The sequence below is a fragment of the Lissotriton vulgaris genome, chromosome 11 (genome assembly GCF_964263255.1).
Source record: "Lissotriton vulgaris chromosome 11, aLisVul1.2, whole genome shotgun sequence".
In the NCBI taxonomy this organism is placed as follows: domain Eukaryota; kingdom Metazoa; phylum Chordata; class Amphibia; order Caudata; family Salamandridae; genus Lissotriton; species Lissotriton vulgaris.
In genome coordinates, this window is record NC_141699.1 from 633,800,724 (window position 1) to 634,872,391 (window position 1,071,668).

A 1,071,668-nucleotide genomic window follows, 5' to 3' on the forward strand; every position below is an offset into this window, starting at 1 on the left:
GTTAAAGACTTATATGTTCGCCGTAAACAGTTTCCTGTTTGCTTTGCATATGCGGTAACAATCCATAAATCGCAAGGTTTAAGTGTAGACAGTGCATTGGTGAATATTGGCAGTTCTGTGTTCAAGGAGGGTATGGCATATGTGGCATTGTCACGAGTTAGAACTTTATCAGGATTGTACTTGATTGACTGTGATGTCACAAACATTTGTGCGGATCTAGATTGTGTTAAGAAATACAATAGGTTAAGAAGAGAGTATGCGCCACATTTGCCTCAATATCCTTTGTTTGAGAAACGTGTGGTAGGCCGGAAACGTAGAAATATCAGTAATAGTAGGGAGGTTGTTGCAAAAAGACTAAAAGTCAATGAACCGAAAATTGTTAGCAGAAAGAAAGTGGATTCTGTTGAAGATGTTGTCGGTTTTCAATTTGAAAACAGTTCTGGTGTCAACTGCTATGCAAATGTAGTGGTTAATGTTCTCTTTTCACTAGAGAGTTTAAAAGAACAGATTCTGTTGAATTCAGAACAAATTTTATGCTGTTTGTTGAATTCTGTTTTCGAGAAATGTAGCACTGATCGAACAAAAGTAGAAAGTGTGTCTGAAGTTCGTTATCTGTTAGATGAATGTTCAGGTCAAACAGACTTCTCTGAAAATAATCAGCAAGATTGTCAGGAGTTTTTAATGTATATGCTTGATGTATTGCAAGATGAGGGTGTAGATGTAGATCACCTGTTTGGGCTTTCTTATCAATGGCAGCATGACTGCGAGAATTGTAGGGTATCAAGTACTACTAGTGTAGACTCAGAAAGATTTCTATATTTAACTTTGCCAGACAGTAAATCAGTCTCCTTTAATAAGCTAGTAAATGCAGCGGATCACAACATGGAGTGTAGCCAATGTAAATCTGAAATGATGTCAACATTATTTATACGTAGATATGGACAGTATGTCATTTTAATGATCCAACGATGTAGGCCTGATGGATCAAAATTGTCAACTTTAATAAAAAAAATTGTGGCTTCTCAGCTTTCAATATCAGGAAGGACTTTTGTAACTGTAGCAATTATCTATCACGATGGTCCTTCAACAACATCAGGACATTATACAGCTTATTTAAAGTCTCGAAACGGCTGGTCATTCTGCAATGATTCCGTTGTAACTTTCAAAAAAAAATTGCTGTTTGACCTTAAAAATTCTTACCTGGTGTTTTTAAAACCAAAATTTTAATGAAAGAATCTCGGGATTTCCTGTGAAGAATTGCAAAAGGTTCATGAAGTAGAGGGAATGTAAGTCTGCAATGCTGTCTAGATTATTGGTCCAAAACTTTTAATTATAATGTCAATTTAAAAATCCAACTATATAAACCTGATGCAAGTAAGTCTGCTTCATAGTAAGCAGTATCAGTGTCATAGGAAAAGGAGAACATGAGTGACAAAGAAGGGTAAGATATTAGTAGTCCAGGATTGTGAAAATAATCTTAAATGTATTCTTTTTGAAAGTTGCGAAAATAGAAAATGTCGGGATTTGATTGGAAGAATTACAAGAGTTGCGAATCGCGGCAACATGATTTGGCCTAGTGGAAACATGTGATAGAATGAGAGAAGTCTTTTCTTGTATGTAACATATTTTTCGAATCGATGGAGGTTTTCTTTCAGAAAGTGGTGGGCTGAAAATATTTATAGCACAACAGAGTGGACGCTGTTCATAGGAGATCCTTCGACGTCATTGAAAGTAAGTTAATTTTAAGGAGTTTTGAATTCAGATTTCTTAGGTTGTATGGGTTTTTTAAACACAATCATTTTGATTGTGGTTTTTTTTCCCCGCTGTTACATGATGAATACCTTCAAGTCACTGATTTAAGTGAAATTTGATACATTCTGAGAACAGCAAAAATAAACCATTTAACATGTATAATTAATGTTCTGCTTTTTGTACTTATGATATACATTTAGAAATGTGAGGTAGATATGGAGAAACTGAGTCTTCTGTAAGTGTCAATTTTAATGCTTACAGTGCTGTACTTCTGGGTACTGTTTTTTTTAAAAAAAGGAATAGGCCTCACCTCAAAGAAAGCTCTTGAAAGCACACATCTTATTTGCATCCTGAAACAATCATTTAAAATATTAGACACAATTTTATGATGGCTTTACATCTTTTTTGCGCTGCTATTGCATCACTATTGTGAGACATCAGCAGTGCAAAAGAAGTACCATGTTCCAACATAGGTCTCAGTTCATCAGCATGAAGATACTGTTTGTTTAAAATATATATCTTTAGGATTGTGTAGGGGACGTAGAGAAGCAGAGGCTTCTGTAAATGTCAAAGTTGTTGAAAAACTGTTTCTTCTTGAACCTTTTCCCTTTTCTTTTCTAATTTTTAAATACATGTTGTAATATTTTTGGAAATGTTTGTTCTCTCTTTTACAGATTGAAAGTATGAAAAAATATTTAAAAAAGGTAACAAGAATTATAAGGTAAATGTTTTCTACTCTTTTTACCCGCAATGCACTGCTGATGATGTAACTGACCATGTCATGAATGATGTAATAAGAGGACATGACTTACTTCATTGGTAGGCCTTCACATGCTTTATCTGCTCTGTATTCTTCAACAAGTGTAAAATTGATCTGTAACCCTGAGTAGGTCTCACCTTAAACAAACCTCAGGAGACATCACACCTTATCGTCATCCTGAATTAATAAATAGATCTATTAAACAGTATCTCTGGTTTACTCCCTATAGCTGTCTTTCTTTTTACATTACTCTCTGTTTACTTCCCTTATACTAACTCTTCTTTTTTTTTTAAAAATATTTTTTTGGTTCGCTTCAAGTTCGCGAACCGGGCAGCGAACTGGAAAGCGAACCAAAAGAAATAGAGCTTGCCAGAGTGCTAAACATTCTCGCAATTTTATTTGAAAGGGGAGGTAGTTCTGAAAAGAACTTTTTTTTAATGTTTTTGTTGTTTTATTTATTTATTTTTTTTCTGAACATTTTTTGTTTTTTTTGTATTTTTACACAGTTTTATATTTTTTTTTGTTTTTGATGGAGGGGAAACAACAAAAAACAGGCATTGAAAAAGGCTCAACAGGAGCAAAAAAAAAATTACTGTTTGGGTGGGTTAGGGCAATTGTGATTCTCGTAAGCAATGTTCATTAAGTTTACGCTCATGTTCCCACATGAAAGCAATGCCCCACAATACAAGCAGGTTAGCTTCATGTGTTTGAAGTTCTTTTGAATGTTTGGCACGGTTTCCTGTGCCTCTCCTCCAGTCAGAGAGATATGCAAGGTTGACCTGGCCACAGGAGTTGTTGAGGGATTATCCTGCAGGTCACGCAACTCTGCACGGCTGTAGTTGAGTGGATGCCACCTGGTCATATGGCGATGCATGGTATAGTTTCCCATGCTATATTTTTTTTCAGTGCCTCTTGATAGCCTTTTTTTACAGATAAGACAGGTGGCATATTTTGCATTGACTTTCTTCTCCCCTCGAGGGATTGAAAAAAACTGCCAGATAAAACTAGTTTTCCAACGGGAAACACGGGGCAACTCCTGTAAGAACTCTTGTTCTTCTCTCTCCTCTTCTTCAAGTTCATCCTCTTCCTCCTCCTCTGTGTTGGCAATGAACCGAGATGATGGTCCTCTCTTCTCATGAGGAGGTGAAGGTGGTGGTGGGGGTGCACCAGCTGAAGCAAGTACAGAAGCCATTGCTCAATTATAGGTAAATGGTCTTTCTCTCACCAAGATGAAAGTCAGAGTGAGGAAAGAAGGAGGGGTTTTCATCATTTGGGAAAAGCAAAAGTTCTGAACCAATGAAAAGTGTTATTTTTAGGTCACATGACCTAGTCATACATCATTTGGAAACCAAAAGTGAAATGAACCAATGAAAACTTTTATAAACAAGTCACATGACCTGTTCCGCTTACGTTACGCGGTGCGCGCCGCGTCCTGCATCATTTCCGGTTCGCGGTCCGGAGCACTTTCGGGAGCGCTAACGCGGCGCGTCATAAGACGCATTACGCGTCAACGTGATACGTCGCGCTTCCGCGACGCGTCACAGTTCCGCTAACGAAACGTTTACCGGTTCGCGTACTAGATCGCGGCATCAAGATGAGCTAACGGAAAGCTTCCCGGTTCGCTTACCGGAAGCGAAGAAAAAAAATATTTTAAAAAAAATTATCAATAAACATCTAAAATATATTTGGGGTTTTAAAGAAGAATACATTTTACAGCTACAGATGTTAGCTTTTAAAAAACCAATGAAATTCACAGAAAAAATCATAGGTTATAGTCCATATATAGTTAGGAATTTGCATTTACAAAACCTTGAAAATTCAATGAAAAAACCATTGGTTATAGAACATATATAGTTAGGAATTTGCATTTACAAAACCTTATTTTACTCGCATAAAACCATTGAAATTCCATATATAGTTAGATGCGCTAACTATATATCGCGCACCCGCAATCCACTGCTGATGATGTCACATATTACATCATTCATGACATGGTTAGTGACATCACTGATGACATCACTGATGACATCTCAAATGACATCACTGATAAAATCACTGATAACATCTCATTTGACATGACTGATCACATCACTGATGATATCATTCATGTGATAATACCATGAACCTCTTCAGACTCTAATATAACCTTAGATACAATCAGTGTAAACAGACAGTCACAGACTGTCACTCATCCATGGAGTTACTCACACACCTAGTCAGTTATGCCAAAAATCAATCACACCTTTTCTCAACTATACAGTTATACACACCTTACTTATTCAAACATATACTAACACATATTTACTTTACTCTCTTATACAATCCCTGATACATGTTCACAATGATCCATACAGCCACTCACACATTCACTGGCTCTTATGCACAGTTATTTATAGATGTCAACTCTCACATGTACTGTGTTTTACCTATGCACTTACTTTGACATGTAGCACTGAGATATCCATTCAGTCACTAATACACTCATGCACAGTCAACCGCCCATACAGCTGTTTCCACATACACTTTTGAATCCATACATATAGTGAATCAACTACTCACACATCTATGTACAGAGTCACACACCTCCCAGCCACCCATACACACACACTCAGTTTCCCATACAAATACTTGGACAACCAATGAATAACCCATACAGTTACTCATATAGCTTCTGATCAACATATGCAGCAGTTTGTAGAACAACAGATATAATGATGCACAAATTAAAACAGTTTAGTCACTAACCCATGCACTCAGTGAGACACATTTAATCACTCACTCATACAGTCAGTCATGCACCTACTAAATCCTTCATCCAGATACTTATACATCCACTCATTCTTCAATATGTAAGACATATTTTAACTTTACAGAAACATACAGTCACTGGATGTTTTCATCAGTGATGTCATCAGTGATGTCATTTGAGATGTCATCAGTGATGTCATCAGTGATGTCACTAACCATGTCATGAATGATGTAATATGTGACATCATCAGCAGTGGATTGCGGGTGGGCGATATATAGTTAGCGCATCTAACTATATATGGAATTTCAATGGTTTTATGCGAGTAAAATAAGGTTTTGTAAATGCAAATTCCTAACTATATATGTTCTATAACCAATGGTTTTTTCATTGAATATATATATATATATATATATATATATATATATATATATATATATATATATATATATATATATTACCTACTGGCGGTCGCCAGTAGGTATATATAGTTAGGATTTTTTCCCTATGGGATTTCTGAAAATTCTATGTCTAATAACTTTGGCGTTTGTGGACGGAATTGGCTGAAATTTTCTGGAAAATGGCACATTTTGTTTCTGAGCAGCTCCTGGAAATTTGGGGGGGTTTTGGCAAGGGGGGGCTGAGATAAAAGGGGGGTCCCAAAACGCGTTTTTCCCATGTTAATTTCCATAGGGCGGTTGGCCTCACTTTCAGCCCGAACGGCTGAATGGATTTCCACGAAACTTGGGAAAATTGTAGGGACTGTTAGCCCGATGTGCCTTTGCTAGGTCTCAATATATGTGCTTCAGTGGATTTTGAGAAATTAACGTTTAAATCAAGATATATATCTGTAACAGCGGTCCGGGCAGCGATCCGGTTCGCGTACTTTTCGCTTATCGGAACTTTGCGCACAGAAAGCTGATTGGCTCTTCGGTGTCTGTCAACATTCTAAACAGTCCGGTGCAGCCGCCATCTTCTCTCTCGGTAGGATCGAGAGACAAGAGGAGGCCAAAACAAAGAGGGAAATTTCCATAAGGGGGCATAGTAGATCCTCCCTGACCCCCTAGGTTTTATGTGGTGTTTTTAAAAGGGCCCAGCAGGGTCCAAAAAAATATATATTTTCTTTTTTTCGCGATGAGCGTCTAGTACGCGAACCGGAAAGCGTTCTGGGCAGCGTACTATAAGGATAATAGAATGATACACTTTTCAAAGACTGTATGTTAATTGTTTGTTTTTTTTTCTTTTTTTTTTTTGTTGTCTTTATTTTTAAAGTTATTTTTGTTATTTTCATTGTTTTTCATACTTTATTAAATTTTCTAACATTTCATTGTCAGAAATGTCATAATTTATTATAGGGTGTAATTGTTTTTCATTTTGAAGCAAGTTGTCTACTGCTTCAACACATTGTAGAAGTTCGTGGTCTCTACTGTCATCCATAAAGTCATCAAGTTTGTCTTGGCTGCTCTCCTTCAGTTCAATCGAAAATGAAATTTGTTGTTCGCCTTCCATTTTGCCTGAAATTTTGAATAAGAAAATATATATTAGTAGAGATAGGGCACTGTTGGGATTAATTTTAGATAGTCATTTTTTATCAGTGAATTTATCTTTTGGCAGTGTATAGTATCAGAGTGGAAATAGGACTATAAAAAAGTGTATGTGATTTAACCAAGACAAGCCTAACTCCATTCATAACTATAACAGAGAAGTCTATCTAAATACATTACTACTACAGAGGGATAGTGTATATGTAGCAGAAAAATTCTATTATATTAAGTTATAGTGCACAATATATTTCGTTTTTAAAAATTATATCTTACCTTCACAAAGAAGTTGAAGTTTTTGGAAGCTATTAAAAGGTGTTGTACAACAAGAAGTAGTAGTCAAAATGGCTGTGTTTTCTTCTCTTCCTTTATATATATTCAAGTATATAACCAATCAAATGTCAGGTAATAAAAGTAGAAAATGAAAGTAACATTTTCATTGGTTGTCAATTCCAACAGTTCAGATGTGTTTTGTGAAGTAATTTACCTCACGGTATTTGGAGAGGTCTAAAGGCTAAATGGCTAAATGAAATTTCAATCAAATTTGTGAGAATGAAAGGGATTGTTATGTAGTATGAGCTAATTTATATTTGGTGAGAGTGTCTCTAGTCGTTTTTCTGTAAATTACTTTCCCACCTTTTTTTTGGACCGCTTCCCGGATAGCGGTCCGGTCCGCGTACTTGGAGCGTAACGGGAGTCCACCATTTTGTGTTTCGGTCGAATCAAGGTATAAAATGGAGGGTAAATAATGTTCTGAATGGGTAGAAGGGGGCATGGTACAAGTATTTTGCCCCCCTACGTTTTCTGAGGGTGGCTGAGGAGGACTATATTTGCGAAGAAAAAACTTTTTTTTGAAATTTTGCGCGGTTAGCTTCCAGTTCGCGTACCGGATAGCGCTCTTTAAGCGTAGTTTGTTGAAAATTACAGAAAAAAGTTAGAAAAAAAATAATAAAAGTGTGTGATCAGATGAAGGGTAGCTCTGAGAAGAGCTTTTGGGTTTATGGTACATTTAGGTACTTATAAGTAGGTACCAATGCACAGTCTTAAATTCAGAATGAAAATTCTGTTGCCCTCATCTGAGAAGTGAACTCCATCTCCTCTGTAGATATCTTGCATGTAGTAACGCAAGTTATTGTTGTACAGAGAGCCCATTCCATGGTCTCTCATGAAAGCTGACACAGATTTGTTTACATGCTTCCTCGCTTTCTCAATTTGTGGACAAAATTGGTTGGACCACCTCCATTTCTGTCTTTGGCATATATTGGAATATACCAAGGCAGTTTGAGGAAAAAGTGCCATTAATTGCTCAAAGGTGTCCTTTAAAAGCATTTCCAGACCCACCCCTGTCAAAGTGCCCAAATCATTACCTCCACAGTGCACTATTAACAGGTCAGGTTTTGGCAAATGCATAAAGGTTTTCACCAATGGTATCAATTGGTGACATTTTAATCCTCTTTGGCCCAACCACTTAATTTCCACATCTTGTAAATTGAGGTTAGGTAAATTTCTGTTCTCAGCATACCTTTGAGCCCAGTGGATGTAACTATGTCCAACAATCCAGACGTTAAACATGGTGGCTGAAGGTTGTTCTGTAGTCAGATGAAGTGTGGTAATGAAAGGGCAGTTGAAACAGTAGGAGTTTCTAAAGAAAAAAACTGTGGATTTACAATGCTAATGATTCATTAGCAGTGATTGGTGCATTTCCATTTCTGAAAACAGAAAGTTAGGGTGCATGGATGTGTTCTTTGAAAGATGTAATTTGAATGGTCAAGGAAGAAACATTTAATGAAAGATTGCACTGGATACGCAGGTGCACTGAGAGTTCAGAGTTCAATTGAAACATTGTTGTGTGAATTTGCAAACATGAGAGGTCTTCCAGGAGGTGGTTGCTATGGATACAAGGCAGACAGGGCAGAGGGGGGAAGGGTTTTGATTTGAAAAAAGTGAGGGAAGAGGTATGATTGGCTAATATGAGAGATATGTGAAAAGAATATCTGTATTTCTGTGCTTTCAATAGCTGCAGCCTTTGGAGTGCATCCTTTTTCTTCTGCTGAAGACAATTTGGTGTATTTCTCAGACTGTTTTCAAAACTCAAAAAATATTTGCTAAGGTGAGAAAACATTTATTTAATTTAGATAGAGAATAGTATGATTTAAGGAGAAAATGATGAAGAAAGCTGTGTTTATAAAATGTGGTTTTGTCTCTAGTGATATACTAATAGAATTAGTTTCATAGAGAAATTGTAATTGCATATTTGGTGTAACATTCTGGCATGCAGTAACACAAGTTATTGTGGTACATGGAGCCCATTTTATGGTCTGTTATGTAAGCTGAAACAGAGATGTTGCTTTTAAAATCGATTTAAGAAATCAATTTCATTTCTGGATATGTACTGCTATAGCTTCATAGGTTGTTTTGAGCCATATTTATAACGTATTTGAGTGTCTAAGATGTTATGTTTTCCTTTTAAAATGTAAAGTGTTCCTCATGGGGCAAGTGTCTTGTAAATACGCTCCCACTTGTGCTTGGCAAATTTAGATTTTGATTATGGGAGTTACCTAGCCATGTTAATAGTGTCCCAAAAATGGTGCTAGTGAATTGCAGAAAACACTTTCATGTGTCTCAAGGACATTTTTAGTCATTTCTCCATGAATGCAGGTATACAATTGATTTATATGCTGTGTTTAAAAACGAATTTTGAAATCAATTACATTTCAGGATATGTACTGTTAGAGCTTCATAGGTTGTTTGGGGTCATATTTAGAAGGCATTTTAGTGTCTTTGATGTTATTTTTCCCTTTTTAAATGGAAAGCGTTCCTCATGGGGCCCTGAGCAGTTCTTAGCCATGTTATTTAATAGGAAGTGGATAACATGGCTAAGAGCATTTGCTGGAAAGTGCATGAATATTGCTGACTTTTCTGCGATGTTATTTTTCCCTTTTTAAATGGAAAGTGTTCCTCTTGGGGCAAGTGTCTTGTAAATACGCTCCCACTTGCGCTTGGCAAATTTAGATTTTGATTATGGGAGTTACGTAGCCATGTTAATAGTGTCCCAAAAATGGTGCTAGGGCATTCCAGAAAACACTTTCATGTGTCTCAAGGACATTTTTAGTCATTTCTCCATGAATGCAGGTATACAATTGATTTATATGCTGTGTTTAAAAACAAATTTTGAAATCAATTACATTTCAGGATATGTTCTGTTAGAGCTTCATAGGTTGTTTGGGGTCATATTTAGAAGGCATTTTAGTGTCTTTGATGTTATTTTTCCCTTTTTAAATGGAAAGCGTTCCTCATGGGGCCCTGAGCACTTCTTAGCCATGTTATCCAATGGGAGGTGGATAACATGGCTAAGAGCATTTGCTTCAAAGGTTGTTTGGGGTTATACACCATTTTTGGGAAATTATTAACATGCCTATCTATTTCCCATAATCAAAATCTAAATTTGCCAACCGCAGGTGGGAGCATATTTACAATAAATTTGCACCAGGAAGAACGTAAAATAGCATACTAGATACTCAAATGCCTTATAAATATGACCCAAAACATCTTATGAAGCACTAGTAGTGCATATTTCCAGAAATGTATTGGTTTTCATTTAATGATTTACTTCATTGGTAGGCCTTCACATGTTTTTTTATTTTGATATTTTTCAGTGAAAATCTTATCTGCAACCATGTGTTGGCCTCACCTCAAATAAACAAAACAGGTGATGGACTGAATGTGGATCAATGACACACATTTACCCCAGTCTAAAGATCAGGGCCTAAACAAATCTTTAGATAGGCTACATCTTATCGTCATCCTGAATTAATGATTTAAAATATTAGGGAGTGATTTATGTGTGTTGTATGCCTTTTTTGCACCATTGAGTGTCATTTTTGTGATGCAGTGCTGGTGGAAAACATTTGCTATGTTAAATAATTAGTACGGCATTAAGTTTTAGATGACTGTTATTTATTTACTGTTTGGTAATAGTGGTTAATAACATTTTATATTATATTTTTCCACAGATTCAACTGCAGATTCTTTCATAGTTTGGAAAATGCCTTCCAAAAGTCGAATACGAAAGGCTAGAAAACGTCAAAGACAGCAGGATGATGTTTTATTGCAGCAGTCCTCTTCCCCAAATACTTGTCAAAACACCAAGAAAGGTCCGGGTAAGAGCACGAAATCATTCTTAAGAAATATTTGTCATAAAAAAAGTATTTCTCCAAAAAATGTTTCAGTCCTCAAAAAGAAAAGCAATTTAAATGGAAAGGAGAGACCCATCAAAAATGTTACTGGTAGAGGAAGAGATAACTCTGTGCATGATAGTAGAAGGAAACAACAGTTTAGGGACATTCGACATCGAATGTTCCGTAATAGGATAATAGTTAATTTATTGAAAAATATTTAAAAAAAAGGCCAACAGAAAGCGGCATTTTATAAGAAGAAGAAAAATGTAGAGAAAATTATTGATCATGCTTTTGAAATTAAGCGAAAGTTGTTTATTTTGGTAATCAATAGAATTAGGAAACTAAGCAAGGTAATTTCTGATTTCAAAACTAAAAGTAGATGGAAGAGAGTAGTAAATCGTACTAACTTTTGTGAAGTTTTTTCCGGAGAATGGATGCATAGTTCTAGTTGTGAGGCATTTTTTAATGAGGAGAGTTATTTTCAGGATAATGATTTGGTGTTTGCAGTTGACACCAGTGGTCGAGCTTATGAAGTGAAGGATGGTTGTCCAGTTGAAAAAGAACAACTTGTGACAACAGAGACAGAAGAGGCGCTAAGTGATGAGGTTTTAGGAAGACGTCCTAAGGGTCCTGTGTACATTTGGAAGTGTAGTTCTATTTGCAGTGTGCGACAGGTTTCCATCAATTTGCTTTGTGATTTTATACGGACATTTAATAAGAAAAGTTTGAAGCAGAAAATGAAGTTGTTGCAAGATTTAGATCCTTGCAGAGTGAGACAAATGACAGGTTTGCGTGGTCATTCACTGGCTTGTCTTTCCAGGAGAGTATGCCAGAGTGTTTTTCATCATTTCAGGATGCTAGCAGTGCATCATAATAAAGTGAGAAAATTAGTGAGAATGTTGTATTATGCTAAGAGTCCAGCAATTATGCTTAAACAATTATGTGCTGCTCTTTTGCATGGTTCTGAAATAGATGTGAAGAATATTTGTGAAGAAATTGAGTTTTGTTACTTTGGTAGTAAAGATGAGAATGTTCAAATTGACCCTGAAGTAGAGGGTAATGTGGAAGATAATGTACAGGTTTCCAGTACAGATAATTTTCAGAAGGAAATTGCCACGTTTCAGATGAAATCAAGTGAGAGGCCTAATTTCACTTGTGTATGTTGTCGACGCACTTATTATAAGAATCAGACTAAGGTAGTGGATTTATATGCAAAAAGTGAAAGGGAAAATAATAGTGAATGGAAGGATTTTGCCACATACTTGATGGTAGAAAATTATTTTGATTTGGGATCGGATCAACGTGTGTGTACTTATTGTTGTAATAAATTAAACCAAAACCAGATGCCTGCTAGGGCAGTTCATAATAATCTGGAATTGGTTGAGATTCCTTCTGAATTGAAGGATTTAAATACTTATGAATCTATTTTGATTCAAAGTATCCATCCCTTTCAGGCTATTGTAAGAATGGAGCCAAAGACAGGGAAGTTGCCTCCAGCAGATTTACAGAGAGGATTAAAGGGAAGAGTTGTTTATTTGCCTCTAGATTTGAAGAAAAACATTAACACAATTGGAATAGAAAAAGTGGAAGAGGAACCTCTGGTTATCTTGGTTAATGGGGTTCCGACAAAGAATAAGAAAATATGGCAAGATTTAGTGGATGTTAGGAAAGTCAAAAAGGCAACAGTGTATTTGAAGAAAAATAATAAGTACTATAAGAATGTATATGTTGCAGAAGAGGAAGTAAGTGATGAAGAGGATAGCGATTTGTGTGCTGGCCAAATTGAGAAAGTAGAGGCCTCTAAAAGTGAAGAAATATATGAACATTATAGTGTTCATCCTTTGCATTCCAAGGAAGTCATGGGGAATGCTATTGAGTTGTTTCAAATGAAACAAGCCAAAGGGAGTCCCATTAGTGTTTGGGAGGAAAGTTTGGAAGCTCGGTGTTTCCCACAGCTATTTCCCACAGGTCAAGGAGGAAGATATGATGAGCGACCTCATCAAATTCCTGCGTCTGAATACCGGACTTTACGATTGTATGCAGCAGATCCTAGGTTTCGGCAATGCATTCCCTATTTGTTTCATCTCCTGTTTGAAAGCGATCTGTCTGGACTGTCATATGCAGTGAACCACATCTTAAAAAGTGGTATACAGATGCGAAACATCTCGGCAAGTGACTTTATGCATAAAGTCAATGTCCAAGACAGTATTTTGGATTCTCACTTAATTAATCTCATGGCGTGTCAGCGTGGTACTAATGAGTACTGGTACCGTCGTCATGGTGATTTAAAATGTATGCTGAGGAACTTAGGAACTCCAACATGGTTCCTCACTCTGAGCTGTGCCGAGTATGGCTGGGAAGACTTACTTGAATTTTTACCAGAGGCAAATGGAAACATTGAAAACATCGAATTCAAGACACCCGGAGAACTGTGCTCTTTGGATCCAGTCAATGTATGCAGGTACTTCAATCATAGATTTGAAGCTATGATGTCTTTCATCACAAATAAAAAGAATCCACCTCTTGGACAGGTGTTGGATTTCTTTTGGAGAAAGGAGTACCAAGCAAGAGGTGCCCCTCATATACATATGTTGTTGTGGATCAAGGATGCACCTAAATTTGGAACAGATCCGGATGACTTAGTGATGAATTTCATCGAACAGTATTCTACGTGTGCTGTTCCAAACGCAACGGAGAAGAAAAGTCTAAGAGAACAAGTTCTACGTTTCCAAAGCCATCGTTGTGGAAAGTACTGTCGTCGTAAATTCAGAAACAAGGACAAGTTCTACACCAAATGTCGTTTCAACTTTCCACGACCGGTGATTTCTAAAGGAAGAGTGAACAGTTTGATGTCTTCGCTGCGACATAATGTGACGAGGAAATCACCCAAGAATACATACAATTTGAAAAGGAACGAAGAGTCCAAGTACATCAATGACTACAACCCAGTGATTTTGTCCATGTGGAATGCTAACATGGATATACAGTTTGTGGCTGACAACTGTATGGCTGTGGCTCGGTATGTGACATCTTACATCACCAAAAAAGAAAAGACCGAACTGAAGGATATGTGGGAGGACATTTCTCATGAAAAGAGCCTCAGCAAGAAGTTGTACAGTTTCAGTCTGAAGATGTTGTCGCATCGAGAAATCGGAGCTTACGAATGTTCTGACCGGTTGTCTTCAGCAAGTCTCTATGCCAAATCCAGGAGTCTCGTTTGGGCGAGTCTTGGTCTTGCTGCAACGCGAAATCGAGTTCTAAAACCTGTCCGGGAAATTGAGTATTTGGCAGAAAAGGAACCAAACAGTACCGACATTTTGAAGACCAACATGTTGGATACATATTATCCAAATCGAAGCAGTCACCTTGAGAATGTTTGTCTATATGAGGTTCTCCAAAATTATATATTCAAGAGGAACATCAAAGAAGATATTGAGAAAGGAGTGTATGCTGTAATTGGAAGTGAGGGATGCCTGGTCAAGCAAAGAAAATGCCAATTAGTAAACCATCGAAAATTGAGTGGTGAATCTCCAGAAAAAAAGGAGTTTTTTTATTTAGCACTTTTGCAACTTTTCAAGCCTTGGCGTGCAGAAGAGGAACTGCTTGGAGATTTCCTCTGTTACGAAGACTCTTTCAATGCAGCCAAGGAGTCCATAGAATGTCCTGCTTTTTCTAAATATTAAGAAATGCTAACTTTGGAAATTGAGCAGGAAGCAACGATTGCAGCCGAGATTGCCAGAGACAGTTCTCAGGACAGTCAGAGTTCTGTTTCATTGAGTCAAGATCCACTTGGAGGACCTATTATCGAAAATGAAGCTGCCACTGCTATGAATGAAGTGGAAAGAGCCATGGCACATGCTCAGGAGGATTCAGTTAACTTAGAAGACTTGGAAAAACAACTCAACGTTGAGCAGAGGAAAATATATGATGAAGTTACCACGGAAATTGAGCACGGATTAAGTCATGAGAAGAACAAGTGCTCATGTACATCGTTGAAGCCTGTCCGACTGTACGTGAGTGGAGAAGCGGGAACTGGAAAAAGTTTCCTCATTAAAGCAATCTCTTGTTATTTGCAGGAAAGGACTGAGTCATCGCTGTCTTGTGTTGTCACCGCTCCTACTGGACTGGCAGCACATAACATTAAAGGTATTACTTTGCATCGTCTACTGATGCTGCCGGTGGAGCATGACAACAAATTACAATACAACAAGTTATCTGGAGATGCTTGCTGTGAAGTTTCAAGAGTCTTGAGGAAAATGAAACTACTTATCATTGACGAAGTAAGCATGGTTTCCAATGTCATGCTTGCCTTTGTGCATTTGAGAATGCAAGAAGTACTTAAAACTGAATATGATGTGTTATTTGGTGGGAAACACATCATTGTTTTCGGAGATCTTCTGCAGCTGACACCAGTAAAAGGTCAACCTGTGTTCAAAATACTCACGCATGAAGATACCAGGAAGTGCCTAGGGAGCATTGGCAACGTCAATATATGGTTAAACTTCAATTATGCAGAACTGCATCAAAATATGCGTCAGGCAAAGGATGAAGATTACAAGAATATTCTACAAGATATTAGAATTGGAAAAGTGACCGAGCATGGGAAAGAAGCTTTAAATGCACGATTACTGTCAAATTTATATCCCAAACAAGAGATTGTGCCTGAGAATATTTTTCAGAAAATTACTGAGAAGAAATCCGGGATATGTCTCATGCCAACTCTTGCAGAATGTGCCATCTTCAACAACAAAATGTTGAATTTAGAAAAGCAAGAGATTGTGAAACTTGAAGCTATCGACAAATTAGAGCATATGGGATCAACAATTATTTTGTCAGACAATTTGAAATCAAAATTGGATTCATTAGAGAAGACTATATCTAAAACAGCGGGTTTTGAAAAGACTTTGAATGTGTGTTTAAATTGCCGAATTATTTTGAGAAGGAATTTACATGTAGAAAGAGGTCTGGTAAATGGATCAATGGGTAATGTTGTTGATTTTGAGAAATACAGAAATAGAGATGGAATAGAATTTTTAAAAATTAAATTTGATGGCATTGAGGAAGTACAGCAAATTGGTCGTTGTTCTGCTAGGTTTTTGCTTGTTAAAGATTTATATGTTCGCCGTAAACAGTTTCCTGTTTGCTTGGCATATGCGGTGACAATCCATAAATCGCAAGGTTTAAGTGTAGACTGTGCATTGGTGAATATTGGCAGTTCTGTGTTCAAGGAGGGTATGGCATATGTGGCATTGTCACGAGTTAGAACTTTATCGGGATTGTACTTGATTGACTGTGATGTCACAAACATTTGTGCGGATCTAGATTGTGTTAAGGAATACAATAGGTTAAGAAGAGAGTATGCGCCACATTTGCCTCAATATCCTTTGTTTGAGAAACGTGTGGTAGGCCGCAAACGTAGAAATAGCAGTAATAGTAGGGAGGTTGTTGCAAAAAGACTAAAAGTCAATGAACCGAAAATTGTTAGCAGAAAGAAAGTGGATTCTGTTGAAGATGTTGTCGGTTTTCAATTTGAAAACAGTTCTGGTGTCAACTGGTATGCAAATGTAGTGGTTAATGTTCTCTTTTCACTAGAGAGTTTAAAAGAACAGATTCTGTTGAATTCTGAACAAATTTTATGCTGTTTGTTGAATTCTGTTTTCGAGAAATGTAGCACTGATCGAACAAAAGTAGAAAGTGTGTCTGAAGTTCGTTATCTGTTAGATGAATGTTCAGGTCAAACAGACTTCTCTGAAAATAATCAGCAAGATTGTCAGGAGTTTTTAATGTATATGCTTGATATATTGCAAGTTGAGGGTGTAGATGTAGATCACCTGTTTGGGCTTTCTTATCAATGGCAGCATGACTGCGAGAACTGTATGGTATCAAGTACTACTAGTGTAGACTCAGAAAGATTTATATATTTAACTTTGCCAGACAGTAAATCAGTCTCCTTTAATAAGCTAGTAAATGCAGCGGATCACAACATGGAGTGTAGCCAATGTAAATGTGATATGATGTCAACATTATTTATACGTAGATATGGCCAGTATGTCATTTTAATGATCCAACGTTGTAGGCCTGATGGATCAAAATTGTCAACTTTAATAAAAAATTTTGTGGCTTCTCAGCTGTCAATATCAGGGAGGACTTTTGTTACTGTAGCAATTATCTATCACGATGGTCCATCAACAACATCAGGACATTATACAGCTTACTTAAAGTCTGGAAACGGCTGGTCATTCTGTAATGATTCCGCAAAAAAAATTGCCGTTTGACCTTAAAAATTCTTACCTGGTGTTTTTAAAACCAAAATTTTAAGTAGAGGGAATGTAAGTCTGCAATGCTGTCTAGATTAAAAATCCAACTATATAAACCTAATGCAAGTAAGTCTGCTTCATAGTAAGCAGTATCAGTGTCATAGGAAAAGGAGAACATGAGTGACAAAGAAGAGTAAGTTATTAGTAGTCCAGGATTGTGAAAATAATCTCAAATATTTTATTTTTGAAAGTTGCGAAAATAGAAAATGTCGGGATTTGATTGGAAGAATATCAAGACTTGCGAATCGCGGCAACATGATTTGGCCTAGTGGAAACATGTGATATAATGAGAGAAGTCTTTTTTTCTATGTAACATATTTTACGTATCGATGGAGGTTTTCTTTCAGAAAGTGGCGGGCTGAAAATATTTGTAGCACAACAGAGTGGATGCTGTTCATAGGAGATCGTTCGACGTCATTGAAAGTAAGTTAATTTTAAGGAGTTTTGAAATCAGATTTCGAAGGTTGTATGGGTTTTTTAAACACAGTCATTTTGATTGTGTTTTTTTTTTCCCGCTGTTACATGATGAATACCTTCAAGTCACTGATTTAAGTGAAATTTGATACATTCTGAGAACAGCAAAAATAAACCATTTAACATGTATAATTAATGTTATGCTTTTTGAAATTATGATATATATTTAGAAATGTGAGGTAGATATGGAGAAGCAGAGTCTTCTGTAAGTGTCAATTTTAATGCTTACAGTGCTGTACTTCTAGGTATTGTTTTTTTTTTAAAAAAAGAAATAGGCCTCACCTCAAAGAAAGCTCTTGAAAGCACACATCTTATTTGCATCCTAAAACAATCATTTAAAATGTTTGACACAATTTTATGATGGCTTTACATCTTTTTTGCGCTGTTATTGCATCACTATTGTGAGACATAAGCAATGCAAAAGAAGCATCATGTTTCAAAATAGGCCTCATTTCATCAGCATGAAGATACTGTTTTTTTAAAATAAATATCTTTAGGATTGTGTAGGGGTCGTAGGGAAGTAGAGGTTTCTGTAAATGTCAAAGTTGTTTAAAAACTGTTTCTTCTTGAACCTTTTCCCTTCTTTTTTCTAATTTTTAAATACATGTTTTAATATTTTTGGAAATGTTTGTTCTCTCTTTTACAGATTGAATGTATGAAAAATTTGCTTGAAAAGTTAACATGAATTATAAGGTAAATGTTTTCTACTTTTTTAACCTACATTCCACTGCTGATGATGTCACTGACTAGGTTATGATTGATGTAATAAATGGGCATGTTTTACTGCAATGGTAGGTCTTCACATCTATTATCTCGTCTGTATTCTTCAACAAGCATAAATTTGATATGCAACCCAGAGTACGGTTCACCTTAAACAAACTTTTAGAGAGGACACACCTTATCGTCACCCTCACTCAATCATTTAATCTATCACATTTAACATCTATTAGTTCTACTGCTTCATTTCTTTAATCTTTACTTTCCTGTGTTTGCTACTTCTCTCCTTCCTTTCTCTATTACTTAATTTTTCTATTCCTTCCAGTATTTTTCTCAGTCCCTCTCTTCTCATACTTCTTCATTATTATTCACTAATTCTGTCTCTATTAATGTTACTGTTTCTGAATGATCTCCAAAAATTTTTAAAACAAGAACAGTAAGTATAAGGATAGGAAAAGACATTTATGTTACAAGAAAGACAACTATAGGAAGTAAACAGAAAAAACTGTTACTCGCAATCCACTGCTGATGATCTCACTGACCATGTAAAAAATTATGTAATATATGACATGATCAGAAGTGAATTGCGGGTAACAGTATCTTTTCTTTACTCCCTATAGCTGTCTTTTTTTGTAACATAGCTGTCTGTTTCCTTTCCTTATACTTACTGTTCCTTTTTTTAAAAAAAAAATTTTGGTACGCTCAAAGTACGCGTACCGGAGTGCGAACTGGGAGCGAACTAATAGAAATAGAGCTTGGCAGAGTTCAAAGAATTCTACCAATTTTTTTAATAATGGGGAGGTAGTTCTGAAAAGAACTGTTTTTTTTTGTTTTTGTTGTTTTAAATTTTTTTTATTAGTTTTCTGAACATTTTTTATATTTTTTTGTTTTTTTCTGAACATTTTGTATTTTTTTTTATTTTTGGGGGGGAGGGGGGAAACAAAAATGATTCATCGAAGACGGCTCAACAGGAGCAACAAAAAAAAAAAGAATTTACTTTTTGGGGCGTTTTGGGCACACATGATTGGTGATGGCTCTCATTATCAGGGTAATGCTACTTTCGCGGTAGCAAAGTGTCTGGTTGCACCACACACAGACTTGCTTCACTTCTCCCATGTTGATTTGGATGTTCGGGATCACCTCCCTCGCCTCCGGTCCCGATACCTCCTGAACAACAGATCTTCTTGCCATTTCTGGCGGATTTTGTTGTTGGTCGCGAAGTTGGGCATTGCTGTAATTGTTAGGGTGCCATCGACTCATGTGCCTGTGCATTGTATGATTGCCAAAACTGTACTTTTTGTCTGTGCCCCTTGAAAGTCGTTCGTCGCAAATGCGACAAAAGACGTATCTGGCATTTACTTTCTTTTGGTCAGCAGGAAATTTAAAAAATTGCCAGATATAATTTTCTTTCCTATTATATCTTCTGGGCTCCTCTGGCAAAAACTCGTCATTTTCTTGCTGTTCTTCCTCTTCTTGATTTTCCTCCTCTTCTATAATTAGTGAAGCAGGTAGTCTTTTCTTCCCATGAGGAGGTGGAGGAGGTGGTGGGGGCACACTGGCAGAAGCAACCATTGAAGCCATTGCTGATGAATCAAAAAAGGTCTCTCTCTCACCAAGATGAAAGTCAGAGTGAGGAAAGAAGGAGGGGTTTTCATCATTTGGGAGAAGGAAAAATTCTAAACCAATGAAAAGTGTTAATTTTATATCACATGACCAAGTATTACATCATTAGGAAACCAAAAGTGAAATGAACCAATGAAAAGTGTTATTTTCGAGTCACATGACCTGCTGTGTTTACGTTTCGCGCTTTGCTCCGCTTTCCGGTCCACTTCCGGGTCCGCTAACTTGGCGCGTCCAATGACGTATTACGCGATAACGCAAAACGTCATGCAAACGTAACAGTTACGCTAAAGGAACGTTGACCGGTTCGCGTACTAAGCCGCGGCTTTAAATTGAGCTAACGGGAAGCAGACCGGTTCGCGGACTGGGAGCGGAACAAAAAAAAATGTTTTAAAAAAATTGTCTAAAGAACATGAAAAATATATTTCAAAATTTAAAGAACAATACATTGTACAGCTACAGATATTAGCTTTTAAAAAACCATTGAAATTCAATGAAAAAACCATAGGTTATAGACCATATATAGTTAGGGATTAGCATTTAAAAAACCTTATTTTATTTGCACAAAACCATTGAAATTCCATATATAGTTAGAAGCGCTAACTATATATCGCGCACCCGCAATCCACTGCTGATGATGTCACATATTACATCATTCATGACATGGTCAGTGACATCACTGATGACATCACTGATGACATCTCAAATGACATCACTGATGACATCACTGATGACAACATCCAGTGACTGTATGTTTCTGTAAAGTTAAAATATGTCTTACATATTGAAGAATGAGTGGATGTATAAGTGTCTGGATGAAGGATTTAGTAGGTGCATGACTGACTGTATGAGTGAGTGATTAAATGTGTCTCACTGAGTGCATGGGTTAGTGACTAAACTGTCTTAATTTGTGCATCATTATGTCTGTTGTTCTGTAAACTGTTGCATGTGTTGATAAGTAGCTATATGAGTAACTATATGGGTTATTGATTGGTTGCCCAAGTATTTGTATGGGAGACTGAGTGTGTGTGTGGGTGGCTGGGAGGTGTATGACTCTGTGCATAGATGTGTGAGCAGTTGATTCACTAGATGTATGGTTTCAAAAGTGCATGTGGAAACAGCTGTATGGGCGGTTGACTGTGTGCATGAGTGTATTGGTGAGTGAATGATATCTCAGTTCTACATGTCAAAGTAAGTACATATGTAAAACACAGTACATGTGAGAGTTGACATATATAAATAACTGTGCATAAGAGCCAGTGAATGTGTGAGTGGCTGTATGGATCATTGTGAACTTGTATCAGGGATTGTATAAGAGAGTAAATATATGTTAGTATATGTTTGAATAAGTAAAGTTTATATAACTGTATAGTTGAGGAAATGGAGGTGTGATTGATTCTTTGCATGACTGACTAGGTGTGTGAGTAACTCCATGGATGAGTGACAGTCTGTGAGTGTCTGTTTACACTGATTGTATCTAAGGTTATATTAGAGTCTGAAGAGGTTCATCGTATTATCACATGAATGATATCATCAGTGATGTGATCAGTAATGTCAAATGAGATGTCATCAGTGATGTCATCAGTGATGTCATTTGAGATGTCATCAGTGATGTCATTTGAGATGTCATCAGTGATGTCATCAGTGATGTCACTGACCATGTCATGAATGATGTAATATGTGACATCATCAGCAGTGGATTGCGGGTGCGCGATATATAGTTAGCGCTTCTAACTATATATGGAATTTCAATGGTTTTGTGCAAATAAAATAAGGTTTTTTAAATGCTAATCCCTAACTATATATGGTCTATAACCTATGGTTTTTTCATTGAATATATATATATATATATATATATATATATATATATATATATATATATATATATATATATATATATATATATATATATATATATATATATATATATATATATATATATATATATATATATATATATATACACACATACAGACCTGCCAACTCACACGGTACCAATGTGCCATATGATAACTGATTCCTTCCACACAGTGATTAGCCGATATCACATGGTGGATGAGAAAATGAGCTGGAAACCACTGCAATGAGTGGATTTTCAGCTTGTCTTTGGAGATTTTGATTAACCAATGTCCATTAAGAAATGTAAAAACACCACAGGAATTTGTCATCAGCCTAAGCAAGATTCCTCTTTGTGTGTGTGTGTGTGTGTGTGTGTGGGGTGGGGGTTGGATGGGCGAACAAAAGTGCACCTAAGTTACTTCTTTGCACAATGCCACGGATCCATCCCCTCCTCACACAGTGATTTTTAGATCTCAGCTGGACAGCGCTTGAGCTGTTTCGAAGAGGCTATTGCATTCGATATTTGGGCTTCACTTTATCCATAGGCTTCCCATTTGCTGCCTCAATTGTCGCTCTCAAATTCTCTCGCACTGCTTGTCCCTGGTCTGCATGTGTTATACCTCTTCTTGTGTTTAACCCTCCCCAAGAGCATAGACCAATTAATACTATTTATCTACTGCTTCCATTTTAGAAACTGTTTTAGGAACTATTTTCTTTGTTTAAGAGCATTTCACACATGAGCTTGAGCTTTCACTCACTCCAATCTCCGTTTGCTGTTGCCTCTTTCAGTATTCTTCCATGAGCTCAGTTTCTGTAAACAGGCCTGTAAATCTTTTTCTTATCTTGTCATATTTGCTGTGCATTCAAAGGCCGAGGTCAAATGTCAGACGATGTTTTCCGAGGGACCTCTTTACTTTTATTTTTCTTACTTCAGGCCTCTTCTAGATTACCTTTAAGCAGTGGGAAAATGTAGTGTTTATCACACACCTTTCTCTTGGGCATGTTTGCAGGAGGCTGTAGTCTCTTTTGTAGTCTCAACTGAGAAATACTCCAGCGGAACTGACCACGGTGAAGAGTTTAATTTCAGTAGAACTGGTAAAAGGCCTTTTTGCAAATGACAAATACTCCAGCATGCAAGCAAACTACATGAATGGGAGTGTGGTATCGGGTTCCCAAGGCCTACATGCTCTGTAGATAACCCACTTACACTGAAAGAACTGTTGGCACGGAAACTGAAAAGTACAAAGAACAAGTTTATTACGACCCCATGGGGTGGTGGTACATTCCTACAGCACCCTTCGGCAATGCAAGAAGTATCACACCGAACGTTGGTGTGAGTCCCTCTTTTATACAATTTACAAGCAATAAAAAGATAGGCGGCACAAAGTTACAGAGTTTATGTACATATATGGTCATTTTTGGAATACAGCAAACTCATGGGAGGGGTTACAACTCGACTGGTCAGTTTGGCGGAACATTCCTGAGGGGTCACTGGTCAGTTGGGACTGCGCATGTACAGGCTTGACCGTTGCTAAAAATAGCCTGTTGCTGGGCAAACTCGAGTGATCAGTGGTACAGACAACGGACTAAAGGGCATGCTGGCCACGAGGCCGCTCATTATCTAAGATGGCCGCCGTAACGTACAAGATGGCGTTTTCTAATATGGTCAAGTTAAGGAGAATAACGTGTAGCAAAGCTAAGCGCTAACCCAGCCATCATCAATTTACGACAGACGACCCTTTTAGCGTTTAGCTGAAGCTACCTCATAGTGGACATAATCCGGGTATTCATCCTCAATGTCAATCAACATTATTTGGGCAACTTCTTTATGAAGCATCATTTCATAACGAGCAAGAGTACGTCTGGATGGAATGCAGGCTGATAAACACATGGAACATAAGGCAGGACCACATTGTATACATACACATACGAAGAAAGGTATCCCAATAATGACACATAGAGTTGTTAATAGTTTCCAACCCCAAGCTGTAAGCATTGACCAGAACCACCCTGAAAGAGTCCAAGTTCCATTGTCTGGATGTATTTCAGCAGCTATTTTGTGCAACTTCGAAATAGCATCATAAACAGATGGCGAATTATCAGGTACGTATACACAACAGCTGCTTCCGATGATTCTACATGCCCCCCCACGGTCAGCTAGAACCACATCTAGAACCATACGGTTCTGAAGCGTAACAATCCTAGAAATCTGAAGTTCTTCGGAAATATTCCCTAGTGCAATAGCAGTATCATTGGCTACAGCCTCAACAACACGGTTCAATCGTCGTATTTTCCGACTATTCAAAGCAGCCCCCACAAAGGAGAACAGTCCCAAATTAAAGTCCACATATTGTTGCAAGGCAGTATCAGTCTGGTCGATATCGTCCAGAACAACAGTACGTTTAACACGATTCAACACGAAGTCGTGATAAAGCACGTAATCATTATGATACATTGGTGGGGCAATGAATACAGGGGGTAATACAAAGGATACATAGCAAGTGCCTAACCATCCCAACGGAAGCTGATGATAGCCTTTAGTTCCACAAATAAAATAAGTATTACGAGATGCCACAAACGATATGCCATTCGGGCTGTCAAATGTAAGTGTAGTGTTGCATTCACTTTTTCCAACCGGGATTGTACCTTTATTACGTACGCACAAATCAGCTTTAGTGGCAATAACATTAATAACATGTGAATTGGATACATTAATGTTCCTTTGGTTGCTGTAAACACGAGGTGCAGATACATTGTCGGGGCGGTACTCTTCCCATTCAAATCGAGTACCCTCAGCTCATGGATACCCCTCCCGGTCATGGTAGCAAATCTTATTCAAACGGAAAAGCACCCCCCTTTTCGTTGGCCATCGTAAAGTGAATAGAAGAGTATACCAGGCATTGCAGGATCCATTATGTGAAAACGGGAGTGGAATGAGTGGAGTGCCCCCTTTTTTCTGATGACCAGGCAACATCCCACACACCCAACAATTGGAAGTATTTGTCATGTTATGAGTGTGATGCAGAATCTGAATAAAGCTATTGTTCAAATAAGTCTGTCGGTGCCATTCTTCATGGTACGGTAAGGTGAAGTGGAAATGTTCAGATGGAGCCGGGGTAGTCGGCAGCAAATGTTCACGTGCAGGCACCACAAGTTCAACTACCCAAGCTATCACTGCTATCACTACAATTGTCAAGACGAATAAGATGGCACCAAGTAGTCTTTTGTCTCGTGATGCAGAGGACGCCATAGTTCAAAGAGTTCACAAAGTCTCAAATGTATTTATATACCTAAAAAAGAAAAATACGGTGCTGAGCTCCGAGGTAGCCGTTGTTTTCTTCTCCGGGGTCAAGACGGGTGTTGCTACTCTTGGCAGAACTGATCCCCCCCCCCCCTTGAGATTCCCGGCTTCCGTTTCACAACCCCCAGAGCGGTAACCAAACAGTCTCGAAAAACAAAAATCTTCTTTCTATCTTGGCTGCAGATCGTAGCGCTGTCGTCCAGAAACAGTGTGGTCCGGGAAGGCTCCCTCGACTTCGGCCGATGTCACAGCTGGGCTCTTTTCTTTATCCAGAATCTCCTTGTAGTCGGTCAGCACGGCAGGATTCACCAGATCAGGAGAAACACGACGGCAGTGAGTTGAGTGCACCCACCTCTTTCTGTTGGTCACTCGTACAGCTGTTCGAGTAGCCAGGAGGACCTGCTCGGGGCCACGCCACCTCGGTTCCAAGCTATTCGCCCTCTCAAACGATCTGACCATAACAAAATCCCCAGGACGAAGATTGTGAGCCTCTCCAGTAGAATTGTCAGGGAGCGCTTCTCGAACCTGTTGATGAATAGAAAGCAAATCATTTGTTAATCGTGCCAAATAATCGTTCATCATTATACAAGGCACATCATGAATCAATCGCGGTTTAGGCACTCCCCAAATATTCATAGGCCTTCCAAACACCACTTCATACGGTGTGAGGCCTGTTCGAGAGTGGGGCACTGATCTAAGAGAGAGCAATTTTAGCGGTAAGGCATCCGGCCACTTCAATGACGTGGACGCCACAATCTTAGCCAGTTTCAGCTTCAACGTAGCATTGTACCGCTCAACAAGACCTGCTGACTGAGGGTGAAACACAGCATGAAACTTCTGCTGGATCCCCAACCCCTTCAGTACATACTCCACAATTGTCCCGACAAAATGAGGCCCATTATCGCTCCACAAAAATTTGCAAACTCCAAATCGAGGGAAGTACTCCTTGAGCAACACCTTAGCTGTTGTCAAAGCTGTATTATCTTTCGTGGGGAAAGCCTCAACCCATTTGCTAAAGGCGCACACCGCCACTAAGACATACTTAAGGTTATTGCAACGCTCAAGCTGGATATAATCCATTTGGAGTACCTCGAATGGTGCAGAAGGTGGAACGAACCCTCCTTTCGGAGTATGGGTCCCCTTTGCAGGATTGTGCTGTAAACATATCAGGCAGGTCTGCACTACTCTCTTGGCAGTTTTGGCAATCTCGGGATGCTCCCAAACTCGTGTTAACAATCGAGTGATTGCAAGAGCTCCCACGTGCGCCAATCCATGTGTAATCTGAACCATCGCCTGCAAGTAAGCTGCAGGCAATTTCCATCTCTCCATATCCTTGCTTCTCCAACAACCCTCATCATCTAGCACCCCTTCTGCTGCCCATGCCGCAAGTTCTGATTCAGTAGCTGATTTCTGAATATCTAGTATCTCTGCTCTAGCATCATACCATCGCTCAGCCTGTGATTGTGTTACATACATGGGAGAGTCAGTTCGAGACATAGCCGTTTGTCTTGCTATGCTGTCTGCAAAGGCATTTCCTTGACCCACTTTATCAGTGATCTTTTTATGGGCACTGCATTTAATTATCGCTACTTTCTTTGGACAAAGCAACGCGTTTAAGAGATCACGCACTAGTTCTCCGTGCATAATGTGTACTCCATGAGAAGTCAAAAACCCACGTTCTCTCCAGAGTAGCCCGAAGTCATGCGCTACTCCGAAGGCGTACCGGCTGTCTGTATATATGTTCACACATAGGCCAGCACTCAATTCGCAGGCTCTTGTCAAGGCTATCAGCTCTGCTGCTTGAGCCGATTTCTGTGGTATTCTAGCTGTTTCTACCACTGTCTTAAGTGTCGTGATCGCATATGCTGCGGAAGTCGTACCATCTGGCAGCCTCAGACACGATCCATCAACCCACAGTTCCCCATCCACATCTGGAAGTGGCATATCCTGTAAGTCGACACGACCCTTTGTCTGTTCCTGGGTCAGGAAAACACAGTCATGATGTTTTTCTTCCTGACCGTCCTCGACCGGATAGGGCAATAAAGTGGCAGGGTTCAGGGTAGCGCATCTTTTCAGTGTGATATGTGGCGCCAGAAGTGTGAGCTCATATCCTGTCAAACGTGCACTCGTGAGATACTGGGTTTTCGTCTGATTCAACAGGGCATCTACTGCATGGGGAACTAACACCAACAATTTGTGCGATAAGACTATTCCCTCACTCTGTCGTATAGCTACCGCTGTTGCTGCGACGGCTCGAAAGCACCCAGGTAACCCTCGTGCTACAGGGTCAAGAACCGCCGAAAAGTATGCGCATGGCCTTTGTTTGTCCCCGTGTGCTTGCACTAACACTGATAACGCGCACCCATCTTTCTCGTGCACGTACAACGTGAAGATCTTTGTATAATCTGGTGTACCTAACACGGGTGCAGAACAAAGGGCTTGTCTCAATTGGTCAAAGGCATTTTGACATTCATCTGTTCATTCAAGGGGCATTGGCATAGTTTTGGACAGTAATGATAGCAAAGGTTTTATAATATGCGAAAACCCCATGATCCACTGTCTGCAAAAGGACGTTAAACCTATGAAGGCACGTACATCTCTCTGAGTGCGGGGGATTGGTGTGTCTAAAATCGCCTGAATTCGATCTGATGTTAATGCACGCCCCTCCTTAGACAAAAGATGACCGAGGTAGGTCACCTTGGGTCTACAGTATTGAAGCTTTTTCTTCGAAACCTTATGATTGTTCTGTGCCAAAAAGGAAAGCAAAGCAATTGTACTCTCCTCACATTGTGCATAAGAGTCTGCAGCTAACAAAAGGTCATCGACATACTGAATAAGGACAACCCCAGATTGCAATTCAAAAGAATCAAGCTGTCTTTTTAAAGCCTGGCTGTAAATACTAGGGCTCTCAGTGTAACCTTGAGGAACACGACAAAATCTATACGATTTATTATTTAACGTGAAGCCAAACAAATATCTGCTATCAGGGTGGACAGGGATAGAAAAGAACGCATTTTTCAAGTCAATAACACTAAAGGTCGTTGCCGTTGGTGGCACCAGTGTAAGCAATGTTGTGATGTCAGACACCACCGGGTATTGGGGGATGACAATTTTGTTAATTTCCCTCAAATCAATAATAAAGCGATAGACTTTGTCGTCAGTATCTTTCTTAAGGATCGGGAGGATAGGGCTGTTGCAAATATTGTAAGGAACCTCCTCCACTACTCCTGCAGTGATCAAATCTTGGACAATGCGTGTCAGGGCAATTTCACCTTCCCTGGAAATCTTATACTGTGGCACACGTGGCAAAGGTACTCCTTCCTTTACAGTAATTCGAATAGGTGGAATAAGCATCTCTCCCACATCCGTATCTGAGGTCGCCCATAGCGTGTGCGGGAGAGAGGATAATGCTGCAGTGTCTTGTATAGTGCAAAACCTGTCCGATTCAGGGTAATTGTCATTCAAAATAACCCGCACTCCCTCGGGAGCACAACGTATCGTTGCTCGAAAATATTTAAGCAAATCAATGCCCAAGATGTTATCTGGTGTATAGGGCGACAGCAAAAATTGACCAAAACTAAAAAATGTATCAAGACAAAGTGCAAGGGGTTTTGACAATGGGCTAGGAGAGGGTGTGCCATCAAACCCTACACATGTTATCATTTCGCCAGACAGGGGAGCCCACGGAACCAAGTTTTTTGACAAAGCGCTACGAGTAGCTCCTGTGTCGACTAAAAACTGATCAGTAGAACCCAAAATGCCCGCTGACACATATGGACCCCTCTGATCTACCGGCACTTCAACTGATTCCGTTGTAGTATCGGGTTCCCAAGGCCTACATGCTCCGAAGATAACCCACTTACACTGAAAGAACTGTTGGCACGGAAACTGAAAAGTACAAAGAACAAGTTTATTAAGACCCCATGGGGTGGTGGTACATTCCTACAGCACCCTTCGGTAATGCAAGAAGTATCACACCGAACATCGGTGTGACCCGTTCTTTTATACAATTTGCAGGTAATAAAAAGATAGGCGGTACAGAGTTACAGAGCGTTATGTACATATATGGTCATTTTTGGAACACAGCCAACTCATGGGAGGGGTTACAACCCCACTGGTCAGTTTGGCGGCACATTCCTGAGGGGTGACTGGTCAGTTGGGACTGCGCATGTACAGGCTTGACCGTTACTAAAAATAGCCTGTTGCTGGGCAAACTCGAGTGGTCAGTGGTACGGACAACGGACTAAAGGGCACGCTGACCAAGAGGCCGCTCATTCTACAAAATGGCCGCCGCAATTTACAAAATGGCGTTTCCAAGTATAGTCAAGTTAAGAGGGAAAACGTGTAGCACAGCTAAGCGCTAACTCGGCCATTGTCAAATTACGACAGACGACCCTTTTAGCGTTTAGCTGAAGCTACCTCATAGTGAACATAATCAGGATGTTCATCTTCAATATCAATTAGCATTATTTGGGCTACTTCTTTATGAAGCATCATTTTGTTGTGAGAAAGAGCTCGTCTTGATGGTATGCAAGCCGATAAACACATGGAACATAAAGGTGGGCCACATTGTATACATAAACATACAAAAAACAATATCCCAACAATGATACATAAAATCGTTAGCAGTTTCCAACCCCAAGTGGTAAGCATTGACCAGAACCACCCTGAAAGAGTCCAAGTTCCATTGTCTGGGTGTATTTCGGCAGCTATCTTGTGCAATTTCGAAATGGCATCATAAACAGATGGTGAATTATCAGGTACGTATACACAGCAGCTACTTCCGATGATTCTACATGCCCCCCCACGATCAGCTAGAACCACATCTAAAACCATTCTGTTCTGAAGCGTAACGATCCTAGAAATCTGAAGTTCTTCAGTAATGTTCCCTAGTGCAATAGCAGTATCATTGGCTACAGCCTCAACAACACGGGTCAATCGTCGTATTTTCCGACTATTCAAAGCAGCCCCCACAAAGGAGAACAGTCCCAAATTAAAGTCCACATATTGTTGCAAAGCAGTATCAGTCTGGTCGATGTCATCCAGAACAACAGTACGTTTAACACGATTCAACACGAAGTCGTGATAAAGTACATAGTCATTATGATACATTGGTGGGGCGATGAATACAGGGGGCAATACAAAGGATACATAACAAGTGCCTAACCATCCCAACGGGAGCTGATGGTAATCCTTTGTTCCACAAATAAAATAAGTATTACGAGATGCTACAAACGATATGCCATTCGGGCTGTCAAATGTAAGTGTAGTGTTGCATTCACTTTTTCCAACCGGGATTGTACCTTTATTACGTATGCACAAATCAGCTTTAGTGGCAATAACATTAATAACATGTGAACTGGATACGTTGATGTTCCTTTGGTTGCTGTAAACACGGGGTGCAGATGCATTATCGGGGCGATATTCCTCCCATTCAAATCGAGTACCCTCAGCTCGAGGATACCCATCCCGGTCATGGTAGCAAATTTTATTCAAACGGAAAAGCACCCCCCCTTTCGTTGGCCATCGCAAAGTGAATAGAAGAGTGTACCAGGCATTGCAAGATCCATTATGTGAAAACGGGAGTGGAATGAGTGGAGTGCCCCCTTTCTTCTGATGCCCAGGCAACATCCCACACACCCAGCAATTGGAAGTATTGGTCATGTTATGGGTATGATGCAGGATCTGAATAAAGCTATTGTTCAAATAAGTCTGTCGGTGCCGTTCTTCATGGTAGGGCAAAGTGAAGTGAAAATGTTCAGATGGAGCCGGGGTAGTCGGCAGCAAATGTTCACGTGCAGGCACCACAAGTTCAACTACCCAAGCTATCACTGCAATTACCACAATTGTCAATACAAATAAGATGGCACCAAGTATTCTTTTGTCTCGCGCTGCAGTGGACGCCATAGTTCAAAAGAGTTCGCAGAGTCTCAAATAGTTCAAAGAGTTCACAAAGTCTCAAATGTACATATGTGTATACCTAAAAAGGAAAAATACGGTGCTGAGCTCCGAGGTAGCCGTTGTTTTCTTCTCCGGGGTCAAGACGGGTGTCGCTACTCTTGGCAGAACTGATCCCCCCCCCCTTGAGATTCCCGGCTTCCGTTTCACAAACCCCAGAGCGGTAACCAACCAGTCTCGAAAACCAAAAAATCTTCTTATCGTGGCCGCAGATTGTAGCGCTCTCGTCCAGAAACAGTATGGTCCTGGAAGGCTCCCTCAACTTCGGCTGATGTCACAGCTGGGCTCTTTTCTTTCTCCAGAATCTCCTTGTAGTCGGTCAGCACGGCAGGATTCACCAGATCAGGAGAAACACGACGGCAGTGAGTTGAGTACAGCTGTTCGAGTAGCTAGGAGGACCTGCTCGGGGCCACGCCACCTCGGTTCCAAGCTGTTCGCCCTCTCAAACGACTTCACCATCACAAAGTCACCAGGGCGAAGATTGTGAGCCTCTCCAGTAGAATTGTCAGGGAGCGCTTCTCGAACCTGTTGATGAATAGAAAGCAAATCATTTGTTAATCGTGCCAAATAATCGTTCATCATTATACAAGGCACATCATGTATCAGGCACTCCCCAAATATTCATAGGCCTTCCAAACACCACTTCATACGGTGTGAGGCCTGTTCGAGAGTGGGGCACTGATCTGAGAGAGAGCAATGCTAGCGGTAAAGCATCCGGCCACTTCAATGACGTAGATGCTACAATCTTAGCCAGTTTTAGTTTCAACGTGGCATTGTACCACTCGACAAGACCTGCCGACTGAGGGTGGAACACAGCATGAAACTTCTGCTGAATCCCCAACCCCTTCAGCACATACTCCACAATTTTCCCGACAAAATGAGGCCCATTATCGCTCCACAAAAATTTGCAAACTCCAAATCGAGGGAAGTACTCCTTGAGCAACACCTTAGCTGTTGTCAAAGCTGTATTGTCTTTCGTGGGAAAAGCCTCAACCCATTTGCTAAAAGCACATACCACCACTAAGACATACTTAAGGTTGTTGCAACGCTCAAGCTGGATATAATCCATTTGGAGTACCTCGAATGGTGCAGAAGGTGGAACGAACCCTCCTTTCGGAGTATGGGTCCCCTTTGCAGGATTGTGCTGCAAACATATCAGGCAGGTCTGCACTACTCTCTTGGCAGTATTGGCAATCTCGGGATGCTCCCAAACTCGTGTTAACAGTCGAGTGATTGCAAGAGCCCCCACGTGTGCCAACCCATGTGTCATCTGGACCATCGCTTGCAAGTAAGCTGCAGGCAATTTCCATCTCTCCATGTCCTTGCTTCTCCAACAACCTTCATCATCTAGCACCCCTTCTGCTGCCCATGCCGCAAGTTCTGATTCAGTAGCTGATTTCTGAATATCTAGTATCTCTGCTCTAGCATCATACCATCGCTCAGCCTGTGATTGTGTCACGTACATGGGGGAGTCAGTTCGAGACATAGCCGTTTGTCTTGCTATGCTGTCCGCAAAAGCATTTCCTTGACCCACTTTATCAATGATCTTTTTATGGGCACTACATTTAATTATCGCTACTTTCTTTGGACAAAGCAACGCGTTTAGGAGATCACGCACTAGTTCTCCGTGCATAATGTGTACTCCATGAGAAGTCAAAAACCCACGCTCTCTCCAGAGTAGCCCGAAGTCATGCGCTACTCCAAAGGCGTACCGGCTGTCTGTATATATGTTCACACATAGGCCAGCACTCAATTCGCAGGCTCTTGTCAAGGCTATCAGCTCTGCTGCTTGAGCCGATTTCTGTGGTATTCTAGCTGTTTCTACCACTGTCTTAAGTGTCGTGATCGCGTAGGCTGCGGAAGTCGTACCATCTGGCAGCCTCAAACACGATCCATCAACCCACAGTTCCCCATCCACATCTGGAAGTGGCATATCCTGTAAGTCGACACGACCCTTTGTCTGTTCCTCGGTCAGGAAAACACAGTCATGATGTTTTTCTTCCTGACCCTCCTCAACCGGATAGGGCAATAAAGTGGCAGGGTTCAGGGTAGCACATCTTTTTAGTGTGATATGTGGTGCCAAAAGTGTAAGCTCATATCCTGTTAAACGTGCACTGGTGAGATATTGGGTCTTTGTTTGATTTAACAGGGCATCTACTGCATGGGGAACTAACACCAACAGTTTGTGCGATAACACTATTCCCTCACTCTGTCGTATAGCTACCGCTGTTGCTGCAACTGCTCGAAAACACCCAGGTAACCCTCGTGCTACAGGGTCAAGAACCGCCGAAAAGTATGCGCATGGCCTTTGTTTGTCCCCGTGTGCTTGCACTAACACTGATAACGCGCACCCATCTTTCTCGTGTACGTACAATGTGAAAATCTTTGAATAGTCTGGTGTACCTAACACAGGTGCAGAGCAAAGGGCCTGTCTCAATTGTTCGAAAGCATTTTGACATTCATCTGTCCATTCAAGGGGCATTGGTGTAGTTTTGGACAATAACGCTAACAAAGGTTTTATAATGTGCGAAAACCCCATAATCCACTGTCTACAAAAGGACGTTAGTCCTATGAAGGCGCGTACATCTCTCTGAATGCGGGGGACTGGTGTATCTAAAATCGCCTGAATTCGGTCTGATTTTAATGCACGCCCCTCCTTAGACAAAAGATGACCGAGGTAAGTCACCTTGGGTCTACAGTATTGAAACTTTTTCTTAGAAACCTTGTGATTGTTCTGTGCCAGAAAGGAAAGCAAAGCAATCGTACTCTCCTCACATTGTGCATAAGAGTCTGCAGCAAGCAAAAGGTCATCGACGTACTGGATAAGGACAACCCCAAACTGTAACTCAAAAGAATCAAGCTGTCTTTTCAAAGCCTGGCTGTAGATACTAGGGCTCTCAGTGTCACCTTGAGGAACACGACAAAATCTATACGATTTATTATTTAACGTGAAGCCAAACAAATATCTGCTATCAGGGTGGACAGGGATGGAGAAGAACGCATTTTTCAAATCAATAACACTAAATGTCGTTGCCGTTGGTGGCACCAGTGTAAGCAATGTTGTGATGTCAGACACCACCGGGTATTGGGGAATGACAATTTTGTTAATTTCTCTCAAATCAATAATAAAACGATAGACTTTGTCGTCAGTATCTTTCTTAAGGATCGGAAGAATAGGGCTGTTGCAAACATTGTAAGGAACTTCCTCCACCACTCCTGCAGTTATCAAATCTTGGACAATCTGTGTCAGGGCAATTTCACCTTCCCTGGAAATCTTATGCTGTGGCACTCGCGGCAAAGGTACTCCCTCCTTTACAGTAATTCGAATAGGTGGAATACGCATCTCTCCCACATCCGTATCTGAGATCGCCCATAACGTGTGCGGGAGAGAGGCCAAAGCTGCAATGTCTTGTATAGTACAAAACCTGTCCGATTCAGGGTAATTGTCATTCAAAATGACCCGCACTCCTTCGGGAGCGCAGCGTATCGTTGCTCGAAAGTATTTAAGCAAGTCAATGCCCAGGATGTTATCTGGTGTATGGGGGGATAGCAAAAATTTACCAAAACTGAAAAATCTATCGAGACAAAGTGCAAGGGGTTTTGACAATGGGCTAGGGGAGGGTGTGCCATCAAACCCTACACATGTTATCATTTCGCCAGACAGGGGAGCCCTCGGAACCAAGTTTTTTGACAAAGCGCTACGAGTAGCTCCTGTGTCGACTAAAAATTGATCAGTAGAACCCAAAATGCCCGCTGATACATATGGACCTTTCTGATCTACCGGCACTTCAACTGATTCCGTACCCCATCCTACGCAGTCCTATGCATGCACATAATCCTGATGCTCCACATTGTCACCCTCCGATATCTGATATTGATTTCGTCTATCAAAAGTATTTCGTTCATCCTGGCCACGGCCCCTCTCTTCAGCCCTTCCACGGTCACCCCCGCCACCTCTCGCCCCCGTATAACTGCCCCTCGACCTTCCACCTCCTCGACCACGCTGGCTACGTTGTTCACGAAGTACCGGACAATCTTCAGCCCAATGCCCAAACTCTTTACAATAAGCACATTGATCCTCCGCTATATCCGTACGACCATACGACGTATTACTTCCACCTCGTCTACCTCTATCATTCCCTCTAGATTGTGTTCCACGAACCTGTGCCAACATCACCTTCGTTTTCAACTCCTTCGCTTTCTTATCAACACTTTCTTTAGCCTCCAATTCCTGCCGCTCATAATACTGAGCCATAGTTAACAAAGATGCAGGGGTCGCCGTGGTCCAGGAACTCTCGCTCGTTTTTAATCGCTTCGCAATCTCCGGTAGGAGATTAGCCACATACTTATCAACAAACAGATGCCTACCCGTATCATCTGTTAATGATTGCCCACTATAATCATGAAAAGCTTCTTCAAAGCGTGTAAAGAAATCAGATACCGATTCATCTGGCTTCTGTTTACATGAAGCCAACATGGTCCAATCAATCTTTTTAGGAGGCACCAGAGTTTTTAATTTAGTCAAAATAGCCGCCGGGAGATCTAGAATCAAAGCACACGGTTTACATGCAGGTTCCCTGTGTAAATCAGCCTGCTCTAAGTCCTTCCAAGCAGCCCCAAAAGTCGTTTGGTCATTAGTTTTACGAATCAACCTCCACATATCAGGGGGAAGAATTAACCCAAAGAAGAGATCTATATCAACAAGGGTCATAACACAAGAGGAAATGGCCCCCTCAACCCCTTCATAGAACGCAGCTGGATTTTTACGAAGATCAGTCAGGGAGTTCTTTAATGCCATAACATCTGCCCTATTCCAAGGCGTATATACCCAATTATATATAAAATACCCCTTCGCATCCTTCGACATTTTATCGTCATCTGTACCTTCTCCTTTTGGAGGAACATACAAAGGCGCAGCTTCACGCATAGGCATAACATGCATGTTGGTATTCTTATCTGAACCCCGAAGAGGACACTCTTTGGATTCCTCAGTCGACCCCGGCACGGACCCTGTAGCATTTTTCCTTTCATCCCGCAGCCTGGTCACCTCATCCCGCAGATGAAGTAGTCGTTTGAAAAGGTCGTCAGTATCTGAAAGAGCAAATAAACCTTTATCCAAATTCTCACAATAAACTCACACAGCTTTGGGTTCTAAAGTCTCTGAATATTTACGGAAGCGAGTAACAACTTCATGCGCTAAAGTATTTATGAAACACATTAATTCTCGTTCTGACCACAAGTTCCTTTCAGCTAAAATCGTTGCTACAGTTACATGATCCAAATTTAACTTCCTAGCAAGACCACGCAAGTCCGCGGCTCTTTCCGCAGATAACCTGACACTCGAATTGTCCTTTCCATCCGATTTATCCCGACCTTCATCACCGGAATCCTCGGACGGAGCCGTGGGGTGGACATACGGAGGCGGAGAGCGATCTAGTAACGAAAAATCATCAATTTCATTATTAAGGACAGGATAAAGCGGACGACGAATAGTGAATTGACCAGTCGTTTGCAATTTACGTTCCCGTTCCTCTCTCTCTCTCTTTTCCTGAGCCTCCTTTTCCTCAAGCTGTAAAGCCTTATCACGAGCAGCCTTGCGCTGCTCTTTATCCGCCAAGGCAACCTCACGTTTCATTCGCTCACGCACCGCTTTCTCCCACATTCGCACACAATCAAACATATTTTGTCTAGACCTTCGTTGAAACAAACACTGCTCCACAAACTGAACCTTACGCAAATCGAACGACCCATGTAGTGGCCATTGCAATTCAGGATCTGTTTTGGTGTATTTATGCCATAATTTACTGTACATTATAGGGGGGAGGCCGAATTTGATGTACATTTCACGGTTTGGTGTTCCTTCTGGTTGAGCCGGCTGTGATTCCGCTAACCTAATTGTGGTACCATTCCCAAGACAGCACATCCCTCGGAGTGTGCTTAAAACAGGCATGTTCAAAAAGTATCACGAAAGCGTGATACCGTATAAAATGGCACTTACAATACTTCACACAAATGTGCCGCTCAGAGGAAAAAAACTAAATTAGAGAAACATCTCTACATGCCTGCCTATGTGAAGTGCACTACACATATAAATTCAAAGTTCACAAATTCACAAATGTTAGCTAACTCAAATCAAAGTCACAGGTCATAGAACTTCGGCAAGCGTCCGAGGACTACCTTACCGATCACAAATCATAGAACTTCAGTAAGCGTCCGCAGACTACCTTACCGATCACAAATCTTACCCAAATCTCAAAGGTCCAGATTCCAACTGCCAAGGTCTTTTAATCGAATCAGCCAAACGGCACTTATCCAGCAACGCAGACGATCAAGAACTCAGTCGGAGACCAGCGCCACCTGGAAGGTCAGATCAGAAGGAAAGGAAGAAACACCGCGGGTGCCAAGACTCGGGTCACTCGGTGGCAGCGGACGCGTCCATGGCGAGTTTCCAAACCTTCGTCACGACCTCTCCTTCGGGCATCCGAGTCGCCGATGAGTCCCTTCGTGGTCGCCAATTTGTAGTATCGGGTTCCCAAGGCCTACATGCTCCGAAGATAACCCACTTACACTGAAAGAACTGTTGGCACGGAAACTGAAAAGTACAAAGAACAAGTTTATTAAGACCCCATGGGGTGGTGGTACATTCCTACAGCACCCTTCGGTAATGCAAGAAGTATCACACCGAACATCGGTGTGACCCGTTCTTTTATACAATTTGCAGGTAATAAAAAGATAGGCGGTACAGAGTTACAGAGCGTTATGTACATATATGGTCATTTTTGGAACACAGCCAACTCATGGGAGGGGTTACAACCCCACTGGTCAGTTTGGCGGCACATTCCTGAGGGGTGACTGGTCAGTTGGGACTGCGCATGTACAGGCTTGACCGTTACTAAAAATAGCCTGTTGCTGGGCAAACTCGAGTGGTCAGTGGTACGGACAACGGACTAAAGGGCACGCTGACCACGAGGCTGCTCATTCTACAAAATGGCCGCCGCAATTTACAAAATGGCGTTTCCAAGTATAGTCAAGTTAAGAGGGAAAACGTGTAGCACAGCTAAGCGCTAACTCGGCCATTGTCAAATTACGACACCGTACCCCATCCTACGCAGTCCTATGCATGCACATAATCCTGATGCTCCACATTCTCGCCCTCCGATATCTGATATTGATTTCGTCTATCAAAAGTATTTCGTTCATCCTGGCCACGGCCCCTCTCTTCAACCCTTCCACGATCACCTCCGCCACCTCTCGCCCCCGAATAACTGTTCCTCGACCTTCCACCTCCTCGACCACGCTGACTACATTGTTCACGAAGTACCGGACAATCTTCAGCCTAATGCCCAAACTCCTTACAATAGGCACATTGATCCTCCGCTATATCCGTACGACCATACGACGTATTACTCCCACCTCGTCTGCCTCTATCGTTCCCTCTAGATTGCGTTTCACGAACCTGTGCCAACATCACCTTCGTTTTCAATTCCTTCGCTTTCTTATCAACACTTTCTTTAGCCTCCAATTCCTGCCGCTCATAATACTGAGCCATAGTTAACAAAGACGCAGGGGTCGCCGTGGCCCAGGAACTTTCACTCGATTTTAATCGTTTTGCAATCTCCGGTAGGAGATTAACCACATACTTATCTACAAACAAATGCCTACCCGTATCATCTGTTAACGATTGACCACTGTAATCGTGAAACGCCTCTTCGAAGCGTGTAAAGAAATCTGAGACCGTTTCATCTGACTTTTGTTTGCACGAAGCTAACATGGTCCAATCGATCTTTTTAGAAGGAACAAGCATTTTTAGTTTAGTCAAAATAGCCGCCGGGAGGTCTAGAATCAACTCACATGGCTTACATGCAGGTTCCCTATCTAAATCTGCTTGGTTTATTTCTTTCCACGTTCCCCCAAGTATTGTTTCATCATTATTTTTACGAATTAATCTCCACATATCAGGAGGAAGAATTAACCCAAAAAACAAATCTATATCAACAAGAGTCATGACACAGGACGAAATAGCCCCTTCCACCCCTTCATAAAATGCTGCCGGGTTTTTACGAAGGTCAGGCAAAGAATTTTTCAACGCCATAACATCTTCTCTATTCCAAGGCGTATACACCCAATTATATATAAAGTACCCCTTCGCATCCTTCGACGTTTTATCCTCATCCGTACCATCCCCCTTAGGGGGAACATACAAAGGTGCAGCTTCACGCATAGGCATAACATGCACGTTAGAATTCTTATCTGAACCCCAGAGAGAACACTCCTTAGACTGCTCAGTGGACTCCGGCCCGGGCTCCTTATTCTTTTTCCGCTCGTCCCGCAATCTGGACGTCTCATCCCGCAGCTGGATCAGTTGCTTGAAAAATGTATCAACATCTGCAAGAACAAATAAACCTTTATCTAGCTTCTCACGATGAACCGATACAGCCTTAGATTCTAATGTATCCAAATATTTACGAAATGTAGTAACAACTTCATCAGCCAAAGTAGTCAAAAAACACATCCATTCTCGTTCTGTCCATTTACCCCTCTCGGCAACAACGTCAGACACAGTTACAAAATTTGTATTCAATTTACGGGCCCAACTACGCAAATCCGCGGCTTTCTCCGCAGATAACCTGACACTGGACTTGTCCCCTTTTCCCGGCTTATCCTGTCCTTCATCGTCAGAGTCCGCAGTCGGAGCCGTAGGTGAAACGTACGGAGGCGGCGATCGATCTAGTAACGAAAAATCATCAATTTCATTATTAAGGACGGGATAAAGCGTTCGGCGAATAGGAAATTGACCAGTCGTTTGCAATTTACGTTCCCGCTCCTCCCTCTCTCTCTTTTCCTGAGCCTCCTTTTCCTCGAGCTGTAAAGCCTTATCTCGAGCAGCCTTGCGCTGCTCTTTGTCCGCCAAGGCAACCTCACGTTTCATTCGTTCACGCACCGCTTTCTCCCACATTCGCACACAGTCAAACATATTCTGTCTAGACCTACGTTGAAACAAACACTGCTCCACAAACTGAACCTTTCGTAAATCGAACGACCCATGTAGTGGCCATTGCAATTCAGGATCGGTTTTGGTGTATTTATGCCATAATTTACTGTACATTATAGGGGGAAGGCCAAATTTTATGTACATTTCACGGTTTGGAGTTCCCTCTGGGGGAGCCGGCTGTGATTCCGCTAACCTAATTGTGGTACAATTTCCAAGACAGCACATCCCTCGGAGTGTGCTTAAAACAGGCATGTTCAAAAAGTATCACGAAAGCGTGATACCGTATAAAATGGCACTTACAATACTTCACACAAATGTGCCGCTCAAAGTAGAAAACAAGATTAGAGAAACATCTCTACATGCCTGCCTATGTGAAGTGCACTACACATATAAATTCAAAGTTCACAAAATCACAAATGTTAGCTAACTCAAATCAAAGTCACAGTCACAGAACTTCGGTAAGCGTTCGTAGACTACCTTACCGATCACAAATCATAGAACTTCAGTAAGCGTCCGCAGACTACCTTACCGATCACAAATCTTACCCAAATCTCAAAAGGTCCAGATTCCAACTGCCAAGGTATTTAATCGAATCAGCCAAACGGCACTTATCCAGCAACGTAGACGATCAAGAACTCAGTCGGAGACCGGCGCCACCTGGAAGGTCAGATCAGAAGGAAAGGAAAAAAAGCCGTGGGTGCCAAGACTCGGTTCACTCGGTGGCAGCGTACGCGTCCATGGCGAGTGTCCAGTCCTTCGTCACGACCTCTCCTTCGGGCATCCGAGTCGCCGATGAGTCCCTTCGTGGTCGCCAATTTGTGGTATCGGGTTCCCAAGGCCTACATGCTCCGTAGATAACCCACTTACACTGAAAGAACTGTTGGCACGGAAACTGAAAAGTACAAAGAACAAGTTTATTACGACCCCATGGGGTGGTGGTACATTCCTACAGCACCCTTCGGCAATGCAAGAAGTATCACACCGAACGTTGGTGTGAGTCCCTCTTTTATACAATTTGCAAGCAATAAAAAGATAGGCCGCACAAAGTTACAGAGTTTATGTACATATATGGTTATTTTTGGAATACAGCCAACTCATGGGAGGGGTTACAACTCCACTGGTCAGTTTGGCGGAACATTCCTGAGGGGTCACTGGTCAGTTGGGACTGCGCATGTACAGGCTTGACCGTTGCTAAAAATAGCCTGTTGCTGGGCAAACTCGAGTGATCAGTGGTACAGACAATGGACTAAAGGGCATGCTGGCCACGAGGCCGCTCATTATCTAAGATGGCCGCCGTAACGTAACGTTTTCTAATATGGTCAAGTTAAGGAGAATAACGTGTAGCAAAGCTAAGCGCTAACCCAGCCATCATCAATTTACGACAGGAGGAGAGAAGAGGCACACACACAGAAATAGGGGTACTAACTTTACAGAACAGTACATTCTTTGCATAGCTTAACATAGCCCCAAGTTAAGAGATTACACTGTTGTTAAGCCTGTTTTGTGCAAATCATTTTTCTATGTCCTGGTATATTATCAGTCCAGCCACATCCTTTTTGGTCTCTTTGTGGTATCTTATGTGACTGGTGTTAATATACAACCCAACTCACTTCAATTTCTTTCACTGACATCACAAGGATGAAATGCCAAGCTGGCCCTGTTGAGAATTTCTGCAGTTGACACCGCTATTTCTGAGCAGCAGCAGAAACCTATTCTTATCGCATTGTTATCCTCATCAAACATCAATGCAGGGCACAAGTCCTAAATAAAGAAGTGGGGGGCGCTGACGTCACAACAGGAAGTGACGTCGTGAAAGGTGGCTTGCACCATCAGACTCATTGCCTCCCCTCGCTCACCTCCGATCTCGCCCCAGAGAGGCCAAAGAGTGAATGTGTGGCTCCATTTGCTCCAGTTATCGAGCTCCCGGTAAAATAAGTGGGGGAATGAAGTCCACCTGCATGGGACCCCAACTTGAGCTCTGAATCAATGTATTCATGTCAAACCAACATGTGTGCTACACATGATGATAAACACTGGAAACTTGACAACCCAGCAACATCAGCTAATTCGCATTTACCAACTGGGCTTGGTGGGTACTTTTTTTTCTTTTTGTTCGCCCCATCATTGTATCTCGTCCCAGTCATTGCGTCTCTCCTGCCCTATCCCGCATCATGTTCCCCGCCAGCCCCAGGGCCCAACCTCTCACTGTTGCATTTTTTTGAATATATAAAGCGCAAAATAGGCCCAATGGCGTTGGAGCGCTTTTCATGAGCACCGGAATATGTAATAGAAGAGCAGATTATTTAATGTATTGCTGATATGGTATTGCTTGCCCCTTCCACCACCCTCTCATTGCTGCTTGCACCCTCTGTTGCTTCTAGCTCTTCCAATAGAACAAATCATTTTTGCATTTATTCAGTTGTGAACATAATTCGCCTGGCAGTCCACCTTAGAAATGTTTCTTTTCAAATGGAGTTCCAACCTAGGATAAAGATCATAGGCTTTAATGGGTCTATAATTTGCAAAAGGTCAAAAGAGTTGACAGGCCCCCAGCCGGGTCTCTTGGCTCAGTGGACTAGTCGGGTCTTGTGGCTCAATGGACTAGCCGGGTCTCATGGCTCAGTGGACTAAAGCAGCTATTGCAGGGACCTGGGTTTAACTTCATGGTCACAGGTTCAAATCCCGGCGGGTCCATTCAGCCTATCATCCATTTGAATTCGATAAAATGAGTACCATTGAGTTGGGTAACAATGAACATCTGTTATTCAGCGCCAGGACACCTTTGGGTAATCGTGCGCTTTACAAATACACCTGTTATGTTATTTTCACTAAAGGGCTAGAAAATTGGCAGCTATTATCCGGCTGGCTGCATCAATTATGCGGATGCGCAGGCATATTACGAGAATCGGGCTTTAAGCTCAGTGCAATTCAAAGCCACTAACATGGAGGTGAGGAAGCATGACATTAAGTCAAACACATCTTGAAAAAGTAGTACTGGACAAGCCTCTTCAGCCGTGTCACATACTGCATTTCCACCATTACAGTAACGCTGCAGACCCCAGGGGGACACTGTTGAAAGACTGCTCTTCCCTGACTTGAAGAAAGACTCTGAACCAAGCATTGGCAAAGCTAATAGCTCTCGCCTATGAGAGACCTCTTAGATTTGTCCGTTTTTTAGCCATGTCAGACAGCAGCTTTACTCAATGTAAAAACAAAGCGCCATGACGCTTCCGTCATAGTTCTTTTTTACACTTTCCACCATGCTGCATAGTGGCCTCTCTGCTGTACCAGATGGTTAAAAACAATGACAACGCCAATAGCTCTCTTGTAGACGTGGCCTATTGGCTTTGTCAATGCTTGTTTTTTTAATTGGCAGGTCTATATATACTCTTCTAAAAAGCAACATGCATCCCTATACTTCCATGAAAACCACTACCATCCATTTTTTTGGCAATCATTTTAGTAGGATTATCCACTAAAAGATCTATTCTCACCCTCATTCAAGAGCAAGCTAGTTTACTAATTTATGGAACATCTAGAAAAGAGGCGAGGGAACTGTTGATCACTTAAAAAGATATTTACTCTGGGTTTATCTCATGCAGAGTCCACCAGCACGGGATACTCCTCAGACCTCTCAAGTTCCTCATATCCATGCAGATGTAGGTTATCCGCTCCCGGTCCCCTCTCTGGCTGCATGTGATGTGAGCGTTTCCAGCCGTGTTGGAGCCCGCAGTGCGAGTTGGCGTGGGCCGACAAGTAAGCTCCCACTCCCCCAATTGCTTCACCACCCGCAAGGATTTTGGAGCTCCCTTATCTTAACTTCAGAGCCCCCTTTGTAGTGTCCTCCGATGGGGTAGCGGTGCAGTCTAACCACGCTCGGAGGCTTCACGTTAGCACTGGCACGTGTCGTCACGTGCTAGCTATAAATAAAGGTGCGCGGTTAAGTACACAAGCCGTGTCCTGTAATTACTGCGGCTGCAGCACTAATTAAATACACGCGCGTGGCCCCTATCACACTTGCGACAAGACAGAAGCAAGCCCAATTAAAGCAATTAGTGGCTTTAATCTCCAGAGTGGTTGAGAGCCTTTGATCTAGGCCAGGGAAACCAAATGGGAGCCAACTGCCCTGCGCAGGCCTGCTGTGTGCCACTGGCAAGTCTGCTGCATCCAGTGAGGGCCCTGCAGCCCCTGAGAGCACCTGGAAAGAAGAGGGGCCATCTCTGCACACCCAGTCAGAGCCAATGCACGTGTATGCCCACAGCAACCTGGAAGAGGAGGACACCACGGCGAGGCCTAGCACCCACAGGCCACAGAGGAGGAAATCCGACTGCGCTTTCGTCACACTCGGCCAGGTGGCTATTACCACGCCCAGGAGGTAGGCAGTGCACGTGCCGCGAGGAGTGACTGTGACTGCGCTAAGATGGCATCAACCCCAGCCACAGAGCCTTTTTTGGTAGACGGCGCCCCCTCATCCCTCGCCCCGCGGTGGAGGGACTGGACTGACCGTCTCCAAATTTACTTTGAAGGGACAAACGCAGAGCCCTACTCCTCCACCTAGGAGGCAAAGACATCTACCGCATTTATAAAACCCTGCTGGAGGCCACACCCAAAACGTATGTGACGCTTCTTAATGCCCTAAATGCGCACTTCGAGCCGATGGTGAACAGGGACTATGAAAGATTCATTTTTCGCCAGGCCAAGCAAGAAGGTGAGGAGTCGTTAGGTGCATTCCACGGGTATTTGAAAAAACTTGCCAGCACGTGCGGGTTTCGAGACAAACAGGAAGAAATCCGAGGTCAGATAATAAAAGGGTGCCACTCGTCCAAACTCAGAGTGAACATCCTTCAGGAGGATGGCACGTCACTAGCGGACAACCTCACCCTGGTCCGGTCAAAAGAACTGCAGCAAGCCAGAGCATCTCACATGGAGGCGGCCCTCCACCGACCCATCAAGATGGAACAGGTCAACACTGTGGAAAAGGCGAACATGGTGAGACCCAAAGAGCGCCAAAACCCAGGGAAAAGACAGCAAGACAAGAAAAGGGAATGCGTCTACTGCGGAGGCACGTCCAATCGCATGCAAGACTGCCCAGTGGGAGGGAAGAAGTGCAGTGCTTGCGGATGGATGAACCACTTCGCTGTGGTATGCCGGTCTGCAAAATTACGGAAAGAAGCAGCACAGACAGTGGCTGAAGCGCACGACAGTGAGGACATGGACGATGACGCGGGAGACTACCCGGTCCACTATGTATTCGCAGTAGCCCAGCCATGACGGAAGAGACGACGACTTCCAAGGTGGAGAATCAAGATCCACCACCAGGATGTGAGAGCCACCATAGACACTGGGGCCTCTATCAAACTAATGGCTGCCAATGTGTATAATCAACTAAGTCCACGCCCGCCGTTACCTGAAGCAAGTATCAGGGTATTTGCATACGGACAGAAGACACCGATCCCGCTCCGGGGATGTTTCAAGACTTAGCTGACGATAGGTGCTGAAATAGATACAAGGAACAAACAGAGAACACTCATCCCGTGTTTCCTCTAGGTAAGGCAAGATTATATGATTAGAATTCCTATATTCATGCAGGTTTTCTTCCTTAGTGCTCGGTAACATCCAATCATTGGTCTGTGTCTATAGGAGCATAGACATCATGTTTCCACCTGTATTTTTCTCAACCACTGCTCAAATATAATTTGATTAGTCTGTATCTCATGTAGCTTTATTGTTTGGCTGCATTTTGTAGGATATTTAAAAAATCCACAACCCATTAAAACATATCAAATGTTTTTATTAAATTGCCGCTCGCTTACCAAACATGCGGTGCAAATGTCGATCCTCTTAGAGGACAGCAGCCCTGATGCCATTTTTCTCACAGAAACATGGCTCAAAGAGGCGTCGGACCCTGATATCACCTCCCTTCTACAACAGGGATATTTATTACAAAGACTTGACAGGCCTGAAGGCAGAGGAGGAGGAATAGGAATCCTTTACAAAAACCAATATCACTGTAGGATTAACGCAGGCTTGATATCTAACTGCGAAAGTATGCAATTTGCCCTGGACCTCTCTCCCACGGTAACCTTTTCAGGCGTACTTATCTACCGCCCCCCAAACCAAATGGGAGATTTTCTTGACTCCCTTCAACTTAAAGTTGCTGAATTAGCTGTCACTAGCCCACACCTCACCATACTAGGTGATATTAACATCCATCTGGATAATCCAGATGATCCCTCAACCAAAGCCTTGTTAGAGAATCTGGAAGCTATCCAACTCACTCAGAAGGGTTTCGAACCGACACATGAGAAAGGCCATCTTTTGGATGGGGTATTTAGCAATGATCACAGGCTAGTAGTAGGAACTCCATTGGCCCTCACCTGGTCTGATCACTACCTGGTCCCCCTACGGTGGCAACATACCATCTCTGCCTCACCACCTTTACGCAATTTGCTTCAAGGGAGAGAGTGGACTAAGCTCTCTGTTGACAGGTGGACAGATGCCCTACGCACCAACATCCCACAACCTATGGATGACCCAATTTTAATGTATGACAACTACTCTCAATGGGTCTCTACGGCCCTTGACGATGTGTTGCCACAAACAACCCTAAAAGAAAAAACTAAATCTAAGGCATCACCATGGTATACCCCCAAACTCAAAGAAATGAAAAGACACTGTAGGAAGTTAGAAAGAACCTGGAGGACCACTCGTTGCAGATCAGCTAAAATAGACCATCATGATGCCATAAAAGAATATAAAGCAGAGATTAACTCAACTAAGGCCCACTTCTTTGAAGACAAAATTAACAACGCCAATAACTGTCCCAGAGAAATATTTCAAATTGCAAAATCTATAATTGATACCCCATCTATTCCCCCGGATCCCAGCAAAGCACAATCCCGATGTAACAATCAAGCAGAATATTTTTATAATAAAATACAATTAATTTCATCGACTTTTGTAGCCCCAGACTTTTGTCGCCCCAGATCTAGCCCCCCAGATCTAGCCCCAGATCTAGCTGACCCTGAAGCAACCATACCATCTGACACCATACCTCACAGATTGGTAGAATTCCCGCCAGTAGAAGCGGACGCCCTGGAGCTGATCATAAAAAAAGTCAAATCCGGATCTCCAAGTGATCCGGCACCCCCATGCCATTTAAAAAAGGTCATAGATACAATACGGCCAGTCATCCTCAACATTCTCAATAACTCCATCAACACTGGTTTAGTCCCTACGGCCTGGAAGAAAGCACAAGTACGAGCTCTTCTAAAAAAACCCTCCTTAGATCCAGACAACATGGCCAACTATCGCCCTATATCCTTGCTTCCCTGGATAAGCAAACTGCTCGAGAGACACATCAACTCATCTCTCACTCACTACCTAGAATCAAACAACATCCTTCATGATTCCCAGGCAGGATTTCGCCCCAGGTTGGGAACGGAAGCAGCTCTCTTGACAGTAACGGAATTAGCTAGGAAACAGATGGACTCGGGCGGCACTACAGCAATTATTTTGCTGGATCTTAGTGCCGCCTTCGACACCGTAAACACCACCATCCTCATTCACCGTCTTAAACAAAGAGGAGTTTCAGGAATAGCCATTCGATGGCTACAATCTTTCCTAGAAAATCGCTCTTTCCAAGTAGTCGAGGGTTCCACACAATCCAGGTCCTGGCCTCTCAACCAGGGGGTGCCTCAGGGCTCGTCCCTGAGCCCCACCCTTTTCAATGTATATATGCTCCCCTTAGCAGACATTGTTCACTCATTCGGCCTGGAGCTGGTCACATATGCTGACGATACTCAGCTGATCGTCTCCTTGAACCAAACCATTGCCTCCCCGCCCAAACTTGAGGAATGTTTAGTAGCAGTTAACAAATGGATGGCCAGCTCCCACTTAAAACTCAATGGCGATAAAACGGAGCTGATGATTCTGGGAAATCCAAACATCCCCGGTCTGCTACCAAACTGGCCGCCATGCATGGGCACTCAGCCCCAGCCCAAATCTCAAATAAAGAGCCTGGGCATCTGGCTTGATGCTAATTTGAATTTTACCTACCAAGCAACAATCGTATCTGCTACTTGTTTTGGCTTGATGCGTATGCTTAGGAAGGTACTTCCACTTCTCCCCCCACAAGCCCGCAGGATCATGGTGCAAGCTATCATCCTGTCCCGTCTAGATTACGGGAACGCGCTGTACCTAGGGGCCCCAGCTACCACTACAAAGAAGCTCCAGGTCACGCAAAATGCAGCAGCCCGCCTCCTGCTGGGCCTAAATAGGCGGGACTCAGGGACTGCTGCCCTAAGAAAACTCCATTGGTTACCCATCAAAGCTAGAACAATGTTTAAATCAATGTGCTTTATGCATAGGGCTATGTGGAAGGAAGCGCCAGCAATGATTTGTTCGCTGGCCACGCCATATCTTCCCCACAGGTCGCTGCGCTCCAGCACAGCCTTTCTGGCTACCGAAACCAAAATCAAACGGGCCAGATGGGGAGGCCGCTCCTTCTCCTGGAATGCAGCTAGGGCATGGAATTCCCTGCCAGTCTCCCTGCGCAGGGAACCTAATCTTCTAAAATTCCGGAAGGAATTGAAAACCCTCCTTTTTAAATAAACCACACCGCCTTTTACCTTTCCTCCAGTCATCTCAGCGCTACGAGGCCTCCGGGTTGTCTGCGCTTAATAAAACCCATTTAATAATAATAATAATAATAATGTAAGCACAGCAACATGTATATTTATTGCTTATAGAATATTGGGAGTTTCATATGACTCCTTTATGTTTCTAATTTATTTTGTATATGTTTTACAGATTGATTGTGGCTCCTGATGAAGGCGTTCTGTTGATAACGCCGAAACGCGCGTCGATGTTTTATATTGTTCGCCACTATTTTATTATATATACTTTTTTGTGTAATTGTGTTATGAATACATTATTTATATATGATTGATTGCTTTTTTTTAAATATTTGGTTCTCATGATTTTGCATTAACTGTTTTTTAATATGAAGATGTACACTTATGAATAAATTTTGTACTTTTTAATTGGTTGTTGTGCTTTTCATACTGTGCTTTTCCCTGGTTGTATTATCAATTGTCTTATTTTTACACAATGCTTATTTCCCTGTGTTACAAATTCAGTTTTTGAACAGGGGGTCCTTGTTATTTACATCGTCAAGACTTAACTGAGACACCAGAACCTCAAGATCCCCACCACAGTGTACGTGACTAAGGAAGGAAGCGGAATGCTGATAAGCGGACAATCAGCAGAAAAGCCGAAGCTAATATCATTCGCCATGGCGGTACAAGAGAAGGAACTGGAGGCCATCATGGATGAGTTCAAAGACGTCTTCAAATGCATTGGATGCCGGAAAGGGAAAGAGGCCTCTCTCCAGTCCAACCGGTGGCTCAGGCGTATTGCATTCCACTTGCGAAAGAAGGTTGAAGATGAGATAGAAGCACTGGAGAAGCAAGGGATTATAGAGAAGGTCAGTGGACCCACCCCATGGGTGTCCCCGATCGTAGTAGCACGGAAACCGAAACAGCCAGGGCAGATCTGCGTTGACATGCACCTCCCAAACGCCGCAGTAAAATGGGAACGTCACCTAACCCCCACCATCGACGACATCTTAGGAGAACTGAACGGCGCAAAGTTGTTTTCGAAGATGGACCTACGGTCTGGCTATCACCAACTGCCACAACACCCGGACTCTCGATACATCACCACATTCTCTATGCATGTTGGTCTCAGGAGATACCAACGCCTCAATTTCGGGATCTAGAGTGCAGCGGAGGTGTTCCAAAACACCATCTGTGAAGTCCTCAGCGGGCTCCCAGGGGTCTTGAACGCAAGCGACGACCTACTAATATACGCATCGTCCACGGAAGATCACCACAGTAGACTTCGCAGGGTTCTCCAGAGGATCAAAGAATCCGCACTGACCCTACACAAAGAAAAGTGCCAGTTCTTAAAGAACAGGATCAGCTTCTTTGGCTACACGTTCTCTAACAAAGGAGTGGCCCCGGATTCCGACAATGTGCTGACGTCCAGGAAGCCCCAGCACCCTCCAACATCTCGGAAATAAGGAGTTTCCTAGGGATGGTTAACTTCTGCGGGCGGTTTGTTCCAGACTTATCCAACCTCACAAAGCCCCTCAGGGAACTGATGAAATGCACCACCACGTGGCAGTGTGGCCCCGAACAGGAACAAGCCTTCAAGGATACCAAAGAAGCCCTGTCGGCATACACGACACTGTCATACTTCAACCCGGCCCGATCCACCAATGTCACTGTGGACGCATGCCCAAATGGGCTAGAACCCATGTTCACGCAGTTGCAAGGAAATGGAGAGTGGGCCCCAATCGCATATGCGAGCCGCTCCCTGACAGACACAGAACAGAGATACTCGCAGATAGAACGAGAAGCGATTGCCATCCACTGGGCCTGTCAGCACTGCCACGTCTGTGTGTATGGCCATCCATTTACAGTGTCCACTGACCACAAACCCCTCATACCCCTGTTTCAAGGGTCAGCATCCAAGCCTCCCAGAGGATTGAAAAATGGATCCTTCAGCTGCAGAGTTTGATTATTGAGTAGAATACAAACCAGGCTCATCCAATCCAGTGGACTACCTTTCGAGACATCTCAGGGCGCCGCCAAAGCGGAAGAAGAGGATGCTGAAGACACTGAATAATATGTCCGCTCATATCAGAAAGATCCTGACCACTTCCCATGAGTCTTGAGACCATCGTGGAAGCCACCCGGATTGATGAATGCCTGCAACTGGCCATAATAGCGTTTCAATCGAATGACTTGTGCCCCTTTCAGTCCACCATGACCAGACGGACGCCGCAAGCAAAGACCGTCCTGGAGTCAATTGTGGGGGTCAAGGATGAACTTTCGGTCGACAGCAGTGGTTGTCTACTCAGAGGCCCGCGACTGGTGATCCTATCAAGTCTGGCTCAACCAGCCGTGGACCTCGCACACAGGGGACATCAAGGCAGGGTAAAAACAAAGAGTCGAGTGAGGGCCAAGGTGTGGTTCCCAGGGATGGACCCACTGGTTGAACAAACAGTCAGAACGTGCTCATGGTGCCAGGCATCAGGCCAACCGGCTCGCCTTCACCCAGTCATCACTGAAGAAAACACCCAACGGCCATGGGAGTGTGTGAGTGTTGACTTCAACACCTCCCGGATGGATGCTATGCCCTTGTGATCATCGATGACTACATGAAGTACCCCGAAGTCGAGATTGTACGAAGTCAGACAGCCACGTAAGTGATTACAAAACTCGAGAAAACCATTGTAACCCATGAAATATTCGAAGTGGTGAAGACAGACAACAGCCTACTCTTCCATGGACAAGATTTTGCAGACTATCTCAAGGCCTGTGGAATTCAGCACCGGAAAGTGACCCCGCGCTGGCCTCAAGCAAATGGTGAAGTAAAGAAGTTCATACGCAGTCTCAACAAAGTAATGCGGATGGATCACCACTTGAGAGAGCCATATACAGTTTCCTGAGAGAATACCATGTGACGCCCCATCTCACGACCGAGGCAGCCCTGGGGCCGGCAAGCATGGGCCGAGTTTTGCGAGACACAATCCTGCATCACCAAGCTGGACCCGTCTCAGATTGACGCCGAAAAGGTCTTAGCCAACAGGACAAGTTCCAATTACCAAGCTTACGCCGACCGACGAGCCAGAATGTAGGTCATTCAAGTAATGGATAGAGTCTACGTCAAGGACAGGCATCCCGGAAGCAAGTTCTGGCTTCCGTTCGAACATCAGCCATGGACAGTTATCTGCCGAACCGGCACTATAATAACAGCCAGAAGAGGAATCGAGAAAATCACACGCCACATCTCTTTGTTCAAAAAGGTACACGCCGGAAATCCGGACCAGCTGCTATCGGACAACCTGGATGCCAGACCACGTCAACAGCCAGGGGAGGAAGGAGCGAATGGTGACCAAGGAACGATCCCCACTGAAGATTTGGACCGATCTGACCATGGCACAAGGGGACGCAGCACTGCCAAGTTCCCCTGCCAGATCCCCTGAGGGTGAAGTCTCGCAGGAAATTACCCCGTCATTGCCATCCTCACGGGGAGAACACTCCAGATATAGCCTGAGAAACAATCTAGCTACATCCTCCCACCTAGCAGGGTTCATGGTGTGATGAAACAAGAACTGGAATCCTAGTGACTGGTAACAGATCTACGTATTCAATGTTTTGTTTGTTGTTTAATAAAGGTTGGAAGGAATGTAGTGTCCTCCAGCGGGGTAGCAGTGCAGTCTACCCGCGCTCGAAGGCTTCACATTAGCGCTGGCGCGGGTCGTCATACGCTAGCTATAAATAAAGCAGTGTGGCCGGTTCAGGCAATCGGGACCACACGGTTAAGTACACAAGGCGTGTCCTGTAATTACTGCGGCCGCATCACTAATTAAATACACGAGCGCGGCCCCCATCACACCCGTCTCACTAACCACAGCAGCCCCCAGCTGCATAATGGGGCAGGGCCTTGTTCCCTTTGACCCTCTGCCTTCCCGACCAAAAATGGCAACACGGAGGCCAAAGCTGCTGCTCGCTCGCAGCCAGCTTACACCACAGCACCCGGCTCAGGTGCGCAAAACAGCAGCAGGTGAGCGGGCTTCTGAGTGCAAACGACAGAGTACCGGAGGTGAGTGTTCGAGGGAGCAGGCTAGCTGGTGGAGAAAGGCGGTTAGACCCGATACACTTGGTTGAGCCCCTTGATTTCAGAAACAACAAGGCCCAGATGCGGCTTGTGGCCGAAGGTGAGCTGTGCAAAAACAACAGTTGATGGACAGAATGCAGAACAATGTCATACATTCACCCCAGTACAGAGATCTGGGCCTAAATCCATCGTTTTTTTGCACTCCACACCACCCCAGTTTAGACATGGCCATATGCAAATCAGCCTTGACCCTGTGCCTCATGGGAACAGTCCAGCCCGAACTGCCAAGCCATGTCTTTCCTGGACCGGAATCAAGAATCCTAGCACCGGTTCCTGGCTATCAGCCGTCTTCAGCCAGGATATCTTGACTCCAGTGGCGTGGAGAGCATGGGACTCACGTCTGAGCATACCCATCCCACTTGTGTGTTTTGCCGAGGGTGAGCTCCCACCCCAGTGATTTAGCCTTGCTGTCAATCACCATACGAGCATTCTTGGGGATTTTAGGCCTTTTCCCTTAATTCCAACCCACTTGTGGTGGGACAACATCCCTGTGAGGAACCGCTATGTATTCCTCCCAAAAACCCCAACTTACCTTCTACTCCTCCGCCATGGGATCCGTACGTCCTGGGTTCTGACGACAATGACGAGTCCTAGAAAAGAAAAGCAACTCTAATAAAGGACTATCATTCTACTCCACAGGGCGGAAAATCAGTCAGCCTGTGGCGAGACCAACCCCTAGACAATCACATGAGCCGCAAGAACCAATCCCTAACAGGAAAAAGAGGAGAAAAGGAGCCAGAGACAGAAAGGATGGACGAAAATCCGGAAAAGCTCTGGAAAAAGAAGGAAGGCCCGGAGAAGAGTGCAGGGGGTGATGGGGAAAACGCCAAAGGAACGAAGACCGATGATGAAACGGAGCTGATGAGACCCGGAGCAGGACCCGAGGAGACTGTGAACCAGGACGCTGCTGAGGACGCCGCCGCTGCCAAGGACAATTTGGACGGAGAAGCCCCAGACGTCTGATGGGTAGAGTGGTGGTCCCCGGAAGAAGCGAAGGAGCTGCTGCAACTCAGGAGAGTTGCGGCATAAGGCGGTACGTGTTACGGGCCCCTGGGTTGCAAATGGGTGGCGGGTTATAAAACAAACCATGTCACGCCAGCACTCTATCTACCAAAACCTGCCCTAGAGACCTAACTGCACCAAAAGCATGAAACGTTTGTTTTTCCTCCCTTTTTCTTTTCATTTGTGATTATTTTCGGTTCTTTTTTTTTTGTCAGACGCAATCCCCCCTATGCGAGGCAGAACCGCAGTGGGCTCATTTAGAAGACAGTTGGTCAAAAGTGGGGAACTGTGGGGAAGGGTCCTTATGTGGTGTGTGTATAGCACAATACCTTTTCTATTTTCTTTACCACATTGGCCCTGTTTGACCTCACCCGGCGGTGGTGAAAGGTTAAAAAACGCCAATAGGAGAATCCTTACCGCCTCTTTTGTTTATGTTGTTCTGTCCCTGTAAGCCTCCTGGGATCCCGCCTTCCAGAAGCAGCACAACTGAAAAGAAACAAAGGAAAGGAAAACGTGAAGAAATGCCCTTTTTCTTGTTGAAGCACAGATAAAGCATTAAATTGAGACATTCTGGGAAACGTACGTTCTTTTGTTTAATAAAGCTTCACTAGTAACCCCATATGGCCTCCTTGCCCTGTTTCCACCCATCCCTCTGACAATCCCCCAACCACGGGAAACAACCATTACAACGCAGTCATTACAACACACTACTTTTAAAGAGCAGCTGTTACAACGCAACTGCCTTTACAATGCATGCCATTGCAACGCATGTCACTACACTGCATGCCATTACACTGCATGCCATTACAACACACACCATCACAACGCATACCATTACACCGCATGCCATTACACTGCATGGCATTACACTGCATGCCATTACAACGCATCATAAGGTAAGTAATAGGGATTTTAGTTTTAGGGTGGGTATGGATTTTGGGGTACATGGGTATAGTGTTTTACCACAACACTATCCAACACTTTCCCTACTGTTGCACTCACTGAAGTGGGAATAGTAATTTTTACCCCTACACTATCCAACACTTACCCCACTGTTGTCCCAAAAGTATTATGCTTTGTAATGGTATGCCTTCTAATGGTAGTTTCTAAGAATGCATTTAAATGGCAGGCGTTGTAAAATCATGCGTTGTAATGGTAGTTGCGATGTACAAACTGCGTTGTAAAGGCATGCGTTGTACTTGTTTGCCTTGTAACGTCATATATTCCCTAACCACCAGCTTCCTGCCACCAATTCCTTGCATATCGACATGCGTTTTAAGAGCTTCAAGAGCTTAACAACAGGAAAAAAGGCACAGTAACTGTCTCACAAGCCTTTTGCCTTTGTCTCGTCATCAGCGCGAGCCACCTATGACTCTTGCCCAACTACCTGGTGTCCTTGTCGAGGAGGTTTAAACAGGCAAGCTCTCCCATCACTGACGCACAGACTTGGCAGATTAGTCCATCAACATGGCCAGTCACCGTTTTATGCCTGCAAATGCAGGGCACCCAACTTGTGCGCCCACTCTGATCATGCTCAAGTCCATATAGCAACCAACTAAGCGCTGAATGAGCAGCTCCAAGCCCTAAGTCAAGCCCCGCCAAGCCTAGGCCGACCAGTGCTGAATTTCGCCTCAGCCATACTACAACGCTCAACATGGGGTCTGGGAAACAGGCGACTGCACCAAGCGTCGCCAGGCGGCAACCCAAGTTGGAAACTAAAATCAAGATCTTGCAACACCTCCAGCGGGTGCACAAGAAATCAATTGGCCATCAGATTGCTTAGCCTGTTTTGGAGGGCTTTGTGTGCATGGGTGAGAATCTTGAAGGTGATTCTAGCCTTTGATGGGGAGCCAGTGGAGTGTGAGCAGGTGCTGGGAGATATGGCAGTGTTTGGGTAGGTTGAGGACCAGTCTTGCGGCGGCATTCTGGATGTTTTGTAGCTTGCGGGTGAGGTTTTTGTTTAATTCGACGTAGAGTGCGTTGCCGTAGTCGAGTCTGCTGGTGACGAGGGAGTGGGTGAAGGTTTTTCTGTGCTTGAGGGGAATCAATTTGAAGGTTTTACGTAGGAAGCTGAGGATGTGGAAGCTGGAGGATGCAACAGAGTTGATCTGGCGGTCCATTTTGAGCTCGGAGTCTAGGGTGATTCCAAGGTTGCGTGCGTGGTCTGTGGGGGCGGGTGGGCTTCCGAGGGCGGGGTCCACCAGGTGTCGTTCCAGGCATCGGAGTGAGGGCCCATGATGAGTACTTCTGTTTTGTCGGTGTTGAGTTGTAGGCAGCTGCTTTTCATCAATTTGGCGACAGCTTCCATGCCTTCTTGAAAGTTGTGTTTGGCTGTGTTGGCTTCGTTGGATAGGGAGAGGATGAGTTGGGTGTCATCAGCGTATGAAACAATGTTGAGTTCGTAGGTTCTGACGATGGGGGGCTAGCGGAGTCATGTAGACGTTGAAGAGCGTTGGGCTGAGGGAGGACCCAAGGGGGACTCTGCAGGTGGTTGGTGGAGGGTCTGAGAAGGATGGGGGGAGAGTCTGACCCGCTGCGTTATGCAAGAGAGAAAAGAGTATATCCAGTTGAGGGCCTTGTCCCAGATCCCTGCGTCTTCGAGTCTGCGTATTAAGGTGTGGTGGGATACCATGTCGAAGGCCGCTGAGAGGTCAAGGAGTATGAGAGCTACTGTTTCTCCTTTGTCCCGTGGGGAGCGGATGTCTGTTGCGGCGAGGAGGGTGATTTCTGTGCTGTGTTTTTTTCTGAAGCCGGATTGGGACGGGTCGAGGATGTGCTCTTCGATGAAGGTGGTGAGTTGGCTGTTGATGGCTTTCTTGATTACTTTCTGTGGGAACGGGAGCAGGGAGATGGGTCTGTAGTTTTTGAGGTAGGTGGGGTCCACCGAGGGCTTCTTTAGGAGGGGGTTGATCTCGGCGTGTTTCCAGTCGTGGAGGAAGGAGGCGTTCGCCAGGGAGCGGTTGATTGTGTGCCGAAGCACGGGTGCGATGGTGTCGGCGGCTCTGTTGAAGATGTGGTGGGGGTAGGGGTGCGTAGGAGCCCTGGAGTAGATTGACTTTATTGTCTTCAGTGTGTCTTCAGTGGTGAGGGCTGTCCCTCTGTCAATCATTGGCTTCAGGGTGTGGTGGGTGGCTGCTGGGGTTTTAGTTTGTTGGTTGTTTCCGTCAAAGTTGTCAATGTGCTTGTTGTCTTTGTCGAAGTTGTCGTAGACGTACTTGATTTTGTGGTGGAAGAAGGTGCTGAGTTTGTTGCAGAGGTCTTCGGAGGGAGGAATGTCAGTCGACTCACTGGTGGGTTGGGCAAACTCCTTGATGATGTTGAAGAGTTCTTTGATGTTGTGTGTGTATGTGTGGAGATTCTGTCTTCAACGGCAGTTTTCCTTGTGTTTCTGATGAGCTGGTGGTGGGCATTGGTGGCAGCTTTGAAGTTGTTGTGGGCTTCTGTGGATTTGGAGTTCCTCCAGGTCTTTTTGAGGCGGCTGCAAGTGCGCTGGACTCTCGAAGTTCGGGGGTAAACCATCCTGTCTCCTTGGTGTGTGTGTTGTTGTTCTTCTTGAGGGGGGCTATGCTGTTTACATTGTTGTGTTGATGATCCATCTGTGCAGAGTTTGGGCTGCAGTGTTTAGCCATGCAAAACTTGATGTTGTTTAATCAAGGATATTAGGCTGGATAACTAAACACTTATAACGTCCCAAAGGCGAGACCTATTGGCTATGCACTGGGGGGCCTTATAAGTGTTTCGATAGAGCTATTGAGTTTGCCAATGTTTCTAACCTGCGCTGTAGAGTAGTTTGGCTGCTGTGCAGCATGCTGAGAAGTTGTAATTGCGATTCTCCTATTAACATGACCAGAGAATCTGGATTTCATTAAAGACACGGAGGCTAACATTATGCATTAATCCTTTAATGCAGCTCACAAACAGCCGCCTACATCACAAAGACTAGAATAAGAATAAGGTGACATCATAGTATCCATAAAGGGCGTGTGCCAGGGAAGATCAGCCTCTTTTAAATGCATCGAACGGCAGGTAAAACTCCAAACGAAGAATACATCTTAGAACTTGAAGGTAATGATGAAACTTGGGAGACTTGAGAATCATCAACTTGAAGGTAATGACGAAACTTGGGAGACTCTGAGAATCATCAATTCGAATTATCTGGAAGAAAATAAAGCAAATCAAGAAAGGTACAAAGTAACCTTCAAAAAAGGGTAGAAAAGCATAACGTAAAGTTAGAAGGGCATCAAATATTGAAAAACATAGAAAACATCGTAAACATTGTAAACCAAATCAATCCACAATTTTTCCACCTCAACGTCCTATTCTTGGGATACGAACTTTCAAGTGAAGGCAAAAGCCTGGCAGCAAACTTTTTAGAAAAATGTGCGCTGCTCCAAACTCCAAAAATGCTGAAAAACTTACAGTCAATTCTAGGATTCCTAAACTTCGGTAGAACTTACATTCTTAATTATGCAGAAAGGGTTCAACCTCTCTACGAACTAATCAAACCTGATTTTAAACCAACTAATTGGACTCAAAAACACACAGAAATTTAGCGTTCAGTACAAACAGACATGTTGGCAACAAAACATTGACAAACCTGCGACAATGTACGCAACCTTGTTATACGAATCATCCCAGGGAGATGCGGATTCACATACCTAACCTTTAATGAAGGTGAAAAGGCACCAATAGCTTAAAAATCACACTTGTACACACAAGCTGAAATGAAATTCACTTCAACAGAAAAAATTCTGACAGCGGTTCAGACTGCTGTAGCAAAGGAGAGAGCCCTCCCCTCGCACAGGGTAAACGCATTAAAATCTTTACACCTGTACCGGCCTTAGAGGCAGTGACAAAGGCAAGCATTCCAAATGCAAAAGCTCTACATCCAAGATGGATACAATGGGTTAATTCTCTTTCTGCAACATACGTTGAATACGTTTTTGACCCTTACTTGAAGGCACAAGAATTTCTCAAATACGAACAAGAATGTCCTCTGCCTACTGAAATTCTACCTCTAGAACATTACGGCTGTATAAAATATATGGCCGGATCAGCACAGCCCGCAATTGGGGGTAAACAAGCTTACAGTGCTGCGTGCGAGATTGTTAAAGGTCGCTGGCACAATGGTAAATTTAGACCTATGGTCATAAAAACTCAATCTCTCGAAGATTGTACAGCTCAGCGAGCTGAACTGCAGGCATTCAAGATGGCGCTTGAAAATACCGATCGCAAATTCCCCAAAGTCATAGTGTGCGATTCGCATTACTGCGTCCAGTCTTACAATGAATATCTGCAGAACTGGGTTCAAAATGGTTTTAAAGATGCAAAAGGTGGCACAATCAAGAATAAAATGCTTTGGGAACAAGTAGTTCTTTTGCAGAAAGAACTACAAAAGACTCATGTGATCCATACACTGAGTCATCAGCGTGATGGCGATCACGTTGAAGGGAATTCATTGGCTGATGAAGCCGCAAAGGCAGCTGTGTAAACAACTTCCGTAGCTGCTATTACTCGTTCAAAAACTAAAATAGACAGCGAAATAATGCAAGCAATCACTGCTTCAATAAAAGACAGCGGTAAAACACTACCGAAGGGCTTTCCACTCAAGTACTCATATATAACTGATGCAAATAATGTTCCTTTGCTCGAATCCCTGGAGTGGGGGATAAAGTAAGCCCAAACATGGAACACAGGTTAGGACAAATTTTAGCGGCACGTGAAGAGCTTGCCTCTGCACATGCAGGTGTTTCCGCCACATTCTCATTATTAAAACAAAGATACTGGTGGCCGCGCATGAGGAAACAAACCAGAAACTATGTTTTGGAATGTGAAATCCTTCAGAAAATGAAAGCTTCAACAGTAAAACGCCCGGCGCAGACGCCCCTTCTAATTTCAGATAAACCATTAGCATGTGTTTACCTTTACCACTGTGGTCCCTTACAAATGGATGGCAACTATAAATACATCATGGTTGCAGTGGATTCATGCACGAGATTCATTTGGATGTGGCCTCAGCGCTTGGCTGACGCCCGAACTGTTATAAGAGATTTGCAAGTCTTTATCGGCACATACGCAATCGGCATGCTACATTCTGACCAGGGTCCTGCGTTTAGCTCTAGGGCTTACAAGGAGGTCATGGCCAGCTTGGGTGTTGCATTGCGATTTTCGAGTCCATTCCATCCTGAGGGAAATTCGGTTATGGAGAGAAAAAAACGTGAAATAAAGCTATAACAGCAAGGGTATTAGGTTCGGGTGATGGGTGGGTCAAACATCTAATAAATGTCCAACGTAGTTTGGAACAAAGGGGATAGTGGAGCCTTCTTAGTCATAGCACCTAACCCAAATGACTCCTCAATATAAGTTACCCTTTATGCTTGGTTAAGGGATTTGTGTGCACACTGATTAGCACCCACCATCTCAATGCCAGTTCATAGGAGAACTTTAACAATGTACATAAACGCACAGGTGCACAACACAATTTAAGACAGTAAAAGCAGTTATAAATCTAATAATCACAGAAATGGAGTTCCTTAGTTTCGATTCTTTTTTATTCCAAATAACGTGAAGAAAAAAAGGATTGCACAGCCGACGCGTTTCTTCCACAAGGGACTTCTTGGCTCAAAAAATGGTAACGGGCAGAATTCCCATCCATGGAAACCAGGACGGCTCGTGATAAAGACGTCCCAGCCTGAAACGACCTCTTCTAGTTACCGGGCAAGTGAAACGGGTCCCGTACAGCACCATTTTTTGAGCCAAGAAGTACACGTCAATAATTGAGGGCTCATTCACGTCTACTTTTGGGCATGAGATCACATGCACCACATCAAGATTCGCTTACAAATTGAATAACTTCTTGATTGATATCTCCGGTCCTTTGGTGTTTTTAAAATATCCGCTATCATCACCTGTTTGAAACACAGATATACTGAAACTGACCTCCGCATGTCGATTTAGGACGTCTAATTTTGGGATGTATATACACCCCAGTCTGATACTGAAGGGTTGAATTTTTGACCAAGCTTCTTTCCTCTCTTAGTCTTCAAGTAATCCTGGTGAAAATCCCATACTGGATTCATCCAATAGATACTTATCGATTACCAGCTCTTTTCCGAAAGCGACTGATATAAGGAATAGGAAAATCTAGCACAACTACTCAAAACTAGAATAAATCGCCCTGAAGAAGTCCCTAGTGGACGAAACGCGTCGGCTGTGCAATCCTTTTTTTCTTCACGTTATTTGGAATAAAAAAGAATCGAAACTAAGGAACTCCATTTCTGTGATTATTAGATTTATAACTGCTTTTACTGTCTTAAATTGTGTTGTGCACCTGTGCGTTTAAGTAGAATGTCCAACGTAGTGTTCATAACCTGTCAAGAAATTCTCTGGGTGGAATCACTCCATATGAAATCCTTTTTGGTAAAAGAATGTTGGTTGAAGACCTCGATCATCACACTTCAGTGGTGGAACAAAAACCCTTTGATATCAAAGATCTTTTGACTGTTTTACAGGACTTAAATGAAACAAGAAGTCTAAGCAATACCAGCGAAAAGCCAACGGCCACTGAAGAAAAAACACCTGTCCCAGCAAATCCTGTCTGGATTCAAAAGATTGGGGATCTGGTCAGGGAGAAAATAGCGGATAAGAAGGAATTTAGGCCTTCTTACAGAAAACCAGTACCTGTACTCGCAATCTACTGATCAAGAACAGTGCTGCTGCCACCCCTTGCTGGAAAAAAGGAGAACCGGTCTGTGTCAATTGCCCTGGTAAAACCACACCATGTGGCCAATAATAAGTAGTAGGCCCAGTGGACTCCCAACATGTAGCAGATGACCAAATCTTGCTACTATCCAAGAGGTTCAAACTGAAAGACTCATCACCTTTGAAGATTCTAAAGTGAGAAAAGAAGGACTATGCAATAAAGCCAAAGAACTTGTGCCTCTTGAAACCCAAATAACAGTTTGTCAAGAAACTCCCCGTATACAATGATGTAGCATCTGACTATACAAACATGTCAAGGGAACAAGCAACTCCAGCGATTACAAAGAATCTGGAAGCGATACCAACAATTGACAGAACTGCCTCTGGCTATTTCATCAACTTCAATAACTTTTCTGAGGATCCCAGTGAACCTGAAACTACGCCAGCAAACAAATCTATCAAGGAAAAAGTAAAGGAACTTGGTCAAGAGCTTACAAATACATATCTGGTTACACCTTGGGTTAAACTTTGGATTGTGTTAGGTGTACTTTATCTCCTGCTATGGCTCATTCTTGTGTTAAGTTTGGGAAAGCTGATAGATGGAAAGCACATTAAGATGGACACAGCAAGTAAGAACATCAACTTGCTCCTGAAGCCACACAAATCATCTCATCGTGAACAAAGAGACCTGTCATCAGTGAACATCACAGCGGTCCCACTACCTGGTGGAATAGCATGGGATACAACTGATTATGACATTTATGGCCCGGTTGAGCTGCTAAGGATTCCTTATCAATTTAAGGTTTCCTTAAGTGATTTTGTCTCACCTAGCACATTTTCTGATGATTGGGACTTTGAGACTGTTAATAAAATGATGGCAGACTTAGAAATGTCAGCAAAATTTACAAAACATGAATACGTAGAAGGTTCATCAAATTATGAAGAAATGTATTGTTTTAATCATTTTGGTCATCATTACTTGCATAAATCTGCAAACCCTAGAAATGTTTTAACGTATAATCAATGGAAAAATTGTCCAACTCCTCCAAAAGGCAGTTCTAAAACGTTTCTTAGAAAATGTCCATATTTCACAGGTGTTAATGTTACAAACCCAGAAAGTTTTTACTTTAAAAATGTGAATAAGATAGGCATGAAAAGTATGTTGACAAATACTAAACATGTTTATTCTGCTGCCTTTTATGCTCAATTGTCCACCTTAGGCTTTGACTTTTGGAAAGACAACATTGAGACAAAAACTGTTTGGGGCACAAAAGACTGGCAGGTACAAGGTTTAGAAGCATTGTGTGGTAAATAAAGTATTACCCTGTCATAATTTCTATAGTTAAATAATGGGTCATGCATAAAATGAGAGGCATAGTCCGTGGTGTCCGATTCAAAAGGGCTTTATTTCAATAACTTGAGTTAGGGGAGAATCGGTTCCATCACCACTAAGGTTCAGAAAGGGTCTTCTAAACTTTATTCACAGAGTACAATATTTATACATTCAATTTCTCATCATAGGGAGGAGCGCTCCAGGCAGAGCAAGAGAAAGAGAGATAAGAACATGTGGGAGTGCATGAGGGCGTACATGTGGGCGTTCACTTGAGGAGTCATAGGTTAGTCATAAGTGGGTGGATACATGGAGGGGGGGTTGCATGGCCAGCTAGAACTTTGACCTACTTGTGTGCGCAACTTGATCATGACGTGCAACTGACGTGTAACTGGGGGACTGGGGGGAGCTGACTTTCGGTCTAGTAGGGAGGCCTTCAGTGTCAGGGCGACCAGCACGTCTGGTATTATCTGATATCTTAAGTCCGGGGATGTATTATCTGAAGCAAAGGTCGCTCATCACCAAGAGCCAGTGTGGGCATATATTTCTTCGTTCATTGCGTGGGGGCCTTGGGCTTTCTATGGACGCGAGCTCTGTAAATCACTTAAACGGAGACAGAAAGGCTAGGCCCTATCTCTGCAGACGGGTTCTGTTTACCTTCTTCGCCAGGCAGGAATGTGATTCTGTAGAGCAAGCAGATAACTGTTATGCAAAATACTGTCTTGGCACCCCGTGCTGGGCGCCTCTCGGCTTAGCCAAAAGTATGCGAGGTCAGGGATACGTTGCTGCAACCCTCAGAGTGTCTGGAGGCATGAAACCTCAATTCGGGGACTGGCTGACTGAGCCACAAAATGGAGAAATGGGTTCTTCGCGATATATTAAAAGTGCACAATGCAAACACATGGGCCACATGGGCCTCAGTGCAAAATTAACGTTTCTTTTATGGAAGACTTGGTGACTGGCATCCTAATGTGGGACGTAAATGCAGAAGCATCATATCGCAGGCCATAGAGGGAAAATGCATGGGAGACATGCACATACACTAAACATTGGGGTACACGCAGGGGACATATTGGCCATGTAAAATTTCATTTTCCTCATTCCCTCCTTGTCCCCTACTGTACCCTTCAGGACACATCTATTTTCATGAGACCGTATATTTGTTCATACAGCATCATTTGTTCATCTTTGATCCTTTGCATACGCGGATGTGGAACACAGGCAGTAGCACACAGGCCGCAAATCGCCGGGCCACACTGCAGACAGAGACAGCAGCCGAATATCATAAGCAGTATCATTCCTAGGAACGACATTACTTTCCATCCCCATGCCGATATTACACTCCAGAGCCAACTGGACCAAGTCCATGTGCCTGGATCTTGATGTATATCATGAGCAATCTTGTGGAGCCTTGTTATTGCTGCGTACACAGATGGCGCATTGTTGGGTATGAAAACGCAGCAACTGGAGCCGATCACTCTACAAGCCCCGCCCCTATCTGCCAGGATGACGTCAAGAACAAGGCGGTTCTGAAGAACAACCAATCGCATGGCAGACTGCTCCTGGGTCAAGTTCGCCAGGGCAGATGCAGTCTCATTCACAACTGCTTCCAGAGTCCTTGTTAACCTGCGTATGAGTTTACTGTTTTGGACGGGACCTATGAAGAAAAAGAATCCTTTGTTGAAATCTGTATATTGCTTCCACGCTGTCTCAGTCTGATCAATCTCTGAGGCATCGGTCTCTCTCCTGTGTCTAACATGCTCTAGTCGAGAATCTCGATGAAAGTTGGATGGGGCCAGAAAGACGGGTGGCAGCAGGAACGCTATATAGCATGTCCCACCCCAGTCTAAGGGCAGATGTACATAGGCTGTCTGACCGCAAATGAAATAGGTATGGCGGGATGCTTTGAAAGAAGACTTTCCTTTATCAGTAAACTCTACTACAGCATTACACTTGCTGTGTCCCATATGTACTGATCCTTTCTTTCTAACGCACAAATCACCTTTTACTGGTATGACTGAAATAGACTGTGGACCCGCATTTTGCGTGGGCTGAACATTCAGCATTATAAAACTGAGGGAAGCATTTCCTTGCTCGTACTCTTCATTTTCTAGATCGGTCCCCTTCCTTTGGGGAAGTCCGTCTTCGTCTGGAAAACATACCTCATTCATTACTTTATTCAAGTTTCCCCATATCCAGTCACCCTGGTAAACTGTGGACTTTCTGTCTATTGATGACATTAAGGCAAACCATGCTCCACACGAACCATTGTGGGAGAACGGAAAAGGAACTAGGGGCAGAACTCCCTTCGTCTTTTGATAAGGTGGGAGTCGGCCACATAGCCAGCAATCTGTCACATTGCTGGTCTGATGAGAACGGTGCAACATCCGAATAAAAGTATTGTTGCGCAGGGCCAGTCGATATGACAGTTCATGGGGTGGCAGATCACTAAATGTATGCTCTACGGTGTCATTAATGGAAGAGTGTATATGTGAGGCAATAGGAGGAAAGAAAACATGTAGTATTGAGCTGATACAGATTATAGTGATGCACAGAAGAGACAGAAAAATCAGAGATACTATACATCTACTACGTAATATCTTGCAGTATTTCTCTTTCATTTTGCTCTTTTTACTATTGTTGTCCGCGATCTTATACATGTCAGAAATCTTGCTTAACCGATTCACCACCTAGTGGACTTAAATGATTAAATGTCGTCTAACTTTCTAGATCGTAATTTGGACCTGTACTCTTGCTGTGGAGTCTTTTCTAGCAAAGGGGGCTCAAAGTCTGTAATGTCTTTTGTCTTTACCAAAGTTCCAGAGTCTCCAAAGTACCGTTTGCAGTGATGGGCATGGAGCCACCCTTTTCTCCCTTCGACCTTGATGGCTGTCCTCGTAGTTAGTAACACTAATTTCGGTGCCTTCCAACGCGGCTCAAGGGGGCTTGATCGATCAAAGTTCCTGACGAAGACAAAATCGCCTGGTGCTATGGCGTGCTCCTTGACCTGGGTGTTGTTATGGAAGGCGGCGGCAACCTGTGAACGACAAGAGAGTAGTGCAGACATCAAGGAAGCCAGGTAATCTGTAAGCATGTTACTGTCAACATCAGTTATTTTCTTAGGCATAGGCGTACCCCACATGTTCGGCGGTCTACCGAAAACCACTTCATATGGTGATAGGCCTGTTCTGGAATGTGCTACCATACGCATGTAAAAGAGGGCAACCGGCAAGGCTACCATCCAATCCACGCCTTTTTCTGCACAGATTTTTGCAAGTTTCGTCTTAATTGTCTGATTGTGCCTTTCTACAAGGCCTGCTGCGTCAGGGTGTCTCACACAATGGAACTTCCAGTTATATCCTAACAGAAGAGACACTTGTTTCATTAATTCAGAAGAAAAAGGCTGACCATTGTCTGAGTAAACAACACGGGGCAATCCGTATCTAGGGAAGAATTCACGCACCAATTGCCTGGCGGTTGTCACGGCAGTATAATCTGGGACTGGATACGCTTCTGTCCATCTAGTTAGTTGCACACACAACTACCAGGACATACTTGTAACCTCTACATCTGTCCATTTGGATATAATCCATCTGGAGGACCTCAAAAGGGTGGTCAGGAGGATGAAATCCTCCTTGTTCCACCTGGATGCCTTTACCTGGATTGAACTGGCAACAGATCATACATGTTCTTACTTTTTGTTTCGCTGCTGCACGCAGGTGCTTGTTAAACCAGATATTCTATAAGCTGTCTATCATTGCCTTCTAACCCCAAGTGTGCTGGACTATGTGCTGTGTTTATGATCACTTGTACCATGGAATCAGGAAGAAACCATGTTGCTTTGCCCTTAGTCATCCAACCTTGGTCAGTCTGGACCCCTCCTTGTTCAGTCCATTTCTTTATTTCATCTGAAGTGGCATGTGTCTGTATGTCGAGTACATCTTGAGAAGGATCCCTGACTGTCATACTTTTTGTCAGTAATTGTACCTCTGTCTTTGTCGTGTCTGTTGGCGTCTGGGCTGTAAGTTTAGCAGTTCGGTCTGCCAGGTCATTACCCTGGGAAATGGTGTCTGTAGCTTTGGTGTGTGCTTTGCATTTCAGGATAGCTATGGCTGCAGGTAAATGTATTGCTTCCAACAGGGCTTGAATAAGCGGGCCGTGCTGAATTTTGGCCCCATGAGAGGTCAAGAAACCTCTCTCCCTCCAGAGAACTCCAAAATCATGAACTACGCCAAAAGCATACTGTGAATCTGTATAAATGTTCACTTTCAAGTCCTTAGCTCTTCTGCAGGCTTGTGTCAGAGCGATGAGCTCTGCTGCTTGCGCTGACAGTGTGTCTATTCTTTGTGTCTCTATGACTTCAGTAGCAGTGGTCACGGCATATGCTGCCACTAACTCTCCTGTACTCGTTCTCATGCATGAACCATCTACATAGAGTGTTAGGTCAGGGTCTGGAAGTGCAACATCTGTCAGGTCTTGTCTTGGTTTGGTCACTATATTCATTATTTCCACACAGTCATGTGGTGCAGTGTCTACTGTACTTAAGGGCAAAAGTGTAGCAGGGTTAAGAATGTTACATCGTCTGCTCTCTACGTGTGGTTGAAATAACGTCAGTTCATATCCTGTCAGTCTTGCTACCGTCAAGTGTTGTGTCTGTGTCCTGTTCAAGAGAACTTCCACTGCATGCGTTACCTGTACTGTCAGGGGGTGTCCCAGCACTATCGAGTCACTTTTTCTTATGGCTAGGGCTGTTGCTGCAACTGATTTCAGGCACGCAGGCAGAGCCTGGGCCACTGGGTCCAGTGTACTAGAAAAATAAGCACAAGGCTTGTGTTTTCCTGCTTGATCTTGTGTGAGGACAGATAATGCTGTTCCATCCCGTTCAGTTACAAAAAGCATAAAGGGTTTGCTGCAACAAGGAGTCGCTAAAACCGGCGCTTGACATAAGGCTCTTTTTAATTCTTCAAATGCCAAAGTGTGTTCTCGTGTCCAAGGGAGGACAGTCGAAGACGCTGCCTCCTGTGTTGTCAACTGTATGAGTGGTTTGGCTAGATAGGCATACTAGGGAATCCACTGCCTGCAGTATGAAGTGAGGCCAATGAAGGCCCGCACTTCCTTTTGTGTCTTGGGCTGTGAAAGGTTAGAAATTAACTGAATACGTTCTTGTGTCAGCTGTCTACCCCTCTTGGACAGCAAGTGTCCAAGGTACACCACTTGCTGTGCACAGAATTGCAACTTTGAAGGGGACACTTTGTGCCCCTTGTCTGCCAGAAAGTGTAAAACCGTCAGTGATGCATGTTCGCAGTCTGTTTCTGATCGTGCTGTGATAAGGATGTCGTCAACGTACTGAATCAGTGCTGTGTCGGTAGGCATATCAATACTGTCCAGCTGTCTTTTTAACGCTTGACTGTAAATGCTAGGACTTTCTGTAAAACCTTGTGGTGCTCTCGTGAATTTAAAACTGCATCCTTTTAAACTGAATCCGAAAAGATATTGGCAGTCTGGATGGATTGGAACACTGAAAAAGGCATTCTTCAGGTCAATGACTGTAAAGAACGTTGCCTCAGAATCAATAGCAGTCAGTAAGGAAGAAATGTCTGGGACCACTGGATATTGTGGGACTACGCATTTATTCAATTCTCGAAAGTCAACAACTAGTCTGTAAACTGGTGGTGCATTAGGGTCTGATCGTTTAAAGATAGGAATGGCAGGTGAGTTATACACATTCGAGTCAGTCTCCACCACCACCCCATGTGCAATGAGTTTGTCGATAATTTTCAATAAGGCCACTTCGGCATCAGGTGGTAACTTGTATTGTCGTATACGTGGTAGTACTACTCCTGCTTTGAGAGTGACACGGTGTGGTGTTATGTTCATGTAACCTACATCAGTCGGACCTTGTGCCCATAGTTGCTGTGGTACATTCTGGAGTCTGGGGTCAAAATCTGTCAACACATAATGACCTTTAAACTCACGTAAGTATAGTCGCACTCCCTCTGGAGAACAACAGATAACTGCTCCTAGTTCCTTTAATATCTTTATACCAAGTAAGTTTTCTGGACATGATTTAGTAAGTAGCAAGTCTGTGGTACGTGACAGTGGACCAACCCCGAGGGAGACTGGTTTCGATACTTCATTAACAATAGGCTTTCCTGAAAAACCCAGGGAAATATTCTGTGAGCCCGAGAGGGGTGCCCCTGGAACCTCGTCATGGCTGATGGTAGTTCTGCTCGCCCCTGTGTCAATCAGAAATTTTCTGTCCTTTCCCAGTATACGACCATGTACATAGGGACCCTCTTTATCTACAGAAACCTGAATAAGGGGCAAGCCATTTTCCCTCTTGAGGCTGTTTCATGAAAATGCTTGGTATTCTGGATAGTCTGACTGCGTGTATTGATACATTTGTTGTGTGGCATGAACAGGCGGTGGTGGGGGTGGAAAAGTCGCTACTGTCTGTTGTGTGTTCTGTTGGGTGTTCTGTTGAGTGCTATTCTGCCTAGGTGTGTGTGGTCGTTCTTTTGTTCTGCCTGTAGCTATATTGTGTTTCAGGACAGCACATTCCTTTACATAGTGACCTGGTTGTTTGCAATAATTACAGTTCCCTTTAACAGGTGTCGTGCCATTTTTATTCGTGTTTGCTGGTACCGTTTGGGGAACCAGCACCTTCATTTTCGTCTCTTTCAAGCGTCTCTTTTCCTGATCCTGTTCTTCTTTAATCCTGTTCTGGTGATATTGTAGCATCTGCAACATTTGTGAAGGGCTGTTTGCTTGCCAAGTACTCACAACCTTCAGTACTCTATTCTTGATCTGGGGTAGGGAATTCTCTACTAATTTGCTCACGAAAAGATGTGGATACGATTCGCTACCGGGCTTAAGGCCACTATTAATAGCAAAGCATTTCTCGAATCTAGAATAGAAATCGCTTGTGTCCTCTTCTTGTTTTTGTTTACAGGCTGAAATAGCATCCCAGTCTTCCTTTTTAGTAATCAATAGTCTCGGCAAAACCTGTATTAGGAGTTCAGGTAGTTCTCTAGCTTTGTCTCAAAGACCAACCCCCGGGAGCCTGCCTTTATCCTTTGTTTCCAATGCTTCCCAGCTTAACTTTTTCTCTCCCACCTCCCAGTCTTTTTCCTTAAGCTTTTCATAAATACCTGCTGGCAATAGTACTTTCAATAGTTTCAGAATGTCAGCGTATGTATAATCTCCGATGCGGAGAATGTCTTTTAATTCTCGGTGAAACCCCCCGGGTCTTTATCATGGGACGGCAACATCTTTTTCATTTCCAGTATTTCTAATTTCGTCAAGGGGGTGTAAACATACACCCGTTGAAACACATTGTTTGCATCTTTGACTGGATGTACCTCTCGTAGGGGGTTCTGTCTGTCTATGTATAGGTGCTTTCTGTCATGGTGTGGGGCGGGAAGCATGCATGTGGTCAGAGAATTTAAGTACTTATGTCGTTGATCCAGGATGACGTTAATTAAATCAGTTCCCAGGCCTGTCCATCTGTCTAGAAGTATGTCGTCAAGTAATTTATACAATTGACCGGGATCGGAATATTGACTCTCATACAACGTTATTAAATGTTGGACCATGTAAATACCGGCCAAACGCTGTTCGTTCGGCGAAAGGCTCAAGAACGTTTGGGCCACTATATCATTGCTATATATATTTGAATTGGACACCCACTGGGTGGCTGACCGGGCCAACTCCATTTCGTGTGGGGTGTGAGATCGCTCGTTCTTTATCCGTCGGTCCAGTGCTTTTTCAGTAGCTTGGAATAGATTTTCAAGGGAATATCTTTCTTTTATAGCTGGCCCCTGTTTACGGTAGTCGAGGCACTTGGGCCTGTCAAACCGTCGTGCATTACCTACATAATTCATTTTGTCTATCGTCTTGTCTACCTCTTCCGTTGATGACTCACCCTTCTCGTCAGACTCTCCTTTATGTGTTGCTAATATTTCCTTTCTTGCTTTCTGTATCATTCTATCTGTCTGTCCCATTTTATCATGCCGACCGGCATCTATGTGATCACTCCATTCTATCAAACCAGGCTTTACATCCCCGTTTCCTTCGTCTTTTTCTCTGATCAGGCAGTTAACAATAAAACGGAGGATGTTGTTCTTAACCCCCACCTTTCTCTTTTCGATGGCCTGTGCTATACACTCGGGTCCCTCCCCCGTCCTAATGAAACGGTATATTTTATCTAGGTGCTCTTTCATGTCTGGTAGTTTGTCCAAATATTCGACGGCCTGTCTTAATCTTAGTGAAATCACGAGCATGGAGCCCTTTCCTGGTTCAGGATTGTATATACAGTGAGGGATTGCTACATCTACAGTAGGCCCCCCACCTCCTACGGCCCCTTGTCCTACGTCCTCTTTCACGACCTGGTGGAGCTGTTGGAGCTGATCCGCCGGTGGGGGCGGAGGGAAATCTGCGTTTTCGTTTGCGTTTGTGTTTGCGTAATCCGGTGGGGACTCTTCTAGATAGGAGGAAATAAAAGCCTCGGATGCTGTCGGCTTTATTCTACATACTCTATAGGGTACAGGTGGTGGCGTACGCGATCTACGGGGTGTATCTGAGGGGGTCACTCTAGCTAGTTCTTCTGAGAGGACGGGATAAATACCAGTAACAACGGCATTTCTTTCTCTATCAGCCTGTTCTGCTTTGACCAGTTCCCCCTCCTCCCGCAGTTCTTTTTCTTTGGCTTTTTCCGCTGCTTGTTTAGTTCTCTCTGTTTGATGGAATTCTTTCTCTGTTCTCCTATGTGATTCTTTGCGCCATAACTCAATGGCATCTTTCTGAGAGGGTCTTGATTTATTTTTCCATAGCGCTTCCTCTACTCTCATAATGCATTCAGAATCCCACGTTCCCGAGGCAGGCCATCTGTACTTCTCCTCTAAATCCTTTGTGTAATCTACCCATAAGTCTAAATACAATATGGCATCTAGCCCGTGCTTATTATACATGTAATGACCAGGTGTGTCTCTAGGCGGGATGTTAACTGGCTCTTCTAGTATTCCTTTTCTGGTCCCTATCTGACGTAACTTCGAAAACAGTGGCATGTTGAAGCTAACTTAACGAAAACACAATACACAACAAAATAGTCTGACTGAAACAATCATTCACACCAACACGCTAGAACACTAAAACAGATACATTTTAACTGATGCATGGACTTGAAAAACATGTACTTGAAAACAGTTAACTTTATGCACTGGAATACAGTACAACCATACCGGTCTCATAAATGAGACACGTCTTTACCGGTCTCATAAATGAGACCCGTCTTTACCGTGTTCGTGTGAACGAACCCGTCTTTACCGTGTTCATATAAATGAACCCGTCTTTATGCGTTCCCCATAGTGGTACTCACCGGGAAGCAGAACTTGAAGGCCTCGGATACTTGATACTGCGCATGCGCGGAACAGGTGGACCTCTGGAAACCTCGGACCTTGCTCTCTCATGGGTTGGGCTCTGGTTGGGATGATCCGCGATCCTCACCGCCTCGTGTGGATGCCTGGTCGCAGTCCGTCTCCTCCGTGGGCCTGAGGGAGTAAGCGGGAAGTCCCGCTGGCGTGTACACTTTGAAGTCCGTCACGGCTGTAGAAGGGGGCAAGGGCTGGACCTACATCTCCGGCGCGTGGGGAGGGGCATTTGTGCCTGTTCGGGCGCCAGATTTATGTGTTAAATAAACTATTACCCTGTCATAATTTCTATAGTTAAATAATGGGTCATGCATAAAATGAGAGGCAGAGTCCGTGGTGTCCGATTCAAAAGGGCTTTATTTCAATAACTCGAGTTAGGGGAGAATCGGTTCCATCACCACTAAGGTTCAGGAAGGGTCTTCTAAGCTTTATTCACAGAGTACAATATTTATACATTCAATTTCGCATCATAGGGAGGAGCGCTCCAGGCAGAGCAAGAGAAAGAGAGATAAGAACATGTGGGAGTGCATGAGGGCGTACATGTGGGCGTTCACTTGAGGAGTCATAGGTTAGTCATAAGTGGGTGGATACATGGAGGGGGGTTGCATGGCCAGCTAGAACTTTGACCTACTTGTGTGCGCAACTTGATCATGACGTGCAACTGACGTGTAACTGGGGGACTGGGGGGAGCTGAATTTCGGTCTAGTAGGGAGGCCTTCAGTGTCAGGGCGACCAGCACGTCTGGTATTATCTGATATCTTAAGTTCTGGGATGTATTATCTGAAGCAAAGGTCGCTCATCACCAAGAGCCAGTGTGGGCATATATTTCTTCGTTCATTGCGTGGGGGCCTTGGGCTTTCTATGGACGCGAGCTCTGTAAATCACTTAAACGGAGACAGAAAGGCTAGGCCCTATCTCTGCAGACGGGTTCTGTTTACCTTCTTCACCAGGCAGGAATGTGATTCTGTAGAACAAGCAGATAACTGTTATGCAAAATACTGTCTTGGCACCCCGTGCTGGGCTCCTCTCGACTTAGCCAAAAGTATGCGAGGTCAGGGATACGTAGCTGCAACCCTCAGAGTGTCTGGAGGCATGAAACCTCAATTCGGGGACTGGCTGACTGAGCCACAAAATGGAGAAATGGGTTCTTCGCGATATATTAAAAGTGCACAATGCAAACACATGGGCCACATGGGCCTCAGTGCAAAATTAACGTTTCTTTTATGGAAGACTTGGTGACTGGCATACTAATGTGGGACGTAAATGCAGAAGCATCATATCACAGGCCATAGAGGGAAAATGCATGGGAGACATGCACATACACTAAACGTTGGGGTACACGCAGAGGACATATTGGCCATGTAAAATTTCATTTTCCTCAATTGTTCAGAGCCTGCGTCATCCCAGAGCAAATGATGATCCTAAATGACACTGTTCAACAGACATCTTGTCTTGGCATTGCTAAGATAAAAGATTTAAACAACCCATCCATACCTAAACCCACACCTGATAGGAATTTAACTTCAGATGAGGAGGTAGACGTAAATTATATTTTACAACAGAACAGAACAAATCCTGAATGGAAAAAATGGTTAATCTGGCCCACAGACACGAATAACTGTCAAGATAGATTCCTGAACAAGACACAAGGGTTCACAGTAACTTGGCCAGATCCAAGATATATCCAAAGACAACATCCAGGGATAATAACAACTTACAGTGTAGGAAAACTGTGCCTTGAATGGCTACAAAAATCCACACTTCCAGAAATAAAACAACACTTATCTTTGCTTAATGATGGCGTTGATTTGCGAGAATTCTTAATGGGACCTCGTAATCTACGTCATAAACGTTTCATATTCGCCGGTATGTACGCTGCTTACAATGAAGCTTGAAAGTCACGCAAATGGAAACAGCGGAAAGAATACGAGAAATTGATCGTATTAACCTAGAGAAATCACTCTCTGTAGTTGACAATGGGTTAACAACTCTGTCGTCCAGAACTTATTCTTTGGACAGCATTGTATCCTCTGCCATAGACATAATGGAACAGGACTTGCTAATGTTACAAAGTGGCCAGTCTCAATTAAGTTCTATAATGCTGTTAGGCTGGACGTTGCAAAACCTTCATTCTGGCTATGTGCCCTGGCGTTTGATCAACACTACGTCGCTGTTTACTGTATTTAACCTTACAGATAAACAAATCTCATTGGCACAGAGGGGAGCAGACTATACGGTGCTGAGCATAGAAAAACTGGAGAGATTACCATTGACCGTTTCTGAGAAACCATCAGTAGAATGGATAATACATGGCACCATCATGATACTAGTGACGACTTTCCACTTTCAGTATTGCTTAAAACATATACCAGCAGGCCTGTATGAAAGGTTGGGTATAGAATACATTAAGTCGACCTGGTATTTACCATACACACACAAATGTTGGAGTGGGGGAAAGGATGTACTTCTTAGTGGTAAAAATTGTGAAAACTCACTAAGCGGTACACTATTGGCTCAAGGTATTAATTTACACGGAGCCTGCGAAGGTTCTTCCAATAACCTTTCTTGCCACCTGCAGGGTTCGCCCACAGCGGTGATAGATCCAATTTTCCAATGGTAGCTACGTTATGTTAAATGATCACAGCTGTTGTGGAATGATGCCAGGAATAAGCTATCTCGTTACTGTGTCAGCCAGGGTCACTTGCTGTATGCAAGTATTGTTTCCTAAAACCAAACAGACAGGGAGTCGCCACTATGGCCTTCACTGAACATCTCTTCTATACAAATTGATACTTTAAGCAGAATGAAAGCCATTCTTTTGCAAAAAACTGTGCCACTGACCTCGTCCATAGAGACATATGATCTGCAAGTTGCAAGGTCCTCTGCAGAGATACATGCATTATTATCAACAAACTGCCCAGTACATTTCGCAGAAATGTTAGGTTGTATCCTTAACATGTCTGATACCAGCGGTATTGCACATGCATTTAAGACGATTTTTTCACGACTGTTAGCACCCTTTGAGGCAGTCTTGGCATTTTTCCTAACTTCGTCCACTCTATGTTCGGCGGACTGCCTCTCATTTTGGGACTCGTAGCAGGGACCTTATTTTTATTCCTCCTGCTCCGTTATGGCAAATCCGGCCACCAGCGATACCCAAGCCAGCATGGAAAATGTGCTGCAGGCTATGAGGTACCATGACAGAATAACACAGATCCTTGGCTTGGCTCGTTTAAGAGATCTGAATACCACATGGTTCCTGTCATTCAGACCAATCTTGCAAGATTGCATCTTACCTGTTCTATGATGCCTGCTTTGTGGACAGGAATACGTGCTAGATGTCTGTCTAACACTACCATCGATTATGCCAACGGATGCCGGCGCATTACTGGGTCCGGTAACGTCTCATGTGTTGTGTTTCCCCCAACGGCTACCAATCCAGATGACGGCATTCATTGAGATCTCACCGGCAAATCCAACTGGAGGTGTGATACGTGGATCAACAGGCACAAGGTACCATCTGCTATGAACATTGCTAATGCAGCAACTGACGCTGACGGCGATGCTTCACATATGTGCACAATTGACCTTCGTAATGAAGTGGTTGAACTTTCATCTACTGTGGTAGACGGTTACTTTGCCAACCTTGATGACTTAATGTTTTCTCCTGACACAGAGAATAACTTTTGAAATTAGCACACAGCGTTCTTTCGAACTCTGAAATTCGACCTTCAATTTTTTCAAAACAAAAGCTACCAAGTTTAAAACTCCATTTTAACGAAAGATTTATTTGACTCCCCACCCCCACCCCCCCAAAAAAAAAGAACTTTGGCACAAAAAGTAATCTGCTTAAAGTAGAACTATTCTTAGAGAACAAGAATTCCTTGAACACTTCCTAGAAACAATATTAGCCTAATCCACAAACAAAAAAAGTTTGTATATTCTGCTATGGGATGGTCTCGACCTTTTTCTTCTGCAACTAAGAGCCATTTCATAAATGTAATTTTCGTGATTCATTCAGTTAGCATTTCTAATATCATATCATATGCTTACAATGAAGTCATTTTCCTTAAATGTGTACTATACAAAATGCTCAATTTTTCGTGTACCACCCTTTCAAATGCATTTTATATGATTTTTTTGGGGTTGTAAACACATGCTCTAGATCATGGGTACTCACAAACTTTCTCTCGGGGGCCAAATTTACAGTGTGGTTTGTGTCCGAAGCCCGCACTGGTGGGGGCGGGGTCAGGGGGGAGGGGGCAGGGCTAGAGCAAAAATAACTGTGACCATGAGGTTGAACACAGGTCCCTGCTGCGGACGCCTTCATCCACTGAGCCACCAGACTCGACACACACACACACACACGCCTCTCTCTCGCTCTCTCAGCCACCCTCTGTCACTCTGACTCTGACTGTCTTCTCCTCTCTTTCTCTCTCTCTCTCCTTTCCTCAGTCTGTCTCCCTCCCTCTGTCTGTCTCCCTCCCTCTGTCTGTCTCCCACCCTCGGTCTCCCTCCCTCTGTCTCCTTCTCTCTGTCACCCTCCACCCTCTCTCTGTCTCTCTCGCTCTCTCTGTCTCCCTCTCTCTGTTTCCCTCTCTCTCTCCTTCTCCTCTGTCTCCCTCCCTCTGTTTCCCTCCCTCTGTCTCCCCCTCCCTCCTTCTGCCCTTCCCTGTGCCTGTCTCGCCCTCCCTCCCCGTCTCCCTCCCTCTGTCTCCCTCTCCCTGTCCTCCTTTGTCTCCCTCTGTCTCCTTCCCTCTGTCTGTCTCCGTCTGTCTCCCTCCCTCTGTCACCCTCCCTCTGTCACCCTCCCTCTGTCCCCCTCCTCCCTCTGTCTCTCCCTCCCTATCTCTGTCTCCCTCTCTCTGTTTCCCTCCCTCTGTTTCCCTCCCTCTCTCTGTCTCCTCTGTCTCCCTCCCACTGTTTCCCTCCCTTTGTCTCCCCCTCACTCCCTCTGCCTGTCTCCCCCTCCCTCCCTGTCTCCCCCTCCCTCCCAGTCTCCCTCCCTCTGTCTCCCTCCCACCCTGTCTCCCTCTCCCTGTCTACCCTTGTCTCCCTCAGTCTCCTTCCCTCTGTCTGTCTCCGTCTGTCACCCTCCCTCTGTCACCCTCCCTCTGTAGTAATCAAAAATCCAGTTTCAGGGGTTCCACTGATACTTAGTCCATTTAAACTCACAAAGAAGAACTTGACACAGAAGCTGAAATATAAAAGATCATGTTTAATAAACTCAAATGAGTTGAGACTACGTCACACAGGAGCCTTAGCAACTGAATGAGGCAGTCTAAAGAGTACAGAACACTGGGGCCTTATAAAAGTGAGGGTTACATACTCAGCATAAAACCAAGGGGCAGTCCTAGCTCATGTAAGCATACAAAATCACTAAGTTGGGCATACAATATCTACTTGCTCAACAAAATAGGAGGCGAGTTACTTCTCCATACAGTAGCAAAAATAGCCTGACAGTTATACTAGAGAAGCAGGTGTATTCTACTAGCTAGGCCCTTCTGGGCATGTGCGAAAAGGAGGATGCTGAATATAATTTGTCTCTAGGCAGATTTCAAGAGCAGTTAACACTGAGGGAGGACAGAGCACATGGCAGACAAAATGGCCGCCAGAAATACAAAATGGCTTTCACAAAGCGGATAAGATAACTTCTAATTACAAGATGGCTTCTGCTAATGCTAACCCATTGCTGCCAATTTACAACACCTCTGTCACCCTCCTCCCTCTGTCTCTCCCTCCCTCTCTCTGCCTCCCTCCATCTCTCTGTCTCCCTCCTCCCTCTGTCTCTCCTTCCCTCTCTGTCTCCTCTGTCTCCCTCTGTCTGCCACCCTCTGTATCCCTTACTCTGTTTCCCTCCCTGTGTCTCCCCCTCCCTCCCTCTGTCTTCACCTCCCTCCGTCTGTCTCCCTCCCTCTCTATGTCTCTCTCCCTCTCTGTCTCTCTCTCCCTCCCTCTGTCTGCCTCTCTCTCCCTCTGTCTCCCTCCCCCCTCTGTCTCCCTCCCTCCGTCTCCTTCCCTCCCTCTGTTTCCCTCCCTCAGTCTCCCTCCCTCCCTCTGTTTCTCTCTCTCCCTCTGTTTGACTCCCTCCCTCTGTCGCCCTCCCTCCCTCTGTCTCCTTCCCTCTGTCGCCCTCCCTCTGTCTCCCTCCGTCTCCCTCTCCCTGTCTCACTCTCCCTCTGTCTCCTTCCCTCTGTCACCCTCCTCCCTCTCTCTATCTCCCTCCCTCTCTCTATCTCCCTCCCTCTCTCTGTCTCCCTCCCTCCCTCTGTCTCCTTCACTCTGTTTCCCTCCCTATGGTTCCCTCCCTGTCCCCCCTCCCTCTGTCCTTCCCTCAATCTGTCTTCCCATCCCTCCCTGTCTCCCTCCCTCTCTGTCTCCCTCCCTCCCTCCCTCTCCCTGTCTCCCTTTGTCTCCCTCTGTCTCCATCCCTCTGTCTGTCTCCCTCCCTCCCTCTGTCACCCTCCCTCTATCACCCTCCCTCTGTCACCCTCCTCCCTCTGTCTCCCTCTCTCTGTCTCTATCTCCCTCCCTCTGTCTGCGTCTCTCCCTCTGTTTCCCTCCCTTCCTCTGTTTACCTCCTTCCCTCCCTGTTTCCCTCCCTCCCTCTGTCTCCATCCCTCCCTCTGTTTCCCTCCCCCTCTGTTTACTTCCTTCCCTCTGTCTCCCTCCCTCCCTCTGTCGCCCTCCCTCCCTCTGTCTACCTCCCTCTGTCGCCCTCCCTCTGTCGCCCTACCTCTGTCTCCCTCCCTCTGTCTCCCTCCCTCTGTCTCACTCTCACTCTCCCTGTCTCACTCTCCCTCTGTCTCCTTCCCTCTGTCACCCTCCTCCCTCTCTCTATCTCCCTCCCTCTCTCTATCTCCCTCCCTCTCTCTGTCTCCCTCCTTCTCTCTGTCTCCTTCCCTCTGTTTCCCTCCCTGTGGTTCCCGCCATCGGTCTCCCCCTCCCTCCCTGTCTCCCTCCCTCTTTGTCTCCTTCCCTCCCTGTCTCCCTCTCCCTGTCTCCCTTTGTCTCCCTTTGTCTCCCTCTGTCTCCTTCTCTCTGTCTGTCTCATTCTGTCTCCCTCCCTCTGTCACCCTCCCTCTATCATCCTCCCTCTCTCTCCCTCTTTCTCTCTGTCTCCCTCCCTCTCTCTGTCTCCTTCTCTTTGTTTCCCTCCCTATGGTTCCCTCCCTATGGTTCCCTCCCTCTGTCCCCCCTCCCTCCCTCTGCCCTTCCCTACAAATGTCTCCCCCTCCCTCCCTGTCTCCCTCCCTCCTTGTCTCCCTCTCTCTGTCTCCCCCTCCCTGTCTCCCTCTCCCTGTCTCCCTTTGTCTCCCTTTGTCTCCCTCTGTCTGTCTCCGTCTGTCTCCTTCTCTCTGTCACCCTCCACCATCTCTCTGTCTCTCTCGCTCTCTCTGTTTCCCTCCCTCTGTTTCCCTCTCTCTCTGTCTCCCTCCCTCTGTTTCCCTCCCTCTGTCTCCCCCTCCCTCCCTCTGCCCTTCCCTCTGCCTGTCTCCCCCTCCCTCCCTGTCTCCCTCCCTCTGTCTCCCTCCCTCCCTGTCTCCCTCTCCCTGTCTCCCTTTGTCTCCCTCTGTCTCCTTCCCTCTGTCTGTCTCCGTCTGTCACCTTCCCTCTGTCACCCTCCCTCTGTCACCCTCCCTCTGTCACCCTCCTCCCTCTGTCTCTCCCTTCCTCTCTCTGTCTCCCTCCCTCTGTTTCCCTCCCTCTCTCTGTCTCCTCTGTCTCCCTCCCTCTGTTTCCCTCCCTTTGTCTCCCCCTCCCTCCCTCTGCCCTTCCCTCTGCCTGTCTCCCCCTCCCTCCCTGTCTCCCCCTCCCTCCCTGTCTCCCTCCCTCTGTCTCCCTCCCTCCCTGTCTCCCTCTCCCTGTCTCCCTTTGTCTCCTTCCCTCTGTCTGTCTCCTTCTGTCACCCTCCCTCTGTAGTAATCAAAAGTCCAGTCTCAGTGGTTCCACTGATACTTAGTCCATTTAAACTCACAAAGAAGAACTTGACATAAAAGCTGAAATATAAAAGATCATGTTTAATAAACTCAAATGAGTTGAGTCTACGTCACACAGGAGCCTTAGCAACTGAATGAGGCAGTCTAAAGAGTACAGAACACTGGGGCCTTATATATGTGAGGGTTACATACTCAGCATAAAACCAAGGGGCAGTCTTAGCTCATGTAAGCATACAAAATGACTAAGTTCAGCATACAAGATCTACTTGCTCAACAAAAGGGGAGGAGAGTTGCTTCTCTATACAGCAGCAAATATAGCCTGACAGTTATACTAGAGAAGCAGGTGTATTCTACTAGCTAGGCCCTTCTGGGCATGTGCGAAGTGGAGGATGCTGAATATAATTTGTCTCTAGGCAAATTTCAAGAGCAGTTAACACTGAGGGAGGACAGAGCACATGGCAGACAATATAACCGCCAGAAATACAAAATGGCTTTCACAAAGCGGATAAGATAACTTCTAATTACAAGATGGCTTCTGCTAATGCTAACCCATTGCTGCCAATTTACAACACCTCTGTCACCCTCCTCCCTCTGTCTCTCCCTCCCTCTCTCTGTCTCCCTCCATCTCTCTGTCTCCCTCCTCCCTCTGTCTCTCCCTCCCTCTCTGTCTCCCTCTGTCTGCCACCCTCTGTATCCTTTCCTCTGTTTCCCTCCCTGTGTCTCCCACTCCCTCCCTCTGTCTCCACCTCCCTCCGTCTGTCTCCCTCCCTCTGTCTCCCTCCCTCTCTTTGTCTCTCTCTCCCTCTCTGTCTCTCTCTCCGTCCGTCTGCCTCTCTCTCCCTCTGTCTCCCTCCCCCTCTGTCTCCCTCCCTCCGTCTCCTTCCCTCCCTCTGTTTCCTTCCCTCCCTCTGTCTCCCTCCCTCCCTCTGTTTCCCTCCCTTTGTCGCCCTCCCTCTCTCCCTCCCTCCGTCTCCCTCCCTCCCTCTGTTGCCCTCCCTCCCTCTGTCTCCCTCCCTCCCTCTGTCTCCCTCCCTTTGTCGCCCTCCCTCTGTCTCCCTCCCTCTGTCTCACTCTCCCTCTGTCTCACTCTCCCTCTGTCTCCTTCCCTCTGTCACCCTCCTCCCTCTCTTTATCTCCCTCCCTCTCTCTATCGCCCTCCCTCTCTCTGTCTCCCTCCCTCGCTCCGTCTCCTTCCCTCTGTTTCCCTCCCTATGGTTCCCTCCCTGTCCCCCCTCCCTCTGTCCTTCCCTCCATCTCTCTCCCCTCCCTCCCTGTCTCCTTCCCTCTCTGTCTCCCTCCCTCCTTGTCTCTGTCTCCCTTTGTCTCCCTCTGTCTCCATCCCCCTGTCTGTCTCCGTCTGTCTCCCTCCCTCTGTCACCCTCCCTCTATCACCCTCCCTCTGTCACCTCCTCCCTCTCTCTCCCTCCCTCTCTCTGTCTCCCTCCCTCTCTGTCTCCCTCCCTCTCTCTGTCTCTCTCTCCCTCTCTGTCTCTCTCTCCCTCCCTCTGTCTGCCCCTCTCTCCCTCTGTCTCCCTCCCCCCTCTATCTCCCTCCCTCCGTCTCCTTCCCTCCCTGTTTCCCTCCCTCCCTCTGTCTCCCTCCCTCCCTCTGTTTCCCTCCCTCCCTCTGTTTCCCTCCCTCCCTCTGTCTCCCTCCCTCTGTCGCCCTCTCTCTGTCTCCCTCCCTCTGTCTCACTCTCCCTCTGTCTCCTTCCCTCTGTCACCCTCCACCCTCTCTCTATCTCCCTCCCTCTCTCTCTCCCCCCCTCCCTCTCTCTGTCTCCCTCCCTCTCCCTGTCTCCTTCCCTCTGTTTCCCTCCCTTTGGTTCCCTCCATCTGTCTCCCCCTCCCTCCCCGTCTCCCTCCCTTTCTGTCTCCTTCCCTCCCTGTCTCCCTCTCCCTGTCTCCCTTTGTCTCCCTCTGTCTTCTTCCCTCTGTCTGTCTCCGTCTGTCTCCCTCCCTCTGTCACCCTCCCTCTATCACCCTCCTCCCTCTCTCTCCCTCCCTCTCTCTGTCTCCTTCTCTCTGTTTCCCTCCCTCTGTTTCCCTCCTTATGGTTCCCTCCCTCTGACCCCCCTCCCTCCCTCTGCCCTTCCCCCCAACTGTCTCCCCCTCCCTCCCTGTCTCCCTCCCTCAGTCTCCCTCTCCCTGTCTCCCTTTGTCTCCCTCTATCTGTCTCCGTCTGTCTCCCTCCCTCCATCACCCTCCCTCTGTCACCCTCCTCCCTTTCTCTCCCTCACTCTCTCTGTCTCTCTCCCTCTCTCTGTCTCCTCTGTCTCCCTCTGTCTGTCACCCTCTGTATCCCTCCCTCTGTCTCCCCCTCCCTCCGTCTGTCTCCCTCCCTCTGTCACCCTGTCTGCCTCCATCTCTGTCTCTCTCTCCCTCCCTCTGTCTGCCTCTCTCTCCCTCCCCCTCTGTCTCCCTCCCTCTGTCACCTAACCTGGTGGTCATGTGTGTCAGATGGTGGGGACGGAGAGAGAGAATGGAATCAAGGGGAGGATGGGAAGGGGGGCAGAGCAAGTTAGGATAGGATAGATTGAATGTGAGTGAGAGAGGATGGGTGGGGGAAGTGGCATCGACAGAAAAGAGAGAGTAAGGGAGAGATGAGAGAGGTCAGTGAGTGAGAGAAAGGAAGGGAGAGAGGGAGGGATTGCATAGAGTGGAGAGGAGAGGAGGAGAGAGACGGTGTGAGCAAGGATGGGACAGAGGGAAAAGCAGAGGGAGGGAGGTAGAAAGAGGAAACAGTGAGAGAAGATGATATAGAATAGAGGAAAATACGGAGAAGGGGCATGGAAAGGTGAACTGGGTAGAGCAAGAGAGTGGATAGATGAGAGATTGGTGGAAGATGAGTCATGGCTGGAATATATGATTAAGGAGAGGGAAAAGAGAGAGAAGACATACGGAAAGATGGTGAAAGAGACAGCTCGAGAAAGAAGCAGAAGCGAGAAAGGGAGAAAGAGAATTGAATATATGGAAAGATTGAGGAAAGTGCAAAAAGGAATAGATACAGAAAAGGATATGTGGACAAGTGAGAGGGAAAGAGAAAGAAGAAGAGAGAATGGGATCAAGAAAAACAATGAGAAAGATGGAGCTGAGACAAGGGTGTCAGTTACAGCTAGTCAGGACTATCTTGCTCTTTGATTCCCCTAATACTGTTTCAGCAAACCCTGGTCACAGAGGCCATGGACACAGCAAAGGCAAAAGAAAGTAATCACAACCCTAAAACCCCTGTTTATTTTCTTCTTTTTTACTTCTTGCTTTTGTCACTCAGCAACAAATATGAGGTTATTGATGGGAAAAGGATGCATCAAGCAGGCACCCCTGTGTCTCCCTCCCTCTGTCTGCTTCTCTCTCCCTCTTCCTCTCCCTCCCTCTGTCACCTCACCTGGCGTGCTTTGTGTGTGTGTGTGTGTGTGTGTCAGCCGGGGTTGAGACAAGACAGCTTCCCGGCCGCACCCGAGTACTTCACAGGTCTTTAAAAGACCACTTACTCATTAATGAGGCTTTGATATGTTTCACCTCTTGGTGCCCCTGCATCTCCACTCTTACCTTCACTGGATTCGCCCAGCGCATAGAGCGCTGCTGGCACCGGCAGTGTTTGCAGACACAGGAAACTCTTTAAAAAAAAATAAAAAAAGACACAGGTAGGATGGGTGCAAGGTCCGCGGGCCACCAAGAAAGGCTTGCCGGGCCGCTGGCGGCCCGCGGGCCGTACTATGAGTACCCCTGCTCTAGATTATATGTTTTAGTGCTTGAACTTAGATGAACATGATAACGTGGAGTGGGTGTTATGTATCATTTTAGGACCCTATTGTAAGTTTCCCGATTCATGCCATTATATAGGTATAAATCACGATATCCTTATATAGGCATAGAAATCATAACCATATTTAGGCATAGCTCATGCAGCCCAAATACGGCAGGGCTACTTCCACTAGTTCCGAAAATCCACAACGATTTCTTGGAAAAACCTGCCTTCAGCAGTCAGGGACTTCCCCATGCTTGAATATGGATTTGTCCAAGAACTCATGGAGTTTTCAAAGAACTGAGACTCTTTGATGACGTTATTATGTCCAAACATACGTCAAACCCGGCACCTTCAAGGTATAAATATGCCCACACTCGCCCAAGCAAACACACAGTGGTTTGGAGCAGTTCGACTATCTACTTGCCCGACGCGCCCTGCTACAGCAAGTGCCGAAGGAAGCCGACCCTCCAGCAGACACACTGAGAGAGACGCTGTCTTTTCTCCTGCCGAGAAATCCAGCTCCAGTGTTTCCAAGCTTCCCTTGCGGGTTGTTGGCAAATCGAGTCCCGAGACCAGCCTTTTCCATTCTAAACTAAGGTACGGAGCTGATTAGACCCTTAGAGAAATCTTGGCAAAAGAATACTACATTTATGCTACACCTCACTTACTTCTTCCCTCTTACTAAGCTTAGGTTAGGTACACTGGGGTAGGCATATTTTAGAAGCACCAGTTAAGTTACGGTCTATGCTGTATATGGTAAGAAGCTCCTGTGTGTCATGTTAATATATTGAGAGAGAATGTGAGGGGAAGATCACAAAGGGTGCGCTCATTTAACGTGAAACTGCAGGGTTTCTTCACTTATTTAAGTATCTTCCAAGTAGAGAATCAGACAATGGTTAAGATCATCCAATTGTTTTATTCTTTTCAAGTTGATGTCATTATCCACTATTTTTACAGATTCATGGTAATCATGAGAAATTCATTTGCATTACTTCATGCCCAATGCATTTCGGGTTAAGCGGGGTAACCCTTCGTCAGGGGCCTGTGAATGGAAACATACAGGACCTTAACATTCAGATAACAAACCATGTATTCATGTAATCACAAAGTAAACATACTTAATATAATATATGACATGTGTCAACGAATGAGCGTGGCGGACATAAGTTAAACTAAACATAACTCTGTTGTATAGAAACAATACACTGATGGTAGCCGGCTGAGGGTTATAGTGCACGAGTAGGAAACTGAATAAAGCAAACGGTGTGAAGCAGACTCAATACTACGGAAATAAGCATACGGGGGACCGTATAGACAGGTGAAAAAGGTGTGGAGGAAAGACGGGTGGGGAAAAAGGAAACCGGGGTCAAGAAGCGGGATGTCAAACTTACTTGAAGAAGTAACGCGGCGTTCTTACGGCGTTCCTGTTAATATATGTAATATGCAGCTTTTATGTAGTTGCTTTCTGTATTATTTAAGATTTAGCTGCTGTCTAGGTTATATTTACATTGCTGCTGAATGTTACATTATATGGCTACGTCCAAATTATGAAGCTGCTGTCGTATTGCCTGTTATGTTGTGTATCTTGCTGATTACGTTATATTGCTGCTCTCTATGTTATGCTTGGTAACTGCCTATTTGTCTTTTTTTGTACATGTATATAGTACACCTTGCTTCAATTCTGTGAAGAAAAAAAAGGTTTCACATGACATTTTATTTGCGGGTTTGGCTCGTGTTTGGGCTAGTAGAGCCAAGCCAGATCCTTGACTTGGGTTTGGCCCTTCCACTGAATTATTTGGCTTGCACACATCTACCTTTTAAAGATTTATTTAAAACATTCCTGCCCGCCCTGAGTACAAGGCCATTAGTGAACTAGAATGCAAATCTGTTACTATATGTACCCTAAAGGAGGGCTAGATTATTACTGTAAATGGAGTCTATTATGCAACACAAGCAGTTTTTTAACAGTGTATATCCTGAACTCACCCATCTGAATACGGTATCATGTGGTGATGAAGAAAAAGAAGGCTTGGTAAAATAAAGTATCTGGATAAGGTGAGAAAAAATACAAGAAGGGTACCCGACACTAGTCATTGGTTTCTCGTTTCACGCTGTGCATCATCCCTAGCACATTTCCACTCAGGGCTACCGGCTGCAGTTCAGCTCTTACCAGGGATTCTACTGATGAATTCCCAGAAAAAAGTGAGGGGCTCAGCACGAGAGGGCGTTGCAGTGATAAACCTCTCTCTGGGAGCGCATGAATATCAGGGCACTGGTGAGATGGAAGCTTCGGATCAGTAAAGTACCATGATAAGGGAGAGGGGTTAAAAATGAAAATCAACAGTACTTGTAGGCTACCGGAGGCACGTGTCAAAAGTCGGTGGTGAGGTAGAGTTAAAATAGACTTCACAAAAACTGCGTTTCCTGGGAAAAACATAAGAATCGCACACACTGGAATCTAGAAGCTGAGGAGAGATGCTCAGCCCAAAAGGTTGTGCCAAACGCAGACTAAAAGTGGACACAGAAAAATGGACTGGTTGATCATACTGAGGAGGCGTGCGAGACGTACGGCGTACATTGGAGCACACAGGGCGCAAGTCCTACACAAGACGCACGGTCGCGAGACGCACTCTGTGGCGGGTAGGGGCTGTTAACTTAGAGGGGGAGCATATATATAGACGCGTGGCAGCGAGACGCGCTCTGTGGTGGGGGAGGGGCGAGCAAGACACAGAGGCAGAGCAAGGCGCGCGCCGGGAGAGCGAGAGGATGCCAGATGGCGCCTCTGCTCCTGCCTTTGCGCGAAAACGCACGTACAATGCTACACATGGTAGGACTTTTAAAAGCCCTAACTAAATTAACATTGAAACGCCGAGCTGAGGAGGATTCTGTTGGAGAAGTGAGAGGTTGTCTTTTCAAGTACAAGGACATAGTGTGGCTAGTTGATATAAGGGAGTTACTACGTTGAAAGTTACCTACACTACAACGTAATTGAAAAACGTCACAAGTATATGCTGCAATTACCGATACACACAGCCTTCTGTCTTTTGAGCCGGATATGTAGAGTGGGACTCTTGTTCAAGGAAAAGCTAACTGAGTGTCCAGGCAGACTGATTAGAATACTGCCCCTGAGGAAGGAACCGGAGCATTCCGAAATGCATTGGGCCAATACAAAGATCTGTTTTCATTGACACGGAATATGTAAAGTTACAATTAGCGACACCATTAAGAAAAACATTGGTCTTCCTCGCGTCCTTAAACAAATTAATTGTTGAAATGTACATGTATTGGCAAAATTTGTATTGAAGAGTTTTTTATTTAACACATCAATGAATTGTAAATTGAGATTTAATCAAGTATAAAATATAAGAAATCTGTTTTTACAGCTGTTTACATGTGTTTATGATTATTTACAAAAAGTTTTTTGACGTGTTAAAAGTGCTAGAAATTTGAACTTTATGTTCACTAGGAAAAGTGCACACTACAGACAGGGCAATCCCTGTTAGCTGTTTCATGTGTGATGCCAACACACTACAGTAGTGCAGCACACTTGGTTTAAAACTTACAAAGACAGTGAGTAATAGAATGGAGAGTGCGCCCCCTTTCCTTTGATTTTTGGTAGGACTTTTTTAAAAGCCTTAACTAAATGTCTCACCAGCGCAGCGCATGCGCTGGCTTAGGCGAGACCTAACAAGTAACATTACCTACAGCAAGCAAGGGTTATTGACTTTGTCTATGGCTGTTAGTGTAGAGTCGCCGCTCTAGTGTTCACGCTACGTCACCACGTAGCGTGAACGGCGGCCATTTTGGGTCGCGCCCGCTGAGCGCGATCAGTCAGGCGCCGGAGCAGCGCTAGTGACAGCATGCTCAGCGCTCTCAATTATTGTGCTTCACAACTGAAATAAACCCCTAAACAGACAGCGAAGTGTACTGTCTTTATTGGCTACATCGACATCATTACAGTGGCGACGAGGTGAGACACAAAAGAAAAATAAAACGGACCATGGAAAGAAAATACCCAAAGTACAGGAAGAAAGCAGAGAGTCTGCACCACAAGCTTGGTCACAGGAAGGGGTCAGAAGGGCACAAAGAGCGTGGCAGAAGCGGCTGTGCTCCGAATTCAACAAGAACAGCTCGAGGAGCCCAGGTACAAGGGGCACCACACACCACCCAGGGCTGCAGGGAGAAAGGAGTGCCCCCAGGAAGGTGAAGCAGAGGGAGACTGACATCATAGGCCAACCACGTGCCGGAAGGGCGCAAGGGGGGCTACACTGCGTGGGAAGACCCCGACTGGGCAGGAGCACTGGCGGATTCAGGGGGCAGAGATAGTGGAGATGCAGGAGGTCCCCAGCTCCAGCCAGAACAAGGAGAGGAGAGCAGTGCACCGGGCAGCCCCAAGAACCAGAGTGTAGCGCCAGGGAAGCGTGAAACCATGTGCGCACAGACATCCTCGGTGACGGCACCAGTATCATTCTTACCAAAACCGGGAGAGCCCTTAATGAAGTGGGAGGACTGGAGAGAGTACATCTCGAATTACATTGAGGTCCTGGAGGATGAAAATGAAGAGGTATTCACGAGTAATAGGAAAAGAAGGATTTTACTACATAATTTAGGCCCAGAGGGGATCAGAGTATTCAAGAACCTAGTACCTAAAACGCGGCAAGCTGGACATGATGATTGGTATGCCCATGCAATAGAAGAGCTCAATGAACACTACGGACTGGCAGTGTGTGTGTCGATAGACCGCTACAACTTTCAACAGCGGAAGCAAGAAAATGGCGAATCGATCGATGATTATGTGGCAGCGTTAAAAAGGTTAGCGTCCAAGTGTCAATATGGCACCCTCCATGATGATTTCCTCAAGGACCAAATAGTGATGCACACAACAATAAAATCAGTGCAGGACAAACTATGGGCATGCGGTGATACCAGGTTGAAAGAGGTGATTGCGATAGTGAAGAAGGCGGAATTGGCGCAGAGATGTGCGGACGCGGCGAAAAGAGAAACAGCGGCGAAGCTTATGGTTAACAGAATAGAAGAGGAAGAGCCCAAAGGAGGGAACAAGAACACGGGTGCGACCTACAAAGGACCCAATAAGTGGCAGTGGAAGCCGGGACCGCCAGGGAAGCAGATGAAAGAAGTAAGAATTCATGTTACCGTTGCGGCAGTTGGGCCCATGAAGCACATGACAAAAGGTGCCCAGCGTTCCGGGCCGAATGCATGTTTTGCGGTGTGATGGGACATTACGAAAAGGTATGCCGGAGAAAAGCGGGCCGTAACACAGTGAAGTATGTAGACCTAGACCAAGAAGGGGTGGGAGGAAGATGCCAAGAGGGCTATGTATAGAGGAGCAAGTGCTGAGCGTGGGCACCAGGAGATCGAACAAACCGGTGCTGGACATGCTAATAGGCGGCATGATGATAAGCATCGTGGTGGACTCAGGGTCGCCATACACGATAGTACAGAGAGCAGTATGGACTGAGAAATTCACGCCCCAATTGGGTCCGCAGTTGGAACCGCCAGACATCAGACCGGTCACGTACCTGGGGGAGCACATCCCCATAGTAGGATTTAGACCATTGAAATTTGAATTCAGAGGACGCAGTGCCGATTGCAAATTATATGTAGCGGAAAAAGGCCCGTCAGTACTAGGTTGGATGAACCAAGGAGACCTGGGCATCAAGCTGGACCCTGGTAGAGCAGTACAGGTATTGATGACGGAGCCAGAAAACTTGCCAGAAATAGAAAAATGGAAGAGAGACTTCCCTAAGGTGTTCAGCGGAAAGGTCGGGAAATTGGAAACATTTTCACACAAGATCGTCCTCAAGACGGATGCCACACTGGTATCACACAAAGCAAGGAACGTGCCGATTGCAGTATGAAACCAAACGGCAAGGTCCAGCTGTGTGTGGACCTACGGGAACTAAACAAAAGCATCGTGGTGGAGAAGTTCCCGTTACCCCGGATCGAGGAAATGCTGGCGAAAACCCAGCCCAGCTACAAGGGGCACCACACACCACCCAGGGCTGCAGGGAGGAAGGAGCGCCCTCAGGAAGGTGAAGCAGAGGGAGACTGACATCCTAGGCCAACCACGTGCCGGAAGGGCGCAAGGGGGGCTACACTGCATGGGAAGACCCCGACTGGGCAGAAGCACTGGCGGAATCAGGGGGCAGAGATAGTAGAGATGCAGGAGGTCCCCAGCTCCAGCCAGAACAAGGAGAGGAGAGCAGTGCACCAGGCAGCCCCAAGAACCAGAGTGTAGCGCCAGGGAAGCGTGAAACCATGTGCGCACAGACATCCTTGGTGACGGCACCAGTACCATTCTTACCAAAACCGGGAGAGCCCCTTAAGAAGTGGGAGGACTGGAGAGAGTACATCTCGAATTACATTGAGGTCCTGGAGGATGAAAATGAAGAGGTATTCACGAGTAATAGGAAAAGAAGGATTTTACTACATAATTTAGGCCCAGAGGGGAATCAGAGTATTCAAGAACCTCGTACCTAAAACGTGGCAAGCTGGAGATGATGATGTGTTCGCCCATGCAATAGAAGATCTCAATGAACACTACCGACCGGCAGTGTGTGTGTCGATAGATCGCTACAACTTTCAACAGCGGAAGCAAGAAAATGGCGAATCGATCGATGAGTAAAAGAAATAGAAAATAGAAAAATGGAAATAGAAAAATGGAAGAGAGACTTCCTTAAGGCGTTCAGCGGAAAGGTCGGGAAATTGGAAATATTTTCACACAAGATCGTCCTTAAGACGGATGCCACACTTGTGGTATCCAAAAACCTGATTCTCTTGGAGTCCTTTAAAAGCAGTAAGAGACTGACACAGAATTCTGAAATATCAAAGGACAGTTTATTACACTCATATGAGGTGAGGCTGCGTCGCCCAAAAGCCATGGCAAATGAATGAGACAGTCTGAGGAATTCAGAAGGCTGGCGCCTTATATACATTTCAGACTTACACAGTAAGCATAAATGAAAGGGGCAGTCCTGGCTCCTGTGAGCACACAAAGAATGCCTAAAATGGACATACAAATCCTCTTTGTTCAACTAAGTGGGAGGAGCTAACAGTTTTCAGAACGTAGTGAACACATTCCTATGTAAAACTTATCAGTAACAGCTGCAGACTCTACCAGGCATTTCTGAGCATGCGTTAAAGTGGAGGAGGCTAAATATATCCTGTTACTGGGCAGACTTCAGGCGCAGTTAAAAGGAAGGTAGGACAAAGCACATAGTGAGCACATGGCAGCGCATGGTGGACAAGATGGCCTCCAGAAACTAAAATGGCTTCTAAAAAACGGATAAGATAACTTCTAAATGCAAGATGTTTTCTGCTAACGCTAACCCATTTTTACCAATTTACAACAGTTGCCCGTTTTAGCGTTTGCTGAAGACATTCGTATGATCTAGTAGGAACATGGAAAACAGGTGCTCATTAATTTTCACATAGGTTCATTGATTTTCCTAATTCATTGCTAGATAAACATTTTCCATTGTAATCATTTCAGCAAGAGTATGACCAGGAATACTAAAGAACGGGACATTATGCCATAAACATACATACAAACAGTAGGAGAAAGTAATGACCACTATTACAGAGAAAATTAGCATTTTCACAACCCTAAGCAATAGCAAATCCTATAATCTTTCAGAAAACACTATACACTCATGTGAAACAGTGGCAATGCAATCCTTCAATGCTCTCAAGTTGAATAGGGATACTCTTCCACAGAGAATGAACTTCTATTCTACCTGTACTTAAACAGAATACTACTCTAAAATACTGCAGGCAAGACAATAAAAATTAATTCCACAACACCCAGTATCGTAACTGTTCAGGAATCGCTTATATGATCACGACTTATGCCCAGAGTCCATCCCAAGTCCCTCTGGCGGACTATTATTGTTCATCAAATCTCTTCTTCCATCACCGCATGGGCCTCTTCATTTCAGGCCTTCCATGGAAATGTGTCTCAGCATCCGTTGGAGTGCCCCTTTTGGCAAACAGTCATAGTTCAGTCGAAAGTCTCAATGTCTCAAGGCAGTGCAACAGTGTCTCTCATCCGCGGCAGACACTACGACAGACACTACAAATGATGTGCTCTTCGTGATCAAGGGCACAAAGCATCTCGTGCAGATCCAAACACTATTGAGAACCAACTTAGCAAGATCAGCAGCACTTTCAGACTCCAACACTCCTTATTCAGTGTCAGAGGACACTCAAGCTGCTCTTTCATGGGCACCGGAATGTAGTGCCTCTTTGCCAATCTCGAATTCTCCATTTCACTGCTCTTCCGGTAGGCAAAAGGGGAAAAAGGGAACGATGTTGCCAAACTCAGGCAAAGACTCAGGCCAAGACTCAGACAAAAGGGCTCAAGGGGCTCAGGCCAAAACTTAGGCCAAGGGCTCAGGGGGCTGTACACTGTCAGAGGTTGCCAGTACATAACAGGTACCTTTTTGCCCTTTTTTGAAATGTTTCATTCTGTTGCAAAACCAAAGAGACTCCTTTTCTTCTGTCGTGGAACGCTGGCCAATACAACAAACAAAGAACTTGGAAATACCATTGATGGCGTGCAGATTCCTTACTAGGTGCTGGGACTATAGACCAAAACTTCCTGCTTTTATCTATGGCTGTCAAGGATAGGAATTAGAATTCGTCTTGGTCATTCGGTCGGCAGGATATCACTCTCCCTTTAACTCTGGAAGAACCTGCAGGACCTAGTGATATAGGAGATGTGACACAATTGTTAGTTTCCTTCAATTTAGCACAAAAAAAACCAATTCAATATTTAACAAAGGAATTGCAATCAGTTGGCCTGCAATCTTCAAGAGAGTGGTCATACGCCATGAGACTATCATGATCTAAAATACACTATCATTCTCATAGAAAGCAAAACAATGACTCTAGTCTCTTCAATTTGGTTTCCATATGAGAGCATGTCTTCTATCATCTAAGGGTAGATAATTACATAAACATTCTATCTGAATGGAAGTCCTTACATACAGGGGCATCATCTAATGGGCTAAACATTTTCCTAAATGAGAAAATCTAAGTGTCCCTAAATCCCTCATCTAGAACACTTCAAAAGCGAAATCACATAAAACAGATGATCAGGGACATTCAGGAAAAGGCTAATTTATAAAAAATGTGAAAACAGAGAAAAAACACGAGCTACAAAACTCCTAGTGTTTCCATTATTAAACCACATGTGGTCTATCAAATATTAAAACAGCAGAAAAAAGAACTGAGAAGCTAATTAGAATGGGCATTACATTTTTCTCATTCAAGAATGAACATACAGTGTCTCCTATTGAGATGGAAAAATTTTCACACTACACTATTAAGTCAGTTAACCAGTCTATCACTAAGCTGACAGTCAGACTGGAAAGCATCAAAAATATAGGCCTAAAGAAAGGTCTTAAGAGAAAAGAAAACAGTCTGGTCAGGTCATACTAAAAGGGAATTATGCATAATGTGGTTGCTCCGAGTACATCTCTGCAATCTGGGCACAATGCAACATCTGGGGAGAAGCGCTACACCATATACGGTAACCTCAGTTAATGGTCCAGTTCCTTCTTCAAGGGAAAAAATGAAAAATTTAGAAAAATGAAAAATTTAGGTCAACTTTTTAACAAGAGCCACAAATCTATAATTTTATCCTTAGGTCCAATCAAGGATATGTATATAAATCTAGGCCTGCCTGTTCCTTAAGGGAAAAGGCAGTGTTGTGGCTTCCTGTATATCTCTTTTATTTTACTTCAATACTATTATGGTCAAATTGTAACATTCACTGGTGAGGCGATGTATTTTCATGTCCACAGTATGCAAACATCATATCTGTGAAATTTAGTATGAACGCAAATATTAACCAAGTGGTGTAGAGCGACACATACCGTCATACATGTCTCTTCACAACACAGGCAAATTTGTAATAATATCAAAAAGCCGCTACATGAAACAAAACAACATCATCAAGCCATCAAATATACATACAGTATAGTGAGCACAAAAAGCATAGACAAAGCACAATAGCACTTGTAATCAAGCAGAAACGCATGCATTCATGCACCCCAAAACCCAAAATCCAGGCCTGCTTAATTTGTCAAAATCAAAATTACACCAAAATTACGCTTTCATTTTTACTCACACCCCACTTTTGACAGTTGATCACCAGTTGCTGGTTATCAAACTGTCACATAAAACTTACTGTGTCACTTGTGACACATAGGAACAGCAAGAACCATTCATAAGGGGAAAAATGTAAAATCATGAAAAAAACACACAAACATTTCATTTCAAAGAAGTCATAATAAAACCCATCTCTTTGTAACATACTACTTAAAATAGCGCATAACAAAGTAGATCTCAACTATTAACCAACCATCCTTCTTTTAAAACATGCTAACCCACTTTAATATTGACTGTCCAAAAATAAAAGCTCTTTCACAGACACACTGCGTCCCGTGCACCAGCCTTCCCTTGCGGCCCTTTTCGACCCCTGGCCCTCAAGGCCCTGGGAGCCTGCGAGCCCCTCATGGCCCTGGGAGCCTGCGAGCCCCTCATGGCCCTGGGAGCCTGCCAGCCCCTCATGGCCCACCCTCTCCCCAAAGCCCCTGAGGGCCTGCTTTTTCCCTTTCTTCAAGGCTGGTCAAGAATGCACTTCTGAAAAACAGAAGCCTAATGTAATGAGCTGCAGATGTGGACGTAAAAAGCCTCGTGCAACCCATCTAATGTGCAAGCTTTATTTCCTGTGAGGCAGAGAAGCTTGCACCAAGCAGTCATTGCTCCATCTGTTTTCACTTACTCCTAAACCCCCTTCTCACTGACCTTAAGGTCAAACCCTGCCAGGCGAACCGTGCGGTCCTTTCAGAACCTTCTTCCTATTCCCTCACTCAACTGACCAAGCCAGAAACCCTTCCCCACTCATTTTAAGCTCCAAAAATCGACCCTGTTTAAAAACACATATTATATAATTGACTTCTTTTAGGGATAAAATTCATTTAGTCCTATATTATAAAACATTTGCTGTGAACAATTTACAGAACAGAATAACATAGCATACCAGCATTATTTTAAATGTTTGCTACCACCCTTTGCAATGGTACTCATTTATCAACCCTACAAAGATAAAAGACAAAATCGGCCCTGCCAAAAAGGTAGAACCTTCAACCCTGATATTAAACATTTGAAATGTCTTCCTGTGATACAAAAGAATGAACCTTACTTTTGTAACCCTCTAAAACACTTATTCTGAAATGCTAAATTCAGACCATGTTAAACGAACGGCTAGGCTCTGGCTGAATAAACATTCCAATGTCATTTATTGCCTTTCAAAAACATCTGCCGTTCTCAAGGCAGGAAAAAGAGGCCTGCACAAAGCTGACCCCAGAACTTTCAGTCTTACTGAAAACAGAAACTGTTCAGAAATGTGTGTGCCACAAGATGCATTTAAACATAGCAAAAATTCACTTTAGCTGAAGTTTTTAGCATTTTACATGTATGAAAATGCATGTAAGTAAAAAAAATGCTACAAATTTGTTGTCCAACAGAACACACAATTTAATTTTGAGGCCTTTCATGTTCCCAATGAATGCAGATTTTAACTTTATCTAATTTGAGCATTTAACATTTTGCACATGTGTGCCTTTGCTTAGTCTATAAATTAAATTGCAACGTATAGCGATTTTAACAGGTAACATGGCAAATTACTGCATTCTTATTTAATTTCCACCTAATATCAATTAATCCAACATTTTCCTTAACAGACTGAAAACATCAAGAAATCCACAATCACGCATTGAGCTCCTTTCACACAGAAACAAAAATATTTCAAACACGCAGGACACACAATACAGCGCTTAATGCATGTGTTTCATAAATTCGCGCCGACGCTATTCACAAACAGAAGTTACACTAACAGGAATAAAAACCCCACATTTAAACACACATTGAACCCACAGATCAACACATAGGACTGAAACAAAAAACAAGCCACAAACGGAACTTAAACCAAACCAATTGTAAATGCTAGTTGTACGTCATATTTACAAGGAACGTTTGGCAATGATGTTTCAATTCACAAGTTTTGACTGGCAGAGCACCAAAAATCGCTCTGCATTCCCCATTCATAAAAGTGCACAGAACAAAGGATCCTTACATGTATTATGGCCATATTTTAATTCCCTGGGGATACAAAATCACCAAGGAAGAAATATGTTTTCGCACCTAAACCTATTTAGGTATCCCTTCTAAGGGAAGCCGGCTCATTTACTTCACATCACATTATGGTACCTTTCACAGAAGCAACACATTTTAACATGTGAGCTTAACCAAAGACAACAGGCATGCCAAAAATAGTGCAAAGTATACACTACTATCAAAGGTGGAGGAAATATCCTCGCATGACCTGCCTATATGAGTTGCAACACATACATATCAAATCAAATCATATCAAATCATATTCATATCATATTCTTCAAAGGTCAAACACAATCCAAAGTAGACAAGTCTATCTCAAATTCAAATATGCCACAGTAAGCGTTCCTAAGACTACCTTACCATACAAAGGCATCCAAAACTTAGAACAGGCGCCGCAAAATTACTTTTACCAAACATAAGCTGTCCAAATTCTAACTGCCAAGTTCTAAATGATTTAACAGTCTATCTTTTTATGTTACATTTTAATACTCACGCCAAAAGTGTTCTCAGTCAGGGGTGACATCCTGGGGAGGATCAAAAAATCAGGAAGGACAGAAACACACCGAGCTGCAGACACAAGGAATCACCAGAAGCGCGCCGTGCACAGCATACCTTCTTTGCAGAAACCAGTCCCATGCTGCTCAGTAGTTTTCTGCCTCCTGGCAAGGTGATCACTCCTTCAGGTAGCCACCTCTCTGATGACTCCTGGCTGGCTCGCCATTTGTGGTATCCAAAAACCTGATTCTCTTGGAGTCCTTTAAAAGCAATAAGAGACTGACACAGAATTCTGAAATATCAAAGGACAGTTTATTACACTCATATGAGGTGAGGCTGCGTCGCCCAAAAGCCATGGCAAATGAATGAGACAGTCTGAGGAATTCAGAAGGCTGGCGCCTTATATACATTTCAGACTTACACGGTAAGCATAAATGAAAGGGGCAGTCCTGGCTCCTGTGAGCACGCAAAGAATACCTAAAATGGACATACAAATCCTCTTTGTTCAACTAAGTGGGAGGAGCTACCAGTTTTCAGAACGTAGTGAACACATTCCTATGTAAAACTAATCAGTAACAGCTGCAGACTCTACCAGGCATTTCTGAGCATGCGTTAAAGTGGAGGAGGCTAAATATATCCTGTTACTGGCCAGACTTCAGGCGCAGTTAAAAGGAAGGTAGGACAAAGCACATAGTGAGCACATGGCAGCACATGGTGGACAAGATAGCCTCCAGAAACTAGAATGGCTTCTAAAAAGCGGATAAGATAACTTCTAAATGCAAGATGTTTTCTGCTAACGCTAACCCATTTTTACCAATTTAAAACACACTGGTATCACACAAAGCAAGGAACGTGCCGATTGCAGTATGAAACTAACGGCAAGGTCCAGCTGCGTGTGGACCTACACGAACTACACAAAAGTATTGTGGTGGAGAAGTTCCTGTTACCCCGGTTCGAGGAAATGCTGGCGAAAACCAAAGGAAAAAAATGGTACTCCACCATTGCTTTGACATCGGCGTACCATCAGATAGCATTACACCCGGAGAGCAGGAGCTGACGTCGTTCATAACCCCCTTTGGGTGTTACCAATTCTGCAGGATGCCTTTTGGCCTCGCGTCAGCAGCGGCGGTCTTTCAGAAACTCATGCATCGCCTCTTTAAGGACATGGAAGGGATCCAATACTTCCAAGACGACATCCTGGTCATGGGTGGAGATCAACGGGACCATGACACCAAGTTGTCCAAGGTGCTGAGGGTGCTGGAAGATAAAGGTCTGACTGCAGAATGGGAGAAGTGCCGCCTAGGAATGGCTTCTGTCACCTATCTGGGACATGATATTAGTGAACAGGGATTCTTTTGAAACTGCTGGTTTCATCTCTGCATTGCACTCTGTTCCGTACCGGCTGCCACACACCAAGCACTCAGGACGGTTACCGGGAATCTCTCATCAGCTGCAGCTGCAGCGAGACGCTGACGCTCGAACGAGCCCAACGCGCAGGCGCGCTCTCACGGCTCCTACGGCTGGCGTCTCTCGCGACTCTTGTGTCCTCCATCAGCATCGAAGAACCGCAGCAGTTAGTAGATGCGGGGAGGGAAGGAAACATTACCATAACGCCCAAAACACTTCCCCTGGGGAGAGGATACACGGAAGTTCGGCGGGACGTTGAGATAATGGCTCGTTAGCCTGTGAGTCTGGGGGAAGACGAATCTTGGCGAACCTCGGCTGCAGACCCTGCAAGAGTTGGAGGAAAAGGCGCCAATAAGGAATTCAAATACGATTATTGATTCAGTAGCCCGGCAGAAGGAGGGCCCTGACAAATCTGTGTACCCAGGCGCAGATTGGACTACACAGTAAGGCTTTGTGGATCATTGGACCTTGACATGTGGTTTTGAGTGTGTGTGACGGCAGACCGAGGAACAGAGGTAAGTGGGGTGTAGTCTATTGACGTAAATAATTAATTTACTCTCTTAATTTCTATGCAGGTAAGTACTTAATCAATGATAACTCAATCAGAAGGAAAGAAAACAGAGTCCGTGGTGTTAGAGTTTCTAAGGGTTTTATTCCTCATAAAGGAATCAGGATATCATGTTCTGACCACCACAGGGGTGTCAGAAGGGATAGATGAGCGCGCTCTCGTTTATTGACAATACATAGCTTATATACTTGATTTACATCATAAGGTTCAATGTAAGAGGCGTAACAGCTGAGAGAAGACAAGATAACAGTATACACGTGGTACCAATACATCATCAAGAGGCGTAAACTAGGCGTGAACTAGAGGTGTGTGCTAGAAACGTCACTGATAGGTGACGCAAGTGGGTGGCACCAAGGGGTGGTGCTAACAGAATGTTGCAATGTCAGCAGAAATCGGAAGCTTGGATGCGCGCGCAGCTGCATGACGTGTGATTGACGGGGTGCAGGGGTCTTGACATTTACACTGACGGAAAGAGACAGAAGTCTGGCATGTCAGATCAACTTGTACTTCTATCATATCTGATATCTGATGTTTAGGAACTATACTATCTGGGCGGAAAAGGTCTCTAGGGTAGAGGCTGTTCTATGCTAACTGTGGATGCGTGTATGAGCGCCTAAGTGTCTACATGTGAAGCGTGGGGGCACGGGGCCTTCCATGGAAGCATGGCAACGGAGGCTATGAATTACTTGCATTAAGACAGGTCGGCCCTTTTTGGCTCTGCAGCTGGAGAGGATGTTTACAGGATCTAGTAGGCAGGAATGTATTCTCGGGGAGCGGAACAGATAACTCGAAGGTTATAGTCAGTCTTGGCAGAAAGCAGGCTTGAGCTGAGCGCAAGGGGCCGCGCTGAATGTAGGACAGAGTTCACGAGTACAGAGGTAGCCTGGGCAGAGTCAGGAGCCACAAAAGAGGTTCAGATGGCAGGAATTCAGGGCCTACTCAGGCTAGAGCAGGAAAAAAAGTGAAAAGTGTACTACAAAAAGACGGTGGCATAGCATACTTAGGAACGGACTATATAATCCATTCATGGTGCTTCTGAAAGAGGACAAGTTGACGGTGGACGCAAATGTATTTGCGTCTTCATAGCTGGCACAGGAGGGAAGTTACATGCACGTTAAGCTGGTACATGGAGTCGGTGGGGTACGCGCTAGGGAACACATCATGACCAAAATTTAATTTTCCTCATTCCCTCCTTGTTCCCTACGGACCCTTCATGAAATATCGATCCTCATGAATCGATCAGTCTGTTCTTGTAACATCATTTGTTCTTCTTTCTTTCGGTTACGTTTTGAGTGGAAACTGGAATGTTCAATACAAGAGGTGGCACACAGTCCACAGATCGCTGGCCCACACTGCAGGCACAGGCAACAACTGAATACTAGGACTAGGCCAATGCCTAGGAAGGATAGGATCTTCCATCCCCAAGCTGTTAACGTTGTCCAGAACCAACCGGACCAAGTCCAGGTGCCTGGATTCTGATGTATCTGATTTGCAATTTTATGAAGACGGGTGATAGCTTGATATACAGATGGTGCATTCTGTGGAATGAAAACACAGCAGCTTGACCCGATGACCTTACAGGCTCCACCTCTATCTGCCAAGATGACGTCAATTACAAGACGATTCTGAAGGACAACAACCCGCATAGCGGACTGCTCTTCTGTTAAGTTACCTAAGGCGGAGGTAGTTTCATTTACTACGGCTTCAAGTGTTCTAGTTAATCTGCGTATTAATTTACTATTCTGGACAGGGCCCAAGAAGAAAAAGAATCCTTTATTAAAATCAGTGTACTGTTCCCATGCCGTTTCCGTGTAGTCGACAAGGGGGGCACCTCTTCTGGCTCTATTCTTTACTAGATTGCTATTTCTATGGTAATCGGAAGGGGCTAGAAAAACAGGTGGCAGAAGGAATGCAATGTAACAGGTACCATCCCAATCTGGAGGTAGGCGAATGTATGCGGTATGACCACAAACAAAGTAAGAGTGACTGATAGCTTTGAAAGATGATTTTCCATCATCACTGAATTCGACCACAGTAGTGCATTTACTATGACCTAAGTGTACTGAACCTTTCTTCTTGATACATAATTCACCAGTGACTGGCAGTACTGACATAATAGGTAGAACTGGTGTGGCTTCGGATTCGACAGTAAGAATCATAAGGCTAATTGTATAATTACCTAATCCATATACTTCATTTTCTAGATCAGTTCCTATTCTAATGGGGAGTCCCTCCTTATCCGGGTAACAGATGTCTAGTAGGACCAAGTTCAGGTTTCCCCAAACCCAACCCCCATCGAAAACAGCAATGTCGGGATCTAAAGAATTAATTATCTTAAACCATGCTCCACAGGAGCCATTGTGAGAGAACGGATACGGAAAGAGAGGCAGTGCTCCCTTGTAATTCTGGTAGGGAGGGAGTCGGCCACATATCCAGCAATTTGTAGCATTGTTAGTTTGATGAGAATGATGTAACATACTAATGAATGTATTGTTGCGCAGCGCGAGTCTGTAGGAAAGCTCATGAGGAGGTAACTCACTAAAAGTGTGTTCAGCAGAGACATTGTAAGCAGATTGTTCACGCTTGAAGATAGGATAGTATATAGGTAACAAGATGCTAGCAACAATTATTAATATACTTAGAATAAACATTATTATTAGTGTCACTATACAGTGACTACGAAGTGATTTGCAGTATGTTCTTTTCTTTTCCTCTCTCTCTCTAACTCGATCTAGGGGATACATGTCAGAAACTATTTAACCGATTCACCTAGGGGAGGACTTAAACAATTAAACTGTCTGACTTGCTAGATCGTAACTTCATACGGTATTGTTCTTGAGGAGTCTTTTCTTTCTTGACTTCGGTAAAGTCTTTGGAATCACAGTCTCTGGTGGGGGTGGGTGTGTCTTGTTCCGGTTTCAGTCCTGGGAATGTTTTGATATGGCTTAGGTGGACCCACCCCTTTCTGCCTTCCAATTTGACTGCGGTCTTTGTTGTAAGAAGAACGGTCTTCGGAGACTTCCAGCGGGGCTCCAATGGACTTTTCCTGTCGAAGTTGCGGACGAGGACAACGTCCCCGGGGCGGACGTCATGCGGCTTCACATCGGTGTTGTCAGGGAAGGCTGCGGCAACCTGTGAACGACATGATTGGAGTGCAGACATCAAGGAGGCAAGGTAATCTGTCAACATATTAGAATCAACATCGGTTATCTTTTTAGGAATGGGCGTCCCCCACATATTCGGTGGTCTGCCAAAGACCACTTCGTACGGAGATAGCCCTGATCTCGAATGGGCGACCATTCTCATATAGAATAGTGCCACCGGCAGGGCGACTATCCAGTCGACCCCTTTCTCCTGACATATTTTGGCAAGGCGAATCTTTAATGTCTGATTATGCCTCTCAACAAGGCCTGCGGCTTCTGGATGTCGGACACAATGGAACTTCCACTGGTATCCCAATAACAAGGAAACTTCTTTCATTAGGGCAGACGAGAATGGCTGACCGTTATCTGAGTACACGACACGGGGCAAGCCGTACCGTGGGAAAAATTCACGAACCAACTGTTTGGCAGTGGTCGGAGCAGTGTAATCTGGGACTGGGTATGCTTCGGTCCAGCGGGACAGAGCACAGACAACTACGAGAACATATTTAAATCCTCGACAACGGTCCATCTGGATATAATCCATCTGGAGGACTTCAAAAGGGTGATCGGGAGGATGAAATCCACCTTGCTCTACAGGGACGCTTTTACCTGGATTGAACTGACAACAGATCATGCAAGTACGCACTTTCTGTTTTGCTGCTGCTCGTAAGTGTTTATTGTTCCAGAGATTTTGCAAACTGTCTAGCATTGCTTTTTCTCCTAGGTGGGCAGGACTATGTGCTGTATTTATCATGACTTGAACCATAGAGTCAGGGAGAAACCATGTAGATTTTCCCTTCGTCATCCAACCTTGATCTGTCTGGATCCCTCCTAGTTCGGTCCATTTCTTTATTTCGTCTGCAGTAGCATGTGTCTGAATGTCAATAACATCTAGTGTGGGATCCCTGACCGTCATGCAGTTTGTCGGATCTGTTATCTTTGTCGTGTCAGTTGTCTGTGTGTGAGTCAGTGCTGTATGTTTTGCTGTCTGATCTGCCAGGTCATTACCCTGGGAAACAGAATCTGTGGCTTTAGTATGTGCCTTACACTTCATGACTGAAATCGCTGAAGGCAGATGTATTGCTTCTAGCAGTGCTTGAATGAGAGGACCATGCTGTATCTTTGTACCATGAGAGGTCAGAAAACCTCGTTCTTGCCAGAGCATGCCGAAGTCGTGTACGACTCCGAACGCATAACGGGAATCTGTGTATATGTTAACATTTCTGTTCTTCGCTAGAATACAGGCTTGGGTCAGAGCGATGAGCTCTGCTGCTTGGGCAGACAATGTATCAATACGATGTGTTTCTTTAACTTCGGTTTCAGTGGTCACTGCATATGCGGCTACTAACTCTCCTGTACTTGTTCTCATGCATGAACCATCCACATAAAGTGTCAGGTCTGGATTTGTCAATGGAACATCTGTTAAATCTCGTCTGGGCTTTGTTACTGCATTAATAATCTCTATACAATCATGTGGAGCTGGATCTGTCATAACTGTAGGTAACAATGTTGCTGGATTCAAGATACTGCAGCGTCTGATTTCTATGTGTGGCTGGAATAATGTCAATTCGTAACCTGTCAGTCGTGCTATAGTCAAGTGTTGAGTCTGGGTTCTGTTTAACAGAACCTCTACAGAATGTGGAACTTGTACTGTTAACTGATGACCTAAAACAATTGAGTCGCTTTGTCTGATTGCTAACGCTGTTGCTGCTACTGACTTTAAGCATGCAGGGAGTGCCTGTGCTACTGAATCCAATGTGCTTGAAAAATAAGCGCAAGGCTTATGTGAACCTGCTTGATCTTGAGTGAGGACAGACAATGCTGTACCGTCACGTTCTGTAACAAAAAGTGTAAACGGTTTGCTGTAACATGGTGTCGCTAAAACTGGTGCTTGGCATAAAGCTTTCTTTAATTCCTCAAAGGCTTGTGTGTGTTCCTGAGTCCAAGGGAGGACAGTCGAAGTTGCTGCCTCCTGTGTTGTTAACTGGATGAGTGGTTTAGCTAGAAATGCATATTGAGGAATCCATTGTCTGCAGTACGAGGTGAGGCCTATGAAGGCCCGCACTTCTTTTTGTGACTGGGGTCGGGGCATGTTTACAATTAACTGAATGCGATCGGGAGTGAGCTGTCTCCCCACTTTGGACAGCAAGTGACCCAAGTACACAACTTGCTGAACACAGAATTGTAGCTTCGAAGGAGACACCTTGTGTCCCTTGTCGGCCAGAAAATGCAGAACTATCAGAGATGCTTGTTCACATTCGGGCTCACTTCGTGCGGTGATCAGTAGATCATCGACGTACTGTAGTAAAGCGGTATTAACTGGCATTTGGATACAATCTAGTTGTCTTTTCAGTGCTTTACTATAGATGCTGGGGCTTTCTGTAAATCCTTGAGGTGCGCGGGAAAATTTGAAACTTCGTCCATTTAAACTGAATCCGAAGAGATATTGGCTCTCCGGGTCAATGGGTACACTGAAGAAGGCGTTCTTGAGGTCGATTACAGTAAAGAACGTTGCTTCTGAATCAATGGCAGTTAACAGGGAGGAGATATCGGGGACCACAGGATATTGTGGTACAATGCATTTGTTCAGTTCTCGAAGATCAATCACCAGCCGATATACTGGCGGTGCATTGCGGTCTGTACGTTTAAGAATTGGAATGATGGGTGAATTACAGATATTGGAGTCGGTCTCTACGACCACTCCCTGGGCGATAAGCTCTTCAATAATTTTCAGTAAAGCCACTACAGCATCGGGTGGTAACTTGTATTGTCTGATTCTGGGTAAAACAACTCCTGTCTTGAGGGTGACACGGTATGGTGTGATATGCATACAACCTACATCTGCTGGGCCTTTTGCCCATAAGTGATCTGGTACATTCTTCAATCTGACATCAAAGTCACGTAAAACATAATGACCCTTGAAATCCCGTAGAAAGAGTCTGACTCCCTCCGGGGAACAGCAAATTATAGCTCCTAGAGCCTTCAGTGTTTTAATTCCTAACAGATTTTCGGGACATGATTTCGTAAGTAACAAATCTGTAACTCGAGATAATGGACCCACAGCTAGTGGTACTGGTTCTGATACTTCATTTACAATAGGCTGTCCTGAAAAACCAAGGGAAACATTCTGTGAGCCTGAGAGGGGTGCCCCTGGGACTTCATTATGACTTATAGTAGTGCGACTTGCCCCTGTGTCAATTAAAAACTTTCTGTCTTTTCCTAATACGTGACTATGTACATAAGGACCTTCTTGATCTACAGGAATTTCAATAAGAGGCAAATCACTTTCCCTCCCTAGGCTGTTTCATGTATAACGCTGATAATCTGGGTATGCCGACTGGGCATACTGGTACATCTGTTGTGATACTTGTCTAGTTGCGGCAGCGGGCTGTGTTTGAGCATGCTGTGGCTGCGGTACTGCTACTGTCTGTACGGTATGGGACTGATCATGCATAGGCTGTGTATTCTGCATTGCCTGTTCGTTCTGTGAGGTCTGTTGTTGACCCTGTTCATGTCTAGGCGGACGCGGTCTTTCTTTAGTTTTACCTGTCTCGATGTTATGTTTCAGTACTGGACATTCATGGACGTAGTGACCTGGCTGCTTGCAATAATTACATGTCCCTTTAACGGGAGCGGCAGAATGATTGGTCTGGGCCCCACCTTTTCTATGACCCTCGGCTGGAATGGTCTGAGCTACTAACATTTTCATTTTCGTGTCTTTCATACGTTTCTGTTCCTGATCTTGTTCTTCCCTAATTCTATTCTGGTGATATTGTAACATTTGTAACATCTGTGATGGCGTATTTGCCTGCCAAGTACTTTCAACCTTGTACACTCTATTTTTAACTAGTGGTAGGGCGTTCTCTACTAATTTTGTTACAAAAAGATGTGGATATGACTCGCTACTAGTTTTTAGGCCACTATTGATAATGAAACATTTCTCGAATCTTGAATAAAAGTCACTAGTATCTTCATCTTGTTTCTGTTTACAGGACGAGATTGCGTCCCAATCTTCCTTTCGAGTTGTCAATAATCTTGGCAGAACCTGTACTATTAAACCTGGTAATGCTTTAGTCAGATCCCCAAGGCCTAACCCTGGGACTCGTTTCTTTTCTTCGTCTTCTATTTCCGCCCATGCTATCTTTGACTCTCCCACTTCCCAATCCTTCTCTTTTAATTTCTCGTAAATGCCCGTGGGCAACAATACCTTTAGCATTTTCATAATATCATCATACGTGTAATCTCCCATCAGTAACATGTCTTTAAGCTCTCTGTGAAAACCCGCAGGGTCTTTATCATGGCACGGAACTAATTTCTTCATTTCTAACAGTTCTAACTTAGTCAGTGGTGTGTGAACATACACACGTTTCAGAGTATGATCCTCACCCATAACTGGATGTACTTCTCGTAAGGGATTCTGACTTTCAATGCCACCACCGCATTGCATGTGGTACATTTTTCTTTCTGGAGGCGGGGCGGGAATATATTCAGAGCTCAGGAAGGTGTTATACTTACGTCGTTGTTCTAGAATTATTTGTATTAATTTGGTACTAAAACCTCTCCATCTATCCATGAGTAGTGCTTCTAATGTTTCATGTAAGGGACCTGGATCAGAATGATGGTTTCTGAACTTGATGAGGAGGTGCTGAATCATGTATACACCTGCTATTTTCTGTTCTTCCGGGGAAAGGTTCAAGAATGTCTGCACTAACGTGTCATCATTATATATGTCTGGGTTTTCGGCCCACAACACGGCTGACCGGGCTAGTTCCTGTTCATCCATAGAATTGAGTACATGGTACCCTACTCGATCTCGAAGCCTTTTATCAGTTTCCTGGAACTGATGCTCAGAAGAATTCGGATTTGTTAAAGCAGAGAAAAGGACTCTCTTGCTCTCCGGACGGACACCTTTCCTAAGGTAGTTTCCCCTACCTACATATGCTATAATGTCTGTAGATTTTCCTGATGTTTCATCTTCATCTTCCTCCTCGGAGGAATTTTTATCATTTTCTTCCTGATGTGCAGTTAATACTGCCTTACTAATTTTCTGGGACATAGTGGCTATGCAAGTCCCCTTGTCATGTTTTGCGTCTGCTATATTTTGGCCCCACTTGTTCAATGCGTCTAACTCACTTTGATCTGTCCCGGGCCTATCTCGTTCTCTTATCACACAATTAATGAAGAATCGTAATATCTGTTTTTGAATGTCAATTTTCTGTTTATACATGGCAGCTTTGACACTGTCGGGGTCTTTCCCTGTCTGTATGAATTTGTATAGTCTGTCGAGAGCTTCCTGCATTCCTACACAGCATAGCAAGTTATCGGTGGCAGATCTTAAGCGTAGTGATGCTAATACCATTAGATCGTCTTTTCCGGGTACTGGATCATATCTGCAGAATGACATCCTATCTTTGAATGCCTCAAGCCGGGGTGAGTAGGGAGACTGGAAAGGATTCTGTGTGTCCTTTAAATGCAATCTGTGTGTCGGTGGCGGGGTCTGTAGACCCGTTGTCGCACCTCCTGAGGCGGATGCTTGGGCATTATCTCTCCGCGGAGTCTGTATCTGGACTTGAATCTGTCGTTTAGTAAGATTAGGTAGTACTGGTTTCGTTAGATCCGTCTTGAGTGGAGGAAGTGGCGGAGGTGGCGGAACAGGGGAGGTCTGTCGCGGTACCGGCGGAACATTATCTGGGGGCGCAGTGCCACCCCCATCCCTGTCAGTAGGCAGGGCACGAACAGGCAGATTGGTGTAAGCTGGTGCTACATCCTCTAGATACGAATTCAGGAATATGTCTTTAGTAGTTTTATGCATTACTTTAGTTGGAACTAATGGTGTCGGTAAGTTTTTCGGTATCTCTGATTCAGGTTCGGATGTGCCATCTGCTATGAGATACATACCGTTTACAAGATTATTTCGGGCACGGTCTATTTGTTCTGTTTTTACTCGGATCCCTTCAGTAACTAATTCGTTTTCTCGTTCTTTATCTGATTCTTTAAGTCTGTCTTCTCTACGAAGTGCTTTGTCAGCACGCTTACGTGATTCCTTACGCCAAAATTCTATGGCGTCCTTCTGGGATTGCCTAGCTTTCTTTTTCCATAATACTTCTTCTACCCTCATGATGCACTCAGCATCCCACGTTCCGGTAACAGGCCATCTGTGTCTCTCATCTAGGTGCTTGGTGTAATCGGCCCATAAATCTAGATATAATATGGCATCTATGCCGTGTTTCTGATACATAAAATTGCCTGGAGTGTCCCTAGGGGGGATAGGAATTTCTTCCTCTAGTAACCCTTTCCTAGTTCCGATCTGTTTTAATTTGCTGAGGAACGGCATCCTGCTTACTTATTGCTGAACGCTAGGTCTTTTATTCCTTGATACGAGTTGCTGGTTGATACAAGAAATACAATAATACACAGTAAAACAGTCACATTCATACCACAACATTAATCACATGAAAACATTGAAGACATAGCTAACTAAGTGTACTGCTCAACAGTACGGATACACTGCTGTAACAGTGCAGAAATTCGGAAGACTTGATATACTGCTAAACAGTACAGATACACTGCCTAAAAACAGTGCAGACCGGACTTGCGTACCCAAACCCGTCTAGATACGACCCAGCAATGGTACTCACCGGGAAGCACGGAAACAGAAGGCCTCGGAAAACTCGACTGGACTCGGCTCGGAACTTCGGAAAACTTCGGAGAACTTTCGGAAAACTTCGGAAAACTTCGGAAAACTGGTGGGCCTCTTCACACCTCGGACCTTGCTTCTTTCGGCTGGGCTCTGGTCGGGATCCTCCGCACTCCTCACCGCCTCGTCTGGGTACTGATCGCAGTCTTCGTCACCTCCGTGGGTCAGAGGGGGATGCAGGAAATCCTGCCAGTACACGTGTAGTCCGTCTAACTGATGGCAGGGGACACGGATTGCAACGCACCTTCCGGCGCGTGAGGTGGGGGAGGGGTCCCTATTCGGGCGCCAAAATGACGTAAATAATTAATTTACTCTCTTAATTTCTATGCAGGTAAGTACTTAATCAATGATAACTCAATCAGAAGGAAAGAAAACAGAGTCCGTGGTGTTAGAGTTTCTAAGGGTTTTATTCCTCATAAAGGAATCAGGATATCATGTTCTGACCACCACAGGGGTGTCAGAAGGGATAGATGAGCGCGCTCTCGTTTATTGACAATACATAGCTTATATACTTGATTTACATCATAAGGTTCAATGTAAGAGGCGTAACAGCTGAGAGAAGACAAGATAACAGTATACACGTGGTACCAATACATCATCAAGAGGCGTAAACTAGGCGTGAACTAGAGGTGTGTGCTAGAAACGTCACTGATAGGTGACGCAAGTGGGTGGCACCAAGGGGTGGTGCTAACAGAATGTTGCAATGTCAGCAGAAATCGGAAGCTTGGATGCGCGCGCAGCTGCATGACGTGTGATTGACGGGGTGCAGGGGTCTTGACATTTACACTGACGGAAAGAGACAGAAGTCTGGCATGTCAGATCAACTTGTACTTCTATCATATCTGATATCTGATGTTTAGGAACTATACTATCTGGGCGGAAAAGGTCTCTAGGGTAGAGGCTGTTCTATGCTAACTGTGGATGCGTGTATGAGCGCCTAAGTGTCTACATGTGAAGCGTGGGGGCACGGGGCCTTCCATGGAAGCATGGCAACGGAGGCTATGAATTACTTGCATTAAGACAGGTCGGCCCTTTTTGGCTCTGCAGCTGGAGAGGATGTTTACAGGATCTAGTAGGCAGGAATGTATTCTCGGGGAGCGGAACAGATAACTCGAAGGTTATAGTCAGTCTTGGCAGAAAGCAGGCTTGAGCTGAGCGCAAGGGGCCGCGCTGAATGTAGGACAGAGTTCACGAGTACAGAGGTAGCCTGGGCAGAGTCAGGAGCCACAAAAGAGGTTCAGATGGCAGGAATTCAGGGCCTACTCAGGCTAGAGCAGGAAAAAAAGTGAAAAGTGTACTACAAAAAGACGGTGGCATAGCATACTTAGGAACGGACTATATAATCCATTCATGGTGCTTCTGAAAGAGGACAAGTTGACGGTGGACGCAAATGTATTTGCGTCTTCATAGCTGGCACAGGAGGGAAGTTACATGCACGTTAAGCTGGTACATGGAGTCGGTGGGGTACGCGCTAGGGAACACATCATGACCAAAATTTAATTTTCCTCACTATCCAAGCTCTACTCGTAATTTAAATACGGGAAAATTGTAAGTTTGGTCCCCCAATACAAAAAGCTAAGCCTGGTGAGAAGGAGTTGCTCTCCCCCATAACAGCGGGAGTGGAAGGAAATACCATCACCCCAGGCCTTATCAGTGCTAATCAGAGCCCGGAGAAGAAATATAAGTTAATAAAAATGGCACCGGCTAAAACAAGAGGCCGTAAAAAATTTTAAACGGGGAAAAAGCCAGAGAAGAAGTCCTCGGAGTCCGGGGATGATAATGAGACAGGTAGTCCGGATGCAGTGCTGAGTGAGCCGGCAAGAAAAAAGAAACAAGCCTTAAGAGATACCCAATCCTTGTCACTAACACCTACATCCGTGAAGCCAAAAGGAACAAGCAATGACTCGTTAGTATCAAACCCAATTAAAGTCTTTCTGGAAAAACACTTTAAGGGGAAGGATGTAACCAGTAAAGAGCCAAATACTGTCATAGATATAGACATAAACTCTGAGTCCAGGAGCGACGATGTCTTAGCCTCCCTGAATCAGTCCACCCTTAATTTATCAGGAGTACTGCTGAACCCACGTTTGTCTTCTTCACCTAGATTATTCCAGCAGTCACTTGAAGGGGATTTAGAGGACGAAGGAGATGACGTATCGATACATACTAATGGTCTAAGCTCAAATGTTCAAAATGGAACTACGAAGCAAACTAAGGAACATGTGGACGGGAATGTACATGTGAACTGCTCCTTTGATCTAGGAAATGAACATCTAGGAAAGCAACATTTGCAATCACCACTGCATGGGCTTGAGGTTACAGGAGCCTCAAGCACCTCTATGCTTGAGGGTATGTGGATCCTCCAAAAAACCCTGCAAGGCTTGCTAGAGGTTTCCATTGTAAATAACGATCTTTTAAAAATTCAGGGGGACCAGTCAAAAGCAATCTTGAGTGAGCTGACCCAAATTAGAGGTTTAATGCCAGCCCTGGCTAGGCCAATATATGGAAGCCAGGTGGGGGATGGCAGAAGGTGGAGGAAGATGTGCTAGGGGCCCCACACTTAATGAAAGAGGTACCATCAGTATATATATCTAGGCAGCCAATGATTGTGAAAAAATGGGGGGAAATGAGATATCATACGGGTAGATTCCCGAGAAGGGAGGCTACTCGTATAGAAAGTTGCCTAGAAAAAAACCCTACCAGGATCTTGAGTAGAGGGAAAGGAGAAACGAAGGAAGTAGGAGGTAACAAGGGGGGGGAAATTCAGAGATCAAAGGTGAATAATGTAAAGCCACAAATGGAACAGAAAGAACAATGGAACAGATCAGCAAAACCAAAGCCTAATAAAAATGGGTTGGCCCCTATAACAAGGGAGTTAGAGGTTATAGAGGAGGAAAGTATGAAAAGGAAGCCTTCAGGATCTCGAGAAACGCCAAGGTGCAGCAGGGTAGCGATTGACGACAACAAGAGGAACCAAATGTCTATGAAAAGGGAAGCTACCTCAAAGGGGGTTAACCACGGGGCCAGGCAAACAGGCTCCAACGATCTATGGATTTTCCTAAAACCCGAAAATGGTGGTAAAGGGGGGAAAAAAGCTAGGAAACTACACCCATTAAATCGATCTCAGCTTTTATACATAATGGGTAAATGTGCAAGTCTTAGGAGTATTGGTACATCGGACCTCAAAGAAGTAGGATTTGTTGCAAGCAGCACAGGAGAAGAGGCGACTAAAGTCCTCTTTCATTCTGCTTGGGTGAAAGAAGCAGAGGAAAAAGCGAAAAATGAGTTACAAAAGGAGGGGATCAGACTGGTAACAAAAGAGGAAGTACAGGGACAGTATTTCCTGACGAACCATGCTGGTCTAGGGATACGGCAGATAAGATTAATCAATTCAAACTGGATTAATAAGGAGAATATTGCAATCACTGTAACTGACTGTGAAGCTGCAGGGTATGGGGAAGGTATATATGCTAGAAATAGATATGAAGCCCTAGCACCCCTAGAATCTAGGGAGTATGATGAGGAGGGATTTCTAAGTGAAATCGATTAGGAGAATGGGTCGTCACACAGCCTTTCAATTCTATCATGGAATACAAATGGCTACAAGAAAATATCGGCACAGATCGAGTTCGATAAAATTATAAAGAGTAACGACATTGTGTGCCTTCAGGAGACATGGCTGTGTGACGATACCCTAAATTCCTTAGTTATGGAAGGATTTGCCCAACACTCTAAAGCAGCAAAGAAAAATAATCTGGGGAGGCCATCAGGGGGTCAATTAACGCTAATCTCCACACACATAGTCAGGAGGGTTGAAAGGTTAAAACTACTTAGTGATTGCGCACTAGGTTGCAGAATCTTATTGCAGAAGGCAGATCCCAGATATGAGGGAATATGCATTATAAATGTGTATATACAGAAGGGAAAGGCCCATGAATATAAGGAGAGTTTGGGTAAACTGAAAGAAGATCTGGAGTCAACTAGTGCCAAGCATCTGAAGGATTTAGTACTAGTAGTAGGTGATTTTAACCGTAGATTGGACCCCAAAAAGGTAGATAGTTGGCACAAAGAATTGCTAGAAGCATATAACATTGAAGCTGCACTCTTTCCAATGGGGGAGCTCTCACAGCAGGATGAGTCACTTAGTCAGCTAATGGGGTCCTTGGGCATGGTATGTGCAAATGGAAGAATTCAGCAAGACCAGCCCGCGGGAAAGACTTTTGTGAGGGGCCAGCAACCTTGCCCAATAGACTATCTGGCAGATGCATCAAAGTTATGTTTTGCGAGTCCTTAATAGCGAATTTTAAGGAATCGCTATTAAAGACTCGCAAAACCGGATGCATGTAGGAATCGCAATGTTATTAGCGATTCCTACAGATTCCTTATTAGCGAATCGGTAATAGCTAATCGCTAATAAGGAATGGCTTTCCCATTCATTCCTATGGGCCTAAAGGCCCATAGGAATGAATGGGAAAGCCATTCCTTATTAGCGATTAGCTATTACCGAATCGCTAATGTTCCGCTATTTCAAGGGTGCCAGGGTGTCCAAAGGACACCCTGTTGCACCCCTGAAATGGACCTGTGCACAAATGTTACACACACACATGCCCTAAGGGCATGTGTGTGCGCAACATGTAACTTTGAAAAATGCACAAAAGTGCATTTTTCAAAGTTTTAGCAAATTACCACGAAGTTCAACTTCATGGTAATTTGCTCCCCCTATTAGCGAAATCGCTATTTTTTTGGGTTTCATGCATTGCATTTAAGGAATCTCATTTTAGGATTCCTTAAATGCAAGAGCAATTTAAGGAATCGCTATTTAGAGATTCCTTAAATTGCGATTTCTGCATTTGGAATGATGCATCCCAAATGCAAAAATACCGGGAGCAAACGGCCAGATTCTGAGAATCTGCCCGTTTGCTCCCGGTATTTTCTTTGATGCATCTGCCTGTCAATGTTCTGTCAGGCCTGGTGCTTTAATAAAATAAGAAATTTTGAGGTGGCGAAAATGACAGGTAGTGACCATTTCCCTTTGAAGTTAGAATTACGCATTCCGAAATGTAAAAGTAGAGAGAGAGTTCTACAGGTCCATGTGGATTATCCCAAACGATTAACAACCTGTATATCAGACGAACAGATAGAAAAGCTTGGGCTAATTCAACAATCAATCCCAACTGAAGAAATTAATTCTAATGCAGGAATCCCGTGGTTTGAATTGACCATAGGTAAGCTGGCAGATTCTCTCAAGAAGGAATTCAAGGTAAAAAAGTCAGGACTGAGCAGCTATGTAGTTAATAAAAATAGGAAACCCTGGTTTGACGAAGAATGCAGGGTAGCTAAGGCCCTGATAAGACAGAAGGAGAGAAGAGTAAGGGCCATGTTTAAAGTGGACCTATATCAGACACTTCAGCAACTAAGGTTAAAGTATAAAACATTAACTCGGAATAAAAAAAGAAGGTATGAAGAGAAATGTTGGGCAAATATGTTGGAGGTGATTGAATCCAAGGACATGAGAGGGTTCTGGAAATTAGTCCAAGAGAGTTTGGGCAGTAAAGCCGGTTCCTTCGCTTGTATGGTCCCGGAAGACGATTGGGTAGGCTATCTGGAAGAAATCTATGGAAGATGGCCGACACAACCAATACCGGGAACCTTAGGTTGGCCACGGATGAGGGATGATATAAAGGACCACTTTACCCCAAGTTATATAATGGAGATTATAGCTAGTTTGAACCTTACCCGTGCCGCAGGACCAGATAACCTCCCAGCAGTGATAATTAAAAGGAGGCCTGAATGGGGGGCAGAGTTCTTTGCAAAGATGTTCCTGGTAATCCTGGATACGGGAATCATCCCAGAAAGTTGGAAGGGTGCAATTATTAGGCCTATTCATAAAAGGGGTAGTCACACAATACCGAAAAATTATAGGCTTATAAACCTCCTCGATATAGGGGAAAAAGTCTTTGCAAAAGTAATTTTAAATTTATTAAAAGATTGGGCAGAGGAAAACCAAATCATCCCCCCGGAACAGGGTGGGTTTAAAGCCGGCCACTCTACTATTGATCACTTTTTTGCTCTTTGGGCCATAGCACAGAAGTCAATGGAATCGCGGGGTAGGTTGTTCTGTTGTTTCGTTGACTTCCGTGCAGCCTTTGATCTAGTGGACCGGGAGCTGCTATGGGAGGCCCTAATTAGTCAGGGAATTCCTAATGATATATAACAACAAAGGGTGTCCAGGAGTCGCCGCTCAATGTTTGTACTCTAGACCCTTCAACCAGTGACTATATGAAGTAGACTGTGTGTACTCAGATGTGAAAAACATTTAACTACTCATATATACGGCATGCAACATGGGTAGGAATTTTTCCATCAGTTGCCGTTCTGTACCACCATTATTACATCATGTGGGTTCTCCTTACCCAGGAGCTAGTATACAAGATCAATCACACTTTAACAGTTGTGAATAGTGGGGAGACCGATGTAAAATGTTTGTGTGATGGTATCAAAATATGGTGTTTTTTAAGCAAAATGTTGTACACCTGAGGGAAAGCAGTGCAGTGAGTGTAAAGTGATAAGTGGATAAAATTGGGTGAAACTGAGTAGAAAAGTGATTTATTAGTATCTCTCAGACCCCAAGGTTAAAAACAAGTGAAAGGTAGATTTGACAGAATATCTACCAGCAGGAGGTCAACATGTTTCTGCATACCATCGGAAGATTTTCCTTATGCATTCGTCAGGACCTAGATGGTGCTACTGCTTGTAAATTAATAAGTGAAGTTTAAAAGGGAAAAATTTCACCTGAAAAGCAGGTGTAGAATCTCCACCACAGTCTACAAAAGTCACATAGGAGACAAAGAAAAGAGAAAAACATTACACATATTAGAGAATGCACTAAATACATCGTGCTTTTCTAGTGGTCACGTATTAACATTTAGACAGACGTGATAACACTCACCCAAAACTTGTGGGGATGGCGCCTCACCTCACCTGGCAGCAGCTCAGGTAGAATAGGAGCACCGCGCAGAAATGGCAATGAAAGACAATTACTTTAAATTTGAGGATACCATGTACCTCCAGACCTCTGGCACCAGCATGGGCAGTGTTTTTGCGCCTAGTCTGGCGAACCTCTATGTCCATGTACTAGAGGAAACAAAAATACTGCACCAAGACAACCCATACTATGTATCGCTTCGCCTGTGGAAGCGATACATAGATGATGTCTTTGTTATATGGAGAGGATCTGAAGCCAGTCTGTTAGAGTTCCACAATTGGCTTAACAACTGCAATGAATTTCTGAATTTCACCTTAGAGTTCAGTAGAAAGGAACTACCTTTCTTAGATCTCTTGATAGTGGCCACAGAAGAGGGGTTAAAAACGGAACTGTACAGGAAACCAATGGCACGCAACGCTCTTCTGAGCTACGAGAGTTGCCACCCTCGGGCGCTCAGGGATAACTTGCCCTTTGGGCAATTCCTGAGACTCAGGAGAAACTGTTCGACAAAAGAGTCATTCGAAAAACACTCTGAGACACTCTCGGAATACTTACGAGAAAAGAAATACCCAGCCAAAATCATCCGCCAGTCGAAGAAAAGGGCCGCTAACAATAACAGGGATGCCCTATTGGAAACTATTCCGAAAGAAAGATCCAACAGAATGACCTTTGTGAACACTTTTCACACAAGATCCAATGATGTGCGAAAAATAATAACTAAACATTGGTCTATTTTGAATTCCAGTGGAGAAACTTTACCACCACCACTGTTTGCCTTTAAAAGAGGACCAAACACAAAAGACCACCTAGTTCACACTCGTCCCAAAACAAAACAATCTAGACAAGTGGGAGCACTTTGGGACCTACCGCCGGTACAAGGACACCATCCGTGTGGCAGTTGCTCGGCATGTCCACAAACCACCAAGTCCACCAGTGTGGATATCGGAACTATGCGCCCATGGCAACAGCGTAAGTTCACGAACTGTAACAGCGAGAATACAATTTACATGATCACTTGCCCGTGCGGAAAGAGATATGTGGGAATGACAACCCGTAAAACCAAAATAAGGATCGGCGAGCACAAGAGCACAGTTCGCTGTCGGAAGCAAGCAACTCGCCTGACAGCCCACTTTCTGGAAAAAGGCCACGGTCCTAGTGAGTTCAAGTGGACAATACTCGAACAGCCGACAATACCCGAACATTGCCCTGATGTCGGAAAGTTTCTGTTTAAAATAGAGCAGAAGTGGGTGTACAAATTAAACAGTGACAAGGATGGCCTGAACGAACCTATACCATGGATGTCATTATGAAACCATTGAGCCATTATCCATCTTTTCCAAGTTTCCTTGTCACCAAAACTACAACTCCCAGAATGCACCACACAGGTTTCAGTCATATACCCGCCCTTTTCTCTTGTTCGGTGCCTCCCCAGAACAGCCCAGAGGGACGCTTGGAGACACCGACGGAGAGAGTGTGGTTACGTAATCTAGTTAGACAACCCTGTTCGCTATGAGCACCTAGCCTAACAGCGTTAGAAGTCTATACTTATATAACTACTCCGGTACGGCACCGATGACATTTTGAAAACTTACAAGCTGTCTCTCATGTTATCGGAGACACACATGATAGTTCTTTTGCCTTGTTTCTAACGGAATCGGTTGAGTGTCCCTGTGATTATGTTTTGCTAAACAGAGCGGTGCTCCTATTCTACCTGAGCTGCTGCCAGGTGAGGTGAGGCGCCATCCCCACAAGTTTTGGGTGAGTGTTATCACGTCTGTCTAAATGTTAATACGTGACCACTAGAATAGCACGATGTATTTAGTGCATTCTCTAATATGTGTAATGTTTTTCTCTTTTCTTTGTCTCCTATGTGACTTTTGTAGACTGTGGTGGAGATTCTACACCTGCTTTTCAGGTGAAATTTTTCCCTTTTAAACTTCACTTATTAATTTACAAGCAGTAGCACCATCTAGGTCCTGACGAATGCATAAGGAAAATCTTCCGATGGTATGCAGAAACATGTTGACCTCCTGCTGGTAGATATTCTGTCAAATCTACCTTTCACTTGTTTTTAACCTTGGGGTCTGAGAGATACTAATAAATCACTTTTCTACTCAGTTTCACCCAATTTTATCCACTTATCACTTTACACTCACTGCACTGCTTTCCCTCAGGTGTACAACCTTTTGCTTAAAAAACACCATATTTTGATACCATCACACAAACATTTTACATCGGTCTCCCCACTATTCACAACTGTTAAAGTGTGATTGATCTTGTATACTAACTCCTGGGTAAGGAGAACCCACATGATGTAATAATGGTGGTACAGAACGGCAACTGATGGAAAAATTCCTACCCATGTTGCATGCCGTATATATGAGTAGTTAAATGTTTTTCACATCTGAGTACACACAGTCTACTTCATATAGTCACTGGTTGAAGGGTCTAGAGTACAAACATTGAGCGGCGACTCCTGGACACCCTTTGTTGTTATAAGTTGTATAGGGGCATGTGTCCAGTCTCGAGTCGTTAAACCTGCCCTGAGACCCTCCGTTAAATAGTGTGTTTTGTAATTCCTAATGATATACTGCGGCTGCTACAAATGCTCCACACTAAAAACTGGGCACAGATAATTTTAGACATAGATGGTAGTCTATCAGGGAAAATAGAAATTGGAAATGGTCTGCGCCAGGGATGTGTATTAGCTCCCCTGTTGTTCTCCTTGTTCCTAGCAGACCTACCATCAATGTTGGGGAACACAACTGGGGCAAGCCTGAAACTAAATGGCAAGCAGATAGAATGCCTACTCTATGCCGACGATCTGGTGATCATGGACCAGACCGAGGTTGGATTGCAAAGAAAATTAAATGCTTTCAATGACTACTGCTTAAGAAAAAAACTTGTGATAAATATGGATAAGACCAAAACATTGAGCTTTGGCCGGAGGAAAACCGAGTTCTCATGGTGTATTGGGTCAGAAAAAGTGGAATCAGTAACAGAGTATAGATACTTGGGGTTATGGTTCCAGCAGAATTTGAAATGGAATACCCACTTAGAGGCATCTAAAGTAAGAACCTCTGCATCAATTAGCGGTCTGATATTGTTTAACAAAGCCTATGGTGCTATGACCGACAAACCAGTGCTAAAAGCCTATGCTGCTATTGTACCCCCGCAATACTTGTATGGTGCTGAACTGTTGCTCCTAAGAGGTTAGGAAAACTGGGATGTGGAAGAAGGTAAAAACCTAAAAAAGTTATTTACGCTCCCCCGGTCAGCAATGGTTCAGGCAGTAAGACTAGAACTAGGCCTGACCTCATGGGGTATACAAGTTGGTATGGCCCTTTTGTGTTTTTGGCAAAGCCTAGAAATAGGCGCAATTACCAAAATATCTCAATGGGGCAAAAATGAAATACAGGACAGCGAACTAAAATGGGCAAGAGAGACCAGGGGGAAAGTAACAAAGCTATGCTTGAGGATGCGAGTTAATGTGTGCCTTACTGTCTCCGTGGCTAATATTGATAAAAAGTTACTCAGGTCGACGGGGAAGGAAATATCGCATGCACAGGACAAAATCTATCTTGCAAGTAAAACTTCGACCAGTTTTATGATTGATGCATGGAATAATGTTTATTGCTTCCCCTACATAGATAAGTTACCGGACTCTCAATTACGAAATGAGGTTCTGAGGGTTAGAATTGGGGTTAACCCTTGTTATATGAACAACTCGGTAAAGTGGGCCATGATCAATGAGGAGGGAAGCTGTACTTGCTCTTTAGGGTCCAAATGTGATATGCTGCATATCTTATGTTATTGTCTGAAGTTTTTGGACTTGCGTATCAAATTTTTAAAACCGATTCTTATGAAATATGAGATTAAAACTAGGACCCAGGCTGTGACACTGTTGACAGAAATGTCCCACTTAGATATTGCTGTGGCAATGGGGAAATATATGCAAAAAGTGAAGGCAGTTTTATATCTTTTAAATGAGTTTTAATAATTAGTATGTTTAAAATGTTTTTAGGGTGTCTATGTGTGTTAATGAAATTTTTTATTTAACTCTTTGGATGAACTTTTTATTGATATGTATTGTTTATGGATCAACGGTCCAAATAAACTTGAAACTTGAACTAGTGAACAGGGGATCACACCAAAGAGGGAGAACGTAAGAGCAATATACGATGCTCCACCCCCGCTATCAAGGAAGATGTAAGGTCCTTTCTAGGGATGGCCGAGTACTATAGCAAGTTCGTACAACACTTTGCCACCAAGACCCACCACATGCTGCAGCTGACGAGAGAGAAAACGGCATTTGCATGGACGGAAGAGACACGGAAGGAGTTTGAAGGTGTCAAGAGGGATGTTGTCCAAGCCATACCCCTCCAAGGGTACGATCCGCAGGGCCGAACGGTGGTAACAACGGATGCCAGTGACAAAGGGCTGGGAGCAGTCCTAATGCAAGACAGAGGAGGAGGAACGATGGAGACATTAAGCTTTGCATCCAGAGCCCTGACAGACACTGAGAAGAAGTTTAGTGTCATTGAAAAGGAGATGCTAGCAGTAGTATGGGCCATGGGTAGATTTTGTCAGTTCTTGTGGGGCACGAGGTTCCAGCTCAGAACGGACCACAAACCCTTGGTGAGAGTGCTCATGTCCAGCGGGCATGCGAGTGCCACTCTAGAATAGCAAAAATGACCCTAAAACTATTGGAGTATCGATACGATGTGGAATACATCCCGGGCAGCAGGAACAAGGTGGCAGATTACTTGAGCAGGGCTGCAGCAAAGGAAAACGCAGATGAACAGAAAGAAGAGGGGGACAAAATGGTGGCATAGATGGAAGACCCGGAGAAGGTGATAAGCAACCAAGAATGGAAGGACGCGTACCAAGCGGACAGGAACATCCAAGAGGTGAAAAAACACATCACTGGAGGGTGGCCTGAAAAAAGGCATTTGAGTGGAGACATGAGGAAGTATTTTGAAGTAAGAGAGGAACTATGACTGGGCGACAAAGGAGTGTTTGTGTACAGAGGGGACAAGGTGGTACCCCCAGAAGGGCTAATCCTGAGGCTACTAGCAATATTGCACGAGGGCCATCTCGGCATTGGAAAAACTAAACTGAGGGCCAAACAGGGATACTGGTGGCCAGGCATGGACATACAAACGGAACGACACGTAAGGGAGTGCGACCAATGTCAACGAGCAGACAAGACAATGACACCATTGAGGCCGGCCTTAGGAAAATTCGCCACCCTGAAGAATCCTTGGGAGGACCTCTCCATTGATATATTGGAACAAATTCTGGATGAACAAGGGACTCCGAAATATCTGTGTGTCCTGGTAGACAGACACTCAAAATGGCCAGATGTACACATCAAGGAGGAGATGGACACGGAGACTATACTTAGGTTCCTTACGGCTACCTTTCTCAGGGAAGGCATTCCCAAATCCATATTGAGCGACAATGGTCCCCAATTTACTTCAGACAAATGGCTCAAATACATGGAAAGGAACGGAATCATCTCTAAACAAACGTCCATATATCAACCCGCGGGAATGGACAAGTAGAACGATTCAATAGAGTCCTAATGGGGTCCATTCAGGCAGCCATCATGATGGGAAAGGACTGGGAAAAGGAAATCTTACACATGATTTGGGCGTATCGCATCACCCGCACTGGGACGGGGTACAGTCCTTTCCAGATTCTTAGAGGCAGAGACCCGTTCACCAAAGATAATGTGGCATGGAAGGAGAAGATGGTAACCAGCAAATGGTCTCCTGCGATTGTACAAGCAAATTTGGAAAAAGCTCAAACAATATACTCTGAACACTACAACAAGAGAAGGAATGTAAAGGACACGTCATTGGAAGAAGGAGAATGGGTGAGAGTCAAGTTGGCCGTACTACAGAGAAAGGGGGACAGTAAATACAGCCGACCGCTCCAAGTCAAAGAGGTTTTCGGTCGAGCGGCGTGATAGAGTGATGGGAATGTGTGGTCCCAGGATCGCATGGCTCGATGCAATAAGATATTACAATGGGCTCCTGAAGATCGAGAACCAGGAGTGACAGATCAGAGCACATCAGAGAATGAGTTAGACATCCAGGAAGGAGGCATGGAAGGTGTGGATCCGGGGTCGGAGTAAGGAGGCAGAGAAACTCCCCAGGCAGAGACAATAATGCGAGAAAGGAGAGAGTCAGTGGACAGTGAGAGGTCGTATGTCCAAGAAAGCGGGGGAGCCCATGATTCTAGGAGGAAAAGAGGCGATGTCCACCCCGGTAATATGCAGGAGAGGGGGGCGATTGGTGGTGAGACCCTCCAGGTTTCGGGACTATGATATGGAGAATGGACATTGACACCCCTATAACTGTGTTACTCAATTTGGACAAAAAGGGGGAGATATGTAGAGTCGCCGCTCTAGTGTTCACGCTACGTCACCACGTAGCGTGAACGCCGGCCATTTTGGGTCGCATGCGCTGAGCGCGATCAGTCGGGCGCCGGAGCAGCGCTAGTGGCAGCACGCTCGGCGCTCTCAATTATTGTGCTTAACAACTGAAATAAACCCCTAAACAGACAGTGAAGTGTACTGTCTTTATTGGCTGCAGCGACATCATTACAGTTAGTTGCATAATATTCATAAGCAACAACTATGGCTTTGTTGCATATAATATTGAAAATACTACCGTTCTGAAATGAGACTGTAAAAGAACTATAACGAGTCTCTTTGAATTGAGCTCAAAGACAGTGAATGGTGGTATTGCTGCAGTGCTAAGATTTCTTTTGTCACCCCGAGGGAGAGGGCAGCAATGGAGAGCCCGATAGAGACCCGTGTTCACACCTGCTGTATCCGCTCGCTCCAGGTGTTGGTTTACCATTCTGTTTTATAATGGGTAGACGGGACTAGTCCCAGGACGCTAGGTAAAACGATGCTCTGTATAGGAGAAGTAACACGCTTGTGGATTTAGAAATGTTATGAGCTCTGACATTCAAATTTACGAGTGAACAAGCACCTAACAAGATCAAGAATTTAGAAGATTACATTATCGGAAGCAGCAGAACGGAAAAAAAAATCCCTAGCACAATGAAAATCCGTGGCGGCCATCTTGAGACGGGAGAACCTTGCTTCACTTCTTACTGATCCAATGAATACTATCGGCAAACAGTTACCGACACGATTGCGGAGACAAGCAATTTAACCAAGTTTGTTTATGTAGAAAATGTTAGTATGGGTGATTGTTTACAGTGGGGCAACTAGTATTATTCGTTTTGTTAGATGCGGTGATTGCGGACCGTTGAATTCGAAGACGCCCTTGATTATAAAGTTGCTACTATTCCAGTATGGCTTCCAGCGTTAATTGGGACTGGCACAAGGTCCTAAACCACACCGTGTCACAGAGCCAGGCGCGCCTCGTCCGTATCCATGGAAACGCAGACGCAAGGGAATACACCAACAGCAGTGCCTGCATGGCTGCATATTTGCGTTTTAGCACTATTCAATGACAAAGAATGTTTCTCCTAATCAGGGATGCTCGGACTGGCGTCTGATGCATTTCAGCTTCTGTGTTGAGAAAGTTTTGTCTGAGTTGCCACAGTGGTACGCGCCGCTGGACAGCACTGCAGCCCCGTTTGTGAAGAAAAGAAGGTACAGGTAATTGTTTTGTGGTTTGCAGCCTTAATCCAGTGGTGGAGTCAGTGGTGAGATTTTGGGTAGATGTGATGCCGAAGATTCCCTATGATTCCCTATGACCGCAAGGAATTTTCTGCTGACCAATGGGTTTCTTTGCAATTTTCATGCAATTGACTCTTACATGCAGATTACACATATCCACTTCGAGCACTATCAATCATCATTGTATAATCCTAGCAATAACACTTTTGTGAACATTAATTGAATTGAAGTGTTTACAAATGTTGTGTTTACATGCAAACTAGGATGTACAAACTGTAGTGATAATTTGAAATCATACTTCTTAGTCTGTCGTGTCAATTATGCTGGTCATAATTGCTCATTGATTGTGTTTTAATTGTGGAATTGTTTGTAAATGTACTGTTTAGCACAGTTATTCTACTTGTTAGGATTTTGTGTGCTTTTTAATTTATGGTGTAATTTTAAAAAAAATAAATATTTGATTGTGATACATAAATTAGGTGTGTTATACTTTAAACACAGGTCAATTTAGACCATTGTCCAGGGAACCTTTCTACTTACTTGGTTTATCGCCCTAATTCCCTTGACTTTTCACAAGGGGTACCTCTCCTTTATTATACTGAGACCATTAATTAGTGACATAACTCGAAAGTTTGAAATGAGGTTCAAATATGCTACTCTCAGAACCATACTGTAAAAATATAGTATCACAATGGGGGGACCCAACCTCCTAAAGAAATTAAGTCTAACTAGGATGATACACAGTAGAAGCTCTGCTACTTCAACACAGAATAAAAGAAACAGAACTTGGTAGTCTGAAAAATTAGCTGATTCTCCCTACATCACATTTAGATCAAAAGAGCAATTTAGCTCAGTTTCAAGTAAAACATCAGTACACAATTTTAGACTCAGGACATTTAGATAGTTTAGTTATTGTATTAAAGTTTTAAAATCGATACAGTTAAGCAATTTCTTAAGAATCCCTGTAAAGAATATTAAAGTATGTGATACAATATTACACATTTAGTCAGAGGTTCAAATCTAAATAGGGTGGTTTAAAACAAAAAGCAGATACAAAGTTACAGATTCCTACCACCATTAAAGGCAGAAGGATAGTTCAATTTTCTTTAACAGCATCTAAAGATTTAAAGCAAAGGAGTAAATGGAATCAATTTTATAGTCCTCTCTGGGCAAGTCCACGGGCAAAAGGGGAAATAGAGCAAACATCAATTAGTTTGTCAAATAAGTTTTTCAGGTCAACTGCATAAAAACTGCTGCATCTGCAAAAATGAAGCCCAAGATAGATGTTTATAATATCATAGGAAAATAGTTCTGTTCTCTCCCAAAGGAAGAGAAAGATACAATGAATGTGGTGCATCCAAAGGAAAAAGGTATGGCATTAAGTGGATGTGTGTCCCATCGAAAGAAAAATAATAGCGTTGTGTTGTGTGTTGCCCTTCCTTTGGGGTTTCTTCTTTTATAGTCCTTATGACACCTTAATGACAAGTTGTCACTCTACTAGTCAGTTCATCGTATGATTACTTTACGTATGTAGTCACAAATACATTTTAATCACTCCTGCATTCTTTCACAAGCACTTCAAGTGAACGACTTGGCTTTCCGGGCCACAGAGGTTTATCAACGCTGAGAAATATACAATGTGACAGCATATGTCATCATGTTAGAGTTGTTTCCCCACCCAGCCATCTCACAGTGAACTTGAAAGAATTTCCTTTGTATGTAAGAGAAAACGTGCACAGAACAAATTATGCAGCATTTACAGAAATGCCAATTAATTATTATGCCTGCTAAGGGAAAATCTGCAGCTCAAGAAAGAACATGTTTAAATCTTTAAATGCCTACATCAGCTTTAAATGAATTAGCCTTAATTGGAATCAAATGTAATGCATCAAATCATCATTTCATAACAAGAGAATAATAATAAATGTTTCACCAATGTATTACTACTCAAAATTGACTAACATTAGCTATGATATACAGCCACAGTTTTCCACATGCATACATGTAAATTATTCATAAAAAATATTTTACTAAAATTGTTTAATAATTTTTATAATTATTAGGGTCTCTACCATCACATTTGTAAGTTTCAACTTCATAACTACTTTTATCGCTTAATTGCTTACAATATATATTATAATTCATTTGCAATGAAAGGCAGTAGATCTGTTTGGCCTCATCATTAGATTAATTCACTTTTATCAGTACGTGAATAGTAAAACATCATTTCATGAATAATCTTGTTACAAAAATGTATTAATAAACGTTATAACTATTTAGCAATGTATTTTCTTCTGTTATAACTCTTTCAAGCACGCTTTTATGGTGCTGTTACTTCACTTCTTTCTATTGTTGTATCACTTTATTCATTTTGTGCACTGTGCACATTCAGGTTTTTGTGTCTTAAATCGGTAAAAATGTAATGTAAAGTGTGTTTGAAATTTTAGCACTATCAGATAATTTCATCTACCTAGTTATGTCCCATTACAAATAAACCTGCTATTCTGTATAGAAGTGCCATCATCATACCCCCATCAGACAAATTATAGTACGTCCTACTAAGGCTGCACAGTTTGACTAGTTTCCACATTGTTGCAATAATGTGTATTTGTGCATAGTTTGCTTATTTCAGCAGCAATTCAATTATTTGAAGATTAGGGTCTGTGCTGCAATAGAGTAGGATCCTGCTATATCTTCGCCAGATCTGGAATTCCTCCTATCAGTGTCCTGCTGCAGCATACTGACACCGGGACACATGATCGGTTAAAATGCACACTCACTGTGTGCATCACCATAAGGTGCACGGGGCAGATTGCAAATGCTAATTGACCAGCTATTTCCTTTTTTTGCATTATGTGTTCTTGATTGGAGCTCATACTTAACACAACTGAATCCTAACACATGGACCATCAGGGGACAGGAAGGTAATCTCAGCATGTCACCTCTTAAGTTGGTAACATATAGAGTTATCTGAACATTTTGTAGACTGTCCCAAACTTACTTTGTATGTAATGTACTTATGCAGATTTATTTTCTGTAAGAATGTACGCTATATCTTTCATAGAGCTGATGCAGCTTATGAAGTCCTTGGCAGTAGGTTGGACCTGATGCCCAGTTCTTCACAGTTCCTGACTGCCAGATATATGGGCAATCCCTTGCAATAGGTATATTGCTGCTGACACAGAAGCGCCTAAGCAGAAAGTGCCTTCAAGAATTGGCCCCAGCAAGGAGGAAAAAGACTTCAAACCAAGAATCATGGCAGAGATGGAAAATGGAAAATGATCCAGACCAACAGAAGACAACAGGAAAGCAGCAAGAGATTTCAGGAAGTATGACAGTCGATTCCTAGAGAACCATAAGAAAGGACTGGGGCGCTGGAACACCCCACAGGAGATTTGGAAGCGTTGCGATGCAAGGATTAAACAGAAAACCCTCCTTAAATAGGTAGAAAACAGGAAATATCTCACAGGAAATTAGGTCCCTTTGTTGGATTGTGAAAGCTCCATAGACATCATTGTGGGAACCAGCATCTTGGATTGGGTAGTGTAACCTATCCCAGAGATCCACACTAGAGGATTCTGTGAAGAAGACACACTATAACATTGCTGTTTTCTACCATGTCCTATTGCCCCAGGACATGCCGGTGGGCCGACTGCCTTGAGGTAAGTGAGCTGAGGGGCTTCAGCAGCCCATGCTGCCCTGCGGTTTTTCCTGCAGCCTGGTTTGCTCCTGCAGTAGCATACACCCGGCTGCCGACATGGCCTTGGCTGCAGGCCCCAGGCGGTATGCCACTTTGCCCCCAGTAGAAGTTCAGAGTTTATCCAGGAACCTACGGAAGAAGCAGAAGACACAAACAGGGGTACGAACAGAGGAGGCACGCTCCCAAGATCATTCATTCAGAGGGCAGCCTTTCCAGTTGATCAAAATTGGTCAGCAAAATACGAGAATCGCAAATCTCCTGGACCTTGTATTCCGGCTCGTCATTAATCGTAATGGAGGAGTCAACAAAAATTAATGCCAGAAAAGGATCTAGTCGGTATGGCTTAAATTGAGAGGTGTTGAATACAGCCCAGATCTTCCAATGTAGAGCTTTTTGGATCTAGTAGGCAACTGGATTGATGATACGAATAATTTTAAAAAGCCCACAGAATCGGGGTTTGAATTTACTGTGGGAGAGATTCGAAAGTAAATATTTAGAGGAGACCCAGCCTTTAATCTCGATCTTGTAGGAAGGAGAAAAGATGCGGCGGTTAGCAGCATAACTTAATTTGTTTCTTAGCTGCCTGGAAATTATGTGAAATCTTCAGTTGAACAGCTTGCAGCTGTCGGACAAAGCTGTCAGCCATAGCCACCATGACCGAACTCTGAAACCAAAAGGAAATGTCAGAGGACGAGGACTGTGGAGGCAGAAAAATGGGTTACATTGGTTGGCACTATGGATAGAATTGTTGTAAGGAGACTCGCCTAAAGCCCAAAAAGACCAGTCATTTTGAGTTGAGTTACAGAAAAATTGGAGATATTGTTCCAGACCTTCGTTCAACCATTCAGCCTCACTATTTGTCTAAGGGTGAAAACTGGAAGACAAAGCCACAGTAATTTGAATAGAATTGCAAAATGATTTCTAGAAACAGAAGATATACTGCATGCCATGATCAGAAGAAATTTCCTGCAAAAAGAACTGTGCAAAAGACATGGTAGAAGGTAATTTTTTTAAGGGATATGAATTGATACATTTTATAAATGTTGTCAGTGTTGGCTATAAAGACTTGATTCCCTTCAGAAGGAGGCAGAGGAAAAATAAAGCCTTTAGAGATAGTTTGCCCAATGTTCTAGCATGACGGGTAGAGTTGCAAGAGTCCTGATGGATGGCAATGAGAAGATTTCCCCTAAGGACCCAACATAGAGCTCAAAATCACAGCGAATGAATGGCCACCAAAAGGATCAAATAATGAGTTCCAAAATAAACTTAATTCCACTGCGACCGGCTATAGGAGAATTGTGACACATCTTGAAAACTTCAACTCTCAGCTCTTTGAATGGGACGAATAGTGCATTTCCCTTAAAGACAAGAGTACCTTTTTTACTTCCAAATCCTGGTATATATTCCCATTCTTTCCTAGGGACTTTGGAATAATTGGATTAAACCTTTTCAAGGAATGATTAAGCATCTTCAATGATCTTTTGTGGAGGATGAATATATTGACAAAAGATCGACAGAGCTTCTGGATATCTTTGTGAGAGAGCATCAGCCAGCATATCTTTAAGACGAGAGATATGAGTGATGATGAAGTCCTATTGGTTGAAAAATAAACCCAACAAGCTTGTCAACTGTTACTGCACTGCATTATACTGAGACGCTGGAGGCTGCAGTGATCAGTGCAAATTTCAAAAGGTTCACATGCTCCCATCAAGAAGTGCCCCCATTCTGAGCAAGCCTTTTTATGCCTAATAGTTCTCTTTCCAGGACTGAATTATTCTTCTCACAATCAAACAGAATGAGACAGGTAAATGTTTGGATGTCCCACCCATCATCTTCTTGAGCTGCAAAGAACTGCTCCAACAGTTCGGTCAGAGGGATCAGTCTCAACAATAAATATTTTGTTTGGATCGGAGTGGCATAAGATTGGAACTTGAGTAAAGACTTGCATTAGTGCCTGAAATCATTCCTCACCTAAAGAGTCCTACTGAAAGCCATGGCTAATCATATCTTTCTTAAGTACACAAGTAATGTTACAGGTCAACTGAGCAAAATTATCAATGAACTTCCAGTAGAAATTGGCCAACCCAAGAAAGCACTCTCTTTCTTTGAAGCTTGAAGGAGAAGAATAATCTAAAATGGCTGATACTTCATGTCGATCCATGGAGATTCCAGCGCTGTTTTTCAAAAACCTAAGTATTCCACTTCAGACTGGTCGAATTCACATTTTTTAAGCTTGTTTTCAGCGGAGTCTGATTAATACTTGAATGACAAGCTTGTGGTGTAACAGAGGATCTTTGGAGAATACCAAGATATTGTCGAGGTATACAATGACAAACTGATTTAACATGTCAGAAAATATGTGATATATAAAGCGTTGAAAAACAGAAGGTGCATTGCTACGGACAAAAGGCATTACACAGTATTCAATGTGACCTAACAGTGTCCAAAAAGCCGTCTTTCAGCCATCACCCTCTTTTATTTAGTGATGGTTTTGGCTACATGAAGATCTATTTAGTGAACAATTTTGTCATTTCTTATAGACTCTAAAATGTCCTTGATTAAAAGAATAGAACATTTGTTCTTTGTAGTGACCTTGTTCAAGCCTCTAAAGTCAGTGCAGGGAATAAACTGCTTAGATTTCTTAGGAATGAAGAACAGTTAGGTTTTCTTGCAGAGATTGCCTTAGGGTCTCATTTTCTGATTCTGACAGGGAAAACACCCTTCCAAAAGGAACCGTGGCTCCTGGTTTGATAGGAATAGCACCATCAAACTCCTGGCGAGGAGGTAAGGATATTTCTAGTGGTTTCAAAAAAAGTCTGAAAAAGAATAGTATTGAGTATGAACTCCTTGTAGAAGATTTATCATGCTTGAATCTTGTGCAGAAATCATATTGTTAGAGTGGTCTTTACCCAAACATTTTGACTGCTTACCTCCTCTTTTTGCTGATTCTTTTTGTTAGTCTTAGGACTATGGGCACATTCTAACACTGCTGACCAGTGCTAAAGTGCATGTGCTTTGCCCCTAAATATGATAACATTGGTGTATATACAATTGGCATCCATAGTTTACTTGTAAGTCTAGTTGGCCTGCAGCACTGATTGTGCCATCCACACAAGTAACCTTTCAAACCTGTCTCAGGCCTGCTATTGCAGGGCCTGTGTGCGCAGTTTACTGCAACTTAGGCTTGACATTTAAGACCTTTGGCCAAGCCTTAAACTCCCCCTTTGTTACTCATAAGTCATCCCTAAGGTAGGCCCTAGGTAGCCCAATAGGGTAGGGTGTTGTGTATGTAAAAGGTAGAACATATACTTTTAAGGTTTGCATGTCCTGGTACTGACAAACATCTAAATTCGTTTTTCACTACTGTGAGGCCTACTCCTCTCATAGGCTAACATTGAGAGATCCTTAATACACTTTTAAAATGTAATTTCGGATCAGAAATGAGTAGGTGTATCATGTTTTATATCTTTGGAATGGTAATGATAAACCCTCTTTCATGGTAAAGTTGGATTTACCATTGCTATTTTAGAAATGCGACTTTTAGAAAGTGAAAGGAAAAAAGGGAGTTTGGCCCAAATGATAGGTGATTAGGCAGGGCCTGGTTAAAGTTACACAACAAGAAACTTAGCCACCAGGGAGTTTGGCCCAAATGATAGGTGATTAGGCAGGGCCTGGTTAAAGTTACACAACAAGAAACTTAGCCACCACATTAACTGCTCTTCGCTATTTAAACAGACAAAAGTACCCAATCTTGATTCATTGGTCCTGGTTATTTATTTAACCATTTTTTTCATTTAATTCCATCAAAACCGATGCATTGACGACTTTGCGCTGATCGGAACCGTCGTATTTCCCTTTGACGCCAATGAGGCTTCTACTCAATAACATCGCTTCAACAGACTGCATGGCATGAGAACCACAGACTGCGAGGCTCGACAAAGATGCACTGCCTGCATCATAAAGTACTTCATAAAAAAAGTCTTCATCAACTGTGCGGCTTGGAACCAATGCATCGCCTCCTCTGCTCCTTGCATCGAGTATTGGACATCAACGCTTCCTCCATTCAAGGTACTTTTTCAGCGGAACCTGCATGTGTTCTGTAGCCGACCCGTCGCCCAATGCGGTCATCATGAACTTTAGATTTATCCTCTTTTAGCGCTACTAGATTCCCCCGAATGGCGCTTTATGACTCTAAGCATTATCATCTAATTTAATCTTTAACAATTCATAACTCCAGTTCTACTTATTGGATTATTGTCATGTTGGTCTTGATTTGCTCATAGCATTATTGTTTGTTTATCTAACCCTGTGTAGAGTATTTTTATGGTGTTTTCATTGTGTTACTGTGTGTGTGTGTGTGTGCGTGTTGCACACATACTTTACACATTGCCTCTTTAGATAAGCCTGACTGCTCTGTGCCAAATTACCAGAAGGTGAGCACAGGTTAACTTTTAGTGTGTGTCTAGCTTTCCTTGACTAGAGTAGGGGTTCCTGCTTGCACAGGGTGCATACTCCGACAACCAGAAACCCCTTTTCAAATATTGGTGGCAGCGATGGGATAAGACTTGTGTTTGTGCAATACCATATATTAACTGATTGTTCACTCCAACTCTATACTAAGACCATGTTGAACCTTTTTCAATTCTCCCTGATTGGCGTTTTGATTTTTTATTTGCTACACCTTCTCTCGTTCTGGAGAAGCGACTCCTGCAGTAATTGATTTTGAGCTGGCCAGGTTAGTCTTTATTTTTTATTAATACATACCAATAATCAAAGGGAGAGGCCCAGAGGAAAGAGACACTTAACTCCTCCCTGTCTAAACGTATACTCACTAAAAACACACTCTCAGAGAATGATTGATACAAGAAGGGGAAGGTCCATGCTCGTAAATTTCTACCAACGTTAGAGCCAGTAAGTTATGTGCCCTAATCGTGGGAGAAGATGGGAAAATACCTTTCTTAGGGCGAGAACCCTCACTCAACCAAGGGTGACATGCTTCATCATAGGGATCCCTCCTCACACCAGGGTTGCAAGATCCCTGGTGTGGGATACAACTCTTCTGGGCTAGAAGAGGAGTTGAGCTGTTTTTATGGGGAAGGGACCAAAGATGGAGTAAGTGAGAGGCCGAGTTCTAAAAAATCTTTTTGATTAAAACTGGCTCTAGGCGACCAAATGTCTTTATTATGCGGTCTCCCAAGACAGAATTAATAGGAAGGAGGACTAGGGGTTATCAACAAATATACCTCTGAGTTAGGTCAACATGTTTCTGCCTATCCGTGACCCCCGCCGGGGTTCAGAGGCATTCTTTAGGACCTCAAATGGTCAGTAACTCTGCAATAAAATTATTAAAATAGCATTCAAAAGAATTTGTATAGGTGTATACTGACCATAACACTAAAGTAGACAGTCTATGTGAGCAATGGCCCAACAGTGGTTAACTAACAGGCTACACCGTTGCATCTGATAGATGATTTTCAGTACTCCTCTTCCGCATTATGGGTACCCCACTATGTATACGGTCGTAGAGTAGTCTGTGTCCTACTGTCAGTAAATTGGTATTGCATCCCCAAGTCCAGAGTCAGAATACCCAAGGGTTGTGAGCCCAGTTATGGAGAGGAGGATGACAAAGGTAAGTGGCTTACAGCCTATAAAGTACACAAGGTCCCAGGTGAGTTCTGGGGTAGTAGTTTATGAATGTATATGCCCACAGTGGGGAGGGACCCACTCCTTACACTAAAGGTAGAGTACCAGACATGCTACACTGCTATGAAGGCCATCTTAGTAGGTTTGGACTGACCCCTGAAATGTATAAGCTCAGATTCAAAGGCAGCCACAAACTCTCCACACAGACATGGGTGGATTTCATGAATTATGTTAGTAAGGCACTGAAGAGCTGGGGGATAGGCCGCTAGGTTGATAATTATTTGGGGCTGTACAACTTTTTTTTTAAAGGAGCACATGCTTAATACTTGTTTTCCAGAGCTTTCCCAACACCTTTGTAAATGTAAATGTAAATGTAAGGTGTTTTGTAGCGCGCTCAATTACTACCGGAGTATCCTGGCGCGAATGACCGCTGGGGAACCCGTCCTGGCTTTCCCTGTGAGATGGTCCCATGCTGGGTATCCCCAAGGTGAAGCCAGGCATCCCCGGCGTCTGTGGGGGGCCGTTGTAGCGATGGGGCAAGCTTAATGCCCAGAGTTACCGAGTGTGATCACTGCCCAAAGTGGGCACCGAGGCGAGAATTATCAGTCCGCTGACCCTGGTCCTCGACCCTGCCGCGTCGGGAATCGAACCCTGGTCCCGGGCCGTTCTCAGCCTCCGGGTCTGCCGCCTCTAACCAGTGAGCCACACCTCGCTACTTTGTCACTCACCAAGAACAACACATAACTCGTGTGTCACTGGGGAGTGAGATGTATTGTTTTACAGTCATTTAGGACGGGTCCTCTGGCCATTCTAGGGGGCCGCTATGGCTTCTTCACAGGGGTCCTTCCGGGGTCTTCTATCTGCCTCCTTTATGGGTCCTCTTCCTCGGGAAAATGGAGAACGGAGAGACTGTTAGTGACTCCTTGCCCGACTTTAAGGCTTGTTACTCCCGCCCTCTTATGCACAGGGGAAATACTGGTAGCTCGCCATGTTACTTCACATGACGCAAGAAAGAAGGACTGTTGAACGTGTGAGGGGAGCCTTCCCATGAGGGAAGGGAATAGAACCACAAGATATCTCCTTTCTCTTGGTCCCTAAGTGCCCACATAGTCCTATATCCTCCTGTTTTCTCAGCAGCACCGCTATATGTCTTGTTATGGCCCCACAAGACACTCCCTTGGTGCCCCCTCCTTCACTTACGGCCCTCAATAGCCCAAGAATACCACACAGCAGAATACCCAGCTGCTCAGCACCCCCCCCCCCCCCCCCGGCCCCTGTCGTCACTTGCCAGATACCGTGACCCGGCAACGGTGCCCTCCTTCTCCATGCACTGGGCCTCCCGACTTCTGCGACGGCAGAATCGAAAACGCCGAGCGAGAGAGAGGAGTCACCTTGCTCTTTTCAAGGCTTTCAAACAAGTCATTTACAAAAAGGATTCATAAGAAATCATTGTCATGTGCAAGTTACCGACTTCATCATGAAGCTCTGATAGGTGCCCAGCCCTATATGAAAAATCTGATTTTTCAGATTAACAGGAGAAGAAAAGCATTTCGAGAAGACAAGGACTAATCTCCCTGAGGTCCTGAGGAGAATCCCCATATTGAAGCGATTTCGAAACGCGTCGACCTTCTTTCTTCCTTTTTTTGTTATAAGGCCAATCTTCGCAATGAATGTTATTGTAAATTAGTTAGTTTATATATAGGTTAGATGGCCTGTTAAACAATGAGTCCAAATGTCATGTGAGAATAATATCAGTACCCCACCATTTTGAATAATTTGTTCACTTGAACTCTGGTGAGGTTACTTATTCTTTCAACAATATTCTAGCATTGCTCAAAAAATCATTTTCCCATTTTAGGAAATTCTTTTTCACCACCCACTATTTCTGACCCATTTTTGTTTACCCATCCCTGTGAGTTAGAACTGTTGTATGAGAGTTTGCACAGAGCAAATGATGGATTGCTAATCAAATTGTATGAGTGGTACCTCCCCAACCTTACAATTGTCCTCCACTTGTCTTTTCTAGTTCACACTTCTTCGAAGTTTTTAAAGACATTCCACTACCCTCCCTAATCTGAAAATAGTAAAAAAAATTAAAACATTTTGTGAATAGTTTTTCTATATCCGAAAAAAGAAATAAAAGGATTAATTCAAACACACTGTGTATGGTGGTCATGCTACAATTGTTTAACGTCATTGTGCATTGAAAGTTTATTTACTTATTTCTACAGTACTGGCATTTCGTTTTGTTTACATTGATATGTGGCGCAGCCTTACTGCGTTTTGAGCCAACCCCTTTTGGTGTTTCTTATCTCAAATACTACAAAGCACAGGCAATGGGTTGCCAGCAGTGGGCATGATGTTGAGGCTCTGAGGTACACAGATGCAAGCATGACTTTCGTAAGGAGTCAAATGGTGTCCCCAGATCAGGTTATTCCCAATGCATTTTACCAAGTTGTGATGGCTGACAACATAGAAGGTATTTTTCCATTTGAGAGGGGGCGGGGGGGTTCAGGTCTTCTGAAGGTTGCTGTGATCCCTTCCATGCCTGTAGACTGTTTGCTTGGTAATGACCTTGAGCACACTACCTGGAAAGAACTGGAGCTCAAGGCTCATGTGTCTTGTTGGGGTTACCTGATTGGATCTGTGCTACCACACGGTCCATGGCTGCCCAGGATGGGAGTCGAAAAGGGCTGGTGCCTGGAATAATGGCCCAACAAGCTGCTAAGAATGGGAAAGGCATACGGCGTAGGACACCAGAACCTGAGTGTTTCCCAGTGAGGTGGATAGGGCACCTGTGGTGGCCGCTCTGGAGCCCACTGAGGAGGGCACTGCTTCCTTTGGTGACCTACCTGAGCTTGCTGGATTGCATGGGGAAGGAGGAATCAGCAAGGAGGAGTTCTGTAGGGCCCAAAGGGAGTGCCCAGCCCTTGAGGAATTGAGGCAACAGGCTGAAGTCAAAGCAGCAGGTTATGCCCCAGGGAGTAATCATATTTACTGGGAGGGCAACCTCCTTTACAGTGAGTCTGAGACTTCTGTGCATGGGAGAACAAGAACCCTAGTAGTCCTCCAAGTGATACGGGCCTTCCTACTAGTCCGAGCTAGTTCATGAAATTCCCCTGGCAGAACACCTGGCCTGAGACAAGACCTTTGTATAGCTTGTCCCCCACTTTTATTGGCCTAGAATCAAGACTTCCTCAGATTGTGCTTGTTGTTGACTTCAACTCTAGCAAATAGAGTTTGCTTGTAAGCAGAAAGCAGGTCTGTGAGCGAGAGGCGTGGCAGGAGATGTTGCGGGGCTCAGCAGTGCTCTGTGGTCCGAAGCTCTCAGAGGCTTACGGCGGTTGACACAGGCTTGCAGGCTTTCTGCGTCTGCGCTCTACTCCTTAGGAGGCTGTACTGGGGTAGGGTCTGGAGGGGAAGGAACTGAGTCAGAAGTCTGAAATAACGCTTTCAAAGAGGGCTTTATTTTCAAATAGGCTTTCTTTCTCCTGCTTGAGAGTCTTATCCGGGCGAACTCGTCAGGCTCCGTTCTGACGCCCTTAGGAAAAGCAGGGAGTTCCAGGGCGTTGCGGCGCTGTAAGGGAGGTGTTGCAGCCAGAATGGTAACTTCCCAAACGACCTCCACACGATGTTCAGTGGGTACGCCGACACCAAAAGGAAGGAAAGATAGAGAACAATCAGTGGGACGTCCAGAGCGCGTTTATGTAAGGGCCGGGAGTGAGGGAAACCAGGTGCAAAGTGTATAATACAAAATACTGCAGTGCCAGTAGTGCTCGTGAGGTAGGGGTACAGGGAATCGGATACGCGGGTTATTTAAACAGTAGGCTGGCCACTCCAACCCGCCCAACCCGCAACTTTGCCCCGTACCTTTGTAAGCCACGCTCCTCCCGTGGGAGCATGGCGGGGCGCTTCGCAGGAACGTTGGTTATTCTGGCTTGCTGGTCTCAGCTGGGCTAGTCGAGGCTTTGTCTTCCCCGTAGATTGTTCGGTCCGCACTCCGTCTCCGATCCACAACGCCTTCGTCCTCCGGGAAATCGCCGTCCGCTGTCCTCCGGGATCCTCCTCCTTTTGGCTCGATGACGCTCTGGATGGGCAGAGTCTTGTCTTCATTCCAGTCAGGTTTAAAGGGGCAGTGTCCATGGGAGGAAGATCCTTTTCCTACTTAGCGGCCAAGACCTGGAATTCTCTCCCCACCCACCTCCGCCTCACACAGAACCACCTCTCCTTCAGAAAACAACTAAAAGCTTGGATATTCGATAAGTAAAGTACCCCCCTCCCTCAAGCGCCTTGAGACCCTCTGGGTGAGTAGTGCGCTATACAAATATTAAACTTGAAACTTGACTTGATGGGAAGAGAAAGGGGCGAGAAGGGAACAGCTGACCACCAGTCACAGGAAAAGGTACTCTCCTCACAGTCTTCATCCTCCCAGGGGCGTCCCGCCCGTCACACACCTCCCCCCCCCTGGAATCTCCCGATCGGGGAGAGGAAAAGCCCGAGGGAGATAGTCTGCATTGCCGTTTTCCGTGCCCTTTTTATGTTGAACGGAAAAGGAATAGGGTTGGAGGGATGGGAACCATCTGAGTACCCTGGCGTTCAATGTCCAGTTTTGGTACATCCATTTTAACGGAGCGTGATCAGTTTGTAGGATGACGGTCTTCCCTTCCAGATAGTATTGTAATTTTTCGATGGCCCATTTGATGGCCAGGCACTCCCGTTCTACAGTGGAATATCTACACTCCCTGGGGAATAATTTACGACTGGCATACAGAATGGGATGTTCTACATCATCGTCTCCCACCTGTGACAACACGGCCCCTAGTCCTACGTTTGAAGCGTCGGTGGCAAGGATGAAGGTTTTATCGAAATTGGGGGACTCCAAGACTGGGGCGGTGGTTATGATGTGCTTCAGCCTTTCAAAGGCGTTTCGTGCTTTCTGGGAAGGATGCTGTATTTCCTTAGGCCTGACGTCCTTACGTAGAAGGTCCGTGCGGGGTGTAGCGACCAGCAAATTTAGGGATAAAGCGTCTATAGTAGCCAATCCATCCGAGGAATGCTCTTAGTTCCCTTTTGTTGCTCGGAAAGCTGGTGTTCAGAATGACCTTCACCTTCTCCGCTTGTGGCGCAATGGTACCTTCTCCCAGGACATATCCCAAGTAGTTGACCCTGGTGAAGGCTGCACGGGACTTTTTCGAGTTGACGTGTAATCTGGCTTGTTGTAGCGCCGATAGAATGATACTTATGTGCTTCAGGTGCTCCTCCCACGTTTTGCTATTGTCCCGGGGGCTCTGGACTAACAGGAGGTTCGACCACTGGAGCTGGGGTTGCCGGCTCAAAGAGAAATACGGGGGCCTTTAGTAAGGGTGTCAAGGAGGGTTTTATTGAAATGTATGTTTTCTTCATGTAAAACAAAAGAGTCTCTAGTCTTTACACAAGGCGGACTGTCGTGGTGCCTTATAGTCTTGGTAGTCTTCTTCCCGATCCGTCTCCGTTCAAGGATCCCACGAGGTACCAAAAAGAAAGGAAACGAAGAGAAAGGCGAGTTACTTCCTGCACTCTGGGATTTATAACAAGGGCCGGGAGTGAGGGAGGTTAAACCATGTGTAGTGCTCAGTTTATAAACGAACGTGCGAGAGAGTGCTCGTACTCAGGACAGGGTTTCTCTTGCGGGGAGTTTTTACACTGGTGGCTGTCTCCGCCTCCCAACCCAACCCGCGACCCGGCCCCGTACCTCTCGTAGCCACGCTCCTCCCGTGGGTGCGTGGCAGGGCGAAGCGTCCAACTGTTGGCCTCCTGGCTTGTCGTTCTCGTCTTCTTCTCGTCCTCGGTCTCGTTCAGCGCCGGTCTCCTCCTCGATATCCTCTGCCAGGGAAACGCCGTCCGTCTTCGATCCTGAGCTTCCTGCTTTTGTCGTCACCAGGGGCGGGGCTCCATAGTCACCACGATCTTCCTTAAAGGAGCCGTACACATTCACCCCGTTGGGCCAATCTGTTTCGGTGTCTCCAGCCTCCTCGTACCACGAACCGGTCGGTGGCTGTGAAGACAAGGTGCAAGGTGAAAGGGGGGTGGCGCACCACCAGTCATTAGGTTTTACGGTCTCTTGCATGTCGAACCCGTGACACACCTCCCCCCCTGGCTTCTCCCGATCGGGGAGAGGGAACACACGGGACAGGAAGTCCGCATTCGCATTGTCCTTTCCTTTACGATGTTGAATCAAGAACGAATACGGTTGCAAGGACAAAAACTATCGCAACACCCTGGGGTTGTGACTGCTATTTTGATGTATCCATTTCAGGGGGGCGTGATCAGTATGTAGGACGAAGGGTTTGCCCTCCAGGTAGTACCTTAACTTTTCAACTGCCCATTTTATAGCTAAGGCCTCCTTCTCAATGGTGGAGTATCGGCACTCCCTGGGGAACAATTTCCTACTTACGTATAGAATCAGATGTTCAACCCCCTCTTTGATTTGAGACAGAACAGCCCCTATCCCCTGATTGGAAGCGTCCGTGGACAGTAGAAAGGGCTTGCTATGATCAGGCGATATCAGGACTGGAGCTGTTGTCATGGTGGACTTCAGAAGGTTGAACGCATGCAAGGCGTCTTTTGTGGGGCGACTAAATTCCTGAGTCTTGGTGTCTTTGCGGAGCAAATCGGTTAAGGGGGCTGCCAGCTCTGCAAAACCGGGAATAAAGCGCTGATAGTAACCCACCAAGCCCAGAAAGGCTCGTAGGTCTCTTTTAGAACGGGGGAACGGCACTGCTGCTATTGCTCTTACTTTCTCGCTCTGGGGAGCGATGGTTCCCTCACCCAGCACGTATCCTAGGTAGTTCACAGTTCGAAAAGCTGCTCGCGATTTCTTCGCGTTGATGTGGAGTCCTGCTGTTCTAAGTGCTGACAGAATGGTTTGTAAATGCAGGAGATGTTCCTCCCAATCCTGACTGTAAATGACTATGTCATCCAAATAGGCTGAACTAAACTGTGAAAAAGGATGTAGAACCCTGTTCATCAGACGTTGAAAGGTAGCTGGTGCCCCATGTAGGCCAAACGGCAGAACTGTGAACTCGAATGCTCCCTCATCCGTCACAAAAGCCGTTTTTTTCCTATCCTCCTCCCGAAGGGGAACCTGCCAATACCCCTTTGTGAGGTCAATGGTGGTGATGTATTTATCGTCTCCAATTTTTTCGATCAGGTCATCGACCCTAGGGATAGGGTACGTATCAAAATGTGAGACTGCGTTCAGGGCCCGAAAGTCCATACAAAATCTTTTGGTTCCATCTGGTTTAGGAATCAGTACAATCGGTGATGACCAATGGCTCTGCGAGGGTCTTATGACGCCCAATTTGAGCATGTCCTGGACTTCCTTTCGTACAGTTTCTTTCCTTGCCGCCGGTATACGATAGGGTCTTTGTTTTACTACTTCTCCTGGAAGCGTTTCGATGCAGTGTTCCGATAAATCAGTTCTTCCAGGTAAGTCGGAAAACACATCTGCATACGGGGTTAGGGTCTCCGTCAACTCCTGCCTTTCTTTGTGTGAGAGCTCCGGGTTCACCACCAGCTGTTCCAGAGTGGAGGTATGTCGGACATCGATCTGTCCGACAAAATGGCCCGTTCTGGGTGGTGGTCCCAACCACTCCTTCAAGAGGTTGATATGGTACACTTGCGACTTGGTAAGGGTTAACCGGAGCCTGTAGGTGGTGTTTCCAATCGTTTCAATAATCTGATAGGGGCCTTGCCACTCGTTCTTGTTCTTGTTACTGATGGAAGGCAACAGCACAAGAGCCCATTTTCCCACATCCATGGTTCTTAGCCTCTTGCCCTTGTCATAGGATTTTTTGTACCTCTCATGTTGGTTCTCCATGGAGGTATATGCGAGTTCTCTTAATTTCCCCAGTCTGGTACGTAGCTGAGTGGTGTACTCCAGCATGTTCTTTTGCTCCTGTGACATTTCGTTTTCCCACATCTCTTTGGTGATGTCCAGGAGACTCCTGGGTAGCCTTCCATATAGAAGCTCGAACGAAGAGCATCCTAGGCTACTTTGCTTCTGGGCCCGTATCACGTACAGGGCGATAGGTAGGAGTCTATCCCAGGTGGGCCCTTCTGCCGTCAGCATTTTCTTTAGGGTTTGTTTCAGCGTCTGGTTGTACCTCTCCACTAAGCCGTCCGTTTGTGGGTGATATACCGAGGTTTTCAAGTGTTTTATATCCAGCGAGGCGCACACTTCCTTCATTAGTTTAGAGGTGAACGGGGTTCCCTGATCCGTTAATACTTCTTTAGGGAAGCCCACCCGTGACAATAGTTCCACGAATTTTTCGGCAATGGATGCTGTGGTAGTGTTCTTCAAGGGAAATGCTTCCACGAATCGGGTAGCGTAATCCACTATCACCAAAGCGTATAGATATCCTCTCCCAGTCTTAGGCAGGGGCCCTATTAGGTCCATGCCGACTCGCTCGAATGGTACCCCAATGATGGGCATCCTTTGTAAGGGAGCCGCATGAGGACGCTGTGTGTTTCGTCGTTGGCACACCTCGCACAGAACTCTTGTACATCTTTGTATATTCCTGGCCAGTAGAAGTTCCTTAGGATGCAGTCAGTGGTTTTCTCCTTGCCTGCATGTCCGGCCATCAAGTGGGCATGCACAAAAAACAGCACCTGTTCCCTAAAGGACTGGGGAACCAATAGTTGCAGATCCGCCTCAGAACTGGCTTGTCGGTACAGTAAGTCATTTTTGATCAAGAACCCGGGGTATACTTGTGAGGTCAGCCCCGCAGAGCTATGGGCGGACTCCCATGCGTGGAATAGGGTTCTATCCTCACCCTGTGCAAACCTAAAACTACGATCTATAACCCAGGGTTCGGGTGACAGGTAGGATGGAATATTCTCCCTATTCTTTGGTTTAGAAAGGTGTTCCTAAAAAGGGACAGGAACTCTGGATTGTCTGTTCCTAGGATCATATCTTCAGGCAGAGAATCCACGACCCCCACCCTAACAGTACAGGGCTCCCTATCCTGCAGAGTAATGGTGATTGAGGCAACGGGGTATGGCTTCACGTCCCCATGGACGCATCTAATGTATACGGGATTCTTGGGATTCATCTGGTCAGTAGTAACGAACCGGGTCTGTACGCCAGATTGTCTACAGCCTGAGTCTAACAATGCTTTTAGTTGGTACCCATTCATCCTCATACTCACGTAGAACGTGCTGCCCATTTCTGCGGAATACATCACTGTCCGAGGCAGATACCCGACTTCCATGGGTTCCTCTTGGCTCTTCCTTTTGGGACACAATCTGGCTATGTGGCCCCACTCGCCACAATCAAAACACTGGGGACCTTTTGACATAGGAGCCATAATACCCGTAGGTTTGAACAGTCTGGGTACCTCGGGTACTATTTTCGGCCTCTTGTCTATCTTGGCGGGAGGAGCTGTTTTGGAAGTCTTTTCGGGTTCCCACGGAGTAGTCTTAGGCTGGGCCCTTGCGTATTGTGAGGCCATTTCTATTGCTTGCTCTACTGTCAATCCTACATGCTGTCGAAGCCACCGCTGGGTGGCATATGGCAGTGCCTCCATGAATTGCTCGACGTAGATTTTATTCAGAATGTCTTCCTTAGTACATACATCAGGGCGTAGCCATTTGTCGGCTGCCATCTTTAACCTGAAGAACAGCGTTTTAGGATTTTCCCCTTGAACCCCTTTCTCTTTTCGGAAGCGAACTCTATAAGCCTCCTGATCTAGACCTAGATGATCCAGTATGACCATTTTAATAGTTGCATAAGGGGTTGTCCCCAGAGGATTTGCTGCTTGGTACGACGATTGGGCCTCTGCTGTAAGGAGAGGGGCCAGAAAGAACGGCCATTTGTCTTCAGGCCAGCTCATGGCCCGGGCCGCCCGCTCAAAGTTCACCAGAAAAGCGTCAGGATCTTCACCGGGTACATACTTTTGAAGGGCCATCCCTGATGGGTGGGGAGTGTGTATCCGCCCCTCGCCAGTAGCAGCCTGTTGGACGGTTGGTAGGGGTGTATTCTTAAGGCCTTCGACGTGTGCTGTCATGGTTTTCGTGAACAGTTCTCTGTCCGCCTGGGCAATGGATAACTGGTTTTCCACCGCCCATTCCAGTTTTTCTTGCCCCTTTATGAGGTGGTCGATCAGGGTCTCCATCTTGTTCTCACAGATGGATGGTGAAGGATATCCCACTTCTGACACCAATTGTCCCGGGGGCTCTGGACTAACAGGAGGTTCGACCACTGGAGCTGGGGTCGCCGGCTCAAAGAGAAATACGGGGGCCTTTAGTAAGGGTGTCAAGGAGGGTTTTATTGAAATGTACGTTTTCTTCATGTAAAACAAAAGAGTCTCTAGTCTTTACACAAGGCGGACTGTCGTGGTGCCTTATGGTCTTGGTAGTCTTCTTCCCGATCCGTCTCCGTTCAAGGATCCCACGAGGTACCAAAAAGAAAGGAAATGAAGAGAAAGGCGAGTTACTTCCTGCACTCTGGGATTTACAACAAGGGCCGGGAGTGAGGGAGGTTAAACCATGTGTAGTGCTCAGTTTATAAACGGGCGTGCGAGAGAGTGCCCGTGCTCAGGACAGGGTTTCTAATGCGGGGAGTTTTTACACTGGTGGCTGTCTCTGCCTCCCAACCCAACCCGCGACCCGGCCCCGTACCTCTCGTAGCCACGCTCCTCCCGTGGGTGCGTGGCAGGGCGAAGCGTCCAACCGTTGGCCTCCTGGCTTGTCGTTCTCGTCTTCTTCTCGTCCTCGGTCTCGTTCAGCGCCGGTCTCCTCCTCGATGTCCTCCGCCAGGGAAACGCCGTCCGTCTTCGATTCTGAGCTTCCTGCTTTTGTCGTCACCAGGGGCGGGGCTCCATAGTCACCACGATCTTCCTTAAAGGAGCCGTACACATTCACCCCGTTGGGCCAATCTGTTTCGGTGTCTCCAGCCTCCTAGTACCACGAACCGGTCGGTGGCTGTGAAGACAAGGTGCAAGGTGAAAGGGGGGTGGCGCACCACCAGTCATTAGGTTTTACGGTCTCTTGCATGTTGAACCCGTGACAGCTATAAATCACGATGTCGTCCAAGTAGGCCGAACTAAAAGAAGAGTAGGGTTTCAACACACGGTTCATAAGGCTCTGAAAAGTGGCAGGTGCACCATGTAATCCAAAAGGAAGGACCGTGAACTCATAAAGTCCGTCGTCTGTGATGAAGGCGGTCTTCTTTCGGTCTTCTTCACGGAGGGGCACCTGCCAATACCCTTTTGTGAGGTCAAGGGTGGTGATGAAGCGTCCCCTAGTTTTTCTACCATCTCGTCGACACGAGGTATGGGGTATGCGTCAAACGTAAAATTGGCATTTAGAGCTCTAAAATCCATACAGAATCTTTTGGATCCATCGGGTTTAGGAACCATCACAATCAGGGAGGCCCATTCACTTTTCGATGACCGGATTACACCTAGGTTCAGCATGTCCAAGACCTCCTTTCTCACGGCTTCTCGTCTAGACACAGGGATTCTATAAGGCCGTTGTTTCACTATTTTTCCTGGGGTCGTCTCAATACAGTGTTCCACCAAAGTAGTCTTCCCTGGCAAGTCGGAAAAGATGGTGGATAAGGGTATTAGGACGTCAAAGAGGTTCCTCCTCCTCTGGTCGGTTAGCTCCGGGTTGATAACGAGGTGTTCTAGTGTAGAGGTTTTTTCTGACATCATAGGGAGCACCAGGTTATTGCCACGTGGAACTAGTCCTTTCCACTTCTTTAATAAATTGATGTGGTAGCTTTGGGTTTTCGTTGGTGAGAGCCGTAGTCTATAGGTGGTGTTCCCTATGGTCTCCACCACTTCATAGGGTCCCGTCCATTCATTTTTGTTGGAGATAGAGGGTAGAAGCACCAGCGCCCATTCCCCGATTTTGAGCCTTCTCAGTCTGGTTCCTCGATCATAATATTGTTTTTGTTTTTGTCTTTGTTGTTCTAGATTGGTGTCTGCGAGGTTTCTCAGTTTTCCCAGTTTAGCTCTTAACTGCGTTGTATATTCCAGGAGCGTCTTCTGTTCTTGAGCCTCCTGGGTTTCCCATGTGTCTTTAGTCATTTCCAATAATGACCTTGGGAGGCGTCCATATAGAAGTTCAAAGGCTGAACATCCAAGACTGCTCTGTTTTTGAACTCTAAGCACATACAATGCTAGGGGAAGTAAACGGTCCCATGCCGGCCCTTCAGTAGATAGCATTTTCTTCAAGGTGGATTTCAACGTCTGGTTGTATCGTTCCACCAGACCATCGGTCTGTGGATGATAGACCGATGTCTTCAGATGTCGTATGTTCAAGGATTTGCACACCTCCCTCATCATGCGGGACGTTAAGGGCGTCCCTTGGTCTGTTAGGACCTCTTTAGGGATTCCTACCCGGGCGAATAGCTCCACAAACGTTTCTGCGACATTGGCTGTGGTAGGGGCCCGTAAGGGAAACGCCTCTATGAACCTTGTTGCATAGTCCACAATTACAAGAGCGTATTGATGACCCCTAGATGACATTCCAACCCTCTCAAAGGGTACACCAATAATGGGCATGGGCTGTAACGGTGCGGCCGGGGGTCTGTGGGTGTTCTTTCTCTGGCATATTTCGCATTTCTTGCAGTACTCCTGCACATCCTTGTAGATTCCTGGCCAATAAAAATGCCGCATAACACTCTCAGTGATTTTTTCTTTGCCTGCGTGTCCGGCTGTCAGATGAGCATGAGCAAAAAATAGTACTTGTTCCCTGAAGGAGGAGGGGACCAGGAGTTGAGGAGTACTTCCCACATCAGCCTCCCTATACAGGAGATCATTTTGTATAACAAACCTGGGGAACGGAGTGTTTGGGGAGTCTTGGGTAGCATGAGCAGCTTCCCATGCGTTGTATAGTGTTCTGTCCTCTGCTTGTGCAAATTTGAAGTTACGATCCATTATCCAAGGGTCAGGGGTTATAAGAGCAGACTGGGGACCCTCAACCGTCGGGGAACGTTCCAAGATAGTCTTCTGGAATAAGGCGAGGAACTCGGGATTGTCTACCCCTAATATCATGTCCTCTGGAAGAGAGTCAACTACACCCACTCTCACTAGACAAGCCGGTTTGTCTTTTGGACGTATGGTAACTTGCGCTAAAGGATAGGGCTTGACGTCCCCATGGACGCATCTAATATGAACCAGCGTGTCGGGAACATACTGGTTGGTGTGTACAAGGCGTTCTTGGACCACAGACTGTCTACACCCTGAGTCTAAAAGGGCTTTCACTCTATAGTCATTTATCATCATACTCACATAGAACGAGGTTCCCATCTCGGCGGAGTATAGAACTGTTTTTGGTAGATAACCCACTTCCATTGGTTCCTCTGTCTGCTGTTTCCTGGGACACAAGCGGGCGATGTGGCCCCATTCGCCGCACTCAAAACGCTGGGGCCCACGTGACATAGCGGATTCCATTCTCAAAGGTCTTGGTCTTATCTGTTCAGTCATCATTTTTAATTTCTTCTCTGGTTTAGCTGGTATCATGTGCTTAGAATGTCTCTCTTGTTCCCAGCCTGACCCACGAGGTTGAGCCCCTGCATAGTTGGCGGCCATTTCTATGGCTTGTTTCACCGTGACACCTGAATGTTGTCTCAACCATCTCTGAGACCCATATGGAAGAGCCTCCATGAATTGCTCCAAGTATATTTTAGCCAGTACATCCTCTTTGGTACTGGCCTCGGGCTTCAGCCATTTGTCAGCCATCATTTTGAGTCTGAAAAATAGGGTCTTAGGATTCTCACCAGGTGAACCCTTCTCCTTCCGGAACCGGACTCGATATGCTTCGGGGTCTAACCCCAAGTGGTCCAGGATCAAATTTTTAATGAGGTGGTAGGGAGCATTGCCTACGGGATTAGCCACCTGGTACGCAAACTGTGCCTCTCCGGTTAACAAGGGCGCCAGGAAAAAGGGCCACTTCTCTTCAGGCCAACCCAGTGCTCTCGCCGCTCATTCAAAATTCATAAGGAAGGCATCAGGGTCTTCACAATGTACGTACTTTTGCAGGGCAATCCCTGAGGGGTTGGGCACATGTATTCTGTTCTCTACAGGAGATACGCCAGTTGGAGTCGGTAAATTTTTCTGCATGCATTCCAATTGGGCAGTGATGGTATTTTTAAACAAGTCTCGATCTGCCTGAGCCGCTGACAATTGTCTTTCTACTGCCCACTCCAGTTTTTACTGCCCCTTGATAAGATGCTGAATTAGGGCGTCCATCTCAGGATCACAGATGGACTGGGAAGGATATCCCACTTCTGACACCACTTTACTGGGGTAGGGTCTGGAGGGCAAGGAACTGAGTCAGAGGTCTGAAATAACGCTTTCAAAGAGGGCTTTATTTTCAAATAGGCTTTCTTTCTCCTGCTTGAGAGTCTTATCCGGGCGAACTCGTCAGGCTCAGTTCTGACGCCCTTAGGAAAAGCAGGGAGTTCCAGGGCGTTGCGGCGCTGTAAGGGAGGTGTTGCAGCCAGAATGGTAACTTCCCAAACGACCTCCACACGATGTTCAGTGGGTACGCCGACACCAAAAGGAAGGAAAGATAGAGAGCAATCAATGGGACGTCCGGAGCGCATTTATGTAAGGGCCGGGAGTGAGGGAAACCAGGTGCAAAGTGTATAATACAAAATACTGCCGTGCCGGTAGTGCTCGTGAGGTAGGGGTACAGGGAATCGGATACGCGGGTTATTTAACCAGTAGGCTGGCCACTCCAACCCGCCCAACCCGCAACTTTGCCCCGTACCTTTGTAAGCCACGCTCCTCCCGCAGAAGCGTGGCTGGGCGCTTCGCAGGAACGTTGGCCTCCTGCCTTGCTGGTCTCAGCTGGGCTAGTCGAGGCTTAGTCTTCCCCATAGATTCTTCGGTCCGCACTCCGTCTCCGATCCACAACGCCTTCGTCCTCTGGGAAATCGCCGTCCGCTGTCCTCCGGGATCCTCCTCCTTTTGGCTCAATGACTCTCTGGATGGGCGGAGTCTCGTCTTCATTCCAGTCAGGTTTAAAGGGGCAGTGTCCTTTTTCTTCCTCGTATCCCCAATGGTGCTCAGAGTCAGCATTAGTGGGCGGCCACTCCTCCGGAGAAAGGGAAGTAGGCTGCTGATTGGGAAGAGAATGGGGCGAGAAGGGAACAGCTGACCACCAGTCACGGGAAAAGGTATTCTCCTCACAGTCTTCATCCTCCCAGGGACGTCCCGCCCTGTCACACAGGCCCAGTTACTGTGGTCTACCCGGGGGGTGAGTGGGTGGGGGGGGCTCACACTGGCGTCTGCGGCTGCAGCCATGCAGATGTTTAGCCAAACTCAGCTTAATGGGAGAAGAAGTGGCGGTGAGGAAGTGGTACCGCTGGGAACTTGGAGCCTGCTGCTTTCTGTCCCATTCTACCTGAACTGGTCCGTTTTGCTCTTTGAAGGGCCCAAAAATCTAAGGGGCTGCTGACTGTAATTTCATCTTGCTTCAGAGTCGTGACCTTTGGAATTACCACAGGAGGGGCATGAGCAAGTGGTGAGGACCGGAGCTTCTTCCATCCTATCAGCCTTTACTTTCCCCTCCCTCTCTCTGGCTGCCAGGCCTTTGCACCAGAGCCCTATCCCTCAGCTCACAGCTTCCAGACCCACCCTACAGCCCTGTAGCCAGCAGGGTCAGCAGGGGCCAAAATAAGCGAAAGAAGCAAAGAGCAGCACAGTGTAAGGAGCGTTGAAAGCAGTGTACAGGCGAGAGACTAACAAGGAGGACATACTACTCAGGCTGGTTTCAGAGGATGTGACGCAGCTTTAGATGCTGTAGTCAAGGGTAGAGCTGGAATCAGTGCGGAAGCGTCCCGGCTAGGTTTGATGCTGCTCGTGCCTCATGAGAAGCTCCTTAGTCCTGATATCATCTACATACTTCTCATACTCAAACTCATCCCAGCAAACTAGAGCTGCTGAAAGTTCACGCTATAATAAATGATCTAAATAAAATAAACTATCCTATCTCACTGACAGACAGCATGAGATCAGGAAAGGTACGCAGGGGACCCATGCCCCAGGCCAGTAAAAAACTAGGGAGCAGGGCAAAGAAGAAGCCAATGCTTATCCCTGACTCATCGGCCCCAGTTTAATCTCCTGACCCAGAGATACATTGAGTAACAGACTACGAGACGGCTTGACGCACCTGCATTTCCCTTTGGAGTCTATGGTGCCCAAAACGACTTAGCCCCATCTCACTGGGTCAGATGGAACAGCCACCATCAGTCTCTGCAAACTAGTATTCAGGCCCATCCATGTGGCCTCAGCTATTGAGCACCATGGAGGTGATTTCATCAGAACTAATATATCATGCCGACAAGCTGGATACTCAAGTCGACCTACTTAATTCATTTACCATACACGTCTAGGGAATTGATCTCAAATTGCATGAGTTAAAAAATACAATCAGAAAAGTACAGCATGATCCAGCTACCACTTCTCACACTTGTGAATGTTCCACTACCATGGAGACTCTTGCCATGGTCCTCAAAATCCTCTCAGAATTGCTGGAAGAAATGAAGGAGTCCCAAAAAAGATCTTTCTCTAGCAATCGGGGTGCCACCACTAAACTGGGCTGTCTCGAGAGCCCAACAACAATACGAACGTCGCTCCAACTCTCAACACAGGAGGAGCCAGAAATAAATGTAGCCTTGCAATCAGATGCACCACAAACAAACGTATCAGTCTTAAATCTGTCAACCCATTCAGCCATACTGGATGACCTGGCAGAGGCCTTACCAGCCTCAAAGCCACAACCCTCACTTCCAAAGAGGGAACGTAAGCGACTGTGAAAATCCAGACAGAATGAAGACAAAAAAGCAATCAACAGCACTACTTCCACTAAAAATCAAGCACATCGTAGGCATCTGGATAAAATGTAGGAACAGAGCCGGACCAAAACTCCTATTCGGTCACCACTCCGTACCCATATTTCTGCAGGCAGACAGCTCTTACAAGCCTTGGATTCTGCCACGTCCTCCGCGTTAAGCAGCCACTCCAGGCAGCAAGCCCCAACAACTCCTGAACAATTAAAAGCCCTGGATCTTGCCATGATTACTACACCAAGTGGATGCTCTGGGTCTCATGCCTCAAAAACTCAAGAACTCCAAACCCACCTTCAGGTCCACTCTGCTGACATCAGTGGCCCACCAGCGTACTCTTGAGGTCTTGAAGGCACACTGGTCAGACCACTCCCAGTCACAGATTCAAGCATCAGCAATTATGACATACCTGAATCACATAACAGGTACCCCTCTTCTGTAGATGGCAACAATGTACCAAGATAGGTTACCGTGGTGGCTCCTCGTACAGAATTTCAAAGAGCAGCCCAGACACACTCTCATGCCATCCAAGCTCTCCAACCCTGACTGTGGCTGCCAGCGGACCCTGAGGCACTTTCCACTACACTGGAATGGTGTCAGGGGCAGGGCATCTCAAAGCAGGAAAGCGCAAAGACTGAGTTGATCTCCCAATATAAATCAAGGGGCTTCCATTACATTTTAAATCAGAGCACAGTGCTAAGGTTGCTTGAAGCATTACAAGGTCCGCACCACATCAGGTCAAACAACATAGAGGTGGTCAAATTTAGGCCTTACCCTGAACAACCAGGAAGCAACCACCATTACCTGGTTGGATGAAATCATTGCATCCTAAGTGTGGCAGCACAGGAAAAGATTTGCACCTTGAGGAATAGACATGAAGGACCTTGTGACAGCCTTCTATCCAAGCCCACTGCTCCCGGCACTGCTATTTGCAGGTATATTGATTGGCCTGCCTTAGTACTGGTTAAGACCCATGAGTACTTAGGAGTCAATTTAGACTCCCTATTAACATACAAATTGCACCTACAATTGAGACGGCCATCGCTAATAATCTACTGTTTGCATTTAATACCTTGAAACACAAGACACGAAAAACCATACGCTCCATCACCACAAGGTTATGGGACCCAAATTCATGCCCTCAATGTCTTACGGCTTGGAATTTCTGAAATGGAAAGACGCTGCAACTACCAAAACCTTTCAGTCAAACCTTTTTGAAAACTCTTTGGAAGCCCAAATCAGACTCGAGTTTGACCTGCTCCACCAGGGCCCATCCAGGCAGGGTGCCCAGGTGAAATTCTTCTTGATGACGAGGGCAGCTGAGGTCCACTGGCTTGCACATCAGTGTTGACTGGAAATAGAAAGGCAGGCAAACGAAAAGAACTCTGTGTTCCCAGCATTACAGTACTCAATCTCAGCACTGTAACTAAAAGATATCCGTTACACCCCCATGGAATATGCCACTTTTAAACGTCTCACAAACAAAGGAACCAAACTTTCATAGTTTGTCATTGACAAGGCCGGCATAGCGGGTGGTCATGCCATCATACGCAGTTTTGGTCCCCAGCCTTATTTCTCTAAGCATTTCTCTGAGGCCAAGAAATACGATTTCATGCTAATACGTCTTGGGATGTTCACTTCGAAAGATCTTATGTCCTCTGGAAATAGTACTAGTCTACTTTAGAGTGCCGGCCCTGTGAACAAATCAAGGAATCTTTGCTTCATCTACTGTGCGTTTGCCTGGCAATGTTAACACACAGACAAAAATTCGTACTTCCATCTTTTTTTTTAAAATGTGTTTATTGGTTTATATCACAGCCATACATACAGAAATAGATGACAATTTTCAAATTGAGCAAAAACAGTATCTGGGCAAACATTAGAGTAGATTACACATTATATAACACCTTCACTTTCTGTATGTCTACGCATCTCCAGTTCCACCATGGGGGACACACAGAGATCTCCACAATATTTATTCCAATGTGACCATTTCCGATCCCGTTTTTTGGGGCACTCCCTAGCTAGGAAGACTTCTGTCTCCGCCAACATGCACCTATCTAGCTCTTTTGCCCACATGGTAACAAGCGGCGTGCTTGCTCCCACCCACCCTCTCGCTAGCTCCCGCTTAACTAACGTGTACCCCAGCACTGTGAATTGCTGTTCGACTTCCGTGAGGTCAGTTATTCAACATTCCCAGTTGTGGGGTCAACACTACCTCCTTACTCAAGGCTGTCTGCATGTGCTCCGAAGCCCCCTCCCAGAGGATATGTATCTTTGGGCAGCTCCACAGAGTATGGTAAAAGGTGGCCTGTTGTCCGCATCCCCTCAGACAGAGGTCGTCAGGTCTAGAACCTATTTTCGTTAAGGTCTTACCTGTCATTAGGCTTTCCTGTTTTCAGTTTAAATTTTTGGTAATTCTGGTGGGTTTTTTTCAGTGTTTTCAATACCTTAAAAAAACAGTTGTTATCAGTGGTTACACATTTTTGCGCCACTAAAAACAACAGAAAAAGTGTTTTTCCGGTGTTTATGGAACGTTTTGCTTTTATTATTGCTTGCTTTCTGCACTTATAGAACCTGATATATAGACAATGTATGTATAGTGTATATAAGGTCCAAATGAAGTTTTGCAAATTAAACTTATTGTAATACACCATACAATACTTCTTCAGTGAGTCTTTGGTCATGTGCGCTCGCCCTTTCCTTCCCATGTAAATTTCTGTGAAAAGACCCTCTCTACATTGGCACTTGAGACGGTCAACTCCAAAACAGCCACTACACAATTTGTTAACTCTGGCCACTGACATAGCTTTCCCTGCCAATACTGGTTGCTGTGCCAAAGTCACTAAAGGTGTCACCCAACCTACTCTCAAGGAGAGGTTTCACATCTACACCAATTATGCTGAACACTTGGCAGACAAGGCTTTTTTCAAGCTCTAGTTTTTTTTATTATTTCCACTACAGAAGTTATGTTTTCCTGTAAAAATCTAATAATGCAGTAGAGTGCACCTTTTTCACATCACTATGTTTATGCGACTAAAGATCCTCACATTTCTTGCCTTTGGCACCATCACTCAGCAAACATTCTGTAAATGGTTGCCACATAGATAATATAGCATTCATAGCCCCTTGGAGTGAGAACCATCAGCTAAGGGACACAGTTGAGATGGCTCTTTCTTTGATGCCACACAAAGCACAACATTATAAATATTTGCGATTTAGTACCTGTGCATAAGGAAACAGTGCACCAGAATGGACTGAAAAGTCAATAGCATCCCTCATTAACTCTGAGAGGCTTTCAGCATACCATCTAACAAGTGGCAAGGATCTCCTACAGGGAATCACTTAAGCTCAGGTATCAATTTTGACAGGTCATCACACAACTTTTTTATTTATGTAGCTGAATCACTGCAAATACAAACAATATCACTCCAATCTTTGTTGAACTTGGAAGCCAGTTGGAAGTCTGAAGACATGGCCCGGAAACATAAACAATACGGAAATATGCCAGTTGATCGCATACCCGGAATACTTGTCAAAATTTGTGAAGATGTCAAGCACCACACTAATTGATTTGTATGGAGAGGCTAGACACAGCAGTATGTTGTCCGCATACATATACAGTCTTTCACATGTCCACCCAGCGCATTACCTGCACCATCACATCTCAACGCATCCAGGTCTCAAGGGGCTCCAGTAGAAGGGAGAATATCAGCGGGGACAGCGGACATCCTTGTCTAGTATCCCTGTTTAACCTGAATGTCCGTGACGTGTGGCCCTCACTTTTCCCAAGACGTCAGTGTAAAGCAGCTTAACCCAGCTTAACCCAGGCTATATACTTGGGGCCCAATCCCACCCTTTCCAGAACTTCGAACATGTAAGGCCATTCTATGGAATCAAAGGTTTTGAAGCGTCGAGAGACAACAGCGCTGCATCCTCTTCAATATATTTCCTACGAGCCATCACGTTATGTAAGCGCCTTAGATTAAGGGCCGCATTCCTTCCTGGTATAACCCAGATTGATCTGGATGGATCAATGATGCAATCACCGTCACCAGCCTATTAGCCAGGACGTTCGCCAAGACCTTTGCCTCCACATTAATCAGCGAAAATGGCCTATACGAGCCGCAACTATCTGCCGGTTTACCCAGCTTGTGGATTACTACAATGGTGGCTAACCGCTGATCTGCTGGTAGACAACCCGCCTCCAGGCTTTTCCCGTACATGGCTTTTAAATGCAGTACAGTGCGAGAGGCAGTGGCTTTTAGAAACTCAACCGGGATGCCATTAGGCCCCATTGCTTTCTCGGATTTAATCTGTCCTATGGCCTTGCTAATTTCTTCATTCAAGAGATCTCCATCTAGAGTCTCTCTCTCCGCCCCTGAAAGGACCGGTATGTCACTATCCCGGAGGAGCTCACATGAATCCTCAGCCATGTAATGAGTAGAGGGAAGGACACCTTTTCCAGGTGGTCAGCGAATTCCTCCGCTATATACCGTGGATGTGTCACGGTGTCACCCCCTGATGTTGTCAGCTTATGTACCCATCTCGTTCTCTGTTCTCGCCTCTCCAACCAAGCTAATGTCCTGCCTGCCCTGTCTCCCATTTCATATATTCTGTGCTGGATATTGCGATACTTAGCCACCATGTGTTCCCTAGTTTTTATCCAATATTCATCTTGCTTCTTTAGAAGCCGATGGCCGGTGTCTGGTGATGGATCCTGTGCATGTTCCCGCTCTAATTTAAGGAGGTCCTTCTCCACCTGTACCAGAAGCTTGCGTTTCTTGGCGATGTACCCCGTCTTCAAAGATAAAGCCTGCCCTTTCAGAACCACCTTATATGCTTCCCAAATTGTGTGAGCGGATTCAACTGAGCCCACATTTTCAGTGAAGTAGTTCTCCGTTTGTGTGCGGAGTTCCTCTATAATGTCCGTATGTGTAGGAGCCATGGATTCAGAACGATGGTGATGGGTGCCTGCCTTTCCCAGTGTATACATACTACCTAGACTGGGGAATGGTCAGACATGCCTGCCTTTCCCAGTCTGTATATTCTACCCGGACTGAGGAATGGTCAGATATGCCCCTCGGTAGAACTCGAGACTGGGCAAAATTCCCTATCGAGGATAGGTGTGCAAGGAAATAATCAATACGCGATAAGCCTTGGTGCACATTAGAGAAATATGTGAATAATTTGTCAGTCTTCCGATGCTGTCTTACCCAGAGCGGGCGGTAGATAAACTGAAATTATGTTGACATCCCTACCATATCACTGGGCCTCCGCTCCTGCGAACCTTCACCCCAGAACTGCCCATGTCTTGTGAACTATTAGAGGTGTAGTCTTCTTTACCAGGATTGCCGTCCCCCTTGATCCTGTGGTGTAATCTGCATGGACCAAGAGTTTGTACCCCCATCTAGTGAGGGCCTTAGTCTTCTGTCCCACAAAGTGCGTTTCTTGCAACAAAACCATGTCAGGAGAGTGCTGCTTCAAATACAGTTGCACTATCCCTCTCTTAATCTTATTAACCACCCAATTGACATTCCAAGTTAGTACAGAAAGTATCCGATCTCTATCCCCCCCCCATAGCTGGTCATGACACAATTATCAAGTATACGGATCAAAGCAATCGGAAAAAAATGGTAACATCCTATCTATCAGTGTTCGTCTAGACTGCATTATGGCCACTTTGCGCACTAAGTTCACAGAACGACATAGTATACCAATAAAACAATGAACCGACAAACACCCCCCTCTTCCCAACCCCTCAGTGTCCACCCCCCTCCCTGCCCCCATGCCCGTGGATTTAGAACTACCCACTCCCAAACATGGCAGAGTGCCTCTCTCCCCCCCTGAAATGCAGAAAATGCATGGAGTAGTCAACTCCCATCCCGCGTGTACACATCACACTTGTCTTGTATTTTAGCCATCCACTATTCGTAGTTTCTAGTCCCGCTCAAATCACACCATTTAAGCCTTTCAGTCTTGGAGAGCTCACTAGGTCCCCTCTTACCTGTCTCGCAGTGATGGGTATATCGGACAATATCTCTCTCCTCCTATACTGTTCTTTCAGTTAGGCGTCAGCTCTCCACCAGTGTATCCGAGGGTTGTCTGTCCCGCTCCTTCGTCTGGCCTTCCTCCTCTGCTGGGCCATTGTTCGCTGCTTCTATATGATTGCCTCTGTGCTGGCCAGATCTACCAGAACGTTCTCTTCTGTGGCCTCCCACAGTGCTCCAGCCTTCCATCCAGTCCCAGACTGCCTCTGGTGAATCAAAGAACCACGATTCACCATCTGATTCCACCGTCAACCTTGCAGGAAAGAGCATTGCATATTTCACCTCACGGTCTCGCAGTTCCCTCTTCACCGCATGAAAACTGCGACGCTGGGCCTGGACCTTGGCCGTGAATTCAGGAAAAAAGGCCACCTTATAGTTATCTATTTTCAGTGGGGGATTTGATCTCGCAGTCTGCAGGATAATGTCCCTATCTCGATAATTGAACACTTGAGCGATAAGGGGCCTCGGGGTGCTCCTCGTTTTGGTCTGCCTCCTGGCACTTTGTGGGCCCTTTCAATGGAAAAATAGCTGGACAGAGTCTTAGGCTTTGGATGCTTAGTGATGAGATCTTCTACATACAAGTCTGCTGCCGGCCCCTCAGCCCTTTCCGGAACCCCTAAGATGCGGATATTATTATGGCGTGCCCAGCCTTCATAATCGTTGAGCTGTTGTGACATCCTCTTCTGCAATTCGAGCATATGCATTTGAAGTTCCGACGTGTCCGTCTGCAGGGCGCTAGTGACTATCTTAAGCTCCTTAACTTTCTCATCCATCTTCCGGAAGTCCGCTCTGATTAGAGAGACCTCCACCGTGACTGAGCCCAGCGAAGCACGCACCCCGTTGATAGCCGCCATGACATCGTGTAAGGTTGGCTCTGTTCCTTGTTTAGAGGCAGCCGCCCCTCCGTCTTTCTCCATCTTCGGCGGTTCACCTTTTTCTCCCGCTTTAGACCAGGAAAATTTCGCTAGCTGCTTCTGAGCATTGGCCTTAGGACCTTTCCCGCCTGTTGCCATGTATGCGTGCTAATAGCTGACTCAACAGGTGAGAACACGAGGCAACACAGGGGGTTATCTGCAAATCGTTGGTGGGAGTGATTAGATTCCTGTGTATCTCCCCTGGAAACGCCGCCTGTCCGTTGCGGCCTTAGACTCAGGTTATCCAGGCTGGACCCCGCCACTAGGCGTAACTTTGCACAGGCACGGTGTAGCTGCGTGTGCCAACCCCCTTCCGGTGGCGTCCTCGCACTCTGTCCGTGTCACTAGGGTAGAGTACCCCCTCCGGGGCTTGATCCCCCACACCTCTTTGTCACAATTGTACCCGGGTTCAGTACGTCCCTCGGGTCCCACCTTTACCGCCTGCAGCACAGACCTATCCGTGATCAATTGGGGAAACCGCTGGCCTCACAATGCCCTACTTCACACTCAGTAGCTAAATGCAGGCGAACCCTCGCTGTGACCATGCAGGATACAATTGTGACCCTCTGTGCCTTCACCTTAAGCCTCGAACACCCCTCACTACTTTTGTCGGCTGCGCCGTATCAAGGCGTCTGCTCCCACTGCATTCACCAGAGTTACTTCCTCCCAGCACTGTTGGCCAATTCCAAGCGCCGGGCCGCCTCCGTAAAGCCCACTCCAGAAACAGCTGCTGGCTGAAGAACAGCCGTACATGGCCCAGCTGCTCACTCAGACCCAGGGTTCCGTCATGGACGTCGCTTCTCCTACCTCAGCTGGACCTTAGGGCATCGAGCGCGGCAGGTTGTCGAACATTGATCCCTTAATGGCACCAGCCGCTGCTCCCGTCTCTGAATGTCATTTTCCAGCCTGCAGGTCTGTCGCTTCACCATCTAGTGCCCCTGCTACGGCGCCGTTATCCACACACTCCTCCTGTCTAGGCCGCAAGCTAGGGCCTCAATTTAGCACAATGCGCCAAGTCTGCCGCATATGGGGCCTCCACGCCCATTTTTCGTCCGTGGGCTCCAGGCACCAGTCTCGGCAGCTGAAAGCGTCTGAGCCGCTGAGCCGGGAGCCCAGGTCACCCCGTCTCTTGTCTGGCACGTCTACTGAGGCCTCAACACTCCTGTCTATGCCGGGGCTGCAGACACTTTTCCGGCACGTTGAGACACCCAGACCTTAAAGCCGGGGCCTCCGTTAGCCGCGGCACTCACCGGGGCTCCTCAACTTAGGCCGCAGTGTAGAGAGTGGTGTTGCTCGGTCACTTCCTCGACACCTCTGAGCGACCTGTCATGTGAGGGGCACCTTTTGACCTCCACTGATAGCACAGGGTCCGATCGTCTTCAAGTCTCAGAGGCCGCCCTCCTCTCCGATCGGCACCAGGGAGCCGCCATCACTGCTCCGGAAGGGACATCGAAAAAAGGCGCTAAGAATCAGCTTTCAGTCCTCAGATGCCGCCAAGTTTCTCCAGAGGGGCAGGGTACGAGACACGGCACTCGTAACTCAATTTGTGCCGTGGCTGGCACAGGATAGGGCAGGATAAAAGTCGGGGAATTGGGAACTCACTTAGGCAGCGGCCATTCCCGACGGCTGCTAGCCACACCCCCGTACTTCCATCTTTAAGAGCTCTGAAAACCAGTTCATGGGGATCAGCTGTAACCCTTTACTGGGCGGGGCTTCTATGTAACTGGCATGTAAGACAATGAGATTCCTGAACCTTGCCTTTAAGGACCTGGAAAATTCAGTACTTGACTATTTAACTTGTGCTTCCAGCCAAGGGCAGATAAATGGCTTTTCTTTGAGGTTACAGGCATACAAAACTTTACAGTCTGGAATTTGCCCTTAATTCTATCCTTTTGCACAATTACACTGTCAGTCAATGACTGTATTATAAATGACCTCTAGATTCTCCAGTCAAGAAGGGTATGAGGGCAGTGTCACATTGGATGGCCGCAAACTGCCTCCAATGTAACGTTGCAAAAACAGAGGTCATGCTCTTCGGCAAAGCAAGTCTTCTGTGGTCTCCTGATTGGTGGCCGCTGGATCTGGGTCCAGTTCCAACATCAAAGCCACATGTCAAAAACTTAGGGGTAAAAATTGACCAAAAACTGACCCTTAAGGAACATACCAACCATATTGCAGGACTGTGCTTCCATACCATCGGCCTCCTAAGACGAGTCTTCCCGTATCTTCCTGATACCTACAGGAAGACACTCGTACAGGCCTTGGTTACTAGCCACCTGGACTACTGCAACGGCCTGCTGACACTTGCTAATGCAGATGCAGTGGGCCGTTTGCAGGTAGTCCAGAATACGGCGGCTAGACTGGTCATGAGTGCACCAGCTAGGACTCCCTCTAAGGCCTTGTTGGAGGAGCTGCATTGGCTCCCTATACGGCAGTGAATCAGCTTTAAAATGTGTTGCACGGTCCACAAGTGCTTATATGGAGATAGTCCTAAATATCTCTCTCAATCACTGGCGCTGTATCAACCTAGCCGGTCACTTCGCTCAAGCAATCAAGCCCTTTTGAAACCACCTGTTACAAAAAAATCCAGACAGGGAGCCCGAGCATTTTCTTCAGTCGGCCCTGCTCTGTGGAACAAGCTTCCCACTGATTTGAGAATGACTACCAACCATCTATCCTTTAGAAAGTCACTAAAAACCCTCCTCTTCCGGGAAGCATTCCAACTCCACTAATCACCTTCACTGTATCTGCTAATGTTTCTGGTGAGCAAAGCGCGGAGATACCCTTACGGGATTGATTCCTGCGCGATATAAGAAATTAAAATAAAATAAATAAATAAATAAAGAACATAGCAGACCACAAAGCAGCGCAAAAGCACCTTGTAGCAAGAGGTTTGCACAGCACGCTCATCACTTTTACTTGACATTAGGGATCCCCATTTGAAGTAGGCCTCAGCCAATTTCTAACATTGAAAGTGTATAATCTTGACTGATTGTATTAAGTTACTATCTTTTTTCCTTGATGGATCAAAAGCCTAACACAACAACATTCACTGTTTTGAAGAGAGTCTAATGGTTATATTGTATTATGGTAGCATTTTAAATGTGTTTTAAATGTACATGTAATGGTTTTAATTAACTACGCATGACAAAAAATAAACTTGAAACTTGACTTCCTCAGATGCATTCTGTAGGACTTGTGTAAACTTCCAGGCCAAGGGAAGACAAGGCAGAGGCTTAAAGCCCCCCTATTGTCAGTTTATGGGTCAGAAGGATACACTGGAGGCCAGAAGGTGTGCGTAAGACTTTTTTTAAATTGCAGTTATTTCTCTTTTTTGGGAAAAGCAAAAAAAAAGTTACTGATGGGCATGAAGCAAAAGAAACACAGCAGGGAGATTGACCAGCGCTTCCTTCACCTTCATCGTCTCATTCTTTATTTCCAAGGGATACTCAAACATCTCTGGTTTTCCAGGCAGCTCTAGTCTTCTGGGTGAATCCTTAGGATTGTCTTGTAGAGACTAAAAAACAGAAAACAACAATGTATCAGTATATCTGATACCTATTAATTATGGTCAAGTAGTCGGATGGAGGTGACTGTCATCAAGGTGTGTGGTATCAGGTTCTCCAGGCCTACATATTCTGCAAAACCGCTTACACCATAAAACAGAAGTTGGCACGGAAACTGGAAATGCAAAAGACAAGTTTATTAAGACCCCATGGGGTGGTGGTACATTCCTACAGCACCCTTCGGTAATGCAAGAAGTATCACCCCGAACATCGGTGCGAGACCTCTTTTATACAGTTTTACAGTAATAAAAAGAGTAGGCGGAACACATTTGCTCAGTTTAGGTACATATAAGGTCATTTTTGGAACACAGCCAACTCATGGGAGGAGTTATAACACTACTGATCAGTTTTGGAGAACATTCCTAAGTGATGACTGTCCACTAGTACAGAGGGTTTGACTACGCATGTGCAAGCTTGACCAGTACTAAAAATAGCCTGTTGCTGGGCAAGTTAGGTGGTCAGTGGTACAGAGAAAGGACAAAAGGGCATGCTGACTACGAGGCAGCGCTTTCATCTAAAATGGACGCCAGTGTTTACAAAATGGCCCCCGAACATCATTGTCAAGATAAGGGAAATTCGTGTAGCAAAGCTGAACGCTAACCCGATCACTGCCAAATTACTACAGACGACCCTTTTAGCGTTTAGCTGAAGCTACCTCATAATGGACGTAATCAGGGTATTCATCATCAATATTGATTGACATAATATTTGTTACTTCTCTATTGATCATTTGCTAATTCTTGGCAATAGCTCGTCTGGATGGAATACAAGCAGAAAGGCACATGGAACATAACATAGGGCCGCACTGAATACACAAACATAGAAGGAATAGTATCCCAATTATTATACATAGGATAGTTAACAGCTTCCAGCCCCAAGTACTAATCAGTGTCCAAAACCAACCTGAAAGTGTCCAGGTACCATTATCAGGATGTATTTCAGCAGCTATTTTATGTAATTTAGAAATAGCATCATATACGGAGGATGAATTATCAGGCACGTAAACACAGCAACTACTTCCGATAATGCGGTATGCACCCCCACGATCAGCTAACACTACGTCTAGAACCATTCGGTTCTGGAGCGTTACAATTCTGGTAATTTGAAGTTCCTCAGTCAAATTCCCCAAAGCAAAAACTGTCTCATTAGCAACAGCTTCCACAACACGTGTCAGTCGTCTGATCTTTCTGCTATTTAAAGCAGCACCAACAAATGAAAAGAGACCTAAATTAAAATCAACATATTGCTGCAGAGAAGTATCGGTCTGGTCAATATCATCAAGTGCTAATGTTCTCTTCACTCTATTTAGTATAAAATCGTGATATAGTACGAAATCATTATGGTACATAGGCGGGGCAATAAACACAGGAGGTAATACAAAGGATATATAACATGTTCCTAACCATCCTATAGGGAGACGGTGATAACCTTTATTTCCGCAAATAAAGTAAGTATTTCGTGAAGCCACAAAGGAGATACCATTTGGTGTGTCAAAGGTGAGAGTGGTATTACATTCACTTCTTCCTACTGGGATTGTACCTTTATTTCGGACACATAAATCGGCTTTGGTATCAATAACTGTGATCACATACAGACTAGACATGTTTACATTTCTTTGGTTTGTATAAACTCAAGGCGAAGATACATTATCTGGTCGATATTCTTCCCATTCAAATTTAGTTCCTTCTGCTTGAGGGTAACCATCTCGATCATTGTAGCAAACCTTGTTAAGTCGGAAAAGTAGTCCACCTTTTGTCGGCCATCTCAAAGTGAACAGAAGGGTGTACCAGGCATTACAAGAACCTTTGTGAGAGAATGGGAGAGGAATAAGCGGAGTGCCTCCTTTCTTTTGATGCCCAGGCAACATTCCACACACCCAACAGTTCGAAGTGTTCGTTATATTATGGGTGTGATGCAAAATTTGAATGAAACTGTTATTCAGATAAGTCTGTCTATGTCGTTCTTCATGATAAGGCAAAGTGAGATGAAAATGTTCCGATGGAATTGGGGTAGTAGGCAATAAATGTTCTCTTGCTGGCACCAGTAGTTCTACCACCCAAGCTATTACTGCTATCACCACGATAGTCATAACAAAAAGTACTGAACCAAGAATTCTCTTATTCCGCATCGTAGAAGATGCCATAGTTCAAAATAAAAATGTCTCAGAAAGAGAACAACTAAAAAATAAAAATATGAGTGCTGAGCTCCAAGGTAGCCGTTGGTTTCTTCTCCGAGATTCAAGACGGGTGTCGCTACACTTGGCAAAACTGATCCCCCCCCCCCTTGATATTCCTGGCTTCCATTTCACAAACCTGGAGCGGTAACTCAACCAGTCTCGCAAAAAACAACTGCTTTTCTTGGCCGTAGATTATATCTCTCTCTACCAGAGACAGTGTGGTCCGGGAAGGCTCCCTCCGATTCAGTAGACGTAACAGCTGGGCTCTTCTCCTCGTCCAAGATGTCTCGATAATCAGACAGCACAGTGGGGCTCACCAGATCCGGAGAGACACGACGACAATGAGTAGAATGCACCCATCGTTTCCTGTTCGTGACTCGCACAGCCGTTCGCGTTGCTAATAACACCTGCTCGGGGCCACGCCACCTCGGCTCCAAGCTGCTGGTTCTTTCAAAAGTCCGGACCATCACATGGTCACCAGGACGAAGATTATGAGCCTCTCCAATAGAGTTGTCGGGGAGCGCTTCTCGAACCTGTTGATGAATAGAAAGTAAATCATTTGTTAATCGTGCCAAATAATCGTTCATCATTATACAAGGCACATCATGTAGCAACCGAGGCTTAGGAACTCCCCATATATTCATGGGCCTTCCAAACACCACTTCAAAAGGTGTGAGGCCAGTTCGGGAATGGGGCACTGATCTAATAGATAGCAATGCTAGAGGCAGAGCATCTGGCCATTTCAAAGATGTAGATGCCACGATCTTTGCTAGTTTCAATTTCAAAGTAGCATTGTACCTTTCCACCAGACCTGCTGACTGCGGATGGAATACAGCATGGAACTTTTGCTGGATTCCCAATCCCTTCATGACGTATTCCACAATTTTCCCAACAAAATGGGGACCATTATCGCTCCACAAAAATTTACAAACACCATAGGGCGGGAAGTACTCTTTGAGCAACACCTTAGCTGTTGTCAGCGCTGTATTATCCTTCGTGGGGAAGGCCTCAATCCATTTACTGAAAGCACACACCACCACTAAGACATACTTAAGGTTATTGCAACGCTCAAGCTGGATGTAATCCATTTGTAGTACTTCGAATGGTGCAGTAGGTGGAACAAACCCTCCTTTCGGAGTATACGTCCCTTTTGCAGGATTGTACTGCAAGCATATCAGACAGGTCTGCACTACTCTTCTAGCCGTATTTGCAATCTCAGGATGCTCCCAGACTCGCATAAGCAATTTAGTAATTGCGAGAGCTCCAACATGTGCCAATCCATGTGTCATTTGAACCATTGCTTGCAAGTAAGCTGCAGGCAATTTCCATCTCTCCATATCTTTGCTTCTCCAACAACCTTCATCGTCCAACACTCCCTCCGTTGCCCATATTGCAAGTTCTGCTTCAGACGCTGATTTCTGAATGTCTAGTATCTCCTCTCTAGCATCATGCCATCGCTCAGCCTGCGATTTCACTACATACATCGGCGAGGCGTTTTGTAACATAGCAGTTTCCCTCGCTATGCAATCTGCAAAGGCGTTTCCTTGTCCTACTTTGTCTGTCACTTTCTTATGTGCACTGCATTTAATTATCTCCACTTTCTTTGGACATAGTAACGCATTCAGGAGATCACGCACTAGTTCTCCATGCATAATGTGCACTCTGTGTGAAGTCAAAAACCCTCGCTCTCTCCAGAGTAGGCCAAAATCATGCGCTACTCCAAAGCCGTACCGGCTATCAGTGTAGATGTTCACGCATAAACCAGCACTTAATTCACATGCTCTTGTTAAGGCTATCAATTCCGCTGCTTGGGCCGATTTCTGTGGTATTCGTGCTGCTTCTACCACTGTCTTATGTGTCGTGATCGCATATGCTGCAGAAGTTGTACCATCTGGCAACCTCAAACACGATCCATCAACCCACAGTTCCCCATCCACATCTGAAAGTGGCGTATCCTGTAAGTCGATGTGACCCTTTGTTTGTTCTTCAGTCAGGAAAACACAATCATGGTGTTCTTCCTCCTGGCCCTCAGCAACTGGATACGGCAATAAAGTAGCAGGGTTCAGAGTAGCACATCTCTTTAGTGTGATGTGTGGCGCCAACAGCGTTAGCTCATATCTTGTTAAACGTGCACTCGTTAAGTACTGGGTTTTCATTTGGTTTAGCAGAGTGTCTACTGCATGGGGAACTAACACCAACAATTTGTGTGACAAAACTATTCCCTCACTCTGTCGTATAGCCACTGCTGTTGCTGCAACTGCTCGAAAACACCCAGGTAATCCTCGTGCTACGGGGTCAAGTACTGCTGAAAAATATGCGCAAGGTCTCTGCTTATCCCCGTGTGTCTGCACTAAGACTGACAATGCACACCCATCCTTCTCGTGTACATATAATGTAAAAATCTTCGTATAATCTGGTGTACCTAGCACTGGTGCAGAACAAAGGGCTTGTCTCAATTGTTCAAAAGCATTCTGACATTCATCTGTCCATTCAAGGGGAGTTGGTGTAGTTTTGGACAATAATGCTAACAAAGGTTTTATAATGTATGAAAACCCATTATCCACTGCCTACAAAAAGATGTTAGGCCTATAAAAGCGCGCACATCTCTCTGAGTGCGGGGGACTGGTGTATCCAAAATCGTTTGAATTCGATCAGATGTCAATGCACGTCCGTCCTTAGACAAAAGATGACCGAGGTAGGTCACCTTTGGTCTACAATATTGGAGCTTTTTCCTCGAAACCTTGTGATTATTTTGGGCAAGAAAGGAAAGCAGAGCAAGACTACTCTCCTCACATTGCTCCTGCGTGTCTGCTGCAAGTAAAATGTCATCGACATATTGAATGAGAGCCACTCCAGACTGTAAATCAAAAGAATCAAGCTGTCTTTTTAGAGCCTGGCTATAAATGCTAGGACTTTCTGTATAGCCTTGAGGAACTCGACAAAATCTATACAATTTATTATTTAATGTGAAACCAAACAGATATCGGCTATCAGGATGGATGGGAATGGAAAAGAAAGCATTTTTCAGGTCAATAACGGTAAAGGTAGTGGCGGTAGGCGGAATCAAAGTAAGTAATGTTGTAATATCAGATACCACCGGGTATTGAGGCACTACTATCTTGTTGATTTCTCTCAAATCAATAATAAACCGATAGATTTTGTCATCAGTATCTTTCTTTAAAATCGGAAGAATAGGGCTGTTACAGGCATTATAAGGAACTTCCTCCACTACGCCTGCAATAATCAAATCGTGCACAATATGTGTTAGAGCAACTTCACCCTCCCTGGATATTTTATACTGCGGTACACGAGGCAGAAACGCTCCCTCCTTCACAGTGATGCGAATGGGAGGGATAATCATCTGTCCCACATCCGTGTCTGAAGTAGCCCATAACGTTTTTGGGAGAGAGGCTAACGCCTCTATTTCTTGCATGGGGCACAATCTCTCTACATCTGGGTAATTGTCATTCAAAATAACCCGCACTCCTTCAGGAGCGCAGCGTATGGTTGCTCGAAAATATTTAAGCATATCTATTCCATAATATTGTCTGGAGTGTTTCGTGACAATAAAATCGGGCAGGGCCAAAAACTCTGTCAATGTAAAATATAAGGGGTTGTGACAATGGGCTAAGAGAGGGTGTTCCTTCGAACCCTATCGATGTAATCATTTCGCCAGACAGGGGAGCCTTTGGAACCAAGTTTTTAGACAGAGCACTACGAGTAGCTCCTGTATCAACCAGGAACTGATCAGTAGAACCCAGAACGCCCGCTGATACATATGGACCTCTTTGATCTACTGGTACTTCAACTGATTCCACACCCCATACTACGCAATCCTATGCATGTACATAGTCCTGAGACTCTGCAATTTCACCTTCCGATATCTGATACTGGTTCCGTCGATCAAAAGTATTATTATCAGCCTGACCACGATCCCTCGCTTCAAACCTGCCATGATCACTCGCTCCACCCCTCGCTCCTGAATAACTATTCCGTGTCCTTCCACCTCCTCGACCACGCTGATTACGTTGTTCTCGAAGCACCGGACAGTCTGAGGCCCAATGTCCAAACTGTTTACAGTATGCGCACTGATCCTCAGAAATGTCAGTACGAACAGAAGGCGTACCATACGATCCATGCCTTCCTCCATCATTCCCTCTCGGCTGTGTAGCATAAACCTGAGCCAACATCACTTTCGTCTTTAATTCCTTTGCTTTTTTATCAGTACTTTCTTTAGCCTCCGATTCCTGTCGTTCATAGTACTGAGCCATAGTCAATAAAGAAGCAGGGGTCGCCGTGGTCCAGGAACTTTCACTAGTCTTTAACCGTTTTGCAATCTCCGGTAGGAGATTTGCTACGTACTTGTCAACAAACAAATGCCTACCCGTGTCTTCTGTTAGTAATTGCCCACTGTAATCATGAAATGCTGCCTCAAAACGCGAGAAGAAGTCAGAAACGACTCATCCGCCTTCTGCTTACAAGAGGCTAACATGGTCCAATCAATCTTCTTAGGGGGAATAAGCGTTTTTAACTTATTCAAAATAGCCACCGGGAGATCCAAAATTAATTGACATGGCTTACATGCAGGTTCCCTATCCAAATCAGCTCGAGCTAAAGTTTTCCAATCCGCCCCCAGGGTCGCGTGATCATCGAACTTACGAATCGCCCTCCACATATCAGGAGGTAGTATTAACCCAAAGAAAAGGTCAATATCAACTAACGTCATAACACACGAAGAAATAGCCCCTTCCACTCCTTCATAGAAAGCTGCCGGATTCTTACGGGGGTCAGGCAAAGCATTTTTAAGTGCCATAACATCTGCTCTGTTCCACGGTGTGTAAACCCAATTATATATAAAATAACCCTTTGCATCCACAGACGTTTTGTCATCGTTTGTACCTTGCCCTTTAGGAGTGACATATAAAGGTGCAGCTTCACGCATAGGCATAACATGAACCGTAGAACTCTTATCTGCTCCAAAGTTAGGACACTCTTTGGATTTCTCAGTCGATCCCGGCGCAGGCGCATTTGATGCCTTTCTCGCCTCCCGTAATCTCGACGCCTCATCCCGTAGCTGGACCAACTGTTGGAAAAACCCATTCGCATCTGCAATAACAAAAAGACCTTTACGCATATTCTCACGACCAACTGACACATCCTTAGGTTCCAAATCATTTGAATACTTTCTGAATCGGTCTACAACTTCATCTCCAAAATGGCTCAAGAAATACAACTGTTCTTGCTCGGACCACTTACGCATATGGTCATCAATCTCTGAAATAGATATGGCATTAAGATTAAGCTTTCGAGCAAAACTACGCAATTCCGCAGCTTCACCAGCACTTAGCCTAGTACGACTACCCCCTTGATTGTCTCCGTCCGAATCCTCAGCTGGGGCCGTAGGTGGAACGTATGGAGGCGGGCAACGGTCTAATAATGAAAAATCATCAGATTCATTAGTAAGGACAGGATAAAGAGGACGTCGAATAGGGAATTGACCATTCATTTGCAAATTACGTTCCTGTGTCTCCCTCTCTTTCTTTTCCTGAAACTCTTTTTCCTCCAGCTGTAAAGCTTTATCACCAGCAGCCTTTCGCTGCTCTTTGTCCGCCAAGGCTTGTTCACGCTTCATTCGCTCACGCACCGCTTTCTCCCACATACGTACACAATCAAACATATCTTGTCTAGACCTGCGGTGAAACAAACATTGCTCCACATACTGAACCTTTCGTAAATCAAACGACCCATGTAGTGGCCATTGTAATTCGGGATCAGACGTAGTATATTTATGCCACAATGTACTGTATAATATAGGGGGAATGCCAAATTTGACGTACATTTCACGATTAGGTGTCCCCTCTGGGGGAGCCGGCTGAGATTTATTTAATCGATAATTGGTACCTTTTCCAAGACAGCACATTCCTCGGAGTGTGCTTAAAACATGCATGTCAAAATATCACGAAAACGCGATATTACAAAAATGGCACTTAATATACTTCACACAAGATGTGCCGTTCAAACAAATACAAAGTTAGAGAAATATCTCTGCATTGCCCGCCTATGTGAAGTGCACTGCACATATAACTCAAATCATAGAACCAAATGTTAGCTAACTCAAAACATATTCAAAAAGCCACAGTAAGCGTCCGTAGACTATCTTACCAATCACAAGCTTACCAAATTCTCAAATATCCAAGTTCCAACTGCCAAGTTCCTAAATCGAATCAGCCAAACCGGCACTGTACAACAACTCGAACGATCAGGATCTCAGTCGAGGACCGGCGCCACCTGGAAGGTCAGATCAGAAGGAAAGGAAAAAAACACCGTGGGTGCCAAGACTCGGGTCACTCAGTGGCAGCGTACGCATCCATGGCGAGTTTCCAATCCTTCGTCACAACCTCTCTGTTGGACTTGGCCCTTATGGCAGGTTCACCCCTAGACTTTTTGCTTTTAATGGTGACCTGGTGGTAGTGATTTTTGGGTTCTGCGCACTTTCACTGTGTCCCAGTGGAAAGTGCGTGCGCACTCTGAGTGCATGTGATGAGACAGGCCTGCCCTCCCGTAGGAATGCATGGGGAATGTATGTGTCCCTGGTAGTTCCTGATGCGTGGGGTGTACAGGTTCGAATTTGATATATGCGAACTCGTGAGAGTGAATGCTTCGCAATGGTGTGTGTTGCATGAATGTGTCATAAGTAGAAGTGCCACTTCTAGGAGTTGGCATATTAGAGTAAAATGTGTCTGGCGTGTGATTGGCTGGAGCTGGCTGGTGAGCCTGGCTCCAGGAAGGCTGGATGGGTCTGCCCGGTGGTGAGTGTGAGATTAGCATGTTGATGGCTGGGGAGGAGTGCACCTGGTCCCTGATGGGCCTGGACTTTCCTCACACAATGCTGGCTCCGCCCCCTGTGGTGCGACTGATGACCCTAGCCCTGCCAGTGAATGAAATGGGTAGTTGAGCTATCAAGGATGCTCCAAAACCAGCTGCGACTGGTTTCCCCCCACCCTGCACTACAGACAAAGGAATGTGGTGTATAAAAATGGGGCTGTGTCCCCACAGATGTTGTTCTCTTCCAGGATCCTGAGGGGGCTGCTGCTGCTGTCACTGGGCCAGAGGACTGCCACTTGGAGTGTCTCCCTGCCTGGAGACCCAGTGTGCTGGCTCTGGGCCCAGCCTTGTCCCCCCTGCCTGCCTACAAGGACTTTTGCTGGACTTTGTTGTCCTATAGCGCCTGGGGGCGCTGCATTTGATTGATAGCGCTGGGAGCGCTTTTCTTTCCCCTTCTAGCGCTTAAGAGCGCTTTATTTTGCATTTAGCGCAGGGAGCACTTTAAATTGCCTTTTAGCGCTGAGGAGCGCTTTACTTTTGGAAGCCGGAGTCCACCCGGCGTTTGCCCCGCTGTGTGACGATTTTCGAGTCCTCTGGCAGGTGCCCACCCTGCCAGGGACATTGCCGCCCAAGCGAGTGCCACCTCGCTTTTATTTGTGAATTCCCGGGAGGCTACCCCGGATTGCGGCGAGAAGAAGTTCCTGCCTGCCTCAGCAGCGCGACCCGGAGCCTGGGGGCTCGTCGGCAGGGCCGCGCTGCCATTGGCTGTCCCGCCAGCCTATCGAGAGTCAGCCTGGCCGGAGGGTTGCCCGGCAACGGAAGGAGCGTCCTCGAGGACGTCGGGGAAATGGCGGCGTAATTGCGGCTGGGGCGCCGGCCGCACGTACTGCCCAGGAGGAAGAGGGACAACAGGACGACCCGGAAGTGCTTTTGGCCCCGCGGGGCTCCCGTGCCCTGGAAGAGCCCCGCCGATGGCCGAGGGTGCGTCGCCATCAAGGAGGAGGGCGAGCCCCGCCCGCTGCACCACTGAGCCCCCGAGCCCCAGCCGTCTGAGGAGACCGGTCCGAGGAGCCCCGCGGAGGAAGCCTGCATCCTGGTGAGTGGGGCCCGGGATCGCCTAGGTGGAGCGGGAGGTCAGGTGCACACAAGGAGAGGTGTGCGAGGCTCTGGTGGACATTGCTGATTCTGAGTCCCCCGAGCGGGACTCCAACATCAAGGGGCCTTACATCAATCTCGAGTCCCCCGAGGGGGGACTCCATTCTCAGGTGCACATTTGTTCTTTGAGGCCTGAGAGGCTCCAAGGGTGCATTTTTGGCGAGAGAGCGGCCCCGGCAGGCAGCGGGCCACTCCCCCAACATGGGCACCATTTCCCGAGCCTAAGAGAGGCTCCAACGAGTGGGAGCATTTCCTTTGAGCCACGAGGTGCCCCGGGGGCATCAGTTGATTTAGAGCCCAGCGAGGCTCTTGGAAGGCATTGTCACTATGAGTCCCCAGAGAGGGGACTCCCATAGAAAGGCGCTGCATTTTGTTGTTTTAGAGCCCAGAGAGGCTCAGGGGGACATTTTGTTCATTCAGAGCCTGCGAGGCTCCAACGTTGGCCCCAGCACCTTCACACAGCTGCCCAGCACTTCGTGGGCAGCTGCCACGTTTAGGACCCTGACTTTGGACACAGGGCGTCCTTGCCCTAGAGAGTCCAGTTAGCCTAGGGACAGTCACAGGTGGTGACTTAAGTGAGTTTGGCGCAATTGTTCATTTTCTGCACCTCTGAATATGTATTTATGCGTCATGTGCCTTGTTCTACACCGCTGAATGTTTTTATGCATCATGTGTTATTTGCACCTCTGAATGTGTTTAGGCGTCATGTGTTTCCTCCCTTACACCTCTGAATGTATGTTATGCATCATGTGTTATGTGTTTACACCCCTACAGGTATTGTGATACTTAGGTGGTTTTTCTCCTAGTACAGGTGGTGCCAGTGAGGTCCTGGTTACCAGTAGTTACTGGTTGTGTGCTAAAGTGATTTTACATTCTATGTTCTATATACTAAGTGCTAGTTCTAAAAGTGCTTATTCCCTGTCTTGTACATATCCCCTGTAAATTCTGCCGTTTACTGTTGGCACATTGTAAAGTGTGTCTTTTTATCTTATGTGTTTTGGTGTAATACAAAGGCTATTTTTATATATAACCTTGTGTGGAGTTTCCTTTGTGGTGGGCCTTGGGTGTTGTTGCTGGGGTGCGTGCGCAAATACTTAACTCATATCGCCCCCAGGTTTAGCCTTGCTGCTCGCGCCATGTTACCTAGAGGGTGAGCAGGGGTTGTCTTGGCGTGTAACTCCCTTGCCCTGACTTAGGAGTGGTGGTCTCTGACTGACTTTGGCGCAAGCCCTGGCCAGCCGGGGATCCCATTTCTAACATTGGACGCAGCAGTGAGGATAAGGATTTGTGTTTGCGTTGTACCACAGTGGCAACTGGCCACACTTCAAAACTCTGCATTTTAGATGACCACATTTTAGGGGATTATTGTTTTTGAAGTTCCATTATTTTCTTCTCCAAAAGGTATCATTGTGCAATTGTGTCTAGTACATTTGTTCCCCTGCCCCGCGCCCAGAGTTTGGTACCTGTGTCACATGTGGTCAGGTTGAGGAATCAGGGGTGGTAGAAACTGCCTTACCAGTCCGAGGGGGGGGGTTGTGTGTGAATGAGTGGTGTGTGGCACTAGACAAGTGAGTGTGAGTTCTCTGGGGTAGAGAGCTTGCTAAATCCTTTGTGAATTGTGTACTCCTGTGTTAGCTCAGACCCCTAGGTTCCCTGTGTAATCTTTTCTCTAGAACGTCCGCCAGAATGGAGCCTGCTTTTGATTTCTGTGATCTGTTTAGATACAGTATGGGCGAGTTGGTAAGGTTCTGTGAAGAGAGAGACATAGGGGTGGATGAGTCAGACACTCAGTCCGAACTTAGGAGCAGCCTGATCCTATGGCAAAAGGGTCAGTGGGATCTTGCGCGCAGTGAGAAAAGGGCCAGGGCCGCACGCCAAGAGGGTGGTGGGTCTGTGGGGAGCCCTGAAGATTCAGATAAGGAGGAAGAAGATGCCAGTACCTAGATGCCAGTAGAGAGTGAAGACCCCATAGGTAGGAAGTCCCTTGCTGGGTCCAGCGTAGGAGGCAGCGCCTCATCCCTTTCCCTGTCCCCAGAGGAGTGGGTAGATAGAAGGGAAGAGAGGGAGCACCAGCTGGCTATGGAGAAGCTCAGGTTAGAGCATGCCAGGGAGATAGCGCAGCTGGGTGTTCAGGAGAGGATGGCGGAGGCTGAGAGGGCCTTCGCCAGAGAGAGATTAGCTCAGGAGGGTAGATTGTCCCCTGAGCGCAGTTTTAATTTTCTGGACTCCCCAGGGCGGGTTAAGTCCAGTGGTGGCAGCTATTTAAATCTCAGTGTAGGACATCCCATTCCCAGTTCCCAGAGTATGGTACCTGTTTCCCAGGAGGAGGAGTATAGGTTGAGATTCAGGGGCAGTAGGAAACTGTCTCACCAGTCTTGGGAAGACTTTGAGGATGAATGTTGTGGAGCACTGTCTGATTGGGTAGAAGGTCTCACGGAGTGTGATTGGGGCTTATTGTTTGAGATGATTGTCAAAGAGCACCTGCTCAGTGGTTGTTCGCTAGAATTGCGCCAACACCTGTTAGAGTGTGGATTGTCTACACCATGTGAGCTTGCAGCGGAAGCAGACCGCTGGGAGAGTGCCAGAGGTTTTGTAGATTCATTGGAGAGTGAGTCCAACAGTAGTGGTAAATGTATCTTCCAGCCTAGCGTGGTGGAAGAGGCTCAGTGTAGCCCAGCTAGGTCCCAGTATAGTGAGAGGGGTGGAGAGGCTGACTACCTGGATCAGTGGATCAGGAGTCAGTGGGAGGCTGAGAGTCCCCAGAGGCCCGAAGCCCTATCTCAGAACCTGGGTGGTTTCTTGAGGGAACACCAGGTTGGTGACCTAGGCTGTCCTGTTAGTACACTTGAGGAGGATCTACTAGTGTCTAGGGAACCTGGAGCATCTGTAACTAGAGCTCCAGGGGTTCCAGTGTTCGGCAGTGCTACTCCAGGAGGGAGGGCACAGAAGTCCGAAGTGAGGAGTGATTGGGGCATGAGTTTCCCAGTGGATGCACCAGTGGACCAGGGACTAGCCAGTTGGGCTAGATATTCTTGGTGGGACCCGGGTGGTGCCACTTCTGGTCTGGGGGATCTTCACGCACTGTCAGGTGGACAGGGGACACGAAATCTGCGCCAGACAGACAGTCACACGCCACATGGGTCATGTGTCAGCCTCAGGGGGATGGCTTGTGAGTCCCCAGAAGTCCTGGAGTGCCAGGCAATTGTTCTACCAAAGGTTTTAGACCAGAGGTTGGGAGGCCAGGTTCAGGTTCAGCCTGACCTGAAGGGTAGGACGACTGTAACCAGTGTCCTGACCGGTTCTTCTTCCAGAGGAACTTCTCCAGTTGGGAGAGGGCAGACCTCTGGAAGGGGGTGCAGAGGGTGGGAGAGCCCACCTCTGACCCCGGTGCAACCTGAGGGGTTAAATCCTGGGTTGGAGTGGCGTTGTAAGGGTACCCCTCGCCGGAGGAGGAGGAACCCTAGGAGAAGAGGTAGGGGGAGGAGAGCCTTCCCCGAGACTCCTGGTCCGCCTGAGGTAGTAGACCCTAGGCTGGGGAACCAGTGGCAGTCTAGCCCTGTCTTGCAGACAGGAAGAGTGGAGAGTGCCTACTATGTGCCAGGGGTTACTACCCCCCACTTTGTGAGTAGGCAGGAGCCAGTGGCACCTGGGTGGCCTAGGGCCTGGTCCTGGCCGAGGACAGCTGGAGAGTGCCAGTGGGGTTGCCCAGTTAGTTCCTACAGTAGTTTTAGAAGGAACCCCAGGGGTTCGCCGTGGCGTAGAACAGGAGGGTGTCCCTGCAGTTGCGGGACCGCGTCCGTGTTCTATCGCCCCAAGCAGGGAGGTCCATCACGGTGGTGATTGTTCTCCCCTGCGTTTTGGCTGGAAGGGGGTTGTGTTGGACTTGGCCCTTATGGCAGGTTCACCCCTAGACTTTTTGCTTTTAATGGTGACCTGGTGGTAGTGATTTTTGGGTTCTGCGCACTTTCACTGTGTCCCAGTGGAAAGTGCGTGCGCACTCTGAGTGCATGTGATAAGATAGGCCTGCCCTCCCATAGGAATGCATGGGGAATGTAAGTGTCCCTGGTAGTTCCGGATGCGTGGGGTGTACAGGTTCGAATTTGATATGTGCGAACTCGTGAGAGTGAATGCTTCGCAATGGTGTGTGTTGCATGAGTGTGTCATAAGTAGAAGTGCCACTTCTAGGAGTTGGCATATTAGAGTAAAATGTGTCTGGCGTGTGATTGGCTGGAGCTGGCTGGTGAGCCTGGCTCCAGGAAGGCTGGATGGGTCTGCCCGGTGGTGAGTGTGAGATTAGCATGTTGATGGCTGGGGAGGAGTACACCTGGTCCCTGATGGGCCTGGACTTTCCCCACACAATGCTGGCTCCGCCCCCTGTGGTGCGACTGATGACCCTAGCCCTGCCAGTGAATGAAATGGGTGGTTGAGCTATCAAGGATGCTCCAAAACCAGCTGCGACTGGTTTCCCCCCACCCTGCACTACAGACAAAGGAATGTGGTGTATAAAAATGGGGCTGTGTCCCCACAGATGTTGTTCTCTTCCAGGATCCTGAGGGGGCTGCTGCTGCTGTCACTGGGCCAGAGGACCGCCACTTGGAGTGTCTCCCTGCCTGGAGACCCAGTAAGCTGGCTCTGGGCCCAGCCTTGCCCCCCCCTGCCTGCCTACAAGGACTTTTGCTGGACTTTGTTGTCCTATAGCGCCTGGGGGCGCTGCTTCTGATTGATAGCGCTGGGAGCGCTTTTCTTTCCCCTTCTAGCGCTTAAGAGCGCTTTATTTTGCATTTAGCGCAGGGAGCGCTTTAAATTGCCTTTTAGCGCTGAGGAGCGCTTTACTTTTGCAAGCCGGAGTCCAACCCGGCGTTTGCCCCGCTGTGTGACGATTTTCGAGTCCACTGGCAGGTGCCCACCCTGCCAGGGAAATTGCCGCCCAAGCGAGTGCCACCTCGCTTTTATTTGTGAATTCCCGGGAGGCTACCCCGGATTGCGGCGAGAAGAAGTTCCTGCCTGCCTCAGCAGCGCGACCCGGAGCCTGGGGGCTCGTCGGCAGGGCCGCGCTGCCATTGGCTGTCCCGCCAGCCTATCGAGAGTCAGCCTGGCCGGAGGGTTGCCCGGCAACGGAAGGAGCGTCCTTGAGGACGTCGGGGAAATGGCGGCGTAATTGCGGCTGGGGCGCCGGCCGCACGTACTGCCCAGGAGGAAGAGGGACAACAGGACGACCCGGAAGTGCTTTTGGTCCCGCGGGGCTCCCGTGCCCTGGGAGAGCCCCGCCGACGGCCGAGGGTGCGTCACCATCAAGGTGGAGGGCGAGCCCCGCCCGCTGCACCACTGAGCCCCCGAGCCCCAGCCGTCTGAAGAGACCGGTCCGAGAAGCCCCGCGGAGGAGCCTGCATCCTGGTGAGTGGGGCCCAGGATCGCCTAGGTGGAGCGGGAGATCAGGTGCACACAAGGAGAGGTGTGCGAGGCTCTGGTGGACATTGCTGATTCTGAGTCCCCCGAGCGGGACTCCAACATCAAGGGGCCTTACATCAATCTCGAGTCCCCCGAGGGGGGACTCCATTCTCAGGTGCACATTTGTTCTTTGAGGCCTGAGAGGCTCCAAGGTTGCATTTTTTACGAGAGAGCGGCCCCGGCAGGCAGCGGGCCGCTCCCCTAACACGGGCACCATTTCCCGAGCCTAAGAGAGGCTCCAACGAGTGGGAGCATTTCCTTTGAGCTACAAGGTGCCCCGGGGGCATCAGTTGATTTAGAGCCCAGCGAGGCTCTTGGCAGGCATTGTCACTTTGAGTCCCCAGAGAGGGGACTCCCATAGAAAGGCGCTGCATTTTGTTGTTTTAGAGCCCAGAGAGGCTCAGGGGGACATTTTGTTTATTCAGAGCCTGCGAGGCTCCAACGTTGGCCCCAGCACCTTCACACAGCTGCCCAGCACTTCGTGGGCAGCTGCCACGTTTAGGACCCTGACTTTGGACACAGGGCGTCCTTGCCCTAGAGAGTCCAGTTGGCCTAGGGACAGTCACAGGTGGTGACTTAAGTGAGTTTGGCGCAATTGTTCATTTTCTGCACCTCTGAATGTGTTTTTATGCGTCATGTGCCTTGTTCTACAGCGCTGAATGTTTTTATGCATCATGTGTTATTTGCACCTCTGAATGTGTTTAGGTGTCATGTGTTTCCTCCCTTACACCTCTGAATGTATGTTATGCATCATGTGTTATGTGTTTACACCCCTACAGGTATTGTGATACTTAGGTGGTTTTTCTCCTAGTACAGGTGGTGCCAGTGAGGTCCTGGTTACCAGTAGTTACTGGTTGTGTGCTAAAGTGATTTTACATTCTATGTTCTATATACTAAGTGCTAGTTCTAAAAGTGCTTATTCCTGACAGTGGTCCAGGTGTCCCTGTCTTATACATATCCCCTGTAAATTCTGCCCGTGCCTGTTGGCACATTGTATAGTGTGTGTTTTTATCTAATGTGTTTTGGTGTAATACAAAGGCTATTTTTATATATAACCTTGTGTGGAGTTTCCTTTGTGGTGGGCCTTGGGTGTTGTTGCTGGGGTGCGTGCGCAAATACTTAACTCATATCGCCTCCAAGTTTAGCCTTGCTGCTCGTGCCATGTTACCTAGAGGGTGAGCAGGGGTTGTCTTGGCGTGTAACTCCCTTGCCCTGACTTAGGAGTAGTGGTCTCTGACTGACTTTGGCGCAAGCCCTGGCCAGCCGGGGATCCCATTTCTAACACTCTCCTTCGGGCATCCGAGTCGCCGATGAGTCCCTTCGTGGTCGCCAATTTGTGGTATCAGGTTCTCCAGGCCTACATATTCTGCAAAACCACTTAAACCATAAAACAGAAGTTGGCACGGAAACTGGAAATGCAAAAGACAACTTTATTAAGACCCCATGGGGTGGTGGTACATTCCTACAGCACCCTTCGGTAATGCAAGAAGTATCACCCCGAACATCGGTGCGAGACCTCTTTTATACAGTTTTACAGTAATAAAAAGAGTAGGCGGAACACATTTGCTCAGTTTAGGTACATATAAGGTCATTTTTGGAACACAGCCAACGCATGGGAGGAGTTATAACACTACTGATCAGTTTTGGAGAACATTCCTAAGTGATGACTGTCCACTAGTACAGAGGGTTTGACTACGCATGTGCAAGCTTGACCAGTAATAAAAATAGCCTGTTGCTGGGCAAGTTAGGTGGTCAGTGGTACAGAGAAAAAGGACAAAAGGGCATGCTGACCACGAGGCAGCGCGTTCATCTAAAATGGACGCCAGTGTTTACAAAATGGCCCCCGAACATCATTGTCAAGATAAGGGAAATTCGTGTAGCAAAGCTGAACGCTAATCACTGCCAAATTACGACAGGTGGCTTGGGTGTGGGGTTCACCTAGTATACGAGAGTTTAACACCTCTCCCCCTTTTGTGCCCTTGATAACCGTTCCACCACCAATTTAGAACCCCCCGAAGGAAACAGGGCCACTTGCCTGCTACCACTGCCCTCCCGGACCGTGGTATCTCGGATCACTGCGTCTTTCTCTCTCCTGGCTTTGCAGGGCTTCCAGGCGGTACTGATATAATCGGCTGAAGAAATGGAGCCCTTCTCCAATCCGAAAGTGCTGTAAGGCACCTTACAGATGTGCCACACAATAAACAGCTATCCAGACCTGAACCGGGTAAACCTTGAGATTACTTCACCCTCCAACCATCCCTGGCGGCTATCCCTAAGCATTACAGTAAGCTAGGCATGAGATGCGGAGGGCAGTGTCATACACATTAGCAGTTATAGTCCTGTATGTACTAACTTGTTATCTTTGCCAAGAGCTGCTGTGGCGAGATTCTGTTGCAAGAAGTTAAAGATGCCCCCTTTGGGGGTGCGCGACTGGCCGCATGACTTACTGTACAGTTTCAGGTATGCCGATGGCCACTGCAGGTCCAAGTCACTGGATGACGTTCTGACGTCCACTGCACACTGATGGCACAGAATGATTCACAGATGTTCTCTATGGGCTTGTGATTTAGGATCCACTAGATGCCGTTATCAAGCAGTCTAATGGTGACCGGAGCTGCTCTGAGTATGCAGCAGAGGCCGCACAGATTCCTGATTGCCTAGGAAACGGGTGTAGGTTGGGAGTGCTGTTATAGTCCCTGTCCAATTAAGATTGCTGCTGAGTGGGTGACTCATTTACTGATTGTGTAGTCATTAGGCCCAGTCTGGGTGACTCATTTCCTAATTGTATAATCACCAGGCTCATACCATGATGTGTTCTGGTTGACTCATTTAATGATTGTTTAATCATCAGGCCCAGACTGGGTGACTCATTTCCTGATTTTATTTTCATCAGGTTCATACTATGATATGTTCTGGGTGACTCATTTACAAGGCTACAAGGGCCAAAACTAGGAGGCGCTGCCATGGGGTAGGGGAATGCAAGACCAGGTCAACCTGGACCACGTGAAATGGCACCAGGAGGACCAGCATCAGGAGGATTAAAACTAAAATGATCAACAGGACTTGGACTAGCAAGACTATACATGGGAAGACCAAGAACAGGGCTTTGGTCAAGAAGTCTAATTATAGGACCAGGACTTTGTGGAAGAAGGCCAGGAGTAACTGGAGAGCAAGACCAGAAGGACCAAACCAGGAGACCCAATGGATGCAGGACAACAATGGCCCTAAGGATGAGAGGGACAAGGGAGATAAGGATCTGAACCAGTGGGACTAGAATCCAGGAGAATGAAGACCAGGAAGACCAGGAGTATGATCAGACAAAACAGGACCTGGGGGACGACGGGGAAGACCAGAAATAGGACCTGGACCAAGAACACCTGGAGAATCAGGAGCTGAAGGACCAGAGACCAAAAAGAGAAGAAGGACCACCAAGACCACATCCCAGAGAAGGATCAGGAGCAGGTGGAGGAGCACTGGCAGGCTGAAGACTAGGACAAGGAGGAGGACAATGAGGAGGAGGAGAACTGCAAGACACACCAAGAGGTAGGAAGGTAACAACCTGGAGTAAGAGGAGGAGGCGATGAACTTGGACCAGAAGGAAAAAGAGATTGACTAGGAGAAGAGGAAAACCAGGAAATTGAGGAAGAAGACCAGGAGGAGAAAGAGGAGGACTAGTAAGGTGATGGTGAGGTTGATTGTCATATGGACCAGTTCAAGGCCAGGAGGAAATTGGAAGCTAAGGAGTAGGACCAGGAGAAGGAGTTGAACAAGGGGGAAGAAGGGGACGATGATGGGGAAGTCCTAGGCAGGAAGATGAGGACCAGGAAGAGGAGGAAAAGGAGATTTAGGAGGAAGGCCAGGAAGAGTGGGAGGAAGAGAAGAAGAAAGACAGCGGGCTGACGATTGTGATGAGAAAAACTAGTAGTGGAGGTGGATATGGATGCTCAGAGGAGGAAGAACAGGACAAGGAAAAGAGGAGGAACAAGATCCTTAGGAGCAGAAACAGGATCAGAAAGACTACAGAAGAAGGGGGTCCAGGAAAATGAGGAAGAAGATTTGGATCAGGAGCATAATTAAGACCAAGAAGGGCAGCTCCAGTTGAACCAAGGGGAGAAAGTCTTGAAAGAAGAGGGGAACCTGCAGCAGGACTAGAAGGACCAGCAATAAGAACAGGATCAGAACCTAGAGGAGACCAAGACAAGAAGGATCAAGTGAGAAAAGTAAGAAGACCAAGATAAAGAACAATCAGACCCAGAAGTTGAGGGCAAGGACCAGGAGTATGACTAGGGCCAAGAGAAGGACCAGAAGGTGGAGGAGAAAGAGGGCAAAGTATCACTAGGATGAGGAGTGGAGAGGGACCTGTATGAAGAGGAAGGTGAGGACCAGGGCTTGTCATTCAGTTTCCACTTTCCAGTAGCAACTGTGTGTTTGTTGGGCAACATATATTTTGGGATAGTGCCAGACTGATTTCGTGCACCCCTTCAGAATATGTTGTTCTATAGGCCAGCTAGCTCACAGTGCCACCACAAGCACCCCTACACCTAGACAGGTAGCAAATGGCTTGGGCAATCAAAGAACAGGACAACCCTAACTCCCGACGAAACTATGGTAACAAATCTTGAACCTTTTTGCTCAGTCACTTCTACTCTTTCCCCGAGAAGCATACAAAGAATACACAGAGAGGAGTTTTCAATATTTATTGACCCATTGTGATTCTCATTTAGAACATATGTGCTGCGATGATCAATGAACAGAAGCAGATAAGAGTAATTAGCAGTATAAGGACAGTGAGCAGAATGAACAGTGTCCACCATCTTGCTAAGTCATTGTATATATGCAAGTATATAAAACAATCTCTAGAAAGTATACTCCTATGTATTGCCTAACCTAAGTGTCTAGGGTGCGTGTGGAGTGGTGTGGCTCACTGGTTAGAGGCGGTAGACCCGGAAGCAGAGAACGGCCCGGGACCAGGGTTCAAACCCCGACGCGGCAGGGTCGTGGACCAGGGTCAACGGACTCGATAATTCTCGCCTCGGTGCCTACTCTAACCAGGGATCACACTCGGCAACTCTGGGCATTAAGCTTGCCTCATCTCTACAACTAGTATTACAAAACAAAATGCCAATACTGCCACGTAATTTCAAACCACTTATTTCATTCCGTGCATATGAACAGAGCTATATGCAAGAGAGAATCTTATCATTGAGTCAATCAATTCGAATTTGCTTTTTATTTACACTTTTCTTCTTTCATGTATTTTTTCATTTCAAATATTTTTTGTTTTAACACGACTTTTTTGTGAAGCACATTACAAAAGAACAATACACAAAACAAACATGAAAGTACTTGTCTTTATACATCATCCATACTGAAAGGCATTTCAATCATACTCAGAACACATTCATACCACTAACAGTCTAAAAAAACATACATTTTTCATACAATTTATATACAGTTCATGAATAGGAAACCATAGATTCTTGTTTGTGAATATAAATCTCTGAGGTCAGAAAATCTCTTATGGTTTCAACGTAAGAAACGTAATATGAGAAGGTCTACGCGTTTCAAACTCCTTGATTGCGGAGTTCTCGTCAGGACCATGGGCTGTGAATGAGAAACAGGGGGAACCTATATTAGTGCATTATCTGAATCTACATAAGCCGCTTTGGGTTCAACACCCAGTTCTCTGCTTCTTACCTTTCTAAATGAGAATGGGATGTGCCTCATAAAATCATCATCTTCCGCGGAGCGGGACCACCTATATGACAAATATGCACACCTGTTGGACTGGGTTTATAATGACAACATTCAGTGTCAAACATGCTCAAGACCATACTCACTAGTGGCGGGATCTCTTTCTCCTTGATTCTATATTGAGGAGAAAGGACGGAGAGTGTGTCAGCGGCTTGTGCTGAGTTGAAGTTGGACTAGATTTTAAGTATGTTTGGTGGCGGATCTTACCAGTTTAGTTGATTGTAGACGCCGTAATTTGGAGTCTGTTTTGGATCGGGTGGTGGTTCACAATGCACCTAAGAGAACCAAGAGCGAAATCGTCTTAGTGTTTGTTTGCGCATCGGTATCAGTTGGAGTATTGTAAAAACTTCCGCTAGATCGTACCTTTAGTTCGCGGTGCGCTCCATTTGGGTCCCGTCTCACGATCTGGAAAGCAGTACACGGTGATGTTTTGACTTCCTGGTTTTGAAGTCACATGACTTTCTCATGTCCTCCGGTCGCCATGTTTGTCTAGTCAATTTGTCATTATTGCAGGTTACGTGTGTATGAATTGAACGTGAACTTCTACCTTATGACTCCTTATAGTGCATAAGGGGATGGTGGTCATATTACTGGTTTCAGATGTTTTTTGGAAAAGTGTTTGTTTCTGATGATGGTGGATCCGGTGGTAGCTCCCTCGGGGACCATCTTGGATAGGGAACCTGTTCAACCGTCGTGTGCTGGGTGCTAATGTAGTCTCTGTTATATTTATAACTTGAACATCTCAGAAAGTTTGTTTAATCCGTTAGTGGCCGTGTTGAATCTTACGATCATTGATGCCTCTTTTTTAGACAATTTTGCATCTATATCTCCTCCTCTCGGTTCTTGTTCCACTTTTGTTATTACAGTCCATCGTAAATCATTATCTTCATGATTTTTCAATTGCCAATGATTGACTAATGGGACGTTGGGTACCTTCCGTTTTATCTTTGATTTGTGTTGTTGTATTCTTGAGCGAACCTCCTGATTGGTTTTCCCAATATATAGGAGGTTGCATGGGCATACGATCCCATAGATCACATATTTAGTTTTACAATTTGTGAATAACTCATGTTTCCATGTTATTCCATTGTACTTGAAAATTGATCCTTCTTCGGTAGACTCGCAACAATTGCATCCTCCACATTTATGGTGTCCCATAACTGGGGGTAAGCCCATCATGCTTCTCAAATTGGTGGATGGTTTCGTTGGTAGTGCAGCTCTCACCAATTTGTTGGCCACATTTGATTCTTTTTTAAAAGCGAATAATGGGGGTTTGTTCAATTCTTCGCTCAAATTTTTGACCAAGTGCCAGTTGTTATTTACTACTTTCTTTAGCATATTTGAGTTTGGGCAATAAGTGGTGACCAGGACTATTCGGTCCAATTTCTTTTTTGCTTTTTTCTCCAACAGATGTTCTCGTGGATTCCACCATGCTCGTTTCTTGGAACGACGTAGGAGTTTTTTAGGGTACCCACGGTCAATGAGGCTGTTAGTTAATTTTTCAGCATGTTTTTCATATTCTTGCTTCTTGCTTCTCTTGGCAATTTCTCCGGATCCTAAGGACCGCAGCCCGCCTAACCCTCTCGTACCGTGCCCCTTCACGCACACGCCTCCCTTCCCGGCCCCCCAAATTTTCTTTTAGGCTACGGGGATGGTTGCTTGTAAAGTGTAACAGTCTGTTTTGATCTGTTTCTTTTTGTGTAGGGTAGTTTTCAGATCTCCTTCATCCGAAGGGTATACCTCCACATCCAAGAATGGGATTTTGTTTCTCGAGTATACAAGGCTGAATTTGATCTCTTGTGTTCTATTGTTAAGCCATTGATTAAACATCTTTAATTCTTCCTCAGAGCCAGACCACACAATGAACACGTCGTCAATGAAGCGACTCCAATGATTGATTGCATGTTTAAAGGGATTATTTTGGTAAATGAATTTATCCTCGTAGATTGACATGAAGAGGACGGCTAACTCCGGGGCGAATGGACAGCACATAGCCACTCCACCTGTCTGGAAGTAAAAATCACCATCAAAGAGAAAATAGTTGTGTTTTAGTGCAAACTGAGCCAGCTGTATAATGAATTCTGTTGGAACTTGTTCTGGTTTTTCTTGTGTTTCCAAAAAGTATTTGAGAACCTGTAGTCCTTCGTCTTGCGGTATTTGGGTGTATAAGGATGTTATATCCATTGTAACCAACCAATCACTTCTTTTATCAAATTTCACATCTTGCAACTTATTAATGAAGTCGGTTGTGTCCCTAATGTACGACTTTACTTCAGGGATAAATGGCTTCAAGAAGAAGTCTACGAATTTGGAAATTGATTCCATCAGAGACTCACACCCGGACACTATGGGTCGTCCAGGTGGAGAGTTGGCGTTTTTATGTACTTTTGGTAGTACGTAAAAAAGTGGAATTCTCGGGTGTTTTATTTTCAGGTATTCAAATTCCTTTTTTCCAAGAAATCCTTTTTGGAAGGCTTCATCGATGATGGAATGCAATTGATGTTTTAATTCCATTGTCGGATCTTTGTTCAGCTTACGGTAGCAGTTGGTGCTGCTTAGTTGTTTTTTGACTTCGTTGAGGTACAGTTGACGGTCCCATATCACAATTGATCCACCTTTATCTGCTTGTTTAATTATTACAGATGTATCTTTTGTTAAATTTGTTAGTGCTGTTGACTCTGATTTGGTAATATTATATTTGACCCACTTGGTCTTTTTCTCCATTTCACCAATTGCTGAGAGAATGGTTCTCTCAAAGGTTAGTAATTCCTTTGGTGTTTTATGGTTTGGGGGACAAAACGTGGATTTATTGTGAAGTCCAGTGATTTCCATGTTGGTATTAGTAGGGTTTTCTGAAAAGTAGGTTTTTAACCTAATTTTCCGGAAGAATTCAATAGTTTCTGTTTTCAATTTTACAAAATCAGTCCTTTTGGAAGGGACAAACGTGAGTCCTTTTTGGAGTATGTTTTCTTCGTCCTTTGTCAAAACTTTATTGGAAATGTTGAAAATCAGTGAAGGCGTCGGTTTTTGTAGTTCTGACGTCGGGTTGACATCTCCCATGGTTGGGTGTATCTCGGCTTTCCCCTTGTTTTTGTTTGGCCTCTCCCTAAAAAAGAAGGGCCCTGCTGATTTTGTTGAAAGGAGCCTCTTCTGTTGTTCGTTCTTCTTGGCTCTGTATTCTCTCCTTCGCTATTACTACCTGAGGACGAGGTATCTGAGAACGTGATGTATTTTTGGAATGATCTTCCCTGGTTCTCCTGTAAATATCTTCGAGAGTCTGGCCGTGAGTAAAAATCCTGTTGGAGGTATGGGTACACCTTCTCTATATTGAAGCTTTTTTGATCTTTTTCAAATTGATTTGTTTTCTGATTGATGGTGTAATCCTTAAATTCACTGATTTCTTTTTCAACTTTATCCAATAGTCCCTTAGCGTCAGATATCAGTTCGTTTGTGTTGATACTCGTTTGTAGCTTTTCTATTTCTTCCAATTGGACTTTTGATAGCCTTTGGGCTGTTTCAATAGTTAGGACCATTAGGTCCCGACTGCATTTTGTTTCAATGAAACTATATCCCTTTTTGTAAATGGGGTCCTCTGTGAAAATTACTGGTATGTTCTTTATCTGTAGACTTCCTGGGATAGTTCCTGCTCTTAAATGTTGGAGTAGGAAATGACCATGTAGGTCTGTCCGAATCTGTTTTTTCTTTAGTCTTAGAAGTTTTTCCGTTTCGTTTTGGTTTTGTGCTGGCACACTTAAAGAGGCTGATGCAAAGAGGGGTGGATCCGCTAGCAGCTTTTTTATGTGATCTTCGCTGTAAGCGAAAGTTTCATTCTCTGACATACTTTCTTGACACTCTGTGCACATTCACTCGAACTCACTCAAACAATGACTCCACAATAGACAAACCGACGCAGGACAAAGTTCCTGATTCTCCAACGAGAATATACAGTTCCCTGACTACCAAGTCGCCACACTTCCACACGGAGGGGCTACCACACAGGCAACTGCCTGCTAACACAATAACTGATCACTATTGGGTATGGGTTCCCAAGCAGTAAGGCCAAACCCTGCCTCTACTAGTATTACAAAACAAAATGCCAATACTGCCACGTAATTTCAAACCACTTATTTCATTCCGTGCATATGAACAGAGCTATATGCAAGAGAGAATCTTATCATTGAGTCAATCAATTCGAATTTGCTTTTTATTTACACTTTTCTTCTTTCATGTATTTTTTCATTTAAAATATTTTTTGTTTTAACACGACTTTTTTGTGAAGCACATTACAAAAGAACAATACACAAAACAAACATGAAAGTACTTGTCTTTATACATCATCCATACTGAAAGGCATTTCAATCATACTCAGAAGACATTCATACCACTAACAGTCTAAAAAAACATACATTTTTCATACAATTTATATACAGTTCATGAATAGGAAACCATAGATTCTTGTTTGTGAATATAAATCTCTGAGGTCAGAAAATCTGTTCAGTTCTCTTATGGTTTCAACGTAAGAAACGTAATATGAGAAGGTCTACGCGTTTCAAACTCCTTGATTGCGGAGTTCTCGTCAGGACCATGGGCTGTGAATGAGAAAAAGGGGGAACCTATATTAGTGCATGATCTGAATCTACATAAGCCGCTTTGGGTTCAACACCCACTTCTCTGCTTCTTACCTCTCTAAATGAGAATGGGATGTGCCTCATAAAATCATCATCTTCCGCGGAGCGGGACCACCTATATGACAAATATACACACCTGTTGGACTGGGTTTATAATGACAACATTCAGTGTCAAACATGCTCAAGACCATACTCACTAGTGGCGGGATCTCTTTCTCCTTGATTCTATATTGAGGAGAAAGGACGGAGAGTGTGTCAGCGGCTTGTGCTGATTTGAAGTTGGACTAGATTTTAAGTATGTTTGGTGGCGCATCTTACCAGTTTAGTTGATTGTAGACGCCGTAATTTGGAGTCTGTTTTGGATCGGGTGGTGGTTCACAATGCGCCTAAGAGAACCAAGAGCGAAATCGTCTTAGTGTTTGTTTGCGCATCGGTATCAGTTGGAGTATTGTAAAAACTTCCGCTAGATCGTACCTTTAGTTCGCAGTGCGCTCCATTTGGGTCCCGTCTCACGATCTGGAAAGCAGTACACAGTGATGTTTTGACTTCCTGGTCTCGAAGTCACATGACTTTCTCATGTCCTCCGGTCGCCATGTTTGTCTAGTCAATTTGTCATTATTGCAGGTTACGTGTGTATGAATTGAACGTGAACTTCTACCTTATGACTCCTTATAGTGCATAAGGGGATGGTGGTCATATTACTGGTTTCAGATGTTTTTTGGAAAAGTGTTTGTTTCTGATGATGGTGGATCCGGTGGTAGCTCCCTCGGGGACCATCTTGGATAGGGAACCTGTTCAACCGTCGTGTGCTGGGTGCTAATGTAGTCTCTGTTATATGTATAACTTGAACATCTCAGAAAGTTCGTTTAATCCGTTAGTGGCCGTGTTGAATCTTATGATCATTGATGCCTCTTTTTTAGACAATTTTGCATCTATATCTCCTCCTCTCAGATCTTGTTCCACTTTTGTTATTACAGTCCATCGTAAATCATTATCTTCATGATTTTTCAATTGCCAATGATTGACTAATGGGGCGTTGGGTACCTTCCGTTTTATCCTTGATTTGTGTTGTTGTATTCTTGAGCGAACCTCCTGATTGGCTTTCCCAATATATAGGAGGTTGCATGGGCATACGATTCCATAGATCACATATTTAGTTTTACAATTTGTGAATAACTCATGTTTCCATGTTATTCCATTGTACTTGAAAATTGATCCTTCTTCGGTAGACTCGCAACAATTGCATCCTCCACATTTATGGTGTCCCATAACTGGGGGTAAGCCCATCATGCTTCTCAAATTGGTGGATGGTTTCGTTGGTAGTGCAGCTCTCACCAATTTGTTGGCCAAATTTGATTCTTTTTTAAAAGCGAATAATGGGGGTTTGTTCAATTCTTCGCTCAAATTTTTGAGCAAGTGCCAGTTGTTATTTACTACTTTCTTTAGCATATTTGAGTTTGGGCAATAAGTGGTGACCAGGACTATTCGGTCCAATTTCTTTTTTGCTTTTTTCTCCAACAGATGTTCTCGTGGAGTCCACCATGCTCGTTTCTTGGAACGACGTAGGAGTTTTTTAGGGTACCCACGGTCAATGAGGCTGTTAGTTAATTTTTCAGCATGTTTTTCATATTCTTGCTTCTCTTGACAATTTCTCCGGATCCTAAGGTATTGCCCGTAAGGCAAATTTTCTTTTAGGCTACGGGGATGGTTGCTTGTAAAGTGTAACAGTCTGTTTCGATCTGTTTCTTTTTTGTGTAGGGTAGTTTTCAGATCTCCTTCATCCGAAGGGTATACCTCCACATCCAAGAATGGGATTTTGTTTCTCGAGTATACAAGGCTGAATTTGATCTCTTGTGTTCTATTGTTAAGCCATTGATTAAACATCTTTAATTCTTCCTCAGAGCCAGACCACACAAAGAGCACGTCGTCAATGAAGCGACTCCAATGATTGATTGCATGTTTAAAGGGATTATTTTGGTAAATGAATTTATCCTCGTAGATTGACATGAAGAGGACAGCTAACTCCGGGGCGAATGGACAGCCCATGGCCACGGATTAAACGAACTTTCTGAGATGGTCAAGTTATAAATATAACAGAGACTACATTAGCACCCAGCACACGACAGTTGAACAGGTTCCCTATCCAAGATGGTCCCCGAGGGAGCTACCAACAGATCCACCATCATCAGAAACAAACACTTTTCCAAAAAACATCTGAAACCAGTAATATGACCACCATCCCCTTATGCACTATAAGGAGTCATAAGGTAGAAGTTCACGTTCTATTCATACACACGTAACCTGCAATAATGACAAATTGACTAGACAAACATGGCGACCGGAGGACATGAGAAAGTCATGTGACTTCGAAACCAGGAAGTCAAAACATCACCGTGTACTGCTTTCCAGATCGTGAGACGGGACCCAAATGGAGCGCACCGCGAACTAAAGGTACGATCTAGCGGAAGTTTTTACAATACTCCAACTGATACCGATGCGCAAACAAACACTAAGATGATTTCGCTCTTGGTTCTCTTAGGCGCATTGTGAACCACCACCCGATCCAAAACAGACTCCAAATTACGGCGTCTACAATCAACTAAACTGGTAAGATCCGCCACCAAACATACTTAAAATCTAGTCCAACTTCAACTCAGCACAAGCCGCTGACACACTCTCCGTCCTTTCTCCTCAATATAGAATCAAGGAGAAAGAGATCCCGCCACTAGTGAGTATGGTCTTGAGCATGTTTGACACTGAATGTTGTCATTATAAACCCAGTCCAACAGGTGTGTATATTTGTCATATAGGTGGTCCCGCTCCGCGGAAGATGATGATTTTATGAGGCACATCCCATTCTCATTTAGAGAGGTAAGAAGCAGAGAAGTGGGTGTTGAACCCAAAGCGGCTTATGTAGATTCAGATCATGCACTAATATAGGTTCCCCCTGTTTCTCATTCACAGCCCATGGTCCTGACGAGAACTCCGCAATCAAGGAGTTTGAAACGCGTAGACCTTCTCATATTACGTTTCTTACGTTGAAACCATAAGAGAACTGAACAGATTTTCTGACCTCAGAGATTTATATTCACAAACAAGAATCTATGGTTTCCTATTCATGAACTGTATATAAATTGTATGAAAAATGTATGTTTTTTTAGACTGTTAGTGGTATGAATGTCTTCTGAGTATGATTGAAATGCCTTTCAGTATGGATGATGTATAAAGACAAGTACTTTCATGTTTGTTTTGTGTATTGTTCTTTTGTAATGTGCTTCACAAAAAAGTCGTGTTAAAACAAAAAATATTTGAAATGAAAAAATACATGAAAGAAGAAAAGTGTAAATAAAAAGCAAATTCGAATTGATTGACTCAATGATAAGATTCTCTCTTGCATATAGCTCTGTTCTTATGCACGGAATGAAATAAGTGGTTTGAAATTACGTGGCAGTATTGGCATTTTGTTTTGTAATACTAGTAGAGGCAGGGTTTGGCCTTACTGCTTGGGAACCCATACCCAGTAGTGATCAGTCATCTCTACAACGGCCCCCCACAGACGCCGGGGATGCCTGGCTTCACCCTGGAGATACCCAGAAGGGACCATCTCACAAGGAAAGCCAGGACGGGTTTCCCAGCGGTCTTCAGCGCCAGGACGCTCCCGGGCAACAGTGCGCTTTACAAGTCCCACACATTTACATTTCTGCCAAGAATCCCCTATTGGATGATCCAAGCCCTATTTCCTGAAGAGAAACTATGTAGGTCCCTGTCTTGGTCACAGGTTGGACATCCCCTCCTCGCAGAGGGATCAACAAGCAGCTGGGCTGAGGTTTCAGCATGCAGAGACCTCACACTGACCGCAAGTGCTCCTCTGCCTAAACCTGCCCAACAAAAAGCAACCTTGCTCCGAGCAGAGACCTTAGTCAGGCCGCCATTGTTTATTACCTATAGATAGCTGCATTGTCGCATGGACGAACAACAAACAACCACATTTGCTCAATATATATTCAGTCCTAGTACGTGATGTTCAAGGTGTCGTGATAGTGTTCTTATGAAGTGGAATATGTAAGCAAATGAAGTTTCATGGAAACGAACCCTGCATTGAATCCCAGAGTAAATTAATTCCCTTTACAGCATTTATCAGAGTACTCAGCAGCTTAAATGCATTGCTGCATGGTGCAGTGATGCCAAGGACCTGTTACTATCAATCTGCGACTATGCAATTCACATCATAAGTAGGGCTCCCGGTTTTCCGTTTAAACAGATTTTTACATATAAATACAGACGGAAATCTATATTTCCTTTGTATTTATATGTAAAAATGGCAAAATACTAGCAAATTATGCTGCGTGCAACCACGAAGGTACATGTATTTCCCCTCAGCACTGGACTTCGGCCGAATGCGCTCACTGCTGCATGCGTGTGAAGCATCTTTGACTGCTTGGGAGTTGTACTCACTGTATGTGTTCTCTGCTGTAGTAAAGCTCAGGAAAGCACTAACATTGTTGTGCCTTGGTCACTGAAAACGATCAAGATATCCTCAGACACTGGAGGTGGTGGACATTGGTCAATAAATGTACTTGCTGCTGCCTTCACCCAAGGAGCTTAGGTAACATCATTGTTCCTATGAGCTCAAGTGAACAGTGGCAGTGGCGTGTATTGGACACTGAATGTGCTCTCTGTTGTGTACTGTAGACAAGCTTCGGTAACACTGAGGGTTTTAGGTCTTGTTCACTGAAAGTGCTCTTGCTACCTGCTCTAGATGAGTAAATAATACCGGGAGCCCTAATCATAAGACATACAAACTGCCCAGACAGATGCAACATGTAGTATGGTTGTGTGCCTTTGCCAATGAGCAGTTCACACCAGTACACCACGCATGGGAATGAGCTCAAACTGCATTTGTTTACTAATTATGATCTCAGGCACTTAGAGAGAGCTGGGGTCTGGTATTGGCTACGCCTTCTTTCCGGACTGACCACACAGATGAATAAGCCGACAAGTTGAAGAAAGGAGATAAAACATTTATAAAGGACAAATTGTGAAATTTTGATGAGCTGATCTGTTTGAGTAATTGTGTACGTTACAGTAATGCTGTGAACTTTAAAACATGTATTACTATAACCTGAGATGAGTGACACTTGTTAGGGCTGATGGCACATACAGCCTTGTTAGGCAGTTCCATCAGGCAGGCGGATGGCATGGACTTAAGTCCGTCCAACTCACTGTGCCAGGAGAGGAGCCATTGGGTGGCAATCATGCCCCACATCCTCAGAGGGTGTTGGGGTCTCACTGAATCATGATGTCTTTGGCGCTGCCTGCACTCTTGACTGGCAATAAATAGCCAGCAGGTTGCACAGTCAACTCTTAGAGGCCAGAAGAAAAAGATTCCTGGATTAAGACACTGCTAGATTTTCTCAGCTGGTTTGCATGAATAATCTTAGATCTACCAATGATGCAGGGAATTTTCCTAAGTGCAATGGTTTGAGACAAGATGTCTGACAGTTAGTGTGGTTATCCTGGCAGATAAGCAGGCACCAAGAGCAGCAGTGCAGCCAGGTGCAAAGTTTCATGCACGCAAGCACATGTACACAGACCCACAAAGAACCACACAGGCAAGCAAAGACTTCCTCATAGCGGTAAACATAGCTGTGAAGAGATCCTTTACAACTAGTAGCACCCTGACCCACTCTTGACTTCTTAGCCAAACACACATCACATATACACAATTCACACACCTGGGCTGGGGAGCTCATAGTTACAATGGGAAAATGTAACTTCAGGTCCCATAATTCAAAGTGCTGCAGGCTAAAAATACCGGTAAGACTGAAATTGCCACCCGTGACAAGGGTCCATTTGGCCGTACTGGACACACACATTCTACCTGTCCCTTTCCCTCTTCTTTTCCGAGCCAGGCTTCCACTACTCTCGACCTCGACACACTGCTGTGATGCATTGCTTCTTATTGGTGTGAGTTAACCCATGCTTCATTTTATTTCAGACTGCACAGGGCAAGGAGACTGCAGGGACAACTGGTAGCAGTAGTGAATGGTGAACCTTGAAAGGAGTAGAACGTAAAAACATGTCCCATATTGAGCTATGCTAGTCTGGCTACTTCAGGAATGTCAACAATGAGAATTAGTTTTTAGCAATAGGGCAAATCAGTGCCCTTTTGCAGCACCATTTCCCTGTGCCTTTGCAACAAAAAAAAATACCCACTGTTTTCAAATAGCTCTCGTGAAATATACCAGCACTTCCATCATCTGCCTGCAGACCTGACTCTCCCTCAAAAAATATATGACTTCAATGTCCCTAAAAACTTTTTAAAATATGGTGGCAAAATTGTGCATTTTCAGCATATTTTCCTTAAAAATTACAGGCACTTAAAAAAATGTAGTAATGCGAATTTAAATGCCCCATCATGTATTAAAATGCTTATAGCATCTTCCTTCCTTTTGGCATTGAACTTTTTCTTGTTAATCCTGTCGCTTTCAAGTCATGTATTATGACAGAGTATTTACCTGTAGGGGTTAGGATCTATGCAAGAAAAGTTAAATAGATCTCACAAACTCAGTTGATGGACCGCAAGGCCAAACATTTCCTACAAGTCCATGCAGCAGCGCGACCATTCTGGTTACAGAGACCTTATAGGCCGTTTAAAGTTTGACTATTCTTACAATCTCGTGTCTTCGAATGTAGAACATTATCAATATAGATGAGGAAATGTACCCACACGAGGCATGAAACAACAGCCAGGATAGCAAGGGCCATCTGGTACCAAGAAAACAACTTCAGTAATAAGTCTCCTGAACACAGCATTATGCCAGGGTGTGCCACATAATTCCAAGGATTCCACAATATTAAAACATTATGCTAGAGCCAGTATTGTGTCAGGAGATCTCACTGTCATGGCAAATGTGCGTACAGTGTGCTATCCATTATGCCAGGGATGACTTCTGAGCAGGTGAAGGTGTCCGATAACAAGTGTAGACCAAGGTTGTAGTTTAGGTTGAATGGCCACCACGGAGGGACACTGCCATGCCAGGGAACACCACAGATACCATGCATTCTCTCCCTATCTGGTATACATTCTTGAGTGCACATGGAGTCATCCATGCTTGCATGAACACATTCTCCAGCCCCCACTGGAATTTTGACTTTTTTGTTACTTACGTGTGTTTTATAGTAGAACTTTTTTTCCCTCAGCTTCCCCAAGTTGTGTTTTGCCACACATACTAGGTGATTGACAGGTTGAGCCGTGTGGTTTGTTAATTACTACACACCGGTATGTGTATGGCAGTTGTCTTTATTGCAGGCCTGTGCAGTGAATTGTACTGTATGTGTGAGCACATGCTGCATACTGTGAATGTGTTGGCTGCCATCATCCGTGTCCCTGCTGCAGCGCCCCAGCCCAGCCCAAAAGCAACAAATCAGAAGATGACTGTTGGACATGGCCCTTCTTAGGTGAATTTACCCGAAAACTTTTAGCTTTTTCCTCCTAGTCTTTATAGACTCTCAACGCAACACCTTATGAATCTGGGCACCTTCCCACTGTACTGCAGAGGGAAGGGGGTGCATGCGCGATGGATTTAGGTGCCGTACCTCTGTGTGCTCCGTAAATAGGTACACCATGCACCTTGTGCGGGTATGGCACTCTCTCGGAGTGGGACGTAGCACTGAGTGTGCTCCACCGGTGCCCCAGAAATCTTGCCCGCATCGAAGACATGTGGTTCCTGTACTGTAGGGACCCTGACACTCACAAGTGTCTGGTGGGTGGGGAGTGGATTCCCCGGTTGCGGGACCCTGCATGGCCCTTTTCATCGATCGCACCTCATCTCTCTTGTGTGACACGCCTACTGCATGCTCATTACATGCAGTGTCAGATTCACTGGGTGTGTCCCTTGGAGGTGGGGGTGTACCCATAGTAATGCCTTATTCTACCTCATGTGGCTGTGCAGAACCTGCGCCTGTGTGTGTGTGACCGGACTGGTCTGGTCTGGTTCAACCTGTGTCATCGTGCATCGGACATTGTGCTTACTTTCTAGGGAGGTGAGGAATTGCAGATCTTTACTGTGTGTGTCCGGGATTGCCTGGTGAAACCCATCTCAAGTGCACTGGTCATTGTTTCCTCATTTCCAGGGAGGTGTGGAATTGAAATCTGCAGTGTCTGGTGTGACTCATACCAACGCACTCTAGATGCTGTGCCCGGATTCCCTGGGCACGACCCAGATCATCTTGTACCGATCAGGGCACCTCCTCCTACCGAGATGACCCCCTGTGTTACTCCCCATTCATCGGTTGTTCCCTTTTTTACCCTTGTCGCGGCAGACGAACTGCCCTAACCACACATAGCCCCTCTTGAAGACATCTTGGAGCCAGGTAGTAGCGAGAGAGATTGACTGGGTTGAATAACACTTCTGAGACGTGTAGGTGAACTCCCTGAGTGGCTGCCGAACTGTGTGAGTGGGAGTGATCATGTGCGTACCACCTGTGATTCACGACTCTGGCCGGCAGTGCCGCTTTATACATTGATTGTATATCGGAAGCACAATACATTTGACATTGGGTTGACCTGTTTGGCTCCGGCCCTCAGTGCTTCTAAATAGTGTTCTATTTTAGTGTATGTACATATTTTTCATATTGTGCATTGCATAACGGTGCTCTCTCTCTTTTGGGGGGTAAGGGTTAGGTTAGGAATTGTCCACAGTGTGCATACTATTGATATCATAGCAATACGAGTGGGCCTAGTATAATCACCTGCCCTTGATGGGAGTGGTAGGTTCTACCAGGCTGGAGACATCCCTTTAGCCAATCCAGACACTGCCGGTTCCAACAATAACAGACACAATAAAGTCAAATACTGTATTCCCACCCCATATGGGCACACGGTACAATAGTATGACACTGATTCATCTCACACTGTGCTCAGGGCTACTTTAGATTCCCCTGCTCAATCTAAGGAAGTTGGCCATGTATTACTCATGTCCCTGACACTTAAACATTATGTGCATCTCTGACCTCCTTCAGTACTCAGTTTCCCTGTACCCTCTACTCTCCCTTTCACAGTGACCTTCATCATCAGTAGCCTCTAATGGTCTCATATTTGCCTTTTTTTAATATGTTGCTTTTTTTTCTACAAGTCGGGTGTTTACCTTAGGGCACTCCCCGATGCCAATGTCTACGCATTAGGCACTGGTCAATAAACACTGACAACGCTAATAGCTCTTGCATCGCTGAGATCTATTGGCTTTACCAATGCTTGTTTTTATTGGGGACAGGGGTCTGGAAGTATGAATGTCTGGCAACATGGTGGTAAATCTTGTTGTCTCTTTTTGGGGTTCCTGATTATCACCTGATTATCTTAGGGTGCCCTCTGAAACTTTCTTTTGTGCTATGAAAGAATGAAGGGGGGTGTATGTGTGTGTGTGTTGCAATCCGCTGCAGAGGAAGTGTGTGTGGATTGGCTGGTGGTCTGTCTAGTTCTCAATGTATGACTGGAATGAATACATCGGCGGTGGGTATTTCGCTACGTGACTGGATGCCGCGATCGCCATTTCCCTGAGTGCCTGTTTATGTTTTATACGTGGATGAATTGGAGGTTTGGTTTTGTTTAGTGAGTTTTTGAAAGTGATTTTTTTTTCTTCAGCAGGGAAAGTGGTAGTAATTCATTTAACAGGATGCCTTGCTTGTTTTGCTTTATCTTACTACACTTTTTTGTTTTCTGAGTTTCCCAATAATGGAAACCTAATTTGTCATCTTTTCAAACATAGGTAGCACCTAGGACAAGTGCTTGATCCAAGGAAGGCCTTTATACCGTTCTGTTCCGCTTCCAATTCATAAGCCTTCGCATTATCTTTGAACCTGATTTCACTTTAACCACACAAATTAAAGAAATTTATCCAAGAACATGTTGGGTGGGATATTCCCTCTTCTAGCAGTGAATGTCTCAAACAAATTGCAATGAAGTATACACAGGCCTATATCTAAAAAAACATGAATAAATGCGAAGCTAGAAAACTCTGGCATCCAGCTTTTCCAGGTACAAAAGAATTTGCACTTCACAGCCCTAGACAACATATCTAAACTATTCATGCCTTACTGCCCAAAGAGATTCTTATGGTAAAAGTAGTGTCACAGTGTTTCCAATAAGACATGTTTGCCAGTTGTTTTATGGATTGAATGCAACTGATGTATCTTGAGGTAGATTGCTTGAAACCCACTGAGTTGTCTTTCAATACAGTTTCACTTTTGTACTAAATCGCTGTCAGGCTCCGTTTTACACTGTATTATGCATGATTGGCAGTTTATTTGTTGCAATGACATTTTGCGTAGCAAGATTTTAAAGGAGCTTTTTTGCTGTGTACGGCATTTATTGTGTAACTTAGAAAAGTCACACTTAGACATTGTTAGAAATGGGATTTTTGGTCAGCTAGGGCGTGTGCCAAAGTTGGGCAGAAACCACCACTCTAGTCAGTATAAGGGAGTTACACTCCTAAAATAACCCCTGCTCACCCCCTTGGTAGCTGGCACGAGCAGTTAGGCATATCTTAGAGGCAGTGTCTAAAGCATTTGCACATAACCAACAGTAATACAGTGTAAGCACTACAACAGGGAACCACGCCAGTTTAGGGAAATATCCAATATTTTTATATACTTGGGACAAGACCAAAAACGATAAAAATCTCCAATACAGTACTTAAAAATATTCAGTTATCAAAATATGCTTGAAAAACAGTTCCTTGATGTCAATAGCTCCGTCTGGTGCTATTGCGGCGTCACGAACAAACAAATTCAAACAGTTCTGGCTGACCTCAGCTTTACGGGCCAGCTGCGGTGTTGGGAAGACCCTCAAACAGTACCTTTTAGAAATGCAGGGCATCGGCGACCTCTTGTTGAGCTTCCGAAAGCACGGCGTCTGCAGGCGTCGGTTCCGGAGGTCGGTGCAGGAGTCGTCTGGGCCCTTGAAGTCACACACTTTGCAGATTGAACTCTGGACGGATCTAACTAACCTCCGACCTATCTCTCTCCTGCCTTACATCGGCAAGTTAACAGAGAAGCACGTGAACACCCATTTTTCTAACTATATCGAGACAGCGGATGGCCTAGATCCCTCGCAATCGGGTTTTAGGCCCAACCATAGCACCGAATCCGCCCTACTGGCTGTCACCAATAACATCAGGATGACGCTTGACAGTGGAGGGTCAATGATTCTGGTGCTATTGGACTTATCCGCTGCCTTCGACACGGTGTCTCACGATTTGCTTCTCTGCCGGCTGAGAGAGATAGGATTGGGAGGTATGGCCCTGTCCTGGATGGAGAGCTTTCTTTCCGGTCGTTCTCAGGAAGTCAGATTGGGCTCCCATAAATCCACCGCCAGGGAGCTCACCAGGGGTGTGCCACAGGGCTCATGCTTGAGCCCCACATTGTTTAATGTATATGTGGCCCCCCTGGCTGACTTAGTGAGATCGTTTGGGTTTATACCGGTGTCCTACGCCGATGACACCCAACTTCTGTTCCCCTTTAAGACCTTCTCCCCTGCTTTACAAAGAACATTTGCAGAAGGAATGAGGGCAGTTTCCAAATGGATGGCCAACAACTGCTTACAGTGCAACGTGACTAAGACCGAGGTTGTACTTTATGGGGAAGCAGCAACATTATGGTCCAGTGATTGGTGGCCTGGTGAACTAGGACCCACCCCAATCCCCAAGCAGACCATAAGAAATCTAGGAGTGTTATTTGATCAGTCACTGACTTTTAAAGATCATGTCAACCAGGTTGCTGGTACCTGTTTTGGGGTTATCTCTCTGTTGAGAAGGGTGTTTCCTTTTCTCCCAGATCACCACAGAAAGACCTTGGTCCAGGCTCTGGTCGTTAGCAGACTGGACTACTGTAATGGCCTTCTTTTGTCATCTAATGAAGGCCAATTTAACAAGCTACAGGTGGTCCAGAATACGGCTGCGAGGTTAGTCATGAATGCTCCACCTAGGACTCCCTCCCAGCCACTGTTGACGGAACTGCACTGGCTGCCAGTACGATTGCGGACCAAATTTAAAATCTTGTGCACAATTCACAAATGCCTGATGGGGATAGGCCCGAAATTTCTCAGCACAGTCTTTACACCATATGTCCCGGGCCGTGCACTACGATCCAGCAATCTCCAACTCCTCAAGGTTCCCAAGATTAAAAAAGCCCGTCAAGGAGGTAGGGCTCTGGCCTATACTGGGCCTGTTCTGTGGAACACCCTTCCCCTCTCACTAAAGCTCAGTTCTGATCACTTATCTTTTCGTAAAACCCTGAAAACCTACCTCTTCTCTAGCATTTAATTTTATTCCCCCACTATCTATTGGTATTGTCCGGGTACAGTAGCAGGTTTCCCCTGGATGGCAAAGTGCAGAGATACCCCTTCGGGGGTCTATTCAGGCGCTATAGAAGCATATAAATAAACTCCTCCCTGATGAAGTCAGAATCGCAGGCGTCGCCAGGGGTCGAGTGCTGCGGGGATAAGTGCTGCGGTGCGGCGTGCGCGGCCCTCAGGTCGTAGTGCGGGCAGCGGCTCGGTGGAGGCGTCCAATGGCGTCATCGGTGAGAATACGCGGTCGCAGTGCTGGCAGGTCGCCGTGCAGGCAGCGGCGTCATCGTTGTTGAAGCGCTGTCGTCGGCTGACAAACTGGAGTCAATGGCGCTGGCGTCGGTAGGCCAAGGCTGCGGTGCGGGATGAGGGCGGTGCGTCGTGTAACTTTACGAGCGGTGACCTCAAATCACGGTGCAAGCAGCGGCGTAGATTTTGTCGTGGAGCGGCGTCGTCGGAGATACCAAGGCATCATCGTGCAGCGAGGTGTTGCAGAGTGTGGTGCCCACAGGTCGCGGTGCAAGCAGCGGCTTGGTGGTGGCATCAGCAGGCATTGTTGGTGAGTCCAGGGTTGCGTTGCGGCGTTGGGCGGTGCCCTCTGCGGTGCCTTCAGTAGACGTCGTCGAGTTGCTTTTCTTCTGTTGCAGCACAAAACAGACCATCCCCATTGCTGAGGGCAGAAGAGCTTGAAGTCTTTGCTGTTCCTAAGACTTCGTGAACAGTGGGCAAGCTCTACCTCAAGCCCTTGGAGAAACTCACAAAGTAGATTGCAGAAAGTTCAGTCCAGTCCTTTCACTGCCCAAGACAGAAGCAGCCACTGCAGGCCAATACAGCAAAGCACACAGCAAAGTGTTAGTTCCTCCTCACAGCTTCTCCAGCTCTTCTTCTTGGCGCTGTTCTTGATCCAAAGAGTTCTAAAGTTCAGGGGTCTGGGCCCCAGTATTTGAATCCAAAAATCCTTTGATCCTCTAGGCAGAGGGTGTCTGTGCCCAGCGAGAACCAGTTCTGCCTTCTCTGGTGTGATTTCCCGGCAGGGGGTGGAGACGGCATTGTCAGAGGCAGACCAGGCCCTTTGAGGTGCAAGTAAATCGCCTCCCTCTTCCCCATCGCAGCCCAGGTCTATTCAGCCCTTTCCTGACCTACCTAGACTATCGGGAGCCACCCTTGCTTCCTAGCCATCTGTCGTCCAAAACCCAGACAGGCAATCCACATTCCAGCAGAGGCACACGGGATGACTGAGCAAGAAAATGCCTACTTTCTAAAAGTGATATTTTCAAACACCGAATGTAAAAATCCCCTCCACTAAAAGATGCGTCTTTAGATTCTGAGTTCAGGCATACTAAACTTTATTTTCCTACCTAGTTCCCCGGGTCAGTTATGTTTATAAGATGTTGTAGCCCTTGCAATAGTGAAAAACTAAATTGTAGTAATTCACTATCAAGACATGCCACACACACCAGGGCATATCCTACCTTTCACATACACCTTTCACATACACTGCACCCTGCCCACAGGGGTACCTTGGGCCTACCAAAGGGGTGGCTGACATGTAAGAAAAGGGAAGGTTAGGGCCTGGCAAGTTTGTGCACTTACCAAGTCGACATGGCAGTACCAGACTGCACACACGCTCTGCAATGGCAGGCCAGAGTCACATTTACGGGTTGTTTGGGTGGGTGGCACAATCCAGCGCTGAAGCCCACCAACAGCATTTGATCTATAGACCCTGGAACACGCTGTGCACTTTACTAGGGACTGACACATAAATCAAATATCCAATCAAAGAAACACCAATCCATAACACAATTTACTACAGGAGCACTTGCACTTTACCACTGATCAGCAGTGCGAAAAGTGCGCAGAACAGCTACGCCAGCAAAAATAGAGTAAAAAACCTGGAAGTCAGAAAGCAAAAACTCAGGGGAAAGACGCCAAAAGATGCCAAGTCTAACAGACATACAAGGTGTTGTTTCTATACCGAACAGCAGCAAGCTTTATTTTATGGATTTGAATCCAAAGGGACATCAGTAATGCTTGTGTAGAAGTGTGCTTTACAATTTACAGTGTAACAAATGTGTATTTTGCGTTTGCACAGATAACACTTGCGAATAAAGCTGCAGCTTAAAATATACTCCCCTAATTAGCACCATCACATTTTTTACCGTTCTAAATATAATGTAAAAAGAGAGAAAATAGCTCTGCACACATTAGTCATACACTAGTTAAATAAGTGGAACCCAGCACACCTTTATTCTGCCCCGTAATGTGCTTAGTGGTAATGTGACCCTGTATTACACCTATCAGATATCTGCCCTTTTGTCTAGGGTGACGCTCATGTTACCTGTTGTGCAGAGCACTTATTACAGAATGTCATTTCAAGTGCAAAGCGGCATCTATGCAGTTCACGTTTCTAAATGCGCATTTCTCGCCTATGTTTTTTAGTCAATTCAAGAAATAAAGGGTTAACTAATGGTGTGCGATCTAGCCTGAATTAGCTTTGTGTAAAGCCGGCTATGCAGAGGAATGAAAACAGAGGGCCCAATGCACAAACAACATTCGTCTTTCAATCCCATACATGTATTGGTATGAGGAATTCTCATACATTCCCAGAATTATTCCTGAAAAGCTGTGCCTGTCACAACTTTCCAGGCCTACTGTTGGGAATGTCATGTGAGATTTTTCTTATACAGAAAAGTTTTCTTCTTAACCAAGAGCGCAGTTTGTGGGTGTTGGATTCCATTTCCACTAGATTGTTTTGGGTGGGCCAAAGGTGCATTTGGGTGGGCCACTCTGGGCCCAATTTTTTGCTTTTGTGGTAAGCCTACAAGCCCTAGATTATATCATATATACTTGCAAACAGTCACCATGACACAACAAATCGATTCTGTGTGTAGACAGAGCATGTGGAGAGTTATTTGAAAGTAAGAGCAATATCTGGACCGAAGTGCAGACCCTCAAATTCTAACAGACCAGGCTTCAAAACAAGTACATCCAGGCTAGATTATCCACTTTTCAACCATCCCTCTCCTGTGCACCTTATCTCACAGCCACCATCCTGCTCCACTTTCATTATTCCCGTAAAAACATTAGTAAAATCACCTTCAAACTTAAAACATTGAATATAGCAGTAAATATAATTATCACACACTTTAGTATGTTCTACATTTGCCCTAATGACCTGACTGCTATTTAAATAAAAACAGAAAGGCCATGACAGAGCCGGCTTTAGCGCTAGGGCGAAAGCCTTTTTTTCGCACCAGAGCCGGCTTTAGCGCTAGTGCGAAAGCCTTTTTTTCGCGCCCCACCAATGACATCTTTCTCCGCAGATACCATAATTACCATCCCCCAATAGTGCCCTTCATCTCTCAATAGCCCTTCTCTCATATGCATTTAATGTGTTGTATAGCGTTAATCATATCAGTGTAGGGTGTCACAGGGATGTATGACGTTACAACTCATACTTTAACAACGCATACCATTACAACGCAATTTTTACAACGCAGGATCCTTTACAACGAATGCCTTTACAACGCATGACATTACATCGCAGATGCTATTACAACGCATGCCATTACAACGTAAGTATAGGTAAGTATATAATTTTAAATAAAAATTAATAAATATTTAATGAATGTAATTTATTTAAAAATTTATTTTTTATATATTTGTGTATATATATATATAGGTAGTTATAGTTAGGATTATTTTCAATGCAAAATCTCAACATTCTATTGTGAATAACTTTGGCGCCGGTTAAGGAATCTGCCTGAAAATTTCCTCAAATTTGCCTCGCGGCGCTCCGGTCCTTCCTTGAAAGTTTGGGGGGATTCGTGAAGCGAGGGCCGAGATAAAAGGGGGGTCCCAAAACGTGTTTTCCCCATGTTAATTTCCATAGGGCGGTCGACCTCACTTTAAGTCCGAACGGCTGAATGGATTTCCACCAAACTTGGCAAAATTGTAGGGACTGGTAGCCCGATGTGCCTTTGCTATGTCTCAAGATATCTGCTCCAGTGAATTTTGAGTGATTTAGGATAAAAAAATATATATATCTATGGCCGCGCCCCGGTACGCGCACCGCGGAGCGCAGCGGGCGCGCCACGCGACTTGCGCACGGAAAGCTGATTGGCTCTCGGGTGTCTGTAAACATTCGAAACAGTCCGGACCGGCCGCCATCTTGTGTCTCGGTAGGATTGAGACACAAGAGGTGGAAAAAACAAAGGGGGAAATGACCATAAGGGGGCAGGGTAGACCCCCCTGACCCCCTAGGTTTGATGTGGGGGCTATAAAAGGGACAAGCGGTGCAAAAAACAGAGTTTTCAAAACATTTTAGCCTTTTTATATATTGGAGGTAGTTCTTCTTTTTGTTGTTTTATATTTTTTTAGTGTTTTTTGAACATTTTGTACTTTTGTTGGCTTTTATGAACTATTTTATTTTATTTTTTGTAATTTTTATGGGGAGAAACAAAAAACAGGGAATTGAAAATGGCTCAACTGGAGCAAAAAAAAAAAAGGAAAAAATTAGGGTTTTTTGGGGCACTTGTGGGTGTCACCAGCAAGGACGATGAGCTTTATGCTCTGTTCACCATGGGAGATGGTCTTACCACAATAAATACAAGGAATTCGGAAATCCCCAAACCGTGGTTGAATGCAAGGGATCGTCTCCCTTGTCTCTGGTCCCGATGGAATTGGTTGCTTTCTTTTGGAGGTGGTGCTTGAAGATTGGGGAGGGTTACTGGCCAGTTCCCTCATCTCTGCAGCAGAATAGTTGTTTGGATGCTTCCGCTGCATGTGTCTAATCATGGTATTATTACCAAAAGAATATTTTTTTTTAGGGTTCCCCCTTGAAAGTTCCATGTCACGGGGAGGCAAGATGGCGGCGGCTCACTAGTCCGCTGTGAGACACTCTCCTGTGCCTGAGTCAACTGAATGGGCTAGTGGAGGGGCTAGGATCCCGTGATACCCATGAAGACACCATGAGAAATGCGATAAACTACTGGAGCAGTAAAGGACAAAGCTAGCAATAATTCTTTTGCCCTGCAAGATGAATAATGAGTGGCGCCTGTTTCAAACCACCCGGAGACTCATCGCTCTTACCTGAGCAGCCACGCTCACGACTTCATTTCATCGCGTCAGCACTCGGCCTCACGGTGCTCAGACTCTTTTTTCAGCTCCACCAACAGTCTTGTTGTGCTTCTGGCATTGATTGTCCCCAAACGAAGACGCTGATGGCTCCGAAAAATGCGGCGGCGCTAACAGCCGCCTCGAAGACCCGTGCAGCCAAACAAGCGCTTCGCGATCAGAAACTTGCTGCCAGGCGCGCTGGGTCATTAACGGACGAAGCTGCCGGATCGGATGGGGGACAAGCCCAGCTCCAACTCCACCCAAAGCAACAGAGAAATCCGAGGAACACTAACACTCCAGGGCCGGGCCCCTCTGTGGTAGATTTGCTTCGCAAAACGCCGGCCGGAGCTGCTCCCTCCCCTTCCAAACAACACGCAACAAGCGGGACGCTGATTGCAGCTCCGCCAGTAACTCCAACAGCGCTCCCCAGCTCGGATTCGTCAGCGGTGGCAGCAGTGTCTGAACTACCAGCGGATCTAAATTCTTCAGTAAGCTCTACACAGTTAGCTACTCTCGTAGCTACAGCTGACCCGCTATCATCGCCATTACCGTTATTACCGCTGCAGTGCTCAACTGTAACAGCAGATACGCCAGGGAGTGTCATTGTAGAGGTGGCTACAGCAGAAAAAGCCACAATAAATATTGCGCAACCACAACTGCAAGCACCAGAGAAAATACGTGTTACAGCTGAGCCTACAGTAATTACCTCTAATACAGTAGCCTCTGCAAATGGCACAAGCGACGCAAATGGCGCAACAAGTATATCCACTGTCCCTCAGCCTGAAATACACTTGACATTGCTAAATCCTGTCAGTGAGGAGGAGAATTTAATATCACCCTCTTCAACGCAAACACTTGCTCAAACTCAAGGCACCTCTGCACCAGTTGGGGAAGGAAATGTTGAAGAGCCAACACTGCCTGGACCAGACTACGAAGGTGGAGCAGGAATCACGTCTGATACAGACCTGGAACCTCTTGAATTTTACACTATTTCTGAAGGTCGTGAGGACCCTGGGTGGCACCATGACTTAGACTCTGACTTAGATTCTCTATCCGACCTGCATACCGGCTCCAGTTCCAGCACTCAAGATAGCGATGCGGATGAGCTATTGGGAGAAGCCACAGCCGGAAGACACACAGTGATCAAAAAAAAGAGAAGCCACCATATCCCAGCAGGCCCTCATCGGGAAGGCATTCCCGCATCAGCTTCTAGCTCTCATGGAGCTTCTTCTTTTTTAAAGGAACAGGACACAACCTTAACTGCGGTAATGGACACGGTGTTGCAGGCAATCGCATCACACAGAGAGCAAACGTCTAAGGATGGTCGGAAAGCACAACAAGCTCTACAAAAGGTACAAGGGGTGGTACGTAAACTTTCAAAAACAGTGGCAGCATCCAATGCAAGAATGTCGGACATGGAAGATCGAATTGTGGTTATTGAGGCGGAAGCAACTGTGGTGAAAGAGCAGGTCGATGCCCACGATGCTGAGATGACTGACGTAAGATGGAAGCTTGAACAGATGGAAAATCGTATGCGTCGCAACAATCTCCGAGTACTGGGAGTACCCGAAAAAAGTGAAGGAGATGATATACGCGTCTTTATGATTCAACTCTTTAAAGACTCTTTTCCTGAGCTTTCTTCATGGAACTGGGAATTGGAAGTTCAACGGGTCCACAGAACCCCTGCCACACTGCGGTCTACCAACTCGCAAAGCAAATATCCTAGGGCAATCCTCGTTTACTTTGGTAACTTTTTGCTACGTCAAACCATTGCAGAGAAAGCGAGACCTGAGGCCCATCGGATCCGAGGCGACATCTCATACTTTGTCAGGCCGGACTTCTGCCACACAACTGTGGAGCGGAGATGGCGTCTCCGTCAGCTAATCAAACCTTTTTTGGACAAAAAAGCTAAGGTCTATTTGAATAATCCCGCCATACTCAAGGTGTTGTATAATGGTCAGGTAAAATTTTTTTCCTCCGAGATCAAAGCGAAGGCTTTTTTAGATAGCCTGACCTAAATTTTTTTTTTTTTTGAGTCAATAGGTTTTTCTTTAAGAGTCCTAAAATGCAACGGTCAGCTTGACTATAGTATAGCCCCCGGATGGTGGGCTTTGTTTTGTAATCTAGTAAGAATAAGCACATCTTAAAGAATAAGCATATTTCAAAATCCTAAGTTTAACACCAACTCTAATGTTTATCGGATAAATCGCTTAGAATAAGACTAGAATATGCTGCATAATCTATTATCGTTATAATGAATTTCTCTTCCAGCATTTATGGTTTTCTTCGCTTGGCTCATTGGGTATTGCGAGGCTCTAGGATGTTTATTCTTTCATAGCTCTGCATATTTTCTTTCTTTACACACCCTTTCACTTGCCTACACATGTGTTATTTGAAGTATACAGAATTAATGATAAGGCACGGTCACAGGGTGTCTCTCCATCATTATAGACTCTAGTGAGAGTCTTCATGCCTCATAGGGTGGAGTGCGGGGGGAGGTGGGGGGGGAAGGCCTCGGGGAAGGCCTCGGGGAGGGGGCTGAGGAGGGGGGGAGGGAAGGGGGGAAACCAAAAAAGAAAAATTGGCAGATTCGGTCATAGACTACGTTGCATTAAGAGTAAAAGTTACAGAAATGTTAAAGAAAAGCAAAACCGTATTATATATTTTAATGAGAATGGATGTTTTAAGTTTATCGGGCTAGTCTTTCAAGTTAATACATGGGGAGAATAAGTCTTTGTACGTGGAATGTGGCAGGCCTCAATCATAAAGATAAGAGGGCCCAGTTATTTCAATTAATACAACAAAACCCTGTTGACATATTATGTCTCCAAGAGACACATATCGCATATTCTGACAGGAACTTACTTAAACTACCTGGTTATAACCTATTGGCAGCTACATCCCAAACATCTAAAACTAGAGGGGTAGCCATTTTCGCTAAACCTATAATAGGCCCCCCAATTCGTAAATCAGCCGATAAACAAGGCAGATGGGTCATAATTCAGCTTCAGCTGGATATTACTATCTGTGCAATCTATGGTCCAAATTTAGATGACCCTGCTGTTTTTCGAGAGCTCGAAATTGAATTGGCCTCTTGGTCAGGTTCCCTGGTCTTTTGTGGAGATTTCAACATCGACATAGGGTTGTCTTCTGGGAACTTTCTATCTCAAAATTATAAAGGGCGCAAACCAAAGGTATATACAGCATTGGATCAGATGATGAAAAGTCACAACTTGGTTGACGTCTGGGGCCTACTCCGGGGGCCAAATGTGGATGGCTATACATATTTATCTTTCCCCCACAACAAATATGTTAGAATCGACTATATTATGTCAAGTATAAATCAGAAGGATATTATAGAAATAATTAAATCCCCGAAAACCTTATCTGACCACAATGCACTGACCTTTTCTTTCGACACGGTTAATTTAGTTAAACCAATAACACAGTGGACTTTTGATAGAAGGTTACTGGTTAATCCAGAATACATAGCATATATTAAATCATGGACCCAGTCCTTTTTTGAGTGTAACCAGTTTAGTGCACCCCGTATTATAGTATGGGACTGTTTTAAAGCAGCATTGAGAGGAGAGACAATTTCATTTGTTGCTAATAAGCGAAAGCTAGAAAAACAATCCAATATGGAAATGATGCAGGAGTTGTCCAATCTTGAGGCCCATCATGCCTCCCAGCTAAATCCGTCTCGTAGAGGGCAAATCGATCCTACCTTAGATCCTGGGAAAATCTTAAATAAAATAATGATCTTAAAAAATGAGATTAATAGTACGTTAATTCAAAAAGCCGCGGAAACCTATCAGGCCAATAAGGATAGACTGTACGAATCAGGGGAAAATGTGGGGAAGCAGTTAGCACTACGCACACGACAAAAGCAATCATTGAGTAATATTAAAAAGATAGAATTTGAGGGAAATGAGTATACTACCCCCAAAGACATTGTTAAAGCTTTTCAAAAATATTATCAAAAACTCTATAGTAGTGATACCTCACATCCTGACAATGAAATTGCAACATTCCTAAATAATTGGCTCCCAGACCACATTAATCATAAAAATATCGATGAGGAAAATAAGATTTACCTGGACAGAGAGATTACGTTCACTGAGGTGGAGATTGCATTAGCCGAGATGGCCAGTGGTAAGGCGGCTGGACCGGATAAAATTCCATTGGATTTATATAAAATCCTTGGTAATCAGATAACTCCCTTTCTGTTTGATTTGTTTCTTGGAGTCCAATACCACACAATTCCCCCTGAGTCTTGGAAACAAACAAATATAATAATTTTCCATAAGAAGGGTAAACCACCCCACCTGCCTTCCTCATATAGGCCTATATCCTTGATCAACTCCGACTCAAAGCTATACGCTAAAATATTTGCAAATCGCCTGAGTGGGGTCATCGAACGACTTGTATCCCCGTGGCAACACGGCTTTATACCCGGCAAAGGCACTACAGACCATACTCGTAGAGCCATAACCCTACTTGACATCATGGGCGCCACGGGGGGCGAGATGTCGATGATCTTCCTCGATGCCGAAAAGGCATTTGATCGAGTATCATGGCAGTTTCTCTGGAACATCCTGGAAAGCAAAAATTTTGGAAATACTTTTATCAATGCCATTAAAGCCATTTATGCCAACCCCACAGCAAAAATCTGTATAGCAGGAAATGAGTCGGAGGTCATTACGATTCAGAGAGGTACAAGGCAGGGTTGCCCATGCTCTCCGGTTCTATTTGCACTCTATATAGATCCCCTTATTCAAAAATTACTAACCTCAACATCCATACAACCAGTACTTACAGGGTCCTTTTCCACCAAAGTTATGGCATATGCGGACGACATTGCCGTAATAACCACTAAACCGTCTGAAGCAGTCTATGAAATTGAGACAATTACCCAAGCTTTTGGGAAGTACTCAGGGTACTCTTTGAATAGAGATAAGACTATGGTATTAGCCACTACTAACACCCAATACGAAAGTACTCTCAGGGTTAAACAAGCCACTTATTTAGGTGTAGTACTTTCGGCAGAGATAAGTAACATCAGCGATATTAATTACTCTCCCCTTATTGATAAAATTAAAAGCGATCTAAGAAGGGTAGACAGTCTACACCTCTCTATTATAGGTAGGGCCAACTACGTTAAAATGAACGTATTCCCGCGTGTTCTATATTTGTTTAGAGCAATCCCCCTGTTACCTGCAGAGCACTCTATAAAGATTATAGACTCCCTCATAGCAAAGTTTATGTGGAGTTACGGAAAAATAAGGCGGGCCCTCCCCCTTCTAGCACTCCCACAAAGTAGAGGCGGCTTAGCCTTACCAAATTTAAGATTATATCTTTGGGCGTCATTATTGCAATATATGGATCCTCTTTTGACCGCTAAACCAGGAGGCCCAACCTCTATAACTCCTTATATACCATCAATATATGAGCTCAGTCTAGGCAAAAAACATAAGGGACTTTTTCTAAGGCAGGTTGAAACATCTTATTACAAAAAAATTAAATTAAAGACTGTTTTAGATGCTCTCTCAGTCTGGAAAGCTATTGGCAAACATCTAGGGCTTCCTACATATACAAAATATACACCTTTATGGCAATGTAAAATTTTTCCTAATATCCCTAATGATCGTAGATCCCAGAGGTGGGAGCTCCTAGGTATTAAAACAATCGGAGATTTCTTTGGTAATAAACTTTCTTTTGAGCTCTTTCAAGCGAGATATAATGTCCCCGCGAACGATTTTCTGAAATTTTATCAAATATCAGCTAGTATCTATAATACCAAACCAAAAATTCTATCAGATAATATCCCATTATTTGACATTAAAGGGAAAAAATCTACCAGAATCGGGGTCCTATATCAGTTACTTTTGGCCAATACCCCTGATGATTTAGAGCGCACGGAACAATCTTGGGCCTTAAAATTAGCTAACCCAAATGTAGATCTAGATCTCTCATTAGCCCTCTCATCAAGATATTTTATAGCCTCTAACTTAAAGGCTCAATATTATAGAATCATTTATAATTTATATTATACGCCAGCTAAATTGTTTGCATGGGGGCTTAGGATTGATGACAACTGTCCCAGATGCAAACAACCACTCGCAAATCTCCTACACATGTTTGCTGAATGCCCTACATTGGTTACAATCAAAACTATGATGTTGGAATTTTGGTCCCAAATTTTTGGGCACCGAATACATGATTCTATAACATTGCTCCTATTGGGTCATGATGACTCTTTGATACACAATAGAGAAGAACAGGCGGTACTATTTCTGGGATATGCCGTGTTACGGATAATTCTAGCAGCTAGGTGGAAAGATACAGAGCCCCCTACCTTTAATATGTGGCTTAGCCGTTTTATAGCTATCTATAAACAAGAAATCTCAATATACGCCACAAGAGGCAGGAAAATGAGAGCAATAGGAACACAGATTTGGGAACCTATTACCAGGTGGTATAATGAAGAAAGGGGAGTCCAGATACAGGGCCTCTGATTGATTCGGATTCTATTTTCTGCTTCTTTTTAGTACTTTTTCTCTTAATAGTTATATCTTTCCCTGTGGTAGAGCTTCGTTTATTTATATCTGTGTATGTACTTTGCAATCCATGTATACCACATCATCTCATGTTGATTATCCTGTATATTTATGTCTTATGTTCTGAACTTGCCAAAAAATAAAAATAAAAAAAAAAAGAAAGTTCCATGTCACAGATTAGGCAAGTCACCTTGGCTGCATTGACTTTCTTCTTGCCCTCTGGGATAGAAAAAAACTCCCATACAATGTGTGGCCTTGGCTTGTATGGGGTATTGTCTTCTTGCAGCCATCTTCTCCCCTCCTCCTCTTCCTCTTCCTCCTCCTCCTCTTCTTGACCACCAATGTAATGTTGTGGTGGTCCTCTTGGTGGTGGTGGTGGTGGTGCAGATGCTCCAGCTGCTGCTGCTACTGTAGCCATTTTAAAGTACAAAATATTCCTCTAAGTTGTTCAAACAGGTCTTCCTCAGTCAAAGGACAAAGTCAGAATAAGGAAAAAAGGTGGGGTCTTTCATTATTTGGAAAAAAAACTGCCCTGACCCAATGAAAAGTGTTATTTTCAGGTCACATGACCCTGGCTTTCATCATTTGGAAACCAAAACTATCCTGAACCAATAAAAAGTGTTATCTTCAGGTCACATGACCCGACGCCCCGGTTCGCGTCACGTAAGCGTGTCGGATGTTAACGTTCCGTGATCGTGTTCGCTCTAGTGCTTCCGGGTGCGCTTATGCCGTGCGTATCACGCGGCTACGCGATACGTCACAATGATGTTTTCGTTCGCGGCAATAGCGCGAACAGGGCGCTCACCGGTGCGCGCCCCGGGACGCGACGAAAAACTACGCTTTCAGGTGCGCTCACCGGTGCGCACACCAGGAGCGCTCCAGGGCAAAGAAAAAAAAAATATATATATATATATATATATATATAATCTAGGATTCATTATAAAAAATAAATATTACATTTCAGAGGTTGGAGGCCCTATATATGGTTAGGAATTAGCATTTAAAAAACCTATGAAATTCACTGAAAAACCATAGGTTTCACACCAGTTATAGTTAGGAATTAGCATTTAAAAAACCTTTGAAATTCACTGAAAAAACCATAGGTTTCACACCAGTTATAGTTAGGAATTAGCATTTAAAAAACCTATTAAATTCACTGAAAAAACCATAGGTTTGACACCAGTTATAGTTAGCTGGAAATTTTGGGGGCGGAGCTTGTGTTTGGATTACCGACATTATGTTTGGACGCGCAGTGGCGCAAAGGATCAAACTTCGACTGCTTGGGCGCTGAGGAAGGCATTCACATGCCGAAATGCATTCGCCACAACTCATGAAATAAAGCAGCTTCCTTGATGTTCCCCGTGTGGCCTCTGCTTTCTTTCAAGTGAAGAAGGGTGTGTTGGACAATTATCACGCCAGCCAGAGGCGTGTTTCTGAGGCCCCTGCTCCTTCAAGCGGCCCGGACTTTACTGGCTTCCTGCAGTTGGCAGTTTTGTTCACCGAGGGATCGGTCAGTCTGGGCTCGCCTGGTGTTGGGAAGAAAAGTAGGTGGTTTGGAGGCATTTTACCTCAAGCTGGGCGGCGAGCATTGCCTGGCTACCACCACTAAACACGATTCCCTAATATCAAGGCTGGAGCAGTTGGGGACCCGAGGAGGTGCTTTTCACTGGATTGTCTGGCAGGAAGATTTCTTTGGGACTTTGCGCTGTGTCCTGCATTTAGCACTACCATTTTGGCAGAATTTCCCCCATCCACACCTTACCTGGCAGCCTCAATGTGCATTCTGGATCCTGCAGTCCACGGAAGATCACGGACTCGCATCAGGTGTGTCAGCATCCTTGTTGCGGGCGGAGCTTGTGTTTGGATTACCGACATTATGTTTGGACGCGCAGTGGCGCAAAGGATCAAACTTCGACTGCTTGGGCTCTGAGGAAGGCATTCACATGCCGAAATGCATTCGCCACAACTCATGAAATAAAGCAGCTTCCTTGATGTTCCCCGTGTGGCCTCTGCTTTCTTTCAAGTGAAGAAGGGTGTGTTGGATATATATATATATATATAATCTAGGATTCATTATAAAAAATAAATATTACATTTCAGAGGTTGGAGGCCCTATATATGGTTAGGAATTAGCATTTAAAAAACCTATGAAATTCACTGAAAAACCATAGGTTTCACACCAGTTATAGCTAGGAATTAGCATTTAAAAAACCTTTGAAATTCACTGAAAAAACCATAGGTTTCACACCAGTTATAGTTAGGAATTAGCATTTAAAAAACCTATTAAATTCACTGAAAAAACCATAGGTTTGACACCAGTTATAGTTAGCTGGAAATTTTACTGACATAAAACCATTGAAATTCCCACGTTATAGTTAGTTGGACTCACTATAACTTGCGCGCCTGCAATGCACTGCTGATGACGTCACATATTACATCACTCATGACATGGTCAGTGACATCACTGATGACACCATCCTTGTGACAGAGTGACAGACCTCCTTTCAGTGTAATGTAACCCTTGAAACACATATTCAAAAATAGAAACTAACATTTTCAAATAAATGGATATACCCATACCAGTTACAACAACAAATTCAGTAATTCCACCATCTATATACACATCCATTCATTCACCAACAGTTCTATATAGTCACTCATACATATACTCACTCATCATATGTAGTGATACACCTATACATCCTGTTACACACCGACAGTCATCCAAAAGTTACTCACACACATACTCACACATGCAAATAAACTATTGAACATCCATTTATTTGCATATACAACTATACACACACTACCACCTTACTTCTAAGGAAACTTACACATACTTACTCTCTTAAACAATCACTTATAGAAACACATACTTATTTAAACAGGAACTCTTACAATCTCTCACTCTCACATATACTCACTTATATACATCAATACTCACATATACTAGATTAAAACATATGTCGTTACTGATAAAGACACTAGTGAGACAGTCATTCACTCACTAACACACACATATACACACTCATCCACCCATACAGTCCTGCACATATGCTGTCTTCAAAACATATACAAACAGTGAGTCAGTCATTGATGCATCTATGTGCTAAGTAATACCCCCACCAAACCATACAGACACTCATACTGATACTAAAAAAAATCTAATAACCCATATACACACATGTAGCTACTCACCAACCAATGCAGCCACTTATACACAAAGTGAAACACTGATACATATATTTAAATATTTAAACATTACTCGCTAATATATGTATTCACTAAGGTACACTTAATAAGCCAGTTAACCAATCATTTTTTTTTAAAACATCCATTTAGACACTTATTTAAACATTTATTCTTCCATCAACCTTTACATATACATATATAAAACATATTTATTTTTCAGAAAGACACACATTCACTGGATGGTGTCATCAGTGATGTCATGAGTGATGTCACTGACCATGTCATGCGTGATGTAATATGTGACGTCATCAGCAGTGCATTGCAGGCACACAAGGTATAGTGAGTCCAACTAACTAAAACATGGGTATTTCAATGGTTTTATGTCAGTAAAATTTCCAGCTAACTATAACTGGTGTCAAACCTAATGGTTTTTTCAGTGAATTTAATAGGTTTTTTAAATGCTAATTCCTAACTATAACTGGTGTGAAACCTATGGTTTTTTCAGTGAATTTCAAAGGTTTTTTAAATGCTAATTCCTAACTATAACTGGTGTGAAACCTATGGTTTTTCAGTGAATATATGTATCTATATATCTTTTTTAAAAATAGTGGTGGTGTTCAAAAATAATATTCAACCTCCAGGGGGTTGTAATAGTAGGGTAAGTGCTGGATAATGTAGGGGTAAAAATTACTATTCTAACTCCAGGGAGGGGGGTGTAATAGTAGGGTAAGTGCCGGATAGTGTAGGGGTAAAAATTACTATTCTAACTCCAGGGGGGGTTGTAATAGTAGGGTAAGTGCTGGATGGTGTAGGGGTAAAAATTACTATTCTAACTCCAGGAGGGTGTAATAGTAGGGTAAGTGCAGGATAGTGTAGGGGTAAAAATTACTATTCTAACTCCAGGGGGGGTGTAATAGTAGGGTAAGTGCTGGATAGTGTAGGGGTAAAATTTACTATTCTAACTCCAGGGGGATGTAATAGTAGGGTAGGTGCTGGATAGTGTAGGGGTAAAAATTACTATTCTAACTCCAGGGGGATGTAATAGTAGGGTAAGTGCTGGATAGTGTAGGGGTAAAAATTACTATTCTAACTCCAGGGGGGTGTAATAGTAGGGTAAGTGCTGGATAGTGTAGGGGTAAAAATTACTATTCTAACTCCAGGGTGGTGTAATAGTAGGGTAAGCGCTGGATAGTGTAGGGGTAAAAACTACTATTCTAACTCCAGGGGGGTGTAATAGTAGGGTAAGTGCTGGATAGTGCAGGGGTAAAAATGACTATTATAACTCCAGGGGGATGTAATACTAGGGTAAGTGCTGGATAGTGTAGGGGTAAAAATTAATTCTATTTTTTTATTTTTATAACTTTTTTTAATTAATATTAAAATTACTTAAATTAATTTATTTAATTTATTTATAGTACATTTTTTGAAAATAATAATTTTTATTATTAATATTTATTACATTATTAATATATAAATAATTAAATACATGTTTTTAAAATAAAATAAATGTTTAAAAAAAATGATATACTTACCTATACTTACGTTGTAATGGCATGCGTTGTAATAGCATCTCCGATGTAATGTCATGCGTTGTAAAGGCATTCGTTGTAATGGATCCTGCGTTGTAGTAGTTGCGTTGTAAAAGTAGTTTGTTGTAATAGTTGCATTGTAACGGTTGTTTCCCGGGAAGGCCACATAAGCCAATGCGGATTACAAGATGTAGGAATCACACGTCAACCATACTGGTGGGCAGTATATTTTGAGAGGGTTTGGGCTGGGGAAGAACAAACTCAGGATGTAAAGTTACCCCAGTGGTTGGGGGTTGGCTTTACTAATAAAAATGTATATCGGCCCAAACTCTTTTTAGCAACACTAAACTAATGAAAGACTCAGGAAGTTCTAACTATATAGTAACACAACAAGTTCTAACTATGCCATTCATGTTTGTAGGTAGCTCTTTAATGACAGTTCATAGGTCACTGTCCTATGTTAGGCTTGTAACTTCTGAACTGCAAGTAACACAAGAATCTCTGTGATAAATGCAATAACCCGCTGAGCTATCCACATAATATACAGCTTATCTGCATTTCAAAACTACCAACAGGCAAAGGATTGCTCTCCAGCAGGATCATTAATTGCCAGTTATCTGACATTTTTTTTTTGTTAAAGATATTTTTATTGAGAAGGCAGAAAGATAGAAATAACAGAAGAGAGAGGGGATGGAATCACATGAAATGCAATAAAAAAGAAGTGCCCTCGCAGGGGCCAATTCAATAAGGCCAAGCAGCAATAATAATAATGAAGGGTCGTATAGTGTCATCACTCAGGGCAGAGGAAAAAAAAAAAGAGTTCAAAAATCCGCCCGGGACAAAATCAAACCCCCCGAGGAATCCCGGAGGGGCAAGAGCCCTTACTGGCACCGGGCAAGCTATCCAAGTCAGAGGCTTATTTGACCAAGTCCATTTGCGCCTCGAAGTGTCCCGGCCATGAGGAAGACAATGCGGCAAGGCCGAACATAAAAAAAACAAAAGTCTTCATCCCCCTCTAGGAAAGAAAAACAAACCAAACCCCCCCCCCCCAAGAGGCTCCAACCTCCCCACTATTTCCCTCCCCCCGGTGGTGGCAGCCTAACAACAGACGTTCGCACAAGCAGGCTTCACACCTGGAACAGATGTAGGGCACGTATGGTGGGTGGGCAAACCGCTGACTGCAACCCTCGAGAGAGAAAGCGGACCATTGGGCCCCACCTGAAAGTAAAGTTCTTAAAGTTATTTCTGAAAATGTCCGCCATACGCTCCACACTCAGCAACTTCCACAACCTAGCGAACCAAAGGGAAAGAGCAGGGGCCTCCCTCTTCTTCCATGCAGCAGCCAGGGTCAACTTGGCCGCACCCAAACAGAGCCAAAGGATGTGCTTGTCAGCCCTGGTCTGGTGCTCCAAAAGCGAGTCCCGAAGGCCCAGGAGCACGAAGCCAATGGAATCCGGAATTGGGTAGCCCAGGATCTCCCTGATATGAGACAGTATCTCCTCCCAATTGGGGCGTATGATGGGGCAATCCCACCAGATATGGCGAAAGTCCCCAAGGAGACCACAGCCCCGCCAACATCTATCAGATGCAGAAGGAAAAATCCTTTTCAACCGGGTCGGATACAGATACCAATCCAGCATGGTCTTCATATGGGCTTCCCGGAGATCGATAGAATGATTAAATCTATGCAGATCACGCCAGAGATGAGACCACTCCTCGTCAGAGATATCCCGCCCCAGGTGTTCCTCCCACAAACCCATGTATCTAGGGCGAGGTGAGATAGCAGTGGTCAATAGCAGATCGTAGAGGAATGAAATCACCCCTTTCATAGAGGATGTGCGAGTGATATAAGATTGGAAATCCGTGGGGGGCCTCGTCGCAGCATCCCGTACCTCAGGCGACAATGCCCAATGCAGCAGCTGGGCGTGCCGGTAGCGCTCAGTGGGTGGCACCCCATAGTCACGCATGCAATTTTGGAAGGTGAGCGGCTCAAAACCATGGAACAAATGTGTGAGTGCGTGGAAGCCCCCCGCCCTCCACCCATCAAAGGGCCCCTCAACAAGAGCCGGCGGAAACGCTGGGTTAAAGTGAATAGGCGTGAAGGTGGAGGGGAAGGAGGTCCATCTTTCATCACTAGAGACCGAATCCCAGACCTTCAGAGTAGTACTCGTAGGGGTGCTAATGTAGGCGTTGCGTGGCCGATCCCCTTTCGCCTTCCAAACCAGGTCCCATATAGAACGACCCGCCACACTCCTATCCATATGCAGCCAGTGCTTTTCTGACTCCATTTGGGTCCATTCAGCCAGCACTCGGAGTTGTGCCGCTTTGTAGTAAAGATGTATGTCTGGAAGGCCAGCCCCGCCCTTCCTCAATGGCCGGCGAAGCGTAAGAAAGGAGAGCCGAGCTCGACCTCCTTGCCAGATGTAGCGCAGAATCATAGACTTAAGACGCCGAAAAAAAACCCCTTCTAAAGTAATAGGGAGGGCTTGGAACAGATAAAGAAGGTTCGGGAGCATTGTCATCTTGATGGCATGCACGCGTCCCAACCAGGAGATAAACATGGGCTTCCAGCGATGAAGCTCAGCCTGTATCTGGGTCAGCAAAGGAGGGAAATTAGCCGCATACAGGGTGGCGACGGATGAGGTCAGCCGAACCCCGAGATATTGTATGGAGGAGCTAGACCAGGACAGGGGCGTGAGCGGTCGGATGCGCGTTACCTCAGAGGGTGGCAGCGTGAGGTTGAGAATGTAGGATTTGCCAGGATTGACCCGAAATCCCGCCACCGCTTCGAACTGGGAGAGCACGTCCTGCACACGCGGGAGGGAAGTCCCGGGGCCAGCTAGCGACAATAAGACATCGTCAGCAAAAAGAGATATTTTGTGCTGTTCCCCCGAAAAGGGGAGACCCACAATGTCCGGGTCTTCCCGTATCCGAAGGGCAAGAGGCTCGATGCTGAGCGCGAAAAGTAAGGGAGATAGGGGGCAGCCCTGCCTCGTACCCCGGGAGTGTGCAAAAAAGGGTGAAACATGACCATTCACCATAACCCTCGAGCGAGGGTCACGATAATTGGCCCGGAGCATATCTATGAATTTGGGAGAAAAACCAAAGGCCTGTAAGGTACTAAAGAGGAAGGCCCAGTCCACCCGATCAAACGCCTTTTCAGCATCAAGGCCTACCAGAACAGCTGGAATCTTAAAGCGATTAGCTTTCTCGATCAGATGGATTAGCCGTCTAGTGTTGTCATGGGTCTGGCGACCCTTTATTAAGCCCGATTGATCGGAATGGATGAGGGCAGGCATGAGGTCCTGGAGCCGGGTAGCTAAGATAGAGGAATACAATTTAGCATCAACGTTTAACAGGGCAATGGGCCGATACGATTCGCATTTAGAGGGGTCCTTTCCCGCTTTGGGAATGATCGAGATCATAGCTTCCGCCATAGTGCCCGTAGTGTGACCCGCCTCCCTCATGCTATTGAAAAGAGTCACCAAGCGGTCCCCCAATTCAGACGCGAACGTCTGATAGAAGGAAGCCGTGTAGCCGTCTGGGCCCGGAGCCTTCTGCGGTTTAAGGGACCGAATGGCGGTCAACACCTCCTCCCTAGTAAAGGGGGCCTCCAAGAGTTCGTTCCATTCCTTGGAAACCTGCGGGAGCGACAGGACCTCCAAGTATTCCCGTTGAGCGGCCGGCGCTAGGCGGTCTGCCGAGTATAAGGCGGCATAGAAGTTGCCGAAAAGCTCTGCTTTAACCGCATCTCTATGTTCTATGACGCCGGAGGGGGTCCGAATGCCACCCACATATTCCCTCTCACGTTTATCACGGAGCTGCCGTGCCAGATGTTTCCCCACTTTGTTGCCCTGAGCATAAGAAAGGCGGCGAAGGCGCAAGAGGGTATACTCAGCCCGATTAGTGTAGTGTGCCCTAAGTTTCCCCCGCACCGCAGCGAGAGGGCGAAGGGTCTTTCTAGAAGGATTCTGCTTATGCGCAGTTTCCAATGTCGCCAGTTCTGCCTCCAGCGCCTCCCTTTCCTCGCGCCTAAGTTTGTTCAGGGCGGAGTTCAACGCAATGCACGTGCCTCGCGTCGTCGCCTTGAAGGCGTCCCATTGGGTGAAGACCGAGGTGTCACCAGCCTTGTTAAGCTAAAAAAACTCACCAATGGCTGCCCTAAGCTTTTTGCAGGATTCCTCATCCCGCGTAAGGGATGCAGGGAAATACCATTTGCGATGAGGGGACGACTCAGGGGCCCAGATCAAGCATGTAGCCAAAAGGCTATGATCGGAGACCGAGAGTGGAAATATTTTGCTATCCCGCAAGTCGCCCTGTAGAGATTGATGTAAAAAAATGTGATCAAGACGGGAATATGTGTGGTGGACATGGGAATAGAACGTGTAGTCCCTAGTGCGGGGGTGGAGGGAACGCCAGCTATCAATAAGGCCCAAACTCAGCAAAGTATTGCGCAGTTCCGGGGAGAAGAGACCGGCCTCCGTCCTCTGCTGATGTGAACAATCAAGACATTTGTCCCAAACCAAGTTGAAATCTCCCATCACAATCAATGCTCCCTCCCCGAAGTCCCCCACCACCCTCAGAAAGGCCTCAAGGAACCCATGTTGGCCCGTGTTTGGTGCATATACAACTACCCACGTGCAAAGCTTACCCATGAGCATCCCCTTCACCATCAGCCACCGCCCTTCCTTGTCCCCCCGCACTCCCACAGGTTGAAATTGAAGTGTAGAGCGGAACAAAAGCGCCACCCCTCGGTGCTTAGAAGCGGCCGAGGACTTGTAAATCAGGGGATATTGCCTGTGCTTAAGTCTAGATTCATCTTTACGGGCCAAGTGAGTCTCCTGCAGGCCCACCACATCCAACTGATGATCACGAATATACTTCCACACTTTCTGGCGCTTTTGAGGAGAATTAAGGCCTTTAACATTCCAGGAGCCTATTGTAACAGGCGACATCGAGTCCAACACCTTCCCCCATCGCTCCAATCAGTGCAGCCCATATCGCCAGAACCAAACCAGACACACTACAGCCAAACCAAATCCCCAGCCACCACCACCAGGTCCCTTCCCAAACAATCCTACCATAACCCACAGGAGCCTCAAAAACAAAACCCAGAAAGGAAAAAGTCAGAACTAGAAAAAGAACAATGAAAGTCGGACATGACCATAAGGGTCGGGGGTAGAAGACCCTGGTAATGCCCCCCTCGAGTTCAGGGTCGGGGTAACCCTCCAGTGGAGAACTGTCCCACAGAGTACCTAAGATGGTAGAGCCCCCCCGGCTCCCACGGGCCGCTGTCGAGGGAGCCTAGGCCGCCGACGAGCTGTCCACTCGGCTCGACTCAGTCACCAGGGCCAGTGAAGCCAAAACATCTCCCCTTTCCCTCTGGCTCGCCGATGGAGACGGACCCTCTGCTACGCCATGTCGGCCCACTCTCTGCCATGCTGGGGAGCGGGAGCGGCGACGTCTTCTTGGGGAGGCGCTGGCATCCACCGACGCGGCTGTTTCCTCCATTCCGAGCAGTTCCCTGGCGGCTGCTAAGGATCGCACCTGCACCAGCCTATTTTGCCACCTGAAAATGAGCCAAAAGGGGTGACCCCAGGAGTAGAATACCCCGTGTTCCCTCAGGAAGGCCGTGATCGGGCGGAAGTCCCGGCGTTTTTGCAAGGTGGAAGCCGCCAGATCTTGAAAAAGCTGAGGGCTGTGCCCACGAAAAAGCAAGTTATTGGTGTCCCTCGCTTTCCGCAAGATTGTCTCCTTCAATTGGAAATCGTGGACACAGACCAAGATGTCGGGAGGCGGCGAGCGCGCGCCACGTTTAGGGCCTACCCGGTGTACTCTGTCCATCTTGACCTCGGTGCGATCGTCCTCCGCCAGAATGTGCAAAAAGAGAGCCTCCACGTACTCCCGTAGGTTCCCACCGTCTCCATCCGAGGGCACCGCTCGTATTCGGATGTTATTTCGGCGGGACCGGTGTTCCAAGTCCTCGCAGTGGGTCTGGAGATCCAGATTTTGCTCGCGGAGCTGGAGCAAATCCTGCTGTAGCTGATGGACATCCCCACTGAGGCCCAAGTCGTGGTCCTCTAGGGTCGCTACCCGCTCGCCGATACCGTCCACATCTCGGCGGACCTCTCGGAGGTCAGAAGCTAGTTGTGCTTTTAGTTCCGTAATATCGTCCTTGATGGAGGAGAAAAGCTCTATCAGAAAGGCCTTCGTGACCGGGCCATCAGTGTCGTCCTTGGTCGGCGACTTGCTAGGGCCGGGGGGCGATCCAGATGCCCCCTTGCCAGGACCATCCTTCCCCGGTTTATTCAAGCGATTCCTTGTCGACATGGTGCGACGCCTCAGCTCAGATCCAGGCTCCTCACGACCTCCCAAAACGTCCCGGAGAGCCAGCTATGTTCCTCCACCAGCAGCTAATTTCGCTCCGGAGACACCGGGGGGCCGATGCGATCAGAGGGCAGCACTCGCCCCTTCGCTCCGAGTCCGGTGGGTCGTCCGATGGGTCGCTCCCAGGGCACAGATGGTGAGAGGCAAGATGGCACCACCTCTCCTTCCGTTAGCTTTCTGCGCTGTCCAGCAGCCTCCAGACAGGCCGGCGCCTCTTCGTCACCTCCGCTCAGCAACAACAGCCAGAAGGACGCCGGGGTTACAGGCAGGCTCGCTACAATCTCAGTGGGGGGGACTCGCAAAGCAAGCGCTTCAATCGTTAACTTGCTAGAGATCAGGGTCCCCTCGTGTGAAGAGCCGATGCCGCCCTGGCGGAGCTCCGTAGGCCGCTCCGGTGCTCGTGCGTCACCAATCTAACACCTCGGCTAAGTCCGCCGTCCCAGGTCGTAACTCGACGGGAGAAGGAGCAAACCAATTCAGGACACCTCAGCGACCCCAGGAGAGTCAAAGCCGGGGTTGAAATCGCCCCAGTGTAGCTAAACAAAGCTATGAAAGGCTCGGGGTGCCGGAGGAGCTCGCAGGCACGTCTTACTCCGTCGCCATCTTGGCCACGCCCCCCTATCTGACATTTTTATTGTTATCTTGCATCCATGGCCATGATAATAATAAAACCCAATTTAAATGAAGCATACACAAAGTATGTGCCTTACTGGGCGTGTACAGATTTAAAAAATAAAAACAAATTGTAACACATTCTCCCACCTACTCTGTTAGTCAAACTTTGTGTCACAGCCTGATATGATATGCAGCTGCAGGGGGCAGGAATGGTGAATAGAAATAAAACATATTTTCTCCAGTGCTGAACAGAAACAGTAATTCCCAGGCTGTAGGATGGTAAGCAAAAGTTACTCAATGCCAAAAAAGGAATTTGCACCCTTCGCTATGCCCCTATTGTTCCTGCACGACACAGCCCACATTTCTAAAAGGAGTTGCGTGATTGGGGATGGCAATGAGAAAAAGTCCAGGCCAAATCACTCAACTCCCAGAACAGGAAGGAAATCAACTTTTTGAGTAACGTTTTGAATTAAAGATGCCATTTTGTATTGACCTTTGCTCCGTCACTGCGAGTGCCAAGGCTCATGTTTGGGTGGGCCTGGCCTCCCCTGCTAGAACCAGGCCTGTTTCCCACACTGGAAGGGGATTTACTCCAGCCCTTTTTTGGAGTAAATCTCTTTTCATCTCTAGGCAGAGAAAGAGAAGGAGAGAAGTTTGTGACCAACCACAAACTCAGGAGTTTGTAGGCGTTCTAAAACTCACAAGGTCAGCAGCTCTTCGATCCATCCACTCTCCACTGCTTGCATGGGGTTTACTACTATGTAGTTGTACAAAGTCGCTGCAGCCTTTTGTGGATAAGTGGTAGGCATACATGGTGCAATTTTCGGCCTCTAGCATACTTTTACAGCCAAACTGGCTTTGTGAATCGAGCCCTAAGATTTTGGGCCACGTGTCCAATTGCTGCATTTTGTGAGTTTCTAACTGCGACATTTTGCGACTCGCAATTAGAAAGTCGCAAAATGCGATGTACAACAGTTTGTTTGACACTGTTTGCGATTCCCAATGGTTAGCCATTGGACCTGCCTCATCAATATTCATGAGTCAGTTCGCAATTTGTTACCCTTTGGGAATGGCCAAATCACTGGGATAATGGACTGCTTGGGTCAGCAGACCACCACGTGTGTGATTTGCTTTTTCAATAAAGCAATTGTTTTGTAAGTAAAACAGGATGCATTTCAAAACCAAAAATGAAAAGTTTTCTTTTAATTTTTTAAGAGTAGGCAGTGGCCCGTGGGGCCACTGTCTGCCCTTAAAAAATGTTTGTGCCCACATTTGCAAAGCAGGGCCCCTTCTCATTTGCGAATGGGTTAACACCAACTTCAAGTTGGTGGTAAACTGCAAATGTTTTGTGACCGCATTCCAGTCGCAAAACATTCATACATCGCCCTGCGACTCACTATTAGGAAGGGGCCCCCTCAACACGCCCCTTCCTATACCAGCTCGCAAACCCTATTTTGCGATTCAGTAATAGGGTACCGACTCGTAATATAGGTTTAGTACATGTCAAAAGTCTATTTAGCGGTTGCACACGGCCCGATTCTCCTTTTGTGACCATTAAAACCTTTTGTACATGTGGCCCAACCATCCCTCTATTAGCAGACACATGTTTTCATCCAAACGTACCATTTCTTGAAGCAAATGTAAAGAGCATCATTTTGTATTTCTAGTAAGAATTGTACATAACTGCACATTACCGTTTTAAACACAGATGCAGTAGTCCATGTAGCCCAGGTATTAGCACAGCTACTTTTGTCTCATGTGAAGTGCTGTAGTATGTAGGCTAGTGCAGCTCCAACAGCTACTGCAGAAGAGTGAATGCCACAGTTTAGTTTAAGATGTGGGCTATGCTGATATTATTGACCTCTGCATTCTGCTGATTCTGGGCCTGCCTGACAAAAACAGACATTGGAAAAATCAATAGGTGCAACATTGGCTGCAGAGCTATTGTCTTTGATGATGCTTATTTTGTGTTTTTTATGGCGGCATGCATTTAATGAAACCAGTATTGTCTAGGAATCGAAACCCCACGTTTTCTCCTCTTATGATTTGGTTTACAAGTTTTGGGACTCATGAGCGTACCCTTTAGCGGCTTTCTGGGCATCCCCATACATACTTCGGTGGATTACCCTTGCAGGGGACAATCAACTGCTTTGCACTACCTTATAATATCTCTGTGTCCGGAGAAAATGCTTAAGTAGTAATCACAATATCATACAACAATGTCTCAATTGGAGTCAATGAGGAAGTACAATTTGGACTGTATATTAATTACATAAAACACTTATCCCAGTTTTTAGTTTCAAATATTTGTATTAACAAAAGAAGAGAAGCATTGACTTATACTTTACAAAGAACAGGAAGCGGCATCAACCACGCTTTATAATTGTGTACTAGGTGCAATGTGAACACATTGTGCTTGTGAATAAGGCCCAGATGTTGGTGGCAAAATACCGAGCGCTAACGCTGAAATTCTCAGAATGTTAGCGTTTGTGACCAGTATTTGGCTGCTATCAATGTAGGTAAGTTTAAACCTACTAGCAAACTAAGGAATCGCAAAATTACGATTCCTTATTTTGCTCTTGTATTTAAGGAATCGCTAATTGTGATTACTTAAATGCAATGTAAGAAGCAATAACCACCAAATTCAAGTTGGTGGTAGTTAGAGCTTTCCTTTAAAAAAAAAAGCACTTTTTTAGTTTTTTTCAAAGAGCCATGTGGCTCACATTTATGCCGTTAGGGCATGTATGCGCCACATGTGCACATATGCACATTTAAGGGGTGCAACAGGGTGTCCTTTTGACACCCTGGCACCCTTGAAATAGCTCTCGCTATTTGCGATTCTTTAATAGCGAATCGTAAATACTGAATATTTTCCATTCATTCCTATGGGCCTCCAACCTAACCCATAGGACCTAACCCATAGGAATGAATGGGTAGGCGTTCCTTATTAACGAATCTCAATTAACGATTCATCATAAAGGAATATTAAGGAATCGCTAATATTTTAGCGATTCCTACCTACATTAAATTTTGCGAGTCCTTAATAGTGAATCGGTAAAATTCGCTATTAAGAACTCGCAAATTTGATTTTACCTACATCTGGCCCGAAGTGTTTTAAATGGCGCAAGTGAAACACATAAAAAATGGAAATCTGCGTTTTCTTTGGGAGATATTTAGTATGAATAATATACATGAACATTTACTTTATGATACAAGTAGTGAAAGAATCATGGCATAATTAACAATCCCAATTAGGCTGATACAAGTCGACAGTGTTTCGACCTTAATGACTTGAGGTCATCAACAGGACAAGGGAACACAAGAAAGAAGATTGCTGAAGGGAATCCAAGGCATGTTAGAGAAACTGATGAAGATTATTTGTCAAGAGCTGGGCCAGCACCACTGGTCACCAGGGAGGATTTAATGGGTCCACAAGATGTCCTTCAAGGTACAGCATAATCAGGAATCTGATTTACTCAGGACGCTCTGCGAGTAAACAACCCCACGCCGAATACTCCGATTCATTCTAGATCGGTTGACTCTTTATCTCCTCAGATTTGACCAAACACGAACCTGCTGTTGAAATAAACAACTCTCACCAATGGCCCATTGAACAAGGTTTTTCCCTGTTTCTGTGCCGTACCTTAAAGGACATCTTGTGGAACCCTTACCTCCTTCTCGGTGGCCAGCGGAGTTGGCCCAGCCCCTTGACAAATACTCTCCATCAGTTTCTCCAACATGCCTTGGATTCCCTTCAGCAATCTTCTTTCTTGTGTTCCCATGTCCTGCTGATGTCCTCAAGTAATGAATGTCGAAACGTCGTCAATTTGTATCAGCCTAATTTGGATTGTTAATTATGCCATGATTCTTTCGCTGCTTGTATCATAAACTAAATGTTCATGCATAATATTCAAACCAAATATCTCCCAAAGAAAACACTGATTTCCATTTTTTACGTTTTTCACTTGCGCCGTTTAAAACACTTATTCACTAACACAAAGTGTTCAGCTAGTACATAAATAAAAAGTGTGGTTGGTGCTGCTTTTTATTCCTTCTAAAGTATAAGTCTGCTTCTCTTCTTTTGGTAATACAAATACTTGAAACTAAAAAGTGGCACTATGTGTTATGTGTAATTAATGTACTATCCAAATTGTACTTCTTCATTGACTCCCAATGAGATATTGTTCTATGATATTGTACTCATCTCCCTAAAAACTTATTACATTTTGTTGAAGTGGTTTGGCAAAGATAAATCCAAGCCTACCAAGTTGCTGAAAGTTTCATGCAAGTAATGTTATAGCAAGAGGTGCCAGAATAAAAAAAAGTAAATCGATTTTTGCCATGTCACATGTTAATGCTGTAGTGCGTAATCTACATTTGACTAATGTAGTGTAATTTATTTTCTGCCTTTTGGACTAACACAAAAAAGGTTAAGGTAGAACTTGGCAGAACAGTTTGTTTTAGAATACTGTATGCATCAGAACGTGAAGGTTGCATATTTTCTTTGCACTGTAAGTAATTTGTCAGAGATAAACTGGCAGAGAGTGAAATCAAGTAATAAAACATCTTTGACTTTCGTATTACCAATGACGCGTGTTGTAGGAGTCATAATTGTGCATGGTGAAAGTGTATTTTCTACAGGAGTAGTAAGGCGTTGCTCTTGTTTTCAGGAATGGAGCCATTTACTGGTTCAGTCATTTACTCGGACAGCGGGCTGCCTTCAGTTGGACGTGTGTCTTCCTCACTGGTAAGTATATAATTTTCCTAACGGCTGATTTTGGAAAGTGCTATTACCAACTGTCTTTTCTGGTTTTAGTAATTGGATACATGTTCTTTCTTTTTTTTAAACTCTCCCTATCATTCTCTTCACCTTCCCCTCTTGAATGAGACAATCTTTGCCATTAATGAAGAGGGTGCATAAATGGATGACCATTAGTGATACAGTTTGGCAGAGTACATTGTTAAAACAAGTATGTGTAACACTGGCAACAAAATCAAAGTCATACTAGGATAAAGTTATCTCAACGTTGACTCTATTACTTTTGCTTGTCTACTGTTTCCCATATACCAGTGACTGTCTTTGCTACTCAATGGAGGGACCAGAAACAGTTTCTATGACTGATTTAATACAGGACTTTGATTTGTGCTACTGTATTCTGCGATATACGCAATACACGGCATACCCTAGCCGCTGCACATATACATTTCATCAATCCTTCCTTTTAACTTAAAAAAAGGAGTTAATGGCTGATGACTTGGCAGCAGAGAGATGATAATGGGAAATGACTTACGGCAGAACTTAATTTGTAAAACAAGAAGTGCCAGGGCCCTTTTCAGGAGGTCAATGCAGCTAGCATCACATGTTACCCTTGTCAGTGCTGCCGGTGACAGTGCCAACACAACTGCTAACCGTCCCACTCTACAGGTGTGACAATTCTGACTAATTTGATTCTATGGTTATTTTTTAATTGGACAGACAGCAGTCACTATGGGACAGACGGTCATAAGTAGGACCAGCTTTATTGCTGGTGACGCCTGATGTAACAATCTTTTTTTGCACCTTGCTCCCCCACCCTCCCCCCCGTACCCCCACCCAATGACCTTCTCCATGGATTCCTACACTACCACCATCCAATAGTGCCTCTTATTTGTTCATAGCCCCCCTCTCAAATGCATTTCATTTGTTTTATAGCTCTACTCATATCATTGTAGGGTGTCAGAGCACTTTACATTGGACACACCTTATACAGAATGAATCAAACAAATTGTGTAAATCAGTCTATAGGAAATGTCACATAAGACAATGGGGATTGCAAGATGTAATCACCAATGCGTCCTTTCCGATTAAAAGGCGGCCCACTGGGCGCTGCTTTAGATTGGAATCGCCACTGCGATATTAGTCTAGTGTTATCAGTTGCAATCCACAGTTCTTTTTCAATCAAACATCAACGATTTGGTTGCCATTGAAAATTTCTTGTATTTATTTTATATCATTCCATTTCAAATTGTAATGTTGTATATCACATTCAACTTTTCGATTATTCACAAATCACAGGCTCCCAATGCATTTCGTGCCAAGCGGCACTTCATCAGGGGCATCTAGAAATCAATAGATATAATGAGGACCCACACTCATATGATTAATATAAAAGTAATCTAACACTAGTACATATCTAATTGTGAAAATCAATATCATTCTTTAGTATATGCGTTAAACCAACGAAGAGCATATGTAAAACATTGGTAATTATGGAAAAATGTTAATGTGCAAATTCATCATTGTCAAAAAATAACATGCTGCTAAATGGTTAAGATCTCCTAACATCATAATGTAGCTCATAGTGAATGTAAGGTATTCAAAACATGAAAAATAAATGCCGACCAATAAGAGTGCGGTCCAATCAAAATGTGTACCACTCTCAGTTTGGTTACGAGGGCTATTACTATCAAAGCAATGCTCTTATCTTGCCTTGTTCTACGTGCTATTACTATCAAAGCAATGCTCTTATCTTGCCTTGTACTGCAACGTATCCAGCGAAAAAACTGATAAACATTAACATGTGCCCCCACTTACCGGACTAGCCGCAAGACTGTCTCGGAAAGTAAATAACCGTTCCGTTACACGCTAAGCGTGTTGTCAGTGATCTTTCGTTTAAAAATACGTAGCTTATGCGCGTTTAAGAAATAAATGATGTCACGCTAGAAAGAGTGAGAACCCCCGTATAAACGGCGGCCATCTTAAGATGTGTGAATTTAACTAAAAATTAGTGAATGATCAGTGTTTCTAATAATCTAATATTAATCTGATGAATACAAGGTGACAAAAAACAGCGAGTGTAACATGCATGATCCAACTGTAAATGAATGATAAAAAAAATAATAATATATGAAATGAAAATTCATCACATATGCTTAATAATGCGAGACCTCAAACAAGGTCCCTACTTATGCAAGTCCATTCTACAATAATTCATGTTCTTCACAGGTAACAAGAGAATTCCGTGCGGTCATTAAGCCCATACGGCTTTAAAGCATCCAGCTTAAAAATCCATTCATTTTCTTTCTGTAGTAGTTTGCGGTTCAAATCAATGTGTTCAATATTGTCAAGTGTCTCTAACACCATGAATTGTAGTTGAGAAATGTTGTGTCTGCTTTCATTAAAGTGTAATGCCACAGTAGATTTTTCGTCATTCCTTCTGATGCTGCTCTTATGTAAACTAGCCTCGTTTTGAACTTTCTAATAGTTTTTCCAACATATACGAGGCCACAAGGGCATTTCAGTAAATACACTAGATTTTTGGAATCACAGGTGGCCGTTACTTTCAACTTGATAGCTCTCCCGCTCCGTGGGTGATTGATCTTGGTTCCCTTTATAATAGCATTACAATTATTACAATTGTGACAAGGTTGTGTTCCTTTGTATTGAGTAGCAGTCATTGTTCTGTTCGTGGCTTTAATATATCCAAAATATTCCGGCTCCTGGTGAAAGCAAATCTTGGATTCTCTTGAAACATGGCTTTGAAATCTGGTTCCAACGCCAGAATCTGCCAATGTTTAAGTATGGAACGTTTGAAAATATGGCTCTTTGTTGAGTACTTAGAAACAACTACCATGCGTTTGGTTTCCACTTTCTAAACTGCTTGTAATAAATCAGACCGTGTCTTTGCTGAACATTTTGCCTCTGCTTTTTTGAGGATTTCAGGAGGGTACCCCCGTTCTTGGAATCTTTCCAGCATTGCCTTCACTTGTTTTTCAGATTCTCCAGGGTCTGAAACTATCCTTTTCGTCCTGTACAGTTGAGAGATAGGAAGATTGTTTCCCAAAGATAGTTGGTGGAAACTGTTGTAATGTAGCAGGTTGTTGTGATCAGTTGATTTCTTGAATAATGTGGTAGTGATTTCATTGTTTTCAATCTTCAGTAAAACATCCAGATATGCTAAAGCTGTTTTGTCCACCTGGTAAGTGAATTGTATCCGGTCATTGATGTGTGTTGAGGTTGTTTAGTTCTTGTAATAGAACATCATGCGGGCCCTGCCATAATACAAAAATGTCATCAATGAATCGTAAATAAATGCGTGCATGCTAGTCCGGTAAGTGGGGGCACATGTTAATGTTTATCTTTTTTTTCGCTGGATACGTGGCAGTACAAGGCAAGATAAGAGCATTGCTTTGATAGTAATAGCACGCGTTAACAAACTGAGAGTGGTACACATTTTGATTGCACAGCACTCTTATTGGTCGGCATTTATTTTTCATGTTTTGAATACCTTACATTCACTATGAGCTACATTATGATGTTAGGAGATCTTGACCGTTTAGCAGCATGTTATTTTTTGACGATGATGAAATTGCACATTAACATTTTTCCGTAATTACCAATGTTTTACATATGCTCTTCGTTGGTTTAACGCATATACTAAAGAATGATATTGATTTTCACAATTCGATATGTACTAGTGTTAGATTACTTTTATATTAATTATATGAGTGTGGGTCCTCATTATATCTATTGATTTCTAGATTCCCCGGATGAAGTGCCGCTTGGCACGAAATGCATTGGGAGCCTGTGATTTGTGAATAATCGAAAAGTTGAATGTGATATACAACATTAAAATTTGAAATGGAATGCTATAAAATAAATACCAGAAATTTTCAATGGCAACCAAATTGTTGATGTTTGATTGAAAACTACCTGTGGATTGCAACTGATAACACCAGACTAATATCGCAGTGGCGATTCCAATCTGAAGCAGCGCCCAGAGGGCCGCCCTTTAATCGGAAAGGACACATTGGTGATTATTTTACTTGAACACCTCCAGGAGGACGAGGTGATACCACTGAGGCACGCTACAACTAGATTAATTGATACACACAGCCTGTGCACAGCCTAAATAACTGTTTTTTGGGATTGCAAGATGTAGAAATCACATGCCATCCAGTACTCATTATATTTAAGAGTGTTTGGTTTGAACAAGCACAAACTCAGGATTTAAAACATACTTCAGTGGTTGGGGTTGGTTTTACTAATGATAATGCATTTCTACCTAAACTGACCCTTTTTTTAGCAACATTAGGATTTTGAATGACTGGAGAAAAAACACTGTTCTATCCTATAACACATAGTTTGCATGCAAATAACAAAAGGATTTCTGTGACAATATCAGTAACCCACTGAGCTAACGAGATAAAATACAATTCTGTGACCTCCATGGTACACGTTCTTTGCAGAAGAGATATTAACACTGCACTACTTTATGATGACTCAGAACTTCCACTAGACTAAACTCCAATCTCTCCAGCAGTAAAATCAATCACCAGCGCTATCTTGACATTTTTACTGTTTCCTCAAAACTGGTGGACGTACAACGAACTCTGCAGCAGGTGCCTTTAAACTCATGGTTTTTCTAACTACAGTACTCCCAAGCTCAGTACCATGTCCCGCTGCGCAGGGTGCATCGCCCTAAAGCCGTCATTGGTCATAAGGGCCAGTGTTGACAATTAAATATTGAATCTGAGCACCAGAAACCACTGGGTCAAATTAGGAATTGGCTGATAGAGTCATCTTGAAAGTAACATTTTCATATTCTTATGAGTCTGTGGTGAAGGGTTTTTAAAGGCCTGGGGTTGTAGGCGCTCAGCTGTGTGATGCAAATTATAATTCTGAAAAAACAGTCAGATGGTGCTACTAGGAGAGGGGATGAGCCCAGTAACCCCTCAATATTGTGTGGGAAGATGTCCTCACACTGTCTAAAAATCTTTAGCGTGTGTACTCAGGACTTCCTCCCGGACGGTCTCTGTGTTCCGAATGCCGCCACCTTAGCACTAGCAGAGTGAGACCTGATACCTGATAAAGTTCTGGCTCCATTTAGCGTAGTAATAGGTGATGCATACATAATAGACTAATTCAGGCAGGAGACTCCCGATGTTTGAAGCCAAAAAAATGGCTTTAATTTCACTCCCTCGTCTGAATTTGACTCTTCTTCAATAGAAGTCAATGGGAGGAAATACATTCTCTCAATTACTTGTTAAAAATCTCCTGCTTTCCTCTTCTAAAATGTTGTCATGTATGGTGATGCAGTGGAGGTGTTAGCAGAAACTCAACTGTCATCATTGCTACAAAATGTCACAAACATTTGGTTTTATTGATGCTTGCAGAACCCTGGTTCCTTTCAGATAACAGTGCTAGGAATGCTTCATGTCCAAATTGTGTATGTTCCCTTCTACCAAGGAGGAATTGGGAGATGGGACGTCAGTAGAACAATTTTCTCGTTCAGGTGGAATGCCAATAGCACTTCGGGACCAAAAAAGGATGAGATCTGAGAACCACATTGTCCTTACGGAACATTGTAAAAGGGCTCTCATGTGTAAACACTTGAAGCTAGCTTATGTGCCGCTTGTGATGTAATAGTCCTTAAAAATGCATGTGCTATGAAAGAAGGTCAAAGTCACAGGAGGCCATTGGCTAGAAAACCTAGTGCATAATTTGGCTAGTACCAGATTGAGATGCTGGGGTGAGGAGCACACCATGCAGGAGGAAATACGTGCATTAAACTTGTGAGATGTATCTTGGTGAAGAAGAATTCCTCAGGTCTGTTTCCGAGGGCATGGAGTTATGACCTTGTTGATTGTATAACTTGGAAATGTCCTCTAATGTAAGACATATTTTATGTTTTGTGTTTTATCCAGGCCTTCGCACACCTTTTTATTCTTAAAGAATAATGGACTTTGTTAGTTAGGGGAACCCATAGATTGTAAACTTAATATGACACTTTAGCAAACGTTTACCTTTCGCACTAAAAAGGTCACAGGAGTTGGATAATGTCATAAATGAATTTGTGACATCTGGACTTTGTTGAGGTTCTGATTGAAGTGATATATGGTGGAAATGATCTGCCTCCATGATTAAATTTGGGTGCGGGGAAGGGCTTCAATACCTGCCCACACAATGAGATTTGAGGTGCCCATTGTGCCCATTACTTTAGACAGATACTCTCGGCATTCTGGACGTCACACACAGATCTGGATAGTAAGGGGTACACAACATAGTAGCCCATCTCATGCCATTTTGGCAGATCTGGTACTATTGAAATAAGCAATATTACTTCTAATGTAAGAGTGAAATCTTTTCACACTTATTTTTTTGCCTTGTCCTTTTGTTGTATCCAACTGTCCCTGAAGGCCCCAATGACTGCAACATACGTACTGGAGGTTATAGGGATCTCCCTAAACCTATGTTCCAATAAGGTAGTAAAAAATGTATTGTATCATCTTCTGATTAGGTGAGAAAATTAATATTCTTTACTAGTACCCAGTGGCAGAACTGCATCTATTTGTTCTGGGTTGTATTGTAGTATGTCCAAGCAGCTGTCAGGACCTCCAGGTTCTCGGAGGACAGGTATAGTCGTTGAAAGCTCAGCTACTCCAAAAACAACTGCTATTGCAGAGTGATTGTGTTGAGGGTTATAGTGCTATAAGTTCGGATCTTCTTTTGGACCCTTGATATAAAGGCTGTCAGGGTAAAGTGTACTATCCAATATCAGGCTATGCTGCAAGGACCTGGCCCGCTGCCCATCCAAGAAGTATATTGATCACGCTTGGAGTTGAGTGGATTCACAGACATCAATGAGAGGGCTACACCAAGCTTTTGAAGAGGAGCTTGAGGACTTCCTGGAAGATCAATGTGATGTGTAGAGATGCTTTCTAAGCCTGACCACTTTGATTTTTATCAAACCAAGCAGCACAGAAGACTAGGAGCACCATGACCCTCTTTTCTTGTTGTCGAGGAGGGCTTTAGTGTAATCTGTGTAAACCATCACCACACTGCATCTCAGCACTGGTAGGAGATCCTTCAACTCCAAGAAGATTGCCTTCAACGTTAACACTGTGTGAGCAGGATTGCATCAGCACTGTCCCACAAAGAGCGAATGAAAATGTACCTGCATGATAATTGATGATTACCACAGACTTGGGACAATGCAAACTCAAGCAGGGACTCGCCAAGAAACTGGGGAAATGTACCCATGCCATGGTCTGATAGACTTGATAGTCTGGGATGGGTTGACTACTCTTCTTGCTGTGGTTCCCAGAGCTCTTCTAGATTGAGTTGCAAGGAGCAGCTGTGTAGGCTAGCATTGGGGCACCTGGAACCCCAGAGTCTTGTTTGTCACTAAAGTATATACTGTGTGGCTGATGTATAAGGCCTTCTCTGAAGTGGTAAAGGCTTTTGCCAGACTGGAGCCCACAATCACTCCTGCCACTGGATCAAGGAAGAAAACACCAGGAATTTGGAATTGTTCACTGGGAACCCATGGTTATATATGCTTCAGTTGTTATGGTTAAGGCAAACTCTACTCCCTCCTTTGACATCGCTTGAATAGGACAATCATCTTAGTGCCGAGAACAGTGAACCTTCTGTTGTCACAGAAAGTCCAAAACCGTAGCAACAATCTTTGAAAAGAAGTGATGTGCCGCCATGAAACCTTATGGATGTGTCTTGTACTGCTCGTATTATTTTCCTGTGAACCGAGGTACTTCCTGGTCTCCATTCAGGGAGGGGCATTAAAGTACTCGCCCTCAGGGTTCAATTCTGAGATGGGGTGGAGACTGCTCTATGTTGTCCTTAGAAGGAAGTAGTGGTAGTGGATGCTTAACAAGGTCAGTTGCTGGTAAAAGGATGAACCTCTCTCTCTCCTTCAGTCATTCTTGGGTAGTATATTGGCTCTTAGGTGATTTAAATGGTGGTGACAGTGGAAGCAATAGGGCATAGCCATTCTTCACCACAGAGAGATCACATCTTTGATAATCTGGGCATAATGGTTGTAGGTGAGGGAAAGCCTTTCCTCCACTGGCACGAGGATGGCTCCCTGAAATGGTGTAGATAATAGCAGCCCAACCACAGGAAAGTCTCTTGGACGTCTTGTTGTGTTGTCTTTATCTGATTCAGACCAGGTAGATTTCTTTTGTGACCCCAGGGTCTGCAGTTTTACTAACTTACCATCTGGACTGGGAAAACTGGACTCTCCCAAATACTCCTGGAATGGATCTGTTTTAGGGACAACTAACCTGTCAGAGACAATGAGTATAAATGTATGGTTCCCCCTCGTCCGTTTTCCCTGAGGCAGCCCACAAACAAGGAATCCAGACTAGGATTTTTAGAGGCTTTTAGTAGAAACCAATGTAGTACAGAACAAATGCAAAATGATTACTGCAAATATCACAGCTACTGTAGCACCGGAGAAAATGGAAAACACAATGAAAGAGATGACATGGTGTTCATGAGAATTACATTTCCTACTGAATGTTTGCTAATTAGAATTAGCACTTACAGTTTTATCATCAAGGGGCTGAGTAACTCATCGCAAACCTGGTTGGAAAAGGCCGATTGCAAGGCCAGGCCTTGTCTGTGAGAGCCCAGATGGTTACCAGTCAGTGTTCTTGGAAAATCAAACTCTCTGGAATTCTTACAGTCCTAATACAGTGATACACATGAATACATGTAAATATGCACTTAACACTTTCTAGGCCTAATCGTGGCAATGTACTACATATGAATATATGAACTAAAAGCACAATATCATAATGTGCAAAATATGAATAATAAAGTGTAAGAAAAGTGGTATGGTAACAGTACCCAGTCCTAATTATCTTCTTTCAAAAACGTTTTGCTTTTTATGTCCTTTATAAAAAAATATTGCTCCATTGGACTTTATGATACATAACATCTAAATCCCAAAGAGCAATACTTTTGTAAATGATATAAAGACCATGATATTTTTGTCTGAAGAAATGTTGTTATTAATATTAAGACATAGAACTTAGAAAATGAGGTGCATTTTGTAACTGAACAAAAGCAAGGAAATATTATGGGCCTCGAGCCAATGGTGAGCACATACATGATGGGCAGCAGTACAAATAATATATAAACACACAACCTCCTTGGCCCTACTTAAGACTAGTGGAGATGGCCTGTTCTTTCCTCTAAAACATTTTCTTTTCCGGCCCGTGTCCAGAGGAAGACTAGATTTTCTCTGACACGAATGCCTTCATCTTTAACATGTTTATGTGTAGAGACAAATGTAACTAGTCCCACGAGGCACTGAAGCAGCGCTCCCTGCAAGATGGCACTCTGTAAATTAGCTGTAACCATGCTGTGACCATGCCTCTCTTGCAATCCATGAGGACCTCATTCTTTTAAAAAGCTGCTCCTATTGGAGTTCATGGTCTCAGTAGATGTGCCCATGAGGTTTCTTTATTGATCAGGCTGAACATGAACCTTTATTCTTCCCGTCTGCAGACTGGGAGCAAGGATGCATAGTGGTCGAAGTTGTGCCAGAGCTAGAGACCAGGAGCAGCTTTTCCCCTAAGGCGGAGAAGTGTAGCCCCACTGAGTGTAAAAGGAGAAATAAAATGCTAGTAAAGCAAGGTTAATAACATTACGTTATTATCATTTTATTTTTCTCTATGGAGCCTGAGCCAGGTTAGGGTAGGGTGGGGCTGTGTCACAGGGAGAGGAAGTAGAAGTGATATAATGTGCACTTAAGTGCACATGACAGTTTGACCAGCCGTCTTGAGCCAGCCAAACTGTCATGCACACTTAGGATTTTCTCCATCCGGCTGAATTGCACAGCCGGGTGGAGAACATGCGCAGGCTTCCACTCCCCAGTCTGAGTACTGAACCAGGCTCTCAGACCAATCAAAATTCTGCTGTCATACTGGTGACAGCAGTGTCTTGACTGGCTTAGGGGAGTCTGGGAGCCAGTGTGCTTCCTGTTTCCTGGGTCAGAAGGAGGAGAAGCGGTGCCCTTCAAATTGACCCCCGTCCACCACTACTTTTCAAAAGCATCTGCCACTGCTAGAGACTATAGCTGTCCATGATTGCTTTGGCAGTGGGCTGCTTCAGGAAGAGAAGATCAGACATGCCCATCTTCTACCTGTATGTCTCGAGATACCGGGTCTCCTTGTCTATGAGGAAGGATGAAACATAGATGTTGATAAAGGCTGCTATTATCATCACAGACTGGTACAACTGACCTGCAGCACCTTCCCAGATGGAGAGACTAACTTTACCCTTCATTGGTGCAATGGCTTAGGGTTTTCACACTCGAACAAGGCACCGGGATTGACTCCACGACTGATCCAACACAGTCTCTAGAGCAAGTCTAGAACCATCCCTTGCTCCCAAACTGTTCCCTGGCCTGTGACTGGCGGATCCCGCTAGAACACATTATAAGGTATCAACAATTACAGGGTCTTTTTTGACCTGGTACTTTCACCTCCACAGGGTTATACGCACCTCTTGTACAGGGCCGGTGAACACAAGGTAGGGGCATGGTGGCTGAATGAATGCCTCTCTACCTTACTGGCAGGAAGAGTGCTCAGTCAGGGTCCTCAGTGCCACGCCTTGTACTCAGGACCCAATACCTACAACCTAACTTTAAATGCAGGATATAAAATTCACAGTCTCTTTAGGGACATGGTACATCCTAACGCTGAATGCTAACCAGGAGTTTCTGGAGGGACTTCACACCATATCTGTCACTCACCTATTTTGAGGGCATCACCCTCTTTTATATTCAACCGCCTGACAAAAGCCTCCAGAGACTTTAATGGAGTCACCCACTTTTCAAACCTATTTCCCTTCCAAAGGAGTGTTCATTCTCTGTTCACCTTAATGGGATCACTCTTAAATGCCAGTCTTCACATACATTTTTGAGTCATGAAAATCAGAGGTCATGCAGATCAGCAAAGATTGGCGACTTTGAAGGAGATTTACTAAGCTTTTGAGCCGTTTTGCATCAGAAAGTGACATGAAACAGCCCAAAATCTTTTCTTTCTTATTTTCTTTCCAGCCCTAAACTTGTTTGGGGCTGGAAATAATGTAAAAGTAATGCGAAACGCCATGGGGGCATGCCAATGGCGGTGCATGGCCTTCCCATGCAACCATCCAAGGTAACTTGTGCTAAACCCAATTTAGTAAACACAGTAGATTGGGTTTAGCATGAGAAAACTGCACCCTTTTAAACTAAGCACAAGGAAGGAGAAATGCTTTCATTTCTCCTTCCTTTTCCGACTTTGCATGCGTGCGGCGAGGGCTTGTTTGGACGAGCGCAGCTGGCGGGTGGGGTTGTAAAAGGAAAGGCGCGTGTTGAGACAATCAGGTCCAAGTTCGTATAGGGCTTTGTGTGCGTGGGTGAGGAGACGGAACGTTATCCTCTTGTTGACGGGAAGCCAGTGAAGGTCTTTCAGGTGACTGGAAATGTGGTCTGTGCGGGGGATGTCGAGTATGAGTCTGGCTGAAGCATTTTGGATGCGTTGGAGTTTTTTCTGCAGTTTTGCGTTGGTACCGGCGTAGAGGGTGTTTCCGTAGTCCAGGCGGCTAGTAACCATTGCGTGGGTGACCGTTTTTCATGTTTCGGTGGGGATCCAGCGAAATGTTTTTTTTGAGCATGCGTAGGATGTTGAAGCATGAAGAAGAGACGGCGTTGACTTGTCTGGTCATCGAGAGTGAGGAGTCCAGGATGATGCCCAGGTTCCGTGCGTGGTCTGTCGGTGTGGGGGCTTTTCCTAGTGCCGTTGGCCACCAAGAGTCGTCCCAGGCTGAGGGGGGTGAGCCTAAGATAAGGACTTCAGTTTTGTCCGAGTTCAGTTTAAGACGGCTTTGCTTCATCCACTCGGCTACTTCTTTCATCCCATCATGTAGGTTGGTTTTGGCGGAGATTGGGTCTTTGGTGAGTGAGAGGATCAGCTGAGTGTCATCAGCGTAGGAGATGATGTTGAGGTTGTGTTGACGCGCGATGGTTGCGAGGGGGCTCATGTAGACGTTGAAGAGGGTGGGGCTGAGTGATGATCCTTGCGGGACGCCGCAGATGACTTCGGTGGCCTCTGACTTTAAAGGGGGGAGGCGGACTCTCTGAGTTCTTCCAGCGAGGAACGAAATGATCCAGTCTAATGCTTTTCCTTGAATTCCGATGTTTCTGAGGCGTTGTATCAGGGTGCTATGGCAGACTGTGTCGAAGGCTGCAGAGAGGTCAAGGAGGATGAGGGCGACTGTGTCTCCGTTGTCCAGTAGTGTTCGAATGTCGTCCGTTGCTGCGATGAGGGCGGTCTCAGTGCTATGTTTGGCGCGGGATCCAGACTGTGAGGAGTCGAGTGATTTGTTGGTTTCGAGGAAGGCGGCGAGCTGATTGTTGACGGCTTTCTCAATGACTTTGGCAGGGAATGGGAGGAGCGAAATGGGGCGGTAATTTTTGAGTTTGGTGGGGTCAGCTGTGGGCTGTGAGTTGAGTGAGCAGTTGATGACGTCTCGGAGATGGGGTGCGATAATGGAGTTTGCTTTGTTGAAGATGTGATGGGGGCATGGGTCTGTAGGGCATCCTGAGTGGATGGAGTTCATTAGGCGAATGGTGTCTTCTGTGGTGATTGGGTTCCAGTCGAAAAGGTTATTCGGAGGAGTTACAGGTTCGGAGGTAGGTGAGGTTGACTGGTTTACGGGTTGGTTGTCGAAGCTGTTATGAATGTCGACGATTTTGTCATGGAATAATGAGGCGAGGGAGTCGCAGAGGACTTGAGAGGGGGTGATGTCGTTTGAGCTGGCTTTGGGGTTGGTGAATTCTTTGATGATGTTGAAAAGTTGCTTGCTGTTGTGGGCGTTGTTGTCTAGTCGGTCTTTGAGTGCTGATTTCTTGGCTGACCGGATTAGTTGGTGGTGTTTGCGGGTGGCGTTTTTGAAGGCGGCTTGGGTGGTTGTGTTTGGGTCTTTTTTCCACGTTTTCTCAAGGGAACGACAGAGCTTCTTGGATTTTTTGAGGTCATCGTTGAACCAGGGGGCATTCTTGCTGCCTTGTTTGGTTTGATGTTTTTTCAAGGGAGCTAGTTTGTCGGCGGTTTGGGTTAACCATTGTGTGAGGTTGATGGCGGCTTGGTTAGGGTTCGTTTAGTAGGCCGGGGGTTTTTGAAGCAGTGATGTGGAGATCTGGTCGACAGTGATTTTGTTCCAATTTCTTCGCAGAGTTGGTTGAGGGTGGTTGTGGATCGTGGTCTTATTGTAAATGAAGTGGATGCAACTGTGGTCTGTCCAGTGGAGGGGTGTGGTGTGCGTGAAGGAGATATGCTTGCTGGAAGTGAAGATAGGGTCGAGTGTGTGTCCTGCATAGTGTGTGGGGGTGTTAACAAGTTGTTTGAGTCCAAGATTGGCGAGGTTGTCCAGGAGGATGGTAGTGTTACTGTCGTTGCTCTTTTCCAGGTGGAAATTGAGGTCTCCCAGTAGAATGTATTCTTCCGAGGGGAGGGCGTGTGGGGTGATGAAGTCAGTGATGTCTTCGCTGAATTTTGTACGGGGTCCTGGTGGCCTGTAGAGGAGGGTGCCTCTGAGTGTCGTCTTGGGGTCGGTGTGGATCTGGAAGTGAAGGTGTTCGGCGATAGCGAGGTTGTCTTCTGAGCTGGTTGAGACGCGGATGGTGTTCTTGTGGACTATGGCGATGCCTCCTCCTGTTTGGATGGTGCGGTCCTTATGGATGATCTTGTAGCCGTCCGGGATGGCTATGGTGATGTCTGGAGCTGAAGAGGCATTCAACCAAGTTTCTGTTAGGAAGGCGATGTCCGGAGAAATGGTGTCGAGTAGATTCCAAAGGTCGATGGCGTGTTTGTGAACCGAGCGGGTGTTGAGAAGGATGCATTTGAGGTGGTTGGAGTTGGATCTCTGTTTGGTGTTTGTGGGGTTGGTGTGGGTCTTGATGCAGGTGAATTTGCAGGAGTGGCAGGTGAAGGGTCCATGGGTGTGTCCTGGTGCTGCTTGGGCGCAGTTAGGGAGTCGGCCGGGGTTAAGTGCTAAGAGGGTGGAGGCGTCGTATGTGATGTGGGAGGGGTGGGTGATGCGGGGACCAGGGGGTCTGGCGCTGGGCACGGTCCAGGCGCGGACGGGCGTAGACGGGCTTACCTTTGGCGCACATTCGGCGCGGCCGCAGCGCGTGGACGCTGCGCGTTGGGACATCTGTCTTAAATGGATAGTGGAGGGGGCGGAGCCTGGGAGGGTCAGCTGGGAGGCGGGAGCGAGGTGCAGGGAGGGTCTTGGACAGGCCGAAAACAAAGAAAATGGCAGACAGGTAAACAAATGCTGCGAGGGTCTCCTACAGCCAAAGCTAAAATGGTAATGGAGCGCCATGGGGCTAGATTATTTCAGGCCAGCAGAGGAAGCGCTATAACAAGTAAAGCCAGAGAGCGCTGAACAGTGCAAATTACGAAGCACACCACAGTCCAAATGCAATTGTAATAGGTAGCAAGCAAACACAAGGCACAGCAGCGTTATGGAGCGCGGCGCTGTTATGTAAATAAATAATTAAATTTGCGAGGCAGAAATCGGCAGTGTGGTACAATACCAGGAGAAGAGAGGAGGTGGGGGAGCGACCACTTCTGGGAGCAGCAGGGCGGTCACAGCTTCACACGAGGACGTGCGCAGCCTGTATCTCTGTGGGTGGGAGGGTCAGCTGGGAGGCGGGAGCGAGGTGCAGGGAGGGTCTTGGACGGGCCGAAAACAAAGAAAATGGCAGACAGGTAAACAAATGCTGCGAGGGTCTCCTACAGCCAAAGCTAAAATGGTAATGGTAATGATTGGTTCAGATGCTACGTCCATCACCACCCCCTTTTGTATTGCTTCCCTCGTGTCTAGGCATAGAATTTTGTACAGGAATAGACCCTAGCCCTATGGCACAAAGGTGTGTGGGTGGCCCACGGCAGCTGTAATCAGAGTCGGTGCAAGGGAAAGGGGAGGAGAGAGCCATATCTTTATAGATATGTTGCTCTTCTGCACCCTCCCTGTCGCGCTACGTAGAGCAGCCTCGTAGGGGGCTGTGCTGCGTGATTTTTTCGTAAATCTCCCCCAGAGTGTTACGGCATAAACTACACGATCTGAAGGAATCATCGGAGGGAGTGAGAAAAACACAAGAAAAAGATCCAAACAAGCATTTACAATGCAGTGGTCTCGGCTTTATTAAAGTTAGAGCTATTGGCATTGCAGATGGCATTTTTTTCATTTTTTGTTTTTTTAAAAACATAAATAAATGGTATTGTCATTTACAATGGCAATAGTTGATCAGTAGAGAGTATTAGCGGACACAGAGGCACACACACACAGAGCCACACACACACACACACACACACACACACACACGCACACAGACAGAGCCACACACACACAGAGCCACACACACACAGACAGAGCCACACACACACAGACAGAGCCACACACACACACAGAGCCACACACACACACAGAGCCACACACACACACAGAGCCACACACACACACAGAGCCACACACACACAGAGCCACACACACAGAGCCACACACACACAGACAGAGCCACACACACACAGACAGAGCCACACACACACAGACAGAGCCACACACACAGACAGAGCCACACACACAGACAGAGCCACACACACAGACAGAGCCACACTGAGCCACACACACAGACACACAGAGCCACACATACAGAGCCACACACAGAGCCACACACACACACAGAGCCACACACACACAGAGCCACACACACACACAGAGCTCTCTGCCCAGTAATGCCCTAGGGAACAGAGGCACGAAAAACCGGATCACAAGCGTTGTAATGGCATGCGATGCAACAATGCATCGTTGTAACAATTTGCATTGTTAACGCATGCATTGTAAAGGATGCATTGTAAAGGTTGCTTCCCGCGGCTTCCATGGTTTTTGTACTGCATGCACATTAATGTGATTAACATTTTTGTATTTTTCCATGCTGCTATGTCCTTTCCACTAAAGGACCAAGAAACAGATGGTGCAATGTTTTAGTTAGTCTAAGGCATACTGGGAATTAATGTGAAATGTGCACTCTCTTCGGTTTAATGCTGCTTTTAAGGAGATGATTGCCGTGGACATAGCTGGATTAAGTCAAGAATAATTAGACAAATGTGTTTAAAATGTTAATGCTTACTGTTGCACTTTACTATGCTATGTCGCTTTATGTATTAATGCTACAAGAAAAATGTGTAATGTTTTCTTGATCACTTGAAAGTATCTTCTCAATGGAAAAAAAATTCAACATTTAAAAAAAAAAAACCTTAACACGTTTGTGTCAGCTCCCTTCAAATCACTTGCTTGCTTGGCATGAGGCTTTGCCAATTACGCCTTGAATCAGCACTGTTTAGTCTCACTGTCATGCTACAGAAGAGCATGGTTGGAATGCATGAAGGAATATTTTACATCTACATCCCTGATTACAAGTTCAAGGTTAAATTCCAATACTTTGGCAAACAGGAGTTTGCAGAAGAATCGGAATTACCAGTTGTGTGATAATTAGCACAGTTTCACAGTTTTCCCCTCCATAAACTCCGGCAGGTCAAACCTGTTAAAATATAGCAGAGAAAAGGCCTGTAAAAGGCCAAAACATGTAGGGCACGATTCCCAAAGGTAAAGTGAGACGAAAGTCTAGCTTTACGACTTTCGGTATTCACGAAGGGCATTGGCTCCTCATAAATGCCCTTTGTGAAAACTTAAAGTTGAACTTTACGGCTTTCGGTGTTCACAAAGGGCATTTACGAGTAGTAAATGCCCTTTCTGAATACCGAAAGTCGTAAAGTTACACTTTCGTCTCCCTTTACTTTGGTGAATCGGGCACGTAGAGTTTTGTGTGTTGCCTTCTGCTTCTGTGTACTGTGCTTCGTTTCAATGTTGAAAAGTAAGCTTTACCATATCTGGTAAATACGTTACACCAATATGCCAGGTGTGGTATATACCCCACTCTATTCCATACAACTTAAAAATCATCGCCTAAAAGTACATTCAGTCATCACACCTTTTGTCACATTCAGTTCTTTATCTCATACATCTAACGTATACAAAATGCAACCCCCTGGGCTATTTTTTACTGCAAGGCGCATTGCTTCACTTTCAAGCAAAACAAAGGAGTTTCTATGGATGCTAAAGAGTTGTTGATCTAATGGTTGGCGTCCCTTGCAACCACATTCAGACCATGGGCTCTTGATGAGCTGCAGCGCGCTCAGCAGCAATCCTGCTACTGCTGCTGGACCGCTGGTGCTCAAATAAAAATGTACTGCTTTCAGCAGTTTTTCTAAAGCTAATAAGTGTGGCCTGTAATTGGAATTGCAAGCCAGTGCTTTTCGCTATACCATTGCAGATTGTTTGAGGGGTGTTTATTGACAACTCTCATCTGTGATGTGTGTGGTTAGCACTGCACCTGCGGTGTGTGTGGCTTGTAAGTCACCCGTGGTTTGTGCTTTGTTGGGTTTGCCAGGTCGTTCCATGTAGACAGGCCACGTTTCCCTCCCTGTAATATGTGATAAATCAGTGCCTTCTGGGAGTTGTAGTGTCGATGTCCTCCCACACTCGATTAACTGACATGCCTGGTTAGTGAGATATTCTAACCGGACGCCCAGCCTGTGAAATGCGCCGCCTTACCCCTGGCACCAGCGCTATCTGGCAGAGCCAGACGCACCTGTGGTGTGTTGGCGGTGGCAGCGTGCCTGGGCGCAGGGGGCCCCAAGATAACAGTATCATGTGGGCACAGCACGTGAGTCTGTGAGATTTATGAATGACGTCAGGCGCTGGTGGTGTAACCTTTGTTCACTTCCTTGAGGTGCCGGGCCCACTTCCTTGTAAATAGAAAATCGAGAAATGGGCACCTGGAAATGCTGAAGTGTGAAGAGGCATCTGCTGGCCCTGCAGAGGGGCGGGGCTAACAGGTCAGGGAGGGTTGGTGTTAAAAGGAGGAGCATTCAAGGCGTAGAATTTCAGTTCTGCTTAGGGAACACTCCTCGAAATCTCAGCGGGTCTTGGGGTTCATGAAGGTAACTCCCAAAATGGCTTCATCAAATGTCCCCCCAAAGTCTTCTCACCGCATATGAGCAGGTAATATAACTCAGTGGGTTTAGGCACTTTCTTCAGCGTTGTGTGCATCCTGAAGATCAGTGCCCGTGATGGTGTCCTCATTTCATCCTTATGACGTCGATGAAAGGAGGAGCATATCTTTAGTTAAGAGTAGCATCAGCCTGGCCTCTGTCAGTGTGAGCAGTACACCCAGTCCAGATGTCTTCTGCCGGGGCTGATACTTGCGGCGATAGTACTAACAAGAGACAGATCCTACATAGCGGGGTGGCGCAGGACAGCTCGGGCGCGCTGTTAGGAGCTATTATTGGTCTCCCATTTTAACATTTTATCGAAAGTCCACCCCTGTCCCACTGAACCGGGAGTGAGAACAATTCACTTCTTAAATCTTCGAATATTGTAAGCGCTTGACTTGTAATGATTTGCAGAAAGGTCCTTTCTCAGACTAAATAACCCCTCACATTAAAATGCTGTAATATTTATATGTTGTTTGATGCCGTTGTTAAAGGGAGTATCATTGCTTACTTTTAATATAGCGCTTACTGTGGCGGTCTATGGCTTCCAAGCAGCGGCCATGATAGCCGATGCCATACACCACCCAGACACTACTAGCAGGTTGATTTCATCTTCAAGGCGCTAAGTGCTGCACGGATCTTTCACTTCTTGAATCTGACTCTACTGGGCTCTAAGAGTTCCTGTAGCAGTGCGTTTATCAACAGAGTTTGCAGAAGGCGCACTTTGTGTCTCCCATGCCCTCGGGACAGTCACTGGGCTGGTGAATACTCTATTAATATTGCATGTATGTCAGGCGGGTCACATGACATATCTGATGACAAACAGCACAGCAGCCCGGTGCTCTTTTCACAGAGTTCACAAACCGAAGAGTGTATTTGGTGCACTGTCAGTTTAAAATAAACTTTAAAGACAAGAGCCCACTCCCTGGTGAATTGGTGCAGTTTTATGTTTTTAATGATGTGTCGCTTCACGTCTTTGTTAAGCACGGATGCCAGGGCCAGAATCACGCAGTATATTCCAAATCTGGTTATTCACTGCTATGACGTAGCAACAGTGAGAAACAAAGTTACCTGATTGCTCCAGAGAGCAGAGCGTAGGGCGAGGAGGAGAGAGGGCACAGAGGAGGGTACGGGAGGGTGACAAGAGGCCAGATTTGTTTTTTACATTTTTATCAGGGCGGAGAGGCCATGTTATGTATGGCTCACCCTATTATTCCTCTGTCCCGGAGGATCAGTTAAAAAACAAGGGCCGGTGACTTTGAGGGGCCATACATTACATAAAAAAAGAACAAATAAATCGCAGAAAGGGCATGGCGAAAAGACTGCGAGGAAAATAATCAAGAAATTAATAACAATGAACACCTTTATGCAAACCTCCGCGGATATGAGAAACAGCTGTTGCACTTCCTGGTATGTCAAGATGTCACTCCCCACAGGGGAGTGGCATTTCACAGGAGGGGGAAGCTAGGTTGGGAGAGGCCTTCATTCGAATAGGGAAACAAAGGAGGAAGGGTTGCAGCCCGCAGGCACTTATCGACACAATGACGAAGGCAACCATCATCAAGCGCCGAGCACTAAAGAAAAGTGAACATGAAGCTCTGGAGCTTGGCGGCCTCAGCTCTCACACAGCCTTCACTGCTCCCTGCCTCTCAGAACACTCGCGGTTTTCTGATGAGGTGGCAATGTGCACAGCACAGGCACGTTTAAAACATCTTAAACGAGGCTGGCAGGGGTCCCGGACTTGAGCATCGAGACATCTGAAAGGATTTACAAGAACCATCTACAAATCTTTACACCGAATAATAATAACAACAATAGCTTGCTAGCAGCTTTACTAAAAGTAAATTGGCGAAGAGCGAGAAAACCAAGCACTCACCGGCGGCTGGGGCGGAGGATTCGGCGACTTCTTCCGGCGGAGATCAGAGCGAAATGGCATAACAAAAGCGGCGCCATTTTTTTGATTCGGGGGCATGTTTTTTTGCTGAGTGATGGATGACGTCACTGATTAAAAAATGTAAAAAAAACACGCCCCCGACGACTGGGACCTCGGCGAGAGGGAGGATGTGGGGGGCGGGACTTAAAAAAAGACAGAAACGCCCACGGATCGCATCAAGCCGGGGAAAAGAGTAATTGACACACATCTCCTCCAATGGCTAGCCTCCATTTACGAAGCTAGCCAATGGAAGAGAGAGGCGGGTTAAAGCCCCACACTGTTGAAGTCATGAAATCTTCGGCTCCGCCCCCCCACTGCTTCGCAGTACGACGGTAGCCAGGGCCGGCCTTAGGCATGTGCAAGCTGTGCACCTGCACAGGGCCACCAAACCCCAGGGGCCACCACACCAATATATATCCTTAATATATTTATCCTCTGAGGATGGATACATATTTGTGTGGCGGCCCCTGGCAGGGATTTGGCGGCCTCCGGCTCAGTTCCACTTCTAAACACCCTAACCCCCCCCCTCTTTACTGGCCTCCGCGCTCTGCCCCACCCAGACCCCCTCTTCCGGGGCCCCCTACCTGCGCTCCCTGCCCAGGGCCACCATGACCCTAGAGCCGCCCCTGCGGTAGCCTCGACCTATAAAGAACTCCAGCATTGAGGCTACGTTTCATATAATCGTTGAGTGCCAGAGAAGCATGTTCTGATCCACACTGTTCTGTTGAAAAAAAAGAAGCTGCCAAAGTCACGCTTCCGGATGTGAGCCGCAGGTAATTTACACATTCTACATGGAGAAATTCGGAACAGACCGTAATGAAGCAGTTTCCAGACAAGCCACTAGGTGGCAGGATTAGGCAGAGATTGAGAATGGGAATGAGCCCGGACCCAAGAGCAATGACGTTTACAAAGATAAAACGTAGCAAAAGCAAACCGTTCAAAAGGGTGTGGGTGTTGCTGAAATGGGAATACACTGCGGGCAGGGCGGGCAGTGGGGGAATATGAAGTGAGTGTATGAAAGCGAGGGGTTTCCTTCTGTGTACAGTGTACACGAAGTCCTGAGCAAACGGAATCCATTTAATGCTGTAAACCTTTGGTATAAAAAAAGAGAGAGGGTTCATAAAACATAATTCAGTTTTCTATTGTATTCCATTGTTAGATAACCTATGCCCAATCTCGTGACCTCTTCACGGTAACTTACCAAGGTAGGGCCTTTCTTAACCAGGCCTCTTCTCTGACCTATGAGGGGAAACGGCTCAAATATAAGGGCTATTAAGAGTCATTCGCGGCCCGAAAGAGGACAACCATCCAAAGCAGCAAGAGGGTTCTTCATGGGACATTGTCTTAAAGGGAATCAAAGTTCAAATATTTAGACGATAGTAGAACTAAATTATTTAACAATGCAGATATGATAAATAAAAAATCATTATATTCGAGAAACATAGTAAAGCACACACGAAGAGGTGGAAGAGCAATTGGAGAAAAGGAACAAAGTTATGAATGCAAAACGGGCCTTTGCAATAGACAACTAAAGAAATCACAGTTACAAAAAAAATTAAACCGAACAAAAAGCAGTCATTAAGATTAAGGAACAGAGCAGCTGCAGAGTAAAATGCACCTCTAACTCACGCGAATACCATAGCTCAAGTAAATTAAAGTTTTACCATTTGTGATAATTAAATTGAACAAAGAAATAGTCAGAACTTGGTACAAGTTGTGCACACGTTGTCCACAATCTCAAAGAGTGCCTTATAAACATTTCTTAAAGTGTAAACATAAAAACCGGTGATTTCAGAGTCCATGAATTTAACCACGCTGCCTTTAGAGATTCCGCTCTTACGCATCACAAGATGGTTGCCTTCCAGCTGCATCTTCCTGTTACATTTAACAAGCCAGTACCTTATATCAAAATCAAGGGCAGACAAGAAAGAGCACAAACTCTGGGTATTGGCTTTCCGTATGCAATTACACAGACACCGGGATACATTCTTGGTTGGCAATTGCTTCTTATACTTGCCAAAAGGCTAACAATGGAATATCGACGAATCTCCACCAAATGAACCTTGCTCTAGTATGAGGATATAGTTTTTCACTTTTCGCGCCAGTAGGTATTAGAAAGGGCCAAGGATGTGTACAAAGGCCTTAAGTAATCAATGATTGTTCTGAGCAGCATTATCACCCTATTTTTAAGAGGAAGGGTCGGATTGATGCCCGGCAAAAGTCTGTAGGCGAGGTGGTTTGTAGACTAACTGATAACGCTGTTAGGATGTACAGCGCCCAGGAAAAGAGGATCCATTTTAATGGCCACAGCAGGCAACCATTGGGCTCTGGTGCACTAATGGAGTGCAGCCATGTCAAATTTTCCAGATCAATGTATTATGTATTGACTCAGCCCAGGTTTTTCGCTAAATTCAGGGACTTGTAGTCTTGTTTATTCCATTATGAAACATGACTACAAGACCCAGTATTTAAAGGAAAACAAAAGACTGGAGGAGCACGTCACCCATGGACCTGGGAAATGTAGCAGCTTTGGAAGTGGCCTTTATGGAAGTCACCCCCTGGTCTGCATTGACCTCTGCATGCATTATGTCACACGTAGTCAAGGGAGAATCTGAGTTTGTTTCCTCACATATACTGCTAGATTCATCATTGTCCTGTTTTGTGAGTCCTTAATAGCGATTATTAAGGAATCGCTATTAAGGACTTGCAAAACGGGATTCATGTTGGAATCGCTAAATAAATTGCGATTCCTACACATTCCTTATTTGCGATTAGCAAATTGCTAATCGCAAATAAGGAATAACTCCCCATTCATTCCTATGGGCCAAAGGCCCATATGAATGAATGGGGAGTTATTCCTTATTTGCGATTAGCAATTTGCTAATCGCAAATAAGGATGCGATTTCAAGGGTGCCAGGGGTGTCCAAAGGACACCCTGTAGCACACCTGAAATGAAAATGTAGACTGATGTTGCGCACACACATGTCCAAAGGACATGTGTGTGTGTAACATACAACTGAGGAAAATGCACAAAAGTGCATTTTTGTCAGTTTTCGCTATTTACCACGAAGTCAGACTTCGCGGTAAATAGCGGCCAAAAATAGCGATTTCGCAATTTTTAAATGCTTTGTGAATTGCATTTAAGGAATCTCTAATTGAGATTCCTTAAATGCAATTATTCGCAAATATGCGATTTCTAAAAATGTGATTTTTGCATTTGGGATGGTGAATCCCAAATGCAAAAATAGCGCTCGCTAAGGGCCAGATTCTCAGAATCTGGCCCTTTGCGAGACGTTTTCGGCTTGATGAATCTGGCCGATAATGCCCTAATGTGAGAGGTCCAAACCTCAACTGGGACATTATTATTGTGGTTCTCATAATTTCATATATCCGGACTGTTAATGTATGCCCAGAATTTCTTCTTCTTACTCTAGAAGTTGCCTCTCTTCAGACCCACTTCCTCTGGATGGTTTAACAAAGATCCGAAAAGCCTCACAACATTGCTGTAATCCCAGGTTGACTCAGGGAATTTTCTTTGAAAGCTGAGCTGAATAAGTGGTTGAGAAAACTGAACAAATCTCCTCTAACACCATTATCATGAGATCTGCAATAAGACATTCTGAAGAGAGGCAACTTCTAGAGTCTAAGGGTTGGTTAGAGAAACTTCCGCGTGCTGCGTGGATAGGGCTTTGTCATGTCAGGTCACGAGGCAATGCCATCACAGCAAAGGGGCAACTAAGACCCCTATCTTCTTGCCCTTCATGTGCCCCATTACTAAATCTATTAGCCGAAGTAAAAAATACTTTAAAAGAAGAAGTAGGACATGAACTGTTTAACTAAGCCTGCAGGAGGAGGCAGGGCTTTATTGGAAGAAACAGAACAAAAATGTGAGGCGTATGTGGAGATGTAATAACAATTAAAAAATAAGAGTATGAGCAGACTAAAAGAAAAGAAGGAGGGATTACAGAATATAGAAATAAAAGAAGTAGAGAGAAATAAAGAAATGAAGAGTGAAACAATGAATCAATAAGTAACAAATGGGAAGAAATAGGACTGTGTGTGTGTGTGTGTGTGTGATGTTTAAATACATAACACACAATTGTATGTGAAAACACTCTATAATTTTGGGGGTTATAGGTGACCCTAACAGTTTTATCTATGGCCCTTTGTATGCCAAACCTAGTAATCATTTCTAGAGATGTGAGGATCACTGGAAGCAAATTCCAGGATTCTGTCACCCCACTGACTTGAAGCCCCACTTCACTGAATTCAGTTGTACAGATCCCCTATACTCACATACATTCTTGGGTTTGCACCGTAGTAAAGAGGCCTTTATAGAAGTTTTTCTATGGAGCCTGGCCACTTTCCACTCAAGGTAAAATCTGCAGCAAATTTGGAGCCGCACCTTGGACACTCCGGTATAGGCCAGGATTTCTCTTTTTGAGAATAAATGATGGGGGTGCTGTATTGGGTTACCAGAAGGGAGACAGCCACCTAGTGCTCAAAGCGTTAAGCCACCCAATCAGTGCAACAGTGATTCCCTAAACTGACCATTTTTTAGGTTTCGCCTGCACAGTGCTTGCGCTGTGTTTGGGAAATATATTGTTTTTGATATAAACTTAAAAGGGACTTACATCACTCTTCCTCTCTTTCCTGGCTTCTCGTTGGTTCCTGTACGTTCCACTTACCTTTCCTCCATTTCTATTGGCTGTAGCATATTTTCCTGCATTTACCAATGCTTGTTCCTAATCTACTTCTCTTATCAGTTTCCCGCTACTGAACTATTGTTAACATCAGCTTTGATGGAAAAATATATATTTTCATTGAAACTTGTAAGTTCAACCACTTAAGTTAAGTCCCAACCCTCACACTGTATGGAATTTTTAGGGACACTGAGGATAGAGGCCGGAGAAACTATAGCTCATAGAAACTCTTGCTTTTTTGCTATATGCTCAATGTGCAAGCAGAAAGGCAATTGTGGGTCTGCCGTGTAACCAGAAAATACAAATATTACTCTAATTGGGTCAAGCCATGTAGTAATGGATGCATGCATGTTTCTTGTTGCAAATTGTATAGTATTATTGTTTTTCGGATTGTGTTCTCAGGGTTTTTTAAGCATTCCACAGTAGTATGCTTGTTTTTGCAATGATTGGAATTTACTGTTAAGCATTTAGCGATGACTCCAGGTTATGATTTAATTGATGCAGCAGGAAGAATAGTTTCAATGAAAGCATGATTTTGATACTACATTTCATTTCTGTTACGTGTGTCTTATATAAGATCTTCTCTTCATTGTGATTTCAGAATGAACAAAGAAACATGGAACAAGTAGACGCAGATGTGTGGTGCCCAGAAAAGAAAGTGACCCAACTGCAACAGATGCGCAGCTTCCAACAGTGGGCAGACGGCTCTTCGTACAAAGGCCATTTCGAAGTTGATGTAAAACTGGGACATGGAGAATTTATTTGGGCCAACGGTGAGGTAAGTGACTATTAACAACACAATATGAAAGACAAATATGGAGGGAGCGTCATGATCAGGTATAATTGAATTAAATTGATGTTATGTATAGCATTAGTGTTAATACCCAAGTCTAAATTTGGTTATTCACCGCTATTACATCACAGTAATGAAAATCAAAAGATGATTTTCAATGATGTGCCATTGTCGGGAAGCGTTCACTTCCCAAGTCTTCCACGTGCCTTGGTAAGCTGTCCAGACACTGGAGTGGCGGATGACAATCTGGTGTCTTGCCCACCTTCTCCAGTGTCTCTCGGGTCTTTTGCAGATCTGAGTGAGGCCAAGAAATATGGTGTGGCACCTACTGTCTCCAACCACTGATTCCGTTGCCTGCAGCACAAAACCTCTTTTGAGACCATGGGTGACATGGTGTTTCGGCGAATGTATGAGATTACATCGCAAATAATTACAACGCATGCTTTTACAACGCATGCCATAGCAATTAATTTTTTTAAACTACCATTACAATGCATACCATTACAACGCATACAATTACAAGGCATAATACATTTAGGGCAACAGTAGGGTAAGTGTTGGATAGTGTAGGGGTAAAAATTACTATTCCCACTCCAGTGAGTGCAACAGTAGGGAAAGTGTTGGATAGTGTAGGGATAAAAATGACCATTCCCATCTACCCCAAAACCCATATCCACCCTAAAACTACAAAATATTACTTACCTTATAATGCGTGTAATGGCATGCGTTGTAATGCCATGCGTTGTAATGCCATGCGTTGTAGTGACATGCGTTGTAGTGACATGCGTTGTAGTGACATGCGTTGTACTGACATGCGTTGTAATGGCATGCGTTGTAATGGCATGCAATGTAAAGGCAGTTGCATTGTAACAGCTGCTTTGTAAAAGCAGTGCAATGTAATGACTGCTTTGTAATAGATGTTTCCCGTTTCGGCACATGCTGGCCCCGGCTGTTATAGAGCCTCTACCAGTGTGGGTCTGGATATAGGTTTTGGATTGACAGTGGGAGAGAAGGCCCAGAGGGTATTTGGAGGGATTTTGAGAGAGAGTATCCAATGAAATCCTGTTCCAGACACTGGGTTTTTATATGAGGAATGCTTGCTCCTTTGTCATCTCTTCTTGTACTTTCTGGGCTTCCGTCCTTCCCAGGTGAGTTCTGTGTGGTGCGATGTTGACTCCAAATAGACCGTTATTCTTCAAGGTAATCTTGCTTTTTAGTATCGATGGCATGAATCTAGAGCTGTATGTTTAGGATAAGAGGACTGCTGAGTAGGTTCTCTTTGGTTGTAGCCCATGTTGTTGTGGTTCACTAAACTAATGATTAAGGAATTGGGTGCATGAAAGACATTTTAATGAGAGTATGCAGAGGTGGGCTGACTGCGACGAGAACCTTGACATTCTTAATACGTCAGAGTGCTTGAGCTTGGATGGTGCAATGCAGTTTGGAGGCTCACAGTTGTAGCTTAATTTTAGGCAGGAAGCTCAATTTAAACAAGACGATCTGTGACTTTCTCAATTTCTTGAAGTAGAAGTTGGAGTCAAGGTGGAACCAGTTAACTCAATCAACCAGTAAATGTAGGAATGAAGCACCATGACAATATTGGTGAAACATGCTTTAATCTGTTCTTGAGACAGGCTGCCACTAATGAGAATAGACTGGATTTTGACACACCTTAATTTTAGATAAAAACAGATAACTTTACTTGTATAATGCTCAGGCATCTTCTTAGTTGCAGGATGTCTTTTACAGATAGCAGTGTGAGGGAAAGTTTTGTGTCTGAGGTATTTTAGACAGCGCATTACCACTAATTTAGACTGTATCAGTGGTGGCTCGTTGGACTTGGCCCTTTTTGCAGGGTCATCCCTGACTTGTTTGCCTTCCCCCTGTTTTTGTTGGTTTTATGACTCTGGGCACTTTACCACTGCTGATCAGTGCTAAAGTGCATATGCTCTCCCTATTGTAAATGAATGTATGAATTTGTGATTCCATGATTGGCTGGTTTGGTTTACTTGTCAGACCCTAGTATAGTGCACTGCGTGTGCCCAGTGCTTGTAAATCAAATGCTGCTGGTGGGCTTGCAGCACTGGTTGTGCCACCCACAGAAGCAGCCTGTAAAAGTGTATCCCAGGTCTGCCATTGCAGAGCCTGTGTGCAGTCTGGTACTGCCATGTTGACTGGGCAATTGCACCCACTTGCCAGTCCCAATGAGGTAATAGAAATTTTCAGGTAGCTAATGTGTCCCCCACTCGCACCCTATCCATGCACCCATGTTCCTTGTATGTTGTGTAACTTTTGTCCCGTACATGCTGGAAAGACGTAAATACATTTGCGTCCATCCTTAACATGTCATCTATCCAGTCATGCAAGAAAATCCTGTTAATTAGGCTTCTAGGCATATGGTGCCAACGTCTTTACATGGTGCACTTCTGAATCTCGCCCACGTTTTCTCCATGTTTCCTGGCCCAGTCGAGCTAGGCCCTTAAACGAGGCCCCGAGCCTCGTCTCTCCTGTCTCCGAAAGCTGTATGCATCCCTGACCCTTGCCTTACTTCCTGCCAGCGAGCGGTGCCCGGCTCGGCCTGGACTGCCTGCCAAAATCATATTTTGCCTACAGTTATCTGTTCAGCCTCCTCGAAAACACATTCCAGTCTAGTGAAATAGGTAAACATAATTCCCGGCTGCAGAGCAAAGGGCCCGGCCTTCCTGTCCTCCTTGCAAGTGATTTACTGAATCTGTTACCATGGTAGGCCCATGGCCCCGCGCATTGCACCAAGACACGTATGCACGCACTAGCATTCAGTATTGAACGGCCTCTGCCCAAGAGACCTTTTACTTCAGACACTACATCCTCCAAACATGAGGTACCAGATATGTTATAGGTACAGGTTGCCCTGACATCTCAGACACCAGTCTCCTCTACTAGTGATAAAGTCAAAGCCCCCAGTTCTCCCCAGTTACACGTCATGCTCAGTTGCGCGCGCATCCAGGTCATAGGTTTCTGCTGATCCTGCAAACTTTCTCTTTGCATCCACCCACATGTGACGTTTCTTGTTACGTTTCTCTGACATGAACAGTGCACGCCCATGTGTACGCCTTTTTACACGCCTTCTGTTACGCACATGTGTTCTTATCTCTCTTCTTTCACCTGTTACGCCTACTGTATTGGTTTCAATCGTACTGTTTTACTATATATAATGTGAAATGCTAATAAAACGTTGAATGTCCCTTCCTGAACCTTAGTGGTGATGGAACATGATATCCTACAACTCGAGTTGTATAATTAAAGCCCGTATGACTCAGATATCACGGACTCTGCCTCTCATTTGATTGAGCTGTCTATTATTGATAATTAATTATATGGAAAAATGATACGGTAAATTTATTTACCACATAATTTGGCGCCCGAATAGGGACTCCCCCCCTTCCCCACTCGCCGGCGATGTTACGCAGGCTTTGACCCCTTCTACAGCCGCGACGGAAACCGTGCACGTTTGTGGGTTTTCCTGCTATCTTCCCTCGGGCCCACGGGGGAGACGGAGACTGCGGTCCGGCGTCCAGACGAGGTGGTGAGGAATGCGGAGGATCCCGACCAGAGCCCAAGCCGAGAGAGCAAGGTCCGAGGTATACAGAGGCCCACCTGTTCCGAAGCGCATGCGTGGTAGCATGATGCGTAGCTGTCGGATGTCGTAGCAGTCCAGTCCAGTCCAGTCCAGTTTCCGAGGCCTTCAGTTTTGCTTCCCGGTGAGTACCGTTGTTGGGAACGCATCTAGACGGGTTCATTAATTTGTGCCCGGTCAAGACAGGTCTGGGTACACAGACCTGGTCCAGACGTGTTCACTTAGGTGGATACGGTCCGACGTGTCTCTTTATGGGACCGGTATTGTCTGTACTGTTTAGCAGTGCATCTAGTTATCTAGTATTCTAGTATTGTATCTCGAGATTTTTCAGAATTTGTGTTTTCTATGTACCAGGTAATATCAGTCTGATATGTTTCAATGTGTTTTTAATGTCATGGTGTGAATGATTGTTTGCTGTTCATTACTGTGTTTATTGTTTTCACGTCCGAATCACTCCAATCATGCCACTGTTCTCGAAATTACGTCAGATAGGAACTAGGAAAGGGATACTCGAAGAAGCAGTTCCCGTCCCGCCTAGGGACACTCCTGGACATTTTATGTACAATAAGCATGGCTTAGATGCCATACTGTATTTAGATTTATGGGTGGACTACACCAAGGATCTGGAAGAGAAGTATAGATGGCCTGTCTCAGGGACATGGAATGCTGAATGCATCATGAGAGTAGAAGAGCATTGTGGAAAAAGAGAGCCAGACAATCTCAGAAAGATGCCATAGAATTGTGGCGTAAAGAATCGCATAGAAGAACAGAGAAAGAAATCAGGAAAGCAGAGAGAAGTAGAGAAGAATCTGAAAAAGCCAGAGAAAAGGAGTTACTAGAAGAAGGAGAACAAGTCAGATTAGAACAATTAGACCGTCAAAGAAATGCACTCATTACAGGCATGTATCCAGTTCTTGCCGAGGGACTGCCCAAGGCGACCCCGGAAGTACCCCGTAACTTGCCACCACCATTGATCCCGACTAAACTCCGTCACAAACAGACCGCAGCAGACATTTTCCTTTCTTCCTATTTAGATGACGTAGCTCCAGCATATACCAATGTACCCGTACCACCCGTTAATAACGTACAGCAGCCTGCTCCGTCTGTTCATTCCACTGTTCAAGCCACGACCCCTCCACTCCTCCATCTTCCCGCGCCTGTTGTTACTTCCCCTACTACTGTTCCCCCTACTATTGGTCCTCTCAATCCTTTTGCGACAGCTGCAACCCAGAGTCCACCCCCATTACATATACCTCTTATACCCGCCATGACATCAGCAGCTACAACCCAGTCAGTTCATGCCCTCGTCTCCGCCTCAGGGGGTGCCGTAGGAGGCCACCTTCGCACCCCGCCACAAATTAAACGAATGACAGTCAGAGAACTAGCATTGCAACGTACGCCGAAAGCGGTCACATATGAAACCCTTAGACAGTATATTACAGATTGTAGATATGACCCAGTACCTGGCAGGGAGGGAGACATGATGTTAGTCTCGTTACGTCTACGACGCGTTACAGATTATTTGATGTTATTACCAGAAATGACAAAACATCTAGACAATATATATCATTTTATTAGAACAGGGGAGAGACCAGAATGTATTCGCGAGGCCATGTCATATCAGAAGGCTGAGACACAAGGTTTGATCTTACGATTTTTGATAAATTGTTTGATAAGGGAACGAGATCGGCCAGGTGCTGTCAAAGAAGAGATGGATGCACTGATGAAATGGAGTAATAATATAGCAGATTGTAAACATGATAAACAGAATTGCATAGATTCCATGTACAGAAAGATCCGTAAAGAAATAGTAGTAATGCACGAAAGAAGCAAGGCTGAGAAAGAAGCAGAGTCCGACAAGAATGAATCCTCAGAGGAGGAGAATTTAGATGATACCGCAGGAAATCAAGGCACAATAGCGTACGTAGGAAGAGTGAAGCTTCCTAAACAGTATTCTTTTGATAGACCTTTTGACAGACCCATTCGTCTAGAAAACAAGAAACGTTTCCTTTCCCCCATACCAGAACAATGTTCTCTTGAACATGTGTTTCAAGACACTGATAAAATACTGAAAGAAAGAATAGGTTACCATAAACTTAGTTCAATGCGTGATCAGGAACTAGCCCGGTCAGCAGTCCAATGGGCTGGGAATGATAGTATATATAAAGATGATTCAGTAGCACAGACATTTTTGAGCCTTTCTCCAGACGAACAGCGACTAGCTGGTATGTACATGATCCAACATCTCATTACACTATATGAAAGCCAGCATTCTGATCCAGGTCCCCTATATAATATATTGGACGAATTACTCCTAAAAAGATGGAGATGCCTAGGTACTGATCTAATTAATCCAATCCTAGAACAACGTCACAAATACAGAACTTTCCTGACTCCACATTCTTTTCCTGTTCCACCCCCAGTAAGACAGCCATATCACCTAGACAGACAGAATCCCTTACGAGAAGTTCATCCCGTCCAGATCCCAGGGGGTGCGCTTCAACGCGTATTTGTATACACTCCTTTGACCAAAATGGAATTATTAGAAATGAAGAAAATAGTGCCTTGTCACGATAAGGATCCTGCAGGGTTCCACCGTGAATTAAAAGACATGTTACTCATGGGAGATTACACGTATCCCGACATTCTTAAAATGTTAAAAGTATTGTTGCCAGCAGGTATTTATGAAAAACTGAAAGAAAAAGAATGGGAGGTGGGAGATAAAAAGATTATTTGGACTGAATTAGAAGACGAGGAAAAGGGACGAACCCCAGGTATAGGTCTTGGGGACAAAACTAAAGCATTACCAGGATTATTAGTACAGGTTTTGCCTAGATTATTGACGGTTAAAAAGGAAGACTGGGATGCAATCTCAGCCTGCAAACAGAAACAAGACGAAGACACTAGTGATTTTTATTCCAGATTCGAGAAATGTTTCATTATTAATAGTGGCCTGAAAACAAGTAGCGAGTCATATCCACATCTTTTTGTGACCAAATTAGTCGAGAATTCATTACCCCAGGTTAAAAACAGAGTATTGAAAGTCGAAAGCACATGGCAAGCAAATACGCCTTCCCAAATGTTACAAATGTTACAGTGCCACCAGAACAGAATTAGAGAGGAACACGATCATGAACAGAGACGTATGAAAGATACGAAAATGAAAGTACTAGTTGCCCAGTCCATCCCAGCAGACGGTCAGAAGAGGGGTAACACGCAGAACACACAGACTAGTCATTCTGCAGTTCCTGTTAAAGGGAATTGCAATTACTGTAAACAGCCAGGTCACTTCATAAATGAATGTGCCGTCTTAAGACACAATATTGCTACAGGTAAAACGAAAGAAAGACCGCGTCCGCCTAGACCAGAACACGTTCCACAGAATATTCCACAGAATACGCAACCTCCACAGAATGCACAGCAACAGACAGTAGCTGTACCCCAGCCCCAACCCATTGCCGCAACACAACATGTCACACAGCAAATGTACCAGTATGCACAGTCCGATTACCCCGATTATCAGCAGTATACATGAAATAGCCTAGAGAGGGAGGTTGGCTTGCCCCTTATCGAGGTTCCTGTAGATCAAGAGGGTCCCTATGTACATAGTCAGGTATTAGGGAAAGACAGAAAATTTTTGATTGACACAGGGGCGAGCAGAACTACAATTAGTCATGACGAGGTTCCAGGGGCACCCCTCTCAGGCTCACAGAATGTTTCCCTTGGATTTTCAGGAAAACCTATTGTTAACGAAGTATCGAAGCCAGTTCCCCTTGTAGTTGGTCCATTGTCCCGTACTACTGATTTGTTACTTACGAAATCATGTCCTGAAAACTTGCTTGGTATTAAAACATTAAAGGCTCTAGGAGCAGTAATATGTTGTTCTCCGGAAGGAGTGAGATTATTCTTACGTGACTTTAAGGGTCATTATGTGTTGAGAGATTTTGATGCAAGATTGAAAAATGTTCCACAGCATTTATGGGCGCAAGGTCCAACTGATGTAGGTTGTATGCACATTACTCCCTATCGTGTCACACTCAAGCAAGGTATTGTACTGCCCCGGATCCGACAATACAAATTACCCCCCGAGGCTGTAGCAGCCTTACTGAAAATTATTGAGGAACTCATTGCTCAAGGAGTAGTTGTAGAAACTGACTCAAATGTATGTAATTCTCCAATCATTCCGATTCTTAAACGAACTGACCCAGATGCACCTCCAGTTTATCGACTGGTGATCGATCTTCGAGAACTCAATAAATGTATAATACCACAGTACCCAGTAGTCCCAGATATTTCGTCACTATTGACTGCCATTGATTCCGAAGCTGCGTTCTTTACTGTAATCGATCTCAAGAACGCCTTCTTTAGTGTCCCCATTCATCCCGATAGCCAATACCTTTTCGGGTTCTGTTTAAATGGCCGAAGCTTCAAATTTACACGTGCACCTCAAGGGTTCACGGAAAGTCCCAGCATTTACAGCCAAGCACTGAAAAGACAACTAGACAGTATTCACATGCCTACTGACACTGCTCTACTGCAATATGTTGATGATCTGTTGATCACAGCACGGACCGAACGTGACTGCGAACGCGCGTCACTGACAGTCTTGTATTTTCTGGCAGAAAAGGAGCATAAAGTGTCCCCTTCGAAGCTCCAATTCTGTGCCCAGCAAGTGGTATACCTTGGACACTTGCTGTCCAAGAGGGGTAGACAGTTGACACCAGATCGTATCCAGTTAATTGCACATCTGCCACAACCCAAGACACAAAAGGAAGTACGGGCCTTTATTGGCCTCACTTCTTACTGCAGACAATGGATTCCCCAGTATGCATTTCTAGCCAAGCCACTCATACAGTTGACAACACAGGAGGCAGCGACTTCGACTGTCCTCCCTTGGACTCAGGAACATACACAAGCTTTTAATGACTTGAAGAAAGCTTTATGTCAAGCACCAGTTTTAGCGACACCATGTTACAGCAAACCTTTTACACTTTTTGTTACAGAACGCGATGGCACAGCATTATCTGTTCTCACACAAGATCAAGCAGGACACCACAAGCCTTGTGCTTATTTTTCCAGTACATTGGATCCGGTAGCCCAGGCTCTGCCTGCGTGCCTAAAATCAGTTGCAGCAACAGCTCTAGCTATCAGACAAAGCGATTCAATAGTGTTAGGACATCCCTTGACAGTACAGGTTCCACACTCCGTGGAAGTTCTTCTGAACCGAACCCAGACTCAACACTTGACCATAGCACGACTGACAGGTTATGAATTGACACTGTTCCAGCCACACATAGAAATCAGACGCTGCAACATACTCAATCCTGCCACATTGTTACCCTCAAGTACAATTGATCCAGCACCACATGACTGTGTAGAAGTCATTAATACAGTAACAAAGCCCCGACAAGACTTGACAGACATTGCATTGTCCGATCCCGACCTGACACTTTACGTGGATGGTTCATGTATGAGAACAAGCACAGGAGAGTTAGTGGCCGCATATGCAGTGACCACTGAAACTGAAGTCATAGAAACACACCGTATTGCCACACTATCTGCTCAAGCTGCAGAGCTCATTGCTCTGACTCAAGCCTGTATACTAGCCAAGAACAAGAAAGTAAACATATACACAGATTCACAGTATGCATTCGGAGTCGTTCACGACTTCGGTGTTCTTTGGGAAGAGAGAGGTTTTTTAACTTCTCACGGCACCAAGATCCAGCATGGTCCCCTCATTCAAGCCCTGTTAGAAGCAATACACTTGCCTACCGCCATAGCCATTATGAAGTGCAAAGGACACACTAAAGTCACCGACACTATTTCCCAGGGTAACGACCTGGCAGATCGAACAGCCAAACTCACAGCTCAGACAGACATTCCGACTGACATGACAAAGACTGAAGTAACTTCACTGACACATTGCCTGACAGTTAAGGATCCCACACTAGATGTACTCGACATACAGACACATGCCACTCCAGATGAAATCAAGAAATGGACTGAACAAGGAGGGATCCAGACAGATCAGGGATGGGTGACGAAGGGAAGAGCCACATGGTTCCTCCCCGACTCTATGGTTCAAGTTATCATTAACACCGCACATAGTCCAGCACACTTAGGAGAGAAAGCCATGTTAGACAGTCTACAGAATCTCTGGTTCAACAAACATTTACGGGCAGCAGCGAAACAGAAAGTGCGTACCTGCATGATCTGTTGTCAGTTCAATCCAGGAAAAGGTGTTCCCGTGGAACAAGGTGGATTTCATCCTCCTGACCATCCTTTTGAAGTCCTCCAGATGGATTATATCCAGATGGACAGATGTCGAGGATTCAAGTATGTCCTCGTAGTCGTATGTGCTCTTTCCCGATGGACAGAAGCATATCCAGTCCCCGATTACACTGCTGCTACCACTGCCAAACAGCTGGTACGTGAGTTTTTCCCACGATATGGTTTGCCCTGTGTCGTGTACTCTGATAACGGACAGCCATTCTCGTCCGAGCTTATGAAACAGGTATCACTCCTGTTAGGTTACCAGTGGAAGTTCCACTGCGTCCGACATCCCGAAGCCGCAGGTCTCGTAGAGAGACATAATCAAACCCTGAAAACACGCCTAGCGAAAATTTGTGCAGAAAAGTGTAGATTGGATAGTTGCCCTGCCAGTTGCACTCTTCTACATGCGAATGGTAGCTCATTCTAGAACAGGATTGTCTTCATATGAAATTGTTTTTGGTCGTCCCCCGAATATGTGGGGTACGCCTATGCCTAGGAAGATTACAGATGTAGATAGTAATATGCTGACAGATTACTTGGCTTCCTTGATGTCTGCACTACAATCTTGTCGTTCACAGGTCGCGGCTGCCTTCCCGGACAACACCCAAGTAAAACCGCATGAAGTCGTCCCTGGTGATTATGTCTATGTGAGGAACTTTGACAGGAAAAGTCCGCTGGAACCCAGATGGAAGCAGCCAAAGTTGGTGTTGATGTCAACGAGCACTGCAGTCAAGCTGGAAGGTCGCAAGGGATGGCTGCACTCCAGCCACGTTAAAAAATTTCACGGACTGTGTCCAGAAACTCCGATTAAGGACTGCCCACTTTCAGAGACTGACTCTAAACTCCCCCTGCTAGAGAAAACTCCCCAAGAGGAGTATCGTTCTAAGTTGAGGTCTAGTAAGTCAGACAGCGTTTAATTGTTTAAGTCCCCCTCGGGTGAAGCGGTTAGACAGGTTTCTGACATGTATAAGATAGACCCAAGTAGTCAGAGAGATAGGCGTAGCGAAAAGAGAAAACGGTACTGTAAAGTTTTGCACAGCAGATGCATTATCGCATTAATTTTTATGTTTCTTCTGAGTTTTACGATTATATGCATAAGCCTAATGCTACATATTTTTTTTCCTCTTGATTCACATGTACATGTTTCCTCAAATGACACTTTAGAGCACACTTTTAGTGACCTGCCTCCCCATGAATTATCTTATCGTTTAGCAATGCGCAACAATACATTCATCCGTATGTTACATCATTCTCACCAGACCAGCAATGCCACCGATTGTTGGGTATGTGGCCGACTCCCTCCCTACCAGAAATATAAGGGAGCTCTGCCCCTCTTTCCTTATCCGTTCACACATAATGGTTTGTGTGGTGCATGGTTTACTTTAATATCTTCCCTAGATAGTAAGTCTAAGGTTTCCCAAGGCAATTGGATATGGGGGAACCTGAATACCGTTATGAATAAAATATGTTTTCCGGACAAAGAAGGTCTTCCCCAAAGGACAGGGACCGATCTAGAAAATGAAGTGTATGGATTAGGTAATTTTTCACTTAACCTCATGATTCTGAATGTGCAGTCTGAGACTAATTCGGACTTGCCGTTTATTACAGTTTTGCCAGTGAAAGGTGAATTATGCGTCAGAAAGAATGGTTCAGTACATCTAGGACACAGTGATTGTACTACTGTTGTCGAATTCAGTGATAAAGGAAAGTCTACTTTCAAAGCTTCCCGCCATTCTTATTTTATATGTGGTCAGACAGCCTATGTACGTCTGCCATTAGATTGGGATGGGACGTGTTATATTGCATTCCTATTGCCACCTGTTTTCCTAGCCCCGCCTGATTATCATCGAAATCCACATCTTGTGCATGTAAGACATAGAAGGGAGATCAAGACCCCGATTGTCGACCAGACTGTAACAACATTGGAACAATATACAGATTTCAATAAAGGATTCTTTTTCTTCATAGGCCCCATTCAAAATAGTAAATTAATACGTAGGTTGACCAGAACTTTGGAAGCAGTAGTGAATGAGACTACTTCTACCTTAGGTAACTTGACAGAGGAGCAGTCTGCTATGAGACTTGTCGTTCTTCAAAATCGCCTTGTCCTTGACGTCATCCTGGCCGATAGGGGCGGGGCTTGTAGAGTCATCGGATCCAGTTGTTGCGTGTTTATTCCTAATAACGCGCCATCCGTGTATAAAGCAATTACAAGGCTTCATGAGATTGCCCATCAGATACACCAGAATCCAGGCACTTGGACTTGGTCCGGTTGGCTCTGGAGTGTAATATCCGCCTGGGGATGGAAATTGTTATCATTCCTTGGAATAATATTGGTCATAGTATTCAGTTGTTGTCTCTGTCTGCAATGTGGGCCAGCGATTTGCGGCTTGTGCGCCACAGCTTGTATTCCCCGTCCAAGTACACTTTCCCGTTCCCGGATTAAGAGAGATGAACAAATGATGCTTTACGAACAGATAGATGGTCTCATGAATATAGATATATCCTAAAGGGTGTAGTAGGGTCCAAGGAGGGAATGAGGTAATAGAAATTTTCAGGTAGCTAATGTGTCCCCCACTCGCACCCTATCCATGCACCCATGTTCCTTGTATGTCGTGTAACTTTTGTCCCGTACATGCTGGAAAGACGTAAATACATTTACGTCCATCCTTAACATGTCATCTATCTAGTCATGCAAGAAAATCCCGTTAATTAGGCTTCTAGGCATATGGTGCCAACGTCTTTACATGGTGCACTTCTGAATCTCGCCCACGTTTTCTCCATGTTTCCTGGCCCAGTCGAGCTAGGCCCTTAAACGAGGCCCCGAGCCTCGTCTCTCCTGTCTCCGAAAGCTGTATGCATCCCTGACCCTTGCCTTACTTCCTGCCAGCGAGCGGTGCCCGACTCGGCCTGGACTGCCTGCCAAAATCATATTTTGCCTACAGTTATCTGTTCAGCCTCCTCGAAAACACATTCCAGTCTAGTGAAATAGGTAAACATAATTCCAGGCTGCAGAGCAAAGGGCCCGGCCTTCCTGTCCTCCTTGCAAGTGATTTACTGAATCTGTTACCATGGTAGGCCCATGGCCCCGCGCATTGCACCAAGACACGTATGCACGCACTAGCATTCAGTATTGAACGGCCTCTGCCCAAGAGACCTTTTACTTCAGACACTACATCCTCCAAACATGAGGTACCAGATATGTTATAGGTACAGGTTGCCCTGACATCTCAGACACCAGTCTCCTCTACTAGTGATAAAGTCAAAGCCCCCAGTTCTCCCCAGTTACACGTCATGCTCAGTTGCGCGCGCATCCAGGTCATAGGTTTCTGCTGATCCTGCAAACTTTCTCTTTGCATCCACCCACATGTGACGTTTCTTGTTACGTTTCTCTGACATGAACAGTGCACGCCCATGTGTACGCCTTTTTACACGCCTTCTGTTACGCACATGTGTTCTTATCTCTCTTCTTTCACCTGTTACGCCTACTGTATTGGTTTCAATCGTACTGTTTTACTATATATAATGTGAAATGCTAATAAAACGTTGAATGTCCCTTCCTGAACCTTAGTGGTGATGGAACATGATATCCTACAACTCGAGTTGTATAATTAAAGCCCGTATGACTCAGATATCACGGACTCTGCCTCTTATTTGATTGAGCTGTCTATTATTGATAATTAATTATATGGAAAAATGATACGGTAAATTTATTTACCACACCAAAAAATTCCCTTTTTTCATATCAGACACCTTTATGGTAGGCCCAAGGGCAGGGTGCATTGTAAGTATGAGGTAGGACAAGCCCTGATGTGTGTGGCATGTCCTAATAGTGAATTACAGCCATTTTTGTTTTTGACTATTGCAAGGCTACCTGTTCTTCATAGGCCAGAATGGGCTGATAAATTATTACATCTTATAATCCTAATTGACTCAGGGAACATGGTAGAAATTCAAGTTTAGTATGCCTGAACTCAGAATGATAAAATGCATCTTTTATTGAAGTTGGTTTTAACATTCTGTGTTTGAAAATACTACTTTTAGAAAGTAGGTATTTTCTTGTCTAACTATCCAAAGCCTGCCTCTGCTAGGTTGTGTATTCTGCCTGGAGTTTGAGTGACAGGGCTGGGGGATTCCAGGAGACAGAATGTCAGCCCAGTGGCGAATAGAGAGACCTGCATCTAGATGGGTGGGAGAAGTTGCACCTGGGACCTGAATAGGACTGTGCCTGCCTTCCACAATGCTGGCTCCACCTCCTGGGGTGCGGCTGATGCCTCTGCCCTGCACAGTGAAAGAAGAGAAAGAATCATGTCAACAAAGTGCTCCAAGGCTGTGCTTTCCCTCCACAATTCTGGCTCCACCTCCTGTGGAGTGTCTGATGTTTCGGCCCTGCACTGTGAAAGGAAAGAAGGAGTCATGTCAACAGAGTGCTGCAGAACAGGTTTGGACTAGGCAAAGGCCCCTCTGCCCTCAGAGGACAAAGAATTTTGGGGTATAAATATTGGGACCCTGATCTTAAGAAATTAGATCACTTTTGGCAAAATAGGTCTGGCTGGGAATCCCCCATTTTGGGCAGATGTCCGCCACAAATTAAAAAAATCCCACTCCTTCCAGAAAAGAAAAAGTAAGGAGGTACAGCACTAATATTTTAGCCAGCTTCCTGTTGTATAAACATGCGGTTGCGTGGTTGCATATTCGTTGGGCCCCTCCTGCCTAAACATGGCCAAAATAGTAGCCCAGATTTTTTTCTTTTTTGGTGCCAATGACTTCAGCAACTTCCAAAGAGAATTAGGAGGTGGTAGACTCAATGTGCATCCTCGGACAATCATTTTATGTGGTTGTGTCTCCATTTGACTCTTGTGCTATTTCAAGATTGCTGAGGCGGGTGATGATGGTGCACAGCTGGGTACAGGGCTGCTTTGCATAAAGCTGTCACCCTCTTCTCCCTCATCACTAACCCTGGACAAAGTATGCAGAGTGGTGCTCCGCGTAGTTCCATGGAGTTTAAAAAAAACTCTGTGGAACTACGGTGCGCTCCGCCCCAGGCCCACAAAAGGGTTAAAAAAAAATTTTAAAACCCACTTACCTTCTCTTCTGCCTGCCCTCCTCCTCCCGGCAGTGTCTCCTTCTCTCTGTCGTCCACCTCCTTGCGTTCTCGTACGTATTACGTCTTGCGTGAACTGCAGCAACTTTGCGTTCCAATCGGAGCGCGGAGTTGGTAAAACTCAGCAAACTCCGCTGGTGGAGCCGAGTACTTGGCCCGGGGTTACTCATCACCTTCACCCCTGATGTGATTGGAGCTGATTCCCCTCTCTTCTCATCACAGCACCACCTGCAGCAATTTTTTAAGGTGTGCCTCCCACCGGATTATGTGATGTTTATTCATAGGGGTTGTTTGGCCTTCAGTACTGTTGTATATTTCTTGCTTGGCCCGTTGTCGTTTTCCCTACTTGTGCACATTGTAGGCCACTTTTATTTTGCACATGTTACTACATAACACACTTGCCTTTGTGCCTCATGGATTTTCTCACAGAACCTGCACATGTTTTTTGTATTTTATTCTTTTCTTGGGATTTAGCCAGAACACCCAAGACAAGGTCAAACAACATTGCCCCTTGTTATTATCGCTGGTCAGACAATAGCACCTAGACATAACAAGAGCGCAAATATCTTGTCAAATAACAGAACAAGGGTTCTGAAAAACCACACACTTAGCAAAGGTCCTGAAGCAAGAGTGGTGCGTCAGCTGAGATGTAGAACATCCACCTATGTATGCAAAGGTACGGGGTCTGCCACTAATCCCAGACATACAATATATAATCATGTAGCTTCAGTTGAAATTGGGGGGTAGGCTAATCTGTCTTATGACATGACAGGGCTTTTTATGGTATATGGAATGTTAACAGTGCTAATGATATTTTTGAAAGGCATTTTTTATCTGATTGTGGAGCAAATACTGCATCTTAGAGCGCAATAGTTTAAATAAACATTGTAAACTGTCTTCATTTTTCTTTTTTTATCAATTCAATTCAATAACTTTTATTCGATTGCCACTTGTGTAATCATAAAAAGTACATAGTTTTTAAAAACAAAGCAAAATCAATTCACCATTAACACAATAAAAAGGTTAAAAATTACATAAGAGAACTCACGATTTAAGGAAAACTCATGATTAAAAGGTTCTATTCAGTTTGTAATTTTTGGCGTATTTTGATGGTGGCTTTTAGAAAAGTCGCTATAGATTTTGCTACATGTGGCGAATCCAGACACTGCAGAAAAAAGAATGCAGAATAGCACTGTCTATGACCACTAGCTCGAAGGAGTGGGAGAATCCAAGATTTACGCGATGTTTTGTAATATTTGCAGAAAAAGATAATGTGAATCGTTGTTTGTGAAGATATTCCATCGCACAGACAGTTCGTGAGCATGCGGGACCAATTGTGAATTTCCGGAAATGAGACTAAACGAAAAAAGGTATTGAAGCGAAAACTTGCTAATAAGTATTTCTCCTGATTTGATAAAAAATAGGACAGGTACGGTTGGATACCTTTGACAGGTTGTATTGCACAAATTTGGCTGTTCGATAATTTTGTAATCTCTGTCTGGTTTCACAGCTCTCTCAGGTGAGCCAAGCACATCATCTTTAGCTGTTTTCTGGATATATCTTCAATACTGGGTGGATCATCAAAATAGGACATGTATCCGAGGTCATTAAAAAAGTTCCGTACATAGACCAACCATGGGATCTTATGCCAATTAGTTAAAGTTAAACAGTCCGTGATCAAAGATCGTGTTAAGTGGCACTCAGGTTTGGACCATATACGTTGCCACAGTAAGATTCGTTGTGAACGAATGGTGTCTATGATATATTCCATGCCAAGCTCACTGTGGGAAGCGAAGATCGGAGCGCTCTGTGGGAGGGCCAGCACATATTTGATGAAGCTGTTCTCTGTTACCTGTAGGTGATCTATATGGCCGTGCCCCCAGACGCCTGCTCCATAGGTTGCCACACTGTGGCATTTAGCATAGTAGACTTTCAGGAGTTCGGGTGCCGCAGGTTTTCCCAATTTTCTCGAAAAAGAAGTCAGGGCCGATGTTGCACGTCGGAAGAGGAGGTTTCTGATGGCCGTGGCTTGACGCCAGTTCAGCGCGTCATCCACAAGGATTCCCAGATATGGATAGACAGAGGTTTTTACCAACTTTGTATTATCCACCAGTATTGGTTTAGGGTTTTTGACCCTGGGGCCGATGTGCATGGTAAAAGTCTTTTTTATGTTAATTTTCAGGCCAAGTGAGTCCATAAAGTTGCTATATTTATTGATTTGTTTTTGAAGTTGATTTAGTGTGCGGGCCAGGATGACGGAGTCATCTGCGTAAAGCAGTGTTGGTATTGGGCGGTGGTTTATCTGGGGTAAATCCTGGCTCCCTTCCAGGATTGCCTGCTCTAGGCCGTTGGTGTAAAGATTAAACAGGAAGGGAGCCAGTACGCAGCCCTGCCTTACTCCTTTTGTTATTGGGAAGGAGCGAGACAGCTCACCATTTGTGCCGAATATGACTCGCCCTGAAGCATTGGAATAAAGTTCACGGAGGAAGACTATTAAAGGAGGGTCCACTCCGAGGTCGCTGAGTATTTTCCAGAGTTTTTCATGCTGGACGCAGTCAAATGCCGCACTGAGGTCGACATAGACGAGGAAGATGTTACCTCCTTTGGCGCCAACGTATTTCCCAGTCAAGAGGGCAAGGTTCAGGGCCTGCTCCACGGTCCCAAGGCCCTTCTGGAAACCGTATTGCAGGTCGGTCATGATGTTATTTTCCTGGGCCCAGGATTGTAAACAGTCCAGGAGTACTCGGCCTGCAATTTTGCCCATGGAGTCCAGAAGGGAGATTGGCCTGTAGCAGGCTGGGTCATTACGGTCGCCTTTTTTAAAGATGGGAAGCAGGATTGACGTTGACCATGATTGAAAAAGCCCAGCCGATGTTACTGCTGCCAGGACCTGGGTAATTATCGGTGACCATAACTCTATATTGTGGAGGAAGATGTCCATTGGCACTCCGTCAGGGCCCGGAGCCTTGCCTGATTTCGATGCCTTGATTGCTTTAATGACTTCACTATGATGGAAATGGATATTTATTGGATAGATGTTATTTTTTATAGCATGGACCTCACTTTGTTCTATTCCTGTAGCTGCAGTCTTTTGTGAGGATGGGCCAAAATTTTTAGAGAAGTGCATAACCCAGTCATCCTCCGTGACTGCTACGTCTAAATGCTGACCTTGTGCATTATCGACCAAAAAAGGGGATCTTATAACTTGCCAGAATTGGGCACTATCCTTTCTTTGGCAACTGTCGTGGAGTTGTGCCCATAGATCTTTCTTGATTTCTTTTTTGCGATCTCGTCTGGCTAGGTTATAGAGTTTTCTTAAGTTGGAGATTTCCAATTGGTTTCTTATGGGTCTATGTAAGGCTTCTTTTAGGCTTGAGAGGGCTTTCCGGCAAGCTACGTCGAACCATCTTGTAGTAGAGGAGGGCTTAGTGTTCTTTAACTTAACAAAGAGTTCATTCCCAATTGTTTTCAAGATGTTCTGAAAGCTATTAACAATTGACCATGGTGTAGTATCGGATGATAGACAATCAAGTATCCAGGGCTTAGTTTTTTCAAGAATCTTCTCTCTTGTTTCCACCGGGTCAATCTTGGCCCATTTGACTGTGTATCCGTTCAGTCTGTTCATAGTTAATGAGTTTTGTTTTAGGAGACTCATTTTCATGGGATGTGCATTGGCCATTTTTGGAGTGATTCTTACACTGATTGGATAATGGTCACTCATAGCATTTGTCCCAGTTGCAAAGTTGGTTAATTGTCCCTTAAGCGTTTGGGAGGACAGTATGTAGTCTATAGTGGTTAAGAAACCTCTTCCATGAAAAGTTGGAGAAGAATCCTTCTGTGGGTCTACTAATTCATTTGCAAAGTCCAGGTCTAAAGAAAATAGGATCTCGTTTAACTTATTTCCACAGATTGAGTGGGCATAATGGGGCATGGGACTATCATGTTCATTTTGTAGTCCACAGTTTCCATTTTTGTGGTTGGAGCATAGTGGGAGGTTAAAATCGCCACCCCATATTAGGTGTGTTGTGGTTTGGGTAAGATCGTTTTGAAGAGATATTAAGAAAGTGGCAATTTCTACTAGGATTGTCAAGCAGTCCAATGTAGTTGAATTATTATAATAGTTAATAAAGATATAAGTGGAATCATTTGTAAAATTTATTTGCATGATTTGGTATGTCAAGGATTCTTTTAACATTTTGATGGATAGAGAGGGGAGAGTATTAGCAACATAGATCACAAGACCCCCCTTAGGCCTACCCAGAGCTCCCTGCACTGCTGAGGTGAAAAAGGTTTTGTATCCCGCTGGATGATTTGCTGTAGTAGACCATGTTTCCTGGAAACAGAGTACCTGGTGAACCCTTACTGTTTCAGACCACGATTCAAGTGATAATTTGGAGGACAGGCCTGCGACATTCCAGTACATTGTGGAGAGGTTTAGTTTGTTGGATTCAATGGATGGGTGTAGGGCAGGGGGTTCACAAGGAAAATTCTCTACGGGGAGCAAGGGAGGGATAGTAGTATATCTCGGATCATTTAATTGATTAATGTTTCGGTCTATACTATCCATAGGGGTATCCGAAACTATGGTCACCGGTTCGTTAGGAATGGCGTTGTTGGTATCTACAGGATTTATGGTGATAAGCGAAGTATGCTTTAATTGACTTCCGGGTTTAAACGGACGTGGACAAGACTGGGATCTAGAGTTAGGTGGAGAAGTCGTGGTATAAATGTTCTTACTTTTAACTTTTAGATGCCTTGACGGTCAATCCACCATCTCTAGACAGTCATAGCGGTTTCTTGTTGGAAGGCCTTGCCAGCCCTCCAGTGGATGATATGGTCTACCTTGCCAGGGCTGTTTGTGCCATTCTGTGGTTCTGTTTCTATTTCTGTTTCCACGCCCATAGCTGTATCCTACCTGGTTCCAATGATCTTCTTGTGGGTGCTGCCAGTTCGGGATGGAAATATATTGATGTGAGTTCAAAGGGGGATAGAAGAAAGAAAGGTGTTGGGCGTCTATTCCACCTTTTTTCTCCAATGAGGGCCATGAACAAATATGGTCCACGGTAGATGGATCCCTGCAAGTTACTATAATGCAGTCTCCCCGGATCAACTTGGGTTCTTCGCCTATCCATGTTACTCTACGAACTGTGGAGATCCCTCCAGAGTGGTATGGTTCTAGTGGTCTATTTATACTTAGCCACCGCATGACTTTGTTCTTAAGTGACCAGGCGGTTTCAGTCATACCTTCAGTTAGTTCAGGTACGCCTGTAAGAATGATTGTATACGGAGTTGCTTCTGGTGGGAGGTGCACTGGGCGCCTAAATCTTGGTGTCTTTTTGGATACCAGCTGGGATTGTGTGCCAGTTGGTTTCGAAGGTGTAGGTTCCAGTTTATTTATAGTATGGTTTGTGGTTGCGTTAACTGCTGTTTTCCCAGTTTTTCCTGTTTTTGCTGGACCTATACTGGGCGTGTGTTGGGCCAATTCCGTAGTAGTTTTAGCCTTTTGTACACTAGAGTTTGTTTCATGCTGTTCTTGTGCTTGGACATTATGAGTTGATTTTTGAGAGGGGAGGATAGTCGGAACGAGTTGTTTGATAACTACTGCTGGTTGTGGTTGATGGGATACTTTTGGGGGGTGAATAATGTTCCCTGTCCCTTGCTTGGGTGGGTGTGGGTTTTTTGTGGTAGGGTATGTTCGTGTTAGGATTGCTAATTGAGCTTCCAGGTTCCTTATACTAATTTGTATAGGTTTTAACTGCTGAGAAAGAAGATCTTTAATTGAGGTTAGTATTTGCGTTGTAGTTTTGCATGCTTTACAGGGGTTGTCCGTGTCCTCGATAAGAGTAGGAGGTAGTAAGAAATTGCTTTCTGTTGACAAAATTATCGTTGGTTGTGTGGATTGTGTTGGGTTTTTGGATCGATCCCTCCCAGATTCCCTCCCAAGTCCCAAAGGAGTGACAGAAGTTAGTACGCTATCTGGTGGATTAGTGGTGCCTTGTTTGGGAATGGCTCCTTCCCTTACTCCTCAAAGGTGTTTATCTATAGTTGACTCTAACCTTTCAAGTGTTTGACAGGCTTCTAGGTCCGGAGTGGCCTCTAGATCGTCTGATAATAATGAATCAGACTCTGATTGAGTTACTGATAGGTCAACTGAGCATGGTACTGTATGTATATCAGCAACAGTCGGAAGTAAGGGGAGGGAGGTATTAGTTAGGGTTTGCTGGGCGGGAGAGGCTGCAGTTGCTAGAAGACCCAGGGACGAGCGTTTTGCGTTCATAAGGTCCAGAGATACTCTGCGCTCCAAAAGAGAGATACTGTGGTCAATTGCCTCGTTAGCCCGAGAAATGAATTGATCTATGGGGCCGGTGATTTGGGCTACAGCCAATGCTGTTTTGGTTTTGCTTCTGGTTCTACCAGGCATGGTGAACATATAAAAGGTCCTGTGTGCTGAGTGGTGACGGAGCTGATAGCAAGAGCCAAGGGGGGTGGCCCGGTCCGGTCTCTACCGGGCACTAACGGGCAACAACGGGCCCGCCCTTGGCCCGGGCTTCGCCCGGCGTCCCGCGAGACGAGGCTGCTGTCAGATTTAAGCGCCGCCTGGCGCTTCTCCGGGAGGCGGAACACCGCAAGGGCCTCTGGACCTTGAAGTCCGCCCGTCTCCTCTCGGCGGCCCCTGCTCCGGTGACAGGTGAGCAGTCGGGCGGCGGGAGACAGGCGGGCGGGTCCGCTGATGATTTGCAAGGGAGCTCGGAGTACAAGGCTCAGAAAAGCTGGAAAAGCTGGATACTGCAGGCACGCAGCGGTCGTAATCAATGATGATTCCCCCACTCAACGGGGCTGCTGTCAGATTTAAGCGCCGCCTGGCGCTTCTCCGGGAGGCGGAACACCGCAAGGGCTTCTGGACCTTGAAGTCCGCCCCTCGCCCGTCTCCTCTCGGCGGCCCCTGCTCCGGTGACAGGTGAGCAGTCGGGCGGCGGGAGACAGGCGGGCGGGTCTGCTGATGATTTGCAAGGGAGCTCGGAGTACAAGGCTCAGAAAAGCTGGAAAAGCTGGATACTGCAGGCACGCAGCGGTCGTAATCAATGTTGATTTTTATCTTATTGTGGACAAGTACGAGTGAGAGAGCAAAAGGGTGTGTCCTGATACCACGATCCCTGAGAGGGTAAAGAGTGTTGTTTTCTGCGGTGCCAAATCACTTGTTTCTCTGGAAAGGTTAGGAAGGCACTATAGCAAGTAATACTCAGGCTCATATATACTGGGGTGGTATGGTGACTCAGTCCCTAGATGCTGATGTTCTGTGGTTCAAAGCATAGTCTGTTCCTGAGCATAATCCGTGCAACAGTACCAAAGTCTGAACCAGGCTTACCTGACCAAACACTCACATGGCAAATTGAGCATATTGCATTATTATCCTCCTGCTTGTTAATTATAAAGAAGTACCAAATTGAGGAGGCAAACTTTCTTAATGTGCCAGTGCCTGAAGAAGAACTTGAGGTAGGTGGTATGTCATTGATTGCCTCTCTTCATTGTGTCATTCAGCTGAAGTAGTGGTGGATGCAGGTCTCAGAGAGGTGGTGGTGGTGGTACCAGTGCCACATCCCTCAGAGAAGGTTGAGTAGGAGGGGTAATGACGGTGCCTTCTGAGCCAGCTTCCATGACAATGACTGGTTCATCATCCTCATCCCCCTTAACAATTATAAAGCTTTCAGGAACTTTGCTTTTACTTTGCATCTCCTGACATGTCTCGGACTCAGCCGAGGTCCAATCCATGTCCATATCATCAGAAGGGGGCTTGGAGAAGATGGTGGAGTACCCTTCTTTTTTCTTGCTGGAGATCTAGAAGCCAATGGTCCTAAAAGAGGAGGTTCTTGCTGACCAGGAAATTCAACCTCCTTTTCTGCTCCTACTTCAGGAAGATCTTCTATTGCTGGCTGTTGCTGTTTTCCACTTTGCTCAGTTTCCTGAAACAATTGAGTACTTCTTTGCGAAAGAGACAACTCCAATTCATAGTCACTGCTTGTTGATGTCGCCATGATTGTAGTGGCTGGGACTTAAGTTGAGGTGGTACTGTTGATTCGGGAGTGCAGATCCCAGCTTGCTCCCCACAGGCAGGTGCAGCAGGCACACGTATCCAGAAAAAGGTTTTGGATGGCACGCAAGTGGTGGCAATCTGCTTCTTTTTTTTCTCTTCATTGGCCACTTTTTTGGCAGCATCTTTCTTTGGGGTCATCATGAAGCTATCAGTTAGCAGTGTCACTTAGCTGCGGAAGAAACTGGAGGACCCACATCATGTGTTGTGGTCATGTCACTTTTACGTGCCTTCTGTCTCGCAGTACTGTTGGTGATGTCTCTTGTGCACCTAAAAGCAAACAAGTAAAAAAAAAGTATTTAGTGAAACCTGACATTGTTGCAGTTGAATTAGTACCGACAAAGACAATGTAATTTAGTGTGGTTTCTTAAGGTATTATCCTAAATAGTCAAACTAAATAGTCAAACCACACTACCTTCATAACATCATATTTAATTTTCAATCAAGATAAGAACAACACACAAATGTAACTGTTTGCTTTATATGCATCCAAGGGTGACATCTGTGGCAGTCAGGGAGGTGCAGGGTAAAATGGAATAATCCTTGAAAATTGTATGCTGGTGTGTGCCTATGGCTGGCAGGGGGTTCAGGAAAAAATTGAATAACGCTGGTATGTGGCTGTGCGCCTATAACAGGCAGGGGGGCCAGGGGAAAATGAGTAATGATGACTATGCTTAAAAAATGAATGTGGTGTGCGACAGGCACCTATGGCAGGCAGAGGGTGGATGGATGGAGGGAAATGTAAATAGAAAACCTACAATTGAAAACAAAATGTTTAAAAAAAATAAATGCACAGGTGCAGGGGAAAAATGCAAAATAAAAGCATTTCATATAAAACACTGTTCATAATATACATATGCTACAATGATCCTCAAGCATATTATTAAACTAATATCAGGGAAAGGTAAAAGAAATTGAACAAAAAGGCATAGCCCGCTCCTCTTAATCTCCCTAGAAAATGGCTATGCAACTGGAAAAGGTTGGCAACACAAAATGGCCTCCAACCACATGGTCAAACAACAACAGCAAGCAAGGAGGCATGGCCACAACAAAGACCAAAATTAGGCCAATGGACACTGTCCACACAAAATGGCCCCCGGCCACATGGCATGGAGAACAAAGACAAATGGTGGCCTATGGCAAACACACACACACTGGCCAGACAAAGGAGGACGAAAACACTCCCATTAATTCAGCAATACCAAAAATGAATTTTAGTGAGCTATAAAAATTTCACAACAACACAGATCCTCCCAAGGCATCAAATATTTCCCCACCAAAATGCACTTCTTGCTGAAAAAACATGAAATATGAGACATAAACCCCACATTTGAAATGTAATCCAATGCCATCCCTGCCCTGAATGATGTTTTAAAACAGCATATACCACAGAAACAGTATTTCATGTTCCCATGACTAGTTCTGGGCCTACTGACTGGATGACCCATTAGCAGACTAGGCCACATAGTCTAATACATGAATAGTGCAAATTTAACAAAAATGGAGACAATTTATTGAACTGGGCAACCTTTTTTCCTTTACAAAAGATGAAATAATGTACTGCAAATAAATAACTAGGCCCCTATCGAAACTCCAGGTCACCCACTACAATAAAATGTAAAAATTGAATAAAAATGCAAATAAATACTGCTGCATGGCCTATATCCAACAAACACCTTAATACCAAAGCTTTAGAACTTACTTGTGATATCACAAAAACAAAGTAGACAAAGGTAGTAATTGTTCCACCTCAAAATCCAAATGAAAAGTGACCAGCAGATGGCAAAGCAATGGGAGGAGCTTGCTGGACAGGAACAGGAAGTTGGGGTCTCTGGCTCACTTCCTTCTTGTTGGAAAAAAACGAAGGAAAAAAATGAAGAAAAAAAACTTCTTGCAATAAAAAATAACTTGAACGGCCCATTGGAGTAGAATATTTATTCGGAAATGTCTTTTTGAGTAAATTTAGCTGCTTCTTGAATCTGCTCGAAGTCCAGCCGCGGTTGCTTGCGCTTGCCAGCATCATGAAAATGGCACTGCCATGAGACCAGACGCCGTGCTAGAGGACGAAAAATCTCGCACATGTCCGTGAGTGGCTAGCAAATATTGTCACACTATGGTGCACACAGCTAAACAAGTCTCGCAAGTGGCAACAGAAAAAAATTCCACCAGGCGCCAGATGGTGGAATTTATCGGGAACTCTGCGTTACATTGTGCGGAGGTCCCAAATTCCTCCAACTCCGTGAAAGAATTTCATTTTTCTGCCCAGGCCTACTATAAATCAGGCAAAATATGAACGTCTCACTGCCCCAGTGTCTGTGGTTTCATGTGCATGGCTGGACATCTTATTGTGCTGGAGACTCTGTAGCTCAATTCTCAGCATGGATTTTCAACAAACAGATTAAAAATGCCATAGTGCAGTTTAACCAAAGCTATCAGCTGTCCAGTAGCTGACATTGTACAGAACACAGTTCCAGTTCAGGGACCAGTCAAAGACCTGTTATTCTCACCAAGCTTTTTAAGGTTCTAACGGTACCCTCCCCGCTCCCGCCTCCCAGCTGCTCCTCCCTCCCTTGCACTTGGCCTTAAATGGGGACCGTGCGACGCAGGTGAGTGTGACCTATCCTTAGGACACCCCCGAGCCGCACGGCCACCAGCTGCTGCATGTGCGGTCTTCCCCCGCTGCTGTCTCAGCCTCGCTGAGCCCGCCCTGACGACCCCGCCCCCCGCCGCTGCTTGGTGATTGTCTTGTGTGTTTTATAGAGTATTTTACTCCCCATTGTACTGCTCCCCATATTGTTGTATAATTTTTGCCTGTTCCCCTTTGTTTTGCTCAAGTGCCGCTTCCCTCTCTGGCCCTGTGACCCGCTCCCCGATTCCCACCGCCTGCGTGCGGCCACGCCCCCTTTCCTTTCTGTACCCTCCCCGCTCCCGCCTCCCAGCTGCTACTCCCTCCCTCGCACTTCGCCTTAAATGGCGAACGTGCGGACGCGCAGCGGGCGCGCCGACTAAGCGCCGAAGGTGCGCCAAAGGTAAGCCCGTCTGTGCCCGTCCGCGCCAGGACCGTGCCCAGTGCCAGGACCCCTGGCTCCCGCAGACCCCAGCCCGCCCGCCGGACATACGACGCCGCCACCCTCAACGCCCTCAACGCAGGCCGAGTCCCGGGCTGCTACCGAGCCACCCCGAGACGCACCCACGGACCTTTCTGCTAAAAAACTCCTGCAAGTTCACCTGCATCCGGACCTGCACTACTCCAGCACCAACCAAGACCAAGACGAGCAACAGCAGCAGCCACCTGAAATGCATCCTGCTCAACACCCGCTCCGTCCACAGGCACGCCATCGAGATCTGGAACCTACTCGACACCACAGCCCCAGACGTCGCCTTCTTCACGGAAACCTGGATGAACGCCTCCTCAGCGCCCGACATCGCCATCGCCATCCCAGACGGCTACAAGATCATCCGAAGGGACCGCATCAACCACACCGGAGGAGGCATCGCCATTGTCCACAGGAACACCATCCGCATCACGACCAACACCGACGACACCCTCGCAACCGCCGAGCACCTGCACTTTCAGGTCCACATCAACCCCAAGACCACCCTCAGAGGCACCCTCATCTACAGCCCCCTGGGACAACGCACAAAATTCAGCGAAGACATCGCCGACTTCATCAGCCCGCACGCCCTCTGCTCCGCTGACTACATCCTCCTAGGGGACCTCAACTTCCACCTGGAGAACAACAACGACCGCAATACCACCACCCTGCTGGACAACCTCGCCAACCTGGGACTCAAGCAGCTGGTCACCACCCCCACCCACTACGCCGGACACACACTCGACCCCGTCTTCTCATCCAGCAAGGACATCGCCTTCAGCCACGCCACCGGACTCCACTGGACGGACCACAGCTGCGTCCACTTCAGCTTCGGAAGGACCACGATCCACCACCACCAGCAACAGGTTGCACGCAGGAGCTGGAACAAGATCACAGCCGATCAGCTCGCGACCTCCCTGAGCATGAACCCTCCCACCAGCACAACGAACCCTAGCCAGGCGGCCACCAACCTCACGAAGTGGATCAGCGACTGCGCAGGCGAGCTCACCCCCCTGAGGACCCCGCCTAGCAGACCCGGTAGCAAGAAAGCCCCATGGTTCACCGACTAACTCAAGAGCTCCAAGAAGAACTGCCGAGCCCTCGAGAGAACCTGGCGCAGAGACCCAACACCGGACAACATGACTGCCCTCAAGCTCGCCACCCGAAAACACCACCAACTCATCCACGCCACCAAGAAAACTGCATTCAAGGAACGACTGGACAACAACGCACACAACAGCAAGGAACTCTTCAACATCGTCAAAGAGCTCTCCAACCCCAACGCCGGAAACAACGACATCACCCCTTCGCAAGACCTCTGCAACTCCCTCGCCTCCTACTTCCACAACAAGATCGCGGACATATACAACAGCTTCAGCACTCAACCGGCGAACGCCACGACCGAACCACCGCCCCCCCACCACCACCCTCCACGCCTGGACTCCGATCAGCACCGAAGACACCGTCCGCACGATGAACTCCATCCACTCCGGATCTCCGACAGACCGCTGCCCTCACCACGTCTTCAACAAGGCCGACGCTGTCATCGCACCCCACCTGCGGGACATCATCAACACCTCCTTCGAAACCGCTACCTTCCCGGAGAGCTGGAAGCACGCCGAACTCAGCGCCCTACTCAAGAAACCATCGGCCGACCCCACCGACCTCAAGAACTACCGCCCCATCTCACTGCTCTCGTTTCCTGCAAAAGTCATCGAGAAGACCGTCAACAAGCAGCTGGCCGCCTTCCTCGAGACGAACGGATCCTTTGACCCCTCGCAGTCTGGCTTCCGGGCCAACCACAGCACCGAGACCGCCCTGATCGCAGCCACCGATGACATCCAAGCGCTGCTCGACAACGGAGAAACAGCGGCCCTCATCCTCCTCGACCTCTCCGCGGCCTTCGACACTGTCTGCCACTGTACCCGTACAACGCCTCAGCAACGTCGGAGTCCAGGAGAAGGCACTGGAGTGGATCATCTCCTTCCTCGCCGGAAGGACACAGAGATTCCGCCTCCCTCCGTTCAGGTCTGAAGCCACCGAAGTCATCTGCGGCGTTCCTCAAGGCTCCTCGCTCAGTCCAACCCTCTTCAACTTCTACATGAGCCCCCTCGCAGACATCGCACGCCAGCACAACCTCAACATCATCTCCTACGCCGACGACACCCAGCTGATCCTCTCCCTCACCAACGACCCTGCCACCGCCAGAGCCAACCTTCACGAAGGGATGAAAGAGGTAGCCGAATGGATGAAGAACAGCCGCCTGAAACTGAACTCGGACAAGACGGAAGTCCTCATCCTGGGATCCTCACCCGCCGCTTGGGACGACTCCTGGTGGCCCCCCGCCCTAGGCAGCGCACCCAAACCAACAGACCACGCACGCAACCTGGGCTTCATCCTGGACTCCTCCCTCTCCATGACCAGACAAGTCAACGCCGTCTCCTCGTCGTGCTTCAACATCCTGCGCATGCTACGTAAGATCTTCCGGTGGATCCCCACCGAGACCAGGAAGATGGTCACCCAGGCCCTCGTCACCAGCCGTCTGGACTACGGCAACTCCCTCTACGCCGGAACCACCGCCAAACTCCAGAAGAGACTCCAGCGGATCCAGAACGCCTCAGCACGACTCATCCTGGACATCCCCCGTCGCAGCCACATCTCCGGACACCTGAGAGACCTGCACTGGCTCCCGGTCAACAAGAGAATCACCTTCCGTCTCCTCACCCACGCACACAAAGCCCTACACAACCAAGGCCCAGGATACCTCAACAGCCGCCTCAACTTCTACGCTTCCAAACGCCAGCTTCGATCGACCAGCCACGCCCTCGCCGCCGTCCCCCGCATCCGAAGAGCCACCACAGGGGGACGGTCCTTCTCCTACCTCGCCGCCAAGACATGGAACTCCCTCCCCACCCACCTCCGCCTGACCCAGGACCACCTCGCCTTCAGGAAGCAACTCAAGACCTGGCTGTTCGAGCAGTAGCGGACCCCCCTCCCCCAGCGCCTTGAGACCCTCTGGGTGAGTAGTGCGCTATATAAATGCTATGATTGATTGATTGATTGATTGAACGGGAGCACAGCCTTGGAAAACAAACTACCCCGACTCCAGCACCCCCCTGAGCCCCTACAACCTGGCCCCCTAGCCTTGAAAACTGGCCCTTCTCCCCCTGCCCTGAGCCCTAAAATGTGTCCTCTGCTCAAAAAACGACCCCGACCCCAACCCCCCACCCTGAACCCTAAAACCTTCCCCACCTCCCCCGGGCGCCTGCCCAACTTACCAAGCCGCGTCCCGATCCGTCTTCCTGCTGCGATCCTTCCGGTTCCTCTCCCCGCCCATCCGCACAAACACCTAGAACACGACAGCCTTAACGGCGCATATGCGTGGTTAAGGCAAGCGTTGCTATGCTTGTGGGAAATGGCCTACATGCTTAAGCCTGCATTGTAAAGGCTGTTTCCTCTCCCTTGTAGGTTATAAGTACTATGTACATTTTTCTTGAAGGTCATAAAGTGTGCTTAAACATCTTACACCTTCCAAGATTCAGGAAGATGAATCAGCCTGAATCTTGGCATCTGCTGGTAGTTGTAGTTTATATTACCCACTCCTTGACATTTGGAGTATTCCTCTGCACCTTCAAGTGATGTACTGTCCTTCCGCGTACGCAAGACTGCCTTTGAATTGTCATATCTTTGTGGTTACTGTCTACCTACCATATTACATGGTGTTGTCCTTTTGGCTTCTTTACAGTCAATATTCTCTCCAGGTTGTGGTACAAAGACATAATTACTCTCTTTTTGTATGACATTCTTAAAGAAACTGAATCTGAAGCATTGACCTTTGCAAATTTTGCCTTATGAGTTAGGTAGGCTTCAAAATGGCACAGCAACACACTGATATTAATTCCATTTAGCTTTTCAGGGCAATTTATGGTGTCACACACAATAAGCCTACATACCTTTCTTGAATTTTTCAGTTTTCTTGTAGCACAATGTATTCATTCCTTCACGTCTTTGCATTGCTTTTCAAGACAACTAAACATGTCTAGCATATTGAAAAAATGTAGAGTGCTTATGTTGTCAATATATAACTGCTACAGGCTCCTGCCTGGGAGATGTAGGCTTTATTACAATATGGTGTTTTTTGTTCACGTTCTAAGAATTAAATGGTTCTCCTTTTTTCTACTTAACGCTGATTTCAAAGTAAAAACGACATGCAAAGGTATTGTCATAACTGTCAGCTTTCGATATTCTTTCTTTACAAATACAAGAAGGGTCTATTCAGCACTATCCTTAAAGTAAAGAGATGACTTGTTCATCACAACAATTATTTCACCAATACAATTACAATGTATGCATGTTTCGACAAAGATATCCTTCTTGTGACAAGATGATCAAGATGGTTTTCTTTTTATTCAAAAGCGTCAAAGAAACAAACAGCCGACACATGTTTTGCCGGTACGTAATCCGTACCCAGACTTTTTCAAGGCTGTAAACATAAAGAACAATAAATGAATATAGACAAATAGTATAACCCCTATGGGATATTCAATCATTTTGGACCAAAGTCATAATTGTGTGACTTTAAAAAAAAAAAAGATCCAATTCAAAGGGAGTTCACTAGAAAGTGTAAACAAGCAAATCTGAGTGGAAAGAAAAAGAGAAACCCCAGACGAAAGATATAGATCTTAATTAGTGGTGCATTGGTGAGTGATAGCAATATTGTTGGAATAAAAAGGAAACCAAGAGAGAGAAAAAGAGAGAGGACAAAGACTTAAAATAGTGTGGGCGAGTCTTACAAATTAGAAAACATAGTGTCCACAATTGCTAAAATCCGTGAAGTAGAACGCGGTGCCGGTGGTTAGTTAATCGTGTCAGTATATCTAAAAACATGCCATATCAGGACAAGTGGAGATAATAAATAGCAGTAAACCCACCTAATCAATGTAGATATAAAACATGACTTATAAGGAAGAGGTGTGATAACCTCCAAGAAAGGGTCAGTCACTGCAGATCGTATATATGGCGGTAGGCACAAAAGTATATATACTGATACGATTCACTAACCACCGGCACCGCGTTCTACTTCACGGATTTTAGCAATTGTGGAAACTATGTTTTCTAATTTATAAGACTCGCCCACACTATTTTAAGTCCTTGTCCTTTCTCTTTTTCTCTCTCTTGGTTTCCTTTTTATTCCAACAATATTGCTATCACTCACCAATGCACCACTAATTAAGATCTATATCTTTCGTCTGGGGTTTCTCTTTTTCTTTCCACTCAGATTTGCTTGTTTACACTTTCTAGTGAACTCCCTTTTAATTGGATCTTTTTTTTTTTTTAAAGTCACACAATTATGACTTTGGTCCAAAATGATTGAATATCCCATAGGGGTTATACTATTTGTCTATATTCATGTATTGTTCTTTATGTTTACAGCCTTGAAAAAGTCTGGGTACGGATTACGTACCGACGAAACATGTGTCAGCTGTTTGTTTCTTTGACGCTTTTGAATAAAAAGAAAACCACCTTGATCATCTTGTCTCAAGAAGGATATCTTTGTCGAAACACGCATACATTGTAATTGTATTGGTGAAATAATTGTTGTGATGAACAAGTCATCTCTTTACTTTAAGGATAGTGCTGAATAGACCCTTCTTGTATTTATGCTCCGGTAGATCTTTAAGATCTGCTTTAGTCATCCTTGGTAGTGAGTGACGGTAGTCTTCCTAGCACTCCTACTGTACCTTCAGAAATTGTTAAAATCATGTGCCTTATACAACTCTTCTCTTGATATTCATTTGAATGTGCGGTTATTCCCTCTTAGGGAACACCACTACCAAATTCCTTCTGTCATTCTTTCTTTACATATCCATTTGACCACAGAATCTATCTTTAATAATAAAGGTTCTGTCCAAGAGATATAGGGATTACAATGTAACCTTGCTGCAAGGGAGCTCCAAGACGGGAACATTGACAACATCTTTTTTAGAAATAACATCTCAATATTGGCTAGACCCTGCCATTGACGTCATGCAGCCTCCTCTCGCTAAAAGGCTATATGTTCAGTTTAGGCATGGTACCCTCCCCTTACGAGTTTTTGTTAACAAGTGGAGGGGGCTCTGCCACTAAGGGATGCCTGGCATGCATCATATACCGGAGTCGGACCTACATGTTCTATTCTTCTGCCCTACATATAGGAAAGCGAGACACCGATGGCTAGTACAGCTGTGTAAAAACCTAGGAGTATTCCAGTGTGCACAGGCCTTTAGGATTTTTAAATATGATACCAGTATGCCTATAGCGTACTCTGTGTCCCGCTATCTGCTTGCAATGTGGTGCATACGTCGAGCTGTTTTAAAAACAGTCAGCCCAAATAAATTGCCTCCCCCCCCCCACTGTGACTGGTTGTTTTATATAGTTTGATTTTATTGTATTTTATGAGCTATAAATATGCATTTTTATTTTTATATATTTATAATTCTTCTTTCGTTTATTTCTTGGGAAATTTTAGACTAGTGTATGTTTATTAACTTTGGACAATGTGACATTATCTGATTAGTATCTTATATGTTTTTATCTGTGCTTTTATGGCCTTGTCAGGCCGAAATAAAGAAAGAAAGAAGAAGATAATAAAATGGCCAAGAAAACACAATCGCTCAAACTTTGGCTTCTTATATACTTTTCCAGGTGTATTACATGTTAACAGATCTATATGTCTTTCTCATTGCATTACAGAGGTATAAGGGAGAATTTTATAAGGATCACCCTCATGGCAAAGGAATCTACACTTGGCCAGATATTTCTACATTTACAGGTTCATTTTATCTGGGCCGAAAAGAGGGATACGGAACCATGGAATTTCTAGACAACCACACATTTCAGGTAAAAAAGCAACATAACTAATACCATATTTGTTGTTTTCTACACTTTTTCTCTTTACAACCTTACATTTCTACCTTGTTTGCATTTCAGTCCTGCAGTTTTATCCTTACACTTTTATGACCACATGCATCATTGTTGGTATTTGCGATTCCTAAATTGAGAAAATTAAGGAATCGCAATTTAGGAATCGCAAATACCTATGCATTAAAAATTTGCATTTTATTTTGTGATTCCTTATTATTCCTTGTTTGCGCTTCCCAATTTTGCGAATCGCAAATAAGGAATCCCTTTACATTTATTCCTATGGGCCTAGAGGCCCATAGGAATCAATTGGAAGGCATTCACATTTTGCGAATTTCAAATTGCGATTCGCAAAATGTGAATGCTATTTCACAGGTGCAGGGGGGGGTCCAAAGAACCCCTCCCTGCACCCCTGAAATTTAACTGTAAGTGCAATTTACACACACACACATGGCCCAGGAACATGTGTGTGAGTAAATTAAAACTTTCAAATATGCAACTAGTGCATGTTTGAAAGTTTTCGGTAAATTAGCATGAAGTTCAACTTCATGCTAATTTACCCCTTCCAAATTCCGAATTCGCAATTTCAAAATAATCATGCATTGCATTTAAGAAATCGCAAAATTGCGATTTCTTAAATGCTATCGCAATTTAAGAAATCGCAAATAAATTGCGATTTCTTAAATTGCGAAAAAGGCCAAAACCTTAATGCATCCCAAAAAAGGGTTTTGCATTCGCAAACGGACGATTTTTGCGATTCGCACCGTTTGCGAATGCAAAAACCCTTGATGCATGTGGGCACAAGTCTCAGGGGGTGTACATCTTAAAACTAACATCTTCTGAATATTGTTGTAAACATTTGTAAATTTAAAACTATTAAAACTGGTGATGGGGAGTTTTGGTAGAGGACTTAAGTTAGAGAGAGGGGCATTAAGACAAAATCAGTCGGACCACATAACCTTTACAGAAGCAATTTTAAAGAAACAAAACAGGTAGTGAAACAGTTGCACACAACATATTACTCATTTTTTACTGATTCAAAATTTTGATTATACAGTGGCATTGAGAAGGGATGAATAAGCTTATCCACGAATGTAATAAAAAAAATTGTATCAAACTGATTCCACATTATTTAAACTGCATTTATTTATTTATTTATTTATTTATTTGCTGGTTTATATAGCGCTCGAATCGACTCCAAGTGGAGTATCTCTGCGCTTTTGGAGCCGGTCGAAAACAGAGGTGTGAAAGAGCAAGGACTAGATCTCATTTCTAAACAGTACAGTATTCAGTTGTCTCATAAATGTAAGATGTTCTTTACATTGTCTCAGAGACAGAGGGAGTTTGTTCCATAATGTGGGTCCTGTAATTGATAGTGCTTTGCTCCCATGTCTAGCTTTTTTAGCACAGGGTACCACTAAAAGAAGATTGTTGCTGGACCTGAGCGATCGAGTTGGAATATAGGGAACAAATTTGTTTTCAAGGTAGGCGGGCCCTTGTCCATTTAGACATTTATGAATCAAACAACATATTTTAAATTTGGTTCTCTGCCGGATTGAAAGCCAGTGCAGGTGCTCAAGGAGGGGCTTAGATGCAGTTCTTGGGGGGACATTGAGGACAAGGCGGGCTGCCGTGTTCTGAATGACCTTTAGCTTGGTCAGCACGCCTTCGTTGGCAGAGAGCAACAGGCCATTACAATAGTCAATCCGACTTAGAACCAATGCCTGAACTAGAGTTCTCCTAAAGGAGTCCGGTAATAGAGGGAAAACTTTACGTAGCAGGCTAATGGTATGGAAGCATGTACCTGAAATGTAGTTGACATGTTGTTTTAGTGATAGATCTTGATCCAAGCGGATCCCTAAATTCTTCACGACCTGTTTAGGTTCGGGAACTGCTCCCAGGTCGTGTGGCCACCAGTCTGGGGTCCAAAGCATTTTTGCTTCTCCAAACAGCATTACTTCAGTTTTACTGACGTTGCACTGAAGGCAATTGGAGGACATCCAGTGTGCCACTGCCTTCATGCCTGATGAGAAAGAGCTTCTTACTTCAGCGGAGAGAGTCTTGAAGGGGAAGAGGAGCTGCGTGTCATCAGCATATGATACTGGGATGAAACCATACATGCGCATCACTCTTGCCAGGGGTGCCACATAGATGTTAAAGAGGGTCGGGCTTAGACAGGAGCCCTGTGGCACCCCTTTTGAAATCTCTACCTCCGCTGAACGATACGCATCCATGGTGAGACTCTGGGTGCGATCGGATAAGAAGCTCTTTAACCAGTCAAGGGCTTTGTTCTTGATGCCAGCGTTCGACAACCGATCGGTCAGGATGGTATGTGAAATGGAGCGATTTGATTTCGCCTGAAATGTAGATTCTCACTATGTGACCATAGTCAAATAAAGCAAAATCAGTTTTCTTACAACTTCTTATGAGTCTTCATCTTCCAGCTCCTCGATGCACTGCTGCACAGCCATTAGTTGTTCTGCTGGCTGGAGGATAGGGGGTGGATGTTTGTTAACAATACGATGCACAGCTCTGTTGTAGGTTTTCTCGTGACTTAACCTTCTCCTAAAAGGAAGGTATTTCCAGGAAGTAATAAGGGTGGGTGCATTGTCCGGTACAAGGGTTACTGTGCCTCGGACACATTCAATGACGGGCAGCCATGCAATGAATATGAAAAGGCTATGTTCTCAGTAAGCATTTGCAGGCATATCTCATCGCAAGCCTGAATGTAACCCCTCATATATACCTAGGCCTCAGTGTGTGGTATTGTACTGAGCTTCACACCGCTAGTGTGACCCTACAGTGCTCTCTTTGTTGGCACGGTAAGAGGCTATCCTACGTTTTATGCATGGTTGTAGAAACTATCATCTTTTTTGCAACTCATGGGATGTCCTGCAGAGTGCCAGGAAGCTGTTCTAGTTTTGTTGATGTAGAGTTGATGTTGTGGTTATGTGGGCCAGTGCCAGCTAGAGCCGCACTAGTCCATATGCGCTTTGTCCTCTAGCCTACGCAGTTTGATTATTCAACAGAAGTTCCTGCGACAAGCCTGTGTTGAGCAGTGCTCCTGTATGGGTAGCAGTTAGGAGGTTGGGAGTAGCCAGGTCTTATCTGCTCTTCGGCAGTCTGGGTGATTATGCACATTTATTTACTGCTGCTTATAGACATTTCATTAGTGGAAGATGTGCCTTACTAAAATACAGATGCTAAAACATCTCTTGGTCCAAACAAGAGCAGCGGAGGATCAAAAGATTAGAAGACAGAGCTTCCTGAAGCAAATCAAATTTGAACTGTATAAGCCACTCACACCTGACATTTAAGAAGGCAGAGAAGGGCATTTTAAATCTTTCTTCCTAATACAATGAGTGATTTATTTAAAGACACGTTAGAGACCCGTTTTACTTCTATATGTAATATTTAATAATACTTCTTTTCTAAGGGTACCCCTGTACTAATATAACCAATTGAGGCACACCTAAAAATAGGCACAACTCCAAAAGGGCTGCACAAGCACAACTGGATAGAAACAGGGGGCCTGATTCACAAAGGGCCTCCGCACTCGTGGCGTAGGCCCCACAGTCGCAGTGGAGTCTCCACACACTGGGCAGAATCTCGGCAAGGTGCAGAGACTCCCCCACGACTGTGGGGGGTCAAATGTCCTGTGTCATATGTAGCAACCTCAGCCAGTCCTCTGTATCTGCAGATTGTCTGAAATTTGTTGGTACACACTTCCTCCAATTATATGATGTTTCTCCCTGGGTATATATTTTTCTGCTCCTTGAAAATAACGTTTATAAAACTAAATTTCTTGCCTGAATACTATTTTTCTCATCCTGCAGGGACTGTACAAGGCTGATGAACGGTTTGGACCAGGAGTTGAGACATACCTGGATGATCGTCAAGATGTTGGCTTTTGGCACAATGATCACCTGATTAGATTACCCACTAAAGTCCCTGGATCCTTTTCACTTTCACAATATCCAGATTATTTACAGAATGACGGCGATACACCACAAAAGACTCTAGATGGGAAACAGTCTTCAGTTTGGACTTTTAATCTGGAAGAAGAGGATCCATACTTCATTCACTATAAGTTGCTTGCTTTAGAGGACAGTTACACGTTACCTGAAACAATACACACCTATTCAAATGACACTGACCACCTTCCGATCACTTCTACCTTTCGCAAGGAGCTTGATTCAAGGTTCTTTCAGGACAATGAACCATTGGCTGATACAGAAGATGTGCCTCCTCCTATAAGGAATCTAACTCCTTTGATGGTTAGAATGCAGAAACAGATTTACAAACACAGGTAAATATTTAGATTGCTTCATTAATTTGGAAAAATAAATACATCAAGTACTTTTGTCTATACTGTCAGCTGGGTGGGAATCACTTTGAAAGAATGACATCTACATTATCTCTATAAAAGTTACGTTTTTGTTGTTCTTTTTTTTAAATAGAGTCCAGGGAACTAGTCAGACGCATGGATCCACTGTACTCCCCTGTTATGTATGCCTAATTCGAATCTTCTGCCCAATCAGGAAGTAAGGTCAACTTCTCAAGTGCATGCACTGACTAATGGAGTTAGTAAATGCATTGAAGAAAGTACAGCAAGGAAACTTGAAGTAGCGATTCGAGCTGACGCTCTGTATTTTTGTGCAAGACGTCCTCCCAATCCTATAGGAAGGCCTGTATAATGCCCCTTGAGGTGTGTCCGGTTTATGATGGCACTATCCTCGTGGGGGTTCTAAAGGCCCTGTTAAAGGTCATGCTACATTGTGCCCAAGAAGAGGCAGTGGCAGCATGTCTTCAGTGACAAGTGGACCCCCACCTCTCAAAAGGTATGCAGCCTGGGACTGCACTTTTCTCTGGGTAAGTCCCTGGAAGAAGGGAGGTATCAGCTGGTGGCACAAAGATATCATGGACCCTCAGGATCAGTTTGCCTGTGCCCCTGCATCAGTAGTATATTTAAGTCATTCGCATGGGCCATACACCATATTGAGTTGCTCCCAGAAAATGTGTATTTCAGAATAACCAGCAAACGCATCTTCACTCCCCCTTCATACAAAAGGGTGCCTGTAGCCCCAAAACAGCCTAGAGGACAATGTGCGCTGGCACCATTTATTCTATGTGGCCCTCTGAGGTTCATTGACAAGTTATACATTTCTACTATGTTTAATTTGTAAAAAGGTAACTATCTGGGCCCTTCTCAGGGGCCATTGCATCGTGCACACCCATTGCCCTTTCCAGCATTGTCAATGACAGTACCAACACAATCAATCAGGTTCAGTGTCAAGTTATACATTTCTACTATGTTTAATTTGTAAAAAGGTAACTATCTGGGCCCTTCTCAGGGGCCATTGCATCGTGCACACCCATTGCCCTTTCCAGCATTGTCAATGACAGTACCAACACAATCAATCAATCAATCAATTAATCAAGACACTTATAAAGCGCACTACATACCTGTGAGGGTCTCAAGGCGCTGGGGGGGCCGGGGTGGGGGGGTGCTGCTACTGATCGAAGCGCCAGGTCTTGAGGAGTCTTCTGAAGGCCAGTAGGTCTTGTGTCTGCCGTAGGTTGGTGGGGAGGGTGTTCCAGGTCTTGGCGGCAAGGTGGGAGAAGGATTTGCCACCGGCGGTCGTTCTTCAGATGCGGGGGACTGTGGCGAGGGCGAGGCGGAGCGGAGCTAGCGGGTGGGGGTGTAGAAGCTGAGACGTCTGTTGAGGTATGCTGGCCCGGTGTTGTGGAGAGCTAACCACCGCATCCTAGAAGTGTGGCAATTATGAAAATTTTGAGGCCACCTAAAGCTATAAGAATGCATGCGTGGAAGGTATTATTAATTTTTAATGTATATTGAATCATTAAACTCGCTGGTGGTGTGCTCATCTCAAGATTACGGAAACAGCACCATCATGTGGAGAGCTGTCATAAGTGCCGGTGTTGAGAATTAAGTCTCAGTGCTGAGCACCGGAAACCACCGGCTCAAATTAAGCACTGCGTTGTCATCAAAGACACCTGAGATTGCTAGAATGAATGGGATGCATTCACATAATTTTCTACCTGCTGAATAGTTTATAGAAGCAGTGAGAAAACAGTCACTGTGCACCTTGGACAGTATTGAATCAGTGCATTTAGAAACCATGGATAATTCTGAACTCTTTTCACAACTGTGCTTCTCTTTAGGTAGGGCTTTGAGACATGTTTAGCTGCCTGCAAGCCCCATTGTTTCCAAAAACATACCTATTAAAGTACATTTATTGATACATAGCGGGGCTGTTCATCCATTGGTCTGTTCATGTGTCATTCATATTTCCTTCCAGTCTCCAAGACTGGTATTGGGTCAGCCTAAATAATCCTTTGGCTGTTTTGCACTGTGAGTGACAGCATTTGGCCAAATCACAGGTGAACATCCACTAGAAAAGGAGTGCACCTTAATGTTAGAACTGCTGTGCCTGGGCTGCCAGACAGCTGCTTTACTTTTTAAATGTATAATGTGTCCCCATTTTATTTTTGTGTATTGCATATGTTTGCAAAATAAATAGAAATTGCATGCTACCAACAGCAGATCTATTGCCTTTGCAAATGCTAGTTTGTCATTAACATTTACATCATCGTATGAAAGTAAGGTAAAAGGAATGCAAGGTATTTGTATCCGCGAACGCATGCTAGAAATTAATTTAGAACTGACTGGTGATGTGAGCGTGCTTCAGAGCGTTCTGCGCTGAACAGCGTAACTTTTGCGAGGCTCACCGAGCTTTATTTTTAATTCTCCCGTTTTTGGTATTTTATTTACTATTTACTTTTGCCTTCTCCCCTGATTTTATTCTGCCTCACTTGCCTGCATTATAATCGGAAGTTCACCGCATTTTGTGGGCCCCTTGTCATTCTTCTCCTCTGGCAGACATCTTGGAGGGACTGAAGGACGCCTGGCGGCGTCATTGGGATATCGGTCTAGTCGTCAGAAGGACGCTAGACCTGTACTTAACCTCTTAAGCGCTGCCGACGGCCAACGGTCGTCACGAGCGCTACCTCCCCAGTGCTGCGCACGACCATTGGACGTCCATTCAGCACTAGTTCCAATGGACAGCGCAGCACTGGGGAGGGATATTTGCGCCGCAGCTAAGGTGTTAAGGCGAGTGTGTTAGGCGAGCAGTCGTTTAGAACTGACTGGTGATGTGAGCGTGCTTCAGAGCGTTCTGCGCTTAACAACGTAACTTTTGCGAGGCTCACCGAGCTTTATTTTTAATTCTCCCGTTTTGGGTATTTTATTTACTATTTACTTTTGCCTTCTCCCCTGAGTTTAATTCTGCCCCACTTGCCTGCATTATAATCGGAAGTTCGCCGCATTTTGCGGGCCCCTTGTCATTCTTCTCCTCTGGCAGACATCTTATAGGGACTGAAGGACACCTGGCGGCGCCATTGGGATATCGGTCTAGTCGTCAGAAGGACGCTAGACCTGTACTTAATACAGCTATGTCAACGCGCAGCAGCCACACGCAGAGGGCTCGCCGGACTCCCGCTGGAGTCACGCCAGAGTCCAGCCCGTCTGTGCCCGTCCGGGCCCGGACGGGCTTAGGGCCAGCCCCCCCTGCTCAATCAGGTAGGTTCGGTTATCACCTACTCTCGCAGAGAGGTATTTCGGATCCGCCTCACGGAAAGATCATCTTGTACATATGTGCACAGAGGAACCGAACCCTTTTCACGTTGTGAATTATGTGACTCTTCTGAACAAGCCGCGGTAAGGAGTTCCCTACGAATGGCCTCACTGAACTGTAGATCCCTCCCGAGGCACTCACTGGAAATTGACCTCCTCTTACAAGATCATGAGCTAGACATCCTGTTTGTAACAGAAACATGGCTTACATCTGGCTCTGAGGTAGATATTGTGAAAGCCCTTCCCCCTGGATTTTTAATTCATTTTCAGGACAGGACAGCAGGGCGTGGAGGGGGTGTCGCCATTCTTTATAGGGACTCCTTGGTATGCAGGGCTCAAAATGGTGGGGTGTCGGATTGTGAGAGTTGTAAGTTCTCCCTGCAAATTTCACCTACAGTGGCGGTGTCCGGGATACTGGTTTACCGTCCCCCAGGAGGCTTTGGGAATTTTGTGAGTTCCCTTATGGAAACCGGGACGGTTCTTGCTGCCTCGGCGACCAATTTTATTATGCTGGGAGACCTCAATCTCCATTTTGATGACCCGGCAGATCGGTCGGCGGCAGATCTTCAATGCGATCTAAAAGCATACGAGGTCAATCTGATCAACTCTGAGGCCACCCACAATAAGGGCCACCTGCTCGATCCGATTTTTACTAATGTCACCGCTATGAAGGCTTCCACCCCAATTCCTCTTCCGTGGACGGACCATTTTATGATTCCCTTTACCTGGCAAACAGAGATGGTTAGCACTTCTCCCCCCAGTGTTTGTATGCCCGAAAGACCTTGGTCTAGGCTGTCTGTGGAGAATCTGACTCTGAGACTGGAGTGCTCGCGCCCCCCCCCCCCCCCCCCCGCCCCCCCCCCCCGGTCTCGGACCCGGTACTGGCGGATGCAGACTTCAGCAGATGGCTGACCAGTGCACTCGATTCTGTTCTTCCCATAAGATCGGCAGGCAGGAGAGAGAAGAGAACGAGCTCTGCCCCCTGGTATACACCGCAGCTGAGATCTCTGAGAAGGGGTTGCAAAAAATTGGAGCGCGCCTGGAGGAAGAACTGGGAAGAGGCCAGTAAGACTGAATATCGTGCCGTGATAAGGACTTATAAACTTACCATTCGGCGCGCCAAAACCCAGTTCCTCGAGGAGAGAATTAATAACAATTCTATCTCATCCAGAGAAACCTTTTTAGTGGTTAAGGAACTCTTGAGGGTTCCTGAGCGGCCCGCAGCCACAGACAACTTAGAAGGAAAATGTAAAGACTTAGCAGACTATTTCCATACAAAAATAGTAAAGATTCTGAGTACCCTGCCCCAAATTAACATGAGAGCAGAGTCCAGCAATGAAGTAGGGAGACCCCTTAAGAGTCTCGAATCTTTTGGACCAGTATCGGTGGATGAGGTCCTTAAGGTTTTGGGGACTGTCAAGAGTGGTTCCCCTCGTGATTTAGTTCCCATGAGGATTCTAAAACAGGTCGCCTCTTCCATCGCTAAACCTGTAACTGATGTGATCAATGCTTCTCTTGGGTCTGGTGTGGTTCCACCAAACTGGAAGGGAGCAGTAGTAAAAGCTCTCCTAAAAAAGCCCAACCTTGATCCCCTTGACATGGCGAATTATAGGCCCATTTCTCTTCTTCCGGGACTTAGCAAAATCGTGGAAAAGCTGGTAAATCTCCATCTATCCAATTTCCTTGAGTCCAACGGTTTACTGAGAAGTTCACAAACGGGATTTCTCCCAGGCCAAGTCACTGACACTGCCCTGCTGGCAGTCGGTGAAGAAGCAAGAAGCATTTTGGATTCAGGAGGATCAGTGGCAGTGATCCTCCTGGACCTCAGTGCAGCTTTTGACACTGTGAACTACCAAGTGTTACTTCAGCGGCTGTCAGATGTCGGGGAATGCACTGAAATGGCTGCGGTCATTTCTTAGCGATCGGACCTACCAGGTATGGGAAGGCAGCGCACGTTCGGCATCCATTCACCTCCATTGTGGAGTACCGCAGGGCTCCTCCCTGAGTCCCACATTATTCAATGTGTATATGGCCCCCTTGGAGGACGTGGTGGCTCCATTTAACATCAAAATCGTGAGCTATGCTGACGATACCCAGCTGGTGTTTGCCCTTTCCCAGGCCACCGAAAGTCCCCACTTGCTGTACTCCTGCCTGTCCAAAGTCCACACTTGGATGGGGGAGTCAGCACTAAAGCTGAACGGTTTAAAGACCGAAATCATGCTGTTGGGGCATAAAGGATCCTCACTTTCCTCGACTGTCTGGCCTAGTTGCCTGGGCTCGCCTCCGAATCCCAAAGAGGAGATCAAGAGTCTTGGGATTTGGCTGGAGCAAGATCTCTCCTTCAGGACCCAGGCTACTAAAATTGCAGGTGTCTGTTTTGGCCTTCTCCGGTCTGTGCGTAAAGTGCTGCCTCTTCTTCCTTCACTATCTCGGAAGCTTTTGATTCGGGGCTGATCATATCAAGACTGGATTATAGCAATGCTATCTATCTGGGTGCCCCTGAGGCAACTATGAATAAATTACAACAAATTCAAAATGCTGCAGCACGATTGCTTAAAAATATCCCCATGTCACGGTCGGCCAAACCCGCACTGAGGGCACTACATTTGTTACCGGTGCGGGAAAGGGTGAAATTTAAATCCCTCTGTCTTGCGCACAAAATTATGCAGGGTAAAGGCCCACCCGTCCTGCAGAATCTGGTTACACCGTACAAGGCCAGCAGAACCCTACGATCAAATCAAAAACACCTGCTTAAGACCCCTAGGGTTAAAAAGGCCCGCACAGGGGGAAGAAGATTTTCTGTGAATGTTGCGGTACTCTGGAATTCACTCCCCTTAAGCCTGCGTTCTGAGACTTGTCTCCTTCGTTTTCGCAAGCATCTGAAAACACACCTTTTCTGTTAACTGCTGACCCTGCACACACGTGATTGTTGCCTCTGTTCTGAAAAGCGCTGGGATGCCCCAGGGTAACTACGCGCTATATAAGACTGCAATAATAATAATAATAATAATAATTATGATGTACCTCAGATTGCTTTATGACTGTCTACCAGATTTCACCTACACAAGTTTGTGCCACCTTAAATTAATCATGCTAAAGAGGCACATATATGTTCAAGATGATGTGATGTTGGCATAATTCACAAAGCTTAAAGTTTCTAGTATCTCCTACTTGGTCCAGAAATATTGTGCGGTAAAATCAGCCCAAGGAGATCACTGCTGCTCACTATGATTTATACTTGGCGAGTTTGTACCGCCACATTTCAGGTTCTTCAGATTGGAATCCTGCTGATTTGAGTTTACCACACCCAAAATGCGAGCACATCTGTTCTGTTTATGCTGCCCAAGTTCCACCAGGTTGTACTTTGAGAAATGTGTGCAGGCAAAAACCTGGGACTGCAGTAATTTTTTAATATTCGTAATCTAGTTTTTGTACTCATTTCTGGAATTCCCAGAATTGCCAGAATGGGGCTGCAGTCTCTTCTGGCTTATCTTTTAACTTTAAAGACAAATGTTTATTTTAAATTGGATAATTCCGTGAATCTCATATACAGGTAAAGGCTAGTTATCAATGAATTTGCTGTGAAATTATTTTACTGTATATACCATAATGGTATATGGGGTAATTATATATATGTATATAGTATGCTGGTGACTGATAACTGACAGAGCCAGTGGCTCACGGATTCATTCTTCTTGAAGATGCGCTATTCTTTGAGTATCTAGAAATGGATGGTAGCAGGCTTGCAGCCATAGATCTTTATTAGTCATTTCTTCGGTTTGAAGTCTTTTCCGACTTAGATGCTGTTTGCATATGTTATCACTTGGAAAAAACACCGACCATTATTCATGTATAGGAGACAATTTACTTGATATTTATTTTTTTGAAGAGGAATACATAGTTGATGGGGGAGTCGCTTAATTAATTGCTGAGATTTCTCTAAAGATAGGGATTCCAATTTTGGTGTAACACTATGCCCTGAAGATGGTCCCACGCATGTGGAGTGATATGGGACTGAAACGTTAACCATAAAGCTCTGTTTTTCTCCATAAAATTATAAGGTTGTAACCCTGTTTTTCTGGTCTTTGCAAAGTAAAAATAGATTGGGATTTTCTTGTCTATGAAAAATTCTGTTTAGAATTCACTCTTTTTTATCTTGTCTTAGTATCACTGTTATTTCATATGGTATTTTATGCTTTACTCTCTACTAAAATATATATTTGTTATGCCTGTCTGTATTTTCATGATAATATAGGGCCTTATTTAGAGTTTGGCTGATGGGATACTCCATCACAAACGTGGCAGATGTGCCATCTGCATATTCCAAGACATTGTAGCCTTTGGCACTTGTAAAACGGTGACCGGATATCCCTCACTTTTTGACGGAGTATCCCGTCTGCCAAGCTTTAAATAAGGACCACAATTTGCTGTATACTTTTAAGAAATGAGAAATTCATTTTTCGATTGATTTATATCTCTTCTTGCTGTCCTTATAACAGTAGTAAACCTGATCGAATAACCTAATTTACTGACTGAGGAAATCTAATTGTTTGTTGAAAGCAGTGAAAAGGATCTAAATGATGCCCCTGGGACGAATTTTGACTTTTATCATTGGCAAATCCAAGACTGTTCATGGCAGGATAACCTCTTAAAAGAGGAAGTCCTCCTGGGGTAATCTGAATGGTGCATAATTCAGGATGTTTAGAACAGTGCACTTGTACTTCACAAACATTATTTCAGAACATGAGGTTTTATTATTGTTCACAGATGTATGTATTTACATTCTCAATTCGAACATGTCCACAAAATTAAGTTGATATGTACATATCTGAAGTATCCATCCTAGTGATATATTATTCTCATTCTGTGATCACATTTCAATGAATAGGGAAACTCGCTTTCACCTGATTTGCTACATTTTCTTTCCGTATGGTTATCTACATTGTCGCAATCTTTTTCTTGTGTTACCCCAAGTCTTCCAGCAGATGGCAATGTTTGATCATATTATGACACTATATTAATATATAACCAGGGGACGTATTGTGTTATAGCTACAGTCAGAACAGAAAGAGGACAATGGACGAAGAGAGAAATTACAGACGGTGTTGAAGACCAAGAGAATAAGCAAGACAGGGGAGTTGGGAGGGTGATTGGTTGGGCAGATGCCAGCAGTCAGTGTGCCTCTGGGTCATTCACCAAATCTCACTTCTTTCCTCTCCTTTCTTTCCCTACCTTAGCAGGTGTTAGTGATCGACCTAGCTACCACTTTAAACACACTTTGCACAAGGACAAACAAGGAGAGGTTCATTTTCACGGTTTTTGCCGCTTGTTGAAGAGGAAATATGCAGCCGACAGTATATGTGACAGGGTGAAACATTGCCCAAGCTGATTTGACAGTATTTCTGCTGAGTTTATTTATATAAAAAAGGCAGAAACTAAATGTGCCCAATTTTTAATTGTAAAATATGGTATTAATGTAGAGCAAATTAATTTAGCACCTGTTTAGTATGTAATCAATTGACTGTTTTTAAAAAAAAGATTATGCATTTACTCGGATTCCTTTATTTAAAGTCCAATGCACACATAAAGCAATAATTACATATAGTGTTATGTACATGGTTTTCAGACGATGCAAGTTAATTTTCTCCAGTTTGCCTTTTTTCATAAACCTGTCTATGGTATGGAGTTGGACAAAGGTGTTTCCTTTCTCACGGTTGCAAAAAAATAGAGCAAAATATCATTTGTCCTGTGTTTTATATCAGAGCAAATGTAGTGTAATGTGGCACGTGGTGTATATCTTGCTACAAAAAGTGTCTCCTTCAGGTTTAAGTTTGAGAATAAGTTTTTGTTTTATTTTCCATTGTGTCTGGATTGGGTCTGCCTGTGCTTTTCTTCTTTAAAATTGCCAATATCAAAGTCACTGTGCATGTATGTTCTGGGACAGAAAATAAGCCCTGTCACTACCCCCATAACAGTCAAGTTTCAGCATGTAAAGTCCTATCATGAAAAGTACTTTGTGTTTCCTTTAATAGAGATTAATGTGCCTTCAGGGGTTGCCTTGTACACAGCCTGCTCTGTGTATAGGCTGCCCACTGTACAAGCACCCATAATACGAACAAGTCTTTGGAGAGGTACTTGTGTAACCATTTGTTTTCACTAGTGACAGTGAGGCTGAGGTGCTGCAGCAAAGTAGGTACCACCAACAGCTCATCTGCCAGTGCTTTTAACTGTAGACATACATGTAAGGCATTCGTGTGCTGGCCAGGCTGTGTTTTGGTGGAAAAGCGAGCGAGAAGGAAGGGGATGGATGATGTCATGCAGTGATATACCCTTAAATCAGTGGAGGGTCAGATCACGAAGCTGTGATGCAAGCAATACTACGTCATTTAAAGTAACAGCCAGTCTGCCCATAGTGTCATCCACTGTCCAATTCCACACTTGGACGTTTGTTTGCTTGAGAACTCCTTGCAAAGTTTCTATCTTCCCAAACACAGCATTCCTTTTTTATTTGGTTTTATTTTATATTCTCTGACAATCACAAACCATACAACACATAATCAAATATTGAGCCATCTAAAAAACGAAAGCAATCTACAGTTTCTTAATTAACCAGACATAAGAAACTTTCACGACAAGGTAGAAGTAACAATAACATATAGGAGATCAATAGAAAGAGCATATAGTTCAAACCAACCCTGTATCAATATAATGGTTGGTATTGGATTCATACATATAAATCACCTCCTTTTTATTAAATGATGTACTCTCGGCATTTTTGATAACCGGGATTGCTGAACTGGTGGATATGCATTTTTGCCAAAGTCTAGTAATCATTTGTTTCCTAACTCATGAATGTTGTCATCTTTTGCAATGGTCAGTAATGGTGTTTGTACAATAACTGACCACTGAGGATATAGTTGCATTCCACAACAGCATTACTATTATCATCCACATGCCTTAGTCTTATTGCAGGGACTCTGCTCGGTAACAGAACTATGCTTGGAACCATAGAACACCAGTATTTAGGGACTGAGACACCATACCACCTCAGTGTCTACGAATCTGACTATCTATAGTGCAGCACTTGCCCTTCTAACCTTACCAGAGAGATAAATAATGGAACCCCTTAACACAGCACTTTTGACCCTCTCAGAGATTGGGCTACCAGGTCACACCCTTTTGCTCTCTCACTCGTACTTGTCCACAGTATAATAACTAGGAGACATGGAGGAAGTTTTGAATATTTATTTGAACGATCGTGCTCTGAAATTCTGTATACGTGCCACAATTAGAAAACAGATGCACTCTAAAAATACTGTTAGCATGGTTAATAATCCATAGATCATAAAAAGCCTGTCATTTTATAGAAGAGAGGAACCTAAACCCCCCTCCCTTGCTACTGAAGCTAATGATTATATATCAAAGCTCTGTGAAATTACTTGCAGACCTTAGCATTCACAAATGGACGTTCTACATCTCAGCTGATGCAGTGCTCTCGCCTCAGAAGTCACTTTCCATGTGTGTGTCTTTGGCTCATCTGCTCATCTATATGATAGGACATTTGTGCACATAAACAACAGCTGCATTCTTGTGTTACGTCTAGATGCTAGTGCCTGGCTAGAAAGAATAACAAGGGACATTGTTGTTTGACTTTGTGTGTGGTGTTCAGACTAAATCCCAGGAAAAGAACAGAATGCAAAAACATTTGCAGATTCTGTGTGAAAGTACAACGTGGCAAAAAAGCAATCATGTTTATCTAGTAACGTGTGCAAAGGGAAACGAGGCGTACACCATGCACAGTTAGGCTAACATAGGAAAGACTACAATGAGCCATACAGGAAACACACAACAGTCTCAGACTCACTACCTTTCTTTAAACACTAAAGCTGCTGAAATAGCATGTTCGAGGCATGTGGGCTGCTGAATTCATATCTGTGCATAGATCGCCGCCTAGTGTTGGGTCCGGATGATTGCACATTGTTGTCCTGGAAGAGTCTTCGAAGTATTAAGAGATAGGTGGCTCCTCCCCTGGACTACAGTGCGCATGGGCATCCTCTCCATCCTCAGATTGTTTTTTTCCGCCATTGGGTTCGGATGTACTTTCTCGACTCTAGTTCGGAAACTTTGTATTGATAGCATCGGTATTGTTTCGTTCGGTGCCTGTTCCTTTCCAGTTCTTCGAACCGGACGTCGAAAGCTGGTTCTCGCTTCGACACCACAGGCTCAGACTACGACGACGATGGATCGGAGCCCGTTTAAACGATGCCCCGTCTGTAATTCGAAATACCCCTACATCGATGTGCACCCAGTGTGCAATAAATGTTTGTCCCCCGAGCACGACGAGGCCAGCTGTATGGCCTGCTCGAAGTTCTGCTCCAAGAAGACGCTTAAACTTCGACGTGCAGCGAGGCAGTCGGCGCAACAGTCGGCGCCCGAGCCGGTCAACATCTTCGAGGCCGGTGACGAAGAAGGCGTCGAAGATGAAGAAGAAGAAGAAGAAGAAGAAGAGGTTCCTGAAGAGCAATCGGAACTAGCGTCGGAGCACGACTCCAACTTCGAGGTGGACGAGCAAGCTGAAGAGTTCGTCCACGAAGAAGACGTCGTCGAGGTAGGGGACGACGAAGGGGCCATCGGAGCCGTCGATGACGACTCCAGTGATGAGCCGGGCCCAACCGCAGTAGCGAGGCCTATAACTGACATTACGCTCCCTGCGGCTCAGGTCGAGGCATCGCCGAGAGGCCTTAGCCAAGATCTTTCTACTCGTTCTATAGCCCCGCGTCCAAGCCAGGCTAAGAATACATCCAAGGAGCCATCGGTCGATTCCTCTAAATCGAAACCGAAACAGACGGAGCCGAAATCGAAACCGACACTACTTAAAATGGTGGTCGGTTCGACGTCGACGCCAGTCCAATCAAAGTCTATCGACGACCCTTCAGCGTCGAAAGTGGCTGTCGCCTCGAAGACTGGAGCGTCGAAGCAGGGCTCAACCAGCAAACACGTCACCTCGACGCAGTCGACGTTGACGCACAAACATGGCGACAAGGCCAAAGGCCTCCAGACGAAGAAGGCCGTCGAGCCGAAGATTTCAGGGCTCAAGCCTCTGCTCAGCAAACAACTCGAGCCGAAAGCCAAAGCCGACCCGAAACAGCAAGTCTCGTCAACGCCTAAGGCTGGAAATGCTACAGGCCGGGAGCTCGAGTCGACGCAATCAAGCAAGCGTCCTACTCAGGCGCTGAAGCAGCTCGAATCGACCACTACATCAAGCTCCAAATCCGCTGACCACCCTCCGATTAAGTTCGGTCTTCCGCCAACGGCTCGAGCGAAGCATCTCGAACACCACAGAGCCGCCGAACCTTCCAAAACGTCGTCGGCGCCTTCGAAGCCCGCCCCCGAAGGGGTTGTGTTCCACGAACCCTCGTACGACAACCATTCGAAACTCTTTATCGACTCATAATCAGGCAGACTAACCATCCACAAGCGGAAGATCGCGCCTGAACATCCCTTGGAGGGTTACAAAATTCCTCTTAAGCGGAAGAAGGACTCGGCCACCTCACCAGTTCTCTTCGAGCACGTTCAGGACTATTCGCAGCAAATGGCATATTCTCCAGCACAAAGCAAGGAGGACACGGGTGAAGACTATGGTCAAGCGGCCTTCACTTATCACGCTGACACTGATCAGGATGAACCACAACAGTGGTCTGAGGCTGTAGATCAAACTGTTGACCCTGATGATCCACATGCTGCACCAGACGCCCAGTCCTACAGCGTCAAAACATCGCCAACTGAAGACACAGCGGCGTTTAACGCTTTGATTGAGAGGGCAGCCCTCAACCATGACGTGGAAATGCACGCAGAACCTGTAGATGAAGATTTCTTGTTTGACACTTTCTCCACCTCTGAACGTTCCACCAAAACTCTGCCTATGCTTAAAGGGGTCCCCAAGCGTGCTGCGGACATTTTCAAAGAACCCACAAAAGCTAGGGTTATCAACCCAGGGATTGAGAAGAAATATAGGCCTGCTCCAGTGGACCCCACCTACATCAAAGGCCAGCTCCCATTGGACTCCCTTGTAGTGGCCAATGCCCGCAAGAGGGCAAACTCACAAACTAGTGGTGACGCTCCACCTCCGGACAAGGAATCAAAGATTCTGGAGGCGTCAGGAAAGCGAGTGGCAGCGCAGGCTGCTAATATTTGGAGGATTTCCAATACACAGGCCCTGTTGGCTAGATACGACAGGGCGCACTACGACACACTAGAACAGTTGTTGCAACACCTGCCTGATATGTACAAGGAGGGAGCAGAGATGATTATACAGGAAGGGAAATTAATTTCTAATGCGTCCATCAAGTGCGCACTGGACGCAGCAGACACGGCAGCTAGGGCCATAAACACTAGTGTGATGCTAAGACGTCACGCATGGCTCCGCATCTCTGGTTTCAAGCCCGAGATTCAAACAACTCTACTCAACCAGCCGGTTAACCCGGACTTCCTTTTTGGTCTCGAGGTAGACACAAAACTCGAAAAAATAAAAAAGGATACTGAGACAGCCAAATCCATGGGGGCTCTGCAATCTCAGCAGTTTCAGGCAAGTTCCTTTCATCGCTCCGGTAATAGGGGAGCCTCTAGAGGACAGGCTCTACAGCAGGCCCAGTACACCAAGGGGAGCACGCAATCCATTTACACAAAGAATACCAGGGGTGGATACCGTGGGAACAGCGCCAAAGGCAGGGGACGTGGTAATAACGCCAGATCCTCCGCTCCCAACAAACAGTGACGCCTTGTCACTGCCCCCCGACCATCTAACACCTGTCGGGGGAAGACTCCAGCAGTTCCTGCCAGTCTGGGAAGGCATTACCACGGACAGGTGGGTGAGACAACTTATCCGGTACGGCTATTGTCTAGAACTAACCTCCACCCCCCCAACATACCCCCAAGGCACCGTCCTATGTCCGCAGAGCAAATGCACTTATTGCAGCAAGAAGTACTCTCCATGCTGCAAAAAGGGGCAATGGAGCTCGTGCCTGCAGAAGAACGAGGTACAGGGGTGTACTCTCTGTACTTCTTAATCCCAAAAAAGGACGGATCCCTGCGGCCCATTCTAGACCTCAGACCCCTCAACCAATACATCCTTTCAGAACACTTTCATATGTTAACCTTACAGCAGGTCCTGCTGTTGCTCAGTCAGGGCGACTTCCTAGCGACCCTGGACCTCAAGGATGCATATTTCCACATTCCCATTCACCCAAGTCACAAAAAATATCTCAGGTTCACCATCAACAATCAGCATTACCAATTCAAGGTTCTGCCTTTCGGGGTCACCACTGCCCCCAGAGTGTTCACCAAGTGCTTAGCGACCGTGGCTGCGCACCTTCGCAGACAACATGTTCACGTCTATCCTTACCTGGACGACTGGCTCGTTCAGGCCAAGTAGGCCCAGCAGTGTGCCAGCCACATGTCGCGCACGATTCACCTCCTTCACAGTCTGGGGTACTCACTCAACTACACAAAGTCACACCTGCAGCCAGCCCATGTGCAACAGTACCTAGGGGCAACATTGAACACTCTGACGGCAACAGCGCAGCCGAACTCTGCTAGGGTCAACAGCATGCAGCTGCTCATTCGGAGGTTCAGGCCTCAACAATCACTCCCAGAGCCGGTGTTCATGCAACTGATCGGTATGATGGCATCCTGCATATTCATAGTCCCGCACGCGAGACTGCACATGCGTCCCCTTCAAGAATGCTTAGCGCGACAGTGGAACCAGGCTCATGGGCATCCAAAGGACCTAGTGTTGGTGACCGGTCGTGCTTAAAACTCTCTGCATTGGTGGAACTCACAAAACCTTTGCAGGGGACGACCGTTCCAAGAGCCTGTCCCACAGATAGTGTTAACGACGGACGCATCTCTCCAGGGTTGGGGAGCGCATGTCCTCCATTACACGGTGCAGGGACTATGGACAACACAACAGCAGAAGATGCATATCAACCTGTTAGAGCTGATGGCAATCTTCATGGCACTGAAAGCGTTCAAGTTGCACCTGTGCAACAAGGTCGTGTTGATCCGGACGGACAACATGACTGCCATGTATTACATCCAGAAACAGGGAGGCACACACTCCCCGCAGCTATCTCACCTAGCCCAGAGCATGTGGAAGTGGGCCATTCAGAGGAACATCTTCCTCATGGCGGAGCATCTCCCGGGTGTAGACAACCAGATGGCGGACCTGCTCAGCAGGCACAGTCATCAGATGCACGAGTGGGAAATCCACCCCTCGGTACTCCAGCCATACTTCCAGCAGTGGGGTCATCCAGAAATCGACCTCTTCGCCACAAAAGAGAACGCAAAATGCCAAAGCTTCGCCGCCAGGTTCCCACACCCGCAGTCTCAGGGCAATGCGATATGGATGAACTGGTCAGGCAGATTTGCGTACGCTTTTCCCCCAGCCCCACTCATACCGCTGGTGGCGCGCAAACTGCGGCAGCACTTCATGACGCTCATCCTGGTTGCTCCAACGTGGGCACAGCAGGCTTGGTACACCACGTTCCTGGAACTTTCAGTGGTGCCTCACCAACGGCTGCGCCTCACTCCCAGCCTCCTCACTCAGAGCCATGGCGACATTCAGCACCCAGATCCTCAACAGTTGAGCCTAGCGATTTGGCTCCTGAGGGCATAGAGTTTTGCTACCTCAACTTGCCCCCTGAGTGTATGAACATCATCAAAGAGGCAAGGCGGCCCAAAACCAGGGCGTGCTATGCAGCCAAATGGAAACGATTTGTCATTTACTGTTCCAACAATGACATCAATCCGCTCGATGCATCCACGCAGAACATCATATGTTACCTACTGCATCTGTACCAATGCAACCTAGCATATAGTTCCATCAGGATACATTTGGCTGCTATAGCCGCTTATCTTCAGAACAGGCAGCACCTTTCACTCTTCAGAGTCCCTTCCATCAAAGCCTTTTTGGAGGGCCTTAAAAGAGTGATCCCTCCCGGACACCCTCCTTCGCCTGTCTGGAATTTAAATATTGTTCTCACCAGGCTCATGGGGCCCCCCTTTGAGTCTCTCCATTCTTGTGAGATACAGTTTCTTACTTGGAAAGTGGCCTTTCTAATAGCCATCACATCGCTGCGAAGAGTCAGCGAGCTTCAAGCCCTCACAATTCAAGAGCCCTACCTACAAATTCATGCTAATAGGGTGGTGCTGCGCACCAACCCCAAGTTCATGCCAAAAGTAATCTCGCAGTTCCACATTAATCAAAATATAGAACTGCCAGTTTTCTTTCCAAACCCTGACTCAGTGGCAGACAGAGCACTGCACACCTTAGATGTCAAAAGAGCTCTCCTGTATTACATCGACAGGACAAAAGACTTTCGAAAGACTAAACAACTGTTTGTTGCCTTCTCTCACAACATAAAGGCAACCCTATTTCCAAATCAGGTATATGCAGTTAAATGCGTTCAAATCTGTTATCAAAAGGCTAAACGCACTTTAACATTTCCCCCAAGAGCGCATTCCACACGCAAGCTAGGGGCATCCATGGCTTTCCTAGGTAACATTCCTTTAGAGGACATATGTAGAGCAGCCACATGGACCATCATACATACATTTACCAAACACTACTGCGTAGATGTACACTCCAAGCAGCAAGCTGCTGTAGGACAGGCTATTCTCAGAACTCTCTTTCAGACTGCTGCAGCTGGCACGGGCAACCGCCGATAAGGAGGTAACTGCTATTTATTCTATGCACAGATATGAATTCAGCAGCCCACATGCCTCGAACGGAATATGCTACTTACCAGTATGCATCTGTTCTTGGCATGTAGGGCTGCTGACATTCATATTGCCCACCCTTTTCCCCGGTGCCTGTCGCAGCTGTAGCATATATGTAGCAATAATTCTTAGGCATGGTCATCTCTTACTGTATTACACTCCATCTCTGCCACAATGGCGAAAAACAATCTGAGGATGGAGAGGATGCCCATGCCCACTGTAGTCCAGGGGAGAAGCCACCTATCTCGTGATACTTCGAAGACTCTACCAGGACAACAATGTGCAATCATCCGGACCCAACACTCGGCGGCGATCTATGCACAGATATGAATGTCAGCAGCCCTACATGCCAAGAACAGATGCATACTGGTAAGTAGCATATTCCTACTGCTAAGCAGTTCTTTGTGTAAAAGGACTGCAATCAACAATTTAAACAGCATAGGATCCCATTAGGAGTCGTAAGTAGTGGCATCCTTTTGGGAGATTTGCATCCTATGCGATTCTGAGCTTTTAAGGGGGCGCAATAATGCCCCCAGTTAAACCTAACGAGTTGTATGCATATTTTCCTCCTGCTGAGAGTAGGAGGAAAATGTGCTTGGAAAAGAGCCAGAAATTGAGGAACCACATACACTACTGGTCTTGTTATTTCCAGGTCCCACATCTTTTCCCTGTTTCGAGGACTTCTGATATCCAATACTAGGGTGGAGATGCCAGCTAGAATCGTAATCTCCTGGCCTGGTACAGACTCCTTCAGTTACCAATGATCTTGGAATGAGGGGCATATTGTTTATCAGTACTTAATAGGACATATTTTGTTGAAGGTGTGACTGTTGTGCAAGCGAATGCAGTAACTAACACTGTCCTACTCTTGTAAAATAAAAAAGTCCATATGAGCTAGCTTTGAAATGATTGCTGTTTGGGGCGAAGGAGAGTTGCTGAAGCCCTGTCCTTTTACCACGGAAGGAACCTGTGACAGTTTTTGGACTTAGACCTACACCTCGCAGCCCCCGCTCCGCGGGAGCCGCTCGTGCCCATCTCAGGGAGGGAGTGCTGTTCTCATCAGCTTTTCACAGAGCAGCGCCGAACCTCGGACCAGAACATCGTCAACTAGGCTCAAAGCGGGACTGCGAGGACCAGCGTGCAGCGCGGCTTGATCTGCCTCAGCTGGTCCTCTTCCCGCCCCCACCCTGTTGCTTAAATCGTGGGCTGGACTTTGGAGACCTGTTGCTGTTTGGGGCGAGGGAGAGTTGCTGAAGCCCTGTCCTTTTACCACGGAAGGAACCTGTGACAGTTTTTGGACTTAGACCTACACCTCGCGGCCGCCGCTCCGCGGGAGCCGCCCGTGTCCATCTCAGGGAGGGAGTGTTGTTCTCATCAGCTTTTCACGGAGCAGCGCCGAACCTCGGACCAGAACATCGTCAACTAGGCTCAAAGCGGGACTGCGAGGACCAGCGTGCAGCGCAGCTTGATCTGCCGCAACTGGTCCTCTTCCCACCCCCACCCTCCACTCCTCCGACTTAGACTCAGACTTGCAAGCGCACACGGGACGCGCGCGGGCGGGCCCGTTTGAGCCCGTTTGAGCCCGTTGGAGACCGATTGAGACCGGACCGAGCCCCCCCTCTAAGCTCTGTAAGTGTGAGATTTGCATGTATGTACGACTTCCTCTGAAATTATCTATTTGAACTATTAATTTATTAACCTCTTCCATGCTCATGACAAGGTCAACTCATCATGGGTGTTACCTGCGCTGTGCTTATGACGAGTTGACCTTGTCATGAACAATGGGGATCATGCATCTTCAGCACAGGAGGGGAAAACCCCTTAGCAGCCAAGGTGTTAACAGCACTGTTGTATGTTTTTTTATAGTGATTAATATATCATTATGACTATTCGAGGAAGTCGGAGCAAAACAGCTGCGGGAGGGGGAACGTTAATTGGCCCATTAGATAATTTTATCTTAAGGGCAAATTCGGTCATAGACCAAGGGATTTCCCTCATGGAACGCAGAGTGTCCCAAGATTTAGAGCTAGCAAAAAGATCGTCCTTGGGACTCCTTGCATCCGCTAAAACCCCTGAGCAGGCGAGGAAAGTAGGCTCTTTGGAAGTACGTGCTGATGTACACAGTGTCCCTAATGTGGTAGACCTCTCAGCATCTCAACTCCTAACTGACTCACAACTAAGCCTGGCACTGGAAAAGTCCCCGGAACTGGTCTTGAATCTAACACCAGATGACCGTCTAGGGGAAGGAGGGAGGGCGCCATTCCGAAGCTAACGACTAATATTAAAACACATAAGGTCGGGGAGCCTCAAAAGCCACCTAATAAGCAAAGGGAGGAACCTGATCAACACTCACACAGAGGGCTCGGACAATCATACGCAGATGTGATAACTGGGGCCCTGAACTTAATTAACGTTGAGGACTCCGCCATTCTAGTTGGAGATATTAACGATGGAGAAGCAGACGGGCTACTCCTGACAAGAATGGGGGAGCTCTTCAAAACTCATTTCTCCCTGATACTGATTAGACTGGAAAACATAGAAAAACAGTTCGCTGAACTGAGTGTTGTCCCCAAAAATCCATCGAACCACACGGTTCCTAAAGCCGGGGCTAGCAAATCTAATAAAACAAATAATAATAAACTCGTAGGCCCTTCAGCCAAAAAAACACCTGCCCCAGTGGCAACTGCAAAACTGAAGACCCCTACAGCCCCAGAGAGGAGAACGCTAGATAAACCTAAAAATCCCAGCGCCCAACTCAGACAGGAAGAAAAATCTTTTAGGGCACCCATTCTGCCCCCCACAAGGGAATGGAACAGAGGGTAGACTCGTTGTTAATCTGCCCCCTGAGGCAAGCCCTTATGTGGTGGTTATGACGAGGGTTCCGGAATTGGTAGATCATATAGAGGAATCGAGCTGGTCATTAAAGAATAAGGTGCAATACTGGCTCAATAAAAATAGACCACTTCCTCCAAATCAATCTCTAGTAAGATTCTAACGGTGCACAGGGTGCCTTGGGTAGGGTACGAGAGGAAAACAATTCAGGGCGACTGCATCCTGGTAAATTTTGAGGATCCCCGCATGGCTGACCATATTTGCTCATGGAGAATGCAAGGTAGTATCGAAGGCATTGAAACCAAACGACTTTCCTTTTTCTACCCCTTTAGGAGTCGATCGGGCCCTGTTTTCGAGGGAAACTGGCGAACAGTAGGCCATCGAGATTTTGGTGGTGATTGGGGTGAATGGGGTGGAAACTTTGATAGGGATTACATCCCCAGGGACATATGGAGAGGTATCCCGATTGCCAACAGGTACAGCTGCCTGGAGATGGTGGACTGACTGCCATCGACTATGGAACCCTTGAATAGATGCTGGGAGGGACACAGTAAGCCTAATAGGAGATTTAAACAGACGCCCAATAGCAAGCCAAAAATTACTCCCAAGTTAAAGGATAACGATAAAGTTGCTATGCCCCAATACCCCACAGGTAAGGGGTTAATTAGGCCAGAAATCCTAGAGACTATACATTTAGATGGTGGTGAAAACAGCGTGCAAGCCCGACGGAGGTCAACAAGCGAGATAGTGGGGGATGTTAGAGATAGTATAATTCCCACACCCCAGTTAAGTCATACCTATGATGACATTGTACTACCTACAGGGACCTTTTCTAATGATCAAAGGGGCAGGTTGGGCCTTTTATCCTGGAACATAGCGGGTCTGTCAAACAAGGCAAAGGACCCTATCTTCCAGGCATTTATAGATTAGTTTGACGTAATTTGCCTTCAGGAATGTTGGGAGAAGTCCAAGATACATCTAGACGGCTACCACACCTTCTTCTCAGCAGCGCAGCCGACTAGTAGAGGCCGATTCTCTGGCGGTCTCCATACTTTTATATATAACAAAGTTAATATGAACGCTAAATGCCTAACTATGGGGGGATCTAACTTCTATCAGGTACTTTCACTTAAAATGGGAGAAAATCAGTCCTTAATTCTGATTAACCTGTATAATAACATCCCAAAGACAGATCAAAACAGGGCTCTAGAAGAATTAAATGATGCCTTACGTAGGGGATCGGGACCTGAACAGAAGGAAAGATGTATCATAGTAACTGGTGATTTTAATTGCCACTTATGCCCCTATAGCGATACAGAGAAATGCGGCATGGTGAACCTTAAGGGGGACCCTTGTACCCACTTCGAGCATTCTATGCTCGGAAATCTGTTTAATAACTTACTTTTCGAGTGGGACCTAGGTTTTGTAAATGAACTTTGCAACCCACAGGTTAACTTCCAATCTACTTTCTCGGGGCGGGGTCTACGGTCTGTTATTGACTTTAGGTTAGTTTTTATAGGTTACCATCGTAGCGTACTCTCATTTAAAACAGAGGATCTTGCGCTCAGTGATCATTTTCCTATTAGTTCAACTTTTGACACTGGGCCGCGCGGCAGACAAACATCCAATGTAGCTGAAAATTTGTACTCCCACGGGATTTCATTGACTAGAACAAACGGATACGTAATTAAATGGAACAAGGTAAACCCTACAAATCTTCTGCAGAACCTAGTTGAAGGTCAGCTAGAGGATTTTATGGCTTGCCTTGAGGAAAATCCCAACCCAACCGAGGTTATCAAAGCATTTCATAAGATCTCTGCCCATATTAACAGTAAATTGACAGGCACCTCACGAGAAGGGGATAGGCGTAAGGTAAATGGTTGGTTCAATTCTGAATGTAGTAAAGCACACTCCTATCTAATCCAAACCTTAAAAAAGGACCAAAAACATATTTTAGATATTAGATTAGCCAGGGAATCCTATAAATCCACCCTACAGAAACGGAGAAAGGATTTGAAGAAGGCAGCCTGGGGAGCCTTACTAAAGGCGTGTACTTTAAAAGATAATACCGCTTTTTGGAAAGCAGTCAATGCCCCCGTCTTTGTTGAAAGGAACTCTGATCAGGTAGAGATAGCCATAGAGGAAGATGTCTGGGTTGATCACTTTACTGAGTTATACAAGAAAGATGACCTGACTAGATTAAAAAGTTCAACCCCATACCAGTTGATAACAACAGAGCCTGTTTCTACAGACTTCTTCCCGCTAGATGTAGTCTTTTCCTTACAAGAGGTGGAAATAGCAATAGCAGAAAGCACTAATAGTAAAGACCCAGGACCATATGGGATCCCCGTAGACTTTTTTAAGGACCAAGTCACCCTGTGGGCACCGCTTCTGACCAATGTGCTTAATAGCTGCATCATTAAAGGCTTTCCAACAACGTGGCAGGAAGCAATTGTAGTGCCTATATTTAAAAAGGGCGATCGAAATGACCCTAAATGCTATAGGCCCATTTCACTACTCGACTCTTTGATGAAGGTCGCAGGTAGAATTATATTAAATAGACTGCAGACATGGGCTGAGGATGAAGACATTCTCTCTAAATATCAGTATGGCTTCAGATCAGGGTTAGGCACTGTTGAACAAGGCCTAAATTTGGCCTTGCTAATAGGTAAATATACGGTGGCAAAGAAGGGAAATCTATTCATGTCGTTTGTAGACCTCAGCTCAGCTTTCGACTGCCTGAGTCATGATATCCTGTGGCACACCCTATTAAACCTTGGCATTGATCTTAACATCCTTAATTTTCTTAAAGAGTTATTTCGAGGTGCAGGGGCAAAGGTCCGTTATGGCAAGAAAGGTGAATGTACGTCCAAATTCCCAATTATGAAGGGCGTTCGCCAGGGCTGCATCTTGGCACCATTCCTCTTCAATTTGTATATTAATAGTGTGGCAGACTATTTACTTAAAACAGAGGTGGATTACCCCCAAATTGATGGAGAAGCAGTGCCTATTTTACTGTATGCCGTTGACGCGGTTATAATGTCTAGAACCCAAGTCGGCCTACAGAAGGCGTTAACTTGCTTCTCAGTATCTATGGGAGACAGGGGACTTAAGATTAATATTGGAAAAACCTTTATTATGTGTTGTTCATCACAGCTTAAGATCACTTGCCATACCTTTTTAGAAAAGTCAAAGATAGGTGTAACCAACACTTTTTCATATCTTGGGATCGTTTTTAACAAAAGGGGAACTTGGACTACAGCTATTACGACCAGAACGTTAGCTTTCTGGCGCCATTGGCGCACTTAGACAGTTCGCCAATTAACTAGGGGGCAGGCATGTACGCGTTTTGCTCGATATATATATAGGGCCAAATGCGTATCTACTGCCACATATGGAGCTGGTATCTGGGTACTCGCAGATAGCCGTGAAATCCAAGTAAGAGAAAATGCTTTCCTTCGGTATCTGCTAGCTGTCCCCAAATCTACCTCCAGTTATGTCTGCCATAAGGAGCTGGCCCTAGTCTATATCTCAGATCTAATTAAGATAAGCCCGGTGCTGTTATGGCACAAGATATGGACCTCAACCGAAACCGCTTTTAGAAGGGCGATTATTACGGATTGCATAAAACTCGAGAGGTCCAAACAGATTCCGTGGCTTTCCTTTGTACAGAATTTCTTTATAAACATAGGCTGCCCAGACTTTTATAATAAACCATCATTACTGTCTACAATTTCAAGAAAAGCTTTAAAGGAATCCTGCCTTGCTTTCTTGGAAAGCCAACGTTGGCGTGTCGAGGGGCTGAAGGCTTCTGTCATCCAACATCAATCTTTGCTGCAGGGTCCTGGCATACAGCTTTATTTATCCCCCGACCAGACAAGCTATAACAGAATGCTCCTAGCTCGCCTGAGAACAGGTAGCTTTTTTAGGATGGTAACTTTCCCTAACTCAAACGATTGGTCGAACAACTTAATCAAATGTCCGTGTGATGATTCCTCCACACAATCTACAATTCACAGCGTTTTGTTTTGTAAATATTATTTATGGGGGCGGAAGACATTTATATTACCTCTTTTGAAGTCCTGGAAATTGACACAGTGCAGAATGCTTTATTTTAATTACTTACATTACCTGATGAAATAACCATTACCGCTGTATCAAAGTATTTGAAATTTGTAATCAGATGCAGATCTACAATGGACTAACTGCAACCAGGACTTGAACGTTAATGAACTCTCTATTTTATATTATAGTATGACATTCATGTTGACTGTTGTATAGAAATGTCCCTAGATGAAATCCCTGCATGAAATAACTATACTTGAATGTATTTTATAATGTATAAAGTGAGTCCCTTTTAATTGAATGTATGTGCTTTTTATGTGTTGCTTTTATGGTTTTATACTAAAATCGAATAAAGCTATCTTTGACTTTGACTTTGAAATGATCATTCCTTATCAGGTTGTGAAATTGTGATCTGTTTATTGTTACTTTATATGGAATCTCCACTGATAGAACTTTTTCCCTCACAGGCACAATATTCCACAGTACAGTTGGAATGTTGATTCCATAGTAAATGGTGTTAGAGAAAGCTTTGGACCTAAAGGCCCGAAAGAACTGAATTCAGAGCGATTGATTATACAATCTGGTGAAGGAGAGTATCAAATTGTGTACGAGATTCTGCGAGATAATCTTGCACATGTGGATGTTGCTGATGATACAGGCCACACTGCTCTCCACGCTGCAGCGGTAAGAGAAAAATCCTACCCTTATGTGAGACTGGTGAAGTAAAAAACTAGTATTACTTGTGTTAATCTACTGCTTGGTAGATACGCTTTGTTCTTTTTGTTCCCCTATTGGTGTATTTTAGCTTGTTAGAATCCAGATTGTTTTTTGTTCCTTTGCTAAATTTGTTTTGACTGGGTCAGCAACCACTGCCACCGGGATGATTTTTTTTTTCGTTTTACAGTTTGGATGTTTCATAGATTCACATGCTTTAAGTAATCCCCATAGTCAGGGTGGGAATCCTGGACAGGATATGTGCACACAGTATTTAAAACTATAGCCCATCGGTAGTACAAGGGGTCTGTTTTCGGTTGGCCAATAATTGGATAACTCTTGGAACGTCTGTACTGGAATCAAAGGGGAAGTGGGTGGCTAGATTTGGGGGTATTGTGGATGATATTTTTACATCCTTTTAGCACAGGTTGAGTTAAAAATTAGAATGTTGGACATTTCAAAGTTCCCTTAAAAGCAAAGGGAAACTGCTTCATCAATACACCATCATGGCACTTTCATTTCTGACAGGTTGCTGTATTTGTTTGAGATTCATTTTCTTGTCACTATTTCTGCTGTGCTACTGGTAAGCAGTTTTTATTTCAACACAACCAAAAAGATGTGCAGTAAAAAAAGAATAGCGCATGAAGTCATTCAGTGTATTTATTGCTGTTTCTCAGAGCATGAAGTTAATAAATGTGGTATATTTCAATGCTTTTCGCCAAGATTTTATATCTGTCGAGACAAGACTCCTATATCTTTAACAGAAATACCTACTTACCCTTGTAAAAGCAAAGAAAATGATCAGCGTCAACTGTTCATTCTGGAAGCATACGCCTAAAGTCTTTCTGAACAGAAAGATCTCCAACTTCAGAGAAGCACTGGCAAAGGCATTCTGCCGTCGCCTGAGCAGGTGGGAGCAAGACTCGCAAGTAGTGGATTTAATAGGGAAGTAGACATCTGCTGAAGGCGAAGCTACACCAATGGACTGGTGTGTGTAGGGTATTGGGGAGATCAAGCATTCCATCTCTTAGGCTCTCTAAACTGCAAGGACTGAGAAAGAAGTGAAGGGAACAGAACAAGGTTGTTAGCATAGTATGCGCTAACAAGAGAGAATGAATGCATAAATAATGGTTTCTCATGCACACACTGTGGCTGTAGGAACAGAGATCTGTTCTGGTATAGTAAAGATTGCCTGAAGTTCACTGCCCTGTATTAATCTACTCCTAGCCCACTCTTTCTGCAGGTCCTGGCCAGAGTCAGAACAATCCACACAATGATATTTAGGAGGCAACAAGCCTTCATTGGCCCTAAAGACAGTTGAAAGTGAGTGTTCTTCCATGGTCTGTATGTCATCCATAGTAGAAACTTTCAACATTAAGGATTCATCCAGATCTTCACAAAAGGCATCAGCCGCCATGTTCTTTCTCTTGTCCATCTTTATTGCTATCACTGTATGTCTGTCTGCAGCAAGGAAACTTAATGTATGTGTACTTTAGATATATCCTATATAAGCATCTCCCGAGAACGAGGCCATCTTAGAGTTAGGCGATGGTCGAATTGGACATGAACACGGGTCTAAATGCACCCGAAACAGAGCCAGCATGGTGTGGTCCCCAAAACCCCAACATTTCAATGCTACCAGGCCTTGTTGCACTGCTGATCAAGTGCTAGGGAAAATTCTAACATTACAAACACTGAACCCAGTAACAGCTAGGTCATCTATAGCGTAAACCTCTTACACCTTTGCTCACTCTTGTTAATGGGCTCTCTACAGCAGACTATCTGCAATATCTTATAACACAAAGAGCAAACGTTTTAAACTTTTTAAACAATCAGTATTTTGGCTCACGGCCAGAGAAAATGAAAAATGGGTCTTGGGGATGGAGGACCTTTGTTTTTATGACCTTAGTGGAAGTGACATAGAGTGGAAGCCATCTTAAATGGAAATTATTTACTTTGCCTTGGGGAAGGTTTCTCTCAACAGAGAGCTCAACCTGTAAGCTGGAGTAGCTTGTAATGTTTTAAAAGAGCAATCATTTTGCATTCAAATATGAACTGTTCATGTATGATAAATGAACGAGTCCTAATTTCTCCAAAATAGAAGGTGGTCATTTTCTGAATACAAATTTCAAGAGAAACCAAAACACCAGAGCACTCCTAATCGCTGTTTTTTTTCAAATCTTCATATTATTTCATAATCGTATAGTTATTCACTCTACAATTGCAGACAAGAGTCAAATGGTTGTTGAGCGCAGCCTGTATTGGAACCAGGAAAAGATAGCCAACACATGTTTCGTTACGCAGTGACTTCTACAAGGCTATATAAGCAGTCAAGTAAACTTCGGAGGTCAGGATATTTTGTTGGAGCTACACAGTTAAATTAATGTGTAATCGATTCAGATGCAGGGGACTTATTATGGCTCCCTCTGCCTGAACTAGTTGGGTATGCTCGACATCATACACAGCAGATCCTACGCCACAGGACAAATCTCTGTGAACAATACCAGTACTTAAGGACACCTACTTTTTTAGAATAAGAACATTTGGGCTACGTGCCGCAGTTACAATACTCAAAACGATGAATCGATTACAAGTCACTAATTTAACCATATAGCTCCAACGGAAATCCTGACCTCCGAATATTACAACATATCCTAAGATTACTCAACGCTCAACAACCATTTGGCTCTTGTCTTCAATTGTATAGTAAATAGCCATGAGATTATGAAATAATAGGAAGATTTGAAATTGTTATTTTCTAACAGCGATTGGGAGTGCTCTGGTATTTTGTTTTCTGATGTATACACAGAGCTACTCTGTACTAATGTGCTTTATTTATCCATGGTAGTAGGGTGCAAGTATACCAAAGAGCACCTAAGTGATATTACATTGATCATTTTACGATTTTGCCACATTACAAAAGAGGTGCGGTATGTAGAACCACTACTACCTGTCCTATTTTTTGCTTGTACAAATTTCAGGAGTCCAGGAAGTACCACAGAAGACATTTTCATATTTACAGGGGTGATAAAATGCTGAATATTAAAAGATATTATTCATTTTTTTTAAAGTCATTTGACAACACTTTTGAGTTACATTTTGTTTATAAAGATAATGGGCCACAATTGGTCTACAAACCACAATATATCCAGAAATGCTTCCTAAGGAAAAGTTTTGAATCTAGTTGCACATATTGCAACAGAAACCTAACCCACAAGCTTGATAGAACTTCAATGTGTTACACTTGATTCCATAAACAGGGCTCTGCAGCAGGTGCATTCCCCCCTTGAGCTATCTCCCATTCTCACATATGCGTACATAGACACTGCTTTCTCAGAAGCAGACTGTCACATGCTCTGTAGATATAGATATATAATAATAATATGTATTATCCCAAACAGGTTGGACACAAGCAATTGTAATGAGAGAGACATCGTTATAACCCCCCTCCACCCTCTTGCAATCAGCAGTTTGTGATGCCTGGCCGGGGCATAGAGGTTGAGAGGGAAGGCGAGGTGACTTATTGTCATTGGCGTCAGCATCTTAAGCACAGGCAGTGACACCCGAAGAAAACAGGCTTGGCAAGTTCAAGGCCTCGCAGGTTCAGGCAGAGAAAGAATGAAGATGTACCCTCCTCTGAGATGTCTTTCACCCCCAGTGGAAATACCTACCCACAGAGGCCAAGGAGTGAATGGAAGAGGGAGGGGCTCCAACTTATCAACCCCCTCTATAGCAACATAATCATGTGAGCATATAGTAAAAGAAAAATACATTTTTCTCCAGACAGTAGGAGAGAAGGGATTGAAAGGGATTGAAAGGGCAGAGATTAGGTCTGTAGAGTGAAGGGTTTGTTATCTTTATTTTTCAGTTACAACTCTAAAACAGCAGACAGTGATATGCAAGGAGAGTAAGTATACACATGCATAACATAACATAACATAACATAACATGTGTATTTGTAAAGCGCACGTTCACCCAGAGGTCTCTTGGCGCTGAATAACAGATGTTCATTGTTACCGAACTCAATGGTACTCATTTTATCGACCTCAGATGGATGAAAGGCTGAGTGGACCCACCGGGATTTGAACCTGGGACCATGAGGTCGAACACAGGCCCCTGCAATGGATGCATTAGTCCATTGAGCCACCAGACCCGGCATAATGCAATGCAAGATATTATCATGACAGGAAAAAATACAAGGACAATAAATCTGGCATATCCTTATTAGGGAGAACACATGCTTCGCACATTCATGTCACTGTTTCCGGGTTGCATACAATCGAGCCATTCCATGCTCTCTCCAAATTCCTGGGCAACCGCCAGCACTCCGAGTCACTCATATTAGTACTATCATCGGACACCATTTCAGAATCAGGATCAAGCAGAGTGGTACAGAGGTCTCTCCGTTCAGCCGTGTCGTCCGACACTTTTTCATCATGCCTGAAGAACCGGGGTTTAACCCAGCGGCGTCAGGGGCACGCCTAAGATCTTCGAGTTCACCTGTCTTGTGATACAGAGACACGGAATATTTCTGGATGGCATCAGAGACCAAGTTTATTAGCTGCAGCTAGTAACAGTGATCCTAGAAATACATCACGGTGTAAATTCTCAGGAGACTGCTCATTTTACTAAGGCGAGACGTCTCCTTTTATACCCAATATTCACATTATAAATGTACACCCACTGCACAAAATTCTAGCCAATAAGGTACATTTTCAAACAAAGTATCACATAACAAAAACTCTATTTACTGTATCCCAACTCAAAAGTTAATTATTAGGAATGTCTCAAATTCAATCTCCACAAGCCGGACAAACCAATAATTGAAAGCATAACCCATGTAATGAAGAAACATAAAAAAGAAACAGAAACAGATGCTGAACAAGATAAGGCATGTGCAAGGAAACTAAAAGTTAACAAGGTCCTGAACATTGATTGGAAATCTCAGACAAAGATCGATCAGGGAAATTGGCTTTGCGAGGTCAGTTTCAGGTGAAGAGGTCAGTTTATTACAGTTCATTTCAGAGTCAAAAAGAAACCTAGTTAATGTATACATGAACTAAGAAGGCCAGGCCACTTTGTTCGCCAGGCTACCTTCACAGGCCTACGTGAGGGCAACACAAAATGGTGGCACAGAACAAAATGGAGTCAGATTCGAGAATTACAAAACCTCATTGCTCTTGTGTGCCTACACCTGGAGATGTTACAAAAGACAGGGTTGTACCCATGCAGTCATAGGGACCTGGGTGAGTAGACGTTATGGACAGAGGGGTCCCAGACTGAGGAAAACAGTCAATATGAAATATAACACAACATTTTTTTAAATAAATTAAGTGGAGGAACCAATCACAAATGCAATGTTATTTATTCACACTGCACTCATATCAACCTTTTTATGGTTAAACATATTCAAAAAGAGACATTCTTTTAATTTTTCAATGACTTTATGTGCCCAAATAGGAAAGAGGAAGGGAGGGGAGTGCTGGGTGAGGATTAAGAGAAAAATAGTAGCTTAGTACTCACTAGTATGTAAAATAGACATCATACATTCTAGTTCATGTCTATATTCTTCAGAGTGGTCCCCAAAGTTCAGGGCCACATCACATATGCAAAAATCAATCAATTTTTTAACATAATCAAACTCCTAAAAGGCTGTATATATCCCGCTGGTGATAGGAATTGATGAACAGTAGGCACCTGGAGATGTTCCTATTTGATGGCAGAGTGGTTGAATGCAACACGAGTCAGTGGGTAGATGCATGCTTTTATCCAGGCACTTCATTATTTCCCATAAATGTACATGATCAATCATCTTTACACTCTTATTCATTCATCTACCATTTGAATTCTTCTTGCATTCAACCACCATACCGTGCGCGCGCACAAACACACACACACACACACACGCGTAATACTTTCACTTCTTCGCCAAACTTACTGGCTTAAAGGTGATTATATTTAAACGTATCTCTATATAGGGAATGGCAGCTAAGGAGTTCCCCTGTTGTTTAATAAAAATATGAAAAGTATACATATATACCACAAATTTGCTGTTATGCCTCCTGTGCCATTTTACAACCATAGATCTGGTCACAGCTTTTGAGGTGGCTGGTTGTTTCTCACATACACCCTGAAAAATCATTAAGCATACCCAGGGCTGCGCGAGCCAGAGTCTGAAGTAACTTTGTTGTCTGGCATGTCTTTATTGACTTCCATCATGAAAAAGATGTTGGAGATAAGCCAATAGCTGACGAGGTTAACAATGGTTTATTATAATATATCTGAGGGTGGAAGTAACGTATCTTTTGGTGGGAACAATTATTACAACCGAGTCAGGTGGCTCAGTGGGCTAATGCATCCACTATAGGAATTTGTATTTGATGTCAAGATCACAGATTTGAATCCCGGTAGGTCTATTCAGCCTTTCATCCTTCTGAGGTCGATAAAATTAGAGTTATTGATTTTGGAGGAGTTTAATCACAATCACAGACATTAGCACCACTTTACAGACTTTACCAGAGAGCCACTTTACCGATTTTTTCAGTCAACCGCTACTTTAATTTTTCTCGTAATTCTTTGAACATTTATTTCCACAGTGGGGAAGTGCACCATTCCTGGAGGTACAACAATATCTGAATAATGCATAGAATGGAAAACGTTTGATGGGATTCTTATCAGCTGTTTTCCTTATTTTAATTTATAGTATGTGTACCGTGGTTCTGTGTGCAGGGATTTGGTCTTTTTAAACAATACTGCTTACGTTTTGTGCGATAATGTGCTGCATCGCTAAATACTTATAAGGTCCCAAAGGCGAGACCAATTGCATTGCAAATGCTTGTTTTACGGGGATCGATATTGCAGCACTGCTGCAAAACCGGTCCTCAGTAACAAAACCTGCCCCTCACCCTTCCAGTCTCTCAGGGAAACTCCAGATGACCGGTACGGTAAGTCCGGCCCTGGTAGGCAATTTACGATTCATTAAATGGAATGTACAAAATGGATTTGTTAGAAATGGTCGCAATTTGTGCATCAACTTCTAAAATTCCATAGTTATTTTAAGTACCCACATATGTATTAATTGGTCGGTTGTCAAAATACCGATTTGTAGTGTGTCTCAATGCGACCTAACATGCATGAGGTAGATCGTACATTGGGGCCGATTATGACTGGCTGCCGTGATAGGCATGGTTTTCTGCTAGGGTTAGCCGACCACCATGTCTGTGATTGCTTTTAAGTAGAGTAATCTTTTTTTTGTTAAATTCATCCTGTTTTTATAGAAGGAAACTGGATGCGTTTAGAAAAGAAAAAGAAAACTGGCACAGACATTTTTTCTGAGCAGGCAGTGGCATCGGGATTTTACGAATCAGAGCCTTCCCAAACGTTAAATGGCATGATACATGTGAGTTAGTTCAAAAGAAAGGATGGGAGCGACCCCACACCCAAGAGAAGGGGTACCACAGGTAGATAAAGAACAAGTTTCTCCTGGGAAAAGTTTCACTACACTGGAATCAGTGATATCAATTAATCTCGACCATACAAACTTATTCTTTCATCCATGGTGTCACCAATCACGACAAGAAGAACCAACCGGGATCCCAACAGACAATTATGTGAAACCATACTCATAAACAACTGATATACAAAAAATAAATAGATTCCTTTTAATAAAATTCCATATTGCTAACAAAATAATTAAAAAACTCTCATGTGAGCAAGTTCATAATGTGCACAAAGAGTAAAAAACGAAAATGTGCAGACAATAAAGTAGAATAAAAACGAGAGAACCACAAACAACACTGCATAATCATAAAAATATCCTAAATTCGTTACTCCACATAGAATTAATTATATTATATCATGGGTGTCTATAAATCATGTCGTCTATTCGACACCCAGTCAAATCCTAGGATGTAACGCCATATAATGCGTTGACGCGTTTCGATGTCACTTGTATTATTGTAAGCCACCTTCTTCAGGACAATGTATATAAACTGTTCTCTCTCAATAAAAACCACAAATGTATCCTCTTGATATCGCTGGGGTGGTTCAGAAGGTTTTTGCAGATTATTAAAAGTTTTATCAGGGCTCCTTGGGGCTCCAATCGCTTCTAAATGCTGACACGATAACTTCAGGGTTATGTATCCTCCAATGAAGAGATATTAAAATTAAGCGGTGCTCCTTAGGGCTCCAAGCGCTTCTTAACGCTGACACGGTCAGTTCGAGGTTGTCTATCCTCCCTTGGGGGGATGATGTTTAGCCGAAAAATAGAAACCAACGTCTTCTCTATAGCCAATGGTTAGGATGATAGTGTTTTTTATCAGGGTCCGATTGCTCTATGGGCTTGTGCATCCATACTTTACGAACAATGATCCCTAATTTTGCATAAGTACAACATAAGCAAAATAAATTACCGATATCAGTTGAAAATAAACCATTAGTTCTACGCATTTAATTCAAAGTTGGTTCAGCTCAGCAATATTTGGTGTATGAATATAATAAAATAATAACTGTTAAAAGCATTGCTTTCTATTGCAGACTAATAGCACTGCAAACAAAAACATGTTGCTATTTCCGAAATCACTGCTGCTCATTTTCTCCACTTTGGAATGATGAAAGGCTGAGTTTGTCCTGCCCGGATTCAAATATGTGACACGAAGGTTAAGCACAAATCTCAAGATCAACGTGTACAAACCCGCCGAGCTTTCTTAACCCCTACTAGCACATGTTATTAATGAGTTATGCACGTTAAACTGTTCAAAGCTTCAAACTGGAGCTACATTCACCCCAAGAATCAGAGTATAAACCAGTAGGATATCTGTGTTTAGATTTTTCTTCCTAGACTTTTCTTGAAACTCCAACTACGGCACGTCTCAGATAAGAACGCATAACTGGCACCGCCCCAGCCCTTTAAGCCTTTCACAAATACTGCCTGTTCATGTCTCATGTTAGCTTTGTACTTTGCGTTTCTAATCTCAGTAAAAAAAAAACCTTTTTAATTCTTAAATCCCTTTTCTTTTAGACCATTCGCCATGATGACATCATCAACCTCCTCCTCGACAGTGGAGCTGATGTAAACAAAGTGAACGATGAAGGACTTTCGCCCTTGTCTGTGTGCCTTCTTGCTTACTACCCAGCCTCATCATTTAAGCCAAATATTGCAGAACGGAACCTCCCCAAAGTTAAGGTTTGTACAAGACAGTGGTACAGGAAGCCTTTTTCTTTCAGGTGATGGGGTCACATGACCTTTTCCATATCGGTGCCATATGTTGAACTAATGCACAATTTTATAAAGTGTCTTGACTCTAAAGGATTCTTGAAAAAGGGGAAAAAAAGTACATGCAAAAGAAGTCTCATGCTTATACATTTCTCCATAAAAGAAATTTCAATTTCTAGGTCTCGGCTAGAGACAGCATTAGTTACCTGTGTTTTCTATACATTACATGTATTATCGGTGAGCCTCTTGCTCATTATTATAGAGCGTTGTTGTCAAAGCAGCTCCTCTATCCAAAAGGCGGTTAGGAAGTCTGTAAAAATATAAACAAACACAGATGTATCAAAATGAAAGAAAGAATCACCTGTCAGCGAATCACTTTATGGAAAAGTAATGTATATTAACACTTTTTTCATGGCAACAAACAAACATATTAAATATGACGTAATTTGGCTTCAAATTAGCAGGGTGTATAGAGCAGGGTTACAGAGTCCTTGTATGACACACAGCACTGATCAGATCAGGGCACCCTTGTTGGCTCAGAATTAGCATCAAGAGTGTATGTCTAGAGGGGTTAACTCGAGTGGGGGCTCCTGGGAAATGCTTCCTCCCATCGTAGACACGAAAAGGATTCTGGGCATCTGGAAAACGCCAGAGGCAGTTGCAGAAAGATCTACATTTCACGGACAATCACGGAAAATAAGTAAAGCCTCCAGTTGTAAGCTTTTGACCTTTGGGGCCCATACATAACTGAACTCTAAGGAAAGTACACTGAAAACTCTTTTTTCCAAAGGCGAACAGGATTACGAGGCATGTGACACCTATTAGTGTAGCGTTCTAGTTGTTTACGTCACGTTGACGTAACGTAGGGCGGCCATGTTGGCGCCGGGGTGCGCGCGCATCTTTAGCGCGCCGAGCAATCAACAGAGCAGAGCGCCGGCCGGCGCTCCTCGGACAAACCTATTTAAATATCAAATAAATAAGTATAGCGCATCAACCACTGCCTACGAGTCGTTATTACATAACGTTACAGTGGCGACGAGGTCGGGAGAGACGACCAGACCGACGCTAGGAGCACAGAAGGGAGCAGCACTCCACGTGGCTCCCACCAGGCACAGGAAGACTCAGGCACAAGGTCACCTGGCCCATCCAGACACCAGGATGGTCTACCTGGATCAGCACGGTCGGGGAAACGTCACAGACAGCCATAATTGAACGAACTGAGGTATTGTGGAACCCGAGGAGCGTGGCAGTGCCACAGCACAGCACAGAAGCGGCAAATAGGCCAGAGAGGCAGCACGACCACAGTGTAGCCAAGAGCACACGTGCCACCTTCCTGCACACCCACGCACAGGGAGCGCTGCGCTGGCTACCAAAGAGGAGGAAGTGGGGTCTAGCAACAAGAGCCCCCAGAGGAACAAGCACACAGGGAACGAAAACAGTACCCCAGGCAGCCCCCCAGGAAAAACCACCGACGGGACAGGCGCCAAGGAAGTGAAGATGAGTACCCCGGCGGGGTATGCAATTGCACCTGTACAATTCCTACCGAAGCCCGGAGAGCCTCTGATGAAGTGGGAGGACTGGAAGGAGTATATAGACAATTTCATAGGGGTTCTAGAAGATGAAAATGAAGAAAAATTCACTCCTCAGAGGAAGAAACGCATCCTGCTACTAAATCTAGGACCAGAAGGACAAAGAATATACAAGAGTCTAGTACCGAAGAAGAGAGAAGACACAGACGACGATGTGTATGCACATGCAGTGGAGGACCTAGATGAACGGTATCGCCCCACCATCTGCGTGTCAGTGGATAGATATAACTTCCAGCAAAGGAAACAAAAGGCGGGAGAAACCATCGAAGAGTACGTAGCAGCATTGAGAAAACTGGCAGCCACGTGTAAGTACGCGCTGTGGGAAGACGAATTCATAAAAGACCAGGTGGTCATGCACACCACGAGCGCAAATGTACAAGACAAACTGTGGGCGAGCGGTGACACCACGCTCAAAGAAGTGTTGGTCATAGTGAAGAGGGCAGAACTCGCAAAGAGGTGTGCAAATGCAACCAAGAAAGAGGTGGCCACCCCAACCATGGTGAACAGGATACAGGAAGAAGATCACCGCAAAGACCAAAGGAACAAGCAACCAGTAACCAAAGGAACCAGCAGATGGCAAGGGAAACAGGCGAGCAGTGAGAACAAGAAAACGTGCTACAGGTGCGGAAGCTGGTCCCATGAAGCCCACGACAGAAGATGTCCGGCATTCCGGGCCAAATGCCTACACTGCGGCATCGTAGGTCACTACGAGAAGGTATGTCGAAAGAAACAGCAGAAGGGAATGGTGAAATACGTTGACCAAAGCGAAGAAGACCTTGAGGATGTCACGGAGGAAGAAGTGGTCACCGTCTTATGCATATACGACCAAGTGTTGAGCGTGGACGGCAAGAGATCAACCAAACCAGTCCTAGACATGTCCATGGGCGGCATCACCATCACGGTAGTGGCAGACACTGGATCTCCTTTTACCATCGTGCAGAGAGCAGTGTGGGAAGAAGAGTTCCAACCCAAGTTGGGCCCAGAACTGGAGAAACTAGACATACGGCCAGTCACCTACAACGGGGATCGCATTCCCATGTTAGGCTTCCGACACCTATTGTTTGAGTTCAGAGGCCGATCAGCGTGGTGCAAACTATATGTCGCAGAGAAAGGACCCTCCGTCCTAGGATGGCTAGACCAGGGCGATCTTGGTATAAAACTCGACCCAGGAGGGAAGGAACAAATTCTCCTCACAGAACAGGAGGAATGGCCGGACATGAACAGATGGAAGAAGAACTACCCGAAGGTGTTCGGGGGTACTGTAGGAAAAATTGAGAAATTTCAACATAAGATAGTGCTTAAGGAAGGAGCCATTCCAGTGGCACACAAGGTGAGAAACGTGCCCATCGCAGTGAGGGAAGCGGTCCAGACGGAACTCCAAGACCTGGAAAGGAAGGGCATCATAGAGCCAATCACATGCGCCGAATGGCTGGCGCCCTTGGTGGTCGTAATGAAACCCAACGGAAAGGTCAGGCTCTGTGTGGACCTGAGAGAACTTAATAAAAACATAGTGGTGGAGAAATTTCCCCTTCCCAGGATAGAGGAGATGTTGGCCAAAACCAGAGGAGTTAAGTGGTACTCCACCATTGACCTTACATCGGCCTACCACCAGATAGCACTGCACCCGGACAGCAAAAGCCTAACGTCGTTCATTACCCCGTTTGCGTGCTACCGATTCTGTCGCATGCCGTTCGGGCTGGCCTCGGCAGCAGCAGTCTTTCAGAAAATGATGCACCAACTATTCAGAGACTGTGAAGACGTCCAGTATTTCCAGGATGACATTCTGGTGATGGGGAGAGACAGGAGAGATCATGACCGGAAGCTAGATAAAGTACTGCAAACACTGGAAGTCAAAGGCCTCACGGCAGAATGGTCGAAATGTCGGTTGGGACTGCAATCGGTGACATACTTAGGCCATGAAATTGGACAACAGGGGATCACACCAAAGGCAGAGAACGTGAAAGCCATCGCTGAAGCACCGCCCCCCAAGAACAAGGAAGAAGTCAGGTCGTTCCTGGGAATGGCGGAGTACTATAGCAAGTTTGTGGTACACTTCGCTTCCAAGACCTACAACATGAGGTTGCTGACCAGAGAGAGCACGACGTTTCAGTGGACACCGGAAGCCCAAGCAGAATTTGAAGTTATCAAAAAGGAGATCTCGGGAGCCATACCGCTCAAGGGGTACGACCCACAAGGCACCACCGTGCTCATCACCGACGCCAGCGACAAGGGGCTAGGCGCGGTACTTATGCAAGACCGAGGCAGAGGGGACATGGAGACAATCAGCTTCGCCTCCAGGGCATTGACGGAGACCGAAGGCAAGTACAGCGTCATCGAAAGGGAGATGCTAGCGGTAGTGTGGGCCACGACGAGGTTCCGGCAATTCTTATGGGGTACCCGATTCCTGCTCAAGACGGACCACAAGCCGTTGGTGAAAGTACTAACATCGTGTGGACACGCCAGCGCCACACCCAGGATATCAAAAATGTCCTTAAAACTGTTGGAATTCAGATATGATGTAGAGTACATCCCCGGGAACAAGAATCGAGTGGCAGACTACTTGAGTCGAGCAGCGGCCATGGAGCCTGGAGAAGAAGACCCAGCAGACAGAGGGGAGATGGTGGCTCTCATAGAAGACCAAGAGAAGATAATTAGCATACAAGAATGGACTGAAGCGTATGAAGAAGATACCGACATCAAGGATGTAAGGGCGCACATCATACAAGGTTGGCCAGATAAGAGAAAGGTGAAGACGAACCTTAAACCATTTTACGAAGTAAAGGAGGAACTGTCAGTTGGAGACAAGGGTATATTCATCTACAGGGGAGACAAGGTGATTCCCCCAAGGAATCTCATCAACAAGTTGCTGGACCTATTACATGAAGGCCATCTTGGCATAGGGAAACTCAAGGCCAGATCGAAACAAAATTACTGGTGGCCAGGTATGGACGTGAGAGCAGAGAGGCATGTCAGAGAGTGTCCCCAATGCCAAGGGGCTGACAAAACATTGAGGCCACTACGCCCAGCTCTTGGAAAGTTTGACAATCCTTCAAATCCATGGGAAGAGTTGTCTATAGACATTTTAGGACCGGTGCTTGATGATCAGAGCACACAGAGGTATGTGTGTGTCCTCATAGACCGTTACTCCAAATGGCCAGAGATAAAAGTGAGCGAATCCATGGACACTGAGAACATCTTAGAGTTTCTATCCGAAACGTTCACCAGAGAAGGAATTCCCAAGTCCATCTTAAGTGACAATGGGCCACAGTTCACGTCGGAAAGATGGAAACAATTTATGGAGAGAAATGGCATCTCCACAAAGCACACGGCCATTTACCATCCCGCGGGAAACGGCCTAGTTGAACGATTTAACAGAGTAGTGATGGGAGCCATACAAGCGGCCATCTCTAACAATAAAGACTGGAAGAGAGCGCTGGAGAACATGGTGTGGGCCTACAGAATAACCCCCACAGGCACGGGGTACAGCCCGTTCCAAATATTGAGAGGACGTGAACCCTTCACGCATGACAACAGGATCTGGAAGGAGAAGGTGGTAACTAGTGAGTGGTCTCCTGCCGTAGTAAGGGCCAATCTGGAAAGAGCACAAGCCATCTACACCAATAACTACAACAAACGGAGGAATGTGAAGGACACTCACCTAGAAAGAGGAGAGTGGGTAAGAGTAAGGCTAGCCACCTTACAAAGGAAAGGAGACAGCAAGTATAGCAAGCCGATGCAAGTCAAGGAAGTATACGATCGAGCGGCTCTGCTCAGCGATGGAAACGTGTGGTCGCAGGACCGCATGGCCAGGTGCAACAAGATATTGAGATGGGGACGGCGGTCCTCGGAAGGTGAAGACATGGATGACGTGAATGTGGAAGATAGGTTCAGCGGAAGTGAGCAAGGGGAAGGAGCAAGTGCAGTGGAAGTGCAAGAAGGTGAAGAAGGGAGCGAGACTCCGAGAGCGGAGATGGACGTGCCGGGAGGAAATATGAACGATGAGGGAGCGATGAGCGGAGGAGCAGAAGATACGGAAACGCAGGGTCAAGGGGCTCGAGAGAACATTGGCAAGGTGACCAGGAGTGGAAGACAAATTGTAAGGCCTGCCCGATTTCGAGACTTTGAACTAGACGGCGAACTGTAAGTGACTGATCTTGGGTTTGATAAAAGGGGGAGATATGTAGCGTTCTAGTTGTTTACGTCACGTTGACGTAACGTAGGGCGGCCATGTTGGCGCCGGGGTGCGCGCGCATCTTTAGCGCGCCGAGCAATCAACAGAGCAGAGCGCCGGCCGGCGCTCCTCGGACAAACCTATTTAAATATCAAATAAATAAGTATAGCGCATCAACCACTGCCTACGAGTCGTTATTACATAACGTTACAATTAGGAGGTCAATGTTCAAGGCAAACCCCAACCAGATTTATGACCTTGTTGCAAATATGCATTCCCTAAAGACTTTCTCATTCATTTGCCTCATCCTTCTTTGTCATCAATCCCTCATCAATCAAGGATTTGTAAAGCATGGCAAATCACCCATGTGGGTCTCGAGACGCTGGCAGCTGACTGCTGGTGGTGTGCGCCTTTTACAGCAAGGTCTTGAGTCCGTTCCTGAATTGCTGGAGCAATGAGTAATGAGGTGCAGGTTGCACTAAGCCTTAGCCACTAGGTGTGAAAAGGAGAATCATCTGCTGTTGTTTCAGCAGATCCAGGGGGTGTCTGTGAGGGAGAGTGTGGTGGATCGTAGGTGTCTGGTTGTTTGTTGGAAGGTGATGCATTAGTTCCTGTATGCTAGTCCTTCGTTGTGCAGGGCTTTGGATGCGAGGGTTGTAGGAAGGTGGATATCTGACTATATGGTTACCCCAACTTTTTGCCTAGTGTTTAGCTGGTTTTTGACTTAGTTGGCCTGGGATCCTGCTATTCAGGGCCCCAGGCTATCTGCTCTCTCTGTAAAATGGACTTCATGTACTTTAGGTACATACCTAATTGGATATTGGGTCACCTTGTGAGCCCCTGTATAGTGTACCATAGGTACCCAGGGCATAGGTGCACCCTAGGCCTACCAGGGGCTGCAGCATGTATTATACCACCCCTGGCTGGCCATCCAAACTGATACCACTGGCTGATCACTCAGCTGGGGCAAGGTCGTGTAATCACCCCTTGCTTAGGTATAATATTCCTATACCTACCATTATATATATAGACACATATACCTATAAGTCACTCCTATGGCAGGCCTTGACAATCCTGAAGGCAGAGTGCTTGGTTTTAAGTGAGATGGTGCTCTAGCATGAGCTGAGCCTGTCTGCAGCTTTCAGAACCATGTCCTTATAGCTGTTCTATGATATAAGCCATACCATATACTCTTATGCGCATTATAATCCTCGCGGTTAATGCTAACTTTGGTTTGGCTTTATCGAAACATGTCGTGTAAGGTGTCAAACACTTTGGAATACTACCCCCCCTCCCCGCCAGTTCTGGCGACGGGGTAACATTCCACCCTTCTAGCGGGAGAAGACATGTAGTTGTAGCTTTACCCGGTTAAAGTTAAACAGAGCCTCAGCATCACAAAATGGATGCTGCTACCACAGACACAAGTCTGACCTCCTGCTGCTGGATGGAACTCTGGCAGGGGAGGCCTGGACAATAGGTTTCCTGCCTTGGGAGGTGCTAGCACCTCCCCAGACAGACTTTTAGTGTATTGGGGCAGGGAGGGCTGAGAAATGAGACACTGCCTGGGGCACACAAGGTGCTCCATGCATAGCCCGGTTCAAACCAGTTGCTGGGGCACTCCAGCCCTAGCTCTGGTGCAAAACTGGACAAAGGGAAAGGGGTGTAACCACCCCCTTCCCAGGTTCCACCCATAGGAGGGACCTAGCAGGTAATCCAGACCCTTAGATTAGTATAAAGCTAGTAGCTGTGTCTAGAGACATTAGATAATCCTGGAAAGAAACTCTGAAACGAACACTTGGACCTTCGACGTTCCATTTCGACTGGAAGACTGCAGACATCTCCCTTGTGGTCAAGGAGTGACCACCCTGTGCAAACAGGCACCATCAGTGACTTGCCGGTTTGCTTTGTCGACGCTCCCACCGGAACCCGAAGACTTAGCGACGCAGCCTCTGGACTTCCAGACTTCTCTGACTCCGACCCACATCCACAGCAAAGCTGAAAGAAACCAGAAAAAAATCAATAGAACGGTGGGTAATTTAGATATACGGCCCACAGACCAAATCCTGCTGAATAAAATGGTGTTGGGTGGTACCCCAGGAATTCCATGCCAATTTACTGGCGGAGGTCGGTCATGAGATGTCTATCTGTCTGAAAGAGGGCAATGTGGATGAGGATGTTCTGGTGGCATACTTAAACGACCATGTAAGGGTCAGGTTAAGGTAGGGGAGAGATGGTTTGACCATAATTGCTCAGTAGCCCATCGAAAGTTGTTGGCTCATTGAAGTCCATTCCTTCGGATAAACCATCCATAGCTGCACTAAGGAAAACATATAAATTGGCCCTACTGAACCAGAAAAGGGAAATCAGAGAGGAGTCCTGGAATGATCTATTATCCACTGATGTTATAAACAGCAGTGCCAAATTTTTGGCAGTGGTTAATAAGCCCTTCTTCCAAGACTCTTCTAATAGTCAGCTTGATTGTGGCATCAAGGAGCAGACTAACCACAATCATTATAAACTAGTATATGATGGGGAAGACACTTGTGTCAATCCTGATTTCAAGATTGAGGCATATACTCTAACCTTTACAGAGCTGGAGGTGTCAGAGGCAATACAACAGATGACGAGCAACAAGGCCCTGGGTCCGGACGGTGTGCTGGCAGATCTTTTTAAGTCTGACATTAAGACATGGTCTAAAATATTATATAATGTTTTTAACAAGGCCTGTCAATCAGGTCTGCCCAACACGTGGTCGGAGTCCGTAATAGTACCTATTTTTAAAAAAGGCAATAGAGGGGATCCTAGTTGTTACTGCCCAATCTCACTCATTGATTCTGCAGTCAAGGTACTTGGAAGGGTGGTGCTCAGTCAGCTTACGGGATGGCTTGTGGAAACAAAAACACTTTAAGATCTGCAGTACGGTTTTAGGAAGTGTACGGGCACGTCAGATTAATGACTCAACCTACACTTATTGATCGGGAAATATACAGTTGCCAAGAAGGGCACATTTTTTATGGCCTTTATGGACCTTTCATCGGCCTTTGACCGAGTGAATAGGTCCAAACTATGGGTTATGCTCCAGAATCTAGGAGTTGACAAAAATATCGTTTATTTCCATGCAGACCTGCATAGGGATTTATCTGCCACCCTGAGGCATGACCAGAAGGGTAATCGCACTGAAGGAATACACATTGCCAACGGTGTTAGGCAGGGGTGCATTCTGGCCCCTTTACTTTTTACTCTTTATATCAATAACCTGGATCCCGTATTATGCGCAGCATGTAAAGATATTCCTCGGGTTGGGAAACGCCTGATTCGGCACTCCTTTACGCAGATGATGCCGCCCTTTTAGCGAGAACTGCGGTAGGGTTACAATTACTTTTAAACTCCTTTGTGGCCTTCATGAAATTCTTAGACCTGAGTGTAAACTTTTCTAAGTCTCACATAATGACAATTGGTTGTAAAACGACAAGGGTCAAAACCTTTCATTGCGAGGGGAACGTAATATCTAAGGTATCTACCTTTCCGTATTTAGGAATCATATTTGATGACCAGGGCTCTTGGACATCACAAATCCTAGCAAAAAGAAATGTCCTGGCCAGAGCAACGTCTGCTGTTTTAGGCTTTGCACGTAAATTGGGGGCTAGACCAATGCAAGTCCTTCTGAAAATATACGGAGCTAAATGTATGGTGCCGACATCTGGGGAATCAGGAACGTGAAGGCCATCCAGGTGGTCGAAGACAAGTTCTTTAGGAACATTTTATCTGCCCCGCAATCCACAGCTGGCTATATTGTTCACCAGGAATGTGGAGCTTGATTTGTGGAGGACTCAATTGCCATGGCTCCTCTTTTTTAAAATGGATCGTGACTTGGTTGAACCCGGAACCAGAGCTAAATCAGGGAATTTTAAAAGACTGTTTAGCTCTAGATCACGGGAACCGTATCCCCTGGCTCAAATATGTTTACAACTTGTAAGTAAAATTGGGCAGACCTGAGATATACAATTCGTCTGAAAAGTTGTCGAAGGGGGATGTTAAATGGGTCAAGGATTCATATCTACAAATTGCTGCCATGACTGAAGAAGAAAGGGAGCTGGTAAAGCCGATGGTAAGGGCTCATCAATTGCGGAAGACCACCCTGATCATGGAACCATATTTGGATATCGTCACAAACCCCAATCACAGATTCCTACTGGTTAGATTCAGATTGAACCAATTTAATTTTCTTCTTGCAGAATCACCAGGTTGGAAGAGGGTGGAATATTTGGGGGTTTGTTCCTATGATGATTTCTCCGTACAGGACACTACACATTTTATATTGTTCGGCGAACACCTTACTGATATTAGGAAGCGTTTTATTCTTCCAATTTTAGCTAACAAAGGCTTCTTGAAAGTTAAGCCAGCTCTCCTCTACTTACAATTACTATCAAATGTGTGGGACATTTTTAACGTTGCTAGTTTCCTTACTGCAGCCATTAGAATCGTGAGGAAAATAAGCTATGTCCAAGCTGTCCAAACATATTAATCTGAACCAATTGAATTTATGGATGTTCCAGCGTGCAAATGTGGTTTTTATGTAATTCACCCAAAATGAATTGTTTATTTGTATTGTGTTTTCAAATTTTGGTACATTGTTAAAAAAATGTAATGTAATCCATGGTTTTATACATTTTTGTAAAACGTGTTTTTAGCATGCTTTTATGGTTTTAACATAAACTGAATAAAGTACTTTGACTGACTGACTGACACAGCATAGGTGAGACCCGTGGCGGACACGAGAGACGTGGGACCGGACACCCTGCAGTACCTGATTTTTGCTAACTGTGCAGCTTCTGAGGCGTCCTTGAAGTTGTGCATTGGGGTTTGAGAAGCCCCAACCCGGAGCAGTAAGTGCACCGAAGCTCAGCCCTCCACACTCCACGAGTGCCGCGTGGGGCCTGCACCTGCATTTCTCCTCCATGCGTCTTTGCGATTGCTAGCCCGTTAGCTAGTGCCCTCCTTTTAAAAAAAAAAAAAATTTAAGACCTTTATTACATTATTCCCCATTACACAGCTTCCAGCCTACAACCCTTTGGGCCGGCCGCACATTGCTTCAATTTATGTACTGCTTCCTAGAGTACACAGCCCCAGTGCTGTCAACCCGGGGGTACGGTGGCGTTATAAAGTGCATGTGGTTCAGAGTCTGAAGGCAGGATAGTGAAGGTCTGGTTTTTATCTTTTAAAGCCATTAACCTAATGTACGTTTCAAAATCTCTTTAGTCAAACTTAAGGCTAATAACAAAACAAACCCCCTCCCCCAACACGGTCATCAGGTTTGAGCACAGTAGAGTCTACTGCTGTACCAATGATGCATAGACCGTGCATCGTGTTCAAGTACCCAGAGCCATAGAGTCATTAAGGTCCTTATAGATCCTCTGAGCTGGTTTGCTTGGTGGGTGGAGGCTCACAAATGTTTCCCCTATAGTCGTTCCAATTGGTCCATATTTCCACCCATTTCCGGGGGCACCCTCTTGCTACATACACGGTCTTTTCCTGTAGCATACACCAGTCTATGTCACTTTGCCAGTCTGTCAGTTTTGGTGGATTAGGGCTTCCCCATAGTCTAGCAATATTTCTTTTCACCACCATCTGTCCGAGCGTCACCCAAAGTCTCCCTTTTGGTGACAGGTCCGTTGGCTCCCAAATATTAAGGAGACACCTCTTGGCCTCTGGACGAATCTCCACCTCCCATACCTCCTGCATACATTGCACCACCCTTCTCCAGTACTTTTGTATCTTTGGGCAGCTCCATAGTATATGGAAGAAGGTACCTGTGTCATCACACCCCCTCCTGCAGAGCCCATTCCCATCCCTCCCCATCAATTGTAGCCTTGTACATGAAATACATATTCTATGTAGTATCTTCAGTTGGATTAGTCGCAATCCGGCTGATATCGCGACCCCCCGTGGTGAGGCCAAAGCGTACATCCATTCTTCTTCGTCTATCTCCAACCCGTCGGCAACCCATTTCTCTTTAAGGGGAAGGAGCATGTCTGGGGGGTTATTGATTAGTTTTTTGTATGTAAGAGATATGGCGTGTTCTGTCATGTGTCCATCAAGTAATCTGTCTTCGAGCGGGGAGGCCTGTGGTAGTTTAGTCTCTGGTGGGATATTAGCCTGTAGGGAGTGTCGCACCTGCATGTATCTAAAGTATTCCGTTTGTGCCAGGTCGTACGTGTCCTGTAGGTGGGCGAATGTGTGGATCCCTTTAGGGCCCCAAATATCCTTAATTTGGGAGATTCCAATCAAGTCCCAGTTCCGGAATCCCTTAGTGCGTCCCAGGTTACCTAATTATTTGGAGGCCCAAAGTGGCGTGGCCATTGTGAGGATTCCCGACCATCCAAGTTTCCTCTGAGCAATATGCCATATTTGTACAGAGTGTTGTGTAGGGCCAGTGAGTTGGCGTGCGCCCAGCTTAGAGTAGAGTGCTATCTCATAGTTCCCCCCAGGAAGGAGCCATCTGTCCATTCCGTAGGCGGGATCATTACCGTCGCCATACGTCCCCTGATTAATCGCTGAGAGGTGGGCTGCCCAATAATATTTACGAATATCTGGAAGAGCTATTCCACCGTCATACCACCCCTGCGTGAGTTTGTTCAATGCGAATCGAGGCGACCCTGCCCACAGGAGGTCGCGCTGTGCCGCCTCAATTGCTGTAAAGTAAGTGTTAGGTACCAGGTCTGGGTAATTTTGTAGGGCATAGAGAAACCGTGGTAGCGCCAGCATCTTAAATAGGGCTGCTCGGCCCAGTAGTGACAGTGGGAGGTGCTGCCAGGATTTGGCCTCTCTTTGAAGCCGACATAATGGTGGTTTAAGGTTCCGATCGTACATTAGAGCCTTATTTGTGGTGATGAATACTCCCAGGTACTTAAACCTGTCCTCTGCCACTGTGATGGGGCATGTGTCAGGGAGTCTAGGGTGGTCGCCACGTAGGACGTAGAGAAATGATTTGCTCTAGTTGACTCGAAAGCCAGAGTTACGACCGAAGCTTGCGAGTATATCAAGTGCCGCCAGTAAAGACCTGCGCGGCCTGCAGAGGTACAGAAGGATGTCGTCAGCGTAGAGGGATATTTTGTCTTCCCACCCTTTCGCCCATACTAAACGTCCTGCCTTATCCAGGCTGCGAGCGGCTAGAGGGAAGGGGCGAATAGAAGGGGGGAGAGGGGGCAACCCTGTCTTGTCCCTCTCTCTAGGGTGAAAACCTCAGACACCTTGTTGTTAACCAGTACCTGCGCCAGGGGTTCTGTATAGAGAAGACGAACCCAGGTTATAAAGTGAGGTCCAAAGACCATTTTACGTAGGACTGCGAACATATATGGCCACTCTAAGGTGTCGAATGCCATGGTGGCGTCTAGGGAGACCACCACCGCGTCCTCCTGTAGCCTGTGACGTTGCCCCGGTACCCCATTTAGACGTCGAATGTTAAGTGCCGTGTTGCGGTGGGGCATGAACCCTGATTGGTCAGGGTGGACCAGTGTAGGCAGTACCGACTTCATCCGATTGGCAAGTGTTTTCGCCAGTATTTTGGGCTCCGCGTTGAGTAGCGAAATTGGTCTATATGACGCGCATGATTCTTCTTTGGGTTTCCCTTCTTTAGGTATCGCCACTATGGTCGCTATGCGCTGGTCCCGTTGCAGCACCCCTGTCTCCCTGCTCCTTTCGAACATGAGTTTCAAATGTTTACTGATGACGTCCGGTTTCAGCTTGTAGAGCTCTATTGGGAGGCCATTGGGTCCTAGGGCTTTACCCGGGCGGAGTTCTACTATTGCACGATGTATTTCGGCCTCAGTAAGCGGGCTATCGATGGCCTCCCGATCTTCATCCGATAGGGAAGGCATTCGAATATCTGTAAGGAGGTCTATAGAGTCCTCCTCCGGACGGTCCGACTCTCGCCTGTAGACCTGCTGGTAGTGTCTCGCGAATTCCTCAACTATCTCCCGGGGCTCAGTAACTACGGTCCCCGTTTCCGTACATATTTCTGGTACCACCTTTCTGGCCTGATGTTATTTTTCCAGCCAGGCTATGAGTTGTCCGGCTTTGTCACCCTGATCTTATGCCGGGCCACAGTCTGGGCTTCCTGAGTGACCAGTGCTTTGTACTCTGCTACCTTAATCTGCAGTTTGTGTCGGACTTCCTTGGCCCCTTTGTCTAGCGCTTCCCTCTCTAGATCATCTAGATCCGCCTCAAGTGATGTGACCTGTCTCCGTTGTTCTTTCTTTCTGACTGAGATGGCTGAGAGCGCCTCCCCCCTAACCACGGTTTTAAATGCCTCCCACAAGGTGACAGGGGAGTCCACTGAGCCAACGTTATTTTCGAAGTACTGTGTGATTGAGTTGGATAGCCTCTTCCTAGTGTCTTCGTTTTTTAAATGCCAGGCGTTTATTGGCGCTATGCAGCCCTCATGTCTGGTTCCGAACGTTATGTGCGTAAAAACCGGGGAGTGGTCTGAAATGCCACGAGTTAGGAGTGATGCTTCCTGTATTGTGATGTCGTGTTGTAGCAAAGTGAGGATGTAATCTAGGCGTGAAAAGGAATGATGTGGCCCAGAGAAGAAGGTAAAGTGGCTATCTGAGGGATGGAGCAGGCACCAGACGTCCGTGAGCCCGAAGGCCTCAAGAAAGTCTGCCAGCCACTTCTGCCCCTGGGGCAGGTCTCTGGGGGGTCGCCTGTCCAGGGTCCCCAACACTACTGCGTTAAAGTCCCCTCCCAGAACCAGCTGACCGTCGGGGAGGGAAAGCAATAATTTGCCCAGGTCCGCGTAGGCCCGAGTTTGGAGGCCAGGCGGAACGTAGACAGAGAGTAGGTTAAGTGTGCGGCCCTCCCACCGTCCAGATATAGCAGCAAAGCGGCCCTGTGGATCAGATTCAGTTAGATCTATGTGGAGGGGCAGTGAGCGACGCAGGAGGATCCCCACCCCCCTAGAGCCGGGGGTGAAGCCCGAGTGAGCTTCAAGAGTGTAGCCCCATCTATTGAGGGCCTGACATACATTCCCCATCAAATGTGTTTCTTGCAGTAGTACTGCATCCGGCTGGTGCCGCTTAATGAACTGTAGGACCATAGTGCGTTTAAGTCTGTCCCCCAACCCGTTAACATTCCAGCTTAGAATTTTCAGACTCTTCTCCCACCTCCTAGTCATATCCGTTGCTTTGCAAGGTGTCCCGTCTCAGCACCACGGCATCATCATAGACTCTTTGAAAACATTTTCTGTGTGACCGTAAAGAATCCCCAACTCTCCGTCCCTCCCTGGTTCCCACCCGGCCGGTGTATTCAATGCAATCGTTCCAGGTTATCTCCAACAATTGGTTTCTCCCTCCCCCCCCCAACTGTTAGCACCATCCCTTCCCTCCTCTGCAAAAACAAGCCCCCCCTCCCTGCTCCCTGCTCCGTGGGTTCCAAACTACCCACCACCCCAATTAGCAGAGCGCCTGTCGCCCAACCCTACCCCCCCCAACGAGGAAACTCTACTTGGTAACAACGTGGGCCAGCCCCGTCCCTGACCGCCCACCCGTAGTGCCCCAATTTGCTCAACCCCTCAGGTCGATAGTGCATCAGATAAACAGTTAACCCGGTCCCAGAGACCCTGGGCTGGCAAGTACGCTGCCCCCTTGGAGCAGCCAAGACTTACATTAGGCGCATTGTATGCATTACTGTTCGGTGGCTTCTGATACGAATGTTCGTGACCTTATCTCGCTGTGTTGTCTCTGGCTGAGTCCCAGCGGGGACTATTCGACCTTGAACGCCAGGATCGTTGGCTCTGCTCATCACCTTCCGCTCCCCCCGCTGCAGACCCCGGAGAGGGGTTCCCGGTTTCCCGCCTTTGTCCTCCATCTTGCATTGGTTGGGCCTCGTTCTCCGCTGTGTCAAGCCATTCCTGTACTGCTGCTGGCGAAGAGAAGAAGTGGGATTTACCTCCAGTGATGATTTTCAGTTTCGCAGGGAAAAACATCATGTACCGAATTCCGCGTTCTCGGAGCGCCGCCTTGACCCCTTGAAAGGAGCGCCTCTCCTGTTGGACTTGAAGCGTGAAATCCGGGAAGAAGCGAACTGTGGCCCCCTCGTATAGTAGATCCCCTTGTTGTCCAGCAGCCTGGAGGATTGCGTCACGGTCTCGATAATTAAGTATTTTAGCAATAATTGTTCTCGGTGGGGCCCTGGTTTGGGTGTCGGGATCGGAGCCCTGTGAGCCCGCTCGATGGTGAAGATCTTTGATAGTCTCTTGGGCTTCAGGTGGCGGAGGATCAAATCTTCAAGGAAGAGCTCCACACTGTCCCCCTCAAGTCTTCCGATACACCTACCATGCGTATGTTGCTCCTCCGGGCCATACCTTCCTGGTCCTCGAGCCGTAAGGCCATCTGCCTGTGTTGGTGTACAAGCTCATTGACCCTGCCCTCGAGCCGCTTCTCCGATTCCTGCAGGGCCTTAATGTCCACTTCGTTGGTTTTGGACCTGTCCGAGGTTTTCCCCAGGGCGGCCCGGAGCAGATTCACCTCGATAGTGATTTTGTCCATTTTGTCTCAAGGCTGGTGCTGAGGGTCTGGATTGCAACCATTATGGAGGTCAGGGAGGGTTCAGCCTGGTTTTTCCCCTCCTTCGCCACCCCACCGGGCTGCTTCGGCGTTCTGGCTACTGCGTAGTTGTCCAGCTTGTTAGTTTGGGTCACAAGTCCCCCTTTGGGCCGCATGTTGGATCTGGTGCGTCTGGATATTTCTCCGCCCGCCCTTAATCGCGAAAGACCGAGGGTCAATACCGACTTCGGTCTCCCCCCTCCGTCCGGAGTGCAGCAGCCAACGCCACCTGTTCTTCCCAGGATATCACTCGGAGTAGGGGTACCCCCCGGGAGTTTCTGAGGCGTGCGCCGCGGTGTATCAGCCGCGTTTGTCGACTTACCGGGGCCTGCGACCCTTACCCACTGCCGCTGTTGGACCTCGCGTCGCCAGCAGGTTCGCCAAATCGCAGATCGCCGCTGTCACTGTGCATGCGTGCAGCCCACCGGGCAACCGCCTCGGGTCACACTGTTAAGGCCGCGACAGCCAGCCCATCCACGGGGGCACCGCAGAGCAGTCCGTCTCCTCCCCTCGCTCAAGCGGCGTTTGCACAGAGTAATGGCCACTCACTTCCTCATCCCCTGGGTCACCGTTCGGTCAGTGCCAGTAAGGCCAGTCCACAGGCCCTCCTCAGCTGTAGGCTCCTGCAATCAGCCCCGCTACAGCAGTGCCCGGCAGCGGTCCTCCAGCGATGCGCGTGTGGCCATGCCCTCCGCCAAGTTCGCGCCAGATAGGCCACGCCGCGCAGTAGGCCGGAGGCTGGGGCCTCGATTGATGCTGCTGGCGGCTCCGGGGCTCCAGGCGGGAAGTGCCGGTCGGCCGCCGAGAGCCGCAATCTCGGTGCAGACCTTTCCGTGGGTCTCCGGACTCCGTTTCAACGCTCCGAGTGAGCACTGAGCCTGAGGGAGCTGGGGGCCTCTAGGGCAAAGCCTCCCAGCTAGGATATTGTGCGGATTTGTAGAGGACAACCACGGTCCCGGCGGAGCTCGGGAATTAGGCGGCCATTTCCTACGGCGCCTGGCCACGCCCCCAGGCTAGTGGCCCTCCTGAAGACATCTTTTTGAAATAACACCGCTTGCCTGGTTGCTCCGAGCTTGCTCCTGCTTTCCTGTAAAGGGGAAGCTCCACAGACCTTGCTGGTCTGAACAGAAGCCGATCTTCCCTTCCTGCGTGAATTGCCTGTGCCAAGGCTTGTTAGGTCCAATCCGGATACCGACACCGCTAACAGCTAGATCCTTCGTTAGACAGTCCGTATCCAGCTCCTGGTTGTCGTCGACGCCTCCTGGTCCACGTGGCCGCAGAGACAAGCGTCACCTCATCACCTGATTGCATCTCGACATCGCCTGGTTCCTTCCTGGTCACTGGCTAGTGACCCAGACTCTGTCCCCCCTGCTTTCAGGTTCTTCACTGCTCCGATCCACCCTTGGATCCATCCGGACATCTTCCTCCTGGTCGCTTGCAGCACTTTCTTGCAGCTCTCCATAGGATTGATTGATGAAACCCGACACGAAAGAACACCTATGCACCCGGCTTCCCTGGGTGAGGTAACTCGAGTACTCCGGTGCTCCCGTGGGTAACAACTATCCAAGTGTCCTAGTTTAACTGGCTTTTCCCGTAGTCAACCTGGAAGTGTCCGAAATCTACTACTTTGTAACTTTTATGTTCCCATTGAAAGTCTATGGTAACCCGCGTGTGTGTTTAGACACTGCACACGCCTCCTGTGGGACTCCTACTTCCTAACCTTTGGTTGTTCAGCATAGCCCCAGCGATTTCCTAGGCCCTAGACCTACTCACCTTTCCTGAAGTGGCTCTTATACCACTTACTTAGTATATGGTTCGTGAGGCACCTAGGGCAGAATTGTATTTGTGCAACTAATAGTATGCTTATTGAGTAACTTGTGCTGTATCTCGAACTCTAACCTCATAAAGAGTGCAGAGGGGTTGTGTTAGTAATAAATACATATATATTTGATATATACCTTGTGTGGTGTCCTTTCATTTGGTATTCAAGGGATTATTGTTGGTGAAACAATTGGCTTCACATGCTCTCTGAAGTATTAGCCTAAGACTGCTTTGTCCATGCTACCACTAGGATAGCTGGTCTATTAGGTTGACTTTACAACCATCACCATAAGGGTTGTTTGGACTGATACAGGGTGCCCACTAGCATAGTGGACATCACATATCAGGTCAACTTCTCACAAGGGTCAACAGCTTGAAGTGGCTTCTCTTCGGGATTGGAAGCTAGTGTAGCTTCTTGAGATGGGGCGTTATGTGGGTCTGTTTGGAGAGGTCGAGGGTGAATCTTGCTGCTGAGTTTTGAATTGTCTGTAATCTCTTTAGGGGACATATGGTGATCCCTACGCAGAGTGTATTCCAGTATTCCAGCCTGCTGGTTACAAGGTCCTATGTGACGATCTTTCTGGTATTCATTGGGATCCACATGAAGTTCTTGTGGCGCATGCGTAGGTTGTGTAAGCAGGCGGATGAGACAGTGTTTACGTATTTCTTCATAGATAGCTTGCTGTCCAAGATGATGCCAAGGTTGCAGTTATGGTCTGTCAGGGCGGGGGCGCCGAGTTCTGTAGGCCATCATGCATCATTCCATGACAAGGTGTTGTTTCGAAAGATGAGTACTTCCGTCTTGTCCTTGTTGAGCTTGAGAGAGATGTCTTCATCCAGTCGATGACGTTCACCATACATCTGTGGAAGTTTGTTCTGGCAGTGGAGAGGTCTCCTACAATGAGAGGATCATCTGGTTGTTGTCGGCGTAGGAGATGATATTGAGTCCATGCGATCCAATGTTGCTGGCCAGGGGCGTCATGTATGTGTTGAAGAGGGTGGGACGATCCTTGGGGAACCCTGCAGATGATCTTATTGGGTTTTGAGGTGAATGGTGGGAGACAGATTCTCTAGGTTCTTTTTGTGAGGTAAGAGGCGATCCATTTGAGGGTGTCTCCCTGGATTCCGAGGTGATGGAGTCTGTTGATTAAGATGTGGTGGGAGACTGTATTGAAGGTGGTGACCGGTCCAGGCCGGTGAGGGCTGCCATTTCGCTGTGGTCCAGGAGGGCCCTGATGTCTCTGGTGGCTGCAATCAGGGCAATTTCGGTAATTTGGCTGGCTCAGAATCTAGTTTGAGAGGATTCCAGAAGGTTGTTGTTTTTCCAGGTGTTCATTCAGTTGCTAGTTGATTGATTTCTTTAGAACCTTCCCAGAAAAGGGAAGCAGGGAGATGGGTCATTCGTTCTTCAGTACTGCTTGGTCGGCGGATTGTTATTTTCGGGAGGGGTCTCACTTCCATGTGTTTCCAGTCCTCAGGGAAGGAGGTGATGGAGGTGTTCAGGACTTTCCTGAGCTTGTTACCCATCATCTTGCTCCTGAGGTTGTAGACATGGGGGGGGGGGGCAGTGGTCTGTGGGTGCTTCAGAGTGCAAAGAGCTCAGGATGGAGATGGTGGCTTGAGTGGTGAGAAAGTCCCAGTGGGTAAACAGGTGTTTGGGGTTTGTGTTCATGGTCATAAGCAGGTCTATGCTGTCAGCGGCCTGGGGTTCGATGTTTTCATAGATGGCTGAGATCTTGTCGTGGAAGAAGTCTGCCGGGGTGTCACATAATTCTTGGGAGGGGGTGATGTGGTTCTCGGCAGTTGTGGGGTTGGAGAACTCATTCACGATGGCAAAGATCTCCTTGCTGTGGTTTGCGCTGGCTTCTATTCGATCTGCTAGGGTGTTCCTTTTTGTTACTTTCAGGAGGCGGTGGTACTGGTTGAGTTCTGTCTTGAAGGCGGTATGGTCTCCTGTCTCTTTCCTAGTGTGCCACTTCCTTTCTAGTTGGTGGGAGTTGCGTTTGTTAGATTACAGTTCACAGTGAACCAGCTGTCTCTTCTGGCAGGCCTTTTGGATTTGGCTGGCTACACAGGGGTGCTTGTGCTGGAGCATTCTTAGATCCACTGGGGAAAATTCTTCACTGCCTGTCCTGGGTTGGATGTTGTGTCAGGCAGGTGGGAGCTGAGAGCGCCATTCCAGTGGTCTTCTGATATCTTTTTTCATGTCTGCATGCGGAGCTAGGGGGCGTGGTGCAAGCGTTGGTAGGTCCTGAGATTGTGAAGAAGATGCTGTAGTGGGCAGTCCAGGTGAGATGTAAGATATTGCTGTACGTGAATCTGTTGTTGGATGTGAAGATGGGGTCAAGCTTGTGTCCTTTGATGTAGGTGGGGTTGGTGACAATTTACTTGAGGCTGATGTTGCTCATACATACTTTCCTGGAGGTCGGTTGTGTTGGTGCTGCTGAGGTCGTAGAGGTGGAAGTTAAGATCTCCTAGGAAGATGTAGTTCTCTGAGTCTATAGCGATCGGGACAATAAGGTGAGGGATGGCTTACCAGAAATAGGGGCATAGTCCTGGTGGTCTGTAGGAGAGGGTGCCTCTGATGGTACTTTTTCCCTCTGTGTGAAGTTGAGGTGCTCAATTATCGGGGTTGAGTTGTCTGAGGAGGTTGTACAGCAAATGGTCACAATTCCACCTCCGTGCTTGTTGGTTCGGTCATGGTGTGTTATCTTGTAGCTTTCAGGGGTGGTGATGGCTACACTGTTTTGCAGTGAATTAACAACATTCTGCAATCTGCTTATGTGTATGTGCAAAGTTGTGATTTAAATAGCTTCTGTCCTTTGCTACAGTTTAAATCTTTGGGTCCTTTTCTATTACTTCTTCCAGTCATTCCCTGGCGCAAAAGATAATTAATACAGGGTGAGGTTTCTTTTCATTTATGAACCCATGTGCTGCAGCACACTGCCATCACCTTCAGATTACAAACAAACACTTCAAAATGATGAAACAACATACAAGGCCATAAACCATTGAAGCTTAACTGATAGAAAATAAACACTTGCCTGAAAAAATAAATTGCCATGAGAAGCTTGCTCTACCCTTCATTCAAGGATTCATTAAGAGCTATGAATAAAAAACTTATTTGATCATTCCTCTTAGGAATGGGCACTGCGCAACTGTCAAACCACTAGTCCATCCAACTTATTGAGTCTCGGGTGGACCATCAGCTTTCACTTGGCAGTGCCCCAGTTGGCTCTTTCAAAGGAAAGCTTCCCCCAATGTCCTGACTAATTAGCGGCTTTGGAGGAAGGGTATTTCACCGCCTGCCCTATTTAGGGTGGCAGTGTGATGTCCTTTTTTTCTCTCTGGCGCCACCAGGTAAAACAGGTGCTTGGATATTCCTTGTGGTATTTAAATACCAAACTCCTGATCCTTTTAAACACCAGTTGCATTTAAATCACAATTAACATTACATCTGGACCTTTGAGGAAAAAGTGGTGTGCAAGTATACTGTATATTAACTGTTGTTTGGAACATGATTGGATTGATTACATTGCATCTACAAATGGCAAATTTACTCTTTTGTAGCAATTTATATGTTATCCAATATTTTATGTAGATTGAAGAATTTGAAGATCCTCCACCTAAAGCCGCTAAAGGCTCTTCAAAAGGTAAAAAAGAACGAAGTAAAGAAAAGGAACATCAGCTTCCAAGGAGCAGTTCCTGTTTTGACATTGAACCCGAAGAGGAAGCCATATGTGTGACTCCTGGCTCTCCTGCAACTGCAGTTACCAAAATGTTGCCTAGTACACCTAAATCTAAAAAGAAAGGTATATCTCAAAAAAATTTAAAGGTAATAAATAGAGATGCAGTGAAAGCATCAGATGTTAATGAGGAGTCCGCGGACAGTCTTGGGACACCTTTGTTTGAATCAAATTGCAGCATTTTTGACTTTGACATTGAGATTTCTGAAGACATTTTACAGTGGAGTGCTGACATATTGAGCCATAATGTGTCACTTGAAGACAGAACATTGAATGAAGGAAGCATGGAGGAAGGCACAGTGAGGAAGATGGCACAATCCAAATCAGAGTAAGTGATTTTGGGCTCATTTCAATGCTTGTCTACTAATGGCAGGTCATCGGTTTTGGTCTCTCTTGTCCTTGTTCCACTTTGCTGAAACATAGTATGTCTTTTATACCTAGTCTCCAGGTCACTATGTGAAATATAAATCTGTTTTATCCAGGCATCGTTTAGTACTGTTATGGGTGTCATTTCCAGATATTTTGTTGGACTATATTAATCTCTGTGGAGACTTTCCACCTATGTGTTTTTCTGATCATTGTAGATAAGACACTTTTTTGTACGACCATATCTGTGCAGGTGTCATTTTGTTTTCCGTGTCCTAATGAGTCTGATTGCACACTATTTCTTTATTTTAAAATGTCCAATTCTGCATACAGCTGATATTTTTTCTTTTTATTATGTCTGTAAAAATAAAAATATATACACACACAATAAAACAGTACATAAAAGTCAGGGGATGCAACTGCCTGAGTACTTGGGACCCACAATCACCTTTCTAAAATTCCAACTGAGGATAGTAATAATTACTTATATCTAAAGCTGAATTAGTCTTAGTACATGGGACAACTATACCATATTTAATGATGTCATGCTCTCAGCTCAGTAGGCGCAGAAAAGTTAGACCAGTAAATTAATCTGTGATAAAAAAAATGAAATTAAATAATGTTGCTATCCATTTTCTGATTTATTTTTTCTTACACAAATTTTAATAGCTATATAATACACACATACATATTCAATACAAGAATATAAAAAGTAATTGAATACATATATCTATAATTCAAGACAATATCACTCACACACACACACACATCCACATGGATGTAATGACTTTACAGCGCATGCTGTTCCACGTGTGATTTTATGACTCTGCCTTTACCATACAGGTGCCTTTATCACGGATGGTAAGTATAATTAAGGTAATTAAAGTAAGTAAACCCCATGTGTGTATATCTATATATATGGATTTTCTGGCATTGACTATATCCCAATTAAGATTAGAAGAGGAAACAGAGAAGCAGCTTTGAGAAGAGCGGAATCAAACTGGATTATTACAATAGGGACTGAGATCCCATGGGGACTCAATGCTGACGCTGAACTTTATACATATCTATGATGTCTTTTGACAGCGATGTATCGTACTTGAGGCCTGCAATTTCTCAGTGCCAGGACCTACACTTGTGACAATATCTGTACTAGACTCTTGACAATTGTCATCAGTGAGTGACCAGGCCAAGATTAAGATGAATTTATATTGGGGCGGTGCAATTTGAGAATAAGAATCTTCGTACTGTAATATTCACGTATGTTTAGAAAGTAGGCTTGCATGTTAACATCTATATAAAAGGAGGAATTGGACTCTGCACTTTACATCTTATCACCTTTTAGAGAGGCTGTGATCAGGTTGGATTTATATTACAATTTTGCAATTCTGAGGACTAGCACTTTAGTATTTAAAGATCTGGGGATATATAGGGCAATAACCCTGCATTCTGATATAGAGATTAGCACTCTGCACTTCATGATTTATTAACTTTTCATCGCACTTTGCAGTGGGGTCATATATTCAGGGTCAGGTATATTAATCAAAAATAATGATGGTCAGGGGCTTAGTACTTTACTATGATTTTTGAGCCAGATTTCTACAGCTGACCCTAACAATCGTGTATATTCTTATTCTATACTTCTTAATGTGTATTTTTGTAGAGAGGCACATGGCACTTTAACATGTTTGATTGCTACAGTTTGCATTATTTGCACATTAGGTGTTCAGTCTAGGTTACACTACAGAGAGCTGAGTCTGATCGGTACAACATTCAGTAAGCTTCTTCATTATCACACAATTTCTGTGTCTGCACCGGGATTTTGAGAGTTTGAACCAGGTTATGTTGCACTGGGGACGTGTCGAAATCCTTGATGGGCTATTTCGTTTGTCTGTTGTAAGCATTTCATTCACTTATACTCATGATTTCCCCATGGGTGAGATTACACATCTTTGATCTTTTTACCTCTTGATCTTGTTGATTCATGATTCTTCACTTCTACGGCTTTCATTTCACTTGTTGCCATACGTAAGCACATTCAACGGGTTGTAGTATTTCGCCTCTACTGTACGTTGTTTTAAAAAATAATGAGAATATTATTACCTTTGTTCATTCTAGTTTTGATGGTCTATTCGTATTTTTACAGTGGCCCCTGAAGAAGGGATGCATTAAATCCCGAAATGCATTGGACTTACTTTCCGAAGAGGATCAGACAACTATGTTGTTTTGTCAATCATATTATCATGTATAAAAATTGACGTTTGTTTTCGTGTATTCTTTTAATGATTTTGTTATAGTAAAATTTGACAACAGATGAAGAAAAGCCAAATAAAGGCTTTATTGATGATTGTGTAAAACACAATTTATTTGTTAAGAAATTTCATTGAAATTTGTTTATTAGTACTACATTTTTGTTTCCGGTCCAGGGAGGGCGTGGCTTGGCAGTTCGGGCTGGACTGTTCCCATGAGGCACAGGTTCAGACTGATTTGCATATGACCATGTCTGAACTGGGGTGGCAGAGTGGGCTAAAAAACAGTGATCGATTAAACCCAGATCTGTTGACTGGGTGTGAGTGTTTGATTGGTTCAGATGCTCCGTCCATCACCACCCCCTTTTGTACCGAGAGGTGGTCATAGTTCACTAAAAAAAACAAAGGTTACAATGACGTTACAGTTAGCAAATAGAATAAAAAAAACATTCAAAATTCACTGAAAAAACACAGGTTACAAAGATGTTATAGTTAGGCTGACCTTTCACTCGTACAAGATCCTCCACACAGAAACCCACTCTCTGCAGGGATTTCCAGCTCACCTTTTGTTCCACTTTGTGATATCTGCTCTTCACTGGGTGACCACGTGAAAAGCGCCAACATCTTAAGGACTGAAAAAGCTCAAGAGAGTTCTCGCACGTAGCACAACATGATACGTATTCAAAACTAAACCTCTACAGTTATGGCATAAAACAAGAACAACTTTCAGCTTCTGCCTTCTATTCTAATAGTCTTCCTCTGGTCAAGAAACGTTTTATCACAATATGTTTATTTCAAACAATTAAGAAACTGTAGGGCTGTACTATTGCATTTTAAAACCATGAACTGAAAGTATATTCCCTTGCACAACATTGTTACCCAATGTTCTAAAATATATAGGAGCAGATTTACAAGCCTCTTGCGCCACTTTTGCGTCATTTTTAACATGGGAAAAGTGCCGCAAAAGTGGCGCAAGGGGCTTGTAAATATGCCCCATGTTGGACCTGGGGTCTCCAGACCACATAGGGTAGCTTGGCACAGAATAGGTAAGGACTAATCCAAAGGCAAAAGTGTTAAGCTTGCGTCACACCCTGCAGTAACTCAGCGTCCATCCATTCAAAAACTATGCTACACCAGTTTTAGGAAAATACGGTTCACTTTTATAAAAGAATTCTGTATACTCTCCCTTATTTAATCTGTCAATTTTGTCACTTATTCATATCAAATATTCCAGCATCAGTCTCTTTGCATCAATAAAAAGAAATCTTAACATTACATTGCATTTGATGTTACACTTTCTCCTTCAGAATGAATGATCCCGGCAATTCTCACTTAGTACTAGAGTTCCCTGGAAGTCACCTTGTAATGATTACCATACCCTCTAGCCTCCCCCTTTTCAGTGGAACAAGTGGATGCCTCTTCCCAGCAATGCAATATTCTCACACGTTCCTTTCAATAGGATTGGTACAGGCAATTATACACTTGAAATCAGATTCAGTTACCCCCTTGTGGGACAAAACCAGTATCATACACGGCTAGTACTCTGGAACTTGAGCAGATAACCCACGATGCCCTGACTTCTGTTCCGTGGGTTCCAAGGTCAAACAGTCGTTATAAGCTTAGCCAGTCTCTTGCCTCTGAAGTATGGTTCCTGTTATTACTTATGAACCCCTGGCTCCTGTTCGTAACCTCACCACGTTTGTGTCCCGCCAGAGCCCCAATTCCCAGCTTACTTGTAGCCTGAAGTATTGTTCCTTGTTCTCTTACTGCCACAGGGAGTCTCCGTTCTCACCGACAGACTTCCTGACAGAAGCGAGCCGCCCCTGTTGTCAAATTGGCGCGTCAGCTGAGGCTGGGGATCTCCCTCGGATCGCCAGTCGATGTTTCATTGTTAAACGGCATCTCCTCGACGAAGCCAAGCCCCCCCCTCACTGGTCCTGCGCAGAAGGGAAGTCACTTCAGATCGGCGCTGCCTCCACTGAGAGTGCGCCGGAAAGGGGTCACTGCGGTGCGTCACCGCCTACTCCGGGAGAGAGGCCTTCCCTCCACTTGACTTGCGCAGCTTTAGGAGCGCTACCCTCGGCAACGCCCCCACCACAAGATTCTCCTCAGCCAGGCATCTGCTGGATGGCCAATCTCCCCTTACGCTAGGCGGAAGCCACAGATCCTCAAAGGAGAATGCCCCGGCCCACTGTCACAGGCAACATTTACTCCACAGCGGGGCCCCTACGGAGGTGTTCCCAGGGCTCAGCGACAGGATGACCTCCCAGCGCTCCCCGGCACCAGTGATCCTGGGTAAGTGAACGGGGTTACCACTTAATAGAAACCCTATCAGTCAAGTTGATGCTGGATAGAGAGGGCGGGGAATCATCTCAGCCCCTACTCCTCAGATGCAACCAGACAGTGTCCCCAGGCCACACTCACCACTACAGCTCCCCCTTTGTGTAGTGACACCTGAGCCAGTCTCTGGAGAAGCTTATCTAAGCGGGGCCAGATCTATAGGTAGGGGAGGGGAAAACAGCCGCCGGACAGCAACTCCTAAGAGAAGTCAATCCCCCCCCTCAGCCACTATCTCAGCTGGGTCAGTTCAGCAGATAGGGAGGCAGATTCACCACACTGGCAGCGGTCCTTTTAGAACCATCAACCCAGGCAGGATCACCCTTTCCTATTCACAGCAGACTGCACTCCAGTCAGCTCTCTGAGAATGCTTCTCTAAAATGGCCGACCTGGTTCTGAACTTTTTATAGGCTGACCTCAGGCTACCAGAACCAGCTGAAAGGTTCTAGGGTATCCCTATGCTACCCTATGGGTCCCTTTCCTGAAGTAACCGTTATGGCAGTTACTGGCCACCATTTTGGGTAACTAGCTTGCCCTCCGGAAAGGAAGGATTTCTAGGACTATGAGGAACCATGGGGTCAAGGAGTACCTAATCCCCAGGTCTACACCTCAAAATTCCAGTGGACATCAAAAATGAAAGGATTGAGGGTCAAAAAGGGGACACAAAATAAATAAATAAATAAATAGGAGGGACCGCCCAAAGGGCGGACAGGTCTAACACCCCATAGTCCAGAAGTATCTTGAAAGTAGCAGAAGCTGGGACTGGAGGTTAAAAGTTGAAGATAGAATACTGTAATTGAGCAAAGCTCAGGGAGACTCCCTATCACACAACATGCAGTAAGAAATCTGAGGTATGGTGGTTCGACAGGGAAAGGGAACTCTGAGGTCTCTGCTGTGATTGGCTGAACTTTGGATGTTATAAAAAAAAGGTTGAAAGGTTACTTGAGTGAGTTTTCTGCTCTATGGATGTCTATGGTGATGTTTTAATACTGCTATTTTTACTGTTACCATGGTACGTCCACCATGACGACGGGTAAGATTCAAGCATGTGAATCTATCAAATATATCAATACTTGAGAACCACAGTGTACAGGTAAGTAACTTGTTTTTATACAAAAGAAGACAGTTCCGTTTGAGTAAACCAGGCTTTTCTACTACTGTATATATGGCTTGAAATATTAAATACGGTTTTATACTGTGCCATTGTTGTGCGTTATTTGTAATCTCTTTTCCTGTTTGAGTTTAGGTACAGGCAGAAATGGGCTACAATTGAATTGCTTCTACGCCGAGGTGCAGACCCAAACGTTTCCAGTATTCCCATGCACGCTTTGTTCTATGCTGTTAAATCAGCAGATGTCTACGCAGTGCAAGTACTTCTTGAAAAAGGTGCACGGACTGACATCCGGCTTCCAACAGAAGTAAGAAAGATGGCAAATATAATTGTGATAGAATCAGCATTTCACGATGATTCGCTGTATAAGAAATGTTTAAAATCATGGGCATTGATGATGCTAAAGAAGGATTGAGCTCTGCATCTCACCTTCAGTTTATTGGTATAGTCAGGAATCAGATGAAGTATCAGCATCAGAAAGAAAAGTACAAAAAATGTCTTCCCACATATGGCCTTTCATGTGGGAGAATGTTGTGCCTCTGTCCCACCACAGGTTCACTAGGTATATTGCTTTGATATATTGTGTATTTGTGCCCGATATTCTGCTGTGGCATATATATATATATATATTCACTGAATAAAACATAGGTTTAATACATGTTATAGTTAGCTTGACATTTCACTCATACAAAACCTTTGAAATTCTCCCGTTATAGTTAGTTCAGCTAAATATAACTTGCGTGCCCACAATGCACTGCTGATGACGTCACATATAACATCACTCATGACATGGTCAGTGACATCACTTATGACATCACTCAAAGTTATTCGCTCTTTGATAGAAAGCAGTAGCTAAATAATAAAGAATTAATCCAACAGTGTGTAAGCACAGTATGTAGCAACAGCCTCCAAGAGGAAGTCATTGTTCTCATCTGAAAACATTTCAGCCATCCAATTAAATAGTGGGAATGAACATACATGTTCCTCAACAACCGGAGCCTCTATCACCATCGGAGGAAAACCCGGGTCATCTTCAATGTAACTGCATGCCAAGAAGTCATGCGCTGCTGCAAAAATATTCCAAAGTCCCATTATTCCATGTATTGCTGCTAAGGCCATAATCCCACCGCCAGAACAGAGCAATTCATGAGCAACTAAGGGGCTCATCAGCGGATCATAATCCGAGTTGGGAGACACCGTACTGCAGAGACACAAATCCAGGGCCCAGTCGAAATCGCAGCTCAGGCAATAGAAGACAGGTTTAACGCATGTGAAAAAGGAAAATCGAAACGATAATCCATAAACTGCACTCAATGTAGCCAGAGGCAGAGCTCCGTAATAACTAAGCTTTCGGTTGCCGACCAGCAACAACAGGGACATATTCTCGTCTGCTGCAAGATGTGCATCCATATTTAAGTAAACAAATTAATACAAGCACACCAGCAACTAATGTGAGCATTAAGGAGAATCCACCAAAGATGCTGGAAAAAATCTAATGAAACAACACCGACAAGACACCAAAAATACTTTCTACAGAAGTCACAAGGCCACTGCTTCTAACTTTAAAAAAGTAAGGTAACCCCGTAGTCAAGGACACATTAAAGATAGTCTAAATTAACTCCCCAAAATTCAAGAGCACGTCTGTATTTAATAAATCATGCACTTCTGTGCGGGTGTTTGCTACATGAAGGACAAATGTTTCTGTAGCAGATATAACAGCGACCTCTTTTTGAGACAATAGCGCTCTTATACGACTCATTTGGTTGACTCTGCTTTCAAGGTCGAAATCGACAGCCAGATAAAAACATCCAGCTTCCCATGCAGAGGAGTTAACACAACTTTTTTTTAATCAAACCACACGCTCAGTTACCGTAATCATGTAAGCGATACCTGCTAACATTGCACAACAATCTCCATTATTTCAAAGTAAATAACTGCTGTTTCCAGTAAACTGAACGTTGTTATTATAGCAGGTGTTGGACTACCTTTCCAAACTCAGTCCAAATTAGGCGCATCTTGTTTACAAGAGCCATGCAATTGTATGTGACTACAAATTAAGGAGTGATCTGCTGCTATTGTGCAATCCTCGCCATTCAGATAGACTTCTTTTCCCTCCCTCAAGCACCTATATGTAAATGGTAATAACCAAGCTTCATGGACATAAGCGCTGCCTAAACATCCATATCTGCCTATAGCATTCTATTTCATGCAAACCTCAAACTTAAACAGGTTAAAAAATAACGTTATGATACTGTGGATAAGCCACACACCTGAATTGGATCTCCAATGAGTGACCACTTCTAACCATTCTCATAGCGCCCCCTATGCTCTGATTTGACAGTGAGAGAGTGATTGCACCATAGTTTATACTGCTAATCATTCTCAGCATACGCTACGAATACTCTGACGTTACGCGTCGCATCAAAGCTTCCGTGTGACGTCATGTACGGCGCCCCGTACGCGAAACACACAAATGTTTTTAATTGTTTAAAAACATATATTCATGTATTTAATGAACATACTAACAAAAGACTTAATCTAGGATAATTATGAAATCATTTTTTTTAACTTTAAAAAATCCTATATTCTATATTGTATGAGTGGAGCTGCGTGGCCCTCCGCCTGCTGCCCTAGACTCCACCACGCCCATACCCGGTTCATAAGCACACGTGATCATCACCACAAAACCATTAGCACGCATATCGCTTTACCACACATGCTTTTACAACTAGTATGCATTTACCATGCATAATAAACGCATAATCTTAATAATGTTTTTTTGTTGACGAACACGCTTTGTAATGGCTGTGGCTTACATCCTTCAAATTAGTTTCTAGATATACGTGTGACCAAGTCTGATAAGATCGGAGGCCAAGGACAAACACTGTGGTGTCTATGGCCCGAAATCTCATCGATCACAGAGAAAATATGCGCAGGGTAAAATGAAACTAACAGATATAATAAAAATAATGGAGGAAAACTAATAAAATGGCGGTTGAACGTAGTATGTAATCAACGTTTGGCGCCTCGACACTACATTTCAAATAAATATACATACAATATGTTTATTAATATATTATAAAAGTACAGCACCGGATGACACACACGACCCGGGAAAAGAAAGCAGCAAATTTAATACCTAAAATCAGGAGAGGTTTGCTTGGCGAACATGAAGAAGTAGAAAAAAAGTACACTTGCAAACAAGGCTGCGCATGCGTAGAGAGTACAACTGATGCAGGAAAAAAATGGAAAGTTTTACATACTGTCATAGAAATATAGCTCTAAAAATTGCCTCTGCAATTTGCCCCCGAGACCTAATGAATAAAACGGACTTCTAGTTTTTTTCCCTTTTCCCCCGCGTACGAGTACCATACGCGTACATGCGATTTTGTATTTAAAAATTGACCCTAAAAATCCATGTATGACCCCCTGAGCAAGCCTATAGGGTCAGAATGTTTCTACCCTGCCCCCTTTCCTTATTTCTCAACTTTGTTTTACTGTTTTCTTGTGACTCGGTTCTACTGAGGCACAAGATGGCCGCCAACACTTCCTGGTTTCGAGTGTTGACAGACAGTTGACAGCCAATCAGCATGCAGCTCGCGCTCGTAATTGAACGGATCTCCGTCCGCGTGTAGAACTCTGTCTTTAGATATCGCTATGATTTTACTTGTAATTTTCACAGAATCTACTGATCGGATATACACCATTTAACAAAAAGCACAATCTGCGAACCAAACTCTACCTCTCTGCCAAATTTGGTGTAATTCCGTTCAGCTGTTCGGGCTGTAGCCCTGGCTAAAGGTCCCTATGAAAAATTGCATGGGGAAAACATGTTTTGGGACCCCCCTTTTTTCTCAGCCCCCACTTGACGAATCACCCCCAAACTTTCAGGGAAGGAGCGGAACCGAGCTGGTCATTTTCTTGGAGAAATTCGCGAAGATTCGCCACCGTCGCCAAAGTTATTCCAAATAGAATGTTGTGGATTTCCTATGGAAACTAGGTCCTAACTATAACTACCTACTGGTGACTGCCAGCAGGTAATATATATATAAATATATTATATAGGATGTGATATGTATATAGGATGTGATCAAGGGCAACCGCCCGAAACGCGTCGTCAGCCACGCTGCTGTAACCTTCTTGAAAGAAAGTACCTTTTGCCAGCATTTTTGGGATTCGTTGGTCTTTCCTCGTGTGGTCGCTGAGACATTGGTGATTCAGGAGTGCCCTTTGTTGCGGATATATATATATATATATATATATATATATATATATATATATATGTATAGCTAATAGGTAGTTATAGTTAGGACCTAGTTTCAATAGGAAATCCGCAACATTCTATTGGGAATAACTTTGGCGCCGGTTGTTGAATCTCCGCGAACTTCTCAAAGAAGATGGCCCGCTCCGCTCCGCTCTTTCCCTGAAAGTCTTGGGAATATTCGTCAAGCGGGGGCCAAGAAAAAAGGGGGTCCCAAAACGTGTTTTCCGCATGTTAATTTCCATAGGACGATTAGACACGGCTACAGCCCGAACCGCTGAACGAAATTACACCACATTTGGGAAAATGGTAGGGTCTGGTACGCAGATCACGCTTTTGGTTAAATTGTGTAAATCCCTCCAGTAGTTCCTGAGAAAAAAAAAAAAAAAATATATATATATATATATATATATATATATATATCTGGGCGGAGCCTAACCACACATCTCATCGTGAGATCTAATTGGCTGTCAGCACTTCATCCAAGAAGTGTTGGCAGCCATCTTGGGACCAATATACATGATAGCACCTCATTAAAAAGCATTGCAGTTAATAGAAGGTTTTAGGACTTTAGTTACATTATAAATCATTTCTTGATGGTGCCATACTCATTTTAGAAATTGTGGTGAGTTCTAACGTGATTTTAGCATGTGAAAAAGCCTTCTGCTGGGATATCAAGAATCATGTTTGAAAGAAAACTATTATCTCATGCTTTTCCCACAGTGGTTTGGAAGAGGATCTATAAGCTAAACTGAAAGCATATTTTCTGTAAATTCACATTATCTTTCTCTGTCATGTGAGAATGAAGTCTGACATTCTCAGTAAAACATGTACATCCAACAAGGACAGAGACTGTCAGCTGATTCCTTTGTATTCTACTGCAGCTTCCCAGAGTGTTCTAAAGAACAACTAGAGCACTAACAGTCTTACTTATGACAAAAGTATGGCACACCAGAAGCCATCTTGATTGGAATGAAGTGGTAAGTCTGAAAACATTTAATTTAAAAAGGAACACAATGAGGAGGTTCATTTTGCCATAGAAAGTATGATTAGTGCGTCAGAAAGAAAAATTAGGGCACATTTTGAGTGACTTCTCAAATCCTCTTCTATTTCAATAAAAAATTCTGACATGCAGACTGAAACATGCACTTTCAATATCAGCAGCAAACTTCCCTGGTGAGCAGTAGCTTTACTACAGTGATCTAATAAGCAACTAGCGTGCTAACATTTTGAATTTATGGCAAATGTGTGTCACATCTGAATGCCTTCTTGATGGAATCAAAGTAGAAAACTGTAAGTATTTCCTACTGAGGAGACTGTAGTAAATGAGGAAATTAGGAAACTTCATAACAAATAAGTCTCCCAAGATGGCCACCAGAGACAAAAGAGCCCAAATGTAGCACAAATATCCCCCAGATGTAGCCCAAGTATAGCCCAATTAATGTTCTAAAGAACAACTAGAGCGCTAACAGTCTTACTTATGACAAAAGTATGGCACACCTGAAGTCATCTTGATTGGAATAAAGTGGTAACACTTAAAACATTTAATTTGCAAAGGAACAAAATTAGGGGTTAATTTTACCATAGAAATTATGATTAGTGCTGAAGAAAGAAATATTAGAGCACATTTTGACTTCTCAAATCCTCTTCTATTTAATTAAACAAATTCTGACATGCAGACAGAAACATGCACTTTGAATACCAGCAGCAGACTTCCCTGGTGAGCAGTAGCTTTACTACAGTGATCTAATGAGCAACTAGAGTGCTAACATTCAGAATTTATGACAAATGTGTGACACATCTGAATGCCTTCTTGATGGAACCAAAGTAAACAAGCATTGAAAATGCACTAGATCTCGCCCTCGTTTAAGTTAAAGCCATTCTGTTTGTAATGAGGTGGCTTTTTAGCTTTGCTTTTATTAGTGTTTTTCAAACTTGCATGTAAATAACATGCATACGTATGCATATATGTATATGTAGGCATGCATTTATATTTGTATTTATATAGATATGCAGATTATATATGTTTTTATATGTATGTATATATATATATATACACATACATATATATAAATGCATATGCTTATATATATGTGTATATGTGTGCGTGTAGGGAGAGGTGTAGAGGTAGAGGTGTAGAGGTAGAGGTGTAGAGGTAGAGGTGTAGAGGTAGTGAGGTAGAGGTAGAGAGGTAGAGGTAAAGAGGTAGAGACTAGTAGAGAGAGAAGTAGAGAGTAGAGAGTGAGTAATAGAGAGTAGAGAGTGAGTAATAGAGAGTAGTAGAGAGCAGTAAAGAGAGTAGCAGAGTGAGTAGTAGAGAGTAGTAGAGTGAATAGTAGAGTGGGTAGGAGAGAGTAATAGAGAGTGAGTAGTAGAGAGTGAGTAGTAGAGAGTGAGTAGTAGAGAGTGAGTAGTAGAGTGAGTAGTAGAGAACAGTAGAGAGTGAGTAGTAGACAGTAGTAAAGAGTGAGTAGTAGAGAGTGAGTAGTAGAGAGCAGTAGAGAGTGAGTAGTAGAGAGTGAGTAGTAGAGAGTGAGTAGTAGAGAGTGAGTAGTAGAGAGTGAGTAGTAGAGAGTAGTAGAGAGTGAGTAGTAGAGAGTGAGTAGTAGAGAGTGAGTAGTAGAGAGAGTAGTAGAGAGTGAGTAATAGAGAGTAGTAGAAAGTGAGAAGTAGAGAGTAGTAAAGAGTGAGTAGTAGAGAGAGTAGTAGAGAGTGAGTAGTAGAGAGTAGTAGAGAGTGAGTAGTAGAGAGTAGTAGATAGTGAGTAGTAGGGAGTGAGTAGTAGAGAGAGAGTAGTAGAGAGTCGTAGAGTAGTAGAGAATGAGTAGTAGAGAGTGAGTATTAGAGAGTAGTGGAGTAGTAGAGAGTGAGTAATAGAGTGTAGTGGAGAATATTCCAAAGTTTGGCACAGCACCACTTGCACAACAAGTCCAATCAAATCATATCACTCAGAGTCCTTATTGAAGCGCTGAATCTTGGTGTATATTCAAATGCTTTTATTTTCCTTAAGTTTATGTACCACAGCCAGCCGACGTGTTTCGTTCTGTACAACAGAACTTCTTCATGGCGTTCCTATTTCCTTCAAGTTATGTCGGTATCCTGTTGTCATATAACTAGATATTTCTTCCAAATGTTAGACGAGTCGTAAGTACATTCTTATTCAAAGTGACTAGGTATCAATTTTACCCACACAATTCGGGCAGACTTGAGTAATTTATAGCATCCTCAAAGTCAGTCTTTCAAAAATTCCAAAGTATAGGACATGATAATCCAAATCCAAATGTTTCTCAGGAAAAGTCATTTTCAATCGTTCGGAATATTGGCGTTTGGGCAGATATGACCCACGGACACGGTTTATGACTTTTCTTGAGAAACATTTGGATTTGGATTATCATGTTCTATACTTTGGAATTTTTGAAAGACTGACTTTGAGGATGCTATAAATTACTCAAGTCCATGGATGCTGCTGGGAACGGCCCCAGCAGCACCATTGCACGCCCCTTTAACGCAGGACACTGCGTTAAAGGGACTGATATTTATCAGGCAGGATTACGCCACAAAAAGTGGCTTAGTCCTGCCTGATAAATATTACTCAGTCTTCTGCGCCACCGGAACGTCACAAAAAGTGACGTTCCGGAGGCGCAAGGGGTTAGTAAGTAAGGCCCCATAGGTTCCACACTCGTTATAGTTAGGAATTAGCATTTAAAAAACCTTTGAAATTCACTGAAAAAACCATAGGTTTCACACCAGTTATAGTTAGCTGGACATTTTACTCATACAAAACCATTGAAATTCCCCTGTTACATTTAGTTGTACTCACTATAACTCGCGGGGCCACAATCCACTGCTGATGATGTCACATATTACATCATTCATGACATGGTCAGTGACATCACTGATGACATCACTGATGACATCTCGAATGACATCACTGATGACATCATCCAGTGAATGTGGTTTGCTTTGATATTTAAATATGTATTATAAATACACTACTTTGCATCGAAGTATGAGTGGATATATAAATATAAATGTGTGGATGGTGGATTTAGTAACAGTGTCATTGATTGTTTCCTTGACTAATTTTTAGAGACTCACTATATATAATGTGTAGCTACTAAACTGTGTGAAAGTTTTTATTGCTTTGTCTTAATTGCTATTTAAAGTCTATATTTGTTATTGGTTTCTTAACTGAGTATTTGTATGGGTAAATGAATGTCTATGTGGTTTGGTGGGGGTGTGTTATTGCCAAAAAAATTGTGAATAGTTCATTCAGTAGGTATATGAGGTTAAGACTACATGTTTGTGACGGGGTGGGTCAGACGACTGAGGGGTCCGAGGAATTACAGGACTGGTGGTCCGCCGTCCCCCTCTCACCCACCTCTGTACCCTCTATGCAGCAATCCCCTCCTGCTGACGAATGGATACAGGACGGACGACCCCCTTGGTGGCAGGATGACGAAACAACACACAGCTCCTTTAACCCGACTCCTCCTCGATGTGACGTCATCACGCAGGACCCGTCAAGAACAAGCGGAACCAGGAAGTCAGCGGACGACGTTTCCCTGGAGGTGGAAGGAGTGGAAAGCGAGAGAGCGGAGTGGAGAGTAGTGATACCAGAGGAAGAAGACGAAGCGAAGGAGAGGTGTGCGTAACGGAGGAGCATCGACGGCAAGCCAGGAGGCCAAAGTCCCTACGAGTCGCCCCGCCAAGGTTCTGTGGGAGGAGCGTGGCTCGACCAGGTACGGGGGAAGGTAGCGGGTTGGGTGGGAAGACGCAACCCTCCTGCTTAGCAAAACACCCTGCCATATGTGTACAGACTTCCTTGTACATAGTGTAAATACTGTAAATTTCCTTCCTCCCGATCACGAGCACCAATCCTCTTCAACCCCCTCCTAACTAGAAAACCCGAAGCACCGCGGTTTCCCTCACTTCCGGCCCCTGGTGAAAAGCAAGAGGACGTTTGCCCTAAATCTCGGTTTCTTTTCTTTTCTTTTGGGGCAACAACACCTCCGGAGCCACCTGGGTCGATAAGGCTTGGTGAAGATACCGCAAGAGCCTGGACCCCCACGTCAGACCAGGACGGACCCTGCCGCGTTCGCCAGGGAAAGACTGACCAGCAGAAAGCGACGAGTGTTTATAAAAATAAAGCCATCGCTTAAACATACGACTACCGCCTCTGCGTCAGTTCCTTCTGCCCCACTTGCCCCGCAACAATGTTATAACAGTTGTTTCAGTGAGTGTATATGTTTATGGGTGTGGTGGTGATGAAATATTTCTCTCAATGGTACATCTTCATTAAACTTGAAAAAAAAGGCAGTGTATGTGACAGTTATATCTAATTAAGTGTGCCTAAGACTTAGTGATTGTATGAGTCACTATATGGATAACTGTATACTTGTAATAGTGGTTTTATAACACACCAATTGTGAGTTACTATCTATATAAATAGATGAAGTGGTGTTTACATAAGTGTGTAGATGAGTAAATGTAAGTATAATCAATTGTTTGCATAAGTCAGAAGGATGTCTTTATAAGTGAATACAATGTGTGCTGGTGTGTAATGTTGAAATAGGCGTATAAGTATATTTGATAGTGTTCTGTTGATTATTCACTGCATATAACACTGAGTCTATAGGTAAGTGATTAGATGTGTGTATAGCTCTATGAATAACTGAGTGGGTGTTTAGAAATTTCTATTGGTGTGTCAATGGTTTAATATGGCACTTTCTATTTTACAGTGAGTGATGAAAGATTATACTAGTGTGTGATGAGGTGTATTTGATTGTCACATGGATGATGTCATCAGTGATGTCACTGACCATGTCATGAAGGATGTAATATGTGACATCATCCACAGTGGATTGCGGGCGCGCGAGTTATAGTGAGTACAACTAACTAAACTGGGGAATTTCAATGGTTTTGTATGAGTAAAATGTCCAGCTAACTATAACCAATGTGAAACCTATGGTTTTTTCAGTGAATATATATATATATAGATAGATATCCACACAACGTCTTTCTCCTTCTGACTGCCGGTGGCCCGAGGGAATTGGCGCACACACCGCCGGAGCACGCCAGTAATTAATCCTCGTCTTTTGCCAAAATGTTGTGCGCTCTCAGTAACAACTTCCTACAGCCAAGTATCAATTCCAAGGGTGTTTATTCAAAAAGAACATGTTTCGGCTTTCCTCGAAGCCTTGATCACATTAATGAAACAGTGCTTTTCTCTCACTAATAAAGCATTCGGCTATTGACACAGCATCAGACAAAATGTTAACATGATAATAGGACTGAAAACCCTCCCCCATGACTCTCTTGACACTTTTCAGAATATTGTCAGTAGAGCATTGTGCTCATACCGACACAAAAAGAATAGGCTCCAAACAGGTCAGACAAAATACAAGAGGAAGGCAAAAAGTTCAGGGATGACCCTGCAAAAAGGGCCAAGTCCAACAGTGTCCAAATGTCTTATATGTGTGTGCTGCTCCAGAAAAAGAGTAAGGGTAGCACAGAATATTATACCTATTGTCTGAGGCAAGTTGCTAACGTGGATTCTCCTCAGATAAGTTGGGGAGAGTTTCCACACTCCAAAGGGTAAGTTGATGTAGCTGCATTACCTGGGACTCTTAGGAAATCAACTAGGTCTCATCACGTTTGGCTTGGTACTGCAACAGTGGCACAGAACCACAAACTGCTCATACTTGGTGTAAAACCACTATACAACTACAAAAACATGCAGAATGCAAGTGCCCAAAGCAGAGCTTGTGATTGTCATGCATGTGGGAAACGGGGCAAGAATCAAAAGATTTCTAGCAAGATATGTACGGTCATACTAAGACATAGAAGAACGCACCAGGAGAAGGTTAATGCCTATTGGGGTATTCAGAAGGCATTGTGGAGCCAAGATGGAATATAATTTGCACATTAGAAGCCTACTTGCTCATGATAGAAAAGGATAGAGTCTGGTGAACATATCTATTTCTGTATTGAAGTCTTATTTAAAGCTCTGCCTATCCCAGTTTTATGCATTGAAACCATAAACACACAAGGGATAACCATGGTTTGCCAAATAACAAAGTTGCAAGGTTAGAGCCAAACCGACTGTTTCAGTTCAGACTTGCACCAAACTTTTTTTAGTGAAGGGCAGACTTTTGGGGACATCTTGCTCATGGACCTAGATGTTCTGACATGCCTCATGGATCTTCTTTATTGATCCAATTATAGGTGTATGCTGCTTCTCTGCTTAAAGAGGGTTAAAGCCACCAAAATGCCTGTGAATGCCAACTGCCCATAAAGAAGCCTGAGTGTATTCAGTAGAGTCCACCTGTACTTTGAATGACTCTCTGAACATGTCATAATATCTGCAGATCATTGTATTGAACCCTTTATTCCAGATGTCAAATTGTTCCAGTAGGGCTGGACTAACAGTTTGCAGTATCTTTTTCCATGTTTTTGTTTCTTTAACTTCTTTGGGCAATCAGGCTTAGGTAGAAATGAGGTTTTCTGCACAAATAGAGATGAGAAATATGTATGGAGACATGGTATGTTTAGTTTGATACACAGCTTGATCACATTAGGTGTGTAGAATTGTTTTTGTATTCTATACACTGGAAGAGGTGGTAATGTTCCTTTAGAAAGATAATGTAGGGAAGATGACTTTCAAGCCGAGGCATGTAGGGAATGTAAGGGCATATTTACAAGCCCCTTTGTGTCGATCTTGAACGCAGATGTGGCCCTGAGTGGCTTCATAAATCTTGAGTAATGCAAATGTGCAAGGGAGGCATTTCAATGTGCGTTGAATCGGTGTTCCCACGTCACATTCATGGATTTTTGTATTCCCAGATTCATGGGAATGCACCAAAAACTCTACGTAACATGGAGAAATAAGTTTATTTGACCACTTCTTTTTCTCTTTCTATGTGTGCTGCATTCCACAGCACAGGTAGAAAGAGAAAACTGCACAAAAACAATACATCTTACAATGCAGGCACTCTTGTACCTTGGTGCAAGGGTTTCTGCGTTGGTGCTAGGCAACCAAAACGGCACCAGTGCAGGGGAAAAGGCAGAAATGCACAGTATTGACTTAAATTCGGCTAATTCCTGCCCTTTCCCTGTCACATAGTACAATGACTTGGCCATAAATATGACCCTTAGTTCATTCCCCTTTTCAAGCCACAGTTTCTTATAAAACATAAAAAGAAAAAGCTCAGTCACTGTTGCGCAGTGAATGGCATGCTTCACTTGTTTGCATAGAAAGTGTTCAATGCATGGACATATATCTAGTGAGTCAAAATTTTGAAAGGTTTAGGAGATTAAAACCCTTTTGTTGGGAAGCCGAACTGGGCTCTAAGATTTGAGTACTGTTGAGGTGGTAAGTTTGTTAAGCAGGAGGTCTGAGGAGGGTGCATTGGTTGCCACTCCTGCTCTAGTATGGTACTGAAGAGGTTCACCTATGAAATGTGGTTTTGTCAGTAGGTGAGCTGTGCAGGATGGGTTGATGCTACTATCCATGGTTAATATTGATGTGCATGTTAGCCTTCTGGTGTAGTCTTATTAATCAAGACTTTGAAGGGCTATGGAAAACCTACAGATCAATGTAAAGATAAATACTAAAAAGGCAGAGAGAAAGTAAGAGAAGGTAGAAAGATAAAGATAAAGACAAAGATACACCAGTTCAGGATGTAAAGATTATATGAACAGCTATTCAAGGTAGTAAGACAGTACCGCATTACCATAGTAAGACATGTTCTCCCTACATGTTAAGGTCATTGTCTATTTTTCTTGCATTGTCTGCCATGTCTAGCATGCCTCACCTGTAGCCCGAGGCCAGGAAATACAAATATGGTGGTCTCATCCTACGCATTATTTTATAAATAAGAGAAAAATCTACTGTGAGAAGAAAATAGTTTTTTGTCAGAAATTCACTTCTAATGCAATCTCTCACACCAAGGAACTGAATATTGGATCCTATTCAACTAAACAAAATACATACAAGATGCAATTTCCCAACTGAAGATGGAGAAGGGTCCAGGTCTTTATGTGTAAGGAAATACCACTTTTTTCAGATCACCCCACAAATTTGAACTGATGCTGCTGTTTTTTGGCCTTACACAGCTGTTGACCACCAGATAGCCTTCTGCTCTCTTAGGGAGTAGAGTGAATGACGCCCAGACTCAGGACCAATCGAAGCCTGCAACAGGGAGAGGGGTTACCCCTCCTCGCAGGAAGGAACTCGGGTGTTGTCCCCAAAGGTGAGTTTCAAAGGCAAAACCGCCTCTGGTGGGCGAATGGCAATCCCAATCCTGAAGGGTTGCCCCCTTGTTCAGGTAAATAGGCTGTTGAACTGAACAGAGAGGGGAGACCCGTGCCAAATCAGTATTCCTGGGGGCGTGTAGCCCATAGTTAGCAACACCTCTAGGGTGGGTTACCAAGCTCCTAATATTCAAAGAAGGGGTCATACATCTTGGGAGTGGGCAGAATAGTGCACTCTAAGTTTGCTAGATACCACACATAGCTGGAAGTTGTCATAAGACGAAAGGGATCCCGAAAGCCCATTGACTCGTGCCCGCATCATCCCCCAAGGGCACTTTCTGGGTATAAATATGGCACCCTGAACCTCTTATCATGACGGAGCTAGAGAAAGGACCGAAGAAGGACAGCCTTGCTGACCCCTGTATTCAGCGAACAGAGGCAGCACCTGCCGCACCTTGGGCTATCAATGAGAGGATCGTTCCTGTGGTTCCCGGTTTGAAGAATAGTCACTCCCAAGCCCCAGACCAAAGACGAGACTCCAAAGGTAATCAGCTGACCCCCTGGAATAAGCACCAGGGTCATCAAAGTTGAAGTGGCCCAATTCGGCAAGTCAGTATCCACTTCTGGAAAATTGCCACTGAGAGCCCCAAGAGACTGATCGTCGATGCTCAAAAATTGCACCATTGTCTACCTGACCCAGGAGTGTCATCTGAGTCTAGATTGGTCACCCTGTTGTAAACGAATCTAGGACCCTAGTGTAAATTTCCCCGATTCAAGCACTTATATAAGTATACATTATCCAATCCTTATATAGGCATAGAAATCATTACTACATTTAGACTGAGCCTATGCAGCCCAAATACGGCATGGCTACTTCCACTAAGTTCCAAGAATCAACAACGATTTCTTAGAAAAACCTTCAGCAGCTAGGGACTTCCCCTTGCCTGAATACTAATTTATCTAGGAAATCATGGAGTTTTCAAAGAACTGAGTCTTTGATGATGTTATTAAGTCCAATCACATGTCAAACTCGGTACCTTCAAAGTATAAATATGCCTAGGTTTGCCCAGACAAACACACAGTGGTTTCGAGCAGATCGACTAACTACTTGCCCGACGCCCTGCAGCAGCAAGTGCCGAAGGAAGCCGACCCTCCAGCTGACGCACTGAGAGACGCTGTTTTTTCTCTTGCCGAGAAATCCAGCTCCAGTGTTTCCGGCTTACCCTTGCGGTTATCTGGGAAATCGAGTCCTGAGAGAGAGATACAAGACCTCCTTCATTCTAAACCAAGGTACGGAGCTGATTAGACCCTTAGAGAATTCTTGATTAGATTCTTGGCAAGAAATACTAAACCTAAACTACTCCTCACTTACTTCTACCCTTGTGCTAGGCTTAGGTCAGGAACACCGGGGTAGGCGTATTTTAGATGCACCAGTAGAGTTTTTTTAACCATCATTTTAACACTGTATGTATTTTATCCATTTTAAGGCAATTTATGGCTTAGAAACCATATCATGCTTTTACAGTACTACTTTATAATACTGCTCGTATTATATACTCTGTACTTTATTACCGGTACTACGATTGTAGCAGTACATTTCTTATGCTTGAGAAAGAAGACTGTTCAATAAATACTATTATTGAAAACGCCCATCTCTCTATTTTCTCAGCACCTCTGGTGAAACGAAGCATGCACAAATGACTGAGTAAAATAGCGATCTATTGTTTCCGGGACTCTAGAGATTGATTTCTTATTCATGGGAAACAAAGTTGTCATGTTTATGCGGTTGTCAGAAACTAATCCCTTCTTGTAATTTTGAGAAAGTTTCTTGTGACCTCTGAGCTAGCTGGCACTCACAATTAAGTCTAATATATACGATAGAGACCTAGTCGACTTCAGTCCGAAGTCTAAACTATAGTATATGTTATTCCAGTGCGCAGAGCCTATTGGGAATATAGGAACTACACTACATGGCGCCCAACGTTTGGTAAGGCAATAATTTAACGCTAGATACTAGAGTAACTCAGTCGTGCTTTTCACACAGACCCCTTTCTCCTGTAAGAACTCCAATAGACGCCTGCGGTGGGTGAAAGGTAAATATCTGCCAGAACTGAGTAGGACAAAAATCCTATGTATTAGTTTTTGGTTTATTCAACGTTGAAGGATACAGTGTTCCAAAATATTGTGCACCTAAACTTTGTTTCCTTGAAACTATTCTGCAAACTCTTCAGTCGGTTAAATAATGCTTTCTGATGAAGAATTAACTGCAGCTGCGGCTCAAGCAGTTTTAGATGACAGAAATAGGCCGGATAATGACCCGGATGCTATAATCATCCCGGTAAATGTAAGAAAAACTATAACCTACAAACTGATAAATAATAGAGTATCAGCGAGAGGTGGTACAGTAATCTTTGTTATAGAGGCACATGAATATCGGCAAACAGAGGTATTCTATTCATGGATTCACTTTCCTCCAGCAGACGGAGGAAAACACGAGTTCCACTACTACAAAGTAGAGGAACCTCCAGAGGAATATGTTCCTTACGAGGACATTGAAATTCCATTAACTTACCAAGAGCATCAACTCTGGTTTAAAGGCGCCCTAAAACATGAAAATCACATTACCAGGCTAAGTCCACTAGGTAGACCAGGAGCTACATGGCCGGTACTAGCCAGCTATACACCACATCCTGACATAGAAAAAATGACAGGTCGAGAACTATATCTCAGCTGAAGGAGTTAATCAAAATACATAGACAATTGGTCCAATATGTCATGCGGACCTTAACAGTACAACCTACTGTAAGGATTCCACAGCACACCCCTCACCAGGGGAACACAAACAAAATTACATAACAGACTATACAATCAGTCATTGGAAAATTGGCTGACAAAAGGGAAAAAATTCAGTTTTGCTTAGCACAAAAAATTACTCAAATTGAGGCAGGATTCCCTGATAGTACACCTCATGAGAAACACAGAATTCTGACGATCTGTTTACCAATGGGGATAGAACCACATGTGGAGGACTGTGACACTTGGGGTACAGTTTTTGCTTCTATCCACACAAAAACACACGATGTACCGTCCATGGCGGTAATAATAGATGTTCTGAGACAGATTCAAAATGAATACGGTCCAGAACCGGCCTTAAATCTAGGTATGAAATGACTGAAAGATTTCAAACAGGTCTCATTTATATTATTAGCAAACATAAAAGGTGAAGCAGCATCCGTGGCAATCCCCCAAAAGTTAAAAGAAACAGATATAACAGACCAACCATATGAGCTTGCAAAAATTATTGAAAAATCTTATGAAGAACTAGGAAGAGATAGTTTGGGTGGTAAACCAGTAAAACCCGAATTAACAGAAAATCCTGAAAAGGTGTTTATTATAAATAATCTCACTACTCCTAAGAAGAAGTGGGAAAGTAATAAACAGGCACTTCCTAAAGAGAAACATTTTCAGTCCAGAGGAAGATCTCCCCAGCGGGGAGGTAGGTCCCCCCAACGGGAGCCCTCTGAAAAAAGGTATAACCTTAGAAATAGTAATACTTTAAGAAAACCGGATAGATATCAAGATACTGATACCCATTCCTCTCGTACCTTTTAGACTTCTACGCAGAAATCCGAGAGGAGAGGACAATCAGAACAGAAAGAGGAACGCGTGAAGTCCAAAGAAGAACAGCACGCTCCAAAAAATAAGAAAACTCAATTCACCAAGAAGAAGGTAGAAAGCATAAAGATCAGACATGCCGAGGTTCTTGAGGACACGACTCAAGAACGGTGAGTGGGCTCAAACTATGCTAGACAGCGCAGCAGAAGTTACCATAGTTCTCAGGATCCTGATGGATCATCTGGAGACAGTGGACTTGAATGAATGCATTCAGGTTGAAACTGCCGACACCAGGGTTAGTATACCCCACAAGTTATATGAAGTAACACTCCGAATGGAGGGGGACAAACATAGAAAAATAAGAGCACTCTTTTGGGAGAAGCTCTCTAAGGTCTATGACATTCTTCTAGCTGAACAAGACTGGCCACCTGAATTTGTTATGCCAGACTTCTCAAATCACATTCTAATTTACAAAAAATACACATATGCCAGAAAATGGGCTGTGGCCCAAGCTCCAGCATTATACAAAAATCACGCAGGATGGGATGAGGATTCTCCTCACCATAAAATCCAGTTAAAAAATCAACCTACTGCACAAAGGCAGTATCCAGTTAAGCAAGAAGCTAAAAAACAAGTCAGGGAGATTTTAAATCAACTTGAATACCAAGGGGTGAAGAACCGGGCCTTATGGGCCTGGCGGCGCAGGGTACGCCTTAAATCTCAGAGTTCACCTGCCTTGTCGGACAGAGACACAAGACACTCTGTTAGGCGTAGAAAACCAGGTTTATTAGCTGCAGCTAAGCACAGTTGTCCCAGAAGTAAGGAGTAGGTTCTCAGGAGACTGCCACTTTATTCCGTGGTGCACAATCTTTTATAGCACACATATTTACAACGTATACTCCCAATACATACAAGGCTAGCCAATAGGAAAAGTTGGAAAACAAGCTATCAAGTGTCCCAAATACGCCCTTCTTTCAGACCCTGTGTGTCACCCCTCCCCACAAGTTAATCAGTGCTAGTGCCTACAATACAATTTGCAGGTGGCAGGACGTATTTGTGTGCCTCAAAGGATAGTTGTGTAACAAGAGAATACAAGGAGAGAATAGCGAAGGCCAGTCGGATAAGATAAAGTATGGAAAGAATAGGGGAAGCCAAACAGTCAGTCGAGACAGGGATCAACCAACCTAGACATGGATTTGTGGACTCGGCCAGACCCTGACATCGGTTTCGTAAACAAGGGCAGGAGGTTACTTTTTAACAGAAGAGACACGTAGCAGCTGGAAAAGGCAAAAACACTCTGTTCGCCGTGCTACCTGAGTGAGGGCAACACAAAATGGCGGCCGAATACAGGACGAAGTCGAAAACCGAAGAACCTCAGACCCTCCTTTTGCCATTACTCAGGCAAAACACAAAGGACTCAAGTTAGTCTGAGTCGATGTCAATGGCCATGAGGTCGTCGAGCTGTTGCTGCAACATCATTTTAATGTTCTCTGTTTTCTGTGACACAGGCCTTGAGACACACATGGTGGCACAAAGACCGCAGATGGCAGGGCCACACTGTAAACAAAGACAACAAGAGAAAATGATGGCCAAAACCATTCCAAGGAAGGTTAATACCTTCCATCCTGTGGACAGTAGTCCCCAAAACCATCCCATCACAGACCAATCTCCTGTGTCCTGGTGAATCGACTCGGAAATTACGTGCAATTTATAGATGGCTTGGTATACCGTAGGGGCATTATCAGGAATATAAATGCAGCTACTAGACCCGATCAATTTACAGACTCCTCCACGATCTCCAAGAACAATATCTAAAACCATACGGTTCTGTAAAGTCATAAGGCGGTCCGCCTGAAGTTCGGCTGTTAGATTACTCAAGGCTCCAGAAGTCACATTTATAGTAGCCTCAACAACACGAACTAACTGTCTAATGTTTTTGCTATTGGCCATTGGGCCCCAGAAAGGAAGGAACCCTTTGATAAAGTCCCCTCCTCTTGTCCTGCTGTGTCTTTGGAATCAATAACCCCTCTGCCATATCTTTTTCTGTGATGACCTGAAGGAGCAGTGTATGTCGGAGGGAGAAGAAAAGCCACTTAACACGTTCCTGAGAAGTAGGTGGGAAGCGACGTGTAGGCTCTGTCTTGAGATGGCACTAACGGTGAAGAAATCTGGGATGAATAGATGTATGTATGGGAACAAACACTCTTTTCCTGTTGGTTTTTAATATTTTGACCATTTATCTGTAAACACAAATTGCCTCGATGAAGTACGGTCCAAATTGGTGGGGATCTCCTTCGTCTAGCCTTATCTGTGAGGCTAGTAACGTAACGAGTCACGTTCCAACCATCATACGCTCGTTTTTCATCAATGGGAATTGTACCAATTTCGGCAATTCTAGCAATGGCCACTATTCCCTTTATCAAAGAACTATGACTAAAATCTGCTCCACCACCATATGGACCACCAGGAGGATATCGAAGTTGATTCTGGTATACATTGGAAAACATGGCCAAATAGGCCCAAGCGGAACCTTCGTAAGAAAACGGAAGGAATAAATATGGCATCCCTTTCTCTGTGTTATGGGGCATGAGTCGACAAACCCAACAGTCCGTAGTATTGACTGCCAGTTGATGCTGATGCAACAGCTGGATGAATGAATTGTTAAAGTTTTCTGTTCTCCTAATTTGCTCGTGCTTTGGGAGTGTATGGAACTGATGCGGGGAGGCAGTAGTGGAAAAAGGCAAAGAAACAGAAGTAGGAACAGGTGCTTGCTGCATAGTGTGAACAACCCAACCCACACAAGCCAATAAAATACATGAACATAATAAAATGCACAAGGTTACGCCACAAGGACTAAACAACAATTTCTTATATTTACTTTTCATTTCTTGCTTTTTATCATTCTTTTCCAATTTAATATCCATCCTCTAAAGCGTGCTCACTGTAATCTTCCTAGATCACTTAGTTGTGGTTATTAGCCATCCTATGACACTGCAAGTCCTGCAGACCTACTGTCACTACTCAGGTCACAGCCTAAGACTCCTACTGTGACCCTGCAACTTGATGGATAGTGAAAAGAATGTCTCTTAAAAGTGTAACCTGAAAGAGAGAAAAGAAAAAAAAAGTTTAATTGTTCTTCATCAGTCTAGGTCTCAGGTTGTACCGGGTCTTGTCAGGTACCGTTTGCTCTCGAAACAAAGTCTCTGAGTTTGTTGTGTTCAATCGCAGATGTGATGGTACATCTTCTTGCAACACTTCGTCGTCTTCTTTTTCAGACCCCGTCCGATCCAGACGTGCACTACTGAAAGGTACCAACCGAGGGACCCTTTCGCCCTCACTATCACCTACACCTTTGCAGACCCACTGGTCAAAAGGCAAAGGCAAAGGTACCCTTTTGCAGTGCACGCCATGGATCCAGTTCTTCTTTCCGACGACCTTTACTGCTGTACGTGTCACCAGAAGAACTTGCCGAGGCGGCCCCCAACAAGGTTCTAGATTCTTCTTTCTCTGAAAATTCTTCAGGCAGACCCAGTCTCCGGGTTGGATGGAGTGACCTGGATCTGCGGAGGCCTCCGGCAAAGTGTTTCGAACCTGTTGGTGAAGAACACGCAATTTAGTGGTGAGGTCATGTAAGTAGTCAATCAACATAGGATCTGGAATATCGGAGTACTTTTTAAGTCAAGGGACTCCCCAGACGTTAGCTGGGTACCCAAAAACAACCTCGTATGGACTGAGTCCTAAGCGAGAGTGTACAGCTGTTCTCGTAGATAGGAGTGCCAAAGGTAAAGCATCGGGCCAAGCAAGACCCGTGCTGGCCTGAATCTTTGCCAGTTTGAGCTTGAGAGTGCCATTATAGCACACTACCAAGCCTGCTGACTGAGGGTAGTTTGCCGCATGGAATTTCTGCCTAATACCAAGACCCTCACACACCTTCTGCATAATTTGGCCTACAAATTCACTTCCATTGTCACTCCAGACAATTCGCGGCAAACCAAACCTCGGGAAGAATTCCTTCAAGAGGGCTTTGGCAGTGGACAAAGCAGTATTATCCTTTAGGGGGTAGGCCTCTATCCGTCTGGAAAAGGCACACACCACCACCAGAACATACTTAAGGTTGTTACAACGTTCCATATGAATGTAATTGATTTGTAATACCTCAAAAGGATACGTAGGGGGAGCAAAATGACCTGCCGGAGTTGGGGTTCCCTTTCCTGGATTATGCATCAAACAAACGATACAAAGTTTCACCACATTTTCCGCACATTTAGGGATTCCTTCATTCTACCATACTGGAGCCAGAAGTTTGCATATCCCTTTCGCACTGATGTGGGCTGGACCATGCGCCATAGTAACTACAGGCAGTACATAGGCGTCTGGTAACAGCCAACGCTGGTGTTCTGACAATTCAGTTCAACACCCTGTCGCGTCCAACATTCCCGTACTTTCTCTCCACTTGCTCAATTCCTTCTCTGTAGCCTCTTCTTGAATCATTCTCACACTTTCTATTGTGTCCTCACACATTCCTCCTTCTCTGACCCATCTTGCAGGGCCTGCAACACACATGCGACTTGTAGCATCTCTCGCTGTTTCTTTCGCTACCTCGTCGGCAAAAGCATTCCCGCAACCCACATCATCAGTGATCCTTTTATGTGCACTACACTTTATATTTGCTATCTGGGTAGGCAAAGCAAGTGATTCGAGAAGGTCAGTTACCAACTGGCCATGCTGTATCTTAGTCCCATGGGAAGTAAAGAATCCTCTTTCCTTCCACAAACGACCGAAACTATGAGCCACGCCAAAGACGTATTGGCTATCGGTGTAAACATTCACTCTCTTTCCCTTAGCCAACACACACGCTCTTGTCAGGGCAATCAGCTCAGCTGCTTGGGCTGAATTCTGTGTAATGGGTGCTGTCTCCACTACTGTATACAAGGTGGTAACAGCATAGGCTGAAGTCGTCTCACCATTGGGAAGTTTGAAACAAGACCCATCCACCCATAGGATCCCATCCGGGTCCACGAGTGGTGTGTCTTTTAAGTCTATTCTGCCTTTCGTTTCCTCCTCTGTACGGAGAAAACAATTATGTTGTTCTTGGTTATCTTTCTCTTCTGGGATGGGTAACAGTGTTGCTGGATTCAAAGTATTACATCGCTTGATGTGTATATGACTAGCCAAGAGGGTCAGCTCGTATCCAGACAAGCGGGCACTCGTGAGATGTTGTGTTTTCATTCTGTTCAAAAGAGTATCCACTGCATGTGGTACCCTAACAACAAGAGTGTTATCCAGTACCAATCCAGCAGATTGACAAATGGAGATCGCTGCTGCTGCTGTAGCTTTGAGACAACTAGGCAATGCCTTGGCTACTGGATCCAATGTAGTCGAAAAATAGGCACAGGGCTGCTGTTTGTCTCCAAATTGTTGCGTTAAAACATTACAACGCACAACGTTCTCCTTCATGAACGTAGAGTGTGAAAGGCTTACTGTAACCCGGAGTACCTAACACAGGAGCAGAACACAAGGCAATACGTAAGTCAGAAAAACTCTTCTGACATTGGTCAGTCCAAGGAAGAGGTTGGGGAGTGTCTTTCATAGGAAGTGCCAGCAGAGGTTCAGCCAACAAAGAAAAATTTGGAATCCACTGTCTGCAATAAGAGGTAACGCACGCACTTCCATTTGTGTGGATGGTACAGCCATTTGTGCGATTGCTTGAATACGTTCTGGGATTAATCGCCTTCCCTCCTTCGACAAGAGATGACCTAAGTAGGTAACCTCTTGGCGGCATTATTGTAGTTTAGAGGGTGACACCTTGTGATGCAGGTCAGACAAATGACGCAACTGCGAAACAGTCACATTCTTACAAACATCCTCTGAATCAGCAGCGACCAACAAATCATCCACCTACTAAATAAGAGTGGCACCTGGGGGCAAAGTGAAAGCATCGAGCTGAGATTTCAAAGCCTGACTATAAATGGAGGGACTCTCACAATAGCCCTGGGGTGCACGTTTGAATCGGAAACTTCGGCCTCCGAGAGAGAAGCCAATAATATCCCTACTCTCCTCAGCAATAGGAATGCTGAAGAAAGCGTTTTTGAGGTCAATAGCTGAGAACCAGGCAGCTGAAGCAGGTATCATTGTGAGCAAGGCAGTGATATCTGGGACGACAGGAAACTGGGGGACAACAATCTTGTTGACCTCCCGAAGATCGATCACAAAACGATATACAGGAGGCTGAGAAGAATCAGTGCGTTTAAGAACAGGTAGAACAGGACTATTGCAAACATTTCCTCTTGTTTCTTCAACCACACCCTTCTGAATTAAATCATAGATGATAGCCAACAGAGCTCTTTCACCATCGTTGGAAATTTTATACTGAGGAATGCGTGGTAATTTAGCATTAGGCTTGACAGTAACCATGTAAGGTGGAATTTCGAGCAGACCAACATCATTCGGGCCCGTAGCCCAAAGTGTAGCAGGAAGGGAATGCAATTCGGGTGGGAGTTGGTCCTTAGACAAATACATAGGAGAAACCAATTTCTCACCTAAAGTAAGATGTGCACCAGAGGGGGAACAATACAATGTTGCATAAAGACGTTTCAATAAGTCCAAACCCAACAAATGCTCGCCGCAACCAGTCGTTAAAACGAGCGGGGCCTGCAAATCATAAGGACCAATTGAGATAGGCAAAGGGCAAGAAACCGGGTTACGAACTGGGGCGACAGAGAATCCTACAGAAACGTTTGTTAAGCCAGACAAAGGTGCCCCAGGGAGTTTGGAGTGAATGATAGAACTTCTCATTGCACCAGTATCCAAAAAAATGGCTCTGAAACACCCAATGCATCAACTTCAACATAAGGCCCATTCTGATCCACTGGAACTGATACGACTCCCTTGCTTTGTCCATGGCTGTCCTAGCTAGTGTGAAAATCCTGATTCTCACTTTCAACACAATAGTCGTCATTGTAATACTGTGCAGACTGAGTATTCTGCTGGTCAAAATAATTCATAGAATTCTGAGGGGGAAAGGAACGCTGCTCCTGAGACAACGCACCTCGCCCTCTACCTCTGAGTGCTGATTGAAAACCACCACGGCCTCGCAGCCCTGGCAATCCACCATTACGCTGCAATAAAACCGGACAGCTATTCTTAAAATGACCTTCCTCTTTACAATAGGCACATTGATTAGGACCTAGCAAAGGTTGCGGAACAAAGGGCTCAGGTTTCTGTAACAACCTCTGAAACTGGGGAGGCTGTTGAAAGTGGCGCTGTGCAGTACAAGGGGGATGAGCCTGTTGCAAAAGAACCTTGTTTTTTAATTCTTTAGTCTTTTTCTCGAGTTTATCCTTTTCCTCCTTATTCCTATTCTCGTAATACTGAGCAGTGGCTAATATCTGGGCAGACGAAGAAACAGCCCACGAACGTTCGGAGTCTTTAAATTTATGCGATAATTCTGGAAGTAAATTAAATACAAATTTATCTACGAATAATCGCTGTCCACCCTCAGTACCCATATCTTGACCACTGTGGTTGATGAACGTCTCCTCGAAATGGGTAAAGAAATCGGAGACTCTCATCTTTCTTCTGTTTACACGCAGCTAACTTATCCCAGTTAACACGTAAGGCAGGCATCATCGTTTTCATTAAAGTGATGATCCTACCGGGCAATTGTGCAATCAAATCATCGGGTTTAGCACCACCTACCTGTGCTTCATCTGTGGCAGTTATAGCAGCCCAATTACCACCTAAAGCTTGGTCGTGGTCCTCACTACGAATCTGAGCCCATAACGCTTGTGGGACTACATGTTCCATCAGCATATCAATATCGGCCAAATTCATGATACACGCATCAACAGTCTGGGACAGCTCTTTATAATACCCAGCGGGATTTTTACGAGGGTCCGGTAAAGACTGTTTAAGCGCCAAAACTTCTGATCATTTCCAGGGGACAAGGACCCATATACGCTGGAAATGAGCAGGGACACGCGGAATATTGCCTGCCTGTGGAACCTCCTCTCTCCATACTTGAGGAACTACTCTCATAGGGTAATGTTTCACTTTCTGTCTAACTGCAGGATCAGGTTCAAGGAAAGCCTGAGAAGAAGATAAAGACCTGAAAGTGACAAGAGTCCTTACGGCGTCCTCAACCTCAGAACCCACAATAAGTCCCAGGGCTCGACAAATCTTAAAAATCGTACTTGACCTGCAGGTCTAGTGACTAGAATTTTCTGCTCGACCTAACTTCAAGGCACTCGACCCTCAAATTGGTTGAATACAAATTTACTTCAAAACATATGCAGCGCAGTTGATCTATGACCAGTAAGACATGATCGAAATTTTTAGCCTCATTACTATTCTCACTGCAATGTTTTGAAAGTTATGAGCACGGCCTTGGATAAACACTCTCAGCAGTAATAAGGTACACCACTAAACCTTGCACATACTAGAGTGTGGCCCTGGATGAATACTCTTAGCAGAACTCAGGTTCACAGCTGTACCTTAAACATACTAGAGTACGGCTCCGGTGGCTCAGCATCCAGTGATTCTGGGAAAATCACTTAATCTCCTTGTGCCTAACAAAAATTAGTGTGTCCTTGTGTAACCTAACTGGTGCTCATGTAAAGCACTGCAATACCTTCAGGTTGGGTAAGCGCTATATAAATCTGCAACAACAACAAAACTCTTAGCAGTACTCAGGTACACCGATGTAACTTAAACATTTTAGAGTACGGCCCGGATAAACACTCTTCCCAGTACTCGGTACACTGCTGTACCTTAAACATACTAGAGCAGAGCCTAGGAAAGGGCAGCTCGCACCATGGCTTGGGACAGAAGTAACTGTATGACTGGAATTTATTTACTTGCATTTGTATTTTATGTCCCAGCTAGCAGACCAGCATGCTGTGTAAGCACAAGTAGGCCACATAAACAATACTGCCCTGCTTGCTCGTGACATGATATCGTCATTTTCCATCACTCTACTTTCCGGGTTGCTGACGTGGGGACCTGTCTGTCAAGCGACGGTGAAGCCTTTCAGTGCGATTTCACACCATAGATTGGGATTATAACCTGCCCATACACCTGTTTCCCTTCCTGGTGGGCTCCACGGCTTGGCCTTTCAACTTAAAGAAGTCGGCGCCAGCCAGGTCCTCCTTGTGAACGGCCATGCTTCATATACAGTTAATTGCAAATCACCCCGGGAAATAAAAAGATATGTGTTTTGTTTAACGTGATTGGTTGTACAATTTGGAGTGGACATATATTTTTGTTCTTGTCCACTTTCCTCCAGCCTCCTTATATTTATACCACTTTTATCTTTGCCAACCCACCCATTCACTCCTTCCTTACTATAGTTCGTATTATACAGCTAAATATTTTTGTACTTAAAATAACAAAGGGAATCTTGGGGCGCTGTTTACCCTCTGCATCCAGACTGTGCACCCTCAACTGCACCCCCTTTATAGAGCTGGGTAATTCAAAACACAAAATGTCCTGCGCTGATATCTGGCGCCTTGATGGGCACTGCAGGCAGCTTGTTGGCACCTCACGAGCTACCATTTGACAAGGCACAAGCAGTGAGTGCCCTCTGGCTGCCTGTGTCGCTCGCTATTTGATATCAACCCTCTGATCACAGGCAGTTCGCAGTGCTAATGTGATCGCACACGTTAATTATAATGATGTCTAATGCCTCATTTCTAGTCAACTAGGTTTATTTACGTTGCCGGTAAATTTGTGCTTTTCCAGGATAGAAGACTCAAACAATAACAGCATGACAATAGCCCCGGCTGTGCGTCAATCCCCTTCAAAGCCACTCTCCCCAACAATCGGAGCAAGAACACCTGGTGTTCCCATTTAAGCTCACTTACCGTAGGGTCCCCCGCAGAGAGATCGAGCCGTCCTCGGCAGGCGCAGGCTTACATCACAGCCAGAGCTCCACTCGCAGGGCTCCCAGGATCATGGTTAAACACCCAATGTGCAGGAGAAATTCTGCTTCGCTAGGGCACCAGTCTCGTTCAGGGTCTGCCTTTGGGGCTGTCAAAGGCAGTTTACACGCTTTTCAGACAGTATATCCTGCTGTGGCTCATTGTAATCAGCCAATGAGAAGCATGTAAACTTTACTTTGCAGATGATTAGCTACCATCTGATTGGCTGATTGCAACTAGCCCTCAGCAGACCGAACCCGCGTTGCAATCAGCCAATTAACACCTTTGCTTTTCCCGCATTTTATCACGGCAGTTCCTGAACATTTCACCCAGCTGCCCTCTAGAGCCTTCTACCGGTACTGCGCTTTAGCACAGCGACAAAGCTCACTCGCCAGGCCGGTCAAGTAGGCCTGAAAAGTGTCTCGCCCTGAAAGAAACTGACTCGCATTTGCGAGCGGGCGAGTACATTTGTCGAGCCCTGAGTCCTTTATCAAAATTAGCCTGTACGTCTAACAGACCCTGGGGAGCTAAACCCAAATCCATATCCTCCCATCCTTTGACAAGAGTGTCACACATAACATTAAAAACATATCTCTGCGTGGGCGCATCCCACTGGTGAAAGGTGCTCAGGATATCGTGCACGCTATACTGTGGACCACTCATGATCCATTTATGAGCAAGAGAGTTCAACACAATTCGCTCGTCGGGACCTGGGAGTTGACTTCGGGATTGCCTCTGAGAAAGAGCAGGAGTCAGGTTAAAAGACCCAAAGAGGGGGGAGAAAAGGCCAGGAACAGTATCGACCAATCGTTTACGAGCTGTGGGAGAATCTGACAGTAAAACGGGAGACAAGGTATTAAGCAAAGGAGGAGAGGGGCTGACAGTTACAAGAGGAACCGGGGGTAAAGAAGACTGAGGTACAGCAGTCCCAGGGCCAGGAGTCGGTGGCAAAGGAGGCGGGGGTGGCAATACTGGAAGGGACAATTGTGGAAGAGCCAGATCAAATGGCTGAACAACAGGTGGCTGGACAAGTGGGAACAATGGGGGTGCATTAGCACCTTGTACATAGGGGGGAGGCAATCTCAACAAATGGGACATTAAGGGATCTTTGTCAAAATCCTTACTCTGTGGAGAAGTAAGCAGCACAGGGTAACATCTATCTATTACCATACAATGCTGTCTTTCTGAGACTTCAATCGCCTGATCAATCTCATTATCTTTAAACTGCTGGGCGGCCTGTATAATCGTCATACCTTTATCTTTCTTATCTCTTTTTGCCTACTTAATTTCTCTCTGTTTGACTTCCTTACGCCAAAGGCGGAAAGAGTCAAACATTGCCAGCCAGGCTTTTCTTTTGAACAAAATTGCTTCTAGATTGTCTAATATGTCAGGCTCAAAGCTACCATTTTGTGGCTACTACAGAACACCATCTTTCTTTGTGTATCGGATGCATGCCTCGTTAAAGGCAAAGGGGCCAACACCATGTTTCGAATAGAGCTCATAAGTGGGAGTTCCAACCGGAGGAATCGGACAAGAGTCCTCCAGCCGGGAATCCCTATTGCAACCAAAACAACAAAACTTCCTAAACTTGCTAAGACCAGGCATCTTTAATTCACTGGTCCGCTTACAGACTTCAAGGGGTTAGAGAAAATAACACAGCACAAACGTACTCACCCCTTGGCTTCGGCTATTGCAATGGTCGAATAACAAACCCAAAAAACAAAAACAAAGAAGTGGGCGCTACCCACAAATACTTAACTAAGTGTTCTCTCACGCCAACAGAGGTCCGTCTAACCTCTCGCAATACCAGTCATCACCAAAAGGGCCAAGGCAGGGCGGCAGTCAGGGCAGCAGTTGTCAGCAGCCATCGGAAAGAAGTAGCCGCGCTGCAAAAGACCTTTGGTCCAATTCGACATACAGGGGTCACTTGGCGTGGTTCGGAAATCCTCCAGAATTTTCTTGCGAGGCTCCTCATGACCCTCGGGCTGAACCGCTACCACTGAAGCGGGCGCCAGTTGAAGAACCGGACCTTATGGGCCTGGCGGCGCAGGGTACGCCGTAAATCTCCGAGTTCACCTGCCTTGTCGGACAAAGACACGAGACACTCTGTTAGGCGTAGAAAACCAGGTTTATTAGCTGCAGCTAAGCACAGTTGTCCCAGAAGTACAGAGTAGGTTCTCAGGAGACTGCCACTTTATTCCGTGGCGCACAATCCTCTATAGCCCACATATTTACAACGTATACTCCCAATACATACAAGGCTAGCCAATAGGAAAAGTTGTAAAACAAGCTATCAAGTGTCCCAAATACGCCCTTCTTTCAGACTTTGTGTGTCACCCCTCCCCACAAGTTAATCAGTGGTAGTGACTACAATCCAATTTGCAGGTGGCAGGACGTATTTGTGTGCCTCAAAGGATAGTTGTGTAACAAGAGAATACAAGGAGAGAATAGCGAAGGCCAGTCGGATAAGATAAAGTAAGGAAAGAATAGGGGAAGCCAAACAGGCAGTCGAGACAGGGATCAATCAACCTAGACATGGATTAGTGGACTCGGCCAGACCCTGACATCGGTTTTGTAAACAAGGGCAGGAGGTTACTTTTTAACAGAAGAGACACGTAGCAGCTGGAAAAGGCAAAAACACTCCGTTCGCCGTGCTGCCTGAGTGAGGGAAACACAAAATGGCGACGGGACACAAAATGGCGGCTGAATACAGGACGAAGTCGAAAACCGAAGAACCTCAGGGGTGATTGAAACATGCACCTCGTCAATGAACAATCCTTTGTTTCCTGTCTCCAAACCAGACAATTCATATTGTCTAGTTTTGGACTAAATGTAATGTAATGATGATACTTGTAAAGCGCACTGTTACCCCATCTCGGGGTGTCCTGGCGCTGAAGACCGCTGGGGAACCCGTCCTGGCTTTCCCTGTGAGATGGTCCCTTTCTGGGTATCTCCAAGGTGAAACCAGGCATCCCCGGCGTCTGTGGGGGGGCCGTTGTAGAGATGAGGCAAGCTTAATGCCCAGAGTTGCTGAGTGTGATCCCTGGTTAGAGTAGGCACCGAGGCGAGAATTATCGAGTCCGTTGACCCTGGTCCACTACCCTGCCGCGTCAGGAATTGAACCCTGGCCCCGGGCCGTGCTCTGCTTCCGGGTCTGCCGCCTCTAACCAGTGAGCCACACCACTCCACTGACTACAGACATTTAAACTCCTATTGCAAAACATTTGCAGTACAAAATGCACATAGTGCAGCTCTGATGAATAACATCGTGCGGAAAAAATATAAAACTACATTAGACATTTCAAATGTTTTTTTTGTCAAAACATTGCACCAGAAGGCAGGCATTTGACCGCTTTCTCAATTATGGGAACACAGCAACAATTTTGCCGTCCCCCCCAGGGATTCAAGAATAGTCCAGGGTTATTTTCAGCCAGAGTAAGAGTTACTACAAATGTATGACGATGAGGCATTATCATATGTCGATGACCTCTATCTTACGGATGACGATTTGGACAGGCACTTGAAAAGAGTGGACATCATAATACTTGGGTTTGCTTCTGAAGGGTACAAATTCAATTTTAAGAAATCACTAATTGCCCACCTCAACGTCCTATTTCTAGGCCACGAGTTATCAAGTGAAGGCAAAAGCCTGGCAGCAAACTTTCTAGAGAAATGTGCGCTGCTCCAACCTCCAAAAGCCCTGAAAAACGTAGTCAATTCTAGGTTTCCTGAATTTTGGAAGAACTTATGTTCTAAATTACGCAGAAAGGGTTAAACCTCTCCACGAACTAATCAAACCTGATTTTAAACCATCAAATTGGACTCAAACACTCACAGAAATTTTGCGTTCAGTGCAAACAGACATGTTAGCAAAAAGACAATTAGAGACACGCGACAATGTGCGCAACCTTGTGATCCTAATCATCCCAGGGAGATGCGAATTCACATACCTGACCTTTAATGAAGGTGAAAAGGTACCAATTGCTTACAAGTCACACTTGTACACACAAGCGGAAGTAAAATTCACAGAGAATATTCTGACAGCGGTTCAAACTACAGTAGCAAAGGAAGGAGCCATAGCGCAGGATAAACGTATAATGATTGTTACACCTGTACCTGCTTTAGAGGCAGTGACAACAGCAAGCATTCCAAATGCAAAAGCTTTACATCCGAGATGGATACAATGGGTTAACTCTCTTGCTGCAACAGACTTTGAATACGTGTTTTACCCCTACTTAAAAACACAAGAATTCTTACAATACGAGTACGAATGTCCCCTGCCGACCCAAATTCTGCCTCTAGAACATTACGGCTGTATAATGTATACAGACGGATCAGCACAGCCCGCAATTGGGGGTAAACAAGCATATAGTGCTGCGTGCGCGATTGTTAAAGGTCGCTGGCGCGAAGGTAAATTCAGACCTATGGTCACTAAAACTCAATCATTTGGAAACTGTACAGCTCAGCGGCCTGAACTACAGGCTTTCAAGATGGCGCTTGAAAATACCGATCGCGAATTCCCCAAACTAATAGTGTGCGATTCGTATTTCTGCGTTGAGTCTTACAATGAACATTTGCAGAACTGGGTTCGAAATGGTTTTGAAAATTCAAAAGGTGGCACAATCAAGCATAAAACGCTTTGGGAACAAGTAGTTCTTTTGCAAAAAGAACTACGAAAGACTCACGTGATTCATACACTGAGTCATCAGCATGATGGCGTTCACGTTGCAGGGAATTCATTGGCTGATGAAGCCGCGAAGGCAGCTGTGCAAATGGCTTCCGTAGCTACAATCAAACGCTCAAAAAAAGTAATAGATGGTGAAACGCTATTAGCAGTAAAAGCCTCAATGGAAGGCAATCATGCAGCGCTACCTCTAAACTATCCACTCACGTATACATACATAATTGATGCAAACTCCGTTCCTTTTGCTCGAATCTCTGGAGTGGGGACAGAGTAATTCCAAACAGGAAGCGGAGAGCTTACTTGGTTCAAGAATCACATATGGGAGAGGGCCTGAGACATCATTGGATCTTGGAATCTCTAATAGAATTAGGTTAGATGTACTGTGGCCAGGAATGAGTATCCAAGTTTACGAATTTGGAATAAACTGTGATACCTGTTACGGATACCATAGTTTTGACAACTACCAGGTACCTGACTTCAGTATAGCCAGCCCAGTTCAGATACCTTTGTTAGACAGCATTAGACTATCTACATGCAGACGTACCCTATATTTTAAAACAAAATAGAACTAATCCTGATTGGAAAAAATTGTTCATCTGGCCCACAGACACCAATAACTGTCATGATAGATTCCTGAACAAAACACAGGGGTTAAAACTGAACAGGCCAGATCCAAGATACTCCCAGAGACAACATCCAGGGATAGTAACAACATACAGTGTAGAAAAACTATGCCTTGAGTGGCTACAGAAATCTACACTTCCGGAAATCAAACAACACTTATCTTTACTTAAAGAAGGCAATGATTTGCGAGATTTCTTAATGGGGCCTCGCAAACCACGTCAAAAACGGTTCATATACGCCGGTATATACACTGCGTACAACGAAGCTTGGAAAATAACGCAAATGGAAACTGCAGAAAGAATACGAAAAATTGATCGTATTAATTTGGGGAAAGACCTCTCTGTAGTGGACAATGGGTTAACCACTCTGTCCTCCAGAATATATTCTTTGGACAGCATTGTATCCTGTGCAATTGACATAATAGAGCAGGACTTGCTAATGTTGCAACATGGCCAGTCTCAATTACGTTCTATAATGCAGTTAGGCTGGACGTTACAAAATCTTCGTTCAGGCTACGTGCCATGGCGTCTAATCAACACAACGTCATTGTTTTCCGTATTTAACCTTACAGATAAACAAATCTCTTTGGCACAAAAGAGAGCAGACTATATGGTGCTGAGCATTGAAAAAGTGGAAAGATTACCATTAACAGTTTCTGAGAAGCTTCTCATTGAATGGATAATACATGGTACCATTACGATACCAGTGACTATTTTCCAATTTCAGTATTGTCTACAGCATATACCAGCGGGCCTGTATGAAAGGTTGGGTAAAGAATACATTAAGTCGACCTGGACTTTACCTTACACACACAAATTTTGGAATAAGGGAAAAGACGTGTTCCTTAGTGGTAAAAATTGTAAGAACTCACTGAGTGGTACACTTTTGTGCCAAGGTATTAATTTACACGGAGCCAGCGACGGTTCTGCAAATAACCTCTCTTGCCACCTGCACGGTACACCCTCCACAGTGATAGAACCAATTTTAAGGCAACTATCCAATGGCAGTTACGTTATGCTGAATGATCACAGCTGTTGTGGCATGTTGCCAGGAAAAGCTTAGCTAGTTAGTGTGTCGTCCATGGTCACTTGTTGTATGCAAGTATTGTATCCAACGCACAAGGCAGACAGAGGGACGGACTTATGGCCTTCACTGAATATCTCTTCTATACGAATTGATACTTTAAGCAGAATGAAAGTCATTCTTTTACAAAAATAAGTGCCACTGACCTAGTCAAGTCGCATGGTCTTCTGCAGAGATACATGCATTATTATCAACAAACTGCCCAGTATATTTTGCAGAAATGTTAAGTCAAGTCTTAAACATGTCTGATACCAGTGGCATCGCACATGTATTTAAGACGATTTTTTCTGGACTGTTAACACCATTCGAAGCAGTCCTCGGCATTTTTCCAAATTTCGTGCACTCTGTGTTCGGCAGACTACCTCTCATTTTGGGACTCGTAGCAGGAATACTATTATTAGGGCTCGACCTCTGCCAATGCGCAAGCATTGCAGATGTCGAACATATTGGGGGCTTATCCAGAGCTTAACTAAACCGGCGATTTGATGCTGTGCCCGTGAAAAAGCGCGTGCACAGCATCAAAGCCACCAGCCTCCCCCTACAAGCTTACCCCAGCGTGCGCTCTGGCATTTCTCCTCCCCTAATTAGTCACTGCCCACGGCCGGCCGGCACATCAAAGGCTGCTGCTCCCCGTGCGTCTCTCGTCACCCTTACTCTCCCCTATTCTTCCCTTTTAGCCTCTCCCCGCCCCCCCCTCCCCACCAACAACATAACATAACATGACATGACATAACATACATAACATGGTTTAAGTGCAGGACAGAGAATTCTGCATTATGCTTCCCTAATGTGTGCTGTGCTTTAGGGCAGGAAGCAGGCCCTCAGGAGTGAGGAGATGGTGGCTGTATCCTCATTGTCTTATTATTATTAATTTTACTTTCTGTTTGCACCACGCTCCCCCTTAAATAGCTCCATGGCTCCTTAGGGACTGCAGCCCGCAGTTTGAAAGCCATGTTGTGCAGCAGCCAAAGTTGTTTCCCACCATTTCCCCCATCTCTCCTCATCTTCCCCATCACATGTCAGAATATCGTATAGAAATATATTATCTGTTATACATATTGTCCTGGTGTCGCACTGGGTCTGGATTTTCTATTATCTGCTATCGCCGATATCTTTGTAGACAATATTCAGGATGGAATTTTTTATTTCAGACAATATTCTGCCAATGACATTCTCATACCAGGCTGCTTTACGCTATGGCTCTCATCTTGCACACTTTCAATGTTGGTTTCTTGCAAATAAAACAAGAAAGTACAAAAACACTATGCAGCCATCGTGCAGGAAATCTAAATAAGACTGATCTGCGCTCAGATACATTTCACGTGTGACTCCGCCCAACCATGTGGATGGGGTGAGTGTATGAACTATTTCTTCTGCCATTGGATGACTGAGAGTGTAATTGGTTATTGGTGGGGGGATAGGACTCAGTTCGCTGGATCTTTATCAAATGCATGGAACATTATGTAAAGTACCCTCTGCTAACAAACCTCTTTGTGGGTGAGTGTGTGCAGCTCATTAACGGGCTGCGCATCACAGGGTTTCCACTTAGTGGCACACAGCTGCTCATAGCCTTTTTCAAGATGCTCTTTCGAAAGAATTTACAAGCTTTGCTAAAGTCAATTGATCTTGCTTTTTAGCTTTGCCACTTGTTTCTGGGAAAAATAGTTATTGCCAATGTTAAACAGCATTTGGAAAAAAACGAATGAATAAATAAAAGTGCATTGATTTACACTACGCATGCCTCAATAAGCATGTGCTAGTGCAGACATTTAGGTTGTCTTAATTTACCCCCCCACAAAACGGCAAATACCCTTGGAGATGTAAACCGAAAAAAAAACACAAACATAAGGTGTGAAAAAGTACGTTCTAACAAAGGAGTGTCACAGCAGCAAATTGCAGCTGCTAGGCCCAAGCAGGCCGTTAAAAAAATAGTTAAAAAAATTAGCAAGCAGCACACGGGGGAGCATACGTGCGAACACACAATTCATGCATGAGACTCACAATTTTTAAAGCTCCACCGATGCACCCACCACACAGCTCCACCGATTCTCCGACTAAGCTCCACCAATGCACCCACCACACAGCTTCACCGATGCACCCACCACAGAGCTCCACCGAGGCACCCACCACACAGCTCCACCACACAGCTCCACTGATGCACCCACCACACAGCTCCACTGATGCACCCACCACACAGCTCCACCGATGCACCCACCACACAGCTCCACCGACACAGCTCCACTGATGCACCCACCACACAGCTCCACTGATGCACCCACCACACAGCTCCACCGATGCACCCACCACACAGCTCCACCTACAGAGCTCCACGGATGCACCCACCACACAGCTCCACCGAGGCACCCACCACACAGATCCACCGAGGCACCCACCACACAGCTCCACCGAGGCACCCACCACACAGCTCCACCGATGCACCCACCACACAGCTCCACCGATGCAGCAACCCTACAGCTCCACTGACACAGCTCCACCGATGCACCTACCACCCAGCTCCACCGATGCACCCACCACACAGCTCCACCGACACAGCTCCACCGATGCACCCACCACACAGCTCCACCGATGCACCCACCACACATCTCCACCGAGGCACCCACCATACAGCTCCACCAAGGCACCCACCACACAGCTCCACCGATGCTCCAACTAAGCTCCACCAATGCACCCACCACACAGCTCCACCAATGCACCCACTAAGCTCCACCGATGCACCCACCACAGAGCTCCACTGAGGCGCCCACCACACAGCTCCACCGATGCACCCACCAGACAGCTCCACCGACACAGCTCCACCGATGCACCCACCACACAGCTCCACTGATGCACCCACCACACAGCTCCACCGATGCACCCACAACACAACTCCACGATGCCCCAACTAAGCTCCACCGATGCACCCACCACACAGCTTCACCGATGCACCCACCACACAGCTTCACCGATGCACCCACCACAGAGCTCCACCGAGGCACCCACCACACAGCTCCACTGAGGCACCCACCACACAGCTCTACCAATGCACCCACCACACAGCTCGACCAATGCACCCACCACACAGCTCCACCAATACACCCACCACACAGCTCCACAGATGCACCCACCACACAGCTCCACCGATGCACCCACCACACAGCTCCACCGAGGCACCCAGCACACAGCTCCACCAAGGCACCCAAAACACAGCTCCACCGATGCACCCACCACACAGCCCTACCAATGCACCCACCACACAGCTCCACCGATGCACCCACCACCCAGCTCCACCGATGCACCCACCACACAGCTCCACCGACCCAGCTCCACCGATGTACCCACCCCACAGCTCCACCGATGCACCCACCACACAGCTCCACCGATTCTCCAACTAAGCTCCACCAATGCACCCACCACACAGCTTCACCGATGCACCCACCACACAGCACCCACCACACAGCTCCACTGATGCACCCACCACACATCTCCACTGATGCACCCACCACACAGCTCCACCGATGCACCCACCACACAGCTCCACCGATGCACCCACCACACAGCTCCACAGAGGCACCCACCACACAGCTCCACCGATGCACCCACCACACAGCTCCACCGATGCACCCACCACACAGCTCCACCGATGCACCCACCACACAGCTCCACCAATGCACCCACCACACAGCTCCACCGATGCAGCAACCACACAGCTCCACCGACACAGCTCCACCGATGCACCCACCACCCAGCTCCACCGATGCACCCACCACACAGTTCCACCGACACAGCTCCACCGATGCACCCACCACACAGCTCCACAGATGCACCCACCACACAGCTCCACAGATGCACCCACCACACAGCTCCACAGATGCACCCACCACACAGCTCAACAGATGCACCCACCACACAGCTCCACAGATGCACCCACCACACAGCTCGACCGAAGCACCCACCACACAGCTCCACCGATGCACCCACCACGCAGCTCCACTGAGGCACCCACCACACAGCTCCACTGATGCACTCACCACACAGCTCCACCGATGCACCCACCACACAGCTCCACCGATGCACCTACCACACAGCTCCACCGATGCACCTACCACACAGCTCCACCGATGCAGCAACCACACAGCTCCACCGACACAGCTCCACCGATGCACCCACCAAACAGCTCCACCAACACAGCTCCACCGATGCACCCACCACACAGCTCCACCGATGCATCCACCACACAGCTCCACCAAGGCACCCACCATACAGCTCCACCGATGCACCCAGCATACAGCTCCACCGAGGCACCCACCACACATCTCCACGGAGGCACCCACCACACAGCTCCACGAGGCACCCACCTCACAGCTCCACAGATGCACCCACCACACAGCTCCACAGATGCACCCACCACACAGCTCCACAGGTGCACCCACCACACAGCTCCACCGATGCACCCACCACACAGCTCCACCAATGCACCCACCACACAGCTCCACCGATGCAGCAACCACACAGCTCCACCGACACAGCTCCACCGATGCACCCACCACCCAGCTCCACCGATGCACCCACCACACAGTTCCACCGACACAGCTCCACCGATGCACCCACCACACAGCTCCACAGATGCACCCACCACACAGCTCCACAGATGCACCCACCACACAGCTCCACAGATGCACCCACCACACAGCTCAACAGATGCACCCACCACACAGCTCCACAGATGCACCCACCACACAGCTCGACCGAAGCACCCACCACACAGCTCCACCGATGCACCCACCACACAGCTCCACCGATGCACCCACCACACAGCTCCACCGAGGCACCCACCACACAGCTCCACTGATGCACTCACCACACAGCTCCACCGATGCACCCACCACACAGCTCCACCGATGCACCTACCACACAGCTCCACCGATGCACCTACCACACAGCTCCACCGATGCAGCAACCACACAGCTCCACCGACACAGCTCCACCGATGCACCCACCAAACAGCTCCACCAACACAGCTCCACCGATGCACCCACCACACAGCTCCACCGATGCATCCACCACACAGCTCCACCAAGGCACCCACCATACAGCTCCACCGATGCACCCAGCATACAGCTCCACCGAGGCACCCACCACACATCTCCACGGAGGCACCCACCACACAGCTCCACCGAGGCACCCACCTCACAGCTCCACAGATGCACCCACCACACAGCTCCACAGATGCACCCACCACACAGCTCCACAGGTGCACCCACCACACAGCTCCACCGAAGCACCCACCACACAGCTCCACCGATGCACCCACCACACAGCTCCACCAATGCACCCACCACACAGCTCCACCGATGCACCCACCACCGAGCTCCACCAATGCACCCACCACCCAGCTCCACGGACACAGCTCCACCGATGCACCCACCACACAGCTCCACCGATGCACCCACCACACAGCTCCACCGATGCACCCACCACACAGCTCCACCGATGCACCCACCACACAGCTCCACTGATGCACCCACCACACAGCTCCACCGATGCAGCCACCACACAGCTCAACCGACACAGCCCCACCGATGCACCCACCACCCAGCTCCACCAATGCACCCACCACAGAGCTCCACCGACACAGCTCCACCGATGCACCCACCACACAGCTCCACCGATGCACCCACCACACAGCTCCACCGATGCACCCACCACACAGCTCCACCAATGCACCCACCACACAGCTCCACCGATGCACCCACCACACAGCTCCACCTACACAGCTCCACCGATGCACCCACCACACAGCTCCACCGATGCACCCACCACACAGCTCCACCGATGCACCCACCACACAGCTCCACCGAGGCACCCACCACACAGCTCCACCGATGCACCCACCACACAGCTCCACCGATGCACCCAGCACACAGCTCCAACGATGCAGCAACCACACAGCTCCACCGACACAGCTCCACCGATGCACCCACCACCCAGCTCCACCGATGCACCCACCACCCAGCTCCACCGAGGCACCCACCACACAGCTCCACCGAGGCACCCACCATACAGCTCCACCAAGGCACCCACCATACAGCTCCACCAAGGCATCCACCACACAGCCCCACCGATGCACCCACCACACAGCTCCACCGATGCACCCACCACACAGGTCCACCGATGCACCCACCACACAGCTCCACCGATGCACCCACCATACAGCTCCACCGATGCACCCACCACACAGCTCCACTGATGCACCCACCACACAGCTCTGCGGAGGCACCCACCACACAGCTCCACCGATGCACCCACCACACAGCTCCACCGATGCTCCAACTAAGCTCCACCAATGCACCCACCACACAGCTCCACCAATGCACCCACTAAGCTCCACCGATGCACACACCACTCAGCGCAACCACAGCATCACTCAGCGCAACCACAGCATCACTGGTTCAAATATGTTCTTTCAATGTTTCAAGCTTTTTTCAAGCTTTCACGCTTTATTACAAATCACAAAAAGATGTTAATATTTCACTTCTGTTCTTGGATTTTCGTCACAATAAAAAACACTGAACATAATCTTCACAAAAGTTATTTACAAAAGTTTAAGCTATTGCCATTACAAATTAAATAAATTATTTAAGTATTAATTATTTAAAAAAAATTAAAAGCCGTTGTTATTTGTAATATCAATACATCTAAGTCATGTAAATACAAAACATATTGCATTACAAATGCTATAGCTGTCACATTTGCAAAAGTTATAACTATTGGCATTGTAAATGACAAAGCTATTAATTTAGCTATTTTAAAAAATAACACATACATAAAAAAAATGTCATTTATAAGACCAATAGCTCAAACTTTCCTAATGCGAGCCCTATTGCATTTCCAATGCTTGTTATTTCTTCTGCTCCGATATGGCAAGTCCAGTCACCGATGATACACAGACTACCATGGAAGGGACCCTCCTTGCCATGAGTTATCGTGAGAGAATTACACAGATTCTTGGCTTGGCTCGTTTAAGAGATCTGAACACAACCTGGTTTCTTTCGTTCAGACCAATCTGGCAAGATTGCATCTTACCTGTTCTACGATGCCTGCTTTGCGGAGAAGAATGCGTGTTGGACATTTGTCTTACACTTCCATCAGTCCTGCCATCGGATGTTGTGTTGTGATCATATCTAGGACCCTAATTAAATAATCCCGATTTATGCCCTTATGTGGTTATAACAAATCATACCCTTATAAAGGCATAAGAATCAAATCCATATTTAGTAATAGCCAATGCAAACCAAATACGGCAAGGCTACTTCCTTACACTCCTAGAAAGTACAACGAGTTCTTTCAACAAACCAAACCTCCAGCAACCTGGGAATTACCCATGCTTTTGTTTTGATTTGTCCTAGAACTCCTGCAAGCACTGAAAGAACGGCCAGTTCCTAGTGACATCTTTTATTGACGTCTTATGTCCAACCTTACGTCAAACACGGCACCTTCCAGGTATAAATATACCAGCGTTTGCCTTAAGCAACACACGGTGGTGTGGAGCAGAGCGGCTATCTACTTATCCGAAGCCCAGCTGATGCGAGTGCCGAAGGAAGCCTTCCCTCCCATTTGACGCACTGAGAAAGACACTGTCTTTTTTTCCTGCAGAGAAAATCCAGCTCCAGTGTTTCCAGTCACCCTTGCGGGTTACTGGGAGATCAAGTCCTGAGAGCGAGATACAAGACTTCCTGCATTCTAAAACCAAGGTACGGAGCTGATTAGATCCTTAGAGAATTCTTGAGTCAGATTCTTGGCAAAAACTAACTTAACTTAAAGTAAAGCTCATTTACTCTTTCCCACGTACTAGGCTTAGGTTAGGTACATCGGGGTAGGCATATCTTAGAAGCACCAGTTGAGTATGTTTAGTCAAACTATTATCATTGTATGAAACTGTATATATTTTATACCTTGTAAGTATCATATGGCTCAGAAACCATATCAATGCTTTTACAGTATTATTTCATAATACTCCTTTTACTGTACGCACTTTACTGTATAACAAGTATTGCAATTGTGGCAATTCATTTCTCTTGCATGAGAAAGAAGACTCCTCAATAAGAAACACCTTTTATTGAAAATGCCTGTCTCTCTATTTCTCTGCACTCTGGTGAAACTAAGTATGCACGATTGACTGAGTGAAATAGCTATCTATTGTTTTCACACGACTCTGGAGATATACTCCTTATTCTGGGGGAGCAAATTTGTCATGTTTATGCGGTTGTCAGAAGCTGAATCCCTTCTTGTCTAATCAGGGAAGTTCACTCCTCCCAGTTCCTAGTGACATCTTTTATTGACGTCTTATGATCAACCTTACGTCAAACACGGCACCTTCCAGGTATAAATATACCAGCGTTTGCCTTAAGCAACACACGGTGGTGTGGAGCAGAGCGGCTATCTACTTATCCAAAGCCCAGCTGATGCGAGTCCGAAGGAAGCCGTCCCTCCCATTTGACGCACTGAGAAAGACGCTGTCTTTTTCTCCTGCCGAGAAAATCCAGCTCCAGTGTTTCCTGTCACCCTTGCGGATTACTGGGAGATAGAGTCCTGGGAGCGAGATACAAGACCTCCTTCATTCTAAAACCAAGGTACGGAGCTGATTAGATCCTTAGAGAATTCTTGAGTCAGATTCTTGGCAAAAACGAACTTAACTTAAACTGCAGCTCATTTACTCCTTCCCACGTACTAGGCTTAGGTTAGGTACATCGCGGTAGGCGTATCTTAGAAGCACCAGTTGAGTACGTTTAGTCAAATTATTATCATTGTATGTAACTGTATATATTTTATACCTTTTAAGTATCATATGGCTCAGAAACCATATCAATGCTTTTACAGTATTATTTCATAATACTCCTTTTACTGTACGCACTTTACTTTATAACAAGTATTGCAATTGTGGCAATCCATTTATCTTGCATGAGAAAGAAGACTGCTCAATAAAAAACACCTTTTGTTGAAAACGCTCATCTCTCTATTTCTCTGCACTCTGGTGAAACTAAGTATGCACGATTGACTGAGTGAAATAGCTATCTATTGTTTTTACACAACTCTGGAGATATACTCCTTATTCTGGGGGAGCAAAGTTGTCATGTTTATGCGGTTGTCAGAAGCTGAATCCCATCTTGTCTAATCAGGGAAGTTCACTCCTCCCTGTTCATTCGAGAAAGTTTCTATTGACCTCTGAGCTAGCTGGCAAACCTAAATTAAGTCTAACATATTTAATAGAGACCTAGTCGACCTCAGTTCTACGTCTAAACTATCGTTTATGTTATTCCAATGCGCAGAGCCTATTGGGAAAATAGGAACTACACTACAGTTGACGCTTTGCTAGGTCCGGTAACGACTCATGCATCGTGTTGTCCCAAACGGCTACCAATCCTGATGACGAAATTCATTGAGGTCTCACCAGTAAGTCTAACTGAGGGTGAGATACGAGGATCAACAGACACACAGGTACCATCTGATATGAACACTGCTAATGCGGCACCTGGCACTGACAGCCATGCTTCTCTTCTGTGCACAGTTGATCTGCTTGATCAAGTAGTTCCACTTTCACCTACTGTGGTAGACGATTTCTCTGCCAGCCTAGACGATCTGATGTTTTCTCCTGACACCGAGAATAACTTTTGATTCATGCACACAGCGTTCCATGAACTCTGAAATTCGGCCTTCACTTTTTCAAACAAAGACTTCTAACTTTGGAACTCTATTTTTTCACAACCAATTGAATTTTTTTCTCCAAAACATTGAACTTTTTGGCACAAAATATTCTGCTTTAAGTAGAACTATTCTTAGAGAACAAGAAATTCTTTTTGAACACTTCCTAGTGAAAATATTTGGCCTTGTCCTCAATACTATAACTATTGATATGCTATGTTATGTTATGAAATGGTCTCTACCCTTTTTTCTGTGTTTAAGAGCCATTTTAATAAATGTAATTACATGATTCATTCAGTTTGCATTTCAGATACCATACTTTATGCTTAGAATGACATCACTTCCTTAAATGCGTACTGTAGAAATGCTCATTTTCTCGTGTGCAACCATTTTAAGTGCATTTCATGTATTTTGGGGTGGGATTGTAAACACTAGATTTAGATATGTTCAGTGCTTATTTGTTTAGTTTTATTGAACTTAAAATCGTGGAGTGGGTGTTGTAAACGAATCTAGGACCCTAGTGTAAATTTCCCCGATTCATGCCCTTATATAGGTATACATTATCCAATCCTTATATAGGCATAGAAATCATTACCATATTTAGACTGAGCCTATGCAGCCCAAATACGGCATGGCTACTTCCACTAAGTTCCAAGAATCAACAACGATTTCTTAGAAAAACCCGCCTTCAGGAGCTAGGGACTTCCCCCTGCCTGAATACTAATTTATCTAGGAAATCATGGAGTTTTCAGAGAACTGCGTCTTTGATGACGTTATTAAGTCCAATCACACGTCAAACTCGGCACCTTCAAAGTATATATATGCCTAGGTTTGCCCCGACAAACACACAGTGGTTTGGAGCAGATCGACTGACTACTTGCCCGACGCCCTGCAGCAGCAAGTGCCGAAGGAAGCCGACCCTCCAGCTGACGCACTGAGAGACGCTGTCTTTTCTCTTGCCGAGAAATCCAGCTCCAGTGTTTCTGGCTTACCCTTGCGGGTATCTGGGAAATCGAGTCCTGAGAGAGAGAGATACAAGACCTCCTTCATTCTAAACCAAGGTACGGAGCTGATTAGACCCTTAGAGAATTCTTGATTAGATTCTTGGCAAGAAATACTAAACCTAAACTACTCATCACTTACTTCTTCCCTTGTGCTAGGCTTAGTTCAGGTACACCGGGGTAGGCGTATTTTAGAAGCACTAGTTGAGTACTTTTAGCCATCATTTTAACACTGTATGTATTTTATCCATTTTAAGGCAATTTATGGCTTAGAAACCATATCATGCTTTTACAGTACTACTTTATAATACTGTTCGTATTATATACTCTGTACTTTATTACCGGTACTAAGATTGTAGCAGTATATTTCTTATGCTTCAGAAAGAAGACAGTTCAATAAATACTTTTATTGAAAACGCCCATCTCTCTATTTTCTCAGCAGCTCTGGGGAAACGATGCATGCGCGAATGACTGAGTAAAATAGCTATCTATTGTTTCCGCGACTCTAGAGATTGATTTCTTATTCTTGGGAAACAAAGTTGTCATGTTTATGCGGTTGTCAGAAACTAATCCCTTCTTGTAATTTCAAGAAAGTTTCTAGTGACCTCTGAGCTAGCTGGCACTCACAATTAAGTCTAATATATATACGATAGAGACCTAGTCGACTTCAGTCCTACGTCTAAACAATAGTATATGTTATTCCAATGCGCAGAGCCTATTGGGAATATAGGAACTACACTACAACCCAAGAGGAACACTAGCCTTCATCAAAGGATACAACTGGTCCCACTGTTGATGGTCACTGGTACCCCAGCCGCAGTTGGTACGCCAATGCATCGCACAAGTTGCGGTAGTAAATCAGGAGCACAAGATACCAAAAATAATTGTAGACACCTATACATCTATAGGTTGAGATCATTTGGGGGCAAGCCCAAATAAGCCACACGTTAAAGGTAGTTCTGAAAAGGCCAATACCAAACAAGCACCTGAGCCTTCTTTAAAATGCTGGGATAAGCAGATAAATAAAGATAAAGTAAAATCATGGGGTGGATCTCCACAACTAGAGGCCACTGATAGATGTTATAATTTACATAACCATGATAAAACAGCCTGATAGGTTTCAGAACATGGATACACATTCTTCTCGTTTGTTTTAGGACTCATCTGACAAACAGTCTGGGAGAGTGAGGTGTTCAGAGGACAGACAAGAAGAGTATGTAAAACTGAAATAGAACTCACAGCGCTCATCTGACATCATCATAAAAAAGCAAGAGAAACTTTTAGAACAAAAACTCCAATTTAAAAAGAGAAGGTTGTGGGTGTCTCGGCTAATTATGCAACACAAATTGAGAAGTCTCCTTCATAACATTATCTGGGTTGTAACTCAGCTAGAGAGAGCGGCATAGGTCATGATAGTTTGCCAGAATCTAAGATTTTCTGGACGCAAAAGCAACTAATGACTTTATTGAAGTCATGACCCCAGATCACGATGTCAACTCTCCAGATAGACTTTCTAACTTAAATATACAGATTGAGGGGACATAATGCAGACCATTAAAGTAACATTCTCGGAAAATGTAACGCTTAGCAGAATTCACCCAATATAGCTTTAATGAGCAACATTGTCCGAAAAAAATACAAAGCAACCTTAGATATTTCCAATGTTTTTTTCTGCCAAAATATAGTGCCCGAAAGCAGAGATCTAACAGCGTTCTCCATGCTAGGCTCACAATGCCGCTTTTGTCAGCGCCTTCAGGGGTATAAGAACAGTCTTGGATTGTTTGCTGCTGGGTACCATCAATTCTACATGATAATAAACCAGAAGCATTGTCCTATGTAGATGATATATATCTAATATATGATGACTTAAACACACATTTAGCTAGAGTAGTTTGCATTGTTTTGCATTATTTTGGGACTTACTTAACAAGGCTAGAAATTAAATTTGAAGAGCACAACAATTGGCTTTCTCAGTGTCCTATTTTTAGGATACAAGTTACAAGTTATCAAACGAGGGCACACCACATTTCCTAGAGAGATGTGTTTATTGACAACCTCCAAATACCATTAGAAAACTGCAGTCCTTGTGAGGGTTCTTCAATTGTGGCAGAACTTACATACCAGACTATGCACAACACAAATAACTTGTCTGAACCCCTCCTCGGTACCCGACATCGCCATAGCCATCCCGGACGGCTACAAGATCACCCGGAGGGACCGCGCCAACGGAGTAGGAGGAGGAATTGCCATCGTCCACAGGAACGCTCTCAGAGTCTTGACCAACACCAACGACACCCTCTGCACCACCAAACACCTACACTTCCAGATCCTCACCAATCCCAACACCAACCTCAGAGGAACCCTCGTCTACAGACCCCCAGACCACAGCCACAGTTCAGCGACTCCATCGCCGACTTCATCAGTACACACGCCATCGCCTCCACAAACTACATCCTCCTCGGGGACCTGAACTTCCACCTTAAGAACAACAACGACCGCAACTCCACCACCTTGATCGCCAACCTCGGACTCAGACAACTCATCACCACACCCACACACTCCGCTGGCCACATGCTTGACCTCATCTTCTCCGCAAGCTCCCACATCACCTTCAACCACAGCACCGAACGCCACTGGACCGACCCTCGCTGCATCCACTTCACCTTCCGGAAACCCCCCACGCACCACCACACCCAACAGATCCCCCGCCGTTGCTGAAGCAAAGTCACCAAAGGCTCTGGATTGGACCACCTCCTTCCTCTCCGGCAGAACCCAGATGTCAGTTTTCCCCCTTTCTGCTCCGAAGCCACCAAGATCATCTGCGGCGTACCCCAGGGCTCATCCCTCAGCCCGACATTGTTCAACATCTACATGGCACCGCTTGCCCACGTCACCCGAATGCATGACCTCAACATCATCTCATACGCTGACGACACCCAGCTAATCCTCTCCCTCACCAAGGATCCCGTCACCGCCAAAACCAACCTCCACGACGGAATGAAAGACGTCACCGAGTGGATGACGAACTGCCGACTGAAACTAAACTCGGACAAGACAGAAGTCCTCATCCTTCTCTCCACCCCCTCGGCCTGGGACGACTCCTGGTGGCCGTCCGCATTGGTAACAGCTCCAACATCCACCAACCACGCATGCAACCTAGGGTTCATCCTCGACTCCACTCTCTCCATGACAAAGCAGGTCAACGCCGTCTCGTCCTCCTGCTTCAACACCCTCCGCATGCTCCGCAAGATCTACAGGTGGATCCCCACTGAAACATGAAGAATGGTCACCTAGGCCCAGACCCTCATCAGCAGCAGGCTGGACTACGGAAACACCCTCTACGGAGGAGCCTCGGCCAAACTCCTGAAACGACTCAACGCAAAAAAAAATTCTCTGCACGTCTGATCCTCAACATCCCCCGCTGCAGTCACATCCCACCCCACCTGAGAGACCTGCACTGGCTACCGGTCAACAAAGGATCACTTTCAAGCTCCTCACCCAAGCACACAAGGCACTCCACAACACCGGTCCAACATACCTCAACAGACGACTTAGCTTCTACACCCCCAAACGCTAGCTCTGCTCCGCCGACCTCACCCTCACCACAGTCCCCCGCATCCAAAGAGCAACCCCCGGTTGCAGATCCTTCTCCCACCTCACCGCCAAGACCTGGAACACCCTACCCATGACCTGCTAATCTTCAGAAAACTCCGCAAGACCTGGCTATTTGAGTAGTAGCAGCACCCCGCCCCCCCAGAGCCTTGAGACCCTCACGGGTAAGTAGTGCTCTTTATAAATTTCTTTTTGATTGATTGATAACCATCATACAATTTAATTTGCCCTGATTTTTCCAGTATACATTTGATATCAGAACATACGAAAAATACTCTGATCACTACAGACAGACATGCTTGCATCAAGACTCTTATGTACACATGTCAACAAAACAAACCTGGTAATTCAAATATTTACAGGTGCCTTTGGGTCACATTCAATGAGGGTGACACAGTGCCGATTGCATATACATTGCATTTATATTCTAATGCTGAAATGCGTTTTGCATCCACTGAAGAAATACAAATTGCAGTGCAGATGGCTGTCATAAAGGAGAGCCCTTTGGTTCAAGAGAAATGTTGTTGTTACTCCTGTCCCAGCCTTAAAGACAGTTACAAAGGTCAGTGTTCCTAATGCAAAAGCCTTACATCCTAGATCACAGCTTTCCAAACTATGTGGCGCGACACATTACTATGTCGCACCCCAACCGGAGGTGTGTCGCGCGATGCGATGATCTGACGTCTGCCGGCAATCGGCAGAGTCGAGCTGCAGGGGCTCTTAGAAGGGGTGAAGCAACAAAAAAGCCCCATTAACATGCACAAGGTCTTTTAACGACCTGTGAAGTGCTCGGGTGCGGCTGTGAGCGGTCCCGGGCGGTCCCGGGCTGCCACACACGACGGGGGGGGGGGGGGGGGCGGAATCACCTTGTCAGTAAAACATACAAACTGTGAAATATACTCCCAAAGAAAATAAATACGAGCATTCTGACACATGCACGACACCAAAACTCAACAACTGTAGATAACACTTCAGCCCACACCCTTCTCATATCCATGTGGTAGTAAGGGTCCACTTGAACATCTGGGATCCTGGCAAGGGGTGGGGAAGCGTTGTACAATGGACACTTTATAAACAAATAGGAAACCTGTGCAGTAGTAAAATAGGAATTACACAATTTCCCTCCACATACATAATTATTGTACACAGTATGTACACGTACAATTAAGAACATTAGAGCAAGCTAGCACTGTACCTGCTTCTCGTATATCAGTTCAAAGTATCTAAAGGCAATGCTCCTTAAACAAAGACGACCATGTCTCAATTATAAAGCGCCAAGTGACCGGATGGCTGGCTTTTCATTATAGCAGCAAGTTGCTGCCTTATCGCTGTGAAGAGAATACACATGTGCGACAACGGAAGCCCTGACAGTACATCTCACGACACGTGCGTATCAATGAGAGGTACTAAGGGTCTGTGCTGGGAACGCGACGGCGTTTCTGATCATGAACCCTTGATCTTACGCACTTCGCAGCACTGTTTATTGGTGCTAGCCATGTACACATACAGTTGCCGGAGCCTTGCTTGGTGGCAGGGGTCTCTCCTCGTCGTATCCTGTTTGAGGTGGAACGGCAGCTGCGTTGACCTGTTCTCCAGAGGCTGAGGTAGGTCGGCTAAAAATTGTGTGCAAAACCCTTCCCAGCAGCGACTCCACTCAAGGGGATGGATAGTAGGCTGCAAGTTCCTCGTTCTTTGCAGCCCATGTGCACACGTTCCGGTGTCCAAACAAGTACCAACAAAAGATCCTCAGTGCGAGAGAAGGGAGGTAGAGGGGGGCTGAAGTAGAGAAATGTCCGGGTTTTACAACAGCGTCCGGGTAAAACATCCAAATGTCCCGGTTTTAATATGCTGTTTAGATCACCCCCGCGGGCCTTCCAGCAACAGGCAGAGTGGCGCTGCAAATCCAAAACCCAAGAACTACAGTTCCAAAATTGTGAGAGCACATAATCACACATAATGAAATGAAAACATAACTCATCTTCTCCCTTTCCAAAAGACCTAAAACATAACAGCGTGCCTGTGCAGTGCTTGAAATGTGAATATCGAAGTATAGGTACTCAGTGTCCCAGAGTACCTTTTTTCAGCTGCGACTTGTCAGAACTCTCCTATTGAAGACATTGCACCTATTCTGAAAAGTGCAGATACTCTCCCTTTAAACTTAATGAAGTGCAGGACCCCAGTACCTGACAGTACCTGTCCTTTTGAAGCACTGTGTCTGTGCCAGCTGTGGTCACTTTGTAGGGTCCACTGTGCTTATGAATAGAAAGAAAGCAAGAAAGAAAAGCGCTATAGGCAGTGTTCAGTAGCCAGGTACATCCCTTCTGCTGTAGGTTCTGCCCTGGGTAGATGGTATGGGAGATGGTAAAGCTAATACATGTTGAGCAAAGGTAGCTGAGTTGCAGAAACTGAAGAAAAAGCAATTGAAGCTAAGGAAGACCAAGAACCCTAAGTGGGAACTGACTCTCCAGGTGGCAGAGTGCTCAAGCTGCATTGAATGACAAGTTTCACCCGAGTCGAAACCTCCTGCTCGTAAAAGAGTCACTGCTGTTAAAATGGGATGCTCTCCGCCAAAAGAGTATGTCATGGAGAGGACCCTAAAGGTGTGTCCTTTCTTTAACTTTTTAATGTGTTTTGCTCTTGACATTTCACTCCATTTACATTCTCTGGTTGCATTCAATGTTGACAGCTGTTCACCTTCCAGAGTAATAGGGTGAATCCAATACTCGAATTCCAGCGAGCCCCCCCCGCACCCCCCCACCCAAGTGTTTCTGAGAGGGTTGGAGGGTGTTCCTCTCTGCTTTCCCCTCCCTCGCACCTTGAGAAATTGTTGAAATAAGTTGGTCAAATGGTACATTTTAAAGTGCAGTTTTCACTGATTTGCTCCAGTCATAGGATTTGAAAGAGCCATCAATAAATATTCAAGTACTGCCGTGATGTGCTAAACCAATTACACCTGACGCTACCATAGGGGTTGACGCTACTTGATATTCATGGAGCACTGGTTTAACAGCTCTATTTATCTGGTAAATATTTTTGGGGAAATTGACGTCATCTGTTTTTTTTTTTGCAATTACTTCATGTTTCTTCTTTTCTCCAGTGGTGAGGAAATAATGAAGAAATAAGGTTGGAGGGGGGGAGGAGCTTCGCGGGCAACCAAGATGGCCGCGTAAGCTCGGAGCTCCGCGGACCTTCCGATCCTCCTCATATATCCTGCCTGAAATCCTGTTCCACGAGGGTGGATTCTTATTGCTGATGGTCTACTGAGGCGGGAACTGCCTTCCGTTTTCAAACCGGTGGTTCCTACGCTGAGCTACGTCGAGTGGAACTCCGTGCCAGGACTGTGCCATTGTCTCTCCGGTCTCCGTCACTCCGCACGATTGGAATGCGGAGTGCTTGCCTGTTGTCCCTGCTGGCGGAGTACTAATGCCTACACTGCGTTCCTTCGTCGGCCTGGTCTAACTGTTTAGCCCGGGTTCTCTACTTGGCTCGCTGGGTTCGGGCTTGGCTGGTGCAGACCTTTGTCCTCATCGGAACCAACATGGCGGGCAGAGGGGACCCCGAGAAGACATCGAACAAAGGTGCCCGCGGGAAAACACAGTCGCAGCAGAGTAGAATTGAGCGATATGTTCAGCCGAAGACGCCGCCTGTCACGGGATCCTCTGCCAAGAGCCTTCCACCTACGGGCTCGCCCGACGGCTCTGAGCCTACCCTGAGCGACATTTTGGGTGCCATCACCAGTTTTCGGGCGGACATGCAACAGCAACATGAGATCTTGACCCACAAAGTGGACACCATGGCTGTTGATCTGACTCTCATTAGAGCCGACCTGGGCAAGACTAATGATAGAGTGAAAACACTGGACATTAAGACCTCCAGCCTCACGGCCGACGTCTCGGACCTGCAAACCGAGGTTCGGAACCTGCGGATGACTGCGGACCAATTCTCGAGGAGGCTGGAGGACTTTGAGGGACGTGCCAGGCGGCAGAACGTCCGCATTGTCGGTGTCCCGGAGGGATCGGAGGAAGCGGCGACGGACCTCTTTGTGGAAGAACTGATAAAGACCCATTTGGCACCGTCTGGCCTTAGTAACTTTTTCTCAGTGGAACGTGCCCACCGGGTGCCGGGCGGCCCGCCGAAGTCGGGCGTGGCGCCTAGGCCCATCGTGGCACGACTTCTCAACTTTCGGGACCGGGATGCGGTCCTGCAGGCTTCCAGACGACATGGACCGCTTAAGTACCAGAACGCTGATATACACTTCTACCCGGACTTTACCAGGACGGTACAGCGGCAGCGCCAGAGCTATGCGGGAGTAAAGCGGAGACTGCGTGATATGGGATATAAGTATTCCATGATGTTTCCTGCCAAACTCCGGATTGAGCATGAGGGCCGTGCTCTGTTCTTTGACTTTGCCGAGAATGTGAGTGAATGGTTGGACACTTTGTCGCCGCGTCGGGACGCTCAAGATGAACAAGATGGAGGTGCGGCTGGTGGCCCGGATCTATGAGACTTGGCTCTATTGTAGGGACACCGGCGTTTGATGACCCCGCTTCATGAGACTGTTGGGTATTGTTTCTTAATTGACCCTGTTGACTTTCCTGTCGTTCAATGGAGGGTGGCGGGAGGTGTTCGCGGAGATTCCTTACTCCTCTGGGTCTCTTTTTGTAGAGTAGTTTCTGGGGCGACAGGCACACTGCTGGCTGGGGGGGCTTTTTAGTCTGATGCAGGGGTGCAGGGTGGGGGGTGCAACTATGCAAGTTTATTTGTTTGTTAGTTCTTTCTCTTATCTTTCCTTCAGGCAATGGATCGTGTTTACTGCTGTTTACTTGATGGTCGGGTTGGCCGGGGTTGGGTGGGACGGGTTGCGGGATGATGGGGGGTAGGAGATTAAAAGTGATCAGTTGGAATGTTAATGGGTTGGGTGACCGTGTTAAGAGAGGGGTGGTGATACAACTGCTTAAGAGACATATGCCCGATATTGTGCTTTTACAAGAGACGCATTTGGTAGGAAACTCCTGCAAGGCTCTTAACCGTAAAGGCTACAAGATGGTGGCCCACTCTGGGTTCTCTTCGGGCTCCCGGGGGGCGGGTATCCTTGTGCGTGCGTCCCTTCCCCTTGAGATAGACGTCACTGTGATTGATGAGAGGGGGCGCTACGCTGCAGTGGCGGGGAGATGGGAAGGGCGTTCCCTAGCGCTACTTTCGGTTTATGTTCCCCTGGGCCTGCAATCTAGTACCTTCCAAGACCTTGGTGGCGCCATTTTGTCCTTGCCTGCTGGCCTATTGATAATGGGGGGTGACTTCAATTCAGTCTGTTCTGATTCCCTGGACCGCCAACCGCCGACAGATCTCCGCAGTTCCCAACTGTGGTTGCCTTCCTTTCTTGATTCCATGGGTCTGGTGGACACTTGGCGACTACTACATCCCGTGCTCCGCCAATTCTCTTTCCTTTCGGGTGCCCATGGTAGTCTTTCCCGTATAGACTACGTTCTTACCCTAGCTGCACATGCGTCTGCCGTGTCTGAGGCCCGTTTTCTGGCACGGGGTATTTCTGACCACTCCCTGGTTATGGGTCTCGTTTGATTTTAACATCGTCCTGTCTGACCGTCCGGTGGCGGTTAACCCATGGTATTTCCGTAATCTCAAGACTCGTGCACTCCTTGCTAAGGACATTGACCTCTATTTCTCGGAGAATGTGGGCTCGGTTGGCTCGGCTCTCACCTTGTGGGAGGCGTTCAAGACTGTGTTGAGGGGTGAGGCTCTTGCTCTCATTGCGGAGGCCAGGCGAGTCAGGGATGCCGACCTCGCTTGTGTTGAAGACAAGGTTTTGCGCCTCAAGTCCCGATTGGGACCCGAGCCAGACCCCTCTTTGTTGCATGACCTTTCCCTTAAACAAGCGGAATACCATGATCTCGCCACGAATGCTGCCCTTACCCTGGCCAAGGAACAGCAAGGTCATATCTACGATGTTGGGGATAAAGCCGGGAAGCTGCTGGCTTGGCTAGATAGGCGCGAGATGGCTAGCCGTGTGGTGCCTGAGATTCTGGGCGACGACGGTGTAGCCGTCACAGACCCAAGTGCCATTGCTGAGTCGTTTGCTGATTATTTCCGGGGTGTCTACACTTCCAGCTCAGACCGCTCCGAGGCTGACTCGGCTGCGTTTCTCTCGACGATTGACCTTCCCTGTCTTTCTGAAGAGGACCGTGCCGACTTAGATCGGGACATATCCGCTGACGAGGTCGCCTTGGCGATCCGTGCATTAAGGTCGGGTAAAGCGACTGGCCCCAATGGTATCCCGGTCGAGTTATACAAAATTCGACCGGATGTGGTATCCCCGCACCTGCGGACTATGTTCTTGAAGGCACGGGACGAGGGTCTCCTCCCCTTAGATCAGAGGTTGGCCACCATCGTGGTTATTCACAAAGAGGGAAAACCGAGAGACGTGTGCCGGTCCTATCGCCCCATCTCTCTCCTCAATGTGGAATCTAAGATCCTAGCCAAGCTGCTTGCCAATCGGTTGGTTGGAGTCATTAGTGATTTGGTGCACCCGGACCAGTCGGGTTTTATTCCCCGCCGTAACACTGCCCTTAATCTGCGCCGGCTTCATGGTGTTATGGCCAGAGCTCACACCCTAGAGGAACCGGCGGTACTTGCTTCTCTCGACGCTACGATGGCTTTTGACTCCCTTGAGTGGATTTATCTTTGGGCGGTACTGGCAAAGCTGGGATTTGGACCGGTCTTTCTGAGTTGGGTGCAACTCCTTTACGCTTGCCCGCTGGCTAATGTCACGGTCAATGGCCGCGTGTCGGCGTCCTTTGCTCTTCACCGAGGTACCAGGCAGGGTTGCCCCCTGTCACCTCTCCTGTTTGCTCTGGCTTTGGAGCCGCTCGCGGCCATGTTACGTGTACACCCGGACTTACATGGTATAACATGGGCCCCGGGCTTTGAAGATAGAGTTTCCCTGTACGCAGATGACATTCTGCTCTACCTTACTTCCCCCTGCAAGTCACTCATTGTGGCATGCGATGTTCTCAGGCTGTTTGGGCGCTACTCTGGCCTGGTCATCAACTGGGCCAAGTCTTCCCTTTACATTCTAAAGGGGGACACACCGCGCTTCCCCAGAGGCTGCAATATCCAGATGGCCGGTCAGGGTTTTAAGTACCTGGGAATATACATATGCGGTAGTTCTAAGGCGCGATACGATCACAATCTCCTCCCCCCTCTCCAGCGGCTGCGGAGAGATGTGGATAGTTGGCGCAGGCTCCCGCTCTCTCTCCTGGGCCGGGCAGCATTGTTTAAAATGATGTCCTTGCCCAGGTTTCTGTATGCCTTACAGAACACTCAGGACCCGGTTCCGGCCTGCTATTTTCGAGAGATCGAGAGCTTGCAACGCGCTTTGCTCTGGGAGGGCCGACCTCGTGTCGCCATCCAGAAGCTCACATTGCCGTGGTACGACGGAGGCATCACCCTACCGGATGTACGTCGGTACTACTGGTCCTCTCAGCTCACCGCTATCAACCACGGTTTTTATAGCCCAGGCTACGCCATGGACAGGTGGCTTTTACGCGGTGGCAACTACTATTGTGCCCTGTATTCCAGATCCCTTGATCGGCGCCTATCAGGCCCGACCAAGGCTGCGGTTCACATTTGGCGGACGATTACTAAAGCGCAGGGTTGGCAGGGCAGACTGACTAGGTTTACCCCACTGTACGACTCTGATATCTTGGGCAGGCTGTGGCACACCAAGGGCTTTGACAAATGGGACCTCATAGGTATCTCCAGGGTGGACGATATGATTATTAAGGGCGAAGTTAAGACCTTTCCTCAACTGCAGGCCGAATATCACTTGGGCGGTTCGGAGTTTTTCCGCTACGCCCAGCTGAGACACGCGTTGACCTCTGCCAAGCCGGCGGAGGGTGAGATCCCCGAAAGCTCCCCCTTGGAGGACAGGATTCTGCATGGCCATATGCCTGACAGTGCTATTTCCCTGTCCTATAAGAAATTGATCAATGTCCGAACTGATCTCCTCCTGTGCTTGCGAGATCAATGGACGGCGGACGGCCTGGAACTTGACGATGAGGACTGGCAGAGCGCAGTGTCTTCCCCTAAGGAAGTCGCTATCTCCTCTCGTCTCCGACTGGTGCAATTCAAAATCCTTCACCGGGTGTATGTCACCGGCCCTCGGCTCTTGCATATGGGATTCTCGCCCGATGGCCTTTGTCGTCGTGGTTGTGGGGCTCTCGCAACCTTTCTGCATATTCTGTGGGAATGCCCCGTCATTGCGTGTATTTAACAAGGACCCCCTGAGGATTCGGATACAATAGTTCCTAGGCCAGGGAAATAAGCTGTATGACAAAAAACAACCTAGGCAACTCACATCAAACACTGCAATGTACTAATGGACAAATGGCTACAATTACTTAGGAGAATATATATCTTTTTATTTTATTTTAAATCATGTAAAAACACAACATATGAATATATGAAAAAAACACATTAGACATAAGTAAAATCATGTATCATACAATGGAATTAAGAAGTCCATACATTTGTGACAATTAATGACAACATATATGAATTAAGTTAAAAAATTGGAAGTGGCAATTTGTGTCTCTACGCGCGTTTCGGCGAACCAGCGCCTTCTTCTGGAGTAGCCACACAAGCTCTAAAAAGAGATACATTTAAAAAAAGTATATTAGTTAAACATCCTTTAAAATCTGTAAACAAAGACATATATCATTCTATTTCCTAAGGTTGTAGCCAATATGTCTAAAATCATGTTGTAGATATATCTATGCCCCGTCATTGCCCCTTACTGGGCGAAAGTGCACCGGATTATGGGAGAGGTGACTGGTGTGGTGCTGGCAGCAGAGGCGCGGAGGTGTCTCCTTAACGTTTGGGAACCGTCTGATCACAACACGGCGCAGACTCGTTGGGTGACATTGGGCAATATGATTGCCAAGCGTGATATTGCTCAAAAGTGGGGTGCTGCTACGGCCCCCCTGGTGATACAATGGAAAGCCAACATGGATTGGTGCATGATCACAGAAAAGACAGTCTATGTTGCCAGGGGGAGGCCTCAGACATGGAATAAAGTGTGGGGGGCGTGGAATGCATACAGGGGCGATGTGTGTTTGCCGCCGGAACCTGTCCCCCTGGACGAACACCTATCACCATAGCCTGTGACATCAACTGTTTTATGATGTTTGTAATTCTCCTGCTTTTTCCTCCCCCCCCGTCCCCATCCTACCATTCCTTCTTTTATCGAATCTCTACCTGCCCTCCTATGCCTCTGGCCGACTCCTTTATGTCTCTGTTGCTCCATTGCCACTCTTACGCGCCCTTTGGCGTTTCTTTTCTTGGTTTAGTTATCTTGTTATTTACAAAAAAATAAAAAACAACCTGCAATGTTCTGATGTACATCGCCTTGCACTATTCTCCTCCTGAGTCTATGCTGCCTTGCCTCCGGGATGTTAGGCTGAATAGCTGTGTGCTCTTTTACAATAAAGGTTTTAAAAAATTAAAAAAAAAAAAAAAGAAATAAGGTTGGAGAAAATCTGTTGGCTCTATTCACTATCATATGTGGAAAAAGTAGCAAAATGTGTTTGCTCTATTTTTTTTAGCACGAGTACAATGTTTTCACAGTACTACCTTCAGTCCACTTCGTGTCTTTACATTACCGGCCTTGTCCTACCAGTGGCTATCGCCTCTTCATGCCATGATAAAAGGCCATGTTTGCATACAGCACCCAAAAAAGCTTTATCCCGCTCAGGGCCTCGTCAGAGGAACAAAATCTTCCTTGCAATTAGGAAACCCTTGCTCTTAACTGCATCGGGGAGAGGGAGGGAGTGAGACAGAGAGGGAGGGAGTGAGACAGAGTGAGGGAGGGAGACAGAGAGGGAGGATGAGAGAGAGAGAGAGAGAGAGAGAGAGAGAGAGAGAGGGAGACAGACAGGGAGAGAGACAAAGAGTGAAACCGAGAGAGTGAGACAGAGGGAGACGGAGGGAGAGAGAGAGAGACAGTCAGAGGGAGTGAGCTAGAGAGGGAGTGAGCTAGAGAGGGAGTGAGCTAGAGAGGGAGTGAGACAGAGAGGGAGTGAGACAGAGAGGGAGGGAGACAGAGGGAGGGAGACAGTCGGAGGGAGAGGGAGTGAGACAGAGGGAGGAAGACAGAGAGGGAGTGAGACAGAGAAGGAGTGAGACAGAGATGGATTGAGACAGAGAGGGAGGGAGACAGTCGGAGGGAGACAGATGGAGGGAGACAGTTGGAGGGAAAGGCCACCTCCGCCACTGATTCCCTCACTAGTACCCTTTAACAGTGCCCCTCAAGTCTCTGTGTGTGGGGTTGTGTGTTTGGGGTGTGTCTGGGGTGGTGTGTGTGGGGTGTGTGTGGGGTGGTGTGTGGGTTTGTGTGTGTGGTGGGGTGTGTGTGTGTGGGGTGTGGTGACCGAACCCACCATAGGTGGTTCGGGCTCGCTCGCTGCGCTTCCTCGCGTTACCGTGTCCCTAAAATTTATTTCACAAAAAGGTGTGTCACCAACATGAAAAGTTTGGAAAGCTGTGTCCTAGATGGATACAATAGGCCACTTCCCTAACGGCTGCTGGTGTAGACTATGTGTTTGACCCTATTTTACAAACTCAAATAATTTCTCCTATATGAACAAGAATACCCAATGCCCTGTAATATATTGCCTCTTGAACACATATAAATATATAATATATACTGATGGTTCAGCCCAGCCTGCCATTGGCACCAAACACCAATATTCGGCAGTCGTATTGGGTCATGATGGATGCAAAATTCCATCCTCAAAAACCTTTTACGCAGTCCCTGGGGATTGTACTGCACAACTGGCTGATTTGAAAGCCTTGATTCTGGCACTAGAAAATACAACTCCAGAACTCCCCACAATCAGTGTGCGATTCGTATTATTGTTTCCAGCCTTTAAATGAAAATTTACATTACTGACACATGAATGTATTCAAAGACTCAAAGGGAAATACTATAAAGCATAAACTGCATTGGGAAAAGGTGGCACAACTTAAAGACAGTTTGCAACGGGCTCATGTGATACCTAGGGGTGGGCGGAATTTGCGCAGTCGCACTACGCAAAGCTCTGCGAAACGGTAAAAAATCTCTGTGTGCACGCAGAAATTCCACGAACACGCGGAATTTCTTGCTTGCGATGCTTTTTTCCTGTACACAAACGCTGTTTGCGTGCTCGGTGGAAATATTTCGCGAACACATGTTTTGAGAACTAGAACAAGAAAAAAATTCTGTGGAACGCAGAATTTTGGGCAATTCCGCGTTCTCCACGGAACGCAAAATCACCCAAATTCCGCAAGCTGAATGGAATTTACCGCCCAGGTCTAGTGATACTCACATTCAGTCATCAGCATGTTGAAATACACGATGTAGGGAACTCATTGGCTGATGAAGCTGCCAAATCTGTTGTTAATAATGCTACAGTAGCTGCAATTACTCATTCTCATATGAGGGTGGATTAAGCTATCATGGCTGCCATCAATGCTTCGCGCAACAACACCCCTTTACTAACAAAATATCCAGCTAAATATTCTTACCAGTTAAGAGCTCAAAATAATCCTTTTGCTACCATCACTGGGGTGGGTGATCCTGTGAATCCCAACCAAGATCACAGGCTAGAATTAATATTAGCTGCCCATGTGGGTGTAGAAACTGCCCACATTGGTGTCGTGGCCACAGTTTCTTTGCTAGAGAAGCGCTACTGGTGGTATGGTCTGTACAAGCAGATGAAACAGCATGTCCTTAGCTATGACATTTGCTAACAAATGAAAAGCGACACCTTTGCACGCCCAGCGCAGACACACTTCTTAGGTTCAATCAAACTGCTCCAATGCATGTACCTAGATTTCTGCTGTCCTTTAGATTTGGTTGACACGTTTAAGTTCTTTCTACTTGCTGTTGATTCTTGCTCTAAATTCCCATGGGTGTTCCCATAACGATCGGCTGGCGGTCGCACTGTTATTAAAGATTTGCAAATCTTCATTGGGACATATACAGTAGCAGCATTCCACTTGGACTAGGGCCCTGCTTTTGCCCCAAAGGCTCAGAGGTATACTTTGGGAACCCTGGGTGTTGCTGTGCATTATTCCTCACCATTTCATCCTGGGGAAAATTCAGTCATGGAGAGGAAGAACATTGTCTTCAATCAATTCTCAACAGCTGGAGTATCAGGTTCGGTCGTAGCTGGATCCATCACTTGTATGGAGTCCAGAGAGCATTAAGTAATATGCCTACACCGTCTTTGGGTGGCCAGACTCCCTACAATGTCCTATTTGATATCCAGATGTACATTCCTGATCTGGAAAGTCCTGGCGCATTGGTGGCAGATACACCCTTTAACATGAATGAACATTTTGCTGTCTTACAGGAAATATAAGACTTCCGGGACAAGCAATCTAACTAACTTTCAAAACAGCCTGTCAATGATGGAGTGAAGGCCAGAACCTTCTGGCTAGATTCTGAAAGTTGGGAATCAAGTTTGAGAGAAGATTCAAACTCTTTCTGTGTGCCATGGAAATAAGTGAACACAACAGAATAGTTTTTGCCCTTTTTAACACGTATGCAACAATTAATGGCTAAGAAAGATGCTACCTAGACAATGTTAAACATCAAGAAATTAGAACAGTTGCCCTTCACAGTAACCGAGACACTGTTAACGGTATGATTAATACACAGAGTGATCTCATTACTAATGTCAAAGTTTCATTTCATATCATGCTTCAAACATTTTCTGATAGGCAGATACAAGTCTTTAGGGCAGAGTTTTGTCCACGAATTGTTGACATTTCCCTTTGATTACAAATGTGTAAATGGGGAACAGGAGGTGTTGCTTAGTGGAAAAGAATGTGAATCTTCGATCGGCCCCTCACCAATTTGTAAAGAGATGACACTGCATGGGGCATGTAATTCTTTGATTGCCAATCTGGAGTGTTATTTGAAGGGGGTCCACTTTCCTTGATTCATCCAGTCATTAGTTACTTTCAAATGGAAGTTGATTGATGTTGGACGATCAGGGTTGCTATGGGATGAGAGCAGGTGTCCCATATGTGGTTTCAGTCTCTCAGATACTAACATGTTGCAATTCTGTGATATTTCCTCCAGCGCACATGGTTACAGAAGTTAGCTTATGGGCATCCATTCCAACTTTCAAGGTTAACTTTGACCAACTGAGCAGGTTAAAAGCCTCATTGTTTCAGAAAGACATGGCATTTACGTCTGGCTGTGAAATCTTTGAACCTTCAAGTAGCAAGGTTGTCCTCCAAAATGTAATCGCTACAATGCACAAACCTGCCTCTGCATTTTTGTGAACTTGTGCATCACATATTTAATGCTTTCAACACCACAGGTGTGGTACACTTTTTAAAGCGGTTATGTTTGGCTTTGACAGCATGTTTCAGACTATTTTTGGAGTGATACTGTCCTTCATACATTCTATGTTTTCTAGTGTTTTTGAATGCATACCACTTGTGTTATTGCTGATCTGTGGTATTTTAGTCCTATGTTTGTTGCTCCACAATGGATGTTTTACCTCAAGCCCAAATGGTGATGGATGTATCACACAGCCAGCTATGTTGTGAAGGTATGATTCGTTTTTTTGGAGTCCGTTCCTGTCCTTTAGACCAGCACAACGAAGGACCAGCATACATCAACAAACTCATCACCTTCCACCAACCAACTAGACACCTACGTTCCGCCTCCCTCTACTTTGCAGACACTACCCGGATTCGCCGAAACAACAGCGGAGGTCCTTTTTCTCGCACCTGGTAGCCAAAGCTTGGAATGACCTTCCCCTGCACTTCAGGACAGCCCCATTGCTCCAGGAATTCAGGAAAGGACTCAAGACCTGACTGTTCACCACGAAGCAGTCAGCTACTCCAGTGCCTTGAGACCCTTAAGGGTGATTTTCCACACTCTATAAATCCCTGATTGTTTGAGTGATTGATTGAGTGTGGTTTACCTGTGTGCATCCTGTGTTCTGTTGTTTGTGATGCCCTGTCAGATGTGCACTCGACGTTTGCCTTGCAATGCAATTGGTACAATCTATGTACATAGATCTACTGATGCGTCTGATGAGGATCCATTTTTGGAGTTGTCCCATGAGATTGAAATTGCTTCAGGATGCTTTCTATGACCCATTCTTCTCCTTGCATCTGCCTGCTTCAGTTCTTCTTCTAGGTTCTTGGTTCCTGGCTCTTCTAATGCGGGCACACTGCAGGATGCCACGCGTTCAGTCGTGACAGAGGCTGCTGACCACGCTTGTTCTTTGATGAGGCCGTTGGGAAAGTGTCTAGGCAGTTATTAACAGTTGCCTAGCCATAGCAAAGCTGCTGGATGCACTAGAGGTTTAAGGCATATAGGTCTACCTTCAAAATAGGCAAGGAGGGCTTGGTTTATTGCCATTTTAATGGCAAGATCTGTTATTACAGCCCATTGGCAATCAGCTGCTCCTTTGTTTTTAACAAATAGAAAGATATACAGGGAGCTGTTTACAAAAAAAGAAAAAATGTATGCCAAACGTGTTGGTGCACTCTAAATTCAATAAGGTGTGGGATTTCTTTGTTACACTAGTTATAGATGTGTTAGGCTCTTTATTTAAGAGCGTACTTAAGGTTTGCTCTTTTCATAGCCATAGGAAATTTTTGGGGTGTTCTTTTTGTTCTCCTTTTGATTTGATGCAATGTCCTATGTTTAGTTTGGACCGAGTATGTACTGGGTTTTGTGAAAATCATAATGTAAAATAGAATTATTGATGTCAAGGTGTATCTTGTATTAATTCTGGAAAGAGTTTAATGAAATAGCCCAGAACAGATGAATGCATGTATGTATACCTCGTATTTGCCTTGAGAAGACCAGAGTTTAAGATGATATAATTGTGAATGGATTTGTATTTTCTTTTTCTAAACCCGTAAAACAATTTAAAACAATGTGTCTATCCTCATTTTATTGGACTAAAAATAAGAAAGTGTGAAGGGAACTCATCAAGATATGTTTTGTTTTTCCTTTCAGTCTTTAGGCTTAACACCACTTCATATTGCAGTAGCACTTCCAGTAAAAGAAGGTGTAGACATTACAGAGTTGTTACTAAATGCAGCTGCAGATTCCAATGCAAGAGCAGAAGACCAGGATGACATATATGGCCCGGATCGGGTAAAGTATGTTTATGTGTATGTATGCCTCTGTTGAAGTGATGCTTTGACTTTTCAATTATGTGGGGATATTTTTAATTATTTACAAATGCATTTAATTTGAAAGCAGTGAAATCGATTGCTTATTGTGTAGGGTTGTATGTTGGAAGATCAACATAAATATTCTAACAAAAATATAATGAACAAATATTGTAGACCAAAATATTAACTGTCCATGCCTATAGTACAAAGAGCACAAATACTGAAAACAAAATGTTAAGATGAAAAAATATGGTAAGTATAAAATATATACTACAAACAAATCTACGTCAGAAATATAGGAGTAGAACAGTAGCAAACAGCTATAAAAGTATAAAAGTTTGATTAATTACATCTAAACTTAAAGTAAAAGTGTAATTACTTTGTAATATTATACAATTTTAAACATTTTCAATGCAAACATAAAATAACAAAATACATTTTTATTATTGAAAAAGAATAATTTTCGAAAATAAATGCAATCTTTTTTTAAAAAGCTTATAGTAGCTCACAGTATAAATTATATCAAGTACATTTTGAAAATATTTAAAATTATAAAATGTAAAAGAAAAGCATACATTAAAGTGTAATAATGTAATTAAATGTAATTATTTATATATTCACTAAAAAAACAAAGGTTACAGAGACTTTGTACTTAGGCTCCGATTTCACTCGTATAAAACCAGAGAAATTCAGCCGTTATAGTTAGTGAGCTAACTAAAACTCATGCCCCCGCAATGCACTGCTTATGACCTCACATATTACATCATTCATGAAATGATCAGTGACATCAGGGAGTAAGGTGGACCTCATCTCCCAACCAGTAGTGCACCACAAGCAGCGTTTGCAGAGTTGTGGAGGTAGGGCGTGTGGCCACCAAAGAGCTCTTAACAATCCCGCTATGTGGGAGTTATTGGAGATACTCAGGAGGGGTAGTTGGCCCCCAAGGACGTCCTTGGGGCCCAACTACCCCTCCTGAGTATCTCCAATAAGTCCTGCACAGCGGGATTGCCAAGAGGTCTGGTAGGAGGCCATGCCCACTTTCTCCACCATTGTTACATGTGAGGGGGCAGCGGGAACCTCCACCGTAGGCCAATTTCAGCCCCAGGGACCCCATCCCTTGGGGCAAGGCCTTTATATATATTTGTGAAAAAGGGGAGGGGGATGTGTGGCCTCTCTCCTCAGGCCAATTTCAGCACAGGGACCCCATCCCCTGGGTCCAGGCTTCAATATATATTTTTTTTAATGGGAGGGGGCGTGCAAGGGAGTGGCCATGTTTGCTCCCCTCCCAGGCCGATATTACCCCAGAGACCCCATCCCCTTTGGGCCTGGCCACTTCGTTGCGGATTGCAGGTGGACCGAAGGGCCCCCGCCGTCCCTGCCGGTTCCCTACCTCCTGCGGGAGTTGGCATTGCTTTGAGACCCAGGGAGATGCTGTAAAGGCAGCTCCCTGGATCTCAAAGCATTGTGTGTGACCCTGTGCGCTTGACAGCTAGCAGGGAAATAGACATGCTCTGCTTTCAGCTAGCAAGAGCATTTTGTGCTCTCACTCGCTGAAACCAGAGCACTTAATTGCTAAGGCTTGGCACATGTGATACTCCCCCCAAGCCATAGCAAACTGCAATGTCCCCAAGGTGAGCCCTGGAGGGCTCCTGGAGAGGGCTGCATGTCCCCCCTCCTTTGTGAATTAAGTCCCATGGAGGTGGTGGTCCCCGGCCCAGGGATCAGTGATGGACCTCCTTAATTACTGTATTTGTGCCCCGGGAAGGTGGCGGTTCCTGGGGCTGCGGGGTATGCCGTAGGGCCTCCCCCCACTTTTTCAGAATAATGTGTGTGCCCCGGGGAGGTGGCAGTTCCCGGGGCCCTGGGGCAGGCCTTGGGTTCTCCCTCGCATTTTAGTACAATAAAAAACAGTGTGCCCTGGGGAGGTGGCAGTCCCTGGGGCTGAAGCCCCTCCACTCTTTCCTATTTAATTTAGCCCTGGGGAGGTGGCGGTCACCGGCACTGCAGGGGGTCACGTGCCCCCACATTTCTCTTGTGTCTAGCCCCGTGGAGGTGGTGATCCCCAGGGCTGCAGGGGGACAACGCGGGACCGGGCCCACATGGGCCCTGTATTTTTGAAACCATTCTGCAGGAGTTGTGGATTCAGCACCACTCCAGCCAAATGATATATTTTTAGGTCTTGGCCTGGCATTGGAGCGCATGCGCTTTTCGCCTGCGAGAACTTAAGTAAAGAGTATGAAGAAGGGGACTTCAATCCACGCCCCTGTGTCCGAATTGTTTCTCATTCGCTTGTGTCGTGATTTATGTTTTTTTCTCACTTTCCATTTGCTGGACGTCATTTCTGTTACCGCCCTTGGCGTTTTGTGATGCCACCCGCCCATGACAAGCACATCTATTTTCACTCAGCCCAGACTCAAAGACAAGCGGCTGAATTAAAACAGATGGTCTCTTTGTGCTTCACGGCTTTGTGAAGACTTTTCTTATCTGCTTGCTGCTTGTTTATTTACTAAGTAGATAAGAAAAGTCTTCACGAGGGCTGTGAAGCAGATGAGGCATGGCTCACAGGCATTCCAAGGGCACCTGTCTCTGCGAGTCAGTCCTGAACTTTCATCCAGTTGGCTGGGGCTCGCGCTGAGGCTGCACCAGTCCCAGGAAACAATTCGAAACATTCAATGCCTCCCATCAGCAGTTCACGTTCCTGGTTCGGTAGCGCTGAGGTGGCAGAGACCTGGGCTAGGCGTTACCCTGGCTGGAAAACCTGCTTGCTATGACACAAGCAGCGGAGTCAGGCGAGCAGGCGAGTTACGTGATGCATGTATACTGACTGGATCTCCAAAAGTCAGCACACGTATGATGGAGAAGCGCTAGCCCTCTGATTTGGACACCTTAAATGGTGACATGTTACTGGGTGCCTCATGCGTCACAGTGTCCTTCACTTTGGTTCTGTGGCACAAGGGAAAGTGATTAGAGCACTAGCAGTGTAACATGCCTAATGGTGATCATGGTTCTGGTCATACGACATGTGTAGTGACGTGGACCACTGTGTACTGTTGATCTGATGATGGATGGTAGTACCTAGGGGCTGGTCACGCACCCTAGGGGCAGTCATGTTTCACGTAGGGTGACATGGGCGCTTGTTTATTGTGCACACCCGTTGGAAAGAAGTGCTCATTAGGACACAGAGAATGTTTAAATGGGTGCCTGCAGAGTAAATTAAATGAGAGATCGTGGCTGGAGTGCTGGCTGTGTAATAATACACAAGGGTAAAATGTGTGCTTTTCTACGTCTCAAGTTTTAAGGAAAGGAGTGCTCGCTCTATTTGATACTTTTTGTTCCAGTTGTTTTAGCCAGCGTGAACAAAGATGGGTGTGTGTGAGAGGAAAATAACTGAAACGTGTCAGTGGTACACATCCGTTGCAGTGTTAGAATCTCCAAGAAAAGTGTTAACGCTTAACTTTGATCCACTTTACAAAATAGAAAGAGCAGTTTTATCTCCCACATCTGTTGGTAAGAGGTTGTAACTTCCGTAATAAAAGGTTAGAGCCCCTCCCTCCCAGTACACTCTCTCGATTCTTTACACTGAGGCATAAACTTTCACAATGTAATGGGAGAATGCTGTGGGCACTTTAGAACGTTCACTGCTATTTTATCCCTTTGTTTTTTGAAAAGTACTATGTTGGTGAAATGCGAATGCAGTGGACAGTTTACAATGCACACTGCCTCATTGTTCCTTAATTATTTCATGATTTATAGGGTGAGCGGGGACCTAGAAGGCTTCACAGTGCTCACGCAACCAATTTTTTTTGTTTTTTTTGCTAGATTGTTTGCGATCCTTCTAATGTCCAAGGATAGGCTTGTTCACAGATTTGACCCCATTTACCAACAAGCATTTGCAATGCAATAGGTCTCACATTTTGCGAGAGTTTGAGCTATTGGCACTGTAAATGATAATGCCATGGAAGGATCTCTTATGAGGTCTCTTCCACTGTGACCGTGCTACATGCACTGGCCGAACAGGAGAACCTGACAGTGAATATTAGTGCACTCCATGAAAAGCTCTTTGGTGCTTTGAAAACACTTTTTTCTAAAAATGCTAAACCCGGTAAACCATTACCCAACAAATCAGGGAAAAAAATGTACAATAATGCATGCCGTCAGGCGTACAGTTCTCTGGTTAAAGCTCTTAAATCCTGTGTTACTGTTAATATCAGGAAAGCAAGGTTTGAGTATAAAAAAGTTCAAAGGCAGGCAAAGAAGGACTGAGATGACCAGCATTGGAAGGATTTATTCGAAGCAAGCAGTTCGAATAACCAGACAAAGTTTTGGCAGATCGTCAAATGGGGTAGTACTGACGAAATGCAGGTTCCAGCAAATCACGTGTCTGCAGCAGATTGGGTTAAACACTTTGAGTCCCAGTTTAGGGGTCCTGATCCAGAAACACCCTGTACTTCTTTTGACCATTTTTTAAAGGGTTCGACCACGTGCTCCCCTTTAGTGTTTGTTTGTAAGGATGTAGAGAATGCACTCAGTTTGGTACAAGCCGGTAAAGTTTCAGGCATGGACTGTATTCCGGCCGATTTTTTTAAATATGATTCCCCAAACTTGGTGCCTTATATCACTCTACTAGCTAATGTCATTGTAATGGGGGCTCCAATCCCGGAATCTTGGCGGGGGCCGAGATATTACCAATATTTTAAAAGGGAGATCGTTCGGCCCCGGGGAATTATCGTCCCATCAGCTTAATAGACGCCATTCAGAAAATCATAGCAAGGATGGTGCTAGCCAGAATTCAGGTATGGATGGACCAAGAGAACGTTCTGTCTCCATTACAGGCGGGCTTTAGATCCTGTGTCAGTACGATCGACCAGGTGTTCAGATTCCTTCTAATTTATTGGAAGGTGGTCACTTTGGGTGGTGGAACTATTTTTGCAGCGTTTGTGGACTTAAAGTCTGCTTTTGATCTAGTTCCAAGAATTAAGCTATGGGAAGCATTAGGATCCATGGGAATGCCTCACGAACTTTTGGAAATAGTTATTAGATTACACGAGGCAAACTTTGCGCAGGTTAGATTGGGCAATCAGGGGCAGGTCGTGGAGTACTTTGCTGAAACCCCAACAGACGCCCCTTCTCTAGGTGGTACAAAGTTCCCGCTTCTTATTTTTGCGGATGACACGCTCATTTTATCAAAAACCCAGGGGGGACTTCAGACCGCATTAAATAAGTTTGAGGAGTTTTGCCAACATAATGACCTTCAGGTCAATGTCACTAAAACAAAATTCATGGTACTGACTAAAAATAGGCCGGTTAAGGGCCATGTTAGCATGAGCAGGTGAGTGTTATGACATACCTAGGGGTTGTTTTGGAAAACAGGCTTAGATGGAAACCCCAGCTTGATGTACTCTCCTTGAAGTTTGCCCAGCTGACAGGTTGCCTAATTAAGGAGCAGAGAACATCCCTGACCAAAGGATAGGTCTGGCGTTAAAAATATACAACGCCAAAATAAGTTCAGCAATCTTGTACGGAGCGAACTTATGGGCTTTCTCGGATCTTTCTTCGTTAGTCAGAGTCCAAAATAAATTTCTCCGTAATCTGGTTGGCCTCCTCCAATCCAGTTCCATGAAGCCCCTGTTACTCGATCTGGGTTGCCACTCTATTGATGATGTTGCTCGCTTTAGAACAGTAGCTCTGTGGAGGAGATTCTGGACGACCCCTGAACTGGCATTATTTGCTAATGAAATTTCGGACCTTAGATCCATAGTGGGGTCAGGTAGCCTTCCTTGGTTTAAACAAGTAAGAACACTTTTGGAAAGTATGGGTCTTGGCCAGTTGTGGTCGGCACCATCCAATAATGTTTTTCCCACAAAAAAGGAATTTCAAGCACTTTATTGGGCTACTGTAAGACAGCAACTCATCACTCAGACAGATCCCACCTCTTTGACGGGTAGATTCCTGGTACACAAACTCGACCCCTCTTTAGAGGCTTACTGGGATATCATCACAAAGAGTGTGGATAGGAAGCTATATCATCAGTCGCTCCTCTGAGATCTTTTACTAGTAAATGGCGTGGGCAGTCTAATCAGTTTTGCCCATGGTGCAGTGACCAAAAGGAGTCAATAGGCCATGTTCTCTTTGTCTGCCCCGAATACTCAGTACCCCGTAGAAAATGGCTAAAACCGATTTGTATAAACATGAGAACACGGGTGGGGTTGGAGGCACTATGGCTATTACGGACCAATACAACAGACCCAGTGGCCAGAGCTGTGGCAACATTTCTGGAGTGGTCTTGGATCATCAGAGACAAGCAGCCAACAGTCAGATAGTCGATTACTTGTTTTAATACTGATGTTATGTATTTTCTGACGTCTTTAAATTCAATCATGTCTTATCCATGGTACATATGCATCTTTGTATGTCATCTGTAGTAGACTTACTTTGATGAGCATTGTGCTTGGGATTTAATTTTTATTCACAAATTCTTAATGTTATGACGGACTGTTTTAATAATGGTATTTATTGCATGACAGTGTTAAGTTGAGAGCAGAGTTTTTTATGTCTGTCTTTTAAAATGAAATACTTTGAATAAAGACGTATGAACTGATGAACTGATAATGCCATTTATTTTATGTGTTGGTTTTCAAAACAGATAAAAAAGGCATTGTCATGAACAATGCCAATAGCTTTAACTTTCGCAAATGCGAGACCTATTGCATTGCAAATGCTTGTTTTAATGTATTTTTGGCCCTGGGGGGATCCCGGGACCCCCCAGAAGACCTAGGCGTTCAGGGTGTTTTGTTTCTACCCGGCCCCATTGTTTCTTTTTTTCTTATGACTCAGTCTACCTAGTCACAAGATGGCTGCCAACACTTCCTGGTTTGAAGTGTTGTCAGCCAATCAGATCTCAGGCATGAGACCGGGAGGGGTTGCGATCCTCCGCGTCCTCCGATATATAATGTAAAAATGTATTTAAATATCTCCAAAACTAATGAGCGGATTGACATAATTTAATCAAAATGACGCCTTCTGGACCAAGTAGTATTTTTCTGCCAAATTTAGTGTAATTAGTTCAGCAGTTCAGGCTATATCTGAATATATTCCCATGGAAATTAACATAGAGAAAAAGTGTTTTGGGACCCCCCCCTTTTCTTGGCTCCCGCTTGACGGATCACCATAACATTTTCAAGACAGCTGCTAAAGCAACTGGCAAATTAATTTTTAAAATTTCACCAAGTTTTGTCAAATGATGCCAAAGTTATTGGCAAATAAAAAAAACGCATATCCTACTGAAACTACATCCTAACTATAACCACCTACTGGCGACTGACCAAAAAGGAGTATAACCATGCACTGGCGATCCCCCACGGGCCCCTCTCTAGCGGCATGGGCGGGAGCGGTATATAAGTGGGCGGCGGCAGAGGAGGACGCGCTACGCGACGAAGAGGTCAAGGGAATCCGAAAACACCCCATCTCCAAGGAGTGGGCCATGCTATTACACTGTTTTAAACAATCAGCACGAAGTGAGGAGCCGGATACTAGTCCATCCAACCCCACTACCCCCCACCCACCAACGCAGGCGCAACTGAAGACCTTGCACCTCCCCTGACGGCGCACTTGTGCTGCTGACAGATGTACCCCACATCCTGTCATATTAGACGATTGAACCCCGCCAATGGCCCAACATAGCCCCTTCTCACGTGGCACTAGTATGCTGCTTCGCAACCCAGCGAGATGCACGTCACCCAGACCCGCTTCACAAACCCCCTATACCCGCACTCTACACTTACATGCTCCTCTCCCCAGTTTACGCCCCAGTTTTAAATAATACTGTTGCATGAAGCCTCCAGATCCGCTCCACATACCACTGATATCATTATGGACTTATATGAATGCAGTATGTTTTATTGCTTATATGTCTGAATACATGATTTGTAATGTTCAAATAACGAAATGCCAATAAAAACAAGTTTAAAATAAATAAATAAATAAAACTACCTACTGGCGACTGACAGTAGGTAATATGTGGCTAAAAAAAATCAAGACCTGCTGTAACCACGAAAATTCCTGGTGTCCGCCATGTCCGGCTGGAGTGCAGGAGAGTGACTGGGATAATACGAGTATATATATATATATATATATATATATATATATATATATATATATATATATAATCATATTCCGTACTCATTCAATCACTGTTAGTAATTTAAAAATATTAATTATTATATAGCAACACAGTTTAGCAATCTTTTATAAAATATATAAACACCTATGAAATAATTGTAATATTCAAACACCAACAGAAGGAGAACAAAAGGTGAAGGAGAAAATAAATAAGTCTTGAAAAAGTACCCTGGCTGTGCCGCCTCCTTTGTATATCAAAATTTCCTTTGGGTCTGGATCCGACCCCTGGGCAGAGCACACACTGCGGAGCGCTCTCGTATCGTTTAAGGATCACTTTGTGTAGCGATATATATATATTACCTACTGGCGGTCGCCAGTAGGTAGTTATAGTTAGGATTTTTTTCAATGTTAAATCTCAAAATTCTATTTGGAATAACTTTGGCACCGGTTGACGAATCTGCCTGAAAATTTCATGAAAATGGCCTCGTCGAGCTCCGGTCCTTCCCTGAAAGTTTGGGGGGGATACAATAAGCGGGGGCCGAGATAAAAGGGGGGTCCCAAAACGCGTTTTCCCCATGTTAATTTCCATAGGGCGGTCGATTTCACTTTTAGCCCGAACGGCTGAATGGATTTACACCAAACTTGGCAAAATTGTAGGGACTGGTAGCCCGATGTGCCTTTGCTATGTCTCAAGATATGTGCTCCAGTGGATTTTGAGTAATTTAGGTTCAAAAAAATATATATATCTATAGCAGCGCACCGGTGCGCGCACCGGAGTGCGCTCCAGGCGCGACACGCGAGGTGCGCATGGAAAGCTGATTGGCTCTCGGGTGTCTGTAAACATTCCAAACAGTCCAGAGCGGTCGCCATCTTGTGTCTCGGTAAAATCGAGACATAAGAGGTGGCTAAAACAAAGTGGGAACTGACCATAAGGCGTCAGGGATAGACCCCTTTGACCCCCTAGGTTTGATGTGGGGGCTATAAAAGGGCCCCGCGGGGCATTTAAAATATATTTTTTTTTTTCGTTTTGCGCGGGGGAAGCGCTCGGTGCGCGCACCAGGTAGCGCACCGGGGAGCGTAAAATGAGGGAAAAAGATGACAGAGTTTTAAAAAAATGAAGTTTTTATTTAGAAATTGGAGGTAGTTCTTAAAAGAACTTTTTTTTTTCTTCTTTTTGTTGTTTTATATTTTTTTTGTGTTTTTGGAACTTTTTGAACTTTTTTTGGCTTTTCAAAACAGTTTTATATTTTTTTTTGTATTTTTTAGGGGGAGAAACAAAAAAAGGGAATTGAAACTGGCTCAACTGGAGCAAAAAAACAAAAAACCCCAAAAATTATTTCTTTTTGGGGCACTTGTGATTATCACCTGCAAGGACGATGAGCTTAATACTTTGTTCCCCATAGGAGATAAGCTTGCCACAAGCAGTACAAGTAATTTTAAAATCAGCAAATCTCGGCTGAATGCAAGGCATCACCTCAGATGTTTCTGGTTGCGAGGAAGTGGGTTGGTTTCTTTGGGAGGGGGTCCTTGATGACTGGGGGAGGTTACTGGCCAGTTCCCGGAACTCTGCACGAGAGTAGTTGTTTGGATGTTTTCTTGTCATGTGCCGAATCATGGTATAGTTACCAAAAGAATATTTCTTGTTTGGGTTGCCCCGTGAAAGTTCATCATTGCAGATGAGGCAAGTCACCTTGGGAGCATTCACCTTTTTTTTCCCCTCTGGAATTGAAAAAAACTGCCAAACAATGTGTGGTTTGGGTTTGTAAGGTGTATTTTCTTCTGGCAGCCATCTTCTTCTCCCCTCCTCCTCTTCCTCTTCCTCCTCCTCCTGTTCTTGACCACCAATATAATTTGGAGCTGGTCCTCTTGGTGGTGGTGGTGGTGGTGGTGGGGCAGATGCACCAGCTGATGCTACTACTGAAGCCATTATTTGGAGCAAAAAAGTAGAGAGAGCAACAAACAGGTCTTCCTCAGTCAAAGGACAAAGTCAGAATAAGGAAAAAAGGTGGGGTCTTTCATCATTTAGAAAAAAAAACTGTCCTGAACCAATGAGAAGTGTTATTTTCAGGTCACAAGACCAGGGGCTTCATCATTATGAAACTAAAACTGTTATGAACCAATGAAAAGTGTTATTTTCTGCTCACATGACCCGACGCGCTTACGCTACGCGCACGGGGGCGCGCAGCGTAAGCGCGTCGGAAGTTTACGTTTTGCGATCGTATTCGCTCGAGTACTTCCGGGTGCGCTTACGCCGTGCGTATCACGCGGTCGCGGCTACGCGATACGTCACGATCATGTTTTCGTTTGCGATATTGGCGCTCACGAGACGCTCCCCGGAGCGCGCCCGGGGGCGCTTTTCAGAAATATGCTTTTCGGGCCGCACTCCGGGGCGCGCTCTGGGAGCGCTCCCCCCAAAAATTAAAAAAAAAAAAATGGGATAATTGTAGAGACAGGTAGCCCTATTCTGAAGTGGTTTGTAAAAAAATTAACTTTATAAAAATATGTATTGTGTTACATTGGGCTTAATATATGTTAGAGCCAAAATGTAGCCCAAATGTAGCCCAAAGTAGCCCAATGTAGCCCAAAGATGGCCACCAGAGATCAAAAATTGTAAATGTAGCCCAAAATTCAACTAGATGTAGCCCAACTGTAGCCCAATGACAGAATGTACCAGAGTGTTAAAAAGAACAACTAGAGTGCTAACAGTCTTATTTATAAAGTGAAACTTATAGTAAGGAATTAGCATTAAAAAAACCTTTGAAATTCACTGAAAAAAACCATAGGTTTCACACCAGTTATAGTTAGGAATTAGCATTTAAAAAACCTATTAAATTCACTGAAAAAACCATAGGTTTCACACCAGTTATAGTTAGCTGGAAATTTTACTGATATAAAACCATTGAAATTCCCACGTTATAGTTAGTCGGACTCACTATAACTTGCGCGTGCAATGCACTGCTGATGACATCACATATTACATCACTCATGACATGGTCAGTGACATCACTCATGACATCACTGATGACACCATCCAGTGAATATGTGTCTTTCTGAAAAATAAATATTAGTGAGTTATGTTTAAATATTTAAATACATATATTAGTGTTTCACTTTGTGTATAAGTGGCTACATGTGTTGATAAGTAGCTACATGCGTATGTATATGGGTTATTTGATATTTTTAGTAGTATCAGTATGAGTGTCTATGTGGTTTGGTGGAGGTATTACTTAGCACATAGATGCATGAGTGACTGACTCTTTGTTTGTATGTGTTTTGAAGACAGCATATGTACAGGACTGTATGGGTGGATGAGTGTCTATATGTGTTTGTTAGTGAGTGAATGACTGGCTCACTAGTGTCTTTATCAGTAACTACATATGTTTTAATCTAGTATATATGAATATTGATGTATATAAGTGAGTATATGTGAGAGTAAGAGATTGTAAGATTTCCTGTTTAAATAAGTATGTGTTTCTATAAGTGATTGTTTAAGAGAATAAATATGTGTAATTTTCAGTAGAAGTAAGGTGGAAGTGTGTGTATAACTCTATATTCAAATAAATGGTTGTTCAATAGTTTATTTGCACGTGTGAATATGTGTGTGAGTAACTTTTGGATGAATGTTGGTGTGTAACAGGATGTATAGGTGTATCTCTTCATATGATGAGTGAGTATATGTATGAGTGACTATATAGAACTGTTGGTGAATGAGTGGATGTGTATATAGATAGTGGAAGTACAGAATTGCTTGTTGTAACTGATATAGGTATGTCCATTTTTTAAAAATTTCAGTTTCTATTTTTGAATATGTGTCTCAAGGGTTACTTTACACTGAGAGGAGGTCTGTGACTGTGTCACAAGGATGGTGTCATCAGTGATGTCATGAGTGATGTCACTGACCATGTCATGAGTGATGTAATATGTGATGTCATCAGCAGTGCATTGCACGCGCAAGTTATAGTGAGTCCGACTAACTATAACGTGGGAATTTCAATGGTTTTATATCAGTAAAATTTCCAGCTAACTATAACTGGTGTGAAACCTATGGTTTTTTCAGTGAATTTAATAGGTTTTTTAAATGCTAATTCCTAACTATAACTGGTGTGAAACCTATGGTTTTTTTCAGTGAATATATATATATATATATATATATATATATATATATATATATATTCACTGAAAAAACCATAGGTTTCACACCAGTTATAGTTAGGAATTAGCATTTAAAAAACCTATTAAATTCACTGAAAAAACCATAGGTTTCACACCAGTTATAGTTAGCTGGAAATTTTACTGATATAAAACCATTGAAATTCCCACGTTATAGTTAGTCGGACTCACTATAACTTGCGCGTGCAATGCACTGCTGATGACATCACATATTACATCACTCATGACATGGTCAGTGACATCACTCATGACACCATCCTTGTGACACAGTGACAGACCTCCTTTCAGTGTAATGTAACCCATGAAACACATATTCAAAAATAGAAACTAATATTTTCAAAAAAGTGGATATACCCATACCAGTTACAACAAGCAATTCAGTAATTCCACTACCTATATACACATCCACTCATTCACCAACAGTTCTATATAGTCACTCATACATATACTCACTCATCATATGAAGTGATACACCTATACATCCTGTTACACACCGACATTCATCCAAAAGTTACTCACACACATATTCACACGTGCAAATAAACTATTGGACATCCATTTATTTGAATATAGAGTTATACACACACTTCCACCTTACTTCTATTTAAAATTACACATATTTATTCTCTTAAACAATCACTTATAGAAACACATACTTATTTAAACAGGAACTCTTACAATCTCTTACTCTCACATATACTCACTTATATACATCAATATTCATATATACTAGATTAAAACATATGTAGTTACTGATAAAGACACTAGTGAGACAGTCATTCACTCACTAACAAACACATATAGACACTCATCCACCCATACAGTCCTGTACATATGTTGTCTTCAAAACACATACAAACAAAGAGTCAGTCACTCATGCATCTATGTGCTAAGTAATACCCCCACCAAACCATATAGACACTCATACTGATACTAATAAAAATATCTAATAACCCATATACATACACATGAGTGGATGTGTATTAGATGGTGATATTACTGAATTGGTTGTTGTAACTGGTATGGGTATATCCACTTTTTTGAAAATATTAGTTTCTATTTTTGAATATGTGTTTCATGGGTTACATTACACTGAAAGGAGGTCTGTCACTGTGTCACAAGGATGGTGTCATCAGTGATGTCATGAGTGATGTCACTGACCATGTCATGAGTGATGTAATATGTGATGTCATCAGCAGTGCATTGCACGCGCAAGTTATAGTGAGTCCGACTAACTATAACGTGGGAATTTCAATGGTTTTATATCAGTAAAATTTCCAGCTAACTATAACTGGTGTGAAACCTATGGTTTTTTCAGTGAATTTAATAGGTTTTTTAAATGCTAATTCCTAACTATAACTGGTGTGAAACCTATGGTTTTTTCAGTGAATTTCATAGGTTTTTTAAATGCTAATTCCTAACTATAACTGGTGTGAAACCTATGGTTTTTTCAGTGAATTTCATAGGTTTTTTAAATGCTAATTCCTTTGTATATCGAGTTTCTAACCTTTTTTTTTTTTACAATTTGCTGTTTTTTTTTAAGTATTCATTTTTTCTTATAATTTTTTTCTTTTGCGCTCTGGGTGCGCGCTCCGGGAAGCTTTCAGCTAAGCTCTCCTGTAAGCTTCTCCGAGAGCTCATCTGAAAGCGCACCCAGAGCGCAACTGTCGTTCGTGAAAAAAAAATATGAATGAAAAGTTAATAATAATGCAAAACATTTCGTACCATACAAATAAAATTAGTTTTTTTTAATATGGAAAATGATTATGCATTTCTATAAAAGATTGATGACGTCACTTCGGCGCGCAACGTAAGTGCCCTCGGAAGCGCATACGTGCGCGGCGCATAAACGCACGGAAAAGCGCCTACGATCGCGCCACGTTTGCGCCCCGGAAGCGCCTACGATCGCGCTGCGTAAACGCACCCGGAAGTGCTCCGGAGCGCGCAGCGTAAACGCGTCGGGTCATGTGACCCTCAAATAACACTTTTCATTGGTTGCTAACAGTTTTTTTTTACAATGAATGAAATCCCCACCCATTTCCTTCACTTCTTCTTTCACTTTTGTGACTGAAAGACCTGCCTTTTTTGCTGCTCCATATTCCTGGATTCATCATGGCTGCCAGACCATCCAGCAGTGAAGATGACTTCATTGATGAAGAGCCTCCTACCCCAAAGGTGAAGGAACATTTCATTTGGAAATTTTTTAAGTTTCCAGAAGGCCAGAAGAAGGTGAATGCACCAAAAGTAGAGTGCAGGATCTGCAAACAGGTCCTGTCACGGGGTAACCCCCAAAAAAAATACTCTTTTGGGAACTTTACGATGATCCGACATGTGGAGAGGAGGCACCCCCAGAATTTTGCCCGGGAAAGTGTCAGGGCTCTGGCACAGGAGGTTCCCAGAGATGGGGCCTCTACATCAACAGGAGGAGCAACTTCTTCTGGAAGAGAACAATCTCAGGGGCAGGTAGCAAACATTCAACCTGCATTCAACCATGGGGTCGTCAAATGCAGATACTGCAATCAACTCCTCACCTATGGGGAGCAAAGTGTCCTGCTCATGGTTCGGGCATTGGAGAACCATCACTGCCCTTCCCACCCCTAATTTTTTTCTTTTCTTTTTGCTCCTGTTGAGCAGTTTCTATTCCCTGTTTTTGTTCCTCTTCAGTTAAAAGAAGAAAACCAAAAGTTCTTTTCAGAACTACCTCCAATTCTCATCAAAGAGCTATAATCTTAAAAAATGAAGAGTAAGTGAAATATAGTGCATTGATAATTGAAAGGAGAATGAGTAAGAAAGAACAGAAAGGTATGAGAGGTGAAAGGAAGTGAAGTAGGAGGAATGAAAGAAGGTGAGTGTTAGAAAAGAAAGTTATGACACAGTGAATAAACTGGAGTATTTCTGACATATCTGTAAACACAAAAGTAACGCATTGCAGGAGTGCGTCACAAAAGTGACGCAACTCCAGTAATGTGTCCTTTCACATGGAAAAAGCACCATGTGAAAGGTTTGCTGTGAAGCAGGCGCAAGATTTTGGCGCAACTGCATCCTAAAAGTGACGCACTGCGTCATTATTACCAAGCTTTTTGCAAGGAACACCCCCTCTGCATGCATTATACCTGACACTATTTTTTAAAAAGTGACGCATCTAGGTACATGGGTCACTTTTTAAAACTCTGCGCCATATTGTATCTGCATCAGGTATATTGTATGCAGAGGGGCAATCCCGCGCAAAAAGCTTGGTAATAACAACGTACTGAAATCTATGAGATTTCCCTGCGTCACTTTTAGGATGCTATTGCGTCAAAATTTTGCGCCGGCCTCGCATCACTTTTATGTTTACACATATGTCAGAAATACTGACGTATCTGTAGCTCCTTGCAACATGATTCGTCATACATTAAATATGACACATCTGGAATGTCATAAGGACTGTGGACAGAAAAGTGACGCATCACACCAGCAGTGTAATAAAATGTGCCTCGTTGCACTATATTTAAAGGATGCAACAGCATCCTAAAAGTGACGCAGTGAAATCTCAAACATTTCACTGCGTCGCTATTACAAAGCTTTTAGTGGGAGAACACCCCCTCTGCATGCATTATACCTCACGCAGATATAATGTGGCGCTTGATTTTAAAAAGTGACCCATCTACCTAGATACCTCACTTTTTAAATATAACGCAACGCGGCACATTTTTTTACACTACTGGTGCAATGCGTCACTTTTCTGTGCGCACTCCTTATGACATTCCAAGTAACGCATTGCTGGAGTGCGTCACAAAAGTGACGCAACTCCAGTAATGTGTCCTTTCAAATGGGGAAAGCAGCATATGAAAGGTCTTGCCTCAGTCTAACACCTGCTGTAAAGCAGGCACAAGATTTTGACGCAACAGCATCCTAAAACTGACGCAGTGAAATCTGAAAGATTTCACTGCGTCGCTATTACAAAGCTTTTTGCGGGAGAACACCCCCTCTGCATGCATTATACCTGACGCTATTTTTAAAAAGTGACGCATCTAGGTACATGGGTCACTTTTTAAAACTCTGCGCCATATTGTATCTGCAACATGATTCGTCATACATTAAATATGACACATCTGGAATGTCATAAGGAGTGCGCACAGAAAAGTGACGCATAACACCAGCAGTGTAATAAAATGTACCTCGTTGCACTATATTTAAAAAGTGACGCATCTAGATAGATGCGTCACTTTTTAAATATTGCATAACAATGCGCATTTTTTTACACCGCTGGTGCGTCACAAAAATTGACGCACAGGAAGCGCAAAACTAACAGCGCAAGGCCTTCATAAATATAATCCTGGATTTTCCCCGTGCTTCGCCGGTGCGCGTACCATGCGCTTCCCCCGCGCAAAACGAAAAAAAAATTTTAATGCCCTGCAGGACCCTATTTTAGTCCCTACATCAAACCTAGGGGGTCAGAGGGGGTCTACTCTTCCCCCTTATGGTCATTTGCCCCTTTTTTTTTCAAACCCCTTGTGTCTCGATTTTACCGAGACACAAGATGGCGGCCGCTCCGGACTGTTTAGAATGTTTACAGACAACTGAGAGCCAATCAGCTTCCTGCGCGCAAGTCGCGTGCCGCGCCTGGAGCGCACTCGGGTGCGCGCACGGGAGAGCGCCTATAGATATATATATTTTTTTGAACCTAAATTACTCAAAATCCACTGGAGCACATATCTTGAGACATAGCAAAGGCACATCGGGCTACCAGTCCCTACAATTTTGCCAAGTTTGGTGGAAATCCATTCAGCCGTTCGGGCTAAAAGTGAAATCGACCGCCCTATGGAAATTAACATGGGGAAAACGCGTTTTGGGACCCCCCTTTTATCTCGGCCCCCGCTTGACGAATCCCCCCCAAACTTTCAGGGAAGGACCGGACCGCCATGAGACCATTTTCCTGAAAATTTCAGGCAGATTCGTCAACCGGCGCCAAAGTTATTCAAAATAGAATGTTGAGATTTAACATTGAAAATTATCCTAACTATAACTACCTACTGGCGACCGCCAGTAGGTAATATAGATAGATAGATATATATATATATATATATATCATATTCCGTACTCATTCAATCACTGTTAGTAATTTAAAAATATTAATTATTATATAGCAACACAGTTTAGCAATCTTTTATAAAATATATAAACATCTATGAAATAATTGTAATATTCAAACACCAACAGAAAATCAACAAAGTACAAAATGCGAAAGAACAATAAATGTTCTTCTGATTCTTTTGTGCTGTAACATAATCAGCACAATTTTGACCTGGTGGTGGTAAGTGACCAAGAGAATATGTGGCTATAGAACAAACTCCGATCCTACATTTCAAGTAAAGTGAGTAAACTAAAATCCAGCTGAACTTGAGGAAAGTACATAAATAACAAGCATTTGCAATGCAATAGGTCTTGCATTGGCAAAAGTTTGAGCTATTGACATTGTAGATGACAAACCTTTTATCTATGTGTTGGTTTTGAAACAGATGAATGGCATTGTTACTTACAATGCGAATAGCTTAAACTCTCGCATTGTAAATGACAGTGCCTTTTGTTTATGTTTTTAAAAAAGAAACATAAATAAAACGCAATGTCATTTATAATACCAACAGCCTAATGGTTTGTGCCACAGTGGGTCAGTGACAGACTGTCTTCTTTCACAGACCCATCCTGTGGTACTGTTCACTGGATGCCAAGGGTTTGTGCCGGAGTGGGTCAGTGCATACTGTCCTGATTGTTGCTGTGTGTTTTTCTTTCTATCTTCCTGTCTCTTCTCTGTCTGTATGCCCCTGTCTGCCTCTACCGCCGATTCAGAATAATATTGTTTGTCTGCCTTTCTATCTTCCTGCCTTGTTATAGGTAGCAAGCACTATATAAATGGAATTTACAAGTACCTTCCCCAGTCATCCTTTGTTTGCATTGCTCCTGAACTAAAGCCAGAAGAATGAATTTTGGAACACCAGGCAAAATTATATTTTGCTTTTTGGTGGTTTCCATCTCTCTAACGAAATGGCCACTGTGATGTGATTATTTTACCATGGCTCCTTCATGCGGTCTTTTGTGGTGACACAATTAAGCAGCTGACAGCATTGGGCCTCATGTAGCGCACTGTTTGCCGTGTGATAAACTCATTAGTTATTTGGAAAAGGATATTATTTATGGCGGTCAGGAGTGGGATTTGATTGTCGTCCATCAGGAGGTCGTAAAAGGGCTCTACGGCAAACGTGCACACAGTGTGAACAGTAACACTGTGGAACACGATTTGTGCAAAGAGAAAACGTGCAAAGTGTCAGTGATTGTGACTCGCAGTCTCACGAGGTCACAGAGTAAAACAAGTGCACTCACACACACACACACAGTCGCAAACGTACACAAAATACACCACACCACACGAATGCAGCGCAAAGGAATGTAAAAAGCAGCACACATATGGAGACAAGTACACAACTACAGTCAGACAGTCACAGAGTAATAAGGACAAACCAATATGGACAGGCTGATAGCTATAGAGGAACATTAAACATCACACAGACAAGTATAGGAAAACATCTAGACATGCACACAGAGACTTCAGCATGTATTTAATAAAAAGGGAAGATAGAAACACGCAGTCTTGTTTGAGGACAGACGTTCACAGAGACATACATGCGCACAGACATGCAGAGGCAAACATGCACACCTATCCGCAGACTGCCACGTGGATGAGGAGATATGCAAATGAAACATAATGGTAATGCAGAGAACACAAGACATACCGACACGTACACACAGATGCAAAGAGCCACACATGCAGATTTGCAGATAAACAATGGGGGGAGGAGTCAGCATGCAGACACAGAGGCAGGGGGCTGCTTTAAACAAAACCTAGACAAAAAGAGAGCTGGAGAAATGCTTACTCAAACACGCACGACAAGCACAACACAGTCAAGTTTGTAGGTCCTGCACTGCTCTGTGGTTTTTGGTCACGCTGAAGCTACCTTGTGGGTCTACAGGCAGAAACACTGCGAAAACAGCCAACATATCAGCAGGCATATCAGTTGTAAGAAAAAGTTGAGGTGAAGTTGGGGTGCAGAGACATGCAGTGAATAAGAGTGCATGTCAAAAATTAAAACATGAGGGAGGAAGGTGGTAAAGACATCGAAGCACCGTGGGGGTGTTGAGTTAAATCACGGGGGTGGGAGGAGGGTGCTAAGCGCAGCTTATTCAGAAACTTTCACAGAGAAAATAAACACGAACAGAGGCTGATTAGCGAGGTCACGAGTGCAACAGAGCCTGTGCACATAAAAGTGGCAAATAATCCATTTGACAATTAAGACTGAAGTCGCTGTGGACATTTTGCCTGGCTCTAGTATGTCTGCGGTTTCCTGAAGCGACACAGTACGCAAGCACAGTTTAGTGCACGTTAATACTTTTGTTGATTACATGCTTAACAATTGAAGTTAAACAAATTACATAAAAGAAAACTTAACAAGAATGGAGTAGTATGTGCTTGCAAAGAGAAGAAGCACATTGTGGCGGATATGTTCAACAGTTAAATAATTAGGATAAAAAAAAGATTTACAGGGTGTTGAAGCAGCAGTGACCTGTGGGAGATGGTGGGGGACGGCATGGGGAGTTGGGTGATTTACACGAAACGTAAAGCGCAGAACCTGCCATGTTGATAAAAGGCACGAGACGGCACACTCGCAAACAGAAGTGCTCATTGTAAATAAAACATTACAGTAACAGAAGCAAAATTGGGGCTGTCAGAGCACGTGAGATAAGGTGATTTAAGCCAAACATGTAGCGCGTCGTATGCCGTGCTGACAAAAGGTGTGCAGCTGCACACCCACAAACAGAAGTACTTGTAAATAAAAATGACAGTTACAGAAGCAAAATTGGGGGAAAACCATGAAAACAAACCCAAACAAGTTTTGTGTATTATTTAAAAACTGCTATTCTATCGAGATATATGTTGCTGGTGACATCGCTGAAAGAAGCTTTTAGGGGCGGGGGAGCGGATCCCTTTGAAGCACGGCCTCGCGGCCGTGAAAGAAGTGTGAACAGCAGGGATGTAATTAGGAGGGGGGAGAAGTGGAGAAGTGAGGCCGAGCACGCTGGGAAGCAACAGATGGATTTGATGTGGACGCGCGAGGCAGGCGGATGGAAAGCACGTGCAGCAGGGGCGGAGCGGATCGAAGTGAAGCTGCTGGTGGCAATGATGCGAGGCAGGCGGATGGAAGCGCGTGCACGGACACATGCCCTTGTCGAAATCCGCCGCCTGGTTTAGCTTTCCTGATCCAACCCTATAATTCTCGACATATTCATTCCTTGCGGAATGGAATAGTCGAGACCTAAAAAGGATGATGTTTGGTATTCTCCGGTCTACAAAACATTGAAGAAAGTGAATATGTTAAATAGGGTCGAATTTAATTGTTTAACAGTAACTCCACTCTCACAGACATATTGGAAAAGTACATTAATCAGAGGGGTTTGATTTACACCTCTCACTAGTGCAACTCAAGTTTGGGAAAGTTTATAAACAATGAGGGTAAGATTTGTAGTCTAACGCCAGCGCTATAAAAACTGTGGAGATGGCATAAATTAGTGAGTGAGATTTACTATTTTAATTCTAAAACAGTTACAGTTGATGAAAGAGCATAAAATAAAGGGTGAGGTTCACCATTCTAGCCGGGTACTACAAAAATTGTGGGAAGTGCACCTGAACTGCACATCCAGGGTCACCCTGCATCTGCTACAGAACCAAGTGCCAGTTGATGCTAGGATAATTGATTTAGGGAGGAATATTCACACTCTCTTGGATATCTTGGTTTCATCTCAGCTGACTGTGAAGCAGGGTTAGAAGTCGGTCACCAGAATCACCAGCCACCTGCAGTGCTGCCTCTAGTTTGCATTTCAGTCCAAGAATGAAGTTCTCAATTGTTTTCCATTATTGAGGTGTAGATATCATTTATGCAGTCAACAGTTGTAGTCGCCCCATCCCTCACACATACGGTGGTTGTTTCAGCTACTCTATATGGTGCTTTCTAGATTTAAAATGATCACTTTGGGTTGACATTGAAAACAGGGCCCGGTCAAGTACTGACAGATCAAAAGCTTACATCTTTTCACTCTACAGTGCAAGCACTGATGCACATGGGGTTGATAACATTACCATTGTGTACTTTGTGCCTTTTGAAAACTGTGTTCTGAGTAGAAATGTATCGTACCAGAGATCAAGGAAGTTTGAATTACACAAGGTATAGAAGATGTGCACTTGGACCTGTTGACTGACATATAATGGTCTGATGTTATGATAATAGTATGATGCATCATGCTCCTTATCTGACTGTGACACTTTCCATATGATCCACTGTGAAGATCTGCAAAAACTTAGTTTGTCCAGACATTGCTCGAGTTTGAAAGCTCTTAGTTGCAACTCGGCCCTTCCCTGCCAATTCTTCATGGGTAATTGAAAGTATTTTGTTTAACAAAGACATTGATCAATAAGTGAATATTTGGTAGATGTGTATGCAACTTCGCTCTTCAGTCAGGTGCTGATAGTGAGTAGTTTTATGCACTGATATCACTGAATTTTTTTTAAACTATTCATTTGTTCACATTTCTCTTAACCATGTGGTCTGTGACTGGTTAGGAGGAACTGTTTTAACTTCCACTGAGAAAAGGATTTCTCAGTATTCTGGTGCAAAATCAGTGAGATGTTCAGGGTTGTATTTTTAACAGCGACCTTTACAAAGCCTGTTTTCATATTTGAATAGGGCATTTTAATTTAAGAATCTGTAGATTCTATTTTTGAAAATTGCATACATTGAAACGTGTTCTGGCATTCCTAAGAGATCGCATAATGGAGAGCTAGTTGTCGTCTCCCAGAGGGAATCTGACAGACACCATGACATACTTTATGGGTTGTTTGATTACGGTTTCCGGGGATTTAGAGAATACGTTGACAGCGCCATGGTAGACAGGTTGTTAGTTCTTTAAGAGTTACTGCAATATAATTTAATTAGAGCGCTGATTCACAAAAGTATATTTACATCAGTAGAGTTACTTACATGCATCTCGACTCCTACACCTAAGGTGCAACTCCACTATTTTGTTATTTACCATTTCCATGTGGAGATTTTCACCTTTGTGTAGACTTACAACTCTCAGCCCCCTTAGATGAGGGGTGGAGACTCCCAAGACTGAACTTACAAGTGTAAAGTTACAATTAATAAACTTTCACCTGTTGTTGGATATCTCCACCTCCAGGGTAGAGATCTACCTTTAAGAAAGTATGGGGACATTTAATAAAGTTTATTTAAAAAAAATAAAAGATTTGAAACTATAAATGTAAAATAATTAGCAATAATTAATATTCATCTGGAACTATTAAAGAGGCCTGGGTAAGATGTCTACTGGAGTGAACACGGAGTAGATAAACTCCATGCCACAAGCCAGACGAACACCATCCTGACTGCTCCCATTCTGTGCAGTGAGTGACGACGAGTGCCTTCGGCTATCCATAACGCAGCCCGTGGCGCCCTAAGGGCACGATTGGACTAGGGGGTTGCTCTAGTATTCCTATTGATCCAGCAACAATATCCCGCCTCTCACTTGCCCAAAACTATGCACGATGGTGAAAGAATGACCTGCCAGGGGTAGCGAGTAGTAGCGGGTGGCCTCTGTCTGCCTCCCCCATGCAGTGCGAGACACCTTCCCATCTGCTCCACTGAAACATAGGGAATGCTTTGATGAACTTCTAAGAGCCATTAAGTATGTGAAAACCATCTTGAAGCCTAAACTGGATGCGCTGGTAGTTGATGTGGGACAGCTACGAGTGGACCAAGTCAAGTTCAGAGATTGGGTGGAGGCGAACAAATAAACCCTAGCTGGATTGCACCCCTCACTGGTAGAGTTGCAGCCCCACATTAAATCGCTCCAAACAACAGTTTCACACCTGCGCAACAGAGCTGAAGATGCAGAGGGCCGGTTGCGCCGAAACAACATTCAACTATTATGCCTCCAAAGGGGGCTGAAGCGCCCAATTTGGAACTGTTCCTTGAGGACTAGCTCTTGCATGCAGTGTTGGGCAACAAATGATCCACTTTTTTATGGATTTGTGGAAAGAGCCGACATGATTCCAGGCAGGGCCACCCCAGGCTTATTGCCTAGGCCAGTGGTTGCACACCTCTTTAATTACCAGGATTGCGACCACAGTCTGCAAGATTTGAGGACTAAGTGCCCCTGGCAGGTCGAGGGTAGGACAGTGAACATTGTCCTTGCCTGCTGTGGTGCCGCTGGGAGCGCTTTCGCTCATGTGACGACTGCCTGAGAGCAGCAGCTCATCTGGGCTTGCAGCCACAGTCTTTCCTGCTGCACTATACCTGCATGGGGGACACATGTTTCCACATGTAACCTGGCACACGCCGAGGACGCCTTCACCCTGCCCCCTAGGAGTGTCATTTCTATTGATAGATCTGGGCCCGATGCAGAATCAAGCTGTGCCCTCCCTCCACTAGCAGAGCCCAGAGCCTATGCCTGAGAATGCTCTGAACACCTGTTGCATGCCTACTCTTCCCTGCCATGCACTGTCCCCAAAGTTGGGGGCATGTGGAGGGCCACCCGGACAAATGGCCTCAGCAGAACGACCAATGGCGGGCTGCATGGTGTGATGCGTGGGATCCCAGACTCTGCCCATGAGACACCTAGGCCCATGAGGTTGCCCCTCGACATTCAGATCGGGACGGGCAGGATTCCTGGGCAGAGGTCACAGAACTGGTAGGTACAGCTCTTGTTGTGTCTCATCGGAAGGATCCAGCGGCTTCCTGCCCAGCCCAAGCAACGTGAGGTGCCCCACACAGAGATCTAGTGGGGCCCACCTGCTTGCATGTTTGGGGGGCTTTAGGGGACCATCCTAGTGACCCTTACTCAACCTCATGCAGTCCACTGGTATAACGACTCTTTTTGCTAAACGTGGAGGACTAGCAGAGACCCACGGCTAGTGGCGCTCTGAGGGCACAATTGGACTCGGGATAGCTCTGGTATCACTATTGACCCCACATTGGTGTTTCTCTTCTCACTTGCCTGAAAATTTGCAAAGATGGTGAAATAACGATCTGCTGGGGAAGTGGGGAGGTGGCTTCTGTCTACCACCCCCTTGAGGTGAGAGATGCCCCACTATCTGCTCCATTGAAACAGGGGGAAGGTTTTAATGAACTACTAAGGCCCATTAAGGATGTGAGAACTACCCTAAAGTCCAAACTGTATGTGCTGGTAGTTGATGGGGACTGCTGCGAGCCGACAAAGCCAAGTTCACAGATTGGGTGGAGACAAACTAATGGACCTTGGCTGGATTTCACCCCTCACTGGTAGAGTTGCAGTTCCACATTAAATCGCTCCAATCAACAGTTTCACACCTGCGCGACAGGGCCGGAGATGCAGATGGCTGTTTGCACCGAAACAACATTCGACTAGTGGGCCTCCTTGAGGGGGCTGGAGAGCCCACTATAGAACTGTTCCTTTAGGACTGGCTCCTGGAGATGGCGTTAGGTGACATAAGATCCACTTTCTGGGTTCTGAGCAGGCACACACCCCCCCTCCCCCAACCCCTCTTGAGCTCATTGCCTAGATCAGTGGTGGCATGCCTCTTTAATTACCTGGATCTTGACCAAATCCTGCAAGTTGTGAGGACTAAGGGCCCATGGCATGTCGAGGGTGAGATGATGAACATTTAACCGAATTACACAGTGAAAGTTCAAAGGCTCAGGGGTTCTTTAATGCCAGTTAAGTAAAGATAGGTCAATTAAGCCTGAAATGCTCTCTAATGTTCCCGGACAAGCTGTGGGTTGTGGACACACTACCACATTTTGTTCAGGTTGCCTAGAAGTGACTGGAGTTGAAGCAGCTGACCACCGCCTCCTCAGGAAACGCAGCTGCAGGGAGACAGAAGGCGTCTGCGCACAAGAAGACAACCATGCAGACTGCCTAGGAGTAAAGCCACGAGTGAGCGGGCAGTGCATGAGCATTGCTAGGCTGTGGCGGAGCCTGTATCCTTCTTCATCTAGCTCAAGGGCCACCTCTGCAGGGAATGAACTGGCCCTCACCATAGAGAGCATCCAGGTAGAGTTTCGATCAGGCCCTGATGGCAGAGCAACTGATATCATCACTGGTACTGCATGGTGCCTTCCAGCACATGATTTCTCCAGTGTGAAGGGACGAAGAGTTGAGGCCCTCTTTACCCAACAGGAGGAAGGGCACATGTTACATTTGTAGATGGGTTTGGACTTCATGCACTGCTGTCTTGTTTCTGTCTACTCTTGAGACCCCCCCCCCTCGAATCCAGCTGGAATATGCTACTTGAACTTCAGTTTTAGTTTATAATTGGTTGTGGGTTTGTTGTTATCCTGGCCAGGGAGTTGGGGTTTATGTGTTGAGTTTAGGATCCATGTAGCGACAGCATCAAGTTACACAAATCACACAGGGCGCAGCTGTTTGGGACCGGGGAGGATCGATCCACGGAGTGCTATGGGTTGGCTCGGAGACACAGCATGTCAACCTGGCTACTCACACATCCAAGTCAAGTCAAGTCAAGTCAAGAAATTTATATAGCGCACTACATACCCATAGGGTCTCAAGGCGCTAGGGGAAGGGTGGGGAGTTACTTGTCGAATATCCAAGTTTTAAGTTGCTTTCTGAATGCCGGGTGGTTCTGAGTAAGTCGAAGGTGAGTGGGAAGAGAGTTCCATGTTTTGGCTGCCAGGTAGGAAAAGGATCTACCTCCCATGGTGGTTTTGTTGATGTGAGGTACAGTGGCGAGGGCTTGGTTGGAGGATCGCAGCTGACGGGGGGGTGTAGAAGGACAGTCGTGTGTTGAGGCATTCGGGCCCAAGTTCGTAAAGTGCTTTGTGTGCGTGGGTTAGGAGGCGGAAAGTAATCCTCTTATTTACAGGGAGCCAGTGGAGGTTTTTCAGGTGCTCAGAGATGTGTTCTTTACGCGGGATGTCTAGTATGAGCCTGGCTGAAGCGTTCTGGATGCGTTGGAGTTTTTTCTGGAGTTTTGCGGTGGTGCCGGCGTATAGGGTGTTTCCGTAGTCCAGGCGGCTCGTGACTAGTGCATGGGTGACCGTTTTTCTAGTTTCGGTGGGGATCCAGCTAAATGTTTTTTTGAGCATGCGAAGAATGTTGAAACATGATGATGAGACGGCGTTGACTTGTCTGGTCATCGAGAGTGAGGAGTCCAGGATGACGCCCAGGTTCCGTGCGTGGTCTGTCGGGATGGGTGCTTTTCCAAGGGCTTCTGGCCACCAAGAGTCATCCCAGGCGGAGGGGGAGGTGCCTAAGATGAGGACTTCTGTTTTGTCTGAGTTCAGTTTCAGACTGCTATGCTTCATCCACAAGGCTACTTCTTTCATTCCTTCGTGTAAGTTGGTTTTGGCGGTGGTAGGGTCTTTGGTGAGTGATAGGATCAGTTGAGTGTCGTCCACGTAGGAGATGATGTTGAGATTGTGTTGGCGTGCGATGGTCGCGAGGGGGCTCATGTATACGTTGAAGAGGGTGGGGCTGAGTGACGATCCTTGTGGCACGCCGCAGATGACTTCAGAGGCTTCTGACTTGAATGGTGGAAGACGGACTCTCTGTGTTCTTCCGGTGAGGAACGAGGTGATCCATTCCAGTGCTTTTCCCTGGATTCCTACGTCTCTGAGGCGCTGTAGAAGGGTGCTATGACAGACTGTGTCGACGGCAGCGGAGAGGTCGAGGAGGATGAGGGCGACTGTTTCTCCGTTGTCCAGTAGAGTTCGAATGTCGTCTGTTGCTGCGATGAGGGCGGTTTCAGTGCTGTGTTTGGCTCGGAAGCCAGACTGTGAGGAGTCGAGGGATTTGTTGGCTTCGAGGAAGGCGGCGAGCTGGTTGTTGACAGCTTTCTCAATGACTTTGGCCGGGAATGGAAGAAGCAAAATGGGGCGATAGTTTTTGAGTTCGGTGGGGTCAGCTGTGGGTTTTTTCAGGAGGGCGCTGAGTTCTGCGTGTTTCCAGCTTTCCGGGAAGGTGGCGGAGTTGAGGGAGCAGTTGATGACATCTCGGAGGTGTGGTGCTATGATGGAGTCTGCTTTGTTGAAGATGTGGTGAGGGCAAGGGTCAGTTGGGGATCCTGAGTGGATGGAGTTCATCAATCGGATGGTGTCCTCAGTGGAGATAGGGTTCCAGTCGTGAAGGATGTTCAAGGGGGGTGAAGGACCTGCAGAAGGTTGGGTGGGTTGGTCTTCGGGTCGGTTGTCGAAACTGTTGTGGATGTCTGCGATTTTGTTGTGAAAGAAGGAAGCTAGGGAGTCGCAGAGGGCTTGGGTGGGGGTGATGTCGTTGGAATTGGCTGATGGGTTGGTAAATTCTTTGACGATGTTGAATAATTCCTTGCTGTTGTGGGCGTTGTTATCTAGACGGTCTTTGAATGCGGCTTTCTTGGCAGACCGGATTAGTTAGTGGTGTATGCGGGTGGCGTTTTTGAAGGCGTCCCTGGTGTTGGTGTTTGGGTCTTTTTTCCAAGCCTTCTCGAGGGAGCGGCAGTGTTTCTTCGATTTCTTAAGATCATCGTTGAACCAGGATGCGTTTTTGCTGCCTAGTTTGCTTTGGCGTTTTTTCAACGGTGCTAGGATGTCGGCGCTGTTGGATAGCCATTGGGTGAGGTTCAAGGCTGCTTGGTCGGGGTTTGAGGAGTTGGCGGGGGGGTTTAGTAGAAGCGATGAGGAGATCTGGTCGATGGTGATTTTGTTCCAGTTTCTTCGCAGAGTAGGTTGAGGATGGTTGTGGATTGTGGTCTTATTGTAGGTAAAGTGAACGCAGCTGTGGTCCGTCCAGTGTAGAGCTGTGGTGTGGCTGAATGAGACATGTCTGCTGGAGGAGAAGATAGGGTCGAGCGTGTGACCTGCGATGTGGGTGGGTGTAGAGACAAGTTGTTTGAGTCCGAGGTCGGCAAGATTGTCCAGAAGGGTGGTGGCGCTGCTGTCATTGCTCTTTTCCAGGTGAAAATTGAGGTCTCCCAATAGAATGTAGTCCTCGGAGTGGAGGGCGTGTGGGGTGATAAAGTCTGTGATGTCGTCACTGAATTGTGCACGGGGTCCTGGGGGACGGTAGAGGAGGGTGCCTCTGAGTGTGGTCTTGGGGTCGGTGTGGATCTGGAAGTGGAGGTGTTCGGCGCTGGCAAGGTCGATGTCAGAGCTGGTTGAGATGCGGATGGAGTTCTTATGGACGATAGCGATGCCTCCTCCTGTATGCTTGATGCGGTCCTTGCGGATGATCTTGTATCCTTCCGGGATGGCGATGGTGATGTCTGGGGCTGAAGAGGCATTCATCCATATTTCTGTTAGGAAGGCGACGTCCGGTGAGATGGTGTCGAGTAGATTCCAGAGGTCGATGGCGTGTCTGTGGACCGAGCGGGTGTTGAGCAGGATGCATTTCAGGTGGTTGGTGTCAGGTCTCTGTATGGTGTTGGTGGATGAGGAGCTGGTTTTGGTGCCGTCGAACTTGCAGGAGTTGCAAGAGAAGGGACCATGGGTGAGTCCAGGAGCGGCTTGGACGCAGTTGGGGGAGCGGCCGGGGTTAAGGGCTAGGAGGGTGGTGGCATCGTAAGTGATGCGAGTGGGCTGGGCATTGCGGGAATCAGGGGGTCTGGCGCTGGGCGCGGTCTTGGCGTCGGCGCGGCCGCAGCGCGTGGACGCTGCGCGTTGGAGCATCAGGCATAAATGAAGTGTGGAGGGGGCGGAGCGTGGGAGGGTCAGCTGGGAGGCGGGGTCTGGGAGGAGACACGGGTGAAACAACAAACAAGTCGAAATGGCCGCCCAGAGAGAAATCGAAAGTGGAGCACAGCCGAAGCTTCACTCAAACAATCTAGTTACTAAGTGACTAAGGAGACGCTTCGCCTACAAACACAATCGCCGCTTTAGACAATTGATTTAAATTAAAATGTAGCAATGCGCGCTCTAACGCTAACAGGCGCTCAAACGTAATGAAATTATTTCGGAAAAGAAATGCAGGCAAAAACGATACCAAGCGCAGTGAGATGATGCATGCGCTGTAGCAGGACGGCAGTCAGCAGGAATTCTGGCAGGCAAGGCAGGCAGCTAGCACAGGGCTTCTGTGGAGCGAGTGGAGAGCTGGGGGAGCGACCGTGATGGATGGAATCCACCTACATATAACATTATGACTTGGAATGTGAGTGGGATGGCTACCCCTAGGTAGCACCACCTGATATACTCCTTCCTGGGGCACAGACAGGCCCACATTGCTTACCTGCGGGAAACACACATGACTGCCACGGAACTCTGTAAACTGCAGTGAAGATGGAGAGGCCAAATAGTTGCCACCTCCTATTCTGGATTAAACCGGGGGGGGCTCATCTGGGTGGCTCCGGTGGTGCCGCTAACAGCAAGCTGCATAGTGGTAGACCCCAAGGGCAGATGTGTGGCTGTGGAGTGGATGCTGGAAGGAGAACCAATTACTGTATTGGCGCTCTATGTGCCTAACAGCATCCAGAAACAGTTCCTAATGAGTCCCCTCCCCCCCCCCCCAACAGTGATCCACGATCTAAAAACACTTAGTATATACTGTGGGGATTTCAATACTGCACACAACATCACTAGAGACAAGTCATTCCCTCCTCTACAGGAAACACAAGCAGTCAGAATGCACACGCTCCAAGAGACTGGCTCATGCATGGACAAATGCGGAGCGTCTGGCGCTCTATGCACCCAGACCGGAGGGAAAACTCGTTTTTATCCCCACTTCACCTACTACTCACCAGAATAGATCTATGCTTGTGCAGTTCCCATATGACACCACAGGTCGTGGCCACTTAGTACCTTGGCCGCACACTCTCTGATCCTAGTCCCCTTAAATGGCGTTGCAAGCAGGCAGGTGGCTGGCACAGACACCCACCTGGAGATTATGTATGCTGGCACTACAGGATAATGTTTTTGGCTAGACCTTGGGTGCACGTCACTAATTACTTCATTTAAAATGAGGGGACAGCCACTGGTGCAGGGGTTGAATGAGACACAATGGGTGTGTGCATTAAAACTTCATACTGGGTTAAGCCCACACTTCAGACTTGAACCTTTGAATTATAACAAGCCAAAAGAGCAGTGGAAGTACTAGCAGGGAACGAAGATGAAGTGACTCTCCGCCAAAGGGAGCATAGGGAGGTGGTCACTAGATTAGGGAAACTAGAATATACAGAATTTGTGGTAAGGCAACATGCTAATGGAGATAAGGCTGGGCGAATACTGGCATGGCTCCTGAGGTCGGAGACTTCTAGGCCTCATATGAACACTATCAGATCCCTGATGAGACAAGTGTTGAATACACAGGCCGCTATTTGATTGAGTCTTCATTGATTATTTCACCTCATGATACAGAGCAGAGGGGAACAGGAAGACCCAACAAGCAGAAGTTCAGAGGGGAACAGGAAGACCCAACAAGCAGAAGTTCATGGAACTTTCCCATGACCAGACCCCCTACAACCCCTCACTTTTCTTTTCTGTCTTTTGGGCCCACAGTGGGAATCCACTCGTTTACCTCCGGATGTGAGCAAGGGCCACCAATGTGTAATCTCCATGTGGAACCTTACTCTGCCTACCTTGGTGATGGAATGGTATCCTAACACTTTCTGCTACCTGTGCGTGAATATCTACCATTCTGACAACCATGTTATAAAAAGGATCCTGGGGTGGTTGTAGTGAGTACACACAGCTCTCTGGAACTCCCTGCTGTTGCCACCGATGGCTAGGGTGGCAACAGTCAAGATGCTGGTGCTGCCTAGATTATTGTATTATTTCCCAGCTCCTCCAGTTAGCCTCCCTAGGCACTTATTCAGAGAGATTTAATCTATTCTCTCGGATCTGGTTTGGGGGTCCTGCGCAAAAGGGTGGCACTTATTAAATTACATGCCCCCTTGAATGCGGCAGGTTAGTCACACCAAATTTCAAGCTTTACAATGCAGCAGCTTAATTTGCAGTGGCCGATGGACCTGCTTTCAGCTGGGAAACATCCTTTACCACTACCCGACTGCGATGCTACCACAAGTTCCTTTACCAAGCAAGTTTAGTTTAGTTTAGTTTTTAAATTTGTAATGCGCGACAGCTACCCAACAGAGGGTTTCCCAACGCAGAAGGCAGGTCAGGGCGAGATAGAACGAGTAAGTTCTATTTATCAAACAACCAAGTTTTTAGTGACTTGCGAAAAGTGATGTAGTTTGTCTCATTACGGAGAGTGATGGGGAGAGAATTCCAAAGTGAGGGCCCTAGATGTGAGAAGGATTTGCCATCCATCCGGACTAGTTTGAATTTAGGGATGACAAACCTTCCTTGAGTGGCTGATTGAAGATTTAATGTTATGCATATAGGTAAGCGCCTTAAATTTTATTCGACTCTCAATTTTCAGCCAGTGTAGTTTGCGTTGATGAGTTGAAATAGGCAACTTCTTGGGGACTCTACATAGGAGCCTAACTGCGGCATTCTGTGCCATCTGCAGTCTGTGGATTACCGATTTGTTTGCTCCCACATAAAGCACATTGCCGTAGTCAAGCCTTGATGTAATTAAGGCATTGACTACGGTTTTTCTGGTAGCATCCAACTCATTTTTCGCAGCCATTTGATGATGGTGAAGCAGGTGGCTGCAACTTTGACTGACTGGGGGTGCATACTAAGGGTCTCATCTATTATGATACCTACGTTATGCACTTGTGATGAGGGAGATGGAAGGTCACCCATTTTACACGGCAAATGTTGTTGGTTCCAGAGATTTTTCTGTTTTCCTAGCACCAGAACCTCTGTTTTCTCTCCATTTAATTTCAGAACATTCTTTTGCATCCAAGATGCTATGTTATTTAGGCCAGTTTTAAGTGTAGAAGGGAAGTTATGTTATGTTATGTTAAATTTTTATTTATTCAGCGCACGTATGCCCATGGGCTTCATGGCGCTATCGAAATTTGTGAGAACACAGCATAACACTTAAAAATACATTTGCGCAAGGGTACATTTTACACCTATTTAAGAGTAGGCCTGTTTAAAAAGCCATGTTTTAAAAGTTTGTCTGAAAGTAAGAAGAGTGTGACACTGTCTTAAAGATAATGGAAGGGCATTCCATAGGGAAGCGGCAAGATAATAAAAACCGCTACCACCCTGACGTTTTTTCTTAAATGGGGGGACCCTTAATAGTTCTTGATGGGCTGAACGGAGATTACGTGAGGGGGTATATTTACATACCAGATTCTTTATGAGTTTAGGACCCTTGCCCTGCAAAACTTTAAAGATAATGCAGCCGGCTTTAAAAGCAACTCTCTGGGCTACCGGCAGCCAGTGCAGATTTTCCAATTCTGGCCTAATGGATTGCCATTTAGGTTGTTTACTTATGAGCCTGGCTGCCTGGTTCTGGACATACTGTAACCTCTTAAGCTGACCTACTGGAAGGCCTAAATACAAACTATTAGAAAAATCAAGCCGAGATAGCACCAAAGCGATAATTACCTGGATCAGAGCTGAGTGAGTTAGAAAATGGGCAATTTTCTTTATTTTTCTCAGTTGGAAAAAACTAGATGAGACTACCATCCCTATATGGTTTTTAAGCGATAAATCCTCACTAACAGTCACCCCCAAGCTCTTCACAGTGTGGGATTTAGTGGGAGGAGTTCCCATATCAGATGGCCAGAAGTGGGGTCCCCAGCTAATTTCACTTTTCCCGGGCAAGATAAGTTCTGTCTTGCCTGGGTTGAGCTTAAGGTGGTTCAGATTCATCCATCTCTGGATATGGGACATAGTTTTTTGAAATTCAGCCACTGCATCAGGGGAGTCCAGAGAAAAAACGAGTTGCAAGTCGTCTGCATAATTAAAAATTGTAACTTTGTGGCTTCTCAAAGAATACAATAAAGGGCGTAAATACAGATTAAAAAGTAGCGGGGACAAAGAGGATCCTTGCGGAACTCCACAGGTAGAGACAATTTTTGGGGCTGTAAACGTCCCCAATCTAACGGATTGAGAACGTTCAGAAATAAAGGATTTTAGCCAACTCAAGGCAGGGCCCCTGAGGCCAGCCTGCTCGACACGGTTGACAAGAATAGAAAAGTCAACCGTGTCGAATGCGGCCGACAGATCCAGGAGCACCAATGCTTGGTGAGCGTCTCTGTCTGCGTTAGATCTCAGGGTGTTCTGGACCGCCAGTATCACTGTCTCGGTCGAATGGCATGGGCGAAAACCTGCCTGATTCGGTTCCAGATATTCAGTAGATTCAGTAAAATTTGAAAGACAATTAGAGACATGGGCTTCCAAAATGTTTGATAAATAGGGTAAGAGGGAAATCGGCCTATAATTCGTAAGATCATATGGGTCAATACCAGATTTTTTGGTTAAGGGGATCAACGGAGCATGCTTAAACCCACTAGGTACCTTTCCTTGTACAAGTGAGTCATTCAATAAAGGGAGAATACTTTGAGGGATAGCAAGTCCTATTTCTTTAAAAATATAGGGCGGGCAAATATCATCAGGCGATCCAGATTTGACACGGATGAGAAGATCAGAAAAGGTTTTGGACTCAATGGGGAAAAAAGTGTCTAGTGTAGAGGGGTTGTAAAATATATCATCTATTGAAGTTGGAATGGGAGAGCTAGTTATATTCTGTTTTACAGTGACAATTTTTGAATGAATCACATAATTTTTGAGTGGGAATTATTGGGGGAGCTGTCCTGTCATCATTGCAGAGATTGTTTACTGTATCAAATATCTCTTTTGATTTATTCAAAGAGTTCATAATTTTCGATGAGAAGTGATTGGTTTTATGTTGTATGAGGGTTTTTTGGTATATTTTCCTAGCGGAACAATAAATCTCTTTATCCTGTGGTAGATAGTTAACTCTCCATTTCCTTTCTTTTTGTCTGATCTCAAGTTTTAATTTCTTCAATTCTGGAGTGAACCATTTATGGGCCTCCCTCCCTCGTGATCTAGGAAAGCTTACTAGAGGAGCAAGAAAATCTGCAGCTTGGCACAGCCTTTGTGAAAATATCTTTTCACTAGATTCTATGTCCCCACATTGAGAGTGAAGGGTGTTGGCCAGAATATGTAAAAATGCCGGTAGATCTAAGGATTTCCATTTCCGGATGTCTCTGCCTGCCTGTAGTCTAGGTTTGACAGTTCCATTAATTATAAATGAAAAATGTATAAAAAAATGGTCTGACCAACTGCAAGGACATATAGAGGGCAAAGATAAAGACAAATTATATGACCAAATTTGATCAAGGCTATGGCCTTTCTGATGAGTGGGAAAATGTATATGTTGTTTCAAGTTCAATCAATCAATCAATCAATCAGGAAATTGTTAAAGCGTGACTACTCACCCGTGAGGGTCTCAAGGCGCTAGGGGTGGGGGGGTGCAGGTTCCATTCCATCAAGGAGGGGGTCTGTCGAAGAGCCAGGTTTTGAGGTTTCTTGCGAAGATGGGGAGCGATGTTGTCTGTCTGAGGTGGAGCGGAAGGGCGTTCCATGCTTTGGCCGTGAGGAAGGAGAAGGAATGGCCTCCCGATCTGGTCTTTCTGGTGCGAGGGACCACGGCGTAGGAAAGCTGGGCTGATCGTAGGGTCCTTTGGGGTGCGTGGAATTTGAGTCGGCTGTTCAGGTATGCTGGTCCGGTGCCGTGGAGGGCCTTGTGTGCGTGAGTGAGCATCTTAAAGGTGATTCTCGCCTCGACGGGGAGCCAGTGGAGTGTGCGCAGGTGCTGGGAGATGTGGCAGTGTTTTGGCAGGTTGAGGACCAGTCTTGCGGCGGCGTTCTGGATGTTCTGTAGCTTGCGGATGAGGTTTTTGTTTATTCCGGCGTAGAGTGCGTTGCCGTAGTCGAGTCTGCTGGTGACCAGGGCGTGAGTGACTGTCTTTCTGTGTTCGAAGGGGATCCATTTGAAGGTCTTACGAAGGAGGCGGAGGGTGTGGAAGCAGGAAGATGAGACAGAGTTGATCTGGCGGTCCATTTTGAGCTCGGAGTCCAGGATGATTCCAAGGTTGCGTGCGTGGTCTGTGGGGGTTGGCAGGTTTCCGAGGGCGGTGGGCCACCAGGTGTCACTCCAGGCGTCAGGGTTTGGGCCCATGATGAGTACTTCTGTTTTGTTGGTGTTTAGTTGTAGGCAGCTGTTTTTCATCCATTTGGCGACGGCTTCCATGCCTTCTCGAAAGTTGCGTCTGGCGGTGTTGGGCTCGTTGGATAGGGAGAGGATGAGCTGGGTGTCGTCTGCGTATGACACGATGTTGAGTCCATAGGTTCTGACGATGGGGGCAAGTGGAGCCATGTAGACGTTGAAGAGCGTCGGGCTGAGAAGGGAGCCCTGGGGGACTCCGCAGGTGGTAGGTGTGGGGTCCGAGAGGAAAGGGGGGAGTCTGACCCGCTGCGTCCTGCCGGAGAGGAAGGAGCAGATCCAGTCGAGGGCCTTGTCCTGGATTCCTGCATCGTAGAGCCTGCGTATTAGGGTGCGGTTGGAGACTGTGTCGAACGCCGCTGATAGGTCGAGGAGGATGAGGGCTACTGTTTCTCCTTTGTCCAGTAAGGTGCGGATGTCGTCTGTTGCGGCGAGGAGGGCGGTTTCCGTACTGTGGTTTTTTCTGAAGCCGGATTGGGAGGAGTCGAGGATGTTGTGTTCTTCAATGAATGTGGCGAGTTGGCTGTTGATGGCTTTCTCGATGACTTTCGCTGGGAACGGGAGCAGGGAGATGGGTCTGTAGTTTTTGAGGTCGGTGGGGTCCGCTGAGGGTTTCTTCAGGAGGGGGTTGACCTCGGCGTGTTTCCAGTCGTCGGGGAACGAGGCGGTCGCCAGGGAGCGGTTGATGGTGTGGCAGAGTTAATGTCCAGTAGTAGGTCTTTCAGTTCTGCTGCTTGAGAATCTAATGCCACATTATCAAACCAGTAATTGAAGTCCCCAATTAAAATAAGTTTAGAATAATTGATGACGCAGGAAGCCAATTGTTCTGCTAGAAGAGAGGGGAACGTGGCCATACACTGAGGAGGGCGATATAATAAAATTAATAATAACGCCCCACTATCAGTGTCTAATTTGATGACGATGTTTTCTGTGTTCGGGAGCAGCAAAGGTGAGAGTTCTCGGAACTGATGAGTTTTAAGAATAATAGCAGCTACCCCCCCCCCCCCTGTTTTCCCAGATGGGCGATTGGCTGAGAGAATATAGTAGTCAGAGGGGAGAGATGCAAGTATATCCGGTAATGAATCAAAAGTAAGCCAAGTTTCTGTCAAAAAAAGAATATCTGGTTTTTCACATGTCAATAGAAGAAAAATATCCACCTGGTGTTTAATCATTGACCGTGTATTAAGGTAGATGCATCGTAAATTAGACAAAGGTTTATTAGAAATAACATAATCCGTACATGAAGAAATCGTGGGTGGGGGGGCAGCTTTTAGGGTATCTTTGGCGATGTTAAACTGAGAGATACGTTTTAAAGTATGCAAAGATAATGGCGGCTCCGAATTACCAGTGGGTCTAAGTGCAACTAAATCTGAGGCAGAATAGATCAAATTTTGTCCAGAGTCAGCGGCCCCGGGTCCCGGACGCTCGCGGACAGGAGCAGACGGGCTTACCTTAGGCGCACCTTCGACGCGCCAACGTCGCGCCCGCTGCGCTCGTCCGCTGCTCTCCCTCAGACACATTGCGCTTTAGCTATCTATCTGCTCATAACACATAGCTGTGTTTTGAGCAGATGGGGAAAAAATGATTTGAGAATCGTTGGGGTAGGAGAACATAGATAATCCGGATTTCTCAACCATCTCAGTCAGAGGTCTTACATAGAGATAAAACAGTAAAGGACTGAGGATGGACCCCTGTGGTACCCCATGGGCAAAGGAGTGGACTTCGGAACAAGCACTTTGAGAGAAAACTTGGAAAGTTTGGTTTGCGAGGAAGGCACTAATCCAGTTTAAGGCAGCTCCTCAAATAACCTGTGATCTGAGTGTGTTAATGAGCACAGAGTGGGATACAATATCACAAGCGGCGCTCAAATCTAGGAGAATGAGTGCCACTGTTTCCCCGTTGTCAAGATGATGGCGTATACCTTCCGTAACCCCCAGTAGGGTGGTTTCAGTGGAAAAGCGCGCTCTGAAACCTGATTGAGATAATGGAGAAGATGGAGTGTTGTGGCATACTGAGTCAAGTGGGCATGGATGTGGTTTTCAAAAATTTTAGACCATACAGGGAGTAGAGATATAGGACAGTGTTGGACCTGCGATGGGCAAGCCCAGCACAAAGGGGGGTAGCTTGGCTTGAGTGACAAGGCGGTAGAAGGCTGTTGTGTTAAGCCGGCTATGACCAAATAATAACTCCCTGCACACCACACAAAAAGGAGGACACCACACCACTGTTATAGAAAAATACGTTTTGTTTATGTAAAAGTTCTCTGGGTTTGAAGGAAGTTCACTTAGGTAATCACATTCACATTTCTTACATGGGTTTGATTAGCTGTGTACTGGTTTCTCAGGAATAAATAGTTGGACTCTAAAATAAATATACTGGATAAATATCAGGAGTCAATACATTAGAATAAATATCAGCAATGACTGGAATAAATATCAGCAATGACTGGAATAAATATCAGCAATGACTGGAATAAATATCAGCAATGACTGGAATAAATATCAGCGATGCAGTACAGTTTCCTAGCAGGTTAGATACTGATCGTTTCACATAAATATCACAGGGTCATTCTGGTATCGCTGCCACCAATTAATCCCTTTCAGGGTAAACACATTACGTTTGTCATTCAAATGCGAATGCGCGCTCTTACAGTTTTTGAAGTGTTCACGGGTTCGGGCTCTCTGGGCACAAGACACGCGTGATAATCCCTTAGTTGCACTCACAACTCATTGCGCGTATATCTGGAAGATAAAGGCATAAAATGACTACGGCAATTACACTCCGCAGCCAGCCGGTTCAATGCTACTGCTGCCGGAGGAGTCTGTGCGCTTCTGTCAGCGCAGGCGGGGTTTCCGAAGGCGGATCCAGCTCACGAGTCTTGGGACCGTCGAACGGGCTGCCGGAGGGGCCAAAACACCTGCGCGCACAGTTCAAAATGAGGCCGCATCACAGTCCCACAACAACGCGGCAACTTCAGGGGTAGAGACGGCCCACCTCACTTCGGCGGCGCCGGTAAGCGCTCCAGTCAGTATGGCACTTCTCCCAAGGGCGAAGGGGGGTTCCAGGGGCTCCGCGATCCTCCCTCCGAGCTCACTCACGGGGGAGGGGGGGCTCCCGCCCACACACCAGCTCCCAAGTCACTCGGGCAGGGCAGAGACAGTATTCTCGCCCAAATGAAGGCCAGCCTTTCCCCGCCCCAGCGCAGCACCTCACCTTCTATCCACAAACAGCGCGTCGACGGCGGTGGGTTCGGAGACGTCCGAACGCCCGCCAGGAGGCACTTAAGTTGAAGGGGGCACTCTTAAGAGTTGCAGTCGCGATCTCACCACTGGGGGGGCGGGGAGGCTCTAACTATGGCCAAAGTCTCTGAGGGGCAATTGGGCACTCGCTGACCAGGCGCTGAAGGCGAGGGGTCACTGCTCACGCTTCTGACTGGAACGCCAGTCAGGGTCCACGCCAGCAACCTCTGCTGCTCTTCTGCCTGCGCTATCAGCTGCCTCAGGGGGTTTACAGGGCAGGTGTCAATCTGGGGTCAAGTCCTCTTCTTCTGGGGTTCTTTGATCATTCCAAAATGGCCGCCAGGGACTGGGCCTTATATAGCCAGTGCCCTAGGATGCCAGCACGAGCCAGAAGGTTCTAGAGCCTTCCCTGGCTATGTCAATGACATGGCCCTTTCAAGGTATCTCTTTGGTCATTAGGAGCCACCGTACTGGGCTTCCTGAGGCAGCCATTTTGTGTACTTGTAACTCCTGAGGGGATTCCTGTCAGGTTTGCAGGTTACACAAAGTGCGCCAAAACCTTCAAAGGGTCAGAGGTCAGAGGGGCTCCAATGGGAGTCACTCTCATAGGGGACAATGGTGTCCACCATTTTAGGGTTGACAACCCCAGTTTGTTATGCCACCGGTTCCGTCAGGCGCCTTGTACATAGGTGCCAGGAACTTGGTGAGCAACTGGGCATCAAGGAGCATCTAGCCCCATGGGACAACACACAAAAAGGTCCTGGTAGACAAAGAAAAAGCGACAAATTTTAGGAGGCATGGGGGAACAAAATAAATCATAGTGTGAGGGGACTCTCAGAAGCAGACAGGTCTAACAGACAGTAATTACTGGACAGTTCTGGGTCCGCTTTTGCCTTTTTAAGCATAGGATATATCATGGCGTGTTGATGGAATAACGGATTCCTCTATTGAAGCATTTAAGAGATGCGTTATCACTGATAGCGCTGGAGTGTTTAACTGTTTAATTATGGAAACAGGAAGTGGTCTTTAGGAGATCCTGATTTAATGTTCTTTAAGAGTAGGGCTACATTATCTGTTGTGAGAAGGGGCCAAGTTTTTAGAGAGTAATCTAGTTCATTGAAATTGTCCGCTTGCTTAGCGGGAGAATGTGACATATCCGGAAAGGGTAGTGAAGGATGGATTAGGGTAGGATGTGCTTCTTGTTCAGATACAATATCTTGATAGATTTTGTCAACTTTGTGGATAAAAAAAGAAGCTAATTCCTCACATTTAGACTGAGTCAGTGCAGGAGGCTGCATTGAGGTTTTTGATCCAGGCAATTCTTTTACTGTGTTAAAAAGGGTTTAAGCGCAATTTCCCGCATTGGAAATAGTTGCATTGACAAAGCTAACTCTGGCCTGTTTACAGAGTTTATGATATTTGTTCAAAGCAATTTTGTAGACCTGTTTGGACGCTGAGGCGTAATCCTTTCTCCATTTCCTTTCCAAGATCTTACAATTAGTTTTTGCCTTTTTAAGTGACTCATCATACCATGGCGCAGGTGGACGATGGTTGTTATGTTTTTGATTAGTCAGAGGGAGACAGGTATCTATAGCATCCGTGAGCCAACTTTGAACTGAGGTCGAGAAGTGATCAACACTTTGCTCATAGGATGGCTTTTGGGCATCTGAAAGATCATTGAGACTAATTATGTCTAGTTTCTTACAATTTCTTTTCAGTTCCCGTGCCACCCGAGAGCTGACCGTGGTGTCTTTGTCTGGTGGTAAAGTAAGGACAAATTCAATCAGATAATGGTCAGACCAACTAGTTGAAAGAGCCGGTGCACAGAAAATCGTAGTTAGATTAGAGAAGATGAGATCCAGGAAATGCCCAGCGACATGTGTCGGGCCTGAGTTTAGTAAATTTAGATTTAGGGAAGCCATATCAGAGATAAAATTGGCGCTATTTTTACAGGCTATGTCTTCTAGATGTAAGTTTATGTCACCTAGAAGGGTAAAGTTGGCTGTTTTTATGGCATATGGAGCAATAGGTTCAGCAAAGGTTGAAGACCAGGTTGAGGAGGAGTCTGGGGGACGATAAACAAGTATGCCCAAAAGCATAAAGTTAGGAGAAAGAGTCAGCTTAAATAAAGCAGCTTCACATGTAGGGATGGACAGATGCTCAAAGTCACATTTAAATGTATTCTTAAACATAATCGCTATCCCTCCACCTATTTTTATATTGCAATCCTTTTTTTACAATGGCGTAGTTGGTGGGTAACGCTGCTGCAATGTCTGGCCCTAGCTCTCATGGAGCCAGGTCTCTGTAAGAAAGACTGCGTCAGGTTGGTCGTTAAAGAGTAGATCGAAAATGTCCGACTTATGTTTTGGTAACGAGTGACAATTAATAGCAATTAAGGTGAAGGATTTATTGTAGGGGTTTTGAGGATTTGGCTCGCAAGAGAGATTGGTGATCCTAGCTTCTAAATTGGGAGTAAAGCTAAACCCGCAATTTGCGCATGCTTTGAACTCTGTAATGGAGTGGGCTCTAGTACAAATAGGCATGCACGGTATTTGGAGGGCCTTCAGTTTATCATTGTGGTAGCTATAATCACATGTCTTAACCACCCGATTTGGGGTATGCGAGACACCAACCTGTGCTATAGCAGGGCCGGGGGTCCTGTCCCTAGGCCCGGTCCAGGCGTGGACGGGCACAGACAGGCTTGCCTTCGACGCGCCTTCGGTGCGCTGGCGGCGCGCCCACTGCGCGTGGGCGCTGAGGTGTTCATTTATACAGAATCGTGCGCAACAACTAGCCCGCTGCCTTCTGATTACTCCCAATATGGCGGCACCGTTAAGCGGCAGTCTTCCGTGTAGCCAAGTGCCCCCCGGTCAGCTCCTGAATCGGCTGTGCGGTGAGTGCATGCGAGGCAGAGTGAAGTTAAAAGAGCAAAGTGCAGGTAATTTTTTAAAAAGAGATAATGCTTAACGCAAGTTACAGATAGGCTCCCGGCTTCCACCTCAGGAGTCACTAAGGTTGGAGCGCGTGCGCACTGAGGTGTTTTTTATACAGAATCGGGCACAACAACTAGCCCGCTGCCTTCTGATTACCCCCAGTATAGCAGCACCGTTAAGTGGCAGTCTTCCGCGTAGCCAAGTGCCACCCGGTCAGCTCCTGAATCGGCTGTGCGGTGAGTGCATGCGAGGCGGAGTGAAGTTAAAAGAGCAAAGAGCAGGTAATTTTTTTAACAGAGATAATGCTTCACGCAAGTTACAGACAGGCTCCCAGGTTCCGCCTCAGGAGTCACTAAGGTTGCAGCGCATGCGCACTGAGGTGTTTTTTATACAGAATCGGGTGCAACAACTAGCCCGCTGCCTTTTGATTACCCCCAATATGGCAGCACCGTTAAGTGGCAGTCTTCCGTGTAGCCAAGTGCCCCCCGGTCAGCTCCTGAATCGGCTGTGCTGTGAGTGCATGCGAGGCTGAGTGAAGTTAAAAGGGCAAAGTGCAGGTAATTTTAAAAAGAGATAATGCTTTTCACAAGTTACAGACAGGCTCCCGGCTTCCGCTTCAGGAGTCACTAAGGGCCAGATGTAGGTAAATCTTATTTACCGACTCTAAAATACCAAATTTTACCGATTCAGTATTTTAGATTCGGTAAATAAGATGTAGGTAATTATTCGGTAATTTTTACCGAATTGGAATGATTCGGTATTTACCGAATTGGTATTTGCAGATTCGGTAATTGCCATTGATTCCTATGGGCCTTGAGGCCCATAGGAACCTATGGCAATTACCGAATCGGTAAATACCGATTCGGTAAAATTACCGAATTGACAAGGGGGACAGGGTGTCACTTTGACACCCTGTTGCACCCCTGATTCTGGCTTGTGTGCCATGTGACACACATACATGCCCTTAGGGCATGTTTGTGTGCCACATGGCACAGGTGTACATGCACAGATGTGCATGTACACAGGAATTCGTTATTTACCATGCAATAGTATTACATGGTAAATAACGAATTCTTAGGGGCCTGTGGCACTGTTTGCAGTGCCACCTACATATAGATTTACAGATTCTGTAAAGTTACTGTAAGATTTAGGACCCCTACATCTCAATCAACAAATACCGGTCGGTAACGGCCACAATCGGCCGTTACCGACCGGTATTTGGTGACCTACATCTGGCCCTAAGTTGTTACAACGTCTTGCTCTAGGGGAATGTTGATGGACTGGTGTTGGATTTTAAGTCCTACACCTTCCCTACTGTTGTGAAGACTGGAGTTGGAGTAGTAAATTATACTATTTCAAAGTTTATTTATTTAAAAACTTTTATATAGCGCTGGCTATACCCGAAGGTATCATAGCGCTTTACATTATGTTCCACAATGTTACAGAAAATGATAACAATTACACATTATGTTAAAAATAAGCAATACATTGAGAGAGGAGAGAAGGAGAGACATAAATAGTGGAAGGGGGAAGGGGAAGTGTGAAGAGGGAGGATGAGTTAAGAGACGACAGGAGAGACAAAAGAAAGTCTGTTTAAAGACTGACTGGGTAGGTGATGTCCAAGGAGGGAATCCTTTGCCCGGCTCCCCTTTAGCTAAACAAGGTAGTTCCATCGGGCATCAGTCAAAGTAGCTAGGTCTCAATTGACGAGGTAAAGTTCACAGATAAACAGGGTGGGGACTAAGGACAGCTGAGGGCAAAGGTCAGTAGTCGGAAAGAGGAGAAGAGTAGAGCGGAGAGGGGTAGGGGTAAGGGGAAATGGGGGAGGGAGATAAGGTCAGGAGAGACGCCGGAGGGTTTGCCCAAAGACCGGCTGGGTAGGTGATGGTCAAGGAGGGAATCCATAGCCCATTTCCCCTTTAGCTCGCGAGGTAGCTCCAACGGGCATCAGTCAAAATGGCTAGGTCTCAGCTGTCAAGGGAAAGTTCTCAGAGTAAAGGTCCTGGTGGGTGACCGGGAACAGGGTAGAGTGAAGGCTGGTCGAGGCCCGAACAATGGCCAATGATTTTAGACCAGGAGAGAAAAGAGTATTGCGGAGGGTCTCACTGAGGCGGCCATCTTGAAGTCTGACAAGGGGGACGAGTCCTTGGAAATTCGAATTCAGTCGGCCCCCAAGTTGAGCCCTTTCATTCCCCCCTTCCAGGCAAGTTGTTGCAATGACTTGCATGGTAATGGAATGTGTGGTAACGTCTAAGTCGAGGTAGAGACTGCTTTGTAAAGGCATGCATGGTAAATGCCTGCAGGGTTCCGTCATACAGCCCATTCAGATACTCCTAGTCCGAACAGGTGGTTGTGAAGAGAGACCTAGGGGACTGTAAGCTGGTTGATGGATCCCCAGATGGCTGTCCTGCATTCTGGCTGCTTGACCAAAGTTGCCAAGCGCTGCAAACTGCCCTATTTGCTGAGCTTACCAATATGGGCCGCTAACTCATCCCAAGGTGACTGCACACCATAACATCAGAACATGGGGAGACGCTGGCCTTGGTGCGCTCGGGGACATCTATGTATATAAAACCCTTCTCACTTTTTCAGAACTACAGGAACATTACGGCAATGCAGAGGGCCAGCTCCTGTACTACTACTCACTGTCGACCGGTACAGGGCACCTCTGGGGACCCGAGCAACTAGAACCCGACTCCTCTCGGCATTTGCAGGCCCTGCTCATTTACAGGAATGCCGGATAAGCTATCACAGTGCTGCCTAAGGCACCATTGAACACATAAGTTTTGGACTGCCCCATGCTCGGAGGTAAATGTGCAACCGCACCGGGCCAGGAACTCACTGATAGGCAATAGACTACAACACTCGAGCAGGTATGCAAAGTATCTAAAACCCTTGGCTGAAGTTTACTCAATTTGCCTGCTTACACCAGACTTATCTTTTTTTTTTTTGTCCTCATTTGCCTTGCCGTCCTCTCTAGTAACCCACAACCACCTGGCGTGTCCCACCCGATATACTCGGGGTTTGTGTGGATCAGCACAATGACACGATTTATAAAGATTGGTGGGAGGTGGAAACCTGAGAGATATTGGGAGCTGATAGGGTCGGGCCTGCACTTACTCCATCTTGGTGTTTTTTAACCTGTAGGACCGATAGTGTAACGAGGGGCCCTGGTCCTTGGAGTGCAATAGGCATAATCATAGGACCGGGGGGGGGAAAAAAAAAACCCGGACGTTATTTCCACTGGATCAACAGGTCCCAAAAAGCCAAATTACGTTTACTACACGTTCTAGCCAAGTCCACCTTAGAAGTTTCATACATGGAAGTCAGCCAGGTTGAATGTGATGGGGCTGTATTTTCCACCCATACCTTGCAAATTTGTCTCCTGGCCAAAAGTACTGCATAGAACAGAAAAGATCTAGCTTGGCCGGTGATACCAGCATCCAGGCCGAAGATAATTAGTGGTAGGGTGATAGACATAGAAGTATTTAAAATGGAATCCAAGGTACTTTTCACTTCCTCCCAGAACCGGGCGATATAGGGGCAGTCCTTGAACATGTGAACATCCGAGGCCGCTATATAATTGCACTTGTTGCATTTCTTCTCTGGAAGGAATTTAGACAATCTCAGGGGTGATAGATAGGCGCGATGTACCGTAAACAAATGATTGCGCCTCAGCCATGCAGGTTTCACAACCTTGTAGAGGAGGGTAAAAGATCTTAACCAAATCTCTTCGCACTGAACATCTGCCTCTTCAACCCACAGCTCGTCGGGAAGAGTAAACTCTCCGTCCAACTCCTCCACTAGGCTCCAGTACCACTGGGACACCTCCTTACCGCCCCCTTGTGGTTCCACCAATTGTTGCTCCATATTGCTTACCTTCCCCAATGAGATCCCCTTCCGAGACAATGCCCTGGTCCAGCTATCTGGTTGTATATATTTGAATCTTGAGAAATCAGGACCGAGCAATGCCCGTAATTCCTCCCATGTCCTCAACGATCCTCAAACCAGCAGCTCTCCCCACTTTGTTATACCTCCTTCCTTCACCGGGATCGAGAGCCTATCTTTTAAACAATCTGGGAGGCCCGGGGAATCCCACACTGGGGCAAAGTTCGAGAAATAAGGTAGACCTAGTCTTTTCCTGATCTGTACCCAGGCTTCCGCCAGGGATTGGAAAATCTTTAATTTGACTTTTTTTTTAAAATGGTGGTCCCCGAATTTGAACAGGTAACACTCGCTGGGCAATGCTTCTCCGACCAGCATGGCTTTAAACATTGTCCCAGATGATGTACTCGATGGAGTTTTTAAGAGCATTCTAGAATGTGACAGCTGACAAGCCCATGCATAGTACAAAAAATCGGGCAAGGCCCCCCTTCTCCCTTCTCCTCCTCAATTTCTTCCATGCCAATCTGGATGACTTATATTTCCAAATGAAAGAGTTTATCTCTCTCTGGCACTTATCTAAGGTGTTAAGGTCAAAGGCCAGAGGGATAGTATTGAAAATGAATATGAATTTGGGGAGAATAGTCATGTTTATCAAACTCACCCTACCAAATATATTAAGCGGGAGATTAGCCCAGGATTTTAAGAGCTTCTTGCTTTCCTTGTACACTCTCTCTAAATTAACTTGGGCGATATCCTCAATTCCCTGGGTCACTCGTATTCCTAGAGAGCGCATGGAGTCGGTCACCTCCAGATGTAAGTTAGGGATGTTCCATGCCATGATGTCGGATTTACTAGCATTTATCTCATATCCTGATATGCAACCAAATTCCTCTGCCCTCTTAATAACCACAGAGAATGCTACCTCAGGAACCGATGTTAGAATAAGGATATCATCTGCGTATAGCGCTACCCGCCTCTCCCATTCCCCAAACTTTAAAGATGGAATATTCATGTCTCCCCGCAAAAGCTGGGCAAACGGCTCAATATACAGATTAAAGAGAAGCGGAGAGTGTGGGCAGCCCTGCCTCGTCCCCTTCATGATTTTAAACAAGTCTGTCAAGGCCCCGTTTATTAACAGCCTTGCCTCTGGTGAGTCATACATAAGAGTAATGGCACGACAAAAATTCAAACCAAAATTAAATTTCTTTCAGACCGCTTCTAAATAGGGCCAATTGACCCTATCAAAAGCTTTGGTCGCATCTAAGGTGAGTGTAGCCAAAGGAAGAGAAAAAGCTGAAGCTATATCTATTGCCCCCACCAGGTTGTATGTTAAATCAGATAACTGTCGCCCCTTAATGAAACCCCTCTGATCTTGATGTATGATTTCACCTATAACTGAACCCAATCTTGTTGACATGATGGAAGCGAAGATCTTATAGTCGCTGTTTAACAGTGAAATCGGTCTGTAAGACCCGCACTCAGTGGGGTCCTTCCCTGGCTTGGGGATCAAGACTATGGTTGCCTTTCCCCAAGATTTGGGGGGGCTTCCCCCTTCCTAAGAATACCATTAAAAAGGGCGGTAAGTGTGGGGACAATAGCGGCACCCATGGCTCGGTATAACTCAGCTGGCAGCCCATCAGGGCCTGCTGCCTTCCTGTGCTTAAGTTGCTTGATAGCTATACTTACTTCATTCTCTGAGATTTCCATTTCCAGGCAGTTACTCTGTGCCATTGTTAGGGTTTGTAGTAGAACTTGATCCAACCATAAATCCCTAGCTGGTTGGTCGTTGGGTGTATCTTCCCTGTGAATCTCCTCAAAGAACTCCCTTAAGGCAGTGTCTATCTCTTAATTAGATGTCCTGGCTACACTCTCCCCCTCAACCATAATTTCTCTAATATAGTTTTGGGCTTGATCAGCCTTAACCTTCCATGCCAGTACCTTGCCCGCTGCTTCCCCGAACTCAAAATAAGAAATCTTGCTGGCCTCCCATCTTTTAATCTCTCTTTCCTGTAAAATGCTCTCTAATTGATTTTTCAACTCGCCTAGTTTCTCTTGCTCATTTGGTGACCCTAAAGAGGGACCTTGCCCCTGCTCAATCAATTCCATTTCCTGCTCCAGGCTTTTTATCTTTTCCCGGTATATTTTAAGCCGATGCGAGTCTCTGTTTGTGATACAGCCCCTCAGGAAAGCTTTTAATGTTTCCCAGACCGTAACCAGAGCCGCAGATTCAAGATTATTATCAAGGAATGAGGTGGTCTCAGTTACCAGGAAATTGACTTCATCATCATCCAATTATAAAGTTCGATCAAATGACCAGGATGGGTATTTAGTCTGGGCGTCTAGTTTGAGAGTGAATAACAAAGCAGAGTGGTCAGACAGGTGGAGCGGGAGATAGTTTATTCCTAATAGGGAGTTCTTAAGACAATAGCTAAAAAACGCATAATCAATTCTTGATTTACGTTTGTATTTGAGGTTCCTGAAGGAAACCCCTAAAATATTGCCCACCCTTTCTCTCCATAGATCCGCCAATCCCAGCTGTGTCATAATTCCCACAAGGATTTGCCTTGATTTAGAAGACATGCAGGCTCTAGAACTGGTGGACTTATATAGTTTGTGGTTAAGTACAATGTTAAAATCCCCCATCCAAATGATAGGGTCTTGGAAAATAATCAAATGGTTCCTGATTGTCTCCAAATAGGACGGGTCATCGATATTCGGCCCGTAGTAACCGACTAATATACACACCCACCCGTTAATAGAGATTCTCACAAGGAGCCATCTCCCACTCTGGTCTTTCCTGTGTTCCAAAATCTGAACTTTTGCAGATTTTTTACACAGTAAAAGGAACCCTCTTATATTGGCATTATGGTCTGTAGATACAAACTTTTCCACCCATCTATGTTTTTTTAGGAGTGCAGTGGCCTCTGCTTTAGAAAGATGCGTCTCCTGGATGACAATGATCTGCGCGGGAGAGTCTCGTATATATTGTAAAATGCGCTCTCTTCTGCTCTTCACGCGCAGACCATTGACATTCCAGGATAAAAATTGGACAGAGGTCATCCTTTATCGACCTTCCACTCCCACCCATCCGACCAACCAGAAAGCTCGCTCACCCAAAGTGAGAAAAAATTATCGCTAGGACACAGGACCGATTTCTGAAGGCATGACTCATGAGGATTTTTTACTTTCCTTCCCCCCCCACCCTCCCACCCTCCCCTGGAGAACCCCCCCTTACTTACTCCGACCAGAAAAAAAAAGCCAGATTTGCGTCTTCTGACAGACCCCCCCTCTACCCCAATAGTGCAGCATGACTTCTCCCGGAGCTAACCTTTACATTGAGGTGCTATCTGGGAGCCCCCAGTGAAGAAAAGAAAGAGATAAAAAGGAGAAAAAGAGAAAAAGCAAAGAAGGTATATATAGGCCTCATATCCCCCTCCCTTTTCTTTTATTTTTTTTTTTTTTATTTATTTATATATTTTATTGTTATTTTTTTTTCCCTTTTTTCCCCATTTATTTTCCCTTTTTTTAAATTTTTTTATTTCCTTAAAGGTTAGTAGATTAGTAGTCAAAGCTGAAGAAGTTAGAATATCCAACTAAAGAAAACGAAATGGGCGATACCGATGCATAGGCTTAGAATTAACTACTTAAATTCCACCCCGAGAGTGGGTACCAATAGATTCCAGCAGCTCGTCAGCCTCCGAGGGAGATCTTATGTTGTGCATTTTGTTATTGTACATTATCCGCAAGAATGCGGGAAACCTCATCTGTACAGTAGCGCCAAACAACCTGAATCTCTCCATCCTTTGGCCCAACTCCCATTGCCTGTCTAAAGTGACTTTAGAGAGGTCCGACCGTACCTCATAGGAGAAATCGGGGCCCTTTAACAATTTGGCTTTTAAGGAGAGGTTCAGGATTTTTTCCTTCAGGGAATATGTGAGGAAGTTAATCAAGATTTTCCTGGGCTTTGTCCTGCCAGGGCTCAAGCGGAATGGGTCCCGATGTGTTCATTGGATGTCCTTATCAAGCTCTTCTACAGACTCTTCAAGACTTAATGAGTCCTTCAATATTTTAATTACGAAGGCCTTAACATCCCCCCCTTCCTTTCCCTCTGGAATCAAGAGTCTGAGGTTGTTTCGTCAGGAGTGATTTTCCAACGACTCGACTCTCTCCCTCATGGCATCTCCCTCTCTCTGTAGGTTATGTATCTTAGACTCAGCAATCTCTATACTGGACTTCAGTAGCCCGACAGAACCTTCAAGTTTCTCTGTCCTCTCGTTTAGCCCGTCTACTTTCTTCTCCGAAATGTCACATGATGCTCTGATCTCACTCTGGTTGTTTTTAGATATTAGGAAATCATTCCTGATTTCCACCCTCATAGATGCTATTGATAATACCAGAGCCTCAAGTGTATTTGTGGCCTCATTTGCCTCCTTACCCGTATCCTCCTCCCTGCCCCCCTCTGCCCCCTCACCTAGACCCCTTCAGGGAGGGGAGGTAGGTCAGTCATCTCAGAGGGCAGTGCGATAGTGTTGGCAGTGGGTTTGTTAGTAACAGGTTTTAGCGGTGAGGGTATCGATGTATTGAGGGAGGTTATGGGCAAATGATCAGAGGTATTTGTAGCTTTATCAGGTATCAAATCCAGCACCTGTGGCAGTACTTTAAAAAACGTACGTAGAGAGGGGGTGATCCTACTGGTACCACTATTTGTGCATTTGTTTTTAACCCCCCTCTGAGAGCTGCACTTAGGTTTAGAATTCTTACCCACTTCCTTGCCGCCACTGACGCTAGCCTTCTGAGTAACTTTGTTGACTACAGAATCCACCGGGATAGTTATTCCACCTGTATGTTTGTCACTTTCTTTAGCCGGGGATTCTGGGACTTGTAGTTTCCTGCATACTCTCTGTCTCTTCTGAGATTTTACCCTTTTCCTGACTGCGGTTTTCAAGGCTTGCTTCGCAGTTACTGATCCCCCACAGGTCTCGGTCTCAGTCACGGGAGTTCCACCGACCCCCCGCGCCTACCTGCGAGATCCACTGTGGCCTCAGGAGCTCTACAGGTCCCTGACTTGTCGGGACCCTCTTCACAGGTGATAGCGCTGGAAGCACTAGAAACTCCAAATAATCTTTGCTGACAGCCAGCGCCAGAGCCTCCACGAAAAAACCCCAGTGCAGCCGCCGGGCGGCCGCGCCTCAGCTCCACGCCTGCTCAGCACCACGGGTTCCACTGCGGGCGGGTTTCAAGTGGGAGGGAAACTATAGCCACAACTCGGCACATCAGCCAATATCGGTACAGCAAGCCTTGCCGTGAGCGGGCCGCGTATCACGGGTCACAGCCCCATAGGACGCACAAAAGGCTCCGGGTAGAACAGCAGCACTGCGGTGAGACGGAGGGCTGGGTCAGAAGCACGCGCCGCACTAGCCTGCAGCCGCCATGTTCTCCTTCCAAGGTCAAATCTGGCTGGGGCTGAATCTTATGCCTATTCTCATCCACAGAAAAAAGAAAAACCAAAGGGGATGATGGACGGAGCGTTGACAATACAAACACTCACCCCCAGTCAACTGATCTGGGTTTAATCCATCACCGTTCTTTAGCTCACTCCGCCAGCCCAGTTCAGACATGGCCATATGCAAATCAGTCTGACCCTGTGCCTCATGGGAACAGTCCAGCCCGAACTGCCAAGCCATGTCTTCCCTGGACCTGAATCAAGCTTCCCAGGACCGGTTTCTGGCATTCCAGCCGTCTTCAGCCAGGCTTGCTTGAATCCAGTGGCAAAGTGAGCAAGGGACTCACGTCTGAGCATACCCTGCCAACTTAGGGCGAACAAAGAAAAACCAAAGGGGATGATGGACGGAGCGTTGACAATACAAACACTCACCCCCAGTCAACTGATCTGGGTTTAATCCATCACCGTTCTTTAGCTCACTCCGCCACCCCAGTTCAGACATGGCCATATGCAAATCAGTCTGACCCTGTGCCTCATGGGAACAGTCCAGCCCGAACTGCCAAGCCATGTCTTCCCTGGACCGGAATCAGGCTTCCGAGGACCGGTTTCTGGCGTTCCAGCTGTCTTCAGCCGGGCTTGCTTGAATCCAGTGGCAAAGTGAGCAAGGGACTCACGTCTGAGCATACCCTGCCAACTTAGGGCGAACAAAGAAAAACCAAAGGGGATGATGGACGGAGCGTTGACAAGACAAACACTCACCCCCAGTCAACTGATCTGGGTTTAATCCATCACCGTTCTTTAGCTCACTCCGCACCCCAGTTCAGACATGGCCATATGCAAATCAGTCTGACCCTGTGCCTCATGGGAACAGTCCAGCCCGAACTGCCAAGCCATGTCTTCCCTGGACCGGAATCAAGCTTCCCAGGACCGGTTTCTGGCATTCCAGCCGTCTTCAGCCGGGCTTGCTTGAATCCAGTGGCAAAGTGAGCAAGGGACTCACGTCTGAGCATACCCTGCCAACTTAGGGCGAACAAAGAAAAACCAAAGGGGATGATGGACGGAGCGTTGACAATACAAACACTCACCCCCAGTCAACTGATCTGGGTTTAATCCATCACCGTTCTTTAGCTCTCTCCGCCACCCCAGTTCAGACATGGCCATATGCAAATCAGTCTGACCTTGTGCCTCATGGGAACAGTCCAGCCCGAACTGCCAAGCCATGTCTTCCCTGGACCGGAATCAAGCTTCCCAGGACCGGTTTCTGGCATTCCAGCCGTCTTCAGCCGGGCTTGCTTGAATCCAGTGGCAAAGTGAGCAAGGGACTCACGTCTGAGCATACCCTGCCAATTTAGGGCCATGCCTTTTGTACCGCTTTTGGCCGCCATAAGTGTGGCAGGGTATGCTCAGATGTGAGCCCCTTGCTCACTTTGCCACTGGATTCAAGCAAGCCGGGCTGAAAACGGCTGGAATGCCAGAAACCGGTCCTCGGAAGCTTGTTTCCGGTCCTGGGAAGACATGGCTTGGCAGTTCGGGCTGGACTGTTCCCATGAGGCACAGGGTCAGACTGATTTGCATATAGCCATGTCTGAACTGGGGTGGCAGAGTGGGCTAAAGAACGGTGATGGATTAAACCCAGATCTCTTGACTGGGTGTGAGTGTTTGATTGATTCAGATGCTCCGTCCATCACCACCCCCTTTTGTACCGCTGTTCTCATCCACAACATGTTCCCGACTGTGGCCCTTAGGTGCCCTCGCTGCCCTGCCCTGCAGGCAGACTTTTAGCATTTGGTATGGTACTGCCCCATTAATAGATACTCTTGGGAAATCGTTATGGTGATGCTGGCGGACATTAGTGGACAGGTATTACCCGCTGACCCTCGGTGGTGCATGCTGTGGATCACCACGTGTACACGCAAAAGCAAGAATGTTTTCAAATGTATAGACCTGACATATGTGCTGGCGAAATGCCACTTGGCCATGGCCTGGAAGTCCCCCAGATGCCCCATCCACTCAATCATAGCTATGCAATCTTTTTAAGTTGGCGACTGTGGAAGTCACAATGTGGCACTCGTTGCCGAGACAGCAGTGGGATCCACTGCAATAGGATGCCTAGGACACATACTTAAAAAAGCTATCAGCCAAGACAGATTACAGGTCCCCATGTGGTACATCATAGCCATTATGTCCCATATGGCAAGCATGTCACAGACGGGTAGCCTCCCCTCACACGTCATGAATATTAGTGTCTGTCTTTTGATCCCTACCGCCCACTGTCCCTGGCTCCCCCATCTTATTCGCCCCCCTAGATTCAGATCTCTGGTAGCAAAATCAGCATCCTAACATTGGGTATTACATCTCACCCTCAGTTTTTCCAGAAAGATGCATAGTTTCATGACGCATAGCCACTCACACTCCTTAAGATGTCAGTTTGCCTTCACGGAAATATGGTTTACAAGTTTATGCCTCATTCGGGTGTTTTTTCACTCTCTCACAACATAGAGTTCTTGATAATTGACACATATGGACACTAGACCCGTTTTAGAGAGGGCATGAGCTACACGGGGTTACTAACTATAACCAGTGTGAGTACATAGTTTTGTTATATTGCTGTTGAGACCCCCAGGTTGTATGTGGATGTTTACCTCTGTGCAACCCGGAGTCTATGCACCCTTCGTTCAACACACTTGTAGTGTGTGTATGTGAAAAATGAAAATTGTCAATAAAGTACCACTTGAAAAAAAATGTAAAAATAATAAAATGAACCTAAGCAACACATTGCCTCCACAAATTAAATTGTATGAAATTATGATATATATGGATTTAAGTTATAAATAATATTTTTAAGCAGTTATTTAAAAATAAAATAACCCATCCATACTATCCTTTTTTTCCATTTTGTAGAAAGCCTGTTTAAGAATAACTAATTTAATGTAAATACTTTGTATATTTATAAAGAAATAAAAGTTATGAAACTTGAGTATTTTGCATTATTGTGTTAATATATTATATCCAATTGTGTGTTTGCCTGAACAGTGTGACAATGCAAATGTGGTGGCTGGTTTTCCTCTGAAAGTAAATAACGCACCAGAGGTCTTCTGTAACTACTATATGAAACCCAACATTGCTGCAGAAGAAGGTGGACGCACTCCTTTACATGTGGTCTCTGAGAGAGAGGACTGCCCCAAGGTAAGAATACAGAGCCTTGCATTTTTCAGCTTTTGTTATCATTGGCAGATATACATGCACCATATACTCCAGGAACCGATGTATGTCGGATTTGCAACTTATGTTGGACCTCTATAAGGAACTTCTCACTAATTCTCTATTTTCTTGTGTTAAGGAAAGTAAGCAATGTTAAGAGAACAAAATGTATTCTTCTCAATCTTTATTTATTTGTTTGGTTAATAAAAACCTATACAAACACTTTAAAACCTTAAAAGCAAGAGTTACAGTAAGTTTGGTTATTGTTGGACGAATAAATAAAACATTTTTCCTGCTTCAAAACCTAGGCGTCGATTATGTTGGCGGATGGACCTGCGACCGTCTGCCACCCCCGAGGTGGAGGGACCGTCCGCAGGGGCTGTGGCGTTCCCTCCATACCAATTAGGATGTGACCGCCACCCTGGCGGTCACATCCCGTATATTTTACATTGCGGCGGGTGCTGCTTTGAGCAGAACCCGCCGCAATGTAAAATATGCATGTTTACCTTTGGCATGCACAACTTGGCAGGTTCCGCGTGGTGCCTACCACCTTGTGCATGCCAAAGCAGGGAGGTACCATAGGTACCCCCCATGTGCACCCCCACCCCCCAACACCCTGGGGGCCCGCAACGGGCCCCCAAACACAAAAGACCACATGCTTTTCCACGGCGGAAAAGCCGCTGTGGAAAAGCATGTTTCCGCCTGCATCCTAATATGGCTGGCGGTGTCTTGCAGACACCGCCACCATATTTGCGTGCATACACCGCAGATTAGCGGCGGACGGACTTGCCGTCCGCCACTGGTCCCATCGCCATCCTAATGTGGCGGTTGGTGTTTCCAATGTCCGCGGCGGTGAATCCGCATCCTCCGGGCCGGCGGTGGCTTCCACCGGCCCGGAGGATGCGGATTCAACGCCATCATAATCGACACCCTAGTGTGGATTTATCCGATCATAAATAGTGCCTAAAATCCCTTGATTATACAACAATATAAAGTGCAAAAGCAGTGATAATAAGCCCTTTAAAGGCTTACTCCACTTTAGCTATTTCCTTATTAGAGCTGTGATATGTGCAATTGGTTAAGGTACACTATATACAGTAAAACCTTTTTCTAATATATCCACGTTGGTGCACATTCCTTGTTTTGTTTTTCCAGTCCGTAATTATATATATATATAAATATATATATATATATATATATATATATATATATATATATATATATATATATATATATATATATATATATTTTATTTTTTTTATTCACAAACTCCTTACTTTCATACCGAAAGGGAAGCCAGGACACTCCAGAGTGCTTAATATTATTTATTCAATTACAGTTAGCCTCTTGCCGACGCATTTCGCCTTTACGGCTTGGTCACTATATATATATATATATATATATATATATATATATATATATATCAGGTAGGATTTTTATTGAACTTTACAGCACATTTCCTTGCAGTCCGTGATGCGTTTTGGTTCTATGGGCAGACGCGTTTCTGGCCGTCTTGGCCGTCTTCAGTGCCGATGTCACAGGCTGCTGGCAATTCGTGTGGGCTTTGGATCGCTGGCCACTCCTTTTAGGACAGTCCTGCACCTCATTGGGGGGACCCCTCCCTCCAGGGCGGTCTCACGACTCCACCTCCTCTCTGCAGGTGTTTGTGCGTGTAGCGCCTGGCAGACTGCATCCTGGGATGTGTAGTTCAGTGTGGATTCCCTGCTTAATAGCGGAGTTCCAAACATTCTAAAATGTCCCCTTCCCTTGGCACCGTTTCATACATCCTAGCAGTGTAGCCAGGAAAGTGTTGTTCCGTCACCACCTGTGTCTTTGTCCTATCGGGTAGCGCAATGCTACCTCCTCTCTCCCCATCGCGAAATTCAGTCACCTTTGCAGGCAATGTCCACGCTGGGGGGGCGCCGCACCTTGTACTCCTCGTACTGTCCAAAGTTTTTTGCTGTATGATGCGGTGCTCCTGACCGAGAGTGCGTGCCCCACCGGTTTCTTTGTATAAACATAAACTTCCACTGCTCACCCTCCGTCGACGGAGGGTGAGCAGTGGAAGTTTATGTTTTACGGTTGGCTGAAACCGGTGGGGCACGCACTCTCGGTCAGGAGCACCGCATCATACAGCAAAAAACTTTGGACAGTACGAGGAGTACAAGGTGCGGCGCCCCCCCAGCGTGGACATTGCCTGCAAAGGTGACTGAATTTCGCGATGGGGAGAGAGGAGGTAGCATTGCGCTACCCGATAGGACAAAGACACAGGTGGTGACGGAACAACACTTTCCTGGCTACACTGCTAGGATGTATGAAACGGTGCCAAGGGAAGGGGACATTTTAGAATGTTTGGAACTCCGCTATTAAGCAGGGAATCCACACTGAACTACACATCCCAGGATGCAGTCTGCCAGGCGCTACACGCACAAACACCTGCAGAGAGGAGGTGGAGTCGTGAGACCGCCCTGGAGGGAGGGGTCCCCCCAATGAGGTGCAGGACTGTCCTAAAAGGAGTGGCCAGCGATCCAAAGCCCACACGAATTGCCAGCAGCCTGTGACATCGGCACTGAAGACGGCCAAGACGGCCAGAAACGCGTCTGCCCATAGAACCAAAACGCATCACGGACTGCAAGGAAATGTGCTGTAAAGTTCAATAAAAATCCTACCTGGTCTGAATCCGGAGCTGTGTCCCGCTTACTTTCGACGGAGGGTGAGCAGTGGAAGTTTATGTTTTACGGTTGGCTGAAACCGGTGGGGCACGCACTCTCGGTCAGGAGCACCGCATCATACAGCAAAAAACTTTGGACAGTACGAGGAGTACAAGGTGCGGCGCCCCCCCAGCGTGGACATTGCCTGCAAAGGTGACTGAATTTCGCGATGGGGAGAGAGGAGGTAGCATTGCGCTACCCGATAGGACAAAGACACAGGTGGTGACGGAACAACACTTTCCTGGCTACACTGCTAGGATGTATGAAACGGTGCCAAGGGAAGGGGACATTTTAGAATGTTTGGAACTCCGCTATTAAGCAGGGAATCCACACTGAACTACACATCCCAGGATGCAGTCTGCCAGGCGCTACACGCACAAACACCTGCAGAGAGGAGGTGGAGTCGTGAGACCGCCCTGGAGGGAGGGGTCCCCCCAATGAGGTGCAGGACTGTCCTAAAAGGAGTGGCCAGCGATCCAAAGCCCACACGAATTGCCAGCAGCCTGTGACATCGGCACTGAAGACGGCCAAGACGGCCAGAAACGCGTCTGCCCATAGAACCAAAACGCATCACGGACTGCAAGGAAATGTGCTGTAAAGTTCAATAAAAATCCTACCTGGTCTGAATCCGGAGCTGTGTCCCGCTTACTTTCGACGGAGGGTGAGCAGTGGAAGTTTATGTTTTACGGTTGGCTGAAACCGGTGGGGCACGCACTCTCGGTCAGGAGCACCGCATCATACAGCAAAAAACTTTGGACAGTACGAGGAGTACAAGGTGCGGCGCCCCCCCAGCGTGGACATTGCCTGCAAAGGTGACTGAATTTCGCGATGGGGAGAGAGGAGGTAGCATTGCGCTACCCGATAGGACAAAGACACAGGTGGTGACGGAACAACACTTTCCTGGCTACACTGCTAGGATGTATGAAACAGTGCCAAGGGAAGGGGACATTTTAGAATGTTTGGAACTCCGCTATTAAGCAGGGAATCCACACTGAACTACACATCCCAGGATGCAGTCTGCCAGGCGCTACACGCACAAACACCTGCAGAGAGGAGGTGGAGTCGTGAGACCGCCCTGGAGGGAGGGGTCCCCCCAATGAGGTGCAGGACTGTCCTAAAAGGAGTGGCCAGCGATCCAAAGCCCACACGAATTGCCAGCAGCCTGTGACATCGGCACTGAAGACGGCCAAGACGGCCAGAAACGCGTCTGCCCATAGAACCAAAACGCATCACGGACTGCAAGGAAATGTGCTGTAAAGTTCAATAAAAATCCTACCTGGTCTGAATCCGGAGCTGTGTCCCGCTTACTTTCGACGGAGGGTGAGCAGTGGATGTTTATGTTTTACGGTTGGCTGAAACCGGTGGGGCACGCACTCTCGGTCAGGAGCACCGCATCATACAGCAAAAAACTTTGGACAGTACGAGGAGTACAAGGTGCGGCGCCCCCCCAGCGTGGACATTGCCTGCAAAGGTGACTGAATTTCGCGATGGGGAGAGAGGAGGTAGCATTGCGCTACCCGATAGGACAAAGACACAGGTGGTGACGGAACAACACTTTCCTGGCTACACTGCTAGGATGTATGAAACGGTGCCAAGGGAAGGGGACATTTTAGAATGTTTGGAACTCCGCTATTAAGCAGGGAATCCACACTGAACTACACATCCCAGGATGCAGTCTGCCAGGCGCTACACGCACAAACACCTGCAGAGAGGAGGTGGAGTCGTGAGACCGCCCTGGAGGGAGGGGTCCCCCCAATGAGGTGCAGGACTGTCCTAAAAGGAGTGGCCAGCGATCCAAAGCCCACACGAATTGCCAGCAGCCTGTGACATCGGCACTGAAGACGGCCAAGACGGCCAGAAACGCGTCTGCCCATAGAACCAAAACGCATCACGGACTGCAAGGAAATGTGCTGTAAAGTTCAATAAAAATCCTACCTGGTCTGAATCCGGAGCTGTGTCCCGCTTACTTTCGACGGAGGGTGAGCAGTGGAAATATATATATATATATATATATATATATATATATATATATATATATCAAAGTTTGCTCAGCAATTTAAATCCGCACTCCCAAGCAGGTTAGGAACATCCTTTATTTAAATGAAAGACAGCCAGCTTCGCATCCCATATGGCAGTCCTTTGGCCGACGCGTTTCGGAGAATTCTCTCTCCTTCTTCTCGGGCCAATGCAAGCACTTAGAAACATTTACTGCTGGAACTACCAACCCTGCATGCTATTTAAAAGTCACTAATTGGCCTCCGGTGTTCCTTCAATCTTCACATTGATCCCATTGCATGCTGGTTAATGTAGTTTCCCATTTCTTTGCATACTTTTTGCCCTCCAGTGGGCTTAGGTGCTCGCATTTAATCCAGGACAAATTACAGCCCTCTATTGAGGCCCCGTATGGGACTCTGCCTGTCTGATTTATTTTGCCTGCCACGCCGTCACCGAGGTGAATTTTCCCCTCGTCAGGCCCTCCGTTGGTTTGGAGGTGGTGCGCTTGCTTCTGCGACCTGGAGCCGTCGCCAATATATTATCCAAAGCTTGCTCAGCAATTCAAAGCCGCACTCCCAAGCAGGTTAGGAGCATCCTTTATTTAAATGAAAGACAGCCAAGTGTTGAGGTAGCGGCGGCTATGAAGGGGGGCTATGAAAGGGGACTTGAGGGGGAGCCAAACTGTTTAAATGTCCCACCTCCCAACGTGCTTCTACAGCTGTGCCTTCCACTGACATCCACTCCGAAAATATCACCCGAGCAGCATTTCAAAATCTCATGAGGCACAATACTATGGCATTGTGGGATATGCAGTTCCACTACGCGGGGCTACATAGGAAGGCCGAATTGCGTCAAAGGGGCGGAGCAAGAAACCTACAACAGCAGCGTGGCAGGACTATCGACGCCGCAGCACTAGGAGCAGTTGGAGAGGGGCGCTGAGGAAGGCTGATATTGCCAAAATGCATTCGCCCAGGGACATTTGACCATTAAAGTGCTCCTTTGTCTCTCCCTTGGGGTCACGGCTCTTTTCTTTGGGAGGAGGTGAAAATTCAGACATTATGCGGCAAGCCGGTGCGCATTTCTGTGCACCCCCGCCGCACAAGCATTCTGGACTTCCTGGCAGGCTCTGCTGAGCATTTTTTCGTTGGATTGCGCTAGCAATCATGTCCAGTACCCACCACGACGCTTGGCTGAAACTGCAGTCAGGGGATATCCACATCCCCATATTGGGTAACCGGGACTCCTGTGTTGGCCCCCGCAAAGAATTCCAAGTGTTGAGGTAGCGGCGGCTATGAAGGGGGACTCGAGGGGGCGCCAAACTGTTTAAATGTCCCACCTCCCAACGTGCTTCTACAGCTGTGCCTTCCACGGACATCCACTCCGAAAATATCACCCCGAGCAGCATTTCCAAATCTCATGAGGCACAATACTATGGCATTGTGGGATATGCAGTTCCACTACGCGGGGCTACATAGGAAGGCCGAATTACATCAAGGGGGCGGAGCAAGGAACCTACAACAGCAGCGTGGCAGGACTATCGACGCCGCAGCACTAGGAGCAGTTGGAGAGGGGCGCTGAGGAAGGATGATATTGCCGAAATGCATTTTCCCAGGACATTTGACCATTAAAGTGCTCCTTTGTCTCTCCCTTGGGGTCACAGCTCTTTTCTTTGGGAGGAGGTGAAAATTCAGACATTATGCGGCAAGCCAGTGCGCATTTCTGTGTACCCCCGCCACACAAGCGGTCTGGACTTCCTGGCAGGCTCTGCTGAGCATTTCTTCGTTGGATTGCGCTAGCAATCATGTCCAGTACCCACCACGATGCTTGGCTGATACTGCGGTCAGGGGATATCCACATCCCCTACTTGGGTAACCTGGACTCCTGTGTTGGCCCCCGCAAAGAATTCCAAGTGTTGAGGTAGCGGCGGCTTTGATGGGGGACTCGAAGGGGCGCCAAACTGTTTAAATGTCCCACCTCCCAACGTGCTTCTACAGCTGTGCCTTCCTTGGACATCCACTCCGAAAATATCACCCGAGCAGCATTTCCAAATCTCATGAGGCACAATACTATGGCATTGTGGGATTTGCAGTTCCACTACGCGGGGTTACATAGGAAGGCCGAATTACATCAAGGGGGCGGACCAAGGAACCTACAACAGCAGCGTGGCAGGACTATCGACGCCGCAGCACTAGGAGCAGTTGGAGAGGGGCGCTGAGGAAGGCTGATATTGCCGAAATGCATTCGCCCAGGACATTTGACCATTAAAGTGCTCCTTTGTCTCTCCCTTGGGGTCACGGCTCTTTTCTTTGGGAGGTGGTGAAAATTCAGACATTATGCGGCAAGCAAGTGCGCATTTCTGTGTACCCCCGCCGCACAAGCGGTCTGGACTTCCTGGCAGGCTCTGCTGAGCATTTCTTCCTTGGATTGCGCTAGCAATCATGTCCAGTACCCACCACGACGCTTGGCTGATACTGCGGTCAGGGGATATCCACATCCCCTACTTGGGTAACCGGGACTCCTGTGTTAGCCCCCGCAAAGGCAAACTATGGCATTGTGGGATATGCAGTTCCACTACGCGGGGCTACATAGGAAGGCCGAATTACATCAAGGGGGCGGAGCAAGGAACCTACAACAGCAGCGTGGCAGGACTATCGACGCCGCAGCACTAGGAGCAGTTGGAGAGGGGCGCTGAGGAAGGCTGATATTGCCGAAATGCATTTGCCCGGGACATTTGACCATTAAAGTGCTCCTTTGTCTCTCCCTTGGGGTCACGGCTGTTTTCTTTGGGAGGAGGTGAAAATTCATATATATATATATATATATATATATATATATATGTTTTTTTAAGATAAAACTATTCCTAGGGCTAGCATTCTAGTTTTCTGAGTCAGACTGCCAGCGGAGTCTACTTATTTGTGTGAAAAACTTAACGCCTCAGCAAGTCAAGCTATTAGATATGCCCTCCATCCAGCAGATCACTTCTTGTCTGCATGTGCGAATATTTAAATCATTAAAAGTAGATTTTAAAAGTAGTTTCCTTAAATCCTTAACTGCAGAGCATACACACAGTAAATGAGTTATTGTTTCATTGGAATAGCTGTTTAATCGACAGTTCTCTGCTTGTTGTTTGCTTTTCCATGATGGCAGAAGATCCTTCGAGTCATGCATTCCTAAACGATATTGGATGAAGCTCTTTTTTATCTTGGTGCAAAATTGGGCTGAAAGATAAGCTTTAGGATTGAGGCTTTACATGTGTGTGTGTAGGAGTTTATCACCGTCCATGTGTGTCATCGTTTGGTCAGGATTTTTTTTATCTTCGAGAAGGGATTTCTTTGTTCCAGAATTATTGCAAACCTTTATAAGTTTTGCCCTTTCTTCTACGCTATCCCAGGCTGATTGAAAGTCCAATTCTTACAGAGATTTTCTCAAGTAAGCACCCCATGTATTGGATGTTTCTTGGTCCATTTGAGCCTTGATCTCTGCCCAGCATAAGCTGTTCAATGAGCCAGGTTCAGATAATCAGATTTTGTAGCACAGCTTTACAAAGGAATTCATGCTTCGAAATTTTTGGTTCTGGAGAACAAATTCTAGCCAAACCTGTGTGGGGGATGCAATCTTGAGAGACTAAATACAGCCTTATACACCTTAGTCTGGAGTTCATTCAATTCAATTCCTTGCCACACCATGTTTCTAGGCCTTATGATAGGGTAGGTAACGTTTGTGCTGCCATCACTTTTAGGAGGTTGGTATAGGCCGGACAGCACAGTTTTTATTCAGCAATTTGAAGGCAAAGATTAGTGATTGTACTTTTGCTCTTTGCAGGCCTATCAGACTTTAGCTCAACACCACTATATCATCTGCATATTGTAAAAAAAAAAGGGATTGTCTCTTTGTCCAAGATGGGTGGATGACTTTTGGCTGATGGCATATGTTTTGTTATATCTGCTAGGTACAAATTGAATAGGCTTGGTGCCAGAACAAAGCCTTTTTTTCAGCCCGTGCTGGGTGTATATCCTGGCTGATACCCTGGTCCCATGGCCTAGTTTCACTCTCACCCAGGTTGCGCTGTGAAGGGCGATCATTGCATCTAGTAATTCAGCTGGTAGCCCCCTAGTTTGTTGTTTTTCCCATAGTCTGTTTCTGGTCACTCTATCAAACGCTGATTTCAGATTGATGAAGCATGCAAGTAATCATGTTTTTCGTCTTACTGCCTTATCTGTTAAAAGTGCCAGAGTTGCCAGGTTTGTAGTTGTTCCCATTCCCGACTTAAAACCTGTTTGGAACATTGGAATTACATTCTTCTCCTCTATCCAGTTTTGGAGGTGGACTAGCATGCATCATGCGTATAGTTTGGCCTCTACATCGATCAGGTATATCAGTCTATAGTTTTCGGGCAGGCTGCGATTTCCATTTTTAAAGATTGGGTGGATTATGTTCCCTTTCCATGAATTTGGTAACTTATTCTGTCTATATAAGTAGTTGAAAAGGGGCGTAAGGTAGTCTGCCCAGACGTCAGGTGCTTGCTTAAAAAGAGCATTTGGATGCCCATTCAGCCCGGCTGCTCCCTCCTGTTTTTTGTTTTTTTATTATTCCTCTTAGTTGGTTAGCATCAGTTAGGATATTTTGTCCATTACTACTTGTCTCTGATTCTGTCTGGTGTCGATCTTCCTGGGGGTGGGTTCTGATATTTACTTCTCTGTGCTCTGTGTCTCTTGTGTTGCTTCAAGTGCCATGATCTCCTTAGCGTGCTTCTTGTATTCCGTGTTCTTGTACATTTTTAGTACATGTTGTTTCCATGTTTCTTCGCATATTCATGCTTCTTGTTGGAGACTTTGTCCCTTAGTCAATTTTTTTTATTATTGCCCAGAATTCCCTGCTGTTTGGCAATTTACTTGCCCAAAGTAATTTATTCCAGATGGTTTTCTTGTACTCTGTTTTTGCTTCCCTGCATTTTTCCCTGTAATTTTTCCGCATTTCCTTTAACTTGCTCTTATACATTTTCATCCCCTTTCTTGCTGTGACTGCCTGGAGTCTCACTTCTCTTGCGATCCTTCTTTTCTGGTCATGCAACTGAATACTAAACCATGGTTCGTTCCTGGTTTCTATTTTCTTCTTGCGTCCGGGAATGACTGGGAATTTTTGTATTAGGACTTGACCCGAGTATTCCCAATTATTTACTATTTCTTGTTTTTTTAATGTTCCTGTTTGGTTCGTGTGATCTTGAATTGTATCCATGATTGCCTTTGTGTACGATCTTCGCCACTTTATTGAACTAAGGTCTTTAGTTTTCGCAACTGAACCAGTTTGATGTTAATCTTCACGATTTGCGGAAAGTGATCGCTTTCTAGGTGTGGACTTACTAGCAAGGAATCAATCATATGGATATGGTTTTTGCTAGCAAAGGTAAAGTCAATTATTGATTGCCTATTTCCGCTCAGGTGCATAATGGCAGCTAGTGCTTCCAACTTTCGATGTATTATTTGGTTTCCCGGGTCGTCTTTCGTCTTCCTTCTATTCTGTTTACTCATGATGAGATTACTAATAAAATCTCCTGAAGTGATCAGGTTACTATGTTTGAGGGTCATTTGCAGCACCTTTACCAGGTTCACCAAGGTAAGGAATTTATCTTTCTTCGTATTTTCTCAGGATGAATATTTACGTTGATAAGTATTAATTGCCAACTTGTCTTGTTGGACGGAAGTTTACCAGTGAGTTTTAATACTTGCAACCAATTTTCTCTGACATCTAATTCTTCTGTTGACCAGACATGTTTTACTGTAGCATAAATTGATAGTCCCCCTGTAGGGTGCCCGAAGTTAGAAACTTTCTTTGCCAAAATGGGATGTTCTGTATAACCCGGAATTGAGGTTGGTTTCATGTTCCATGTTTGATAGTCCCCCCGTAGGGTGCCCGAAGTTAGAAACTTTCTTTGCCAAAATGGGATGTTCTGTATAACCCGGAATTGAGGTTGGTTTCATGTTCCATGTTTCTTGGTGCAGTATTAGATCTTGGCTTTGCAGGAAAGTCAAGGTTTCATGGTCTTGGCCCATTTCTCTGAAACCGTAGACGTTCTGTGAACAGATCTTGATTGTGTCCTGTTTCTTGAACAGGTCTTATTTTGTCCCCATTGTTTGCACCTGAGTGCTCCGCCGCGATGTCATCAGGTTCTGTTGGTGCATATTCGTCAGGATTTTTTTTTGCACAGGGCCATTGGCACCAATGATCAGTCCTGATTGTTACCGGGCTGATGTTCGAAGTTTGATGGACTCAATGTTACTTCTTTCTGGGTTTAGTTTTTTTGTGCGGGCGGTGTGGTATTTCTAGCACCCCGAGCAAAAAATATTTAGCCTTTCCCTGTGATTTGTCACATTTTAGTTCCTCAGTGTTTTGTAAATGAGGATATGGATATTTTGGCCCTTTGTGGAGCCTTGGAGTGATTCCCCAGGCTTCAAATCTTGTTCTGGTCGTGTAGATCCAGTCCACTAGTTCCTTAGAGATCCAAGTAGTTAAAGTCTCTTCTCTGTCTGGGGAAGATGCCTTTTGGTGGAATTCTGCGGACAAAAGATCTTGTGATGTTATTCCCCTTAGTTCCGCTATCTCTTTGAACAGTTTTAACAAGTTACCTCAGTTCAGTGTGTCTTGTCTCCCTTTAGCTGGGTAATCCGGCACAAATATCAATTTTGATGTGGTCTCTCTAATTTGGTTTAAAAGTGTTGTGGTCTTGTCTTTGGCTGTTTTTGAATATTGTATGTTTTCGGGCCAGTTTGATTTTCTTGGCAAACAAGGCAGTGAAGTTTCCTTCATCTAGTTCGTACTCTGGGTTACCAGGTTTTCTGTATGTTGATACCCTTGGGCTCTCAATTTTAGACTCTGTGGTAAAAAACCTGCAGGTACGTCCCATCCTGTTCATGCTAACTGTTATTGGTATTTGGTTGCTATGTTCCATATCTTTTGTCTCATCTGGTAAATTTACCCTTGATGTTTCTTCCACTTTGGCAGGTTTATTCGTTTTCCTTTCCAGCACTTTTTTGTTTGTTCTTTGTACCTCCTTTTCTTGACTTAAGTCTCTGCAACATGAAGGCGCTATTGCTTTGTGGTCCCATGGGGTTCTTGCTGCCTTTTCTTTATTTTTCGTCAATTGTTTTTGATCTGATCTCGCTGTCCTAAGTTCATACTTTTGCTCCCCTTGATGAAGCTCTTGTGTTTTGATTATGTTGATGTCTACCATGTTCTTTTTCCCGTGATTGCTGGAAGCTTGATCAGACTAATACGCTTGAATTTGGTTTGATTTTTTGAGGTCGACAGAGGTATTAGATAAATTGGACCCTGAAATAGAGGTATCTGAAGCTATTTCTTTGTTAATTCTGTTTGTTTTACAAAATGTTGTCTGTTGAGTGAATATAGAGTAAATTTGTCCGGAACCAGGGGCAAATTGATTACTAAGCTTAAGCCTGGCCTTCCTGGCACGTTGTTGTTGCCTTTTCGTTGGTTTTCCGATTGGCAAAAGATTGCCGAAGGTTTGTTTTGCCTCGGCTTGATTTATTTTTTTTTACTCTTTTTATTGAAAAAGAAAAGAAAGACATTACAGAAGGGGAAATTAAATCTCAGGTGAGCACTTACAATTTCAACACATGGGGCATTGTGGCAAAGTACATAATCAAATACAACAACATTTAGTGCAGGGATCTTGGGGAGTCCCGTGCCTCTGGGACCAATCTCTGCGTAGATGGTTCACAGATCACTCCTCTGTAACTATTCCATGCACCCCATATCTTACCCCACTTCTTCGGGCAGCCCCATGCCACGTAAACTGCTTTTTCCCTAATCATGCACCAGTCAAGGTCCTCCGCCCATTTGGTGACTCGGGCGGCTGACTGGCTCCCCAGAGCTGAGCTATATTTCGTTTAGCCACCATATACGCCAACCTCACCCACTGTTTCTGGTATGCATTTAGATCTGTAGGCTCCCACACATTCAACAAACACCTCCGGGCTTCTGGTCGTATCTCCACACCCATAACTCCCCTCAGCTCATCATGGATCTTCGTCCAATACAACTGTATCTCGACACAATGCCAGAGAGTATGCATTAGGGTGCCGATTTCCCCGCACTTTCTCCTACACTCTCCGCTCTCACCTCGTCCCATTCGTACCAAACGGAGTCCAGTTATATAGGATCTATATAGTATCTTCAGTTGCACCAGTCGAAGCCGCATCTGGATGGCGACTACCTTTGGGGAGGAGGCCGCCTCTGTCCAGTCCTCATCGTCTAGTTCTAACCCATCCGCACTCCATTGGGCTCTAATCAGCACCAATGGGTTCTCCATGTTGTTGACCAATTTCCTGTATATCAGGGAGATGTTTTTTTCGGGGACAAATCCATCCAGTACTCGGTCCTCCAGAGGCGATGCCTCCGGGAGCTATGTGTCTTTAGGGATGTGGGTGGTGAGGGCATGTCTCACTTGTCGGTATCGATAATATTCGTTATCATGTAAACTATATTGTTTTTTAAGGGACTCGAAGGTGTGCACTGTGTCTTTCCGCAATACATCTTTTATTTGGGCCATTCTGATAAGATCCCACCTATCAAACCATTAGATTTCCACAGACTACCCAGCTTCTCAGAGTTTAGCAGGGGAGTGGCTAGTGTCAATTTGCCTTCCCACCCTAGACATTTATTGGCTGTGTGCCACACCTGGATCGCATGTGCTGTTGGGCCAGTCAACGGAAACCTCCCGGGCCTGAAATACAGAGCTCTCTCTATCACACCACCCGGGGCCTGACCCCCGGTCCATGGCATAGCCTGGATCTCCGGGGAGTCCGTAGACAATATGATTCACCGCTGCCAGTTGTGAGGCCCAATAGTACTTCCGCAGGTTAAACAACCATTACTTCGCATCTTTTACTTTGCACTTCTTTTACTTAGCATCTTTTACTTAGCATTGTCTTTTACTTCGCATGCTTTTACTTAGCATGCCTTTACTTCCCATATGCCTTTACTTGGCATATGCCATTACTTCGCAGGAGAAGAGTGGATCCATGGTTGAAGGTGAAGAGAGGGACCAGGGGCAGAGAGAGGTAAGTGGGGCAGTGTAGTTAGGGTAGTGTAGTAGTGTATGTGTAGTGTAGGGGGTAGTGTTTTAGTGTTTAGGGTAGTGTTGAAGTCTATGTGTAATGTAGGGGGTAGTGTTTTAGGGTTTAGGGTAGTGGTGTATTGTATGTGTAGTGTAGGGTAGTGTTTTAGGGTTTAGGGTAGTGTTGTAGTGTAGGGGGTAGTGTTTTAGGGTTTAGGGTAGTGTCGTAGTGTATGTGTAGTGTAGGGTAGTGTTTTAGGGTAGTGTTGTAGTGTATGTTTAGGATAGGGGTAGTGTTTTAGGGTTTAGAGTAGTGTTGTAGTGTATGTGTAGTGTAGGGTAGTGTTTTAGAGTGTATGTGTAGTTTAGGGGGTAGTGTTTTAGGATTTAGGGTAGTGTTGTAGTGTATGTGTAGGGTAGTGTTTTAGGGTTTAGGGTAGTGTTGTAGTGTATGTGTAGTGTAGGGGGTAGTGTTTTAGGGTTTAGGGTAGTGTTGTAGTGTATGTGTAGTGTAGGGTAGTGTTTTAGGGTTCAGGGTAGTGTTGTAGTGTAGGGTAGTGTTTTAGGGTTTAGGGTAGTGTTGTAGTGTAAGTGTAGTGTAGGGGTAGTGGTTTAGGGTTTAGGGTAGTGTTGTAGTGTATGTGTAGTGTAGGGGGTAGTGATTTAGGGTTTAGGGTAGTGATGTAGTGTATGTGTAGTGTAGGGTAGTGTTTTAGGGTTTTGGGAAGTGTAGGGGGCGTGGAGGATAGTGTTGGTGTGTAGGGAAAAAAATAAAAAAAAGAATCTTTATGCATAGTAAAATCATGCGAAGTAAAGTACTGCTAAGTAATGCCAATTTAATGCTTTTAAATGATTTTGCGAAGTAATGGTATGCGTAATAAAATACTGCTAAGTAAAGGCATTTGCGAAGTAAAAACTTCGTAGAAAAGGCATGCTAAGTAATAGCATGCTAAGTAACGTCATACATTCCTTCCGCAGATCTGGAATCCCGATCCCGCCGTCATACCACGGGAGTGTCAATTTACTGAACAATATACGGGCCCTACCGTCCCACAGGAGCTGCCTCTGAAGAGTCTTTATTTCCCTGAAATATGCCGCCGGGACCGGGTTCATCGAGTTCTGTAAGACATACAACAAGCATTTGCAATGCAATAGGTCTCGCATTAGGAAAGTTTGAGCTATTGGAATTGTAAATGACAAATTTTTTAGTTAGGTTTTGTTTTTGAAAATAGCGAAATTAATAGCTTTGTCATTTACAATGCCAATAGTTATATTTTTTGCAAATGTGACACATATAGCACTTGTAATGCAATATGTGTTGTATTTACGTGACTTACATGTATTGATATTACAAATAACAATGGCTTTTAATTTTTTTTTTACAAAATTAATACTTAAATAAAAGGTATTATAATTTATAATGGCAATAGCTTAAACTTTTGTAAATAACTTGTGAAGATTATGTTCTGTGTCTTTTATTGTTACAAAACTCCTAGAACAGAAGTGAAATATTAACATCTTTTTGTTACATTTGTAATAAAGCTTGAAACATTGAGAGAACATATTTGAACTAGTTGTTGAATGGTTGCACAGATTGATGTTGTGGTGGCGAATGAGTGATGCAGGGTGAGGATGTGAGAGGGTGTTTGAGGGTGAGAGGGGGGGTGAGGGTGAGGGTGAGGGTGAGTGAGGGTGAGGGTGAGGGTGAGTGAGGGTGAGTGAGGGTGGGTGAGGGTGGGTGAGGGTGGGTGAGGGTGAGAGGGGGTGAGAGGGGGTGACGGTGTGTGTGTGTGTGAGGGTGAGTGTGAGGGTGAAGGGGTGTGTGGGGGTGAAGGGGTGTGTGAGGGTGAGGGGGGTGTGAGGGTGAGGGGGTGTGTTAGGGTGAGGGGGTGTGTGACGGTGAGTGAGGGAGGGTGAAGTGGGGTGAGTGAGGGTGTGTGGCCGAGGAGGTGTGAGGGTGTGTGAGGATGAGTGAGTCTTTGATTGTGTGAGGGTGAGTGTGTGATGGTGTGAGGGTGAGTGAGGGTTTGATGGTGTGAGGGTGAGTGTGTGATGGTGTGAGGGTGCGAGGATGTGAGAGGGTGGGGTGATGTGAGGGTGTGTGAGGGTGAGGGGGGTGTGAGGGTGAGTGAGGGTGTGAGGGTGAGTGAGGGTGTGAGGGTGACTAGGAGAAGCTGGCAGTGTAGTTCTCCGGTTCCACACCTAGTGGCACAACATCACTGAATAAAAGAGGAATGGCAGTCCACACAAGTCAATACATCGCATAATCGGCCATCGGAAAATGTGAGAATATTCGGACGCCGCTAATGAAGAAGGAAATCTTGCACAAACATCAAGATCCAGTGTGAGGGCCCCTGGAGCCGAACTGAAACCAAATTGGCACGCAGCCCTATCTGAGACACTGTGGGGTGCTACGGAGAATAGTAGCCCCTCGCAGTGCACTATGGATCCTACACCCTACTCACAATAAAGAGGGAAGACATTTTAACAAGCAGAGTGCATTGAAACAGCACTTAAAGTGCAGAAAGCATGTGAGATGCATTAATCCCCGGCAGAGAGCGCTAAGAATGACCCGTGACGGCCGCTGCGACTCAGACACACCGTGTAGCATCCAGCATCGATCACAATAGCAGGAGCTGCACTCAGAGCGTCACCTACCTTACAAGCCTACCCCCCCTCGTTTTTTCGTCCCACTTAATGCCCTGGGTGCAAAGGACGCACAGCTCTCACTGCGGTACATGCACTATCATACAATCCTCGCACGGACTTTGCAGGAATCTAGCCGTATGTAGCTCGAGAAAGCGCCTAGACTCGAGGCTTGGGGTGACTGGCACACAGATCACTGTCGGTGAGTGGACCGGGGAGCTGGGCTTCAGGGCAGCAGAGGGCGTGTAGGGGCACCTCACTCAGGCATCAATGAGGGGGGTAAACATCCTTAAATTAAGCACTGCCTGGACCACAGGGGTAGAATGGGGTTTCTAAAAGACCCAGGATACGGGCGTCTTCAGGTAAATGATTGATGTTTGAAGTCTGGGGCTCACCAGCTGCTGCAGGAGGCCTCTCGTCTGCGAGGAGACAGCTCTTGTGCAAGCACAGCGCCAAAGTCCAATGAAGAGCTGCATTTGAAACCAGACGCGCCCACGGAGTGGCTGCTAGGAGAGGAGCAGTGCCCGGGACCGGCCGCAGTGCCCAGAAACGATCACGTGACACGACACGTGGGAAAGGTCTTTCAGTGGAAGCAATTTTTAAATAGTCAAAGCAAGGTTGTTTCCAAAATTATTTCTTTCCTATAACATGCATTGGTAGAAGTTACTCTTTATAACAGTAGAATTCGTATGATTTTCTCCTTTAAAATGTGTGTACATCACCAGACGAAAAACAAAAAATAGCAACCAGACTCAACTGCCGTTGAAATGTAAATGTTGCACTACAAAGGAATGAAATATCTTCCTGCTGAGTGTTTAACTTGTACACAACGCGAAGTCATGCACAACCCACTTCTTCCAGAGAATAAAAAACAAGTTCATATTATAGGGTGCCGCCGCGCTGCCCGCAGCGACCCGGAAGCTCTTGGCCAGCCGGCCAATCCGCTCGCGGCCGACCGGAAGTCCCGCCTCCCGAGGTCCGCGAGCTGCCGGCGCATGGAGCGCCCTGCCGGTCCGGGATAGCCCGGGTCCCCAGGAGGGGGCCGGGGAGAAGGAGGAGTGTGGTGCCTGTTGCGGGGCTCCTCTGACCTGAGGGAGCCCCGATTTAGAAGAGGAGACACGCCGCGCCGTGAGGAGCGGAGCGCGAGAGGAGCCCCGCCGGAAGAGCGCAGTCGGTGAGTGGGGCCTAGGGCTGATGTGAAGTCCGTGCGTGCCTGTGTGTATGCCTGTGGGGGAGGGGAGGGGAGGGAAGGGGGGGGGAGTGTGTGCGCGCGCGCGTGTGCGTGTGTGCGCGAGGGAATGTGTGTGCGCATGCGTGACTGTGTGTGATTGAGAGAGAATGCGAGGCGGGGGATAGTGTGCCGTGTGCCTGTATGTGTGCCGTGTGCCTGCGTGTGCATGCGCGCGCCTGTGTGTGTGTGTGTGTGCGTGCATGCAGAGGGGTGGGGGCTGCCTGTGTCTGTGTGAGAGCAAGGGCTTTGCACCGCGCAAGCGCAGCTCAGACGCGTGCTCCCGAGGTGAAATCTGACATTGTCAAAGCGCGCGTCTGATAGCTGTCCACATTCCTAAATATGGGCCACAATAGGTCTGAAGCAGACACCTTCAATGCTCACGCATTGAGGGTAGGTCTGCTCGACCTAAAAACCGAGGCAAAGCCATCATCTTGAAGAGCGTAGCTCTCCCGAGCAAGGAGAGCGGAAGGGTTTTCCAGTTCTCCACATCTTTCTTACACCCGTTCAATGGGGAAGCTAGATTATTTGCGTATCGTAACTGTGGATTGAGCGTCATAAATATACCCAAATATTTAAATCCAACGGTCTCAATATGAATAGGACACAACTGCGGAACCACCGGAGGGCCGCCTACCAGAACAAATAGCACCAACTTTGTCCAGTTTATGGCCAGTCCAGAGTACCTACCAAAAATGGCAAGCACGTCCAGAAAGTTGCGAAAGGAGTCCCTAGGGTTAGTGAGGTAAAGCAAGACGTCATCTGCATCAAGCGAAATCTTGTCTTCCCAGTCAGGCGACCATCGTAAGCCCCGTATCGATCTATCCCATCTGACCCAGGCTGCCAAGGGCTCCATCGCAAGTGCAAAGAGCAGAGGAGACAATGGACATCCCTGTCTTGTGCCTCCACCTAAAGAAAAATCACCAGACTTGCAATTATTAACAACCACTCTGGCTAGGGGTTTTGCGTACAGCAGGTGAACCCAACCAATAAACTCATTTCCAAAGCCCAGCTTTGCCAACACCGCAAACAAATTTTGCCACACCACTCTATCAAAGGCCATTGTGGCGTCTAAAGATACCAACACTGTTGGCTCGTGGATCTTCGGGGAGCCGCCAAGGACGCCATGCAGTCTACGCAAATTCAGTGCTGTGTTACGACGAGGCATGAAACCAGATTGATCCGGGTGGATGAGGGTTGTAATCACCTTGTCCAGCTTAGTGGCTAGGATTTTCGCTAGGATTTTGGGTTCTGCGTTGAGAAGCGATATGGGCCTATAAGATGAGCATTGTGTCTTAGACTTACCAGCTTTGTGTATGACCACAATATTGGCCACTCGGTGGTCATATGGGAGCTCACCCTTCTCCTTGCTTTCCAAGAACATGGCTTGGACGTGTGGGGCGAGTCTACCAGCATTCAGTTTATACAACTCTATCGGGATCCCTTTGGGGCCTGTCGCTTTGCCGGATTTAATCTGCCTGATCGCTTGAGCAACTTCATCGTCCAAAAAAGGTGGAGTCGAGTCGGCTTGATTTTTCACTGTGCCTGTCATTTCCTCTATTTCCTCTGCTTCCGCTTCTTCTTTTTTTCCACTTTCGACTCATGCCACTTTTGGAGTCTTTGGAAGCTTTTCTTTGTCTTTGTTCTCATCATTCTGTTGATGCACAATTATGGATTCTAATTTGCGTGTTAGTTGAACTGCCCCTAGTATACCTGTAAAGATTTCCAGGAGCATGGCCAATTTATCAATTATTTTGCTGCAACAACAGCTAGCCAATTGTTGTGGGCTGCTTACTTACACAGCTATGTTATTCCTTTTTTCAAGTAGGGTTGTGATTAATTCAAATTTTGTGTTTATTCCTGCAATGTGTTCTGCAATCAGATTGATTAGGTCGATCAGCACCTCCATTTTGTCTGATTGGAAATTCAATACCCTTATAGCTTGCTCCAGAGTGCCTAACAGGGTTTTACACCATGGGGCCATTGGTATCTCTTAGGGAGACATTCCTGGTGACCCGGCTGTGACTCTATTCTGCTTACTGATGAGATTGTTATTGGTGATGACAGGCGTATCTGATTAGTTGTTATTAAAAAGCTTCCATCTTTTGAATTTTCCTCTTGTACGTCTTTTCTGGCGGTCAAATTTAGGGGGGTGGAGGCAACTTTCCTTCCCATCGGTGTAGCAGTAGGAAGGTGTTTCCCAGAGGTAACTACATCAGTTGCGTCGTTTTATCGTATTTATTTCCAAGATTTGCAAGAGTTTGGTGTTGTTAGATAAGGAAAAAGAGGGGGTCCAAACTTCGTCCGAAGGAACTGCCTGAATGCAAATATTATCTAAAAGATCTTTCGTGGGAGCATCTTTGTTGTCCAAGTGTGAACCTCTTACTATTTAATTTTTCTGACCCAGCATTGGTACATTCTGATTCACCTGTGCGGTTGTTGTTATCTGTCTGCTTGTTGAGATTGTTCCCTGTGGGGCTGAATTCTCTAAACATGCTTTACTGCTATCTATCTGGGTATGAGGAGGACTTGTGTTCACGTAGATAGTCTTGTCCTGTAGTTTAGGTGATCCTGATTTGTGATGGCATTTTTGTCTATTTCATTTGGGACTATTGGACTTGGTGAGCCAGGTACCTCTTCCTTTGGGGCATAAATAGCGGTCATTGGTTCTTTTAGGAAGAAGAATTTTTTGTTTTCCATTCTTGCTGCCAAAATTAAAAAGTGTTGGTTCTGGAGGTGGTGCCAAAACTAGCCTCTCTCTTAGCGTGGTTGTCTTCCTGTTTTTGCTCGATAAAGGAGTTAGAACCGTAGGGGGTATTTTTCTGAGTTTTTTTGTTGCCGCCTGGCGGATCTTTCCTGACCTCATCTTCCCTGTGTGGTTTGTTTTTTCCTTTTTCCTTTGGTTTTATATGACTTATGTGGTCACTTATTCCTGATTTCCTAGTGTGGTAAATTATAAAGGTGTACGCTACCACTATTGCGAGTCACATATGCTGCTGGGCTCTCCGACGCCTGAATCACTTCCTGGCACTGATGCGGTTGATGATGAGCTAATGATGGGCTTTACGCCCTCTGCCCGCAGCTCTTATCGCTTTTATCTGCTTTGTCTGTTGATTCAGGGGCTTATAGCTGGTGGTGGCTGGCAGTGTAGCCTGTTGGCTCAGCAACGCTTTGTAGCGCCTTTTAGCTTACAGAGGTTGAACATAGGCCTTAGTGGCCAGGAGGAACAAGATGGACACCGGGAGTCTAGAGCTGTTGTTTACCAACCGCTGCCGTAGCCGGTGTTGTGTGCCTCCTGGCAAAAGGATGGTATATCCAGCGGAGGGAAAACTGTGGTGGTTACTGGGGCTTGGTGTCCCTGCCCCTTCCTCCTCTGAGCAATGCCGAGCTATTTCCGGCACTGGCAGTATTTTCTAGTTTTAGCACCTCCTAGTGGAGAGAGAAAGTATGTCGGCAGGTAGGCCGGCTGCGTTTTTTTATTGAGGTGAGGGATCCTGCCCCTCCTGCTGACTTTACAACTGTCTCTCAGGCTACGTTAAACAAGCGCGGCAGCTGTGAGGGCTTTAGGCCTGAGGGCGCGCGGAGGGAGAGGCTGAGCAGGAGCACTCAGGAGAGAGCCGCAAGCTGCGCCGGCCGAGCCAGGCCGCTTCCCCGGTAACTCCCGGCTCACTCAGTCTTTGCAGCAGCGAGTACACAGCTGAGCTCGGAATCCTGACCCCTACCCATCCTTTGTACATTAAGCAGCTCGTACCTCAACCCCCGAACTTCATCTCTGGCTTTCCTGGTTTTCGGTCCTCTTTTTTTTTTCAGTTTAATAAAGTTTTATTGAGCATAAGAGAAATGATACATCATAATATAACAACATAAGATAACGCAAAGTCAATAGGAGATAATCATAAAGGATATTTGGAGATATAAAGAAGAAAGAAACGGGGTAGTAAAATCATGTAATTGAAGAAAACCGTAGAGAAAAAGAAAGAAGAAAAAGAAGGAGAGAGAAAAAGAGGAAGAAAGGAAGAGAAAGGAAGGAAGGAGGGTTAAGGGGGGGGCGGAGAGGATAAGAAGTTGGGGAAAGGTAGCCAGGTAAGATCAGACTTGATTTTTAAGGAGACAGATGAAGAAGAAGCAATAGCAATTCTATGCTCATCACAACAAAATTCCACCATGTCTGCACAGACAGTTTAGAATTATCCTTCCAGCAAGACAAGATTACTTTGTAAGCAGTTGCAATGAATAGGTCAAACAATGTAGCATTATAAGAATGTAAGTCCAAAACATCAGATAGAGAACCTAGAAAAATATGTAACGGTGAAAATGGTTCAGAGAAATGAAAAATACGCATACAGTATTTCCAAACTGAGTTCCAAAAGGTAAGAACTGATGGGCAATCAAATAAGAGGTGTTTAAGTGTGCCTGGGTGAGAGGAACAGGACCAACAAAGGGGTGAGGAGGATGGGGAGAACTTTGTAATGCTTACAGGGGTAAAAAGAGCTCTATGGTAAAGAAAAAAAAGTGATTGAGTAATACGGGCCGAAACTGAAGTTCTAAACAGTTTGGACCATAACCGATCCCAAATATCAACAGATAACGAGAAAGAGAAATCAGTTTCCCAAGCAACTTCAACAACAGTTTTAGGTCTAAGACCAACATTCTCTAATAACATTTTATAAATCAGAGCAGCTTTGGGTATTTGTTGAGTAAACATAGGGTATAGAGGGGTGGAAGGAGTAAGGGAAGGAAGGATATCAAACGTAGGGAGGGTAGAAAGGTGAGACATAATGGCATTGGTAATGATGTCAAATTCATTTCGATACTGTACAGATAAATCAAACTTAGTTTGCATTTCATCAAATGAAATAATGGTTGAATCTGAAAAAAATTGGTAGACAAACATAATATCCTTTTCTTTCCAATACTTGAAGTAGAAAGATTTACCCTTGTACTTAAGATATTTGTTATACCAAATACTGGAGGAGAGAAAAATTTGTAAGGGCGATGAATCTTTTGAAAAGATATTGTGTAGCAGTGTATGGGAATATTTCAACACAGGGTAATTCGTCAAGAATGAGCAGTGTGACATAAAAAGGGATTGTTGAAAAGTAAAATCCTTTAACAAAGATCGTTCAACTGCAATCCATCTGGGTAAAGGGGTATCAGTAAAATCAAACGCTAATGAAAAGGCTTGTTTTATTAAAAAGGCAGAATGGTACGATTGGAAATCAGGGAAGCGAACCCCCCCTTCAGATTTAGGGCGTATAAGTTTTGGTAGGGAAATTCGGGGTCGCTTATTGTTCCATAAAAATTTAGAGCAGATGGAGTTTAGCCTATTAAAATATAATTTAGGAATTTTTACAGGAAGCATGGAAACAGTGTATAAAATATGTGGAGAAATCATCATTTTGATGGTATCTAAGCGACCCCACCATGAAAGGAAAAGAGGAGACCATGTCTGAAGGAGTGATTGAATTTTTTGAGTAAGGGAGGTAAAGGTCAGTTTGAGTGTGTCACGCAGGGTAGAGGAAAACCAAATACCCAGGTATTTGATCTTGGAGGGACACCATGCAAAATCGGTTGATGCAAACATATATTGATAACAGGATGAGTTAAGGGGTAGGACGTTTTGGAGAGATTAAGTTTATAACCAGAGACAGATGAATATAAGTGGACTTCTTCTAAAAATGGAGGGAGGGAGGAGACAGGGTTAGCCATGTAGACCAGAACATCATCGGCATAGGCCGAGAGTTTTGTCTCAATAGAGGACTGTTTGAATCCCTGAATGAGGGGGTTAGAGCGGATTTTAATAAGGAAGGGCTCAAGGCAAAGAATAAAGAGTAAAGGGGAGAGAGGACAGCCTTGTCTTGTCCCTCTAGATAAGGGGAAAAACTTAGAGAATTGATTATTAACAAAAACACTGGCGCGGGGAGCAGAGTAAAGGAGTCTAACCAAGGAAATGAAGTGGGGGCCAAACCCAAACCAATGCAATGCCTTAAACATGAATTTCCAATTAATCCGATCAAACGCTTTCTCTGCGTCTAGTGAAAGGGCAGCTAGAGGGGCCTTAAAACGGTTACTATGAGAAATAATATTGGCAAAAACACGGGCATTGTCTGCTGCAAGTCTGCCTTTCACGAAGCCAACTTGATCGGTTGTGATTAACAGGGGAATAAGGGATTCGAGGCGGGCTGCTAAAATTTTGGCAAACATTTTACAGTCGTAATTAATAAGGGATATGGGGCGATAATTTTTGCATAGGGAATGGTCTTTGTCAGGTTTGGGAATTATAATTATGAGGGCGTCCAAAAATGAGCCCGACGCTTTGGCATTTGCAATAAAGGAATTAAAAAGTTGTAAAAGGTGAGGAACAAAAATGGAGTGCAAGTTAGCATAGAATTCAATAGGGAGACCATCTGGACCAGGGGCTTTCGCTTTCTTAAGGGAGGTAATAGCCTTGAGTATTTCCTGAGGGGTAATGTCAGATTCTAATTGATGGAATTCTGTAGGAAGAGATGGGGGAGGGGGAAGGTCTTCGAAGAAATGGGAGAGATCGTCATCACCAGGTTGTGTATCATCTGTATATAGGAGTTTATAATAATTATGGAAGACCTGTGCAATATCCTCATCAGAGGAAACCTTTGTATTAGTGTCTTCATTAAGAATAGAGCCAATTGATTTTCGTTCAGATTTAATTTTAAGATAATTTGCTAGCATTTTCCCCGCTTTATTTTGACCCCCATGAAATTTGGATTTTACCTTTAAAAGGGTGTTGCAAGCTTCAACTGTGGCAATTTGATTAAGTTCAGATTTGGCTTTAATAAGTTGGAGGAGAGCGTCAGGGTTCTTGGATGAGAAGTAAGAGTGTTCTAGGGTCTTAATGTTGGCGAGTTGGGCGGTGTATTTGTCCCTGTTGAGTTTCTTTTTCCTAGAAACATAAGAGATTGTGAAGCCTCGCAATGCAGCTTTAAAAGCATCCCAATTGTTTGAAACTGATGTGTCTTGGGGTAAATTGAGGGAGAAGTACTCAGAGATGAAACTTTTAACTTTAGACATAAAAATCGAATCAGAAAGAAGGAAAGTGTTAAATTTCCAACGATTGAAAGAGGTGGCAGTGTGGGACAGGTCAAAAGTGGCATATACAGGTGCATGGTCCGAAAGGAAAATGGAACCAATTTCAGATTTCTGAATCGCAGGGAGAAGAGATTTACTGACTAGAATATAATCAATTCTGGACCTGGTATGGTGTACATTAGAGTAGAATGTGTATTCGAGTGAGTCAGGATTACAGGTTTTCCACACGTCAAAAAGGGGACGGGAGGCAATTGCAGATTGGAATGCTTTATGAGTCTTATCCGGCTGGAATTTGGAGGAGGATAGTCTATCCGAAAATGGGTCCAACCATTGGTTAAGGTCGCCAGCTATGACAACATTAGGGCAGTCAATAGATGAAATGAGGATTTTAATATCATTCCAAAATTTAGGGTCAGGACGGACAGGACCATAGATATTTAGGAGCACCATAGTTTTGCTTTGTATAGACACTTTTGACATAACCCAACGACCCTCAGCATCCGATTGAGATGATAAAATTTGAACATCCAGACCTTTACGGAATAAAATAGCAACACCCCCTTTTTTATCAATCGCAGGAGAAAACAACACTTGACCCACCCAAGCCCTCTTAAGCTTCAGCGATTCGACATCTGTACAATGCGTTTCTTGGAGAAAAGCAATCTGAGCATTCAACTTGGATAAGTGGGACAATACCTTTTGACGCTTAACTGGGTTGCCGAGACCACGAACATTCCACGTTACGAAGTTACACATGGTGGGAGGTAAGGGAGGAGGGTAACAGTTGGGTCCAATACACTGCAGGTAGGAAACTAAAGGGAGAGACAAGGAAGACAAACATGTTAGCAATACAAATCGGGTAAATATAGGAAAACAAAATATGGAGGAGCATCACAATCCATAAAAAAAGTAAGGAGTAACCATGAGGAGCACTAAAGACTACAAGAAGAAAGACAAGAAGGGAAACAAAGAAGCTAGAGATCGCAAGGAGAAAGGCAATAAGGGATACAAAGAAGATAACGGAACATAAATGAGCAAGGGATAAACAAAAATGGCCTGTGAAAAGAAGAAGAAAAAGAAAGGAAAGAAAAAGAAGAAAGTAGATGAGAAACAGAGCAAGGCATAGATGCCAGACCTGGGAAAAAAGAGTAGATCCAAGTAATAGGAGCATGGAGACGCCAACGCGGGCGCCTACCCAAGAGAGCGAGGAAAACGCGGGAATATAGAAAGGATATAATCAATAAGAAGTAAAGTCGTAGCAAAACATGACAAGACAGAGACCGGGACAAGGCCACAACAGTCGTCAAGACATTAGAAAAATGATTGCAAAAAATAGAAGAGAGTTAGTTTCAGTCATTGGTGTCCATCGTGGGTGAAGAGACGGTGAGAAGATACTCTCGAAGCTTCTGCGGATCATCAAAGGTACGAGAACGACCATTGTGGGTTATTTTGCAGAGACAAGGATGAAGGATTCCATATTGGATGTTTAGTTCCCTCATGCGTGGACGCAGATTGAGGAATTCCTTGCGACGTGCATTCGTAGCATTCGATAAATCTTGGGCTATGAAGATGGTGTGACCCGACCAAATGAGACGACGTTTTGCTCTTGCAGCTTTAAGAACAGTCATCAATTCGGTGAATTCCAGAAAAAGCAGGATGATACCTCTGGGTTTGGCCGGGTTAGAGGTTGGTCGTCCCAAACGGTGAGCACGCTGTATGTTTAGAGGGATAGTTTCTGGTTGGAGACCCAGAAGTTCGTAGAGGAGTTTGCGGACGAAGGTCACCATATCGCCCTCCCCAAGGGACTCCGGAACACCATAAATACGGAGGTTATTCCTCCTGTTACGATTTTCAAGGTCCTCTGTGTGAAGCTTCAACTGCTGTATCTCCTTCTCAAGAATCGGAATTTTCGTAGATACATCCTGGACGTCGCTGATGCGTTGTTCGAGTTGCAGGACTTTGTTTTCAATGACGACCCATCTGTCTTCTATCTGCTTGAGCTTCTCATTAGTTGCCACCATGAAAGGTTGTAAGCCACGAACTTCTTCCAGAATAGAATCCAGCACGGGGTTCTGAGAGGTGCGAATCGGAGATGGAGGATCATTTTTTAGGCGTTTTGGTTTGGTTCCGGTGACAGAAGATCTCGCATGGCCTGCGTCCTGAGACATGATGCCAACAGAGGGGCAAACTAGGAGGACCGCAGGAATGAAAGTCACACCACAATGATAAGAGTATTGAGACCCTATATGTAGAGGTATGAGAGATGCTGCCAAGAAGAGGTCTTAGAAGAAGTAATACGTAGCACTGGAGAAGCAATACCTCAAGTCTACATGACATGCGTCGAGAAGCAGTAAAAATTAAGTCCATGCGTAGATAAAAGAAACATCCAGGAACATGGCATCAGAGAAACAGCAAAGCGTCCATGAGATATGGGACCCAAGGGAATTATTTAAGGTTCCACGCAGGATTAACAGCAAATGAGAGGAAGATATGAAGCACAGCGCAGGGAGCACCACAAAATGGCCGCCAAAAAATATTGGTAGTAAAACTAGAAGTCCTGAGGAGAATATTGGCGCCAATAAACAGGAAAATGCAGGGGTATCATGCTGCGCATAACGTGGGACATACCTTGTCAAAACATGAGCATTGTTGCAGCCAACTGGCTGTTATGGTGGTAGAAGTGTCCGAAAACGGAACGCGAGTGCGACGGCACAAAATGGCGGCCACCCGCGCTCCGTAGTAGTCAGAGAAGGTGTAGCGGTGAAAATTCACAAAAGCGGCAATTACGAGCGCCGCTGCTGCTCGCAGTACACGGGGACCATGTTCCGCCGTGTAAAGATGCTTTTTGCCGGTCTCCGGGTGCAGGGAAAGTGCGGAGAAAACAGGTAAGCTTCCCGCGTCTTCTCGGAGCTCACGGAGGCAGCGCCATCACCCGTCGGCGCGTAAGCCACGCCCCCGTTTTCGGTCCTCTTATCCTCCCTGATCTCCGACCTGTTCCCCATTCCGCTCGCTCACAACCTCTCTGCCCACGTGATTCTCCGGAAGTGTGTTGTGCATGTTTTCAAGGTGTCAGAGGATTGATTCAATCAATCAAAGTTTGTTTAATTTGGTACCAGCCTATAAAACATTTCAAGCAACAAACTAATCACACTTTTAAATTATATACATATAAATAAATAATCTGTTTAAATTAAGTATGGGCGGAAAATCCGTTTCGCTCGCGGATTTTGCGGATTTTCGGTAAATTCGCAATCCGCGAGATTCGCGAATCTCCCGCAAAATCCGCAAATCCGCGAGCAGCGGATTTTGCTCGCACTGCTCGCACTGTTCGCGTGAGTTCGCGGCTTTCCAGTACAACTTCGCGCCCCGCGAATAAGTGCAAAATTGCAGAAATACGATTTTAGCAAAACTGAAACTACTTACCAGGTTCAAAAGTTCAGGCTCATCATTAGTAGCCATTTCCTGTAGTGCTTCCTGAGGGGCCCCTCCAGAGTTCAGTTGCCAGTTGCAACTATTATGTGACCCTGCTCTGAACCTCAGAATAGTTACACATATGCCACAAAGGTCCTGAATTACAGCTAAGGGAGACAAGCAGGAGCCAGGCTGGAAGTTTAAATCCATTAATCAGCCCCTAATTCATTATTGTCAGTTGGGGCAGGGCAGGTGTTGTAACTAATTTTGCAACAATGAAAGCACTTAGCAAGTACAAAAGATCACTAATCAGGAAGCACTAAGGAAGCAGGTGCCAGCTAAAAAAATATTCTGTGACACATTAATCAGCCCCAAATTAATTCAGGTCACTTGAGGCAGGGAAGGTGTGCTTGCGTTGCCACAATAATGTACACTGACTGGACAACCAGAGGGTGCTGTGATGAAACAGAGGGTGGCATGGGTGGGCCAGAGGGTGGCATGAGTAGTCAGAGAGTGGCAGTGGTGACAGAGAGTGGCAGTGATGAAGAAGAGTGTCCCAAACAGGCTGGACACGTAGAAACAACAAGTTCGCGAAACTTGCGACCCGACAGGTAAGTTCGCAATTTGCGAAAGTGTACAAAACCCTCGCGAACTGGCAGAAACCCGCGCAAACACAAAAAAAAAAAAATCCGCGAATTCGCGGATTTTGCGGATTGCGAGTTCGCAAATCCGCAAAATTCGCGAACGCGAGATTCGCAAAATTCGCCCATGCTTAGTTTAAATACATCACATAAAAAGATACATTATCATAAATCAGGGGGTACTAATACATGTAAAAATCCTTGGGAGAAACTTTTAAAATCATGAAACTGGTGATGTGTACATCGCCCGAAAGATCCATGGCAGGCTGCAGCCTGAGGAGAGATTAGGGCCCAGAAGAACCATGACAACAGTAGCTGTAATGAGATGCATTAAAAAACTAAATACATTGGACCTGTGCTGGTAATGATTTGCCCGCATAAATAGAATTGATCAGGATGTAACTATGAATAACAGGAGGGGGTTAAGCATGGGAAATCAGAACATAAGGCCCGCCCTCGTCCTGAACCACACAGCATATAAATAGCGACCGAGGCCGAAAATATTAAGCGACTAGGTTCAGATCGTAGAATTCGGTAGGCCTCTTGGAAGTGTCACACTTAGACTGATACTTATAGAGTCTTGATCAAAGTCCGCTTTGGCCTGATATATGTGGGACAAAAGAATAAAATGTGCTCCACAACTGAGTAATTACAAAAAAACACATAGTGGTGATCTGGTTCAGTTATTTGTGCTATTGCTAGTGAATTTGCTGACTAACAAAGTACCCAGCCTAAACTTTATAAATAACGTGCAAGCTTGTGAAGGCTGTATTGTATCCATGCACGATTCCAGAACAGGTACAGGTTTATTAGATAGAAAGTCGCTCGTCAGGCCTCCTGATGTTGTGGAGTTCACTAACTTTGCTATTCTAGTAAGCAGCTTTACTATCGTTAATTGAAGAGGGGTTGCTCCATTAGGCACATATGCCTAGATGCATCAAGGGTTTTTGCATTCGCAAACGGTGCGAATCGCAAAATTCGGCCGTTTGCGAATGCAAATCCCGTTTTTGGGATGCATCAAGCATTTTGGTATTTTCGCAATTTTAGAAATCGCAATTTTGTTGCGATTTCTAAAATTGCGATTGCATTTCAGAAATCGCAATTTTGCGATTTCTTAAATGCAATGCATGATTACTTTAGAATTGCGAATTCTCAATTTGGAAGGGGTAAATTAGCATGAAGTTGACCTTCATGCTAATTTATAGAACACTTTCAAACATGCACTAGTTGCATATTTGAAAATTTTCATTTACACACACACATGTCCTTGGGTCATGTGTGTGTGTAAATTGCACTTACAGTTCAATTTCCGGGGTGCAGGGAAGGGTTCTTTGAACCCCCCGTGCACCCTTGAAATTGCATTCACATTTTGCGAATCGCAATTTGAAATTCGCAAAATGTGAATGCCTTCCCATTGATTCCTATGGGCCTTTTGGCCCATAGGAATCAATGGGAAGGGTTTTCCTTAATTGCGATTCGCAAATTGTGAATCGCAATTAAGGGAAATTACCGAATCGCAAAATAATTTGCGATTTTTTGATGCATAGCATTTTGCGATTTCTTAATTGCGATTCCTTAATTTTCGCAACTAAGAAATCGCAAAATGTTACAATGATGCATCTAGGGGTTAATCCCAGATTGGTAAAGTGAAATTGAACACTATGTACTAGGTTCCCTAGGGTACTGCCTGCCCTTTGTTTGATCATCTTGAATTGCAATCCGACCTACCTAATTGTTATTCATTAGGTAGGTCACAAACTGCGACTCAATCCGATTGGCCCCAATAACAGGGAAGGTGACCTGCAAGTGTCAGCAAAGCACTATGTCTGTGACTTTTTAAATTACATCTTTTTTCTAAACACCAGCCTGTTTTCCTCGATGGAAACGGAGCTGCTTTTTACAAAAAAAAATTGTTTTAAAAAAGGTTTCTGTAAGAGTTTGCAGTGGTCTACTTCCCCAGAAACGTTTAAGCAGTTCCCAATGTAGAAGGGCTTCAAATGAGAGACAACTTCATTTTTTCAAATATGTTACTAGCTCAATTTGGGAGTTGGTAACTTTTCGATGGCTTGCATATTCAATTTGCAAACCATTGCTACATATGGATATGGTACCGATTTGCAATTTGGAAGGAATGCCAAAACATACTCTCTCCAATTTGCAAATCGGTACCCATTTGCAATTTATTTTCAGGAGCTGTAAAAGTAAAACATTTGTGAGCACCATATAGGTTTTTTACATCTGGCTAAGACTTTATAGACGGGGCAGAAATTATTTTTAACTTCTGACCTACATTCCAAACCTTTGTACATTTTAATTTTTTTAAGTGTGTTGAGCCAGAAACAGCCCTGAATCTAACTGCACTGGCTTCATCAATAATAATTCTGAGAGACAATTTGCTTCAAACCTGTGAAGAGTAGATTTAGGTTTTATGAAAGAAAAAAGATATTCAGTATTTACAGCTATATATGTAAACTTATCTGCTATGCAGACTTAGAACACAGGGCAATGGTCTTCATGTAGCAGACTAACCAATTTCCAAGGACATCTGAGTCTCGAGTCATGCTCTTTTATAAAACTGTACAAACACCTGTGTTAGACATTCAACAATAGATGAAGAAAAGCGTAATCTTGGAATACACCAAAATCATCTGACACAGACTCAGTAACAGTATTGGTAGCTTACATCTGTCCTAATCTGTGACTAATGAAGCAAACCAAGGTCTGGTTGTATGCGGCACATTGGCGATGCATATTAGCCTCTCCAAGAAGCTAATTAATTACCTTTGTTGAATATCATCACTCTATGAGTATCAACAAAATATCTGATGCTGGAAGTTGTCTGGAGTCACCAAAGAGCATAGGTTAGTACGTACCATGTACTGAAAACCTATTGAACTACTTTGAGGACTATTTCAGTTTTAATGAAGTATTTAGTCTCCAAGGGCTTCAGAGGTGGTTACCCACTTGATCATCTTCTTATTGGTGGTAATCAAAAGAACATGTGCAATTGGACAGTAGATATCAAAGGAAAATGGAACACTGAGGATTTCTTTTCAGTACACAAACAATGACTGATTGATACACTGATCCTTCAAACAACAAACTGTGAATTTGCTCAGAAACAATCAGCATGGTAATTAATGCACTCTCTTAAATGGTGGAAATTAATTCTGCTGGTGAGTAACCATTGTTAACTTCTTGTGGGAGAGCAACAATAGATTGTGGATTAGTGGACATGAAAACAAACACCATATTAAAATGTAGCAAAAATGAAGAATACGAGTCTGTAACTTTCAGAGCTGATAATTTGTATGATCTTATGCAATAAAAAAGCAATATCACTGCATAATTTAACAGCTGGTAACAATACATTTAACTACTGTGCATAGAATAATGTGGGGGCAGATAATATTGATGAGATCACCAACTACATGAAAATATTGCTTCTAGATGGTCCCCGTCCCTATCTTTAATAAAATCTGATTTATTGGGCCTCACCTTTAAGTGTTTTTTCACTGGGTAATCATAAATGCCATAATGCCCGATTCCTCATGAGGTCCTATTATCAAACCAATTCACAAAAAATGTGATCATAACAGATTACAGACTAATACACTGATTTATATTATGAAAAGTGTTTTTCCCAAAAACAATCCTGGTACATCTTGAACGGTTGGCAATGATCAAATGAATTATCTTGTTAGAACAAGGAGAGTTTCAAGAGAACAATTTCACTATTGATCACTGCTTGAACCTTGGAGATTTAGTTCAGAGGTCTATTCAAGTAGTTGGTAAACTTTGTTGCTTCTTTGTTAACTTCCAGACCATGTTTGATTTAGTCGACTGGAATTCACTTTGGAATAAACTACTGAAATATGATATTTCCTAATGATGCTGCAGATTTCGCACTCCAATAACTGGGTACAGGTTGATTATAGAACTAATGGTATACTTACATCCAGGATTCTGGTGGAGAATGGGCAAAAGCAAGGGTGCATTTTAGCGCCTTTGCTTTTTTAGTCTGTTCCTTTCAGATTTTCTCAAAGAAAATACTGCTTGCCATTCATTCTGTCCTAAAATAGGAGATATCAATATTTTTTATCTGAGGTATGCAGACAATATTGCAATCATGAATTACACTCCTATTGGTCTGCAATGGAAGATAAAAGCCAGAAATTAATATTAGATGATTGATTGCCTTTTAATAAACTTGGAAAAAATCAAGATTATGATTTTCGGTAAAACTCACAAAAACATATTTGCTATATTCAAAGCTCTCCCTTGGAACAATTAAGCTCTTTTAAATACTTAAGGTTACATTTTACAAAAAATCTTTGTTAGGATAGTGACCTACCCCTATAAAATCAATTAAAATAAATATATTATCACAGTGAATTATGGTGGTCTTTTGCACAAGCCCCTGATGAAAGTGGTATTAGGAAAACCTGTCCTGCTAGCTCCAAGTGTTGCTTAGTGTCTGGCATTTGATCCCAATGTGGTGTTTACTACTGTGTATGGTAGCTGCTTATAAAGGTTCTTTTAAATTCCTTCTTCCTCTTGGATGTAAGTTTTAAGCCTTGAATCAGGCTTTCTTGCTTGGTATCTCATGACTAAGGCGGAGAATTTTCGATTTATACATGCCTTGAGGTGTGGGCATAGTACAAATAAACATTCAACAATTATATGTAATGCTTTATTGTTAGGAAGGAATGTCATGTCGTTGCAGGTAACCATTTTATATCCAGTTCTTTCCCCAGTGTAAACATACTAAAATTTGGAATTCATGAAAAAGTGACTAATTGTAACAATGTTCTGAATGCTCACTTCTCAGAAAAAAGCAAGAGTAACGAGAGAGAGCATTTTTCCACTAAGGTATCAACAAAAGATCTGCTTCCCTGGCTTAGTAAAGCAGAATCTTTCCCCTTTTGTGTAGCTTTCCTAACAAGCAATTGCTAGACATACTTTTAAGAGTAGGAATAGGAATAAACCCAGCTTGGAAATTTAGTGGCATGAAAATGAATATAAAGCAAAATGACTGCTGCCGTATTTTTTAACTCAGGGTAAAATATAGAAGATGTGTATTATTTTAAATTGTCTATGCTTTTTGAAGGAGCGAAAGGAAATTATTTCTCGATTATTTTCAAAACATAAGGTATCAAATCATTCTGATGTGCTCCCTTTTTGTTAGGATGTTTTGTGGGAAATTGGAATAGCTTTTGCAATTTGATTAAAAGAGACCCAAAAAATATGATTTAGATGGACCTTTGTTAGATGGTTTGTCTTAATGAAATTGAGAAAATTTTTACTGTTTTTAAGATATTAACCTACAATTGTCTTATGAATATTTTGTTGAATAATGTTGAGCCAATGGTGTTAACTTTCAATTTTAATTAGCGAAAAGCAACAATTTTAAAGTTCAAACAAATAAACATGAAGTCGAAATTAGCAAGGCACTAAAACCAATATTGTCTGTGTTGTGTGCAGCTTTCACAATGTGGTGAAGATTTTTGTAGCTAATAGGGTGGTCAACAATATATTTTATTCTGTTAATCTCTACATGTAATCGGGTTTCATAAGTTAAAATTATCCTGGGGCGTGGCTTGGGCTCGAAGCGGAATGGCTGCCTGCTAAGGGAGCCGGAATTTACATTCGTCCAGAACATCCTTAAAAAGTCTCTCTGCGCGCCGAGAAACCCTTGCGGGGCATTGCCAAAGAGGCAAGGAGTACATCTGAGGTGTTGGTGTCGGAAGAACTACGACGCCGCAACCACACCGTGACACTGTGCATATCGCGGCTCCGAGGAGAAAATGGCAACGTCCTAGTGAGCGCGACTTGGAGACTGGGGCTGCGCTTACCGGATAGGAGTCACTTTCCAGCGGCTGATTGCGGACTTGGGCCATCTACCTTCTGCGGGAGCTCTGCTTGATTGTGGATCGGAGCTGGGGCTGGGCACATCGCTGCAGTGACTGGAGTATCCTGGATAGTTGCCCGCTGCTGAGGCCTGTAGGGTGACGAAGCTTGGGCCACCCCCTGGACTGCCAAATTGAGTACAGTGCAACGCGTGCAGGTGTTCTGTGCGGACTCCTGCGCCCGAGTCTACGAGCAGCACCGAAGATAAGACTGGGCGGCACAGAAGAAGAGGCGGAATCAGCGCAGAGGAGCGGCACTTGAGTTGACCGGCAGGGTAGGAGAAGCAACTAGGCGGGCTGGGACTGGGCCGTTGGGGCCGCGCAGCCGACATTGGGCGTCGCACCTGCATGTGTGGTGGTGCTTGGTGGGTTTCAGGCGGCGAGGGGCGCAGACCCAAGGTGGTGGGTGCTGTGTGCTCTGGGCAGTTGCTGGGCTGCCTCTTGAAGGCTGAGGGGCACTACCTGGTGTGCTCCTGGGCTTCCGCTGGTCCAACTCTGCGGGCCGGAGGGGTCGAGGAGACACGAGGCGCCGCTCGGCTGGGAGGAGGTGGGAATGGCGCTGCTCTGGGGGCACAGAGTGGCTCACTACATCTGGTCACCTGCCGGGGAACTGAGGCTGGCCCTGCAGAACACAGAGTGTCTGAGCCTCTCACGAAGAATGGAGCAGCGAGGACTCACAGCCGGTTGTTGAAAAAGTGCATGTGAGTCAATAACCACATCTCCTGAGTGGGGTGTGCTGATACCCTGACTGAATGCTGGGGGCACACACCTGAACACGAGATACGGATTTGTCTTGCTGGATTCTGGTCCATACATAGGCAGATACAGAAGTGGTGTGAGAGGCTGGTATTGAAGAAAAGTTGCTGACCATATAGCAGGAGGTGATATTGGATTCACGGTGGTTCTCGCTTTCGACATGGACAAATCAGAACCCAGACAGGCCAAGCTACAGTTTGATAACAAGCGTACCACCCGCGCTGCGGACGGAATGGGCGACCAGAGCGAGATGCGGAATGCTTCGGGTTCTGAAGAGAACACGGCAGAGGACACCAGGACCATTCTATCGGAACTCAGCACTGGCATGAAAACAATAGACAGCAAGATTGATGCGCTGGCGACCAGACTAGACATGGTCAAAAAGAAGGTGGAAAAACACGAACACAGACTGGATGTCCTGGATAATTGAGTGTCGGATGCACACGATGCACAGGCTGAATCAAGAACACAGATCCTGCAGATGGAAAAGATTTTGGAGGTCATAAGAGCAAAAAATGAAGATTTGGAGGTGCGCTCGAGACGCAACAATCTACGCATCATTGGATTATCGGAATCAACACCAATATCCAAAATGGAGACATTCAATGATGGTCTGCTGCGAGAATTGTTTGGGTCTGTACTTTCCACCGTGATGATTGTGGAACGGGCGCATCGCACACTTGAGCCAAGGCCTAAACCAGGCGCACCACCGCGCCCGATCATAGCACGTCTTCTGAATTACGCTGATAGAGACACTGTGCTGCAAGAGGCTCGGGCAAAAGATCCGGTGGTCTATAAAGGGGACAAGCTATCTTTTTTTCCTGACTACACTCCGGGGGTTCAAGCGGCAAGGAAGGAATTTGTACTGTTAAAGAAACTGCTGAGAGAGGCCTCTGTCCCCTACGCCATGTTCTATCGGACCAAGTTGAAAATTACGCATGAGGAGCAATCACATTTTTTCACGGACCCAAAGTCGGCATTGAAATTCACCAAACATATTTGCAAGACAAGACCTAGGCAGCATACGCAGGTGGAGGCGACTGTGGAGTCCGGGCTGGATGACGCGGATTAGAGATGCGCAGCTGATCCGACAATGATACCTGTTGCTGCGAAAAATATGTCGACAGCCAAACTAGTTCAGGTGGCAGTGAAGGTCTGACTGATTGGTCAAATGATGTGGGAGATGGCCGGTAGAGACTCACGGACACTGAAAACTGTTGGCTCTGGGAGGGAAATCCCTACATACTCATCATGTCATGTTGTCATGGGGTGCGCAGGGGGGCTGGCTATTGATCTCCGGTGACCGCATTTTGGTGCGGGCATTTGTTGCTGAACCACTTCCCCTGGCGGGTATTCCCCGAATGTTGAGACTGAATGGAGCGGGATACAGTTTGGAGGATGGGTGGTGGGTTTAGTTCTCGACCTGATTGGGAGGTTGGAGTAGGAGGCGGGAGGGGGGAGGGGGTGCGCACAGTCATGTTACTTTTTGTTTTGTTTCTCATCACATTTCTTAAGCTGCACGCAGGTACAAATCAAGCGATTGTATGGGTTGGAATAGTGCTGGTTTGGCATTCTCATTGCTCTTCTGAGATGAGTTGCGTGGCAATTGGAAGTAGATATCAGGTAATTGATGGCAGATAAATGCAGATTATTGACCTGGAATGTAAGGGGACTCAATTCACCTAAAAAAGTAAGACAGGTGTTGGCATACCTGAATCGCCACGTTGCCTTATTGCAGGAGACGCACTTAACCAAATATACGGATGGTGGTGTAGCGGGCTGACTTTCAGGTGTCTGCATCTTACTCTTCTTATGTGAGGGGAGTTATGATCTTGGTCAAGAGAGGTGTGGAGTTTCAGCGGTTACATACATATGCAGGTGAGGAGGGCAGATGCGCTATGGTGTGTGGTAGACTAAGTGGAAGATTGATTACAATAGTAAATTTGTACTGACCCATTGTGAATGATTCATCTTGTGTAGCTCGCATATGTGGGGTATTGAGGGACTGGCCGGAGACTCCTGTTTTCTGGTGGGTGGGATTTGAATACGTATCTGAACGCAGGATTGGACAAGTCTAATCCCATTTCTCACTGTTCCCCCTAAAAGTATTGAATGCGCAATAGAAGCATCAGAGGGGTTTGCATTAGCACTGCGGTGGGGATACTGAGAGATATACGTACTCAATTGAGAAAAAGCTGAGGAAACGCTGCGAAAGTTGGAACGTGAATATGAGACTGAACTGAGAGCGGACAAACTGGCTCATCTGCAGAAAATGCTTAAGAATTATGATGAACTGTCAGACACGGAAATAAAATACTTATCGCATAGGCACACAGCTAGACGATATGGGGAGGGAGCAGGACCCGGACGCACCCTAGCGCTTAAGATAAAAGAGCGTATTGAGCAACCACGGATAGAAAGAATTGTAGACGAACAGGGGAGTGAACATCACGATCCGAGCGACATTATGGAACAGTTTAGAAGCTTCTACGCAGATTTATATAAATCGCGGGGAAGTGTACCAGAGATAGAATTTGAGAAATATCTAGAAGATATAGGGTGTGCCTGGCTTTCTGATGGACACCAAGAGTATTTATGTGTGCCTATTGATGAACAGGATGTTAAGAATGCGATTGCAGCGTTGTCTAACGGTAAGGCACCAGGACCTGACGGACTAACGGTCGAGTTCTATAAGAAGTATGCAGATCTCCTTGCGCCGCATCTCCTGGAGATGTATGCGGAGGCCTATGACTCGAGGAAGCTGCCGCCATCCTTAAGAGAGGCATTAATGATTACATTGCTCAAAAAAGCAAACTACCAGACAGATGTGACTCTTACCATCCGCTGTCCTTGCTCAACATTGACGCCAAGATTCTGGCAAAGATTCTTGCGACCAGACTTCAACCCCTGATGCAGAGCTTGGTATTGCCAGATCAATCGGGTTTTATACCTGAGCAATCCACGTCTTACAATCTTCAAACCATTTTCTCTATGTTCCACTTTCTTGAGCCATCTCTGCAGGCGGCTGCAGTGCTGTTGGACGCGGCCAAGGCGTTCGACTCGGTTGAGTGGCAGTATCTGCACTATGTATTATGTCGTATGGGGTTTCCGCCGCTGTTTCTGCAGAGGATAACAGTGCTTTATACGGAGCCGAGCGCGCAAGTGCGTATTTGGGGTCCTACATCTGAACCATTCCAAATTGGGAGGGGCACACGACAGGGGTGTCCGCTATCACCACTGTTATTTGCAATAGTCCTGGAACCACTGGCCTGTGTGATTCGGCAGCGGCCTAGGGAGACTGCACTTAATTTTAATTATCGACCGGTAGCCATTTCACTTTACGCGGATGACATGGTCCTTTTCGTCCGTGATCCACCTAGATACCAGGCACAACTGCTTAGAGTATACGTTTGCTTTGGTCGTCTATCGGGCCTATATATAAATTGGGATAAATCCTTTATAATCCCACTGACAATGTCAACTGTTTGTCCCGACTTGGAATTCCCACTGGTGTGGTCCACAGAACCGGTGAAATACCTAGTAGTCTGGGTGCATCGGGATCTGAGTGTAGTGATCAGGGAGAATTATGGGAGGGCGTTCTTGACATTGGAGAGTCAAGTTGACACCTGGATTTCGTTGCCATTGTCATTGGCAGATCGTATTGCACTTATCAAGATGGTGGTGCTGCCGCAATTCCTCTACCTCTTTATTACCATCCCAATAGTGCTAACATTGCGATTTTTCAAGAGTCTAAGGAGTCAGCTGATTAGATTAGCATGGGGGGCAAATATGCTCGTGTACAGTGGACAATTCTTACGAGAGGATATGAGAAGGGGGGTTTGGAGCCCCAGACTTTTATGTGTATTATTTAAGTGCACAAGCTCAGTACATATTTCACTGGTACAGACCATATGCATTTACTCCACATGTCGCAGTGGAGGAAGGAGATGTTGCCCCAATTCCACTATACAGTGTAATTACTCAGCGAAATCGTGGTACTCCAAAGGCAGAAATCAACGCAGTTGACACTACTGTTACTGCCTGGTGGAAGATAGGACATCTGGCGCAAAAGCTTCAGCTGTATGCACCATATCTATATCTTGAGGATCATGCTGCCATGTCTGTGACACAAGAGACGCCATCACTATGATTGCTGCATGAGGCAGGTCTCAGGCACATGTTGGATGTTTATCCGAATGGTTCATTTATTACGCAAGATGACCTGAATTATGTTAGTAACCAATCCTTACTGTTTCGATTTGCAATATATCGCCTACGACACGCGACTAAATTACACTACACCACCTATCCGCAAGAACCTCCCATGTTGCTGTCCTTGCAATTTGCGCTCACCACTCCTAGCAATAAAAGATTAATATCGAAACTGTATAAAATGATCAAACTTGAGGGTGTGGATGTTCAGGACCGGAGTTGGGAACGATGGTCTGAATGTTTACCTGAGCCAATCTCGGAGGAAGACTGGAAATATATTTGTGGTTTGACAGGGACGCTTAGCTGTGGATCTTCAGTGCACTCCACTCGTATGTTTATTGTGTTGCATATCAAGGGGGTGAGTGGCAAATTTGTGCGTCTTGCCTTGTTACTGGCGGCACGGAGAATGGCGATTACATGGGGGGTAGATGCAGACCAAAAGCCGAAATGTGGATAAAAGATTTGGTATATTGTAGGGATAATCTAGTGACCTACGCGGAAGAGCTGCCCACGATTTCAAGGCCCAGAGACATTTGGGAACCGCTGCGTGTATATCTGCTTAATCAAAACAATTCAGATAATGTCTAGAGAAGAGTTCAGAGGGGCGGATATTCTATTATGAAATGTTTTGATATAATGCCGGGTTAGGTTGGTACAATCCAGGATCATGCAATGTCAATGATGTGAACTGTTTGAGTTTTGCTTTATCTTTGTTTTGTTGGTATTTTGTTGGTTGATTGCTATTTTGTTTAATGTGGACTAATTCACACCAAGAATATGATGATCTGCACTCTTGAACCGGGTGAACTGTGTGTACTATACTGTAATGCGTTACGAGTAGATTCACTGCTGCAATATTATAGCCGAATATTGGAATTGTATTTGGAATTGTACTAAAATTCAATAAAAAAATAAATAAATAAAGTTAAAATTATCCTATTGCTCCATATTTTTATCACCGTAAATAGACGAAGAGGTAATATAGCACACTCTTCAAAAAGGCTCACCAAAACACATGTTCATGCAAATCTATGTACAGCGCAAATCAGGCTAAAAAGATCTTTACTTTTGTTTACTCAGACATCAGACCAATTTTATGTTTCACTGGCCTCCATTGTAAACATTTTATACAGAGGTCTAGAAAACAAATGAAATTTAATTCTTGAAAATAAAATCTCACAGCTTGAACTTTTCTCCTAATGCTGGTCAGGGTGGAATGACCTCATATTTAATCATGGATTTTGATTTCAGGAATTGCATTGTTACGAAATGTTAAAATCTAATGGACTTGTATAGTTTTACATTTATTTCAACCCCCACAATAATCAAAAAGTAGAATTAAGTATGTAAACTAACTATTCTGATCTTCATACAAATGACTCGATTAGTATTGCTCTACAAATGTGGAATAAAGACAGAGACAATTTTTGTGCAAGATTGTGGATCTGTATCCTTCTATCTTATTCATAAATAAGCATCAAACAAAATGCCCAAACCAGAACACACAGTTTCTTGTATCATTTTTGCATACATTGTATTAAAACAGAACATATTGCTACTTTACTGCTGGGTTTTAAGCATCTATGTCAGTTTTTCAGATGTAAATGTTTGTGGCATTAATGTATTAGGTTTTATTTAATAAAAATTCTCTTTATATGTAAATTGGGAAGTTTGAAGCATGACATATGTTTTAAGAAACCAATATATTTTTGTTATGATTACAAAATGTCTTCATATTACAAATCTTCACATTTCAGGGAAAATATAGCAAACACATGGATTTTCGTGATAACTCTTTTTATCTAATTAACATAATCCTTTTTCCAGCGAGCCCGGGATATTGTTCACCTCCTTTTAAAGCATGCTGCAAACACAAATACCTTGTGGAGTGGCCATTCACCACTTTCTTTGGCAATTGCAAGTGGTAATGATCCGGTAAGGAATCACTGACTTCTTATTTTATATAATATTTCACATATAAATTATCCTGATGTTTTTTATTAAATACTTTGTAATGTGTTCCTCTTCTAAATTTTTTGAAAAGTATACAGCTTTTTTAGGTGGCAAACATTAATATTCTATAAGCATCAATATTTGATTTGTACATCTTATTTCAGCCGTGATAATATGAATTGTGTAGTTAACAAATCTTCATTTAAGACTCTATCTACAATTACATACTTCGTATTGCTATTTCAGGGCATCCTTTATTTATTCATTAAAAGCCAGATGCTCAAAATTTCACTGGTAGGATTTTACTGAAAGTACCATTTTAAACCTGCGATATTTGATGTGTTTTACATGAACTAATATTCAGAATCTTTCAACAGTAAGTTTACTGCAATTTTCTCGAGTATGTGGAGAGGTAATTGGGCATAGTAATTCTATTGCTAATCGCTTTACCTGTAAAACCTAGTATGTCACTTGCCATAATAGTTTTCTTTCTGCATTAATGTTGATACTGCTTGAGTATATCACTTAATCTATTCAGTTTATACATTTCTATGGCCAGTTCATGATTTTTATTCATGTTTTTTGAAAACCACATACTCGGAGAAAATAGCTTAATAAAATGGAAAGACGGGAAAGCACAACCCATCATGAGAAGTTGTTTATAATAACAGTGAATTTGCAAATCACAATATATCTGAGTAGGAATATTAAAGAAATGGTAAAAGTCACTTAAAAAAGAAAATCCAACAAAATACACAAGATGGAACATAAAGTCATAAACCCATAGGTTGCTAGACATTGCAAATAGAAAGTTTCTTCTACCTTATGAGAATTTATGCTGAAGAATGAATTAGCAATTCCATAATAACATAGATGTGGCATGTTACTTTTGTATTTGATGAGGAAATTTGCAGAAATGTGATAAGTGATTTAAATTAGTGAACACAGCAAAAATCACACAAACTTTAATATAAGATTATATATACAGATGTGCTGCAAAGATTTCAGATTGTCATATCTGCCCTCTGCGAATGAAGAATGAATAAGGAACTGGAAAACAAGTATCCTTCAATGTTAACCTGAAGAGTGTGTACTTGGTAATAATTTTGGTGGCTACAGATGGATGTTGGGGGTCAGGCAAATCGGAAGTAATGCAGTCTGATATGTCACAGTAATTCATCTATGGAGGGTTCTGTCCATTTGATATACTTGGACATAGTTATCTAGTCTGCCCGAGAGTATCAGTTGCTGCTCACAAGATCTCCTTTGTCTGAAATATAGTATTACATCTGCGACTGTAACAGTACTAAGCCTACACACCTCCTTATTTGCTATTTTGACTTATGTCATAACAGTGTTACCAGCAGGTACTACAAGTCTGTCCATCAGGATTGAAGTCAAAATTGCCAGGGCTGGAATAAATTATAATACAAATAGTTGCCCGATTTATTTTTTGGAGAAGGCTATAAAATATTAAATATTAGTAATTAGGCATAGACTTATTATTAGTGGCCGGAGTGGTATCTCTTGAAGGATTTGTGGGCCCAGATTATAGGACCCAAGAATACCAGACCCAGAAGTCATAGATAGAAAACCACCAGACCCGGAGTCTCAAGCTATACTGCGGGCAGCTGCTGCACCCGGCCCACTCAAACCCTCCTGCTTCACAAGTTATGCCCTCAGCACGCCCACGACCGACTGTGCCTCCCCCTGCCACTCGCACCATGGATCTGCAAATACACCAGCTCCCATTTACCACCTGTTCCAGGCAGATGGCGCATTAGTGTGGCTATGGGCCCATTAATTGCTATTGAAAGGGGAAGTCATGCAGTTTTTTGTAATAACAATAAGTGGCCATGGTATGCCCAGATGTGGGTCCCTTGCTTACTTTGTCACTGGATTCAAGCTAGACTGGCTGAGGTGGATTGAAACTCCAAAACCGGTCGCAGGATGCTTGTTTACACTCCAGGGAGGACCTGGACTGGCAGTTCGGGCTGGACTGTTCCCATAAGGCACAGGGTCAAGACTGATTTGCATATGGCTGGATCCAAACTGGGGTGGCTTATTGAGCAGAAGAATGGTGATGGATTAAACCCAGATATGTGACTGGGGGTGAGTTGCTGAAAAGTTTCAGCCTTCCATCCATCATTTTATTGTGTTTGCTTTTTAATAACCTTTGCCAGGTCTCTGGCTTAAAGACCAGGTATTTGCAGGCAGGGAAGTACGAGTGCCAGAGAAATGAGAACTGAAGGTGCAGTTTGCCCCTAGCTCTCTTTTTATTTTTCAAGGGTGGTAGGCGGATTTTAATCTGCTTAAAACTGCAAATTCTGCCAGGAAGCTTGCGTTCGGTTTTTGTGAGATGTAAACAAGGAAACTCATTACTAGGAATAGGACAAAAGACTTGAGACAGAAAGCGATCAGTTTAGCAAGTATTTTAAAGTTCTTATGAGCGACAAAGTCAGTCTCACTCTGTCAGAGAAACTATCCATGAGACTTCAGTGTATTCAAAAAGCAGCAGCCCAAATTATTAAAGAGCACATTACTCCAACCATTTCCAACTCCATTGGCTCCTGGATGTACATAGGATTTAGTTTAAAAGTGTTGTCATTATACACAGCATTAGGAACACTGACAACATGCATGGTATTTTCGGTCTGATGATGAAGATGAGAAGGCGTCTGCAGCCCAAGAAAGATCAGTGTCCATCCACAGTTCCAGTTCTGAATCCGAACAGGAACAGGACTCAGAAATGGTTGAGTCCTTCCAAGAACATCAGATCATGAGTACCTCTGCCCCAGATCCAAAACCTAAAAAGTCACTTTCCACAGAAAAACCTGCTCACTGGCCACCACTGCATAAAAGCCATGCCGCGCACCAAAAATCCTCTTCGGAAGCCAAGCCCTCGGCTTGGCACTGAAAGAAAGGCTTTCAGCAGGAGCCTCAACCTCCAGATCTGACAAAGGAGTCTTCGGACCAAAGCAAAAAACTTCTGATTCTGAACAGAGTCAGCATACATAATAATACAGCATTTTATATAGCGCGAACAGCTACCTCACGAGGAGCTGTCGAAACTGAAAGCAATTTCCGCACCCAAACACTTCTCTTTTAGGCCCAAGACTTTTATCGTCAAATCAAAATCACTTCCCCAACCAGTTCTCAAGGCAATTGCCGAAGAACTCGATCCAAAGCAAAAAAACATTGCAAATACAGCCTGGCACAAAGAAAATCACTGTCCAGCCAGCAAAAACTCAAGTTTCCAAGAAGCTCTGGACACTTCACCACCCCTCCTAAAAATCAAAAAGACAAAGACACTAGCTATACACAGCCACTTCTACATATGTCTCCACAACAACCTGTTGCTCCAGCTACTCATTTATCGCCTATGTCACGTGTGGAACACATTTCTCCACATCAATCCCCTTCACATAACGAAGACACAGATGAGGATTCGTTAGATTATCCACAACTACAAGACTTTTGGGAATATTATGATGTTGAACCACAGGATAATACTGATTGTGGCCTATATCCATCAAAGGCCTTCGCTACCAGAAGATGCCTCACCTTTTAAAGATTTAATTGCTAGGGGAGCAGCCTTCCAACAGGTCCCTATACATAAAGATCCCATTGATGATGATTTTCTCTTTCAAACTCTTATTAATGGTGAAAAAGGGACACAGTATTTGCCAATGTAAAAATGGGGTTTACATCATGCTGATGAAATATTTAAAGACCCAGTTAAAGCTTGCATTATCACACCGATAATAGATATTGGGGCAGATTTACGAGGCCCTTGCGCCACGTTTACGCCGCTGTTGCGTCACGCAAGGCGGCGCAAACGTGGCGCATCCCTACGAACGATTTACAACGTGACGCATCTAGGCAGATGCGTCACGTTGTAAAGCCCTGCGCCGCTTGTGGGCGTTCCGGCGCAGGGTGGGCGTTCCGGGGCAGGTGCGCCTCGCAAAAGTGGCTGAGTGAAATCTATGAGATTTCACTCAGTCACTTTTAAGCCAATGCTGCGTCAAAAGCCTGCGCCTGCTTGAAGCAGGCGTAGGTCTTGACGCAGCATTGTTAAAATGGGGCTCTCCCGAGCCTTGCTGGAGCTGCGTCGCGCTTGCGACGCAACTCCAGCAATGCGCCACATTTCCGGCACAGATGCGTCACGCATCTGTGCCGTTTTTGTACCATGGTGCGCCGCATTATAAATGCGGCGCACCATGGCTGGCGTAGCTGTGGCGCACTGTAGCGCATGTTAACTGGCGCATCCCTGGGGATGCGCCAGTTAACATAAATCTGCCCCAAAATGTATAAAGCAGCCTCTTCAGACCATATATACACTAAAGGTCAATTACACCAGACTCTTTAGCTGTAGCAAATGCTAGGAAAAGAGCAGGAGATGCTCCTCCACCAGACAAAGCGTCAAAATTAACAGAATCTTCCGGCAAAAGGGTTGTGGCACAATCCGCAAACCAATGGAGAATAGCAACTAGCAAATAGCCAATCCCTTTTAGCTCGCTACAACCAGGCACACTGGAATGAAATGGAGGGTCTCCTCCAATATCTCTCATAAGAGGACAGGAATTAGTTACAGAAGGCAAACTAATTTCAAATAATTCCATGAAATGTGAAGTTGAAGTTGAAGTTATTTGTAGAGCGCTCTACCACCAAGAGGTTTCTTGGTGCTGTAGAAGGAACCTGAAACTGAGAGAAGGAGGGGAGGGGTGTTAAGAAGGGTAGGAGTTAAGAAGAGTAGGCAGAAGAAAAGAGGTGGGTTTTAAAAGCTGCTCGAAAGTCAAGGTAAGAGGGGGTGGATCTGATGGTTAAGGGGAGGGAATTCCAGAAAAGTGGGGCGAGTGTCGAAAACCTGGATCCACCCGATTTCTTTTTGCGGAAGCGGGGGACCTGGAGGAGGGACAGGGTGGAGGAACGGAGGGTTCTGGTTGGAGTATAAGCCGTGATTTTAGATCTGATAAATGCAGGGACAGTGCCGGCAAGGGACATAAAAGTCAGGCAGCCCATCTTGAAAAGTGAACGTTCCCGGATGGGAAGCCAGTGGAGGATTTTAAGCAGGGGAGTGGTGTGACTGGATTTAGGGAGCCTATAAATGAGGCGTGCCGCTTGATTCTGGATGAGCTGTAGGCGTCGGCACTCATAGGGAGGGATGGCTACATAGAGGGCATTGCCGTAGTCTAGGCGAGATAGTATCATTGCCAGAGTGATGATTTTGAGGGCTTCGGCTGAGAAGCAGCGTGAGACTTTGCGGATGGTTCTCAGGGAAAGAAAAAAGACCACCGAGCTGATTTGAGGTCGCAGAGAGAGATCTTGGCTGACTTTGATGCCCAAGGTTTTCACAGAAGCAGAGGGAGACGGGGAGAACCAAAGAATGGGGGGCCAGAAAGCAGAGGACCAAGGATTAGAAGGGCCACCGATCAGGACAAGTTCAGTTTTATCGGGGTTTAGTTTTAGTTGGTTGAGGTTCAGTTATAAATGAAGGTATGTGCCCTTGATGTGCCCTTGATGCGGCCGATACTGCAACTCGAACTATAAATACTAGTATTTTACTTTGTGGACATGCTTGTCTTAGGGTGTCTGGTTTCAAACCAGAGATTAAACAGGCTATCCTAAATTTACCATTTGACAAGAACAAGTTGGCCTCAAGTTAACACTGCCCTCAAAAAGATCAAAAAAGACACAGATTTGGTAAAATCTATGTTGGCGCTTCAAACGACAACATTTTGTGATTCCTTTAGTTGCCCATCATTTAGACAGGGTGCTAGTTCTGCTACTACTGACACTTCAGCAGCCTCATACAAGGACCGGGCAGTATCCTCACCTTCAAGGGGGTTTTACAGAGAATCCTATGGAGGAAATCATTTTAAAGGCCGTAGTCGTGGAAATTCTACAGGCACAGCCAATAACACTAATACCAAACAATGACTTCAGCCATGTTCTCCCCAAACATTTAACACCTGTAGGGGGACTTCTTTAATTTTTTCTGCTACAATGGAAGAATATTACCACCAATCAATTGGTGTTAGATATTATCCAACATGGTTACTGTGTGGAGCTCATCTCCACTCTTCCAAACATTCCTCCTCCCAAATACAGCCTCTCTGTTCAGAACAAACTTCTTCTAAAACAAGAGACAGCAGCTATTTTAACAAAAGGTGCAATACCTCCAGTTCCAATACAACAACATGGAACAGGAATATATTCCCTTTACTTCCTTATACCCAAAAAGGATGGCTCACTCAGGCCCATTTTAGACTTCAGAGTATTAAATCAATACATTCTGTCAGAACATTTGCACATGGTCAGCTGTCATGAGGTTATACTTTTACTTAAGCAGGGAGATTTATTAGCAACATTAGACCTCCAGGACGCCTCCTTTCACATACCCATTCACCCAGCGCATCATAAGTACCTACGTTTTCTTTTCGAACGCAAACATCAGTTCAAAGTACTTCCCTTCGGAGTCAACACAGCTCCAAGGGCCTTCAAAAAATGTCTATCGGTGGTAGCAGCGCATCTGCAAAGGGAAAACCTTCATCTCTTCCCTTATCTAGACAATTGGCTTCTAAAAGCAAACAGCCTAAAACAATGCAGCCAATATACTCTATAGACTCTAACTTTCCTACACCAGTTAGAGTTCACAGTCAATCTGCAAAAATCTCATTTGCAACCTGCACAAATAAAGCCATATCTAGAAGCCATTCTCAACACTCAACTAGTGCTAGCATCTCCAAATTCAGTCAGAATTCAAAGCATTCTGTCCTTAGCACAACAATTTCAAACAGGAATACAAATTCAAATCAAATCAGTTCTAAGAAGGCTGGGCATGATGGCATCATGTATAGCCATAGTTCCAAATGCCAGACTGCGTATGAGACCACTACAATAATGCCTCTTACGTCAATGAAATCAGTCACAGAGTCACCGCCAAGACCTAGTGTAGATAGACAGCGGCACACATCACTCTCTGCATTGGTGGAACGTACAAAACCTACCCAAAGGGTGGCGTTTCTAGACCCAGTTCCCCAAACCATTCTTACAGTGGATACCTCTCTACAGGTTGGGGAGCTCATCTGCAACATCTAACTATCCATGGGATAAGGGATATACAACACCAGGGTCTCCATATCAACTACCTCAAGCGCCAAGCTGTTCAACTAGCATTGAAAGCATTCCTAGCTCACCTACAAAACAAGGTTGTCCTAGTCAGGACGGACAATATGAAAACAATGTATTATTTACAAAAACAGGAGAGGTGGTAGGACTACTTTCTGTTCAGCTATCACGTCTAGCACAGACAATAGGGCGTTTAGCTCTACATCACAACATCTATCCACTAGCAGAACATGTCCCAGACCAGTAATCAAGTGTCAGACCTCCTCAGCAGGATGCAGAAACAAGATCATGAATGGGAACTTCAACCCAGAGTTTATTCACATACTAACACAAATGTAGGTTTCCTCAAATAGACCTATTCGCATTCCCCGAAAACATAAAAAATGCCTAAACTTTGAAGCCAGATTCGAACAACCTCTATCCTAGGTCAATGCCCTATGGATCCATTGGTCAGGGATATTTGCATACACTTTCCCCCCTCTTCCACTACTTCCATTTGTGGTCAGGAATCTACTAGACATCACTCACACTAACACTAGTGGCGCCCACATAGGCTTGCCAACCATGGTTCACCACCCTACTTCAACTCTCTCAAGTGCCATATGAGAAGCATCATCTCAACCCGGACCTCCTCACACAGAACCATGGAGAAATGAGACATTCCAATCCTAAGGAAATGACCCTTGCAATGTGGCTCCTAAAGTCATAGAGTTTAGTTACCTTAACCTTCCACAAACTTCTAAGGATATTCTTAAGGAGGCGCTTAAACCGACAACCAGAAAATGCTGCGAGATGAAAAAGGTTTGTTTACTGTCAAAGATTGCAATCCATTTGATATACAACAGCAAACAATTATTTGTTATCTTTACATCTACAAACATTAGGTCTTGCCTACACTTCTATGCGGTTACATTTAGCTGCAATAGCTGCTTATCTACAAAACAGACAACATACATCTTTATTTAAAGTTCCTGTCACTAAAGCTTTCACTGAAGGACTTCAAAGAATTATTCTCCCAAACTACCACATGCATCAGTTTGGAATCTTGGGGCCAGATGTAGGTCGCCAATTACCGGTCGGTAACCGCCGAAAATCGGTCATTTCGGCCATTACCGACCTGTAACCATGAAATGAGATGTAGGAGCCCATATTTTACCGACTCGGAAAATATGAGTCGGAATAATTCCGACTCGGTAAATAAGAGTCGGTTTTTTACCGAAGCGGAATTTTCCGAATACATAGTTACCGAATTCATATTTACCGGTTCGGTAAATAAGAAACTGTAAAATAATGGCCATGGAGATGTAGGTAACCCAAAAAATACCGAATTCACAGAAAATCGGTATTTATGAGTCGGTATTTACCATGGAATGAATGCAGGTGGTAACCAGGTGAAGGCTATAAATAGAGACCCAAAATGCAACAGTGTAAGCAGAATGGCGGCTTTCTACGTCATTGCAAGGTGGCAGAGACTGCAGGCAGAAGAAGAGAGGGAATGGCAAAGGGAGGAACAAGTGTACAGGCAGAGGATAACACTTTTCCAATTGACAGAGCCTGAAATACTCCAGAGGTATAGGCTACATCCCCAAACCATCCAGGACCTGATCAGGGACCTATACAGACTCCTGGAGCATCCAACACCCAGGGCCCATGCCATCCCACCCCATGTGCAGGTCCTGTGTAGCTTACACCTACTTGCCACTGGGAGCTACCAGAGTGTGATAGCTGCAGTGGGCGGTGTGTCCCAGAGCTGCCTGTCCCGCTTCTTCAGGAGGTTCCTTGATGCCATGATGCAGAGGATGAAGCATTATATATCATTCCCTGACACACCTGCGGAACTTGCTAAGACCAAGACTGATTTCTATCAACTGGCACACTTCCCTCACGTGATAGGCTGCATAGATGGCACCCACGTACCACTCTGCCCACCTGCAGCCACAGAACACATATACAGGAACCGGAGGTCTACGCACTCCATCAATGTGCAGGTCATATGCAACGCCGGCAACATCATCACAGACATGGTTGCAAAATTCCCCGGAAGTACCCATGATTCGTACATATTCCAGAATAGTGGGATATACACACACCTAGTTGCTGGAGAATTTGGAAACGGATACCTGCTAGGTAAATGAAATTGACACACCCTGACACAAAGAGTAGATTAATGTATCGTGTGTGTACATGCAACTAATGTCAATCTCCCCCCCCCCCCCCCCCCCAGGCGACAGTGCATATGCCCTGCGGTCCTTTGTGCTCACCCCCTACCTCAACCCATCCACCAGGAGTGAAAGGCGGTACAATGTGGCTCAGAGATCCACACGCAACGTTGTGGAGCGCACATTTGGACTCCTGAAGAGCAGATTTCGCTGCCTCCACAAGAGTGGAGGGGCACATCAGTACACTCAAATCATGTGCTGCAAAATCATAGCTACCTGTGCCATGTTGCACAATCTCGCCACCAAGGAAGGCACAGAGGTGGAGATCACACATCATGAGGACATTGACGATGACACTGAACAGGCAGAGCCCCATGCTACAGTAGGAGCACCAGCTACAGATGGGAGACTGAGATGGGCCGAGATCACACAGCAATATTTCTGAGTGAGTAATGAGACACAGACAGGCAAAGATCATGATGTACGTAGTTTAATTTTCACTACGCAAGTGCTTTGATACCACACAATGGTCACACGAAATTTCTATGTCCATAACTGGTTGGTTACAGTTAGCACCACGGTAACCTTTCCTTTGGGTGGAGGGCATAGTCAATGTTTACGTCCACGGATTACAGGGTGGGACTGCTGGGGCTGTGTGTCATGGCTTTCTGTGTGGGCTGTGTCTCTTGCATGACGCCTGCCGCTCCTGCGTATTTCTGGTACAGGAGTGCTTGCGCCACTCCTGCTGGTGGATTCCTCACTGTCAGCCACACATGTTTCGCCACAAGTGGCTGTCTGTTGTGCGAGCATGAGCTCGATGGCAGAGGTCACTCTGCCCATGCCCACGGATAAATTGGTGCAGCACTGAACAATAGCATCCTGCATTGCTACTGACTGTCTGCACAGCAGAGAGGTTGCAGTAGCAAATCTGTTTAGGGCTTTTGTCTTGTGCCGCACATCCACTCGAGCCTTGCGCCTCTCCAGGTGGTCCCTGTCCAACTTGTCGCACAGGACAGTCATGCACTGGGTCATGTCTGTCATGCCATTTGCCAGCGACTGCATGCTCTCAGACATGTTTTCTATGCCCTTGTCTATGTTGTCCAGCTTGTTGTTGGTGCTGCGTGCCTGCCTCTGAACTCCCATCATTTTTTTTGCCTGCCGGCGCTGGACCTTGACCATGGTGGCCTCCAGACCGCAGAACACCCCCTGATCATTTAGCCCTTCAGCCCTCTCCCGTGACCTTCGTCCTTGGACACTGGCCCGCACAGCTCTAGGAGTGGGCTGCTGCTCAGCGTTGGCTGACTCTGGTGGATTGCTTGCCATTCCACCCTCATCCTCTTCCTCCTCAGATGTCTCTAGTATGCGGGAGGGGGCACATCCAGCCGCCTTGCCCTTTCCCGCACAGGTGACGGACTTGTTGGTGTGGGGGACTGTGCAGCTGCTCCTGACTCCTGACAGAGGCTGTGGTGTGGTGTGGTTGTGTCCTCAGGTGTCTTGGCTGCCTGCTCTGTGTCATTCCCTCCATGTACTGTGCTGGGACCAGCTTCCTCTCTCCTTTTCTCCCTTTCAGTTGCTGTGCTGCACGATGACTCTCCTGTGGACAGACATGGACATTGTGTCAGTGGAGTACTTCACCTGTATCTCTTGATTAAATCGCACTTATGTCAAACATTTGCCTGTCCCTCATTTGCTTATGCTACATGTGTGTCGCATCCCTTGCTGTGTGGTATGCTGACTGCATTGAGGTATCTACCTATGACTACGTCTCCCATGATGCATTGCTGCCCATTAGTTATACCTGTTCCGGAGTATGATGTGGGCACACAGTGGGGAAGGGGAATAGGAAAATGGGTTCATGATGATGTACATGCATCTTACCTTATTTCCTTGCAGCTCTTGCGGAGCTGTCAGCGTCACCAATGCCATGGATGCATTCAGGCTCAAGGGTGGATTCCACCAGCTCCTCTATTTCAGTGAGTCGTGGTGCTCGGATTCTGCCTCCCCCTGTTGCTGCAGCTTCTTTACGGTGGGCAGCTAGTTTCTTTTTTGTTATTATGCGAAGGACATACCACCTTTTTTTCAAATAGTCAATTTCATGGTGGGTGACACCAATGGCATTTACCTTTGTCTTTATTTCAATCCAGGTGGTGCGCTTGATTGACTCTGCAACATGCAGAGATTGTTTCACAAAAATCTTGCTGTAATGTTTCACAACCTCAGCAACAAGCACCTGCAGTTCTTCAGGGCTTAATTTCAATTTTCTTCTGCGCTCTGCTGCATCCCTCTGTCCATCCTGACTCTCCATGGTGCTGTTCAGCTTAGCTCAGGGAAGCCTGCTCCTCAGTCTGTCCTCCTGCTCTCCTGACTGTTGGTTTCTGCACCTGCATGGGTGTGGCCACTCCCAGGTACTGGGGAGGGGTGCTTGATTCTGATTGGTTGATTCCCCTGTACCTTTGTTTTTGGGTGTGGTTCTGATTGGTTCACAGGCTCACATGTCAGTTTCAAATTTCCGAATCGGTATTTACCGATTTGGTATTTTCCGAATCGGTGAATTCCAATTCGGTAATACTCATTCATTCCTAAGGGCCGTGTGGCCCATTGGAATGAATGTCTTTTACCGAATCGGTATTTACCGATTCGGGAATTACCGAATCGGTAAATACCGATTTCAGATACCGAGTGATTCCGATTCGGTAACGTTTACCGATTTTTTTCCTACATCTCATTTTCCGATTCTGAAATACCGATTCGGTATGAGTCGGTATTTTAGAATCGGTAAAATGAAATTACCTACATCTGGCCCATAATGTTGTCCTAACACGGTTCCTGGGCCCTACTTATGATTCATTGTATTAGAGTCACCTTCAGTTTTTATCTTGAAAGGTTGCTTTTTTAATAGCAATTACTTCTCTTAGAGGAGTTGGTGAACTCTAACCATTACCTTGAAAGAGCCTATCTTTCAATTGCATAAAAACAAGGTAGTCTTAAGGACAAGTCCAACATTCCTTCCTAAAGTTGTCTCTCCTTTTCATATGAACCAATCTATTGAATTGCCTTTGTTCTATCCAAACCCAGACTCTGTGTTAGAAAGAGCTCTTCGTACTTTGGATGTCACGGATCTTTAATATATTTATATTGACAGAACTAAAAGTTTCAGGAAAACAAAGCAACTATTTGTTGCTCTTTCACCTCCTCACACTGTGAGACAGATTTCAGAAAATGGTATAGCTAACATTCTAATTGCTGAGATATGTGAAGCGGCAACTTGGTTTACACCACATACTTTTACTAAACATTATTGTGTTTATTTAGCAGCACGGCAACAGTCTAATGCTGGCCAGGCTGTACTAAGTATTCTATTTTAGACCACTCCAACCCCCACAGGATAGCCACCGCTTTTGGAAAGGGACTGCTTTGCAGTCTATGCAAAGCATGAGTATCTACAGCCACACATGGCTTGAACGGATTATTTTACTTACCCAGAAAACATCTGTTCTTGGCATGCAGTGCTGTAGATTCACTCCTCCCTGGATACCTGTGTTGTTGGTAGTTTACATTTATTTACATTACTTGCATGGCTATCAAATAATTCTCACTATTTCCAACTCCAATCTCACCCGCCTACTAGAAAACAATCTAAAGATGGAGTCAGTGTCCATGCGCAGTGTCACATAACCTCATGACTAGAAAATAGTTATTCAAAGAAAAACAACTTGTAATGATCCAAGCCCTACACTATATGCCTGACTTATGCATAGTATGTGAATCTACAGCACTACATGCCAAGAACAGATGCTTACTCGGTAAGTAGCAAAATCCTTCTCCTACTCACAATTTACATTCTATTTGGAAATTCCTCTTACGTGTTCCCATCCCCTTCTTCGCTTCTTTTAGTGGAACAGCATTTTCTTATGTTGCTGCAAAAGAATGGAATCTACTTCCAAAAGAACTTTGTACACAACCTTCCCTGACTGTTTAAAAAGGCTCTAAACATCTTTCTTTTTAAAAGTGCTTTTAATATATCTGTCTTAATTACCACAATTTCTTTCACTGCTGGGCTTAAATAGCACCAAGAGTTTTCTGCGGTGTTGATGCGCTCAATAAATACTCATAACATAAACATATAGCTCTTTCTGAGTTTCAGTATCTTTTATTTCTTTCAAAATGAGCGTTATCATTACATATGTGAAAGTTCTACTGGAGGCAGTGTATTTGCAAAGGAGTTCACACTAGAATAGAGCTTTGGCATTGTATCTTCAAGGAAGGTAGGAAGATTTCTTAAGAGAAGGCATCTTTACCAGGGGCTTTTCTTTTTCTGTGGTTCTTAATGATTTAGCTAACTTTTTTCAGTGACATAGCCTATGATGCTGTTACTTCCTTGTACATGAGAGATTTTGGTGTTATAATAGCAAAGTATGAGGGTGTTTCTTCTGGTGTCAGGGACATTTCACCACAACACTGTGCCTCATATAACCCTTGGAATGTTCAGTGAATACCCAAGTCTTTGCTTTCGATTACTTCTTTTTTGTTTGTGGTAGAGGTAGTTTTGGATCTTTTTTTCTTGCCTTTTTTATGTTAGCATTTTTACACTCCTATTCCAAGTCATATGATATGTATTTAGACTTATTTTTATTTAGGATGTTATCTATGCATTTCCTGTTATATTCAAAACGTAATTTTATGATTTGCTTTGAAATATTTTGGTCATTATTTGTACAAGATTTTAATAACATTTTCAGGTACCTTAGTTATTTTTATGTTTTCTTGGGCTACTATTTTCTTCCCTTTTCCGACCAAGTACGGATCACTGACACATTATTGTGGTAAACAATACAGCTGAAAAAAAGATAGTGGAAAATAAAATTGTTTACGACCATATTGTGCTCCTACACTTATAATCATAAGTACAACAATATCATAAAAAAATATAGTTGACACTCAGAGAAAGTCTGAGAGTTAGACAAAACTGTAGTGTGCCAGAAGAAAGTGAAAAAGAGGTGGGTGTCTTGAAGAGGAGATTCAGGAGTAGAGGCTATCCAGATGAATGGATTGATAGTGGCATTGATAAAGCATCAAAGAAGGGAAGAGAGGAAATTGTCTTTGATGCATCCAAAAAAAAGGTCAAAGGAGGTGAGAATCAGTGTAGATTCATCACTACATTTAACAGACAGCATGATGAGGTGAGAAGAATATTCAATAAATATTGGCACCTCATTAAGAATGATCCAGTGCTAGGAAAGCAGGTTACCAAGAGACCACAAATCACTTTTCCTAAAGTCAGGTCCTTAAAACAGGCTTTAAGAAGCAGTGCCATAAAAAACCGCAAATGAAAACTAAATGGTTGAATAAAAAGCAAGGATTTGGCAAATGCCAAAAATGCAAGGCGTGTGCGCATGGAATCAATACTGATCAATACAGATTAGGCTTAACCAACAAGATGATGAAGATCAAGGGGAAATACACTTGCAAGACGGATTTTGCAATCTACGTGCTGCAGTGCCCATGTGGCCTTCGGTACGTGGGTAGCACTATCCTTGAAGTCCATAAGCGCATTCTACAACATTTAAGGGCAATAAAGAATGGAGATAGATCCTATCTAGTGGCCCGGCATTTTGAGAAAGTCCATAACAATGAGATAAGGAGTCTGTCTTACTATGTAATTGATTCTGAGAAAGTAAATGTGAGAGGGGCAATAGGGTAAAAAAGTTGAGAAGACTTGAGTCCCGTTATATCATAGAACTCAATTTGAAGCAGCTGGGGGGCCTGAATATGGAAGAGGACTTGCACACACACTTATAACAAAACTGAGAGTCGAACGTCGCTCATGAATGAGAAAATTGTAATGTTTTTATTATGCACATATTTTTTAACAGACTCAATGCTTATGGCAGATCAGAAAATGTTGCACAATTAATTATGATTGCTGGGATTTAGCCCACTTGGCCAGTATTTTGAAATGAGGTAACACCAGGATTTTAATATGAATTAATGGTTGCTCATTGTGCGAGAACTGGAGGGTCACTTGAGCGACACTGTTGAAATTATGTTTGGGAGTTGTTTGAATAAAGCTCACCTGAGCATAAAATCCAAAGCGCATGTTAATGCCATTGACATAACGGTGCGCGAAGAGAGGCACAAGAGCAACATATTTAATTGGGTGTTAACTCGCAAATGTGTTTACAGCAGGTGATTTTAATATTGTAAAATAGGAGCAATTGATTTTATTTTGAATAAAATTTTACAAACATGTGTAACATTGTCCATATGTCAAAAACGACAAGTCTGTTTATATGTGAGTCACAGTTGTAGTTCTAATTCAATACACAACAGGCACTTTAAAAAATGGCAGAAGATAGGTTGTCCCCGAGCACATATATGCAACTTCTTATATTGTCTCAAGAGAAAAGATAACCACAGTCAATTCAATTTTCTTTCAAAGTCCACTAAGTCAAATTCTTTTAATTTCCATTTCTTTTCTCTTCATACATCAGAATATTCTTCATTTCATAGTCTTCATCAAGTTCATACAGAATGTAGCCAATAGATCAAAAAAGACCAATGCCAACACGTGTTTCGTCAAAGGGTACAATCACCCAAATGACTTCTTCAGGGTAATTTTTTTTTTAATTCGTTACGAAATCATACGGGCCAATTCCAGAAGACAGTTATTCCTCAAATATTAATCAGAACATGGAGAGTGCTCCTCACGCCATCAGAAAGGATTCAGTTTTCATTAAATGAAACGTGATTGTACCCTTTGACGAAACACATGTTGGCATTGGTCTTTTCTGATCTATTGGCTACATTCTGTATGAACTTGATAAGGAATATGCATGGGGAAGTGCGCTTTGGTTTCCTGCTGCGTACCGATCTATAAAAGGTGAAAAAAGAACGTTGTGTGAGGCACTTCATGCACAGACAAACCTTTTTGAATATTAAGTGGCCCGCTAAGGCCACAAAGATGCCCCCCTGCTAATAGTGCGGGTCTGGTCATACTCACGAGGAGTGTACCGCAAAGAATGAAGCAGAAAAGACCTAGCAATTTAAAAGACTTTTTTGGAAGATGTGAAGTTACAGCTGCCACTACTAAAGGGTCTACTTGTGCGAAAACTACATTTACCAGAATGCACGTTTTGCACACGCCCATGGGGGCGGGAACACAAACTTTAAATATGCACGAGATGAAAAGCAGCTGTCTCTTTCCCTCATTAGCCTGCCTTTGATGAAGGGAGAACTGCTCCGGAAATGCGTTTGGCACAAGGCTTCAAGAATATGCATGGGGAAGTGCGCTTTGGTTTCCTGCTGCCTGCCGATCAATAAAAGGTGAAAAAAGAACGTTGTGTGAGACACTTCATGCATAGAGCAACCTTTTTGAATATATATATATATATATATATATATATATACACACACACACACACACACAGATACACACATAATTTATAGAAATATGTATTTTACATATGGTTTTATTGGTTTTATTGGGTAGGTATGATATATATATATATATACCCAAAGTCCATAAGTTGGTTACTCCAGTTCCGGGTCGTCCAATAATCTCAGCACAAGGAAGCATAAATGAGAATCTTTCCAAATATGTCAATTTCTTTCTCCAACCACATGTTACGAGCTTACCTTCCTATCTGAAACACACTACTGACTTTTTGATCAAAATCAAAAATGTTAACTGGTGTTCTGAATATTTATTGGTTGTTATTGATATAGAATCTCTCTATACCAGCATCAACCACAGGCATGGTGCTAAGGCTATTGAGCATTACCTTAACAGTCGTGATGTCACTTTGAGAGAGCATAGCAAAATGCTAATAGAAATGATTGAGATCTGTCTTCAAATTATTTTCTTCCAATTTCAAAATGAGATCTTACAGCAGTTGCGGGGGGTGGCCATGGGTTCGTGCTTCTCCCCCAGCTATTCCTGCTTGCATGTTGGCTGGTGGGAGGAGCATGTGCTCAGAGCCGCCCATCACCACTGGTGGAAGCACATTGTCCATTACTGGCGTTACATCGATGACGTGTGCATTGTTTGGAAGGGGTCGAGTGATGAAGCATTAGCCTTTATAAGAGATATCAATATAAATGATCTCAATTTAAGATTCACGGCATCAGTATGCGAAAGTTCAGCTGAATTTTTGGATGTTCATATGTATGTAGAGGCAGGTGTCTTACAAACTAGGTTGCACCGCAAGTCAACAGCGGGCAATTCCATCCTTCATGCCCAAAGTGCCCATCCCAGTCACACTATTAAGAGTATTCCGTACGGGAAATTTATTTGTATCCGTCGGATCTGTAGTAGTTTTGCAATTGCTGACAAATGTCTAGCTGAAGCCACTCAGATATCTTAAAAGAGGCTACAAAAAGACAATTTTAGATGAAGCTTGGCGTAAGGCCAAAAGTAGGCATAGGGATGAGCTATTAGAACCCGTGCCCAGTACAGTGATTACTCAGAAGCCAGAATGTCCAGTTCGCCTAATAACTACTTTCTATACCCAGGAGAAAGCCATCCGCCGCATAATTTGCTCCGAATGGCCGATTATCATGACTGATAATATTTTGCGTCCTATCATGCCTAGTCAGCCAGCAATCACATTTAGAAGGGCTCCCTCAATGTGGGATGCCCTGGATCGATCAATACCAGAGGTCCTATTGAAAAAATCATGGTTGTCAAAAATGGGCTTCTTCAAATGTACGTCATGCCGCGCTTGCACTTTGCGACAAACGGTCCCCCCTATACAACAGCCTTTAGTGAGGAGAAGATCGCAATACGGGAATATGACATGTCGGTCGGAATACGTCATTTATAAACTTAAATGTACTTGCGATCTAGAATATATAGGCAGCACGAAGCTCCCCGTTTATAAACTTATTTTGCAACACGTAAGGGCCATTGTGAATTCAGACAATAACTACCCAGTGGCCAGACATTTCAATTCCATACACGATAATAAACTTAAGGACTTAGAATATACTGTCTTGGGCTCAGTTCCTAACCCCGGACGGGGCAGAAATCGTGAAAAGCTACTTAGACAGAAGGAAACCCATTTTATCCTAGCTCTTGACACTAAGGTTCCCAATGGACTTAATATCAATGAGGACCTTCACAATTTTCTATAACTCTGTGCAGTTTGTCTTACTGATAGGTAGTGCTAGCACTTATAAATATTAACTTGCATTTGGTTTAACTTTGTACCACCATATGGCTTGCTCTCAGTTCTCATGTAATATAGATGAACCTTTCTTGCATATGCTTTTTTTGACGTTCTGATTACGTAAATTTGAGGTTTTTTGTTCAGGAGCCTCCGTTCTGCTGCTATATACCATACATTTGCCTTTTTTCACAACGAATAATCACCACATAGCACTGTTTTGCACTTTTCAGACTAATATGGCGGAACCTTGCAGTTTAAGTTCCAATTGGTTCCTACTTCTAGGTATGCGATGACCTGATATCAGTATCTATTTATTAGGGCTGCTTTCTTGTAATTTGTCCGTTTGTAAAAGCACTTGTACTTTATATGGACATGTTTTTCAGAGTGGCATTGAATGTATTTGATTATTCTGATTATGGCATCTAAAATGATGGATTGCTATTTTATTGATTTTGCTACACGATTCATAACATCTGTTTCTTAGGTTAAATTTGGGCACTTGCCATGAGTTAACTTCTCTATTTAGGAAGTAGCCTGCTTTTCAAATGTGCAATATTAATCAAAATGTTTTTCGCTATTTTAGCTTTTTAAATATGATATATTTGCACTATAATGGAATTTGTATAAATTATGATCTGATTTCAGCATGTGGCTTGGCTAGATTCATTTCAAAACGAAGCCACTGCACATTTATACGCGGTTCTACCTTAGTCTGTTGTTTATTTTCTTTAATGTTTCAAGGTTTTTTTTTTACAGTAAAAAGTAGAAAGTACAGAGAACAGTAATTCTAAAACTTCTTTGCTTGTTTAAAAAAAAAAAAGGTGTACGCCTGTACTAATTAAAAGAATGGTATAAAAACAAACAAAATAGTGAAAAAGGGTACAGCTCCCCCAGTCTTGGTCCCATTTGATTAGCTTTCCCGAGCGTTGAATGCGTAGGAATAAGTCTTTGCTTTCTTTCATAGGGGGGCGTACAAGTGGCACTGTCAATAATACTACGTGACAAGTTCACTTCAACTCTGAGCCGTTACATTTGGGGTGACCTTCCTAGATGATGAAATGTTCTCATTGTGGATTTTTAGTGCTAGTCTAATTTGGTGAACAAATTTCGCCGATCTCGCTAGTGTCATAGTGGTGGTGGTTGACAAACACAGGGCTGATGCTTCCGAGCAGGTTGTTATACTCCGATTAAGGCAGATCGGGCGCAGCAGTCGTCAGCGTTCATTCTTGAAATGAGGACAGCAGCAGAGAAGGTGCAGCCAGGATTCCCTTTTGTACGCACATAGCCTACAGGATATGGAATCCCCTCTTTGGGCCCAAGCGGGGTTGAAATCTACTATCGCGAGCGTGATCAACCTCATGGATAGAATTTTGCTTCGGGCCTGTGTTGTAATAGCCTCGCTTAGATAAGGTTGTGCTTTGCCCACAGTGTATGAATTATTTAGTGGTTCCAAATTGGAGCTTCGGCGAAGGGATTTATAATCAAGTTCAAAGGAGATTTCATAGACTTGTTTGTTAATGGCCCGCTTCCAAACATTCAGCGGGATATCATGCCGCGCCAAATTTTCTTCCACTAATTTAAGAGCTTTAGTTGCATTTCCCAGCCTGGTGTGCCATGTCGATACTGGGTCTTCAAAGATGCAAATTAAGTGCTGTTTTAAGGAATTAGCTGGGATCTTTAATATCCTTAGGTACAACTTGATAAGCTCCCCCTGGCCGATCACGTCAGGCCTTGCTAGGCCAAGCTCCAGTCCCAGCCTGGTTCTTCTTGCAGACCTTGGTATATGTAACACCGACTTGTAAGCCTTAGCTTGGGCGGAGTTGAGAAGGGCGTCCAGCTTCCCAGGGAAGGCCACATGTCAATAGGAGATTGCAGGAAGAAGCTTTGCTCTTAAGGCTATCAGTATTGGACTTGCAGGGGGCTGATAAGGTTCTGGCCAAGTTGTCTTAGCAAATGTGTTACCTTGTTGGCTTTCGAACCCAGCTGATTGAGGTAGACATTTGCTTTGGCCCGTTCCGAAAACCAGACCCCCAGATAGTTATGAGGCCACAGAGTGTATTTGAGCATTTCCCAACTGCCAATGTGCTTGTCGTTTCTGATGGTAGGTGTCACGCTTGCCTAGCCTCCGTGGAACTGAAAGTCGAACTACCGAGACCAATCCAAAATGGCCTTGACGTAATGCGCAAGGGGTCCGAGCCGGAACTTAAGCTCGCTTCCCCAGGCGCTCAGCACTTTGCGCTCTAGTTTCTTTCTCTTCTGAGTCGTCACTTTCGCTTGGCCTTTTCATGTTACACGCCCATTTTTGTTCGTGGGCTCACGTCTTTGATTTGAGGCACAGCTTTCCTTTGCCGTGCACTTTTGTTAGTTTGTTTAGTCCTGGCTTGGGGTCACGGTATATCAGACCGTACCTATCGCCCGGACTCCAGAACGGCCATTCCTGTGTCTGATGCTGCTTTCCTGATTCCTTTACCGAAGTTCCTTCCTTCCTGTTTACCTCACGCCGAGAGTTGTCTTCGGAGAATTCTCCTCAGAGGTAGTACGGAAGGTTTCTGCCTCAGTCCCGGTAGACCCACGTGTCTTGTTTAACGTGGGTGCTACTTCTCATTCCTTTCCTCGCTCAGTGCCGGCTGTCTTACCCCGGTGTCACAGTGACTTACTTCACCCTGTTTCTTGCGGACCTGTCATTGGGCCGGACTAAGGTCCCGCCGAACGGCCGGTATTTGCGGGAGCAGTGGTGCAAGTGGTTTTACGTGGCATTGTGGGATTTGTGGTCCACCTGGCGAGTTTCCTCCTTCCCTTTATTTCCATATTATTTGTTTGTTCTTTGGACTTCCCGGATTCAGGCATTCATCACAGTACAGGGACAGGAAGAACCGGTAAAGCGCTTGTAGCGCACTTTATTTACATCGTGTTCTTATCAAATATTCTATTGGTGTTTATGTATGTATTTATTGCCCTCCAGGCAACTACTTCTGTGTTCCTGACCTTTTACCATACAAGACCCTTTAGCCGAGAGGTGGTTCTGGTTAGGTAAGAAGTATACTCATACCCTTACATAAATACCTACTAGTGTCATAACCAGAGGTAACATTTCATGTCCCTCAATCTAGGCCATATTGGATATCCATAAGTTTCATGATCACATGTATGTTTCCAGAAGATGTCCTAGTTGCTTTAATTGACACACCCTTGTGCTTTCAGGTAAAAGGTGGTTGATGTATTAACATTGGGGGCTTGTGGGTTGACTGTTGTTGTAATAACTCATTATTCCTTGTGGCTTCATCTTCCGAAAGAAGCAGAAGAGAGCAGTGTCCGAAGAGTCCAGTGTTTTGTCTCCCCCTACTTTCCTTGTTTTGTTCCCTCCTTTCCCTCCATATCACCCTTGTGTCCTATTGTTTGATAGGCACAGGTGGTGTAGGGGGGAAGGGTTGGGCTTCTCGTCGGCTCCTGGCACTCCTGCGGAAATTACGACCGGATCTTTACAGTAGGATCCGAAGATGATGACCTTAGTTTTCCCTTTGTTGATTGTTAGGCTATTGGCGATGTTGAAGCTGTTTAGGGCCGTTAGAGTTCTTTGTAGGCCTATCTTCGTTTGGTCCATTATGGCTGTGTCATCAGCATACTGTAAAACTGGTAGCCTCAGTCTTCCTAGTCTAGGGGCTATTAGACTGGCACCTTTTAGGGCCTCACCCAGATTCGCGGTATATAGATTAAACTAGCAGCCCGTCCCGACCTTGTCCGGGAGCAATCAGGCTTCCCCGACCCCCGCCCGTCCCGACATTGTCCAGCAGCCCGGGACCCCGCCCGCCCCGACATTGTCCAGCAGCCCGGGCCCCCGTCCGCCCCGTCCCTCGCCTGCCCAGACATTGTCCGTGGGTCCCCCGGAGCCTTACCTCAGCTGCCGCTTCTCCCCCGCGCTCCTCAGTTCAAAGCCCCGCCGCTCCTTGCCGCTCGTCACCGCTCCTCCAGCCTGTCCGCCGGTCCTCAACGCCTGTCCGCCGCTGGTCACCGCTCCTACCCCGCGCCATGTCTGCCGCTCCTCCTCGCGCTCCTGGACGCCGCTCCTCCCCGCGCTCCTGACGTCAGCACGCAGGTCGCGGCTGGCGCTACTTCGAAGGTACTACTGTTTTTTTTTAAGGTACATTTTTTAAATGACACATATTTTTATAGTTTATATAGCCTATGTCCATCTGCACACCCGGACGATTACAATGATGTATTGGGTGTGTGGATTGGCGCTGTGGTTCCCGAGTTTACCCGCCTCAAAGGTTCAAAGTTCTTGCTTTATAATAGTAGTATAGATAGGATGGGGGCCAGCACGCACCCTTCCTTCAGCCCGTTGGCTGTGGCTATTTTGCAAGAGACAGTACGAGTGCTTGTTTTAACCCGCACCCAGGTGGCCTCATATAGTGTCATAATTGCCTTCAAAAGCCTCGCTGGTATCCCCCACTTTTCTAATTTCCACCATAAGCGTTTTCTGTCCACTTTGTCAAATACTATACTGTAGTCCACAAAGCAGCAGAATAGTGGGGGGTGGTTCTTCAAGGTTGCCTTGGCTGATAGATGTGCTAACGCCAGGACATTGTCCATTGTAGATGCCTTGGACCTGAAACCAGTCTGATATGTAGGTATTATGTTTTCCTCTTCTGCCCATTTTTCTAGGTCGCAGAGTAGTAGGTATGCATACGCTTTGGCCTCCAAGTCGAGCAAGGCGATGAGTCTATAGTTCGAGGGCTCTGTGCGGTCACCTTTTTGAAAGATTGGAAACAGTATAGAGCCCCTCCAGGAGTCAGGGGTTGTGGCGGTCAGGTAGGTGTAATTGAAAAGCGGAGTTAAGCGTGTCGCCCAAAACTCTGATTGCCTGTTTAAAGACCGGCGCTGGTATCCCGTTGGGCCCCGGCGCACCATCATTCCTCATTCGCTTGATGGTGTTGGTGACCTGTCTGATGTTTGTCCAGGTTGGTGTGGTATCATCAACGTCGGCCGGGGAGAAGCTACCCCTTGGGATGTTGCCAGGGCTTGAGATGGCTGCTTCTGGCTGGAGGCAGGACTGCTGGAAGTCCTCAGTTAACTCTGCCTTGTCCGTTGACGAGGGTTCATTACTGGGGACTGTTTCGTATAGCTGTTTCACATGTTGGATCCAGTCTTTTTCAGCTACTCCATTTTCTCTCGTTGGCCCTCGGTTGCTCAGCTGATTGATGAATCTCCAGAGTCGTGCTGGGTTCTTTTGTTTGAGGAGGGAGAAAACTTTTAGCCATTTGCTTTCCATATCTGTTTTTTTAAGTTTCTATAGCTTCTTCCTTAGGGAGGCCCTCCGTTCCGATATTGATGGCCCTACTGTTAGGCAGCTCCCTCTTTTCTTTGCTGCACAAGACTTTCGCAGAAATCATTTAAATACCCGTACCTCCTTGGGGCAGGTGTTACGATTCTTGGGAGGCGCTTTTATCATTAAGTTTTGTGGTTTGGAATTATTTTCATTATTTACACTCTGCTGTCGGCCAGTTTATTTTTTATAGCTGGTTGGGCTTTTAAAACACTTTATAAACGCAATGACTGTTGGGGTGCATCATGTGACCAAGCTCCTTTGTGGAGTGAAACGCGTCAGGGAAGACACTTGTCTTGCTATGAAAATGCCAGATTAACTAACTTTCACTGCTTGCACCATGTGACCAACTCTTGTGTTGGTCCGTGATTATAAGGAGTATAGAAGAAGTCCGCATCTGCATTTGTCCGCCTAGTACTTGGCAGTCAGGAGTTCTTACTGCATATATATATATATATATATATATATATATATATATATATATATATATATATATATATATTCACAGAAAAAACCATAGGTTATACTCCATATATAGTTAGGAATTTGCATTTACAAAACCTTGAAAATTCAATGAAAAAACCATTGGTTTTAGGCCATATATAGTTAGGGATTTGCATTTAGAAAACCTTATTTTACTCGCATAAAACCATTGAAATTCCATATATAGTTATAAGCGCTAACTATATATCGCGCACCCGCAATCCACTGCTGATGATGTCACATATTACATCATTCATGACATGGTTAGTGACATCACTGATGACATCACTGATGACATCTCAAATGACATCACTGATGACAACATCCAGTGACTGTATGTTTCTGTAAAGTTAAAATATTTTTTACATATTGAAGAATGAGTGGATATATAAGTGTCTGGATGAAGGATTTACTAGGTGCATGACTGACTGATTGAGTGAGTGATTAAATGTGTCTCACTGAGTGCATGGGTTAGTGACTAAACTGTTTTAATTTGTGCATCATTATATCTGTTGTTCTACAAACTGCTGCATATGTTGATCAGTAGCTATATGAGTAACTGTATGGGTTATTGATTGGTTGTCCAAGTATTTGTATGGGAAACTGAGTGTGTGTGTATGGGTGGCTGGGAGGTGTGTGACTCTGTACATAGATGTGTGAGTAGTTGATTCACTATATGTATAGATTCAAAAGTGCATGTGGAAACAGCTGTATGGGCGGTTGACTGTGCATGAGTGTATTAGTGAGTGAATGGATATCTCAGTGCTACATGTCAAATTAAGTACATATGTAAAACACAGTACATGTGAGAGTTGACATCTATAAATAACTGTGCATAAGAGCCAGTGAATGTGTGGGTGGCTGTATGGATCATTGTGAACATGTATCAGAGATTGTATGAGAGAGTAAAGTAAGTATGTGTTAGTATATGTTTGAATAAGTAAGGTGTGTATAACTGTATAGTTGAGAAAATGGAGATGTGATTGATTTTTGGCATAACTGACTAGGTGTGTGAGTAACTCCATGGATGAGTGACTGTTTACACTGATTGTATCTAAGGTTATATTAGAGTCTGAAGAGGTTCATGGTATTATCACATGAATGATATCATCAGTGATGTGATCAGTCATGTCAAATGAGATGTTATCAGTGATGTCATCAGTGATGTCATTTGAGATGTCATCAGTGATGTCATCAGTGATGTCACTAACCATGTCATGAATGATGTAATATGTGACATCATCAGCAGTGGATTGCGGGTGCGCGATATATAGTTAGCGCTTATAACTATATATGGAATTTCAATGGTTTTATGCGAGTAAAATAAGGTTTTCTAAATGCAAATCCCTAACTATATATGGCCTAAAACCAATGGTTTTTTCATTGAATTTTCAAGGTTTTGTAAATGCAAATTCCTAACTATATATGGAGTATAACCTATGGTTTTTTCTGTGAATTTCAATGGTTTTTTAATAGCAAACATCAAAAGCTGTCAAATGTCAAGTACGTGATAGGTAAAAACGTTTTCGTGTTTATGCACGCTGATGTGCTTTGAACGCTGCCCCCCCCACTCCCCTCTTTTCTCTTAGTAGTACTCTCTCTTTGCAGATAGTGAACGGTAGTTAACGCAGACCTTTACCCCTGTTGTAATCCGTCGTACCTGCTTGTCTCTCCATTTGATTGATTATTATCCAAGCATTTACTGTTTTACAATTGGTTCTCTTTGGATTATTCTCTATTTACAAACAAGCACAAAGTCGCAATACTCTGTTTAGTCTTTGCAGATAGTGAAAAATCGTGTAAAAAAATAAAAGTAATCGAGCAAAATCAGTAGACCACTAATTCGATCTCTTTTTAACCTCGGTAAAATACAAACATTAGGAATAACCCTTCATGAGAAATACGAAAATAGTGAAATGAATTGAGCTCCACACCATGAGGACTGCAAAACAGCTCGACTCCGCCACCCACACCGCCCAAAATAACGGCAAACCCTACGCAAATATTATAAATATACACAACACACCACCAAAGAAACAGAATAAAACATTTTATTAAATAACTATTTACATAACTATTTTATACTTTTTATTGCCCGATCCGGCTAGCTCAATCGATCGAGCATGAAAGTCATGCACTGATAACAAGCGTTGAGAGTTTGTAGAAAGATGGCTTCAGATTTTCCACATACGGTGTAGTGGCGCGAACTGGCAGGGGGCGTTTGGATTCTACCCCTTCTCCAAATAAGATTTTCATACGTGAATGTTCGTTCATGCTTTTTGTCCCTGAGTTGCTTCAATGTCACTGCCTTACATAAATGGCATAAGTCCTGGTTATTGAGTGCCATACTTCAGAATTCTAAGCAGTTCTTGTAACACTGTTTAAACCTTATTTGCACCTGCTGCAGCTTCACTATTCAAAGTAAGTGGGGTCCATTTGTGGACCTGACTGCATTGGAAAACAATGTGATACGGTGCCTCCCTAAACCGCTTGACGGAGGCCCCCGAGGGGCGGTGAGATGGCGCGGACTGAGAGGGGGCGCTTGGCTCCTGCCCCCTCCCCAAGTCGTGTTGCCCTGGTGAGGCCTGAGATCGCCCCCGGCATAGGCGGCCGGCTCCCGGGGTCCGGCGGAATTTTTTCCCTTTTGAAGAATCTTTCATTCTGGACCTTGTCCCACAATCCGTTTCACCTGAAGACACGCTGTCGTAGGACGCCCCTTTACCGTTTTAGTTGCCATTCCGCCCGCTTTTGGTACTCTGTGCCTCTTCCGCCATTCAGCTGTTTACCGCTCGCTCTTGCGACTACAACGTCTCGCTCACCATGTAGTTGAGTTGCGTTGCTCCCGCTCTTAAGATTTGACCGAACTTTTTGGACTGCTGAAAGCGGTGGAATTCCAACCGCTGGTTGGTGGAGACATTTTGACTATATTCTGCACCTGCATTGTCGCGTAATGCGTCATATGACGCGACGCGTTAGCGCACCCGGAAGTGCTCCGGTGCGCAAGGCGCAGCTTCCCGGAAACGATCCAGAGCGTGCCGCGCAGCGCGTAACGTAAGCATAACAGGTCATGTGACTTGTTAATAAAACTTTTCATTGGTTCATTTTACTTTTCTTTTCCTAATTATGTAAGACTAGGTCATGTGACCTAAAAATAACACTTTTCATTGGATTAAAACATTTTTTTTCCCCAAACGATGAAAGCCCCACCTTGTTTCTGGATGTTTCAGACTGAAGCTGGCGTCACCATGAGAGCACCACCATCTCGTAGCTCCGTCGTGGCCATTCCGCAAGCAATCATGGCAGCCGCTCCCCACCGGAAACCTGCGGGAGTCGAGGGCCCCCAAGACTTTTGTACAATCTTCAAGGCTGAGGGGACGCTTTCGAGAATGGAACCCAAGCCCTGGCAGACAAGCGTCCGAGTTCCAAGGTGTCCCAGGGCCATTTTACTGGACCAGGCCCAAATCCGAAGAGCCGGCCGCCATTTTAAGAGTCCTGTGGAAGCCGCCTATCGCTGCACCGCAAGAGTGGGAGCTACTCAACTACATGGTGAGCGAGACGCTGTAGCCGTAAGAGCGGGCGGTAAACAGCTGAATGGCGGATGAGGCACAGTGTAGCAAAAGCGGGCGGAATGGCGACTGAAACGATAAAGGGGCGCCCCACTACAGCAGACAAGCCTCCGCCATGTACTTCAAAACTGCATATGTATCTCGTGATATCAAGGTTGGGCAACCAGTACAGAACAAGCAGTTACGAGTCCCATTTACACCGGCGCCATTTTGGGCGCGGCCGGGCAGGTCCAGGATCTACTGAAACATAAAAAATGAGGCTGACGTCTCTGAAGCAGTTCACGAACAGCAGGACATAGCAAATAAACATGAACTCTCTAAAGCTGTTAACTCACTGCAGAACAAAACAAGTGAACCTGAAACCTCAGGAATAATTGTCGCTCAAAAGAACAACACACAAAACTCTGTAGAGCCTGAAGAAAAAAAAACAGAAGGGCACTGTAGTTTCAGACACACTTAACACTAATGACTAAACAAAGATATCGTCTGTTTATAAAGCAGTTATCATCTTGACAGAATTGACAAAGAAGTGTACAGACACCAATGCATCAGCATTCTCGGAGATAACATCTTAAGGAACAAAGAAAGACCTGTTCACTCTTGACACCCCAGGTGCTGTGTATATTGCACTATAGTGCTGCATCGAGAAAACGGGCAACCCTATTGATGTGGATTTTTCATTATTGATTATTGTAAAGAAATGGCGACTCCCCCCTTTAGCAGATTAGCTAAATGTTTGCGTAATTTAGGCATAAAAGTTATATTATTGTTGTTGTTGTTGTTATCGTTATAGTTCTGTTTAATTTCAAAAAATAGTTAAATATATTTACAGTTTTTGTTGCGTTCGTTATATTTAAAAGTTAATAAAGTTTTAAAATCTAACTTTGTTGGAGTGCTATATATGTTTAAAAAATCGGGTGAATGGGGCCTTGAATCGGGTTATTGTCATGTGTGGGCTTTGCAAGTGTACTGCTACAAGATCGGACATTTCAAACTCAAATGCACGTTCTTTTTCTTACCTTTCCGAAGCATGGAGCGCAATAGCAGGCAGAGAAAGGGTGATGCACGTGTTGAACACTGCCTGGCCTGCAAATTGCTGGCAGTGCCCCCCCGCCCGCTCCTGAAAGAGGGCACACACACACCGTCGCCCCGAGTACTTCACAAATCTTTAAAAGACCATGCGCTTGTTCAATGGGAAGTGGATAACATGGCTAAGAGCATTTGCTGACTAATGCATGAATATCGCTGACTTTTCAGCGATATTCATGCATTGCGGCCGTTTTTTATCGCATTTGCGATAAACCTTGCTAATGGCAAGGTTTATGTGCGATAAAATTCGCCGAAGTGCGGCGATAATTATTGTCTCTAAACAAGTTAGAGACAAAAATTACCGCTAGTTGTTGGAAATATGCCCCCGGGTTTTTCCTTGCAGGAATCGGGAAGCGAAAGACTAGCACTGAAATCAGTAGTCTCACACCTGAATCGGGAGGGTTGGCATGCCTGGATACTCTACAGCTGGGGCCATAAACTACATCCGCAGGGCTAGGTGATAGCCTAGGTCCGGCCTGGACAATCGGACACAGAGGAAGAGGAGTGTCAGAGGGTGCGGTAGTGAATAGGGTGAAAGGGAGGTGTCGAGCGGGCACAGGGTGTGATTCTCAGAGAAGAGCAGCGCAGATGGGGGAAGTATATGGCCCATGCATGAGAGAGAGAGCGGGGGTGACCATTGCGTGGGGGAGATGAGTGCGAGGGTGGGGAGCCCTGCTGAGAATCGGCGGCGTGCAGAGAGTGGCCCTGGTCAAGGCATCTAAAATGGCTGCCGTGCACGACAAAATTGTGGCATTGGACAAAAACGCAAGATGGCGCAGACAATGTTTATCAATAAGGATTCATTTATAACAAAATATTTACTCGCAGTGACAAAATGGTGTTCAACACTTCCTGATTTCCATCGAATCGAACGTTAACAAACGTCACGCAGCAAAAAAAAAAAAAAAAGCTCACGCACAGAGCAGTTTTTAGCCATGTTATCCAATGGAAGGTGGATAACATGGCTAAGAGCATTTGCTGGATAATGCATGAATATCGCTAACTTATCAAAGATATTCATGCATTGTGGCCGATGTGCGGCGATAATTTTTGTCTCTAAACAATTAAAACGAAGCAAAAAATGGCGAATTCCCGTTTCGCTACCAGTTTGCGGCCCAGTTCGCGGCCCGTGAAGCGCTTCTACCGTGAAAAATCATTTTTTTTTTATTTTCCCCACGGGACCCTTTAATAACCCCAACAACATTCCGAGGGGGTCAAGAGGGGTATACCTTGCACCCTTTCAATAAATTCCCCCTTCGTTTTTCACCTCTTCTCTCTCGATCCTACCGAGAGATAAGATGGCGGCCGCTCCGGACTGTTTAGAATGTTGACAGACACCGGAGAGCCAATCAGCTTTCTGCGCGCAAAGTTCCGTTTCGCGAAAAGTAAGCGGACCGGATCGCTGCCCGGAGCGCTGTTACAGATATATATCTTGTTTTGAACGTTAATTTCTCAAAAACTACTGGAGCACATATATTGAGACCTAGCAAAGGCACATCGGGCTAACAGTCCCTACAATTTTGCCAAGTTTCGTGCAAATCCATTCAGCCGTTCGAGCTAAAAGTGAGTCCAACCGCCCTATGGAAAAATGAATGGGAAAAACGCGTTTTGGGACCCCCCTTTTTTCTCAGCCCCCCCTTGACGAAACTCCACCAAATTTTCAGGGGCTGCTCAGAAACGAAATGTGCCATTTTCCTGAAAATTTCAGCCGATTCCGTCCTCAAACGCCAAAGTTATTAGACATAGAATTTTCAAAAATCCCATAGGGAAAAAATCCTAACTATATATACCTACTGGCTATCGCCAGTAGGTAATATATATATATATATATATATATAAATATATATATATCCTACTGGCGGTTGCCAGTAGGTAGTTATAGTTAGGACCTACTTTCCTTAGGAAATCCACACCATTCTATCTCGAATAACTTTGGCGCTGGTGGACGAATCTTCACGAATTTCTCCAAGAAAATGGCCTGCTCCGTTCCGCTGCGTCCCTGAAAGTTTGGGGGTGATTCGTCAAGTGAGAGCCGAGAAAAAATGAGGTCCCAAAACATGTTTTCCCCGTGCAATTTTCCATAGGGACCTTCAGCCAGGGCTACAGCCTGAACGGCAGAGCGGAATTACACCAAATTTGACAGAGAGGTAGATTTCGGTTCGCAGATTGTGCTTTTTGTTAAATGGTGTAAATCCGTTCAGTAGTTCCTGAGAAAATCAAAAGTAAAATCATAGTGATATCTAGAGACGAAGTACTGCACGCATACGGAAATCTGATCAATTACGAGCACGAGCTGCATGCTGATTGGATGTCAACTGTCTGTCAACACTCCAACCCAGGAAGTGTTGGCAGCCATCTTGTGCCTCAGTAACACTGAGTTACAAGAAAACTGTAAACGAAAGTTGAAAAATAAGGAAAGGGGGCAGGGTAGAAACACGTTGACCCTCTAGGCCTTCTCAGGGGGACCCACATGGATCTTTAGGCCCAATTTTTTATTTTATTTTTAAACGCGGGGTACGCGTATGGTACTCGTACGTGGTGGAAAAAAAAAAACTAGAAGTCCGTTTTATTCTTAATTAGCTCCCGGGCCCAATTTTTTTTCTATAATAGGGGGCTTGTATGGTCCCCCAAGCCCCGGGGAATGCCACCCCACGGGGCTTTATTTTGAAGTATGCGGGGGGCTCACGACCCCCCAGTCCCAGGGACAACCACCTCTTGGGGCTTTTTAATGTTGGGAGGGGATCGCGCAGCCTGCCTCCTGGATCTCTTGATGGCCCTGGGGTCTGACACCTCCCAGGGCCGGCTCCTGCAGTGTCCCGGGGTGCCTACCCCCGGGACACTGCTGATTGCTATGGTAGGGTGGGAGCGTCGCAGCTTCCACTTTAGCACAGCAAACCAGTTTCCTATTTGAAAGAGAGAGCAAGTTAATATGTTGTCTTTTTTAAGTAGGAAAGCAGACTGCTTTTCGTTAGAGAGAGCAGCATATAAACTGCTCTCTCTGACAGAGCAATGCGGGCTCTCGAACGACGCAGGGAGCTGTCTGGGACTGTGGGGGTATTGGGGTTCCTCACATGGTACCAAATGTTATTTAGCTACTTAAACATTCGTGTGGCGACGCGCTCTAGTTTACCAGAGAGTATGCCCAGTGCCAAGTGGAGAAGTGTGGCTCACTGGTTAGAGGAGGCAGACCTGGTAGCAGAGGTCAGCCCGGGACCAGGGTTCAATTCCCGGCTCGGCGGGGTCTTGAGTCCTAAAATGTCCATGGACTCGACAATTCTCGCTCCGGTGCCTACTCGATTCACGGGTTCACACTCTGCGACTCTGGGCAATAGCTTGCGTAATCTCCACAATGGCCCCTCGCGGCGGGATGCCTGGCTTTATTTATTTATTTATTTATTTATGTGCTTATATAGCGCAAGAATCCAGCCCGAAAGGGTTATCTCCGCGCTTTGACAGCAGCAGGTCACAAGAAACTGTAAAGGCAGCAATCCAAAAAGTTTTCACCTTGCGGATACCCTGCCGGGGTTATCTCACAGGGGAATACCAGGACGGGTTCCCTAAGCAAGCGCTTAGAAACCAGTTGGTGATTTGCGCTACATAAATCCCTGTAAATTTACATTTACATTTACATTCTGGGAACGTAGGCGGCCATGGGAGTTGCCGTGAGTCTAGCAATGGGCAAGTAGCGTTCCCGGCGCTCGGGACATTAAATCCTCACATTCCTAACTCCGTGTCCATGTGGTTATTAGAAGCAGATCATTATAATTCTGTTTTTTTGGTGTTTTTAGTTTTCTATTATTTTTTGTGTTTTGTCGACAAGTTTTTTTTTAAACCAATAAAATGGAACTGAAACTCAAAAAGTGTCAAACAGGAACAAAAGAATGAAAAAAAAAAACTAATGTGGAGGACAGCTATGCTCCTGCGTCCTGCGTTTTATCAGGTCAATAGACTGTTCCCCATAACACAAAACTTTATTGCAATAAATGCAAAGAATTTTAACTTTAGCAAAATCAGGATCATTTTGTGGGTGTGGACTGCATGCTGAAAATGCTGGTGCAGCAGTTGATGTGCTTGGTGCAGCAGCAGGTGGGTTGTCCTGTCCCCTCCGTATTGCAGCTCGAGCAAAGTTGTTGGGGTGCAAGTTCTTCACGTGTCGCTCCATATTTGCTGTGCCAAAGGAGTATTTTTTAGATGGCTCACACTTTGAAAGAGTTGTTTGATAAACTTTACAGGTTACTTTTGGAGCCTTAACCTTTTTTTGCCCTTTTGGAAAAGTAAAAAACTGCTAAATTAGAGCTTCTTTCCTCTTCTTTGGAGGTTCTTTAGGAATTAAATATTCCCCTGAAGAATGGCTGGAAGATGAGTCCATTGCTGTTATTACGGTAATCTTCCTTCTATTTAACAAGATTCTCAAAAGAGATGCTTCTTCTTAGAAAGTCAAAGTAGAATGATTAAAATGGGATGGAACTTTCAACAGTTGGAATAGGAAATGTTATGAACCAATCAAATCTCTTCTTTTAAAGTCACATGGCTTTGCGTATGCTTAAGCTGTGCTTATGCTGCTCTTACGATGTGAGAACACATGACGTTCCACCGCGATTTGTGTAATTGCTTTTAAAAGTAACAGCGCGGAGATACTCCCTTGGGAGTTTATTCATAGCGCTATATAAGCCCATAAATAAATAAATAAATAAATAAATATACGATTGTTCAAAGATTTAAAAAACTATTTTCATAACTATCCTACATAATTTATTCTGTTAGTATGTTTATTAAATACATAAATATATGTTTTTAAACACTTAAAAACATTTGCGTCTTTCGCGTACAGGGCGCCGTACATGACGGCACACGGAAGCTTTGATGCGACGCGTAATGTGAAAGCGTATTCGTAGCGTATGCTGAGAATGATTAGCAGTACAAACTATGGTGCGATCACTCTCTCACTGTCAAATCAGAGCACAGGGCGCGCTATGAAAATGGTTACAAGTGGTCACTCATTTGAGATCCGATTCAGCTGTGTGGCTTATCCACGGTAGCATAACGTTACCTTTTAGCCTGTTTAAGTTTGAGGTTTGCATGAAATACTATGCTATAGGCCAGGGCTTTAAGTGGGCCGGGTCTCACCGCGTCTGAGCACCGGCACTTTTTTTAAGGGGGCCTCGAAACGGGTCTCTATCAGGCTCTGTTTTGTGCCGTAGCACAGGAGGTCCGTTTTTTTCGAGCGTTATAGGGGAAGGGAAAACCTTTAAAGAGTCATTTTCTCTCTGGATTTCTCTTCTCTTTTCGGAACTCTGGAGCAGTAACATTGTTGTGGTGTCACCAGGGCTTTATGTGGAAGCTTCTTCAATATTATATACAAGTCACAGTTGCTGCTTATTTATCTTATGCAACTAACAACCATTGACAAAGCCAATAGTCCTGACTTGTTGTAAGTATGATGTTACTTGTTGTATCATATATCTGGATAAAATGACAGAAACAACAAAATAGCAGTCGGGTGGCACACTATGCTAAGCATAAACTTTTAGCTTACGTGTTGTAAGCCATGCCCATAATCACACTGGCCACGCCCTCTTGAGAGACCCCCCAGTATTTTCATCCCACTTAAAGCCCTGCTATAGGCAGATATGGATCTTTAGGCAGCGCTTATCTCCATGAAGCTTGGTTATTACCATTTACATATAGGTGCCTGAGTGAGGGAAAAGAAGTTTATCTGAATGGCGAGGATTGCATAATAGCACCAGATCACTCCTTAATTTGTAGACACATACAATTGCATGGCTCTTGTAATCAAGATGCGCCTAATTTGGCCTGAGTTTTGAAAGGCACTCCGACACCTGCTATCATACCAACATTAAGTTTACTGGCAAACGGGAGTTATTTACTTTGAAATAATGCAGATTGTTGTGCGATGTTAGCAGGCATCGCTTACATGATTACGGTAACTGAGCGTGTGGTTTGCTATAAAAAAGTTGTGTTTACTCCTCTGCATGGGAAGCTGGATGTTTCCATCTGGCCGCCGATTCCGACCTTGAAAGCAGAGTCAACCAAATGAGCCGTACAGGAGCGCTATTGTCTCAAAAAGAGGTTGCTCTTACATCAGCTAGAGAAACATTTGTCCTTCATGTAGCAAACACCCGCACAGAAGTGCATGCTTTATTAAATACAGACGTGCCCCTGCATTTTGGGGAGTTAATTCAGACTATCTTTAATGGGTCCCTGACTACGGGGTTACCCTATTTTTTTAAAGGTATAAGCAGTGGCCTTGTGACTTCTTTTCAAACTGTGTTTGGTGTCTTCTCTGCATTTTTTCATTCGATTTTTTCCAGAATCTTTGGTGGAATCCCTTAATACTCGCATTAGTTGCTGGTGTGCCTCTATTAATTTGTTTACTTAAATATGGATGCACATCCTGCATCCCACGACAATGTGTCTCGGCTGTTCCTACTCCGCAATCGAATGTTAAGTTATTACGGAGCGCTGCCTCTGGCTACATTGAGTGCAGCTTATAGATTATCGTTACGATTTTCAACCTGTCTTCCATTGCCTGAGCTGCGATTTTGACTGGGCCCTGGATTTGTGTCCCTGCGGTACGGTGTCTCCCGATGCGGATTATGACAAGCTGATGAGCTCCTTAGTGGTTCATGACTTGCTCTGTTCTGGCGGCGGGATTATGGCCTTAGGAGCGATACATGGAATATCGGGACGTTGGAATGTTTTTGCAGCGGCGCATGACTTCTTGGAACGCAGTTACATTGAAGATGACCCGAGTTTTCCTCCGATGGTGATAGAGGTACATGTATGTTCATTCCCACTATTGAATTGGATGGCTGAAATGTTTTCAGATGAGAACAATGACTTCCTCTTGGAGGCTTTTGCTCCATACTCTGCTTATACGCTGTTGGACTAAGACTCCTTGATTTTTCTACCTATTCCGTATTATTTAGTTACTACTTTCTATTAAACAGCGAATAATTTTTTTTGCAAATTTGAAGTTGACTTTGCTTTTCAGGCTTGGACTCGGCGTTCGTAATTCGCCCACGTTTATATCACGTGCTTCGATGAAGGGAGGGTGTCGTGGGGCTGAGCCTTGCACTCACACCATGTTAAGTTAGCATGGGTTTATTAGAAGCTTAAACACCATTTTTGCTTTCTTGCCATGCTTTGCACACGACACGCTCTTGCGATATTGTTTAGAGAAGGCTGAGTATTTTGCTTCACATGAGAATAATTTGTTATGCTACATTTGTAGACTGCCTCGCTAGTTTAGTGTGTATAGTGAGAGCATGGAACATCAAGGTTATCTTGGACACTGTGTCTGTTATTCGGAATCATCCTTGCACGTTCGAGCCATAACACATATGCAGCTGTGGCCACCTCTGATACTGGCGCATTTAATAATGCACTGTGCAGGCATGATTACACACAGTTGGAGAACATTCGTATCCTGACAGTTTGTGCAGAACTCAATGTGATCCACTACTGCCGAGTACCAGAGGTATGGGTCCGCCCATGTAATCCTATGAGACCTTCTGCAGTTATAAACTAACCTGCTAGGTAGGGAGGGTGAAATCTAGGTATATTTTAAATCTGTTTCCCTTTAGCATTATAAGATGCTTTCTCCCTTTGTATTTTATGGAATAGTAACAATGCTGACAACCTTTTTTCTGATAATATGTTTGCTTGTATTATCTAAGGTACTGTGCATGAGATTACGGCATTAGAAAAAAATATTTCAAACTTGCACGTGCTTTTATTTACTCCTTGTTTTGGACTGGTGTAAGACTATAACGAAAGAGTGCTCTTGTTATCCACCTTACTTGAGGTAATTTAAGTCGCATGTTCTGGGTTGACTAGTCATTGGTGTTTTTGCTATAGGACGAAGAACAAATGAGTCACTTTTTGCTAGTCTGTTAGGAGGTTTGGGTATTAAGGTGGGTTTTGGAACACCGTAATTCACTGAGGTCCTAAGTCTTTATGCACAGTTCTGTGTAGGAGCAGAATCCCTGCAACAGTAGTTACAACAATAGCTGGAGAAGTGTGGCTCACTGGTTAGAGCAGGCAGACCCTGAAGCAGAGGTCAGACCCGGGACCAGTGTTCAATTCCCGACGCGGCAGGGTCTTGAGCTCAAATGTCCATGGACTCGATAATTCTCGCTTCGGTGCCTGACCTAATCATGGGTTCACACTCTGCAACTCTGGGCATTAAGCTTGCTTAATCTCCACAACGGCCCCCCGCGGCGGGATGCCTGGCTTTCACCTTGGGGATGCCCTGTAGGGGCTATCTCACAGGGAAAATCCAGGACGGGTTCCCAAGGCAAGCGCTTAGAGACCCCTGGGTGAAAAGCGCTATATAAATCCAATATACAATACAATACAAAAAGGCTTGATAAAGGGCTTTGAGTTTGAATCAGAATATGAAATTGATGAATAATTGATAATCCCATCCAAGAAAGGGAGCAAGTGTGCAAAATTCACAGTGCCTTCGGCCAGGGTAGTTTTTACAATAAAAAGGCTCGATAAAGGCCTGCACTTTGAATAGGAATATCAAATAGACGAATAGTTGATAAACACAGCTAAGGAATGCAGCAAGTAGTTGTGTGTATGTTTGGAGGATGTGTTGATTGAGTGGAAGATGAAAAAGGTGAAAAATAAGAAAGGTTGGAGACACGCAAACTACCCACTGCAGTTACCAAGAAGGCTGAATAAAAGGCCTGCAATTTGAATTTGAATTAAAGAAGAATAATTGATAACCGCAGCCAAGAAAGGCAGCAAGTAGGTGTGTGTATGTGTGGATGATGTGTTGATTGAGTTGAAGATGAATAAGGTGAAAAATAAGAAAGGCTGCAGGCATGCAAACTTTCCACTTATTTGTAAGGGAAGTGGGTGTTTAGTTTTCCAGTGTGTGTGTGTGTGTATTATATATATATATATATATATATATATATATATATATATATATATATATATATATATATATATATATATATATATATATATATATATATATATATATATATATATATATATATATATACTCACTGAAAAAAGCATAGGTTTCAGCCACGTTATAGTTAGGAATTAGCATTTAAAAAACCTTGCAAATTCATCAGAAAAAATAAGGGAAGGCATGGCTTGGCAGTTCGGGCTGGGCTGTTCCCATGAGGCACAGGGTCAGACTGATTTGCATATGGCCATGTCTGAACTGGGGTGGTGTGGCATGCAAAAAAACAATGGATTTAGGCCCAGATCTCTGTACTGGGGTGAATGTATGACATTGTTCTGCATTCTGTCCATCAACTGTGGTTTTTGCCTCAAAGTAAGTGACAATTACTGAATAACCCGGGTGGATTGAGCCGGAGCTGCAGCCTGTGCTCTGGAGCGCTTAGAGTATTCTGTATTGGGCAGCAGCATATAGAATTTGCAATTGCTTTGTGTCCTGTGCTGTGATAGTAGTGGTGGGTGAGGCTTGCTTGGGTAAGTGCATTTTCCAAGCAGGCCATGGGGAAAAGGAAGGACCCCCCCCCCCCCAGGTTTATCCCCAAACACACCCAAGGGTACTATTGACTAATAAAGGCTGTGGGAACTTTTACAAAAGAAATCGATAAGGCAGAAAGACGGCTCTTGTCAGGCAGGACTGGATCATCTGCGCTGACAATAGAAGGGGACCAGGCATTGGCACTGGTAGCTGGAACTGTGGATGGAAATGAACCAGGATCTACTCCGAGCAGGAGGTGCTCGGAGGCAGGAGGAGGAAATAGAAGAGATCTGCAACGTAAATGAGAGTCCTAGGCCCAGTACTAGTTCAAATAACCAAGCAGCGGGGCAGGTTACACGGAGCAGGGCCGCGCTGTCCACTAGTCGATGCACAGATCAGGGCGGTCCGCCAGCCCCAAAGAGACAGCATAAGGTGCCGAGAAAAATAGCACCCAAGATGTCGAATAAAAATCCTAAAGACCCAGACTCTAGGGGCGCCATGGGACTGGGCACGGATGGAGAAGAACTCTGGGGGTCTCTTAGGGAAAAAATCGTGACATTGGTGGCTGGCCTCTTAAAGGATTTTTTAAGCGAACTATTGAACACAGTCAATGACATTAAGGTATCTTTGTCGAACATTGAGAAAGCATTGCCCCCGGATGCCCAGTCTGGGAAGAAAGTTGTAGTTAATTACACCTGCCAAAAACAAACAGGTTTGAATGTTATGCCACGTACAGAGATGATCTCTGAACCCCAGATCCCTGTGGTGGCCATGGATAAAGCAGGGCAGGAGGAACGGGGGGACCGAGGGGTGGGGATGTTGAGGGGTGGCGTGCTGGCTCAACACAGCAGGGATCCAAATAAAAGAGGTGATCAAGGTGGATCTCATTACTGGGGGCAGCGAGCTAGTGGTGCCGCTCAACCAGACCACAATAACATACAGAATTTGCCAGTCATAGACCTCCCACCAGCATGTTGCCCGTACACGGTAGTATTAGTAGGGGTACCAGGTCATGATAGTTCACAGGAAGAATCTACTAGCCAGTTGATAAATAAGGCTACCCACTGGTTAGGGAAACATTTTGGGTTTAATAGCTCAGACCACAGACCAGGCGAGAAGGGTTGGGTGGATAGGCAGGTCTAAGAAAATATTTGAAGGAGATTGTGTGATTGTCACGCTGAGGTACCCTTCAATGGTCCAGAAGATTTTGTTCTCATCCTCGCAATCATATATGTCAGACTCTAGAATCAAACCAGTACCACTGGGGTTCTTTTATAGACCCCACTGGGGTTCTTTTATACACCCCTGCCAACACACACCAAGGTCCAAAGGGGAGGGAGGAGGACGATGATGGGGGAACCACTGATACCGATGAGGAATATAGGGACCACAGGGTAAGCAGGTCTCCCTCCCAGCACAGATGTGGATAACAGCGACACCACAGTCCTTCAGGCGAGGTGAAATTTGGATGACTTAAAACTTATTTCGTGGAACGTGGCAGGTTTGGCGAGTAAGTTTCTGGACGAACAGTGGCTCCATTATATTAGAAAGTTTGACATAATAGCCATCCAAGAGACATGAGAACCCGTAAATGCGTTATTTTTAGAAGGGTACAAAACCTTTTTTGTCCAGCAAGAAGTTCCAGTGTAGGGAGAACCAGTGAGGCCCTAATTATGTTTGTAGGTTTAAAGATACAAGGGAGGTGGAAGCTGAGCCCATGGGAATTATAGGAAGTACAGGGTCTAACATTTGTTAGTAAGAACTACTGCTTGGCAGTTATTACCTTCTATAACACACAGCAAAATTTGCAAGGACCAAAACCCTTTGAGGAATTAGGCATTTGCTTAGGGAAACTACATGCTGAAGCACATGCCCATGCAAACTTAATAGTAGTGGGAGACTTTAATTGTCACCTGTGTCCTAATTTGAGTGTGGCTGAAGAGTGACTGGCAGGCATGTACACTAAACAAAGGGCCACATATGGAGCACACTAAATCAAGGAGTTGAGTATACTTCTAAATACTTTTGAGCTGACCCATACAATGGATCTGATTGTCGGACACCCAGACACACCTGTGCCCCCTACATATAAGGGTAGAGGTTGCGCGTCATTTATAGATTTTATTTTTGTCTCTCATACTGTGAGGAGATTCATTACTAGTTTTAATATCAGGCATAGTATATTTAGTGACCATAAACCCGTAACTTTGTCACTTGCCGCTCCACGACAGCATTTGGTCTTGCACAGTCTGACGGGGGGATCGATCTCGGTAACGGATCAAGGCAGATGGCTGAAATGAGCGCAGATTGACACTGTTGCCTTTAATGAATCTCTTGAGATGAGCCACAGTTACAGATTAAGGATCAGAGAACTGATGTTATTTTCTTTTACTATACATGAGGTGAGATTAGGAATAGATTGCCTTATGCTGAATAAAGCCCCGAGTCCAGATGGGATCCCAGCTGATGTATTCTCCAGTAACCCAGAGGTATGGGCACCGATCCTGGTGAGGGTACTAAATGCGTCTGTTGCAACAGAGATGCCTACCTCATGGTCAACGGCAACCATTGTCCCGATATTCAAGAAAGGGGATAGGAATAGCCCACACTGTTATCGCCCAATATCCCTTATTGATGTATCAGCGAAGGTTTTGGATAGAGTGGTGCTGAATAGGTTGTCTGGTTATGCAGAGACCCATGGAATAATAACGGATGTCCAATATGGGTTCTGCACAGGAAAATCTACGGTCGCACAATGCCTAAATCTCTATTTGATTAATGCAAAGTACACTATAGTCAAAGTCGGGGGCTTTATCTCGCCTTCATGGACCTTACCGCAGTATTTGACTGTGTAAATCGAACAAAACTGTGGAAGCTCATGGGATCATTGGGGATGGACTGGCCCTAATTAATGTACTCATGGCTCTACACTCCAACACCTCTGCTGCAGTAAGATATACACAAGAGGGGAAGATTACAGATTATTTTAAGTGCTCAAGTGGGGTCAGACGGATGCAGTTTAGCTCTTTTTCTATTTATATTGTATATTAATGGTCTTGACTCTGCATTAACGGCATTACAAGTTGACTCCCCTAAAGTAGGCTCAAGTCTAGTCCCCGTGCTACTCTACGCAGATGATGCTGTACTCCTTGCTCGTACACCAAATGCTTTGCAGATCCTACTAGATGGGTTTCTGGGATTTATGAATGATTTGGATTTTACACGTAATCCAACACAATCCTACATAATGGAACTAGGGAAAAGGAGGAGGAAGGGGAACTCTTATGTAGTGGGCAGACACATTCTGGGGAAAGTACCAGCTTTCTCATTTCTAGGCATCTTGTTCGATGATAAATTGAGTTTTAAGCAACTAGTGGAGAGTATGTGTCTAGGTTTGGCAAAGTCCACAGGAGCAATTACATACTTTGCTCACAGGTTAGGCAAGTCGTCACCGGGGACAATCCTAAAATTGTATAGCTCATTCTGTAGTTCAAAAATTCTATATGGAAGTGAAGTGTGGGGTTTTACCGGGACAAGCGAAATACAGAATGAAGAAAACAGGTATTTTAGGCCGTTGCTGAGAGTCCCCCAAAGTACTCCCTCGTTTATTGTTCATGAGGAGCTGGGGTGTAAGTATATTTCTGACCTGGTGGCGGTGAACCCCTCCTGTGTTTGGTGAACATGTGGTCGAATGAGCAGACAGGTTTTAATCGGAAAGTAATTAAAGACGGTCTCTCCTTTGATCATGGGATAAAAATCCTGTGGTTAAAATATGTAAAGGATTCCCTTACTATGCTGGGCAGGGCAGAGCTGTTCGGTCGCCTGGATAAGATGAGACCACGGGATAAAGTTCTTAACAAAGATCAGTTTTTAAAATTAATTGGGGTCCACAGGGAGGAAAATGAACTGAAACAGCCCACAGTCAGAAATTACATTTTAGTTAGGTCAACACTTAGTATAGAACCATACGTAACTGTTTTAACTAGCGCTCATTAAAGATTTTTAATTACACGGTTCAGATTGAACTTGTTACACCGTTTACAGGCTGTACCGCCGGGGTATTCGGCACCTTCTGAACAAAAAGGGCCATGGCTGCGACAATAGCTCTCCACAGGATAAACTCCACTTTGTTCTTTTGTGTCCGTATTACTCATTCCCGAGAAGAGCGTTTCTTAAGGGGCTTCTAAGGAAGCATAATTTTAAGCAGGCCCGGGTGGCCTTACTCTTTTTAAAACTGTCCCATGATGCTTTTACATTATCATGTGTCACGGATTTCTTAGGATCTGCTCTAAAGCTAAGAAACACAAGGGGAACATAAAAGGAGGAGACCTTTAAGTACTGGAAGCATTATTGGGGAGTGTGCGTAGTACACCTTTTATTGCTTTTTAACGTTTTAAGATGCTTCTGAGCATTGCTCCTTTGTTTACGCGGTGCCCTGATTGCCCTGTTTTCTCTAATGTTATTATATGATGATCAAATGTACTGTTTTGTTGTGCTGATGAACTTGCATCTTTTATGGTCATATTTTTTATATATGCAGAATAAAGATTATTATTATTATTATTATTATTATTATTATTATTATTATTCCCACCCTATACCACTACAAACCTAGCATCTTGCAAATAAAAGAAAAATACATTATTGAATATTCCCGAATTTACATATTAAAAATCCAATTAAATGATTAATCTAAAAATAATAAAGAGTTAACTATTACCTAATTAACCTCCCACCCTATACCCACCAATCCTAGCATCACGCAACTGAAATATAAGTAAAATAAATAGACAGTCCATAAATTATATAATTAAAAATCAATTAAATAATTAGTCCCACTAAATTGTTAATTATTACTTAATTTACTTCCCAGCTTATACCCCGGCAAACCTAACACCCTGCAAATAACATATAGAAACAAATTAGTAATACATAATTAACATAATAAATATCAATCATGTTATTAAATAAAAGGTAGTAAATAATTCTTAATTAATTATTACCTAATTAACTTCCTACGCTATCCCCTACTAACCCAACAATCTGCTACAACACTATAACTAACTATTGTCATGACAAGCTATATTTTAAAAACAATTATTAACATTTATAGAAACAATAGAAACATACAATTTATACATCAACTATAACACTTTAAAAAAATACTAAACAATATTTTTAACCACTATATTAATGAGAATGATATTAAAAACAAATATATTATTTACAATAATATTACCCCAAAAATGATTTTTTTGTCAACAATATTTGTGCATAACGGTATGTGTGTTATGATATTTAATTTCCGATATTTCGATCTCTTGATTTTTTTTATCACTATTTTGTCCAAACACCCTAAGTATACCCCTGTGATGCAAAGTTTATATGTGTCCCTAACCAGCTTGATAGATAAATCCACAAAGTAATTTCCTTCTTTCAAAATATCTGTTAGTGAAAATCTTGATTTTCTGAATGAATTCAGGGATTTTTTACAGTGAGGTGCTGACACAATCTTGCTGTGAACATTTCATTAATATTTGAGTCAAAAGTCAGATTGATTGGAGCATAATCTGACAGTAACATTGGGCATATTTCTACATTGATTGTGAAGGAGAGTAGTTTCTTTCTAACAAAAAGTTGATCAATTCTTAAATATGACTTATATTGAGTGCCACAGCAGATGAAGCCTCTTTTGTCTGAGTTAGGTGTTCTGCAAGTTTCCAAGCATCCTCTTCTTTGACCATTTGGTTAAAGTATTTTTGGAATCCTTGTGGCCGATGTTATGCGTCTAATTTCCGATCCACCATTAAGTCTGAGTAAGTGTTGCAGTCTCCACTTAAAATCAAATTAGCACTCTGGAGTTAGAGTAACCACTGTGCAATATGTTAATACAGACAAGGTTTCCAGTCCTTGGTTTTACACATCAAAATAATTGAACAGTGGACGCATATCAAGACTGCAATGTCCAGAGCGAATTAGGTGGTCAAGGAAACAGACAGGAAACAAAGTGCCCAAATGACATGACGTGAGGTGATCGCCCTTGCTGGGTATCTCAGTTTTGATCATTTTTACCAGAATTAGGGCACACCGGACATGCTGGTGTAAATATGATCGAAGTGACAATTATGTTTCTGATTTGTTTTGTGGCTTTAATAAGTCACTAAAACTTTATTCGATCTATTTAGAGACATTGGTCATAAAAGTATACAAGTTTAAAAACAAGACATTTCATAACATCCATTTATACAGTAGGTTTAAAAAGGAAAAAGTATCCTGGTTAAAAATACACAGATTATAATAAAAGAGAGTAACAGTAAATTAATCTACATTATAAAATACTCGAGTTCTGGGTAACATGATAAACTGAACAGTTAGCAATAAAACCCTAAAAGAGAAAATAATTTGGGACTGGCAGAGGTCTACCTTTCAAAAGGCATCTTTTACGCAGGCAAGCCTACTAAAAGGATGCTACACAAAAACAGAAAATATGGTCAAAAAGCCTCTTCATAAAAAATAAGGCAATTTGTCATTGGATAAGTTAATCAATTCTTAAATATGACTTATGTTGAGTGCCACAGCAGATGAAGTCTATTTTGCCTGAGTTAGCTGTTCTGCAAGTTTCCAAAGCATTCTCTTCTTCAATCATTTGGTTAAAGTATTTTTGGAATCCTTGTGGCGGGTGTTATGCGTCTAATTTCCGATCCACCATTAAGTCTGAGTAAGTGTTGCAGTCTCCACTTAAAATCAAATTAGCACGCTAGAGTTAGAGTAACCACTGTTCAATATGTCATTACAGACAAGGTTTCCAGTCCTTGGTTTTACACATCAAAATAATTGAACAGTGGACGCATATCAAGACTGCAATGTCCAGAGCGAATTAGGTGGTCAAGGAAACAGACAGGAAACAAAGTGCCCAAATTACATGACGTGAGGTGATCGCCCTTGCTGGGTATCTCAGTTTTGATAATTTTTACCAGAATTAGGGCACACCGGACATGCTGGTGTAAATATGATCGAAGTGACAATTATGTTTCTGATTTGTTTTGTGGCTTTAATAAGTCACTAAAACTTTATTCGATCTAGTTAGAGACATTGGTCATAAAAGTATACAAGTTTAAAAACAAGACATTTCATAACATCCATTTATACAGTAGGTTTAAAAAGGAAAAAGTATCCTGGTTAAAAATACACAGATTATGATAAAAGAGAGTAACAGTAAGTTAATCTACATTATAAAAAACTTGAGTTCTGGGTAACATGATTAACTGACCAGTTAGCAATAAAACACTAAAAGCGAAAATAATTTGGGACTGGCAGAGGTCTACCTTACATAAGGCATCTTTTACGCAGGCAAGCCCATAAAAGGATGCTACATAAAAACAGACAATAGGGTCAAAAAGCCTCTTCATAAAAAATAAGGCAATTCGTCATTGAATGACACCATGCCGCATTAAAAGAGGTAAAATATACCTCGATCTCTGGTCCTTGTAATATTTACAAACATAAAAAGAGATGAAGGTCAGCTTGCATTGACAAACTATCACAGGGACACTGATCCAAGTCACTGAAAGAGCATTTTTGGGATGGAAAACCCAACATCAAGGGTATTAAATGAGTGCAGAACCTTAGTTGAAGTTTAAAGTTTATTTATTTTTGCATAGTTAATTAAAACCAGTACAATACATGCTACAAATATTCATAAAAAGTCCTTGTTTAAAACCTTTAAAAAAATAAAAACAAGAAGTAAAAAATGAATTACAATTTAAGAGATAATCACTAAACTAGTTACAACACGCTTTTTCTCTAACTGCTGGGAAGAACTGATCCCCATTTTAGCTTGTGCTCTTCCATTTCCACAATATGCTATGTTTAGCGCATGGACTCTGCTGGCACAAAGTTATCCGCCTGGTGCTTGATGGACGTGTTTAGTATAATGTTATTAGGTCCTATTGTCCATCTGCTAGTCAGCCTGGCTCTGTAACATTTCCTGCCATTTTAGGCATTCTCTGTTCGACCACCGTCAGAAATTTCACAAATCTGCACTTTAGTTTGGTGTTTGACGGATTCAGGCAGGCAGCACCGCTTGCCTTCTAGTGCAAATCCCTTTTTGCTTAAATTGGTCTTTAAGGAGCAGTTGTCGTGCGTACTGCAGCTTCTCAAATGAGCAGATAACCTGCAGGATGTCGCCGTTGTTGGAGTTGCATAACCTACATGTTTCTTTCCCGTCTTTCCTCAACCATGGTGGTAGGTGTTGTGTGCATGGAAGAACACCTAGTCTGTGTTTTAGAAAGATAATTTTTGTGACTTTGGGGGTAACCCTGCTTGAAGTATGTTTGTGGAGTTAATGATTTATAGGAGTTTAGGGTCATCCATGCAATCTTAGTAGAATAAATCTATGCTGTAAGTTATTTACGCCCTCCAAATACGAAAATTCACATTCATTTATGGGGGGGATCTGATGGTAAAGTTTCTCTACTGTTTTTACCCGATGTGTCTCCTTCCTTGCAAGTCAGCCTTAGCCAAGAATAGGGACTTAAGTTTCATTTTAGGGAACCTAGAGCTAGAGCATGGGTCTGTATACTGTTCTGGAACGCATAAAGAGTGTAACGTAGTTCTTACATACCTTAACCAAACAATTTTGTGAGCATTGTCTAATAACAAATAATTTCGCAATATAGCCTGATAAACATCCACAGTGGATTTTCTCCAAATCGAGTGCCACAACACAATCAGTGCAAGTCTCACTATGTCCGTTATGTAGGGTAATCCCAATTCCAAGTGCACACATAATTAGAAAACGAGATGGGAAGAGAGGCGACCCTTTTTAAAATGCCATTCTCTATCTTCTGTAAAGGGTAAACTGATGCCATTCCCCACAACCCTGCTCCGAATGTGGCTACTAAGGTTGATTTTGCGTTATAAATCTTCTTTATCGTCCCTATGGGTTTGGATCCCAGTTTTTTACAGAAACTAGAAATTGCGACCAGAGTTCTTTCCATTGATAAAGCCATACACTTCACCATATGCGCCCAAGTCTGCTTATTGTTGAATAAGACTCCCAAATATGAAAAGGTCTCCACTATGTCTAATCTTCTTGTCCCAATTAAAAAGGATGGTAACCTATTCTTAGGAAGGGAACCTGGCACTATGACAAAGGATTTGGACTCAATAACTTTTAAGTACAATGATGACATGTAACCCACATAGGCGTTTATTAGGCTTTGGAGCGCGACTCCTGTCCTGGCTATAAGGACTGCTTCAGTCACATATGCCGGGATCGGTAGAGACGCTGGGGGGACGGTTGGGATGTCTGCTGTAGATCCAGTTAGTGCAACTTCCACCCACTTTGTGTATAGCGTGAACAAGAAAGGGACTAGTACACAGCCTTGCCTAACTCCTCTCATAATTTTAAAAGGTCTCATGCACTCCCCCATCTCTCCATATCGGACACTTGCAGTCGCCTGTGAGTACATTTCACGGATAACGTTGATCAGGTGGGGGTCAATACCCATCCCCATCATTATACGCCATAGCTTCACATGGCTTTCGCAGTCAAAGGCTGTTGATAAATCCATGAAAGCCATATAAATATGGCATCCTTTGGCTACTGTGTACTTTGCAATAGTCATGCTGAGATTTAGGCATTGATTGATCGTACCTCGGCCCTTCTGAAAGCCATACTGAGTTGGCATTAAAATATCTTTTTCACTCGCCCACTCTTCAAACCTGTTCAGCAGGACACGGCCTAACAACTTTCCAGTACAGTCTAGAAGGGAGATAGGGGCGATAGTTCTGTGGGTTAGATTTGTCACCTTTTTTATGTATTGGAACTATAATGATAGTTTTTCATGAAGAAGGAGGTCCCTTCTTAAAAATGTCATTCAATATGATATTTAGCAGTGGGGCCCATAGCTCTTGGTGTTCCAGAACAAAGTCAATAGGGACCCCATTCGGGCCAGGCACTTTAGCGCGACAACACCTAATTAGTGCTATTCTCACCACCTCTAAATTGAAGACCAGACACTCACTTAAAAGTTCCATGGAGTCAAAAGGGTCATCTCTCAACATGTTACTACTCCCAAAAATGCCTTCGAAGCGCAGCACCCAAGCATCCTTGTCTACATGGTTATCCAGGATCTTAACAGAGCCGCTCTTGAAATAGGGAGCGTTCACAACATTGCAAAAATCCTTACAATTGTTGGAAGATGCTGCCTTAGCTAAGTCTATCCAAGCCTTGTGTTTCATGTCCAATTCCCTATTCTTACTCAGTTTCCTATAATTCAGACTTAAATCTTAATCAATGGGAGGTCTCTGGGGAATGCCTTAAGGGCCTTATGGTGTTCTTTTAGGGCCTGAGAGCAAGCCTCATTAAACCATCCAGGTTCCCTTCTTTTCTTGTTCACAATAGACCTAGTTAAGGCTAATTTAATTTCCTTAAGTAGTTCTAAAAAGTTAGGAATTAGGGAGTCAGAATCTGCGTTCAAGTCTAAGCATTTTGTGATCGTCTAGTTTGTTGGTTACAACCTGCTGTATGATTTAATTCTTGTCTATTCTATCCCGTTTCAGCTGGAACCCATTCTGCCTAACTAAAAGTGGTTTAGGGACCTTTTCTGTTTGCCTTGGGTGGACTCCTACACCTGTAACCCCAAACAAGAGTATTGCGTGGTCACTAAAATTAGAAATGTTTGTGGTAGTATGAATAATATTGCCATAAATGTGAGCAGAGGCAACTATGAATTCGGTTGTTGACCCGTAGTTGCAGCAGAAAAAGGTGTTATCTTAAGTGCCTCCAACCAGATCTCTTTTATTGTATATTTCTAAATTCCAAGTGGTTAAAAACCTATTTAAACTATTTCCATGCTCATTGTGCATAAAATGCACCAATGGGTTCCCCTGTGTGTCTTCTACCCCACAAACCGCTTCAGATAGATGGGAGCATGTTTGGCATTGAAGTCCCATACCTAGAGGATCTTAATGTCCTTGACCGGCAGAGCCTTCATAAATTTAATAAGTTCTCTCTCCAAAGAGTCTACTATTGACCCCAAACTGTCCCTAAAGTTATTGTAATAGTTCACCAATAACCATACTTGCAGAGATTCTGTTTTAAAAGCTAAAAGGTGGAAACTGGGAGATGGGTGCTCAAATGTAATAATCTTAAAGTTTAAGGTGTTAGAGATTAAGGTGAGCAAGCCTCCTTTTGCTCTGCCAGCTGGGAATGGAACAGCATCAGTTTGAAATGATCAATAACCATTTAATGGGATGAAATCTACTGCCCTTGTCTCCCGGAGGCAGATGATATCTCTATCCTGCCAGTTGGAAGCCCACTCTGGTAAACCCTGTTTAGTAGCAATACCCGCTACATTCCATGTGGTTAATTTCAGCATTTACTTCTCGGAGCCTGTTATTTTCACAGCAGCTGATATATCGATATTAATAGTTCAAACAGGATCACCTGTTACCTTTGCAATATAACCTCCCACTGCTGTCTTGAGCCGGGTGAGAGGGGTCAGTTCCTCCTGAGTATCAGCTAACTCCTTAGGGCTGTTAGTATTGCCTAATGTGCCATCTTTAAATAGTCAATCAAATGACTAAGTTAACCAAGGAGTTAAATCTATTTGAGTGCTCATAGGTTCCCGCAGATCTGTGGTGGCTTATGTTGTCCTGTGACTCAAGGATTGGAGGGGCTAAGGGTTGATTTAGCACTCTCCAATCATGTCTATGTTGATGCTGATGAAATGCAGGTCATGGAGTGGGTCATGAGATCGGTCTATACAACTCTTCTAGCGGGGAAAAGTGATCTTCAAATTAGTAGAGGGGGAATTATTGCAGACTGTCAGCAGGTTTCTTACCACGTACTGGTTATTGAAATTCACCACCACACAATCCTCGCTCACTACTTTGGAAAAAGGTCCCACCCAACATACTCTTCTGGCCATGATGATGTGAGCATACAATCTAGTTCCCCATAAACCTAGCACTTTGGTGTGAGAGCTAAACAAAAAAGGAACTTTGGCCATTAACTGGGAAGTTGATTCCCTCTGCCCCCTGCTTAACGGAGGCACATCAACCAAGATCAGAACATATGGAAGGGCTGCCGGGGGAAGATCTAGAGTGTGCAGCTCTTTCGGCCTATTGAGAGGGGCTCTAAACTATAGGCAGATTTACCCGCATTGGTCCTTTTGGATTAGGGGTCTCGCTCCTCCCTCTATATGGATATTATTAGTGCCCTGAATGTTACTAGTTGCATGCACCTCCGGTAGAGTAGATAGGGTCTGTGTATGGCTAGGGTTAGAATAAAAGGGTGTTTGTGGCATTGTGTGTCTTGAGAGTGTGGTGTGGATTCTCGTAATTGTCTCCTCCTGATCTCCTCCTACCAAGTTAACTACACTCCTTGCGTTAAATCAGATAAAGCAGGTGAAATCACCCTCTTCCCACCATTACAGTTTGAGTCCCTTTTAATGAGGAGATCTAATTTTCCCTCAAACCTTCCCAATCTGCTATATAATGGCACCAACAGGCCATGAACCACTTGTTCCAATTTCAAAAAATAGTCCTCTTCGGAGCCCCTCCCCAGAGTTCTTTCCTAGGTTTGATGGCACTACTGTCCCAAGTCTGTTAGCCAGTTTATTCACTCTTCGCACTCTTTGTGGTCTCGATGTCGGTGGCGGCGTCGGCATCGATTTGTTACTCCCTCCATGTTGTTTCCCACCGAACTGTTTCCTTTTAACGATGGGCTCTACAGTTGAGTCATTCGACATAGGGGAAACAGAAGAAGCCAAGTTGGGCAATACGTGGGGCGATATTGGTACGGTCGCAGGCACAGGTTGGTTAGAAGTAACACACTGACCTTCACCCTCAGGAACTGAGGTAGTGAAGGGGGTTGCAATAAGGGGCCAGATCGGCTTCCTTCCTCCCAGGAAAAATTATGCTTGGTAACCTCAATTTCCTTCGATAGAACAATCGCATCTCTCGCCAGAAAACAGTTTAGGGTATTAACAATCCCCCCCCCCCCTTGTCGCATGCGCTGTAGTTCTGTGCTTACCCATTTCTTTGAGGTCCCTGGCCCGAGATGTTGTTAACCTTTAGATCTCCGTATCAGCAGTTGGCACAATAGGTCTTGGAGGGGGGCCTAGCCTCTTCCGGGCTCCGACGGGTGTGGACGGGCCCATGCTTCGCCAGGAATGGCCCGCGCACGTCCAGCGCCACATTGTCACATAGTGCTTTTAAGCACGCATATGAAGACAGAGGAGTGTGGGAGTGTAGTCCTCCCCAGCCATGTAGGCACAGCTTCTCCCCAAACAGCAGGCTCTAGCAGGCTCCAGTGACAGCGGCTACCAAATGTGCATGGTCGCGGCGTGCTTTCAAGTGTGTATATGACGGCAGAGGAGTGTGGGAGTTGTAGTCCTCCCCAATGGTGTAGGCATGGCTTCTCCGCAAACAGCCGGCTCCAGTGGGGGGTCAAGTGGAAACAGTGAGAGTTATAAATCTGTGCTAGTTAGCAGTGACAACGGCATTAATCAAGCTGTTTTGATTAACTGATGAGGAAATTATTACTGGGGGCTTAAGATTCTTATGTTGTTTTTAGAATCACATTTTCCATATGATTAGAATAGTTAATCAGTGGATATATCTTTCAAGTGAAATTATTGTACTATTTAATTTCAATGGAAATTCTACAGTATTAGATATATAGGAATGGTTCCCATGTGTGGCTAGGGAAATACTAAAATACAAGAAGTTGTAATGTCTAAATTCTGCAAGGAGTTGTTAGGTTTCATTTTGTGAATATCATAGAGACGAAACTCAGTCCCTGCCACATGTGGTCAATAATTTAGAGTTATTGAGATGGAGTGACTGGAATCTTGATTATATGCTGACTAGTTCCCTAAAGATGTATTTCACGCCCATTGCTATTTAATCTTCAGAATTAATTTCTATCTAACCACTTTCCTAAGGAAAGAGGGATACTTTCAATCTAAGTGGACCATCTAGTATGATAAAAAATGAAGGAAACAATGAGTATGTTGCTTTAAGATTTAAGACTGAAACATGCCCATACTCTCATGGTCTTAGAAAGCTGGGAGCTGTTTGCAACCATGTAAAGAATACGCAAATGGCAAAAGGGAAAAGGGATCTACATCAATGTCTTGTCAGTTCCAAAGAGAATAAAAGGCAATCCTTATGATCTTCTGGTTCATATCCCGGAATGCCTTTGGCATATCCACTTTGATACCTTGCTTTAATCAAACTCATTACACCAAAAGTTTGCCAAAATAGCAATAACGATGCCTGAATTGCCTTCATTGCAATACATCTATCTGGGTTCTCTCTTCCCATAAAAGTGAGAGAGTGCTGCAATGCAGATCCAATACCATGATAAGGTGCCTGGTATGGAGGGAATCCCAGCAGACTTTTGTTTTGTGTGGCCAAACCTTTGATGAAGAGCCACAATATTGTAAAACTACTTTACAATGCCCCAACATATTGCTTAATTTCTTTCATGGACTCCTCGCTAAAATATTAAGTTAAGGGTCATGTGGGGAATTCTATTGGACCAATCGCATTCCCCACAATGGAGGCTGTACTTTCTCAGGCACCGCCGTGGGGATTACAAGCCATTTCACATCAGTTCTTACGACATGAACAGGCTAGTGGAAAGGCTTTTTTGGGGCCCCTAGCAAGGCCAGTGACTCCTGTGGCCCTCCGCTACACCTCCCTGCATCATGTGGCAGGCGCCGCATGGTGCCTGTCACAGGGTGCAGGGATGTTTACAAACATGCCTTTTGGCATTGTGGCTTGTGCAGCAGCCCTTTTCTGGGCCGCAGCAGAAGCTTAAATGCAAAGAGGCATGTTTCCGACTGCCTCTACGGCAGCCAGGTCGTAATTTGGTGTGCAGGACAGCAACGATCCGACTGCCATCGTCATCAGCCCCAGTTTTCAGGTGGGGAAATGTTTCTATCCTTGCCCTGATTCTAATTGCAGTGTTTCCCATTGGCAAATGGAGCTGAGAGACTTTTTTTCCCAATGTGTCAGATTCCTAGCTGGATACTATTTCTTCTAAAGCAGGGATCCTTAACCTTTTGACTTCTGTGGACCACCAGTAAATCACTACGATTAGGACCTCAAAACAAAACACAGAAATACAGCAACAAGAATGCATCAAACAAATATAGACTTGATTACTGCAACGCACTGCTTCTGGGGGCCCCCGCCATCCTATTGGGCAAATTGCAGCGAGTTCTGAATTTTGCTGCAAAGCTAGCACTCTCCCGCAGGCGCCTTGATTCTTCCACAGCTGCACTTAAGGACCTTCACTGGCTGCCCATCTCCCAGTGTGTGGAATTCAAAGCTCTGTGCTTGGTTTTTCGAGCTCTCCAAGGGCTGGGACCGATTTCTTTGCAGGAGATATTCTCCTGGTATGTCCCCACCAGATCTCTTCGTTCAGCTTCAGCTCACCTTGTGATAGTCCCTAAGATCCGGAGGACTCGAATGGGTGGCCGTTCCTTCGGCTACACAGCATCCAGGTTATGGAATGCATTGCCACTGTCTCTCCGAAGCTTGGGAGACCTTTCTTCTTTTAAAAAGAGATTAAAAACTCACCTCTTCCCAAGGACACTGTAGGGGACTGTTATGGTAATGTTCTTTGTGTTTATGCAATGATAGATCAGAGCGCCAGGATACCAGTTGGGTGACAGCCACGCTTTACAAGTGTGCCATACATACATACATACATACAAAATTATAAACTATTTTATTTAATTCACAAACAATACATTATACAAAGATTCAAACTTAAAAATGTAATGTTAACCCTGGATTTTTAAAAATGTTGATTTTATTTCTAAAAGACAAAGCAATTTGCTAGACTCAAGCACATTACTTTGTCATCGAGCACATCACATTGTTTTTTTTGTACTCCAAATGTACTCCAAATGTATGCTCTCTTTTGATTGGCACATACCAACCAGTACTTCAATTGAGGTAACCAATTGTCCATATTAGATTCTCTTAGCTGTACTTGCACTGCTCATATAAATCCAGCTATGGATTCCAATTAAATTTTTAGCTTTCAATTTCAAATTCCTTTACATTTTCAATACATTTTGAAATGTAAAATTTCCATATATGTATATTTTATTAATATGCTAATACAATTTAATTTTCTACACAGTTGCAGACTCACTGAGTAGACTTTAGAGACCCCCGGGGGTGTCAGCGGATCACAGGTTAAGAACTAGTTTTCTAAAGTATAACATTCTGGGTAGAAAGTGTATGTTATGTGGAACCTGGGGGTATTTGACAAAATGATAAGCTCCCTAAGGGAATTATCTCTAGGGGAAGTGCACAATAAATCACATCAATTCAAATTCAATCTGTGGTTTGTTTTTAGATTGCTTAATCAATAAGATACATTTGGTTTAAAAATATATTTGGTGCATATCTACTTTTGACCAATCAAGTTGACAAAATGTGCTTTAATCATTGGATTTTTGAATAATAATCTTATGGATTGAGCCAGACCTCAGTTTCAGTATTGTCCCAAAGTCTTCTTTTATCATTTACCTTCCTCATTTTTCACTCAGTGTTAACCCCTGTCTTCTCATTTTACAACATTTTTTAGCGCTGATGCTTAACACTTGTATTTTGGTCTATGGTGGAGTGGAACCTATGTAGCATGGATGTTCCTCTATAGCTAGTGAAAAAGTCCCAGTTAGCATTTTACAACATAATTCTACTACCCTTAAATTTCTTTTTTTCTCTACTTACCCTTGTAAAGCAGTGTGCGTATTGCAGTCTAATATGCCTTTATGTTTTAACAGGCAGTTAAAGAACTTTTAGCAAATGGAGTTGACACAAATCTTCCTCTGGGCAGATATGTAGGAAGTGCCCTTTGCGCTGCTCTCAATCCTGCATATGAGAAGAAAAGAACCTTGCAAGCAAGAATTGCACTGGTAGGAGAAGGCTATATTTCTTTTATTATTACTTAGTTATTTTGCAATGTTTAACTTCTCTCGAAGTTACAATATGTTTCAAAAATATGTACTCAATTGAAATTTATTATGGTTATATAGTATCAGGAGATTATGCTCAAAAACTCTATTGAGTGATTACCAGTTCGATCTGACTCATTACGGGGCCTCTCACTATGATAGAAGCTTGGCTGGAGAAGCCATTGGATCATTTCTAAAGCCCTTCCGGAATCATGCGCAGTGCCTGTTGGGCCACTGCGTTCCCTCCCAGTCTGTGCTGAATGTGACATCCCCTCTGTGCAGTGGCTTGCTGTCAGTAGTCTCAGTGGTAGGTTTTGGTAAACGCCAGGCTGTCTTCTGAGGTCATGACTGGGATGTCAAATTGTGCATTTAAGCATTTGCTTGTTCCATTGGCCACTTTGTCTGAGTGCCGAGCCTTTTCTTTGGATGTGATGTGTCTATTCCTTTCTACTTTGGGATCTCATTCTGTGTGGTACCTTGGGCGTTTAAGGCTGTTGACCTGATTGCCGTTTGACAGCTGCAATTGAGAGAATTAAATCATTCAAGAGCAAGCATGTGTCATCTGATAGCTCCTTTGAAGATTAAGTGGACCAGAGCATCAGGGGTAAATCTGCACACTCTCCTTCTCCCCTCTTGTTGCCAGCTGGTCATTTTGGTGCCACTTCAGCCTACCAGCTCCTGCATCTAGTGGAAGAGGCAGTTGCCATGGCTGCAGCTGTTTAAAGTGTGAAGGACGGCTGACATTGGTGGGAAACACCAAAGGTGGTCAAGAGTTGACTGCTCTTCTTTCTGTTCTGTTTAGCTGGGTCTTCCACCCTGGGAAAGATTGTCTGCTGTAAGCACTTTTGTGAAAACCTGTTCTTTCCAGGGCTGGAGCTTGTGGAGGATTCTTTCCAGTAACTCTTTCCTGAGTTTTATGATCTGACTCTTCACTTCCCAGACAAGTTCCAGGCTCTGATTTTGAGGAATTGAGGTAATATAGATTTGATTTGATTGTTCCTCATTTCTTATACAGTGTACCTTTTGGAACATGTGGAGACTGTTCTTTCTGACTCCTTGTGAATTAATTGCATGTTGGTCTTTTGTATTGCTCACACCTCCAGAAGTGCTGAGGATTATACCTGTATGGTTCTATGGATCAACACATTGATAGCTTATGCTGATGATAACATAAGGGTTATGCCTCAAGCCCCCCACCCCATACTGGAGATTAGGAGTCAGGAGTGCAGTTAAAGTCTTACTCTAGAATCGGTTTCCTGCCTTGGAAGTACAAGAAGAAGTCAAATCGAGTGCCTCCTTCTGCAGGTCAGAAACAGCGGCAGTACTGACTACTGGGTGCACATGAGTATTCAGACACTTTTCAGTACTATATCTGCAACTTTGTGTACATCTGGGGGTTTAAAGTGGCAGGCCAGTGGATGTTTAATAGCATTTTTCAAGGTTACGCTATTAACTTTGTCTCCACACCTCATCGTGAGGGGTCCATCATCATTTGGTCCCTATGGGGCAGGATCTAGGCAGAGGCTTTGTGGGAGTGAATTTCTTCCTTGCTGTGGAAAAATCAATGGTTCTTATTACCTTGGAGTAGCAGGGTTAGAAGTGTGTCTGCCCCATGCTGATTTAAAGAAGGTCAACTTCTGGGTTCAAAAATGTATTTCAGGAATGACTGCCTGCATCAAATTATTCCTATTGGCACTGAGTGGCGTTCCTGGGCACTTTGGATTCACTGGATGCTTGTCTTCACATGCCAGTTAAGGGAGTGTTGTCAGGGGTGTCTGAAGTTTGCAGTCACAAATCACAATTTCCATTTAATTGTTTTCCCTTTCAGTCTCAAGCCAAAGTGATGGCTTCTCATGCATGGATACTTCTCCTGTATCCTTCATCTTCCTTGTTTGCTCTATTGCCTGGGCTTGGACTATGATGGATAAGCACATGGTCTTGTCAGTGACGAGTGTCACCAATGGGTAACAAATGGCAACAATGAAGGTGGGTATAACACTTTGAAGAACTGCTGAACCAGCCCATGTCACTGAATTCACCAGACATACAGCCAGCTGACAAGGATGTGACAATCGACTGCGGCAGCCCCGCCAATGAAGAAATCAGTCAAGCTATCAAATATCTGAGAAATGGGAAGGCAGCAGGACCTGACAACATTCCTGCAGCGGCACGGAAGGCAGACAGTGAAACATCAGAAGACATTCTCTACCACATGTTTGGAAGGATCTGGGAAAAGGAAAAGGTGCCATCGGACTGAAAGAAGGGATATCTCATCAAGATCCCCAAGAAGGGTGATCTGGGTAACTGCGCAAACATCAGAGAGATAACTCTTCAATCAATACCAGGCAAAGTGTTCAACAGAGTCATCCTGAACAGATTGAAGGAACAAGTTGACACTCTCTGCAAGATCAGCAAGCTGGCTTCACAAAGACAGATACTGTACAGACCAGATTGCAACACTGCGTATCGCCATTGAGCAGTTGATGGAATGGAACTCCCCCCTCTATGTCAGATTTTTCGACTATGAGAAGGCCTTCCAGTGTTTAGATACAGAGACCCTTTGTAAACTACTCTGCCACAATGGTGCACCAGATAAACTTGTAAGAATCATCAGGAACTCTTATGAGGTAATCAAGGAAGCCTCCCAAGTGAGGATGGGAGTCCACCAGGATTTTTTGTTTTCGCTTTTTCTCTTCCTGCTGGCTATAGACTGAATCCAAAAGACATCCACAGTAAGTAGAAATGGGAATCAGTAGACACATTGGACACAGCTTGACGATCTGGACTTTGCAGACAACCTGGTCCCACTCTCCCATACCCATCTGAGGATGGAAGAGAAGACTGACATTGTGACGGCTACATCAGCACAACTTGAGCTCAACATCCACAGGGGAAAAACCAAGATCATGAAGGCTAGCATGGCTAGCATGGCTAGCACAACTGCGGTCACTCTTGCAGGTGAGGCACTTGAAGATGTTGAGGCCTTCACCAACTTGGGCAATTTCATACCAAGCAAGATGACACATATTCCAACATCAAGGCAAGAATCGGCAAAGCATTCAGGTAAAGAAGATCTGGAGCTCTAATGACTTAATGCTGCAAAACAATATTAGGCTTTTTAACGCCAACGTAAAATCAGTCCTTCTGTATGGAGCAGAAACTTGGAGGACAACAGTGACCACCACCAACACCGGTCTGAGGAAAACTCTCCAAATGTGCTGACCAAACACCATCAAGACAACCTATAGCAGCAGACATTCCAACTTCCTGCTCATGAAGAAATCATGAAAAGACATTGGGGCTGGATAAGTCACCCAACCCCCCACAAGCCCACAAGAAACCCTATCAGGCAAACCCTGACCTGGAACCTTCAAGGGAAAAGAGGAAGGCCAAGAAACACCTGGCCCTGAGGCCTCTAGGCAGACTGCTAGGAAATGGGTTACACCTGGAGTCAGATTGAATGAAAAGCCTATGACAGAGATAACGGGAGAGTTTGTTTGATCTTCTATACCTGAGGAGGGGTGCGAGGCCTAAGTAAGTACGTTGTCAGTGCTGGCAGGCCATGGGCTCCTGAAAAACAGGGAAAAGCTGGTGCAGGATGTGGAAATTGTTTGAGTATTATTCTGTATTGATTTGAATGTGGTGGTGTTTCTGATCAGAATGGTACACAAACTCAGCTGTCATTTCCTGGTTCTCTTGAGTCTTGAGGCTCCATCAGCTCGTACTTGGTTCCAAGTTTAGAGGGATGTGGTGGCTGGTGTACTGGGGGTGCCATGGCCAGGTTTTAACTGTGCTAGTGAGCGAAGAAAGTGCTCTCAGAATGGGATGCTGTGTCTCAAGACATTTAGCACAGAATTTACTTAATCCCAGCCATTAAGGAGAACCTATTTTGAATGTTAGACATGCAGCATGTGATGAGATGGGTATATTTTCTTCACCAGGACAGGCAATCTGAACCACTGATGTCAGTGCTCACAGTTGAATTCCAACTTTGTAAGCTCACAAGTAGTTAGGGCACTGGTCTCTGCAGAACAGGGAAAGTCATCGAATGAAAGGAAGCTAGAGACAATCTGGTCGACCTTGTTGGGTTTATATGTTTGTTGGTGGAAATTGCTGTTTGGACAGACAGTATGACAGCCAAGGCCTTATCAACTGGCAGTGGGAACATGCATGAGATCTTTAACAGCAGTGCAATGCTTCACCTTCAGTTAGGCAGAGAGTTTGTTTTTATGATGTAGCATACACCAGCGGTATGGACTGTTTTGATTACAGACATACTCAGCAGGTAATTTCCATCCTCCTTTGATTATTGTCTGAAGGTGTTCTGATGAATGCTCTCGTGTCTCAGTTCTGTACCAGGATAAGGGTGAAAGAGGCAAGGGGTCTGAAATCTTTTTCTTGTCCATGTCTGCAGGGTTCTTAATTACTTTCTTCTCATGTTGAACGTTTTAGCTCTGAATTGGAGGGAATGGATGTCAGTGATTCTGATTGTTCTGGTTTAACTCTAGTCTTTTCTACCTCTGCAATATGTCATGATTACATTGCCAGAGTTGGTGCCTTCTCCTCTAGTTCCCACATCTGAGTATACACATCTGTTGCAAAAAGTCCTGCATCAGCTCCTCTTATTGGATTAGAGGTTCAGCTGATTGGCCTGCAAAACAAGGGTCTTCCCAGGAACCTGGCTTTTGCTGTTGAAGCTTCTAGGTGAAGGTTCATTCTGAAATATTTCACTCATCATAGTTTAGAAAGGTAGTGTCTTCTTTGGAGAGTGGGCCATCTGCACAAGAAGGGTGCGCATATTCTGTTTTTCCTTCAAGTCATTTTACATTTAGATTTGACGGAGACTAGGTTTTGCCTACAGTGGACATCAATTAAGGCTTTTGGGGTTTCTAGGGTGATGTGAAGTATTGTGAGTCTCAAGTTTTACTTCTATTCGGGGGGTCTGTGATTCCTTTCTTCCGTATAGAACGTTAGTCCATAGATGAGATTTACTGCTTGTTTTGGATGTTCTGCAAAATACCCTTTTTGAACATCTGGACACAGTTTCGAAATCAGAATTTATTTTTCATGGTTGTCTTAAAGTCAGCCATAAATTGAGGGAAGGTGTGGGACAGTCTTGCAACCCCCCATACTAAGGATCTTTCCTGGGAGTATAGTGTTGTAGTAGGGTCCTTCTTTTGTGCTGCATGTGGCTTTCTTTTTCACACTGGAAATTTTTCCCTCCTTCCACTTCACCGGATGACTGTCTGCTCAATAATTTGAATGTGTGGAGGCCAATGGATACTTTCAGCCAAATAGATTCCCTCTTTGTGAATTTTGGCCTTGCTAAGAAGAGATTATGAACTTCCACCAAGAACTCGGATCACTGGGTGCAATCCCTCATTGTTGCTGCATATGCAGTTCAACAAGGTCTGGCTCAGTTCACTCCGGGTTTGCCAGCTTCCTTGGTGGAAGTTGAGAGTCCTTGTGTGTTTGAGTTTAGTAGGACTGCTGTTCCACATTTGTACTGCACTCTTTTCTCAAGTGAAAGAGTTGGGAGCTGCTGATTTTGGTACTAGGTTTCTCTCCGGTGTGCTGCAGTCTTGCAGGAGGACTCTGCAAGACTGCACTGGGGTTGCATAATTCTGGCATTTGTTTGATTCCTGAGTGTTGTTTTCATGACTCCCTGCCGTGGCTTTGACTTTGAAAAATAATAATCTCAATGTACAATATTCCTTTAAATAATATTATGGATACAATATTTCTGTATATGGCAATTGGCATATAACCTACCTGAATTTCTTGAGGATGTGATAAAGCACAGAGGTTAAGATGGAACTTCCTCGCTACATTCGTCAATAAATATTAAAACAAAATGTAATGCAGAATTTTGAATACCGAAGAAATGTAAATCGTTCAGTCTCAGAGCAACCAAGTTACCCTTAGGTTTACCTTAAAGATCCGGAGGGGAAAACTCTGCAGGACAAATTCAGCACTGAAACTAGCAGGACATGAAGTAAGCATAGGAACCAAGATTTGTGAAAGAAAACCTACTGTAGAGCAAGTACTTGGGGCATTCTAGGGAATGGTTCAGTGGGAGTGAAATAAGAGTGGATACGTTCAGACTCTGTGTCCTCCATGCTCTTTGTAGAGATAATTTACAAAGATAGAATTTAAAAGAGTACACTTTGACATTCTCTGTTACATAATATTATTTTAAAAGTTTATTTTAAATCCACAATTTTAACAGATAATTTTTGCTGTATATTTTACTTGCTGTAGGTTGACAGACTGGTCAACGCGGGTGCAAATGTCTTAATGCCAATTATAATTGGTGAGGGCCCAAAAGCAGTATTGGGAACCGCAACCGATTATGGATACTACAAATTCTTTCAGGTAAGAGGTACATTCTTAGAACAAATAGTGTAAAAGAACAAACCATATTTCATATTTATTCCATAGTTAAATAATGGGCATTTCTTCTTATAAGATCCCACTTTTAATTTCAAAATCAAAGGCATGGAGTTGCATTGAATAAAACTTTAATTAGTTGTGCTTAATCATGCAGTGTTAAGGCAGATGGCCGGAGGTTTTCACAGGAAGAGGAATGTATTTGTTATATCTGTATGTCTCTCACAGTTTTATACTTCATTATGTTGTTATGCATTAATTATTAGTAAATCAGTTCTACTTAATATTGCATTCACATTAGAAGAATGATTGCAAATTAACAGAATTTATGGAAGGAACAAACACAGAGAAACAAAAATGTTTCTAAAGTGTTAACTCTCTTTTCTCCAGTTTAACCTTCACTAAATATGGAGAAAAGGGAAATGTATTTATATGGTGAAAATGGAAATCGAATTGTCCCTTTGCATATGGCTAAATGTGGGGTGTGTCTTTAGTGCTCTCGAAAAGCTTTTGATTGAGAGCAACAGAGACTGAAATACTATGCTCCTGCACCAGGTCGTCACAAGTCCAAGGGTCAGTCTTCCCCTGTTTCCAAATAAGAATGCAAAGCAATGTATCTGTAATTTGTCACTGCAATTGCGGTTACAAACCATTGATGTTACTCACACCCAGCAAGGGGCAGTAACTGATTTGCAAAGTTTAATATGCTCCTGTAGGCAGTTTCCACTCTGTGAATCATGCTAGGGAGTTTCAGAAGTAGCAGCCCGTGGTTCACGGGACCACTATCTGCTCCCCAATAAGTAATTCCCAAACTACCAACATTTGATTTTGAAAGTAGTCCTTGTCCCTTTAAGGGAGAAAAGGCGGCTTTAAAAAAATTGTGAATCTTGAAAACTAAATTCTGTTCTGCCGCTTAAACAAAATAGCTGTTCACGCAACCAGTTGAGTACTAGTAAACATCAGTCTTCTGAGAGCAGATAAGGTTCAAGTTCACTGCAATGGCAACCGTAAGTTCTGAGAATTGGACAAGCGGTTGAATAAATGAATGAAACAAGATTTACAACATACAAATGGTTACTCTGTTATCCTGGTATAACATGCTAAATTGCTAACTCAAATTGTAAAGAAGTAGAAAAGCCGGGTCTTCAGCTGTTTTTGGAACATTAGAAGATTAGGTGTCCCTGCAAGCAGGGCGAAGTAAGAAAGAAGTATTACATTTACCTGGATTTATAGCAGGAAGGCATATGGTGGTGCTGGAAAGGGACGACTCGAACCATCATCAGAAGTAAACCATCACAAAAAAATTAACAATTATGTTCTATAAAACACAAACACATTACAGAATAATTATCTCAGTTATTCTTCATGGAGTTCACCTTTTGGATACAGGTATCTAACTTATCCCATAGGTGATCTGCATTGATGTGTTTCTGGTAAATCATTTTTTACATCAGGCTGTAACATTTGCAGACATTTCATGTACATTCTCATCACTTTTTTCGATGAATGGTGACAGGGTTCTCGAGCAAGGCGATCACACCAGGAGTTGGCTTGCTCATAATTTTACATCCATTGCTTACTGACGGTAACATCACCACTGTCTCTTTCATGCAAATGGGGGCAAACCTCTCTATGGGATATGTGATGAAAAGGGAATAAAAATAATGTCAAACATTACCCAATTCATGCAATATATGAATCACTCAAGATCAAACAATCACATCTCAAAACAAAATTTGCCCAGGCTGCAGGTTGGCTCTAAACACCAAAATTGACCTAACCTTTTGGAATTAAAATTGTTTGAGATTTTGTTAAGGGAAAATTGAATGTATTTTTTAATCATTACTGTTGCCTTGGCTACCTAAATATTTCCTTTCGCTACAGATGAAACATCTTTTCTCATCTGGCTTTTTGTTTGGAAATAGTACGATTTTAGATTTGTCAGATTGTGCAGCTTTAAAGGGCCAATTCACAAAGGTTTTGAGAAACATTAGAAATGTATAAGAAGTGCAAATTACAACAACCATAAGTTACTTAAATGTGTATGATTCATAAAAACAAATTCATATTTTTCATTGAATGTCAAAAGGTGTTTTTAAGTTGGCTAAATAATAAATCATAATAAATAAATATTTCAGGGAAAAATAATTAGAAACGGTCATATTTATTGCTTTGCATTTGCCTGGGTAAAACCTACTATGTAAATCACATTTGATTAGGAGTATTTTACTAACAAGAATACTTTTTATGTTTTCGTTTTGGGCATGATTAAAGTTGGTTTGTTATGAGTGTATGTCCTAGTTTTCTTTACCTGCCATTGGCCACTCGTTTGAAATTCCCCATATTTTCCCTTTTTTCACACCATTCGTAAATTTACTTGCAGACAAATGCAGGAACAACGTAGCAACTCATGTTTTCTTTTATGAATCACTCATAATTTGCACAACTTGTCATTTTATATTTTTTCCCATATAGCCTGCAGCAAAGAAAAAGCTTTATGAATTGGCCCATAAGAATGCCAAAGTGAGACAGTTTTGAAAATGTAAATTCAATTTAGTTACAGTTTTCTGAACCTATCATTTGCCATGTACTAAATTATGTAGTATTGTAGGTTATTTAATGAGATACATTAAATAAGGTTCTGGAGAAGGTTTAACATTTGGTACAGTTGTAATATTGAGTAGAGAATGTGTTTTTAACATAGCACATGGCGAAGCCATTTGAGTCTTCGTTGATCAATACCTCACTAAACTGTGAGTTCATTTCCAAAATAGGCAAAGGTAGCATCAAAGGATAAGAACACAGAATGTGAGCTAGAGTCAAAAGTTGAAACTGATACAACAGCTGAAACTGATAAAAGTCCAACAGAGAGTAAAAAGGTAACCAGTTTTGATTGTTCGTAGTGTTTTGTAGAGCAGTAAGGTATATATATTTTGTTGTAGAATACAATCTACATCTTAAGCATGGATATACACTGTATATATTGTCCTACATTACCAACCAAAACGGAAAATAAATTAAAACAATAAACTTTCGCATAAATTATCTACTTCCCCGGCACCCAAATACACTTGGAGCAATACACACAGTTAATAAAACTTATGTTGACAGACTACTCGGTCACGAGTTGAACGTGAAGATCAATTGGGAAGTTTCACTTTACCAGACTTATAGAAAAACATGCCTTTCCAGAGTCACAAATTAAAACACACCAAGAACCACCATAACAGTTCTGAGTTGATCCTCTGTTTCCATTGTAGTGCGACCACTAAAACTGATTAGTACCAACTACATTTCTCTTCGCCTTCTCTGATGTAGTACACATTTCATTCTTAACACATTTCATTCTTCCTAGTTTTATATCCTGAAATAACATGTGAAAAACATATTGTACATTCATGTTATTGTGTACTTCACTGGTAAAGCAAAGCTCACTGGATTATCCCTAACCCCAACCCTTAATCCTCAATCAGATCCTCTCGAGAATCACATCTACCCCATACAATTTAAGTTATAACTGTTAGAGCCAGAGGGAGCACCAATTAATGTCAGGACTGGTCATCAGGTAGCAAAATATAATATTTCCCAATCTCACTGGCATTGGGATACATGAAACAGACCTTTCACTCTCAATAGCAGCCATATCATTATGTATTCAATCTAATTGTATGTCAGCTAGTACCCCATTCCTCTGACATTGTTACACCAATATCATAGGGGTAGAGCAAGTAACATTAATTACCCCAATTCCATGACATCACTGCAAGTGACACCATAGTATCTTTACCCCAAAGACATTATAAGGATTGACATACAGATGACTCAGAGAAAATCACACAAAGTGGACACAATATCTCACAATAACTGTAAAACTGATGAAGAACTTCAAAATAAGTCCATGAGGGATTTGCCCATGCTATATTTTTTAGGATAGCCACAATAGATACATTTCACATGCAATGAATCTAAAATAAATTTACTTCACATAGGCAGTGGTAATATTGAAAACATGTATTTGGCCCAACTGGATCTTGGTTGGGCTTTCTTCCTCTCACGAATGGTTGTCCAGTCTAGGGCTAAGAAGAGTGGATCTATTTTTGATTTTCTGCATATCCATATAGGAGGTTTACATGCTGCACATTGATATATAACTTATATACATAGTTAGTGGTAATCCTAAAAATCAAACATAGGTATGGTTCTTCTGGACCTGCATTGGCCACTTCTACTCTAGATTACAGATGAGTACTGAGTCCTATGAACCTGCTTATAAGACTCTCCAGGAATAGCGTATGGCCCTACAGCCTTTCCATTTACCAATGAGCTAAAAGCACCATGAATTTCCTCTGTTGTTATTGGTGTCTTTAAAGCCTCCCTCTCTTCTCCGGATAATTTCTCCCCTGAGACCCCAGGCTAGATAATTCTGCATTATTTCCTCATCCTGCTGATATCCTCACTATACAATTTCTGCTAAAAACATTGAAAGGCAGCTCGAATTTCCTGAGCTTCAGTAACCAACCCTACCCCCGGATCCTCTATTGCAAGTATACCCCCTTGAATTATCCGCTGTCTTGCTCAGATCACCAACAAGCGACCCACTTTTTCACCGCACTCATATAGTTTGGACCGCCAATCACAATATTTCTCTGCTGCTTCATTTTAAGACAGCTCTATAATTGAGGATTTAACAATAGCCACCTTGGCTTGTGCCTGCTCTATTTCTCTGTTCTTTGTGAGAGCCTGTACCGTCTGGATTTCAGCTTCACTCAGTTTCCGATATTGCTCCTGGAGATAGCTTTTCTCTTTTGATTGCGCTGCCCACCCATATCTCATTGTATCCCTTCGAATCCCAGCTTTGAATGCATCCCAAATTGTCTCTACCTGCGCGCTTCCCCTATTTTCTTCTAAAAATCTCGGAGCCCACTCCCTCATATATTCATAGTCATCCTCATAAAGAAACGCTCTATTAAATGTCCAGCGAGAAATGGGGGCTTTTACTGCCTGTATTGAGATCTCTAACACTAATGGAAATGTTTGCCTCTTACATCCAAGGAATAATGAAGGATGTGTTTTTGGAAGCCCAGAATGGGCAAGGTGCCCCGGGGTCTTGGGGAACAGCTAATATCTTTCCCAAGAAAGGTAAGCCGGCTAATGAATTGGGGTCCTATCGCCCTATTACCTTAATAAATAGCGACGTCAAAATATTTGTTAAAATTCTTGCTGCTCGTCTTGCGGCTATTATTAAGAAATCAGTCTCCTCAATCCAGCATGGGTTTGTACATGAATGCAGGACAATAGATCATATTCAAAGGGTTATTGCAGTTTTTGCTGCGGCAGATGTTACCGGGGACCCTATCGGGCTTATCCTGCTTGACGTGGAGAAAGCCTTTGATCGGGTCTCCTGGTCTCTTTTACCTTAAAGAACAGAGGTGTTGGAGAAGGATTCATTACGGCTATTAAAATAATGTATTGAAATCCGGTGGCAAGTATATCAATCATGGGAGAGATGTCGGACCCGATACTGATCAGCAGAGGACCCATCAGGGGTGTCCATTCTCTCCCCTACTGGTGGCACTACATATAGATCCGCTCGTTAGAAGAATTGAAGCTAATAACCTGATTGCTGGAGTGCAGAGCAATGGAGGGAGCATGAAAATATTGGCTTATGCTGATGATCTCGCAATTACTACCTCAAATCCTGTGAATGCTTTAAGTCAGATTGAAAATGAAGCTGATATTTTTGGGAAGCTATCCGGCTATTGCTTGAATCAAAATAAAACTCAGGGCCTGGTCGGTAATGGCCTTCAGATAAATAATTCACGAGTGGTCCAGAAAGCAGTATATTTGGCTGTAGAAATAATGGCAGATGTCTCTAAAATTACTGAAAACAACTTAAACCCCTAATTTTTAAATTCAAAACCGAATTTAGTCATCTAGAGAACCTTAAGCTTACGATGGTGGGGAGGTGTAATGACATCAAAATGATTTTTCTACCGAGGATTTTATATTTCTTTAGGGCTATTCCCTTGCCCATCTGCAACTCATGGTTTATTATTATGAATCAACGATTCTCCAGGTTTATCTGGACTAACTGTCACCTCGGAGAGCACTTACATTTTTAACTTTGCCGAGAGACAGAGGGGGCAGGGCAGTGCCTAATGTTCAATTATATTACTGGGCTTCAGTACTACAGAAAATGGGGATATTGCTCAATGAAAGGGATGATACAACGATGTTAGAATCCTCTGCTTCTATTTTTGAGTTGATTTTAGGAACTGAGGCTAGGGGGTGCCTCATGCGGCACATAGAAACTAATTACTATAAAAGGGTCAAATTTAAAACTCTAATTTGTGCATTTAAAGTCAGTACTTCGGTGCAGAAGAAAACTCAGCCTTGGGCGTATTAATGCCTATACACCAGTATTCAGGAACAATTCTCTTCCAAATATCTCTAATGATGGGCATATGAGGCATTGACATGATAAAGGAGTCAGGATAGTTGGAGATATTACAAATGAGCCTGAGCTGCTATTGTTCGATGTTATTAGAGAAAGGTTTGAGTTGGATAAACAAGTTTTTTAAATATCTCCAGATAAGATTTTTTAGGCAAAAAGATGGGGGGTGCTTGTGGTTTTTCTAGGGTGAGATTGATGGATGAACTATTTAAAGGTTCAAGTACATTAGGTGGGATGTATAAAACCCTAGATGATTTAATGGCAGATGACTTGACCAAACATTAAGATTGATGGCAAAGTCTGCTACAGATTGAATCGGGAGAGATAAAAGACTCACTATATTTGGCCCAGACATCATTCATTGCAGCTAATTTACAATTACAATGCTTTAAAACATGGTTTAATATGCATATGACACCAGCCAAAATTGATAAATGGGGTAGAGGACCAGGCTCTACATGCCCCCGGTGTCAGTTTCAAGCAGCAGATCGTGTTCATATGCTTGCCACATGCCCAGCTTCAGATACTCTGAAACATAATGTTAGTAGTATTCTGTCAACTATGCTGGGCAGAGGAATTTTCTTATCACCAAAATTCATTGTACTGGGTGTGGGATGCCCGCTTTCTTTAAACCAGAAACAGTCCTTTTTATTTATTGCCATGACAGTTTTTAGACTCTGTGTAGCCACTCATCCTGTTCCTCCTTCTGGTCAACAATGGCTTGAAAGATTTCTAGCAATATATAGATTAGAGCGGGCCGTATATTCTAGCAAAGGCCGTAAGGCGTAACCTAAAGGATCAGCTATCTGGGTGCCCCTAATGAAATGGCCCCATATAAATTGTAAATAATGAATTTTGAACATCCTTAATTTTAGGATAAAATTATATTTGGACCAAAATAAGGCATATTTATTTACCCTACTCGTTATCCTTTGTAATATCTGACAATGAAATCTGTTTTTACTAGTACTGGGCTCCCCTAATGAATTGGCCCCATATGAATTGTGGATAATTAATTTTGAACATGCTTAATTTTAGGCTAAAATGATATTTGGACCAAGATAAGGCATAGTTTTTTTCCCCTGCACTCTATCCTTTGTAATATCTGACAATGAAATCTGTTTTTACTAGTACTAGTACTGGTCAGCAATGGGAGGGGGAGAGGGAAGGGGAGGGGGGGACGTTACGGGTTAAAAAAATAAATTTTCTTAAATTTGTCTAATCGGTTTTGTCTATAATGATGTTTTTTTTAAAACTGCTTAACTTTACACTACTTGTTTGACAGATCATCTATAGTGTACACATTGGAGAGTGGGACGTTTAAAATATTCTACATTTCAAATAAATTTGCAAGCTAAAGAAGGCAAATGAGTGTATGGATATTTGAGTCCAGATACGATTACTGTTTTCACATGACTTGGTGTAGCGATATCAATCTATTGATGTGGAGCCTGTTTGTTTATTACATTTTTTCCAATTCTGAGATTTGTTTGTCTATGAACACGTATTTATTGCATGTTTAAATAATATTTTTCTTTCATTCTTACGAACACTTTTAAGAACTTGTATTTGAACCAATGAGAGCACTTTGATGGGTATTCTGCTTTAAATATTGATAATCTTTCTGGTTTCCCCTAACATCAAATCAAGGGCAATAGAAGTTAATTACTTTATGTTAGCTTTTTGGTTGTTACTCCTCTCCAAGAGTAAATCTTATATCACAGTTATCTTTTCTGTATAACTAAGAAAGGAAAGTTATAATATGTGCACACTGCAGGCGCCGGCACACACTCTCCCTCACTCTTTCACTCTTCTTACACTGTCTCACTCTGTGAGCCCAATTCATATGGGTTAGAACAAGTATTCCGCAATTTGATGCCATACGATTGTTTGTACGATTGAAGCAAATTTAAAAAATTTCATAGGAATGTGTAGCACTCTTGGAAACATATGTAATTTATAGATTTGCAAAGGTACTCATGTGGGGTGAATGTATGCAGAATTTTAAACATGTGGACATTTTTCATGGATTCATTTGACACACTTGTGCGTTTGCACTTATATTTTGTTATGCCATGGGTAATAATTTGTTCACTTGGAGGAAACCATTCCCGTATACCCCCCATTACATATGCTTACTTTCCCAGGGTGAGAAGCTACTGGCAACAGGTACATGAATACCCACAAAGGTACAACTTTTTGAGTGTTCACCAACATTTGCTGGTAGACCCACCCAGGACCACTCCCATACCTAAAACAGCTACTAATTTTGTGAATACAGAAATTCCAGTTTCCATATTAGCAAATGAAGCTAACACACCTTCAATAATGCCAGCTTCCGACTTTGTTAGTTAGATTTTGCTGATTTCCATGCACAGAGTGAACATTTGTGGCTAAGTTAAGTAAAATGATTTAAAAATCAGGCAGTATATGTCCAGTTCTACTCTGTCAGGCTTCCCAATGAATGTTATGTCCATTTACTAAGAATATGTATTAAAAAAATCTATAACATTTCATTTGTTGTGCAGGATAAAAAGCTAGCACACACCCCATATCATGCTCTGTCGCACGGAGAGCGCAACACCATAAACGCCCGAAAGCAGCTACTTGGGCACATGGGTGACCTAGTTCGTGAAGCGGCAACCAGGAAAGAAAAAGAGTGGGTGAATCAGGGATTTCATAGAGACATTAATGGTGAGTCAAGCTCAATTACCCTATATTACCATGTAGTTAGCAATATTTCACTACCGGCATTGTTTGTAATATTTACATTTAAGCATTATTTGTTAACGTTGCTAAATGGCAGCTTCTCTGTAAATAGTAATAAAATAAATAAATGCATTCTAATCAAGTTAAGAAATCTCATGTTAACCTGATTCGGAAACCGTTGTTATCACAGTTCTAGAAATTATTGTTTTTGAGAGATACTGCCTCATGCTCTCTGCGAGTTCATTCATGTCGACTGGTTTTCTGTGAGGAAATGCCATTTAAAAGAAACCTCAGTATAAAGGGGTCATTTAGTATTTGGCAGATTCGGGGCATCTGCCAAAAAGCAGTGAATGCTTGATCTGTCCAGAATGTTGAAAATCAATAGCTCCCTTGTTGTTTAATAGCTTAAGCGCACAGGATCAGGCCATAGCAGACATGCAAGAAAAAAGAGGAAGACAGGAGAGAGAGGAACAGGGGGAGAAAAGAAAGACATTTTGACGATTGTCTGGATGCATTCAGAATTATGGCATGCATTATTGTAGATAAGTTTCCCCACTGTGCAGCGGACCTCTGGCTGTACGAAACCAACATCCACGGGCAACATAGGCAATTCCCAGTGAACGCATGGTTGAAGTATGATAAAGGTATTAGATAGAAAATGCAGACACACCCAGAAATGGAATGGAATGAGGAGGCTGTGTCAGGGTTCATCCACAAAATGTTGGTAGCAAAGGAAGTCAGGACATGGGTAGGGAAGAGAGAGCAGTGCTCTTGGAATCCCCCTATAAGAGGAGGAACAAGTCGTACCATAGACCTAAATCCCAAAACAGCTGGGAATCCCCACCCTCCAGCGGGCCAGCAGCTATCTGTTGGAAATATGAAACCAACAAACGCACATAGGGGCGTCGTGCAAATTCGAACACATATGTTCAGGTTGTGGGGTGGACACCCAGCGTCAGGTTGCATGCACAGCAAACAGCACGGGGAGAAGAAAGAGAAAAAGAAGAAGCACTAGCCAGTATCTGGGCCTGTGGGGGGACAAAAGAAAAGTAGCAGTTTCCAGTTTGCCAGATCCCCCATCAACACATACCAGCTCAGGAGGCTAGCCAACAGATACCACAACAAAAGAGACACAACCCTTTTAATGAAGGGTTTTGAAAAGGGGTTTAAATTCCATTCGAGGGCCCCTTATGCAAAGACAGTGTAAAGAACTTCAAATCAGCCTTTGGACAGCCTGAGGTTGTTCGCCACAAAATGAAAAAGGATAGGTAACTTGGCAGATTGAGGTTCCTCTGCCATCCCCCCTGCCCAAGAGGCTGGTGATCTCACCCTTGGGGGTGGTGCCTAAGAAGGAGCTAGTCCAGTTCAGGATCATTCATTACCTGTCGTTCCCCAAGGACACATCGGTAAACGATGGGATCAGTCCTGAGGCATGCTCATTGGGGTATGTGACGGTGGACGACTCCATTAACTTAGTGAGGGCAAAGGATTGGGAGTCCTCATGGCAAAAGCAGACATCTAGTCAGCATTCTGCCTCCTCCCGGTGCACCTGCCGAATTCCATTTGCCAGGTTTCCAATGGGAGGGGGAAACCTACTTTGACAAGGCTATGCCGATGGGGTGCTTATTTATTTATTTATTTATTTGAGCGCTTTTTAGAGCGCGCAAATACCCGAGGGTGTCTCGGCGCTATAGTTGCAGAACTCTCAAGTGGATAGGGGAGATGGTGTCCTGGGCTTATTTGAGCAATTCAGCACCTTCTTAGAGTGGGCCTTACATGACCCTCACCTTCAAGGTTGTAAACTGCACTACCTCAATGACTTCCTGTTGGTGGGGCTGGCCGGGTCCTCGGAGGACGGGGACACACTGGCAGCTTTCTAAGAACTAGCAGGAGAGTTGGGAGTACCTCTAGGGGCATAAAAAATGGTGGGTCCCGCAACTAAACTCACATTCCTGGGGAAAGAATTAGACTCAGTAGCAGGGACATCCAGACTGCCTGAGGACAAGGAGAAGGAGTTCAGGGAGGAGATAAGGTCAATTTGCGGCAGGGAGAAAGCAATCCTCCGCAAGCTGTAGAGATTGATCGGCAAGTTCAACTTCGCAGCTAGAGTAATCCCTGCCGGCGGGGTCTTTGTCGGGCGCCTAACGCAGCTAACGGCTGGGCTCATCGAAAAACACCACCACGTCAGGCTAGAGGCAGAGGTCAAAAGGGACCTGACCATGTGGGATGAATTCCCAACTGACTTCAAATGTCTACTCATATCCAGACAGATAGCCCTGTTCACGGATGCATCAGTCAGCATAGGTTTTATAGCAGTTCTAGGAAATAAGTGTTGCGCAGGGCAGTGGCCAAGGAGCTGGCATGAGATGGGTATCACCAACAACATCATGTTCGTGGAACTATTTCCCATTGTAGCGGCACTAGCAGCCAGGAAATGGAAGCTGAGCAACATGAAGCTAACTCTTTGGTCAGACAACAAAGGGATAGTCCAGGCGATCAACATCCTGAGATTAATGTGTTACTTGGTTAAATTGCAGCTGGAAGGGAATGTAGAGCTGGAGGCACTCCACTTACCAGGAGTGGAGAAGGCAGTGGCAGACGCACTTTCAGGAGCACAGATAGGAAAATTCAGGAACAAATTCAGAGATGGAAGCCTCCCTTACAGTGAGATGGATAAGAGGGGGTACATTGGTTGGTTATGGAGGCACACTTGGCAGGGCGGTGTGTAGGACGAGGGCCTCTCACGTGGGGATGCCTTACGGCAGAGTGAGTCGGCCGGAAAAGGGGGTAGCAAACGGAGACGGGACCCCCAGCCCAGACCCGCCAGATGGCAGGGCACAAAAAGGACAAACAAGGTAACAAGTTGGGGCCTAAATCCCGAGAGAGGCTACCCCTGCACGCAATCGGCGTGAAAACCAACAGAACAACTTATGACCCCAAAACCGGGAAAGAATGATTTATGCCTACTAAAGCAGCGAAGTAACAAATTGTCATAGGATGTTTTATGGACCCGTAAAATGAGCCAGGGTCATAGTGTTATGACCAAGACACAGTAATGTAAGAGCTATTTTTACATGTCATGCAAATAAAACTACGGCCAACATCGACCATAATATAATGAGACAACATTTGTTTGCAATTCATTGTATGTATGTAGGTAGGTAATTCTTGCATGTCAGTTTGGAGTGGGCACAGTGCAGGGGTTATGCTTCTACAGATTTTTACCAACCGAGGGTGTTATCCAATCAGGGCTCTATCATAGTTTTTATCTCTTTGTTGGGAGTGGTGACACTGTGACGCACTTCCGGTGTTGCGTTGCTACAGAATCGACTTTCAGAGCTGAGGGAGCTGAAGGAGAATGTCGTGGCCGTTCTTGAACCTGTGGCTGTGCCAACAACTTGCACCATCCGCCCCCCCCCGCAGAAGCCGCCCAGTGGTTACAATGGTGGTAACAGCAACTTACACCGGGTGCGGCTTGTGGACGCAGTGCGGGCTGCGACCAGGCTGTGACCAGGCTGAGAATGGGGCTGAGAGCGGTGTGGTGCAGCAGGGAGGCCCAGCTCTGCCCTGCTCTGCCCCGTTCTGCCCCGTTCTGCCCCATTCCGCCTACCTGCTCATCTACCCACCTGCTTCCCTGTGGTGCCTGAGACCCCTGAGCCCCTGAGGTGCCTGGAGGTTCCTGTGGGTGCGGACGCGGACAGGTGACCCAAGCTGCGACCTAATGACTGCAGGCGTCACGAGGGGCCACGGTTCAGCGGACCGACGTTCCTGATATCAACGACCCATCGAGGCTGATACATCTGAGCTCTGCATGCTCAGTATGCGTGCACAATTCGTTGTCCCCTGGGAAAAGCCTCCCTCGCCTGCCACTTTTACTGCCTACCAGACTATACCAGATTTTCCCTGAAACTCCACCTATAATTGTCAGGGAGCAAAGTTAGCTGCAGCAAGGCGGTAAGGAGAGGAGGGCTGGCACGGGGGACAGAATGAAAACATTGAAATACTAAATTTAAATAACCTAAGCGGGGACTGTGATTGCAACTACAATCCTGTCAAGGCCCCCAATGCCCACAAGCCACAAGGCTACATGACCTCATGACCACGGGGGTGAGGAGCATAAAGGCATAAGGCAATAGCCCCTGCAGGAGGCACTACTTGACCAAGCGTACACAGCACTCGCTGTATGCACTGGAGCCATCTCATCTGACCTGAGCGTCTTGTACAAAAGCGTGCCAGTTCACGCAAATTCCTAGCCTACAAAGGCAACATCTAACATTCAACATCCAAAGCACCAACTTTGTCAATTCAATTTATTCCAGACCCACTGAGGAGAGAAGGCTAATAAGGATAATAAGGATAACAAAGACAATAAGGGCAGTGAGGCACTGGTACTCAAGAACAGGCAAGGTCGTCTAAGAAATTCAAGCAATTCAGGGAAACTAGTAAACTGTGGGTAGACTGTGGGGAATTGCATGGTAGTCAACTTAATTGGGCAATATAGGGGACAAGAAAAGAAACAGGAAAAAAGACAAGGCAGCGGCCGTCCACTAAGGACCAGTTAAGGAAAAGCGGGTAAAAGTCAGAAGGGGCATTGATATTAACTACAACAATGAGATCAGGGAAGGCAAGGCAAGGCAGCAGGTGGTAGCGAACCCTAACAAGAAAACGCGCAGGGCAACAAAGAAGGCATTCTCCAAAGAAAGAGAAGAGGATTTTATTAAGAAAGAGGAGGAAATCCCCCTGATCTCACCACTCTTCACCAGCCCGCAGGCACAACCAACTACAAAAGCAAGTGATGCAACCACTTGGATCATTCCAACCAAATCAAGCACCAACCGAAAATATACACTATATTCTCCTTCATAAAAGATACCTGGCTGGGTTTGTGCCTGAGCAGGGACAAAGAAAGCAATCTCCCTACTACTTTGCAACCAATTAAAACACACCAGATAGTGTAACAGCCGCCGAAGGTAGACTGCGGAGAGTCCACAGCCACCATGGGATGCAAGCGAAGAGGATGAGAAGATCAAAGGAAACAAGGAACTTGGGCAAACAAGCAATGTCATACGGAACCAACCAGAGCTGATCCCGCTGAAAAACATCAATAAACCCAATGGGAGAGAGAAAGATGGCCCAGGACAGGCCATAAGTTATGCAGAGGCAAAGGATGGGGAAGGAAATGAAAGCACCAACAATCATATCCCTCCCAGTTAGATCAAGGACGAAACTCAGGTTAAATGGTTACCACACTAACTGGGAAAAGAGGAGAGAAAGTTACAAGAACCTAGAAACCCCACCAACAATAACACCATCTTTAGGGGAGAATCAGGGCCCCCCTAACTTCCTCAACAACATAAGGGATACTCAGACGAAGACTCCAATCAAGAAAAGCAATTCAGCCTCTCATCCCCATCTGCGCTTGAGCCCATGGAGTCATGATGGGTAATAAAGACCCCACATTTACGCCAACCAAAATGGCGGCTGGAAAAATTCAACTCACTTCTCAGACAATGCCAGAAGGGCCGGACCAACTAGCCCAGGAACAACTGCAAGGCCAACTCCTGGAAGGCACTGCACAAGTTGAACCAAACAAAAAAACACAAGGACCATACATCTCAACAACTCAGGAAACTGAACCAGAATCATCTTACCTCACACCAAATGAATGAGAGGCACTGGTTGCCTCACACTCTTGTGCCCCCAAGTTGAACCCCAGGGAAGAAACAGCTCCCCAAAGCTCAACACAAAATAGGACAAACTGCGTGGGCTGCGAGTGTGCAGGGACTCCAACATCCAGGAGTCCCTGCGAGACCACGGACTTACCATCCGGTCCGCTCTCCCCGCCGGCCCGCCCCCCGCCTACCACGCCCGCTATATCACGGCATAACACTCCCGCAGCGCGGGACGCAGCACGGGCGAAGACCGGGCTAAGAGCGGGCCGTTTGAGGCCGTTCGAGGATGGCGAGGACTGGACTGGCCCACCCTCTATCGCCTTTGACTCACAGGTGAACATCCCTTGTTCCATAAGATATGAGTACTAGGGCCACCCGGAGTAAGGCCTCCAAGGCAGCCCCGCAAACTAGTGGCCCTATGGACGATTTCATCACCCGCACTAATATAGCTATTGACAATGAAATATCTAAATTACAAACCCGGGTGTCCTTAGAACTGGGAGCTGCTAGAAGACTGGCCCCCAAGTTGAACCCCAGGGAAGAAACAGCTCCCCAAAGCTCAACACAAAATAGGACAAACTGCAGGAAAAAAAAGATATTTGGACCACACTGCTGCATACAATGCAAATGTTGGTAAATTCCATGCAATACCAGTCCAACAAAAATGGATATCCAACTGTCGCAGATAGAGGCACAACTTCCACGCCGAGGATTTCAAGGGCTCGCCGCTCCCGCTCCGCGGGAGCCGCTTTGCACAGGAGTGCGTTTTCAGCTAACCATCTGCACCTGGTCACTTAGGCGGAGGTAAGGGCGTGAGGCAAGGCGTGGGCTGCGAGTGTGCAGGGACTCCAACATCCAGGAGTCCCTGCGAGACCACGGACTTACCATCCGGTCCGCTCTCCCCGCCGGCCCGCCCCCCGCCCGCCTGAGGCTGCAAAAGGCGCTTTCCCTCGCCACTTGTTGGGACTTACAATCTCGCAGATAGAGGCACAACTTCCACGCCGAGGATTTCAAGGGCAGATCCGCCCACACAGCTCGCCGCTCCCGCTCCGCGGGAGCCGCTTCGCACAGGAGTGCGTTTTCAGCTAACCATCTGCACCTGGTCACTTAGGCGGAGGTAAGGGCGTGAGGCAAGGCGTGGGCTGCGAGTGTGCAGGGACTCCAACATCCAGGAGTCCCTGCGAGACCACGGACTTACCATCCGGTCCGCTCTCCCCGCCGGCCCGCCCCCCGCCTACCACGCCCGCTATATCACGGCATAACACTCCCGCAGCGCGGGACGCAGCACGGGCGAAGACCGGGCTAAGAGCGGGCCGTTTGAGGCCGTTCGAGGATGGCGAGGACTGGACTGGCCCACCCTCTATCGCCTTTGACTCACAGGTGAACATCCCTTGTTCCATAAGATATGAGTACTAGGGCCACCCGGAGTAAGGCCTCCAAGGCAGCCCCGCAAACTAGTGGCCCTATGGACGATTTCATCACCCGCACTAATATAGCTATTGACAATGAAATATCTAAATTACAAACCCGGGTGTCCTTAGAACTGGGAGCTGCTAGAAGACTGTCACAAGTGATAGCGCTCTCAAAAAAATCCTCCTTAGGCCATATAGCCACTTCGGTTACACCGGAACGCCCTGCCATTCCCCAATGTGTAGTTACACAGGTTGATGTCCATCGGACTTCGATTAACTCTATCCCCTCTCCATTGCTAGAGCGGTATTCCAACACAGATGAAGCCAACTTCCCAGCTGCATCTTGCGCCCAGAATCCGACCCCTAACCCTCAGTTATCCTTAAACTCCACTATTGGTAAACCACCCAAAAGGAAGCGCCGAACAGGTTCTGCTTATGCCCGTAAAAAAGCGAAAATTGCGATTCCGCAACACCTACCTTCCACAAGAGTACTGTTACCTAATGTAAATCAAAAAAAAAGTACAGGGTCTCAACCCCCTAGTGAGGGAGGTACTGTGGAATCAGATGCCAGTCCACCTAGCTCCACCCAAAAGATTGAGGGCTTGCAGACTGAAGGGTTGGGTAATAATGAAAGGGAATTCATAGATCTGGTCTGGGCAACCCTTAAAAAACTTCTTTCCCCTCTCGACCTTAGACTCTCGAGAATAGAGAATAACCTGCTCGAGATGGAAAAAAGCATTATTGCCCTGGCCACTCTCGGTTTGAGAACTCTTGAAAACCAGGGCCACCCTGAACCAGATGTAACACCACCAATTCCTACCACCCAAGTGCAGGATGTCCCGCCCTCAGCCCCAGCCACTTTACGGCCGATTCCTAAGCCAAGGTCTGTGGCGGTGGACCAAATTCCCCTTGTCTCCAAACCTAAGGCTCCACAACGAGCCTCAAACCCCCAATCAGGAAAGCCTAAACCTGGCACCCAGCCCAAACCTACCCTGAGTACCGTACAGGATCCACCTATAAAGGACAACTTTAGAGGGGGGTACATTGACCTTCCCCCTGAGGCCAATGACTATGTGGTGGTACTAACGGGTGTTCCCCAGATTGGTGTAGACCAGCATGAGAACCACTGGTCGCTGAAAAATAAAATAATGTATTGGTTAAATATAAATAGACCTATCCCTAATGGCCGAAGAAGCAGAGTCCTGATGGTTCGAAGAACCCGCTGGGTGGGCCCAACAAAGAAATCCAGTCCTGGGGACTGTATAGTGGTGACCTTTGAGGACCCACATACGGCACAATTCATCTGCTCCTGGCCTGGTTCTGAAGGGTCCCCGGTCATACCCAGACCTCTGTCTTTCTTCTATCCACCACGTTTCCAACATACCCCGGCGGATGACTGGTCCTTAGTTCAGCACCAACCATGGAAGAGCCACCCTAAAACCTATAATCAAATCCAACCACACTGGAACGGCTTCCCAACCTCAAATAGATATGGTGGCCTGGAGGAGGTGGATTGACTTTCTAGCCAGTACACTCAACACAAACTAGAAAATTCTTCCTCTCTGCGTACGCCAAGGCCAGCTGAGCATGTATCCCCAGATCCCCCATTGGTTCCAGTAGGATTTGCAAATAGCTTAGACACCGAGGAAGGGTTGATGCCTCCGGTTATTACTGACCTACTTGTCTTGGAAGGCTGTTCAGTTTCACCTAGTATGACTCCCCGACCATTAATCCGATGGGGCGCAGCAGAGGTGAACCGGATTGATACAACCAAGGCTCCTACACCACAGCATCCTGACCCCTGTGTAAATGTTCTTAGAGGGGCTGCACCTAAATTCTCCCCACCTACTTATCCTTTTTTACAGCCCACCTCCGGTGCGTCGTTAATGAAGATCCTGAGTTGGAATGTGGCTGGGCTTGCCCGTAATTTTGAGAATCCTGAATGGATTGCCTTTCTAGAACCCTACAGTATCTGCCTTCTACAGGAAACCTGGTGCCAAGAACCAAGGCACAGAGTGGGGTTTACGACCCACTTTGTCCCAGCCGTTCAACAAGTTGGCTCTAAAGGTCGCCCTTCTGGCGGTCTTTTGATTTGGATCAGCATCGCTTTAAGGTTAGGTGTTACACAAAGGGCCACTAAATCACCTGACCTACAATGGATATCACTAAAAGGCAAAGGAGGGAGGACCCTAGAAGTCTTCAACATTTACTTGAGGTGTTCTAATGGTGGGGCTTCACGTCTAACATCAACAGGTCTAAGCAGTGAGCTAGCCTCCTGTAACATTGATTCTTATGTCCTTCTTGCGGGCGATTTTAATTGTTGCTTTGAGCCACTGTCCAGGGAAGACATTCTGGATACCTTTGAAGAGGACTCAAGGAGAGGTATCCCTATTTTAACCATTGACCTGATCCCTAAATGGACACAAAGCGCAATAGATATTAATGCCCTTTGTCTGGAACACAATTTGAGACCAGCCAACGGCCGTTCCAAATCGGACCCTATGGGAGCGCATACATTCAACAGGACGGGGCGAACTTCCAGAATTGACTTTGTCATGCTTAATTTTAATCTTTGGCCTTTCCACCGAGACATGGAGGTCATTGTATCTTGCGACAGTGACCATAACCCACTCTCTCTTTCGATCACTTTTCCATGGCAAGATGGGACTCATATTACCCCAGACCACAAGTGGAAAACCTCACGTGAAATCGCTCCTTCTAATTGTAGTAGGCGCTTGAAGTGGGCAAGAGTCTCGGCGGACGAAGAGAGGTTAGCACAAGCTGGGTCTATTCTGCTAGAGGCTGAATCTAAGCTTGATACACTAAGCCCCACTGGTAAAAAGACCTTACCACTGTTTACAGAGACCATAGAGGCTTTAAGTGATTTGTTTATTATCTCTCAATCGAGCACTAAGGTGGGTCCAAAAGGTGCTCCCATGACCAGAGGCAAGTGGTACTCCTCGAAATGCCGGGCAGCGAAGGGGGCTCTTATCTCTGCAGTAAAAAATAAAGAGTCAGACAAAATAAGAGCTGCAAGGAAGATTTACAAAAAAGTTGTGGCAGAAGCAAAAGAGGCATATGATCTAAATTTTGGCGGGACTTAGCAGAAGCAAGCAAAAGGAAAAATGCCAAGGAGTTTTGGGATCTGCTAAGAACCAGGGAAAAGCCTATTGAGCAGCAATTAACCTGCAACATCTCCGGTGCTGTATGGTTGGAACATTTTTCCAAGTTGTACTCCATCCCACTGGGGGCTTGTCACTATATCTTGGCTCCTTTACCTTGCCCTACAGCTGATCTCACTAGCAGTGATGGTCCATTTTCCAGGCAGGAGGTAGAAAATGCAATTAGGGGCATTGTTCCCAATAAGGCTGCTGGCCCAGACGGGATTCCGGGCAATTTGCTAAAAACTTATCCGGCCTGGTGGAGCAGATTGATCACTTCCCTCCTAAATGAGGCCCTGCTGGGAGGCTCTTTCCCTGATTCTTGGAGGGGCGCGGAAGTGGTTCCTATTTTTAAGAAAGGCTCCAGAGACGATCCGGCAAACTATCGCCCCATTAGCTTGCTGGACTCAACCCAAAAGGTGGCGGGCAAAGTTGTCTTGACCAGGATATTGCAGTGGGCAGAGGAAAATCAGATCCTGTCCAATCTTCAAGCAGGCTTTAGAACGGGGACTGGCACCATTGAGCAGACATTTCGCCTCCTCATGCTCTATTGGAAAGTTGTGGTGCTGGGAGGGGGCAGCTTGTACTTGGTCTTTATAGACCTACGCACAGCGTTCGATCTGGTCCCACGAGCTCTATTGTGGAATGTCCTTAATGAGTTAGGCTTACCACCCTACTTGTTAGCCTTACTCATAAAATTCCACGATAGCAACTTTGCCCAAATTAGATGGGGTTCTCAGGGCGAAAAAACACCTCGCATTCCGGTGAACAGGGGCGTCCGCCAGGGTTGTGTGCTTGCCCCCACTCTATTTTCTCTTTATGTTAATGGAGTGGTGGAGCATCTCTCACAACATCCTTCTGATGCACCGACCCTGGCGGGGAAGAAAATCCCGACGCTCCTGTTCGCGGATGACACCCTTCTAATTTCTAAGTCTCCAGTGGGCATCCAAAAATTGCTATCCAGCTTTAAGTCCTTCTGTGGTGATAAAGGTCTGGCCATAAATATAGGCAAGACCAAGTTCCTTGTCCTTAACCCTCCCAAAAAAGCAGTTGTTCCCCCCGTTCTAGACTCTGTCCATCTAGAGAGAGTCAAGGAATTCGACTATTTGGGCATACGATTATCCGACTCTATGAGCTGGAGGGCACACCATCAGAAGGTGTTTCTTGCTCACAAGAGGGTAGCTGGAGCCCTGCTTAAACAACAGCGTGCCTCGCCATTGAAACCTATTGGGGCAGTCCTAGATATCTATAGGGCAAGGGTTGTAAGCGCAGCACTATACGGCGCGGAACTGTGGGGCTCACAGAAAATTGATACCTTGGCCTCTCTGGATAATAATTTTCATAAAGATCTCATGAGGCTACCCCACAGTACTCCCACAATCCCCATTTTGCTAGATGCGGGCTCCCGCCCAATATGTGACCAAGCAAAATTACGCCCTCTTTTACTATGGTCTAGAATTTGGAATGTCCCTGAACTCCACAGTTACGCAGATGCTCTGGAAGATCTTCTGTCCCTTCCAGGATGCTACAAGATTACCTGGCTTAAGGACGTTAAGTGCCTTCTCTACAAATTGGGGTTAGGAGATGCTTGGGATAATAAATCAGCTCCCTCAAAACAATTACTAAAAAAGGCTTACTGGTCTTGGGTGGACAACGAAAGAATGTGCAACTCTAATCACTGTAAATCTGTCACCCAGTTTCTGTTATTTAAAGAACTCCCTTTCAGGGAGCCCTATTTGGATTCTATCCACAATTCAGGTGACAGAGCACTGTACATCAAATTCAGGTTAGGTGTACTCCCTCTTGGTCAATTTACCTCAACCTGGAAGCCGCCCTTACAAACAGTGCCATTTTGTCCCTTTTGCGATATGAGGGTTGAGTCTGTTGCACACCTGTTGTTCGAATGCAATACCTATGTAGCACCTAGAAAGTTGTGGCTGAGACCCTTATGTAGGAGTTTGGGAACAAGATCTCATTTGGAAGCCCTGCGCATATTGTGCACTGATGCGAGACCCTTTTTCGCCTGCTGTATGGCAAAATTCTTAGGCTGGGCCTGGCGCTTAAGAACGGCAAAAAAACTGTTGATCCAGTAGTATGTTTTTTCCCCCTTCTTGTTCCCTCTTAAAAACTATTTTGACTGTTTTTATTATGTATATTGTCAATTATGTTGGTCATCCTACTGCCTGTGCCAATTATGTTTTTTATTGATGTGATGTGCAGCTTTTATGATATGTTTTTATATCGAAATAAAGCTTAAACTGAAAAAAACTGATATCCAACTGTCAGTCCTCAATTCACTTTCGATCTTCGTCGCAAACATCGACAACAAATTGGCAGATTTCAACAATCTGTTCAGAAGGGCACAATCGGAGACACAAATTTTACAGGCCAGCTGTAGCTGCGTAACAATCGTAGATAAGCTGGCAACCCTCCCAACAGTAATGGACAAACTCCTTTCTGACATAAGAGGCGCTGTGACACTCGAACCAGCAAAAAAAACAGCCACCACTAGAAAGGTCGAGCAACAACCAACAAACTCAACAACTTAGGATCTGACCCAGTGCATTCCAGAACTCACATCAGAAGCAAGGCCTACGGAGGAGGGCTTGGACCCAACCAGAACAGATGAAAAAAATCAAATCAGGCAAGGATCGCCGACATCCTCAAAGCGCAACACAGCATTCAAAAATAATCCCCCTGGAACGATTGTTTTAACAACTAGCTTGCAAACCTCCAAACAGCAGAGGAAACCGAAGAGGAAGTAGCAGAACCAAAAACTATCACAGACTATATCACCTTGCAGGGACAAGAGTCATGGTTCTGGAAAAGACCCAAAAGAAGACCCTCAACACACTTCAATGCAGGTGGGTGATGCAACAGAACCTGACCAAGGGTCATCAGAATGCCCGACTCCGAAAGAGGGGACAGAAGCAAAAGGAAGCATCTCCCCTAATACATCCACATGCAGTGGTCCTGACTATAAGAGCAAATCCTGAAAAGGCAGAGGATGCAAACAAGGGGGTTCAATTATAACAGGCGTCTGCAACTATACAGTTCTGGCATGTGGAAGGTGCACGTCTGGTACGAAAATAACAACAAGTGAATGCCCTGAGTCAGCAGATACACTAATAGTCAAACAGGATTCGCCTATAGACCAAACAGCGCATCTGGACTCTACAACAATCGTGATCCATCCCGAGTACAAATCAAAGGGGCGGGTCGACATATTAAATAGGGGAAACGTTCTACACCTACTAAAGTCCATCAGTAGTTTGAAGAACCTAACAACCGATGACCTAAAGTCAATTGAATTTGTGGAATCTCCAGACCAACCGGGAATGGAAGCAACTAAAGCAGTATGGGCCACGCCAGATGAAGCCGATACAGTTTTAAAAGAATATACTAAACTCAATGCCTGGGGCATTAAGCTGCGGCCCTTCATCAAACCAAGATAATCGGAACCCTAGACCACCATTTTAGAAAATCAAAATGAACCCGGGGCAGGTTGAATCAAGTATACGATCATACTCAGTGCTGCGAGGAGCCCGTAGCAAAAGTCAAGAGAGCAAAGACTCCAGGACAAATATAACCAAAAGCACAGTCCCACAAGAGTGGAGTTGGTTATCCAGGACTACAAACACCAAAAGCCAAAACCTGTTACATACTAAGCTCCCCGCACTCCAAAACCTCCGGGAACATCAACTGCATGGGAGATAAGACTTTGGACCCGGAACTTCATTCTTACCTTCAAAATATTTATATTGTCTTACTCCAAGAAACTTGGAGCGAGTCACCAACAGCAATGCAGGGATTCAACCTGCAATCCCTACCAGCCATAAAGAGTGTCAGATTTGGCCATAGTAAGGGAGGCCATGCCAAATACAGCTCTATAAAGAGCATTTACACAATGGGGCCAATGACACACAGTCTAACACCTCCATATGCCATGTAAGCGCTTAGAATCACCTTACAGGGAGAAGTTAAAATGAGCAAATAATCCTTATAACCCTCAATTTACACCCGCGAGACAGAACTAAGGGCAGCCAGCAGCTGAAGGATGAACTAGAGAACATTTTAACAGAAAAGCAAACAAATAGCTTGATCATCACTGGAGACTTCAATTTAAATATCTTCAGGAACACAGCTGAAGATAGCCAGATGGAGGAGGACCCATTCGCATGGGATGATGCAACACAGGACAACACCTCAGGTGGAAGACACACAAAAATAGCTCAAAAGCTTCTAGCAACCCTCCCACAGACAGCAACATTTCATAATGCAGTAGTAAACACAGCAATAGACTATACATTTATCTCCCACTGTATGTTCCCAAAAGTGATGGATTACCATATTGGAACTTCAGTCTAAAGCGATCATTTACCGCAGGAAATTACAATAGAAGCATCATCCTCACCTCTATCTCTGTCAGTAAACGCACATGGGCTGGAATATACATCTAATGAGAAGAGAATAAAATCCAAAACAGATGACCCTGAAGTCCTCCTCTCCTTTGCAAAACAGCTTGTGGAAGAAGCACAAGCTGTAGAGCCTGATAGAATAGGAAGCTGGGAGGCATTTACCAAAAAGCTAGGAAGTAAATATGGGGTGAAAAAGGGAAACCATCTAAACAAGAGATCAGCTTACCTTCAAAACAAATGCCCCTACTCCAACATTGGAAATAATACACAATTGAAAAAGCTCAAGGTGCTGATAAACTGCGCGCTTTGGAGATTGAAGAAAGGTGACTTGGATCCCACGGCCTTGCAAAAACTGAGGCAATTGAAAGCTAAGGGCAGGAAACTAATTTGGCACCTCAGAAAAGATGCCGACAAGGCACTCTGGGCTAAATTCCTGCACGATATTAAAAATAATGACTGCTTGCATTTTTGGCAAAAGGTCAACACTCTCGCCAACCCGTTAAATCTAGGCATCAATTTGCACATAACAGAAGAGGCATGGACAACCTTCCTCCAAAACCACGTCAACAAAAACCAAGAAATTCAATCCCGCACTGACAACCTCTTGCCCGAATGGGAAGTATTAACATCTCAGGTGACTTCTAATACAATACTGGAACAACCCTTTACAATCACGACCACAAAAATTTGCAAAATAATTTCCAAAGGTAGGCGCGAGAGAGCTCCAAGACCAAATGGGATCCCGCCCACATTATTCAAACAAGACCTGGAATACTGGGCTTCTGTGTAAAAACCAACTTTCGAAACAATCATGCGAACCTCGACAATACCATCATCATGAAGGGGCTCGATCATCTCTACCATTCACAAAAAAGACAATAGGAATAACGCAAAAAATTACTGGTTGGTAGCTTTATTGGATATCAAAGCCAAATATTATGCAGGATTACTCCTACAAGAACTAATGTCCTGGGCCGCAGAAACTTCAGCAATCCCGCTAAACCAAACAGGCTTCTGTAAGAATATGGGAAATACTATCAACATCTCAATCCTCTCACAACTGATATACGGTGCACTTGCTTTAAAACAGCCCCTGTATCTGTGTTTTATTGTTTACAGTTCAACGTTTGACCATATAAACTGGAACTTACTGTGGCAAAAAAAGCTGAACATGTCATTGCTACTTCTAAAACAGTTAATTCTTTTACACAGCAATACCTGGGTGCAAGTAAAACTGGGTGCAGTAGACCAACTAACAAAGAAGATCCCAACAACCGCTGGACTGAAACAAGGCTGCGTGCTTGCCCCAATACTTTTTAATCTCTTTATGGCAGAGCTTTCGGCCACTTTCAACGGAAGCAATTCACACTCTCAAAAGTTAAGTGGCCTGAAGTTATCTAACTTATTCTATGCCGATGACTTGGTGCTACAGCGCCTGCTCGATATCACATCTCGGTATTCAGAGGAGAACAAAATCAGCATTAACCAAGAAAAATCAAAAAATCTTGAGTGTGAACATCCGTAAAAAAAGGTCAAAGCATCACTGACATCTGGTGGCATGTAAGCTGGGTCTGGTGGCTCAGTGGACTAAAGCAGCCTCTGCAGGGGCCTGTGTTCGACCTCAGGGTCACAGGATCAAATACCGGCGGGTCCACTCAGCCTTTCATCCATTTTGAGGTCGATAAAATGAGTACCATTGAGTTGGGTAACCATAAACATCTGTTATTCAGCGCCAGGACACCTTTGGTTAATCATGTACTTTACAAATACTCCTCTTATGGTATTTTATGTTATGTTAAGCTGGAAGCTGTACAAAACTACAAGCATTTGGGAGTTATCACTGATAAAAAAGGGAACTGTACAGCTCAACATGAGGCCATAAAAAAGGGGAATAATGACTGCTGTGGCATTAAGAAACCTAAAAAACAACATCTCTGGCCCAAATTTCCTCCCCTTAACCTGAGTGATCCAGTACCATCTATAACTTACGGAGGTGAAGCCATGAGAGGGAGAGACGCTGAAACTCTGGATCTCACAATAGCAAGAGCAATCTGAAAGAATTATGGGTTACCAGGATACACATCCCCTGCACAACTGAGGCTGACGTTCGGGATACAAAGACAAGAGCTCGCCCCCAAAGGAGCATTCATTAAAAGCTGGTACAAAATCATAAGGGGGCCTCAAGATTCACTCAAAACCTATCTGTGGAAAGAACTGCAAGCCAAGGAGACATGCCCAGCTAGATGCTATTTGGACAGCTCACTTGGCCAACTGGGACTGCAGAATCTTTGGGAACTACCAGGGACGTTCACAAGGTTAAAAAATAGTAAATATTATTGTTAAAAATGAATCACTCATACAGGACAAAGCTGCCCTGACAGAGCGCGCTTATGGCTGGTTTATACAGTCATACAGAAAGGCATCACCCCAAGCCTATCTCTATACTAGCTTCTCTAGAACCATCAAAGAGAAGTTCTTGAAACTTTGCCTAGGCATATTACCATCTGCATATCATGTACTGCCGTGGTAACGCCCTCCGAAGCAATCAAACTGCTGATTATGTGGGGAGGGAGAGGAGGACATAGTGCAACTGCTAACCATATGCAGGATTCTAACACGGGAGGGTTGGACCCTCCTTAGACCACTCTTTAATAAGAAACACATTCGGACTTGCAGACAAGAGGTGTTAGATGGCATTTCAGGTTACAAAGTATCATTTAAGCTGCTGCTTGGTAAAATTTCTATCCGCCACTGAACGGAGCATTAAGAGACAAGCCAACCAGCTAGTAGACGGTAAAGCAGCCGAGTGGATCATGGTACCCTGGCCCAACCTTCATAATACACTGATTGTGCTGTTGCTTTAATGAGAACGTCAGCACAATTAAATACCGGTAGACCAAGCACTTTAAATGGATGCGCTCTGGGTAGATCGCTTCTTTGAAACTATTTTTAAGTTGATCAACCATTCTCTTCTAAGTATCTAACGATTTAAAATGAATGCATTGTTTATTTCTATTGCAAGATTTATGTAAATTGCTGCTTTGCACTTAGCACTTTTCTCTGCTGTAAGTTAGGCAGAACACTTATGATATTAATCAGAAACTCGCAGAGTTTAAAATTGCTGCTCTTACACTTCACACTTTCCTTGCATACTCAGGCCCTTTGCTTTCTGTTATCTCACCTAATTTGCTGCTAAGTACTTGACCAACGAGGTCAGCCTCTCTCGCTCTGCTGCTAAATTTATACCCACAGGGAACACACATGTAAGTCATCATAATCCCTGTAGAGGTTAAATTGTTGACTTGCACATTGCACTTTCCCTTGCATGCCCCAGCATTTTGCCTTTTGCTGCTCCGTCTACCCTGTTGTCAAGCATTGGAGCAACGAGGAAAGATCGTTCTGTCAAGCCGCTAAGCTTATGACACCCCCACCCACCTTGCCGGACACACGCTCGACCCTATCTTCACCTCCAGCAAACACATCTCCTTCGATCACACCACAGCTCTCCATTGGATGGACCACAGCTGCGTTCACTTCAGCTACAAAAAGACCTCGACCCACAACCCCCCACAACCTATTCCTCGAAGAAACTGGAACAAAATCACCACCGACCAACTCTTCACATCGCTTAACCAAAACCCTCCTGCCATATCATCGGACCCAAACCAAGCTGCCACCAAACTCACACAATGGATCACCCACAGCGCTGACGAATTAGCAATCTTGAAAAACCACCAGATCAAACAAGGTAGCAAAAAGGCCCCCTAGTTCAACGATGACCTTAAGAAATCCAAGAAGTTATGTCGTACTCTCGAGAAAACCTGGAGAAAAAACCCAACCACTGACAACCTGACCACCTTCAAGGACGCCACCCGCAAACACCACCAATTGATCCGATCCACCAAAAAATCAGCATTCAAGGATCGACTCGACAACAACGCCCACAACAGCAAGGAACTATTCAACATCGTCAAAGAATTTACCAACCCCACCGCCGGCACCAACGAGATCACTCCCTCCCAAGACCTCTGCGACTCTTTATCCTCTTTCTTCCACAACAAAATCGTCGACATACATAACAGCTTTGAAAACCAGTCCGAAGAACAGTCCACTCCACCCACCTCCGAAACAAAACAGCACCCTCACAACCTTTGCTCCTGGAACCCAATCACTACTGAAGACACCATCCGCCTGATGAACTCCATCCACTCAGGATCGCCAACCGACCCATGTCCCCACCACATTTTCAACAAAGCAGACTCCATCATCGCACCCCATCTCCGCGATGTCATCAACTGTTCCTTCAACTCCGCTACCTTCCCAGAAAGCTGGAAACATGCCAAACTCAGCGCCCTTCTGAAGAAACCCACAGCAGACCCCTCTGAACTTAAGAACTACCGCCCCATCTCACTCCTCCCATTCCCTGCCAAAGTCATTGAGAAAGCCGTCAATAGTCAGCTCGCCGCCTTCCTTGAATCCAACAATTCCCTCGACCCCTCACAGTCCGGCTTCCGAGCCAAACACAGCACCGAAACCGCCCTCATCGCAGCTACAGACGACATCCGAACGCTACTGGACAACGGAGAAACAGTTGCCCTCATCCTACTTGACCTCTCCGCCGCCTTCGACACAGTCTGTCATAGCACCCTCATACAACGCCTCAGCAACGTCGGAATACAAGGAAAAGCTCTGGAATGGATCATCTCGTTCCTCGCCGGGAGAACCCAGAGAGTCCGCCTCCCCCCCATTCAAATCAGAAGCGACCGAAGTCATCTGCGGCGTACCACAAGGATTATCACTCAGTCCCACCCTCTTCAACGTTTACATGAGTCCCCTCGCATCCATCGCGCGACAACACAACCTCAACATCATCTCCTACGCAGACGACATTCAGCTGATCCTCTCCCCTCACCAAAGACCCAAACACAGCCAAAACCAATCTACACGAAGGAATGAAAGAAGTAGCCGAATGGATGAAGAACAGCCGTTTAAAACTAAACTCAGACAAAACGGAAGTCCTCATCTTAGGATCATCCCCCTCTGCCTGGGACGACTCATGGTGGCCACCGGCCCTGGGTACAGCACCCATACCTACAGATCACGCACGTAACCTTGGCTTCATCCTAGACTCCTCCCTCTCGATGACCAGACAAGTCAACGCCGTCTCATCTTCATGCTTCAACATCCTTCGCATGCTCAAAAAATCTTCCGTTGGATCCCCACCGAAACAAGAAAGACAGTCACCCACGCACTGGTCACTAGCCGACTGGACTATGGAAATACCCTCTACGCCGGAACCTCAGCCAAAGTACAGAAAAAACTCCAACGTATCCAAAACGCCTCAGCAAGACTCATATTGGACATCCCCCGTCAAGCTCAAATTTCCGGTCACCTGAAAGACCTCCACTGGCTCCCCGTCAACAAGAGAATAACGTTCCGTCTCCTCACCCACACACACAAGGCCCTCTACGACCTAGGACCCGACCACCCGCCAACTACGATCATCCAATCAAGCCCTCGCCGAAATTCCGCGCATCCACAGATCCACCATGGGAAGAAGATCCTTCTCCTACTTAGCGGCCAAAACCTGGAATTCTCTCCACACTCACCTCCGCCTTTCACAGAACCACCTCTCCTTCAGAAAGCAGCTAAAACCTGGCTATTCGATAAGTAATGCACACACCCTCCCTCAAGCGCCTTGAGACCCTCTGGGGCGCTATACAAATTCCTAACTTGAACTTAACTTAAAAAACACTTATTCTCTGGAAGGTTTTAAGTTACTTCCTAGGGAGTAACGGGGTTATATTTTATCTCATTTTTAACATGTTTTAACAGTGACCCATTTTTTTGTACAAACTTGTTCTGAAAATACAATAGGAGATGAATGTTTTGTAAGGGTTTTAATTAACTGTACAATAAATTCAATTCAATTCAATTCCACAGAAGCACAGGCCATAGAATCTACAGACCTGGCAAGCTGTCTGCAGACTCATATGACCATGAAATTGTTAATTTTGGTTTGCCCTACTTTGGGTAGACTCTGCTCTGTATCATCCTTTTTGTAACATTGGTCTCATATAGTCCTCAACAGTCAACTGCAGGCATATTTTAAAAAAGTTAAACATTGAGCCTCACAAAGTCATAGAATCCATACTGAAGGACATCTGATAGATTCTGTTGTTAGATTATGAATTGTAATCCTACTACATATATCGTAAAGCATATTGTTTTACTGAATTAGAACAACTGAATGTAGCTTTAATACCACAACCCTGTGTCTTTCTAATAGGTGATATATAGATATACACACCAAGGCCATGATTACAATTTTCACAGTATACCGTCAGGGTTGAAACTAAGCAGTGTAAATACCAGTGCCATGCTATTGTGTGTTAAATTCCACAGAATGTGAGTAACTGTGCGGACCCCGAATTACTGGCTGGAATTCTGCACAGAATACTCACTTCTGTGGAGTTTAGGATAGTAGTTTGCCACTTGCTCTTGAACAGGTGGAAAATATTTGTGTGGTGACTGGTACAAGGCAGGGAGTAGAGAAAGTGGTTTGGGGAGAATGATGGCTGGCACAGGGAATGGGTCCAGGCTGCAATTAAGCTCTTTCCGAAAGCAATTGTACTAGCCATATTTGTGAGCTGGTGAAATCAGTTCTGGTGTTCCCTCATCAGTTTTTAACTGGGACTTAGTGTACATTTCTCCTTTTTTATGTTGTTGTGGCTTTCCTGATGAAGGCGCTTTTTTCGTCGAAATGCGCCTACAGATATTAAGAAGATTCAGCATTATATCAAAAGCCACTAGATTGTATTGCCGATTTATGATGTTTTGGATTTTTTTTATTTGTTATTTGTTAACTCTATCACACCATAATTAGCCTGTCTTATGATTGTTTATATAATTATGTATGCTATTTGTATTTAATATTGTTTAGACTGTGAGTTACACTGTGATGATATTGTTTTATATTTGTCTTTCATATGAATTACCACAAAACCTGGAATGGTTATTTTAAACAATCTTGTATGAATAAAATGAATCTTTTTTTAAATATTTTTGTACACTGAGTCCATGAATATTTTGTGTGTTTAGTATAAGGTCTTATCTATCCAATAGACCTATAGCTGCGTAGGAAATTATTCTTGAATAGTTGCATTTACCCTGCCCTAGGAACTTACATTAATAACAGGGGGGTCCTTGTATTGACTCTATAAAACTCTTATCAAAAAAATCACCAGACCACAGATAACTGTGCAGAGATGCCCCACTTCACCTGTAATCAGGCCCTAAACGATCAAATACCTTATCTTGAATCTTGTAATATTGACAGTGATTATGATAAAGCGCGGGCATTTCTGTTTGTGGTGCATTTTATGCTTACAATGCGCATTCACTTCTCATCCTATGAGTGTTTGTTTCAGTCTACCTATATCTGTGGTGCACCCCAATGTCCCTACTGCTGTCTGGTACTTGATGTCTAGATGGCCCAAGTATAAGCCATGGTGGCAACACAAAAATTTGTCTGAGTTTTTGGGGCCGGGCATCAAATAGGCTTATCACAATGGCATGCAGCAATTGGTGAATGTAGCGCTATTAGATCCAATAGTCTACTGCAGTAAATTTGTCCAATAATGTTTTTGGCGCAAATTTAATAATCATATATTGCTTACTTACAGTAAAAAAACATAATGAAGGAATTTATAAGTGCATCCACTGGACGAGAATTTAAAAGAGGGTTTAGAGAAAAGTGCATTTATAATTTTCTACCTCCTTGTGAAATGAATGGATCTCAATTCTATCTATGTCGCACAAAAAGTGGTATTGCCGTCTAATTACGCTTGCTCTAAAACACTTACTGAAGTTTTTGCCCCATATTTGCATCCCGATTTACAAAGAGTTTGCTGTGACATATTCTTTTAGTATTCCTGGCTTCCTCCTAAATTCCAGGAGTAATTCAGTTCTTACTTTACTCCTGGAGTTCAGGAGGAAGCCAAGAGTGGTACAAGAATATTTCTCACCCACTCACAGCAAATTCTTTGCGAAACAAACCTGTAATGTCCTTTCTCAGGCAGAAATCTCTGTGCATTAGACTTCTTTACCAAAAGTACAGACGCTGCAAAACACTACTTCAGCCTCATGAATAAGGCATCCAGGATCAGATGATAGCACACATGTTCACTGAGTTCCTTAATGAAGTACTGCACACATTCAGAGAAGAAGAACTGGGTTATCAGCACTTGTCAGACAGTGGAATCTTGAGAGCTCCATTGAAGACAATGGAGTCGCAGCGACCTCAGATTGTCTGTATCCTCTGCTTTTCTTCAGGATATGTGGATTGTGCTGGGAAATGAAAAAGAGAAGCTTGAGGCTGGGCTGTCTGGAGGACAGGGCATGTTGCTCAGTATGCCTGATGCAGTAATACAAGTGGCAGATTATACAGACGGGAAACCACTCTTCAGGCATCAGGACGGGTCGTATCTGAGCCGCTTTCAATTCTCAACAGCGCTCAGATTGGCGATAAGCATAGCTGGCTTACCAGCCAAGGAGTTTGGGTTGCATTCATTTGGCATTGGGGCAGCGACCACAGCAGCAGTTAGCTGTTTAGGCGTGGAATAAACCAAGCAGAATGGGTTCTGGGCATCCAAGGCCTGCAGCGAGTTAAGACTTTGTTTCTCCCACAGCAGAGCCATGCAGAGTGCGGCGCAGAGTGTGGATCCTGGGACATTTATGTGTCACAAGGGCACAGAGGTGGGCCAAGGTGTGCAAAGAATACAAGGGCATATAGTTGTGAATCACGAAGGTGACATGGCTGGGGCAGTCGGGCATGCAATGGGCACAACTGCCCGCCCTTCAAGAAGAATTAGGAAGGGACGAGAGTCCGGACACAGTCATGGTACATCTCGGGGGAATGATCTTGCAACCCTTGATATGAAAGACTAACTAGGGGCGATTATATCTGGGTTAAGAGCAGTGGCCAAGCTGGAATGCGCGTTGGACGTCAAATTGTTTGAGGTTCTAGCGCAGCACGAATGGTGGGGTGCACATGATCCTGCAGCACTGGAAGGTCCATAAGGAAGCTGAACATCTCTATGGCAAAAGTCTGCAAGGGAAACAGGTTGGGTGTTTGTGAGGCCCGGCCTCTTTAATTTGAAGACAGCAGGGTATTACGAGGCAGGCGGAGTTCACCTGTCGTGGGTAGGGATGGATACATTCATACTCAACTTAGTAGGGGTGCTGGAGAAACTAGGGTCTTCATAAGGAAGAGGGGAGCAAGGGGGGAGCTACCAGAGGTCAGGAAGCCGCTGTCAGTATGGCAGAAACAGCACAAAATAGACAGACAAGACAGCACTCTAGCCTAGGTTGACAAGCAGCAAAACAGTATCCTTGGGATGCCTTTTGGCAGGGGCACTGAGGGAGCACTCAAAGGGTCAGCAGCAGGGAGTCACGGTACTTGCAGCCCAGGTCAGGCTTGACTGCCACCCACACAAATTGGCAGTAGCTAGGGCAATCTGGAGGCCGCAAGAGCTAGGCACCGAAAGAGAGAGGCTGTCACACAGGGGGCTCTGCTAAAGTGCTGTAAGGAGCGTAAAGAGCAATGCATCCGAGTCTAAGTTTATAGATGTGATTCAGTGCGGAAATCATGGAATGTACGGATGACCATGGAAATGTGATGTTTATGTTTCATGCTTTCAAAATAAACTGTGGCAGTTATGCACCAGCTAAGTCCCTTACTCTGATTACCCAGTATGGGTGGGCTGGCTAAGGTGCACGGAGGAGGCCGCGGGCAGAGGAGGGTCACTCACACGTCTGGGAGGGATTTGGATGAGGGCACATAGCGAGCTTTCACGTCTCCCTTCTCCTGTAGCTTCTTTCTATGGTGCCAACGTGTTTAACAACTGGTTTTGACTGCTTGGAAGGTAGTTTAATGGGTTTTGAGTAGGATTACCAATTATTTGCCTGAGGAATTAGTTTACCGTAGAATGGAGTTATAAGCCGCATAGAGGTTATGAATGGAAGAACATATTATGAGGAATATGATATCTGCAGGTCCCTTTTCATTGACCTCTGTAGATATGAGGGGATAGACAAAATGTTAACATGTGTGGTCTTCTGAGTTTACTTCCATCTGTTGCTGTGTTAATGTGTTCTCCAGTTTTGTTTCCTTTTGATTTAAAATTGAATGTATGTAAATGTAAATGTTCATATATAGTTCAGATTCCAAGACATAAGAATTTCGTAGATTTTTGCTCGCTAATACCTTTGCAACCTTTTGACGAATCTCCACGAAACTTGCAGACCTATTGGTTTTTCTACATTGGCAGACGATGCAAAGCTTTGCAGAGATTCATCAAGGTCGTGCAAAGAAAAAAGGGTAGTCCCATACCATATTTTCCACCAATGCATTTTCCATCGACTTTATACTCAGCCGTAGCCTGAACTTAGGCAGTCAGATTTGAATGAAATTTTGCAATCGTATGGTGTGTCTGTGATACATATTAATATTATTAAATTCCTCTACCTATTAACACTTTCATTAAGTGGAAATAGGTAGGGAACAATAATAAAACCTACTACTTAACTATATCTAAGGCCCTAACACAAAACACATCCAAAGTGTGGTAAAAACAACATGAATGCATTTTACATTCGGAACCATGGCAATTAGACAATCGTATACTGCCTTGTAATCGGCATGTACCAAGGTACACTGCAGAGTTACAGCGGTATACCGCGGCACGATATAAAACAAAGTGTTTTGTCACTTTTAACTTAACTAGTATTTCACCACTTTAGACCTAATACAGGAAAGTTACCATTTCCACCTCATAATAGATGTTCCTGACACATTTCATCTACATCTGTTCGGCCACTTTCACACTATGCCTTTTTTAACTACACTCTTCTACACCACACCCCACTACACTCTACACCACTACTCTCTACGCCACAATTCTCAATGCTGTTTAACTCTACGTAACTCCATTCTACAGAGTGACGTACAGTGGAGTTACGTGCAGTTGAGTGGGGCAGAGTGGAGTGGCGCACAGTGAGGTAGCGAAGAGTGCAATACGGTACAGTGAAGTGGCATAGAGTGGAATAATGTAAATTGAAGAGGCATAGAGTGGAGTTGGATAGAGTAGAGGGGATAGAGTTCAGTGGAGTACAGTAGAGTGGTGAAAAATATAGTGGCATACAATAAAATAACAAAGAAGGAAGTGGCGTAGAGTGGAGTGGCGTAGCATGGAGTGGCCTACAGTGGAAGTATGTACACTGGAGTGGAGCAGTACTGAGTGCAGTGTCATGGAGTATTGTGGCATACAGTGAAGTGGTGTAGAGTGGAATATCATAGACTGGTGTCGTGCAGCAGTGGATTGGCGTACAGTGGAGTGGCATAGAGCAGAATAGCATACAGTGGAGTGGCGTACAGTCAAATAGCATAGAGTGGAGTGGCATAGATTAACATACAGTCTGGTGGTGAAGAGTGGAATAGCGTGGAGTGGCATAGAGTGCAATAGACTAGAGTGGAGGGGCATAGAGTGGATTAGCACATAGTGTTGTGGCATATCGTGGAGTGGCATATAGTGGAATAGATTAGAATGGCGTGGCTTGGAGTTCAGTTGTGTTCAGTGGCATGTTGTAGAGTTGAGTAGCGTTGAGTCCTATACGCGGACGATGCTGTCCTTATAGCTCGGACTGGTACAGGCCTGCAAAGACTATTAGATCACTTTGGTCTCTTTATGGAAGCCCTCGACCTAAAGATTAACACTGCTAAATCTCATGTTATGGTTACTGGTTCACGAAAGAAAAACATGAAGATTAGGCCCTTTAGCTGTAATAGCTCGCCAATTTCGAGGGTCCCCTTCTTTTGTTATTTGGGCGTCACTTTTGACGAGAAAGGAACTTGGGGCGCTCAAATGAAACTAAAGGAGAACGGAGTTACCAGATCCACCACAGCCCTTTTGCATTTTTCCAAAAGATTGGGCTCAAGACCTATGGAAGCTATGACCCGTATTTACAGAGCCAAATGTGTGGCAATTGCATCCTATGGGGCAGACATATGGGGCTACGTTTCAGCCCCAGTTATCCAAATTGCATTATACGAGCCTTGTTGTCACTCCCGAAATCATCTCCCACACATTCAATTCACAACGAAATAGGCTTGGGACACGTCACTGATCTCTTAAAAATGTCCCCAGTGTTATGCTGGATTAAAACCTGGACAAACGAGGAGATCACTTTGAATCATCGCATCCTCAAAGATTGTATGTCTCTGGACAAAGCAGACAATATACTGTGGCTGGCGTATGTTAGAGCGGCATGCGCGAGGCTAGGGCGCCCGGTATATATACTCTCTCCCACAAAATCTTAAAAAAGAGGACGTAAAGTGGGTCAAGCAGCATTTTCGAAATTTGTTGGAGTGTGAAAGGGAAACGGTTGAACTTTGTAAGCCAATGGTAAGATCACTTTTCCAACTTTCCTCATCCACGGCCATGGAACCTTATTTAAAATATGTTACCAAGCCTTACCATCGCTTCCTGCTTATAAGGTTCAGGTTCAACCTGATACACCTTGTGCTCGGCTCGTACATAAAGTGGGGTACCCCAGAAAATTCCCCCCCCGTACCTGCGATTGTTTTTCCACACAGGACACTCTGCACCTAGTCATGCTTTGTGAACATTATTTGGTGGCTCGCAAAAAAATTCTTGTCCCTATCCTGAAAGACTTGAACTTTGTCCAGGTACGGCCAGCTTTATTATATCTACAGATGCTGAACTCGGTACAGGTCACATATGGTGTAGCTTGTTTTTTGGTAGCAGCCGCTAGACAAAATAAATTAAGAACTGCTCTAACAACTAACCACCAAATCTGACACTTGCAAAACCTCGGTGGGAATGTTCTAAACATGCTGAAATGGGCACTCCCCATATCTATCGATTCTTTTTTAAACCTGTTTTTGTAAAGCCTTTTTTTGTGTTTATTATTAAGGAGTAGCAATCAATTTTTATACTTGTTTAATTGTATTTTAACCCGGTTTTATGAACTATGTATTGCTTTTATGGTTTTAATTAACCGAATAAAGTTCTTTGACTGACTGACTGAGTAGCGTTGAGTGGAATGACGTACAGTGGAATAGCCCAGAGTGGAATAGAGTAGAGTGGAGTGATGTAGAATGGAATAGAACATGATGTTGTGGCATACAGTGGACTTGCGTAGAATGGAATACAGTACAGTGGAGTGGAGTAGAGTATAGTGGAGTGGCATAGAGTGGAATAGTGTATAGTGTTGTAGCTTACAGTGGAACAGAGAAGCGGAGAGTGGTGCAGTGGAGTGGAGCACAGTCTCGTGGCATACAATGGTGTTCCATGGAGTAGCGTACAGTCGATTGGCGTACAGTGGAGTGGCATAGAAAGGAGTCACGTGAAGTTTAATAGTGTCGAGTGAAGTGACATACAGTAGAGTGGTGTGGAGTAGAATGCCGTTGAGTGGAGTTACGTACAGAGGAATAGCATAGAGAGCAGTGGTGTAGAGCATGGTGGCATAGAGTTTAGTGGCATAGAGTGAAGTGGTCTGTATGGGCATAGAGTTGATGTGGTGCAGTGGAGTGGTGTAGAGTGGAATAAGGTATATTGAAATGGCATAGACTGAAGTGTATAGTGAAATGGCATAGAGTGGAGTGGCGTGCGTGCATTGGAGTGGTGTAGAGTGGAGTAGCGCACCATGGATCAGCCTACAGTGGAGTGCCGTAGAGTGGAGTAACCTAGACTGGAATAGCGTAGAGTTGAGTGGCATAGCGTGGAGGGGCATATAGTGGAATAGCGTACACCGTTGTGGTGTACAGTGGAGTGGTTTGGAGTAGAGTGCTGTAGAGTGGAATATCATAGTGTGTAGTGGCAAAGAATGGAGTGGTGTGGTGTGCCGTACAGTGGAACAGAGTGGAGTAGCAAATAATGGATTGGCTTAGAGTGGAGTGTTGTACAGTGGACTGCTGTAGAGTGAGTGGTATAGAATGAAATAGTGTAGACTGGTGTGGCGTAGAGTAGAGTGGTATAGAGTCAAATAGAGTGGAGTGGAGTACGGTAGAGTGGAGTACTGTGTGGTGTAGTAGAGTGTAGTTTAAAGAGACATTGTGCGAAAGCGGCTGAAATGGGGAGTTGAACTGTGGCAGAAATATATATTATGGGGTGGAAAGCCTATTTTTGGTACCTGGTATAAATTAGTGAAGTTCTGTTAAAGTTATAATTGACAAAAAATGCTTAGTTTTATATTGTTAAGAATTAAACTTTTGGAGGCGAGGGATGCACTCCATCTCGTCGTGACTACTCAAATCTTATCCATTATTAGAAAAAAGTGTGTGCAGATTGGTTGGTGTCCTAGGTAAGAACATTCACAGAACTGGGGCGACGTCTCGCCCCAACCAAACGCACAGCTAAGTTGCGCCTTTGTGAAGGTCATGTAATTATTCCAGCTTCTAACAATTTAATCCTGTTAATTAAAAAATTTCTAACACTTGTTTAAACTTTTTCAATGTTCAATAAATCCATACGTGGAATGGAATGCCAATTTTCTGTTTTCTTGTATTCAAGATGGGCCATCCGAACCTCTTCCAAAAACACGAATGACGCAAATTCATCCAAGGCAGTATTTTATTTGTATAAAAACCCAATGCATTTCGGGCCAAAGTTGCCCTTCATCAGGGGTCACTATAATAACAAGCAAAACAATAACCATTATCACTTTTAGCCATGATTAAACATGAATTAAACATGAAGTAACATCACTAATCAAAGGTCAATGTTTATTTTATCTAAAACAGCATTCCTGTGCTATGCGTGTCTTCCCCCATAAAGATCCCTTAAGAAACAATATACAGCTCTAAACCAATAAACGCTGTGTTCAGCGTGAACTGTTTCCCCGTGTATTTTATATAACACCCTTTTGTACCCACGGGACAATGCTCCATTGAGTATTATAAGCAGTAATTACATAGATCTTTCCTCTGGGCTCAGGGAGAAGTCTGGGCAAGGGCCTAGGATCAGCCTTGCAAACCTCTTCCTCTTTCTCCTCCTTCTCTCCACATCACCAAGAAAGAAGGTCTATTTCGCTTGACCAAACTCATACCGCACCTGTGGAGGGTGGGTGTCTCATTTTCTTCCAGCCTGGTAGGCCATTACTTAGGACCATTGTCTCCTTCAAATCATAGAAAATGGCTATACCCTTCCCTTTCTTCAGACTCCTTCCCTCATCCCTCCCCTCCCTCCTCACCACCTGCAGAACATTTAGCCATACTTCAACACAAGGTTACAGCAAGGAGCAGTGGAGTTAGTGCCAGACCAGGAACAAGGCCAGTTATGTTACTCATTTTACATCCTGGTACCCAATAAGGACGGTGGCATGCATCCCATCCTGGACCTCAGGTTCAAGAGGATAACCCTAGCTCAGGTTTTACTGGTTTTGGAGCATGGAGACTGGATGGTGTTAATTGACCTGCAGGATGCATACTTCCATATCCGTATCCTGCGAGCACACCAGAAGTACTTGCGTTTTCTGGTGAATTCTACACACTACCAGTTTGCAGTACTTCCTTTTGGCTTATCAGTACCTCAAGTCTTCATGAAGGTGATAACAGTGGCTGCATCCGGTTTCAGAAGATGAGCAAAACCATTTTCCCATACCTGGATGACTGGTTAATCAAATCCAGCTCTTTTTAATTGGTGTGACGCCATTTGCCGTCGCCAGCATCTCTCTCGAACACCCTGGGTTCTTCCATTAACCAACCTAAATGCCACCTGTGGCCCTCCCAACAACAGTTCATAGGGTCAGTATTGGAGACCACCCTTATCAGTGCTTTTCCTCTGCCTCACAGGATAGCCAATATCCAGGTAATGGTTCCATCCTTTCACTAAGGTGTGAGACTCACCGTCTTGAGAGTACTTAGACTCCTAGCTCTGCTGGCTACATGCATTATTCGATGTACACATGCACATTGGCACATGAAGGCCCTGCAGTAGTGCATCCACAGGCAGTGGCTCAACTTCTGGGTAAACGTGTTGGCTTCAATCGCAGTCTTCTCTGGTGCTGCGGTGGAAGTGACTTGGTGGAGCAATGAGGTGAAGGTGAGCGGAGGGATGGCCTTTACGCCTCCTCTGACCGTAACTACTATAGTGACATACACCTCCACCGAAAGGTGGGAAGCCCATCTGGAGATCAAATCCTCTGGCCACCAGGGGAGCGGGTTCTTCACATAAACCTGCTGGAACTGCGGCTGATTAGACTGGTGCTCAAGGTCTTCCTCATCTCCATCCAAGGCCAGTCTGTCCAGATCTCGATGGACAAAACAGTGATGTGGTAAGTGAACAAGAAAGGGGGAGTAGGATCTCACCTCATTTGCCTGGAAGCATTGAGACTTTGGCCTTTGGCACCCCGCCATGGAATCTGGATCATCCGGCCAGTAACCTAGCGTGATCTCTGAATGACAAAGTCGACAGCCTGAGCCAGCGTTAACTTGCCAATCATGAGTGGCATCTTCTACCAGCAGTAGTCCAGCACATATTCGCCCAGTGGGGCACTCCTCAGGTAAACTTGTTCACCTCCTCTGAAAATGCCTAATATCAGTAGTTCTGCACCGTGCATGGAAGGGAAGCCTTTGGGGATGCTTTTCAATTCAGCTAGAACTTTCAGCTGTATTTCAGATGTCCCTCATACCCTTGACTCTTCGAGTTCTCAGGAATATTCGCCAAGACCAGGCCCAAGTCATTCTTAGAGCCACAGATTGACCCAAGAGGCTGTGGTACGATGACCTTGTACTCTTCTCCACATACACCCGCCCCTTGATGGACGTATTATAGAGAAAGTTAATAAGATCACAACTTATATTTGGTTTTGCACTTCTAGATTCTTGTCAATCTATCCCCCTGACTCGAAGGTTGGCAAAACTGATGTTGTTAGACTGGGGCAGGTGCCTTATGGCCTCGGTGACTCGTCCCGATATCACTTCTTGTGCCGGCAGAGATCGGTGCTCCCTGCAAGCAAGTTGAGAACTTTGACGTTTTCCAGACCCATTCTATTGCCTGGGGATGTTCTACAGGTGAGGAATCTTCAGGTAGATAGAGTATCCACAAGAAAGACCACAAGTAAGTAACATTTCCATCCCCTGCGATCGATGAAACCTTGCTCATCACCATGAGCATTCACACAAGCTGCTTCTCACCTGCAACCTGCAAGCTTCCACATAATTTCTTCTCTTTCCTGTTGTACTGAAGAAACATTTCCAAGGTTCAGGTGGGCCCTGAAAACACACCTGTTCAGGCAGACATTTTGACTAAAATATAAATATAAATGCAGTCTCCAGAATCCTACTGTCATCATGGTCATGTTTCTCTCCGTTTTCAGTCCCTTATATGTGAATTGAATTTGAGTGGTCACTGAACTATTTAAAATTGTTTATAACAGTTTTGAAAAATCTTCCTGCCCAGCCTATGTTATTTTTGCGATTGTGGTAAACATGCCACTATCAATCAATCAATCAATCAATCACAGGCATTTATATAGCGCACTACTTACCCGGAGGGTCTCAAGGCGCTAGGGGGGGGGGGGGGGGGGGAGTGCTACTACTGCTCGAATAGCCAGGTCTTCAGCTTCTTCCTGAAGGAGAGGTGGTCTTGGGTCAGGCGCAGGTCGGTCGGTAGGGAGTTCCAGGTCTTGGCGGCCAGGTAGGAGAAGGACCTTCCTCCCGTTGTCATTCTGCGGATGCGGGGGACGGCGGCGAGGGCATGGCTGGCTGATCGGAGATGTCGTTTGGGAGCGTAGAAGTTGATGCGTTTGTTGAGGTAGCTGGGGCCTTGATCGTGTAGGGCTTTGTGTGCGTGGGTGAGGAGGCGGAAGGTGATTCTTTTGTTGACGGGGAGCCAATGCAGGTCTCTCAGATGTCCGGAGATGTGGCTGTGCCGTGGGATGTCGAGGATGAGTCTGGCTGAGGCGTTCTGGATCCGCTGGAGTCTCTTCTGGAGCTTGGCGGTGGTTCCGGCGTAGAGGGCGTTGCCGTAGTCCAGTCGGCTGGTGACGAGGGCCTGGGTGACCGTCTTCCTGGTCTCGGTGGGGATCCACCGGAAGATCTTCCGTAGCATGCGCAGGATGTTGAAGCATGACGAGGAGACGGCGTTGACTTGTCTGGTCATGGTGAGGGAGGAGTCCAAGATGAAGCCCAGGTTGCGTGCGTGGTCTGTCGGTTTGGGTGCGCTGCCCAGGGCGGGGGGCCACCAGGAGTCGTCCCAAGCGGAGGGTGAGGAGCCCAGGATGAGGACCTCCGTCTTGTCTGAGTTCAGTTTCAGGCGGCTGGTCGTCATCCACTCGGCTACGTCTTTCATCCCTTCGTGAAGGTTGGCTCTGGCGGGGTCGTTGGTCAGGGAGAGGATCAGCTGGGTGTCGTCAGCGTAGGAGATGATGTTCAGGTTGTGTTGGCGTGCGATGGCCGCGAGGGGGCTCATGTAGACGTTGAAGAGGGTGGGGCTCAGCGAGGATCCTTGAGGGACGCCGCAGATGACTTCGGTGGCCTCTGACTTGTACGGTGGTAGACGGACTCTCTGTGTTCTTCCGTTGAGGAAGGAGATGATCCAATCCAGTGCCTTCTCCTGGATTCCGACGTTGCTGAGGCGCTGCACTAGGGTGCGGTGGCAGACGGTGTTGAATGCCGCGGAGAGGTCTAGGAGGATGAGGGCCACTGTTTCTCCGTTGTCCATCAGGGCTCGGATGTCATCGGTGACAGAGATGAGGACGGTCTCGGTGCTGTGGTTGGCTCGGAAGCCCGACTGAGGGGTCGAGGGATCCATTCGTCTCGAGGAAGGCGGCCAGCTGCTTATTGACGGTCTTCTCGATGACTTTGGCTGGGAACGGGAGGAGCGAGATGGGGCGGTAATTCTTGAGTTCGGTGGGGTCCGCTGTAGGTTTCTTGAGTAGAGCGCTGAGTTCGGCGTGCTTCCAGCTCTCCGGGAAGGTGGCGGTGTCGAAGGAGGTGTTGATGATGTCCCGCAGGTGGGGTGCGATGACCGCGTCGGCCCTGTTGAAGACGTGGTGAGGGCAGGGGTCGGTCGGAAATCCGGAATGGATGGAGTTCATCGAGCGGATGGTGTCTTCGGTGCTGGTCGGAGTCCAGGCGCGGAGGGTGGTGGTGGGGGGCGGTGGTTCGGTTGTGGCGTGCGTCGGTTGAGTGCTGAAGCTGTTGTGTATATCCGCGATCTTGTTGTGGAAGTAGGAGGCGAGGGAGTTGCAGAGGTCTTGCGATGGGGTGATGTCGTTGTTTCCGGCATTGGGGTTGGAGAGCTCTTTGACGATGTTGAAGAGTTCCTTGCAGTTGTGTGCGTTGTTGTCCAGCCGGTCCTTGAATGCAGTTTTCTTAGTGGCGCGGATCAGTTGGTGGTGCTTCCGGGTGGCAAGCTTGAGGGCGGTCATGTTGTCCGGTGTTGGTTCCCTTCTCCAGGCTTTCTCGAGGGCTCGGCAGTTCTTCTTGGAGCTCTTGAGTTCGTCGGTGAACCATGGGGCCTTCTTGCTGCCGGGTCTGCAAGGCGGGGTCCTCAGTGGGGCGAGTTCGTCCGCGCAGTTGTTGATCCACTTCGTGAGGTTGTCGGCGGCCTGGCTGGGGTTCGCTGATCTGGCGGGGGGTGCTGGCTCAGGGAGGCGGCGAGCTGGTCAGCTGTGATCTTGTTCCAGCTTCTTCGGGCAACCGGTTGCTGGTGGTGGTGGATCGTCGTTCTTCTGAAGGTGAAGTGGATGCAGCTGTGGTCCGTCCAGTGGAGTCCCGTGGCGTGGCTGAAGGCGATGTCTTTGCTGGATGAGAAGACAGCGTTGAGTGTGTGTCCGGCGAGGTGGGTGGGGGTGGATACCAGCTGCTTGAGTCCGAGGTTGGCGAGGTTGTCGAGCAGGGTGGTGGTGTTGCGGTCGTTGTTGTTCTCCAGGTGGAAGTTGAGGTCCCCCAGGAGGATGTAGTCAGCGGAGGGGAGGGCATGCGGGCTGACGAAGTTGGCGATGTCCTCGCTGAATTGTGTGCGTGGTCCCGGGGGTCGGTAGATCAGGGTGCCTCTGAGGGTGGTCTTCGGGTCGGTGCGGATCTGGAAGTGTAGGTGTTCGGCGGTTTTCAGGGTGTCATTGGTGTTGGTCGTGATGTGGATGGTGTCCCTGTGGATGATGGCGATGCCTCCTCCCATCTGGTTGGCGGAGCGGTCCCTCCGGGTGATCTTGTAGCCCTCTGGGATGGCGATGGCGATGTCGGGCGCTGAGGAGTCGTTCATCCAGGTTTCCGTGAGGAAGGCGACGTCAGGAGATGTGGTGTCGAGGAGGTTCCAGAGTTCGATGGCGTGCCTGTGGACGGAGGGGGTGTTGAGCAGGATGCACTTGAGGTGGTTGCTGCTGGTGTTCGGCTTGGCGGGTGCTGGTGTGGGGCAGGTCCGGATGCAGGTGAACTTGCAGGCGTGGCAGCTGAAGGGTCCGTGGGTGCGCCTCGGGGTGGCTCGGTAGCAATCAGGGATCCGGCCGGTGTTGAGTGCGATGAGTTCGGTGGCGTTGTAGGAGAGTCGGGTCGTCATCCGTCGGTGGGGGCCAGGGGTCCAGGCGCTGGGCGCGGTCCGGTCGCGGACGGGCGAAGACGGGCTTACCTTTGGCGCGCCTTCGGCGCACAATCGGCGCGCCCGCGCCCGCACAAACACAGTGCCACACACTACCTGGGAGAGGACCAACCTTAAAGTACTTAAGGCCAAGATGTAGGTAAATCTGATTTACCGACTCTAGAATACCGAATTTTACCGATTCGGTATTCTAGAACCGGTAAATCAGATGTAGGTATAAATTCGATAATTTTTACCAAATCTGTATGATTCGGTAATTACCGAATCGGTATTTACCGATTCGGTAATTGCCATGTATTCCTATGGGCCTACAGGCCAATAGAAATCAATGTCAATTACCGAATCGGTAAATACCGATTCGGTAAAATTACTGATTTTGCAAGGGTGACAGGGTGTCACTTTGACACCCTGTTGCACCCCTGATTTTGGCTTGTGTGCCATGTGACACACATACATGCCCTTAGGGCATGTATGTGTGCCACATGGCACAGGTGTACATGCACAGATGTGCATGTACACAGGTATTTGTTATTTACCATGCAATAGAATTACATGGTAAATAACGAATCGGTAATGGCCTGTGGCACTGTTTTCAGTGCCACCTACATCTGGATTTACCGATTCGGTATATTTACCGATTCGGTATCTTACAGAATCGGTAAATTTAACGAATCGGTATATTTACAGATTCTGTATATTTGAAGGCCCCTACATCTCCATTTGCAAATACCGGTCGGTAACGGCCGAAATCGTCCGTTACCGATCGGTATTTGCCGACCTACATCTGGCCCTAAATACAAGTACACACATTTTTTGATGTAGGTATTCAAAATATGAGGTGTCATCCTCCTTGCACATCGGCTTGCTAACACCTCCTAATTCTTCATTTTGTTGCATCTGTCTATATGGAGTATGGACTACAATTTTACAAGATTCTAACTTTCTTGACGTCTTGTATATCTGTGACTGTCTGGCTGCCCTTTGTGATTCCCATATACTTCCAGAAAGTTTTGTACTTTAAAAACTCATGTGGTAGTTTTCTTTGCTGTTATTTTTGTACGAATACTTTTCTACCCATAGTCCTAAAAACCTGAGGAGTTAATAAGACTTTTGTTTACATTTTTTAGGACTATACACATCAGGAGCAGAGGAAAGCGAAGAACCTGTTTCATCAGACACAAGCCTGCTCTGTCGGTAATATAAAGATTCAACTTTAAGGGCCATATGTATCAAAGGGTTTTACCCATTTTGTGTCTATGGGAAAATGTGTTCATACATATGACCCTAAATGTTTAAACATATTGTCAAAGTTCACGCTAAGAATTACATGCTCGTAAATGCTCTCAAATTTAAAGCAATCGTTTCACTGTCAATGGTTAACTCAGTAACTCGCATGGTGAACATTTTACTCTAGCTTCCTCTGAGTTTGCTCATGTTCCTTTTTTCTGCACACTCCTCCCTTAATAGCTTCTCCATGTTTCTTCTCTCAACGCTTCTAGAAGTATTACAGTATTCCTTCTTGTTAATCCTATAGATAGCTGAATATTTCTCAGAGTTTCCTCTTTGAAAATGTTTATTTAGCAAATCATTTCTTAGTCTGCTAACACATAGAATTTGGGCTCCTTCCTTGCCCGCTGCAATGGAACTTTTGTAGGTGCCTAAGGAGTGAAAGGAGTTAGGATCAACTGCAATTTAACAATTACAGTATAGCCCATTTGGCCACACAGTAAAACTGTGAGTCGGAAGGTGGGATTAAGTATGCAGTTTTTACAAATTCATAGCAAGACTGATATTTATTTATTTTCATTATTTATTTAAAGGTTTTATATAGCGTTGGCTAGACCCGAAGGTATCAGAGCGCTTTACATGAGTACCAGATCATAGTTACAGGTTAAATTGTTACAAAGGTTACACAGTTATTAGAGCATGGCAACATAGTTACTTGTAAGGTCGAGATAAACAATAAGCACAAATATGTAAGGGGAAAAGCAGTCAAGGGGAGAGATTCAGGGGACGGGGGTAGGAGCAGGGGAAGTAGACAGATAATGAAGGCGGGAAAGAGGAGGGTAGGGTGAGAGACACCGCATGCAGAGAGGAGGGGAGTGGCGACGGGGACACAAACCGGTAGAAGAGTCAAAGCAACGTCCAAAGTCCAGTAAGCTGTGATCCCAGGGGAAGTGGTATCACTTCCCTATCTCTGTTGCGGGAGGCTCCCTTTCCACAGTGGACTCTCTCAGAGGGGTCTCTGAGACTCCAAGGCCTACATACTGGATCTTGCCCCAAAAAGGGGAGAGGGAGTGCTTTGGCAAGGGGTGCCATACCATACCTCAGCTGTGAGTGGCTCCCTTGGCGCAGTGGACTCTCTCAGCGTGTTCGCTGAGACTCCAGAGTATAAATATTGGATCTTTCCCCAACAAGGGGAGAAGGAGTGCTTAGTCAAAGGGCAGAAAGGACAGAGGGCTAGGCAGAGTAGCAGGCAAGGGGAGAGATTAAGAGGAGAGGGGATAGGAGCTAGGGAAGTAGACAAAGAGAGAAAGAGTACTAAATGGGAACATATTTAATTAATGAGGTATTATATAGCGCTGGCTAGACCCGAAGGAATCAGGGTGCTTTACATGAGGAACAATAATGTTGCAATTAACATCAGTTAAAAGTTACATAAGTATCAAGAAAAGCATTTAAAGAACAAAGGGGACAAGGTAAATGGAGCAAGGAAGGGTAAGAGGATAGGGTAAAGGGGTAGGAGGAAGATAAGACATAGAGACGAGGGGAAGATCTGTCCAAGGTCCGGCTGAGTAGGTGACGGCGGGGGGTAGTCCACAACCCATCTCCTCTTTACCTATCGGGTAGCTCCACTGGGCATCAGGAGACTGCAGAGGAGGGAATCCACAGCCCTTCTCTCCAATAGCTATTGGGGTAGCTCCACCGGGCATCAGTCAGAATAGCTATGTCTCAGTCGAGGGAGGGTTCCCAGAGTAAATATCCTTGTGCAGAGGAGTGTGAAAGGCTTCCCTCATAAGCAGCAGGTGTTCAGTAAAGGCAATATAAGTACTCCTTGGCTGGTACTCCATATTCTCTTGGGCAGCTCTAGTAGGGCAACGTGTCTCTTGCCTCCTGTTGTGCTCCCCTCATTCTTGCTCATTTTCTATGCAGTGCCTGGTGGCGAAGGGCGCCATCTTAGGGCCATGCATCGAGGTTCTGGGCATGGGGGCCTGGGTGGAGGGAAATAACATGGATGGTTGGGGTGTGGAAGTAACACAGAGGGCGCACCGGATAGATAGCGAGTAATCCACAGTAATTCAGTTTAAAACCCCCAATCACCCCCTCTGTGAGCACATTGTCTGAAGGGACAATAGAGCTCTGGATCTTTGCCAAAGTACGCACCTGACCCCATGTACGCACCACAGTGTTGGTAGTATAGGCCCTGCTCCAGGTCAGCCGTAGCTGGCAGCCCCAATAGTAAGCAGGCTAGGTAGAGTCCGACTGAGGCGCATCACACGGCTCGAATATGCGAGCACACAGGAGCTATTCACAGCAGTTTTAATATATATAATGTAGAAATATAGTGTAAGAATGCAGAACCACTAATGGATAACCAAAACGGATAAAATGCAACCTCAGTAACAGAAAGCAAAATCTGGTCATTAGATTGAAAGTTTCAATCCTCCTGCCTATACATGAGTTTACCTAAAAATATATAATACGCCCTATTCTAAACTAGGGATCAGAGAACCCCTATTTAAATCAGAAAAGCAGGAAAAGTGTCAGCATTTCAGAACCTTTGTAGAATTTCTCAAAAGGGAAAGAATATCATATAGCATGAAGCCACGCAACAGAGATGTCGTAAAGAGGTCTATTGCTCTCAAAGTCTAAAGGGAATCCGAATGAAGCTGAATTGTGATCATTAGTTATAAACACAAAAAGAACCTTTGAGACTCCCATGTCACATGTCTCATTATTTTGCAGGTTCAAACAGTAAGACTTGGCAACCACTCTTGACACTCCTTTCCTTTGGTCCACACATCATAATGTCCCTGAATTCCTCCCATCTTCCTATTCTGCACAGACAGTAGTCCTCCCGTCGTTCATTAAGGCTTCTCATCCCTGCCAAAGTACTCCTCCCGAACCTTACTATCTCTTTCACACAATGTGCCTTTCTCTATTGATAAGATTGCACAACTGCATCTGCAGAGCAGAGAAAAAAAATGCATCCATAGCAAATGTTCACGTTGGAGGTTAAACATTAAGAAATCTAAATGCTTAAGGCCTTTGGTCAACTTAATGTGGCTAGCATTTCAGTACACGTTTAAATGAATGATTACAGATGCATATATGTGGCCTAAACAAACAGTAAGATGGAGCCAAAATGACGCTGCTCAAGGTGATTACCTCAATCACTGAGCTTAGGGCCAGTGCTATATACTTATAGACATGCCTTTAGAATGTCTCTGTTATCTGTTTTAGTGTCACATTGTATGTACTGAAGGGAAATTCCTGTGAAGAAATCAATCCTCCTTGCTCTTCCTGAACTCAGCAGTGCCTGTCAAATGATGCAAACTCTTGGGCAAAAAAGAGCTTTGAAAACCTGGACTTCTGTGGCCTTGCCCTTCCAGCCCAGAGTCACCATAATGGAGGAAATGCCATTAAGGTGATATCAGCAGTGGGCAGAGATGGAAACAGGTGAGCATGTTTACCAGCCAAGCTCTGTCTCAGGCTGACATCACACAGAAGCATCTCTCGGCTGTGTGAAATTTGAGCAGTCTCGAAAGATCACACTCCTATCTATCGTCGATGTACAAACCTTGGGCTTTTTAGCAACAGGTGCTTTTGTGGTAAAAAAAATAGGAGAAGGTATTGCATTTTTAACAGTTCTTAGCAATAGAGGGTCTCTTGGAGACCCAGAGAAAAAGGCTTCTGTAGTGAACAAATTGTTCCAATGGCAGCATTCTTTTGACCAAAAGATCAATTGGGATTGCATAGGTCACACAGAATATATAACTTTATTTAATTGCTATTACATCACAAAACTGGTGCATATTGACTATTATCTTTGTTGTGTCTTTTATTGACACCAGTTCCACCAACTGATAGGGACTGATTTTGTTCTAGTAATGTACATTAATTACCAAGAAATTAGAAACTAGAATAAGGAACATTTTTTCCATAGAAAACCTACTGCCTTGACAATGTAACATGTGTTCCCTGAGTCACATGACACAACCAGAGAGAATATTAAATTTGTACAATTTAGGTGACAATGCAATAGTTACGTGTGTGTGTGACTTAACACAAGGTTAACAACAGTAAGTCTTTTGAACATAACAAGTGTTTCCATTGCTTCGATTTGTTCATTATTAAGTTTTTGTTTAATTTGTTGCCTCTGAGTCATTTTTTACTCAGTGATGCTTTTTGTCTGTGTAATTTTAGATATTGAAACCTATTCATTACAAAAAATAAAACGTGCAATGTTTATCATGATAGAAATAAAACAGGATTTATGGTATTTAATGCTTTCTTCTTTGCAGAAAAATTGCTTTTAAATATTGTTATCAGTGTGGACGGTCTGTCGGTGTCCGACTCTTTCCGTGCCCTCGTTGCCATGCTGTGTATTTTTGCAGCAAAACTTGCCAAAAGAAATCTTGGGAGGAGCGACACAAAAATGAGTGTATTCGATTTCAAGGTAAGTTTATAAAGATCAAGGGCTTCAGTTTCAGGAGCCTCCCCTCATGTTGCCATATATTTGAATCTAAAAAATCAGGGGCACTAAGTATGTCGGACTGGGTCTGCCCTTAACACAGACACGTGTATTTAACTGGTACTAAAAGGATCTCACAATTTGACATTGATTATGCCTATATGATTCACTTATAGAATATATAAGAAACTTTAAAGTACAATAAAGTGCATAACATATTGCCAGCCATAATTATCATTAACAGAACCTTAGATTTTTGAGAGGACATTTGCCTGTGGGTCAAACAGGTTAATAAGTGTCATAAGTTTCTTCTTAGAGACGTAGAATCAATCAAACAAGTTTCTCTCTTCCAAAGGTTTACAAGTAGTTTTGGTGGCACATTTCCGCCCACTAGATTGAGCCTGGGGCTTTCTCAAGGCAAAAAATATATAGTTCTTGTAATGATTGCAACTTCTCAAATTCGCAATGCATTTTCCATAGATTTAAGCACTACAGCAAAAACTGAACGGAATGGCACAAAATTTTGAAGGAAGTTTCATCTTGGTCCTGAAAGCATGCTTTTTGTGATTTAGTGTGAATTCGTTCATTAGTTTTGGAGATATTCACCACCAAAAATATTTGTACAACTGGACGGTGGGGTTTGAGGGACTCTAATTCAATTTCAAAATATCGAGGTTCTGCGTGACCCAGAGAGCTTTTTTCTTCCCTTGGGTCATCTTGCTTCGCAGGAGTCAGACTCCAGCAGGAGTGAGCCTAATTGGCTGCCAGCAGCATAAAGAAAAATGTTGCTGGCAGCCATTACAGGACTTGGAGACATAGTCCCCTGTCCTGCAATTTATTTAGAGAGTTGTATATAGCGCTGGCAAGAGCTGAGGGTATCAGAGCACTTTATAAACAGAAAGATATGCAGTTCCTAGGGAACACTGTAGGTCGACGTGCACGCAGTGTGTGGTGGGTCACACACTTGTAGGCAGGAGAAAAATCCCTCCTTTCGGGAAAGAGACCCTCACACACCCCCCAACAGTGGGGTGTCTTGCTTCATCATCGGGTCTGCTCCTAAATGGGTCGGCGCTACAATACCCGATATGTGCCCTTGCCGGGGCCTTTTGATGGAGATCTTTGTTTCCTTTGCCATAAAGTGCAGTGCGTGTGAGGGCCCTAGTTAGTGTGAATGGGGAGAGTGTAGAAGTGAGGTTAAAACAGGGCCTGCAATCCCTAGGTGCTCTGGCTCTTTATATAGTACTATCAGCCCGTCCCAACGTTGTCCGGGTACGAAAAACAATGTCTTAAATGGTTAGAATAGGCAAGGCAAAGTTTTTTTTAAAGTTCATGGCATAGTACATTTATTGTTTCATGCTACTTGCCAGTGCGGCTGCTCAGAACCCCTCTTTCTGTTGCGCGGAAGGTGAGCATGTGCTCTGCGGTTTGTTGTCCTTTCCGCAGAATGCGAACGTGTATGTCCGCTCCTGCCGACGCCCCTGATCAGTCCTGGCATGCACACTGAGGGCGTGTGCCTCAGTAGGTTCAAGCACTCCCCAAAGACTTGCTTGGTGCACTTAGACGCCCTACATAGCGTCACTGCCAAACGCCACAACTCCAAGGACGCTATTCCCCCTCTCCGCAATGCTTCCGGCGTCTCTGAAGGCACACTCCCACAACAATGCTAAACGACACGCCTACTTTAAGATGTGTCAGAACGCTATTCTGACATAGGACGCTTTTCGCAAGCATTGCTTTACAGCAGAACGCCCACGCCCACGCCCACAACGGACTACTTTGTCCCAAAACGGTCTTTTTCACTTGTAATGTATATATTGGGCTGGTGTATAGCCTATGTCCATCTGCTTATACTCACCTTTCCAATGCTGTATAGGGTGTTCTGATTGGCGCTGTAGTTCCGGAGCTTACCCGCCTCAAATGTTTGGACTCTCTCTTTATAATATTAGTATGGATACCAAAAAGAAGTAAGGTTAAAACAGGAACTAGTGGTCCACCCAGAACTATTTTAATGATTGTGGTCACTATCCTGGTAAAAACGTGAGAGTTGGAGCACACCCTGTTATAAGGTCACAGGATTGTGCGCACTTATGGTCAACATGTTTCTTGACACTACTTCAATTAAAAGGCAATTCTTCAGCACCTTAAAAGTGATCTATCTACACTTTTTGGTGTTGCAGCTGTGAGATACAAGACTTAACATTTCCTGCACCACTCTGTTAATAAGTGATTCTTCTAAGATAGCGTTTCCCAAACTGTGGTCTGCAGACCTCCAGGGGTCCTTGAGACATTCCCAGGGGTCCGCAGGACTCGAGTGCCTGTCGTCGTTGTGAAAAATTAAACACCCATGCGTCCTCACAGCACACAAGAGCAGTGAATGTTGGCGCAGGGGCGGCGAGACCACCACAACAACACAATCGGGAGGCGGGGGCAGAGAATGGGCAGTGGGCAGTCAGGGGGGCAGGGCCGCAGGGGGCACAGCGGCTGGGGAAATGAGTGGAACAGAAGGCAAAAGGGGCACAAAAACAAGGAAAAAACGAGTGGCACAGAAGGGCACAGAAAAATGAGTGGAACAGAGGGCAGAAGGGCTCAGAAAAATTAGTGGAACAGAGGACAGAAGGACACAAAAAACGAGGGATGAATGAGTGGAACAGAGGGCAGAAAGGCACAAAAAACGAGTGGAACAGAGGGTAGAAGGACACAAAAAACGAGGGAAAAATGAGTGGAACAGAGGGCAGAAGGGCACAAAAAATGAGGGAAAAAGGAGTGGCACAGAGGGCAGAAAGGCACAAAAAACGAGTGGAACAGAGGGCAGAAAGGCACAAAAAACGAGTGGAACAGAGGACAGAAGGGCACACAAAATGAGGGAATAACGAGTGGAACAGAGGGCAGAAAGGCACAAAAAACGAGTGGAACAGAGGGCAGAAAGGCACAAAAAACGAGGGAAAAACGAGTGGAACAGAGGGCAGAAAGGCACAAAAAACGAGTGGAACAGAAGGCAAAAGGAGCACAAAAACGAGGGAAAATTACGTGGCACATAGGGCAGATGGGCACAAAACATGAGTGGCACAGAGGCAAAATACAGAAATATAGGGGCAGCTAAGAACAGAAGGCAGAACGGGCAGAGAGGCACGGGGCAGTGAGGGGAATAGAAGGGAAAACTGGGCAGAGACACAGGCAGCGGGGGAAGACATTCAAGAGCAGTCACAGACACAACAATGAAAATACAGGCAATACAATAAAAGCAATAAAGCGTTGAGAGGCACATGTGTATAGGTTACCGTTACTTGGCAGGCAGGTAAAAATAAATGCAGCCAGGATCAGCAGCAGGATTTTCGTCCTGCTGTCTGATTGCTCACTTTCCACAAGCCCTTGGGTGAATTATGTGTGCTGTCAAGCTTTCATATTCAGACATATCAAGCTCTTATTCTGTGTAGCCTTTGAAGTTTGTTGTTGGCAAGGGACGGGGCAGTGGGCATCCTAACAGGAGAGGGTCATGTCAGGTGCCACGCGAGGCCTCTCTGAAATATGCCTTAACTGCGCTGCTCACCCCTTGGTGGTAAAATGTTGTTCTGCTGTCTGTGACTAAGGGGCAGATGTATCAAGATTCCGATTTCCTAATTCTAAATAGCGATTTTTTGCGAATTGCTATTTAGAATTCGCAAAATGCAATGTATGTACAAAATCACTATTTTTTAGCTATTTCATAATATTCTTTATTTGCGAATTCGCATTTTGTGAATTCGCAAACAAGGAATAATTTCCAATGCATTCCTTTTGGCCAGGAGGCCCATAGGAATGATAGTGCAATAATTCTCAAATTGCGAATTCGCAATTTGCTAATCGCAATTTGAGAATTATTTCAAGGGTGCAGGAGTGTCTCAAAGACACCCTGCTGCACACCTGAAATGTACATGTGTGTGCATGTGGCACACATACATGCCCTATGGGCATGTATGTGTGTCACATGCCACCCTCACAAATGCCAAATAGGGTATTTTTAAAAGAAATCGCAAATTACCACCAACTACAAGTTGGTGGTAATGTGCGATTTCTTAACACAAATTCGCAATTTCTAAAAGTTACATACATATCATTTAAGGAATCGCAAAAATTGCGATTTCTTAAATGCTATGGCAAAATAAGGAATCGCAATTTTTTGCGATTCCTAAAATTGCGATTTTTTGTTACATTCCAAATAATGCTAAAAGGCCGTTTGCGAGTCGCAAATGCCTTGATACATCTGGCCCTAAAGATTATGTCTAACAGGGGTTTATGGTAATTGACATAGCATAGTTCCATGATCTCGCTGAAACAATATGCCTCTTGTGCAGATACCTTCCTGGCATCCCTTGCACTTCCATGATGAACTCCTAATATAGACCTTGAATTTGCTTGTACACTGGACTCATCGCTTTCTGCACTATCTTGTTTGAATTTTCACAAATTCGTTGCTCCTTGGGGCATGTCTTTATTATAAAATGCTTCATAATTGTATAATATTTTAGACCTTCTTAAACTGTGAATAGGTAGAAATGCTAATAATTCACAATCATTCAACTTGTTGCTGTAAGGAAGGGTCACCACTCCAAGGCTCTGGAATGAGAATGTAGAGGTGCTGCTATGGCTGAGAGCAGGAGACTTGTACCACTAAATAATACACTGCTGTGTGCATACATGTCCATGCCAATAGACCCAATTCAGGCTGTCTTCTTCTTGAAATTGCCTCTGCTTCAAAAGACGTTTTTTAAAAGAAATTTAAATTGTACAAATTGCTTGGGGGTCCCCGGCTTACAGTAGTGATTCAGTGGGGGTCCTCAGGAGTCAAAAGTTTGGGAACCACTGTTCTAAGGAATCCAAATTTGTCTTTACCGCAAAAAAATATTTTTTGATGAATTTGAAAATTTTCTAAATTGTTTAAAATAATTGTGTCTGCACATAGGTGCCAGTGCCGGCAGCAACCAAGAACTTTACAATAAACCCTCTTCTGTTACTTCCCTGTGGCCTACTAGTATGCATTCACCGGTGGCTCTATCATCCAGTGCACACATGGGTGAAATGTGGTCCCTATGCAATGAAGAAATTGCCAGTAAGTAAAAAGTGGCTAAACATTGTATGTTGTTTTTAACCATGAGTGCGTGCAGAAATAATCAAAGACGTTGCTGAATGCTACACGCAACTCATGATAAATATTTTTTTTGTGAGGAATCTTTTTCTCCCCCCTCTATGGGGACCCAGGGGGGTGTTTGAGATGTGTGCCACATGTAACAGAGTTAGATAAGATACACACATACAACATTCTTCCAAACTTTTTGGGGTGTTGGTTTCTCTGTTTATATGGGAATCTTGCAAATGATGAAAATTTGAGCAAATCGTTAAGAAACTACCCATTGCTCCCTGGTGGTTGCTTACATGAGGCCCTTCCTATATTTTTCCACCTACACTGGGTTACATTTTTTGGTTTGTCTTGAAGCAGAGGATCTGTCTCTCAAAACACAAACACGCATACTGGGGGTGCTCCAAGATAAACACTAGAACCGTTTGCTCCCTTATTATTAAAATATGGGGATCCCATGTATTGAGTAAAATATGTGGGACATTTATCAAGGGTTTTGGCTTGAAGTGATACTATATAAAGAGCAAGCTTCCTACAAGGCCCATTACAAGTAAACCGGTAATCAACTTGGTCTATCGCCCTCTTGGAATTGTCATTACCCTGACCATCAGTAATTTTGTTGCAGAGGAGAGAATTTCTTCTGCTTGCAAGATAATGTGGAATAGCATGCAGGAATCAGTCTTTGCACACTGATTGCACCTTTTTCTCCATTTTCGGTTGGGTTTTCACCAATACGTTGTGCCCAGGTGAGAAACTATTAACCCCTGTGTTTGTGATTCTCGATGGGGCCGACGAATCCTGCTATCAGGCCATTTGTGAATTACTTCCCACTTGTAATTTCCCATTTGGTTTTACAACAAAGGTATCAGCTCTCAGTTTTTTATTTTATTTTAATTGGAGGCTGCTCAGTATTGCACTTGCGGTGAAGCTCATCTTGTGATTTTTTGTTTGTTGGTTAAAATAATAGCTATGGAAAAATCCCACTTCCCCTCTTCCCTTACAGTAGAGAACCTTAAAAGCATCACCGGTGTGTGTTTTTTAGCCACTAACATAGTTGTTGTGTTTTACCTTTTCTATTACACTAGCTGGGAAGAGTAAAAAAGATCAACAGAGTAAGCCTAAGAAGTCACAAGTCAAGGAAGATAAGAAAAGTGCGAAAAAAACACCTAGAATAGGCAGAGAAGGTAAAGTTTTAGGTGGGTCAAAGCTTTTACATGTTTAATACCTATGTTAAAAACCTAGATTGTGAGACGATTGAAACCGATGAAGCAGGGAGCAGGCTTTTAATCAAAGTTTGATTAGAAACATATCTTTTTGTAATGTTCTTGTTTAAATTTTGCATACATAACCTCGTGCAATAAAAGCACCCCTTGTACAAGCTTATAGCAAGATTGTAAGGTCCTTTAAAGTTTATAGCCCACCCGATGTACATCTTAGCTATTATATTACATATTACAATGCTACATTTATTGTCATTATCAAATAATTACAGAACACAATGGCAACCTTATATTTACGGTGGGAAGTCATCTAGAGGAAATTGCAAGCACTCCATAGATTTGAATTTTCAGCCAATTTCACATGACGTCTAACTAACTTCAACCTTATTTCTTTGGCAGTACACCATTCTCCTACATCTCTGAGCTAGGCTACCACCTCTGGAACTTTAGGATATAGGCAATATATCACAGGGCGCCCTTTTGCCAATAGCAGGATAAAATAAAAAAGCCTCTTTATCCCCTGTTTTTAGTGCGACCCCATTCCCAGCAGACATACCTGGCGGTTAAGCTGTAAAACAACATTCAGTCCTTGATATCGAAGTATCATCTGTTTCTAATACTAAGAGATCATTGGACAGTTCCAGGTCAAATGTAAATAGGTGGATTCCACAAGCTTGCACGTGGGGCACTCTACAATTTTTTGTGGATCTACTTTATGAAGTAAGGGCACTGCTTAATTTGAGCCGGTGGTTTCTGGTGGAGCCCACCATCACTCATTTTCAGGGACTGCCATTTATTTTACCTCCTCAGACAAAATATGATAGAGAAAGACTGAAAAACCGGCACAAAGGTAAAAAGGAGACCTGCAAGAGTCAAATGAAGGGGCAGAAGTGCCTAGTGGTGGATGAAAGAATCCTGGGTGAATTCAAGACTGCGCAGCATTTAATAGCACCAGTCGTGGGCTTCTGAGCAGAGCTTTGGGAGAGCGGCACTCATTCTTTTACAAACTAAGCACTAATTAAGGCAAAAGTAACGCAAGTACTATGAACAAAATTAAATTGTATAAGCCCTAAATCTGCTGTTGCTAGTGGTTGTAAGTATAAGTGTTAGAGTCTCATCCCATTTTCTATCCATGAAACATGCACCATAGTCGGCCTCCCATTTTTGTTTGGCTTTTATAAGAGGTTTAGTCTTGTCAATCATTAGCACCAGATATAATGTTGCGATTACTTCTCTGCCTTCAGCACCAAGTCCAATGTAAGGGATTTATTTTGGTCTTCCACTACTTTTCCTCAAGTGTTTTTTCTGCTGTTCTTGTAACTGCATGATAATATAGGAACTGTCCCATTTCTAGTTGAAAGGCTTAAGCTCTTTCGCGTGACAATAATGCCCCATTCGGGTATAGATCAGCAGCCTACATACTCCCTCCCCTCTTCAATTTACCCATACCTTGTTCTCTGTCTAGCCTCTGAAATTCCTGTATCTCCCATAGTGGCAACGTATGGGAAAAGAGGAGGAACCTGCCCTATCTGTGCTTTACACTATCCAATCATGTAGTACTATTCAGACTATGCATATTTTTCTAGGTATTCTGTGCACTTGATCATCGTCTTACCATTAGTTCTTCTTTCTGTATCGGATTCGTACCTTTCACCAAACGTTCATCTGTTCCACTATGTGGGTCATACCATTCTGCTGCAAAATGCAACTGCATCACCTGATAATAGGCTTCCAGATCAGGTACTCCCAACCCTCCTTCCTTGTTCTAGGACATTACAGTGTGTCCATTTTTACTCTGCCTCTTTTCTTCCCTCATAAATCTAGTCTTCTCTGTCGATTTTGCGTTTTTGAGTGTCCTTTGTGGGACTAGAGACACACTACATTGAAAAATATACAAGCACCTAGGCAGAACCAGCCTTTTGGTTATTGCTATCCTGCCGGCCGTGGATAAGGGCAGCTCAGTCCACGGGTCTACGTACTTTTTCATGTTTAGTAATAGTTACGTTCTAGCTACCTGTCCTGTATGTGCGCACCACAATCCCCTAATAACAAAAGGAGTCTGTTTTCCACGGTACACCAATAGTGGGGAGCCTAGCCAACGGTATATTTCTCACCGACCCAGTGGAAATAACACAGATAGTTGGCTATTCGCAGATAGTACCTTGTGTTTCCCAAATTGCTCCCTCTCATTCGTCAGTACTTTCAGAGAGACTTCCGGATCTGACGAGTACACCAACAACCCATCCGCATGCAATGATTCCACATGCTTATGTTTCCCTGTTTGTAATGACCACCCAATTAGTGCCTTACACAGTCTACAAGCAAATGGCTCTATGAACAGTGCAAAACGGTGACAAGGGGCACCTCTGTCTTGTTCCCAGCTCCAGTTTCCACTCTTGCGATATAATGTCATTGGTCCGAACTCTAGCCAACAGCTTAGTATAAAGCAGGGGCCCCAGCTTAATATAGTGAGGTCCAACTTTTATTGTCATAAGAACTGTGCAAATAAATGGACACATAACATAGCTGACTTATGTCTTGCTGTCCTGCCTCATGAAGCTTATTTTTTTATTGTAATCAGTTATCTGCTGCCCTCCCACTGTAGATTTAAAACCTCACCTACAAGTTAAAACCTACAAATACTGGGGTAGATTTACAAGCCCCTTGTGCCACTTTTGCATCACTTTTCCCATGTTAAAAGTGACGCAAAAGTGGCGCAAGGGGCTTGTAAATCTTCCCCACGGTATCTCTTAAAAGAGACAAGTCCTTTCCTCTTTTTTAGGTCTCGCCCTGGTGAAAGCGTGAGGCACGTTCTCGCCGCGAGACCTATAGCCGTCAGCTCTGCTTACAAGGAGCCAAAGGGGAGACACGCGCAGCAGGCCGGAATCGGATCAGGTCCCGCGCGTGAACACGCGCTTCGATTCCAGCATGCTCCTCAGTCACCATGGATCACGCATGCACACACACACAGACACACAGCCACACATATACACATGCACAGCTAACAGACACACAGCCACACATATACACACGCACACCTACACACACACAAACACACAGCTATACCCACACATACCCACCCCCCCCCCACCCCCCCACTCACCGGCTGCACCTTCACACAGTCCACGGGGTACATGAGGCAATGCTCCATGATGCCGGCCACGGCCTGGCCAGCATGTGGGTGGTGACGGTGGATCCCTCGGGCAGCGCTTTGAACTCCAGACCCTCCTCCTGGCAGTCCTGCTCCTGCTGGGCTGCTACGTGGCGCGCTTTAGGGGACACACGCGCGTCTTGCGCTGTGAACGTGCGTGTCTCTTCTCGCGCTCCACCACGCTTTCACGAGCGAGAGCGCCATTCTTTGTATCAGAAGTGCTGTGTGCCTTCCAGCACTGATGCGTCCCCGGACTCCGATAAAACCCCCTGACGCCGCCCCCACTACTCGGCACCATCTGCCGCTTTTACTCTATTCCAACGCACCGATTTTGGGCACCATGTGGCTGTTTCCTGCTCTAGCAATTTTCCCATCTCGCCGTATGGGGCAGAGGCCCCGCTCGCACGTGGACCTGCTGCGGAACTTACTGATGGGCTGGTGCGGCACGAGCGACTACAGACAACCTGGGTTTGCACAGATGAGCTGCGCTTCTACGCCGAGTGGGTGAGCATGGGACTGGGGCCAACGGATGGAAGCTGCAGGATAGTTGGAGGGGGGGGGGTTAATGAGGGCTCGGTAAAATGAGTGGTTGGTGCACAAGCAGGTGCAGGGGATCGTCTACCTTTCTGCCCAAACAAGTGGAGCCACGCAACACAGCACTTTCAAGACATGCCAGCCCGATGGTGACAGAAGAGTATTTTTTTTTGCCTGGCCGCAGTGCTGAGTTTCACCGGTGCCCTCCTGATTGCAGCCGCCATTGGCACCCAATGCTCTAAGATCGGTGCGCAGCTAGTCAACGCCACGGTGGAATTGCTCGAAAAGTTCATCAGTAAGATCCAGTCGGGCCTGGCTGCAATGGCGCACAGCCTCCAGGCAGCAGCCAAGGTTAGTTCCCTTGCATTTCTGGTGCTTGTTTTATCTGTTTGTATCTCACTATCCTTCGCTCCTCGAGCTGTCGGGCCCCATCCCTCTTTCGATCTCTGTCCTCCCCTCCTCCCATCTCGGTCTTATTGTGTGGCTGTCGATGATCTGATGTCTGCGTCTCTGCTCCACTGTCTCATCCTCTGACTGCCTTCAGTGGATGGCTCTCCTCTTCCCTCACCCGTTAGTCCCCCAGGGCCTGCTGTAGTATGCTGTGCTCTTCTCCTCTCTCCCAGGGCTCAATGGGATTAGCTGTCTGACAGCCCCTCCTCCCTTATGCGGCCTCTCCCCATCTCTCCCCCTGTATTAACATTGTTTTCTCCCCTTGCACTATCCCTCTTTTTCCTACACAGATCTCATAATTTACTTTCATCAGTCGATCCCCTTCACCATCTACTTCTCCCACGGTCTCCCTGTTAACATCAATTACAACCCCGCCTACATTAATGTGTGCCTCATTTCTCACAGCATTCTGCTCGATCCATTACTCCCTGTTCTCAAGCACTCCCTTGGATCGCAGCACACCCTCTAGTGTTCCTTCCCTTGTCCTCTCCTCTGCTGAACCTCAAGTCTCCAGAGGTCCTCTCCTTTATTCTCGCTCCTCGTCTCGGCCTCCCACTTTGACATTATTGTCCCTCTTCTTATCTTGCCGTTTCGCCACACTCGTTGTTACTCCTTCATTGGAACCAGTGGGAAAACAAAATGCAGTTGTCGGGTGTGAAAATGCAGCATGAGTAAAAGTGTGAGGGGCCAAAGAAATTAAAAGCCTGAAATGCTGAGGAGTAATTGAAATTAGGTCAGGATAAACGTGCAGCTACAGATTAAGATGCTCATTTAGACTCCAATAAAAACAAGCATTTGCGATGCACTCGGTCTCGCAGTTATGCGAGTTTAATCTATTGGCATTGTAAATAACAAAGCCTATTATTTATGTTTTTAAAAAGAAAACAAAAATAAAAGGCATTGTTATTTGCAATGTCAATAGCTCAAACTCGCGTCAATGCGAGACCTATTGCATTGCAAATGCTTGTTGCTTAAGTGACTTGAGAGCAACAAGGAAATACTTACTAGTGAGCCTTTCAGAATCTGTTTTTGTACAGAAGGAGCCAGCATAAAAATGTCCTTTTTTCTCTGAAAAAAGCGAAAGTAGCACAACCTCTTCTTGCTAGTCTACGTCCTCACTTATGTGGGGGTACTGCCTCCCGGATCGCGCATTATGTAGCTTGAAGACACCTTCTTTTAGATCTCTACTACGTCAGCATTTGCTGTGGTCGAAGACCTTAAGTTATCAATACTTTAAAGCATATACATCACCACCTATACATACAGAGAGTGGACTTTCAGCCAGCCTCCTTCAGCCATTAGCTCTCACGGGGTTTTAAGGATTTACCATTGGTTGGGTGAGATGTACTTGAAGGCCATTGCATTTAGTGGAAGGTTACATGGCAAAAGCAATTTCTTGACTTCTTTCCCTCCGGATAGCTCTGCTGCCACTTTTGTGGATTTCTCCATGTCATCCCCTCCCTCACTTCACCCTGTCAATGCCACCCATGCAGGGTACGGCCGCCTGCTGTCGCTCATGGTATTTGCTTTGCCAAATGCTTGTTGAATTGAGTTGCAAGCACAGGCAAAACCAATATCTCTCCAGGATGTTTATTACATTGTTTTTAGATGCAATTTGACTGCAATCTTTGAGTGTCGTTTTGTACCTTTCCAACTTGGCCAAAGAGTGTCATCTAGACATACTCTGATGGCCGTCTCGCAGTTTTATTTTCTATACTTTCAAGAGAAGCACCTTGATGGTCCTTAAGGAAGTACAGAAAATAACTTTCAAACATGGCCAGAGTCCGATATTGGCTTTGCTAGGGCTTGCAGCACAAATGTAAAGATGCAATGTCAAAGCCAGTACAGTGAGCAAACCAGCATTGGCAAAGCTAGACCTGCTGCCTTCGTAAATGCCTGCTTTTCTTTTTTATCTCCCTCTGTAAGCTATATAAATGTGTGCAATAGAGTGCTCCCAGGTCAAAACTCCTTAGACCACAGCTGGGACAGGGAAAATGAAGTCAGGCTAATTGCATTGCTGATAAGTAATTCAGGCGTTTTCTTTTTCAGACTTAGTGCTCCTTTCCGGCACAGTTGTAAGGAAATCTCGGGTTTTTACAGCAAGTGTATAGCAAATAAAAAAATATATAATCTAGCTTTGGTTGGCCAGAGAAAGTTTGCCTTCTTGGTAAGTGAACTAATGTTGTCTAGGATGAAGTCTACTGGCCTTATTCGTCAGAGGTCATGGATCGGCCTCATACTCCTGATAGGGGGCAAATGATTGAGAAACAAAGCTAGGGCTTGGCTCAAAATAAGTTAACAAGGATAAGCAAGTATGTTCCTGCTGGTACACACATGATTTTCTGTTGTAGGAAATAATGCTTCTGCGCATTAGTACAGACCATGAGGTATTGGGATATCTTTCCTACGTTTTACTTCAGATTTGCCAATGACGTCTGGGGCCATTACCCAATATATGTGCTAAACTGTGTTGTAAAATGAATCGGTTTGGTCCAGTTTGAAAACAGATTTATTGGCTCGAGGACGCTCTGTTTACTTGTTCAATGAATTCACTCTGTGTTGATGGGACTAAACACAGTGGGCAAACACGATATTACATAGGTATAGAAACAAGAGATTGATAAAAGAAAGCAACCATTAAAAACAGGCATTAGAATATGGGCTCATCAATACAATTGACATGAAAGCAGGAAATGAAAAAGAGAAACAAGGCACCAAGAAATTGATAAAGAAAAATTAGTGACAGAAAGGGGACAAAAAACAATGCATACACACACAGGAGGTGGATACATGAGATGCTAAATGAACGAAGTGAGAGCAATGAGGTAGAAATACAAAAGGGGCATTGAATGGGGTAATAGAGACAAAACATGTGGAAAGGTAAGGAGGTGTGCAAGACAAGTCTGCCAGGAACATTTGTTTGTTCCAGCAGGTGGCTACTGGGTTTAAGATTTAGGGACAATGAAGGTACGGAGGTTGCTCACTGAAATGTGAAACAATTGTTATGTTTTTTTTTGTAATATTATGTCAAATGGAAACAGAGCGCGCACCCACCCAGGGGACTCATCTTGCTTTGATTAGATTAGAGTGAGATTTCTAAAGCGCATCAGACACCTTGGGTGTTCCAGGCCCAAATAACCCTAGTGACCAATTATGCTAGCCATATATAACGAGAAGCAAGACCAACTAGGGAAGAACCATGTGGGAGATATATATTGTAAGAGTTTAGGCAGAAATGAAGAGATGGGAGGTGATTTTGTGGATTTCAAAAGGCAGGGCGTTCCACAATTTAGGAGCCAACAAAGGAAATGAAGGGCCTCCCCTTCTGCACAGGAAGAAAACAGCCACATCACCAGGAATGCGATAGCTGTGCTGCTAAACATTGTGGAAATATAACCTGCTCTGGAAGGATACAGCTAGTCACTATGCCTCCCACCATTCAAAGCGGTATGGCAACATACAATCAGGTCAAGGGATGACAATGATCTTTCTCTAACCTGGCGAGTCTCATGTAGCTCATTATGCCTGCCAGCACCAGGCTTTATTCAGTGTTCCAGTGTAGCCTTCGCATGGCAATGGAAAAGAAAACCAGTGCTAGATTTGGCCTGCGGAATTTCATTGAGCGTTCAATCCAACCTTATGTCCAGCTGTTTACCAACTCGTCTGCGCCTGTCCACGGCCAGCCATAGCCAGGAGCCGGGACCCTGCCTCTCAGGCACCAAATATCATATAGAAGAACAGGTATTGCCATTCTGCCACAGCTTTGCGCAAAATTGGTAATGATCTTTTAGGTCCTGACAGCCCAAAGCAGACCCGTGGCCTGCTTTCCTTTCGGGACTTGGAAGGCCTGGTCACCTGTATGTTATGTAGATTTTGCTGCCTAGCTTTAGTAACCAGACCTCTGTGAATTTTATCTGTTCTCGGTCATCAACAAGTTGGTTGAATTTTAGCCCTCCAACTGAATTTGTGTCTACCTGTCCCTTAGTGTTGCAGGCTGGGCCCTTTGCAACAACAACCCAGCTTTCTGGCATCTATTGTAATTTTAGGTTGCTATCAAAGCATGCAACTGAAGTCTGGGATCTTCTGACATCTCTCTCCTCAGACTTCTGCTTTCTTACTGAAACCTGGTTAAATGCCTCAGCTATTCCCCCATTCCTCTTGCCTTGCCTGACAACTACCAATTGGTCAGACTAGACAGGGAATCCAGAACTGGTGGTGGAATTGCCATCGCATTTTGCAACTCTATTTTTTAAGGCGAGAGGTTGCCTGTCTGTGTTGAAGACTTGGAAACATTTATTCTTCGCCAGTGCATTGTACTCTTGGTCAATGAAGTTCCTCTCTCCCTTACTTGGACAGAGCATCATCTGATTAATTTTTAGATTACCAGCACTGACACAATCAAGCAGTTTGCCACAGTGGAGGATGGAGAATAAGACCTATAAAGCATGGAATAACATCTCGCCAGAAATGTTCTGCACGGTCGTTTGATGGGGAGCTGTGGCCCAGGACTCTGACATTAATGTTGCTTTAGGTAACTTCCATCTTGGCCTGTCCACGACATTTGACAAAATTGCACCCTTAAAAATCACAAAGCAGACCTCTTCCAGGGCCTCATGCCCCTTGGTTCTCTAGTGAATTAAGTTCGCTGAAGGCAGGTTGCAAAACACTGGAAAGACGCTGGCGCCATTCAACTTTAAATGACAAAGCAGCTTTCAAATCTGCTCTATCTGATTACCATGAACACATTAGGAAGACCCGGAGAAGCTTTATATGAAATCAAATTACAAGTGCAGGCAACTTTTCCAAAGTGCTCAATGATTTTAGTCATCCATTCATTGTGTCTCATACATTCCTGCCTCTCAACAACTCTGTAATTCTTTAGCTGATTTGTTTAGGACAAAATTGACGCTTCTCTTCGAATAACTTTATTCGGTTGTTTAAACCATCAAAGTATACAGAGATAAAAAATTCATCAATTTACAGTCTAAAACAAAAGAATACGTTTCAAAAACCTACATTTAAAATATGCAGTAGAAAACGGTCCAAATAAAAACATAGATTAAAAGACATAAAGGGCGAGCTTCAGAATAACAACCTTCCAGCTGAAGAGCCACACCGCATACGAAGATATTAAAAAGAAACTCATATACAGTACACAGTACATTGATTCTATTAGGCAACATATCACAGTCAAGAGAGATTATTTTCTCAATGCTGCCTAGGGTAAAAGCTTCTGGCGCATTATTCAGAAGGAAAGTAAAAAGCGACTAACGGCAAAGACTAGTGGCCCTAATGTGTCAGTTTTTAAAATTTTATATGCTATCTGATATTGCCTGGCTCCAAGATTTAAGCAGATCAGTCTTATCCACCTCCTGCGTGTCAGGTGGTATTTAGGGCAAAAGAAAAATACATGTTCTTCGGTATCTTTTGCAGGGCAAAGATCCGTTGATAACACTGTAGCCTCATTTCCGGGGAGGTTTAGGAGCAGATTGCCATATCTGAATCTCACTTATAAACTTTTGGCAAGGGTAGGTGTGATTTGAGCCAAAAAGCGTTCAAACCGCGGACATTGCTTGGCATTTAAGAATTGTGTTGTTAATTGGCCATTTACTGATCTAGTAGCATAACGCTCCCCCACCACCGCCCAATACCTGGCTTTTAGTCTCGGTAGATCACCTCTAGTTACCTTCTCTAGGCATTCCCATAGATCCAACATATTCACTGATTTACACCAATCTGCGATGTGTTTGAACCACTGTCGTTTCTTGGCACCGCTGGTCTTCAATACCTCCCTCATAGAGTTACAATAGTCAGAAAGCTGAGGAGTTGTCCACACAGGCTGCCAGTAAATTTATGGTTTCAATGAAGCCATGTCACCTATTCTCTTCATCCCTAGGTCACAAAACAGAGGAATCACTTCGGTGGTAATGTGTACCGAAATAAGTGATCTGACAAAAATATTCACAAATTTGTTTACATTAGTGTGGCCCCATATCTCTGCTCCATACAAGGCTCCGCTTTGAGCTTTAGCACGATAGACTGCCAGTGCTGGGGTTAAGGATTCAGTACATGACTGTTTGTGGAATCTCAATATTGATTTAGACCTCTGGCATAGGACAAGGTAACTCTTGTCTACCAGTTGTTCCCAGCTAAGTGAGTCACTCAGTCTTATCCCAAGGTAATCAACATTTTTTACCCGTTCGAGAGGTTCACGTGCAATCCTAATCTCACGTAGTCCCCTGCGCACTTTTCTAAACACCATATATTTTGCTTTAGCAACGTTAAGTTCCAAACTCCTGTCCCTGCAGACGTCTAAAAATCTGTCCCCTTAAATTTGTACGCCCATGGGAGTTGTGGATATTAGTAAAGAATCGTCTGCAAAGAGCAGGATTGGGACTTTCGCACCATACGTAGTACTAATGTGAAGGGTGTACAATGACACTTTAAGGAGCGTGAGAAGACAATGCATGGGGGTAGAAACCTAAACGGGATGGTGCTCAAACCGAAGTCTATACACAGTGCCCCAAGTTTCCCCGGCCACGTACCTTTCCACCCATTCTCCCTCCTCCCTCAACGATCCTCCCGCTTCACGTAATGATTAGGCTATGTCCAAGCCGTAACTCTCCTGAGTTACGGCAACGTTTGCGCCCTCCTGGGGGGGAATCGACCACTCCTCACACCACTCGTCTGCGTCCCGGCGTCTTCTGTGCATTTCTCCATCTCCTCGTCTCGTCTCTTCGTCTTCTTTGGTTCCGTCCTCTCGGCTCCTTGCGACTCCGCTTCTTTTCTTCTTCCTGACTCCGTTACGTCACCAAATCCTCCGTCCTGCTCCGCCTTTTCCTATCGCCGCTCCCATCCTGATTGGTTGGCGTCTTTTGGTCCGCCTCCAATTTCCTGCAACAGAGAGGTCCCGAACCTAGAGTTTCCCGGGTGGCCGACTGGTGGGTCCCTGACCCATGGGACCTCCTCCGTAATTATAGGGAAGGGGTCCTCTCTCATGGTATCGCTAAAGGGTCCCTTCCAACACATTCCTATAATCCAGCAATCTGTTTGCCACATCATTAATAAACAGAGTAAATAGTGTGCGGGCAAGGACACACCCCACGGTGTATTGGTATCCTCTCTGTCAATTCACTCCTTTTCCCCACCCATATTTGTCCTTGGTTGCAGGGTATTGCTTGGATCTGTGTCGAAGATGCGTCGCTTAGCACAGGCAAAGCGTTGGTTCCAAGATGCAATGAGGCTGTGGTGCAAGGTCCTGATGCGTCAACATCAAGGACCCAGTTAATGGGGCTTGCGATGCAGAGGCTAGTGTTAAGGATGCTAGGCACAGCTGAGACGATGTGTCGGTTCAGTGTTGTCATCGCGAATGTCGTTGACAAGGCATGCGAGGAGCTTATGCTGGGAAAAACGTTGCACAGTGTTGGTTCCAAAGTTGATGCATCGGTCCCAGATGCTGGAAGCTGCAGTAACGAGTCTTTTGTGAAGGGCCCAATCCACGCAACAGTGATGATGCTTCGGTACTGCTTGAAAATGTGCCGCTCAGCCAAATAGATGCATCGGTTCTGCTTAGCGATGCATCGCTCAGCAGAGGATGTGTCCGATCCGCTAGAGAAACACCTTAGGCTCTCTTTTAAGGGTCCTGAACTGGGGTGGCACCCCTTGGCAGGGCAGACCCACAGATAACAGAGTCCAGATGTAGAAGCAGGTTGGTTGGAAGTCTTTTATGTCCCTGAGACTTCAGATCAGGAGGCCAGCCAGCTAGCCCTTGGAGCCACTCTGAGGTTAAGTTTTGGAGGTCTAGTACTCTCACCCAGGGAAGAGGAAAGCAGGCAGCAGATCATCCCAACAAGGACGGAGTTCAGCAAAGCAGCAGTCCAGTAGGGTGAGAGTCCTTTCAGCACTGCAGCAGTCCTTCTTCCTGGCAGAGTCTTCACAGGTCCAGAAGTGTACTGAAGCAGTGAGGTCAGAGGTCCAGTACTTATACCCAGTTTTACCTTTGAAGTGGCAGAGACTTTAAAGACAGGCTTTTGTGTGTTAATGTTATGTTAATGTTATGGTGATTTGTATAGCGCACGGCTGCCCCAGCCAAGGGGCGACCCGGCGCTGCGAACAGACAGTTTACAGAGAAATAAACAGAACACAGTCTATTCAGGTGTAAGTGTGAGGCTGTGCCCAGCTCCTACCACCCATCCTCCCAGGAAGATGCATGAAGTCACACCCAGCCTTCATTTGTGTGTGGCCGTCTAGAGAGAATACACAAAGTAAGTTGTCACCAAGCCCAGCCAGTGATCCGAGACATCCACCAAACACCAAATGGCTAATGGCAGAAAAATGCCTACATTTCTAAAAGTATATAGTTTAACAAGGGTGACCCCATAATACATGGGGTAGTATACTATATTAGAAAACAATGGTTCACTAGGATTTTAATCTCTGTAATATACAAAAAAGGACTTGCTTCTCATAGGAGAAGCCCAAGAGTTTATAGTGTATCTTCTTATACAATACCAAGGCAGACAGACCTTTTTTCAATTAATTAATTCATTGCATTATTTCAGTCTCAATTGAGGTTTATTTCTGTAAAAACGATCCAGTGCTCATGTTTGTGGTGAGGAAAACAGTATGTTAGGAGTCTATATAAGTCTGTTGTCAATGGCATTTCGACCTTTTTCATCATCAGGATGAGAGCAAGAGCACTTGGTATCTAAGAATTAAAGAGAAGAAAGAGTAAAATATTGTACATAGGACCTATCTATAGGCTATGAGTAAATTATAGTTGTATCACTTGCCTGGTATCAAGCAGGGCAATCCTGTAGGGTTGGCAGGAACGCACACAAGGGTGGCACTAAGTGTCCCAGATACAATGGAAATTAAGGTGAGTATGGGCGCATTTAATTAAGCGTGTATCAATTAAGACTCCACTGTATGGATAATCACCTTATGGGCAAGCCAACTAATTGTAAGATGCTCCACGAAGTGAGTATAAGAATAGGGATGGTTTATTCTGAAGGTCCTCAGCACCAGTCGGCCTGAGTGGGGACCACAGCACAGCTATCAGGTCCTGTGTAGCCTGGTTCCAGAGACGGCCGCACGGCCTGGTCATGGAAACAGTAGCGTGATAATGGATTGGGCAATGCCGTATTGTGTCAGAGTATGCCGTTTCACAAATTCGTGCTCTGAATACAATGAAATAAGGGTTAGCAGGCGGCAGTACTGAGGTTTACATCAAAGGTTTAACAATGACACAGATTCCCTGGGTAAGTCAGAGCACTAGGGCAGGGAGAGAAACTATCCTGTGCCGCACCAACAGGATCTGGCGTTCTGAGAAATGCCGACACTGAACCGAATTAAGAGTAGGCATGAGGATGTGTCTCAAAGGTTACATATTGAAAGGAACTAGACCGCCGTCCATGAGCAAGGAGAGACTGACACACGTCGCATGCGTGTCTAGAGGGCTGCAACTTGTAGAGAACTGAGACGCAAGCCTCAAGAGGCACAGAAGAAAGACTAGTAAAGAACACAGACTAACAATGAAAGTCATACAATCAAAAGTTCTACAATATTGAGAGTGATTCCACACTAGTACATAAAACCACTAGGCACAAATTGAGGTAATTAAATAATGGGTTGGTGGGAGGCAAATAGTTATTTACAAGAACAATTACCATTGCTAACAAAGCTCAATTATTAAGTAGGAAATTTCCAGAGCTTGTCGGAGTTTTATAATCAGGCGGCTTAATGCAACAATGAAGGGATTATTCATCACATTAGGACCCTATCGGAATCATTTTCATTGTGCCCTTTTTCAATGAAATGTTTTACTAGGGGTGCCGTTGTTATTTTGCAGCGAATAATGCTGTTATGCTGACAGTTCCAGGTTTTCACATTTTGGGTGGTTTGCCCAATGTAGATGAATTCATGGACAGCGAATACAATATATAACATTGCTGGAGTTACAGTTTGAAAAGAAATTGAGAGTATGGTGAATATTTTCATGGTCAAAGGTTTTTGTGTTCAAGGTCTAATTGCATGCCGTACAAGAACCACATTTACGGTACCCCAAAATAGAGGGTACGCCTAGGAGGGGATGGATAGTGTTGTCTCTCATTCTAGGATTGTGAGCCCTCATTAAATGATCCTTGATGTTACATCTTCTTTTAAATGCAAAGAGTGGTGTATCTAAAGCCAAATTATGTGTGGCGAGGACATTCCAGATTTTTTTTAATGCTTTTTGTCAATTTATTCACGACAGGGCAAAAGGTTATGACATGTGATTCTATTGAGTGGTGCTCTGTCTGTCAGTTGCAGACCTACTTCGCTATGTATGTCGCAAGCGCATTTGAGGGAGTGTTTTATTAGACGTCTGCGGTAACCCCTTTCAATGAGTTAATTGGTGATAATATACATCAAAGTCCAGGATCAGAGCGATTCAGTTGTTGAGTGCAGCCAACAACTCCATTATGGGTATAATTTGATACTCGAAATCAAAAGATGGCTCTCCTTCACTCTGAAAGTTGACAAACATTGCAACCAAAGGAGACTCCAAAGGGGACCACGCATGATGATTGGTTAAATTAAATGAGGATTGCCTCGTGCAAGCGGTTACCCATGGATCAGGAGAGAGGGATAGGGTATGTAATGTTAGGGTCTAAAGCTTACTTGAGTCTATTTGACCCAGCACAATAGTTTGAGAAGTGTGATCTATTGCAAAATGTTTCTTATTGTTCAAAGGAAGCATCATTGAAGAATCCAAGAGTGTACTCATTGGTCTACCAGACTATAAGTGTGAAAATTATTTGCCAATGCATCATTTTCTGCCCAACTTTATCGAAAAATATCAATAAAACTAGTACAGCAGAAAAATGAATGGCATAAAAACATACAGAATGAGTGAAAGACACAGAAGTAACTAGGATACAGAAGACATGAGGCTCCATAACTGACCCCCAGGTAGGACAGTGACAAGTAGCATATTGGTATCCATGAGAAAGAAGTTATGAGTCACGGTGTGCAAATATGTCTCCTTTTCAAGGCATGCTTAGTAGTATCGTGAGCCAAAGCTGTGACATGTCAAGGAATGCTTGAACGATATCAAGCCGCTCATACCTTAGTTGACGACAAGCTCCCTATCCACATTTTAAGAAAGAGAAAAGCCCACATACTCTTCTACTTCAGAAATGAATTTGGGTTCCCTTGTTTTGGGATATGATGGTTACAAAATATAAATTCCCTACATTCCAGAAAAATACTAACATATCAAAATCACCATGTACATCACTGGCATGCTCTTTAAAAAAACCATTCCAATTATCTAATGTATGGGATGGCAAATCATGAAGGCTCTGACCCGTTGTTGTGTCTGTTTGAACCACATAAAAATTACGTAAAATATGCTGGATAAATTATGTTTTCACAGTTTTGAGTGGCTGGAATACTATTTTACACTGGTGTTGCCAATCACGTCCTAGCTTGTCTTTCATAGGTTACAATTCAGAGAATGGATGTCAGAGCTTGGGAGGCAGTAGGGGTCAGGACATTTAGTGACTTAACTGGGGAGGGCAGATTCCACAGTTTTTAGACACTTAGAGACTCCTCTTCGTTAAATGTGGGGCAGTTTCTGTCCGTTAACGCAGAATAAGAGGTGATACAGAAGACATGAGGCTCCATAACTGACCCCCAGGTAGGACAGTGACAAGTAGCATATTGGTATCCATGAGTAAGATGACAGGACAGTGTTGAAGGAATTATGGTGGAAGACATAAGTAATAGCATTACAGTCAGCGACTTGCAGAAATAGTGGCTTATCTTAGCATGGTGACACACAATGCAAGGTTTAAACTAGTGCAGTTTAATGTGCTGCGTTATACATGCTTGACCTCAAATAGGCTGCATAGAATGTTCTAGGACCTCCTGATACTTGTCCAGAATGTAGGGTGTCAGGATTGGACCTTTTTCATGTGTTTTAGAATTGCCTTAGGCTTACTGCCTATTGGGCTGCTGTATTTGAGAGTATACAAAGGCTACCAGCCTTGTGCAGGAGATGGGTCCCTGAGTATCTCCTCTGGGACCTCTATCCAGACCGAAACACCATGTAGATTTGTAGATCTAGGTCTATTATTTGCCAAGAAGCAAATAGCGAGGGGCAGGGAAAGTTCCCCCTGCACTGATGATCTTCCCTGTAAGCAGGGATCCTTGGGATAATTTGAATATGTATACTGACTTATAAGCATGCTTTGCTACAAACTAGATTGATTGTATATGCAATGTAAGAATGTGTACAACACCACATGATAGATTGACTAAATCTCCTCCATTTTCAATCAATCAGGTTTCTTGTAAATTGCAACTACTCACCTGTTGGGTCTCAATGCGCTGTGGGGGGTTCGAGGGTGGTCTGCAGTTCAGTTGAAGACCCAGGTCTTGAGGTCCTTCCTGAATTGAGACTGTGACAGTGATTGCTTGAGATGTAGAGGCAGAGAGTTCTAGGTCTTCACATCAAGGTAGGAGAAGGATGTTCCTCCAGCCGAGGTCTTGTGAGATGTGTGGGATGGTGGCCTGGGCCAGTAGGGCAGAGCGGAGATGTCTGGTGGGTGTGTAGAAGGAGAGGTGGTGGTTAAGGATATGCAGGTCCGGCGATGTGGAGAGATTAGTAGGAGTGCGTGAGGAGCTCGAAGGTAATTCTTTTGTCAATCGGGAGCCATTGGCGGTCTCTCTGGTGACCAGTGATGTGGCTGCAGCGGGGGATCTTCAGGATGAGACAGGCTGAGGTCCTCTGGATGTTCTGCAGCTTCTGCAGGAGTTTCTGTGGGGTGCTGGCATTGAGTGCGTTGCTGTAGTCGAGTCTGCTGCTGACAAGGGCATTGGTGACCGTTTTCCTGGACTCAGTGGGAATCCACATGAAAATCTCCTGAAGCAGGTGGAGCGTGTGGAAGCAAAAGGACAAGGGCCGTGTTGATTTGACAGCTCATTGACAGAGAGGAGTGGGAGGGATCTGAGCGCTGTGGGACACCGGGAGTCATCTCAGACAGAGGGGGTGAAGCCCAGGATGAGGACTTCGGTCTTGTCTGAGTTAAGCTTGAGGCAGCTGTTCTTTATGCAGGTGGCGACTGCCTTCCTCCCTTTTTGGACGTTGCTCTTGGACGTTCTGGGTTCATGGGTGAGGGAGAGAATAAGCTTTGTTTTGTTGGCGTAGGAGACAATGATAAGTCTGTGGCTTCTGGCGATGGCTGCAAGTTGGACCATGTAGATGTTGAAGAAGGTGGGGCTCAGGAAGGAGCCCTTGGGCACTCTGCGGCTGATCTCTGTAGGTTCCAAGTAAAACAGTGGAAGCCTGACTGTGTTTGGCAGGTGAGGAAAGAGTGGATCCATTCTAGGTCTTTGTTGCAGTTGCTGGCGCCCTGGAGTCTTGCTCAGAGGGTGTGGTGAGAGACGTTGTCGAAGGCGGCTGCGGGCTACTGTTCTGCCTCATTCAAGGAGGATGTGGATGTTATCTGTGGCGGCAAGGAGTGCAGTCTGGGTGCCATGGATGTAGTCCATTGAGGCGAGAGCATGGTGAGCAATGAAGTGGCTATGGCTTTGCTGAAGGGGGGGGGGGGGGGTCCAGGAGGTCTGTAGACAAGGGTGCCATGGTTGCTGATGACCAGTACCAGGAAATGTAGGTGTTCCATGTTTGGTGAATGGTCATCGGAGCTGGTTGTGAGGCAGAGGATGGTTTTGTGTACAATGGCGATGCCTCCTCCCGGCCGGTTGTTGTGGTCGTTGTGGATGATTTTGAAGCAGTCGGGGATGGCAGTTGCTATGTCCAGAGCTGAGGTAGGGTTCATCCAGGTTTCAGTGAAGAAGGCATCATTGGGGTAGATGGAGCCAAGCAGGTCCCAAATCTCCACTGCGTGTCTTTCGAGGGAGTTGGTGTTGAGTAGGATGCAGCAGAGGTGGTCGGATCCTATTCTTGAGGGACGTGCAGTCTGCGGGTCTGGTGTGCAGAGGCAGGAGCAGGTGAATGGACCTTGGGTTTCCATTTTCTGTTGTTTGAGGCCAATTTCTGCCTTTCTTAAAAACATTTTAAAAATAAAAACTATTTGAGTTATGTTAATAAAGATTACACATTTTTAATCATTGAATGGAGATACAATGTTTCATCCATCAATTATTACATGCATATTTATGCTTCTGTGCCTTCAGGGTTGGACTGTCCTATATGCCAATGTGTCAGTATCTGAACTGTTGTTTTGTCTGTTTGAAGGCTTTTTTTATGGCCTGGTGGGCTATTTTAGCTGTTATTGTCTAATAATACTAGAAACATTGCCCATATCAAACACATATGCATGCAGTCTCCCATACCTTCCAAAACACTTAAACAGCACATTTGTACAAGTTAAAAAGTGGACCGATGTGCAAATGTAGCGCAACCTTTTAACTATCTGATTCCCTAAAAAATCTTATTTTGGTGCCTGGGCATATTTTCTGTCCCAGTCTTCCACCTCGCTCTGTCCTGCCTAACGCTCGTTGTCCATTAAATCAAAGAACTGCCCTGTAATAATAGTGAATAATATTTTTTTTACATTCCGGGCAGAAGAATTTTAAACATTTCTGCCTTCTGCTTCCATGAATAATGGCAGAAACATAAGAGGAATCCTACAGTGTTTAAAACGACTGACTAGCTTGCAATGTACGACTGACTAGCTTGCAATGTAACAATACCTTCATGTAATATTTTCAACCACTTACCTGTCCCAGAGAGGTTTATTACTAAATGTGGCTTTTTTCCGTTTGTATTTGATACTGACCTAGTGCTTAGATGATCAAATTTAAAGGCTCTCTGCTTTCTCCCGGATTTATGGTGCTTATTCCTGGTTCATTAGCCAGCAGGTCATTGTTTCTATAGTGCATAAACTTTGTAGCTTGCAGAAAGAAAAAACATGTGGGCCTTAGAAGTGTGACAGTGAAGAACTTCATGAATGTCAATGAAAGTTTTGAATTTTATAATTGACTTGAAAACGGAATTGCATCTTGTTGGTAGGTGGTAACATGGTGTCATGGTGGTCACATGGTATTTTCTTGGAGTGCATCTTCCTGCAATGGCAGTAACAGTTGATCTGATAGGAACTTCTAACCTCATATTCCTTACCTCAGAATTTCCTCAGGTGTCAGACTGGATCCAGAGGTTTTTTCGTGAGCAGTACCTTGGTGTGTCGGTTGTTGGCATCATTCAGCTTCAAGTGATGCCCACGGCACCTGTATAGGCACCACCTATGTAGGCTGACGTCAGGTGTTTTCTTTCCACCCCAGCTGTAGCAGATCCAGAAAGAGTTTCCCCATCAGACACTTTTTGAGTAGATTTTTCCATCTTCTTTTGAGGTTTTTTCTTCCTGGTGTGGCAGAGAGGTCCTCCAAGAAAGCTGTCTTCAAGCCCAAATGCGACAACGACCAGAAGTCGTGCTCCAGCTGCTGCCACATGAATCCTAGGGGGAGCGATCCTTCAAGCTCATGGGGCTCTGTGTTAAACGCTGTGACGTTTGAGGTACTGGTCGAGAGGCAGACCCCAGGAATGGCCGCGTAGTCTGAGATCCTCATCACACTCCAATTAATCAGGGCACTTGTGTAAGTCTTGCCAGAAGAAGAAGAAGCTGTCGATAAGTTCTTTGACTTTTCCTTGTCCTTTGGTCAACAAGATGAGGGTAAAGCCTGCGCCGACTCTGCACCTTGTCGACTTTCTGGGAGCGACCCCCGCCCAATGGAAGGGGGCCCCATCTGGCTCTGCACTGGTGGTTCAGTCCCCGGCTCTAGTCTGGACCCAAGGAATTATTCATGGATCTGGACCGGCAACGGTCGTAGCAATTCGATCTTTGGCGATGCTGATGCTCCTGGTGCCCACCAATGGCGCCATCCCCATTCTGATCCCCGACTCCGATACAGAGACGAAGGGCCATTGACCGACATTGCATCCGATGGTAGTCTTGACTTCTAGATCAGAGTCTGAGCCCTGTTCCCTTGGGTTAGGACTCAGGGAGGAATGGGAGGGGTCTCTGGACCCTGAGAAATACTAGACAACCCTAACATGAACTGCTGTGAAGAATTGGGTAAAGCCAGGGGACAGGATAATTCTCCAGATACTGGTATGCTTTCTCACCCTACAGTGGCTATGCAGAAGGGAGCTTTTTATGCAATGGTGGGGAGAAGAGCAGCCGAGGTCCTATACCTTTAGTTGCCCTCAGTGGAAGTCAAGATTAACATCTGGATGGAGGTTATGCAACCCGGTGTCTCCCACTCAGACCGGCTACTCCAGTTCAATGAGACCCTCACTGACATCCTTTTGCAGATTTGGTCCAAACCCGACATGGGAGCTCTTGGGAATAAGACTATCACCCTTCGCCACTGCCCTGCCCCACGCTAGGGATCCAAATTTCCTCACCTAACACCTTACCCCAGAGAGCTTGGTGGTCCAAGCCTCAACATCCGATGTAAATCATGGTGCAATCTCTACCTCTCCCCCATGATAGGGAATCCAAGAGGTTGGACTTTTTGGGGAAGAAGATGTTTTCTTCAACCAACCTGGTATTGCGGTCCGTGCACATTTGGGCTGTTACTCCCATGCACTGTGGGAAACAGATGCACAGGTGCTACCAAAGGGCACGGAAGAAGCTGTTGCCGATGGGAGAGATGCAGTGAAGTTCAATGTCCTCTATGGACATTCCATGTCCGACTCACTGGCCAGAGCGGCTTCTTCAATGGTGGCCTTGAGGCACCACATCTGGTTGAGGACAGCTGCTTTTCATGGGGTGTCCAATCCTCTCTAATGGATCTGCCCTTTGATGGTACCGGTCTCTTCGCAGACAAGGCGGATTCAGCCCTGGAGCCCTTCAAGCACAGTTGGGCTACAACGAAGTCCTTGGGCCTTTCTTTGGCCTCAATTCACTCTCAATCAGTCTTTCGCTCCTTTGTTGGTTATGGACGGGGCTTCCAGCTGCGCCGTGCATGTTCCCCAACCTGTGCTTGGCTGAGGGTGTGATATCCACAGACCTCGTGGGTCAGGCAGGCAGCAGTCTGGTCAGTCCACCCCCTCCCCGGTGGCTGCAGCCTCCAAACCCTCCTAATCTGCCCTCTTACCATCATGGACACCCAGTTGGTGGCAGGATTCTCCATCACCTGCCCTACTGGCAGTCCATATCGAACAGGTGGGTTATGCAAAACGTCCAAAGGGGTACTTCCTCCCCTTCATGATAACCCCTCACTGCATGCCATGAAATCACAGCAGGCTAACAGAAGATCATCTGTCCCTTCTCCATCAGGAAGTCACAGCTCTCCTGGCCAAGGGAGACATAGAGAGGGTGTTAATGCCAGAATTGGCTCGTGGTTGCTATTCCTGTTACTTCCTTGTCCCAAAAAGTATGGAGGCCTTTGTCCTATTTTAGACCTATGGCCCCTCGACTACTTCCTCAAGAATAAGAAGTTCGTAATCCTCATGTTAGCTCAAGTCTTGCCTGCTCTGGAGCCAGGAGACTGGATGGTAGCGTTGGACTTTGCAGGACACATATTTCCACATTCCCGTCCTGCCTGCCCACCAGTGTTACCTGCGGTTTACAGTAGGCCAAGAGCATTTTCAGTCCACGTGCTCACTTTTGGCTTTACAAGGACCTCTCATATTCACCAAGGTAATGGCGGTGGTTGCAGCTCATCTGCAGAGTTAAGGGGTACTGTTCTTCTCCTATATCGACGACCGGTTGTTGAATGCGGGCTCGCCCCAGGCTGTGGTCTCCCCCCTCCAGACTACAGTGAACCTCCTGCACTAGCTGGGGTGCACTATCAACATGCCTAAGTCACACCTGACTCCCTCTCAGACTCTCCTTTTATTGGAGTTGTTCAAGACACAGTGCAGTTTTGGGCTTATTATCCATAGTGTCGAGTCGGTCATATTCAGGTAATTAACTGATGTTTCTTCCTCCATCATGGATTTCGGTGCGGCAGATTCTGAGGCTGTTGGGACTCATGGCCACTTGCATCCTGCTGGTAACTCATGCCCAATGGTATACAAGGGCTCTACAGAGGGACCTTAATGGCTCCAATGGGCACAGCATCAGACGAATCTCTACAACATGGTCCAGATCTCTGAGGGAACTGCAAAAGATCTGCAGTGCTGGATAACGGACCGCATTTGGGTCAGAGGCGGACCCCTCTCCCTTCCACAACCAGATCTCACAGTAGTGACAGATGCATCACTCCTGGGATTGGGCGACTACCTGGGATAAGTGGAGATCAGCAGACTCTGGACACTGGCGGAATGCGGACTCCACATCAACCTGCTGGAAATCTGTTCAATTTTACTAGCATTGAAAGCCTTTCTACCCTCCATCAAGGGAAGGCTAGTGCAGGTGTTCACTGACAACATCACCGCCAGGTAGTACTGCAACAAAGGGGGCAGGTGGGGTCATGGACCCCTTTGTCAAGAGGTCCGGTGTTAAAGACCTACCTGAAACACCAAAACATGTCCCTCTGTGGTTCAATCCCCGGCAGGCTCTCCGAGCCGGAGCAGACAAACTCAGCCGTAGATGCTTAGTGGATCACAAATGGTGTCTCCACCTGGAGGTGGCTCAAGATCTCTTTCAAAAGTGGGGAGAGTGAGAAGAGCATTGGTTAGATCTGTTCGCCTCTGCAGAGAATACGCAATGTCAGCAGTTTGGCATGCTGTTGTTTCCAAAATAGCTCTCAGTCAGAAACGCCTTTTGTCTGGAATGGAGCACAGGCCTTTTGTATGCCTTTCCGCCTTCCGCCCATACCACAGCTGCCCAGAGTGCTCAAGAAGATCAAGAACGACCATGCCCAAGTCATCCATGTGGCTCCAGACTGTGCACAGAGAGTCTGGTATCCCAAGCTACTGAGCATGGTCATCGATCCTGCGATCAGGATACTCATTTGGGAGGATCTTCTGTTACAGCAGCTGGGGTGGGTCCACCTGTCCAGTCTCCACCTTCTTGCTTGAAGATTGAGCGGCAGCAGTTCGTGATCTTGGCAGCCAGGCATCCCTCCACCAAGACGGTATACACTTGCCGTTAGAAAAAGCTTGTAGCATGGTGTGCATAAAAAAGACAATGAATGATCCTCTTTTTGTCGTTCAGTTTTTCATTCTTTCCCATGCCAAGCAGGACTCTACTCTGGGTACTCTGAAGGGCTATCTTTCTGCCTTTTTGTGCTTGCCTGACCAACCCTCCCTTTTTTAAGTCTCCTTTGTAGAGAGGTTTCTAAAAGGTCTTGTTCATCTTTTCCCTCCTTCACCATTTATCATGCCTCAGTGAGACCTTATTCCAGTCTTCATGTTCTTGATGTGTTCTCCTTTCAAGCCTCTCCATAATTGTCCCCTCAGGCTTCTTCAATTAAAACAGCTTTCCTCGTGGTTATTACATCTGTCCAAAGAGGGAGTGAGCTGCAGTCTGTGCCATCCAAGCCGCCTTACCTCTCTGTTTAGCACAAGAGCCTCCTTTCTCCCAAAAGTGGTCACTCCATTTCATGTGGACCAATCCATCACACTGCCTACTTTTTATGCTCACCACATCCCTCTAAAAAGGAGGAGCGACTTCACCATCTGGACCAAAAAAGAGCACTGACATTTTACCTTGACCACACACAGGGTAGACAACCAAATCCTCATGGGGTATGTTGGTGCAAAGAAAGGTCAGGCTGTGCAAAAGAGGACCATCGCCAGATAGGCTGTGCTCTGCATTAAAATCTGCTGCGCATTGGCCAGGAAGAAAACTCCTGAAATCTTACAAGCTCATATCACCAGAGCTAAAGCTGCGACCACTACATAAGCTCACGGAGTTCCGGTTCTGGATATCTGCCAGGCAGAAATGTGGGCTTCCTTTCACACGTTCACCAAACACTATTGCCTGGACAGTGAGGTCCATAGGGATGGGCATTTGGCCGTGCAGGACTTCCTTGTTTGAAATTGGTCCACAGACCCACTGATGGGATGGTATTGCTTGGGTATCTGTGCTAAGGTAAGAAATCTGGAGCTAGAAGTCTCAATCAGCTGAACAACGTACTTAGCTTCAGTAATGCCTTATCACATGGAGACTTTATCTAGCTGCAGATTCCTTACCAGCCTACCCATACTCCCCGCTTGTGCACAAATTTCTACAGAGAGGGCTGATCTCTTTCAGGGACCTATTTTTCTGCACTAGTTTTCAGTGTTCTTAACGGCTCTGCGATTCTGGCATGGAAAGTTGTGAAAAGAAACTGATGTCAATGTAATTAGTTGGCTCCTATATAGGTTCCGTGAACGTCACTTCCAGTGCGAAAGATGCCAACAACGCATGGGGAGCTGAACGATGCCACCTACCAACGCGCAAGGGAACTGCTCATGGGAAATAGTCTGTATTCAGTCTAATGCCTGTGAAAATTCTAAGGCAAGGATTCTGCGGCTAGATATAGTCTCTACCAGATTAGGCGTTACCGAAGGTAAGGCACTTGTTCTTTACAATGCTTAATTTGTAAAAAAAATTATTAGTGAGACTCAAAGTGTTGCTCAAAAGCCCACGACCAGCGATATCGAGGGTTGGGGTACCAGGTACCAAACCTGCTTCTTGATTTCACCTCTTGCGTCTTTAATACACCACCAGACACTCCCAACCTATTTATCTCACTCTTGTGGGATCTTTATCATCCATGCTTTCCCACAATGTCACTGTTTTTCCAACTTTCACTTCTCCTTTCCCACTTTCGTGCTTTTTGCTCTCTTGCTCTGGATTAGTCTGATGAGGAAAAATAAGTGGTGGGTCCAAAAAATGAGTATTGGTGGGGCCCAACTAAGCACTAGATATTTGTTTTGCAACGCAATGCACATGATGTCACTGTGATCAGTTTTTTCTCCTATAATTTGGCCCCAGTAATTGTGGCTCTTCTTTGGTAGTTTTAGCTAGTAATGGTAGTTTTGACTGAATTTTTTATTTGCTAATCTATACACAGTTTGAAATCGCATTTTGCAGTATCGACTAGGACTGTTACCTATCAAATAGTAAGATCCAGTCAGGTTTTCCGTATACTCACAATGAAAATGCATGAGGTGAATTTACGTACAATAAACATCTGTATTATTTTTTACTCTTGCTGAAATCCAGACCAGACTTTATATTTCGCTGGGTTGACTAGTCCAGATAGATTATTGACTTTCAGATAGCTGAAGATGAGGGTGCAATGCAATATTAAGCGCAAGTAGGTTTTTAAAAAAAATGGAGGAAAATGAATTGTATTTATTTGTATTGCAAAGCGCAAACGGTCACCACAGATTCCATGGTGTTGACGCTCTCTAATTAAAGTAACTAATCTATGCGCATGTTCAAGACTATCTGAGTCTTTGTAAGACTTGCTTTAAATCTATTAAACCCAACATAAACAAACCTGCATAAGACAAGATTCCAGGTTAAAATCTCATGGGTTTGTTCAAAAATTATAATCATCACAGAGAGCAAATTAACTATTCAGTTGGGGTTTAGCATATCACAATAATCAACGTATAATTCTGCAAGAGGATTAACATGAGGTCTGCTTATGAAGGAAGCCAAAAATAGACCCAAGTAAAAATTAATAAACAGACTGATATAGTGTTTCCTCTCTAAGCAAGTAAGCCAAAAGAGTTAAGAGCAAATGAACTAACAAGACTAGTGTAGTCTTCCTTCAAAGGAAACCCAGAAAGAACTGTCTCTTCTCCAAAATAAAGCAGTGGATATAATGTTTCAAAGTACAGAAGCCTCATGCATCTATTGTCTGACATGACATAATAAGGTTGGACTAGCAACGCCAATAATATTCTCAAAACAAAATACTTCTGAAGACATCTGCACTCTAATGCATAAGTAATTAGGAGACAAATCCACACTTTACATAACTCAGAAACACAATGGTTTGTTCAGTTAATGAATGACGTCCACAGGACTTCGGCGGGCAACAGTGAAAAGTTGCAAAATAAAGAACATCCTGCATTTGCTTCTTTATGATAACACACATTATATTATTTTATTTACGCTGCTACCACAAACAAGTATGGGGAAAGCTTGTTCACACAATCAAAACATGCACTTTTGTCTGCAAAACGATAATGATTTTCACTGCAAGCTGAATATGGCCGAACTAAAGCACTTTTAAGTAAAACAGTATTTTGTAATATATAAAAAGTATTCTACAGTGGCACTAGACTAGGAGCAACAACCGTATATTCGAAACAAAGTTGTTCAAAAGAAAAGTCTTTAGCGACTTCTTAAAGACATCCGAGTCAGTAATCAAGCCCACTTGCAGAGAAACTGTTAATGACCTTCCACCACACAGGGGCGGCTCTAGGCTCATGGTGGCCCTGGGCAGGGAGCGTAGGTAGGGGGTCCCTGAGGAACGCAGGTGCGGAGGCCAGTGAAGAGGGGGGGTCAAGGTGTTTGGAAGTGGAACAGAGCCAGAGGCCGCCCAATCCCTGCCAGGGGCCGCCACGCAAATATGTATCCATCCTCAGAGGATTACTATATTAAGGATATATATTTGCGTGGAGGCCCCTGGGGTTTGGCGGCCCACAGCTTTCACATGCCCTAAGGCCGCCCCTACACCACAGCAGAACTTCCGAGCATTCTAGCAGCACTTCAGTCTTTCACTGTTGAGACTCCATCAGTTTCTGTCTATCTAGTTTGATGGTTTCTGCATGACTATTGTACATCAAAGCGTGTGGGCCTGACTATGTGTCCTCAATACACCCATGAATCCAACTGCTGAAACAGAGCTGGAGGGAGCAAACCCAGATGTGGATGTATTTGTGTTCTAAAAATGGAAGGTAATTGTTAATCGGGGGCATTTTGGCATTTTAGCAGAAATTAGACTAGAACAGCAGGCATATCAGATTCCAAATGCAAATCTTGTGGCACAAGTATGCTACCTACGTGGGTTGAAAAGTGTGTTGGAGGGGGGTCTTTATAGAATAACAAGCTAGGAATGCTTTCCAAGAAGTGTAGCCTGTGTACTAAAGGGTGTTGCGGCGTAACACATCTTAACTGAAATATTGTGCTTCGCACACAGTTTTTGAGTACCACTCTGTGAGCCTTCAGCTATTGCATCAAGACACATCACAAAATAACGAGCATGTGCTTAACCCAAGAAAGGCCTTTTGGCGTTGTCAGTACTTGTTTGCAGTATCAAATAAATGAGAAAATGTTACAATTCTGAAAAAAATGAGACTGCAAATTAAATATTACTTAGGTCTGTGGAAGGGGGAGTGGTCTACAGAATTCCACAACCACTCCTGTTCTCCCTTTCAAACCACTTTCCTTTGCAGACTATGAAATACACTCACACCATTGTTTCTCCCTACTTCTATCTGAAATCCTCTATTTGCATTTTAACACCTCATCGCTTTCGTCTTCTGCACCCTCTTTTCTCTCTCTCTTCCTGTTTGTGCTGCCTTAAATCTCCTTCTCTTCACCATTACCCCACACACATTCACCTGTAAGCACTTCATTTATTTTACCTTCGTCCTGTCAGTATTTTAGTTACAATTGGCATATATATATATATATATATATATATATATATATATATATATATATATATATATATATATATATATATATATATATATATATATATATATATATATATATATATATATATATATATATATATATATATATTACCTACTGGCGGTCGCCAGTAGGTATATATAGTTAGGATTTTTTCCCTATGGGATTTCTGAAAATTCTATGTCTAATAACTTTGGCGTTTGTGGACGGAATCGGCTGAAATTTTCAGGAAAATGGCACATTTTGTTTCTGAGCAGCCCCTGAAAATTTGGGGGGGTTTCGTCAAGGGGGGGCTGAGAAAAAAGGGGGGTCCCAAAACGCGTTTTTCCCATGTTAATTTCCATAGGGCGGTTGACCTCACTTTTAGCTCGAACGGCTGAATGGATTTGCACGAAACTTGGCAAAATTGTAGGGACTGTTAGCCCGATGTGCCTTTGCTAGGTCTCAATATATGTGCTTCAGTGGATTTTGAGAAATTAACGTTTAAATCAAGATATATATCTGTAACAGCGCTCCGGGCAGCGATCCGGTTCGCGTACTTTTCGCTTATCGGAACTTTGCGATGCGAAGCTGATTGGCTCTCCGGTGTCTGTCAACATTCTAAACAGTCCGGTGCGGCCGCCATCTTGTCTCTCGGTAGGATCGAGAGATAAAAGGAGGCCAAAACAAAGGGGGAAATTTCGATAAGGGGGCCTAGTAGATCCTCCCTGACCCCCTAGGTTTTATGTGGAGGTTGTAAAAGGTTTCTGCAGGGGGAAAAAAATAAAAAAAAAATTATTTATGCGTGGTGAGCTCCTAGTACGCGAACCGGGTAGCGCTCTGGGCAGCGTACTATAAGGATAAAAGAATGATAGATTTTTTTAATACTGTATGTTAAATATTTGTTGTTTTTGTTAGTTTTTTTTTGTTTTCTTTATTTATTTATTTTTTTTATTATGATTGTGTTTCATACTTTATTAAATTTTCTAACATTTCATTGTCAGAAATGTCATAATTTATTATAGGGTGTAATTGTTTTTCATTTTGAAGCAAGTTGTCTACTGCTTCAACACATTGTAGAAGTTCGTGGTCTCTACTGTCATCCATAAAGTCATCAAGTTTGTCTTGGCTGCTCTCCTTCAGTTCAATCGAAAATGAAACTTGTTGTTCGCCTTCCATTTTGCCTGAAATTTTGAATAAGAAAATATATATTAGTAGAGATTGGGCACTGTTGGGATTAATTTTAGATAGGTAGTTTTTATCAGTGAATTTTTCTTTTGGCAGTGTATAGTATCAGAGTGGAAATAGGACTATAAAAAAAGTGTATGTAATTTAACGAAGAGAAGCCTAACTCCATTCCTAACTATAACAGAGAAGTCTATCTAAATCCATAACTACTACAGAGGGATAGTGTATATGTATCAGAAAAAGTCTACCATATCAAGTTATAGTGTTCAATATACAACTTACCTTCAGAAACAAGTTGAAGTCTTAGGTAAGTATTGAAATGTGATGTACAACAAGAAGTAGCAGTCAAAATGGCTGTGTTTTCTTCTCTTCCTTTATATATATTCAGGTATATAACCAATCAAATATCAGGTAATAAAAGTAGAAAATGAAAGTAAGATTTTTATTGGTTGTCAATTCCAACACTTCAGATGTGTTTTGTGAAGTAATTTACCTCAAGGTATTTAGAGAGGTCTACAGGCTTAATGGCTAAATGGAATTTCAATCAAATTTGTGAAAATGAAAGGGATTGTTATGTAGTATGAGTTAATCTATATTTGGTGAGAGTGTCTCCAGTCCTTTTTCTTTGAATTACTTTCCCACCTTTTCTTTGGGCCGCTTCCCGGGAAGCAGTTTAGTCCGCGAACTAGAAGCGTAACGGGAGTCCACCATTTTGTGTTTCGGTCGAATTAACATATAAAATGGAGGTTAAATAATGTTCAGAAAGGGTAGAAGGGGACACGGTACAAGTATTTTGACCCCCCAGGTTTTCTGAGGGTGGCTGAGGAGGACCATATGTGCGGAGAAAAAACATTTTTAAAATATTTTTGGGTGGTTAGCTTCCAGTTCGCGTACCGGGTAGCGCTCTTTGAGCGTAGTTTGTTGAAAATTACAGAAATAAGTTAGAGAAAAGTATTAATTGTGAGTGATCAGATGAAGGGTAGCTCTGAGAAGAGCTTTTGGGTTTATGTTCCATTTAGGTACTTATAAGTAGGTACCAATGCACAGTCTTAAATTCAGAATGAAAATTCTGTTGCCCTCATCTGAGAAGTGAACTCCATCTCCTCTGTAGATATCTTGCATGTAGTAACGCAAGTTATTATTGTACAGGGAGCCCATTCCATGGTCTCTCATGAAAGCTGAAACAGATTTGTTTACATGCTTCCTCGCTTTCTCAATTTGTGGACCAAATTGGTTGGACCACCTCCATTTCTGTCTTTGGCATATATTGGAATATACCAAGGCAGTTTGAGGAAAAAGTGCCATTAATTGCGCAAAGGTGTCCTTTAAAAGCATTTCCAGACCAACCCCAGTCATAGTGCCTAAATCATTTCCTCCACAGTGCACTATTAAGAGGTCAGGTTTTGGCAAATGCATAAAGGTTTTCACCAATGGTATCAATTGGTGACATTTTAATCCTCTTTGGCCCAACCATTTAATTTCCACATCCTGTAAATTGAGGTTGTGTAAATTTCTGTTGTCAGCATACCTTTGAGCCCAGTGGATGTAACTATGTCCAACAAGCCAGACGTTAAACATGGTGGGAGAAGGTTGTGCTGCAGTCAGATGAAGTGTGGTAATGAAAGGGCAGTTGAAACAGTAGGAGTTTGTAAAGAAAAAAAACTGTGGATTTCCAATGCTAATTATTCATTAGCAGTGATTGGCGCATTTCCATTTCTGAAAACAGAAAGTTAGGGTGCATGGATGTGTTCTTGAAACATGTAATTTCAATGGTCAAGGAAGAAACTTTTAATGAAAGATTGCACTCGATACGCAGGTGCACTGAGAGTTCAGAGTTCAATTGAAACATTGTTGTGTGAACTTGCAAACATGAGAGGTCTTTCAGGAGGTCGTTGCTAAGCAAAAAAAAGGCAGAGAGGGCAGAGGGGGGGAAGGGTTTTGATTTGAAAAAAGTGAGGGAAGAGTTATGATTGGCTAATATGAGAGATATGTGAAATGAATATCTGTATTTCTGTGCTTTCAATAGCTGCAGCCTCTGGAGTGCATCCTTTTTCTTCTGCTGAAGACAATTTGGTGTATTTCTGAGACTGTTTTCAAAACTCAAAAAGTATTTGCTAAGGTGAGAAAAGATTTATTTATTTTAGATATAGAATAGAATGATTTAAGGAGAAAATGATGAAGAAAGCTGTGTTTTTAAAACTGTGGCTTTGTCTATAGTGATATAGAAATAGATTTTGTTTCTTTGAGAAATTGTATTTGCATATTCGGTGTAGGATTCCGGCATGTAGTAACTCAAGGTATTGTTGTATATGAAGCGCATTCCATGGTCTTTTATGTAAGCTGAAACAGATATGTTGTTTTTAAAAACCATTTTGAAAACAATTACATTTTGGATATGTACTGTTAGAGTTTCATAGGTTGTTTTGGGTCATATTTATAAGGCATTTGAGTGTCTTTGATGTTATTTTTTCATTTTTAAATGGAAAGCATTCCTCATGGGGCAAGTGTCTTGTAAATACGTTCTCACCTGCGCTTGGCAAATTTAGATTTTGATTATGGGAGTTACATAGCCATGTTAATAATGTCGGAAAAATGGTGCTAGGGTATTCCAGAAAACGCTTTCGTGTGTCTCAAGGACATTTTCAGTCATTTCCTCTTGAATGCAGGTATACAATTGATTTATATGCTGTGTTTAAAAACGATTCTTTTCTATGATGATATGTTTTCTCTTTTAAATGGAAAGCGTTCCTCATGGGGCTCTGAGCAGTATTTAGTCATGTTATTCAATGGGTGGTGGATAACATGGCTAAGAGCGTTTGCAGGATAATGCATGAATATCGCTGACTTTTCAGCGTGATATTCATGCATTGCGACCGTTTTTTTTCGCATTTGCGAGCAGTTCTTAGCCATGTTATCCAATAGGAGGTGGATAACATGGCTAAGAGCATTTGCAGGATAATGCATGAATATCGCTGACTTTTCAGCGTGATATTCATGCATTGCTACCGCTTTTTATCGCTAAGGAGAAAATGATGAAGAAAGCTGTGTTTTTAAATTGTGGCTTTGTCTGTAGTGATATAGAAATAGATTTTAGTGTACAGGTTTGATAATATTTCCCTACATTCGCAGGGCTAGGTGATAGGCTGAGACCAGCCTGGCATGTAAAATGGCTGCCGTGCACGACAAAATTGTGGCATTGTAAAAAAGGCAAATTGGCGCAGACATTGTGTCTCAATAAGGATTCATTTATAACAATGTGGTATTTTATCAAGCCTGTGCGCTTCAATTATCGCCGCTTTATCAGCCGAAAACGACCGATAAAGCGGCGATAATGGGCTTGATAATATGCTCTATGGATTTCCAATCGAAGTACATGCTAGATGTGAAGACATCTAAAATGGGCTTCGATTGGAATTTCACAGAGTATATTATCAAGCCCATTGTCGCCGCTTTATCGGCGATAATTTTAGCGCACAGGCTTGATAATATATCTCAAAAGATTTTATCGTACTGAGAAATTGGTGGTCAACAGTTCCTGATTTCCTTCGAATCGAACGTTAACAGACGTCACGCAGCAAGAATTTAAAAAAAGCTCACGCACAGCCGCTGGAACACATGTATCAACATATATGAGACTCCTCAGCCACTCTCAGAAAATATAAGGAAATAGGATACGTCTCCCGCACCTCCTTATTCCTAGTAATTTAATTAAAACGACGCACAAAATGGCGTATTCTCGTGCAGTTTGCGGACCAGTTCGGTGTTTGGGAAGCGGTTCTATCGTGAAAAATATATATTTCTTTATTTTCCTCAGGGGACCCTTTAAAAAATTCCAACAACATTCCTAGGGGGTCAACTGGGGTATACTTTACCCCATTTTATTAAATTTCCCCTTCGTTTTTCACCTTTTCTTCTCTCTCGATCCTACCGAGAGATAAGATGGCGGCCGCTCCGGACTGTTTAGAATGTTGACAGACACTGGGGACCCAAGCAGCTTTGCATTGCTAAGTTCCTTTTCGCAGGTGGGAGCGTATTTACAAGAAACTTGCACCATGAAGAACGCTTTCCATTTAAAAAAGAAAAATAACATCATACTCAGTCATATGCCTTGATTTGCTATGTTAAATAATAAGAAGGGCATTAAGTTTTTGATGACTGTTATTCATCATTTACTGTTTGGTAATAGTGGTTATTAACATTTTTTATTATATTTTTCAACAGATTCAACTGCAGATTCTTTCATAGTTTGGAAAATGCCTACCAAAAATAGAATTATAAAGGCTCGAAAACGTCAAAGACAGCACGGTGATGTTTTATTGCAGCAGTCCTCTTCCCTAAATACTTATCAAAACACCAAGAAAGCTCCGGGTAAGAGCACCAAGTCTTTCTTAAAAAATATTTGTAGTAAAAAAAGTATTTCTCGCCCAAATGTTTCAGTTCAGAAAAAGAAGAGTAATTTAAATGGAAAGAAAAGACCCATGAAAAATGTTACTGGTAGAGGAAGAGATAACTCTGTGCATGATAGTAGAAGGAAAGAACAGTTTAGGGACATTCGACAACGAATGTTCCGTACTCGGATAATAGTTAATTTATTAAGAAATATTAAGAAATGCAAACAGAAAGCGGCATTTTATAAGAAGAAGAAAAATGTCGAGAAAATTATTGATCATGCTTTTGAAATTAAGCGAAAGTTGTTTATTTTGGTAATCAATAGAATTAGGAAACTAAGCAAGGTAATTTCTGATTTTAAAACAAACAGTAGATGGAAGAGAGTAGTAAATCGTAGCAACTTTTGTGAAGTTTTTTCCGGAGAATGGATGCATAGTTCAAGTTCTGAGGCATTTTTTAATGAGGAGAGTTATTTTCAGGATAATGATTTGATGTTTGCAGTTGACACCAGTGGTCGAGCTTATGAAGTGAAGGATGGTTGTCCAGTTGAAAAAGAAAAACTTGTGACAACAGAGACAGAAGAGGCGCTAAGTGATGAGGTTTTAGGAAGACGTCCTAAGGCTCCTGTGTACATTTGGAAGTGTAGTTCTATTTGCAGTGTGCGACAGGTTTCCATCAATTTGCTTTGTGATTTTATACGGACATTTAATAAGAAAAGTTTGAAGCAGAAAATGAAGTTGTTGCAAGATTTAGATCCTTGCAGAGTGAGACAAATAACAGGTTTGCGTGGTCATTCACTGGCTTGTCTTTCCAGGAGAGTATGCCAGAGTGTTTTTCATCATTTCAGGATGCTAGCAGTGCATCATAATAAAGTGAGAAAATTAGTGAGAATGTTGTATTATGCAAAGAGTCCAGCAATTATGCTTAAACAATTATGTGCTGCTCTTTTGCATGGTTCTGAAATAGATGTGAAGAATATTTGTGAAGAAATTGAGTTTTGTTACTTTAGTAGTAAAGATGAGAATGTTCAAATTGACCCTGAAGTAGAGAGTAATGTGGAAGATAATGTACAGGTTTACAGTACAGATAATTTTCAGAAGGAAATTGCCACGTTTCAGATGAAATCAAGTGAGAGGCCTAATTTCACTTGTGTTTGTTGTCGACGTACTTATTATAAGAATCAGACTAAGGTAGTGGATTTATATGCAAAAAGTGAAAGGGAAAATAATAGTGAATGGAAGGATTTTGCCACATATTTGATGGTAGAAAATTATTTTGATTTGGGATCGGATCAACGTGTGTGTACTTATTGTTGTAATAAATTAAACCAAAACCAGATGCCTGCTAGGGCAGTTCATAATAATCTTGAATTGGTTGAGATTCCTTCTGAATTGAAGGATTTAAATACTTATGAATCTATTTTGATTCAAAGTATTCATCCCTTTCAGGCTATTGTAAGAATGGAACCAAAGACAGGGAAGTTGCCTCCAGCAGATTTACAGAGAGGATTAAAGGGAAGAGTTGTTTATTTGCCTTTAGATTTGAATAAAAACATTAACACAATTGGAGTAGAAGAAGTGGAAGAGGAACCTCTGGTTATCTTGGTTAATGGAGTTCCGACAAAGAATAAGAAAATATGGCAAGATTTAGTGGATGTTAGGAAAGTCAAAAAGGCAACAGTGTATTTGAAGAAAAATAATAAGTATTATAAGAATGTGTATGTTGCAGAAGAGGAAGTAAGTGATGAAGAGGATAGCGATTTGTGTGCTGGGCAAATTGAGAAAGTAGAGGCCTCTAAAAGTGAAGAAATATATGAACATTATAGTGTTCATCCATTACATTCCAAGGAAGTCATGGGGAATGCTATTGAGTTGTTTCAAATGAAACAAGCCAAAGGGAGTCCCATTAGTGTTTGGGAGGAAAGTTTGGAAGCTCGGTGTTTCCCACAGCTATTTCCCACAGGTCGAGGAGGAAGATATGATGAGCGATCTCATCAAATTCCTGCGTCTGAATACCGGACTTTACGATTGTATGGAGAAGATCCTAGGTTTCGTCAATGCATTCCCTATTTGTTTCATCTCCTGTTTGAAAGCGATCTGTCTGGACTGTCATATGCAGTGAACCACATCTTGAAAAGTGGTATACAGATGCGAAATATCTCGGCAAGAGACTTTATGCATAAAGTTAATGTCCAAGATAGTATTTTGGATTCTCACTTAATTAATCTCATGGCGTGTCAGCGTGGTACTAATGAGTATTGGTATCGTCGTCATGGTGATTTAAAATGTATGCTGAGGAACTTAGGAACTCCGACATGGTTCCTCACTCTGAGCTGTGCCGAGTATGGCTGGGAAGACTTACTTGAATTTCTACGAGAAGCAAATGGAAATATTGAAAACATTGAATTCAAGACACCTGGAGAACTGTGTTCTTTGGATCCTGTGAATGTATGCAGGTACTTCAATCATAAATTTGAAGCTATGATGTCTTTCATCACAAATAAGAAGAATCCACCTCTTGGAGAGGTGTTGGATTTCTTTTGGAGAAAGGAGTACCAAGCAAGAGGTGCTCCTCATATACATATGTTGTTGTGGATCAAGGATGCTCCTAAATTTGGAACAGATCCCGATGACTTAGTGATGAATTTCATAGAACAGTATTCTACGTGTGCTGTTCCAAATGCAACGGAGAAGAAAAGCCTAAGAGAACAAGTTCTACGTTTCCAAAGCCATCGTTGTGGAAAGTACTGTCGTCGTAAATTCAGAAACAAGGACAAGTTCTACACCAAATGTCGTTTCAACTTTCCACGGCCGGTGATTTCTAAAGGAAAAGTGAACAGTTTGATGTCTTCACTACGACATAATGTGACGAGGAAATCACCCAAAAATACATACAATTTGAAAAGGAACGAAGAGTCCAAGTACATCAATGACTACAACCCAGTGATTTTGTCCATGTGGAATGCTAACATGGATATACAGTTTGTGGGTGACAACTGCATGGCTGTGGCTCGGTATGTGACATCTTACATCACCAAAAAAGAAAAGACAGAACTGAAGGATATGTGGGAGGACATATCCCATGAAAAGAGCCTCAGCAAGAAGTTGTATAGTTTCAGTCTGAAGATGTTGTCGCATCGAGAAATCGGAGCTTACGAATGTTCAGATCGATTGTCTTCAGCAAGTCTCTATGCCAAATCTAGGAGTATCGTTTGGGCGAGTCTTGGTCTTGCTGCAACGCGAAATCGAGTTCTAAAACCTGTCCGGGAAATTGAGTATTTGGCGGAAAAGGAGCCAAACAGTACCGACATTTTGAAGACCAACATGTTGGATACATATTATCCAAATCGAAGCAGTCACCTTGAGAATGTTTGTCTATATGAGGTTCTCCAAAATTATATATTCAAGAGGAACATCAAAGAAGATATTGAGAAAGGAGTGTATGCTGTAATTGGAAGTGAGGGATGCCTGGTCAAGCAAAGAAAATGCCAATTAGTAAACCATCGAAAATTGAGTGGTGAATCTCCAGAAAGAAAGGAGTTTTTCTATTTAGCACTTTTGCAACTTTTCAAGCCTTGGCGTGCAGAAGAGGAACTGCTTGGAGATTTCCTCTGTTACGAAGACTCTTTTAATGCAGCTAAGGAGTCCATAGAATGTCCTGCTTTTCCTAAATATCAAGAAATGCTAACTTTGGAAATTGAGCAGGAAGCAACGATTGCAGCCGAGATTGCCAGAGACAGTTCTCAGGACAGTCAGAGTTCTGTTTCATTGAGTCAAGATCCACTTGGAGGACCTATTATCGAAAATGAAGCTGCCACTGCTATGAATGAAGTGGAAAGAGCCATGGCACATGCTCAGGAGGATTCAGTTAACTTAGAAGACTTGGAAAAACAACTCAACGTTGAGCAGAGGAAAATATATGATGAAGTTACCAAGCAAATTGATCATGGATTAAGTCATGAGAAGAAAGAGTGCTCATGTACGTCGTTGAAGCCTGTCCGACTGTACGTGAGTGGAGAAGCAGGAACTGGAAAGAGTTTCCTCATTAAAGCAATTTCTTGTTATTTGCAGGAAAGGACTAAGTCATCGCTGTCTTGTGTTGTCACCGCTCCTACTGGACTGGCAGCACATAACATTAAAGGTATTACTTTGCATCGTCTACTGATGCTGCCGGTGGAGCATGACAACAAATTACAATACAACAAGTTATCTGGGGATGCTTGCTGTGAAGTTTCAAGAGTCTTGAGGAAAATGAAACTACTTATCATTGACGAAGTAAGCATGGTTTCCAATGTCATGCTTGCCTTTGTGCATTTGAGAATGCAAGAAGTACTTAAAACTGAATATGATGTGTTATTTGGTGGCAAACACATCATTGTTTTCGGAGATCTTCTGCAGCTGACACCAGTAAAAGGTCAACCTGTGTTCAAAATACTCACACATGAAGATACCAGGAAGTGCCTAGGGAGCATTGGCAACGTCAATATATGGTTAAACTTCAATTATGCAGAACTGCATGAAAATATGCGTCAGGCAAAGGATGAAGATTACAAGAATATTCTACAAGATATTAGAATTGGAAAAGTGACCGAGCATGGGAGAGAAGCTTTAAATGCACGATTACTGTCAAATTTATATCCCAAACAAGAGATTGAGCCTGAGAATATTTTTCAGAAAATTACTGAGAAGAAGTCCGGGATATGTCTCATGCCAACTCTTGCAGAATGTGCCATCTTCAACAATAAAATGTTGAATTTAGAAGAGCAAGAGATTGTGAAACTTGAAGCTATCGACAAATTAGAGCACATGGGATCAACAATTATTTTGTCAGACAATTTGAAATCAAAATTGGATTCATTAGAGAAGACTATATCTAAAACAGCGGGTTTTGAAAAGACTTTGAATGTGTGTTTAAATTGCCGAATCATTTTGAGAAGGAATTTACATGTAGAAAGAGGTCTAGTAAATGGATCAATGGGTAATGTTGTTGATTTGGAGAAATACAAAAATAGAGATGGAATCGAATTTTTAAGAATTAAATTTGATGGCATTGAGGAAGTACAGCAAATTGGTCGTTGTTCTGCTAGGTTTTTGCTTGTTAAAGACTTATATGTTCGCCGTAAACAGTTTCCTGTTTGCTTGGCATATGCGGTGACAATCCATAAATCGCAAGGTTTAAGTGTAGACTGTGCATTGGTGAATATTGGCAGTTCTGTGTTCAAGGAGGGTATGGCATATGTGGCATTGTCACGAGTTAGAACTTTATCGGGATTGTACTTGATTGACTGTGATGTCACAAACATTTGTGCGGATCTAGATTGTGTTAAGGAATACAATAGGTTAAGAAGAGAGTATGCGCCACATTTGCCTCAATATCCTTTGTTTGAGAAACGTGTGGTAGGCCAGAAACGTAGAAATATCAGTAATAGTAGGGAGGTTGTTGCAAAAAGACTAAAAGTCAATGAACCGAAAGTTGTTAGCAGAAAGAAAGTGGATTCTGTTGAAGATGTTGTCGGTTTTCAATTTGAAAACAGTTCTGGTGTCAACTGCTATGCAAATGTAGTGGTTAATGTTCTCTTTTCACTAGAGAGTTTAAAAGAACAGATTGTGTTCAATTCGGAGCAAAGTTTATGCTGCTTGTTGAATTCTGTGTTAGAGAAATGTAGCACTGATCGAACAAAAGTAGAAAGTGTGTCTGAAGTTCGTTATCTGTTAGATGAATGTTCAGGTCAAACAGACTTCTCTGAAAATAATCAGCAAGATTGTCAGGAGTTTTTAATGTATATGCTTGATGTATTGCAAGATGAGGGTGTAGATGTAGATCACCTGTTTGGGCTTTCTTATCAATGGCAGCATGACTGCGAGAACTGTATGGTATCAAGTACTACTAGTGTAGACTCAGAAAGATTTATATATTTAACTTTGCCAGACAGTAAATCAGTCTCCTTTAATAAGCTAGTAAATGCAGCGGATCACAACATGGAGTGTAGCCAATGTAAATGTGATATGATGTCAACATTATTTATACGTAGATATAGCCAGTATGTCATTTTAATGATCCAACGATGTAGGCCTGATGGATCAAAATTGTCAACTTTAATAAAAAAAATTGTGGCTTCTCAGCTGTCAATATCAGGGAGGACTTTTGTAACTGTAGCAATTATCTATCATGAAGGTCCATCAACAACATCAGGACATTATACAGCTTACTTAAAGTCTGGAAACGGCTGGTCATTCTGTAATGATTCCGTTGTAACTTTAAAAAAAAAATTGCCGTTTGACCTTAAAAATTCTTACCTGGTGTTTTTAAAACCAAAATTTTAAGTAGAGGGAATGTAAGTCTGCAATGCTGTCTAGATTAAAAATCCAACTATATAAACCTGATGCAAGTAGGTCTGCTTCATAGTAAGCAGTATCAGTGTCATAGGAAAAGGAGAACATGAGTGACAAAGAAGAGTAAGATATTAGTAGTCCAGGATTGTGAAAATAATCTCAAATATTTTATTTTTGAAAGTTGCGTAAATAGAAAATGTCGGGATTTGATTGGAAGAAATATAAGACTTGCGAATCGCGGCAACATGATTTGGCCTAGTGGAAACATGTGATAGAATGAGAGAAGTTTTTTTTTCTATGTAACATATTTTACGTATCGATGGAGGTTTTCTTTCAGAAAGTAGCGGGCTGAAAATATTTATAGCACAACAGAGTGGATGCTGTTTATAGGAGATCATTCGACGTCATTGAAAGTAAGTCAATTTTAAGGAGTTTTGAAATCAGATTTCTTAGGTTGTATGGGTTTTTTAAACACAGTCATTTTGATTGTGTTTTTTTTCCCCGCTGTTATATGATGAATACCTTCAAGTCACTGATTTAAGTGAAATTTGATACATTCTGAGAACAGCAAAAATAAACCATTTAACATGTATAATTAATGTTATCGTTTTTGTACTTATGATATACATTTAGAAATGTGAGGTACATATGGGTAAGCTGAGTCTTCTGTAAGTGTCAATTTTAATGCTTATAGTGCTGTACTTCTGGGTACTGTTTTTTTTAAAAAAAAGAAAAGAGGCCTCACCTCAAAGAAAGCTCTTGAAAGCACACATCTTATTTGCATCCTAAAATAATCATTTTAAATGTTAGACACAATTTTATGATGGTTTCACATCTCTTTTGCGCTGTTATGGCATCACTATTGTGAGACATAAGCAATGCAAAAGAAGCATCATATTTCAAAATAGGCCTCATTTCATCAGCATGAAGATACTGTTTGTTGAAAATAAATATATTTAGGATTGTATAGGGGTCGTAGAGAAGTAGAGGTTTATATAAGTGTCAAAGTTGTTTAAAAAGTGTTTCTTCTTGAACCTTTTCCCTTCTTTTTTCTAATTTTTAAATACATGTTTTAATATTTTTGGAAATGTTTGGTCTCTCTTTTACAGATTGAATGTATGAAAAATTTTCGTTAAAAATTAACAAGAATTATAAGGTAAATGTTTTCTACTTTTTTAACCTGCATTCCACTGCTGATGATGTCACTGACTATGTTATGAATGATGTAATAATTGGGCATATCTGTTATCTCGTTAAAAAAACGAACAGTAAGTTTAAGGATAGGAAACAGACAGTTATGTTACAAAAAAGACAGCTATAGGACGTAAACAAAAAAAACTGTTACTCGCAATCCACTGCTGATGATGTCACTGACTATGTGAAAAATAGTGTAATATATGACATGATCAGAAGTGAATTGCGGGTCACAGTATCTTTTCTTTACTCCCTATAGCTATCTTTATAGTAACATAGCTGTCTGTTTTCTTTCCTTATACTTACTGTTCCTTTTTTTAAAAAAACATTTTTTGGTGCGCTCAAAGTTCGCGTACCGGATAGCGAACTGGGAGCGAACTAATAGAAATAGAGCTTGGCAGAGTTCAAAGAATTCTACCAATTTTTTTTAATAATGGGGAGGTAGTTCTGAAAAGAACTTTTTTTTTGTTTTTGTTGTTTTAAATTTTTTTTATTAGTTTTCTGAACATTTATTATATTTTTTTGTTTTTTTCTGAACATTTTGTATTTTTTTTTATTTTTTGGGGGGAGGGGGAAACAAAAATGATTCATCGAAGAGGGCTCAACAGGAGCAACAAAAAAAAGAAGAATTTATTTTTGGGGGCGTTTTGGACATACATGATTTTTGATGGCTCTAATGATAAGAGTTATACTACTTTCGCGGTAGCATAATGTTTGATTGCACCTCATACAAACTTGTTTGACTTCCCCCATGTCCATTTGAATATTTGGGATCAGCTCCCTTGCTTCAGGTCCCGTTATTTCTGGCACAACCGATCTTCTGGCTATTGCTGGTGAATTCTGTTGTTCGTCTCGAAGCTGAGCTGCACTGTAGTTATTTGGGTGCCACCTGCTCATGTGTCTGTGCATAGTGAAATTCCCATAACTATATTTTTTATCCGTGCCTCTAGAAAGACGTTCGTCACAGATTCGGCAAAAGACATACCTGTCGTTCACTTTCTTTTGCCCTGGTGGAAATTTGAAAAATTGCCAAATGAAATTTTCCTTCCTGTTGTATCTCCTGGGCTCCTCAGGCAAATATTCAGACTCTTCCTCCTCTTCCCGCTCTTCCTCTTCTTGAAAGATTGGTTGAGTTGGTGGTCCTTTCTTTCCATGAGGAGGTGGAGGTGGTGGTGGGGGAACACTACCAGAAGCTACAACAGAAGCCATTTCCCTGGATTGTACAAAGGTCTTTCTCTCATCAAGATGAAAGTCAGAGTGAGGAAAGAAGGAGGGGTTTTCATCATTTGGGAAAAGCCAAAGTTCTAAACCAATGAAAAGTGTTAATTTTAGATCACATGACCTAGTATTACATCATTAGGAAACCAAAAGTGAAATGAACTAATGAAAAGTGTTATTATCGAGTCACATGACCTGCTGTCTTTACGTTTCGCGCTTTGCGCCGCTATCCAATCCGCTTTCGAGTCCGCTAACTTGGCGCGTCGGATAACGTATTACGCGACAACGCAAAACGTCATGATAACGTAACAGTCACGCTTAAGGAGCGATTACCGGCTCGCGCACCAAGTCGCGGCTTTGAATTCAGCTAACGGGAAGCTGACTAGTTCGCGGACTAGGAGCGGAAAATTTTTTTTTTAAAAAAAATTGTATAAAAAAAATGTACAATATATTTTATGATTTAACCCCATGGCTGCTAGGCGTTTTCCCGTCCTGCGCTGGGTTTTATTGTTTTATATTGTTTTATGACGAGCTGGCCTTGTCATCCGCGCACGGCAGGTAAGCGCCATGACGAGGCCAGCTCGTCATTAGCCTCGAAGGGGTTAAAGAAAAATACATTTTAGAGATAGAAATATTAGCTTTCAAAAAACCATTGAAATTCAATGAAAAAACCATAGGTTATACTCCATATATAGTTAGGAATTAGCATTTACAAAACCTTATTTTACTCGCATAAAACCATTGAAATTCCATATATAGTTAGATGCGCTAACTATATATCGCGCACCCGCAATCCACTGCTGATGATGTCACATATTACATCATTCATGACATGGTCAGTGACATCACTGATGACATCACTGATGACATCTCAAATGACATCTCAAATGACATCACTGATGACATCTCAAATGACATCACTGATGACATCACTGATGACATCTCATTTGACATGACTGATGACATCACTGATGATATCATTCATGTGATAATACGATGAACCTCTTCAGACTCTAATATAACCTTAGATACAATCAGTGTAAACAGACACTCACAGACTGTCACTCATCCATGGAGTTACTCACACACCTAGTCAGTTATGCAAAGAATCAATCACACCTCCATTTCCTCAACTATACAGTTATACAAACTTTACTTATTCAAACATATACTAACACATATTTACTCTCTTATACAATCCCTGATACAAGTTCACAATGATCCATACAGCCACTCACACATTCACTGGCTCTTATGCACAGTTATTTATATATGTCAACTCTCACATGTACTGTGTTTTACATATGTACTTACTTTGACATGTAGCACTGAGATATCCATTCACTCACCAATACACTCATGCACACAGTCAACCGCCCATACAGCTGTTTCCACATGCACTTTTGAAACCATACATCTAGTGAATCAACTGCTCACACATCTATGCACAGAGTCATACACCTCCCAGCCACCCACACACACACTCAGTCTCCCATACAAATACTTGGGCAACCAATCAATAACCCATATAGTTACTCATATAGCTACTTATCAACACATGCAACAGTTTACAGAACAACAGACATAATGATGCGCAAATTAAGACAGTTTAGTCACTAACCCATGCACTCAGTGAGACACATTTAATCACTCACTCATACAGTCAGTCATGCACCTACTAAATCCTTCATCCAGACACTTATTCATCCACTCATTCTTCAATATGTAAGACATATTTTAACTTTACAGAAACATACAGTCACTGGATGTTGTCATCAGTGATGTCATTTGAGATGTCATCAGTGATGTCATTTGAGATGTCATCAGTGATGTCATCAGTGATGTCACTGACCATGTCATGAATGATGTAATATGTGACATCATCAGCAGTGGATTGCGGGTGCGCGATATATAGTTAGCGCATCTAACTATATATGGAATTTCAATGGTTTTATGCGAGTAAAATAAGGTTTTGTAAATGCTAATTCCTAACTATATATGGAGTATAACCTATGGTTTTTTCATTGAATATATATATATATATATATATATATATATATATATATATATATATATATATATATATATATATATATATATATATATATATATATACACATGTACACATTGAGGCACCTACGATTCACTTTATAATGGAATAAAAAGAATTCTGCAACAAGCGAAATCCTGAATGGAGTGTCCGTTTCTCCCTTGGGGGTACTGTTCAGTATCCTGTTGGATGCGTTTGTTTGAATATATATATATATATACATATTACCTACTGGCGGTCGCCAGTAGGTAGTTATAGTTAGGATTTTTTTCAATGTTAAATCTCAAAATTCTATTTGGAATAACTTTGGCACCGGTTGACGAATCTGCCTGAAAATTTCCTGAAAATGGCCTCGTCGGGCTCGGGTCCTTCCTTGAAAGTTTGGGGGGGATACGTCAAGCGGGGACCGAGATAAAAGGGGGGTTCCAAAACGCGTTTTCCCCATGTAAATTTCCATAGGGCGGTCGATTTCACTTTTAGCCCGAACGGCTGAATGGATTTCCAGCAAACTTGGCAAAATTGAAGGGACTGGTAGCCCGATGTGCCTTTGCTATGTCTCAAGATATGTGCTGCAGTGGATTTTGAGTAATTTAGGTTAAAAAAAATATATATATCTATAGGCGCTCTCCGGTGCGCGCACCGGAGTGCGCTCCAGGCGCGACACGCGACTTGCGCGCAGGAAGCTGATTGGCTCTTGGGTGTCTGTAAACATTCTAAACAGTCTGGAGCGGCCGCCATCTTGTGTCTCGGTAAAATCGAGACACAAGGGGTTTGAAAAAAAAAGGGGCAAATGACCATAAGGGGGAAGAGTAGACCCCCTCTGACCCCCTAGGTTTGATGTAGGGGCTAAAATAGGGTCCTGCAGGGCATTACATTTTTTATTTTTTTTTTCGTTTTGCGCGGGGGAAGCGCATGGTACGCGCACCGGCGAAGCACGGGGAAAATCCAGGACCATATTTATGAAGGCCTTGCGCTGCTAGTTTTGCGCCTCCTGTGCGTCAATTTTTGTGACGCACCAGCGGTGTAAAAAAATGCGCATTGTTATGCAATATTTAAAAAGTGACGCATCTATCTAGATGCGTCACTTTTTAAATATAGTGCAACGAGGCACATTTTTTTACACTGCTGTTGTGATGCGTCACTTTTCTGTGCGCACTCCTTATGACATTCCAGATGTGTCGTATTTAATGTATGACGAATCATGTTGCAAGGAGTTACAGATACATCAGTATTTCTGACATATCTGTAAACATAAAAGTGATGCGAGGCAGGTGCAAGATTTTGACGCAACAGCATCCTAAAAGTGACGCAGAGAAATCTTATAGATTTCAGTACGTCGTTATTACCAAGCTTTTTGCGGGGGAATGCCCCCTTTGCATACATTATACCTGACGCAGATATAATGTGGCGCAGAGTTTTAAAAAGTGACCCATGTACCTAGATGCGTCACTTTTTAAAAATAGCGTCAGGTATAATGCATGCAGAGGGGGTGTTCTCCCGCAAAAAGCTTTGCAATAGCGACGCAGTGAAATCTTTGAGATTTCACTGCGTCACTTTTAGGATGCTGTTGCGTCAAAATCTTGTGCCTGCTTTACAGCAGGTGTTAGACTGACGCAAGCCCTTTCACATGGTGCTTTTTCCATGTGAAAGGACACATTACTGGAGTTGCGTCACTTTTGTGACGCACTCCAGCAATGCGTTACTTGGAATGTCATAAGGAGTGCGCACAGAAAAGTGACGCATCGCACCAGTGGTGTAAAAAAATGTGCCTCGTTGCGTTATATTTAAAAAGTGACGTATCTAGGTAGATGGGTCACTTTTTAAAATCAAGCGCCACATTATATCTGCGTGAGGTATAATGCATGCAGAGGGGGTGTTCCCCCGCAAAAAGCTTTGTAATAGCGACGCAGTGAAATGTTTGAGATTTCACTGCGTCACTTTTAGGATGCTGTTGCATCCTTTAAATATAGTGCAACGAGGCACATTTTATTACACTGCTGGTGTGATGCGTCACTTTTCTGTGCGCACTCCTTATGACATTCCAGATGTGTCATATTTAATGTATGACGAATCATGTTGCAAGGAGTTACAGATACGTCAGTATTTCTCACATATCTGTAAACATGAAAGTGACGCGAGGCAGGCGCAAGATTTTGACGCAACAGCATCCTAAAAGTGACGCAGAGAAATCTCATAGATTTCAGTACGTCGTTATTACCAAGCTTTTTGCGAGGGATTGCCCCCTCTGCATACATTATACCTGATGCAGATATAATGTGGCGCAGAGTTTTAAAAAGTGACCCATGTACCTAGATGCGTCACTTTTTAAAAATAGTGTCAGGTATAATGCATGCAGAGGGGGTGTTCCCCTGCAAAAAGCTTGGTAATAATGACGCAGTGCGTCTTTTTTAGGATGCTGTTGCGCCAAAATCTTGCGCCTGCTTCACAGCAAACCTTTCACATGGTGCTTTTTCCATGTGAAAGGACACATTACTGGAGTTGCGTCACTTTTGTGACGCACTCCAGCAATGCGTTACTTTTGTGTTTACAGATACGTCAGAAATACTGACATATCTGTAACTCCTTGCGAATTGATTAGTCATATATTAAATATGACATATCTGGAATGTCATAAGGAGTGTGTCCAGAAAAGTGACGCATCGCTGTTTTCACGTAGCGATGCGTCACTTTTCAGAAATGAGGCCTCCAGTTTATTCACTGTGTCATAACTTTCTTTTCTAACACTCACCTTCTTTCATTCCTCCTACTTCACTTCCTTTCACCTCTCATACCTTTCTGTTCTTTCTTACTCATTCTCCTTTCAATTATCAATGCACTATATTTCACTTACTCTTCATTTTTTTAAGAATATAGCTCTTTGATGAGAATTGGAGGTAGTTCTGAAAAGAACTTTTGGTTTTCTTCTTTTAACTGAACAGGAACAAAAACAGGGAATGGAAACTGCTCAACAGGAGCAAAAAGAAAAGAAAAAAATTAGGGGTGGGAAGGGCAGCGATGGTTCTCCAATGCTCGAACCATGAGCAGGACACTTTGCTCCCCATAGGTGAGGAGTTGATTGCAGTATCTGCATTTGACGACCCCATGGTTAAATGCAGGTTGTATGTTTGCCACCTGCTCCTGCGATTGCTCTCTCCCAGAAGAAGTTGCTCCTCCTGTTGATGTAGAGGCCCCATCTCTGGGAACCTCTTGTGCCAGAGCCCTGACACTTTCCCGGGCAAAATTCTGGGGGTGCCTCCTCTCCACATGGCGAATCATGGTGAAGTTGCCAAAAGAATACTTTTTTTGGGGGTTACCCCGTGACAGGACCTGTTTGCAGATCCTGCACTCTACTTTTGGTGCATTCACCTTTTTCTGGTCTGCTGGAAACTTAAAAAATTTCCAGATGAAATGTTCTTTGACCTTCGGCTGAGGAGGCTCTTCATCAATGAAATCATTGGAGTCATCTTCACTGCTGGATGGTCTGGCAGCCATGATTAATCAAGAAATATGCAACAGCAAAAAAGGCAGGTCTTTCAGTCACAAAAGTGAAAGAAGAAGTGAAGGAAATGGGTGGGGATTTCATTCATTGTAAAAAAAAACTGTTAGCAACCAATGAAAAGTGTTATTTTAGGGTCACATGACCCGACGCGTTTACGCTGCGCGCTCCGGAGCACTTCCGGTGCGTTTACGCAGCGCGATCGTAGGCGCTTCCGGGGCGCAAACGTGGCGCGATCGTAGGCGCTTTTGCGTGCGTTTATGCGCCGCGAACGTAGGCGCTTCCGAGGGCACTTACGTTGCGCGCCGAAGTGACATCATCAAACTTTTACAGAAATGCATAATCATTTTCCTTATTAAAAAAAACTAATTTTATTTGTATGGTACGAAATGTTTTGCATTATTATAACTTTTCATTCATATTTTTTTTCACGAACGACAGTTGCGCTCTGGGTGCGCTTTCAGATGAGCTCACGGAAAAGCTTACCGGAGAGCTTAGCTGAAAGCTTCCCGGAGCGCGCACCCAGAGCGCAAAAGAAAAAAATTATATAAAAAAAACATGAATACTTTAAAAAGAACAGCAAATTGTAAAAAAAAAAAAAAGGTTAGAAACTCGATATACAAAGGAATTAGCATTTAAAAAACCTATGAAATTCACTGAAAAAACCATAGGTTTCACACCAGTTATAGTTAGGAATTAGCATTTAAAAAACCTATTAAATTCACTGAAAAAACCATAGGTTTCACACCAGTTATAGTTAGCTGGAAATTTTACTGATATAAAACCATTGAAATTCCCACGTTATAGTTAGATGGACTCACTATAACTTGTGCGTGCAATGCACTGCTGATGATGTCTTATTAAGCCAGTTAACCAATCAATTTTTAAAAACCATCCATTTAGACACTTATTTAAACATTTATTCTTCCATCAACTTTTACATATACATATATAAAATATATTTATTTTTCAGAAAGACACACATTCACTGGATGGTGTCATCAGTGATGTCATGAGTGATGTCACTGACCATGTCATGAGTGATGTAATATGTGATGTCATCAGCAGTGCATTGCACGCGCAAGTTATAGTGAGTCCATCTAACTATAACGTGGGAATTTCAATGGTTTTATATCAGTAAAATTTCCAGCTAACTATAACTGGTGTGAAACCTATGGTTTTTTCAGTGAATTTAATAGGTTTTTTAAATGCTAATTCCTAACTATAACTGGTGTGAAACCTATGGTTTTTTCAGTGAATATATATATATATATATATATATATATATATATATATATACATACATACATACATACATACATACATATATATATATATATATGTGTATATAACTTTACTACTACTAAACTGAGACAAAATCCTAACTTTACGACTTTCGGTATTCACAAAAGGCATTTAGTAGTAGTAAGGTTAGGAATCTTAACTTTACTATTACTAAGTCCCTTTTGTGAATACCGAAAGTCGTAAAGTTGGGCCCACTGCTCCTTCTGCACTTTTGATAGCTCTGTCCCTACCCTGACCTTAAACAGAGACTTGGGATAGGGACTTTTAGGATGTAACAAGATTGGAAGTATTTGTGTTCTAAAAATGGAAGGTAATTGTTAATCGGGGGCATTTTGGCATTTTAGCAGAAATTAGACTAGAACAGCAGGCATATCAGATTCCAAATGCAACACCAGCTGGGAAGATTCGAAGGAGCAGGCAGAGAGGGCTGCAGCAGAGACCAGCAACACCTGCCGACGTAGACAAGCTCAGGCATACCCATGTATTGCAGAGAGAGCAGGAGATGTTACAGGTGCGTGCTGGCCTCCAATTATTTAGTACTATTGTTACAAGGGTAAAGATGTAAAAAGGTATATTATACAACTTACAGTCAGATAACTGCTGCCTTAGATCATGAGTCTGGAACACATAAGAAGGTTGAGCTTTTCATAGCTCATCAACCCAAAGGTGGTTTCTGTGATCTTGTCTACTTTGCACATCTTGGACTACTCATCTGTTTCTTCAGCTAAGTGGCAAACCTTTCTAATGGTTGAATATGTATCATAAACAGGTGCCCTACAGGCCGCTGCATAAAACTTTAATACTGAAAAACTTCCATTGTATGATGATCTGAAACCAGCATAGCTGCTGTTTGTTGTGTATCTGGAGGAGTTCCTGACCTTGGAATTCAGAGGCCTGTGTTTTAATCATCCCTGCGTGAGTGAATCAACATCATGTGGTTCTGGCAAATCAGTTCATCTGCGTGCCTGGTGATGCACTTCAGATTTGACAAGATTCAAACCTTCCAGTTACAGAACCGATGTGTTTAGGTCTCGACTGAGACAGCACATGTGCTGTTGCTTGCAAGACATACTGTTTACTTACAGGGGACTTTAGAGCCCAACAATTATTTGCAATTGGTTGGCTTCATGGTCAGTGTCATTTCATTGCTTCTCTTTGGTCAACACATGCTGCCTTCACTTCCTCTTCATGTGTTTGTCCATCCTCAGGAGCATGGTTTCAGTACTGCTTCCTTGCTAGTGTCCTTCCACTGCTCACAGGTTCAGCAGCTCTAGATTCAGCAGATCAGTAAACGCAGCTCTGCCTTTAAACTTCCATCCTTTCCCTTAACAGACACTGCTATGTGGGTACTGATATACCTGCACAGCACCCCCACATGCACAGATCCGCCAGTGCCCCGCAATTTTCACTCACAACACCCACTGTTATTCCTTTACGGGACACCAACACACACAGCTCTTATTATGCATTCTAATTCTGTTCTATAGGAATTGCTGTTATTTGCTGGATTGACATCCAGACACATCTGTGGCAATGTACCTCAATCCTGAATAGAATCCACCTTCCCCATTGCATCACTGATATTCAAACACATCCCTAAAACCCAGCACATCAAAGCAGATACACAGCACTCTTTGGCTAGTACGAGCATGTAGTGAGCATAATGGATAGTGTGCGTGTGTCTCTTTGTGGGTGTAGTAGAGTGTGCAGAGAATGGGACATTGTGTGAATTTCCCCTACTGCTTTTTTCTTTTTTCAAAACCGTATTTATTGAGAGTTCAAGCAAGATTCAGTACAGCCCTCCACAGTCAGGAGGAGACTGTCAACAACATACATGTAAAAGGCACGGCAGTGAACCCAGAGTTCTAAAAGAATATACCCCATCCCACCCCCATCCCACCCATCTCCAAAAACGCCCTTCAACACCCCCCCCAACTACCCACCCCTTATCCCGCCCTAACCCAGTGCACGTGATCATAGTTTAGCAACATGAGATGAACAGCAAAGGCGGTGTCGGCCAGCAGCCTAAGGTACAGGATCCACATCAGGGGGCAGTGCATAATCAATATCAATCGGTCGATCAAGGCCAGGCCCCTGTAGTCCGCCCACCGCTTCCAAATTTTGTAAAGCTTCCGGGGACACCCCCTGGCTTCAAAAACCGGTAGTTCCAGGCCCATGAGAAAGTCTAATCCCGCCTTCCATGCACTAAGCGGGGGGGCACGTTCACTCTTCCAGGCCTGGGCCAGATCTCGCTTGGCCACCACTAGTCCCAACAGCAGCAAATGTCGTTTGTAAATGTTACCCCCAACGTTTTCCAGAACATGAAGGAGACCCAGCCTAGGGGTACGGGGAAGGTCCCAACCCAACACCTCCGACAGGCAGTCCCAAACCCCCGCCCAGAACCTAGTCAGTCTCCCACAGGACCACACAGTATGGAAAAGCGTCCCCCTTTCAGTACCGCACCGCAGACACTCCGGAGCGGCTATAAGGCCCGCTCGCCACAGTCGTTCTCTAGTATAATATGCCCTGTGAAGGTATTTGAATTGGATGAATCTAAGACGGACGGCTATAGCAGCGCCACAAGGGGATTCAAGGGCCTCACGCCAGTCATCATCATCCAAGGGGCCAACATCATTCTCCCAGGAGGCCTTCAATGTCAAAAGGGAAGGGGAGCAGTGCATAACCAGGGAGCGGTATATCTGAGAAACCTTCTTGTCGCCCATAAAGAGTTTTGCCTCAATAGGACTAAAGTCAGGGAGTTGCTCTAAGCCCACCAGGCTGGGGCCGAGGGCATGGCGGAACTGGAGGTACCGAAAAAATTGGGACTTGGGCATATTAAATTCGGAACTAAGGTCCTGAAAGGACTTAAGTGTAGTTCCAGTGAGGACATGACCCAGGGACGAAATCCCGATCGCATCCCAGCCGCCAAACCCGGACAGGGAAGCCAGCACCGGAAGCAAACCATTGTGCCACAGCGGCGTCTCGGCAGTCAGCCTGCCCCACCAACCAATACGGTGCAAAGCCTGTCGCCAAACCGCAAAGACCACCTGGGTGACCCTCGGCAACATCCTCCTCCGTCTGGCCGAGTACAGTAAGGTGTGGAGTGTGGCACCACCCATCAACGAATGCTCCAGAGCATAGGCCGGATCACTACGATCCCCATACCACCACTCGTTGAGCACCAGGAGGTGAGAGGCCTGGTAATAAGACAACAGATCCGTGGCCGCCAAGCCGCCGCAGTATGTAGAAAGAAAGCACGTACGCAGTGCCACCCTGGAGGCACCCCTGGCCCACAAAAACCGACCTAGCACCGAGTTGACACTCCGGAACCATTGCGGGTCAATTTTATGTGGATGATTCTGCAGTTGGTAGAGAAGCCGAGGCAGGGCTACCATCTTGAAAATGGCCGACCGGCCATAGATATTAAGGGGCATACACGTCCAGGTCTTGACGTCCATCTGGACCCTGTCCCACACTGGCTGAACATTCCGATCCCACGCCGCCGAGGCCGAGAGGAAGACGCCCAAGTATTTCACACCATCGACCGCCACCTGAAGGGACGCGGCCCACGGGCAGTGCACCGAGTCACTCCGCAACACCCACAGGGTTGACTTGCGCGGATTAAGAAAGAGCCCCGACGCCTGACCAAACTCCTGCATTATCTCAAGAATTCGAGGGCCCGTATGATGCAAATCAGTCATAAAGAAAAGCACGTCATCCGCGTACAAGGCTATGCGGTCCGCATGGTCCGCCCCCCACACAAAGCCCCGATAAAGCGCATCTCGACGCACCCGGGCGGCCATAGGCTCCATAGCCAGCGCGAAAAGGTACGGGGAGAGGGGACACCCCTGACGAGTGCCTCTGGTCACGGGAAACCGCGCGGAGATCGCCCCCGAAACACGCACGTAGGCGGTGACATCCGTATAGAGCAATTTTACATAGGAGACGAAAACTGGACCCAAATTCAGTAGCGGAAGAAGGGCAAAGAGATAGGTCCAGCTGACTGAGTCAAAAGCACTATCAATGTCCGCCAGCAACAGCGCCGCCTGATCCCCGGTTGTTCCGATTGCGTCTATCGCAGCCTGTGCCCGACGAATGTTGTGTCGCGTCGCCCGGTGCGGCATAAAGCCCGCCTGATCAGGGTGAACAAGGGCCGATATATGCGGAAGCAGGCAGTTCGCGAGCGCTTTGGCCAGGAGCTTGGCTTCAAAATTAATGAGGGATATGGGACGATACGACTCATGGCGATCAGGGGGTCTGCCCGGCTTTTGGAAGACCACAATTTCGGCATGACGCCAGTCCGTGGGGAGGCTGCCACGCTCCCGCGCCAGTTCCAACGCCCGCCTGTAATGTGGCCCGAGCTGCAAGTGGAATTTCCGATAGAATTTGCTGGGGAACCCGCTCGGCCCCGGCGCCTTAACCACATTGAGTTGGCCCAGTGCGTCGCCCAATTCCTCAGCCGTCAGGGGGAGATCCAAAGCGTCACGTACCTCGTCGGAGACTGCACGTGGAGGGACTGCCGCAAGGTACCCCTCGATGCCATCGGAGGAAAGGCTCTCCCGAGAGGCATATTGGTGCACATAGTAGCGCGCAAAGCTCGCCGCCAGGATCGCAGGGTCCGTAATCACCACCCCCGTGTCGTCAACAAGCCCCGGCAAAGTGATTGGTTGTAAAGTCTGCTGACAGCCCTACTGCTTTTTTGTGTGTAAGCAAGATTGCTGTACTTGTACCAATGCCATACTTGTTGTTTGTGAAGAACACTTGTGCTTTCGCTGCCTGTGATATCACTGGAAGTGATTGGTGCGTGAAAGAATCTTGCAGTGCTGATCACAGGTTGTGCAAGTTTCTTTTATGTTTGAAGATATCCTCCAGTCCTGTTGTCTTAGAAATTTGTATTACAGAGCTGCGAAGAGGTGTCACATCAAATGTTACCCATAGAGCCATTCATGGCTTTTATCCAAAAGGGCCATGTATTCTGGTACATGCAGTTGCACTTTCTGTATCAAAAGTATTTAAATAATGAAGTCCCTGCATGTCGTTGAGTCAAAAGGCATCACTCATTGTGGGTGCGACAGAATCCAAGGCTCTGCATGGCATCTCTGCCATTGTGTGTGTGAAAGAAGCCTCCACTATTCATACTGCATGTGAAGTCAGCATGCAATGTTGCGGGTGCCTATGATGTACTCAGCTCTGGGCAACTATAAGTTTTCGGGTATTTGTGGGCATGGAATAATAGGGTCCTCAAACTCTAGACCTGATAATTACGGGCCTGAAGATACCAGAACCGGGGTTAAAAATAGCAGGTGGTATCTCCTAAAGAGATAACGAGGAACTTGTTAAGAGGCTCACTGCATGTAGGCTCTTGGGCTGCCTCTCATGGTGTACATGCTGTTTTTATTCTGCAGCATGTAATACAATACCACTGCCAGTGCTGTACTTCCATGTAAAGTGATTTAAAAGTCACCAGTATTTATTTCATTGATTTCCACGAAGAGGAATCAGACCAAGCTTTGAATAGTGTTACTAATGTTACTGACCCAGCTTATTTTAAAATGCAGCACTGGGTGAAAAACTCCCAAGTTCGTCTGTTAGATGGTCTTTAAATTGTTTCTAGTTTTGGCCAATGTTACAGACAAGTCTATTATACCAGAGATGAGAACAACCTTCAATGCCCCTGTACTATATTCTCTTATAATCATATGGTTTTCTGCAATGCGATGACTAAATATGCTTCAAAATGCACACTTGTTCTCCAAAATATTTGAGAGCTAGCTTTGGGTCTCACATGAAATATTTGCCCTTGGCCTCACCAGCGTTTCTGACAGGCTTGTTTATAGATATTTAAAAACTACAAAAACAGGTTTTGTTAGCTCTTCACAATGTACTTTGATATATTGTGAAATTGTTGAGACATGTGGCAGGTCAGGAATGAGGCTCTGGTGTACATTCAGTTTGGAAAGTCCCCACCTCTTCCACCTATAAGGCTTCCATTCACAGGCCCACATGACGAGGAATTCCTGGCATATCAAGGTTGACTGAGAGGCGGAGGCCAAATGTCTTGTGAACATTTGCTGGTAAGTCGATGCCTCAAAAAGCTGGTAAGTCAGGGGCAGCTACTGACATCTGAAACTCATTTGCCTCTAAAATGTTACAAACTCTGAGGCTCGGTCTACCTCTGAAATATCAGTTGAGTTAACAAGAGTCAGTCGCAGAGTGAATCACATATCTTGGCTCGAATTGTGCAAACTATGAAAATGCGCCTCATTATGGGAAATGCTCTGCCCCTAGGCCATCCGCGATCTTGCGCTGCCCTGGGGGCTGTACATACATGTGAAAAACAGAGCTGCTGCTTGAAAGCCACTCTGTGTTTTCACAGTGCAGGCGGCAACCCGCTTGTACTTTTAGGTTTAAAGTATTTTATTGAAGCAGGGTGGGGTAGGACACAAGGGGCAAGGAACAAATAAACCACAGGAACCGCACAGCAATGTGCATTGTACAGCAAGTACCGTAATGCAGTTACAAATTTGCAAGAGGCCCCATCCGACTCGGGAGCATAGCTTTCGCACCTGTGGTCACATACAAACAGGGGGGGTGGGGGAGGGGGGAAGAGGGGAAGGGAAAAAGGGGGAGGGGTGAAGGGAGGAGAAGCAACCCCGCTCCAAGAACCTACCTAACCAAACAGAACCCCCAACTACCTAACCCTAACCCACCCCCTGTACTGTGCCAAAATCTACAGTCTCCGCTACATGCAACTTTCCAAAAATCCCCGCTATACAGTACCGACCCCACCCAATCAAGCAGGCTGGTCCGGTGGCGGTGTCAGCCTTAACAACCTAAGGTATCTAGGGCAGGTGATCTCCCGAAACTCGGAACATAACAGGCTGTGAAAGGGCTCCCACAGATCCTCAAAGGTATCAGTATCCCCCAAGGCTACTAAGGACATCTTCTCCATTCCAAGGACATGCCATAATCTGTGCAGCCAACCAACTACAGAGGGAAGTGTGGTAGTGCGCCAGTGTATGAGAATATTCTGCACCGCTGACCCCAGCGCAATTGCGATCTGTCTACCTCTCTTAGATCTAAGGGGATACATCAGCCCATTCGGCAACCCTAGCAGAACATAGGCCGGGAATCTAGGCAGTTCTATCCCAAAGCATTTGTCTACTTCGCCCAAAACCTCTTCCCAGTAAGGAGCCAGCAGGGGACATTCCCATAGTATGTGTGTTAGGGTACCAGTATTGCCACAGTTGCGCCAGCACGTCCCTGGTATTGCCCTGTCCATCTCGTGCAGTTTCTCCGGAGTACGGTACCAGTAGGTCGAGATTTTAGTGAAGGTCTCCGTAAGACCCGTGTGGTAGGCCGAGTGACGTGCGCGGAAGGAGATGTGTTCCCATTCTTTATGGCTCAACACGCGCCCGAGCTCACGCTCCCAACGTTCCCGACCGGGGTTGTGAATATGAAAGGAGGGGGGCTGCAGCATTTTATACAGGTCTGAGATCAGTTTAGCGTCCGACGTGCGAGTAATTAACCAACGCTCATACGCCGTGATTTCCCGGTGTGCTGCGTCGCGCACTTGGGGTTGTAATGCCCAGTGGCGCGCCTGCATGTATCGCATGCGCTCCGTTTCCGGGAGGCCATAATCCCTCCTCAGGTCCGGGAAGGGGACAACTCCCTCAGGGCAATACAAATGATACAGAGTGCAGCAGCGGGCCGCCCGCCAGCGCTCATAAGCGCCCTGCTCCATCCCGGGGCCGAAGTCCGGGTTGCCAATGAGCGGCGTAAAGGGAGAGGGGAAGGTGGTAAGCTCGCACCTGGCAGCCACCGAGTCCCACGTCCGGAGCGGGACCCGCGTTACCAGAGACGCATAGAGATTGGGGGGTCGATGGGCCCGCTTCAAGAATGGTACTTCCTGCAGCGTCCTACCCGCCACCGCCTGGTCCTGGAACAGCCAGTGCTTATCAGACTCCCACCGGCTCCATTCGACTAGATAGCGGAGCTGAGCGGCCTGGAAATATTTCCGCAAGTCCGGTATCCCCAGCCCCCCGGATTCCGGTGACAGCATAGCGATGCTTCTCTTGATCCTCGGCCTGCGACCCTGCCACACGAACCGCGCAATGGCAGTCTGTGTCTCCGCAAGCCACCCCACGGGGGGCTGGAGCGGCAACGCCCTGAAGAGGTAAAGCACCTGAGGCAGGAGGGTCATCTTCACCGCGGCCACCCTACCCAGTAACGACAGCGTGCCCTTATTCCACCGGCCCAATTCCTCCCTGATTTTCGCGCCCAGAGCCGCGTAGTTGGCCGTGACCATCTCCGGGAGGGAGGGCGTCAATAGGATCCCCAAGTACGGGATCTGGTCCTTGGACCAGCTCAGAGGGTAAAGCCTCTGTAGTTCCGCTCTAGTGGCAGTAGTAAGCGAAATGTCAAGGGCGGCCGACTTCCCCAGGTTCACCTTGAAGCCCGCCACGTCGGCGAATAAGTTCAGTTCCTCTACACAGGCCGGCAGTGATCTCCGCGGATCATCCAGCGTCAGAATGACATCATCCGCGTACAGGCTGATCGCATGATGGAATTCACCCATCTTGACACCGACAATGTCGGGGTTCTGCCTAACCCTCTGAGCAAAAGGCTCCATGTACAGGGCAAAGAGCAGAGGGGAGAGAGGGCACCCCTGTCTCGTACCCCGCTCAATGGGGAAGGGTCGAGAGCTGCCGCCGTTCACCCGGACTACCGCAGAGGGGAACCGGTAACAATTGAAGATCAGATGACGGAACTTCTCCCCAATCCCGAATTTGCTCAGGACCTTCTCTAGGTAGGGCCAGTGCACCCTGTCGAAAGCCTTCTCCGCGTCTATGGACAGGAGCATCCTCTCCCCAGGGATCCTGGAAGCCTTCTCGAGGATGGGCGTCACCCTCTTTGTGTTATGTACTGTTTGCCTACCGGGCACGAAGCCCGCTTGGTCCGAGTCAACCATGCCCGGGAGGTGCAACGCCAGGCGTGCAGCTAATATACTGGTGAACACTTTCAAATCTGTGTTCAGTAGCGAAATGGGACGGTAGGACCCACAGGCGGTCCTGTCGTTACCCGGCTTCGGAATCACGGAAACCGTGGCCTGGAGAAATTCGGAGGGGATGGCTCCCGGCTCTGCGAAGGAGTTAAAAAGGCGGGTCAGTAGAGGCGCCAGCTCTTGACAGAAGGTTTTATAGAACAGCGGGATAAAGCCATCCGGACCCGGGGCCTTGCCCAATTTAAGCCGGGATATCGCCGTGATCACCTCCTCGATACGGATGTCACGCTCCAGATACTGAGCCTGCTCCTGAGACAACGACGGGAGCGGGACCGAGTCCAGATAGGCCATCTCAGCCCGGGCCGAAGGGGCCTCCCCGGTGTAGAGGTCAGCATAAAAGCCGCGAAAGACGTCTGCTATTTGCTCATCAGCCGTGACCCTACCACCGGTCGGGTCCACCAGTTCCTTCACTCGGTGCTGCTGGTGTTGCACCCTAAGTTTATTAGCCAGGAGCCGCCCACACCGATCGCCCCCTGTATAATATTTGTGTTTCAGTAATACAATAATGTTGGTGGTAGCGTTTCTCAGTGAGTGTAACTTGGTCTTCCTTTTAATATTTGTGTTTCAGGCGAAGCATCGCATACTCCGCCCGGTCCGTGTCAAGGGCCGCCAGGAGTTTCCGTGCCGCCCTCAGCTGCCTCCACACCCTGGGGGCCCCTGTCCTGTGATGAACCTGCTCCAGCTCCCTCACCTGCTGGGTGAGCTCATCTCTCTTGAGCTGTCGGTCCCTATTCTCGGCCGAGGAAATCGCTATAAATTCGCCTCGGAGCACCGCCTTCAGGGCTGCCCACTGTGTCGCGCGAGAAGTATCCCCGTTATCATTTATGGTCTGAAAATCCAAAATGGCCGCCCGGATCTGATCCACCACCGACCGCCTGTGCAAGAGCGTGTCCCGGAGCCGCCAGACCCCTCTCGGCCGAACCACCGGGGGCAGAGTGAAAGCGCCCTCCACCGGGGCGTGGTCAGAAAGAGAGAGGACCCCCATGTCCACACTCGAAGCCAAAGGGAGCATTGGGCCCGACACAAGGAGATGATCCAATCGCGCATAAGATCTATGGGCATGTGAGAAGTAAGAGTATGCGCGGGTGGTGGGGTGGAGGTGGCGCCACATGTCATGCAGATCCAGCTCCTCAAGTCGAGTTCGAATCGAGCCCGAAAGCTCACCCAACTGGTGGCGCCGCTGCACAGACCTGTCCATCGCCGCGTCGAAAACCAGGTTCAAATCGCCCCCCAACACTATGTGCCTATCAGAGGTGGATGCTACGTCCTCCAAAGCCCTGTGTAAGAATTGGTCCTGGTGATCATTGGGGCAGTAGATGGTGCCAACAGTCAGTGCTAAACCCCCCACCTTGATCCTGTACACTAGAAGTCTCCCTTTCTGTTCTGCTACCTTGCACACTACCTCTCCCCTAAACCCCCTAGAAAACAAGATCGCCACCCCTGCCGTCTTGGAGGCGCTAGAGGAGAACAGCTGCGTGGGGAACTTAGGGGTACGCATCCTCAAGCAGTCCTTAGCCAGCAAATGGGTCTCCTGCAACAGACAGATATCCGCTTGTGAGTTTTCTAACAAGGATAACACTGCCCGCCTCTTAACCGGATTATTCAGCCCTTTCACATTGAGAGTAAGCACCTTAAGAGCCATCAAGGAGGGGGATCAATGGAGCACGTGTCAAGAGGCAAAGCCCCGCAGGCAAACACAGAAGGCACCACTCGAGGCCTCAAAACAGAGCAACTTTGAACCGTCCACTGGCACAGTACAGTCCCCGAACCCCAACACCCCACAACTAGAAAAACCCCCCTTGTCCCCACACAACCAAATCTACACCATTCCCCGCAACTGGCCCCCCCTCTAGGCCCCAGAATCAAAACATCTGTCCGCCTGTCCCAACCCCATTCCCTACTACTCAAACTTTTCAAAAAAGACATTGTCCCAGTCCGGCCCGTAACGGGCAGGGCCGTGGTAAATCAGTCTAGTGGACGTCCAGCCACCTCCTCCAGCACTCGCCATTCCCCCCAGCCCACCCCCCGGATCCCCGCACCTGCAAGAGGAATAAGCTAGAGTAGACTCCCCCCGGAGTGAGTTCAGGCCGTCAGGGCCACTTCGCCGTTCGTCGCCACTCTGGAGGCCTCCTGGATGGCGGCCGCCATGTCCGCCCTGATTATGGGCGAGCCCGGACGCTCCGACGGAGGAGAGGTCCCCCCTCCAGCTTGCTGCCATCCGTCACGAGTGCTTCGCCTCCGCCGCGGAGCCGGGGTATCTGTATCCGATGCTGTGAGGCCCAACACCGCGCAGACATCCTGGAGGGACCGAAGCTGATGCAGAACACCGTTCCATCGAAATATCAGACGGAAGGGGTGCCCCCAAGAGTACTGTGTCCCTTGCTCCCGGAGGAAGTCAGTGGCGATCTTGAATGATTTCCTCTTCTGCAGCGTGACTGTAGATAAGTCCTGAAACAGGGTCACAGGGTGGTCCCGGAATCGGAAAGATTGCTGCCCTCGTGCTTCTCGGAGGATCCGCTCCTTCAAGGGAAAGTTCGGGAGGAAGGCCAGAATGTCCGGGGCGGGCGCCGTAGCTCTGCGGGGGCGGCCCACCCGATGTGCTCGGTCTATGCGGATCCGAAAGTCCTCCGACTCTCCCAGGACCGCACGAAAGAGGGCGACCAGATATGCAGTCACGTCCTCACCCTCCTCACCGGACGGCACACCGCGGACCCGTATGTTGTTCCGCCTGGACCGATTTTCAAGGTCCTCGGCGTGGGCCTGTAGCTCAATCTGCTGCTCCCGCAGTCGCAGGACCTCCTGCTGCAGATGGGTGATCTCCTCATACCTGGAGTGACCCGCTTCCTCCACTGTGTTCACACGTTCCCCCAGGGAGTCCATCTCTCTCCTCACTTCGCGGACCTCCCCGGCCACCTCACGCTTGAGCGTTTGAAAGTCCTCCCGAAGGGAGCTAAAGAGCGATTCGAGAAATGATCTCGTCACCGGGGGTTCTCCGCCATCTGCTCCTCTGGTCGGGGCCGGGGAGGTCGTGGCGGGTTGGGTTCCACCGCTGCGTAGGGCGCCGCGACCCAGCATGTCCGGCAAGGTTCGGTCGCCCCGTCGCTGCCCTCTCGCGTTCGACATCGCAGCTGAGTAGAGGACGTTGAGGGCAAAGAAAGCAGCTATATGCCAGCCGGGGGCAGCGCCACACAAAGAGCACCAGGAAGGCCGAGCTGCCCGGCCGGAGACCACAAAATGGCCGCCCTGTGATGTCGAGGGGCCAACGCCCAAGATGGAGAACCCCTCTCCGTCTCTGATCCGGGACCCAAAAATCCGGCCAGTGGGCAAAGTCACGGTGCGATGGTCGCCGGGGCCCGTAGCCTCAGGGGGAGATCTGCCCCGGGAGCCCCGTCCCTCTGCTCCGCTCAGACAACCGGCCGGAGCGGCCTCTCCCAGCGGGCCTCTTCAATCCACGGGCTGGCGTAGTGAGGCGATGTCGACTCCGCCTCCGCTCTTCACCTCCGCTCTGCTCCGCTCCGCACAACCGCCGTCGGACAACTCCGAGCCGGTCGCGAAGCCGCTGCTGACTCCCACTCCGACAGTTCACGCGCCGCTGCGGGCTTCACACACAGGCGGCTGGGCGCTCCGTCACGCTCCGAGGGTCGGGAGACTCGCAGCCTCCGGCTCGCACACGGGCCATGCAGCGGGCCCCGACCCGGGCTTCACCGGTCAGGATCTCACCCCCGACGGCGCAAACCGGGCTCAGTAGTCGTTCCACACCTCCACCGTGGGCACCAGGCTCAGTCGCCGCGTGATCCGGGGGGGAATCAGCGGTTACAAGCGGTGCGGGAATTCAGGGGTCCGGGAGCTCTCGGCAAGTGCGACCTCTCAGCCCGCCATCTTGGCCACGCCCCCTCCGCTTGTACTTTTGAAGGGGATTATAGATCCCCTTTTAGGCGGGTGCAGACAGCGACTGCACCCGCTTGCAAGGTGATGTCTGGAGGGTTCATGGCACCCCCTTTCCCCTCCGCCAGAGGGCTGCAATCAGGGGCCGCACTGACAGTGCGCCTCCTGAGAGCTTCTTTGCCGCTGTACCTGCAACGAACACATAGCTGGCGCAAAGACAAAGGGATTATCTCATTTTCATGGGGACCCTTCCCCCATGCAAATGAGGGAACGTCCTCTTGTGGATGCGCTGGCGCTGTATGTGTGCCAGCCCTTTCAGTAGGGGACACACAAGCGTTTGCGGCCCTTCTGTAATACCACAGTGCCCCGGTAGCACGCAAAGCAGGCGCAAATGCTCGTTGCGCCCCGGGGGCACTTCTGTAGCACGGCCCCAGGTCAATGCCGTAACAAAGGCTCTCGCAGCCCCTGCAGAGCAGGGCTCCAAGCTTCATGGGGCCCCCTCAGCACAGTACTCTGGCCTGAGAGCTCCTGAGTGAGTACAGAGAGGGGCCCCTCCATGTACTTTGCAGGGGGGGGCCTCAAGTTTCGTTACCCCAGTGCCCCAGGTGTGTCGACCGCAGGACGGGATGTGTCATAGAGATTAATATTTCAGTTGGCAAGACTCTGAGAGGCTGATATTGCGTGGATAGAGTTATCATATGTATGGTTCTACCTATTTAAGAAAGTCCAACAGGTTGAGAACAGTAAGTCACACATAAGGCAGTATATCAGGTTTTCCAGGCACATGTGGGAGAACTTCATCCAGTCCAAGTGTGTTTACTTGCATTTTGGAAATTGAAGTCCTCATTTTTTAACTGGGTAAGGAGTCCGTATTTTATAACTGGATAAACAGGACTACAAATACCACAATGCAAACCAAAACACTTGGACTAGATGAGCTGCTCACACATGGAACTAAGTAACTTGAGAGCTCATGATAAGGCTCGTTTGCTCTGAAAGGCTGACGATCTGAGGGAGAGACAGTCAGTCACATGTCAAGCTCCACCAACCTCATAAACGGTTACTAGTACTGAGGAATCTTCATTAGTAACATACAACAGTGCCTCAACAGGTATCAGTTACACAACTCATTTCCTGAAGTATAAATAAATGATAAATAAAAAGTAGCCGCATCAATGATTGATTTCTGTGGTTATATTTCAAAACATGAACAAGAAGAGCTTAGAAGCAGGATCAACGTTACTTTGATAATGTGCAGTAAATATATAGTGAACACGTAATACTTGTGCAGAAAACAATGTGCGGCGCATGTGGATAGGTGAAGGTGACAGCGAACGGCATTGATTTGAACTGATATTAAACATGTGATAAAAAGCTTTTACAAAATAATGTAATAAGTCAGAGACTTGTCTCCTTCACCATGGTTTCCCACTGTGCTCGAGTTTTTTGATAGACAAATTAAACAATATCTGTTTTAACCTAGAAATTCCTTGGGAGTTTGTGACCCATACTTGTACAATATCCTAACGCAAAACAAGCACAAACTGCCCGTATTCGCCTACGAAATGAGTAAAGACAGGAAGGGAATCCACAACAGAAACAAACTATAACCATATGGAAACCAACAGGTAAGATGGAACTCATATTTAGAAGGCTACTGTTTACCACAGGAGGCAGACAAAACAGGAGGTTTCTAGTTAGAGGTGGTCCTTTTCAGGCAAGCCTGGAAGGAGAGGAGTTGAGTTTCTCTTTTTAACAAGACAGAGGGTGCTTGCGCCAGGGTGTTGACACTTCTCATAATATGAGGCCTGAATCTGATGAGGATGTAATGAGTGTTGTCTTCCAGAAACAATCAATATCTCTATAGTAATTTACAAATGTGTTAAATAATGATTTGTGAGTGTTACTGTGCTTATATACCTACTGTGGTCCATTCAAAATTGTGTAATACATTTGTGACTAGTAATATGAAACAGATACTGTTTTTTTACCATCTAAATACCATTTAGCTTAACTATTGCAAAATGTCAATGTTCAATCGAGATTCTTGCAGAATAGGCTGCATAACAACATAATACAGAAATATCAAGCACCCGCGCTCTATTTATTTATTTTTATGATATTTTCAATGGGGCTGATTCACAAAATCATTTATGAATATGGGAAGTAGTACTACAGGAGTTCTCTATTTTACATTCACATACATGCCTTTCAGACACTGCCACAAAATGTTGAATTCCCTCTTAGTAAAAAAGCAAATTGAGCACAGACTTTTCTATTTGTAATAATGGTATATGATTATTAGCATTTTACTCATGTTTTAGATGTTTTGGGGCTACTTCACAAAGGTTTGAACCAGTACGTAACAGAGTACTATATGAGTACTCTTTTACATTCTCTCCTTACATACCTTACTGGATCGGTTGCATGGTTTTGTACAGTGCCAATCTAGCCTCACGCACATCTGATCGCTTTACAGCAGACCTAACGGGTATAGATTTACCACATCAGGGTATCCAAACAAATGGTGCCGCCATAAAGCATAATTACAGTACACTGTACAATTTAAATATCCGGATCGCAGAACAGCCATAATAGTTCAACTAAAAGCAAATATTCTCCTAACAGAGGGTCCTGGCAAAATAGCACATTTAAGAAAAACACGCCCGTCAGTCTGGTAGATGCACATGGGAGTATACTAACATCGGTAGACGAAGAGTTAGTGGTAGTCTTTCGCGCCCACACTTTTCTGAGAATTGCTGTGCGGGCCCGCAAGACGATGTGCAACCCTTGAAAAGCATTGTCTTCTTTCTTTATGCATGAGCTTTTACTCACATTTGCCACAAGTGCCTTAAAATATTGTGTATTTATGCTCCATGTTATTGAATTTTCATTGTGATTATATTTTTGTGCTTTTATGGATAAGGCATTATCTGAATAAAGTATTTTTGAACTTGAACTTGAACTTTAAATAGCACATTAGCCATCATTGGGACAATTACTAACAACGGGACATTTGTGCAAAGCAGACAAAAAGAGTTTGGATTGCCCGCAGAGCAAAAGATCCACAGTACATTTTTTTGTAGGTAAAAAATGTAACGAGGTCAAGGTTTACGTTTAATATGGTCATGAAACATATACATTTTATATGTGAAACTATTGAATACATTGTTTGTTAAGATGGTACGGCTCATAAGGTTTTGAGATGATGCAGACTTCTTCAGATGCAATGAAGTCCAGTATTAAAAACAACATTGGATATCATTTATTCCGCTCAAAGAAAATAAGTGTGCATATTTCCAGCCAGTCACACTGCCAACCATGCCCACAGACTGGCTTGTAATAAAATTGACAATTACTACACAGCACTCGTGGCCACTGTAGATCTGGCAACACATATGCCAATTACGATACAATATAGTACCTTTAGAAGTGTAGGTAGTTACTAGTGCCCCAGTCATGCATTCCTGAAAGAGGCACAGATATCCACAATCATTAATTCTGGAAAGCATCTTAGTACCATGGAGAGAACTGTTATTGCACACAGAGGAATTGAAGCCTTGGGTTAGCTCTCTGAGTAACCACAGAGAAAATACAGGGTAAGCCATTCCATACTGTACCTCAACCACAATTAGCAGTCTACAGACTTTTACACCAGCTCTCCTTCTTGATTTTTGGTAACCTTTGTGGTGACAGAATAAAGCACCAAAAGGCACCTTGTTTGGAATACATAGAACGAAAATCCACTTCACCTTGTCTGTGGGAAGCACAGTGATTGGGAAGGATAGTGAACAACAGGAGGTGTTGCTGTTCTGTGATATACAGATTGATACATTCCTTTTCCTTATATACTTAAAGAACTTGAGATCCAACAGTAAGGAGGTCTGCTATCTGCAACCAATCCTGCTTCAGACTGGTAAGAGGTGGGGTGTGAGAGAGATTCTCAAAATCCAAAAAGTGAGCCTTGCCTAGAGTGTTCCTGAAGATAAACAGGAGGCTTCACTTGACAGAGTAAAGAAGTTTAGAAACATATTAAAGTCGGAAGATTGGTCCAGGAATGCTTGAGACCATTTTGTGTACTAAATGGGACATGAGAGCCTCTCGGCATCCGGGACTCAAAAAGATTCTCCTAGACCCTGGATGACTATGCATGAATATGTAGTGGTACTTTAGTACTAGTTCGTGTATTTAACAGTGAATTTTAATTGACCAAATGTAATGCATTAACTAAATGTTTTAGTTCCCCCAGGTTACCGGCATTCTTCAAAAGGCAGACGCGAGACCTCTCCCTCTACTCGGTTATTTTCGGAACTTTGTCATTCACAAGGTACTTTTGTTTTCTTTTTTAAGTCCAGGATATTGTTTACCTAATTAGTGTATCTGTGTGTATGGGGGAGGTTGGCACTTTTTAAGGGTGAGTGGGTTAATGTAAGAATGAGTTAGTGGGAAGATGAATGAATACATGAGTGGAAGGATGAGTGTCCATGTTCATAGATGCTAAGTGATTAGGTACATGCATGGAGGCAAGTATCCATTCGTCCACCCATGGACTTTGTCAGGATCATCAACTCGTCAGGCTCCAGATGATGCAATAAAGGGTCCGCCTTTCGACATCCCCAAACTCCCATATAAATGTACGGAGTATTAGGGTGATCGAACGAGGGAAGGGTAGGATGGGAACAGCAAGGAAAAAAACCTAGAACAACAAAGAAAAGAATAATAAGTAATAACAAGTACATTCAATACTACTCTCAATAGGACTCATTAGTTCCTTAACTACCTTGTCCACTCGGACGACAACACAACAGTCCCTTGCTTCCGGAACCAAACGTATCATCAAGTGTGGATCTAATGCAGTGAAACACAAAACAGCAGGTTACCACATCCTAACATCACCTTAAACCCATTACATTATTCCCTCATGCTCACCCCGGTACATACCCAAAAGGTCTTGCTATCCAAATGAAAATATGGGGTTCAGGTATATATGTCTTGTATCTCTACAACTTGTCTTGGTCTAGAAAAGGATCTCACAGCCTTTCCCACTTGCCTCGGCTGTAACATCCGGCCTTTTACAGTAATTTCCGAGCTTCTCTTTGAAGCCGTTCTGAAAACTCCATCAACCCAGGACAACAAAACATAAACAAAAAAAGAAACGAAACTCCTACCTCGGAGTGTCAGTTCTAACCATGTAGGCGGTCTCCTGTCTGCTCCCCGGAGTAATTCCTGAACGTGCAAAGAATTCCTGCCTCTCGATTTGGCAGCGGAGAGTCCTTCCGCATGAAAGGTGGATTTTCGCCTTTACCGCCCTGAATACAAAGAAGCCCCGAAGCAGCTCTATCTGGCTGCGGAGCAGCACACGAACAAAGTCTTTGGGAGGGAGGGCGAGGGGTGAGAGAAAAGTAGACCAAAAATTGTTTGTGTGTGTGTAAAAGGCCGCTTTATTAGGAAACAGGTGCACATTACAAAATACAACCTCGGCAAACGCCTTACAAAACTAAACCTCACTAAATAAATAAATAACTAACCAAACGGGCCCCCAACCCCCACCCCTACATATTTGGGCCCTCCCCACAATACATCAATACACATTATAACATCATTATACATTACGTCATGAGAAAACATTACATCATCAATCAACATTACGTCATATATATAAAACATACGTCATCAATAAACTTTATTCATCAAACCACAACTGAATTAACATTTGTCATGTCCTCCGTAATCATCGATCCTGCCTGACCCTGCACTCCTGCAGAATACCCCTTTTCAAAACTGAACGGTCAAACCATGACCAACCTGCCCCGGCCCCAGTCCAAGAAAATTCGAACGAAATTACAACCAACAATCAACCTGAAACCGAACTGATACACCACGACCCCGCACTGCACCTGCTCCTAGCGACAAATACAATACAAGAAACAACCCCTGCACACCGGTAACCCATAAAAACAGCGTTTGGAAAAAGAAAAATTATCAAAAAAGGTGGGAAAAAACGAGGGAGCGAGGGGAAAGAAAAATACTACAGAAAACAGGGAGGGAGGGTGGGACAAAAAGTTAAAGCACCTAGCCACCAGGTCACCAAACCTAAAATGGTGGCGGTTAGCGGGAACGGTGGAATTTATACTTGGGCTGGCTGGTCCTACTAGACCAGCCCAAAACTAGAACATTCTGGCAACTTCTGGAAATAACCCCTCGCAGCCCTCCCAAACCGCCCGGGGGAGGAGACCTCCCTTCGGTCGGCTCCCTCCCCCAAGCCCCCCTTGGGAGGGAGGGCGAGGGGTGAGAGAAAAGTAGACCAAAAATTGTTTGTGTGTGTGTAAAAGGCCGCTTTATTAGGAAACAGGTGCACATTACAAAATACAACCTCGGCAAACGCCTTACAAAACTAAACCTCACTAAATAAATAAATAACTAACCAAACGGGCCCCCAACCCCCACCCCTACATATTTGGGCCCTCCCCACAATACATCAATACACATTATAACATCATTATACATTACGTCATGAGAAAACATTACATCATCAATCAACATTACGTCATATATATAAAACATACGTCATCAATAAACTTTATTCATCAAACCACAACTGAATTAACATTTGTCATGTCCTCCGTAATCATCGATCCTGCCTGACCCTGCACTCCTGCAGAATACCCCTTTTCAAAACTGAACGGTCAAACCATGACCAACCTGCCCCGGCCCCAGTCCAAGAAAATTCTAACGAAATTACAACCAACAATCAACCTGAAACCGAACTGATACACCACGACCCCGCCACCCAGAAAGGTAGGCAAGTGGGGGTGGGGTGAACACACGGAGCCTTCCTTTCTGCCCCCCAACCGCGTAGCGAACGGAAAGATAATGGGAATCAACGCTGCATGGCCAAAGCCCGTGCTAACACCTCACGAAGCTCTAAAAGGTAAAGGTCCATACCCACACGTGACAAATGTACTCCGTCATCCCGGAAAAACTCTACCGATTCAAATTTTATGTCCCTGTGCGATATCCTGCTGAAACCGTGGCCCCTGCAGCAACGAGACACCTCCGAATTCACCTTCTTCCTCGCCCGATCCACAGCCCTGGGGTTCACGGTCCCTCTCCATGTCCTACGCGGTATCAACTCTGTCCAAAACACATGGCACCCAGACCAGAGTTCCTTAATGAGGCCTAAATCCCGTTTCATAGCCCGCAGTAAGACAACCCCTTTCGTGGCACAAAGATCATTTTCACCCAGATGAATGACCAAAATATCCGGGCATAAACCGCCCACCATGTTACTGTTTAAACAAGGGATTAACTCTCTCCAGAGCATCCCACCTTTACCCTTCCATACAATATTAAACATACGATCATTAAAGCCAAGTTGTTCTCCAAAGTAGCTCCGTGCCGCCTGGACTCTGGCCCATTTAACGAAGGAATGCCCCACTATCCAGACCGTGACCACTGGCGATCGAGGTCCTGCAACGGATCCTGAAAGAGAAAACACAATTAGAACACATGTCTAGGCTGAGAACGCCTGCGCGTCTTCTGCCGGGCTCCGCACATAGCGCCGGAAACAATTAGAAGACCAGCGCCCCAACCTCATAATATCCATCTCCGTCCAACCTCTGTGAAAGGCCTCCGTGGCTGCACCTATACGAAAAGAATGAGTACCATATAAACTACTGTCAAGCCCAATGTGTTGCAGGGCTTTACGGAGAACCATCCGTAACTGATAAGGTGTGACAGGTAAACCATTAATGTGTTGGAATACGAGGGCTTCATCCCTGCCCCCACACAATGAACGCCAGCGCCGCGCCAGCAATAAAGGGCAAGTGAGCTTTGGGTCGCGCGCTTGTAACCAAACCCCTTTACCTTTACCCGTTTGATCAGTTTTGGAACTGGATAACCAGACATGAACACCTTCATCATAACAAAAACATCCCTCCAGTGTAAACCACCCTTATGCTTGGTCCCCAACAACTCCGAGACCCTAAAAGCTCCAAAAAACATAAACGCCATGAGCATGGAAAAAACACACGCCTCAAAATCATCAGAACATACCAAAGGTAAGACTGTAATTAACCTAGCCAGTATTTGCCAGGATAATGGAGCCCTAGATCGAACAACATGCCCCTGTTCCCTGGCCCAGCCCTCAAGCATCCTCCTGCCTATTTCCCCCGCTGACGGGGTGTAACCCCATAATAACTGTCCCATAAAAGCAATACCCGCTAGTTTCCCCGCTATAGTCACTTTAGTGAGGCCCTTATCCATGAGGTCTAGTATAAAATTCACGACATCCTCTGACCGCTGCGACAGATCCTCCCGTCTGACAGCTCCAGAATCCAAGAATTCCCTCCAGGCCAAGGAATAAGCAGTACGTGTGGACACAGATAAAGAACCTACCACCAATTGTACGACCCTACTTCTCCTACACGCCACAGATGAGTCGGCATCCGAGTCGGGGATCTGTCTGCCTCCCTCGCCAGTCCACGGAATCTCCCCCACTGTGAACGAGACAAAGCATCCGCAATGTCATTGTCCACGCCAGGAATGTGTAAAGCACGAAAATGAATGTCGTGTTTCAAACAACCCAGAACGAAAACTCTCATCAGTTTCAACACCTGTTCGTCTCTGGCAGACTGTCGGTTCACTATCTCCACAACAGCCATGTTATCCACACGAAACAAAACCTTCTTGTGTGCCAATTCCTCCCCCCACAGTGTCAAGGCCACCAAAAGAGGGAACAATTCCAAGAAAGTGATGCTGCGACCACCATTCAACCATTCATCCGGCCAACGTTCCGCGCACCATCTGCCATTCCAGAAAAGGCCAAAACCATCACTGCCAGCCGCGTCAGAAAACATCTGTACGTCCCACTGGAAATCAACGTCTCTGACCAAAGGAACACCATTGAAAGAGGTCAAAAAGAACTTCCACATTCTCAAATCCTCCTTTACACCAGCAGACAGGCGCACACGATGATGAGGCAAGTGGTGTACTGCTAAAGCCCTACCTAGTCTCCTACAAAAAGTCCTACCTGCTCTCACCACCCTACAAGCAAAATTCAAATGACCCAATAGCACTTGAATCTCCTTTACCAACACTTTCTTTTTGGCCAACATTGTCTCTAGCAGTTGCACCATGTTGCTCCTTTTATCCTCAGGCAAGCGAGCAGACATGCGTACAGAATCAATTTCGATACCCAAGAAGGAAAGGACCGTACTGGGGCCCACTGTCTTTTCCGGAGCTAAAGGAACTCCGAGATCCTCCATGAGCCCATGGAATGTGTCCAGAGCTGTCTGGCACTCCGCGGAGCCCGGGGATCCAACAAAGAAAAAGTCGTCAAGGTAATGTGTCACCAGGGAATGACCAGTCCGATTTGAAAAATACCACTGTAAGAAAGTGCTAAAACATTCAAACAGCGCACATGATATTGAGCAGCCCATAGGTAGAGCTTTGTCCACATACCAGTTACCACCGAATTGTATACCAAGAAGGCACCAATCCTCAGGGTGGACAGGCAACAGGCGGAAGGCAGATTTTATGTCACACTTGGCCATTTCAGCGGCTGCACCCGCTGTCACAACTAGTGACATGGCCACATCAACAGAAGAGTAGGATACCGACACAACCTCCGGGTCAATAAAATCGTTAACAGAGGATCCTTCCGGCCATGAGAGATGTTGAATGAGTCTGAACTGACCTGCCTCTTTCTTAGGAACGACACCGACTGGAGAAACAATCAAATTGAGTAACGGCCAATCTGTGAACGGGCCAGCCATCCTACCCTCTTGAATCTCCTTATTCAGTTTGTCTTGGACAACTGCGGCATGTTCCAAAGCCGATTTTAAATTGGCAGACCATCTCCGTTCCCGGGATCCTAGGTAACCCAGTCGGAAACCAAACTGAAAACCGTCTAATAACTTCATTGTTGCAGACTCATCGTCATAACCCTGCAAGGCAATCCGTAGCCTGTCCAATTTAACCGGAGTACGAGCCTTTGGCCCCAGAACCCTTAGCACCTCTGGATCCCCGCCCCCTTGAGGAATTACCTGACCCTGACTGCTTCCCCTGGTGGCTGCCCGAAGGCTCGTTGTCCCAACATTTTGATAACGGGTGTTTCCTCCCGCAACCTGAACACTCATGTCGGAATTTACAGTATTCCCTAATACAGGAACCCCTATTGAATTCCCAACAGAAACCTGACTCTGATTGAGTGTTAGAGGTAGACCCCACCCCTCCCCGGGTGGGCTTCCCCTGAAAGGGCCGGTACACTAGAGGTAAACCACTGGCCGTGAACACAGTCTTCCCCCCGGCTGATGACCCCATTGTGTGTTGCCATAAATCATTATCGAGCTCACCCCATTTCGCCTCAGGGTCCCACGCCATCCTGGCCCTAAATTCCTCGTCGTATTGAGACCAGGCAAAACCACCCCCGGTGATCTGAGCTTTACGAATTACATCCATGTACTTAAACAGGGAAACGCTGCGCTCAGGGAACTTTTCACAGTACACACTGGCATAAATCAAAAACGCAGCTGTCCAATTTTCAATATTCAAAGGCACTTTCGGGCGTTTAGCCAACTCAAATTCTTCCTCTTTAGAGCCCTCCTTAGACCGGACTTCTCGATGGAGAAGCTTAAGGAGCTCCACATACTCACCATTCCAAATTCTTTCTTTAGTACTAAGCATCAAGTGAGCACCCAGAGGCTTCGTCACCCCCATGTATGGCAATTTTTAGATTTTCAACTCTTTACTAGCCACTGGCTCTTTAACAGTGCTGGAAGCACCAGCTATAACACCACTGTCCATTTTGTCCGTAACTTTGCTGGAAGCACCAGCCATAACACCACTGTCCACTGTCACTGCAACGTTGCTGGAAGCACCAGCCATAACACCACTGTCTACTTTGTCTGTAACGTTGCTGGAAGCACCAGCTATAACACCACTGTCCCCTTGTTGAGTAACTTTGCTGGAAGCACCAGCTATAACACCACTGTCCCCTTGTTGAGTAACTTTGCTGGAAGCACCAGCTATAACACCACTGTCCCCTTGTTGTGTAACTTTGCTGGAAGCACCAGCTATAACGCAGTCCCCTTTATCTTGTAAAAACAGTTCGTCAGTACCCACTGCAGTGTCTTTGACATAACGACCTTTAACCAACCGGCCATCCGTAATGACCACATCAAGTTCACCACCGGTACCCACAGACACCATAACAGGTTTGGCCTGTGGGGCCGTTTGCTCACCTTGTAACAGAGAGACAGCTCTCGATGGCTCCGCCCGTGGCGCCGAGGACAATGCATCCGGTCTCCGAGGTGCCCTACCCGATGGGCCGCGCTCTCTTCTCCCCTGCAGTTGCCTCTGGACCACTGGAGCCTGTAAAACACTATGAGAGGAATGAGAGGGCACCCCCCCCCTCAAGATCCCGCAGTTCACCTTCTTCGGGACTCTCCTCGTCATAGTCCAACACCACCGAGTCCACACTAGTATGCATCAGATCACCCCGGGTCTTACCTAACCCGGTATCAACCACTGTACAGTTAAAAGATTTCGAAACTCCAGGTGGGGGAGCAGACTGTACACGCCTGTACCACCCTGGGCGCTGACTCTGTTGCTCCATAGCCGCCGGCAAGGCCTGCCACCTATACCTGCTACTCGTTGGGGCCAGCGGGATCACGCCAGACCCTCGTGTGCTGGCCGCGTCGGGTTCCCTCGGTGGAACAGAGAGGGCCGCGCTAGGCACTCTCCTCACTTCCCCTTGGCGAAAATGGACTGGACTGCGCCCTGCCAAGTCCGGAACGCCGCGCCTAACCTTGTCCTGAAAAGAAAAAGTTTGGACTGGTGTGCTAGGGTTCCTACCATCCACAGACCAACCATACACATTCTCCCTTCGAGTAGAATCCACAACCCTCCTCTGACCTCTCTCCAAAGAACGGCCTCGCGCGTCATGCCTCAATGGAACCACCTGAATCGGAGAACCACCTACCACCTCCTCGTCGTCACTATGATCCAAATTATCAGGTGCCGGAAAGGAAGCGCGACTAACAGCTCTAGGGGCTGAGTCCTGGCCTGCTAAATCCCTCTGAAAAGTACGGTGTGCCAGGCCCGCCGCGCCAAAATGTTCCCAGCCTGGAGAACCACACATGAAATACGGACCCCCAGAGGCCCCAGATAAGTGCGGAGCTGTACTCCTGGGTCCTTGCATAGGCCCGCCACTCACCTGACCAAAACCTCTATCGGGGCCTAACAAAGTGCCCTGGAAGCCAAATCCTGCCGCATGCAATGCCCCAGGAGCCGGAAAACCACCCATACCCATTCCGGCCGTGCCAACAACCGCAGGACCCACACCAAAAGCAGTCTGACGATTCTGAAATCCCGATTGAAAAGGCCCACCACTCAGAAATGGAACATCCCCACCCTCAGATCAAAAACCTTCACCCTGTTCCAAGCCAGTAATCGCACCACCAAACGAAACATTGACGCCCATTTGGGCCCATTCACCCTCACCTCGAGAGCCACCGCCCCCAGAAACCAAGTCGCCAGTCGCCGATCCCGGGGTAGAAAACAATAACGGACTCCCCACATTGCCTCCAAAATCAACCGCTCCCGCTTCAGGCTCTTGAGCCACAACCTGTACACCAGATGATAAAACAGTCCTGGAACCCACCAATCCCCCCTCATGGCCCTCCCCAACTCGAACATTGAGCGGCATACGACCTAAAGGAGTTAACAATCGTTGACCATCATCAGGGGCGAACTGAGTTTCGCTAACAACAAAAACGTCCTCCTGGGCCCCAAGGGCAACCTGGTCCCGGCCGGAGTCCTGTAACACAAATTGCACCGAGCTCCTACGACCTCCGCGCACGGGGGCACCGTCCGCAGACTGACCCCGCCGCTCAAAAAGCGGATCCGAGGCGGAGCGTTTCTTGCTGCCTCCCCGTCCACTCTTGCCCCCTTTCTTCGACCCCTGCCCCCGTCCCGCCATTAACGGAAAGTCCCCGGTACCAGAAGTAACGTGCAGCTGAAGCGGCGGGACTTGTGAAGGTACACCCTTCCCCCCACTCAACATGCCCGGGGCCTCCTGAGCCTCCGAAGCACCGGGCTCCCCCCGAGTCGACCGTTGCGGGGCCGGCTTCCTAGACCGGGAGCGGCCCCTCTCGCTTACCTGACTCGGCCGTCTCCTCTTCGGCGACGAACATGCCATTACTGCGGCCACCACACCGGCGGAAGCCTGGCGGTGAGGCCTAGCCTGTCCACCTCCCGCGAGCAAATCCAATCGACCGGCATCAGCCAATAAGCGCATCGCCTCAAGAACTCGTGCGTCTTCCATTACTAAGCTCGAAGTAATATCGCTACAGGCAAAGAATGAAAAGAAACGCACACACACAAGATACTCTCACAAAAAGTTAAAGCACCTAGCCACCAGGTCACCAAACCTAAAATGGTGGCGGTTAGCGGGAACGGTGGAATTTATACTTGGGCTGGCTGGTCCTACTAGACCAACCCAAAACTAGAACATTCTGGCAACTTCTGGAAATAACCCCTCGCAGCCCTCCCAAACCGCCCGGGGGAGGAGACCTCCCTTCGGTCGGCTCCCTCCCCCAAGCCCCCCTTGTCAACGCGACACACAAGGAAACAAGGACTTAGAGCCACGGTGATCCCTCCTTTGCTTTTGCTCTCAGCCGAGAGCCGATACTTCCCCAAAGATACAATTAATTACGCACACCTACCCGCGTGCGATGCGTCCTGATATGGACTTCCGCACCTCCTCTTCCTCCTAGGCATTCTGGGGCATGTAGTCCAAAGTCGGGCAGGCGCTGAAAAGACGCGATTCTTGACAGATTATTCTTGCATTCCCAGACTCGCCCATTCCCAGTATCCCACTCACAATTCACCAGTCATTGAAGAACCTTTAGTTGTAAATCAAACCTATTCAAATTGCCAGTACACGTTCTTCTATTTCATTCAGACAAGTGCTTGTTTTGCTCAAAGTCCTACTGGGTGGTGTGTATTCCACCCCTTTGTGGATGAACAGATGATTCTCGCAATGCTTTAAGGTATATCCACATTTGTACAAATGTGGGCATTGGACTATGTCCTGTTGTGTCAATCACTTTGTCAAATGTTTGCAGCGATCTTGTGAAAACCATGCAGGAGCACTGCATTTAACATGGAGTGTCACTACTGAAAGTTCAAGTTTGGTTTCATTTTATTCTATTCTTAATAGAGGTCAGAATGGCATGGAAACATCTTTGAAAAGGGTTTGAAGTACATAAGTAAATAATTTAGCTGTAAATTATGTGAAGGAGAACAACAGTGGAATGCTTCTCAGTCACATAAATGTCAGCTTTCAGCCACAGTGCTTTATAGGGAAATCAGGAAGAGCTTCTTTGACTCATGAGCCAAGGTGCCATTCTAACAAGGACCTTTTTTGTTTTACTAAGTGTTAATGCTATAAAATATGATATCAATGTACATAAAAACAATTGTTTGGTGCTCTAGTCTTTTCTATTAATATGGATTGTATTATATACATATAAATATATATGTGTGTAGGATTGTAAATGACAGTACAGGGGGCTAGAACAGTAGGTCTGTAACAGTGACATCATTATGGAATGCAGGGAAGTTGGTTGAGAGAACTGGAGGACGTGGTACCGAAGATGCTGAGTGTTGGACCTGGCCCTTTTTGTATGGTTATGTCCAAATGTATATCCTTGCTCCTGTATTTTGTCTTACCTATTGTTGTTGGCTTTAGGACTCTGGGCACTTTACCACTGCCGATAAGTACTAAAGCGCATGTACTCTCTGCTTTAAACTTGGTATGATTGGTCTACACCTCTTTGGCATATTTAATTTACCTGTAGGTCCATTGTACAGTGGAATCTCATACATCTAGGGCCAGTAAATTAAATACTACTAGTGGGCCTCCAGCTCTGCTGGTGCCACCCACAGAAGTAGTCTTTCAAACCTGTCTTGGGCTTCTGCCACTACAGGGTCTGCATGCGCAGTTTAGTGCCACAGTGACTTGGCATTTACAGTTAGTTACCAAGTGTGGAACTTCCCTTTTACTACATATAGGTCACCCCTAAGGTAGGCCCTAGGTAGCCCTATGAACAGGGTGCTGTGTAGGTAGAAGGTAGGACATGTGCCTTTATTGTGTGGCATGTCCTGGTAGTGACAAATAGCTGATTCGATTTCTCGTTGCTGTGAGGCCTGCTCCCCTCAAAGGTGTGCATTGGGAATTCCCTGATATGTTTTTCAGTGGTAATGTTTGATCCGGAAGAAGTAGAGTTTTCATGTTTGGTATGTTTGGAATACTGATGATAAATCCTGCTTATTGGTGTAGGTGGATTTTTCATAACTGTTTTTGAAGTGCCACTTCTCTGTGCTTATGACTCTTAGTGCTTTGCAGCCTGACTCAAATCAAAGTGTGGTTTAGAATGACAGGGGCCTGTTTGGGCATTCACTCTAGACATTCACACAAAGGGAGTTGAGGTGTGCCCTGCAAATCGTGATGGATCATCACCCGGCTCATGAGCCTTCCTGAGCTATAGTGGTGGGAGGAGTTGTCACCGACACTTGAATAGGGCTTTTTCTGTCTTCTCACAATGCTGTCTCCATCCCCCTGTAGTGTGTCTGGAGACAGGACCGGGGATTGAATGGGTTATTGTGCTCGTCTAAAGTTGGTTTGAAGTTACATCAAAGATATTTTGAATATAAGTACACAGGCTCTGACCCCATGATTTTAGAGCACTTTAGGAACTGGGACTGAGACTCTGCCAGAAGAACTGCTTGCCCTGCACAAAGGACTCACCTGGACTTCTCTTCTGTTGTTGCCCAGCTGCCAGCTAAGAGTTGGGTGGCATAAAGGACTCACTGGATTGCTTTTCTGTGTGTTGCCCTGCTGCCAGCTGATCCCTGACTCTGTTCTTCCAAGGCCCTGTGGTGCTGTCAGGAGAGTTCGCCACTGGAGTCACCGGCTTGGTTGTGCTGGTCTGCTTGCCCACTACTGCCTGCTTGTGTTCCCCCAAGTGTCCTCCTATGAGCCTTGTGAGTGGTGAGCACTGGTGGGGGCTCCTAGCCTCTACAATCTCAAGCACGTGGGGAGATATTTTATTCCACATCTAGCGCATGGTGAGCATTACATGCCCCTATTCCTTCATTTGCACAGATAGAGCATGGAGAAGTGCTGTGCCCAGTTCAGGGGGATCTACCCACATAGTGGGCCCCTCCATGGCTCGTGGAGAAAAAGTTACATGCCAGGGCTCCTAATACAGCTCCAGCAAGAGGACTGTGAAGGACCACCCATCTGGGAGCATAGCTGCTTTATGGTGTATTCCTGCTAGGAGTGGTCTTGCCCGACTATCGGAATTCCCCCAGTGCGGCCACAGGAAGGTACCATGGGAGGGAGGGCACCTCCAGCACCAGTAAAGCTGTCTCGCTCTCCCTCTCTTGCGGGCAGACCCTGGGGAGTCTTTGTCTGCCCACGTTGTGAGTCTGGACAGTCACAAAGGGCGCCAGACTTGCCTAAACTGTGACCAGTGACCCTCTACTGTTTGTTGACATTGACGATTCTGGGCAAGTCCACAAGGTCTCCCCGCTTCTCCAGGCCATGTGCGTGTCTCTGGTTAGGACTCTCTATGGGTGTCAGTTTCTCTTCACTAGTACATAGGGGAAGCTTCAATGGAAGTCCCCGATGTTCTTTTGAAACTTGCAGAATTCACTAAAGTTACCATAATCAATGTTGTAGGTGGGCTGGTGGCCCGGTAGCCTACAAGTGGGGAACAGAAGTACTGTGTTCCATGTGTTAGGAGTGCAGGTTGCTACTCCTTTGTATGTTTATGGCATGGCTTAGTGATGTCTGCAATATGTGGGATATATGGTGACTTGTGTGCTTCGTGTGTTTTCTGAACTGGCATTCCATGACCTAAGTATTTACCCCAAGTTTCTGAGGTGCTTAGGGTATCTTTTGCTGATTCATGTATTTGTGCTTCCTAAATGAAATTGCTGCATTATATTCCCTGTTGTTATGAAATATGTTGTTTTTGCCTTGTCGTGTCAGGATAACGAGTATTTCAGGAATTACATTTATATGTACAGTGATGGTGTTTTCATAACGTGTGCAATATATATGCCTTTATCTTATTGCACTAACTGTGATGTTTTGACGATTGCCTAGTTGGCAAAGTGATTACTGGTTTATGTTGTTTTGTCTATGTGCTATGTACAATATATACAATATTTTTATATAATCCTGTATTGAGTCTCTTTTGTGGTGTATTTATTGTGTCACTGGTTTGTGTGTGTTTTTCACAAATCTTTACACATTGTCTCTGGAATAAGCCTGACTGCTCTGCTAAGCTACAAAGAGGATGAGCAGTGGTTATCTTGGGTCTGTAAATCCCTACCCTGACTAGAGTGGTGGGTTCTGCCAGGCTTAGTTGCATACCCTGGCAAACCAGAAGTCCCATTTCTAACACTGAGCTAGTGATGTAACGGTTACTAAACAATGTAATTCAGGAAACTGAGTGCATACCATCTTCACAAAGGAGCAGGTCATGCAGGTAAGAGCGGTAGGCGGGGTGGGGAATTCGGCGACGAGGGGAAATTAAATAAATAATTATTAATGAAATAGATGATTAATTTTCCCTCGTTGCCGTCTGTCGAAATCCCCCCAACCGCCCTACCGCCTCACCGCTCTTACTTGCACGAGACGGTCCTGTCTTTTTACATCCGCATGCCATTCCGCATTACATTTCAAATACATATCAAGCATTTCTTATTTTTCAATGCCGAAAATTACGGTCTCAGGAATACGTAAGACATTCATACTTAACGAACTAACCAAGTAACTGTTGGCCCCACTCTCTCCCTCCCCCCCCCCCATTGCAGAGCTGTGCCATAGGGCAATGTGAGTTCGATGTTTTATCAAGACTTAAGTATGTTATGTGTCGGTTCTTGCTACCTCCCCTTCTATTCCTCAAATTATTAGTCAAGTTCTGTCTTATTCAGGGTGACTCAGGGTCCGATTTCCCCCGCATCCTGCCTTGTCGGGCTTCCCGAGGTGACGGTCCCGTCGGGCTAGATTCCCCTGAATCAGGTTCTGGGTTTTTTGTGCTCTCCACCAATGCTCTCAGGCCCTTACTCTCTCAATAGAGCCAATGCCCGGCTGTGCATTTCTAAGGAGAACCCTCCACTCGTGTCCCACCCATTTTTCTAACTCTTTTTTTCCATGTTCAAAAATAGGGGCACCTCCTGCACCTTCCATTGCCTCTTTATTTCTCTTTTAGCCAATATCAAGACCAGATCCTGAAATCTACTGGTGACCCATGTTTTGGAGGTATAGGGGAACAAACTCAGGGGGCAGTGAGCGGGGGCATGTAGGACAGGGCGTTCTATGATTTCCCAAAGTGTGTCAGTGACTCCCTTCCAATAATCTCTCAGCAATGGACATGGCCAGAGCATATGAAGGATTTATGCTTCCATTTCTCTGCATCTTAGACATTTCATGTCCTCCCTATGGAAATATTTATTGATAGGGCATACCTTGCCTCAGGACCAATGTAGTATGAAATATATAATTAGGTGGAGCAGGCGTTCCTCAAAACTCTAGGGGTCCCAGTCAGTATGGTTTCCCAGTCTTTGTCCTCCAAGGGGATATTCAGGTCCTCTGCTGATCTATCCCGGAGAGTAGTCAGTGGTTGAAGGGTATCCCCAACTAGTGCTCTGTAGAGACTTGTGAGTGCTTTAATTCTGCCCCCTCCCATCCTGATGTACCTTCAAGTTTCATAGTGCAGAGGTTCAGACAGTCCTGGCCCCAATATTCGTGGAACGTCGCCACCACCCTGTGTAGTAAGAATTGCCCATGAGGGAGGTCAAAGCTCTCTCAGAATTCTTCTAATTGGAGCAGCACCCTGTCTCTAATTAGGTCTCCCAGACGTGATGCCCCCGCTTGCTCCCAGTCTCCAAGGCCCTCCCGTTGCCCCCAGTGTGGGGCAGTCGCAGCTGTGTTATAGGGAGGTCGGGGGAATAAGGGACCCACGTCCTTGGAGGCACCGCCTCCAACAGCGCCGTATCACTTGCACTTCTCCCGTCGGTGCCCTGCCCATTCACACTAACATTCTCAGCAGTGAGTTTAGGTCTGGCGTGAACGGCCCGCTTCTTGTTCCAGCGACTGCTGGTTTGCCAGCCAATCGGGAAACCACTGTAGTTGGCAAGTCAAGTAGTATCTTTCGAAGTTGGGAACTGCAAGGCCCCCCTCCACTGTCAGTCGCTGCCATCTTTTCATAGCCATCCGTCTACGCCCCGTGCCCCAAAGGAAACTCATCACTAAGGAATGTAAGTCAGCATGCCACCTTGGGGTATCTACAGTGGGAGTGTAGTGAAAAAGTACAGTAATCGCGCCAATGCCAACATTTTAAGAGTGTCACCCTCTCCGCTACCGCTAGCGGGAGGCCCCTCTAAAATCCCATACTGGTTTTCAAAGATCTTTTAGCCATTCCCACATTTCCCTCAAGAATATCAGGGTTTGTGTGATATAGCTTCACTCCTAAGTATTCTAGGCACCTAGGTTCCCATTGTAAGTTTCCCAGTTCAGTTGGGAGGTCTCATGTCAGCGTAAATAGTCTAGACTTTTGCCAATTATATGTAGGCTTAACATGTCCCCAAAATCCATCATTAAGTCCCTGGCCCCAGCCAAGTTGTTGTCTATGTTTCCCAGGAACATCAGCAGGTCATCTGCGTATAGAGCTATATGATGGACGCTGGTCCCTAGATGTATCCCTCAGAACCTTGTGTTTGTCCAGGCCAGACAGGCCAGTGACTGCATAGCCAAGGCAAACAGCAGTGGGGAGAGGGGACACCCCTGTCTCGTACCACGCTCTACTTGACACTGTTCCGATATGGTTCTACCCATTCTAATCCGGGCTTATGGGCACGTATAGAGTAGCTTGACCCATCTCAGGAAGCCTTGCCCTAGTTGCATATGTTGCATGACCCCATATAGAAATTGCCACTCCAGGCTATCAAATGCCTTTTCAATATCCACTGCGAAGACAATCCCCTCCCTCCGTCTTGTCATACGCCGCCATGATCGCCAAGAGGTGCCGTATATTGAGCGTGCTGTGTCGGCCCGGGATGAATCTCACCTGATCTGGATGTATAAGTTCCGTCATTAACGGCTGCAGCCTAGTTACTAATATCCTGCTGTGGATCTTAAAGTTTAGGTTAAGCATAGAGAGGGCCCTATTGGCAACGCAATCCCGCTGGGATTTACCTAATTTGAGAGGGTAACTATCAACCCCTCTCTGGTAGTATTGGGGAGATGGCCTTCATCCAATGCTGTTCCAAACAAGTCAACTAATCTGGGGGCCAGTTCCTTTGCATAGGCAGCATAGGATTCTATAGGGAACCCATCCGTGCCAGGTATTTTGCCTCAAGCAAATCCCTTGATAGCCACTCATACCTCATGTGTGCCTAGCGCTTCCGCTTTCTCTTCCCCTAACATGGGCAGTGGGATTGCCATTAAATATTCCCTTATAGTGCTCTCATCCATAGTCGGCTGCTGTAGAGGTTAGTGTAGCACTCCAGAAATCACTGGTTTATCGCCTTCTGTCGGTGCAATATATTTCCTCCTTCGTTTCCAATTTTGAGTTTCAGGTTCCCCCTTCGAGCCGGGTTAGCCAGCCAGGCCAATAAAGTCCCCTCCTTATTCCTCTCTGCATGGGCTCACTCCAGATATTTCTTGTAGTCAAAGCACCTCAATTGTTCTGTATGCTTGGCTACGTACCCCTTAGCATCTAGGATGGCCTGGCTGAACTCAGGATGCCCTGGTCATCGTATTTCTAATTCACGGCATGCCTGATCTGCGTTTTCTAATTCTGTTTCAAGCGAGCGTCCATCCCCCACAGTGGCTGCCATGGCATTATTAAATATAGAAAGAAGACTACACAAGAACTTGGTCAACTGTTGAATAATAAGGAAAGAAAGAGAGCTACATGAGAACCTTTTCACTGTTTATCATATTAGATTGTTCTTATACTTTGTTGTTTGTTTGTTGTTATATTAAATTCTTATTTTATATTGTTATTTTAATTTTTTTTGCAGGAAGTAAGTCATAGCAAAACATGGCATATTCCCCACCATTTTTACCAACTCCTGGGGATCCTCCGGTGTCTTGGAACCAAATGGAAAAAAAAAAATTTGACTTATGTTTTAGCAGCTGGGGGTGATAAGTATGGTCCATTTAGAAAACTAACCATTCTTTTTCATCACTTGGGATTTTACGGTGGGAGGTTGTATGAGGGTTTTCCAGAAATATCCTTGGAAAGGGTGATGGATAACCAAACTCCAAGTAGTTCTATCCCTTGAAACAACTACAATGCGCTTAAACTCTTTGACTTTATGTGAACAGGAAAATTTGCTGTCGCCCTTCCAAACTATTCATCCTTTTCTTTGAACTACCCAATCTCCACTCTTTTGCTTTTTGGTATAGTACTACTTTGCTTTCATCTGAACTCACCTGAATCTCTTCCTTACCTCTTCACGATCAACCCAAACCCTCTTCTTTCCATCCAACCACACAGGACAGTCCTTTCTTCCCTGTTCCCTTCCTTTCAAAGATACAAACGGGGATAATCCTGTTACGGACTGAGGAGTCGTCCTATTTACTCACATCATCTTTCTCAACTTCATTTCCAAGAAATTCTATTAGCTTATGAGAGCTGCATATTTTCTATCACAAGACAATTCACTCTTTCTACTAACCCATTGGCTTGTGGTTCTCACTAACAATTCCAATTCTGGAAAGATAATCAACCATTTCCTTAGAAGTAAACTGCACTGCTATGTTGGAAACTATTTTCACTGAAACCCCTTCTATTACAAAAACCACTTCTAGAAACTTAATTACATTTGCAGTGTTTACCTGTTCCATCTTTTCACTATGAACCACTCAATACGGTAATTAACAAGTACCAAGACATGCATATTTCTAAGTCCTGGACTTCCAATAGGACCAAGGAAAACAATAGCTCATTTTTCCCATGGTCTCTCAGAGACGTCAGTACACTCCAGCAAAGGTTGCCTGGCAATTTTAGTCTTATCGCTATTGGCACAAGCATGACAGTTCCTCACAGTTTCCTCGAAAACAACATACATGCTAGGCCACCACAATGACTGCCTCACCCTTATTTTCGTCCTATAGTGTCCGGGATGCCCATCTTGTACAATGGTGATAATACGTTTACGGACTTCACTAGGAGGAACAATTTGTTTCCTTCTATTCACCATTCCCCCAATTATACTTAATTCATCTTTTACTTTGAAAGTCTCACTGAACTCCTTGTTCAGAACATCCTTGTTGCTCCATCCTTGCTCCATCTTAACTTCTACTACTCTCATCAAGAAATCAATCTCCGGGGAGGAGCTACGACACCAACCAAGATGGCCGCATAGTCTCCCGGCTCCGCTGACCTCCGTCCTACGCTCTACTATCCTGTCACCTATCCTGATCTCCTGCCCCGGATCCGTGTGTGTGACCTGATTTGCACTCCGATGATGTGATCCCGGAGTTTCTCCGACATCGTGGAGAGGAGTAACGTCGAGGACCGATTTGAGGCCTAACCCAGCCGAGAAGCCGGGGTCTCCGAGTTGAACAACAACTGACTGTTGAATGCGGTTGGGTCCGGTCTCTGGAACATTCGGAATTTTGGGATTGCTCTGCTACCATCTGCTGCCTGGTGTTCTATAGGAGGTGAGGTGACGAGTGACGCACGGCGCTGTGTTGCGGGGGTCCCGGACCGGGGGTCCGGCATTCATATCGCCGGTGCCCCTTTGGTTGGAATCTCACTACGCGCTACTGCACGCTACCAGTCTGTCCCTCATGGCTCATTCCTGCTCCGCCTAATTTTCCCCCAGAGGAGGCGCTTCTCCATGGGGAACACCATGCCTGAAGAAAATTGGAGGCTGACGGAGCAGGCTCAAAGTGGCCCGTCATTGCGGACTGTGCTGGAGGCCCTTGTGGCACTTCAGGAGACTGTTAAAGCCCAGACCTGCAGCCTGTTGTTGGCGGCGGATGGAATCAAAGGTTTGAGACCGGATCCTTACTTGACGCCCGAGACCCGGCGGCCAGCCCGCCTTTCGATTGGCGCCCCGGTGGCGTACTTAGACCCGGCGCTGGAAGCTATATTTGCCCCTATCGCAGTGGAGCTACCCGAAAGTACTGTGCTTGGTGACTCACTTAATACGTTGGAATCCCCGGCTTTGCAACTGTCGGAACATTTACATGCTGTCCCCACTTCGGATCCTTTCAATTGGTACTGTGAACTGTTTTGGACTGTGTCGACCCCCCTCCCCAGTCGGTCTATCAAGATGGCGGATGGGATGAAGCCTGGTTTCGGAGACGGGGAGGGGCATCGTTGGTACCAGCCGACTAATTTGGGACCTGCCGTTCTGTTTTTCATCTGTGGACCTCTGTTCTGCCAACTTCTGTGTACCATTTGACATTTTGAGGACGGGGCTTTCTTCCCCTGACGGACTCAGCGAATTTCATCGACGGGGCCAAGGCTGAGATTGTTGTCTGGGTTGTTCATTGTGGTATTATGGTTAACGGGATTGTTTTATTGGATTAACGGAGTCCGGGGCGGGGTTGGTTAGGATGGGGGCGAGAGACCGGGAGTGCGTTGAATAAAGCCCTCCTCCATTTCCCCTCTTCGGGTGGGGTTTAATTTCTTTTCCTTTTTTCCCTGTTTCTTCTATATTTCGGGTTTCGGTTCTTGGGCGACAGGCACGCTGCTAGGGGGGTAGGCCGTAGTCATCTGCAGGGGTGCAGGGTGGGGGGCTGGGGGATGGGAGTTTTGTTTTTTCTTTGTTTCTATGGCCTTTTTTCTCCTCTTATCTTTCTTTGGCTTTTACTTCTCTGTTTTTCCGGGTCAGTGTAGTGGGTTCATTGTTCGGTCCATCTCTGCTTTCACATCTGTGCCTCAACTCTCGCGATGTTTCGGGGCCACGGGCGGGCATAAATGTTGGCGCGAACCGTAATAGTATGCTTATTTATCCGGGTGTCGTCTGCTTTGACGCCACTGACTTACATGACACCGAATTAACTGTGGACACACTGCTATTTCGCTCGCCCCCTCTTCATAGCTTGAGATATTGTATGGCACCCGATCCTTCTATTTTTATATTATAAAATGAGACCTTTTGTATCCTGTTCCCAATTTGATATGTCTTCCAACCAGTTCGCATTGTGGATATAGCGACTATGCTCCCCGGGAGGCTGGGTCTGAAGTTTTGATCGTAGTATTGTGTTGCAATTGCTTAGGGGCCAGCCCTGGGGGTTGTAGGCCCGTGTTTGTATCTGGTTGAAAATGTCAAATAAAGGTTTAAAAAAAAATAATAATAATAATCAATCTCCCTGGCTACATTGCACTCATCATTACTCAGTACCAATTCTCCACCTCTGCTACCCTCAACTTCATTGCACACTTCTTTGCTGACTTTCACGGGCATCCTCAATAAGCAATCTGCAATTACATTCTTACTTCCCTTTACATATTCTACATCAAAATTGTAATCCGGTACTGACAACATCCATTTTAAGATACACGGAGTAACATTAGCTTTCAATCCTCTCCGCCCCTTTAACAAATATGTTAATGATTTATGGTTTATAATCGGTCCTGATTCTATAAGGTAAACCCCACACATAGAATATGAAGATTCCTCAACAACAAGCTAGGGCCTCCCTTTCAATTACAAAATATGTAGTCTCCGGTCCTTGTAACCTCTTTGATACAAAACCAATTATGAGGTCTTTTCCATCCATAACTTGCATCAGAACTGCTCAAACTCCCACACTACAGGCATTGCTAGTGATATAAGTTTTCCGAATACAGGAAAATGCCATAACGTAGGTGCTCATATTTACTTTTTTGAACAATTTCAAAAGACAGTTACAATCATCATTCCAAACAAACACAGCGTTTTTCTTCATAATTTCTTTTATAGACTCTACGATTCCAGCAAAGTTCTTCACATATTTTGAACAGTGCTCATCATGACCAATAAATTATTTCAGTTTGTCCTTGTTGGGTGGTCCTGGTGTCTTTTCTACTGCTGTTACTATACGCGTCCTTATCTTGATTTGATTTATTTATTCATTTTTTGAATAGTTTTATAAAGCGCGAACATGACCACAGGGGTATCAAGCGATGTACAGAGTTGGCGCAAGAAGGGGTACAAACACAATGTGAAAGTCGGTGAAGTTACATCATAGGGGAAAGCATTCAGGTTAAGGGTATCACCTGTGCCCTAGAACATGAAGAGTAAAACACATCACAAAATAAAGCGCACCAAAGAGGTGCAATATGAATCAGGGAATTTTAGCAAGAAGAAGGGCAAGATCAACAGTTAAATGCCATTAATGAGCCATCGAGGACTAGATCAGAATAAGGTTAAAGCATTCAAGAACGCATCCGTGTAGTACAACAGGAATAAAGGTATTAATAAAGACAAGAGCATGATGCTAAGATGAGGATGTTAACGTTTGTTCAGGAGTATTCGTTTGACCAGTTTTTGAAAGGAAGTAGTGGAAAGATTTGATCTGATCTCGGGAGGCAAGGAGTTCCAGATTCTCGGAGCCAGACCAGTGAACGCACGGTTGTAAGATGTTTTCTTTTTGAATCTTGGAGGTTTCAAGCGAAGGGTGGATGTACTTCTGAGGTTCCAGCTGGTGCCCAATAGTTCAAGCTTATTCGCTAGGTAGTAAAGGGTGTTGTAGTGTAAGGCTTTATGAGTCAGGCAGGCTATCTTGAGTCGAATTCTGGCTTCAATAGATAGCCAATTTAGCTGCAGAAGGTCAGGTGAAATGTGATCATATTATCTTGAGCCCGTTATAAGTCTAGCTGATGCGTTCAGGGTAGATCTGAGTGGGGCCAAGCTAGCTTTGGGAAGTCCAACAAGGGTCACCAGCCCATATTCCAATCAAGGTATGATCAGGGATTGAACCGCAGGCCTGAGATCTTCGGCGGGGGGGGGGGTTGATTTTCTTAAGTGTGTTAAGTTGGCAATTGGCTCCCCGAGTAGTAGCACTGATGTGCGCTTGCATGTTTAAGTGTTTATCCAAAGTGAGAGGGGGGCTGTAGTCTATTTGGTGATTGAAGTTAGCATATTGATGTTGAGGTCTCTCATATTGCGAGTCAGTTGTTTTGCCTTAAGGGCTTGACCCTGCCTACCCAATCCCTTATCTAAGATGAGGAAGGGAATTTGAAAATGATCAGACCAGTCACCAGGTAAGATGTCGCCTATTTGTATGATGTTGTCTTTGGCAATGAGAAGATCGAGAGTGGCGCCTTTATTGTGTGTAGGACCTTTCCAGAGCTGTGAGAGATTAAGGTCAGAGCTGAAAGTCTTAAAGGAACAGACAATAGGATCATATGTGTCAATCCAATGAAGGTTAAAGTCTCTGAGGAATATGTGACAGAGTTGATCCGATATCGAGCTGATGACCTCCATGATTTGCTCTATGGAGACTAGACTGTCACCAGGAGGGTGATAGATCAAGTGCACAACACACATCTTCTTGCCTTTGTTCCAGATTTCAGTGACTAATTGTTCACAGGAGGATAGCACAGCATATGGAGATTATTTTTACTGTGAGATTGGATCGATGAATGCAAGCAATGCCTCCCCCTGTTTTACCAAGTTGATCACTTCTGAGAATGGAGTAGTAAGGGGGATTAGGGTGTCAAGAACGGGGGAAGAAGTATCATTGAGCCATGTTTCAGTGATAATCAGAAGGTCTAGGTTTTGGGCAATGATGAGTTCTGAAATATCAGCTCCATGTTTCACAGCTGATCTACAGTTGAGTAACATCGAATTGAGGTGCAGATTGGAAGTGACCACTTCTTGAAGAGAGGTTGTTATGTGAAGTAGGTTTTCTTTGTTTATTTTTCTGAACTTAAGACTCGGTTCCCTGTCAGGGTCTGCAGTGATGGAAGTGATGTTGAGAGTAGAGTTGGAGGAGGAGACCGCCCTCGAGTCAGTGTAAGACAAAAGAAGGGTGAAAATGTCCTCTTCAGATAGCGGGGTAAGGGTCTGTGAGGCCTAGAGTGATGATTAAGTAAAGGCCTAGAGCTCCAGCTGGAACTAAGATAGGAGCAGAATGTGGATGGTCATTAACTGAGTAGAACAGATTATGTGAGTTGTAGAAATCATTCCTCTGAGCGGGGGGTGAGACCCAACGCTTCTCCGTCTTCAAGGAGAACTGAAGTATGCGTTGCACCATTTCTTTAACAACCAAGAGATCAACTTGAGGTCAGCAATCTTCTCCTCGACTTAGGGACTGTTCATGCACTTATTCACAGGAGTTGCAAGCAAAGGTAGGACTGATTCAGCAGTGAGAGGGGTAATAGAGGGTTGCAAAGGACCATTGGCACAGTTACAGAGGGAGTTAAAATCATGCTTGAGACAGGAAACTGAACCTGGAGTGGGAGTGGGGGAAGGCAGAGTGTAACTAGGAGAGGTAGAGGGTGAAGAACATGAAGAGAGTGTGGGTGAGTGTCTGTTATTAGTCAGCGGACAGGAGACAGCAACTAGGTTCAGTGCCCTGCAGTTGGAAAATCCAGGGCCTAATGGGAGAATATCTGAGCCTACCTGGCTATTAGAGTTGGAAGGGTGTCCATCACCCCCGTTGTTCGGGCGAGCAGTGGGTGATGCAGGGGGCTGAGGATAAGAGGGAAGGCAGGGTAAAGGAGTAACAGTGGCAGGGACAGACGCAAGGTTTGTGGTACTCAGGTCAGTTAAACCCTCACCTGCGTGAGACAGGAAGGGGTTGTTTAGGTTCGTGGTGTGGTGAGTAAAAATAACCTCTGTTAAGTTGGGTAGATCTGTGGGGTGCTTGTTTACAGATTGGAGCACGGGACAAGGGCGGGGAGGGGCCGCCTATCACCTCGGGAGCAGAAACTGTGGGTGTCCCAGTCTGGCATCAAGTAGAAGGTTTGGAGTTAGTAAGTGTGTTCTTAATCCTCAAGAAGGCATAGTTAAATCGCTTGAGGTTCACGTCAGAGGCTTGAATAAGGACATTACTATTATTGTAAAGGAGACAGTCAGCTCAGCCTTAAGCGCCAGGGATGGAAGCGTGGTTAAACAAATGTGTCCGATATAAGTGTTTTGGGCCAACGCTTGAGGATATTGTGTTTAACGGTCTTCTTCGCCTTTATCAATAGGTTGGGGGGTAGATAATCTTAAAAGAGTTCACTGATTGAACAAAAGGGTTAGAGGCATGATAGGTATTTTGTGCCATGGTGAAGGTCGTGCGTAGGAGGGAGCAGTTGAGGGAACAATAGGTTCAGGATGTAGATATATGAGAGTGGGGGGAAAGGTAGACCCAATTAGGAGGGGGCCCTGGTAAAAGGAAGGAGAGCGATAGTTAGCTTGCGATTGCAGATTGATAATGCAACTGCAGGGGTGAAACAGTAAGCGGAGGAGTGGTGGAGTGGGTATTGGGAGCACATTAAGCGATAGGTTAGTAAAGCTGAGGAGGGTAAGACCCTAAAAGGGGCGTAGGGGGTACCATAGGAAGAGTAGTCTAGTTTTTCGGTGGGGCATCCAAAGAGTGTCTTTGATGCCTTTGGCGGTTATTTCATATTCCAAATATGTTACCTATTAACGTTTTAATTGACACTTTGCTCTCTTGATTGTTAGACCTTGATTTTCTAACTGTACCATTACCTCCTCCCCAAATATGTTTTCACGTTCATCTTCACTTTTCCACAAAATAAGTATAGTATCTTCAAAGTTTAGCACTTGTTTCCATCTCCAAAGATGTTCGTCACTATCCTCTGAAATACCGCAGAGGCTGAAGCTAACCCAAATGGCATTCTCTTATATCAGAAAGCCCCTAGAGGCATCTCAAATTATGTTAAATACCTAGATTCCTCATGCAAATTCACCTGGTGATAAGCAGTATACATATCTAGCACACTAAACACCATCACGCCCTCCCATAGCTGCTCACATTTCCGATATATTTGGAAGAGGTTGTCTGCCCACCCATATATTCCTGTTTAAATCACCCAAATCAATACAAAGTCGGTTTGAGGGTAGGAGGTTGCAAGAGGAGTTACCAGAAATATCCTTAGGAATGGGTGATGGACAACCAAGTTCCACGTAGTTCAATCACTTAAAACAACGACATTGCGCTTAACCTCTTTGGCTTTATGTGGACAGCAATATTTACTGTCACACTTCCAAACTATTCCTCCTTTTCTTATGGAGTTTGGGTAATGTGTGCAAAACCACAAGAAGTTGATATGGGAATAAGTAGGGAATATTACATTGTTTAAGTGTTGCTAGAAGTAAAATGTTCATAATATGAGTATTATGATTTAGGTATTTTGGAGTAAATGTGTTTCTATACTTACAATTTAGATGCATTTTTGCTTATGTTTTATTTTATATTTTTTGTGAGTATTAAACGGGGGAGATGGTGTAGAGTTGTGTATGACAGTACAGGGGATAGAACGGTAGGTATGTAACAGTGACATCATACTGGAATGAAAAAAGGCTGGTTGGGGGAACATAATTCATAAAGAAATTGAGCACTGACCATTTTTACAATTACCTATTTATTTATTATGTAATAATAATATTTATAGAGCGCGAACAAATGCCCATGGGCATCTCGGCGCTGGAATATCTGCATGTACTTACTCCTGATGGAAGAGGGGAACCAAATTTACTGATTAAACAGCCAGGTTTTTAACTGCTTGCGGAATGACCAGAGTGAGGGGCTTGTTTTTATTGACTGGGGCAAGGTGTTCCATAGTATCGGGGCTGATACCAGGAACCTTCTGTCCCCCCAAGAGACCTTTTTGGTACGGTGAACCGTTAGGTCATTTAGAATAGAAGAACGTAGCGATCTGGGTGGACAGTAAGGAATCAAGTTTTGTGTGAGAAATGCAGGTCCTTGATTGTGCAGAGCCTTATACACAATACAGAGGGTCTTGAACTTGATCCTATTTCTGATGGTCAGCCAGTGTAGGTATCTAGTAGTTTCTGTAGCGGATTTATATTTAGGAATTCTGCCCAGGAGTCTAGCTGCTGAATTCTGAATAACTTGCATTTTATTGATGACCCTTGCTTGGGTATTTGTGAACAAAGCGTTACAGTAGTCCAAAGTGGACAGCACTAGAGAAGTCACCAAGGTTTTGCTGGCCGTTTCAGGGAGAAAGGGGAGGATTTTCTTTATAAGTCGCAGTTTATGGAAGGCGGAAGAGGTAATTTGATTGGCATGTGGGAGAAAATAGAGGTGGTCATCGAAGATCACTCCCAAGTTCCTCACTTTACTGGCAGGTTTGGGGGGGTTTCGGAAAGACGTGGGCCACCAAACAGAGGACCATTCTGGTGTTAATTGTCCAAAGATGACGACTTCCGTTTTGTCGGAATTAAGCTTTAGGCAATTGGTGGCCATCCAGTCCCCAATTGCCATCATGCCCTCTTTGAAGTCTTCCGCTATTTTATAGCCATTGTTTTTAATGAGAGCCTACTATTGTGAATTTTTAAACAACAGTATGTCTTAGTGAGGAAAACACAGTGAATCAATTAAATTAAGTGGTAAAAAAACAGGAAGAAGAAGAAATAACTATTCTCTAAAAGAACCCTCACTCACCCTAGTGGTGACATGCTTCATCATGGGGTTCATTCACAGGGGGGGGCGATTATCCCCTCCTGTGTGCTTCAACACCTGCACGTGCAGCGGAGCAGGTATTTGTGAAGAGAAGTGATGTGTGTGATCAGTGACAAAAGAATAGTGTGATAAAAGATCACAGCTGTACCCCAACAAACTTTATTAAAGGGCCAGTTGTTTACAATAAAAGCAGTGAAGTCACTTAGAGATGTATATTAGAACTTCAGTGACCTAGTGTGGGTGGTCAACATGTTTCTGCTGTTTAACGCCATTTAGGCTCAGCTTTCATCAGGACCAAAATATAATACAAAGAAACCGTCCTACGGGGGTCCACGCGCGCTAAGGCGTGCCCACACCGTTAGGACAGAAGAGAAAAGACAAGGAATTTATACTCTCCTCTATACACTCACGGTTTTACCCATCATCAATGTTCCTGCTAATCGTCAGGATACACTGGTGCTCCAGAAATCAGCATGCCTCATGGACTATCAGTGTTCGGCATTTCTTCACGTCCCGCTCCGTTTTGTGCCGGGCGACTCGCCGTCCGAAACCTGGGGTTCTGTTCACTGTAAAACTAGATCCGGGCTACAGTGAACAGAACCCCAGGTTTCGGGCGGCGAGTCGAGATTATATTTTGGTCCTGATGAAAGCTGAGCCTAAATGGCGTTAAACAGCAGAAACATGTTGACCACCCACACTAGGTCACTGGAGTTCTAATATAAATCTCTAAGTGACTTCACTGTTTTTATTGTGAACAACTGGCCCTTTAATAAAGTTTGTTGGGGTACAGCTGTGATCTTTTATCACACTATTCTTTTGTCACTGATCACACACATCACTTCTCTTCACAAATACCCGCTCCGCTGCACGTGCAGGCGTTGAAGCACACAGGAGGGGATAATCGGCCCCCCCTGTGAATCAACCCCATGATGAAGCATGTCACCACTAGGGTGAGTGAGGGTTCTTTTAGAGAATAGTTGTTTCTTCTTCTTCCTGTTTTTTGACCACTTAATTTAATTGATTCACTGTGTTTTTCCTCACCAGGACATACTGTCGTTTAAAAATTCACAATAGTAGGCTCTCTTTTGTTGTTAATAAATGGTAGTCTAGGGGTAGGAGAGTAGCCAGTTATTCCCTTCCTCTCTTGTTGTTCATACATTTTTTTTAATGGCCAGGACCAACTGCGTGTCGTCCGCATAAGAGGTAAGGCTCATCCCATGTGCTCGAATGATGTTGGCTAGGTCCGACACATAAATGTTAAAAAGTGTCGGACTTAGGGATGAGCCTTGAGGTACCCCACATGGCAGAGACAGGTTGGACGATTGAAAGGGGCCCAGTGTGACAGCCTGAGTCCTATCAGCCAGAAAAGATGCTAGCAGCTTCTTGGCTGTGTGTTAGAAGCCCATATTTTCGACACGGTCGATCAGAATCGAGTGATCGACCGTGTCGAAAGCAGCCGACAAGTCTAGCAGTATCAATACTGCTGTTCCACCAAGATCTCGGATGGATCTGATGTCGTCTGCGGCTTTAATTTCGAGCCGTCTCCGTACCGTGAAATCGGCGAAAGCCAAATTGGGTGTCGTCGAGTAGATGGTGTTCCTCTATAAAAGCAGACAGTTGTTGGTTCATTACTTTTTCGGCAATTTTTGCCAGGAAGGGAAGGCTTGCAATTGGGCGATCATTTTTCAATTCGTCCTTATCTAGGTGTGGCTTCTTTAGTAATGGTTTGAGAAGCGTTTTTTTGAGGGCATCTGGGTAAATACCCGTTCTGAACATGGAATTGCAGATTAAGGTGATGGCAGGCAAAAGTACGTCAATAATGGGTGGAAGTATTTTAAAAGGACAAGGATCGAGGGCAGAGCCTGTTCTGATCGTGGAAATGATTTCCGCCGTTTGGGTGTTAGTGATGTCTGCAAACTGGGTGAAGGTAGGGCCAGGATGGATCGAAGTGGTAATTGTAGAGGGGGAATTGGTATTGTTTGAAAAAGCCGAAAAGATATCATTGACCTTAGTGAAAAAGAAAGTGGCCAAGGCGTCACAAAGGGATTGGGTGGGGGTGGGGTCAGATCGAAGGAATAACCAGCTAGCTGTTTGGTAGTGTCGTAAAGTTCCTTAGTGGAATTTTTGGCTAATTCTATCCTTTCGGTAAAAAACTTTTTCTTGGCCTCGCTAATCATAATTTTGTATCTAGCCAGCGACTCCTTATAGCACGTTTTGGCATCTTCGGTGTAAGCCTTCCGCCAGTGCCTCTCCTTATTCCTGCAAAGTTGTTTCTGAGTTCTTAACACCTCCGTAAATCAGGGGGCCGAAGGGGCGAGCCTGTTATGGGTCAGTTGTTTGACAGGGACCAATGAGGTGGCGGCATAACCCAACCAGTCATGAAATTGTCTTGTGGCGGTGTTGGGGTCAGCGGAGAAAGCAGGGTTGGAGTTAATCAGGAGCGTTTTCAAACTGGAACTATCAATATCATTCCAAGCAAGGAACGGTTGACGGGGGTTAGGAGATAATGTGGGGGAACCAGAGTCCTGAATAAACAATGAAGCCAAGATAGCGTAGTGATCCGACCAGGTAAGGGGGAGGATTTGGGTTATGTGTATTTCATCAAGATTGGAAAAGATGCCGTCCAGTGTGTGACCCCCTTCGTGCGTAGGCGAGTTGACCAGAAGGGGGAGACCAAAGGACTAACTAGTGCTAGTCGCCACTGGGTAGTCATAGTTAGAAGTAAGTTTCCCTGGGAAATTGATTTTTTGGATTGCTAATAACTTTGGCGCTGTTTGACAAATTTTCACTAAACGGGCATGAAGTAGAACTTTACTCAGAAAGTGTGTGTTTGTTAGTTTGGTGTAAATAAAGTAGTAGTTTTTTAGTTAAAAAAAAAGATTCTAATTGGACAATAGAGAATTTTCTTCAAATTTCCTTTTATTCTGCAGTTCTAAAGTTGTTACAGCGGATGCGAGTGATCTGATTGGTGCTGCAATTTATCTTGCACCAACCATTTCATGACACGGCACAGTCCCCACATTCTGAGCATAAAAAGTAAAAGGGCATATGTGGGTACAGAGTGTGCACACCTAGACCATAGTGGGGGACCATCAAAGCCACATCAGAATAAAATATAATTTATATTTAAGAAAGTGTCACATGCTTCCCAAATCCTTTTTAGCATTTGCACCTAAAATGATGGCAGGGGACTGCAGAACTGATACAGGGTTCACAAGCCCACAAGCTTCAGACCAGAGTATCACAAACCCAGGACAAACTTACCAACTCATGTATCACTGTTAGGGAAAACTTCTAGTCACATATTCCTTACCTCAGCATATTTCCAGGGGTTAGATTGAATCTGGAAGATTTTCAAGCAGTATCCCTGCATGCAGAGAGGTGGTGTCATTCGGTGTTGTCTGCAGTGGATTTAACGTGCACTTATGTCAGTTCTTTCCTTTCCACACCAGATAGCGGTGATCCTGTCTGAGCTACCTGTCAGTTGTTTTTTTACTGGCCTTTTGCAATTGTTTGTCAACTTTATTTGAGATTTTTCATCACTGGATGTGAGGATGTCACCCTCACGTGGCATTTTTGTAGTGTCTGGAGTCGGAACACAACTCCAAGCTATGTGAGGACTGCCGCACCATATATTCCAAGGTACTGAGGTGCGATTCAAGCTCCTCACATCCGATGTCTGTCAATCCAATGACACTCATGGTTCTGTTCTATTTCAAGATCCTGGGACCTTTTGGGTAGCCCCTCCTCATGTTTCTCTTTGCATTCAAAATCATCGGGAAGTCCCACAAATATAAGAAGTTCAAACACTCTTCGACTTCACCGCGACTGTTGAAGTCATCTGACGAGATGAGGGAGCATCCCCACTCCTGGCCCCGTGAGTCAGACAGACCCTGATCCTGGTTCTGCTCTGCTCTTCCCCGATTTTCTTGGAGTGCCTCCCACCCAACTAAAAGAATTTTAGGAGGACATGCGCCTCATCATTGAGTGGCCTGGCCCCTCCAGAGCTTCTTCGGGTCCAACGGACGTGTTAGGGCACCCTACTAGGACCACACCAGCATGTTCGTCCTCTGTGCCACTCAGGTACCAGGGATCCCTTGCTGGATTCAGGGCAGAACTGCTGATGAGACCAATATCCTCCTCGGTGGCCGCACCAGTGCAGACACCCCCAGCACCTCCGACGCCCCTAATCAGCACCGTCCCCAATGTTATTCCCGACATGGAGCCGGATGGGCATCGTGTGATGCCGTGTCTGGTACCGACCGAGGCCTATGCAATGTGATGGAGACATTTGGGAGGGTTCTATGGACCCTTATGAAGATGAACCATTTGAGGAACAGGACAACTGGTTGAGGTCAATTGGTTGGACACTTCACCCGACACTAGCCTGGTTTCCCCTCCTACTGTGGCTCTGGAGGGGGTAGCCTTATTTGCAGTGGTGGTGCACAGGGCGCCTGAAATCCTGGACCTTAACCTACCCTCAGTGGCAGTCAAGACTAATGTATTGACAGAGGTGCTTCATCTGGTAGTCACCCGCTCAGAACCCTTATTCCCATTCAATGAAGGCCTTACAAAAGTCATACTTGGCGCCTGGTTCAAGCCCTGTACAGTGTCTTCTATGAATAGAAGGATTGCCTGCTGCCATCGACCCGCTCCTCGGGATCGCAGTTTCCTTGGCCAGCACCCCACCACAGACAGCTTGGTGGTCCAACCCTCCTCATCCCATAGCCACCCTGGCATGTACTTTATCACTCCACTGGATAGGGAATCCAAGAGCTGGAAACACTATCAGGATGAGAATGTTCTCTTCCACCAGCCTGTAACTGCGGTCGGTGAACACCACATGCCTATTGGGCCATTACTCCCATATACTATAGGATTCGGTTGCACAAGTGCCGCTTATGGTCACAAGGATGTCCGGGTCATACTCTCTCAGGTTGTTGCCAATGGGAGAGACGCAGCTAAGATCACCATCCAATGTGGACTTAACGTAACCGACTCGCTGGGCAGAGTGATTTTATCATCAGTGACCTTGCGGTGCCACACCTAGTTTAGAATATCTGTATTTTCAGGGTATGTTCAGGCTTCTCTCATGGGCATGGCCTTTGATGGCTTGCGTCTTTGTGGAGATAAGGCCGATTAAGCTCTGGGGTGCTTCAAGGGCAGCAGCGATATGGCTAGGTCCTTGGACTTGGCTATGGCCCCTTGTGAACCCCAATTCACCTTTTGGCCCTTTCCTGGCCACAGACTGGGTGTCCAACTGTGCCCATATCCTCCCAGCCACCATGGCCAGCAGGCCTTTTTGTGGCCAAAGGTGGAGGTCCTACAGACCATGTGGGACAGGCAGCCAGCGGTCTGGTCAGTCCACCACCCGGTCAGCTGCTGCCTCCAAACCTCTTTAGTCCACCCTCAGACATTCATGGGTATCCAGTGGGAGGCAGGACATGCCATCACCTCCCCCCCTGACGGTCAGTAACATCAGACTGTTGGGTACTCCTGATAGTCCAAGGGGCTAATTCCTCCCCTTTGTGACAAGCCACCACCCATGCCACCCACTTACGATCAGCTGACAGAGGACCATCTCTTTTTGCTTCATCAAGAAGTATGGGTTCTCTTAGATAAGGGAGCCTTAGATAGGATGGCTCCTTCAAAAGTAGTTTGTTATTCTTGCTACTTTCTGGTGTGTCCCATCCCGGATCTGTGCCTTTTCAACCTCTTCTTGAAAAAGAAGAAGTTAAAAATTCTCAAGCAAGATGCATATTTCCACATCCCTGTCCTGCCAGCCAATGTATCTGTGGTTCGTGGTGGACCCAGTTTGCTAAGCTACCTTTCGGCCTTACCAGCGCCTCCCGAGGTGTTCACCAAGGTGATGCCAGTAATTGTAGCTTCTCTGCGGAGGTCTTCCGGAACCTTGACGACTGGATGTTGAAGGCCCCCCCCCTAAAGGCCTCTATCCTGGATTTCGGTGAGACAGGCTTTGAGGCTGTTGGGCCTCATGATCTCCTGCATCCTGCTGGTGACATGAGCGCGCTGGCATATGTAGTCTCTGTAGTGAGACCTGAAGGTCCAGTGGGCCTCGCATCAGGGAAATCTCTCAAACATGGTCCAGTGGTCCAGATCTTGGAGGGAACTGCAAAAGACCTGGAGTGGGGGCTAACAAGCAGTGATGAGGTCAGTGGTTGACCCCTTGCCCAACCAGACTAAACAGTAGTGACAGATACAGCACTCCTGGGTTGGGGTGGCCACATGAGAGAGGTGGAGATCAGAGGCTTCCGGTCTCTAGTGGAGTCCAAGCTGCACAAAAACATTTTGGAGCTTCGGGAGATTTGCTTTGCATTAAAAGCCTTTTTTCTTTCTCTCAAGGGAAGGCTGGTGCAGATGTTCATGGACGACTTCACCACCATGTAGTACTGCAACAAATAGGTTGGGTAGAGTCGTGGACACCATGTCCAGTAGCCCTGCGCATCTGGATATGGCTGAAACATCAGGGAATTTCCCTGGTGGCTCAGCATCTGGCGGGATCTCTGAACACCAGAGTGGACAAACTCAACCAAAAGCGTCCTAGCAGATCACGAATGGCATCTTCATCCAGAGGTAGTTCAGGGTCTCTTTCAGCAGTGGAGAAAGCCTTGGTTAGATATGTTTGCCACCTCTGAGAATGTGCAATGCCAGCATTTTAGCGTACTGTAATTTCCAAGGTGACTCCCGCTCTGAGACGCTTTTCATCTCTAGTGGAGCTTCAACCTCCTTCAGCCCACACCACTCCTTCCCAGAGTTCTCAAAAAGATCAGGAACGACCGGGCTCAAGTCATTCTTGTGACTCCAGATTGGACACAGAAAGTCTGGTATCCTCAGCTAGTGAGCATGACCACTGGTCCTCAAGTCGGGCTGCCTCTTCAGGAGGATCTTCTGTTGCAGCAACAGGGCAGGGTTCTGCACTGAACCTGTGCACCCTCCACCTGCATGCTTGGAAATTGAGTGGCAATAGTTGGCACCTTTTAACCTTCCGCCCAAAGTATGTGATGTTAATCTGGCAGACAGGCGTCCCTCCACCAAGTCGGAATACGCCGGCCGTTGGGACAAGTTTGTGTCATGGTGTGCTTTCTACAACATTCAGACCCATGCCTCCTTCCTTTCGAAGGTTCATTGTAGGCCAGAGCATTACTGTGCCTACCATCTTTGCTCGATCTCATCCCTCCGAAGAATAAGAAAGGCTCCACCTTCTTGACCGAAAAAGAGCATTGATGTCTACCTCCTCAAAAGAGTTCCGGGTGGATGGTCAAGGCAAGGCTGTGTAGAAGCAGACCATCTTGCGAGGGATCGCCCTTTGCATTAAGATCTGCTAAGCAATGGCCAAGAAACAGCCTCCTGAGGGATTGCAGGCTCACTCTACCAAAGCTAATGCTGCGACCACTGCGTTAGCGTGCAGCGTTTTTCTCCTTGATATCTGTCAATTGGCAACGTGGGTATCACTGCACACTGCACACGTTTACAAAACATTACTGCCTGGGCAGTCAGGTCCATTATGACTGGCACTTCGCCTATTTGGTTCTGCGGGACTAATAGGGTGCACAGACCCACTTCCAGGGAGGCATTGCTTGGATTTCTATTCTAAGGTAAGGAATCTGCTGCTAGAAGTCTCTATCAGACGAACAAGTTACTTACCTTTGATAACACCTTATCTGGTAGACCTTTACTTAGCCACAGCTTCCTTGCCGACCATCCCATTCTCCCAGCTCTGCAAACCGGTTAAGGTGACAGGAACACCATTTTCAGGACCTTAGTCTTTTCCACACCAGTGGTCAGTTCTCATAATGGCTCCGCACTCCTGGCGTGGAAAGTCGCAAAAGTAACTGACGTCAGCGTGCCGTGGTGGTGCCTATATAGGTACCATGCACGTCACATCTGACACAGACGATGCTGACCCAGAACTAAAGGACGTCACCTACCGGCATGCAGAGGTACTGCTTGAAAATCTTCCATATCCAGTCTTGCGCCTGGGGATATTTTAAGGTAAGGAATTTGCTCCTAGATAGAGTCTTTACCAGATAAGGCATTACCGAGGGTAAGTAACTTGTAATTCATGGTCACGCATTCAAACCTGCAAACCCTCTGAATGGAGTTTCATGGACCATGACACTCACCCTGGATTTGCTGTACCAAGCATTGAAGTTTGTGCTGGATTTGCAAATCTTTTTCTGGAATCCCACCCAAAAATGTAAAAAGAAAAAGAAAGCCCAGCCAAAAGGCCAAGCTCTACTGGCCAACCTATATCCTATATGTGTAGGTGATATTAGTCACACAAGGAGCTTTAATTTGAAGGCCTTGCCCAAGAAAAGGCATTATAGCTAACCCCAGATGAAGGCTGTGCATGGGGGATTGGCTGCCTGGTTGGGTTGGGTACAGGGCCTGGCCACATTAAGCGTATCATCAGTATATTATTTAAAAAAAAGGAAATTCAATGACAAAACTAAGTTAAAAACTGAGTTAATGATGTAAGTGCTGTTACAGCTCAATGTGCCAAAGATTATTGAACACAATGTACTGTATGTGATTTTATGATGCCCTACGTTTATAATAAAAAACATTTATAAATAAATACAAAAACAAAAACTGAGTTATGGTTCTGGCCTTAAATGTGCAAAACCACTGAGATTCACCAGTTACAGTTAGCAACGCACACAAGTCACTCCGTAACTTGAACTTCTTGCTATGCCCAAACACCAATTTGTCAAAACTTCAATTTATCAGCATTGTTAAGTGTGAAGAGTGGCCATAACTCAAGAGAATCAAAGTCTCTAATAGGTCATCATACACTGTAAATAGTTTATAAATAGAATATTATATTCTGCACATCTGCATATATGGTTTATGCCATGGCATATTTCAAGTGCATTTGTTTTCATGAACAGTATTTAGCCAAACCAGGATGCAAGGTGTTAAATATGTGCAGTGAGGTAAAATCATTATGACGCTGCCTTATGTCTTATAGGAGAGTATTTTCCGTGTATAAAATAATTGTAAAATGTAATCTGTGAGGCAGTAAATAATTTTCAGGTGGAAACATCTGCCTGTGGATTCCTCACCTTTTGAATTACCCATTGCGCAGAATTCCACAGAAACTTTTTCATAGCTCTCCCACGTCGACGAGGATGTTGCAATGGCACGGCTACACTCTCGACTCCGCGTGATGTCATCGGAGCTATAAGAAGACCTTGTTGACATGCTGACGTCAGTTCCCTTTTTTCCACACCGTCAACGCATAATGTTTTTTTAGGACTCTCCATTTCTTTGTCGTCTACTTTGTTATAGTTGCCTGTTAATGTAACTGTACGATGGCTGCCCAGAAAAAGTCTGGTTTTAAACCCTGTAGGGAATGTGGGGGACATATGCCTATCACGGATCCCCACAAAATTTGCCTTTGGTGCTTGTCGTCAGACAACAACGTTGAGGGATGCTCGTCTTGTCGTCGGATGAATCCGATGGCTCTTAAAGAAAGGTAGGTGAAGTTGTTTATGGCCAGAGCGAGGAAGGACTAGTCACATTTGGTCCTATCGTCATATAGACACCATCCGGGTGTCAAGAAGTTGTAGTTTGCAACTTCTTCAGCAGATATAGTGCCATTAAATTCTCTCCGCAAATTGTTGTCCGTAAGAATGGCAAATCTACGGTAAATGGGCCATTAGTCAAAGCAAGGGCTCTGGAAATGGGGCTCATGACCGGTACGCCTGAAAAACCTACTAAAACATCACTTTCGCCAGACAGAGCTGCCCCGAGGACCAGTGAACTAGAAACAGAGCTATTAATTGCACCTGTATCCACCAAACATGTTTTCTCCGAGCCATGCAAATCCACTGTGACATAAGGACCACGCTGACCTACAGGTATCTGAACTGGTCCCTCACCCTGTCGCTGGCTGTCCTAGCTGTAGGACATCCCTGTCACCTCATCCATATCATAATCATTGTGATAGTACTGCCTTCCTGAGGGTCATCAAAATAGTTCTGATAAGAACGATCCTTCGCAGATTCATCTGCCTGGCCCCCATCACGACCACCTCAGCCACGACCCCGTCCGCGAGGACCCCATCCTCTGGGGGCTGCAACTTTCTGAAACAATTCTGGCCACTCACTTTGTTAATGACACTCCTTTTTACAATACGCACATTGATTCGGCCCCACAGGTGTACTATTCCTGCTAGTGCGGGGCAACTGTTGAGCCGAAACAGTGACGGGAAACATCGGTTACATCGCGGTCTTTACACCGCAATACCTTTACAATGCGGGCATTACAACGCAAGTCGTTACATTCACTTGCGCTGGATGGCGCTCTAAGCTAAGGAATAGTATGATTTACTATTCCAACACCTTCCCTACTGTAACGTAGGCTGGAGTTGGAATAGCAAATAATACTAATCAGAAGTCCAGCGCCCTCCAGCGCAAGTCTTTTTAACGACTTGCGTTGTAATGCCTGCATTGTAAAGGTATCGCGGTGTGAAGACCGCGATGTAACATCACCTATTCCCAGTGCCACGTCCTCTACCGTTCCCCCTAGCTGCCTGCTGCATCAACACTTTCGTCTTCAACATTTATTTTACTTCTGCACCTTTTCCTTTCCTCATTTTTCCTATGCTCATAATGCTGTGCCATACTCAAGATCACTGAAGGGGAGGAGGTAGACCAAGTGCTCTCCAAAACCTGCAACCGAGTCGCAATCTCAGGAGGCAGATTTGTAACAAACCTGTTAACGAACAATAGGACACCTCCCTCCATTCTGCCCACTGAAATCCAAGAACACAACTTCAAACCTAGTAAAAAAAATCAGATACACTTTCATCCTTCTTCTGACCGCATGCTGCTAACTTGTCCCAATCTACTCATCTAGGTGGGATGAGGGAATTCATGTAAGTAATAGAATGACTTGGTAAAACTAATATCTCAGCTATAGGCTTCTCGCCAGGCTTCCTCTCTTTATCCCATGCCCTGATCTTGTCCCAAGTGCCACCCAACTCCACAGCTAGTCCTGTGTATGCACCTGCCTCTAAATATCCACCGGTACCAACAACCCGAAAAATATCTCAATATCTGCCAATATCATCACTGTTGACCCGGCTTCCTCTGTCAATTCCTTTTAATATGCAGTTGGATTTTTTTCTAGGGTCCGGCAACTGACTCCTAAGAGATAAAACTTCACTTCTTTTCCATAGAGTGTAAACCCATTGCTCTTGAAAGTGAGCCTCTACTCGCAGCCCGACAACAGCATTCTGCTGATTATGCAGCTCTGGTATCTCATGGTGAAAAATAGGATGTACATCCCTCGTTGGAAACTGGGACCCTGCCATTGCTGTTTTCTTTTGTAACCTACCTCGATAGCCAATAATTGTGGCAACATTACTAAAAACATAATTAGGAGCCATGTGAACAGCATACACACGGTCCCGGATGTCATAAATTATCTGAGGTGGGACACCATTGAAACACTGTTCCCACAACCCTATTAATGTAGCCGACATATGCTTGAGGGCATGCTGTTGCACAAACGGCTCATAATCTTTCACCACACTCCACACATCCTCCACGCTCTAAATCAGATTCTGGGCCCACTGTGCAGCCTTATCTGCCACCATCTTTTTCTCCTGATTCCCAACATCAGATCGAATCAGCAACTGCCCCATTCGTTCTCGAGCTGCTGCCCAATTCCCTTCATCCGGTCCACACACCGTCGCCCAATACTTAACAATGTCGGAGAATAGACATTTGAGTAAGACCCAATAGATGAAGGGGCAGGCACGAGCAATAGTAACGGCTGTGTTGAGGGTGTAAGGGATGGAGAGAGAGCATAAGCGGAGACAATAGACATAGCAGGGAGACTTGCAGTTATTGCATCCTTAGCATGTGAAGCTAAAGAAAGAACAGGAGGTGCCGTTGCCAAAGCAGCTGGGTCAGGAGAACCAGAGGTGAAAGCAGGAGGGGCGGAAGACTGAGGCATCGGGACCACAGGGTATATTCTCTGTGGGGCATAGGGAGGTGGAGGTCGAGCATCTACCAGCTCCTCCAGGAATGTATCGCCCTCCTCTCGGGCGACATAAGATTTGTCACATTGCAATCGAAACTTTCCATTAGCATACTCTATGCCTTTTTCTATTTTATCTCTATCATACGCTACTGCTTTCTGAGTCACTGTCTGCGTTTTCCCTCTCCGGGCCTCTTTTTTCTGCTTTCAGGTGCCTTTGCCTAGCTTCCTTTTGCCATACCTGAAGAGAATCAAACATCAACTGTCTACTCGTCTTGCGAACAATTCATCCTGCAGAAAATTCAGTTTTTGTTCATCAAAGGTACCTGTTAGCCGCCACTGGAGCTCGGCATTGTCCCTCGTATATTTGTGCCACAATGTGCTAAACATAATAGGGCCAATGCCTTGTTTTACGTACATGTCAAAGTTCGGGGTGCCTTCCGGATGTGCAGGTTGTCTCTCCTCCAGTCGAGCATCAGCAGAACAACATTGCACCCCAAACACCACCATTTTCTCAAACAAGGCATCTTAATATAAGACACGTTCACTATTTGTACCAGATGAATAATTCGCAAATATATTATCTCCTCTTTTTTTTATATAGTTTGGTCCTCAGACCTCATCAAACAAGGAAACCAAGAGTCAGTCCTCAGACTGCACCAAATAGACAGGCTCAAGCCCCAGGCATTTTCAAGACTACGCCAAATTCATTATGTTGCCTGACAGAGTGTCTGCAGACCCTCTCTGTTTAAACGGTCAGCGGACCTAACAAGTTCAAGCAAGCCAAGAAAGGGTCTCCAGACCATACCCAAGATTATTCAAAATGGCGCCATGTTCATCAAGAATCAATCAATCAATCAATCAAGGAACTTGTAAAGCGCACTACTTACCCGTGAGGCTGTCACGGCACTGAAGGGGGGGTTGCCGCTACTGCTCGAATAGCCAGGTCTTGAGGAGTCTTCTGAAGGTGAGCAGGTCCTGGGTCTGCCGCAGGTGGGTAGGTAGGGTGATCCAGGTCTTGGCGGCGAGGTAGGAGAAGGATCTGCCACCGGTGGTCTTCCGTTGGATGCGGGAGACAGCGGCGAGGGCGAAGCTTGCAGAGCGGAGCGGGTGGGGGTGTAGAAGCGGAGCCTGTGTTCAGGTAGGCTGGTCCAGCGTTGTGTAGTGCTTTGTGTGCATGGGTGAGGAGCTTGAAGGTGATCCTTTTGTCGACGGGGAGCCAGTGCAGGTCTTTCAGGTGGGGGTGATGTGGCTGCGGCGGGCTACGTCAAGGATCAGTCGTGCGGAGATGTTTTGAATGCGTTGTAGTCGACGTAGGTACTTGGCTGGGATTCCTGCATAGAGTGCGTTGCCGTAGTCAAGCCTGCTGCTGACGAGGGCCTGTGTAACAGTTTTCCTTGTTTCGGGTGGGATCCACTTGTAGATCCTGCGGAGCATGTGGAGGGTGTTGTAGCAGGAGAAGGAGACGGCGTTGATCTGCTTTGACATGGAGAGGGAGGAGTCGAGGACGAATTCTAGGTTGCGTGTGTGGTCGGTCGGTGTAGGTGCTGTTCCCAGCGTGATTGGCTACCACGAATCGTCCCAGGCTGAGGGGGTGGGACCGAGGATGAAGACCTCCGTCTTGTCCGGGTTCAGTTTCAGACGGCTGCTCCGCATCCAGTCGGCGACGGCCTTCATTCCTTCTTGGAGCTTGGTTTTGGCGGTGTCCGGGTCCTTGGTGAGGGAGAGGATGAGCTGGGTGTCGTCAGCGTAGGAGATGATGTTGAGGTCGTGCTGGCGGGCCACTTGTGTGAGGGGGCCATGTAGAGGTTGAACAGCGTCGGGTGCCTTCTCTTGGATCCCGGCTTCTTGGAGGCGTGTTTTTAGACCGTGTCGAAGGCGGCTGATAGGTCCAGGAGGATGAGGGCTGACGTTTTGCCGTTGTCAAGTTGGCGCCTGATGTCGTCTGTGGCGGCGATGAGAGCTGTTTCCATGCTGTGGCTTCATCTGAACCCAGACTGGGAAGGGTCCAGGATGTTGTTGTCTTCGAGGTGGAGGGCCAGTTGCGCGTTCACGATTTTCTCGATGACCTTCGCTGGGAACGGGAGCAGGGAGATGGGCTGGAAGTTCTTGAGGTCCTTGGAGTCTGCCTTGGGCTTCTTGAGGAGGGTGTTGATTTCGGCGTGTTTCCAGCTGCCCAGGAAAGTAGCTGTCTTGAAGGAGATGTTGATGACCTTCCGTAGTTGGGGTGCGATGGTTGTGTCGGCTTTGTTGAACACGTGGTGTGGGCATGGGTCTGATGGTGATCCTGAGTGGATGGAGTTCATGACCTTGCGTGTTTCTTTGTCGTTGACATTGGTCCAGGAGGTCAGATGGTTGGTCCGGGTGGTGTTCGCGAGGGTGGAGTCTGGCGTGGTCGGGGTGGTTGGGATGTTGAAACTGTTGTGGATGTCAGCGATCTTCTGGTGGTAGAAGGTTGCTAGAGTGTTGCACAGTTCTTGTGAGGGCGGGATGTCGTTGGCGTTGGCATTGGGGTTGGAGAGTTCCTTTACGATGCTGAAGAGCTCTTTGCTGTTGTGTGCGTTGTTGTCCAGTCGGTCTTTGAAGGAGGATCTCTTGGCCAATCTGATGAGGTGGTGGTGTCTACGAGTGGCGTCCTTGTGGGCTGCGTGACTGTCTGGTGTGCGTTCGTGGAGCTATTTCTTCTCCAGTTTCCGGCAGGCGTATTTGGAGGTCTGGAGCTCGTCGGTGAACCAGGTGGAACAAAGGTATTCTCCACTTCCGACTCTTCGGACCAAATGGTCAGATCCAAAGGTTTCACCTTTCATGACCACAGCCAGGATAACCGCTGGGCGAGGCACTTGCCGATCAGACAGGCGGGACAGCTGCGAGAACTAAGCTCTGTCTTGTGGGGATCCCTGATCAGCCCATCTGACCTGATGGGGCCCCATCCTCCACACCCAGTTGTGGGTGAGATGGGTCAGAACCGATGGAATCCCTGTTCAGGCGCTAACTGAAGGAAGTGACCCGAATCGGGCCACCCGGGTCACTCGCGACCGCCTCGCAGCCTTCCAAGAAATGAAGAGTCGGTGAAACAGTAGAGAATACAAACCAAGTTATTTATTAGTAATTGCGCTGCAGCGGAGACGAATGTCTGACTAAATATCGAAATCAAAAATATCGACATACAAAAATATCGGGACAAAAATATCGAAGTCAAAAATATCGGAATCCTATCCCTAACAAGGTAAGTACAAAAATATCGAAAAAATAATATCGTAGTACAAAAATATCAGAATTAAAAATATCGTTTTTTTAAATGTATTAATAATAATGTTAAAATAATTATAAAATACATATAATGTTACAAATATTAAATAAAAATATTAAAACATAATAAAAAAATTAAAACTAATACATATACATTTAAAATAAATTAAAAACGTAATAATTTAATGTAATTTTATATTTTATAATTTCATTTAATTGATTTAATTTAAATTTATTTAATTTTTACCCTGTACGACTGTACCCCAAAAACCCAAAACTGACCCAGAACCCTAAAAATACCCCTTAACCCAAATACTGAAAACTGACACTGAACCCTAAAAATACCCCTTTACCCATGAACTGAAAACTGACCCAGAACCCTAAAAATACCCCTTTACCCATGAACTGAAAACTGACCCTGAACCCTAAAAATACCCCTTTACCCACAAACTGAAAACTGACCCTGAACCCTAAAAATACCCCTTTACCCACAAACTGAAAACTGACCCTGAACCCTAAAAATACCCCTTTACCCATGAACTGAAAACTGACCCAGAACCCTAAAAATACCCCTTTACCCATGAACTGAAAACTGACCCTGAACCCTAAAAATACTCCTTTACCCATGAACTGAAAACTGACCCTGAACCCTAAAAAAATACCCCTGTACCCATGAACTGAAAACTGACCCTGAACCCTAAAAATACCCCTTTACCCATGAACTGAAAACTGACCCTGAACCCTAAAAATAACCCTTTACCCAAAAACTGAAAACTGACCCTGAACCCTAAAAATACCCCTTTACCCATGAACTGAAAACTGACCCTGAACCCTAAAAATACCCCTTTACCCATGAACTGAAAACTGACCCTGAACCCTAAAAATACCCCTTTACCCATGAACTGAAAACTGACCCTGAACCCTAAAAATACCCCTGTACCCATGACCTGAAAACTGACCCTGAACCCTAAAAATACCCCTGTACCCACAATTAATTAATATTATTTAATTACCAATTAATTATTAATTAACAATAACAATAAAATAAATATATTAGCACATTTGCTGTAATTAATTTAATTTAATAATTAATATTATTTTGCACAATTAATTAATTAATAACAATAAATAATATATATAACAATTACTTTAATTAATTTAATAAAATAATTAATAATAATTAATTACCAACTAATTAATAATTATAAATATGATAAAAAATTATAATAATTAATTAACTAATTAATAGAAATTAATTACCAATTAATTATTTAAAATATGTACAAACATATATCAATTAATTAATTATTATTAAATTACTTCCCACCCTATTCCCCTATAAACCCATAACCCGCTACAGAACATATTTATCAATTAATAAATTAATTAAAATAATTTAAAATTAATTCTCAATTAATTAATTAATAATTCCTAATAATAATAATTAATTTAACATAATTAAATTACTTCCCACCCTATTCCCCTATAAACCCACAACCCGCTACAGTAGTAAAACACAATATTTAATAAAATAACATTAAAAAAAATTATAAAACATAATTAATACAATATAATATACACTAAATTTATTTAAAAATAGATATTAGTAACATCAAAGTTATTAATTTCGATATTATTAACATCGATATTTACAACTTCGATATTACTGATATCATACCAATATCGATATTTAGACTGTCGATATTACTTACCTTCGATATTTTTGTATATCGATATTTAAACTTCGATATTTTTGCTTATCGATATTAAAAAATCGATATTTTGTCTGTGTACCGCGGAGACCAGTCAGACTAACCTCCTTAGATGCTACCGAGGGGGCCACTTCAGAACACTTTGTAAAACATAATATGCATTTTCCAACACCCTAAAGTCCTGCCTAGGCTGGAATTTTCCAGCTCGGGCACTGATGACCAAAGGAGGTACCACCTGCAGAACGGGTACACATTATCACACTTTCAAGGACGTCTTGTTCGAGCTCTGCGCTCTCTACTGTGGGAGCAGGGCTACCATGGAGGAAAGGCATGCGAAGGCAGAATATGCTATTCTTTAGTACATTAGGATTCAACCTTGAATACGATAAGAAGTAACTCGAAGCAGCTGAGACAGACAGTGAATAAGGCAGAGGCCTACTTTCGATCACAGTACAAAATGGCGGCTAAAGACAAAATGGCGCTGCAAATGCTAACTTAACTTGCACAAGGCTAGAAGGAGTGACTAGACGCTTTTGCAGTCCAACACTATGTATATTTATATTATATATATTATATACTGTATATACTTGTGAAATGTTGTCAGTTCACCCCTTCGCCTCGAAGGCATGGAAAGAATGGGTAGAACTGATGTCACCATGCCAACGAGGTCTTCTTATGGCTCCGATGATTTCACGCGGAGTCGCAAGCAGAGCCGTGTCATTGTGACGTCGTCGTGGGAGAGCTATGAAAAAGTTTCAGTGGAATGCTGCGCAAGTGGTTATTCAAAAGGTGATGAATCCACAGGCAGATACTGTATCCACCAGAAAAAGCATTAATGAAGGCATGTAACTTGTTAATTTTTTCAGGTGAACTTCACAGTGCTGTGGTAATAAACTGGACATGACCTTTGCAATGTAGTAATGAAGGGGAGAATGAGTTATTATGCAAATTTCCTATATATGACATGTTATGAGGCCACATTTATTTTCGCTTGATGATATAAAAAATATATATCTATAAATATACTGAAAAATACAGTTAAGTTAATGTTAGAATTGGTTGTAACACCTTAAAGTATGTTTATAAAAAAACCTAAGAAATTCACATAAAAACATAGTTAAAGTACAGTTATAGTTGCAAATTCAAACTGATAAAAACCACTGAAATTTGTAAGTTATGGTTAGCCACACAATTCATAACTCACACAGTAGCCATGCAAACTTTAACTAGAACATGAATTGCTTCCTGTCTGGCCGGCATCTAGCCCACTATGTGTGGTCAACCCTCAATGAGCATTGACTTCAGCCATGCACAGCAGGTAGAGGCTGTAAGGCCTGGCCTACCGCCATTGGCTGATTTTTTGTTTTAAACTTTATTTTCAAAATTTCAGAGTGTATCACACTAATTCATTCACAATAACGTCACAGTGTATCTATACCCAGGTAACCCACCCCCCCCCCCAGCAAATGTCCAATTATAGCATGTCCACTGCATATCATACTTTAAGAATGCACAACATACCCCTTATAGTTTCACCGTTAGAACCTTAGCAATTGGCACAGAGCACTGGGGGGTCCTCATACTTGTAAAGGCCAATGCATGTATCTTGTTCGCTGACAACACAGGCATGTGTATGTTAACACCTCAGTCAGTACCGGAATCTGCCTTGCCATGCAACATGAGATACTCCTGCAGAGACCCCTAAATGTCCTTCAGCCTGGAGTTTAGCGCTAACAGTTCAGCATACGTAGTACTTTGTTCCTGACAGTATAACATATCTCCCATCCAATCCTTAAACTTCGGGGAACGCCCCCTACCCCACCTACATGCCACTCTCTGTTTGGCTAGCAATAGGGATATAGCTATGAACTTCCTATGTTGCGTAGGTATCTGCGCCGTGTTGCCTAGTAACGTAAGCAGCGGATCTCTATCCAAAAAGCTTCCAGTCATGGCATCCAGCGCCGTTAGGACCTGCTCTCAGTATTCCCTTAAAGTTGGGCACTCCCACGCCAAATGAAGGAATCCTGCTTCTGACTGTCTGCACCTTTGGCATCTATCTGTCTCGGCTAATTTAAATCGAAATTTAGTCACTGGCATATAATAGAATCTATGCAAATATTTGTAATGTATAATTCATAGCCTACAGCTGGCTGAAATCTGCGCCGTTTGCACACAACAGTATTGCCATTGATCATCACTAATTTCCCGCCCTAAATCTTTGGCCCAATGTGTACGGGACTGATTGACTATCCTTGCTCTATGTGTGCGGATGCAGCTATATAAACCTGACAATAAGTGTTTACCATCTGCAGACCCCAACATTTGGTGCAGCGGTAGCAGGTATGCAGGTTCTCGAGGGAAATCAGGAAGGATAGAGCGCATCCCTTGCCGGAGTCGTATGTAGAGGAATTTATCTAAGGGTGTGGTTTGCACTCCTTGTTTAAGATGCTCCAGTGAACGGAGCATCCCATCTTGGAACAAATCTCCCCAGGTGTTTAGATTTGCCCGCTTACATAGGCCCTGAAACCATTTCTCTTGTAACCATGTGAGACCTGGATGATACGACAATAGGAGTCGCAGCGAATAAAGAATAGGCAACTCTAGTAGCATGGTTATACAGTGCCATGCATCCACCATGCCAGTGACAGTAGTAGGTGGTGTCGTCCGCGTACTAGTAGGTCCATGTATCACACCCGTCAGCGGCACTGGATCGGCGAGCCAATCAGCTGTGGCTATTTGCGGCATATACCGAGGGGGATATATCCAATCGTAGGCATAATGCGCCTGCGCACTTAAAAAATATAACTCAAAATCTCGGATGTCAAACCCCCCTTGTTCATATGGCCTCGTCAGCATCGACCAACAGAGTCGCGGCTGCCAACCCCCCATAATAACCGTAGTAGCTCAGATCATAACGTTTTTTTTTTAACTCCCCGGAGCATAGGGGATATTTAGGAACAAGTTAAGGAACTGCGGTAGTACTATCATCTTGATAAGGGAGGCCCTTCCGGCAAGCGATAGAGGCAATGAGATCCATCGAGTGACATTGGTGCTAAGACGGGTTATGGCCGTACCATAATTGGCTCGAATGGTTTCTTCCCTGTCCCTAGTCACCTGTATGCCAAGGTAACGTAATTCTGTGCCGCACCATTCTAGCGGGAAATCAAGTGAGAAGGGTGTGACCGCCTCCGTAAGAGGGAAAACTTGCGATTTCCCCTAATTAATACATATCCCAGACAGTCGACCAAACGTTATAAAGTCCGGTAAAATGGGGTTAATATTCTGTTGTGGATCTCTTATATATAGCGTAATGTCATCTGCATACATTGACACCAATATTTGCCGAAGGCTGCAGCGGAACGCCTTATCCTGATGTAGTTGCCTCAGACGACATGCCAGGGGTTCTACCGCAAGAGCGAATAGTAGCGGGGTAAGTGGGCACCCCTGACGAGTGCCTCTTCAAATAATGAGGGATTGAGATAAATGGCCGTTAATCAAGACCTTAGCCGTGGGGTGATGATATAGTAGTGCAATCCAGGACAAGTACATCTCTGGAAACCCATCCTCTGTAGCACCCCGAATAAATAATCCCGCTCTACCAAGTCAAACGCCTTGGTGGCGTCTAGAAATACTGCGGCGAGTGGGAAGTCAGGTGCCACATTCTGGATCAATGAAAATAAAGTCCTGAGGTTATGAGAGGTGGCCCTGCCAGGAACAAATCCTGACTGATCGGTAGTACAAGCTTATCCAATAGAAGGGACAACCTATTAGCTAAAACCTTCGCCAATATTTTCGTGTCACAGTTCTTTAAGGACAGCGGTCTATAGGAATCACAGGACTCCGATGGCGTTTCCAGGCTTTAACAACGACATGACTATCGCCTCCCTCATCGAGAAGGGGAGTATGCCCACCTCCAGGGACTCCTCATAGACCTCCTTGAAGACTGGTGCCATGATGTCGATATAAGCCTTACAGAATTCGTCCGGTAGGCCGTCTGAACCCGCTGCCTTCCCGTTTTGAAGCTGCATTATAGCCTCCCTAATTTCGTCAATCTCGAACGGCATGCTTAAGAACTTTTGCTGTGTGTCCCCAAGCCATCCCAGGGCTACATCCCCCATGAAATCTCCCAGGTCTATAGTGTCCTGCCTCTGAGACATATAGAGTGCAGTGTAGTGCTCGGTGAATGCCTCCAATATATGTGGTGTGTCATGCTATGGCGGTTTACCCGGCATCTGTTTTTCCAGCACATGTGTGTTAAATCGGGGGCCTTTTGTCATTGCAGCCAGCACTTTCCTGGTCTTTCACCTTCCCCAAATTTGCGTGCCATCCAGTATTTCCCCCGAAACTTCATCTCCCTGTTCAGGTATCCTCATATTCAGTGTAGGTGGCACGGAAGTCTTTCTGCACCTGTCCCACCTCCCCCCTTCCCATCCGCCTTTCCATGATCTCAGATCCTTCTCCAGCTTACATAGCATTCTCTGTATGTCCCTTAGGACCCCAAAGCTTTTCGACATGCAGTACCCTCGCATCTTTACTTTAAATGCCTCCCATATCATTTCAACACTATCAGCAGATCCCTTTTTTCGAACAAAAAAATCCTTGATTTCCTCACCTAGCTCTGTTCAGAATACCATATCTAGCAAGGCTGTAGGTTGCAATCTCCAACTCGGGCGAGGCTTATTATACCCCGGAAGGGACAGTGAGACCTTAACTGGGCAATGATCTGAAAAGGTCCGAGCCAAGTGCATGACATTACTGGCGGTTGGACCAAGTCCCCTAGAGAGTAGGCAGTAGTCAATGCATGCCCAAGTACCTCTATATGAGGTAAAATGCGTGCCATCTTGCTGGAGAGGGTTCATGTGTTTTCAGCTGTCTATCAACCCCCCCTCCGCCATGATACCCTGCAGGAACTCCTGTGCCCTTGTGTAGTGCTGCGGGCCTGTGTTAGATCTATCTACCTGCGGATTAGGAGCTACATTAAAATCACCCCCCAAGATGATATGAGCCGAGCCTATCGACAGGACTTTACTCCATTAAGTGGTGAAAAATTCTGGGATGTCTGAGTTAGGGCCATAACAGTTTGCTATTGTGACAGTATCTCTTCCCAGCCGTCCCCAGAGTATAGCATACCGTCCTTGCGGGTCCTCTAACACCCCCATTTTCTCGAACCATGTATGTTTATTACAAAGTATGGCCACACCCCGAGCGTAGAAGGAGTATCAAGAGAACACACGAAAGCTAGCCCACCGAGCAGCAAAAGTATTCATGGCTCTCTGTGCTATGTACGTTTCTTGTAAAAGTGCAACGTGGATCTGTTGCCTATCCAGATATGCTAAGACTTGTCTCTTTTTTCTAGGATCCCCAAGGCCCAAGGCCCCGAACATTCCATGAAATCACCCTGAGGGTGCTAGTATCCCCCTGCCTCATCATGCCCAACATTCGTCCCCTGATCCCAGCCTAGCAGGTGTGTACATTCCATGAACTGCCGCCAAAACAAGACATACTCAGTATTGAGCACCTGTGCATTTAACACACTGTGACAAACAAAAGCACCTCCCCCCTTCCACCCTCCCACTGAAGCATCCCAATCATGCCAGGAATGAACTCCTCTTCCCCCTCCCAGTCATCCCGCAAATTCCCATCTAGACCAACTGGGCCTAAGCCTTCCTCATGTAATCCTGAGTAAAGATAGATGGGAAGCATCTAACAAGGTAATAACAATAAGAGGGTTCTCCCAGGAGAGGAATTCGCCCAGGTAGCCTACGAATACCTCTCATCGGACCAAGGTCTATATATCGCACAGTGATAGCCCCGGGCCAACTCAAGGTTGACCGACCAAATCCTTTTCTCTCTCGCCCTCCAACCTGTTGGCAAGCTAAAGGCCAAGCAATGAACTTCTTAAGTGTCTCATCCCATAATCTCAATGCTGCTCAGCGTGTCAGTCTTATCCATAAAGCGTGAGGTACGCTGTTCCAATCTAATGTACTCGTACTGCAGAAGTCTCATTCTCCGTCCGGCGATTGAGATCTAGGGGATTCTCCCGGCTCCAGTTGTACTTTCTTCTGCCGTTTAAGTTACTTTAAGTAATCTTCCACCTGCTGTGGATTATTGAAGAATTTCTGTGCTCCCTGATGGGTGACACGAAGGCGCGCCGGATATAATAGGGGAATGTCTGACATAATATCGACAGACAGAATATCGAAATACAAAAATATCGGCACAAAAATATCGACATCAAAAATATCGGAGTCATATCTTCATAAAGGTAAGTACAAAAATATCGAATAAATAATATCGTAGTACAAAAATATCGAAATTAAAAATATCGTTTTTTTAAATGTATTAATAATAATGTAAAAATAATTTTAAAATACATATAATTTTACAAATATTAAATAAAAATATTAAAACAAAATTAAAACTAATACAAATACATTTAAAATGAATAAAACACTTAATAATTTAATGTAATTTTCTTTTTTTTAATTTCATTTAATTGATTTAATGTAAAAAAAAATTATTTTTACCCTGTACGCCTGTACCCCAAAAACCCAAAACTGACCCTGAACCCTAAAAATATCCCTGTACCCCAAAAACCCAAAACTGACAAACTGACCCTGAACCCTAAAAATATCCCTGTACCCCAAAAACCCAAAACTGACCCTGAACCCTAAAAATACCCCTTTACCCAAAAACTGAAAACTGACCCTGAACCCTAACAATACCCCTTTACCCAAAAACTGAAAACTGACCCTGAACCCTAATAATACCCCTTTACCCAAGAACTGAAAACTCACCCTGAACCCTAAAAATACCCCTTTACCCAAAAACTGAAAACTGACCCTGAACCCTAAAAATACCCCTTTACCCAAAAACTGAAAACTGACCCTGAACCCTAAAAATACCCCTTTACCCAAGAACTGAAAACTGACCCTGAACCCTAAAAATACCCCTTTACCCAAAAACTGAAAACTGACCCTGAACCCTAAAAATACTCCTTTACCCAAAATTAATTAATATTATTTAATTACCAATTAATTATTAATTAACAATAACAATAAAGTAAATATATTAGCACATTAGCTGTAATTAATTTAATTTAATAATTAATATTTTTTCCCCAATTAATTAACTAAGAATAACAAAAAATGATATATAATATATTATAATATATTTAAACTTCGATATAATTGTATATCGAAATTTAAAACTCGATATTTTGTCTGTGTACCATAATAGGGCATAGTCTATTTGAGCTTGTCTAAGCTTTTGCTTTACTCCCAGAAATTTGCAACGCTCTTCTTGCACTTGAATTGTAAAATCTGGATACATAGTGAAGGAGATAGCATTGTATGTCAATTGCTTTTTCTCCCTCGCAATCCTCAGGGCAGCGTCTCTGTCCCTATAATTTAAGAGGCGAGCAATAATGGGTCTAGGTACACCGCCAGGTGGGGTCCTGGCCCCAAGGACCGATGTGCTCTTTCAACTACAAAGTGAGGAGAAAGTAGTTCAGTACCCACCACTTTTAGCAACTTCTCAATATACTCCTCCAGTCTTCCTGGCCATTGACTGATTTTAGAAAGTTTATATGGTTTTGCAGACCCAGTCATTGGATTTTTGAATGGATGCAGAGTCGCAAAACCCGTGGGAGTTTTAACAAGGATCCAAGATCCCGTGCATGAGTTAGCGGACCCCTTACTTGGGTTTGCGGACCTCAGTAGTCTGTGCAGCAGGCTGCAAACTCAACCTCTGAGTCCATGAACCAGCGACATCGGCATTTTATAACCTCCTCCCTGCCCCATTATTTTTCCTTCATTTTTATTTTTTACAGGATGCGAAGATGAGTGCCAGCATCCTCTAATGGCAGCAGAAACATTTTTCATGTATGCAGCCAATTAGTCAGAGATCATTAGGTCTATGGACCCAGCTACGGAGCAGTAAAATGTAAGAGGAGAGAAAAAAATCCATTGTCCAATCAGATTCAAATATTTTTTTAATTTTGAGTCTAGGAATTGTAAGTAAACCTGGGTTTGCTGACCATACATGGATGAACAGTCCCAATAACTCTAACTTCATTGGCAGGTCAATTTAATTTGAGATCTTATCAAAAATACTTTTGTAACAGCAATTTCTTGACAACATGTGAATGGACTTAAACTAAACCAAGCAAAGGTAATAAAGTAAGATCTACTTTTTTAGCAAATTTTTCTACCTACATGTTTCTGTCACAGAGAGAAAAGATTTCTATTGGAGTTAAAATGGGAAATGTTACTTGTTCAAACTCCCCTTCTCCTTTTTAGAACCCTGCTCTGTGAATATACATAAAATGTGCTATGCAGGACCCAAACTGGATGAACTTTTAGCTTTTTTAATACTTCACACAGATTCGTCAAGCGGTTCCAAAGTCAATAAGAAAAAAATGCCTTTTTAATGAAAACTCTCAATTTTGTTAATTTTAGTGTTATGAAATGTTATTCTAACATATCATAAATTGAAGCACTGTGAAATATGTAGTACAGTTCAGATTATGTTGCATTACTGAGCTCTGACATTTGTTATTTATTTGATTTAACAGGGTATCACTTTTGTTTCACAGATTTGTTCTCTAAGTATATCACTCCTGTATTTAGCTGGTTCCTCCTAAAAATGTTTTTGTTGCAAGGATCTCATAGAAATGGGATGTAACTTTTGTACGTCTCAATGGCTTCTTCTATTAATTTAAACTTATGGGGACTACATCTAATTTGTTATCACAAGGTTGGAGTTGTGTTTAATAAAACAGTTGTATTGCCTCAGTAGACTTTCTTGTTATGTTAAAAATGTCCCTTTAAGACATAAATCGACTGATTAGTGATATCTGTAGTTCTAATATTTTTCCAATATCAACAATCTTGGCAAGCCTTTAGTGTGTAAGGTGTACACCTAATTGGACGGGAATGTACATGTTGTTACAAACATTAAAGGCATTAGTGTCTCTGAAGGTCTATTTTTACAGGTTTGAGATTGCCTCAAGTTGCTACAGGAAAGATGATGGGTGCTATTTCAAGTTAGAGGGGAAAATGTAAATAAAGGAATGGCCCACTAGATCTCTGGTTGGTCCGATGTCTATTAGGTATCAAGGATGTGCATGAGCACTAGCTCAAGAATTTGTATGTCTGAATACGTCGGGCCATTCATGCCCTAGCTGAAGACTTGTCCATCCATGTTTCCAAGGAAGTCCAGTGCAATGTTGCATTGTGGTCTATTGACCCATAGGCATATTCCATATGCAATTTGCCAGGAATTAGTTTTTGGGTTTTTAGTTGTTGCTTAAAATGTTTTTATATTTGTTCCCACCTGAAATTCCTTCTCTTACAGTTTTCAAGCATATGGTTGTAACTTCTATATATTATGACAAATATTTAATAGAGATTAATCAATCATGTTAACATTGACATCAGTTTGCTTAGTAGTTTGATTTGACACCTTCACAGCTTACTACATATTGAAAATAGTAGATGTAATCTTATCTTTAGAGTATATTGAAAACTCTTTCCTCACATAGATGTTATTTGGTATGTCCTGGTTTTGGGTTTTTTTCTGCTTATTAGGAGCATTCTGGATATGACTGTTTTCTTCTTTATAGTTAGGTCCTTGGTAGGTAATTCCGTTTATTCATTTTTTTTTCATTTTTATTAATTCTCCCCTCTTGGATTTTTAGTCTAATAAATGTAATATTTAGTCTGTCCCCTTGTAGAACAGTTACTCTTGTCTTCTGCTCTGTTTCATGTTGCCCTCCGCTTATCTGTAGTCTCATATCTTTCAGACCATTTGTCTGTGAGGATCCTCCTTTCCTGCCATCTGGTGGTGCTATCTGCATCTGAACCCTCTGTAATACTGCCTCCATCACAATCATTAGCGCCAAACCTGTACCATGCTCCAGTGTTTATTTGCAAGATTTTTTTATCCCCTTGGAAACCAGATCCAATTCAGATTCTGTTCCTGGTTTTTTTCTTAACTGCTAATGAAGTGTGGGTCTTGTATTTCTGGCCTCAGGCTTATAGGAAACCTTGAGTACATTTAATTATACCGTGACATTTTGTGGTCACCTTACATGCTCCTGAACCCTTTGCGTGATTTTCTGCCTTTCGTAAAACAAGACCCGTTACATTTCGGAGTGTTCTTATGTCCACTTGTTGCTCCCTGAAATCTCCATGCACCTCCATAAGGAAGAGAGCTAGAATAGGAACCTTAACTGCTCTCATTTGCACAGTGCTGAATTTGTAAAAATGTTAGGTCCAGGAGGACACTAGAGCTTGCACCATCCGTTGCCCCTGACAGTACTGCCAATGACAGCACCAACACACTGCTGATCATCACACTCTTAAATGTGTGACAATTCATACTATTGCAGGTCCCCTAAGCTATAAGAATGGCTTTGGAGGCAAATACTAATAATTAGAAATTGTAATTGAATTAATAAACAGAAGTTGTTGTGCTCATACCTAAATTGGCAGACACCACCACCATGTGGCAGACAGTAATAAGCCCCGGTGCTGGCAATTAAGTGCCAGTGCTGAGCACCGAAAGGCACCAGCACAAATTAAGCACTGCATTTTCACTGTGATAAATCCAGCTTACATCTGTTCTGTGTACCAAATACTCCCACCCACTGTGGGTGTGAGCTGGATGTAGGGGTGTAGGGCTGGTTTCTTACCTCAGAATGTGTTCTACAAGCTGCTGTTCTGGGAGCTCCTGCTTTCTGCTCCATTTCCCTGCACTGGTGAATCTTTTTGAAACTGAGCAGAATCCTGAATCCTACAATTGCTATGCAAGATCCTGCTTTCCTTCCTGTGGCTGCCTTTTGCAACATTGTTTTATCTCTTTCTTCCTCTCATCATAGTCTAACTTTATATCTGCCTTTCCTTTCTACTCCAGTATCTTGAATTCCAGACCTGTTGGGCTTCTGGCAATGTGTTTGCAGAGTGAGCAGAGATTTCTTTCTCTCCCTTGAGCTTGTTAACTTTGGATAACCTTGTTGTGAATAGCTGTTTCTGATAGAGACTTCTAACTGCATATTTCTCACCTTGTGAATTTCACCTGGCACAAGACTTGATCCAGAAGCTTTTGCTAGCAATTCCTTCGGGTGACAGGTGGCATCCTGAGGCTCTGCTTTTGACCTGTGCAGTCCCAGAGGTAACTTTGGGGCCCATATATATATATGGCGGCAATTGTGTTGTACACGGAATAAAGAAACGCAAAGTACCTGAGTGGGTCTGTGTTCGTTTTTTACCGACGGAAAACTGGAGGAGCGAAACGAAGTTCTTTACATATATATATATATATATATATATGTATACACACACACACACACCACCCCAACGCACTGGTGTCAGTTTATTTCTGTGCATTCTAAAGTGGCTCCAGAGCTTTGAGTCCTGCCATAATGACAGACTTGTTTCCCTTTAAACATTGTCAGAATGCAGTAAGCCTCCCCTAAAACAACAGGTGTTAAGCCATGTCAGGACTGACACCCACAATTTGTGTCTCTGGTGCTTCGGTTCTAAACAAAACTTTGCCTTGTGGGACTGCTTGGCCAATATAAAATGTAAGGCTATCCACGATAGTGAAGTGAAACTGGCTGTTGCTGAAATTTGCAAGACGAAGCCAAAGAAATGATCCCGGTTGAAATTGAATGCGCAAATATGCTCTCCATCCGGAGACTGCTCTTGTGACCAACTGTCATCGAGGTCATAGAGTACAGGTAATAAAAAAAGACCAAGAAACATAAGAAGTCCAGACATTGGTCTCATTCGGCCCTCCACTCACACTACTCAGAGGTGTGCAATGTCCCAGGAAGCTCTAGACCTCAGAGTCAGTCCTCCACCTCAGAACCAATTCCAGAGCTAGTCACAATGTGCCCTGAATTCTCCAAACCATCAGCAAAGCCACAACAGCTCAGAGAGCTGACAGAGGCCTTAGACACCATTTTTTAATGCTCCACCAGGATCTTCTGAGGCATCTCCATTCTACAAGTGCCTGAGGGGGCCTCCAGTGTGGTTAATGCTTGTGGATCTGTCCCGAAGTCGACTCGGCCCCTAGGCCTCAATTTGAAGCCAGCCCCCTTCTTTAGCTTGCTGCCACCAATTGAGCTACATACATTGCCGCCCTCTGCCCCAAAGCTGATGTCACTGGTGTGAGCATTAAGACTGGTACAGATGGCGCTGTCTTCGGAAATGGAGCCAATCATTTTATCAGACTCAGAGACCCATCCTCTTCAACCCAGACCTCAACAATCTGCCCAGTTAGAACCTAACTCATATGTACCCTACTATGATGATGGGGACAGTGGTGATGACCAAGACCAATAGGCCAAAGGAAATATATTTATTGACTTTCAGGATGCCAGAAGTCTGGATACATCTCTAAATATAGGCCTCTGAACCCTGACCCAGGCAATAGAAGAATAAGCCTCCTTCGCCACCTATCATTGAGGTAAAAACAAATGATGTACTCACTGAAGTCCTCGCCTCTGGATAAAACCAGCCAAGAACCTCTGTTACCCTTTGATGATTCCCTGACTAATGTCCTGGTGGGCACCTGAGAGAAACCACAACCTTGCACCCCCCCTGAATAGGCTAATGGCGAGGCAACACAGACAGGCTCCTGGAGATCCAGACTTTCTCTTCTAGTATTGTATTCTAGAGAGCTTGTGGTACAGGCGTACCCCCAATAATTCCTTAATCTTCCTCACAGAAAGTCTAAAAGAATGGAGACATTTGTCAAATAAATGTTATCCACAGCCAACCTTGCTCTAGGTCCGTAAATACCGCTTGCCTCCTGGGCAAGTACCGGCACACGTTGTGGGACAGAGTGGCAGGCATCTTGGCAGCTGTCCCAGATGAAATCCTAGCAACCTCACAAAAGTGATGATGGTGGTTGCAGACCATCTGTGGATGTTGAGAGCACCAGTCTTCCAATAACTCAACAACTCGCTCCTGAACGTGGACTCACTTTAATAAGCAGTTGTAAGCCACCTCCAGGTGATGGCCAACCTGTTAACATCAGTAAGATTTTCCATCAACGTGCCAAAGTCACATCTAACCCCTGCATAATGGACCCCCTTCATCTGAGCCATCCGGGATACAGTGCTCTTCTGAGCCTTCCCTTTGCCTCAATGAGTCCAGGACATTTTGGCTATAATTCTGATGTTTTAAAGCTTGACCTGGGTCCTACTGGAGTGGCTCTGAGGCTTCTTAGCTTCCTACTTTCTGCTTCTGGACGACACCATGTGGCACATGTCGGCTCTGCAGTGAGATCTTGGTTTTCAGTGAGTTCAGTACCAAGGGTACTTTTCAGAGTCCATCTAGGAGTCAAAGGAGAAGGCAAAAACCTGCATTGGTTGCTGCTTGACTGCGCTTGGACCGACTCCACACCCGTCCCCTTATCCCAATCACAGCTAATGGTCATGATGGATGCATCGTTGCTTGGTTGGGAGATCATCTGGGAGAAGAGGAGACTATGGTCTCTGGTGGGAACTTGCCTACACATCAGTTTTTTGGAATTGCGAGCAATTTGCTTGATACTAAAGCCATTCCTCCTGTCCATCAAAGGGGAATGGGTACAGGTTGTTACGAACAAGACTAGTGCCAGGTGTTACTTCTACAAAGAGAGCGGTGCAGGGTCATGGATTCTGTGCCAAGAGGTGCAACTCCTATCGAATTGGCCTCACAATCATGGCATCTCTCTGGTCGCCCAGCACTTGGCAAGATCTTTAAACACTGGGGTGGACTAACTCAGCCAACAGTGCCTAGCGGATCACAAATAGCTGTTACATTCAGAAGTGGGCCAGAGCTTCAGTGTTGGACTTGGCCCTTCTGGCATGTTCACCCCTGAACTTTTTGCCTGGTGTTATTAAATAATTATAGTGATGTCTTGGTTTCTGCGCACTTTCACTGTGTCCCAGTGGAAAGTGCGTGCGCACCCTGAGTGCGTGGAGTGAGGTTGGCCTGCCCTCCCATAGGAATGCATGGGGAATGTATGTGCCCCTGGTAGTTCCTGATGCGCGGGGTGTACAGGCTCGAGTTTGGTATGTGCGGACTCGTGTGATTGAATGCTGCGAAATGATGTATGCGGCGTGTATGTGTCTAATGTGGAAGTGCCACTTCTAGAAGCGTGCCTGTTTGTGTAATTTGTGTCTGGCTTGTGGTTGGCTGGAGCTGGCTGGGATGCCAGACTCCATGAGTCATGATGGGTCTGCCCGGTGGTGAGTGTGAGATTAGCATGCTGATGGCTTGGGAGGAGTGCACCTGGGTCCTGAATAGGGCTGGGCTTCCCCACACAATGCTGGCTCCGCCCCCTGTGGTGCATCTAACGACCCTAGCCCTGCCAGTGAATAGAGTGAGGGGCTGAGCACATCAAGAGTGCTCCCAAATCAGCTGCGACTGGTTCTTCCCCCTCCCTGCACCTTTAGACAAAGGAATTTCGTGTATATAAAGAGGCTGTGACCTCTTCTAAAATGTTCTTGTTCCCACTTGAATCTTACCAGGGGCATGCTGCTGCTGGGGCCCGGGGGAAGGCTTGCCTCCGCCTCCGCCTACAATGCCCAGCCGGGCCGCCGCGCTGCCCGCGACGACCCGGACGTGGTTGGCCGGCCGGCCAATTGCAGCGCGGCCCGGCCGGAAGTCCTGCCCCCGCAGCCCGGGGAGAGAGGGGAAGAAGAAGAGTCCTGCAACCGGCACCTTCCCCGGGGCTCCCAGGAGTGAGGGAGAGCCCCGTGGTATCCGGCATAGAGCGGCAGAGCATCGAGTGTGGCCGGGACCCGAGTGGAGAGCCCCGCTCTGCCGAGAAGAGAGCCCCGCTGCCAGCCACCTGACCAGGAGACCCGGTGAGTGGAGACCCGGGGGGAGTGGTGGCTGAGAAGTGCGAGGCACGGGCACATTTGTGCGAGGGCCCAGAGAGGCTCCACCATCAGGAGAGGCTCCCACATGTAGAGCCTAGTTGTCGAAGAGCCCACGAGGCTCTGGGGGCATTACTTGGTTTAGAGCTGCAGAGGCTCTCGTTGGCATTTGTGAATCCCGAGTCCCCCAAAGGTGGGGACTCCACTGACGGGGGCAGTTGGTTCTTTCTGAGTCCCCAGAGAGGGGGACTCCCAACGTCGGGCCGGACTTGTTCTCGAGCCCCCAGAGGGGGGGGGGGGGGGGGCTCCACCGACGCCCGGCCTGTTCCTTTTGGAGCCCCGAGAGGCTCCCAGCGCCGCATTTGGTTTAAAGAGCCCACGAGAGCTTCAAGGCGCCCTGTGTTTCTCGAGCCCTGGGAGGCTCCCCCGCTGGCATTTGTCTTCGGAGCCTGCGAGGCTCAGCCCCAGCATCTTTGTCCTCGAGCCAGAGAGGCTCCACCATTTGCATATTTGTTCTGAGCCCAGCGAGGCTCCCATGTTGGCCCCATCATCTACAGCTGCTCAGCACTTCGTGGGGAGCTGCCACGTTTAGGTTTTTAGCGCAGTGGCGCAACCTGGACCGTGGACATTTGATGTAAGTTCTGTGTTAATGTGATTTCTGCAAAGTGTTCTTTGCTACATCTCTGAATGTGTGTTTATGCATAATGTGTTCTCCTGTGCTGCACCTCTGAATGGGTTGTAGATGCATCATGTGCCTTGTTCCTTACACCTCTGAATGTGTGTTTATGCATCATGTGTTCTCCTGTGCTGCACCTCTGAATGTGTTGTAGATGTATCATGTGCCTTGTTCCGTACACCTCTGAATGTGTTGATTATGCATCATGTGTTTTCCTGTGCTGCACCTCTGAATGTATTCTTATGCGTCATGTGCCTTGTTCTCACACCGCTGAATGTAGGTTCTGCATCATGTGTTTTCCTTCCCTACACCTCTGAATGTGTTGTGATACATCATGTGTGATATGCCTATACCCCTACAGGTATTGTGATACTTAGGTGGTTGTTCTCTTGCTAGTACAGGTGTTGCTAGCGAAGCCCAGGTTCCCTGTGTAATATTCTCTTAAGGTGGTTAGGGTTGCATAGGTGGTGCTTACCTGGTACCAGTAGTTACTGGTTGTTTGCTACATGATTATTTGGTGTTTAACTGTCTCCAAAGGCTTGATACTGAGCTCGCCCCCTGACCAGAGTCCCAGGACCAGTGGACTCTATTGTGCCTTCCCTGACAAATTGCTGGGACGTGTCTGATCTCCCTGGGCCACTGGGGCCTCGCTGAAGTGTGCCTCGCTCAATCCCCTCGGCAGCTCGTGCCCGGTTGCCCGTCCAAGCCTCGAGCCGCGCCGCTCTCCACTGAGCCGCGCCGCTTCGCTGGGCCGCCCGCATCCTGCCTCCCCCTCCTCCTCTGAGCCGCACACATTGGTCGCCCCAGACAGACTCTTGTAGCTAGCCGGCCACCCGCTCAAGCCTACTAAGGAGATCACTTGCATTATCCCGCGCAACCAGGACGGAAGGTACTGTCCGAAAGGCTCTATGTTCTAAGTTCTAGGCCTACAAGTATTGTATTCTAAGTTCTAAAAGTTCTATTTCTTTACCATGTGCTTATTCCTGACAGTAGCCCGTGTGGCCCTGTCCTGTGTACATATAATCCCTTGTAAATATTGCCCATGCCAGTTGGCACAATGTACAACCTGTGATTATGATTCTAATGTGTTTTTCAATACAAAGGCTATTTTTACATATACCTTGTGTGGAGTTTCCTTTGTGGTGGGCCTTGGGTGTTGTTGCTGGGGTGCGTGCGCAAATACTTAACTCACATAGCCTCCAAGTTTAGCCTTGCTGCTCGCGCCACGTTACCTAGAGGGTGAGCAGGGGATATCTTGGCGTGTAACTCCCTTGCCCTGACTTAGGAGTGGTGGTCTCTGACTGACTTTGGCGCAAGCCCTGGCCAGCCAGGGATCCCATTTCTAACAATCAGGAAATACCATGTGCAAGTCATCCTAATGGCTCCTGACTGAGCAAAGAGAGTGTGGTACCTGGAACTTCTGGTCATGAACACGTCCTATGATCCGTTTAGCGAGGGTCTCCTGTCGTAGCAGCAGGGCTGTGTTCTCCAACCCAGCCTGCACAATCTACCTCCATTTGTGGAGATACAACATTGACAGTTGATGACTTTCGACCTTCTTCCCAAAGTGGTTGATGTTACTTTGGCAGCCAGGCATCCACCCTCGAAGACTTTATATGCTGGATGCTGGGAAAAGTTTAATGTTTGCATTTAAGGGTTGGATGTTACAGGAAACACCACCGTTGTCTGATGTTCTCAAGTTTTGTATTTCTTTAGTCCAGCAAGACCTTGCTGTATCAACAGTTAAGTGTTACCTTTCAGCCCTCTTACATTTGCCAGATTACTACCACTCTTCAAGTTGTCGACTGTGATGCTTTTCTTGAAGGGGCTAATCCATTTCTACCATTCAATATAATTTGTCATACTGCAATTGATTCTCAATTTGTTCCTCACTTACCTGATGGGCACTCCTTTCAAACCAATGCACAGCTGTCCCCTCTATCTCCATCTGCTCACCATCAGGACAACATTCCTTGTCACCATAACATCTGTAAGACAAGTCAGTGGACCTGAATAGGTGATATTTATTGCAACTGTTAAATTCTAAAAGCTGCAATATAGGGGCGTGGCTTGCAGCCGACGAAAATGGCCGCTTGCTAGGAGAGCTCCGAGGTTGAAGTGAGCCTCCGGAGACAATCCGTTCATTTATCCTGCAGTTTCCGGGAGGTGACGGCTCCAGTGACCGTCCGTGACTGAGCGACAGCGCTGACGGCAAGTCCGGGAAAAATCCGTGGCCCAGAACCGATACTACGCGAGACCGGAGGTGGAGGGCCTACCATCGTGATAGAAGCCGGGGTCTCAAGTGATCTGAAGGTCCGGAAACCCGCCGGGGCGAAGAATGACAGGAAGACCGCCCAACACCAAGCGGAGAATTGGCCACGGCAGGCAGACGGCATCATCCCGCGCAACTCCTGGGAGAGACGGGACCATAAGGTGGGAGCGCGATATAGGTCCCGCAGCGCAGGACTGTGACTGGGGGCAGAGAGGCAAACTACGGGCCCGGGCCGGGCGCCGGTTAAAAGCACTGTGAGGCACCCACGCCGGCAAGGAGTACGACCGTACCCGCTACCGGCATTGGAACACCCCCCCCCCCCCCCCCCCCCAGCCCGCACAGCGTATCCCGGCAGTCACCAGGAACGGGCCTGGACCGGAGACAGCAGCCGGGGCCCTGGGTACCTACGCACACCGCGTGGGCTCTGAAATCGGCAGCATAACTGCGGCGCAATATACACTAAATTTATTTAAAAATTGATATTAGTAACATCGAAGTTATTATTTCGATATTATTGACATCGATATTTAAAACTTCGATAATACTGATATCATACTAATATCGATATTAAGACTGTCGATATTACTTACCTTCGATATTTTGTCCCATCGATATTTAAACTTCGATATAATTGTATATCGAAATTTAAAACTCGATATTTTGTCTGTGTACCATAATAGGGCATAGTCTATTTGAGCTTGTCTAAGCTTTTGCTTTACTCCCAGAAATTTGCGACGCTCTTCTTGCACTTGAATTGTAAAATCTGGATACATAGTGAAGGAGATAGCATTGTATGTCAATAGCTTCTTCTCCCTCGCAATCCTCAGGGCAGCGTCTCTGTCCCTATAATTTAAGAGGCGAGCAATAATGGGTCTAGGTACACCGCCAGGTGGGGTCCTGGCCCCAAGGACCGATGTGCTCCTTCAACTACAAAGTGAGGAGAAAGTAGTTCAGTACCCACCACTTTTAGCAACTTCTCAATATACTCCTCCAGTCTTCCTGGCCATTGACTGATTTTAGAAAGTTTATATGGTTTTGCAGACCCAGTCATTGGATTTTTGAATGGATGCAGAGTCGCAAAACCCGTGGGAGTTTTAACAAGGATCCAAGATCCCGTGCATGAGTTAGCGGACCCCTTACTTGGGTTTGCGGACCTCAGTAGTCTGTGCAGCAGGCTGCAAACTCAACCTCTGAGTCCATGAACCAGCGACATCGGCATTTTATAACCTCCTCCCTGCCCCATTATTTTTCCTTCATTTTTATTTTTTACAGGATGCGAAGATGAGTGCCAGCATCCTCTAATGGCAGCAGAAACATTTTTCATGTATGCAGCCAATTAGTCGGAGATCATTAGGTCTATGGACCCAGCTACGGAGCAGTAAAATGTAAGAGGAGAGAAAAAAATCCATTGTCCAATCAGATTCAAATATTTTTTTAATTTTGAGTCTAGGAATTGTAAGTAAACCTGGGTTTGCTGACCATACATGGGTGAACAGTCCCAATAACTCTAACTTCATTGGCAGGTCAATTTAATTTGAGATCTTATCAAAAATACTTTTGTAACAGCAATTTCTTGACAACATGTGAATGGACTTAAACTAAACCAAGCAAAGGTAATAAAGTAAGATCTACTTTTTTAGCAAATTTTTCTACCTACATGTTTCTGTCACAGAGAGAAAAGATTTCTATTGGAGTTAAAATGGGAAATGTTACTTGTTCAAACTCCCCTTCTCCTTTTTGGAACCCTGCTCTGTGAATATACATAAAATGTGCTATGCAGGACCCAAACTGGATGAACTTTTAGCTTTTTTAATACTTCACACAGATTCGTCAAGCGGTTCCAAAGTCAATAAGAAAAAAATGCCTTTTTAATGAAAACTCTCAATTTTGTTAATTTTAGTGTTATGAAATGTTATTCTAACATATCATAAATTGAAGCACTGTGAAATATGTAGTACAGTTCAGATTATGTTGCATTACTGAGCTCTGACATTTGTTATTTATTTGATTTAACAGGGTATCACTTTTGTTTCACAGATTTGTTCTCTAAGTATATCACTCCTGTATTTAGCTGGTTCCTCCTAAAAATGTTTTTGTTGCAAGGATCTCATAGAAATGGGATGTAACTTTTGTACGTCTCAATGGCTTCTTCTATTAATTTAAACTTATGGGGACTACATCTAATTTGTTATCACAAGGTTGGAGTTGTGTTTAATAAAACAGTTGTATTGCCTCAGTAGACTTTCTTGTTATGTTAAAAATGTCCCTTTAAGACATAAATCGACTGATTAGTGATATCTGTAGTTCTAATATTTTTCCAATATCAACAATCTTGGCAAGCCTTTAGTGTGTAAGGTGTACACCTAATTGGACGGGAATGTACATGTTGTTACAAACATTAAAGGCATTAGTGTCTCTGAAGGTCTATTTTTACAGGTTTGAGATTGCCTCAAGTTGCTACAGGAAAGATGATGGGTGCTATTTCAAGTTAGAGGGGAAAATGTAAATAAAGGAATGGCCCACTAGATCTCTGGTTGGGCCGATGTCTTGGAGGTATCAAGGATGTGCATGAGCACTAGCTCAAGAATTTGTATGTCTGAATATGTCGGGCCATTCATGCCCTAGCTGAAGACTTGTCCATCCATGTTTCCAAGGAAGTCCAGTGCAATGTTGCATTGTGGTCTATTGACCCATAGGCATATTCCATATGCAATTTGCCAGGAATTAGTTTTTGGGTTTTTAGTTGTTGCTTAAAATGTTTTTATATTTGTTCCCACCTGAAATTCCTTCTCTTACAGTTTTCAAACATATGGTTGTAACTTCTATATATTATGACAAATATTTAATAGAGATTAGTCAATCATGTTAACATTGACATCAGTTTGCTTAGTAGTTTGATTTGACACCTTCACAGCTTACTACATATTGAAAATAGTAGATGTAATCTTATCTTTAGAGTATATTGAAAACTCTTTCCTCACATAGATGTTATTTGGTATGTCCTGGTTTTGGGTTTTTTTCTGCTTAGTAGGAGCATTCTGGATATGACTGTTTTCTTCTTTATAGTTAGGTCCTTGGTAGGTAATTCCGTTTATTCATTTTTTTTTCATTTTTATTAATTCTCCCCTCTTGGATTTTTAGTCTAATAAATGTAATATTTAGTCTGTCCCTTTGTAGAACAGTTACTCTTGTCTTCTGCTCTGTTTCATGTTGCCCTCCACTTATCTGTAGTCTCATATCTTTCAGACCATTTGTCTGTGAGGATCCTCCTTTCCTGCCATCTGGTGGTGCTATCTGCATCTGAACCCTCTGTAATACTGCCTCCATCACAATCATTAGCGCCGAACCTGTACCATGCTCCAGTGTTTATTTGCAAGATTTTTTTATCCCCTTGGAAACCAGATCCAATTCAGATTCTGTTCCTGGTTTTTTTCTTAACTGCTAATGAAGTGTGGGTCTTGTATTTCTGGCCTCAGGCTTATAGGAAACCTTGAGTACATTTAATTATACCGTGACATTTTGTGGTCACCTTACATGCTCCTGAACCCTTTGCGTGATTTTCTGCCTTTCGTAAAACAAGACCCGTTACATTTCGGAGTGTTCTTATGTCCACTTGTTGCTCCCTGAAATCTCCATGCACCTCCATAAGGAAGAGAGCTAGAATAGGAACCTTAACTGCTCTCATTTGCACAGTGCTGAATTTGTAAAAATGTTAGGTCCAGGAGGACACTAGAGCTTGCACCATCCGTTGCCCCTGACAGTACTGCCAATGACAGCACCAACACACTGCTGATCATCACACTCTTAAATGTGTGACAATTCATACTATTGCAGGTCCCCTAAGCTATAAGAATGGCTTTGGAGGCAAATACTAATAATTAGAAATTGTAATTGAATTAATAAACAGAAGTTGTTGTGCTCATACCTAAATTGGCAGACACCACCACCACCATGTGGCAGACAGTAATAAGCCCCGGTGCTGGCAATTAAGTGCCAGTGCTGAGCACCGAAAGGCACCAGCACAAATTAAGCACTGCATTTTCACTGTGATAAATCCAGCTTACATCTGTTCTGTGTACCAAATACTCCCACCCACTGTGGGTGTGAGCTGGATGTAGGGGTTTAGGGCTGGTTTCTTACATCAGAATGTGTTCTACAAGCTGCTGTTCTGGGATCTCCTGCTTTCTGCTCCATTTCCCTGCACTGGTGAATCTTTTTGAAACTGAGCAGAATCCTGAATCCTGCTATTGCTATGCAAGATCCTGCTTTCCTTCCTGTGGCTGCCTTTTGCAACATTATTTTATCTCTTTCTTCCTCTCATCATAGTCTAACTTTATATCTGCCTTTCCTTTCTACTCCAGTATCTTAAATTCCAGACCTGTTGGGCTTCTGGCAATGTGTTTGCAGAGTGAGCAGAGATTTCTTTCTCTCCCTTGAGCTTGTTAACTTTGGATAACCTTGTTGTGAATAGCTGTTTCTGATAGAGACTTCTAACTGCATATTTCTCACCTTGTGAATTTCACCCGGCACAAGACTTGATCCAGAAGCTTTTGCTAGCAATTCCTTCGGGTGACAGGTGGCATCCTGAGGCTCTGCTTTTGACCTGTGCAGTCCCAGAGAAAACTTTGGGGCCCATATATATATATGGCGGCAATTGTGTTGTACACGGAATAAAGAAACGCAAAGTACCTGAGTGGGTCTGTGTTCGTTTTTTACCGACGGAAAACTGGAGGAGTGAAACGAAGTTCTTTACATATATATATATATATATATATGTATACACACACACACACACCACCCCAACGCACTGGTGTCAGTTTATTTCTGTGCATTCTAAAGTGGCTCCAGAGCTTTGAGTCCTGCCATAATGACAGACTTGTTTCCCTTTAAACATTGTCAGAATGCAGTAAGCCTCCCCTAAAACAACAGGTGTTAAGCCATGTCAGGACTGACACTCACAATTTGTGTCTCTGGTGCTTCTGTTCTAAACAAAACTTGGCCTTGTGGGACTGCTTGGCCAATATAAAATGTAAGGCTATCCACGATAGTGAAGTGAAACTGGCTGTTGCTGAAATTTGCAAGACGAAGCCAAAGAAATGATCCCGGTTGAAATTGAATGTGCAGATATGCTCTCCATCCGGAGACTGCTCCTGTGACCAACTGTCATCGAGGTCATAGAGTACAGGTAATAAAAAAAGACCAAGAAACATAAGAAGTCCAGACATTGGTCTCATTCGGCCCTCCACTCACACTACTCAGAGGTGTGCAATGTCCCAGGAAGCTCTAGACCTCAGAGTCAGTCCTCCACCTCAGAACCAATTCCAGAGCTAGTCACAATGTGCCCTGAATTCTCCAAACCATCAGCAAAGCCACAACAGCTCAGAGAGCTGACAGAGGCCTTAGACACCATTTTTTAATGCTCCACCAGGATCTTCTGACGCACCTCCATTCTACAAGTGCCTGAGGGGGCCTCCAGTTGGGTTAATGCTGGTGGATCTGTCCCGAAGTCGACTCTGCCCCTAGGCCTCAATTTGAAGCCAGCCCCCTTCTTTAGCTTGCTGCCACCAATTGAGCTACATTCATTGCCGCCCTCTGCCCCAAAGCTGATGCCACTGGTTTGAGCATTAAGACTGGTACAGATGGCGCTGTCTTCGGAAACGGAGCCAATCATTTTATCAGACTCAGAGACCCATCCTCTTCAACCCAGACCTCAACAATCTGCCCAGTTAGAACCTAACTCATATGTACCCTACTATGATGATGGGGACAGTGGTGATGACCAAGACCAATAGGCCAAAGGAAATATATTTATTGACTTTCAGGATGCCAGAAGTCTGGATACATCTCTGAATATAGGCCTCTGAACCCTGACCCAGGCAATAGAAGAATAAGCCTCCTTCGCCACTTATCATTGAGGTAAAAACAAATGATGTACTCACTGAAGTCCTCACCTCAGGATAAAACCAGCCAAGAACCTCTGTTACCCTTTGATGATTCCCTGACTAATGTCCTGGTGGGCACCTGAGAGAAACCACAACCTTGCACCCCCCTGAATAGGCTAATGGCGAGGCAACACAGACAGGCTCCTGGAGATCCAGACTTTCTCTTCTAGTATTGTATTCTAGAGAGCTTGTGGTACAGGCGTACCCCCAATAATTCCTTAATCTTCCTCACAGAAAGTCTAAAAGAATGGAGACATTTGTCAAATAAATGTTATCCACAGCCAACCTTGCTCTAGGTCCGTAAATACCGCTTGCCTCCTGGGCAAGTACCGGCACACGTTGTGGGACAGAGTGGCAGGCATCTTGGCAGCTGTCCCAGAGGAAATCCTAGCAACCTCACAAAAGTGATGATGGGGGGGCGTGGCCGAGACAGCGATGTGAGCGGACGTGTCTCGACTGAGCTCCGTCGCCCCGCTGCTCTAATTAGCCTGTTTAAGCGTAGTTCCGGGGGGCAACCGCTCCTGGGGGCCCCCTGTGCATCACCGACCCTGCTGGTGATCCTCCTTGGCGGCGAGACGCGGCTGTGGGAAATCCAGCGGTCGCAGCACCAGCCTCCGGGATCCCCGCGATCGGCCGCTGGCCGCCATCTTGCCGTGGGTCCACTGCTGGAGCGTCTGGACTGGCTCCCGTGGAGAGGACCGGCACTGCGACCCGGGGGAGACTCCGGAGCACCCCTGCTCCCACCCACGGCCACGCAGCACCAGCGGAATCAGCCTGTCGCCAGCGGAGTCGCGCCGGAGCTGCCGGAGCCGGGCTGCCACCAGCGGGACACACAGCGGCGGCCTGGACGCCGCGTCTACGTGAGCCCCCGGCTTCGGCGGGAAAAGCAGGCCCAGACCCGAGGGATCGCCGGCGGCCCCCTGCCCACGAGCCCTGGTCAGGGCTCCATCGCCCGTCGCTGGACCCATCCGGTGAGCTGCAGCGCGCCGCCCCCCTCCCCCCCCTGCCGTTTCCCGGAGGGGCCCGGCGATTGCGGGGCTCGGCGGTTGGTCTTCCCGCCATCTTCCTCCCTCGGTGGAGGACCAGCCCCCGCATACCGATGATCCCTGCCTGAGTGCCCCCTGCTGCCCTGGACGCATAGGCAGCGGCCTGGGGAGCTGAAAAGTTGCTGCGTGTTGGCGAGCCCTGAGCCTTGGTGGGCCCCAGCTCTGCAGGACACATCCCCTGGCCGCCTCCCCGCTACGGCCCGACCCTGCCAAGCCTGGTGGGCCACAGACTGGATGACCCTGCCGTGAGCACACGGGGACCCCGGGGGCCTTTGCCATCTGCTATCTCCTGACACTGGGCTTCTTACTGCTGGGAAGCTGGGACGCCCGGGGGGGCTCTCCTGGACACTCTTCGACTGCTGCGGTGGGGCCGGCTGGACGCTGCGCTGGGGGCAGGCCCTGACCTGGGCGGGACCGGGAGACTGCGCCACACCCCAGGCCCGGCCTGCCGTGGAACACCTGCAGCCATCGCCTACCCGACGCCTCCCCTGCCTCAGCGCTACCTTGCCTCCCCGGTTGCGCTATCTACCCCAGCTCCGGCGGCCCCCCAACGGCCTGGACTTCTCCTGCTTGAGTGCGACCCGCGTTTTGTCAGCGGGCTTATCCGGCTTCGGACCTGTGAGGGCTGCGGCGCACACTGCCATCTCCTGCATCGTGGTCTTGAGCCCCAGATCGTGGGACCCGGGCAGCTAGACCACGGAGGCGCCTGCGCGACCTCCCTCAGAGTATCCCCCACCTCGGCCCGGGGACTGTGCGTGGTAGCCGACCCTGCCCCCCACTGCCTTGTGACACCTTGAGTGGACCATGACCCGCGGCAAGGGGAACAAGCCGGACCACCCGCCCACGACGACCAGAGGGGCATCAGTAGCTTCTATGTGGGGCAAAGCGGGCTCGCCATCGTCCTCCGGGGGCCCCTCATCATCATCAGGGGGGGAGCCCCCACCGCCAGCCGACTCTCCACCGGTGACACAGGCCTTCATGACCTCCTTCATGGCTGATCTAAAGACTGAGATTGGGTCCCTCAGGACGGAGGTCCACACCTGCGTCAAAGAAATGCGCAAGGAAGTCACCGACCTCAGCGATCGAGTCGACGGCCTGGAGAAAACGGTCGACTCCCGCACGGAAGACCTAGAGCAGATCTGGCGGAGAGTGGCGACCCTTGAGGAACAACATATCCAGCTCCAGATCAAGCAGGAGGACTTGGAAAACAGGGGACGCCGCAACAACCTCCGCATACGGGGTGTGCCACTCGGAGAAGAGGGGACCAATACCATGGCCTATGTGGCCCTGCTCCTGCAGGCGGTGTGGGGCGAGGAGGACGCCCCCCCGCCGCGCCTCGACCGCGCACACTGAGTCTTCGGAGCGGGAGGAAAAGCGGGCCTCCTGCCCGACATCGTCACTAGACTCCACTACTTCACTGAGAAGGAGGCCATTTTGAAGGCGGCTAGGGACAACCCGGATCTGCGGTACGAAGGCCACAAGATCCAGATCTTCCAGGACTTAGCCCCCACCACACTCCATAGACGAAAGGTCTTCCGCCCGATCACCGAGAGGCTCCGGACCCTCAACGTCTCTTATCAGTGGGGCCATCCTTTTGCTCTCATCTTCAGATGGGAGGGCAAGCGCAGGGCACTCAGATCCTACCGAGAAGCGGCACACCTGCTAGGCATGCCGGAGTCCCCGGATCACAGCCCGACTCGCCCTCCCCGCTCAGAGAAGGCCCCCCCGCGCCCAGATTGGTCCACTGTGCGCGCCCGACGACGGTCCCCTCCGGTGGACGCACTCTCTGCTTCACAGACCAAACAGGACATCATCGCACACATCCGCTCCCTTGAGGGCGACCGCGAGGAGCAGGCCTCCCAACTTCTCGCTTCTGGCTCTGAGGGTGGGGATCGCCCCTCGACTCCGGAAGGCCACTGATCATTGCTGTCGTGTCTCAAGCTACCCTGAGCGCGCACTCGCCAACTGGGCACTTGGATTTGTCCTCACGCGCCATGGTGACCTGCACACTGTTCTTGGGGAAGGGGCTCCCCCCTCCCACTGGCGGGCCACATCCGTGGTTTTCCCCCTGCCCCCCACGGGGGCCAACAGGAATGAACGACACCCTTTGCCTCCTCCAGGCCATGTACCGCATCACCGAGCCCCAGCGCCCCGTGGGCGCCTGACCGGGCCGAATGGACCCCACGGCCCGACACACCCCCCGGACTACCTCGAGGCAGCGGGGTGGACGGGCTCTGAGACGACTTGATTTCATTTCCCTTATCCAGGTCTCCGCTCCCTCCCTTTGTCCCGTAGGAAGTGACATTCCTGAGTTCGTCCAAACCCTCGGGTAGAGGATGTCCGGTACCTGGGACACTGTACACTGGCCCTGTTGGCCTGTTTTGGTTCTGTTTCCCCTCTGCGCCTTTTCTTTTTTTTCTCTCTCTTCTCTTCCTACTTTTCCCTTACACGTCCCTCTCTTGTTGTTCTCTCCCCGCGCTTGCGGAGGGGTGGTATGGTGGGTCCTGCGGGGGTTGGCGCGCTGGAGACGAAATGGCGCTACCGCTGTCCTGTCTGAAGGGAGGTCTGCTAGGCTGGGTCTTGCGCGACTCCAATCCCCCTTAGTGCTATGACAGCGAACATCCCTACACCCTTGAAGGTCCTTTCCCTCAACGTCAAGGGGCTCAACTCCCCCAACAAGCGAAAGCAGATATGGCGCTACCTCCTACACCACTCCCCTGACATTATTCTCCTCCAGGAGACGCACCTTCTCAGGGGGGACATCAAACGCATGGTGCACCCTAGATACCCCACACAGTTCTGGGCATCCTCTGACACCAAGACAGCGGGGGTGGCAATCCTCTGCAGGGCTGGCATTAGGCGGGGGCCCGTGAAGCCCTTTAAAAGCACTGACGGGCGTTTCCTCCGAGCCACGGTACAGATAGGCTGTGCACGGTTCACTCTAGGATGTGTGTATGCGCCCAACCAGTCGCAGGACAAGTACCTCCAGACACTTTTGCGGGATCAGTTCCCATCGGGCGACGCTAATGTAATCCTGGGCGGAGACTTTAATCTTGTTTGGGACCCCGAGCTAGATCGCGCGAGCGCCCCCTTTAACGGCGCGGGAGCAATGTCCTCTACCCTCAGAATGCAGCTTACAGACCTGGGACTAGTGGACGTGTGGCGCTACCACAACCCGGGGACCCGAGACTACTCCTTCTACTCACATTCCCATCGGACATACTCCCGAATCGACTATCTGTTCACCTCCCTTGAGCTGGCCCGAGACTCCTTAGCTGCCGCTATATCCGACATCTCCCTGTCGGATCACGCCCACGTGGAGCTTTTGCTGCAGGACCCCCTGGCTCGTGCCACTCGTGAACGCAGGTGGGTGCTCCCACCGAGGGTCCTTCGAGACCCGGATGACGTCGCCAGCATCCGTGACGCCATAGACTCGTATTTCACCGTTAACGACACCCCTGATCTGCCCTTTCACACGGTCTGGGATGCCTTCAAGGCCACCATTCGGGGCCACATCACCTCCCTGGCGGTGGCGCGGAGGAAGGAGGCGTTCAGGATGGAAACCGACCTGGCCAGCGAAATCAAGCTGGCGGAGGCCCGAGACCGGGACGCCCCCACACGGGCGACAAAGAGAACTCTCGCCAATCTCAGGGGGCAACTCCGCACCCTGCGCACTAACAAAGCGGAGCACTCCCTGCTAGCGCTCAAGCAACGGTATTACGAGGGAGGGGACAAGGTTGGTCGCCTACTAGCCGGCAGGCTGCGGGCGCGTGCCGCTAGGGCCCACATCGCTAATGTCAAGCGGCAGGATGGCACCCGTGCCACCTCTGAGAGGGCCAAACAGGCTGCGTTTGTCGATTACTACTCCTCTCTGTATGCCGAGGAGCCCACCTCTGCGGAGGCACGGGAGGCCGTACTTGCGGACTTCGAGGGGTCCCCGCTGTCCCCGGCGTGTGCAGCCAAGCTAGAGGGGCCCCTGCAGGAGGAGGAAGTGACGGAAGCTGTCAAAGACCTCCCCGTGGGGAAAACCCCGGGGCCGGACGGCCTGCCGTTGACCTTTTATCGCCTGTTCCTAACCCAGCTCCGCCCGCACCTGCTGCGGCTCTACAGCTCCTTTTCTGACACCACTGGCCCGTCCCCCGATATGGGCATGGCGGAAATTGCCCTGATCCCCAAACCTGGGAAGGATCCCGACCTATGTGCCTCTTACCGCCCCATCGCCCTCCTTAACACCGATCTCAAGATCTACACTAAGATCCTGGCCAAACGGCTGGACCCGCACATGCCGGGCTTGGTGAACCCGGACCAGGTGGGTTTTATACGGGACCGTCAGGGGGCCGACAACGTTCGCAGGTTGGCGCACTTAGTGGGAAAGGTGCACCATTGGAAAATCCCGGCCTGCCTCCTCTCACTCGACGCAGAAAAGGCCTTCGACCGAGTTGACTGGGCCTTCCTACGGGCGGTCCTCGAGAAACTAGGTCTTGGCCCTAACATGATCTCCAGGTGCATGGCCCCTTACCTTGGGCCACAGGCTAGAATCCGGGTCAACGGCCAACTGACACCACCGCTCTCGATTCACAGGGGCACGAGGCAGGGATGCCCGCTCTCGCCGCTCCTGTTCGCCCTAGCGGTCGAGCCGCTGGCGGAGCTGATTAGGCGCGCTCCTGACATCCATGGCATCCCCCACGGGGGGCGCACTAACAAAGTAGCGCTATTTGCGGACGACCTGATTCTTACTCTCACGGACCCTCGGGTCTCCCTCCCAGCGGTGCATGAAGTCCTCTCACTGTTCGAGCGGGCGTCTGGCCTTAAAATTAACCACACCAAATCTTGGGCGCTTAACCTCACCATCCCCGAGGAAGAGGTCTCCTTCCTGAAGGGGGTCACGCCCTACCGTTGGGCGGATGACCACATAAAATACCTGGGTCTGGACCTTACGCCCCACCTCGACTCGTGGTCCTCGAGGAACTGGGCCTCTTGCCGCAAGGAAGTCCTGGCGGACCTGCGGAAATGGAAACCCTTGATGATTTCCTGGCTGGGGCGGCTTAACGCGGTCAAGATGTCGGTCCTCCCCCGCATTCTGTATGTTTTCCAGTGCCTCCCCACCCCGATACCGATTCACTGCATCAGGAGCCTCCAACGCGACCTCACGTCCTTCATATGGGGGGGCAAACGACCCCGGTTCTCGCAGAAAGTCCTCATGGAACCGAGAGACAGGGGCGGCCTCGCCTGCCCGAATCTTCTCCACTACTACTGGGTGGCGCATCTCCGGTTCGTGATAGAATGGGGTGCACGCGAAAGCGACAAGCACTGGTTCCACATGGACTGAGTGGTCACGGGGCGCACCATATGGGACCTGCCTTGGTTACCGCGTGTGGCACACTCCAGAAGTGCATACATGGCGGTCCCCACGAGGACGGTTCTTGAAGTATGGGACAGAGTGGCAGTGTCCAAAGGTCTGACCACGTTCCCCTCTCCACACACCCCCATTGCAGGTAACCCGCACTTTCCCCCTGCTGCTCAGACCCGAGCGTTCGAGAGCTGGATCCAAGGAGACTGCAGGGTTGCAGGAGATCTTTTTCTTGGTGGGTCGCCTAAATCGTGGCTGGATTGCAGGGAAGAATTTAGCCTCCCTTTAACCGCCAGCTTACAGTATGCGCAGCTGCGCCACTGGGTCTCGGGAGACGACATGTATCAGGCTGCTACCAGGGCATATACTCCTTTTGAAAAGTTGTCACGTTCCCTCGGGGGACTGAAACGGCTCATCTCCCAGATTTACAACATCCTCCAGCACCCCACCACTCCGCCCGCTCACCCCTACCAGAGACAATGGCAATCGGCGACTGGCGCTGATATCACGCCATCCCAATGGACTCGGCTCTGGAACGACATCCCCAAAACCTATTGCAGCATCCCACAGAGGGAAAACGCGTACAAGATGCTAACGCAATGGAACTACACTCCCCTGAGACTCAGCAAGATGTTCCCCACATCCTCGCCACTGTGCTGGAGGTGTGGCACTGCGACTGGTGACTTCATACACATCTGGTGGTCGTGCCCTACTCTGGCTGTCTTTTGGAAGGAGGTCCTTAGTCACATTAAGAAGGTGTTGGGTTTTCCCCTCCCTGAAGAGGTTTGCACACTCCTGCTGGGCATTCGACCCCCCACACTTAGGGCCCTCACGCGCAGCGACTGGATCCTCACCCTTCACATGTTAGGCGCGGCCAAACAACTCATTGCTCTTTACTGGAAGCGGGCTGAGGCACCGCCGATAGCGTCCTGGTTCGTGCGCCTCTGGCAGGTCCTGAATATGGAGCTGCTCACGGCGCGGATACAGTCGAGAGGGGTACGCTTCAAGGCAGTGTGGGAACCTCTCGTGCGTCACCTGTGCTCCATCAGCTATGCCCGCCACATGCCCCCCAGGCTCCGCGCTCTGCAATTGTTCGAGGACGCCCTCATCCCCGCGGACTCGAGCAGACTAGGCTCTTAGGCGCTTCCCCCAGTACTGGTTTGCGTTTCATATCTCCTACCGGCGACCGCAGACACACCCCTTAGACCCCTCCCAGCCCCGCCGCTGCTCACTCCTCTTCCGACTTTTTCTTCTTTCCTACTTGCCACTCTGGCTTCCGCCCCTCTTCGGGGCAGTTTGGTCCCTGTTGGGCCTTTGAAAATGTGACACCACTGCTCTCCCTCACATGCGTGCCTCCCCCACACAACGACACATTGCCAACATATGGCCGCCTCCTGCTGTATTCTCCCCTAAGCCATGCGGCCGGCCCCCTTCGGGGGTTGTAGGCAGGGCGCTGTGTTAATGGATCTACCTCCCCTGGTTAGCTCTACCTATTGGTTTTTCTCTGCGCGGCCGGCCCCGACACGGGGTTGTAGGCTTATCGCTGTGTTCACAATAAAAACAGATTTGAACAAAAAAAAAAGTGATGATGGTGGTTGCAGACCCTCTGTGGATGTTGAGAGCACCAGTCTTCCAATAACTCAACAACTGGCTCCTGAACGTGGACTCACTTTAATAACCAGTTGTAAGCCACCTCCAGGTGATGGCCAACCTGTTAACATCGGTAAGATTTTCCATCAACGTGCCAAAGTCACATCTAACCCCTGCATAATGGACCCCCTTCATCTGAGCCATCCGGGATACAGTGTTCTTCTGAGCCTTCCCTTTGCCTCAATGAGTCCAGGACATTTTGGCTATAATTCTGATGTTTTAAAGCTTGACCTGGGTCCTACTGGAGTGGCTCTGAGGCTTCTTAGCTTCCTACTTTCTGCTTCTGGACGACGCCATGTGGCACATGTCGGCTCTGCAGTGAGATCTTGGTTTTCATTGAGCTCAGTACCAAGGGTACTTTTCAGAGTCCATCTAGGAGTCAAAGGAGAAGGCAAAAACCTGCATTGGTTGCTGCTTGACTGCGCTTGGACCGACTCCACACCCGTCCCCTTATCCCAATCTCAGCTAATGGTCATGATGGATGCATCGTTGCTTGGTTGGGAGATCATCTGGGAGAAGAGGAGACTATGGTCTCTGGTGGGGACTTGTCTACACATCAGTTTTTTGGAATTGCGAGCAATTTGCTTGATACTAAAGTCATTACTCCTGTCCATCAAAGGGGAATGGGTACAGGTTGTTACGAACAAGACTAGTGCCATGTGTTACTTCTACAAAGAGAGCGGTGCAGGGTCATGGATTCTGTGCCAAGAGGTGCAACTCCTATCGAATTGGCCTCCCAATCATGGCATCTCTCTGGTCGCCCAGCACTTGGCAAGATCTTTAAACACTGGGGTGGACTAACTCAGCCAACAGTGCCTAGCGGATCACAAATAGCTGTTACATTCAGAAGTGGCCCAGAGCATCAGTGTTGGACTTGGCCCTTCTGGCATGTTCACCCCTGAACTTTTTGCCTGGTGTTATTAAATAATTATAGTGATGTCTTGGTTTCTGCGCACTTTCACTGTGTCCCAGTGGAAAGTGTGTGCGCACCCTGAGTGCGTGGAGTGAGGTTGGCCTGCCCTCCCATAGGAATGCATGGGGAATGTATGTGCCCCTGGTAGTTCCTGATGCGCAGGGTGTACAGGCTCGAGTTTGGTATGTGCGGACTCGTGTGATTGAATGCTGCGAAATGATGTATGCGTCGTGTATGTGTCTAATGTGGAAGTGCCACTTCTAGAAGCGTGCCTGTTTGTGTAATTTGTGTCTGGCTTGTGATTGGCTGGAGCTGGCTGGGATGCCAGACTCCATGAGTCATGATGGGTCTGCCCGGTGGTGAGTGTGAGATTAGCATGCTGATGGCTTGGGAGGAGTGCACCTGGGTCCTGAATAGGGCTGGGCTTCCCCACACAATGCTGGCTCCGCCCCCTGTGGTGCATCTAACGACCCTAGCCCTGCCAGTGAATAGAGTGAGGGGCTGAGCACATCAAGAGTGCTCCCAAACCAGCTGCGACTGGTTCTTCCCCCTCCCTGCACCTTTAGACAAAGGAATTTCGTGTATATAAAGAGGCTGTGACCTCTTCTAAAATGTTCTTGTTCCCACTTGAATCTTACCAGGGGCATGCTGCTGCTGGGGCCCGGGGGAAGGCTTGCCTCCCTGGGTCCTGCCAGCCCCTGGATGCCAGAAGGACTTTTGCTGGACTTGTGTTCCCCTGAAGCACCTGGAAACGCTTTATCTTGTCTGGTAGAGCTGGGAGCGCTTTATTTGCTATTCAAGCGCCTGGGAGCGCTTTTGTTTCACCTATAGCGCCTGGAAGCGCTGCATTGTCGCTAAGCGCTTGGGAGCGCTCCATGTGCCTTGGCCGGTGCCCACCCGGCATTTGGCACCCCGTGTGATGGCCAAGCGGCGCGGGTGCGCTCATTGCCGTCTTCAGTTTGCCGCTGTTTGCCCCGGTTCCGAATTCACTCGAGAGAGCCTACCCCTCGGTGAGTTTAACCTCCGCCTACAATGCCCAGCCGGGCCGCCGCGCTGCCCGCGACGACCCGGACGTGGTTGGCCGGCCGGCCAATTGCAGCGCGGCCCGGCCGGAAGTCCCGCCCCCGCAGCCCGGGGAGAGAGGGGAAGAAGAAGAGTCCTGCAGCCGGCGCCTTCCCTGGGGCTCCCAGGAGTGAGGGAGAGCCCCGTGGTATCCGGCATAGAGCAGCAGAGCATCGAGTGTGGCCGAGACCCGAGTGGAGAGCCCCGCTCTGCCGAGAAGAGAGCCCCGCTGCCAGCCACCTGACCAGGAGACCCGGTGAGTGGAGACCCGGGGGGAGTGGCGGCTGAGAAGTGCGAGGTACGGGCACATTTGTGCGAGGGCCCAGAGAGGCTCCACCATCAGGAGAGGCTCCCACGTGTAGAGCCTAGTTGTCGAAGAGCCCACGAGGCTCTGGGGGCATTACTTGGTTTAGAGCCGCAGAGGCTCTCGTTGGCATTTGTGAATCCCGAGTCCCCCAAAGGGGGGGACTCCACTGACGGGGCAGTTGGTTCTTTCCGAGTCCCCAGAGAGGGGGGCTCCAACGTCGGGCCGCACTTGTTCTCAAGCCCCCAGAGGGGGGAGGGGGAGGGGCTCCACCGACGCCCGGCCTGTTCCTTTTGGAGCCCCGAGAGGCTCCCAGCGCCGCATTTGGTTTAAAGAGCCCACGAGAGCCTCAAGGCGCCCTGTGTTTCTCGAACCCTGGGAGGCTCCCCCGCTGGCATTTGTCTTCCGAGCCTGCGAGGCTCAGCCCCAGCATCTTTGTTCTCGAGCCAGAGAGGCTCCACCATTTGCATATTTGTTCTGAGCCCAGCGAGGCTCCCATGTTGGCCCCATCATCTACAGCTGCTCAGCACTTCGTGGGCAGCTGCCACGTTTAGGTTTTTAGCGCAGTGGCGCAACCTGGACCGTGGACGTTTGATGTAAGTTCTGTGTTAATGTGATTTCTGCGAAGTGTTCTTTGCTACATCTCTGAATGTGTGTTTATGCATAATGTGTTCTCCTGTGCTGCACCCCTGAATGGGTTGTAGCTGCATCATGTGCCTTGTTCCTTACACCTCTGAATGTGTGTTTATGCATCATGTGTTCTCCTGTGCTGCACCTCTGAATGTGTTGTAGATGTATCATGTGCCTTGTTCCGTACACCTCTGAATATGTTGATTATGCATCATGTGTTTTCCTGTGCTGCACCTCTGAATGTATTCTTATGCGTCATGTGCCTTGTTCTCACACCGCTGAATGTAGGTTCTGCATCATGTGTTTTCCTTCCCTACACCTCTGAATGTGTTGTGATACATCATGTGTGATATGCCTATACCCCTACAGGTATTGTGATACTTAGGTGGTTGTTCTCTTGCTAGTACAGGTGTTGCTAGCGAAGCCCACGTTCCCTGTGTAATATTCTCTTAAGGTGGTTAGGGTTGCATAGGTGGTGCTTACCTGGTACCAGTAGTTACTGGTTGTGTGCTACATGATTATTTGGTGTTTAACTGTCTCCAAGGGCTTGATACTGAGCTCGCCCCCTGACCAGAGTCCCAGGACCAGTGGACTCTATTGTGCCTTCCCTGACAAATTGCTGGGACTTGTCTGATCTCCCTGGGCCGCTGGGGCCTCGCTGAAGTGTGCCTCGCTCAATCCCCTCGGCAGCTCGTGCCCGGCCGCCCATCCAAGCCTCGAGCCGCGCCGCTCTCCACTGAGCCGCGCCGCTTCGCTGGGCCGCCCGCATCCTGCCTCCCCCTCCTCCTCTGAGCCGCACACATTGGTCGCCCCAGACAGACTCTTGTAGCTAGCCGGCCACCCGCTCAAGCCTACTAAGGAGATCACTCGCATTATCCCGCGCAACCAGGACGGAAGGTACTGTCCGATAGGCTCTATGTTCTAAGTTCTAGGCCTACAAGTATTGTATTCTAAATTCTAAAAATTCTATTTCTTTACCATGTGCTTATTCCTGACAGTGGCCCGTGTGGCCCTGTCCTGTGTACATATAATCCCTTGTAAATATTGCCCATGCCAGTTGGCACAATGTACAACCTGTGATTATGATTCTAATGTGTTTTTCAATTCAAAGGCCATTTTTACATCTACCTTGTGTGGAGTTTCCTTTGTGGTGGGCCTTGGGTGTTGTTGCTGGGGTGCGTGCGCAAATACTTAACTCATATAGCCTCCAAGTTTAGCCTTGCTGCTCGCGCCACGTTACCTAGAGGGTGAGCAGGGGATATGTTGGTGTGTAACTCCCTTGCCCTGACTTAGGAGTGGTGGTCTCTGACTGACTTTGGCGCAAGCCCTGGCCAGCCATGGATCCCATTTCTAACAATCAGGAAATACCATGTGCAAGTCATCCTAATGGCTCCTGACTGAGCAAAGAGAGTGTGGTACCTGGAACTTCTGGTCATGAACACGTCCTATGATCCGTTTAGCGAGGGTCTCCTGTCGTAGCAGCAGGGCTGTGTTCTCCAACCCAGCCTGCACAATCTACCTCCTTTTGTGGAGATACAACATTGACAGTTGATGACTTTCGACCTTCTTCCCAAAGTGGTTGATGTTACTTTGGCAGCCAGGCATCCACCCTCGAAGACTTTATATGCTGGATGGTGGGAAAAGTTTAATGTTTGCATTTAAGGGTTGGATGTTACAGGAAACACCACCGTTGTCTGATGTTCTCAAGTTTTGTATTTCTTTAGTCCAGCAAGACCTTGCTGTATCAACAGTTAAGTGTTACCTTTCAGCCCTCTTACATTTGCCAGATTACCACCACTCTTCAAGTTGTCGACTGTGATACTTTTCTTGAAGGGGCTAATCCATTTCTACCATTCAATATAATTTGTCATACTGCAATTGATTCTCAATTTGTTCCTCACTTACCTGATGGGCACTCCTTTCAAACCAATGCACAGCTGTCCTCTCTATCTCCATCTGCTCACCATCAGGACAACATTCCTTGTCACCATAACATCTGTAAGACAAGTCAGTGGACCTGAATAGGTGATATTTATTGCAACTGTTAAATTCTAAAAGCTGCAATATAGGGGCGTGGCATGCAGCCGACGAAAATGGCCGCTTGCTAGGAGAGCTCTGAGGTTGAAGTGAGCCTCCGGAGACAATCCGTTCATTTATCCTGCAGTTTCTGGGAGGTGACGGCTCCAGTGACCGTCCGTGACTGAGCGACAGCGCTGACGGCAAGTCCGGGAAAAATCCGTGGCCCAGAACCGATACTACGCGAGACCGGAGGTGGAGGGCCTACCATCGTGATAGAAGCCGGGGCCTCAAGTGATCCGAAGGTCTGGAAACCCGCCGGGGCGAAGAGCGACAGGAAGACCGCCCAACACCAAGCAGAGAATTGGCCACGGCAGGCAGACGGCATCATCCCGCGCAACTCCTGGGAGAGACGGGACCATAAGGTGGGAGCGCGATATAGGTCCCGCAGCGCAGGACTGTGACTGGGGGCAGAGAGGCAAACTACGGGCCTGGGCCGGGCGCCGGTTAAAAGCACTGTGAGGCACCCACACCAGCAAGGAGTACGACCTTACCCGCGACCGGCATTGGAACACCCCCCCCAGCCCGCACGGCGTATCCCGGCAGTCACCAGGAACGGGCCTGGACCAGAGACAGCAGCCGGGGCCCTGGGAACCTACGCACACCGGGTGGGCTCTGAAATCAGCAGCATAACTGCGGCGCAATCCTCATAATAGAACCCAGCCGACCTAATACGCCATATTCATGGTGGAGGCCCCACCACTATATCCAGGCAACTGCAAGGTGGGTTCAGGCGACCTCAGTGTACAGACCGAACACGACCCATCACCTGCACGCTCGCCAGGAGCTAAGGAGGCGCTAGGGACCATCTCGCACAGGACCCCTGACAACGTCTGACTACACACGCCATTAGCCCGGGACTGTACCACGCATAAGCGAGAAAGAAGCGTCGCATTGCAAAGGCTGCGTGAATTGTGAATAGTGACGCGTCCTCCCACTACAACCGACCCAGTGTGCGAGGATGTCTGGCAGGGGCCCGAGAAACCTCACAACGAAGGCCAAACCGGACAAATATGCTTATAATAAAGACTTTCCCCCATTGCAAGAAGGGAGGACCCCGACAAGCGGTGCCCAGGGTGGAGGGACGCCCAAAAAAGTCACGCTGGAGGACATAATGGCGGCATTGGCCGAAGTGCAAACTACTGTGGGCTCCATTTTAACAGACGTCTCCTTACTCCGTGCAGACTTTCAAAAAATCACCGCTAGAGTGACGGAGGTGGAACGAACCCCGAAATCACTAGTGGGCGACACAGCAACGCTAGCGAAGACGGTCTCCCGACTTGAGACAGAGAACAAAATGCTGGCCGAGAAGCTGGCCGACCAAGAAGGACGCGCACGACGCATTAATGTGCGCATTTTAGGTATTCCGGAAAGTGAAGGCACCGAGGCAATGGACCTATTCGTGGAAGATCTAATAAAAACTAGGCTGCAGCCCAAGGGGCTTTCCACATTCTTCTCAGTGGAAAGGGCGCACAGGGTGCCAGGTGGTAAGGCCCAGCCGGGAGCACCCTCGAGACCGGTGCTAGAGCGCCTCTTCAACTTCAGGGACAGGGACGTCATTCTTCAGACTGCACGGATCTCCCCACAAATCCGAATCCAGAACTCATCGATCTCCTTCTTCCCTGACTATACTGCTGCGGTGTCAAAACGACGCCGAAGCTTTCTGGAAGTCAAAAAAGTCTTGCGATCCCATGAATTACCCTACTCCATGCTGTTTCCGGCAAGGCTTAGAGTGGTAGCTGAGGGGAAGACATGGTTCTTCGAATCTCCGGAGGAAACATACGACTGGCTCGAAGGCTGGAGGAAGAAGGAAGGACACCGTCGCAACGGAAGAGACCGCGGCCACCACGCAGATGAAGCAGAGATAAGTAGCCCTGAACTCTTCACTCCCACCGTAGAGGATTCACAGAACCCGGCTCAGGGTGGCTCTGGCCTGAAGTGGCTCAGTTGGAACAAGTAAGGACTTCCACCTACGGGCCTACAAATGCAGAAGGACATTGTCAGAAGCTGGCTCTGGACATGGGGCGGAAACGGGCCCGCCCGCAGAGGAGGGTCATGTGCACCTCGGACTTCGTGACCCCTACACGCAAGTACACTGTTGGGACATGGGTCAGAGCACTCTGCTGAGTTGGGGTGGCGGGCAGTTCTGAGTCCGCCGGGCAGGGAGGCAGGGTGGGGGGAGGCGTTAAGGGACGGGGAAGTTAGTACTACAGAGTTTTCTGTTTCTGTTTCTGTTCGAATATTACATCACAGGCACCGTTTCTTCATCACCCACTTAGGCACGTCGGCCTGGCCGAAGCGATCAACTGGAAATCCTCAGTCACGTCCATCTCGACGGGGCACTCACACCATATGCACGCTGCTTGACACGCAGGACCGCGCTATACACTCCCACATACCTCGTGCCTCGGCCCACAATTTAAATCCAGTGACGCTACTGCGTCAGCTCACCGATGACCATGGCTAATCACGATAACTCTTCACCGGCCCCCCGAGCGCAACCACTAGTTGCCCCCACGCTAACAATCTTATCGTGGAATGTCAATGGACTGGGCCATAAAATTAAGCGGGGCTTAGTCCTCCAATATCTCAAAAGAAAGGCGCCCACATTAGCCCTACTACAAGAAACGCATTTGGTAGGAACTACCTCGAAGGCCCTTAATCGATGGGGCTTCAAGATGATCACACATGCAGAATTCTCGGCAGGTTCCCGTGGTGTTGGTATCCTGGCCCAAAAAAACGCTCCACTCCTCATCAAACGCACCTGGGCGGATGATCAAGGTCGATTTGCAGCGATACACTGTCAATGGGAGGGGAGGCCATATAATATAATCTCAGTCTACATTCCCCCTACGTTAATCCAAGGGGCATTCCAAGACCTCGGTAAACTACTACTTGAACTCCCAGAGGGTGAATTAATCGTGGGAGGTGACTTCAATGCAGTATCGGATACAGCGATTGATCGGCACCCTCCTCGTGAAGCCACTAGACCTAACCAAATGTTTAAAGATTTCCTAGAAGCAATGGGGTTGGTGGGTATGTGGAGACTTAAACACCCCCATGACCGTCACTACACATTTCACTCAGGGGCACATAACAGTCTCTCCAGGATAGACTACATACTAACCTTGACGATCCCCCCGGAAAAGATCACGGCTCTGGAACACCTGCCAAGAGGGATATCAGACCATTCCCCAGTACACCTCACTTACACGACACAACCCACCAGACGACAAAGAATATTCCCGATATACCCCGGCTATCTCAAAAACAGTACTATTTTGAAAACACTAAAGACTTCTACCACACATTACTTTGGGGAAAACCCAGACTCTGTAGATTTACCCACGGTCTTATGGGAGGCATTCAAGGTGGTGCTCAGAGGACAGGCTATCTCCACCATTACCAGGCACAAGAGAGAACAGAGGGCTACTGTTGAAGCATTGGAAACAGCAGTTCAATCAGCAGAATTGGCACATGCCACAGATAGCACAGCAGACACGGCACACGCACTAACACTAGCGACACAGGAATACAAGGCATACGTAGAGGAGGTAACCAAGACAAAGTTAACTAACACACTGCATAGGATCTATGAGTTGGGTGACAAGACGGGCAGGATGCTCGCATGGATAGAACGTAGGGAAAAGGCCAGTAGGTGGATTGCCACAGTAGAACGCCCAGATGGTACACACGTGACAGCTCCCCCACAAATAGTAGAAGAATTGGCTACTTATTATTAGACTGTGTACACTGCTCGGGGGGGAGGGCAGAGGAAGACTGCTTGCAATACCTGCGGGACATACCCCTACCCACACTGTCACAAGAAGACGCACAGACGCTTGAGGGCGACTTCACAGGAGAAGAAGTGGGGAAGGCTATAGCAGCACTGCATACTGGGAAAGCGATGGGGCCGAACGGCCTACCCGTTGAACTCTACAAAACACTTTCAAGACAGATAATTCCCTACATGCTCCCAATGTATAATGATTGCCTATCAAATGGAGAGCTCACGGCTGACCAACGACTAGCCACCATTGTAGTAATACATAAACCCGGTAAGCCACCTGACCAAACTTCTTCCTACAGGCCAATCTCCCTAATGAATGTGGATGCTAAAGTCCTGGCGAAAGTTCTGGCGCTACGACTACAGCCCCACCTTACAGACCTGAAACACCCGGACCAATCGGGCTTCATGCCTGGTAGAAATACATCACTTAACCTACAGCGCCTCCATGGAGTCCTACACCGTATTCCCCTCTTACAGGAAGATGCGGCCATCCTCTCCCTTGACGCTACAATGGCCTTTGACCTAGTAGAATGGCCGTTCCTGTTTGCAGTCCTCAGGAAGGTGGGCTTCAGCCCTAAATTTTGCAGTTGGGTTAACCTTCTCTACACCAAGCCAATGGCACAAGTGGTAGCTAACGGCCACACTTCCCGTACATTCACACTGGGACGCGGAACGAGGCAGGGGTGTCCTCTATCCCCGCTACTCTTCGCGCTTGTACTTGAGCCTCTGGCGATGCGGGTACGAGTGGACCCCGTAATCAGAGGGATCACATGGGGGACGGGTTGGGAGGATCGCATCTCCCTTTACGTGGATGATGTGCTGGTTTATTTGATGTCCCCCTCCCAGTCGCTGGCAGCTTTGATGGAACTGCTCAGGGCCTACGGTGAGGTATCGGGATACACCATCAATTGGACCAAATCGCTTCTTTATGTCCTGCGAGGCCACACGCCGACATTGCCCCCAGACTGCACCCTGCAGACAGTCACCAGGGGATTCAAGTACCTAGGGATCGATGTCACGCCACAAGAACCCTTATTTATAGAAGAAAACCTAATGAAACCTCTACAAAGGCTAAAATCGGACGTTACACACTGGCGATCTTTACCACTTACGCTGCTAGGGAGGGCCGCATTATTTAAGATGCTATCACTCCCCAGATTTCTTTACGCATTGCAAAACACGCCCTTTCCAGTCCCTCTTACCTATTTCAAATCCATAGACACAGAAATTTCGACGCTGTGGGATGGGAAGGCGGCCCGTATAGATATTTGGGGCCTGACAGGAAAAGGCCCCAAATATGTGACTAAAGCTTTTCAACCCTATGTTCCAGGCCGATCACTTCGATCGAGTAATCTCCATTTACTACAGGTCCCTAAAATAAAAAAATCTCGTCAGGGAGGTCGTGCTCTGGCACACACAGGACCCGCTCTCTGGAACTCCATTCCCCTTAAACTCAAACTCATCACCAACCATTTATCCTTTCGTAAAACCCTCAAGACTCACCTTTTTACTATTAATTAATCAGCTCATGACTTACCACCTCTGTAAATGACCAGGCATGGTACAAATCTCCTGCACAAGCGCGGAGATACCCCTTCGGGGATTTATTCAGGCACTATAAAAGCACATAAATAAAATAAAATAAATAAATAGAGCTTGCCAAATTACTCCGATCCTGTTTTGAACCTTATTCATTTAGGCCATCAGGTACCGGACTCATGGAAGGGTGCTGAAGTTGTTACCGTATTTAAAAAGGGTGAGAGAGAGGACCCTGCCAACTACAGACCAATTAGTCTAATTGACGTTATTCAAAAAGTAGTTGGCAGGGTAATTGTAAATAGGATTGAGGGTTGGCTTATGGAAGGAAACATTCTGTCCCATTTTCAGGCCGGATTTAGAAACAATGTTGGGGCTATTGACCAAGTCTTCAGATTCTGTGCAGTTTCTGGAAAACTGTGTCGATAGACAGAGGGAGCCTCTACCTGGCTTTTATTGACCTTAAAACGGCCTTCGATGTAATACCCCGTGCTAAACTCTGGAATGTCCTATTGGATATGGGTTTCCCATCTTACCTGCTAAATCTTATCATCAAACTCCATGAGGGTACATATGCAAAGATACGCTGGGGGGTGCAGGGGCAACTCACCAAGAGTATACCGGTGAACAGAGGGGTGCGGCAGGGGTGTGTGATGGCCCCTACTTTATTTTCCCTCTTCATAAATGGGGTTGTGAAGCATCTGCAAGATACACCGGCCGATGCCCCCATTATGGCGGGGGAGAAAATACCATCCCTCCTTTTTGCCGACGACACCCTCCTCTTATCAAAAACCCCCACAGGCCTCCAAACTCTTCTTGATCGGTTTAGTGTTTTTTGTCAGGAACGGGGACTCACAATAAACACGACTAAAACTAAACTAATGGTCATGACCGACAAGAGGAAAAATAGGAATATTCATGTTACCCTGAATGGATCTCCTTTAGAGGTGGTCGATGAGTTTGATTATCTTGGTGTTAGGATTAATAATCACCTGAAATGGGAATCCCATATATGTAAAATGATTTTAAATCTCAAAAGGGTCTCCGGCACTATTTTAAAAAACCAACGCCTCTCTATAAGTAGGCCAGTTGCCCCTGTCTTATCAGTTTACGAGGGGAAAGCAATTGCCTCAGCTGTTTATGGATCAGAACTGTGGGGCAATGAGAATACCAACGACCTTGTCCGATCAGAGAACAAGTTCATGAGGGACTTGGTGTCGCTTCCATCCTCTACCCCACTTAAACCTCTATTCTTAGATCTGGGAAGAAAGTCTATTCGGGATATCCTCCAACTCCGTCCCCTTTTATATTGGGTTCGTTTGAGGAGGACCCCCGAATTAGCTAATTATGCCCTTGTCCTAGATGAAATACTAAAATTAAACATCTCAGGCAAAATTAGATGGCTAAATGCATTAAAAAAGCTTGTAGCAAGTGTGGGTTTAAGCGACGCTTGGGTATCCCAATCACCTCCACCAAAACAAGTGGTGAAAAAATTATATTGGGATTGGATAGAGACCAAGGCGCTACAGAACCCAAACTGGGGTCATTTGACTGAGATCTTTTTTACCCATAAATGCACCCTAAAACTGGAATTGTTTTTGGACTTTATTCAGGTTCCTCGGGAAAGGACCCTATACCTTAAACTTAGACATGGAACACTGCCCCTCAGAACTTTTACATCTAGATGGAACAACAGGAGGGAAGAGGATAGAATGTGTCCAGGGTGTACAAATCCCGAGGAATCATTGGGCCACTTTCTCTTTGCCTGTAAGGCATATATCTCACCTAGGAAGAAATGGTTAAAACCAGTACTAAAGATTCTTGGGGTTAGAGATTACAAATCAGCTTTGCGTATTCTTATTTCTGACACCTCTTCTATGGTTACTATTTGCGGGGTTGCAAAGTTCTTATCATGTGCCTGGATCATTAGGTCCAAGATTTTAAAAAATGTTCATCAAGTCAACTTTTCCACATAACTCTTAGATGTCTCTTTTAAAATCATGAACTGTTTTGTAATTATGTAGGTAATGAACTGTTTTTAATTATGTATGAATTTCATGTTTGTACTTTTTATGATACATGTGTCGAATAAAGTATAATGACAAATAAAATAAATAAATAGAGCTTGCCAAATTACTCCGATCCTGGTATGACGGGGGGATCGCCCTACCCTGTGTCAAACTGTATTACTGGGCAGCACAATTGATAGTGGTTAATCAGTGGTACACGCCCCTCAAATGGACCCGGCCTTCCGCCTTGACCGCACTGTACTATCACCTGACCAACTCATGCGAGCACTATACACGAACAAACGACGTCACACCCTTACAGGCCCAACAGCACACACAATCAAGATCTGGCACGCAGTGCAGAGAACCTTGGGGTGGGAGGGAGTACTCACGCTCGCAACGCCACTTTGGGACACACGGCGACTGGGTACCCTAGCAAACACAAAGGGCTTCCGACAATGGGACTTAATTGGTAACTCCAAAATCGGGGACTTATGGAAAAAAGGCGAAATAGTCACCTTCCCTGCCCTAAAAGAAAAATACGGGATGGCGGACACCGAACAGTATCGCTATGCACAAATCAAGCATGCACTGCAGGGGGGCGATTCCAACAGGCACCCGACTGGTTGAGTCCTCCCCCCTGGAGGATAGACTCCTTACTGAATCCCTAGACAAAAGAGCGATCTCCCTCACATATTGCAAACTTATTAATAACATGCCCGACCCCACGGCTGTCCTCCGGAGCAAATGGGAGATAGACCTGGGGGACATAGAGGATGAAGACTGGTTGTACACACTGGCATCTCCTAGGGAGGCCTCCATTCCCTCACGACTCAAGCTGGTGCAATTGAAAATATTACACAGAATATACTACTCCCGCACACTCCTACACCGGCTAGGCCGTATCCCAGAACCTACCTGCTTACGTGGATGCGGTCTCCCGGGCACATTCTTCCACATAATATGGGACTGCCCAAAGGTCCAATATTATTGGGACCGAATACTCTCCGAAATATCAGAGGCAGGTGGTGTCGTATTAACAAGAGACCCTGAATGTTGTTTACTGAACATTTGGTCGCCCACTGATATGAATCGAGGAATGCAGACATGGGCAACATTGGGCCTAGCCCTTGCTAAAAGGAACATTGCCAGGAACTGGGGCTCGGGGGTTGGACCCACTCGCGCACAATGGGGAACAGATATGGACACAGCCATGCTGGCAGAAAAGGCAGTGTATGTGCATCGAAGATGCCCCAAGAAATGGACTAGGGTGTGGGGGAAATGGAACGAATACAGAGGTCAACTATGCGACTCACCACAGGACCTATCCGATCTCGAAAGTAATCCATGAAGGGGACACCCAGAGATTTTATGGTACTTTGCCGTAGGGTTCGATTTACCGAAGGGAGGGATAGAGGTCATGTGTACCCCCTGACTGGTGAGGTGGGAGGATAGGAAACAACTATGGTCAGTAAATGGCACTCCTCTGTGAAGATCTCAGGTCAGGAATACCGGTGCCCGATATGATGGAGAAAAACTTTCGCCTTAGAAGTAAAAGTGATGTAGTTTACTTGATGTGTGCAACGGAAAGTATGTTACAGAGAAATTGTGCCTGTATCCTATGAATGAACCGAAATGCCAACTGTTAAGTATAATGGGTAAAGCGAATAATGCACACATGGCTGCTCATGTCATCTATACTGTATGATGAAATTTCAACGTGTTTGTTTTAAAATTTAAAAATCACAGACCTAACCAGATTTCTACTCATACTGTACATTATGTACCCACATTGTTGCTAAACGCCCCCTGGGATATCGGCACTAAGGCTGTGTTCTCCTAATGTTACAGAATGTTACTGACCAAATTGCGGCCAGCCCAGGGGGTTGTAGGCTGAAGCTCTATTTACTATTAGAGGTACAATAAAGGTCTTCAAAAAAAAAAAAGCTGCAATATAGTATTCTAACTAGTGTGATAAATAGTAACTCCAGGGCACTCATAAATTATGAAATTGACAGCCCTAGTCTTGAAATAAAACAAAAAAAACACATAAGTCAATTGACATTTGCATGAATGTTCCACTCTGACAGAATCTTCCAAAGTTCTGAGGATTTTGATATGTATGATGTGCATACTTCATTAATTTTTTTAAATAAGTTCTCATCGTTTTACAGGAAATATTTGCCCCAGGACCAGCATACAAGGAGGAACATGTCGAATTGATAAGCACATCACTGGCACAGGAATCCAAGGAAAATATATGCCACCGCACAATTTGAAAGACCATTCAACAAAAGAAGACACCGATAAGGAATTTGTTGAGAATTACAGTTTTAATTAAGTCAGCTCTTGCCCTTGTAAATGTGTACTAAATAAGTCACTTGTAACATAAACCACCTTCAATCCATACTTGTTCTGTCTCATTTTTATTCAAAATGATCCTTTTTTTAATCAGCCAGACACTAGATTGATGGAAGGACAATGATATTTTATAATAAACTTTTAATTCTTTTCAATATACCTTATGATTCATCAGTAAAATTAATGCAGTCCTTCTGCCAACTGCGCCTCCGTGCTTTTGTTCAATCTCCATGTCATTGTGCCACAGAAAACAGAAATTCTGCTTTAATTTCATTTAAATAAAGCTTTATCTCCAGTGTATGTCCTTTGTTAGATTCGTTATTTCTACTCTCATTGACTTAAGCAAAGAAAAAGTGATATCGGTTTCAACAGTTGATATGTAAATGTGCCCACAAATTACCTATCAGAGTATTAAAATTGAAGACTGTACTCCTCCCTTATTAGTTTTTTATTTTCAATTTTATGTAGCACAAATCATGCCCACGTAGGGCGACAGTGTGTTGTAAAACAGCGTATTATTGGCAAAAACACACCAACAATATGTAGAATTTATAGATGGGTAACAGTGAAATACAGGGATGTTTTTCACCAAGGGGATCTAAACGACATCAAATAGACAAGAAGAGCGCAGCTTGAGTTTCTTACAATGTAACTTAGAATCCCAAAGTGAAAAAGATCCCCGTAATTCACTTATTACCCATCTATAATTTTATGTTATGTATGGCGCTCAAAATCATCTGCCCCTGCTTTCAACTGCTACGCAGTGGCAGAAGAGTAATGGAGGAGCCATACATAATATGGTCTCTATTATGTATACCGGTCCCAAAGCTTTTTTTTTTTAAAACGTATCTGCCATTCTTGACCAACCTCCACCACCTTCCGTTCTTTCATTCCCCCTCCTGCTGCTGTGCTTTCTCCTCTCAGTCAAAGCAGACAAGAAGCTCTGCACTGACAGGCTTCCAGAGATCCCTGTCAGCCTGGCCTGTAAGACCTTCATGAAATTATTACAGTGGGTAACCCATTTTGTTATCAACTATTGCTGTGTGATAGCTGTGGGATATGAGATTCAGAAACTGAAATAAACAATAGACGCTCTCTATAAGAGCTATAAATAGCAACAACAACAAAAAACAACATCATATAAATGAAAGAAATCCTGAAGATGTCAGCATCTTCTACATGGCAGCAATTCAAAAAAAGACACCCATTTAGTGTTTGTAACTAGACATTCGGTTCTGAATGACAAAGTTCGCCAAATTATATATTCTAATTGGCCTTTGTTAAATGTGAACAAATCAGAACATGAAACAATTCCCAAGCCGGTTTTTGCGTATCAGAGAAACAAGAATTTAAAAGACCTAGTGGTCAGATCTAGAATGCCAACCCTAAAAGAACCTGTGCAAAGAAGCATTACAGGAACAAATCCCGTAATTGGGAATACAAATGTGGCAATTGTAAAACATGCCCTCAAGCAATTGAAAGTAGAGAATTAACATTTATTAATGTCAAAATCATATCCAAAACTATGACCAACTGTAAAACAAAGAACGTTGTCTATCTTCTGACCTGCCCCTGTAATAAGGGATATGTAGGTGAAACATCACGAGCAATAGCTACCAGAATCACAGAGCACAAATCAGCAGTAAGAACAAAAAAGATGAGTGCACCTCTAGTACCCCACTTCTTAGAGAATGGACATTCTCCAGAAGACATACGTTGGTTTATTCTGGAAAACATAAAGACAAGAGAAGGGCTTTGCCCAGAAAAAATAAGAAAAAAACGAGAAGTATATTGGATTTTTATTTTGCACATCATTGCAAACGGGTTGAATTCTGAAATTCCATGGGAGCAGGCTATCATATAAAAATAGTAATGTTCGGCCATACCTATGGTAAATGAACATTTTACCACTATATACCCTTACTTGGTATATGGTAACTCTACAAAATCAGTTACTTAGTGGCTAATAATATTTTATACATCCCAAAAAAACGTTTTTTTAGCAATAACAACTGAAAACGACTGTAATTCTTTTTTACAGTTTGATCTATCCATCTATCCAGAAACCGAAGACACAAAGCATCTAGTACATTTGACAAAACCGTTTTTTTCATATCCAATATGGCGAAATTTCCGAGGAGTCCTTTTTCTCTTTTGAGGCTCCGTATAAATAAGATCTGGACTACAATTGTGTTCTAAAAACCTTCTAACTTTATTTAAATTTGATACACAACTTATAGTGTATATACAAGGCATAACAATAATAAGACTGTCCGTGAATGTGTCTTTTGCCCGCACATAACTAGTCCCTTTATTAGTCCCAATTCTATATCCATGTATTATCCACGAAGGTAGCAGGCTTTGATTACGCAATCTATAGCGCAACAGTTTTCACTCTTGGAACAACACATATAGCAACACATGCCGATTCGCTTTATAGCAAAGATGTACCGTGTGTTGCGTGGGTCCGATTAGGTCCGCGGGCATACAACGGCAATATAGATTGCCAAGTAGGCCTCGGCTCTCCAAGTTTCATCTATCGGCGAGATATGCCGGCTCGGTCTGCGGAGCGTGCAACCAGTAGTTTATCTGCTTAAGATGGGCTGCCCAGTAAAAGAATTCTACGTTCGTCAGGGTCGGACGTGATGTAAATACCGAGGTATTTGAATGCTGTCACAGTAGGCTGCAAGGGGCAACTCGAGGGCAAGACGGGGGGGACCGGTCAACACATGGCGGACGGACTTAGACCAATTGATATTGTAACCTGATTCCCTGCCAAACTTTTCACATACGTTCAGGAGTTCTAGGATGGATTTCTTGGGGGAGGTGAGGTATAGTAAAATGTCATCAGCATATAGGGAAATGCGGTCCTCCCATGTGTTGGTCCAAGAAAGTCCCTTAATAGAGGGTTTCCATCTGATCCATATTGCGAGTGGCTCAAGGATCAGCGCGAAGAGCAGCGGGGAAAAAGGGCATCCCTGTCTTGTGCCGCGTCCAAGCGGGAAATCTCGAGAGGTGCATCCGTTGGCCGAGACATGGGCCAGTGGCTTGTTGTATAGGAGGCAAATCCATGCACAATATTTAGGGCCGAAGCCCATATGACGGAGCACCGCAAAGAGGTAAGGCCACTCTATGGTATCGAACGCCATGGTGGCGTCCAGGGAGAGTATAACGGAAGGCTCCCGGATATATGACTTGTGGGCCAGAACTGCATGGAGTCTGCGCAAGTTGAGGGCAGTGCTACGGTGCGGCATAAATCCAGACTGATCAGGATGTACTATGGAGGCAAGATGGGGGGTAAGGCGCAACGCCAGCAGCTTGGCTAGAATCTTAGGTTCTGCGTTGATCAGAGAAATTGGGCGGTAGGACGCACAATCTCTCTCTGGTCTGCCGGGCTTGTGAATCGCGACTATTGTGGCGAGGCGCTGGTCTCTTGGTAACTCTCCCACCTCTAGGCTAGCAAGAAGCATCTCACGTAGAAAGGTGCAGTCGTCTGTGCAGTCCGTTTGTACAGTTCAACTGGAAGACCATTAGGCCCAAGCGCCTTACCTGACGCTAGAGAATAGGTTGCAGTTTCTAGTTCTTCTAAGGTGATATCTGCCTCCAACAGGAGTGCAGCTTCAGGGGAGAGTTGGGGGATTGTCAGGTCTTTTATATAGTCATACGCCTCTTCCGACGTATAGGTCGCCCGGGGAGCATATAGTTGTTCGTAATGATCGGCTAAAACGTCCACTATTTCGTCTGGCTTAATGACCACTGCGCCCGTATATATACTTTTAAATCTCTAGTGGCCTAGTGGGCACAGTGTCTTTTTCTATTTATTTATTATAAATACGATCTGCCCACCCCAAGGGGGGCAGACCCATCCACAAAATTGGCTGCTCCTTTAAAAAAAAAAAACGTAATCATTCCTGCTGCACGACCGCGCCCCATGCCTGATCGTGCAGTAGGAATGCTTAAAAAGACATTGGAGGGAAGGAAAACACTTTCCTTTCCTCTGATGCCTTCTTAAACCCCCCCCCCCCCCACCCTCCCCAAGGGCAAACTCACCTCTAATCCGCCAGATGCACTGAAAGCAAATGGCTTCCAGCACATCCGGTATCATGTAATGACATCAGCGCGCAAGGCGCGCTGATGTCATTACATGATGTGGTGGGTGGCGGGGGGAAAGCGGAAGGGCTTCCCCTCTCGTCCATGGTCGGGCAGCTTTAAGGGCGGCCTACGGGGGGGGGAGCGCCAGCGCTTCCCTCGTGGGTGGGTGCTAGGACGGCCGGCAGCCGTCTGACGCACACACCCACCATGACGTCGGATGGCTACTGGCCGTCCAACACATGGAAAGGCTTAACCCCTTAACTGCTAAGGGTAACCCCCCCCCCCACTGCCCCTACAAATCCCCCTGCACCCTACAGTGCTGAGCCCTTTTTTGACTTTTAGGGGTAGTTCACGTTTAGGCATACATAAAGTTTTTACCACCTAAGGTACACATTTGCATCCTTTTTTCCAGCATCATAGAGATTCTAATGGCGCCTGTGGTTTGTTGAGTCCTCTAGAGAGAACCGAAGAAATAGGCAAAATATTGCAAAATTTTGAGTTTGGGGGAAAAATAGGAAAAACTGTGCAGCAAAAAGGGTATGTTTTTTTCCTAAATCTGACATCAACAAAAGATTTGCTGTGCTATTGTCACCACTTCCCACCTTACCGGAACATGCAGAGCTGAATCGAAAACCTATTTTTTTATCATTCATGCGTTGTTCCAGTCTCCGCTGTCTCAATCAGGAAGTCAATTTGGTCCTGGTTGAAACTTATTTGACAAGAATCTCTGACTTTATTGAATTTGTAACTCAGTGTGACTGGTTGTGAACTTTGATCACACGAGGTGCGGACCCCCTCAAGACTTAGAGCCTTGAAAATGCCCCAGGCCTGCATTTCAAGGCAGGGCAAAATACGTGTCAGCTAATTTGCTACTAGCTTTGTAATGGAACAAGCTTAGGACAGATATAAATGGAACAGAAACAACTTTTCGAATGGAGAAACTAATTTCTTGCCACTAAGGGTGTTGGCCCAAAATGTCATTTTCATAGGAGAGCAAAGGTGGGCGAATGGGAATCACATTCCTGAAGGGCTGCAACTTTGTTCAGGTAGACAGTCTGGCGGCAGGAACAGAGATGGATGACCAGTGCCCAAACCATTTTTCCCGTGGCTGTGTAGCCCACAGGTAGGCACACCTCTAGGGAGGGCTACCAATACCCTAATATCCAAGGAGTGGTTCAGAGATCTTGAAAGTGGGCAGAATAGTGCACTCTAGAATTGCTAGATGCCACACAAGCTGAAAGTTGTCACAGGGTGGGAGATATCCCGATAGCCCATTGGCTAGTGACCGCATCATCCCCACAGGGCACTTTCTGGCCATAGATATGGCACCCCTGGCACTCTGAACCTCAGCTCACGATAGAACTGGGGAAAGGACCAAAGAAGGACTGCCCTGCTGACCCCTGGAACTGGCAAGAGAGACTGCATCATCTGCCGGACTGCTCCTTCCGCACCTTGGACTAGCAAAGAGGATTGTGGCTGTGACTCCCAGCTCATGGAAAATTCTTTTCCTAGCCTCGGTCCAAAGAAGAGACTCTAAGGGTCAGTCGGATGACCCCCTGGAATTAGCCCAGAGCCATCAAACCTGAAGAAGCCGACCCGGCAAGTTAGTAGCAACAGTCTTCGAATCGCTGATAACAGCCCATGAGCAGCCCAAGTGACAGCTCCTTGAAGGCCAAAAGTGGCACCCGGATCTGCTGGACCTGGGAGTGTTATCCAAGTCCATATTAGTCGCCATAGATGAACACCGACTTTTACCAAAGCAAATCAAAAATGACATCAACTCCTGTGGCCAAAGTCATCCCATCTTACCTGTGAACCAAGGAATAAATGCAAGGACCCCCCATTGACCGCACAGCACCCAGAGCACCTTTTAGCATCCTCAGCATCCTGTATTCCAAACATCAGGACCACTCCATTGAAGTCTAGGACGGTCTTGGTGTAAATTGAGGAACTGGACTTGAGACTGCTTTGGTGACTCAGTAAACTATCCAACTACTCCTTATTGGTGCTCCTGACCTTCTCCCTGCTGGATTTGGTGACCCCACTTGGGCCAGAGTAGCCCAACACAACTCTTTCCAACTTTCAAAAGCTTCTAAACGTTATGGTTACAAATGATTGTTTGCACTTTAGACTTAAAAGCTGAGATTTACGTTTTACTTAAAAATCTATATCTACGGAACCCTCTTGGGATTTTGCTCATTTTGGTGTCTAAATTATTCATAAAAAATATAACGTATTTTCATTTATTGGTGTGAGATTTCTTTTGTGTTGCATGACTTTCTTATTTCATCGTTTTGTACTTTTGTATGCTTTACACTAGCTACTCAGGGTTGAGCTAAAGGTTTACAAATGAGCCTGACTGGACTCTAGACAGTTTTGCGAGCGATTACATGATAAGGTCACTCAACCATACCATATAATACACCACAATCCTCACAGTCATGCTCCCCATTGGATCTACTGCTTAAATGGGTGTTAGTGGCACCCTATAGCACATGTACACAGTGAGTGCTTCATCAAGAAACAGTACTGCACCTCCTTTGTATTTACTCAAGTCTTGTATCTGAACATAGATATTGCTTACCACCGCTATTTATCCAATTTGACGTTAGAACTTGCCACCTACCAATTATTTCCTGCTTGAGGGGCGGTCGCTTCCAGTCTCTGGCGTTGGAGCCATGCCTGTAGCCAGGAAAACTGAGCGGGCCTGATACAGACACTACAAGGTGAGGAATATATCTCGGATTGCTGCGGGGAGAGTGCATGCAGGATGGTGTGGCTTGCCCCTGCTGCGTAACGAAGGAGAGAGATGAACTTGCAGGCCATGCTGGTAAATTGAGGCTGCGACGTTGGCCTACAAAAATGGACAACGCAGTGAGCAGTGGCAGGCCTCGCTGGCGATCGAGTAGCGGCACTGTGGGAAGAGAACAATTTCCAAATGGCATGCGGGCGGCAGCGAATCGAGGCTAAGCAGGGCCGGCACCAGTAGTACCAATGCAGCAGGATTGGCATCACTGGAGGCCCGGTAAGTGACTGTTACTGCCTATCAACAATACAATGTGGCCGTTTATACCCCGGGTGTTGGGCCTACAGATGCTGTGTTGGAATCCTATCGCACATATGCAGTAACTCAGTACATGAAGGTACCCACTGCGGATATTGCCAACAAGGCCAGGATCCTTTGAGGCTCATGTATTCCTGCAGCGTGTGCAGATCGAACCTGAAGTTGGAGATTAGAGAACCTCAGCACAGGATTAGGAGGGCCATGAGCTAGCAGCATTGCAGTACTCCGTAGTGCATAGCCCCTATCTTGAATCCCCAACTAGGTGAGGCAAAATAAATAACACCAGGTGGCAAAAACCACCCACAGCCGCCCGCAGCTGCAGATCGAGCGGGAAGGTACACGTCACTGCTGCAGATGGAATAGAGAAGAGTTGAAGCTGCACCACACAGGGCTCACAATGGGGAAAGCAGACAAGACGCAAGCAAGACTGACATTTGACCTGAGGGTTGCGATACGGAGGTGACGGTTCCAGACGTAATAAGCACGAACTTGGTCACTCCTGCGGACGCTCTGCGGCTATCAGTCCGGGGCTCTCCTGGACTTTCACCTAGTAGGCCATTTGCTGAAGCGGAGACATGGCGACGGGAGGAGAGGTCGTAAGGCCAACGCTCAGAAGCAGCTCGCTAAATTTGCATGGGTCAAAATGGGAGAAAGAGGTGATTAGCTGCAATCGGAAAAGAACGGTGGGGCGGCCGTCACTAAACAAGGCCCGGAACCTATGCTACATGATGTCATGGCGGCCATCAATGGGGTGCGTTCCTCGGTAAACTCAGTCACTGTTGAAGTCTCACTAATTAGAGCGGATTTTCGTAAGATGGACGAAAAGGTCAAAGAGCTCAAGATAGGCACTAGTGCCCTACAGACGGATACATCGGAACAACAGACGCAAATGCTTGAAATGCAGCAGAAGCAGGAAAGGATGTCGCAAAAACTCGATGATTACGAAGGCCGAGCCCACCGGAATAACATCCGTATTTTAGGGGTTCCTGAGAGAACGGAGGGGCCGGCAGGGGGCCTCTATGTGGAAGACCTGATCACAAAGCATCTAAAACCTAAGACTCTGTCCAGCTATTTTTCTATTGAAAGGGCCCATAGGGTGCCAGGAGGTAGACCAGAACCAGGAGCACCTCCGAGGCCCCTCATTGCTAGGGTGTTCAACTACTGGGACAGAAATTCTATCCTGCAGACTGCACGCTCCAATCCCCCCTGAAAATAGATAACTATGAAGTGGCCTTCTTCCCGGATTTCACGGCCAAGGTCCAGGCCCAATGTCGCAGTTTTCAGGCGGTGAAGAAGGAACTACGAGATCTGGAAGTAAAGTATGCAATGCTCTTCCCGGCGAGGCTGCAAGTGGAGTCAGACGGCAAGTCATGGTTTTTTGATTTTCCAGAGGCAGTATGGGAATGAATGGAAGGCTGGAGCACGGTGGGAAGCCAGAGACGAGATCGAGCAGACAGACCTAGTCAGCACAGAGGGCCCAGTAGGAGGCGGTACACAATGGATCGCTAGAGGACGAGAGCCAGCTACAGGAGAAGGACTGACCGGCCGGAGCTGCTTAAAGGAAGAACTCATGTCTGATTGGAAGCGCAAGTAGGGGGAATGGGGGTGGGGTGGAAATACCCATCATGGCGGGACTTTCTAATGAGGGGACTTATCGCAATAAAGTAGACTAAGGGGTTAATAGCTGTGACCTGAATGGGAGTGGACAATATTCATAAGTGGATGGCTAAAATAAGAGTTAATCGTGATATGTACATGTGGGGAGGGTGGCTAGATCACCCCGTGCATTTTTGGCATTTTAGGGGGGGAGAGAGTCACTCTGCCATGTTTGGGAGTGGGTAGTTTTAAAACCACGGACAGGGAGGGGGGTTGGGGATTGGGGGGAGGGGGTGTTTGGAGGTTAAATATTTACATTTGCAGCTAGGACGTACCTTACTAGACAGGATGTTTACAATTCACTCACCGATCTCACTGATCCATTTAATTGATGCTTTTTGTGACCTGAGATGGGGGGGATAGAGATAGGACACTTTCTGTAATGACGTGGAATGTCAATGGGATGGAAACAAGATTAAGAGAGGGATTGTGCAACAGTATTTGAAAAGGCACTCTCCTGATGTGGTACTGCTACAGGATACACATCTGGTGGGGCAGAAGACAAAGGCCCTCATGAGATGGGGGTATAAGCTCTTGGTCCATGCTGATTACACCTCTGGGTCAAGGGGGACGGCAATTCTGGTAAAGACGTCCGTGCCCCTCATTGTTTATAAGGTATGGGTGGATGCGGCAGGGAGGTTTGCAGGGGTGGAGGCCCAATGGGACGGTAGGGACATCAATATAATTTCAGTTTATCTGCCGCCTGCTCTGGGAAAACTAGCTTTAGAGGAATAAGGTGGAAAGCTGATGGGACACAGGACGGCACATTGATTATTGGAGGTGATTATAATATGACGTTAGATGACACAGTTGACCGCCATCCACCAAGGTCAAAGGCGAAATCCAATACCTTAATGGCTGACTTTACAGAGGTGTTGGGATTGGAGGATGTGGGTCGGGTTCTCCAGCCCACGGATAAGCTTTTCACCTTTTTCTCTAACATGCACCAAAGCTTGTCACGTATTGATTACTTCCTCATGCACCTGTGAGCGGTAGGGAATTCTGTAAACTACCGGGTTCTAGCGAGGGGTATAACTGACCATTCCCTTGTCTGGGTGGAGTACACACACTGGGAGAGACAGGCACGCACCACCATCGTTCTTAACCCATGGCTCCTACACGTACCGGACATTAGCGAGGAACTTCGTACACAAACAGAGAATGACTTTGCTGAAAATGTGGGTTCGGTCACATCCGCTCAGACAATATGGGAAGCATACAAGGCAGTTCTGAAAGGGCAGGCCTTATCTTTGAAGTTGGGATACATTGCTAAGAAACGCAAGCTACTGGTGCAGGCAGAAGCGGACCTGCTTGACCTAGAGCAGGAACATGCCCGTAATCCCTCGCCTGACATTGCCCATAGGCTTCAGTTGAAGCAGGATCAGTATCGCATTAAGACCAGAGAGCACATGTTGGCTAAGTACCGCCACACTCAGCATAGAATATATGAGATGGGAGACAGGGCGGGCAAGACACTGGCTTGGCTAGAGCGGCGAGAACAGGGATCCAGATGGGTACATACGTTGACAACGTCGGGAGGGGGCTCCGTGACACATCCGCGGTGGAATTCGCTGCCCACTTAGGACAGGTGTATTCCTCCTCTTCGCTTTACACGGCCGAGGACTCATGTCAGCTCCTACGAGATAGTGATGTCCCGACCCTCTCAGAGGCGGATAGGGAGACCCTGGATGGAGATCTCTCGGATGAGGAGATTGGTAAAGCTATAGGGTAGATTAAATAGGGGAAGGCAATGGGACCCAATGGCATTCCGGTGGAATTTCTGAAAGCTACTGCCTCTCGAACGAAGGCCATATATGAGGAGAGACTGGAGGTGGGACGGCTACCAACAGATCAGAGGTTGGCTACAATAGTGGTGATTCGCAAACCAGGCAAACCGGCGGACGTTTGTGGGTCTTATAGGCCAATTTCGCTGATTAACGTTGAGGCAAAAGTTTTGGTGAAAGTCCTCGCCAACCGACTGGGGGAGGTTATCACAGCATTAGTCAACCCAGATCAGTCTGCGTTTATGCTTGGAAGAAATACAGCCCTCAATCTAAGGCGCCTACATAATGTGATGGCCCTTAGACAGTACATTGAGGAGGATGCCGCGTTGTTGTATCTTGATGCCTCTATGGCCTTTGACTCTATAGAATTGCCGTACATGTTTGAAGTTTTAGAAAGGGTGGGTCTAGGTCCCAAGTTTATAGCATGGGTTGGGTTCTATACACAGATGTTTTAGGTCAAATGCAGGTCAATGGTTACACATCTAGGACATTTAGATTGCGACGTGGTACCAGACAGGGATGCCCTCTGTCCCTGTTAATATTCGCCCTTCTATTGGAGCCCCTTGCGGCATGGATACGCCGAGATGATATGGTAGGAGGGATGAGATGGGCGGAGAAAGTAGAAGACTGCATATCTCTTTATGCGGATGATATCATGCTATACGTAGCTTCCCCTTATACGTCTATATTGGTAGTGCTTGACATCTTTACAAATTTTGGCAAGTATTCCGGGTATGCGATTAACTGGCATACATCTGTATTATTTATGTTGAAGGGACAGGTTCCCAGGCTTCCGGCAGGCTGCTCCATAGTGTTGGCGGAGTAAGTGTTTCGATACTTAGGGGTTTATTTCACGTCAGATCCCAATCTGTTCTACAGCTCCAATTTGGCCCCTCTGCTGGCCAGGCTGCGAGCGGACGTGAAACATTGGCTGTCCCTCCGGCTCTCGCTGTTTGGCCGGGCTGTGCTCTTTAAGATGCTGGCCCTTCCTCGATTCCTCAATAACTTCAAAACTGCCCATACAGAGTTCCGGATTCATATTTTAAAGCGGCGGAGGGGGAGGTCCATACTCTGTTCTGGGATGGGAGGGACCCAAGGGTGGCATTGAAGAAGCTGACGAAGAGTTGGTATGATGGGGGGTATTGCGCTCCCCGACCTGCAACTTTACTATTGGGCAGCAGAGTTGGTTACTGTTAATCGATGGATATACCGTCCTCCGGAGGACCCCGCGTACCCTCTTGACCGATACCAAACTGACCGATCCGACTATGTGGGGGCTCTGTATGTTAGTGATAAGAAAAACAAGGGGCGTTTTTTTGGGCCTACCCTACACACGTTAGAGATCTGGCGTATAGTGCATGCTCGACTGGGATTGGCTGGCGTCCGTACAAAGGTTGCTCCACTCTGGTATACACAGAAATTGGGTATGTTATGCTATCAGCCCGGGATTGATAAATGGATCTTATAGGTATTTCGGCAGTAAAAGATTTGGTCAAAAAAGGAGACATACTCACATTTGAGGAACTCCAGAAACAATATCAACTGGTTGGGGAAGAAACGTATAGATATCTACAAATTCGCTATGCCCTTAAGGCGGCCTTTTCGTCTTTTACAGACATACCAGACTCTTCACCGCTTGAAGACTGACTGTTGGACGGTCCTTTGATTTCAAAAGCAATTTCTCTCACATACAAGAAATTATGCAATAACCTTCCGGATGCTTTTCCGAGACTCAGGGAGAGGTGGCAGGAAGATTTGGTAATGATTAGTGATGAGGAACGGCAGGAGGCCCTTATGTCCCCTCGGGAGGCAGCCATCACATTAAAATTTAGGTTAATTCAACTCAGGATACTGCACCGCTCCTATATGACGGGGCAGACTCTGATGAAAATAGGTTTTAGAGCTGATGATCTCTGTCTGAGGGGATGTGGCCAACATGCCACATTTTACCACACTCTGTGGAGCTGCGCAAGGCTGAAGGTCCTGTGGGAGGGGGCCTCGGAGCACATGCACAAGGCCTTACACAAGGAGATTGTCCTGACGCCAGGACTGGGATTGTTAAATATCTGGGGGGTAACTGGCCTGACGGAAGTGGAACAACAGTTTACGACTCTAGGATACACGCTGGTTAAACAAGAGATAGCGAGAGGGTGGGGGGGAACAAACAGACCAAGCGTCCACAAATGGGTGAAAAAGGTTGATAGGTGCATGCTGGTGGAAACAAAAGTCTTCGTAGCAAGGGGGTACCCCAAAAAATGGGACCCGAAATGGCCGAACTGGAATAAATATCAAGGGGATCCTGTGATGTCTCCAATGGTGGAATTGAAAATGCATAAACGTACAGAAAGTGCAGATTGTATGTAATGTACAAGTTTGTTTGCTAACTGTCTAAATCGGGCAACCTGTATAAGTTATAATGTACTGTCCTGCTGAAACACATGATTTCACTGCAACTAATAAAAACATTTAAACAAAAAAAAAGACGAACATTTGAAACGAGAGGCTCAACGAAGCAACTGCCAGATATAGGTGTGGAGAGAGGCACCTTACAGGGACAGCGGAAGGTAGTACCCTTGAAACTAGGCATTCATCGGAGGTCACAGTGGCAGCCGCTCTAGGGGGCTGCAGAAAAACTTTATGGATGTAGATAAATTCCAGTTGGCTGGAGAAGGTCAACATAGCTCCTATGAACCTGGCCACCTCTGTGCATCTGGAAGAGTGACTGGGAGCCTTGTGAACCCCCATGAGGGGGCACCTCTAAATGAGTCTAGCACATCGTGCTGCACTTTATTGTTTTTGAGAGTAACGTCAATGTTGGGATTATATATGTACCTTGTTAATTGGGGCTGTCTTTGGCTAGTTGGTGCTGCTGAAGTGGGAGGGGGGAGGAAGTTGGGTTATCTAGATGTTGTACACCCACACATAACATATATAGTTCCCCAGGTCATACATTTACCACAATATAGAACACATGCACCATCACCAGGGTATGAGGAGACAATATGACATGCGTAGGAGATAGTACAAATTTATTCTCATGGAATGTATGTGGCCTCAACGATCCCCGCAAGGTGAGATTAGTGCTTTGGTTCCTATATAGGTACAATATGCACATGGCTCTACTATAGGAAACACACCTGGCTAGGCACTCAGACTGCACTGTGGGCACCCGTTGGGCTGAATGTCCACTGACCTCCTCTTACTCCACATATTCATGGGGGGTTCTATTGTTGATCAAACACGGGATCCCCTTCCCACTTGCAACTCACTATGCGGATGACCAGGGTAGACTCCTAATTGTACAGAGGATATTGGTGGGTACTGTTGTCACGTTAGTCAACACCAAACAAAGATGACCCGGTGTTCTTCACAACAACCTGGAGACAGATACACACCATCTAACCAACACACGTCATTTGGGGAGGTGTCTAAATACATATCTAACTCCAGTGGAGGATCGCTCAGCAGACATGGGTGGCATGGGAATCAAGCAGCTGAGGTAGTACGGGTGGGATGGAGCAGTACGGCCTAGTCGATGGCTGGTGACTGAGACACCCTACACAGAAGGAGAGCACATTTGTATCCTCGGTCCACGGTACGTGGTCCAGATTAGACTACTTGCTCATCTTCACTGAGGTATGCCAGTGGATAGAAGAGGTACGGCATCTCCATAGGATACTATCCGACCATGCGCCAGTCCTGCTATGGCTGAAACTACTGAATGTACACTTACACCATTCACCTAGTGCTTTCGCCCAATGGTACTCCTAGTTGCAGCCTTTAAAGAGGAGGTGCGGAGCGCAACAGTCAAATATTTTGCATTAAACACAGGCTCCTTTTTAGGTTTTGACTGGCGATGCGCACGTAGTGCGCATGCGCCAAAAAACTTTATGTTTCTGTGTAGGGTCGGGTATCCGCCCCCTCCTCCCATTGGCTAGCTCCATAAATGGAGGCTAGCCATTGGGAGAGGGCTCTGTCCGTCAATCTCGGACCAGATTCGGGGGCGTTCCCGAGAATTTTTGGCTTTTGGCTACGTCAGCCGAAAGCCTCTTCTCGTCAACGCCCCCGAATCTGGTCCGGGATTGAGGGCACCCGCCTTCCTGCTCCTGTGGGATGGCGCTTTAATTACTCACTCCTGCCTTCGCCTCACAGGCTCGCTTTTTTCAGTAAAATGCTTTGGTGCATTAGCAAGATGGATCTGTCTGGAAATCACCGGCGTTGGAGGGACAGATCAGCGACATTACATCAGGCACTAACAAGACAACAATTGTCCAGAGACTGAATGGCGCTGTCAGCACCTCATAAGTTAATCACTTTAGCTGGATTCACAAATCTCTGCTAAAGGAATCACGCATGGGGCGATCTTGTTCGCCGATACTCATATCGCGTTCCCCCATTGTCACAAGCACCGGTTTCAGTTTTAACAAAAGAGCGCGCCTTTACTCTGTGGGCAAACACGAGGAATTGTTCCTTTCAGCCCATTATTTAATTTATAAAATATAATTTCATACAAGAACTGCGGCTTCTGTTCTCTGCCCCGTATGTACGTCAAAGGCTTCTTTCTAAAAGGAGATACAAATCATGGCTTTTAATAGCGCCTAGTGGAGGGTGGCCCACTTACATTGTTGAATATATCTTATAACTAAATCTCCGATACGGAGCGTTAGACATCAGCCCCTTTGTAACTGGCTGATGCGAGTGCATTCAGAGTGCAGATTCAGAGTGCGGATTCAGAGTGCAGAGTGCAGATTCAGAGTGCAGAGTGCAGATTCAGAGTGCAGATTCAGAGTGCAGATTCAGAGTGCAGATTCAGAGTGCAGATTCAGAGTGCAGATTCAGAGTGCAGAGGCAGATTCAGAGTGCAGAGTGCAGATTCAGAGTGCAGAGTCAGAGTGCAGATTCAGAGTGCAGATTCAGAGTGCAGATTCAGAGTGCAGATTCAGAGTGCAGATTCAGAGTGCAGATTCATAGTGCAGAGTGCAGATTCAGAGTGCAGATTCAGAGTGCAGAGGCAGATTCAGAGTGCAGATTCAGAGTACAGAGTCAGAGTGCAGATTCAGAGTGCAGATTCAGAGTCAGAGTGCAGATTCAGAGTGCAGATTCAGAGTGCAGATTCAGAGTGCAGAGTGCAGATTCAGAGTGCAGAGTGCAGATTCAGAGTGCAGAGTGCAGATTCAGAGTGCAGATTCAGAGTGCAGATTCAGAGTGCAGATTCAGAGTGCAGAGTGCATATTCAGAGTGCAGATTCAGAGTGCAGAGTGCAGAGTGCAGAATCAGAGTGCAGAGTGCAGAATCAGAGTGCAGAGTGCAGAATCAGAGTGCAGATTCAGAGTGCAGAGTGCAGATTCCATTCAGAGTGCAGATTCCATTCAGAGCAGATTCCATTCAGAGTGCAGATTCAGAGTGCAGATTCAGAGTGCAGATTCAGAGTGCAGAGTGCAGAGTGCAGATTCAGAGTGCAGATTCAGAGTGCAGATTCAGAGTGCAGAGTGCAGATTCAGAGTGCAGAGTGCAGATTCAGAGTGCAGATTCAGAGTGCAGATTCAGAGTGCAGATTCAGAGTGCAGAGTGCAGATTCAGAGTGCAGATTCAGAGTACAGATTCAGAGTGGGACATCATCAACACCTCCTTTGACACCGCCACCTTCCCGGAGAGCTGGAAGCACGCCGAACTCAGCGCTCTACTGAAGAAACCATCAGCAGACCCCACCGAACTCAAAAACTACCGTCCCATCTCGCTCCTCCGGTTCCCGGCCAAAGTCATCGAGAAGACCGTCAACAAGCAGCTGGCCGCCTTCCTCGAGACGAACGGATCCCTCAACCTCTCGCAGTCTGGCTTCCGGGCCAACCACAGCACCGAGACCGCCCTCATCGCAGCCACGGACGACATCCGAGCCCTGATGGACAACGGGGAAACAGCGGCCCTCATCCTCCTGGACCTTTCCGCGGCATTCGACACTGTCTACCACGCACCCTAGTGCAGCGCCTCAGCAACGTCGGAATCCAGGAGAAGGCACTAGAATGGATCATCTCCTTCCTCGCCGGAAGGACACAGAGAGTCACCGTACCCCCGTTCAGATCAGAAGCCACCGAAGTCATCTGCGGCGTTCCTCAAGGCTCCTCGCTCAGCCCCACCCTCTTCAATGTCTACATGAGCCCCCTTGCGGCCATCGCACACCAACGCAACCTCAACATCATCTCCTATGCCGACGATACCCAGCTGATCCTCTCCCTCACCAACGACCCCGCCAGCGCCAGAACCAACCTACACGAAGGGATGAAAGACGTTGCCGAGTGGATGATGAACAGCCGCCTGAAACTGAACTCAGACAAGACAGAAGTTCTCATCCTGGGCTCCTCGCCCTCCGCCTGGGACGACTCCTGGTGGCCCCCCGCCCTGGGCAGCGCACCCAAACCAACAGACCACGCACGCACCTGGGCTTCATCCTGGACTCCTCCCTCTCCATGACCAGACAAGTCAACGCCATCTCTTCGTCCTGCTTCAACATCCTACGCATGCTACGTAAGATCTTCCAGTGGATCCCCACCGAGACCAGGAAGACGGTCACCCAGGCCCTCGTCACCAGCCGACTGGACTACGGCAACGCCCTCCACGCCGAAACCACCGCCAAGCTCCAGAAGAGACTCCAGCGGATCCAGAACGCCTCAGCAAGACTCATCCTCGACATCCCCCGACACAGCCACATCTCCAAACACCTGAGAGACCTGCACTGGCTCCCGGTCAACAAGAGAATCACCTTCCGTCTCCTCACCCACGCACACAAAGCCCTACACAACCAAGGCCCAAGATACCTCAACAGCCGCCTCAACTTCTACACTCCCACTCGCCAGCTTCAATCGACCAGCCACGCCCTCGCCGCCGTCCCCCGCATCCGAAGAGCCACCACAGGAGGAAGATCCTTCTCCTACCTGGCCGCCAAGACCTGGAACTCCCTCCCGCCGACCTCCGCCTGACCCAAGACCACCTCGCCTTCAGGAAGCAGCTCAAGACCTGGCTGTTCGAGCAGTAGCGGACCCCCCTCCCCCAAGCGCCTTGAGACCCTCCGGGTGAGTAGAGAGCTATATAAATGTTTTTGATTGATTGATTGATTGACACAGCGGTGGAGGTGGACCTGGCTTCTCCTTGGCCGCTCAACACAGCATTATTTCTACCCTATAAGGCACCCAGGAAAGAAATAAACACTATAGGGTGTTTGTGCTGGGCCTGGGGGGGTGGACTTCGTAAACAAACTGGTGCTGTCACCCTATATGCACCATCAATGCAACTTGCTGAGAACCCTGCCTTCCCCTGTTACATAATAAAGGAATGGTGCGCTGCGCTAAACCACTTTGTATATGCTTAAACGCAGACCTCTTCCCAAAGGGACAGTTCCTTCCTCCACCACTCGCACCGAAGCATCAACACCTACCGAGTTGGATTACCTATTGTATTATCAAACTTGTGCAACCTGCAAAAACATCAAAAGTATTTACCCGGCATCACCACTTATTAGCACGGCCTTGGAATACATTCACATAACCCCTTCACATCAGAAACTTATCAACAGACTTTACTCATTGACTCTGGCGGCCTCCCTCATAGACACGGAATCCACGAGATTGGCAGCGGGACCTTATTGACCATCACACACCATAGCAGTGGCACTACTCCTGTAATCAGACTGACACATTATCCCCCAACTATAGCTATGACAGATACATTTCAAATTTCTTCATAAGTTCTATCGCACCCCCACGACTCTTTATAAAATGGGCTTAGCTACAGATACACCATGTATGCGTTGCTCGGCACCTGTCGCCACATTTACCCACCTGGCTTGGACATGCCTTAAAGTGGCTTCTTACTGGCAAGCGATATGTGCGACCATTAGTGCCATTACCTCAGACCCCATTGTACCAAATCTACCCACATGCCTGGTCTGATATGTCAAGGAGATTCCTGATGCCAGCCGTCGCCTTGAGGCGATGTTGCTGGTGCTGGCCAGGCATGGAGTGGCGATCCACCGGGGACGCAAACCTGCACCGTCCACTAGGTCCTGGCTAGCCGATGCTGCGCACTGCCAGACACAACTGACTGAATTCCGCAATCTAATGCCAACTGCGAGAAGGCCACATGACATTTGGGGTCCTTTGGTTTCCTACCTTCATGGCCTGGATGACACGGGGCCCGGCCACAGCACCCCAGAAACTGTCTCCTTGCCCATGCCAACCTAAACGGTAGTATGTGTACCAGTGAGTTCACACTCCCCAAGAAACCGCCCACGTGGAAACACAATATGAGCCTCTAATTGACTTATTCTCACCCTCAATGTGCGAATCACATTTGTCGGTTTGCTAATGCTGGACTTCTTTGTAATAGTATTGACTATTCCCTGTGCTAATATGTACTACTTGCTTATCTGTTTGTACTACTGTCATAAATTCTTAATGAATACATAAAAAAAAACAAAGAGAAAACACAGGCTCTGTAGTTAGTCGGAGCTGTCGTGCCTGCAGAGTTGGTTGGCAAGATAAGATTCCCCAGGTGGTTGGCAACATGATCGCTGATGCGATAAGCGCATGCGCTAAGGCTGACGCATGCGCATAGAGATACTTGGCTACATTTAGACCCTCCCCGTGGCTCCGTGAACGCTTCGCGTTCTTCCGCTTCCGGGGCTAGCTGACTTTGGTCGGGACACGGTGGTGGCGTTCAAGCGGTTTCGTCGGGATTACGGCGGGCGACGGTACATTCTCGGTGCTTTCTTTAGGTACTGTGGCCGTCTCTTTATGTCTGTGTGAAGACCCTGTCTCTGGTTTACGTTCCTTCGGTTGTGATTACGAACATGGTATATGTTTGTCCCTTATTGCCCGCGTTGTAACTTCCCTTTCATTTTCTCTTATGTGTGTACGGACTTAATGGTTCAGGACGGAAACTTGTACAGAAGTGCACGTTGCACGATGTGTTATTTAGTTCTATTATAGGAATGGTCATTGTCTTTTCGCATTCTAATTGAAGAGTCGTGTTGTAACTCTTCCTCTTAGCAACCTCGCTTGTTGCTCCGCTTATGATTTATTGGCATTTATTGGAATCGGGCTTCTGCCAAGGTATTTGTTTCTGCTGAAAGCCACAGGTAGCCTTTTATTGGGAATTGGTTATAATTACGCTCCCTCTCTTCACATTAGAGGTAATCTCCATCCTTTACATTTCAGAGCTGGGATACATTGACTCAGAGTTGGTACCAGAGTATGCGATGGTATTTGTTCCTGTGAAAACTTTCAGGTAGTTGACAGTATATGAGTGATTCACGATTAGGTCTGTTCCTTATCCACACTACAACTAATTCCGGTTCTTTACATATAGGACCAAAGAATACATACGAGGTTCCAGATACATTGTATTTATACAAGAAGAAAGAATTCTCTAAACACTATATAAAAGACAGGTATTTAGTCTGAGGTTTATCATGACTTGTCTTATTCTTCAAGAATAGAGAATACCATATAATTGTTGTATTTTGACTGCAGTGGTCCCTGACCAAGACATTCCGGTTCCTGGACCATTCCACACATATCTTCAGAGAAAAAGAAGACTTTATTTATTCCCCTCCTTTCCTTGTTTTGTTCCCCTGTTTCCCCTTTTGGGCATCATCATGTGCTTTCAGGTGTGTTACTGATTCCTGGCATATGGTGAACTTGGAAGGAGAAGTTGTGGGTCTGGCTTCAACTCCGTGATACTCCCGAGGCAACTTCTGAGAGCACGACAGGAGCTCTCTGTGGGAAGCCTTCAAAGCAACAATAAGCGGGACATGCATAGGCACTCAGGTGTGGATACTGAAAACTATTTGGATGCAGTTAAAAAAAGCTGAAGACAAACTCAATTCACTAGAGAGAGAATATGAATGGCAACCAACTGAGGCCAAATTGGAATCAATCAGGGAATACCTGACAGAATTTGAGACACTTGCAGAACAAGAGTCACAGTTCATGTCCAAGCGTCACGTTGCTCAAGTGTATGGTGAGGGCGGGACACCTGGGCACCGCCTTGCACAACAACTGAAACCACAGAGGGGCACAGATACCTTTGCCCACTTGATGGATAATGATATTCTCGAGGCTTTCAGGACATTTTATGCAAGACCATATGAACCACAGAGCTTAATACCATTGACCGAACTGGGACAATACTTCAAGGACGTGGCTATGCCATGACTCTCACCAGGGCAGAGAGAATATCTAACACAGCCAGTGCCAATTGAGGACATAAAGGAAGCTATTCGTGCCATACAGAATGGTAAAGCCCCCCCCCCCGGCATAGATGGGATTACTGGGGAATTCTATAAAGAGTATGCTGTACTATTAGCCCCACAGCTGCACGCGGTATATGAGGAAGCTTATCTTATCGTACATTCCCACCATCATTGAGAGAAGTGCTAATAGTAACACTGCTGAAACCAGATAAGGCACTGGAAAGGGGCAAATCATATAGACCACTATCTCTAATAAATATAGATGGCAACATTTTAGCTAAGATACTTGCAATGCTTTTACAGCCCTTCATATCCCAATTAGTGCTACCAGTGAAGGAAAAATGTTCGAATTTCCCCCTCGTTATGGGCCCGTACACATATGTATATATTTGTTAGCATGATGTATCTATATATTCAGTTTACACGTAGCATAAGTATATTTATTATTTAGCTTTATATGGTCAAATACACTTATTTGCGCGTTTCCATGTTAGTTTGCAAGTAGAACTGAGCCGACGCCATCTTGTGGCCTTAGCTCGACTTTAGGCCAGGAACATGTGACTCCCTGTCCAGTAAGCAAAATCCCCGTCTTTGAGTTATAGAAAGGCAGCTGAGGATGGGTTGCTTCTTCTCTGCGTTAGAATCTTCAAGGTTGCAAGTGGGTGCGAGCCTGATAAGCACATTCCTGGAGGCGCCATGTGAGCCCTCCCGAGCGTTAGGCAGAAGGGAGTCAACTTCTTTGACCATGCTATAATGAACAGAGCTATTCTGAATCTGCTTTGTGTGCCATATATGGTCTTTCCTATGAAACACTTGTACCAACTTGTATTTTTCCTTTCTAGGATAATGGCTTGAGAATGTAACAGTATATATGTCAGCTCTTGATTATGTGCCAGCAGTCTTCTTTGCGGACCTCGAGGGGTGAGGTCGGGAGAGGCCCTGCTCCTGGATTGATTTGTTTAATAAACGATTGAACTTTCTTCACTGCCAACTGACTGATTATTGGTAATTGGTATTGGGGGGCTATTGGTAAGTATAGCTCCATCAGTTATTTAGTTTTTCTGTACATCAGTTGGCGACTCCGTGTTGGGGTCGTCCCCCCGTAATCGGGAAAGAAAGGGACAATAAGAGGGAGATCTTTGGTCGAGGGGGTGGACTGACCGGAGTTTCGGAGTTACTCCGCTCTCGCGATCAAAGAGCCTCAGCTGCTAGTGCCCCACGCCGGAGTCCTACGGGCGTAACCCAGGAACTGACCGTGTTGGTCGTCAGGAGTTGGCAGTGGAGAACTCGCAATCAAACCTGAGTGCAACAGGTGAGTGATCTGTCTTGCCTTGTGTGGGATACACCTTGCTGGGGGGTGTTCTTGGTTTCTTTTGATTTTGGTTGTTTGGATTTGGTGGTTGGAAAGCCACGGAGAACTTGTTTGGAGGTCCGACAGGGCAGTATTGAGACTGCATGGGTGGATGCTCCTATTTGGATTTGTTTGGTGAACAATAGAGAGGCAGACCAGACGCCTTGGTGTGACTTGTGATAGTGCACACCCGGCCGGACTGCTCTCGGAAACGCCGGCAGTTGCGCTTGGGAAGCCCTCGGACAGATCTGGAGCAACGCTAAGACAGCGGGCTAAGCCAGAATAGTCTGGGAGGTGAACCAGGAGGGCTGTTGAATGGTCCGTAGGTCGGTCTGTGGTTTAAAACCTGTGTGGCTATCTCTAGGTAGTCGGTGGATGCGGCTATCTGATTTTGGGTTTCTTTGTTATTAAGGATTGGAAATAATCACGTTCTCCACGAGTAGGAGTCAACGGGCTCTGTTCTATGTTTGGATAGACATGTCATTTTGAAACGGTTTTATTTTTCTATGTTGTTTGTGAATTATTTTGTTTGTAAATTGTTTTAATGTGTTCTATGTGAATAAATGAAGAAGTCTGTATGAACATGGCCATGTATGAGAGAGTTTTGTAGTGAACGTTTCCTTTTCAGAAGTTGTGAGCAGAAAGTAAGAACAATGCTGTGCTTTAGTAAATTATGTTTTGGATGTGTTTGCTGGAAAGGCACACAAATGGATGAAAGTCAGCCGGCTCCTCCTGAGGGAAGCCCAAGTCATGATGTGTATTGTAAGCACAGAATTACTCTGCTTCTGTTTAACACACTGTGGCATAAGTATACCAGAGACAATGTGGAATTACAAGGGTCCTTTGATGAGAAAAAGATTCAGTATTTACAGACCGTCTGTTTTCTAAACGTAGCAGACAGGCAATGTTTGATACTCTAAACATGTGGCAGAAAGAGGCGAAGCGCAGACGCATTAGAGCAGAAAAATTGAGCAAGATTAAAGCAGGACAAACTATCACCCAGAAAGCTATCACCTATGATAAAACTCAGAATGAGCAAAATATTGATTGTATGAATTGGCAATTAAGATTACAGACAGATAAGAACTATGCCACTCAAAACGAAGCCGAAGATGAAATAGAGGAGTTATTGGATGTTCAACCCCCTCTCCTGTATGTCCCACAGCACCTGTATCCTGCTGTTCCTCTAGATTTGGCTTCTGCTCTCCCGGCCCAAGCCCCTGCTATAGCCGCTTCCCCTGCCCTTTTAGGGACTCCTAATGCCCCTTCTACCTCTGTAAGGGAGTAAGGGAAATGGCTACATTCATTCCTGATACACAGCCACCTATAGGGGGTTCTCATGTGATTCTTTCAGCCCCAAGTCCTGTATGGACTTCTCGATCTGCTGGCGCAACACCTGTATCAGCGGAATTGACTCCTTCCAGGGGTCTCGGGATCTAAGTGTTCGAAGGCTATTTACTAGGGCATCAGCAGGACATGATGAGAAAGAATTAATAGCAGAGCAGGCAGTCAAATGGATGCGAAATAACATGTACACGGTGACTGATATTTGGAGTACTATGAGGGATTATGAGCCTATCATGCAGCAGCATGCATTGTACCAAATGTCTTGTTATCTCATTAGAGTGTGGGAACAGTGTTTTCAAGATGGGCTAGCTCCTCAAATATTATATGATATTTCCGATCAGGTTTATAAATTTGAGTTGAGCCCTGAAGAAGTATATATGAATGTAGAAATCTTAGTAAAATATCGAGGTAGGGCATTTTTAAAATGCCCCAATTGGGATTCCCAGCATCCAATGAGAGAGGTACATCCTATTTATCATCCTGAAATACCAGAGTTATGGGACGATCAGAATGTAAAGACTAGGGATAGAGTGGAGGCTCGATTTCAGGAACAGTGGGTGTACACTCCATGGAAAAGGAGTGAAGTCCTCTCCCTGAAGTCGCAACTTCCTGATCCCCGAAAGAATCCCACAGCTTACTACAAGGAGTTAACTTAAGCAGCTGCTTCAGCAGTAATGACCTTAGCTGACATTGAGTTGTTTTTCGGACTTTTAGTCCTAGTGGATGTATGACGTCAAGTACATGATACAGATCATGTGTCTGAGCTAGGAGGGACTTGGGAACAAATCATAGAATGGGATAAAGATCGTAAACCAGGTGACAAGCCAAAGAATGATATTACTACACTTCCAGCTAAGATCATTTCATATATGCATTTGTTGATAATGCATATATGCATTGTCGTAAGGTTGATTGGGATAAGTTAACGGCGTGTAAACAAAAGAAGGATGAAAGCGTGTCAGATTTCTTTACCAGGTTTTTGGGTACATTTATAGATTTTAGTGGACAGGATCTTGCTACAGAAGGTGGGATTCGATTATTCGTAAATCGCTTTGTAACCATTTTTTTACCCGAGGTCTCTGCCCGGTTACAAGCTGCTGAAAGTACTTGGACTACATCTACCCCTTCTGTGATTCTGAGCATGGCTCAGTATTATGAACATAGGGAAAACGAGAGTAAGTATAAAATAGAAAAGAAAGCAAAAAATCCTAAAACTCGAGTATTATTGCAACAAATCGTCAGAGGACGAGGTTGAGGAAGAGGCAGCCGAAGGCCCACCCTGAGGGGGGTGGGGACTGGAAGAGGCGGAGGTCCGGTCCCTGCTCTAGGAATAAATCAATGCGCATATTGTAAACAGGAAGGACATTGGCGAGCTCAGTGTCCATTATTGCTGGCGCAAAACGGGCCGTGAGAGGAAGAGGACGCGGTTGTGGTGGTACTGATCGGAGTGACATGCGCAGGGAAGAGGTGGCGCGTGGAGGATCAGAAAGAAATTGTTTTGACAATTCTCAAGGTAGGCAGTACTACAATGAGGATTGTGAATTCAGGGATCCAGATGGGTATTCGTACGCATAGGACAGCCAAGGACAGAGAGGGGGCCAAGTGTCTGTACCCGTCGATCAGCAAGGACCCTATGTAAAAGGGCCGTTGATGGGGACTTCTGAAAATCTTTTAATTGACACAGGTGCAATGAATAGTTCTATTGCTCGCTCATTGGTCCCAGGGGTTGCTCTGTCCGGGCAAAATAACGTTTCAGTGGGATTTTCAGGAGTTCCGGTAATAAGCCCCATTTCCAAACCGATTGTATTTACTATAGGACCAATCACAGTTGGTTCCCCGTTTCTATTGACTTCGCATTGTGGAGAAAACTTGTTAGGATTGGATATGCTGAAAAGGTTAAATGCAAAAATCTATTGTTCCCCTGATGGTGTATATTTAACTAGACATTCTCCTAGTAAAACTGTTAAGCAGTATTTTGCTAAGAATTAACCTCTTCCGCCCGAGTTTGCAGCTGTCCCTTCCTCACTATGGGCTACTGGAGATGCGGATGTCGGTTTGTTAGACATCCCTCCTGTTCACATAACCTTACAGAAGGTATCAACGGAGGGAGGTAGAGTGTTGAGATAGGATTCTCACTCCACGGGCACTGATAATTAAACAAGAAGAATCCTACTCAGAGTGTACACCTCAGGGGTGGGGGACACTCAGTGTTTTGTTAAATACCCCTCACACACCAACAGGCCCCTTGGTGTCATGCTTCATCATCGGGGTCTTCGCACCCCGCTAGAGGGATGCGGCGTGCTACGACCAGCGACTACGCGGGAGCACTGAAGTGGTTGACTATGTGTGGTGTGTGTTGTGTGCATGTGCTGGGGTATTGGGGAGAATGTGAGTGAAGGGTGTGGTGAGGTTTAAAAAGACACCTGGCCAGTAGGTTTATGAGAAAAAAACTTTATTCGAAACCTCTGGCTGGTGCTATTAAAAAAGGTGCAAGGCGAGGTTAGTAGTCTTGATTATGGACTCTACCTCTGGTGTGCGTCAACATGTTTCGGAACTCAGTGTTCCTTCTTCAGGACGGGTGCACAACTTCCCAACCCTACTCACGTGTTTTTAATGAAAAATGTTTTTTTCTTACTTTAGAAAAAAGTGAAAATATTTACAGTGAAAAATAAGGCTATGATGTGCCTACAGCGGTTTGACGGGATCATGCAGTTGCATGTCCTGAAAAGAAAAGAAAAAAATAATTGAGTTTGGTTGCCACTCGGGAATGGCTCAAACAAGTGCAGTCACTTGGAGCCCCAAACGGTTAAATAAACCTGTAAAAGAAACACATACACAAAATACATAAAGGACACACTATCAGTTCGTAATAGTTCTGAATTCATACTCATTTAGACTGTCATGTTATGCCTCACGAGCATGTCCAGAACGCCAGGGTAGGTAGGTGGACTCCTAATCTGTAAAAGGTTTAAAAAGAAGGATTCAGTCCTTTCCTCACTATCCTCAATATGTCCAGTGGGTTTTGTTCTAAAGGAAGTTTTTTTACTCATACTCACAAAGTCCGCCAAAGTAGGCCTCTTTCCTCCCTGCAATACTCCGCTGGTAATGCTTAGCGTACAGGGATGTGGTATATAAGGGGCCTATGGCGCTCATTGATTCGTTAATTGACGGATGTGATTTAAAGACCATATATGGGACATCCGCCTCTGTGCCTATCATGATCATTGACCTGTTGGAGGGATACCATGTGTCGCTCTGAGCATGTAAAATGAGTTAGTGACTCTCTTTCTAAATGCGCATGCGCATAGTAGGTTGTTTAGATGGTTATTACTGCTCTGCGCATGTGTAGAAGATTAAGTATGATTAGGTACACTACTCCTTTGTTTACACAGATCTGGCACGGTTCATGATCTAAAGCTACTGTATATGAGGAAATATAAATTTTATGGTCAAGTAATGTTCCCTAACGTGTACCCCACCGTCTCCATGTACCAGCTTAAAGTGCATGTAACTTCCCTCCTGTGCCAGCTATGAAGACGCAAATACATTTGCGTCCAACGTTAACATGTCCTCTTTCGGACCCACCCTGAATGGGTTGAATGCTCCGTTTCCAAGTATGCTATGCCAACGTCTTTTTGTGGTGTACTTTACACGTTTTTCAGCTCTGGCAAAGTAGGCCCTGAATTCTGCCATCGAGCCTTTTTTCCTGTTTCCTGACTCCGAAAACTTCAGCCCAGGCTGTCTCTGTACCCGTGACCTCTGCCTTACTCCCTGTGCGGCTCACGGCGCTTAGCTCAGCCTGCTGCCTGCCAAGACTGTATTCAACCTTCGAATTATCTGTTCTGCTCCTCGAAAATGCATTCCTGCCTACTAGTTTAAGTAAACATTCCCCCAGCTGCAGAGCAAAGGGCCCGGCCTCACTGTCTCCGTGCAAGTAATTCATAGCTTCTGTTATCATGGAAGGCCCATGCCCCTCGCATCTCATGCAGACACTTAGGCGCTTATACACGCACTCACAGTCAGTATAGAATAGTTTCTGCCCCAGAGACCTTTCTCTCTAGATAGTATGGTTCCCAAACATCAGATATCAGATATGATAGAAGTACGAGTTGATCTGACATGCCAGACTTCTGTCTCTTTCCGCCAGTGTAAATGTCAAGTCCCCTGCACCCTCCAGTTTCACGTCAATCACACGTCATGCAGCTGCGCGCGCATCCAAGCCTCAGATTTCTGCTGACATTACAAGATTCTGCTTTGTTGCCACCCACTTGTGACACCTACCTGTGACGTTTCTAGCACACACCTCTATGTTCACGCCTAGTTCACGCCTTCCAATTACGTATTACTAACACGTGGATGCTGTTATCTTGTTTCTCTCAGCTGTTACGCCTACTGTATTGGTTTCTATAATGCAACTTAAGTATATAAGCTATGTATTGTCAATAAAATATTGCTCTATCCCTTCCTGCACCCCCAGTGGTGGCAGGAACAAGATATCCGGTCTTGACCATTCCTTTTTAAGGAATAAAACCCCTAAGAACTCTAACACCACGGACTCTGCCTCTTTCTTTCCGATTGAGTTATTATTGATTAAGTACTTACCTGCATAGAAATTAAGACGGTAAATCAAATATTTACCACATTATTCTGGCGCCCGAATAGGGACCCCTCCCCCACCCCACGCGCCGGTTGGTGCGTTGCAAGCTCTGTCCCCTGCCATCAGTTAGACGGAAACTACGCGTACTGGCAGGATTTCCTGTATCTCCCTCTGGCCCACGGAGGTGACGAAGACTGCGATCAGCACCCAGACGAGGCGGTGAGGAGTGCGGAGGATCCCGACCAGAGCCTAGCCGAAAGAAGCAAGGTCCGAGGTGTCAAGAGGCCCACCAGTTTCCGAAGTATCCACGTGTCGAGTCGAGTCGAGTCCAGTCCGGTCCAGTCGAGTTTTCCGAGGCCTTCTGTTTCCGTGCTTCCCGGTGAGTACCATTGCTGGGACGTATCAAGACGGGTTTGGGTACACAAATTCGGTCTGCACTGTTTTAGACAGTGTATCTGTACTGTTTAGCAGTACATCAGTTATTTCAAGTTCTTGCACTGTTCTTAGCAGTGTATCTGTGCTGTTTAGCAGTACATCCGGTATAGGGGGTAGTCATATATGTCTCAAATGTCTTTCTTGTGATTAATGTCGTGGTATGAGTGTGACTGTTTTTAATGTGCATTATTGTGTTCTTGTGTAACTAGCTGTATTCAGTATTAAGGAGCAAGGATTGAGCATTCAGTATTAAGTAAACAAGATGCCGTTTTTCAACAAGTTAAAGCAGATAGGAACTAGGAAAGGGATACTAGAGGAAGAAATTCCTATCCCCCCTAGAGACACTCCTGGAAATTTTATGTACCACAAGCATGGCTTAGATGCCATATTGTATCTAGATTTATGGGCCGATTATACTAAGCATCTAGACGAGAGACACAGATGGCCTGTTACCGGAACATGGGATGCCGAGTGCATCATGAAGGTAGAAGAAGCACTGTGGAAAAAGAAAGCCAGACAATCTCAGAAGGACGCCATAGAATTTTGGCGTAAGGAATCACATAAGCGTGCTGAAAAAGCACTCCGTAGAGAAGACAGACTTAAAGAATCAGATAAAGCCCAAGAAAACGAATTAGTTACTGAAGGGATCCGAGTAAAATCAGAGCAAATAGACCGCGCACGAAACAATCTCGTAAATGGCATGTATCTCGTGGCCGAGGGTTCGCCTGAGGCCACTTCAGAAATACCGAAAAATCTGCCGCCACCATTGGTTCCAACTAAAGTAAATCACAGGACTACTAAAGACATATTCCTGAATTCCTATCTAGAGGATGTAGCACCCGCTTACACCAATCTGCCCGTCCGCGTCCCGCCTACTGACGGTGACGGGGGTGGCAATCCGCCTCCAGACCATATCCCGCCATTACCGCAACCAGGTTTCCCCGTTCGACAGCCCATCGTTCCTCCACCTCCACCACTTCCCGCACCTAAAATTGATATACCGAAACCGCTTCTACCTGATCCTACTAAAAGACAAGTTCAAGTACAGATACAGACTCCACAGAGAGATAATGTCCAAGCTTCCGCCTCAGGAGGTGCGACCGGGGGTTTACCGGACCCCGCCACCAACACACAGATTACAGCTTAGGGATATGCAGAACCCTTTTACACTCCAATCACCCCGCCTCGACATACTCAAAGAACCGCTTTCAGTTTGCAGATACGATCCAGTACCCGGCAAAGACGATAGGATGTTGATAGCATCACTACGGTTGCGACAAGCTACAGATTACCTAATATTATTCTCAGGAATGAAAGAGCACCTAGATAGAATATATCATTTTGTCCAGACTGGGGAAGACCCTGACAGTATTAAGGAGGCCATGGCGCATCAGAAAGTTGACACTCAAGCATATATACTACGTTTTTTTATAAATTGCTTAATAAGAGAACGAGACAGGCCCGAGACAGAACAGGATGAAATAGAGGCACTCAATAAGTGGGGTCAAAATATATCCGAAGGAAAACATGATAAAGGGGGTTGCATAGCCAGTATGTACAAGAGAATAAGAAAAGCAGTGATAGAAATACACGAAAAAGAGAAAGAAAAAGCTTCCGAGGAGGAGGAGGAAGAACCTGAAGAACAAGAAAAGACTACAGACACGATAGCGTATGTAGGTAAGGGAACTTACCTTAGGAAAGGCATTCGTCCGGAAAGCAAGAGAGTTTTTCTCTCTGGCATATCAAAACCGAATTCTCCTGAACACCAGTTCCAAGAGACTGATAAAAGGCTTCGAGAACGAATGGGGTACCATGTACTCAATTCTATGGATGAACAAGAACTAGCCCGGTCAGCAGTATTATGGGCTGACAATCCGAACATATACAATGATGACACAGTAGCACAGACATTTCTGAACCTTTCCCCAAACGAGCAGAAATTAGCAGGTGTATACATGATTCAGCACCTCCTCACGTTATACAGAAATCAACATTCTGATCCAGGTCCCTTACACGATACATTAGAAGCACTACTCATGGATAGATGGAGAGGCCTAAGTACCAAGTTAATACAAATAATTCTAGAACAACGACATAGATATAACACCTTTTTAAGTTCACAATATGTTCCCGCTCCGCCCCCAGAAAGAAAAATGTATCATATGGAGCGTCTGCATGGTTTTGAAAGTCAGAACCCCTTACGAGAAGTGCATCCAGTTATGGGAACAGATAATAACTTGAAACGTGTGTATGTACACACACCTCTGACCAAGTTAGAACTATTGGAAATGAAGAAACTAGTACCCTGTCATGATAAAGACCCTGCAGGTTTTCACAGAGAACTTAAAGACATGTTACTGATGGGAGATTACACATATGAAGATATCATGAAAATGTTAAAGGTACTGCTGCCCACGGGCATCTACGAGAAACTCAAGGAAAAAGAATGGGAGGTGGGAGACAAAAAGATTGTATGGGCAGAAATAGAAGACGAGGAGGAAAAACGTACCCCAGGGCTAGGCCTTGGGGAGAAAACTAAAGCATTACCAGGTTTGATAGTACAGGTTCTGCCAAGATTACTGACAACTAGAAAGGAAGATTGGGACGCTATTTCGGCCTGTAAACAGAAGCAAGATGAAGATACTAGTGACTTCTATTCAAGATTCGAGAAATGTTTCATTATTAATAGTGGTCTTAAACCAAGTAGCGAGTCGTACCCGCATCTTTTTGTATCCAAGTTAGTCGAGAATTCCCTGTTAGCAGTTAAAAACCGTGTATACAAGGTTGAGAGTACATGGCAAGCAAATACGCCATCACAGATGTTACAAATGTTACAGTATCATCAGAACAGAATCAGAGAAGAACAGGATCATGAACAAAAACGAATGAAAGACACGAAAATGAAAATGTTAGTGGCCCAGTCGGTTCCAGCCGACGGCCAGAGAAAGGGTACGGCCCAGACAGGAAATGCAGCAGCTCCCGTTAAAGGGCCATGTAACTATTGTAAGCAGCCAGGTCACTACGTACATGAATGTCCAGTTCTGAAACATAACATAGCAACAGGTAAAACTAAAGAAAGACCGCATCCACCAAGACAAGACCAGGCCCAGCAACAGACTTCACAGAATGTACAGCCCATGCAGAATACACAGCCTATGCATGCTTCATCTCATACAGCACAGACGGCAGCGGTACCACAGCCACAGCCCATTGCCGCGACTCAGCAAGTTTCACAACAGATGTACCAGTATGCCCAATCTGCTTACCCCGATTATCCACGATACACATGAAACAGCCTAGAGAGGGAGTTTGGCTTGCCTCTTATTGAGATTCCTGTAGATCAAGAGGGTCCTTATGTACACAGTCAAGTATTGGGGAAAGACAGAAAGTTTTTAATTGACACAGGGGCAAGTCGCACAACAATCAGCCATGATGAAGTTCCAGGGGCACCCCTCTCAGGCTCACAGAATGTTTCCCTTGGTTTTTCAGGACAGCCTATTGTAAATGAGGTATCAGAACCCGTCCCCCTGGCTGTGGGTCCATTATCACGTGTTACAGACTTGTTACTTACGAAATCATGTCCAGAAAATCTGTTAGGTATCAAAACATTGAAGGCTCTAGGAGCTGTGATATGTTGTTCTCCGGAAGGAGTTAGACTTTTCTTGCGAGATTTCAAGGGTCACTATGTATTACGAGAGTTTGATGTCAGATTGAAAAATGTACCAGATCACCTGTGGGCACAAGGCCCAACCGATGTAGGCTGCATGCACATTACACCATACCGTGTTACACTGAAATCAGGTGCTGTTTTACCGAGAATCAGACAATACAAGTTACCACCCGATGCCGTAGTGGCTTTACTGGAAATCATTGAAGAGCTCATTGCCCAAGTAGTGGTCGTGGAGACCGACTCCAATATCTGTAATTCCCCTATCATTCCGATTCTTAAACGTACTGATCCCAATGCACCGCCAGTATATCGGCTGGTGATTGATTTACGAGAACTGAATAAATGCATTGTACCACAGTACCCTGTGGTTCCCGACATCTCTTCCCTATTGACTGCTATTGATTCTGAAGCAACGTTCTTTACTGTAATTGACCTCAAGATCGCCTTCTTCAGTGTGCCTATTGATCCAGAGAGCCAATATCTCTTCGGATTCAGTTTAAATGGACGAAGTTTCAAATTTTCACGCGCACCTCAAGGATTCACAGAAAGCCCCAGCATCTATAGTCAAGCACTGAAAAGACAACTAGATGGTATTCAAATGCCAGTTAACACCGCTTTACTGCAATACGTCGATGATCTGCTGATCACCGCACGAAGTGAGCCCGAATGTGAACAAGCATCACTGACAGTTTTACATTTTCTGGCCGACAAGGGACACAAGGTGTCCCCTTCGAAGCTACAATTCTGTGTTCAGCAAGTTGTGTACTTGGGTCACTTGCTGTCCAAAGTGGGGAGACAGCTCACTCCTGATCGCATCCAGTTAATTGTAAATATGCCGCAACCCCAGACACAAAAGGAAGTGCGGGCCTTTATAGGCCTCACCTCGTACTGCAGACAATGGATTCCTCAGTATGCATATCTAGCTAAACCACTCATTCAGTTAACAACACAGGAGGCAGCAACTTCGACTGCCCTTCCTTGGACTCAAGAACACACACAAGCCTTTGAAGAATTAAAGAAAGCTTTATGTCAAGCACCAGTTTTAGCGACACCATGTTACAGCAAACCTTTTACACTTTTTGTTACAGAACGTGATGGTACAGCGTTGTCTGTCCTCACTCAAGATCAAGCAGGTTCACATAAGCCTTGCGCTTATTTTTCAAGTACATTGGATTCAGTAGCCCAGGCACTCCCTGCGTGCTTAAAGTCAGTTGCAGCAACAGCATTAGCAATCAGACAGAGCGACTCAATTGTTTTAGGACATCAATTAACAGTACAAGTTCCACATTCTGTAGAGGTTCTTTTAAACAGAACTCAGACTCAACACTTGACTATAGCACGACTAACAGGTTATGAATTAACGCTATTCCAGCCACACATAGAAATCAGACGCTGCAGCATTCTGAACCCCGCAACATTGTTACCCTCAATTATGACAGATCCAGCCCCGCATGATTGTATAGAGATCATTAATACAGTAACAAAGCCCCGACGAGACTTAACCGATGTTCCATTGACAAATCCAGACCTGACACTTTACGTGGATGGTTCATGTATGAGAACAAGTACAGGAGAATTAGTGGCCGCATATGCAGTGACCACTGAAACTGAAGTCAAAGAAACATATCGCATTGATACACTGTCTGCTCAAGCGGCAGAGCTCATCGCTCTGACCCGAGCCTGTATACTAGCCAAGAACAGAAATGTTAACATATACACTGATTCCCGTTATGCGTTCGGAGTCGTACACGACTTCGGAATGTTATGGCAAGAACGAGGTTTCTTGACCTCTCACGGTGCCAAGATCCAACACGGTCCCCTCATTCAAGCACTGTTAGAAGCAATACATCTGCCTTCAGGCATATCCGTCATGAAGTGTAAAGCACATACTAAAGTTACAGACTCCATTTCCCAGGGTAACGACCTGGCAGACCAGACAGCAAAACATACAGCACTGACTCACACTCAGACAACTGACGTGACAAAGACAATAGTACCGACACATTGTATGACAGTTAGGGATCCCACACTAGATGTAATCGATATTCAGACACATGCTACTACAGATGAAATAAAGAAATGGACTGAACTAGGAGGGATCCAGACAGATCAAGGATGGATGACGAAGGGAAAATCTACATGGTTTCTCCCCGACTCTATGGTTCAAGTCATAATCAATACAGTACATAGTCCAGCACATCTAGGAGAGAAAGCGATGTTAGACAGTTTACAGAATCTCTGGTACAACAAACACTTACGAGCAGCAGCAAAACAGAAAGTGCGTACTTGCATGATCTGTTGTCAGTTCAATCCAGGTAAAAGCGTCCCTGTAGAGCAAGGTGGATTTCATCCTCCTGATCACCCTTTTGAAGTACTCCAGATGGATTATATCCAGATGGACCGTTGTCGAGGATTCAAATACGTCCTCGTAATTGTTTGTGCACTTTCCCGTTGGACCGAAGCATATCCAGTCCCAGATTACACTGCTCCGACCACTGCCAGGCAGCTGGTTCGAGAATTCTTTCCACGATACGGCTTGCCTCGAGTCGTGTACTCAGATAACGGACAGCCATTCTCATCCGAACTCATGAAACAAGTTTCCCTGCTGCTAGGATATCAGTGGAGATTCCATTGTGTCCGACATCCCGAAGCCGCTGGCCTTGTAGAAAGGCATAACCAGACATTAAAGACCCGTCTTGCTAAAGTTTGTAAAGAAAAAGGGGTCGACTGGATAGTCGCCCTGCCCGTTGCACTGTTCTACATGAGAATGGTTGCCCACTCGCGATCAGGACTATCCCCGTATGAAGTGGTCTTTGGCAGACCACCGAATATGTGGGGGACGCCCATACCTAAGAAAATTACCGATGTTGATTGTAATATGCTGACAGATTACCTTGCCTCCTTGATGTCTGCACTCCAATCATGTCGTTCACAGGTTGCCGCAGCTTTCCCTGACAACACTGATGTAAAGCCGCATGATGTCCGTCCCGGCGACCTGGTCCTAATTAGGAACTTCGACAGGAAAAGTCAGCTGGAGCCCCGCTGGAAAGAGCCGAAGACCGTCCTTCTTACAACGCGGACCGCTATCAAAGTTGAAGGCAGAAAGGGGTGGATCCATACAAGCCATATAAAAAAGTGTAACGAACTGATGCCAGAAAAAGACTCGTCCACCCCTTCCAAAGACTGTATCGAACCTAGTGACTTTAAAGTTACGAAACAAGAGAAAACTCCCCAAGAAGAGTACCGCATGAAACTCCGATCTAGCAAGTCAGACAGTTTAATTGTTTAAGTCCTCCCCTAGGTGAATCGGTTAAATAGTTTCTGACATGTATCCCCTAGATCGAGATAGAGAGAGAGAGAGACAACTCAAGAAACGTACATATTGCAAATCACTCCGCAGTCACTGTATAGTGACATTATTGATTATGTTTTTTCTAAGTCTTCTGATTATTGTTGCGAGTATATTGCTTCCTATATACTACCCTATTTTCAAGCGTGAACAATCTGCTTACAATGTCACTGCTGAACATTCTTTTAGTGAATTACCTCCCCACGAACTTTCTTACAGACTTGCGCTGCGCAACAACACATTCATTAGTATGTTACATCACTCCCATCAGACTAACAATGCTACCAACTGCTGGATATGTGACCGGCTCCCTCCCTACCAGAAATACAAGGGAGTTCTGCCCCTCTTTCCGTACCCATTCACTCACAATGGCTCCTGTGGTGCATGGTTTAGAATAATTAATTCCTTAGATCCTGATATTGCTGTTTTTAAAGGGAGCTGGGTTTGGGGAAACTTGAACTTAGTTCTGCTTAATGCCTGTTACCCTGACAAGAAGGGACTTCCCATTAGAATAGGAACTGATCTAGAAAATGAAGTATATGGATTAGGTAATTATACAATTAACCTTATGATTCTTACTGTCGAATCCGAAGCTGCACCAGTTCTCCCTGCTATGTCAGTATTACCAGTCACTGGTGATTTATGTGTCAGTAAGAAAGGTTCAGTACACTTAGGTCATAGCAAATGTACTACTGTGGTCGAATTCAGTGACCAAGGCAAATCTTCCTTTAGAGCTACCCGTCATTCCTACTTTGTTTGTGGTCATACCGCATACGTACGCTTACCTCCAGATTGGGATAGTACCTGTTATATTGCATTCCTTCTGCCCCCTGTTTTTCTAGCTCCTCCTGATTATCACAGAAATACAAATCTAGTAAAGAATAGACTCCGAAGAGATCTCCCGATTGTCGACTACACTGAAACGGCATGGGAGCAATACACAGATTTCAATAAAGGATTCTTTTTCTTCACAGGCCCCGTCCAAAATAGTAAACTAATCCGCAGATTAACTAGAACACTTGAAGCAGTAGTGAATGAAACTGCCTCCGCCCTAGGTAACTTAACAGAGGAGCAGTCCGCCATGCGGGTTGTTGTTCTTCAGAATCGTCTTGTTATTGACGTCATCTTGGCAGATAGAGGCGGAGCTTGTAAGGTCATCGGGTCAAGTTGCTGTGTTTTCATTCCAGAAAACGCGCCAACGGTATACCAAGCTATTACACGTCTTCATAAAATTGCAAGTCAGATACATCAGAATCCAGGCACCTGGACTTGGTCCGGTTGGTTCTGGACAACGTTAACCGCTTGGGGATGGAAGATCCTATCCTTCCTAGGCATTGCCCTTGTCATAGTATTCAGTTGCTGCCTGTGCCTACAGTGTGGGCCAGCGATTTGTGGACTGTGTGCCACATCGTGCATTGAACATTCCAGTTTTTTCTCAAAACGTGAAAGAAAGAAAGATGAGCAAATGATGTTACAAGAACAGACTGATCGATTCATGAGGATCGATATATCATGAAGGGTCCGTAGGGAACAAGGAGGGAATGAGGAAATATAAATTTTATGGTCAAGTAATGTTCCCTAACGTGTACCCCACCGTCTCCATGTACCAGCTTAAAGTGCATGTAACTTCCCTCCTGTGCCAGCTATGAAGACGCAAATACATTTGCGTCCAACGTTAACATGTCCTCTTTCAGACCCACCCTGAATGGGTTGAATGCTCCGTTTCCAAGTATGCTATGCCAACGTCTTTTTGTGGTGTACTTTACACGTTTTTCAGCTCTGGCAAAGTAGGCCCTGAATTCTGCCATCGAGCCTTTTTTCCTGTTTCCTGACTCCGAAAACTTCAGCCCAGGCTGTCTCTGTACCCGTGACCTCTGCCTTACTCCCTGTGCGGCTCACGGCGCTTAGCTCAGCCTGCTGCCTGCCAAGACTGTATTCAACCTTCGAATTATCTGTTCTGCTCCTCGAAAATGCATTCCTGCCTACTAGTTTAAGTAAACATTCCCCCAGCTGCAGAGCAAAGGGCCCGGCCTCACTGTCTCCGTGCAAGTAATTCATAGCTTCTGTTATCATGGAAGGCCCATGCCCCTCGCATCTCATGCAGACACTTAGGCGCTTATACACGCACTCACAGTCAGTATAGAATAGTTTCTGCCCCAGAGACCTTTCTCTCTAGATAGTATGGTTCCCAAACATCAGATATCAGATATGATAGAAGTACGAGTTGATCTGACATGCCAGACTTCTGTCTCTTTCCGCCAGTGTAAATGTCAAGTCCCCTGCACCCTCCAGTTTCACGTCAATCACACGTCATGCAGCTGCGCGCGCATCCAAGCCTCAGATTTCTGCTGACATTACAAGATTCTGCTTTGTTGCCACCCACTTGTGACACCTACCTGTGACGTTTCTAGCACACACCTCTATGTTCACGCCTAGTTCACGCCTTCCAATTACGTATTACTAACACGTGGATGCTGTTATCTTGTTTCTCTCAGCTGTTACGCCTACTGTATTGGTTTCTATAATGCAACTTAAGTATATAAGCTATGTATTGTCAATAAAATATTGCTCTATCCCTTCCTGCACCCCCAGTGGTGGCAGGAACAAGATATCCGGTCTTGACCATTCCTTTTTAAGGAATAAAACCCCTAAGAACTCTAACACCACGGACTCTGCCTCTTTCTTTCCGATTGAGTTATTATTGATTAAGTACTTACCTGCATAGAAATTAAGACGGTAAATCAAATATTTACCACATATATGAAACAAAATCTGTGAGTATTTTCTGAACCACTTGGACTTGATAAAGTGGTGGAGGAGGTATAGGCATGGCTACCTTTGTTTTTGCGGAAGTAAAAGGCACGTTTTGGTACTTTCCGTTGTTCTATCCAGACAATTGACCCCAGGGAATGTCATCATTTAGGCCGTCTAGATGGGTACCCAAACGGAAAACCCAGCGCTGTTCTTTCTGAAGTAGGCCGGTTTCAGAAGGCAAGCGTTCAATTATGGTCCAGTGTAGATCATTGACACAGTGTTGTTTCTCTAAAAAGTGAGATGCCATTTTTGTGGTTGTTTTTTTGCATCGTATGTTACTCTTGTGTTCTCCAATCCTTACTTTCACTGGTCGGGACGTCATGCCTATGTACTCCAGGCCACATGGGCAAGTGATCATATAGACTACATTTTTTGTGTTGCAGTTTGAGAATTGTCTCTGCTCCCATGATGTGCCATTTCTGAAACGTATTTCTTTGCTTTTGCGTGTCAGGTGGCAACTGCTACAATCTCCGCAGGGAAAATGTCCTTGTACCCCTATGGTGGTTTGTCTGCCCGTGGGGTTTTGGCGAGGTCTTGTGTGGACCAAAATGTCCTTGATATTCCTACCTCTACGATGTGCATACATCGGTTTTTCAAAGTTCAGCTGGCCACAGTTCAGTATCCTCCAATGTTTATTGATCACTTTCGATACTTCATTGGATAGGGTTGCGTATGTTGTAACACATATTGGTCTTTTTTCTACTTCCTTGGATTTTTGGTTGTCTTCAAGGAGTGCATCTCTGTGATTGTTCTTTGCCCTCTTCAATGCCCTGTTTATCGTTTTAACTGGGTACTGCCTCTGTATCAATTTCTTCTTGAGGTCTTTTGCTTGGCTGTTGAACTGATTCAGTTCGGTACAGTTTCGTCTAAGGCGTAAAAACTGCCCATAGGGCAGGTTCTCCCTTAGGTGCCTGGGGTGGAAGCTGTCGTACCTTAGTAAGCAATTCCTTGAGGTGGGTTTGAAGTGAGTTCTGCTCTTCAATCTACCTTCCTCGCTGTATATGCTTAGATCCAGGAATATCATATTTGTGTTTGATATCGTGCTCGTGAATTTTAGAAATCGATTCTGATTGTTCAATCATGTTACAAAGTTTTGGGCACTCTCCATATCTCCATCCCAGATAATAAAAATGTCGTCAATGTACCTTTTCCAGGTGTTAATCTGGGAGTGTGTGACACTGGGGGTTGGCTGGGGTTCAGATATAGGCAACAGACGAGTTCTTGGTAAAGAAGGTTTTATTGCAGAAAACCAGTGATCTGTACTACTCTTCCTTATCGGGTTGAATCTCCGTGGGGATCTACTCCTGCTGCGCCGTCGTCGGGTGACCTTCTCCTTCTCTCGGACCCCTTCCGGGCTTCGAGGGGGGGATTCGTCCTCGTCGGAGTCCGTCGCTGCGAATGCCGGGTTCTCGCTCCCCAGAAGGCAAAAAGAGAACAAGGGAGGTATCAGCTCACTGTAGAATAACTCGAGGTCAGGGTAGGGGAGTGAGGGAAACCACCGGTGCTCGTAATTACAAAGGTGCACTATCGTGAATGGGAGGGGCGTTTGCACAGGATAGGGGTCCCGGGATGTTAGGTTTCCCGTGGTCTGGTACCTAATGTACCTCTAAGATCCACCCAGCCCCGCAATCGGTCACGCACCTGTGAAAGCCACGCACCTCCCCTGGGTGAGTGGCTGGGCGACTCGCGGGAACGGTGGCCTCCTGGCTTCTCACCGTCCGTAGCAGGCGCCGACTCTGCTTCTGGTAGGTGACTCGCCGCTTCTCCCCCGGCCTCTGATGTTCCACGCCGCTCTCGTCCTCCGCCTCTCTTACTCTCTACTTTCTCCTCCGCTGTCCTTCTTCTCTCGCCGTCCTCTCCTCTGGTCTCCGTATTCTCCTCGCACTCCGTCCGCTCCTCTCCTTCCTCCTCCGTCCTCCGGGTGATCAAGCACACCTGTGCCTCGGGGTGGAGTCCTTTTGTCGGAAATGAGTAGTATGCCGACTCCTCCCAGTCCGCCTCCTGCCAAGAGTTAAAGGGCCAGTCCTCTCCAGCATTAACGGCCATACCGGCTTCCGGGTCCTGAGAGGGGAGAGAGACAGGGGAGTATGGTAAAAGTACATTGCTGTCCTCATCCCCGGAGTCCCCCTTGGCACAATGCATTCTGGTAGTTGTAGGTGGTGGGGTCGGTCCGGTGACTGGGGACCTCGTGTACACCCCGTTACACACCTCCCCCCTAGGATGCTCCCGATCGGGGAGCGGATGTCGCGAGAGGAAGTCCGCACTTACATTCTCTGTTCCTTTGGTGTGCCTGACGGTAAATGAGTAGGGCTGCAACGCCAGAAACCACCTCATTACCCGTGCATTGTTCGATTTATTACGGGCCATCCACAAAAGGGGAGCATGGTCTGTGTACAGATCGAACGGGTGCCCCTCCAAGTAATAGGCAAGCTTCTCAACTGCCCACCTTACCGCCAAACACTCCTTTTCAATTGTCGCATATTTTAACTCTCTTGGGAACAGTTTACGACTCACATAAACAATGGGGTGCTCTAGACCATCCGCCCCTTTTTGTGACAACACCACCCCAATCCCATACTCCGAGGCATCGGTATGAAGAATAAATGGCACTGAGAAATCGGGGGATGTTAACACCGGAGTGGAGGTGATGAGGCGTTTCAAATGCTGAAAGGCAGCGTACATGGGGTCAGTAGGGCGTATGAGGGCACCTGATTTACCTGGGTTCCGTAAGGCGTCCGTAAGGGGGGCTGCTATGTCTGCAAACGAAGGTATAAACCTACGGTAATACCCTACCAAGCCCAGGAAGGCCCTCATCTCTTTTCGGGTGGTCTGGAAGGGGGTATCGGCAATGGCCCTTACCTTCTCAATTTGAGGCTCTATCACACCGTGGCCCAGCATATACCCCAGGTATTTCACTTTCTGGAAAGCGATCTTAGATTTTTTTGCGTTGACCCGGAGCCCGGCATTCTCTAAAGCCAAAAAGACCCGGTGTAGATGCTGTAGGTGGTCTTCCCAGTTTTTACTGTGTATCACAATGTCATCCAAATAGGCTGCTGCGATGGAAGAGACCGGGGCCAGAACAGTGTTCATGAGTCTCTGAAATGTAGCAGGGGCCCCATGCAGCCCGAACGGTAGGACAGTAAACTCATAGTGCCCTGTATCTGTACTGAAGGCAGTTTTCTCTTTATCTTCCTCCCTCAAGGGCACCTGCCAATAACCCTTGGTTAAGTCCAGGGTCGTTATGTATCTTGCTTCTCCCAGTTTTTCTACCATTTCGTCGACGCGCGGAATGGGGTATGCATCGAACTCCGAGATCTCATTAAGCGCCCGAAAATCCATACAAAATCGTCGACTTCCGTCCGGTTTGGGGATCATCACGATGGGACTCGACCACTGGCTGGTAGATGGTCTGATTACCCCAAGGTCCAACATGTCTTTCACTTCCTTCTGGATGGCTGCTCTCCTTGCTTCAGGGACCCTGTAGGGTTTCATCTGTATGATTTTTCCAGGAAGGGTCTTGATACAGTGTTCAGCCATCGTCGTTCGTCCAGGTTGATCTGAGAACAGGCTCTCGTGTCGTTGTAGGAGTTGTCTTAGGTCGTTGGTTTGAGTTTGTGTTAGGTCTTCATTTACATTCAGCTGCTCTTTGGTGGTGTTGTTCTCCCCAGGCGTACTGATGGCTACCTGTACATCAGTGGGGGGTCGTCCGAGCCATTTCTTAAGCATATTTATGTGATAGGTTTGTGTCTTCTTTGGGCCGATCTGTAAGGTGTAGGTGGTTTTACCTATCGTCCCCACCACTTTGTAGGGTCCGACCCAGGAAGCCTTAAACTTTTGGGTTGATGAGGGCAGGAGTACTAGAGCCCAGTCTCCTTCCTTCAACTGTCTCCACTTCTTTCCTTTGTCGTAGGCTTTCTTTTGTCTGTGTTGACTGTCCTCTAGATGGGTGTAGGCCAAATCTCTCAGTTTTCCCAACTTGCTTTTGAGACTGTGGGCATATTCCAGGGTGGAAGAGGTTTCCTCGGGTATCTCATTTTCCCAGGCGTCTTTTGTCATTTCCATCAGCGACCTGGGCTGTCGTCCATACAAAAGTTCAAAGGAGGATACTCCTAGGCTACTTTGCCTTTGTCCCCTGATGACATAGAGAGCCAGAGGAAGTAGTTGATCCCACTCGTTGCCGTTGACTTCCATCATTTTGCGTAAGGTGGTCTTTATGGTACGGTTATATCTCTCCACCAACCCATCCGTTTGTGGGTGGTATACGGAGGTTCTGATTTGATGGACGTCCAGGTTTTTACAGACTTCTTTCATCAATCGGGATACAAAGGGGGTTCCCTGGTCGGTCAGGATTTCTTTGGGGAACCCCACTCTCCTAAACAATTCTATCATTTTGTCGGCGACCTGTCGGGTAGTAGTGGCTGTTAGGGGGAAGGCCTCCGGAAACCTGGTGGCGTAATCCACAACTACCAATACGTACTGGAATCCTTTCTTGGTTTTGGGTAACGGGCCGATGATGTCCATTCCTACTCTCTCGAATGGTTTGCCGATGATGGGAAGAGGCTGTAAAGGTACTGCTGGTGGTCGGGTCATGTTCTTCCGCTGGCACACGCTACATTCCTGACAGTATCTGCTAGCGTCCTTATAGATGCCGGGACAATAGAAATATCGCAGTATGTTCTGCGTCGTCTTTTCTGATCCTATGTGTCCGGCCACCAGGTGACTATGGGCGAAGAAGAGTATTTGGTCCCGGAAGGAGAGGGAACCAGGAGTTGACCTTCTTCTTCTTCTTTACCCTGTCGGTACAGTAGGTCCTGACGGATTACAAAACGGGGATACCTAGGTTGGGGATTGTCACCATCCTGGTGTGCCTGTTCCCAGGCGTTGAAGAGGGAGGGATCATTGCTCTGGGCAAACTTAAAACTCCGGTCTAGTACCCAGGGCTCGGGTGCCAAAAGAGCTGGTTTGGGGGACATAGAGGGGATCTCGAGTTTTTGTAAACTGTGTCTGAACCAATGGAGGAACCGGGGGTTGTCTGTCCCTATGATTAAATCCTCAGGAAGGGTGCTGAGGACTCCTACCCGTATCAACTGCTGGGGGCCTTTGGGGGGGTGAATAGGGACCTGAGCCAGAGGATAGGTTTTGACATCCCCGTGGACACAACGGATGGCTACTACTTGTTGGGGTAAGTATTGGCAGTTAGCTACGTGTTTCGTTCGTATGACCGACTGCCTACAGCCTGAATCTAGCAGTGCCTGGATGGAGGACCCGTTCACCTGTACACTTACCCTGTATGTGCTCCCCATCTCCGCGGAATACAGAACAGCCCGGGGCAAGTATCCCACTTCCATAGGCTCCTCGGGAGGTCTTTTGGTGGGGCAATACCGTGCAATGTGCCCCCAGTTACCACATTCGAAACATTGTGGTCCGGCAGAGGTGGGGGTCTCAGGTTTCCAAACTCGGAGCTTAGGGGGATCCACAGGGCGGGACGGAGGGGGTCGCCGGTCTGTCTTTACCGGTGGTTTGTGGACACGATCTGGCTCCCAGCCGGATGAGCGTGGCTGGGCCCTCGTGAAGTTGGTTGCCATGTCTACGGCTTCTGTAGTAGTCAGGTTGGGATGTTGCCTGAGCCACCTCTGGGTAGCGAAAGGCAGCGCTTCGAGATATTGTTCGAGATATATTCTATCCATGATTTCCGCCTTAGTGCTTGTGGCAGGGGTCAACCATTTGTCCGCAGCCATTTTCAAACGAACAAATAGCGTCTTAGGGTTCTCGGTCATGAATAGGCCGTGAAATTGACAAAATCCTATCAGACTCCAACCTCTTCGAAGGTTTGAGTAACCAAGAAACTGGTCCAAACACTAACGATTGGAATGAACTACTGAACTTAAGACGCAGCCAAATAAAAGCGGCCCTCCACGGCCTATTCATGACCGAGTACCTTCGCAACAAAATGGCTCCACCAGGACTAATTGTGAAAAACGAACCCTTCATTTTCCAAAATGACATGGTATTCAAAAAGGAATGGTCCCTGATTTCCTGGCACTGCTCGAGAGACTGGTTGGTACTTATAGTAAAAACTGCCGCTAGGATAACACATGAACTAAAAATTGAAATCAATAAGATTGAGGTCCAACTCAACACGTACATAAGCACAGAGGAACTGAAAACGAGACTGGAAGAATTAAACCAGCAGATGACAGAATTCGAGTGCACTTTGAAACAAAGCAAAACAAACAAACTGGCTAAAGACGTAGCAAAATTCACTCCAGAGACCGCATATCCATATACCAAAGCGGACTATGTCTCCAGAAACACCAATAGTGATGCAGACAGCGACGTCTCAGACAATAGTTCCTCAGGATCAAACTCGAGTGGCAACAAAGGATCGAGACAAAGACGCGGTGGATGGAGACAACGTAGACAACAATTCCCAAAACAGAGGGGATGGAGAGGTTACCAACCTCAAAACCAATATCCACAATATATGGGCCCCCCTCAATTCAACCCCTTCCAGTATGGACCAACCCCAGTGGCAATGAACTACCTACAGTGGAACCAAGAATATAATGAAGGTTTCTACGGTCAACAACAGCCTTTTGGCGGACAACAGCAGCCTTTTTTAGGCACACGCCAGATGACACGAGGAAAAAACCGGAAAGGCAACAACGTGGCATGGCAAGACCAGGAACAGCCCAACACACGAACAACCAGGAGCATGACCGGGTCCCTCCCCAACCAGCCATCGACAAGCAAGAGAGGAACCTAATAGTCAACTTAACACCGTTGAGTCTAACAACAACACAGGAGAATGTGTTAAACAAGGGTTTGGGGTTTGTACCTACCCACAAACCGGACATATTTAAACTAAACATGGAACTGCAGGAGTTCTTTCGGAAATTGAAGCTCCAAGCCTTTTTCAAGGATAAACCACCACCGGAGGATAATACAGACACCGGCTTGATGTTAAAATCAACTTTCAGCCCACCAGACTCTGCGATACCGGTGGAAATTTTAACATTTGAAAAAGCAGTCATTACGGAGGTTAACCAGATGAACCCCAGTGGACGGAGCACTTTTCACAACACCAGCGGTGAAGAACATCGAGCCCTGAGGGAACTAACAAACAATAACGAACTGATCATAAAACCAGCGGACAAAGGGGGAGCCATCGTCCTACAAACCCTTGAGGCCTACGATATGGAGTGCAAACGTCTATTATCAGACGAGCGAAATTACAAAATCCTACAAGAAGATCCAACGGAAAGATTACGCGTAAAGATCGCAGGAATGGTAGAGGAAGGTCTAGCTCACAACTGGTTAAGCAAAAAAGAGGCAGACTTCCTACAGCAACCGTCACCGAAGATACCGTACTTTTATTGCATCCCAAAAATCCACAAGAACACCAGCAACCCACCGGGGAGACCTATCGTCTCCAGGATAGGGTCTATCCTGGAACCACTGTCCAAGTTTGCTGACGCCTTCTTGCGCCCTCTGGTTCAATCCACCAGCACCTACCTAAAAGACACCAAGGCCGTATTGCAACTACTAGAAGACAAACAATTCGACCCGGCCAGGCAGTTCCTACTAAGCCTCGATGTAGAGAGCTTATACACGAGTCTCCTGCACGATGAGACATTACAAATCATAGAAGAAGTCCTCTTCAGCGACAGATGGAAATACCAGACCCCGCGTAATCTGGTCATGGAATGCATCTCCATAGCCTTGCAAGAGAACTTTTTCCAATACGACCAGACACTATACCTACAGACCCATGGGACAAGCATGGGCAGCACTTTTGCGCCGAGTCTGGCAGGCTTGTATGTGTACCATCTCGAACACACCAAAATCCTCAACACCGACAACCCATATCACTCCCAGATTAACACCTGGAAAAGGTACATTGACAACATTTTTATTATCTGGGATGGAGATATGGAGAGTGCCCAAAACTTTGTAACATGGTTGAACAATCAGAATCGATTTCTAAAATTCACGAGCACGATATCAAACACAAATATGATATTCCTGGATCTAAGCATATACAGCGAGGAAGGTAGATTGAAGAGCAGAACTCACTTCAAACCCACCTCAAGGAATTGCTTACTAAGGTACGACAGCTTCCACCCCAGGCACCTAAGGGAGAACCTGCCCTAAGGGCAGTTTTTACGCCTTAGACGAAACTGTACCGAACTGAATCAGTTCAACAACCAAGCAAAAGACCTCAAGAAGAAATTGATACAGAGGCAGTACCCAGTTAAAACGATAAACAGGGCATTGAAGAGGGCAAAGAACAATCACAGAGATGCACTCCTTGAAGACAACCAAAAATCCAAGGAAGTAGAAAAAAGACCAATATGTGTTACAACATACACAACCCTATCCAATGAAGTATCGAAAGTGATCAATAAACATTGGAGGATACTGAACTGTGGCCAGCTGAACTTTGAAAAACCGATGTATGCACATCGTAGAGGTAGGAATATCAAGGACATTTTGGTCCACACAAGACCTCGCCAAAACCCCACGGGCAGACAAACCACCATAGGGGTACAAGGACATTTTCCCTGCGGAGATTGTAGCAGTTGCCACCTGACACGCAAAAGCAAAGAAATGCGTTTCAGAAATGGCACATCATGGGAGCAGAGACAATTCTCAAACTGCAACACAAAAAATGTAGTCTATATGATCACTTGCCCATGTGGCCTGGAGTACATAGGCATGACGTCCCGACCAGTGAAAGTAAGGATTGGAGAACACAAGAGTAACATACGATGCAAAAAAACAACCACAAAAATGGCATCTCACTTTTTAGAGAAACAACACTGTGTCAATGATCTACACTGGACCATAATTGAACGCTTGCCTTCTGAAACCGGCCTACTTCAGAAAGAACAGCGCTGGGTTTTCCGTTTGGGTACCCATCTAGACGGCCTAAATGATGACATTCCCTGGGGTCAATTGTCTGGATAGAACAACGGAAAGTACCAAAACGTGCCTTTTACTTCCGCAAAAACAAAGGTAGCCATGCCTATACCTCCTCCACCACTTTATCAAGTCCAAGTGGTTCAGAAAATACTCACAGATTTTGTTTCATATACAGTAGCTTTAGATCATGAACCGTGCCAGATCTGTGTAAACAAAGGAGTAGTGTACCTAATCATACTTAATCTTCTACACATGCGCAGAGCAGTAATAACCATCTAAACAACCTACTATGCGCATGCGCATTTAGAAAGAGAGTCAGTAACTCATTTTACATGCTCAGAGCGACACATGGTATCCCTCCAACAGGTCAATGATCATGATAGGCACAGAGGCGGATGTCCCATATATGGTCTTTAAATCACATCCGTCAATTAACGAATCAATGAGCGCCATAGGCCCCTTATATACCACATCCCTGTACGCTAAGCATTACCAGCGGAGTATTGCAGGGAGGAAAGAGGCCTACTTTGGCGGACTTTGTGAGTATGAGTAAAAAAACTTCCTTTAGAACAAAACCCACTGGACATATTGAGGATAGTGAGGAAAGGACTGAATCCTTCTTTTTAAACCTTTTACAGATTAGGAGTCCACCTACCTACCCTGGCGTTCTGGACATGCTCGTGAGGCATAACATGACAGTCTAAATGAGTATGAATTCAGAACTATTACGAACTGATAGTGTGTCCTTTATGTATTTTGTGTATGTGTTTCTTTTACAGGTTTATTTAACCGTTTGGGGCTCCAAGTGACTGCACTTGTTTGAGCCATTCCCGAGTGGCAACCAAACTCAATTATTTTTTTCTTTTCTTTTCAGGACATGCAACTGCATGATCCTGTCAAACCGCTGTAGGCACATCATAGCCTTATTTTTCACTGTAAATATTTTCACTTTTTTCTAAAGTAAGAAAAAAACATTTTTCATTAAAAACACGTGAGTAGGGTTGGGAAGTTGTGCACCCGTCCTGAAGAAGGAACACTGAGTTCCGAAACATGTTGACGCACACCAGAGGTAGAGTCCATAATCAAGACTACTAAACTCGCCTTGCACCTTTTTTAATAGCACCAGCCAGAGGTTTCGAATAAAGTTTTTTTCTCATAAACCTACTGGCCAGGTGTCTTTTTAATCCTCACCACACCCTTCACTCACATTCTCCCCAATACCCCAGCACATGCACACAACACACACCACACATAGTCAACCACTTCAGTGCTCCCGCGTAGTCGCTGGTCGTAGCACGCCGCATCCCTCTAGCGGGGTGCGAAGACCCCGATGATGAAGCATGACACCAAGGGGCCTGTTGGTGTGTGAGGGGTATTTAACAAAACACTGAGTGTCCCCCACCCCTGAGGTGTACACTCTGAGTAGGATTCTTCTTGTTTAATTATCACATAACCTTACAACCAGGTGTGAAATTACCACGGATACCGCAGTATAAGATTTTGCCGGCTGGCGAACGGGCATTGCTTTCCATTATACAGGATCTGATTGACAAAGGTATAGTAGAAGAAACTGCAGCTAATATTTGTAATAGCCCTTTTCTTCCGATTCTGAAAAAGGCCCCTATTAATGGAGAATCAGAGAATATTGATAAATATCGTTTTGTAATTGATTTGCGAGAAGTTAATAAAATTGTAATACCCCAATATCCTGTGGTGTCAGACATGACTACTATTCTCACTATGATTCCCCCGACAGCAAAGTATTTCTCAGTTATTGATTTAAAGAATGCTTTCTTCAGCATTCCGATTCATCCAGACAGCAGTCAGATTTTTGGCTTCTCGTTATCTGGCCGTAGTTTCAGATTTTGTCGCGCTACTCAAGGCTATACTGAAAGTTCAAGTATATATAGCCAGGCTCTTAAAGCTGTCCTAGATGATTTGACTTTGCCCTCTGGAAATCTCCTCCTTCAATATGTGGATGATTTGCTGGTGGCCTCGGATACTGAAGTGGGTTGTTGGGATGTCACTGTTAAATTATTGCATCATTTGGCAGCCAAGGAAGATGTCCCTCTCAAAATGTCAATATTGTCGACAGGAGGTGACCTACCTTGGTCATCTACTGTCGAAAGAGGGGAGGCGTTTAACTCCTGAGCGTATTACTATTATTTCTAACATGTCTGTACCTCGTACTCAGTGTGATGTTCCTGCTTTTCTTGGCATTACTTCCTACTGTCGCCAATGGATTCCTAATTTTTCTCTTCTTGCTAAACCTTTGTTGTATTTAACCACTAAAGATGTGCATGAACCTTTTCCTTGGACTGACGAATGTCAACAATCTTTTGATTCATTAAAATCTGCGCTTTGTTCTGCACCTGTCTTGGGTACTCCTGATTACCGAAAACCTTTTGTGCTTTATGTACACGAGGTGGACGGTTGCTCGCTTTCAGTGTTGACACAAGGATTTGGTGGTAAGGCGAGGCCTTGAGCGTATTTTTCTGTAGTTTTGGATAATGTCGCTAGAGCGCTTCCTAGCTGCCTGAGGACCACTGCCGCTGTTGCGGTGGCCATCCGACAGTCGGAAGGGCTAGGTTTAAATTCTGATCTCACAGTAATGGTGCTGCATGTTGTGGATTCATTATTCAATAAAACAAAGACACAGCACCTTACAAGTGCACGCCTTACTGGATATGAATTGACTTTGTTTGCTCCACATATTACGATTAAACGATGTGCCACTCTGAACCCTGCCATGTTACTACCTCTCCCTTCGGACGAAACTAAAAATGATGTACATGATTGTATATTTCAGACCGAAGAAGAGACGAAGGGTCGGGTTGACCTCACAGACATTCCTCTATCTGACCCCCAAGGGGAATTGTATGTGGATGGCTCCTGTTTTAAGTTAGCAGATGGTACAAAGACAGCTGCGTATGCGATCACAACTCTAAAAACAGTAGTTGAGACCTCTCGAGTGCCCTATCAATCAGCCCAGGCCACTGAACTAGTGGCATTATTACGAGCTTGTGAACTAAGTGAGGGACTAAGAGTTAATATTTATACAGACAGCCAATACGCCTTTGGCGTGGCCCATAGCTTTGGGCGGCTGTGGAAAGAAAGGGGTTTCCTCACCTCCCATGGTCAGAGAATACAACATGGCCCCCTAATTTTGCGATTGCTAATGGCTTTGACATTACCAAAAATGGTGGCAATAATAAAATGTTGTGCACACAAGGCAGTAGTGGGTGAAGGAAATGCTTTAGCTGATCAGGTTGCTAAGGAAACAGCTCAGTCTAAATTGACTTCTATGTTCGTAACTACCTCTGCTAGATGGGTGGAAGATTCCGAATTGTTCAATAATACCATGGAAAGTGTTCAAGAAATACAAAAAGAAGCCATCCCTGTTGAATTGGCCCACTGGGAACAGGAAGTAGGAAGGTTGGATGAGAATAACTGTTGGGTCGATTTGACAGATAAACAAAGATGGTTATTACCGAATGCCTTAGTCCCGGCTGGTGTAACCATGGCCCATGGCCCAGCCCATATTGGAGCGAAAGGCATTTGTGCACTTTTGGACCCTGTCTGGAATAATCCGAATATTCAGAAAACAGCTGCTCATTTGGTTCGATACTGTATGATCTGTTTGCAACATAATCCTGGAGGGAGGGAAACTGTTCTTGGTGGAAACTTTGCACCTACGACTCTGCCCTTTGAAGTGATCCAAATGGATTATATCCATATGGAACGCGTCAATAACCTGAAGTAAGTCTTGGTGGTGGTATGTGCCTTCAGCAAATGGGTTGAAGCCTATCCGACCAAGGAAAACACTGCTCTAGCAACAGCGAAGGCCCTTCTTGAAGAGTTTTTCCCCCGTTTTGTGTTGCCTCGATTGACCTGGACAGATAACGGCAGACACTTTAATGCAGACCTTGTAAAATATGTCTGTAATGGACTACAGGTCAGACAGAAGTTTCATGCAGCCCGGCATCCTCAGTCAGCAGGGCTAGAGAGAAAATATAATGGAATACTGAAACTTAAAATGGCAAAAATTCAGGAAAGCACTAGACTCAAGTCGCCCGATACTCTGCCTTTGGCCCTAATGTCATTAAGAGTTACCCCCCATTCTCGCTCTGGCCTGTCACCTTATGAGGTGGTATTCGGGTGACTTGCAAATGTTTGGGGAGTACCAAGGCCTAGATCTTTTAGAGATGTTGAATATCCTATCCTGATAGATTATCTATATGCTTTGACTAAAGATCTTCGTTCCATTAATCAGCAGGTAGCAGCAGTATTCCAGCCCCTGCCAGAGGGCCCTGGACATCGTTTGGAACCTGGCCAGTGGGTACTGGTCAAGAAATATCAGCGAGACACCAGTTTGGCTCCGAGGTGGTCTAAACCTCACCAGGTCCTCCTGGCTACGCGGACGGCGGTGAAAGTGGATGGGAAGCGACACTGGATCCACGCCTCCCATATCAAGCGCCTGCCTCTTCCGCTTCCACATGATCGGCAGCATCCGGATTGAATTTTGACACAGGAAGGTGAAAGAGCTACACGTTTTGTTTCTTTATCCGACGTCCTCGAAGTTGACAAGGGCTAGAAGGAGGAGTGACAGGATCGAATGGGGCAACACCAGCTTAATCTGAAATTGCCCCTGATTGTGTTGTTGCTACCAATTACAAAGCTAGTGGTAGTTCTGATGTTGTGGAGACACCTTCCTCTGTGTTGTTTGCTGATCAGGAAACACCTGGCCATGTTCGTTACAACCTGCGGCCGGGAAAACAGCACGGTACCCCAGATGGTGATGGTAGGAGATAAGGAAAGACTTGAGTATTAGGGTTTGCTAGAATCCTTTTCTGGGGTACTGAGCGAGACACTGGACTGAACCCGTTGAGAGCTGGAACTTTGGTATCGCTCTGTTCAGAAAGAAAGACTTGTGAACAGCAAGGCCCAGGTTGTATGTTTGCTTTCCGAGGATTTCGACGTGATTCAATTGATTTCTTTGAGATGAACGATAGGAGCCTGCCTGTGAGGCTCTAGACGGACACAGGGAAGAAGAACCCTCTGGCAGATCGGACTGCATTGCCCCAGTTTAGTTTTGGACTTTTAGTTAGAAATGTATCCCTTTGGTCGTTTGATACTGAAGAAGAACGCTCCTTTGCTCCTCGATATTTGCCTTTTTATGTACCCATGTTTTCAGCTTGAACCATGCGTGTGAAATTGGCTTTTGTGATAGTAATTGCAGTTATATTAGCAATATTAATGAGTGCATTCATATATTTGGAGTATCAACATCCGATGCATACAATGTTGAAAACTACTGTTGCACCCCCAGAGCATTTGTTTTTCACGTTAGCTCCCCATAAAGAACGACATCCCCAGACCTATGCTAAGAATGTATTTGTTGAAATGCTTCACCAGACACATAGCACAACTAATGTTACAGACTGCTGGGTTTGTGGCCTTTTGCCATCAGTTATGCACAAGCATGACTTATTCCTTTCTTTTCCCTTATCATATTTAGGTAGTTGCGAAGCATGGTTCCAGATTCTATCGGCCATGTATATGCACTACACTGAAAACCCTAAGCAGTACACAGAGAAGGACTATAACATGATTTTAGCTTATATTGAGACACATTCAAGGATTTGATCCCGAGGGAAACAATGGTGAAGGATCATTAGACCCCAATGCTTGCATGAATCTATATACTACTCATGAAAATATTACATGGTTAAAAAGTGAACTTTTAGATTTTGTAGAATTTAATCATACGCAATACTTTCAGCAGTTTATTGCAAGGAATGTGACTAGTGATCGAATTATGCCAATACCTATTTTGAACAGTTCATCTGCCTTTTGTGTACAAGGGATGGGGCACGTGCAAGTTGGAGAAAGTACCTATAATTATACTTACAGAATGAAGATTTTTAGTAGCCCCCCGTTACTGACCCCTCCAAATGTATATTTTGTATGTGGGGAAAATGCTTATACTTGGTTACCACGTGGATGGGCAGGCCGATGTTATTTATCTCTCCTGTATCCTCCAGTTTACATGGCTCCCTCCAATTATCACAAGAATCACCAATTATATGATCCCAGCTTGCCTCTCATTAGAAATAGGAGACAGATTGAGATGTCTGAGGTTGATCAAACCGATACATCGTTGATCGCTAAAGGTTTGTTTCCAATATGGGGCCCGATTTTCACAAGTAGAGAGGTAAGGCGATTGTCCCGGGTAGTAGAGCGAGTTATTAATATCACAAAAGATATTTTGACAAACTTAACAGAAGAGATTCAGGCCACAAGACCTGTCTCGCTTCAAAATCATATGGTTTTAGATGCTATCTTGGCTGACCGAGGAGGAGCATGCCGCATGATCGGCAGCTCCTTTTGTGTGTATATTCCATACTCCGCCCCTACTGTTTATTTGGCAATCCAGAAGTTACACCAATTGGCTTCTGAAATTCATGCTGAAAATGGGTCCTGGTCCTTTTCTAACTGGTTCTGGGGATTACTGTCCGCCTGGGGATGGAAATTATTAATGATGTTGGCTGGAGCAGCAGGTGTTATATTTATCTGCTGTTTCTGCATGCATTGTGGCCCAGCATGCTGTTCCTATTGCGCTACTAAACTTTCTTCCGCACTAGTCCCCTCTCCCACAGCTACTAAAAATCAGATGATTCAACAGGCGATTCATGAGCTAATGGCAATTGATGAGGACATTTTTAATGATTAGTTTTCAGTTAGTTACCTACATCATGCTAAAAGGGTGGATTTGAAGGATAAGTGTCCGAATTTCCCCCTCGTTATGGGCCCGTACACATATATATATATATTTGTTAGCATGATGTATCTATATATTCAGTTAACTCGTATCTTAAGTATATTGATTAGTTAGCTTTATATGGTAAAATACACTTATTTGTGCGTTTCCATGTTAGTTAGCAAGTAGAACCGAGCCGACGCCATCTTGTGGCCTTAGTTCGACTTCAGGCCAGGAACATGTGACTCCCTGTCCAGTAAGCAAAATCCCCGTCTTTGAGCTATAGAAAGGCAGCTGAGGATGGGTTTCTTCTTCTCTGCGTTAGAATCTTCAAGGTTGCAAGTGGGTGCGAGCCTGATAACCAGATTCCTGGAGGCGCCTTGCGAGCCCTCCCGAGCGTTAGGCATAAGGGAGTCAACTTCTTTGACCATGCTATAATGAACAGAGCTATTCTGAATCTGCTTTGTGTGCCATATATGGTCTTTCCTATGAACCACCTGTACCAACTTGTATTTTTCCTTTCTAGGGTAATGGCTTGAGAATGTAACAGTATATATGTCAGCTCTTGATTATGTGCCAGCAGTCTTCTTTGCGGACCTCTAGGGGTGAGGTCGGGAGAGGTTCCGCTCCTGGAGTGATTTGTTTAATAAACTATTGAACTTTCTTCACTGCCATCTGACTGATTATGGGTAATTGGTATTGGGGGGCTATTGGTAAGTACAGCTCCATAGGTTATTTAGTTTTTCGATACATCACCAGACCTGCCTGGCTTTATAACTGCTCGATCGGCTACACATAATTTACCCACTAGTTTTGCACCTCTACGCCAAGTACAGCCTATCTTGCAGTGGCGGCAGCAGTATTATTAGGTGTGGCTAAAGCCTTTGACTCTATTGCGTGGAAATACATGTACACAGTGCTGGGCCGCATTGGTATGCCAGAGTTGTTCTTAAGATGGACCAGACTCTTATACAGATACCCAACAGCACAGGTACATATTAATGGCTACACACCAGATACCTTTAGAGTTTGCAGGGGTTGCAACAGGGCTGCCCTGTGTCACCACTTCTATTTGTACTCGCCTGCATCATTAGACAGAAAGATGCTGCTTCTGCCCTTAGATTTCACCTGCGACCCTTAAACATTTCATTATATGTGGAGGCATGGTATTATACATTAGAGAACCATCCTCCCATCTAGCCCCGGTAATCCGAGAGTATAAAAAATTAGAGTATTAAGGTAGGCCTTTGTATTAACTGGGCAAAAACAATAAAACACCTGCTACGCAATCCTGTGAGACTGAAGTCCTGTTGGAGTGGGCAACAGGTCCTGGGCAGATTTACAAGGCCCTTGTGCCACTTCTGCGTAATTTTTAACATGGGAAAAGTGACGCAAAAGTGGCGCAATAGGCTTGTAAATCTGCCCCTTAGAGGTGTGGGTGCACAGAGACCCTAACGTTGTGATACGTGAAAACTATGGGAAGACAATGTCCGATCCAGATTGGAGGATTGGGTGGCGTGCTGGACTGCACTTCCACTTTCCCTGGCAGAGAGGTTAGCTGTCATCAAAATGTAATATTTCCACAATTCTTATACCTGTTCATCAACATCCCAATAGTGTTGACTGAAGCCTTCTTCAAACAACTGTGGGGCATATTATCAAGGCAGGCAAAATGACATTATAGCCGCTTTAGCAGCCGTTTTCAGCCGCTAAACGGCGATAATTTCATTGCCCTATTAGCAAGCTGTCGCTAACAGCAGTTAGCGACAGCTTTTAGGGGATAGCGAGCGGTTTGGGGCCCGCTTTGCATGTCAGCAATATTTATCGCTAATGACATTCAAAGTGGGTGTACCCAAATTGTTAGCGACTGAAAGCAGTCGCTAACATCGCTATCACCTATTATCAACGCAGGTGTAGCGATGGAAATATTCGCGCTAAGCGCAAATATCTCCAAAAACTAACACCAGCTCAGACCAGTTCTTAGCCTGTATATCCTATGGGAGGTGGCTATTCAGGCTAAGACCCTGTTAGCGATAATGCGTGAATATCGCTGTATTCCCAGAGATATTCATGGATTTCGCCGATATCGCCTGAAATGTTATCCCTTTTGAGATATACGTTGCTAATAGCACGTTATCTTAGCAATAAAATCAGGCGATGCGCGGCGATAAAAAAATTGTCGCTAAGCCTATTTAGCGATAAATATCGCTAGTTGTTGGTAAAATGCCCCCTGTGTTCCTCCCTCTTAAGCAATGCAAAAAACAGAAGAGGGGCCCTGAAGACTAAGCACACTAAGAGGGGAACAACCCGCCAGGGCGAGATAAATGTCAAAAGAACATGAAAGGGGAGTTCCCAATAGTAAGGAGTAGGTATTCCCAAATCTATAGGAAAGCCCACAGCATTACTGAATGATATCAAATATTTCTTTTTATTGGCATAGAAAAATATATCAGTTAAGAAAAATTAATATACAGTACAATTCTTTATCATAATTTTGTTTGAGGTTATCATAAGAGACACAAGCAAGAAATAAAATAACAGCCTTAGGACAACAAAAAGGAATAAAAAATTGGCACACAGTTCACACACTCTTCCAGTCAAACCGAAATCATACCCATACCAATACACACACTCACATTCAAATAAGAAACATCCAAAAAAAGCGCTGACGCGGGTTTCGGAATAGTGCCAAAATAGGCTTCCTTCATCAGGGCGCAAGGTACTGATGGTGTGGATAAGCGTGGTCTCTCAAGATCCAACAGCCCAATCCTGGGAAGGAGTCCTAATAACAATCAAGGCTGGCAAAACTTATCCTAAAGAATATCTGCAAAGGGCCCTCTAAGTCGTCAAGGGTGTCCAAGGCAAGTAGTGTTCGCCCTCAGTATTAACACGAAATACCGCAAGTGCCCGAATACACATCCGGAAAGGCAGAAAATTGATGGGGACGATAGAGGCTTGACTAGTCGTCGTGAGTCCTGTATACGAGATCCTCAAAACTTCGAACTGTGAACAAGCACCAAACATTTGACAAGATAACACAATAAAATTGTTTAGTAATTGCTCTCAAGAACAATGGAAAGTAAAAGAGGATGGGGAATCCTCTGGGAATCTGCCATTTAAAGCTACAACGTCATTGGCTCTCAGGCAATCTAAAAAGCTTAAACCTCGCGTATCTGATCTAATATGACCAGGCACAGTTGCCTCTGTGATACTCCAAACATCGTCCAGCCCTGGGTTTCCAAAGATCAAAGAAGAACAGTTTAAGATTTTAGCATTAAAATCTCCCTCCATAATCATCAGTGTGCATTTTTCTGAGCTACTAAAACTATGCACAAAAGAGAACATGGACTCGACTAAAGAGTCATACGACCTCCAAGGGGGAATCTAAACATTTACCAGAAGAAAAGATGAGTACAATCCTCCTACAACATTGCTCTGAGCCAACTTTATACACATGCAAAGATTTGAGGGATGAATAAAAACCAAGGGATTCCAATTTATACTACTGCCAATTAATGTAGCTAAATCTCCACTGGCATGACTTTTTACTGTGGCTTTGACTGCACAAAAGAAAACAAAAAAATTATAATTAAAATCAGAACAATTCCAAGTTTCCTATAAACAAATTAACATTAGATGGAATTGCATTAAAAAGTTTAGCTTAGAGTTAGACTGCCCTACGCCCGCCCTATTCCAAGAGAGGTTTGTACCCAATGGGCTACCTTGGAGGCAATCAATGTACCAGCTACTCAACCCCAGGGGGCAAACTCATCTCCCGTTCTAGTTTCCCTGACCCTCTGGGCCTCATGTCCCACAATATTTATCACTCTTCTCCCTGTGACACTACCAATGGAAATTATGATATCGTCCGGGTTTACAGCATCCCTGTTATTCAATACAACTCTGTCTGGGCCCTGAGTGTCCACACTATGATCATCTAACTGAGCATTAATGATCTCCTCAAATGGGAAGACATCGATCTCCTTTTTTCGTAAATGATCAACATTTGCCAGGATTAGCATTACAATAATCCTAGAACTAAATGGTACTCTCGCGCTCAGAAGTTTGCTTAGGGAATCCAGGTACACCAGATAGATGTCACCATTAGATACCAGTCATAAATCCTCAATGTCTGAAAAAAAACTAAAGAATACATCTTTTATTCAGTAGGACCAGTTCCCTGTCAAACAGGGAAACGAAATTCAAGCTATTAGATACAAATCCAAGTCCGGTCCCTCAGCTGAATTATTGCTCTATCTTTGCCCAACTCCCAATTTGAGGATTTGATCCTGTGGAAAGAAAGGGGCGGCCTCCCCATTAAGATTCCTCCCATGTTTAAGATCAGTCTGTACAGGGAAAGAATCAACGCATCGGAGGATTGCAGGAAATTTATCCCTGATCCAGCCTGCATCTTGGAGAGCTCCATTCACCTCCATCTCTATGCACCACGATTTTACAAAACCTATCCCACCATCACCCGTCATTGTTCCAGAGCCACACAGACCACAGATATTATGGATATTTACCCCCATATTTATGGGCCCCTTCTCCTGCCCATGGATACCCAGAATTGATGCTTCTGATATAATAGAAGAAGGCAGCAGGTTGTTCATTTCTAAGGACTCAGACTCCCGTCCAGTGAGAGATACGACCTTCATCAACTCATTTATTTTTTGTGGCTGAGTAATGGCATTGGATTCTTCAGAGGCATTGGGAAACATCAATTTTCTGGACTTACGCTTAATCAATCAATCAATCAATCAATCAATCAGGGAAATGGAAAGTGCACTACTCACCCGTGAGGGTCTCAAGGCGCTGGGGGGGCAGCAGCTCTGTTTGGTCAAAGAGCCAGGTCTTGAGTGTCTTCTTGAAGATGTTTAGTGAGGGGGCGAATCCGCATTTGATCGGGAGCTCGTTCCAGGTTCTGGCTGCGATGTAGGCGAAAGCTCTTCTGCCTGCTCTGGCTCTGCAGATGCAAGGGATTTAGGCGAAGGTGAGGTCAGTGGAATGGAGGTTTCTTTTGGGTATGTGGAAGGAGATTCTTTCACTGAGGTATTGGGGTCCGGTGTTGTGGAGGCATTTGTAGGCTTGGGTGAGTATCTTGAAAGTGACTCTCTTCTCAACAGGAAACCAGTGGAGGCTTTGTTGGTGTTGGGTGATGTTTACTTGTTGAGGGGTGTCTCAGATGAGTCTGGCTGCCGTATTCTGTATGGTCTGGAGCTTGCAGAGCAGAGACTTGTTGATCCCTGGTGAGGTTTTTTTTTTGATTCAGTGGGATCCATTTGAAGGTCTTTCGGAGGATGCGGTGGGTGTTGAAACAGCTGGATGCGAGGGAGTTGACCAGTCGTGTCATGGAGAGGGAGGAGTTGAGTATGATGCCGAGGTTCCGGGCATGGTCGGTGGGGGTTGGAGGGCTGCTGAGGGCCACGGGGCACCAGATGTTGTTCCAAGCCAAGGGGGAGTGTCCGAAGATGAGAGTCTCTGTCTTCTACTTCAGGAAGCTGCTGCTCATCCAGGATGCAACGTCCTTCATTCCTTCCTGGAAGTTGAGTCTGATCATGCTGGGGTCCTTGGTGAGGGAGAGGATAAGCTGGGTGTCATCTGTGTAGGATACTATTCTGAGTCCATGCTGCCTGAAATTGGCGGCGAGGGGGCCATGTAGCTATTGAAGAGCGTGGGGCTGAGCGATGATCTTTGGGGTACTCCGCAGTTGATGTTTATGGGTTTGCAGAGGAAGGGGGTATTATGATTCTTTGGGTTCTTCTGGTGAGGAATGAATGGATCCAGTCGAGGGCCGTTTCTTGAATGCCAGCGTCGTGGAGTCTGGCGGTGAGAGTGCGGTGGGAGGCGCTGTTGAATGCTACCGAGAGATCTAGTAGGATCAGGACTGCGGTGAGTCCCAGGTCGAGGAGGGTGCGGATGTCATCTGTGGCGGCAAGCAGGGCAGTCTCGGTGCTGTGGTTGCTGCGGAATCCTCATTGGGAGGGGTCAAGGATGGAGTTCCCTTCGATGAATTTGGTTAGTTGAGTATTGACCGTCTTCTCAGTGACTTTGGCCGCGAACAGGAGGAGGGAGATGGGCTGGTAGTTCTTGAGATACGAGGGGTCAGCCGAGAGCTTTTTGAGCAGGCGTCTGACTTTTTTGTGTTGCCAGTTGTCAGGAAACATGTCGGTCTTGAAGGTGGCGCTGATGGTGCGTCGTAGTTCTGGAGCAATGGCAGTGACGGCTCTATGGAAGATGTGTGGTGGGAAGGGGTCTGTGGGGGCCCCTGAGTGGATTCTTTCATGGTTGCAGTGGTGTCTTCGGTGGTGACTGGGGTCCAGGCAGAGATGGTGGGCTGGCTGTCGTTGCGGGGGGAGGGGGTTTCAGAGTCCGTGTCTGGTCATTGAAGTTGTCGTAGAGGCTCTTAATTGTGAGATGAAAGTAGGATCCAAGCTTGTTGCGGAGGTCCTGGGAAGGGGTGATGTCCTTGGTTTTGCTGACGGGCTTGGTGAATTCCTGGCTGACGTGGAAGAGTTTCTTGGTGTTGCTGGAGTTGCGAGGATCTTGTTTTGCATGAAGGTCTTTCTTGTGGATCTGATGCATTGGTAGTATTCCATCATGGCGTTCTTGTAGGTGGTCCGGTCTTTAGGCGATTTTCTGTTTCTCCATTTCTTTTCGAGGCATCTGCAGGTGTGTCTGGATTTTTGGAGGTCGGCAGTGAACCAGGTAGCCTTTCTGGGGCACTGTCCATCGGGGTGACGTAGGGGTGCGAGCTTGTATGCGCAGTTGGAGACCCATCTGTGGAGTTCTTCCACTGCAAGGTTGGCGTCGGTTGAGGGGGTGGGGGTATCGTGGTTGTGGGTGGAGGTGAGTTGCTCCTCAGTGATTTTGCTCCAGTTCCTTTGTGGACGGCATGGTGCTGGTTTGGGCAGCAGGGGCTGTCAACGTAGAAGTGAACACAGTGGTATCTGTCCATGGGGGTTGCATGGTGTGGCTGAAGTAGATGTTGTTGCCTCCCGAGAAGATGGGGTCGAGGGTGTGTCCGGCTTTGTGTGTGGGTGTGATGATGAGCTGTTTCAGTCCTATGTTGGTGAGATTGTCCACAAGAGTGGTGGCGTTGGGGTCGTTGGGGTTATCAGGGAAGAATTTTAGGTCTCGGATGAGAATGTAGTCCATGGAGGCAATGGTGTAGGGAGAGATGAGGTCAGCGATGGCGCTAGCGAAAGCTGAGCGGGGGTCAGGGGGGTCTGTAGATGAGGGTGCCGTGAAGTGTGGTACTCGAATTGCTCTGTATCTGGAAGTGGAGGTATTCGGTGTTGGAGAGGGAGTCGCTCATAGTGGAGGTGTTGAGTCACAGGGAGCTCTTGTGTGCAATTGCGAGTCCTCCTCCTAGGCAGTTGGGGCGGTCTTTCCTCTGGATCTTGTAACCATCAGGGATGGCGGTGGTGATGTCTGGGGTGGAGGAAACGGTGGCCCAGGTTTCTGTGAGGAAGGCGACATCTGGTGAAAGGGTGTTGAGGAGGTCCCAGATCTCTATGGCATGTATGTGCAGGGAGTGCACATTGAGGAGGATGCAGTTCAGGGCTCCGGTGGTGTTGGTGTTCATTGTGGGGGTGGTGTCTGTAGGTGTGCGGTCAGAAGCGAACGTCTGGCGGCAGTGGCGACATGAGAACTGGCCGTGGGTGGTGTTCGGTGTGGATTGCTGGCAGTTGCTGTTCCTCCCTGAATTGAGTGCGAGGAGGGTAACCAGGTTGTAGCGGTGTGTGGGTGGAGATCCAGGGGTCTGGTGCTGGTCGCGGGCAGGTCACAGACGGGCACAGATAAGCTAGCCTTTGGCTCGCCCACTGCGCGGGACCATGCACCAGCTGCCATTAAGTAGGGGAGGGGGAGGGATATGCAGCTGGTAGGCGGGAATGGGAATCAGGAGTGGGAGTGGCCGCAGGTGAAGCAGCAGCTGGGAAAGCCGGACGCGGGTGCAGGAAGTCAAAACTGCAGGGCACAACAAACAACTGATAAGTACTATAATAAGCAATATAAAAAATAAAGGACAACAAAGGGCAGCCAGCAATGAAATTCTGAGAAGTAAAAACGGGGGCAGACCGCAATGAGGTAAATACAGTGAAAATGGGGGCAGACAGCAATGAGGCAAGTACACTGAAAACTGGGGTAGACAGCAATGAATAACATAAAGTAGAATGAGGAGCAGACAGGCAACAACTATGGCACCACAGGGCCATTGACCAGACTGGAACAGACACAGGGCCAAGTGAAACAGATAGCAGCCTCGAACACCTAACAGATGGAGGCGAAGAGCGTCAGCGGCGAGGCACGAGCGGTGGGGCTGCTGGAAAGAGTGCAGGTCTCAGACCTTTTCTTATCCTTTACCTGGGATTTTGTCCCGTTAGAACCAGAAGAAGAAGAACCCTTTACAGGAGAGGTCTTGTCTAGTTGAGCCCTTAAGAGTTTAACACTAAGATGGTCATTTTGTAGGGCTACAACCCCAGGGATAGATGGGAACCCTTTTTTGAATCTCCGGAAAACGGGAGTTGAAATCTCAAATAACGATATATATAACCATTTGCCTTTTGCACAGCCTTGCGTTGGTCCCCAGATACCTGATTTTGAATATGGAGGGAAGGGCAGTGTATATTGATGGCCTAGACAATATTTTTGGGTTGCCCAATTGAAGTAGCCCCAGGACCAACATGGTTTCCCACCTGAACTCAGAACAGAGGAGTGGGCACGGCGCACTGCGTATGTTTGAACAATGGTTAAGTTCAATTTGGTGTTGTTTGGAGGGAGTGAAGGTGCTCCTGCAGGTGACGCAACTGTCCTAATGCGTCCAAATGGCTGAAGGGTTGAGTGCGCTACTGAGACGAAGGCGCATCCCTGCTGTCGGGCACACTTATATGGTTCGTTGTGAGGGAACACAACTGATTCCACAAAAGTTCAATAAAGAGTTTCAAAGTATCATGTTGCTGTATTTATTTTGAAGTTTATGCATTCTTCATGTAGATCATCAAACAATGAATTTTGTCGACATAATTAAAGTGGATTAGAAATGCTCCAATGCATTTCGGACTCGAAGAGTCCTTTCTCAAGGAGCGCTGCAACAAAGAACAAAATGTAACTCAAATCAATGATTGTACCAAAAATACAATTGAATCATCCTATAGGGTTAACATTGGTGCGTGGGTAAATCAACTGCATGCGTCCACATAAACAATTAACCTTCAATAGTGTCACAGACGGTGTCCATGTGTTATATATACAATCATGGGTGGAAAATTAATAAAGGCGATCGTGAGTGAGAAATTGGTGAAAGAAAGGGTGATGGTTGGTGGTGAAAAATCAGGAAAAACGGCATGCCGCCGGTGCAATCGGAGGCGGAGAGTGGTGGGGTATTTTAGGAAAATCAATGAACCAACTGCTCGTGCAAGTCGAGACTTACGTAATGGTCTTCAGGTCAATGTTTGCGTGACACTGCAAAAGAATAACGGAAAAAGACCGTTCAGTATTGGAGAGTCGGTGGGGAAATGCCAGGGTGGGTGGCCGGGGTTTCACAACAGGACTTACTTACAATGCGCGTGAAGCGTGTCGACAGGGTCTGTGTTCGAATTCTGAGAACTTCGCGGAGTGAACGCGGAGTTCCAGGAAGAAGTTAAGGGATGGTGGAAACCGATGAGGGACAATGGGGATAGGGGCAGAAAAGTGCGGCCATCTTGAAATGGGAAACAGATGTATAACACAATGGAATCATAGGATGAAAGTAACAAACAAAACTGAGATACAATGTATCAGAAATGTACCCATAACGGCACTATAGATAACAACTTAATTCAGTCCGGTCATTAAGACCAAAAGGCTTCTGTGATTGAAGTCTATAAATCCATGCTGTCTCCCTTTGTAGGAGGGTCTTGTTATTGTCTCTTCCTTCGATCTTTGGAACAATTTCAAGAACCAAGTATTTCAATTGAGCCACGTTGTGATTAGCTTCATTGAAGTGGGTGGCCACACTGGATTTGATGTTTTTGGTGCGTATATTTGACTTGTGCTCATTCAAACGGATTTTTATTTTCCTGCTGGTTTTGCCAACATAGATTTTTCCGCAAGGACATTTGAGAAGATAGATGAGATTTGTGGAGTCGCATGTGGCATCTACGTTTAATTTAATGTTGAAACCTCTCATTGGGTGATTGATATTGTTGCCTCTGATAATATTATTGCAGTTGTTGCAGTGGTGACGCCTACGTCTCAGTAGCACACTCAACCCTTCCCACCTGAACTCCCATCTCTGCCACCCCATTTAGTACAACTGTAATTGCCTAGGAAGCCTGAGATATCATTATAATACCCTTTTCTTCCTTCCCTGGACAGAAACAAAAGAGTTCATGTGCTGCACCCTCATTAAAATAGGGGACAACACATCCAACATATGATCAGAATTAACCATTGATTTTTCCAACAAAATCTAAATTGAGGTAAGAATCCTCTCTAGAGAATAAAGGATATCAGAAGGTGCCTCCCCCCACCATTCCCATCGGTTTCTGCGTTTGGTGACTACACGAGGGCTAACACCCCTGTGCATGTAGAGACATCACATTTCTGGGATTCCAGAAACCCTAAAAGAGATATGCTTGAGGAAGGGGTTCAACTGTACAAAGCTGGTAATGGCAGACAATTGAAAAAACAGACCAAAGACAAACTCAATACCATGTCTGAGGCAGCTGGCGATTTTAAATTAGCCTCCCTAACTCTATTTTCTCCATGAGAGTGGCAATGTCTGATAAAGAAAAGTCCTCCAAGACATCAAGTACACCGCTACACACATTGCCACATAATTCACTGTGAGTCACTCAAGAGATATTTTTAGGGGATGACATTCCTAACTCAGACACAGCATTTATGTCACCAGATAAGGTAGTGAGGCTCTTTGGCTCAGACACAGGATCAGACTCAGGGTCCATTGTGTTACTGACAGTATTTGTCACTGAGACAGACTTTGAGACCTCCAAGTCCATTTCCCCCACTGCTTCCTCTGAGCAACATGGAGCATTAGACTGAGTTTGTAGAGTGAGTTGCACTGGATTAGGCATAGGGAGATTAAATGGGCACAGGACAGTGCTTTGAGAGAGAACTGTGACTAATCCACATTTATCTTCTTTAAATGCACATGTAGACATCCCCAATTCCATGTTTCCTACCCTTCTACCCCTCTTTGAAAACAGAGACAACACAGAGGGATAGAACTTCAAGAGGGACAGATGAACCTGAGGCTTATTTTGCGTATAGTTTTTAAAGGTTTATTGGAGCTAATGTGATTAGCTAATGGACCAGCCGAGCCCGCAGGGTCAATTAAACTACCAGAATGCAAGCACCTAGAAGGCATCTCTACAACCACCTTATAGAGCCTTAAAGAGGATGACCACAGCTTGCTGTCCACAGCTATCCATAAGTGACCACAGATACCACAAAGGCCCAATGCCTACTTTCCCTCTTTCCTCTACTCTGCAACTCCACAGATTATGCTACAGATGCTACCCTCTTCCTAGAGGGTAGAGCAGGGGCTTATAGGGTGCGCACAAAGGTACACGGGAGAGCACAGGAGAGCACACGAGTGAAGGTTAAGTGTGAAAAATAAATGCACGTATTGGGGGCAGATCTCCTCCCGGAGGCACAAACCACACCAGCCTAATACTGGCCAATTCTGCACCACAGGGGGGACTGCAGCCTAAAACTACCCAACATGCAGTGCACTGTGCACCAAAGCAGCATCTGGCCACCCTCTTGTTGCTTGTTACTTGCTGCTTATGCGCTGGTTATAATGCTACTTATGTGCTGCTGCTGCTCCTGCTACTACTTCTAAGCAGCACTCAGCCTGGTCTTCTCTCTCTCCTCCACCAAAGCGAGTACCAATATTTCCACAACCACACACACCCTGAATGCAAGGAGGGGAGGCTCTTCTGTGGAAGGTCGATGGCAGCTGACGTTGCACTGTGCTGGAGCTCAAAGAATAAGGCGGCTTAAGAAGGAGAGAGGAGCCTAAAAGCTTATAAAAGCTCCTAATAGAGGGCTTTTCCAAAAACCCCTTATAAAGTTCAAATAGCCTGAGAAGCTTAAAAACGGATTGCAGAATCCTATGACAGAATCCGAGAGGGCCCGAACGGGAGCACTCCAGGCAGACTACAAGCCACACCCAGACTTAGCTGGGCCGCTTCCGTGGGGTCCTGGGCTCGCACTCTGCGAGCGATATCTTATACCACTGTGCTCGGGTGCCTTACCTCGCCTCCTTCTGGCAATGGCTCTTCTCTTCTATTCTCTGCTCGCCCCCATCTACCACCACAATCTGTCGAGACCGAAGTCTTCACCTACAAAGCCACTGTAACCAGACGGCTCGGAGCTCAGCTACAGCTGGGAATTGGCAGCGGGCGGAACTGACGTCAACTGAGATACGCAAGATCTCAAAGGCAAGGTACTTAGGGGCATATTATCAAGAAACAGCGTTAAAATTATCGCCACTTTAGCGGCAGGAAACTGGTGCTAAAGCGGCGATATTGGGCTTGATAATATGCCCTTGTGAATTCCCATAGAAGCCCATGTTCTGGTGTGAACATGGGCTTCTATTGGAATTCTCAAAGGCATATTATCAAGCCCATTATCGCCGCTTTAGCGGCAGTTTCCTGCCGCTAAAACGGCGATAATTTTAACGCCCTTCTTGATAATATGCCCCATAGTCCTTGACTTTTCCTGACTACTCAGTAAAGATAGTGCAGAAATATAAGGAACTTTATAATTTGTTTAAGAAGGAACACATTTTAAGTAACTGCATCAATGAAAAGTTGCATCAGTATCTGGTAGACCTAGGTCCAATTTCTACCCAGGAATTGGGAGAGAAGGCAGACCACTTGGTCAAGACAAGTGTGACCAAGACAACAACTGGGGGTGTAAGCCTCCCCAGGAGAAAGAGGGTGAGACCCCAAAGACAAAACACAAGAGTCTTCTAAAGGACCCCAAAATCCTGGTCAGGTGGGTGGGCCCAAGAACTCTTCCCAGCCCACTAGTGGAAACAAGGGGAACAATTTTGATCCTGCTAAGGCCTGGTGTTTCCACAATAATAAGAAGGGACACCAAACTATGGATACTGCCTGTCCCAAAAAAACAGCCCCTACTCCCCCTCCAGTTTCTACTGGTGTGGCAAATCTCCAGATGGGATCGACAGTGTGCCTAGAGCAAATCAGTGTCCACACTGAGGCTGTTTAAGTCTCTGAAGGGGAGGAAGGGTTAGCTACTTTGGCTGCCTGGCCCCTTAAATTAAAGAAATACCTGCAGTACCCCTTAGTGAATGGGGCTAAGATAGAAGCCTTGGGGGATACAGGTGTCAGTGTCACCATGGTGAGAGATACACTGGTTTTCGAAGAGCAATACCTAACTAGAAAAACATATTCAGTTACCAATGATGACAGTGTCACCATTAACCATGCCTTGGCTGTGGTGATATTATACCGGGGGTGGCTTGAAACAGGTAGTAGTCTCTCTAAAACTCACAGCTGCCTGTCTGCTTGGAAATGATCTGGAATCCTCAGCATGGGCTGAGGTAGAAAGAACGACACACGTTACCGTGCTGTAAATCCCTGAGATAGTGTGTGTGAAAACAAGACCACAATGCTTAACACAGGGTAAAAAAGGAGAGTTAGAGCCAGAAATGATGGCCCAACCTCCCAAGAGAAAATGTAGGAAGACTGGTGAAACAGCTTCCACCCAGCAAAAAGATCAGGCTCCCTCTCCTCAGGGAGAGGACTTGACAGCCCCAGAGGGAACTGAGCCCATGGATCTTGAACCTTACAGGGTTTATCTCTTGGGCCTAGGGGGACCCTCAAGGGAACAGCTGTGCCTTAGGCAGCAGGTGTGCCTGCCTCTTGAAGGCCTGAGGCAGCAAGCTGCTGCACAGGAGTAGGGAGATGTCAGTGTCTCCCACGAAGTCTATTGGGAGGAAGGACTCCTGTACATTGAGGCCAGAGACCCCAACTCTGGTGCTACTAGAAGTTTGGTAGTGCCTCAATTGTAAAGAGAGCTTCTACTCACACTAGCCCATGACATCCCCCTAGCTCAGTGGTTCCCAATCTGTGCGCCACGGCTACCCAGTGCGCCATTAAAAGTAGCCAGGGGCGCCGCGAAAAGATGTGCACCAAGCACACAGTTTGGAAACTACTGACTGATACAGAATAATAAGGGTAATACCAGGGGGCGGAGGGCATCATGCTGCAGACAGGGATTTCTAATCAGTGATAGCTTTATTCTTGCAGTTGAAAAGCTGGAGTTCCAGAGGCGGGAAAAATGCAAGCGCTGTGACACAATTTTTAGCAGTTCATGCAGAGCCTTTCTGGGGAGGAGGATGGGGCCTGAGTGGGAAACACAAGATAGAGCAAGCAGGTAGACGGGGCTGCCAGGATGTAGTCAGTGTGCCTGGAATGAGACTGAGAAGAGATACTGAATAAGGAAATAAAACATCCTGCAGTGATGAAAGTGAAAGTAAACATTTGCAGACAGCCTGATTTTACACACAACAGCACTTGATAATGATTTATAGCACCTGAGAGCCACCTCCAGTTCAGCGCTGCTGGCAAAAGTGGGCAGGTGAAAACTCATAGCTAATAGCCGCATTCTTTAAGTTACACATATTATGGGAAAATATCTCAGCAGGTTAATGTGCCTGCTCCTAAGAGCTTTGTAAAACCTGTGGGTAGAGCGATTTTGGAAAGACTAACCTTGGATTAAAATGCAAATGGGGGGGGCGTGGCCAAGATGGTGGCGAGAGCAGACGTGTAACTTCGCTGCTCCCGCCGACGGCCTTTTTATAGCATCGGTTCCGGCGCTCTGGAGTCCTCATTGCTGGATCCATGAGTGGCCGGGACTGTACAAAGAGAGGAGCAGGGCCCGAGATCGTGCCGGGAGGGGAGAATCGCACCCACTCGGCTGCCTGGCGCTCGTGAGCTGCGGAGCGCCCATCCCCCACCGAGCCTGCAGCGAGGCCTTCCCCGAGCCTGTGAGAGGGGCCATGCGGCGGAGCCCGGGTGCGGTGAGCACGGGGCTGCGGCTGGGGCTCCCTGGGTGAGTCCGGCAGAGTGAGAACACCGGAGCTGTGAGCGCCGCAGGGGAAGAGCGAGACGAGGTCCCGGGGCAGCTGAGGTCCAGAGGAGCGGCGGAGCTGCGGAGCCGCGAGAGGAACCCAGGGAGCCGGAATAATGGCCTCAGGTGAGACGGAGGCAGCCGGTGACACGGCCAGTGTGTGGCGGCCGGCGAGTGGGGCAGAAGAGTGCTTAGCGGCGGAGGAGGCGCCATTAAATAGAAAGACCCGCGCAAGACAGCTGAGGCAGACCGGGGGTGCAGAGTGAGCCCTGGCTGCATCGTCCAAGTGAAGTGGTGAGGCTTTGAGGTGTGTCCATGCCATTGGGTGGTGTTGGCTGGCACCTGGGGCCACGGCTGAGGAGTGGACAGTGTTGGGAGTCCATTGGAATGAGAGCCAGGGCGAGAGAGGAGGCCTGCTGACCCGGGGGCTGTAACACAGTGAGGAGGATGCCGCGGGGACTGTGCAAAAACAACAAGTGATGGACCGAATGTGGATCAATGTCACACATTCCCCCAGTCAAAAGATCTGGGCCCAAATCCATCGTTTTTTTGCACTCCACACCACCCTGGGTTAGACAATGGCGATATGCAAATCAGCTCTGACCCTGTTGCCCCATGGGAACAGTCCAGTCCGAACTACAAAAGCCATGTCCTTCCCAGAACGGAATCAAGCATCCGAGGACCGGACCGGTTTCGAGGTAACACCTCTCATCAGCCCGGCTAGCTTGACTCCAAGTGGTGTGGAGTGCCTGGGACCCACGTCTGGGCATCCCCAGCGCACTTAGGGCGGCAATTGCAAAAACAACAAGTGATGGACCGAATGTGGATCAATGTCACACATTCCCCCAGTCAAAAGATCTGGGCCCAAATCCATCGTTTTTTTGCACTCCACACCACCCTGGGTTAGACAATGGCGATATGCAAATCAGCTCTGACCCTGTTGCCCCATGGGAACAGTCCAGTCCGAACTACAAAAGCCATGTCCTTCCCAGAACGGAATCAAGCATCTGAGGACCGGACCGGTTTCGAGGTAACACCTCTCATCAGCCCGGCTAGCTTGACTCCAAGTGGTGTGGAGTGCCTGGGACCCACGTCTGGGCATCCCCAGCGCACTTAGGGCGGCAATTGCAAAAACAACAAGTGATGGACCGAATGTGGATCAATGTCACACATTCCCCCAGTCAAAAGATCTGGGCCCAAATCCATTGTTTTTTTGCACTCCACACCAACCTGGGTTGGACAATGGCGATATGCAAATCAGCTCTGACCCTGTTGCCCCATGGGAACAGTCCAGTCCGAACTACAAAAGCCATGTCCTTCCCAGAACGGAATCAAGCATCCGAGGACCGGACCGGTTTCGAGGTAACACCTCTCATCAGCCCGGCTAGCTTGACTCCAAGTGGTGTGGAGTGCCTGGGACCCACGTCTGGGCATCCCCAGCGCACTTAGGGCGGCAATTGCAAAAACAACAAGTGATGGACCGAATGTGGATCAATGTCACACATTCCCCCAGTCAAAAGATCTGGGCCCAAATCCATCGTTTTTTTGCACTCCACACCACCCTGGGTTAGACAATGGCGATATGCAAATCAGCTGTGACCCTGTTGCCCCATGGGAACAGTCCAGTCCGAACTACAAAAGCCATGTCCTTCCCAGAACGGAATCAAGCATCCGAGGACCGGACCGGTTTCGAGGTAACACCTCTCATCAGCCCGGCTAGCTTGACTCCAAGTGGTGTGGAGTGCCTGGGACCCACGTCTGGGCATCCCCAGCGCACTTAGGGCGGCAATTGCAAAAACAACAAGTGATGGACCGAATGTGGATCAATGTCACACATTCCCCCAGTCAAAAGATCTGGGCCCAAATCCATCGTTTTTTTGCACTCCACACCACCCTGGGTTAGACAATGGCGATATGCAAATCAGCTCTGACCCTGTTGCCCCATGGGAACAGTCCAGTCCGAACTACAAAAGCCATGTCCTTCCCAGAACGGAATCAAGCATCCGAGGACCGGACCGGTTTCGAGGTAACACCTCTCATCCGCCCGGCTAGCTTGACTCCAAGTGGTGGTGGTGGGCGGCGGTGGTGTTGAGGTCCGGAGTAGTGGGCAGCCATCTTGGAGGTGTGAGGAGGCGCCCGGCTGCCCCAGAACTTGCAAGGCCAGGGGTGAAGAGACTACAAGAGGGTGCCAGCAGGGAGCAGGGGAGACGACAGCGCAGACTGCGACAGACGTGGCAGGGTGGCAGTGCGGACGTCGCGACGGTCTAGAATTACCCTGCAGGGGCGGCAGGGGAAAGGACTAGACCTACAGTCCGAGGGGCCTTGAAATGTCGGCTAACAGAGGCAACCGCGCCAAGACGGTAAAAGACCTTTTTGCGAAACCACAGACCCCACCACAAAAAGACACCGCAATTCCAGGCCCGAGCAGGGTACAGACTGCGGGTCGGAACCCATCACAAAGGCGTTTTTGGAATCCCTCCTTACTTCCCTGCGAGACGACATCCAAACCTTCAAAACAGAATTTACTAGCGAAATTAAAGAAGTCCGGCGGGAAGTGGATGGTCTAGGTGAAAGGGTGGCGGACCTTGAAACCAAAAGCGACAACAAGGACACGGAACTGGCGGCTCTACAGCAAGAAATCATCCGCCTACACGACCAGCAGGTGGATCTTCAGCTCCACATGGAAGATTTGGAGAACCGCTCGAGACGACATAACATCCGCATTCGCAATCTTGCCGTATCCGTGGCCACCCATGACGTGCTCCGTTATGCCCGGGAACTTTTAATTCATGTGCTGGGGTGCCCATTGGACTCGGCCCTCCTACTCGATAGGGCACACGGAACGGGTCCTCCCAGAGCATCGACGGCGCCCCCCCCAGATATACTGGTGTGCGTCCAGGATTTTCGTATCAAGGAGGAGATACTGCAGAGGGCACGACAGAAGCACCCGCTCTCATTCCAGGGCACGTCACCCTTGCTCTTCCAGGACTTGGCGGCCCTCACACTACACAAGCGTCGTCTTTTCAGGCCAGTCACTTCCTATTTACAGCAAAAGAACATTCCATACAGCTGGGGCCACCCCTTCCGTCTAGTTTTTAGGCTGGAGAACAAGCAATACCAGCTACAGTCGGTTTCGGAAGCCTGCCGTCTGTTGGGAATTGAGCAGCCGGAGGACGATGACGATACTCAGAGAACCACCTCAGAGACGGGGGACCACATGCCCCAATGGCGCCAGCAACGGCGACGGAAAAGAGTGACGAAACCTCCAGCGACAGAAATTGCAGAGGGCCAGCGTTCAGCATTGGAGGCAGTAGCTATTGATGGGGGTGCTGACCCCACAGGGTGAAAGACCTACGGTGATCTGGTGGCATTATTACCCGTTCAATACACGTTGCCGTTGGCGGGAGAGTGATCCCGAACGCCCTAGTGAAACTACCCCATGTTGAGAGACATTTCCTATTCATCTCTGGATGAAGGTCTATCAAAGTTTGTATCTTGGGTTTGTGGGAGGGATGGGGGTTGTAAAGGGTTTTGTTCATGGTGGGGAGGGAGGTGTCGTTGCTAAGGGGGGGAAACTCCGGATCCGAGTGAGTGCTAGGACGAAAGGGGGTGGTGAGCTGCAAAGACCTGAGGGTCCCGGGTGGTCAGGGCAACTACGAAACAGGCCATGGCTGACGTTTCGGCGAATGGATGGTGTCTCGGAGCGCGTGTGGGGAATGACTCTTTATGCCTGCGACTGAGTTGTGTGTTCTCAAGTTGAATGTGCGTGGGCTTAACAATCCCGTTAAGAGGCGGGCTGTGCTGTCCCTGCTAGAGAATTCTAAAGCAGATATTTGTCTCCTCCAGGAAACCCATTTGCTAGCTAAAGATTGTCATAGGCTTAAGTCCCGCCACTTTCCAACGCAAATTTTCTCCTCCGCAACCACAAAGACTGCTGGGGTGGCAATCCTGGTATCAAGGCGATTTAAGGGGAAGATGCTACACCGGGGGGCCGAGCTTAAGGGGCGACTCCTATCCTGCAGGTTCTCACTGGGAATTCACACCTTCACGGTAATTGCGGTTTATGCGCCAAATGAGGGGCAGGAGAGGTTTTTCAACCAAGTGATTACTGAAGCGGCGGCTGCACCTGATAGACACGTTCTGGTTCGGGGAGACCTCAACTTAGTTTTTGACAACCTACTTGACAGATCAGCGCAGCGATCCACGCAGGCAGGCACACTATCTGAAGTGGGACGGAACAGATTTATAGAGCTGGGTATGACAGACTTGTGGCGCTCCTTCCACCCGGGTGACCGGGACTCTAACGCCCGCAAAACCTATGCGCGCCTAGATTACTTTCTAACATCTACTTCGTTGAGATAGGAGCAGCAGCGCTTTCTGATCATGCACCTCTCGGCGGTGTTCACCTTTCCGCCGACTGGGCGCAGCGCACGTTGCTGGAGATTGAGGGACACGTCATTGCACAGACAGGAGGTTGTGGCCAAAATCAAGGGAGCTATAGCTGAGTACCTGGTGCACAACCAGCCAACAGACACTTCACATGCGACCCATTGGGCGGCGCTCAAATCAGTCATACGGGGCAAATTCATTGCAATCGCGGCAGCAGAAAATGCGGAGAGGGCCCGTAAGAGGGAAGAGCTCTCTTCCAGTACGAAGGAACTGGAACAGGTACACCAGAGGACGGGGCGCCGCGGGTGTGGAAACAGCTGCGCGTAGCGCGGCAACAGTTAACAGCACTAGACCAAGATAGAGCAGAATATGTGGCGCTGCGGGTGCGACATGCATACTACACAGGGGGAGACAGGTGTGGGAGGTTGCTGGGCCGTGCGCTCCGCGAGCAGCAACAGCGACACTCGGTGCAGGAGATACGCACGCAGAGAGGGGAAATAGTAACCGAGGATGGAGCCATAGCGCAAGCATTCAGTGACTTTTATACTGCATTATATGAGGGAGCTAAACTAGATCCGGCGGACGGTGCGGCCTTCCTGGACTCGGTGTCCCTACCGACTTTATCGACAGAACAGTCAGAACTCCTTGACAGGGAGATCCGCCCTGAGGAGGTCATTGCCGCGATTGCCTGCCTCAAACTAGCCAAGGTGCCGGGACCGGATGGCTTCACCACCGCCTTTTACAAAACTTTCTGCCCCAGGTTGCACCGTTGCTGACTGCCCTCTTTAACTCCTTCTCAGACCCCGGCACCATCCCAAGAGTCCTGATGGGTGCCATGATTTCAGTCATTCCCAAACCGGGGAAGGACCGAGCACATTGTGGGGCCTACCGCCCTATATCATTACTTAATGTAGATTTAAAGCTTTACACCAGTATACTGTCGAAACGGTTGGGCCCACTCATGCAAGGTCTGATTGACCCGGACCAAGCCGGCTTTATCCCGGAGCGACAAGCGGTCGATAATACAAAAAGGGCGCTCCACTTGTTGGAACGGGCCTCTAGGCTACAGGGAGAGTTCATGATGTTGGCGATTGATGCGGAGAAGGCCTTCGATTGTGTCCATTGGCCGCACGTGGATTCTAAATTGCTATACCTTCCCCACAGCGTCGGTTCGGGTAAATGGCTGCTCATCACCCACATTCCCCATCGAACGCGGAACTCGGCAGGGGTGCCCGCTCTCACCCCTGCTCTTCGCGCTGTATATGGAACCCCTGGCGCAGGACATGTGAGCGCATCCGACCGTTAGAGGAATTAAATTCGGGGCTTATATCCACACGATCAACTTATACGCTGATGACGTCCTGCTTTCCTTTGCTTCCCCTGCGGCATCTTTGCCGGCCGGGGTGGCCATCCTGGATGCGTTTGCAAAGGCTTCTGGTTTTAAAGTTAATATGGCGAAGTCAGTAGCCCTTGATCTCTCCCTGGAGGTGCAGACGCGGGCCTCGCTAGAAGCGCAATTTCCCTTCCGATGGGCGGATGGTGCTGTCCCCTACCTGGGCATACAATTGGCGGCCACGCTGCCGGAAACGGTGCGTATCAATTACGCTAACCTTAGTCGCACTATTCGTACGGAGGTCGGCTGGTGGCAGCACCTCCCGCTCCCTTGGCTGGGCCGTGTGGCAGCGGTAAAGATGACGATCCTCCCGCAGGTTCTGTCCATTTTTCGGGCTATCCCGCTTCGTCCCCCGGAGGGATGGATCCGCCGCACACAATCAGAGTTGGCTCAGTTCGTTTGGAACGGGAAGTGGCCCAGGCTCAAACTGAGGTTGGCGATGCTTCCTCCGGAGGGTGGTGGTTTGGGCCTGCCGGATATACAACTCTATTACCAGGCGACCCAACTCCGGACCCAGGTGGAATGGAGCAAATGGGAATCGGAACGACATTGGTTGTTCCAGGACCCGGTGGTAGCGGGGCGTCCGCTATAGGAGGTGCTTTTCTTGCGTCGTCAACACCGGCCCCCAAATCTACATGCCTCCTTCATTACGAGGGTACCGCTTGAGGTCTGGGATCAAACCTGCATCCTGCACGGCTTGACGACCTTCCTGTCCCCCCTCACACCCCTGTTGGAGAATCCTGACTTTGGCCCGGGCAGGGATGTCCAGGCTTTTGCACGGTGGCGCCCAGCGGGATGCCGGTGCCTCTTTCATGTGTACTCAGGTGAAGGAGTGATGGCTTTTGAGGAATTCCGGACGACCTATGATCTTCCGGAGGCCAAATGCCTTAGGTATCTACAGGTCTGACACTGGGCGCTTCACCCCCTGACCCGTGAGGACGCAACGCGTAAGCTTAGTAAATATAAATACTGGCTTCTTTCGTGCACCACAGATAAGTGGCTCATCTCAGACATATACCGACTCCTCCTGGACAGATACTCGCGCATTTATAATGCAGGACGGGCAAGATGGGAAAGGGAACTAGGGCGGACCCTGCGCAACAAGGAATGGGAGGACATTTACTACCGCGCCCGACACTCGGCCTACCATATGGGGCTGACCGACACATTTACCAAACTAGTAACCTATTGGTATTATACACCGGAGCGCTTGCATGAGATGGGCCAAATGGGGGATGCACTCTGCTGGAGGGGTTGCGGGGAGAGAGGCACTCTGACACACCTTTTGTGGGATTGCAGTCATGTACAGGGTTATTGAAAATTGATTCTGGATGAGGTTGATGCCCACTTTGAGACCGTGTTCCGGCGATTTCCGGCCTATGTCCTGTTGGGGCTTCTTAATGCTCTAGCCTATCCATTAAGAGCCCGCAGGGGTAGATTGATAGCGATAGCGCTGGGCTCCGCTGTGCAGGCCCTGTTAGCCTTATGGCGAACCACGCAAGTCCCCACCCTTCAGAATTGGCTGTGGCGACTCTGGTCTGTCCTTGGTATGGAGAAACTCTCCTTGGTGAAAGCGGCGGAAGGGGCGAGATATGCGGAGCTGTGGCAGCCCTTTCTATCCCTGCTAGCCACCGAATTTCGAGAAGTGACCTGTCCTAGGTATTTAAGGTTGCTCCGCTTGTCACATGTGAATGACGAACCTGTATGAATGTATGGGTGGGTATGTATGGTGTTGGAAAATGGATCTGGGGGGTGGGAGTGGGATGGGGGATTGGGGAATAGTTTAAGGGGATGGGTTGAAGTTATGTGTTTTTCCTTTTGTGGCTCTATGAGCGCTGGACAAACTCTGCTGGTTGGGCTCGCAGCCCCCAAGGCTTACAGGACAATGTGACTTTTTCGTAGGGTGGAGCTCTGCAGATATTGCTATACATTGGGCGCATTGTTATCTGTATGTTACTTTGATATTTCCCAGCTGTGTGTATGAGCCCTTCTTTTTGGGTTTTTTCGCAAATAAAAAGATTTAACACTAAAATGCAAATGGTGTGCATTTGCTTTCATAATTTATGGTTTGAGCGCAATACTTGCCTATGTCTGCTGCTATTGGTCATTAACATGACATTTGCTATTTGTTTTATTCATGTCCTCCTTGCATGGACCAAGTAGTGTATGCTCCCCTCTCGGTATAGACCCCACCAGCCACTCATTGATCTTCATTTCCTGACATGCCTGTGACTGCTGAACTTTGTCTTTGTCTTCCTAATTTTCTATTTTGCAAATTGTAAACAAAACGGGCCTGTGCAAGCACAGTGATTGCTTTTCAGTCTTTTATCTAGTCCTGTGCACTCAGACACAACCAGCACTTCCCTTGTGATGTGCTCCACAGATTGTTTTGAACCAAACCTCTTGGTAGAGTTTGCACAGTGTCACCCCAATAGTCCATGGATATTTTTGTCTAATATATGTCATTGCTTTGAATGTCCTGTTTGAACAAGCCAGGTTTTGTGTGCGTCCCGAACTAGACTGATGCAAAACAAATGGACTGCTATAGCATTGTAAATTGAAATGTACAATAATTAATACATTGCAATTTACTTATTGAATCATGAGATAGTTTGCAGCATTGAAATCAGCCTCTCCAATCATGCAGCAGTTGGTCCTGGGTTGGACTTGACGCAGGCAGCACTGTGCTCACATGAATATCGAAGTCGATCTTCGAGTCTCTTAAGCTGCCTGCTCTGTATTCTCAGTGGAAATGATTTAGCAATGCTTATTGTGCAGTGTAGTAAACAGGGCATGGTGGGACACTGATAGCAAGGCACGATCGCTGCAAAAATCAGAACAGCAAAACTTTAAGTACTAAGGCAGCAGGGGTTAGCCTGCTCAAGATTTCAGGTATGTCTGTGCACACCACAATGCTGCCAGTGCACATTGTAGATCTACCAGTATATTTCAAAGGGCTTACAGTGCACATTTCTGGGATGGCAGTGCAATCATACGACTATCAGAGCCAATACATGCCAAATAGCCATTAGTGTGCATTCCAGTTCTTCCAGTGCATCCAGGGAATATAAGGGTTGCTTTGCCCTGCCCTCTGCATGATCCGAGTGCCCCTTGTAAGAAAGTGCAGCCATGGTACACTTCATTCTACACATATCAGTTGTGCTTTACCAAAACAAATTATGAAACACACAATAGCTGCACTCTTAAACCTAGAGATCTTGAGAAAGATGCCAATGATAATTATTTATTTCGACCCCGCCCATCTCCCCCTCCATTTGGTTTCCAGGAATGAGTCCCATATCTATGATTATTATACCTGCATCTGCTTCAACCCAGTTATTTTCAGGGAGAGAAATGGAAGTACTCCAGAGGCTTGGCTTGCATCCTCCCACCCACCAAAAAAATGGGAGATAATGGGGAGCCGTGGCCAATGGGCAATTGATCAAGGGAGCCACAAGTCAAAAAAGTTTGGGAACCACTGCCCTAGCTGGACATCTGTGTCTGACAGAAACTTGGGAAAGACTTGTCACCCACGTATATTTGCCACAGATGTCCCAAAATGAAGGAGTTTGTAAACTCCTGTGTCACCTGTCAAGTCTATCATAAGATAGGAGGACACTCAAGGTCCTCCTTAATTCTACTACCAGTGATTGAGGTTCCCTTTGAGAGGGTAGGTGTGGGTATAGTGGGTCAACTTGAGCCTCCCACCTCCTCAGAAACAAGTTCATACTGGTGGTATTGGATCATGCCACCAGGTATCCTGAAGCCAGTTCCCCTAGGATTAATGCCCTCATTGGTGTTTTCATCCGGGTAGGGTTTCCTAAGGAGGTAGTATCAGACCGAGGTTCCAAATTCATGTCTGCATACTTGAAAAACACAGGTGGGATGAGTGTGGAGTGGTCTATAAGTTCACAACACATTACCACCAACAAACCAATGGCCTTGTTTGGAGATTCAACAAGACATAGAAAGTCATGATAATGGGACACCCTGAAAAACTCAGAAGGAGATGGGATGTTCTGTTACCCTGCCTACTTTTTGCCTACAGAGAGGTGCCTCAGAAGGGAGCTTTGAAATTCTACAGGCCATCCTATAAGGGGGCCACTTTCTTTTGTGAGGGAAAGATGGGAGAAACCCCATCATATACCAAAGCAAGAAGTGGTGGACTATGTACTAGGCCTTCGTTCCAGGATGGCAGAGTACATGCAGAAAGCATCCAAACATCTTGAGGCCATCCAGGACCTTAGGAAGCCCTGATATGACCAAAAAGCTGCACTGGTGGAGTTCCAAACACCACAGCAGGTGTGGACTTTGAAGCCTGGGGCACCAAGGGCCCCCCCAGGACAAATGGAGTGCCCTTACCTGATCCTAGAGAATAAGAGGTAGTTCACCTACTTGGTAGACCTAGGTACTAATAGGTCCCCAGAAAGGTGATACATGTGAAAGGCCTAAAACTCTACTGTGACAGGGCTGATGTAACCAAGCAGATGGTTACTGATGAGGATCAGGTGACCAAGAGCAAACCTTTCCCTGACCTCCGCTCTTACAGCCCCCAAGATGGGTCAGTAGATGGAGTTGTCTATTCAGACACCCTCTCTGCCCAACAGCAGGCTGATTACAAACAAGTTCTGAACAGTATGCACAGCTGTTTTCCTTGACCCCTAGTCACACTCCCTAGTTTACACATGATGAGGACACTGTAGATAGCTTGCCTGTCAAAACCAAAATCTATTGCCATGCTGACCAAGTCAACGGAAGCATTAGGGCTGAGGTCAGCAATATGCTAGAGTTTGGTGTCATTGAGCCTTCTGAGAGTCCCTGGACCAGCCCAGTGGTCCTAGTCCCCAAACCTCATCCACAATGTGGAAATAGAGAGAAATTAGGTTTTGTGTGGACTACAGAGGCCTCAATGCTGTCACTAAGACGGATGCACACCTGGTCCACCTGGGAAAGGTTTTACAGGCCCTGCAAACAGCAGGCCTAACTATCAAGACAACCAAATGACAGATAGGGCAGGGAATTGTTATATACTTGGGCCACCCCCTCCAGCCTAAAATCCAGGCAATTCTGGATTGGGAAGGGCCAACAACCGATACCCAAGTCAGGGCATTCCTTGGCTTGACTGGATTCTATATGAGGTTTGTGAAGGGGTATGGGTCCATTGTGATACCCTTACAGAACTCACCTTCAACAAGATGCTCAAGAAAGTGAATTGGACAGTTGGCTGACAAAAGGATTTTGACACCCTCACCGAGGCAATGTGATCAGCACCTATTCTTAAGTCTCCAGATTACTCCAAGCAGTTCATTGTGCAGACTGATGCCTCTGAGCTAGGGATAGGAGTGGCCCTATCGCAGACCAATGATTATGGACAACACCAACCTGTTGCTTTCATAAGCAGAAGGCTATTACCCAGGGAACAGGGTTGGAGTGCCATTGAGAGGGAGACCTTTGCTGTGGGTTGGTCACTGAAGAAGTTGAGACGATAGCTGTTTGGTACTCACTTCTTAGTTCAAATTGAACACAAGCCTCTCAGATGGCTGATGCAGATGAAAGGAGAAAACCCAAAACGTTTGAGGTGGTCCATCTCCCTACAAGGAATGGACTTTCCAGTGGAACATAGACCTGGGACTGCCAATGTCAATTCAGATGGCCGTTCCAGGTTTTTTCACTTAGACAATGAAGACTCTCTTGGGAAAGGTTAGTCTCATGCCTCTTTCGTTTGGGCGGGTTTATGTAGGAAAGTGTCCCTTTTTTAATGTTTCCCCCCACTTTTTGCCTGACATCTGATGCAACTTGACTATATGTGCCATGTCCCTGGCAATCAGGTTTCCAGGGCCTGTGTTCTTTTCCCAAAACGGTACCTTTGTACCCACAAATGGCACATCTCTGTCCACAGGTAAACCCCTTGTAAAATGTACAGTGGGTACCAAGGGCACTGTGACCAGGGAAGGCCTCTAAGGGCTTAAGCACCTATTGTGCCACTCTTAGAGACCCTGTACCTTAACACCTACATACTGCCATTGCAGGCTGCGTGTTTTGGTGCAGAGAAAAGTTAAGAGTCGACACACATACCTGTGTGCCATGCCAGCAACCCACTGCCTGAGGCCTAGGTAAGTCACCCCTCTAGCAGGGTACACTAGCCCTCAGGTGAGGGTACAGTGTCATGAGCCCTATATCCCTACAGTGTCTAGGTCCATTCTAAGACAAGTGTAGCATAGCCAAAAAGAGTACATGGTCTGGGAGTTGGTCATAACGAACTCCATTGCTACATAATGGCTTTACTAAAACCTGGGAAGTTTGGTAGCACACTGGTCAGCAGATCAAACAAACATGGATGCAGTGAAGGGGTTTAATGCAAAATGCACTCAAGGGCATCTTAGAGATGCACCCTACAAAACGACTAGCCCTGGTGTGGTTCCTAGATGGATGCCCGCCATTTACCACCACCAGGCAGGTTTCTGGAACCCTGGGTAGAGAGCCTCTGCTCTCTGGGTCCAGAAACAAAGCCCATCCTGGGTAGAGGTGTCATGCCTCCTCCCCCAGGATGGGCTGGGTCCCAGAAAGGGAAGCTTCAAAGGCCCGATGCCTTTGTAGGCTGTCCCTGCCTTTTGCTGCCCCAGCAACTGGCTCTCACTGGTCCTGTCCCCCACTTTAGGTGGGAGAATCAGTGGGAAAAACAAGCTAGGAGGAGAGGTGGGGGAAGCGAGGTGAAGGACACATCTAAGTCCCCTCCACCTTAAAGATGAGGAGACCCAGCCATTTAGGAAGAGGCTCACGCTCACTCCCACTGGAGGGTGGCATAATAGGGGTGTACCCACCCGAAGGAAGGGGCCCATTATTCCCACCTGCACACCCCTTTTAACGCCCTTAAATGTAGTATTTAGGAGCAAACCTCAACCTTGCCTCTTCAGATTCGAGGAAGAAAGAAGAAGCACCGAAGAGCGGTGCTGACCCAGAAAGAACAACACACCAACTGCTTTGCCCCCCCCTAACATCCATTCCCAACTCTGACCTGACTACAGCGAAACCCCGGCGTGTCCAGCAGCCAGCAGCCTCTCAGAGTCTAGAGGCCCTACCCTGCAACCATCTTTAAGACTCTGTCTCCTGTGACCACCGGATTTGCTCAACCAAGACTCATCCAAAGAATCCAGATCCAGGCGGCTCCGCGATTTAGCACCACTCTGCACCCGATGCCCACAGCCCCAGTTTGAGTTCGAGTGGCCCAACATCACAAGCAGGTCTCCACAGCGATCCTGACCTGGTATCCCCAAGAACTTTATTTAAAAATGAAGATCTTGCAAGTGTGAAAATTCGGTCCGACAGACTGGATGCATAAAAACAATTACATAAGTGTGTTCATAGCGCAGTGCGTGAAATGTGATATTATAATCACCACCCAGCCGTACTCTTGTTTATTTATGCATCTTTTTTTCTTACATGAGGCAGGCACGGGGCAGGTAAAACAGTGACTAGGCCAGCCTTTAGAAAGGGGTGCGTTATTTATGGGGCATTCAAGACACGTGGACGTTGTCCGCTGGACGCCTGTGACGCAAGTCAGTGGCCTGTCAAAAAGCAGGCAGCTAATGTGCCAGATGTGAGTGTTGGCATGGACACCCAGGTGTGGCGAGAGCCAGCGCCGCCTTCTATGCCCCCTCGGTGCTCGCTATGTTTGCCTTGGCACCGGCCCTGCACTTGCTGCCTGTGTCTGTTGACGGCATGCTCACACTTTAGAACTCACCACTGGGTTTACTCGGCGGAGGTGTGCGGTCGCGGGGGAGTCCACACTTCACCTCCCCCTTGTTCCTGTCCCCCTCCTCTCATTCCTATCCCCCTCCCTCTCGTTCCTGCTCCCTTCCCCCCTCTTTCCCGCTCCCCGCCCTTCATCCCCCCCTCCCCCGGTCCCACTGATCCTGTCGTAATGTGGGATGGCCATTCTGAAGAATTTTATTCTCATAGGGTCTACCAAACACCAGTGCACTGCAGTCTCTCCGAGTGTGAACAGCGTCTTAGTGCCTGGCCCCTTTTGCTCTTTCCACTATTAACTCGTCGTGCATCTTTATCTTGTTTATTTTTGTTTATATAAGCAAGCTGCAAAAGTGCATGTGTTTTCCTACTGCCTCCCTTGTGTGCTTCTCTCTCCCCTGCCATGCTCCATGTTCTTTCTCACCAATGTGCACCTCCTTCTCTATGGCAGTGTTGCTTTCTTGTCTGTGTACTTTCTTCCCAGCAGTTCCACATTGCTGTCTTTCACCTCTTTAGGCTTCCCTACCCCCGCAGCCCATGTTGCTTCTCCCACCTGTGCACCATGTTACTCTTGCCCCATTCACGCCCCCTGTGTTGCTTCTGTGGTGTCACAATGTTACTTCCCCTAAGCTGTTTTAAAAACTCATCCCTACTACTCTTGCCCCTGTGTTCACCCCACAACCTCCCGTGCTCTTTCCACCCCCACTGTCCTCAATGTTGCTCTTCCCCACCTGCTTAAAAAAAAACACTTTTATGTTTTTTTCCTTGTAGATTCCGATCCAACTTGAATAGGTAACTAAAAAAGAAAACAAGCATTTGCAAATGCTTGTTTTCTTTTTTAGTTACCTATTCAATAGGTAACTAAATAGGTCTTGCATTTACGTGAGTTCAAGCTATTGGCATTGTAAATGGCAATGCCTTTTATTTATGTTTTAAAAACCAAAACATAAAAAAGGCACTGTTATTTACAATGCCAATAGCTCAAACTTGTGTAAATGCGAGACCTATTGAATTGAAAATGCTTGTTAAATTCCGAGTTTGTGCTTCTCCAGACCAAGTACTATTAAACTATTCTGCCTACCAGTATGGATGACGTGTGGCTCCTACACCTTGTAGTCCTCTTTCTTATGTAACATTTCCTATATGCTGAGTTACAGACACACGATTGATTGTCTTTGTGTAAGACAATCCCGACCTTGATGCTAAGCAGATGTTCTTGTTTTAAATAATCTGCAAGCCCTGGGAACATCCAAATGGGGTCTTTGAAGCGGTGATATTGTAAACATTAAACTGTTGGAAGCAGGAACTACGAACTACAGAACGACCGAAAGTGAAAGTGGATCCCGATACATGGACGCGGCCATTTTGCTTCCACTCTGGTTTCACGGCAATCCGAGAGAACCTCTTCATGCAGGCTTGTCTGTATGTGTGTACCAGCACTTCGATGCGGGGCTGCCTGCCACGAAGGCCCTACAGGCTGGCAAGTGATTATTACTGCAACATCCTTCAATCTGCATACAATGTCAGAACCAGACAGCAAAATTATGTGAGGCGAGCGTTTCTGTGATTGTATACCCGGAGCAGACACTAGCGCCCCCAGACCTACCAGCAGAAACTAAGGGGCCCCATAAAGTCGGTCTCCAACTTCAGTGAGACTGTTTGATTTCTGCTGATACACCTTACCGGTCCTCGCAAAATGGCGGCCACCTAGAGGCTTCTGCAGCAACTGTCCGACGTGGGCGCCCTTCAGTGCGGGGACGGACGCCTTCCCCCCACCCCCTCCACAACCCTGTGGGGGCCCGACACCTTCTGCCCTACAAAGCGGTGACTGAGCCCCATAATTGCTGAGCGCCACAGGAGAGCGGGAATGCTCACGCTCACCTCAGCGCAGCAAGAAGTGCCAGCTGCACCGTTCAGGCGATTAACAGCTGCGCAGCAAGTAGTGCCAGCTGCACCGTTTAGGCCTTTTTACAGCTGCGCAGCAAGTAGTGCCAACTACACAGTTTAGGCCTTTTACAGCTGCGCCACAAGTAGTGCCAGCTGCATCGTTTAGGCCTTTTACAGCTGCACAGCAAGTAGGGCCAGCTGCACCGTTTAGGCCTTTTACAGCTGCGCAGCAAGTAGTGCCAGCTGCACCGTTTAGTCCTTTTACAGCTGTGCAGCAAGTAGTGCCAGCTGCACCGTTTAGGCATTTTACAGCTGTACTGCAAGTAGTGCCAACTGCACCGTTTAGGCCATTTATCCGTCGGGACAGTTCTGATTGAGTTAGGACTCTCGCTGCATTGGCAGCAGCCTTGACATTATGGTTTTAGGGCATTTGAGTCGCTCTCTGAGATGGCCAGTTGGCCAGGGAAACTGCAAGGTTTGTACAGAGGCCGGGCCTTTTACGTATATGTGGTGCTAGGAAATGCTTTTCATGTTGTATGATTTACGCACCCAGTTCTGAGTACCCCTAAAGGTGGCCTTATGATGACGAGGTTGTCGTGTATATTTTGATTTTGCTAGTCAGATTTTGTTCCACCCTATGCTCCTTGCCCCTAATGTTAGTGAATCTCAGGAGATTAGGGTCCAATAGTAGTCTGTTGAGATTATGGGAGTACAATGCGGTTGCTGCCGAAATTGCTTTTGTTACAGGCTGATGCTAAGTACAGTGATCACCAGTGGTCACTGGGTGTTCGTTTATGATCTGTTTTACTTTGACTAATTGTGTTTTGTGATGGTTCTGACAGTGGTCCAGTTGGTCCTATCATATGTAAACATTTCCCTTGTAAATATTATCTAGTGCCAGTTGGCTTCATGTATACCTAGATGAAGGGCCCAACAAATACCCACCTCACTTCCCGGACGGCACATTAGTTCAGATTTCCTCACCCGACGTGGAATATGTGCCCCCTTTTTGTCCTTATACTTCTCTTCACCACTGCTTTCCCAGTAACACCCTTCTCATATCCCCCCCGCACTCCTTCTCCTCATTTTCCCAACAAGGCCACCACTCGAGTTAAGGCTGGAATTAACTGCTACAAAATCATTTATCCTCCCGGCCAGTCTAAAGCTTCAGTAAAACGATTGAAGCATAACACTATTGAACTTTTCCCTGATTCCCTTTTTGTTGATCAATTTTACAATGGTCGTTTTGGGAGGCTCAAAAACGATTTCATTTTCTTCACTTACGACACCCCCTCTTGGTCCATCAGCTTATATAATTCCCTTAACGTCACCTCCTCCTCCTCTATCCCTCATGGGAAACAACTAAAAATTTCCCCCTCTGCGTATTTCATCGTCTCCCTCACCATCTCAATCTATAACAATGGTACTGTCATGATCCAAGGCAAAGACACCTGTCTCTCTCTCTTTGACCATCTCTTCCTCTCCCTACTCCCCTCCTCTGACCCCCCTTCACTCCAATAGGCTGCACTCTCTTCCCTCCCCCTCCCCTGTGCCCTCCTCTCCCTTTCCTCCCACTTCACAGTATGCCCCCCTCATCACTTCAGCCTTACCACTAGCTAATACGCTCCTCGTCTAATCTGCACCGCCCCAGTACTCTAATCTCATCTCCTCCCCCTATTCCTACCTGCTACTCCCTTTTTTAGTCCACCTCTCCTCCAACCTTCTCCCCCAGTTAACTTTCCTTATGCTCCCCTCATTCCTACCGCTCCCCCTCTTCCCTACCCCTCCTCCCCTCGCTTCTTACCCCGATTTCTCCACAATCCCATTGCATCTCTCTCCTTCCCCCCACTCCTCGAGCAATGCTGTGCTACCCCTTTCCCACCTGGGTAACCCTTTCCATCTCCCTCCATCGGGCCGAGCAGAACCATTTCCTTTCTTCAACTTCCCTTTCTCCCAACCCCCCTCACTCTGCCAGATGCCCTTTCCCTCACAGCCACCTCTCCTAGCCAACAGGACCTCTTCCACCACCTCCCCTCTTTTCCTCCCAAACCTCCTATGACACCTCACAGTCCTCCCCTCTCCTTCTACCCCACCGCCTTGATCCGCACCCATCTCCCCCTAAATTTGTCCTTAATTCCTTTCCTTCGGGCCACACCAACAAAGACAACTCTCCCTTCACCTCTCATACACCAACCCCCGCTCTCAACCTCCACCTTTCCCCACCTATGAACCCTATACCCCAATTCTCCTCCTGTCTCCCCACCTCTCCCTGCCTTTCACCACCAATTTCACCCCCTCCTGTTGCCATCGAGACACCCAATCTTCCATGCTCTGCCCTACTCTCTCTTGAAAATAAGCTAGGCTCTCTTATCACCTCCATCTCCCAGTTTGTAGCTACTATTTCACTTTTAAGCTCCAAGATTTCCACTTTCCCATTCACCTCAACTCTCTTGGAAAACTCTCACCTTCCCTCGAGATGCACCTCGCCCCCTCACCCCATCATAGCCAAGCATAACCTGTCGTCTGCAAACATCGTTCACTCACACAAGCCCGTGAACGCCACCCTTCTTCAACTTGCATCTCCGAGTAACCCAACTATCTACCTATTCGACCATCTCTTCTGTCAGAACCAAGCATCCACCTAAACCCTCCCGTGCACCCCCGTATAAGTACAATATCCCTATCACCCTTCTTAGCCTAAGTGCCCCAGTCACCAAAACAGTATCGACAGAGCTGCGCTGTCTGCTCCACAACTGCAGATCTGCAATAAAACACAAACTCGAAATCTCCGATACCATCACCCATCACAATATTGACATGCTCTTCCTAACAGAGACCTGGTTCAACGATCCCTCTCACTCCATGTTTGATCTCCTATTACCCACAGGCTATTCTATTTTTAGGAATAACAGAACTGTCAAAGTTGGGGGAGGTGTTGCAGTCATCTTTAGAAACTCCCTTCAACTTAAGGCTTCTCCTATCAGCGCCTTCCGCACTTTTGAATGCCTATCTCTTGAGCTTCAACTACACCACCGCTCACCCCTCAGATTCCATGCCATTTACCGCCCACCCGGCAGCGGCCCTTCCTTTATGGAGGAACTCATTGACTTCATCAGCGACCAGTACTTGCAAAGTGACACTCAGACCTTCGTGGGTGACTTCAATCTCCACTGGGGCTCTCCGCAAGACTCTTCCGTGAATTTGCTGGCCACCTTCCTCTCTACAAACGATCTTATCCAACACTGCACAGAATCAACACACTTCAAGGGCTCAATCCTGGACCTTGTTATTTTTAAAGCAGGCATGCTTTCTATCGCTACCCCTATTCACGTAGACTGGTCTGACCACCTCCTCATCCCATTCTCTCTTCACCTAGCACACTCTATAACTCTTGGCCAACCTAAGAGGGCTACCTCCTGGTTCCATGACACTAAAAATATTGACACCATTTCCCTCTGTGAATCAGCTTTGCTGTCACTTTCAAGGCTAGACCCGAACCTAGATGTTGACGATCTCACCTCCCAATGCCTCTCAGTACTTGCAGTCGAAATCAATAACGTTGCTCCTCTCCAAAGCAAAAAGAAAAGGCCCATTCCCGCAGCACCTTGGTTCAACAAATCCATCTATGAAGAAAGGAAGCACCTAAGACTCCTGGAGAAACAATGGAGGCAAGCGGCCTCCACCGATAATTTGGCCACGCTTCGTTCAGCAAGACCCAAGTACCCCAAGCACATCTTCCTTGGGAAAGCATCACACTTCAAAACCCTCCTCGACTCAGCCAAAAATAGACCCAAAAAACTATTTGATCTCATCAAGAATACTAACTGCTCTCCCCCAACCTACAAGTTGGAGGATTCTACAAAGAAAGCAGCGGATTTCGCTGTATTCTTTGACGAAAAAGTGAAATCACTTGTGGATCATGTCGCTCATCCTACCCCTTCAGAGGAGCGCAAATCACTAGCCATTTGGCAGAACTTCGACCCCCATCTCTGAAGATGTCCTCCTCAAGTGCATCCTCAAAAGAAAGCCCTCCAACCATTCTCTTGACCCCATCTCTAGTGCCATTGCCATTGACTTCTATTTCCATTCTCTTCCCTATTGGACCACTCTGGTCAACCTCTCCCTCTGTCAAGGCTCCCTTCATGTTCCCTTCAAAACTGGGCAGGTCACCCCTCTGCTTAAAAAACCCACTGCTGATGCAAATGACCTCAACAACTTCCGCCCCATCACTAACCTACCCTTTCTTGCGAAGATCACAGAAAGATGTGTTGCGAAACAACTCTCTCGTCATATCAAGGACAATGATCTTCTTGACAATTTTCAGTTCGGCTTCATCCAAAACTGCAGCCCTGCTGCAAGTGAATGATGACGCGCTGCGAATACTCGATTTGGGGGGGTCTTGTCTTCTAATTCTCCTTGACCTTTCTGCAGCCTTTGACACTGTCAATCACAACACCCTCCTCAACTCTCTTCAACAGTGAATTGGCATGGAGGGCACTGTGCTTAAATGGTTTGCTTCCTTTCTTTCTGATAGATCCCAAATGATCAAAATTGTGGACAGTCTTTCATCTCCTTTGGCGGTAGGTCAAGGTGTTCCTCAAGGCTCTACACTTGCACCCACATTGTTCAATCTCTATTTGGAACCACTGGGAAATCTCCTAAGTAAATCCGGGATCCACTATCATCTCTACGCAGACGACACTCAAATCTACCTCAAGGTTGCCTCCACTCACGATATCTCCGTCCTAAGCTCTACTCTGGACTCCATTCAAAAGTGGATGTCAATACATCAACTGATTCTGAATCCCTCCAAAACTGAATTCCTCCTCCTCTCCTCCTCACTTTCTCCTCCCCCGGTTCAATCATGGATGGACCAGATGAATCTACTAAACAGAAAACCCATCATTGTCGACAGCGCAAAATCCCTTGATGTCATACTCGACACAAAACTCAATCTACTCTCCCACATTAATTCAATTGCAAAGTCTGCTCGATACCAACTGTGCCTTCTTTGGGGGATTCGTTGCTTCTTCCTGGAGCATGACCTTAAAACCCTGGTCCAATCGCTGGCTGTCTGACATACACCATTACGGCCCTGGCAGTGGGCCCCGCCAGCACTACCATGCATTGACAGATCATTTATATCGATTTCCATCGCCTGACGGTGTTTGATCAGTAACTCTGTCGACCATATCATTATATCAGGACGGGCTGGCACCCGCCCCCAGAGAATGCTAATATTAAACACATCTAATTGAAGTAAAATACCTCTCCTGCATTTCTATGACGAAATAGAGGAACATCCTCCTACTACATTGGCCAAGTATATCATTATATACAGGACTTTTTGGAGGAACTATTGATACTCCCTTCCAGAACTACCATTGTGTCCGAGTTTTTAAAGACAAGAAGATTTCTACATCCTTACCGGTTATCTGTTTTTAGAAATCCAGGAATCTGTGGCTCGATTCCCTAGAAGAAGGCGCTGGTATAGCGCCGAAACGTGCGTCGAAAACTATTCCAATCTCGCCACACCCTTTATTATGCAATATCATGCAATGTTTAAATAATATATCTGTTTATTGATGATGTCTTATATATCCATTTAATGCTTGCTGAACTTTATGATTGTATATTGTTATGCATTGCATTTTGGAGATACAAGATTGAAAATCTATGTATGTTTTTATCCTTTTTAAAAAATACAGAATAAATCTAAATTTCCTATATCTATTTGAATTTGAATTTTTAGCAATTTATAGAGCGCACGTTCACTATGCAGTTTCTTGGCGCTGACGGACTTCTGAACTGGGGAGGGCACCGGGGACTATAACCTAAAAGCTTGCTGAAACAAGAAAGTCTTAAGGGCTTTGCAGAACTCCATGTAGGAGAGGGAGGATCTGACGGGGGGCAGAAGAGTGTTCCAGAAGGTGGGCGCAAGGACCGAGAATTTCTGTCCTCCCGATCGTTTTTTCTTGAAGCGGGGGAGAACTAATAAGGATTTAGTGGAGGAACGTAGGTCTCTAGAAGGGCTGTAATTGGTGATGGCAGAATTAATGAAAGCAGGAGCAGTGCCCGCCTGGGCTTGAAAGGTGAGGCAGCCGAGTTTGAAAAGGGCTCGTTGTTTAATGGGGAGCCAGTGAAGGGCCTTGAGAAGGGGTGAGGAGTGATGATATTTAGATAGGCCGTGAACCAGGCGGGCTGCCTGGTTCTGCACCAGCTGAAGGCGTTGAAGTGCATAGGCGGGGGCACCATTATAGATAATGTTCCCATGATCGATCTTGGATAAGACCATGGCCATTACAATCAGTTTGAGTGCAGAGGGGGAGAACAATCGGGATACTTTCCTAATAATGCGCAGGGTAAAGAAACAAGAAGAAACAACAGAGCTAATGTGGGTGTGGAGTGTCAAATGATGATTGAGAGTGATACAGAGGGTCTTAACTGAATGAGAGGGAATGGGAGAAGGGCCAAGAGAGGGGGGCCAGAATGATGGGGACCAGGGGCTGCCACTGCCTCCAGTCAAAATCAGCTCTGTTTTATCCGGGTTGAGTTTGAGGTGGTTTGCATTCATCCAATCCCGGATAAACAGCATGACAGACTGGAAGCTAGTGGTGCCTGGTGAAGGGGAAGAAAAATTTAAAATAAGTTGGAGGTCATCAGCATAGTTATAGACTGTGACCTCCATTTTTTGGAGTGCAAAAATAAGGGGAAAAATGTAGAGGTTAAATAAAAGGGGAGAGAGAGAAGAGCCCTGGGGGACACCACATTTCACCCTACGCGGCGGGCCGAGAATTCAGCAAGGTGGACCGCCTGAGTAAGGTTGTCCAGGAAGGAGCCTATCCAGGTCAGAACCTGCTCCCCCATGCCCGCCGCCCTGACACGGGACAAGAGGATGGAGTGGTCCACCGTGTCAAAAGCAGCCGACAGGTCCAGGAGGACCAGGGTCTGAGGGGTGTTGGAATCAAGTCCCTCCCTGAGTTGGTCCAAGACTGAAATAACCACCTTCTCAGTAGAGTGGCGGGGGCGGAAGCCCGCCTGGCAGGGTGCAAGGTAGTTGCTGTTCTCTATAAAGGAGCTGAGCGCCTGAGTGACATGGGACTCAGCTACCTTTCCCAGATAAGGGGGAAGAGATATAGGGCGGTAGTTTGCAGGGGAGGAAGGGTCAGCCCCCGGTTTTTAGGTCTCGGCTAGAAGCGAGCGAAGCTCGCTCTCGCCAGAGACCTTATTGTTGGCGGCTCAGCTTCCCAGGAGGACAGCACTGGCCGCGCGCGGCGATTTGTTAAGGCCACGCGCACGAGAACGCGCTCGTGGCCAAGTGCTGTCCTCCTCGAAAGCTGCCTCCCTTCCCCGTGCAGGTCGGGCCGCCGCGCTGCCTGCGGCAACCAGGAAGCATTGCCGGCCAAACCGGAAGTAGGTGCTCCTGAGTGACAGGCCTTCTCCCTTCAGCGGATGGCTCTTCATAATGAGCGGACAGACGACAAGTTGCCATTCTTATTCAGGCAATTATGTGGCAAGAAAACACGCAGGCACACAACACAATGCTTGCCTAGCTCTCCAGCCGTGTCACTGATGAAATATGAGCGCTCGGTGGACTGGTGACTTCTTTGCGCGTCTTATACATTATCCTGCCGGCGCAAGAAGCAAGCAATGCGCAAAAGTACTTAATTATTTCAATTAAGCTCGTTGCAAGAGTGATCATCTTTGCCGTCAGTATCAATCATCGGCAATTTTTCGCGGTGATGGCTGTAAGTGATGACGATTCCAGCCGGCGATAAGTGATGATGCGCCACGCCGGGGCTGACACTCCATTGGACTTTGCCGGGACGTTCTAAATACTCCTGGGCCTGTTACCCGGAGAACTATCTGTCTATGACAAAAGCCGGGCCTACAGCATATTTGTTTCTGCTTCCCAAATGGCCAGGGCTATTTTATTTGCAAACCTCATCCTTCAACTAGCCGTGGTCCCTCTGGCAGACATTTTGAAAGCTCGGCGTGTTAACCTGCCAGGGAACCATGAAGGCACCGCTTCGATATCTGCAAGATAATGCTTCTAAGAGCATTTAGTACACTCACCATTCCATGGCCGAGCACGCGGGACTGCAGCATTCAGCGTTGGTCCAACTCTGATACCCCCGGCCGGACCGTATGAAGACAGCAGGATTCTAGGCTCGCACAACCTCGGCCAATAAACTGTTGCTGCCCGGAGCATTGCGCCCCCAACGTGAACCGCCTATGTTGCTCTGCAGCTCATCGCTGATCCAGTCCCCTGGTCCCACAGCAGAGTGGTGAGTGGTGAGTGCAGAGTGCAGAGTGGTGAGTGCAGAGTGGTGAGTGCAGAGTGGTGAGTGCAGAGTGGTGAGTGCAGAGTGGTGAGTGGTGAGTGCAGAGTGGTGAGTGCAGAGTGGTGAGTGCAGAGTGGTGAGTGCAGAGTGGTGAGTGCAGAGTGGTGAGTGGTGAGTGCAGAGTGGTGAGTGCAGAGTGGTGAGTGGAGAGTGGTGAGTGCAGAGTGGTGAGTGCAGAGTGGTGAGTGCAGAGTGGTGAGTGGTGAGTGCAGAGAGGTGAGTGCAGAGCGGTGAGTGCAGAGCGGTGAGTGCAGAGCGGTGAGTGCAGAGTGGTGAGTGCAGAGTGGTGAGTGCAGAGTGGTGAGTGCAGAGTGGTGAGTGCAGAGTGGTGAGTGCAGAGGGCAGAGTGGTGAGTGCAGAGTGGTGAGTGCAGAGTGGTGAGTGGTGAGGGCAGAGTGCAGAGTGCAGAGTGGTGAGTGCAGAGTGGTGAGTGCAGAGTGGTGAGTGCAGAGTGGTGAGTGCAGAGTGGTGAGTGCAGAGTGGTGAGTGCAGAGTGCAGAGTGGTGAGTGCAGAGTGGTGAGTGCAGAGTGCAGAGTGCAGAGTGCAGAGTGCAGAGTGCAGAGTGCAGAGTGGTGAGTGCAGAGTGGTGAGTGCAGAGTGGTGAGTGCAGAGTGGTGAGTGCAGAGTGGTGAGTGCAGAGCATTGTGTGCTGTTGAGTGCAGAGTGCTGTGTATTGGCAATGTTAATGACAATGCCCATTTATTTTTGATTTAAAGAAAAAAAATGTCATGAGCAATGCCAATAGCTCTACCTTTAATGATGCCGAGACCATTGCATTGCAAATGCTTGTTTCAGTATGGGGAGAATTATAGCAGTTTGAAAGGGGCCGGAACAAAGCCATAAGTGAAACAATTATTCAGGAGGGTAAGGGCAGGGGATGGACATTCAGTAAAAATATGACGGAGAATGCGTGCCGGGCAGATGTCGACTGGGGATCCCGACTTTACACGCCTAAGTAAAGGGAGCAAGGATTCTCTAGACAGTGGGGGGATAGCAGTGAGGGACCGATTATTGTCTGGGGGTTGGGGGTGAGAGAAAGTGGGTGGAGGGGGGGATGTTAGCTTTGATGAGGGTTATTTTTTCAATAAAGAACTCATTGAGCGAGTTGCATAGGGCCTGGGAGGGGGGGATCTTGGGTAGAGTTCTATCCGATGATGCCAGCTCGTGGACGGTGGAGAAAATCTCACGAGACTGGCTTTCTGCAGCTAGGATGTGCCCAGAGAAGTATTCGGTCTTAGCTGTCAAAATGGCCTGTTTATTTTCTATGAGTAAGGTGATAAAATGTTGTCTTCGAGTGGGGCAGTATGCTCTTCTCCAAGCTCGTTCGGCCTGCCGTAACTCTAGTTACTTGACTTTAAGACCAGGGCTAAACCACTTGTTGGCATTGTGGGTGCGATTGATGGTAACCCGCTTCAAGGGGGCCACTGGGTCGCAGGCTTTGGTGAGCCAGCGATCTAGGATGGTAGCCTGAGAGTGTGGAGCCAAACCCGATAGGTCTGGGCAGATGGCAGCTAACGAGTTACAGAGAGATGGAATGTTGACTTTATGCCAGTTCCTTGCCCAGGTGTTTTTGGGAAAGGAAGGTGATGTTTTTTGGTTCAGATCCAAGGAAAAGGCAAGCAGGGAATGATCCGACCAAGGACAAGGCGAGATGGTAGGAGTGGAAGCCGGGATGTTTAGTGTCCAGATCTGATCAATGATATGGCCCCGAATGTGAGTGGGACCTTGAACGAGCTGGGTGAAGTTAAGGCTGAGGAGCAACTGAGTAAAATCTTTAGAGGTGGTGTCTTCGGCGGGGTGAGTAAGCCAGAAGTTGAAGTCTTCCAGAACGAGGACAGAGGCACTATTGACTACTAAGGTAGCCAGTAAGTTCTGGAAGGCAGAGAGAAAGCCAGGAGATGGTTGGGGTGGCCGATACGTTAATACGCAGGTGATTGGAATCTTGAAAGAGGTGGAGCGTACTACGAGACAATCAGCTGCTGGAAGAGTGGGCGATGCCAGTATCTGAAAATGAAATCGCTTGCGAGCAATCAGGGATACCCCGCCACCCGCTCTATTCTCGGATCGATCAGCACGGAGCATAGAGTAGTGGAACGGGAGGGTGGCCAGGACGCTTGGCAAGGAATCAGATCTATACCACGTTTCGGTTAGACAGAGAAGGTCAGGGGAATTGGAATCTAAAAGATCAAATATTTCGGTCTGGTGCTTAACGGCTGATCTCGTGTTCAGAAGAAGGACAGCAGGGGGGGGGGACGGGTATGATAGTCATGGATAAAGCAATGCCAAGATTTTGAGCGTAGGACAATGTGGCGGGATTTAGCGGCCAATTTTTATTAAAGGAGCGCAGTTATTCAGAGGTATATGTTAAAGATTGCGCATGAAGGCATGCCCCTTGTCCTGGTCGGTCGGGGACGGGCGCAGACGGCCTTAGGCGCGACTTCGGCGCGCAATCGGCGCGCCCGCTGGGCTCGTCCGCTGCGCGACCGGAAGAGGCACATTTTTTATACAGGAAGGGAGATGGCGAAGGGGGGGCGTGGCCTCCCGAAAAAGGGGCGTGGCCTGTGCCAGCGGCGGGAATGGCGGCAATGAGTTTTAAAGTTTGTCCCGCAGCAGCGCTAAAATCCGCTGTGCGGGATTAGTTAGGGCCGTGGAGGAGCCCTGAGCAGGGTAAGGAATGAGAACAGATAACATATAAACAAAGTAATTGTGACACTCTATCTTGTTTGGTTCGTTTGACAATTCACAAGCTTGGCTTTTAGCATGACGAATTTATGTACTGCTCAGATTGTCTAGAGAGATACCCACACATTGTTTAACCCTGCCCTAGAAATCATTTTTAGACAAAGGGGATCCTTGTTATCGCATGTACCAATCACTGGTTGTCTCCAGACTGGACTACTGCAATTCACTTCTTACTGGCCTCCCCAAATCCCACCTGTCCCCCCTTAAGCCTGTTCTCCATTTCATTTATGGGGCCAAAAGAAGCGACCACATCATTCCCATGTTATCCACCCTCCTCTGGCTTCCCATCGAGGCAACAGCTATCTACAAGACTGCCTGCATCACCCACAAAGCCTTGCACTCCTCCTCTCCTCGCTACCTGGCAAATAAACTGAAACTCTCTGGAGGCTCTAGACCATCACGAAATGCGGAAAATCTACTGCTTGAACCTCCCACTTTCAAGAAGTAAAGATCGATGTCCCAATCCTTTTCAGGCAACGCAGTGAGAATCTGGAACTCACTTCCGCCTCAGCTCCGGACCGCCTCCTCCTCCCAGGCCTTCAAAACTGACCTCAAAGTTCTCCTCCTTCAAAGACACTTCTAAATTTAATTCATGCCCTCTCTGTTATCTGAAGGAAGACCTTTTATTATAGAAAATTCTATTCTCCATGACTATGGAAGTGCCTTCCCAGTGTGTTCTTGTGGTTTGAGAGTCTTTCCATTTATTGCAGTATTACCCTTTTACCTATGTTTGGTACTCTTTGTAACATGCACACGTCACTTTTCTCTTGTAACACACTGTTTGCTCCCTCTTACATTTTGTTTGCTTTCGATACTTGCACAAGTGCCACCATTGCCTACGTAACGTTTGTTCTTGTGTTTGAGTGTCTGCCATGTATTGCAGTGTTTTACCTCTACTTGTACTTTGTACGCTTTTATAACCTGCACACATGTCACTTTTTCCTCCTGTAATGCACTGTTTGCTACCTCTTGTATTGCTCACGATTGTCACTTTTGCCTCATGTAACTTAGCGTTTGCTATTATAATTTGTTCACTTGTAATGTTCTCATGTATCAGTTCTGTTCCTATTGTGAAGCGCTCTGACACCTTCGGGTAAAGTCTGCGCTATATAAAAACGCATAAATAAATAAATAAATAAAATGTATGTATAAGAGAGAGTGTGCTATATATGCATCTGAGAGAGAGTGTTTATGGAGGCTTGAGCAGTGGCACTGGTAAAGGGTAGTGCTGAGGGAATCCGTGGTGGAGGTGATCATTGGGGGGGCGCCAACAAACATTGTCTCACCGGGAGCCACCAGCTCTAAAGCCGGCCCTGTGACCAGAAATAACGTGTATTGAATTAATATATGGGAAAGAAGTAGTTTGTGAAACCTGTGGGTGCTGTAGCGGTCTAGTGTTTTTCAGAACATCCTGGCACCCCGGAAGCACCCCCAAACACTGTATCACTCTCTGGCCAGGCGTGACCAGAGAGCTTAAATACACTGACGGGAGTGGCACAGCACTTACGGTCCACACGAGTTTACAACTGGGTGCATGTCTTCATTTGCTTTCCCCTACCTTGTACAAATCGAACGAGAAGTGCTCGCAGTGAAGTGGGCCTGTAACCATTTCCACCTTTATGTTAGCGGACACCCCTTAGGGTCGTAACCGACCACCAGCCGCTCCTTCCACTGTTCAAAGGTACCGCGCCTCATACACCGCCCAGAATAGAGAGATGGGCGATACAAGTAGAACAGTACAAGATGGACTTAGTGTACCGGCCAGGAGCCAAAAATACAGCTGATTTCCTATCCCGTCACCCAGCGAGAAGTCCAGAATGCGATAAGGATCAAGATCCCGAAGATTTTGTTAACATGATCTCCCAGTGGTTGTGCCCTCAGGCGATGTCAATAGACCTGATAAATACACATCTTGACGCTGATGCTGTGCTAAGACGAGTATCTCAGGCACTGAAGAGTGGATCGTGTGAAGGATTCCTCAAAAAGGTCCAGGACTGGAGTGAGGAAGACAGGACCCGCCAGGGCCAATTTTGGAAGATTTGCGACAAACTCAGTGCCGCCGACAATGGCATCATTCTGAGAGGGTCACGGGTGGTGATCCCAGAGGATCTGCAAGAACAAGCTACAATTCTTGCGCATGAAAGCCACCAAGGCACCAGAAGGATGAAAGCACGAATGAGAGAAAAAGTATGGTTTCCCGACCTGGAAGGAAGTGTAAATACCGTAGTCCGCAACTGTAGGTCGTGCCAACTCACCAGCACGTCTGAGACCCCAGCACCAATCATCACGGAAGATCCGGCTCCATCACCCTGGTCATGGGTCAGCTTAGATTTCGGAAGCTTTCCTGACGGGAGGGTCACCGTCGTCCTGGTGGACAGCTACACTTAGTATCCCATTGTGGAAGTTGCACCATCGACCAGCTTCGCCAACGTCCAGCCAATCCTGAGCAAATCATTTGCTCTGTTCGGCCTCCCTCATGTCATTAAAACAGATAATGGACCCCCGTTCCAGGGCAGCGAATTCAAAGACTTCCTGAAAGGGCTCGGAATAAAGCACCACCGGATCACTCCCCAATGGCCGCAAGCGAATGGGGAGGCTGAACGATTTATGCGGACCATCAATAAAATATTACGACTAGTGACAGCCGAAGACAAAGACCCAGAAACAGCACTCCAGTACTTTCTCCGAGAATACAGAAGCACCCCTCACTGCACCACGCAGCGGTCCCCCTGGTCACGCATGCTGGCCGGCCCTCGGCGAGACACACTGCCTACCGCAGATCACTGGGTCCCCCAACCGTATGACCCGACGGCAACACAGGAGCGAAGACGCCGCACCAACGGCAAGGCCAGTCGGCGACGGAGAGCCCGTCCCCACCTACTGGCTCCCGGTGATTCAGTACTGATTCGAACTAGACGCCCAGGAGGGAAGTTTCGCACCCCGTATGAGGCTGGTCCGTGGACCGTGAAGTCAACCCATGTCACAGTGGAGAAAGACGGAGAGGAGATAACACCAAACGTGTCCTGGTTTAAGCAAGTTCCACCAGTAGCTGAATTGCCGCACATCCCGAGCCAAATGCCCGGAGCAGAAACTGAAGTGGACATTCAGGAGGGGGATCCAAGTGAGCAATCAACATCAAGCTTAACAGGACCAACCCCATCTCAACAATTCGTCACACCCGTTCGCCATCGACCGTATAACCTCAGGCCGAATCCTCGGCCCAGCCAGAGGTTGCCAGAATTTCCATATGAGTAAAGAGATGTTAAATGTTGGACAATTAAACTGATTTGGGATGGGATGTAGCTGTCTAGTGTTTTTCAGAACATCCTGGCACCCCCAAACACTGTATCACTCCACTCTCTGGCCAGGCGTGGCCAGAGAGCTTAAATAAACGGACGGGAGTGGCACGGCACTTCCGGTCCACACGCGTTTACAACTGTGTGCATGTCTTCATTTGCTGTCCCCTACCTTGTGCATAACTTTGGTCCCGGCATAACAACCGCCCCCACAGGCGCCGACAACTAGTTCTGCTTCATATTTCGCAGAGCTCCAATGGTTAGTGCTAAAAAATGTGATTTTAGTTTTTTTCAAAGTTACAGCTCCTCTCTCTCGCTACCGTTTTACGACACCCTCTCCTCGCTCTCGCTCTACCTTTGTACGTCACCATCTCCTCCCAGACAAACTCGTCATATTTCACGTTACTTACAAAAAGTCCCCTCGGTATTGTAGGAAGTGAAGAACAGAAACCGAAAGCACAGTCGCCGGCCCAACCTTTGCACAGCACTCCAACTCCTCCCCTCTATAACAGACCAAACTTTCACGGAGTCCCTGGCAATCCAAGTTTTCGGTATCCCTCCCGTTCTGTCTTTTCCTTACGAGATGAACGAGAAACGCTATGACCCAGCAGACACCACTCTGAAGTTTGTGCGTAGAAAGGACGACATCACAGGTGAGAGACAGGCGAAGGGTTGTGCCTACTGCGCTTTTTTTGCTAATCCCCGTTTTGTCACCTCACACACCTAACAACTTTCAATCGGGTGCACGTTAATAATGACGATCCTCCTGAGCCATTTATATCTTTGGTCCTTTCTAAACATCCCACAGAAATGTATTGGGGTCAAAGGGTATTTTGAATGTTTACGTCGGAAAATGAGCATTAAGAAAAAAATGATACTTAATTGGGGGTCAGATTACTTTAGTGCTGCTACGAAATACTCCCATCACGTAATATTTCAACATTCATTTGAAAGTGCCACTTGTCATCTGTTGAAATATTGCACTAGAGCTGGTAATGGAATAAATACTCTAGGATCCCATATATTTGGGATCTAGGAATAGCAACTGGAAGAGGATGGAATCACATGAAGCAGAGTCTGACAGTCGACCTAGGAGTTTTTATAAACTCTTCCCCGCCGAAATTGACAAGAACAGCTGTGAAAGTAAATGTGTTCTGGCTTGATTGGTCATAATTAGGGCTCCCGGTTTTATGGTATTTATTTTTTTGCCATTTCCGTCTGTATTTATCCATATTTATTTTTCGGGCATTTTTTCTGTATTTATCCACATTTATTTTTGCCACAAGCAAAAGATGACGCTACCGCTAGTATTTTTCCACATTTATTTTAATTGACAATGCAACGCGAGGAGCTTGTAAATAAGCCCCAATCTGTGATCTCTGTCGAAGGCCTGGAGGCAGGCAGGACACAGGTCATGTTGGGTCATTAGATTCCTGCTTGAGGAGAAAGGAAGATTGCTGTTGGGTAGAACTTAACCCCCGCTCTTTGTTCCTGTTTAAAAGATTTAAGCCTATTGGCTTGAATTCCCATGATACAAACGTGCAGAGCTGTGTTCAGTGTGATAATTAGGTTTTTGTTTAATACACTCCTGGCACTGTAGGTTGACGCACACAGTGCACGTCAAGCGTGACACGCTTTAGAATAATTTGTAATTATTTAATGCACATGCACTCTGCCAGCAGCTGTACAGCGCTAAAACTGGCTGCTCCAGGCTGCTACACACGCGTCGGTGCCGCCAATTGCCAGCACTCGGGCTCGCTCAGTAAACAGTTAAGATACTTGTGGCTGAGTGCAGCCCTTGCTACAATGTTAAAATCTTTAGCCTCACTCTCCTTGGCGGCAGTGAAATTGCGGCGCCGCGCTGCTGTCACATTAGTGACTCGTCACTTCACTGCCCAAAACCTACCCAGGGCGGGGGGATGTTGTGACCTCATGTCCTGGAACAGGAAGGAAGTGAGGTCGGTCAGAAGCGGCGGGAGCTTTGACTGGAGTTGTTCTTTCCACCGTGTCCCTCTTACCATCTGCGGCTAAACTCTAAGTGCGCTCCTGCCTGCGCATATTACCTGGCGTTGGATCCTGGACTGCAGCTCTCTGCCAATCATGGCCGTCAGTGCAGCACTGAGCTAGTCCGTGAATAACCACGGCGTCCGTTGAGATTGATGCAGACCCAGCGCACGTTCATTAGCCCTGGGTCTGTTTGCCACTGGACGGCCGTGCTGCGTCTGGGACTACTCACTGGACTGGCGCAAGCCTAGAGGGAGCCTATCACTGATACGCCTTGACAAACCCCCGAATTATGGTAGCTTGCGGTGGCTCGCGGCTGAATTCATGAACCTGCAGCCACTGCCTTGCAGAGAGACGCTGCTTTAGTAATTAATGGAGCCATCTCGCCACACTCCAAGTTGGGACTCTGCTTCCGGCCCCGGCCCAAGTAAGTACCAGCTTCTGTAAGCTTAAGTTAAACTATTGAATGACCGCGCACAATCAGGAAGCTGCAACAAATGTAAAATAAATCTTACATTGTGATCCCGTGATGATCGGGGTCTGTACTCCCAGGACCGCAGCGCCGTGATGGAGCCCAGAACAGGCTAGTACACCACTCAGTGCACACCTTTATAGTTAGTTCAGCACGGACAGCTTTCTCACTTCCTGTGCCTGCCTGCTATCTAGTTGCACTCAACTGGTATAAACATGGCTTCATTCTGAGCTGCCGTTCTTGCTCCTATACTTGCCCCTATACTCAAGCAATTGTGCAGTCAAGCCATCTGTCTCTGCTTGAGGAATGACTCACTAGCAGATATTACTGTAGTTTAACTGAGAGGGAGGTGTAATGAGGACCCTTGCTCGTTGGCGAACGCTGCTTGCAATTACAGTGCCCTGTGTTGGTCAATACAGCGGTATTTCTAGAGGAACCGGGCCGTCCCGCGACCTTAACAGTACGGTAAGGTTACAAGGGAAGTGCCCTTCAATTTATGGTGCTCTGCTGCAGTTTTAAAATCTTCTTTTTCTAGTTGCTTAAATGGATGTAAATTCTGATACTTATATCCTGTCCCCCTATTGTGCGTTGCTTTATTTTGCTTGTGAAAGGATCACTCATGGTAGTTGAAATGTCACTCTTATTTACATAGCAATCTGAAACTTTAGCAGCTATGAGTCCGTCCTAATCTGACTCTGGCAGGGGCTCTAAAAGGGGTGAAATAACAAATCAGTCTCATTAACAAATAAATGGTCTTTCAAAGACCTGTGAAGTACTTGGGTGCTTCTGGCAGCTCTGTGTGCACACAGGAAGCTGGGGGAAGCTGTCACCTCTTAACCCTCTAAGGAAGGTGAGACACCAGACGGCAGCACTGAAAAATATACTAGTATTTTCCCGTTTTTTATATATAAATACAGATAAAGGAAAACTTGTTTTCCGTCTGTATTTATATGTAAAAATCCATAAAAACTGAAAACCAGGAGCCCTAGTCATAATCAGATTGAATTGAAATATATTTTACGGTTTAAGACACATGCTTTAAAATAATTGTGTACCCAGTATTGTCTATAGTATAATAATGGAAAGCTAATTATGGTTGTTTATGCGCTTGATAGAGAAATGTGTTTTACTCATCATAAAATGACATGGAGGGTTAACATGCACATGCAACGTGCGTAACGTGAGGTTCCCAAGGAGCTTTGTACACACTGGGAGGATTAAGGGCCTGATTTCGATGTTGAGACAGCGGCTGGGTCAAGGGACCAACATATACCCTGTTGGCGGTCCCGACTGCCTCATTAGGTTGCGACCGAACGCAGTAAACCGACCGTAATGCATGCTCCCATAGTGAAATGGGAGGTGCAGTTCATCTCTGCACCCCGTAGCAGGCACCTTTGCCTCCAAACGGAGGCCGTACACCAAAGGGGGCCCTGCTGGGAGCCCACAAACACGCATTCCGGCAGGTCAACATGGAAACCATGTCGGAAACCATGCATTGTAATCTCAAGGGAGGAAACCCCGCCCTTGAGATTACAGGCCGGATTCTGATTTATCGTCGCAAATCAGCCAGAGTGACCGGCTGGTTTACTTTCCGACCGCCTATATCTTGATTAGACGGTCAGAAAGTAAACCGAGGAGCACCTTACGATGCAGCTCAGAAGGCTCTGACTGTCGGTTGGAGCCTTCCGAGCTGCATCGTAATCGGCCCCTCAGTGAAGAACCTTACTGTTTTTTCTCAACCTTTTGTTATGCCAAGGTTGCTACATAGGTTTTATTTGGGTAGCAATATGGACTTATTAGTAAGAGCTATATAAATAGTCATTAGTGTAATTACTAATATAGACAGATATCTGTCCATCTTGCAGTGCATGCATTGCTCTTGCTCAAAGGCCTTGGAAAACTTAAATACCTGCCTCCATTCATAGTTTAGCTAAAGCACTTGTGAAGTGACTCACTAAATGTTTTTTTCCCTTCATTGCTTTGGCATCCAAGGGAGTAGCCAGAAAATTAAAATAGCCCCCACTCTGAACTTGAGCGCTGATGCCACCAAGCAAGAGAAGCAAGTGAACCGAACCCTCCATAGAACAGCTTCATTGTCTCGTCCATCCTTGCACCTATCTGTTCATTTTTCACCTTTCCATCCACCTACTGAAATCAACTATTTCCCCTTTACCTTCTGTAATCCATTCATTCTTTCATACATCCACTCTGTCATAAATTCACTCCTCTTTTCTCCCACCCACTCATTTATCCATCCCTTTTCTCTGCCATCCTTTCACCTGTTAACCACCTGTACATCCAAACCTCTACTCTGACATCCTTTCAGTTGTCCATCTAACTATCCATTCACTCAGCCATCCACCCCTTTACTCTGCTATCCTTGCACCTGCCCATCCACTATGCATAAATCCCTTTACTCTGCCATCCTTTCACCTGTTCATCCACCTATCCATTCAATCATCCACCCCCCTTTATTCTGCCATCCTTTCACCTGTCCATCCATCTATCCATTCAATCATCCATTCCCCTTTACTCTGCCATCTTTTCACCTGCTCATCCACCTATCAATTCAATCATCCATCCCCCTTTACTCCGCCATCCTTTCACCTGTCCATCCATCTATCCATTCATTCCCATCCATCCCATTACCGTGCCATCCTTTCACCTGTTCATCCACTTATCCATTCCTTCATCCATCCACCCCTTTACTCTGCCTTTCTTTCTGCTGCCCATCTACTATCCATCCATCCCTTTACTCTGCCATCCATTCAACTGTTCATTCACCTAGTCATTCACTCATCCATCCCCCTTTACTCTACCATCCTTTCACCTGTCCATCCATCTATCCATTCCCTACCATCCATCCCTTTACTGTGCTATTCTTTCATCTGTCTATCTTCTATCCATCCATTCCTTTATTCTGCCATCCTTTTGTTGCTTGAACATGGAATACCCTTGAAAAACAATAGACAAGAGGTGTTTGGCAAAACAAGAGAAGTTTGTTTAATTTAAACATTGCAGCCAGGAGTTAAGTTTCAGGCACATGGTCAGAGGACTGTCTCAATTTACAGTCAATTTGAGGCATTATTTTTTAGTTCATTGTATTCCATGAAATAGTTCTGGTGATCTGTAGGAAGGTGGCTCTGTATATACTATACCAGAGTGAGGATAGTGTGCACAAAGTCCAGTGGATCCCCAAAGGTAGGCAGAGGTTAAAGTAGATAGTACTTTACTCTCTATGTGTGGTAGTGTGGGCGAGCAGTAAAGACTTATCAATAGGTAGTGCTAAGCATTTTGTACACACTCAGGCAAGAAATTATTTATCACACTCAAAGACTGAACTATGACCAATTTGATTTGTATAAAAATATTATTTTGTTTTATTTATTTTCTAGAACCAAGCCAGGCCTGGCACAGGTAAGTATAAAAATAGTTTGCAAGCATATGCAGTTTAAATACAGTAATCTGCAATAGAATGCAATGAATTGGTTACAGAATAATTACTACGTACTTGTAAATAATCTGAATCGCTTTTCAGTTAGTTTTCTTACACAGCCAGGTATCTCTAGATGCTAGGTTGGTGCTTTTCCTAAAAGAAAGAAAAAGGAGGTAAGGCGTTTTTGAAATGTCAGTACAGGTTTGCATTATTACTCACAATACACACTTAGTCCTGGAAAACCAGAACTGGGTTTACGGGTCCGTGGGTAGGATTCGGCTAGATGGGCACTCGAGTCGCACCACCAGAGGCACAGAGGCGGGCAAGTACAAAATGCAGGGACCACACGTTAGCCAACAGGCTAAGCACGGCCGTGGGCTTGCCGATTGTGGCAAGCAGGCCACCAGTTTGGGAAAACAAAAGCTCCTGGGGTCGAGGTCAGCACGGTAGGGCCCAATGGCCGACACAAGAAATGCACCGCTAGAAGCACAGAGGTGGCCGGGTTTAGTATGCGGTCTTGGCTGAAGGATCCCTCTGAGTTGGTCAGTGGCTGATGAGGCGAATGGAGTCTTAGGGAGATGTCGTCTTGTGACCGCAAGCGATCGGAGACAGTCGGTCGGACGTTCGCAGTTGGTCTTTTGGACCGCTTCTGTTACAGAGTCAGTCAAGGTGACGTCTTTGGTCGCGGTTGAGGGAACCTTTCAGCTGTTGACTGTAGATTTGTTTTTGGAGCTTGTAGAGGTTCAGTGGGCACTGGGATCCAGGCTAGGATCACCAGGGGGACCTCCTGAGGATATTGGGTCACTCAGGCTCGGTGCGCCAGGAGTGGAGTCGGTTGGTTTTGAGCAAGTCCGGTGTTCACGGGAGAAAGTCTGGTTGCAAAGGCAGTGCAGGTTCTCCAGGTTTTTTGAGGGCTGCTGGCTGCAGGGCACACCAAGGTTCTGTAGGAGGAGTCTGAAGTTGGGCCAGGCCGGTAGGGCTGGGGCCAAGTCAGTGGGTGTCCTCCTCTTCCTTTCTTTGCGCGGCTGTTCGGTCCTTCTTCTGGTTTTCTTCATGTCAGCTCTGATCTGAGAAGGCAAGGTTCAGGGTTGGCCCTAAATACTAAATTTAGGGGTGTTACAGGTAGGTACAGGTCGGTACAGGTTGGGACCAATGGGTCCCTTCCTTATGCCACTCTCCAGTGGGAAGGGGGCCTATTGCTCACTCTGGTCGGCTCGGTCCCCCCATACACAAGGTGGAGGGGACTGAGAGTTGTGCTTCACCTCACCTCCCCCTCCTGAGGGGAGGGGTTGGCAAAGGTGGGCACACCTCTCCCCGACAACTAATGTTGCCCGTCTCCTGGGAATCTGAGACAAGGGTCGGGCACGCGCGGCGATTTGATTCTGTGGGCGCGCACGCCCAGGCCGGCGCCATGCACATCTCCTGTCTCACAAGAATGGCTTCAAGTGCTGTAAACGTCAGCTGCACGTGCGCATCGCTCGCTTTCACTCACTCCCTCCTCCCCCCGCCCCTCGTCTGCTCCACGGAGAAAGCTTGAGTTTTATCCTCCGTGTGTCGATCACATCGAAGCTCATGCATCTTCCGCGCGCGCCGGCCGGGCTCACGCCGCACGTCTGATATCTGGGGCGCACCCCGAAAGAAGTCTTCCAAACCTGTGTGCATTGTTGTCAATTTGAGAAATGACAGGAGAAGTTAAACTGACAGATGGAAAATTTGTATGTGAACTTTTCAACTGTTTTTAGTGATTGCAAATCGTGGTCTGTTTGAGGTTAAGAGATTTAAAGTAATCACATTTAGGCAGGAATGTGATGTGTCTGGACTACAAGAAATGCTGATCAAGTGATGGTCTCTTTTAGGGCAGTTGCCATATTTTAACCCCCCCCCCTTCGAGTACAAATGAATGAATATATTTATTAAGTAGTGAATTGGTTAAGCTAAGATTGGACACAATAGCACCTTAGAGGAGTGAGAGGGACTTGGTAAAAAGATATAAGTACTGCTGCCTTAGTCATAAAAATCTTAAAATAAAATATTATTTTATTAATGTACTTGAGGAGTTTTGGGAACTTCCTCTTATGTATATTTATGATTAAATGAACACTTTAGATAGAACTGAGTTCTTAAAAGAAGATATTTTGTGATAACTTTCTTTAGTTTCCACAATAATTCGAAAATCAAAGAGATATGTTATCCTTAATTATTATCAAGCATAACTGTTTGCACCAGATGGTTGCTTTTTTTTTTTTTTTAAATATGACAGTATGTGATCCTTTTTGGAGTAGGGTGCGAATTTGGTGTAATGTGCTGATTACTTTGAAGGTAATCTTCATTTCTCCTAATACATTTCTTCGTCTCATTCCTTACAACCCTCCCGAAGGGCTTTGAACTTGATCCAATGTTTGCTTTCTGATCTTAGGGCAAGCAGTGGATCCGTCTGCTTGTATAGGTCCCTCAAGGATGGGAAGTAGCCAGGTGGTTAGAGGAGAAGGGCATAGGGATTTTCGTTACCATGGTCACATGATGTCTGACTGATTGTAAAAACACCTTGTTTACTAAGTACTGGATTGAGATAGAAAAAGTGACATTGAAAATGGCTGGTAGGTAACATGCGTATTACTAAAATGGCACAATTCTCGTGCAATATTATCTAGTGTGCTTCACTTCTGGTGGTTCTCACATGAATGTTTACATGTTTATATTTTCAGCTAAATGCCCACTTGTTTCATGTGGACTAATGGCTCAATTATGAGTCGGCGGTCCACGGACCTCCAGACTCACGTAGATGCAGCAGTGGTGGTCTTCCGACACACCCTATTGCAATTTGGGCTGTCGGCCTGCCATTGCTCCACCGCAGCCAACAGGAAACCACGGGGCCCGCCAAGCATATAACGAGTTTGCTCTCTGCTACGGTTTTCATGGCAGTTTCTCTTCCATGAAAACTGTGCCTCTGCGCCGTGGGGTGCATGCAGGGGGAGGGGGGGCAAAAAGTGTCCCCCTGTGTGCATGCTCCCCAGTTCCTGCAGGCATGGACTTTTTTGTCCATGCGTTGCAGAAAAAGTTTTTGGTGTTGCCATAGCGGGCCTATTTTTGGGGCACCGCAGTGGGAACATGAAATAAAGCTCGCCAGACACTAGAAGCACTCATAATGTGGTGGGAAGCCCGACCATGGTATTGGCCGCCAAACTAGTAATTAGGCCCTTACTGTCCACACCCTTCTCACATTCTTTACATGATTGTGACAAAAAGAATCTCAATTCTCAAAATCTCTTTATTTCAATCAGGTGACGATGAAGACGTCCTCCGTGTGGAAATGTCTTGTGGGCATGCTGTGGACCCTTCTTCTTTAACTGGATGGTGTCGCAGTTTAGTGGATCAGGTATGATAGATAAAGATGGTGTCAATCGTAGTCTCTGTTCAAGGGAACATGTTGTCATACGTACGCATCCATCATGTTGTTATATGCTAAAGTATGCCGAACCGCATGTCAGTTTAATTTAGTGCTCGATAGTTGAGTATCCTTAGTTTCACCCTCCAGTGGTGTTACCAGAACCTATGTGTTTGCAGGTATTCAAAACTGGGCCTAGGGTAGTAGGTTATTCTGTACTTGGGAAGCAAGAGTGGGATGGCTTTGACTCTTTTTTACTCACCGCTTTCTTTTACCCACCAGATAATATAAGGTACCTATAAACATCATTGGTTGACTGACATTTAACAAAGCCCAGGGCAGCAACCAAAGTTGCTGTGCTGCATTGTATGAAATGGAGAGAGCCGAACAGTGCAATATCTTCTAAGATATGGTGTTGCTTCTCTGTATTCTTGCACAGACGCTCTTCGAGCTTGCCTTGATCCACACACACCCCTTTGCATCGCAGTGCAGAAGTGCGTGAGTGATGTCCTAGGTTTTGTACTGGAAGAGTACCTTTTATGGTACATAGTTTAAAACTTTCCCCTCACTGGATCTGGGCTGTACAGTACAGAACATGTGCAATGGTGGAAAAATAAAGAGAAATGAAAATATTTCTTCTTTTTAATGCCTGTCTCGAAAAAGCCACTAGCTTTTGAAACAAAGCACTTTCTCCCATTTTTGATAGGGCTTTGCATCAAAACCATGGGTGGTTGCATGGAAACACCCATGTACAAACCATGGTACGCCCTGTTTATGCAAAGTAGCGCATTGTAGTGCACTACTTTACATTATTTTAAGACTACTTTCAAACGCAAGAACTTGTTTTGTACTGGAAAGTAAAGTACAGTTCTACAAATTGTGTTGATTTGCGTCACTTTTGTAATGCAAACAGCACGGATTCCTAGTAAATCTTACTCATGGTGTGAGATCCCTTGAACTGCCATGGACGGCTGCAGCTACCAGCACTCTCAAGGTAGCACTTTACACAGGAAGTAACTCTTCCATCCAGAGTAGACTTGCAGTTCAGTGTGTACGTTGCTTTATGAAAATCATACCGGTATATTGTGCCCTTCAATGCTGCACTGAGCAGAAACATCACCACCTGATAATAGCTCTTTATATAAATACATTGGGCCATATTTATCAAACTGTCATGCAGCGGAACGCAGCATGCCCCCTTGTTGTGTGGAGCTGCCTGATAGGGAAGGGATAGGAATGTGCCTTATTTACCATTATATATCACTTTCTTTGTGCTGGTGCACTTTTTGGCTGCCTAGCGCCAACGCAGGCACCCTTGCATAATGGTATACTGGGTGCCTGCATTTCAGGCAGGATTTTTTTTCCCAAGAAGGGACACCTTCTATGTGCGCTGCAGAATACAGCACATGTAGAAAGAGGAAAAACTAGCAGAAATAAAGATGTTTCTTCTTGTTGTGCCTCTCTTGGAGAGGTGTAGCCTTTTGATGCATTCCCAGGTCTGCCACTCATGGTAAATCTGGGAATGCGCCAAAATCCGTGGGTGGATGCATGGTAACATTCATGCTCCACCCAGGAAATGCCTCTCTGGGGCACAGTAACGCAAGGCAGCAATTTGCGTTGCCTTCGCGTTACTGCAAATGTAACAAGCCATGCAGGGCCATGCAAGGTGGCTTTGCATGGCGTGATAAATCTGGCTTTAGTGGTGCATCAACTTTGCACCCCCTTGGGTGGTGAAAGGGTGACTCAACGCTGTGATAAATTTGTCCCTAAGTCCCATATTTGCAAAGATGTTGCTTAAACAGCGCATCACCGAAAATTGCTTGCAATGTTGTATGAGAGGGAGAGAGCAGGAAAGCAGGAAACCCTTCAAAAGAGAAGACTTGAATCACGACTTATCGTGAGATTCAAAATGAAGACTCCTTTTGGCCTTAACGGACATGAAGAGTTACATATTCACCTGTAATAGGACATCATGCAAGTGGAAGAGGCATAGTTGAGCACTGAGCTCGTTACAAATAATATCCGTGAAAAATAATAAGGAGCACTGAAAAAATGGAAGTCCACGTGAGACTTAGAAATAAAGGAATATACAGTGCATTACAGGGACATGCTTTAAGGCACGATGCCACAAAAAGAAGTATCCGGATCCCTTATAACATCCTTTTCCGAATTGGAAGAAAAAACTGTACAGGATGAAAATTATGTAAATCTCACTAACAGAAATAAAATTTAATTATTTCTGTATTGTCTCTTTATATGTGAAAATGAACATAAAAGACCCCGTTTATCAAACCTGGAAATAACATTCCCATGAGATAACTTTGGTAACCAAGTACTACAATTCCCATGATGCCTCATAATGGGCTAATATGGCAGGACTATATAATGGTAATAGAGGATGGACTCACATAAACCGTGAACAAGACCATTTCTTGGTCGAAACGTTGGTGGTGGTGATGGTGGTTAATGTGCTGATTAAATAACTGAAATGAAGAACTGAGACTTGAGGAGTGCGGTGATTTTGTGTGGATTAATTAATTACGAGGTTAAGTCCGACCGACGCCTGGCACCTGCGGTGCGAAGTGTGCACGGAATTGGGACTGTTTGCTTAGATATATATATATATACTAGCAGCCCGTCCCGACGTTGTCCGGGGATGGCCGATGTTCAGTGTTGCCTTTACTTTTTGTTTGCATTAGTGATGTGTGTTTAATTCATCCGCAGGTTTTCATTGAGCCACACCTAATTTTGTTTTGCTGTTCTTGTTGAGAGTGTTCCCCCTGTGTGCGAAAGTTGTTGTTTCCCAAATGTTGTAATTTGCGCCGCAAGTGCAGCAAGTGTTACAGTGGTCGCTCAGATGTTTTTGCCTGAAATTGCTTGTTTGTGAAAGGGGCTTTCCTTGTTTACGTTTTCGATCTCTTTACTAATGTCTTTTTTTTTTTTTTTTATCGGCGCAAGTACTTTTAGTGTTCCACTGATAACGCAGAGTGTTTGAAATTCGGAAGTGTTTGTGTAAGTTTAAAAATTTGTCCGCAGCATACATAATTATTCGGAGCTTTGTGAGTAAAGGCTCATTCATGTTCCGTCGATTGGCTTTCTTGTCTAAGAAATGGGCGCCTCTTTTGTTTACGTTCCTCCCCCTGTGACAACGTTGTTGTTTGTCAAATGGTTAAACATTTGTTATATTTTTGTATCGCGGCTCGTGTGTGTGTTAATCATTGTGTGTCATGATTGGTGGGCTGTGCGAAGCAATGCGAATGATAGGCAGCCCTTTTTGTAAGCCTGCCCCCTGTGGCACTGTATTATTATGGAAGGCGCGCCCCTTTTTGGATGTCATCCCACGAAGGCGTTAATGTTTGAAGGGTAACGCCAATGATTGCGTGAATGCCGAGGCGAGTGATAGGCGGCCCTTTGCAAATGCGTGGGATGCACAGTTAAGTGTGTGCCTTGCACAGTGAAATCATTGAAATCGCATTTGCGCTATGCACATTGAAGTGTGTGGTGAAGTGTGTGCCTTGCACAGTGAAATCATTGAAATCGTTTGGCATATGTTTATTGTTTGTACTTTGGGCCATGCCTCTGCAAACGCCCACATCTTTTGTTTGACACGCCCCTCTAAACGCCCACATCTTTTCTTTGACACGCCCACGCTAATGCCCACAAGGGACTACTTTTCCACATTTGGCGTTTTTGCTTTTTTAATGTATATGGTGTCCACATCTATAGCCTATGTCCTTCTGCTACATCTCCCCTTTCAAATGGTGTATTGGGTGTAGTGATTGGTGCAGTACTTTTTGAGTTTACCTGGCTCAAAGGTTTGTGTTCTCTCTTTATAATAGTAGTATAATAGTATATATATACATATATATATATATATATATATATATATATATATATATATATATATATATATATATATATATATATATATATATATATATATATATATATATGAAAATCCAAAAGATTGCTTCATAGCAACAAATGCGCACTCAGGAATCCGATATCAGCATAAAGGTTTATTTTTCAGTAATCACGCTACGCGTTTCGACACTTTCTGTGTCTTGATCACACGTGAACCACCCTGCGCAGTGTGGTGTGTTATGCTCAACAAAGTAAACATGGAAAAGGTGACTGTACAATTGAACAGGACATTTCCTTACGCAAAACAAACCGCCATTTTGTAATGGGGTAAATACCAAGTACATTGTGTTCATGTACCAGGGACATGTAATAACACTCTACTTTGCACATTCAAAATAAAAGAGTAATGAGTGTCTAACAAAGATGAGCAAACTGCTGGTATGTAATTAACCGGGCACATATTATTGAAAATTCGGCAATCTCGATTTTTCATATACATTCTATCCCGAATGATGCAAAGAACCACCTAAGATTGTAAAAAGGTGCATGCAAGTATGGTATCAATTATACCAGCAGATTGTGGCTTACAAGTGGTCTAGTGCCCATGGTCATAACATACAATTATTTGTAGAACATTTGTAGACATAATTCATTCGGTCTAGTGCCTAAGAATTATGATCGGATATATCTAGTTCATCATGTTGAATATCAATATCCATTTCCATTAGGCAGAGCATACTCACACCCACACAGGCAGGTACGGAGTGCACATCTAAGTGAGAAAAGAAGTTCCACTTTCGTACGGGTGAAGGTGTCTTTCATTCAAAATCAGAGGAGAGGGAAAGGTACAAAGACCGTGAAGTGATTGTGACGGACGAAACTCCATATTCCCCATTACCTATGAAAAACACCCGATTTCTGTGCGCCACCTGACCCGGGAGGAAGAATCCCAGCAGGACCCTGCTTTGTTTATATATATATATATATATATATATATATATATATATATATATATATATATATATATATTCACTGAAAAAACCATAGGTTATAGACCATATATAGTTAGGAATTAGCATTTACAAAACCTTGAAAATTCACTGAAAAAACCATAGGTTATAGACCATATATAGTTAGGAATTCGCATTTACAAAACCTTATTTTACTCACACAAAACCATTGAAATTCCATATATAGTTAGTTGCACTAACTATATATCGCGCACCCGCAATCCACTGCTGATGATGTCACATATTACATCATTCATGACATGGTCAGTGACATCACTGATGACATCACTGATGACATCTCAAATGACATCACTGATGACATCTCAAATGACATCACTGATGACATCACTGATGACATCTCATTTGACATTACTGATCACATCACTGATGATATCATTCATGTGATAATACGATGAACCTCTTCAGACTCTAATATAACCTTAGATACAATCAGTGTAAACAGACACTCACAGACTGTCACTCATCCATGGAGTTACTCACACACCTAGTCAGTCATGCAAAGAATCAATCACACCTCCATTTCCTCAACTATACAGTTATACAAACTTTACTTATTCAAACATATACTAACACATATTTACTCTCTTATACAATCCCTGATACAAGTTCACAATGATCCATACAGCCACTCACACATTCACTGGCTCTTATGCACAGTTATTTATATATGTCAACTCTCACATGTACTGTGTTTTACATATGTACTTACTTTGACATGTAGCACTGAGATATCCATTCACTCACCAATACACTCATGCACACAGTCAACCGCCCATACAGCTGTTTCCACATGCACTTTTGAAACCATACATCTAGTGAATCAACTGCTCACACATCTATGCACAGAGTCATACACCTCCCAGCCACCCACACACACACTCAGTCTCCCATACAAATACTTGGGCAACCAATCAATAACCCATATAGTTACTCATATAGCTACTTATCAACACATGCAACAGTTTACAGAACAACAGACATAATGATGCACAAATTAAGACAGTTTAGTCACTAACCCATGCACTCAGTGAGACACATTTAATCACTCACTCATACAGTCAGTCATGCACCTACTAAATCCTTCATCCAGACACTTATACATCCACTCATTCTTCAATATGTAAGACATATTTTAACTTTACAGAAACATACAGTCACTGGATGTTGTCATCAGTGATGTCATCAGTGATGTCATTTGAGATGTCATCAGTGATGTCATCAGTGATGTCACTGACCATGTCATGAATGATGTAATATGTGACATCATCAGCAGTGGATTGCGGGTGCGCGATATATAGTTAGTGCAACTAACTATATATGGAATTTCAATGGTTTTGTGTGAGTAAAATAAGGTTTTGTAAATGCGAATTCCTAACTATATATGGTCTATAACCTATGGTTTTTTCAGTGAATTTTCAAGGTTTTGTAAATGCTAATTCCTAACTATATATGGTCTATAACCTATGGTTTTTTCAGTGAATGTTCAAGGTTTTGTAAATGCTAATTCCTAACTATATATGGTCTATAGCCTATGGTTTTTTCAGTGAATATATATATATACATACATATATAAACATATATCAGCTGTATATCTATATAAATACAAACATAAATGCATGCATACATATACTTATATGCATACAGATGCATGTTATTTACATGAAAGTTGAAAAAACACTAATAAAAGCAAAGCTAAAAAGCCACCTCATTACAAACAGAATGGCTTTAACTTAAACGAGGGCGAGATCTATAGCATTTTCAATGCTTGTTTACTTTGGTTCCATCAAGAAGGCATTCAGATGTGTCACACATTTGCCATAAATTCTGAATGTTAGCACTCTAATTGCACATTAGATCACTGTAGTAAAGCTACTGCTCACCAGGGACGTCTGCTGCTGGTATTCAAAGTGCATGTTTCAGTCTGCATGTCAGAATTTTTTTAATGAAATAAAAGAGGATTTGAGAAGTCACTCAAAATGATCCCTAATTTTTCTTTCTGAAGCACTAATCATACTTTCTATGGCAAAATTAACCCCCTCATGTTGTTCCTTTTTAAATTGAGTGTTTTCAGACTTACCACTTCATTCCAATCAAGATGGCTTCTGGTGTGCCATACTTTTGTCATAAGTAAGACTGTTAGCGCTCTAGTTGTTCTTTAGAACACTCTGGGACATTCTGTCATTGGGCTATACTTGGGGTACATCTGGGTGATATTTGGGCTACATTTAGGCTCTTTTGTCTCTGGTGGCCATCTTGGGAGACTGTATGTCAGAATGTTTTAATGAAATAGAAAAGGATTTGAGAAGTCACTCAAAATGTGCCCTAATTTTTCATTCTGCAGCACTAATCATACTTTCTATGGCAAAATATACCCCCTCATGTTGTTTCTTTTTAAATTAAATGTTTTAAGAGTTACCACTTTATTCCAATCAAGATGGCTTCAGGTGTGCCATACCTTTGTAATAAGTAGGACTGTTAGCGCTCTAGTTGTTCTTTAGAACACTCTAGGAGGCTGCAGTAGAACACAAAGGAATCAACTGACAGTCTCTGTCCTTGTTGGATGTACATGTTTTACTGAGAATGTCAGACTTCATTTTCACTTGACTGAGAAAGATAATGTGAATTTACAGAAAATATGCTTTCAGTTTAGCTTATAGGTCCCCTTCCAAACCACTGTGGGAAAATCATGAGATATTAGTTTTCTTTCAAACAATATTCATGATATCACAGCAGAAGGTTTTTTCACATGGTAAAATCGCCTTAGAACCCACCACAATTCCTAAAACGAGTATGGTACCATCAACAAATGATTTATAATGTAACTAAAGTCCTAAAACCCTCTATTAACTACAATGCTTTTTAATGAGGTGCTATCATGTATATTGGTCCCAAGATGGCTGCCAACACTTCTTGGATGAAGTGCTGACAGCCAATCAGATCAGATGTGTGGTTAGGCTCCGCCCAGATATATATCTTTTTTTGAACCTAAATTACTCAAAATCCACTGGAGAACATATATTGAGACCTAGCAAAGGCACATCGGGCTAACAGTCCCTACAATTTTGCCAAGTTTCGTGCAAATCCATTCAGCCGTTCGAGCTAAAAGTGAGGCCAACCGCCCTATGGAAATTAACATGGGAAAAACGCGTTTTGGGACCCCCCTTTTTTCTCGGCCCCCCCTTGATGAAACCCCCCCAAATTGTCAGGGGCTGCTCAGAAACAAAATGTTCCATTTTCCTGAAAATTTCAGCCAATTCCGTCCACAAACGCCAAAGTTATTAGACATAGAATTTTCAAAAATCCCATAGAGAAAAAATCCTAACTATATATACCTACTGGCGACCGCCAGTAGGTAATATATATATATATATATAATACTTCCAAATGCACCAACTCTCCTCACTCGCGAACGGGTGCTTGCTGCGGGAGGTGCACCTGCATATATGAACGCTACACGCCTCGTACCTTTTCGTACAAAACTAAGATGAGTCAAGTTTCAGTTTATTTTCTGACTCAAAACACCAGATGCGTTTCGTCGTCATAGGCATTGTGGTTAATGTAGTCCCAGTATTGCCACCAAAGACTTTGTGTTGTTCTCTCACCAAGTGGTTTGCTCGCTTCTGACACATTCAAAATAAAATTCCATCAGGGTGAAAAGCATGCCGGCACCTTCGTCAATGCTGCCAAAGTCTTTCTGAAGTTCAAGGCCTTTTCGGTCCCACAGCGGCGCTTGAAATGTAAACACAAGGGAATGTCTCTACGGCGTCAGGACATCCACACGACCGGACCAGCCGCTTAACATCATGCCACAAGGTTGCCCTTTTAGAATGTCACGCACCTCAGGGTTTCCGCACACTGACTCTCAGGCGGCAACACCGACAGCATGTCCCACGCATTCACTGAGCCATTCGCGTTTCAAGCTTCTTGAGCTCTTGATCATATATATATATATATATATATATATATATATATATATATCAATTCATTCATCTTCTCCCTCCGGATCAGATAGAGCAGGACACAGCGGGGCATCGTTTTTCAACCTTTTGTTTTCAGGCAAGCATGACCGGTTTCGGCAATACGCCTTCTTCAAATGCTTCAAAGTCCCGACATTAACTTTCCCCTTCCTTTTGTTTGATTAGCTCCGCCTTATCCTAGTGGTGGTTGGCTGGCTGCACTTGCGAAATCCTTAGTGAATAGCAGGGGACTACCAGTCCCATAATGCCGCTAAAGTGATCTCTCCGTGCAGCGGGTGGGAAACTTGACGTGCTTCACATTTCTTTAAAAAAAATCTTCTTACGTGCCCCATACTTTCATCCACCTTCAGCAATAGTTTCTCCAGGCGCAATCCAATGACAGCGTCTCGTTTTGGTGGAGGGCCAGGCAATGAATCTGCTACTACGGTTACCGTCAGGTTTGTTGTCCCATGTTGCCGTGGCCGCTTCTTAGAAAGGGTCCTGCCAGCGCGTCATAGGGAACCCAAATACATCAATTCATTCATCTTCTCCCTCCGGATCAGATAGAGCAGGACACAGCGGGGCATTGTTTTTCAACCTTTTATTTTCAGGCAAGCATGACCGGTTTCGGCAATACGCCTTCTTCAAATGCTTCAAAGTCCCGACATTAACTTTACCCTTCCTTTTGTTTGATTAGCTCCGCCTTATCCTAATGGTGGTTGGCTGGCCGGTCACTGTCACACACTCATGTATGCACTTATTAACTCGCTCAGATACTTATACAGCCATTCACATTCCCACTCATACACTTATACATTCAGTCACATACCCACTAAGCTACTCATGCACCCATGCACATACCCATTCAGGTACTCCTGCACCCACTTACAGACTCACTCGGAGAGTGATGGACCCATGTACAGACCCTCTCAGAGACGCATGCACCTACTTAGAGACCCACCCATAGACTCATGCGTACAGTCTCATACCCACTTAGATGTTCTTACACCCACTCACAGACCCACCTGGACACTCATGCACCCATTCACAGTCCCACTCAGATACTCATGCACCCACTTACAGACTCACTCAGAGAGTCACACACCCATGTACCGACCCACTCAAAGACTTATGCATCCACTTGCAGACCCACTCACACACTTACATATATCCTCACAGACCCACTGAGACACTCATACACCCACTCACACTCAGATACTGATACACCCATGCACACACCCATACAGTCACTCACATACTCATACACCCACTCACAGATACACTGAGACACTGATACACACATTCACACACCCATACAGTCACTCACACACTCAATCATACATCTTCTCTGAGACTTATGGACTCAGTCACTCACTCATACACTCAGAAACTCACACACCCACTCACAAACTCACTCAGATATACACACACCCACTCATTCACCCAGTCAAGTCTTGTGCATCCACTCACAGAACCACAGAGACACTCACCCTCCCTGTCACAGACCCACTCAGACACAAATGCATGCACCCATTCACTCACCCACTCAGAGAGTTATATGCTCACTCACAGACCCATTGAGACCCTCATACACCCACTCACAGATCCACTCAGACACTCAAACATCCACTCATGGACCTACTCACACACCCATACAGTCACTCATAGACCCACTCAGAGACTTATGCACCCAGTCAGTTAAACACCCAGAGACTCATGTACCCATTCAAAGTCACACTCAGAGACTCACCCACCCACTTACAGAAGCACTCAGACACTCACGCTGCCAGTCATAGACCCACTGACAGACTCATATGCGCGCTCATAGATCCACTCAGACACCCACTAACTCACCCACTCAGATACCCACTTAGAAACTCATGTATCCACTCACAGATCCAGTCAGACAGTCATATACTTACTTACAAAATGCACGAAGGCACTCATGGACCTACTCACTGATTGAGTGAGAGACTTACGCAACGCATCACAGACCTATTGTGGCACTTATACACACACTCCTAGATGCACTGGGGCAGTCACACATTTTTTTACAGAAGTATTGAAAGACTGATTCACTGTGTCACAGATCCCCTCAAATACTTTTACGGTGAATATGAGACTTAGTGATACAGTGATGCATGCAGTCATAGAATGTGTCTATATAAGTGTTTTACACTTTGCACAAACCACATGCTGTTCTCGACTACCGACAGCACTGCGATGACGTTGGTAGTCGCAAATATAAGTATTTTTTGTAAAGGTGGTTTTCTCCTAAATTCTTGGCAGAAAGAAAAGTTCAAACACTATATCTCACTAACTTTAAAAAAAAATTCTTTACATGTATTTTTCAGTTTGTGAAATACATCACAGATTCTCCACAGTAAATGCGACAATGTTGTGCCAAGTCAAAGAATTCTTATAAATAAAAACAGTTATTAATATGCTGATAAACATATACAAAATAATATAATTATAATATACAATATCAAATTATAGAAAGAAAATACGAAAGGCTTAGAGGCTCACTCAAAAAAATGGACGTTACAATTAAGAAATAAGACCATGTCATGAGTGATGTAATATGTGAGGTGATAAGCAGTGTATTGTGGGGGCACGAGTTATTGTTAGCTCAGTTAACTACAACTTCTGAATTTCTCTGGTTTTGTACGAGTGAAATGTCAGCGTAACTATGACGTCCCTATAACCTTTGTTTCTTTTCAGTGAATATATATAGATATATAAAAAGAAATAATATTTGTATGTTTTTTAACAATTGATTGAAATTGATTTTCGATAGTTTTGTTTTTGCCATTATAAGGATAGGGACATGATATTTTGTAGCTATTTTTGACATGATATATTGATGTTGTATGATATTTCTGATTCTGATATTGTGTCAGTGATCTACTGAAAAGGTACCCTTCAAGTACAAATTACTATAACAAGACAAACGTTAGCATTTTTCCCGCCTTGGAGTGTGGTGTACAGGCATCATATTTGCAAAGAGTTGGAACAAATAAAAGCATTTCTCCTTTTTTACGCCTGCCTCATAGGCGGTAGTGTTTGCCATAAAAAAACATGGGTGGTTGCAGGGGGACACTTGTGTACCACCCACGAACACTCCCATGTCTCAAATGAATGCACCTCAGCGCAAAGCACTGCTTTGAGTTACATTCAGGCAACTTTCCAGCGTGCCTAAAATTACATTTCAAAATAAACATTTGGCGACAATTTGCATCATTTTTGTGGAGCAAACCTGGGACAAAATGTTAGTAAATCTGTCGCCTTGTCTGCAGTCGGCTCCAGATATGCTTGTAAACCACCAACCTCCAGTTCGTCTGTATTCCAGCAATTTAAAAATCTCCGCAGTGCCACATCAGCACAGGATGCTCAGGGGCTTAGAAGTGAATGCCCTTTACCGATTGTCTGGACGGATCACTATCTGATTAACTTTCAAATTTCCCCCAAAAATGAATTGATTAAAACAAACAAAATGTTCAGCGAGGCTATGAGATAGTGGACATCGGTTACTCCTCTTTCCTTCGCCAAGGTTTATCTTCCACTCGAATCTCCCTGTAATGCAAATATGGAGGCTGCTCTGGGAAATTTTCAGAACTCTTTTTACTAGGCTCTAGACCACATTGCTCCTCTTAAAAAGAACCCTGCCACCCCCAGCAGAAACAATGAACCTTGGTTTCCAGCCAGCCTAAAAATTTCAAAATCCAAGTGCAAAAGGCCTGGCGAAGGACTAAAGCTCTCAAAAATAAAGATGAATGTAAACTGTTGTTGCGGATATATAATGCTGCTATCTAAAAGGCCTGTAAAAACTGTATTATACATAAAATTGATCAAGCAGGCAAGTCCACAAAAATTCTCTTCCGAGCTCGTAATGAGTTTAATAAACCTCGTGCCTGTACGCATGCGATCCAAGCCTCATGAGAGCTGTGCGACTCATTAGCTAATTTCTTTGAATGAAAAATAAATAATATCTATGCTAATTTTCCCTCAACTCAGAGCCAACCTGACAGTATTCTTGATATTCATTTGCCTTCTTCTAAGGCCACTGTACATCTTGAAAGTGTTGTCCCTTGTTCTTTGGCACTAACTCAGAGGTTGTTAGAGACTGTCAAAAGAGGATCACCACTGGACCTCTGCCCTCCCAGGATCATGGCAAGTCTCTACAATGTAATTGCACCTGCCATCATGTTTCTTTTTATTCTTTCCATGGACTCAGCCTCCGTCCCTAGCATCCGGAAAACCGCTTTAGTTCCCCCCCATCTTGAAAAAGCTAATACTGAACCCCAATAATCCTTCGAATTTTAGACCTAGCTTGCTGCTTCCTCCCCTCAGCAAACTTTTGGAGAGTATTATAAATAAGCAGCTTTCCATATTTTTGGAAAACAGGCTCCTCGGTCCATCACAGTCTGGTTTTAGAAAGTCATACAGTAAAGAGAGAGCATTAGTCTCTGTCACAAACACTATTAAATCCTCCCTAATTACAGTGACTCACTGATGCTGGTACTCTTGGATGTTACGTTATAGGGCACTTGTAGAGTGTACGTTCAGCATAAGGTTTCTTGGTGCTGGTAGCAGAGGGAAGAATCGTTCACCAGTTTAGGCATAGGATGTTCTGAAGAGTATCCCGAATTTCCCATAGTTGGATACTGATCTAATTTCCTAAGGGAGATTGTTCCATGTAAAGGGAGCCAGTACAGAAAAACAGGCCTCTCCTAACCTTCTCTTTTTGCTTTTTTTTTTGTAAAGTTTCAAAAACCTTTATTGAGTCTTGAAAACATGGCACATCAATGCAATAAAGTCAAGCATGTATACATATTATAGTTGAGCGAAATAGTGGCATCTTCCCATGCAAAGCAGCGTTGAGTAATAATCGGTTACATAAAAGGGTGTTTAGTAAATGTTCCTCAACTGACCCCCACCCGAATACCTTGTCATAAAACAGTGGTCAAGTGTCCAAAATGATAAGATAAAAAAAAAACATAGGAAAGCCCCGAAGCCTCAACTTGGAGGGAATAGCCCCTGCGATCCAAATAGAGCAGTTCCGTCAGACATTCTAGTAGGCACAACATTCAAATAGTGACACAGATAGAGATTCGCCAGTGGGCCTTGATCACGTAGTAGGGTGTTCCAAGGACCATATAAATATATTGCGGCTAGACAATGAGCAGTTGTGAAGTACATGCAGAGTAAAGTATTACCTAATCGGTGATTGCGGTACGCTTTCAGTGGTTATATCCGCCCCCACCCGTTCATCTTCCTCTTCTGCCCGCTGCTTAAGAAGATATGCCGTGAAATGTGCCCATATGTCTTTAGGCTGTGACCTTGGGGGCAGAAGTTGTGCGTAATAATGTAAACTCTCCTGCCAAGTGGACAGAGTACGAACCCAGCACTTAAACTTTGGAGCTCGGCCTCTGCCCCAGCGGCAGGCAATTAAGCGCTTGGCAAGTAAGAGACTGAGGGCCAGGAATCTTTTGTGGATAGTGGCAACGGACTGCGTCAAACCCAACAATGCCTGGAGTCGGCATGGGGTCAGTTCCACTCCGAGCATGCTCGCAAGACCAGCGAAACTTGTTCCCAAAATCTGGCAATCTGGGGGCAGGACCATGCTAGGTGTATAAAATCTACGCCAGCCGCGCCATAGCGGAGGCAGCAATCTGATTTGCGCAAATGAAGCCTTTTCAGACTGGCAGGTGTATGATATATTCGATGAAGGAATTTATAATGTAACAGCCGCAGTCTATTATTGCCTGTAATTGCACGTGTTTGAGTGCAACTGATTTCCCATTGTTCGTCTGCCAGTGGTGCCTCGAGGTCCCCATCCCATTCCGCTCTGGCCCTACTGGAAGTCGCACTGGGTGTGGTCTCTGCATGTTTGTAAAGCATGGATACTACGTGCCGTGGGGTTTCGGGTTGTACTATGGCGTGAAGAGGAGCAAACGTGTCTGGCTCGTTGGGAAATGACGGGGTAGGGGCTCGGACATTTTGCCTCAGTCTAGTAAATAGAAAGGTATCCATGCCAGAAGGAGACAACTCCCCGAAAAATTGCTCCGGTGTTCGGAAAGTACCCTGCACGTATAAGTCTCCCCAGCAGCAGATACCCAGTGTCCATAGCAGTTTTTGACAAATGACTTTGCAGGTGACTTGTAGTCTCGGATCATTTATCAAGGGTAGGTTGGGCCAATAGACAAATGAACACTCCAGGGTTCGCACCAGTCGATCCCAGGCCTGCACCGTACAATCTACCGTGGAGGGATCCCAACTTCTTTGGCTCACCGAGGTGTGAATGTAGCCAGTTGGGACTATGGGAGCCATATAGCCATCTTCAACAGCCAAGTGCGCCATATACGGTGGTGGATGAAACCAGTATACGGCGAAGTGCACTTGGGCACAATCATAATATCCTTCAAAGTTGGGTACTTCGAACCCACCTAGGTGAAAAGGAAGCATAAGGGTGTCAAGACTGAGGCATGCTTGTTTCCCACCCCAAATCAATCGTATGATATGGGACCTGAGGGAGCGAAAGAAAAAGCTGCCGGGGTTATACGGGATGTTTACAAAAAGGTATAACAATTTTGGCAGTACTGTCATCTTAATTAATGCAATGCGCCCCGCCATGGAAAGAGGGAGATGCAGCCATTTAGTAACATTGTCCGTGATTTTATCCAGTGTAGTGCCATAGTTGGCTCGCATCAATGCCTCCCTGTCCTTGTGGATGTGGATGCCCAAGTATTTCAAGTCATCCTGCTCCCACACTCGAGAGTTGTCGAGTTGGAACGGATGCGTATTATCTGTGAGCAGAAAAATTGCAGATTTGGCCCAGTTGATTTGCACTCCGGCAATACCACCAAATTTAGTAATTTCGCGTAGGACCGGATTTAAATTATCACAGGGTTTTTCAATATAAAGCGTCATATCGTCCGCGTAGAGCGAGACGAGGAGCGGCCGGGTTCGATAAATGAGGGAGCGATGATTATGTTTCTGTCGAAGTGTTGCGGCTAAGGGCTCGATCGCAATAGCAAAGAGGATGGGGGATAAAGGGCAACCTTGGCGGGTGCCTCTTTGGACACTAAACGGGGTGGATCTAGAACCATTGAGCAACACCGTAGCCGTGGGCTGGTGATAGAGCAGCTTCACCCAGTCAAGGAAGCTGAAGGGCATCCCCATATGTTGTAAGGTGCCAAGCAGGTAGTCCCATTCGAGCGAGTCAAAGGCCATAGTGGCGTCTAGGAACACTGCCACGGCGTCGCACTTAGGGTTGAGGTCTTGAAGCACGGCATGGAGGGTGCAAAGATTATGGGAGGTAGCACGGTTGGGCACAACCCGGCCTGGTCCGGTACTACCAAGCGCTCCATGAGGAGGTTGAGTCGTGTAGCCAACACCTTGGCAAGGATCTTGGTGTCGCAGTTTAAAAGGGATAACGGGCGGTAGGAGTCACAGTGTGAGGGGGGCTTACCAGGCTTGAGTAGGGAAGTGACTAGAGCCTCGCGCAGAGTACAGGGCAGGCTGCTTTCCTCCAGTGCTGTATAGTAAACCTGTTTCAGAATAGGGGCCAAAATAGGAGCGAAGAGCTTCGAAAAATCAATAGGAATGCCATCCGACTCTGGAGCCTTGCCTGATCTCATGCCTATAATAGCTTCATTAATTTCATCTAATTCTATGTCTGCGTGGAGAAACTTCTGCTGAGCATCCCCCAACCATGCTAGTGCAACATCCTCAAAGTATGTGGGGAGATCGAGAGGTTCTGTTCTGTGCGAGGAGTATAGCGCCTGATAGTGGTCCCGGAATATGCGAATCAGATCAGGGAGGTTCCTATGAATATTGCCAGCCTCATCATATATTTCAGTAATGTAATTAGCAAATCTAGGGAGTTTAACCGCGTTCGCTAATGCTTTTCCGGGTCTGTCACCCTCCCCGTATACACGTGCCATGTGTGGGCGTCCCAGGAATTTGCTCTCTTTGTCAGCTGCCTGTGTGTACTCAGAAAGTTAATCACGCATACGGGCATGAATCTCTAGGTCAGTAGGGCGACGATCAATAGAGCGTTCCAAATCTCTCAGTTCGATTTCAAAATTATGTAGATCGGTGCGTAGGGATTTTAAAATACCGCCCCCTTTGGCAATACACCAGCCCCTAACGGTTACTTTAAAGGCTTCCCAAACGGTTACAATGCTATCCACAGATGAAATGTTGCGTTCGAAAAATTCTCGAATATCGTGTTCCAATTCGGTCCTGAAGACCGCGTCTCGGAGATGTGCCGGGTTGAGACGCCAGGATAGGTATGGGGAACTATCCAGAGGAACCTGTAATTCTAAGAGGACTGGTGAATGATTGGAGAATGTGCGGGGTAGGTGGGCTGCGTGTCGTAGCCAGGGAGCCACACCCGCAGAGATGAAGACATAGTCCAAGCGTGCCCAGGTTGAGTGTAGAGTAGAATAGTGTGTGCCTTCCCGTAGTGCGGGATGTGCGTATCGCCAAGCATCTGTCAAGTGATTACCCTCAATTATGTCGCAGAGCGTGCGTTGGGTGTTTGTGTAGTGTGAAGGGAGTGGTTGAGATCTATCAAAGGTGGGTCGCAGCGCTGTGTTAAAGTCACCACCCCAAATTACGTGCGTGATGCCCAGTGTTTGGATCTTACTTCATAATGTAAGAATAGCGAAAGGATTATCTACATTGGGGCCATAAAAATTACCAAATAGAACATCATGTGTGTACAGGCACCCCCACACTAGACAAAATATGCCCTCTCTATCATTGTCAAACCCCGTGGGTGTAAAGGCCACCCCTCTTTTTATCAGAATTGTAACGCCTCTAGCATAGTTAGAATAGGGCGAGAAGGTGGGACTTGTGGCCCATCTGGCAGCGAATTGCGTAGTGTGCCCAGGAGCAAGGTGCGTCTCCTGTAGGAGAGCTACATTTATCTTGTGCCTATCTAAATATCCCAAAATCTGCCCACGCTTTCTGGGGTCATTAAGGCCTCTAACATTCCAGGAAGTTAATCTGATAGTCTGGCCTGCATTAGGACTGTTCATAGAGAACATAGGTGTAAATGAAATACAGCGGTGGGCAGGCATATGTCGAAGACCCAATTAAGGAAAGCGTTGAGGAAATAGCTCTACCTTTTAGGTACAATACAAATATCAATGACATTTTGGAGCGAACATTAAAATAACCCCACCCCCCACATCACCCACACTGGCTGCCCCAACTTGCCAGGAAAGGATCACCCACCCCCCCCCTAAACAGTTCGCGGAGTAGTTGCACCCGACTAAAAAGTCCCAAATCTTAACAATCATTAGGTAACAATGGGTAATGCCCTCAACTGGGGCCACTAGGGGCTCATGCCCGTTCCACTCCGCCTCCTTATATCACCCATCTACAACCACCTGGGTCACAGGGGTTGAACTGACGGGACGGTGGTGAGCAGCCAGGAGTCAGTAAATGCCTTTAAGTCAATAGGAGTATTATACATCGCCAATCAGCTGAACGTCAAGGTGCCGCCAGGGAGACCTCCAGTTCTCATTTGATGCCATGCAGCGACCATGCCTCAGGAAGGCTCTGACAGGGGAGATTGGGAGCGCGAGCGGCGCCGTGCAGCTGCCTCTCGTGAGGATGATCTCCTGTCGCGCCTCAAGTATTCTTCGGCCTGCTGGGGTGTCTGGAAAATGTGCTGTCGGCCTCGATGGTGAATCCGCAGTCTCGCAGGGTAGAGCATCGCCTACTGGATACTGCATGATTGAAGTTGCTTCTTCACCGTGAGGAACTTTCGCCGGGCCTCCTGTACCGCCTGGGTGAAATCAGGATAGAAGGACAAGGTGGTGTTTTCGAACTTCACTTCCCCCTTCTCCCTCGCCAGCCGCAGTAAGGTATCACGGTCGCGATAATTGAGGAACTTCATGATGATCGGGCGTGGCGTCGCTCCTGGAGGGGGCTTGGGTGCCAGGGAGTGGTGTGCCCGTTTGATGACCAATTGCGCTGAAAAGGGGTCACGTCCAAAAAGACTACACAGCATACGTTCCATGTAATCTTCCAGTCGGCCCGTGTTGGTTGTTTCCGCCAGGCCAAGCATGCGGACATTGTTCCTTCGGGAGTTCCTTTGGGAGTGTGCTTCCAACTCCTCATTTTTGTCTGCTATTACTTTTAATAGTTTCTCCATATGCGCCACTTGCTGCCGATTAGAGGTAGTTCCATCCTCCAGTTCGGACACTCTTTGTTCAGCTTCCTTAAGGCGTTCTTCGTGCCCGTCTAGTTTTGCCACTACATTGTCCAGCCTGTGATTCATGGAGTCAATTTTGGAATCTATAGAGGTGAGGCTCTGTTGTATGCTTACCAGGAGGGCCTTCCATCCTTCATTTTGCGTGTCCGTTGGGTCATCCTCACCTTGGGTCTTAGAGTTTGCGCCAGATGTCTTGCCCCCGTCAAATCACAATTTTGACTGTCGTGGTTCCGTTTTGCCCATCGTGGCGGGCCGCGTGGTATTTGACTTTGGCGAGGTAGATGAGCGGGAGGCCCCGGCTGTTTTCGCAGGTCCAGTTTAGGAGGGTATTAGAGAGGTGGTCCTCCAAGCCAATTTACCTGGGCACACGCGGCCCAATTACTTCCCAGCTGCCGAGTGGGGGGAGGGGGGAACGTGTTTTACAAGCCACGCCGCTTGTACCCAACCAGCAGGGGCATCCCAAGCGCCGCCAGCAACCCACCGGTCTCCACATCCCTCGAAAGCTTCAATGTCCATGCAGGCCTACACTCTATATGGAGGGGAGGAGGGTTCAATGCCGAGCAACGCGCAGCCAGTTCAGAATGCGTGTCACGATGAGGATCGATGCTAGTTGTTTTATTTGTCCCCCACAACGTGGAGCTAGGTCCTTCCAGGGGCCCCCACCCGGGCGAGCAACTCAAAAGGGCACAGGTATGTCTGTGACGGGCTATGGGGTCTAAGGTGCAGTGATAGCGGCGTGGCCCGTTGTAAGACGGCGGCTAGTAATTGCATAGGCCACGGCAGTTCACCCCTCTCCTAGACTGCCTGATTGCTCCACAGTCACCAGGCGATTTCCACGACGACGCTCAGGTTTTTTTTTTTTTAAACCTTTATTTGGAGACAAGCAGGTACAAGGGAAGTGTACATTCAAAACATACAATCACATTCGGCCATTACAGTGGTACGTCAGAGCCTAGAAAGCATACAAAAAATAAATAAGGAGACACGAGGAAGTACAGGGCAGAGCATCAGTCACTACAAGGAGCAACAACGAAATGTGCAGGAGATATTAAAATACAATGATCCAGCATGGGCAGGCGAGCCAATAAGACAATGCAATATAAATACAGTACATTAGCGGAGAACACGTGAGCCAGAGGGGACACAAGTATGAGGAGCACAGGAAAGAAGGGTGCCGCATAGGGATACAATCTGGATTCCCGATAAAATACCTGTCCGAAGGGAGACTCCCACCCCCCAATAGCTCGCAGGAAAAGGAGACAGTCAGCCCCCCCCCGATATCGGAAGAACAGCAGGTGTCGTGTAAAATCCCAGCCCATCACGTTGTCATCAACCTATCCCCTCACGGTCCTCAGGTTCAGAATCAGAGTCCCGCGCAGCCCTGGTCAGGAGGTACACCTGGAGCGGACTCCAAAAATCCTTTGGTCTGCATCGAACAGGCATCAAGTCAGAATAGATATTATACTGATCCTGACAGTAAATGAGGTCAGTCACCCAGTCTTGAAAGCGCGGCACCCCACCACGACCCCAGCAACAAGCAACCCTACGCTTAGCCAACAACAGGGCCACGTCAACAAATCTACGGTGAGAGGCAGGTACGTCCTTAGAGAAGCCAAGTAACATCACTAAGGGGTCAAACGCCACCCCATCCTCCGCCATAACCTGCTGGGCTTCATGAACCTGAGTCCAATATTCCAAAACCCCCGCACAGCTCCAAGCCAAATGCAAAAAGTCAGCGCCTTCCGCCCGACACCTAGCACACCTGTCATCCTCCGCCAGATGAATCCGCAGTTTCCTCGCCGGGGTATAGTAGTACCTCTGAACAAACTTGTAATGGATAATTTTAAGGCGACAACTAGAAGAGACATTGGCCGTGAGCCCGCAACAATATTTCCACTGCTCGTCTGTAATAGGAGCACCCAATTCGGCAACCCACTGCTCGCGCACCCGATTGGTCGGGACCGATCGCTGTCGGCGAATAGCCCCGTATAACTTCGACACCAGGTGTCGCCCATCTGAAACCAGCAGCACATGGAGGGGGAGGGTTACCCCAGGCTCCGAAGGGTAGTCCGGTAGCAGAGCACGCATGCCCTGCCGCAGGCGGACAAAGTAGAACAGGTCTAGAGGGGAGCAAGCAGCCGAACCGAAGAAATGAGCCTGCGTACGGAAGGCACCTTCATGAAACAAGTCGCCCCACGTGAGGATACCTAGCCGCTTGCACATTCGCTGAAACCCCGTCTCCAACAACAGCGACAGATCCGGATGATAAGACAGAGGCAAGGCCGGCGAGTAGAGAAAGGAAACGCCTAGCAAATGAGCCATCCGCTTCCAAGCATCCACCGTGCATGTCACCGTCGTGCGGGGCGTTTCCACATCTGACACCTTGCCCAAAACCATCCCCTCCAGTGGGAGCGGGTGGGCGACCCAATGCTCAGCAGCAATCTGGGGCATGAACGGCGTGGGGCGCATCCAATGATAGGCATAATGCGCCTGAGCGCTGAGATAATAAAGTTCAAAGTCAGGGACGTCGAAACCGCCATCAGCATAAGGCAACGTAAGGGTAGCCCAGGCCACCCGTGGCTGCTTGCCCCCCCAGAACAATCGCAGAAGCTCAGAACGAAGTCTACGAAAGAAATAAGCACCAGGATGATATGGGAGGTTTTGAAAGAGATAAAGAAAGCGGGGCAGAACTACCATCTTGATAAGAGACGCCCTACCGGCCATGGAGAGAGGTAAAGACATCCACCTGGTGACATCATCCGCCAGTTTAGTAATGGCCACACCATAGTTGAGCCGAACCGCGTCTCCCCTATCCAAGGATACGACAATACCGAGATATCGCAACTCCGAGTCACACCATTCCAGAGGGTAGTCAAGGGGAAACCTGGCCACCGCAGCTGTGAGGGGGAAAAATTGAGATTTCCGCCAGTTGATATGAACCCCGGAGACACCTCCAAAAGCGACCAGCTCCCGCAGGAGCGAATTAAGGTTGTTCTCAGGGTCCTTGACATAGAGTGTGACATCATCGGCGTATAAAGAAATGCCGACCTGCCGCTGAAGACAATTAAAGGCACTCTGCTGATGAAACTGACGTATCCTACAGGCTAGCGGCTCAATGGCGATAGCAAACAAGAGGGGTGAGAGGGGGCAACCCTGTCGGGTCCCTCTCGTGAGAGGGAACGAGGGGGACAGCACCCCATTCACTACTACCCTCGCCATCGGATCAGTATATAAAAGCTTAACCCAAGAGATGAAAATCCTGGGGAAACCCATCCGACAAAGAACATCAATAAGGTAGCCCCACTCGACAGAGTCAAACGCCTTAGTGGCATCAAGAAAGATAGCGGCAACCGGGACAGTGGGATCGATGGTCGACACAAGCGAAAACAAAGTGCGAAGATTGTGAGAGGTGGCGCGGCCGGGCACAAATCCCGACTGATCAGGCAACACGATAACGGGCATGAGTTCGGCTAATCTCACCGCCAAGACCTTCGCGAGAATTTTAACATCGCAGTTGAGCAATGAGAGGGGCCTGTAGGAGCCCACATCCAGTGGATCCTTACCCGGCTTGAGCAGCGACGTGATGGCGACCTCCCGCATGGAGCCCGGTAGGCGTCCCTCCTCCAGAGACTCCTCAAACACCTCACGGAGCACAGGGGCCATGATGTCAACATAACACTTATAAAATTCAGCAGGAAGGCCATCCAGCCCGGCGGCCTTCCCATTAGAAAGAGACATGATGGCATTCCTGACCTCCTCAACCTCTAGGGGCCTGCCTAAGAACTCCCGATGACCATCCGATAGCCAACAAAGCGCCAACTCATCGAGGAAGCCACCGTATCGAGTCTCACCCGTCTGCTGTGTCGTGTAAAGGTGTGCATAGTGATCAATAAAAGTGCGCTGAATCTCCGAAGTGTCTCGACAGCGAGTGCCATCCGGAGACACCAATCCCAACACGTCCGACCCATGCCTAGGATGTCTAGTAAGGGCAGCGAGGACCTTACCGGGTCGCTCCCCTTCGCAGTATCGCCTCGACGTCCAGTATTTCCCCCTGTGCTTAGCCTCTCGAGCAGCCTCCTCCTCATACTCGGAGAGCTTAGTGCGGAACTGTGCCAAAAGAGCGGGGTCCGAATTCACCTGCATCCTGCGCTCCAAGTCTCGCAAATCAGCCTCCAACCTCTCGAGGGTCCGAACAATCAGACGGAGTACTCCACAACTTTTAGAAATAGTGACACCCCGGATCGTAACCTTGAATGCCTCCCAAATGACCTCAATGCTTTCCACAGAGCCCCTGTTTCTAGGGAAGAATGCCTCCACCTCCGCACCGAGTTCCTCCTTGAACACCGGGTCAAGCAAAGCAGTCGGAAACAAACGCCAAGGCGGGCGCGGCCTGTGTAACCCGGGGACGGACAAATCAACCTTCACCGGACAGTGATCTGAATACGTCCGAGCCAAATGTGTAGCCCCCCTTAGGCCAGCCATCAACCCTCTAGAGAGAAATACATAGTCCAGTCTTGCCCATGAGCGAGCATGTGTGGTGTAATGGGTGCCCTCCCTAGTGGCAGGGTGGGTGTACCTCCAGCTGTCAACCATCCCAGCCTCCTCCACTATCCCCCGCAGCACATCCCTAGCCTGTACATTGTACTGAGGGCTACCCTCCGATCTGTCCAACTGGGCCTGAAATGCAAAATTAAAATCACCCCCCCACACAATGTGAGTAGCATCCACTGCAAGGACATGACCCCACAGAGTGACAAAAAAGATTGGCGTATCAACATTGGGAGCATAGCAATTAACAAACAGTATAGTGTTCTGCCCAAGCCGTCCCCACAGCAGCACATAGCGCCCCTCAGGGTCCCCCATAGATCCAAGTTCCTGAAATGCAAGCGACCTCTTAACAAGGATGACAACCCCACGAGCATAAGAAGAATATGAAGCAAACCCCCTGGCCGCAGCCCACCTTCCGCCGAAAGTGGGGGAGGGAGCGGGGCGCAGATGCGTCTCCTGGAGAAAAGCAACATGAATAGCATGCCTGTCCAAATACTGGATCACACTGCGACACTTCCTGGCATCATTAAGGCCCCGTACATTCCAGGACAAAATCGAGATCTGATCTACAACAGCAGTCGACATCACATAAAGTAAGGGCCCCACGGGACCCTATAACCAAATATAGGGCATCCAACTACCAGCAACAGCCAACGATAGGTCCACGCCCCAGGGCACGGGCAGACCCCCACATACACTCCATACATTTCCCAGTCATCTCCAAAACAACCAAACAAGAACACAACAACTCCCCCCCCAACCGACCCATCCATGCAGCAAGCACTCAGGACAGACTACGCCAAGCCATCCCACACGGCCCACATCTCGCACACGTGCTACGCTCGCAGAGTGCGCCCCGGCACGTGGCAGCCTAAAATGGCGGCCGGCGCACTCGGGCCCAAAATGGACGGGAGCACGGATCCCAGAACCCGTCCCGTAAGATAGGAAAGTGGAACAGCCTGGATAGCGGGCGCCACGACATTTCCGTGCACTCAAACAACAGTAGCAGCTACCAAAGCGAACCAGAAGTCCCAGGCAAACAGGCATGGACAGCTTCATCCCCCCCCCATCCACCCACCTGACACCACCCCAACTATCAGGCCACGTACACCCCCCCCCCCCCCCCCCCCATCCCTCAACACACATCCAGTCAACCAACATAGGACTAGAATCCAAACAAACGGTAAACATGGGGCACACCCTCCGGGGAACCTACCAGAGGTGCACGACGCCACTCCCCCACGCCACGCCAGTGTCCGCGCCAACGAGTATCAGGCGGCCCCAGGCGCAGCGCGGGGGGGTGGGTGCCCAGAGCGCGACATCCCATAACACCATCCTGCGGTGCCATCCCAACCCCACAAAAATAGCAAAACGCACTCACTCATCACAATACAGACACGACCCACGCATCAGCAAAAAAATCAAAAACGGACAATAGCTAGGCCGCAAATACTGAGAAGGAAGCCAGCAGGTCTCAATACAAAAGATACATGTCCACAATACTCCAAAAACCGGAAAGAAGATAGACAAAGTCCAAAGTCACCAGAATCAGGCGACCTCCTCCTCAGCAGCCGAATGTTCACCCTCCGGATCCCGATCGTCACCACGATCCGCAGCAGCGCGCTCGCGCTGGAGGCGCTTCGCAAAGTCCTCAGCATGCTGTGGGTTGGTGAAAAAATGTTGTTTAGCCTGATGCGTCACTCTAAGTTTAGCCGGATAAAGCAAGGCGTAGTCCACCTGAAGGTCCCGAAGCTTCCTTTTCACCCCCAAGAACTTCCGACGCTGGTCCTGCACCATCGGTGTGAAGTCGGGGTACATGGTGAAAGACACCCCTTCGAAGGAGAGAGCCCTGTTAGTGCGGGCAGCCTGAAGAGCAGCGTCTCTATCACGATAATTCAAGAGGCGCGCAATGATGGGACGCGGTGCAGCCCCAGAGGCCGGACGAGGTCCCAACGTCCGATGCGCTCTCTCGACGATGAACTGGGACGAGAAAACTTCCGTCCCAATGGCGCCCACCAGTAGCCTCTCCACATAAGTCTCCATTTTGCCCACATTCGTGGACTCCGGTACACCTACAATGCGCACGTTGTTGCGCCTACTCCTCGCCTCCAACTCCTCGTTCTTGGCGGCAATGACACGCAAGATATTGTCCATTCTCGCCAGTTGGGTGGTATGGGTGGCCGCCGTGTCATCATGGTCCGAAATGCGCTGTTCTGCCGCCGTCAAGAGCTCCTCATGCACGTCCAATTTCTGAACGACCGCATCCATGCGCGACGATATCTTGTCCACTTTGTCCACTATGGTGGCGAACCCCTGCCTCATCTCCTGCATCATTTGGGCGAAGTCCGGTGGAGGTGGGTGCGGGACACTCTCAGCGACATTCGGGGGGGGGGACCGCGAAGTCCCAGCCTCCTGGAGCGAACGCGCCCCACGCCTGGCCCCTCCAGAGTCAAAGGACAGTTTGGACTGTTTAGTGTCCGGCTTCCCCATAACGGTGGTACAGTAGGGGAACGAGGCAAATGGGAGTCAGGATACAGGTCGGACAAGGGACCCGGCCAAGCAGAAAGCAGCTCGAATCGTGGGGGCACGAGCAGGCCAGCACGCCCCGCCACTCCCAACGACGAGTAATGGCCGTCTTCGTTCCCGGCCCAAGGGGGCAAACCCTCAGAATCCAAGTATGAAATCCGTTGCGCCTCCGTGGGCGATGGTATCTGGACAGGCAGATGGGAGAGCCGAGAGATAAGTCCGACAACAAGGAAGAGCCAAGCGTCTCGCCCGGCCAGCGATCGGGCCTGGCGGAGAAGGGCGGAGCTAGGCCTACACCCCACGTGCAGAGCCCCGGACTGGCATGAACAGTGACGCCAGGCAAGAGGGCATCAGACTTCCAGAGCGCGAGTCGGAGAAACTTGGGACCCTCGTAACTTCGGCCAGCAACCTTCGAATGGCTCAGGAGTTGGACCGTGGGTGGACAGTCGATATCCCAACCGAACCGTGGGGTCAGTTCAGGGCGCAGCGATGGTAATCAGGATACCGAGGCGGATAATAGCTCCGGGCAGCGGGAGCCTCACGACAGTGCGGCCATTCCGCAGTGCGCCCTCTAGCGCCCCCACGACGACGCTCAGGTTAGGGTATAGGGGCCCAGGACGGTCTAAAGCAGGCATTGTGTAAAAAGTTCCAGGAATCTGGGCAAATCAGAGCTGACAAAATGGCGGACTCACCAGCCTCCGTCGCAGCGTCTCTTGCTATCGCCCCCAGTAGGTTCCTCTTTGCATCCCAGTCCTTGGTGATGTCTTCCGTCCTCATTAACCCCCCTCCGTGTCCAGGAGCTCTCCAGGAACTCGCTTCTTTCCTCCGGTCGCCTCCGCTGCGACCATAGAAAGCAACGGCTATTGGTGGGGGGAGGGGGGCAGTTGCGGCTTGCCTCCGGGCACGCACCGCAGCAGAATTGAGGGGTTCAGCGCACCTGGCAAAAAGATGGTGAGTCCGTAGCTGTTAGTCATGGTCAGCGCCGAGCCTGCAAAGTGTGCCTCCCAGCCGGCCTTCACCTCCCCGTTCTTGCGTGATTCACCAGGCCGCCCAGGAGATCAGCTCCCGCACCAGCTTTGTGCCGCAGCAACTTCATCTGCCGATATCGGGCACTTTGGGATAGCTACCGAGCTAAGAGTTGCACCGATTGAGCAGCGGGCCCTATTATTGACGCCGGTGTCGTTATTTTTCTTTTACTAAAAGGCAGGAGGAGGGTTATGGCGATATTTACTCCCGGCAGGGCGAGAGCTCTATGCTAGAGCGGCCATCAAGGTCTAGCGCCACCTAGCGCCCCCCCTCCTTTTGCTTCTTGGCACCATCAGTAAATTGAGATGAGCGATCTCAGATGGTGGGTGAGTATGTGGTGCTGAAGTCTGGTAGATATAAAACCAAGACTTGTACCATGAAGAGCCTTAAAAATAGTACAGGATGATTCAGAAAAGGGGGTGGTGATGAACAGAGTGTCTGAATTAAGCAGACCACTCTTACCCAGTCCAAAGATCAGGGCTTGATCCATCACCGTTTTTCAGCTCACTGCACCATCCCAGCTCAGAACTTGGCTATATGCAAATTAGTCTGACCCTGGCCCAGTGCATCATGGGAACAGGGCAGACCAAACTACCAAGCCAATTCTTATACTGGGAAGGAAACAAGCTACCGGGGACCGGTTTCTGGCATTTCAGCAGTCTTCGGCCCGGCTTGCTTGAATCCTGATAGCTCATTGCACCATCAGGATTCAAGCAAGCCGGGCCGAAGACGGCTGAAATGCCAGAAACCGGTCCCCGGTAGCTTGTTTCCTTCCCAGTATAAGAATTGGCTTGGTAGTTTGGTCTGCCCTGTTCCCATGATGCACTGGGCCAGGGTCAGACTAATTTGCATATAGCCAAGTTCTGAGCTGGGATGGTGCAGTGAGCTGAAAAACGGTGATGGATCAAGCCCTGATCTTTGGACTGGGTAAGAGTGGTCTGCTTAATTCAGACACTCTGTTCATCACCACCCCCTTTTCTGAATCATTTTTGTCCACCATAGGAGGGGTATACTCAGATGTGAGTCCCTAGCTCATTGCACTAGGGACTCACATCTGAGTATACCCCTCCTATGGTGGACAAAAATGATTCAGAAAAGGGGGTGGTGATGAACAGAGTGTCTGAATTAAGCAGACCACTCTTACCCAGTCCAAAGATCAGGGCTTGATCCATCACCGTTTTTCAGCTCACTGCACCATCCCAGCTCAGAACTTGGCTATATGCAAATTAGTCTGACCCTGGCCCAGTGCATCATGGGAACAGGGCAGACCAAACTACCAAGCCAATTCTTATACTGGGAAGGAAACAAGCTACCGGGGACCGGTTTCTGGCATTTCAGCCGTCTTCGGCCCGGCTTGCTTGAATCCTGATGGTGCAATGAGCTAGGGACTCACATCTGAGTATACCCTTCCACGCTTATGGTGGACAAAAATGATTCAGAAAAGGGGGTGGTGATGAACAGAGTGTCTGAATTAAGCAGACCACTCTTACTCAGTCCAAAGATCAGGGCTTGATCCATCACCGTTTTTCAGCTCACTGCACCATCCCAGCTCAGAACTTGGCTATATGCAAATTAGTCTGACCCTGGCCCAGTGCATCATGGGAACAGGCCAGACCAAACTACCAAGCCAATTCTTATACTGGGAAGGAAACAAGCTACCGGGGACCGGTTTCTGGCATTTCAGCCGTCTTCGGCCCGGCTTGCTTGAATCCTGATGGTGCAATGAGCTAGGGACTCAAATCTGAGTATACCCTTCCACGCTTATGGTGGACAAAAATGATTCAGAAAAGGGGGTGGTGATGAACAGAGTGTCTGAATTAAGCAGACCACTCTTACCCAGTCCAAAGATCAGGGCTTGATCCATTACCGTTTTTCAGCTCACTGCACCATCCCAGCTCAGAACTTGGCTATATGCAAATTAGTCTGACCCTGGCCCAGTGCCTCATGGGAACAGGGCAGACCAAACTACCAAGCCAATTCTTATACTGGGAAGGAAACAAGCTACCGGGGACCGGTTTCTGGCATTTCAGCCGTCTTCGGCCCGGCTTGCTTGAATCTTGATGGTGCAATGAGCTAGGGACTCACATCTGAGTATACCCTTCCACGCTTATGGTGGACAAAAATGATTCAGAAAAGGGGGTGGTGATGAACAGAGTGTCTGAATTAAGCAGACCACTCTTACCCAGTCCAAAGATCAGGCCATTTAAGAGATGATACTCTAGGCCACAGAGAGCCAGTGGAGCTTTTTTATCAGTGGCTTAGTGTGACAATGTCCTGGCTGGCAGAAGACCAGCCGGGCTGTCTGATTTTGCACCAATTGCAACCTGTGAATTAATCTAGTAAGGAGGCCCAAGTAGAGGGCATTTGCATAGCCAATCCACAATATTAATAGGGCAATGATAATTATTTGAATGACGGCTTTCTCTGTAAAATATCTGTGGATTTTCTGCGAAATTAAAGATGGTAAAAGGATGACACCGCTCCAATCTGTTGTTTGAGAGATAAATCTTCATCAATTTGAATCCCAAGGCTTTTTACCGCTCTCTTAGGCATGGGAGAAGAGCCTCATTCTAAGGGACAGTAGGAGAGGTTCCATTAGATCGAGTTTTCACTTCAGTGTTATCGGAGTTTAACTTTAACTGATGAAAGTTCATCCAGTCCTGAATAAAAAGCATGGTGTTTTCAAAGAGTACCTTAGACTCTATAGTGTCTATCGGAAAAATGAGCTGCCTGTCATCAGTTTAAATAAATATTTTCACATCTTGCTTCTGAAGAGAGTGGATTAAAGGGCTGATGAAGAGGTTAAACAAGTGGCTGGACAAGTATGATCCCTGAGGGACACCACAGTCGAAGTGAACATTGGCAGAGTGATATGGGGGAAGGGATACTGAATCTGTTCTTTGAGAAAGGAGGTCAACAACTTAAGTGCGGTGCCACACAGCCCTGTCTTACTGACACAGTTGATTAAAAAATTATTATCTAACTGGGGCCTTCGATATGGTCTCTCACAAGATTCTAATTTGCAAGCTGCATGACATTGGGGACTACAGCAAAGCCCTTAAATGATTTGTTGACTCCTTGAAAGCATTTCTTTGTAGCCTTTTGAATAACACACCTTACCAGTCAGGAAAGGAGTACCGCAGGTTTCTACATTAAGTCACCCATTATTTAATGTCTATGTTGCCCCTTTGGCACAAATTGTCAAGGCATGTGGTTTCGAAAAAACATCTTATGGGAATATACCTCTTTTTAACGTATTATTTTTCCCCCCGGGAATTTCAACGCAGTCGTTACAACGACCGCTTTGTAATCACGCATACCATTACCCCACAAGTCATAACAACAACTTGCGAAGGGGCGCTGGATGTTGGAATATAATAATTTACTATTCCAACTCCAGTCTGTGCGGACAGTAGGGAAGGTGTTGGATTTTAAATCCAACACCTTCTGCCCCCTCCGCAAGTTGTTGTTCAGACTTGCAGAGTATTGGTATGTGTATTTACAAAGCGGTCATTGCAACGACCGCGTTGTAATTCCCTGCGGGGAGAACTTTTCGGGGTAAACGTTGTTTACCATCTTATGCTGATGACACAGCTTATTATCTCTTTTGGCCCAACTCGAAAGGGGTGAAAGCCCCCTTCTCTGATTGCATGAAGAGGATCGCCTCCTGGATGTCTAAAAATTGTCTGCAATTAAATGGAGAAAAGACCAAAATACTTTTAGTCAGGAAAGCCCAATATCTGTAGATGTCAGGTTGGTGGCCATCCAAATTAGCACCAGCACCGTCCTCAACAAGCTTAGTTAAAAACCTTGGGTAAAGCTGGGAACTTCTTTGTCCATGAAAGAACATGTTTCTCCCCTTTGCAGAACTTGTTTTGCTGCCATTGCGACTACTGAAGAAATCATTGCCTTTGCTTCCTGCTACCTCTAGGAAAACCCTAGTTCAAGTCTTAGTTACAAGTCATCTCAACTACAGGAATGCATTACTGGCTGGTGCAAATGAGACCTTACTATCTAAATTACAGGTTGCGCAAAATACTGCAGCCAGATTGGTGTGTAATCTTCCGTCTGGCTCTTCCTCTGCCCCAATACTTCAGTCTCTACACTAGATACCTATAAGGAAAAGACTCATCGTTAAGATGTGCTGTCTCACTTATAAAACCCTCACTGTAAGACTCCAACCTACCTACAAAATAGAATCCGCTATTATCACCTGACTAGAGTGCTGAGATCTACAGACAAAGCTCTTCTTCAAATTCCACAGATTCGTACGTCCAGATTTGTAGGGAGGACTTTTTCCTACTTAGCCTCTTTGTATTGGAATAAACTTCCCCTACCAATTTGTTTGTGCAGAGACCTGGGGCAGTTCAAAAACTCCTAAAAACCTGGCTATTTTAGTCCATTTTCTCTAGTCATATACTTCATCAGAGGCACCGAGATATTTCTTCGGTGATGAGTCGCTGCGCTATACCAAAAGATCATAACATAACATATAACAGGATGTCAAGATAATTCTTGTGTATCCATTTTTTGGTTGCTCAAGAACCCTCCTTTGTCCTAGCAGACTTCTGTCTCTGGGTTTTACATATAACACATTGAGACACACTTGAAAGGAGGAGAACAGCATGCCAAAACAATTCTTGTGTATCCACTGTCAGGTTGCTGAAGGACCCTGCTTTGATCTACCACACATTTGTCTCTGGGTTTATTGGGAGAGCAGTGGTGTTGTTCAAACTAGATGTTGGTGTTAAATATGAGAGTATACTAGGATTACCATAGTATTCTCCCCATGCACACCCCCAGCACTCACAGCCCAAGTTTAATGTGACTGAAGACTGTCACCATCTTGAAAATTTCCAAAGTGTGTAAGATTGGCCATGGTAACTTTTACACTGTTGGTTAGGGCATGCTCAGGAATCACTCCCATGCTTGTGCCAAGCATAAATATGGTATCTCTGGGCACCAACTTCAGAACACTCTGTGACCTGAAAGGAGCCCTGAAGGACTGGACCTGCTCCCTTAGACACAGAACAAAATAAATGGAATCCAAGTGTCCTAAAGCTGAACCTCTATTAACACTACAGAAATACAAAAAGTAACAAAAAGCCTTTCCTGCAACTACCCATCTGACCAGTGGCAACTGGACCGGGACTTCAACCTGCATTTTGGCCTCTGCCTGACACCATGTGAGTCTCGACATGCCTCCTCTGAAGTCCTGGGGGTTTTAGAATTGTACACTGTAGGACTTAGCCTTTTTGGCTAAAGTTCCCTAAACTTTTTACTTTCCCCCTAGACCGTTTTCCTGACATAGAGTTGCCAATTTAGATGCTTTGGGTACTTTGCCACTGCTGATCAGTGTCAAAGTACAAGTGTTCCCTGTGTAAAGTGTAATGGTAATTAGTTGGCCATGATTGGTATGTTTGCCTTACTAGTAAAGTCCCTAGTGATGTGCACTGTGTGTGCCAGAGCTAGTAATGCAAAGGTGCGCGGAGAAGGGAACGCAGGCCTGCAGGGTAGGGCCTGGGCGCAGTTTGCTAAGTTAGCATGTTGTCCTGACAAGTGCAACTACTTGTCAGGCCTTACTTCCCCTTTTGCGTACACAGTAGGCACCCCTGTGGGAGGTCCCGGCTAACCCATGGATGGGCAGGGTGCAGTGTAAGGAAAAGGCAGGACATATACTGAGGTGTGTGCTATGTCCTGACATAAAAAACACTCCATTTCGTTTTTCACTGGTGAAAGGCCATCCTGCCCATAGGACAGAATAGGGGAGGCTGGGTATTGTGTTTGTAAGCCTAGTTTCCCATATGTTTAAAATAGAAAGGTAAAGTTTAATATGTATGAACCCACAGTGTCATAACACATCTTTCTATGAAAGTGGGTTTGCCACTGTATGTTCAGAAACCACTCTTTGAGAAAGTGGCTGAGTTTGGTGCTTTAGGCATTTCTGTGTGTCTCTGCTGAATGTGGATTGACTGTCTGGATCTGAGAGGAGCTGGGGGAGGTCTTGACCCAGGGAGGGGTTGAGATGGCACCAGGCTGACCTGCATCTGGAGAGTAGGCGGAGGAGAAGCCCCGGGAGGTGAAGAGGCCTGGGTTGCTGCTATAAAACAATTGACCCGTCTCCTGCTGAGTGATTTAAGGATACAGACTCCCAGTATCAAAGGGAGAAATGTGACACTGTGAGGGAGACACCCAGAACTGATTTAGGCAGGGGCCAGGGACCCCCGAGCACAACAAACTTGAAAGACATTTAGGGTATAACTATGAGAGCTGAGACCCATGAACATTGGAATAGAAATGGATTGAGACTGAAAAGGCTTGGACCCATTTTGTGGTCAAGAGGAACCTCTGCTAAGGAAGCAACAACTGAAGAGACTGCTGGGAAGGACCGACCCTTGCTTCGTGATTGGGGTTGGTCTGCAGTTTGCTGTTGAGTCTGTGCTTTGTGCGCTTGGTCCCCCTGCTTGAAGAAGACTGTGCTTTGTGCTGTGTCTTGTTACCCCAAGTGCTCGAGGTGAGCTGGTTCCCTGTTTGGAAACACAGGAATATAAAAGTTTCAGGAGAAGTTTAAGTGGCGCGGTGGTGGTGTAATGTGGCAGCTTGAGACCCTTGGAAGGTGTGCCCTGTGATCTTGGACACACGGGGAAGCGAGACTCGGAACCGCTGGGTGTGTGTCGTGGTGCACAGGAGGCTTTGGTGAAGAGCGCCTGGTCAACGTGTGCATCGAAGGTGAAGCGAGTCCCGGACGTGCTGGGTGCATGTTGTGGTGCACCGCAGGCGTTGGTAAAGAGCGCCTGGTCAGCGTGTGCATCGAAGGTGAAGCGAGTCCCGGACGTGCAGGGTGCGTGTCATGGTGCACCACAGGTGCTGATGAAGAGCGCCTGGTCAGCATGTGCATCGGAGGTGAAGGGAGTCTCGGAAGCACAGGGTGCGTGTCGTGGTGCACAGGAGGCGTTGGTGAGGAGTGCCTGGTCAACGTGTGCATTGGAAGTGGAGTGAGTCTCGGACGTGCATGGTGCATGTCAGGGTGCACTGGAGGCGCTGGTGAAGAGCGCCTGGTCATCAAGTGCACCGGAGGAGAAGTGAGGCTCGGACACGGTGAGCGTGTCGGGGTGCGGCCAAAGGCGTTGGTGAAGAGCGCCTCGATATCGGGGCGCCAGAGTTGGAGTAAGTCTCAGTGAAGCAGTGTGCGTGCTTTGGTGCAACCTCGGACTGTGGAGGTGATCGGCTGATCATCGTGTGCACCTGAAGAAAGTGAGTCTCTGCAGCGCAGTGTGCGTGTCTTGGTGCCAACTGAGACCGCAGGAAGGAGTGCCTCGTGAACGTGCACTTAGTCGACGTGAAGTCCCATCAGCGTTGTGTATGTGGCTTCGTGCCAGAGGAGACCCAGAGGGTGCCTGAGACCTTCCTAACAGTCGCGCCCAGACTGGCAGCCTTGGAGGACCTAAGCTGCCAGGCCGAGCTGCTGAGGCCCAGTGAGAAAGTTCTATATGGAAGGCCCAGGTCGCTGAAGGAGGAGAGGAGAGCGTGGTCGCGCCCCAAGTAACGTGGATCACTACCTGGGCAGGGTGCAGGCTCAGAGGGACACTCTCTCAGCTTCTCATTCCTTCTGGCGACGCAAGTCTTTGCTTCGGCTCAGATTGGGGTCCGTACTGACCAAAGGAGTGGCAATACTGGGGCCAGAGTGAGAAGCTGTACTTAACGTCATCGTTGATACATGTGGGGGGCAACTGTTATCGAAGAGGGTGATTGTCGTAATACACATTGCTAATATTGCTGCTAACGAACTGCCGGACTGTCTTATGATGCTTGACATTATTTTTGCATAACGAAGTACCCAATTGTAGCGCTATGCATTGTATTATTTCTCCATTGCAATGTACAGGATTGTAGCGGCCCACATAGCATTATTCCTTTTTTGCAAAGTACATGATTGTAGCTAATCATTGCATTATTCTTTAATTGCAAGTACATGATTGTAGCAGTACGCATTGCCTTATTTCTTTATTGCAAAGTATGTGATTAGGACACATTGCCTTATTCCTTCATTGCGCAGTACATGATTGTAGCTGTACGCATTGAATTATTTCTCCCACTGCAAGGTACCGGGGTGTATCGTTAAGCATTGTATTATTTCTCCTTTGCCAAGCACAGAATTGTACCGTTAAGCAGTGCACGATTGTTTGTCCATTGCAAAGTGTGTTATTCTAGCATAACGACCAGCACAGCATTTGGAAAGCGGTGGTTGGGATTTGAACATACCAGCCAGCCGGAACGAATATTACCCTTTATTATATATTGGCTTTTGTATTGTGTGATCTGATGGTATATCTTTTTATACAAAGTTTATACTTGTTTTATCAAGCTCGTGTGGAGTCCATTTGTGGTGTCACCAGTGGGCATGCTCACCTGACAAAATGTGGAGAGCTAGAGTGGTATCTTCGGTAGCTCGTCTGTTCTGGGTGTCAGCCAGCACCCTTGTGTGGTTTTTCTTAGAGAATCTATAAAGGTAGTAGGGCAAACGTCAGGTGAGCATGCCCCTGACAACACCACTATTCCAATTGACAACCCCTGACACACACAGGGCCTTAACCCCTACCTCTTTACGTGTCATGAGTGATGTAATATGTGACGTCATCAGCAGTGCATTGCGGTCGCGCGAGTTATAGTTAGCTCAACTAACTATATCAGGGGAATTTCAAAAGTTTTGTATGAGTGAAATGTCCAGCTAACTATAACTATGGTTTGTTCAGTGAATTTGCAAGGTTTGTTAAATGCTAATTCCTAACTATAACATGTGTGAAACCTATGGTTTTTTCAGTGAATTTGCAAGGGTTTTTTTAAATGCTAATTCCTAACTATAACATGTTTGAAACCTTTGGTTTTTCAGTGAATTTGCAAGGTTTTTTAAATGCTAATTCCTAACTATAACGTGTGTGAAACCTATGGTTTTTTCAGTGAATTTGCAAGGTTTTTTAAACTCTAATTTCTAACTATATCTGGTCTGAAACATTTGTTTTTTTCAGTGAATTTCAAAAGTTTTTAACATGCTCATTATTGTATCAATTTTTTAATTTCATATATATTTATTTTTCACAAACTGCCTCTGTATATTATAATGGGTTGACTGTATCCAGTAATATGCAGTGGCACAACGACTTTTAATGATTTGCTTAAAATTGAACAGTATAGTGTACAACTTCAAACAACAAATAGCAGTCATAGTTGTTATTTGCCTTTTTTGTGTAATTTCTTTCAGCGTGCGCGCACCCGCAATTTGTATTTTTAAATCAAATTTTTTTGGGGGGCCTTCAGGGACCGCCTGAGAAGGCCTAGGGGGTCAGGGAGTCTCTTCACTGCCTCCTTTTCCACGTTCTCCACTATTGTTTTTTACTCACTTTTGCCTTGGGATGCTTGCACCTCGCATTTTTTTTTTTAAACCCATTTTTTGGGCCTTTCGGGTTCATTTCGGAACCCCCTGAGAAGGCCTAGGGGGTCAGGGAGTCTCTTCACTGCCTCCTTTACCACGTTCTCCACTATTGTTTTTTACTCACTTTTGCTTTGGGGTGCGTGCACCTCGCGATTTTTTCATTAAAAAAAAATTGGGTTTTTTTGCCCATCGGAGTCTTTCAAGGACCCCCTGGGAAAGCCTAGGGGGTCAGGGAGTCTCTGCCCTGCGTTCTTTTTGTGTTTTGAAACTTTTTGGGAAATTGGGCAAAACGCCATTTTGAAGCGGCGTAAAGTCATGTGACCTGAAAACACCCCTTTTGATTGGTTCATGGCAGTTTCTTTTCTAGAATCTTCAAACACCCCACCCACTTTCCTCACTATCTCTTTCACTTAGTTAGGAGAAGGACCTCTTCAGATATCCTGTTGATTTCAACTCTTAACATGGCACAAGAGTCTTCATCGGAGAGTGATATGGAAACCTTGCTTGTAGAGCCACCAAAAGATAAAAAGAAAATTTCTTTTATTTGTCAATTTTTCACCATTCCAGAGGGGCAAAAAAGGGGAATGCCCCCAAAGTCACCTGTGTGCTCTGTGAGGCTGTTTTGTCGAGAGGAGACCCGGAAAAAAAAATACAGCTTCAGCATCCACACAATGATTAGGCACATCAAGAACGTGCATCACAACAACTATGCTCGTGCTGCAACCAGAGTGAAAGCATTGGACCTTCCACCTGCTGTACCGAGCACATCTTCGGGAGTTCAATCTCCTACTACAAGACAACTGGACATACATCCTAATTTAAAAGAAGTCCACATTTCGTGCAATGATTGCAATGAGATCATTTGTTACGGAGAACAAAGTGTGAACCTAATTGACATTAGGATTGCAGAGCATAAATGCAGCTAAACTTATTTTTTTTCATTTTTGTTCCAGTTATACCATTTATCCCCCCAAAAATTTTAAATTGTTTAAAAACTAAAAAATAGACAAAAAAACTTTTCAGAACTAACCTCACTTCTCAAAGAAGAACTATATCTTTTATATAGTGTGTCATACTTTTTTGAATGAAAGTATAGAGTATAAATGAATGACTGAAATGACTGAGTGAAAAGGAGGAAAGGAGTAATGGAATGAGTGAGGGAAGGGTAGTATAGTGAGTGAGAAAAGGGGAGTGAAAGAGTGACTAAAACAAGGAGACTAAGGGTAGGGGAGTGAGGTAAGTGGAAAGAAAGAGTAAGGGAAGGGCAGTAAGAAAAACAAAAGTGAGAAAAGGGGAGCATGGAACAGACAGAGAAGGTAAGTAAGGGATGGAAAGGGATGGAAAGGGAGAAGTAGAGCAGAATGAAGGGTGTAAACGTAAGAGAAGTGGAGTGACGGATAGAAAAGGGGTATGAGGGTGAGGGAAGGGGGGTAATGGAAAGTGAGAAATGGGGAGTGAAGGAGTGAAGGAGAGAGAAGTGGAGTGAGGGGATGGAGCAAAAGGGGAGTGAGAGAAGGTGAGTAAATAATGGAGTGACAGAAGGAGAGCGAGGGGGTGTGAGGAAAAGGGAACAGGAAAGTGAAAGGGTGAAAAATACATACAGGAGGAAGGGGAGTGGGGAAGGGTAGTGACGGTGAGTGAAGGACAGTGACACTTAGGGAAGGTGTATGAGGGTGAGGGAAGGGGAAAGAGAGAGAAGGAAGGAGATTAAGAGAGAGGAAAGGGGACTGAGGGATAAAGTAGGAGTGAAGGAAAAAGAAAGAGAGACAGGAAGAGTGAAGGAGAGAAAGAGAGAGAGAGAGTGAGAGAGAAAGAGAAGGAAAGTGAGTGACTGAGATGGAGTAAGGCGGTTAGACTGAGTGAGATAGAGGGAGAGACAAATAGAGTGAAGGAGAGTGGGAGAGTAAAGAAACTTTATCATCTGACTCAGATGTGGAGTTTATTGAAGAGCAGCCACGTAGTAAGAACACCAAGGTGTCCTTTATCTGGAAGTTTTCCACCTTTCGAGAGGGGCACAAGAAAGTAAATGCTCCAAAGTTCACATGCAAAATCTGTGGTAGTGTCCTATCTAGAGCACACCAAAAGAAACACTAGACTTTTAGTATACACACATTGATTATGCACATAATAAATGTAAAAATGTACATTCTAACGATTATGCAAGGGCATCTACCGAAACCCTTGCAGTGAACCCTCCAGTTGCTGTTCCCAGCACTTCATCCACAGTAGCATCTCCTTCATCGACTGCTCTGAATATCTGGCCACTTTTCGCCAATGTCCACCTCCAATGCAACTTATGCGATGATATTCTTTGTTATCTGTAAACTAAGAAACAGTAAAGCAGTTACAGAGAGTAAGACAGAGGTAGACGGTGAGAAAAAAAGAAAAAGAAAGTGAATGAAGGAGTAAACAAAGGTGCCTAAATGAGATGGAGTGAGGGTGTGATGAAAGAGGAGTAAAGGAAGGAAAGTGTGAGAAGGGGAGTGACAGAAGCAGAGTGAGAGGGAGTGACAAAAAGGAGCGGGAAAGTAAAGTGGTGAAAAATACAGATAGGATGAAGTGCTGAGGGAGAAAGTTAATGATGGTGACTAAACAACAGTGATAGTTAGGGAAGTAGTATGAGGAAGAGAAAAGATGAGTGAGGGAGAAGGAACAAAATTAAGACACAGGGAAAGTGAGTGAGGAATACAAGAGGAGTGATAGAAAGAGAGAGGATAGGAGTTTAAGGGTAAAGGAGAGAGGACAGAGTGAGAAACAGAGAAAGGGAGAGCAAAGAACTGAGAAGGACTGAGCCAGTGAGACGGAGTGACACAGAGGGAAACAGGGAGAGAAAGTGGATGAAAAAAAAGTGAGGGAAGGAATAAGTGAAGGGGAGTAAGTAAGATGGAGTGAGGGAGTGAGGAAAGGGGGGGAGGCAAGGTGACTGAGAGAAAAGTACTAAGGGTGAGTGAAAGGCATTAACAGTGAGAAAAGTGGTATTAGGGTTACGAAAGGGAATGAGATAGAACAAAGGAGAATAAGAGAGAAGAAAGAGGACTGAGAGATAAAGTAGAAATCAAGCAAACAGAAAGAGAAAAACAGAGAGTGAGGGAGAGAGAAAGACAGAGATAGAGTGAGAGAAAGAGAGGAACAGTGAGTGACTGAGATGGAGTAAAGCGGTTACACTCAGTGAAACAGAAAAAGAGACGGAGAGAAATGGAGTTAAGGAGAATGGGGGAGTAAAGAAACTTTATCATGTACAACATAGCCAGGATCTTCAGTACACAACATGGAGACTATTTGCAAATTAAGAGACCTGACAGACATACTGCATAGCAGTTTCTAGTACTACATACCCTAAACACTAACACACTTCATCAGAACATATATTCCCATATTTTTTAAACAAATCAACGATCCAAATTATTACAATAGTGCAAAAAGACTCACTCGAATAATTTTTAATTATAAATTATAAATGTATTCATCAAACATTTCGTATTCAAATAAAACCTCCAACATCACTTCATCCGGCATTTCATTTTGATTTTCCTCAATTTCAAAATTTTGATCTTCAAAGACAATATCTTCCACCGCTTCTAGAAATTCACTGTCCAAAGTCTCATCAAAGAAATCTGTATTTTCTTTATTCAATTCCTAAGCAAAAGGTCCATTTAACTCCTCTATTAGTTAATTTGAGATTTCAAAATTTAAAGCAAGTTCTCCTTATGCTGTTCCATTGCACCAATATGATAATTTTGTTGCACCTTGCAAAAAAATATAAACACTTAATTATATCATTTTCACTAATAGATAATAAAAAACTACCTTTATCAATTTTATAAGTACATGTATTCCCATATTTTTAAACACACTAACTACGCAAATTATTCTGCCACATTCCTCTTAAATGAAAACAGACTCACACTGTGATCTTATACACATAACACTATCCCTTCCAATTCAGTAAAATGATTACTACAATGAAAGGGATTCTTGCTGGGAATATTCTTTCAGGGTTTACAACTCTTTAGTTGTGTTGCAAGAGTTTACAATATTTTTCTACGAAAGGAGTTTCAGAATTTAGGACAATGAAGTGAATTTAAAGCAGTGTAGTGAGTCAAGGTGTGACTGAGAATGTACAATTGAAATTCACTGAAATGATTACGACATGCTACAGACACAGTTGCTTTTGCATTTCAACAGCACACCAAGCATCTAAATTGCACAGCATGAACACAATTTGAAAATTAAGAGGCCTGAAACACATACTGCATAGGACTTTCTACAACTACATCACCTCTGTGTCTCTGCTTCAACTATTTCACCCTCTCTCTGCACCATCTTTTCTCTGACTGCACCATCTGTCCCTCTGCTTGCAGCCCTACACCATCTATCCTCTAATTGTAACAGTTTACTCTCTGCCTGCATTATCTAATTTTCTGTCTGCACCAACCCTCTCCCACTACCTGCACCCTCTCATATGCATCTACAGAGTCCTATTATGATATGCCTGATGGTATGTATTACACAGCGCTACCATGTTAAATCTTTTCCTTCACTGCCTGTAGTCTCACACCATGTCTGTGTCTCCTTTCACTATCTGTGTCTCTGCTTGAACCATGTCACCCTCTCTCTGCACCATCTTTTCTGTGACTGCACCATCTGTCCCTCTGCCTGCAGCCCTGCACCATCTATCCTCTGATTGTACCAGTTTAATCTCTGCCTGCATTATCTCATTTTTTGTCTGCACCAACCATTTCCCAATGCCTGCACCCTCTCATCTGCATCTGCACAGGCCTATTAAGATATAGCTGCTGGTGTGTATTACATAGCACTACCATGTTAAATACTTTCCTTCTCTGTCTGTAGTCTCACACCCCCTGCGTGTACCATTTCATCACTGTCTTCACTATTTCCCCCCCCCCTGTGTGCTCAATAACCTCTGCATGCAAAATTTCTCAAACTGTTTCCAGCATTTCATCTCTGTTGGACCATTCTATCCTCTGTGTGTACCATGACTGTGTCTGCTTGTACTATCTGTGTCTCTGCTTGAACCATCTCACCCTCTCTCTGCAACATATTTTCTGTGACTGCACCATCTGTACCTCTGCCTGCAGCCCTGCACCATCTATCCTCTGATTGTACCATGTCTGTGTCTACCTGCACCATCTGTGTCTCTGCCTGCAGCCCTCCACCATCTATCCTCTGATTGTACCATATCTGTATCTGCTTGCACTATCTGTCCCTCTGCCTGCAGCCCTACACCATCTAACCTCTGTGTGTACCATGTCTGTGTCTGTTTGCACTATCTGTGTCTCTGCCTACAGCCGTGCACCATCTATCCTCTGTGTGTACCATGTCTGTGTCTGCCTGCACTATCTGTGTCTCTGCTTGAACCATCTCACCCTCTCTCTGCAACATATTTTCTGTGACTGCACCATCTGTACCTTGTCTGTGTCTACTTGCACTATCTAGGTCTCTGCCTGCAGCCCTCCACCATCTATCCTCTGTGTGTACCATATCAGTATCGGCTTGCACTATCTCTCCCTCTGCCTGCAGCCCTACACCACCTATCCTCTGTGTGTACCATGTCTTTGTCTGCTTGCACTATCTGTGTCTCTGCTTGAACCATCTCACCCTCTCTCTGCAACATATTTTCTATGACTGCACCATCTGTCCCTCTGCCTACAGCGCTGCACCATCTATCCTCTAATTGTACCATGTCTGAGTCTGCTTGCATTATCTGTCCCTCTGCCAGCAGCCCTGCACCATCTATCCTCTGTGTGTACCATATCTGTGTCTGCTTACACTATCTGTGTCTTTGTGTGAATCATTTCAACCTCTCTCTGCACCATCTTTTCCAATTTACAGCACTACTTCTATACCAGCATTTAATCAAAACATGAGACACAATATCAAAATAAAGAGTACCCTATAAGCAGAGAGAAGCAAACTGTAAGGAGACACTATGGAAAAATGTGCAAATATATTTCTTAAATTACACAGACACTCAGTGTGATCCTAGTCAAAAATGTTAAAACCATACATTTCACCAAAACACATATACCACAGTAAATCGTTTAAGACACAGAACACAGACCATGTAAATGAGCACTACATTACAATGCAGAAACCTAACTCATTTTCAAAATACATTTCCAATTTGCACCATTACTTGTTTTCCCAGGATTACATCCAAACATGAGACTCACACTGTGACCGTAGACACATAACAGAAATCCTTGCATTTCAGTCAAATGATTACTACAGTGAAAGGGTGGGGGGGGGCCTTGCCAGTAGTGATGTATAAAGAGAGCAAGGGTGAAGGAAACAGAAAGAGAGAGAAAATGAGAGGGAAGAAATAAACAAAAGGAAGTAAATCAGATGGAGAGGAGTTAGAAAACAGGAGAAAAGGAAAGGGATAATAACGAGGAAAATATATAAGGGTAAGGAAAGGAGAGTGATAGAAAAAAAGCATATTAAGAAAAAGGATAAAGGAGTAAGTGAAACAGAAGGATTTATAGAAAAAGAGAGGAAAGAAAAAGAACAGTGGTGGAGAGAAAGGAAGACAGTGACACAGAGTGAAAGAGAGAGAAAGTGAGTAACTTCCACATTACAGCACATTTATATTATTAACTTACACTGCACAACATATATCCCCTTACAAATTAATCTCACCTTTAAAAATGCTTTTGAAGATTCAGAACAGTGTCAATCATACACCAGATTTTCTTAAGCAGAATCTCTGAAAAGTACCTCAGACACTGCAACCACAAAATGGCCCTGATTCCCTCTCATTTTTCACACATATTTCTGTACATGACCAATTAAATTTCTTCCCACACTAATTCAAAACCAAACTAACATTTTAATTGGTTGTACATTTCAACACTATTAAACTCCCCCCACTGCTCTCTCTGACCGTTACCATGATAACTCTCCATAGAACACCTAACTGAACTCAAAAGGTGAAAAGTTCATCTCTCAATGTTGCAAACCAAAGCAAGTGTGTATGACCTCTCAATATTCCAGCTTATCCTGTGCTATGTTCTTTTCAATTACTTTTTCTAAACCAATAGTATTATTCCTTTTAAAAAACAGTAGTATGCACCCTAGTTTTCAATGATAAATTATCAGAAACCACCAATCATTTCTTGTTTTTCAAGTGCACTGAATCTCAACCACAATTTTTTTTCTAAACTCCAAGTTTTCAAACTGCCATTTCATTTCTAGAGACCATCTGAGTACAACCAGATCTGCCTTCAAGATGCTTAGAGTCTGGATTGTAGGACATGGCTAAATTTTCTGGAGTAAAAGGTATGCAGCAAATGGATGCTTTCTCAACCTTGATTTACCAAATGTGGATATTATGTGGATTGGCCAGAGAGGATTGAGATGTCACCACTTGATGCCATTGGTAAAATCCTTTATGCATCTCCCACACCCTGACCTCATATTTGTGCACTGTGGTGGCAATGACCTAGGCACTTTGACTGGGGTAGGTCTGGAAATGCTTTTAAAGGACACCTTTAGGCAATTGATGTCACTTTTTCCACAAACTGCCTTGGTATATTCTAATATATGCCAAAGGCAAAAATGGAACTGGTCCAACCAATATTGTCCACAGATTGAGAAAGCAAGGAAACATGTGAATAAGTCTGTTTCTGCTTTCCTCAGAGACTATGGTATGGGTTCTATATACCACAACAACTTTCGTTACAACATGCAAGGCATCTATAGGAGAGATGCTGTACATTTTACAGATGAGGGGAACAAAGTCTTCCTTTTAAACTTTAGACTCTGCATCGGTATTTACTTGTAGGTACAAAAAACACTCAATGAACACAACGGCTCTTTTTAGAGCCATCCAACATCTAAACACACAATTTTGTTATTTGAATGTATTTTTTTTTTATTCTTACGTGTGCGCACCTTGCGCGCACCTCGCGATTTGTTTTTGAAAAAAAAATTTGGGGGACCTTCAGTGGTCCTTCAGGGACCCCCTGAGAAGGCCTAGGGGGTCAGGGAGACTCTACCCTACCTCCTTTAACAAGTTCTCCGTTTTCGTTTTTCACTCTCTTCTGAAACTACACAAAATGGCGGCTATAGGGTGTGAGCACTGTGCGCGCACTTTACGATTTAAAAAAATAATAATAATATTGTTTTGGCCTTCAGGGGTCCTTCAGGCACACCCTGAGAAGGCCTAGGGGGTCAGGGAGACACGACCCTGCCTCCTTTACCACTTTCTCCGCTTTAGTTTTTCACTCTCTTCTGAAACTACACATAATGGTGGCTATAGGGTGCGAGCACCGTGCGCGCACCTCGCGATTTAAAAAAAAATATATTTTTTTTTGGGGCCTTCAGGGGTCCTTCAGGGACACCCTGAGATGGCCTATGGGGTCAGGGAGTCTCTACCCTACCTCCTTTACCACATTCTCCGCTTTCGTTTTTCACTCTTTGGATGCTACGAGCCGGCCAGTGGGACCTAGCCACTCGCCTGACTCGCGCTGCTCGCGCTGCTCTCCGCGCCCTTAGCGCACAATTTAATCTACTTTTAAAAACATTTTAACTGTTTCTTGCATATGACTAACCTTTTTGTTATACAGGTTGCCACCATCGCGCGCCGAGCGTAACTACTCTCATCTTTAACAGCCGCCCTCGCGGGAGATCAATTCCCGCCGGGTCGTGCGGTTTGGCCGTCACCTTGGGTGAGGACGCTGAGCAGGCGAGCGGTGCAGCGCTCGGCCCCTCACGACCTCAGCCCATAAAAACCATTGTGCTGCCTCTCATGACTGGTTGGATGCTACGAGCCGGCCAGTGGGACCTAGCCACTCGCCTGACTTGCGCTTGACTCGCGCTGCTCGCGCTGCTCTCCGCGCCCTTAGCGCACAATTTAATCTACTTTTAAAAACATTTTAACTGTTTCTTGCATATGACTAACCTTTTTGTTATACAGGTTGCCACCATCGCGCGTGAGCGTAACTACTCTCATCTTTAACAGCCGCCCTCGCAGGAGATCAATTCCCGCCGGGTCGCGCTGTTTGGACGCCATCTTGGGTGAGGACGCTGAGCAGGCGAGCGGTGCAGCGCTCGGCCCCTCACGACCTCAACCCATAAAAACCATTGTGCTGCCTCTCATGACTGGTTGTATGCTACGAGCCGGCCAGTGGGACCTAGCCACTCGCCTGACTCGCGCTTGACTCGCGCTGCTCTCCGCGCCCTTAGCGCACAATTTAATCTACTTTTAAAAACATTTCAACTGTTTCTTGCATATGACTAACCTTTTTGTTATACAGGTTGCCACCATCGCGCGCCGAGCGTAACTACTCTCATCTTTAACAGCCGCCCTCGCAGGAGATCAATTCCCGCCGGGTCGCGCTGTTTGGCCGCCATCTTGGGTGAGGACGCTGAGCAGGCGAGCGGTGCAGCGCTCGGCCCCTCACGACCTCAGCCCATAAAATGGCGCCCCCTCACAGGGAGGGGAGCAAAGATGTTGCTGGCTGTCGTGAGCCAGTCAGCCACAAGCCCATAAAGGTCATTGGTACCAGTGTCATTGGGAAACAAGGGACGGGTTTGGGACAGGTGGGACAGCAATTTGGGGGAATCTGCAGCCTTCCACTTAAGGGCAGTGCCATCCTCCCGCAGGGGGATCCTGATCTGGCCAACCGCCGAGATTGTGGTGTCGATCAGAAAATGATCGGACCACACACATGGTGTTATTAGTGGGCAAGAGGACTTGACCCCATGGGTCCAAATGTGATCAAGGATATGGCCACCCCTATGGGTGGCGGACCTGACTAGTTGAATAAGAGTGGCAGCATCCCTAGCCCCTGGGCCTGTCCGGCCGCGGACGGGCGCAGACGGGCTGGACTTAGGCGCGACTTCGGCGCGCTGACGGCGTGCCCGCTGCGCCCGATGTAGAATATCGGCACCGTGGATCATAACATCCTTCTCCACCGTGTCGAGCAGGCTGGCATCCAAGGCCTGGCGCTGGCCTGGGTCAAATCCTTCCTGACCGGGAGGTCTCAGACCCTTAGCCTGGGCACTTTCAGGGCTCCTAGGGAGCATTCGCCCTGTGGGGTCCCCCAGGGTTCCTCCTTATCCCCTCTTCTCTTCAATCTCTATCTTCGACCCCTCCTTTTTTCTCTGAGGCAGTGGGACGTCACCGTTTTCAACTACGCGGACGACCTGCAACTCATCTTTTCTCTCAACTCCCCTTCTGCTATTCCTAACTTTCAGGCAGTCATGTCCCATATTCTCCAGTGGATGGGCCAAAACCAGTTAAAATTGAACCCCGGTAAGACGGAGCTCCTCCTTCCCGGTCGGAGTGCCACCTTCTGGGGGCCACACTTCTGGCCGGTGGAACTTGGCCCCTCTCCCACCCCGTGGCCTCGGTGAAGAGTCTGGGGGTCACAATTGACTCCGGTCTATCCCTTGGGCTGCAGGTGGGGACGGTGGTCTCTTCCTGCATTTACCAGCTGCGCAGGATCAGGAAAGTGGCTTACCTCCTCACATCTGATGCCCTCCTGCATGTCATCATGGCCCTCGTCCTCTCCCGCTTAGATTTTTCGAACGCGATCTATCACGGTCTGCCTAAAACATCTTTGGCTAGACTGCAAGCTGTTCAAAATTAAAGCGGCGAGATTGGCCCTTGGGATTTCGAAGTGGCAATCCGCCAGGCCACTCCTTGCCAAACTGCACTGGCTCCCTGTCACCTCAAGGGCGGCCTTTAAGATCGGCTGCCTCATTTTCAAGTCGTTAGCTGGACCGTGTCCCGCCTTCCTGAAATCTCTTATCAAGCCTTACTGCCCATCCCGGAACCTGAGATCCTCTCATCTTCACTTCTTGACCGTCCCCTCTTTCAAGCTCTGCAGATCTGGAGGCCGGAGATTTGCTTACCTGGCCCCCAAGCTTTGGAACTCTTTTCCTCTTCCTCTTAAAACTTCTAATTCTTTGATTCTTTTCCGTAAATCCTTAAAAACCTGGCTCTTCCCCCAATCTAGTTAAGTCCCTCTGCCCCCTCTGCTTCCAACCAGCGCCAGGAAACCCATGGTGTCAGTGCGCTCTATAAGCACCCCTTACAATACAATACTCTCTTCTGAAACTACACTAAATGGGTGCTATAGTGTGCGAGCACCATGCGCGCACCTCGCGATTTAAAAATCCCTCAGAGACCCCCTGAAAACACCTAGGAGGTCAGAAAGTCTTTACCCTGCCCCCTTTTCACGCTTTCCACTTTTAGCCTCTGCCTCTGACAAAAAATGGTGGCCAACACTTCCTGATATCGTCCGATTGGAATGTTGACACAGGGCTGACAGCAAATCAGAATTCAGCTCACGCACACGTAGGTGCGCGCACGGTGCCTGCCTATAGATAGATACATTTTTTTAAACTTTATTTTTCAACAACTACTGAAGGGATTTACACCATTTAAACAAAAGGGCGATCTGCGAAACAGACTCTACCATTTTGCCAACTTTCATGTCATTCCGTTCAGCCGTTCGGGCTGTAGCCGTGTCTAATCGTCCTATGGAAAATAACATGGGGAAAACACGTTTTGGGACCCCCCTTTTTCTCAGCCCCCAAAATTCCATTGATGGCCGAGGACTGGGTAAAGGAGTGGGAAGATGCGGCTTTATATATATTCTGCGTTGCAGATACAAGCGCGTCCACATCCTCCACAAGTAATGAATTACATACAGAACCGGCGGGCAATGACCTTAAAAAACTTACACATGAGCTAGAGAAACTGCGGAAAAACGAAGTATCGAAATGGTGGGAATGCAAATCATTAAAAAGATATTTAGACGTGGGATGCATCCCTAGGGGACTGAGGATTCTCGTGGCACCAACGTACGAGAACCCAGACCCTGCAATGCTACAAGAGTGGGCAGACAGTAGTGCACAGTCATCCAGGAATATGTTACAAATACTGATAAAATTTGCTACGAGTGACCAGGAAAAGATTCTGGCCAGAATAGACCTAATCTGGAAAGAGCTAGAGAAAATGGACAAACAAGACATTGTCAGGTGGACATACAAATAAGAGTGGCAAAGTATGAACAAACAATCAAAGACAGGAAGGCCATAAAATTCCAAAGGGATAGAAACGATTACCTCAATGGGAGAATTTATAAATTTTCCAAGAAACTTGAAAACTTCTGCCGCCATCAACTATCTTCCACAGCAGTGAACCCAATAAGACCAGCGGAGCAAAGTGAATCAGAAATAAGCTCAGAAGTGGAATCAGACGCAGAGGGCGCATTAAGTGGCAATCTGAATCGCACTGCTCTGACACCAGTACAAGAGTTTGTTTTTTTATGGTTGGACCACATACTGAGCCTGCAACCACTACCGGCATGCCAGGATCAACCAAAAAACAAAATGCAGAGTCAAAGAGGAGAAGGAAGGACAGAAGATGGGGAAAGCACAGCACAAAGAACTGCAAAAACTACCTATAGAAGGAACAGACGGAGATAACAGAAAAAACAGACATTGCCAACAGTGTAATTAATCTATCCACTATGGATCTGAACTCAGAAGAGAAAAGGATTTTATCGTTAGGATTGACATATTGTATAAATACCAATTTTGACTATACACAGACTAGGGTAGATATGTACCAATTTATACTCAAGCTCAAACTGCGAAAACATTTCTTCAATGTAATAAGGAATACGAGAATGAGACAGGAACTATGAACACTTGTATTCTCTGTGTGGCGGACATAAGCTTACTTAAATACCTGGCAGAAATGGACTGTGATTATCTACTGAGTTAAATATCTCCAATGGAAGTGGCACTAAGATCGGAACTAGACATATACGAAAATATACGTATGCCATTTAGACCTAAATCTGTTTTTAACCCCATGATGCCCAAAGACGAAATAGGCATTTTTGCTGACAAAGTAATCAAAGACCTTAAGGGACTGTCTAAAATGAGTAGTAGAGATTTTATCAAAGCAAACCATAACCAAAAGGACGCAATACAACAACTTGGTCCAAAAAATCAAACAACGATCAGACATTGTAGTACAATGGTCTGACAAAGGGGGAAATGTAGTCCGATGGCCCCTAGAGATGTACAACCAGGAAGCAGCGACACAGCTTCAGGACAGAGAATGCTACAGCTGTACCAGTGCTACAGGTATAATGGGAGTGAAAGAAAAATTCCACAAAGCATTGTATAAATGGAGAGGAGTGGGGCTCATTTCCAAACAAGAACTGGACTTTCTGAAAAATGAGTATCCAAAAACACCCCAACTATATCTTATACCCAAGATACATAAAGATGCCCTTTGCCCCCCAGGAAGACCTATCATCTCCACGATTGGGGGCCTGTTTGAGAACACTAGCATATTTATAGACTTCTTTCCCCAACCACTTGTCCGAGAACTACCTGCATATATCAGAGACAGTGGGGACTTTTTGTCAAAAATCTAGGACAGTGCCTGAAATAACAACTTTGTATTTATGACATTGTATGTACATACTCTGTATACAAGTATTAGACACAGGGATGGCTTGAATGCACTAAAGTACTATCTAGGGAAGAGACCGATAGGACCACCAACACACAATGATGCTACTACAAATGGCAGAATGGTGTTTGGACAACAACAAATTTATCTTTGACAGACTCTTTGACAAACAAACACTCCATGGGTACTTGCTTCGCCCCCAGCTATGCTAATTTGCATATGGGCTGGTGGGAGGAGCAAGTACTCATGAAGCCTCAAAATGCATCTATGTCTGAAAATGTGATGTTATACACCAGGTACATCGACTACATCTTTATTCTGTGGCAAGCACCGAAGAAAGTGCTAAGTTTGCTACAGAAATTAACAGCAATTGCCTTAATTTAACCTTCACGTGTACCACCAGTAAAGAGTCCATCATATTCCTAGATCTTGAACTGTATGTGGAAAACAACAAAATCCAATCTAGGACGTATAGAAAGCCCAAATCAGGCAATTCAATCCTCCACGCCAGTAGCTTCTACCCCACTAACCTTAAGGAGAACATACCATATGCAGAATGCCTCAGGATGAAGCGAAATCGCAGTACACAGGAGAGTTTGAGAGAATCTACAAATGGTCTCTTCAAGAGACTCATATGTAGGGGTTACAACACTAGAACATTGACCATAGCTAAGCAGAAATGTGCAAACATCAAGAGGGAGGATTTCCTGTTTTCCCCCAACAAAAATAACAACCCCGGGACAAAACAAGACATAAATACAGCACCAAGACTTATTACCGGTTTCAATGTTTACCATAATAACCTGCGTAAAATATAGCACAGACATTGGCAACTAGTGTGTAGCGACCCAATAATAGGCCCCACATGTACAAACCTGCCACAAATAACATTCAGAAGAGCAAAATAGATGCGCCAGGAGCTAGTCTGCAATGCACAATCGATAGATAAAGGAGCCGGCTAGCTCAAGCCACAGAGAGGGTTTCACAAATGCTTTAAGTGTAAAGCATGTAAACACAGAGTAAACACCGGAACTGTCCCTTTACCACTGAGGCAAACTCCCTTTGAAATCTGAGGAAGCTACACATGCAAAACAGACTTCGTAGTGTACGTTCTCCGATGCACATGTGACAAACTGTATGTGGGAAGTACTATACACCCTGAACACATACAGATATTACAACATCTACAGGCCACCCAGCATATCTGGTAGCGAAACACATAAACACATGCCATGGCGGAAAAACCGAAGAACTTTCTTTCTTTGTGATTGACAGTATGCCCAGAAACATCATAGAAGGGAACAGACAGCTGTCACTCAGAAGATTGGAATCACGGTATATAATCCTACTGGATTGTAAAATCCCTAACGGGATGAACGCAGATGAGGCACTTAATGTACACCTCTAATACTCTATCCGCTTGTCCTGCACCTGAACCCAGTCCGTAGCGTTGGGTTCTCACATGTAGCAATTTTCATTGATAATTTTTAGTTGGCACTTTTATATAATTTTTGCAAAACACAGATGTTCAGTTTATAGTTAGACAAGGACTATGCAGCTATTCATATGCACTGTAAAGGAGATAATGAAGTTAAATCACTGCCCACTTGGGCCTTACTACTTGTCTGATGCCTACGAATACCACATTTGTGTACTTGCCTGTTATTAAACAGTGATTAGTGAGATGGTGCTTACATTAGTAAATGTAAATTGATACTTGTATAGCGCACTACTCACCCGTAAGGGTCTCAAGGCGCTTGTACGAATACCGCTGTGGAACCCATCCTGGCTTTCCCTGTGAGGCATCCACTCCTGGGCACCCCCAAGGTGGAGGCCAGGCATCCTTAGTGTTGTGGGGGCCGTTGTGGAGATTAAGCAAGCTATTGCCCAGAGTTGCAGAGTGGGACTCCATGATTGGAATAGGCACCGAGGCGAGAATTATCAGGTCCGTGGAATTTTGAGCCCAAGACCCGCCGAGGCGGGGAATTGAACCCTGGTCCCGGGCTAGACCTCTGCATCAGGGTCTGCCGCTCTAATCATTGAGCCACACTTCTCTCACTTAGTCATCCTGCTTGACAAACAAATAGGAACTCGCTACATACACATCACCCCGTGAGCGTATTAAGCGCTAGCATACACAGGCACAAACTCATAGGGTATATTACTCTATTTACAAAGCGGTTCCTGCTCACATGCGGCTGTAACTCTTCTATGTCTTCTCCAACAAGAATTGGTTCCTGCAAATAATAATCCTAACCAACTGTATATATGAAGCGCTTTATATTGGTTGTTAAACAATTGTCACAGTCTGTTTCTTTTGCATGGTAAAACTGTTGTGATGTTAGCAATTGCAGCTATAACAACAAGTCAATATGTTTCCAGTTTTTTCATTTTTGCACTATCATGGTGGACAAACCAATTCTTCTATGTCTTTTAACCACAGACGATTGCTGTGACAACCAAATCTTTGTGCTTCACTCATATACTTATAAGCAGCATAATTCAGAGATACCTGATGTAGTGAACAATGCTGTCTGCCGCCGAAACGCGTCTAGGTCATTATCTTGGAATAGCAAAGATACAATCCTGCTTCAACAAAGAAGGCGGCACGCACTCAAAGCTGCAGGAATATGGCCTTTTTATTTTCTCGGGTCTCCCTCGACCCCGCATCAGGAGAGACGCGTTTCGACTTCGCATAAGCCTTTGTCAATCTGATTGGCGCCAAATACACGTAAGTATATATAGCCCTTCCCACTAAAGGCACACACATACATAACGAAAATACTATTACATTTTAGGTCATGCACTGGGACAGCCCTGTTATGTTATTTAAACATTTCCCTGACAAAATAACTGAATAGTGCAGCTGGTACAAATTATCATATGTTATTGAAATTTATGTTGGTAATAACTTGCAAAGTGCAACTAAGCATATCTCAGCATAATGCTTTCTCAGCCTGCACTGATTCAGGGATAAACGTAAGGCAGGTCTGAACGTGCATATGGGAAGAATGAATTGCCAGCTTGTTACAGATTTTAACAGCGCCAATCTCTCAGAAAAATAAAGCCCTCAATGTATAAAACAAGACATGTAAATGCATTAATTTGTATTAAAATCGTGCTGTTCAAATCAACTTCGCATTGAGCTGAGATCTCTTTGACCCCGTGATGTTTACTCTAATACAGATTGGTTTACCGGTAATCGACCTGTGATTTGAATTATGGGCTCAGAGTTATGGCATGCTACATTATGGAAAGAACTTTACTCTACAGCGCAAGAGGCAGTGTATCCCGGGGCTAAACAATACAATACATAATGTATATTATCGGCATGAACACTGGTGAACGCTCTAATTCCCAACTAAACTGCAAGTCCCATAATGCCTCTCTGCGGTTGCATTAATGTCTGGAGTTTGTGAGCAAACAGCCCGAGACCAAGAATCGTAGGCTCATTATGCCGGTGACCGTAAGCACTGATAATTCTAAAGAAAACGTTAAAAATACTCGGAAAAGAGTGTCTCAGCGTATATATATATATATATATATATATATATATATATATATATATATATATATATATATATATACCGCCAGTAGGTAGTTATAGTTAAAACCTAGTTTCCATAGGAAATTCACAATATTCTATTTGGAATAACTTTGGCGCCAGTGGACGAATCATCGTGAATTTCTCTAAGAAAATGGCCTGCTCCGCTTCTCCCCTGAAAGTTTGGTGGCGATTCGTGAAGCGGGGGCCAAGAAAAAAGAGGGGTCCCAAAACGTATTTTCCATAGGACCTCTAGCTAGGGCTACAGCCCGAACAGCTGAACGGAATTACACCAAATTTGGCAAAAAGGTAGAGTTCGGTTCGCAGATGAAGCTTTGTGTTCAATGGTGTAAATCCATTCAGTAGTTCCTGAGAAAATCATAAGTAAAATCATAAGTATATCTATATGAGCTTACCGTAAGCTTACTGTAAGCTTACTGTACTCTGTATCTTCCCGAGCACGAGCTGAATACTACTTGGCTGTCAACACTCCAAACCAGGAAGTGTTGGCAGCCATCTTGTGCCTCGGTAGAACTGAGGCACAAGAAAGCAGAGAAAAAAACGTGGGAAAAAAAGGAGGCAGGGTAGAAATACCCTGACCCCCCTAGGCCTGCTCAGGGGGTCCCACAAGGCCCCTCAAATTTATTATTTTGTTTTTTAAATCGCGGGGTTCGCGTACGGTATGCGAACTCTGCAAAAAAAAAAAAACCCTGGTCTGCTTATTTATAAATTAGCCCCCGGGGGCACCAAATCCCGGGGGGAAAATTATTTAAAAAGTGTGGGGAGGGTCCCAATCCCCTCCACACTGCCCCGGGGACCGCCACCCCCCGGGGCAAAGTAATTGTGATTGTGGGGAGTCATAGAGCCCCCCCCCGCAGCCTCGGGGACCGCCACCCCCGGGGCTTTGTTATTAGTGAGGGGGGCCTCCAAGGCCTCCCGAGCCCCGGGGACCGCCACCCCCCAGGGCTTTAATGTTAGTGATGGGGGGTCTCTAAGGCCCCCTGAGCCCTGGGGATCGCCACCGTAGGTATGTGGGAGGCTCACGGCCCCCCCGCACCCCCGGGGACCGGCACCCCCTGGGGCTTCGTTTTTTAAATAAAAATAAAAAACCTGTGGGGGGCTCAAACCCCCCCCCCCCTCCACTCCCCCCCCACACGCCCCGGGGACCGCCACCTCCTCGGGGCACTTGTATGTAAAATAGGGGGGTCCGTGACGGACCCCCCAGCCCCGGGGACCGCCACCCCTGGGGCTTTGTTGATGTTGAGTGGGGTGCCGCGCGGCCCCCCTCCTGGAGCCCTCGATGGCCCTAGGGACCGCCACTCCCCAGGGCCGGCTCCTGCAGTGTCCCGGGGTGCCCACCCCTGGGACACTGCTGTTTGCTGTGGTAGGGCGGGAGCCTCGCGGTTCCCACACTACCACAGCAAACTGCTTTGATTTTTGAAAGAGAGAGCAGGAAACCAGATCTCTCTTTCAAAAATCAAAGCCGATTGCTTTTCTGTATGGGGAGCAGCATGTTAGCTGCTCCCCATACAGAAAAGCAATATCGGCTCCCGCAGGATGCGGGGAGCCGGCAGGGACCGTGGAGGGCTTGGGGACCCTCAAACGGGTGGTCATCTGGTAGTCAATGGGATATTCCTAGTGCCAGATTCCAATGTCATATAACTTGGTTGATTTATATGGTTAAAATATAGTGAAGGCGGACATCTTATGAAAAACAAAAATGCCCTGCATTCACCACTTTACCTTAACAACGACCTGGTTCTGTCCAGAATAAACTAATGTAATCCATTGTTAAGAAAGTGTGCCAAATGCAGCCTGGCCCTACTAAAGTGCAGTCCAAATTCATGCAAAGTGTTTGATTTCAGGGTCTTGCTTGTCTCTGCAAATCATCACAATCCTTTGCCTCACACTACCTTTCACTAAACACAAATGTCCTTCAAAGGTAACAACAGCCACATGTAGAGGAATCCGAGATTGTGGATTTCTCTTTCCTGTCCGCTCCTAAATACAAGTCCTAAGAGACTTCCCAGCCACTCTCTCTTTTGCCAGAGGCAATTGTAATAAGGCACAACGTTCTGTCTAATGCAGTTTTCCCTACTCTGTAACTTGAGCCAAGGGGCTAACAAGCCTTTCTGTGACCACTGACTCCCAGTATGATGTCAGAGATGACTTTGTGTTGGTGACTAACATACAGTATAAAGGGAAAGAGCTATCTGAGGAAATATGTTCTTTGGTCCAGAGTTATGAGCTTGCAAAGCCATATGTGTATGTACCTATGGACTTAATCACTCCATTCAATAGAAATGGAGAGATAGCTGTGAGATTTTGGACGATCAACTCCAAGTATATCTAAGTTACCCTCGCAAATAAGTAAATGCACCTTTTTTTTTCCACCCGTACGTACATAGGGCCCGATTCACAGAACTAACATAAGACAAAATCCTAAACTTACTACCATTTCGGTATTCACAGAAGGCACTTACTCATTTCGGTATTCACAGAAATTAGTAGTCCTAACTTTAGGACTCCTAAATGCCTTCTGTGAATACCGAAAGTCGTAAAATTAGAATTTTTCTCAGTTTAGGAGTAGTAAAGTTAGGAGTCCTAACTTTAGGACTCCTAAACTGAGAAAAATCCGAACTTTAAGATTTTCAATATTCACAGAAGGCATTTAGGAGTCCTACAGTTAGGAGTCCTAACTTTACTACTCCTAAACTGAGAAAAATTCTAACTTTAGGACTTTCGGTATTCACAGAAAGCATTTAGGATATCAAGGATTTATACTTGTTAAGTACATACAATTTTGTAGCAAAAGCCTTTATTGTAAAGGCATATTTGATGTAAAAAAAATTGTTGGAAAAGCCTTTCGTTGTAAATGCATTTTCGCTAAAATGCTTGTGTTGTAAAGCCTTTCGTTAAAATGGCATTTATTATTGCATCATGCATCCATTCTCTCGTTCAAAGTCTATAGGAGAAGTTCTGACTTTTAAGATCCTGGGGTACCTTCAGTGTATGACCCTGTTGAAGGACATACATTGGAGGTATCCACATGTTCAACATTACTGCAGCCTACTAGAAATACCTAAGGTGATCTAAATTTAGGATGTAAACAGTGATATCCTTTTGTTGGTGTGGTGCAGTGCCAAGTGAGAGCTGTAATTCCCCATAATCTCTAACTCAGATGTTGGTACGCAATGGATAAATACAAGCACATACCGTACAATGTTATATATCATGTGAGGTTCACAACTCATTAAGCCTGTTCTTAGGATGAATCCGAGCTTTAAGGTGACACCAAATTGTAATAATAATATTGTTCTATTTTTCCTGATTTGTAGGGTAAGATTAAGTTTCTCTGTCCTGCTGACGTTGAAGGTAAAAGATGTGACAAAGAATGGTCATATGTGGAGATTAGGAGACATGCTCTGCTGACAGATGAAGAGCAGGCTATGTTTGAGAAGAAAATAGCGCCCATTGCTGCCAAGCAGTATTGTGAATATAAAGAGGTGAGTCGTGATTGTAGAGATCGATTGCTATTTGTTTTGGAGGGTAAAACCTCACCAAATTCTTACTTGTAGGAGGGCAACACAGAGTTTAGCTACTGCCAAAGATAATGAATTGAATATGCTGTGGAAAGTGCATGTGATTGTGGCCATTGTTCCACCTTGTAGAGCAGGTCTGGAAAGGTAAATGTATACTGCTCTGCTTAGAATATGTTTAAGTAATATTATTTATTGGGAGGGTACACCCAGGTAGTTCTTAACTGAGATGGAGTCAGATGGTCCAAGGCGAAGTCAAGGTCCGTTTCACCTCGGGCCTACTCTACTCAGGATAATAATTCATTTTTTTTTGTTAATGGATTAAAATTGTTAGGTTTTGGAGTGAAATGCATAACATTTTTGTTAAATGGTGTGGTTTTGATTTAGGACGAGTGAGATAGAAGGTTACAAGAAGTACAGCTGTTGGATATTTGTTGGTGGCAAGCCGCCGTCATTTTGTCCCATTGAAATACAATGTAATGAATTCCTGCTTTAAACGTCACAAAAAGGAGCATATACAAGGGTTGATAAGATTTTACTCACGATAAAAATAATTTTTGGTTGGTGCCATACTGAATTTAGGAATTGTCATGAGTTCTAAGGTGTTTCCACTTATGGTAGATCGAGACAATGCCAAATCATATTAAAAGCTACTGGACTAAGGCTAGATGTACGAAGATTAAGAATAGCGATTTCCTTATACCAATCTTTACAAATTACAATTAGGAAATCACTATTCCTAATGTATGAAATACACTAGGTTTAATTTAGTGATTCGTAGTGGGTCACATATAGACCTACCTCATGAATATTAATGAGGTAGGTTGCAATTCACGACCCATTAGGAATCACAGTGATTCACAGATATGGTGGCCTCCTGGGATCAGCAGACCACCATGTCTGTGATTGCTTTTAAATAAAGCAATTTTTGTTTTTTTACTCGCAGCCCATTTTCCTTAAAGGAAAATAGGATGCATTTAAAAAGAAAAAAATGAAACTCTGAAGTCCTTGGGACTACTGCCTGTGCTTAAAAATACTTTGTCACCCATTCTCAAAGGGGAAAGGGTCACTTGGGGAACCTCTTTCCATTTACCAATAGGTTACCACCAATTTACAAATGGTGGCAAATTGTGAATGTTTTGCAACCGCATTTCGTTTGCAAAACATTCATTCATACCATTTCAGTTCAGTATTAGGAAGGGACGCCCTCAACACCCCCCCTCCAAATACCGAATAGCAAAACTCAAATTTCGATTCGCCAACTATTCACCAAATCTCAATTTGGGCTTTGTACATCCCCAAAAACATTTTTGAATTTCAAACCACCCGATTCTACAAATCGGGCAGTTTGAGGCCACAAAATTGCTTCGTACACCTATCCCTAAGTTACATATGGCCTCATTTAGCTCTTGACGCAGAGTCCACTGGACCGCCACATCAGAATAGGTGGTACCCTCCTCCTCATATCAGAGGACTATCTGCCCCTATTTCCCCTGGAGGGGGATCTCTGATTTCGACCTGAGCAGCCAGCCTGACTGCTCCATTGTAGGCTGTGGGATGTCGATGCCACGTTGTTATGGCCCCTCCTGGCATTTTTGTTTTTGTACTTAAAAGCAATCATTTTCTCTGATGTGTAGGCGGTTTTCTTTCTGTGTGTGGGAGCCATTAATTGATGTAACTACCCTAGACCACCTTGACTGGTGGTTTCAGACAGAGAACTATAGTAACGATTGCTGGCCCATAAATATGCTGTGATGAGAAACTCTGGATAGCAAGGTATATAGGGCCAGACACATGACACAAGACCTGTGCGACTCGCTGGCCACCTTCTTCCATCGCAAGATCACAGACATCCACGACACCGTTGACGCCGTCACCACCCCGGCAACAGCCCACACCCTTGCTCCCACGACCACCACCGCCTGCGCGCCTGGACCAACATCAACGACAACAACACATCAAGATCATGAACATCGTCCACTCCGGATCCCGAGAAGACCCCTGCCCACACCACATCTACAACAAAGCCAGTAGCACCAACGCACCACAACGCCGGAAAACCATCAACATCTCCTTCGAGACAGCGACCTTCCCGGAGAGCTGGAAGCACGCAGAGATCAACGCCTTATTAAAGAAACCCAAGGCGGACCTCAAGGACCTCAAGAACGTCCGACCCATCTCCCTGCTCCCGTTCCCGGCGAAGGTCATCAAAAAATCAGTCAACATACAACTGACCAGCTTCCTCGAAGAGAACAACATCCAGGACCCATCCCAGTCCGGTTTACGCAGCAACCACAGCACCGAAACTGCCCTCATCGCCGCCACCGACGACATCAGGAACATGCTCGACAACGGAGAAACCGCGGCCCTCATCCTTCTGGACCTGTTGGACGCTTTCGACACAGTCTGCCACTGCACACTAAGAGCACGCCTCCACAACGCCGGAATCCAAGAGAAGGCCCTGGACTGGACCACCTCCTTCCTCTCCGGGAGAACCCAGAGCGTCCGCCTCCCCCCCCCCCCTTCCGCTCCGAAGCCACTCAGATCATCTGCGGCGTACCCCAAGGCTCATCTCTCAGCCCAACATTGTTCAATGTCTACATGGCACCATTCGCCCATGTCGCCCGACAGCATGACCTAAACATCATCTCCTACGCCGACGACACCCAGCTGATTCTCTCGCTCACCAAGGACCCCCACACAGCCAAAACCAACCTCCACGAAGAAATGAAGGCCATCGTCGACTGGATGAGGAACAGCCGACTGAAGCTGAACTCGGACAAGATGGAGGTCCTCATCCTCGGCTCCACCCCCTTGGCCTGGGAAGACTCATGGTGGCCAACAGCACTAGGAACACCCTCTACACCCACCAACCACGCACGAAACCTAGGGGTCATCCTTGACTCCACACACTCCATGACAAAGCAGGTTAACGCCATCTCCTCCTGCTTCAACACCCTCCGCATGCTTCGCAGGATCTTCAAGTGGATCCCCACCGAAACTAGAAGGACGGCCACCCAGGCCCTCGTCAGCAGCAGACTGGATTACAGCAATGCACTCTACGCAGGAGCCACGGCCAAACTCCTGAAACGACTTCCAACGCATCCAGAACGCCTCAGCACGCCTGATCCTCGACATTCCCCGCCGCACCCCACCTGAAAGACCTGCACTGGCTCCCCATCAACAAGAGGATAACCTTCAAGCTCCTCACCCACGCACACAAGGCACTCCATGACACTGGACCAGCGTACCTCAACAGACGACTCAGCCTCTATACCCCGCCCACCAGCTCCGCTCCGCAGACCACACCCTCGTCACCGTCCCCCACATCCAAAGAATGACCTCCGGCGGCAGATCATTCTCCCACCTCGCCACCAAGACGTGGAACACCCTCCCCATCTGCCTTTGGCTGACAGAAGACCTTCTAACCCTCAGAAGACTCCTCAAGACCTGGCTCTTCGAACAGTAGCAGCACCCCCACTAGCGCCTTGAGACCCTCACGGGTATGTAGTGTGCTTTACAAATGCTATGATTGATTGATTCCAGTTTGCACTCCCTAAATAGCAAATGCTAAGAAATCGCTATTTAGGAAATCAAAAATGAAATGAACAAAAAATTGAGATTTCCTAATAGCGATTCCTACAGTGTATGAATCACTATTAGGAAATTGCTATTTAGGAAATACAAAATTATTTGTTCCTATGGGCCTAATAGATACAAATGGTTTTGTGTTTCCAAATTAGCTATTTCCTAATAAGAAATCGCAAATTAGGAAATGCAAAACCAAGGTGCCTATGGGCATAAAGCCCCCTTGATGCATCCCCAAAAAAATGGCACACAAGTAAAGTGCACAAATGCCCTAGGGGCATGTGTGCGCTACATGGCACTTTAAAAATAGCATTTCCTACATGCCCATTTCGCATTCAGGAAATGCTTTGTACATATGCTTTGGAAATCGTAAATAGGAAATTCCTATTTGCGATTTCCTATTAAGGGAATCGCAAAATGCAATTTCTAATGGGTAGAAATCGCATTTTGCGACAATGTTTAGGCCTTTGTACATATTGAAAAGCAGTATTGCATTTCTTAACGGACCGAAATGTGGGATTCGGTCGGTTAAGAAATGCAATTTCCTTTCATACATCTAGCCCATATTCCATAAGAGTAGGATAGGAAGTAGGATTTTCAATGTTGTTTTATCAAAGGCCTTAATCACTGTTTTTAGAATTTGTAACCTTGCTTCACTAATTTGTATGATATTCCAGTTTCGCTAATGATAAAGGCATTTTACACCGTTCTTGTCGAAAAAAATAATAATATTGCTTTCATTATTAGCTGCTTTTGAAAGGTTCTACTGATATACGCGCTTGATGATGAATGTACCAATTCATTTTGATTTATTCCCTTCGTCTCTTACCTGCTCCTTTAATTACCTAGATCTTAGGTTAATTGCCTCACGCTTTTGCAATCGTAGCCATGCTTCTTTTTTCCCTACATATTTGACCACATTAGCTTATCAACCTGTAAGCATTTGCAGTGGACTACCGGAACTACCTGAGGATCAAATGAAACTCACTAATATACTACTATATAAATATATTCATTTATGAAAAAGTGACAGCTGGCCCAAATAACCAATTATAACTTATGTAAGACTGCTTTTTCGAGTCTGACAGACAGTAGCCTCTGAAATCAAAAAGGGTTGACAATTTGAATTTGTATCTTGTAATGGTGTCAAAATATCTATGGGCACCAATGGTGCCCTGTTTGACAAGCCACACATCAGAACATTTTAATATGAATTTAAATATATAGGGCATGTTTTCCTGTAAGGCCTTTCCTCTGGGCAGTCAGTTATTACTGGCCAGTATCCTTGGTGTGAGCATGTGCTGTCATTTATTAGTGGCGTTTCCTTGCCTCTATTACTACTGCATTCCAATGTACTACTCCTGTACACCTGGCTCACTTTGGGGGGCGAGGACGAGTAGTTAAGGCTCTCAAGGGAAGGAGGTAGAGGATGTAAAACTTGTGAGATAAATGGTAGAGGAGGTCATGAAAATCAGTTTGGTCAACGAAATGGTGTGACCAGACGTTACATCACATCCCAGAAAAGGTTGCTGCTTTGGATCATGGTACATGCAGTGCACAATTTGCACTCCCTGGGAAGCGCCAATTGTGGACTGGGGAGCGCGAATTGTGGACTGCATGTACCATGATGCAAAGGAGCAAACTTTTCTGGGATGTCACGTAGTGTCTGACCACACCCTTTTCCCTGCCCAAACTGATTTTCATGGCCTCCTCTAACATTTATCTCAAGTTCCTAATGTTCTTTTTGTAAAAATTGCATTCCGGCCCATTGATTACATTTCATCTGTCCCGAGCCAGAGAATCCGGCCAGGATGTGGAGAATCCGGCCAGAGATTTCCAGCCTGGGTGCGGAGATTCCGGCCCGTGCCGGAGATTCTGGCCCAACTACAGATGTAAAGATACGACTTGTAAATGACCTCTGTGAATACCAAAAGTCGTAAAGTTAGACTTACATCTCAGATTACCTTTGTGAATTGAGCCCTTATCTTATTTTCCTTAAAGTTAGTGGTCTGAACTTTTCCAATAAAAAGCTTAAATTCTGGACTGTATTGTGGCTTTACATCAAGATGTAATATTGCTATGTATGAACCCTGTCCAAGTAGGGACCAACGCTCTAGTCAGGGTAAGTCAGATACACACTTTAAATTAACCTGTCCTCACCCTCTGGAAGCTTGGCACAGAACAGGCAGGCTTAACTTAAGAGGCAATGTGTAAAGTATTTGGACATTACACACGCACATCAACACAATGAATATAACACAAAGTCTCCACACAAGTTTAGAAAAATTGAGAATATTTATCTGAGTAAAACAAGGCCAAAATCCAATAATTAGAAATCAAGATATGAATTTGTAAAGAATAAATGCAAAAACAGTGCTTAGAAATCAATAGCACCAATTGGGTTATCTGGTCGCGCTGGAACCTAGTCAAATTCAAAAAGTCAAGTCGACCACAATGGAGTGTGGGTCGGATATAGTTTCAAATAAGTCCCGCTGAAGTTTTACCTTCTCAAGAATGGTGCCAAAATTCCCGTTCGCTGGAGAGAAGTTGACCAGAAGCACGGTGAGCGTCACTGACAGCGGTCCACGGGGCACGAAGAGCTGTCGAGAATCAAAGACGGGCTGGGGCCTCTAGTTTGGAAGCTGTGATGCTGCTGTGTAAAGAGACAAACTTGCTCACGCTGACCCTTCGTGGAAGTGACATTGTTCCAGAATCACAGATGGCAGAGTCCAGCATTACCAGCAGAATGGCAGGAAGTCTTTTGTGTCCCCGAGACTTCAGAAAACAGGAGGCAAACCAGTTAGACCCTGGAGTCCATCTGGGTTCAAGAGAGATGGGTACAAACCTTGTCCTCATCAGAGCTGAGATCAACAGTCAGCAGAGCAGCTTAGCAAAGCTGAGAAGCAATACAGTGGAAAAGTCAGTCAAGGCAAAGTGGCAATCCTTACAGCACAGCAGTCCTTACTCCAGCAGTGTTCTTCCCAGGTCCAGTAGTGTACTGATTTGGTAGGTCCAGAGCTCTGGTACTTATATACAAAAGTGCCTTTGATTTAGGGGATGATTACAAAGGAACTCTCTGAAGTGCACAAGGATCCCTTTTAATCCAGTCCTTTCTGCCATGATATCTGTAGGGGGTAAATAGTCCTTTGTATGAGGACAGGGCACGTCCTATTCCGATGTAAGTGTGAGCCACCTCTCCTCGTTCCTGCCCAGGAAGGCTATTCGAATGCAGATGAATCCAGATGAGTCTCCGGTCATACACAGCCCTTTCTATGTTTGTGGTTGTCTAGAGGGAATGTGTACATTGTAGCTGTCACCCAGCCCAGAAGTATATTGGAGACAGGCACGCAGAGCAAAGTTAAGAGCAGAGAAATGTCCACTTTCCTAAAATGTGGAATTTCTAAAATTGTAATGTCAAATCGAACTTTACCACTAAAGATGATTTATCACTACTATTCCAAATATATGAAACATGAATTTCTACCCCTTTCCAATTAATTACAGCTTAAGAGTGTTTTAAGGAATTCCCAATGCTATCCTAGGAGAGAAGTAGGTCTCTCAGTAGTAAACAAGCATTTACAATGCAATTGGTCTCGCATTTACGCGAGTTTGAGCTATTGACATTGTAAATGACAATGCCTTTTATTTATGGTTTTTTATTCATAAAGGTTTTTATTGGTTTTGATTATAAATCACATACCGATATGAACGACAATTTGGCATATTCCATAGTACATAGACGTCATCAGGGAAAGGCATCAAATACAATCAGGGTGCATTCAAGCGTCGCTTCTCAGTGCGTTGCAGTTCCATTTCTATTGATGGGGAAACATATAGGTCACCTTGATAGGTGGTCCACTTGCCCCAATTTTTGTCCCATTTCTTAGGACACCCTCTCGCTTTGAACACCTCTTTTTCTGTTATGATGCATTTGTCGTATTCTCTGACCCACACTCTGAGTGAAGGGCTTTCCGCCACCCCCCACCTCCTCGCTATCTCCAGTTTAACTAGAGTATAGCCCAGTGTTGTGAATTGTTGTTCTATGTCTGTTAGGTCAGTCTGTTCCCACATATTTAGGAGTCCCAGCCTAGGTGTAAGGGTGAGTTCCTTCCCCAGGGCTTCCAGAATGTGACCCGTGGCCCCCTCCCTTAAATGTCTCACCCCCGGGTAGTCCCATATCCTGTGATAAAAATTCACATCCTGCTGGCAGCCCCAAAGGCAGAGTGGACTCGTCCTGGAGCCTATCTTTGCTAGGGTCATTCTGGTCAAATAAGATCTATGTAAAATTTTGAGTTGAATATGTCGGTAACAAAGGGTTATGGCTGCCTCCCGGGGGGACATCAGTGCCGCCTGCCAGTCTTGGTCGTCAATGGGCCCTAAGTCTACCTGCCACCTTTCTCGAAGTTTATGGAATGTGTCGGGTAAATTGTTGCATAGTTTCTTGTATATTAGCAATATAGCCTTAGTGACCAACGGTGCGTCAAGAAGCCTGTCCTCCAGGGGGGATGAATCTGGAATGTCTGTCATGTCAGGGAGGGGAGTGGTGAGGGCGTGTCTGATTTGTAGGTATCTAAACACCTCCCCTTGGGCCAAGTCATATGTCTTTTGTAAGTCTCTGAATTTGAGAACTGCACCCTTTTTCACCAAGTCCCCTATAGTAGAGATTCCAATGATGTCCCATTTATCGAACCCGGGATGGTACCCCAAAAGTCCTAGTCTTTGGGTAAACCACAGTGATGTAGCTTTATGGAGGATCTTTGCCCAGCCTAGACGAGAGTTTGCCCGGTGCCATATTGCCACTGTGTGGGCTGTGGGACCAAAATGCTGTACTTTCCGAGCTTTAGAGTACAATGCCTCCAGGTATCCCGCTCTTCCCATTTGGTACTTGTCCAGCATGTAAGCTGGGTCCACCGGGGATCGGTAAATCCAGTGATTCACTGCCATAAGCTGCGATGCCCAATAATAAAGTTGAATGTCTGGGAGGGCTCCATCATACCACCCCTCGGTCAGCTTATTCATGGCTGCACAAGGGGACCCACCATCCCCTAGTAGCGTCCGTATTTCACTCTCCACCCCTGAGAAGTATTCGTCTGGGACCCTGTGAGGTCAGTTTTGAAGGATATACAGGAATAGAGGAAGAGCCAGCATCTTGAAAAGAGCCGCTCAACCTACCAGGGACAGGGGCAGCGATCGCCAGTGTTTAACATCAGCACGTAGCCGAGCTAGGGGGGCAGCAAGATTGCAATCATAAAAGAGTTGGGGGTCTGAGGTTATAAAAAACCCCAAATAACAGAAGCCTTCCATGGTGGCCTCCACCATGCAGCCCGTGGGGAGCCGAACAGTATCGATTTGCTCCAATTTATGGCATAGCCGGAGTATTTCCCAAAGTTTGTGAATATATTTAATACCCCATGGAGGGATCTATAGGGGGAGGCGAGATAGAGTAAAACGTCATCGGCATATAGCGATATTAGATCGTCGTGCCCCTCCGCCCACTTCAGTCCTCTCACCATGACATCACGTCTGACGCAGAAGGCAAGCGGCTCCAGCATCAAAGTGAAGATTAAGGGGGAGAGAGGGCAGCCCTGTCTAGTGCCCCTTTTCAGTGGGAAAATTTGGGAATTATAGTTATTTACTCGAGCCTGCCCCCGAATATCTGTATACAATAATCTCACCAAGCCCATAAATTTTGGACCAAAGCCCACACGCCTCAAAACTTCGAATAAATATGGTAATTCAATAGAATTGAACACCATTGAGACATCCAGGGATAGGACCACTGCGTCTTCTTTGATAAACTCTCAGCGCGCTAGCACATTGTGGCGTTGTTTGATGTTGAGTGCTGTATTTCTCCCTGGCATAAAGCCAGATTGATCCGGGTGGACTAGCAATGATGTGACCTTGACTAGGCACAAGGCTAGTGCTTTCGCTAGGATCTTTGCATCTGTGTTAATCAGAGAGATTGGAGGTAGGAGCTGCAATTGTCAGCAGGTTTCCCCGGCTTTCGGATCACGACAATAGATGCTAGTCGCTAGTTCTCCGGTGGGAGTCCCTTCTCAAAGCGCACGTCGAACATGGCCCGCAGATGAGGCGCCACCTGGGTGGCCACCAATTTTAGGAATTCTATGGGGATCCTGTTGGGCCCCATTGCCTTTCCCAATTGAATTTTACTCATGGCCTGTTGGATTTCAAGATCTATTAGATCCTCGTCTAATGCTTCCCTATCCCTATCAGATAGTGTCGGTATGTCACTATCCGCGAGGAGTTGGCAGGAGTGCTCCGTCGTGTATGGGGTGTAAATTTGTTCCAGGTGGTCCGTGAATGCATCTGCAATGTCTTTTGGGTGTGTGATATGCGACCCATCCCTAAGAGTCAATTGGGGCACCCATCGCTCACCTTGTTCCCTCTTCTCCAACCATGCTAATAGTTTACCTGCTCTGTCTCCCAATTCGTACAATTTATGTGCAGTGTGGAAGAGTTTTGGCCTGTATCCGTTCCCTGACCAGGACCTTATATTCCTCTTGCTTAAGCATCAGGCGGTGCCTGACTTTATCCGAGGAGGAATGAACATTTTTTCTGCTAGTTGTTGGAGTTCGCCCTCCACGTGGACCAGGTGTTGTTGCCTTTTTTTGGTATACCCTACCTTAAGGGCTTGACCTTTCACCACCACTTTAAAGGCTTCCCACAATATCTGTGCTGAATCCACTGATCCTACATTTTCTTTAAAGTAGTTATTGGTTTGTTCAAGTAGCTCCTCTTTGATATTAGGGATCGTCAGAAACCAGGGGCTGAGACATAATGAGCGCCTGGCGCTCAAAATGTGTGAGTTCCACTATCACTGGGGAGTGGTCTGAGATGCCTCTCGGCAGTGCATACGGGTTACGAAATTGTCTGATGGACCCCGAATGTGTTAGGAAATAATCAATGCAGGAGGAACTTTTGTGTACGTTAGAATAGTAGGTATACTGAACTCCGTCATGCTGTTGTGTATACCACACATCAGCGAGACCCATGGCGTTGGCGAACTCTTCCATATGTGTGTGCGGTCGGGACACCGGCCGGGGTAGATATCTAGCCCTACGATCGATCGTCCATAGTCATGTTAAAGTCCCCTCCCATTATCCGTGTGCCCATGGGGAGGTCAGCCAGTATCTACCCCAAGTCCACCAGTGCTTCTTTACCTAGTGCCAGGAGGAAGTTCTACTGCAAACCTGCCTGGTGGATCTGCCCATGTGCGCGTCAATGTAAGTGCCACGTTCTTTTTAACCAGAATACCTGTGCCACGGGATCCAGAAGTGAAGTCAGCGTGTACTAGTAGTTTATATCCCCATCGTGTAAGGGCTTTGTATATATTCCCCACCCTATGTGTCTCCTGCAGTAGCACCAGATCGGGGGCCTGTCATTTTAACCGCTTAACTGCGGCGGTGGTTTAATCAAGTGGGCGGGCCGCTTCGGCCAACGGACATGCACAGCACTACGGAGGTAGTGCGCTCGACGGCCGTTGGCCGACAGAAGCATGCAACGGGTTAAATATTGCTGCACTATACCCCTCTTGATTTTGTCCCCCATTCCATTCACAGTCCATGTTATCACTGAAAGTGACGTACCCATATTAACCACCATCATCAGATATCAGTACACTCGTACCTAAGTACTCCATGGCCCTCCGGGGCATGATACCTGCTGCGTGTAGGCGATTCCTCCCACGCATATACTTGCCAAAACAGAAGTGCACTTCTATAGCTACCGAGATTACGGCTACCTCTCCTTTAATGTGACTCTCTATGGTAAATGTGAAATACGACATTAATTGACCTGTGACTTGTAAACACAAACAATCAAAACTCACTAAACCACCCACGCCAAACTGTCCTCCCTCCCCCCTCCCAGCCCCTCTGCCAGTGGATTTAGAACTACCCACTCCCCAACTAGGCAGAGTGCCTCTTCCTCTTCCCCCCCCCCCCCCCCCCCCCCCCCAAGTACTCATGGGTGTTGGCTGGCAGCTCTCACTCCCTTGCATTGACAGGAATGATCGTGTTACTCAGTTTAGTGTCGGAGGCCTGCCCTTCTGCCACATCTCTGTCCCTTCTCAACCCCTGGTATATTAGTAAGTCAAGGCAGACAGTGTAAATCTATCATCTGTTCTGTGTAAACACCACAATTAGGTTAAGTGTTCCGAAGTCTCCCCGAGTTCTCCAACCCCCACTGGTCACTTATCTGCAAACAGTACATGTCCTTCTCTGTCTGGGGATCAGTCCGCTCCACTGCGTGTCCTCTCTCCCTTTTCAGCCTGGGATAGGCCTTCTTCCTGCTCCGTCCCCTGAGTGGAGTTGTGCGGTCGGGGTCCACCGTTCCGAACCCCCTACGTGGACCCCCCACTCTGCTCCAACCTTCCATCCAGTCCCAGGTGTCTTCCGGTGTGGAGAAGAACCACGTCTTCCCCTCCGATTCCACCCGCAGCTTCGCCGGCAACAGAATGGCATACTTCACTTCATGAACTCTGAGTTCTTTTTTCACAGCCAAAAAACAACACAGTTGAGCCTGGACCTTCGCTGTGAAATCCGGGAAGAATGTGACCACACTATTGTCTATTTTGAGCGGAGGATTAGCTCTTGCCGTCTGCAAGATTATGTCTCGGTCCACGAAATTAATGACACTGCCAATGAGCGGACGTGGGTGGGACCCCGGCTTAGGGCAGCCCCTCTTTCAATTGAGGAATAGCTGGAAAGCCTTTTAGGCTGCAGATGTTTTGTGATCAGATCTTCAACGTAGAGGTCCGCCGCACGCCCCTCCGCACATTCCGGCACCCCTAAGATGCAAATGTTTCTCCGTGCCCTTCCTTCATAGTCATCCAGTTGTTTTGCCATCACAGCTTGCTGGTCTTGCAGTTTGCTGAATTGTTTTTGAAGCTGGGACATGTCCGTCTGTAATACAGCCATTGTGTCCCCAGGTCTTTGACTTTGGCATCTGGAGTAGGGACACTTCAGCGTTCACAGAATCAATTCGGGTTTCCATGGAGGCATGCACTCCTGAGATGGCTTCCATGATGTCATGAAGCGTGAGGTCTGATTGGGGATCAGGGCTGCTTCTTTTATCTTGAGTTTCTATCTGCTCTTTGGCTTGCTCGTCACCTGCCCTGTTCCATGCACATTTTTTGAGTTTATTTTGGGGTAACACTTTGGATCCTTTGCCACTCGACATTGTCGGGTCGTTCAAACCGGGGATGTAGTCCACTATCAGAGTCTGGCCCCGGTAGTCTCCACTGCCAGGCTGGTGGAAAAGCAGTGCCACCGGCGGCCTGTCGGGTTTCCAAGGACCGGCCTCCAGTGAGTGTCAGGGTTGATTGGTAGCGCAGAGCTGTTGCTGACCCCGCCATCTGTTACCTCAAATGGCTAGCAGGGTCCCATATCACGGCAATGTCCGGTAAGGCCCTGCGGTCTCTTTGGCGTGGAGCCGGGCCTCAGTGTGTTAGGCGAGGCTGAGGCTCTCAATTCTCTGTGTCACCTCCTCAACAGGGCCGTATCCCCGGCAGCAAGTCCTCAGTGGGGCCAGCACTCCGCTAGGGGCACCCGTTCCAGCCCAAGGGGTCTCTCCCATCTTCAACCAGTGTAGCAGCCCCGTAATGTCCACCTGTGCATCCCCCGTTGTGCACCTGCAGACCTGATTGTCAAAAGGGAGTGGAGGGGGGCGTTTAGGCCTTGCGCTCCACTGGGGCCTCGATATTCCATCCCCCCCACCCTCCCCCCCCCGCGGGTCGAGTTCTCAGGCGCTGCCCACTTGTCGTACACTCACCACCTTTTCTCTGCTCGGAACCCGCACTAAAGTTTTCAGTCCACCCCCATAGCTAGCCTGCTCTGATCTGTCCTCAGGAATCTATGAAAGCCTGTTTATAGGTGCAGGGGTTCCGAAGTTCACCCTCCAGGTTACGGTATCGCCACCATCTTGCGTCTTCGGCCCGCAGCGGTCACAACTTTTTCTCAGCAGTTTGCGCACCTCGGGGCATCGCTTTTCTGTTTTCCAGTTCCCCTAGGTGCTGGCATCCACATACCCAGTAATTCCAGGGTCAGCACATGATTTTGCGCAGGATAAATGTCAGATGTGTTGCGAGGGCCGAGGAGCCTTGCTAGAGAGCTCCACCCATTAAAATACATTACACAATATATACAAGGGTATAATATGTAACCAAGTCCATCCATGATATGTAATACATGCATTAACATACAAGTTAATCATATATTGGTTAAGCAAGTAAAAAAACGATTTATCATAAAAAACAGAGTACACATCATTACAGGGTGGCGATCTACAGTTCCACAGCCTGTGCTTGGATCATCCCAGAAGGTTTCATCCTCCTCAGCCAGGCACAGCCCAGGTATTTGGCCAACCCACACATTAAACTGGGGATCGAAGTCTCTGATGCTAGGATACGCTGCGCCACCCTATGGTCTCTACAACCCATATTGGAACAAACAGGTTTCAACCATTTCCTCCTCGCCTGGCCATATGCTGGGCAGGCGAAGATGAAATGAGTGACCGATTCCGTAGGAGAGGCACAGCCCGGACACCCCAAGTCGCTCCCCCCTCAAGTGCCTCCAGCCTGCTCTAAAGTCGTTCAGTGGAAGGGTGCCGAACCTGAACTTAAAAATACAAGGCCCAATCTTTCGGGACTCAATGAGATCCAGGAGGGATTCTAGTTTAGGCGCAGGCTTAACTGTCAGGGTGCCGCGGTTCTCGCTTCTTGATGCGGCTGCTGCCACCCAATCCCAATAGGCCTTTTTTACAACTACTTTGGGTGGCGGGTTCTGACTCACCCAGGCTTCTCCCAAACCAATGTCCCCCACTAGCTGTTTCAATTTGGATAGCTAGAATATCTTGTGGCCTACATCTAGTTCTATCAATTCGGTCAATGCAGTGGCATAGTGGCGTAACTCAGGGGACCTTCTAAGGCGTGTCCAAAACAATAAGGGGCGCAGTCTTGCCACCTCGTTTATTGGATGTTTCCCCAGATCATAGCGGAGCGGGACTAGTGGGGTTGATGGAGGAAGCAAGACCAAGTCTCTAAAGAACTTGTTCTCTGATCTTACTAGGTCTGTAACCTTCTCGAAACCCCACAGTTCCACTCCGTATAGAGATGAGGGCAAGGCCTTTCCCACGTAGACCTTAATGGCAGGAGCCACAGGTCGACTGTAGGAGAGGCGCTGATGTTTAGCGATAGCCCCCGACACTCATTTATGATTGAGGAGCATTTTAGCCAGGTGCGAGGACCAATTCATCCGACTATTAATCCTCACTCCTAAATAGTCGAAGGCTTCAACGAGTTCCAGGGGGGAGTCATTCAATCTGATGTTATTTTTGAAATTTTTCGATGGTGCCAGGGCCATTAGTTTTGTTTTGGATGTATTTATGATCAAGAATCTAACATCACAAAACTGGGTGAAGCGGTCGAGTAGTTTTTGTAGCCCCATGGGGCTTTTTGAAATCAGGAGGGTGTCATCCGCAAAGAGCAGTGTGGTTTTTTTTCCCCTGCCAGGGTGGGGCGTAGGCCCCGTCCTCCCTCAAATGGTCCACCACCCCATTGACGAATAGGAAGAACAGGGTCGGGGCCATAACACAGCCCTGGCGGACCCCTCTATTGACCGCTATCCTCTCAGTCAGTTGGCTCTGGTTACCCCACCTCACTCTAGCGTAATTCCCCTCATGGAGTCGTTTGATGAGGTCCAAAATTGGGGCGGGAGTACCAAGATCGAGCATTGTCTGCCATAACTTGGCACGAGGGACCAGGTCGAAGGCCGTTCTTAAATCAATAAATGCCAGATAAAGGCTGCCTTTTTTGATCGAAACAGACTTCCAGTAAAGAGCAAGAAATCTGAAGACCTAGTCCATCGTGCCAACCCCCTGTCTGAACCCCGCCTGAAAATGTGACAAGATGCCCCCCTCATCAATCCATGACCTCAATCTTGTAAGGAGGACCCTGCCAACCACTTTCTGGGCTACATCGATCGAGCTGATCGGTCTATAGTTGGCAGGATCCTCCCGGTCCCCTTTCTTATAGATGGTCACCACCTCAGCACCCTTCCATGAATCGGGCACTGGGTGCCCGCTCGCGATCAGGTTGAGGATCCGGAGAATAAAATGTGTCCAAAGATTTTTATCATACAGCATTAGGTCGCCCGGGAGACCATCAGGGCCTGCGGCTTTGCCCGGGGCGACTGTTGTGATTGACAATAGCACCTCTCTTAGCCCAAAAAGTTCCCCTTGGGTGTGCGGCTCGGGGAGGGTAAGCCCTGTCACTTGCTCCATGGGTACATTCCCTACCTCACTGGAATACAGGCCATAAAAGTGCTCAAACCATTGGCGCCCCACTATATGGTTTGCTGTAGGGTCTACTCCTTTCCTGGTTCTAATGCTAATTAGCTCCCAGAATCTAGTGGAGTCTTTCAACTGGGCAGCAGATTTCAATTCTAGCCAATGCATTTCCTCCCACAGACCTTTGGCTATATCAAGCGTCCGGTAGTAGATTTTTCTTGCTGCAACTATGCTAGGTTGATCTTTTGCTCTTAGTGCCTTTGACAGTTCCTGCCTCCTTGTCCTATAAGCCTCGGAGTACCACAGGTTTGCAGCCTTTGGGCGAGGGGGCTTACGACCGCCTTTTTCTTTGACCAGGAAGAACTCTCCTACCTTCCCCATGGCCTCCTTGTAAACTTTAGTAAGATTTGACTCCTGCGGGACCACTGGGGCGGGACTCGTTATATCATCGAGTTCCAAGATGCTATGATTTATGGCATCCCTGATACTTTCCAGGGTTGATTCCTGCTTGGCGACCTTATTCCATCTCAAGTGATGGCTGCAATTGGAGGGAGTTATCTCCCTAGTCAACATCCTCATGTGGCCAGGCGGCTCAATAGAGGTAGTATCCCGTGCACGCCTCAGCTGCATACATAGCGTGTTATGGTCACTGTCGCACCTGGGGACCACCTCCATGTCAATAAGGTCGGCCCACGACCCCACATCTAGTAGTATGTAGTTGATGCGTGATGGGGACCTAGATTTATTGTAGGTATATGCTCCCGTTGGGTCAGATCGAGTTCTGCCATTTCCTGCTCGCGAATTATGCTCCAGTGTTAAAGCGTTAATTTGGACAGCTCTCTCGGTCCATCTCTTGATAGGGGCCAGACTAAGTTGGGGGATAGCCCACTTGGAGTCCTCGTCCCCAATACCCAAGATGTCTTCATTGCACAGGGGCTCAAAGGTGCAATTGAAGCCACCCACGACGATGATCCCTGTGCTGGTATTGATGGCCGACAATTCCGTATCAAGGGTTGATATGGTGGAGCTGACCTGGGCACCCGGGGACCCTCTGGCATAAATATTAAAGATTTCCAAATGAGCATTAACCTCATTCCCTACAATTGAAATATGGAGAATGTCCTGAGATGGGGTGTCATGTTTTGATACCCGCCAATTCAGCTCGATGTTCAGCCAAATAATGAGTACCCCTGATGGACGCCCCCTGCCTGATGTAGTTGCGGGGATATAGTATGTGGTGAACCTTGGCTTGTAAAGAGGGACCAGGCTGCATGTCTCCTGGAACAAGATAATATCATAGTTATCTATGAAATCATTCCAATCCTGGTCGGCTAGGTTTTTTTGTAAGCCTTCTATATTCCAGGATATAAACTGGATTACCCCCGGTGTTTTCTTACTGGAGTTGTCATCATTGACTGGCCTTCTCCCCACTCGGCCAGCCTTGTCCACCGCCAGCTCCCCGCTAATCGAAGAGGCAGCAGCGGCTCGATCCGGGGTGGCCTGGTTTGAATCATTCCCACCTAATGCATGCAGGTCAGGGCCCAAGGGGAGAGTATGTGTGCTTACTAGTCAATCAATTTGGCTCAGCCCGGAGTCCTCTGGCGCACAGGCCCGTGTCCAGAGGGGGAACCGGCGGATCTGGATGGAAGAGTGTTCGGGAGGTGATGTTCTATAGTCAAGAGTTAGTAAGTTCTCTGCTATGGTTGGATCTAAAAATTCCATCTCCACACAATCCGTTGTTGAATCGGCCCTAGTTATCCGCCATACTCTCGTCTCTAATAATAGATCTACACCCCCTTGTGTGCCTCAGCCAATGGATTGATTTATTGTGTATTGACTCGTTGCTTTCATAGCCCCCTACAATAGCCAATTTGGGAACATGGGTCATATAGACAGTTGGCCTTGCCGCGGGCGGTATGGTGGAGAACCTCGTGCACCTATGGATGGTGAGAACCTGTTTGCCTCTGGAATGGGGCGAGCCACTAGTTGCTTGGACCCTGTAGGTGGAGCTTGTCCCAGAGAGGGCCCTGTTAACAAACTGCGACTCACGGAATCAGCATAAGACCTAGAGATGTCGGGTGGTCCATTTGCCCTCCCACCACCCTTTGGATCATTAGTCACAGGGGAAGGGACTTTTGATGACGCTACTCTCTGTTGGTCGGAGCCTGCCACATTAGCAGTTTTTGGTTGCCCCCGTAAAAAAGTGCGGGGTCTGGACACCTGGTCGTCCTCCCTTGTACCAGACCCTCCACCTTCGCAGTTAGGGTTGCCACTAACTTTTCAAAGATCTGGATCCTATCAAGAAGTTCCAACTTGGTGGTCATACATAGGTTACTGCTAGGTTCCCCCCCACCCCCATTGGCTCTGTCACAGTTACCCCTCACTGCTACTCCAGAATTTTCCACTATGGCTGCACAGTCTAAATCAAGAGAAGCAAACCTGTTTGAACATGGAACCAGTGGAAGCATGACCAGATCCTCATCCGGCCCTTCACAGGGATCTGGCTCTGATGTTTTTTGGACAGTGGGATCAGGGTCCGGACCTGCTTTAGGCAATCAATCAATCAATCAGTGACACTTATAAAGCGCGCTACATACCCGTGGGGTCTCAAGGCGCTGGGGGGGGGGGGGGGGGGGGGGGGGGGGGGGGGGGGAGCCGCTACTGCTCGAACAGCCAGGTCTTCAGCTTCTTCCTGAAGGAGAGGTGGTCTTGGGTCAGGCGCAGGTCGGGAGGGAGGGAGTTCCAGGTCTTGGCGGCCAGGTGGGAGAAGGACCTTCCTCCTGTAGTCGCTCTTCGGATGCGGGGGACGGCGGCGAGGGCGTGGTTGGCTGATCGGAGGTGGCGTTTGGGAGCGTAGAAGTTGACTCGGCTGTTGAGGTAGCTCGGGCCTTGGTCGTGTAGGGCTTTGTGTGCGTGGGTGAGGAGGCGGAAGGTGATTCTTTTGTTGACGGGGAGCCAGTGAAGGTCTCGCAGATGTCCGGAGATGTGGCTGGTTCGTGGGATGTCGAGGATGAGTCTGGCTGAGGCGTTCTGGATCCGCTGGAGTCTCTTCTGGAGCTTGGCGGTGGTCCCGGCGTAGAGGGCGTTGCCGTAGTCCAGTCGGCTGGTGACGAGGGCCTGGGTGACGGTCTTCCTGGTCTCGGTGGGGATCCACCAGAAGATCTTCCGTAGCATGCGTAGGATGTTGAAGCATGCCGAGGAGACGTTGTTGACTTGCCTGGTCATGGAGAGGGAGGAGTCCAGGATGAAGCCCAGGTTGCGTGCATGGTCTGTCGGTTTGGGTGCGGTGCCCAGGGCGGGAGGCCACCAGGAGTCGTCCCAGGCGGAGGGAGAGGAGCCCAGGATGAGGACCTCCGTCTTGTCCGAGTTCAGTTTCAGGCGGCTGGTCGTCATCCACTCGGCTACCTCTTTCATCCCTTCGTGCAGGTTGGCTCTGGCGGCGGCGGGGTCGTTGGTCAGGGAGAGGATCAGCTGGGTGTCGTCGGCGTAGGAGATTATGCTGAGGTTGTGTTTGCGTACGATGGCCGCGAGGGGGCTCATGTAGACGTTGAAGAGGGTGGGGCTCAGAGATGATCCTTGGGGGACGCCGCAGATGACTTCGGTGGCCTCTGACTTGTACGGTGGTAGGCGGACTCTCTGTGTTCTCCCGTCGAGGAAGGAGGTGATCCACTCCAGCGCCTTGTCCTGGATTCCGACGTTGCTGAGGCGCCGTACTAGGGTGCAGTGGCAGACCGTGTCGAATGCCGCGGAGAGGTCTAGGAGGATGAGGGCCGCTGTTTCTCCATTGTCCATCAGGGCTCGGATGTCGTCGGTGGCGGCGATGAGGGCGGTCTCGGTGCTGTGGTTGGCTCGGAAGCCGGACTGTGAGGGGTCGAGGGATCCGTTCGTCTCGAGGAAAGCGGCCATCTGCTTGTTGACGGTCTTCTCGATGACTTTGGCTGGAAACGGGAGGAGCGAGATGGGGCGGTAATTCTTGAGGTCGGTGGGGTCCGCTGTTGGTTTCTTGAGTAGGGCGCTGAGTTCGGCGTGTTTCCAGCTCTCGGGGAAGATGGTGGTGTCGAGGGATGTGTTGATGATGTCTCGCAGGTGGGGTGCGATGACAGCGTCGGCTTTGTTGAAGACGTGGTGAGGGCAGGGGTCGGTCGGTGATCCGGAGTGGATGGAGTTCATCGTGCGGATGGTGTCTTCGGTGCTGATCGGGGTCCAGGCGCGGAGGGTGGTGGTGGGGGGTGGTTGTTCGGTCATGGTGTGCGTTGGTTGGTTGTTGAAGCTGTTGTGTATGTCCGCGATCTTGTTGGCAAGGCGCTGGGGCTCTGCTTACGAAGGTTCTGGTTGGCAAACATGGAGGGGAAACATTTTTTTTGCAGCTTGGGTGCAGCGCCAGGGGACCTTTGCACAGTGGTAACTGGGGCCATAGTACTATTACTGGCTAAGGCTAGTTCACAATCAGCAACTATGTCTTCAATTCTAGTCAGGACACAGTTCATAGCAGCATGGTTTGTTTTTTTAGCCTTTTTCCCCTTTTTACTGATGGACACACCCCGCCCTCCATATCCTTCCGTTTTCCCATACCTATCGGTTAGAGATGTTAGCAATCAATAGAAATGTTAGGAACAGGACGGTAGCAAAATTAGGGAGGGCAGCAAACAGTCCCTTGGGGTACAGAAGGAATGTCAAATAGTCGAACAGACAGGGTTTCCAACCCCTCCTCAGACGTTAGAATTTAGAGAGAACAGTACCTTTGGTGGCCACAATACATCTGGCCATAACTGCTTGTCACTACCAGGATATATAAAACTTAAAATGTCTTGTGTTTTAGTTACACAGCATCCTGCCCTTTAGGGGTGACTTATGTGTAATAAAAGGGGAGTTAAAGGCTTGGCAAATGGATTTAAGTGCCAAGTCGAAGTGGCAGTAAACTGCACACACAGGTCCTGCAGTGGCAGGCCTGAGACAGGTTTGAAAAGCTACTTCTATGGATGGCACAATCAGTGCTACAGGTCCACTAGTAGCATTTAATGTACAGGCATTGGGTATATGGTATACCACTTTTTCCAAAGGACTTACAAGTAAATCAAATATGCCAAACAGATATAAACCAATTGTACCATGTTTAGTGAAGAACGCACATGCACTTTAGCACTGGTCAGCAGTGGTAACGTGCCCAGAGTCCTAAGGCTAACAAAAAAAGGCCAGAATAAGAAAAGGAGGAAGGCAAAAGGGTTGGGGTAACCCAGCAAAAAGGGGCATTACCAACAACCATTCTAGGAGGAAACTCACTTATTGTGAGATGTTGTACCTGGCTCTCTCTGCAGGGCCAAACCCAAACTTTTTGCCTTACCTCTCCTTTTTCGAAACCCGTTTTTGTTTGCATTTAGGACTCTAAGCCATTTACCAATACTAATCAGTGGTAAATGGTAAAGCTAATCAGTAAACATGATGAATTGGCTTACACCCAATTGACACATTTAATTTACTTTTAAGTCCCTAGTAAAGTGGTCCTAAAAGTCCCCAGGGCTGGTAAATTAAATGCTACTAGTGGGCCTGCAGCACTGATTGTGCCACCCACTTAAGTAGCCCTTTAATACATGCCCCAGGCCTTCAATTACAGCCTGTGTATGCAATTTGAAACTGCTGTTTTCAACATGGCAAAATAAACCTTTTGCCGGGCCCAAACCTTCTGTTTTTATACATATGAGTCATCGTTAGGATAGGCCCTATTGAGCCTTAGCCCACGGTGCATTATCTTTAAAAAATTGGGCATTTAAGTTCACGTTTTTCATTCCCGGGCAATGAAAAACTCCTAAATGCGTTTTTCATTACTGCAAGGCCTACCAATCTCATAGGATAACATTGGGTTTCCTTATTACATTTTTATAAGTAATATATTTTGTGTGGGACCAGGTTGGAATAGCATGTTCGGTGTCTGAGGAATTTAAAACCCCCTTTAATATTAAAGTCTGATTTCAAGTCACAATTCTGAAAAGCCACTTTTAGAAAGTTAGATTAAGTTACAGGGTTTTTGGATGATAGTGCTAAAAGATCCTTCGCTCAAGTACGATATATTCAAGAAGTTGCTCAACCCCCTTGATTTCTTGGTTTTTGTTATTTCTCTAATTATACTTGATATATTATAATCTTATCTTCAGTGTACAATTATTATGCTCCATACTTGTTTTATTTTCCCTTTCACCTCGTGCCCTTGCCCTGAACCTTCTCCTCTTCTATGATAATTTGCTTATCTACCATTAGCATTATGCATTGTATTGTTTATCTTTGATGCTCTGTTATTCGATATTTAGTTTTATCGTTTGTGACATACTTTTAATAAACTTACCCTTTGAAACTTAGATAGTTAGATAAAGTAAACAGTTGTTTGAACTCAAATTAGAACAAATGAAACAACAAACTTGTCAATAACAACAGTAATCAATGTGGTGTGCACCTAGAGGGGAGGTTCAGCCCACTCCCTACCTACATAGTGAAAAAACTAAGACAATGGTCATAGACTCTTGGTGCACTAGCAGTAAGCCCTCAAAAGAGTATTCATCACAAATGAATGGATATCACAAATGAAATCATCAAAGTCAGTACATTCATATAAAAACAGAATCCATCAAAGTACTCATTAGAATCACTGATAGTAGTTCAGAAGAATCTTTTTATTATAAGCAGGCTCATATATGTCCCAAGGGAAACTTCATTCAAATGTGTAGACCAGCAAACACATGAATCCCACGAATTAAGACCAAATCCCAATGCATTTCGGGCATGAACTGCTGCCTATCATCAGGGGAACCTAAGGCCTGCAGTAAAGCACAACAGGAGGTAATCCAAGCAGGACGGAGTTAGCCGTAGAAATTAGCTCCAAACCCAGTCGCTTGATAATCTCTTGATGGTCACTGAGCCGAGAACGCTGTAGTACCAAATGGAAACTGGTCTTGACCAAAATACCGTAAAACGCCCCCCAAATATAATGAGGTGCTGTATCATCCAACCGACATCACGGATCGTGATGTCGGTTGGATGATACAGCACCACAGACCACTTTCCATTTGGTACTACGGCTAGTTCTTTGAGGCCTCCTCTACCACAAACTTATCTTTATATACTGGACTTTAGAAGGTAACTTTTTCAGCAGGACTAGCCTGGTCCATGTATCCAGCTGCGCTCCATCGTAGTCGGCCTGAACTGGTGACTTTAAACCGGTCTAGCACAAGCAAATAACCGCTAGTAGTTCTTTGTGCTTTTAGGCGCTATGCTTACATTAAATCTTTGAAATTGCATATCTCCAGTTCTACTGATTGTAGTTTCGATGTTTTGGCGTCAAATAATTAATTACATTTTACTATATTTCTCTAAATTATTGCGAGATATTTCTTGTGTTATGCATCCACTTAATTATGGTTAGTGTGCTGCATAAATACTTTACACATTACCTCTAAGACGGCTGATAGCCAGAAACCTGTCCTATGATGCTTCATTCCGGACTAGGAAAGAAATGGTTTGGCAGTTCAGTCTGCACTGTTCCCATGAGGCACAGGATCAAGACTGATTTGCATATGGCCATGTCTGAACTGGGGTGGTTTGGTGAGCAAAATAACGATCTGTGACTGGGGGTGAATGTTTTGCCATTGTGCAACATTCCGTCCATCATCTTTTTTTTTTTTTGGTCCTCATACGCCAAAAGATATTCTCGAAGTACATTCAATCACCACCATCCACTACGCAGCAGATGTACCCCAGTATGTGTTATAAGCTCCGAAGATCTTATTGGAAGCACTTTTTGCAGATACCCTAATAAGGAAAAGGTCAATTCAGATGATCTAACTTGCCAGCCATGAAACATCTTGTGTGTTTTACCTAGCATGCTCTGTCATACTAAGATACTAACCATGTAACACAAATCCAAGTTCTGGCAGAATGGACAATTGGGGAAACTGAGAGGAGATGGGTGATAATGGATAGGCTGTGGTAGTAGGGCTACTATGTGGCCTAGCCGGCTGGATAAGAAATACAAACCGAGATATGCATACCCCTTTGGAAACAACACTCCATATTTCGCCTGGATAGCAATGAAGGGGAGCCTGACATCATACCTCCTCCATAATATGCCCTGCCACAACAGTGCACATTTGACACCACTGATGCCCAAGGATGCCTTTGATGACAGGATATAAGCAAGTGTAAAATACTCTTCGATCTCCTTAATTAAGTGCAACATAAATCCTTTAAAGAGTGCAAGAAAAAAATCCATGTAGGAGAACATGCAAGGCAACAATACTTATAACTCCGCCACTGGAGTCTGCACCCTCCTAATAAACTGGCAGTCACATAGCAACTAAATTTGAGACCTACATGTGATGTGATGTGATGGGACATTTTTATAGCGCTCTACCACTCCAAGGAGCATCTTGGCGCTGCGACTCCTGATTGCCAGCAGATACCCACAGCTGGACTTCATCAACACATGGGAGTGAGCCAAGGGCCTGATATTACAATAAATAAAATACTCCCTTGTATCACTACAAGCAGGAAATAGAGGTTTTAAGAAAAATTGTGGGACACACTCTCACAAGAGATAGTGGAGGATCAATGGGAAAAAACAGTCTGAAGACATCCCCAAAACCTTAAGGAGAATTCTGTACAGGAAATCAGGTTTGAAACGTTTTTGTATTTAACCCCACAGTGCTTACACAACATTTTCCCAGCAATACTAGATGCATGGTATGCACAATTGCCAAACACAGACTCCTTCTCACATAGATGGTGGTAATGCTCTTAAATTCAGAAATAAAGTTCAGAGATCTGAAGTCCTAACAGGGGGTCACAGGCTTTTCATTCCCAGAAGAAATTGGCATAATCTTAACTGGGAGGGTATCATCCTCACTATGAGGGTGTTAAGTAGAGTGATTTGGGCACAATTGCTTCAAATGTTGGGTGCAACCAAACATTTGATCGCACCCAACTGGAAAATGAAGTGCAACCCCTGCACTTCCCAGTGATTCCAAGTTGTGGCAGTTAATGGCAGTAGAAAAACTAGTACACGATCAGACTGACTTGGAAGCAGCATTTTCGAAAGTGTGAAGTCCATCGCTGGACTGTTGCAAACGCATTGAACCATTTTACCCTGTCCAGGTACAAACAAAGCAGCTATTTGATTGAAGAGAGTGAAAATGAGCGCAGGTGTCTGATCGAAGTGCCAGAGCTAAACAAACTAATGCCGATGCAGAATAAAGGGAGTTCAGAAGACCGTCCCATAGTTAATCCAGTATTAGGAAGTGCCCATGCTCATATGTTGGTCTAGATAGAGGTGGGATGGATTTGGGTAAGTGGACTATTTTTTGGTTTGTCTGTGTTCCTACCATCAACACATTATGAAGTTGAAATTCTAAGCCTGGGATAAGTATCATTTCTCCAATGTGGAAAAAAGCCTAGGACATCAAAATTGTAAATGACCAATTACTCTAAAACGAGTCGTGTGAAGAAAAAACAAAAGGTAGCTATAGATAAATGTATATTTAATAGGTATTAATAAAAATCATATAGAGACACAGGCTATATGATAGAGTAAAATTACAATTCATAAGAAACACAACAATAATAAATTCAAAGGGTGTCCTATAAGTCATACATTAAATAAAACACAGTACAATTATATAAAAAATGACATAGAAAATATGCAAACAATAATCATTAAAAAGCACTCGACGCGCGTTTCGGCAGAAAACCGCCTTCTTCAGGAGTCTCTGCTGATAATATTGATAGGATGCAGCGCAATAATTGATAGCTTCATACATGTAGTTACGTCAGGGCCACTTAATAGAGGCTAATACCTGAGATTGCATAAACATCGTTTTTGATAGAAAACCAAAGTAGGCAGCACCAAGAAGGATAAAGCTTAGGCTGTAGGATGATCATGGGATCCTCATAGCAGGAAATGCTATAGAGGTCATATGTCTGTATCTAAAATCATAGGGGTAGAAATGGGCTTCTTTAGTTTAGCAAAGTAGCTCGTAGCTTATTTAGTATACAGAGTGATATGGAACTGTTCTGCTAATATCTTTGGTCAAAAACGGTGGTACAGGGAAGGCGCCGGATAGTGACAGTAATGATATAACTCGTGAACTGAAGTGCAAGCCACGGACAGCAAGATGGTGCTGCTCCAAGGCGAACGGGGTCTCACGTCACGTCTTCATCGGCCGCCTGAAAAGTATAAGTATCATTTCTAACATTTCTGCTCATAAAAGCAATAAAAGTTTGAGAATCAAATGTTTGAAATGTCACATGTAGCAAATGTGGGTAATACTTACCACTGAAATTTCAAATTATTCGTTGCAGTTTTAGGGATTAGGGCTAGATGTACAACCGTTTTTTGCTGTCGCAAAAGGGAAATCAACCCGTTTGCGACTGCAAAAAACGGGGGTGTTATGTACAAACGCTATTTTGTGAGTCACCGACTCGCAAAATAGCGTTTGCAACTCGCTATTAGGAAGGGGCGTGCCAAGGGCGTCCTTTCCTAATAGAGATCGCAAAACACTTACAGTTTACCACCTACTTCAAGTAGATGGTAAACCACTCGCACACGGGAAGGGGTCCCCAGGGGATCCCTTTCCCTTTGTGAATGGGTGCAAAAAAATTTTTTAAGAGCAGACAGTGGTCTGCCCTTAAAAAAATGAAACTGAAAAGTTTAATTTTTCGTTTTTAAATGCATCCCGTTTTCCTTTAAGGGAAACGGGCCATGTTTAAAAAAAAAAAAACTTCTTTATTGAAAAAACAGTCACAGACATTGAGGTTTGCTGACCCCAGCAGGCCACCATCCCTATGAGTGCTAGTCATTCCCAAAGGGGTCGCAAATTGCGCTTGCCTCATGAATATTGATGAGACATGCAATTTGCGACCCCATTGGGGATCGCAAACAGTGTCTAAGACACTGTTGTTCATTCAGTTTAGCGAGTTGCAAATTGTGAGTCACAATTCTGTGCAATTTGCGACTCACTAAACTGAATGGTCATAGATTGACCCTTAATGATTATCTGTTCCTGCCATGGGAGAGGTTAATTGCAAAACTAACTGCTTCACATATTCACCTACATATCCACTGTTGCTTCCCCAATACTCCTGAATGTGTCTGGTTACTGGTAAAAAACAAAATCTGCCCCACATCAGCCAAGTTTCTGCATCGACTGTACCTGGTCTCTCCTTTCACATTCATAAGCTGTGGTGGGTGTTGCCTGGAAAAACATTCAGTATTGTCCAGGAAAAAATATGAAACCTTCTTACCGAATCAGGCACACGTTCTGCCAAGTTTTATCTAGCTGCTCTGCACATGGCCAGGGAAATGCATTCTCGTCCAAGGTCAGAGTGCTTAAAACTTAAAAGAAAAGCTGAATCTAAGACTGGCTCTGGCTTTCCAACGGACTCCTAATATCTGGGTAATATTGGCTACATTGGGCCAGTATTTCATGCCTAGTCTTGACTTCAAGAACGTTTTGCACTGGCCCAGAAAAACTGTTTGGTGATTCTCCAAATGCTATGAATAGATCCAAACTCTGGAGATACCATCTGCTTTGAAAGTAACGGGAAGAAAGGTGCTGTTCCCATGTTCTAGTGACAGCAGGAGGACAATAGGAACTACGTTGCACAGCAGATAGAGCCGAAGCTGACCTCTCTGACCAGATAGAGCAGAGTGAACCCCAAGGGCACTTTTGATTCCTTGTGGGGAATGCCTTGATAATTCAGATGCTTAGAAGCCACAATGGCCATCCCTGACCTTAGCATAGCTAATATCTGCCTGTTTCCAGACCCTGATGGACACAAATGTGTTTTTATTCAGTTATGGCCTTGTGTAGTGTTTCAGTGGCTGTTACCAGTCTCCCTGGATCCATAGATGTCATGTCTCTGGTCCTTGCGGTTTCAGAAATATCTCCATTTAAGTACCAGCCAAATCTTGACCCCAAATTCAACTTGAAAGTGGTCAAGCCTGTACTGTGCCTTCTTTCCAGCGGGTGTCCCTACCAGCCAAAAATCCTGATCACAATTTACCAGACCTCTATAATTTTGTTTCTTTTTGAGGGACGTTATTACAAATGCTAGTTCCATTCCAATACACATTCACACCCTGCTTTGACGTTCATAGGTCCTCACTTGGTCTCAACTATCAATTATTGGATATCCTGTAGCTCAGTCAACTACTAGACAATAAGATATTGTATAATCTTGCCATTGGCCCTTTTTTGCATTTGCACACTGAGTAGGATTAGTTTTGCAGGTTGGGATGTTTTAGTTCTGACTTACTGGTGTTAAGACGTTTTCAATGTGAAGCCAAGCCACCTTTGCTGGACCCCACTGAGTTGCTTAGTCTTGCACTCGGGGTTGCTGGGAAGGTAGGGCAGAGACATGTACTATCACCTCCAACTCAATACATAGGAGAACCTATTCTTCATTGACTGAAGATTGTAAACAATAACAAGTTGGAACCATCAAGTAAGTGACGGATACCAGCAAATCCATCTGTTTCTCCCCAGTTGACCCGTAGGATAACAATGGTCATAGGAACTAAAGGCATTTGTTTTTTTGATAAACAGCATTTAATTGCCACCAAAATGTTTGCCTCCATCTCTGACTCAGAAAGTGTAAGGAACTTCTTTTTTTCTTTGGAGTTCATCTTTAGTTTAACTGATTTGCTTTACTTACCTTTAATTACTGAGAAATAGCTCTAAGTGGGCATTGAGGGTATTGTATGATCTTTAATGTGTCATGCTGTACCTAAGTTTCTAACCCACTACTATCTCTTAAAGTAAACCTCATATACTCTACATCCTACCCCTAGATAGTCAAATGCCCAAGGGTAGTTTCTTCTCCATATTGGCCTGCGTCATTAACTTGTTCCCCTGAGACACCAATTATACATAGAAGTACCCAAAACAATTACTGGCAGTAACCAGTGACATACCTAGTACCTACAAATAAAATATATATACCTTCCCTGCCTCGACCATGAGAATCACCCTCTACTTTGAAATGCTTTGGAAATCATTTAGCTGATCACAGAAGTATCACTCTATTTTCCAGTGTTTAAGGTCAGGAGGGATGTAGCTATTGTTTTCCACAACTCAAAAAGATGAAAGGAATCCCCGAGACCTTGTTTCGAATCCTTTAATGAGCTATCTATAAAATATATCGCCATGCCATCTATTATCTCCTGCTGATCAATTGAAGTAACTTAACACCTCTTTACTATCGCTAGATGAATTTTCATCCTGTGAGACCTGAACATTTGTGGAAAGATCAATTTAACACCTATTACCAAACGATGGTGAAAGAATGGAAAATTCATTGGAATGAAAACTGACATTTCCTTCAAATGTCAACCCAACCTACCGGTATACAAGGTCACATGCTGTACCTATTGTAATATTCCCAGTCCTTCAAATAGCAGACCACCTTCACCTCTCCTCACTAAAGAATTGTAAACTCCCGTACTTCCATAAGAGATTTCAGAATTGATACAATAACAGACTGAACTTTAAAACCTGTAGAAAAAGTGGTCAAAGGCATTTGGTTAAAATCTCAACTAAAGAGGACCATACAGCCTTCTTGATACACTGCTGTAAATACAAGGGTACTTTATTTAGGTCTGAGAAATTCTACGTCCAATCCACGCTCACCTTTTGTATGTTTACGTACTTCCAGAAGCTGTGACTCACACATCGCTCCAACCTGTAGTCTTCAAAGATCTCTGCAATAACCTGGTTTTTCTGGAGTTAACTATAAATGCAAAGTAGAATCCACTGTTTGAATTTCCTCCCTTATAGAGGTATTATTGAGGATGAAACCAAGGAGATGCATTCTACTCCATATTTAGCGTTTATTCAAGACATTCATGGAATTTCAGTTGCCATCAAACTGTGAATCATTCCTAGAGCACTGCAAGCTGAGTTCAAATTTGTGTTTTTTCCGTCTGGCCTATATTTGCAAGATTGCATTCCATGCTATAGACTTTATGGTGTTATGATCCCTCATGTTTGTTTGAACAATGACCTGTGATCCTTGAACACGTCTAATAAATATTCAGCATTTTGCCTCATCTTTCTTCCCTGCCTAGTGCTTTGAAACAGTAGAATACACTATGCAATGCATCCTAAAATTCCAAAATAGCAAATTATAATAAGGAATAATTTACGTTTTTTTTAAAAGAATGTTCTCTATTGGGTTTTCTCCATGTATATTGATACACATCAGTTATTTTCATCTTGTAAATGAAATGTTATAAATGGGAGGAAAGTTTTGTATTATATGGTGTGGTTGTAAGACCATCATGAGTCCATTCAGGCGCGTTTGTAAAACCATTAGCTCAACCCTGGGTAACTGTGGCTTTGGGCAATCGGGCTTAAACAAAGGAACAAGTGAAAAGCATTTAGAAGCACCAAAACAACGAAATAAGACACGACATGAAAGAATTCTGATTCCAGTTTATAAAGATAGATCTTATTTTTGGGACCAACAAATTCCACCGGAGGGTTCAGAAAATATAGATTTTTAGTTGAAAAGTAAATCACTGATTTTCACTCAAAAAGCTAACACGCATTGGTAACTACATTGGGTAGCAGAAACTTTGTAAAACTTTCATAAAGTTATGGTTAACACCACCGTTGACACGCAACTTGGCCAAGGAAGAGGTCAAGGGGGCCAGTGAGAATTTCTAGGACAGTTACCTTGTCACCAAAGCAATCTCAAGTCCGTCATAATCTTTATTTAAAGATACACACATATTCTTCCTTAGCAGTGGAACCCATGATGCAGTTAACACAAGTAAAAGTAGATATTTAATACACCAGGTTCTAACGGTCAAGTATCACATGATGAGAATTGTAAACACTGAGAAAATCGCTAATATGCAACATTTTTAAGTGTGTACTCAGTTAAAAATCAAGTAAAAAGGATAAAACAGGAATAAAGTGCGAGTGTAATAATGACTAACGATATGCACACTTTAAAAAGATTTTGATAAAAACTTTGAGAACAAAACAAGGTTAAAAACAGGATCCTTGGAAAGCACCCTTGAGTCATAATATTTTTCTTTTTTTTTTACTATCTCAAGTCCTCTACCAGGCTGTATGGGCGAACCGCCACAGACATCAATAGAGTGGTCCCGGTGCAGGGAATGCAGAATGCTGAAGATGTTGTATGATGCTGAGGATGCTGTTCGTTCGATGGGGGCTTCCTGGGGCTATCCTGAGTCCTGGAGGGGTGACTGGCCACATCTGGAGTTACCTATAAAATACATCACCATCAAGAGGTCCAACAAAGGTCCTTTTTGGTCCAGCAAACGTCCACAAGCACTGGACTACTGGTCTCTGATCACAGCAAAACCAACGGTTCCCTTTGGTGAAGATTAGTGTCTGTCTTGGACAATCAAATTGCTCTCCAGTGTTCTCCCAGGTTCAAAAGACTCAGGTGCAACGTCTGAGCAACGGGACTCGGTCGTTCAGGCTGCAAGTTTGGGGCCTGAGGTGATCAAGCAATTGTGGCTTTTGACTAGTAAGAACTGGCTTCATTAACTTTTGTGACCCTGGTGCTGAAACTGGAAGTCAACCAAATAACTCTTTCAATTCCCCTCTTCTGTCTGAGGCTCAAAAGTGACTTTTCCACGAGCTAGGTACCAAAGGCACAGTCCTCTCTTTCCTAGCCCAAAGATCAACAGGTGCAGTCCAGTGGTTGGTGCAGCCTGTTTTTCCAGGCCCAGGGAACAGTAGGGGTAGCCCTTCTTTGTCCTCTCTCCAGTCCTCATGTGATCGGAGGAATGGATGCCATATGTATGCCCAGAAAGGGCCCTTGGGGATGCAGCAGTTACTATGTCCTTTCCTGCCTGATGACCACTTTCTGCAGTGTGTGTCATCTATCTATTACAGAGTGCACTATTCTGCCACCTCCTGAGATGGCTGAACCCCTCTCTCAGCATATGTAGCTTGGTTGCACACCCTAGAGGTGTAACTACCTGAGGGCTACATGCCCACAAAAAAAAACTGTTTGGCAACTGGTTTCCCATCTCTCTCCTCGATGCCAACCCGTCTACCTGAACAAAAGAGAAGCCCCTACACCATGTGTATCCACCATTTGCCCTTCAAAGTCTCCTTCCCCTTACAGCTCTTCTAACAGCAGGCCTCTACCTTTCCTGCAAGTCGTTCACACCCCCATCTTGTGGCCAGCATATGTGAACTTCTACTGAAAAACTTGAACAGCAGTGACCACTTTCTAAAAGTTGCATATACTCAAAAGTTACATGAAATCCAACCTAGGTGTCAAGTCGAGTTTAACGTGACACTAATTTTAATACCTTGAAGTACCAGATTTAGTAGTCTCAATCAGAAGTTGACAGAGATGAGCTATCAGTGTGTAACCCTGTCCTCGCTAACGGGGCTACTAGTGTCTCACTTGTAAAAATAATAATGTGTGTGTTTTACGGTTAGGATATATAAAAATGAATGTCCTACACTGCCTACGCAAAGGACAGCAAGTCATTCTGGAAGGCTGTCTCTTGTATGCGTTCCCTAGGTCAAGGCGGATCAGCACTTAGTTGTCAAATAAATGGAGAGGACTGGCTGGCACACTTTTGACTCTTTTTCGGTCGGTTTGCAGCTATGGCCCGGGGAGGCTCCATCATTCCCATCCATTTCTTTACAATTGACATTATTAATTGTAACTTGAATCTTTGGACCCCACTATGAACAAATCTTTATAACAGCCTGAACAGGTCACTGATACCTTGCTCCTGGGCTTCCTCAGTCACAGTCCCGATCTTTAAAAAGGGCAACAGGGCGGAGTCTAAATGTTGTCGCCCGAATTTTCTGTTAGATATACCAGCCAAAATTTTAGGCAGCGTCCTGTATAATGGAGTAGTAGATTGGGTCACTGAAAACAACGTGTTAAATAAATGCCAAGATGGATTTCGCAGTGGTATAGGGATGATTGATCAATGCCTCAACTTAAACCTGATCATTGGAAAATATACGGTGGCCAAGCAGTCTGTCCTATATTTAGCCTTTATGGATCTCACAATTACATTTAATTGTGTTAATCGGGCTAAGCTGTGCAGTCTCTCATTAATCTGCAAATGGATCCATCCCTAGTTCACTTGTTTGTCTCCTTACATTCGGACACTAAGTCCCGAGTCAGGTTTGGGAACAAAGGAGAAGTCACTGATGGATTTAGTATTTCTCAGGGGGTTCGCCAGAGGTGCGTTTTAGCCCCACTCTTTTTATTTTGTATAATAAATGATCTTCGTAAGAAGCTTAGTTAGTGCACCCCAGACATTGCCATGGTGAATGGTGCCCCCCTACGAGCATTATTATATGCTGGTGACGCTGTGTTAATTGCTTGCACCCCAAAGCCTTGTGTCATCTAGTGCACTCCTTTGTCAATTTTATGGGCAATCTGGATTTATTAACTAATTTTACTAAGTCTTTTATAATGACTTATGGCCCAAGGCGCATGCAACCCTTAACTATTACATTAAGTAAGGGGGTGCTATTAAGCACCAGCTCCTGGGGGTCACTTTCAGCTGGTCTGGGACATGGCCTGGAAATATTGCACAAAGTAGGACCAAGTTTTCCAGGGCTGTTGGCTCATTGGTAAGTCTCCCGTCACCTTAGGAAGAGAGGATTCTAACACCCCTCTTGCAAATATATTCGCACAATGCGTTTGTACAGCAACTTATGGTGACTCGTCTACCCTCCAAAGGTAGGAAAATTAATTTTGTTGGAGACTACTGTCAGCCCCCGTGTCATCCTCCAGCTTCATTTGCCACTATGAACTAGGCTTAGACTTTCTGAACAACTTTATCCATAGCTGGCCAGTCCTCGTGGCCTCTTATCTGGAGCTCAGAAGAAGCAAAATTAACTAGAGAGATTGTTTTGGACTGCTTGCCTTGCAATAGGGGGTCTTTCAGTTCCCTGGCTAGTGTGTGTCAACAAATCTCTGTAAGCCATTGGATTGGCTGATATGTTTTTCGATAGAACGCTGTGGGCAGCCTCTGTTAGAAAGCAAGTGCAAGTCTTACTGCTAGAATGAGCCAAAGAAGAGAGGATTAGGGCTGACAGGCAAAAATCAAGTGTCAAGCATTATTTATATCTTTATCCCGGGGCTATCTCTACCAACTACCTGCAGAACACTAATAAGAGGTGGGAAAGTCTTTTATTGTTCAGCTACTGGGCTAGTATTATGAAATATTTACTTTGTATTCCAACTGGACACCAACCCCAACTCCACTCAAGAGAATGCTCAAGTACTAACTTGCATAAACAAACTATAGTACATTTCCTCTTCTGTGAATATTATAAAATGTATACCAAAGAATTCCTCTTACCATTTTTGAAGTTTAGAGATCTACGGCTTTGTATGCAAGCATATCATTTTTTATTGGCATTACCAGATGACAAAACGTGGTTACATGATTCTGTTTTTTAAAGCCGCAGTCAACTCAAGGAAGTCAATTATTTCAGACTTATGTTAGGGCATCAATGAATCAGTACTTGACTCTGTTTTAATGTTGGTTTTATTCATCCCAGCCTGTATTTATCATGATTGTTGGTATCCCAACCTGATAATTTTATGTATTTTATTTGTTTGTTTTAACAACTTGTATGTATTTTACTGCTATATCTGCAAGTCTTGCACGCATTCATGGCTGTTCACAGCCGAATAAAGAATTCTGATTCTAAAATGTCCTACTTAATAATATACAGTACCCTGCCTTTGGGCTTGATAGGCCTGCTGAAGGTGTGAAATATATATTAAAATGGGAGGTTTAAACTTTGTTACTATTTAAATGGCAAAGTCGAGCTTAGCAGTTTACAACTGCCCTAGCAATCTTCAGTAACAGGCTAGGAGTCATGTTTTTACTTCGTCACACTCAGGGTGGCACAATAGGTGCTGCAGCCCTGGGGGAACACTGTCATTTATAGGCCCTGGGTATCCCTGATGCCATATGCTAGGGACTTATAAGTAAGTTAACTTAGCCAATCAGATATACGCTAATCAAACATATACTTTTAAGGGTCAAAGCACTGTCACTGAGGTCTGGTTAGCAAGCCTCAGTGCACTAAGAGTTGAAAAAACAGATGTGTCAGTCCAACACTTTCAGTGCTATCATGCAGAAAAAGACATTACCTTACAATGAATAATAGCTTTTTTGAAGTTCTTTATTAGGTTTTTGCCCATGTATATTCATAAACATAATTCATATCATCTTGTAAGACAATGTTAAACATCACTCGAAGGTCCCTGTGTGAGTGTGAGCAGTTTCAGTCAACATTTTACATTAACAATACCCAGCTGTAAAATAACCTTTATTATAACATTGGAATGTGGAGCACTCCATTGCAGAAAATTATAGTGCTCCGTGCTTCTACGGGCTGATAAAGGCCCACAGAGTAACATTCCAATGTTGTTTAAACAAAAGCCTCTCGGAGCCGTAGGGGATTTCAATCCCCTCGGGAGCCGAGAGGCCTTTGTTTAGTTTGTTAGAACATTCTGCCCTCTAGTGGAAGAATGCTCTTGTAGCCTTACAGCCCTTCATAGCTGGGCTATACCTTCTATTAAAGTCCTGCTCCCATGTTAAAGGCCCTCACCTTCGGCATAGGCTATACGGCTATAATAAAATGATGTTTCTTTCTACTATGAGCTCTGTTTTTCGTGATTTGTGGAATGTCGTTGTTTCAGGGGCAAGTCAATTCTATCTCATTCTCGTTGGTATAGGTGGATCCTCTGTATCTATCGCCTCTTCCTGTGTTACTCCAGTAGCTGTATAATAGTGCACTTGAATGTGATGGTTCTTAGTGACATGTGCAGGTTGTCTGTGTAGCAAGTGCATCTTGGGTTGTATGTTTCAAGTAAAGCCTCGTCCCAATATTCTAGGCTGGTGTCTGTTCACGGGTGGCGTAATTTCTGGTGTCATCATGATGTTCCAATCATTATGGGGCCTATTCACAAAAGTAAATGTACTCATGTGTAAATCTACTCCTGCATTTGCTATTCACCTTTACCGAGTGAGGATTTACACCAAAGTTTAGACTTTCATATCACCACCACTTCAGTTCAATGGGAGGGGGCCTCTAAGACAGGATTTATGAGTGTAAAGTTACCACTAGTACATTTCTACACATCGAAAGAGCTCTCTGCCACCATAGCAGAGATCTCCATATTGGTGTCTGGAAAATATTTACGTTTATTATTCTTAAAAACATATTTTATTATAAGAAATGTGAAATAATTTAACACATTTATTATTAACATAGAACTAATAACGTTAGCTATTTGCAAAACTGCTTGATTTGATTGTTAATTGTGTGCACTGATCTTCAAAATAGAGGTGGAAATGACTGCTAACAATTGACAGTTACTGGTTTCTTTCAAAAAGCCAAGTTTTCCAAAAATTTCTGAAAACTAGCAAATTGCAGTGCTGTTGTTCATCTTTAGGGACTTCGGTCCTTATGTTCACAGCTTTTTTTTGTGGTAACAGGCTCCAGCTCGCAAAATCAGAGCCTCTGCGACCCCAAAACAGCTTTTGGGTATGCTCAAAACCCAAATTGCAATTGGATAACTCCTTACTCAGTCACAAGATAGGTTTGCGACTGCATTCTGAATCGCAAATTGAAAAGTTCACTTTTAGCTCGTCCCTTCCAATTTGCAATTTCTTACGATATGTATCAATGGTTTAAGACAGCAATTCTGGTTTCAAATCATTTATCGGTTACTGACACCTCAAAGGAGATGTCAACCCACTCGTAAATGGGAAGCATGTGATAAATTTTATTGTGTATAGTTAATTAAAACCTTTGCAATATTGTAGCATACAAAGACATGTTTTTTTTTTAAATGTACAAATGGGAAGCAGTTAATTGGGGATCTATTCCCCTTTGTGACTGTTGTAAAAAATACTTTCGCAGATGTAGGCAGTCCCAGCGTCCACTGCTTTGCTTGTTAAAAAAAAAGCTTTTGAAATGTTTCTATCTTTTAACCGCATTACATTTTCCTTTCAGGGAAAAAGGTGCATTAAAAAAAAGTGCTTTATTTGAAAGTAATTACAGACCTGGTGGTGGTCTCTCCCCTCCCAGCATACCACTATTCCTGTGATGGCAGTGAATCGTGGTAGGTAGCAATTTGCGACCTACCTCATGCATATTAATTAGGTAGGTTAAATTGTGATCACTGACGAATCAGTATTTTGTGAATCAACATGTTGGCACGTCAGTTCGCAAAAAAATTATTCATTTGGTAAAAGTCAGTGCGTAATTTGCTACCACTTTTACTTCATTCCACGTATGAATTCCAAACAAAGAAACCACCACTTTTCTGAGCCTGACATATTCTTGTTACCTCTCAAAAGGAACAAGACGACTTAAGTACTCAAGAAGGAGAATAGAAATGAACAGGGACTGTGCAAAAGGACTCTTCAATAGAAAAGACAGAGGTAAATAAAAGTTACTCCCTTCCTGACCAGAGGTTAGTGCAGTTTGTCCTTATGCTGAGAAATTGATATCCAAATATTCAACCTGCAGTCTTGCAGTTGTTTGGACATTTCTGAACACAAAGTCTTTTTGTATTCCGGATAAGATGAAATAATTAGGTGGACAATGATTTTCATGACCTGATTAAAAGAATAGGAGTAATTTTACTTAGGTGTTATTTAGAGTTTGGGATGATGGAAAACTCTGTAACAATCGTGGTGGTTTTTCCCATCCACCTTATTACAAGTTCCTTGTAACCTATGGCAATTAATATTGGCAAACATAATATCCATCACATGTTGACAGGTTGCCCTGGACTCTAATGTCGGGAAAGCAGCCCTTGTATTTTCTGATCTTCTTTTGAGCTCCAGAGGTGAGCCGTTGCAGGACCACAACCTCTGGGGACTACATGTCCCACAACCGCCTGCAGGACCAACACCTGATTTCACTAGCGCTACATTAATGCATCAGAGACCTGATGAGCAGGATGCGAGCAGGCCAGTTAAATCCCTGACCAAGAGCTGGGCCGTCCTGGGCCAGTCAGAGACCAAAGGAGGCTGAGCTGGGCCCAAGCTCTTGGCTCTTACAACAAGAATTGTCTCCAGCAGACATTGAGACTGTAATCTCTTGCTGTGGATCCTCATATAGGTGTGGGCTTTTTTGGGGAACTTTTTAATTTATTTATGGTTATTCTACTTGTTAATCTGCCACTTATTACTGTTTCAGTACACTCGAGCACCTAGTTTTCATCTACTTATCTATTGACTCTTCTTTAAAGGTCAACATAAAAAGTGCTACAATGGAGGCCAAACCCCAGTCCCTAACCCATCTAGTCTGGATCTGTCTTGTGAACAATCTACCCAAGATATGCCAGCCTTGTTATACACTATTCCTTGTAGCAACTGATTCGATCCCCTGTCTGCACAGGCCCAGTTAGCTCTCGTAAATTGTACCATCGAAGACCCTGTCCTTTTAACAACTGCTTTGCCCAGCTCCCTTAGCGATCTAGGTCACCTCTTCCAGCAGGCAAAAGCTTTACAAGAGGAGGTGGGGGACATCAAGGCTATGGTGAACTAACTCTTAAATCTGTTTAAAAGAAGCCTAATTTGTGTAGAGACACAGCCATAGAAAATAGTTCTATCACCGTCCATGATCACCAGTAATGGAAACAGATCGCTCATGCGACGTAATCCATTCTTACTTAAAGCTCTTACAACAACGAGAATAAACACAGAGGCCATTGGAAGGGGTTTGGGAGGTGGAATCACCACATGTCTAGCCCGGTGCACATTGAACCAACTGGGAGCCATTCTCACTGCTCTAGTATGGCACCGGACCTAAGTGTCCCCTTGTCCCATCTACAAATTTGATTTGTGACCAAAGGAAGACGGATACAGCTTGCAGCTGTTCAGTCTTCCTAATGCACGTCCCAAAAAGCAAACAACTGAACTGAGAATACATGAAGGGGAGGAGGCCTTAATAAATCCATTCACTGGATTAGCAAGGTACGAGGTTGCTGCTCTATTACAAGAGATGATATTTTGGGTGGTGCAAGACACTCACAAGCAAGCTCTAAGATTGATAATATTGAACTTATTCTAACTAGTAGCGACTTAGTTGACAACTTGGTGGCATTTATCTAAGCACTTGTTCTATGTTTAAAACAGACATTCTTCATAAGCATACTCCGCCTGCAAACCCTAGCAATCTTGACGGGGGTAACCTCACCAATAATCCACAAACAAATTCACCTACTAGCATGGTGGATTGACTACCATCATCCAATATATTGGTCGAGGGATGTGCCCCCCCAACTGATCAGTCAAGCTTCATGCGGGCTGGAATCGCTCACAAACCATTTTATTCCAGTAGCAAATGACACTAATTCTATAAAATCACCTCTAATACTGGATTGACCTCTTCTCAAAGGTCATCCTCCATTTATTAGTAGCATCTGCCCTGATGTAAATACTATGACCAATGCAAGGCACTCTTTCTGTTTAGCCTGCAGTTCGTAGGCTTCAAATCTAAAACCGACGTTTCTGATTGGAATTCCATCATTGAGCTATATAACAGATCTTGATTGCAACATTCAAAGGTTATCTATTGATTCCCCAGATATTCTAGCCATCCGAGTAATGACACCCAATGGGAGGTCTCTTGACATCGATATTTTTTATGTTTATGCCAGAGGGGTCCAGTGAGGACTTAGGGCCAGATGTAGGTAAATGAGATTTACCGATTTTTAATTACCGAATTTTACCGATTCGGTAATTAAAAATCGGTAAATCTGAGGGGTGGATATGTAGGAACATCCAGATTTTCCTTTTACCGAATCGGTAAATATCTGTATTTACCGATTCGGTAAATACCGACCGGTAATGCCCCATTCATTCCTATGGGCTTTGAAGCCCATAGTAATGAATGGGGCATTACCGGTCGGTATTTACCGAATCGGTAAATACCGATTCTGACAAGGGTGCAGGGGGTGTCACTTTGACACCCTCTAGCACCCCCAAAAAAGGTTCGGGGGCCATGTGACAGGCATACCTGCCCTAAGGGCAGGCCTGCCTGTCATATGGCACAGGTGTGCATGCACACATGTGCATGCACACCAGAATCGGTATTTTACCATCAAATAGTATTTGATGGTAAAATACCGATTCTGTAATGCTTGTGGGACTCAGAAGAGTCCCACCTACATATCAATTTTACCGAATCGGAAAAAATAGCGATTCGGTATTTTACAGAATCGGTAAATTTACCGATCGGTAAATTTACCGATTCTGTAAAATACAGGGCCCTACATCTCAAATTGCATTTACCGGTCGGTAACGGCCGAATTCGGCCGTTACCGACCGGTAAATGCCTACCTACATCTGGCCCTAAGATCTCAAACCATCTTGACTATAGAAGAATACCTGATGGCCCATTATTCCAACTCAGGCTTCATATTAGGGGTTGATTGTAATACCATTTACGAGCCCCTGGACTAGGATGATCCAACTAGAGATGTAGATAAGGATGAGATCTGGGGAATTCCGCAGCTCAATCTTCCACCTATGGACCAAGGCTGCTTTTCAGATGAAGGCCTTAACTCTGGATTTAGGCCTAAGAGCCACTAATGGTAGAACCCCCTCCAATAGGCCAGGAGCTAATACCTAAAAGCAATCCCATCCTCACGAGTTGCATTGATTATCTCTTATTAGATCTCCGTCCGTGGTCTTCCCTCGTGGATATGATGGTTATAAACAGGATAGAGAATGACCATGATCCGTTAGGCCTTTCTTTGGTCTCCTTTTGTCCTAAACTAAAAAAACAGCAACGCACATTAGCCCACACGAGTAATGTCATCCTTTTGAACGATATGCGGTGTTTCAATTGGTCCTAAGTTGTGAAGTCACCTCTTATCTTACAACAAATAAGCATAGATCTATAGGACTGTCTGCTGGATTTGACTCATAGATCTCCTTTCTCTTTGTATGGTGTGACAATAATTGCCACACATAAACACTTTTTACAAGAAAATGTTGTCCCAACTTGTAGTTTCTACCAATGGCCATAAGCAGAGGATTAAAGTAATCGGCAGGCTATTTAGAACACAAAGTAGTCTAACTGCTCTAGGAATCTTAAATTCAGATTCCAATTTGGTCTACCCATGTGCAGTTGCAAAGTTTTTTTGGCAAAATGTGGGTTATTAGAGCTTGGTTCCTGGCAGCCACTACACGGTTTCCATAACACCTTGCCGTCATACAGTCAATTGCCTCTAACCACAACTTGTTTTGCCCATTACGTAGTTAAATCAACCTAAACTAAATACCTGGGCATTCATCTATGGCCAATACATGTAGTCTGTGTTGCTGGTGTTGCAGTATTTTAAAATAACAATCTGATTCTAGTCTTATCTCAATTTATTTGTATTCGTGCAGGTACATTAGCCCTGCAGACTGGACAGTGGGTTACCTTTCTTTTGTCTGCTATTTTTATAATATGATTGTTGGCCTCTGTACAGCTCAGATCTAAACACATGCCTTGGTTTCTGAGTTTTCACTCTGCCCTCCTTTTGCTAGTTGGATCTTCTCTTATTTTAAACCAACTGTTTAAATGTTATCATTATTTATTGGTATATTGTGATGTAATGCTCTTACCAATATATTGCTTTTGTGTACAACATTTTATTTTCCTGTTTTTATACCTCATTATAATGTTTGTATGCTTTTACTGCATGTATGATTAATCTGTTGAATAAAGCAAAATGAATTGAATATAGTTAAGTAAAATAGCCCAAGCAAAGCATCATTATTGAAGACTCCCAATAGATCATACATCAAAGATCGGGGGTGGAGTGGTGAAAGAATATATGATTCTTACCGTCGTTTTTGGGATGATTAGGCAACTCAGACTTTGATCCATGTGATGTTTAAGCAGTCATGCAGCAGTAGTAATTTACCATGAGGGGATAGCTCTGCTGTCTGAGGCTTGCTTTAGACAGTCAAATCTGTGTAGCTTAACAGCTCTGGTATGCGAGGTCTGACCCTGGAAGGTAAGTCTTGCCTGAAGGATAGCTGTATAGCCAAAATTCAGTGCCTGTCGGACTGTGTAATATGTGGTACCTCGCTGCTGCAAGACCGTATAAAGGTGGGAGGTACGGTAAAAGGGTGATATAGGAGTGTGTTGGGGGCCTCTTCATTGATCCTTGCAGGGTGGGTCCCATAAAGTTTTGTTACACCACTGGTGGTGGTGAAGATCTCCAGCCATGGGTTTGCGAATTGTATTTTGTAATGAATAAGTAGTACAACTTTATTCACTACAACATGCTGTTTGTGTATCAGGCCCTTTAATTGACCTCATCTCCTGATCACCTTAGTTGCAACGTCATAGCTGCATGTTCAGCTGTGGTCCGTTTTTTCAGATCTGTAAGTCACTCCTCTATTCGACAAATCTTTCGCTTTCCAGTCCTTGGCTGCACTCTAAGATGTTTATCCATTCAGTTTCTTAGAATACCTTGTCTAATTCCTCCTTCCATCTAATTTCTAATGAGTTTTTGACCGAATAATATGTCCGCGATTGGGAGTCGTGTAATACCGTCCCAGCCTGTCTACTCTGCCCATGTGTCAAGAGTATGTGAAGGGTTTAATAAATAATAGCTTAAATCTTTTCAAAAGGTAAGGAACAGAATCATGTTCCCACCAGCTGGAAATAACAAAAAGCCTAGTACAGTTTTTGTAGGTATGTACATTTTTTCTATATTTTTGAATTGTATCCAATTTCAGTTGGAGATTATTTAAAATATCATAATCTCATGATACACATGTGATGAAAGGATTGGAAGAGCTACTAAACGTGGTTATACGTGTATGCAGGAAATATTATAAGGGATGTTGTAATGATTTCTAACTCTCTTCACTTCTCACTTCCAGTGTCCTGGATGCAAAGCATACGTGGAGCGTAAAGCCCTGGAGAACCTGAGGGTTCTCTGTATACTCTGCCAAGCCAAGAAGAAACAAACTTGTGAGTTCTGCTGGCAGTGCCTGAAGCCCTGGAAAGGCTCTGGTACATCATCCGTTCGGTGTGAAAACGAGGGCTGTAAAGACCCTAGGCTGAAGATGATAGACGAATGCATCCTCAAAGAACTACCAGGGAGTGAAGTGAAAAACTGTCCATCCATCCGGGCCTGCCCCACCTGTGGGCTCATCATCGAGCACAAGGACAAGTGCAAGTACATGATGTGCAAGCAGTGCCAGGTTGAGTTTTGCTTTGCCTGCCTCGATAGTGCTGCAGACTGCAAGAAAAGTAAACAGGGTGCCTGGTTTATGACATGCAGTAAGCCTGTCGCTCCTAAGCAAACCTCAATTCCAATCTGGTCCCGAAAGACATCAGCTTGACTCTAGCTGAACAAGCTTTTCTCTCTCTCCTCTTACCTGTTTAAGTAAATTCCCACCTACATGTTCAATTGAAGACCAGTACTAGATCTATCTAGGTTTGTGATAGAGTCAGGTTATTGTGAGAATAATTGGGCAGGTGTGCCTCCTTGTAAACTTGCTGTCGTAATTAGGTATTGACGAGCATTGTTGCTCCACAGTTGATATGAATGAAACATATGCGGCAACTAGTAGTTTTGAAAAGCTTTTCACATTTAAATCCTTATTTACCAATTCCAACAGGGTCTATTCCTGTACTACATAAGTCATTTGGTCCAGCTGGCCCATGATTAGGGGAGGACACACCAATATGGTAATGGAAAGCCATTCCCAAAGGGGAAGGGGGGAGAACATTATATTATATTTAGTCTATTCCTGTTTCTTCAGTGTATTTTATTCTTTCATTTGTGCTGTTGCGAGCAGCTGACTTTTCTTACACCCATGCTCTTTGGTTCATGGTGTTTGCAATCCCTAGGAGAAAGGGTAAAGGAGAATTAGTGCATTTTCACCTTTAGGATAAAAGTGGCTCAGCGGCTTGTTCTAAGACTTTGCAAGTACATTGAACATATTACTCTCTCCTCAAAATCAAATATTCAGGTGATTGAATTTTTTAATGGTTGCATTCCAAATATAATATCACATTTAAACTTCAAACATACATGCACCCAGAGCATAGCACACCCATTATCTCAGTTTACATTACCTTTTCGGATCTTCTCAAAGGGCAAATTTAGCCATTAAAAAATACCGGACCCTACATGATTTCTTCAATTTGTATAACATCTGGGTTGTATGACTTTATTGGTTTTGTAATGTTTCACCTGGCAATGTGAGCCAAAATTTTATTTTTCAATGTATAATCCTGCCTTTGTAAATTCTCTTTATACATGTTTAAAATGCCTGTGCAGTTCATTATGTACAGTAATAAAATGTTTTCTCCTAGAGAGTCAGCGGGTTTTGCGTGTTTTCTGCTGCTTTCAATTTTGGATACAGCTTATAAGGACTGTCTTTAGGCTGCTTTAGTTTGTTTCACAGGTCTGTTGTCCTTAAGGTCCTGATTACAAGTGGCAGAATTTCTCTGGGAGCTAACTCCAAGTGTCTCCAGACCTGGAAATATTGGGCACCAGACCTATGTTTGTTGTTGCAGGGGCTGCGGGCGCAGCCTAAATCCCTGCAGCAGCATGAGAAGACCATGAAATGCTCCCTGCTGGACTGGGTCAAGCCTGCTCTAATTCCCTGGACTGCCACCCATCTACACTTCACCCCACCTGCTCAGAGAAGGAGAAAATATGAGCGAATTTTCTTCCAAGATTTGTGGAAAACTTCTGAGAAAAGGACCAGGTATCCTTAAGTAGTACAATGTCACAATGCACTAACCATATGCTCAGAATGCATTCTTCTATCTCACACAACCTTAAATAATGAAAACGTACACAGGAATATGAATGCCAGTTATAGAAACAGGGAAAGGAGAATTGATTAAGAATCGAAACAGAGACAGTTGACTCCACCACTCTGATTTCTCACTTCAACTGGTCAGTGAAATTTGCAGGATGTAGTGAATATTTTGTTGCAAAGAGGTATCTTTAGGACCTTGCCAGATAGGTTCTGCATTGTAATAGTGAATGGACATAACATAGCGATATCTCATTTATAGCCAGCTCTCTGTACTTTGATGTGGAATGTGTAATTCCTGAAAATAAATATACAAAAAATGAGTTCCCGTAAATAGGTGCCCTCTGACATTCTATAAACACAACAACTACCTCTAACCTCAACACTTGGCACTTTATGTGGAAGATGAGTTAAAATATATACTTGACACTGGGAGCACTACAAGGTAACTAACAAACGTTAAAGATTCAGCTTTATCCTTAATTTAGCAGTTTGTGTAAAGATACTAGAATTATAATAATGTATGCATAATCCTTAGGAACCTTTTGTTCGTCAAAGGATAACCCTTTAGTGAAATGCAACAAACCCACAGTCTTAGAAATGTTCAACACGACTTTCGGAAATACTTTTCTATAATCCCAGTGTCCTTCAGGACAATACAAAAGGAGCATTTAGACTTTTAGCAAAGGAAAACCTAGATTAGTGTAGCAAGGGCCCGGCTGCAGCCACATTGTATCACAACTGACTACAATAGATGCTGTGGGCCACGAGGGAAGTTATACACAAATATTTAAGATGGCCAGTGCATCTGTGGACTATGTGAGGGTTTGCAACATCCTGGGAAATATGGTTAGTTGTCAGGACTCTGTTGAGTAGTGTGCTTTCCCTACACGCAATGTCTCAATGTGGATAGCACTGCCACTCTGAAGGAACCACCATCCCTTCTCTCCCAGAAGCCAATATAAAGTATAATTGCCCAACTTTTGCTCAGTTCCTAGCGGTAAACATTAACCTTAGCTATGCTTTCTGACAGTGCCTCTCTATCCCCAAGAGGCTGCTGTTTTGGCTATTAGGCCTATATTTTGTTAGGATGCCTCGCATAAAATTCTTGATCAGAAATAGATACTCTTGAGCACTCCTCATGGCCTATCCCTCTTCCAATCCACCAAGAATTGCAAAAAATGTTTATAGTATCTAAAATCTTAAGTTCCTCATATTCACTTTCTTAATTCATCTGAACTGGCAGAAGATGTGAAGCAATATATGTTTTTGCAAACAGGCTTTCAACCAAGATAAATGAAAAACTGTAGACTTTTCATAGATTGAGGCTATTTCAGTCACACAATAACTGGATTCACAGTCTGGTCTATCACAAATTAACCAACAAACTTAGGTTGTAACTTAGAAGACGTTTTTAGACTCATATTTTTGTGAGTAACCACACCTTTTCACATCCTCGGGTTTCTCCGAAGGTTTGCTGTACTGACTCAGGTAACACATTTGAGTGGTATTACACAGAAGGAAGTAATAAAGACAGTGACCAATCCAAAGGAAATATGCAGGAATGATGGCCGTACATACCAAAAAAGGTGTCATTCCTGTAGATGAGTGTTCAATGTTATTGTTATTAACTCTGCCAATCACTGCATCTTACGCCAATCCTCCTCTTATGAAAAGGCTTGATATCTTGAATACTATACCATTTGTTCAACCGTTCAGTCTGTCCAGCCATCTGAGAATTGCTAGCTGGTCGACAGATGCACATACATATCTAGAAGTTTACTCAGGTCAGAAAAGGATTTTTTTTAAATGACTTTCTGTTTGTGAGGAAAAGCACGCAATTGAATAATGTGTAAAATTCTGTGCTCTTTAGAGGTGGCAACCCATGCAGGAATATGAAATCACCCATCTAAGTTAATTGGTCCACAGCAACTAGAATGACCATACATCCTTGACTTGTAGGTGAATCCACACTAAACTCCATTGACACAGTGTGCGAAGGTGCATACAAAATAGGGAAAGGCCTCAACCAACCTATTGAATTTGATGTGAACTCCAAATCTCAGCATAGATAGAACATATTTATACATAAATATTAACATCAGAAAATTATACTTGACCACCAAAAATATCTCCCTATTGCTGCCAAAGTCTTTGCAATTCCAGAATGTTCACTGTCCTTCAATCATGAAGCCAGTTCATAGCCTGTCATCCTAATTGAACCAATGGTAAATATATTGCTTCCTTTGATACAGCAACGCTTCACTTTCATGTGTATTTTCTTGCTCTTTCAACCAAGCTTCTTCATCCATGGAATTACTTTCCTTAAGTACCTCTGGCAGAAATTAATTCTATAGTAATGAGGACAGTGGAATGATCATGCTAAACATTTGTAGACAAAATGAATGGAGGATCCTCTGTCAAATATTGTTTCACCTTGCAACGTATCTTGTTGTAATAGATCACCAGCCTTCCTATACTTAAGCCCTTATCTATAGTGTATTACAAAATCATAGTCAGAAAAGAAGATCGTCTACCTGAATTGCCTGGAAGTAAGGCTGAGGCTAATTTCAATAACTGTGATGAGCACTTCTGTAGTGTATTCATCCCCAGACAAATATTGTCTCCAATCTTTAAAGGAGCGATTAGTGACCAAAAGGTCCTTGTCCGTCACTGTATAGTTTAATTCTGCTGTTGGAAATTTCTTGAGAAGTAATCATTTTGGCAAACCTAAACAGTGTTGTGTATCTCCGAGATAAAATACACCTATGCCATGATAATAAGCATCTGTCCCCATAATGAAAGGACATTCTGCTCTAGGATATTGAAAAATTGTGGTGCTAGAAATACATTATTTCAGAAATTAAAATGCCTTATCTGCTTCCTTTGACCAAACAAAAACTACTCCCTCTCATAGTAACTTGGTAATGGATCTTATGATTTCAGAAAACTGATTAATGAGTCTCATATAACATGGCAAGGCCCAAACTACTTTAAATAGCCTTGACTGTGTTTGGTGTGTGCCACTGAAAAATTGCTGACACCTAAGTCCCATCCATCTTAATACCTTCAGGTATAATTATGTACTCCAAAAGCTCAAAAGTAGTGGTTTTAAAAAGTGTTTATACGTCTTAGTGTAAAGATGGTGGCTTTTTATCCTTGTAACACTGTCCCAACAAATGATATGTGAGTTTTTAAGGATTCAAAGTTGCTCAACATATCATTTAAATAGACAATACTGAATACATCTAAAAACGTTCTCGATACTTCATCGATAAAATACTAATTTCAACAAACCAAACATAGCACAGAATACCACTTTAGCACATCACCCTGCCAGACACTGACTAGATGGAAGGCTCTCTTGAGGTCCAAATTTGTAAATATGTTTGTGTGTTCATTCCGATCTAACAGACCACTTAATAATGTCAAAGGGTTGCATTTTTCACTAGGATTCTATTAAGGGCTCTTTAGTCCACAAATGATCTGAGCTCACCCCTTTTTTGGGAACAAACAATAACAGAAAAAGCAAGACACTATGAGGGCCTAGTAAATCCATAGCCATATTTTCATCTAAGTTCTGTTCAGCTATTAAGTTTCTGATTTGGTAAGTGCGTACACTCGACTATAAGGTATTTGTTCACCAGGTTCCAAATCGATCAAAAAATCATAAAATCCTTGAGGAGGTAACACATTTACGTTTTTCTTATCAAAAATATCTTCAAACTCTTCATAGGAGGGATAATGAGATAGCAATCAATCAATCAATCATGGCATTTGTATAGCGCACTACTCACCCGGGAGGGTCTCAAGGCGCTGGGGGAGAGTGGGCCGCGCTGGGGGAGAGTGGGCCGCTACTGCTCGAAAAGCCATGTCTTGAGTTGCTTCCTGAAGGAGAGATGATCCTGGGTTCGCCGAAGGTATATGGGGAGGGAGTTCCATGTCTTGGCTGCCAGGTATGAGAAGGATCTTCCTCCGGCGGTGGCTCTGCAGATGCGTGGGACGGCGGCGAGGGCGAGGCTGGTCGACCGTAACTGGCGGGTGGACGTGTAGGTCAGGCGGTTGTTGAGGTACTTGGGGCCTTGGTCGTGGAGAGCCTTGTGTGCGTGGGTGAGGAGTCTGAACGTGATCCTCTTGCTGACGGGGAGCCAGTGCAGGTCTTTTAGGTGGCCGGAGATGTGGCTGTGTCGGTGGATGTCCAGGACGAGTCGTGCGGAAGCGTTCTGGATTCGTTGGAGTCTTTTCTGAAGTTTGGCTGTGGTTCCGGCCTAGAGGGTGTTTCCGTAGTCCAGTCGGCTGGTGACAAGAGCCTGGGTGACCGTCTTCCTGGTTTCGGTGGGGATCCATCGGAAGATCTTTCGGAGCATGCGCAGGGTGTTGAAGCACGATGATGAGACTGCGTTGACTTGTCTGGTCATCGAGAGGGAGGAGTCCAGGATGAAGGCCAGGTTACGTGCGTGGTCCGTTGGCTTGGGAGTGGTGCCCAGGGCAGGGGGCCACCAGGAGTCGTCCCAGACGAAGGGCGATGACCCCAGGATGAGGACCTCCGTCTTGTCTGAGTTCAGTTTCAGGCGGCTGTTCTTCATCCACTCGGCGACGTCTTTCATTCCTTCGTGTAGGTAGGTTCCGGCGGTAGCTGGGTCGTTTGTGAGGGAGAGGATCGGCTGGGTGTCGTCGGCGTAGGAGACTATGTTGAGGTTGTGTTGGCATGCGATGGCTGCGAGGGGGCTCATGTAGATGTTGAAGAGGGTGGGGCTGAGTGATGATCCCTGTGGTACGCCTCAGATGACTTCTGTGGCCTCGGATATGAACGGGGGGAGGCGGACTCTCTGGGTTCTTCCGGCGAGGAACGAGATGATCCACTCCAAGGCCTTCTCTTGGATTCTGATGTTGCTGAGGCGCTGCACTAGGGTGCGGTGGCAGACAGTGTCGAACGCTGCAGATGAGGGCCGCTGTTTCCCCGTTGTCGAGCAGGGATCTGATGTCGTCAGTGGCTGCGATGAGGACGGTCTCAGTGCTGTGGTTGGCTCAGAAGCCGGACTGCGAGTGGTCGAGGGATCCGTTCGTCTCGAGGAAGACGGCAAGCTGTCTGTTGACGGTCTTCTCAATGACTTTGGCAGGAAAAGGGAGGAGCAAGATGGGGCGGAAGTTCTTCAGGTCGGTGGGGTCCGCTGTTGGTTTCTTCATGAGGGCGTTGAGCTTGGCGTGCTTCCAGATTTCCGGGAAGGTGGCGGTGTTGAAGGAGGCGTTGATGATGTCCTGGAGTTGGGGTGCGATGATGGAGTCGGCCCTGTTGAAGACGTGATGGGGGCAGGGGTCGGTTGGGGATCCAATAGCTAGCACAATACCCATTCCTGCAAGCACTGTAGAAGGACAACTATTCCTGAATCAGCCTGAGTAATAGGACTAGCCTGGCAATAATTTGAATTCATTTGATCTGTGCTTGCTGCCCAATCAATATGAGGATTATATACGGTCAACTAGCACATTTCCAAGATTATCTTACATTGAGGAACATCTACCAAATCAATCTGTTCTTGATGATTTTCAAAATAGTACAGACAAGTCATGTTTGTGACTGATTCGACACTATGACTCCTTTTCCCGATTGAGTTTCCTATTTCCAGGCAGAGCTGCAGGGGCAGAAGCTAATCGAGTGGTATCTGATCCCTATCTACATCTGCCTGCGGTGGCCCAGGTCTCCTATCCATTTAGTTTCCCCAAGTCGGGGACATAATATCACAGTCTACATGTCTGGTTTTGTGCATGCCATGTGATGGGTATTTTCTTGATACACAGAGTCAGCCTCGCTATGTTTGCAATCAGGCCCAATCTACTTTTCAGTGGCAGTAGCTCAGAAAGGTCACTGTTGTGTCAGTGGTGGTTCATTGCAGGTATAATATTGTCGAATTGTAGGGATGATCAGGCAGTTGCAGCAGAAGCAGAGAGAACGTTCTGCCTGCCATGTTGCTGAAACTGCCCCTGAGGTCTGATCTTACATGCCTGTGATACTGCACCAACAATGTGAAATTTTTAAATATCAACAATCTGTCACTGATATTTCCAAGAAGTCCTTAAGGAATAGTGTGTACATTTCTCCTATAAAATTATTTCTAAATGTCATGCCGTATTCACCAATGTTCTTGGAAGAAAGTGTTTTATAATGCTAAATCTTCTAATAATTTTCCAGCGATCCATGAGATTGAATACTCCCAACCGCTAATATTGGTTTTACATTCTATCCAATTTTGACTAATGTTCTTTCATATAATTTGTTTGGCCCAATGTCTTCTAAAGGTTTCTTGAAGAAAACACTATACTGCTCCCATGTCTTCTATAACTTTGTTTTTTAATAACAAACCAGTTTTCCCATTGATGATGGTCAAGAGTTCCCTAAAATTCCTCATTGCTCACTCATTTTCAGAACAGTCCTTCGGGAAACCTTGATATCCCTATGAACACATAGCTGCCAACAGGCCCCATGTCATGTGTGAAACCTTCAGCCAGTTCTGATCTTCTAACCAATTACAGTTATATAGTGGGTTAAAGCCTGTTCTTATAGAGGGGAAAATAGCTAAAAGTCCAAGAAAATACTTTGCTTTTTCCAGAAAGCAAGAACTGCATAGTGTCACACATGATATCTGACCACATGCAGCTATGTGAAAATCTAGTTTAAAACTCTAACCATCAAAAATAAATGTCTTGCCTTTTTCAGCCCTACCAAATTCTGTCAACAACCAATCAGTTAAAAAATACCAGCTAAATCTTTTCACATGCATCTGAACCATTTGGGCCGACTTTGATCTTCCACACTACCACGTTGATCAGCAAACAGTAGCAAGATGGGCTAATAATGCTTGGTCAGGATCTTCAGGCTTGTTCCTAACTGCAAGGAAATAGGAAGCCGTAAGTCTGACGTTCCAGAAGCAGTGATGCTTGATAAACTGGCGTCTATTGCATGTCGTTGTTTTTCATCCAGCAGGAGTGGAGTTCTATCTCATGGACACCCTTCATGGTATTTGTGCAGCAGCCCATTGCTTCTCTGCAGTTTGAAAATCCAAACAACCATCTTTTGGTAGAGTTTCCCTCATCAAACTGGTTCCTGGCATGGCCATGTACAACCTCCATGGCCCTTCTTCTATCTAGTGTGTAATAACCTTGCTTTACTCTCAGATATGTCCTTGAGGCAAAGGAATTCTATGTCAGGACCGGAGGCTTCAGATTATGCTATATCTTCCTTCGCTTTATTAACATAAAGAAACCACAGCAGCTTAGGAAAAGATATAATAAGAACAAAAAATGCTTTAAACATAAAGCATTAACGTAATGTTCAACAAAAAATCAACAACAACTCCCAAGAGTCTCTTTGTTATAATCATAGTCCACAGTCCTTTGTCACTGTTCATCATCCCTATATAACCGGACTTCCCATCATCTTCCTCCTCTTTCTTCGCTGCTCCCGCAGCCAGATAAGTGTTTTTCTATTTGTCTTCTTTTATTGTGATTGATTGTCTTGCGGTCTTTGGGGACTCCTTGCATGGTTTATTTCCTTTCAGAGTCCCCTAGTTGCGGGAACGTTCTACCGTTCCTACGCGACTTTTTTCCCACTTGTGTGCGGTGTGTACATAGACCGCAAGGGGGCGGCCTGTCGCCTCGCCGACCCTCCGGCGCGCCTCCGCGGTACGAGGAGCCACGCCGTGGGGTCTGCTTGCGCAGGGGCCGACCCTCGCGTACCCCTCTAAAACCTGGTGATCCGAGTCTGTACTTTCACAAACTTGACGCCCTTTGGGGTCTGTATGGCGGTTTTGACCGCGTGAATCGCCTTCGGGCGAGATCTGTGCACCTCTTTATTCGTGTGTGGCCTAGCGCGCTTGAGGGGTACGTAGACCCGGTCCCGGCGAGGAGGGTCTGCGCGCTTGGGGGTTGGTGCAGCCCACCTGCCACGTCAGCTGGCCCAAAACGTGATCGCAGCCGCTGGGCCTGCCCACATTCGAGAACTTTCTCGGTTGCCGCCCTCCTGGGTGCCCCGCATTTGCCCTTGGTTCCGAGATGGAAGGGGAGTATGAGGAGGAGGCCTGCCCCTATCTGCAGGATGATGAGTTTTATCAGGCGGTGGACAACTCCATCTATCGTTGTGTGACGGAGGTGGTAGGGCCCATGGAGGACCGCCTTTCGGCCCGCATCGTGGAGGAGTGTGCCAAGCTGGCAGCGGCGCAGGTGCCGCCGTCCCCCGAGCTCCCGGGGACGTCCGGCGAGTTGCCGCCCGCTCCGAAGAGACCCCGGGGTGAGGGGCCCTCATCGGAGGCCCAAGGCGTGGATAAGGGCGCCTTCGAGCGTCTTCGTGACGCCTTCCTGGCCAAGGCGACGGCGGTGCCTCCGACACCCTTGGTGGACCCTGGCACTTCGGGCGGCCTGTCGACGGCGCCCGCCTCCCCGATCTACGACTCTCCGGACACGGATGACGACGGGGAGTCGACCCGGTCTTGGCTCCCGGCGCCTTCGGGAAAGGAGATGCCCCGAGATGAGTCAGGCATGCTGGACCCGGACGAGATCGTCCACCCCCGATCCGCGGCCTGGGCCCCGGGGGAGACGGTGGCGAAGTTTGTCGCGGGCCGGCTGCGCAAGCCCCTGGAGAAGGAGGCGAGGGGTTGCCTGCGCGGGGAATGCCCTCGGCCTACTTTGGAGGGGAAGGTGGCCATGACACCAGAATTGGACCCCAAGATGGCCACCTTCCTGGCGAAATTCATGAAGGACCCCAGGAAGGGGATCGATCGGTCCTGGCGGGCCTGCCAGGACAAGCTGTTGGATGCGGTCGGGCCCGCCACGAAGATCCTCGATATGGCGGAGGAGGCTCGAGCGAATGGCACCGCCATTTCACCGGAGGTGCTCTCCAACTGGGCCCAGAGGGTGATCGTCTTCTTGGGCAACGCCAACTGTGCCCTGTCCACGGAGCGGCGGCGGTCGCTCCTTATTAAGCTGGACCCGAAGCTGGGGGACCTGGCCTCGTCGGAGGCAGGTGCCGTGGCCCAGGGTGGCCTCTTCGGTGAGCCTTTCATCCGCAAGCTTGGGAAGTTCGTGAACACGTTCACGTCGCTGGACAAGGCACAGTCCAGCATCAAGAGGGTGTTCCACCAGCGTTTTTCTGGAGGGGCCGGTCGCGGCAGGGGCCGCGCGATCGGCCGTGGTCAGCAGACCAACAACCGTGGACAAGGCTCCGGAAGAGGTCAGTACCAGACCTCGGCCAACTACACCAATTTCTACCCCACCAGGGGACAACGCTATGGTGGAAGAGGATTCCAAAAGAGGTCCGGACAAGGAAATGCCCCCGGTAAGTGTACTTTGCTTGGATCAAGTTCCGATTGGGGGGCGGCTGGCAAGCTTTTACGGGGAGTGGGAGTTGCTCACTGCCGATGCTTGGGTTTTGCAAACTGTGAGAGGTTTCCATATAGAGTTTCACGACCAGCCAACTCAGGTGAGGCCCCCGCGCCCGATGGTTTTCTCAGATTCCGACGCGCGATTGATAGACGGGGAGGTCTCGGACTTGCTGCGCAAGGGAGCCATCCGCCTATCAACACGCCACCCGCATGGGTTCCTCAGCAACGTCTTCTTGGTAGACAAGACGGATGGGGGCAAGAGGCCTGTGATCAATCTCAAGGAATTCAATGGGTGGTTGGTCTACCGTCACTTCAAGATGGAGGGGATCCACCTCCTTCGGGACGTGCTCCTCCCTCGGGATTGGATGGTGCGACTGGACCTCAAGGATGCCTACTTGGTCGTTCCCATCCACCCCCCTCATCGTCGTTTCCTACAATTCCTGTGGGACGGCCAGGTGTTCGAATTCACCGCCCTGCCGTTCGGCCTTTCTTCGGCCCCGTGGTGCTTCACGAAGGTCCTTCACCCGGTAGTGGAGTTTCTCAGAAGCCAAGGGGTCCGTATGATAGTATACTTGGACGACATCCTCCTCATGGGGCAGTGCCCGGAGGTGCTGGCAGGACAGCTGCGTCAAGCGGTCGGCCTGCTTCAGAGACTGGGGTTCGTCGTCAACGGCTCCAAGTCAGTCTTGGTTCCCACTCAGCAGATCACCTTTTTAGGTTTCGTGGTGGACTCGGTGCAGGCGGTTTTGAGCCTGCCGAGCCGGAAGGTCGCAAAGATACGACACCTGCTTCGGCAGACGATCGCGAGGGATCGTACGTCACTGCGCCATGTCGCCAAGGTGGTGGGTCTTCTGTCGTCCTCCATCCAGGCGATTTTCCCAGGCCCACTGCACTACAGGGCTCTTCAGCGCCTGAAAGCGCAGCATTTGCGCCGTGGGATGTGTTACGATCAGTGGGTTCCCCTCACGGACGAAGTGAAGGAGGAGATGTCATGGTGGCTGTCTCACATGGAGGCATGGAATGGGCGAGCGATCTTCGGGTCGGCTCCGGACTTAATAATAGAGTCCGACGCCAGCAGGTCGGGCTGGGGCGCCCGGTGCGGGGATTTTTCCACCGGCGGCGCCTGGTCGTCAGAAGAACAACAATTGCATATCAATTGTTTGGAGCTCCTTGCGGGCTCCTTCGCGGTTCGCTGCTGGACCAAAGATTCGGTCAAGGCTTGTGTCCTGCTACGGATGGACAATGTCTCGGCGGTCCGATATGTGAACCACCTGGGTGGTCCTCGGTCCCGCGCATTGGCGGATTTAGCGAAGGACTTCTGGGATTATTGCCTGTCTCGTCACATTGCGGTGACGGCGGAGTATCTACCAGGCCAGTCCAATCAGGTGGCGGATTGGCACTCTCGACATCTCAGGGATGCCAGCCAGTGGAAACTGGATCCGGGAGTCTTCCGGTGGCTACACTCCCTTTGGGGCCCCTTCTCGGTGGACCTCTTCGCGTCCCGTCTCGACCACCAGCTGCCGCGGTTTTACAGCTGGAGGCCGGACCCTCTGGCGGAGGCCACGGACGCGTTCTTGCAGGATTGGAGTCGGGAACAGCCGTTTGCGTTTCCCCCGTTCTCCATGATCATGCGAACGGCGGCTCAAATACGCCGCCAGGGTGCGGACCTGGTGTTGGTTACACCGCTGTGGAGGTCTCAAGTTTGGTTTCCGGTTCTTCTGGAACTTTCCTGGGATTTTCCAATCCTACTCCCCCTGTTTCCTCTGCTCCTGACGAGCCCGGATCGGGAACCTCACCCTCTCGTCATGCAGAACACTCTCCGCCTCGTGGCGTGGAGGCTCTCAGGAGACGCTGGACGCTCCCGGGCCTTTCGGGGTCAGCTGAGCACTTGCTCTCCAAAGCATGGGCCGATAGTACGACGAAGCGTTACAGATCCGCTTGGCTTAAGTGGATGCGTTGGTGTTTACGAAGGGATTTGGATCCCATGGTCGCCGGCCTTGTTCCCGTGCTGAATTTCCTGGCTCATTTGGCCGACAAGGGCTTGGCGTATAGAACGATCAATGCTATGCGGTCGGCGATTTCTGCGGGCCATGATAACATCGATGGCCATCCGGTAGGGGAACACCCTTTTGTGTGCCGGCTTCTGCGTGCGGTTCGCCTCGCACTGCTGCCTGAGCCCAGGTACTCCGTCCTTTGGGACGTCAATTTGGTTCTGAACCTGTTCCTATCGTGGCCAGCGAATTCTTATCTGTCTCTGAAGGAGCTTTCGGCGAAATTAGCCATGTTGTTATGTCTGGTCTCTTGTAGGCGCGTCTCGGACGTGCGCGCACTGGATGTTTCTGCACGCATTTTTTCCCCGGAGGGGGTTACTTTTACGGTGGGTCGACGCACTAAGACGTCGTCGCGTTCCATTTCTTATCCAGCCTTTACTGACACTCCTAAGTTGTGTGTCGTGCACTGCCTCAAAGCATATGAGGACCTGACCTTGGATCTGCGCCCTCCGGGCGAGCGTCAGTTGTTGATTGCCCTGCGGAAGCCACACAAAGCTGTCTCCTCCCCCACTATTGCTCGGTGGGTGCGTTGGGTCATGCAGGAAGCGGGCATCAATACTTCTCTCTTTGGAGCACACTCCGCCAGGGGAGCCATGGCCTCTAAGGCATTCTCGGTGGGTGCTCGTCTGGAGGACCTTATGCGAGCGGCGAACTGGTCCTCTGATTCCACCTTCAACAGGTTTTATTTTAAGCCGGTGGTGGATTTAGCTCAGTTGGTGGTAAGTAAGCTTTAAACTAGCATAATCTGAAGCCTCCGGTCCTGACATAGAATCGAAATTTGCCTAGCTTACGTAACGGTAAGTTTCAATTCTATTAAGGACACGGAGGCGAGGATTATCCCACCCGGACTACGGTGGTGTCTCTACCCGCCCGTATGGCAGTAAGTAAAGCGTTTTCCTTTACGTTGTCAGTACTGTGTTGTTCACTGAATGCTCCTCGCCTTGTTGTCGCCTTTTCCTGGGCCACCTCGCTGATGCTGTTCCTTTTTTGACAGGCAACGACGGTGCTAAACAGGACCAATGAGGCTTAAGCGTGATCTGCGCGAAGAAAGAGGAGGAAGATGATGGGAAGTCCGGTTATATAGGGATGATGAACAGTGACAAAGGACTGTGGACTATGATTATAACAAAGAGACTCTTGGGAGTTGTTGTTGATTTTTTGTTGAACATTACGTTAATGCTTTATGTTTAAAACATTTTTTGTTCTTATTATATCTTTTCCTAAGCTGCTGTGGTTTCTTTATGTTAATAAAGCGAAGGAAGATATAGCATAATCCTCGCCTCCGTGTCCTTAATAGAATTGAAACTTACCGTTACGTAAGCTAGGCAAATTTCGATTCGTAAATGAAGAAATGGGCATTGGGGCATTTCAGTTGGTATTCTTAGGGCAGTAGCCATCCTTCAACTTTAACTCACGGTTTCATACAAAAAGATGTTTGTAAACAACTGAGTACAGTTCTAATACTAGGCTTACCTAAGTCACCTATGTATTTTCTTAAGTGCTGATGTTTCATTGTTCACAGTCATTATTGCAAAATTCATACACTTACTGTTGAAAAAACATATACTCACTAAAAAAAAAAAAAGTGGTGCTTTTTAACCCAGTACATTGGACAGAATTTACAATGGGAAGTCAGTGGGCATCATGAAATGCTAACAATGATGCCACCCACCAAGGTCTTTGCATAGGGTTCGAGGGGGACCATCTTAACACATCAGGGTGTGGAAATCAATAGGAGGTCTCCCACAGATATGTGAGACGGCAAGGGACTTTCAGAAGAGAGGAAGTTTGTCAGTATGTAAGATTTGCACAGCTGGGTTAGAGACAGTCATCCTAATGGCTCACCCTTCCAGATTGTACCTGAACTGAGAAGTTACTCAGCTCAATAGTCTCCTTCATCGAATCAACTGAACTTCATAGACAGCCCATCTGCATTGCCATGACAAGTTACTGTCTTTCGTTCAACAGTGAAAGCTAATCCCAGTATGTTATGTTATGTTATGTTATGTTATGTTATGTTATTTTATTTTGTATAGCGCACAGATGCCGCAGCCAAGAGGCGTCCCGGCGCTTTTGGAGATGAAACACACAACACAACAGAGAGGACCAGGTAGCACTGAAGCTAAGCAGAGGAGAATAAATGAGTTTTTAATAGTTTCCTGAACTGAAACAAATCAGGGATGGAACGAAGTGATGCAGGTAAAGAGTTCCATAGTGTAGCCGCCATTACCGAAAAGGAACGTCCACCCATTCTGGACTTTTTAAAGCGAGGAATAATGGCTAAATTAGACCCTGCAGACCGAAGGGCTCTTGAGGGGACATAGTGGAGAATAGTCTGGGTGAGAATAGGAGGGGAGGCCAAATTGAGAATCTTGAAAGTAAGGCACAGAGCCTTGAACTTAATTCTTTGGCCTACTGGGAGCCAGTGGAGGTCGTAAATAGTGCGGCGAGCAGAAACAAATTTAGGGAGGCCGACCAGCATCCTGGCCGCCGCGTTTTGTACCTGTTGAAGGCGGGCTAGCTCAGCTTGATTCACACCCAGAAACAGGGAGCTGGCATAGTCCAATCTGGTCAACACCAGAGCTTGGACTATGATCTGCCTGGTGTCCGCGTCAAAAAATTTAAAAATAGGTCGTAGGCACTGTAGAGCGCCAAAACAAGTTCCAGCGACACGCTTGAGGTGAGGAATAAAGGACAGTTGATCATCAAGCCATACGCCCAGATTTCTGACTTCGGCTACAGGAGTGGGAGCAGGACCCAATTCAGGAGGCCACCATTGGTCTCCCCATAGCCCGCTGTCCCTACCGAAGATAATGACCTCCGTCTTGGTGGCGTTAAGTTGTAAACGATTATTCGCCATCCAGCCGGCGACAGCTTTGAGGGCTGCCTGAAAGGTGGGGGCGTTCATATTGGAGTCGCCATTAAGTGACACAGCCAACTGTGTGTCATCGGCGTATGACACCATTGTAAGACCAAAACTGGCAGCTACCTGCGCCAGCGGCGCAACATACAAATTAAAAAGGGTGGGGCTAAGAGCCGAACCCTGTGGAACTCCCTGCAGAATGGGGCGTGGGGCAGAAATATAGGGAGGTGTAGAAACTTTAAAGGTTCGATCCGTAAGAAATGATCGAAACCATTCAAGTGCTTGTTCTCCAACTCCTGCCTCCACGAGGCGGTGTAAAAGGATCTGGTGAGAGACCGTGTCGAAGGCGGCACTTAGATCCAATAGGATCAGTGCCGCCGTCTGACCTTGGTCTAATATTTTCCTGATATGTTCCACCACCGCCAAGAGGGCGGTCTCGGTACTATGGCCGGCTCGAAACCCATTCTGGGAGTTGTCCAGTATGTTTGCTTCTTGCAGGTGGGAGGATAAAATCCTATTGGCGTGAGCTTCGGCTATTTTAGCCATCCAAGGAAGGAGGGAAATAGGTTGGTAGTGCTCTGATTTGGAAGGGTCAAGAGAAGGTTTTTTAAGGATTGGTATAATAGTAGCCTGCTTCCAAGCAATGGGAACACTACCAGTTCTGAAAGAAGGATCAATTAAGCTCTGCATCGCCGGGTAACAGCAATCGGCGAAATCGCGGAATTGCATGGGTCTCATAGGGTCATCCGGAGAACCAGATTTAACTTTGATCGTCAGATTTAGAAACTCCTCTTGGGTGGGACCTGGAATGGCTAACAGGGATTTGGAGACCAGAGGGTCACTATTAATTTCCCTGACAAAAGGCAGAGCAAACGACCTGTATATGGCTTCCACTTTTTCTACGAAGAACGAGGCCAGATCTTCGCAGTGTGTCATGGAGGCAATGAACGTGGAGGCAGTTCTTTTATTAGTGAGGTCTTTGCACACCCTAAAGATGGTCTTGGTAGGGTTCGTACTATTTTTTATCTCCTGTGAATAAAAAGCAGCCCTAGCTGAACATATGGCCCTATGGTACGTCCTGGTGCAGGATCTGTAGGCTGCTTTAAGATCAGTATCATAGTTTCTGCGCCAAGCACGTTCTGCTTTTTTACAAGATGATTTCAATAACCTAAGGGATTCATCATACCAGGGACTGGGGGAGCCAGACCTAGCCTTGCTCCACCTATCTGGTATAAGGGTATCCAGAGACTGCTCAAGCCACTTGCAAAAGTCGTCATAACCACGGGAAACTTCCTCAGGAGGTTGGGGATGATGCTGCAGCAAGAGATGGTGAAAGTGCTCTAGGTTCAAGTTTCTCCAAGGACGCTTGAGAATCTTAGGCAAGTTATTATTGGCTGGAGGGATATTGATGGTAATGTGCGTTTCGATCAGATAGTGATCAGTCCAGGCCATAGGCTTTGGCTGGAGCACCTCAATATTAGGGGAGATGTTCGTCAGAAAAGGATCCAACAGGTGTCCGCCGATATGGGTCGGGAGATCAACCAGTTGGACTAATTGAAATGCCTCGAGATCAGAGAGCAAGCTTTGGACTGAATTGGAAAGTGGGGCATCCATATGAAGATTAAGATCACCAATGATTGTAAAATTATTGGTTTTCAAAACTAAAGAGGAGACCACTTCCGGAAGACTGACACGGAACGCTCCATCAGGACCAGGAGGCCTATAGATTAAGAGTCCCGCAAAGGTGAAATGGGGACTTACAGTGATGTTAAAGTGCGCACTCTCGCATCCAGCTATAGTGGTGGGAGATCAGGCACACGAATAGCAAGTTTTTACCGCGACTGCGATGCCTCCACCTCTACCATTACGATGGGATGAGTGCATGGTATAGCCTACTGGTAGGGCTAAGTTAATCACAGCCATAGAATTGTCATGAAGCCACGTTTCGGTAAAAAAGAAAATGTCTGGATTTTCGTCAGTAATCAGTGAGAAACCTTCTTGCGAGTGGCAGGCCAATGACCTTACATTCAAATGAAAAATTTTAAGAGGCGAACTAATACCTGAGCCCCGTACAGGGCCAGAGATACGAGCTCTAGGGGATTTAGGTTGAAAACGCAAGATGGGTTGTGGAGCCAGAAGATTGAAAGAGCAGATAGGACACTGATAAGGACCACAAAGAGGATCCAAAGTGCCATGGCGGCATCCACTTACCCCTCGTCGCAACAAGCGTAAATCACCAGAAGATATCATCCTGGCACGCCAAAGAGCCCTGCCTGGCCTTGCCTAGCGCGGACGAGCGCAGACGGGCAGGACTCTGGCTGGACTCAGGCGCGATGAAGGCGCTCCCACTGCGCGTCACCGCTGCGCGACCGATAGAAGGCTGAAAATAGGCTCTGCAGGCCGAAATCTCGCGAGAGTGCGCGAGAGTGCCCCAGCCCGATCCAAGATGGCGCTCCAATTAGTCCCCGGTACCCCGTGATCCCGGACCCGCCAAAGGCAGTGGTGATGGTCCCCAGGGGGGGTTTTAAGGTCCAAGAAATGAGGCCAGTGGGGGCGCTACAATTAAGAACAAGGTAGAATAAACAAAAGTTAAAATTAAATACAAAACGGGATTTTAAAATTCTATTGAGCAGGCAAAGAGCGCGACTATAGTAAATATAGGGATTGAGATTGGATGGTTTGTGGTTTCCCCTTTCATAGAATAGTGTCACTTTAAGGGTTTATGAACAGTCTGGATGTTCAATATTGTCACAAACAAGTAGGGTCAGAACCATTTAATAGTCCCACCACAAAGATCGCAATTTATTTTTTTATGAGCACTGACCACGTCTGCTTCTTAGGTAGTAATCGCTGACTAATGAAAGCCACAGCGTTTACTCAACCATTGACATTCAGTTAGAAGAGAATAGTGCCAATATCATTGTCAGAGCCCTCAATCTGGATACAAAAGTGCTTCCAGACATTTGGCACCTTCAAGGCTTAAGCCTCTCATAAAGGCTTTTTCCGCTAGTGAAAGGCCTGCTGTCAAACCCCAGTGCAATTTACTTCCTTGCATTGCTTCTGGAACATTAGCACCATGATCAAAACTTTGGTCGAGCCGTACTGTTCGATCAAATTCTTTTAATTCCCATGAGGCCTAAGGATTTTTCCACCTGGGTCTGAGTAGTTGGGTTTTCACAATCTATGATCGTATGTATTTTGGCCTTGAATGGGTCTACCTTTCCACCGCTCACCCTGCTCTAGATTACTGAGTTATCCCCATTTTGGCACCTGAATTCAGTCACAATGAGCTTAGCCTTCTTCAGTGCCTCAGCATCTTCTTGAGGTGAATAATTTGATCTGCATAGATGGCTTTGAACACCACTGTGATTTCTAGATTGGAGGCACAGAGAGCATCAAGGCTATTCTACAGAGTAGTTATCAGTATATGAAAGATGGCAGGCACATTCTTTGATATGAAATATATGGCCCGGAATGGAAACAAGCCTTCTGTGTTGGAAAGCGTAGCCTTCTGTTGACACAAGGCCAAGGCAATCTGTCCGCATTTGCTGATGATGGCTTAACATCTTGGATAATTAGCAGTTCCCCAACTAAACAACGAACTCAGCTTGAAGAATGGTGTGTGTAACAATGTTTGAAACTACATTCAGATGTCTGTATTCCCCAGGGAAGCAGCGATCCATCATCTCCTTTTTCTCCACAGGCACAGCTGTGATAGCTCTCTGGTTCAATAGCCACATTCAGCATCCTATTGACTTCCAGCTAAATGCATCTCTGGACTTTGTCTGACATCCAGCAACTCTTTGACTTTCCAGGCAAGCCGTCCCCAGTGCCTGTGTTTCACATGCACTACAGCATAAGTCATGGTAAATAGTTCAGAGAGCTGACCAAATTAAGTTAAACTCTTGTTGTGTGTTGCCAGTGTAGGGGAGTTTACTCACTCTGAGTCATTTGCTCAGTCTGTCCAGTACATCAGGAAGAGATTTCTCACTCTCCTCTTTTTGCCTTGAAGTGACAAAGAGCACTGCGAGTTCAACCTGCAAGTGATCAGATGTGAGACTTTATGTGGAACACTTAATATGAGTAACGAGTTGATCCAAACTCAAATAAAGGACATCTGTGATTTTCTTCAAGTCGGTTTAGGGACCAGTCCACATCTCCCGTATGCTATAAAGGTTTTTATGCTTCAGGATTCTCCTAATGAACATTGAGGGTGGCACTCTGGCTATACCACTACTTGATAAGTTGCTGTCTAGGTTAGTGCATGGATGGGCTTGGCCATCTTCTTTTAAAGTTGTAGCACATAAATAATGACCTTAGTGAGGTGATGGGGTGGACATATGGGGGATTTCATCATTCCCTTCCAAACCCCAATTATAAATGTGAGGTGGGCCCTGGACAGGGTGACCAAAAAGTAACATATATGGCTGGAACAAGGTTCCTTCTTAGGCACTTCAGATAGGCAAAAAGTAAAACAGTAGATGTTACACTTTCTACTTGATGAGGCTTCCAGCTTGCCCATCAGGGCTTTGTTAAGATACTCAAGTAGAACATGGGTGTGAAGAAAATACAAGCTAGAGAACTTGTAATTTACCCACAAGGCTTCTGTGTACGTCAACATGAAGTTGGTTCCTTTGTCAGAAACTAAATCACTGGAAAAAGTGACCTACTTAAAGAGCCACAACATTGCGCATGAACCACAAGGAAGAAGTACTTCTGATGTGACTTGGGGTATCCGGTTAAATGCCCCAGTGAAAGAATAATGTATTTGTTGTCTGAAATAGGCAGGAGGTCCAGGGGTCCATCAGTGTTTTTCCGTTTAATCTAAAATGGAAACCCCAACCGGTGGTGGTGGGACTATGGGTGCAGTGGTTTGACTACCAGATTTCCCCAAGGTTCCAGCGGATAGGACATGCCCAGCCAAACTCATCCATATTAACACCTCTCCTGGGCCAACAGCAGTGCAGAAGGATTTTTTCTGTACTGTATTTGACTCCAAGGTGCAATAGTATAGGGACTGCATATGAAAGTGTCATCAGACTTTTCTGTGGCACTTTGGTACCACCAACCTTTGAACGATCATGGATTTTGAGGTGGATGGCTCAATAAACCCTAGTCCATCCAACCAAAAATATTTCTGGGATGACAGGGTTTCACCTTCAGTCTCTTCCTAGACCTGGGTGTGTAGGCCAAACCGAATAGTGCATTCATGTTATGGTCACACAAAGCACCTCCTTCCTGAAGCATCACTTGAAATGCAGGGAGATGCTTCTGTGCAGACTTTTCTGCATGCTGTGTTGCATCACCTCTTTCCACACCTGGTATTAGAGATTCTGGGATACCCGGTTGTCTGTAGGAAGGTTCATCTGAGGAGTGCTGTACAATTTTGGACCTTTTGTTCTTGGGTGGAAGCCCCTGGAATATCCCAGATAGGTAGTGTTAGATTTGGGGGTCTCTAGTTGGCACAGGTAGGTACTTGTGACAAGAAGGGACCCTCTCCTCTAGGCAGGACAAGGGGATTACACACCTAAAATAACCCCTGCTCACCCTCTAGGTTGCGTGGCGTGAGCAGCCAAGGCTTATTTCAGAGGCGTTGTAAGTTAAGCAGTTGTGACCACATACAGTAACCCAACACTACAAATGGACACCACACAGGTTTTATATAAAAAATAAGTAGACTTTATATAGAGTTACCACTAGACCATAAACGACAAAAATACACACTATGATTACTTTAAGATGGTAGATTTAAGCTTGGTTCAGTTCAGTTCTTAGATGCGACACTCTGCTTCAATGTACCTTAAGTTGCGTTGCGCTTCCACGACAAGCAATGTCGCAGCGATGGGAAATGCGGCGAAGTTCACATACAAAGAAATAAAGACGTGAAGATCTTCCAGATGCGGCACGCTTCTCGGGGATGCGAGAAACTCTCGGTTTGAATCGTGGACTGCAGCGGCGACACCCTTACGATGCGACGGCAACAGCTCCAGCGGCGACGCTCTTCTCCATGATACTTTAAGCTTCCGCTCAATGCGACAACTACAGCGGCGACATCCAAGATGAGACGGCAGCAGCTCCGACCGCGGCACGCTTCTCAGGGAAGCGAGGTGCTCTTGATCAATGCGGTGCAGTGCAACAGTTCCAGTGGCGACACCCTCCTTCGGAGTTGCAACGGCAGGCACAGGGACGGCGACACGCTCCAACCTCATTGCGAGATTCTTCTCCTGATGCGTACAGTGCAACAACCACAGCGGCGACACCCTCCTTCTTCGGAGTTGCGACGGCAGCAGCAGCGACGGCGACGCGCTTCTTTGGGTTGATTCGCGCTCCCAGTTCCTAGTGACACGCAGTTCCTGAGAAGGCCCAAAACAGCAGCAGGCACTTCCACAAGAACTCTGGGGAGCTGGGGGGTGAAGTCTGTTGTCCCTGAGACTTCAGCAGGAGGCAAGCTCTTTTTCAAGCCCTTGGAGATCCTTCACAAGTTGAAAGCAAAGTGCACAAAGTTCCTTTCTCCTTCCTTTGGCAGTAAGGCAACCACTGCAGGCCAATCTCCAAGCAGCACTTCAGCTTGGGAATAGTCTCTCCTCAGTTTCTTCAGGTTACTCTCCTCCGTAAAGGTTTCTTCTTTTAGTCCAAAGTGATCTAATTCCATGGGATCAGGGTCCCAATATTTATACCCCAAAATCCTTTGTTCTCTGAGGGGAAACGGGCCTGTGCTTAGTCCAAACCAGTTCTGAAGCACTCTGTTTACCAGACTTCTCCTTTCCTTTCACATTGCAGGGTATGCACATCAGACTCCCTACAGGAGTTGGAGCCAGCATTGTGGAAGGCAAGTACAGTCCTGGAGCACTTTTTTTACAGGACTCCTTCTCTTCTTTCAGTGTGCAGGGCAAAGACATCAGCCGTTCCCCAGGGGGTGGAGCCAGCATTGTGGAAGGCAGGCACAGCCCTATTCAAGGTTCAGGTGAACTCCTCCCTCCCATTTAGATGCAGATCTCTCTATTCACCACTGGGTGACTCAGCCTGTCTCCTGGAATTCCCCAGCCCTGTCACTCACAAAACCAGACATAGGAATACCCAAACTAGCAGAGGCAGGTTTGAATGGTTAGACAAGCAAATACATACTTTCTAAAAGTGGTATTTGCAAATGCAGAATATTAAAATAAACTTTACTAAAAGGTGTATTTTATTATTCTGAGTTCAGGCATACTAAACTCGAATTTCTACCATGTTCTCTGAGTCTGTTAGGATTATAAAGTGTAACAATTCTAACAGCCCAATCTGGCCTATGGAGAACAGGTAGCCTTGCAATAGTGAAAAACGAAAATGGCTGTAATCCATCATTAGGACATGCCTCACACACCAGGGCTTGTTCTACCTTATACTTACAATGCACCCTGCCCTTGGGCCTACTATAGGGGTGACTGATGTGAAGAAAATGGAAGGTTTAGGGACTGGGAAGTGGGTGCACTTGCCCAGTCAGTATGACAGTACCAGACTGCACGCAGGCTCTGAAATGGCAGACCTCAGACACTTTTTACAAGGCTTCTTCTGTGGGTGGCACAACCAGTGCTGCAGGCCCACCAGCAGCATTTGGATTACACGCCCTGGCACACTCCGTGAACTAGACTAGGGTCTGACAAGTAAACCAAATAGCCAAACATGGAACCACTGATTCATAGATCAATTTACAATAGGGAGCACTCACACTGTGGCACTGGAGAGCAGTGGCACAGCGCCCAAAGCATCTAACACCAGCAAAAACACATGAGGCAACAACAAAAATGGAAGGGAGACCCACGCCAATGGTGCCAGGTCTAACAGGTAGGAAAGCATCCACCAACCCCAAATCAATGAAGTCATTGCCCTGTAGACAATCAATTGAAATATAATCTTTAAGACCTACCCACACACCATAAATCTTATCATTGTCCTTCAGAGTGGTAAGAGCCAGCAGAGTCTTCTAGACCCATCTATGCAGTCCGTCAATAATGATAATGGCTTTCCTGTGTTGCGGCCTCTAGTCTTTCCTTTCCAATTCACTCTGTTTGCAACCTACCGAACCAGAGATAAAACCATTTGTTTGGGGTCTTGGCCCTGGTTATCAGTAAGATACTAATGCAGAGTTGTATGTCAAGTATCCAAAAAGTGCTCTGCTCACAATAAATTAGACAGAGGCTCAAAAGTCACCACCATCTTCCAATTTACTCTCTGATTCTTTGTGACACCTTACATTCATGAGTCTTATGGGTCATGTTCTTTCCTGCATCCATACTTCTTTCACCCTCCTGCAGTTCCATTATCAGTTTGTTGCACTTAAAGTCAAGCAACTAAGTAAACTTGATGCTCTCCCCTCAGGACACAGCTTGTACAGTTCCCATACAGGACCACACTTGCAGTGTTCCTTAGAACAAACCGGGCTAGGTGTAAGCAATGCAGCCATTTCATACCCAGGGTGGCGCACAGTTTTCTGAGCGTGTTCTTTGTAGCAGGCTGTTGAGGCTTTCCACCATGCCATTGCTTTGGGGGTGGTATGCAGAGACCAGCTTGTGGGTTATGCCTTAAGGGTACAGATGTTTTTGAACGTTTGTTTTACAAAATGTCACCCGTTGTCTGATCAGATGACCTCTGGCACCCCCCACCTGCGTATGACTTCAAAAACCAGAAAGGTCGCTGCAGCTTTAGCCTCGGAGTGTATGCAGGGGCTTGCTCCTGTCCACCAAGAGAAGGGGCAGACCACCACGATTAGATATTGGTAAGTGACACATCTGTTGATAATGTCAATGCAATCTATGTGTAGTGCATGGAATAGATCAGAAGGTCTCTGGATAGATGAGTTTACGACCTTCATTGTGGGGTTAGGTGAGTGCAGCTGACATACTGTGCACTGATTAGGTACATAGAGCTGATTTCTGCCACATAGTGAATAAAGTAGTCTAGCTGTAGGTTGGCGATTCAGCGATAAGGGAACATTCCCTTCCGTAATGCAAGATCTTGTGGCTCCCGTGACCAATAGGGAGGTGTAAGGAATGTCACAGTGGGGTTCTCATCCGACCTGTGTGTGACTGACAATACAGGAAACATGGAGTTTCCTGCGCACCTTTATTGGACCTGGTATGGGTTCTGGGGCTGGAACAGTGTGCTCTCTCCATATACTATTTGTAATGTAATGTAATTTGTACTTGTAAAGCGCACTAATACCCCAACTGGTGTGTCCTGGCACTGTAACGCATACCGCTGTGGAAACCTTCCTGGTTTTCCCTGTGAAATGTCCACTCCTGGGCACCCCCAAGGTGCAACCAGGCATCCCAGCACTGTTGGGGCCGTTGTGGAGATTAAGCAAGCTATTGCCCAGAGTTGCAGAGTGGGACCCATGATTAGAATAGGCACCAAGGCGAGAATTATCAGGTCCGAGGAAATTGAGCCCAAGACCCACCGAGGCGGGAATTGAACCCTGGTTCAGGCCAGACCTCTGTATCTGGGTCTGCCGCTCTAACCATTGAGCCACACTTCTCCTTGTGCAGCTGGGAACCCTGGTCCTTTTGCTAATGCTTGAGATGGGTTCCCTGCTGCTTGCCGATCCTGCCATAGGTGTGGCCGTCCATCCAGGTTTGTTGTGAGGAGAGGGCTCCTCTGTGCCCTCCTTGTGGTGGGGCCCACTAGGGGGGGTGTAAGTATTCTGCGTCTGAGGATGCTACAAGTTTCTCTTAAGTTGGGTGCTGTAACTTGTATGTGTTCCTTGCCTCACACCTGGATCTCTGTTGATCTTGATACATTTTGGTCCTGCAGTCTCCTGCATGGTGTCCAATCTTATGGCAGTAGAAGCATTCTCTATTGTCTTTTATTGCCCCCCCCTTCCTCTTTCATTGAAACCTCCTCTTGCTCTTCGATTATTAATTGCCCATCCCTGGAAGTTCTGTGTGTCTCTTCCCATGGGGATAGTGGCCATCTGTGTGGCTGCAGCTACTACTGCTCCCTACAACGTTGCCATTTTAAATTTCTGCTGTACCAACTTGGCTGTGTCCCTCTGTACTTGGTCCTGCCAGTCTTTTTCTATTTTCTTCTAGTAATCATGCATGATACGGGCCTGTATCTCTGGCTATGGTTTTGTCTCCAACCCAAATATGTTGTCTAGTCCGTTTTATACTTTGGTAGCTAGTGCCCTTTTAAGGATATTGAAGAAAAAAGTGAGCTGCAGGCCTGCATTAACCCATGGCTGTCCTGTCTCCTGGCCCCATCTTTTCTTCATTCTGCTGAGGTAATCGTTTATCCCTTTATCAGGCCATCAGTCCCCCTATGTCCAGGCAGTTGGGGAACATTTATCTCAAGGCCATCCAGATCTGATATCTATGAAACACTGCCCCATCGTGTTGGGTGCTGGTCAGAGTTATTGCTGGTATGCGAGCTAGGGCGAACACGGCATTAGTTGGTCGCCTGTCAGGCTACTTTGTAGACTTTTAATGTCCCCTATAGTAAGTGTGATGCCCGCTGTGTTCTTTTCAGAGCAGGTTATCCACTTCTCTACCCCTTCAATAGGGATGGAAGCTTAGTCCTAAGCCCTTCCTTGTCCATCTGGGCCCAAGGGATATAAACAGTTCCTGCGGCCTCCCGCTGAAGCAAGGGAATTGCCTTACTGCTGAAGGGGTGGTGGACTTGTCCTCAATGTATTTTTCCCACTTTGTGAGACATTGCTGCATGTAGAGAAAGTCCCTGTCTGGGTTTCCCCCATCATGCCTAATGCAGTCTTCTTCCATGACCTTGTCTTCAGGCTCAAAAGACAATTCTTGTGGCCAGGGCCTAGCATACTCGCAAACTACAAAAGGGACCACGTAAAGTCTGCCTTACCTCAGGGCAATTATCTCATTTGAAGTGTGGTAAACCTCCCCAGGTGCCCATGCCATGCCATTGGTTGCTGTTTCTGGGGTGGGGTACGTCTCTGTGCTGTCAGTAACTTGTTTTTGGAGCATCAAGGTTCAGTGAGAATCAGATGACCTTGCCTCCTGATCTGCTCGTCTGCCCTGTGTCTCAGGGATTAGGACATGGGTGGGGGTCTGGTGAGTATCCTCTCATCATCCAATTCCTGCCTCTCTTCACTCTCTGCACCTGGCCTCACATCTCTCTTCCTCTTCAGGGCCCGGGTTGTTGTCTTCTCCTTCCTGAGCCTCCTAGCTACATCCCTGCATTCGGATCTGCCTTTCTTTGTCTTAGACATTCCTGTGCTCCCTCCACTGGGTGTCTCTTCTTCTGTCACTCTTATGCCCCCTACAGCTACACTTTCGCTTTCTGACCCCAGAGAGCTAGAGCTTCCTTCATCGCCTGAGCTTGCTGTATCCCTATCTAGGATGGCTAAGAATCGCCCAGATAGCCACCCTGCCTCATCCGACTTTGGAGCGGCTGAGGTGCAGGTCGGCTGTGGTGCACTGCGTGTTGGTTTCCTCTGTGTGGTAACCTTGGACTGGGACAGGCCTAAGCTATGTGGAGTGGTTAGGGGTGAGGGTGATTCAATAAATCAATCATGGGCTTGTAGAGCGCGACTACTCACCTGTAAGGGTCTCAAGGCGCTGGGGAGAGGGGGGCTTCTGGTCAGACTGGGTGGAGGATCATTCGAAGAGCCAGGTCTTGAGGTCCTTTCTAAATTGGGTCAGCAACGCTGATTGCCTGCGGTGCAGGGCCAGGGTGTTCCAGGTCTTGGCGGAGAGATAGAAGAACAACCTTCCTCCGGTTCTAGTCTTGTGGATCCTGGGGATGGAGGTGAGGGCGGGTTGTGAGGATCGGGAGTTGTCTGACAGGTGCGTGGAATTTGAGGCAGTGGTTCATGTACGCTGGTCCTTCGTAGTGTAGGGCTTTGTAGGCAAGAGACTCTTGCTGATTTGGAGCCAGTGGAGTTGTCGGATGTGTTGCGTGATGTGGCTACAGACTAGTCTTGGGGCAGTATTTTGGACGTTCTGTAGTTTCTTGAGCTGTTTCTGGGTGATGCCGATGTAGAGCGGGTTGCCCTAGTCGAGTCTGCTGGTGATGAGTGCATGAGTGACCATCTTTCTGGATTCTGTGGGGTTCCATCTGAATGTGTTTTAGAGCTGATGGAGTGTGTGGAAGCAGGCTGAGGAAACTGCATTGAGTTGGTGGTTCATTGAGAACAAAGAGTCCAGTATGATGCCAAGGTTGCGTACATAGTTCATTGGGATCGGGGGTGGGTCCCAGAGGGTCTGGCCACCAGGAGTTGTCCCAGGCTGAAGAAGCAGGTCCCAGGATGAGTACTTCGGTCTTGTCCGAGTTGAGCTTGAGGCAGGTGTCTTTCATCCATGTAGGGACGACCTTTATTCCACTGTGGAAGCTGGCGGTTGTGGGTTCATTGGTGAGGGAAAGAATCAGCTGGGTGTCGTTGGTGTAGGAGACGATGTTGAGTCTGTGGCTTCTGACGATGGCAACGAGGGGGTCCATTAAGACGTTAATGAGGGTGGGGCTCAGGGAGGAACACTGGGGAACGCCACAGCTAATTTCAATAGGTTCTGGGAGGAAAGGTGGTAGTCTGACTCACTGGGTCCAGCCGGTGAGGAAGGAGTGGATCCAGTCCAGGGCCTTTTTGTGAATGCCAGGGTCGTGGAGTCTGGTGGCTAGGGTGCCGTGGGAGACGTTGTTGAAGGCTGCAAGAGGTCTAGTAGGATGAGGGCTGCTGTCTCGCCTCTGTTGAGGAGGGAGCTGATATCATCTGTAGCAGTGAGGTGTGCAGTCTCTGTGCTGTGGCTTGCTTTGGAAGCCGTATTGGGAGGTGTCCAGGATGTGGTTCGATTCGATGAACTCGGAGAGCTGGGCGTTAATGGCCTTTTCTATGACTTTGACTGGGAAGGGGAAAAGAGAGGTCTGTCTGAAGTTCTTGAGGTCCGACGGGTCTGAGGATGGCTTCTTCAGCAGGGGGCTGATCTCTGCATATTTACAGTCGACGTGGAAGGTGGCAGCTCCACTTGCCTAGGATCCCCTTTTTGTAGGTGGTTGCACTACTTTTACTATGGGGGATTACAGTAGCCCAAGGCTGGTGGTGCTGGAATAACCACACACATTGTATGGAGGAGGAAGTGCTAAAGCCTCTACAGTGGGCTGAGCTTAGAGTCCTTTATTGCCCTTTCTTTGAACAGAGTCCTAAGGTGAAGAGTTTCCGCCCCGTCCTTTCTCAGAGTGCGCGTATCCCCGGAATTCAAATATGAAACCCACTCAAAGAATAATGCGCAGCAAGAAAAAGTGCGTTTTGAGATCGTGGTGAACTGTGTAACCGTTTGTAGAGTGTTTGTCATGTCAGCTGGGGTGTGCCCTTTAAGAGTGCTTGCGAGTGCCAGGAGAGCAGCTGGCACAAAGGAAAAGCAGACTACAAAGTGTGGGATGTGCTAGTCAGGCAAGGGCATGGCAATGTAAACAGCTGATTAAGATAACACTTAAACGTGAGGCACAACAGCAATGTGATCCTGTTAAGCAGGCTCTTCTTGACCACCATGAGAATGCAAACAATAAGAATGCGCTGTGGCAGCGCGGGCTTCTCTTACTCAGACAACAACGATGCAAACAATATCAATGCGTTTCTGCAGTGCAGGCTTCCTTCACTCAGACAAGGACAATGCGAAGGATGTCACTGCATTCCTGCAACTCAGGCTTCTCTCATTCAGGCAACACTCATACCTTGTTCATACGGCATCCATGTACTTAATTACCTTAACTCAAGGGCAAAATTGATGTACAGCCCCTCCTGGGCTCTTCTAGCGTAGGCCTAGTTTCAAAGGTACACTATCCCTGGTCTGAACTGAAAACGGCTTACTACGTTTTTCTTCTGCTCTCAACACTCCTTTCAGATACAGGTTGTGTTAAGAGACCCACCTGCACTAAGCTCACAGTTAACTAAAAATTATGAGGTTGAGGCTCACGTACTTCCAGGCCAATCTGATCAGGCCGCTGGGTGAAACCATTTTTACGCCTAAAGTACCTCCGAGCCACTCATCAGGAGTGCTGGACGACTAGTCTACAATAAATAATACAAACCAGTATTGGCATAGCCAATAGGTCTCACCTTTGGGACCTACTAAGTGTTTAGCCAGAGGTTTTGGTTTGGCCTTTGTTTTAAACTATGTTGTAGAGCAGTGTGGCTGCCTTGCAGCATGTTAAAAAGTTGTAATAAACAAGACTGGCCACATTATTTTGTAGGCACATGCATGCATTACCTCGTGAAATGATGCAGGTGCCTTTTTTACTTTTCTGATCCGAAAAGGAATGCAATAGCTCTTGCATTTACTTGAGTTAAAGCAAGTAGCATTGTAAATGATAATGTCCTTTACCCATGTGTTGTAGAGGGTATCTATGCAGTGTGTAGTGGAATTATGTGAGTTAGATTGGAATTGTAAGTTCTAGAATTGTGTGGCGTGGAATTATGTGGTGTGGAGTGGATTTGTGGAGTGGAATTATGTGGCATGGTATACAGGTAAAATATGTGGATAGTAATTATGTGATATTGAGCATATTGGAATTATGTGGAGTGGGTGTGATGGCGTGTAATTATGTGGAATGGTATTTTGGAATGGTATGTAGTGGAGTTTAATTATGTCATGTGCTGTTGAATTTTGTAGCATGATGTGGAATTATGGTGCTCGGATTGGATGTATTTGGTGTTATACAATTGTGTTGTAGAGTTGACTTATGCAGTTTGTTGTTGAATTATGTGTTGTGGAATGGAAATGTGTGGAGTTGAATTGTGTGGCGTAGAACTGTGTGACATTGAGTGAAAGAGCAATGTGAAAGAGAAATACGCGAAGGCAGGGAAGAAAGGGGGAAGGAATAAAGAGAAGGAAGGTAGGAAATATGAGAGGATGTGAGAGAGAAATGAAGGGAGGCAAGGAAGGATGGAGTGAGGGAGAAAAAGGAAAAAAGGATAGGAGAGAAAGCAAGAAGGAAAAAACGAAAGGACTTAGTGAAAGGCGGAAGGGCAAGATATGAGTGACTGCAATAAGTGAAGCTGAAATAAGGGCTGAGGAAATAAGGTTGGGTATACGATTAAGGAGTGAAGAGAGGGATTAGGACAGACAAGAAGGAGGAAAGGATGTAATGTAGAAAGATAGAGGCAGAGAGGATTCTATGCAGAAGGGACACTGGAAGTAGATACAAAGGAAGGGTTTGAGGGAAGGAGGAATCAAGGAAGGGGGACGAGATGGTTGAAGTAATGAAGAGTGGGAAAAGGAGGGCTAGATACATAGGAAAGTAAGGAAGGATGTAAGAAAAGAAGTAAGGGGGATTACGGAGGCTAATAAGGAAGGGAGGAATGAGGGAATAAGGAGGAGAGAGAGAAACAGTGTAATTAGCTACTTGATATGCAAACAACAGTATCTTAGAAGATTCATTTTTCGGGCTGCCCGGCATTAATGCTTTGATAATATAATGAATGAAACATAATATGAAAGTAAACTAGAGGGAGTGACACTCCACAGCAGGTTTAAATATATCCCCTAAAGTTATACTATGCCTGTTATGCAGCGCTCACATTGCTGAGGAAGTAAATAAAACAAAACAAGGTGACAATAACAGCAGTTTGGTTTTCTAATCATTCATTTATAAATAATATACGGGCATATTACCAAGGGCCATTATCGTCGCTTTATCTAGACTTTTTCCCGCTAAAGCGGCGATAATTCGATTGCCCAATTACCAAGCTGTCGCTAACACCAGTTAGCAACAGCTAGTAGGCGATAGCGATCATCTTGGGGCCCGCTTTGCATGTCAGCGATAACTATCGCTAATGACATGCAAAGTGGGCGTGCCAAGATGTTAGCGACTGGAAACAGTCGCTAATATCGCTATCTCCTATTACCAACAATGGCTTAGTTTTGGAAATATTCGCGCTAAGCGCGAATATCTCCAAAAGCTAACGCCTGCCCAGAGCACTTCTTAGCCATGTTATCCAATGGAAAGTGGATAACATGGCAAAGAGCATTGTCACGATAATGTGTGAAAATCGCTGTATTTACAGTGATATTCACGCATTTCGCCTGCTTTTTATCGTTTTAGAGATATACCTTGCTAATAGCAAGTTATCTCTGCGATAAAAACAGGTGAACCGCGGCGATAATATTATCACTGCTGAGCCTACTTAGCGATAAATATCGCTGTAGGTTGGTAATATGCCCCATAGTACTTTGTATCTCGGAAAAATGTCCATTCTTAGTAATAAGCCAATATAGACTTGTGTTAATGGTGAGGTGGAATGTGATAGACAAATCAAAATAATTGCTAAATAGAGTAAAAAAAAAACATTTAACTGGGAGGAAAGCGCAACCTTTTGACGAGATGTTGGATTGTGAAAGCAAATAATGCATGACAGCTCTAATTGAGCTAATTCTGCTTCTGATGTAAAGAAATGTGCGAAAACAAAATATGCCATGGAATACCATATGTTCATTTCTAGTTTGATCTGCTTTGTTAAAACTTTTTCCTTGTACAGTTTTTTCTTAGCCTTCTGACAGATCTCATAATGTGCAGTTGGTGCAGAAAAACATCTCACGATAAGAGTGAGCCGCCTATCTGAAGGCAGATTTTGATACACTTGATTAATCAACCGATATGTGAGCAACTCAAATTTGAAATTCTGCCAACGGAAAGCGATCTTTTATTTTATTGCGATAGTTTGATACATATTTTATAACATGCTGCAGTGGTGATAAATGGACATAAAATAAGCAGAGGATCATGCCATCTGGTAAAAATAGAAAGGAAAGAAGTAGCACAAGAGTGGGGAGCATGTGGCGCAGAGGCCAGAGCTTCTGACTTGAGAGCTTAGGATCCCGGTTTGAGTCTCGGTGGCACAACATCTGTGATTCTGGGCAAATCACGTAATTTCTCAGGGTGTTAAGTTGGGCTGTATAAATCTACAGGATCTTGTACTATATACCTTCTTGCTCACGTATTCTGTGGAAGGTAGCTGCTATAAGGGGAAGTGAGAGAAATCTTAATTTCTTTCTTCAGATACTAAATGACAAAGCTGTTTTCTGCCCAAGGGATCATCATTTTGTCTGGATATGACACAGTCACTCAACCTGGGCATTTTAGAACCTCTTTAGACCAGTCCATCTTGGGTATTAACAAAGTCCACAAAGTTGTGGCAGAAGCTGGCAGCGGGAATGTTCCTCCAGAACCAACAGCTATTGAACAGGAACAGCATGGAAATAGGGGTTCCAGGTCTGAGGAAAACCGAAGGCCAAAGCATTACAGTGCCGGGGTGAGGGCAAGGTGGCTGAAGCATATCAGAGCTGGACCCATAACTGAATGAATGTTCTAAATAGGCTACATCCTAATTTCAGGCTCTCAGCTAGTATGTTTTCCTGCCCTGCCCTCTCTGTCTGCACACCCGGAGCTGAATCAAGGTGCGAGGCAAAGCAGGGAAACGGTCATGACAGGGAATGAGAACAGAAGCAAACCTCACGCTGAGAAATGTCTCACCATTCCTCAATATGCGCTCTTTTGTTTTTGTTATGGAAAATTTCTCCACCTCGAGGTTCTGCAACAGACAATGCAAGGGAGGGGGCGAGGGGGCTAGGAAAACAGATCTATTTAACACTGAACACTACAGTGTTGAAACGTAGTGAGGACACAGTTCCGCTTGTGTCTGTGAGGCAGAAAAAACAGAAACATGTATCACTTTGAGTGGAGATGACGTGGTGCAGCAGAGCCATTGACTTGAGAGCTGGGGATCCCGCTTCGATACTCGGTGGCGAATGTCATGTGATTCCGGGCAAAGCAATTAATATCTCCAGTTTATAAATTGGGATATATAAATCTGTATGAAATCGGAAGCGCAGGTTAAACAAAACAAGCAGCGAAAGGAATGCGAGGTATGCAGCTGGCACCCGGCCAAGGTGCTGCTCGCTCCTGAGCTCCCTAGGCCAGGGGAGAGGGAAGGCAGGACATGCAGCCGCCTTTGGCCAATTCCGTGTTGTCTTTCTTAGAAAACAATCTCAAAGGCCAATAGCGTGTGAGCAGGAAAAAAAGCACACCCACAAGAGTGTGGTCCCAGTTTAAAGTCCTTACTAGAAGCCTTGCAGAGCAGCGCATGCGCGCTGGCTCAGGCGAGACCTAAACAAGCGCAGTGCACGCGTACTGCAAGGAATGTGAGTATTCAGCTGGCACCCGGCCGCGCTGCTGCTCTCTCCCAAGCTCCCTAGGCCAGGGGAGAGAGAAGGCGGGACATGCACTCGCCTTTTGCCAATTGTGTACTGTCTTTCTTAGAAAGACGCACGCAAAGGCCAATAGCGTGTGAGCAAAAAAAAAAGCATACCCACGAGCGTGTGGTCAGAGTTGAAAGTCCTTACTAGAAGCCTCGCAGAGCAGCGCATGCGCGCTGGCATAGGTGAGACCTAAAAACAAGCATGGTGTGCGCGCAGTGGAAGGAACGTGAAGTATGCAGCTGGCACCTGGCCGCGCTGCTGCTTGCTCCTGAGCTCCCTAGATCAGGGGAGAGAGAAGGTGGGACATCCACACGCCTTTGGCCAATTGCATGCTGTCTTTCTTAGAATGATGCATGCAAAGGCCAATAGCGTGTGAGCAAAAAAAAAAAGCACACGCACGAGTGTGTGGTCCGTGTTGAAAGTCCTTACTAGAAGCCTCGCAGAGCAGCCCATGCACGCTGGCTCAGGCGAGACCTAAAGTACCTCCTGGCCACTTGTATCTATGAGTGCTGGGTAATCCATTTTTACACTTGCTGCTTCTATTTGCCACGCTATGCTGTTCATATTATTTAGGAAAGAAAAGCTAATTGCATCATCTTACCCTTTCCAACGGCCGCCAGTGGACGGATCCAGCCAGAAGGCTAGCAGTAAAAAGAGATGCCTGCAGTACCTTTTTCTTCCGAAATGCACGCACAGTGTGCTCAGGAAGCTGGATACTCCTGTCCCCAGGCAGCAGTCTGTGTGTCCACCGTGATCCGCTCTGACTATCAAAATGGAGCGAGCCTTGGCAATCAGGAGCAGTTTAAGTTTAATTAAGCAATAACGGGCAGGAATAGCAGCCACATCTCTTGCAGTTGCGTCGTGGAATTCAACTTTCAATAGGTACATGACATGCTTTATACTGTACAGTGGGTACAATAAAGAGAAGCTCGTCCCCCTTTGGGCAGGAAATACTGGTACAGTGGGCCATAAATTGCATGTTAGATGCTTGATCCCAACCTTATATAAGCGGCTATATGGAGGTCACATTCTGAGGTGGTCCAAGTGGCTGGGTGTGTGGTGTGTGTTATCTAGGGTGACACTTACTACTAGGCATTGTTTGGGCTGTGATGAATGCAACTGACTGGCTGCTCTCGTATCACATCCTTGGGCCGAATGCAGGCCGTCTGCTGAACATTTGTTTGTGTTTGAGTGTGTGCATCTGACTTGTTTCTTTAGGTATTACATCATTGGCCCATTTGTGATTTACTGCTGTAATCTTCTAGGTGTGTTTGAGGCTTGTTCCATATCTAGTGTTTACCCAGAAATTACCCAGAGTTCCACCTAAGGTGATACCAGGTATGTCTTTTAAAGAAAGTGAAAAAAGTTCTTGATATGTTGCTTGTATGTTCTTTTGTCTGGCGTCATTTCCAGTTTACTTGGATCCAAGGAAAACATATCAAAGTTCATGAAATAGCCAGAAGCAGTTTGTTCAATTGTTGGAATTGCATCAGGATTTGTTGAAATTGTATTTTGCTCTCTTCGAGGCATGTTGATGTAGATGTCTGTGTTTGGTCTAATTGCAACTAGTGTGTTGCTTTGAGTTGGATATTGAAATTGAACTTCGGGTTCAATAGGAACAAGTTCCATAGCATAGTTGCATAGTTTTTCATTCCGTACAGGAGGCTCTTCAAACGTAATGAGTCTTTCTGTTTGAACTTCTTGGATTGTAGCAAGAGGAGGGCATCTGCTACTGTGGAGTCCACAGGCCTACTGTTTATTATTGGCCACATAGTGTGGTTTGATTGAGTCAATTGACAGGAGGCGGCAAAAGTATAGTTCTTGTTCCCTGTACAAAAATAACAATTGATGGGCAGCATGCAGAACAATGTCATACATTCACCCCAGTACAGAGATCTGGGCCCAAATCCATTATTTTTTTGCTCACCATGCCATTCCAGTTTGGACCTAGCCATATGCAAATCAGTCTTGACCCTGCGTCCAATGGGAACAGTCCAGCCCGAACTGCCAGGCCTGGTCTTCCCTACAAGCAAAACTGGCTGATGAAGGGTAATACCCAGAAACCGGTCTCAGGATGCTTGTTTCCGGTTATATTTACTATAACACAGATCACCAAGTTGCGTACATTTACGCGTGTCTGTAAGTGTTTGGAAGCAATCATGGCTTCTTGAAATGAACGTAGGATATTGGATTGTTCCTGTGTCTAATGTCTAACTAAAAAGTCAGGTTTTATTAAATCGTAGAAAGGATTTACTCTTTCTGTGTAATCCAAAATGTATGTTCTGCCGAAATTTAGGAATCCCAGTATTGATTGTAAATTTGTTAATGATTTTGGTGGTTGGAGCAGCGCATACCTTTCTAAAAAGTTAGCTGCCAGAATTTTTCCTTCACTTGAGAGCTCATATCCTAAACACAGGACACTGAGGTTGACTATTTTAGATTTTTTAAATTAATTTTGTAGCCCTCGGAAGGGAATCCCATAATAATGGTGCTCACCCTGGTTAACTGCCTCTTTAAAGACATAGTCCATCAGATAGATATCATTCACATAGGACAAAGCTTCTTCATCAAAAATTTGGAGTAACTTAGTTACCCTTGCTGGAAATACCCTGGGGCTGTTCTTATAACCCTATGGGAGACAACAAAATTGACGCCGGGACCCCAGTGCTGAGAATGCAGTCAAATAGCTGCTTTCAGGTGCTATATTTTGAAAAAAATCCCTTTGAGATATCAAGTGTTGTCTTTTATTTTTTTAGCACGATGTTATTCATTGTTGCATCACTATGTGCGTTTTGCAAAGCAAATGTCTTTGTGCAAGTGTTTAAATGCCTGTAATCTAAAACTAGATTATATGAATTATCTTGTTTTGATATGGGACACAATGGATTGTTCATTGGTGAGGTGCAATTTTCTATCACTCCCTGGTATTCAAGTTGATCTAAGATATCCCTGACCTGTTTTTTGGCTTGTTGCTTTACTGTGTATTGCCTTTGAGTATTTGGTGATACTTTTATTTTTTTGAAAACAGATTTTATTTGTCACAGGTCACATGTAACGCCTAGCTCTGTACTGCGGAGACTGCAGCACACATCAGTGAAATTACAATAAAGCTGTAGACTTTTACATCAACACATATCCCCTACCCCCCCACCCCCGATTGCGTATATGTCATCTCAATTCCATAATCACATGTCTAGTTACCGTGCACTGAGTCCGGCCCGCACCCTACAATCACTGTTAACATTCCGTGTCATACAGGTATCTCGGATGCCTCATCTGTCGGCGGGTCAAGTTCAAATCCCCTATAGTCCGCCCATCTCTTCCAAATTTTAAAATGTTTGCGGGGTCACCCTCTAGCTAGAAATATTGGTAGCTCAAGTCCCATGCAGAAGTCCATCCCAGACCGCCAGGCAGCCAGTGGAGGAGCCCTTGTCGCCTTCCAAGCCTTGGCTATATCCCTTTTCGCCAGAGTGAGGCCTAACAAGAGCAGGTGTCGCTTATACCTGTTGCCCCCAATTCCCTCCAATACATGCAATAGCGCCAGCTTCGGAGAGTACGGGAGCTCCCAGGCCAACACCTCCGTCAAACAGGAGAATACCCCCCTCTAAAATCTATGTAACACAAGACAGTCCCAGACTGTGTGTAAGAGTGTGCCTTCATGCGTCCCACATCGGAGACATTCAGGGGAGCCTATCATCCCCGCCCTCCACAGTCGCACCCTGGTGAAATATACCCGATATAGGTATTTAAATTGCACTAATCTCAGGCATGTGGAAATCGCGGCCCCTCGTGGACTTTCCAGTGCCTCTGCCCAATCTTCTTCCTGACGGTCTCCCACATCCCCCACCCATGTTGTCTGCAGACGCTGCAAATCAGTTCAGCAATGATGTACTAATGTCTGGCATATGCGTGAGATCTTCCGGTCCGGTAACTCACCCATAAACACCTTTGCTTCTATAGGACTAAACTTAGGAAGAGACTCCAGGCCTACCAAGTGGGGTGACAATGCGTGCTTGAATTGCAGACACTGAAAAAATTGGGACCACGGCATTTCATATTCACCGCGGAGTTCCTGGAAGGATTTAAATGTCAGACCGGTCATTACATCACCCAGGGACGAGATCCCTATGGAGTCCCAGCCCTGAAAACCTCACAGTGCCCCCAGCTGAGGCAGCCACCCATTACTCCACAAAGGCGTTTCACTCGTCAAAACATTCCACCACCCTATCCTGCGCAGGGTTGTCTGCCAGACATGAAAGACCACCTGTGTAGCTGAAGGGAGGTCTCTATGCAACTGCGCTGAGTGAAGCAGCATGTGTATAGACCTGCTGCCCATCAAGTGCCTCTTCACCGCGTATGCCGGATCCCCCCTATTTCCATACCACCATTCATTAAGCACCAAAAGATGTGACGCCTGATAATAGGAAAGGACATCCGACGTCGCAAGCCCCCCTGTGTATGTAGAAAGGAAGCATGTACGTAGAGCTACCCGAACCGCGCCCCCTCCCACAGAACCTCACCTAAAGTCGAATTTACCTGCTAAAACCACCGAAGTGGGATTAAATAGTGGTGGTTCTGGAGTTGATACAGCAGGCAGGGGAGTGCCACTATCTTAAAATAGCCGATCTACCGTAGATGGTAAGAGGCATCCGAGACCATGCCTTGAGATCTTGAGATCTTCTCGTGTGCGGTCCCACACCAGGTCTATGTTCCGTTCTCTAGAAACAATCGGGGAGGCAGACAGATATACTCCAAGGTATTTCATCCCTCCCTGAGCGAGGTGGAGAGTGGAGGCCCAATCCCCCACCCTGAACTGATCATCCAGAACCCATAGCGTGGGTTTGCCCGGGTTTATATACAATCCTGAAGTCTAGCCAAATATCTCTAGGATTTCCAATAGACGTGGGCCTGATCTATCAATATCTGTAAAGGAGAAGAGGACATCATCGGCATAAAGCGCTATTTTATCAACGACACCAGGGGCCCACCAAAACCCACGCCGCCAGCGCAAATAAATAGGGGGAGAGGGGGCACCCCTGACGCGTGCCCCGCTGGATCCTGAAGGTGCGAGATATCGCCCCCCTCACCCGAACCGACGCCGTAAGATCTGTATAAAGCAGCCACAGGAAGGCTAAGAAACGTGGGCCCAAATTAAGACGGCCCGATAATGCAAACAAATACACCCAACTCAGGTAATCAAACGCCCTATCCATATCCACCAGGAGCAAAGCTGCTGGCTCTTCAAGCCGCATCCAGGCCGCTATGGCTACATGCGCTCTTCTAATACTATGACGGGTGGCCCTCTGAGGCATGAATCCTGCCTGATCAGAATGCACCAGATCCGCGATATGCGGCCTAAGTCTATTAGCCAACGCCCTAGCCAGCACCTTGGCCTCAATATTGAGAAGAGAGATAGGGCGATAGGACTCATGGCGCTCTGGAGGCCTCCCCGGTTTAAGAAATATCACAACTTTTGCGTGTCTCCAATCGGAGGAAGCGAACCACTCGACCGTACCTCCTCAATTACTAGTTTAAGGTGTGGGCCCAACTGTACTGAAAAGCGTTTAAATAATTCACTCAGGAAGCCATTAGGACCCGGCGCCTTCCCTGGGTGCAGCTCCCTGAAGGCTGTCATCAGTTTATCATCAGACAGGGGTTGATCTAACCCCTCCCGCACCTCGTCCAATATCGCCCGGGGGGGGGGGGGGGGGGATAGATATTTGGTGATACTTTTAACAGGATCACGTCGTGGGTTGAGTCCTCATCCAATCCAGCGTGATTTTTATATAATGCTGGAGCAAGGGCTACTGCCCACTCCTGTGGATATGCATGTTTAAGGTGTATGGGAACGAGGTTGGAAAAAAGATGGAAAAATAAAATGTTCTCCCCTTGGTCACTCCATAACAAATGCTGGCGGCCAATCTTGTTCTACTAATAGGATGTCATACGTGGATGACAGATTTTCCCAAAAGAGACCCTTTACTTTCCTGGGCTTGTCCCCCTCCATCTGGAGTGTTATCTCATGTAAATTATGTGGGACGCTCACCCTGGTGTCTGGTGTTTCCACCGTGATGTAATCATTCAAGTCCGCTGTCACCAGAAATTCCTTCAGGTTCTGGCAAGCTATTGTCACTTCTGCCGCACTGTCTAGCATCGTCTGAGTCCATTCCCCGTCCAGAATTTACGTCCTCAGAATTCTTGGCATGTCTGATTTTCAGGCCTGCAACTTTCTTTTTCTTAAATTGATTTTGGCTTGTCTTCTTTTTTGGAAGAATAATCTTGAGCGTGCTGCTTGTCTCTGGACTTTGTTACTCTTCTTTATGTTCTCACCGTCCTTCTCTCTCTGAAGTTTTCGTCTAGCCCTGAAAGGAATGAGAGGAACGTATATCAGTATCCTGATACCTGTCAGGTTTCCTAATGTTTTCCCTGTTCCTAAGGTTGTACCTCTTTTCAGAGTGCTCCTGTGGAGGAGATCTATCTCAGGATTGAGATTTCTTTCAGTATAATTTTTTTTTGTTTGTTTCTCACTTCTTTTTAGAAGAAGTAGGTGTCTGCTTAGTAGGCTCCTTTTCAGGACTGCCCATCAGTTGGGGTTTCAAAGCTTTTCCGCCCAAACTGTCTCTGCCTAATTCTGCATATGCAGTTTCAATTATTTTGGGTAGTTTGTGTGGTTGGTCTAATGGACTGAACTCCCTTAGGCGTTGGCGGAATGCCACTAACACTGCTTCCCCTTTAATATTAGCTAGTACTATGGCTGATACCTGGTCAAAGTTATTTAGCAACTTCATCCCTAAGTTCAGAGCAGGCTCTGCCCCGTACTCATTCTGTATTTGTCTTAATACATCCTGTATCATCGCTAATGAAGGAATACCATGAGTTCTGGAATATATGGCAGCAAAGACTGTACCCCAAGTGGTACAGTCCTCTAACTGTGGTGTTATCCCCATGGGCAAGCAGATTGTTAGCATTCTGTGTTTTTGAAATGGGGTGGTATTGGGGAATACTGCCTCTATCTGAGTTATTTTCTGAGCTACCCAGAATGGCATTTGTTCGCGTTTAGTGGGCATTTTACCCATTACTGCGTATAATGTTTGTGGAGTTATTTTAGTTGCTGTACTCCTTAAAAGAGTTTCATGTGTTGCATTTGTTGCTGGTTGAACATCAGTTATTCAGCGCCAAGAGACCTCTGGGTGAACGACCGCTTTACAAATACACATGTTATGTTATGTTGGACTGTGAAAGTCCTCATGATGAATAGCGTCAAGATTCTGTATATTTTTATTAAATCTTTGTGTTGGATGAGTAGTTCTGGCTGTGTAGCCTGCTAATATTGGCCATGTTGCACCTAGTCTTCCTAACAGACCAAGCCTTCCTCTTCCTCTTAAGTGGGGTAGGGAGCCATTAAAACAGTACTGGTGTTCCTGGTAAGTGAGTTGAATTTCTGTGTCTTCAAACGGACCATATTCCGCTGGTACATCTCCATCTGTGTAAGCATGAAATGTCTGTGCTCGTGCATCTGCTCTGGGAATGTAACCCACAAATAGAATACCTCTGTTTTGTTTCATTGGTGTGCCCTACCACGAAAGCTATCAAACCACCCCTAGCACTTAAACCATTTTCCAACAGTTTTAGGGTGATAGCATTTCTATATTTGGGTGCAATAGGATTTCGTCTACTTCATCTTCTTCTCCTACTGAGATGAAATGAGCCACCACTGTTGAAACTCCGCCCTCCATAATTTTTATTGAAGGAGTGTGTTCAAGGGAACTAAGATAAGGTTTATGCACAATTGTTTAGGAACACTGTGTCCTGTCAAGCATGAATAACCAGCAGCCAATAAATAGGATCTTTTGCCTACTCAGCTGTGGCAGAGTTGGAGCCCACCCATTTCAGACGTCTCTGGTATTTTGTGTGTAGGGGTCACTGAGAATAAGCACGACTGAACTACTCAGATTCTACTGTGACATGGTGGCGCCATGTCGTGTAGTTCCTATAGAAGCCATGCAGGACGTGCGCATTTGGATAACATAAACTGTAGGATTGGTGGCAGACTAACTCTGAGAACCCCCACCGAATATGTTAGCCTGTTTTTGCATTAGCTAGCTCACCGTGCCACTAGTGTCTTCTCTTATTGAGGAAAGATTAGTTTCTGGCAACCTTAGATTATGACAACCCTGATCCCTCAAGATCTTGGAAACAATGTACTACTTCTCGCTCAGCCACTCGTGCTCACTTACTTCACCTCGGAGATACACAGAATAAACAGTCTGGGCGTTTCAATAAAGGTTCGTTGAACAGTTGTTATTCTCGTGTAATGTATATGAGCTGCAACAACCATTAGACAGTAGCAGAGATATATGATTAGCAGTACTATGAATATCAAAGGATAGTACAGTTCTACCACCTTACAATAAGCATGACTAATACATGAATACAAAATGCATGATAAAAGTGTGCGTACTCCAACGGTGCCTATCTGGATGTACCTATGTGTACCTAGCATATGAGTAGGTGTGGAAGCCAAGAATCCCTCTGGGATTTAGTCGAATCCCATTACCTGAAGTTTGAGAATGTCAGAGCCCTTCTTGGTCTCCAGTTGGACACCCTGCAAGGGATGTTCAGACCACTGTCCGCCAGAGAGTCTGGATGCAGGATCCTCAGCGTCTCTGGTCAGTGTGTCAGCCTGGAAGTCTCTGTTCCCTCTAACTACTGATAGCAAGAGGTGCTGTATTTATACAGAAAATTATATAGAGTCCCTTTGTCCCTTGGTCTTGTGTTTAGCCATTGTTGGGTATGAGGAATGATGTATGTGATGAACCTTGTGCGTAGATATTAGGAAGGGGATGTATAGCTCCTGCCTGGTGTCCAAGTAGCCTCATGAATATTCATTCATGCAGTGCCAGTCTAATGATGAAGTCATAGAACACTATTGTTCGGGAAAAACCCTTCTTCTGCACCCAGGCCTAGAATTAGGTAAAAGGTTCAGTCCATAAAAGGCCTTCGATCCTTAAAAGGTGTTCAATCCTTAAAAGGCTTGTTAATATGTAATGTAGGGCAGGTGATGTAGGTGAAAAGGTATGATGTTCCCTGGGCCTAAATTACAGTACCAATATGAAACATAACACAGTATGCTACTGATCCGATTGACACAGCAAATTGCACCGAATTGCTTAATTGCAAAAACAGTCACAAATAAATGCAAGGGAAGAGCTCCAACAGACCAAATTTATTTTTGCTCCAGCACCACCAATTTTTACACTATTGTTTATTTAATCTATATTTTGCAGCTTGTCTATGTTGTCTAACGCCTGTTTGCTCCAGTTTGAATCTAGTGATCGGTGCTTGCTTACACCCTCATCAAATGTAAAAATGGTGCGATGTGTGTAATGTGGCAGTGTAGCACCTAGATGACTTACTGGGAATTTTAGTTCCTGCTATACCTACTTTTTAACGGAGAACAACCTTCAGAAAGCGGTAGTTACATCACGAGCATTACAACGTAATCCATTACAGCGACTTGCGCTGGATCAATCAATCAATCAATCATAACACTTGTATAGCGCACTACTCACCCGGAAGGGTCTCAAGGCGCTTGGGGGAAGGGGTCCGCTACTGCTCGAACAGCCAGGTCTTGAGTTGTCTCCTGAAGGCGAGGTGGTCCTGGGTCAGCCGAAGGTGCATGGGGAGGGAGTTCCATGTCTTGGCCGCCAGGTAGGAGAAGGATCTGCCTCCGGCGGTGGCTCTTCGGATGCGTGGTACGGCGGCGAGGGCGAGGCTAGTAGACCGTAGCTGGCGGGTGGGCGTGTAGAAGGTCAGGCGGTCGTTGAGGTACTTGGGGCCCAGGTCTTGGAGAGACTTGTGTGCGTGGGTGAGGAGCCTGAACGTGATCCCTTGTTGACGGGGAGCCAGTGCAGGTCCCTCAGGTGGCCGGAGATGTGGCTGCGTCGGGGGATGTCCAGGATGAGTCAGGCGGAGGTGTTCTGGATGCGTTGGAGTCTTTTCTGTAGCTTGGCTGTGGTTCCGGTGTAGAGGGTGTTTCCGTAGTCCAGTCGGCTGGTGACGAGGGCCTGGGTGACCGTCTTCCTGGTTTCGGTCGGGATCCATCGGAAGATCTTGCGAAGCATGCGAAGGGTGTGAAAGCATGATGAGGAGACGGCGTTGACTTGTCTGGTCATCGAGCGGGAGGAGTCCAGGATGAAGCCCAGGTTGCGTGCGTGGTCTGTTGGCTTGGGAGCGGTGCCCAGGGCTGGGGGCCACCAGGAGTCGTCCCAGGCGGAGGGCGATGGTCCCAGGATGAGGACTTCCGTCTTGTTTGAGTTCAGTTTCAGGCGGCTGTTCTTGATCCACTCGGCGACGTCTTTCATCCCTTCGTGTAGGCTGGTTCTGGCGGTGTCGAATGGCGCTCTAAGCTAAGGAATAGTATGATTTACTATTCCAACACCTTCCCTACTGTAACGTAGGCTGGAGTTGGAATAGTAAATCATACTATTCCTCAGTCCAGCGCTCTCCAGCGCAAGTCGTTTTAACGAACGCGATGTAAAATACTGTATTGTGAATGTATGCGTTGTAACGTCATACATTCCTTTATAACCCTGCTTCCGGAAGTGTGCAACAGTAATTGTTTTGTAGTGTACTGTAAAATAGCTTTTGCAGCTTCAACAAAGATTGTTTGATTTCTGTTTGTGAAGGCATACTTACGGTTGTAATATATTAGCAACCAATAACTGACTGAACAGATGGTGGGCAGGGTAGGATTGGGACACCAAATCCCACATCAGTGCCCAATGGCAAAACTGTCACTAATCAACACAAGGGGCGCACTCCAGCAGACTAAATTTATTTTTGCTACAGCGTCACCATTTTTTTGACACCATTCTTAATTTCACCAATGCTTTTCAGCTTCACCAAAGGATGTGTGGTGTCTGTTTGCACTGGTTTGAAGCTAGTGATCGCTTACACCCTCATAAGTGCGACATGCATATAGAAATAGGAAGTAACATAGGCACAAAAATCAAAAATAACATACTGTTTACCTCAAACAATGTTTCATTCCAGCGCTCTAACAGAGCAAATTTATTTTTGCCAGATCACCACCATATTTTACACCATTATTAATTCACAGAGCTTTTACAGCTTCACCCAAGGTTGTGTGATATCTGTTTGCAAAAATACAGTTATAGTTGTAACATACTTCCACCAAATGTTGAATGTTCCGAAGCAGAGGCGACTAACTGACTTAACAGGGTAGGATTGGGCTGGCAACTTGCACCAAACTGCCAAAGGGCAAAAACAGCTACTAATAAATATAAAGGACAACGCATCTTTCACACCACAGGGGTCTCCCCGACCCATGCCAATAAACTGCTGCGGCCAGAGAGTACAGAACCCCTTGAGCTCTCTCTCCTCCCTCATACCTGCTGCCTGGATACAGCTGCTTGCGGCTGCTTCCCTATCGATCAGGAGATTGTCGCCCTCCTTTCAGTCAGCAGCACTGTTGCTGGCCTCAACATCATAGGCCATCCAGGAGTCCTTTAATGCCTTGACCTCAAAGCATCCATATGCCCGTAATCATTATACACGTCTGCCGTGAATATTAAATTAAGCAGGTGCTGTGATTAAGAGCAACGCCCGTGCATAAAAATATTTGCAATGCCAGCTTGAAAGTGAAAGTGTTGTGGGGCTTGACATTGTAGGCCATCCAGGAGTCCTTTGATGCCACACCCTCAAAGGATCAATATGCCTGAGATCAATATGCACGGCTCCTGTGAATATTAAATTAAGTGGGTGCCATGATTAGGAGGGGCGCCTGTACATAAAAATATTTGCAATGCCAGCTTGAAAGTGAAAGTGTTGTGGGGCTTGACATTGTAGGCCATCCAGGAGTCCTTTGATGCCACACCCTCAAAGGATCAATATGCCTGAGATCAATATGCACGGCTCCTGTGAATATTAAATTAGGTGGGTGCCATGATTAGGAGGGGCGCCTGTACATAAAAATATTTGCAATGCCAGCTTGAAAGTGAAAGGGTTGTGGGCCTTGACATCGTAGGCCGTCCAGGACTCCTTTGATGCCTCACCCTCAAAGGATCAATATGCCCATATTCAGTATGCGCGCCTCCTGTGAATATTAAATTAAGCGGGTACCGTGATCTATAGCGGTGCCCGTGCATGAAACTATTTGCAATGCATGGCGCGCTGAATGTGAGCAAAGCATGTAGTCATGCCTGAAGTAGGAGAAACTCAGTAAACAATATTGTGCTTACAAATCAAATTATCACGTACCATATAACTGAAGTAAAGGGGCCAGTAGCTATGGGTGGATACAAATGAAGATAAGGCGGTAGTACGCAGGGACTAACAAACTGATTACTGAATCAGAAGCTTGCATTTATGAAGGACAAAGACACAAACCAATGGAAAATATGGGCTCAGAGTGGGCTGGGCTTCTCTTCCATACTCTACTACAACAGTTCGCCAGAGCAGCGCATGCGTGCTGGCTCAGGCTCGACCTAAAGAGGCACACGGGGCACAACCCAGCCCAAAAAATCTATGACCTTCCAGCGTGCGCGATAGAAGAAAAAACACTTAATGGAAAGGCGGCTCGTCATGACGCGTGGCGTTAATGTCAACGCGCATGATGTGCGGCTGCCATCTTAAATTGGGCAAATATTAATTACAAATTATAACAGCAGCACAGAACTGGAAATACTCTCTCACCTTCCAGGAACCCAATCTGGCAGCGTGTAAGTGAGAAGACAAAACACTTGCCAGCAAGACGGCCTTGTCATCACGCGTGGCGAGCGGCCGCCATCTTAAATTGGAGCAATATTAATAAAAACTTTTAACAATAGCAATTTTCTCTGCACATCGGCAGTGCATAACTGAAAAGTATTGTAAACTGTTGTTTTCACAGATTGTTGTAATCCCAGCCACTGCAGAACGTTTTCATTTTGAGAAGACCAGCCCCCCACCCCATAAACTAAGCGTTAAATAAGCAGCGGCCTGATAGGAGCTTGGAGCAACTGAAAACATCGAGCTCTGGAGTGAAGTGTGCTAAGATGAAGGAAAAAGTAGTCCCTTTTACAGTTGCTATAATAGGAAAGGTGTAAGGGGAGAAGTAATTGGGCCATGCTACTGGGGGAGGAAATTAAAGCCAAAAAAGAGGGTCAAATGGAAGGTATGACCACTAGCAGGCAAGGATTTTTGAAGGACATTGAAACAGACAAATCAAACCAGCTGGAAGCCACAAAGAAGTATACGCTAAAGTTTATACAAGAGGTCTCGAAAGCTCGACCTAAAAACAGTGCTTGCACTCCGTGGAGTTGTCCTCATTTTATCTATTTATTCAGCTTTCCAAGTTTGAAACTTCAGGGGTGCACACTTGGCCTTGTAATGTTACTAAAGTGTCTTAGATAACTACATAATTTATGTTGTTTTTCTCCTGCAGCAAGCACAGATGGGAAGAGGGCAGTCATTAACCTACATAGATGTTTAGGTCTGGCTTGACAGTGCAACTGTCACTTGGTCTTTTAACCTACAACAATATTATTCTACAGTTTGCTTCCACACAAATACATATCTATTCCCATGCTATATATAGGTAATGCTTCATATTACCATGCAACATTCCTTTAAAGCCAGACATATTTGCATTGCCAGTGTTTGTTCTAAAATGTCATCAGCTGAGGGATATCTACCAAAACATTAATTGTGTTTTATTTGAATACAATTTGATGCATTTCCCGCTTTAAGTTACGTTGTGACTGTACCAGTCACTCTTTATAAAGGCACTCCATCATGATTCTGTGACATTTTCTTGAAAAAAATAAACTTATATCAGCCTAAAACATTTTTTTTAAATTAACTTATATCAGCCTAAAACATTTTATTGTTGTATGGCACTGTATTATGTGAGGTATCACGCATTGACAGCACTGTGAGCATACCTGTGCCGTAACCATTATGTTCGAAATATATGGTCTTATGCACAGGCGCACAGACCCTCTGTGCACCTGGGCAGGAGAGTATTTGTACAAGATGGAGCAGAACAAGGGAATCTTTATATATGAAAAAGGTTGCTTTAATGAGAAATGTCTGCATTAAAAACAAACAAATCCTTCTAATCCCAAATAACTCCAAACGCAGCCATTACTCTTTCAATCCCTTCCCCTTTTGTGGACTGACTATTGTCCCTCCAGTTCCTTGGCCTTAACTGTTCTTTAACTACTGACTAGGCCTCACCAACTCAACCCATCTCTGAACTAGCTGCATTCCTTCAATAGGCTATTGAACCCCACCTTTTGAACTCGATGCATTCACCTCACACACCCAGAAAGACTACCCTGAGGCATTTTCCTGCACCAGTAAATTGGCTCTACAACTCCACCCCAATTCTAAAACCTGTCATTTAAAGACGCTGCCAACAAAATTCTTATTTCCATTACATATGATGTGTTTCTTAACTTAAAAGGAAGGATGTACTCCACTGCCCTTCCAGAACGGATAGTCCACCAAAAATAAAGTTCAAGTCAAGTCAAATAAACTTTATTCGGCCAAATTTTGACCATAAAAGCACATTTACACAAACCACAAGTAAAAAGGCTAAACAATATACAGTCCATCATAAAAACAAGTCAAACAAATCATATGAGATAACCTTATATAGGTGTTCAGGGCCTAGTTATAGAATTAGCCTAGGCAAGATTGAACTACTACAATTTCATAGGCCTTGTTAAAGTGCATTTCTATACAGTACTATCACATGCCCGCTAATACATAGCTGTTCTACTATAAGTCCATTGCATGATCACATTTTTTCCTATGCAGTAGGGCCTCTGCTAAAAAGCTTGCCACCCCAAAACATATCAAAGGTGAAGACAACATTTGCAGCTATATCAGAGCAGGCCTCACTTAAGCAAAATTGCAATGTTTTAATAGTGTTAGTATTCATTTAACTGAAGATCATTGTAAAATCCACATAAAAACATAACATTTAAAAGGTCTTGATCCGAGAAATCATCACAGGCACAAGGCTTTAAGGCCCCTGGTTTAGAAAAGCCATTTCGAAATCTAAGACACCAATTAATACAATTGTACCTAAATCTAATTAAAAGAAAGTGGTGGTGTACATTTTTAATATAAGACCAAAAAGGTTGTTCTAGGGGCCTGGGTCTCAATATTATATATTGTCTTATTGTTGTGTTTTTTAGTTCACTGTTTTCCCTTTCCAACATCCTCTTGACTAGAAATTGGCTTTTAATGGCTTTCAGCTCTCCAGAATATATCTTTCTTGGACGTGTAAAGAGATCAGGATGCCCTATATTCGCTAACTGCTGAGAAATGTAACCTACCAAGGCAGGTCAGCAAACCTATCCAGCCTCATGCAATCTCCAAAAATGAGTTGATTCAAGGTAGATGTGAAGCAAGACTATACTTTTAACAACCATATTAAGGGGGCCACTGTATATGATCAGAAATGTAATCCTGCCCCAGTTCTTTGTGTACCGTAAAAGATGGTGTACTAGGGGAACCGCTAAAAGGTTCCGCAAATATTTATTTTCGGTCACTTACAGATTGCCGGCTTCCTTATCCCCCCATACTTCCCTGCCATATGTGGCCATTGGTAAACATTTCTCATTATAGACCTTTAGAAGTGGACGCAAAGGTTTACTCCCTAGTCTCTTGCAAAGTCCAAAGTTGCTCCTGCGGCTCTAGACATGGTGTTTTTCTTGAGTATTCGTTGTGCCATTCATGACTCCTTTCTGGTAAACAAAGTCCAAATACGGAAATGTGGCCACATTTGTCAATTCTCCACTTTTACATATAAGTGTGCATTTGCAGTTACCTATGGACATTAAATGAGATTTCAGGAAGCGTATGGAAAGGTCAAGCGAGATCATAAAATCAATAATGGCATTTACAAGTTGTTTCAGTCCCATTGGTGTACTTGCTAGTAAAACAGCATCATCTGCATATAAAAGAGCAGGTATAAGTTTAGTACATGCTCTAGGGATGTCATTACTAGCAGTTTCCAGGACGGCCCCAAAATTGTTAATGTATAGGGTAAACAAGACAGGGGCCAAAATACATCCCTGTCTCACTCTTCTCCTCACGTCCTAGGACTGTAAGGGAACCATTTTCATTGAACCTGGCAGAGGCAGTCAAATTTAGGTGGTACCATTGTAAGAAAGCCACCAGATCGCCATCCATTCCAATATATAATAGTAAGGGACATAGTTTTGACCTATTCACTCAGTTGAAAGCAGACGTTAAGTCCATGAATGTTCAGGAAAGTTCTTTAGTTCCCATTGAAAGGAACACTACTTCACAGAGCACTCTCATTTTCTAAACGTATCAGTAACAAATAAGGGCATTCATTGTCCTAATCAACTTGGCTAACCTTGGCATCTCCTCGCAAGCCCATCACTGTATATTTACACACCTGGCATTTAACTCACACTTCCTTCCATATGGCCGGGATGCCCGTCACCCCCTTCCAACACAATCCCCAAGGATGGGAAGTCGAATGCAGGCTTGAACTTTTGGAAGGCGGGAGGGAGTCACCCTCCCGGCCGTATTTATTAAAATATGAAACAAAATTTAAAACATTAAATAAAAGTTTCATAATCATGTACAATTTTACATTTATTACATTTCGATGAAGACATGTTCTTTGGCTAACCTTAACAGATCTCTAATACAAAGGTTTCCTAGCTGAGTCTAACATCCTGCAAATGCATACATTCTAAATTAAAATTGTACATCCTAGCATTAAGGGCCAACGGCAAGGTCTTAACCGGTGTCAGATCCCTACTACCAAAACTCTCGCCCTCACGGTGTGAGTGGCGCATGCGCAGAGGACTGTACCCTCATTGCCAACTGTAATTTCCCTTGTCGTGGTGGGGGCCCCCTTTCCACTCGACGCCATCTTAAAGGTCGTCCGAGTTCCCGTGTGAGGTATCTGTAGGAAGGACAGCGTGGACTCCCCCCCATCCCCACACTCTCTATCCGTCGTCGCGGATATCCGGCCCCCGGGAAATTAGTAGGAGGGGCATATAGCCGCCTCCTCCCCTGGGAGGGGCCTATGGCCGTCTCCCCTTAGGCGACCCATCCTTAGTGGGTGCCGCCTCCCCGTGGGAGGGGCCAATGGCCGCCTCCCCCCGGGCGCTCCCATCCATTCTGGGTGGCGCCCCCCTCTAGGGACCTTGAAATTACTGCTCACCGATCATGACCTTACCGCCACAGGCCGGATAGTTGACCGACTATCCGGCCCCCCCAACTCCTCCTAAAGGTCATGCTTCCTCAAACCCCTTAGCCATGCTATGAAGTCTCCTATGAGTAAAACATTCCCCTCCCGGGACAGGTGAACCCCATCATTCAGATACATGTGATCACCCAGAATACACCCATGAGGAATGCTATGCAACTGCTCAGAGCGAAACAATCTACCAATTTTATTGTTTACCTTCTTCGTCGAATGGTTCAGTGCTGACACCGAAAGGCCCCCCCGCCATACTTTCCTGGGAATCATGTGGGACCAGGCAATCGTGCACCCCGGGACTCTTCTTGCCAACCAGCTAACAGCAGACAAAACTTGTTCAAACAACACTCATCTACCCAGTGTCACCAAGTCATTGCCCCCCAGGTGTACTATGACTACAGATGGCGGTGACCTTTGCCGCTCTAAGAGACCCTCAACAAATGACTCGAATTGGTCAAAACAGAGCCCGCCCTTCCCATGGAAGGTCACTCTGTACCCGTATTCCCCAGCTGCGCGAGTCGCGTCACCTGCTTCGAATACGTCCCCGGCGCGCCTCACGTATGAGTGGCCCACGACCCATACCACTCTCTTTCTAGACGGTGATCCATGACCGCTGGTCTCCTGGTACTGGGTCGACTGCAAATTCCGCCCCGCGTGACAGGCTCGCGAAACTGTAATTCAAACAAAAGACAAGAAGCGTGAGTGCATGTCAATTGACTTTACAACATGTGCAATCGCAAATACCTTCTGAAGCAATTCGAGGACCATCGTCCCAACTGTTTCACTTCATCCGCACTCTGACCCCTGGCTGTAGCCTCAGTAGCAGCCCCTATCCTAAAGGAGTGGGTCCCAAAATCGCACGGGTCCATGCCCGCAGCAGTGATTGTCAGTGCTAGCACCCTCTGGAACTGAAACCTCGTCAGTGGGGTGCCATCATTGTGCCTCAGCAAACTCCCCCCCCGTGTAGCCACCCTCAGTGCCAAGTATTCCTCTATACACATTATCGGGCACGTGGGGGACCCTCGTACGCGCTGCACAACAACACTATTTCCCGTAGCCCCCTGGTCGGTCTTGGACCTGGCTATCGTGACCACCATCGAATCACCCCTAATTAGGACGTGATCCCGGCACAAGCCTCCCTCAACGTCTTTCTTATTCCTTGCGACCAGTTCGCTCACCCGCATAGCCCCATGGAACGCTAATGCGAAAGCTGCCCGGAACAGAACTGCCTCAAATTGGGAGGAGCATGTCTCGACTAGTTTCGCCATGAGTAGGGACAACCTTTCTAAGCCAATCGGGCGCCTCTCATCTTGCTTGCGACCCTCGAGGCGCTGCCAGCCGCGAAGGGCTTTTTTCACCAAAAAGGAACCTGTTGGGTCTTTTATGCCATGCACCTGCGCCATGAATGAAATGGCCGCCCTATGCCTATTGGCCGTTGCCGCTGATCGGCCTTCTCTGTGCAGTGCTACCAAGAACGCCAGGAAGGATTCCTCCTGACCCCAGTTCTGATTCCCTGTCGGACCCAAAAATGTGCAATAGGAACGAAACGCTCCTTCGTATGCTTTCCTCGTCCTGGGGGCTAAGCTTGCTGCCACGAGGTCTTGTAATCCGGGGCACCGATTAGCCAAAGTGCTTCGGGGAATGGTGCCGCCACTAGGTCCGCTGTAGGTCGATAACCCCTGAACGCCTGCATATGTGAACGAGAGAGTGCATCAGCCGCATGATTTAGTACACCCGGCACATGTTTTGCCCTGAACTGTACATTCAGTCTCATGCAAAGCAGCACAACTTCTTTCAACAATCTCAAGATCCATTTGCAGCATTTCCCTGTTGGTTAATGCATTCGACAACAGTCATATTATCAGACCAAAATACCACAGAGCGGTCTCTGAAATCGTCTGGCCATGCCATCAGAGCAACAAAAATAGGGAATAGCTCCAGGAACCCAATGTTACTTGTGAGACCGCTGGAGTGCCACCACGCCGGCCATGTTTGCGCCGACCATCGGTTACCAAAAATGGCGCCAAATCCCACGCTCCCCGCCGAGTCAGTCCACAAACCCAGCTCGTCTGAAGACGCTGGCGGCTTGCTCCACACTACTCGACCGTTGAAGTCCGCCAGAAATGCCAACCAAATGCGCATATCCTGGCGAACCTCTGCAGACAGTCTTGTACGGTGGTGTCCTTCTTTGAGACCAACCATAGCTTGTGCAATAGAGCGTGAGAAGGGGCGGGCCATTGGTATAACTCTCAAGGCAAAGTTAAGCTGACCCACTGTTTGCTGTAACTGGTGCAGGGTCACTTTCTCCTTACTAAGGCATAGCTTCAGGGAAGCCCTAAATTTGGCTACCTTTCCCACCGGCAAACGGAAACATCCCTCCACAGAGCTCAATTCCCAGAAACTCCAGTGAAGTAGATGGTCCAACCATCTTACCTGGTGCCAATGGGACTCCAAACTCCCTCATGAGGATGCAGAAGTCATGTAGCGCCTGTGCACATTTCGTGTCGCCGGCTGCTCCCAAGAACAGAAAGTCATCCAGATAGTGCATAACATGCCTATGCCCTGTGGCCTCGGTGAATGCCCACTCTAAAAAACAGCTGAACTTTTCAAAATAGGCACAAGAAATGGAGCAACCCATCGGCATGCATTTATCCATGTAATAACTCCCTTGGAATGCAAAACCTAGCAAGCGCTGATCCTGTGGGTGTACCGGGAGCAACCGGAACGCCGATTCGATATCTGATTTCGCCATCAGCGCCCCGGGGCCCAGGCGATTTAACATGGCCACGGCATCATCGAATGATGCGTACCGCACCGAACAAACTTCTGGGTCAATGGCCTCGTTCACCGAGGAACCCCTTGGAGCAGACAGGTTATGGATAAGCCTAAACTCCCCTGGGTCTTTCTTCGGGACCACCCCTAACGGGGAACAGATGAAATCCGCCACTGGTGGGCGATGAAAAGGCCCTGCCACTCGCCCTAAGCTGACTTCTTTTGCAATTTTTCTCTCTACCACACTTGGATTATGTTGCGCCGATAACTGGTTTTTACAAAAGGATTCCCCTCGAAAATCCCCCGCCGGGATGTGGAAGCCGTGCAAGAATCCCTTCCTCAAGACCCCAGCGGAGACATGATCAGGGTATTTGTTTAACCAAGGAGTCATAGCCATGAGATCAACGGGTGTAGGCAATTGGTCTCAACGTTCTACCTCACTCCTGCTTGGACCCTCCCTTTCCTCCCGCCCCGTTATTTTTCGATCTACATGAACTCTCCGGGTGTGAGGAATTCCCACAGCCCGCACACACATGCTTGAACCTACATGTTCCTTGTGGTCTGTTACATTTGCCTCGATTGAAGCCCCAACAGACCCCCCGCTTTCCACCATTCCCGCCGGTTTTCGGCTGGTGATCGCCACCGGCGCCTGCTCGAAAGGGCACCGCGGGTTTTTGGCGGGAGACCCCTGACCCACTCCCGCCCGGCGAGGATGTACCTGCCGCCCCCGGCAGGAGCTGCTTATGCCATGAGACCGAGTCGAGGCAGTCCCATGTCAGAGAGGCATCATATTCTTTCGCTTTTCGGAATTTCATGTCATACCCTTTCCATTCCTCTCCCTCATACATTGCATAGAAATCCATAATACGAGTTTGATAGCAAGACAGTTCAGTTAATACCTCGGGTTTACGTTCCCCCATAACTGCAGTAAATATTGCAAAGGCCTTCGCCCAATTCGTTATCGTTTCATCCACCCTGAACTCCGCCATCTTGGCGCGCCACACGCTCGGGTGCCACAAATCTTTCTGGGTTTTAGCATATTCCATCTCGCGATGGTCAGTTAATAACGAAAACATATTGACATACTTGTCTCCCCATATTAACTCTTTTGTGGCCATAGGGATGTGCTGTGCCACCCTCTCCCGCCTTGAGGATAATGAGCCCTCCCCCGCCATTGGCAAAGCGAGCTTACCCGGTTCGGTCGTTGTTCCCGCCGTTTTCTCGAGACCAACTGCCGGTCCTACCGGTGTCACCTGTGGGGAAACAAGAGGAAGATTCGCCTTTGAGGCATCTCGCGACTGCCGCAACTGCTGGATTAGTAACTTGGCCTCTTCGGCCGTGTCTCCGGGCGCCTTGGCACCCCCTGCCTTCTTATTGAGCCATGCGGCCAACTGGGTGGCCAATTCAGGAGGCATATCCTCATCGTTAGCGGGGGTAATCACAACCGGGATCGGTTGACCCGCGTCTGGGATTGGTACCGGGTCGTCAGCTGGTGTGACAGGGGTGGCCGGGGGCACCTCAGGGACCGGAACCTCCCCTGAAACCGCCCTCTTCTTGACCCGCTTCCCTCTACCCTCGGGGACGATTCCCGGCAAGGCCGGGCCTATTACCTTCTTAGGGTTACCAGGATTGCTCAGTGCAGCCAGTTGCTTTTTGACGTCCGCCAAACCTCGACCGATTGATGGGACTTGTCCGAGTTTCCGCTCCATGCCAGCCATTCGGTTCATCAACAGGCGTAGCACCTTATCCATCTTGGAACCCTTTCCTGCTTTCTTGCCAGCCATGGTTTCGATTATCGGCTCCTTTAGACGAGCAACGAGGTCCTGGACTCTTCGCCTTTGAGTAACTGAAAGAAAAACAACAAGATTACAAGATCTCAAAATTGCTGCTTGTTCCGTCGAGGGCTCACGAGCAACGAGTGGGTGCAGCCTTCAGAGCACAGGAACAAGAGGACGCTTCTTCGGATTCCCGCTCTATTTCTTCTTCTGCGGGAGGGCGTATACCCTCCTCCAGTACGCCTACTGGGCGTGGCCATCGGTGTAGGTGTCTTGGACAACCCCTCTTGGGCGGGAAAAGGCGCGCCCCGGCTACGCCGATTCGGGCATACCAGCCGAGACACGCCCCCCGCCCAAAATGGTTTCCCGGGAGGATCGGGGCACCCAACCATACGTTCGGGGGGACCGAGTGGTCGCCCCTTTCCAAACTCCCTCTCTTTAGGTTTCTTCATTGTCCATTTGGCGAAGGAATAACCCAGGATCCAGATCCTTGTAATGTCATCCAGTGGCTCTGGCACACAACCTAAATAAAAAGACATTATGTGAAAGCGACATCACTGTGACAATCTTATGCCCATTCTGGTTGCACATACCTCCTAATACAACTTGATGTTCATCTGCCCACCATCCCTATCTGTCTTTCTGCATAAAACACTTACTCTAATCCGAAATGAATAGTTGCCAAAACCCTCCAGATAATCACTAAAACCATAGTTTTCTGAACAGCCCCGTCAAAACCTGAAAGTAAGTCAAACATCAACAATCTTTATTCCTAAAAACCACATCACCCTTCTGTACTTTTATTCCTAGCAAATGCATTATCTCAAGCTGTAGTGGAAATATCCCAGTCTCAGCACTAGGCTGCAGCCGCACCACTTTAGCCTTGCCACCGTCTTCTATCTTAGATCTTCACCACCATGCATCAAAACTACCTAATCAACCAACTCTTCGAACCACAAATACCTACCCCGTGAAAACACCTAATAATTCTGACAATCTAAAAGCTCCAAAAATAACCATATCATGAATAGCCAAAATAATGTGACATTTAATGGGCATAATAAAGACTAATTTGATCTTCAATATTGCTTCTAGCCGTACCCTAGTACCTCAGGAATAAAGTAGCAATTGAGGATCCTAGAGGTATTGTTACACCACACTAAAATCACTTCTCTCAACCTAAAAACCAACACTTTCCGCTGTAACTCAGGCGTTGTAGCACAGCTGGGTTGCATTCGGCAGCCCTAGGAACCCAATGATGAAGCATGCCACCAACTAGGTTGGTGGGTGAGGGTTCTTCTTCAAAACCTATTGGTTTTTCTCTTCATTCCTGTGTATGACTGAGTCATCCTTGTTTCTGGCTTCCGATAATGGGTCCGTCCACTTTGTTGTTGATCTCGTTAATAGAAAAACATCTTTCTATTTCAGTGCGGGATAGAAGATCAATATCGACTTGCACAAATATCAAGTTGCAAATATCGTGCGTCAGAAATATCGACATACAGATTCTCGTGGTCAAGAATATTGGATTTAGGTACGTAATATCGATGTTGAAAATATCAGTGTTTAATATCGTTTGCAAAAATATAGTTGTTAAAAATATAGTTAGTTTGTTAATGTGAAGTATTTTAGCATTTATTTTACATGCATGTGTTGTCTTTTTATGTATCAGAATTGTTTGTATTTTTAATATATGTGTTAAATTTTTAGTAGTTATTTTATTTGAATTTTGCATTTTTAATTCCGTAGTGGGTTGTGGGTTTATAGGGTAATAGGGTGGGAAGTAATTTGATTATATTAAATGTATTGATTATTTTTTATTTATTCATATCTGTTTAATTGAGATGTTATAGTGTTAAATGTGTAACAAACTTTGTTATAAATTAATTATTATTTGGTTGTTAAATAATTTAAATGAATTAATTAATACATTATGGTAATTGTGTAATTATTTTAGGTGCGTGTTGTGGCGTTTATAGGTGTTAAGGGTGGGAGGTAATTTATTATTAATCAATGAATTATTAATTGGATGTTAATGAATTTTAATTAAGTAATAGTCATTAATAGTGGTAATTATGTAATTAACTTTAGGTGTTTGTTTTAGTCTTTATAGGAGTCATGGGTAGGAAGTGATTTGTATTTAATTAATTAATATATAGTTGTTAATTATTTGATATGTATTTTGGGTATTTGTTACATTTTTTGTCTGTTTTTACTTTTAAAGGGGTAAATGGTGGGTATTAAATACATTTTAATTACTTTATTATTATGTATGAATAACAATATATTTGAATTTATAAATAAGTTTTAATTGTGTTTTATTATTTTAGAGTTTAATTTAGGTGTGTGTTGTGGATATCATAGTGTTAAAGTGCGTGTAGTAAATTAAAGTTTATTCGTTTTTTTATTATTAATATTTGTAAAATTGATTATTAATCATGTTAATTTAGGAAAACATTTAATTAGACATTTTGAAGTGTTTTGTTATTGGTGTGGTGTTATAGGGTAGGAAATACAATAAATACATTTATTTATTAATTCGTTTTTTGTTTGTAAATATTTTCTGATTTAAAAAAAATTATTTAATAAATGTATTTATTATTTTATATTATATATTATTTGTAGGGCTTTTACATGTAATTAATGTTATAATATGTTTATTGTTTATATATTTAAAATATTTGATTTTTCATTTCTAAATACTGGTTACATTTTATGGTTTGTTATAATCTTTAATGCTTTTTATTTGTGTTTTAACTGTTCAAGTTTGAATTGTAGTTTTTGTCTCTTCTCTATCCAACACTTTCCCTACTGTTGCACTCACTGGAGGAGGAATAGTAATTTTGACCCCTCCGCTATCCAACACTTTCCCTACTGTTGCACTCACTGGAGTGGGAATAGAAATGTTTACCTCTCCGCTATCCAACACTTTCCTACTGTTGCATTCACTAGAATGGGAATACCATTTTTTACCCCTCTGCTATCCAACAGTTATTCTACTATTGCAGTCAGTGGAGTGGGAATAGTTTCAAGTTTAGCTTTATTCGATTTTAGCAGCAGATAAAAATCATAAAAGCAGCAATAGATATACATACAGTATTTCATAATAAATAAATAGGTCCTAATTTTAAGAAATTAAGAAGAGATTAAATTAGTGCATTATCGAACCATAGCATGTACAGATAGCAGCCATCACATTTCTTTTCCTCAGGATACTCTTTAAGAAACCAATCATAATCATAATGCATTTGCCATTCTCCAATTGCTGTAAGCTTAGATAAGCTGGTCTACATTGTCGCCAGGAACCCTTTTTCAAATATTGCCTAATCCATGTCTTACGTTCCTTCTCATAATATTTACAGAATAAAATAACATGGAACGTGGATTGTTGTGATAAATTGTCGCAAGTGCATGTCCCCAGGCTCCTGGACCAATTGTTTTTTGTAGGAAAAGTTACCAAGTAATGAAATAAATCAAACCTAAATCTAATTAACATAAAACGTTCAAATCCCACAATACACAATGATATGTACGGTTGAATAGTGTAACACACCAGAGACAGCTGGTGTTTACTGACTGTTTGTTTGGTAAGTTCAACCGAACACCTTAACATTTTGTAGTGGTTCATGCACAGACCTTTAAGTTCTTTCCTACGCAGGCCACCTAATAATTCAGGATTATTATATAGTTCTGGCCTATTCAGATCAATAAATGTCTTCCTGACATACTCAAGCCATGGAATATGTTTGGCGTTGTCCAATACCATTACATCCTTTAAGATTTCTCTACTAAAGGACTACGCGTCTTCGGTCCAGACTCTATGCCAGAGTAAGATTAGTTGTACTTTTATGAGATCAGAGATAAAAGCCATTTCTAGTTCAGAATGACAATTAAAAACTGCACTACCCTGGGGGAGTGCTAACAAATATCTTAAAAAAACGTTTTCTGCTATCTGGATGGGTGAAGTATTTTGGAAGCCCCAGATTCCTGCCCCGTAAAGAGCTATGCTTCTGCATTTTGCTTTGTATATATTTAAAAGAATTTCTGGGGGTCTTTTCTCTAATTTGGTGGCAAAGTTCATTAGTGCAGCAATGGAACGTTTAAACAGAAGAGTTCTGTTCTTGACGGCCGCACACCAAGAGCCAGAGCCATCAATTAGCACCCCCAAGTATGAGAATCTTTTAGTATGTTTTAGTGAAAGGCCGTCAATTTTTAAAAACTTACATTTTGTTCTGGCTTAGTAATTTTTATCCCTCCACTATCCAACACTTTCCCTACTGTTGCAATTACTGGAGTTGGAATAGTAAATTTAAATATTTTGCTATCCAACACTTTCCCTCCCTACTGTATTGGGAAATTTAAGTTTAAATATTTGTTAATAGTTTAATGTTGTAAATTATTGTAGATTTTTTTATATATTTTAAATTATTGATATATATATTATTTTAAAATAAATTGAAGATAATAGTTTATAATTAGTATTATAAGTAAATTACCTACTGGCGGTCGCCAGTAGGTAGTTATAGTTAGGATTCTTTTCAATGCAAAATCTCAAAATTCTATTGTGAATAACTTTGGCGTCGGTTGACGAATCTGCCTGACAATTTCCTCAAATTTGCCTCGTCAAGCTCCGGTCCTTCCCTGAAAGTTTGGGGGGGATTCGTCAAGCAGGGGCCGAGATAAAAGGGGGGTCCCAAAACGTGTTTTCCCCATGTTAATTTCCATAGGGCGGTCGAACTCACTTTTAGCCCGAACGGCTGAATGTATTTCCACCAAACTTGGCAAAATTGTAGGGACTGGTAGCCCGATGTGCCTTTGCTATGTCTCAAGATATGTGCTCCAGTGGATTTTGAGTAATTTAGGTTCAAAAAAATATATATATCTATAAGCGCTCCCCGGTACGCGCACCGGGTAGCGCAGCGGGCGCGACACGTGAGGTGCGCAGGGAAAGCTGATTGGCTCTCGGGTGTCTGTAAACATTCGAAACAGTCCGGAGCGGCCGCCATCTTGTGTCTCGGTAGAATAGAGACACAAGAGGTGGAAAAAAAAGGGGGAAATGACCATAAGGGGGCAGGGTAGACCCCTCCTGACCCCCTAGGTTTGATGTGGGGGCTATAAAAGGGCCCCGCGGTGCAAAATATATATATATTTTTTTTTTGATCTGCGCGGGGGGAGCGCCCGGTACGCGCACCGGGAAGCGAACCGGAGAGCGGCCCATGGGGAAAGAAGAATGACAGAGTTATTAAAAAATGTAGCCTTTTTTTATAAATTGGAGGTAGTTCTAAAAAGAACTGTTTTTTTTCTTCTTTTTGTTTTTTTATATTTTTTTGTGTTTTTGGAACATTTTGTACTTTTTTTGGCTTTTATGAACTATTTTATATTTTTTTTGGTATTTTTATGGGGATAAACGAAAAAACAGGGAATTGAAAATGGCTCAACTGGAGCAGAAAAAAAATAAGAAAAAAATTGGGTTTTTTGGGACATTTGTGGTTGTCCCCAGCAAGGACGATGAGCTTTATGCTCAGTTCACCATAGAAGATGGTCTTACCACAATGTATACCAAACAACGTAATAGTGTCAACAGAAATATGTTAGCAGAAACATATTGACCATTTTTTCTGTTTTTCTCTATCATTAGGACTTTATGGTTCAAATTAACACAACCACTTATCAGTCCGCTTTGTTTCACTGGTTTTAATAGAGTTAGAACTACCCTCTCATTAAAAAGAATTGTTTCATTTTGAGGAGTAGTCCATACTCTTTTTAAATTCACCCTAATCGCCAATTCTGATTTCTTTTCTCCTATCTGGGACCCAATGAAGACAACTGGCTACCAACTTTCAGTTGGGGCCTGAGGGTCCTTTTAAGTCTACACTGAGCACGTGTATCTCACCTCCTTACTAACTGGGTATCCATTCTGGTGCTAGTAAATCTATGACACCTTGAACCCTTCTTGCCTTTGCTTTTGTTTCTTATTTCTGTTGACACTCTTACGTTGTTTGGTATATATATCATTTGTATGGGGTACAAGAGTGGCTTTCTGACCCTTTCTCTCTCATTGATTGAATTACTTACCACAATGTATACATGTTATACGGAAATCCCCAAACCGTGGCTGAATGTTAGGGATCGTTGCCCTTGCCTCTGGTCCCGTTGGAGTGGGTTGATTTCTTTGGGAGGTGGAGCTTGAAGATTGGGGAAGGTTACTGGCCAGTTCCCTCATCTCTGCAGCAGAATAGTTGATTGGATGCCTGCGCTGCATGTGGCGAATCATGGTGTTGTTTCCGAAAGAGTATTTCTTATTAGGGTTTCCCCTGGAAAGATCCACGCCACAGATTAGGCAAGTCACCTTGGCCGCATTTACTTTTTTCTTTCCCTCTGGTATCGAAAAAAACTCCCATACAATGTGTGGTTTTGGCTGGTATGGGGTATTGTGTTCTTGCAGCCATCTTCTCCTCCCCTCCTCCTCCTCCTCCTCCTCCTCCTCCTCCTCTTCTTCCTCCTCCTCCTCCTCCTCCTCTTGTTGACCACCAATGTAATCTTGTGGTGGTCCTCTTGGTGGTGGTGGTGGTGCAGATGCTCCAGCTGCTGCTGGTACTGTAGCCATTTTAAAGTACAAAATATTATTCAGAGATTTCCAAACAGGTCTTCCTAAGTCAAAGGACAAAGTCAGAATAAGGAAAAAAGGTGGAGTCTTTCATCATTTGGAAAAAAAAAAAGGCCTGAACCAATGAGAAGTGTTATTTTCAGGTCACAAGACCAGGGATTTCATCATTATGAAACCAAAACTGTTCTGCACCAATAAAAAGTGTTATTTTCAGGTCACATGACCGACGCGCTTACGCGGCGCGTCACATGTTTACGTTGCGCGATCGTATTCGCTTGAGTGCTTCCGGGTGCGCTTACACCGTGCGTATCAAGTGGATGCGGCTACGCGATACGTCACAATGATGTTTTCGTTCGCGGCAATAGCGCTAACGGGACACTCTCCGGAGCGCGCCCTGGGGCGCTTCAAAAGACTACGCTTTCCGGGGCGCTCACCGGGGCGCGCCCCGGGAGCGCTCCAAGGTAAAAAAAAATATATATATATACATTAAAAACATTGTTTTAAATACAAATAAAATATAGTATTCATTCATTTTCAAAAATATTACATTTTATAGCTATAGACATTTGCTATTAACACAATTTTGAAATTCAAAGAAAAAAATATAGGTTTGGGGCCTTATATATAGTTAGGAATTAGCATTTAAAAAACCTATGAAATTCACTGAAAAAAACATAGGTTTCACACCAGTTATAGTTAGGAATTAGCATTTAAAAAACCTATTAAATTCACTGAAAAAACCATAGGTTTCACACCAGTTATAGTTAGCTGGAAATTTTACTGACATAAAACCATTGAAATTCCACGTTATAGTTAGTTGGACTCACTATAACTTGTGCGTGTAATGCACTGCTGATGACGTCACATATTACATCACTCATATCATGGTCAGTGACATCACTCATGACATCACTGATGACACCATCCTTGTGACAGACCTCCTTTCACTGTAACCCTTGAAACACATATTCAAAAAAAGAAACTAAAATTTTCAAAAAAAAGGAGATACCCATACCAGTTACAACAACCAATTCAGTAATTCCACCATTTATATACACATCCACTAATTCACCAACAGTTCTATGTAGTCACTCATACATATACTCACTCATCATATGTAGTGATACACCTATACATCCTGTAACACATCAACAGTCTTCCAAAAGTTGCTCACACACATACTCACACATGCAAATAAACTATTGAGCATCCATTTCTTTGCATATACAGCTATACACACACTGCCACCTTACTTCTAAAGAAACTTACACCTACTTACTCTCTTAAACAATCACTTATCTAAACACATACTTATTTAAACAGGAACTCTTACAATCTCTCACTCTCACATATACTCACTTATATACATCAATACTCACATATACTAGATTAAAACATATGTAGTTACTGATAAAGACACTAGTGAGACAGTCATTCACTCACTAACACACACATATACACACTCATTCATCCATACAGTCCTGCACATATGCCATCTTCCAAACACATACAAATAGTGAGTCAGTCATTGATGCATCTATGTGCTAAGTAATACCCCCACCAAACCATACAGACACTCATACTGATACTAAAAAAAACATCTAATAACCCATATACACACACATGTAGCTACTCACCAACCCATGCAGCCACTTATACAAAAAGTGAAACACTGATACAAACATTTAAATATTTAAACATTACTCGCTAATATATGTATTCACTAAGATACACTTAATAAGCCAGTTAACCAATCCATTTTTTTTAAAAAAAACATCCATTTACACACTTAATTAACCATTTATTCTTCCATCGACCTTTACAAATACATATATAAAACATATTTATTTTTCAGAAAGACACACATTCACTGGATGGTGTCATCAGTGATGTCATGAGTGATTTCACTGACCATGTCATGAGTGATGTAATATGTGACGTCATCAGCAGTGCATTGCAGGCCCGCTTGTTATAGTGAGTCCAACTAACTATAACGTTGGAATTTGAATGGTTTTATGTCAGTAAAATTTCCAGCTAACTATAACTGGTGTGAAACCTATGGTTTTTTTCAGTTAATATATATATGTATGTATAAAATATTATCTGTTGTGTTTATTGTTTTAATTAAGTTCATTTGTAATATATTTTATCAAAATGTATATTAAATTTAATTAATGTTGTTAATATTATTATTAATATTGAATATATTAAATATATAGTATTTAATTTTATATATATATATATATATATATATATATATATTTAAATCGATATTTCTTACCTCTATATTTTTTACATCGATATTTCTTACATCTATATTTTTTACATCAATATTTTTGATTCAATATTTTTGTAATTGCCTGTGTAGGTATGGGAGTCGATATTTTTGTATTCTATGTTTTTTCTCAATATTTTTAACATTGCTGTTTTTGTGATCGATATTCTATCAGTGAACCGTCCACAGTGTACAAATTAGTTATTATACAATAAAAAAACGATAAAGCATCCTTATAGATATCAAAAGTCATCTGTACATAATCTAAGCAAACATTAAAATATTTCTAAAACAAACCCTCTGTTTCTTGTCACCCTTCACAAACCATACATTATAAACATACACAAATTGTTAAGAACAGACAATTGCTAGATGTCAAAATGCTATCACTTAACAAGTCCTTTTTATAGAAATTCTGTTGATGGAGTATTTTGGCGGTCTTGGAGTCAATCCCCGCCTTCCTCAGGAAAAATTCACATTTATTAAAAATTTTATGTGTAAAAACAGATGTTACTAAAGGGGACAAAAACAATAAAAACTCAATCAATACACATTTTTAGATTTCTTTTCATGCATATCCTACTTTAATTCAGTGCTGACTATTGACTCATTACATACCTACAATATATACGCTGAGCAAGGTATATTGTTACGTATAAAAAACCCTTTCTTATAGGGAAACCCAACATCTTTTAGTCAATTCCTAAGTCGTTGGAAACAATATGAAAAAAAGAAACTGATCTAAGTATTGTCATACTATATTAATATAATCACCCTACATGGGTGTTCTAATAATAGTATCCATTACAGGTCTTATATAATATTTGACCCATTATATAGTCTTGACTTACTGTAGATTAAAGACAAACACTCGCCCACATCGCACGACTGCACGACCTCAACATCATCTCCTATGCCAACGACACCCAGCTGATCCTCTCCCTCACCAAGAACCCCTTTGCTGTCAAAACCAACCTCCACAAAGGAATGAAGGCCGTCGCGAGTGGATGAAGAACAGCCGTCTGAAGCTGAACTCTGACAAGACGGAGGTCCTATCCCTCGGCTCCACCCCGCAGCCTGGGACGACTCCTGGTGGCCAACCATACTGGGAGGAGCACCGACACCCACCGACCACACACGCAACCTGGGGTTCAACCTTGACTCAACACTCTCCATGACCAGGCAAGTCAACGCCGTCTCATCCTCCTGCTTCAACTCCCTCCGCATGCTCGGCAAGATCTACAGGTGGATCCCCTGCGAAACTTGGAGAACGGTCACCCAGGCCCTCATCAGCAGCAGGCTGGACTACGGAAACGCCCTCTACACAGGAGCCTCGGACAAAATCCTGAAACAACTACAACGCATACAGAATGCCTCTGCACGCCTGATCCTCGACATCCCTCACCACAGCCACAACATATCCCACCTGAGAGACCTGCACTGGCTTCCCGTCAATAAGAGGGTCACCTTCAAGCTCCTCAGCCATGCACATAAAGGCACTCCACAACCATGGACCGGCATACCTCAACAGATGACTCACCTTCTACACCCCGAACCGCCAGCTCCGCTCTGCCGACCAAACCCTCGCCACCGACCCCCACATCTGAAGAGTGACCACCGGTGGGAGATAGTTCTTCCACCTCGCTGCCAAGACCTAGGAACACCTTCCCCATCCTCCTACGGCAGACCCAGGACCTACTAAGCTTCAGGAGGCTACTCAGGAACTGGCTAATAAAGCAGTAGCAGCACCCCTACCCCCCCAGTGCCTTGATACCCTCACGGGCGAGTAGTGTGCTTTATAAATGTTCTGATTGATTGATTTGATTGAAACATGTTCTGTTCAGTGAAACTTTTAATGTCAGGATTATTGTCTTCTGTACCTTCCCTATTTATATTGTATAAATAATTATTACAAATAGTATGGTGACACCATAATTCTTCCTATTATGTAGGTTATTGTAGTCCATCACTTACCCCACAGTTTGTGCCAATATAACTCACTTTTACAGGTAATGAAGGTTTGTCTAAATCATCAGAAATTGTCACATGGACCGTGTTACTCTGTAGGTCATGTTTTTCTATGTTTTCTAGTCCCTGTCATGCTAATTGCTTCTATTTTATTAAGGCGAGGAGACATAATATTTAGTTACTTTAGATTCAAATACATAGCCTACTAGAGGAAAAAGCCTCTTGTTTTTTTTTTTATATATTTTTATTGAGGTTCAAACCAGCATATCATCAGGACCATATCACATGCGAGAACATCTGAGAGATGATTCAATAGGCATTATTCAAAACAGGAAAAATCAGTGCTCAACGTTTTTGCCCCCCCTAAGCCCCCGCCCCCACCCCCCCTACCCCCACCCCCACCCCCCCTGTCAGTGTGCCCTTGATTATTTCCCTGTAGGCAGGCTCCTAGAGCTCTAGTTTCTGCCAAGTCTAATGCAAACAATGTAAAATAACAGCAGCAGTAGTCCTCAGAGTCGGTAGATTCCGCCAGACTGCCCCCGTGTGCTCCGGATCTCCCTCCTGACCTTTCAGTATTTCTGAACGTGTCGTGGAGGGCCTAACTCCCCTCTATATGTGCTCAAGTGTCCCCATCCAAAACATTCCCCTCTGCATTCCCAGCAGTCCCTGCTCTGATCTCCACACCCAGATCTATACCTGCCTGGACCCCGTCCCCCTCGTCTAACTCATCTAGTGAATGGAGCTCCGTTACTAATGCTTCCCAAGCCCTTGCAGCTTCCAGCGCTTTATCATTAGAGGAATGTCTGGCCAGCTGAAGCTGAAGTGTCCCCTCGCTCCTCGCCCAGTTTAAGAAGCTCGCCTTCCACCTCCGAAAGCTCGGACCCGTCCTCGACTTCCAGTGCATGGTAAGCTCCCTCTTCGCCATTATCAAACCCAAATCATAAAATCTGCTTGTTACTTTAGTGCTGGGGGTGTGTGGGAACCACAACAGAAGGCAGGTTCCCATCTCTACGTCCAGCTCGCGCTCCATTACTTGATTCAAGCACGTCATCACATACGCCCAGTAAGATCCTAACCCCGCACAGGACCAAAACATGTGGCCAAAGTCAGCGCTTTCTGTGTTGCACCTAGGGCACATCGATGGGGTCCCACCAAAGTACTGCTGAATTTTGACCGGAGTTAAATAGGCCCTGTGAAGAGTGTAAAATTGAACCAATTGGAACCTGGCATTGCACGTGCCCTTCCAAGCCCGCCTCAACAATTGTGGCCACGTCGTCTCAGGGATGGGCTTACCCAGATCTTCCTCCCATTTACCTCTCAGGCTGTCCAGGGGGGAAAGCTTTTCCGTAGACAGTCGCCTATATAGACAAGTGATGGCCTTGAACATACCCGCCGCCATAGTGACGTATTGGCACCCCAGCGATGTTGGGGGTTCCGACAATCCCGTCTTCCACTGTTTCTGAATTCCCGCCACGAGGGCAGCATGCAATAGATAATCCCCCTCGGCAGGTCGAAGGCTCCCTACAAGGCTGGGAAAGACATCAAAACACCATCCCTATATAAATCCCCAAACATGTGGATCCCGCACTCCTCCAAGCCAGCCAGCGCCGACCAGTCTCCGCCATGGGGGAGGGCTGTGCACATGCCCAAGGGGATTTCCGGGGCATATGGGCTCACAAAACCTGCTAGTTTCTGACTCCGTATCCAACATGATCGGAGGGTGCACTCTTCAAGAATGAGCTGATCCAGTCTAAGCTTCTGCCGAAGAATAATGAACGATAATACATGTCTGGGGATGACCCTACCCTGTGGCCCATATGGCCCTCTAAACTCCTGCGCCACTGCCTGTGTAAGCCATTGTAGCTGCGCCGCCAGGTAATACCACTCGAAGTCTGGGGCCGCCAGCGCTCCTTCTTCCCTCGGTCTCGTCAGGGTGGTCAGCGCCACTCTCCGTCTGCCAGATCCCCAGATGAACCCTGTCATCAGCGTCCGGAGTGTCTTAAAAAAGGAAACAGGGATCCAAATCGGCAACGTGCGAAAGTAGTAGAGCAACCAAGGGAGCGCCACCATCTTCAAGAGCGCTACGCGCCCAGCCACCGATATAGGGAGAGTGCGCCAGAACACTATGCTACTTCTGAGCCCCCTCAGTGCGCCTCCCACATTCCCCTCGAAGAGGTCGGCGGGGGCGTGAAAGATGCGGACACCCTAATACGGTAAGCAGTCAGGTTCCCACCTCAGGCCATCCAGTGCCAGTGGTGGCCGATCCTCAGGGGACAGGGGAAATAAACAGGTCTTATTCCAATTCACCTGTAGGCCCGACAAGCGGCCAAAGTCTCTGAGCAAGGTTCTAGCGACCTGCAGGGAGTTCCCTGTATCAGCCTAATACAAAAGGAGATCATCCGTGTATAATGAAATGTGATGTGGCTCCCCACGCAGCAGGACCCCCTCGTACAATCATCCCTGTCGAGCATGTGCTGCTAGTGGTTCTATTGCCAGCGCAAACAATAGCGGGGACAGAGAACAGCACTGGCGAGTACCCCTCTCCACCTGGCAAGCCGCTGAGATCGTGCGGCCCGTACGAACCCTAGCCGTGGCGGACCTGTATAACCAGCTGGTCCAGCGTATAAAATGATCCCCTAGTCCAAAGCCCTTCAACACTCTGAACAAATACGACCACTCAACACTGTTGAACGCCTTTTCGATATTCACCGACAGCACCGCTGCCCTCGTCGAGCCTTCTCCTCTGTCCCCCATGATCCGTATCAGCCGCCGTATGCACGTCGCGGTGTTCCTAGCAGGGATAAAACCTGATTGGTCTGGGTGCACCAACGTACCAATGTGGTCTAGGAGGCGCGTGGCCAGGATCTTGCTAAGGATCTTGTAGTCCACCGTAAGCATGGAAAGCGGCCGGTATGCTGCCCTAGTCGTGGGGTCCCCACCCTTTTTCAGCAGTGGCACTATGATCGCTTCTCTCATGGTGGGTGGCAACCTGCCCAGTTCCCACGCCTCTCTATAAACCGACTGCAGGTGCGGCCCCAGGATAGCCAGATACGCGGCATAGAACTCCACCGAGAGTCCGTCAGCCCCTGGCGTCTTTTTCCCAGCCATGTGTTTAACCGCCGCCCTAATTTCTCCCAGGGATATAGGTTCACCCAGCTTGGCGCCTTGTTCCGGGTCCAGCGGAGGTAGCTCCGCGGCCTCCAGATAGTCATCCAGACCGTCAGGGGTGCCCCTCATCCTGCTCTGATACAGCAGTGTATAATAATCCAAAAATTGGTCATTGACCTCCTTTTGTGAAAAGACTAGGCCCCCCTCGGGCGTGGCCAACGACACTATTGAGGATCCCCGGACCGCCGGGTTAGCCAGCCAGGCCAACAACGACCCTACTTTGTCCTGCTCAGCATGAGCACGGACCATGTATTCTCTATAGTCATAGCAGCGGAGCCGCTCGACCTGCGTGGCCACTTCCTCGCACGCCGCAGTCACCTCCTCATAGCCGCTCCCCTTCGCGTGGCTATCCAATTCTGCCTGGCGCAGGCGAGCCTCTGCCCGATCCACATCCTGCAACAGCACCTTGCACGTCCCAACGATAGATGAGATGCATATGCCTCTCACCACCGCCTTAAACGCATCCCATTCGTGTGCTCTACTCGATGCCATCCCCGAGTTGTCCGAGAAGTAGCGCTCCACTCCCTCCCCGACCTCCGCTGTGAATGTGGGGTCCTCCAGCATCGCCGGACTCAATCGCCATGTCGGGATCACCTGCTGCCGCCGCGACCAGAGCACGGTTATCAAGCAGGGGTTGTGGTCCGAGAGTGTCCTCGCTAAGTACTCACTATGGCGCGTGAGTTCCAGTGCCCCCGAGGTGCACAAGAAGCCATCAAGCCGCACATGTAAATCATGTGGCGCCGAATAAAAGGAGTAGTCCCTGTCCGCTGGATGTTGTGCCCGCCAAGCATCCACAAGGTCCCATGCTTCCTGCCATTCAGTTCGCACTTTGGCTACTCTACGTACTACTGACTGAGCCAGTGGAGGGTGAGAGCGATCCAACTCCACGTTAGTGACGGAATTAAAGTCACCCCCCATAAACAATGTGCCAACTAAAAAAGGTGCTAGCTTCCCAGAGAGCTGCGCGAAGAATGCGGCGTGGTCGGAGTTTGGAGCATATACATTGCAGAATGTCACATCCCTGCCATCCAGGCGACCTAACACTAGCACATATCTCCCCTCTGGGTCCACAATAGTGTTCGTAGGTTGCAAAGGGACCCCTGATCTCACCCAGATTAAGGCCCCCCTGGCAAATACAGAGTAAGTGGTACAGATCAGCTGTCCCCTCCATCTCCTTTGCAACGCCCGCGCCTCTGTCTGATCAATGTATGTTTCTCTGTAGAAAGGCTACCTGGATTCCCCTGCGGACTAAGTATGCATGTACTTTATAGCGTTTCCTCATGGAGTTCAGCCCTCGCACGTTCCAAGTGACACACTTTAATTCAAGTTGGGTCGCCATAGGAAAGGATTTCACAGAACACAATCCAACACAATCCAGTGGGCACATTGACAAACCTCCCCTTATCAAAACATCCCCAACAACCCCCCGCCCCATCCTTCCCCAGAACAGGCTCTAAACCATAGTTACCCATTCAAACACAGACCCCACTAAGGGAAATACCCTGGTAACTACCAGGGTCTCACAATAAGTGTGAGGTAGAGGGGGTGGTCCAACACCAGCACGAGCCGAACAGCAACTATACCAGTCCAGCCTAGTGGTCAAGCATCATATGCTAGCTTCCCCTCCTCCTGGCTACATCCCGCCCCAGGGGAGCCCCCCCAGTCGAACCCCCCCACGCCAACCACCCCCCAGCCCGGGCCAGGAATCCAGCCCCTGCCATCTCCGGTCTAACCATATCCACCCCTCTCAGTGGCATAGTGCCGCGTCTGGCATGTCCCCCCTTACTGTTCACATGTTGGGCTCAGGCACTATCACTCGTCCAGCAGGCCATCTGCAGTCCCTGGGGTAACCTGAGGCAGATGGCCATCGTCCTCCTCCGATCCCTCCGACCCCACCTCCTCCGACCCCTGGTGAGACTCTGCATCCGCCTGTGAGGGCTCAGTCGCCGCTCCGGAGATGATAGCGACCGCCTGTAGTGCCGCCTGCCTCTCTAGCCCCGTCTGGGAGGTTGATGGGGACTGTCCATGCGGCCCACGTTTCCTGGTGCGGTGGCTCCTTCAAGGTCTAGGCCGCGTCTCAGCCTCCGAGTCCCGTTGTCCCGGGCCGTCCTAGCCCGCACGGTATTGTTCAAGCCATTGCCAAGCGTCATCCGAAGTATCAAAGAAGGTTGCAGTCCCATCAACCATCACCTTCAGGCGTGCCGGGAAGAACAAAGCATATTGTATGCCCTCCGCTCGGAGGGCCCTCTTGATCGTCAGAAAGGAAAAGCGGCTTCGCTGGACCTCCTGGGAATAATCAGGGTAGAGGGAGACTGAGGCATTGTCCACTTTATAGGGGCCAGATGTCCGGGCATTCCGCAGTATAAGATCGCCGTCCTTGAAGTGAAGCAGGCGGGCAACCACCGGTATGGGAGGGAGACCCTGGGCCAGAGGGCGGGCCGGCACACGATGGGCTCTTTCCAGGGTATAAAACTGTGACAGGCCTTCAGGGGCGACCACCTCTCGCAGCCATTTTTCTAGAAAATCCACCATGTTGTCCCCTTCGCATTTTTCGGGAAGGCCTACAACCCTTATGTTGTTGCGTCTGTTGCGCACTTCTGCATCTTCGACCCTCCTTTCCAACAGTTGCACTCTGCGCGACAGATCACTCAGCGACACGTCGGTCGCATTCTGAGCAGGTTCCAGCGTTTCAAGCGCAAGTTCTGTGGTCTGGACGCAGTCCGCTAGTTTACAAATGGTCAGCCCGCAATAATCCAAGACTTATGGTCACCTGCGTTATATCGTGGTGCAAGGATTCTTTTGTGTCCGCTATGGCCTTGAGGATTTGGTCAAGTTGCTGTTGCTGCAGCCCCGCAGCCAAGCCACCAGCCGAGCCCTGATCCTGAGACTCGGGCAAGTCGTCAACTGGGTCAGTATGTGTTGCCTCCGGGGTGCGCCGCAGTTTTCCCATGGCCCAACCTCAGTATCTGGGACCCAACGCAGGTTACCAGTGCCACGTGCTCCCAGTCACGCTCCTCAAGGTGTGCTCCGGTAATTCTCCTCAACGCCCGTGGTTCTTGTCGCCCAGTCTCACCACAGTGATATCCCTTTGCTCGTCGCACATAAATTGGGGGTCAAAGTGCCAGCTACTATCGGCTAGGGGTATGGCTCCACCGGGCTCCCTCGTCAGGCCCGCCAGGAAAAGGCCGCATTCTGTCCCACTGGCATCCCACCCACCCCGGCTGCCTTCTTCCCATGGCGAGGCTCCAACGGGTGTTCTCGCAGTGTATCTGACCACCAATGTCTGTCGTCACAGAGGCGACCCCTGTTCCGCTCCAGCCACCGCAATCCCTCAAGCGCCGCCCTCCGTCGTGGTGCGGTCAACGTCAGCACCCAGTCACGGCTCCCAGCCGGGCCACTGTCCACCGCCGGCGGGCACAGCCTCACGCGAGGCCAGGGATACCAGGCCCGGTGTAGGCCACAGTCCAGATGGCCGGGTCCCTCCAAGGGGCGGTAGCAGCAATCACCACACGAGCAGCCCCCGCCGTCCGGACCAAGGCTCAATCTGGGCGCAGGCACCTCTCAGTCCCGGAGGGCCCCCGCTGAGGTCTCCAACGCCGCCGGGGAGTTGCTATTCAGGATAAAGCCCGAGGCCGACACGGAGTGCTCAGCTCACGCGTCCATGCTCGGTGGTGCCCAAACCACGCCCCCTCGAGGAAAAAGCCTCTTGTGATTGTTTTTGTGCAGGAAGGTGTCCCTTCCTGCACAAAAACAATCTCCCCACAACACAGGCATCCCGGCGCATGGCTGCAGTTTGTGTGTCAGCGCAGGGAAAAGCACAGAGATGCAATATATTCTTGTAAATATGTCGCATCTCTGTGCTTTCCAAACTAATGCAGTATGACGCAGCAAAAGGACTTGCTGCACCGTGCTGCATTACTTTGTTGTAAATCTGCCCCAGTGTGTTTAGCTGTAGATTTGTATAGTTCAACTGGTATCCCATTTTGGCCTAGTGCTTTCCCTGATTTAACCTCCCCGAGGACCTGCTGCAACTCTTCCATTGTTAGATCTTCATCTAGAGCTTGTATGTCTTCTTGTGTGAGTAGGGGGAGGGGTCTGTCCTTAAGGAGATCGAGAGCTTCTTGAGTTGTGATGTTGGAGTTGATGTGTGCATTTTCTCATAGTGATTTGCAAATTCCTCTACAATATCTTGAGGGTCTGTGAGGGCTTCCCTGCCCTCCAGCTGGATTGAGGCCACCCATTGGTTTGCTCTTTCTAGTTTGTTGAGCCAGGCAATAAGCCTTCCTGCCTTGTCTCAATGCTTATAGACGCAATGCATCGTCTTTCTGAGAAGCCCGCACTGCATGTACCGTCAGATCTTCATATTCTTGGTGTTTCAGGCTCAGTAAGTGTTTTGTTTGCATACTGTCTAGCCATACTAATTGTTCTTCTAATTCTAGTATACTCTTTTCCAACTCCTCCACCTCTGTCCTTTTGTCTCGCTTGTGTCCTATCAATAATGCTAGTGCTTGCCCTCTAATTACTGTTTTGTATGCTTCCCAGAGCATCAGTGCAAAAGCCATCGAGGTCCCGTTTTCTTTTAAATAGTTATTGGTTGTTTTTATGAGGTTTTCTCTGATCTTGGGAATTTTTCAGGTACATAGCATTTATAGCAATAGGGTTCCTGAGTCTTTGTTTACAGACAAGAGTACTTTGCCCAGACAGGAGAGTGGTTGATATTCCTTGTGGGAGATGCCTCACCTCACTGAAGTCAGGGAGGTGGGTGAAGAGGGTGATTAGGAGGTCTATCCTCGAGTGACTATCATGTACACTAGAGTGAAATGTATATTGTAGCTTCAGCGGGTTCCGGGCTCCCCAGATATCGATTAGGCCGAGAGCTCTGAGAAAGTCCGCTAATTGGGTCCGTACCCCATGTGACTTTCTCCCAGCATATTTATCTAGTGTATCGACTAGTGCCATATTGATATTCCCCCTGATGATGAGGTGGCCTTTCAGGAATTCTATTAGTAGTTTCCCCAGGTCCGGACAAGTCAAACTGGTCAGTGATGGTGGTACATATACTGAGAGTATATTAAAGCAGGCTCTCTCCCATTTCACTGAAAGGGCTGTATACCTTCCCAGATTATCTAACCATGTCTTTTCAACTATGAGTGGGAATTGTTTCTTAAGGAGTATCCCGGTGCCCATGGAGCTGGTGGTGTATCCTGCGTGACTCTCCATCTTATATCCCCATCGGTCCAACGCCCTACACTTATTGCCCAGCAGGTGGGTTTCCTGCAGGAGAAGTACATCAGGTGAGTGTTGCCTCATACATTGGAGTACTATATCTCTTTTTATTTTGTCACCCAAACCATTGACATTCCAAGTCAGCAGTTTGAGTTTAGGCGTCACATTGTGAACCATTCAAGACAGTGGAAGTAGTTATGTTTCTGTTGGGCCCAGGAGAAGCTGTTCTCTCTAGGTCTAGCTAGCTTAAGTCTAACGAAGTGAGATTCAGATGTTTGTGTTATTGTGTGGTGATTCTTCCATGGTGTTGCATTTTTAAGTCGTACAATAAGATATAGCATAAACTCACTCAATGGGGGTGTCTAACTGTCTCCACCCGGATCCCCTGAAAACACCCCCCACCCCGCAACCCTGCCAGGTGGACCCATCCAGCCCGCCTCCCCAACTCAGCAGAGTGCCTGTTGTCCCTCGCCATTTGTATAGTCAGGAGAGCTTGTACCACCCTGCTGTCCCAGCCTCTCAGCCCCCAGAGTTCAGAATAGCAATTGTCCCCTGAACCTTTCAATTCAAATTTGTGCCAAAGTCTGGTTTTGTGTAGTGCCTTACACATAGTTTGTTTCCTTATTCAGGAGTCATTTTACCTCGCATCTTCTGTTAGGTGTGTCAGTCAATTGCGAGTAGACCCTTAAGGGAGATAATTTATTCAGCATGTCTTTCGAATTAGTCCTCACCTTTGGTTCTAGATCTGTCTTGGTACTCAGTCTCTCTTGCGATATGGGGTGCCACCTCCTCCGTGCGCTCTCTCCAATGTATCACTCTCTATGGACCTAAAAGTTTTTTGGGGTCTTGTTCCCTGGTTCTGTTTAGCTGGGGAGCCCCCCACTGAACGCCAGCTATCCATCCAGGTCCAGGTCTCCTCCAGCGATTCAAAAAAACATGTTTTTCCCCTGTCTACCACTCGGAGCTTCGCCAGGAACATCATTGAGTACCTCACTTCCCTTTTCCTCAACTCTTGCTTCACCGCCAAGAATGTCTGCCTCTGCCTTTGCACTTTCTGGGTGTAGTCCGGGAAGAAAGATAATTGTGCTTTCTCACAACAGATCGGTGGGGCCATATTGGCGGTCTGGAGCACTGCCGCCGATCTCTATAATTGAGGAGGGGCCAGTATTGGTCTCCGGGGGGCCCCAGGTTGTGGTCTCCCTCCCGGCACTGTATGTGCTCTCTCCACCATAAAGAGTTTCGAAAGACCCCGAGAGGTTGTAGATGCTGGACGATGAGGTCTGTGACAAATAGGTCAGTGGATGGGCCTTCTGCTCTTTCTGGCACTCCTAGGATGCATACATTATTTCTCCCTGATCGGCCCTCAAAATCCTCCAACTTTGCTTCCAAGCTGGACGTTGCAGCCTGGAGCTCCACAGCTCTTTCCTGCAGGGCTTTAGTATCCTGTGTGAGGGTCTCCGCGGTTTTTTCCACTGCTTGGGAGCCTCGCACCCATATTGTGCAGATCTGCCCGTATCAGGGTCACCTCTGCTCCAGCATTATCTATTTGCCCCTCTAGGGCTGTTCGCACTCCCTGTATTGCCGCCATGATGTCTTTTAGTAAGAGGGGTTCACCCGCTGCTTGCTGCTGAGACGTCGCCGACAATTGGTCTCCCGGAGGGTCCATCCCCTGTGGGCCCCTGGGTAGGGCGACTTTGTCCAATTTGTCTGGTTCCGTTTAGCTGGGGAGCCCCCCACTGAACGCCAGCCATCCATCCAGGTCCACGTCTCCTCCAGCGATTAAAAAAAAACATGTTTTTCCCCTGTCTACCACTCTGAGCTTCGCCAGGAACATCATTGAGTACCTCACTTTCCTTTTCCTCAACTCTTGCTTCACCGCCAAGAATGTCTGCCTCTGCACTTTCTGGGTGTAGTCCGTGAAGAAGGATAATTGAGCTTTCTCACAACAGACCGGTGGGGCCATATTGGCGGTCTGGAGCACCTACGCCGATCTCTATAATTGAGGAGGGGCCAGTATAGGTCTCGGTGGGGTCCCTGGTTGTGGTCTCCCTCCTTGCACTGTATGTGCTCTCTCCACCGTAAAGAGTTTCGAAAGACCCCGAGAGGTTGTAGATGCTGGATGATGAGGTCTTTGAAAAATAGGTCTGTGGATGGGCCTTCTGCTCTTTCTGGCACTCCCAGGATACATACATTATTTCTCCCTGATCTGCCCTCAAAATCCTCCAACTTTGCTTCCAAGCTGGACGTAGCGGCCTGGAGCTCCCCAACTCTTTCCTGCAGGGCTTTAGTATCCTGTGTGAGGGTCTCCGTGTTTTCTTCCACTGCTTGGAGCCTGGCAACCATATTGTGCAGATCTGCCCGTATCAGGGTCACCTCTGCTCCAGCATTATCTATTTGGCCCTCTAGGGCCGTTCACACTCCCTGTATTGCGGCCATGATGTCTTTTAGTGAGAGGGGTTCACCCGCTACTTGCTGCTGGGACGTCACAGACAATTGGTCTCCGGGAGGGTCTATCCCCTATGGGCCCCTTTGTACGATTTAGTTTGGTGTGTTCCCTTCAGTCCACGGGTCTCTGTCATGATCACTCGGGAGACAGGCACTGGTGAAGAGGGGGAATGAGTGAGGCGCGAACCTTTAGGTACTCCCTGCCGTCTGCTGCAGGAAGGTAGTGACCCTGCACGGCCTGTCAAGTTTCCCAAAATTTCAAAGGGCCCAGGAATGCTGTCCAGGCCCCTGTTGCCACACCTTGGTGTGTTGGATCCTTCGCGATCCTCTCCTGAAAATCCCAGGGTTTCGGGATGGGACCCAAACACGAGCAGGTCCCAAGCCTGCGTGCCGCTATATTTCTCCGGTCACCCTCATTAGCTTGGACCTGGGGCTTTTTCACACACAGTCGTTCGCAACCGCCTCAGCCCCCTATTGCGCCTCCACTCACCCCTCACCGGCTCTCTGCAGTCTCTGTATCTGACGAGTCAGGGTCCACCGCTCCAGTCCCCCACCATGCCCCACTACAGCCTTCGCTTGGGCTAACTCCTCCAGGGGGTCTGAGTGTTCACGTTCAGGCTATTCACTATTGACGGATGATCCTGGTCAGGTCGTCACTGTGGCTTGTTCTCGGGATCCTCGCATCATTGGCCAGCCGTAGCTATGACTGCGAGTTTACTTGCCCAGACTCCACCCACTTTGCGTCTTCAGACACGTCTCACAATCGAGGTCAAGGCTTCCTGTTAGTTTTCAGGCCGCCGGTTTGTTTCCATCTTTTAAGGCAGCTTGGGTGGGTGCAATTCACTCTGCATGTCTCCCAGAGCACCCATCACTACTGGGCTATCTGTTCAGGGACAATTGCATTGGATTAGTGTACGGATAGACTGGGGGACGAGTGCTGGGCAGTGGAGCCGCTCTAAGATGCAGCCATCTTCTTCACTGGTTTCCCAAGCCCCACGAAAATGGGGAGGTTTGCGAGGGATTCTGAATAACAGAACCTGGTGAGAGCCAGACAAGTCACCCCATCCCGAATTACGCTGCGTGTCTAGTTTTTGAAAAATGTATAGGTTTGGTTGGTTTCCCTAGCTGCTGGCAGAGCTAGGGTTCAAAATCTACAGCTAAGAACTTTGCAAAAAAATGGTCTGTTTTCACAGTAAAAATGTGGTGCGTCCACGTTGCCTTTTGGGCCGTTTCCTGTGGTGGGCACTAGGCCTG

The 1,071,668-nt window shown here is 45.5% G+C and overlaps 2 protein-coding genes across 2 annotated transcripts; both read left to right on the forward strand.

Annotated features, from left to right (window-relative positions):
- Window positions 1-123,123: 123,123 nt before the first annotated feature.
- On the forward strand, window positions 123,124-784,562 carry ANKMY1 (ankyrin repeat and MYND domain containing 1). The gene is made up of 21 exons (XM_086943729.1): window positions 123,124-123,237; window positions 226,378-226,454; window positions 251,838-252,014; window positions 284,939-285,085; window positions 288,943-289,415; window positions 313,904-314,120; window positions 323,170-323,334; window positions 345,151-345,623; window positions 351,494-351,665; window positions 414,159-414,299; window positions 468,301-468,453; window positions 509,943-510,050; window positions 565,288-565,419; window positions 571,720-571,833; window positions 580,831-580,996; window positions 617,426-617,492; window positions 621,824-621,978; window positions 628,192-628,290; window positions 677,554-677,669; window positions 694,348-694,434; window positions 784,077-784,562. Exons 2-21 carry the CDS (start codon window positions 226,380-226,382, stop codon window positions 784,179-784,181), a joined length of 3,342 nt encoding a protein of 1,113 aa, XP_086799855.1. The 5' UTR covers window positions 123,124-123,237; window positions 226,378-226,379; the 3' UTR covers window positions 784,182-784,562.
- A 99,142-nt stretch (window positions 784,563-883,704) lies between these two features.
- LOC147683270 (E3 ubiquitin-protein ligase DDB_G0292642-like) lies at window positions 883,705-993,990 on the forward strand. Its single transcript, XM_086943730.1, has 4 exons — window positions 883,705-883,913; window positions 892,454-892,548; window positions 949,520-949,687; window positions 992,544-993,990. Exons 1-4 carry the CDS (start codon window positions 883,844-883,846, stop codon window positions 993,006-993,008), a joined length of 798 nt encoding a protein of 265 aa, XP_086799856.1. The 5' UTR covers window positions 883,705-883,843; the 3' UTR covers window positions 993,009-993,990.
- The last annotated feature ends 77,678 nt before the right edge of the window (window positions 993,991-1,071,668 follow it).

Coding starts and splice junctions, on each gene's coding strand:
- LOC147683270 (XM_086943730.1), top strand. CDS start 883,844: ATGAACGAGAAACGCTATGACCCAGCAGACACCACTCTGAAGTTTGTG. Junction 883,914..892,453: donor TAGAAAGGACGACATCACAG/GTGAGAGACAGG, acceptor TATTTCAATCAG/GTGACGATGAAGACGTCCTC. Junction 892,549..949,519: donor GTCGCAGTTTAGTGGATCAG/GTATGATAGATA, acceptor CCTGATTTGTAG/GGTAAGATTAAGTTTCTCTG.
- ANKMY1 (XM_086943729.1), top strand. CDS start 226,380: ATGGAGCCATTTACTGGTTCAGTCATTTACTCGGACAGCGGGCTGCCT. Junction 289,416..313,903: donor AAACAGATTTACAAACACAG/GTAAATATTTAG, acceptor TTTCCCTCACAG/GCACAATATTCCACAGTACA. Junction 694,435..784,076: donor GGAACTTTGTCATTCACAAG/GTACTTTTGTTT, acceptor ATCGTTTTACAG/GAAATATTTGCCCCAGGACC.